At 43.1% G+C, this 1,153,433-nt stretch overlaps 1 protein-coding gene across 13 annotated transcripts; it reads left to right on the top strand.

Annotated features, from left to right (window-relative positions):
• Window positions 1-348,388: 348,388 nt before the first annotated feature.
• Window positions 348,389-1,147,796, top strand: LRRTM4 (leucine rich repeat transmembrane neuronal 4). 13 transcript variants are annotated; one of them, XM_045008269.1, is made up of 10 exons: window positions 348,389-348,495; window positions 375,973-376,086; window positions 425,854-425,906; window positions 428,783-428,922; window positions 429,636-429,750; window positions 468,278-468,337; window positions 475,485-475,551; window positions 715,703-715,906; window positions 718,002-719,548; window positions 1,146,495-1,147,796. In XM_045008269.1, the coding sequence occupies exons 8-10, from the start codon at window positions 715,903-715,905 to the stop codon at window positions 1,146,717-1,146,719; spliced, it is 1,776 nt and encodes a 591-aa protein (XP_044864204.1). In that variant the 5' UTR covers window positions 348,389-348,495; window positions 375,973-376,086; window positions 425,854-425,906; window positions 428,783-428,922; window positions 429,636-429,750; window positions 468,278-468,337; window positions 475,485-475,551; window positions 715,703-715,902; the 3' UTR covers window positions 1,146,720-1,147,796. The 13 variants fall into 13 exon arrangements, 9 of the variants coding, with proteins under 9 accessions (XP_044864204.1, XP_044864205.1, XP_044864212.1 ...); XM_045008270.1 differs by having other exon boundaries at window positions 429,636-429,754; XM_045008277.1 differs by having other exon boundaries at window positions 718,002-719,597; window positions 1,146,495-1,146,612.
• The last annotated feature ends 5,637 nt before the right edge of the window (window positions 1,147,797-1,153,433 follow it).

Below are 1,153,433 nucleotides of genomic sequence, written 5' to 3'. Positions count from 1 at the left end.
GAGGTTAGCAAATTGGTCCCCTCCCACAATCCCTGGTGACCAGGCTGCTCCAGGATTGTTTCAGTAGCAATAAGTGATGTGGCAGGCAGGTAGAGATGAAGGGAAGAGCTCTTTACTGAGTATGCACAGAGGCCAGTGTTTGATAGCAGTCTGGCCCAGCCCCTGGTTGGGACCAAACTAGGTCCCTCCTGCAACTCACCCTATTTCTTCGGTTTCACTCATCATACGACAGGGAGGCTTCCAAATGCACCTGTTGGGGGAAAGGGAGCGGCACTGCCCCTTAGAACAGATAGTGTCAGTCCAGCACAGTTTGGTTCCTAGTGGTAAGTTCCACAACCTTATTTGCATCAAGCAACGCTTATACAAGTAGTCCCTAATCTCAGCTTCTGGGTCTAGCCACGTGTGGCTATATCCTCATTACAAAAAAATTAAGTGTGTTCTTAACGTGGGTTAAAATAGCAGTGAAAACACATCAACAAGGCTTTTAACTCAGGCTAATCCACACCTAGAATGGCGCCTGGAGTTGAATTTGTGCTGCTAACCCAAGCCAAAAGCCAAACTACCATGTTTTCATTGCTATTTTAATGAGTTGGGTCACTAACCCTAGTTAAGAATGCACTTTCTTTCCCCCTGCAGTGAAGACATACCCTAAGGCCTGGTCTACACTAGGACTTTAATTCGAATTTAGCAGCGTTAATTCGAACTAACCGCTCAACCGTCCACACCAGGAAGCCATTTAATTCGAACTAGAGGGCTCTTTAGTTCGAATTTGGTACTCCACCCCGGCAGGTGGAGTAACGCTAAATTCGACATGGCTAGCTCAAATTAGGCTAGGTGTGGATGCAAATCGAACTTAGTAGCTCTGGGAGCTATCCTACAGTGCACCACTCTGTTGACGCTCTGGACAGCAGTCCGAGCTTGGATTCTCTGACCAGCCACACAGGAAATGACCCGGGAAAATTTGAATTTATTTTCCTGTCTGGGCACTTTGAATCTGACGTCCTGGCTGGACATCGGGGCGAACTCCGCAGCACCTGCAACGATGCAGAGCTCTCCAGCAGAGGAGTCCGGCCAATCCAAGAATAGAAAGAGGTCCCCAGCATGGACAGACCGGGAAGTCCTGGATCTGATCGGTGTGTGGGGCGAGGAGTCTGTGCTGTCGGAGCTGCGCTCCAGCAAGCGGAATGCAAAGACCTTCGAGAAGGTCTCCAAAGCAATGATAGAGAAAGGATACAGCCGGGATGCAATGCAGTGCCGCGTGAAAATCAAGGACCTGAGACAAGGCTACCAAAAAGTCAGAGCGGCAAACGGACGCTCCGGAGCCCAGCCCCAGACATGCCGCTTCTACGAGGCACTGCATGCCATTCTAGGTGGGTCTGCCACCAATGCCCCACCAGTGACCGTGGACTCAGTGGATGGCATAGTGAACCTGGACAGTTCCTCCTCGATGTTCGCCGATGGGGAAGATGAGGAAGGGTCTGTGGAGGACGGCACAGGCGACAGCGAACACAAAACCGCTTTCCCTGACAGCCAGGATCTCTTCATCACCCTCACAGAGATCCCCTACCAACCCTCCCCGGCCGTTAACCCGGACTCTGAATCAGGGGAAGGATCAGGCGGTAAGTGCTAGAAACATGTAAACATTTATTTTTTATAAAACAGGTATAAAAAATAGAAATACTATATATAAAATTTTCAATGAAAAACTATATGAAAAGTAGGTCCACACATATAGGGATTGAACAATAATCCTCCAGGGACAATTCAAGAAAGGTCTCATTTAGGTCCTCGAAAAGCCTCCGCAGGAGGTTCCTGGGGAGAGGTGCCTTGTTGGGTGCTCCGTGGAAGCACACTCTTCCGCGCCAGGACATCCTTATGTAGATGGGAATCATCGCCTCTACAAGCATGGCCGCATATGGTCCTGGTCTCTGCAGGGCTTCCCTTAGCATCCGCTCTTTGTGACTCCGAGGGACCCGCATCAGGGTGATCTCGTTCATGAAATGCTGCATCTAATTAGGGCAATTAGTGTATTGTTACTGTTGTGAATGGTTGACTTTTACTTTGCATAACAATGACCCTCGCTTAACAGCCACGTGTTGTAGGCCACATAGGAAAAGCATACATTGATCTTTCCCGTGCACTGGCGGGAGTGGCTGGAAAAGGGTCAGAGTATATGATTTCCAGATTGCCTTTAGCGGGAGGGCACAGCTATCCATTAACTGATAAGCAGAATGTACTGTAAGGCTTACCAGGACTGTCTGCTAGACGGATTCAGCTGTCTCTCCCCACTTGTCCGCTCTCCTGTGCAATGCCGCAGCCAATGAGAGCGTATTCCGAAATCTCGAACTTGTCCCGAGATCTCGTGAGACTTGTTGCCCTGTATGGTCTTGTTCAGAGAAACTGACTAGACTGTGTTCACTGTTCGCAAACATGTATCTGTTCAAGGAAATCAGTTACTTTTCCCATCACACAGCTTCGGCTCTTTCCCGGACTGCCCCGGCATCCCCCTCGCAGAGGCTGGCGCAGATTAGGCGGCGAAAGAAAAAGACTAGGGACGAGATGTTCGCGGAACTGATGGCTTCCTCCAGAGCCGAGGCGGCAGAGCAGACACAGTGGAGGGAGACCCTATGTCAACAGCATCGCACACACATCGAACGGGAGGATAGGTGGCGGCAGGAAGACCAGCAGGCGACTCAAACGCTGCTTGGGCTAATGAGGGAGCAAACGGACACGCTCCGGCGCCTTGTTGATGTTCTGCAGGACCGCAGGCAGGAGGACAGAGCCCCCCTGCAGTGTATCTGCAACCGCCCTCCCCTGCCAAGAAGTCCTGCCCCCCCCCCACCCAAAAGTACAAGACGGAGGGGTGGTAGGGGCCGTGAGAACTGTCACTGCACCACTGCATAGCGCTAATGTACCACACACCTCTCACGCTATACATTTGTAGAAGTGCTTCCCTTACAGGCTCACCCAGTCCCAAATCCAAGTTTCATCCCCCCACTGTGTATTAGATTATTAAAAGCTGTTTGCTGTTATTCACTGCTTCGGTCACGTCTTTCGTGTCAGAGGATTTCTTTGTGTATGGGGGGGGGAGGGGATTTATAATTGCACGATATAGCCTACATTACCAGGGTACAGACTTGGGGGCATGATCAACTGCAGGGCACACACACACTGCAGTCAGTAGGCACCAGGGTCACTCTGTGTGGTGTATGCTGCCCCGGGTCATTCTGTGATGTGTATGCTTGTCCAGGGTCCTAGCACCTGCCACCCCCTTAATGTTAAGGCATGCTGCCCTTACCATGCACTTCCACCGTAGCAACGAGCCTCTCCGCTGCCCTGAGCCCCAGCAAGAGCCCTCATCCACGGACAGATACTCACCCTTCCCCCACACCCCTCACCCCTTCCTACGCCCAAACCCGCAGCCCACTGCCGTCATCCAAACCCTTATCCAAAGAAGGCACCACTCGCCCCTTCCTGCAAACCCACCCCTTCCTGCAATCCCTCCCCTTGATGCACAACCACTTGCAACCGTCCCCCACCCCAGAGACCTATGTAGGAGCAGGAGGATGTCATTCCTCTATGGAACAAGCGGTCTGTACATCAGTGCACACCGTGCCCAGCACAGTATGCGTCCATGTTTCAACAACTGAACAGAAATGCAAAGTAAAACGAAGATTTATTAATAATGAGTGTAACAATTAATTGTATTTAAAACGTGCTTTGGAAGTGGGGGAAACTTGGAGAACGGGGTATGTAACCGCAGATCGAAATCGACACATACAGACACAGGCCCAGGGTCAGTTTCTATTGAAAGCAAGTGGAGAGTCAAAGGTTACCCTGCTCTCTGAGGAAACTAGCTTTCAAAGCCTCCCGGATACACAGCGCTTCCCGCTGGGATATTCTCTCGGCACGGGTGTCTGGCTGAGCGTAAACTGCAGCCAGGCGATTTGCCTCAACCTCCCATCCGGACAAAAAGGTCTCGCCATTGCTCTCACAGAGATTGTGGAGCACACAGCAAGCAGCAATAACTACGGGGATATTCTTTTCGCTGATGTCCGAGCGAGTCAGTAAGCTCCGCCATCTCCCCTTGAGACGTCCGAAAGCACACTCCACCACCATTCTGCACTTGCTCAGCCGGTAGTTGAAGAGTTCCTTCTCTCTGTCCAAGGCGCCTGTATAGGGCTTCATGAGCCAGGGCATTAGCGGGTAGGCTGGGTCCCCGAGGATCACTGTAGGCATCTGCACATCCCCAACCGTTACTTTGTGGTCTGGGAAGAAAGTTCCTGCCTGGAGGCGTCTAAACAGACCAGAGTTCCTGAACACACGCGCGTCATGAACCTTGCCCGCCCACCCGACGAAGATGTTGGTAAAACGTCCCCTATGGTCCACCAGTGCTTGCAGCACCATAGAAAAGTAGCCCTTTCGGTTAATGTACTCGCTGGCCTGGTGGGCCAGTGCCAGGATAGGGATGTGAGTCCCATCTATAGCCCCACCGCAGTTTGGGAATCCCATCGCGGCGAAGCCATCTATGATGTCCTGGACGTTTCCGAGAGTCACTACCTTTGAGAGCAGTTGCTCAACAATTGCGTGGGCTACTTCAATCACAGCAACCCCCACGGTAGATTTGCCCACGCCAAAGTGGTTCGCTACTGACCGGTAGCTGTCTGGCGTTGCAAGTTTCCAGAGGGCTATGGCCACTCGCTTCTGCACACTCAGGGCTGCTTGCATCCGGGTGTCCTGGCACTTCAGGGCAGGGGACAGCAAGTCACAGAGTTCAAGGAAAGTGCCCTTACGCATCCTGAAGTTTTGCAGCCACTGTGATTCATCCCAGACCTGCAGCACTATGCGGTCCCACCAGTCCGTGCTTGTTTCCCGGGCCCAGAATCGCCGTTCCACACCATGAACTTGACCCATTGCCACCATGATCTCCACGGCGCGGCGTACCCTGCTTTGTGAGAGGTCTGCGCCACTCTGTGACTTCCTGTCCTCACCGCGCTGCCGGAGCCTCCTCGCCCGATTTCTCAGCAGCTGACTGTGGAAGAGGTGGACGATAAGGTGCGAGGAGTTGACAACGGCCATAAGTGCAGCGATGATCGCAGCGGGCTCCATGCTCGCAGTGCTGTGGCGTCCGAGCTGTAACCGACCAGAGAAGGGCGCGAACAGATTTCCCGCCGGAGCTTTCAGGGAGGGAGGGCGTGATTGACGGTTCTATGATGACAGTTACCCAAAATCACCCTCGACACATTTTTCCCCCCAGCAGGCATTGGGGGCTCTACCCAGCATTCCAATGGGCAGCGGGGACTGCGGGAACTGTGGGATAGCTTCCCACAGTGCACCGCTTCCAAAGTCGACGCCAGCCCCGTTACTGTGGACTCAGAAATTCGAATTAGTGTATTTACTGTGGATCCACAAATTCGACTTCATAAGGTCGAATCCACAAATTCGACTTAAGTAGATTCGAAATAGTCTTGTAGTGTAGACAAGGCCTAAGTGAGTACTACTTAACCTAAGTGTCACAGAATTCAGCCATTAGGAAGAAGCCCTGACTTTGACTATGCAGTAATTTTAACCTCAAGTTAAATGATTGCCAATTAACTCAAGTATTTTAACACCTTGGTAAGTCTGGTTAGACACCGCCTCCACGTCTGTTACAGGCCACAAACTTTTCTTGTATTACCTAGGCTGATCCCCGATTTGATCAACGATGTGTTACATGTGGGTGCACTTCACTAAGGAAAAAAGCTATGTTCTTAACTCATGTTAACTAGCACGAGACACAGTCTTAGTGAGGGCAAGGCAGTATACACTTTTAACACAGTAAGTAGGTAGTAGAGGAAAAGATTATGGGGAGGCCTAGAGTTTACGCTGACCTGATAACGCATGTTAAAGCTATAACCTGCCTTGTCTTCACTAAGATTTTAGCTAACACAAGTTAAGAACTCACCTTTTTTCTTAGTGAAGACAAGGGTATGTGGCTTCGTGGAGCCTGGTCCTATTACTCTCCCATAAAACCTGGGAGAAGTGTAACAAAGGAAACAAACATGGAACAACCTATAATAGAATGTGGACCATGATAACAGCAAGAGATTTTGTTGACATGTCAAATCTGGGCTTGGATTTACATAAAATCAAGGCATTCATTCTTGCACAGAGCCAGATCTGACAGTTCTGTGTCCTTGTGTTCTGTAAACATGGAGATAACACTGAAAATGGAATTTTAACATTTAACTAGTTCTGCACGTTTCCATAAGGCTCTAATATAAATTCCCAAGATAGTTTATTAAGAATTCACTCAATGCCGATTTACATAATGGAGCAAGCATTTCCAATAAAGAAACTCATTTAGTCTGATATCAGTGAAGAATTCTCATGACATTAATACCATAGTTTCATGGATTTTAAGGCTCATTAGATCATCTAATCTGACCTCTTGCATAACAGGTCATAGAATTTCAGACATCCAAAAATCTGTATTTGACTAAAGCATATCTCCCAGAAAGGCATCTAACCCTGAGATGGAGGCTCCAGCACCTCCCTTGGTAGTTTGTTCCACGGGTTAATCACCCTCACTGTTAAAAATATGTTGTTGTTTTTTCTAATTTGGATTTGTCTGTCTTGAACTTCTAGCCATTGGTTCTTGTTATGCCTTTCTCCGCTAGATTAAAGAATAGTACCTGGTATTTTCTCCCTGTGAAAATATTTATACCCCCACATGTGGTTGTTAGATGCTGAAGTTAGAGGGGGAGTTCTGACTGGCAATCTCTATGTGGTGGCAGGCTCTGTCTCTCAAAGCTGGTCTCTGGTAGATCCACAACAGTTTTTAGTAGCTTTGCACTCTCTGAGATACTCAGCTAAAAGGCACAATATATGATTCCAAATACTGTAGTGAATTGGTTATGCCACACACGTGTTGTATGTACATACAGTTTCTCTCTAGTTTCTGAAACAAGAACTGCTTAGCTGTGTGTCATGGGACCTATACTGATAAGAACTAATGGAGATTCTCCTTTCACTCAAGGGGCAGGTCCTGTACTACTGGGGCAGGAGCATTTGCTATTGTCACAAAGTTCAGAGTAGCCATAGGGACCTAATGACTCATATGAACTACATTTGACAGAGCACTGCACTGGGAAGCAGAAGACCTGGATTCTATTTCTGGCTCTTCTACTAACCTGCTATATGCCTTTGGGCAAGTCACATCCCTTTTATGTGCCTCAGTTTTCCCTCTGCAAAATGAAAATAATAAAGATTAACCACCTTTGTAAAGCAATTTGCAATCTACTGATGGAAAGCACTGGTGTAAGATAAAAGTAGCATTACTTTAACACCAACATATATTGGTGGCACTCAAAGATTTCTCATGATAATTTCTGATCCATAAAACAAAGAAAATGCATGTGAGCATTGTACAGACAGACACAGAAACATGGAGGTAGTGGATGTGACTGTGGTTGAAGTAGTAACTGGAGGCTATTTTGGTGGATGCTACCTACCATCGTACAAAAACAACACAAGTTCACTGTGTTATGCTGTGTCTGGGGAAGTTGCCTCAGACAACAGCCTGTAATGTATATAAGAAGAGCTTGACATTTATACGAGCAATTCAGTGAAGCACACCTGACTGCAGTTTTATACAAAACACAGCAAGGAAGGGGGCAGCAGGACATACTGTTCAAACCCTAATTCAGGCAATGATGGGCATATTAGAGCATCTCCAGGCTGTCACATTGCTTGCCTATCTCTTCTCTTGGTACAGAGACATTTCACATCATGCAGAGTTAGTTTTCAACACATGCAGACAATAGAACAGTGTCTCTGTTCAAACTGTAGGTTCTTTTAAGATGCAGCTGACAAGTAATTGGGGAAGAAAGCCCTGTGCTGGAAAACATTATATTCCATGTAGAATTCTTTAACGGATCATTAAGTTCACTAAAGAATCCTTCTACCTGATTATTAAAAAATTATAGGGGAGAGGAGATTATGTCAAATAAGGAAAATTAACATTGGAAAACATTTGAACTCTATGATTAATACTACTTAGCCTAGTGTGAAAAGGAAAATAAGTGCTTTTTATGTTTTGCTCTATCATATTTCTTAAATGTGGAAGTAAAAAATACAGATCCCAGTACTAAATAAAGCAGTAGCAGAGTGGATCTTAAAGAGACACTGTCAAGTTAAAAAAAAATGAGGTAAAATGTTCACATGAGTGTGTTGAAAATTACACTCCTAAATCTATATTTAGACTCTTAAATACAAGTGAACTGACTTCCAAGAGTGTTGCTAAGCCTCAGCACATCTGCAAATTAGGCCACTTTTATTTCAGACACCAGCTTTAGGCATCCCCTGTGTTGGACAGTGCTGCCACATAGTCAGCATTGCCAGTTCTAAACATTCAAATATTATGAGTCAGGCCTCCAAAAATCATGAGATTGTCTTAAAAATCATGAGATTACAAAAAGATATTTTTGGTCCTTTAATTTGCTGTCTGTGTTTCTGAATCTGTATAGTTTGTGTTTTCCAGTTTTTCCCTGCAACCATGGTGGTTAGAAACCCTTTTTTTCAAATGAAAACCCAGATTATCCCATAACAACTTTACAGCAGGAGCTGAGGCTTTAAGAAAAATACCAAATATTGTGAGGCACAATAAAACTGCGAGGCGTGGCAACACTACATAGTGAAAAGAAGTTTTCTTAGTAAGATTTTGTATGATTAAATGAAAAAGATTTTAACAAGCCAGTTTTCTTTTCACCATTTATTGGGTGATCATTACATTTGATTAGTGGAACTAAATGGGTCCATTTCACTTTCTCTTTGTATTCAGTTTCGCTTTCCAGTTCTCATTCATGAGTATAATGTGGGTTCATATAATTAAACTTGCTTTCTTCCTCATGGAGTATTTTATGGTTAAAGCACAGGTCGTGGGATTAAGGAAACTGAGTCCTATCCCTGTGTCTGTTAAAATATTATTGTTCCTATTAGTTTTGCAAAACAGCTTATAGGCCCAGATTCAGCAAAACTGCATTGCTGAGTAAAGAGTATATGCTTAAATTGTTTGCTGAATTAGGGTTTTCGATCCTGAACTAAGTGACGGTCTCCCATTAATTTAAAATATGGCTTCAGCCTGGTTGATCTAGGATGCTCAGAGGATGAGCTATTGATGTAAAATTTCATGATGTGTGTGTGAAACACTCTCTTGTGTCATAAGGTGAGGATGTATTTATTTATTTTTGGTGATGAAACTGAAAAGACACAACTTGCTTTGAGACTCAGTCCTTCGTTTTCTTTAACGGAGAGTCTTGTTGAAGCGTTGGTAAAATGGAGGCAAGCTCATAGAAACAACAAGTATGATCAAGTCACTGAGATGTGGGTTTTATATATATATATACCCACCCACACAGAGCTGTTTAGCTGAAACCCTATTGTCCAAACCTCGGCATTATTAGAATCCCGTCCATGTCCCCTAGCACGATCTAGATGCCCTCTGAAGCATGTTGGGGGACTGCTGTTGTGGGCCCACACAATCATTCCAATGATAACAGTGCAGCAGAGGGTTTCCTGTGCTGTTGCAGGACTGGTGGCGCCCAGTTTCTGAAGCCGCAAGATTCAGGGAAGGGTTTATGTCCTGGTGTGGCAGAGCAGAGCCCTCTGGCTAAGACAGCAAAGAGTAGTAGGACGACGAGACCCTGGCTGCGGGAGAGAGGCCAGCCCTCTGTGGAATGGCTCCTACCCTCTTGATTATCCAAATTCCCGATTGTTTGCGTAAAATCTGTGCCCCCTCCCCATGCTATTTGGGTAATTGGGAGTATATTCTCTGTGTGTGTGTGTGTGTGTTTGTGTGTGTGTGTGTACATACACAAACCTACATACTTCATAAGCAATTGCTTTGGTCAGCTCTAGGTAGTCTTGTACCAGGACTACACTTATAAGGTAATGACTTTTGCTTTTATTTCTTGTATCCTGCTTTGTTCTGCACATTTGTGCCTTGTATTGACAAGCAACTGAAGAGACACAATGTTCCAGTAACACCAGTGACCTATGTTCTTCATATTTGGGAACTTTTCAGTTTCTTAAAATTGTCTCCTGTCACTTCAGACTTAGCACAAGGAGATTATAACCTGTTTGTGACCCCCCCCTGTTATATCCTTGGGGGGAGCCGGTTTAGGAAGAAATCAGTTGAGGCCAGACAGCAGACAGCTAACAAAACCACCATTTTATTTACAGAGACAGAGAGCTCACTCAGCCGGCTGAAGCTGGCTGAGCTAACCCATAATAATCTAACTCAGTTGCCATAGCAACAAAAACCATGACAACCAAATACACAACACCCCCATTGTCTTTACTCTGATCATGAGGGAGTGTAGAAGGAAAGACTCCATGCTTACTCTGTGTTGTGCCCTGCAACCAGTTACCAGATGGGGTGTGTGTTTGCAGGTGCTGTTTCTCTTTGTTTTGAAATGGAAGAACTACAGCAGGAAATATGATGTGTCCCACAAAATAATTTATAAGAAAAAAAACATACTAGAAATAGTCCATTCAGAGCCTATGTAATAATATGCAGGAGTGAGCAAGATGCTTGCCTTTCCCTTGACTTGTGCTTCACCTACATAGACCTGCATTCCTACAGCATACACATGAATCTGTTGCAGCTGAGCTGTCAGGAAGCCGGTGTCCATGCAGATACACAGCACCCCTATCACCAGCCCCTTGTGCCTGTGACAGATTGCCCCAAGGGGCGCCTTGTTTGGAGGCTGAATCCTGCAGGAATGTGGGATTCTTTAGGGGTTAATAGAGCTAAGCCCCATCCGTAATATCACAGCCGTTCAGTCTAGGGGATTTGTATTGCAGTGGGTGGTACCACCTGCTGCAGTTGGTGGGGAATCCTGGTGGGGCTAGAACTGCTCCAGAGGCTGCAATACACCTGGCTGCCAATAGGGATCGGCCCTGCAATGTGTAGACTGCAGGTAGCAGAAGGAGGAGGCACAGAGCAGGGAACACTAGCTTTGGTGGTGCTAGTCCTACTGGTGCAAAATATAGAGCCATCAGCACAGAATATAGGGCTGCCAGCGTCCTCCACTCCCTGTAGTCCCTGCAGCAAGCAGCAGAGGGGGCAACCTCAGCTTGTTGGCGCTGTCAGGGAGCTGTGGAGGGACGAGGGCCATGGTGAACTCACCCAGATGTCCCTCCAAATGTGATAGGTCCTGGGTTCTTCCCTGAAGAGATTTCCCTCCCCTCCCAGGCCCTGCTGTGGATTTTTGTACAAGAAAGGGCCTTGGCTTTGTTTTGTTTCTCACTCTCTGCTGCCTTTTGTAAGAGGTTTTTTGTTGTTGTTGTTGTTCCCCCTCCTCCCCCCAATTGGCTGAATGAAAGGAATGGGAAGGACACAGCTGACATGTAGGCCAGACCCCATTATGCTCCAAACAATTGACAGGCTCAGCCATTGCTATGGCCTCAAGTTATTTCCTGCTGTTTTGCTAGAGGAATACATGTTTTTCATTTCACCGTATCGCCGGCTAGGTCAGAGTTCACGGTGTTTGAGTGAAATCACGGCAAGGAGTAAACATAACAACAGCATGATTGAAACCCCAAAGCCTTTCAGCTGAAAAGTGATGTTGATAGCAGCATATCTAGACATCAAATTAATCATCTGAAGTTTAATTACCTCTAATTGAAGTGACCTATAATTCTATTCTGTTTGAGCAGAGCATCCGTAATAGATTCTCCCCTCCTTTTTTTCTCATAAATGACGCTAACACTAGAACCATAGCTATGGAAATGGGAGAAAACAAACCATTTACTCCACTTCAATTTATATGTAGAATGAAGCAGTGTAGCAAACAAGGGGCCTTTTATTTTTGGTCGCCATGTCGGGCCAGGTTGTACTCCACTTGCTCCATGAATAGTGCCATCGAAATCGATGGGGCCGTTTGTGCAATAAGGTGGAGCTCAGTGAACAAGAGTATCAAACCCTAGCCCAAAGTGAGGAGCGACCAATCGATGGGATTATTCATGAAGCTGGCTACTGCACACCAGCAAGGGTGGCAGAATGTGACAGCTGGGTGGATATCCCTTATGACCCTTGCTACTCTCCAGCACTTGGAAGTCAGGAGCCCTTGTGGTTTCTTGCATGCACACCCATAGTTTGTGTAGCAGCGCAGGGTGGGAGAGAACCTTGCCTCTGCCCCTTCAACAGCACAGCTGAGTTGGCATGGAGGAGGAAGTAAGGTGTGCCAGGAAAGGGCTGGCATAACTTGGTCCGTACTTGCTCTAGGGATGAAGTATCGCTGGTACTTATACGCCCCCTATTATTGTAGTTCTGAGCACCTTGCAGTCATTAACATATTTATCCTCACAACACCCCTGTGAAGTAGGGCAGTGCTCTTATTCCCACTGTACAATGGGGAAGTGGAGGCTAACTCACCTGCCCAAGGTCACATAGGAAGTCTGTGGCAGAGCAGGAGTCTGGACTTGGCTGTCCCAAGTCCCCAGGCTAATGCCCTAGCCTCTGGCCCATGCTTCCAAACTAGGAGGCTCATGATAAAACCAGTCGTGGCTACTGGTAGTAACCATCATTTCATTCGTATTAATTACAGTAGTACATAGGGCCCCAACTCCAGTTAGGGACTCATTATGCTAGGTGGTGTATATGGACGTAATAAGTGACTGTCTGTGCCTTTAAGAATGTACAGTTTGCAGAGATAAGAGAGAAAGGAAGCCTCAACACCCCCATTTTACAGATGGGGAACCGAGGCTGAGAGATTATGGGTAAAATTTTTGAAAGGCACTTAAGTGATTTAGGAATCTAAGTTGCATTTTAAAAGGAGACTTAGGTTCCTAGGTGACTAAGTTCCATTGACTTTCTGTGAGACTTAGGCTCCCTGAATGCCTAAGCCCCAGCTCCCCAAAAATATTTAGGCACCTTACTCCTGAGAGGATCTGGGCCTCTGGGAGTTAAGCACCTAAATACTTTTGAGGATCTGGGCATTACGTTGTTTCTGGAAATGGAATTTAGCCTCCTAGCTCTTTTGAAAAGTGCAACTTGCCCCAGTGTGGCAGATTTCTGTTACCAATCTGCCTGAGGTGTCAGGTGATCAGGCTGAGACTGCAGGATTGTTAGGGGAGGAGATGAAAGAGCACATCAAGGGTTTAAATTTTAAAGCTTTATTAATAAAATAACAGCGGTGAGTATTGGGGACTCCCCCCATCACCAGAGGAAGGAAAAGAGTGTTAGTGTCCATGCCCTAACCCACTTTCATACTCTCACATGCACAACCCATGGCTGGCCAAGCCTGGGTGTAATGTAAGATGAAGAGGGGGAAGGGTGGACGAGTGTTTTGTGCACAGGCTGTCCAGGGTTCGCTGTTGATCTTCGACTTACTTTTCCTCTCGGGAGGGCTTTAAGCTCTGGGTTTTTCTGGGGGTGTTTTGTCCAGGGACCTTTGTCCCCTGTGCTCTTTGTACTAGTCCAAATCGGCTTTTTGTGGCTTTTTAAAAAAACACTGGCTTCAGGGACGCAACACGAAACTGTTGTTTTCCCCCTCGCTGGCCTTCATCATCTTGCCAGTTTTGCAATCCCCTGCAGTCCTGGTTCAGTTTACTTCTCTTTCCTCAAAGTTGGCTGGGGTTGGGTAAGATCCAGGTACAGCTGCTGGCTTCTTGGCTGTATAGAGTCTGTTTAAGTGCAGTGACCTTGGATTGGAGCCGGCGTCTTATCTTCGGGCTGAGCTGAGGTGTTGCATTAACCCGTTTTCTTCTCCCTTCCTCCCCCTTCGGCTTCTCACAACCTGCAAAGGAATCTTCCACTCCACACTTACACCTTTAACCCTTCCAAAAATGCCTTGCGATGCTTGCAACAGTGTTAGCAACATACAATGCTGATCTGCCTCCCCAAGGGACCCCCTGAGGGAGGGGGCCACTGGGTTTTGACACCAGATCACCCAGGAAGTCTGTGGTAAAGTTGGGAAACGAACACCTCTCTCAGTTCATTGCTTCAGCTACAATGCAACCAAGCTCTCCATCTGACCAATCCTACCTTTTCTAGAGCACCTATCACCATAGCATCTTATCTTCCAGCAACATTTCCAGGAAGGGTGTGATTCCTGTCCCTTGAAGTGTGTGAGCAATATCATCCATCTTGTATGGTAAATGTGTGCATTATAGCAGGCATTAAAGCAAATCCTATGATCCACAGCTTCCATTTGGTGCTTCACCCTATACTTGAATTTCACCTCCAAAATATATCAGACTTCATTAGCTTTCCTTATGTTGCCATAACAGATGGATGGCATCCTTGAAAGGATCGACATTATATCTGACACGGTGAAAGAAGTGATTCCCATTAAACACTTTGCTAGCAATTGCATTGGCATGCCATTAATTGTCATTGTAAATGTTGTGCCTGTTCCTGGCAAGAAAGATTTTGGGCTTTTGGGCAGCCTTTTAAATGTTGAGTTGATACCATAAAATATGTTTGATTGGTTTTGGCCATGTACTTTCTTTAGAAGAATTAAGCCAGTATTAAGAATGATCATCCAGCAAGAGTAAGTCTTTTCACATTTTCTCCTAAAAAATCAATGCTGTTTGCATCTCATTTAGGGAATCAAAGTGTCTGGGTTAGAATCCAAAATTTTGGGCTCTTTTCTGAACAGTTGCAGAATTGGAAATAAGGCTTAATGGTATGTACGCCTTGCATTGGGCTTCCGCTCAAGGTAAATGTTACACAGTTTTTGTACTGGTATAACTATGTTGGTTAGGGGTAAGATTATTTTTTTTAAAGCAAAATAGATACAACTAATAGGGACAAATACCTAGTGTGGATGCAGTTATACCAGTATAAACATGCCTCATACCTGTATAATATATTTTCCTTTCCCATATGGGAATAAGCTATACCAATATAAGCATATTTGTAGTGGTATGATTAAGTCTACACTAAGGGGATTGTACTCTTTAGTATGGTTAAAGTGGTACAACTTTTGTGTGCAGACAAGCCCTTAGGAAGTAGTTACTCTGACCAAGATGAAATCAGTCCATTGCTACCTACGGGGATTTAGGAAATGTTCAAATAGAAGACAGTGATTCATTTTTCTTCTATGCTTCTTCCCATAATTCTTTTCTGCTTGTTAGTGATAAAGTACACAGTGGCCATTCTGAGCATCTGAATCTCACATTGTGCATTTAATTTGCTGTGAGGATATAATCGTTAAAGGCACACTAGTCGCCTCCGCTGAGATCCAGGCAACAATTGGATTGTGATATATTTGTTAGTAGATTTACACTAACTATGTTCCATATGATCTAGCTAATTGCAAAAGTCGCCATGTGCCCTGGGAAGCACAGCAGGTAAAAATGTAATACATTTTAAAAAATAGAAAAAAGGAAATAATTATTTAATGGCTTATAAACTAAGGTGACATGTACAAAACATTTTTAGAAAGTGGTCATTTGCAGCTGTACCACAGCAAGCTGTGTGCTTGTCAAAGCTCATAAACTAGCCAGGCTTTGGTTGGATAAGCCCTGGGATGGGAAATCTCCAGGGCAAACGCAGGTGCTCTAAAATGTAGTGTTTGGTGACTCAGCAGTTGGTGCTTGTTTGTCTGAATTGGTATTGAATCAATGTCACCAGCGTGGTGTGAAAGAGTGAGGTGCTGTATTCTAGATCCGAATTAAAACTTAGGTCATGATCACTCATAAACACATTGTTTTCAAGAGTAACTCAAGTGCCTTTGCCACATCCCATCTGGGAGGCAACATCTATTCAGCCTTCTTAAATCCCCCCGTTAGTTGAATTGGATGTTTCATTTTCCTGTCTCATAACCTTGTTTGGTATTGTTATGCCCTCTTAAACAGGCACTGTGCTGCATGCCAGAGGTGTTTGTACTACTTTGGAGAGCAAATTGATTCCTATATGTAGGAGGAAGTCTGTGCATATGGTTTGAAAATCTCTTTGGGAAGAAAGGAGATCCCATGGTGCCAGAAAAGTTTCCATTGTACTAGAGTCCAAACTTTTTGGGATGGGGACTATCTTTTTTTTTTTTTTTAATTTAAATTTAGGTATGTGCGCACAATTATCTAGCACAATGGGCCCGCAAGCCCGGTCAGGGTCTCTAAGTGCTACTGTAACACACATACACAATAACAACAAGCAATGGGAGCACTTGGGATCTGATCCAGCTCCACTGTAGTCAACATGAGTCTTTCCATTGACTTCATCTCATTAAAAGGAAATATCCCTCAGAACAACAGAAGCATTTTCAGTCAGATTCTAATTTACCCTAAGACCACTTCACTCTGCTCTGGCAATGTAAAGGGGCTTTAAACAGGAAATAAACTATAACCGTCTTAAGGCTCTTTTATGCTGCCATAGTGATGTAAAGTGTCTTTAAAGTAAATTGGAATTAGCTCCTGTACATGTGACCACTGTATTCTAATGGAAACGTTCTCCTCCTCCATTCATGGCAGCTACAAAGAATGAATCCTTTCTATATGCTCCTAGGCTTATTCTAGGGTTACATTTGCCCTTTTGATGGCAGTTTTTGCTCTTTTCAGATGCATCTTCATGCTGTTTCTTTGTTCTCTCTTTCATAAGCTATCAGGACACTGCAGAGCTTTAGAAATGATTCCCTGCCTATGTTGTGTATTAGTTCTTCACTTGCAGATGCTTTGTGATCGCTGGTGTCTACCTGCGATCATAACCACACTAAATTGTGCTCTTCCCCAACTTCCATTCCACATTGTCATGTCACTTCATACCCTGCCTGTTATTTTTAATATGCCTTTCCAGGTGCGTGCTGACCTGTGCTGGGATCATGTCAGATCTCATAAGTCAAATTGAGTCAGTTTTGGACTGGAGACCTGCAAGCGACCCCCAAGATGCTGTAGGAAGTGTTGCTGGTGACTGAGTTGCTATGACTTTTCCTTCTGAGTCATTAGTGAAACAGTGACCCAGCACAGGGCTAACATGTCCCCTGCTGCTAGAGGAGTTGTTTTTGGATGAGACATTAGCCAAGGTTCTGACCATGTGTGGCCAGCAGTTTTTGCAAGAGAAGGGTTGTTAACTCAAGTGTCCTAACAAAATTACATTGGGAACTCTGCTTTCTCACAGGTGCTCTCTGGACTGAGAAAGTGCTTTGCTTTCATTCCACTTTTTCCCTTCCCATGAGGCTTTGCTCCTAGTTTACAGTTCTACCAGTGCCTGTACTGAAAGCGCAGAATTCTCTTGATCAGTGGCAGGGACTGGGAACAAGAATGTGTTCCCCCCTAAAAGAGCCCTGTGATCGTGTAAAAGTCCTTTTCTTCCATTGCTTGTCTAAAGGAATCCTAATCCTGCATGCTCTTTGCTATTATATCTAATACACTAATTCCAACAGAGGATAAGAGCCATAGAGTAAACTAAAATCCAATTCCAAAAGTCATACTCTATTGAGAGAGCTTTCAAAGGAGAACATCAGCACTGGCATCTCATCTGAATTGATTGCAGTAGGTGGCAAGAATACAAATTTTAAACCAGCACAGGATTCTCATAATGCACCTACACAGAGGGAGTTACATGAGTACAGAGAGAAAACAAAACCCTTGTATTTCAATTCAGAAAGTGGAAAGTACATGGAACAAAAATAGTTTGAGGAGCAAGAAGAATTTTCATTAAAATCAATCTTCTTTCTTCCTAAACTCTATTGTTCACGCCGTGTATTCTATATTTCCTGTACATTACATTCTACAGTAATGTTGTGCATCTGAGTTTAAAAGAGTGCGCTTCACAGGCCTCCGTTGGGCTATCTGGTTTTATGTAGACAGGACGCTAAGGAGCACTGGATTGCCTATTACTCTAGAGTTGACATAGAGTTACAATGAGATGGATGGCACTCATGTATCCTGCTATAGAATGTTAGCAGCATAAATCACCGCCACTTAATTGTAAGGAATATCTAAAATTCAGCTAAAGCTTAGCTGCCTCTCTCCTTTCATCCCTCTTTAATATGTATGACAGGAAACAAAGCTTACATTTAAGACATTCCTGGGATAGGGAAAGAGTAAACTAATGAGAAATCCACCGAAATTTATAGAATTTCACTGTACTGAGCCCTGTTGGAACTTGAACAGCTTGGCAGTTGTAACACCGCAGAATGTTGTATTATGGAGCATTTCCCACAAGGTGAATTAAAATAAGGATTAAAAAGACCCTATAAATCAAATTTTTATAGCTGCCTAAACCACCTGCAAACTGTTGGTACTTGTTTTCAAAATCCACCATCATTCTGCTGTCAAATTGATCTCAGTTTTATTAGCTGAGCTGGCGTTGTCTGTGCTGGCATAATCTACTGGCTGCATAAATTGCTGGGAGTTTAATTGTAAGCAATGTCTTAATTTTGTCAACAGCATTGCAGAGTGCCAATGATACCCTTTATGTTCTATTTTTAAGTGTCTCTGCTGAATGTTTTTTCAGCAAATTTTACCTCATTGGGAAATAACAGAGAGATTATATGAGCCCTTACTGTAGGCAAAGGGATACTGTGCATGAAGCCTAAAAGGATAGATCACCTAGGGATTCCAGTACTGGCAAAATGCTCCCTACTCAAACGGTAACTTGATAAGACGTGAGAACAACAGAAGTGACATGTTTGTGTAACTGAGCTGGCAAGTACTGTTGAATAAAAGTTGATAACAGGAGTTTGTCTGGGGGAAAAAAAACCCTGTGTGCTACCATCTTATTGCCAGCAAGTTTTTAAAACCATAAAAACTTAAGAATGGCCATACTGGTCCATCTAGCCCAGTGTCCTGTCTTCTGACAGAGGCCAATACTAGATGCTTCAGAGGGAATGAATAGACTGGAAATTATCGAGTGATCCATCCCGTCATCCAGTCCCAACATCTGGCACTCAGAGGTTTAGAGACACCCAGTGCATGTAGTGGCATCCTTGACCACCTTGACTAATGGCCATTGATGGACCTATCCATCAATAGGATCCATCAGTTGTAGAAAAGGTCAGAGTAACTGAAAACACTTTAAACCCTGGACTAAGAGCCTGATTTTCCACCACATTGCAACTAGCTTAGTAATTTGCACTAATGCAAAGTGGCCATAAAACTACTGCCATTTGGATCTGTGACTTTTTTTTTTTACACTCAGTAAATGAGCACAGAAAGTTCAAGGTGGTGGACAATCACTGAAGCCCCAAGTAGCCAACACTGCAGCTTATATGACCCATTTAAATAGCCAACACTATTATACTTGACCCTTAATTAATGGTTCACCTATCTTAGTGGCTGTGCAAGTCAACATTTGCTATACAGGGAAAAAAGATTATAGGACAAATTATCTAAATATTATGCATGCTCCAATGGCTGTGGAAATAGGTGTCAAGGAGAATTTCCTGAGATGATTTATCGACAAGAGGTCTGGTGCTCCTACTCCCACTGAAGTTTTATTATTTATTTCAGTAGGAGGAGGATCAAGCCATTGTCACTTTTTTTTTTTGAGTGCCACTTTTAACATCTTGTGGAAAACTTCTTTAATGCAGAGATTCAAGGATATTTCTAAAGTCTGCAGTATTTCACTGTAGGATGTTGGAGTAAAATCTCTGTCTCATCCACAAAATGTGGACAGGACTAAACCTTTCTGATCCTTCACGAGATTGTTTCTATTGCAACCAGAGCTAAAGGGGTTCCTGTGACTACCCAGAGGTTTTCTAAGTGAGTTTCTGGTAGCATACTCACTTGATATGAGGCTGCTAATGTACCTCTAAGGTAATTGTTTATTCTATGAGATTGTACTCCATGTCTGTGACCCTGCTAATGGATGCATCTACTGTGGAAATATGCACATGGGTTTTAGTTCCCCCTTTCTCTGGGCACTACACCTTGGTTGATGCTTCCCATGCAGATGCTGCCTTTGGCTCTGCAGTCCTTCCGACAGCCTTTGACCGAGTTCCATAGCCTCTGTGCTCCTTCAGTGGTACTGCTAGGGAGTCACTTAAGTGGAGCACCCACAAGGACACTACTTGAAGTAGCAGAAGAGGCTACTTACCTTGCACAGTAACTAGAGGTCTTCAAGATTTGTGTCCCTTTGTGTGCTCCACTGCCTACCCTCCTTCCCTTTGCTTTGGAGTCTCATTCTGTTGGGGCTTTGCAGTGGAGAAGGAACTGAGGGCAGGGCATCCATGCATCCCCGTGTATTCTCAGTACGGGCATGAGGGTGCATATAGCTTATGCATGAGCTGAACAGGCACTGCTGCTGAAAATGGAGCAATGTGGCGGGGTGATGACTCACTGGCACAGTGCCTCCTGCTGATTGTCCAGGGAATTAGCTCTTTTCCAGCTCCAGAGCACCCTTTGCTGGCTGATGCCTCACCTCCTGTTGGCCCCCATGTCCCTCCTGGACCCCGGTGCCCTTTACATCAGGGTTTCTGCCCACCGCAGTGCCTCTTCACTCTGGGTCTCCCCTCCCAGGGGAACCCTCAACCCCCTGTCCCCACCTTGCCTCAGTGGCTACTGCCAGTCTCCATCTAGCCCCCGCACACTGGGGCAGACAGCAGTCTGTTATCCACTCATTGGCAAAGGGGGTTGGACCAGCTGCCTCTGCCTATTCCTGGGCTGCCCCTCTGCAGCCCTAGTACCCTTTTTGTGGGCCCTTAACTCAGCCTGCAGCTTGAGGCTTAGCTAGGCTGGAGCTCCCCAGCTCCCTCTGCCCTTCCCCAGCACTGCTCCACCCTAGGTGCCCTCCTCAGCTTCCCCCGCAGCCAGGTCCTTCCCTTTCTAGGGAGCTAGAGAGAGTGTCTGAGTCCTTCTGGCCCACCACCCTCTTATAAGGACCAGCTGGGCCCTGATTGCACTGGCTGCAGCTGTGGCTGCTTCCCCAATCAGCCCAGCTTTTCCCCTGCCGCAGCCCTCTCCCAGGGCTGTGCTAAGCCCTCCAGGGCAGGGGCAGAGTAACCACCCCACTACAAGCAACTATAGGGGGATCACAACTCAAAGAACTCCAGTTACTGTACAAGGTAAATAACCTCCCCTTCCTGGGTTCTGAAGGACCAATAAAACTTCTTGTTGCGTGCTGCAAATGGTTTCCCTTGGGCAGCTCTGTGTATGGAGCTCTTAATGCTGAAGCTGATCGATACCTTCAACAACCGGCTCCACAGCAAGTGCCTAATATACGGTAGGATTCTCACTGTGGATTGAAGGGAAGGACTTTGTCCTGATTATATAAAAAATAAACACCATTCTGTATCATTGCATGGAACAAGAAATAGTCCATCACCAGCTGATGGATTGATTTGTCCTGTGATTGCCCCTCCTCCCCCAGAGCTCTTTAGCAATATACCTTATATTTAATGGAATAGCAAACATAAAAAACTCTTGATCTGTAGAACATAAAAGTCTGATGCTCCTCTGTTTCAATATAAAATCCTTCACGGATTTTGCTAACACATACTCTACAAAGAATCCATCCATCTCCTTCATCATAACTTGAAGTGATAAAACCAGGGCCATTGGGTTCTTAGGAATTTTATTTATCTCCATGTACTTTGCAGTTCTATAGCATCTCTCAGAAAGGAATTCAGAGGAATTTACAAACACAAACTAATTAAGCATCACAGCATCTGTGCAAGGGAGGTATCTTTATCCCCATTTTATAGATGGAGGAAACTGAGGCATGTAGAGGTCAAATGACTTATTCAAGGCCACAGAGTTACAGTGGCAGGGCTTGTTTTAATGAAATTCTCAGCTCCAGGGCCTCATTCCACAAGGTGTTGCACACCACCTGAAAATCACTGCACACCTTTACCTCCCTGTGAAGGAGTATACTACTCTTCAAGGGCCAGCCAGGTGTTGCAATCAGTACCGCCTGTGTACAATCCAGGAGGCTCCCTACTCCACCTAGAGGACTACTCTATTTAAAACATGAAGAGGTGGGAGGAGTGGCTGCAGCTCCACACTTGGCAAAAGTGGGTGATCCTTGGACCATCTCCCTGAAGACTGGTCTGACTAGACACACAGATTTTTATTTGGGGACTTTTAAATTCTGAGACTCCAAACATGGGCTCTAAGGGAAGAGCCTTTAAACTACCATTCCAGTGGTCCTTTCAGAAGGTTTCATTAAAGAGAGGCACACTGGTGTTAATTATTGCTTCTCCTTGCCTGGGTTGTTAAAGTCAACTCACTGTTACCCCCACTGAAAGGGAAACTGAGGCAGGCCTCAGCCGAGCCACACACTGCCACTGGGGAGTGCATAGGTGTTACCCGGGGTTCTTTCAACCCAAAGCTCTGGGTAACTTTTACTCTGTGTGAGGTGGTGTCAGGAAATAAAGCAGGGGAGACACGGCCGTCCGACCGATAGAGGGCTGGCACAAACAGGACAACACAAGTGCTTTCACTTAAAGCTAAACCTTGACTTAGTCTCAAGCACTTACACACGTCCACAACAGGTTAGTAAAACAACCCCAACTCTCGATAATTACCGAAGCTGAGCGTGGCTCTCAGTGGCACAGTGGCAGCCGGTGGGGAACACAAGATGCATCCAGAGGGAGAGTCCAGTCCCAAAGAGTCCCCTTACCCCAAACTTTCCCCTCTTATTTTATACAGTAGTCAAGCAACAGGTTTTCTTCTGATTATTGATTAACCAGGTATGGGTTTTTCCAGAGTTTGCAGCCTTGCGGCTCTTCTAAAATGCATGTATCAGCAACTTCAACACAATTCTTATCAGGAAGGATGCGGGGTCAAGCTGCCCTTTCTGTGGCACCCAAAACCCTCTCCACTCCTTCCTTGGTTAAGCTAAGCCTGCTGACTTGGCTGCTTTTAGCAATAAGCAATAGTGGGTTCAGACACTTTACTGGTTTTCTGACATCTCTACGTACATAGGGGTAGCCAATACCTTTTACACTCTCTTACCAGGTGATGGTGGTTGAGAGAGCTGACTATGTCAGTGGAGATAGTCAGCATCTCTCAGGATTGGATCCCAATTTTGTAGGCTCAGGCATCAATTTAACAATGCACTTAAGTATGTGCTCTAGTCCTACTGGTACTATGGTTATTAAGTTACCCAAATAAGTCCTGATCCAAAGCCCAAGACCCCCATTGACTTAACTGGGTTTTGGACAAGGTCCTTCGTTCAGGTGAGCTTTGCACATGCCTCCAACTTTCTGGGATATTTAACCTGCCAGACCGAACCATTGAACTTTCTGAGATTTTACCCCATATTCACGCCCAAACCACATGTTCTGCAGGTGGTCCTTCAGTAACTAAAAAATGATTGTAACTACAACTCCACTCCAATATAATGTGGTCCTCTGGAGCCAAAAAACCTTACCCTGCTATAGGTGAGACTGCGTTATAACGAACTTGCTTTGGCCCCCCTGCTTCTTGTCCCCTGACTGCCCCCTCCAGAGACCCCCCCATCCCTAATCACCCCAGGAACTCCACCCAACCCCCCTGCTCCCTGTCCCCTGACTGCCCCGACCCCTATCCACAACCCTCGCCCCCGACAGGCACTCACTGGCATTGGCGGGAAGCGGAGCAGCCTGGCCCCAGCTTGCTCCACACTGCCAGCTCCCAGCCACAGCGCTCCGCTTCCTGCCACCGGGGAGTGCGGGGAGGTTAGGGAAAGGACACCCACCCCCCACTCACCGGCGGCGGGAAGTGGAGCGCCATAGCCCCAGCTCGCGCCGCTTTCCTTGCCCCAGCCCTAGCCATGTCACTCGGGGAGGGGGAGGTGAGGAGGGGGGGAGTTGGGGAAAGGTCCCGCACTCACTGGCAGCAGAGCAGCCCAGCTCCAGCCTGCTCCACTCCGCCAGCTCCCAGCCGTGGTTCTCCGCTTCCCGACGCAGGTGAGTATGGCATCCTTTCCCCAACCTCCCCACACTCAGTGGCGGCGGGAAGTGGAACGCTGCAGCTGGGAGCTGACACGCTGATCCACTGGAGCGCTGCTTTACTGCATTGTATGTGAACCTGTGTTATATCGGGTCACGTTATATCAGGGTAGAGGTGTATCTGGCAGGCAGGAGTGTGTTGGTTTGGATTTCCTAGCTACTCAGTCAGTAGAGAGAATTTTTGTCGTTGCTGGGAGTTTATCCAAAATTAGTTCAGAGTGAGAGAAAGAGTTGACCACCCACCGTGAATGCATTTTTCTTGACTCTGCTGCTGCTCTGTTCAGACTCATCTTCTGAGTTGAAAATTAGAGGGGCAAGTATACAGTGCATCGTGGGAAGGCATCCAAGATTCCTGTCTTGAAGAGGGAGGTGCTTATCAGTGGCAGAACTCAGCAGAGCACTTCTGTCCTTAATGATGCTTCCAGGCACACTGAGAATATGTTCTCGGTGCGTGTCTGGCCATTGGGTAGCTCAAGCAGCGCTCGATTCTGCCACTATTGAAGCGGATGGGCAGAATTCAATGGGTGCAGGATCAGGCTAGCAGAGATTATCCATTTGTTGGCAGTGCTGGTTCCAACAGCTTTCCCTGATGTCTTTGGTCACAGAAATATTCTTCCATGGACTAGGAGACAGATGGAGTTTGGCCAGATTGTCTTGCACCACTTTGAAGCGCTGACAAAACAGACAAGTCCTATGTCAGGATAGCTCCCCTAAAGTCGACGGCACATCAATGTACAGAAAACCACCTTAGAGGCCAGATTCTTGACTGGTATAAATGGCTATAACTCCATTGTCTTCACTGGAGTTATGCCAAATTACACCTGCCGAGAATCTGGACCCTTTCTTTTTTGCCTTATTGAGTTTTTATGGATATGAAATTAACCCCCACCATTAATGTGAAAGTTGTGAGTCAGCATTGAAATGTCATATAAAGCTCAGATCCACGAGACATCTTGTTTTCCTTTGACTTTAGTAAGCTTTGGATCTGACCTGTAAAGAAGAGCCAGACAGGGTGCTGTGAATCTGCTCGTACTTCAATGGATATTATTTGAGTAAAAAATGGGGTTGGAGCAGTGAATAACTTCAGGGAAATTTGCACTCTAAATTGTGTCCTAGCTTAAATATTCACTAGGAGTAGATTGTGGAACCCTTATGTTGGTGAATGGTTACTAACATGAGTAATCCTGTTAAATTCAGTGGGATGATTCTTGTGAGTAAATGTTCACCAATGTTAACAGTTCAGCAATCTTAGCCAGAAGTGATTTTGGGGTTTGTTAAGATCAGGAGGAGATTAATCTGAAAAGTTCTAAAAATTGTGTCCTATGGGAAAGTGCCCTAGATGGGAAGGGAAAGCCTTAAGGGGAAAAAAAAATAGAATAGAAAGATGAGCACATTGCAGGATCAGCTGCTTCCTTTATAATCTAACAGAAATGAATAACATATGTGATTCATTGTACTGTAGCTCATCTGTGGATTGGTGCTTTAATGCCTGTGGTATTTGCAGCAAATTACTGTAGTAGGTTTATAATTTCCAAATGGAGGGGAACAAATATTAATTATGCACCAGTTTCACAGTCAGTCGGAGTCTTTGGAATAAGCCCCATGTGAATATGTTTACCCACAGGCATAAAACTTTTATAATGCAATGTTTGTACTTATCTAAGCAATAAGTTAATGCAAAAATATTGTTTTTAAATATATGTTGTCACTCAAATGAAACACAGTTAAACATAGCTCATAATTTAACAGGTAAAGAAAAAGTTTGCAAGGTGATTGTGCAAGACTCCATCTGTTCAGACAAGCTAAAGCAACTAGAGGACATCTTTAAAGGATGAATGCAAGAGGTTTTGTTATTGCTCTTGATGAGTTTAATTACAGAGAATAGGGACCATTAAATATGTCTACAGGACATATTGATTGCTGCATAAATGTACACATCCTTTTAAAGGCAAAGTCAAAGAAGATTCACCTTTAATTATATGAGCCATCAAGTCAGACATTGTTGAAAGAGGAAATATTTGGCAAAGTGGAAGTATCTCTATTATATTTCATCTGTAAAGAACCTTAGGGTAGTTAGCAAGGGGGAAATTCACCAGTGTGCAGAGGGGGCAGCACAAAACAAAATGCATCATTGTGGGAATGTCTCTCCTGCAAATGGGGGGAGGTGTGATTGCGGAACGTGTAGATATACCAGTATAGCTAGCTCAAAGATAGCTCACATAATAATAGCAGTGAAGCGTCAGCAGAATGGGTGGTGGTGGGAGCAAGCATCTCAAATATGTTCCCAATGTCCCAGATGGGCAAACTGAGGCCATGCCACCACCACTTGTTCCACTGCATCTTCATTATTATTATTATTCAAGCTAGTTTGTGCTGCACTCGCTTCTCCCAGTCGCAGTGTATGCTAACCCCAAGACCCCAGAACAAGGCTGATGTGATGCATACACCTTGTGCTGCCCTCCTGTATGTGAATTTCTCTCCAAAGGGAATAGTTTGCTTCTGTGGTTAGAGAAAGGGACTGGGATTCGAAGAGTCCCAACTCTGCAACTGACTGGGTCTGTTACCTTGGGCAAGTTACTCGTAATGGGCATGAGGCCACTTATCTCATTGGACTGATCTTTGTACAGTGCTGTATGGCCCTTGGATAAAAGCTGTGCTATATGATTTTAAAGTATTACTGTAATAACATTTACCTCCATAGGATGGATTGCTTTCATAGTTCCAGAGGAAGGCTCTGTTTTGCTTAGAAATTTTGGGGCAGATCCTTAGCTAGTATAGATCAGCATCGCTCCATTGGAGCTACCCCAGCTTACATCAGCTGAGGATCGCGCCTTTTGTTAAGAATGAGGTAGAGGCAATGTTTCCTAGTGGATAGAGCACCAGACTGAAACTTTGGAAATCTGGGTTAATTCCTGGCTCTGTCACTGGCCTGCTGGGTGACCTTGGGCAACTCATTTCACCTTTCTGTGCCTCCGTTTCCCCATCTGTAAAATGGGGTTAAAGTGTTTTGAGATCTACTGATGAAAGACACTATGTAAAAGCTAGGTATTTTTACTATTATCATTATGTCACCACAAGAGGCTTTAGTTTTTTTAGCTTACATTTTCCTTTGATTCATACAATAATATCAAATAGCTGCTTCCCTTATGAGAGACTTTTCCATACTCTAATAAATATAACTAGGATGAAGCTTTTCAATATATAGTCAACCTGCATTTGTCTTTAATTATGGTCATTCTGTAATTACGGTTCCTCTGGGCCAATTCCCTTACGGGGAGAAATCCTAGAGCTGACCTGAAGAACACTATGTAGCTCAAACTGTCTCTCTCAATGACAGAAGTTGGTCCAATGTAAGATATCACCTGCCACACCTTGTCTCTCTAAATTTTCAATAGGCATTTTGGACGATCCTCTTATATTTAACAGAGAATTCTATTCCCATATAAAAATACTATAGGATGGCTCAAAAATCCATAGAAATGATTAAATTATTTATTAAATTTAGATTTTAGAGTAATTTTTATATAATTCCATACAATAACTATAGATCCTTATTCCTTTAATCCTTACTAGATGTATTTCAGATGGGTCCCCAACTTCAGATTGTTGTAGGTTGCTTGAATGGTGAGTTCTGTTTGAGAATCAGTGCCATGATATGGCTTGTACAGAAAAATATCATTCCCTTCTGAGAAACGCCTGATTCTGATCTCAGTTACACCAGTAACTCCATTGAACTCAGTGGATTTACACCAGTGTGAAATTAGAATCAGGCCCAGCAAGGTGTGAAGATGGTGGTATTGTTTTATTTTATACACCCCTATTAGCTGATTCTGCAGGTGAATTCTTCCCTTAGTATATGTATTGCAATCATTTCAGTTACCCACTGGAAAACAGATAGTTTAAGACATAGTATTTTACCACTTAAACTCACTTTTTGACCAATTTACGCAACTGCAGTGGGTATTTGTGTGTGCAAAGGGTGGTATGTTTTGTTTTGTTACTTGAATGCATTCAACCTTTTGGCAATAGCTGCTCCTAAAAATGAATGTTGTCATGGGAATTAAGGTGAGGACAGAATTTACTGGTCATGGGCACAGCTTCTAAAAAAGAACTGGATCATATCTCTAAGATCTAACTGCCTATACAGTCTGCTAAACAAAATGTGGGAGACTAGGGGCAAAATTTCGAGAAGTGAATGACTTAGGAGCCTAAGTCCCATTTTCAAAAGTGATTTAGGCACCTTTGAAAATTTTACCTTAAATGTCATAGAAAGTCAATGAGACTTAGGTTTCTAGGATCCAGATCCTCAAAGGTATTTAGGTGCCTAAGTCACTTTTGAAAATAGAACATAGGTTCTTAAGTAATTTAGACACTAATTGAAATTCTACTTGAGACTCCTTGTTATAACCACTGAATCTAGCAAAATTACCAATTTTTCTCCCTGATAGGACAATTTTGATTGTCCCAGCTTTCCTTCTATCACTACATGTATTCCACAAATAAGAGTAACTAGGCTAAATGTAATTTGAAACAAATTTAACTTCTCTTTAGTTGAAATTTAAGGTTGAGAACATTTTTACCATTTTCCTGCATGAACATCTGACGTTTTCCCTAAAACCAAATGCCCTAAAGACATACGGGATTGCTTATTCAGTTATGGCTGCCTTCCTAACTCATAGTTTTTAGAGAATTCATTTTTAATGACTTTATGCCTCTAGAAAATGCCAGCAATATTGCTCATAAATCATTGTCCTTTCCTTGAGCTCTCCTGGATTAATATAAATTCACTTTAATTACATTTCTGGTTGGAGAAATTGCACTTAATCCCACCTGTTTTTCTAAGTAGGTATTAAGTAGACTGCTGCAGGCCATTAAATAGCAGTGGTATAGGTTAATATTGTGATTAGATATAGATGAGCTGTATTGAGGGAGAATTTATATGCCACTAGGTGTATATATAAGGCATTTTAAAAGGGAGGAGTTATGCTGTACAATTTTTCTTGACTGATTAATGTTTTCCATTTAGATCTAGGTCTCTTTGTATAAATGTGCCTGTTGTTGTCTAGAATTATTAAACATTTGTTTGGTATAAAAGGATGCATATTAATGGTGGAATGATGAATAACATACCCCCCCAATCCTGAAAGTTGATCCACATAGATGTGATAGTGGGTAGATTAAATTTAAAGAATGCTAAAGAACAATTATGAGTTGTCAGTGAAGCCAGCTGCAACATCTGCTCATTTACATATGTAATCTGGTGAGTCAGCATTGTTCTGTGTCTAAATGGTAGACCTCTCAGCCAGACATGAGCCAAGATGATGTGAGATATCTAACTATATTTTGGCCCAATCCTGTAAATTATTCCAGTCACATGGATCCCCATGCCATTTTGGAGTTTAACTGGAGTCTGAACAGTATCATTTCACCACTTTGCACTAGTATAAATTACTGTACAAGGTACAGCTGCGAATATGGTGAGTTGGCTTCAGTAAAGCTACTTCTGTGTCTGTGTACATGAGATCAGAATTGTGCCCAGTGGGAGTTTGGGCGTGGGAGATCTCCCAAAGTACTCAGCTTTTTACGGTTGTTGCCCCTGTTTTTGGCTGAATACCAAGCTGAGAAAAAATGTCCTATAAATATTTTATTTTTCTTTGGTGGCATATTTTGACATGATTAAACTCAAAGTGCTGAAAAAAAATATTGCCAAGCAAACCCCGCAGCCCAAGGAATAAGAAATAAAGCTGTGCTCCAGAAATGCTAGCAAAATCTTACCAGCTTTTCTAAAGCATAATTAGTAGCATAGCTCCTTCCAGTCACCATTCTCCTTAGCTCTGTCCCCGGGCCATAGTTTGCCCACTTCTGGTGTAGACCTACCTTCAGTGCTTTCTCCCCCATTGCTAAAATGAGGATAATGGGGATTCTCCCACTCTCTATCTGTCTTGTCTATTTAGAGTTTAAACTCTTCAGGAGAGTGATTGTCTCCTACTATATATGCTTAACACTTAGTACAATGGGGTCCCAATCTCATTTGGGGCCCATAGGGCTGCTGTAATACAAATAATACATTATAATAATTGGGATTCGTTCCCATTAAATTCTATAGAATTTAACATAAAGGGAGTCAACACAAGATTTTTCTGCTTATTTCCAGACCAAAAGGTCCAGACTCCGAATTGTCAGCCCTTTTGATCTTTCACTTAGCAACACAAGTCTGTGCTTATACAGGCAAAGCCAAGAAGATTTGTAGAATTTTGCCAGCCTGGGTAATGGAGCTTGTTAGAACAGAGTCTGCTTTTGCTTTTAATTTATTTAAACTTTGCAAGAAGGGAGCCTCTAAAGGCAAATGACAAAGTTTCAAAGTCCATTACGATTGTGTAAGTTGCGTGATATGATCATGTCCCCCTGTAGGGGGTGGGAAGTGAGGAGAGGGAATGGCCCAGAGTAGAAAAGGAAGATGTGCCCCAGTTCTGAGCTAAAGAGAAGGAAATGAGATATTGCTCTGCAAACTCACAAGCAGATATCTTCTTTGATTAGAAGGAATAACTTGAGCCCTTGATTTTTATAGACTGTGGTCTACAAAACGCATTGTGTAAAATCAAATCTGATTATGAAGTAGAGAGGCCCTGAATGTAGGGATAGGAGGAAAAAGGCAAAGCCTAATGTCACTGTGGGGGCAGTAAGGGTTAGTGAGTAGGGCACTTAACTAGCACACAGGAGGCAAGGATTCTGTTCCTGCTAGGAGAACAAGGAGTACTTGTGGCACCTTAGAGAATAACAAATTTACTTGGGCATAAGCTTTCATGGGCTAAAATCCTGCTAGGGTAGGTGACTTTATCTCTTTTCCCACTCCCCAACCTCTGATTTGGTTTACACAACATGCTTCCCAACAGGAAGGTCACTTTTGTGTGTAAGGCATTGGATTGGAACTCAGAGATCTGCCAGAGATTCCCTGTGTGACTGTAGGCAAGACATTTAACTTCAGTCCCCTCCTTGAAAAATGAGGGTAATAATACTTCCTTTGTTTAGACTGTAAACTCTTCCAGGCAGGTACTGTCTCTCACTAGGTGTTTGTAAAGCCTCTAGCACTATGAGGCTCTCCTCTTGGCTGGAGCTTTCAGGCACGACTGAAATACAAAGAATAAACTAAGAAGTTAGGTAACTAAGGCCTGCTCTGCACTTAAAACTGAGATCAACCTAGATATATGACTCAGAGCGGTGAAAAGTCTAGTTAGATCAACCTACGCCCCACTGGAGATGCAGCAACGGAGGAATTCTTCTGTTGACCTATCTATTGCCTCTTGGAGAGCTGGATTATCTACACTGACAGAATCACTCTGTCAATGTAGGAAGGATCAACACTACAGTGGCATAGCTGCAGCGGTAGCTCTTGTAGTATAGAGAGAGCCTAATTCAGGCCAGCCACGGGAGGTTTAAGTGTGAGGCTTGGTGACTGAAGGCTGGTCTACACTGGGGGGGGGTGGAATTGATCTAAGATACGCAACTTCAGCTACGCTATTCGCGTAGCTGAAGTTGAAGTATCTTAGTTTGACTTACCTGCCCATCCTCACGACAGCGAGTTGACTGCCGCGGCTACCCCGTCGATGCTGCTTACTCCTCCTGCCGAGGTGGAGTACGGGCGTCGATTAACGGATCGCAACTCAACGGAGATGAGATGCGATAAATCGATCCCCGATGCATCGAACACTACCCACCGATCCAGCGGGTAGTATAGACGTACCCTGAGTGGGAAGTGCTCCCAAGTGTAAAGCAGCTTAGCTGGAAATTGCTATTTTATTCTAACTATTGCTTTCATTCTTTGAAACTGCCAGGACAAGAACTGTGACCACATTTCCTTCTACCAGTTGTGGCAAATCCAAAGAGTTCTATAGTATTTATGTAATAGCAGCTGGGGACCCCTCACCAAGATCTGACCCAATTTCACTAGGTGCTGTACATACATACAATGATAGATGATTCTGGCCTTGTAGAGCTTTCAGTCTAAATAATGGGGTGGAGGGAAGGAAGTATTACTATTCCCATCTTACAGACGGGGAACTGAGACACAGAGAGCATAAGGGCTGGATTTTCAAAGGTATTTAGGTTCCTAAGGATGCAGATAGACACCTAGTGAGGTGTCCAAAAGTACCTAAGCAGATTAGACACCTAACTCTGATTTAAATGGATGGGCGTTAGGTGCGTAGTTGGGTTTTAAAGTCACTTATCTTCATCTGTAACTCCACCAGAGCGGTCCTTTGGGGCCATCTGCCTGTCCCAAGTCAGGGTAAAGGAGGAGGGCTGGGCGTGGGGCTAGCAACTCCACCCCGTAAAAATTTAATTTGCTACAGAAATGCCAACAATAGAGTGGTTGGCGGCCCATACCCCAACTGGGGTGACGGGCATGAATGAATGAATAATCTTCATCTGTAAACACCTAAATGCCTTTGAAAGCCTTGCCCTAAGGCCTGGTCCCCGGCCCCTGGCTTCGGGGTTTTGAAGGAAGGTGTCTTAGGCGAATTCTTAACATACACTGGCCGCAGCGTGTCACCAATGTTGAAGTGAGCCGATTAACGGGCATTAACAACATAGTGGATGAAGCCAAACAACGAAGATGGAGATGGTTGGGGCATGTGTTGAGAATGGGTGCTGACAGACATCCTCATATTGCCCTACGATGGACACCACAAGGAAGAAGGAGGAGAGGTAGACCATTGGGGATGTGGCGAAGGACCATTGAAGAGGAAATGAAAGGCATGGGAATGAAGTGGGATGAAATTTGCTGCCTCGCTCAAGAACGAAAGGAATGGAGGAGAATGGTTGACGCCTTATGCTCCACTGGGAGTGAATAAGAGGAAGAAGAAGGCCTCATCTACACTGGGGGGGGTCGATCTAAGGTACGCAACTTCAGCTACGTGAATAGCGTAGCTGAAGTCGAAGTACCTTAGCTTGAATTACTTACCTGTCCTCACGGCGCGGGATCGACGTCCACGGCTCCCCCGTCGAATCCGCTACCGCCACTCGCTCTGGTGGAGTTCCGGAGTCGACGGGAGCGCGTTCGGGGTTCGATATATCACGTCTAGATGAGACGCGATATATCGAACTCCGAGAAATCGATTGCTATCCGGCGGGTAGTGAAGACGTACCCTAAGAGACTTTCTGCAGTTCACAAAGGAAAATTGTGGTAGCATTAGGAACTGATTGGAGATTTACTGGGTCCCAGTTCAGGGCCTTAACCCTTAGGCAACCCTTCCTCTTGATTCATTGGCCCACCGTTTCCCCTCTCCTGTCAGCACAGGAGATATCTTTACAGCTCATACCTTTATAGCTATGAAGCATCTGTTACAAAGTGTCATAATGCCTGGGTACCGCTGCCCTTTCTGACACCCATTTCTAGTCCGCCGAATGCACCCCTTTCAAATGCCAGCTCCGTGCCTTCACTTCTTTTCTGGGTGGGATCCCACAATCCAACCACTCTCTGGCTGGATCTCCGAGTTACACCCTGCTGTCTTGTCAACTTAGCAGGCCCAAAGTGCTGGGCAGCTGCAAAAGTTTCCTTCTGGGAGCCTGTGGACAGTAATGGTATGCAGTGACACAGCTTCTTCAGAACAAAGCATTATTTAATTGCCAAAATGGTGCAAGTGGATTTAAAACCTAAAGAGACCAACACATTACACACGATCCTACCTATATTAGGCATTCCACCTCAAGCGCCAAGGACTTAGCCTTGGTCCCCTCCCCCATTCTCTTGTGTACCCACATACAGCCTGCTTGCTGTAGACTCTGACTCTCAGGGTATGTCTGTGCAGCAGGGGTAGATATATGCTCACTGCCTCTGACCTAAAATAGCAGTGTAACTCTAGCGGCATGGGCAGCGGCTTGGGATAGCCACCCGATCTCAGACAGGATTGTACTAGGGCAGTTAGCCCATGCCGCAGCCCATGCAGCCATGGCTACACTGCTGTTTTTAGAGTGCCAGCATGTTCGGCGCTAACATGTGCACCTCTACCTGAGTTAGGAATTTCTCCTCCCAGCTGCACTGTAGATGTGCCCTCGGTCAGTCTGTCCCAGCCTGCAGCTGCTGGCAACTTCCCCCACTGCCTTTCTGCAGGGTACATCTTTCAGCTGCCAGATTCCCATCATAAATGGAGGTATGTCCAATATTAATAAGAAATAATACTTTCTAGTTTTCTACACTGAGGCGTGGTCAACACTTAAAAGTTTGATTGAACTGTCAACTTTGATCAAGGGTGTGGAAAAAAAACCACACCCTTGCCTGACCTAGCTATGCTGCTCTAAAACCCAGTGTAGACACAGCTGTATTGATGGAAGGACGGAAGGAACACCACATACTTTTGTTCAAGAAGGTGGTGTTCCTACACTGATGGAAAAGCCCCTTTGGTCAGTATAGGCTGTGTCTATGCTACAAGGTTTTGTTGGCATAGTGATGTAGCTATCTCAGTATAGCCTCCGTAGTGTAGACATACCCTTCATTTTTGGCAATCCCCAGAGAGCTATGTATTTATTTATAGGTGTGCTTGTCACTAGCATCTGAGGTGACAGGTAATCTGTTGGCACACATGCTTGTGACACAATAAACTCCTTTCACAGCCAAGCCTTATGACAAATTCCTGTTGACAGCCCATAGCCCTCCTCCTGCATTGCTGGGGCCAGAAGAAGTTTGCAGAAATATGTATGTGAAATCATGTAAATCTTGAAGACACAAGAGTTGACAATAGAAGTCTGTGGGTGGGGGGGAACCATGCAAATGAGGTACCATAATTATGTATAGAAGTATGTGAATAGAAATGTGCTAGTAGTCGGTACAGCATAGCTACTTTTTTTCATAGTGAGAAGTCAGTCATATATCAATTAACCTTAAGCCAGATAAGTAGCTGAGGATTAATTTCCATGATAATATTGGAAACTTGGAGGATGCAGAGGATTTGTTGGAAACTATTTGAAATATTGTTAGTGTCCCTTTTAAATGCACAGAGAGATAACAGAATTAGAGTGTAACACCCCCCCCCCCCGCAATTTTCCTCCTCCCAAATAAAAAAAACATAGGACCATTCTCAGATTCTCAGCTGCTGTGACTCAGTGTAGCTCCATTCAAATCCAGTTTATACCAGTGGGGGAATCCTGCCATTGCTAATGTAGGAACAGAATGGTGATTCTGAACTGTTGTGCACACAGGCAGGATGCTGATAGAATCTCAGAATGTTAACCAAAGCCCTTCTGCAAATCAGTATTGCTCTACACTTGGATCCGGAGCAGGATGCCCCCTCAGATTGGGCCCATCCCTGCCATGGACAGAGCACCTTCTGCAAGGTCCCAAGTTTCCACATCTGCTGGCTTTGGCAGAAGCCAAGGGTGCTCTGTCCCTGGCAGGATTGGGCCCCAAAAGTAACTTCCCAGCACTACTGACTATTTACCCTTTTGGGCAAAGCACATCTTTAAAAAATGTAAATATTCCGAGAGCTAATTTATACCCTTGGCATTCGGGGAGACTTTTTGTTAAATGATTGACGGGCAGCATGATTAGCTGTTTGTAATCTCCTAATTAGCAGAAATGTCACTTGCATTGAACTGCCTTCTTGCAGTTTTTTTCCCCTGAATCTTCTTTTAGCAGTTTCCCCCTCACCCACTTGGCCAAAAAGTGTTACTGGGTGTACAATCAGGGGAGCCCACACAGGGAAACCGTCACAGCAACTGTGGGCTCTCAGGCAGTGTTTCCCAACTTTTTGAGGTTGGCCAACCCCGTTACGTTTACTGTAAAAATGAGAATAAAAACCTGTATCAATTATAACCACGATAAGACCATATAATTGTGTGTGTTTTGGGAATTTGACAGAATACTTGAGCTTGAAAGGTAAACAAGTGGGAGGAGTGGGAGAGCAAGATTTTCTCTGCTTTAGATGGGGGGAGGGAAATCCAGCTCCTCCTGAACCCCCAGATGGCCCTTGGGTTAAATTATTGGTTTTGCCACAGTTTTGCTGGATGATCTTGGGCAAGTCACTTCCTTATCCGTGCCTCAGTTTCCCCCATTTTAAAATTGAGATTAAATGGTACTGACCTTTTTTAAAGCTCTCTGAGATCTATGGATGACAAGTGCTGTATCAAACGACAGAGTCCTGTGGCACCTTATAGACTAACAGATGTATTGGAGCATAAGCTTTCGTGGGTGAATACCCACTTCGTCAGACATATCGTTACTTGTTTAGCATTTAGGAAAACCTGGACTGTGCCAGGAGCTTGTGCTACACAAATAGAAGGACCCTAGCCCTAAGGTACTAGATCAGTGGTTCTTTTTTTTTTTCCACACCAAGATCCCTGTTCCTATCCACCTCTCCCATCTGGCTGAGATCTAGGCAGCATCATATCTTCAACCTCTTCCCATTTAGCAGTATGAGAAGGGAAGTCTAGTCCTACCCTCTGATGCAGAACACATATAATAACTGTTACAACTCCATAAGCTGTGCATGAATCTGGCCCAAAATGATGACTGTACATTACCTCTTCAAGTCAGGGAAGGATCTTGAATCAAATATATTGGATATTTGCTTTCAAAGTAAGACACGTTTTGTTCCCTTGGCTCCTTTCCTTCCAGACAGCTCCTAAAGTGTTTTTGTTAAAGGATGGAGAGAGAGGGAGATTCTTTCACTGAACATGGTCATTTTGGGTCATAGCTTAAGTGGAAAGGGATAAGTACATCTGTCTTGCAGTACTCTCTCAGGCACTGTGACCCATGAAAAAGTGGCTTCCATTAGCCTGTGGCATGACATGAAATATATGCTGTGCAATAATGATACCTCAGTCCTTCTTCAGATTCCACTTTAAGGCCAGAAGGGACCATTATGATAATCTAATCTGATTTCCTCCACAACACAGGCCAAAGAATCTCACCCAGTAATTTCTGCATCATGCCCACAACTTTTGGTTGGGCTCTTGTGTGTCTCTTAGAAAGATATCCAGTCTTGATTTAAAATCATCAAATGATTCACCACACCCGGAGTTAAATTGCTGGAGCGTTTTTCATCTGAAGATACCAAAGCACTTTACAAACATCCATTATGCCTCACCATCCCTGGGAAGTGAGGTGCTATTACTCTGGTTTTACAGTGCAAGGTTATGTTAAGCCTCAGAAGACTGGATCCTCAGCAGATGTAAATAGCCACCACTCCCTCGAGTTCTCTCCTTTCTGGATCTTGCCCTATAAGGTGGCTCCACTTCAACAGAGCACTTAAGCATATGCTTACATTCATCCCTGTTCCAGCAAAGCTCTGGTGTGCTTAAATCTCCTTGACTTTAAGTTGAGCATGTGCTTAAGTGTTTTGCTTATTAGACTGAAGCACATGCTTAAACACATAGCTTTGCTGCATCAGGGTCTGAAAAGCTGGTTCAAGGTCACACTGTGAGAAAGTGGAAGAGCGAGAAATGGCACCGGACCTTCCAAATTCTAGCTTCTTCGTTTAACCCCTAGTGCATGCTTCCAAAAAGACATGCACATCTTTACAAGAAAACAACCATGCTGTCCATGTGTGTGGCACAGAAGGTAGAAGGAAGCAATATGTAGAAATCTATTGTGATGTCTGACTTTCTTTTGTGTTTATGCTATTCCACTTGGCTGCTACTGCAGTTGCAGAAACTAGGCTTCTGTTGTATAGAAACTAAACTCTGTGCATCCCAGGGTAATGGGTGCTGTGCCAGAAATGAAGCATTATCCCACTCTTGCTAACATGTCTGTAGGAGAATCCATCAAAACCCATAGCTGTCCATTTATCACTGCAGGTGAATGGCTCAGTTTAACTGGAGAAGCCAAATTATATAAGAGATGGTCTTTTGTCATTGCTGTTATATAAAGAGGAAAAAAGAGGGAGATGGTATTTTTACCCCTCAGTGGGATGCAGAAGCGCTTCTTCCTTCCAATTTTTATATAAATGGATTTCACATTACTCAAGTACAATGCACTGTAATGATTGGAAATGTCAGAGTGATTAGAGTAAGCTGGCATTTCTAAAGCATCCCACTACATGATCTGGCAAGAAGTTTCAAATTATCCTAAGCTGCTAAAATGCCGAGTTTTTATCCCATAAATGTGACATAGGAATTTCTCTTTATGTGCAGGAAAGGCCTCTGTTGAGCTTCCTCTGATTATGTTATGTATGAAGGGCAGAGTTTGAGAGAAATGAAGGCATGTCAGGCATTCTGGGGATGAAATGTCTCTCTTACGATAAAGAACAGTTTATTAGCTATACTTCCTGGACATCCTAGATTCAGTTGATATGCTGTGATCATAGCAGTAAAGTTTCTATAAAAATTGAAGATAAAGCCATCAAAGGGAATTTGTATAAACAATATTGTTGCCCCTTTTAACCTGAGCGGTTATCCAATATTCACAACCTTGCCGGGTTGTCTCCCTTAGGATGAGAAATTGATGATAGCAGTCAGGTATTTCTTTGGTGCAATACTCCTCATTTACAAAGAATGTAAACAAAGGCCTGTTTCCTTGAACACATTAGAAACAAGTGACAGGAGACAGTTTTCATGTTCAGAAATCCAAACTTGCCTTCAGAGTGAGAACTTTGCCCAAACGAAGCACTTTCTTGGCTTCCTCTTAGATTCACACTGATTTCTCCTTTCTGTTCATTTCATCCATGCTTTTTGGTTCGGTTCACATATATAGCTGCAACCAAATAAAAGCTTCACCCCTTGTGTTGACAATCAATCTCCAGGGAAACCTCAGGCCAGATGGCTCAGCTGGTACTCAACTGAGTTGGTCACATTAGTCTGTGCCTTGGGTGGTGGCTTTTATTGTTTCAGCTATCACTAAATAAAGGGGTGTTTAATTGCTCCCCCATTGAGTTTGAACGAAGGATGCTGAGTAAACCCATCAACTTCTACCAGGTCTGTGACTGATCACTGCATAGCAATATCATAGTGTCTTAAGGGTGGGATTTTCAAGAGCACCTGTATTGATTTGCAATGGGCATCTAACTGCTTAGCACTTTTGAAAATTCCTGGTGTAGTGAGGCTTAAGTAATTATTTCATTAGGGTGGAAGATATTACTGTGCATATTTTACACATGTGTAGACCTACAGCACAGAAACCTTAGGTCACTTTCCCAAGGCCACACAAATCAATCAATACCAGAGTCCTAATTTTCAGAAAAGCCCAGCTCCCATTTAGGCCCCTAAATGAATTGGACGTATTTTCAAAAGTACACAGCACCCAGCTGGTCCCACTCTTTACATCTAGGAATAAGGACTCTTTAGAGTGTGTCTGCCTGGAATGTAAGCCCAGAGTTAGTGGGACTCAAGTCAGCTGACCTGTATTATGGAAGCCTTGGCTTCAGTGTCTACATTGTATTTGAACCCTAGGTTAAGAATTTGCTGACCCTCGCTGGAACCTAGAGCTCTGGCCTCCACACTGCAGTGCACAGACCTTAGTCAAAGTAACCATATCCCACAATTCCTACTGCCCTCCCCACACCTTGAAGTGTGGCTTCCCTAGCCCTAGGAACATGGTGCATTGTTAGAAAACTTTTATGCCTGTTATATCCTTGGGGCAGCCGGTGTAGGAAGCAATCACTTGAGGCCAGAGAGCAGGCAGCTAACCAAAACCTCCATTTTATTTACATATATACAGAGAGCTCCTCAGCCGGTTGAAACCGGTTGAGCTAACCCATAATAATCTAACTCAGTTGCCATAGCAACAAAACCATGACAACCAAATACACAACATATTCCTCCCCCCCTAATAAGAACATCCCCTAAATAAAACACACACTAGACTAGAGAAGGAGGGTAGACTGCCTCCATTCCCGGCTAAACCCTGGGGATTATTTTGCCCCATAACCGTGGGTTCGCCCTAGCTAAAGATCCAGCCGATGAGGAGGCCTTCTGTCTCTAGGTGGATTACGGCGAACTACTGGTGTTATTGCACCCGGAAGCACTAGGGGCTCAGGGTCCGCAGCACGAACAGGTGAGGAGGGGGTATCAGCTCGTGCTGGACAAAGGGGTATCTCAGCCGCCGGCAGTAATGGAGGAGAACAGTCAGAAACAGGTGACTCGTGATTCGATCCCTCACCAGAAGAGGTGAAGTCAGACCCCTCAACTGCAGATGGGTCCTGAGGACTGGCATCACCTGGCAACAGCTGATCTACATGTCGCCGCCAGGTAAGATTCTCTGCAGTCCGGACTGTGTAGGAAACAGGTCCTGTTTGAGTGATGACTGTGGCCGGAACCCATTTAGCTCTGGAAGTATAATTCCGAGCCAAAACTGGCTGTCCCGGGCTAAAGGTTCGGTCTATTGCTCTGGGTGCCCGTCTGATGACTTGATATTGCTGCTGATGTTGCACAATTTGTCGGGGTTCAGAAGGTTTCAGCAGATCAAAGCAAGTGCGCAGCTGTCGGCCCATCATTAGAAAGGCCGGAGATGCGTGGGTCGTAGCATGAGGTGTGTTTCTGTAGGAAAGTAAAAAGGTATCCAGACGCTTTTGAATGGAGTGTTGTCCCCTTGCTGATTTCAAAACGTTTTTCATTGTCTGCACAAATCTTTCAGCTAATCCGTTGGTGGACGGATGATATGGTGCTGACGTGATGTGGTGTATCCCATTTGCTTTCATAAAATTTTGAAACTCCTGAGAAACGAATTGCGGTCCGTTGTCGCTCACAAGTTGTTCTGGCAGACCAAAACGACTAAAGAGTCCTCGTAGTTTTTGGATAGTACTCTCTGCAGAAGTGGACTGCATTATAGAGACTTCTGGCCATTTAGAATGGGCATCTATTGCCACCAAGAACATGCTTCCTTCAAGGGGGCCAGCAAAGTCAACGTGAATACGTTGCCACGGGTTTTCAGGCCAGTCCCATGGGTGTAGGGGTGCCCACTGGGGTGCATTCCTCACACCCTGACATGACATACAAGCTTTTGCCTTCTCTTCAATAGCGCTGTCCAGTCCAGGCCACCAAAAATAGCTTCGTGCAATTTCCTTCATGCGCACTATTCCACAGTGACCGGAATGTAGCTGTTCTAACATCTGTGATCTCAGTGGTGGTGGAATAATGACACGTCTCCCCCACAACAAACAACCAGATTGGACCGATAACTCCGTCCGCTTGGATATGTAGGGAACAAGGTCGGATGAGACCGGAGAGGTTTGTCGAGATGTTCCATGCATCACCAGGTCCATAACGTGGGACAATACTGGGTCAATGCGAGTTGCCTTCTTTATCTGAGTAGCAGTGATGGGTGTATTCTCTACCTGTTCAAAGTAGAAGATTTCCTTGTGGGCACTATCTTGGTGTTTGACCGGCAAAGGCAACCTTGAGAGGCCATCTGCATTGCCGTGTAGAGTGGATTTCCGATATTTGATTTCATATGTGTGTGCTGAAAGTAACAATGCCCAACGTTGCATACGACTAGCAGCTAATGGGGGAATGCCTGTGTAAGGTCCAAAAATTGATGTCAGAGGTCGATGGTCTGTGAGAAGAGTAAATTTTCGCCCAAACAGGTACTGATGAAACTTCCGAATTCCAAAAACAATTCCTAATGCCTCACGTTCGATTTGGGCGTAGTTAGTTTCTGCTTTGCTTAGAGTGCGTGAAGCAAAAGCAATAGGTCTCTCTTCTCCTGAAGGCATAATATGTGACACGACTGCTCCCACTCCATAAGGGGAGGCATCGCAGGCCAATTGCAGTGGTAAGGATGGATCAAAGTGCGTTAGAACTTCAGAATTTAGCAATGCATCCTTAGCTTTGTTAAACGCAACATCACAGGCTTCAGTCCACTTCCAGGCCTTGTTCTGCCCAAGGAGCTCATGAAGTGGTTTTAGCAGTGTGGCTAACTGTGAGATGAACTTTCCATAATAGTTCAGGAGTCCTAGAAACGAGCGCAGCTGGCTTACATTTCGAGGTGGGGGAGCCTCCACAATAGCTTTAACTTTTGCAGGGGCCTTATGAAGACCTGCAGAATCAATTATGTGTCCCAAATATTCAACAGAGGGCTTGAAGAATTCACACTTGTCTTTGCGAACTCGTAGGCCATACTCTTCCAGTCTTTGTAGGGTAGCCTCTAAATTCTTTAAGTGATCCTCTTCATTTCTTCCAGTGACCAGGATATCATCCAGATAGCACTGAACTCCTGACAAGCCACACAAGATCTGGTCCATAGCCCTCTGGAACAGGGCGGGAGCAGATGTTATTCCGAAGGATAGACGACAGTATCGATAAAGCCCCTTATGAGTCACAATAGTCAACAGCTCTTGGGACTTTTCATCGACGTGCATCTGTAAATATGCTTGACTCAGATCAATCTTACTGAACTTTTGTCCCCCAGCCAGGCCTGCGAAGAGGTCATCGATGCGGGGAAGCGGGTATTGCTCTGCACACAACACTGGGTTGACAGTGACTTTAAAATCACCGCAAATCCGGAGAGAGCCATCTTTCTTCACGATTGGAACGATAGGAGTGGCCCATGAGCTATGGGTAACTGGTATTAGGACTCCATTGGTGACCAGGCGCTCCAGGTCTGCTTCAACTTTTGGCCTGATGGCATATGGCACAGTTCGGGCTTTCAGATATTTTGGTGGACTGCCAGGTTTAATGTTCAATGTCACAGTGATTCCCTTCATACTTCCCAAATCATCTCCAAAAACAGCAGCATGTTTCCTTAGTATAGGGGTTAGACTGGTTTCTTCTTTAGTCATCCGGTGCACTTCTGCCCAGTTCAGTTGAATCTTCCCAAGCCAAGACCTACCCATTAAGGCTGGGTAGTTACCTCTCACCACAAACAGTGGCAATTTAGCCACCTGTCCATTGAGCTCCACCTTAACATCAATAGTGCCCAGCATAGGCACAGCTTCTCCCGTATACGTCTTCAGAACAGTTTTTGTTGCCTTAAGCGGAAGATGCTGTAGCTTTTCTTTATACACAGTCTCGGAGATCAGTGAGACGGCTGCACCGGTGTCCAGTTCCATGGAGACAACAATATCAACAGCCTTCTGTACGGTAAGCTGAGCCTCTATCAGTAGGCGCTTCCGTATAGCTTCACTGTACAGGCCACACACTAACCTGTCACGCAGGGCATCATGTAACATTTCTTTAAATTCACAGTGTTCTGCTAGCTTTTTTAAAATGGCTACAAATTGTACAACTGTTTCATCTTCCTTTTGGTCTCTTTTGTGGAACCTATATCTTTCAGCAATTACCAGTGGTTTTGGGGAGAAATGAGACCCCAGGATTTCCACAATGTCACTGTAAGATTTAGTCTCAGGCTTAACAGGGTGTAGTAAGCTGCGTAGCAGAGAGTAGGTTTTAGCCCCTACAACAGTTAAGAATATTGGCACCTTCTTCGCTTCTGTAATGTCATTTGCAATACCAAAAAGCTCAAAACGCTCAGTATACACATGGCACTGCTCTGTATTCTCATCAAAAGGCTCCAGGGGCCTGGTCAGAGTAGCCATGATTTTTAGTTTCACTTTCACAGTCAGTGCAAACAAGCAGCTTTTTTGTTTGTTTGTTCTTTACCTTAACTTCTACTTCCTTCTGTTACTTGAGCAGCACCGGAGTCTCACCCTCGTCGCCAGTGTTATATCCTTGGGGCAGCCGGTGTAGGAAGCAATCACTTGAGGCCAGAGAGCAGGCAGCTAACCAAAACCTCCATTTTATTTACATATATACAGAGAGCTCCTCAGCCGGTTGAAACCAGTTGAGCTAACCCATAATAATCTAACTCAGTTGCCATAGCAACAAAACCATGACAACCAAATACACAACAATGCCCACCCTGCATGTTACCAGGAAGCTGCTCACTTTGCAAAAGGCTCAATGGGTTCGCTCTCCATTGCAAACCCAGGAGGCTCTCTGACAGCATGCTTGCAGATTGGCAATCAAAATGGAATGGGTTAACAGTGACCTGAGCTGCTGCCCTTTTCCAAGAGCGACGGTAGGGGGGAAGGGGCTTCCATTTTCAGGAGTGGATTGCAGATAGTTGGGATAGAGAGGACTAAGTAAGTTGTCCCATGGAATCATGGGATACTTCCAGATGATGCTTGGGACCTGAGTCAAGCAGGGCTGTGGCTACACTGCAAAACAATAGGGCTTGGACTCTAGGTTCCAGCTTGATTCAATCTTGAACCCTCCAGCTCTGCTGGGTCCTGAGACATTGGGTCTGAGCCCTGGGTTAGTGCAATTGCACTGTAGATGCAAGGTGGGTTAGCTTGCAGCCCAGATTCAAGCAGAGGCTCACATCGCTGTATAGACATACCCTTTGTGGCCAAACAGGAACTTCTGGTTTATGAATTCTCTTGAGAATCTGCTCACAAGAGTTGGAAATCCCAGTCTCTTGTTCAAACCACTACACACATCCCCTCCCAGGTTATCTTAGAAAAAAGGTAGCAGGGCTGTGGTCAGCACAAGCTCTCTTCTCAAAAAGTTCACTTACCCCAAGGGCAACTGAAAACCAAGACATTAGAAATAATTTAATATTTATCTTAGAGTTTTCTACTGCTGTCCATCACCATAGTATTTGAGCACTTTCCATGTAAAATTGATAGCAATAGTAAAGTTCCTTGTGACATCACACTCACTATTTCATACTTGGGATAAAATCTCTGTTTAGAGTATTGATTTTATTTTTATTCTTTATTCTTTATTTTTATTTTTTTGCGGGGGGGGTGTGTTATAGGTTGAATTGCTTCAGTTTGGTTGGTTGCTTGTTAGGGAGTTTGGAGTAAAAAGGAGTTTCAATTAAGTGAGTGGTATTATTCTGGTGGAAAGGCCTGCTACCTAGAGGAAGGTTTTGCAGTATTGTCTGAAAACAGTCACACACTGGATTTGCTTGATTTCCTCTGGAAGTCTGTAGCACAGGAGGATCGACTTGGAATGCTTTGTCCTGAGCTCCCAACATGCACTGTCTCAGCTCTGTGACCTGCATTTGTGATCTTGAAAATCAGAATGAATGTATCACACAAGGAGAAATGCAGATCCCTACACTCAGCTCCTCAAAAGTAAAAGGAGAAAAAAGACTCTTAGTTTTGCCTTTTAATTAAAGTCACTTATTGCTTTAAATTATTTCCCCTTCAGCTCCAATTCTGCTTTGAGAGTTATTCCTATCCCAGTGATGAATCATAGTTGCTTGTGGGTGAGAGCCAGCTAAGCGAGAGACCTCAGAATGGATCATTACTGCGTAAGTAAGCATAAAGCATAGTTTTTCCCTCTTCTACTACAAGAAAATTAAAACTGTTTATTTCTTCCTGTTTACTGCAGTACTTATGAAATTGCTTGTAAGAAAATTATATCTTGAGTAGTGATCTGGGATTAAAGCGCATCTCTCAATGACCCTGTAAGAAAGCAGTGATGCAACATACGCGGATACAAATCCCGTGATTCACCACACACAGCTTGTTCTGTTGCCCATGATGGTATACACACATTTCTATTCCCTGTATAAAACTAGCTTTCGTAGCTGATGGTATTTAGCATTGGTTGATCATGGCTGCTAACTCCTAGTGACCGTAGTGTGGTGTTTAGACAGGGCTGGCTCTAGGTTTTTTGCTGCCTCCCACCCCAGCCCTGGGCTCCCCCCTACCGCACTCCCCTGCTGACCCAGCCCTGGGTTCTCCCCCCAACCCACCCACACCCCCTGCCGCCCCCTCCCACGCTACCAGAGCCCTCCCCCCAGTCCCCTGCTGCCCCAGCCCCTGGGCTCTCCCCACAACCTGCACCTTCCTGCTGTCCCAGCCCTAGGTCACTGGTAACTCGCTACCAGAGCAGGTCATTCAGCAGGAATTTTGGATGTGCACAGAACACAGACAGAATTGGGTCCCATATGGTTACAGAACTGCAGTAAAGTGGAACAATTTTCAGCTTGTGTGATTGGAGGATATCTGGATGCATATTATAAGACTGTCCTACATAAATGAGGAAAAGTTGAGGTGGCTTTGTTATTCTTTTGTTCCACTCTTTCTTTCTATGGGGAATTTGACAATGTAATATCACCGTCTTCCTTTTAAACAAATAAAACTAAAACTAAAAAAAAGCAATGGCTGTTGAAAATAGCAATTCCAGTCCTAATAACCACTGGGAAGCATTTCTTGCTCAATTTTATCCTACTTTTTGTACAGCAAGTTACAGTGGATCAGTATATTTGATTTGGGAGAAATGAAGTAACAGCTGCCCAAATTGAGCTTGAGCACTCCTAATTTTGAGGGTATTCAAATCTGGAAGGCAAGTGCTAGATTCCCTTTCTGAATATTAGCTATATCTGGAAAGGAAAAGTCAATTTCTGCTTCCATGGCTCAGAAGTGGAAATCCTCCTAAGTGCCAGGTACTGTACCTAAAGCTGCCCAGGTCCAGAGCTTCCCCTCCCTTACTTTTCATTTTAAATTCTAGTGGGATCCACATACCTCCCTTGCTAGGCTTCAGATAGAGAGGGGCACTGTCCATTTAGTCCACCCAATTCCTTCTTTGGGGGCTGCAAGGTGAGGTCACACCAGTATCCCTAAGCCAGTCTGGGGAAGTCTTCTGAAGGGGATATCTGGGGCAAAGCCTTCTATTCCTTGGGCACTCTTGTTCCCCATTCACAGTGCCATCCCTTTTGACTCACAGCAAGCTGCAGCATGGCTAAGCTACCTCACTTCTTACCCCTCCCTTTCCTGTTGATAGCTGCCAAGGGATTGCTGGGAAATGTAGTTCTTTCCCTGCTCCAGGGCTGGCTCTATAGGCTCTATAGGGAGCTAGGCAAGGAACTACAGCTCTCGGGGTCCCGTGGGTTCTCAGCTCCCGGGCTGGATCCCTGCCAGCTGCTCTGTGGGACTGCTTCTGCAGGGTTGTGAGAGGGGAGGAAGTGAGTGTATATATAATATAAAAAAAGGATGACCCGAATGCCGCCCCCTGCAAATGTGCTGCCCCAAGCACCTGCTTGTTTTGCTGGTGCCTAGAGCCAGCCCTGTGTTTAGATGTTGCTTGTAATTATTAGAACTGGGAGCATTGGCTGTTGGGAGTCTGAAAGGACAGGAAGGAGGGGGGAGGAGTTGAGGAGGCAGAGTGAGAGTTACAGAGGGTGCAGCAGCAGCTTGGTAAAGAGGTTTCCACTTGAAAAATAAAGTCCTGTTGAAGTTTGTTAGTACCTTGCCTGGTTCATACAACACTTAGCTGGGTGATCAATGACTGAACGTGACGTTCACACCGGTTGCAGATCAATAATGGATTTTATGAATGCCCAAGGTACTAAATTTGCCAAGGAGGAATGAAAGATGTGAAGTGAAAAAGGTAAAGAAATGAACAAGTGAATCGCTGGAGAACATCTGCATTACCTTTTATTAATGAAGACTTTGAGCCAGGTGGAATTCTGGAATTTATCCAAGTTGTTCAGTAGAGTTATGCCAGTGATTAATTTGACCATTTATTTATTTGTATTGTATTGTAGCAGCGTATAGAAGCCCCACTCGTGGACCCGGACCCCACAGTGCTAGATGCTATACAAGCACAGAATGAAAAGATGGCCCCTGCCCCAAAAAGCTAACCTCAATCTCTGATTCTTATTCTAGTAATGTCATGTGGTGGAATTCACCCCTGTGCAGAGCTCAATTCTCCTCAAGGTCTAAGTACCATTTAGGCCTTCAAAGTGGAGTATGAGTGGGATTTACTTAATGCACAAATCTTCTGCATAGAAGCAAACTTTATCCATCCATGATGAGCTACTGGCAAGTCCTTTTCAGTTTTTCTAGCACTATAGACACCAATTTTGAAAGGCTGTGAGTACTCCACGATGGTTTTTGTGGGTTGGCCTTAGCACAAGATTGGTAACCAGTTTACTGTATATAAACAACAAAAGTCCCCAAAAGGGGGAAATTCACAGTTGGGATATGTCTGCACATATGGTGGCGTATACAGTACAGACACTGCAGACTCAGCTGGGTATAAACAGCAGCATAGAAGGTGAGGCACAACTTAGGTGAATACTGTAGAGTGCCCTACCCACCTGAACCCCCTGACTCTCTACAGCCTCTCCACATGCCCAAGAAGTGTCTCCCATGTCTATACTGCTATTTTTAGCAGTTTAGTGTCTTGCTGCTGGACTCTTTTCCCACCACAGTGAAAGGCTCCGACAGCAGGGAAAGGCTCTGACAGGGGAGAGGCAGTGGGGAAAGTCAGTTCCCGTTACTGGTGCCTTTCCCCTCTGCCTTTCACTGCGGTGTGTGGCTATGCACCACAGGGACAAGTATGGATGCAGCCTGACTTTCACTATGGAGTGCAGCTACATGTTTGGTGCTTGTACTTGACATGCCAACATAAGTGCAGACATAGCCTTTGAGGTGAACTGGGACAGAATCTTTACAAATGGATCAGTCAGTACCTCAAGATACCAGTCTCAGATGCCTCACTTAAAAGGCAATGGGGAGCAATGGTGGCAACCTTCACGTGGTCCTCCCTGTTGAGTACACTTTAATCTATGTGTACGAACTAATGCCACCACTTTGCAGACTTAACGATCATTTGTCGACTTCCCAGTCAAAATAGCAACTTTTCCAAGAAAGACTCTTTTCAAAGCCACACGCATCAGCTAATAGACCTGTTGATTCGTCTAGGCCAATTTAATGCCGAGGGCCTATCTCATTCAAAAGTTGATGGACAATAACATAAATGTCCTGGCTATGCAAAAAACACATGTTGCAGAATAAGACTCAGCATGCCTCAAGATAGCAGGATATGTCCTTCTCTCCACCCAAAACCATCCAAGACTTGGAATGGCTGCCTATATCAGGCCACAACTAAAACACATAGCCAAAGCACTGACAGAGACGGATGACGGTTTCATCACTGGTATCTGAGTCAGGGAGCTGACAATGTATAATGTGTACAAGCTGCCCAGCTATCATAGAATATCAGTGTTGGAAGAGACCTCAGGAGATCATCTAGTCCAACCCCCTGCTCAAAGCAGGACCAATCCCCAACTCAATCAACTAAAACTATCCGTGGCCCTTACTCCTACCAAAATAACACCTCCTATTATAACATCTTGGTGATTTTAGCAGCCATCATGCAGAATGGGACTATTCCATGAACAACACTGCAGGCGAACAGCTTACTGAGGGGGCATCAGTACCTGCTGTTTGATGCAAAACAAAAGGATACCTTCTGCTCAGCCTGACCGAAGAAAAAATACACACATGACTTATGTTTTGTGCCCACAGACTGCAGCGGATCACCATTGTCCTGGACCTCTTCAAGCACAGGACAGTGGTGGTACCCAGTGGCCTCAAACTCCCCATCATTACCTGTGTTACCAGTTCCCTGCTGGAACCTGAGACAGATGGATTGGCTGGGTTTCTCCATTGATGTAAAAAAGCCATCAGTAGCATGCCACCAAAGCCCAAAAACTTCAACCCCTTCACAATTTTTTAATTAAAGCTTCAAAGAAGAATATTCCCCAGCTACAGGAGCTTCTTTGCTGGAGCCCACAGAGTGAAATGCTCCTACAGGACTATGAAGCTGCTATGACCTGGACTGCTGTCCTGGAATCATTAGATTATACAAGATGACAACAATGGACGGAGATGGTGGAAGCCACAGACTTCATGGACTCCAGCCATAAGTCATGGGCCCTTCTGCAGCATCATCACACACTCAAATGCTGGAAGTCACTGCGAACAGCATTGCTAGCCTCCCAGTAAGAAATTCAAAGATGACAACAAGCCAACAAATGAAAAAAGAGGTCAAAACAGCTCTTAAGGAATCCTGCACACAAAGTGCCCCTTCAACAAGTCTCTGTCAATCCTCCACAAGAGCTGAGATTGATGGTACCCTCTCTGAAACCAAAGCAGGAAAATCAGCTGGCATTGGTGGAATTGTTTCAGATTTCCTTAACCACCTCGGGCCAAGAGGGCACTTCTGGGTGGCAGCACTATTCACAGAAGTCATCACCACTAGCAAACTCCCAACAGCTTGAAGACGACCAAAGGTTATCACCATTTAAAAACCCAGTGCAGAGGGCAGGCCTGGGTCCCCCTGCCAGCTCCTGGGAAGTGGCACGGGGCACTGGTTTGGAAGGACTTTGAGCTCTGCCAAAGGGGAGGACCCTAGTGACTTGGCCGGAGGCAAGAAGTTGCAGCTCAGAGAGTGAGAGGGGCCGCAGGGAGAAAGAGATGACGGGTAGAGACACCACCAGAGGAGGGCACTGCCTGCAAGAGCTGATCCCTGGAGCCACTAGGAGAAGGTGCCACACTTGGTGACTGGGCCCCGTGAAAGGTGGTGGTCATTTTACACTGTAAATCTGATTAGTTATGGTGCATAAAGATTTTCATTAGGGAATTTTTTGTTTCTTTTTAAATTGAAATCTAAGCAAATAGTAAATATTTAGCCAGGGGAACCTCTACTGTTCTTTGATTTACCCATTGGTAGTTGTAGTGTTAAAACCATAGGCAATCAATTATCTGTAAGAAGAGAAACTGTAGATTAAAAAAACTAACTCCTTAATACTCGGATTGTGAAAAGGGCCCCTTTATTGCTGGCTGGGAGAACACTCAGTAAAGTGGCATCTGTCTCCATCCCTTATTAGATGAGGAAAAGGAAAGTATAAACAGAGAAGAGTGCCAATCGAATCCCTTACGTTTCTTTCACCTTGCCAAATGCCACTTTACTGAGTGTTGTTGTGGGTTACTGTAGCTGCAAGTACATCTGCTATTCCCACGCTCCTTGCCATGGGGGTGGTCCCGACAGGATTTCTCTATCACCGCAATCTGTCGATGCAAATATTGACAAGCGCCATCTTCCTTTTCTGTTTTTCCTCCAACCCTTCCTCGCCCTGCTCACAAAAAAACAAAAAGGAAGTGCACGCACACAAAGGACAGACAGTAAATGTACATCTTTCCCCATAGAAATTATAGATAGCAGAGGTAGGCTGAGAGAAGGGAAGAAGGGATACCCTTCCAACCTCCACTAATGTGTGTAGATGAATGGACATAACCTATTCTCACCTGGGGGTTGGCACCAGGTTTGCATGGTGCTCAGTTGAAAAAGTTAATTTGACTTGGAAGGATTCTGTCCTGTTGAGGGAGGTTTCTTATTGATAAATCTGCTGGAAGCAGTACATGAGACTGGAAGGGATTTGCAGGTCATTAAGCAACCCCACATGCAGTTGTCTTCATAAATGTATCAGGTTCCATCTTAAAATTAGTAATAGTAGGGACAAACAATCTAACTACCAGGAAGCTGTTCCAGAGCTGCACTCCTCTGATGGTTAGAAACCTCCTTCTAATTTCCAGCCCAGCAACATCTCTCCAAAACAGCTGCAAATGTTTAAGCACAAGCAGTCTACTGGGTCTCATGATTATGATGCATAATGGGTTATTGGGCAGAGGGAAGGAAGGCCCAGTTGCATTGTTCCAAAAGCAGTATTTTAAGAAAAATGGGGTAAGAAAGCTGGCCTAGTGGTTAAGAACCTGGCCTGAGACTCAAGAGAGCTGGGTTCTGTTCCTAACTCTACCACAGGGGCAAGTCCCTTATTAGATCTGTGCCTTATTTGCCCTTTTGATATTTCCTTTGTCTGTTTTGTAGGGCATGGACTGTCCCTTTACTCTGCTTTTGTACAGTGCCTAGCACAATGGAGCCCTGCTTTCAGCTGGAGCTGTCTAGGTGCTGCAGTAATACAAATTATGAATAATAATGAGGTCAAACACAAATTTTCCCAGTGTTCCTAATAACACCCAAGTGAGCCAACGTTTACTGGTTAACACTCTTTTAGCTGCTATATAACTGAGATTGATGGCTGCAGAGAACATAGCATTGACAGGGTTAATGCCCAAGCTGTGCCCACCCCTCAAACCCATTCGTATCGTAATAGCAAAAAGCTCAGACTGATATTAATGAAAATGTCACACTTATCACCTTCCCTTCAGTAATACATTCCAATTAATGTGATGATCTTGTCAGTATTTTACATATACCTGAATGAAATTTTAAATTATTTCTTTAAAGAATCCACATGTTTAACATAAGATTGGTTCCAATTCTTCCATGAAGCCCATGGTGTTACACCAGAGCTGAATTTGGTCCCTTTCTCCATCAAAGGTCTGTTTTGTCAGGATTTCTGGCTTAGTCTTCCCTTGACGTGTAATAATTATGCTGATTAGTGTTGTGAGATTTTTCCCACCTTTCCGTATCGGTGGGGTGTGTTAGGTACATCTCTGAAGGTTTGTAAGAAGCACCATGTGTTCCCTCTGGCTTGACACACAGGACTACAAGCTGAGGTACCTAAGGCCTGATCCAGCTCTATTGGAGTAAATGGAAAAATGCCCCTTGACATTACTGGGAGCTGGACTGGGTGGCTAGATTCACTTTCTGGATCTTCCACTTTCTCTCCATATTCCCTTGGGCTTAATTATCAGGGAGGTGTGGTTGTTCAGCAATTATGAGCACCAGGCCCTTAATCTTTGTGGCTGTTTGCCCTGCTGTATGGGAGTATAATATGGTGTTTGCCTTAGTCAGAAGGCTGGAGACAAGGATGGTTTAGTGGAAAGGGTGCTGACCAGGGTCTGAGACATCCAGGTTAAACTCTCTAGACTTTCAAGACAAATCCCTTAGTCTGTGCCTCAGTTTCCCATCTGTAAAATGGGGATAAAAGTCTTTCCCTACTCCGCAGGGGTGTTGTGAGAATAAATATGTTAAAGATGACAAGGTTCTCAGCTACTAGGTAAAGAGGGGCAGCTAAATACTTTAAATAGATAGCTTAATATTTGTAAAGTAGTTTGAGATAATCGAATGAAAAGTGCTGTGTATGGTCACCATTCAATCCCTGGTACTGGCAATAAGGTTTGTTTGTTGGCCATATAGCCCCAGAGGTAGGGTTCACGTCACTGGCAAACTAGGAAGTTTGAATGCTTCTCTAAATTTCAAAGATCTGCAAAACTGGATCGGAGATTTCCAAAGTGCAGATTTCTTCAGTGTGGCTGGATTGCGGTTTGGACTAAACACCTGTTCTGGGGAGGCAGAATCCCCCTTAAACCTTTGCACAGGCTACCCGGATCTCGGAACTGAAGGGTTACTAGGTGCTGCAGGCCTGGTGAGTGGGAATAGGCAGGCAAGGAAAGTTGGGAGCAAAGGAGGAGGGTGTCAAGTCTGAGCCATGGAGGGCTAATCCTGGGTTGGTGCAATTTATGCACTGCTCCTTGCCCAAGGCTGTGCCAAAAGTCACAATCCCAGACCTATATTTTTGGCCCTTCTCTTTCCAAACTTGACCAGAAACTGTACTGCCATTTTTTTAAGTGAACTATGGTCATTCGCCCCCCCCGCCCCATCTCAAAAGAACTTTGTTTTGGGCTCAGTTTGTGTTTGGAACATCAACCATTGTTTTTAACCTAACCACTTTGTTCACCCCTACCTACTTGTATAATCCACATCATGTGGTACTCACTTTCCCTTTAGTGGTGGCTGGGCCGCATATAAAAGTTGATAAGCTGCTGCAGCAGCAGCTTGGTTACCAGAATTATGCCTTTCAGCTCAGGTAGTAGAAACTCATGCTTATTAAACCAGAGGTCCTAGATTGAATCCCAGTTGTGATGACCAACCCAAGAGCATGTTGTTATTCCTGATGGCATTTAAGGCCCAAACCATAGAATTGTGTGTTAGAAATCTCTAGTGGGAACAGTTTAAAAAGATCCCTCTCCCTTTGAAAAATCAGTGCTAACTTTGCCATTGACTTTCAAGGGGAACAGATTCAAGCCATTAGTGTGATAGCAATAGCTGCTTTTTCTCATCTTTGATTAACACTTCTTCATATTTATTTTGAGAGAATCACTAGGCATTTGCATCTCATGAAATATAACCTGAATAGTTTGAGTTATAAAGAAAGTTTGGGTCCAGATTTAACAAAATAAATAACTGAGACGTGAATCAATGAAATACCACAGGGAGTGGTGGAGTGATCATGCCATCTCTGCTATTTACTTCAGATTCAGAAATTGCAAGCAAACATCCAATTTAAATAAGAAGGAATAAGATGACCTATTAATGTTTTCCTTAATTTTGGAGTCTGTGAAATATGTTGATGACCCCAGGCTTCAATCCAGGACAGTGCTTAAGTCCCCTTGAAGTGAATTGCTCTTAAACGTACTGTTAATGTTAAGCATACGCAATTTGAAGACTTCAGTAACTCAGACATAGGTTAGGAGTTTGTTATAGAAGTGGATGGGTAAGATTCTATGGCCTGCTTTGTGCAGGAGGTTAGACTAGATGATCATAATGGTCCCTTCTGACCTTAAAGTGTATGAGTCTATGTTATCCTAAATGGGGATGGGCTTATGTATGTGCTTAACTGCTTTCCTGACTTAGTTCCTAGTGGATAGTTGCCTATGACTCAAAAAAATCACCATCTCAGTTTATGCTAAATTTTGCACCCTTTTCAGCATACCTTACAGAGAATCTGAAGACTGAATGGACCCTAGGTATTTAGGTGCCTAAAGATGCAGATTAGGTACCTAACTTCCATTGATATCAGTGGGAGTTAGGCATCTAACTCACTTATCCACTTTGGAAAATCCCACTAGGTGCCTATCTGCATCATTAGGTACCTAAATACCTTTTAAAAATAAAGACCAAACTACCCTTTACCACAGTGAGAATTGTAATCTAAAAACATCAGGCCATATCCTCAGCTTGGGTAAATGAGCACAGCTTCATTGGTATGAACAACTGAATAAGTCACTGCAAGAATTGGTCACTTCAGATCTCAACTGAGACACATGGCTAAACAGAGCACTTAACTTTGACAGACAGACAATTATAATTCCAACCCATTCCATCAGTCTGAAATGCTGTTTTAAAAGGCCTCCTTACAAATTACACATTTTTTTAAAGTAAAGTAAACTAAACAGACTGATAGAGCATGAATTTCAAATCTCCATAGACACCATTTTGTGTCTGTATTTTTGCAACTGAAATAAATTTCAGGCACCAAAGCTACCAAGGCTGTTTGAGTGCCTGAAAATCAGGTGCTTAAATTTCTGCATGGTAGTAGTATCGGCCCACAATTCACTGGGGTCACAAAAATATAGATTGAGTTGACGGCAAGTACTAGACTGTGCCTGCAGAAGAAATTGGTTAGGCAGATCCTGAGAATCTGACTGTGCTAAGTATGTACATTCATTCACAAAACCTATGGGGCGGCTCTAGGATTTTGGCCGCCCCAAGCAGGGTGGCACGCCGTGGGGGGCGCTCTGGCGATCGCTGGTCCCGCGGCTCCGGTGGATCTCCTGCAGACGTGCCTGCGGGAGGTCCGCTGGGGCCGCCTGCCACCATCCTGCGGGACGCCGCCCCAAGCGCGCGCTTGGTGCGCTGGGGTCTGGAGCCGGCCCTGCAAAACCTACATTATTAATTTGGATGCATTCTTAGGGAAATGACACATTTGTAAATGTGTATGAATACACAACATCCAAGGAAAGAAATAAGATGTTTGGCTTTTGGTAGAGGTCATTTTGTTCATAAAACTGCATGGGTTTTTCTTACAAACCACTTGCAGTCTGCAATTTTCTGCAAATGTACATTGTTGCTAAAAGATGCTGTTGGATAAACTAAATTTGCTGCATTAAGAATAATTCCAAGAGAAATTAAAGAATCAGATGAATTCTGAAAGAAGTATTTAGTACTTTGTGTTAGCTTGTGTATGTGGCATATTAAATCTGACCAGTATTTTGAGTATGAATTGGGAAATTACTATCTTCTGTGATAGAGCAAATTTATCATTTCATGTTTTTAGCTGACACTGTCTGAGTTTTCTTTCCATATGATTCTGCTGTGAGATGTTTTGACAAATATGACAATAACCTGCAATATCCTGGACAAACCTTATTGTATTAAGTTTAATATTGTAGGAGTTCATTGTATCAAATATTCAAATGTTGATGTATTATTAAGGGTTTGTATATATTTCCTTGAGGGTGGGGGACCACTGCCCTCCAGGAACTAAGAACAGTGTGACTGGGTGTGCTCCCCACACAGGCCCTAGGAGAGCTGAATTAGGCCAGGTGGTTCCAATCAGCCAATTAAGTTGCAAAGAGGGGGAGGGGGTTGTAGACTGAATGGAGGCTGCTAATTAGAAGGAAGCTCACCTGTGAGGGAACAGGTGGGGTTTCTGTGAGGGAAGTAAGCCTGCAGTCTTGCTCCCTGAGGTAAGGGAGAAGGAAGGGGAGATAGCAACACATGAGAAAAGGGAGAGGCAGGTTTTATCTGTAGACCGAAGAGAGAGGGGTCTGACTAGGAAGGCTGGAGAATGAAAACCTTGGAGAAGCATGATAGGAAGTAGTCCAGGGGCAAGAGCAGCGAGATGGTTGTGGCCTCAGACCTGAACTGCTTTCTGTAAGGCCCAGGAGTGGAACCCAGAGCAAAGGGTGGGCCTGGTTTCCTACCAACCACTATAGAGTGGTGTTGCTAGGGCAGTGAACAGGAAGACTGCTGGAGTGACATAGTTAGGGAAGTGGGTGTGAGGACTGCTTAATGCTGCTGGCACAGAAGGACTCTGAAACACTCCCCTCCCCCCGACGGGGGAATCACAGTGTGACCTGACTGGAGGTCCAAGTTGTGAAGCAGCTGTACTGTGACTCCATGAATGGGAGGAGAGCTCCAAGTTGCAAGACCAGACAGTGGGCACTGAACTTGGCAGAGCTAATCACCAGAATCACCAGAAGGTGGTGCCACCCTAATGGTCAGTAGTGCACCCTGTGGCAGGCAATTAGGCAAACTCACTCAGGCCTGGTCTACACTAGGACTTTAATTCGAATTTAGCAGCGTTAATTCGAATTAACCGTGCACCCATCCACACCAGGAAGCCATTTAATTCGACCTAGAGGGCTCTTTAGTTCGAATTCGGTACTCCACCCCGACGAGGGGAGTACCGCTAAATTCGACATGGCTATGTCGAATTAGGCTAGGTGTGGATTCAAATCGAACTTACTAGCTCCGGGAGCTATCCCACACTGCACCACTCTGTTGACGCTCTGGACAGCAGTCCGAGCTTGGATGCTCTGACCAGCCACACAGTAAAAGTCCCGGGAAAATTTGAATTCCTTTTCCTGTCTGGACAGTTAGAATCTCATTTCGTGGTTGGACATCGGGGCGAGCTCAGCAGCACCGGCAGCGATGCAGAGCTCTCCAGCAGAGGAGTTCAGTGTCGACGGCCAGTTCCTCGGCGATGTTCGCGGACGGGGAAGATGAGGAAGGGTTTGTGGAGGACGAGGCAGGCGAGAGCGCTTACAACGCTGGTTTCCCCGACAGCCAGGATCTCTTCATCACCGTCACAGAGATCCCCTACCAACCGTCCCCGGCCATTAACCCGGATCCTGAATCAGGGGAAGGAGCAGTCGGTAAGTGCTTTAACCATGTAAACTTTTATTCTTAATATAACCGGAATCTGAAGTATGTGAAAAGGTCGTCTCTCTATATATGGGGATAGAACAGAAATCCTCCTGGGAGATCTCCACGAAGCTCTCCTGGAGGTAATCGAAAAGCCTCCGCAGGAGGTTCCTGGGGAGAGCTGCCTTATTGGGTGCTCCGTGGTAGCACACTTTTCCGCGCGAGGCTTTCATGAGGTACTCAGGGAGCATTGCCTCCCCGAGCACGGCTGCATAGGGCCCTGGTTTGTGCTGGCTTTCACGCAGCATGCGCTCTCTATCTCCTTCAGTGACCGTCCTCAGGGTGATCTTGCTCGGAGACTCCTGCATCTAATTAGGGGAATTGTAATGTAATGTTATGCCTGGTCCAAAGTATTTTTAAAAAATCTCCGGACAGACGGCATAGCAGAGACTCAGCACGCTGCTGCGTGACGAGCGTAACGGAAAGCCAAAGAATCAAATGGACGCTCATGGAGGGAGGGGGGACTGAGGACGCAAGGTATCCCACAGTTCCTGCTGTCTCCGAAAAGGATTTGCATTCTTGGCTGAGCTCCAAATGCTTCTAGGGTCAAAAACAGTGTCCGCGGTGGGTCAGGGCATAGCTCGGCAATTTACACAGCCCCCCACCCATCCCCAGAAGTGAAAGGGAAAACAATCCTCTCTTGACTCTTTTACATGTCACCCTATCTTTACTGAATGCTGCAGATAGACGCGATGGTGCAGCACTCAACACCAACATCCTTGCTCCCCCCACGCTATGGATGGCTGATGGTACAAAACGACTGGTACCCGTCCTCATCATCAGCCTATTGGCACATGGGGCAGTGCAAAAGGACTGGTAACCATGCTGACTAGCATCTGTTAGGTCGATCAAGGGCGCCTGGCCCTAATTTTTCCTGGTAGATGGTACAGTATGGCTGATAACCATCGTCATCATAGCAACAGGGGGCTGAGCTTCATCAGCCCCCACCCTTCATGTGTAAAGAAAAGATTCAATTGCCCCTGGACTAGCAGCAGGATGCTGGGCTCCTCTCCTCCACACTCCTTAATGTCCTATCTGGACTATCATAGCAACTGGAGGCTGCCTTCCACTCATTTCTCAATAACAAGTCACTGTGTCTTATTCCTGCATTCTTTATTACTTCATCACACAAGTGGGGGGACAATGCTATGGTAGCCCAGGAAGGCTGGGGAAGAATGGAATGAACAGGTGGGGTTGTTGCAGGAGCACCCCCTGTGAACAGCATACAGCTCATAATCTATGCAGGATCTGACACAGAGCAGCTGTGCTCTCTGGTTCTCTGATACAGTGGTTCTCTAGTACACTTGCCCATATTCTAGGCAGGACTGATTCTATTTTTAGATACCAAAAAGGAGGGATTGACTCAGGGAGTCATTCCCAATTTTGGCTTTTGCGCCCCTGGCTAAGAGCAGCCAGGGGCACTTATGACAGCAGCAAATGGTGCAGTGCAAAAGGACTGGTAACCATGCCCATCTTATTACCAATTTATGGTATGGTAGATGGTACAGTATGGCTGGTAACCATCTCTGCTGTCATGCAAAAGCAAAAGCATGCTGCTGTGTAGCGCTGCTGGACCGCCTCTGTCAGCGGCATCTAGTACACATACGGTGACAGGCACAAAAGGCAAAACAGGCTCCATGGTTTCCACGCTGTGGCGTCTGCCAGGGCAATCCAGGGAAAACGGGCTTGAAATGATTGTCTGCTGTAGCTTTCCCGGAGGAAGGGATGACTGAGGACATTTACCCAGAACCACCCGCGAAAATGGTTTTTGCCCCATCAGGCACTGGGATCTCAACCCAGAATTCACAGAGACAGACTAGACTGTGTTCATTGTTCGCAAAAATTTATCTTTGCAAGGAATTCACTCCCTTTTTCCCATCACACAGCTTCGACTGTCTCCAGACCCGCCACAGCATCCCCCTCACAGAGGCTGGCAAAGATTAGGCGGCGAAAGAAAAAGACACAGGACGAGATGTTCGCTGAACTTATGGGGTGCTCCCGAGACGAGGCGGACCAGCAGAGCCAGTGGAAGGAGACCCTCTCTCTGTACCAGCGCTCACACAGCGAACGGGAGGAGAGGTGGCATGAGGAAGACAAGCAGGCGACTCAAACGCTGCTTGGACTAATGAGGGAGCAAACGGACATGCTCCTGCGCCTTGTGCATGTTCTGCAGGACCTCAGGCAGGAGGACAGAGCCCCCCCTGCAGTGTATCTGCAACCGCCCTCCCCCGCCACAAAGTCCCATACCCCCCTCACCCAAAATAACCAGAAGGAGGGGCGCCAGAGGCCGTGTAAACTGTCACTGCACCCCAGCAGAGTGCTCAAGTACCCAAAAGCTCTCATACCCTAAATTTTGAGAAGTCCTTTCCTTCCCGCCTCACCCAAGCCCCCATCCCAGTTTCATCCCCTAACTGTCTAGTTGATAATAAAACATACTTTTCTGTTAATTACTGTTTCCGTCATGTTCTTTTAGAGGAGACTGTGTTTGAAGGGGGGGAAGGGGGTTGGTAATTTGACAGGACAATCACCTTTACCAGGGTACAGACATGGGGGCAGGATCAGCAGCAGGTCACACACACACTGCAGTCAGTACGCACCCTGGTCGGTATGGGAGGTGGTTTGCAGGTTCTGTGTGGGTGGGAGGGTACGTGACTTTGTAGCGGGGGAGGGAGGTTACAGATCTCATGCAATGGTCCCTGTCCTGGACCACAGAGCCACGCAGCAGAGGAATCTGTATCCGTCTTCCCCCGCCAAAAGGCCACATAGCCCCCGCACACAGAGTCCCAAAAAGGAGGGATGGCAGGCTCCGTTGAAACATCCAGTCCGGCACTGCAGACCGCTCTGGGAGCAGGAGCCTGTCATTCCTCGAGTTTACAGGTGGTCTTTACATCACTGCACACCCTACCCAGCACAGTCCGTGTCCCAGTTTCAACCCTGTAACGCAAAGTCATCAATAAAGAAACCTTTGTAAAGTTACAGTGGAACATGTATTTTATTTTTAAACGTGTGTTGGAAGCGGGGTGGGCGGGGTATGTAACTGCAGATGATAGTCAACAGTCACTTGGTAAAGAAACAGGGGCAGGTTCAGCTTCTCTGTAAAGAAACTGAACAGTCACAGGTCACGCTGCTCACTGCTCGCTGGTACTTGAAGAGTTCCTTGTCGCTGTGCAAGGCGCCTGCACAGAGCTTCACGAGCCAGGGCATTAGCGGGTAGGCTGGGTCCCCGACGATCACTATAGGCATCTGCACATCCCCAAGACTTATTTTGTGGTCCGGGAAGAAACTACCTTCCTGCAGGCGTCTAAACAGACCACAGTTCCTGAAAACACGCACGTCATGAACTTTGCCTGGCCACCCGATGTTGATGTTGGTAAAACGTCCCCCATGGTCCACCAGTGCTCGCAGCACCATTGAAAAGTAGCCCTATTTCTCAGCAGCTGACTGTGGAAGAGGTGGACGATAAGGTGCGAGGAGTTGACAACGGCCATAACTGCAGAGGGATCCGTGCTCAAAGTGCTGTGGCGCCCGCGCTGTCACTGAGCAGAAAAGTGCACGAACAGATTGCCCGCAGGCGCTTTCAGGGAGGGAGGGAGGGAGGGCATGATTGACGGTTCAATGATGACAGTTACCCAAAACCACCCTCGACACATTTTTCCCCCCAGCATGCATTGGGGGGAAATCCCAGAATTCCAATGGGCAGCGGCGAGTGTGGGAACTGTGGGATAGCTTCCCACAGTGCACCGCTTCCAAAGTCGACGCTGGCCCCGTTACTGTGGACTCACACAGTTGAACTAGTGTATTTAGTGTGGATACACAACTTCGACTTCATAAGGTCGATTCCACAAATTCGAATTAAGTTGATTCGAAATAGTCTTGTAGTGTAGACATACCCTCAGTTTGCAACACCTCCAGAGAGCTGCTACCACCTGAGGAGGAGAGGCTCCTAGATACTGGTTCAAACTGGATTCTCCAGGGACTAACGGACAAAGAAAGGTCCTTTGGATAAATAGCCTGACTGTAAAGTGACTCGGGGCCTTCTTTCCAATCCCACAAACTGACAGAACTTCTGGTCCAAGGAGGACCCCCAATCCTTAGGGAAGTGTTGGAAGGTCTTTGACCCTCTGAGGCCCCATAAGACTTGGGTGTTTGTTCTGAGCTGAAACAGTGATGAGCTTGTGACCACAGGAAAACCCCTGTGTGGGGTTTGAAGGCCAACCAGAACCCTTGTACGAGCAAGGGGGTGATTTCTCATAAGCTTATTAGCAATCATATAGCTTCTTTTATTGCCTTAATATATTTTCTGTGTAAAGTGTTTGCCGTAAGAATAAATGAGCTTGTTCAGAAACAACTGTGTGGTAACTTAACTGAGGCAGTTAGATGGTGTACCATCTCTGAGAGAAACAAAGCAGGCCTGCTTAAGTAGTCTGTCTTTTGCTGCAATACAGTGAAAGCAGGGAATTGTTCAACCTGGAAATATTTGGGTCAGAAGGGAGAGAGATGCATATCTCCACCCAAGAGAGCTAATAGCGGGGAGCCAGAAGCCTAAGAGTGGGGAAGACCATGAAGGGGAAATAGGGGTGCAGGTGCCCTGAACCCTAACAGATGTATCCTTCCTACAGGGACTGTATATGAGTGTGAAATTCATCCCTGTACAGAGAAGCCATTATAAGGTCTATGCATCACTTATGTTCTCAAAATTAGTAATGCATAGGCCTTGTGCTTGACTTCTGGACATGAGTGTATTTCCCATTTAATACATATTTACTAGAATTGGATAGATCTCTAGTGGCCTGATTCTCAGTTACAATAAGGAACCTTTCCATAGATTCTAAAACCACAAGAGACCACTGTGTCGTCTAGTTTGGCCTCCTGCGTAACACAGGGCATAGAACATCCCCAAAATCATTTCTAGAGCAGATATTTTAGAAAAAAACATCCATCTTGATTTAAACATTGTCAGCAATGGATAATTCACCACAACCTTTGGTTAATTGCTCCAATAGTTAATTACACTCACTGTTAAAAATGTATGCCTTATTTTCAGTCTGAATTTGTTGAGCTTTAACTTCCCAGCCACTAGATCATGTTGTACCTTTCTCTACTAGATTGAAGAGCCCATTATTGAATATTTGTTCCCCACATAGGTACCGATAGACCATAATCAAGTCATTCCTTAACCTTCTCTTTGTTGTGTTAAATAGATTAAGCTGCTTGAGTCTATCACTATAAGGCATATTTTCTAATCCTTTAATCATTCTCATGGTTCTTCTCTTTCCAATTTATCAACATCTTTGTTGAACTCTGGCCGCCAGAAATGGACACAGTATTGCAGCCATAGTTGCAATGCTAGAGTGGGGTAAAATGTCTTTAGAGTAAACGAGGATCATGCCCATTTTCTTTGACTTTGTGTTGGTTTTCCACCCTGTGGATTTGGGGGTTAAGAATGCTCAAACCAAAAACTCAGTTGAAACAGTAGAGTTTACTCTCTTTTTACATAACACATGATATCCTGGTTTGGTGACAAAAACATAAATCAATCAAGGTTTGTTCCAAAGGCTTATGAATCTTCGTGAACTTCTGGAGCCACATGGTCTTGGTTTTGCATGTGTAACAAAATTCAGAGGCAGGTGCAATTCGCGTAGTTTGAGGTTGTCTTGCCAACCTTCTGCACAGCTCTGCCTGTCTCGACTGTCTATTTTATCTAATCTATTTCTATATTGCCCCTGTCCCCATGGTATATGAGCAGCTCCCTGTTTCTTCTTTTGTAGTAGCACTGGATAATATAAGGACAATCTTCGTAGATTGGTCTTTAGTTCTGTTGCTGTCTGCTAAGAACACTTTTCATCCTGATAGTATATATCGTGGTATACAGTCAGGGTATGTTTACCTTGACAACACCCATGTAAAAACATGGACATTATATAAAAAACTTGCGGTGCTGTTGGGAGCTTTGCACATGGGTAGAATTGGACCTTAACTGTGTAATGCAAAGTAGATGCATTAAACTCTTAAGACTAAATCCTGAAGCCCTTACTTAGGGCTTGTCTACACTGGGAAGCTATTGAGAAATAAGCATGTGTACACTGCAGTCAGGTATGATGGCAGCATGGGTAGATATACATGAGCTCGCTTTAATCTAGCTACTGTGAGTACCAATAGCAGTGAAGCCACCGCAACACAGGTTTCTGTATGGACTAGCTGCCTGAGTAAAGACCCAGAGTTTGGGGCAGGCTTTTACAGCTCACCGTAGGCTGAAGAGACATCCTAAGAGAGCCTTTTTGTTGTATAACTTCATTCCGCTCATGTGGAATAAGAATGCCCATGTGAGAAACTAGTGCAGAGTAGCTATTCTGAGATAGTTCGACATTTAGACAAGTCCTCAGACATAGCTCCCACTGAAGTCACTTGGAGTGTTGTCAGGGTGAGGACCTCCGGATTTGGATCCATGGGTGAAATTCACCCTGTGCTGAGAGTTTGCACCAGGCCTAGGCAGGGGCGGCTCTAGCTTTTTTGCCGCCCCAAGCACGGCAGGCAGGCTGCCTTCGGCGTCATGCCTGTGGGAGGTCCCTGCTCAGGACCCGCGGCTTCGGCGTACCCGCCGCCGAATTGCCGCCGAATCCGCAGGACCGGCGGACCTCCCGCAGGCATGCTGCCGAAGGCAGCCTGACTGCCGCCCTCGCAGGGACCGGCAGGGCGGCCCCTGCGGCTTGCCGCCCCAGGCACACACTTGGTGCGCTGGTGCCTGGAGCTGCCGCTGGGCCTGGGTGACTAGTGCTAGCCCTATGCTTGGAGATGAATTTCACCATGAGGGCATCATCAGGGACATGAAAATTGGGACCTGCCATTCCATTCTAATAATGCTGCTCAAATGCTAACTTGTTCTTAAAAAACCCTGTTTTTTATTGTTGATTACTAAATGCCCCTAGCTCACTTGCAAAAGGTGACAGATTGATAATACCCTGTAACACCTTGAATGAACTTTACTGAATTAACTTAAACCTTATTGAATTAGGGTTAGTACCTTGGTGGGTCAATTGTATTAAAAATGAAATTGTGTAGGTATAACTGTGGAATCATATGTGCCTTCTCTAGTAGGGTGTGTGGGGGGGGAATGTTAATATATCTATTTTATTAGCAACTCTTTAAGAACTCCTGCCCCTCCCACCCCCCGTGAGAGGTGTGCATATACTAGTTCAAACTGGATTCTCCAGAGACCAGAAAAGCCAAAGAAAGATAAATAGTCTGGTTTTAAACTGACTCTGGGCCTTCTTTCTGATCCAGCAAACGGACAAAGCCTTGGTCCATGAAGGACCCCAATCCTTAGGGAAGGTTTGGATGCTTGTTCTGAGCTGAAACTGTGATGAACTTGTAACCACAAGGAATCCCCTTGGGTGGGAATTTGAAGGACTGCTCCTGCCAAAATCCATGTTGCGGTTGGAGTGAACCCTGGTATGCTTTATTAGACTTTTCAAAGTGCCGGGGGGTGCTTGGTCCCTAGCTCTGTCCCAGGCTCTGCCCCCACTCCATCCCTTCCCCCACCTCTGCCTCACCTCTTCTCGCCCCTGCTCCACCCCCACCCCGCCTCTTCCTGCCCAGTTCTGCCCCCTCCCCTGAACGTGCCACATCCTCACTCCTCCCCCTCTCTACCTCCCAGACTCCTGCACGCTGCAAAACAGGTGTTTCACAGTGGGTGGGAGGTGCTGATCCGGGAGGCCTGCTAGTGGGGGGAAGCTGATAGGGAGGTTGCCAGTGGGTGCTCAGCACCCACCATTTTTCCCCATTTTTTCCAGCCCCAGAGCACCCAGGGAGTCGGCGGCTATGTGTGTAGGTTTTTAATATTTTTCTCTTAAGGGATTTTTACCTAAAGAATAGAATAGGCTTGCATAGGAAGAGCTGTGTGGTAACTTGAAAGTGTTGACAATCACACTGTTCTCAGTCTCTGAAGAGAAAACAAGCAGGTGTGCTTGGGTGGCCTGCCTCTGCTGGGAATAACACAATGAAGGCAGGGAATTGTGCAGCCTGGGAATACTCCAGTCCGAAGGGAGTGAGATGTAGGTCTCCATCCAAAATGGCAACCTCTGGGGAGCTGGCAGCCTGAGAGTGGGTGCCCATGCTGTGTCACTGAGGAGAAATCCAAGCACCATTGCCCTGACCACTGTGGGTCTGGTTCTAATTTACACCAAGGCCCTTTGCACCACTCTGGCACAGGGATTTAAGGTGAGCCTAAATTACATTTGCTCTCATTTTAAAGCCCCTTTACACTGCCACAACAGTGTAATGGGGATTTATTGTAAATGAGAATCATGCCTTTTCAGATACTGTACTTGGTGATATATTTCACCTTCTATGGGGCGTTTTTAGGCATATCAAATTCTATTTTAATTGGTCATTTTCATGACCTTTCTAAGTACCAACTTAGTCACTTTCAACACAGATTGGTGGTGTGAGAGCACTAAAGCATTTTACACTGGCCTTCAGGAACCATGGCTCTGACTCAAAGCCCACTGATGTCAACAGGAATCTTTCCACTGACTTCAGGGGCTTTGAATCAGGCCTTATATCAGCTGGGCTTCCATACCTGCTGATGTGACATTTCTGGCACCCTGCCTGGTCCTGCTGTTGCTTACATGTAAAAGAAGATTTGCAACATCCAGTTATCCAGGAACAAACCCCTAGTGTAGCTAGCTGGGTTGTTAGATGTTTACAGAGTCCTGTGCAATACAGAATAGTTACTACTGCCCATCCCCATAGTAAGCGCATTGAAATATGGCATTTTGGGTAGAAACCAGCTAATTCAGACTGCTGTCTATCTGTGTATTTATATGGCACCCATAAAAATAGGGCTTAGATAGGACCTAACTGATGGTTAGACTTCATGCTAGCCTCCTACTCAAGGGTGAATTTCATGGTAACAAAGTATAGTCTGGTTAAAATGGTCAGTATTGTATTAAGAAGAAAGGCTTAGTAACAATAGTCATGGAGTGTCACCTATGTTTTGCCATTCTGACATGCTTTGGGGGATCAGCTGACCTTTGATTCTTATAGTGCATCTGCTCTTGAATGATCACAATGAGATTCATGTTCTTAGGGCATGGGGGCTGGAATGGGAAAAAGCGATTCTCATTTTTCTTAACTTTAAAATTAGAAAGTTTTCATCTTCCAAAAAGCAGCTTTTCCAGGAGTTCTCTGAAGGGGAAAAAAAATAACCTTGGTGTGTTACTGTAATTGTCACTTGCTGCTGTTTCCCTCCGCGCTGTTAGGACAAGTGTAGCTTGTACCCTCGAGGCAGACAGCAGTGCTAAATTCTACCCAACTGTGACTGTTGCTTTATTACCATGAGGATATAGAACTGAGCAGACATGGCAAAGGAAGATATTTCAAATTCCTCTTATACCCTCAGTTTAGGAAATTACATTTTGCCATGTAGTTTTTAATCTGAGGTATAGACCATACAAAATGACAAGCGGGAATGATTTAATTTTACGATAGTGCTGCACTGGATGGCCATTTTATGTTGCAGTAAAAGAGGGATTTGAAGTATTGGTGTACTTTGCTCTTCCTTCCACTTTTGAGGTCCTTATTTCTTTGAAGTTTGACAATAAAACTCTAAGCATGTTTTCATAGCCTTACTATCAGCTCCGGGAGCCTGAATCCTTACTGCAAAATAGATATAAACAACCAGCTCAGACTGGTAGTTTCTTGCAGTCACTTTCCACAGGTGTAACTGCGCAAGGTAGTGGGGAACCTATTTCTGCCTTTGCGTTGCTATATGAATCATGTCACAGGACAGGTCTTCTCCTGCCCTGTGAGTACCACTGCCTAGCCTGTTCTTGTGGTCCCCTCACCAAACCCTCACAGGTTGTTTCCATTTCAGCAGGTGTGCATTTATTCTTCAGTTCCAAACCAACACAGAAAGTATCATACATGTATGGCAGGAGGACACTTGAGCACAGCTTTCTCTCTGTGACAAATCATAGCTAGATGCTCCCTATCTTGAATGAATGAGCCCTAATTATTTGTTGCCCGGCACTTTGTGTTGTCATTTACACCCCTGCAAATCTGCCAGTACTCTGATGTGGTAGCATTTTACATCCACTTTGCACTGGTGTGAGTGGCTATAGACTCAGACCCAGAATGTGGTTCATTTACATTTGAAGAAAACAATGTTTAACTTGTTTCCATTACTGGTCCTTGGTTAGAAACCAGGTGACAGATTTTCTACGCACGTTGGTGTAAATCAGGTGTCAGTTGAAGTGAATGGAATTACACTGAGATAAGTGAGATCAGAATCAGGAGTCAGAGGCTGAAAAGACCTCAGAACATTTCACAATTCTAAAAAAGGGTGAATATTTCAGGGTTCTGATTTCATTCATTCATATACATATATTTTAGTACATCCCAAATTTGAACTAGTACATCAGACAACCAGATGGTATAAATCAACCTAGTTTCACTGAAAGTCAATAGAGCTTACATCTCAGTTTATACCAGTTGAGAATCTGGTTCTGTTTTCAGAGACAAAAGTTAGTGTGTTTCTCCTGCTGCTTTGTCATGCCTTCATGGGAGGCTGATTTTTATAATGTATGTTGAACCTCAAAGGTAGAAACAAAACATTCTTACCACTGTAGTGATACCCCACCCAGTGATTTCTTCTAAACTGAGAATTTGCATTTGGACACACTGTATTTCTTTGGAGTACCCAGAAAGGTGATTATAGCCATGCAGGGTTTTCTATTATGTAGCAGCTTTGCATAATCATCATGTAATCTACTGTATTGCACTAAAGAAATCAAGTCAAATCTAAGGTAAGCTTCCGTTTCAGAGTTTCCTTGAGGATTTCTTGAAAGTCTGCCAAGCTTAATTCAGCTTTGTGTGCCTCAAAGTTCATGCAGCGAAAACACATACTCCTGCCAAAATTTATTAAACTGGCAATTATTGGAGCTCAGAGGACAATTGCTTAGAGTTCACTTGTTTCTTCATTCACCTTCTTAATTATTGAAATGACTGAAGTTAACAAGTCTAATCAGATTTGTGGGAGTAATTAAGGTCAGCATTTGTAGGTTAGAGGGAAGAGGAAGCTGGGTATTAAATACAAATGAAATTATCTTTTCTTTTAAGGTTGCTCTCTGCTTATCCTTCTCCCGCCCCACCTCCCCCCAAAAAAAACAAAACAAAAAAAGCCCTGAGCAAATTTTCCTCTAAACATTTGTAAGGCTTGAATGATTTTTTTAAAAAAGTTTATAATATAACATTTCACAGGAGAATGGGCAAAAGGGAAAAAAATTATAGCACGAAGTAGCCTATTACACCAGAATTATTTCACACCCGACATAATTAAAGGAATCTTAATAAATGAACTGCAAAGCACTACAAAGTACAAAGCAGAAACAAATGTATTTCACAGTGTGATCTTTGCAGCCTGCTTCTATTTTAGGACAGGCGTTTATGTGGTTTGAAAAAACCTGGTTAGCAAAGTGAAAGGTTGCTAAGGATAATGTGGGTTTTATGCACCAGGTTGGCCTCTTTGAGGGCAGCATCAGGGCAAGTGTCAAGGGTTTCCTTGAGGCAGACACCCCACGGAGCAGGCTCACATCAGGTTTCACAGAGAAGAAATTATCACTGAAGTCAAAATAACCACTTACGCACTGAACTCCATAACATAAAAAATAGTCCTTCACAGAGGTCCAAGGCAAATTCTGTAAAGCTTTGGCCCCTGACCAAACCAAGTTACTTGAGTTATAGGGAGAGCTTTTCTGTCCTGATTTTACCTAGAATTAGCCCTTTGTTGAGGGGCAGCCCCCCTTTTTATCTGGTCTGCTGAGCCCTGATTGGCCTCTACCTGCTCTCGCCCCTTCTAGGTGCTGGAGGAGCAACTCTTACCAGGGGCGGCTCCAGGCACCAGCACACCAAGCGCGTGCCTGGGGCGGCAAGCCACGGGGGGCGCTCTGCCGGTCGCCGCGAGGGCGGCAGGCAGGTTGCCTTCAGCGGCATGCCTGTGGTGGGTCTGCTGGTCCCGCAGCTTTGGCGGATCTCCCGCAAGGGTGCCGCCGAATCCGCTGGACCGGGGACCTCCCGCAGGCAAACCGCCGAAGGCAGCCTGCCTGCCGTGCTTGGGGCGGCAAAATACCTAGAGCCGCCCTTGACTCTTACTGATTCTTGCCTGCAGCTGATTGAGGGATGCCTCTCTAGGCAGCCCCTGGAGGTCTAATCTCACTGCTCTTCCCATCCATCAGGGCAATTTCTTAGAGAAGGATGCACCACAGCAACAGGACTTTCAGTGATGGTCAGCATATGCTAGGGACACCCTTTCACAGCAAGTGTGATGTACTGACGTTAATATGGCTTTCTGATCTGGTCCAAATAGTCCTAGGGTGAAATTTTGCCCCTGTTAAGAGGATCAGCATAAATGAGACTTAGATGATGCACAGGGCTGAATTTCACTCCTAAAGATCAGTCCCTTACTTGCAGATTTAGGCAGTTTCCCGCATGCCATAGACCCCATACATTTCCACCTGCTCATAGTTTTGTTTTGTTGTTCTCTCCATGGATCATCCCTTTTCTCCAAAACACGTGCTCAAATCCTGCAGCCATTACTCAGGCAAACTCATACTGATGTCAATAGCAGTGCCACATGAGTGGCTCGTGTCTAGCAGTTTGTCCAGCCCTATGGCAATGGAAAGGGTGGGAGTCAGTGACTGTAAATGGACAGTAAACCCGTCCCTAGAACGTATCGGTATAACATAGGTCTCTTCTGTTGATTCAGAGCCAGCTATGCTAGTTCTGCTCTTTTAGTCTCCTCTTCTCCCCCCCCCCCCTTCCTCCCCCCGTTTGCCCCAAAAGCCAGGGCATTGTGGAGCAGGAGAAGATCTAGCTGGGGAGTTCCTATGTTCCGCAAGGCTCATAGGCCCAACCCGTCCCTGGCAGCATAGGGTGCAGAGAGGCACAAGCCACCTCCCTTCTGTTTGTCCTGGCACACGGATGCATGGAGACACAGGACTGTAATGCCACTGATGTCAATAAAGTAACATTCAGGATAAATTGGGCTCAGGTGTGAAAGAATTTGGTACATGTGATTAAAACTGGTTGAGAAATGTTTATTTTAGTGTTTTGTCAAACTTTTGTGAGATGTTTTTGGTTTTCCTTGGCCATTTTCTGTGTGTGTGTATATACAGACAGACGTGCACAAATATTTTTTAAATCGAGTGTTTGTTGAAAAACCAAACAATTTTTGTTTTGCAGTTGCCAAAGCCCAAAAAGCTTTCACATGAAAACACGTTTCCTATTAAAAACAAATATCCAGGCTTTGGGTTTAGTTTTTCAGTGACTATCCGCCTATTTTAATTGAAAATAATCTGTTGTGAAAACATTCATTTTTGATTAAACTCCATCTTTTGACAAAGTTTTTTTGTACAAAACCATTTTTGCTCTTTTCATTTTTAAAAATCGAAATCAAAATTTCAAAATATTTGAGCATCTTTATTAGCTGTTTGTTTAATTAGGTGTTCAGGGTCTTGTCTGTAGAGAGACTGTGTATGTATATATTGCACTGGAGTTACACTTCTACAATATAGGGAATTGCAGACTACATGTTTCAAACTACCAGTTTCTATTGTAGTGTAGAAATCAGCCCCTCTGTACTTGTTTTAAATATTTAACTAGAAAATGTCCGCAGAAGTGAAACATCTTATTGCAGAACAGGAGCTGGGTCTGACAAGAGAAGGCAGCAGTGTGTACTTACACCATTATCACAATCCCACAGCAAATAAAGATTCAAAATCAACTTTGCATCACTTTCAGTTCTCTAGTCAGTCGGAATTTAATTCTTATGACTTGCAATACTTGTATAGTCAATAGAAGGGAATTCCAAATGGATGTTTCTCTGAAACTGAGCAACAGAGGACCAAGCCAGAGATTGCACTTGGGATTCTTAGAGCAATTGCATATAGTTGATATAAGACAAGGAGAACACTTCAATTAATGGATTAAGCAACATCATGCCTCATTCTGTTTCCTATGATAGAGTAAATCAGGAGTATCGGCATTAAGTTCAACTACATTGTACCAGTGTAAAACTGGTGTGAGATCAGAGATGGAGTATCAAGGATGGGGAGGGGACTCTCCAATAACCTTTTATGGTAAAAATTCCCATGGCTGGAATCCCCCAATTCAGCTCTGCTGATGGTGGCAGTGATGAGAACGCTGTATAGGTCAGTTGTGGGCATTTTTACCACCCCATAGAGCCATGACAGAAGTTGTTTCTGTGGGGGAGTAGCATTAAGAAATGATTTAATATGATTTGGAAGATGGAAATATGGAAGAGGATCAAGAGACTATGGAAGTTGTGTTTGTACAGTGCCAATCGTACGGTAAATAATAGAGCTTATTTGGAGAGAGGAGATTTCATTTTGAGAAGGATTTTGAGATTTTAAAATTTGGTGCTATTCCAATTCAGAACAAAACCAGAAATTATGGAAATTCTCAAGTGTGGGGGGGAAATCTTAAAAAAATTAATTTCTGATCTATCAGTCAAAACGTTGGACAAAATTGAAACACTTCTTTCCAGTTTTGACCTTTTTATGTTCATATATAAGATTATACATTTTCTTTTAAAAATTGAAATGAGGAATTGGAATGAAAACAGCCTGTTCTCGGGAAAGTGTTCCTAGATTATTCCCTATGCAGCATTAAGAACAGAGTAGCACATACTGCAGTCTGAGAAACCATTGTTGGAATTTTTTTTTCTTTTTCTCTGAAACAAAATGTCAGCAAAATCAACAACGCATTTTGCAAAGCATTTTGACTTTGACAGAACTGCATTTTCTGACCAAAACTGGCTCTGTCAAAGTTTTCCAACTAGCTCTACTATTAATACTGAATTTCTGACCCTGTTTTCAGTTCACAGGTACATAATAGTTTTAGAGGGATGCACCTTCACAAGAGAGGTAATTGCTAACTGATTTCTCTCCATTATTGTTCTAAGTTAAACTTACAGGCTCTTTGTACCAGAGATGTGTTTATGTTTTTTTAAGAGCAGTCTGCACTGCACAGTTATCGAGAGGACTCCCCACCCCCCCTCGTCCCCACAATCCACCCATATAAAACACATTTAATTACTCTGCAACTGTGCATATGAATTATTTTATTTTATTCCTTTTTAGATAACATTGTTCTCATTTATCAAGAGAAGAAGCCCGTGGTTTTAAATATGCTAGGAGAGAAGGCACAATTATCCCCTATGAATTATCCATTATTTCTTGCCATTATAAATTAGTGATTAGACGTCTCCAACCAAGATGCTGTCTTCCAAACTGAACAATATCAGGATGACCTATTTCTAACTCAACAGTACTATTCCTGTAGAGGGAAATTATCTGTGGACCTTTTTCAGCCCTAGCTTCATTATTATGCTCAGTCTGAATAGTAACCAAAGTCACCTGTCACATTCCTTGCTGGTTCCTGTCTTGAACAATTCATGCTTGTCTTTGCTATGTGAATTTAAGCATACCAGTACAGATGCTGGGGAAGGAAATATTGTCTAGCAGGCATATGAACATGAGGGACTGCAAATCAGGACATTTGGGTTCTGTCTCCACTTTTGCTACTGATGGGCCTCAGGTTAACACATTATTGTGCTCCAATTGAAATCCAAGTTAAGAGGATTTTGCCTTTAACCCCTTTGGTTTTGCTTATACAAGAGGATTTTAGCTTGCTAAGCACCATTTGGTACCAGTAGGACATCTGTCACACCTTGAGTTCACACACAAAAGTGCTCCTAACAGCATGCTGCCATTACAGTCTTGTTTTGGATTAAGACTTTCTTAAAGCAAAGACTAACTGCTGTGTGTTATCCCCCTGCACCAGTCTCAACCAGCCAAGTGTCAGCATGGATGGGAATTACTGGTATACTAGCCCCAGCTTTGAAAATAGCCCTCTCACTATTGTCCCAAAATACACTGCTTAAATAGCCTGTCTGGTGTACTTTCTACAGGACTCAAGCTGTCCTGAATTTGCTTATCTGTGCTATACACACCATAGGGCTCAGCTGAGTTATTTTCAAGTAGCCGGACTCAAACTGTCAGAGAAGCATGAAAAGAACAATTCCTGAAGTTACACAGTAATCGCACTGTAAAGAGTTGGAAAATGTCAGATGTTGCTGCAAGAAATAGCCATCTGGGAGCTAGGGGCAAAGCGTCTTCATGAGATTTTTTTTTTCCGGTCTGCCCATGCGCCAGATCACTGCACTTAAATAGCATGCTGGAGTTACATACCTGCGATCACGTTTCATTCTTGTTGTGGTTAGAAGTTGTGCTCAAATCATCTAACATGGGGTGTGTGTGTGTGTGTGTGTGTGTGTGTGTGTGTGTGTGTAAAAAATCATGTGCAAACCATTTTAGACAGTTATTAATTACTTGTGTTGCAGTAGTGCCTAGAGGCTGCCAATCAGAAGAAGGATGGTCCAGTGGTAAGGGTGGTAGCCTGGTATTCAGGGACACCCAGGTTCCATTACCTGCCCTACCACAGGTTTCTTGTGTGACCTTGGGCAAGTTACTTGGCCCCTCTGTACCTCAGTTCCTCATCTTTAAAATGGGGATAATACCACTCCCCAACCTCACAAGGGTGAGGATAAATACATTAAGTAAGTCCAGTCACTGGAAGTTTTTTATAACAGGTTTGACAAACATCTGTCGGGGTTGTCTAGGCATATTTAACCCTGCTTCAGCACAGAGGTCTGGACTAGATGATTTCTTGAGGTCCCTTCCAGCTAAAGGTGATGCAAGGAGAGTGGGGCTTCAAGGTCATGTCCGCCCCTCCCTCCCCTTGATTTGCTGCTTGGCTTATACTCCTGAACATGCTCACATGGACTAGTATGTTCAATAACACTGCTGAAGCCGACTCCCCCCACACACTGTCCCCCTACTATTGGCAGGCCTGGATTGTGTCTGCTTCCAGCCCTATGATTCTATAATTAAAGATTGTGAGGGGCTCAGTTACTAAAGTAATGGGGACCATATAAGCATCTAATAGTGTCTTAACCTGTGCATCCAACCACCAGTGGTAAAACCTAGTTCTCCAACAAGACTGTGGTATGTTTCCCTATTCAAATAAGCAAGAAGCCCCTGTTATATTATGTTTAGTCCCAACCATGTTTAAACAAGGTTATTTTTGTTTAGAGGAGGCAGGAAGGTTAAATGGGCTTGAAGGGTTTTTATGTTTCAATAGATGTCTTTTTAAAGGCGTGGAGGGGAAAATCAATTTTTTTTCTTTTACTCATGGGCCATTGCTTAAAGCATCATTTATCCATAGGGAGAAAGGCAGCCTTTTTCCCCCAAAAAACAAACTTGTTTCATGATGATTTGCTTACTTTGTCTTTTGAAAATATATCTTCATGCAGGCAAAGAACTGGTCCCACTCTGGGAGTAGCAGTCTCCAGGTAGTGCCATCTGGTCATTTGAAAAATTGTATTCAGAAAGGATTTTTCCTCATTGATGCTTACAGATCTTTGTAGAAGTAAGTGGCACAGAATCCCGCTGCAAGGAGGGTTTTTGAGTGTGGGGGGAAGCCCAGTGTAAATGTTACAGGATTTTTCTAAACATTCAAAGTTACCAAATGAATGCCTGGATCCTGCAAACACTTACGCATGTGTATTGAACTTTATGCAGAAGTTTAAATAGTCTACTCAAGAACATTAAGTTAAGCTGGCACACAAATACTTGCAAGATCAAGGCATTAGTTGCAGTGTTGATTAGTCCTTCAATTTGATTGTGAGTCTCATGACATTAAGAAGTAGGGGTCCCCCCGCACCATGGTACTACATGATTACATGAGTCTCCATTTAAACTTTGTGTTTAATGAAAGTTTCTAGAACTCATGATTGGAGTGAAAAGTTTGAAGTGATTTGCGTGTAATCTAAAGTCTTAAAAATTAAAAGCAAAGAAAAAGAATCCCTGCGTTTTAAAAAATATCTTTTAAAGACAATTTCATGATTTTTTTGGGAGGGGAGGGACTGATAACTGATAATTTTTGAATGCTTGGGAGTGGCAGTGATGCATCTTGGCTGAAAATGTGTTTCCTTAGGTTCTTCGTCCTATAGGTAATTTCAGAGCCATGCCACAGTCATTCTCCAAATTCAAGCCAGATCTTTTTATGAGGCTCAAAATTTTTTTTTTATTATTCCTGGATTCCTGTGCAATTTTGGGTTCCAGCAGAGATTGGAAGCAAAACGAGTGACAATAATAATTAGCAATTAAGAATTGAAAGCACAGACAGACCTTAATTAATTGATCCTCTCAGCACTCCTCTGAACTAGGGAATTACCATCTCCACTTCAGAGAGGCACAGAGGTTACATGGCCTGTCCTGTGCCTCAGAGAGTAAGTCTCAAAGCCTACAGGTCTCTGACAAAGGAGGATCTTCAGCAGGACTTGCATAAGGAGAGGGCAAGGGACTTCCAGTGGAACTCCAAGCATTGTGGGCAATTGGAAGAAGACTCAGATGTTTGTGTGAGCAACTGACAAGTGGATGGAAAAGGCTAGAGTCACTGGTGAAGCAGGGGGAGCAGAGGACAGGGAAGATATGGGCAGGGCTTTTGAAGGTGATATCAAAAGTTTGAACTTTATGTGGTGCTGGGGGGAAACTAGTGGGAGGAGGAGATGTTCAAAACAACTGGCAAAGAAAATGGTTGCTTGGGAAGAGGATTTTATATAGACATGAAGGGGGGGTAGATGTCAGTGAGACCAGATGCTTGGGAGGTGGTCCCTGTAAACATCTGCCACACTTCCTCATTTTCCACCTTGATGTCTGTCTTCAAACTTTCCTTTACAGATATGTGTGCAAACATCTTGACAACCAACAATGAGGCTGCTGGTGTGCTCAGAGCATTGCCGATCATGCTGACCAATATCGTCTCATTGTTTCCTTGCACTCTGTGATCTGTCTCTTCACTTATACTTAGAGTGGAAACCGTTGAGAGTTGGAACCATATTTTTGTTCTGTGTTTGTACATCACCTAGCACTGTCTGACTGGGGCTCCTAGTTGCTGTGGTAATTCACATAATAGAGTCAATTTGAGCTATAACAGAGGCCTAGCTGAGAGCTGTGATTGGGATAGCGGGAAAAGAACAGGTCTGGCAGTGGTTGCTTCACTGGAGGACTGACTAACATAATTTCTCAATGCTGAACTAAAGGTCAGATGCCCACAAGAAGTAAGCACTTCAAGGAGTGTAAAGAGATAAATACTTTACCTCTAGCACATGTAAACTTTTATTGACTGAACTGCTTTAGCCAAGGGACCTAGTTAAAAGAAGAGACAGAAATTGTAAAGTCAAGCACCTTTATACAACCTCACCAGCCTGGCTTGCTGACTGGATCACTTGGAACTCCAGCTTTCAGCTATTGTAAATCAGGCGCAGAAGGCTAGGTTCATTACCAGAGGGGATATGCTAGAAGGAAAGCTGCAGATAAATTGATCAGCACTGTGGTCTGCATGTTGTCATGTGGAGAGAGCTTGTGATTAAAAACTGAAGCCTTAATTGTAATTGTCACTTCCATATTTAGTCACCTCAAGGCATGAAATATTCTGCTTAAATATTAAACAGTGAAGTTCTTGGGCCCATTATATCAGCACTAAATCAAGATTCAAGATGCATTCCAAGTGTCAACACTGGGCTTCCATATTGCTGATGTAGCAATGTCCCTTTTCAGCTGACCACAGCTGTTAATCTCATTAATATGTATTACAGAGTAATGATAGTCTTGTGGATAAGAAATTGGACTGGGAGTCTGGGAAGTGTGGTTCAGTCCCTGTGTGACCTTGGACAATACACTTAATTTCTCTATGCCCTGGCTCTCCTTCTGTAAAAGGACACACAGATACTATGGTGATATTAGCACCTCATTAGGCTCTGCCGCATGTACATCAGTGATATTTGGGAAACAGAAAGACATGGGGAGGTATTTGTGCACCATAAAGGCTTGGGGGAAAAAGACTGCAAAAGTAATAAAATGGGGTGGATCATGTTAAAGATACTATCAGACAAGGTTATGTACAACAAAGTATATAGTTCTACTTAATACAATAAAGATGTTGTTCTCCATCTTAATACAAGATTAATCATAGAGCCATAGAGTTAGAAGAGACGACAAGGGTCATCTAGCCTAGCCCTCTGCCAGGATGCCGGATTTGTTGTGTCTTAACTATCCAAGACAGATGGCTATCCAGCCTCTTTTTGAAAATCTACAGTGAGGAAGCTTCCACAACTTCCGTAGGTAGCCTGTTCCATTGTTCTACTGATCTTACAGTTAGTAAATTTTCCTTGAGATTTAATCTAAATCTGCTATGCTGTAGTTTGAACCCTTTGCCTCTTGTCCTACCCTCTGTGGCAAGAGAGAACAACTTGTCTTCATCTTTTTTATGGCAACATTTTAAGTATTTGAAGACTGCCATCATATTCTCTCCCCCCCCTTAATTGCTCATATGGCTTGCATTCCAGCCCTTTGATCATCTTTGTCACTTGCCTCTGGATCCTTTCCAATTTCTCTAGATCTTTTCTATACACTGGTGACCAAAATTGGACACGGTACTCCAGCTGAGGCCTAACCAGCACCCAGTAGCTGGTACTATCACTTCCTGTGACTTGCATGCTATGCCTCTGTTTAATGCAACCCAAAATTACATTTGCTTTTTTTGCAATTGCATTGCTGACTCATGTTGAGGATGGGATCCACCACAACTCCCAGATCCTTCTTGGCAACAGTGTTGCCGAGACAGTTATCCGCCATTCTGTGTTTGTGCATTTGGTTTTTCTTTCCTACATGTAGCACCTTACATTTGTCTTTGCTGAATTTCATTTTTTGTCTATAGACCAGTTCTCCACTTTATCAAGATCTCTCTGAATTTTAACTCTATCCTCCATAGTGCTTGCAACCCCCTAGCTTTGTGTCATCTGCAAATTTGGTCAGTATGATCTCTCTGGATCATTAATAAAAATGTTAAACAATACTGGACCCAGAACAGATCTTTGTGGAACCCCGCTTGAGACTTCCCTCCAATCTGACATCGTTCCATTAATAATTACTCATTGTTTGCTGTTGTTTAACTAATTATGTATCCACTTAATGATAGTTCTGCCGAGCCCACATTTCTCTAGCTTATTTATGAGAAAGTCATGTGGGACTGTGTAACATAAGCAATGACTTGGGGGTCAGTGATTATGTGGTGTGTGATTTGCACCCAAGCCAAAGAAATTACTTACAACTGTACAAAGAAACAATCCATAAAATTTTGCTCCGTGAATGTCTGTTGCAGAACTCAGCAAATGTTCATTAACCTGGGTAAACTGCATTAGTTTTGTAAGCATCTCCATTGGATATAGCAAGCAGCTAACATCTGATTTAAATTAAGTCTTCAGTATCTTTGTATTGGGGACACCTGATCTGGGACACTATATAGTAAACTGTAGCCAGACTCTGCTACAGAATAGCATCTCAAGAGTGGATCCATCCCTGTGATTCACCATTCTAGCCACTGAGGGCCAGCTGTGGGAGTTTCAAGTAGGCTCTACGGAAGACTTCATGGTAAAAACAGACGAGAATCCAGAAAACCTAGTTGCTTGTGAGAAAGAGAAGATGCAGAAAGAGAAGATGCATGTTAAAGTAAATACTCACATTTGTTTACCCCTTCAGAGAGAGAGAATCTTTGTCAGGCAATAGTGTTAAAATGCTGTAAATGTCTGTGGTGGCATATAAATGGTTTGCCTACAAGAAGTGCATAGACAGGAAGCTTGTGTGGTTGCATGTTTCATGTGTTGGGGGAACTGGGAATTTGAGGCAAGATTTAAAAACGCATCCAGCTGGAAATGTGAGAAGGAGCATGAAGCTTGTCATGCATTTATCTGACTGGAAAGGCTTTTCTGAGTTGAATTAACCACACGATTTAGTGCAAAGTAATGAGCATTTTGTTATGAGGGGGCTGCTCTTAACACATTTCATCTTGCAGCAAAATGATCAGAAATCAGAGTATTGTGGTTTGGCTGTGTAACAGGTCCTCCGCCCACCCCTCTTCCTGGGTCCCACTGGTGGCCCCAATAAAACTCAGAGAGGCCTCTAGTTCTTCAGCACCCGTGGCTTTTTATTTACAGCAGGTTCTCCCACCATCAGTGATATACTGTACAGAACTTGCAGGCCTTACAATCTCCTCTTCTGCACAGTGTCTGCCCTCAGCCTGGAGACTGACCTTCCCCTGGCCATTCCCCCTTCTTCTGGCTGCCAGCCAGCCTTTATAGCCCTGGAACCCTCAGGCCTGCAGGTGCAGCCAGTTCTAAAGGCCAGGCACCAGATGTCTCCCCAGCCCCAATCTATTTCCCCTGATTGGGGCTGGCTGAGCAGGGGCTAATTCGGTGCCTTTGCACCAGCACCCTGCTACAGGCTGAAACATAAAATTTCAGTGCCTCATATTCCACTGTCTTTGCACCTTCTGTCATCATTGACACCAGTGCAAAGTGGTTATGAAATACTACTAAATCAGGGGGGAACATGTTTTACACCTGCCTTGCACTGGTAGAAATGACTGCCCAAGGTGTTAAGCAGTGGAGAATCAGACTGTAACATTTTCATGCTTAATAGGGTTATTCACAGGCCTTAGACTGAAGAAGGAAGGGAAGTTACTGCAAAACATTATATTGTGAAGCATTTGCTCAGTAACTGCTTAAAGTTGCAACTGAGGGTGTTTTTTCTAAACAGCCTGGGACTTTTTTTTAAAACATGTGGTTCTAACGCAAGGGGTAGGGGCTTATTTTAAGGTTACTGGGGCATGTGGATATGGACTCCCTGGGGAAATGGTTTACAATGTCTATAGTGGGCTCAGGTATCTCTCCTAGCATAAGTTAAGCACAATGGGCCTCATTCTGCAGTCAAACAGCTGTAAATCAGGAGAAACTCCACAGAAGCCAGTAAAGTTACATCAGTGCAAAAAAACTGGTGTGTGTGAGAGTGTGCAAAATCAGGCCCAGCATGAGTCAAGAACCCGATCCCCAGCTGTGGCTGAGATTGGCATAATGTTGCTCAGGAGATAGAGAATAGAAATGCAGCCTTTATACTTTCCGATCCTGGACTGGCTCAGAGCTAAAGCCTGTTAGAGCAGCCTCAAGGTCACCCTAGCTTGTTTTAGTGGCCAACCAAGGGACTTCTACAGCACCACAAAGCACCTCTTTCCCTTCACCTCTGCTGGGATGAAGGGAAGCTATGCCCTAGTTATATCCTTGCACTGGCTGCAAGGGGGTGGGGGTGGCATCATAGCCGTTTATACTGGTCGTGGGAGATGTCCACATGAAGGTGTGAGCCGCTAACACCATCTTTAGGACTGCTTTGTGATGCCATGGCATCCAGCTGTTGCAGTGCAGCTGAAGACTTAAGGAGGGACGGTTCAGTGGTGAGGGCCCTAGCCTAGGCTAGGACTTGGTCCAGTTCCCTGCGCTGTCACACTTCCTGCATGAGCTTGGGTTAGTCACTTAGGATCTCTGTGCCTCCGTTCTCCATCTGACAGTAGCAAATTCCTACCTCACGGGTGTTCTGAGGATGAATGCATTAAAGTTGGTTAGGTATTTTGGTAATGGGGAGCATATAAGTACCTTTAATAGATTTAGTGATAAATCGTTGGGATCTCTCAAGATCCCCAGCGAGGAAAAAAAGGTGATAGATTCTGCTTTCTCTCCTGCTGAAATCAGAATCCTATCCAAGGTGCATAGTGAATTGGTGGTTGGGACAGTTACATTAATGATGCATGGACTGAGTAACGAGGATAGTGATCAGACACAAGGTTTTCCTGGCTTACATACTAAGGATGATTAAACATATTGTAAAATGAACACTGCAGCGAAGGGAGTTGTACTGGTTTCTAGGCAGGAACTGTGTGATGGTATGGTAGGCAGGAGATTTTTATGCCATTAAGAATTCTGAAAAATCTTGGCAGGCAGTTAGGTCCTAGTCCTGCAATCAAATCCATGTGGACAGACCCATTGAAGTTTAATGGGGTGCTATTTGGATTCAGTGGTCTGCTCTCATGGATGCAGTTGCATGATCAAGGTCTTTGTCATTAATGGATTGAAGGATACTGTCTGGTTCATCATGGTTGACTCTGCATGAGATGTTACTTACCAGTTTGAAGTAAAGTCGCATTAAGTGATGATTACACAGAAACCTGAACCCAAAACTAGATCTGAATGCCCCAAAGGCTTTGGGGAAGTTGGTATGTAGCTCAAGATCCCAACTTGACACCTTACCTGCCCCCTTTCTATAATGGACTGAACCAGTAAATCTCATATGTAGGGGAAATTCAGAAATTCAACCTCATTTCAGATGAGAAAGCTGATTGCAATAATAGAATACGTTATCCTTTGCAGACTTGACTGTTTTAGGCTGTCTTATAAGAATGGGAGTTTGAGATAGTGGGATCTTCAGTATTTGACACTCCAGGTAAGGATTATTATTTTAAAGAGGTTTGTTGCTGATTTTTTTTTTATTAAATTTTTTGGCCTGATCCTCATTATTCTTTTTTTTCTGGTTGGAGCAATGATTGAATTCTGCATACTGTATGGAAAACAAGCTCTCTATCAATCCCTCAAAATAAGAGTTTAGAAATAGAAAAGAATCACACACTGAAAAACTCTTCTTAACTATATTACAATTAACCACTTAGGGCTGATTCAGAAGTTCATATGGCCACTTCCGTTGTGGGCAGCAGGGATCACTGGACTGGGAGTCAGGAGAAATGCGTTCTCTTCCTGCCTCTGCCACAGACTTTCTGGGTGATTTTAGGCAAGTCATTTCACCTCTCTGCGTACCTCTATTTCACTAACTGTAAAATGCTTACCTACCTTTGAGTCCTGTGGATGAAATGTGCAATGAAAGAGTTAAGGATTACTATTATTCATGGTGGTAAGCCAGGATGGTTAAAGGGCTACACTGTAATAATGTGTGAATGCTATCTGTGACCTGGTTGTTGGGATGATTACTGTATGAATGTGTTGGTTTAGTTGAATAGGAAGTTGTAAGTGAAACAGTGTCTCAAGATAAGCCAACCCCCAGAAATCGTTTGAGTTGTTAAGAGAAAGTGACCGAACAACTAGCTGTGAAGATTCTACCTCTCAGCTCCAGTCAAGTTATAAAACTTGTTCTTGCCACACAGGGCCCAAGTGGGAGGCATCAGATTAAAAGGAACTCTGGCTGGACAAAATAAATGACTCTTCCTTTCTGTAAGGGAGTAGTTGTTGAGGCTGTAGTTAGTGACCTGTGTAGACTGAGGCGCAGGACCCGCTGGGTTGTCTAAAGAAACGAGGCCTAGGTTTGTAGAGATGTACAAATAATTGATTTTTCTGTTTGATGGCAGTTCTGAAAAATTGGGTGGTGGGGGGGAGTTGACGGTCAACCTGAAGCAAATATTATGGTATTTTTTCAGCTAATCAAAACGTCAGAAAAAATGTTAACTTCGGGTTGAATGAAACAATTAAAAAAAAAGTAGAAGTCTAGAGTCACAAGAGGACTTGGGTGTCTTTGGGATTCATAAAATGCAGGCTGAGGTGGTGGGGACCCCCCTCCCTTGCCCTAAAGCTCAGAACACTCATCTGGCATGTGGGAGAACCAAGTTTGAAATCTTTCTCTGGAGCAGAGACTTTAACTTATATTTGCCCCCACCAGATGACCCAAATTATTATTCTTCTATCATTTCATAGCAAGTTTTGTGGCTTTTCATCCTGATTTGGGATGAAATTTTTCTTCATAATCTCACAATTGTTATGGGCTGGAAAATTCTTTTCCATTCACAACACTGCTGGAAGATGTTTAAATCCCGAAATATCTTTATTTTAAATTTAAATAGTAATTTAATAAACTCACAAGAACATTTCTCCTTATACAGACTTTTTTTGAATGCTTTTTTTATTTAAAACCACAAAAGGACATTTTTTTTTATCATGAGCTAAATTGCCATGTCTCTAAAACTGGGTACCTGTTATAAACTAAAATCAAGACTGCCTAGGTATGTCTGGATGTGGTGGTTTTGGTTGTTTTTTCCCCCTCCCCCTAAGCTGCAAATGTAACTTTTTATTTATTTATTTTTGTACTAGCATAAATGAAATGTATTCACTGTGCTTTGATGTTACCTTTCAAGATGTACTGCTGTATTTTGGTATCTAGTGAATGATTTTCTTTTTGCTTGTCTTTTTCAAAACATACGTTCCATTGGAAATACACATCTGTGATTAACCTCACTTCTTCACACCTGTCACTCATAGATTCTGCAGTTGGCATCAGTTTTATCTTGGGTTTAAAAACCTTGACACTCAGGAAATTGACTTGTAAAAACATTCTGAGGTAGAACATGACTAGTGTGTAATTTTTTTTACTCATTTATTTATGCTGTGTACGTTTTGCATTTTTGTTTTTTGACTCATTTGATTGCTAGCATATCACGACTAAGGAAAAGCTTGTGCAACTAGATGAAATACAGAGGGTTGTGTCCCTCATTTGCCCCCCCCCCCCCCTCCTTCAGCAATAGATTAACTGTTAGAGCTCTCTGGAGCATTGCTGGTAGGTCTGAGCAGATTCACGTTGCACTCAGAGTATGAAGCTGTTGAAGTCAATGGAAAGACTCCCATTGACTTAAAAGTAAGTTAGAACTAAGCCTTTAGCACTGTGACCAGCCACATTCATTCAAAAAAACATGCCAGCCTCCCCCAAAATCATGAGATTTAAAAAACAAAATTGAGTTCACTTAATTTATCATCAGGTTTCTGAGTCTTTAGGGAGCACTAGGGTCAAACATGAAGGCTAGAAACTGTTTTTTAATGGAAGATTTCATTCTCACAATTGCATGATTTCAGGAGATGAGATCTTAATATAAACTCCAAATATTATCAGACTGATGGCAAAATAGTGAGATATGGCAACAATAGCTTTGCCACTAGAGGCTGGGAAGCTCTTACCAGAGCCCATCTCATCCATGGATCATACCATCATAAACCAGGAATGGGCTTCCATCCCTCCTAATATTCAGTTATGGTTCGTGTTCAAGTCTATTGTTGCCATCCATAATGAAGAGAGGTCATGTCTCTCCCTGCTGGATTTATACTTGGAATATAAAATAACAGTGAAGAAGGAAGGCTTTTATGGTTGATGTGTGACAGCCACCATCTTGGCCAATGCCAAAGATTGAACTTGGGATCTCCAGAGGCAAATTAGGCACAGAGGGGGACAGAAGACACACACCATGACTATTTCCCTCTCCTCTCCTCCCCCCTGTGGACTACCAAGGCACTAGACAGGACTCAAGAAGTCTGTAGTCAATTCCTGGTTTTGCTACAGGCTTTCTGTGTGACCCTGGGCAAGTCATTTTTGTTCAGTGCCTTGGTTTCCCCAGTGGTAAATGGAAACAGTTTCTCACATCCTTTGCCTATTTTGATGGCAAACCCTTGTTGGCAGAATCTGTCTCTTACTATGTGTGTATGCAGTGTTTAGCCCAATGGGTCCCTGATCAGGGTAGAGGCCCCAAGGAGCTACTAAAATATAAATAATAATAGCAACTGCTTGGGAGCTGCTGGCTAATGTTGACTTCATAATGGGGGTGGGTGAGGGTGTGAGAGAAAAGATTAAAGGAATTGAAGGAATAAGCATCTCATGAAATGACAAGGCTGTTCCTCTCAATTCAATCACTTGTGAATTAAGAACTGCAAGACCTTTAAACACGTGGCAAATGTCAGGTCAATTTACTTCTGCAGGATTTTGTTTAGAAATAAAGCTGCTAGAAAACAACTTGATCTGGTATTACCTTGAGTCAGGTGAGGCCATTTAAAAGCAGGATTAATTGTTAAATCAATTATACTTAAACTTTTTCTGTGTAATAAGTGAATGAGTCTTGACTCCAAGGGTGAGAAGTCATGGCAGTGCAAATCAGATTTTTCTTTCCCTAAATGACACTTTTTAAAAAATATATGTGTGTGTGTGTGTGTGGGGGGGGAGAGAATACCCCAGTTTCAATTTTCTAAAACCTCCTGGGTTTCTCTGCAAGTTACACTTTGAGATTAGATAGAGATCCAATACTGCATTAGGTTTCTCTTACACTTTCATTAAGATGGAATTGACACTGTGAAGGAGTTGATTGAATTGCAGCCAAATGACAAAATGGCAAACTGAGGTTTTCAGAGCTGGTTCCAGCTCTTCCCCCCGCCTCCCCCCAACATGATCACTCTTTATCTTAAAAACCAAAACCAAAAAAAAAAACAAAAAACCTCAAACCCCCCTGAAAAACATAACAAAGGAAATTCAATTAGCTCACAACACTGCAATAGGAACAACTATCTAGCTGAGTCCAGGCACAAAATTGACTTGCTCATCCTAACACTGATTTTGTGCAAGTCTAATGCTGTAAGTGAATAGAATTTTCCAGGGCTAAGCTAACTTATGCAACACATAGAAATCAAGATGTTCAAAATAAAGGCTGAAAAGCTCTCCAATGTGCCTAGGTATTTGAGCATATCACTGAAAACGATGTGTCACTTGAATTAAAATATGTGTTGTAATACCTCGGTACCACAGGATGGAGGTACAGCTTTAACTTTGGATTTTCTCGACTTAGTCAAACTACTAATGTTGTTTTAATGCATTGTGTACTTTGACTGCTGCATAAAATTACATTGGGTGAGATTCTTCCTTGTGCAGAGGGCCAGAACAGGGCTTATGTATTACTTATGTCCCATACTTAAACCATATTTTGAGGATTTAAAGTGCTACATGGGCCTTGTGTGGGTGCACAGAACAGCACTGAATTTCACCTATTGTGATTAAGGATGGAGGAACTAGTACAGGCAAAGTAACAATTGTCCAATTCATGCAACACTCATAAAGTTTAGTTCAGCTGAATTAAGGAATTTCTTCTCTAGACTGCCCCTCATCAGAAGCCTCTTTAGCTTCTACATACACACACAAAGCATTGCATTGCATTTTGTGTGTCACTATATTCCTTAAAGGAACTGGCTCAACAGCCCTTGAGACTGAAGTCTTCTCTTTTGTGCAGATTTACTCCATGGGCAATGACATGCAAGCTTACCCCCCACCAATGGGAATCAGCCCTGATCTGCTGGGACCACCTATGTACATGAGATGAGAATTCAGCCTCTATGGCCAATTAAGTCCTTGGCCTCTCTGGACTGGTAGCTATCAAGAAGGGCTATTTGTGCCAGTTGTATAAGTGACTTCTGGGTTGTGGACACTTGTCTATGGGGAACTGAAAGGGGACCCAAAGAATTGTTTAACATAGGACACCAGAAAGTCTGCAGATAATAACAGCTATCAAGCGTTACTGACCTGAGTCAGATATATAGATGAGCAGCCTAGCTTCGAAAAGCTCCGAGCCATTTTAAATCCCACTCCCCATTTCCTCCTCTCTCACAGTAACCTTATATAATCGCAGAGCCCATCTTAAACAATCCTCTGCTTTGCTGCTCTGCATGCTCCAGTGGCTGATGGAGCCAAATGTCTCACATACTGTTTTTAGATACAGAGTAAGATGGATCTTGAAATATTTCTTTGCATAGGGAGGTGGGATTTAAGAATATGGACAGGATTGAGGTCTAAGGTGGCTGGAGAAAAGTCTTTCCTAAAGACTTCTGCTAGAGTGGGAAGGAAGGTTGGAAGAAGCTTTATTCAGTCAAAGAACAGGGCTGAGGGACTAGTCTTGCCCCAGAACTTCCTTCTTTGGGTCAGAGACTATCTTTTGTATCAGAAAGACATATAGCATAATGAGGTCTTAGACTGTGAGTGCGGCGCCTAGGTGCTTCTGCAATAAAAATAATACCTGTTGCTGACATGCTTGCAGAAGCATCCCTGGAGGTAAAGGGCAGGACCTCACAAGATCTTGATGCAATCTTTCAGTCATTTAAGTGGGTTGTGGCTACAAGGCACAGGACGGGAATTGGAAGTCCTGGCTTCTCTTCCTGGCTGTGCCACAGATATTATGTGACCTTGGGCAAAATCAATCTGTTTCCCCCTCTGTGAAAGAGGGACTTATGGGATGACTTCACTCACATTTGCAAAGCACTTTGAAATCTTTATATGGAAAAGATGCCATAAAAGTTCACAATATTATTACTTCTAATCTGAACTCAACCTTTTGTGGTTTGTTCATTCAGTGGAGATACAGTAACTTTTCTTTGGGAATTTTGGAACAGTTCATGAGTAGAGCAGATTAAGAAATTGTTGGTGGGAGAATTGTGAAAACATTTTAAGTTGTATCAATTTTGCATGGTTTGAAACAGACCCTTTAAAAACATTATTGGCATTTTTTGTTGATCCAAAAGCTGTTTTTTCAAGAAATAAAAAAAATGACAATTGTTTTTTTCACAAAATGTTTCACTTTTTGGAAAAGGATATTTTTTTCAGTGAAAAAGCTCTCTGTTCAAAAAATATTTTCACCAGTTCTCTTCATAAGACTATGCATGACTCTCCCTTTTAGGGTCAGAAGAAACAAGTTACCATTTTTTAAATTTATTATTTGGCATTCAAGCTGACATTTCCTTTCCCACCCTTTTCTTGTGAAAAGTTAAAAACATATTCCCATTTTTTTTTACTCCAGGATTTTTCACTGAATATCAGATGCAAAGACAGTGACTGTGACTCAGTTTATAAAAATATCCTAGAAATCACAATCCTTTGTAGTGTTTTCTTTCTAATATAGTAAAAAAATATAGTGTTCAAAGAAGTCTTTATTATCAGTAGCTGAACTTCCTTGGATTCTGGTCTTGTCACATCTCTTAAAGCTAAGCAGAGTCAGACAGGATGGAAAACCTCAAAATGAATTGGTATTAGTGAATCACTAGCTAGTACCTTTTCTCTGTGTCACTGCTCTCCAGCATAGTGGTATTGGAATGGTATCCTTTGGATGATGCATAAAACAAAGGTTTTTAGGAAACTATCCATTTATTAAAGTAATGAAAAGAAAGAAATATTGAACGCCATGCAGATACTATTTAAATACTGTGCAGTGTGCTTTTCTTTTGTCTAATTGATTCATTCCTAGATGCTAATGCAAGAAGGGACCACTGTAAACCGGAGCCATAGAACTTCCCCCCAAAAATTCCTAGAGCAGATCCAATTTTGATTTAAAAATTTCCAGCAATGGAGAATCGACCACAACCCTTGGTAAATTTGTTCCAATGGTTAATTAACCTTAAAATTAAAAATTTACACCTTAGTTCCAGTCTTAATTTGTCTCTCTTCAACTTCCAGCCATTGGATCTTGTTATAGCTTTCTCTGCTAGGCTGAAGGGCCCATTATGAAATATTTGTTCCCCATGTAGGTACTTACAGACTGCAATCAAGTCGTTCCTTAACTTTCTCTCTGCTAAACTGAATAGATTGAGCTCCTTGGGTCTTAAAACATAAAATCCATGTTCTTGTTAAATGATTCACTGTTTCTATCAACTCTTAGAGGAGAAGTCTCTCTCAAAATGTCAGGCACCAGCAATTTAACAGCAATAATGCAAAATCTGAAGTAATTTTCTTCTACTGCTTTTATTCCTCACATCATATTGTATTAACCACCCATCTTTTTAATATAGATTCAGCTTGTGTGTGAATTGAGGTCCTGATTCAGCAGTCTAACCAAATTCAGTAGCATGCTGAAGTACTTTGTTGAATGGGGATCAACTTAAACATACATGCTGAAATGTGTTGCTGACTTCAGGCTATAGCTGGTTAAAGTTGCCCTGATTTTCAGCTGGTATAAATCCAGATGACTTCTCAGAGCCATGCCCATTTAAACCAGCTGAGATCTGGCCCTCAAGTCTTCTGTTTATCAATGATCAGACACCACATGGACAGTGATGCTGCATGCTTCCACTCCACCGGTGTGCCTTAAACCTCACCTGGAAGAACCATCTTGTAGGGTGGCTCAGTCTCCATCCCTATTTCTACAGAGCTAATATACTCTACGGTCTTTTTCCATAAATTTGTTCACGGACTGTACTTCTGCTGGGTTCCTTTTTCCATCCCTCTTTCATCCTTTGGTGCCTCTGTCAGGACTGCTAACAGTGTTAAGTAGTGCCAATGCGTATCATGCTTTCTTGCTTGTGACCATGTCTCCAAAGGTAGCTTGGCTGAGACCATCAAACTCATTTCACATTAGCCTCTCAACCACAATTGGATGGCAACTACTTTTAGTTACTATCAGCCTAGGCTGGATTTGAACCTACCACAGAGAGGAAAGGTGCTTAAATCTGCCAGCAATCCTCAGATCTATCCAATCTGTACATTTAATAAATAGTAGAGTAGACAGGAGTGAATGGGTACTGTAGCCTTTTGGATGTCTCTGAATGTACTGATGTCCTGAATCTTGTCTATAGACCTGCCTACCCATCCAGCCTACACAACTGGCTGCTGCAGTGATCCTAATTTTGGCTTCAGGCCTTGCTGAACACAGGGATAACCATGCAGCATGACTTCCTAGTGTAGTTCGGGGAATAGTTTTGCTGACAGCTACAGAATGGGGAAGGGCAGGGTAAGAAAGAACTTCTTTCACGGAGAGTCTGTCTACACTGCTAGCTTGGGTACCAGAACAGTGAAGCTGTGGCAGAACAGGCTAGCTGCCTGAGTAATTATCCAGGGTTCCAGGAAGGGCTTTAAAGCCACCACTGAAGCGTGTGTTGCTGTGTCTTGGCTGTTCCAAGCTTGGGTGTTTCTCCACGAGTTCCAATCCCACCCTGTGACTGCAGTGTTGACACACCTTGAGAGAGGATCAGATTGCTTGGGAGATGTTTGATACAGCACAGCAATACAATACACTCAGCAGATGGATAGGCTACTGCAGAATCCAAAGAATAAGAAATGATTATCAATGAAAATAAAGCAGGGTTTATGAATAGCCACATTCCTGGCACATCGATCTATCTGGCATCATTACTTGATTCTATTAATGTACATTCCTGCGGCTCTTCTCTTATTTCCCACCTTAGATTATATTAATCTCATGTGTGCCCATTTCCAGGCACAGACATTTCTTACAGGAGGGGAAAAAAACATACAAACTTCCAGCAGTAGTAATAATCAATATTCCTGACAAGCTACCACGTTTCTTTAGTTTACATTAATTATATGAAAGTGGCCTCTACAAGCTTCAATTGAGCTTAAAGGTCTATTGTGCTAGGTACTGTGTAAACACAGAGACACTCCCTTCCCCAAAGTGCTTACCCTGTAAACAGGCAAAGGGTTCAGAGGGAAACTGGCATAGAAGGATGAAGTGACTTCTCAAGGTCACATGGCAGATCAAAGGATAGAACAAACACCTGAGTTCCAGGCCAGCGTCCCATCCTCTGGTGCCTACAACATCCATTTCTTATCCTTCCTGGTAAATTCTGAGCTTCTCCCAGAGTAAACTGATCATGCTACTTAGTCCCCAAGTAATGCATTTGTTTTCACAATGTTGATAATCTGTCAGTTACAGCTTTGTGCGACTGTCCACCATCCTGTTGGAAATGCTATCAGAATGCTATTTACAGTACAGCTGGCACTCTGGATTTCAAAGCTGCTGCATGGAACAATCTGATTTTCACAGATTTATATTGGTGTACTCTGTGGGCCTAAATCTGAGGTAAAGATAAAACTCTGGGAGCCAATGGAATTGCCTGGTGTAAAGTCAGTGTAAGTGAGAGCAAAAACCTTCTGTGTACTGAATTAAATTACATAATTACATTGGGATTGGTGTTGTGGAATTTAGTGATTGCAGGCCCTACATGCCCACAGGTACTCAGAACACCTAAATAATAATGAAAACTGCATGATGTTCAGAGAAAATCAATGGCAACCGTAGGTTGCCTCAGGTATCTTAAATGGAGCATGCTGTTATTGTGTTGTTGTGAAATCTCTTGGTACCCAAATTATAAATCTCTCTATCTATATAGATACCAAACAGACAGAATGGGGAAGACTATGTAACACTAGAATGTACATTATTAGGGCATTTTACAGTTGAGGTTTCAAAACCAGCTAAGTGATTGGGATACTCCCTTTATATAATATATAATACGTAATGTGGAGACACACTTCCTACTGAGGCACATATTCACATATAATGGATTCTATATCACAAACTCAGAGAAACAGAATATAAAGATTCATTAGCCTAACATATATGAACCTAAAAGGACCATTGTGGTCATCTTGTGTGACCTCATGCAAAACACAGGCCAAAAAAACTTCAGGCAATAATGTTTGCATTAAGCCCATAACTTCTGTTTGAGTTATAGCATGTTGTCTTTCAGCAAGATATAAGCACTGTAAGTAATGGAGAATCCACCATATCCCTAGATACATTGTTACAGGGTTTAATTACCTTCACTCTTAAAAATGTGTGCCTTATTGCTACTCTGAATTTGTGAAGTTTCATCTTCCAACCATTGGACCTCATTATGCCTGTTTTCTGCTATATTAAAGAGTCACCTATTGTCAGTGTCACGGAGTCCCTGGGCGATGCTCTGGGACTGCTCCCTACAAAGCCAGTCAGGACTCTGGCGAAGTCTTCTCTCTGTGAGCAGACTGTCTCCAGGGCAAGAAGCTCACACAGCTTCCACCTTCCTGGGTCTGACCTTGGAGCATTCAGCATCCTCTGCCCCTCCATGTGCTTCCCAAAGTGAGTCCGCCCAGGCAGGGTCCTGGGGAAGCCAGAGGGTCTCGCATCCCCACTTCGCAGTCAGCTGTGACTCTTAGCCAGCCAGCAAAACAGGTTTATTAGATGACTGGAACAAGGTCTAAAACAGAGCTTGTAGGTACGGAGAACAGGACCCCTCAGCCGGGTCTATCCTGGGAGGGCAGCGAGCCAGACACTCACATCTGCATTCACCCCTCATCCCTAGCTAGTTCCAAATTGACTCCCTCTCCAGCCCTTCCTCCTCTGGGCTTTGTTCCTTTCCCAAGCCAGGAGGTCACCTGATCTCTTTGTTCTCCAGCACCGTTAGCTATCTCCTTGCTGGGGGGGAAGGGCCCCAGCCATTAGTTGCCAGGAGACAGTGTCGGCCATTTATGCACATTGGCCCTTTGCTCTGTAACAATCTCACCCCCTGGAGACTTAAGAAATGCATAGGGGAAACTGAGGCACCCACACAATATTCAGAGGAAACAATAAGAACAGTCCCACTTCGTCACAGTCAGAAATCTTTCTCATGTAGATCACATATCATTAGGATGCAGTCATTTTAGGAGTATGTCCTCCTTCTCACTCTTCTATCAGACTGCTAGATTGTCTGTTTAGACTCTACGCTCTTAAGGGCAGAAGCCTAGCTTAACAGATGACTATAAAGCTTGCAGTACTAATTTTGGCTATACGTAAATAACAATTCTATTAGAAAATGTTGCCTAAGTGTTGCATATGACATGAGTGGCATGGGAGTATAAATGAGTATTGTCTACATGTTTCATTGATACATGGGACTCTGAAGTATTTTTAAATTATTTGCATCTGCCCTGGGAAGATTGTTCCTACCAGGATGGAATGGCTCTTGTTCCATGTCAGGGCAGAACTTATGGAAACTAGGACACAAGTTCTCATGTGAGCATCTCATCTCTAGTATGAATAGAGAAGGTAAAGAATTTCAGGTGATGGAATGAAGATAGGGTGACCAGACAGCAAGTGTGAAAAATCGGGACGGGGTTGATGGGTAATAGGAGCTTATATAAGAAAAAGACCCAAAAATCGGGACTGTCCCTATAAAATGGGGACATCTGATCACCCTAAATGAGGATGTATTTTGCATATGTAGGGAGAAAACACTGATGTGCTTGTGATAGGTATATAAGAGGCATAATGTGGCATCTGAGATCTATATGTAAAGTTTATGGCCCCAATCCTGCAGTGACTTCCCTGCTTGTGGACCCATGTGCCTGCATGAAGCCCCTTTAATTTACTGACAAGGGTAAGAGTATAACCTTACAGGGTATCCTTTCAGGATCAGGGCTTATGTTTATCGTTCCATAGAGTATCCATTTGTATAGGGTGAGATCTTAGTCCTACTGAAGCTAATTGGAGTGAGGCCAGGACTTCACTCCAGATCTTCTAAATAAGCTGTGGTTAAATCTGGTTGCATGTTTTTTAAATGGGAAATCCAATTTTAATTGGAAAAAAATAAAATATGTTCACAATTTTGCAGGGAGGGGAGGGTTTTGTTTTTTCCCCCCACCAGTGATGAAGTAGGTTGAGATTTTTTTTTAATATTTGAAAAAATTGTCATCCAAGTCTTGCGCTTTTTCCCCTTCGACCACCTCTATTGATATTTTTAATGGGCAAACTAATCAAAACTGAATGTATTTATTATATGCAATGTTTTAATAAGGCCTGAAAAAAGTGTATAGATCATAATCCTTTTGTGTTTTCATCTGAAAAAGCATTGAGATTCAATTCCATGACTGTAGAGTTAGGGGAGTTAGTGTGGCCATGTGGATAAAGCACTAGACTGGGGACTAAGAAGATGGAGGAAGGAGGGTTATTACTGGATCTGCCACTAGCCTGCTGGGTGATCTTGGGCAAGTCACTTCACTGCTCCGTGCCTCAGTTTACCTATCTGTGAAATGGACATAATGATACTGACATCCTTTGTAAAGCTCTTGGAGATCCACAGATTAAAAATATTCTGTAATAGCCAGATGCTATTATTCAAAATGTTCCAAGAAAAATTTCAACCAGCTCTTACCACAGTTTATTTAAAGCACATCCATTTATTCATCAAAAAGTTGTGGCTTTTAGTGCCTCAAAATGCCTACTAATTTTACCAGACATCAGATAGAAAGGCCAGTTTTATACAAATTTCCAATTGCCATACCATTTTGAAATATCAGAACAATTCTATATCTCTAATCTATTAGACACAATTGATCATTTACCCTATATCAGTGGTTCTCAAACTTTTGTACTGGTGACCCCTTTCACACAGCAAGTCTCTGAGTGTGACCCCCCCAATAAATTAAAAGCACTTTTTAATATATTTAACACCATTATAAATGCTGGAGGCAAAGTGGAGTGTGGGGTGGAGGCTGACAGTTCGTGACCCCCCAGGTAATAACCTTGCAACCCCCGAGGGGTCCTGATACCCAGTTTGAGAACCCCTGCCTTATAGTTTCTGGATGGTAATGCTGGGTTAAAGGCATATGCATCTGAATTTATACATTGGCCATAGGACCAGCCCCTAGTTCTTTTGTATTCCCCTTCACATAGACTTTGGGGAATGCTGGTATAGATTTTCTTAATGTGAGCCATCCTTTCATAGGTGAGCAACAAAATAGCTAATGTTGACATTTTAAGAAAAGTATCATTATTGGCATCTGAGTTAGCCACTACTGAAATGGATGAGTCCGTTCACGCCACAGAGCGACTGTGCAGGTTCTCTGGAAGCCTGGGCAGAGTCATGGCACTCACTTTGCAAAAGTGGCTTCTTCATCTTATGTCGTCTTCAGGTCATGTAGGTTTATTATGAGGCCCGGAGTCTTCTGATGAAATCTTACTACTCAAGCTGAAATCATTCATCTTTAGACGCTGCACATTCCCTTCCACCCCCATAGGAGTTCAATTAATGGATACGCTTTTTGATTATTTATATGTTCAAATCCTTTAATAAAGATTCAGTTGCTGTCATCACGGAATGTGAAAAAGGTTGGCTTGCAGCAGATGCTTCTAAAGATGATTTATTACTATGACTTTTTTTCACTGAGGAGCTCTGATGATTGGAGAGGAGTCTGCCATATGCTTGTGGATTTGGGTTTGTGGAGGGGGCTTTGGAAAAGCCACTAGCTAGAGATGGTGGAAAAGCCACTAGCTAGAGATGGAGGAACAAAAATCACTGACGTTATTGAAGCCTTGAAAATGAATGACATTTTTGAATATTTTAAAATGATCACTTACATCACAGCACTGCATCAACATCCCAGTCAGAATCAGAGCCCTGTAGTGCTAGGTGTTGTGTGAACACACAGACAATCCTGACCGTGAAGCGTTTGTCTGTCTTGTCTATTTAGATTGCAAAGGGTAGAAGAGGAAAAAGAGTCCGAGAGAGGTGAAGTGACTTGCCCAAGGCTACATAGCAGGTCAGTGATGGAGTCGGAAATAGAAACCAGAAGCTTAGAGCCTCCATTTTTTGTAAAATGTCAAAGCTCAGTTGAAGTCGATGGAGCCAGGGTTTGTTCTAGGGGCAGGCAAACAGAGTGATTATTCCAGGTGACTATTTTCCAAATTTGCTTTGCTGATTGGCTGTGGTTTTTTTGCGCTTGGTCTGTTGTCACTGAAACTCTTTTCTGCCTTTGCTGGCAAAACAACTAGGGCTGCTCCCGAATGGAGCTAGCTATGACAATTTATACCAGCTGAGGATCTGGCCCCAGATCTTCTGATTCCTACTTCAGTGCCCTTCTCATTTTAACACACAGTCTGTCCACACGAGGCCCAGATTCAACAGAAAAGTAGGGCGCAGTCTCTCCAGTTTGACAGCAAATTCAGTAAGTATAGTCGATGGGCTTAACTCACAATGCTCTAGACTAATTCTGTGCCAGTGTTTCTGCGTTGAAATTAATGGAGTAAAACTGGAATAATTCAGTGTGAAAAATATTTAAGTCTCGTATGCATTTGAGTTATACAATATGAATAGAGCCTCTGTACAAAGACTGGATCCACAAGCAAGCATTGCAAGCCTTTCCTAATGTCACCCCCACACCTCATGGTTGTGGTGTTCTGTCCCATCTAGTGGCACCGAGCCCACTTAAAAAGAGAGATAAAATGAGTCTGCTCTACAGCCTTAGCTAATAGCCAGCTGGCTTTTAACTCATGCAGTAGAGGCTCATGCACTAAGCACCAGAGGTCCCAGATTTGATCCTGCCCACCGCTGACCAGGGGATCTGTCGGTGTTACACTAAGGCCTACATGACTGCTCCCCACCCCAAACACTTGACTGTCCAGTTTTGGAGAAACCAAAGGGAACACTAAAGCCAGGTAGAGTAGTTGCATGAATAAATGCTCTCTTCCATGAATAACAGCTCTACAGCCTGGCCCAGGATTTCAGTGGGACTAATTTTATGAGGGATTACTCACGAACACGGGTAAGAGTTGCAAAATCTAGCCCTTATTAAGCAATGTGAAATTACATGCAAGATTATCAAGGGGTAGTGAAGAGCAATGAATAGATGCCCTGATGTGGAGAGCACATGCTTAAATTGACTTCAGTGGAATTTAAGCACGTGCGTCAGTGTTATCCTGAATGGGGGCAGGGGCAGAGTCCTTTCAAAGCAAAGACTCTAGATAAGGAGGAAAAAAATAACAGCAGATAAACTAAACAAATGTAGTAACAGCAGAAATCTTTCGGGAAACCTTATATACTGTCTATACTTGTTGTAGAATGAACATTTAAAGAAATGTACAGCTGTGGCATGACATATACTAATGCAGTAATATTTCACCTAAGTTAGAGCAGGAGAAATCACACAAGCTGGATACAAAGAAATAGGAGGATTTGATGCTAAAGGCTGCTTAGCGGTCCTCTTTCCCCCTGGCCCCTTTGGCTGAGCTGCAATGTAGCACTGTTTCTATATTACTGGTTACATTTGAGTAATCAGAAGAGCATGATAAAAAACCCATCTTTTTAAAAATTATTTAAAATCAGACTGGACAAAATGCTAACTACCACTGTATGTGGAACAATACTGCATTGTCAGGGGATGGCCAACAGATTCTAATGCATGTCTAATTTCTGTGGAAGTGACTGATGTGGGAAAGGATATTGCCTTTCTGGGTCGATTATACAATTCTTCTGGACACATAGTAAATGAAAGCATTTCCACCATGGCTTATGAAGCATTGTGTGGGACATCACCTACTTAAAATTGCATGACAAGACTGGTTTTGCACTCTTGGGGGTTACTCGTGACTCAGATATTAATCATGCCTACGCTTCTATGAATGTGCTTTGACAGTCACTTACACCTTTTATTTATTTTTTTTAATGGCTAGTGTAGTCTGATCACCATGTAAATGCAGAATCCTATAAAAGTATGTGACAGAAAGATACGTGCATGTGTATACAGCAAATGTTAAAAAAAAAATTGAGTTTCTCACATTTCCCAGCACGAATTCCGTATAACTATTGGTGCAGAAGCATTAAGGCAGTGGAATAGGTAATGTGATTTCTACAGAAGCATCTGAGTCTTGTCTTAGACAGGTATTTGGTTCATGCTCAGCTGAGTCTGACTGTAGGTGCGTTGGATTATCTAACAGAAGTTCAATGAAAATCTATTTTGGGTCAGCTTCTCAGCTGGAGTAACTTGGCATAGTTCTACCAGAAGTCTGTGGGACTGGCAAATTACATCAGCTAAGGATCTGACCCATTATCCTTTTTAATAGGGGAGGGAGAAGTCAGAAATGCGTCCATTTCCATTATGCACTGTTTTCTGTCACAATCCAGATTAATTCTGGAGAACTGTGGAAAAATGATAAAGCTGTGTTGCTTTTTGCATCATATTTATTATCCCCTAGCAATTTTTGTATCATTTCAATTATGCTCCCAGGTAATGAGTTCAATATACTTTTGTTATGTTACTGTAAAACTACCTATGGGCTGACAAGACTATACGATATGGTATTACAGTTACTCCATAACACTCCAGAGCGTTGGCTCTCAAACTTTTGTACTGGTGACCCCTTTCACATAGCAAGCCTCTGTGTGCGACCTCCCCTCCCCTCCCCCCCGCCTTATCAATTAAAAACACTTTTTTATATATTTAACACCATTATAAATGCTGGAGGCAAAGTGGGGGTTGGAGTGAAGGTTGACAGCTCGCAACCCCCAATGAAATAACCTCACGACCCCCTGAGGGGTCGCAACCCCCAGTTTCAGAACCCCTGCTCCAGAGTAATTAGAACATAAAGTTGAACTGGAACTTTAAAACACATTTCAATTCTATTCCATATATATTGCTCTTCCCTAGGCAAGGACAGTAAATTAATCTTATAGTAAAAAGTCAATATTATCATATAAATGCTAATGACATTTAAATACAGTATGGTGACTGTACCTGAAAACACAATTAATAAATGGATATAAAAAGTGTGGAATAATAGAGTTTAGGAACCAGTTGGTTAGGCCTCAGTTTAAAAAAAAGCAGAGTTGATTGCAGAAGTGTTCTCTGTCTCATGGATACACTTGTTTAAGTAGGAATAAGGAAATGCATGCATATAATATGGCTTATGGTCTTTTTACTGTGTGCTGTACCCTATCCTTCTAAGATGTGTATGTGAGTTAGACTTGATTTTTTTCTTTTCCCTTTTTTAAAGAGATTCATTAAAAATGTGAGAGCTTAAAAATAAGGACTTGTCTCATAAATGGAGAGGAATACATTCTTCTGAATGCTATAGGAAAGCATGAAAGCTTTTGGGCCAGATCATACCACCCCTGTTTATGTTGAGTAGTACGCTATTCCATGGGTAACTCAATTGGAGTCAGTAGTACTACATGCCAAGTGATTGGTTACTCTGCATGAATAAGGGTGGCTGAATGCTCACTGGAAAAATGAAGTCCCAGCTACAGCTGTCTTCACATCCCTTTCCTCAAGGCTTGCTTTATTTCCAAAAGCCTGGACAAATCAACTCAAGCTAGTTGGTAGTAACCACCCAAGGCTTCTCCAGTGTCAGCCAACTGGGAGAGGGAAAGGACACATCCTTTTCATAGAGAAAACTCTTATATGCTAGCTTCCCCTTTCCATTTATATCTTTGCCCAGATCAGCTGTATGTTAGAGAGGAGCCTGGGACATGCTGTAGTGCCTTTACACCTTGTCACGCTGGCCTTTTAGAAACACTACTGTAAGCTGTTGAACATGTGGTGTTTTACTGAAAACTGATCCCCCACACACACTTTTTTAAATAAAGGCAGCAGAATTGAGAAGTGAAATTAATGAAAAAAACAAGTGAAATTGACCCCAAATCATGTTTTACATTATGGCATATGCAAAAAATGTATGCGCATGCACAAGATCTGCAAGGCAGGCACAAAAGACATGCTTGCTTCACTATTCTTTCCCCAAGGTTGGTTTGTGTGTTTGCTCTGCCTGTTGTAGCCTGAGGCCCTGATCTTGCAAACACATCTGTGCTTGACTTTACAGCAGTACATAGCTTCATGTATTTTTCATGTGTCTACTCGCAAGTAGTGAAGTTAAGCATGCACATAAGTGTTCGCACCATCATGGTCTAGACCCAGATGATGTAACTGTCCATTTCAGTGGATACATGTGTTTCCATGGAATCCTAATGAGAGCTCCAGCTTGGATCTTAAGGTCCACCCATGTGTGTGCAATTAAAGTATCAGGGCTCTGGACTGCTTTGTGTTTTGTATAGGGCTGTTGCAAGTAGAGTGTGTCCCAGCCCACCTTTGGCTAATTAGACACCTAATGAGGGATAGTTGCCTCTTATAATGGTCAGCGGGGAATCTCAGTAGAGAAGAAGTGATGGAAAGCTGAAAGGGCTCCGGCAGGACCAGAGGGTGGGCTGGGGAGAAGGAACTGCAAGGGTTCTTCAGAAGAGGAGTGAGAACAAGGGTGAAAGACTGACTGAGTGTCCTGGATAATACCACCCAGGTGAGTGAAATACTTCATTATGAGGACACAGTATAGAAGACTTCACAAAGCCCCGGTGAGGTCGAGATAATTTTGCTTTTAATAACTCTGATGTGTAGACAATAAACGGTAAAGTTGGGAAGAGAGAGGCTTGGATGATAACTTGGTTCAGAAGAAATGGACTGGAGGCCATGAGGAGACACTTGGGAGATAGTCACTCGCTGACAAATGCCTAGAAAAAATATATCTTAGGGCTTTATATTCATAGAAATGTAGGGTTGGAAGGGACTTCGAGGTCATCTCGTTGAGTTCCCCATGCTGAGGCAGGCCCAAATATACCTAGACTATCCCTGACAAGTGTTTGACCAACTTGTTCTTAAAAACCTCCAGTGATCCCTCCCTTGGCACCTATTCCAGTGGTTAACTGCCCTTATAGTTAGACCATTTTCCTAATATCTACCCTAAAATTCCTCTCTCTTGCTACAGAGGAAGCCCATTACTACTTGTTCTGTCTTTAGAGAACAATTGAGCATCGTCCTCTTTATAACAGCCCTTAACATATTATCAAGTCCCTCCTCAGTTGTCTTTTCTCAAGACTTTTAACCTTTCTGCATAGGTCAGGTTTTCTAAAACATTTATAACTTTTGTTACGCTCCCTTGGACTCATTCCAGTTTGTCTACAGATGTCGATACTAAATTGCTCAAGATAGTTAAGACCAAAGCAGACTGTGAAGAACTTCAAAAAGATCTCACAAAACTAAATGACTGAGCAACAAAATGGCAAATGAATTTTCAAGTGGATAAATGTAAGGTAATGCACATTGGAAAAAATAACTCCAACTATACATATAATGTGATGGTGGCTAATTTAGCTACAACTAATCAGAAAAGAGATCTTGCAGTCATCGTGGATAGTTCTCTGAAGATGTCCACACAGTGTGCAGCGGCAGTCAAAAAAGCAAACAAGATGTTAGGAATCATTAAAAAAGGGATAAAGAATAAGACGGAGAATATCTTATTGTATAAGTCTTATGGTCCGCCCACAACTTGAATACTGCGTACAGATGTGGTCTTCTCATCTCAAAAAAAGATATACTGGCATTAGAAAAGGTTCAGAGAAGGGCAACTAAAATGATTAGGGGTTTGGAGAGGGTCCGATATGAGGAAAGATTAAAGAGGCTAGGACTTTTCAGCTTGGAAAAGAGAAGACTAAGGGGGGATATGATAGAGGTATATAAAATCATGAGTAATGTGGAGAGAGTGAATAAGGAAAAGTAATTTACTTGTTCCCATAATATAAGAACTAGGGGCCAGCTAATGAAATTAATGGGCAGCAGGTTTAAAACAAATAAAAGGAAGTTCTTCTTCATGCAGCGCACAGTCATCCTGTGGAACTCCTTACCTGAGGAGGTTGTGAAGGCTAGGACTATAACAGCGTCTAAAAGAGAACTGGATAAATTCATGGAGGTTAAGTCCATTAATGGCTATTAGCCAAGATGAGCAAGGAATGGTGTCCCTAGCCTCTATTTGTCAGAGGGTGGAGATGGATGGCAGGAGAGCACCTGGCATTGGCCACTGTCGGTAGACAGGATACTGGGCTAGATGGACCTTTTGTCTGACCCGGTATGGCCATTCTTATGTTCATCTTAGTGTGGCACCCAGAAGTGGATACAGTACTCCAGCTGAGGCTTCTCCAGTGCTGAATAGAGTGGGACAGTTACTGCCCTCATCTTATATATGACACTCCTGTTAATACACCCCAGAATATTAGCCTTCTCTGCAACTGCATCACAATGTTGACTCTCATTCAGTTTGTGATCCGCTATAACCCCAGATGCTTTTCAGCAGTACTGCAACCTAGCCAGTTATTCTCCATTTTGTAGATGTGCATTTGATTTTTCCTTTCTATTCCTTTGCACTTCTCATTATTGAATTTCATTTTTATTTTCAGACCAATTCTCCAATTTGTTAAAGTTGTTTTGAATTCTAATCCTGTCCTCCAAAGTGCTAGCAACCCTGCCCAGTTTGGTGTCCTCTGCAAATGTTGTACGCAAACATCCTCTTTATTATCCAAATAATTAATGACAATATTGAATAGCAGGACTGATCCCTACAGGACCCTCCCCCCGGATATGCCCCTGCAGTCTGACAGCAAACCATTGATAACTACTCGGAGTTCGGCCATTCAACAGTTGTTCACCACCTTATAGTAATTTCTCCTAGATCACATTTCCATAGTTTTCTTATGAGACTGTGTCAAAAACCTTATTGAATCTGATGTATCACATTTACCACTTCCTCCCTAGCCATTAGGCCAGTAATCCTGTCAAAGAAGGAAATTACATTGGGTTGGCATGATTGGTTCTTGCCAAATTCATGCTGGCTAATCCTTATAACCCTATTATCCTCTGATTGTTTAATAATTTGTCTCTGTATCTTTTTAATTATAGGTACTATGTTTGAACTTTTCAAGTCATTTGGGACCTCACTCATCCTCCACAAGTTCTCAAAAATAATCACTGAGGGTATGTCTATGCTGGATGGATCGGCGTGCAGCGATTGAGCCAACGGAGATCGATTTATCACGTCTAGTAGATGCAATAAATCGACCCCAGAGCGCTCTCCCATCGACTCCTGTACTCCACTGCCATGAGAGGCACAGGCAGAGTCGACAGGGGAGCGGCAGCAGTCGACTCACCACAGTGGTCACAGTAAGTTGATCTAAGTACATCGACTTCAGCTACATTATTCATGTAGATGAAGTTGTGTAACTTAGATCAATCCCCCCGTCTAGTGTAGACCAGGCCTAACAGTTCTGAGATTGCTTCAGCTAGTTTCTTAAGTACTTCCAGGTGAATTGGATCAGGTCTTCCTGACTTGAATACATCTAACTTATCTAAATATTCTTTAACTTGGTCTTTCCGTATTTTGGCTTGTGTTCTTTCCCACTTGTTGTTCATATAAATTGTGTTGAGTATCTGGTCACACTTTACCTTTTTAGTGAAGAGTGAAGAAAAAGATGCACTAAACAACACAGCCTTCTTGATGTCATCCATTATTAGCTCTCATTCCACCAGCTAGACTGAGGGCCTACACTCATAGGCACTGGAACTAAGGGTGCCAGGGGTGCTGCTGCACCCCCTGGCTTGAAGTGGTTTCCATCATATACAGGGTTTACAGTTTGGTTCAGTGGCTCTCAGCACCCTTACTATGCAAATTGTTCTAGCACCCCTGCCTCCACCTTCCTCCTCCACCCTATTAAATTTATAGAATCTCTTCTTGTCTTTTACATCCCTTGCTAGATGTAACTCATGTTGTGCCTTTGCATTTCTGATTTTTGTCTCTACATGCTTGTGCTATTCTTTTATACTCCTCTTCAGCAACTTGTCCATAATGCTACTTTCTGTAGGATTCCTTTTTTATTTGCAGATCATTGAAGAGCTCCCATATTGCCATCTATCACTGTAGTATCTGAACTACTTTGATGTAAAATCAATAGTGAAATCTGGGGCCCTAATCCTCATTGATGCTACTGTAGCGCACACATTGATAGCATAGTGTTCAGGAAAAAATATTGAGTAACTTCTTTAAGATGCTTGATGAAATGTTTTTTGTGTAAAAGATGGATTCAAAAATCTTTGTGCACCTCCCCCTTTCAGCTACAGAGACTGCATTTTAGTTTCCAAAATCATCCATTTGTGAGATCTGAGAATCTTTTTTTCTTCCCCTGAAGTGATAAAAATAAGAATTGCAAGATTGTTGGCTTTCTCTCTCTAAATTTCTCCATCTGCTTCCACAGATGCAGAGTAGCTTAGCAGCGCGTGAAATGGTTCTCATAAGCTATGCAGCGGCTGTCTGGGTATACTTTCCCAGCCAATGGCTTCCCATGTTTTTCAGCATGGTTTAATTTTCTACATCACAGAACTCAAAGCTGGCAGATTAATTTCTCCATCCTTTTTGTATTTGTCATCCTTCCTCCCAACCCTCCCCCCCCCAAAAAAAAACCCCAAAAAACCCAATCTGCTGGGGCTCTTAGAATTGAGAGTTACTGTTTTTACCCCTCTGAGCCTCAGCAAGTGAGAGTTTTGCTACTGCTAAACTGTGTGACAACTCCCTGAAACACAAGCTTGTCTGTCTTGCCAGTAAACTCTTTAGGACTCTGCCTGTCCAAATCTTGCCTTGTAACAAACAATGAACCCCAACCCTTGAGCTCCCCATAATGTCTCCCTGCATTGTCCACCCCTCACAGATGTTATTAAGTTTTGTTGCTCCTTTAAAGAGACAATACACTGCACCCTGTTAGTTTAACTGGGGTTAACACACCCTTCCCTTCAATCAGTGCACTGAATTGGCTGGTAGTGCAAGTAAAACAAGTTTATTAAACAGAAAGTCATAGGCTTCAGTGATACCAAGTATAAGAAATAACGACAGAAAAGGTTACAAGCAAACAAAAGTAAAACTATGCTTCTAAGACTCAAATTTAATTTTGGCAAGTTACAATCTTTGCCTAAGCACGTTTCTCACCTAAAATCCATTCCCAAAGACTTCAGCCTCCTTGGTTGAAGGATCCAAAGTTCTGTGATTTCAAGAACTCTGGCCCCTTCAGTCCCTCAGATGGTGGATTCTAAAATGGCTTTCTGTGCTAGCTTCTATCATCCACAGTTCAATGATCTTGCTCCAGGAGACAGGAAGCTTGCTGTGTAGACCAGGGAAGTGACACCATGTTAAATTTTGCAGTCTCCCTCCCCCTGTCATGGTGTTTAAGAGGCTGTCTTTTCCCCTCACTAGTTTGATGGTTTTGTTTACCTTTTACATAAATTATCTTCATTATCTCTGCCTGATGATCAGGCTGGTAAGACAAGCAAATACACATTCCTCTATGTCAGATTGTGCTTATGCATTGCTTTCCAAACAAATTTTAAGAACATATTCTAGCACATATTTATAACACTTTGTACATGCTCCGTACATACACCCCACAAGAAGATTAACTATCAGTGAGTTACTAGTTTTCCAATTATATATCACATGCCGCCTTATGGGTATAAATTGTGACAATGGTGTGTTAGGTGTAGTGAATATGTCAGGCCTGATAAGAGTTGCTGACAGAGCAGTGAACCATCAATGGGCCTCCGTGTCACAGGAGGGAACAGAGAGGGTCAGATTTTTACGGTCATAAAATATATCAATTCCTAAATCTTTCAAGAACCCATTGTAACAGTTTCCCCAAAGCAATCTTTCTCTCTCTGGCTGCTTCATGCATTCTGTTCCAAGAAAACCAAGGTGTCAGGGATTGCTTGCACTTTTCAATATACCTGTTCATGCAGTTAGCCCCTGAGTAATAGGGCCCTCAGTGCTTTATCAATCTTAGAAACAGGACACCTGTGTTACTAGTGTTGCTGCTATAAACTAAACTGCTCTTTTGATGCAATGTTTTATATCGGAAAAAGACCACGAGAAACCTGATTGGGAGTTAGGTTCCACACCAAAATATGTAACAAACAACTTAACTTTTTTACCTTTGTACTTGGGGAAAGAGACACTGAAGAGAAATAGCTGAAACGGTTGAAATTTTTTTTTTCACTTCCATCAATCATTGCTCTTCAGGTGTCTTTCAAAAATAATGGGGTTTATGTGCATCCCAGTACAAATGTTGCTGGTTCCTTTTTTTTGTCTTTTCTTCTTCCTCCCCCAATTCTTGTCCATGTTTCATTTCAGGAACTCCATGCTGATGCAAATGGAAAACTTGAGGCCTGTGCTAGATGCTGTCTAAATATACAATAAGAGAGAGTCTCTGTTCTGAAAAGCTTACAGTCTAAAAAGACTATAAGGCAGGCACAGGATGAGAGGGGAAATAGAGGCAGGAGAGGTGAAGTGACTTGCTCAATGTCATACAGTAGATCAGTAGAGGGGCTGGGAACAGAACCTGAGTCATCTCCCAAATTCCAGTCCAATGACCAATCCGCTAGATGAGGGGTGGGCAAACTTTTTGGCCTGAGGGCCACATCTGGGTATGGAAATTGTATGGCGGGCCATGAATGGTCATGAAATTAACAATTTGTGTTCAAACGGGGACAACACAAGTTTGTTTCAAAATCTACACTATTAAAATAATTCTGTTGAATTATTATATTTTTATTATTATTACACTGTTAGAAAAGTACATTACTGAGCTGTTTGTTGATCTTTACCACACATTTTAGCTCCTGTCTGAACACAAATTATATGTTAGCTAAAACTTTTCAGTGTATTGCACTATGCAAAAATTTGATAGTTTTCACATTTATTGCTGACTTCTTTATGATCTGTAATTAGGAAGCCTCCAACCCCACTCCCTGTCAGGAGCACTGGATTGGGGAAAACCCCTGACCTCGCTCCCCAGCTGATGCGTTGGAGGACCAGAGAGCCAGATTTGGGCCAGACGCGCCTCTAGTTTTCCCACCCCTGTGCTACATCTTGCTTTGTATAAGGATCCCACTGGAAGGAGCATCCCTGATTTTTGTGGTTTTTGTGCAGGTAAAACTTCAGATTAGCAGGGACCTTGGGGTGAGTTGCCGCCTTCTGCATCATAGGGCCTAGATTGTACATTAGGATCATTTGGGCATATTTAACCTAATCAATACCTTGACATTGCTGGGGTCTCAGGCATTGGTGGCACCCAGGTCCCTCTTGTTCTCTGCCTGTGGCACATAATGCGACTCTCCTGAGGACTGAAATGTTTTAGTTTAATGCAAGTTACTGGGCTCAATACAGGGATAATGGAATGAAATGTGATATATAGGAGGTCAGATTACATGATCTAGTGGTCCCTTCTGACTTTAAACTCTTTGAAGCTGTGATCTGATTGCAGGTTCAGGGTCCAAGTGTGCACTGAATGTTTGGGTGGATTGTGTCTATTGAACACACTCTGCTGCTGGGTCAGATCACACTGCTCAGTGGGAGCTCAGATCTGACGTTCGTTTGGAAGTATAACTTCTCAGATATGTGACTGCAATCTCCATTTGTGTGTGCAAATTAGCATTGTACAAATGGCACCAGCGTGCCAAAAAAAAAAAAAAAAAAGGCTGGACCTCAGCCCAGCAAAATTAGACTGCGGAATGAGGATGCAGATTTATTCATGTGTCAATGTGATGACTTGCTGTTGGCCTATCCCAGAACAAAGGGGCAGCGGGGGAGGAATTATGTCTGAGTGGTACCACTGAGGCACAATCTTCCAGGGCTGCTCATTCTGCAGGCCTGTGCCTGGAGGCACCCTATAGCCCCAAGATTTGAATGGGAGTTCTCAATTTGGGGGATTTATTGCATTTCTCGGTCTTGGATTTTTATACAATAATGAAAGAAGTGAGTCAAAAACTCTTTTACCAGCACAGACCTTTTAATCTCCATCTCCATTGTGCAGCTACCCAACAGGTTGAACACCCGTCAGTGTCTATTTAGAACATGCAGTGGAAGGGCATCTCTGCAGGCAAGGAATAGTGGGATGAAGAAGGCAGGTCATTTTGATTGGTTAGTCTTTCTGTATCTGATTGAACAGGGACAAACATCCCTCTAGTCTGTTGTGGTGACAGGAATAGAAGACGTTGAGTTGTCTGTGAAACACTGTTGGAAGAGGAGGCGAGGGGGTTAAAAAGAACGCTAAAAACATACAAAGAAAATACAAATGGAAATGACTTCTGTGTTGCTTTCCTTGTGGATGTTTGCAAACTACAATTTACAACAGATTACTCTTGCTGAAAACGTTTTGACTGCCTTTAGTCAAAGCTCTTCCATGCTGTTAGTGCTCTTCCTCCTCATAATGGGTTTTCCTGATAGATGTCTCCACCTGCGCGTTCTTAACTAAAGTGATTTCAAGCTTTATTTCTTCAGAGTGTGTGTGTGTGTGTGTGTGTTGATGATGATGATGATGATGCTTTTACTGCATTTGAGTATGTTGCACAGTGTCCTGAGGGCTGAGACACTTATTATTAATAAAGGTGACCTGTTGGATAGGTCACCTTTCATTCAAAAATTGCAAAGTACTTGATTAATTCTGCAAAGGAGGACTGTTTCACCCAGTAGTGAAATGAATTTGTTTTGGGGGTGGAATAGTTAAGGTGAGGAAATGCAAAATAGTTTATTCCATTTCAAGATACGGAAAAGCATGGAACGACCCAACTGCAGACTGAAAGCATGAAACGACCCAATTGCAATTTAGCTAAGACTGACAGCAATACCTGTCTTTTTCCACAAAAGGGACGTGTGATCTTTAATCACCACCACTGGCCAGAATGTTGCTTGTATATGACCTCCAAGAGGAGCCCCTTAGGGCATTGTTTCAGCAGTGCCATCTTCTACAGCATTCTGGCCTGCTTCCCCCCCTCCTTTTTTTTGGCACGGGGAGGTTTCCCGTCTATGTAAAACTCAGGCTCAACTGTTCTAAGGTTATGAGTAGAGCTAGGCAAAATGTAATGGCCAAAATGTTTTGTGGCAAAAAAAATTAGATTGGAAACACAATTTTTTTTTTTTTTGCAAATTTGTGTCTGTTATGCAGGCTTGTTTTGACAGAAAGATGGGGGGAAATCCAGAAAAAATATTAAAATGGTCAAAATTAAAACTTTTGTTTTGGTCCAGGACACTCATTTAATTTGACTTGAAATGAATTTTGATTTTTCAATTCAACAGAAATTTAAATAACAACCCTGTGTTCAGTTTGACCCCAACCTATATTTTTTGGTGACTTTTTGAAATTGCCAATGAAACTGAAAATCCATTATTCACTTAGGTATGTGACCTAACAGAGCCATTTCCTGTGCTATTTATCACCTTTTGGGTTAGCTTGTGGAGGGTATCCTATTTTCAGGGTTGTTCTTTTGTGCATACACATCAATTAACTGTGCAATGAATTGTGTGCCACCTTAACAGAATTCTTCAAAGTATCGGTAATATGCTGGCTAATAAAGATGGTAGGTTGTCAGCTTTCTGTCCACTTTATTTCTAATGTGTTGTGGTGTCTTGGCTGTGCATCTTGGCTAACCATCTCTAGTTATTTACAAAGGTGTAAAATTCAATCAGTCTGATCAGAAAGCACTTTAGACTGGTATAAATGACTGCGCATGATTCAAGGCAGTGGAGTATCAGGCCCTAACGTTTTGTGAGGATAGGAAGTGTTGAGAAGAAATATATACCTGAACTATATAAGAAACCTATAAACTGAGGAGAATGATCCTTCTTTGCAGAACTGTTCTTTGTATGAGGAGTTCAATCCGATTAACATCAAAACATTGTGTATGTCCTTTCAGCTCAAAGTCTTCTTTGGTTGAATAACTTCTCAGTGGTTGAGTAAAGGAAAGCTAAAAGTAGCAATTATTTTGACCTTATTAAGCATGAAGAGCAAACTCCTCGTTGTTGACTCTTGGAAATCAAAAAGTATTTTGTCGTCTTCTTTTCAGCTCTTCACAGTTAAGCACTAGTGATGCCTTGGGTGAAGAGGGCCACCCACAGAACCCTCCCATCCAGGTAGTGATCTAGCCTGACCCACTTAGCTTTAAGACTCTGGCAACATCTGAGTTAAGGTGGGACAGCTGAGCTAAGCATCTGAGTGATCCCAGAAATCAAGATGGATAACAGCAAGTGGCCAAAGCCTGCTAATATTTTTGTGTTTGTTTTTTTTGCAATAGGATTTTCCCAAACTTCTGCATAGTGCGGACAAACTTTTCAGCAGAGTGTCTCTCACTGACCAACCTCCTTTCTGTGTATGACTGCATATTTCACTTTTCCCATTTGTAGTTGCCCAGTGGCAACTACAGCAATTGCACACATGGAAAAATAAGAAAGTAATGCTGTTTTTATTTAATCTGCTTTTCATGTGATTAAACAGCTGGAAATGAGAGGGAGAAGCCAGTATTGTGTGACCAGGGAGCTCTCTGCACACCACCCAATGGACCATAGTTTGGGAATTACTGTCCTAAAATATTGAGCATTAGATTGTCACAACTCTTACTTGGAAGCTTTCTCTGCATTTCCCTATTCAGCCCTGCACAGACTGTGTCTCCGGGCATGGAAAGGAGAGCAGGGCTACTGATATATGCTACAATCCAAGTGGGAGGAACTCTGAGGATGTCCCTTCTCCCTCTCACTCACTAGAGAGTTGAGTGATTTGTTCTGAGCTCTTGGGAAGGTGCCACTACATGCCACCCTGTAAGCGTGTGGGACTCACCCCAGCAGCACCTCCTGCTATTACCTTCTGGGAATTAGCTCTCCAGCCGTTGGAGCGCCCTCTGCAGGCTGGTGTCCCATTTTTCCTGGCCCCTGTGTCCCTCCCGGACCCAGTGCTCTTTGCACGCTGGGGTGCTGCCTCCTGGCAGTACACCCCTCAGTCTCTGGGTTTCCCCTCCCCGGGGAACCCCCACCCACTATCCCCACCTCTCCTCAGTCTTTAGCTACTGCCCAGTCTTCATCTAGCCCCCATTCCCTGGGGCAGACTGCAGTATAAGCCATTCATCACAGGCAAGGTTGGGTTTGGACCTGCTGCCTCTGCCTACCCCTTTGAGCTGCCCCCTGCAACCCTAGTACCTATTTGGCCTTCCACCAGGCCACAGCCTGGGGGTTTCCAGGCCGGAGCTCTCTAGCTCTCTGGGCTTTCCTCCAGCCCTGCTCCAGCTCAGGTACCTTGATACGCTCCCAGCAGCCAGGTCCCTCCCTCTCAACAGGCTAGAGAGAGAGTCTGTGCTTTAGGCCCATTGCCCTCTTATAAGGGCCAGCTGACCCACTTAGCTTTAATCAGCTCAGCTTTTTCCCCTGCCCCAGCCCTCTCCAGGACTGTTTTAAGCCCTTCCAGGCAGGAGCAGGTGACCACCCTGCTACACACCCGTTACATCAAAGCAGGTTTTAAAGGCTATAAACTAGTTTTAGGGTGCACATTTCTGGTGGATCTGGGATCTTGTCCTCATACATGCCTGTAAAGTGTGTTGCATAAGGCTGGCACTGTAGACCTAAAATATAATTATAACGCTTTCTGTGTCTTGGCAAAGACATTTTGCAAACCAAATCAGAAAACTTTGCTAACTCTGCATAGTGGTTCTGAAGATAATGAAAGTCCAATGACATATGGAATAACTGGTTGGAAATGCCCCCAAGAAATCCCTCACAATAAGAGGGTAGCATTAGTTAGGTCTTGGATACAAAACATGGATGCCTCATCCTAAAAAACTGTCGTCAAGGAATCCCGTGGCCATCTCAATGGTAGGTTTGCTGTAGTTGAAGCTAACACAGCCTGAGACTGCTTAGTAAATGTCAGAAGAGATGTGGATTGTTGTTAGGCTCCAGATTTCTCAGAGGTGTTTGCTCCTTTAAACGTACAGCTATCCTCATGTTATGGTGACTACATGAGTCTAAACTGGCAGCTTTTTAGAAAGTCCCACCTGTTTTTTTTCCTTTACCAGCATCTCATCTTTTCTCTTTATGCATGTCTCTTCACTGTGAGGATTTCAAAATGAGTTATGCACTAGGTTAGGTAGCATGAACAGAAAGTGAGCCATCATGGCTACAAGGCCTTGTATGACAGACAAATTAAAATATTATTGTGATAAGATTAGACAGAGAATTGAGTCATTGTGGAAGGGGGAATCTAGGGAAGAATTTGGAGGGGAAAAAAAGGTAGAATTGTGTGATATATATGTAAGCCAAATTCAGAGAGTGATAACAGTGGCGAACATTACATATCAGTGCCTTTGTGTCGATTTGTGTGACTTAGGTGCCCATCAGATAAAGTGTAGTCTTGTAGCTAGAAAAGCATCAAACAAGATAGCAAAAGATGAAGAACTGACTTTCCTGCTTATTCCTATTGCTGCCAGGAAGTTGCAATTAACCATGCCATGCAGCATAATGACAGTTAGCTGTGATATAAGAAAATGGGAAATATTTCACCATCTTTTTTGTAACTCTAGAAACTTCAACCAACTCCTATATAATTGCATGAAAGAGGGAGTTTGGGGAAATTGCAATATAAATTTTCTCCTCTTTAATTTGGATGAAGCTGGTCAAAATAAGATATTGTGAAAAAATGTTAAAAGATGTTTGTTTTTATGGGTTTAAATTGACCTTTTGCAGGTTTAATATATATATATATATTACTGAAATTATCTGAACCTTATTGAAATTTTTGCTCACTGGAAACCAGGTGTCAGAAAAATGAAAATATTCATAACTATTTTGATACATTTTGATGACATTTTGGATAAAGTTTCAATTTTTATAAAAATGTCCAAAAAAAGATACTGAATGTCTTGAGTATTTCATTTTTTTTACTTTTTGAAAGAAAAAGTTATGTTTGATGGAAAAATCTTCTGATTTTAAAAACTTCACAGTTCTATATTCAAACTGTAAAATTTGACATCTTAGAAAAATCAGAGGGTTCTTATTACAGTTATTAAAATCCTAGATTGTGATGGCTTTTTGTTTACAACTGATCAACAGTTTCCTCACAGATCATTATTCCACTGGAAAATGCCAGTATGTGGACACTGAAACTTCTTACAGAAACATGTTGCTTTTGGCAATTTCATTTTGAAAGGAAAAAAATGGATAACATTTAAATGCAGTTGAAATATATTATTTTGACATTTTTGGAGTTGAATGTTCTGTTAAGCATAAGGGGCTTACGTGTGTTGTAAGTGACCATTTAAAATGAAACATTTTAAGTGACCCAATAAGAAATTTTTCAGAAACTTTGTTTTGAGAGAAATTTCAAAATTCTTTATTTTAGTTTTGATTTGGAATGAAAAGATTTTGAAATCCCAGAATTTCCCATTAAATAGGAATTCTGGTTCCTGCGCAGCTCAAGTGTTGTTATAATGTGCATGGACTTCAAAGGAGTATTGACCATGCAATTACATACACCAGGCTGATTTTAGATGATTGACTGAGCATCGGGCTCACACGCACAAAATACATCCAGTAGCTCTGTAAATATTGAGATATTTATGACCGAGTGGTTTTCCTGCCACATCACAGGCTGCAGAGTATTAACCCTAAGTCACCCAGTTTAACCCCAGGGCTGCTCTCTTGGTATAATTAATATTTGGGGAACTGCTGCCTCTGCAGATACAGTGCAGTTGAGACTGATATTTCAGCATGATGGATTGGCAAGTGAAAGGGTCCTCGTATTCATGAAGACGACTTAGATAGCTCTAGCTGCAGCACAATCCAAGATCCCTTATTCATGAAAATAGTTCTAATGGGAGTTACATGCATAGGGGCTACTGACCTAAATAAGGCTTCCAGAATTTGGATATCTGTTCAGCAGCCAAATACGACAGCTCAGGGATTGGATATTCCTAACGTTTTATCTACCTACTGTATATCTATAAAATAGATAAATACTACAGTTATACTAGCCATCCTACTACAAAACACCTAGGCTCTGAAAGCATTATCGTTTAGCATTTGCTTATTGCATCATAGTTGTGCCTGGTAACTTACAAAGAGTTTTGAGGTGATACTACTGTTTGCAGTTCCACTGGTGTAAATCCAAAGTAACTCAGTTTGCATTGATGTAACCAGGAGTAGAAAATGACAGATTTTGACCCAAGAGCTAAACCTATCAACCCCTCTATATGACTGGTAAACTTAATCTCTGTTGTAAACAGAGGCAGAGATATTAACTGATTTGCACATAGGTCAGAGGTTGAGTCAGTGTTGGAGCTGAGAATATAATATGTGGTTTTTGACTTCCTTGGCTTCAAGTTTATGCTGTGTTTGGGATTCTTGGGCCCCAGATCCTCAAAGGTGTCCAGGCACCTAACTTCCAGCGATTTCAGTGGAAGTTAGGAGCCTACATACCTCTTAAGAATCTGGGCCTTGGTCCCTGTGCCAGTGCATGATCTGTTCCTGCCTTCATGACTCACAGAAACCTGCTCAGACTCCACTGGTTGGGTATCCACATGGTGCTTGTTTAGTTCAGATCTGTCCGCCAACACCTTTAAAGTTTTGTGCAACAATATCTCTTGTATCCTCAGTCCCTCTCCCAGGGCCCAAGACAAAAAGAGGTCTTCCTTCCTGGAGATCTCTGACTCTGGACTCAGCTAGCCCCATTCCTCCCCTAGCACTTCCTTCTGTGCCTTTTTATCGCTCCCCAACTGATGGGCTAATTAATTCTTTAGCTCACCCAGACTGCTATCCTGACTGGGGAATGAAGTGTAGTTAGCTAATCAGATTCTCTGGGAGAGCCAATTAGTGCCAGAGTAATCATAGTGCAGGCTCATGTATTAACTCCCTGCCCTCTGTCTCAGCACTTATTACAAAGTATTATGGGATATGTCTCTGCAATGAGACTCTGATAAAAATGAAGTGAACAAGGAAATACCAGTTGTTATATGCAATACATGTACAATATTCCCTAAATGTTGCATTGTTAACCTGTGGAACTGATTGCCACACTGTAAAAGCAAACCCCTCAGTAAATGTAAGATTGAGAGGAGGATTTGAGATTGATTATAAATGAGTACCTTTAGTTATGCTGGCTAGAACACAAGTATATGGCCTCTCAGTCCTCCCACTTCAAGGCACCCATGTGTAAAATTTTCAAAAGCACAAGAAGTCCCATTTTCAAATGGATACTTGGAAGCCCTTTAAGTCTCTGAGATTCATGGGCTATAATTTTCAAAACTGACTAAGTCCAGATTTACAAAGGTATTTAGGCACTTAATGATGCAGAAAGGTACCTAGTGGGATTTTCAAAGTGCCTAGGCAGGTTAGCCACCTAACTCCCATTGAAAGCCAATACATAATCTCCTGAAATTAGGATGAAAAAATTCCTTCCATAGTGTAGTGCTAGCAAATTAGCTGCACTCTAGTAGTTTTAAATATGCCTCTGAAGCATTCTGTATTGTCCCCTGTCAGAGATGTAATACCAAACTACAGAGATCCTTGGTTTAGTCTAGTATGTCAATTCCTAAGTCATTACATTTGTCTTACTAGCACAGCCTGTCTCAGAATAAAGTAAATTTAAAGGGGAAGAAATGTTCACCTTGTTTGTCGCATGTCGTTGCCTTTTATTGCCCTACTTTTTTTTTGTTGCACATTGCTCTGGCTAATTGAATAATAAAATGTGCTTAATTTAAGGATAACTGATTTGAATTTCTTTAAGTGATCTTCAACTAGGTACTAATTTGGATTCACTAAATTGGATTTGACAATTGCATCTGTTTACCTTATTATGTCTATTAATTTGCATTGCAATACATTTCCCTTCTTGGAATAAACATCACTGCTTTACCACTTGGCACTACATTTCCTTTTTAAACAGGGTTTTCACTATTTTTATTTTTTAATTAGCACTTCATTTCTCATTTGACTTAATCCCATGGCATGATGATATTGTTAGTAAGACCAGCAGAATTAATTTTTTCAGATCCTCAAGTCTGAAAAAGACCAAACTTGGTCACCCACAGTTTTATGAGTTCTGCAATTAGTTTTAATTAAGTTACAACCAACCTTTTTTTCCCCTCTAAAACAAAAAGCACGGAAATTAAGGCTGTTCCTCCAAACTGTTACAAATGTTACTCATTAATTAATTGTTACTCATGTGAATAGTCCCACTGAGTTGGCCACCGGCTGCAAGATGAAATACAGTCTCAGGTTTATGAATAGTCACAGCATTAGGCGGGTATAGCCCTTGGCAGCTCCACCAGTGTCTGCCAAAAGCTCCTCTCCCTCCCCAGCTTCCAGGATCCCCCAACTTACCATTTCCTTTTAGATTCCTCGCTGGATAGACGCCTCCCAACTGTTGTGACCTACAAGGGGGTTATGCAATCAGTGGTGGATACAGATGACAGGAAGCCAGGGAAATTTCCTCTCTTCTAGATTAACTGTTTTCTGGCGCTTCTAAAGTTCAGTATTTTCCCAGCCAGGTGATGCACCAAAGAAACTGTCATGTCTTATCGATTTCTAGCTCTCTAGTTCTATTTCTCTGTGTGTGTTTTTTTCCGGTGGCGGGCATATTCAGTTTGTACCATAGCTTATGAAATCTTTGCATAATTGCTGTCCTCAAGACTTGAACAAATGGATCACTTTATAAAATTACCAGGCCAACTCCAGAGATATTTGATGTGCAAAATAGTCTGTTGCAGCTCCCTGTTTCTGGGACCATTTCTTTGCCAGCCCAGGATGATTTTAGAGCAGCCAACTGAGAACAGCTAGTAGGCAGTGGTGGTCAAGCCACATCCCTTCATGCTCCTTGTAAAAAGACTATACTGGCTTTATATCAGCTGAGGGATATCCTATTGTCATGGAGTCTTGGCTATTTTCTGGTTGATTTGCACAGTGAGATCAATGCCAAGTGGCAGGATCTCAAAGGAGAATATGGGATGTTGTGTTCAGTTCTCATCAGAACTAGCTATGAAAAATAGTCTTATCCTGAATGGTTCTTGTCTTAAGGAGAATGCACTTAATTAAGTACCCATGGATCTAATTTTCATTTCATATGGATTATGTGGTTTCACTCATTTCTAGAATTCCTGCTTTTGGTGAGCAGGGTGGTTTTTGACTGCACCTATAGATCTTCCAACATGAAATGTGCATGATGAATTTGATTGTTTCCCGTTATAGATTTTTGTCCATCACACAGCTTGTAAGGTCATTCCTCATCTACTGGATGTGCTTTTATGACAGGCTGTTTTTCAGTGTTTAATGTGATTTTAATCTCTGTTGTTGGCATCTGAATAAAACTGCAGATGGATGTGTCTGCAGCATACAATAAATTAAGATTTGCCATGTGATTACAAATAGGGGAGTTTTGTCTCCCAAACCATTATCTATGACAGGATGTAGGTAGGATTAAAAACCAAGTTATGGCATTGTACTTCTGATTGGGGAGGGGGAGTGTGTGTGTGTGTGTGTGTGTGTATGTGTGTGTGTTTTAACTTGCAGGCTAACCACAGTTTTAAAATGACATTAATACCTGTGAAATTAATTAATCCATCTATGAAAGCTGGATCCCAGGGCTTTGAGGCCCTCAAAATAGTTAACATGTGGGCAGCAACTTCCTTTATGCTCCACCTCCATCAGCCATGACCTGGTAGCAGCTCCTCCTTGTGGTGTATTGTGGACTGCATGGGAACTGCAAGCTGTCTCTTTAAGAGTGGGGTTTCCTGGACCTGCCAGCAGGCTAGGGGCTCTGTAGGGAACTGTGTGATCAGAGTCAGTCTGGTGAGAGCCAACTTAAAGCAAGGTGAGTTGTGCCTGTCTCCCTTAGAGAGCAGCACCTCTCTCTCTCTCTTTCCCCCTCCCTCCCCACCCCCCCGCCGGGTTCCTACGTGCTATCATTCAGAATTCTGAGATGTAAAGTAGTGTTACATTGCAGCCTTCTAGCAAGAGTATTAGTGTGTTTACATATAAACTTCTGTGTGTATGCTGTGAACATAACACTCTTGGACTGAAAGGACCTATAGGGCTCAGGTGTCTATTAGGCCTTCCCCTCTCTATGCTGTTCCAGCAGCGTAAAAGGAAACATTTACTGCAGTAGCTGCCCCCTGAGGAATATCCTCAGAGACGTGGTTATCTGCCTGTCTGACACAGAACTGTCCTAAGAGTTCAACACTAGTCTCTCGTGTAGGGGGAATAGAGGAGAAGTGGCGAAAGCCCCTGGAGGGTCTGTTCTCATCTATTATCATCTGCTCTCAGCCCCTGGAGGGTCATTGGCTACCCTAGGGTAAGCTGGAGCAGCCTTCAGGCTTCCCTAATGGAAGCCAGGAGCTTCTACCCCAAGAATACAGGGAGCACAAATGTGGCCTGAAGCCACCTTTGCGTCCAACTCAGAAGCACCTGAATGGACTGCCAGCGCATCAGGGCTGTATTTCATGCCTATTGAGTTGACACGTGACACTTTCCCATGCTCACTGAGTAGCAATATTTTGATGACAGTCATCAAAATTTCAAATTTGGGGGTGGGAGGAACATGACATTTTGATGTTTGTTTTATTTTGTTCAGCCAGCTCTGTTGAATAATCCACACACCACTTTACCCCTTTGGGTCCCTTCCCAGGCTCTTTCTGAACGTAAATTCTATGATGCAGACCCCTGTCCACAAAGAACTGGACTGAGACCACTTCGTATCACGTAGACTGCGAAACAGCCTTCTAGAAGGCAGAATGAGTCATATCTGAACTTGTGACCTAGGCCTGGAACACTTTGTTCTACAGCCAGTCCCCAACGTCCAATCAGAGAGGGGCATGACATTGAGTTACTAGAGCTTTCCTGTATTTGGCTGTTCTGGAGCCTGAGTTGCTCTTCCCGCAAAAACCAGAAGCAGCTCATCCTTGTCCATGAGGCTTCTAAGCCTGATTATTTCCCTTTTGCCTTCTTCCCACATTCTCGGCCTCCTTCAGCACAAGGCGGGAATTCAATCCATTCCAATCTTATCCTTTAAAGCCACTTGGCTTTGGGGAAATTCTGTGGCCTTGTGTTATACAACAGGTCAGACTAGGTGATCACAACAATCCATTCTGGCCTGGGAGTCTATGAATCCTTCTCTGTTTTAGGATTCTTAAACAAGCTGTGTTCTTTTTTCTACCAAACAGCTCAGATGTACGCAGTGCATTATCAGTTCAGAATCCGTCGTTTTGGCTGTGATGGAGCCGAGCAACAATGTATTATGTTCATGAATGGGCAGGCACTCAGTATTTGTTATAGCTCAAAAGATCAGCATGTCTGTACTCCCAGGTAGTGGACACCGTCTAACTTGAAAATACATTTTAAAATCTACTGCAGACAAATGGTCTAAACTTAGAACTAGTGAAAGAAATTTTTGAAAATTAGAAAATACCAATTGTTTTCGACCAATTTTTCTTAAAATATCTAAAGGCTCCGATCCTATTAATACTTACACATGTGCCTAACTTTACTCATGTGACTAGTCCTGCTGAAGTCAATTTAGAGTAAACTCCATGTTAGCTCAGTTTTGTTGCTCCTACATTATGGGGGATAAGAGGGGGAAATGGACCCATTAATAATATTAGTTGATTGAAAAATGGAATTCCTGTCGTGTAGGAAATTCTGATTTTCAACTTTTTTGTTTCCTGTCCCAAATGGGCTGAAAAATCAAAATACTGAAACATTTTAATAGAATTAAGTTTTGAAAACTTCCAATTCAGAAATGTCAAAACCATTCATAACAATATTTTTGACCAGAACAAATGTTTTTACTACAATAATAATAAAAGCACCTAGCTTTTACATAGCACTTTTCATCTATTGATCTCAAAGCACTTTGTAAAGGAGGTCAGTGTGATTATCCCCATTTTACAAGTTGGGAAACCGAGGCATGGATAGTGACTTGCCCAAGGTCACCTAGCAGAAAAGCCTGAATTGAAATTAAACATGAAGTGTTTTCAGTTTTGCTGGTAGAAAATTCCACTGAAATCTGCCAAAATTAACCATTTCCCATGGAGAATTTCAGTTTAGATAAAATCCCATTTTCAGATGGGAACATTTTTCATTTCATTTATTTTTGATCAGCCCTAAATAATAATATAATGCCACAGATAAAACTCAGCAGTCTTGGCTCCTAGTTCTCTGCTCTAATCACTAGACACAATGCCCTATAAGAAAACCGTAATGAATACAGAATTGTATAGTTATTGTAGATTCTTTGCAATGTTAGGTTCATTTTATTGGCTGTCGCATTCTCATCCATTTATCATTTTAGTTCCTTTCAGCAGTTACTCTTGCAAAACTGTGTACATGCCAAGACTCAAAGGGAAGCCGTAGTCACAACTAAGAGCTCTGTGACACTGTTTATTCACCTCACCTTTTCAATTAGCAGATGTGCTATTGTAGAAAAATCAAGGGGCCTCAACTGAAGGTTGTGTTTCCTCTCTATTGGCTTGATCGGAAAACTGGAAAATGACTCTCTCTGCCAGCAGGCGTGTCAGTTTAAGGCAGAGAATCAACCAACCTCATACCTGGGTGCTCAGAGAGCAGCCCGGTAAATCTTTTGGGGTCTGGCCAGCTATCGCATCTGTACTTAAAACAGCTCCTGACTTATGGAGACACGTTATTAGTGTATTTCCCCTCCATAAACTCATTGTAACATCTGTCTTTAACAGTAGGGTTAGGAAAAAAATTTCCACATAGACAGGTTATCCCATAATAGTCTACTGCAGGGTTTCCTGCATCTTCCTATGAAGCAGCTGGTGCTGGAAGCAGAGTGCTCAGGGCCGGTGAAACCATTTAGGCGACCTAGGCAGTAGCCTATGGCCAGGGGCGGCTCTAGGAATCTGGCCGCCCCAAGCAAGGCGGCACGCTGCAGGGGGCGTGCTGCCGGTCGCCGGTCCCACGGCTCCGGGGGACCTCTTGCAGACGTGCCTGCGGAGGGTGCGCTGGTCCCGCGGCTCCGGTGGAGCATCCGCAGGCATGACTGCGGGAGGTCCACCTGAGCCGCGGGACCAGCGGACCCTCCGCAGTCATGCCTGCGGGAGGTCCACCGGAGCCACCTGCCGCCCTGCCGGCAAAATGCCACCCCAAGCACGCGCTTGGCGCGCTGGGGTCTGGAGCCGGCCCTGCCCAGGGCGCTGGGATTTGGGGGGGGCGCCATTTTCTTCGGCAGCGACCGTGGCGGCAGGATCTTCGGCCGCCCCAGTCGCCGCTGGCATTTAGGCGGAGGGAGCTGGGGCAGGGGGTGTGTGGAGGGCCGCCTGCAGCAAGTAAGGAGGGGGGCGGCCACAGCGTGCTCGGGGAGGAGGCGGAGCAGGGGTGAGCTGCTTCACTTCTCCTGCCTCCCAGGCTTGCGGCGCCAATTGGCTTAGGCGCTGCAAGCCTGGGAGGCGGGAGAAGTGAAGTGCCCATGGTGTGCTCGGGGAGGAGGCGGAGCGGGGTGAGCTGGGGCGCAGGGGCGGGTGCCTCAGGCTGGAGGGTGGGGGAGTGGGGAGCTGCCACAAGGGAGCTGCCTGCACTCACAGGAGACAATGCAAATAAGTCTGCCTGCAGTTTCACATGCATGATCATATGCCAGCATATCTGAGGAACAGTGGTTAAAGTATTCGGGGGAGAGAGGTGGGTTCCTGATTTGTGCTAGATGCTGTGCAGATAGCAAGAAGATGATCCCTGACTCCAAGAGCTTAGTCTAAGCAGAATCTAAGCACAGATCCAGGTTTGCCTTCTGGACCCGTTCTCTGCTTTTGTGTATATTACAGTTGTGCCCAGAGGCTAACCAAGGTCAGTGTGCTAGGCACTGTACAAACACATACAGAGAGAGAGTCCCTGTCCTGAAGAGCTTACAATCTAAATAGACAACCAAAGGAGAGATGGACAAAGAGAGGGTCACGGAGAGGAAGTGGTTTGCCCAGGTTCGGACAGTGAGTCCGTAGCAGAGCCAGGAATATAATCAAAATCTCCTGACTCCCAACCCAGTGGCCTATCCACCAATGCGCCTCAACACAGTTTATTCTGAGCTCCCTGGAAAGCAGATTTATGATGAAGAATCAGAGAGAGAGAACATAGGAATAAGTTTAAAAAAAAATAAAAAAGATTTGCAACTTACTAAAAAAGCAGTGTTTTTTTTTTCATTATTACTAATACTTTAATAGAACACCTTAGGTTCTCTTAGTGTCCTCCACTGAATCAAGAGACGTTTGTAAAGATGATTATATGTGCTACACTCTTAAAATATTATGTTTTGATTCAGTTTCACTTTATTTTGTTGTATTGTAAACTGAATTATTATTTATAAGCTTCTAGTCTTTAGCTCTTGAGTAGTTTTGCTGTGTACTGTTTAACCACTGCCATGTTCCACACTTGCAGTAACTGCATTATGGTGGCTGGTGGAGTGGTGGATATGCAATATATAGTTGAAACTAGTAAAGCTTGGGGATAAAAGGCACCATAGAAATGTTAGGTTTTATTACTCCTCATAACAGAATATCAATATCACTCTGAAATGCACAAGTTGTCTTGTTGCTTAAATAGAGTTGAATTTATACTTATGGGTTAAGAAATGAAGGCTCAGTTCTTCAACCCTCACTAAGGTAAGTTGCCCGTACTCAATAAAATGTCTGTGTGTGGGGGTGAGGTGAGGGGAGAAATGTTCATGATACTTTTCCAAGCTCCACCCACAAACTAAACTCCACCCATGTGATATACCAGAATAAGGTACCACTCACAGGAGACAATGCACATGTTCAAAGCATGATCATGCTAAAGACTCCCTGGTTTTGTCGAAATCCCATCTCAAGACTTATCCATTTCCATGAGTTGTGACTTGTAATTGTGTCTAATAAACCTATTTAGCCATATAGTCTAAGTACTCTAGACTATATCTGCTACTTATTGATCTATTTCTTCAAAGTGCCGATGGTCTCCTGCAAGCTTTTGAGCCTTCTCAACCCTAGGTGGAATTCAATGAGAGCTCACAGCACCTCATCACCCTACTAGATCGACCCATTAAAGATAATGAGGTAACTAAAAAATAGCTAGAAGCGTGTAGGACCAAAGCAAACCTTCACCCAAAGCTGGAACCAAACTAGTTTTTGAAGCTTAGAAAAGTTGGCTCAGATGCTCGTGATCTCCCCTCCTCCCCACCAGACACGAGGAAATGAGAGACCCGGAGTTTCTAAGGGAAAGCCTGGAGGGAAGGTTTTCTCACCAGAGTGTGAATCTGTGGCAAATGATTCATCCTTGCCACTTATTTGGCATCTACCCTTCATAAATGTCAAGTGTAATAACAAAAGGTTTTAATAAACCTGTCAGAATTGTTACATTTCAGATTTAGTGAAAAGGTTATACATTTAAAAAAACCCAAACACCACAACACATCGCACTGCTGAATTTCATGAGAAGTCCCGGACTGTCTGAGTTGAAAGCTCACTGCCAGGTTGATGAGTTAGTTAAAAAAGTAAATTCCAGCTCTAACAGGTATTAAAACCTGCAGCACTACCACATCCAGGCACACAGCAGCTAATGGGAAAAGAAGTGTTTTAAGGCAGGCACTTCCTCACTGACAACTTAACTTTGGGAACTGACAACGAGCCCTTGTCATGATATGCCAGATAAAGAGAAATGCCCTGACACCATCCTGCTCCCTGATTTTTTTGGTGGCAGCAAGAATGACAATTGTTTTGGGACCCAGGTCAGGAAATCAAGTGGTTGCCTCACTGCCCGACTTTTGCTGAATACATGCAATTGGTTCATATTTATTAAAAGAACACAGTGCATCTTTTCACCAAGTAAGCTGCTGTCCTCCCACGCCGCCTCCAATGCATTTAATTCTCTTCTCTCCATCCGCTGCATAATCGTTCCATTACGATTGCAAGGGAAAGAGGTAATTGGTTTCAAATGTTCCTGGCTTGACCAATTTATATTTTAATACTCTGCTGGGGACCTGATGTTTACAATGGAGCACTTTAATGTTGCGCACATTACTGAAAATTTCCCTTCTTCCCCGATCAACTATTTTTGTTTGACCTTGCATGGGCATATTAATATGAGGGTGTCTGTTAAGTTGTCCTTAACTGAATAACTGTAATAATGTGTACAGTAGGAACAGCTCAAAGCAGCCATTAGCCAATATGTGTGTCCATTTTAATACTATTGCTGATTTGAATTTAGAACTGTGTTGTACTACAATATACCCTCGCCGGCTTTCACAACTCAGGCTCCTTGGGGCAGGGAGTTGGTCCTTAGTTGGACAGTTGATCCATTGCATGGTACAATGCCCACTTACAATGGTGGGTGGGTGTGTAGAAATACTAAAATATGCACTCGAGCTGTAAGTCAATAACTAAATCTGTGGCCGCACTGATCTCATGCACTGAATTTTCCTTTCTTATGCAATGTTGCATCTGTTTGATTGCTGAACCTATTACAGAGAACAGGAACATTGCACTTTATCTTGAATTAGGGGGAGAATGTTTATCCAAATCCACCTCTCCCCCTGCAGCAATTTTGTTTTGATCAATTAATCTTCAATTATGCATTTCCACATGTTTCTCCCCCAGCCACTGAAAACTGAAGGCTAACAGTCTAACTAGTAGAGACTGATCCATTGTTAATTAGTTTTCTTTCTCTTTTCTTTACAACTGTTTAACATCCGCTCTTCATGTTTGATCAAAGACTCTTGTACAACTCAGATTATTCTATTTAGCAGTCTACCGATCAGCAGGTGCCTTCAGGGGCAACCTAAGTCTACACTCATTTAGCACTCAGTCTCTCAAACATGTTCTGCATATTAGTAACCCGTTGACTTCTCAGTGACGGGATTCGTGAAATATTTAAGGAGCAAAATGTTTGATTTGGTAGATACTGACAATAACTAGTTACTGCAATCCAGTTTGGAATAACATTTATGACATGTATCAAAGGCATAGAAAGGAGGGTGATAAATATAACTCCAAATACTATCTGACTATGCATGTAACTTTAGAGACTGTTAAACGTGCCCGGTATTATCATTATTTGTATGGTGAGAACACTTAGGGGTCCCAACTGAGATCAGGGAACCCATGTGGTAGGCACTGCACAAACACAACAGAGTCCTGCCTGAAAGACCTTGTACTCTGGGGCAAAAGAGACAAAGGGTGGGATGGAATACAGAAGCACAGGGAGGTTATTACTTGCAGACGAGCGTGCCCATTTATGCCATCCATGCATTTGGCACAGTGTGTCAAAGGATGAAGCCACTTGATCCTGCTCCTATTTTAGTCCATTTTACGCTGACTCTAACGAGAGTTGGGTCAAGCTCCTGATCTGGGGGTTGAGGAAGAGGAGATGTGGGTTAAGTTCTCAGCTCTGCCACTGACTAGGTTTTCTCATGCGGCTGAGGGAAGGGAAGCTGAGTTTGGGGTCCAGCCCCAATCCAAGGTACATCATCTGCCTGGTAGCTCTGTACTCTGCCATTGACTTTGGACTGCATGTGAAAGCTTGTTCTTGCAGAGCTCCCCTCTGAACTCACCCCAGCACTGAGGATGATGTGTAAGTCCCAACAGGGGGGAGAGGAAGGATAGTCCAGTGATTAAGGTGCTAACCTAGGACCTGTGTTTGAGTCACTGCTCTGCCATAGGCTTCTTGTGTAACCTTGGTCAAGCCTCATAGCCTCAGTTTCCCATCTGCAAAATGGGAATAGTAGCACTTCCCTACCTCGGAGGGGTATTATGCTAAGTGCATTAGTGATGCACTTACAATGATGATGGGGAGGCCTGTCACAGGGTGGCTCGCCTGTTAAAGGAAGATGCGCCCCAGTTCACCTGTCACAAGTTGACCTTTGTCGCCCCACGTGAGCGAATGATTTGCCATTTGATAAACTCAGACCAGGCCTAAGGATTCAAAGGAGAGGCCTGAAGGGAAGAGGGGATCGACTGTGGGAAAGAAGTCAGCCAACACACAGGCCCAGGAAGGAGGGCAGTGCAACCACTACACTTGAGGGTTGATTTATTGGCTGGGGAGGCAAAGAACTAAAGCTACAGTCCTAGGAAGGACTGAGACCCTAAACCTGAGGGGTGAGCAGAAATGGGCCTTTATGGAAGGTGAAAATAAATTAGACCCCAAGAGAAATGGAATATTGTTCCACTGACCTTGGCTGTGACTGGATTATTTTGGGGGAGCTCAGAGGGAAACTGAAACAGGATGCTTTCAGGGCCATAGTGGGATACCCCAAGGAACAGTGCCTGTTTCCTGGGCCATATAAGTACCTTAATTAGAAGGGGGTTTTTGCCTGCTTGAGTGATGACACTAGATTCACCTGATGTAACAGCTAAAACACCCACCAACATCTAGCTGTAACAGAGCATTTTTCCTTTCTGCCTTTTTCTTTGTGTTTATCTGCTTGTGTTTGGCTGGGGGAAACTGACTTAACAAAATCACAGTGGAGTGAGTGAGCTGAAACCATTTTGGCTGCCACCCATTTAACTGCATCATAATAATCATGTAAATACTGTCATCCTAGCTTGAAAAGCATAAGAGACAAAGGTGGTGTGAAACTTCCCTTGTAGCATGTAGTTAACACAGGGCTGGTCTACACTACGGGGGAAAATTGATCTAAGATATGCAACTTCAGCTATGTGAATAACGTAGCTGAAGTCCAAGTATCTTATATAGAATTACCTACCGTCCTCACGGAGCGGGATCGATGTCTGTGGCTCCCCATGTCGACTCCGCTACCGCCGTTCGGGTTGGTGGAGTTCCGGAGTCGACAGGAGCGCGTTCAGGGATCGATATATCACGTCTAGATGAGACACGATATATTGATCCCCGAGAAATCGATTGCTACCCGCCGATACGGCGGGTAGTGAAGACGTACACACAGTAGAAGGTTAACATCCTGTGTGCTCATTAAGAAACTAAAACCTGGAGCATGGGGTGAATCCCTCCCCGTCCTCCCCAAAACAATTAGCACTAAGCATGGGGTTCATTAACATAACCTCTCGAACAATCCTATAACTAGGATACCTGCCTTTGCCTCTGTTTAGGGTTGTTGAACAACCAATAGTTTCCTTCCAAAAACATTTTGTTGGTTAATCAGCTTAAGTTCTCCAAACAATTCCATTACTTTGTAAGTTATTTCCATACTTATTTCACTGGCCATGCCTTTCCTTTACCTCTTAAATTGGATTCAGTCTGTGAGACATTGAAGGCAATGGGACTTGATATTAAGCACTACACAAGAGCAGGCCCTGTATCATTCATTGTTCAGTGACTCAAAAATCACATTGATCAATCTGGAAATTTTAGAATTAAAAAAAATCCACTGATATTCCCAGTCTCTTGTGCAACATTGCTTCAAGCTTCAGATCTGATTTACTTGTCCCAAAGTTTGTTCTGCTTCATGTTGCCTCATTCCTCTTGCTTTTGTTGCAAATAAACTAATCCTTTCGATTCCAACTCGTATCATTATTTAAGCCTCATGTTCAGTTGTTGTATAACATCTGCTACATGGCCAGATTTCAGCCTATCACTTTGTTTTTTTGGCTCGTAATTTAACCAGCCAACTGATATGACAGTGTCAGTCTTTATTTGCCTGCTGTTCACACAGGGTGAAAATCACCCCTGTGCTGCAGGCTAAAGGAGCAAGGACTATAAACAGCTTAAACCCCATTTAAGCAGTGTCTTGAGGGGTTAAGTGAGAGTTAACACCGGGAAAGGGGTTGTGCTGGGTTACTTTGCACAGGGTGACCTTCTCCCTCCCAGAATAGTGTAACATCTTTTTTTCTGTTGATGAGACAGACAAGCTTCCAAGCTTACTCAGAAGTTGGTTCGATAAAAGAGATTGCCTCCCCCACCTTGTTTCTCTAATGTTCTGGGACCAACACAACTACAACAGCGCTGCGTGCCTAAACTTTTACCTTTGTAAAAGTTTCATTGTATAATTTCATGCCATTTTAGAATACAGACTGTCCCATTTTCATGAAGCATCAAAGAAGTAGGCCAGTTTAATGCAGGGAACATACACTGTTACAAATCCTATCTACTTTTATGCTGGCTGAATTCTCTCCAACATAAATTTGAAACTAAATCCTTTCTACTGTGTATGAACCAGGTAAACATTATATCAGCTTTACGGAGGGGCATAAAGAGACTAATGGATTTGATGAAGGACGCACAATGTGCCAGATTTGATACTTGAGATTTGCCACTATCTATGTCAGGCAGCTGTGATTGTCATCAGGAATGTAGGTCACAAATGCCTGCCCCCTCAAAATTATGGACTCAGATCAAGGTTTTCAAAGGTGACCAATGATTTGGGAGTATCACTTCTTGGGTGCCCAACCTGAAACATTTTTAAAGGGGGCTGATTTGGTTTTCAAAGGATAGCGCTCCCTTTCAGACCAGCAGGCCCTTTTAGGGTGTCAGAGATTCAGCATCCAATATCACTGGTGACTTGTGAAAATCTTGGCCTTATTTTTTTTTAATTGCTTTGTAAATGACCTACTTTTTGGACTCTGTCCCTGTAAGTGTGAAAAAATGTATTTCCTGTCCTCCAGCCATGTCCTAGTTGACATTCTGTCTGCACCGTCTTGGATCGTATACCTGGTGTAAGTAGGGAAGCTGGATTCCAACTGCAAGTTGGTATTTATACTGCTGCTATTCATCACAATCCAAGTATTCATTTAGGTTGCAAAGCCACAGTAAAAAAGCATGCAACCAGGCACTGGATGAGCCTCGCCCCTTTTCAGATACTGAACTTCCTTCATATGAGTAGATAAATAGTTATCATGTTCCCTGATGTTTTATGTGCACACATTTTAATCTGGGAACTCTTGTGATTTGCTTCAGGAGGCATTATCAAAACTCGCTGTATTATGTAATTCACTTTGAGAAAGCTTGATTCATTTCAGGGGGTGGTGCTGGTGGTTAAGTTGCAATAGATATATCCTGATGTAGAATGTTCTTAATGTAATGGAGGGTAATTCCTAGAGATGGGCTGTCCTGGGGTCCCACTCACCACTAGGTCACCTCCTCCTGATTGCTCTGGGGATTAGCTCCTTCCAGGTCAAACACCTCAACCACCTTCTCTCACTCTGTGAAACCCCAGATACTCTCCCTTCATGGCTTGGCCCTCCAGCCAGGTCACTATGTGTTTACCCCTTTCTTGGGTGTCAAAAGTCTGCCAGAGACCATTTGTATAGAAAGTCTTCCCATTCACTGCCAAGATGGTACCACTTCCCCGTGGCTGGTAGGGGAACCCAGACACACTGTCTACACCATGTTCCAGCTTGGGGACACTCTAATCAGCATCCAAGGTCTGCACCATTGTAAACCCTGCTGCTCTTTCCCTGAACCTTTTCCTACACCCTCTCCCCAAGGTTTCCTTCCTTCCTTCTCTAATGTCCAGATAAGAGTTACATGTTCCCTCACTGCAGCCCCTTCCTGGTCTTATATTAGCCTTGCCTGTTCGTTCTCAGCTAGGCTCCATCATCAGCTGTGGTCTATCAGGTCTTCAGAGAGACTTGAGATTAAAAGACCCTCTGCTTGTCCTTGGCATAGGAGTGAAATTCACCCATTGTCATTATAAACACCGGCTAATTTATTGTGATTATAACCATCTGCTAATGGGGAGAGGTAGATATGTTGGAGGGTAGGGACAGGGTTCAGAGTGACCTAGACAAATTGGAGGATTGGGCAAAAAGAAATCTGATGAGGTTCAACAAGGACAGAGTCCTGCACTTAAGACGGAAGAATCCCATGCACTGCTACAGGCTGGGGACTGACTGGCTAAGCAGCAGGTCTGCAGAAAAGGACCTGGGGATTACAGTGGATGAGAAGCTGGATGAGAGTCAACAGTGTGCCCTTGTTGCCAAGAAGGCTAACGGCATATTGGGCTGCATTAGTAGGAGCATTGCCAGCAGATTGAGGGAAGTAATTATTCCCCTCTATTCACCACTGGTGAGGCCACATCTGGAGTACTGTGTCCAGTTTTGGTCCCCCCACTACAGAAAGGATGTGGACAAATTGGAGAGAGTCCAGCAGAGGGCAACAAAAATGATCAGGGGGCTGGGGCACGTGACTTACGAGGAGAGGCTGAGGGAACTGGGCTTGTTTAGTCTGCAGAAGAGAAGAGTGAGGCGGGATTTGATAGCAACCTTCAACTACCTGAAGAGGGGTTCCAAAGAGGATGGAGCCAGGCTGTTCTCAGTGGTGGCAGATGACAGAACAAGAAGCAATGGTCTCAAGTTGCAGTGGGGGAGATCTAGGTTGGATATTAGGAAACACTATTTCACTAGGAGGGTGGTGAAGCACTGGAATGGGATACCTAGGCAAGTGGTAGAATCTCCATCCTTAGAGGTTTTTAAGGCCTGGCTTGCCAAAGCCCTGGCTGGGATGATTTAGTTGGGGTTAGTCCTGCTTTTAGCAGGGGTTTAGACTAGATCACCTCCTGAGGTCTCTTCGCACCCTAATCTTCTACGATTCTAATATGTGCAATTATTTTCACTATTTTTCCAGATTTTGTTTTTAATTATTCCCCTTGTTCTAGTAAGCTGAGTGAATTTTTGGGGGGTTGAAAAATGCAGTTTTGGGTTGGTTGATATGGTGAATAGTTCTGGTGGGTGGTGGTGGTAGGGGGGAGCTAGAGAGAATCATTCTTGGAAAAAGTCACTTTTTCCAGCACTTAAAACAAAAAAAATCTAGCTACATTTCAAAAGTCAAAATGTTTCCTTTCAAAACAGGGTTAAAAACACCTGAAAATAAAATGGAAAAATATTTTAAAAATAATTTTGCCATAAAACATTTTTGTTTATTGTGGTGTAAAAAAGGTGAGAACATAAATTGGATGGATTTTTGGCCACAAAACTGAAAAAAAATCAATTTCCTCAGCTCTAGTAAAGAGTCAACAAGATCAAACAGAAAGATGAAATCTTTTCTTTTTGGGTACCAAGTGCAACTCCTCTACTACACATTAAGAAGGTCAAGATTTGTCTCTCCAGTTTATACATCACTTACAGGATATGCAGGAATGTTCCCCCTCCTTCCTAGGTTTTTTTCCCCCTGTTTTGTGAATTTATTGATTCATTTGTGGGGGGGGGGCAGGGGAGAGGGATGCAGCATGACAGCCCTGTAGCATGAATTCCTCCTCCTTTTTTTTATAATCCAAAAATTCATCCTGGGCAGCATGAATTGGTGCAAACTTCTTCATCTTTCTAACTCAACTCTTTTGTGGATGGATTCCCTGTCATGGGGAGAAGATAGTTAAGTCTTCGTGGCACAGTCCTTTCCTTCTCTACTGAGACTTAAAACAAGGAGACTAAGGTGGTCGCGCTTTCTTATGTGCCACTAGTCTGAGACAAGCAACTCATTTCACATAAGCCACTAAACAGCCAATGGCTAGTAATACCCTTCAGACATGAACCACCTGCACTATGATCAAACCAGTGACTTTGTCCCTGATTCTGCAAAGACTTCTGCTCATACTGAACTTTGTTAACTCAGTGGATCTACACATGTTGAGCATGTACCTTAGTCTTTGCAGCATTGAGACCTGAGAATATAAAAGTACCATAGATCCCCTACAAATTCCATGAGCTCCTATCTTAGACAGGAAAGTAAATAAAATAATTGGCCAGATTTTCCAAATCCAAGTGAAAAAACGTACTTGGCATGTTTAAGAATAGTGGGTTCTGCTAAGTTCTCAAACCTTTGGAAAATAGGGCATTTCATCAGGTCCCGAAATGGAAGGTATTGGGACAGCGAGGTCCTTTGAAAATCTGGGCTTGATATAATTACCACGTGCGCCAAATACAGCATGGTTGAAATAAACAGAAAAGAAAGATTACATTTCAACTCGTACATCTCGAATTCTACCATCTTTTGATCTCCCAGAAAAACTGATGTAGGAATTTGATAGCAAAAAAATTAAGTGGGTAAATTAGGATGTCCTTTTATTTTCCTAGTTGGCTAATACTGAAAATGTTCAGACTGGATAGCTCTGTGGTTCAGATCAATATAAATTTTCAATTAGTGCTGAATTACCCTCCTGAGTGGAAAAGAAGCAATCAAGTCAGCCATGAGGAAAGAGTAAGTACCCATGTGTGTTAATTGAGACTGGACTTATATGACCCATTCTTACATTGTTGCATTGAAATTGTAATGTGGTGCATGCAAATATCAAATGTCATCCTAATGGGTTGTCATAGTAATGTTGACTCGGGCTGATTTCCAATCAGTGAATCCAATTCATTTTCACAAGTCTGTTGTGGCCCCACTTGGTCCCATTACCTGCAATTTCCAAAGGGCTTGTTTCACTATACCTGATCAACCTTTTTTTTCAAGAATTAAAATCTTGGACAAAACGATTTAACAAAATAATTTAAAAAGTGTTATCATTTTTTGACCAGCCCTGGGTACTAATTGTCACCTAATTGCAGCAGACAGGTTAAGGGATGTTGCAGATACAACTACCGAGTCCCACCAGTCTATTTGAATAACTTATATGGTGCCCCATTACTGTAGTAGCTGAGCACCTGACAATCTTCAATGTCTTTATCCTCGCGACACCTTGGTGAGAGATGGGAGTGCTAGTTGCTTCATCTTTCATATAGGGAACTCAGGCACAGAGAAGCTAAGTGACTTGCCCAAGGCCACACAGGAAGTCTGTGGTGGAACTAGGAAAGGAATATGCATTTCCCAAGTCCTGGGCTATTACTTAAACATCTTGTCTCTCCAGAAGAGACACATTCATACTTTAGGGCTTACGCTGATGGCCATAGGGATTAGGACAAGGACTTCATGAAGGACAGTTCTGCCTATTGTGGAGTTTTTGGCTCATTCTCTGAGGCATATGGTGCTGGCCACTGTTGGAGATGGAACACTAGAGAAAATGGGCCATTGGTCTGATCTAAGGTGGTCATTCCTATGTTCTATACCAAGACTTTTTTCTTCTTCAGTACAAGTAGTGCCCCCAGCTCACTGTGTGGGGGAGTGAGCCCTGATATGTCTATGCTCTGTTTTCTGTGCTCATTGGAGGATTTCAGGGTTGGGGATTGTCAACCAATCCCCTTTCTCCATCACTAAATTCACATGGTTTAAAAAAACTGATTTGAAAAAGAAAAACAAATTAACAAATTGGAAATGTGACAGGGCAAGATGTGCTTTAGATCCCTTTTTTTGTCCCTCTGGAGTGCACCTCTGAGGTGACAGACCTGGCTTGCTTCAACTCTCTCAAGGGTGGACCCCTATGATTCAACCATGTTGGAACTGGATCTCTGGATGGAAGAGCCCCGGTTTCTAAGTCATGTTAATACAACAGGCCCAACTGTGTTTGGCACCAGCAATCTCTTTTCCTCTGGGGTCCAGTGAGTAGTGGCTGGTTAAAGTGATTCTGAAATAGTTTCTTCAAAACAAAACATTATTTATTCACCCAGACTAGGTGATCCTGATGGTCCCTTCTGGCCTTGAAGTCTGAGTCTAAATCAGAGATGGGGGTTAAAACAATGCAGGCCTTTAGGCATATTTCCCCGTACCTAAACCTTAACCTGTCCTTGCAAGCTTTGGTAAATTCCATTCAGCCCAGTTACCTCCATCTCTGGGCTAAGAGAAGCAGATAACCCTAAGCAGCTGCTCAGAACTCACTCTTCCTTTCTTGTTTCCAGGAGGCTCTTTCTAACTGTTTATGCTCTTTTGATAGGCTTTCAGCCTTGGCAAACCAGCTGTGTGATTCTGCCTGGCATCTGGAAAATAGCATCTTCCTATTTGCTGTTCTAGCCATTGTTATCTGAATTCCCTTGAAGTTGTTCACCCTAGGTGGATTATCTCTATCATTGTTTCGTTTCCTGTTTGTTTTACCTCCTAACAGCATCCTGGGAGTTCCATTCAGTCAGACAGGGTAATAGCACACATGTAAGCCCATGTACGTATGATAGTTATATACATATTACAGATATCTCCCTCATTCTGCACAGGCAGAAAATACGGTCAGTTAAATGTTTATTTCAGAAATATGAAGGGGGAGCGCTATTTGCAAGATGATTGTTGAAAAAAATTGCCTAATGTACTTGTGAGGGTTTTTTTAATGCACTGTGTGTTCATCGTACTAGCTAATGTCACTGGAGTGGTTAGATAAGACTTTTAAAAGAGAACTGGATAAATTCATGGTGGTTAAGTCCATTAATGGCTATTAGCCAGGATGGGTAAGGAATGGTGTCCCTAGCCTCTGTTTGTCAGAGGGTGGAGATGGATGGCAAGAGAGAGATCACTTGATCATTGCCTGTTAGGTCCACTCCCTCTGGGGCACCTGGCATTGGCCACTGTCAGTAGACAGGATACTGGGCTAGATGGACCTTTGGTCTGACCCGGTACAGCCATTATGTTCTTGTGTGTAAGTTCAAAATGGCTATTAGCATTGTACAGCCAGATCTTGAGCTGGTGTCATTGAGCAGAGTTCCAGGTAATCCCATCCTCCTGTCATTGGTAAAACTACTGTTGACTATATTGGTTCAATTTTGGGCCTTCAGGCCTCAAAGATGACATGCAAAGCCCAGTGGAGACAATGGGAAGACTCAGTGGGCTTTGCATCAGACTTAGAGTGGATAGTCTATGTGCATTTTTAGACAGGAACAAAAAATAAATCTTGCTATTAGCAGAATAGGTGTCCCAAATTAAGAAATTCCTGTAATTATAACTTGAATGAAAGGTACTGCTTTTCCAGCTTGTGTAATAGGGTTTCTAGCACTCTGGAGCTTCAGGAATTAACCTTCCACCTAGACTTGCTTTCAGGTGAGATAAATAGAAAACAGCACTAGCAACAGGCTTTGGTTCAGCACTTTTTTATATTTAGCTGCGTACAGAGCTATCAAACAAGAAAACAACCTCAGGAATTTGTGAATTGGGAGGGACCAGAGAGAGTCGTTAGGGTCTCTGCGATTTCATATACTGCCTGCTGGGTAATAACATGAGAGGACTCAGTGTTTCTAAAACTAAACTGGCACTTTATTTAGAGAACTTTTTACAGAGATTCTACAGCTAGCCGTTAAGCCATATGCACACAGACACAGACAACATCCTCCAAAGTTGTTCTTCCTGTAGCCTCGCCTCCTCCCTCCAAGTTCCACGCTGGTTGCTCCACTCACTTTCTCCAAGGATGATAGTAAATCTTCCCCAAACACAGAATGATAACATAGTTCAAGATACGATAGATGAGTTAGAGCCCAACCCCTTGCACTGAGCTTTGTTTAGAAGTCAGAGGGGATCTAGAAAAGGTCTTTGATTATGTAGAACTCATTGCAGGATAAGGACCATGTTTGAAGTTTGGTTTTGTTTCATTTCTGTCTCTTCCTTTAAAAAAGAAGGGGCAACTTTTTTCCTCTGACTCATTTGAAATCAAGGAGGATGCAAGGTAGAAACGGCCTGGGATTTTGTTGTTTAAAGCATGTAAGGGATCATATCCATGCTCTAGAAAAGAGTTCCAAGAGGGAATATCAGCTTATTATTTTGTGACATCAGGGATTTACCTATGTAACCAGAAGTGAGCCAGGACCACCAAAAGTAAGTTTATAATTAAAAATGCAAAAAATAAAAACCAAACTACAAAGTCCACAGTCCTGCAAACACCTATGCAACTGTTAAACTTTTCCCATATGAATAGTCCCATTGGAAGTCATTTTGCTGTATTACCTGAGCAAAGCTAAGTACCTGTGTAAGCATCTGTAGGATCAGTATCTAAATTACGCTTGTGACAGATTATGCGGTCACATGGAATATTAAAAAACTATTGCATCAACTTTATAAATGTTATATCTATCTCTATGGGCTTGCTAGTGTTGTGGAAAAATTGACCACACCTTTGAATTTCGGATCAGGCAGCCGGAGGCACTTTTATTATAGTACAAGCATGCATGCAGGGAGAGGGTTAAGCTCCCCTCTGCCTGTTACAAATTTTACCAAGCTTATAAAGGTTAAAACCGCAAATTAGCATTTACTTAAAAATTCCTTATTTGGGAGTATCAATTGTACCATTAGCAAGCTACTTCAGTTTTCTCCCATATATGGTGTTTCCTTTTATTGTTTCTGGGCAGTTTTCGTTGGTGGTCTGCCAGTCTTAAGACCCTTTCTTTGTGGTTACATTATACAGACTAAAATTTATAAAGCAATCTAAAAACAAGCTGAACACTCCTTTCTTATTTCCTTCTTTTGGTTCCTCATTTTCCCTGAATGCCCTCTGTACAGATAAACATATTAAAAGCAGAAATGCAAACCTTGGCTTTATATATAACAGTTGTCTAGACTATAGGCCTTTGGGCCTAATACAATAAATGCTGCAAGCAAATAATAACCTAGGCTGGACAGGTGGGGCAAATTTTCCCTATCATTCCCTCCTTTTTGATGCCAATATTTCCTTTGGCATCAACATATTAAAGTTGGATTTGCATCAATTCCTGAATTTCGGAATCAACGACTTCGGTTTCCCGGGGTTTTTCTAAGGAGTTACATTATTAATGGGAGGCATGTTTAGGTAATCATAGAAATGGGAGTCAGGAGAACAGGGGTCTACATCTAATTCTCTTAATGGGACAAGGACTATTTGATGAGGGGGTTCTAAGGGCCATAAAATTCATTAATAATCATAAGCTTCACTCGCTCTTATACATTAAAGCTAACAGGTTTAGGACTAGGCAAGCAATAATAAATGCATCCATTACAAAAGCAACAATAATATAACCCCATACCAAACAATAATAATAAAACAATAACATTCCTATGGCAATTAAAATGAGACACAAAACATCATATTTCGTATATAAAATAAAACCCTATAGGCTATATAAAAAGCATTATTTTAATTTGATATATATTCTGAAATATATAAATTTGCCATTAAAGTCCAGAAATTTAGTACTTTTGGTAAGACTACAAACAAATTCTGGAACCAGTCAGTCACTAGGGTAATCCAGCTAAAGGGCATCTAAGGATCTAAGGGTATCTAAAGGATTAGTTACAAAATTACTCTTTTTAGGCCAAATACAATATATGACTGCCTGCAGCAGTGGTGAGATTAAATGTATGTCTTGTAAATGGAGGTCTCTACAAGCACTCAACTATTATTAGGTTAGAGAAGCAGGTGTCCTGTCAGGATAGTTTCTTGTTCTATACCCTTCCAACAAAAGCCATCATTAACTGTGACAACTTCTCCTGGCTTCAGTTCACATACACACTGAAGCTGTGGGGGTTCTAATGGTGAGAGCGTCCATTGGTTTCCTATCCTAATCCAAATATTGTTATTTTACGAGCACTGACTATGAATTGGCTAGGCATATCAGGTGGCTTGATTTCCCAAATGTCTTGGTGAATCACCCAATTTTACATGCATCCTTCCCACGGGCCTGGCAGGATTCGGTATGTGGAAGCCCACACTTCCTTTAACCGGTCCATATGCTTGGAAGGAGCACTGTGAATGCACACACTTTTACCCAGAAAATTTCCAATTATGGCTCTATGACCACAGGTCAGATGGTACTCCTGAGATGTCTGTAAGGGCCGTGGGCCAAGCCTGGTGCTCAAGATCACTCTGAATGGCCATGAGCTGGTCACTCAGGAAATCCCGAACTTCTGAACATGCCTGATCCCACTGCAATGCCTTCCCAGCATCAGAGACACGCTGGATCATACGGCTAAACACGCTTTGGGTGATGACACTAAGGGCGGAGATTAAATGCAGTTCTCCAACCCCAGCCCCGACCCCAGTGATCTGTGCCTCGGAAATAAATCCTGCCGCTTGTTTCAATTGTCCCAATCTGCTTTCATATTGATGGGTCTTATAAACACTCCAAGCGGAGGCAACACTAATTGCCCCTTCCCACAATGTGTTAGTAAGATCCCTCCTTTTTCTAGACTTACGAACCCAAACACGTTGTAACAATAGTGGGACGGCCTCCCCCCCGGGAACAATTAGGATAAATGGCGGCAATTTGAAAATGAGTTAAAGGCAATATAAACCTAATAGTCCCTAATGTGGTATTAAGTATAGTCCATTTAAATCCCTCGGGGTCAGTAGTTTTTAAGGTTTCATACCACAACTGCTGGGGGTGGACTTGGACACCCTGCTTGGATATGGTCTCGTTAATAGTATGTGTGGGGGTCAACTGGATAAAAGTACATTTAATATTTTCAATAAGGGGGAAAGTTTCCTGGCACGAAAACCTGGTCTGTGTGGAACATTGTCTATGGGTGGTTACAGCGTCCACCGTCACCTGGGTGATTAGGAAACCAAAGGCACCCTGGGCATCAAAGGTTTGACACAGGCCAGGAAATAACATTGCATCTGTATCCTTTTTCCACTGTTGCATAAAAGAAACGGTTTTTGTGGGTTTGGTAATATAATAAACAAAAATGTTAATAAAATGGATATGTACAGTTCCCAAAGGTTCCCACTCCACTATCGGTTGGTAGAGGCGGCCTTAAGCGAAAAAAAATAATTTGGTTAAACAATAAGAGAATAAATTGCTAATAAGACAGGGCCTAGGTCATGTAAAACTGTCAAAGGTCATTTCCTTTTCCCGGTGGGGATGGGGATGGAATGTAGGAACAATTTTCCTAGTTGGGGCTGCTGGAAGAGAAGGTTTAGGTTCTGACAACAATTCGGGGATAGTTTGATATGGGTATGGTACTTGGCCCCTTTTACAATTCGCAGCCTGTGGAATAAACCCTGCCAGCCATTCGGTACCACATTCCCAAGAATATGTCCCACATGTTCCCCCCCTGCCAGTGGACTATATTGCGTCTTTTATACCAGGGCCAATTTTTTATATCATTAATGGTCAAAGGCTTAGTTCCCTTCTTTACCTCAGCCGACCGCGCTATCCTTTTCTTTACTGGGGCTGGGCATGGCTTCGTGGGGGGGTTGGTTTTGTTTTATACAAGGTTGGTTTGGTCTTCTGTAGTGGGGGACCGAAAGATGTTATAGGGATCGGGGTGACGGGAGCACTAGCTTTCCCTGGTATCCAAAAAAACCATAAGGGTATCATGAAAATTTAAAAGCAACAAAAAAACATGGTTACACAGATAAACCAAAGGGACGACATAAGCTACTTTCGCACCATGGCTGATTCTTTGATTTTTGCTCTGGGATCAGCCATTGCAATAAGTCTTTTAAAAGATCGGAAATAAGTCTTTTTCTAGTTTTTCTTTAGAGTTTTTTTTTTCTGAGGTTATATCTTGGCTTCTTTTTCTGAGGCTCAGGTGTTAAAGGGTTTTTTACTAGATTATAGTCCCTTTTAGTGAATTGGTGTTGAACCTCAGGAACGAAGGGTGCCGTAGTGGGATCCAAAGGTGGGGCAACCTTTTTGCAGTGAGAGGCGTGGACCCAACGTGGGAATCCCTGGCACTTGACCACCGTGTGAGTAACCAACAGCACCTGGTGAGGGCCCTTCCACCGAGGTTCCAGGGAGGATTGCCGCTGGTGCACTTTAAGGTAGACCCAATCTCCTGGCTGCAACGGGTGGCATGAAGTATCCGCAGGTTCAGGCAGGGTGTCTTTAACAAGTTTCATTTTTAGGTAGTTTTGGCTAGCTTCCGCAAGCTATTCTTCGAGATTTCATAGTCTTAATTCACTTAGCTGTCCGGCAGTGAGGCAGCAAGGGAGAGGTTACTAGCACAATCACCTTGCTTGCTTGGAGGCTTTATTATGTCCTCAGGTGGAGAGGTTGTTTTTTCAGCAAGATTTAAAGGCTCAGTGGGTCTGTCAGCCGACAAAGGAAAGGTTGCCACATCTTTACCTTGTCCTTCACTCCTGCTGTCTAGAAGGAGCAACAACGCCAGAAGGAAGGATAGACCGATCATCAGTCGGAGAGCCATTACAGTGAGAAACATGGGCAGGTAGTCAGTTTTCGACACTTCACAGCGGTGTTGGCAATTAACAGGATTTGATAAGGGTCTTTCAGAATGAGGCCAGAGTAGTTTCTCACTGGTGGATCGCCATGTAGATTCAGCCTTCTGGTTTCAGCAAGCAGCAGAGCTACTGTATATAAAAAGACCTAACACATTTCATTAATCTCTTGCAATAATTAAGTATCGTGTTATTTATTAAATGAATGTCCATCTGAGCCAAAGCCAGCAGGGCACTGTCAATAGTTGCATTAGGTGTCCTGGTACAAATTTTAGAAAAGCTTAATCTGGCCTTTCAATTGGGAGTGGCCTTCAAAAGGCATTTAACCATACTAGATCTATGAAGTTGCACAACTTGTTATAATTTTTTTTCAGTACATTAAGTTCATAATCACTGTTGCTACTCACAGGTTTACAGCAGTTTTGGCATTTGTCTTTTTACAAAAAAATACTTTACTAAAACTAACACATACTTACAATTACAACATTCAAACATAAAATTAATCTAAATAATTTTCCTTTATAAATACCCGTACTGATTGCAGGCAAAACTGAGGAATTACTCAAATTACTCCCCATATTTCCTGTATTTGTTTTATAGACAGGTCAGGTTTTAATGGTTTCTACCTTTTAACTTCTGTTCTTAAATACATGTTGATTTTTAAATGGAAAACACAAATCCATTTTGGCTTTCCCTTGACAACGTAACCGTTGATTGCATAGAGCCACCTTAAGGCTTAGTGTGGGGTACTTACTACAGCTTCTATTTGCTATTTGTTACCAAAACAGATTGAAAATATTTTACCAAAATTTTATAACACATTACATTACCTTAAAGATTAAATACTAAATTTAAAAATTAACAGTAGTTTCTGTTTTTTGTTTTTACAACCCCAAAACAACACCAATTTATTATAAAACACAGTACCTAACATACGTGGTTTTAACAAAATTGACTATCTTTTACAGTCAAATGATTTTACTTAAATAACCTCTTGCCTGGATTATTTACAGACACTCCCAAAGGAATGACTGCAAACAAATCAAGATTTTTCTTTTTATAACACCTCCTTTTAATAATTGTATATAGTTTTATTGCTTAATTTCCCTCAATAACTACAGAGTTAAGTTTCAACTTTCCTTCTTTTAGCTTCCTCAAACTGCGGTTGCCTGCTTGTATGGGCCCGATCCTTTTTTTTTTCTTGCTACGTTAGTTCTTTTCATAGGCACAGGCATTGTTTCACTACCAAATTAGCAAGGAGGGTGGGCCTTTTGACTGAACCCCCATTTATCTATTTATATACAGCTATTTACATACCCACATTACATCTTGATACATTTTATTTAATAACAACATTTTTCTATGTCCGGACTTGATACAATCCTTTTTTGAGGCAATAACAACACCTTAGCACCGGTACATTATAAGAAAGAATAATAGCAGGGCTACAGACAATGGGAAAGGTAGAGAAAACAACAGCATCAACAGCATAGTAAAATTCCCTTCTCGGTCTACTTTGAGAGAGGGTTCTACTACACTTTGGGAAGTGGTCTTGCTGGGTTTAGGCAACATTTCAGCCAGTTGGGCAGCCCCAATGTGCCCAACCTGGTTGGCATGATCAGCTTACAATGCCCACAGGGAGGGAGAGACCTTAATCAGCTGTTCCTGTTGCAACGAGGAAGGGCCGGGGTCGGTCTGCTCCTGTAGAGCATCCTTCTGAAAACCTGCCAGGACCTTATTGTGAGCGGGATTAGACACATCCAGATACACACCATTTGGTGATTACAGAATTTAATTCACAAAACAAATCTTTTTGATATTTCTTACCCTCGGGGCCTGTGGGGGCTGGGCAGCAGCTTCCTATCTACTTCCTAGGACCATAATTTGGGTATATATACGTGGCAGGAGTGCCCTTCTCTGGCATGGGAATCTGCTTAGATTCCCCCTTGCCCCCTGTATGGATACCGTACAGACAAGTACAACCCAGCTGACAGGCATCCCCAAAGGGCTAAATATAAAACACCTAACAGATAGGCTAGCACAGTAGACAAAACATACAATAAAACACACCACATTTACCATGTGCCCTTCCGCCCCTGTTACCATCAGTCAGGGTGTAACTCTTAATTATTTCAGCATTCACTGACACACCTATGGGCTTTTAGCTCCAATTACTGGCAGCTAGTTTTACGGCCCCTCCACTGTCTGCCTATTACTGACGAGAGCCTTGGCCAACCTTATCTCTAGGGCCACTCTGGGGTTACTCACTTCCCAGGGTCCATAGTGGCTTCTACCTCGGAGGGGGTTCTAACCCCAAACCTATAACCAACACAAAACAACCCTCACAACACAGGCATGGCGTTGACAAGGAGTGCACCCCTGAGGTGTACAATCTTGTCAAGGTCAAAACTTCCCTCCAGGGGAAACTGCAGGGTTGGATCATCTCTGGTATACCAATTCCATTTCTTTAAGTATTTAACAGTCGACTGATCATAATTTAAATACCTATATGCAGCAGGCATGCCTTTGGGTGGGAGCGGAAGGTCTTTTGACCCTCGGTTCCCCATACTCACTCCAGCTCGGTTTCACGCAAGCCAATCACACAAGGAATGCTTATTAGGACTGCCCCGGTTCTGTCACCAGTGGCCCACTGACCTGCCCATGGCAGGAACACAAGGGAGCAGGTTCCGAGGCTCGGGATAACGCCTCTGCCAAACCTACAGGGCGAGCGGGTAAGGGGGGCGGGCTAACAGAAAAGCCCGTGGTCTCCGCACGTCTCTCTTCAGCCCTGAGCACCAGCCTTCAAGCCAACGGTGCTGCAGCAGCTTCCGAGCCAACGGTGCGGTTTCCCTGGGGCTTCCCTCCTCTCCGAGAAGGGAAGGGAGCTTATAGCTCCGGGGGGGAAACAAAGGGACCCTGCGGCCTTTCAGTGAAGGCAGTGCTCAAAGAGCGGTCACAGGATCATGGGGATGTGGAGAGGGAAAAGGGTAACGGGACGGGGGACGTACATGCACCTCGACTGGTTAGCCACTCACCAAGGCCTGCCAGTCGGGGAAGCTTCCACAGTCTCTCTTTAAGCAGGGTTGTGGGGCTTGCGTTCGAGACACTCCCGGTCACTAGCTTTTGCTTCGCGGAAGGTTCGGGGCGTCTTCCCACAACCGACAATCACACTGGCCGCTTGGCCTTTACACACATACAGGCACGTTCCTGGCACAGTCGCCAGGGCGAATACTGCTCTGGTCCCTCCCGACCTGGCGGCTCCGGGACCCCCGAACCCCTAAAAAGGCGATCAGTTCCCTCGGACGAAAAGGAGCGTGGGTCCGAGGCTTGAGCTTGCCGGCACTTCCAAACAACCAAACAACCAAACAACTCCGGGCCCGTTACCACACCGGGAATTACACGGGTCAAACCAACCTCAAGAAAAGGCGTCCGGCCTGTCTGACTTTGTCCCAAGGTAGGATCCAGCTTGTGACTTACCCCAGCCGGAGCCTACGGATCAGTCCTCCTCCAGACCCCTCCAGAGATTTCAAAAGGTCTCTTACCTTTCAGATGGGCCCGGGGTTTGGAAGGGAACCGCCCGCGGTCCTCCGATCCAGGGATGCCATCTGTGGATCCCGGACAAGCCCCCAAATTGTTGTGGAAAAATTGACCACACCTTTGAATTTCGGATCAGGCAGCCGGAGGCACTTTTATTATAGTACAAGCATGCATGCAGGGAGAGGGTTAAGCTCCCCTCTGCCTGTTACAAATTTTACCAAGCTTATAAAGGTTAAAACCGCAAATTAGCATTTACTTAAAAATTCCTTATTTGGGAGTATCAATTGTACCATTAGCAAGCTACTTCAGTTTTCTCCCATATATGGTGTTTCCTTTTATTGTTTCTGGGCAGTTTTCGTTGGTGGTCTGCCAGTCTTAAGACCCTTTCTTTGTGGTTACATTATACAGACTACAATTTATAAAGCAATCTAAAAACAAGCTGAACACTCCTTTCTTATTTCCTTCTTTTGGTTCCTCATTTTCCCTGAATGCCCTCTGTACAGATAAACATATTAAAAGCAGAAATGCAAACCTTGGCTTTATATATAACAGTTGTCTAGACTATAGGCCTTTGGGCCTAATACAATAAATGCTGCAAGCAAATAATAACCTAGGCTGGACAGGTGGGGCAAATTTTCCCTATCACTAGAGACTGTATTCCTAGCTTCATGGAGAGCTATAGAGTTTCCTGCAGGAACTAATATCATTAGAAATTAATTAATGCAAATCCCTAATGCAGGTAACAACTCAGTGGAAGTTTCACCCCATAGGGGTACTAGCTTAAACTAGTTTTGTCTGGTTAAAGAGGCCTGACAAACAAGAGATCTCTTAACTGTATAAAGTAACCACCCTGACACAGTGAGAGAGGTCACACACTTGATCCAAGAACTGACATGAAACTTTGATTAAGAGTCCCTTCAGAAAGGGCTTGAAGTACCATGGACTCTACTAGGGTCTCCATGTGGAAGATGGACGACACCCGGTATGCTGTATGCATGCATATAAGCTGTTGGTTGTTTTTAAGATACATTTTCCCGAGAATGCTTGTCTTCTGAATAATAGTATTTTGTTTTATCGAAGGTTGGTGGTCACTGATTAATCTTGTCATTTCCCTTGGGAGACTGGGACTGCAGGTATTGAACTAAAGTCAACCCTGCTGAGATAATCACAATGCACTGAAAGCTCCTACAGCCCAAGTCCCAGTCTGGAGGGAGAGGATCATGGGGTACTGCCCTAAGAAATATGATGGCTAGAGGCCTGAGCCCAGGCACGTGCCCTCAAGGACACAGTGAAAGGGTTGGAGGTGCAATCATCTCAGGAATGGTAAGAACTCCCATCACTGGATTTAATAGATTTCTATCTTTAAATGTATAAAGGACCCTACAGTCTGACCACCTACATAACACAGGCCACAGGACTCACTCAGTAAAAACTTCCTGAGGTGTCTTGTCTTTTCTTCCTTTATGCTTTAAACCTTGAGCCTGCAATGGGAACCATGTAGCCTGCAATGGGATCTTTGCAACTGTGGAGAGTTCCATTGCAGGCCCTCATTGCAGGATTTATGCCTTAGATAGTTTCAATTTTAAAGCCTCACTGTATTTTTTTGATATAATGTATATCCAGCTGAGCATACTGCCAGAACTAATAATAATAATAATAATCAAAATAACAACCTGTGCTAACACAGTATAGCTCTTTGTCTCCTTCTAGTGGCAGGATTCAGTATAGATGTTTGAACCTGCTAATTAACCTGTTTCTTTAGCTAAAGCAGAAGAGGCTCATACTTTAGGATCCAGAGGTCCTGGTCTAAATCCCTTCACATGAACCATTCAGGGATGCTGTTAAATATGTATATAATGACCTGATTAGTATGGCTAAATACTTTTGATTGAATCATACAGGCAATAAGAGGAGGCAATAGAGTTTTGCTGTGTGTCACCCTGCTATACCTTATATCCCAATCCCCTTTAAAAGCAGCGGATAAAATATAAGAACGTAAGAACGTCCATACTGGGTCAGAGCAATGGTCCATCTAGCCTATTATTGTGTCTTCCAGTAGTGGCCAATGCCAGGTACTCCAGAGGGAATGAACAGAACAGGTAATCATCAAGTGATCCATCCCCTGTGGCCCATTCCCACCTTATGGCGAACAGATATGAAACATTATTAGAAATAATACATAAACATGTCAGCTTTTAAAAAAAATAACAACAAAAAACAAGCTACTGTCTTCAAAATTTCTGTCCTTGAGCAGATTTTAGTACGACTTGAATCAAATGTCATTTTAACTTGAATCCTAGTCAACAAATCTCCAGTGAAATTGTATTAATTTTCAATTAAACTTCAAGTAAACCAATTAGCATTTTCATTTTTCAAGAGCAACAAAGGCAGAATCTGTAATGAATCTATCCAGTCATTTGCAGAGGAATAAATGGTCTGGACAGATTTCTACAGTTAATCTTTCTGTGTAACTTCATCAAGTATATTACTCTTATCTTCTCCTCCCTTGTTTCAGGCACTATGTTGGCTTTCTTGTGGTGTCTGCAATATCTTCTCCTTCCTCCCTCTTAGTAGGCTCATGATCCTCCCTCTTCTTTTCAACCCAGTCTCCTCTTGTCATTATGTACTTCATGTCTCCATCATGCTAAGGAGCATACACATAGTGAGAGACAATCCCTGCCCCAAAGATCTCTATACCCTAAATAGACCTGGCAGATGAAAGGAGATATTATTCCCATTTTACAGATGGAACAATTAAATGACTTGTGTAAGATTGCCAAGGGAGAGTTGGTATTTGAACCCAGCTATCCTGAGTCTTAGTGCAGTGGTTTAACCACAAGGCTATCCTTTCTTACTACACTACTCTCTATGTATGAAGATCAGATTGATTGAAACACTTTAAGGCAGCAATCTAAGCACCTGTATGGCCCCCATTAGCATAGTAGCTTCATGCTTCACAAGCTTTAATGTATTTATCTTCCCACCACCTCTGTGAAGGAGAGCAGTGCTATTATCCCCATTTTACTGATAGGGAACTGAGGTACAGAGAAAATAAGTGACTTGCCTAATGTCTCAGAGCAAGTCTATGATGGCACAGGGGATTTGAACCTAAATATCCCAAGTCTAGGCTAGTACTCCAAGCACACAGTTGCCACTGAAAAAATGTATATATCTACATATACATGCACAGTATAAAAATATTGTGTGTGTGTGTGGATATATATATTTGGAGGTGTTACTCTTCATAATCCTACATCACCATGGAGGAATGAACACAGCAAAGGTCAGCATCAAAGCTAAGCACTAATATGGAACTGCTTATTTAGAGATTACGTGTCCATTCAGAAAGCATCTGATTCTATTAGGTTTCTGGCAGACCTGTGGTGAAGCAAGCAGGTGAAGTGTTTGTTATATTTCTGAACTGGCAAGGCTCCTGAATCATACTCTCGCTTCTGTAGCATGGAACAGTCAACTAAACACAATTCTATCAATATATGTGTGAAAAAGTAGTGCTATCCAGGGTCTACGTAGCATAAACCTAAGTATGTGTTCTTATTGACAACCTGCAGAATTTACAGCAGCAGCTTATTGTTCTCCTACTTTGTAGTAACCAGATTTTAAGTTACTCGTGGTTGCTTCTGTGGTCATTTTAACAGTGCTTTTGCAAAATGCTGGGTTGAATTCAGTTGTAGAGATGGACCTGAGTTGCCAAGTTCAGAACTGGATCCCTATCCCAATTTCCCAAACCAAGATCCCAGGATTCTCTTTAGTTAGAAAACCTTTTATATAAAACATGGTATTCCTTGGGAAGAGGGGGGGAACCATTGGTTTCAGTTGCATGGAGAAAAGTGTTTGTGAACTCAAACTAGTTGTAAGCATTGCAAAACTAATCTGCAAAACTTTGAGTTCCTTGCAGTTCTTGCGCATTAATGCAGTGGTTTAGCTTTCATGACAAGGTGAGACACATCTGTATTTCAGTGTGAAGTCCCTTTAAATTTTAGGGTTCAGCCAAACCTGCAAATTGAAACAAAACACAAGGAATTAAAATTTAAAAACATGACTCATGATTTGGGGAACTTGGGACACCTTAATGGGGGTCTGATATTCAAAAAGTGATGAGCAATTGCTTCAGAAAATTGGGTCTCAAGTAGGACCCCAAAATTGTGAATCACGTCAGAAAATGTTGAGCAGAGAGTACTGCCATCAGAAAACAGTTCACACAACCCCCCGTGCACTAACATGGTCTTGCAGCACGTTAGGGTACGTAGAGGTCTTCCAGGGGGTACATCAACTCATCTAGATATTTTGCCTAGTTTTACAACAAGCTACATAAAAAGCACTAAAAGGCTGTACAAACTAAAATTTCATACAGACAATAACTTGTTTATACTGCTCTATATTGTGAAATGTAAGTACAATATTTATATTCCAATTGATATATTATATGGTAAAAATGAGACAGTAAGCAATGTTTTGTTAATAATATGGTGTGACACTTGAATTTTTATATCTGATCTTGTAAGCAAGTAGTTTTTAAGTGAGGTGAAACTTGGGGGTACGTAAAACAAATCAGACTTCTGAAAGGGGTAAAGTCATCTGGAAAGGTTGAGAACCACTGCAGTAGATAACCTAATCTGCCTTTCAACTGGGAGAAATGTGAATATACAAGACAGGCTATTAATAACAGGCTATTAACCAACAGGTGCTGAGACAGAATGTTTGTTCATTGGCAGGATTGCTTCAAAGCAGCAACTGATATTTAGGAACAACCTAGACCAGGGGTCTCAAACTCAAATGACCCCGAGGGCCGCATGAGGACTAGTGCATTGACCCGAGGGCCGCATCACTGACACGCTCCCTTGCTGCCCCTGGCCCCACCCCCAATCCACCCCTTCCATGAGGCCCCGCCCCTGCCCTGTCTCTTCTCCACCTCCTCCCCTAAGCGCGCGGCTCCCCGCTCCTCCCCCCTCCCTCCTGGAAAGTGCTAAGCGCCACCAACAGCTGTTTGGTGGCTTGGCGGCAGGGCACTTAGGTGGCGGGTCCCGGAACGGAAGGGGCCCCCCGCCGCCGAAGACCGGGCTGCGCTTCAGCGGCGGCGGGTCCCTCTTTTCCCCACCCCGGCCGGTCCCGCTTCCCACCCCAGCCCCGGCGGGTCTCGCTTCCCTCCCCCACCCCCCGGCCCGGCCCGGCCCCGGCGGGTCTCGCTTCCCTTCCCCCCACCCCCCGGCCCGGCCCCGGCGGGTCCCGCTTCCCTTCCCCCCCCCCGGCCCGGCCCCGGCGGGTCCCGCTTCCCTCCCCCACCCCCCGGCCCGGCCCGGCGGGTCTCGCTTCCCTTCCCCCCCCCCACGGCCCGGCCCCGGCCCCGGCGGGTCCCGCTTCCCACCCAGGCCCTGGCCCGGCCCCGGCGGCTCCCGCTTCCCCCCCCCCTTACCCGAGCTCATCTCCAGCGAGGGCTGAGCTTCGTCCCGCTCAGAGCCGCGTGGTGAGGGGGCGGGGCTGGGAGCTCCACGCCGAGCGCAGCGCTCAGCCCAGAGCTCCCAGCCCCGCCCCCTCCCCACGCGGCTCAGATCGGGGCGGGGCTCAGGCGCTCGGACGGAGACGCGCTCGGGTAAGGGGGGCAAGGGGGGGGGAAAAGGCTCCAGGAGAGGGGCGGAGGCGGGAGCCTCCGCTTTTCTCTTGGGGGCCCCCGCGGAGCCCGGGGCCCGGGGCAAATTGCCCCCTTTGCCCCCACCTCTGGGCGGCCCTGGGGAGCTCCGCGGGCCGCAGGGAAGAGCTCCGCGGGCCGCATGTTTGAGACTCCTGACCTAGACAATGGGTGAATTAGGGATCCTGACTGTTTTCCAAAGTGTTTCTGATTTTGAAAGCAGAATGGTGGGGGAAGGAGGAGGAAACCTCATTGTGTGTGTATTTTGCTCAGAACCTGTGGTTCTTCACTGCATTCTCTGTCTGCATCTTTTGTTGGGAGGTTGCTGTGGGTGGGAGGTTTTTTTGGGGGGGGGGGGCTGTTTTTGTTTAACTCCATGGGGAATAGGTTGTGCTCATTATTTCCCACATGAGCTGCCGGAGGTGACACTTAGCCACACATGTATGGATTTCATTCCCATGATGGGAGGTAGACATACAAAGGGTAAGGAAGAGATTAAGGTGGAGACTAGGAAGCCAGGCATGCTGCAAGGTGAAACTGATTACAGCTCCTACAAAAGCAGTCTTCTCAGAAGACAGCAGGGGGCTGTAGAGAGAAGTACTTCCTGAGATTGAGGAAGCAGGGACTCTGCTAACCAACTGGAGCACTAAAGCTGTTGGGGAATCCTTTCTCTTGCCTAAGAAGAGGTCCACCTGGTTAGTGTTTCGACAGGCTAGAGAGACTGGTTAAAACAACCTGATCTGTGGACTTTAAGTTGGGTTGGTGTGACCTTGTTTGTAATAAGTTTTATTTGCCTAGACTGATGCAAAGGCAGCATACCTTTCCGCCCTGTAAGAATAATAGCTGGAGTATGGAACTTCCAGCTCCTGTCTCTTGCTTCCTTTTTTCGGGCCTTTCAGGGACAGTTGGTTGCAGCATTTGAACAGAGGAGAAAAACAAACATTACCTCCTGGGAAACCCGGGTTAGCAAACTGTTTGTATTGCTGTCTAAAAGTATAATACGTAAATAAAAAGGAGTAGAAATGATGGGTGAGTCTGAGACCCTGGCGTTAAAAGTGGGGAGTTTGGATTCGGTGTGCAAAGCAAAACAAAACAAAACATGGATTCATCCCAGGAGCTTTTCTCAGCTGTGTGAAATTTTGATGCCCATTTACTTACAATGAGATTTAGGATCATAAATCACGCAAGCACCCTTGAAAATTGTACTCTCAATCTACACTAGCAAGAGAACTAAATTATAAACAAGTTTGCCAAGTATGTGGAGACTATGGAAAAATCTTACATTTATTTTAAGCTCAGTGGGCCAGATTCTCAGCTGATGTAAATCAGTGTAGCTGAAATTAATGGAACTACAGTAACTTAAATTACCTGAGGATCAGGTCTATTTCCATTACAATCGATACATGCAGACCTAGCAACTTGAAGTGACATCTGTCTTGCAGGAGAAAAAAAATGTAGAGCGTACCTTGACAGGGCAGAGGTATATGTGTGTGTTGTTTTATTTTTTATATTTTTTATACACCGCTTCAATACCGTATAAAAAGAGAAGTGTGGGATATATAAAGAGAAAAACTATCCTGTAGCTGCCCCATCTTTATTAATATAGTGTGGGGGTAAAGGCACCATCTGCACTAAATCCAAGAGATTATCTGCATCCCTGCCCAGCAGTCATGATGGTTGAAAAGCATAACAAAGAGTAACAAAAATCCTTTGAGTTGAACCCTCATGATCCTCATGTCAAAGGGATATGATGAGATGTAACACAGCATGTGGCAGTAACACATGCACTCTTCTGTTCCAGGGAAGAGACTGATCGCTAATGAGCTGACAATTGCTATGTTATTTCAGATGCTAGTAGTAAAAGCCTGTTTACCTGGCACCTATGCCCTGGAGCACTCATCAGAGCAACATATTGAGTAAACAACCTGCTAACTAGGGAGATGCTGTAGGCAGATAACGTATATCTAAAATAATAAAATATAATATATAAAATAGAGGATAGTGTCAGTCTCTTTCTGATGACTCCATGCCCACGTAATAATTCAATCTTTAACAACCCGCTCTGGAATCACTTCAGGTTTGGTCTGATATGATCAGAACTCTGCAATTAAATTATGGTTTCCTAGACATTGTTTCTTCTCTCCTATTGTCTGATGAGACCCCAGTTAGACCATCCTCAGCCTGAAGTTCTGGTTTTATGGAACCCTAAGCCTGATTTCCTCTCCTTTACTGCAGCAGAACTCCACTGTGCTTGCTGTGGAGTTACTCCTGATTTATACTGCTGTAAGCAAGAGGAGTATTAGGCCTCCATCTTTTATGTATTTATAGTAAAAACAAGAGCTGTCAGATTTCCTAATGCTGCAAGGTATAGAGGGGGCTTTGATTTGGCAGCAATCCTGTGCCACTTCTTAGTTGTGTCTTGTTTTGGGGGGTGGCACTTTTTTGTATACTATATGGTAAGCTTTAAAAAAGTTGATGAGTTGTGGGGGGGGGGGTTAAGACTTGCATCTCTTAAGAATCTAACTAGTTAATTTCTTTCTGAGATGATTTAAGGTGTCATTTTATTCCCATAAGTTTGCTGTAGGGATCTGTCTGTTGTAGTTCCCTGACCTTAGTACTGTAGTATCTGTGCATCTCAAAATCTTTTAATTAGAGCTGGTCAAAAACTTTCTGATGGAACACTTTTCCATCTCAAAACATGGTTTCATCCAAACTGAAACTTTCCGTGGGAACGTGTCTATTTTGACCAAATTTTGTTATGGGCGTGGGGGAGAGGAACCTTTTGAGACTTTCGGAATGGAACATATCCATTTTGAGTTGACTTTTTGATTTGAAATGTATTTTATACAACATTATGTTGTAAGCAAAACAATTTTGAAATGAAAACAAAATGTTTCGGTTGACACCTCCTCCAGCCCCAATGAACTTTAAAGTTTCATAAAAACAATGTAGAAATTGTAAATTTTCCCCAAAATTGGAAGTTGTTACTTGCACGACTCCACTTTCAATGTATATATCATCATGATATCTCTGAGATATTATTTAATGACTTCCCTACACTGCCAGTTTGGGGCTCGATTATGTGCCTGTGCAGAGACACAAGAGTGGGTAAGAAACTATCCCACACCCCATTCAGACCCTAGTAATGCCCCTGTAGTCCTACCAGATCTTGACTCTGGGCACAGGGGGCCCACTTCACCTTTCTCCTCTCTAAGCAGGTGGGCAACGAGTGGATAGAGAGTGTATAGAACCTAGACTCTGTCCTTCTCCACACACCAGCCAGTCAAGTGGATTAGGCATAAGGATGAAAAATTATTTGCTGGTGGTGTGGGTCAGTAATTGTGCCCCATAATTCTGTCCCTGTATTGTTCCTGGGATGGTACAGCTGTGCACTGCCCCTTATTTATTTTATTTTTTCAAAGGCTAGCAGCAAACCACAATGCAGCCCTCACTCAAGGTATTATATTTTGGTTGCCAACCAAGGGGGTTTGCATAGAGCTGTTTTTTGGAATTTCTGTCCCATGAGAAATTTAAAGGTTTTAACATTTTGTCCTGAGTCAGGACGAATTTTTCTTCCAAAACCTCAGTTTTCAGTTGGACAGAAATTCTGTTTTTCAGCCAACTCTAGTTTTGCAAAACCTAATCTGATTAGAAAAGTTTTCATGAATTTTAAGAATGTGCATACTTTACACCAGTGGTCCCCAACCTTTTTCATCTGGCGCGTGCCAGATGACGAGCCACGGAGGACCGTGGCGGCGGACCACCATCCGCCGAAATTTCGCCAACAAACGGCAATGTCAACAGACGTCGCCGCCGAAATGCCACCAACAGGCAGCATCATCCAGGGGCATCGCCACCGAAATACTGCCAAAAATCGGCAGCATTTTGGTGGTGACTCTCTGGATGACGCAGCTTGTCGGCGGCATTTCGGCAGATGCTCGTCCACTGGCCTGTATGTGGATGCACTTAGACGCCCCGGTGGGCACCATGGCACCCACGGGCACCGCGTTGGGGACCCCTGCTTTACACTAGTGATACACAGATGGAACATTGATCGATTGCTAATATCTGGGGTCCTGATTCTTGACTGGACCTTATCTAGAAATTTTCACCAGTGCAAAGTGAATGCAGAACACTACCATTCTGATCTGGTAATATTTTACACCCATTTTACACAGCTATAATAATTACACAAGGTACATGGCAATGGAAAATCATGCCTTGAGGCATTTGCGGCTTATGCTTTTAAGTAGCTACCTATGTTGTAAATGCTATACAACATAGCATTTACAACACAGAGTGATGTGTGTCCATTCTAAAGTGATGGCCTTGTGCAGACTAGTAACACTGCCAGGAACTCTGGTGTTTGGAACTATTATTAATAATAACTTGAGTCAGTTTGTGATCCTCTGATGAAAGCTGCTATATAATTATAAATCTGAATTAATTATTTTACACTTGAGTTAATTGAGGTACAGAGAAGTTAAGTGAATTGCCCGAGGTGTCACACCGAGTCATTGGCAGAGCTGAAAATAAAACACAGGAGTCTTGACCCCCGCTGTCCTTTTCTAACCACTTTCAAAGCAAGAATAATCCCTCTTTTTAAATAAGCGTTGCCTGCTCTAAAATTCAGCCTATCCAAAATGCCCAGGCAACAAGGGAAGAACATCTGGTCTCAGGAATACCAGCACTCTGTTCTGATCAGTGCTTTCTCTTTTTATCACCCAGGATGAAAAATAAAAACCACCAGTGGGGGTGTGCAATGCAGTGAAATGATCAAGCAGGCTAAGGAGAGCTCCAGTTGCCATTTGTGTATACAAGGTAATCCACACACACACACACTCTTATAAATCAATCTAATTTATATAATTGAGACTACAAATTAGTGAGAACAACCAAATGACAAACGATTGTAATTACACAAAATCAACTGGAAAACTAATTGAAGTGACAATCTATCAAGAAAATTTATATGTTTAAACACCGTGCTACATATAGTAATGAGTGGGTTATGGTGGTGAAAACTGTCTTTAGCTTATGGTGAGAAACAAGTGGGACTGCACTCGCAGAGGTGCATTTTTCAAACCTGACTTCGAAAGCACCAAAAAGGAATCTTTCTTTTGGTACTCAGTTGAAGTGAGTGGGCATCATTCCATTGACTCCAATGGGCACTGGTTCAGTTCACAGAAGCAGTGAATAAGATGAATTTGTTTTCTTGCTGTCCACTAAGGAGAAACTTATGCCATGAGGTTTGCAGATTCTATGAACAATGAATTTGGGGACCAGAGTGACTTAGATGAAGTGTCATCCAAAAGAGTCACTTTCAATCATATTCATCTGTTTATTACTTACTTTAAAAAGGTTGAGCTGACCCAGTGGGCATTGAAACATATGGTTCCTGGGACTTTAGATATTATAGACCTGATACGTGAGCTAATAGATTCTTCCCTCCTCCTTGTTGTTGAATTTAGAGCTGGTCAATGTTTTTCAATTTATAAAATGTTGATAAAAGTGCCATATAGTCAAATTTTAACCAGAAAAGAGGGAAATCTGTTTTGAGCAGCCTTTTTTGTGAATGTTGGTGGGCGGGAGGGGTTGGATCGTTTCTGTTAACAAGAATTAGTAATATATTTGGACACATGGAGTCTGTAAACTTTTGGTTTGCCTTCATATTGAATTAAGTTTGATGGTTCAAATGACGACTTAATTATTTAGGCCTTGGCTACACTGGCGCTTTACAGCGCTGCAACTTTCTCACTCAGGGGTGTGAAAAAACACCCCCCTGAGCGCAGCAAGTTACAGCGCTGTAAAGCACCAGTGTAAACAGTGCCCCAGCGCTGGGAGCGCGGCTCCCAGCGCTGTAAGCTAATCCCCACGGGGAGGTGGAGAACCTGCAGCGCTGGGAGAGCTCTCTCCCAGCGCTGGCGCTGCGACCACACTTGCACTTCAAAGCGCTGCCGTGGGAGCGCTCCTGCGGCAGCGCTGTACAGCTGCAAGTGTAGCCATACCCTTACTTAGCTTTACAGAAATGCTAGGGAAATGAAAATGGTACCTCTCCACACTCCATACGAATTTGTCAGTACCATTAATATATAACCTACTGCCAGTAAGCCAGGCAACATAAAAACTCCAAATACTCCTCCAGCAGTTTCACACCCTTACAATTCTTATTACCAGTTTCCCTGGGTCATACAAACTTAAGGCTCCTTCCTTCCACCCTAGCATTCAGCAGTTCAGTACTCTTCAGGTAGTCCCATTAAAATGAGCAAGAATACTCGCTAAGCAAAGCACTACTGAATGTGACTAACAGTGGAAGAATCTAGCCCTTATTTAGCAAGAAACCTGTTACTTTGCTGTGGAAAGTCCTGTGGAAATGCTGGAAGAAATATCTCTTCCTGCAAGGTTAATACAAGCTGTAATACTAATGATGCTCCATGTTAACACTCTGTGCCATCAGTTGTTGGTAAAACAAGAGCTGAAAAGAAAAATGCGTCTGGGGACTTGTTCAGACTCCCAATAGCCACAATTCTTGTTATCTTTATAATACACACCAAGACAGTATCAAAGACAATGCCAAGGCACAATTCACCCTGGTAAGGCATTAACACACACATTTTTGAAAAAACAAAACAAAACAAAATCCAAATACACAAGAAAGAGAAGCGATTACAAACTTCAAAGAATTGCCTTTAAGCAAGTAATATGTATGCTGTTGGAAAGCGAAATGCTTCCACTACTAACGCATGAACAATATTCACTTAAGCTAACAGCCGCTAAATGCAACTGTAGTGAAGAGCAATCCTCATAAGAACAGCCATATTTGGTCAGACCAGTGGTCCATCTAGTCCAGTATCTTGTCTTCCAACAGTGGCCAATGCCAGATGCTTCCGAGGGAGGGAACAGAACAGTGCAGTTATTGAGTGATCCATCCCCTGTCTTCCCATCCCAGCATCTGGCAGTAATAGTTTTAGGGACACCCAGGGGTTTCCATTCCAGACCATCTTCGCTACTAGCCATTGAGTGGTAACAGCTAATTTATACTCCCTTTATTTTGTATATGTAGTTGGGGTTATGTTTTCCACTGTGCATCACTCTTGATGTATACATTCCACTGTGCATTAAAGGCCATGCCTGTGAATTTGATTGCTGGGAATTGACTTGGGAGCTTTCTCTAATAGGAGACCTGGCGCAAAGTGCTCCTTTGGTACCCCTCCTCTTCTGCATAATCCTGCAATGTTAGTAGTCAGATTGGCACTGTTTGGGGGGTCATAAAGGCCACAGTGGATGCTGTTGTCATGGTGTGTTGAACAGGCCAAGTGGAGAATGCAGCAAAGGTAATTTTATCGATATGGCATCATGCAGCCAAAATTAATACTTTAAACACCTATGGGTAGTGGTACAATGAATGGAACTGGAGAAAGAGGGACCTAATTTGATGCAAGTGCTCAGGAATGCAAGCTGCAAGCAGGCTGCTATCGACAAACACAGGCCTCTAAGCATGCATCCCTGGCCTCTGTGCATGATCAGTAAAGGTCAGAACTCTACCATCTGTGTCACTTATTGCTAAATGCCAGTTTGGTTCTATAGCGTATCAATGCTGTATAACTGTCCATTTCTGATCTGGAGGTAGACAGTCAAATTGGATGCATTTTATATCTCTGTAGAGATCCAGCACAAGCCCTATTTTGACTACTTAAGTGGGCTTGAAGTAATACATGGACCTTGAGCTGGCTTTCTGTACAGGGGTGAATTTCACCCATTGAGGGACTTTTCCTTCATCTCTAAAGTCTCTCCATTTTTATCCCTGACTTTTTATTGCCCGTGTCTGATGGGATGGGCTATCTCACTAGAACTTTCTGGTTTTGGGGAGGACAGATTAACTGTGCACATGTTTGGGGGAAGGATCTGCAAAAATCATCTTCTAGGAGTTAAAAATCTGGGACGCACATACGTGGGATTTCCAGAAGCACTAGGGCTGACTGCCTTAGTGGGAGCAGTATTAGACCTATGCCAAACACTTGTGAAAATAATTTTACTAGTTTGTTTTCCTACCTCTGGGTCAAATTCTGCCAACCTTTCTCAGTCTCTTATTCTGGAAAGAGTTCCATTTAACATCAACATCTGACGTTTTTTATGCAGTGTTTCATTCTGAAACATTTGCATCATAATTCTATTGTTTTTTCATTTGTCCTTGTATTCAGTACATGTACAGTTGCCATGGAAATGTATTACACATCCTTTGAAAGATGTCACTCTCTTTTACTTTCTCGCTCCTTCATAATAAGAGTGATGGCTGGAAACTTTTGGTGGCATGTTTGTTCATTTTAAATCCTTTTTTAAAGTATATATCTGCAGAGAGAAATACACACCATGTAGCCATTCAGTAATGTCTAAATCTTACTTCAGTAAGAATTATACAAACACATTTAACTTGTTTACTGAACAAACATATCTTCACAAAGCTTTGAGTTATACTGTTGACTTCTGGTAGTATATAGAGTGGAAATGAGCTAGCGGATAAAAAATGGCGGCTACAAAAGAGGAGGAATAATAAAAATGTCATTTTTTTCTGAAGAACAAAGCTGTCTTACATTCAGCCACACTGCCCTTCCTCCCTGGTAATATATTTTTAGAATGACTTAAGAATCCCTTAGAGTTTCAGATGTTTTGAGGGACTTCTGCAGTTGTGCTCATTCTGACATGACTAAATAAAATATCTTGGTAATGTCCTCCATTACCGTAGTATCTCAGCCTCACAGCCCTTCATGTATTTATCCTCACAGCACCCCCGTGAGATAGCACTGCCGTACCATCCCCATTTTACAGACAGGGAACTGAGAGGCTGCATGACTTCCCCTAGATCACAGAGAGAGTCTGTGGTGGACCAGGGAATTGTATCTGGGTTTCCCAAGTCCCAGATAGGTGTCCTAACCTCCAGGCTGTCCTTCCCTTTGCTGTTTTAAATCTAACCAAAGCCTATTACTTGAGCTTGGTAAATAAATTACAGCTAGTAATTGATTCAGAGTGAAATTCACCCTCGTTTAGAGGGCCAGCATAATGCCTCTGCTCTGTTTGAAGTCCTGCTGATTCCGGGAAGGTCAATAGATGAGGGCTGTTTTGAACATCGATAGGGAGAGGGTGAACTACAAAGTCTAAGAGTCCTCACAGAATGTGCCCTGCCGGCACCCTCCCACTATGGTTCCAAGGAGACCCTGGCACAAAAAATTCCACTGATGGGAGGAGTGGAGTATCCAGGGACAAGGAGGGAAAAAATACTGCAAGAGTGACACACAGAATATCAGGGTTGGAAGGGACCTCAGAAGGTATCTAGTCCAACCCCTGCTCAAACCAGGACCCGTCCCCAGACTGTTTTTTGCCCCAGAACTCTAAATGGCCCCTCAAGGATTGAACTCACAACCTTTGGTTTAGCAGGCTGATGTTTGAACCTCTGAGCTATTGCTCCCCTGTGGAACAATGAAACAAGAATTCAAGATCCCATCCACACAAAGGACTTGTACAGAGTGATGTAATGACTTGGTTAGGTGTGCAATTTTTAGGCATACATACAATGATTGTCTCATTCACGTTAGTACAAAGAAGGTATGCAGTATTGCATGCAATTACCTGAAAATATTTTTCTAGCTCACAACTAATTTTGAAGCTATTGTCTGATCTCTGTGAACAAGCAGAGCATCCTTCTCAGCAAACCAAGCAGGGCTTTTACGTTCAAATTAGAGAAAACAAGGAGAAATTTGCTTACCAAATGCATGTTCTCCTAAGACGAAAGGAAACTGAAATTTTTCAAAACAGAAAGTCTACATTTCCATTAGTTTGGTTTTTCTAAGAGTGTGTCTACACTGCAGCAGGAAGTAAAATTTCCAGCTTGGGTAGGTAGATGTACATGTGCTAGCTCTGATCGAGCTCAGTAGCAACACAACCTTGCTGCCTGAGTACAGTTTTATCCAAGATGTACTCAGGTGGCTAGCCTCCGCTGTTGCCCAGGCAGCTGTAGCCACACAGCTGTTTTTAGCACATTAGCTTGACCAAGCTAGTGCATGTATGTATATCCCAACTGGAAATTACACCTCCCAGCTGCAGTGTACACATACCCTAAATGTTCTTCCTAAGATTAATCAACTCAGTGAAAGGATACTGGATTCAAAAGGAAAGTGTTAAATACAAAGAAAATTATTCATATTCTAGGTCTCCCTTTTGGAAAAAATTGTTCATGCTCTTTTAGTGTGACTGTGCTTCTGAAGGAACAGGTCCTCACAGTGGTCTCTCTCTCTCTCTCTCTCTCTCTCTTAATATAGAGTTTTGTTTGCTTGTCAATTAATTTTAAGAAGAAATATCATATTCCTACATTTTGTGGGATTGAAAAATATCTGAATTAAGAGGCTGTGTTATAAGATCCTTTGGGGAAAATGGCATTTAGTTACTGATGGTGAAATATATCCCTGTGCAAAGTGCCAGCGCAAGTCCCAGGGACCACTTAAACCCTTGTTTTGAAGGTTTAACTGGGACTGAAATCTTTTTGCTAGCCCTTTGCACTAGGGTGAACTTCATTGTTTCCATGACATTGACTGTCTTCTAGCTTAGCAACTAAGTAAGATATGATCAAATTTGATAGAGACAATAAAAAGTTTAAAGTAAAGCCCTGCACAACTTGGTGATTTCATTTGACCTGAGCTTTGTGAGATTTTTTTTTTCCTCCCTGAGCTTAACCTGGCTTTGTATAGAAAACAGGTTTCTCTCATGGCTTCCAGGCATACCCATAATCCAGCCCAACATTGATTTAAAACTGACCAAAGTTCACTTGGAATTTAGCCTAAGTGAACTATTGAGCAAAAATGATTCAAACCTCCATTTTGCAGGATATTCCAAATGTCTTCTTCAAAGCCTACTGCATGCAAGGGATTTGATTCTCTCCTCCCACCCCCCCGCCACCACAAAAGCTGAAGTGTCAGTCCTGCAAAACACATATGGCGTGGTAACTTTTCCTTCCCATTCTTAGGCCTGGTCTACACTGGGTGGGGGGGTGTCGAACTAAGGTACGCAAGTTCAGCTACGCGAATAGCGTAGCTGAACTCGAACTACCTTAGTTCGAACTACTCACCCGTCCAGACGCCGCGGGATCGAAGTTCGCGGCTCCCCCGTCGACTCCGCCACCGCCGTTTGCGGTGGTGGAGTTCCGGAGTCGACGGGAGTGCGTTCGGAGTTCGAACTATCGCGTCTAGATTAGACACGATAGTTCGAACTCCGAGAAGTCGAACTCTACGCGTCGACCCGGCAGGTAAGTATAGACCTACCCTTAGTCTACCTCTTGTTTTTAGAGTGTAAGCTCCATGGGGCAGGGATAGGTCCTATCACAGTATCTAGCACAATGGGACTCGGATCTCTGCTGGGACCTCTCAAAGCTAATAATAAGCAGTAATAATAAATGTTATGCAATTGATTGGATGGCAATTGTTATATATGCTGATAAAATCATGGATAGCTCATGGTTAGTTGTCATTATAGTCTGAATTTGTGATGTATTGACCCCAAAACAAGAAAGCTACAGCAACTTCTGAAGTCTTTGAAGTAATATACTGCACTGAGACCCAGGAACAACTTTTTCCCCAGTTCAGCAAATGCTTGTAGGTTTTGATAGATATTCTAAGTTATTTTTCAAAAAATGAATTGAGTTCTGAAAGGAATATAGTATGCCTCTTTAGAGACTCCACTGAGTATTCCCATAGCAGGAAGGTTACAAGAGCCAAACCCCCTCTCCCCTCCCCCCGACCCTTTATTGCTTATACCAGCAATACTGTAAGGCACTAAGAGAAATAAGCATGCTATTGTTTTATGTATGGTGAGTGTGTATGTGCATATTAGTAGGAGAGTTGGTTCAAAGTCTTCATCAAAGCTTTTTTTATGGAAAACTAATTTTTTCAATTAAATGGAAACTGTCTCAAAAAATGCTCACTTGCATCAAAATGTTTTGGGTTTTCACTGCAAACTCCCCCCCACCACACCCAAAACAAAGAAAATACTTTTGTTTCATATGAGACGTAACGGGGGAAAAAGTCTCCAAAATATGTTAACATGTGTACATATGTTAGGCAGTGTGGACTGGTGGATAGAGCAGTGGCCTCAGATATGGGAAAAGTGGGTTCTGTTCCTAGATCTGCCACTGGCCTTCTTGATGGCCTGGAGCAAGTCAATTCCCCTCTCTGTGCCTCAGTTTCTCCATCTGTAAAATAGGGATAATAAGATATTGACCTCTTGTAAAGCACTTTGAGGTCCCCTGACGAAAAGTGCCAAATAAAAGCTAGCTTATATTATTACATATATTAATATTAGATTCATACAATCAATATTTATATTCATATCAATTTTAAATTACACACACCGAACAATAAAATGCTGTATGAATGTTTATAGTTGACAGATGGGATTTTCCAAAGCATTCCAAGAGAGATAAATGCCTAACTCCCATTTTAATTTCAATGGGATTTCAGTGGCTCGCTCATTAGCCTCAGGGTCACTGTTCTGAGCATTGCCTGCATCAGTTGCATGATATCCCACAATGTGTTTCAGTGGCAGATCAGGGAAGATTGCTCCCTGTTTGACAGTGTTGGTTGCATGCAGTCTCATGCGTAGAAGGTAATGATGTTGTTTTCCTGTCACTCGCTCTTGATGATTTAGACTGTTAGAAATCATTCCATGTGCTCTGGGGCTTTTTTTTTAACTCTTGAATCAATCTGACATGCAGAAAAAGAAACTTCAGTGAGAAGATGGAACAAAAGAACGGGCTGGTAGTGTCACTTAGTTCTCTAGCAGCAGAGATAAAAGGATGATTGCTGTCATCTTGTATTTTACTTACTGACCCAGATAGCGCTTACCCCAGCTCCAAAACAATCCATAGATTTTGTTAGCCATACTTCATTTTTTAATGTGCACGAACCTCAGCAGCAAAACATTAGGTCAGTGTGGAAGAGGAGGAGACATGAACCTACAAGGATGCAGAGGGATGATAACACTGCACTGGTGTATATAGTGAAGGGTATGCTTCTGTTCATTTTGGATAAAATGTGGTTTGCAGGATGCTTATGCATAGGGAAGCATGCTGTGCCTCACCAGCCTAGCAACATTCTAGAGAAGGCCAAGGGGAAGGGGTTGAGCTCAGCATGTGGACTGGAGAACTATGAGCATGTGATAAACCCATATATGGAAAGGTTAACTCTGATTGGTTAGAGGTTCATGTTATGTAACTTGTTATGTAAGTGCCATGTGCTATAAAATAGCAAGGGGAGGGGCTCCTTGCTGGAGGGACTCTGCCTGATATTTTGTACCAGGGGCTTTCCTTGTGCATATTGAATAAAGCCTTGTTGAATTGAATCCCATTGAATTGCAGTCCCTTGATTCTACCCAGCATCAGACTCACTGGGAACCACAAAATCCCAACAATAGCACCTTAGGTTCTCAAAGCTCTTCACATGCGATCTAAGGTACTTATAGGCTGCCCACTCTTACTGCTGTATTTGAGCACCTTACATTCTTCAGTGTATCTATCCTCACAACACCTCTTTGAGGTAGGGCACTGTCCTACTGAGCACTCCATAAAAATCAGGCCCCGTTTTTATGTTGGACACCTTTTAAAAAAAAAATGGAGGCTTCCAAAATCTACTTCTGAAAATCTTGGCCCATGACTGATATCCCAAGACAGGCCTACTTAATTGAAAACCTATGCTGCCAATTTCATTGCAAACTAATGCAGGTCTTTGGTACTGGTGTTCGTGTAGTGGGGAGTGCGTGTGTGTTTTGCATTTCCAGACTCAGAGTTCATTGCTGGCACAAGCTGCACTGTGGTCATGCCTGCCAAGGGTTTAATAAAACTAGACCATTAAAGAAATCAGACATAATTAATGATCTTATTGGATTTGACATCTGGGCACAGTTTAGAGAGAGAATGCAATCACAGAATGCAATGATATTAGATAAAATGAGAATTCAATTCACATTTCTTTTTGCAACCTTTAAAGCCAGGACTTTAAAGTACACAAATCTTGGATGTGTTCTGGTCAGCCCAATGAATTAACAGATGAGAACTCTTGCTATCATCTGTTCTCTTGCTACCCCCTTTCCCTCTCAAAGTTAATGTTTTAATAACAGTGGGATAATCTGCTTTAGTTCAGAAATAATCTGATTGAACCAAGTATTAGCACAGGGAGAGTGGCATTCTGTGTTTGTTTGAGTCACCTTTGCATGCTCTGCATGTTTCTCTTCTTAGCTACTTTAGCACATTTTTCATTTGTTCCAAGTAATTCTTTATTATATTGTGTATTCCCATCAACCTGCTTATATATAGTTAGAGAGAGAGAGAGAGAAATGTTACCAGTTTGAGGTTCTGAATGCCAAGCTTAGCTGGGCTGTCTCTTGCCCTGCAGAAGGTCATCAGCGGGTGAAATTCTGTCTTGTACTAGGTCAGGCTAGGTTATCATAACTTTTCCTTCTAGAGCTCAGCAGTTTCTCTTTGAAGTCTGGTCCTGAAGTTTTTTTGCTGCAGGATGGCCACCTAATCCATGGAACCAATTCATGCAACAAACCTCGATGCCAACTCTGCCCACATATCTACACCAGCGACTGCCCAGATATCTACACCAGCGACACCATCACAGGACCTAACCAGATCAGCCACACCATCACCGGTTCATTCACCTGCACGTCCACCAATGTAATATATGCCATCATATGCCAGCAATGCCCCTCTGCTATGTACATCGGCCAAACTGGACAGTCTCTAAGGAAAAGGATAAATGGACACAAATCAGATATTAGGAATGGCAATATACAAAAACCTGTAGGAGAACACTTCAACCTCCCTGGCCACACAATAGCAGATCTTAAGGTGGCCATCCTGCAGCAAAAAAACTTCAGGACCAGACTTCAAAGAGAAACTGCTGAGCTCCAGTTCATCTGCAAATTTGACACCATCAGCTCAGGATTAAACAAAGACTGTGAATGGCTTGCCAACTACAGAACCAGTTTCTCCTCTCTTGGTTTTCACTCAACTGCTAGAACAGGGCCTCATCCTCCCTGATTGAACTAACCTCGTTATCTCTAGCTTGCTTCTTGCCTGCATATATAAACCTGCCCCTGGAAATTTCCACCACTTGCATCCGAAGAAGTGGGTATTCACCCACGAAAGCTCATGCTGCAAAACGTCTGTTAGTCTATAAGGTGCCACAGGATTCTTTGCTGCGAATACAGTTCTAACACTTTTAGATGCTCCCCTCCCCCCCAGGGGGATTTATTATACATTCTTGCCACTTACTAAATTGCTCGTCAGCCTAGATCATTTCGGCACTCTGCACAGCTCCACAGTAGAGGTGTACTTTTCTGGAAATTAGAAAGCACAGTGTGTGACAGTAAGCAGCAATTAAAACCTGGGATGGCAGAAGGATAAAGGTAAAAGCTGCCTCCGTGTATCAAGGGAAATGAATGAAGCAAGTATATGTGTTGTGTAGGGTTATACATTGCATTAAGTTCTGAGCACCTATTGGGTCAGACCATAGCATGTGGCATAATGGCTATGCAAGTGTTCCATTTGGTTTTTAAATAAACTTTTTTTTTTTTTAAAAAGGTCCTTCTCAGTTCAGGAAACAATTACCTTCCAAGGAGAAAATAAAAGGAATAGATGAAAGGTAGCTGAGGACAGACTGCATACATAATTCAATCCCAGTAAATCCAATACATACAACATTTGACAAGAGTAATTAAACATCCTTTGAGATGTTTAACTGCTGCAGAATATAATATACTGAAACTGTGATAACCTAAAAATGGCCTGACTTCTAAATAGCATTATATCTTATTTGGCTCACACGATGGGTAATTTGCCATATGTTCCAAATATAAAAGCAAAACAATTTCACTGTATCATTTTGAAAAAGCTTTGGCACCTAATTTTCAGAGGCGCTAAGTAGGACTAGTTGCAAATTTTCAATCAAAACAGTTTTTCAATGGGAAAATGGGGGAGGGGGGGTTTGACTAAATAGACAGGTTTTTTTGAAGAAAAAAATCTGGAAAAATTCACTTTTTTTGGGTGGTCAAACTAAATATCCCAAAATTAAGACATTTTTGATTCTCAGATGAAAACCAAAATATTGCAGCTGAAAGCTGAAGTCTTTCTTTTTGGATCTGCCACTGCCGTTTCCTCAGCATTCTATTCTCGGAGTGGCTACCACAGCTAGCCTACATCTCCCATGATGCATCTCCCATGATGCATCTCCCATGATGCATCATGGTCAGGGACTCTCATGACGCAACACCTCCCCACACCAAAACAGAAGCATGGGAGCAGAGTCACAACTCTACAACTCCAACTACAACTACAACTCCCATTGGCACTGTGCTGTTTCCAAAAAGTATAATTATTTTTGCAAGAACTCACCCTCTTCTTTTGTCTAGCTCTAGTGCTGAAGTCCTTTGGCATCCAGTGGAGTTGTTGGTGTTCATTGTTAAGACCTAGACTTAGGAAGCCACTTGCAGGGTGTAGCCAAAACAACTTTATTGAAACTACTAACTTGTGAGCATGACTATGTATTCTGAGCTGCCAGCAGATAGTGCTCTTTAGCAGATACCCATCTGTACATCTTCTGGTTTTGTATAGTGCTCAGATACCGGAGTGGTGGGGAACAATTGTGTGAAGACTTCTGTATAGGTCCAAAAGGATGTTGCAGGCAGCAATAATATTAAAACATAGTTTTTATATAGCGCTTTTCATTGGTGGATTGCAGTGCTTTACAAAGGAGGTCAGCATCATTATTGCTCTTTTATGTAGGGGAAACTAAAGCACAAAGAAGGGAAGTGAGTTGACCAAGATCACACAGCAGCCAGATCAGTGGAAGAGCCAGGAATAGAAACCAGGTCTCCTGAGTGCCCATGTGTCCTGCTCTGTCCACTAGGCAACACTTCCTCCCAAAAACCATCTGCATTAAGGAAGAGGTGGTTAACTGTGTACACTATAAGAAATCATTGTCCATGCTGTGTCCAGACCCCCTCCAGACTGACATCAGTTAGGAGCATTCAGAACTCTAGACAGTTTCCCCAGCACTGGAGTCCTTTATGGGCTGAATACAATGCTCACTGAAGTCAGTGGGGAAAAAATAAATCCTCCCTGAGGCAAATAAACCTCTGATATGGGGGAGGGGCCAGAACTTTGAATATGAAGCAGGGGCACAAGGACTAGCAATAAGTCAGGTTCTGAACTCAATACCTGAGACTAGAGTATATTTATCTCTAACCACTGGGGAGTAACAGTCCTACTTGCCCTGCTGTGATGCACAGAGTAGTGAAACCGAATAGAATTAATGAATTGTTTTACCCAGATGTCTGGAGGCAGCACCTTAACTGAAGCTGCACTGATGATAAGCTTGGGGGCACCTTTTGGGAAGTGGTGCTGGGGAGAACACACACAGCTTCTAAGTTTTGGGTACTTGATATGCTCCTCCTTGCCTCTCTCTATTCTGGAAGTGGCCATTTACAACTGTCTTTTTTTAGCCACAGGAAATCCCTTCCCTTGAACCAGAAAGGGAGATGAAATGCTCTCCCTCTAAAGGCAACATCTGTGTTTCTCTGTGAATCAGCCAGAAGGGGTGCTGTATATGCTAATCAGCTTGACTACAGTATTGTTAAGGAATGATGATTATTTTCAGGTGGGAACAGGCATGGTTTGACACCTATGGAGGCAAGACAGATGGCATAATTTATTACATATATTCACAAAGCTGGGCAGCTACAAGTTTATATATTTATATTTATCTACATATTATTTCTCTTTGTTTTTGTTTAGCCACTTGCCTCTGGGTTTTTTTTAGATTAAAAGTGAAAAATCAAGCAGCTCAGTACAAACTTAAATTCATAAGCATGTTTTTACGGTGCAAGAGCTTGGAAGTCATTACTCTGCTTTTAATAATTAGAAAAAAGATATTGTGTATTGAATTAATTGCATTAAACAGCCCAACTGGAAAAAAAATTCACATTTCTATCCTCTACATCTTACACAGTGAGCCCCATTCTTATTCCTGTCTATTAACCATTTTGTTGTTAATTTATGACGTGCGGTGTGCTAATGCCTACACGGCCCAGTCAAGATCAGGGACTCACGATGCAGGTCACTCTATAGACACTGCAAAACACAACTCCTTTCTAGAAAAGCTTTCAATCTAGTAACCAGCCAACACAGACACAGGAAATACTGTTTTTAGGTCCATGAAGCAGAGAGAAAGCAAGGGCCTCATTTTTCACAAGTGCTGAGCATCTTCACTTCCAACTGAAGTTAACAGTAGCTGTGACACCTCTGAAGTGAAAGTGGACCCTCGTATGAATCTTATCCAAGCCCACACATGCCGTCATTGGCAGAGCCATGAACTGAACCCGAGTCCTGTGTCAGTGCCTCAGTCATAAGGCCCCCCCCTTCCTCTTCCGTTCATCCCCCTGATGTTAGTGTGTTCTACCCATTTATCTTCAGCTCAGGCCTGCTACTTTTCAAGGTGCTTTGAAATATTCACCCCATGTCAATATATTGCCAGTTCTGCTCCTATGTATCCTCTTCAACACGTGTCTGAAAAGTGAGTAAGAAATGTTTTGAGGCTGCACTGAATATTTGTGACAGGTTCAGCGGGTGAGGGGTTGGCATTTTGGGGATCACCCAGGCCAGTAAAGGGTTCTGTCCCTGCATGCCCTGTAACTCTGGGGGGCCTTTGGACTGTGCAGCTATGACTCAGAAGAATATAAGTACATAATGGCCATACTGAATTAGACCAAAGGTCCATCTAGCCCAGTATCCTGTCTTCCGACAGTGGCAGTGCCAGGTGCCCCAGAGGGAATGAACAGAACAGGTCATCATCAAGTGATCCATCCCCTGTCGCTCATTCTCAGCTTCTGGCAAACAGAGGCTAAGGACACCATCCCTCCTCTCCTGACAAATAGCCATTGATGGACCTATCCTCCATGAGCTTCTCTTGTTCTTTTTTGAATCCTGTTATAGTCTTGGACTTCACAACATCCTCTGGCAAAGAGTTCCAGAGTTTGACTGCGTGCTGTGTTGTCAGCTCTGCTGACAACAGCCAGCCCACTACCGTAAGTCTCACCTTGGTTCTCACCAGCCCGGTTACGGCTTGGAGGGCAACACCAACAGCCCTTCTATTCCTGTGTCTCCCCAAATACATCCTTTCCAAATTCTTAACCGCCAGACACTTGTACTTCTCTCCTCTGTTTAATCATCCCTGAAGATCAAGTATCAGAGGGGTAGCTGTATTAGTCTGGATGTGGGATGTTTGTGTAGAGAGCCTCCACATCCATGGTGGCTAGGATGGTGTTTTCTGGAAGATCACCAATGCATTGTAGTTTTCTTAGGAAATTAGTAGTGTCACGGAGATAGCTGGGAGTGCTGGTGGCATAGGGTCTGAATAGAGAGTACACATATCCGGACAGTCCTTCAGTGAGAGTGCCAATTCCAGAGATGATGGGGCATCCAGGGTTTCCAGGTTTGTGGCTCTTGGGTAGTAGATAGAATAACCCCGGTCGGGGCTCTAAGGGTATGTTGATTTGTTCCTGTGTTAGTGTAGGAAGTGTCCTGAGTAGATGGTACAGTTTCTTAGTATATTCCTCAGTGGGGTCTGAGGAAAGTGGCCTGTAGAATTTGGTATTGGAGTTGTCCTGCAGCCTCCTTTTGGTAGTTATTCACCTGCATGCCCACCAAACTGGACAATCCCTACGTAAAAGGATAAATGGACACAAGTCAGATATTAGGAATGGCAATATACACAAACCTGTAGGAGAACACTTCAACCTCCCTGGACACACAATAGCAGATTTAAAGGTAGCCATCCTGCAGCAAAAAACTTTCAGGACCAGACTCCAAAGAGAAACTGCTGAACTTCAGTTCATTTGCAAATTTGACACCATCAGCTCAGGATTAAACAAAGACTGTGAATGGCTAGCTAACTACAAAAGCAGTTTCTCCTTCCTTGTTGTTCACACCTCAACTGCTAGAAGGGCCTCATCCTCCCTGATTGAACTAACCTCGTTATCTCTAGACTGATTCTTTCCTGCATATGTATACCTGCCTCTGGAAATTTCCACCACATATGTCTGACGAAGTGGATATTCACCCACGAAACCTTATGCTCCAATACTTCTGTTAGTCTATAAGGTGCCACACAGGACTCTTTGTTGTTTCATCCCTGAAGGTGTGAAACCAGCCCCCTAGACACCAGCTGACTTTAGCATGCATACTCCACGCCTGTTTGAGCACCAGAGACCTGCTTTGTTTGGAAATAAATAAATATATTTAATAGAAACACCACAGATTTGAAGTTGAAATAGTAAGAGAGACTGAACCATATACAAGTTAAGCAAAAATAAAGGACAATACACAACCTCAGGCTTCGCTATTCCATAACAGATAATATCTGTTTTCTCATATGCGTGCCATAAAAGAGTTTCTCAGTGTATCCCCTAGCTATAGAAGGGATCCATGTTCATGGACAGCCTCCTGCCTTGAGACTGTCCCTCAAGTTCTGGATAAATTCACTCCCAAGCCTGCTTTTCCTTTTCTCTCAATCCATGCTGATGCATGCTTGTTGAGAGAGGGGAAATTCCCTGGGATGTCTTAATGTCTTTCCATTAGCCCTAATGGTCCATCATTGTCTTTTTCTGAGCTGCCCAAAGGAAAAGGAACTTGAAGCCAGTTTTGTGTAAATACCTGGTTTGGGAGGGACTTCTTCCTGCTTGACTACTTGCCATCCTGCGGTGAGGTGTAGTTGAAGTTGTAGTATACATTAAGAATACAGTTTTCTGTATACACAAATATAGAGATTATGGCTACACTTGCAGCTGTACAGCGCTGCCACGGGAGCGCTCCCGCGGCAGCGATTTGAAGTACGAGTGTGGTCGCGGCGCCAGCGCTGGGAGAGAGCTCTCCCAGCGCTGCAGGTACTTCACCTCCCCGAGGGGATTAGCTTACAGTGCTGGGAGCACTTTACAGCGCTGTAACTTGCTGCGCTCAGGGGGGTGTTTCTTCACACCCCTGAGCGAGAAAGTGTAGCCAAGTGTAGCCAAGGCCATAGACTTATCATCACAGTCTCTATACAGCTCTCATAACGACCACCAAGTTCAGAAATTTAGAAGCTTGCATAAAAGATCTTACTCGATATACTTTTAGAGTACAATAATGCAATGTATATCAATGATGAGGTTAACTGTAAAGAAATAAGTGATGGAATGGATAAGACAGAGTTTGTCTGGGCAAAAATCACACTGGGAAAGAAAGCTACTAGAGCCTCCCCTGAGATAGTGCTTGGGGTGTGCTACAGACCACCGGGATCTGATTTGGGTATGGATAGAGACCTCTTTAATGTTTTTAATGAAGTAAACACTAATGGGAATTGTGTGATCATGGGAGACTTTAACTTCCCAGATATAGACTGGAGGACAAGTGCTAGTAACAATAATAGGGCTCAGATTTTTCTGGATGTGATAGCTGATGAATTTCTTCACCAAATAGTTGAAGAACCAACAAGAGGGGATGCCATTTTAGATTTGGTTTTGGTGAGTAGTGAGGACCTCATAGAAGAAATGGTTGTAGGGGACAACCTTGGTTCGCGTGATCATGAGCTAATTCAGTTCAAACTAGATGGAAGGATAAACAAAAATAGATCTGGGACTAGGGTTTTTGACTTCAAAAGGGCTAACTTTAAAGAATTAAGGAAATTAGTTAGGGAAGTGGATTGGACTGAAGAACTTGTGGATCTAAAGGCAGAGGAGGCCTGGAATTACTTTAAGTCGAAGCTACAGAAACTATCAGAAGCCTGCATCCCAAGAAAGGGGGAAAAAAAACCATAGGCAGGAGTTGTAGACCAAGCTGGATGAGCAAGCATCTCAGAGAGGTGATTAAGGAAAAGCAGAAAGCCTACAAGGAGTGGAAGATGGGTGGGATTAGCAAGGAAAGCTACCTTATTGAGGTCAGAACATGTAGGGATGAAGTGAGAAAGGCTAAAATCCATGTAGAGTTGGACCTTGCAAAGGGAATTAAAACCAATAGTAAAAGGTTCTATAGCCATATAAATAAGAAGAAAACAAAGAAAGAAGAAGTGGGACCGCTAAACACTGAGGATGGAATGGAGGTTAAGGATAACCTAGGCATGGCCCAATATCTAAATAAATACTTTGCCTCAGTCTTTAATAAGGCTAATGAGGAGCTTAGGGATAATGGACGGATGACAAATGGGAGTGAGGATATGGAGGTAGATATTACCACATCTGAGGTAGAAACCAAACTCGAACAGCTTAATGGGACAAAATCGGAGGGCCCAGATAATCTTCATCCAAGAATATTAAAGGAACTGGCACATGAAATTGCAAGCCCATTAGCAAGAATTTTTAATGAATCGGTAAACTCAGGGGTTGTACCATACGACTGGAGAATTGCTAACATAGTTCCTATTTTTAAGAAAGGGGAAAAAAAATGATCTGAGTAACTATAGGCCTGTTAGTTTGACATCTGTAGTATGTAAGGTCTTGGAAAAAATTTTGAAGGAGAAAGTAGTTAAGGACATTGAGGTCAATGGTAATTGGGACAAATTACAACATGGTTTTACAAAAGGTAGATCATGCCAAACCAACCTGATCTCCTTCTTTGAGAAGGTAACAGATTATTTAGACAAAGGAAATGCAGTAGATCTAATTTACTTCAATTTCAGTAAGGCATTTGACACGGTTCCACATGAGGAATTATTAGTTAAATTGGAAAAGATGGGGATCAATATGAAAATTGAAAGATGGATACGGAACTGGTTAAAGGGGAGACTACAACGGGTCATACTGAAGGGTGAACTGTCAGGCTGGAAGGAGGTTACTAGTGGAGTTCCTCAGGGATCAGTTTTGGGATCAATCTTATTTAACCTTTTTATTACTGACCTTGGCACAAAAAGCGGGAATGTGCTAATAAAGTTTGCGGATGACACAAAGCTGGGAGGTATTGCTAACACAGAGAAGGACCGGGATATCATACAGGAAGATCTGGATGAGCTTGTAAACTGGAGTAATAGTAATAGGGTGAAATTCAATAGTGAAAACCGCAAGGTCATGCATTTAGGGATTAATAATAAGAATTTTATTTATAAATTGGGGACACATCAGTTGGAAGTAAGAGGAGGAGAAGGGCCTCGGAGTATTGGTTGATCACAGAATGACTATGAGACGCCAATGTGATATGACCGTTAAAAAAGCTAATGCAGTTTTAGGATGCATCAGGCGAGGTATTTCCAGCAAAGATAAGGATATATATTTCCGTTATATAAGGCACTGGTGAGACCTCATCTGGAATACTGTGTGCAGTTCTGGTCTCCCATGTTTAAGAAGGATGAATTCAAACTGCAACAGGTTCAGAGACAGGCTACTAGGATGATCCGAGGAATGGAAAACCTGTCTTATGAAAGGAGACTCAAAGAGCTTGGCTTGTTTAGCCTAACCAAAAGAAGGTTGAGGGGGCATATGCTTGCTCTTTATAAATATATCAGAGGGATTAATATTAGGGAGGGAGAGGAATTATTTAAGCTTAGTACCAATGTGGACACAAGAACAAATGGGTATAAACTGGACACTAGGAAGTTTAGACTTGAAATTAGATGAAGGTTTCTAACCATTAGAGGAGTGAAGTTCTGGAACAGCCTTCCAAGGGGAGTAGTGGGGGCAAAAGACATATCTGGCTTTAAGACTAAGCTTGATAAGTTTATGGAAGGGATGGTATGATGGGATAGCCTAATTTTGGCAATTAATTTTGGTCTGTGATGGGATGTTAGATGGGATGGGACCTGAGTTACTGCAGAGAATTCTTTCCTGGGTGCTGGCGGGTGAGTCTTGCCCACATGCTCAGGGTTTAACTGATCGCCATATTTGGGGTCGGGAAGGAATTTTCCTCCAGGGCAGATTGGCAGAGGCCCTAGAGGTTTTTCGCCTTCCTCTGCAGCATGGGGCATGGGTCACTTGCTGGAGGATTCTCTGCAGCTTGAGGTCTTCAAACCACAATTTGAAGACTTCAATAACTCAGACATAGGTTAGGGGTTTGTTATAGAAGTGGATGGGTAAAATTCTGTGGCCTGCTTTGTGCAGGAGGTCAGACTAGATGATCATAATGGTCCCTTCTGACCTTAAAGTCTATGAGTCTGAGTCTATAATATGCAGTCAGGGGCGGCTCCAGGCCCCAGCACGCCAAGCGCGTGCTTGGGGCGGCATGCCACGGGGGGGCGCTCTGCCAGTCGCCGGGAGTGCAGCAGGGAGGGTGCCTTTGGTGGCATGACTGCGGAGAGTCTGCTGGTCCTGCGGCTCCACCGAAGCCGCGGGACCAGCGGACCCTCTGCAGGCATGCCTGCGGGAGGTCGACCAGAGCCACGGGACCGGCGACCAGCAGAGCGCCCCCCGTGGCATGCCGCCGTGCTTGGGGCGGCAAAATGTCTAGAGCCGCCCCTGTATGCAGTCAGTTGGTTTAATCTTCTGTTCTCCCCTTGGAGTGCCTGATTGTCATGGTGGGGGGAGGGGAAGGGAATCCTTTTGCTTCTATCCCCTGTGGTGTTAGGTGGTGGTTCACTATAATTACTGTACATTTATAAATACTCTGCTTCCCTAAATAGTTCCCTGACATTTAAGGAGTAGATATGTTGGAACAACATCATGTCCATTATGTATGTATTTTCAGGGCCAAATATTGTTTGTCTTACTGTTGGATGAAATTCACCCCTGTTTCGAGGGCCTACATATAACCTATGCACCATTTAACACTCACATAAGCCCTCATAAGATGGCTTAAGCGGTGCATAAATCTCCGCTCCTCTTCTGCACAAGAGTGAATTTCTCTAGAGGAGAAGAGAAGAAAGATGTTCCAGTGCTTGAGGTGTTCATCTGGGATTCCAGGCACCCACATTCAGTTCCTTGCAGCACCACAGACCTTTTGTAGGACTTTGGGCAAGTCACTTAGTCTCCATGTTTCTTATCTGTAAAATAAGGATAATATCACTTCCCTACCTGAAAGGGTTGTTGTGAGGATAAATGAATTAAAGATGGTCAGTTGCTCAGATATTAAAGAGCTTATTTAATCTTGTGAACAAAGGCAGAACTAGAACCAGTGGCTGGATGCTGAAGCCAAATATTCAAATCACAAATAAGGCACACATTTTTAACAGTGAAGGTGATTACCTACTGTGGGAAGTGGTGGATTCTCCATCTCTTGATGTCTTCATGTCAATATTGGGTGCTTTTCTGGAAGAGATGTGTAGTCAAAGAGAAGTTATTGGGCTCAGTACAGGGTTAATCGGGTGAAATTTAAGGGCCTGTGATATACAGGAGGTCAGACTAAATGATCTAGTGGTCCCTTCTGGTTTTGAACTCTGACTCTATGGTAATAGGGGCCATATAAATAATCAAAGGTAAAATCTTATACTGCAGATACAGTAATCCCATTATTTTAGGTTACACAGTAAGGGGTGAAGGGTTAATCCTCATCTGGTTAAACTCCATTGAACTCAACAGATGCCAATTTACACCAGATGGGGATCTGGCCCTGATTCAATGGTGAGATTCAGACAAAAGAAATATTGTATTTTTCACTATGTTGGATCAAAAACTGTGTGGTGGTGAAATATTAGCTGGGACCATGAAATATTGAGTTTAATAATCTTATATGATCTAGATCATAATAAAACAGCCCTGCCGTGTTATGTAAAATAGATATTCGGTAACTGTCATAAATTAGTTGATGGGGTTTTTCATTGAATTTCGACATGCAGAAAAAAATTAATTGGTTCCTTGAGTCTTAAAATCTGATCAATAATTTAACTAGCTTGTCTCTTCAATTTTAAAATGGCATTGCCAGCATTTTTAAATTAAATGTTATTGATTTACACAGTAAATACAATTAGAGAATCTAATCATTCAAACCCCATTAAGGTCTATTGGAGCTCTGTTTTGAATGTGTGCTATGTTGTGTTACAGAGAATGAAAGAAAAATGGATTATTGATGTAGTTGTCTATTATGCATTCATATGTACTACCAAAAATAAACTAGTAATAAAAATGGTCTTGTGCTTTGAGACTGAATAGTACTGTGGGACAAAATAGCTACTATGAGGTTGTAAGGGTAAAGTTGCATTGCACTTTATCAAGGACTTATTAGCAAAATTAAACTTGTTCTTTTTGTTAGAGATGGACAACGGCTCAGAGTTAGGGCATGTTGAACGTTGGGAATGGATGATACGTGGGAAGGCAATGTTGCCTAGCGCAGTGGTTCTCCACCAGGGGTATGTGTACCTCTGGTGGTACACAGGGGACTTCCAGGGGGTACATCAGCTCATCTAGATATTTGCCTAGTTTTACAACAGGCTACATAAAAAGCACAAGTGAAGTTAGTACTAACTACAATTTCATACAGAAAATGACTTGTTTATATTGCTCTATGTACTGTATACTGAAATGGAAGTACAATATTTATATTCCAATTGATTTATTTTATAATTATGCGGTAAAAATGAGAAAATCAGCCATTTTTCAGTAATAAGGTGCTGTGACACTTTTGTAGTTTTTGTAAGCAAGTAGTTTTTAAGTGAGGTGTAACTTGGGGGTACACAAGACGGATCAGACTCCCAAAAGAGGTACAGTAGTCTGGAAAGTTGAGAGCCACGGGCCCTAGTGCATACAACACTGGGGCTCAGGAGATATGGGTACTATTCCCATCACTACCACTCCCCTGCTAGGGAAAGTCACTTCGCCTCCCTGTGCATTAGTTTCTCCATCTGTAAAATGGGGATAATGATACTCTCCTAATTTATAAAGTGCTTTGAGATCTACTGAGGAAAGGCACCGTGTACCATCTAGGTGGTATTACTTGTTGACCGAGCCAAGTGAGGCCCTACATTCAATTTGATAGCATTTCTGTTTGTAACAAGGTAACTTTTGTACACAGCAGCAGATCAGTTCTCAGATTTCCTCTTTAGAGATGGGTTAAGTTAAAGGGAACTAAAGCCTGGTTTCTTCTGAAGGGAGGCATCTATGTGGAAAGGTTAACATGCTTTAACTTATGATTTGTCTACATTTAAAATGCTACAGCTGTGCTGCTACAGCACTTCAGTGTAGATATTACCTATGCCAGTGGGAAGGGTTTTTCCATTGGTGTAGGTTAGGGTGACCAGATGTCCTGTTTTGAAAGGGACAGTCCGGTTTTTTTAGACTTTTTCTTATATAGGTGCCTATTACCTCCCCTCTCCCCCCGCACACACACACCCTGTCTCATTTTTTCACAGTTGCTATCTGGTCACCCTAGTGTAGGTGATCCATGTCCCTGAGAGGCAGTTGCTAGATAGACGGTCTTCAACCGTGTCTGCATGGATTTTTCACATCCCTGACTGACATAGTTGAAACAACCTATTTTTCTAGTGTAGACCAGGCCTTATTTCCATTCAGTTCACACCTTTAGTTGATTCACCTTAACTTTCCTGAGTGTGTGTATGTAATCAAGCCCTGAGTGGAGAAGCTAGTTCATTTCCTGTCTTATAGTGTTGAACAGTTGCTAGGTTTCAGCACACCTCAGAGGCAGCTTTGTTTCAGTGCTGGGTGAGTGATTCTGGAATATAATTTATGTAACAGCTAAATATTTTAAAACATGTTGGGATCCATAAGAACATAAGAATTGTCATACTGGGTGTAGTGAGGCGGCCTGGCTCCCGGCCGCACCTGAGAGGGCCGAGCCAGAACAGCCGCAGTGGGCAGAGCCACTGCCACCTGTCCACACCCTCCGGAAGTCAAGAGGCGGGACAGGAAGTATAAAGGCCTGGCCCCAGCGCTCAGTTGCTGCCCGGCGGCCGGAGAGGACAGACGCTACTGACCGAGCTCCCGCTGGACCGAGCCTTCCCCGAGCCCGGTACCCTGAGGTGGACTGGCCGAGCCTTCCCCGAGCCCGGTACCCTGAGGTGGACTGGCCAAGCCTTCCCCGAGCCCCTGAACTATTGTTGTTGCTCAGCTCCTGCCTGAGGGCCTGAGCCCCTGGATGACTGTTTGTGTTGCTCAGCTCCTGCCTGAGGGCCTGAGCCCCTGGACGACTGTTTGTGTTGCTCAGCTCCTGCCTGAGGGCCTGAGCCCAGAACTGCTGTCTGTTGCCCCGCCCTGACTAAGGGCTTGGGCTTAAATTATTGTTTGTGTTGCTCAACCCCTGCCTGAGTGCCTGAGGGTCTGAGCCCTTAGACTATTGTTCGCTGCCCCGCCCTGACCTAGGGCTTGGACCTTTGGAGACTGAACTGCTGGTTTAGGCCGTATTGTGAGGCGGCCTGGCTCCCGGACGCACCTGAGAGGGCCGAGCCCCAACACCGGACGTCTACACTGGGTCAGACCAAAGGTCCATCTAGCCCAGTATCCTGTCTTCTGACCAGTGGCCAATGCTAGGTTCCCAGAAGGAATGAACAGAACTGGTAATCATCAAGTGATCCATCCCCTGTTGTGTCACATTTCGAGGTTCTGGCAAACAGAGGCTAGGGACACCATGCCTACCCATCCTGGCTAATAGTTACTGATGGACCTATCCTCCATGAATTTATCTAGTTCTTTTTTGAGCCCATCCAGTAGGATAAATGGTGCTGAATAGATGGAAGATGCTGTTTTGGGGCCTAATACTGTGCCATTGAAGCCAGTTTTGCTATTGATTTCAGTGGGAACCAACACATTTATAATTTAAAACAGTGACCCTAGACTGCAAATCAGGAAAGTAACCTCATTCATGAAGGGCACTTGAGCCCATAGATAAAGCTTTGCTGAGTTGAGGCCCTAGGCATGCAAGTGTCAATTGCCCATTAAACCCCCACTCAAAGCCACCCAGTCTCTCTCTGTTTAACCATTTCTGGAATGTTAATGAAGCAGGTTTTGTGTTGCAGAATTACTTGTGGGATTTTAGACTTGGCAGCTGGGTTTATGTCCTTTAACTCAACACAGAACTCCTTATTAAATCTCCCTTTAAAATCTAACTTGAGATAGAGAAAGGGAGACCACCAATAGTCTACCCAAACACAAAGAAAAAGTGCAAATGGTTTGGCATATGTGGCATGATAATATGACCTTTATTTTTCTCTAACTAATGAAAATTAAGTTTTAAGGCGTAAACAATTTCATTAAATTTTGAAAACAACAATAAAGTAGTGGTGGTGGTGGTGTTTTATAGTAGCACCTGGAAGAACCATCTGAGAGTGGGGCCACTTTGTGCTAGGCATTAAACACATAATGGAAGGCAGTCCCTGCTCCAAAGAGCTTACAGTTCTAAATAGACAATGGGGAAAAGGGAAACAGAGACAGAAAGATCAAACAATATTAGTATCACCATAGATCATCAACTGGGAATAGAACCCAGCTCTCCAGAATCACACCCCAATGGTCTATCCAGTAAATATCACTGTGTTTCTGCTTTGAGATCATTAAAAAACAATTTAAGCTTGAGTTCTCACTGCTCATATTTGCTTTTTAGGCGCATCTATGCTTCAAGGCTTGCTGCTCATTTCAACACATTAACATTTAACTAGTCCAACCAGACTGACTTTCTTAAATCCCACCCTGCAGATATTCTCTGTGACGCTAGAGATATGGAACCATTGCATTTAGCTTTTGAATTTGGCTTGTTTCAAGCTCTGCAGGAGGGGAAAAGACAAGCAAATGTTTCCTTGTGTTAAGTTTCACTACTGAGAAAAACGATTAGTATGGTAGGAATTTTATACTTCAGAGGACTGAAAATAGCTGCGATTTAGGCCAGGTTGGTGTAGTGGCTAGTTTCTGAAATGAGCCATTAGCCTCTAGTGAAATGAGTGGATAGTCTCAGTTCACTTCCTAGTAGGACAGACAGTCTCATCACAAAAGTTACTGCCACGATTGTGCCTTAGCTAGCACATTTTTTGGAAGCCTCAGCAGAATGGCCAAGGACTTGATGGACATGGGGCTGCTTTCTGTAGTCTTGACTCAAGGGAGATGGGTAATCTCACTTTTTCCCTTGCACCACACCATTCATAGATGAATCCTAGAATATCAGGGTTGGAAGAGACCTCAGGAGATTTAGTCCAAGCCCCAGGACCAATCCCCAAATGGCCCCCTCAAGGATTGAACTCACAATCCTGGGTTTAACAGGCCAATGCTCAAACCACTGAGCTATCTCTCTCATGTCAAGTTCTGTTGGGTTCTATCTTGTCATCCCTCTTGTTCAATATATGGATTTGTTAGGGTTGTAGTTGAGAAGGGACAAGTTTATGGTCCCTTGGTTATGTAAATGACACCCAGCCCTTTGTCTCCTCCTCATCCCTCCTAAATTATGATCACTTAATCTAGTTTTGATTGGAGCCTAGTTTAGAGCTATTGTACCTGGTTGAATTTCAGTCCACACAAGACCAAAATGCTTATTACGTATAATAAACATTGTTATTTGGAGGGATTTTAAAGTCCCATTATTTAGATGCTTTTGAAAATCCCAACCAGTAGCTTTTTTTTTATAAGTAATAAGCACCTTAGCCTTATGTGGACTGAGATTTCAGCGTTACTAGACTTAAAGATTTAGAAGCCTAAATCCCATTGGCTTTCATTGGGGCTCGTGCTCCTAAATCACTTGGACACTTTTGAAAATCCCATCTGCTGCCCAGAATGTGGAAGGTTAGTTGGTAATTATATCTTTCAGATAATTTATTTTTAGCCCAGTTATAATAATTGCATAATAATTTTCACAGGTAATTCACAACAGTGCTAATTAAAATACGCCGCTGAAATCCTTTAATTTTTGTATCAGTCCTAATCTGCATAAGCTGTCTATCCTGTGTTCATTATTATGGTATCGAAGCCCTTAGGATCTGATTGTTTGTTTATTTGTTCTGTATTGCCCGAAGTCCCCAGCTGAAATCAGTAAGCCATTATATTATGCCCTGTACAACTCTGTGAGTATATAGTGACAGTCTATCAACTGAAGACCATGTGATCCAACAGACAATGCAGGCAAAGGAAGGGTTATTTCCACTCTATAGATGGGGAATTGAACTAGGGAGAGATTAAGTGATTTACCTACAGTCATATAGAGTGTCTGTGAATTTAATCCAGATCTCTTCTGGCCCCACTGAGTACCTTAACCATAAGATCATATCCCACTCCTTTGATATGTGATTCATATCCTGGGGTGAAATTATGGTCTCACTGAAGTCAATGACAGAACTCCAAAGACTTTAAAAAAGCCAAGTATTCACCCATTATGCTGACCACCCCACTGGACTCATTTTAGGGTGCTCAGTGTCTCTTAGGATCAGGGGCTTAGCACTATCAAAATACCATTCCCAGTGTTTAGAATCTCTGCATAACCGATATTCTGGCTCTCCCCCCGGTATCAGGTTATATAGGAGCAGCTAACCTTATTTTGATCTATTTCACATCTGTAATAAAAATAAATGTTGATATTGCAGATGGTCAGTGCAGCAAGCTTTGCCCTGCTTTCTAAAAGCCATCCATGCCTTTTCTTTGTGGGAGAGCACTAATCATGTGAGCCTGTTTATTTTAGTAAAATCACTTGCTTAATAGCTGTAATTAAATATTTCATTATTAACCTTCACACCTGAAAAGCACCCCAGTGACACACCAGTCAGTCTTGTGTCCTGCTTGGATGCACTCAGTGAAAGAACACAGGTTTCATTTGAAAGTGCAGATACATATTTTTTTTTTCCTGTGTAGCAGAAAGATACACAAAATCCCTACTTTTTAATATCTGGGAGCCCCACAGTTTTCAATTACTGTCAGATCTGCTCCACTATCATATCAGGACACATTTCCTAATTTAGCCTTCACAGAGTCTCACCTGGGAGCCTGCTTTTTGTAACCTGGCAGTGCATTCAGCCATGGGATCATAGCTTCCCCATGAGTCGAAGGGAAAATTCAGGCATAAACTGAACAGCAGGATAGCCAGTATTGCAGGCTTTTTTCTTGGTTTCTGATTTCAACACCTAATCACATGAAAAACAATAACAGATCCAATAGTTATGCCAAGAATAACAGTGGAACATATATCAGGGTTTTCCTTTGTTTCAAATGCCAGTATACATTTAGATTTTGTGATATAACCTTTGCTTTTATTTCTACCATGCAGGTGTAAATGTGGAATGACTCTATTCAACTTGTGCTGCATTTACAGCAGGGCAGATGTGGTCAGAATCTGGCCCATAGCTTCCTAATATGGGGGAACAAAGCTCTCTGTATTTTGAATACATACCAGAAGTGAGAATAGTCAAGTTTTCTAAGTTTTACGCATTCAAGTTTTTAAAGAGAATACACACACATTATGTTCTAACTGGATACATTACCCTTCTTTCATTCCTGTGCTAAATTGTGGTGCAACATTGAACACAGTCAGGTTTCAGTCCAGAACTGATGGCCATTTAGTTGAACTATGATAGCGGGTCAGATCATGGTCCATCTTTTCCAGTACCCTGTCTCTGACAGTGGAACATACCAGAGATTCAGGGAAAGTATACAGAACAGGGTAATTCTGGAGCAATTCATGTCTTCCCCTCCTGGATGTCTGAGGTTTAGGGTTGTCCCTAGGGAGGTGTGGGACAACCCTCTCCTCTCTCCCGCACCCCAGGCCCCCCCTTGCCTTTTCCCACCCCTTTTTGTATAGGGCAAACGATCATTACTTTGTACTTACTAAGGTTAAATTTCATCTGTCATTTTGTTGCCCAGTCACCTAGTTTTGTGAGAGCCCCCTGTAATTCCTTGCGGTCAGCTTTGGAGTTCACTTTGCCACCTCACTGTTCACCCCCTTTTCCAGATGATTAATGAATATGTTAAACAGCACAGGTCCCAGTTCAGATCCTTGGGGATCCGCTGCTCACCTCTCTCCATTGTGAAAATAGAACATTTATTCCTACCCTTTGTTTTCTATCTTTTAACCCGTTACTGATCCATGAGAGGACCCTTCTCTCTTATCCCATGGTTACTTAGTTTACCTAAGAGCTTGTGGTGAGGGACTTTGTCAAAGACTTTCTGAAAATCCATAGACTGGATCATATTTGTCCACATACTTGCTCACTTCCTCAAATAAAGAGCCATGGTTTCTCTTTACAAAACCTATATTGATCCTTCCCTCACACTTCATTATCAGACACTTAGATAAATGGGCTGTTTCTACCAATTTGCCTGGTACTGAAGTTAGGTTTACCACCCTGTAATTGCCAGTATCGCCTCTGGAGCCCTTTTTAAAAATCCATGTTATATTAGCTACCTTCCAGTCATCTGATGCAGCGGCTGATTATCAGTGATAAGCTACATGTTACTACAGTTAGTAGTTCTGCAATCTTATATATGAATTCCTTCAGAACTTGTGAGTGAACACCATCTGGTCCTGGTGACTTATTACTGTTTAGTTTAACAATTGGTTGTAAAACCTCTTCTCCTGATGCATCAATTTAGGAAAATGCTTCAGATCTGTCACCCAGAAAGAATAGCTGTGATGTGACTATTTCCCCCACATCCTCTGCAATGAAAACCAAACCAAAGAATTTATTTAACGTATCTGCAATGGCTTAGTCTTCCTTGAGTGCTCCTTTAACCCCTTTGTTTGGTGACCCCCCATGCCTGTTTGGCAGGCTTCCTGCTTCTGATGTACTTCAAAATATTTTACTGTTCATTTTTGCATCTTTAATTTTGCTTCTCAAATTCTTGCTTGGCCTGCCCTATTATACTTTCACATTTTACTTGCCAGAATTTAACTTCTCCAAATGTGCCATCATCAGATTCAGGCATAATAATATACTTAAGAATTTTCCATCAGCACTTTTGTTCAACTGAAAATTTCAGTTTTTGATATTTTTTCCCCCCCAGAAAGCATGTATTTTCCTTGAAAAATTTCAATATTGCATTGGAAAACTAAAAACCAAAAATTTGACACTTTCCAGGGCTTTTCAGTTTTTTGACAAAACCTGTTTTCCAATGAGCTCTAATTCTTAGATTAATTTCATTACAATTTCCTGTAGCAGAAATTACTAAATGTGAGTACAGAATCTATATGTGTGGAGTACTATACTACTCAACATGTGCGAAGGTGGCAGTATTTGGTTCTTATGTTGTAAATCACTGATTAGAAATTATAAGCTCTTTTGGGCAGGGACTTGTTCTTTATTTAGATCCAGTTTCCCCTGTACTGCTTTGTCACTGTAAAGTGACTTAAGTGTCCCATGTGTTAACGTAAACAGGTGACAGTACTTAGCACAGCCTGATCTAAACCATGCTGAAGTCCATGGGAAACTTTCCATTGATTTCAGGTATGTCTGATAAAAATTTGGACTGTGAACAATTAATTTAAACGAATTTGGTATGTAAAAGCCATACACACGATCGACTAGAGACAATCACTTTTTTGCATGCTGTACGTAGTTCTGAGGTCAAGTGGGTGGAAACATGAATGTTTTATAAAACAGGTCTGCTTGTACCACAGTCCCCTTCTGACCACTGGCAGATGCTGAGATAGGCAGCTCTGTTGGCAGCTGGAGACCTGTGCTTCATTTCCAGGAACAGCACAGAGTCTTCCTGAATTAAGTGAAACTACAACTGAGGCATAAAGGTAACAAGGCTGAGTGGCAGAGATGTGCTCACTACAGTCTGAGGGTGAAATCCTGGCATGGCTGTGAGTATAATATGCTGGCCAATGTGTCATGTTGTTCTCTAGTGACTGCGTTACACAGAGGTTAAGAGCCGGTTACTGCGACAACTTAACAGACATGATGCTGAAGGTAGGGAAGGTGCTATCCCAGTTGATAACCCGTGCTGATGGGGGTGCTCTTAGCACATGTGGCTGGAAGGGACATGAAAGCCTCCTACTGGTGAATAACCCTGCTGTAAACTAGACTGGGAGATCATTATGATGGTAGACCCAATGCAAAAGATGTGCAGAGGGCTTCTGCAGTTATTCAGCAAAGAATCCTGTGGCACCTTATAGACTAACAGACGTTTTGCAGCATGAGCTTTCGTGGGTGAATACCCACTTCTTCTTGCATCCGAAGAAGTGGGTATTCACCCACGAAAGCTCATGCTGCAAAACGTCTGTTAGTCTATAAGATGCCACAGGATTCTTTGCTGCTTTTACAGATCCAGACTAACACGGCTATCCCTCTGATACTTGCAGTTATTCAGTAATCAGTAGCCACAGAAAGAACAGGGAGTACTAGTGGCACCTTAGAGACTAACAAATTTATTTGGGCATAAGCTTTTGTGGGCTAAAACCCACTTCATCGGATGCATGCAGTGGAAAATACAGTAGAAAGCTATATATACACAGAGAACATGAAAAAATGGGTGTTGCCATACCAACTATAACGAGACTAATCAATTAAGGTGGGCTATTATCAGCAGGAGAAAAGTAGCCACAGAGCTACTGCTCAGGCAGGGCAGGGCTTTTGGAAAAATAACCATCTGCCATCAGCAGCCAAACACGGCTGCTGACCCCTTCTACAACAGGTCTGACTGCATCCTCTTCTACACTGGGTCTGGGAAGGTGATTGAAGCATTAGGTCTCTAATTACTGTCCCAGTGCTTGGGTGTAGCAGAAAGGGGTTAGAAGTGCTCTAGCAATGCCCCAGTAGCATATGGCTCCTTGGAGACTTATCAATTGTGGTAGGTTAGACCTGCTCTGATCTATGCTTGGACTGGTGCAGGTTGGGCCAGAGAACCAAGCTCCCTGATGGCTCCTCCTCAGTCTTCTACACTGAATAGATCACAATGCAAAAGAGAATTTGTTTCATGATCTCTTTTACCATCCCCAAAACCTGTCTGACATCACAGAATTATCCCAAGGAGAAGAACACCTTTTGAAATGTTTTTCTATGGTTCCTGGTCTTTTAAAATATCCTCCCTTTATAATATCATATTATTATAATTACTTTAAAGAATAATAATACAAATCTATGACTCCAGGAACAAAATCAAGCATTTTTGTATCCTCTTATGCCTCCACTAAGCCCTCCAGTCCCCATATCCGTCCATCCTGCACTTATCTCAGAGTCATCTAAGCACCTAACAAAATTACATAAATCCATGTGAATGGTTGTAAACCCATAAGTTCTAATTCTACAAGTAGAGGGGAATTAGGAAAATATCTGTCAGCCAGTTCTGTAGCTCCAGGCTTGAACATCAGCTTTATTTTTTTCAATGAAATGGAACTTTTAATAACTGATCTATTGCTCTCTCTCCACACGTTACAATATCAGGAGTAAATGCAATTGTATTTGCAAGATAGAAAGACTTAAAGTCACTTAAAAATGACAAGCAGTTTATTGGAAATGGACATCGCTGCTTTAATATGAAAAATGTTCATAGGCTATAAAGAAGTAATTCCAGTTCAGATACAATCTTTGAAGGGCCTATTAGTTTTTTGATTGCTAGGCCTATAGTAAGATTACACTGCAAAGCAAAGAGATTGTATTTGTCAAAAATGACAGAGTTTTTCCAAGAAATCTATACTCCAGGAGCTATAGTTTACTTGACCTAGTTTTTATTTATTGAGAGAAATTGGTTTATTAAACATTTAGAGAAATTCTCAGAATACAAGAAAAGGTTCGGAAGGACGGGCAAATAGGCCAAACTCAAATGTAACGGAAATGACATCTTACTTACAAAAAGCCGTATTAAAACATACTGTTTGTTTGTGCTCCGCTTATCAAGAGACGCCAACTGCTGTGAATCACTTACCTGTCCTCTTCATTATTTACCCACTCCCCCAGTTTTTGTCATCTGCAGACTTTATCAGTGATGATTTTGTTTTCTTTCAGGTCACTGATAAAAATGTTAAATAGCAGAGAGCTATGAACTGATTGATCCCAGCTGGGCCCCATTAGAGAAACACTCATTCGATTCCTCTTTTACAATTACATTTGACAGTTATCAGTCAGCCAACTTTTAATCCATTTAATGTGTGCCCTGTTAATTTTATATCATTCAAGCTTTTAATCAAAATGTTGTGTGATACTAAGCCAAACACCTCAAAGAAGTCTTAGTATATTACACCAAGCAAGCCTGTAATCTCACCAAAAATTATGTCAAGTTAGTGTGACCCAGTGTGTCTAGGGCAGCCCTCATTAGAAATGCCAAGGTCAGGGCAGGCTGCAAAAGGGAAAGCAGATACTCCCAAGACTGGTAGGTAACACTGAAGTTAAACTCTCCAGCCAGTCACAAACTGTGCTTCTGATCCCCCACACTGTTTATCAAGAAGCAAAAAGGAAATCATGCAGCCCCCTTTATTGCATTCCAGTTCTCTGGCTCCTGGTCAGCACACAGGTCCAGTACAGTGAGAAGTTATTTAAAAATCTCTGCTCACATATGCAAAATGTTATTCTGACCCCAAATGGTCAGCCATATTACCAGGGCAGTATAGGTTTAGATCTTACCCAAAATACCATGCTGCCAGCCAATCCTTTAGTGTTTAAAACTAAAGGTTTATTATAAAGAAAAAAAGAACAAGAAGAGAGATGTTAAATGGTAAAACAGTCACATACATGCAAAGATTCAAGTTTCTAGCAGTATGGTTGAGTTTGCTGGGTTCAAAGTCCCTCTGGAACACATCCACAACTTGGATGGGTCATTCAGTCCTTTGTTCAGAGCTCCGTATGTGGGAAAGTTACTCCAGAGGTAAGAAGCAGGACTGAAGACAAAATAGAGAAGATGTAGCTGCCTTTTATAGTATTTTGCCATGTGGCTTGTGCTGCATTTGTCCTAAACACAAGCTGGCCAGCACATGGCTTGAAAGCCTTAGAATTCTGTCCATAGGCATGCCCCTGCATGCTTTGCTGAATCATAGCGTGTATCCCTTGCCTTCTCTCAATGGGTCAAGTGTATAGCTGATGGTCCATAATGGGCCGTCAAACAGGCTAGGCAGTGCTGATGCCAAACTCTCTGGAGGTATCACCCAGAAGCACAGCACACATTTTGTAATACAGATATACATAGATATCTATAACCCAAAATACAAAGGTGATACAAACACATAAATGACATAATCCTATCTGGCAAATTATAACATTTTTGCAGATATCTTACATGGCATATCTGACAAAACTTATTGCAATTTTACAGTAGTAATATTCATAATATCCTCCAGTGTCCCCCAGATTCCATACAGCATCACAGTTAGTTTGACAGGATCTTTTTTCTTTAAACCCATGTTGACTGGCATATTACCTTCCTTGCATTCTTTATTAATTAAGTCCTGTATCAGCCACTCCTGTATCAGCTGCTCCAGTATCTTGGTTAGGATCAATGTCAGGCTCACAGGCCCATAGTTACCCAAATCATCCCATTTACCCTTTTAAAAAAAATATTGGCACAACATTAGCTTTCTTCCAGTCTTCTGCAACTTCCCAAGTGTTCCAAGACACATTGAAAATCAACTTTAATGCTCCAGTGAGCTCCTTGCCCCACTCTTCTAAAACTTTTGGATGCAAGTTATCTGGGCCTGCTGATTTAAAAAGTCTAACTGTTAGTAGCTGCTGCTTAACATCCTCCTGAGACACATGACTAGTGGAATGGAGAGTGTTATCAAATATAATTGTATTATCTCTCTCCCCTCAATATAGAATGGAAATATTTATTGAACACTTTTCTGCATTATTATTAATTCCATCATTTCTGTCTACTAATGGACCAATACAGTTGTTAGGATTCTTTTTGTTCCCAGTATACTTTAAAAACTCCTTATTATCCTTAACTCTGCTTCTCATAGATTTCTCTTTGTGTCCCTTCATTTCCCTTATCAGTTTTGTACAGTTCCTAGCCTCTGATTTATATTGGTTACTATCAACTTCCACTTTTTTACATTTGCAATATATTATGTTTTTATATTGCATAGCTGCCTTAACTTCCCCTCTAAACCAGGTCTTTTTTTTAAAACCAATATGGCGTTCTTCCTCAATTGTAGCTTTTTGGACATCCAGTAAAGTGTTCTTAAACAATTATCAGTCAATTTTTTCCGATTAATTACTCCTGTCAGCTGATCTGGCTCATAATTGTTTTCAGCCTTGTAAAACTGGCCCTTTTAAAGTACCAAATATATATGCTGGGACTTTATTCTGTCTGCACATTATAAGCATGATCACGTCATCAGGGCTGGATTTACACCATATGTGCCCCTGGGCACAGCATCTTCAGCTATCCCTGTCTCCCCTCACCTACAGCTGTTGCACACAGTTTTACAGAGGTAAAGCAGGCACCCTATGCACATGCCTACTGTGTCTAATTGGAAATCCGGCCCCACAAGTCATAATAATTTGTACCTAAGCACCCCTTAACTTATAGTTCTGTGATCTGTCACAGCCAAAGGTCTAATGTAGAATTCCCCTGTGTTTAGGGTGACCAGACAGCATTTGTGAAAAATCGGGATTGGGGTAATAGGTGCCTATGTAAGACAAAGCCCCAAATATTGGGACTGTCCCTATAAAATCAGGATATCTGGTCCCTGACATTTTGGGGATCACCCATACCAGTAAGGGGTTCTGGCACCACCGGCCTTGTAACATTGGGTGCCGTAATTATGTGTTGCTATGGTTCAAAGCCCTGTCACCAGTAAACAGCCCATAAGCAGAAAGTTCTCACCCTGATTTCCACCAGCCTGGTTATTCCTTGCAGGGTGACTCACAACAGCCCTCCTGGTCCCAAGTCCCCTCACTCCAAATCCATCTACTGTTCTTCACTAACAGACCCTCAGACTTTTCCTCTCTGGTTTATCACCCTCGAAGGTATGAAAACAGCCCCCAGTTATCTGTTTGCTTTGGGACATAAACTCCACACACTTTGCACACCAGAGACCTGCTTGGGGTAAAAATAAACAAAAAGTTTAATAGAAAAAATCAGATTCAAAGATGAAATAATAAGGGAAAGCAAACACAAGTTACACAGAAAATAAACACAAAGCTGCAGCTTCAGGCTTTACTCTTCTACATCAGATAAATTCCCTTTTCCAATGTGTTACCTCTTGCCTTTGAATAGTTTCCCAGAATACCCTCTGTCATAGAGGTTATCCAGTGTTTCACAGACAGCTTCCCACTTAGAGGTTGCCCTCAGTTTTTTGGATACCTTTCACTTCAAACCCCTACCCTTTTATCAGTTGTTCGTTCTTTCTTTCTTTCTCAGAATACGGTAATTCATGATTATTCAGAGCAGAGGGGAAATCCCTTCTCTATTTAATAGCCGGGGTGTCTCAGTATCTTCCCATTAACTGTAATAGTCCATCATTTGTCTTTTTCCTGGGCTATACTATAGATTACTTGTGTCTGGTTTTGTGTTCACACCAGGCTTGGGAGGAGCTCTTTCTTGCTGTGTTATATTTGAAATTGTAGTTCAGGTCATGAATGCAGTATTCTATATGCATAGATTCATTGCCACCATCTGTATACATATTTCATAATGTTGATCAGGTTCAGAATATTAGAAGCTGTCATAAAGGACCTTACTTGATGTAGTTTATACACTAACATTGTATACAACGGGTTGATTCAATTGCTTACTCTGCATGGGGTTCAGACTCTGTTCTCTTCACCCCCCCACCGGTGTCTAGACACTCATTGTCCCAGGCTGCAACACTTTTTGAGTTGGGAAATTGTCATCTATAATATTTAGAATCATTTTTCAACCATCACTGAAATGCGGTTATGTCTGGGGTGGAATGTAGCCCATCTTTTAGGGGCCCTATCTTGATAGGCACTGAACACTCTCCTTTTCTATTGACGTCAGGCGACTCTCAGAACTTTTCAGTAGGATCAGGGGCTCTAGAAAGAGTGTGCAGCCATTCAGAAAAGAAAATGAAAAATAATGCATCCAATTGAAACTGCAGGGGAGTTTGGGTAAGAAGAGTGCAGTGAAGGCAAATATGAATAAACACTATAAAAATGAAACCCACGGTAGTTCAAAAGTGTTTGTTGCATGAATGAAAAGTCAAAGCAAATAGGAAATTTTTGGATATCTGTGCATTACAATACACTAGGAGTTTGTGTTTTGCTCATGGTGGGTCAGATTCACCCCTATGGAGAGGGCCAGCCCAAGATCTATAAAGTCCCACTTAAACCTTTAAGACCCTATTCTGGCTCTTTTCACAGGGGTGAGTCTCACCCTAAAATAAGCAGCAAATGATAGCTGTTTACAGTGTTATCTCATCTTGGGAGGAGTGGGCGGGGGGGGGGGGGGGAATTGTGCTGAATTAGCTTCAAAGGGAAATAAATGCAAATAACTGTGGGATGAAAGCTCCCAACAGCTGCAGTTTCACCTAGATGCCCTTGTCTGTTACAATATGTACGAACACACTCTCCTCTCAGCAGGGATTGTTGCAAAGGAAGGAACGGGAACATTTGTTTTTAAAGGAAGTTGTATATGTATATGTGCTTGTTCCTTTGAGAACAATGATGATCAATTATATAATGAGACATGTTTACCCAAAGGCATAATAAATCTTGATTACAAATGTCATAAACAATAATTATGTAGAAGTCTCTGAAGAAAAGCATTTGAGAAGCACCCCAGATTCCAAATGTTGGCAATGGTAATACAAAAATTTCTTAAAATGGAGGAGAGAAAATACAGGGCACCCTGAGGCCCCAATCCTGCAAACAGAGTAGTTCCATGGAGTGCAATGGGTGACCTAAAACCCATGCAGAGGTCCAGCAAAAAGCCTACGTACCATTTAATTCAGACTTAAGCTGGTGGTGTGGAAGCACCGTGCTGACATTCTGCACAGAGGGAACTGCACCCGGTGGGCCAGCATCTGTCTCTTAGTATTGGTGTGGTCACTGACAAGGTTTGTATCTGGACTGAAATCTAGCTTCCAAAATATCAGAGATTCTTCTCCAGTGCTCCTGGCTGATTCATCTAACTGGAAAAGGTCTGAAACCAAGTATCCAAACTTGGCCAAGATTTGGAAGAGTTGGATTAGCTGTTCTGGTTTGGAATCGTAGGAAGGATGCTCTGATGTTTATAGCTCTGGATGGGGACTGCATCAATTCCTGACTCCTTCCAGACGGTGTTGTGAGACCTGAAGCTCCCTTTGACTTCAGTTGCAGTTTTGGGGTCTCATCACTTCTGGAATTTGCACCCAGAGCTTTGCTCTGCCTCATTTGATGCTGAACAAAATCCCTGTCTGCAGCTCTATAGCCAGGGTTATGAAGCAGGTCAGTCTAGATGATTATAATGGTGCCTTCTGGCCTTAAAAATCCATGAATCTATAAACTTCCTGGGGCATTCTGAGGCTTAATCAATTATCAATGCTGTTGCTGTTTGTTTGTATTATTGTGGTACTTAGGAACAGAAGTTATGAACCACGACCTCAACAGAAAAGGCATTGTACAAACACAAAACAAAAAGATGGTCGCTCTTCCAAAGAGTTCACAACGTAAGGGTATAGCTGCACTTCACTTGGAGCATGATTGCAGCATAGTAGACATTCATGGGCCAGCTTTACTTGCACTAACAGAGCTAAAAATAGCCCTGTAGATATGGTGACGGGGGCTGCACAAGCATACTAGGGGCCCTGTGTACCATTTGTACTGCCAGCCCAAAGTGAGCTTGTGCGGCCACATCTACATGGCTGTTTTTAGCTATTCAAGCATGGATATGTCTACCTGAGTTGCAATCACACCTCAGACTGCAGTGCCAGTCTACCCTCACTATAAGATAATAGGCAACAGGTACATACAGACTGGGGAGTACAAAGAGAAAATATTGATCAGCCTGACAAGCAGCAGTGCAAAGCACTTTGACATTCTTGCAATAAACTGACTCTGTAACTGCAAAGTGTTGTTAGGACTGGTAACATTTTGTTTTTGATTTTACGGACTTTCCCTTTCCTAGATTAATAGATTTTTAAGGCCAGAGGGGACGGTTATGGTGACCTGGTCCTACTCTGACCTCCTGCAAAACACAAGCTGTAGATTTCACCCTGTGATTTCCACATCCAGGATCTAGAACAAGCCTTCCAATCTTGATTTAGAGACTTCAAGTGATGAAGAATCCATCACATCCCATGGCAAGTTGTTTCATTGTCTAATTACCCTCACAACTAAAGATGTGCTCTGCATTTCCAGTTAGCATTTGTCAAGCTTCTAAGTTGCTAATATGAATCATTGGACATTGTTATGCCTGTGCTAAATTCAAGAGACCTTTATTGTATATAGTCTTTGTGTATATGTCCTCATAGGCTGCAGTCAAGTTACACGTTCATCTTCTCTTTCACATACAAAGCACATTAATCTCCTTAAGTCTGCCATTTAAATGGAGCCCTTCCAGTCCTCCACTCATTCTGATCACTCTTCTGTGAATCCTATCCAGTTTCATTCTCTCTGTGTATATATTAGAGCTAGGAAGGGACTGGATTGTCTATTTGATAGGAAGTTCTGTGATTTGGGGGGGGGGTAATTCTGCTCTGAAATGTCACAATTACCCATTAAACAATTTAAAAAAAATAGTTTCAGGTTGATCAAAACATTTCATTCCATTAAAATTAAACAGAGACAATATTTCCATGAAATATTTGGCTTTCAATGAATCAGCAGTTCTTCGCTAAACCCAGGGTTATGAGTTCAATCCTTGAGGGGACAATTTGGGGATTTAGTTGGGGATTGGTCCTGCTTTGAGCCAGGGGGTTGGACTAGATGACCTACTGAGGTCCCTTCCAACCCTGATATTCTATGATTCTGTATATATAATGATATAGGACATAGTAAAAGCTGATATAGTCTAAGCGAGACAAGATGGGTGAGGTAGTATCTTTTATGGGACCTAGTTTTGTTGGTGAAAGACAACAGATCTACATAGAGCTCTTCATGTGTGGAAAGGTCTGAAGAAAGGCTCCATATCTCAAAGCTTGTCTATTTCACCAACGGAACTGGGTCCAGTAAAAGATATTACCTTACCCATCTTGTCTCTCTAATATTCAGGGACCAACCCACTTACAACACTGCAAACATATAATCTAAGCATCAGATACAGAATTATGAATTGTATTGACATTATCCCTGAATAATTACACTGTCCTTCATTCTCCATTCGCCAGATAGTTGTTTGTTTATCTCATATGGGTTGTTTTATTTTTTACAAAAAAACAAACTTTTCTTATTTCTTGATGAATGAAACAAAAAATTGCATTAATATCAGTGACAGATAACTCAAGGCCTGGAGAACTAGATGAAGGCTGTGTCCCGTTTATCAGAGTTTTGCCTCTGTAGACGACAAGGTCATTAAACTACATTGAATTACTTCTCCTTTTAGCTCAATATAGAGTGGAAGATGTTATGAACACCCCCCCCCCCCGCTCCAACAGACAGCAAAAATATAATCAGACCTGCTTATCCCTGGGGGAAAATGTGTTTATTAAGCATAGATTAAAGATATGGGACTGGTCAATTTTTATCTTTTTTTCATTGACAAGATCCAATTTAGCTGATAGAGAATACAGCCTCCATAGAGTTCTGAAAGTTATTCATTCCCCCCACCACCTATGTAGCTAAAATTAAACTTGCAAAGCATATCTCTGGATATGTTTCTTTTGAAATCATGTATTTAATGTCACTTATGTAAACTACAGGCACATTTGAATGTCAGTTTAATTTTTCTCCAGTTCCTGAATTTTTCGAAGAGCTAGGTACCCAACTACCAGAGAATTTCAGTGAGATCTGGGCTCCTTTGAAAATGCAGGTCTGGGAGTTTAGGTCTCCAATTTTCCTAGAGTTGGCTGATCACTTGAGCTGGTACCAGAAGGAACATGTGGTAGGATGTATCGGCCCCACACTAGTAAGGAGGGGGTTAATAAAGGCTTGTGATTAGGACACTGCCTAGGCTCAAGTCCCTACTCCAAATATGGCAGAGCAGGGATTTGAACTTGGGTGTCCTACCTCCCAGGTAAGTGCCCTAACTGCTGAGCTGTTGAGGGTAGATCTGCTTCTCATTTTGGTTAGAAATTCCATCCTGACCTGAGAAATGCTTCCCAGTGAATTTTTTTGCATTGGAATTCATACATTCCTGCGAAACGTGTTAGTTTCAGTGAATAACTGTTTGGTAAAAAAAATTCCCAATGAGCGCTAGACCTCATTAGAGCTAGTGGAGATCAAGAGTCAATTTTGCTTGTTGCATAGAGTTAGTGGAGTCCTATTTTATTTCCTTCCACTCTTTTACTGGAATTGGAAATTTTCCTATAAAAAAGGTGTGACCTGAGGGCAGCCCTCACTGGAAATGCCAAGGTCAGATCAGGCTGTAAAAAGGAGAAGATTGATGTCCATTGTACAGCTGATGTCCTTTGATTGAGCATCAAGCAGGCCTAGTGCTGATGGCAGTCTGTCTGGGGATGACACCCAGAAACACAGCATAAGTTTGGAAATACAGATATACCATACATATCTATAACTCAGAATGCAAAGGTGATACAACCACATAAACAAGATAATCATATCTGGCAAATCATAACATTTCTACAGATATCTTACATGTCAGATCTGGTCAGATTCCTTGCAATTTTATAATATTGGTATCAACAATATCATAGTATCATAGTATCATAGTGTCTCCCAGAATCCATATAGCAGCACAGGAGGTATCCAAGATATAGTTCAAAAAACAAAACATGTTAACGTGCCAGTTACCAATGAAACAAAGTGAGATCAATTTCAGATGGAAGCTTCGTCTATTTGAAAAGAAAAAGCTAAATACCTCCAAGAGGATATGTGCTCGATAAAAATGCTTGTTTAATTTGTTGTTCACCTCATACGAATAACGACTTGCCTCCCCTTTCTCCACCCACCCATTTCTATTATCCAAAGCACTGTCATCCACTGCAGTCAGATGTGCTCAAGGGTAGGGGAGAGGAGCCAATTTTAATTATCCGTAGATTATTCAGATGACTGCATCTGTTGTTTATACTATTTGATACCCAGTCTGCTACAAATCAACAATAATTTGGGTTAGATGTTTGCTAGTTCAAATGACAGCACATGCCTTGACATGAGAAAAATTGGAGCATGCATGCTGAATTTTGTTTGGTGTGGTTTTGCTGCGTCTGTATCTTCAAATGTAATTCTGAGCTACATGACATGCTATGCTGTTCTGACAGTGATTTTCATGATACTACAGTGTAAATGTGAAATAATAGTGCATTCCTTGAAGGTGCTGTGTGCCCCATCTCCTAATGACTTCAAAAGAAGCATCCTGCAGTACTGATCCTAGAATGATAGTATCTGAGTTTCAGTTACTTTGTTATTGCACTAGGGATAGGAATGGTAGGTGGGGTGGAAGTCAGTGGGACTCAAAGTTAAGTACATGTGTGTCTCTTTGCAGGGTTGAAGTCTTAGACTAAACTCTTTGGGGCAAGGACTGTCTCTTTCTATGAGCCTAAGCACAGGGGAGCCCCAGATCTTGGCTGGCGCCTGCATGTGCAACTATAATAGAAATACCCACCACCATGCTAAGGATTTGCTGGATATATCAATGCAATGACACGTGTTCTTTTATTACATATAATGTAAGGAAAACAAGAGTGTTGTGAACTTTGAGAATTAGGGCCCTTTGAACAATTTGATTGATTGGTCCTTTTCTAAACAGCTGCATCATTATATTCTGCATATGGCATGCAAAACATTCCATGCGTTTTCCCCAACTGTGTGGCTATTGTCAGTATCTCACAAGAGCCTCCTGCTCCCTGGACTCGTCTTTGCCACATCTTCCTCGCCGTTTGTCAGTATCTTTGCGGCACTCTACAATTTCCTGAGCTTCCCCCTTTCATTGCAGCCTCTTGCACTCTGTACAGGGCAATCACTGGGATCTCTCCAAGGTGTGACTGATTCTGTAATCAGGACTGGCTAGCTCCAGCCCCTAAAGATATATCTACATGGAGGGGGGAGGGGTGGGAGAGGAGAGAAACCCACACCTGACTCTGAACAGCTGATTTGGGCTGTGGGGCTGAAAAATTGCTGTGTAGATGTTCAGGCTCAGGCTGGAGGCCGAGGTCTGGGACCCTGTGAAGGTGGAGGCACAAGAGCTAGTGCTCCACCATGAATCTGAGTATCTGCACACCAATTTTTAGCCCTGCAACCTGAGATCCATGAGCCCTAGTCACCTGACCCAGGCCATCCACGGCCATGCTGCAAGGCTTTTATCCCCGTGTACATGTACCCTAAGGGGTGAGCCACACTGTTTCAATAAATCCAAACAGTTCATGAGACTACTTAGCAAGATATGCAGAACCATTTTCACAGCTCATTCACATAATGTCATTCTTACAGTAGTTGCAGGTGATTAGTAAGTTTGCTGAGCCAGAAAAAAAATCTCTCTCTGAAAGGAGGGGAAAATCCAGCAATGTTTGCCATACATCTAAACATCTTAAAATCAACAGTCATGTTTTAGGACATGCCTGAAGGTATCACTGTGATCAGCAAGGGTTGTTTGCCAAGATTAATCTTCCACTAGAGTCATAAATGGCAGAGATGTGTATGGGATGTCCATGGAAAAGTTAAATGCTTGACACTCCTTTTATTACTTTGAAAGGATTTAGTACTGGACTGACAAATTTTCAGGCTGAAGAGCCCTGTTTATCTGCAAAGTAAAATATAGCCTAGGTAACATAAATGCACCACTCCGCTTCGGAAATATATATTTCAACCCTGAATTTGGATGCATAGCCTCTAGAGCTGACAAGATCACTCACTGTCCATGGTCTTTGACCACTTTGTTGAAATTGGCAATTAGTGCCAATTACTACTCATCCCGTGTTCACTTTTGCTATACACAGAAATCAAGTTTCTGTATTTTGATTATTATTACTTCTTAAATATCATCTTGTGCACACATGGTCCTCCACTAATAAAGTAAGGCAAGTTCCCTCCTCTGAAGAGCTTTCAGTCCAGTAGGCAATGGAGTATATCAGAAAAAGTGGGTGTATTTGTTGACGATCTTGGGTTTGGATATCACGCTGATAGTCCAGTTTTATGTTAGTGTAATGCCATAAAAATTAACAGAATGACACCAGCATATATCTGGAGTAATGCAGTAATGAATCAGGCCCCATAACCTGTATATGTGGGTATGCATATTCTAATGCTGGAAAATATATGATGGATTTTTGGATCCAGAATAGGGTGGGTACCTCTGAGGGGATGAACTGAAGAGGAAGAACAAACCAGATGGCTAGATTGTATTTTACTGGGTTGGTTTGGAGAAGGATGTTGACTGCATACGTCAGGGAGACGACTGGCAAAACTGGTTCTGTCAAGTATGGAAGAGGAAAGATACTGTGTCAAGTAATGGCTTAAAAAAAAACACAAAAGAAGGAAAACCGAGCAAGAAAATAAATGTTTTAACTTAGATAAGCTTTTTAGCTTGTAGTCCATTAATCATTATACATCTCTGTCACAAAGTTTGGAACTCAAGATTCAGAAGTGCTGAGCACCCAAACCTCCTGCTGAAGTCAATGGGAAACGTATGTGCTCAGCAACCTTGGAAAATCAGGTCTTTTATAAAGGTAGTAGTGTCATCTAGTGGTTAATGAGAGAGACCAGGAGTCAGGACTGCTGGGTTCCATTCCTGTGTCTGCCACTGACTCACTGTGTGACATAAACACTGAGACTCTAAATATCCCAATGCTCTAGGGAGGAGATTAGGCAGCTTTGGCCCAATTGACTGCTCAGTAAAAATGCAAAATGCTAAATCTGGAAAATGTGTGCAGGCAGCAGAACTCCTTTGTACAAGAGCCTTTGAAGCAACCTAAATCCATTTATCAAGACAAAGGGAGGACGTACTTGTGCATTTGTATTTAAATGGAACCCAAACAGTTCCGAACTTGGCAGTTTTGTATCCCATGAAGTTCCAGTTCCAGACCCAGAGTAAGAAATGTGTTTTTGTTAGATCTGGTTGGATATTGTATGTGCGCATACGTGCATGTAGATGGACAAATATATTAACCAGTAAGTGGCTCAAATTCAATTTGTTGCTATTTGGAGATGGTATAATTCATCCTAGTGGCCACTTGCAGTGCCGGCAGTCTGCGGGTGACACCTAACTCTGCATCTGCTTTACATCAACTATAGTCAGCATCATATCCCGGCTTTCTCAATACCTAGCTGAGATCAGCTCCTGGATGAAATGCGGCTTGATGAAGCTCAACGCAGGCAAGACTAGGGTGATGCAGGTGAGAAGAGGGGAAACCATGTGAAGAGCTCATTCCTTTTTTTCAGATTAAGTGAGCCTGCAGCACTGGGGTCCCCATGGTCTTCTCATTCCTGTTGGATGCCAGGGTAGCATAAAAACATCCACTTCTATCTATGTCAAGCTAGTTTTATGCCCTGTCCTGTTGCACACAGATGAGGCCACAACGATCCTTTCCTTTGTAACTGGCTAAAAAGGAGAAGGTGGCAGGAGAAAATGTTGGGAGCATTTACCTTTTCTAAAGCGTTCATGAATACAGCTCTGCTAAAAATTTAATTTTGAAAAAATTCAACCAGCTCAATTTGTGTCATAGAATCACAGAATATCAGGCTTGGAAGGGACCTCAGGAGGTTATCTAGTCCAACCCCCCGCTCAAAGCAGGACCAATCCCCAACTAAATCATTTTTCTTTCCTGGGTGCTGGCTTGTGAGTCTTGCCCACATGCTCAGGGTATAGCTGATTGCCATATTTGGGGTCGGGAAGGAATTTTCCTCCAGGGCAGATTGGCAGAGGCACTGGTTTTTTTTTTGCCTTCCTCTGCAGCATGGGGCATGGGTCACTTGCTGGAGGATTCTCTGCACCTTGAAGTCTTTAAACCATAATTTGAGGACTTCAATAGCTCAGACCTAGGTTAGGGGTTTGATACAGGAGTAGGTGGGTGAGATTCTGTGGCTTGCATCAGATTTCTTTTAGGCCAATCCTCTAATTTGTCTAGGCTTGTCCTCCAGGCTCGATTCACTGCAAGTCATTTGCATCTGAAGGCAAAGCTCCAGGCCCTAAAAAAAGCTTCAGCTAGTACAAAATGGAGCGGCCCATCTACTAAGCAGTCCAGATTGCCCGGGGCACATCACCCTTGTGCTCTTCTTTCTGCCCTAGATTCTTCTTGACTTTTCCTACATAGACTAGTTATATGGCCCCTGTTACCATAGTATTTGAGTGCCTCAAACTCTTCAATGCATTTATCCTCACTTCTTCACCCTTTTTCAGGTGGGGAACTGAGGCACAGAGACCCTAAGGGTATGTCTATACTATCCGCAAGATCGGCAGACAGCGATTGATCAGCTGGGGTCGATTTATCGTGTCTAGATAAATCGACCCCTGAGTGCTCTCCCGTCGACTCCTGTACTCCACTGCTGTGAGAGGCACAGTCAGAGTTGGCGGGGGAGTGGCAGCAGTTGACTCACCGCAGTGAAGACACCGCAGTGAGTCAATCTAAGTACGTCGACTTCAGCTACGTTATTCACATAGCTGAAGTTGCGTAACTTAGATTGATTCCCGCTCCCTCCCCACACTAGTGTCGACCAGGCCTAAGTGACTTGCCCACACTCAGAAGGAATAACACAATGGAGAAAGCAATTGAACACAGGTCTCCCAAGTCCTCGGCTAATCTAGGATCCTCCTCCTTTTCCAAAAAGTCCAGCTGGTAGGTTTGGACTATCTATGGGAGGAATCGTGTGTCCTTTATAGACTATGACTTCCAATCACAGCTATGTTCGACTGGAACGATGACCCTACTGATGAAGAGAGGAAAGATGGTGAGTGCTCATGACAGAGCTTCCACAGAAGTTGCATGTAGATTATAGATGTGATGAGGTCTCTGTCTCCAAGCACTAGGGCTGTGGGAACCCTAAAGTTTTTCTTGCAAAAAATTCCCTTCATTGCTAATTCTCATGTGGCTCCATTTCATGCGACTCCATTTCATCTTGTGCACTTGCATAATGCTTGAGGCCACACAGTGTGGCAAAGCCAGGGTGAGAACACAGGACTTCTGTAACCCTGTTCTGTCTTCACACCTCATCTCTCTCCTCCCACTGGGTGGAACAATCTCTTAAATCAGACACAGATTCTGCCTTCAGAAAGAGACCTAGCATTTGTAGTTTTGTGTTATCTGTGAGAAAATGCAGAGCTGAAAAAGCCCTCCGGGCCAGGTTTTCTTACCAAATTGGCTTGAAGGCTGTTTGTCACAGGGGGCACAGTCTGGGTGTTCTGGGACTGCTCTGATTGAAGCCAGTCAGGACTCAGATGTAGAGTAATTCCCCTCTCTGGACACTCTTACACTATGGCAAGAAGCTTCTTCAGCTTCGGTGCTTCCTGGGTCTGACCTCGGAGTATTCAGCCCCCTGTTCACCCCATCAGCACCTTGCAGCAAGTCCACCTGGATGGGACACCTGGGGCAGCCTCACACGCCCCCAAAGGGTCATGCAACCCAACTTCACAGTCAGCAGTGACTCTCAGCCAGAGTTGTAAAACAGAAGGGTTTATTAGTCGACAGGAACACAGTGTAGTACAGAGATTGCTAGCACAGAAATCAGGAACTTTCAGCAAAGTTCAGCTTGGAGGATCCGGGGCCTGGTGCCCTGGACTCCCACCATCAAGTCCCAAACCAGGAGAGTGACCAGTTTCTACCAGCCCAGCATCTGACTTCCTGTAGCTCCTTTTCTGTCCTTTTGCCAGGCAAAAGATCACCTGATCTCTTTGCTCCAATGGATTGCAGAGGAGGGGGGTACTGGCCGGCAATAGGTTGCTAGGTCACAGAGCGTTGTCCAGTCTCTATGCCGACGTACTCACACCTGCCCTCTAGGGGGTCTCTGAAATGATCACATACTCTTATCGCACCACCCAGATACTTAAGCAATACATAGGGGAAACTGAGGCACGCGCACACAGGTTCAGAGACAACATTAAGAACATTCCCACTTCGACACACCATTCTCCGATTTGCAAAGAAGTCTGTGGAACAAGGCAGTGTTTGGACCCACAGTGCAGGCAGAACAATGGAAGCAACATAGAATGGCAGTCGATTACCAAGCACTTAACATTCTGCTCGTCACGTGGCTTGTGCTCTGTGTTAGATCTACCGTTATAATTCTGTGTTAATTACACAGTGTTGATTATATAACTGCTTAGCAGTTCCTCCTTTTTTAATGAGCACAGCTGTTTTCTGTCCAGCTTCAACAGGGAAAATTTCCTATCTCTAATTTAAAAGTAATACACTCAAAGGAAACTCCAGAGGGTTCTTGGACTCCTGCTGCTTGATATGCTTTAATGTTTGTGGTGCTTACAGACCTCTTTCAGTTATAACAGAACTTAAGCACCCCCGCCCTCCCGTTAGATGGATCTTTATGACTAATGAGGTTTTAATGGAGTTACAAACCTAATAAAAGCCTCACCTCAGTGTATATAAAACAGTGTTATTTAGATAGGTTGTTTTAAACTGTCTCATGTAATTGTGCTAGTTTGGATTTGTGCACTGTACTCACTACTTATTGGCCAAGGTGCTTTCTATTAAGAAATCCAACAGGCAGCTTTCCCGCCCGATGGGCATGGTACAAATGGCTATTTATTTACATTACAGTAACAGCTAGAAGTCCTGACATAAAGATCCCACTGTACAAATACCTAGCAAGTAGAACTGATTGAAATTTTTTCGATGGAACAGTTTTTCCTGGGAAAATGCAGTTTTGTTGAAATCGACATGTTGCTGGGAAACATCTTGATTTTGATAAAATTTTCAATGGAAAAGTATGAAAATGAATTGATTCTTGACTTTTTCACTTTGATTAATGTCAACATTTCTGTTTTCAAAAGGCAAAATATTGCTCTAACTTCATAATTTTATTTCATTTTGTTTCTACTTTTTAATTTGTGTTAATATTACAAATGTTATAGTTAATATTTTATATTGTGTAAGGGTTTGACATGATCAGAAACATCATTTTATCTCACTGAAATGAATCATCTTGATGTTTTTGAATAAATATTTTTTGGAATTTCCGTTCCACTAGAAATTTTGACTTTTCATTCTGATTGGGAAGAAAAACAAATTTTGAAATGTCAGACTTTCCTGCGAGATAGAAATTCCATTTTCCAATCATCTCTGATAGCAAATGACAATCCCTGTCCCAGAGAACTTGCAGTGTAAATACACAATATGTACAAAAGGTGAGAGAAGTGCTGTTATCTCCATCTTATAGATAGGAAACTGAGGTACAGAGAGTGTCATTTGCACAAGGTTACACACAGGTAGTTCAGTGCCTTAACTACAAGATCATCCAGATCTGTCCTAGAAATAAAGGATCCCAAGCCCCCAGAAAGATCAGGGCTATTAGGATCCACTGATTTAATTTCCAAGTATGATATGAAGCAAATATTTACAAATAGCTTATAAAGGGATAATAAATTGTTAATAATGTTTGAATACATGGTTAATCAACTGTCAGTGTCCCAGATGTCAATAGGTTTCTTATAATCATATGTAATGACTTATACTGATGTGCTGTTAACCTTCTATAACAACACTACTCCCATCTGTCACATCTTTAATAATTTTTAATCCTCTATAAATATATCCTTAGTTTAAATATGACTGATTCACCCATTATTAGAGGCAAATGCCTCATCCATACAGCTATACTGAGGCCAGGTCTAGAGAGAGTTAGTTCGACATAAGCTGCCTTACATTGATCTAACTCTGTAAGTGTCTATGCTACAGCATTAATCCCACCAAAGTAAGTCCCAATGTTCTCTCTAACTTTTTCCATCCATGTGTGGAATGAATTTTGTTATGTGCACCAATGTCAAGGTAATGTGAGGATGTGCGCCACCAATAGAAACAAAAAACTTAGATATAATATATATATTTTAAAATAATGTACCATAGGGATAATTACTCCAGCTCAGGACAGGTTAGGCATTTTAGAACTCACTACTCAAAGAATTAAATTTAAGCATAAGAGAGAAATAAAATTATGAAATGCATACGCCAGCCAAAAAACTAAAATACCAGCACTTTGAAAGAAAAAAATTACAGAGAATATATATGCGTTGCAGGAAGTACCAAGAAGTACATAACACAAGTGTGTGTTTGGAGGGGAGTGTGAAAGAGACTGTGTGTGTGTGTGTGTGTGTGTGTGTGTGTGTGTGTGTGTGTGTGACAGGCACAGAGACACTGTGTGTGTGTGTGTGTGTGTGTGCTGGCTGCTGGGGAAGTGTATGAGAGACCGTGCACTGTCTCTTTAAGCACAGCAGCATTCACCAGTCTAACTCCCGAGCCCTGTCTCCCTTCCCTTCCCCTGCTTTGTGGAGATGGGGTACATAGGTGAGGGGATAGGCGGGGAGGAGGTGCTGACAACCTCAGCACCACCACTCCTCCCGGCTCTGTACAGCTAGCAGGAGGGTCCCGGGAGCAGGTGGTCACGGGCTCTAAGGCAGAGGGCAGGAGCAATGCGGTTGCAGAGCAGTGGGGAGAGGGGCACGTGAACACAAGTCACTGGATGTGTGCGGCACTTGATTGACTCATGCAGGGCCTTGCAGCTTAGAGGGAACACTGCCCACTACACCAACCTAATAACTCCAACTGCACCTCCATGAGAGGCGTAGCGCTTACGTCGATGTAGTTAGGATGACACATCTTTAATAAGTGGAGTAGATCCCCACTTCCAGGCACTGTCGGTGTGGTGGGTTGTCAGCACCTGGCAGCAGGGCTCCCAGCTCAGCGCCCCACACTGCCCACCTTAAGTTGGTGCAAGCGTTCCTGGTAAGGACATGCACCACCAGCAGAAGGATGGTAGTGTGGACATGAAAAACTGCAGTAATTACTGCGGTGGCTGGGCCTAAAATTGTCAACTTTGTCGTGTACACAAGGCCTGAGGCTGACATAGCTAGAAGTCACTCTACAGTTTACATAGCCTAAATGGCACACTGGTAGATTTGATTCTCTAAATAAAAACTGTCCTTTTGTTTTTCTCAATATGTTTCCTTGTAAACAGACATCAATGTGTTTCCCTCCAGGTGCTCTTCACAGATGCACCTTGGGTTTATATTATGATTATGTTCTGTTCCTTCTTTGTATTAATAATTGTACTCAGTAAAATGTCTCCTGATCAGTAGAGCAATTTATTTCCTTGATTTTTTTCCTGTAGTGCTAGTAAGAATCAAAGTAAATCCTTCTGTTGCTGTATGCTTCATGCTGACACAGCATGCCTTCCAACTCCTTTTCCCTTCCTCCATTATTCCAGCCTCATAGTGCTACAGCATAGCAAATATATTTGATTTATTAAAATAAAAACTCAGGGTCAGCTAAACCCTGGAGTTCAGAGCTCTGCCTACAGCATTTAGAGCTGAGGACAACCAGAGCTTTGGCAGTTACTTCCCTGCTATGCTAGAGAACTTCCCTAACGTATCCAGACGGGGCAGTGGTAATCATGTATTTTATACTGTACTTTGGGCTTCCAGTATCAGTTGAGCCAGGTGAAGTGAGACTAAAGTAAAGCAGGTTGGTGGGCAAAAATAACATAAAATGAAATGAAAAAGGGATAGATAAATAAATAAATAAATAATAATAATACTGGGAATCCAGTGTTGTGACATCTGCTGAGAAACAACAATACTGTGAAATGTGATAGAAATTCAATGCCCTCAGCAGAGAAGATGCTGATAGGGCTTGGGAAAGGCTAAAGTAAATGTATTTCTGTGTTTGACTTTGCAAAAAAGTATTGATAGTGTCTTGCTGAGTAAAGCCTGGTCTTTGTGACAGCACCAAGAGATCTCTTCCATTTTTCTATCTTGTGAAGCTTTGGAATATCATTTGCTATCTGGGCCAGCTCTTCAGATGGCTTGAATCAGCATAGCTCCATTGACTTGAATGGAATTACACCAGTTATACCAGCTGAGGTTCTGAGCATGTGGAGGGGTATATTGAAAACAGTATATTAGAGAGATGGTGTGATATATGACTGATCTTACTCCTGGTGGATATTTTTTTTTAATAGCATAAAATCTTTGGTGTAAATTCTGCTGATTTCACCGGAGTTACAAATGGTTTGGATTTTGGATGGATTTTTTTATTGTTTGTGTAAAAAGTAAAAACATGAACCAGACACATCTAGATTCCAGCTACTTAGATCTTCGAAACCATGTGAGTATGACTGAACTAAGCCAGACAAGAAAGGCTCAAGAATACACCATAGTGATACCTGAGAACTCTATTTTCCCCGGAGGAAAACCAATCTAGTATAATTGGGAAAGAGTCTTTAGTTGTAAAGTGGCAGATAGCAGGTTCCTGCCTTCTTCTATGGGTGCATAAGTGTTCGGTCTGGATTCTGAGTCACTGAAGACTTGCAGGGACCGAAGCTGTTGCATGTCTGGTTTGTGTAATGTGCTTTAATGCCCTGAATGGTCTTGGATTCAGCTATATGAGATACTGATGAGATCCATTTGCCCTCTGCCCCCTTGCAGCCTTTGCAAGAGTTGAGGAACTTCTACTCTTGGGGCATGTCTACACTACAAATTTATCTAAAGTAATTAAATCACTTTTGCATGTCCATACTACACTCCTTGTGTCAGCAGTGCATGTCCTTACCAGGAGGGCTTGTACTGACTTACTGTCAATGCAGAGCATCGTGGGATGGCTTCTGAAAGCCAGTAACAGTTGATGTAAACACCACAGTGTCTACCCTGATACTGTGTCAACCTCACTACATCCACTTTGACTCTACACCTTTCGTGGAGGGTGGAGTTATTAAGTCGGCATAGAGGGGCAGTTATGTCGGTGGGACCGAAATTTTAGTGTGGACACTTACATAGTTAGGTCGACACAGGGCCACCCAGAGTGGGGGGCAAGTGGGGAAATTTGCCCCAGGCCCCGGGCCCTGCAGGGGCCCCCATGAGAGTTTTTTGGGGCCCCTGGAGCGGGGTCCTTCACTCACTCTGGGGCCTCCGGAGCTTCTTCTGCTCTGGGTCTTCGGTGGCAATTCGGCGGCGGGGGGTCCTTCTGCTCCAGGACCCGCTGCCGAAGTGCCCTGAAGACCCGCCGCGGGGGGTCCTTCCACCCCGGGACCTGCCACCGAAGTGCCGGGTCTTCGGCGGCAGGGGGCCCCCGCCCCCGAATTGCTGCCAAAGACCCCAGACCCCCTGAATCCTCTGGGTGGCCCTGGGTCAACATACTCGGCCTTGCATAAACCTAACTCTGTAGTGTAGACCCGGCATTAGGGTTCTCTGAGACCAGTCACTGAGCTTGAGAGAGGGCCTTTGTTTTGCCTTTGAAATTCTCTTCCCCTGCCAGAGCTGAAATTTAGTGGCCATTAGGGTGTCAGATTCTGCCCTCATTTATACCCTGGGCTATCCCATTGTTCTTAGTAGTAATATCCCAATGTGTTTGAACATAACTGGGTCAATCAGGTGTTTGTGTGACAGTGATAATGGAAAATGGACAAATCTAGTGTGTCAGCTTTACTATGCAGCTAAGTATTTATACTATGCTCATTCTAGTATCTAGTTAGCTCTGCACTCCCCTCCACCTCACTGTATTGTTCATTGAATTATTGCTGTAAAACATCTGTTTTTAAAACAGTGAGGAACCCGTAAGCCATGGCAGATAGCTCTATAAAAGAATCAAGAACAGCTACAGAAGAAGGGTTAGAAGTTGCCTTTTATCACAGCCCCCAGTATAGGACAGGCACTGCCATATCCCCAGAATATCAAACATTTGGGTACTTCTGGGAACAGCATGGGCCTGCCCTGGCTGGTGTGACCTCAAACACATGGTGGATGTAAGGTCATGCTGCAAAGAGGAAGCCATTTTTCCAAGTGCATTCCTCTGCCCCCAGTGATGTCACCTTGCACTGGCAGGGGCAGGGTGTGGCGGTGTGTTCTGAAAAATGTCATCCTCTGTATGTCCACTGACTCCATGGGAAAATACCAGACAAAAACCACATCCAGTTCCAAATCACTACCAGACTTTTTTTTTTTAAAAGAAAACCAGGACTATCCGGCTTAAAACCAGACAAATGGCCTCCCTACCTAAGCAATGACCAGGAATCACCCTGGGAAGCATTGTGCTTCCAAGATCACCCCTCTGAATCACACCCCTTTGGGGTTTGGATGTTCTTCTAAAAAATATGCTCTGGTTAAAACAGGAATTATTTTAGGGAAGATCTATGGCCTGTATTATGCAGGCGATCAGGCTAGATCACAGTGATCAATTTTGGCCTCGTAATGGTTGACTCTTTGAACGGTACCTCCTTTGCTTAATCCTTGATCCGGGGTCGGGGTAGTAATTTGCTGCTGGCCTGTGTCAGGAAGTGTGAAGCTGAGACTCTGCTGCGTTCCTTGCCTCTCCCCAGCTACCACCTGTGGGCAGATAGTAAGTGGCTGAAAATTCCTGCTTACTCCTAGGTGCCCAGACTTAAGGTCTGGGTCGCCCATGCAGAAATCCTTATTCCTTGAGGTGAGGGCACAATCCAAATCACAACCTTGCTCTAAATATATAAAAGCAAGTAAGGTTGGCCATAAGCTGAAACCAAGTGTTACCCCTTTTCCTAACACATTAACGTGTCTAACCTATTAGAAGTCAACATGGGTAATTATCCTGTTGCTCTAATTATCTCTATTAGGTGCACGACATGTAAAGCAGAACTCTAATTTCTTTGACGAGGAAGCACATACCTCGATGCTTGTTAGCCCATTGCAATCCAAATATTATCAGAGGAAAATAGTGCCTTACAACACAGGCTGACTCCTGGCATAGAACAAAGAGGCTGCTTTTAAAATTAATTATTTACACAATTAATGAAAAGGAAACACTGGACTTCTTTGAGAGGAGTAATGGTTCATTAGCCTAAGTCTAATTACCTGCTAATACTATGAAAAAGGATGGAGGGGTGATGAATTATACTTGTTTAGCTAACAACAGGGAGGGTAGGATTGTATTTATCCATGGAGCATGTACTGGGTAGGACAGCAGGGCTGTTGTTGTAAGAGTGGTGTGGAAGGAAAGAGAGACACAAGGCCTAGTCTGCTCTCACTCTAGGGCTTGTCTACACTTGAAATGCTATGGTCGTGCAGCTGCAGCAGCGCTTCAGTGTGGACACTGTTGGCATAGATAATCTACCTACTACCTTCCCGAGAGGCAGCAGCTAGGTTGATGGAAGAATTCTTCAGTTGACCTAGTGCTGTCTACATTAAGGGTGAGGTCCGCTTAACTGCGTTGCTCAGGGGTGTGCCAGCATAACCCTGCAGTGTAGATGCAGTGTGTGTGGATGGAAGGGGCTTTTTTTCATCAATGTAGGAACACCATCTCCTGGAACAATGGTAGCATTCTTCCATCACTGTAACTGCATCTACACTGAGGGTATGTCTACACTACGGGATTATTCCGATTTTACAGAAACCGATTTTTTGAAACAGATTGTATAAAGTCGAGTGCACACGGCCACACTAAGCACATTAATTCGGCGGTGTGCGTCCATGTACCGAGCCTAGCGTCAATTTCCGGAGCGTTGCACTGTGGGTAGCTATCCCATAGTTCCTGCAGTCTCCCCCGCCCATTGGAATTCTGGGTTGAAATCCCAATGCATGATGGGGCAAAAACAGTGTCGCGGGTGAGTCTGGGTAAATGTTGTCAGTCAATCCTCCCTCCGTGAAAGCAACAGTAGACAATCATTTTGCATCCTTTTCCCTGGATTGCCCGGGCAGACGCCATAGCACAGCAACCATGGAGCCCGTTCAGCCTTTTTCCACTGTCACCGTATGTGTACTGGATGCTGCTGACAGACACGGTACTGCAGCGCTACACAGCAGCATCCCCTTGCCTTTTGCAAGTTAGCAAAGACGGTTACCAGCTCTACTGTACCGTCGGCTGCTTTGCAAGTTGACAATGACGGTTACCAGTCATACTGTACCGTCTGCTACTGTCATGGGTGCTCCTGGCTGGCCTTGGTAAGGTCAGTCGGGGACACATGGACAAAAGTGGGAATGACTCCCCAGGTCATTCTCTTCTTTAAGTTTTATCTAAGGGAGAGTCAGTCCTGCCTAGACTATCAGGCAAGCCTACTAAAGAACCAGAGGGGCAAACGGCCGCTCCGGGTCAGAGCCCCAGACATCCCGCAGAAATGATGAGCTGCATGCCATTCTAGGGGGTGCCCCTGCAACAACCCCACCCGTTGCTTCCCTCCTCCCCCACTCCTCCCGGGCTACCATGGCAGTTATCCCCCCATTTGTGTGATGAAGTAATAAAGAAAGCATGAATAAGAAACAACACTGATTTTATTGCCTCTGCAAGCAGAGATCAAAGGGGGGAGGGGATGATACTGCTATGATATTCCTCCAACTGCTATGATACTGCTATGATATTCCTCCAACTGCTATGATATTCCAGGCAGGAGTGAATCTCCATTAGACAAAGCTTAAAGAAGAGAATGATCTGGAGTCATTCCCATTTTTGCCCAGACGCCCGCGGCCGACCTCACCGAGGCCAGCCAGGAGCACTCACGGGACGACGATGATGGATACCAGTTCTACTGTACCATCTGCCGTCCACAAAGCAAGGGAAGGGAAGGGGATGCTTCTGTGTAGCACTGCAGCACCGCGTCTGCCAGCATCATCCAGTAGACATACGGTGACATTGAAAAAAGGCGAGAAATGATTTTTTCCCTTTGCTTTCACAGAGGGAGGGTGTGGGGGCTGACGACATATACCCTGAACCACCGGCGACAATGTTTTTGACCCTTCAGGCTTTGGGAGCTCAGCCAAGAATTCAAATGGTTTTCGGAGAGTGCGGGAACTGTGGGATAGCTACAGTTGTCAGTCGCCCCTCCCTCCGGGAGCGTCCATTTCATTCTTTGGCTTTCTGGTACGCTTGTCTCAGCTCCTTAAGTTTCAGCACTGTGTTGAGTCCTTATTGTGGCCTCTGTCCATCATACCCTTGGAGATTTTTTCAAATGTTTTGGCATTTCGTCTATTGGAACGGATATGATTCATCTCCCCATATGGAGATCAGATTCATCTCCCCATACAGAGATCAGATTCAGTATCTCCTGTACGGTCCATGCTGGAGCTCTTTTTTGATTCTGGGACTGCATGGTCACCTGTGCTGATCAGCGCTCCACGCTGGGCAAACAAGAAATGAAAGTTAAAAGTTCACGGGGCTTTTCCTGTCTACCTGACCAGTGCATCCGAGTTCAGATTGCTATCCAGAGCGGTCACAATGGTGCACTGTGGGATAGCTCCTGGAGGCCAATACCATCAAATTGTGGCCACACTAACCCTAATTCGAAATGGCAATACCAATTTCAGCGCTACTCCCCTCGTCAGGGTGGAGTACAGATATCAATATTAAGAGCCCTTTATATCGAAATAAAGGGCTTCGTTGTGTGGATGGGTGCAGGGTTAATTCGAGATAAACTTGTGGTGTAGACCAGGCCTGAACCTACACAGCATCAGCATGTTGATCAGGGGTATGGTGTTTCACACCCTTGACTGATGTAGCTATGTCAACTTAACTTTTGTGTGTGTAGACCAGCTAAGGATTCTCTACATGGGGACATTCACAAAAATTAATCTGAATTGATTTTTGAAGTGGATTTAAACTGCATTAAATCTTTGTGTGGACACTCTCATTCAGCATTAAAATGGCCTTAATTCAGTTTATCTTAATTCACTTTGGAATTAACCCACTTTAATTCCTAGTAAGTGTCCACATGGGGGTGTAATGGGGTTTAACTAATCCACTTTAAATTCACATTTAAGTAATTTGGATTGATTTTTCTGAAGGTTCCCGTGTAGGTGAGCCCTTAGAGCTTGAAAACAAGGGGGTGGGGGGAAGTCACAAAAATTTAGTTAGTTTTTCCTTTTTTTTATTGAAAATTTGCAGTACAATTTTGACCAGCTCTGTTTACAGTGATGTGAGTGTGACTTCAGTGGCATTACTTCTGATTTATGCTGATGTGAGTGAGATAGAAATCAAACTGTAGTGAAGGCGCTGGATTTAAGAGACCCATGTGCAATAGTAGCACTCCTCGCAGATTTCCTGTGGGATGCTTGAGAAGTTGTTTAATCTCTCTGTGCACCAGCATGTTCTTTATTCTGTGTATTGTGTGTTTAGAGGAAGGATGGGTCCAGAGCTAGGGCATTAGCCTAGGATCTGGGAGATCTAGGTTCAATTCTTAGTTCCACCAGATTTCCTCGGTGACTTTGGACAAGTCACTTAGTCTCTCGGTGCCTCGGTTCTCCAGCTTTAAAATGAACATAACAGCACTGCCCTACCTTACAACGATGTGGTAAGGATACAATCAAAAGATTGTGAGACACTCCTATAGCCCCATTATCATAGTATCTAAGTACCTTAGATGGACAGATAGCTGTTTAAGGCAGTGATTGTCTGTTCAGTGCCAATTATGATGGACACAGTAGATATTACCTTAATAGAAATAATGATAAATAAGGTCTCAGGACCAAGCCCCATATTGAATGAATAAGGGTAAGATTGGAAGGTGATGATGCTCACTTCACAAACACTCAAAAGTTTGGGGCTGTTTGGATTGGATTTTGATCTGAGGCCCCATTTCTACTTAGTAAGTAGAAGAAAATACCAAGACTTGCCCAGAGACATTACTCAGAAGAAAACAACAACAAAGCAGTCATAGCCAAACAGATCAGTTTACGCTGCTTGAGGCACTATATGCTGTTAGAGGAGGTGGTTTCCTTTTACACTGCAGAGTTTGTGTGTGTGAGTAGGATAGGGAATTAATGTAATATTTATAACCACCCCACCAAAACAATGCAAACATAAGAATTCTCTCTCCAATATGTGTTCTAACAAAGAAGCCAACAAACAAAAAGAAATCTAACACTTCTTCAGAAATTGCCTGTATAGATAGAAAAACAAAAGCATTCCATATGCTGCTTTCCTTATTATTTCTATTTTATTATATCTATTTAATGAACTGGCAAATAAATTACAAAAAGCTTTTTATAAGCCAGTTTGTTATTAATTTTGTATTTCCTGCAACAGCTTGTTAAATTAATGAATCAAAGAAATGAAAATGTCTGCTAATTTAATTACATGATTACCACTGCTCTAGCATTTGTTTTCAGGATGTGTAATAGCTCACGGTTGGTTTATTCATTTTTTTTTAAGTAAATGCAAACTATTTTTCATTGTAGCATTTGAGTTATTTTTCCTTTTATTTTGAAGTTTACTGGAGAATATTAAAAACAAAGAAATAAACCTATTCCAGGCCACCATCTCTTTATCTTCCGATTACGTATTTGTGGTAGTGTCTATGTGCTTTCTAGACACTGAAGAGCAACGGTCCCTGTTCTGAGGATCTCATAGTCTGACTGAGGTTAGTGGGAGGGTATAAGAATCAATAGGACTAGACAGTGGGTCTGAGAGACTCCAGCTGACTGAAGCGTCCATGTTGTCAGCCATGGCAGAGCTGCGATTCGTACACTGTAAACCCAATAGGACTAAGCACACAGGAAATGCTGCTCAGGGAAGACCTGATTGGCAGTGCCCCCCATGTCCTTTGATTAGTCCAGGCACACTATTTAAGCATGGAGGGAGTTCCAGGCAGCTGCCGTGCACTCATTCCCTTTTTCAGATTCCGGCTCTGTTCTCCAGCTCCGATTCCTGGCTTGACCCCTGACTCTGGCTCTGACTTCAGGTCCCGCTCCTGGTTTCTGACTCTGGCTTGGCTCCCAGCTCTGACTCCTGTTCCAGCCTTCAGGGCCATGCCCTACTTCTGCTCCGACCACCAGGCCTGACTCCAGGTCCTGCCCACTAGGCCAGACCATCCACATCTTGGTCATGACAAGTGAAACAACATTAGGCATCTTCTATAGACGGAATATACAAATTAACAAGATGCATTATAGATAGTGTAATGCCCTAAGGTGGGTTATTGGCAGTGGGGATTGAACCTGGAACCTCTGATTATAAAATCACCAGCTTTGTTTCATGTACTGCTTGCTGGATAATAAGGTGAAAGGACTCCGTGTTTCCAAAACTAAACTGGAGCTTTATTAAGAAAGTGATTTACAGAGATGCTGCAACTGCAGCTGGCATTCAAGCCATGAGCGCACAGGCTGACTTTCTGGGGCTCTTCCAAACTCTTCACTCTTGCAACCTCTGCTCTTCTCTCCGAGTTCCATGCAGGTTGCAACCAGCATTTACTGGCTGAACTAAATGTTCAGCGGGCTCATTCACCTTTATCTTTGGCCAAGCCATGACTAGAGGGGGACTGAGCACCACATTGATTGGGTTACACACTTAAGCCTATGCACTGAGTGGATGTGGGGTTATAGTAGCAAGGCAGAAGTAGGTCTTTAAGAGGGTCTTAAGTATAGGGTTTTAATGGGATGATTGCAGCAGTTCACCCAGCTGCAAAAAGCTGCCGGTTCAGGGCACACATTTGCATATATCCAGGGCCAAATCTGGCTCCCACTAAAGCCATTAAAAGTCATCCTGTTTACTTCAGTGAGAGCAGGAGCCGGCAATCAGGTTCTGCAATCATATCCAAAAGACTGGATTCCTTAGCCCCAGTGAAGACAATTGGGCTCTACATGACAATTGGTCACCATGAGGCCTGCTCACAAGTTAAATACCTCTTAAGGACTTCTTTGAAGGCTTAAGTGGAACTTAAGTAATACACGGGCCATGCTATGGTCCTCTGCTTGGAGGTGAATTTTATCCCAAATGAGGAGGGCTGGCACAAAGCCGTCAGTGCTGTGGTGGGTGGTGCTTTGGATGAGGAAGACACACGGGCAGAGATGACTATGCCATGGAAGCTCTGTATCCCCTGTTTGCTGAGAAGGAAAGCTAGTGTTGCCAGCAAAACTGAATACGCTTGCCTGCCCCTGCCCTGCCCTGCCCCTTATCTTAGGCCCCCCCTGCTCACTCCATCCCCATCCCTCTGTCACTCACTCTCCCCACCCTCACTTGCTTGATCATTTTCACTGGGCTGGCTCAGAGGATTGGGGTGAGGGCTCCAGCTGGGGGTGCAGGCTCCAGGATGGGGCTAGAAATGAGGGGTTCAGGGTGCAGGAGGGGGCTCTGGGCTGAGGCAGTGGGTTGGGATGCAGGAGGGGGTGAAGGCTGTAGCTGGGAATGCGGGCTGTGGGGTGGGGCCAGAAATGTGGGGTTCAGGTACAGGAGGGGTCTCTGGGCTAGGGCAGGGGGGATGAGGGCTCTGGTGTGGGGCTGCGGATGAGGGATTTGGGGTGAAGGAGGGTGTTTTGGGCTGGGATCGAGGGGTTCATAGGGCAGGAGGGGGATCAGGGCTGGGGCAGGGAGTTGGAGTGTGGGAGGGGGTGAGGGGGGCATGCTCTGGGCAGTGCTTACTTCAAGTAGCTCCTGGAAGCAGCGGCATGTCCTTTTTCCAGCTCTTATGTGGAGGCATGGCCAGGAGGCTGTGCGTGCTGCCTGTCCGCACGCGCTGCCCCTGCAGCTCCCATCGGCTGAAGTTCCTGGCCAATGGGAGCTGCAGAGACGGCACTTGGGGCAGGGGCAGCGGGCGGAGCCCCCTGGCTTCCCCTACATGTAGGAGCCGGAGTAGGGACATGCCGATGTTTCTGGGAGCTGCACGAAGCCACAACAGGCAGGGAGCCTGCCTTAGCCCCGCTGGCGCCAACTGGACTTTTAATGATCCAGTCAGTGGTGCTGACCAGAGCCGCCAGGATCCCTTTTCAACAGGGTGTCCCAGACAAAAACTGGACACTTGGCAAACCTAAGGAAAGCAGGTCCATTTTGGCTCTGAATATGTCTTGTTGTTGAGTGTTGAGATTTGGGACTGGAGAATAGGCCTGGCCTACTATATGTGGGAGTGGTGTCTTCCTTCAGCTCCCTCTAGTGTGCTCAAGTATGCATTGCACTTAAGTCACTGCTACTTGGTTTGATAAAGTCAGGAAAGAAAATCAATGTTTGCCAAAGGGAGAAGAATGCGTAGTTAGAAAAGAGCAGGGGGAAATTCTATATCTATGAACATTTTACACAGCACTTGTTTCAGATTGGTTTGGGGCTTTGCCAATGAAAGTAAGCTTTGATCAATTGCTTTCATGCTGAAGGAACTATACACCAAAAGAGAAACTGCCTGTACTTAATCTTGGGGAGTATAGGATATATTAGTATGGCTATTAATTCCATTAATTAGGAGGTAAAACATAACAAATTACTCATAATAGGCCTTTCAGACAGGATTTTGTTTTAATGGACAGGCTCATTTATGTCTATTAATGTTTATTTTTCCCAAATCAAATTAACATTCTCCATATGCTCTGAAATGACCTTTATTTACTCACTGGCAGATACAGCACGTTTCAAAATCCAAATGATTTTTTTTTTCAGTGCCCAACAGGAGAAGGGGAAAACTATTTTATTTTTCAGTACATTGTAGGAATTTTGCTCCCTTCATACATTGCTCCTCTATTCCTTTCAAAACAGAGGCATCAAAGGTAAGAAAAGAAGAATCCTTTCTAACATGGTCATAATTTAAAAGCCAAGGGAATGAGTGAGCTTTTCCTACAAAATCATGCAAAGTTCTACATGTGAAGGAAAAATGTAGTCAGAGTAGTAATTATTTGTTGGATGTCAGATACCTAATAGACCACATGTAGCAAAGCAAAAGGACATGAAAGGAATCCAGCCTTTGATATGCAGGAAATTTTTGAGAGAGAGAGAGAGAGATAACGAAATAGGGCCTAATGCTGTTGAAACTGATACCAAAGGGCCTGATTTTGGGGGAGGAACTGAATTGATGGTAGCAACAGTGGGAAAGCTTTCAGCATTTCAACTCCCAAGAGTTTCAAATCATCTAGACTGGTTCAGAGCAGGCTGGAGAGATGAAGCAACTTGTTTAAGGTCACTCAATGAGTCAATTTCAGAGTAGTAATTTAGACAGGACTCTTTAAAAACTCAGTCTTTACTTTCTCATAAAGTCCTTCACAATGCCAGAGACATGGAGAGTCATTACACTCACAAAACCTTGAATTGTTGCATGGTAAACTGGCCTTGAAAATTTGATCATTTACCATAGGATTTTCAAAAACACTCATAATTGGCATAATTCTTGTCCCATTGAAGTCCATGGAAGTTTTACCATTGGTGTCAATGAGAGGAGAGTTTGGCCGTGGCAAGTACAATCTCAAGTTGAAATTCAGTTCATTTGAGAAGGCCCGTGTGAAATTCCATAATTCAGGAGAAAGTGCTTCTACTTCAAAATTAATAGAAGGGAGAAAGAAACCTGACCCATTTTTCATCTGTCTTTGTTTTCCCCCCACCAACCTCCATCAGATGAATTTAAAGCTCTTGAAAGTTACCTGACTGACAACACAGGAAACAGTAATGGTCTCCTCCATAGATCAGGCATAGTGTGTCATAGCCCCAGCTCTTTCACTTAATCCTGTAAGTGTGCTTCCACCTTGACCTATAGTGGCCTTTGTGCTGATTAAATCCTTGGCCTGATCTCTGCGGCTACCAACACTGCTGCCAGTTATTGCCAGTGGGCCAAGATTTTCAGTAGGGTTTAGTGATTTTGGGTGCCCACCTTGTGACTTTTTAAAGAGGCCTCATCATCACTTTCTGAAAATCTGGCCCCTTTGAGATGTCTCAGGTTGGTCACCCAGTAGAGTCACCTGGCCATAGTACTTGTATTAGGCACCTGTCCAGTAGAAATTGGACAATAGACCATTGTCCACCACTCATGAGACAGTAATATTTATTTGCTCCTTTTAATATCTGCACCACTTCAAGCCAATGACCCACAGGTTTAAATCTCCATATCTCGTTATTCAATCCCTTGAGCTATTTGTATGTATGTATTCTTGTTCTAGAAATATTTTTGGATGATAGGAAATAATTTAGAAACATAACAATGGCTGAAGCAGTCAAATTAGAAATCGTTTTCAGCACACACTGAGCAAAATATATGGCTGCTTCATATTCCTGGGAACTCCAGCTATTACTGACCATGTAATCAGCCTCCTTAAGAGGATTTTCATGTGTAAATCTCTACTTATCAAAACTATGCCAGAATTTATTTTTTCTTCTTTTTTTTTTTAAGAGATATTTTAGTTAAAAAAAATCTTTAAACAAGAAAAAATGAAAACAGCAGGTGCTGAAACTAGTCATGGGCAACGCATCTCCTCAGTTTGGAGTCTTTGTTTGGAAACCATCCTGAAGTCCATGCTTAAATTTTCAAAAGTGATTAGTGATCATAGTGGTGCAAGTGAATACACCTGAAAATGGCCTGATTTTCAGAGAGGTGGATGATCAGAGTAAAATTTGCAGAAATATCAGAGAGATTGAGTAGAGAGTGGGAATTTATTGAAAGTTTATTTTGCAGATGGAAAATGCTGATTAATTGAAACAGAAACTTTTAGTGGAAACATATTGGTGTCAACAAAAAATTCATCATGACTGTTTCTCAAGTCCAGGAGCCCCCTCCCAACATGGTGGGTTTGGCACTGATGTGGGCAGCCGAGGTTCCAGTCGCTGCTCTGAATCAAGCAGAGTAGGGATTTGAAACTGGGTCTCCCAGATGTGAGTGCCTTAATCTCTGGGTCATTGGCTGTTCTGGCCTCATGCTCTCTCATTTATTTTATGAAAAGTTGTTTATGTTCTGATGTGGATCATTAACAAATGTCAAAACCTCAATTTTGTTCATGTAAAAGAATTCTACTTTTCCAGCCAGCTCTAACAGGCTTAGAAAGCCTGACCTAGGAGGAAAGGTTTAAAAAAAAAAAAAAAGCATGTTTAGTTTTGAGACCAGAAGATTGAGGGGACACTTGATAACAATCTTCAAATATGTTTAGGTCTGTTTTAAAGAGGATGATGATCAATTGTTCTCCAAGTCCACTGATGGTAGGACAAGAAGGAATGGGCTTAATCTGCAGCAAGGGAGATTTAGGTTAGGTATTGGGAAAAACTTCCTAAATATAAGGGAAGTTAAGCTCTGCAATAGGCTTCTACAGGAGTCTGTGGAAGTTTTTAAGAACAGGTTGGACAAACACCTGTCAGGGATGATCTACGTTGACTCAGTCCTGCCTCATTGTAGGGAACTGAACTTAATGACCTCTTGAGGTCCCTTCCAGCCCTATGTTTCTATGATTCTACTACTGAGATTTAAATAAGACTTCAGCTCTGAAGTGCCTAAGTCGCTTTTGAAGATGGTACGTACTCCGTAAGCTCCTAGGTCACTCAGTGGGTTTTCAATATTTTACCCTCCGATCTTTGACGTCTCTAAGGTTGGGCACCCAAAATCATTAGTCAATTTTGCAAATATTTTGGGCTGGAAATCTTATGTGAAAGTCAAGCCCACTAAATTAATAGCAGGGCTGGGAGTCAAACCCAGATCTTATGGCCAAGTCCTGTGGCTTAACCGCAGATCATGCTTCATCATCCTATCTCATAAATAGGTGATTGCTTGTGTCACTGCATAGCTTGTGCATAATTATCCATTTGCATGCTCAGAATCTCCTGTTCTTTGGCACAACATATGTTGCTGAGTGTAGTGCTGAGTGATGCTGGTTTGATTTGCTATTTCTGCTCCTGTGTTATTTTCTTCTACCAAATAAGTTCGTAGAGCTTTTCCATTTTGGTAGCTTTTCTCTGTGGTTACCTGATCAAGAATTTGGAAACCCTGAGATCAAGACCTGACTAAGTTTTACTGGCATCTTCCTGAGAGCAGAGGGAGAGAGAGAGAAAGGGAAGGTTTCTTTCTGGCAGTACTAGAAAGGTCATTCACCATGTGACACATACTGTATGCAAAACAGGCTTATCTTAAATCTCCAAACTGTGAACTATTCAGTCTGGTTCCCATAGCATGATGATAGTGTCAGCTCACAGTTTCTATATCCAGCCTTCTGTTATATGTAGCCATGATTTAACCTTGTCTACTGTTGTTTTTGTTTATTTTTTCTCTTTTGTTTTCTTTCTTTCATTCATTCAAGCAAGGCTCCTTTAAGTCAAAATCTTTGTTTAGGAATCTTCAGGAGTGTGTGATCAGTGGACCTTCATGTTCAGACTTAGGCCCTGTAAGGATCCCAAACTTGTTTTTATTTGATATAATTTATAATTAGTTACTGTACTATTTTTCTGAAGCAAAAATGTAACCATAAAAATGTGCAGAACTATAGTGAACAGAGATGGAAACGGAGGGAAAACATTGACATGATATTAGCCATACACATAACATTCATAATTCAAAGATGTTCAGGCCAGAAGTAACCATTAGACCATCTACTTTGACCTCTTGTATGACACGAGCCATAGAATTTCACCAAGTTACCCCTGTATAGAGCCCAATAACTTGTTTGACTAAAACATATCTCCCAGAAAGGCACCCAATCTGGATTTGAAGACTTCAGGGGATGGAGACTCTCCACTTCCCTTGGAAATTTGTTTCAATGGCTGATCGTTCATACTATTAAAAAATATCTTATTTAAGTTTGTCTGGTTTTTGCTTCCAGCCACTGATTCTTATTCTACCTTTCTCAGATTAAAAAGGCCTTTGGTACTCTGTATTTTCTCCGCATGGAGGTAGTTAGACATTGTAATCAAGTCACTTCTTGATTGTCCCTTTGATAAGCTAAATAGATTGAGTTCCTTGAGTCTGTCGCTAGAAGTTTTTTGTTCCCCCCCCCCCCATCTCACATCATGGTGTGGCTCTTTTTTGTACCCTCTCTAGTTTTTAAAAATGTGGACACCAGAACTGGACACAGTATTCCAGTGCTGGTCTTATCAATGCCATATACAAAAGTAAAATCACCTGCCTACTCCTGCACTCTACTCCTCTGCTTATACATCCCTACCTCCTTTCCCCCCTCCAATATCTTATTTTGTTTTAGCATGGTCTTTTAAAAAACCTTTAAGGGATACTGCATGAATAGTTTGAATATCTAATCTCCTTAGGCTCCTTTAAACATTCCCACCCTAAATTTCCTTTTACTCATGATGGATTTAAATATGATTTCACAAACATATAAAACAAGAATTACTTGGATGTCAAATGAGTTATACTCCAGTGTAAATCAGTTTGGAATTAGACCCACAGCACCCTTGGCACTACTGAAGTAGTGGCAATAGACAGATCCGTGCAAACCATTAGGTTTCTTTGCAGCCTGGTTGATGTGACCGAACTCTACTGCTTCTGCTATCAACCACAATCTTGTAAACTGCAGGCACCTGGGAAATTCTTTTTTTCTTGAAGAGAGGAAAAAAAAAAGGCAAGTAATTAAACAAATAAGATGAACATCAGCTTTGCAACTAATATGTTTTTCAAACCTCTTCAAACATAAAGACACATGCACATACAAATAAATCCTAACTCGGAAGGCAATAAGTTAATAAAGAGGGTTTATGGAACTACTGAGTGCATTGGGGCACAAATAGTAGAGCAAAATATTATATCTGTGGAAACTTAATTAACATTGTATTATAAAAGAAGACTCTTATTGACCTGAGTGGGAATTTTGAGGGAGTATATTTATTTATTTGTCTTGCAGTAGTGCCCAGAAACTCCAATCAAAGGGCAGGACCCCATTGTGCTAGGTTCTGTACAAGCATGGGACAAAACTATTGTAAAGGATTTCTTACAGATTAAAGCCAAATCAGGATCATTATGATATCTAGTCTGATCTCCTGCATAACACAAGCTATAGATTTTTCACCCAGTGATTCCTGAATTGACCCAATGTGGTGGTGTTTTTTTGGTTTTAATACATTTGTGGCTTTGGCTTCTCTTTGTGAGTCATTTGGTCTAGAGCAGGCATTGATAGATTAATTCTTCAGTATTATGTTGCTTCTCTCTTTTAAGGAGGTGAGAAACACTGTAGATTTCCTTCTGATCTGTAAGAGAGTCTGAGCCTTCTCAGTAGTATGCCTAAGGCTCTGAAACTCTGTTGCAAAAGGATCAGAAAGAGTCCTGGGTTTAGTCTCCTATCCCAGACTACCTCTTAGTTCAATGTCAGTAGCAGTGGTAGAATTAGTAGTATTTGTATTTCACTAGTGCCTATAGGTCCCAACCAAAATCAGACTCCCATTGTGCCAGGTGCTGTACAGAAGTATAGTAAAAGAGTAGTCTCTTCTTGCTCTGAAGACCGTCAGTCTAAATAGACAAGATGGACTACTCAACCCCTACCCCCAGCCCATAGCTGGGGAACTGAAGCACAGTGAGGTTAAGTGACTTGTCCAAGGTCACACAGGAAGCTGGTGGCAGAGTCAGGAACTGAACCCCCATCTCCTGATCCTACTCATAGACTTAAGGTCAGAAGGGACCATTATGATCATCTAGTCTGACCACCTGCACAATGAAGGTCACAGAATCTCACCCACCCACTCCTGTAAGAACTCCCCTAACCTATGTCTGAGTTACTGAAGTCCTCAAATCATGGTGGCTTAACTGCAAGACCATATTTTTCCTATTTGTCAACATGTGGCCAAACCTTTCCTCAAAGAGTCAGAGTAGGATTAAGCCTGATTGGGTGCTCAAATATATAATCAAATAAATAAACTGAAGCGTAAGAAAAAAAATTGACTGACTTCTCAGGACAGCATTCAGTATTTTCCATAATCTGTGCTCATTATGGTTCCCACAGACTATGGTGATAGGCACTTCAGAAATGCTGATGAGTAACAGTGGGTAGTTGGATGGATAGAGGTTTTCCTCTATCTTGTGTGAAATACAAATAAATTAACTTGCAGAATGCAGTATCTGAAGAATGAGAAGCCTGCAAAGAGTTAATCTGTTATTAGGTATGACAAAAAGCCATCTGTTTAAATCAAAACTGATAAGAACTACTGCTTTTAAATTAATAAATACTGTGTTATAAGAGTAATTGAAAGTTGCATAAAATATGGATTTGAGACTTTGGATATAAATAATAGAACATATAATTTTGATGAGGGCTTTAAAAGATTTCTATAAAAAGTACCACTCCTGTGATTACTGCAATATTAAAATATGTAACATTTGTCATATAATCCCATCGGACGATTGGGATTAGTTGGAATAGCATTATTTTCTAAACTGGCATGTCAAAGTTTCACCATTATTAAAAACTGGATTAGAGAGTTGTCCTTTAGAAATGGAGTTTAAATCCCTATGAAGTGCAAGTTACCTTACATTTGTTTTAGTGTTGTTCACAAGTTTAGAAAGGATTGCCCTAATTTCATCAACAAAATGGATACTGATAGAAAATGAGCAAGTGGTATAGAGATAAACATAGGTTAAAGGAAGGCCACGGACAAACAATTTCTGATGATAGCTGGCGGCAGGGCTCTGACAATTGTACTGTGCAGTTTCCATTCTGACCAGTAGGGACCCAGTTATGAGAGGTGCTGAATAGGGCTGGCCAGAAAATATTTCTGTTTCCCTAAGAGTTGAAATTTGGTTTTGTTCTGAGACCTCTCTCTCTTCTCTCCACCTCCCCTCTGCCCCCAATAGCCAGGTGCTTAAGGTATTTGCCTGGGATTTGGGAGACCCTGGTTCAAATTCCTGCTCTGAATCAGAACACAGACTTGAACCTGGGTTTCGTATATTCCATGAGTGTCCTAACCACTGAGTGATCAGTTATTCTAGAGTCGCTTTCTCTGGTTCTGACCAGAAATTTCTTCCTGGATCTGAGAAAGCATTAGATGGAATAGCATTTTTCGACAGATTTTTTTTTTTTAAAAACAGCTCTACAGCTGGTTGCCCTCTGTTCACACTGGGACTGATCCTAGAAGGAGTTGAGAACTTCCTGCAAAGTCTGGGATGCCCTCAGCACCCAATGAACTCAGAAGGAGCTGGGAGTGATCTGCACCTTGCTGGATCAGTCCCATTGATTATAGAAAGAGTTGAGGGCACCTGACAGGATTGGGCCCTATAGAAGTACCTTGCCAGTTTCTACAAGGGCAGGGGTCTTAACTCTGGAGTTTCATGCTCTTCTCAGCAGTAATACCCCTTTTTCATTTCAGCTGGATCTTCCTTTCATGCCCTAAACTTAGTGTCTTGTGGCTCTGCACAGTTAAACAGCTGCCCCACAAGTGGCTAATTTTGGCAGTTGGAAGTTGTGATCAGACGTAAAGAGCAGGAGGGTTGCCTTTTGCAAATGAAGTGATGGCTAGGGCTGGCAAGAAATGACTTCCTCATCCTGTCAGGATTTTTGAGATTTAAAAAAAAAGTCTCAAATTAAGACAACAGATTGAAATCTTAAATTTTTGCAAATTAACAAACTGCAGAAAAAACAGTTCAGGTCAATTGTGGTGTTAAAGAACCACAGCTATCCCCAGGAAGCAACAGGAATCTGTCTGTAATCCCTCTATGGAATTTCATTGCTTGTTAACAGATTAGGGCAGTGGGTGTGTGCTACCACTCTGTTTACAACCCTGCCCTGACTAAATTTTTGTGTAAATATTTTCAGTGGTAGAAGAGGGAAGCCTGGAAATACCAGCCAAGTAAATTAACTTTGGTATAAATGTTTTCTTTTCTCATCTTTGATATGGCACAGCAGTCTACCTTTAACGTAATGTGCCAGCACTACATTAAATCAAGCCACTACTCTGTATTAAGCATTTCTGCTGTGTATTACATCTTGTGACATTGCATTAATAATTGGTGCTATGATTTAAGCATAGTTGCTTTTTCAATAAAACCTGTTGTAAAAACAAAAGGGATGGGGGAAAAGAAGAAATGTCAGTTTGCAAATCTCATTAAAATAATCTTAAACTGGCTGTATTAACCTCTCAGATCTTGGAAACTCTGAGATCATGTTGCCATGGCCTCTTTTTTACTTTGCTAGTTCTGTTTTGTCAAATCTCCTCAGTAATTTGGATACACGGGATTCTACATATTTCATGGCAGAGCAAGCCAGGTGCTTTTAATCTAGACTCTCCTGTGAAACCATTTGATTAGGATCCGCTGTTATTAGTGGAGCCAGACATTAGACTCTGTGGTGGCTAGAGGTAGCCCAGCTTGGGTAGGTAGAGGTGGCTGACCAAACTGGGGTTGTGATGACTAATACAGAATGACCCAGTTTAATTCAAAAGACTGCAGATTTGCTTGTATGTCCTCTGAGAGGAGAGGAAGGGCTGGGGAGATTTGTAGACAAATTCCCTCCCTCGCCTTTTTCTCTTCTGTACTTTTTACCCAGGGTGACCTGTAAGCTGCAGGTTTAGCAGCGTGCAGTACAAGTTTATAAAATTACTGTTACCTGGTGGGTGCATTGTAATTTTAGCTTTAGAAACAATCTGATACTCTTACACAGTGAGCTGTCTTTATTACCCGATTTTACAGTCCCTAATATAATGAGGTCCTGATCTCTGATTGCCGTCCTTAGACACAACTATAACAGAAATAAGAATCGATTTCCTTTTCTAATAACTTTCTCCTCACATAGTAGATAGGAACCCTGCAAAATTTACATCCTAGTCTCAAGCACTGGGGTTGGTGATTTGCACAGCATGTTCCACACACGGTGACTGCCAGAAGCTGGGTGTTGACAACAGGGGATGGATCATTCAGTGATTGCCTAACTTCTGTTCATTCCCTCTGGGGCACCTGGCACTGGCGATTGTCTGAAGACAGGATACTGGGCTAGATGGACCATTGGTCTGACCCAATATGGCCGTTCTTAGTGTCAGTTTGCCTCTTCCCAGGCTAGAAAAGCTGCCAGCAGTATACAGTATTTTCTTTGTTCATGGTAATAAGCCTTAAAACAACTGGGGCCTGGACCTACAAACATTTACATTTACTCTGAGTGATGGGATTACCCACATGCATAGAATTATATGCGCCTATGCGATTGAAGGGCTGGTTTTACATAGTGTAGAATCTGGTGCTGGCTTGAAAATTTTAAGTTAAAATGATAGGGCCCATTTGTATTTGTTGGCAAACTATTCAGTTTCAAACATGTACTGAGGAAACTTTATTTTTACACTGCAAACTGAAAAATGTAGGGGTTTTTTTTGGGTGAAACCTTAATTTTGTAAAAAAGTGGGGGGCTTTGAAACCATAAAATGGTCCAGAGTTGACTTGAAAAATTTTTTTCCTGTAAAATTTCATTGCACAAATGTAGCCTAAAGTAGGACAATGAGAAATCTAAACTGAGGCAGGAAGACAACCAGCTGCAAACTATCGACAAAGTCCATGTAGATGTAATTTTCCTGTTCGGTGCACAGGCCCTAAAAGCATTTAAACATGTATTTAACTTAAGGATGGGATTGCTCACATGCTTATTCAGCAAGGCATCTGAGGAAATGGCAAAGGCTATTCTAATCTGTGCTAGCTATCAGAGAAGCCTAAAGAGATTTCCAGCATTCAGGACCTCATGTTTATGCCTCTTACGCCAGCGATGTGAGAGAGCATGAGAGTCCATGATACAGGTTTACATAATCTAAGGATCTCCTTCTTCAGGGGAGATCCTGATCTCCAGAAGCTAAATTTGCTGATTTTCGGGTAGCCTTCCACTACTGCAGTGATTCAAAATATCCAGAACATACCCTGTAGCAGGGCATTATTTTTCTCCTTCCAGCATTCCTGATAGTTTTTTTGGTGGATGGGGGAAGATTAGTATTGAAGTCCATCCTGGGCCACTATACCCTTGTGTATTTTTGTGTGTGATGCCATCCAATTTACTAAAGTTAGACTTTGCTTCTCTCCCTGCCGCTGAGTGCAATTTAAGTATAAAAGTTTATTCAGCTAGCCATGGGAGCTGCATTGCTATGATATCTATAGGAACTGCAAATAAAGTTAACAGCTTCGCCAGAGATTGACAGCATGCTGTGTCGGGGACAGGGAGGACTCAGTTTAAAGATGCAGCTCAATTAGAGAATAAGTCAGCCTGCAGTGTTTTTAAAACCTAGTTCAAAGTTTGTGCAAGTTCTTCATAGAATATGATCACAGGCTTTCAGTTCAGTTGTAACTTGTTGCAGTATTTATGGGCAGGAGCACAGCGAACAGGAATCATGTTGTTAGCGCCTTTCTAGGCATTAGGCTTAACACAAAAACACAACCACCCTGTGCTAATTGATATTGAAATTTAATCTAACTCAATTTGTTTGGAATTTAAGATTAAATTAATTTAAATAACTTTTGACAGTACACTCTTTTGAAAGGCTTCCCCTTCTAAAATTCCCAGCGAAGTAAATCACTCCCATTGAATTATTTACGAGACAATTTCATAGGGAGAGCTTCAAAAACCCTCCAGGCAATAATAAAATGTTCTTCACTGTTATAGTCACAATTTGTTCTGGATAATTGTCTGCCTTCTCCCGTTGGGGAACAGAGTAGTTTAAATGCCAGGTAGGTGCTACTCCTTGGCAGCAGGACAACAGTGCCATTCTCAATGGCTAGCATCGTGCCAGGATTTCTATTCAAACCCCCCATTTTTAGGGTGTTTACATCCTGCCATCAGGACTTGGCAGAGCGGCCCAGGAGCAAACATTGTTGCCATTTAAAATCAAACAAAAAAGAGCCTTTTTTAATCCACAAATGAGCAACTAACTGACCAATGAAAGACCAGATTTTCAAGAGTACAGCACCCAACCCCTCTCAGGGTAACTTGCTTAGGTGTCTAAATGAGAGATGTCTGCTTTTAAATCAAAATTGTTTATACAGCTATCAGAAAACAGAATTTTTGCCCCATGTAAAATTGCTACTTTTTTTTTTGGCGCTGGTGGGAGGGGGGTGAATTCTGTAATGTCTCATGGGAGTTGTAATTTGGCTGCATTGTACTCACATTCTCTTCCATAGGCTGTGCTCCTGGATTGGACTACAGCTCCCATAATGCACCATGGTCCCCTTTTTTGGTGATGGGATGTGGTGCATCATGGCCATTGCACAAATGTGGTGTATTGTGGGACAGGAAGTCTGATTGGGGAGCCTGACTCATAAAGGACAATGGGAACATGAGGACCCAAACTACAACTTCCATTAGGCACTGTGATGGCATTTCAGAATCTTTTTTTGCTTTTCATGCATTCAGTTTTTTGAAGAAAAAATAGGTTTTTTTTTCCATGGGAAAGAGACCTTTTTTTGTGTGTGTGGGCAGGGGAAGTCAATACCTCCATTTTCCATCAAAAATATTTTCAACTGAAAATTGTGACCAGCCTTAGTCATTTAGGGACAGATTTTCAAATGAGATCAGTTCCCATTTGGCAAGTAGAAGAAATGAGTGGATTTACTCCGTGCTGATTAGACCTCAACTGGAGTATTGTGTCCAGTTCTGGGCGCCACATTTCAGGAAGAATGTGGACAAATTGGAGAAAGTCCAGAGAAGAACAACAAAAATTATTAAAGGTCTAGAAAATATGACCCATGAGAGAAGATTGAAAAAATTGGGTTTGTTTAGTGTGGAGAAGAGAAGACTGAGAGGGGATATAACAGGTTTCAAGTACATAAAAGGTGGTTACAAGGAGGAGGGAGAAGAACTGTTCTTCTTAACCTCTGAGGATAGGACAAGAAGCAATGGCCTTAAATTACAGCAAGGGAGGTTTCGGTTGAACATTAAGAAAAACTTTCTAACTGTCAGGGTAGTTAGGCACTGGAATAAATTGCCTAGGGAGGTTGTGGAACCTCCATCATTGAAGATTTTTAAGAGCATGTTAGACAAATACCTGTCAGGAATGGTCTAGATAATACTTAGTCCTGCCATGAGTACAGGGGACTGGAATACATGAGCTCTTGAGGTCCCTTCCAGTTCTATGATTCTGTGATTCTCAAGGAGATCAACATGAATTGGGAACTGCTTTCTGGGTGCTGAGATCTGGTTCTAAGGACCTGCTGCAGCTCCCGCTGAAGTCAGTGGAAAGACTCATATTGAGTTCATGGGGATCTGATCCAGACCCACAGTTAATAACCAAAATTTTGAACCATTTTACATTCTGACCTACCAACATTCTCTAGTTAATGATTAGGGCTGAGGGCACGCACTTGTGTGTCCTTTTTGTAGAGAACTTCAAAAATTGAACAGGTTCCAATATTTGATGAGGAGGAAACCGGGGGGAGGGGGGGACTCAAGAGGGTAAGAAGAGAAGGGAGTGGGGAAGAGTGAATGGTGTGAGTGAGGGAGAATACTAGGGAAGGAGAGGGAAGAGAGACAGAAGACAACAAGTAAGTTGTTATAAATGTATCCACAAAAGGCGAAGGGAAAATGTGTTGTGCACAAGAATTGGGTATATCCCTTTAAGTAGTTTGGCAACCTTGCAGTATGTCTTCTTTTCCTTTATGACAGAAGCCACCAGAACCCCAGCAGAGCAACAACTGTGTGTGTCCCTATGTGTGTATGAATGGAAGCCCAGCGTCCAAAGCACTATGGGGGGGGGGGCGTGCTATTGACAGCTGTTGATGATTAGGGAGAAGAGCAGCCCAGCATGGCTTGAGAGCTCCAAACAGACAGGGGCTCCATTGGAGAGGAAGCTCTCTGTCAGAGTTGGTGACCAAGGGGAAATGACTGGATGGGCCTGGCTTGCTTCACATGTCAGTTATGTGACAGTTGGGGTCATTTTGGTTAACGTACAGTTAAGTTTTGAGTTTGGTGGCAATAAAAGTTCCCAGTAAGGAAAAGGAAGAACAAGATAACTGCACCAACATGCTTGGTGTGAGGGGTCACCCTGACCAAGACCATAGTCAGGCACGGTGGCCTAAGGCAGCCTGAACCAAGCTAAAGGGGCTCATACCTTCTGTGAGGAGTGTCTGTGTGATGTTCGGAACTCTGTCCTGTGTACCACTGATACCTTGCCAAAGATTCAGCACCGGGACAGCTCTGAGGCAGTGGATGTTTCAAGGTGGCAAACTGAGTGGAGGTGGTGGACAGAGCGGCACTGAGATGACTTGGGCTGAAGACACAGTGAGCAACAGCCTACCTGTGGGACTTAGGTCGCTTCAGCTGGGTCAGGTGGTGGAGCATCCCAAGGAGCACTTCCCTTAGGGGCTGGGGGTAGACTGACCTGCCACTATTCTTGGACCACTCTCACCCTGGGCACTGAACTGTGAGTGGGGAAGCTTGGGAACAGACTAGAATGCATTAGCCATGCAATTGCAAGAGGAGGACTAAGCCTTAATACAACCTTGGGTGTGCGGGTCTTACCTAATAGATATTGTTAATTGCTGGCTCTCCCAAATTAAATGATTTCCCCTACCCCCTTATGTAATAGAATTCTCTGCATTCAGTAAAGCCCTGGATTCAGTACTAGTGAGTTGGCAAGTATTGCCCAGCAATAGTGGCCAGGATGAGATGTAAAGTTTTCCAAGTTGTTGGGGTGGTGCTTGAGCTGGTGTTTGTTTCCAGAAGGAATGCCTAGGAGCCTGAACACCTGGGGGACATGACTTACGAGGAGAGGCTGAGGGAACTGGGCTTCTTTAGTCTGTGGAAAAGAAGAGTGAGGGGGGATTTGATAGTCTTCAACTAGCTGAAGGAGGGTTCCAAAGAGGATGGAGCTCGGCTGTTCTCAGTGGTGGCAGATGAAAGAACAAGGAGCAATGGTCTCAAGTTGCAGTGTGGGAGGTCTAGGTTGGATATTAGGAAACACTGTTTCACTAGGAGGGTGATGAAGTACTGGAGCGGGTTACCTAGGGAAGTGGTGGACTCTCCCTCCTTAAAGGTTTTTAAGGCCCGGCTTGACAAAGCCCTGACTGGGATGATTTAGTTGGTGTTGGTCCTGCTTTGCACAGGGGGTTGGACTAGATGACCTTCTGAGGTCTCTTCCAACACTAATCTATGCAATTGAAGCCAGCTCTTTTTGCTGCCAACACCATCTGGCAGAAGGATTATACATCGATAAGCCTTGTTTGTTTATATATAGTTTGTAAACATGGTTATTTGGATCCCAACTGTGTCCATGTGGCTCCCTCATATTTGTAATGTTGTGTCTTTGCTCTCTACACAACAATCCACATTCAGTGGAGTTGCATCCATGTATGCTGGGTCTGAATCTGGCCCCAAAGTTTCCCTTTCCTTGGCTGAATTAAAAAATATCCCAAGGTCTCAATAGGTTTTCTACCTAAGCACAAAATGTAAAATGAGGTGCTACCCCCTCCTGATTCCATATATCATGACCAAGAGGAGCACTCTTCGCATTATGAGAAATTCTCTGCTTGGCTGGCTTGTGGAATTTGAGGGGACACAGGGTGAGATGCATTAAGAAAAAAAGAATTTTTTTGCAGTAGTGGAACTGTGTCAAGCATTATATTTAGCTGTCAGCAAACTGTTAAAGCTTGCTTGGATTCCAGGAAATATTCACTACAGCTTTTGCACTGATGCCTGCAGTTTGCTCTTCAGATAATCACAGCTTCCTTTGTGTATTCTTTTGCATTTATGCAATTTACCAGAGAAATGGAAAGATTGCCTTTCACTCCAGTAACTGTAATTTAGTGCAGCCAACACTGAGAATGAAAAATGGAAGGGTAAACCTTAGGCATTGTTTTCTCTGCCAGAATCTGAATGAAGTCTTTGAAGTTTGTAAAGAAATATGCCTATGGCAACCCAGTTCTGTCTATAAAATGTTCAAGGAGAAGAACTGAGAGATGCAAAAATTAAGAATGGGGAAAATGAGAGTGTAGATGTGTGGACTCACCCCTGCGGCGCCTCCTGCTGGTGACGTCCGGGAATTAGCTCATTCCAGCTCTGGAGCGCCCTCTGCAGGCCTGTGATCCACCTGTCCTCTGGCCCCCATGTCCCTCCCTGGACCTCGGTGGCCTTGTAGCTTGGGTGCTGCACCCTAGCAGTGATACCCTTTCCCTCAGGGTCCCCCTCTCTGGGAAAACCCCCACCCACTATCCCCACCTCGCCTCAGATCAGGCGACTGCCAGTCATCATCTAGCCCCATGCCCTACGGCAGAATGCAATATCAGCCTACTCATCACTGGCAAGGTTGGGTTTGGACCTGCTGCCTTGGCCTACCCCTGGGCTGAACTCTGCAACCCCTAATACCCCTTGGCCTTCTGCTAGGCTGTAGCCTGGGGCTTTCCAGATTGGAGCTCCCCAGCTCCTCAGCCTTTCCTCAGCCCTGCTCCACTCAGGTACTCTGTCTCTAGCTCCCTGCAGCCAGTCCCTTCTCTCTCTACAGGCAGAGAGAGACTCTTGAGCTCTTGGCTCCCAGCCTCTTTATACAGACCAGCTATGGCCTGATTGGGGCATGGCCCAGCTGCAGCCACTTCCCAATCAGCCCAGCTTAGCAGCTCCCAGCCACAACCTTCCCCCACTACAGAAAGTGAAAAGTTGGGCCTGAATCTTGCAATAGTATAATATGGGTGGACCCATGCATCCATTTGGGATCCCAATGAAGTCAGAGGCTCCCTATATATGCAAGCAGATGATGTTGGATCAGGCATGGGTCTGACAACAAGATCAATGCTTTAGTGGTGAGACATCCGTTTAGATGGTAAGCGAGAAGTCAGGGAGGCACGGTGTGAATATAGAACTGGGCATAAGCAGCATTGGTCACAATTTTCAATTTAATTTTTTTCATCAAAGTATTGTCAAAAAGATTTTTTTTTTTTTACAAAATATTCACCAATATTTAATGTAATTTTTTTATGATTTTTGTGAAAATTTGAGCGGAAAATCACTTTTTTGTGTGTATTTCTGTTTGTTTTGTTTTAAACCAGCTCTAGGCACAAAATTCCTGGATTTTAATGCCCCTTCTGTTTCCAGTTCCCTCTGTGGCTATGGCCAAGGCATTTAATCTCTATAAATCTGGGCAGAAAATGATATTGAATTCACAGGTGTCTTGAGCAAATTTTGGGTTATTTATTTTTCTAATATTAGTTTAGTGGTTTGAAGATAAATATACTATGCAGAAGATTGTGAATAGTCAGGTGAAACTTTGAAAATAAGAATGGCTATTATTATTTTGATAGTATCCCATGAAAAACTAGGTGTTTCATAAACATACATTTTTAAATAGTGGACGTCTGCAACAAGGAGCTTGAACAATGGTTTGAAGCAGAGACTTGTATTCATCCACAGTCTATTGATCATTAAAGCTTCAGGAGAAGTGTGTATATTTGAAAGAGACAAAAAACATGTAAGTTGTGCATGTCCAAAACTGAGATTTTGTGTGACCGTGGGCAACTTTCTCTACAGTCAGGGCTTGTCTACGCTAGAAGCTTACGTCAGTATAGCTACATCTCTGAGGGGTGTGAAAAATCCACAACCTGAGAAACGTAGCTATACCAACCTAAACCCCAGTGTGGACTGTGCTAGGTTGATAGAAGAATTCTTCTGTAAACCTAACTACTGCCTCTCGGGAAGGTGGATTACCTACAACAATAGGAGAAGCCCTCCTGTTGGCATAGGTAGGCCTGCTCTACTCTAGGAAATTTGGTTGGTATAAGTACATTGTTCAGGGATGTGAAAAGTCAACATCCCTGAGCGATGCAGTTAAACCAGCCTAACCCCAGGTGTAGACAGCATTAGGGCGATAATAGAGTTCTAGCTACTGCCTTTCGGGCATGTGGAATACCTAGGCTAACTGGAGAGGTTCTTCCGTCAGTGTAGATAGTGTCTTCACTGAAGATCTGCTGCATCAAATTTTTTCATTATTTTTTTTAATAAAAAAATGACTCGTTGACTAAAATGAATTTTTATTTCATGGACAATTTTCATTTTGGTTAAAATTTCCCTTTCTTTTAATGAAAAAAGAAAACCAAGGAGCCTTTTTATTAAAAAAAAATCTATTAATTTTTCAATACAAAGCTTTTCTTTGACATAAATGTTTTTTGAAAACTGTACCCCGCCCAGTTTTTATGTTTATTTGATTAAAGAATGTTATGGGAAATTTCAGAGAGAATTTTTTTTTTTAATTTCATACCAAAAAAAGGCATTTTTCAACCAGCTCTATCGATTTTGACTTTCCCCAAACACATTTTTGTTGATTGGTAAAGAAAGAAAAATCTCCTTGTCCCTTCTAAATACACAGTCTTGTTACCCCGCTCTGTGCACAACCCATTACAGTTTTCTGTTACTATAACAGTAAAGGTGGTTCTTCATTTGCATGAGGTTTCAGGGTTAATTTTTGCAGTGAGGCTCGTGACCTCCTTTGAAAGATTACATTGTCTTCAGTGGGCTTTAGATCCAATCTTCTATGTGGTATTTTAATGATTTTTGCTGTGATTATCTTGTAAAGGCACTGAAGAGCTATCAAAATAAACACAGTTGCACACCCTGCCTTTCGGAACTTTATCCAAAGCCCATGGGAGTCAATGGAATTTATCAGTAGATCAGTCCCATGCCTACTTCAGCATGTCACTAGTTAAAATTTAAGGGCAGGGCTTTACTAACCCGTGTGAATGCGGATCCAAGGAAAGGAGCTAATAACCAGATAATCCAAACTGTGCAATGTTATCGTTTCTCCATAAAATTTGTCACTGTCAGGAATAAATCTTAGGTTATAGAATGTCCGCGTCTAGCCGTGATATCGAACTGGACAAATCCCTGCTGTGGAGATCAGCAACAGAATCATCACATCGGTTTGATAGAGTATGATGAATTAAGATATGTACTAAAAGCATGATTTACAGCTAGTGGGCAGTTGGTAGCTCTCTCAAGTATCATTCGGAGGTTTCATTTCAGGGCTGTCACCATTGTCGGGTGCCTCTGAATTACTATTGCAGATGACTGCCAGATAGCAATAGCTGGTGGAGGAACCGTTTCCAAGTTCCATTTTAGAGGAATGTAATTTTTTTTTCCCATCATGAGATGTTATTTCTGGTTCATTACAGATTTATCAGAAACAAAAATGAAAAACATAACCTACCCTTCTTTAATAAAGTTATGATGAATTATATTATTTTTCTTGTTTAAAGAAGGGTGTATTTTTTATTCTTCATATGTATTTTTAAACACATGAAAAGGAATTTTGAGATAGTAGCTTGTGACACCAGTTTAATTCAGCAGTAATTTCGCTGAAGTCAGTAGAGCTACAATCTTGATAGCAGTGTATTAGCAAGATCAGAATTAGATCTACTATATATTATTTCAAGATTGCACTAATTTAGAGGAAGAGCGATACATTATTAAAAATAGGACAGGTTAAAACCTTTTGTACTGTTAGAAGTAGAAATACCAGTTACATTTCTACAACTAGGACTGTTTGAAGATTTTCTATCAAAGAGGGAAGAGATTGTAGTGCATTATGGGAGATGTCTGGCCTGTCAGCCCAACCCATAGAGGAGAGATGGGACATGGGAACCCAAACTATAACTCTCATGAAGCACCGTGGGAGAATGCCCACATTTTAAAAAAAAAGCCATGTTTTCAGTTTTCTATGAAAAGTCTAAATTTATTGTGGGGAAAAATAATTTTCTGTGTAGCTCTACTATAATTCTTCTCAAAGGATCACATGACACTTTACAAATGGTACACAAGGGGATGTTTCTTCATCCACCTGCTAAAATACAGTTACCTCTGGGTTGAAACACTGCAACTGTTTAGCAGCTCACAGCAAAATGATGCCCTCAGGGTATTTTTCCAGGTGGAAATACAGGGGAAATGTAGGGAGTGAGAGTAAAATTACTCAAATAAAAATATGCCTAGGACACCAAGATTCATGCCCCTGATCAAAAGACCCTTAAAATCTATGGGAGTCCTTCCAGTGATCTCAGTAGACTTTGGACCAGGCCACAAATCTCTGACTAAAGCTAGCTGGAGGAGGACAATTGCATTTCATCACTACTTTTGAGGTGTTGAAATTTCTTTTTTCATTCCTCGTTGGTTTTTGGTATATTCGATATTTGCGCCTTTCTTGGTGGTTCCCCTTCAGAAGAGCCTTCCTTTGAAACCAGTGAAAATTCAGATGAAGTGGCAGGCTCCACCCGCATAGGGGCATGGCCCCATTTACAGCCAGGAGATACAGATGCTGCCAGAGGCAGCATGCGCTAGCTAGAGACACGGCTTCTCCCTTTCAAAGGAAGAGCAGCAGCAGTGGGCACTCCACCCCATGCAGTATGACTCCCTAACCTGGTCATCTGCCCTGTGCTGACAGAATGGCTCTTGGAAGTAATGATGTGTGGTGGTTCCTACCTTTCCTATGTATCCTGCATTAGGAGAGTTTGGGTCTTTGTCCCCCCCCTTCTGGCTGGTCCCTGTAAAAGGATGATGAGTCTGCTACAACTGTCAGCCAGGAGATTTAGGTGAAATTTTCAAAAGCACCTAAGGGAGTTAGATGCCCAGTTGCCATTGAAAGTCAATGCCAGTGCAGCATTATTCACAATATATTCTCAAATGCTTTGTCCAGTCTCTGGTCCTGATCCTACAATTGGATCCACGTGGAGCCCCAGTGGCTTCACTGGTGCTCTCCTGGGGTGCAGAGATCTGGCTGTATGGACCTGATTGGAGGCCTCATTTTAAATGCCTCCCAGCAGAAGATTTGCATCGCTTCTCATGAAAGACTGTGCCATGGTGTCTCTTTTTGGGTACATCTACGCTCGAGCGGGAAGTGTAATTTCCGGCTTAGATAGATGTTCTGGTGTAACCTATGTCTGCATTACACATGCTAACTTTGATGGAGCTAGCGTGTTAAAAAAGGAAATATATCCTCGGCGGTGGGTACCAGCCTGGAAATTAAACCTCCAACTTGAGCATAGACTAACCCTTTCTGATAGTCAGCCTTATTTTGACTTCTGTTAATTCCCCAGCCCTGGCTCTCGTTCCTCCTTCTCAATATTAAAGTTTTTTTCTCTCTGTTTAAACAACTTACCATCTCCTCCCCCTTAAAATTAAAGCCTAAGTAATAAGTGTGATGTTACAGTGTTGAAGGGGAGAGAGTGGCGAGTGGATTACTGTGGTTTGGTGTAGTGAGTGTACTGATGTGTTCTGTGGATTTACCTACATAAATAGTAGCTACGCTTTTCAATTGCCCAGCATTCAACTTATGCATAGCAATTCTGGACATTTCGGATGATGGACTGAGGTCCCCTCTTGAGATCTTCAAGACTGGGCTGCAGCCCTATCTTAAGGAGTAAATAAGAACAGATGGCCACCATGTGTGGTGCAGGTTTTGTATTTAAAATTACCATTATGAATGCACTGTCACAAACAACCCTTACGGCACAAAGTTACTTTGGTCCAACTTATGAATTATTCTTTTAAAAAAAATCCCCACTATAATTTTCTGCATCAAACATTGAAACTAGCATTTTACTCCGATTCCTTAAGAATATCTTTTATTATGAAAAGGGCTTTTTTTTTGCCAGCCGAGTGTAAATAGTTCACAGATAAATTTCACATCATTCCAGAGGTATGCAAATCCTTTATTTCTATCAGTGTCCCTTCTCCCTCCATTGCCATTCTCTTTAGAATCATTGATGTCTAACTGATGTTAAAGTCTCTTTATATTGGCATGGGTTATGAAACTGATAAATGAGATGCCAGATTATTGAAGGTGAATCATTGTTTTTAATTGATTCTCTGCTGAGGAGGGTTTAATTTTTCATTAAATGCTGGCATTTTCCCCAGTGGTTTTAATATTGCCAAGCTGGTTTTATGTGAATGAAGAAAGTTCCTTTATGAAGACTACTTAGAAATTATTTTTAGTGTTTACATGGCTGTCAATCCTCTTCCCTCTAGATATAGATCCACACTGTGAACATGGCAATAATGGTTGGCATTAGCTATCCTCTTTGATAATCATGTCAGATGAAACCAAGGACTAGAACTGGCTGAAAAAATGGGCTAACATTTAAATTATAGTGTTTATAGTAAGTTATTGTGTTTATAGCTCTGGAATGATTGGAGACATAGACACACACCATGCAGCCTTTCAGTGCTTGGTAGGACAGGTTGAAAATTAATATTAATATGAATATATATTAATTTTCAACCTGTCCTACCAAGCACTGAAAGGTTGCATGGTGTGTGTCTATGTCTCCAATCATTCCAGAGCTATAAACACTATAACTTACTGCTTTATGGTAGAATCTGCAGGCCAGGGTCCCATTATGCTAGATGCTGTACAAACATACAGTCCCGCATGCGAAAAAGGATGATCCAGTGGTTAGCTTGCTAGCCTAGATCTTGGGAGAACTGCATTCAAGTTTCTGCCCTGCCACAGACGTAATGTGTGTCCTTGGACAAGTCTGTCTGTCTATGGTAGACAGGATATTTTATACAGTCAATTGTATGTCCCTACTAAGCCCATTAAGTCAGCGGAGTGCGTCCTCACTACCGTGGCTAGCATAGACTCACGGAGCGGTGCATTGTGGGTAGCTATCCCACAGTTCCCGCAGTCTCTGCTGCCTATTGGAATTCTGGGTTAAGCTCCCAATGCCTGATGGGGCAAAAATATTGTTGCAGGTGGTTTTGGGTACATGTCATCAGTCTCGCCTCCCTCCCTCCGTGAAAGCAACTGCAGACAATAATTTCATGCCTTTTTTCCTGGGTTACCTGTGCATACGCCATAGCACGGCAAGCATGGAGCCCACTCAGCTCAGTGCTGCTGTTGCAAGCATTGTGAACACCTCGCGCATTATACTGCAGTATGTGCAGAACCTGGCTAAGAGACGGTAGCACGAGGACGGTTGTGAGGAGAACATGGACACAGATGTTCCTGAAAGCACAGGATGTGGCAATTGGGACATCATGGTGGCAGTGGGGCTGGCTGATACAGTGGAACGCCGATTCTGGGCCCGGCAAACAAGCACAGACTGGTGGGACCGCATAGTGTTGCAGGTACGGGATGATTCACAGTGGTTGTTAAACTTTTGCATGCGTAGGGCCACTTTCCTGGAACTCTGTGAGTTGCTTTCCCCCACCCTGAAGCACAGCAATATCAAGATGAGAGCTGCCCTGACAGTTGAGAAGCAAGTGGCAATAGCCCTGTGGAAGCTTGCAACGCCTGGATGCTACCAGTAAGTCGGGAATCAATTTGGAGTGAGCAAATCTACTGTGGAGAATGCTGTGATTCAAATAGTCAATGCAATCACTGACATTCTAATATCAAGAGCAGTGACTCTGAGAAATGTGCAGGTCATAGTGGATGGCTTTGCTGCAATGGGTTTCCCTAACTGTAGTTGGGCAATAGACAGAACGTATATCTCTATCTTGGCACTGGACCACCTTGCCAACCAGTACATAAATCACAAGGGGGTACTTCTCAATGGTGCTGCAAGCAGTGCTGGATCACAAGGGATGTTTCACTGACATCAACTTGGGATGGCTGGGAAAGGTACATGACGCTCAGATCTTTAGGAACTCCGGGCTGTTTGAGCAGCTGCAAGAAGGAACTTACTTCCCAGACCAGAAAGTTACTGTTGGGGATATTGAAATGCCAATAGTCATCCTTGGAGACCCAGCCTACCCCTTGCTTCCTTGGCTCATGAAGCCATACGCAGGCAGCCTGGACAGTAGTAAGGAGCAGTTCAACTATAGGCTGAGCAAGTGCAGAATGGTGGTAGAATGTGCCTTTGGACGTTTAAAAGCTCGCTGGTGCTGTTTTCTGACTAGGTTAGACCTCAGCGCAACCAATATTCCTATTGTTATTACTGCTTGCTGTGTGCTCCATAATATCTGTGAGAGTAAGGGGGAGACGTTTATGGCAGGGTGGGAGGTTGAGGCGAATAGCCTCGCTGCTGGTTTTGAAAAACCAGACACTAGGGCAGGCCTGCACAACATGCGGCCCGCGGGCCGCATGCAGCCCGCAGAGCCTCACTGTGCGGCCCGCGAGGGGATTCTAAATCCCCCGCACACGGCGCTCTGGGGCAGCTCAGAGCCAATTGAATCCCGGCCGCGGCCAGGAAGCAAAGAGCTCTCGGCTGCCGGCAACCGTGGGGAGTCCAGAGCCCTTTGAATCTCAGCCGCGGCCGGGAGTCAGAGGGCTCTGGGCTGTCCGCCGCTGCGGATAGCCCAGAGCCCTTTAAATCCCAGCCGCGGCTGCGAATCAAAAGGCTCTGGGCTGCCCGCAGCGGCGGGAGCTCAGAGCCCTTTGAATCTCAGCTGCGGCTGGGAGTCAGAGGGCTCTGGGCGGTCCGCAGCGGTGGGGAGCCCAGAGCCCTTTAAATCTCAGCTGCGGCTGGGAGTCAGAGGGCTCTGTGCTGTCCGCAGCGGCGGCGAGCCTAGAGCCCTTTAAATCCCAGCTGCGGCCAGGAATCAAAAGGCTCTGGGCTGCCCGCAGCAGCGGGGAGCCCCAGAGCCCTTTAAATCCCAGCTGCGGCTGGGAATCAAAGGGCTCTGGGCTGCCTGCAGAGATTCTCAGCCACGGCTGGGATTTTAAGGGCTCAGGGCTCCCCGCGGCTGCGGGCAGCCCAGAGCCATTTGAATCCCGGCATGCGGCCGCTGTTTGCCCCCTTCCCAGACCTCTGCCCCACCTGCCCTCCAGGACCCCCACCCCCCTATCTAACACCGCTGGTCCTTGTCCCCTGATACCGCTCTCCTGGGACTCCTGCCCCTAACTGCCACCCAGAACCTCACCCCCATCTAAATGCTGCTGCTCCTTGTCCCCTGATTGCTCCCTCCCAAGACCCCTGCTCCAACTACCCCTTGGGACCCCACCTCCTATCTAAGCCTCCCTTCTCCTTGTCCCCAACTGCCCCCTCCTGAGACCCCCCCAATTTTCCCCCAGGTCCCCACCCCCTACCTGTCCCCTGATAAACCCCTGGGACTCCCAAGCCTATCCAATTGCTGCCTGTCCCCTGACTGCCCCCCGGAATCCCCTACCCCTTCTCCAACCCCCCTTACCGTGCCACTCAGGCCAGCGTGTCTGGCTCCATGCAGCTCCAGATACATTGCTGCCATGCTCCCCCGTGGTGCCCCCCCCCCCCCCCCCCCCCCCCCCCCCGCAGCACCTGCCTTCCAGATTTGAACACCTCAAAATTCAGGAGTGCTCAAGCTCAGTTTGGGCAGCTGTTACTTCATTTCTCCCAAACCAAATATACTGTTCCACTCTAACTTGCTTTAGAAAAAGCAGGATAAAATTGAGCAAGAAATGCTTATTAGCACTGGAATTGCTATTTTCAACAGCCATTGCCTTTTTGTTTGTTTCAGGAAGACAGTGATATTGCATTGGCAAATTCCCCATAGAAAGAAAGAGTGGAACAAAAGAATAATAAAGGCACCTCAACTTTTCCTCATTTATGGAGGACAGTCTTATAATATGCATCCAGATATCTTCCAATCACACAAGCTGAAAATTGTTCCACTTTACTGCAGCTCTGTAACCATAGGGGAACCAATCCTGTCTGTGTTTTGTGCACATCCAAAATTCCTGCTGAATGACCCGCCCTGGGAGCGTTACCAGTGACCCAGGGCTGGGGAGGCAGGAGGTGTGTGCGGGGGGAGGCACTGGTGGAGGGGAGCCCAGGGCTGGGGCAGCAGCAGGGTGGGGGGAGGGCACTGGTGGGGAGGAAAGGGGGAAGCCCAGCGCTGGGGCAGCAGGGGGTGTGGGTCAGTGGGGGGAGAGCCCAGGACTGGGGCAGCAGGGGGGTACAGAGGGGAGCCCAGGGCTGGGACAGGGGGCAGACAAGTTTTTTTTTGCTTGGGGCAGCAAAACACCTAGAACCGGCCCTGCCGGGTTCCCCCAGCCGCCGGAGCCCTGAGCCCTTTAATTTGACCCTGAGGGCTCCCAGCCACCTCTTCAGCTGGGAGCCCCCGGTTGATTTAAAATAAAGTATCACCTCCCCACCCCCAACCTTCCTTTTTGGCCCACAGCTGTTTTGGTGGGGCGGCACTGGGGAAGGAGGGTTTGTTTCTGCAGGGCTGGACGGCCCTGGGGCGGGGTGTTTCTGCGGGGCTGGGAGGTTTCGGCCCTCGGCTGTTTTCTTTGGAGGAATGTGGCCCTCGCCGCTTTACGCGTTGTGGGGGCCTGCACTAGGGCTTTTAGAAGAACACAGGCTGGCGTGATGCACATCAGAGAGGCTTTGAAAACCAGTTTCATGACTGGCCAGGCTATGGTGTGACAGTTGTGTGTGTTTCTCCTTGATGCAAACCCGCCCCCTTTGTTGATTTTAATTCCCTGTAATTCCCTCCCCCCTTTGATCACAGCTGGCAAAGGAAATAATCACTATTGTTTTGACATCGTGCATTCTTTCTTTATTAATTAAAAAAAAAAGAGAGAACTGATAAGGTAGCCCAGAAGGGGTAGGGTGGGGTGGGGTGGGAGAGGAGGGAAGGACAAGGCCACATTGCTTATTGTAGCCACACTACAAATCAAAACTGTTTGAATGACAGCCTTCTGTTCCTTGGGCCATCCTCTGGAGTGGAGTTTCTGGGTGCCCGGAGCCTCCCCCCGTGTTCTTGGGCGACTGGGTGAGGAGGATATGGAACTTAGGGAAGAGGACAGGCAGTTGTTCAGTGGATGCAGCGGCGGTCTGTGCTCTTGCTGGCTTTCCTGCAGCTCCACCAGCAGGGGCGGCTCCAGGCCCCAGCACGCCAAGTGCGTGCTTGGGGCGGCATGCCGCGGGGGGCACTCCCCCGGAAGGGCGGCAGGCAGCTCCGGTGGACCTCCTGCAGGCGTGCCTGCGGAGGGTCCGCTGGTCCCGCGGCTTCGGTGGAGCATCTGCAGGCACGCCTGCGGGAGGTCCACCGGAGCCGCGGGACCGGCAGAGCGCCCCCCATGGCGTGACACCGTGCTTGGGGCAGCAAAATGGCTAGAGCTGCCCCTGTCCACCAGACACCCGAGCCATGTCCGTTTGCTCCCCCATTAGCCTCAGCATTGCATCCTGCCTCTTCTCAGCGTGCTCACTTAATGCTTTCCTGGACTCTGCAACTGAATGCCTCCATGCATTCAGCTGTGCCCTATCAGTGTGCGATGACTGCATGAGCTTGGAAAACATGTCATCGTAAGTGCATTTTTTTTTTGCCTTCCAATCTGTGATAACCTCAGGGATGGAGATGATAGGGGGAGCATAGAAACAGTTGCACCTGCGGGGGGATAAAAAGGGAGAGTCAAATTTAAGATGATACATTTCTGAGAACAAAAGGGAGACTCTTTCACAGTGAATCAAGCAATTCACAGCAGACAGCACATGTGCTTTAGGTACGAGGTCGCATTTTGTCTTTTATATTGAGCACCTGCCAGTATGGTGACGCATCACACATGGCTGGGCAACAGAATTCGGTTTCCAGGCAGCCCCGGTAAGCCAAAAGGTACGTGGGTTTGGCTTCTAACGCCTTCATAAAATGTGGGAATGTTTTCAAACTTCAGCACCCTCCTTTCCCATAGCAAGCAATGCTGGCTGGGTTTGCCAGCACACACCTTCTCCCACCATCCCCCCTTTGCGTGGCTATTTGGGATGATCCCTTCACCCCTCCCCCCGCTGCGTGGCTATTCTGAGGGATGATCCCTTTTAGCCAAGCGCAAACAGCCCAGCATGAATGGGGTCCTTTTACTGTTCCCTTACAAAAAATCCCCTATTTCAATCAGGTGACCATATATTATATCACTCTCCTGAGGCTAACACTGAAAGATATAGACCGAATGTTGCGTGAATCTGACCAACACCCAGGATCATTCGCTGCCATGCTTTGTGCTGCAATGATTCCAGATTACTTGCTACTGGCATGGCGTGGTAAAGTGTCCTACCATGGAGGACGAAATAAGGCAGCCCTCCCCAGAACCCTTCTGCAAAGGCTTTCAGAGTACCCCCAGGAGAGCTTCATGGAGATCTCCCTGGAGGATTCCCATTCCATTCCCAGACACATTAATGGACTTTTCCAGTAGCTGTACTGGCCGCGAATGCATCCCAAGTCTTCAGGGCAAATCAAACATTAAACACAATTGCTTTTAAACCCTGTAGTGTAGTTACAAATATGCACTCACCAGAGGTGCCTTCTCTGCCTTCAGGGTCGGGGATCCTGCCTTGGGAGGGTATTGGCTCCAGAGTGATGAAAAGGTCCTGGCTGCTTGGGAGAACAGATTCACTGCTTGACTACTGCGCATTCTCCTCCTCCTCCACAAAATCCTCCTCCATGTTGCGTGAGACTCTCCACTTGCAGATGTCCACGGAGAATGGTGGGATAGCGGTAGGGTCCCCCCCAAGAATGCCATGCAGCTGATCATAGAAGTACATACAGAAATCAGATCCAGTGTCTCCCATTCACTCCATGCTGGAGCTCGTTTGTGATTCTGAGGGGACTGCATGGTCACCTGTGCTGCTGAGCTTGCCATGCTGACCAAACAGGAAATGAAATTCAAAATTTCCCGGGGTTTTTCCTATTTACCTGGCTAGTGCATCGGAGTTGAAAGCGCTGTCCAGAGCGGTCAGATTGGAGCACTTTGGGATAGCTCCTGGAGGCCAATAATGTCGATTTGCGTCCACACTATCCTAAATTTGACCCAACAAGGTCGATTTTAGTGCTACTCCTCTTGCCGGAGAGGAGTACAGAAGTTGATTTTAAGACCCCTTTAGGTCGACGGAATGGGGTTGCTTGTGTAGACGCATTCATTATAAAATCAACCTAACGCGGCTAAATTCAACCTAACCCTGTAGTGTAGACCAGGGCTAAGACAGATAGCTAGTTAGTTCCTGCCTAGAAGAGCTTACCCCAGAGACCTGCTCCAAATCCCAGTGAATAGAGCTGGTTGAAAAGTGCCAACTGCTTTTCACAAGAAACTTCCAAAAATATTTATCTTTTCCCCAAAAATTCTCCTAATTTCCCCCCTCCCTTTGGCCTTCCCTCCACCCCCAGTGGCCAAATAGAAAACGGAAAAGTGTGAGGGTTTAAAGAAGAAGAGAAAAGGAGGAACAAAGAGTCCTGTGGCACCTTGTAGACTAACAGACGTATCGGAGCATAAGCTTTTGTGAGTGAATACCCACTTCATCAGACGCATGTGGTGGAAATTTCCAGAGGCAGGAATAAATATGCAAGACCTGCATATTTATACCTGCCTCTTGAAATTTCCACCACATGCGTCTGATGAAGTGGGTATTCACCCATGAAAACTTATGCTCCGATACATCTGTTAGTCTATAAGGTGCCACAGGACTCTTTGTTGCTTTTTACAGATCCAGATTAACACGGCTACCCCTCTGATACTTGAGAAAAGGAGGGTAAGGAGTAGAACCAACTGAAAAAATCTACGTTTTAAATGAAAAACTGTTTTTTGTTTAATATAGGAAATGGCCTTCCCCCAGTGAAAATTTTGGTGGAAAAGTTTCATTCCTTTAATAAAAAAATTAGTATATTCACAGAGATCTTGACTCTCCAGTATTGCCAGTCTGACATTTCCAGAAGCATTAAAATCCACTCTGAAAAAAGTTTTTGCACAGTATGCAGCTCCCCTGGTATTGTAGCATTTAGATACAATTCACTAGATAGCCTGACTTTTTTTTTTAATTTGCTCCACTTGATTAGATTTGAGAAGAACCATAGGATGCCTGGTAGTTTCTGACATATATACATACCATTCATTGGTTTCATCTGTGAGTGAGAGAGATTTTGTGATGACCACCACCCCCAAAAAAGGAACAGGTTTTAGCATTTAAATTTATTTTCCTTACAGATCTCTCCACTGATTTGCACTAACCTCTTCCAAGACTTATGAGCAAAGTGGGTATTTTTTCTATAAAGCTAGAGGTCAGGTAGGTTTTTCCCAGCCCCTCCACTTCCATTTACCAGAAGGAAATCCCTTAACTGTGATCAGCCTTTATTTTTTGTATATGGAAACACAGGAGGAGATCTCAGTTTTAAAATCTTTGAAACTTCTTGCTTCAGAGAAGAAGACAAGTATCAGTCAAACACAATTCGCTGCTTTAAAAAGCCAGCTTTCCACAACAGTGGTTATTACAGATCCCACTGCTTCAGTTATGAAGACATTATTATTTCTTATCGGTAGTGTGCAGAGGCCTCACCTGAGATCAGGACCCCGCTGTGTTTTGCAAACACGCAGTAAGAGACAGTCCGTGTTCCAGGGAGCTTGCAATCAAAATAGAAAAAGAATGTGAGAAGGCAGTATTATTAATCCCCAACCTAACTTTAGGAGTCTGGCTTTGGGCTTCCATTTTTGAAATGTTGGCCAACAGTTTTTGGGTTCTTAGACTATCTGAACTGAATAAACTTTTTGCTGTTAAAGATACATAGCCCCAATATGCTTGCTCGCTGCACAGATATCCAAGAGGGAAAGAGGGCAGACAAGAAGCTCTCCCATAATGCCCCGGTGCAGGAGCCCCGCCCCCATCCACACCACCCAATAGAAGAGAATGGAACACAGCGTTTTCTTTAAGGATGTCTCACCGACTAGATGTGTGCAAGAATGAGAATTTCCTTTTTGCAGGGGAAAAAAATCAGAATTTTTGTTCCAAATCAGAATGGGGGGGGGAATAATTTTTCTGCAAAATGGAATTTTATTTAAAAAAAACCATTTTGGATTGATCAGCATGATTCATTTCAATAACATCGAAATGTTTTTATTCTGATTGTGAAATAAATAAAATAAAATACATTTTGAAACGAGATACCAGAACATTCTTGACATAGAGTGATTTGGCATCACCAAAATGTTTCTTTTGAACTTTTTTCTTAAATGGAATGTTTTCAAAATTAACACCTTCTCATGGAAAGTTTCCCTTTCAATAAAATGGCATTTTCCAATGGAAAAAAACATTGTCTTCCAATTTCCAATTTTTGATTCTCGGTGATGTTTATATACTTCAGGCACAAGAGACTGAATTTTCAGAAGTGCTTGGCATCTACAAGTCCTCTTGAAGTCATTGCACCTCTGAAAATCAGGACAGATGCCTTTCAGAGACTATGCACCTCCATGCCATTTCCACTGTATGCACAGGCCTTAAAAATACACTGTAGTCCATGGTGTATTTCAGTGATCTTCCTTATCTGGGCAGATCTCTTGATTACACATGACTCTAGGCTAATTATATAATTTCACTAATGTAGTTTACATTGGGCTTAGAAAGGATTATTCTCTTTTTTCAGCAGTGAAAAAGTGAACCAAGTCTTTATAAACATGGTCATCTGAGATAAAATTGTTTGGGGCCCACACATTCCACGTAAGGGCAGAAATTCTCCTGACCAAAGTTCATAGATTGCATGATTACCATACTGTAGCTACTGTAAGCAAACCGTTCAGGATAATGTCACCTAGTTGTCTCACATCAACTTCCTATTTTTAAATCTGTAGCTGCTACCGGACTCTTTATTAGCGTAAAGTGATTCAATTCTTTCAAAAAGGAAATTTCCATCCTCCAGCCTTTTTGGCTTTATTTTATAACGATCTATCTACTTTGCTGTGTGGAAGTGCCAGCTGAGGAAGAGACAGTCCCTTGCTCAGTGAGCTTACAATTTTAATACACAAAGAGTGGGAGAAGGGAAGTATTATCCGTGTTTTACAGAAGATAGGAAGCTGAGGCACAGAGAGATTAAGTGATTTGCTCTAGGTCATACATGGAATCTGTGGCAAAGCCAGGAATTGAATCAGTCTCCTGAGTCTCAATCTAGTGCTTTAACCACTATACCATCTTCCTTCTCAGTATGACTTAAGACACCAACATCAATAAAGCACTGCATGGGAGGAGGCAGGAAGAGAACAACAGAAATCTGAAAACCAGAAAAGTTTCAGTTCTTTAGCACAGGAACCACCCAGCTCCCCCGTGTTTTTCTTTCATCAGAAAACTAATCTAATTCTGTGATAAATTTCAAATGAAAGAAACACTCTTAGTTTATTCAAAATCTTCCATCAAAAATAGGCATTACAAATATTGTTGTTTACTGTTTGTATTACCGTAGTGCTTACAAGCCCTGGTCAGGGACTATGACCTCATTGTGGTACAAACTTGTACAGAACAAAAAGACAATCCCTGTCTCAAAGAGTTTACAATTTAAGTAGCATTTTTCGACCTGTTCCACCCAACATATACCACTGCAAACAACTCCCTCCCGCTCCCTCTGGATTGTCACTTGAACCTGATACTTCCCAAATGACTTTTGGCTCAGCACTGGTTTGCAATTCTCCTTTTGAGAAAGCAAATCATTTCCAACCACATAGGAAGTGGGGTTGGCAGTGGGGACAGTGAAAGGGCAAAACTCATATTCATCTAGCTAAATCAGTGTCAAGCTCAATGCTTGTGAGATCAGCAGAACTCTCTCTCTCCTCTCCGAAGAAAGGCTTTTAAACAACTTGTTCTTTTTTATTTTGTTTGTTACTGATGCACACTAGAGAGTGGGAGAATCCTAATTATTTTGCTTCTCTTGTAGTTGTTGTTTGGTAACCCATGTATTCATTTCCAAAGTGCAGTAATATTAACTTACCCTCTCCTTTCTGACAGTTACATTGCTTTAGATAAGATCATGACTGAGAAAAATGGAAAAGACTCATATGATAGCTCAGGATGAAGTCCTCCAATACATGATTTATTTAGGATGGGATTTTCGAAAGGGCCTTGGAGTTGGTGTCTGACTCCCTTAGATTCCTCAGAAAATCCCTGTTTTATTTAATAATTGTTAAACAGAGAGAGTGGCTCAGAACTATAGAAAGCAAAGAAGACATGTCCATATTATATGCCTGTATGCATGTGTATATTTGACAACACTGTAAGTTGATTTGATAAACTCTTTAATGACACTGTTTATAACTGATATAGTATTTCATTCAGACGCCCCACTGTAATTTATCATTACTTAATGAAAGCTTAGAATAAAGTGTTCAAACTAATGTCATATCCCCTCCAATGCTCTGAATATTTCATCAGCAGTGGAACTGATTTGCATAGCAATTAGAGCACACTCCTTTGGATACAGATCAAAACCTTCTGCCTATTTTTGTCCATATTCACCAGCTGCCTTCTGGCTCTCGCGGATGTTTGGTAAAATTAAGCAAGGGATTATTGTGATTTGTTCTATTAAATGTCCAGGAGGAGAACATAAAATATTTGTACATATGAATAGCCTCATCAATAGTCTAGTCTATGATTATTCAGACTTCTTTAAGCAACACTGCCCAGTCTTCAACTGGATTATCTTATTTTTTCTTTAAGTGTTTTCTGAATTTTGAACTGAGAGCACCTGTATCATTTTCCTCCCTGCTTTGGACTGTTGTGAGCTTAACTGGAACCTGCCTGTCTATGCAAATGGCAACAATTATCTTGTTTGTATGGTGTGCATTGTGTACAATCTCCTTTAAAAAAGGAAGTCATTTGTGATTGAAATGATAAAAATGCCATTTTGGGGTATATAGTATGGAAGGTACTAATCTGTGGCATGTATATAAAATATAATCACATGCTATAAGCCAGCGTGTCTCCCATTAGTGTTTGGTCCCAATCAATTTTTGTATACTCAGCACTGAAAGAGAAGCTTTTTTAGCTCACTTGGTAAAGGCCTATATCTTGGTTTGTAGAGTTATAGTTTCAGTCTGTGGCGATAATTGTGGTGTGCGTGTGTTCTTGTGAAACAGCTGCCCTCTTGCACAACACACTGGAGATTCATCTGGACCTCTAGAGCTAAAAGCAGAAACTGCTCCAGCTTGAGCTAAAGAGCCATGCCTCTGCAGTGGCCAGTTAAATTCTCTGTGTATCAGCATACAGTGGGACCTGTAACACACACTCATCAGAGGGTTACCCTTGTGTAGAGTCATAACTCTGGAATGTAGTCCAAAATAGTCCAGATTTGGTGATCTTCTGGACGTGCTTCAAATTACACGTGTTTGACAGAGTTTTTGTATAAGTAAAGTTTTGTTTCCTACATGATGAAGGGACAGAAAGGAGTTTTTGTCAGAGGTTGGCTGGTTGAATTACTCCTGAACTGATCATTTTAATGCTGCTGAGACTTGACTTGTATTGTTAATAGTATGTCAGGATGCCTAGAGCCATAGGAATCTCTTTAGTTATTTTTAAATCTCAATAAAGAAATAACACATCTCTTCTAATAAATCAATTAGATATATATCTATTGTTTCTGTACACTATTCATCATGGAACCAATTTTCAATGGACCTCTGAAAATATTCTGTATTTGTGTGTGCAGTTTCTCTAACCGCGCACCCAACTGTCCAATTTACACAATCAAATTTGGAGTCCTGTTGAAAAGTTGTCTACATATGTCAATGTATATGAAAAACAAACAAACAAAAAATCTTTTTCTTTGAAAAATTGGGTGGTTTTGAAAAATCTCATTTTCATCAAAAAACAAAGTTTCCAATAATAATTTTCAACCTTCTCTAGAGTTATATCCTTGTATGTGAGAGAAGAATCGGTCCAATTGTTTCCAGGGAGAAGTACTCAGCTTTGCCTTAAACCAACTCCTTTGGCTCTGTCACTGTGCTCATGGGACGACATTCCAATACAGAGAAGAGAAGGCTCCACATCAGACAGGCTATAAATATTTCATATTAGAAGTTGCAGTCTGAATGCCTGAGTTATATTGCAGTTTACAAAGATCCTTGCTGTTACAAAGACAGGAGGGGAAAAAAAAGTTCCTGCGAGATTTTTTGCCAATGTCAGCTGGTAAAACTGTGTCACTGGCAAGAGTTAAACCTGTAATATATATTCACAGACAGAACTGTGACTGAAAATTCATATTCTTTGATGCTTTACTATCAGCCAGCTAACAAAAAAATGCATTTGAAAGGAAAGTGTGTGTGTGTGTGTGTGTGTGAAACCGCAGGTAAATAATGGGGCATATGAAGGTTAAATCTAGTTGCTGGTGGGAAACTTGTTTCTATCCATTAGAGAGTCGCCTTCAGGAAACACATATGTAAATCAGCAAATTTTTTGGTTAAGTGTGACCTTTTTACAAAATGAAGAAGAAGAAGAAAAGAGAGAAAATCTGTAGGTTTTTTAACGTGGATTTTAACATCTGTTAGAGCAGGTAGGAGGGTTTGTTATTGGCATTTAGCTCCCTTCATATTCTGCAGGTACAAAAGGCCACATTCAAATGAAGCTAACGTGAAGAAGAGTCTAATTTGCAGACCCGACTCATTGTGTGATCATGAAAGGGCAAATAGCAAAACACCTTCTTTTTTTAAGTACAAAGCTATTAGCCCTTCCGATTTTTACTACTTATGAACAAGTGCTTAGTTGCTGACAAATTTGGCCATCTTTTGTCATGTAGACTCAGATTGCTTTTATGTGAGTAAAAAACAACAGTCCTGATCAGATATCTCTTGGAACATCTTTCTTATAAGTGCAATAGAAAGGAAGGGAAATCTTGTGATTAAGGCACTAGGTTGGGATAAAGGAAAACTGTATTCAATTTCTGGTTCTCTCTCTCACACTCTGTGTGACTTTTTCAAGGTATTGATCCCATGTAGTTCCTATTACCATCATTTAGAAGTGAGGCAATTGTTACCTCTGAATGTTAGGGCCTTAGTCTGTCTGCCTCAGTTCCTCATCTGTTAAAACGGGGTTATATTCCGTCTTTTCTCCTACATTTTATATTAGCTCTAGGTTTGAAGCTCTGTGGGGCAAGGCCCATTCTTTACTATGGGCTTGTACGTACAGTGCCGAGCACAATAGACACCTGTTAGCAGTCTGATAGAAAACCCATTGAAGTCAGGGGAAAGACTCCAGTTGACCTCAAGCAGCTTTGGATCAGGTCTTGGAGGCCTTTACACTCTACTAGAATGTGAATAATAAATGTTCTAAGAGCATATGATCCTGTATCATGAGCCAAATATTGGACTGATGTTCCTTAAAAATAAGCTTTGTTCCCTAGTTGTCATACAGTTGTCCATTGACTGTAGATGGTCATCCAACTTGTCAGCTGTTTCTTTCGCTATTTATTCAGATCTTTTCCTAAGCTTACCTGCCCATGTCATGGTAGTTAATGTCTACAGTTCTGTATTCATAATGCATTCATCCAGTGATGAGCTGCCAAATTTTTAACAACGGGTTCCCTCCTCCCTCCAAAATTTTAACAACGGGTTCCCTCCTTCCCCCCCCTCCGTGGGGGGGGGGGGTCGTGCCCCATCCAACCCCTCATGTTCCTTAACACACACACTCCGAGACCCCTGACCCATCCCCCCCTTCCCTGTCCCCTGACTGCCCCTTGCCGCCCCACCCAACCCGTCCTCTCATTCTCAATGGCCCCCCAGAACCCCTACCCCATACAACTACCCCTTCTCTCTGTCCCTGAGTGCCCCCACCACCTCATCCAACCCTGCTCTTTCCTGACTGCTCCCCGGGACCCTTGCCCCCATTCAATCCCCCTGTTCCCTGCCCTCTGACTGCCCTGACCCCTATCCACCCCCCCCCACAACCCACCCCCTCCCTGCCCCCTTACCACACTGCCTGGGGACCGGGTCCACTCTGCCAGGACCACGACCGGCACCGGGGCCCGGCCGCTCGGCGGCAGCCGCGGGGCCCGACTCCCCGGGCCGGCGCTGGGCTGGAGGGAGCCGCGGTCTGGGACCGGGAGCTGCTGAGCCAGCCGCACCTCCCCTCCCCCTCCGCGCCCCAGCTTACCTGCTGGCTGCCTCCATGCTGCTTGTTCAGGCTTCCCGCGAACATCTGATTCGCGGGAAGCAGGGGAGGGGGAGGAGAAGGGGGCGGAGCAGGAGAGGAGTGGGCGGGAACTTTTGTTAAATTTAGCAGCCCTTAACAAGCGGTTCTAAAATGGCTGCTAAATTTAACAACGGGTTCCCGCGAACCCGTGCGAACCCGCTGCAGCTCACCCCTGCATTCATCCCATTCTCAGTTTATGGTGGTAAGACCCCTGGAAGGGCCATCTGTTGGGATGGAACCTGAGACATGTGGATTTAAAAGCACAAGCTGCTATTGCCCAAGTTAAAGGATCAAATCTAAACATTTAAAAGCAGTATCAGACTTAAACCTCTAGAAGGGGACAAAATGTTGTAGTGTGTTACCGTAGGTTCCTTTATATTCCTGCAAAGGCTTTACTCATAGAAGTAGTTCCTTACTCTCGTGAATAGTCCTTTTTCCAGAACTCAGTGAACTATTCTCCTGAGTAAGGGTCTGCAGGATTTCCCACCTTTCACTCCTCCCACACTTTTAAAATTCCTCTTTTCCTCCAGTGGATTTTCTGCCCTGTGTGATGAATTCCACTGAATAACACTGGGTTCCTGTACATTAAAAAATCATCCCTGCTGGACAGGAGAAAATGTCCCAGGAGCCAGAACTGTTTGTATTTAACTTTTTTTTTTTTTTTTTTAAGAATTTGCCTTTTGTCCATTCAAACTTTGCAGTCTGGTGGCTAATGAAACAAAGTGGGACTTGAATTTTATTTCCAGCTCTGCCATTAATATTCTATGTGATTTGGAGCAAGTTGCTTTGCCTCTCTGTACCTGAGGTACCTCCACCCTTTCTCTGTCTTGTTTATTTAGATGATAAGCTGTTGGGGGTCAGGGAATGTCTCTTACAGTAGAATGCCCAGAACAGTGGGACACATAACTCGGTTGTGGGGGAAGAGGGGTGGTCTTTAGGTTGCCATCCTAATACAAATAATGAAAACATTATTCAAGAAGCCAATATTCATCATACTGTATCTCTGCAGCACTTGAAGCCCCTAAAATCTTCAGGAGTGAGATGCTGAGCCTGAGAAAGAAATGAAGCAACTATTAACTTTGCATTGGATAACAACTCTGGCCAAACATTTTATAACTTAATCCAATTTACATGTAACAAATCTAGTCTGACATAAACTATATATGCACAACTTTAGTCCTTTTCTGTACATTAAACACAACATTTAGTCACTGACTTGACACCTACAAGTTCTATAATCAGACACAAATTAATTAGCCTCAGCATGTCTGGTATTAATTAGAATAATTGACTAACATCTTTCTAGAGGAACACTGCTTTTTGGTAAATTTTATACACTTAGGGAAATGGGAAATGCAACCATAGAGATGCAGAAAGCCCCCTGAGATCATTTGCATCCTTCTGCCAATGTATGTTTGTTATACCCTGAAGTGCCTTCGCTGGTCTAGTTTAAAGCATGAGGGCAATATGGCTTCCACCACTTCTCTTAGGAGAGAGTGATTCCATGATCTTATCCGCCTCTATGGCTAGAGATTGTCACCTGGTGTTTGGATATGAAGTGAAAGGCCATTTCTTTACAGTCTATTGCACGTTTTACATTTCTGAGAACTTCACCTGAGTGTAGAGTTGGCAGCCCCTTTTATCTCAAAGTTGCTGCCGCTTGCACAGAAGACAGACTCATACACAGACAAATTCCAGGGGGAGTAAGCCATTACTTCTGCAAGGTCTGGTGTATAATTAACTCCTAGCTAAGTTCACTCTAAACTCTTGCTTAGAGTTAAATCTGCCTCCAGCCCAAGGTTGCTGTGTAACTGGAACTTGAGACAAAGGTCAGTACTGTCCCTTCCAGAGAGCACTAAAAGAAAGACCTGCACACCCCATCAGAGTGGCATGGTGATTACTGTGCAGTGGTGTGGTAGAACTTGTTCAACCCATGTCCAAGACTATGCCTTCACTGCACAGTGAAGCTGGGGTCTGAGACTCAGGTTAGCCTAGCTTGGATGTGAGTATTCCCACCACAGAGCCCTACCTGTGTTACAGTGTCCTCACTCTTTCTTCACTCACTTGGTGGTGCTTGGGCTCAGAGTCCATGGTTCTTTGTGCTGACGATCTCTAGGATTCTTCGTCAGTCATGTCAGTTACAGGAGAACTTTGTGTGTTGGGGGAAATTGTGGAAAGGACATTGGAGGACTGTAGGCACTCTGGTGGTTTAGCCAGTGTCCTTATTCTAGAGTGGGCAGTTTCCAACTCAGGTGAAAGTGGACTATGAATATTGACTCTCAGCCCCAGCCAAGTCAACTAGCTCACAGTTAATGCACTCTAAACTGATGTCAGAGTGTCTTGTGTGGATGGTAAGAGGTTAAGGCTAAAACCCTGGTAAGATCCTAGGTTAACGCTGCAGTGTAGACATGCCTTTAAACTCTGTAGGAGCCAATTTACAGCAATCCACATTGTCTCCACAGCAATCCACTCTCTGAATCAAAATCTACAGGCCAGATCCACAAGCCTTTAAAGTCAATGGGAATTTTTGGAACAGAGCCCTTTAATTGTGAAGTGTCTCAAAGTGAAACCAATAGCGTCATGTCACAGGGCTGTATTTCAATACACGAAAATCATCTAACAAAATTCTTTTATCAATAAAAATTCATTAAAACACAAGATCACATTACATTAATTAGCTTTTTGTAACCTTAAATTGAGTTGCATTGACTCAGCCTAATGAGTGCAATTTAGGTATGCCAAAGCTTTTTAATTTTTTTATTACACTGGATCGCAGATCATTTTACAGAAGAGCAATAATTCCTTAGGATGCTTAGATAGGAATCCAATCCTATGATTTATTCATAGAGGGAAGATGTGGGACAAAATCCTGCTTTACTACAGAAGTCAGACCTGAAGGGAAGTGATTTCAGAGCCACAATGCAAAGAAAGCAAAAGAATAACAATGCCAAGAAGGCTGTAAGACTTCCATTCCACACTCCTATATTAACACACACAAACTATGTTAAAAGAACATTATGAAGGTTGCAAAGTTGGGCATTCAAAAGTTAGGAAATACCAGAATGAAGGTTTCCTATGCAAACTAAATTCCGACCCCTTTGTATATATGCATAAAGATAGGATAGTCTGCGAAACAGACTTGTCAGATGTCACACAGCATGTCTCCTGAGTCCTATTCTGGTTCTCCCTCTGTTAGATCAGACTGCCTCTCAGTTGCCTCCCATAGTTGTATGCAGTTCTGATTCTATGCTATAGAAAGCAGAGGTACACATGAGCACTTGCTGATTCATTAGCGTGTATTACAAAGCTGTACTCAGACCCCTCTACCCGACCTGGCTGATCTTGAATGGTTACACATCATTATCCACATCAACTTTCTAGATCTGGCAGTTTCCTTCTGTAGCCACAAGGGGGAAAATATGTCAGGTTTTCGGTTTGCTGGCAGCTGCCTGTTCTCATCTTTGTTTGCAAAGAAAACAGGTGGCTTGACTGTGGCCAGTACAAGAATTGGTTGTGTTTACCAGTTTGCTAACCACTGTGGTCACCAGCAGTCCCAATAGGGAACAGCTCAGCTTGGAACATGGAGGAATTGCAACAGACATGCTGCAGCGACAAACCATGAGCTGCATGGCCTGTGAATAGTTTTTATTATTATTATTATTCCTTTTTAGTACTTTAGGGGACTTCTGAAACAAATTCTGTGTGTGTATGTTTCCCTTTGGCTAGCAGCATGCTGTCAACTTTGGTTTTGCTCCATAGAAGCAAGATTAATATTTGTTCCCTGGATTTAAATCTCCCCCCCCACCACCTCCCCAAAGCCAAAAAAGGCTTTGGTCTAATTTGTAGAAAGTCTAGCGTTGCAGCTGATTTTATTTTACCCTTCATGAGGTGAAATGGTAGTCTTTGGTATTCATAGTAGTTTAATGCTACTATATTTTTTATAAGGTAGATAAAACACATGTATAAGGTAGATAAAACACACTTGATGGTGAAATCAATCTTAATACCTCCCCACCCCCCAAAAGGAAACCTAAGATTTGCCATACTGGGTCAAACCAGTGGTTCATCTAGTCGTCCCCAGCTCTTTTTGTCAATAGATCTCAAAGCAGGTTTGCATCATTATATACATTTTTTTTTACAAATAGGGATACTGAGGCACAGGGATGGGGAACGACTTACCTAATATCACCCAGTAAATTGGTGTAGAGCCAGAACTAGAACCCTGAACACCTGACCCCAGTACTCTATTCACTAGGGAACACTGCCCACATTTCATCCAGTATTTTATCTCCAACAGTGGAGCGATAGGCAAGTGTGATATAATTGGTCCTCAGGGGAAGTTTCTCTCTACCTTCCATTTATTAGATGTTTGCTTATGTCCTGAAGCAAGACACGTCTCTTCCAAACATCTTGATGATAACAGGTTATGAGTGTTTGCCTGAAACAACACACACCAATTAGCAAATTGTGGGAGTGGTTCTCTAGGATGTGGGCTGAGATGTGTTGAGGGAGGAATGACTCAGAGAGCCAAGCCTAGGAACAAGATTTGAGCTGAACTTAGTTTTCTGACTGTCAATTTCTTTATTGTTTGGGGGCTTTGCTTTCAGGCGGTGAGCTTGGGCTTCTCATAGCTGTGTAGACTGTATTTATAGAACAGTTTGGGAAAGGCATGGGCTCACACCCATATTAAGTGTCTCTCTCTTGGACTCAATTCTGTTCTCTAAATACTAGAGAGATTTCATGCAAGGCAAAGTAGTCCTGTTTATGAGGTAGTGAGTATGGTGAAATAGTAGTAAATACTCACAGTTTATGACTGTAATTTCAATTCAAATTCCAGGTATGTTACTCATGCCAAAAATGTACATAAAATCACTATTACAATCAAAATTTGAATCAAGGCTCATAAAGCCAACTTGAATCTTTAATGAAGACTTCTTCAAGGGTTTGATGTCAGTGTAACAAATCAGCATAGGCTGCTTTTCTGCATTCTAGTGAACAGCCTGCAGTTATAAAGAATGCTTGCCAGTCTCTGTTCTCGAAAGGGTTCACTGTAACACAGATATTGTTTCTGCTGTGTTGCTTACTGAAGGTTTTGGATAGTGATGGACAGTTCAGAGTAAAAATCTGGTCTAGGCGCTTATGTAATGACCAGAGCTCCCACACAGGCCACTGCTTGTAAAGATGCCCCTGACTGAGTTATGTGGGGAAACTGAACTCAGGACCTCAGGTTCTATGCACGTGAGCCTCTACGGCTTGAGCTAAAAAAATTAGCCTTAAAGGTAATAGCAAACTTGATGTGGGTCAGTCACTAGAGGGAGACAAAGAAAGACACTTTTAGTATTGGGTTCCATTATCCAGGCTATTCAGTCCTATCGATTATGTAAAATGTCAGTGGAGTTCTTAGGATAATAGATTTTTTAATAAGCTTTCTGGTATTTCCTGTATTTAGAAAAGTTGGAAGCTAGCACCAGAACTCAGTGCTTTCTGTGAGTGGTATTCTGGCAGGACCAGCCCCTGCAAGAATTCAAAGATGCCGAAGGGCAAGTGAAAATGACAATAAATGAAACCCATGTTGTTAACTTCAGGACAGTTCAGTCACATTCTGGAAACAAACATAGGAACATGGGTTCTCCAGACCAAAGTCCAGATTTTATTGAATGAAGTGAGTCCTGGGTCCCTGATTTTTGCATCCACTGTGTCTGAGTGAATTAATGAGAACACTGTTAGGGTCTTGGGTAGAGCTAGCAAAGCAAAAAAAAACAACTGTGGCCCACACTGGTAAAAGGGCCTACCAGGAGGTCTTCCAGAGTGCTGCGAAAGAAGAATCATGACCTTACCCCCAATACATACACCAGATTTCACAGGAGGAAAATAGAGGAAAAGACTTGGAGGTTGGAAAAGGAAGAAAAAGAAATACCAATTATTTGTGGGGAAAGAAGGGGAGAGATTAGAGGACTGGTGGGTAGAAGAGAGTTGGTAAAATATAATAATAATCATTAAGCTTTTGCACTGTTCTGGGTGCTGTTAAAGAGTCAGAAGAAGACAGGACCAGACTCCTCAGTTGTAAGTCAGAGTACTTCCACTGAGTTCAGTGAAACTATGCCTATTTACAGCTGCTGAAGACCATTCCCAGTGTCCCTGCTCCAAGGAACTGATTATCTCAGTAATCTTTTGCAAAACTTCCATACAAACTCTTTGAAAAATATCCTGCCGCTTGAAAAGCACCCTTACAAGTTCTACTCTAGAGCTCTACAGTCAAATAGGCAAACCATGTTCCATTGAAATGCCTGTTTAATATCTTTGAACGGAACAGAAATTCCAGTAAAAGCAGCAAAGAATCCTGTGGCACCTTATAGACTAACAGACGTTTAGCAGCATGAGCTTTCGTGGGTGAATACCCACTTCGTCGGATGCAAGTAGTGGAAATTTCCAGGGGCAGGTATATATATGCAAGCAAGAAGCAAGCTAGAGATAACGAGGTTAGTTCAATTAGGGAGGATGAGGCCCTGTTCTAGCAGTTGAGGTGTGAAAACCAAGGGAGGAGAAACTGGTTCTATAGTTGGCAAGCCATTCACAATCTTTGTTTAATCCTGAGCTGATAGTGTCAAATTTGCAGATGAACTGAAGCTCAGCAGTTTCTCTTTGAAGTCTGGTCCTGAAGTTTTTTTGCTGCAGGATGGCCACCTTAAGATCTGCTATTGTGTGGCCAGGGAGGTTGAAGTGTTCTCCTACAGGTTTTTGTATATTGCCATTCCTAATATCTGATTTGTGTCCATTTATCCTTTTCCTTAGAGACTGTCCAGTTTGGCCGATGTACATAGCAGAGGGGCATTGCTGGCATATGATGGCGTATATTACATTGGTGGACGTGCAGGTGAATGAACCAGTGATGGTGTGGCTGATCTGGTTAGGTCCTGTGATGGTGTCGCTGGTATATCTCACTTCTAATAGGAAGCCAAGGCAGGAAAAATAGTTAAATTTCTTCATTGAAAGTAAATACTTTCCTTTAAATACCTTGCAGGGCAATAGCATGAGTCATCTAAGGCTGAAAATATTATTCTTGGTGAAAAAGTTCTGCGGACATTCAATCCAACACTAATATCCCCTGTTCAGGCCCAGTGATGTTGTCACTGTTGTTGGCAAACAGAACAGTCGTTGTTTTCTGTGAAGATCATGTAAAAATCTATTAAATGGCTTGACAGCTGGAACAGAAAATTGCCTGATTTGCATTTTAAGGGAGCAGAAGATGTGCCGATCTGCATGTGCTTCCTCTGCTATATTCTTGATAGATGAATAAACGCTAGATGTGACTGGGAGCATCCAGACTTTATTTGTGCACAGTTAGCTCTTCTGAAGAAAATTCAGATACATCTCAGAGTTTAGCAATCCTTTCTCATCTCCTGCACTTGTCTTCCCTGCTCCTGTCTGACAGATTTCTTTAGGTGCTTATTTCCAACCCCTCTCACCCCCAATTTGGTTATGGCCTAAGCTCCAAGACTTTCAAAATGGAAATCGAGCTAACAATTGTTCTTGAATAATGCTTTTTTCACAGACTAAGGCAGTTTCCTTGTTGTTTTTAGGAATAATAGATGTTTGAAACAGGAGGACAATTAATCTGGGATGGAGAGGATGAAAAGAGGACTCTTTAGGTCAGCAGTGAATATGGGTTTTTACTGAGTTAAATGGTGGATCCTGCATCTGTTTGGTCATTCAGGGTTTATGACTGAAGCATTTTATTCTTTTTAATATTCACTGAATAAAGGTGTGTGGGCGGGGAGGGGAACACTCTGTTATAACTTTAGAAATGCTCTTTTCTGGGAATAAAAAAAAATCAAATGAGACCAGGATGAGACAATAAATTGTCTTCCCTTAGATATTACTTACTTGCAGTTATTTTCATTAAATGTTCACAGGCACAATTTCAGTTATTTAAATCAACATCATGACCTAGTTTAAAAAAATCAGTTTGGTGGTAATGTAGTTTATCTTTAGTGATTGCTTTATAAACCTTACAAAATACATACATGTAATCTAACATTAATGTAAGGCTGCCGTGTCAGCAAAACAAACAGAATGTCGTCTTCTTTTATTTAAACCAAACACACCTAACTTTTTCTGAATGGAGAGAGAGAATTCTGTGTGTGATTAATGTTACTTTATACACTGAAGGCCCTTTAGAAATGGGAACATGACAGACTTTTAGCCTTCTATAAATTTTCTACAGTTTTTTTTCCAAATAATGTATATAACTCATATGATGGTAGACATTAACAACTTCCAGCAGGAGACTACATATATAATATTGTTATGCTGGAAACTGTTAATGGTTAAATGGGTCTGTGATCCAAAGAGAGTCACAAGTCTGAGAAAGGTGAGGGGTGTGCAAGCACTTTTCTTTCAGGTTAAATGAAGGAGCAATTAAGCACCTTTTATGTAATAAAACAGAAGGGAACAACAGAAGCCACTGACCAAGACAGTCAGCCACATGGTAAGTCCTGAGCAAATACAAAACCAGGTGATTTAACAGGGTTTTCCCTTAGATTTATTGAAAACACGGGGGCTACAATTTTGGTTTTGTGTGTGTTAGAGATAAAAAGCCAGCAGAAGGTAACAGATGCAGGTATGAGCATGACCATGAGGAGAAGGAGAGAGAGAATGCTTCTTGGGCAGAGGACTTGGTGGAAAGACAGGCTGGGAGTTTGAAAGCCAAGGAACTTGCCTCCTGTCGTTGTTTTTTCTATTGTGTTCAGGGAAACAGGACTATGGGTATGTTCTCTGTAAATAAGCATTATTTTGTGTGTGTCACACACACAGAAATGACTTCACCTTGGAAGATCAACAGTTAGCTGGTATTTTTCTACTGTATTTTCATGGTGGACAAAACTAGCTGACTACTTGAATTTTTTTTTTTAAAGTTTACAAAACAGAAGTACTATTTTATTGCATGAATCTGAACATTTCAAGGATGATTGACAAAGAAAGCTTGACATGAAAGAATGATTGCTGCACTGAGTTATGGAGTCTACTGCAGTTTTACCAGAAAGCCAATGCCTAATACCCTAGAAAGTGAAGTAAACAGTTATTAAATAAGAAGATATACATATGAAATTTCCAAAGCCTTTTGGTAAATAATCAGGGCTGTTTCAATAACTCTGGGCATGTCAATGATAACTACTATTTTACTACTTTGTAACAAGAAGACTACTCTAGTTGTAGCTTGGGACAGACTTAACTGGTTCTGAGTATGAATGTTTATGACTTTCAAAGTTCTCAGGTAAAGCCTGTTGCTTGATTGCATACGTTACTAATTTTATTTGGTTCATTAATTGTCTGCCAATGTATTGCACATTTCTCATAGAGATTCATGATTAGATGATATTGGCCAGACTTTTTCTATTAATAATTCTTGGGTGAGCAATTTGTTGCATGTATTTTAAATTTGAGATGCTTTAACAGGACATGTTTTCTGTTTCTTAACTGATTCAGTAATCCATCTTAAGGACTTGCTCTTCAAAGATTTACATGCATGCTTAACTTCGCACACTGTAAGAAGTTACACTGAGGTCCATGGGACTACTCATGGGATATGTCTATGCTGTCAGAAAATAGCTTTATAGACATTCCTGCTTGGGCTAGAGTTTGAACTCCGAGACCCACCCCGCTCTAACCACCCTCCCCGCTCATCAGGTTTGAGTCTGAGTCCAAGCAAGGTTGTCTATAGTCCTATATTGAGCACTGCAGCGCAAGCCTGTGTCTGTAGACCCGACTCTTGGACTTCCTGCTGCAGGTGGTTTTTTGCCCCATAGACATACCCACAGTGCTTAAGTGAAATCCTTGCCCCCTCCCCCGGCCTATTCTGGCCCTGTTGTGCTTGGCAAGAGGGGTGGAATGATGTAAAGGGACCCTAAAAGGCTTGGTTTTGGCTGGGGGGAATATTTGTGGGGCAGGAACTAAGGAGGACAACCGTAAAGCTGCCTTAAGAGTATCCGCTCACCAGCCAGGATGGAATTCAAGAATGCAGTTCTTGTAACCCTGGGAGGCTGCTGTATCTTAGACAGGTCCCCAGGGCAGTTACACTGGGGCAGCTCAGGTTTGGGAGGGCACTAAGATGACTTCAGGCAACCTCTCTGCCCTCTTCCTGGGCTGCGGGTTCTATAGTGCACATCTTAGAGGCTCAGCACAGTATCTCACCTAATGTATATAAGTCTTTGAGAGATTGAAACCTTTTTCAGTAAGACACTTGAGCACATACTAAATCCCATTGACTTTAAGACTTAGGCACATGTTTAAGTGTTTTGCTAAATATGGATGGATTTAAATCCATGCTTGAATACTTGGCTGAGTTTGAACATGGATGAACTTAACTTTTAAATGAGATTTTTAGTGTGAATACTCACAAAAAGGACTTTGAAACTTGCTTTCCATCAATATTTTAATTTAAAATTTCTAGTACTGGCAAATAGACATTGCATCTAATACAATTATCTGCTAGCATATTCATGGAAAATGAACACAGGAAGGACACAAAACACAGCAAACACAAATTTATTTAAAATGTCAAACAGATTCTTGGCTAACCTTTTGTATTGTTATCCTGGCTTGTTTTGTGTATGTGTGTGAGAGATTATATATTCCATTGAAGTTTGACTTTAGAAGGGAAAATATTGTAGCCAATTGTGTCCACCTGTAGCTGTTGTTCACAAGATATTGTTTTTCTGAGCTGTAACCTGGCTGCAAGTAATTGCTGCCGAGTTGGAACTAACGAAGTTGTAGTTTTGGTCTGGAAGTAAAGTTTTCTATATACAGATGGGAAAAATATGTGGAGCCATTTTTTAAGTCAAGAAAACCCAAACAAAACAAACACACATTTTAAAAAAATAAATAAAAAACCACTTAAATAATAGAGGTTTTACAAATCATGGATGGAATTTTCAAAAGTGCTCAGCTCTAGTTTAGATCCACTACCATGAAAATCATTGAGAGTTTTACCATTGACTCCAGTGGGTGCATAGTTTGGTCAACAATGAGCACTAATGACATTTGTAAGGATTCAGGTGTGACGGTGAGATGGGGTTGCATAAGAATAATGTATGGTTTCTCAGGGTTCAAAGTGAAACCAGATGAAATTCTAACCTTGAGGGGGGTGTAAATCCTTTCCCCCCAATAGACTGACACTAATGAAATGCCCTTATGGATTTCTGCAAAGAGAACCTTGAAAAAGCTGCACAACCGTGGTGACTAAAATGTCCAGCAAGAAAAGAGAGGTGGAAACTCCCCTGATAATGTCTATGGTCTTCACACTGAACCATACAAGAGGTTTTCTGTTGAAGGAGAGTGCAGTCATTGGTGGACTTCTTTTTTTTAATGTTTTCACTGTCACTGTATTGCTCCCAAAATATCCAATCTTGCTGAACGCAATAAATGAAAATACTATACCTGAGCCTCAGTTGGCATAGCTCCATTGCTGTCAGTCAAGTTATGCTGATTTACATGGAGAATCTGTGTCTCAGAATGTTGATTTATGTCTCTAGAGTTAAGGATCTCTCATCAAGCAGCAGTTAACCCAGCCCACACCAGATTCATTTCCAGCAGGTTATAGCCGACTGCTCATTGGTTAGTCCATTAGAATGTGTACATAGAAGGGCCATGAAGTGACAGCACTCAGAAGAGGGCGATGCTGTTGCAAAATGCTATTGATAAGGTGGAGTTACTGAGGGATGTCCTACATCAGGATCCAGATTAATGTATTTTTCAAGACCCTGAATGTCAAACTGTAGCCCCAGATGTTCATGAAACGCTCCTATTGCCTTCAACTGAGTCATGTCCGTGCTTCTCTGGAGACCATCCTAACCTACACTCCACACGAACTATGGGGAGAACGGAATGAGATGACCTTCTCACCTTTTTCAAATAAGATTGTGCTCCTACACAGATTTACACACATCCTTAACTTTATCCATTAGAGTAGTCCTATGGAGGCCAAGAGCCACTCGTGTGTTTAACATTAAACACATGCTTAACTCTTTGGCAGGATTAGGGCTTGAGGCTCCAGGGCCCCCTTGTAATAGAGCACATACACACATGCTTAACTTTATGGTCATGGCCAGTCCTGTTTACTTCTACTTCTAGCTGCACTCTGGGTTTCATTATACAGGCAGATCCAACAGACATGAATTATTATTAGCATTGTGGAAGCAGGGAAAGCTTCAATAAGGATTTGAAGCGGATTTTAATGTGTGCCAGTCAGTTAGCAAGAGTCAGGCCATACTGTAACCCTAATGACGTGAGACTTGTAGGAGCAAAGATAGTGCGAGGCGACAGGACAAGAACTGTGTACAAAGTTATTACGACCTTGCAATCACTAACCAAAATGCAGGCTTGCTTTTCTTAAGAGAGAGACAAATAAGATAAGCCTTTCTGCTATGTATAAACAAAATGTATTTGTTGCTTTTTACTGTCTCCATGATTGCAACAAAGGTATAAAGGCTTGATGTAATTGTTTACCAGTTGAGAGACCTGTCCAGGACTGGGGCGACCCTGTGTCCTATGGCACTCTCTCCCTCCATTGTAATTACTGGAGAAATAATAAAGTATTTGATTTTGCTGCACCCAAACAAAAAGCGAGAACTGAGTTTTTCTTCGACAGCATTTATTATTTGTATTGTGGTAGTACCCCAAAGCCCCAGCCATAGACCAGGACCCAATTGTGCTAGATACTCAGCAAACACAGAACAAAATGACAATCCCTTCCGCAAAGAGCTTACAATCTAAGTATAAGACAAGAGACAACAAATAGATGCATATATACAGAAATGACGAGATAGAGTTAGACAGTATGGCTGAATAGACATTCAACGGTTTAAAAAGAAAGAGTTCTGCCATGTGGAGGAAATAATGACTGCAGAGTATCCATTTACCACAAACACTTATTTTTAAATAGATATTAGTAACTCAATTTCTCCCCACAATTGAAGTAATCAAAGCAGTCTATAAGATTTCTAATGAGACAACAAGCAGTGGCGAGTCACAGGTCATGTTTCTTAATAACAAAATTGAAAACACACAATTAGATCTCTTCTTTAAAAGCATTTGGAAAGCAATGCTACCTAGGAATTAAGACTCTAGATAATTTATTTAAATTAAATTGTATTTCATTAATGCATGCAAAAGAGAAAGATGATAACAGATGGATGGCTATCTTGCTGTCACTGGATGGGCAGATTAAGTTGGTAAAGATTAATATCTTGCCAAGGCTATTGTATCTGTGTCCTACGAATCTTTTTTTTAAATGTATTTGGCTTTCATTTTAAAACATATTTGCCCCCAAATTATATGTAATTTTTTTTAAAAAGGAATGCCCTTATCATTGTGATACAGAATTCACAGTGTGTTAGGCACTGAACAGAAATAAGTGAAGACATGGGTGAAATCCTGATTCCATTGAAGTTGATGGCAAAACTCTTATTAATTTCAATGAGGTCAGGATTTCAAACATGTTCCTTGCTCTTGAAGAATGTGTATTACAAAACTCCTGATCCTGCAGGGTCTTCCAAGGTTATCAGGATGATATACACATGGAACTTGCCCTTGAAAGTTGCTGAACGCTCTAACCCCAACCTGGCACAACATTTAAGTTTATACTTAACTTTAATCGGGAGTAGTCTAATTGACTGAAGTTCTTTACTAGATCAGGGCCTGAGAAGTCCCCATGCGTTCTTCTTAGCACTTCTTGAACTCCTTCCTTGATGATGGAAGATAGGAAAGTGTCTGCCTATCATGTCTAAAAAGTCATGCTATCTACTTCAGTGAAGATGGAGAAAAACTCAATATTTTGGGGGTGAGGTGTTAAGAGAGAAGTGTGAACAATATAAGCCAATGTTTGTCACAGTTTCATGTATCTGGATTAATGTTCAGGGGTCCAGATAGAAACCAAATTCACCCTTATTGTGGGGGGGTTCTGGCTTCCAGCTGAGATGATCTTCCTAACTAATATCACCCAAACGTTTCAAACAATCCTGTTTTACTTTGCACCAACCTTTCTCCTTCCCCCTCCTCTTTCCATTGACCCGGTAACAAAACATCATATTAACAGTTTGTGACGGTTCTGCTTTCAGCACTCAGTGACTCACATCCCAGCAATAAGGCATTCAATGAACCATCCTTCCATTTCTAATGTAGTGTGAGGATGGGGTATTTATTTCCTGTGTATCATAGAATCTGGCAGAAGCAACCATGGGATTGTTGCATGCAAGTGTTCTTTGCTTAGGTTTGCTTAGATTCTTGGCAAACACTAAGTCTTGGTTTCCTAATGCCCAATCATACCCTGCTGTAATAAATGTTAAAACAAATGAAAAATAAAGATTAAAGTATACTATAGTTGAATTCCTCAGATGTATTGCAACAGCATTTTAGCTTACACTTCAATTTCCACAAATAGCTTTCTGTCTTAGGTGCCATGCATTGGGGGGGAAATAATAAAATAAAATAAATAGTTCCACTTAGATTGAAGATTCAAGAGTAGCAATATGCAGCTAAATTACTTACTGTCATCTATTTTTTATATTGCAAGCTCTGTTGTTGGTAATCCATGTCAGTTACAAATGAAGTTGCATGGAGGTATAGTCCTCGATAGAAATCAATTTTCAGCACAAAATGCCTTATTTGCAGTTTTATGGCTGAAAACTACTGAAAAGAAATGATTTACTGTTTGCATGGTGAAAAAAGGTATTAAGGGGGTTACTGTTTGAGTTTGACTGTTTTAGTCTTTATTGGCAGTCTTTGCCTCCAAATTCTTAATGTACAGTAATAGGCTGTTTAATTTAAAATCACTCTCTGTCAATAAAGTGTGCATATTGCATAGAGGAATCTGTGTAATATGCAGGATTTTGTCCATTGAAGGGCATGATCTTACCCAAATTATAACAGCAATATTTCAGACTGCCAAAGCTAGGAGAGGTAAAGAGCAGAAGTAATTGGGGTAACTCAGGCCTGGTCTACACTAGGACTTTAATTCGAATTTAGCAGCGTTAATTCGAACTAACCGCTCAACCGTCCACACCAGGAAGCCATTTAATTCGAACTAGAGGGCTCTTTAGTTCGAATTTGGTACTCCACCCCGGCAGGTGGAGTAACGCTAAATTCGACATGGCTAGTTCGAATTAGGCTAGGTGTGGATGGAAATCGAACTTAGTAGCTCCGGGAGCTATCCCACACTGCACCACTCTGTTGACGCTCTGGACAGCAGCCCGAGCTTGGATTCTCTGCCCAGCCACACAGGAAATGACCCGCGAAAATTTGAATTCATTTTCCTGTCTGGGCGGTTTGAATCTGACGTTCTGGTTGCACATCGGGGCGAGCTCCGCAGCACCGGCAGCAATGCAGAGCTCTCCAGCAGAGGAGTTCATGTAATCTCTGAATAGAAAGAGGGACCCGGCATAGACTGACCGGGAACTCTTCGATCTGATCGGTGTGTGGGGCGAGGAGTCTGTGCTTTCGGAGCTGCGCTCCAACGAACGGAATGCAAAGACCTACGAGAAGGTCTCCAAAGCCATGATACAGACAGAGGATATAGCCGTCATGCAACGCAGCGCCGCGTGAAAATCAAGGACCCCAGACAAGGCTACCAAAAAATCAAAGCGGCCAACGGACGCTACGGAGCCTGCCACCACTGCCCCACCAGTGACCATGGACTCTGATGATGGGACAGTGTCGACGGACAGTTCCTCGACGATGTTCACGGACGGGGAAGATGAGGAAGGGTTTGTGGAGGACGAGGCAGGCGATAGCGCTTACAACGCTGGTTTCCCCGACAGCCAGGATCTCTTCATCACCGTCACGGAGATCCCCCAACAACCCTCCCCGGCCAGGAACCCGGATCCTGAATCAGGGGTAGGAGCAGTCGGTAAGTGCTTTAACCATGTTAACTTTTATTCTTAATATAACAGGAATCTGAAGTGTGTGAAAAGGAGATCTCTGTATATATGGTGATAGAACAGAAATCCTCCTGGGAGAACGCCACGAAGCTCTCCTGCCATTAATCGATAAGCATCAGCAGGAGGTTCCTGGGGAGAGCTGCCTTATTGGGTGCTCCATGATAGCACACTTTTCCGCGCGAGGCTTTCATGCGGTATTCAGGGAGCACTGCCTCCCAGAGCACGGCTGCATAGGTCCGTGGTTCGTGCTAGATTTCACGCAGCATGCGCTCTCTATCTCCTTCAGTGCCCGTCCTCACGGTGATCTCGCTCGGAGACTCCTGCATCTAAGTAGGGGAAGAAATGTTACGTTACGCCTGGTCCAAAGTATTTTTAATAAATAAACGGACAGACGGCATAGCACAGACTCAGCACGCAGCTGCGTGACGAGCGTAACGGAAAGCCAAAGAATCAAATGGACGCTCATGGAGGGGGGGGGAACGAGGACGCAAGGTATCCCACAGTTCCTGCTGTCTCCGAAAAGCATTTGCATTCTTGGCTGATCTCCAAATGCTTCTAGGGTCAAACACAGTGTCCGCGGTGGGTCGGGGCATAGCTCGGCAATTTACGCACCCCCCCGACCCCCAGAAGTTAAAGGGAAAACAATCCTCTGTTGACTCTTTTACATGTCACCGTATCTGTACTAAATGCTGCAGATAGACGCGATGGTGCAGCACTCAACACCAACATCCTTGCTCCCCCCACGCTATGGATGGCTAATGGTACAAAACGATGGAAATCCATCCTCATCATCAGCCTATTGGCACATGGGGCAGTGCAAAAGGGCTGGTAACCATGACAACCGTACCAACTTGCTTGGGACCGGTCGGTCAAGGCCGCCTGTTGCTAATTTTTCATGGTAGATGGTGCAGTATGGCTGGTAACCGTCCTCATCATTGCAACAGGGGGCTGAGATCCATCAGCCCCCACCCTTCATTGTAAAGAAAAGATTCAATTGCCCCTGGACTAGCAGAGGGATGAGTGGCTCCCTCCTCCACACCCCTTAATGTCATCTCTGGACTATCATTGCAGCTGGAGGCTTCCTTCCACTCATTTCTCACAAACGACTACCTGTGTCTTATTCATGCATTCTATATTACTTCATCACACAAGTGGGGGGACAATGGTATTGGAACCCAGGAAGGCTGGGGGAAGAACGGAATGAACAGCTGGGGTTGTTTCAGGAGCACACCCTGTGAATAGCGTTCTGCTCAAAATTTATGCAGGATTGGACAGAGAGCAGCTGTGGTCTCTGGTTGTATGATACAGTGGTTCTCTAGTACACTTGCACATAATCTAGGCAGGACTGATTCTATTTTTAGATACCCAAAAAGGAGGGATTGACTCGGGGAGTCATTCCCAAATTTTGCTTTTGCGCCCCTGGCTGATCGACCAGGGGCACTTATGACAGCACCAAATGGCGCAGTGCAAAAGGACAGGTAACCATGACCATCTTATTACCGTCTTCTTACCAGTTCATGGTACGGTAGACGGTGCAGTATGCCTGGTAACCATCGCTGCTGTCATGCAAAAGCATAAGCATGCTGCTGTGTAGCGCTGCTGGTCCGCCTCTGTCAGCGGCATACAGTACACATACGGTGACATACACAAAAGGCAAAATAGGGTCCATTGTTGCCACGCTATGGCGTGTGCCAGGGCATTTCATGGAAAACGTGATCGAAATGATTGTCTGCCCTTGCTTTCCCGGAGGAAGGAATGACTGGCGACATTTACCCAGAATCCACCGCGCAAATGATTTGTGCAACAGCAGGCACAGGGGTCTCAACAAAAAATTCACAGAGACAGCCTAGACTCAGTTAATTGTTCGCAAAAAAGTATCATTGCAAGGAATTAACTAACTGTTTCCCATCTCACAGCTTCCACTGTCTCCAGACCTTCCACAGCATCCCCCTCGCAGAGGCTGGCGAAGATTAGGCGGCGAAAGAAAAAGACAAGGGACACGATTTTCGATGAATGTGTGGGCTGCTACCTAGCCGAGGCGGACCAGCAGAGGCAGTGGAGGGAGAAAGTCTCTCTGTACCAGCGCTCACACAGCGAATGGGAGGAGAGGTGGCGTGAGGAACACAAGCAGGCGAGTCAAGCAATGCTTGTACTACTGAGGGAGCAAACGGACACGCTCCGGCGACTTGTGTATGTTCTGCAGGACCGCTGCAGGACAGAGCCCCCAGCAGTATCTCTGCAACCGCCCTCCCCCGCCACAAAGTCACATACCCCCCTCACCCTAAATAACCAGGAGGATGCCCGCCCTGGGCCGTGAATACTGTCACTGCACCCCAGCAGAGTGCTCAAGTAACCAAAAGCTCTCATACCCTACGTTTGCATAAGTCCTTCCCTTCCGGACTCAAACAAGTCCCAATCCCAGTCCCATCCCATAACTGTGTACTTAAGTAATAAAAATACTTTGCTGTTAAGTACTGTTTCCGTCATGTTTCCTCACTGAAGACTGTGTTTGAATGGGGTGCGTGGGGAAGTGCGTTGCTAATTGCATAGGACAGGCACCTTTCGCAGGGTACAGACACGGGGGCTGGATCAGCAGCGGGTAACACACACAGTGCAGTCAGCAGGCACCGTGGTCGGTATGGGAGGTGGTTTCCAGGTTCTGTGTGGGCGGTGGGGATGTGACTTTTTAGCGGGGGAGGGCGGGTACAGATCTTATACAGCGGTCCTTGTTGTGGACCGCTGAGTCACGCAGCAGAGGAATCTGTATCCGTCCTCCTCCGCCACAAGGCCACATAGCCCCCCGCACACAGAATCCCAAAAAGGAGGGATGGCAGGCTCCGTTGAAACAAGCAGTCCGGCAATGCGGACCGCTGTAGGAGCAGGAGCCTGTCATTCCTTGAGTTTAGAGGCGGTCTTTACATCAGCACACACCCTACCCACCGCAGTCTGCGTTCCAGTTTCGACCCTTTAACGAAAAGTCATGAATAAAGAAACCTCTCCTCAGTAACAGTGTGACATGTATTTTATTTTTACATGTGTCTTGGAAGTGGAGGAAACGGGGAGAACGGGGTATTTAACCGAAGAGGAGAGTCAACAGTAACTGGGTAAAGAAACAGGGGCAGGTTCAGCTTCTCTGTAAAGAAACTGAACAGTCACAGGTCTCGCTGCTCGCTGGTATTTGAAGAGTTCCTTGTCGCTGTCCCAGGCACCTGTATAGGGCTTCATGAGCAAGTGCATTAGCGGGCAGGCTGGGTCACCAAGGATCACTATAGGCAAATGCACATCCACAACAGTTATTTCGTGGTACGGGAAGAAACTACCTTCCAGCAGGCGTCTGAGCAGCCCACAGTTCCTGAGAACACACGCATCAGGAACCTTGCCCAGCCATACGACGTTCATGTTGGTAAAAAGGCCCCTATGGTCCCCCAGTGCTTGCAGCACCATTGAAAAGTAGCCCAATTTCTCAGCAGCTGAATGTGGAAGAGGTGGACGATAAAGTGCGAGGAGGAGAAAACGGCGAGGATCGCAGCGGGCTCCATGCTTGCAGTGCTGTGGCGTCCACACTGTCACTGACCAGAAAAGTGCACGAACAGATTGCCCGCAGGCGCTTTCAGGGAGGGAGGGAGTGAGGGCGTGATTGACGGTTCAATGACGACAGTTACCCAAAACCACCCTCGACACATTTTTCCCCCAGCATGCATTGGGGGGAAATCCCAGAATTCAAATGGGCAGCGGGGACTGCGGGAACTGTGGGATAGCTTCCCACAGTGCACCGCTTCGAAAGTCGACGCCGGCCCCGTGAATGTGGACTCAGAAGTTCGAAGTAGTGTATTTAGTATGGATACACAAATTCGACTTCATAAGGTCGAATCTACAAATTCGAATTAAGTAGATTCGAAATAGTCCTGTAGTGTAGACAAGGCCTCAGTGCGAAACTTCATAATTGTATTTATTTTAACATGGTGATGGATATTTCTGTCTGCTAGACTCTCATAAAATGGTTTCAGGAGAGCGACGTCATTTGGCTTCAGTGGACTTCACTGGAGCTGTGTCAATTTATAGCACCCAAGGATCTGTCCCATAAAGTGTGTCTACAGTCAGAAGTTGAATTTGATAAAGATAATATCCCAGATATATTGTATTTTAACATGATGGTTTTTTGTTGTTAATCCAAATTTCATTTTGCAGAGTAAGAGCTAGGTAGCTCTTTGGTGTTGTTTAATATAGAAAGACCCATGAACAGTTATAAATTCAGTTCTTTTATAGCACTAATTTCTCCACAAATTCATAAATGTAATCATGTATACTAAACAATTCCAGGGCTGGTTTTCCACTCATTCCCCTCAGTATAAATCTGGAGTAAAGTCTTTGAAATTACATATACTAGTGTGAAAAAAGGACAATGCACAGTATCACAGATCTGTATTTGTATCTAATAGGAATGATAGGAACTGGGGGACGGATTAGAGCTAGGACATTGATGTACTTTTGTGTTGTTTTTGTAGCATTATACATGCACTCATTTGGCAAGTGGTTATGCCATTTTGCCTGCGTTGGCCAGAATTTGATCCTCTCACTGACAATACCACTGTTCTGCTGCGGGGTTTTGGCTTAAAGGAGGCTTTTGCATTTAATGCTTGGCTTCTCAGCAATTTTCTAATCTGTTATTTCCTATCTTAGAGTTTGTACAACAATGTCTAGTTGCATTACACCTTGTCAGAATATGAGATGTGGCAAAAGCAATGTGTAGCAGAATATAATGGGGAACAATGTACTGGATGAAATATTTGTTAGTCTACCATGATTGCTTATTCTCATACAATGTAGCACACTGAGGGAAAAGTAACAGCTGCCCATAGCCTTGCAGGTCTCACAGTTTCACAACGCTGTATTTGGAGTGTTCAGAACTTCCTTCTGTTCCACAATCTAATACTATATAACATGTCCAGCTTTTTTTAAAAAAGACTCTTCTGTTCTCATCATAACTAATACACAATACACCACCGATGCAAAAGAAAAAACTTTCTACCTTTAACATTTCTACTTTTAACAGTCTAATTCAATGGCTATTCCTCTGTGTCTTCTAACACTGGGTCCTATCCTTCCATCTATCTATCCCCCACCTATCAGAGTGATATTCTTGAAAGATAGAGATGGGTTTGACTTGCTTCATCCACCCCTGCGCATTTTCTCTCAGATCCACTGAATCGCACTGCATCACACTGAGGTCCTATAGTAGAGATCTTTTGTGCAGGACAGAAGAAACGTTAATGCTTTATGGGCCAGATCTTCAGCTGGTGCAAGTTGTCATAGGTTCAATTCAAGCCAATGGGAACTGTGCTGTTTTACACCAGATCAGGGGCTGCCCCCATATCTGTAGTTATGTATGACCCAACTGTAGTTCCCGGTTTCACACAATGCACATTACATGGTGACTGAACTTTTAGAAATTCTTAAAAAAAAAAAAAAAAAAAAAAAAAAAAAGGTTACCCAACAAGATGCTATAGTGTCAGCCTCATGGGAGGTCTGTCTGGGAAGGGAACAAAGTGGGAAGGAGAGATTTAAGAGCATTCTAGGACAAGTGCAATCAGATGCTTCCTCTGTCACTTTACAGGGTGTCTCTCTCTCTCTCCTATACTTTATGGTGGAGCATGGGAATGACTGTATTGAAGAGTGAGTGCTGAGCCCCCATGGCGCCATACAAAACTGGCAGGCACTCAACTTTTTTTTTTTTCTACTTTGGTTACATTTGTCAGCCTCTGAGATTTGCTTTCTGTTGTTTACAGGATCTGTCTTTTCCTCGTACTTTACTTACATTTTATTGTCTGCAAAGATAGCGTGTTTCAAAGCCAAACACAAAAGGAAGCTGGTGACAGACAAGCTGGTTTTTATCATCCTTGGGGAATAACTGTCCTTTGCTAAATATGTTGCCCTCTTTCTTGTGTTCTCTTTGCATCTTTGAGATGAACTCGGACTGCAACTGGGGAACTGAAATAGTTGCCCCACAAAAAGGAAGCTGCTGCAGTGGCCCCAACTCTGATTGTCCAACTTCTCCCCACTCAAAACAATTACTGTTCCTGCCTTTATGGATCATGCATTATGTGGCGAGTGCATTTGATGTAGCAGCAGATCTTCAATTAGTATATTTGTTCTGGACTTCAGTGGAGTTATGCCGATTTACACCACCTGAGGCTCTATCGCTTAGTTTGTCTTTTCCACACCCTTATCCCTGGAGTATTAGAAGGAAGGAAGCACGAGCCCCAGCTTACAAAACATCTGCAGGCAAAAATCTCACAGCACTCCAATGGGAGGTCTCACTACAGAGGACTTGCAAAATGGGTGCTTAGAATCGTAATATTCGCTCTATATAAAAGGTGAATCAGTTTGTTCCTGTTCATAGGTGAGCACGAACAATAATCCTTATAACAGCTTGAATCAATGGATTACAAACAAAAAACAAGAAAAAAAAAGCCAGACAAATGGAACATGCAATGTACCAAACAGTATGACCCTCTCAATATATATACTAAGACTAGTCAACAGGTAACAAAAGGCCTGGGGCAGATGTACAAGGTACCTAAATTATTGTTATGAATTATTTTGTATTGCTGTAGTGCCTAAGAGTGCCATGGACTAGGACCCCATTGTGTGAGGTGCTGTACAAAAAGATGATCTTTATGCCGAAGAATTTACAGTCTATTAAACAGGAGACAGCAGAGGAACACTGTCCTGGGATCTCACCCCCACTTTGAGCTTGTGGGTTCAAAGATGGGGACCCGCAGGTATTCTCCCCCCACCCTAACCCTTAGGGTAGGGTTCCTTCTCGCTGCCACCACTCGATTATTCGGTGAATCGAGACACCCCTCTGTTTCCCCCCTGTCTCCCTTCAAAGACACTCCCTGGGAACACAGATCCACTCACAGAGGAGGAACCTTCCCCCTCCCTTCTCTTCCCTCTCTCCAGCCTGCTCCGGAGAGAGAGATACCTTGATTCAAACTCCTTGAATCTCTACACACAGGGAAGCGGCCCATTTCCCCCCTCCCTCTCCTCCTTCCAGAGACTTTCCCGGGGAAGCACAGATCAAATCACAGAGGGAGGAAGATTCCTTTCCTTCCCTCTCCCTTCCCTGCTTTCTCTGCTTGGAGACAACCCTTGTCTCCACAGAGTGGCGCCTAGCTTCCTTCCCCTGAATCCACAGGTAAGGAACTTAACCAAGTCCTGAACTTAAAAGAGTTTATTAAAAGAATAAAAAAAAGACGAGAAAAAATACACAATCTCTATGAATCCAAGATGGACATTCATAGGGTCTAATCTTATTAATCCCTGGAGAAATTTCTCCCTTTTCCTCAGTACAAACAATACAGGCAAAATTACGAATAATCAATACAAACACACAGAATTGCAGACACAGGATTCTTATATGAAATTACCCAGTACTTCTAATACTCACTAGCTTGAATAGCAGAAATTAGTTCAGAGAGATGAGCAGACTTGATTAAGCGTCTGGGCTGGTGTAGTACCAGACGGCTAAGAACACAGAACAAAGAACACAGAGACCCAAGTTCCCGCTCTCTGGGATTTTCAAATTCTCTTCCCTGATTGGTCCTTTGGTCAGGTGTTTCACCAGGTCTGGGTTAACCCTTTACAGGTAGAACTTAACCCTTAACTAACTACTTATGACAAACACAGAGAGAGAGATGGAGTACATGGAATCAGTAAGATCACATTGGTCAGCATGGTAGACAATGGTCTCAGTACATGAGCAGCCTAGCCATTGTCAAGTGTTTTGTAGGCACTGTGGGAAAGAGTTTTGAGGAGGGTTTAGAAGGTTCACAATTAGGTGGCTTTGCCAATGTTTACTGGGGACTCCTCCCAAGTATGAAGATGCTTCTTTGGAAATGGAACAAGTGGGCAATATAGGCTGGCAATGACCTCTCAGTAGAGAATGAGAGATTATAGGTAGCATGGGGACAGGCTGTGAAGGTCCTTGAAAGTTAAAATAAAGTAGGCTCCAACATGGATTTACAGAAGCACCCAAACAAGTTAGTCACCTAACTCCCATGAAAAGTCAATGGGCGTTTGGCATCAAGCATGCTTAGCAGCTTTTCTAAATCTCACTAGGTGCATATCTGCATCTTTAGGAGTCACAATCCCTTTGTAAATTTGGCCTTTGATTCTGAAAACCCTTCCTCTGTCACACTGAAGTTGATAGGAGAAGTCGTGTGATTAAGGGTTTCCAGAATCAAAACCCATTTCTATCTAATATTCCCAAATTAGGGCTCTACAAAACCTTTACACATTCTGATCATAATCAGGGGTAGAATGGCTAGGCAGGACCTGAACATGGCATATAAAATAGACCAAAGTACTAAACTGGTAGAGTAGAAGGGACAATGGAGAAGTTGGTGGGGGAAAGAGGAAGACTTAAAGGAGAACTAACGGAGACACATTCATTCTCACTGTGTTTCCACTATGTCTTGCTGTGTGCCCATTGGCAAGTTGCCTAACCTCACTTTGTCCATCTGTAAAATGGGAATAGTGGTACTTGCCACCTCCCTTACTTAACCCCTTTAGACTCTCTTGAAAATCCAAGTCTTAAGGTTTAATGTCAGAAATATGCATGGATTGTGCTTATCTATGCCACTCCTATATAATCTGTGGATAATCCTTATACTTTTGCTAGAATGATTCAAAGGGGACCTGAAAGATTAATTTTTTTGGATGAAAAGCCCCATAATGGGTAATATGAATAGTTGTAATAATAAAGAAATAGAGTGCATATGTCAGAGTGAGAAGAAAGGGCAGTTGCAGCCACTGTTACATTGCCAAACTATAATCAGTTGCTACAAATTGATGCTGTACGAGCCCCAGAAACAATGCCAGGCAGTAACAGAGAACTATTCAGTGTCACTCTCCACAAGCATTGCCTGATGCCACCAACCATGTCCCAGTGAGACTCCACAGTCACTGTGAAGAAAGTTTTGACATTAACTACAATGGCACCTGCTCTTTGACTTGGACTTTCTGTCACTGGAGTTTTAGCTGACAGAAGGAACTGAGAGGTTTTCTTTTTAAACTGCTTAAACAAAAAGCCCTGATCATCCCATGTAGCATTTATCCAGAGTGGAAGAAAAGGCAACCAAGGTAAAGATAGTAGGTGGTCCCCAGGAGATGCCAGGAGGAATTTAGTGTGACTCATTTAGGTTGCCAACAGCTGCAGCCAATCCAGCTCTCCTCAGGGCATCCAGGTCCATAATTCCTCCCCCACTTTTTGCTTTTAGTTCAATATATCACATGCTCAGTCAGGTCTGTTGCCTGTTAAACTGGATCCTGTTTTGCTACATTCTCAAAAACTTCCCTGCTCTGCAAACCTGATGGCAGAGCATGAGCTGAATTCAAACTCAACATGCTGTAAGGAGATTTCTGCATTAGGAGATGGAATGCAGTTGCTGCTATGCAATCTACCCATGGATTTTGCTGTTCACACTTGCCTTCAGTTTAAATCACAATGACTTAGTTATGCCAGGTCCTGAGCGTTCCTGAGAACCCTCAACTCCTGTTGAAACTCATGCTCAGCTATATTCTCAGCTATGTGCAGGACTCAGCCCCAAGTCGCTTGTGCTAGAAGCAATGCTAATCAGGTCAGTAACCAATTGATAATGTTTCTGACATTGAACATGCATCTCCACATGGAAAAATATAATCACAGTTTCTATTAATGCCACAACAGTGCCTACATGGCCTGGAAATGAGATGAGTGTGGATTTCACTAGGTGCTGAGCACACACTTAGTGAGAGACAGCTCCTCCCCGATCAAAAGATGAGACAAACAATGGAATTATTATTATTATTATCCCCATTTTACAGGTGAGGCATTAGCACATGGCGATCCAGTGGCTTTTCCAAAGTTACACAGGAAGTCTGTGGCAAAGCAAGGAATGGAATCTAGTTCTCTTGAATCCGAGTTCCATGCCATAGACACAAGACCATGTTTCCTTTCTATTATATCAGTTCCTCTTAATAACCCTAACGCCTTCAGTATTACACTGGATGAACATCTCAAGCTGGCCCTGTCAAAAGGAGGATATGTTTTTGCCCCTTCCATCTCATTGTATACTCAGACATACTTATGTGGGTTAAGTTTGTTGTTGTCTGTTCTGATAAATGACTCTGTCCCTTGAATTGGCAGACTGCAAAGCCCATTGAAAAGTGAATGGAACACAAGGGTATCCAATTATATTTTCCTCCAAACTTGCCCTTTAAAATCTATTTACATTTGATATTTTTGTGGCTCACTTTTGGGAATTTAGGAGGTCGTCAGTGACAGAAGGTGTAAGGAAAAACTTAAATCATCTTGTGCTCCGACGGGAATTCCTCTGGACTTTGAAGCTCAGGAACTTTGGACCCTGTGACTTTAACAAACGAGTGAATTTAAGATGCTTTATCCATAAGCTTGCCCCCTTACTAACTCAATGCACTTCTTGATGTATGGTACGAAAGACAACACCAGTTGTACTCTGGCTTTGAAATGTGTTTCCACTTTACCTCTTTAAGAATTTTCAGACCTAGTATTTATTAGCAGCTGTTACTGTCTTCTAACATCACAGACTGTTTTAGGTTTTTGACGTTTTACTTCTATTTAGTGGTCTTGAAGTTGAGTTTAATGCTGGCTAAGAGCCATGTCTCTTGTGGAAGTTCCCTGTATTTCCACCTCCTCTGCTTATTAACTTGGATACACATCAGAAAATGCAGTTTGTTCTTCTGACAGTCCAAAGGAAGAAGAAAAGATATATTGACCATTTCACTTTTGGAGATGCAATCTGCTTTTGCACGGCTCATGCTAACATTCTTCTCCTGCAGACCTCTAACCAATAGGACTGCTATTTTTTTTTCTTTTTTTAAACCCACAACCTCCTTTGGTAAAGTAGCAAAGGGATTAGATTCTTTTGGCCTGATTGTCTTTTACATGGTTGTCCCTTTACATCACTCTAGAAGTATAAAGGGACACTTACAGTGGATATACATTACGTTTACATTGACTTAATTCCCCTTTACACTGCCAGAGTGGTGTTAGTCTTAGTGTAAATGAGAATCGGGCCTTCTGTGGAACAGGAGTGGTCTTACTATGGTTTCTGTGGTAAAGCTAATTCATGCAACCTGTCCTAGCAATAGGTCACTAATATGGATAAGTTCATGGAGGATAGATCCATCAATGGCTATTAGCCAGGATGGTCAGCGATGGTATCCCTAGCCTCTGTTTGCCAGAAGCTGTGAATGGGCAACAGGGGATGGATCACTTGATGATGATCTGTTCTGTTCATTCCCTCTGGGGCACCTGGCACTGCCACTGTCAGAAGACAGGACATTGGGCTAGATGGACCTTTGGTCTGACCCAGTGTGGCCATTCTTATGTTCTTATATTACTTGCCCAATTTACGTACTACCTGAAACAATGGTTTTTCACACTAAATGCAGCATTCTGATACAAGAAAGGGCAACCCCAAAGGTGTTCAGGTGAGATACAATCTATACAAATCTGTGTACTTGACATACATAAAAACCTTATTCAAGGCTTAATCCAAATTCCCATAGACTTAGATGGGGCAGATTCAGGCCCTCTCACGTTAACAATATATCCTTGAAGTACTTGAGTAAGCTACTACCTATTTCCCCTGGGGAAATCCACTCCTGTGCAGAAAGCCCACATAGTATCCGTTCAACACTTACATCCCATTTCATCCTGATGAAGTGGTGCCTAGACTTTTCACTAGGTTGACCGTATTTCCCAAACGGAAAACGGGACACCCCACGCCACTCGGCCAAGCCCTCCACCCTCATGTGGTTGTTGCCAGGTGGTGGAACCCTGCTGACCCTCTGTATGCTGGAATGATGCCTCCCCTCTCCCACCCCCCCCCCCCGCAGCCATGCCTCCCCCCGCATGGGTCTGGCATCTGCCCCATGTTCCTACACACCGGACCCCACTTTTTAAAAAAAAAGTAAGCAGGGAGTGGTGGTGGGATATCTGGGACAGGGCTTAAAAAAGGGACTCTTCCAACCAAAATGGGACGTATGGGCACCCTATTTTGCATGTACTCTTTGTAAGGGAGAGAAATCCCCCCCTAATAATTTACCTAAGAGTGCTGGTTTGTCTCTGTTGTCTGTCTCAAAGCTTTGGCTGTACTGATCCATTAACAGAACCACTAACCCTGTGGAGTAGGGTCAAGAGTGAAAGCTTACGAATAAGTGGAGTGGTGATTTTTATGATAAGGATGCCTGCCCACAGGGAACTGGGGTGAGACCATCAACCCTCTTTGCCTAAGCCACTGAACACAACTAGTTAAAGCCTGAAGTCTTTAATTGGCCAAAGTCCTCACTGGAAAAAATATGCCTCACTTTATCTGAGGACAAGCTGAATAAAACTTTAGGATTTGTCCAAACTATCTCCTGCAAAGTGAACAGGAGTCAGTTGGAGGCTAGTGCTGTGGTGTAATACTATGCCTACGTCTACTCTTGGACCTGTGATTCCCAGCTTGCATAAGCATACTCATACTAGCAATCACTGAGCTAGTGTGCTAAAAATAGCAGTGTAGCAATGGTAGCTCAGACAGTAGCAAGTGTCGGCATGGGCTAGCCACCCCGACTATGTAACCATGGGCTAATGGCGGGTTTGTATTCGGGGTTGGTAGTTGTGTATATTTTTTAGTCATTTTTGAAAATCCCACTAGGTGCCTATAAACATTTTTAGATGCCTAAAAAAATCTTTGAAAATCTGGGCCTAAGTATCATGTTATATATTTGGAGACAAAATAGATACATTAGTAATGTCATCCTATCTTAGAGAACCTAAATTACTCCACTATATGGACACATAGAATTGCCATCAAACTACATCTGAATGTAAGTACACAAAGGACAAGATAGAAGAAAGGAAACAGAAAAGAAAAGAGGTGTTGTTGCTGATCATGTGGTTTGCACATTGGATCCTTTTATACATATTAATTCTTAAAAAGTAAGGGATCATTAACTACCTTTTTCTCCCCACACCTTGTACTGTTTGTAATGCTATTAATAATATGCACAGTCCTATTAAGCAAACTATCCAATTAATAATCCATTAGCAATTATAATACACAAAATTCATTTGTGATGTCTCGTCGATAGGCACATACTTGACAGACTGTTTTTTATTGTCTAATTATGATTTAAAAGGTCATCTTCCCAAACTTAATGAGGAATTAATGAATTGTATTATCCCATAGTTTGCTAGGAGAACCTGCTCACAAATGAACTGTAATTCCTGTTCTCTGCTTTGAAAACTCATCATAGCCTGTTTAAGTTTACTAGGTGTTGCTGCCCTTTTTTTGAGAGGAGCTGGAAGGTTATGTAATAAATGGCAGCAATTATGTTATTACCATAAAGAGAACAATTAGCACAGCGAAACCCAAGTTGTAGTTGAGATGCACTCAGATGTCATTTGAGAAGGTCTTTGTAGCATCTTGCATTTACCTTCTGATTGTTTTAATATTCTCCTTTCTGCTAGTGGAGGTGTGTACTATCTGACAACATTCAGCCATGAAAGTCTCTGAAGTGACTGTGTGGAAAAATAGCTTTGTGGTTAAGGCACCTGAGTAGCACTCAGGAATAGGGCTAGGAATAGTCAAACATTTTCCATTGAAACTTGGTTCAGATGGAAAATTGGGGTTGGATTAAACAAAAATCTTCATAGAAAGTATATGCTCTCTTCAAAAACTTTTGATTATTTAATTGGAAAAATCCAAAAACCTGAAAAAGTTTGGCTTAAAAAGAAAATGTTAAAAACTTCTGAAAATTCATTTTTAGTTTACAGTTTTTTGATGAAAAGTTGAAAATTACAGTGTTGAGGGCATGGGGAAAAATACATTTTCTGTCTAGCTTCATTGAGATTCTGGGTTCAGTCCCCAATTCTACCACTTACTTTCTGTGTGACCTTGGACAAGACAGAAAATTTTGTTGTCTCCCAGTTTCCAGTCTGAAAACAGGGATCATAATACTTCCTTCCTCAACAGGGTGTTGTGAGGATAAATTACTTGTCAGGTGCTCAGGTAGTCTGGTGATGGGGGTCATATAAGGTTTGAATCCAACAGAGGATTGACGTGAAGTGCTTTGCTAGGTAGATGAGGCAATGGAGAATGCTTTCAAAGAAAACCTCTCTTTTTTGATGCTCCATCCCCTTTCTTTCCTGGAAAGAAGTCCTCGTAAATGCTTATTACATTTTCCTTTTCCCCACGTTCCGTGTAGTTATCATTCCCTTCATGAATGCTTAATCGCAGGCCAAGATACAGGGAGAACCTTTGTGTGTGGTGACACTAAGCAACGGGCTTTTTTATGGCTACATGGAATGGTGTGGGGGGAAGGGGCAGTGTCCAAAACTTTGTCTTATTGCAACACAGGGTCACACTATGGGAAAGATTGAGAACCTATGGTGCAATGGCCCAGAAGTATTAATTCTTATGGGGGACTGTGTTGTCCAGTGGCCTTAGAAATAAGAAGACCCAGGCTCTATTCTTGGGTCTGCTGTTTGACCTTGGGCAAGTCTATTTTTCTTATGGGTTCTGTTTCTGCCCCAGACTCATTCTGTGGAACTTGGGTTTGTTATACTTCACAAGGGTGGTGTGAGGCTTCAGCCATGTTTAAGGTGCTTTGAAATCCTTGAATGAAAGTGTAGAGCAGGGGTAGGCAGCCTATGGCATGCGTGCTGAAGGCGGCACACCAGCTGATTTTCAGTGGCAGTTATACCATCCGGGGGGCTCTGCATTTTAATTTAATTTTAAATGAAGTTTCTTAAACATTTTAAAAATCTTATTTACTTTACATACAACAATAGTTTAGTTATAAATTATAGAGTTATAGAAAGAGATTTTCTAAAAAGGTTAAAATGTATTACTGGCACGCGGAACCTTAAATTAGAGTGAATAAATGAAGACTCAGCACCCCACTTCTGAAAGGTTGCCGACCCCTGGTGTAGAGTGTATTCATTATTTGGATTTTTCACTATCAGAGCTTAAGCACTTAAGGCGATGCCGGCAATGTTTTACTTGAAATAACTTACACCCAGACTGAGTGGCATGCATTTCATATACAGCTTCAGATGGTGATTAACCATTCGGACTTTGAGGATTTTATGTTTTACTGTTTCACTGTCTGAGTTGCTAAGATTAATAGATTGTTCTCCACTTTAAATGACATTCTATAACTCACTTAGGATATTAAAGGCACTGTGTTATGTCTTCTGCTTTACCGTCTGAAGTGTTTTGTTAAGGAGACCTAATGGTTTGCTAGGAATTTCATTTTCTAGTCTTATTAGTCACAGGTAAATGGAATGAATACCCATGTCATTTTTAACAATGTATTCTCATCACTACTATCCCGCAGACACTCCAGTTTGTAGTGCTGCCCATTTACAGTGTTATATTTGGTCCCAGCAGAGAAGGAGATGGACACTGAAGTAGCTCATAGAAACCCAGCTGTTTGTTGCTGCGTCTTTATAGAAACAGGATACAAAACCAAAGCCAGGTTTTCACTAAGGAGGGGGTCTACAGAGCAACCAAACATTTAAAGGGACGGGACATCACAAAGAGTTGTTCCTTTTCAAATAAGTGCTGCTTGTGCAATTAAAATCTTCCAAGTACAAATGGTCACACTCAGAGAAACCAAGAATTAATATTTCATCTGATAGCAGTCACTAAACTTATTGGCAGCTTCTTATTGGAAAAGAGTTTTGTTTTGTTTTTTTAAATTCCCCCCAACTGGAGGAATGGTTCATAAGATATGGGGAGATAATTGTTATGGGAAAATTAACACATCCAGTTCATGGCAAAGGAAATAGAGGAGAATTAAATACCTAGATATCTCTACTATGTGTCAATACTCATTGTATACACTCACTTGAAAAGAAACCATCACGTGAAAATGTTTGAATATTAATCACTATGGTAGGGTTGTTAAGTGAGTAAAGACAGAATTGTTTTTCACTTAAAGAAAATCCCCAGGTCAGAACACCATGGCTGGTGTAAGGAAGTTCCTCCTCTGACATGGCAATACCCTGCCCAATTCTTCTTAGTGTAAACACAACGTGCTTCAGGTGGCATGTGACCAGGATTCATCACTGAATTTGGTCCGCTGGTTGGATCATTAGCTTCCCCAGCTTGGTCCAGGTACTGATGGGAAGTGCGACGTGAACACTGATCCGTGCCCTCCACTCGGTCCAATAGATAAACATGACTGTATCACTGCATAATAGAGAGACAAAGTAATATTTTTAATTGGACCAGGAGACCTGAAGAAGAGCTCTGTGTGACTTGAAAGCTTGTCTCTCACCAACAGAGGTTGGTCCAGTAACAGATATTACCTCATCCACTTTGTATCTCTAATATCCTGGGACTGACATGGCTACAACTATACTCCATCACTGCATAATGTCACTCTTAAAAAACAATCAGTCGATTATTATATTTGTTACTATTACATTGTTGGTAGAGGTATGGATGATGATTTGTAGCACTGCATATTCTTTCCTAAACACTCAATAAAATTAACCTTCAACCCCTCTGTAGATGTAGAAAACAATTCATTTGAGGTTGGATCATGCCCTAAAGCCAGGCTGGGCACTATTGGAGGAGGAAGGGAAGTAGGAAGGGGGACATTTGCCCCAAAATGATCTTCAAGGTCCCCACATTATTGTCAGGCGAAAATATGTACAAAGTTGTCAAGTTAAGCAGTGTAATAGCAACAAATCAGAGAGTCCTCATCACTTATATAAAATATCAATCAGCAAAATATTGACACAGTAGCCAATTTTTACTCTTTTAAACTCTAAATATCCAAGATTTTCCAGGGGTCTAATTAACCTTGGAAGGTTATTTGTTTTAAAATAGCAACACTAGGGCTCTAAAAATAACTACTTGCCCTCCCCATAATGGGACTCTAGAGCCAGCCCTGCTCAATGCATTAAGGTTTCCTAGCCTTTCCAAAACTTGGCACTTTTGAAAATCCTGCTAGGGGTCAATCTGCATCTTTAGGAAGCTAAATACATTTAAAAATTCGGACCTTTGCAATTTCCTGTGACAATGAGTTCCACAGGCTAATTATAAGATGTGTGTGGGGAGGAGAGTATTTTCTGGAAAAAAAAATTGAATTTGACACTTTTTGGTCTTGAAGAATTCCAGTTGTGTCTGGGATGCCATGAAGTGGGCTTTATTGTGAACTGGTAGGTTTAATTGATCATTCACTGCATTTTGCACCTACGTCATTATGTAAACAAATGGTCACGCTAATGCAAATATGAATGCTGGCATATTTGTCTCCTAGAATTTTAAAGATCTAATCTTGTGTACCAGAGTTAGAAACTGATGCCAGTTGCCAGAAATATGATTCATCAGCTGCCATCTCCAAACATTTAATTAGAAGTCGAGGCATACCAGTAATAATTTATCAGCATTATAAGGTAATTTGTCATATATTTACAAGCACCTGGGGGCAGGAATGGGAGGGGTCATAGAACTTCACCTTGCTGAACAAAAAAAGGTTTGGTTTAGTGATCACTGATTCAACGTTATTTAAATGTTCAGCTGGAAAAAATAATGGAATGTAACGGTACATAAATTCTCCAAGGAGAAAATAAAGTGTGTGTATATATATGTCTATATTTTATGTCCTGAATGTTCTGCACTTTGACAAGGACATGGATGAAGTTATCTTATGCCAATGGCAGTGGAACATTGATTAAGAGACTAGTAGCAATTGTGAATTGGCTGTTGCCAGCAAACTGTTATAGTTTACCCGTGTCATGTGGATGTGTTATCTACATCTGAAAATAACCAATTTGCGGCAGAAAATGATTTCCCTCCCTTCAGTCCAGCATTGTAGCTCTTTTTTTTACTTGCTTTTTGAGGGTGTGTTTTCCTTTTTTATATCACAGAATTTTATATTCAATATATTTTCTTAAGTTTCCTGGTGTTTTGATCATCTCCTAGATAAAGAAGCAATTACTCATAACTAGAGAAAGAGCTCCTGGGTTCCAGTCCTGGTTCTGCCAAGAATTTACTGTGGACCTTGGGCAAGTCACTTATGCTACCTCACCTCAGTTTAACCATTGCCAGCTCTGCTATTTTGTCATGAGTCAAATAATATTTGATGTAATCAGGTGACTCCTGGACAAAAAGCCAAAATCTCAGCATTTTCTCAAAATGAAATATTCTGAAAATCATTCTAACCTTACTATAAGGTTATATTTTATAGTCAAATGCTAAAGTTGAAATGAAACATTCTGATAATTGCCTGCAAAAGTTTCAATTAATAGAATCATAGAGACATAGGGTTAGAAGGGACCGCAGGGGTCATCTAGTCTAGCCCCCTGCCAAGAATCAGGATTTGCTGTGTCTAAAAATCAATATGTTAAATCAATAGGTACCAAAAAATGTTTCAATTTTGTAAAATCTGGATCCAGTTCTGTTCAATATCTTCATCAATGATTTAGATAATGGCATAGAGAGTACACTTATAAAGTTTGAGGACAATACCAAGCTGGGAGGGGTTACAAGTGCTTTGGAAGATAGAATTAAAATTCAAAATGATCTGGACAAACTGGAGAAATGATCTGAAGTAAATAGGATGAAATTCAATAACAACAAATGCAAAGTACTCCACTTAGGAAGGAACAATCAGTTGCACACATAGAAAATGGGAAATGACTGCCTAGGAAGGAGTACTGTGGAAAGGAATCTGGGTGTCATAGTGAATCACAAGCTAAATATGAGTCAACAGTGTAATGCTGTTGCAAAAAAAGCAAACATCATTCTGGGATGTATTAGCAGGAGTATTATAAGCAAGAGAGAAGCAGGAGAAGAAATTGAAGAAGTGGAACAGTATGTATATTTGGGCCAAGAAGTTAATATTCGCCCAGACATGAACAGTGAACTCTCACGAAGGATTCGGGCAGGATGGTGTGCGTTTAATTCCATCAAGGACGTCCTCAAAGGAAAAATCGACAAGACCACACGTACAAATATCTTCAATTCAACAGTGCTGCCAGCCATGCTGTATGGCAGTGAAACCTGGGCAGTGACGAAGAGAGAACAGTGGCTGTTGGTAGCTGAAAGGGCAATGGAACAAGCTATGTTGGGAATTTCCCTTCTGGATCGTATCCCAAATGAAATTATTAGAGAACGCAGTGGTGTGAAAGATATTGTCATGGAAAGCAGATATAATAAGATACAATGGGTGGGCCACATAGCACAGTTCACGGACAATAGGTGGTACCTGCGAGAACAGAAAAGACAACCTGGGTGGCCTCCAAGAAGATGGGAAGATGACATTGTTAAACGTTTCGGACAAACATGGAGAAGAAAGGCAAGAATGGCAGATGTGTTGTGACTGGCGCAGTCTTAACGACAGCTGAAGACCAATCGATCCAGGTGATTATAAGCAAGACACAAGAAGTAATTCTTCCACTCTACACGCTAATTAGGCCTCAACTGGAGCATTGTGTCCAGTTCTGGGTGCTACATTTCAGGAAAGATGTGGACAAATTGGAGAAAGCCCAGAGAAGAGCAACAAAAATGATTAAAGGTCTAGAAAACGTAACCTATGAGGGAAGATAGAAAAAATTGGGCTTGTTTAGTCTGGAGAAGAGAAGACTGAGAGGGGACATAATAGTTTTCAAGTATGTAAAAGGTTGTTACAAGAGGAGGGAGAAAAATAGTTCTTCTTAACCTCTGAGGATAAGACAAGCAGCAATGGGCTTATATTGCAGCAAGGGCGGTTTAGGCTGGACATTAGGAAAAGCTTTCTAACTGTCAGAGTGGTTAAGCACTGGAATAAATTGCCTACGGAGGTGGTGGAATCTCCATCATTGGGGATTTTTAAGAGCAGGTTGGACAAACACCTGTCAGGGATGGTCTAGATAATACTTAATCCTGCCTTGAGTACAGGGGACTGGACTAGATGACCTCTCGAGGTCCCTTCCAGTTCTATGATTCTATGAAATCAGCATTTTTCTACAGCACACTGTTCTGTCAGAAAGTTTTTGCCCAGCTCTAATGATAATGCTTGTCTACCTCGCAGATACAGCGTGAGTTAGGTGACCAGCATGCACATCAAGCAGAGAGTGCTCAAAGTAATACAGGCAGCAGATCGGTTGTGAGCAATCCATAGGTTGAGGTATGTTCATATCAAATACGTTGTAACAGGGTGGGCTGCCCCTTTGGGGGCAAGAGGCTCAGGGTCAGCTAGCCCTATCAGTGATCAGATATAACTGAGGAGGGGGGCTTTTGTCAGTAAGGAAGGGGGAACAGGAGCAGCAGGGAACTGCCTGAGAGGGGCTACCAGAATTGCCATTGAAGGGCAGGCAGCGGGAACCTGCTGGGGAAAACAGGATCTCCCAGTAGAAAGCCAAAAAGTTTTCCAAAAGAGCAAAGAAAAATTCTGCAGAGCCAGGGCATAGCAGCAAAGCGCTCACATAAGGGGTACTCAGAAAAGGGGCAAATGTATGTTTTCTTATGTTTAGTAAGGACACGTTGGGACCATTGCTGAAGGTCATAACTGAAGAGGATCCTTGATGGGGCGGACAATCCTCTGTTTATGATTTTTAGTCCATTGGAAATTGTCAGATTTGGACTCTGAGGACTTCATCAGAGATTCTAAGGCCAGAAGGGACCATTGTGATAATCTTCTCTGACCTACTGTATATCACAGGCCATAGAACTTCCCCAAAATAAATCCCAGCGCATTTTGTTTAGAAAAACATCCAATGTTGATTTTTAAATGGTCGCTGGTGGAGAGTCCACCATGACCCTTGGAAAATTGTTCCAATGGTTGGTTACTCTCACCGTTAAAAAATATTCCTTATTTCCAGTCTGAATTTGTCTAGCTTCATCTTTCAGCCATAGGATCTCTACTAGGTTGAATTGTCCATTATTAAATATTTATTCCTCATGTAGGTACTTATAGACTATAATCCAGTCACCTCTTAACCTTCTCTTTCACCTCAAATAAAGTAAGTCTATCCATATAAGGCATGTTTTCTAATCCTTTAATCATTCCCATAGCTCTTCTTGGAACCCTCTCCAGTTTACCAATATCCTTCTTGAATTATGGGCACCAGAACTAGACACAGTATTCCAGCAGTGGTCACACCAGCGACAAATACAGAGACAAAATAACTTGAGATTCCCCTTTTTATGCATCCCACAATCACATTAATTCTTTTGCTCACAGCATCACTGGGAGATCATGTTCAGCTGATTATCCACCGCAACCCCCAAATCTTTTTCAGAGTTACTGCTTCCCACGATAGTACCCCATTCTGTAAGTATGGCCGACATTCTTTGTTTCCAGATGTACACATTTACATTTAGCCATATTAAAATGCATATTATTTTCTGTGCCCAGTTTACTAATTTGCTTGGAATCAGTAACCGGACATCTCCATTATTATTACTCCTGCAATTTTTGTGTCCTCTGCAAACTTCATCAGTGATTATTTTGTCTTCTTCTAGGTCATTGATAAAAAGTTTTAATAGCATAGGATCAAGAGCTGATCCCTTTCAGGACCCCACCGGAAACAGACTCTTATCAAAATGAGGAGTTTGTGAGGTCCCTGTTCAAGAGTCTAAAGGGGGAAACTGAGGTAGAGCACCGCAATGTTGGGTCTTGCTACCAGGTGGTGCCATGGGATGAGGCATTGTATGACATGTCTAATTGTTTGGAATCAAGAAAAAATTCTTCAAAAAAATAAACCTGTAAGCAAATAACTTGTTAAAAGAGAAAGAACTCAATTTGTAAAAGAAGGCTCAGATTTACAAAGGAGCCTAAGTTAGGCACTCAAACCCGGCTGAAATTCAGTGTGAGTTGAGCATTTCACTCCCTTAGGGTTTACTGAAAATCTCATTCTAGATGATTTCCTGTTCATGGTCTCTCTCTACTCTCAAACAATCCATGGGCTGAAATATGTTTTTCAAAAAAAGAAAAAGGATTAAATACATCTGCACAAAACATAAATCAAGTGTTTCACCAGATTCATGGAAATAGTGGTCAGTTTTCAAATGAATTTGCCCAGTGAATTGTTCACTATGGTCACCCAGCTCTGCTCACAGGGGAATTGTAAAGCTTAATGATGTATGTATCTTAAAGCACATTGAGATCTGCAGGAGAAAGATCCTTGAATGTAAGAGCAAACCACTATTTTTAATTTCAGGGATATCTCTGTTACTTAAGTATTAAGTCTGCCTGCAGGCACCCCATGCCAATTAGAAGCGTTCTTTCCTTTAGTTACTGCATTTAGTTGAGTTCACGCCATCTGTTCCCATGGTCAATAGTCTTCTATTGATCCTTCTTCAGTATGAGAAATTCACAGGCTGAGCCATAAAACAACTCTCAGACTGCTCTTAGAATCTTTCCTCACTGTAACTCAGCTCACAACACTTGGCACTTGTAAAGCGCTGCAGAAAACTTTTCGTTGGTGGGAGTTTTGCCATTCATTCCAATGGGAGCAGGATTTGGGCCTGGGGCTGCTTGAGTTCTTGAAGTTAAGCGTGTGCTTAAATGCTTTGTTGGACCAGTGCCTGAATCTATTGGAGCTGTCAGTGTAGTTTGCAAGAAAACTTCCTTCCTACACCTTCAGTGGGCATATCTATAATGCAGTCTAGCTATCTCACGTCCCAGAGCAGTGAAACTGTGGCAGAGAGCACTTCGGCTTGGGCTGGCTGCAGGATTCCAGGCAGGCTTGTCCATCCTGAGCTGAAGACCATGTGGCTGCAGTTTAACTCCTCCAGAACCCAAGCAAACTAGGTTAAATCTAGCTTGGGTATGTCTACTTGAGCTATAATTACATTACAGACCTACCCTGGGTCACCACAGCATTACGTTTTCATGGACTAGCCTCCTAACTTTGAGTTGGTGCATCATCGTTGCCTTTCTAAATGTTCTGTGTCTTGAAGCTTATCTCAGGTCAAAGGCATGTCTGGTGTGAAGAGGAATCAAACATCTTGGGAAAGTTGTCTGTGATTGTTAATAACTCATAAGAACGGCCATAATGGGACAGACCAATGGTCCATCTAGCCCAGTATCCTGTCTTCCAACAGAGACAATGGTAGGTCCTTCAGAGGGAACAAACAGAACAGGTAATCATCAAGTGTTCCATCCCCTGTCACCCATTCCCAGCTTCTGGCAAACAGTGGCTAGGGAATGGGTAACTCAGGTAGCAAAGAAAAAAGGAAGATAGGGCGTCTTTCTTATAACATCCATCCTTCTCCCCCATATCATCTCTTGCATGAATCAGAGCATGGCCTTTTATCAGGAAGCTACAGAGAACACAGCCAGATGGTAATTAAGCTAAGTTCCGTCAGCTTGATTTCTCAAAGGGTTGCGGTGTTTTGTTTTTTAATTTAACTTCATTTCACACTGGTTATAAATAGGAAAGACATTCAGAGAAACCTCTTGCAAGAGGACAGCATCGGTGATGAATCACTCCAAACTGCCTGGTGGGGTCTTTGGTCTGACAGCAACAATGATAAGGACACACTGCTATTGGTGTGAATCTAGTCCAGGATGTGGGATTCCCTAAATTACTCACTAGGGTAGTCATGTAACTAACTATGATTGAGTTCTCTTGCCAATACAGTAAACTCAGTCCATCTCCTCAAGCCCCAGGCATGCTGTCAGAACTTCCTACACAGATGAATCTTTCATAGATAGTCTGAGATTTTGTTGCTGCTCCACTTTAAGGAGACACAAAATTCAGGGCACAATTCACTGTTGCGCCACACTTTGTGCAGACGTGACACTAGTAGGTTACACACTTCCGCTGCTCAAAGGAAGCTCATCTCAACCATTGGAGACTCTCAGTGGTTCAAACGCTGGATGAGCTGCTCTTTTGACCAACACAGCAGGGATTGAACCAGGGATCTCCAGAGCTAAAAGCATGAGTTGCTATAGCTTGAGCTGCAATAACAAGGCTTTGTAGCTGGGGACTGTAATAGCTCAAATCCTCTGTGGATCAATGCAGTGAGGGACTTGTAACATGTGAGTGAGTTACATGGTCACTTACAACAGTGCAAAAAGGGTATAAAAGTCTGTAATTCTTACTTTGCACTAGTGCAAATCACTGCACGTGTATATCTGCTCTAATGTACGTCAGGGCTGTGCAGGCCTCTGCCCAACCCTAGAACATAGGGGCCCCTGAAAGTCAATGGCAAAACTCCCCCTGAGTGCAATAGGCCCAGGGTTGCACCCAGGGAGTGCAATAGTGGTTTAAATTTCAGGGCAGGAGCAGAGTAACTGAGAGTCTGGTGCACAGTTCCAATTAAGTGGAGAAGAGTTAATCTTTGACTCATAAATATAAATAAATCAGTCATGTCTACATTTTCCCTCTGGCCTTTTAACTTCTGTGTCTCTCAACACTGCACTAGAGAGAGACTTTACTAACCCACAGTACACAGACACTGGACTAAGTAAATGAACACGGAAATGATGTCTTGTTGGCAGATAAATAATACATCAACCAAAAATTGTTAGTATTTTATGACGAGGGCTTACTGAATTTATGAACAGTTGCAAGGCTATTAGAGAATGTTGTATTATAGATTAAACAGATGTTAGGCACCACTCTGTTCCGTTTTCTCTGTATTCGGAAATCAGTCTTTTAGAGGGGAAAATGTACCTCTTCTCAGCAAAAACTTAATTATTAGAAGCATTCGCATTACTAAATAAAAGTGTAATCAATTATCCCGACAGAGTGGTATTTTCAGGTAGCACAACAGCTAGAAGAGAGGAAAGAAGTTCTATTCTATTCTATTCTATTCAAGTTTTATACCAAGCTCATAACTGTAGTATCTGAGCGCCTTCCAGTAATGCATTAAGCAATTTGACTGTCACTGTCACATGTGGATTGTTCTTTCATCCTTTCCCCAAGGGCATTGTGCATGTAGTGGAGGGCTTTGTTTTGGTAGGGGTTATTTTGTTGTTTTTATCTACATGTGTTTATGTTACAGAAGGGGTTCAGAGAAGTGAGCCTTGCACTTGAAGCAGAAGGGATGAACTCTGTGATGGTCCTTAGTTCCCCTGGGAGTTCGTTCCACAGGCACAAACTGGCCCCAGGGAAAGCTCTGTCTCCCGCACAGATGAGCCGTAAACCATAGTTGAGAGACAGGTGCAGAAAGAGAGATCTTGAGCTTAAAACAAGATACGTCCCAGCTTGAATGCAAACGGTGAATGTCTGATGGATATTCATGTCTTCTCCCCTCCCCTGCACAGAGATTTCTTGCACTAAATGACACCAATCACAGCTATGAAGGGAGGAAGGAGACAAAAATAATCTGCTGTTCATAAACATGTAACTTCTGAATATAGCAATTTAATAGCAGAGTGATTAAAACTTTCTGTTTCATACAGTTGTACTGCAGTGTGGGGCTTAATTTCAGGACTCACTGTGCTTTTTGAATATCAAGCATATTTCACATTGGTACCTGCCAAGAAAGGATTGGAAAATGATATCTATGCAAACAAAAGCAAGTCTCCTAAAAGTAAAATTGGGGAATGAAATGGAGTAGGCTTTAGGTTTCCTGGAATGAAAAGAAAATGCTGCTGGATGAAGCAATTTTAGCTTTGGTTTAGAGATTAAGGAACCTATATGAGTAACCCATTACCTTCTACTGCCACTGCTGTGTCAGCCAATCTTCTGCTTACTGTGCTTGAGTATAGGTTTCTCATTCAAACAAATAAAACTTGGAAGTGGAAATATACTCCCAACCTTGACGGGCTGTTTCTTGAAATTAATAATCAACTTAGTAAAGCTATGGTGAGGGGCACAGTTTGTGCAGGCCAGTTTAAGATAGACCATTATTGGGTCTTTTTTAATGGAAACAACACAGGTCTCCGTTTAAAAAGGGCCTCATCCTGACCTGATTTTGTGGGGTCAATTTCATGCTTGAAGTCTTGAACCCACAATTAATTGTGGACTTGTTGTGTGGCATGTTGGACTGAACCCACTGATCAGGTAGAAAATCATGTAAATGGAGCAAGTATGTCACTAGGAGTCATAGATTCATAGACTTAAGGTCAGATGGGACCATTATGATCATCTAGTCTGACCTCCTACACAACAGAGGCCACAGAATCTCACCCACCCACTCCTGTAACAAACCCCTAACCTATGTCTGAGTTATTGAAGCCCTCAAATCATGGTTTAAAGACCTCAAGGTGCAGAGAATCCTCCAGCAAGTGACCCATGCCCCATGCTGCGGAGGAAGGCGAAAAACATCCAGGGCCTCTGCCAATCTGCCCTGGAGGAAAATTCCTTCCCGACCCCAAATATGGCGATCAGTTAAACCCTGAGCTTGTGGGCAAGACTTACCAGGCAGCACCCAGGAAAGAATTCTCTGTAGTAACTCAGATCCCACCCCATCTAACATCCCATCACAGACCATTGGGCATATTTCCCTGCTAATAATCAAAGATCAAGTAATTGCCAAAATTAGGCTATCCCATCATACCATCCCCTCCATAAACTTATCAAGCTTAGTCTTGAAGCCAGATATGTCTTTTGTCCCCACTACTCCCCTTGGAAGGGTGTTCCAGAACTTCACTCCTCTAATGGTTAGAAACCTTCGTCTAAAACTTCCTAGTGTCCAGTTTATATCCATTTGTTCTTGTGTCCACATTGGTAATAAGCTTAAATAATTCCTCTCCCTCCCTGATATTTATCCCTCTAATATATTTATAAAAAGCAATCATATCTCCCCTTTGCCTTATTTTGGTTAGGCTAAACAAGCCAAGCTTTCATAAGACAGGTTTTCCATTCCTTGAATCATCCTAATAGTCCTTCTCTGTACCTGTTCCAGTTTGAATTCATCCTTCTGAAAGATGGGAGACCAGAACCTCATTACAGATGAGGTCTCACCAGTGCCTTGTATAACAGTACTAACACCTCCTTATCTTTACTGGAAATATCTCGCCTGATGCATCCTAAAACCACATTAGCTTTTTTAACGGCCATATCACATTGGCGGCTCATAGTCATCTGTGATCAATACTCCGAGGTCCTTCTCCTCCTCTGTTACGTCTAACTGATGTGTCCCCAATTTATAACCTAAATTCTTGTTATTAATCCCTAAATGCATGACCTTGCACTTTTCATTATTAAATTTCATCCTATTACTATTACTCCAGTTTACAAGGTCATCCAGATCTTCCTGTATGATATCCCGGTCCTTCTCTGTCTTAGCAATACCTCCCAGCTTTGTGTCATCTGCAAACTTTATTAGCACATTCCTGCTTTTTGTGCCAAGGTCAGTAATAAAAAGATTAAATAAGATTGGTCCCAAAACCAATCCCTGAGGAACTCCACTAGTAACCTTCTTCCAGCCTGACAGTTCAATTCAGTATGACTGTAGTGAGTCGGTGTGGCTCCCCTCCTGCCCAGCAGAGGGAGCTCCCTCCCAGACACCCAAGTGGGCGGAGCTACCGCCACCTGTCCCCGCCCCCCGGAAGTCAAGGGGCAGTACAGGAAGTAGAAAAGCCGGCAGCCAGAGCTCAGTCAGAGCCCAGCCACCGCCGAGAGCAGACGTGCTGGCGGGAGCTCCTGACTGGGAACCCTCCAGGGCCTGAGGCAGCTGCCCTGACTGGCCGGAGCTTCCTCGCGCCCAGTACGACGAGGAACCCCCGGAGCTTCCCCGTGACCGGTACCCAGAGGGGCCGCTGGAACTCCCCCGTGCCCGGTACGAAGAGGAGCCGCCGGAGCTTCCCCGTCCCTGCTGCTATCCGGAGGAGCCGCCTGACCGCGCCGGGTCGGACTTCCCAGAGGAGCTGCCGGACCTGCCACCAAGCCCTGGTCCTGAGGAGCCTATGCAGGTAGACTGGCCTGCATCTGGTGCGACCAACGAGGTAGGCCCTGAGGGGGATATGGACAGTAGCCCGGGGGTAGCCGACCAAGCACTCACTTTGGTGCAAATGACTCCATGTTGTACAAGGCAAGGGTGAATCAGAACCTTGTTGGCCAGTACGTTTCTCCTGTGTCTTGCTGAAAACCAAGGTGGCAGTAGCAGCTAAACACTCGTTCTCTAGCTGATAAAGTTTGGGATTTTTTTTTTCCCCTGCAGAACTTCCAACCAACCATAAAACATTCAGGGGTGTCAGTAAAAAGATCAATGTCCTAATGAAGAGGGATATCTCCTCCGCTCCGAGCTCTATTGGTTGCCAAGTAACTACTTTTGCAAGTGTGGAAATCTCCAACCACTCCTAAAATAATTGACTGGATGGACACTGGGTGACCTAGTTGCTCTCCAAATGATTTCCTGGAACAGACGCACAGGCACCAGGGTAATGCATGCAATGTAACTGCCTAGAGAGAGAGAGAGACTGCCAGCAAAATGGATGCCTTTAACTAAACGGATTCAAATCCAGTTTGTGCTGGGAAAGTGACATAGTTTAGTGGATAGCATGCTGGACTGGAGACCTACCTGCTTACACTGGCTCTGCCATCTTGGGCAAGCCTACTTCACCGTTCATTCCCCTCTCACCCTGTGACACTCTCTCTAAGCTGTACATTCTTCAAGGGATTGTCTCTGACTAGGCGTACATCTGCACCAGTGGTTCTCAAACATATTCGTGGCCCCCTTCTTTGTGTCTGAAGTAGTTTTAGCCCCCCCCCCAAGTACATATACCAATTTAAAAAAAATGAACATTTGACTCTCACTAAATATTAAAAACAGCAAGGCATTGATTCAAATAGAGCCAACAATCCATTGTAATAAGAGCAAAAGCAAAACTGCAGTTGGGGTCAATGCTGACAATTAAATATGCACACCATACTGTAGCAAACAGATTCATGTACAGATGGTGACGACTTTGTATAACGCTATGCAAGCTTAGCAGAAATCCATCAAAATGCACAGCGCCGTTTGAGGACCTGATATATCTGGAGGAATCAGCTTTGCTAGTTAGTCATTGCTGAGGGGTAAAATGTATTCAGTTGACCCCTAACGCTTCTCACCCCCCACCCCGAATATATTCCATGCCTCCCAGGAGGACCCCCCTCCCAGTTTGAGAACCTCTGGTCTACACTACATCTACAGTGCTGCAGCTATTTCACGGTTGTGCTGCATGGCAGGAATTAGGGCCTGCAGTATTGCTGGTTCTGGGCAACATGACAATCACAGCTGGCCTGTAGCAGGCTGCCTGAGTAGCTACCATCCCTGTTCAGTTGGAAGAGTCAGCAGACTGGCCCTTAAGCCTATGGCTGTGATAGGACCTGATTGTATCCCGCCCTGCTCCTGTCTTGGCCCCAACCTCACTCCTGCCTCACTCCAGGTAATTCAGTTCTGACCCTCAGCTCTGGCACTGGGGCCTGACTCCAGCTCTGACCCTGGGCTCCAATTCCTGGCTACCAACTCCTGGTCCTAACCACTAGGCCTGACTTCTGCTAGGATCATTGAGCCTGAGTCCTGCTCCAGGCCCCAGTCATGTGACACAGTAGCATAGAAACTTTCTTCATCGACGGAAGGGGTTTTCCTTTCATATAGTTGATCCACCTCTCCAAGAGGTAGAAGTGTAAGATTTGTTGTTGGACCAGATAATCCATTTCACCAGCTAACAGCTAATTTACACGGGTCTACACAGCTCATACAAAGGTTTTGTTTACTTCTAAACCACTCTTGGCCAGTGGTTCTATACGGTTCTTTCCATTGATTCTCATAAAACTAAATTTGTGAACTGTGTCTCTTAAAAGCTCTCCTGGTTTCTCATACATAGCTTACTTTTTTCTTCTGTATTTACAGAACACAGTTGCCAAATTTCAAGCAGTAAATAAGCACCCTGACTTCCACAATAAGACAAAAATCAAGCTAATCCCATTTCAAAACAAGTCCAAAACAAGCCAGTCCCTAAGAACCCCTACACTTTATGTGACTAGAGCTCCTTGTTGTGCAGTCTGGGACTGTGGTGGACCCGCTGTGCTCCCCTGACTCTCTCCCCCCATTGCCCCTGCTTGTCCCTTGCCCCCACTTGCCGGAAGCCGAAGGAAAAAAAAAAAAAGCTACAACAAGCTACTAGCCAAACAAGCTACAAGCCAAAAACTAGCCAACAAGCAACTCACAAGCCAATTAAGCCAAAAACAAGCCCAATGTCTGCATTTTTTTTGTGGCTTTGGCATGTCTATTACAGAAGATTAAAATACAATGGAATGGCTATTTAACAAAACAGAAAAGCAGATAAAGGCATATTTTTGCAGTCCTTTCTTTTCAAGCCTCTGATATTCAGGAATCAGGAGTTTGGAGGGTTAACAGATTTCATGGTCTCCATAGTCTAGTGAAGTCATCTTGCAAGCACTGCTGCTGCCGTGTTGATCCCCTGCCCTCAACTCTGTGGTGTACGAGGCCCCATTTTTTTAGAAAGCAAAAGCAATTTTACTGTAGTCTTTGTGATTTAAAGCTTTGTTCCCCGGTAAAACACAAAAAAACCCTCTGAAGATTTAAAAGCTGTACCACCAGGTTTTACAACACCCTGAGCTCTGGCTTGTAGTTGTACTACACTTTTGTTGTTGTTGTTGGCCAAAGTTATGTAAGAGGTATTCTTAGTTGAGGAAAGGTTCTTGGCTGAGCACGGGTAAGAGGAGTTCTACCCAGACCTGACAGCAGTGGAACTATTCACAGGGCGTAAAGTTAAGCACATGCATAAGTTTTTGCAGGATGGGGGTCAAAATAGGCAAGAGACTAAGGAGGAGGAGGCTTATTCAAGGTCACGTAGCTGGTTAGTTAAAGAGCTGGGAATAAATACAGGTCACTTGGATCCAAGTCTGCGATACTAGCCATTGGACCAGACTGCTTTTTGTATCAAATCTGTGACCGTGATGTAACTCAGTGTCACGATACTAATTATTCAAGACTGTAGCATTTCAAATCTCAACACAAATAACCTGACTCGACTGTTCTAAGTTTTTTGTGATAATAAAAATTAGCTTAATGAGTATCATAAAGTAGCTGTTGTGAATAAAAACTGTCGTTACTGCTCTGCTTCGGCCCAGTTTCTGCAGGAATGAGTTATCGGCATTAGTTATCACTCTCTTTTATAGTTATTGCCTGTAATTTCAGACTTTAAATACTCTAAAGCATAAACAATGCTAATTTAATTATGATGCTAGAGTTGCTGGAATTTGCATGCAGAGGAAGAAATAATTAATAAAGTTTATACACAGAGAAACTTATAATAACAATTAACATTTTCTGCATTCCTAATATAGTGGAGTTAATGGTCTCTTCTTAGCCAAGGCCAGGACTTAAAAAGATGCCAGGCAGATCAAGCTGTGTTAATCGTTCTGAGCTACAGAAGCCAGAGAGAACCACAGAATCTGTCCGCACCAGCCGTTAAAGAATCTCCTTTTTGTATTCATTACAGCCAAGTCCTGTCTCCTCTTTACCTTGAGGGACTTTACACATGAAAGTGTAGAGATGGATTTGAACATCTCCAAGCTTTGGAGAAGTCTAGCTCTTGAGCCTATCCCTGTGGCACATATAAGACTGCCCTCAACAACACATAAAACCTGTCCCCAACATATACCCTCCCAGCTAAATCTTCACATCTCCCTCTTTGTTCTTCATACCATTGTTTTACTAAAGGCTTATTTCCTTCCTTGAACTGTGGCCTTTTCTATGGAGGAGTAAATAAATTTTGGCAAAAACAGGCTGAGGAATTGTTTGGTTTTGTTCATTTTTGCTTGGAATTTGCCCAAACCAGAAACTTCCCAGTACAAGCGACTTGGTAACATAGATTTAAGCATATGCTTCCATCCCTGTTCAGCAAAGCAATTAGGTACGTGCTTTGTTCTAAACATGTACTTAAGATCCCTATTCAGCAAGAGCACTTCAGCACATGCTTAATTTTAAGCATGTGTTTAAGTCCCATTGAAGTCAAAATCAGAAACACCCAGTGCTGGCTACTTGACCTCTTAACACTGAGGCCCCAATTCAGCAAAAACACTTAAACATGTATTAACTTTAAGCACATGCTTAAGTCTTGTTGGAATCTTTGGACAGGGACTCTTATTATGTGTCTGTTCTGTACTGATCTTGGTTGGCAGGGGGCCTCTATGCACTGTTGTAATAAAACTAATAGTAACAATAAGAGTAAATGTCTTGGAAGTGATTGAGGATGTTGAATTGTGATAAGAGGCACATTAATATACCCCATGCCTCACTTCTCCATCTGTAAAATGGAGATAATGCTTCCCTACCTCACCAGGTGTTGTACTACAGCTTGTAAGGCGATGGGATTCTTTGGTGATTAGTGCCATGTAAACAGATGGATAGATAAATAGATTGCTGGCCAATATTGTCTTTGGGCTCCTCACATCTGTCTGAATCTGCCAGTTGTATACACTTAGATTGTATATGGAGAGGGACCATCTTTTGGTTTTGTGTTTTGTGCAGTGTATTGCACAGCAAAGTTCTGGTCCTTGACTAGGGCTCCTAAGCACTATGATAATACACATTTTATTATATTGTTATTTGCAGCACCTCCCTCTCCTTCAAGATATTCAGTATGTATCTAAGTAGCACAGAAAGATCTCCTCACTAAGAGAACAGATGAAACTAAACTCCTTCCCTAACTCAGCTGGTTTCTCTAATGCACCAACCTTTTGGGAATACAGAAGGACATTGATGATTTGCTGCTAAATGCTCTCTCCAATTCACTTATTTATTTTTTATTTATTTTGGCTTATCCCAGGCAGATCTTAAGATGGATTAAAGCATCCCCATAAACCATTCACGCTCTCCCAGAATGAAACGAAGGAGTTCACTTCAATGTTATGATAATTCAATTTGCCAGGGATTAGCTGTTTCTTTAATACATAAATCTCTTTATAAATACAGTTGTTTCTGACACAATAAAATGCTTTTATGAATCTGAGAGAAGGCAGAGCGCTAGCTGCAGCCATACAGCCAGCTGAATAAACCTAGCACAGGCAAGACCGCTCCCAGCTTCCCTCCATGCAGTGCTGGGAAAGTGCCGTATAGACCTAGCTATAGCACTTCTTTGCTGTAGATCTCAAAGCACTTTATAAAGGAGGTCAGAAACCTGATCCCCATTTTACAGATGGAGAAAGTGAGGCACAGAGAGTTGAAGTGACTTGCCTAAGGTCACCCAGCAGGCCAGTGGCAATGCCAGGAATAGAATCCAGGGTTCCTGAGTCCAAGGCCAGCGCTCCGTCTGCTAGGCCATATTACTTTCCCATGAGTATTTCCAATCACAAACATTCAAAAATCCCCAAATCATGAGCTTGGCTTTAAAATGATGAGATTATTTTTTCAATAACGCGTCAATTTTTATTTGCCCTTCTGGCGTTTGAGACTTTAGGGTTCAATTTCAAGCTTTTCTCTTCAAGCATGAAAGCTAGAAACTTTTTTTTAATGAAAGTGTAAATACTTACCTAATCAGAGGACTCCAGGAGCTGGGGCTTTAAGAAAAACACTGAATATCACAAGAACGTTCAATCCTTCATCACACAGCAAGGCCAAATGGAAATCTCCCCATCTGGGAGTGACCAGAAGATGAGTGTCCAACCCAGGTGCTCCATTTGTCTTCCTTGCTTGACCTACCTTTTCCCGCCCCCCTTGTCACTAACCAAACGCATTAAAAATAATACAATATGCTGCATCCAGCTATGCTACTACTCAAAGATGAGATGGGTTTGAGATCACTGGTCTAATCTTCCCTTCAGCCCTTTTGTGCCAGCTAGGCTGGTACAAAGAATCCTTCGGGTAGGTGCCAGGAAAGAGCATCAGCAAAGTGGGGCACAGAGTGGGCTCTGCCACTTTTGCAAGTGCTGCCACTATCTCCCAGCATGAGGGTAATTTGTGGATGGGTTGGAGACAGGGCAAGACAGAAGGACAGTCAGTCAGTGGCTCAGCTAGGATGAATCTTCACCCTGGTGATTCTGCACCACTCCAGCAGCTCATAGGAATTAACTGGAAAAGGCTACATCTCAGGGCAGGGAGTAGGAATGATGCAAGCCACTTTCTCTGTCTCTGCACGGGTGGATCTGGCCCTGAGATTACAATGTGGTGAGGGTAAGTGCTGAGGCCCTGATCCAGCAGAGCACTGGGGACTGCTCTGTCACAGGTTTAAGCATTTTGCTGCGCTGGGGCCTGAATAATTATATTGCCGGTGGGATAGCCCAGGCCCGAATGTCTACACAGCTATTTTCAGTGCTGTAGTGTGAGCCCTGCAGGCCCGAGTCTGTAGACCCAGGCTCTGAGACTTGCTGCCATGGGCTGCCGTTTGTCATATAGCTGTACCCTAAAAGTCTCAGCACTGGGTTATCAGGAAGAGGCAGGCAAACATGTAGGTAGGGTGACCAGACAGCAAGTGTGAAAAATCAGGACAGGGGGTGGGGAGTAATAGGAGCCTATATAAGAAAAAGCCCCAAATATCAGGACTGTCCCTATAAAATTGGGACATCTGGTCACCCTACATGTAGGAGACAGTGTTCCTACCCATTTTTAAATATGTGTAGTTTTTTGTTTTTTTTTAAAGAAACCCAACAAATTATAATCTGAGGTTTCTCTAACAAGTTTGGATCCTGGAAATTATCAGTGACTCAGCCCTGTCTTCAGCACTTCTTGGCTTCTCCAGAGTGGAGAATTTCTGTCATGCCAATTTTTTGCAGTGGTTTTAGTAGGATGGAAAGATAAATTATGAAATATGTATCAGGATTGCCCCATACTGTAAACAGGTCCCTCTCTAAGCAGATCACAGCATAAATTTTGGATTAGACGTCGTGTCAGTTTTAGCTATGCTTCAATTGGGAAGAAGTAGATGCTGCTCTTGAATGTTTTCAGACAGACTTTCACCTCTAATATGTTTCGCTTTTGCAGCTATTTCATGTAAGCATGAGACGACATCTTCCACTCAATTTCAAAACCCATTGGTATTGCCAGAAGAGACAGGCACATTAATGCCTGCTTGATACTGTTTAATGATGATCTAGTAAATAAATAATAATGCTTAGCACTTAGAATAATCCTTAGCATCCCCAGAGCATTTTCCATCTTCCAAAGATTAGCTAATCATATTACTTTATAGAGAACCCTTTATCTAGAAGATTATAACTAGTATTTGTATTATAGGAGAGCCCTACAGGCCCGCACAAAGATTGGGACCCCATTGTGTTAGGTGTGGTACAAACAGTCCCTCCCCTGAAGAGTTTACAGTCTAAACAAACAAGGCAGACAAAGATTCTGGGGGTGGGGAGAGAAGCACAGGGTGACTTGCTCAAGGTCAGCTGTTGAGCAGTAGAGCTGGGAATAGAATCTAGATCTTTGAGGTACCAGTGCAGTGCTATAACCATTGGACAGCCTGCTTATTGCCAAAGGGTTTGTGAAAGGCTGCTCTTGAATGTGACAGGCAATTTTTTTTCACTTGAAAATGAGAGAAACATGACCAAGGTCATACAGCGAGTCTGTCAGAGAGCCAGGAAGAGAATCCAAGAATACCCCATCTCTTGATCATTGTATTTGTATGGGAGTAATAACTAGGAGCGCCAATGATTGACCAGCACTCCATTGTGCTTGGCACTGTACAAACACAGAACAAAAAGCCTGTCATCTATTGTCTGTGGGAATACTTAAAATTTGATCTTGTATTGCAGGAACTTTCCCATCCTTGTCCTTCCCCTTCCCCCTCCAAATTTCAAGAATATTAGTATATAACACTTTTCATTATTATGGTTTAATATGAACATGAGCATAGTTCCCAGAGGCCACCCACCCACCCAGTGTGCTGGGTGCTGCACATCCACATATTAAGAAACTGTCAGAATTTGGAGGCCGGGACTCTTTGGGAGACAGTGTTATCTTTTCCCCTCATTTACAAATAGAGAACTAAGGCACAGAGAGATTAAATGACCTTTGTAAGGTCCCACAAAGTCTGTGGCAGAGCTGCAGTTTGGTTTCAGATCTCCCAACTCAGCACATTAACCACAAACCCATCCTTTTTCTTTTCTCTGCACCCATTCATTTCTTGGGAGCGGGGATCTATCTCAACTGTATGATAAAAACCAAAGTGCTTCTGACCTATTATATTTTCCAAAGTTTTTTGACGTGATGGATAGTTTGAGAACATCTTGAGTGGATTAAAGGGGAAAGTTTTTATCCCTGAGTGATCAGGGGAGATGCTATTATTGATGGCAGTTGAACAGCCTGTGACTTGGGTATATGTTTCTTGTGGAAGACATGTGCACGTTCCTAAAGTGGGCAACAGGCACATTTTATATCTCCAGTAATATAAACCAATCTTGAGATGGCCACACTAGAAATGCAGAAGCATCACCAGATTGAATTTCTGTCAGCCTCTCCGGTGCCTCATCCTGTGAGCTGCAGAGTGCTCCCTATTCCGGTTACCTTCAGTGAGTTAGGAGGAGTAGACCTGGACCCCTGGTGAATTTTGGATGTGCAGTATAAGAACATCTCAATGCTGATGCGGATTTTGAGGTGATGTTAGTTGTTACCTTTTCTTTGTTTTTTCTCTTAGTAGCTTCTCTGTGAGTTCAAACCAAACCAAACCAAAAGCAGAATTTCATGCTGGGCACAGGAATCAGCTTTACAGAACTCCACTCTCACAGCTGACATCTTGCCACAGAAAAGATGCAGGTAGTGTAAGAAGTGGCAGAACCCCAGCAGTGTGTGATGATACCGCTAGGGCTACTAGTTTCTTCATGTCTAATTTGGGCCTGATGCAGCTTCCAGCAAAGTCAATGAGAATCTTTTTATTGACTCCAGTAGAGGAATTGGATTGGCTTCTTATTACTGGGCCCCTCAGTCGGCATGATTGGTGTTTGCATTACAGTAGTAGCTGGAGATGACAGCCAAGATTAGGGCCCAATAGAACTAGGCACTGGTACAAACAGGTAGTAAGAGACAGTCCCTGCCCCCAAGAGCTTACAATGTAAATACAGAAAATGCACAAAGGATGGTAGTGGAAACAGAAGAATGGACAGGGAAACTGAATTGCTCAAGGTCACACATAGACGGTCAATGGAATACATCTCACGTCCCCTGAGTTCCAGTCCATTACCTTAACCAGGGGCCCATGCTACATCTTGGATTATATGCTAATGTATAATTTAGAGTCAATTCTGTTTATCTTCAGTATTTCCAAGGTGCCTCTCACCTTAGTATCTAATTTTGATGTGGAAACCTGTCCACACTCAGGATGCGTAACCACTGTAAGATAGTAATGACTTTCAGCTATTGACATGTGCTGGCTTTGAAATGGCAGCCCACAGATGAAAGGCCTCCTTTGCTGTCTGGGCCCTGAATGCATATCCCTTGGCTCTGAATACAGAGATAGGAAGAAATGTACTTTTGAGGGGGGAATCCAGTGGGACTCTTTCTTGTTTATCCTTATTTATTCCTCCTGTCTCCAAAGTCCCTGCAATGGACTGAGCTGTCTTGTACATCAAAGGATGGCTGGTGTGAATCCATTCAGCAGTGCTGACAGGCCACAGGCCATTAGGTCCTCACTTTAATTTTCAGCTGCAGCAATGCAGTACATATGATAGGACAGATATTTCCATGGAGGGGCAAGCTTAACCCCTTTGGGACCATGAGTACCTAAGGGCAGAATTTGAATCAGTGGTCCAAAGTTTGTATTGGAGCTTCCACTAACTGGACACTGGATGGTGCTCCAGAGTTCAGTGAGGTTTGTGAGGCTGATTTTCATCCCTGTGCATTGTGCAAGGCCTATGAATCCCCTGGCTTATTTTGAGAAATCGGGCAGTGCTTGGACTTGGCCTGACTGTCTGCACTGGGGTGAACTTCAGCCAGGGACAGTAGGCTGCAGCATTATAACCATCTCCTACTGGAGAACACTGGAGTGGGAGGAAAATGCATATCCGCGTACGGTCCCCCATTTGTTTGTTGAGCATTTCCATACTGGGACAGCCTTAACTTGGGCCTGTGTATGCCACCTTGAGAATGGCAATTAAAGGCTTGATGCTGCCCAGTGCTGAGAACTCCAGCCTGATCCAGCAAAGCACATTCCCAGCTTTAAAGAACGTTGAGTTATCTATGTTCTAAAGCTTAAACACTTGCAAGAGTGCTGAGCACATGGCAGGATGGAGTCCAGGGATCATGTTTCCACTGAAGCCAATGGCAAAACTACATGAAGTGTCCCCAGCATCTGTTTGCCAGAAGCTGGGAATGGGCAACAGGGGATGGATTACTCAATAATTACCTGTTCTGTTCATTCTCTCTGAAACACCTGGCATTGGCCACTGTTGGAAGACAGGATCCTGGGCTAGATGGACCTTTGGTCTGACCCAGTATGGCTGTTCTTATGTTCCCATTGACTTCAATGGTGCAGGATCAGACTCTATAGGTGAAATTCACCCCATACAAAGGGTCAATATAAAGCCCATCCACTACAGTGGCCTCGTGGATAGAGTACTATACTGGTACACAAAAGACTTGGCTTCTAGTCCTGGCTCTACCCATGGCCTGGTGGGTGACAAGTCACTTCACTGCTCAATACCTCTATTTTCCCATCTGTAAAATGGGTATAATGATGCTGACCTCCTTTGTAAAGCACTTTTTGCTCTACAGATGAAAAGTGCTGTATAGAAAAGCCAAGTGTTATGATTCAGTCCTAATTTGACAGAGAACTGGCACATAAGCCTATGAACCAGGCCTTTTGCACAGGGTGGGAATTTGATGCTGTGTCAATGGATTAATTCCTAAAAATATATATATCAAGCATCTGTTTATAAATATGCCGCAAGGCTGAATTTGAAAACAAAAGGGCATCTGGGTGCTTGTAAGCTTTTGGCAGACACACTTAACTGGCTATGAGAATGCCAGGACTACGAGACAGGGAATGCAGCTGCGAAGCTTGCTGTTCCCTGAGCTTATTGAGACAGGCAATCAGGTCTGGTTATGAAGCACAAGCTCAAATTCTTCTTTTTTTACACAGAGCTTTCTGTCTTGTTCCTCTGTGAAAAATGCACAGCTCCTTAATTCCACTTGGCTGAAAGGGGACCTGTAGGTGGCTTCCTTTATAAAGCAAGGGTAATATTGATCTCCACTAATCACATGTTGATACATCATCTTTCTGTTAGCTACAGCAGAGAAACAGGAGAAACAGGAATTGCTGACACACGTTTCTTGCTGAGCAGCAGGGTTGACAAATGAAGGAAGGTGGCTGGTGTCACGCCAGCTGACAAGATCAAGCATTGTTCTGTTGCTGAGGTGTTTTTTTGAGGGAGGCAGAATGATCACAGCAAGAGATCCAGGAGCTGCTGGTTATTATTGATATTCAGCTGCAATGAAAATTGAGCCACAGGGTTCAAGCAGGGACAAGAATTGCCACCACAAATGAACTCAGGAATTGCCAGACTGGATCAGACCAAGGCTCTGTCTAGTCCACAGTCCTATTTCCATTACTGGTCAGAATCAGATGCTTCAGAGAAAGCCACAAGAAACACGGACATGGGGAATTATGGAATAACTTGCCCCCAAGGAAAACATAGACAGGGATCCGCAACCTTTGGCACGTGGCTCGCCAGGGTAAGCCCCCTGGCAGGCCGGGCCGGTTTGTTTACCTGCCGCGTCCACAGGTTCGGCCGATGGCAGCTCCCACTGGCTGTGTTTCACAGTTCCAGGCCAATGGGGGCAGCGAGAAGCGGCACTGGCCAAAGGATGTGCTGGCCGCCGCTTCCCGCTACCCCCATTGGCCTGGAACGTTGAACCGCGGCCAGTGGGAGCTGCCATCGGCCTAACCTGTGGACGCGCCGGATAAACAAACCAGTCCGCCAGGGGGCTTACCCTGGCGAGCCGCATGCCAAAGGTTGCCGATCCCTGACGTAGACCCTCATTTTATTATTAATTTGTATACTGATGATATAAGGCGCACCAGTCATGGACGAGGATCCCATTGTGCTAGGTGCTGTACTCATAGACTCATAGACTTTAAGGTCAGAAGGAACCATTATGATCATCTAGTCTGACCTCCTACACAATGCAGGCCACAGAATCTCACCCATCCACTTCTATAAAACCGCTAACCTATGTCTGAGTTACTGAAGTCCTCAAATCGTGGTTTGAAGACCTCAAGCTGCAGAGAATCCTCCAGCAAGTGACCCGTGCCCCATGCTGCAGAGGAAGGCGAAAAACCTCCAGGGCCTCTGCCCTGGAGGAAAATTCCTTCCCGACCCCAAATATGGTGATCAGTTAAACCCTGAGCATGTGGGCAAGAATCACCAGCCAGCACCCAGGAAAGAATTCTCTGTAGTAACTCAGATCCCACCCCATCTAACATCCCATCACAGACCACTGGGCATACTTACCTGCTGTTAATCAAAAATCAATTGCCAAAATTAGGCTATCCCATCATACCATCCCCTCCATAAACTTATCAAGCTTAGTCTTGAAGCCAGATATGTCTTTTGTCCCCACTACTCCCCTTGGAAGGCTGTTCCAGAACTTCACTCTTCTAATGGTTAGAAACCTTTGTCTAATTTCAAGTCTAAACTTCCTAGTGTCCAGTTTATATCCATTTGTTCTTGTGTCCACATTGTTACTAAGCTTAAATAATTCCTCTCCCTCCCTAATATTAATCCCTCTGATATATTTATAAAGAACAATCATATCCCCCCTCAACCTTCTTTTGGTTAGGTTAAACAAGCCAAGCTCTTTGAGGGTATGTCTACACTACGGTATTATTCCGATTTTACAGAAACCAGTTTTTTTAAAACAGATTGTATAAAGTCGAATGCACGCGGCCACACTAAGCGCATTAATTCGGCGGTGTGCGTCCATGTACCGAGGCTAGCGTCGATTTCCGGAGTGTTGCACTGTGGGTAGCTATCCCGTAGCTATCCCATAGTTCCCACAGTCTCTCCTGCCCATTGGAATTCTGGGTTGAGATCCCCATGCAAAAACAGTGTTGCGGGTGATTCTGGGTAAATGTCATCACTCAATCCTTCTTCCGTGAAAGCAACGGCAGACAAGCATTTCGCGCCCTTTTTCACCTGGATTGCCCTGGCAGACGCCATAGCATGGCAACCATGGAGCCTGTTTTGCCTTTTGTCACTGTCACCGTATGTGTACTGGATGCTGCTGACAGAGGCGGTACTGCAGTGCTACACAGCAGCATTCATTTGCCTTTGCAAGGTAGCAGAGACGATTACCATCCCTATTGCACCGTCTGCCATTGTAAATTGGCGATGAGATCATGGTTATCAGTCATTTTGCACCGTTTGCATTTGGAAATTGGTGATTATGGTTATCAATCCTTTTGTACCATCTGCTGCTGTCATGGGTGCTCCTGGCTTGCCTCGCTGAGGTTGGACAAAAATGGGAATGGACAAAAATGGGAATGACTCTCTTCTTTCTGTTTTGTCTAAAAATAGAGTCAGTCCTGCCTAGAATATGGGGCAAGTGTACTAGAGAACCAGAGAGCACAGCCGCTCCATGTCAGAGCCCCAGAGATCCCGCAGAAATGATGAGCTGCATGCCATTCTAGGGGATGCCCCTGCAACAACCCCACCTGTTGCTTCCCTCCTCCCCCAACCCTCCTGGGCTACCGTGGCAGTGTCCCCCCATTTGTGTGATGAAGTAATAAAGAATGCAGGAATAAGAAACACTGACTTTTAGTGAGATAAAATGAGGGGGAGGCAGCCTCCAGCTGCTATGATAGTCCAGGCAGGACATTAAAGGTGGGGGGGCTGATGGAGCTCAGCACCCAATTGCTATGATGAGGATGGTTACCAAGCCTTCTGTACCATCTGCCGGGAATGACCGGGAGTCATTCCTATTTTTACTCAGGCGCCCCCAGCCGACCTCACCAAGGCCAGGCAGGAGCACTCACGGGCTGATGATGACGACGGATAGCAGTCATATTGTACCGTCTGCCACCGGGAGGGGGATGCTGGTGTTCAGCGCTGCAGCACCTTGTCTACCAGCAGCATGCAGTAGACATAGGGTGACATTGAAAAAAGTTGAGAGATGATTTTTTTCCCTTTTCTTCCGGGTTGGGGGGGAAGGGTGTAAATTGATGACATACACCCTGAAACACCCAGGAAAATGTTTTTGACCCTTCAGGCATCTGGAGCTCAGCCAAGAATGCAAATGCTTTTCGGAGACTGCGGGGACTGTGGGATAGCTGGAGTCCTCAGTACCCCCTCCCTCCCTCCATTAGTGTCCATTTGATTCTTTGGCTTTCCGTTATGCTTCTCATGCAGCACTGTGCTGAGTCCCTGCTGTGGCCTCTGTCAATCATAGCCTGGAGATTTTTTCAAATGCTTTGTCATTTCGTCTTCTGTAACGGAGCTCTGATACAACAGATTTGTCTCCCCATACAGCGATCAGATCCACTATCTCTCGTACGGTCCATGCTGGAGCTCTTTTTGGATTTGAGACTGCATCGCCACCCGTGCTGATCAGAGCTCCACGCTGGACAAACAGGAAATGAAATTCAAAAGTTCGCGGGGCTTTTCCTGTCTACCTGGCCAGTGCATCCGAGTTCAGATTGCTTTCCAGAGCGGTCACAATGGTGCACTGTGGGATACCACCCGGAGGCCAAGACCGTCGATTTGAGGCCACACTAACCCTAATCCGACATGGCAATACCAATTTCAGCGCTACTCCTCTCGTCGAGGAGGAGTACAGAAATTGGTTTAAAGAGCCCTTTATATTGATATAAAGGGTCTCATTGTGTGGACGGGTGCAGGGTTAAATCGGTTTAACTCTGCTAAATTCGGTTTAAACGCGTAGTGTAGACCAGGCCTGAGTCTCCTTTCATAAGACAGGTTTTCCATTCCTCAGATCATCCTAGTAGCCCACATGTACACACACAGTCCGTCCCTGTCCCAAAGAGCTCACACTGTATTAATATTACAGGAGCACCTACAGGCCCCATTGTGCTGTACAAACAGTCCCTGCCTCAAAGAGTTGACAATCTAAATAGACAGAGGGACCGCTAGACCTGTAAATAAGCTGCCTCTCTGGTAGAATTGAATTAGAGGAAGTGATTCTCGCTTTCCCTACACCAGTGTCAAATGTGGAAGTAGATTACTACCCACTTTGTACTGGAGTAAACAACTATGCAGGATGCAGGGCAATGCTGAATGGGTCTTTGGGCCCTCATATAGCCAAGAAGTCTATGGGGGCTAGAGTTGAGTGGAAATTTTCCAGTGGAACATTTTTCCATCAGAAAATGCTGATACCAGAAGCTAAATGTTGCATGAGAACAGACTCCTTTTGACAAAATGTTGTTTAGGGAAAATATATGGAATGGAGCATTCCAATATGGTTGAAGCATTCCATTTTGATCTTTTTGGAAAGGAACACAGCACTTTTCCATTTTAAACTGATTTTTCATTTCAATTTTTAACATTTTACATTATACACTATAATATATACATTTTTTAAAAAGTCAAAATCAGAAAAAAACCTATTAATTTTGTTTAAACGAACTCTTCTAATCAACCTGAAATATTGTTTTCCCCTTCCTCAAAGTTTTATTTTGCAGAAAGTGTTAATGTTTTTTGTTTGTTAGGTTTCAGAATGGGGGAAATCATCATACTTGTGGAAATTCCCTTGAAACTGAAATTCTGGTACCACCCAGCTCTAATGGACTTTGAATAGACTTCTCCATTTGAACACTTATGGCCCTATTTTGGTCAGTGCTGTAGAGCAGTGGTTTATTTTTCATTTGTGGACCCCTAAAATATTTTGAATGGAGGTGCTGGATCCCTTTGGGAATCTTAGCATAGCCTGTGAACCCCCAGGGGTCTGTGGACTTCAGGTTGAAAACCACTGCTAGATTCTGTAGCCTGCCACAGATTGATGGCTATTAATAATACATTTGATTATTTTTCTTGTTCAGTGCAGTTATGGAATACGTTTTAGGAATAAATCCATACACATTCTTTCACCATCTACGTGTGTCTTGAACTCTTTTGGATTCAGAGTAGGTACTTTGTTTTTATCTGACATCCTTTTATTGCAAGGGAAAATACTACCTTCTTTGTGACCCAATGGCCTCCAATGCTGTTGTGAGTTTTTCTCTACCGTGTACTCAGATCAGATCAAGAGTAGTTGAGGCTATTAACGCCCTGTCAGATATTGCTGATATGGCATAAATGAGATTTATTTAGTCTATTATTTTTAGAAGTAGCTGGGTCAAATAATATTAGGTCTCGCATGAGAAAATAGTGTACAATCCATTAATACTTCACCGTGTGTGTGTGTATATGTGTGTGTGTGTGTGTATATAAGCCTCAGATAGCATTATCAATAGTCATTTACATGCTCAGGGGAAGCGCCATACGATTAAATTGCTCAAGAGTGCAGACGGATTCTCTGGGATGCGAATTCCTGAATTGGCATTGCTTTCTTGAATATCCTTTGTGCTTTTATTTCCCAGAAGATTTCCGCTATTAAGGCCCAATCCTGAAAGTTGCTGAGCAACCTCAGCTCTCATTAGTCCGTAGGAGAAGACTGCAGATAGAACCTCCTAGGATGCATTTAGGAACACCGAAATTGCCAGGAATGAAAATTGCCAGGTGTCCTGATAGAGTTTAATGCCTTATTCACTAGACCTTTTTGAGAAAAGGCATCTACTGATATGCTACCATAGCACATCCGAGACTTAATCATGGACCCAGACCCCATTGTAGTAGACACTGTCCCATACTCAACTGCTATTTTCACCCTGATCCTGCAAGCACTTATGTGCATGCATCACTTTTAGCACAGGTGTAAGTGTTTGCAGGATTAGGGCCTAGGTTATTAGCAACCCAGGGCAGACTCTGATTAGATTTGCTGGATCTGCGACCAAGCACAGCTATCCTCTGTAATAGGTAACCAGCCAAGAAAGAGCAAAATCAGATCCTGAGGCCTGGTCTACACTAGGACTTTAATTCGAATTTAGCAGCGTTAATTCGAACTAACCGCTCAACCGTCCACACCAGGAAGCCATTTAATTCGAACTAGAGGGCTCTTTAGTTCGAATTTGGTACTCCACCTCGACAGGTGGAGTAGCGCTAAATTCGACATGGCTAGCTCGAATTAGGCTAGGTGTGGATGCTAATCGAACTTAGTAGCTCCGGGAGCTATCCCACAGTGCACCACTCTGTTGACGCTCTGGACAGCAGTCCAAGCTTGGATTCTCTGACCAGCCACACAGGAAATGACCCGGGAAAATTTGAATTCCTTTTCCTGTCTGGGCACTTTGAATCTGACGTCCTGGCTGGACATCGGGGCGAGCTCCGCAGCACCTGCAACGATGCAGAGCTCTCCAGCAGAGGAGTTCATGTTATCTGTGAATAGAAAGAGGGACCCAGCATAGACTGACCGGGAACTCTTGGATCTGATCGGAGTGAGGGGCGAGGAGTCTCTGCTTTCGGAGCTGCGCTCCAAAACACGGAATACAAAGAGCTACGAGAAGGTCTCCAAAGCCATGAGAGACAGAGGATACAGGCGGGATGCAACGCAGCGCCGCGTGAAAATCAAGGACCCCAGACAAGGCTACCAAAAAATCAAAGCGGCAAACGGACGCTAAGGAGCCTGCCACCACTGCCCCACCAGTGACCGTGGACTCTGACGATGGGACAGTGTCGACGGCCAGTTCCTCGGTGATGTTCGCAGACGGGGAAGATGAGGAAGGGTTTGTGGAGGACGAGGCAGGCGACAGCGCTTACAACGCTGGTTTCCCCGACAGCCAGGATCTATTCATCACCGTCACGGAGATCCCCCAACAACCCTCCCCGGCCATTAACCCGGACCCTGAATCAGGGGAAGGAGCAGTCGGTAAGTGCTGTAACCATGTTAACTTTTATTCTTAATATAACAGGAATCTTAACTCTGTGAAAAGGAGGGCTCTCTAGATATGGGGATAGAACAGAAATCATCCTTGGAGATCTCCACGAAGCTCTCCTTGCGTTAATCGAAAAGCATCAGCAGGAGGTTCCTGGGGAGAGCTGCCTTATTGGGTGCTCCGTGGTAGCACAGTTTTCCGCGCGAGGCTTTCATGAGGAACTCAGGGAGCACTGCCTCCCCGAGCACGGCTGCATCGGGCCCTGGTTCGTGCTAGCTTTCACGCAGCATGCGCTCTCTATCTCCTTCAGTGACCCTCCTCAGGGTGATCTCGCTCGGAGACTCCTGCATCTAATTAGGGTAATTACTGTAATTTTACGCCTGGTCCAAAGTATTTTTAAGAAATCTACGGACAGACGGCATAGCACAGACTCAGCACGCAGCTGCGTGACGAGCGTAACGGAAAGCCAAAGAATATAATGGACGCTCATGGAGGGAGGGGGGAATGAGGACGCAAGGTATCCCACAGTTCCTGCTGTCTCCGAAAAGTATTTGCATTCTTGGATGAGCTCCAAATGCTTCTAGGGCCAAACACAGTGTCTGCAGTGGGTCAGGGCATAGTTCGGCAATTTGCGCACACACCCCACCCACCACCAGAAGTGAAAACAATCCTCTGTTGACTCTTTTACATGTCACCCTATCTTTACTGAATGCTGCAGATAGACGCGATGGTGCAGCACTCAACACCAACATCCTTGCTCCCCCCACGCTATGGATGGCTGATGGTACAATAAGATGGAAATCCATCCTCATCATCAGCCTATTGGCACATGGGGCAGTGCAAAAGGGCTGGTAACCATGCCGACTAGTATCAGTAAGGTCAATCAAGGGCGCCTGTCCCTAATTTTTGATGGCTGATGGTACAATATGGCTGGTAACCGTCCTCATCATTGCAACAGGGGGCTGAGCTCCATCAGCCCCCACCCTTCATTGTAAATAAAAGATTAAATTGCCCCTGGACTAGCAGAGGGATGATGGGCTCCTTCATCCACACTCCTTAATGTCCTGCCTGGACTATCATTGCAGCTGGAGGCTTCCTTCCAGTCATTTCTCACAAACAAGTCACTGTGTCTTATTCCTGCATTCTTTATTACTTCATCACACAAGTGGGGGGACAATGGTATGGTAGCCCAGGAAGGCTGGGGTAAGAACGGAATGAACAGGTGGTGTTGTTGCAGGAGCATCCCCTGTGAATAGCATACAGCTCATAATTTATGCAGGATCAGACACAGAGCACCTGTGCTCTCTGGTTCTATGATACAGTGGTTCTCTAGTACACTTGCCCATAATCTAGGCAGGACTGATTCTATTTTTAGATACCAAAAAGGAGGGATTGACTCAGGGAGTCATTCCCAATTTTTGCTTTTGCGCCCCTGGCTGCTTGGCCAGGGGCACTTATGACAGCCCCAAATGGGGCAGTGCAAAAGGACAGGTAACCATGCCCATCTTATTACCATCTTATTACCAATTTATGGTATGGTAGATGGTACAATATGGCTGGTAACCATCTCTGCTGTCATGCAAAAGCAAAAGCATGCTGCTGTGTAGCGCTGCTGGCCCGCCTCTGTCAGCGGCATCTAGTACACATACGGTGACATACACAAAAGGCAAAACAGTGTCCATGGTTGCCACGCTATGGCGTATGCCAGGGCAATTCTGGGAAAACGGGCTTGAAATGATTGTCTGCCGTTGCTTTCCCGGAGGAAGGAATGACTGGCGACATTTACCCAGAATCCACCGCGAAAATGATTTCTGCCCCAGCAGGCACAGGGGTCTCAATGCAGAATTCACAGAGACAGCCGAGACTCAGTTAATTGTTCGCAAAAATGTATCTTTCCAAGGAATTCACTCCCTGTTTCCCATCTCACAGCTTCCACTGTCTCCAGACCTGCCACAGAATCCCCCTCGCAGAGGCTGGCGAAGATTAGGCGGCGAAAGAAAAAGACAAGGGACAAGATGTTCGAGGAACGTATGGGCTGCTACCTAGCAGAGGCGGACCAGCAGAGCCAGTGGAGGGAGACCGTCTCTCTGTGCCAGCGCTCACACAGCGAACGGGAGGAGAGGTGGCGTGAGGAAGACAACCAGGCGACTGAAACAATGCTTGGACTAGTGGGGGAGCAAACGGACACGCTCAGGCGCCTTGTGGATGTTCTGCAGGACCGCAGGAGGACAGAGCCCCCCTGCAGTGTATCTGCAACCGCCCTCCCCCGGCACAAAGTCCCATACCCCCCTCACTGAAAATAATCAGGAGGAGGGGCGGCCGGGGACGTGAATACTGTCACTGCACCACAGCACAGTGCTCAAGTACCCAAAAGCTCTCATACCCTACAGTTGCCGAAGTCCTTCACTTCCAGACTCACAGTAGTCCCAATCCCAGTCCCATCCCCTAACTGTCTACTTAATTAATAAAAATGATTTGCTGTTAATTACTGTTTCCGTTATGTTTTTTCAAAGAAGACTGTGTTCGAATGGGGGGCGTGGGGAAGGGGGTGGTTAGTTGCATAGGACAGTCACCTTTCCCAGGGTACAGACTCGGGGGCAGGATCAGCAGCAGGTCACACACACGGTGCAGTCAGTAGGCAACCTGGTCGGTTTTTGGAGGTGGTTTCCAGGATCTGTGTGGGCGGGGGAGATGTGACTTTGCAGCGGGGGAGGGCGGTTACAGATCTTATACAGCGGTCCTTGTCCTGGACCGCTGAGTCACGCAGCTGAGGAATCTGTATCCATCCTCCTCCACCACAAGGTCACATATCCGCCCGCACACAGAATTCCATAAAGAGGGATGGCAGGCTCCGTTGAAAGAAGCCTTCCGGCACTGCGGACCGCTCTAGGAGCAGGAGCCTGTCATTCCTTGAGTTTAGAGGCGGTCTTTACATCACCGCACACCCTAGCCAGCACAGCCTGCGTCCCAGTTTCAACCCTTTCACGAAAAGTCATGAATAAAGAAACCTTTGTTAAGTAATAATGGGACATGTATTTTATTTTTACACGTGTGCTGGAAGTGGGGGTAACGGGGTGAACGGGGTATGTAACCGAAGAGGAGAGTCAACAGTAACTGGGTAAAGAAACAGGGGCAGGTTCAGCTTCTCTGTAAAGAAACTGAACAGTCACAGGTCACGCTGCTCGCTGCTCGCTGGTATTTGAAGAGTTCCTTGTCGCTGTCCCAGGCGCCTGTATAGGGCTTCATGAGCAAGTGCATTAGCGGGCAGGCTGGGTCCCCGAGGATGACTATAGGCATCTGCACATCCACAACAGTTATTTCGTGGTCCGGGAAGAAACTACCTTCCTGCAGGCGTCTGAGCAGCCCACAGTTCCTGAAAACACACACATCATGAACCTTGCCCGGCCACCCGACGTTGATGTTTGTAAAACGTCCCCTATGGTCCCCCAGTGCTTGCAGCACCATTGAAAAGTAGCCCAATTTCTCAGCAGCTGACTGTGGAAGACGTGGACGATAAAGTGCGAGGAGGAGAAAACGGCGATGATCGTAGCGGGCTCCGTGCTTGCAGTGCTGTGGCGTCCGCGCTGTCACTGACCAGAAAAGTGCACGAACAGATTGCCCGCAGGCACTTTCACGGAGGGAGGGAGGGAGGGAGGTTGTGATTGACGGTTCAATGACGACACTTACCCAAAACCACCCTCGACACATTTCTCCCCCCAGCAGGCATTGGGGGCTCTACCCAGCATTCCAATGGGCAGCGGGGTTGCGGGAACTGTGGGATAGCTTCCCACAGTGCACCGCTTCCAAAGTCGACGCTGGCCCCGTGAATGTGGACTCAGAAATTCGAATTAGTGTATTTAGTATGGATACACAAATTCGACTTCATAAGGTCGAATCCACAAATTCGAACTAAGTTGATTCGAAATAGTCTTGTAGTGTAGACAAGGCCTGAGAGTAGATAGGGCAACCTCCAAAGAGGGAAGGCAAACAAGTATTTTCCAGAGGGAGGTGAGATTTTCTTTTCAGTTCTAGGTTCTATACCTCTCCTTTCCCCTCCCCAGTAGCATCAGATCAAAATATTCTCTAGCGGAGATTTTCAAAGCCACCTAAGGAATCTGGATGATTTGGTGGCGAATTCCATAGGCAGCTTGCCTCTTCGCTTCCAGAAAGACTTTCCATGTCAATAGTTACATGGGAAACATTTAGAAAACATTGTTTTTAATGTTTTGGGGTTTTTTGGCGGGGGGTGGAGAAGGAGGGCTGTCAGACACCAAACTAAGCAACCCCTCCCAGCTCTGGTTTTGATGGGATTAAAGGAATTCCATTTTACGATCAGAGGATAGTGCTGTAATCTGTCTCTCTTCCCATGCCTAGCCTCCCTTTAAAAATATTGTCTGTTCTATTAATGTTCTTAGTGGAGCAAAAGTATCTTGATAAACAAACAAGTTTGACTCCCAATTGCTAGATTGTGCCTATCTGATGGGGTGGTATGTATATACACTGCACTTTAGGGAGGGATTCATCTTGAGTGGGAAATAAGTGGTGCAGAGGTCTCACACTGCCCCTCCACAGTTGTTAATTTCAGCCACACAGAGCAAAATTATCTTCTCCAGTCATCACAGCAGCAGCTCCCTGTTGCTCTATCTTCAGTGAAATGAGGATAGGATTTGGCCTCTAGAGTAATTACACTGACACTATCAATGTGATTCACTTATAAATTATTCATGTGCCTTTCTCACACATGTGATTAAAACTGTGGAACACGTGACCATGGGAAGTTGAGCCCAAGAACTTAACAAGATTTTAAAAGGGATTGCATAGTTAGATGTATATCAAGAACATCCAGAGCTGTTATTAAAAATAACAACAAATAATGACAACAAACTGGAATGGATGTTAAATCTCAGGCTTCTGGGCCTTTCAGGTTTTAATCTGGTCTCTAACTCTTAGGACGCCACTTCACTACAGTGTTGGCTTGAGCTAAAACTCGAGTTTTCACCCTTACTTGACTCCTGTCCACACACAAAAATCTCTCTTTTAGGTTAACAAGTGCTTTAAGCTCAAGCTAGCTGGTTTGAAGCTCGAGTGCTGCTGATGCTGGAGATGGTAATGCAGTGGGTATGCTGCTGCTGAGTTACCAAAAAATCAACGGCTAATGCAACCACTTTGTGGTGCTAATGAAATCACTTTGCATAGCTTCAGTGTTGTTTCCCAGTTTGATCACTCTTACTGGAGCCAGGCTAGAACAAATGGAGTAACTTCTGTACTTATCTGATCTAACAGTTGCAGTGAAGACAAACTCCCAGAGATCAGGATGATACCCACGTTGTTGTCGAATTATCCCACATCTGCCTACTGTGGGGTTCTGACACCTTCTTCTGAAGCACCTGCTACTGGCCACTGTCAGACACAGGATTCTGGACTAGATGGACTAGGGGTCTGATCCAATCAGGCAATTCCTATCTTCCTGTGTGAAGCTATACTTAACTGTACCCTACTTTGCTGATCTCTGGACAATGGGTGATGTTACGGTTTATTCAGATGGCATAATCTAGATGCAATGAAGTGCTTTAAATATAGTTCTTTGATTCTTTTAAATCTGTTCAGGCCAATCAGCTATTTATAAAGAAAAACACTAGACACAATTAATGCACAAACATGGTGAAATCAGTGGGATTTTATGTATTGTTTGTGCAGGATATTTGCATTACAGCAACCTCTAGAGCTGTAATTGGGGTCCCATTGAGCTAGGTACTCTCCAGGTACTTCTTAAGAGACAAGTTCCTGCCGTGAAGAGTTTATAGTATAAGAGCTTGCTCCAAAGCTGTAGTCAGTGGGAGTTTTTTTCATTGTTTGGATCATCCCCCTAAAACAGATACAACAGGTGGAAGAATGGAAGGATGATTATTCCTATTTTACAGATGGGGAACTGAGTCACAGAGACTGAGTAATTTGGCCAGTCTGTAGCAGAGGTAAGAATGAAATCTTTGTCTCAGTTTCACATCTCCATCCAGTGCCTTAACCGTAAGACCCCATCATTTCTCTCCAAGTATAGTGCATACAATCAACCAAATTCTGTTCTTTGTTATTCTAGGATAAATACCAACTAAGCCAATGCCACTGCTGTTCTTTCAGAGTGACACTGGTGTACCGGAAAGCAAGGTTTTGGGCTGGTACAGACAGAACCATGGGAATAGCTCACTATCATAATACTTCTCTTATCATTTTATGGGGTCCTTCACACCCAATACAATGTCAATAGAACCATTACACTGCAAATGTAACTATGCAAGCTCCCAAGATCCCCATGATAAAATTCATTAGACTTGTCCAGCTTCAATATGGATGATCTTGCTTGAACTTCAGCTAATCCTATACATTTATGTAACTTGTTCCACTGTAAAACCATTGCAAAAATTCATGCATGTCCTCCAAATTTGACCTCTTTTCATTTCATATATCTGCTTACAGAGCCTATGTGGTATTTTATTCTTTCTCTGTGAAGAGAGTGCTTCCGTGTGGTTTTTATTCTTTAAAAATAAATAAATAAATGAAGAAAAAAATCAATGCCAGATGCCACAGTACACATGAATAAACTGCTGGTAATGAAGAAGAGAATCTGCACCATGGAGGGGGGGAAAAGTCAATAAGGGAATTGATTTTGCTTTCAAAGGGTTGTAATATTTTTTGTTTACAATATTATGAACAATATGTTTACTGTCTTTTTTAATTATTTTTTCCTTCTTTGCAAAATACAATTTAAAAAAAGAAGAAATAATATGCATGCCAAAATATCAGAGAATTCCTCCTAAGAGCTGGTTGGATTCCCCTCTTCCCCGTCTCACCCAGAAAATTTTGACTTTTTGTCAAAAATCTCTGAATGTTGGTGAAATTCCTGTTAAATGTTCCATTTAATCAAAATCCCAGTTATCTCTTGAGAAAAATTTAGATGGAAACATTTCTACTGGCCCCGTTCCCAAGACAAAACTCCAAGATCTTCTCATTGGTTGAGTCCACAAACCAAGGGGATAAGAATGGAGATGGACAACCATTCATCTAGACCTGATCCAGCATAGTCAACTTTGAACACGTGAAGAGTCCTACTAAAGTTTGTTTGGCAATGAGTCACTATCAGATGGTCATTCAATGCAAAATGTTAATATTAAATATTCTGATATAGAGTACCCCTCTTAATATTGCCTCTAACCTGTAAGTCCGTCCTTGCATTGAAATATTAAATCCATTGAGTTTTTACTTAATTAAAAGAGTAACAACAAAACAAGACCATTCTTTGCTGAAGGAAAGATTGGATTGGAGGATTGATATATGAACTGAATGATGATCTCTGAAAATCTTCCAACTTTAGTTTAAACTTTATAATTAGCATTGCAACAGCAGAATTGCCAAACTCGCATGATGTATTGTGAGTCTTGTGATATTTGATTTTTTTTTGTATTTTTAAAGTCACAAAACCCAGAAGGCCAATTAAAAGAGCAATTATTTCTTTAGCTTAAAAATCATGAGTTTTTTTTTTTTATGTCATAGGTTGTAGGGGGCAGACTTGTGATTTTTGAATGTTTGGGCATTCCAAGATGGTGGTCCCATTATTCCAGACACTATTCAGTCACATAGTGAGAGACACTCCATAACCTAAAGAACCTATAATTAAATAGACAAGACAGACAAACAGGGCGGTCAGCTGATGTGCCCAAAGTTACCCAGCAGGGCAATGGTAGAGCTGGAATAGAACCCAAGGGCCCTGACTCCCAGTCATGTGGTCTATACACCTTTTGGGGGGATGAAGTTTCAAAATGAAAGAGTGATTACTTATTTTATCTAAACAGGTTTGATCAGGCTTGCTTATCAAGAACCAATTTCAATTTTTTTCCATAGAAATATCCATCCCAATTCATTGCTCGTGTAGGTCTGTGAAAGTCAACACAGTTATATCAGCAAAGAACCTAGCCCACCTAATATAAGATTTTTAAGGAACTTTGTGGAAATCTAGTCACCCCTTTCCTCTAAGAGATGGAAGTGTTTTGTTCTACTTTGCTGTGCACCTGAGTGTTTTCTTACAACATAAGGACTTGCCAGTGATATTCCCCAATTGTGTTTGTTGTTTTTCCATTTCTGCTTTTCACACCATGAAGTTGTTAACCTTGCAGCTCTCAGAATCTCTCTGCATTTGTGGGGTCATGAAGAAAGAAAAGTGGAGAGTTAATGACTGATGCAGTTGATGCTGGAGGGTGTTATAGTTTTTAGCCTGAATATTCACAAAGGAAAATGAAGGTTGCATGGGAACATTTTCATGAGTGGATGGGCAGGGGGTACTATTAAAAAGAAAAAGAGCTTTCTGATTATGATTTGTGGCAGATTGTAGGCAGTTAGGAATCAGGTCAAAGCAAAACATCAGACCCTCAGAAATGATATCTGATAAATTTTCATGAAAAGCAGCAAAAACAAGTTGATTTATTTATTTAATTTGTGTTGGTAGTTGGGAAAGAAATGGAGGCTAGATATTCTCGTTCTGATCTTGGTGCACAACCCAGAGAATATCAAATAGCCTTACAGAATAACAGGCTAACTTTATTCAGGGCTGGATCAAGGTAATGACGCCACCCATGCACAGGACCCCAAGCCAGGGGCTCAGTTGTAGTGTGCGTCTCCCTACCACGGAGCAGCACCTGGGACCTCTTTTCTGCCGGTGATGGTTATGAGGCCAGGTGGCTGCTTCTTCCCTGGTTATAGCAACAGCTGCGCCTCCCTTTGCTCAGGTAGAAGTCACTGCCTTGTTAACATTCTATAATTTCAAGCTCTTCCAGAAACACACCCATGTATATAAAATGTGAAAGTTGATATTCTGACTCCATCATGTACTTCTGGGAGCAGGGGCTCATTGTGCCCAGTCACTACTCCAGTCCTCTCTTTATGCGTTATTATTATAAGATGATAAATTAGGGCTAGAATGAGCCTTAGAGGAAGTTATTTTTCCTTCCTTGGTATCCTGCTGTTAGTTTATTTATCTCATTAGACTGACCTAACACTTGGTAAAACACCCCCATCCTTTCATGTATTTATACCTATTCCTGTATTTTTTACTTCATACATCCAATGAAGTGGGTTCTAGCCCACGAAAGCTTATGCCCAAATAAATTTGTTAGTCTCTAAGGTGCCACAAGGACTCTTTTTTTTTTCCCCTGGGAAGAACTGTGTCTCAGGGTATGTCTAGACTACAAGAGTAGTTCGAATCAACTTAAGTCGAATTTGTAGAATCGACCTTACAAAGTCGAATTTGTCTGTCCACAGTAAGGACACTAATTCGACTTTGTGAGTCCACACTAACGGGGCAAGTGTCGAAATTGGAAGCGGTGCACTGTGGGAAGCTATCCCACAGTTCCCGCACTCCCCGCTGCCCATTGGAATTCTGGGATTTCCCCCCAATGCATGCTGGGGGAAAAACTGTGTCGAGAGTGGTCTTGGGTAACTGTCAGCATTCAACCGTCACTCCCGCCAGCGGGAAATCAGTTCGCGCACTTTTCCTGTTAGTGACAGCGCGGACGCCACAGCACTCCACTGCGATCATGGAGCCTGCTGCGATCATCGCTGCACATATGGCCGTTGTCAACTCCTCGCACCTTATCATCCACCTCTTCAACAGTCAGATGCTGAGAAATCGGGCGAGGAGGCTCCGGCAGCGCGGTGAGGACATGAAGTCTCAGAGTGGCACAGACCTCTCAGAAAGCACGGTACGCCGCGCCGTGGAGATCATGGTGGCAATGGGTCATGTTCATGCTATGGGACGGCGATTCTGGGCCCGGGAAACAAGCACGGACTGGTGGGACCGCATAGTGCTGCAGGTCTGGGATGAATCACAGTGGCTACGAAACTTCAGGATGCGTAAGGGCACTTTCCTTGAACTCTGTGACTTGCTGTCCCCTGCCCTGAAGCGCAAGGACACCCAGATGCGAGCAGCCCTGACTGTGCAGAAGCGAGTGGCCATAGCCCTCTGGAAATTTGCAACGCCAGACAGCTACCGGTCAGTAGCGAACCACTTTGGCGTGGGCAAATCTACCGTGGGGGTTGCTGTGATGCAAGTAGCCAACGCAATCGTTGAGCTACTGCTCTCAAAGGTAGTGACCCTGGGAAACATCCAGGTCATCATAGATGGCTTCGCCGCGATGGGATTCCCAAACTGCGGTGGGGCTATAGATGGGACTCAGATCCCTATCCTGGGACCGGACCACCAGGCCAGCCAGTATATTAACCGAAAGGGCTACTTTTCAATGGTGCTGCAAGCACTGGTGGACCGTAGGGGACGTTTTACTAACATCAACGTCGGGTGGGCGGGCAAGGTTCATGACGCGCGTGTTTTCAGGAACTCTGGTCTGTTTAGATGCCTGCAGGAAGGTAGTTTCTTCCCGGACCACAAAATAACTGTTGGGGATGTGGAGATGCCTATAGTGATCCTCGGGGACCCAGCCTACCCGCTAATGCCCTGGCTCATGAAGCCCTATACAGGCGCCTTGGACAGTGACAAGGAGCTCTTCAACTACCGGCTGAGCAAGTGCAGAATGGTGGTGGAGTGTGCTTTCGGACGTCTCAAGGGGAGATGGCGAAGCTTACTGACTCGCTCGGATCTCAGCGAAAGCAATATCCCCATTGTTATTGCAGCTTGCTGTGTGCTCCACAATCTCTGTGAGAGCAAGGGGGAGACCTTTATGGCGGGATGGGAGGTTGAGGCAAATCGCCTGGCTGCTGATTACGCTCAGCCAGACACCCGTGCAATTAGAAGAGCCCAGCGGGAAGCGCTGTGCATCCGGGAAGCTTTGAAAGCTAGGTTCCTCAGGTTGCAGGGTAACCTGTGACTGTTCAGGTTCTTTACAGAGAAGCTGAACCTGCCCCTGCTTCAGTTACTGTTGACTTTCTTCTGCGGTTACATACCCCGTTCACCACATTTCCCCCCTTCCAACACACGTTTAAAAATAAACTTATTGGAATATTGTTAATTAGCAACGTTTTCTTTACTAATGAATTTGCGTTAAAGGGTTGAAACAGGGACGCAGACTGTGGTGGGTAGGGTGTGCAGTGATGTACAGACTGCTTCTACACTTGAGGAATGACAGGCTCCTGCCCCTAGAGCGGTCTGCACTGCCGGACTGGTTGTTTCAACGGAGACTGCCATCCCTCCTTTTCGGGACTCTGTGTGCGGGGGCTATGTTTACAGGTGGGTGTGAAGGAAGGGGTGAGGGTGAGGGGTGCAGGCTCTGGGCTGGGGGTGGGGGAGTAGGAAGGGGAGTAGGAAGGGGTGAAGGGTGTGTGGGAAGGGGGAGGAGGTGTAGGGGGATGAGGGCTCTGGCTGGGGCTGAGGGCTTGGGGCATTGGAGAGGCTCAGGGCTATGGTGGAAGGGCAGGGTAAGGGCAGCCTGCCTTGCCATTTGTGGATGGCAGGCACTAGGACCCTGGGGCACCAGATAGCATTTCTGCGGGGAGCCGCTCTACTGTCAGGCAGGTACAGAGTGCGGCGGGGCGGGGGGAGACCCGTGGGGACCAGGGCCCGATCCAGGCAGGAGCTGGGGAGAGACCCAGCTCCAAATATAGCTGGAGCAGGGCACCTGCCGCCTATGCACAGAACATGAAAAACACCTCCCAGACTGACCAGGGTGCCTAGTGACTGCACTGTGTGTGTGACCTGCTGTAGATCCTGCCCCCATGTATCCAGGTAATGGTGACCGTCCTATGCAATTACCAAACCCCTCCCCCCCCTTCACACAAAGTCTTCTGTAAAGAAACATGGCGGAAACAGTAATGAACAGCAAACTATTTTTAATAATCAACTACACAGTGAGGGAACGAAACTGGGATTTGGGCTTGGGTGATCCAGGAAGGGAAGGACTTCTCAAAATTTAGCGAATAAGAGCTTTTTGGTACTTGAGCACTCTGCTGGGGTGGAGTGACAGTTTTCACGGCCTCTGGCGCACCTCCTTCTTGTTATTTTGGGTGAGGGGGGGTATGGGACTTTGTGGCGGGGGAGGGCGGTTGCAGATACACTGCAGGGGGGCTCTGTCCTCCTGCCTGCGGTCCTGCAGAACATCCACAAGGCGCCTGAGTGTGTCCGTTTGCTCCCTCATTAGTCCAAGCAGCATTTGAGTCGCCTGCTGGTCCTCCAGACACCATCTGTCCTCCCGTTCGCTGTGTGAGCGCTGCTGCAGAGAGAGGTTCTCCCTCCACTGGCTCTGCTGGGCCGCATCAGCTCGGGAGCAGCCCATAAGTTCTGCGAACATCTCGTCCCGTGTCTTTTTCTTGCGCCGCCTAATCTGCGCCAGCCTCTCTGAGGGGCATGCTGGAGCAGGTCGGGATACAGGTGCAGCTGTGTGATGGGAAAATGGGATTGACTTCCTTATAAAGATACATTTCCGCAAAGAGGAAACATAGTCTAGTCAGTCTCTATGAACAAGACCATGCACAGCACTCACTCAGGGAAAGTTCGAATTTTCGGAATTCGCTTTCATTGCCTGGGGGATTGCACTGCAGACCAGACAAGCGGGGCGGGACAGCAGAATCCGTGGAGCAGCCAGGCATGGTAAAGCCAAAAACTTTTGGCTGCTTAAAAGTCAATGTATACCACTGTCCTCTTGCTACAGGCAATCCTGAAAGCATAAACTCTGCCCCTGTTGCACCCCCTCGCGTCTGTTCCCTGGGAAAGATCCCTGTATGATGCCACTCTGCAGCCTCCACCACGTGGCTGTAAAGTGACGCTCATTGTTATGCAAAGGAACAGTGAAGCACTCCCAATACTAATAGTACACAAATTACTGTAATTAAATGCAGGAGTCTCCGAGCGAGATCACCCTGAGGAGGGTCACTGAAGCAGATAGAGAGCGCATGTTGCGTGAAAACCAGCACAAACCAGGGGCCTATGCGGCCATGCTCGTGGAGGCAATGCTCCCGGAGTACCTGATGATAGCCTGGCGCGGAAAAGTGTGCTACTATGGAGCACCCAATAAGGCAGCTCTCCCCAGGAACCTCATGCGTAGGCTTTTCGATTACCTGCAGGAGAGCTTCTCGGAAAACTCCCAAGAGGATTTCTGTTCCATCCCCATATATATTGACTTTCTTTTCGCATAGTTAATATTCCTGTTCTGTTAGAAAAAAATGTTTACATGTTTAAAGCACTTACCGACTGATCCTTCCCCTGATTCAGGGTCCGGGGTAATGGCTGGGGAGGGTTGGTAGGGGATCTCAGTGAGGGTGATGAAGAGATCCTGGCTGTCGGGGAAATCAGCGTTGTAAGCGCTGTCGAGTGCCTCGTCCTCCTCATCTTCCCCGTCCGCGAACATTTCCGAGGAACAGTCCGTCGACACTATCCCATCCTCAGAGTCCACGCATACTGGTGGGGCAGTGGTGGCAGACCCACCGAGAATGGCATGCAGTGCCTCGTAGAACTGGCATGTCTGGGGCTGGGCTCCGGAGCGTCCGTTTGCCGCTCTGATTTTTTGGTAGCCTTGTCTCAGCTCCTTGACTTTCACGCGGCACTGCGTTGTATCCCGGCTGTATACTCTGAGTGCCATGGCTTTGGAGACCTTCTCGTAGGTCTTTGCATTCCGTTTGTTGGAGCGCAGCTCCGAAAGCACAGACTCCTCGCCCCACACAGCGATCAGATCCAAGACTTCCTGGTCAGTCCATGCTGGGGCCCTCTTTCTAGTCTGAGATTGCATGGACACCTCTGCTGGAGAGCTCTGCATCGCTGCCAGTGCTGCTGGGCTCGCCACGACGTCCACACAGGAAATGAGATTCAAACTGGCCAGACAGGAAAAGGAATTCAAATTTCCACGGGGCTTTTCCTGTGTGGCTGGTCAGAGCATCCAAGCTTGGACTGCTGTCCAGAGCGTCAACAGAGTGGTGCACTGTGGGATAGCTCCCGGAGCTACTAAGGTCGATTTGCATCCACATCTAGCCTAATTCGACATAGCCATGTCAAATTTAGCGCCACTCCCCTCGTCGGGGAGGAGTACAGAAGTCGAACTAAAGAGCCCTCTATATCGACTTAAATAGCTTCGTGGTGTGGATGGGTGCACGGTTAATTTGAATTAACGCTGCTAAATTCGAATTAAAGTCCTAGTGTGGACCAGGCCTCAGAGACTCACAATTTCTCCCCTGCTCTCCTCTTGCTATTGTGCCCAGGGACGGGGAGGGGAGGGGTGAGGAGTCAAATTGTGGCTGCACTGGCAGCTTACCTTTGAACATCCTGATGGAAGAGAGGCTGCTTTCCATTAGCGGGTTCCTTCTGCCAGGTTTTGCCCTAACTTCCTTTGGTACCTGGAGTGAGTCAGGCTTGTAAATTTCATTGCTGTTATAATTCTTTATCTTGTTAAGCATAAGAGAAGTAAAACAAGGGCAGAATAAGAGGCGCAGACTCCTAGGGAGAAATTAGCATGTAGTTTGTTCCCCATGAAAATAAAAAAAACCTAACTCATTTGCTTGCTTCACCTAGAGGAACAATTAGCTGCTAGGCACACAAAACAACTGACAAATAGTTTTTGTTAGTAGCAGCTGCTTGTTTCTAAAGGAAACAATCAAAATTTGTTAGGTGCGGGAGACCGTTGTTTTCTAGCATTGCCATTTCAAGGTGTGCAAGGCCATTTAAAGAAAAGAGCAGGGTGGCTTCAGAAGGGCAGGATGGTCCAGTGGTGAGGGCATCAGTCTAAGCTGTGGGAGACCTCAGTTCAATTCTTTGCTCTGCCATGCACTTCCTGTGTGACTTTGGGCAAGTCACTTCTCCTTTCTTTGTGCCTCAGTTACCCCTCTGTAAAATGGGGATAATAATACTGCCCTGTCTCACAGAAGTGTTTGTAGAGATACTATGGTGCAGACTGGTGTAGCTCCATGAGTCCAGGGGCACTATTCCTGATTTCCATCGGTTTCACTTAGAGAAGAGCCTCTGCCACATGACAAGCTGCTTTACTCAGTCTGTCGTCCTCTTAACAGCAATAGGGCTATCACACATGTGTAAATCCTGAAGCACTCCTTCCGAGTCTGTCTATATTTGCAGAGGTTTTGCGCTGTAAGTTTCACCAGTGATAGGGAACTGGTGAGAGTAAAGCGCTGGTTTGTGTACTCACTTAATTCCTCAGGCATCAGAGAGTGTTTACACTAGCAGTACATCCATCGGGGATGACAGCAGCACTCTAGGGCAGCTATCCCACAGTGCAGTGCTCTCCATTTTGACGATGGGTCTTGTAGGAAGAGGGCAGTGCTGTTCGTGGGGCATCCTGGGTCCCTGCACAGCCTCCTCTCTCCCAAACACTGATAAACTTCAGTAGCTCAGCATTGCTCCAAGCAGGGGATCCTTTGCTCCATGGAGCAGGCATTGTCACCTGGCCAGATGATACATGAGCACTTGCCAAGAAAACAAGAAGGACTGCTGGGCAGAGTGGTCACCTAGGCACTGTGGGATTCCTCTGGAGGCTAAAAGCTGTGTAAGCAGGAAGAAAGTGTCTTCACTTGCACATCACTGCAAAAGCATCACCGGTAAGAGCTGTATGCCTTTCGTGGAGGTGGTTTTCCTTTTGCAGTGAAATGTCCGCGTTTCGCTGCAAAAAGTCATTGGCAAGGGTAGACGGTCCTGTGGGTTTTGCACAAAAAAGGGACTTTTTCCGCTTTAAATGGCAAGTGAAGACATGGCCAAAGTCAATTCAGCTATATCTGTGTTAAACTGCTATCACTGCAAGGAGTATCAGCCCTAGGAGGAGTTAAGTAAGACTGATTTCAGCCTAGAGAAAGTGTCTGGGGTGAGATGGGACGTAAGGAGTGGGGAGACAGTTGGTTTTGTGTGGTGTTGTTGGTAACTAGGGCCTCAGTTCAGCAAAGTGCCTAAGCACATGCTTTATTTAAAGCACATGAGTAATCTCATCCATGTTTACCAAACCATTTAAGGCCAGAATGTTAAAGGATTTAAACTGTCTAAAACCATAGAAGTTAGGCATCTAAATACCTTAAAAATATGGTCCTTAACACATACATTTTCCTCAGGGAAAAGTGCTCTTTAATAAAGAACAAAATCCTTTGTGTATGATTTTCAAATCTATAGAACTAAACGAAGAATCATCTCCCTGCCATAGGATTCAATAGGATGGCTCCAAACACCTCTAGAAAGTCTCTCTTTTTTGCTACAAGACTTTAGAGCCATTACTTTAGAGTCCTATTAAAGTTGTATAGAACCCTGTTGGCTTCATCCCTATTAAATTCTGCAGGACGCTTCCTTCTGGGATGGAACAATAACAGGTCAAAAGAAGAACTGAATTTGTGATGCCTGCGTGTAGAGCAAACCAAAAGTGACGTGGTGAGAGAGGAGCTCTGCTCCTAATATTAATCCCCCGATCAATAAAGACAATAAAAGCAAGAAAGAGAGGGAGTTAATATCCTCCATTTCCTTTTTATTTTTTTTTCCAATTGCAACAAGCCTGGGCACTTGAAATGTAAGTACCCGGCTCTTTGTTTTTAGGAGACAGTTTAAGCCTGGGTAGCAAATCATTTTACCTGACTGAAAACTATAACAGCAACATGAAGTCCCTGTGGGTGCCACAGTTTAGAGAGCCTGCTTTAACACTGAGAAATTTTGAAGTGAAGCATTGGAGAACAGCTTGGTTTTTACAATATTTCTTCCCCTGGCAGCAGAATTTTGTTTCCAGGCTTTCAGAAGGAATAATCTTTTTTTTCTATGCCGTGTGTTTCTGAATAGCAGAAAGCCCTTTCCTTAAAGTCATTTATTATTTATAGGACCCCCTTACACTAGGTGCTGTGCAAGCACATTAAAATACACAGTCCCTGCCCCATAGAGTGTACAGTCCAACATGATTGATATTAGGGTTATTTTGCAGCACCCCTAGTTCCAGCACCTATGCCTTTGAGATTCTCGGCCTTAATCTCTCCGTGCCTCAGATCCCCATCTGGAAAGTGGGAAATGGGGAACCCTCTAACGGAATGACGCACTCTGCTTCCCCTTCTAAGCCATGGTTGGTGTGGAGGTTATGGCTTTGCTTCTTGCTTACTCCATTTGGAGTAGTTTGCTCCCACAAGGTTGCATGCAGAGAGTAGTTCTTGAGCAAAAGGAGTATGATTGTCCTCAACCCGCGCAAGGAGGGACATTGAGCAGGGGCAACCCAGGGTTCTTGAAATGTAAGTACCTGGCTGCATGGGCAGTGGGTATAAGAGGCCACGGAAGGCTCTAGGCTGGACGGCTTGGCTGGGGTTGCTTGGGTTGGTCGGCCAGCTGGGGCTGGCGTGGGGCTTCTTTGGTGGTGCGGGGGGCTCAGGGTTCCAGCTTGCCCACGGCTTCTCCAGCCACGGGGGGAGCGAGGGGGGGAGAGGCTCATGTCTCTAGCCATGTGGGGGGAGGAGTGGCTTCTGCAGAAGGGGTGGGGCTGCAGGGCTAGCCTCCCTGAAGGGGGGTCTACCCACCGCCCATGCCTGGCTGACCAGAATGCAAAGCTGCTTGAGTCTTCCCCCACCACCACACACACGCACACACATCTGTGCACTGGAACAAGGGCCAGGCTCATTCTGGCTGTGTACAATGACCAGTTAAAAATGGGGAATTTAATGAAGGAATAAGATGCAAGTTTTCTACCCTGTGTTCACTTATAAGACAAGCCACAAGTCAAACAAACCATTTCTCTACATCATGGGGCTGATTTTGGCCCCGCTCGATCCTGCAATTGCAGACTCTTGTGGCTGCAGCGATTGGAAAGCAGGATCAATTTGTTTGTTCTTTGTTTGGAACTCCCTCCCTCCCCCCGCAACACTATAACTAACCTCGCCTGTACGTAACCTATTTTACTCAACACAGCACTGGGCTATAATGGAAAAGATGCTTCTGCAGTACATAGCTTTCAAGTTGTAACAGGGCTTTAGAAGCTACAATCATCTTTTATCAGAGGAATCTATAAAATAGAAGCCAGCTGAACATACCAAATATTAGTTTAACTGCCTGTTTACAGTTTCACCATAAAAAGAAAAAAATAGTCTATAAAAAGATCTCCTGAAGCAACACTTAGAATAATGGAGGAAGGGACCTATTGTTTAACCAGACACCATAAAGTTAATACAGTTACGTTATTGCCACCCAGGATTTTATTGATTATATTTTTTTCAAGTTACTTATCTAGAAATTTATTGTCTCAGTTCCCAATTTTAGTTTTTTAAACTGTGATTTCCAGGAAGAAACTATTAATGAGCTATTATCTGAGAAGTGAAGGGGGGAAAGGAAAGTGATTTAAATAAACGGGAGCTTCAGCTGAACACATATCAGGATGAGTTATTGTTTTTGAATGCCCTAATGAAGAAAAATCTATTGAGAACCAGCAACAGTGGCATGACTGCACCATTTCCACATATTTCCAGATTACTTCTGCTAGAAGCTAAGTCCCTTTCAGTTCACCCACCTTCTGTTAATGAATCCCTGGCTAGGAAGAAAAATTCAACATTTATAAGAAGTCTGAGTTCTGACTGGACTACCCTAGAACAGTTAAATTGAATAAAGACCCTAGAACAGTTGTAGAGCACTGTGGGCTACATTGTTAATTAAAGCTCAGCCCTCTGCAAGGCGTAGCATGTAAACTGTCCTGTCCCCAAGAGTACTCCTGGGAGGCATTCTCATTCAGACATCCCTCAACCAATTCCTTTCCTGCATCCACTTTGCTCATGGAGGCTGGTGATTTACTGCTGGCCTGTGGTGACACAGACATGCTCAGAAGTGTCTAGGCAGGTATATTACATCTATGTCCAATCATCTCCTTGATATTTTACCAAAGGAGGTTGTGTGTGGTCTAAATACTAAATACCATCTGGTTATCATGGTTATTGCAGGATGTTTGAATGGGAAACATTTTTAGAGTTAATGTAACATGTAGAACATTTATTTCCAAAACTGGTGGAAGTCAGACTTGTCCCCTGAGGCAGGTGGTTCTCAGAGCTGACTCAATCAACATTGGGAACATCCACCAATCCAATGGAGCCCTGTGTTTACAGATTGGGGAAGATGTTAGGACAGACCACCTCTCAGATGGTTTAATAGCCAGTTAAAGCTTAAGCAGCTGAGTCTAAAATGGTTACATTGGTTCTCTCAATTCAGTCCCACAGCCACTCGTAGAGGCTGATTCTGCAAACCCTTTGCTGCTGAGCGCGGAGCTTATCTGAATCGTCCTCTTGAAGTCCTGGGCAGAGTTAGGCAAAAAAAATTGGACAAAACTTTTTTTCAGTGGAAAAAAATGCAGATTTCGCGACACTGAAATGTTTCATGAATTTGTGTCAATTTCACCAAATGGTTTTGAAAAAAAAACAAAAACAAAATTTCTAAAACAACTCAAAACATTTTGTTTAAAAAAAATTTTGGGGGAAAAAGTTGAGAGTTTTTGTTTATTTGGAATGTTTTTTCATGTCAAAACTTTCTTAAAATGTATTTTTAAACATTTCAAAAATGGTCAAAATCAAAAAAAAAATTCAACTTTGTCAAAATGAAACATTTCACTTGCCCCAGAAATATTAATATTATCATTATTATTTTATTTTACTGGAAATTTCCAAAAATGTCACTTGGAAATTTGGGTTTGACTTTTCGAAATTGCCAATGAGCCAAAACCAACAACAACGTTATTTGCCCAAGTCAAGTCATGAATCATATTCAAACCCAAGGGAATTCTCACACACACCATTGATCCATAGTGTGTGGATCAATCCCTTAATGGTGAGAATTAAGTGTTCCAAACATTGCAACAGTATTGTCTGCTCTTCAGAGGGCGGTGGAAATGTTAATTTTCTTTAGTTGCCCGCTCAATAAATCACTGATTGTGTGTTCCACTCCCGTGACCACGATAAAGCAGTGAGAGAGGAAATTGCCCAGAAACTCCTGTGGATATTTCTGTTCTTGGCAGTCAGTGAGAACACAGGGCATCTTGACAGAGATCCAGGAAGGAGAAGGAAAAAACAAACAAAGACAACACCTTAATCCAGATGTGAGAATATAAGGGCAGCCCTGCTGGATCGGGTCAATGATCCATTTATCTACTCCAGTATCCTGAACTAGGTGCTTCAGAGGAAGGTGCAAGAAAACCCTGTAATGGACAATTAGGAAATAACCTTTGACCTCTCTGTTGTGACAGCCAACAAGGATGCGATCAGTGCATCTTGACTGGAATTTGTAAAGGGGACATTAGTCTGCACTGACAGATACCACCCTACTTCTTTGATTAAGCCACTTAACATGAGCCAGATTCTCAGCTGGTGTAAATGAGAGTAGCTCCATGGAAGTCAATGTTGCTGCACCCATTTACATCAGCTAAGGATCTCTTGGTCCAATAATTTTAGGTCACTTTGGCTGACCTGATCCATATTAGAATTAGAATGAGTAGTCTAGGGATAAATTACTGACCCCATGGCCCTCCGGTACTCACTACTGTCAATCTTTTCTGGATAATGGAGTAGAAGAATAGGCTCTTCAGAGAGCTTTTACTGTTTTCAATGCAAATGAATAGGTTGGTGATATTGTAGTCATTGGATTTGGATGCTGAGAATTCAGCATCAATTCAGAAACAGAAAAGTAGGTATGTTTTGCCAGCCTAAGAAATAGGGCACAAGAGAGCCATAAACCATATGCCTCTAGTTCCTATTTCATAGTCACTTTAGTAATGATTTTCTCAGAGCTATGTCAACACATCCAAATATCATTAGCATCTGTGTTGCCTAGTAATTGTCCTATCCGGTGTCCTGTATGATGACAAGATTATCCATCATTAGGTTTGGGTTTTTTTGTTTTGTTTTAAATATAGTCAGTGGGGTCTGTGCCTCTCAAGATAAGCATCTTTTCAGTTGCTCAAACATTAAACAAGTGTCTTGTTAGGCTCACAAATGCTGCATTTCCCTAATCCACGTTTCCCAAGAGGAAAGAAAATTGCTATGCTCAAAAATACAAAGGGGGCTTGTAATTGTGTGTCTCTGAAATAGGAACAGAATTATCCATGATTGTGGATACACCTCTGTATGTTCCACCATATACATGTCCAGTAGCTCAACATTATCAAAAATTAATGATATAAATAAGGATCAGGAATCATAGGACACAGAACCTTTCATTGCTAGATTCAATCACTGCCAACCTGGGTTGGATTTGAACTGGTGGCAAATTTCTTCCAGTGTGAGGGCTATTTTGTGTTCTGTGGGAAGTGAGTCAGTGTTTTCAGTACAGTTCCCAATGGTCAGGTATCTATATCTTTACAGCTGTTGGAAACTAAGGTCCTGAGCCAGCTCCTAGAGGAGTCGCTTTGCATACACTTTCATGGAAGTTGGATCAGGTCCTATATTGGGGTGGAGACGTGACTCTTCTCTCTCACCCCTAAAAGTTGTATTTTCAGGCCAAGTTGGAGGAATAATGGGAACACTTGCCCTGCAGCTGGCTGTGTCGACACTTGCACCACTATAGCACTTCAGCATAGACACTACGTGTGCCGATGGTAATCCAACTCCTCAAGAGTCAGTAACTAGGACAGTCGACCTAGCTATCTCCTCTCAAGGCATTACCCATTAGTATAGGTAGCGCGATAGGCATAGAGAGATTGCAGTTTGCCCAAGGTTATGTAGGTTGTCTGCACCAGAGACAAGAGCTGACCTCATATCCCATGAGCCCCAGCCTACTGCCTAAACCACAAGACCATATATCCTCTCAATCCAAGCACCCCTTCTAAACCAACCAATGTGGTTCACATATTAAATATTTACAATGAACCACTCTCACATTTGTGATCTACAAAGAATTATTCACGAAGTAGTCAGTGAATCATTTTTAATAGCGAGTAATTTCTAGAAAATTGTAAATGGCTCATAGAAAATGCAACTAAATCTGCTGAGTAATTTTTTCCCTTTGAATTATTCACCCATTTCCACCATCAACATTCATTAACAGAAAACTGACTTACAGTAGAAGTCTTTCCAATGTGGAGAGCTCTCACAAGATTCTATGCATTTCTTAAACCTTCAGTTTAGGCTGGGATTTTCAAAGGAGCCTAACAGAGTTAGACACTCAACTCCCATTGTATTTGAGTACCTAACTCCTTGGACACATTTGAAAATTCCAGCCTTAATGGTTTTTTTAAATTAAATATTCTAAATTGGAGCAAGACCTTGACATTTACACTAATGTATGATCATTTGCTTTAAGTTACTCATAGTCCAAATGAGATGTCAGGTACAGTGCCTATTGCTTTTCCAAGCCAGATTGGTATAACGTTTTCGTTATCTAGTATATTTCAGCACTGGGTGAGTTAATATGAGAGCTTGCAGGCTGCTGGCTTTATCTGAGGTGTGCTCCTGCTCTGTTTCCTAGTTCAATTTTGCTGATGTAATATCTCCCATAAATCGAGAGATAAGAGCTTGGGTACGGTGTGTCCTTTTGATAAATTTATTGTGATTCCTTGGAGAACAAGCTAGTATTGTACTTCAGCATAGTTACAACATTTGTGGCCTGCTCTCTAAATAAGAGGGACAAAGTGCCTCAGTTGTATGGTTAGGTACGTGACTAGATGTTTATTTTCTATAGTAGGTGATGCTTATCTTGGAACTCAGCAAATATCAAATAGGTGAACTAAATATTTAGGGTCAGAGTCTCAGCTTGCATAAATCCACATGGCTCCACTGAGATCAATGCAGCTGTGGCAATTTACACCTGCTGAGGATCTGGTCTGCAACGCTGGAATCTTCGCTATCTTAACATCAGGATTTAGCCCATGGGCACATCTTAGGAAGTACATATTGGGTTCCCAATAAGAATTTACCTAAGGGTGTTTTTAATCTTTTCCATCATGGTGCTTTAAAGTTTGTCTTTAAAACAGCTCTGTAAAATTGTCAGCAGGGTGAGAGGGGTGTACGTGTGTACATTATAGGTATCTCCTGTTATTGAAGATATTCATTATTGCTTGAGTTCTTCAGTTTCAAATCTGGTCTCCATTGTGCTAGGTCCTGTACAAACATATAGTGGGCCTGTGGATCCTCAGCAATTTAGGTCCCTCCTGAAACCTGACTGTTTTTCTTCAGTTCCACTCACCAGACTCTACTGGCAATGATTTGTACAGCTTAACAGACAAGTTGACGGTGGTGTTGGATTGACTCTGCCAGATGGCTACTTATGACTTCAGTGGAGTTACTGCTGATTTATACTGGTGTCACTGAGAACAGAATCTGATCCTAAATAAATAATGGGATTCTCTCTTTCAAATAATTGTGTGAGGTGGGAACCCAAGGGAGCTTAGTCCCATTTTGTGAAGGTTTTTTTAAAAATATATACTTCAAATGAATTCCATCTCTTCCAAAATGTGTGTCATATTTTGTGTCTTAGCAGGAATGGTTATTCCTATGGTAACATATCCTCCTCTCTAGTGTGATTTTATTTTGAACCCATAAGTGAGCAAATATTGTAGCATTTACTATGGTATTGATTAGTTTCTTTGAAGCAAGTAAATGGAATTGGAAAGTTATCTCACTGACAACATAAATATTCACACGAACAGAAGACAGATATTAAGCGGAGTGTACACATTCCCTAGACGTACATCACAATATGAGCTTCTGTTCTGCTATTATTATACAGGGGCACATTTGGGGGGATAAGCAGACCTTCAAAGTTCAGAAGCCTGCCTTGCATGAGGATGGAACAGTCGAATGGCCTGATTCATCATCGTGTCACTCCAGTGAATGACAGGATGTGATTCCAATAGAGTTGGAACTCTACACCATTATAAAATACAAGTGCAATGCAGTGGCGAATCAGGCAGAGATGTTTCACCCCTCCTTGGTGATCTGCATGTCCATTTACCATCAATTTCCTGTTGACAGTTTTAAAAAGTTCAGCCTGTATATTTAGCTGAAGTTAATTCAAATTATCCAAGATTCCATGTAAAGTTAGGCCAAGAATTTCAGAAGTGACTAATGATTTTTTTTGGAGGGGGAGCTTTAGGTTTTTCTGTTTGTTTTTTTGGGGGGTCACTTGAAACCTCAAAGGGGCTTGATTTTCAGTGGGTGGGTGCTCAGTTCTGTCTGAAAATCAGGCTCCTCTAATGCGACAAGTTGGGTCACCCCCACCCCCAAAAATGGCATCCCACTCTTTTCCCTCCCCTCAATCGCTCTGGTGACTGTTAAAAAACTTGGCTTTAGGTTAGAAATCTGATAAGAACAGACCCAAACCCAGTGCTGAACATAACAGCTTCAAACTTTGGGCAAGTCTGAATACCTAATAAACTTAAATTGCAGCTAAGGATGCCTCTGCTTTCCTATGCATTAGAGAAACAGACATATTCCTACACCGGAATTGGACGAAAATCAATGTCGTGTTTCTATAGTTTGCATAAGGTTTTTCAGATCCTCACTCTCAAACATACAGTTGCTATGCTTTATTTATTTCCCATGCTTGGCATTAAACAGTCCCTGGATGTTCATTACACCACTATGAAAAATGAATTTAATTGATTAATGAAGTCCTGGTTTGCCACTACTACCTATCCATCTATCAGCTCTCAGTCTGTACATAGCCAAAGGACGAATTTTTCCATTATTCACGAGTTCCCTTGGAGCCTGATAACTGTCCCTTGCCATGTAGTTAAGACTCAGAGTTTATATCATTGCTGACCTTATAAATAATGGGTAAGGTTGTAAAGCAAAGTCTGTGTCTACTGTATTTTTCAGTTATACCCCTATAATATCAGGACAGCTAAAACATGGTGTAACCCCACACCTCCTGGGTGTGGTGTTATGTCCCCCTCTAGTGGCACCAAGACCACTTAGATATTAATGAGTCTGCTACAGCCTTAGCTAAGAGGCATCTCGTTTTTAGCTCATGCAATAAAGGCTCATGCATTTAGCTCCACAGGTCCCAGGTTTGATCCAGCTCTAGTTACTAATCTAATCAAGCATGAGAGCTCAATTGACCTTGCAGTCCAAGTTCTGGATGTCTGTCCTTGGGTGTAGAATGCAACATATACTCAAGTCGCTTGCCAGATGTGGTCACAGATGTTTTTTTACAGACAAAGCAAGTTCTGCCAGAGGATACACATCAAAACATAAGAACAGCCACACTGGGTCAAACCAGTGATCCATCTAGTCCCGTATCCTGTCTTCTGACAGTGGCCAATGCCAGGTGTTTCGGAGAGAATGAACATGTCCTTCAGTAAAAATATATGTGCTAAATTCCTGCTGAAAGCCAGTCGCTGCCCCTCTGTCCCCAACAAACTCCTCTAGTTCCAGTCTGGGAAATGAACATTTTTGTTTTAAAAAGGGTGACTTCCCTTACGCACAGGCAGACGCAGGTGGAGAGACCAAATCTCATTAATCTAAAATCCGCTGGAAACATGTCCCTGTTTCATATTACAGAGGCATAGTGATAAGCGAGGTTCATATAAGCAATCTTCGACTGAATCTTCCTAAATGAAGGGATGATGGTCCAGCAGTTAGAGACTAGGACTCATAAGACCTGGGTTCAGTTCCCTGCTGTACCACAGACTTCCTTTGTGACTTTGGTCAAGTGACTTACCAGGTTTGCCTAGTGTGCTTTATAAAAAGACCAAAGCAGGATAGGTGCTTACGTCCAATTCAAGAGGCACATCAGAGAAATGGAAAGCTTTTGTTGTTGACTCATACCAGGTAGGCATTGCCGAAGAAATGAGTCTTTAGGAAGATTTTAAAGAGGAGAAAGTGGTTTGGCATATAGCCCATTGGATAGAGTCCTAGATTGGGTGTCCTGACTTTGCCACAGACCTGCTGTGTTGCCCTGGGCAACTCACTTAACCTCTCTGTGCCTCATTTTCCGCATCTGTAAACCAGGGGCAATGATAATGACCTTCCTTGATAATGCACTGTAGATCTCTGTAAGAGCCAAGCACCCACAATCATTCCATGGTTAGGAATTATCTTCCAGCAGGCCACCAGAGCACACGAACCTGTAGCTGAACCAGAAGTAATTGGATATTTATCTAATAGCATTGTGAGTGCAGTTTGGTCATCTAACCCACACCCACTCAGTGTGGTGCTCTTTCCTCTAGTGGTGTCTGGGCCACATTCCGAGGTTGATGAGCTGGCTGCATGCTTGGCTAAGAGAGCTCAGTCTTTCAGCTCATCTGTGTTTTGATCCAGAGGTCCCAGGATCAGTCTCCATTGCCGATGACACACCCAAGGATGTGACGCTACATTGGCATGATTCAATATATAGTGGATCCCTTCCAAAGGAAAGTCGCATTTTTCACAGAATGACTGCTCCATGAAGACGGACACTACAGCTGGCACATTGTGATGGCTTCAAACAATCCGAGGCTACATCTCCACTGCAACCAGGAGTGTAATTTGCAGCTTGTTTAAACATACTAGGCTGTCTCTAAACTATTCTAGTTCACTAGAAATAGCAATTTTTAGCAGGGCCTGGCAGCGTGGGCCAGGGCCGCCCGGGGCGGGGGGGGGGGAGGGAAGTGGGGCAATTTGCCCCAGGCCCTGTAGGGGCTCCCGTGAGAATACAGTATTCTATAGTATTGCAACTTTTTTATGGAAGGGGCCCCCAAAATTGCTTTGCCCCAGGCCCCCTGAATCCTCTGGGCGGCCCTGGCATGGGCTAGCAATGCCCGGGAGGACCGGGTGGGCTTGTACAGCCAGTGCCACCCTATCTTCCCCGCTACGTTTACTGAGCTAGCTAGATCAAAGCTAGTGCAGGTACATCTACGTGAGCTACAAATTATGCCACCACTTGCACTGTATGCATACCCTGAGATTTTCATTCTGCTTCAGTATAAGGGGAGTGCTACTGTGTTTTTTGTTTTTACTACATTTCAGCTGCTTTGTGGGTGTACCCAGCTATTGTGGAATCCCACAGCCTTCGTCCATTTTGTTACACGAGTGTAACTCCATTGATATTATTCTGGATTTACACCCATGTAAGTGAAAGCAGACAGAGGCCTTTAATCTTTCCACGAAAGCTGCTTACATAGGGTTTTGTGTTGCAGCAGATGATTGAAATCTCCATTGCAAGAATCTGGCTTTGCTGTCTGAACTGCAGCCCATTTAAGCAGCTTTAATGGTACCTGCTTTTGAAGTAAGGGTCAAGTCAAGGTCTTGGGAAAACTCTCATTTAAACAGCAAACTTCAGACTGGATTATTCCAGTGCACTGTACCCTTGCAGAACACACAAAGCCTTGTTCCAGCTTGCTCAGCAGAATCAGTCGGAGGTCTGTTAAGGCCCGATCCAAAGCCCATTTCAGTCAATGCAAAGGCTGCTATTGACTGAGGAGGCAGCATAGTCTGGATATTGGCTTGGAAATCAGGAGAGCTGGGTTCTGTTCCAAGATCTGCCACTGACCCGTTGTGAGACCTTGGGCAAGTCACTTCACCTTTTTGTGCTTCTGTTTCCTCCTCCCACCCTTTGTCTGTTTTGTCTATTTAAATTGTAAGGCCTTCAGAGCAAGGGCTCTCTCTACTTGTGTTTGTACAGAGCCAACACCATTCTAGTTGGGGCCTTTTACTCGCTATAGTAATATAAATAATAGACTGGGCTTTGGCTCATGCTCATATACATCATTGCCCCAAAGAGTGCAAATCAAGGTGTTCATATTGCTCTTAACAGCCCCCTCCAGCTCCCATTCCAGTGGTGCAGGATCAAGCCCTTATGCCCTGTGTGGTTTAAATTCTGATTGTGAAGCTCTTTCTCATGCTCTGTGCATGCTGTCCCAACAGTTGTGATGAGCTCGTATGCTTTCACTTACAGCCCCTAATTCTGAAGATCTGGGATCTGAGGCAGGATGCACTCAATGAAGGACATTCAGTGGTGAAATTTGCTTTGTGGCTCTTCTTGTCCCAAAAGGGCCTGATCAAAAGCCCATATGATGTCAATGGAAGTCCTTTTGTTAACGTCAATGGCCTTAAATCATGCCCCAGGTTCTGCAGGCCATTCGTACCATACCTCATGCCTTTTGGTCACAGAAGGCCTTTATTTCTTTGCACATTTAACTCATGGTGGATACGGACAACTCATCCTCTTAGAACAGTGGTTCCCAAACTGGGGTTCACAAAATGTTACAGGGGGTTCTCAAGAAAAAGTTCCCTAATGGTGGACAGAGATGTCCCTAGGGATCCCAGGCAGCACGGGGCCAGCAGCTTGGAGCCCCTTGACTTCCAAGAGCTAAGCAGATCAAAGCAAGCATATCTATCACACTGATGAGATTTAAACTTCGACTCCTTATAAGAAATGGAAAGGGAGACTGACATTTTTTGCTGTTTTAAAAATTAAATAGGCAGCTAGTATTGTTTTTAAGCTTTGTTGTAATGTGTGTTGTTTTCCTGCGTTGTAGGAGGAACTCTTTGAGTTGGCTTCTTAAATACCTTCATGCTGTTTCACATCTGATACTCCTTGATGAAACTTAAGCCTGGTCTATACTGGGGGGGGGGGATCGATCTAAGTTACGCAACTTCAGCTACATGAATAACATAGCTGAAGTCGACGTACTTAGATCAACTTACCATGATGTCTTCACTGTGGTGAGTCAACTGCTGCCACTCCCCCATCGACTCTGCTTGCGCCTCTCACAGCGGTGGAGTACAGGAGTTGACGGGAGAGTGCTCGGGGGCAATTTATTGCATCTAGACTAGACGTGATAAATCAACCCCCGCTGGATCAATTGCTGCCCGCTGATCTGGTGGGTAGTGTAGACATACCCATAGGAGCCTTGTCTTATAACAGGTTTATTTAAAGTGATACAATCTACGAAAGTGAGATCTTGGAAGAGTATTGCCATTTTCATAATGTAATAAAAATATTGTAATGATAAATAGTGTGTAATAAGCATGTCATAAAAACAAATTTTACATTTCCAAGATCACTGCTTTTATAATTTATACTCAGGTAAAGGAGAAAATCCCTGGAAATATTCATTTTTAGAAGGAAGTTCACAAGACTTGACATTTTAGTGAAAGGGGTTCACAGGTTAAAGTTTGAGAACCACTGTCCTAGAAGATCTTAAAACGTGTAGATCAGACTGTACCTTTTTCTTCTTTCTTTACAGTCTTTGACACTTGAATGGATTAATGTTCCATCCTTTGCTCTTTTTATTCTCTCTCTCTTCTCAGAAGTGTAAGATATCAAAATTTTAATACATAATATATTCTAGGAACTCAGGTACTGTGCTGTATTATGTTGACCTTTTTAGTATTCTGTATTTTGATTATCTGGTCATCCTTCCCCTCCTTGCAGGTTAGTGAGCTTGCGAGCAGGAGAGGGATGCAATGAACAGGCAGAATAAAAACAACATCATAAATGGGTCAGAGTAATACAACAAAACTACTGTTGTAATTTACAAAATATATGATACATCCCAATGTTTGATATATCACTTCTGTTACCAATGAGAGTGTTGGCAATGTGACTAGAATAGATGGCAATGCCAGAAGGACCACGTTGCTAGAGGGAACTGGGGGAAGGGTAGTGAAGATGATTCAGGGGATGGAGAGCTTGATTTACAAGAGCTGAGATTAGAAGAACTCAATATGTATAGCTTGGTTAAATGATGACTAAACTGGGGGATATCATAACTGTCATTGTGTACTTGAAAAGTGGAAGCATCACGGAGGGAAAAGGATTATTTAGTGTGCTCCAAGGGAAGGTAACTAGGAGTAATGAAATGAAACAGAGCAAAGGAAAAATCAAGAGCAATATCCATGCAGAGCGCTGTGGTTTAGATTGTGATGTGATCTATGCAATTGAGTAACAAAGGAGTAAGAACTCCCCTACACCTCTGTATGGGATTCTGCACCTTGGAGTCCTGATGTGCAGGAGAAAATGCAGGGCCGGCTCTACAGTTTTTGCCGCCCCAAGCAGCGCACTGAATTGCCGCCGTGGCCGGCGGGGGCAGTCCGTGTGCCCTTAGGGCGGCAGGCGCGTTTCCGCGGCGGCGGCAATTCGGCAGCAGCTTCTATGTTTAGCTGAAGCCGCCCCGGACAGCTAAATATAGAAGCTGCCGCCAAATTGCCCTCTATGCGGAAACGCGCCTGCCGCCCTAACGGTGCACGGACTGCCCCCACTGTCCGCGGTGGCAATTCGGCACGCTGCTTGGGGGCAAAACAACAGAGACTGCCGCCCCCTGCAGAATGCTGCCCCAAGCACCAGCTTGGAATGCTGGTGCCTGGAGCCGGCCCTGAGAAAATGGAAGTGAGTGGGGACTGGGAGAAAACTTTTCTCAGTCCGCACTTATTTGATGGCCAGCACAGTATAGCATGGTAAAGGCTAGCCATAAATTACTACCCCTCTCTAGAGCAAGAAATAATTTTATCTCTGGAGGGAGGAAAAGTAGCATAGGAAATATTATTGGTCTGTGCCACTGAAGATTGTCTCTGTGCTGGGCTGATCCAGACCAGCTAAGCCAACATCTTCACCTCTGGCTGTGGCTTAGGCCAATAATATAGTCTTGTTCTTCCTAGATGTTTTGATGCCTTCCTCAAAGTAAGCTTCTGCTCTGACAACTGCCCTCAATTTCCCTTCCATTAATGTAATATTACATTTTTCCCATTTGGCCTACCACATTTCTTCCTGGCTAACAGTTGTTTTCATTCACAGATAGGGTTTTAGACTAATGTTTCTGCCTGATGGAACTTGAATCTTATCTGTCAGGTGTTTTGGAATCTTCTTGAAAGATCAATTTTTCTGCATTAACCAGAGTCCAGAACAACTGCTAAATAACAAGTTGGGTAAGGATTATCTTGAGTGTTACAAAGTGCAATTCAGCAATTGCCTTTATAAACTATGTATCTGGGGGACGTTTTTGTGATAAACACACACACAACTGTTGTAAAATACCACCGTGTGATCTGTAAATAAAATGTTATTGTCCAGAGAGTAAACGGCATTTGATTTGTTGTTGGTGTATGATATTTCATTGAAATATTGGTGGAAGGAAATACAATGAACTCTCTCAATGAATGCTCCTCTCCACCTCTGTGCATTTCAATTTACTGGGCCTTATTTTGAACTGGAACTAATTTTACCCTACTATAACTCCACTGACTCATTACCACCTGATTTACATTGGTGTAAGGGAGAGCAGAATCTAGCCAACAGAGTCAAAAGCTAATTCAACTGGTGTTCACCTTTGGCTCTGAAGATACTGTCCCATGGGGTGAAATTGTGGCTCCCATTGATTTTACTGGGGCTAGGATTTTACCTATACAACTGATGATGGCCTCCCGCTGATTATTCAAGCCACTGCATCCAGGTCTGTCTCCTGACGTTCCCAGATCATGTGTCAAAACTTCTTCAACTTCAGTCTTTGAAACTAATGCTAAATAGTTTATATGAGCTTGAAGATACTCTGGGCCAGATCCCCAGGTGGCATAAACTGGCATAGCTCCATTGACTCAGTAGAGTTTTGCCAATTTATACCCACTGAGGATATGGTCTTCTTTCTTGGTGGATAGTGGATCGATATATGATCATGGCTATAGCCAGGTCCTTCCTCACCCATTGATAGTTTTGAAAAACAACTCCCAGACCTTGAACTGGCAAGAGATGGGGACCTGGCAGCCAGTGGATGTTAAATAGAAGAACACAATTTCATTACAGTACACCTGCCACGCAAAGAAACAAAACCACTTTTTAAACCTTACTATGGACTAGATTGAGACTGTAGGCACTAGCCTGAGCAGAGGGTCATGTAAGATATTTCACTTCAGGAGTAGCCCCTAGAGGCACTGTATCTCAGAAACATCCCTGCTTCCTTGTTCTGAGGTGGAGGAGGAGAGTCATTTTTTTGGGGCCTATATTGGCTCCACTGTGCCGGCTTACGAGTCAATGGTATTGAGCCAAGATACCACCGACTTCCTACCCACTTCCCATCCATCTGGTCTGGGGAAGTAGTAAGCAAATGGGTAGCTTCACTTGCTTTTGCCTGTCTGGTACTAAGATCCAGGTAGTCTAAGTACAGTTATAAAGCTGGCTTTTGTTTCCTTGCACACATGTATAGTCAAAGTCACACTCTAATCCTGCATCCAGTGACATTCTTCCCTACCCATCAGAACATTATTTTTAAAGACATGCACAGAATTGCATGTCTGTTTTGCTTTTGTCTGTAGTTGGAGTACACTCTGTTCAGTACACGCTTTGTGGTGCAAAATGTTATTGGAACCACTGGAGTGACTCATGACTTACACAGGTGTGCATGAGAGGGAGATTCAAGCCCTAAGGGTATGTCTACACTACCCGCCAGTTCGGCGGTCAGCGATCGATCTAGTGGGGATTGATTTATTGTGTCTAGCATAGATGCAATAAATCGACCCCCGAGCGCTCTCCTGTCGACTCCTGTACTCCACTGCCGTGAGAGGCTCAGGCACAGTCGATGGGGTAGTGGCAGCTGTCAGCTCACCGTGGTGAAGACCCCACGGTAAGTTGATCTAAGTATGTCGACTTCAGCTATGTTATTCACGTAGCTGAAGTTGCATAACTTAGATCGATTCTCCCCCCCCCCCCATGTAGACCAGGGCTCAGAGTGCATCAGCACAGTCTGCTTAGCTGGCAACTCTGCAAATGCCTCCACTTGAAGGAAATGTTTAAAAAGGAGACATGAGCCAGGCTTTCCAGTTTTCATCCAGTTTGGTGTCTGCTAATTAGCTGCTCTTCTTATAGAGAAAGAGGACTGGAAAGCAACAATACAAAACAGCCTACTGTATAATGTGAGATATTGAAGTGAATGATTTAGGCTATGATAGAACACACACAGGATGAGCCAGAAGCTCAGTGGATGTAAATCAGAAGAGCTCCAAGGTAGTCAATGGAGAACTGCCAATTTGCACCCGAAGAGGATCTGACCCCATTTTTCTTTAATAGGTTTTCTTACACTGTACTGGTAAAAAATAATCTGATGCCACAAAAAAGCTCAAAGGCACTTTCCGCACATTCCTCCTTTAAAGATCATCTTTATCTTTCCCTTTGCCTCTAGTTAATTCTTGGCTGTCTTTCACAAAAGGAAGGATGTTTACCGGCAGCATAATATTTGCAAACACCAAAACATCAACAGCTCTTTTAGTTGTAATTATTTTGTTTGTTTGCTTGCATTATACATGATTTGTTTTTGCTTTTTTCTGGCAGCAAGTAAAAAAAAAAAAACCACCACTAATTCAGGCCAGTATATTTGTGCCAAAATATTCTTTTGACCTGGTAAAAACTTAATAAGTGAGCAACTTGGCGTGGAGCTGCGTGGATGGTGCTATAGTTATCCATGGAAGAACAGCACAGGGCTTGCAAGGAAAATGATCTGCTTTGTAAAATATACTTCATCTGATAACTATCTAAGGGCTTTTGCTTGCTTAGAGCTTTCACTCTGTATGTCCCTGTGGGACTACAGGGTCGAATGAGGGGAGGGGAGCTATGCATGACTGAGGCCAAAATAAGACTCTGTGGCTCAAAATTAACATGGTGAGAATTTAGCTTGTATGGGTACCACCGAGACAATTATCTTCCTAGGTTTTACCAAAAAAAAGTTGGACCTGGTCATTACTCTCCTGGAAGACATCTAAGAAAAAGTCAGCGTGCTATAGGAAGTGGTGTTTTTCAGGATCCCAGCTGTGGGGTATGGGTCAAGGCCAGAAGCCACAGTCAGTACTGGCATCGTACCAAAGGGTCAGGCTGGAGCCCATGAGCTGTGCCAAGTCAGAAAGCCCCATAGATCTGCCAAGGTGTGGGTAGTGGAGCAGAGACAGGGTAAGGGCCCCAGAGCTAGACAGGGGAACCCACTGCAAGGCCAGATATCAAGAAACATGGTAGGGTCTGCCTGCAGTAATAAGCCAGCTACCATCTATTTAGTTGCACTGACAGCCTCAAGTTGTTTCCTCCAGCTGTTAAATAGCTTCCCTGAGCCAATGAGGGGTCTCAGTATCACTGCCAATCAGGGCCTCTGTGGGTGGGGCAGCCTATGAAGCCTGAGTCTGCAGGGTTCTAGGCTGCTGTTCACTGCTCTATCCCAGTTCCCTAATGGAGGTGTGGACCCAACAGCCTCCCATGAGTCAGTAGATGTGGGTTTTAGACTCATGGCTTGCAAGTGTTGGTAATTCATTTTTTAGAATGAGTGCTAAACCCGTATGCTGGTAGGGTGCTGTAGATGGCCTCTTCCTTTGGATGATACATGAAATTCTTGTCCTGACCACATATGGATAGTCAATCAAGTTTCACATTTTGCAAGAGTTCACAGTAGGGGTGTTAGCACTAGGGCTCTGGGCACATTCCATCTATGCCAAAGTAATTTCCCGCTCACCTGCACCAGATTAATTTCTCTTCCTTTTCTAATCTGTTTAACTCCTTGAACAATGTATAGTACCATGCAAATGAACATCCTCCAGTGTTGCATTAAACTATGTGATTAGCATCCATCCTGAGATACTATGACGTGAATGGTTAAATACCTGACTAGCTTAACCCTGAAAAGAGCTGGTAAAAGTGATTTCAAGGGCTTTGGTATCCCTTGTGTACCTTTTGGCTAAGATCTGCAGTAGAATTAGTATGATATCTGTCTTCTGTTCGGGGAATGCAAATTGTGCTTGCCGAGGATGAAATGGATGATCTAACATTTCTCCCTGTCTCTCTATTTCCTTATCATAGTATAGCTCCCAGATTTGCACACACTTTCTCTCAGGTGTAGTGATTACTACCATGAAATAATTTAGACTACTTTTACTAGTAAGTGCTATGCCTGTTAAGAGCTTGCAATATTGGTCCTATAACTTATCCCAAAATGGTCAATTTGTTCCATAAACTTGTCTGTTGGGAATAAATATTAACAATCATGTTCCCTGAATACGGAGTCTCTTGTTCCTTTCTCTGTTACTGCTGTGGCCTAAAGGAACTTGGGCTCAAGAAATTAAGCTCAAACACAAGGAAGTTTCTGTTTAAATACATGACATGCCCACCACAAATGTTTTTTGCTATTTGTCTTCACCAGGAAAATATGCTGTTGTGTTTGCATTAGATACATACTGGTGTATTAATTTGGAGTGATGCATGTCTTGAAACAAATAATGAATCACAGCCGATTGAGAGCATTACCCATTCAGTTTCCAAAGGAACAGGTTTATCAGCATTTTTGCAAGAACACTGCATTTCCATTAAAGGGTACTTTCACTGTAATTTATCAGCTTACTCAACAGCATAGTGTATATAAAACGATAAAAAGAAGAGTATGTGCTCTCTCTTCCCCAGCAAGAGAGATTTGCTGCAGAATAAAGACAATCTGAGTTTTCTTTCATTGCCTTCATTTATGACAACTTCTCCTGTTCCTTTAAAGTGTAACCTAGTGGCAGTTATGTACAATAAGGTATATTATATAGTTACCGTGTGCAATTTGAACTAAAAATTAACTTTGCAAAGCCTCTGAATTGAGCTGCCATTTGCCTCTTTCAGTAATGTCTTTGATATTTGCAATTTATTTCTCTATCTCCCTTTCCACTTTAATTTTCACTCTGCAAAGAAATGATTGTCCCCCTCTTAGGTGCACTGAACTGATTGTTTAGAAGAGCTGCTGGCACCAAGTCCCAGGTGCTGTGATTATGCAAAATGAAATGGGGAATAAGAGAATTGAAGCAACTGGTACTTTTACCTATTAAGCTCTTGGTCTGTTCACCAGGTACAGTCTTTACCCCCTAATGAATGGCTGACAATAGCCACCTTCATGCCACTTTTATTCCTTTTTCTTTTGGTTCTTTTTCCCCCTTTGGGATCTCAGAAACTGGCAGGGAAGGGGTTAAACCTCCTCCTTGGGTGACAGTAATGGCCACAGCTGTGCTCCCTGTAGCTAGGTTGAGCCAGCTGTGGAGAATTAATTAATTAAGAGGGAGGCTGTGTTTGGAGTTGGGGTTTGAAGCTGACATTTGGTGGTCACTGAAGAAAGATATATGGGAATAAACCCAGAGCAAAGAGAACTAATCAGGCTTTGTTTTCTTCTGAGACTGTTTTGCCAAGGTGAGGCACAATTTATATCTTTGTTTTTGGGAGTCTGGCTGAAGAAAGCCTGGTTATATTTATGTTTGGACCTTAAAAGGCAGCCCCCTTTTTTGCTGTGGGAAGGTAAATCACACCACCCCAACATCCAAACTCTGGTGTACACATTCACTGCTGACCTGAGTGACTTGTCACACACTTATTCTGGGCCTTAACCTTAGTATTTCATCTGCTCATCTCACATTCTTCACTCTGACTCTCTCATCTGTTCATCCATTTTGTTCTCCAGTGCACTGAATGTCAGCTTGCAGTAACTGGGGTCTTGTCTCTGTGTTCAAAGCTTATCCACTTTTCTGGGTGGTTGAGGTGTGCCTGTAATTCTCATGGTGTTAGAACAAAAAAGAAACCAACAAAAAATGAAGGGGAGAATGAAGGATCATCTGAAATACAATGAAGCAGTGAATGGGATGAAGTGTCCTTGAACCCTATCTTATAAGACATTTATCTCTGGCTATAATCTTCTCTACCATTTTTGTACTTAACCTTGATGTTTAAAGAAAAAGTGCTACCTTTTTACAGTGGTTGCTTTTGTTTATGTTCCTCAAATGCTGGGGTTTTCTTGTTATGTATTGATTTTGAGATTTCATTTTTTTTTAAGCTCCTGTCCATATGGTCTTAGCTAGATTGTCTAGCTGAAAGCTGCAAAGTTTCACACTGTTAGGGCCTGATTTTCATTATTGATATATTATTATTTTATTTTATCATCAATTCAGTGCACCTAAGGGGGGACAATCACATTTATTTGCAGTGTACAAGGTGATTTCTGGACATAAAAGAAGGTACAGAGAAAGGTCAAGAAAGGGGCATGCACAAAGGGATTGATTTATACAAATCATCAGGATTCACTGTAGCAGTATGAGTGATTTTCAGAGGTGCTGAACTTCAGAGTGCTAATTGGTATGTGTGTGGTCTGATGTAACCTGGGTAACATCCTACAAAAAATGTTCAGAAACACCCCCTGAACATATCAGGGTTTGTTTCTTGAGTAAGTATACTTTTAAAGATTTTTTTTTTTAAAGCATGTTCATTTCAAACTAAAGTAGTTGAAATATGCTATATTAAGAGAAACTAGTCAATAGTGAGATGTCTTCTTTTAGCTCTACACCTGCAAGAGCAGGCCATGCATGAAATCTGAACATGGTAATAGTCTATCAGCTCACTGAGAGCTAAATGCTTTGCCCTTGGTTCTGTTTGTACTGCATTTCAAAATGAAGGGAGGGGTGGAAATTGAAGACAGGTATGTATTAAAGGTTTTAATGCTGCAATTAATATCTACCTGATTCAAATTGTCTTGTGTGTGCTGTATGCAAAACTTAGGAACTGTACCCTTCACTAGCATTACTGAGCAGTTAGACAAATTTAGGGTGTTATGAGTTTTTCTAGTTACAAGGAGAAATTGACAGTAGAGCCAGGAATTTTCTTTGTGTATAATCTTTTGTAAACTACATCAAAGTCCTGTTTCCCTGTACATAGTAGGAATCAAACAGCAGGAGGGAATTTTTTTGCTTGCTGTTCCAAACCTGCCTTTCCAGCCAGCACCCTGTGCCCTAAAGCACCCTGCTAGTTTTCTCTCAGGGCTATCTGCTTGGCTTTTTGTTTTTGTCTCTCTGTCCAAGCCTCTGTTCACATAGTTCATATTCCTGAGTGGCCTGCAATATGCCTGTCTTTGACTAGAGACATAAGCCTGTGTTTCAGGTGGAGGCCACTTAATTGTTTCAAGCTGTCTGAGCACAATGGCTTTATTATGTTGATCCTGAATGTCAGGTTATGCCTGACCTGTTATAGCAAGATTTAACATGATCTGTAACAATATCCTCATCCCCATAGTGTCTACTGTTGGGGTTTTCTAAAGAGGCCTGTGGGGATTGGATGCCCAACTCCCATTGACATGTGACGAGTACAGTCAGATCCTTCCACGAAGTGCAAATTTTTAGTAAACATAATGAGCAGAACTTTAAGAGGTGCTTAAGTCAGTTTGACTTTTAGTGGAACTTAGACTCCCCTATCACGTAGGCACTTCTGAAAATGTTAGCCAATATCCAAGCTGTAAATAGCAATGCAATTTAATAAGAGATGGCGTCGTCTATTCATGTAAACATTGAGATTTTCCCTGCTTGGGTTCAGCTAACTGCCATTCTCTGTTTCATTTCTTATGTGCACCGTTTCTCTGAGGCTTCGTATAACTTTTTTTTCTTTCTAATAGCTAGACTGAAACTGTTGATTATATTTATTTGATTTCCGTATTGCAGTAGTGCTCAAAATATGCTGGGTGCAGTACAAACATTTAGGAAGACATGGTCCATAGTAGATTCAAATCTGGAATGGTTATAAATAGAGCTGGTTGAAAAGTTTTCAAATGAACAGCTCCAAATCTCTCCTTTCAGTGCAATAAAAATGTTTTAGCTTTGACTTCATTTCAATTCATTTTGGGGTTTCATATTATATTAAGATATTTTTATTATAGCATATTCAATAGAATATATATTTACATATTTAAAGTGTGTGTGTGTGTGTATTAAACTTAACATTTTGTATTATATTTTAACAATTCAACATTATCAAAACAAAATATTTTGATGGTCCAGAATCAAAATCTTTCAGAATTTTTGTTCCTTGGGAAATTTTTAATTTTTTTTATTCTGATCGCAACAAAAGTAAATTTTGAAATGTCAGAATTTTCCCACTGAATAGTTGCTATGGCAACACCCATTTTTTCATGTTCTGTGTGTGTGCGCGCATATGTGTGTGTGTATGTATGTATGTATATATGCATCCGATGAAGTGGGTTTTAGCCCACAAAAGCTTATGCCCAAATAAATTTGTTAGTCTCTAAGGTGCCACAAGTACTCCTGTGCTTTTTGCTAATACAGACTAACACGGCTACCACTCTGAAACAGTGTCTGCATTTTCTGAGCACTTCTAACCGTAAACTATGTGAGGAAACTTAAGAGTAATGTTTTTGTTTTATAGTGAGTCTTTTTTAGTGTTCAGATATTCTTTTTGCTACTGTGGATCTGCTATCAAAACTATCCAGGGTGTGATTCCCCTCCCTCTTCCATCGCTACACTCTTCTTCCCCCCCCCCCCCCAATATAAGCTTCCAATTTGGGGCTTATATATTTCATAAGCCTGCCAGTGCCAGCTTAAATTAATGTCTCCGAAACCTTATCCGAACTTGGAGAAAGTCTAGGTTTCTCTCTCAATCTATATATGTAACTGCAGAGGCTAGCTCCCTGTGTCTAGATTATATATAGATCCAATATAAACTCCTGGATCCTGCATGTATCTAGGCCCAAACTTTGCAGCTGTCTTTATCTTAAAGGCACTAAACAAAAACTCAGGATCTGACTAAGGGGAAAGTTTGGATCCAGATCTGATTTTTTTGCAACTTTAACTGCTCTCTGTAGTTCTCTATGGTATGGCTTTGATTACATTGCACATGCTCTTACGTAGGAGTGATCCTAGAAATCTCAAGATAGTCACCAAAAGGCCTCTTGTACCTTGTTCTCCTTACAGACTATTGAAACCACTTATTTTAATATTCATCAAGGGCTTATTACCAAGAAAATGATACTTATGGGAACATCTTTATCCAAGGATCTCAAAGTGCTTTACAAATTTTCAGCTTCCCAGAATGAGTGCTCCAAATGAATAACAGAGAGGTTAGGTGATTTGTCCAGCTGTGTTAGTGGCACAGTCCTGGAGTCCTGGATTTCAGTCTCTTGTTCTCATTGGCTGACCGTATGGGTATATCTACACCACTACAGATGCCACAGAAGCACAGCTGTAGTGCTGCAGCTGTGACACTACAGTGTAAATGTGCTACAGCGATGGAAGGCGTTTTTCTGTTGATGTAGTTAATCCACTCCCTCAACAGGTGGTAGAATTTGTCCATCGACTTAACGGTGTCTATACCGGGGCTTAGGCTGGCTTAACAATGTCTCTCAGGGGTTTGAATTTTTCATACTCTTGAGCAATGTAGCTATGTTGACCTGTATTTTAGGTGACAGGCCTGGTCACAAACTAAACAAACATGCTTTCCAGTGACTAAAACTTTGTGCAAGTTACAATATTTGCCTAACCAGTTTTTCCTCTCATCAAAGTACCAGCATCTTGAGGCCAGATGACCCAACGTTCCCAGAATCAAAGGATGCTATTCCCTAAGTGATGGGTAACTAAAATGCCTTTTTGCTCCCCTTCTATTACCCTAAGTCTATTCTCTCTGTCTCAAGAGCCAGGAAGGATTCCTGAAGTGCAGACTCTGTCCCCTGGTGTGCTCTCTAAGATGCTGCTTGATAGATAGCTTTGTGTGCCATATACATAAATGTACTTTTTGTCCTTCGCTACTAATCAAGCTGGTCGGACAGGTAAATACAAATTCCTTTGTCTAGTGCAGGCTGGGTTCATGCACAGCCCCAAACACATGTTAAGAATATGTTTCCAGCACGTGTGACTCTTTGTACACAATCCATATATACATAACACAATGATTTTTAGGATCAATGTGTCACCGGTTTACATAGAATACTCTACATGACACCTTTTAGTTACCTGTTAGGCAATAGTGTGTTCAGGGTAATGAGTGTGTTGGCTCTGATATCAGTTACAGTATGGTGGGCCCTCTTTCAGTTTGCACTGAGGGGTTTCCAGCTTCACACCATCCACCACTAAGAAGTGTTAAACAAGATTTGGTATACAGAGCCCTCAGCCTGCCTAGTAGCATGAAAAACACCATTAAAAGTCATTTTAACATTCTATTAAAGATACAGGAAAACAAGGGAAAAACAGTTAGTGTTAAGTAAGGCTTTAATTTTAAAGACATCCCTTTCTCCAGCTAAAAGGAAAGGGAACGAGTCTTGTGAGAGGGCAAATACGTTTGAAGAGACTGTCAACAAGGGTATTAATGATGATAGCAACTGTCTTTCGGGGGAAAAGAGAAGAAGTTACTTGAGATGGGCTGGGGCTATTGTTAAAATCTGATCCCATTTCCTAAGACGACAAAAGGAGACAAGCACACACAGAGAGATATCTCCCTGTGGTCCCTGGTTATGGTTCATTAGCAACAAGTACTGTGCCAGGCAGAACTGTAGGAAAGATCTTTATTGAGTGGTGGGTGTTAGATGGTGAGCCTCTAGTTGTATATCTGCCTCCCCAAACTATGCCTCTTTGCAATGCTTTTCCTTTCTATTTAAAGGCTTCCATCTTATTATTTTGTGAGTTTCCCATTTTGACGTATGTCAAGTGGCCTTGTATTTGCACTCATCATTAAAGTACATTTAACCCCTATCGTGCTGTAGCCCTGGCTTGTATAGACAGACACGCTCAGGACTGCCCTTTGAGGAATGGTAATTAGTAATATTATCCTCATTTTACAAATGAGAATTGTGGTAGAGAAGCAAAATGACTTGCCCCAGGCAGGGCCGGTGCAAGGATGTTTCGTGCCTTAGGCGAAACTTCCACCTTGCGCCCTCCCCTCTGCCCTGAGGTGCCCCCCTCTGCCCTGAGGCGCCCCCCCACAGCAGCTCCCCACCCTCCACCCTGAGGCACCCCCCCCACCCCAGCTCACCCCTGCTCCGAGCACGAGCACCCCGAGCATGCCGTCGCTGCTTCACTTCTCCCGCCTCCCAGGCTTGCGGCGCCTAAGCTGATTGGCGCCGCAAGCCTGGGAGGCAGGAGAAGTGAAGTGGCCACGGTGTGCTCGGGGAGGAGGCGGGGCAGGGGTGAGCTGGGGCAGGGAGTTCGCCTGTGTGCCGCCCCCTTCCCCTTATTTGCTGCAGGCGGCCCTCCGCGCGCTCCCCTGCCCCAGCTCTTTCCGCCTAAATGCTGGCGGCGACCAGGGTGGCCAAAGAAAATGGCGCCCCCCCAAATGCCAGCACCCTAGGCAACCGCCTGAGTTGCCTAAATGGTTGCACTGGCCCTGGCCCCAGGTCACAAAATGAATCCATGCTCTAAGCAGAGATCAGAACAGACTTTCTGGCCTGTGCTACTACCTCTACTCCAGGCTGCCCCACACAATCCAGGTGACTCAGAAATGTAGGTATCTCTAAGCAGGAGATAGAAACATCTTGAGTGCCACCACAACAGTTATATGTAGTGTCAATCTTGAGCCATGATTTTCTTCTGGTAAGAAAGAATTACTATTTATAATTGATAGAGAGAAATCTCACAGTACCATTGTGCTGTTCATTCTAATCATTAGTCTATCAATATTTCATATACATAGCACAGGCACAGGATTCAGTTCTGAAAAGTAGCATCTGACTTTGCATGCTCAGCACTAAATGTCCACATTGCTTAGGGCAAGATGTCCATAGATTCTATGTGACCACAAGGGAATAAAAGGGGCATAAGATGTTCCCTACATGCTTTCATAGGCTGCACACATTGCTGGACTGAGTGTGGAGGGGAGAAAAAGCAAGAGAAAGTAGTAATCTGCTGATGGTGTGGACCAGTAGCAGTTTACTCCCCAGCTGAGCCAGGGGAACCAGAGAAGGGTATATGATCCTCAAAGGCACTCGGATACCATGGTGATGGGCTGTATTATTAAATTGTTGATAGATGGAGTCACAGCTGCTTCGTTAGTCTGGCCTAGGGCAGCATAGCTACTTGTCATCTCTTAATCTTACTTATGGGTTGGGCACAGAAGATATCTAATTCTGTGTCAATTTGGCTGGATTCAGGCAATGTTAGAAATCAAGTCCCTTTTATGTATATATCTCACAATAAATCTGTGACTGTTGATTTGTAGATTCCTACATCTGGAAAAAGCTATAGGGCCAGTTTCTCAGCTGGTACCAAGTGGCAAAGGTGCACTGCACTGGTTTGCACTAACAGAGGGTCTGACTGATAGATGCTATGTCTTAGAAATAAGCCAGTGTGTTCCAAAGGGAATAGGAAAACTTCCTCTTTCCTTGTGGTCTCTTGTTCTGAAACAATCTTATCTAAGTGTATATATTTTTAAACATGTCTTTAAGAATATAATACGATTTTCAGAATGAATTTAGAGGAGTTGCCCCTGAGGGGACAAAGCCTTTCTAATCCTGTCAGGATATCCCTGCCCTCCACTTTTGCCTCTTGTAGGTTCTGTGTTCTATTTTACGTGCATGACTGCTCAACCGTGCCCCCAGCATGTGTCTCCAATAATTCATTATTGTCTAAATATAAAACTGAGCAGGGGAAAGGGAGGCGGAGAGGGAGGTCTCGTGGTGTTCAAGGCATACAGTGTTCCTAGCAATATGCCTGTTTTAGAAGCAGTGGCTTGCTGAAGAGATTTCTACTGTGTAATGGCTGTCGGGTAGCCTATGTGAAATGGGGCTGTGACCTCAGGGCAGTTCCTTGGTGGACAGTTGTGTCTACATAACATTTGTCAGCAGTCATAGCTGAGTGGCCAAATGAATGGGGATTGAGAATGAAGGATGTTGCTGTGCCATAGGATGAGAAAACACTACCTGTTGCATTTATTTAACAATTATTTTTTTAGAGAATTACAGGTCTCCAGGTCTATCCCTGCAGCTCTTACAGTGAAATCAACAGTGTTTCACCAGGGATGGATTTGGCTAATGACATCTGCAAATGTTTGTTTACTTACGATCAGCTGAGGAGTTTACCACATTTGTGCTCCAATTCTCCAACTGGGATCTACTTTTTGTTTCTTGTACTTAGCAACAGTTTATATTCAGGATAATTTGTGGAATGAATCATTACAATCCAGCAGTGTATTTCTTTGTGGCTTTAATGTGGCTCTCTTCCATTATGCTTTTGAACAAACAAAGCAATAAGTTATTACAGTTCTCACACAACTACACTTAAATGGCAGCTCGATGAGTAATATTTGCAAGGATCATGGGTAATGGTATGCCAAGCCCCATAAAGGCAAATGGCAATGCAAGCAGCCAGACAAGGCAACAAGTGCCAGTTAAGGTCCTCCTCAGCTGATTTGTCAAGTCTGAATCAGCAGACCCCGACACACATCTAGCCCCTCTACGGGCTCATTGGAGTTCTGCAGCTGTTTCCTCCATCAAAGAAAGTGTCTCTTGGAATTACTTAAGCTGGCAACTGTTGGCACCGCTTCAGTGTAGGATGGAAGCCTGTTTTATTGCCTGCTTTGTTAATTGCACTTTGCATAATATTACTGAGAGGTTCTAGAGATTTCACTTATAGCTCCCGATTTTCAGAAGTGGCTTCCGGTTTGTCCTTCCGCCTGCAAACAACAGCCTATGTGGTTCTGTGCTCATGTTTCTTGACAGCCTACTTTTCTTTAGTGCCTCTAATGTGTAACCTGTAGAGTCAGATATGCAAAAGAGCTCATGTCTCCCTTCCAAATACTATACCAGTCTGACTCTTCTTAACTTACGTGACTGGATTGCATTCCAGAGCTGTAATGTTCACATCACTTGAAATGGGTAGGTTCAATGCCCATTTAAGTCAATTGGAGAAGCTTGTCTGCTGACTTCTGCAGCCTTTAGATCTTTGCATTTAGCATTTGTTGAGGTTCAAGGAATGTGTAATGGGATCACTAACTGTTTGCTTTGGTCTCATCTTTTACAAATGGTGGGCAAAATCTTAAAGCCAAGAGGAAGGAGAGTGCTATTCTTTCTACCTTGGATCATCCAGTGCCCCGGGGGAAATCACATGCAGTGTGGCTAATAAGAATGCATTCAAAAGGCTATTACTTGCAAAGGACTGGCTGTAACATGGACTATTATTTTCAGTGTTGTTGCTTCAAAGATGCACACCAGACCTCAAGGTAAGAAGCAAAGCACATAAAGTGTATGTCACGTATCCATCTATGGATGTTTTAAAAGATTGTGAGAATATGACTCAAGCAAAAATTATTTCAGCAAGAGGAAAGGTTTCCTCTGAGCTTAGAAAAATGCATTAATGAAATGTACACAATTGTTTTGGATACCCAACATACTGGGATTTTGCAAGTAGTATCACAAACTGAAACCCAGATCATCTTGAGCTTGTGAGTATGTTGCTCAAAGATTTATAGATGCATATAAGAATAACATTTACAATTCTATTCAAAGCATTCATTTCAAGAGTGTTTCACTGATATAACTGCTATCATTAGTGTCACCACTTGAAATAATAAGACCACCCATTGAAAACTCTAGCTCATGATGTCCATTAATTCAAAACATTCAGTTCAATTTTTTTTTCAGCACAAGAGAAATATGAAATATCTTACTATTTTCTGCTTTTCTGTAAGGATTTTTTTGACCACAACCTGATATCCTGAAATTATGTCAATTCATAGCTTGCAGCAAAGAGGTTTCATTTCTAAATATGTGCAAGACCTGCAAGTTTGTCATAAGTACAGTATATCAGCAGTATCAACTGCCCTCTCTGTTACATTCTATTCTTCAGTTCTGGATTTATTTACTTTAAACCCTGATTTCTCAAACTCTATGAAGTAATTATCTTTCCCTCTATCCTAAATCATGTGATTAATTGCATTGTATAAGAATAACTCTTCATGTTATATTAGTGTTTCCTCTTTTTTGACCTGAGCAGCTAGTGAAAGTTCAGGGCCCGGGAGATTTTCTTGTTGGGAGTAGAAATGGATGAAGTTTGGTATCTTCTTTGACGCAATCTTGTGTGTTTACAGGAAATGTACAACGTCCTGTGTGTCTCAGCGTAGAAGGAATCAAGAATAAAAGAAGCAGGAAACAATGTGTGTGGTGGTTATTAAGTAGAAAAGTAGATTTTACTTTATCATCAATCTTCAGTGACCATCAAAATTTGGTTTTCTGTGTTAGATTGCACTAATTTATTGATTATTCCAACTGCATGTGTCTTAAGTGTCTGTGAATTTCTGATTCGGCCCTGAAAGAAACATATTAAGAACATAAGAATAGCTATACTGGATCAGATCAATGGTCCAATTAGTCCAGCATCTTGGCTGCTGATGGTGGCTGGTGTCAGAGGAAATGAACAGAACAGGGTAATTGTCAAGTGATCCATCCCCTGTTGTCCAGTCCCAGCTTCTGGCAGACCGGGGTCTTTGGGTATAGTTTCCCTTTTTGAAGTTAAATGCTGCTGTGATGGGTTTCTTTGGTATTCCCCCTCCCCAAAGAGGTTAAATTTAATTATATTATGGTTGCTATTACTGAGTAGTTCAGTTATCCTCTTGGACTAGATGCTGTGGACTGCTTAGAACTAGATCAATAATTGCCTTGCCCCTTGTGTGTTCCAGGACTAGCCATTCTAAGAAGCAGTTATCAATAGTGTCTAGAAATTTTACCTCTGCATCCCGTCCTGAGGTGACATGTACCTAGTCAATATTGGGATCATTGAAGTTGTCCATTATTATTGAGTTTTTTTGGTTTTGTAGCCTCTCTAATCTCCCTGAGCATTTCACAGTCTCCATCACTATCCTGTTCAGGAGGTCAATAAAATATTCCTACTGCTATATTCTTCTTATGCAAGGATGCAGTTTCTATCCATAGAGATTCTATGACACGGGTTGACTCATTTAAGATTTTTCATTTCTGTTTCTCTTCAGTTCCTATCTGTACTTTATCGACTTCTATCCTCTCCCCTTTACTAGGATATAGAGTATCCTCCCCTAAGGGATGTCTCTGTCCAAACCGTGTGCTCCTCCACACTTCTTGGCTTTCCCCCAGCCTTATTTTAAAAACTCCTCTATGACCTTTTTAATTTTACATGCCAGCACTTTGGTTCCCTTTTGGTTTAGATGGACCCCATCCTTCCTAAATAGGCTCCTCCTTTCCCCAAAGGCTCTCTAGTTCCTAATAAACCTAAATTCCTCCCCCAAACACCATCAATCTCATCTGCGCATTGAGAGCCTGCTTGCAGCGAATGCACACACATGTCGCCTGCTTACAATGCAGGTAATCATACATGCTGCATTCAGAACAATAAACTGGATAGCTCCCATTCCGCTCATGGAATCAACCCACATTTTTATTTATTTATATTCTTGCTGGGATGGTTTTGTTCTTTGTTTTTTGGGTAGGGGGTCTATTGACCTAAATTTAGAGATGGTTTGTTAGGTGTATCTGGCTCTCTCACTCCTGCTCTAAACTCCTTTCCAAAACTCCCCTGCTAGCTATTCTGATGGTCTCTTAGGAGCTGGTTTTTAAACTCCTGTTCTCCCTGAGTTAGCACTGTTCCATTATCAAGGGATCCTAAAGGGAATAGAGATCAGAGGATGGCAGGCTCGAGTCTCTCCTTAGGAAGTTCTCAGCCTTCCCAAGCAAGTTACTAGGCTCAGCACACAGGCCCCTCCTTCCCTAACAGACCACACTATCAACTTCAGTCAAGCAGGCAAATGGCAAGCACACAACGCGAGACAAACCAACAGACAATAAACTCGCCCTAAGGGTCATGTAGTTGCTCCTCCTTCACCTGGAAAACTCGCTTGCAAAAGTCCCGTTTGTTGTTACGATCCAGTAAAACATGATCATTTTTGTATGCATGGACGGTGGGTAATGAAGGCTGGAGGAGGCTAACCTCCCCAAACCTATGCTAATGCTCCCTGTCGCAGCCCTGGGGCCAGGCTGTGGTGGGACTCACAACTCCTTTGGGTGGCCCAGGTTCAGGGCTCAACCCTGGGGCTCGGGACTGCTGCAGGCGCTGGCAGGCTGGCCCAGGCTCGTGCCGGCCGGGGTTCAAGGCTGCACCGGTGGTCCAGCTGGTGAGAGTAGTAGGGGTGTGGCCTTGGGTGGAAGGGGCGGAGTGTGGTGGGGTCTTGGGTGGATGGGGCAGGGCAGGGGGCTAACCTCCCCGAATGGGGGGGGGCGGGTGCATGTTCTGCCCATATTTGTATGGGTTTTAGAGCCATCCTATGCAATTTAATGAACAATGCTGTCTCTGCTACAGAATCTTATAGGATACTTCAACTGAACTTTTAGAAAAGATCTCATTCTCTGTTCGGTTCTATGGGTGAAATTCTGTACTGAGTGTCTTAGCTAGTGCAGTATGTAGGAAGGCCAAATCTGGCTTCACTTTAGTCTCACAAGTAGCACTATCAACTTATGTAGGATTTCCTTCATGAGTAAGATGGACTAGAATCTTTCATTCAAACTTTAGAAAATGTTTCATTGAAGAAATGGTTAACCACACTAGTGTTTTTTTTTTATTTTCACTTCGAATAATACACCCCGTATGTGTATCTTCTTAAAATTTCAAAACCGGTATTATTTTATAGGTTAATAGCATGTCTTGCTCTGTGTATATATTTTAAAAGTTGGATGATAAAACAGGTTCCATCATCTGAAAGTGACAATAGATCTTGTTGGAGACAAATTTATAGCTATTACATTTTTGTGCTTGTGTCAGCTAACCTTGGCAGGAAAAAATCCTATTTGCTATTGGGATGAAACTTGTTAATCTTTTTTTTTTTCCTTCCTTTCATTCCTCCTTTCTCTGCGCTCCCCTCCCATTCTGCTGTTGAAACCTTGTCTTAGACCTTGTCTCTGCATTTATTCATAGCAGCAAGAGTATCCTATGGGTTGAAATTTCCTCAAGGACCAAGGTGTAATATTTCACCCATTCTTTTTGTCTTTTTAGGTTTCAGAAAGTAAAGCCTTTATACACAGAGAAGCTTATTAAGACAGCTGTGTGTTACACTTTCCCTTGGTGAAACAGCACACTTTCTAACACACAAGTAAAGTCAAGTGTGCTGCATATAAATATGAACTCTTCCACTTAGGGAACTTTTCAGACGTTCTATAAAATAATTTGTCCCTTCTTCATTTTCGTTCAAGAATATCCAAGTCTTGAAAGCCTTAGAATCTTAAAATATCTTAAATGTATTAAGTAAGTTTTCCATCATCACATATGAAGCAGGGTAATTAGTAGAGTTGGTCAATAATGTACTGATGGACACTTCGCCATTGGAAAATGTTGTTTTGTTAAACTCAAAACTTTTGCATGGGGATGTTAATTTTGATGAAATTTCATTAAAAACATCAAAATGAAGCATTTTCAAGATGTTTAGACATTGTTTTCAGATCTTCAGAACCAATCATTGATTTTTCATTTTGAAATTTTATATTGTTATGATGTCAAATTCATTTTGTTTCTGATCATTTAAAACATTTTGGTTTTTATCAAAACCAAACTTCAATTGACGTGAAACAATTTTTTCTTGAAAATTTCATTCCGCATGAAATTTCTGAATTCTTTAGAATGAAAACTAATTTTGAAATCATGGTATTTCCCACCAAATGGGAACTGATTCTTCTTTGAGTGCTTGCATATTCCCATTATGCTGTTGGTGTGTGGGTATCTCTTGCCAATTCTGGACAATATCTTGCACCTTCAGGAATCAGGTGTAACCATCAGTTGCATTAAGGGATATGTGGTGGCCATTTCACTGTTCCACCCTGGCATAGATGGTAAGACTGTTTTAGCTCATTTTATTGTGACCACGTATGTGAAGGGTCTGGATAGATTGTTCATGACTGTCAGTGACCAGCTCCTTCTTGGGATTTGAATTTAGCGTTGTCTGCTATGATCAACCCTCCTTTCAAGCCTTTAGCACCATGCTTGCTTCTATGTTTGTTGGCAATGTAGCTTTCTTTGTGGCCCTCACCTCTGCTAGGAGGGTGGGAGAACTGCACTGGTCACTGATGTGCCACACACAGTTTTATACAAGGATAAAGTTCAGCTTAGACTACACCCTAAGTTCCTCTCAAAAGTGCTCTCTGATTTCCATCTGAATCTGTCTCTGTATGTGCCAGTTTCCTTCCAAAAGCCACATACTCACAGGGATGAGGGAAGGCTCCATACCCAGGACGTTTTTCAAGCTCCTGCTTTTTACCCTAATAGGACAAAACATTTTCAAGTTTCTTCCCAGCTCTGTTTCTCTTGTGCTGAGCATATGTGCGGTCAACCAGTTACAACTCAGACTCTCAAAACGGATTGCCATCTGCATCACAATGTGTTATGCTGTCAAATAGGGAACGCCTCCTGACAAGCTGACAGGGCACACAACCACACTGCATTCCCCCTCAGCAGCATGTGTGTAGCACACATCCCGATTATGGACATCTGCAAGGTGGTGATGTAGTCTTTCATTCATGCTTGCACTAGACATTATGTACTGTCTCCTACGTTCCTCTTCAGATGAGACTCCAAGTCCCACTGACTGGGATAACCACTTGGGAGTCACCTATGGTTTGTTGAAATTCATTCCTGCTCCCTTGAAGCCCACTTCTTCAGCAATGAACTCATCATTTTGAATTTGTAACACAGTCTCAGAACCTCACAGGTCTGTAGAATTAGGAGATTTAGCTCTCTTGGCCGGTCCTGGCCAAGACCTTCATTTTGGGTAGCACCATACTAAAATGTGGTAACCTCAGGTACTCAGTGTCACCTTTCATTCAAAGAGACCATCTCCCACAGTGCAATTTTCCACAAATGCTGGGTTGGGAGTGATTCAGAGGAAGAGCCTTGTCTATTGAACCTCCTCCTGCCCCATTTCCAAGAACTCATCAGACATGACTTTGCTTAGCTTATGAGAAGAGACAGTATCACAGCCTGAGGTATGTGGCCACAGGCCCCATTCATTTCTGATAACTCCTTCTAGTTAAAAGCAGACAGCCTCCAACAGATCGATCCTCGCCCCCACCCCCGCCCCATCACTAATATCCCTGAACAAAACCATTGGATAATTCTGGTTTCCTGCATCCAGTCTTGGCAAATCCTCTTTCTGCACAGGCAGACCAGCCCTTCATGTCAGGACCCCCAATCTATTTTCAAGTCAGAGAAGTCCTTTGTATTTATTGGAATACATAATAAATTCAGAATCCGTGACCCCAGGAATCATCTCTTAATGAATGTCAAGATAACTGAGGCCTTTCAGGCACACAGAGGAGTTTAACAAGTCTATGGGATCTCTGAAGAACAATTCCCTTCATTTTTCCTGGGTATAAATGCATTTTAAAGACTGAGGTGTTTGCTTCAAAGGCATTTCGCTTCAGGTGAGATAGTGTCAGGCAAACATCCTATTCTATATGAATCATTTGGGGTTACTACTAATCATTTTTGCAGTCGAACAGCGTATCCATGTCTCCGTCAGTCTGCTCACATTTAGGTACCTGTTCATCCAAAACTGCCCTGCACTGTTGAGTCATTAATTCCACCATTTTTACACACAAGCCGGGCTGCTTGCACTACAACTCATGAGATTCATAAAGCCAAATGGCAGATTTACACAAGCAGGCAACTGTCTATGTGCAGAATTGTAAGCCATGGAAGAAATATGCAGATGTCAAATACAACCATGCAGTTTTCTCTTTGCAAGTCTACCCTAAGAATTTACATATAATAATGATCAGTGGGGGGAACTGAAGCAAAATACTGTTCAGAGAAGGCACAGATTCCATACAGCCCTTCATATTTCTTCCTGTCTGGCAAGAAGGGTGTTTCTTATAAGATAATTAGTGTTTGTTCAATGCAATTCCATAGAATCATGGAATACAGAGTTGGAAGGAACCTCAAGAGGTCATCTAGTCCAACCCCCTGCTCAAAGCAGGACCAATCACCAGCTAAATCATCCCAGCCAGGGCTTTGTCAAGCCTGACCTTAAAAACCTCTAAGGAAGGAGATTCCTCCACCTCCCTAGGTAACCACCATCCTTCACCCTACAGGATAAGAGGAGTTTTAAAGGAACAGGACTATTAATCTTTCCCCAAAATTTTTGGGGATGAGAATGTAGAAACCAGTTCCTTCCTTCAGTCCTTTGAGAAGCAAGTTCTTGATGAACTATGCTAGATACCCAAGTGAAAGAATATTTGAAAAGCATGCAGGTATGTCTACATGTATACATAGTAGATAGATCTTCATTTTTATAACAAAGATCTCAGATCAGACAGTTAAATACCAAGGATTGAACTTTCAAAACTCTGCAAGTGAGCTGAATGCACGACATGCACAACCACTTTTACAAACTAGGTCAGTGAGCATATAGCTCGGAATAGTTGACATTTTCAATGATTAACATGTAGGTGTGCAGACTCAACAGGCCTTGTGTTACTGGATTCAGAGTCCCTTGACTGACTACGGGGATGAATTTGTCCCGAATTAGAGAGTATAAATAAGTGGGAAGGGCTGGGGGTTTACTAAGTGTTTTAAGTGCACCAGTGCTTTCTTTACCCTCAACACAATCAAGCAGATTTTAAACCTAAATGTACTGTAATTATATTTCTACACTTTAAAGAATGTGTCTACTGGGGCATGCACACATCTGTGTGTGCAAAATCTTAGATGTGTTTAGATTTTGTTCTAGGCACTTGCTCTCTTTTAAGTGTTGGGGTGTACAGTTCTGCACAAGAAGATTGCAAACTGCTTGTTTACTGCACACCCTTCACCACTGATGTTTCCACTGTCACCTTAGGTCAGTATAGATCATAACCTTAATTTCTCAAGAATCTGATGGTTTGTACTGCAGTTCATTTCCTTCTGTTGGAGCGCTGTCTTACTGAGACTTTGTGTCTGTGCTGTCTCTTGATTGCCCCAGCTTTTGTGTCTGGTTGGTTTTACCATTGTAGGGTTGTTGTTTTTTGTTTTTTTTTTTGTTTGTTTTTTTTAATTGCTCCAGTGGTTGGAGATACGTTTTGGTTTCCTCTCTTGGGATAATGCTGTTCCAAAGATCTCAGCATGCCTGTTTAATACAGATGTTTGGGTACAGCTCTTACTGTCCCTCAAGTGAAGTGAGAAAAAGGAAAAACATATTTGTTTTCCACCTACTGAAAATGCAAAGGAGAAGCACTGCACCCTTGTGTTCTCATATGCTGAAAGACGCACACAGTGAATTCCATGTATTCAGTGTATTCTGAGACCAGCATTCTGTGCCTTCCAGATAATTTCTGCGTCTGGCAACAGCAAATGGTGATTTCCTGTCTTGCTTTTTTCTTGACATTGTGTTCCTGAAATCATAATTACTACAATCTTCAGCAAATTTGTGCATTAAATGAAATGTTCAGTGCCTTTATAAACTCATAAGGAAAATGTTTCCAAGTTCATAAATAGTGCTGTCTACATCTCTAGGCACTTTGCATTCTAAGTAGAATAGGATGTGGCTTATGGAAATAGGCTCTGTGTTTTGCATCAACATTAGCACAATTTGAGTATCTTTCACCATTTCTAAAAAATTATACCAGGACATGGATGCTTGGATACAGGTGAGAAGGCATGTTTGAATGTGCATGTTAGATGATCTGTCATATTGGCATGGTCATTTATGTACTGTTAGCAGGTGGCATTTTGACCCTGCTCCTAATATTACATACACAGTGAATATGCTCCAAATTTACCTCCCTCCAGGAATTTTCTTTATGGTTCGTTTGGATTACAAAAAACACAAAGCTCAGCCTGATCTTCCTCCTAAACAACTACCTCAGCCTCTACCCTTAATTCCATCTGCCTTAGAGCTTTTGCCTCTCAGCTTTTTGCTAGTAAGGACACCTGATCTGGCTACCAGTGTGAGTCAGAAGAATGTCTCTACCTCGTAGTGTAGAGTATGGAACCTGACATGTCAAATCAACAACAAATAAGAAATGTGTAGAGGGTGGGTATATCATCTTTTTATTGAACCAACAAACCTCTTGAGACTCAAGGAGGTTCCTCCTTTTAGTGTTGCTGAAAAAGAGAGAAACAATAAAAGATGATGACATACATTAGTTAGTGATGGGAAAAACCTCAAAATATCATGGTCTCTGAGGTAGGGAAATGCTATTATTTGCATTTGACAGATGGGGAACTGAAGCACAGAGAGGCTAAGTGACTTGCCCAAGGTCACACAGGAAGTCTGTAGCAGAGCGGGAAATTAAATAAGGGTCTCCTGACTCCTAGGCTGGCACTTTAGCCCATGGGATGCTCATTCTTTGTTGGCATTAAATTCACACTAAGAAAGAATTTAGAAGGAAACAATAGGCAGCTTGCTGCACTGATTCACAAGGGGGCTGTTTGTTTGCAATACGTCCTGAAAATAGGTCCATTGCTGTCCTGGCATAACGAATAAAAAGCCAGTTGATGAATTGCACTGATGGAAAAACATATTAAAAGTTCTCTGTTACACCACTGTTGCTGGAGATACACTAGCTCCTCTGGGAATTGAATACTATGCAGCTAGGTTATCAAATTATTTCCATATATTATCCTGGAACCTCCAGAGGCTTTGTATGAGAGGCAAGCAGGCAAATGACAATTGCAGAATGGGGGTAAAAAAAACCAACCAGACATTAATGCTTCCACTAGATTTTTAAGATTGCCACTCTATTTATTAAATGCTTTAAAATAATGTTGCAGGAACCAGGTATTGAATTAAACTGACAGCAGCAACAAAATTTCCAAATCTGTCTGTTAACTCCCCAGTTGTATTTCATCCATTTGTGCCTAGATAATAAATTTCCTCTAACCGCAAAGTGTAGACACCCCTGTGACCTCTTACCCACTACATATATTTTAATTCTATTAGCAAGTGACACATAATCTTCTGCTTTATCATTGAGATGTAGTAGTTATTTGGATGAGGAATAATAATAATGCCATCTCCAGAGAATCAGGGCACTGAGAGTGGAGTAGATAGTTTTGTATTTGCTTGTACATATTTGAGAGCTAGCCTTTTTTTTTTTTTTTTTTTTTTTTTTTAATTAAATCGGTGATGGACTCCTAACTAGATTAAATGCAATACTGTGGATATTCTGCATGGATGCATTGTATAGTCTGGTAGATGGTTAGCAGGCTGAAACATAAGGTAATAAACTCCTGTACAACACAGTTTGGCTTGTTAGTGTCAGACTCCATTCCAGCCACGGCAATGAGAAGATAACAAATAAACGCTGACAGGTGTGTAATAAAAGTACTGCAGTATGGTTTTGATTCTTCACTCACTCCTGGGGAAGTTTTGCAAGACTGACGATCTCCAGATATTTTGAACAAGGGCAAACAGTGTTAAAGTTAAAAGTGGATTGAAGAAGATTAGGTGAAAGGTGGTATAGGTGTGATGCTAGATTTCATATTTTGGATTTCCTCTCCCCTGGCATGAAAGAGGATACAATCCTGTACTCCTGTATCCCTCCTGTGTTTTCGGAGGGGTCCGAGGGACTACCTGATTTTTTTTAAAGTAATATTATTTGAATTATAGTAGTTCTTAGAGGCTCCAACAAACATCTGGGTCCCCGTGTGCTAGGCACTGTACATGCGCTTGAGATTTGTCTACACTGTAATTGGGGTGTGTGATTGCAGCAGCTCATGTAGACATACCCAACCTAGCTTTGGTCTAGCTAGGGTGTGTACTGAAACAGTGAAGCTGCAGCAGGATGGGCTTCATCATCGGCTACTCTCCTGAGTAATTACCCTAGCTTTAATCTGGGTATGTCTACAGATGCTGCAATCACGCCTAAAATTGCAGAGTAGACATACCCTACGTAGGAGAGCATTCCTGAAAGGAATAACTCATAACTGAAGAGACAAAAAGGTGGGAGAAAGGGAAGTGTCATTTAGTGGACTGAGCACTGCACTGGAGCTCAGGAGATGTGGTTACTATTCCTGATTCTCCCACTGACATTGGATTAGGCCTTGTCTACACTACAAGACTATTTCAAATCAACTTAGTTCGAATTTGTGGATTCGACCTTATGAAGTCGAATTTGTGTATCCATACTAAATACACTAATTCGAATTTCTGAGTCCACATTCACGGGGCCAGCGTCGACTTTGGAAGCGGTGCACTGTGGGAAGCTATCCCACAGTTCCTGCATTCCCCGCTGCCCATTGGAATGCTGGGTAGAGCCCCCCAATGCCTGCTGGGGGAAAAATGTGTCGAGGGTGGTTTTGGGTAACTGTCATTATTGAATCGTCACTCCCGCCCTCTCTCCCTGAAAGCGCCGGCGGGAAATCTGTTCGCGCCCTTCTCTTGTCAGTTACAGCGCGTACGCCACAGCACTGCGAGCATGGAGCCCGCTGTGATCATCGCTGCACTTATGGCCGTTGTCAACTCCTCGCACCTTATCGTCCACCTCTTCCACAGTCAGCTGCTGAGAAATCGGGCGAGGAGGCTCCAGCAGCGCGGTGAGGACAGGAATTCACAGAGTGGCGCAGACCTCTCACAAAGCAGGGTACGCCGCGCCGTGGAGATCATGGTGGCAATGGGTCAAGTTCATGGTGTGGAACGGCGATTCTGGACCCGGGAAACCAGCACGGACTGGTGGGACCGCATAGTGCTGCAGGTCTGGGATGAATCACAGTGGCTGCGAAACTTCAGGATGCGTAAGGGCACTTTCCTTGAACTCTGTGACTTGCTGGCCCCTGCCCTGAAGCGCCAGGACACACGGATGCGAGCAGCCCTGAGTGTGCAGAAGCGAGTGGCCATAGCCCTCTGGAAACTTGCAACGCCAGACAGCTACCGGTCAGTAGCGAACCACTTTGGCGTGGGCAAATCTACCGTGGGGGTTGCTGTGATGCAAGTAGCCCACGCAATCGTTGAGCAACTGCTCTCAAAGGTAGTGACTCTCGGAAACGTCCAGGACATCATAGATGGCTTCGCCGCGATGGGATTCCCAAACTGCGGTGGGGCTATAGATGGGACTCACATCCCTATCCTGCCACCGGCCCACCAGGCCAGCGAGTACATTAACCGAAAGGGCTACTTTTCAATGGTGCTGCAAGCACTGGTGGACCATAAGGGACGTTTTACCAACATCTTGGTTGGGTGGGCGGGCAAGGTTCATGACGCGCGTGTGTTCAGGAACTCTGGTCTGTTTAGACGACTCCAGGCAGGAACTTTCTTCCCGGACCACAAAATAACGTTTGGGGATGTGCAGATGCCTACAGTGATCCTCAGGGACCCAGCCTACCCGCTAATGCCCTGGCTCATGAAGCCCTATACAGGTGCCTTGGACAGTGAGAAGGAACTCTTCAACTACCGTCTGAGCAAGTGCAGAATGGTGGTGGAGTGTGCTTTCGGACGTCTTAAGGGGAGGTGGCGGAGCTTACTGACTCGCTCGGACATCAGCGAAAAGAATATCCCCGTAGTTATTGCTGCTTGCTGTGTGCTCCACAATGTCTGTGAGAGCAAGGGCGAGACCTTTTTGGCCGGATGGGAGGTTGAGGCAAATCGCCTGGCTGCTGTTTACGCTCAGCCAGACACCCGTGCCGAAAAACTATCCCAGCGGGAAGCGCTGTGTATCCGGGAGGCTTTGAAAGCAAGTTTCCTCGGAGAGCAGGGTAACCTATGACTCTACACTTGATTTTAAGAGAAGCTGATCCTGGGCCTGTGTCTCTATGTGTTGAGTGAGATCTGCGGTTACATACCCCGTTCTCCAAGTTTCCCCCACTTCCAAAACACGTTTTTAAACAAATTAAATGGAACAGTTATTTTTAATAAATCTTTCCTTTACTTTGCATTTCTGTTCAGGGTTTGAAACATGGACGCATACTGTGCTGGGTACGGTGTGCACTGATGTACAGACCGCTTGTGCAATACAGTACGGACAGCCTCCTGCTCCTACATAGGTCTCTGGGGTGGGGGACAGTTTCAAGTGGTTGTGCATGTAGGGGTGGGTTTGCAGGAAGGGGCGAGTGGTGCCGTCTTTGCATAGGGATTTGGATGCAGGCTCTGGGCTGTGGGTTTGGGCGTAGGAAGGGGTGAGGGGTGTGGGGGAAGGGTGAGTATCTGTCCGTGGGTGAGGGCTCTTGTTGGGGCTCAGGGCAGTGGAGAGGATCGCGCCTACGGTGGAAGTGCATGGTAAGGGCAGCATGCCTTAACATTAGGGGGTGGCAGGCGCTAGGACCGTGGACAAGCGTACACATCACAGAATGACACGGGGCAGCATACACCACACAGAGGGACCCTGGTGACTACTGAATGCAGTCTGTGTGTGCCCTGCAGTTGATCCTGCCCCCGATAGTCTGTACCCTGCTAATGTAGGCTATCCCGTGCAATTATAAATCCCCTGCCCCCCCCCCCTACATACACAGTCTTCTGACACGAAAGACGTGACGGAAAGAGTGAACAACAGCAAACAGCTTTTATTAATCTACTACATAGTGGGGTGATGAAACTTGGATTTGGGACTGGGTGATCCTGTAAGGGAAGTGCTTCTAAACAGTTATAGCGTCAGAGGTGTGTGGAACATTAGCGCTCAGCTGTGGTGCAGTGACAGTTCTCACGGCCCCTACCGCCCCTCCGTCTTGTAATTTTCGGTGAGGGGGGGACAGGACTTCTTGGCGTTGGAGGGTGGTTGCAGATACAGTGCAGGGGGGCTCTCACCTCCTGCCTGCGGTCCTGCAGAACATCAACAAGGCGCCGGAGCGTGTCCGTTTGCTCCCTCATTAGCCCAAGCAGCGTTTGAGTCGCCTGATGGTCTTCCTGCCGCCACCTATCCTCCCGTTCGATGTGTGTGCGATGCTGTTGACATAGGCTCTCCCTCCACTGTCTCTGCTCTGCCGCCTCGGCTCTGGAACAGGCCATCAGTTCCGCGAACATCTCTTCCCGAGTCTTTTTCTTTCGCCGCCTAATCTGAGCCAGCCTCTGCGAGGGGGATGCCGGGGCAGTCCGGGAAAGAGCAGAAGCTGTGTGATGGGAAACAGTAAATGATTTCCTTGAACAGATACATGTTTGCGAACAGTGAACACAGTCTAGTCAGTTTCTCTGAACAAGACCATACAGGGCACCAAGTCTCACGAGATCTCAGGAAAAGTTTGAGATTTCGGAATACGCTCTTATTGGCGGCGCCATTGCACAGGAGAGCGGACAAGCGGGGAGAGACAGCATAATCCGTCTTGCAGACAGTCCTGGTAAGCCTTAAAGTAGATCATGCTTATCAGTTAGTGGATAGCTGTGCTCTCCTGCTAAAGGCAATCTGGAAAGCAGAAAGGCTGAGCCTTTTCCAGCCCCTCCCGCCAGTGCACGGGAAAGATCAATGTCTGCTTGTTCTCTGTGGCCTCCAGCACGTGGCTGTTAAGCGAGGGTCGTTGTTATGCAACCTAATTGTAAACCGTTAACAATAGTAACAATACACTAATTGCCCGACTTAGATGCAGCCTGTCCAGACCGACATCACCCTGAGGCGGGTCACTCGCAGTCAGAGAGAGCGGATGCTACTGGAAGCCCTGCACAGACCAGGACCATATGCAGCAATGCTGGTGGAGGCGATGATTCCTCTCTACATTAGGATCTCCTGGCGCGGAAGAGTGTGCTTCCATGGAGCACAGAATAAGGCACCTCTCCCCAGGAACCTCCTGCGGAGGCTTTTCGAGCTGCTCTCTGAGAGCTTTCTTGAACTGTCCCAAGAGGAGGATTATTCAATCCCTATATGTGTGGACCTACTATTTATATAGTTTGACATGTAAAATTTTGTATATAGTATTTCTATTTTTTCTATACCCGTTTTTTAAAAAATAAAAGTTTCCATGTTTATAGCACTTACCGCCTGATCCTTCCCCTGATTCTGAGTCCGGGTTAACGGGCAGGGAGGGTTGGTAGGGGATCTCTGTGAGGGTGATGAAGAGATCCTGGCTGTCAGGGCAAGCGGTCTTGTGTTCGCTGTCGCCTGCGCCGTCCTCCACAAACCCTTCCTCATCTTCCCCATTGGCGAACATCGCCGAGGAACTGTCCAGGTACACTATGCCATCCTCAGAGTCCACGGTCACTGGTGGGGCAGTGGTGGCAGACCCACCGAGAATGGCATGCAGTGCCTCGTAGAAGCGGGATGTCTGGGGCTGTGCTTCGGAGCGTCCGTTTGCCGCTCTGACTTTTTGGTAACCTTGTCTCAGGTCCTTGACTTTCACGCGGCACTGCATCGCATCCCGGCTGTATCCTTTCTCTATCATTGCTTTAGAGACCTTCTCGAAGGTCTTTGCATTCCGCTTGTTGGAGCGCAGCTCCGAGAGCACAGACTCCTCGCCCCACACACCGATCAGATCCAGGACTTCCCGGTCTGTCCATGCTGGGGACCTCTTTCTATTCTTGGATTGGCCGGACTCCTCTGCTGGAGAGCTCTGCATCGTTGCAGGTGCTGCGGAGCTCGCCCCGATGTCCAGCCAGGATGTCAGATTCAAAGTGCCCAGACAGGAAAAGGAATTCAAATTTTCCCGGGTCATTTCCTGTGTGGCTGGTCAGAGAATCCAAGCTCGGACTGCTGTCCAGAGCGTCAACAGACTGGTGCACTGTGGGATAGCTCCCGGAGCTACTAAGTTCGATTAGCATCCACACCTAGCCTAATTCGAGCTAGCCATGTCGAATTTAGCGCTACTCCACCTGTCGAGGTGGAGTACCAAATTCGAACTAAAGAGCCCTCTAGTTCGAATTAAATGGCTTCCTGGTGTGGACGGTTGAGCGGTTAGTTCGAATTAACGCTGCTAAATTCGAATTAAATTCCTAGTGTAGACCAGGCCTTATAGTCTTGCTGCACTTCTGTTTCTTCTCCCAGCCATTGCTTCTCTTTGCTATTTAGACTGTGTGCTCTTCGGAGCAGGGACACTCATGTGTGTGCACGTGCATTGACTAGCACAGTGGGACTGTAATCTTGGCTGGGGAATAGAATTACTACTGCAATAGGACTAATAAACGTGTTATAATTGTATAATACTGTTAAAAGCACACAGTAGGAACAGTCTCTGCTCCACAGAGATTAAATGTAAATAGACTAGACAAACGGTGGGAGAAAGAAAACATTATTTTTCAGTACTTATCTCTTCCTTGTTTGTTTTATTTTAAAATAATTGTTTGGTACCCTGAGTCGATGGGCAGGGTCACCTAATGGAATTATTCTTCTGTCAGTCTCCTCATTCTGGGGCAACATATGCTAGCAAGACACAGCCCAACACTTGCCTCGTTATGCAAAACAGAACTCCAGGCATCATTATTTCACTACAGAGAATTAATGTTACTCTGTTTTACAACCTGGATTTTAATGCAGTCTGGCATATTGTGCTTGTATTTCTCTGCTAAATGCACATCCCGTTATGGCTGTCCTACTGCTGATGTAATGATAGTCTAGGAAAGACTGTTCCTTAGGATGCTGATGTGAGAGATTGGCTACATCATTTAAAGTGGATATACATGGATCATAATGGTGTATCCTACTTAGCTGCTCTTTCCCTAATTATGTCCCCCAGTCAGAGGTTTACCATTTTTCTATCACTGCTACTGAGAGCGAAAAATTCAAAATTACTCTCTGTCCAGAGGTTTTGAAGATGTTTTTTTCTCTTTATTCAAAAGGATTTGGTTTCCCCTCACTTGCCCTTTTTTAAACATTTTTGTCCCTGGAAAACAGATGAGGGTGCAATAAGCAAAAGAAGAGAAAACACAAACAGAAAACATGAAAAATGAAACCTGTGAATTTTTTGTACATTTTTTTTACTATTTTTTTCCCTTCAATCTAGTGTATTTCCTCTTTCTTTTGATCTTTACCAGCTGTAAGTAGAGCTGGCCTGAGGACAGCAATTTAATTTTGCAACAACTTTGGGGGTCTTAAAATTTTGTTGAAATGTCCATTTTTGGATTGAAAAAGTCAAGTTTTCAATCCAAATCTCTCTCTCTCCCTCTCTCTCTCTGGTCATAAGTGACTATCCTCGAAACCCCTGGCTCTACTTCCTGACCAAGTCTCTGGCTCACCCACTGGCTCTGGAATTCGACTTCTGATCACTGGCTCTGACCCTCAGCTCTGTTCCCAACTACACTCCCGGGTGTCCCTTGGCCTTGATCCTAGACTCTAGCTCGGCTCTCCTCTAACCTCCAGGTCTGCCTACCCGAAGAGCTCTGACCATTAAGTCTGACTGCTCATGTTCCGGTCATGTCCCTGAGAGAAATAGAGTTCCAAGGGAGGTTGTAGAATCTCCATCATTGGAGGTTTTTGAGAATAGATTGGGCAGACAGCTGCCAGGGATGATGCAGGTTTACTTGATCCTGCCACAGTGCTGGGAGCTGGACTTGATGACTTCTTGAGGTCCCTTCCAGCCCTACATTTTTATGATTTTTTATGAAAATCTTGAGGCATTTCAGAGCCTATGGTTGGGGCTTTCAAAGGAGCCTAAGAAAATTAGGGCTTGCCTACACTACAGAGCCTTTGCTGTCATAGCTATCCCGGCAAAGCCCCCTGGTAGAGGCGCAATGTATGCCGGCAAGAGGAGTTCTGTTGAGATAACTATACCACCTCCCTATACAACATTAGCTATGCTGGCAAAAGCACTTTGCACAGGATAGTTGTCCACACTGAGTGTTTTGATGGCATAACTATGTTGGCTAATGGGTGTGAGGTTTTCAGATTATTTTTTGTCACGCTCCTAGCCAACACAATGATGCCAGTAAAACTGTGAAATGTAGACCAAGCCTGGCATACTTAGAGTCCTTTGCAAATCCCAGCAGACGTCTCGCTGAAAGTCAATGGGACTTAAGCACTTCTGGAAAATTTCTTGCCTTTTGTGTGGGCTTTCAAAGACTCAAAGTGAGGTGTCAGGCACCAGATGCCCTTTAACTTTCATTGGGAATCGGGTACCAAAATTGCCCTTTGTGCCTTCAGTAACTTCCCCCTTTATGTTGAGCAGCCTGGCTGTGCTTACTAAATCTAATGATAATTTTTTCGTGAGTATTTGTGAATTATTCCAACCCTCTATTAGTGTAAGAAAGGTCTCTCAACTTTTCAGCCTCGTAAGAGGCTGGCTGAGTCCTACTTTGTACCTGGTACAAGGAGGTTGTGAGGTTTCTGCCAAAACCCTGTTTTAGGCCACTGGGAACCACCTCTTTGCTGCTGGGAGAGACTGCACAGGAGAGTCATCACCAGAGGCTCTGTGGCTCAGCAATCAAGTAGTTTAATCCCGATTGACAACCAAAAATTGGTTCCTGTGAAGGTGCTGAATATATAAACCAGCAGTAGGGAGAGGGCAGGATGAGCGAGATGGAGGAGCTCTCATTTTCATTGTCTGCACTTTGGCTAAGAGAAGCCTTTTTTCATTATGAACGCTCGTTAAGGTTAGGATAGAAACTCTCTTTTGCTGCCTGAGCCTATCCCTTGTTTTTATGTGGCTCCATAGCAGAAAACAGGCTTCATATTTTCTTCCCTTTGTTAAAACACGTCATTTAAAAAAAAGTTATAAGGAGAACTTGTATAAGAAAAAACTTTGATGTCCTAGTGTTTGGAGAGTAGTTGGAGATGGGATTATTTTTTATTTCCAGCATGACTGAGATGAAAGAGCACCAAGTCTCAGCAGGTCAAGTGGAAAAAAGGAATACCAGCAACAAACTCTACCAAGATCTTAATTTGTTTGCTTAAAGATTAAACCAAGGCATTGGGTTTGTGGATGTGAATGTATTTGGGTATGTACATATATATTATATATGAAAATCTTTTATTTTTTTTATTGGACTTTATTCTCCTCTCTCCTTGCTGGAGTAAAACACAAATAATCAATGGATTTACACCAGTGTAAAATTTGAATCAGACCTTCTGTTTTCTTTCAGGCGAAGGAAAATGGATCTTCTTTCTCTTTTGATGCTTCAGCCAACCTACAGAAGAAGGGGCAGCTGCAGTGAAGAAAATGATACAAAGAGAAAGTAGAGGTTGAAGGTTTCAAGGTACTAACTGTTTCTTTGTTAGTCTAGCACACAGCACATATCACAGCATAATAAATTATAGGGCACTGTCTGTATTCTCTCTGTGCAACGGGCAAGGATTTTTCATTTCATGCTTCATTCACAACCTGCTAAGTGATTTCACAGAGCCAGCACCTATGCTTAGCACAAAGGGAAGAACAACAATATATATATTGCTGTTAAGCAGATTTGTCACAAATTCTATTTCCACTACAACATCAAGACACCGAGAACAGTCTCTTTTCCTTGAAAGAAAAGGGAGATGGGGAGAAATGCCATGTGTTGAAAGGGTCTACCTAGGCACATTTGTGTCTTATTTATGGCACTGCATTTCCCATTGTAGACTCTCACTTAACCAGTGCTAATGGTTTCTGCTGTTTGTGCTTCAATATGGACTGGAATAGCAATGTTTGGAGGCAGATTCAAAGCTTGCTTTTAAGTAACAGGATTTTGGAGGTAGAGGGAAGAGCCAATTTGTAAGTTCAGAACTTCCTCTGCATACACCAGAAGAAGAATTACATGTGGTTGAGTCACCAGACTGGAACTCAGGTGACCTGGGCTCAGTTCCTGACTCGGTGTGGTGCTCAGATACTAGTTATGGGGGCCACATAAGAACCGAAGTAGAAAGAGTTGGGGATTGGGCTCATTTCTAGTTCTGCTTGTAACACTAGTGGGAACCACCAATGGTGCTGTTCCAGATGTTCTTGCTAGTTATGTTTATCTCAATGCATATAAATTAGATCTTGGGGAAAACATTATCATCAACTGTGATGACCTTAGATTCTAAACATATTAGCCAGTAAAGCCTGTTCTTCTTCAGTATCTCTCCAGGAAATGTACCCTGAAGTTCTGTGTGCCACTCTCTGCCTTAATTCTCCAGTCCATGCCTATGGTCTGTTGATACTCAATATATTAATAAGATTAGCTAGTATGTATCTGCCTTGTTTGCCTGCCACATGCTGTAGGATGCAAATTCCCCTGGAGACTGAGAAAACTAATAGTGAATAGAATGTCTGATTTTTATGACTGATAGTACCATAAGGAATATACCTTTGACTTCTTATGTAATCTTTGGTTGCAATGTGGAATTGCATTCCTGGGGCTGAACACAATTGTTTTTAGATATGAAATGATAAATCAACAATTAAAAACAATCAACCATCAGGTAGAAAAATGGTATTGTACACGCTGCTTCTCCAACAGATAAACTGGTGAGTCAGAGTGCATATCTACACTACAGTAATTGCTGCAACGGGTAAAAATGCTCTAAGCTGACGGGAGAGAGCTCTCCCATCAGCTTAATAATTCCACCTCACACGAGAGGTGATAACTATGTCAGTGGGAGACCGGCGCTTAGGTCACTGGATTATTCACACCTTGAGCGATGTAAGTCATACCGAAGTAAATTGTAATGTAGACATAGCCAGAGAAGTTAAGCCCCTGACCTTGCCAAGATTTAAGCACATGTTCCACTTTACCCACTCTTTATTAATGGGCCTACTCAGATTGTCTAAAGTTAAGCACATGCCTAAGTCTTTGTAGAGATGAAGATCTAAGTGGGCAAAGAGCCAGTTAGTGGTAGAGCAGAGGGTAAGACCCCCAGGAGTCCTGGCTCATTGCTAGACATTATCTCTAATTCTGATATGCACACATGCAAACCAACTGTTAGCTTGCAATGATTTATGATGCTCTTGAACTAGAAGAGATAGTTCAGGAGATTTGATATTAACTGCCTTTGTTACCACAGAGATGCAAGCAGCTGTAAATAGAGAGTTCAGAATACCTGAGAATGTGCACACTTCATGGATTTGATTTTCATTTACACTGAAGGCCCTTTACACCAGTCTGGCACTGCAAAGGGGCCATAAAGTAGCTGTGGAGAACACACAAAGGGGACAGATTTGAAAGGATTTATCATACCAAACAAACAAACTTGGAGAATCTCAAATAGATCAATAAAACATTAGGATTTAAGAGGCATCTTTGTAATCTCTTGCTACGGACCCTGTCCCTTTGTATTACTCCTGATGCTTTGTTTCGTGATAATGGGATCTTTGCAAATAGGCAAAGACATTGTTTCACTAAAAGCAAAGAAGGAAACAAAACTGGTTGTGTGTCATTTTGTTTGACTAGAATGGCTAATATACTTTCCTGACAGAGTGAAGTTTTCCAGTTGCATTAGGCTGCCTATGATGGGCACTGTGTCCAAGAGGGAGGACTTATTGGTCCTTAACTTCCTCCACTTTGGAGTTTGTCCTGTTAAAGGGACTCTTTCCCAGTAGCTTGGTGCCCCTTTAATCTGACAGAACCAAGCAGCTATCACCGAATCCATTTTGCAACTGGCTGCTGTGTCTTTCTCTTCTTGCTGCCAACTGAAAATACAAAATGTCAGGATGAACAAGAAAATACAGTACATATGCTACAGCCATTTCTGATAACCACACTTCGGAGTACAATGATTCCCAGTGACACGTACGCTCTTGCTTAAAAACAGTGATTAGGAAAGCAGCAGTGCCACTTGGATATGCACTTTTGTTATGGCTAGAGACATACAGATTATATGGTGCTGATGCCATTATTGTGCACCAGCAGGTATTACAAGCAAGTTTATCCACTTACCCGACATAGTATTTTTCACACTTAAGGGATTTGATTTTCATTACACTAAAGCCTCTTTACACCACTCTGGCAGTGCAAAGGGGCCTTGAAGTAGGTATCAGTTACTTTCACGTTCACGGTTTCAAGGCTAACTTTACTTTTACTTCCCCTCCGTGGTTCACTCCCAGAGTGGTCAGTCAGGTCTCAGGAGCTCTGCTATCACTCGTCTCTGGGTAGAGGCCCTTGTCCCACTGCTTTCTGACTCTGCACGGCCCCCTACCATACTCTGTGATATCTCTGACAAGCCTGTTTACTGGCCAGTGCCTGAGACTTTCTTTCTCTACGAGGCTATGGATCATGTAATGCCAACAGCTAGAAGTGACCACACAGCTCTCTTAGCAGTATATTTATTCTTAAGATAAAAGCATTACAAGAAAAACAGATTAAAAAACAACAGATTTCCATGCACACTAAACATGCCAGGAAACACACATCAGTCTTAGGAGCTCCAGTAGGCCCAAGTCTTTCCAACCCTTGGGCAGGATAGGGCCCCCCTTGGACAAAAGTTCATGTCCATTTGCTGGATCAGAATGAAGGCCGTAAACACCTTTATATACCAAAAGCCCTTTATTTGTTTATCTGGTCTCTGGAAGTTGCAGTTTGAATCAGTATACTGCGGCCACCCCAGGAGATTGTACCTCTCTGGAGTTTACTGTTTCAGACACCAGCATTAATCACTCCTCCACTGTTTCTAGTTCCAGGAGGAGCTGTGGTACACCTTCCCCAAGGAGTATAATTCATAAATTTAATACAGTGGTCCCCAAAGATATTGCATGGGATTGCGATATCTGTCCCACTCCCATTAAAATCCATTTACGCAGCCAGAGTGGTATAATGGTGTTGCAATTTTTTTGCTGTCTGCATAACATCAAGAATGAAATGGGGACAGTTGGGTTACAACTAACTCTGTTTATTAACTTATTTATACAAGACCTCGCTACATATATATGCTGTTGCTCTGTTAGGATTAAGTGGCTTCTGAAATAGAAGACAGGGAGGTCCACAAGAGAGAAGGGTCCCAAATAATTTAAAGGGACACGACTTAATTCCTGTGAACTACAATGGGGTCTTTGTGTAATGGAGGATTCAAACCATGATCTTTCATCTGATGATATCTCAGATATTTACAAACATCACCTAAACCCCATGATACATCTGTAAGATAGGTAAGACCCATGCTATGGAGGGATGGCCTGAAATATAGCGTGTACGTCTCTCTCCATCTCTCCCGATGAGGCTGTTGCACTTTTGTATCTGAATAGTCATATATTCTATGTCACAAAGGGAGAATGGCTCTACAACCTGGAGACAGGGAGGAGAGGAAGGTTCAAATCTCCTCTCCAAAGAGGGGATTTGACCCTTGGTCTCCCTCAGCCCAGGTGAGGGCTCCAACCACTGAACTAAAGGTTTTATAAGCATGGAGACATAGCCGTACACATTTTATTCATCTTGCCCTTTAAACATGGCCAGAAACAAAACATTTCTGGATGAATGACCTGTTTCCTTCAAGCCAAAATGGTCTTGTCTGGTTCACTAATTTTTTTTCTGAATTGTTGGGCTGGGTTGGATTGGCTCCAAACCATGGTGGTTTTATTTTTTGTTTTGTTTTTCCCCCGATTTCCCAGAGCTGTCAATGAACTGAAAAATCAGGTATTTATCCAGCTCTAGTTGGCAATACTGGAATCTAGCTCTGAGACTTCTGCTTCTCAGTCCTTTGTTCGCATTCCCTCCGCAGTTGTATCCATTGTCCCATTCCCTACTTTAGCTCAAAAGAGTGAATTTAAGATGGTCTTAAAGACTACAATGCCCTTGTGAAGTTCAATTTCTACCTTTTTTATTTTTTTATTTTTCTCCTGGCAGATATTTTCTATTCATACACCTCCACTGCCCTGTTCCTCTTTCTTTCTTATAACCTGCAAGTATTCAGAATCTAACCTCTATTTGGGAAGAACAACTGGGTTACTTTGGTGTACAACATCAATGCTATTTTTTTAAAAAAATGCTCTCTGAATGTGTCACTCAGAACCCGTTTCAAAGACCGAACTTTGATGTCTTTCTTATCTGCTCAATCCACCCCCCACTTAGCTCAAGGAGCCAAAAGTTCAAATCCATTCTTGAAATGACTTTTTCTCCCCCTACTGCTAGAGCTATTTTTTTATTTTTTATTTTGAGGGGTGTGTGTGGCGGGGGGGAGGGAGAAGGACAGTGGGGGCGGGGAGGGAGAGAGTTGTTTTTTTTTCCCTCCTGGATTCTGAAAGGTTTTTCTCTGGCATGTAAACAATTATCTAGAGAAATGTGGCAGTGTGTTCTCATAGGAAAGGCAAAGAATTGAGTATCTTCAGCCCTAGTATAAATAAATGAGTTGCATATGAAGATTTGAGCAATCAGATTTGCATAATGAACATTTTATGCCACATTATAGGCACCTGGTTTACAAATTCACTGAGCATTTCACCACTGTTATCAGCCATTATAGGAGAAAGTTAAACATTCAGAAGAGAATATTTTGTGAAGCAATATAAATGGGATTTATTTATTGTATTTTTAACAGATTTTCATGAAGCATCTCTTCCTTCACTGAGGGTTCTCTCTATGGACCAATCTCCAGTTTTCTTAGGATTTGTATCCGAGCCTTTTCTAAGGTTACTGTACCTCAGGCAGTATGAGAGGCAGTTTGGCTTTATGGATAGGATATCTGATTGGATATCAGGATATGCAACATCTGTGCCTGGCTCTGTCACTTGCCTCTGTTTCCCCTCCCACTCATTGTCTATTTACATTGTAAGTTTTTCAGTACTGAGATGGGTTCTTATGTGTAGTATGGCATGTAGCAAAAAAGGGTTTTGATCTCGGTGCCACATATGTGGGAGATTTTCAAAGGCAGAAATGGGAGGTGCCTTTACTCTCATGGACTTCAAGTGAGGGCTGGGCACCTTACTGTCCGCTAACAGTCTCTCCAATAATATACTATTTAGTCACCCAATCAAAATATCAGGTTCTTCTTCGAGTGATTGCTCCTATGCATTCCATTTAGGTGTGCGCGCCGCGCGTGCACGGCTTCTCCGGAACATTTTTACCCTAGCAACTCCGGCGGGCCGGCTGGGCGCCCCCTGGAGTGGCGCCAGTATGGCGCTGGATATATACCCCAGCCGGCCCGTCCGCTCCTCAGTTCCTTCTTCCCGCCCGTGACGGCCAGTAGGAACAGTGGAGTGCTCCCTTACCTCCACAGCCCTAGCGTTCTCCATAGTTATAGTATACATAGTTGTTAGTAGTTAGTTAAGTTAATTGTTCTAGTTGTGTATATAGTTGTATAGTGTAGTTTCGTAGGGAATTAGAGGGGTTAGCCCTCTTCTTCCGCTCCCGGTGCGGGCTTATGCCCGGGGCACCGGGATTCAAGCCCTGCGCGGCTTGCCAGCGGCCCATGCCAGTGAGTGACCCGCACGACTCCTGCCTCCGCTGCCTCGGGGAGTCGCACAGGACTGACAAGTGTCCGATCTGCGTGGCCTTCAAACCCCGAACGAGGAAGGAGCGGGACTCTCGCCTGAAGCAGCTGCTGATGGAGGCTTCGCTCCAGCCTCCGGCGCCAACTCCACCGGCGCCGAAGCCTTCCTCGGCGAGCAGCGCACCGGCAGCACCGAGCCGCTCCGGTGCTGCGGAGGGTCCTTGGCACCCGGCACCGAAGTCCCGGCACCGCTCCCTCTCCCCAGGAAGGAAGCATAAGGCGCCGAAGACGGCCTCGGCAAAGCAGCCACAGAAGCCGTTAGCCCAGCCGCCGCCGCTGAAAACGGTTCAGGCTGAGGCAGTGCACAAGCAGTGCACCGTGCCGTCGACTCCGGCGCCGCAAGGGCCGTCGAGTCCGGCACCCCCCAGTTCCCCGGTACCCACCGAGGAGGAGCTGCGGATCCCGTCCACGCCTGAGGTGTTTGCGACGGCGAGGGAGCTGATTGAGCTCACGGAAGCTCAGAGCCTCCGGCCCCCGGCACCACCGGTGCGGGCGCCTAAGTCAGTAGGCAAACCGCTGATGATGCGGCCTCCTTCCCTGGCTGAGCGAGACGGTCGGCGCTCTAGGATTCGGTCTCGATCCCGATCCCACTCTCGGAGGCGGTCGCCGCCGCACCGGTCCCGGTCCGGAAGGCAGTCTACATCGCGACGCCGCTCCCCGTCTCGGCACCGGTCGCAGTCCCGGCTCCGCTCTCAATCGCGGGGCCGGTCCCAGTCACCGAGTCACCGGCACCGCAGCAGGTCCGGTTCCAGGTATCGCTCTCGGCACTGAGACTCCCGGAGCCGCTCACGACGACGCCGTTCACGCTCAAGATCAAGCTCCAGGCATCGCAGGTCGAGCTCCCGACGCCGTCGGTCGACTTCTCGGCACCGTCGGTCGAGCTCCCGGCGCCGCCGCTCGAGCTCCCGGTACCGCGCCTCACGCAGGTCCCGCTCTCCGCTGACATCTCATGACCGGCACCGACCTTCGGCACCGGCGAGACACGTGACGCCTGCGTCGGCCGTCCGCTCGGGGACCGCCACGGCTCCTCCCTGGCCTTCGCGGGAACCCTCCATTGCTTCCGCTGAGGGCAGTGTGGTGGACTTCAGGGCAGAGTCTCTCCCACGGGACCATGGACCCCAGCAGTGGGGATTTTGGGTACCCTGGGCCCAACATGAGCAAGGGCCCCCCCTTCCACCGAGACAGGCGAGTGCGGCGCGTTCCGTGCCGGAGGCCACTATCAGCAGGCCCCGTCTCCAACGGGACAGACCACCTCCCCTCGAGGCCCGCCATTGGGGCAAGAGACACTGGTGGCTGATCGCCCAGGGGCAGAGCAAATGCCGGAGGAGGTGCAGCCAGGCCAATCCTCGTCCTCATCACCTGACGAGGCGGTGGCGGGGGCATCACCATCCGAACCCCCGCCTATTGACCTGAAAGCGCATCAGGGCCTTCTACGACGGGTAGCTAAGGCCATTAACCTGCCCATTGAGGAGGTCCAAGAGGTCGATGACCCAGTTACCGACGTTGTGGGAGCCGAGGCCCCCGTGAGAGTAGCACTGCCATTCATCCGCACAATCCAGCGGAATAATGCTACCATCTGGCAGTCGCCTTCCTCCGTTCCCCCCACGGCGCGAGGGGAGGAGAGAAAATATTCCGTTCCACCCAAGGGGTACGAATACTTGTATGTGCACCCAGCCCCGGACTCTCTGGTTGTCCAGTCCGTGAACGACCGGGAAAGGCACGGACAGCCGGCCGCTGCGCCAAAGTCCAAGGAGTCGCGGCGCATGGACCTCTTGGGGCGAAAAATCTATTCAGCGGGAGGCCTTCAGCTCCACATTGCAAACCAAATGGCCCTCCTTTCCCGGTACACTTTCAACATCTTGGGGTGCCTGGGTAAATTTGCAGAGCTGACCCCGCAAGACTCTCGCCGGGAATTCTCGGCGCTCCTGGACGAGGGCAAGACAGCCTCCCAAACCTTGATTCAAGCGGCTGTGGACTCCGTGGACTCGGGAGCCAGGACCATGGCGTCCGGGATAACAATGCGGCGTATTGCGTGGCTGCAATCCTCCACCTTGCCGCCGGAGGTACAATACACCCTCCAGGACCTCCCCTTTGAGACTCAGGGTCTCTTCTCTGAAAAGACGGACACGAGAATCCAGACCCTGAAGGATGGGAGGGTTGCTATTCGGACTTTGGGAATGCACACCCCGGCTACCCAAAGGCGATCGTTCCGGCAACAGCCCTACCGGCCCTTCACCCAGGCCAGATCCCGGCCATTTAATAATCGCTGAGCGGCCCCTTTCCGCCGCAGACCATCGGGGGGTCGGTGTAACCAGGCCCAGAGCTCCTCCAAGGCTCCTCAAGGCCCAAAACCGGCCTTTTGATGGGACGCCCGAGGACGGCCCACCACTGTCCCCCCTGGATCCATCCCTATTGTTTTCAAGTCGCCTTTCCCGATTCCTCCAGGCGTGGCGTTCTATAACGTCGGACAGCTGGGTCCTCAACACCGTCCAGCACGGCTACCGCCTGCAGTTTATTTCGCCCCCTCCCTCCCACCCATCTTCCCCGTCCCTCTTCAGGGACCCCTCTCACGAGCAAGTCCTCTTACGGGAGGTCGAGACTCTGTTGAGCGTGGGTGCTATCGAGGAGGTGCCTCGCAGCAGGCGGGGCAGGGGATTCTACTCCAGGTACTTTCTAATCCCCAAGGCGAAAGGAGGCCTTCGTCCCATCTTGGACCTCCGAGAGCTCAACAGACACCTATGCAAGCTCAAGTTTCGTATGGTGACCTTGGGGACCATTATTCCTTCCCTGGATCCGGGAGACTGGTTTGCCGCCCTCGACATGAAGGATGCATACTTTCATGTGGCAATTTACCCCCCCCACAGACGATGCCTGCGCTTCGTAGTCAACAAAGCTCACTACCAGTTTGCGGTACTACCCTTCGGCCTCTCCACCGCACTGAGGGTGTTCACCAAGTGTATGGCGGTCGTGGCCGCAGCCCTCCGCCGTCATCGAATTCACGTGTACCCGTATCTCGACGACTGGCTGATTCGCGGTCGCTCCCAACAGCTGGTAGCGGCTCAGGTGACCGAGATACTGCACCTGTTCCGGTCTCTAGGCCTGCTTATCAACGCGGAAAAGTCCAGCTTAGTTCCAGCACAAAGGGTGGAGTTCATAGGAGCGGTCCTCGACTCCACTTTAGCCAGAGCCTGCCTACCTCGTCCTCGGCACGAGACGTTGGTCTCCTTCATACGAACACTGCAGGCCTTCCCTACAACGGTGCGATCCTGCCTGCGCCTGCTGGGTCACATGGCAGCGTGCACATTTGTGACCGCACACGCGAGGCTGCGACTTTGTCCGTTCCAAATGTGGCTGGCATTGGTGTACCGCCCCCATCGCGACCCCATAGACATGGTGGTGACGGTGGCGAAGGCCACTCTCCAGACGCTCGCTTGGTGGCTGGATCCGGAAGTTGTCTGCGCGGGGGTCCCGTTCCGCCCTCCTCGCCTGTCGGTCACCCTGACCACAGACGCCTCGGCGCTTGGATGGGGGGCTCACATAGGAGACCTGAACACCCAGGGTCTCTGGTCAGCCCAGGAGCTCTTCCTCCACATCAACGTCCGGGAGCTGAGAGCGATCCGTTTGGCGTGTCTCGCCTTTCGGACCCACCTCCAGGACCGCTGTGTAGTGGTGTACACGGACAACACCACAGCAATGTTCTATGTCAACAAGCAGGGCGGAGCCCGATCCTCCCCGCTTTGCAAGGAGGCACTGCTCCTCTGGGATCTTTGCGTGACCCACTCGATTCGCCTCGAAGCGTTTTTTCTGCCAGGGGTGCAGAACACGTTGGCCGACCATCTGAGCAGGTCCTTCGCCTCCCACGAGTGGTCCCTTCGCCCAGATGTGGCTTACACAATCTTCCAGAGGTGGGGGTTTCCCCAGATAGACCTGTTTGCCTCCCGGGCCAACAGGAAATGCCACAGGTTCTGCTCCTACCAAGGTCAGGCTCCGGGCTCCCTCTCGGATGCGTTCCTCCTGCCATGGACAGATCCCCTCCTCTACGCTTTCCCTCCGTTTCCGCTCATCCACCGAGTGTTACTCAAGCTTCGGAGGGACAGGGCCCGCGTAATACTCGTCGCTCCGGCCTGGCCGAGACAGCACTGGTCCACCCTGCTGCTCGAGCTGTCAGTTCAGGATCCGATTCCCCTTCCGTTATGGCCGGACCTCATCACTCAGGACCTCGGCAGGCTTTGTCACCCGAACCTGCAGTCGCTGCATCTTACAGCTTGGTTCCTGAGTGGTTGACCGACTCAGAAAGAGGTTGTTCGCTGCCGGTACAACAAGTGCTGCTCGAAAGCAGGAAGCCTTCGACGCGCTCTACCTACCTCGCGAAGTGGAAGCGCTTCGCACTCTGGTGCGACCAACGAGGTCTTAACCCATTCTTGGCCCCCATCCAGACCATCCTCGACTACCTCTGGTACCTGAAAGGTCAAGGTCTCGCGATCTCTTCCCTGAAGGTGCACTTGGCGGCTCTGTCAGCCTTTCGGCCCGCCATAGCAGGTCGGTCTGTCTTCTCTAACCCAATGGTTGCACGCTTCCTTAAAGGGCTAGACCATCTATACCCGCCGGTACGTCCTCCTGCCCCGACCTGGGACCTGAACCTGGTTCTCGCTCAGTTGATGAGGCCACCCTTCGAGCCCCTGGCCATGTGCGCTCTGCTTCATCTCGCCTGGAAGACGGCCTTCCTCGTGGCCATTACATCCGCCAGACGAGTCTCGGAACTCTGCGCCCTGACGGCAGGTCCCCCATATACTGTCTTCCATGGGGACAAGGTGCAACTTCGACCGCACCCGGCCTTCCTCCCCAAGGTGGTGTCGGCCTTCCATCTCAACCAAGAGATCTTCCTCCCGGTCTTCTTTCCGAAGCCGCATGCCTCGCCTCGCGAGCAACAGCTCCACACCCTGGACGTCCGCAGGGCCCTCGCCTTTTACATCGACCGGACGAAGCCCTTCCGGCGTTCGACCCAGCTCTTTGTGGCGATCGCCGACCGCATGAAAGGTGAGCCGGTCTCCTCGCAGCGGATTTCATCCTGGGTGACGTCATGCATACAAACATGCTACGAGCTTGCTCGCGTCCCCCCCGTGCCGACTCACCGCACACTCGACGAGGGCGCACGCCTCGTCGGCCGCCTTCCTGGCCCATGTCCCCATCCAGGACATCTGTCGAGCGGCCACCTGGTCTTCGATACACACCTTCGCTTCCCACTACGCGTTGGTGCAGCAGTCTCGAGATGATGCAGCCTTCGGCTCAGCAGTCCTACACTCGGCCACGTCTCACTCCGACCCCACCGCCTAGGTAAGGCTTGGGAATCACCTAAATGGAATGCATAGGAGCAATCACTCGAAGAAGAAAACACGGTTACTCACCGTAGTAACTGTTGTTCTTCGAGATGTGTTGCTCCTATCCATTCCAGACCCGCCCTCCTTCCCCACTGTCGGAGTAGCCGGCAAGAAGGAACTGAGGAGCGGACGGGCCGGCTGGGGTATATATCCAGCGCCATACCGGCGCCACTCCAGGGGGCGCCCAGCCGGCCCGCCGGAGTTGCTAGGGTAAAAATGTTCCGGAGAAGCCGTGCACGCGCGGCGCGTGCACACCTAAATGGAATGGATAGGAGCAACACATCTCGAAGAACAACAGTTACTACGGTGAGTAACCGTCTTTTTTATTAAATACAAGGTAGTTGTCCATTCCCAGAGGGGCCAATTAACTTGTATCTGACCTGAGTCCCAGTACCTTAACTACATAAACATCCTCCTTCCCAAAGTCTCTTCACTTAACATGTAGCAAATTTCACTGTTGTCTCTCTCCTCCTTATGCTTCACTCAGTAAATCAATAGCTGCTGCAGAGATGAATTCCATTATCTCTGCAGTTCCATTCTATGGCTTTTGATATATGGTGTTTGCTACTGTGATTCATGTTGTCATAATGTCTGTTCATGAAGCTTTTAAATTTGAGGCCTTTGCAGAATAGGCATTTACAAATTACAATGCAGGATGATGCGTAGTGGATACTTGGATTTTCAAATAAATGTGGTCATTTTACTAGAGAGATCTTTGAAGAATAGTAGTCTCCTGCCCATGAATGCACTCATTTCAAAACAATTAAAGGCCAAGGTTTTCAGAAATGTGTAGTTGCATTGGATGTCTCTTGTCTGTCTGTCTGTCTAGACACCTTTAAAGAGGCCTAGTTGTCAGAAAGCGCTGAGCCTGCCCTCTGAAAATCCGGTCCGTTTAAGGTGTTTCAAGCTCAGCATCCAAAATCACTAGTCATCTTTGGAAAACCTTGGCTGTAGCCGCAACACCTGTTTAATTGTTGGAATTGATCTGCACTGCATTGTTTGCATTCACCAGATCTGATCTCATGGTTTTGTATTCAGTCTCATTCCTTATATTCAGAAGCACGGTGCAATACATTTTAGAGCACCAGATCTGTATGCTGACCCATGATACTCCATCTCCTGGGAATAGTAGCATTTTAATTATACATTAGGACCATTCTAGGACATTCCTCTTCCTCCTCTACAGGCAACCTCCTTTTCATCTCCTGGAAAACTGTACATCACACACACAACTCATTGTGAGAAAGCTGCTACAAAGAGCTATGCCAGTAGCAGCAGAGGGTGTGACAAGCCTTCCTGATGGGTATCAATATAGAGCAACCCACTGTGGTGCTGTGTGCCAGCATTCACGATTCTGATGTTTCATGCTTTTCTTACTAAGGACCATATAAAATGGATTGTTTTAATCTTTTGTAAAGTAGTCTTCATGATATAGAAGAGATTGAACTTTTCATGTAGTGAATACAAAGGGACTTCTTAAATTAAGTTTGCTGGACGACGACACACCTTGTGCCTCTCTAGCTCCTAGACTTTAAACACACAAATGTTTGTTGTCTCCTAAAATCCTGACCTATATTACACAGTCATGGAAGAGGTTACTGACTTAGTATTATCAGGCAGTATGGTCTAATGGTTAAATGGGCCCCGGTTTTGCAATAGGATGCAGGTGAGCTTTTACATCAGCAAAGGATTCCACTGAAGTTGGTGGGTCTCTGTGATAGTTTAAGGGCCTGCACATATAGGTCCTGTTATAGGACTGGAGCCAAGACTGGAACCTGGGAGCTGCCTTCTGGCAGCGGGTAGTTGTGTGGATTTAGACAAATCCCTTAATCTTGTGGTGACTAACTTCATTTGTCTATAAACTGGGTATGACAATTTTATCTACTGTAATGTTCTGTTGAGGGAGTATACGTACCCTTGGTTTCTACCCTATGATAGGTCAGCCATAGTTAAGTGTGTGAGATATCAGCTCTAATGAATGGCCCACAGAAGCCAATAAATCATAGTGTTACAACAGCCAAATGAGATCTGGCACCCACCTGACCTTTATTTGACATAGCATCTGCCTGCCTCTTTGGAAGAGGAGGTTCCAATTTTATTCCTTGTGATGACATGAAATCTTTTCCCATGGAATCACTACACTATCCAGTACGGGTGATGAAAGGCTCAGTTAATTAATGTTTCTCAACCAATTGGGCTCCTCGGTCAAGAGAGCTGAGCTATTCAAAACCACTAGTTCCCATTATCTTGAATTCCTTTTTAGCTTTGAAAATGTAGTTGCTCTAAACCACAAAGTCACATAGGTTATTTTAAAACTTGACCCATTCTGCTACTATTTTTAGCAAAGTGATGCAACTTCCCCCAGTCGGCACATGTGTGATTCTCAGCACTTTTTAGATGACCTAGATTGAATGTTTCATTATCAAGAAAATGAGTAATCATGTGGAAGTTAGAAACTAAAAGGCTACTTAAGTTAATAATTCAAAACCTTGCTGTGAATTTGTACAGCGAATAACTACTTGAACAGTTGAAATGCTATAGGCCGGATCCTCAGCTGATGTCAGTCAGCTTAGCACTGTTGAGTAAAGCTGGTTGGAAAAATTTCATCAAAACAGTTTTCCGTTGGAAAATGCTATTTTGGTGAAACCAAATTGGTTTGCCAAATTGTTACAATTTCAATGAAATGTTAGTCCTAAAAAAGACTGGAATTTGTTAATGTCAAAACATCCCATTTTGACATTTTCAGAAAGAATAATTTTGATTTTATTCAAAACAACTTCACTTCAACGTTTATATAAAAGAAGTTGGAGTCAAAATCAAAATGAAATTTTTGGATTGACCTCAAACTAATCTTTTGGGGGTTTTTTGTGTTTAATTTATGACAAAAGAATCAGAAGTTTGGCTTTTCATCCCAATTCAGGGTGAATGTTAGAAAATGTCCATTTTTCATCAGTTGGAAAATCTGTTCTCTGATCAGCTCTACAACTGAGTTCAACAAAGCTATGCTGGTTCAGGGCCGCCCAGAGGATTCCGGGGGCCCGGGGTCTTCGGCGGCGGGGGGCCCTTCCGTTCCGGGACCCGCCGCCGAAGTGCCCCGAAGACCCGCGGTGGGAGCCCCCCGCCACCGAATTACCGCCGAAGCGGGACCCGCCGCCGAAGTGCGGCGGGGGGGGGTCCCCGCCGCGGGTCTTCGGGGCACTTCGGCGGCGGGTCCCGGAACAGAAGGGGCCCCCCGCCGCCAAAGACCGGGCTGCGCTTCGGCGGCAGGTCCCGCTTCCCCCCGGCTCCAGCCCCAGCCTCTTACCCCCGGCTCCCTCCTCGCCCGGAGTCTCAGCGCCTCGCCGGAACAGCGGCAGCGTGTGGCCGGCGGGGCCTGAGCTCCGTCCCGCTCAGAGCCGCGTGGTGAGGGGGCGGGGCTGGGAGCTCCCCGCCGAGTGGAGAGAGCGGAGCTCAGCCTGGAGCTCCCAGCCCCGCCCCCTCCCCACGCGGCTCTGAGCAGGGCGGGGCTCGGGCCCCGGTGGAGACATCAAGCGCTGAGGCTCCAGGAGAGGGGCGGAGGCGGGAGCCTCCGCTGTTCTCTTGGGGGCCCCTGCGGAGCCCGGGGCCCGGGGCAAATTGCCCCGTTTGCCCCCCCCTCTGGGCGGCCCTGTGCTGGTTGATGCCATCTAAGGATCTTTTCTTATGTTCTTTCATTGCCATCAAATGGTGGAACAGAAATTTGACATTCCTTACAGCATTTTGATGTTGTGAACAAGCAACATTTCAATCAGTCTGGCAATGTTCTAGGTTTTGGGGATTAAGTTACAATGAAGGTTGCCTGGTGGGGAGAGTGTGTGACTTCAAGAAGCACGTGTTTGCTGTGGGCATAGTAAGATGATGATGGGTGTGGCATGAGTACCTGGAAAGAGATGACTTTGGCTGAAGCCTCTAGAAGAGATGGTGACCTTTGTATGGTACAATGAAACTTTTTATTGTTGTGTTCCCTGTAACTTGAATGTGATACTGTCGTATAGGGCTGGTGCTCAGCACCTTTGCACTGGAATATTGCAGCTGTCACTATACTAAGTCTAGTTCCCTCTAAATCTGATAGATTTCTGAATGGGAAAATACATTTATGAATTAGTTTCCCTAATGCTTTCTGAATCTTGAGAAGGGGTCGGGTGAAAGTGACAAGCCAAAGGCAACATGCTCTATGGAATGTGCATCTGTGCTTACTTTATTTCAATAAGTGTATCTCAACAAAGGGATGTGGGACAAGCAGAACAAATTGGAGTATCTAGACCTTTTTGTGAATCTGGCAAACGGTTGAAGCACTTCAATTAAACCAGTGCAACTTTGTGCATGGACACTCACATGAGTTTAAACTTGGTTTATATCACTTTAGCTTTCATTGGTAAATTTACAGTAAGAAGCTTAACTATAATATATTAGTTTAAAACTAGTGTAGGGAGTCTACATACAAATTGTTCCACTTTATCTAAACTGATTTAAATTAAGCCAAGGCAACTTCTGTGGGTAGACAAGCTCTTAGAGACTATAAACTCTGCTTAATTATTCAATCAGGTGAATTTAAACATATTGTATGCACCTCTCATATAGATAGAATCTGAAAGTTTTTAACACCAGAGATTGACAGCCGAGGTTTAAGAACACGTGTGTGTCAGGAAATCTTGAAAAAACACTGACTATACGCAAACCATCACAATTAATGACTGTCTGGAGTATTAATTGTTTAAATTTGATCTTTATTTGAGATCAGACAAGTTTCTTTGTCTCACTACCAGTCCCAACATAACATGGCATCCTTTTATCCCCCAGCCCCCAAACAGTTATCTCAGAAGAATTTGTTAACCAGCATTACCAAAAAAGAGTAAGTTTTGTCTTGATTTTAGTTTAAAAAATTAATTGGATAAAAAGGCATACAGTAGATTTTTTGAGCCTGAGCCTTAAAGCTTTTTCTAGATGGTTGCTTCCATTTATAGTCTCTTGAAGAAGTTGCTTACCTACATTTTAATGCTCCTCTAGCCTGGTTGTAGCAAGGAACGTGATTGCAAACTTCTTCCTATATCCTATCAGCAACTTCAAACATTGCAGGCAAAGGCTAAACGTCTTAAGAGGGACAAAGTGGGCAGTCTCTAATCACCACACATGTGGGATTGGATGGCCATAACCTTCTCTTATAATTCAAACCAAAATTGGCTTTTTAGTTTAAGAAAAAATCAGTGATTTTTAGTGGTGCAGGGCACCCTTTATCTTTGAAATTAATGGAACAGCAGATGCCAAGTACCTGAGAGTCAGTCCTTCAGCTTTCATATGCCTTTCACTGCGCTGACTAGAAGCAGAAATGCAAGTACAGAAGCCAGTCGTGCCAATATTTCTGAGTTATTTATCTAACCTCGGGCAATTATGCAGCCCTCACACACAAAACCTGTTCTCACAAGATTCCCGGTATAATTCTCAGACTAAATGACTTAAGTATTCAAACTTCCTGGTATCTAATCACATAGTCTGTAGTTTGGAAGTACACTGATATGAGTTTTGAGTCAGATTTAAGATCAATCTTAGGCCTGGTCTACACTAGGACTTTAAATCGAATTTAGCAGCGTTAATTCGAATTAACCGCTCAACCGTCCACACCAGGAAGCCGTTTTAATTTGACCTAGAGGGCTCTTTAGTTCGAATTCGGTACTCCACCCCGACGAGGGGAGTAGCGCTAAATTCGACATGGCTATCTCGAATTAGGCTATGTGTGGATGCAAATCGAACTTAGTAGCTCCGGGAGCTATCCCACAGTGCACCACTCTGTTGACGCTCTGGACAGCAGTCCAAGCTTGGATTCTCTGACCAGCCACACAGGAAACGACCCGGGAAAATTTGAATTCCTTTTCCTGTCTGGGCACTTTGAATCTGATGTCCTGGTTGGACATCGGGGCGAGCTCAGCAGCACCTGCAACGATGCAGAGCTCTCCAGCAGAGGAGTCCATGCAATCCCAGAATAGAAAGAGGTCCCCAGCATGGACAGACCGGGAAGTCCTGGATCTGATCGCTGTGTGGGGCGAGGAGTCTGTGCTTTCGGAGCTGCGCTCCAACAAACTGAATGCAAAGACCTACGAGAAGGTCTCCAAAGCCATGGCACTCAAAGGATACAGCCGGGATACGACGCAGTGCCGCGTGAAAATCAAGGACCTGAGACAAGGCTACCAAAAAGTCAGAGCGGCAAACGGACGCTCTGGAGCCCAGCCCCAGACATGCCGCTTCTACGAGGCACTGCATGCCATTCTAGGTGGGTCTGCCACCACTGCTCCACCAGTGACCGTGGACTCTGAGGATGGGATAGTGTCGACGGACTGTTCCTCGGAGATGTTGGCCGATGGGGAAGATGAGGAAGGGTTTGTGGAGGACGACGCAGGTGACAGCGCTTACAATACCGCTTTCCCCGACAGCCAGGATCTCTTCATCACCCTCACAGAGATCCCCTACCAACCCTCCCCGGCCGTTAACCCGGACTCAGAATCAGGGGAAGGATCAGTCGGTAAGTGCTATAAACATGGAAACATTTATTTTTTAAAAAACAGGAATAAAAACTATATAAAACTATATAAAAAGAAGGTCCACACATATAGGGATGGAACAGAAATCCTCTTGGGACACTTCCACGAAGCTCTCGTAGAGGAGCTCGAAAAGCCTCCGCAGGAGGTTCCTGGGGAGAGGTGCCTTATTTGGTGCTCCGTGGAAGCACACTCTTCCGTGCCAGGCCATCCTAACGTACAGCGGAATCATTGCCTTGACCAGCATGGCAGCATACGGTCCTGGTCTTTGCAGGGATTCTCGCAGCATCCTCTCTCTCTCTCTCCGAGTGACCCGCCTCAGGGTAATCTCGTTCGGCAACTGCTGCATCTAATTAGGGCAATTAGTGTACTGTTACTATTGTGAATGCTTGACTTTTACTTTGCATAGCAATGACCTTCGTTTAACAGCCATGTGTTGGAGGCCGCAGAGGAAAAGCATACAGTGATCTTTCCCGGGCACAGCCACGAGGGGCTGGAACAGGGTCAGACTTTATGCTTTCCAGATTGCCTTCAGCGGGAGGGCACAGCTATCCATTAACTGTTAAGCAGCCTATAGTGTAGTGCTTACCAGGCCTGGCTGCTACACGGATTCAGCTGTACCGCCCCGCTTGTCCGATCTCCTGTGCAAGACCGCAGCCAATGAAAGCGTATTCCGAAATCTCGAACTTGTCTTGAGAGCTCGTGAGACTAGGTGCCCTGTATGGTCTTGTTCACAGAAACTGACTAGACTGTGTTCAGTGTTCGCAAACATGTATCTTTTCAAGGAAATCACTTTCTTTTTCCCATCACACAGCTGCGGCTCTTTCACGAACTGCCCCGGCATCCCCCTCACAGAGGCTGGCGCAGATTAGGCGGCGAAAGAAAAAGACTAGGGACGACATGTTCTCGGAACTGATGGCCTGCTCCAGAGCCGAGGCGGCCCAGCAGAGACAGTGGAGGGAGACCCTATGTCAGCACCAGCGCTCACACAGCGAACGGGAGGACAGGTGGCGGCAGGAAGACCAGCAGGCGACTCAAACGCTGCTTGGGCTAATGAGGGAGCAAACGGACATGCTCCGGCGCCTTGTAGATGTTCTGCAGGACCGCAGGCAGGAGCAGAGAGCCCCCCTGAACTGTATCTGCAACCGCCACAAAGTCCTGTCCCCCCCCCTCACCCAAAATCACAAGAAGGAGGGGCGCTAGGGGCCGTGAAAACTGTCACTCCACCCCAGCAGAGCGCTCATGTACCAAACCACTCTCATTCCCTAAAGTGTGAGAAGTGCTTCCCTTCCTGGATCACCCAGTCCCAAATCCAAGTTTCTTCCCCCCACTGTGTAGTTGAGTATTAAAAGTAGTTTGTTGTTATTCACTGTTTCCATCACGTTTTCCTTGTCAGAAGACTTTGTGTGAAGGGGGGGGAGGGGGTTTTTAATTGCATAAGACAGCCTCCATTACCAGGGTACAGACTTGGGGGCAGGATCAACAGCAGGACACACACAGACTGCAGTCACTAGGCACCAGGGTCAGTCTGGGAGGTGTATGCTGCCCCGGGTCAGTCTGGGAGGTGTATGCTGCCCCAGGGTCCTAGCGCCTGACATCCACAAATGGCAAGGCAGGCTGCCCTTATCATGCCCTTCCACCCTAGCCACGAGCCTCTCCGATGCCCTGAGCCCCAGCAAGAGCCCTCATCCACGGACACATACTCACCCTTCCCACACACCCCTCACCCCTTCCTACGCCCCAACCCCCAGCCCAGAGCCTGCATCCAAACTCCGTCCCAAAGACGGCACCCCTCACCCCTTCCTGCAAACCCACCCCTTCCTGCACACCCACCTGCAACCGTCCTCCCCCCAGAGACCGCTGTAGGAGCAGGAGCCTGTCATTCCTCTAGTGTAGAAGTGGTCTGTAATCAGTGCACACCGTACCCACCACAGTCTGCGTCCATGTTTCAACCCTTGAACAGGAATTCATAATTAAAGAAAACTTTCTTAATAATCAGTGTTCCATTAAATTTATTTTAAAACGTGTGTTGGAAGGGGGGAAACCTGGAGAACGGGGTATGTAACCGCAGATCGAAGTCAAGTCACTGAAACAGGCTCAGGTTCAGCTTCTCTGTAAATCAAGTGGACAGTCATAGGTTACCCTGCTCTCCGAGGAACCTAGCTTTCAAAGCCTCCCGGATGCACAGCGCTTCCCGCTGGGATCTTCTATTGGCACGGCTGTCTGGCTGAGCGTAATCAGCAGCCAGGCGATTGGCCTCAACCTCCCATCCAGCCATAAAGGTCTCCCCCTTGCTCTCACAGAGATTGTGGAGCACACAGCAAGCAGCAATAACAACGGGGATATTTTTTTCGCTGAGGTCCGAACGAGTCAGTAAGCTCCGCCATCTCCCCTTGAGACGTCCGAAAGCACACTCCACCACCATTCTGCACTTGCTCAGCCGGTAGTTGAAGAGTTCCTTCTCACTGTCCAAGGCGCCTGTATAGGGCTTCATGAGCCAGGGCATTAGCGGGTAGGCTGGGTCCCCGAGGATCACTGTAGGCATCTGCACATCCCCAACCGTTATTTTGTGGTCTGGGAAGAAACTACCTGCCTGGAGGCGTTTAAACAGACCAGAGTTCCTGAACACACGCGCGTCATGAACCTTGCCCGGCCACCCGACGTAGATGTTGGTAAAACGTCCCCTATGGTCCACCAGTGCTTGCAGCACCATAGAAAAGTAGCCCTTTCGGTTAATGTACTCGCTGGCCTGGTGGGCTGGTCCCAGGATAGGGATGTGAGTCCCATCTATAGCCCCACCGCAGTTTGGGAATCCCATCGCGCCGAAGCCATCTATGACGACCTGGACGTTTCCTAGTGTCACTACCTTTGAGAGCAGTTGCTCAACGATTGCGTGGGCTACTTGAATCACAGCAAGCCCTACGGTAGATTTGCCCACGCCAAAGTGGTTCGCTACTGACCGGTAGCTGTCTGGCGTTGCAAGTTTCCAGAGGGCTATGGCCACTCGCTTCTGCACAGTCAGGGCTGCTCGCATCCGGGTGTCCTGGCGCTTCAGGGCAGGGGCCAGCAAGTCACAGAGTTCAAGGAAAGTGCCCTTACGCATCCTGAAGTTTCGCAGCCACTGTGATTCATCCTAGACCTGCAGCACTATGGGGTCCCACCAGTCCGTGCTTGTTTCCCGGGCCCAGAATCGCCGTTCCACACCATGAACTTGACCCATTGCCACCATGATCTCCACTGCGCGGCGTACCCTGCTTTGTGAGAGGTCTGCGCCACTCTGTGACTTCCTGTCCTCACCGCGCTGCCGGAGCCTCCTCGCCCGATTTCTCAGCAGCTGACTGTGGAAGAGGTGGACGATAAGGTGCGAGGAGTTGACAACGGCCATAAGTGCAGCGATGATCGCAGCGGGCTCCATGCTCGCAGTGCTGTGGCGTCCGCGCTGTAACCGACCAGAGAAGGGCGCGAACAGATTTCCCGCCGGCGCTTTCAGGGAGGGAGGGCGTGATTGACGGTTCAATGATGACAGTTACCCAAAACCACCCTCGACACATTTTTTCCCCCAGCAGGCATTGGGGGCTCTACCCAGCATTCCAATGGGCAGCGGGGACTGCGGGAACTGTGGGATAGCTTCCCACAGTGCACCGCTTCCAAAGTCGACGCTGGCCCCGTTACTGTGGACTCAGACAGTCGAATTAGTGTACTTAGTGTGGATACACAAATTCGACTTCATAAGGTCGATTCCACAAATTCGAGTTAAGTAGATTCGAAATAGTCTTGTAGTGTAGACGTACCCTTAGAAAAAGGAGCGAGAATGACATCTTCTTTTTCTGCAGTTAGACAATGGTAGACTGTATACAGTATAATTTTCTTCACACATTACAATGGACACAAGATGATTTGTCATATGGTGAATTTTTTACTGATTTATTCTATTCTATTTTTTTTACCTTATTCATTTTTTGCTATGGAATTAATTCTCATTAAAACAAATTTTTTCATGTATATTTGTTTTTAAGAACCACAAAATTCATTGACAAATAAGAATAATTTCCCTTCCTATATGGTGCTTGGATTGGTGTACTTTAGCCTTTTGGTTGACAATAGCTTTCTACTATAAGCTTCAATTCCTCTTTCTCTTGTATGCACAAATAAGAATTATTGAAAAGACAAGCTATACATACATTGCCAAAGTATAAGAAGGAGTCTGGTCCCTCAGAGATTTCCCAGAAACAAGTATGATATGCCTAGGAGTATTATTACTGTGTATTCCTTATCCAGAGGAAGAATGCTATATAGTGCAATACTGATCCTGGATGATGATAATACCTAACTCTTGTATTAAACTTTTCATCAATGGATTCCCAAGTGCTTTACAAAAACGGTCAGTATCATTTCAACATTTTACACATGAGAAAACTGAGGCACAGAAAGAAACTTTCAAGGTCTCCCAGTAGGCCTGTGGCAGAGCTGGGAATAGAACTAAGATCTTCAGAGTCTCAGTTCTGTCAGGCTATGCTTCCCCTCTATTTTAGCCCACATTATTGTAAAACATCCCCAAATGTATGGAGCAGTGTTCTTTCACCTCTGGTAGAATACAATCTCCTGCATGCAAATTAATTTTATAGCTCCCTTATGTGATTGCTGCAGAAAAAGGGTTAGTGTGTGTGTTTGTATCTGTCTGTCTATCTAAAGAGGTCTAAAAAGGTAGTAAGTGCATACAAGTGTGGGAGGAAAATATTCTTTCTGAATTCACTCCTCATCCACCCCAATCTACCCAATTACATATGCAATCAATAATGCCATACAGAAAATAGGCTCAAGTGGCTGAATTATAGTTTAATGTTCTGTTACCTGTCTGACAGCAAAGGGAAGGCTAAATCAATGAAGTAGTCAATCCAGCAGCAGTATTTATATTTCACTAGCCCAAAGAAACAACATTTACTAACTAGTCATGCAGCCTCTATTGTGAGAACCCCCGCAGCCACTTCAGCAATCAAGTGATGTATTGCTGTTAGATAGTGAGGCTCCGATTCTGCTCTGAGCTACAAAAGAGTAAATCTGCAGGATGCTATCTCCACTGAAACTATTCTGCATGTGGATGGGTGCCAGCACAAAAAGAACCAGTCTCTGCCGTGAGGGGCTTTTAGTATAAATAGACAAGACAGACAAAGTGGAAAAGGGGAAGGAGAGACTAAGATTTACTCTTCCGTTCGAATCCCCTATCTTAAGTTTTTGGGGCAAGAGGCCATGTCGATCTCTGTGTTTTTGTACAATGACCCTGATTCATGTCTCCAAGTGCCTCCACATTATAGCTATTGAATAACATGCCAACCACACATGTACCCTCCTTCACCTAACTGGTGATGGTTCTAAGAATTTTCTCAAGGTTCCTGAGATAATGAAATAGCCTCTTCTACCTACTTAGTGAGTCCTATGCTGTTCTGTCCTATCCCTTTGCCTCTTCCTGAGCCTTCCTAGACATCCCTAGAGAATCTCTTTGTAGTTTTATTTTTGTAAATGTCAGAGGCATACACACCCTTGAATCAACTCCTGCACTTCCTGTTGAAGCCAGTGGGGAACTCAACCTGTGCGTTGGAGGTCACAGCCAGAGCTGAGGTTAGCAGTCCTTACTTTAAAGTTTTTGAGGATAAAACTCAAGGAAGCTAGCGTAGACCTGACTTAAAGCCAAAAAGCTTCAAAGTGAAGGAGGAGGATGTTTTCAACCTTTCAAATCCCAAATGGTCGGCTGCAGTTCTAATTACAGTCTCCCATCAAAATAACCTCCCATAGAGAATATGTTGAATTGTGTGTGGGGGTATTTCACTGTACAAAGATAAGACAATTGATTGTGGTCTATAAAGCCACCATTTATAGATGATTTGCTGTTGTGTTTTTTGCGTATTGGGCCAATGAAACATTCTGCCCCCTTCCCTCCCCACTCTCAAATGCTAACCGTAGGGACCATATAAATCAGTGCCTCTCCGTTGCTGGGTCTTGATCCCTGCCAGAGGTCATGAAAGGCAATGAGTGGGGTTGTGAAAATGTTGTTACACTGTAAAGCAAAGAAAATCTCATTCCCTCCATTCCTTGTGCAGCTTAATCTTTTGTGGTCAAGTATTCTGTCAGCCCCTTGAAACACACACGTGCACATACATACATGCTCTGTAGGGTTATCATGGCTATATTATTTACTCTTCTAACCAGAGGCCATGAACATATTTCCTTATGGATAAGGGGTCACCAATCTGAAAATGGTGAAAAACATTAATAGAAATCCTTAATGCATCATTCTCGGGGTCCCTGTATATCTTTATTGTTTTGTCCTCTCAATTTTTTAACGTTAGCTGGGGAAAGGACCTATTGAAATTAATAGTTCTACCCACCCTAAAAAAATGATTTATTCCCCACTATGTTGCCTTCACTTCCTCACAAGTATTGCAATTTAAAAAGTCAATTATGCCTCCCCTGTGTTTCATCTGCCCATTAGATGCAGGACTAGAGTGGATGACCTTCTATATCAGCTGGTACAAGTAACAAGGCAACAGTGGGAGAAAACAAACTAGCATATTTTAACCTGCCTACAAATTGTCAGGATGCTGGGGTGTTTCACTAAGAAATCAGACTCTCTTGTAATGAAGTCTCCAAGGGTCAGAGTGCAGATTGATAACTTGGCCCCTCCTGCTGTGTGGATTGACAGGTGTTCTCACATTATGAGATTACAGGGTGTTTTGTTGTTCAAGTCAACATTACACTTCCCCACCCTAACCCCCTCTAACATTTTATTCTTTCCACTGGAGTTTTCGGCTCTCTTTTTCCTTTAGGATTCATATCACATGCTGTTTAAAACTACAGAGGCTAATTTAATCAGGTAGTTTCTGGAATAATAGGAGAGTTATGCTAATTTTTAGATACTAAAGTGTATCTGAGTGATTTTTTTTCCTTTTTTTTTTTTTTTTGCTGGTGAAATAATGTGCTTTTATTTTATGAGTAACTTGCTCTTTTTAATGGAGTTAAAATGGCTTCATTAATACATTACAAGCTCATCAAAAAAGGATCAGACAGAATCAATCCTGTGAGCAAAGGTAATTGCAGCCAACTTTCATGCATTTCAGGAAAAGCCATGTACGAGAACCTATTTATGTAGAGGGGTCGGGGCAACTGGACAGGGAACAGAATGAAACATTACTGAGGACACTTAAAAGAAATGTACAATATGATGATTTTCTATATTGATGGTTGCTGCTGAGGTTGACTCTTCTTTGCTGAAGCCACACATGTGTACAGGGGCTCACCCTTACATGGCTGACAGCCATGTAACCTTATTCCTGCTTTATTACTCTGAGCCATTGCAAATCTGCCCCAATGTGTTGCAGTATTTTTTTTAATTTACAAAAAACGGCTGTAAATTACATGTTAGGTATCCATTCTTTGTTGCTGAGCTATAGAAGGTACTCTTTACCTGGCTGCAGTAGCAGACAGCTAAGGGTAAAAATTTCAAAAGCACCTAAGAGACTTAGTGTATGTTTACAATGTAAAAATATATATTTAAAAAAAAAACCCAAACACAGCAAAGAGTCTGAGCCTGGAATTATGGACTTGGGCTCACGGGGCTTTCTCTATTGGCACTAAAAATAGCAGTGTAGACATTCCCTCTCGGGCTCTGAGACCCACCCCACTGGCTGGGAACACCTACACTGCTATTTTTTAGCAGGAAGGAACACCTACACTGCTATTTTTAGCGCTGTAGCATGAGTCTGAGTCTGTACACTCAGGCTCTGAGGCTTGCTGTTGCGGGGTTTTTGTGTGTATTTGTATTATAGATGCCCCCCACCCCCAAGGATCCTAAATCCCACTGCAAGTCAAATGCAGAATGCTGCCATGCCAGATCAGCAATACTGCATGCTTATTTGACACTGGTTGAAATGACTGCACAAAGGGCAGGACTATTATTTTTTTATTTGTATTGTCCTAGAACCTAGGACTTCTAGTGGCGCTAGGTGCTGTACAAACACAGAACAAAAAGAGAGTCCCTGCCTCAAAGAGCTCCCAGTTTAAGTATAATGCCCATCAGCAGAATCAAAATAGACATCCCACTCTTGAGCCTTTAAGCTATTGTGTTTAAGTCCTCCTTTCTATGTGACATTAAAACCGCATCATTAATTTCGAACCATGTACACCATGGTTTCCTATCAACAAAGGTAAGTCTCACCAGTCTCTCTTGGCCTCCCAAGTATTTATTCCTTAAGTACATAGACGGAGCTTGTCACTGTGATGCTTGTAGGACACCGGTAACACTTGTATCTTTTAATAAACAAACATTCATGTGTGTGTTCAAAAAAATCGAGTTAGATTCCAATGATAAACAGTACTGAGCGGCTCTTAATAATACTTGCCTTCAGCAGAGTTGGTTGTAAAGCCAAATGATTTACCTTGCCTGAGGTGAAACAGAGAGAAAATTATGGAAACAAGGATAGGAATATTCATGGGCTTCCGTTGAGCATCGTGCTGTGCAATGTTTCGTACTAGAATTAGATCTTTTAGAAAGATTGAAATTAAATGCCAGTCCAGCATAGAACTTCAGATCAACTGAATATGCCTGGGCTTGGAAGGGAATGTTTAGGAGTCTGACTCTGTACTGAAGTGATCCAAAGCTGCATCTGCTGGATAGGGCACTGGATTGGGACTCAGGAGACCTGAGTTCTAGTCCTAGTTCTGCCACTGAACTGCTGTGTAACTTTGGACATATTACCTCACCTCTCTCTGCTTGTGTTTCTCCTTATGTCTTTTTTTATTTACCCTGTCTGTCTATTCTGGAAATTCATTGGAGCCTAATGGAAAGAGTGCTAGCCTAGGACTCAGGAGACCTGGCCCTGCCACTGGCCTGCTAGGTCATCTTGGGCAAGTCACTTCTCTGTGTCTCAGTTTCCCCAGCTGTCAAATGCGGATAAAGATACTGACCTGCTTTGTAAAGTACTTTGAAATCTACCGATGAAAAAGAGCTAGGTGATATTGGTCAGAGCCTGTGGCTGTGGTCTGCACAGTGCCTAATACAATCAGGTCCTGATAATCTCAGATTAGCATAATTCAAATAATAATAATAATCACTTCTAGACTCGAGCCAACCCTGCCAGGTGAGGTGGGAAATCAGATGTGGATATAAACCTAGATCCAGACCTTACATCTCATCTCTAATGAAAACTAAAATCTGTATATTTCTGTGAAGAATTATTTGGGCTCTATGGTGGAAAATCAGCTCCTCACAAAACGTCACCTCTGCTAATCATCCTCTGGCTCTGCTTTCTGTCAGCAGGCGATAGTGGCTTCAAGCAGTCCTTCCCACATCTGTTGTGTTGTCTGTCCAGGGTCACATTAGTTGTAGCCATTCTCTCATCACCACCCCCCTTCTGGAATTGAACTAGTTCAGCATGGCTCAAGGAAACAAGGACTACACACCAGAACGAGTATGCTGAGATGGTCATATTACTGCTGCTGTTTAGCCAGCTCTCCTTTTTACACAAGTGAGCGGGTATAATCTTCTATACCACACCAATCCAATTTAATATTCAACAACACAGAAGGCTCTAACTGCGATCTGGAGCTTTTCACCTGTAGGTCACTGTGTGGCTTCCTTGGGTACCCAGAGTTATGAGACACCTTGCGAACACCTGCCCTTAGTGTGAGGAAATCTTGTCTGTGTATGCTGTAGGCCAAACTCCACTGGCCATGGGCAATGAAAGCACTCCTCTCTAGGCATTGCTCTTACTCTACAAGTTAGCTATAGGCACATCTGAGCCTTCCAAGCATCTCCCTGGAGTGTCCAGTCCCTGGTCCAGTGGACACTCAGTATTCACAGATTCGCTGCTTCTAAAGAAACAGTACAGCCCAGTTTACCAAGTCCATCTCAGATCACTGCTTCACTTTACACACAGCAGTTTATATATGTTTATTGTGAAATAATGTATACAGTTATTTAACAAAGCATAGAGATTCAAGAAATATCAAGTCAAATATGGAAAACAGTTACCTAGCAAATAAAATTGTACCACAGTTCTAGAACGTAGACTTAATTAACAAGATACTCTCATGTCTTGCAGAGTATTGCTCACCCAAAATCCTTTTAGTGTTTAACAGACATGAGAATAGCAGACTGCCAGTTGCCTCCTATGTAAAGGATTCCATGTGTTTCCTTTCACCCCAAGATATACCATAACAATAGTTGCTTTGTTCATGAACAGGACATCCCCATGTTGTGTGTTTCATCATGTAGATTTCCTTTCTTGTAGATCTTGAAGTCTCTTATTTAGCCCCTGCTTCAGCATGCAAATAGCCATACATTGTGAAGCATGCAGTACACCATACGCACATGGCCAGATAAATATCTGTTACCTCCCGGCTGAAAGGAACATCTGAGGGGTGTTGTCATCTGGTGACCTGCCTTAACTCCAAGACCTTAAGAACATAATTTTTAGTATAGATACTTTTAAATTATCTGTACATACATTTCACAATGATTGATGACCACTGACTCTCAATAGAGATATAAGAACATAAGAATGTCCATACTAGTCCATCTAGCCTGGTATTCTGTCTTTCAACAGTGGCCAGTGCCAGATGCTTCAAAGGGAATGAACAGAACACAGCAGTTATCAAGTGATGCATCCCCTGTTGTCCAGTCCCAGTTTCTTGCAGTCAGAGATTAAGGGACAACCAGAGCATGAAGTTGTGTCCCAGACAATCTTGGCTAATAGCCATTGATGCACCTGTCATCTATGAACTTACCTAATTCCTTTTTTGAACCCAGTTATACTTTTGGCCTTTACGGCATCCCCTGGCAATGAGTTCCACAGGTTCACTGTGTGTTGTGTGAAGAAGTACCTCCTTATGTTTGTTTTAAACCTGCTACCTATTAATTTCATTGGGTTGACCCCTGGTTCTTGTGTTATGTGAAGGGGTAAATAACACATCCCTATTCACTTGCTCCACACGATTCATAGATGTCTGCCATATCCCCTCCTTAGTCATCTCTCTTTCTGTCCTATTATCTGTGCCTTTCCTAATGATTATTAACAGTGTTAACTTTTTATGTCTTCTACTGCACATTGAGTGGCTGTTTTCAGAGAACTGTCCACAACGACTCCAAGACTTCTTTCTTGAGTGGTAAGAGCTAATTTAGGCTCCCATCAGTTTTTGTGCTTAGTTGGGAAAATGTTTTCCAATGTGCATTACTTTGCACTTATCAGCATTGAATTATATTTGCCATTTTGTTACCCAGTCCTCCAGTTTTGTGAGATCTCTTTGTAACTGTTTGCAGTCTGCTTTGGACTTATTTATCTTGAGTAATTATGTATCATCTGCAAACTTTGCCACCTCACTGTTCACCACTTTTTCCTGATCATTTATTAATGTGTTGAACAGCACCATCCCAGTACAAACCCTTGGGGACCCCACTATTCATGTCTCTCCAGTGTGAAAACTCACTGTTTATTCCTACCCTTTGTTTTCTATCTTTTAACCAGTTTCTGATCCATGAGAAGATCTTCCTCCTTATCCCATGACTGCTTACTTTGGTGAAGTACTGTTACTGTTTGCCAGAAGCTGGGAATGGGTGGCAGGGGATGGATCACTTGATGATTACCTGTTCTCTTCATTTCCTCTGGCGCACATGGCATTGCCACTGTCAGAAGACAAGATACTGGGCTAGATGGACCTTTTGGTCTGACCCAGTATCTTCTTTCTTGTGTTCTAATGAAGGACCTTGTCAAAGGTTTTCTGAAAGTCCAGGTACATTATATCAACTGGATCATCCTTTTTCACCTGTTTCTTGACACCCTCAAAGTATTCTAATAGATTGCTGAGGCATGATTTCCCTGGACAAAAACCATATTGAGTCTGCTCCAACATATCATGTTCATCAATGTCTGTTAATTCTCAGATGGGTAGCCATGTTACCCTGGATCTATAAAAGGTGACAGAGTCCTGTGGCATCTTATAGACTAATAGACATATTGGCGCATAAGCTTTCATGGGTGAATACCCACTTCGTCAGACGCATGTGGTGGAAATTTCCAGAGGCAGGTATAAATATGCAGGCAAGAATCAGTCTAGAGATAACGAGGTTAGTTCCATTAGGGTGAGGCCCTCTTCTAGCAGTTGAGGTGTGAACACCAAGAGAGGAGAAACTGCTTTTGTAGTTGGCAAGCCATTCACAGTCTTTGTTTAATCCTGAGCTGATGGTGTCAAATTTGCATATGAACTGAAATTCAGCAGTTTCTCTTTGAAGTCTGGTCCTGAAGTTTTTTTGCTGCAGGATGACTACTTTTAAATCTGCTATTGTGTGTCCAGGGAGGTTGAAGTGTTCTCCTACAGGTTTTTGTATATTGCCATCCCTAATGTCTGACTTGTGTCCATTTATCCTTTTACATAGGGATTGTCCAGTTTGGCCAATGTACATAGCAGAGGGGCATTGCTGGCACATGATGGCATATATAACATTGGTGGACATGCAGGTGAATGAACTGGTGAAGTTGTGGCTGATCTGGTTAGGTCATGTGATGGTGTTGCTGGTGTAAATATGTGGGCTGAGTTGGCATTGAGGTTTGTTGCATGGATTGGTTCCTGAGTTGGAGTTACTATGGTGCGGTGTGAGATTGCTGGTGAGAATATGCTTAAGGTTAATTCTGTTTCTTACTATAGTTTCAAGCAACTTGCCTAGTACTGAAGTTTTTGTGTGTCCTTGCATGCAACCCTTTGGTGAACTATTATGAATATATATGACCTGGGGGTGTCCCTGTAAAACTCTGTACACCTCCTCAGTCATCTGCCAGTTGGCAATGAGGTGTCTGTGACTCTGTCACCAGTTCAAATCGATCCCATATTGGTAGCGATCAAAAGTTGTTACCGGTTAATTGCTCCTTGTTGCCTATGTGAAATGAATTGATTGGATTTAGACCAGTCCTAGTCCTGTCCTGTGGATAAACATGGGATCTCAATCTCAGGGGGCCTGCTCCTCTCCTCCTAACACCATTGGGAGTAGGATGGGATTTAAGGTTTTTCAGTTCTGTACCTTTCACGAATGCTGAACTAACATTAGGAGCTGAGCAAATGCAGGGCCTATTTAAGTCATGGATTGGGATGCTCAATGCCTTTGAAAATCCAGGCCAATATATATTTATGGCAATATGCCCTTAAAACATAGTTGGGACAGTTCTTATTTTCCAAAGAGATCTTAAAGGAATTGTAAAAGAATTTTAAAATGCGTGTAAATTCATGCTCACTTTAAGTGCTCTTTTTACATGCATAGTGATGTAGTGGACCTTAGTGTAAATGAGAACTTGGCCTGTTTGTTTTTGTTTGTTTGTTTGTTTATATATATATATATATATATATATATATAAATTTTTTTAAAGTGTTTTCTAACTTTTGTATAAGTTTGTCTGACCTGATCAAGTAATTCTAGAACATAAAATGCCCATCTAGATTACTCACTTTGAAACTATTTATAAACGTTGTGGTTTGCTTTTTGTCCTTAATTAGTATAGTTGACCTGCTCCAGGCAAAACATCTTTAAACCTTGAGAAATGGGTTAAGAAAGTTTGACATAGCAAGTTGCAGCAGATTTGCCTCTGCACGTGTATAATTGTATAATAAAGCTATGGAAACAAATGAGCCATCTTTACCAAAGGTTCTCTAATACAATACATGCCCTCGAGTATTTGTCATCGCTGAAGATGGCTCAAGAAATAATCACAGTATTGTCAGGTCTCCCTTCCCGTGTTTTACCTTCCAAATTTAGCACAACTAGAATCCTTCTAACTGTGTGTTTTAGGATGAGGATTTGTTGGTATATACTTATAAATCTACTTTTCAGTTACAAATGAATGTTAAACTGTTTGATAACATTTTATTTTTAAAGAAAAATTGGGGGAATTCTGCCTTATTTAAATAAGTAAAATGAGTCATTTCAAATCCTTTGAAATGAAACCATTTTTTTTTAAATAGAGGATTTGGGTTGTTGACCAGCAATATTTTCCATCCATTTGAAGGCTCCCCCACACTGGTAGGGCTGTCTAAAAGGGCATAGAGTAAATGATGATCAGGCCCCTGCTGTTGGGAATTCAAATGAATGGTGAAATCCAGAGTCTACTGAAGTTGATGGATGTTCCCATTGATTTCTATAGGGGAGAGATTTTACTCACAGTCTGTATCTGGGCGAAATCAAAATCCTGATTCCAAGCATTCTCAGTGTTAGGAGCCAAGCTAGAATTGCTAAATAAATAAATACATTAAAAATGCTGCTGGTGGGGCATTTCTGCTGACAATTTTATGAAAAAAATTGTTTAAATCTATAATCTGTGGAAAACTGAGTTTCAATAAAAAAAAAACTGGATATCAAAAAAATTTAGTTTTCAACTGACAAATTTTGAGATTTGGGTGCTTGATATATTTTTTTTTAAATAAAAAAACCCAGTTTTTTCCAGGGAAAGCAATCAGTCGTCCTTCTCCTCTCTTCCTCCCCCCCCCCCCCCAAAAAAAAAAAATTGCTCGGTCAAACTCACTTGTCTGTTGTAAAATAGTTTTGACAGAAAAATGTTTGGCCCGGCTCTAATCCCAATTTTGCACCTCAGACCCATATTGAACTCTCAAAAGATGCACCTAGAGGCTAGATGACACAATTAAGTAATGCTAAACTCCGACTTTGGCATACACTATATATTATGCCTTTATCTTTTTATCCACTTGATTCCTTGCTGTGGAAGGTCTGTCTCTATTTTTTCCATCAAGTTGCACATGAATAAATAATACAACATGTACTGTCTCCTCAACAGCTGCTTTTCTTCCCCTCACTCTGCCAGTAATGAAGAAAGTCACCATACATTTACATATGAAACACCAATTCCAAAACACATTTGTTCATCCTGAACCAATACACAGGAGAATAATGAAACGCCAAGCAGTGTTTTTAGATCTATCTGGGCAATGTAACTTATTTAAATGGGGTGCAGGTGGTGGCCTATGAAAATAGTTTCTTTTATTCAGACCTAGTTTAATTTTAAGCAGCCGGCACATCCTGCCCTTTGGAACTATCCACAGAGCATCACAAGCATTTTTTTTGTAAGTACTTTCCTTTGCTAATGGAAAGGGTTTGGATCTAAACCACAGCGAGTTCCTCATGCTTTAAACTGAGAGGCTTGTGAATTGGAGCCATTTTACAGAGTAAAGAGAGTAAAGCAATATATTGGTATATTGTAATTGCTGGTTTGTATTATGGAAGAGTGGAAATATCTGAAACTGAAGTTTAGCATAAACAATGTGCATTGGGCGCTTTTTGAAAAAACGGGATCAGATTTTCCCAGCTGCTCAGCACATTGGGTGCACTTTGAGTGCTGAATGCTCTTGAAAATCTGGCCATAAGGGTGACAGTGGGAACTGCTGGGTGCTAAGGGCTTTGGAAAATCTGGCCCTGATCTCTTTGGAAAGTATTCCTGAATTAGAAGAATTTATAATGCATGATAATCAAACTGAGTTTAGCAAAAGGGACGATATTAAAAAGAAATGTCCCAGTAAGACTTTTCATTCTAGGATAGACCATCTTACAAGCCTGGATCTTTCAGTTTACATTATGTCAGCTAACTCGTGCACCCATGGTCTATCAGAACATGAAGGTGGTACATCCATTTAAATTCATCTGGCAGATGCTGTTAAAAAGAAACACACTAACATTTTTGCCTCTGTAATATTCAATGGCAACAAATGTCAGTGTCACTATTGTTTGTATTATCTTTATTTTGTTTTAATTTTCTTGTATGAAATGGTAAATAGCAAGATCCAAAAATAACTTGCACAGCTTTAAGAGGCACTTTCATGGCAACTTTCAAATGTGCATGTTTATGCTGTGCAGTGTATGTAGAGTAGAGGTTTAAAAAGTAAAGATTAGAAGTCTTAGAATTCCCTTTGTACTGCAGGAAAGGAGTGACATGTTCGGTTTCTTTCGATATTACTTGTTGTCCTCTTATCCCTTATCACAGGGACTTAATTTTGTTCAAGGGAAATACAGCCTTGATTTTTAACAAAGCTGATCTAGGTTATGTGTCTAGTTCCCAAACTGTCAGGCTCATGTGGCTATAGGTTTGGTTGTGAGAAGTTCTATCAGGAAATCTCAAAATGCTCTGCAAACAGCAATGAAGTAAGCCTTACAGTGCTGTGAGGCAGATAATTATCCCCTTTCTATCAATGGGGAAACTGAGGCATATTAACTGCAAAAAGGCAAGTCATGTACATTACATCTGGGCAGTGGGGATAGCACACGGCTTCTACTCTTGCATTTTAAATGGACCATTCTTTCCTTCTGATCAGCTAAAGTGTGGTAAAGTTAAGAGTTAGGCCATTGCAAATGCCTATCTTCAATAAATTTCTTCCCATGTCTATATAATACAAAAAGCATTTTATCTGGTCACTTTATATCCAGCAAATGGCCAATTGAAAACCAACATGTTTCTGCTTAAATAATGCCTATTTCATCCATTGCTATGTGTAGGAAGCACAGACCAAATACCAAACTTGTTGATATTCCCTAAACACAGTACTTTACTCATCTTATTGAACATGATGAAACTTCTATTGCAATAAAATGTTTTCCCCAGTATTTATGCAGAGGGCTCGTATACAAATACCATGTTTACTGTAAGTGCATCCAAATGATTCTAACCCAGACTGTAAAGCACATCCAGTTGCCTTTATCTCAGCCAACAAACATGGTACTTTAATTAAAAGTCTACATGGAAGATTTATAGCAGAGGAGGAGAATGTTTTCCCAACAGCATGTCTGCCAAAGACAATGAGCACAACGTTGAAGCCTTCAAAGTGAATCAAAAACTTGTACTTAATGCTCATCTGCTTCTTCCAAACTCAAAGGCCCTGAATGGCTGTCTTGGTAAATATGTTTGCTGTAGTTGAACCACAAGTTGTTGGGTTGAATGCAGGAATTACTAGATGAGATTCTGTGACTGTTATGCAGGAGGTCAGACTCAATGATCATAACGGTCTTTTCTGGCCTTAAAATCTATGTTCCGTATCTAGCGTAAATCGGTGTAGCTCCATTCAGTGCAGCTATGGCAATTGACTCCACTTGAAGATCTGACCCAAAATCTGTCTCTAATTGTTGGGGTCTCTTGCATTAAAGTAATTTGCCAGCAGTCTTAGTAATCCAAAATAGAACAACACCTTGCTTTCATCTGCAGATCTCAAAGCACATTACAAAGGAGGTCGGCATCATTATCTCCATTTTGCAGATGGGGAAACTAGCACAGAGAGATGAAGTGGTCTCAGGACTGGGGCATGGGCGGTCATGCCTATTGGCTGGAACCAGGAACCCAAGTCAAGGGTCAGAACCAGAGTCAGAGAACCAGCGTCAAGCTGAGCCAGGAACGAGCAGGAAAGCAGGGCTAGAGCACACAGGGATAAGGCTGAAGTAAGGAAGGCACAGGAGTGATTACTGCTCCAGACATAAGCATTGGGTAGCCAGTTACCTGTTGCTGCTGCTGAGCTTAAAAAGCGGTCCTGCTCCTCCCTTCAGTCAAATAGGAGGTCCTCCCACAACCCATCTGACCCCATTAATTTGTCTGGAGGATGAAGTGGCTAATCTTCAGGCTCAGCTGAAGGAGCTTGCTCCTGATAACAGGGAATAGAGTGGAAGTTTTCTGAATGGTAGTCCGCTACTCTATCCACTAGGCCACAATTTGTCTATACTATATCCAGAGTGTCTGATGCATCATGCATTGCGGGCATCTATGGATATGCTCGATAATGCCCTGTTCACGTGAGTTTCTGTGTGCTCTCATCACCCATTGACCCCACTGGCAGTTGAGGGTGGTAAGCAGCTTGTAAGAAGAGGCAATAAGAACCTCCTCCAAGGGAAGCCAAGCCTGAAGCTTGGACCGTGTGTTGGCCCTGTGCTCTGGGAAAACTAGCATGGTGCACATCTTGTGAGTGAACTCTGCGGGGTCTTTCATATATTTTTCACTGGAGAGAAATTCAGAGCAGAGGGGGAAATTCGGCTATTAGGTTCACACCACTATGTGAGTGAATATCGCCTACGAAATCATCTGTGCACTTGGCCTTTCTCTAATTCCATTGTTTGAAGCAGCACCTCCAGAAACTGCTATTTATAGCATGGAATATGGGGTCGTTCAATTCTCTATGGGCAGCATTCACTTCAGAGTTCAAGTGCTACTTCAGGGTGGTTGGGTGAGGTGTATCAAAGGCTTTTACAAGGTTCTCCAGCCAATGGGAACCTTTCTATAGGATTTTTAAACCAACATAGAGAATTCCAGCTAGAATTCACAAAGGGGGGCCTAAGAGATTTAGACATCTCACTTAGGTTCCTTTGTAAATCCTAGCCTAAATCCCTGATATAGTATTCTGTAGCAAGGATCCTATATAATTCTAAGCCTATAGAATTCTGTAGCAAGGATTTCATTAGTTATGAAACTCTGTAGGAAAGGCTTTTATGTTTTGAATAATAAAATCCACAAGATTTAGGGTATAGAATGCTATTAAGCTTCTCCAGAATCCTTAAAAGGCTTCATCTCCATTAAATTCTATAGGAACTGTCTGTGAGAACTAATTCGAGTGGATTTAAAAATATTTGTGTGACTTTTGCTTTAAACGAAAGTTAGAGCCAGTTGTCAGAGGCAAACCATAAAAGTTCCCACTTCATGAAACAAAATGTACCAGAATTAATATTTTAAAAAAACTAAGCTGCTCAGCAACACCTGCAGCAGTATACTGCATTGCACAATTCTCTTGCAATGAGTATATCCTCCTTCCCATATTTTTAGCAGCTCTGATAATACATCGACTCTGCTGCCTTCCAGTATAATTACAGCAGTTAGCATCTTGGTTCCAAGAGAAGTGAAATAACCAAGTTAACTTTCCTTATTTGTAAGGAGTTCTTGAGTTGTCTCTTTGGGAGTTTGTTTTGGCTTGTTTGAGGGGTGTGGGGGGGAGGGGAGAACTACATAGTGACTATGGAAAGCATTAAGGGGGCTGATCCAAAGCTAAATGAAGTTAATGGGAGTCTTCCTGTTTTCTCCAGTGGGCTTGGAATTAGGCCCTATTTGCTCAGTCAAACTCCCACTTAAATCAAGAGACTGCCACTGATTTCAGTGGGGATGAAATGAGGTCTTAACCAAAGCGCTTGCTTTTAAGGATCCTGGCAGCACTCCTCAGCTTTTTACAAGCCTGGCAGTTTGAGGTTTTGGCTAGACCCCTACTTCTGCGTCTGCTGGTAGGACAGTGGAGATAGCACCCTCTGCTTCTCTTGTGAACAGCAATAAGGAGTTCAGCTGACCGTGCTGCCTCCAAATGCCCCCCCAGCTGAGTCAATCTCCCTGCATCTGCCTTGTTATCAGGAACTGTCTGCAACCCAACAGTGCAGGATATGGAGGAAAAGGAACCCTTTGTATGAATATTTGTGTTTACACAGGTTGAAAGAACAGCAACATTAGTATGGACGGGGAAGGGGTTTCACTCTGTCTTCATGATTCCAGAATTTTCTTGGCATCTGCAATATGCACCTTTTAATGTGTAGCCCCCCAATAAATTCAGAATTGTTTATTTTGTGTGAAATACCAGAACCTTCCTTCCTCTGTCTTCATGGTCTCTGAGATCTGAATTTCCTCTCGCATCTACTTAATGCCATCCTCTCTTATGTGGTTACACTTGCAATGGCAATCCCTGAGGACTGAAATGAAAACACATAGGGGTGCATGGGGGTGCATATCTGATGTGTAGTCAGACTAATCCAGATTGTGGTGCACAGTCAGCACCCAGTACTTAAGGTGCTTGCAAGAGATCAGTTTTATTCTGTGGTCCAAAGGGTCTGTCTCACCATGTTCCAGCCAAACTGTCTGAGAATCTCAACTCTTAAATGCACAATTGCCAAGACCACACAGATATTCCCTGTGTGCTGCACAGCTGGATCACTTCTCTTCCCAGTGCTAAACACAGCCTTTTTCCTGAGCCCGAGTTCTCTATCTCCTGCCTGAAACCGACAGCAGAGAAATGCAGAAAAGCATTTCCTCTTAACACAGGCTTTTTTTGGGAAAAGAGGAGACACCATTTGCTCTTGGATTCAAAGACTCAGTGCCCATTAGTCAGGATGGGCAGGGATGGCATCCCTATGTGCTTCAGTTACTCTTTCTTTAAAAAAAAAAGTTTCAATGATCTTTTTACTCCTAACTATATGCCATTGCTAGCTGCCCCTGCATTCAAAGTCATGATATGATAAAGGGCCATTGTTCACAGCACTCACAGGCATCTACACAACAGTAAAGCCTCTGTTTGCCAGAAGTCGGGAATGGATGGGGATGGATCACTTGATGATGACCTGTTCTGTTCATTCCCTCTGGAGCATCTGGTATTGGCTATTGTCGGAAGACAGGATACTGGGCTAGATGGGCCTTTGGTCTGACCCAGTATGGCCGTTCTTGTGACTGTTTTTGGTGCCAAAAAGGTTAGTTGCACTTAAAACGCCCTCCATTCTTCTCCCATGAGAAATCTAGGAACTGAAGCACCTTAAGTAGATGTTAAGTCTTTAAACTGCTATCTGGATACATGCTGTGAAATACACTGAAATGAAAGGAAATATACAAATGGGAAAACTCCTCCGCAGCTAATGCCATTTTACCATAGAACTAAATCTACACTTCCTTGTATTCCCCACACTGAGGCTAGCTCATTATCTGCCCCAGTGGATCAATTAAACTTTTCTCCACCATCTGCCTGGATGGCTTTTACTTCCCTCAACGCCGCACCTCTGTGATGGCCTTAGACAATAAAGGGGCATTAGAAAGCTGGAGAGGCAGCAGGTGAGAGGATGCTAAGTGTCAGTGGTGTCCTGGCGTGCATCTACTGTGCCTGGTGTCAACAGGCTGTAAAACCTGAGAGAAAACTTCTTCTCAGATGACAACCTTGTTGGTAGTGAACAGAATACCCGGTCACAGAATCATATGCTCTTGTAACAGAAGAACAGTATCATTTTGGAGGGTTATGTGCTTCACTTATTCGTCCTTTTAAAAAAAAAAAAAAAAAAAAAAAAAGTTTCAATGATCTTTTTACTTCTAACTATACGCCATTGCTAGCTGCCCTGGCATTCAAAATCATGATATGATAACAGGCCATCGTTCACAGCACTCACGGGTATCTACACAATAGTAAAGCAGTGCTAGCGCCAAAAAGAGAAGAAAAACTTTAGTAACAAAACTGATTTACACTTTACAGTGATAATCCCCTCAAAGTTTAAAGAAAGGGGAAAGGAAGAATTAAATCATGAAAAAGATGTCAGTATTCTTTTAAACATAGATTCACAGCTATAACACTTTATGCCATGCTAAATAATTGAACTTCTACCTTGATTCATTCTTCAAATATTTGTCAATGTCCATTGTCATTTCCTGAAAAGAAAACCTTAATTAGAAGAAGCATACAGGTTGCAAATTTAAGCACTCAAAAGTTATGCAATGCCAGCATTAAGGCTGCATGCACAACTTTAATCTGACCCCCTTGTGCATCGGTGTTATGATAGTCTTTAAATACATGATCCAAGCAATTTTTATTCCACTGGGCTCCTGCCTCAGTCTGTGCGGAGGGTGGACCTGCTCTGGGGATGAATCAGGGGTTTGCAGTGAAGAAGGCAGTTATGTGTAGAATTCCCGCCTCGTTTCTTGCAAAAGTCTGGAAGGTTTGTAATATTTACAGGGACCTGCAGGAAGAGAACGGATGGTCATGGTTAAGGCAACTAATGCCACTCTGGAGTACTGGATTCTGTTCCTGCCTCTGCCACTAAGTTCCTGTGTGATGCTAGGCAATTTATCTAAAGCAAAACTTGCACAGATGACCACTACATGTTCCTCATTTTCTGGGTATCCAACTTGAGATCCAGAAATTCATCAGTTACAGGAGGTTATGTAGTCCTGTATGTTGCAGGCCATAGAACTTCCCGGAAATAATTCTTGTTTGAACTTGTGTATGTTTTAGAAAAAAGTCCAATCTTGATTTTAAAATACCTGGGGTTTGATTTTTCTGACCACTTGCAACTGAACTCACTGGGAGTCTGCTCTGAACATATGAAATATGATACAATGCAGAAGTATGATACTTCTGAAAAATCAGGCCCTAATCTTCTTGAATTGGACACCCAAAATTAGCTGGCATTTTTGGGCCTTAATCTTTCTGTGCCTCAGTTCCCCATGTGTAAAATGGGGATTATATCACCTCATCTCACAGGGATGTTGCGTAGATAAATTCATAAACACATGTAAAGCACTTGGAAACTATGATGACACCACCATAGAAAAGCCCATTTAATGATGAAGATAACAAGAAATATTGAAGAGCCACCCATTCAGTGAGCATTACCCATCCTGTGTACTTAATGAGGCAGGGCTCCTATGCAAAAATGATAAGATCATGCAGTTAGTATTTCAGTGTATGTATTATTTACTGCACAACGTTCAGACCTTGCACTGAATTCAGAAAGCTTTTTCATAAAATATAGAGCTAGATCTGTCTTGCTATTTAGATATTTTAAAAAACAGCCTTTTCTGAGCAGACTTCAATGATGTATTATGCCAATTTTTTTGTCCCGCAATCTAAGAATTCTGGTGAATTTTTTTAAGAAGGAAAATCTGAGTATATGCACAGTAAATGACTAAAAGAAAGAACTTGGGTTCTCTATTTTTTCCCCACAATAACAAAGTTGACATTCTACATTAAGTACTAAATCACCTATACAATTGTAGTTGAGATAAAATAAACCTATTTTTATCAAGGAAACACAAATCTGAGCTATAGCTTTAAAAACATTTCTTCTTAGTCTGCTATTGAGACTTCAAAATTGAATATTGTCCCCCTCAAATACCATTCTTTGTTTTGTTTTTAAGAAAACTTATGGACTCTGAGAAGAAACATAATATGACAGGTTTCATTGGGATGTTTCCATCTTGAAAAATGTTGTTTCTCAGATGCTTGCTTTAAAAATTTTTTCAACTGAGAATCAAAAGAAATTATAAACAGAAAAAGACCTCTAAGTACCTGGCCTTTTATTTCTATCCTCATGCTGATAGAAGATGGCTCACTATGATTTTTTTTTTCTTTTTTTCAAATGCTCATGCATACCAAAGGTTAGTCTTTGGAGATGCTGAATAGCATTCAGAACCCATCGATTTTTAGATGGAGCTGAGTGCCAAGTTTCTCAAAGCAAGAGATCAGTGTTTTGCAGCAATGGGGTCTGTCTTGGTTTTCTTTTATTATTTGTATGATAACTAGGTCTGGGCCTTATTGTGCTGGGTGCTGTACATGCACTTAGTAAGAGACCTCTAAATAAACAAGACAGACAAAGGCTGAGACAACTGAAATATTAATATCCCCATTTTATGGATGGGAGACTGAGGCACGGAGAAACGGACTTGCTTAAGATCGCACAAGAAGTCTGTTACATAGCTGGAAATCAAAGCCAGATCTGCTGATTTACATGTTAGTTCTTTCTGCCTCCTTAAACAACCAAGCATACAAAATAAGGCCTGCCCTTGGCAAGTGTTGGGCACCTGGGCCTGTTCCTCTTTGACTTCAGTGGCAGTGGATGTTCTTCATTTCACAAAGGCACAAGCCCGTAACGAAGATGAAAATTCCCATTTATCCCCATAAGCATGTTTAATTTCAGAGAGACCACTTTTAATTAGTTACCTATCCATTAGCTGCAGGTGCTCCATGTAGATCAGACACTTCTCTGTGATACTGTGGCAACCCAACCTGCAATAATACACAAACTAAGACTAAGTTTATTTTAATAAATGAAGATTCTTCTGTGAATTTAGCATAGGTAACAGGCACTTGCTTTGATAGTCTGGGAGTCTGAAATCCTTCGTTCTTCTCACATGGTGCTGTGTGGAGCTGTGATGCTCTTCACAATGGGAATAAGAACGAGGAGCCCTTGTGGCACCTTAGAGACTAACACATTTATTTGGGCATAAGCTTTCGTGGGCTAAAACCTACTTCATCAGATGCATGGAGTGGAAGACAGACACACACACACACACGAAATACAATACAAATCAATTAAAGTGGGCTATTATCAGCAGGAGGAAAAATTACTTTTGTAGTGGTAATCAGGATGGACCATTTCAAACAGTTGACAAGAAGGTGTGAGTAACAGTAGGGGGAAATTAGCATGATAATAGCCCATTTTAACTGATTTGTCTCGTTAGAGTTGGTAAGGTAACCCCCATCTTTTCGTGTTCTCTGTATGTGCGTATCTTCCTACTGTATTTTCCACTCCATGCATCAGATGAAGTGGGTTGTAGCCCATGAAAGCTTATGCCCAATAAATTAGTTAGTCTCTAAGGTGCCACAAGGATTCCTCGTTCTTTCTGCTGATACAGACTAACACGGCTACCACTCTGAAACCTGTCACAATGGGAATAGTTACATTCTCAGCAGTATTCTTTGGTCCCGGTAACCGCAAGCAAATATCATCCCTGATTCTGAAATAAGCTCTATGCAGTAAATACCTCCACAGAGCCCCACTGACTTCAGTGAGGATCCATACAGACAGACAGATCTGCAGAATTTGAGCTCGTTGTTGGATTGGGGCCTTATGTAGTATAGATATCCAGTAATGCACATCTACTATGTATTGCCCCTTCTTGAAAATCCTGTATATTTGAAAATTATTTAGTGTACCATCAATCATATTCATCTGCTTTGTATGTTATCATTTGTTTTTCTATATTTACATAGGAAAATAATACCAGAAAGCTTTTCATTTATTCTGAATCTCTTTAAAAGCTCCTTTTGATCCAAGCCCCACAGAGTCTAAATCTTCCCAGCCCCCTTAGCCCATATGAGGAATAATGCCGGTTCATGACTGAGCAAAGGTCACTGCACAAGTGCTGTGATCTCTGGGTACGTTTTCATGTGCTGAGAGATAAGTGAAGTGTTTATCTGTGAAGAAAGCCCAAGAGTTCAGTTTACTAATATCCAAAGCCTCATAATATGCCTTTCATAATGCCATTAATAACACAAAATAAAAAAAAAAAAAGCCCAGAACAAAGCTCCTCTTCTTGGAACAAGAGCCTGATAAACAAATACAATAGCAGAAGGGCACACTGATTTATTCCCTCCACCCCCAATGTTACATAACTATATTTCTCAACAGGCACTACAGACAGTAAAGCAAAGCTAATGCTTCTGGGTGTCTGCTTTTCTTTTTCAGGAATGAATTGATATTAATCACATTATGCTTTTAAGTAGTAATGATGCTTTACTGAGTTGCTGTTTCCCTTTAAAACGGAGATAACTCACCACCACAAAGATCTACTTGGAACCTCTTTGACAGGCCATTTTGCACAATGCACCTGGATACTTCAGTAAATCCTAGATTATATCAGATTTTAGCCAGTCTGCAAATATTACAGCCATGCATTTGTGTCACTGCAGTTAATGTCCTGTCAATGCTTCCCTTAGCAATTCCTATTTTCTGGGGACTATAAATTAGCCATAAAAACTCATTGTTGGCTGAAATTTGGCATACTTGGGCCATAGTCAGAAATAAAACTGTCTTTAAAGCTATGTAAGCTGTGTGACAGACTCCTAAGGGAAAAAGCAGGAGCCCTATTGCTTGAAATGTTTAAAACTAGTTTGGAAGGAATGCTGTATAATGCCCTATAGGGAACAATCCTCCACTGGCAGGAGACTGCAGTGTATTTTATTTTTATAGTAACAGGAGTGTGCAGCAAGAAAACAATAAATGGCACAAAGTCACAAGTAAGCTACTATTACACAGCATGCATGTAAAGCAAATGTTTGTTTTAAGAAGAGAGATTAAATTATTAACAAGGACGGAACTCGGTGATCTATTAAGAGTTTGCCATTACAAACTTCTACAATATGATGCCAGAAGCTAGCCTCTTAGTGCAGATGAATAAAATATAATCGGGGAGCAAATATTCCAGCATTTGGTTTGTTTGTTTTTTTTGTCAAGGAAGCGTCACAGAAGATGCTTGGGTATAAATACTAACCCACTTATGATTCCAGGCAAGGATCACTTCATGTTTCAAATATGGCTTCCATGCTCACTCCTTCCTGTTTCAAAAATGGATGTAGTCTCATGGACTAACAGTAAAAAGAGCCCAAACTGTATCATTAGTCTCTTGCTGTAGTGCTTGGAGGCTAGAATCAGGGAATAGGGTCCCATAGTGATAGGATGTTTCTGTACTGTCTTTCTCTCTTTCTCTGTCTCTCTGATGGTGCTACAGCATCCAGGTTTAAATTCATTGCATGAGGATTTTGAGTAAGCATTTTTAAAACCAAAAACACCTTGGAGCTCTCTATTTTCAGAACAGCTGTATAAGCACCGTCTAATTATCCCCACGCCCCTGAGAGGTGGCTGTTACCGTGCAACTGGTATAATTCAGCACCTGCTTATCGTAGTATAAAGCGGGTTGGCTCCACGTTTATTTGTATTTAAATTATTTTCATATTCACCCATCCTCAGCCTTTCTCTAAAATATTTTCTATATGAAAATATTTCTATTTTTCTGCAGAAAACTCCTCCCATTCCCACCTGCCAAGGATAGGACAACAAAACCATTAGGAAATTAAATACATGTGCTGCTGCTTAGAAACTATTGCATTGTGAGCTCTTTGAGGCAAGGATTGTCACTTACTATATGTCCGTTCAGCACCTTCCACAAAGGGTCTTAAGCCAGTTGGCAGCAAAATAAAGTGATGATCCTGCAAATACTTAAGTACATGCTTAACTGTATGCACATGAATAACATCTTTGCAGCCAATGAGAGACACTGAAGGCTGGTGGATAGAAACTGGACTGAGACATAGGAGACCTGAATTCTCTTCCTGGCTCTGCCACTATGCCCTGTTCCTCTGTTTTCCTAGCTGTAAAATGGTGGTAATTATACTGATTTCTTTTCTAAAGCACTTTGAGATCTACTGATGAAAAGTACTAGGTAAGAGCTTGGTGGTATTGTTGTTATGGATAAATGATTAGACAAACCATGAAAGCCATTTAGTACGTTTAACTTATGTTGTTGAAATTAGTAGTAAGAGAGGGCTCTCGGTATTTCTCAGGATTGGACCTTGGTTTGTCAGCTTCTCTTATTTGACTACAACACAAGAATAGAATTGAAGGGTCCCAACAGAAAAATAGGTTTTTGCTTCTGTTTTAAAAGTAATTAACATTGAAAAGAGATTTGTGATTCTAATTCCCTCAGTTTGATCGGGGGAATGAATAGATTATTAAAACTCAATATGCTTATATCATCTCCTGCCATCAGTGAAGGGGTGCGAAGTGAAGTATACAAATCACTAAATTGCTTCAAAGCTATTTGACAGCTGCAAATTACAAAATTGATCATCAGACTAATTTATATTTCTCAAAGAAGAGAAGAAGGAAAAAACATTTGGGATTATCATAAGAAATAAATCCTTTCGCAAGCTACATTTTAAAAGCCTCTAGGCTCCATCAGAAAACCTGTGGAATCAAAGCCATTCCAATATAAGAAGCCACTTCTCTTCGTTTAGCTTTGTCCTCTTCATCTCATATCAACCCTGCCACATGAGTTAGGGTAAAGTATGAATGTAATCTGAGTTCTGCTGGCTTCATCTGTATCCAATCAGATTGTCTGGGGCTCTGATTTATAAGAGATTGTTTCCCATGGGAAGTAAAGGGGTATATCTTTTCCCCAGCTGCAGCAACCTACATGGAGCTTGAAGGGAGGAGCATGGGTTGCAGGAGGGAAGAGTTTGGAGGAAGCATCAGGAAGCCAGTCTGTATACACATGGCTAGAATGCTAGCTCCAGTTGTCACTTCCCTGAAAATAGTTTTTAATAAAAAGCCAGTTTAATTTTTGGAACATGGAGCCCTCTTATGTTGTTACCCATCATGTGATACAGTACATGCAAAACCAGCTTGTGACCTAAGTCAAGACCTGATCCAACACCTACTGAAGTGAAGGGAAAGACTCCCATTGACTACAATGGGCTTTGGCTCAGACAGTGTATGAGCTGGGGAGGTCTGAAGGGATTGTAGAGGAAGGTCCCTCCTGGAAGCCACTACCATAGTGAGACTTATTACAGCCTCACATGTGCTCCTGTATCCCTTACAGAGTGAGAATGTCTGGTGGATCTGCAACTAAACCTCTCTCTACCAAATATTCTTATATGCTAACAGAGTTCTGCCTGGTGATGGATAGCTCTGGGGTGTGCTCTCCACTCCCTTTTCAGTATTGAGGCTTCTTGATCTTTCCATACACAAAACAACTAAACTGCTTTCAGGGAAGTCGGCGACCCTGTGCCTCTCTGTCTGTATGTGTGTTTTGAAGCTGAGATTATCTGAGTTGTTATGGAACTGGATTGTGGACCAGAGTGCACTTGCTTGAGTAATAATTTACTCTGCAACATAGCCCTGTGTACTTGAGGGCAGGGGAGGCTCCAGGCCCCAGCATGCCAAGCGCTGTTTGGGGCGGCAAGCCGCGGGGGGTGCTCTGCTGGCGCCGCGAGGACTACAGGTAGGCTGCCTTGGGCAGCTTGCCTGCAGAGGGTCCGCTGGTCCCGCGGCTTCGGCGGACCTTCCACAAGGACGCCTGTGGGAGGTCCGCCGAAGCCGCGGAACCAGCGGACCCTCCGTAGGCAAGCCGCCCAAGGCAGCCTGCTTGCTGTGCTTGGGGCGGCAAAATGTCTAGAGCCGCCCCTGCTTGAGGGGAATTGCAGGGTGGTGAGCAAAGGCATTGCAATCTAGCCCGATGGGCCTTCACTATGCAGTGCAAAATCAACAGAGATTATTCCATCTTTTGCCCTGATTCAATAGGTTAACTGTGTGTGCACATTAGTATTTTTATAAACGTGGATTTTATGCCCACTGAAGTCAATCGCCAAGCTCCCTCTGATTATCATGGGTCAGATCCTGCCCCATTAAGGTTCTGATGATATTGTCTTTTACTCACTTGAAATTGTATTCTCCTATTGAAGACAATGGGAGCTGGATTTAGCCCTGATGCCCTTACCAAAAGCTTCACTTTAAGGAGGGTTGGTATTTACACAGCTAGCATACAATGAGTGTCGCATTTGAACTAGTAGATAAGCATGCCCTCTAGTCAGATATCTAAATACCAAATTCTTCTAGGTGGCAGCATTTTATTGAACGCTTTTAAGCTCATTTGTACTTCTTGGCATATTCTGAATAGTAACTTGGCTTATTTCTCCCCATTAATTAATTTTTAATGGGGAGCATTTGTAGTATGAGTCTAATGTAGGGATCAATAAAATAATCCTCTAATTCTTGTGTCCAAAACTCTCTCTTTTCTCTGTAACCCAAAATGTCAAGTGAGTTTCAGTGTGTTAACCAATGCCATATTATCACCATTAGAGGAACTGCACTTACAGTTCTTGTAATTCCCAGAGATGGCCCCATCTCTACAGTTATCACATGCTTTTCTTTCCCTCTCTCTTTGACTCGGTGACAATAATCCACGACTCAAGTTTCCAAAGAGGCACACCTTTCCCTAGCCAGGCACAGTCCACAACGTGCATACACAAGTAAAGCATAATTCATATACACCTATGCCTTTGTACACTGAATGTTTTATCCACATGCAGATCCATGATTGTGTTTGTGCAACTCTGCCCTGCCTGCAGACATTGGATCTCCGTGTGCACATTAAGATTAGGTTTAAGCTAATGCAGCTCTGCCTTGCAGGCATATAACAAGGGTTGTGTTCTTATGACTGGGCATACGTAAAAGCAAGCATGTGTTCCTCACTTTTTGTCTGTTTTTTCCATTGTTCTCTTTAGCATTTTTCACTTTGTGAAGAGGGTGCCTTCTACACTGAATCATCCTTAGTGCTTGGTACATTAACTATGTTTTAAGATTTATACTTAATACAAAATGTTAGCCTTTTAAATTCTGGAAGCTTTTTTAATGATGATAAAACTTAAACTGCGTGAGCGGCAGTGGCTGAGTGATTAAGGCGCTTGATTACAGTCCTGAAGGTTGTGTGTATCACTTGATCCCATACTAAAAAGCCACCTCCAGTTCACCCAACTGCAAAATGGGTTTGGGCAGTCAAAGATAGCTGAACATGACGCTGACTACATCACTCTCTTGCATACCATTGGCTATGAAACTGATGTGCCTTAACCTTGTCAGCCCAATGAACCATTGGCACAGTGGGTCTCTGACTTACATAGTGCTTTACATCGTTAATGTGCTATAGAAATAAGAACTGATGCTTTATTAAGGCCCAGTCTCCTTACTGGTAGGGGATGGGAAACCAAGAGGAGCTGAGGTTGCTTTGCATCTCCTTGGGTCAGGCATCAAGACTTTGGCTAGGACGTCTGGTTTGTATTTTTTAAAAGTTGAAAATTCAATGGAAAATTTTTCTGAAAATTTAATTAAAAAATCAAATTTCAGAAAGTTTTGATTGCTTCTAGCTACCATTATATATGGTCGCTGTAGGTTTTTTCCCATATTGCTCTCTGTGTGAAGTACATATCTAGTGGTCAGAGCTTCAGAAGGGCTACTTGAAAACTTTAAGTTGAAACTTTTTTGGAAGTAAATTGGATGTTTGATTAATGTGTGTGTTTGCTTTCCAAGGGAAATTTAATTTAAAAAAAAATGAGAAAAGTCTCTCAAAATATTTTAATTGAGTGTAGTATGGTGCCTCATGGGAGTTGTAATTTATTTTCCTTATGTCCCCATTTTCTTCCATGGGTCTGGTTCCCCAGCAGGATTACATCTCCTGTGATGCACCATGCTCATCAACTCCTACACTGCAACCAACTCCCCTTACCAGGAAGGGAGATGTAGTCCAGCCAGGAAGCCCTTAGAAAGGACAATGGGAGCAATAAGGCATTTGAATTAGAACTCCCATGAGACATGGCAGCATTTCTGAATGGAAAAATTTCAGTTTTTGGTTGTTCACAGAAATGGTGACATTTTCCGTGGTGCAGTATTCTTGGATTCTATTGCCAATTCTGTCACTCACTTGCTTTATTTCATTTAAGTTGGTGTTCTCAGTCTAGTTCCTGGCTATTCTTTTCATTGTCTGCCTCTAGAACACCTCAGTTTTCTCAGCAGCCATCTCTCTGTCTGCAGTCATTTTGCCGTCCTCACCAGTTACATTTTTCTTTCAGACTTAAAAATTTGTTACTGTGTACGCTTCTTTCATGTTAGTATTGGCTCTAATATGTCTCCTTTTGGAAGCTTCGAGTTATGATGCTTCAGTGCCTTTCAATTCCCATCTAAGTGTCTTCTCACTGGGTATCCAAATCAAGGTAATGGTCTATTGCCAGACTCCCATGAGTGCATCTGCACCGGGCCCTTGCAAAAAAACAAGAAAACACATAGACACGTGTACTAGTTGATGACTCAGCTTTCATAGAGCAATTCCTTTTTAGCTCTTATAAGTATAGGCTTATGATTTCATAAAAAGAAGTTGTCTTTGTTTATGAAGAAATAAAGAGTTCCTGTGTTAGGATGAACATAGGTATCTTGTAGGGTATTGGAGAATTCCTCATGTAGGAAGCTCAATGGCAGCATGTGTGGAAATACTTTACAAAAATACTTTTCTTTTCTTTTTTTTAACTGTAGTGGCGAATGTTGATTGATGACTACACTGACTAGGCTGGTGTCCCATGCTGAAGGTAATATTATTTCTTAAGTGGTTTATTTCACTTTCCTATATCACTTAGTGCCAGTGCTTTATGCTATTTGGGTATTTATTATTTTTAGATGTATGGTAACATGCCACTATTCTAAAATCTTATTATTTCAATTGATCATGAGGATAAATTAGTTCAAATAGCAGACCTTGAGATCGATTTGGTATATTAATCTTAAAATAACCATCAAACAAAACAGATTATTTGAGCTTATCCATATATTTGGATGTATGGATGTTACATATATGAAAAATAAAATGTGTGTGTAAGTACACAGCATACACCCATTTATCTGAAACCCTACTATCTGAACCTGTTCATGATCCAATTCCCTTCCATGTCTCCCAGCATGAGATACATGTCCTCTGCAGCATATATCTCATACTGGGAGACAAGGAGGGGAGTTGGATAATGTGGAGGTTTGGATAATAGAGCAGACACTCCCGGCCAAGACTGAGGAGGAGCTCCTCCTGGGTGCTAGGGAGGCGGCCATCCTACTGCTGAATGACCGCTGTGGCAGTGCAGGGAGCTCTCTGTGGCCCTACTGTCGGGAGAGTGAGGGAGCAGAGATGCAAAAGGCTCCCTGTGCTGCTGCAGGACTGTTGACACCAGATCCCTGCAGGTGTGGGGTCCCTGCAGTCCTCGCGGGGCAGGGCAGAGTCCTGTCAGGGAATCTCTGCTTTACCCTGCACCTTATGCCTGCAGAGATTGGATGTCATTGGCCCTGCAGCAGTGCAGGAAGCCTTATGGAGTCCCTTTGCAGCCCAACAGAGACCCCTGGCTGGGGCAGAGGAGGATGATGCACACCCATCTGCCAGGAAGCCCACTTCACTGCTGAATGGCTTCTATTCCTATCAATTATTCAAACTCCTGTTGTATCCAAATAAAATCTGTCTTCCATGCTATTCAGATAATTGGGAGTATGCCACATATTTCTCTGTGTGTGTGTGTGTACATACATTATAAAAATGTGTGTTGCAGCCAATATTTATCTTATGTAGCATCCAAAGACCCCAGTCAGGATTAGCCCCCTTGCCCTAGGTGCTGTACAAACACAGAGATGAAACAATCTCTGTGTTTATCAGTGTGTGTTTAAAATAAGAGCTAGTATGATACATACATACATCAGGCTACATTGCTTTTGGAATGAAGGGTAAGAGGGTGCTGAATTAATTCAGGAAGGGAGGAAAGATGAAGAAAAGGAGCCAAAAGTGAAATGACACAGGACAGAGCTAGGAAAAAATATCCAAGTTGAACTGACTGGAGTTATGTGGAAGTTTTTTTGGGTGTAAAATAGGAATGAAGCACTGGTCAATCCAGGCCATTATGATTATTATTTTTTTATTATCATCATAACATGTAGGAGGCCTAGTCATGGACCAGACCCCACTAGGCTAGACACTATACATAGAAGATGCTTTTTCTATTTTTTAAGTAATATTATTTAGCCATGGGTGTAGTTTGGAGTGGTCTGGGAGGGGCGCCCCCCCCCAAACTGCAAGGCTCAGGCAGGCATGGGATTTGGCATCCACGTGGCCCCGTTGGCCTGACTGAAGCTGCTCCCCCCCCCGCCCACCGAGCAAATATACAAGTCAAACTACACCTACACATTTGACTAATTCTATGTGCTGTTTTGTAGATCTGGTTGGAAACTTTCTGAGGGAACATTTTTGCCATTTGAATATACTGATTCAATTCTATCAAAATGTTTTGACCACAGATGTTTTGGGGAGATGGGAGAGATTTCCTTTCATGGGAAACTTTGAAATGTCAATGTTTTGTTCCGGGTAGGAATGAATTTTTTTTAATTTATTTTTTTCTCTGTTCTTCAGGAAATTCTACGTTTCAGTCAGCTCTACTATTTTTGTTTTGAAAACAATCAATTTTTAAAGGAGGCTGAAAAATATGATTGTAAACTATAATTCATGCATCAAAACTGCATTTAAGATAGAGACTTGGAATGTGATGCTGTCTATATTTACAAATGCAGCTTTTCAGACAAGCAGTGACACAACCAAGAGGTCCCTCCCCGTCCTCCCCCTGATTTCTCCCTCTTCATTTTTCTTTTCCCACAAGGTCTGTCTAGGAACAAATAATTTTTATTTTCTGCATCCCTCCCCCACATCAGCCAGTTACCTTTGCAATCACAGCCTCAGGCTGACATAACTCCCCGTTATGTGATTTTGTTTGTGCAGGTTACTTCTTCATTAGGAAGTGTTAGCTATTGAGAGGGACTCCAGTGTCATTACATAGGGCTACTGAAGTCTGCAAAATTAAATTGAACCACACTTCGCTGTGCTAGAGATGTTCTAAATACTGGGCCATATTATTGTCTTGTGTCCATGGGGAGGTGCGTGTAGGGAGCCCTTATCCTTCCCACCCCACCCCAGGAGGCAGAGAATGCTTCCCCTGCTTCTTCCCTGAGCCTAGGTTTGAAGGTGAGTAACATTTATATCCAAAATCCCTGTGTTCCCTTCCCGCCTGCCGCTACCTAAGGCAGGTATAGAGGAAGAACATTTTTTTTATTAGAGATGGTTGGAAAATTGATTTTCTGTCCTGTGAAAAAGTTGGAGATTTAAATTTCTTGAATTGGGATGGAAAGTGAAAATTTTAAAATTATTTCCAAGGTGATAGCAAGCAGAATCACCTGGGTGCTGTTTTCCCCCAGCAGTTGCCTGCCTTCAGAAGTCAGTTAAGCCTGCTGTATCTGCAGACCAATTTTTTTGACTCAGCAGGCAAGCACTTTATATGGGCATTTCGGGATTATGCAAAATAAACCATTTTTTTGCAAGCACTTAGCTCGTCATTGTTGATTTTTTTTCACCATTCTTCTTTGTTGACTAAATTTTTTTTTCCAGTTGTGAATAAGGAATAATGGAACAAACAAAGCATTGTACAATCAGTAAATATTGTACTACATGGAAGAGAGAGCAAATAGAAAAGAAAATGGAATTACATAGCTTTACAAAATGCAGATATGCCAGCAGTGGTGTCAGGCGTAAGTGGCAATATTTTCTGTCATTTGTGTTTGGTTTCTAGGGTGGACTGATGTCTTTTGCTTTAATTCCCTAATAACTTGTTATTGAACTTGCCGTCAGTCATGGAATCCATTGCTGTACATCTTTGCTAAGAGCCTCTGAGTCATTACAAGAAGTTCTTAATGCAAACACTGTATTTACGCACACAGTACAAGAGATGGCAAGATACAGCCCTCTTGGATCAGAAACACAGTAAAGGTGCACAACTTGTGCATCTCAAAGGTAACTTTAACCCAGGGCTAAATTCCAGCTCATTTTGCAGGATATTTGAGGTGCGGCAGAGAAAGTAGAGTCTCTCTGCATCTGTCATCTAGGTATTTAAATAGCCTCTCTGCCTTTGTCTGGAAGGAGGGGTTTAATGTGGGCCTGTGGACACAATTGACTCTGTCCCACTACACCTGAAGCAGATACCGCGTGTGGAGAGGGGTGTTAAAAGGAGAGGGCCCAGCTCAATTTGGAGCTGATCAGGAGGTAGACCAGAACTCAGCTTCTTCCTTGCTGAAGGAATCCTGGTTTCAACCAAGAGTTTTAGAAAGCTTGTTGCCCGGATGAGAGTCCTGGCGGATGGGACGACGGGGCACAAAGAGGCGGACTGAAGGCATGTTTGCTTGAAGACAGGCAATGAGTACCAGATAGCTCTGTTTTTGAGTTCTTATTGTTCCTTTATTTTTAGAATTTAATACCCCAGAAGGGGTGGGTCTCAAGCATGCCTTAGCCAGAGAACTAGCGCATCACTGCATTGCACCCCATTTGAGGCAGCAGCCAACCACCAGAGATGCTGCCACGCAGTGAGTAGTACCCTGTCGGTCCACAAGGGGGCACCGTGGATGTGGGCCCAGTAACAGCCTTCATTACCATAGTAACTAAGCCCTTCTTATCAATTTTGCCCTTATAATAGTAGTAGTGTCCCCATTTTGTAGAGCTAGGTAACCGAGACACGCTGAGATGCAGTGACTTGCCCAAGGAAGTTTATTTCAGAGCCGGAAATTGAATCCAGACTCTTTAGGTCCCAGCCTCCGCCGGCCTTAACCTTAAGACTCTGCTTGCTATTCTTTCCCTCCTGTCCTGTGACATCGCTCCCATTTCTGCACCTGCGCCAGGTTCCGACTGCTAGTGTAACATGCTTTGTACAGCGTGAGTCGCGTCCTCCTCTAGTGGTCCTGCTCCTGCTGCCAGCTAGTTGAGTTATTCCTTCTGTTGAAGCGGCAGAAGTCTGTACTACGTGGTGCTGAAGATCCCAGGTTTGCCCCCTGCAGGTGACCAGTGGCAGGATTCATTTGACTAGTGTTTCTAGAGCTCTGAAAGTTAATATGCCCACCAAGTGAGTCTGGCAATCCCTAGCCCTCCAGCACAATCTAGCTGGCATTTGGCAGTAGCAGCAGGGGAGTGAATAACATTCAGCCACTTGGGAATGACTGAATGTACTGTATCAACTGGCCTCTCTTCTCATTATGTCTGTGCAACATGCTGGCTAACTGGGTGGTTGGTTCACTGTCCACACTGGAAAAAAGAAAATAAAGCTTCCCCTCTCCCTCCTCTTATTTTAACATGGATTAGCTCACCTGTGATACGATATGACATGGCAACTCTGCTTTTAACCTGGGTTAGCAACTCCAGTGTAGGGAGACCTGGGGTTGAACAGGAGCTGCTAACACAAGTTAAAACCAGAGTTGCCGTATTGTCATTATTTTAACATGAGTTAACTGGCTGAATGCACCTTTTTTTCCCCCTTCAGTGTAGGTACATAAAATCATGAGTGATGTGGAGAAAGTGGATAAGGAAAAGTTATTTACTTATTCCCATAATACAAGAACTAGGGGTCACCAAATGAAATTAATAGGCAGCAGGTTTAAAACAAATAAAAGGAAGTTCTTCTTCACACAGCGCACAGTCAACTTGTGGAACTCCTTACCTGAGGAGGTTGTGAAGGCTAGGACTATAACAGCGTTTAAAAGAGAACTGGATAAATTCATGGTGGTTAAGTCCATAAATGGCTATTAGCCAGGATGGGTAAGGAATGGTGTCCCTAGCCTCTCTTTGTCAGAGGATGGAGATGGATGGCAGGAGAGAGATCACTTGATCATTGCCTGTTAGGTTCACTCCCTCTGGGGCACCTGGCATGGCCACTGTTGGTAGACAGATACTGGGCTAGATGGACCTTTGGTCTGACCTGGTACTGCCATTCTTATGACATACCCTTAGGAGACAGGGTCCTTTGCAACTACAACCCAGTTAACAGAGTTACTCCTATAGCTCAGTGGCTGTGCTGAAGGTCCCGGGTCTTCTATCTACTCATAATGGAGATAGTTACATATGTCCTGAGCAGATATGACTTAGAAAAGCTACTATAAGCTTGGTCCCACTCATCCCTCCCAGCACTGCTCTGGTGGGGAGAAGGGCTAGAAATTGGCCCATATTGAGTGTATTTTATTTAATAGTTTGGTGGTGGTGTTTATATTCTCTCAATAGTAGCTCAGAACAGATGCATTGCCACAGAAGTGGAATCTGCTTTGGACTTGTACGTTGATTCTGGAATACAGGGATTCTGTCAGGTAAACGTTTGTGAATTCGCACAGCTCTCAAGATTGCTGCTATCATCTTGATGAAATAAATACAGGACTTTGATTGGTGCCTCCTGGGAGCCAGGAGGCTGGGGAAATGACTTGAAAATTCTCTCTCCATTTTCCATGAGTGCCTTTAAGGTGAGAAGACAAAGAAGCAGCTGTCCCACAAACACTGAGCAGCAAATTTCCCTGACAAATTTCCCATCCCTCCCATCCATGATCCAATGACCAGAAAATTGGAAGGCTGTACTAGCTGAAGAGGGAGGAAAGGAAAAAAATGACTGGGTTGAACCATAGCCTGTACAGTCTTGGACTTTTAAAATTCCACCTATTGCAGGAAAGGAGTGAAAAATATGTGGCAGCATCATCCAGTGGATAGGGCACTGGACTGGGATTCGGTTGGTCTTTAATTTCCAGCTTTGTTACTGACCCCTTGGGTGACCATGTGCTCCTAACCCCCTTAGGCACGTTCCGAAAATTGTCCTTATATGGACTGCATTTCCAGATGTTTAGTGACTTTGAGTGCTTCCATGTTTGGGAGCCCAGCTTGAGACACTTACAAGGAGTCTGATTTTTCAGAAGGTGAGAGCTCGGTATTTATTAAAAATTAGGCCACTTCAAGGTGTCTCCTGTTGAGCACTGAAAATCACTAATTGTTCAAGACCTCTGCTTTTTCTCCTATGCTGTGTATCTATATTCCTGGGACTAGGAAGCTGATGGTGGGTCCAGCCCACAGATAAGAGTGAGTGTGTGTGCTATGTGTATATAGATATGGGTGTATATAATACACACAAACACACACATACATGCACAAATTTTGCATTTTTTCCTGATATAAAAATCTGTGATAAGTTCTTGTGTTATTTTTTACATATATTTGATAACTTGAAAGTATCTGTAGAGGATTTGCAATCTGGATGTTTTTAAAATCTGTGGAGGTTAAGGATTTTTGTTTGGTGTTTTAATATGGCTCAGTCATAATAAGCAAATGAAAATCTAACTAATTCTCTCTTTGCTATCAATGTTTGTCACTAGTTGGCAGTGAGATTTCACTTACGTTGTCCGCTTAGTGAGTGGCCGTAGGAAGCGCTAAGACCTGGCAAATATCACATTGGCAAAATAATGCCTGACTCCTTTTTAATGCAAATTAATGATGCACAACAGCAGTGAGAAACTTGTAAATCTGGAAACAAGGAATGCAGCACATGAGCAATTAACGGATATGCTTCTTTTATTCTCAAACAGACTTGTGTTATTCCATGTAGCACATTAGTCAGAGAGAGGGAGGTTCGTAAGCAGTTGAAGTATCCCACTTGGAGAGTGTGGGATGAGTTAATGCCCTAAGGTCATTCAAATTCAGAGAACCATTATCCTTTCTACTGCCTCTTAGCTACTTTAAAAGCAAAAGAACAAGTTGTCTTTTGTTTATATATAGCATTGAATTAAGGAGTGTCAAAAAATACCAATAAGTGAGCCCAGAGTGATGAAATACAACCTGTATTCCATACACCTTTAGAGGAGGAATTCTGATGAGAGATCGTCAGTTGTACCTTACATTTTTCTTGCATAGTTGTTTGCAGAATTGCTACAGTATAGATGAGCAGGTGTATTTTAGCCTCTGTACTGCTGTTGTCCATAGGAAATACAGAACTGGACAAAATCTGTCTATTTGTTGTTGTTTCTGTGCTCTAGACTTCTAATGTCAGACCCTGTTGTGCCTCTGTAAACTGCCATAGTCCCAGTGACCCAGAGTCCCAGTCCATGAGAAATGCCAATTTTTGAAGATTTGTTTCTGTTTTTTTCTTGAGACAGGAGGACAAAACAAAGAACCACACAATTAACAAAGTTTATTTGGTTTAGTTGCTGCAAACTGGAAAAAAGAACTTTTCAATTTTTTTATTAAAACTAAAAAAAAAAAAGAGTAGAAAATTTTCAATAAAAGAATATTCATTTTGTTTACATTTTTCATGGAGGGGGGGAAATCATGACAAGTGGTAGTTGCAATTGTTTCTCTTGATAACTAGCACTTGTTAAGTACACTCTAGCAGTTAACTGGTTGGCCAGATATTACCTTTCTCCAACTCATTTGGACTTCTACCCTTTGACTTTCCTCTGTGTAGTGTCTTCCTGTCTCTTTTTTCATTCCTTATTAAAGACCTGAATTAAAGTCAATTGAAATCAATGGGAACCTTCTGGCTGTAAGGGATCATTCCTGTGAATCTTTCATGTGTGAAACTTCCATTGACCTCAGTGGGCATATTGCTGCCAGGGAGTTTGCAGGATGGGACCCCACAAGCATGTCACATGTTCATCTTATAAAAATCTCAACTGCTGGCGTGCCTCAGTTTACCCAAATGCATAGGAGGGGACAATGATTCTTATGTTCCTCATGTTGGTGTGTGACAGATATACCAATTTCCTGCAGTATCCTTGGGAGACTTTACTGAATTAAGTTTGAGTATTTTGGGGATCCATTGTATTAAATGAATATGTAACCTTTCAAGGTGGGAAATATGATAGATCTGGGGGTTCAAAGGACTATACTGAACAATATGCCAGACAAGAATGGACTTTTGGGACTGTGGATAAGTGATTTTCCTGGGGATACTTAGGAGAGGGTAATGCAAATTCCTCACCTCTGGTTATGCAAAAAACAGCCTTTTGAGGCTTTGCCCTGAGGGGAGAGAGATTGCTGATTACCTATTCCTGAATGTTGGAGAACATAGGCCCGAGCTGTCTAAATAAACAGGTTGTTTTGCCCGGTCTGTGTTCTAGCTCTGAATCTGAGACGGCCATGAACTTGTAACAACAAGGAAAACCCAGTTGTGGGTTTTGAAGGACTAACACCTACCGGAGTCTGAGGTTGAAGTTGAGGGTTGATGTTCATTAAGCTTTGTAGTTTTTTTCTTTGTTTTTAAGATGTTTTCTCCGTAATTCTTTTGCCGTAAGAATAAACATGCTTGCTCCTAAGGATCTGTGTGGTAACTTGTTACTCCTGGCAATTGCTCTGTTCATAGCCTTTAGAGAAACAGCAAAGTGCAGGTGATGGACTGTTCAGGAAGTCTGGCATGCTGGGGATGTCACAGTGTAGGCAGGGAACTTGTGCTGCCTGTTAAAAACCCTGGTCAGAAGGGAGTGAGACATGGTCTCTGCCCAAGAGAGGTGACCGATGAGGAGCCGGGAGCCTAAAGTGGGTGCCTGGGGTGGATACATGTGCAGTTGCCATGAAACTGTGACAAGGTGATGTGAGACTTCGTTATTCTTGGTAAAGTGCTTTGGGAACTTTAACTACGTGATGCTATAGGAGTGGAAAATATGCAATTCAAACATGGGACACCCCCCCCCACACCCCGATTAGGACGGAAGGGAGTTGGGAACATCTGTGTGTGTAATACTGGACAGTCGCCACCCACTTTGTTCATTCGGTAAGAGGTGTTCTGCAAGCTCTTTTAGTCCCTCGAGAGCCCCTACTATTGCAGCAACAACCACCTGGCCCTTGGACTGTGCAGAAAACCTTTCGGTAACTCCTGCTGTATTAAAAATAACAGAGGTCACCAAGTCAAGGGTTTCACTAGGTTAAACACTAGGTTTAAACACTAACTACCCTTCCTGCAAGGAATGAAGCTCTGCTTTCCAAAACCAGTCCCTGCTGAATCCGTTAAAATACCTTCACTCGGGTTTTTCTCCAGCTAATGTCAGACTGAGAGCTCTGCAGTTCACCACTGTAACACAACAGACTTTCTCTCTTCATTAATTGGCCTAGGCAACTCCCTAGTTTCCTGAAATACGGAAAGATACAAAAATTCCTTGTATTCATAAAGTTCCTCTTCTCCTAATGGACCCCACGTCAGTTTACAACCATCTATCTATCTAGATTTTTATTTGCTTACCCATCCCCTTGGTATGTGAGCTCCTTCCATCAAAAGTAAACACAAACATCTCTCCCCTTTCAGCTCTGAGAGCACAAACAGGCCTATGTTGTTGTTGTGTGACTGTTTTTAATATTTAAAGGCTGAGGATGCTGACGTGTTTGGGATGCTTATTGCTTATAATCTAAGTAAGAAAGATGGGCTTTAGGTTCTGGTTCTAGTTGGTGGGTTTCATAGATTCAGGCAGGAAGAGACCATTAGACCACCCAGTTTGATCTACTGTGTAACACAGAGCACCAAATTTCACTCAGCTGCCTTTGTATTAAGACCAAAAACTTGTATTTGACAAGTTCTATAGTCATGGTTCAGATCCTGTCAAAATTCTTTTGTCCTGCAGATATGAGGGTTTTCCCCCCCTGTTTGTTGATGGCTTTTCTTCTTCCAGTGAAGCAAAGCTGTTACGGGAGGGCCTCATCAAGGGAGAGGTGATCGCTAAGGTAACTGGAACCAGTATTAGGCAGCAATTTGAAAATATCAGTGCTGTGACCTGGGCTATGAAAGACATCAGTTGTCTTCAGTGGGCTTTGGGTCAGGTCAGGTCCTTTATGCTTGCATAACCAGTGAAGTGCAGAGCGCTCAGAGAGAGCTTCAGGATGCCATTCTGACGATGTGATGAGCTCCTATCCATCCTTTTTATTTATGGACCCTCTAATAGAGCAGATAACAGTTGTCCCATCAAGAAAGGGTTAAATAACTCCCGTGGTCACAATCAGCCCTAACCTGCAGCACCTGTGTGACTTGTCAGGCCGTGGGGTGGGCCCTTAAAAAGGAGACACTCAGGTCAGATAGTATGGTGCTCTGAGACATGCTGAGCTAGAGCCAGGGTGCTGGCTTATCTGCTGAAGAACAGCTTGGGAGTACCGCCAGCCTGAACCCCCTGAGGAAAGAGGATTTGTGTCTTTTTTTTGTTGAAATCCCCAGGGCTAACTTTTGGGCTTTTCCCAAGCAGAAGGGAGGGGAAAGAAGAGACTGAGAGACTCCTTCCCCCTCCTTTGCATGAGGGAGGGAGACTGTCCACTCGCAGGCTGTGACACTTTTGTCCTCTTTGTTTTGACTGGCTTATATATCCACACGTACCCAGAAAGGGGTAGACTTGGTAGGAGGTACAGCTAGAGGGCTACACCTCATGACTGGACCAGGGTCGACTCTAAGGAATGACATACGAGGTAAGTGAGCTGCCTGCCTTCACCCTCAGGGGGCAGCCTTGAGACATAAGCCTTGACAGGCCCAATGACCATAGTCGCTGAGCACTTCACGGTAATGCATGTGTTTATCCTCACAAAACTCTTTTGTGTGGTAGGGCAGTGCTGTCATCCCCATTTTACAGCTGAGGAACTGACGCAGAGAGAGAGAGAGAGAGAGAGACTGAGACTCATCTACCTTGTGATAAAAGAGCAGTGGCACTGCTGCAACTGGCCCATATCAGCTGACTTGGGATCAAGGGGCTAAAAATTGCAGTGTAGACCTTTAGGCTTGAGCTGGAGACTGGGTTCAGAAACCCCTTGAGAGGGCTGGGTCTCAGAGCCCAGGCTCCAGCCTGAGCCCGAAACTGAACATCTCCACGGCAACATCTACATCAACCCTGCAGCCCACACCCCAGTCAGTTGACCCAGACTCTGAGATTCAGTGCCGCAGGTTTTTTTATTGCAGTGTAGACGTACTCATGGAGTGTTTGTGGTGGAGCTGGGAACTGGACTCAGGTCTTCTGTTGCCTGGCCCAGTGACGTATCCACAAGACCTTCCTTCTTTTCAAACCAAACCTTGACTGACCTTTATAGAAGCTCTCAAAAGTTCTTACCCTGAGGGTGTTGCAAAACTTAAAGTTTGTAAAGCGTCTTGAGTTCCTTGGGCAGAAGTGCAAGGATGATTATTATTATTACTAATAACAGATGAGCCCCTGAAACAATCTAGTACAGTAGAATGAATTAGCATGAAGGAAGCAATCAACAACAACAAACCAAACCAGCAAAGCCGTTGTTGCCTTGGGCAACATATACAGCTGGTGGTCTGACAGATGTGACAGATGAATCCACTGATATTCCTCTCAGTCATTTCCATTGCAAATTAAACTGTCTCCCATGTTCTCATAACAGCCATCTCTCTGCCAGAAATCACCTGCAGCATTAACTTGCCTGTCCCGGTTGAACTGTCTTTTCCCACTTCTACAGGCCAAGTCCACGCTTGATGTAAACAGATGCAATTCCCACTGAAGATTTGGATTCTCTTCAAGGATTTATCTGTGGAGTAGCAGATTAAGCACCCGTCCCATTATTGCAGTATCACACACAAGTAGAGCTGAGTGAAACTTTTTGACCAAAATGTTTTTCACAGAAAAAAGTAGATTAAGTGACATTGAAACTTTTCAGGATTTTTTTTTCAAAATTGCCAAATTGTTGTTGTAGTAATAATAATAATAATTAATAAATAATTTTAAAAAAACCCCAAAAGTAAATGTTTTGTTTCAATGTTTTAAAAAAATAAATGTTTCATTTTTTTCAATTTGAAATAACTGTTAATTTTATTTTTTTTAATTTAAAATGTTAAAAAATGCTGAAAATCAAAATGATATATGTTGGGATTTTTTGACCCCAAATGAATTTTTTCAACATTTGCATTCACTGAAGCTTTAGAAAAATCTCATTGTGGTTTGACCCCAAATATTTTTTTTTCAAGTCATTAGTTATTTCCAGGGAACTGAAAAATCTGTTCACCCAGCGCTACATGAAATCCCAAGTGAGATCATGGCCCCATTGTACTAGGTGATGTAAATAAACATGATGAGACAGTCCTTGCTCCATGGAGTTTACAGTCTAAGTTAGCAAGACAAATGATGCGAGTAAAACAAAGGCACAAAAAGATTAAGTGAATGTCAATGTCACTGAACAGCTCAGTGCAAGAACTGGGAATTGAACTTCTGACTTCTAGTTCAGTGCCCTATATACTGAAACACGTTACCTCTCAGTAGCTAATTGCCTCCCGTTGACCTGAGTTCTGTCAGGAGGAGCTTGCTGCCAACAGAATTTCATATACACAGTAATCTGGGGAGTGAGGCACCTCTGGAGAAGTGTTGTAACAAGTCACAGGAATTGGGAGATCAGATAGGGCCAAGGTTGATCCCCACCTAGCCTCTAAGGTTGCTTGTATTTTTAATTTACATTCAGTGGGGTTTCACATGCTTTCCACCAGGTCTGAAATTGGTTTGTAGCCTGTAAATGGTTTGTGGGATGGTGCTAATCTGATGCAGAGTTTGAACTAATTTTCTCTTGCTTAGCAATGCTTGACCACTGAGTTACTGTTGCAGATGTTTAATAACACTGTGACCAAACTGAATCTAGAACCTTTCCATTTGAGGATGCAGGGATGCACTAGAGACATTAATTCAGCCTGGTGATAACCTGTTTGCAGGAAAGGGTTAAGACATCCTTTTCAGAGAAGGGATAATCATGTCACAGAGACTTGAAATGATTTGCTCATGATCACACAGCAAGCCAATGCTGCTGTTAGAAATAGAACCCAGAGGTCCTGACTCCAAGTGGCCTGTTCCAACCACTATTCCCCATGTTCTTACAGAGACCCCAGTTCCTCAGTTACTCCATCCCTGTGCACGAGGAAGGAACAGAGAAGTAGGGGAGCAAGGTGCCTTTCCACTATCATAGTGCTCACCCGTATGCTGAGGCAGCCTTAGGGCTGTTGCAAGTTAAGCTCTGCTTCCCAAGTCTCCTTCTGGGTTCTAAAAGGCAGAGAACAGCTGTAGTATAGTGCGTTCTGCTCATGCCCTTTACTCCCTCACTTATGTCCCTCACTCCAAGGGCTGAGGTGGAAACCTGCTGCAGACTGGATGGAGCATTCTAGGGCGCATTCCCCCATCATTATTTTTGGCCCTTTTTCCTGCAGGGTGGCATAAAAGGACTTTAGTAACTGATAATTGGATCCAAAGTGTCCAATGTATATGAGTGGATGCTGCTTTGCAGCAGCAAATAGCTGTTTGAGACATCCACATTATTTTGTTTAAATCTTTCTCTTGCTTAATTATCACTCCTGCTAATAGACAAGTTATTTAATCCAAATGCAATAAAGATGGAAGACTAGATAGGTTCCTCTAGATAAGTAGATTCTAGCTTGAAAATCTACAAGCTGTGGTGCTCTGAGTGGGCCATAACAACACACCTATTACAGAGGAAGCTAGTGATGAACAAACCTCAGAGAGGTTTTCTTCAAGTGACCTTCACCATTGTGACAGAGTTGTGAAACTTCCACTCTCCTTTGGTTAGAAGTCCATCTGGCAATGTTTCTGACATAGCTGGGTCTCTTTCTTCCTCTTCCTGGTTTGCCTACTAATATGAGTACTGGAACCTCGTCGCTCTGAGATCATCAACATCTTTCTTGATGCTGCATACTGCATGCGTTTGACGAAATGGATATTCACCCACGAAAGCTAATGCTCCAATACGTCTGTTAGTCTATAACGTGCCACAGGACTCTTTGTTGCTTTTTACAGATCCAGACTAACACGGCTACCCCTCTGATACTTCATACTCAGTTCGAGTGTTTGTTCAAATTGCTGCTTTCTACCCCTCCCCTTCCAATACAGGCTTTTTGTTTATTGTAGGTCTTGGAAGTCAATACTAGTTTCTTCAAGAATATGCATCATCTTGTCACTTTGGGTTTAGTAAGGTTTAGTTCAGATAAACACATAACATGATTGGATCCAAGATCTAGGTACCTGTGTACAATTGGCCAGGAGACTTAATGACAATAGGCAGATTTCGGGCACTTGATAAGCTACAAAGGAATGGAATCTGAGCATTTTCTTGGATATGGCTTAGTTCTAAAGTTGTTGAACATTCAGGAGAAGGGGTTTGTTAATCTTGCGTGTCATCTCATTGGAGACCAGGTCTGTCTTTATAATACATTTTATGTACAGTGTCTAGCATTTTGGGGTCTTGGTCCTTGAGGGGCTCTGAGTGCTACCATAATATATATAATATCAAATTCCTTGTTATCCCAGTGAGTTTCTAGCCTTCAGAAAGACCCCTTCTGTTGAGTGTTAATATGTAAGACTCAGGCTGAGGTTTAAAAAAGGAACCTTGGGAACTTAGATGCCCCACCTTTAACTCATCAAGGATGTGATCCCATACTTTGCTGAACAGCTTCAGTGCTTTACATGACTATCAGGAATATCCAGAGTTATAAATGACAACATACGTTTGAGAAGCAATATTAAACCTACTGCTTCAGGGCTTAAGCCAATCTCTGACTATCAGAGACCAGATGAGACGTAATCTGGGCCCAGATTCTCTCATATCCCCTGCTGTGGGCCTCTTGCACCTTCTTCTGAAGCATCTGGTGCTGGGCGCTGCTGGAGAGAGGAGACTAGATAGACTGTGGCTGTGACCCATTGCAACAATTCCTGTGTTCCAGTGCTGAGCACCTTGCAGGATCTGAACCCGTGTTATGGGATTTATTTAAGATAACATGCATGTAGGTGAAGTGACTGGATGCAAATCAAATATTGGATGGAAAAACTTGTTTTAACCTTCTTGCCTCTTGCCTTCTCAACCGTATGCTCCCCAGATACCATGAATATTCATTCTTCAGCATGGCATGAACACTGCCTTTGTCTTTTTAAATGCTGACTGGTTGTCCTGGTTTTATGCATTTTCAGTTATTCATGAAAAGCAAATACTAGATACCTTCCCCCACCTGCATATCATTTAAGATCATCTCAACGCACACCCTTTCCTCATATTCTGGGGGTGGAATATCAATATTTGGCTAATTTTATTAAATATATTGAAAGCTTAGTGCGAAAGCTGGGCCTAGCAGGTAATATGTAGAGGAGGCTGGAGTGAATGGAATGTGCTCCTTGAGTTTAATTGACTCTGATTCTGGAGATTGAAGGCCAGGTTATGGGCTGCATATCTCCACAGATGCAGCTGAGAGGGCACAGCCTTGAGCTGGATGGCAAGGAAGGAGTTAAAAGTGACTTCATGCCATTTTTGCATCTCCTTAGTTCTAGCTCCCCAGGGATTGCTCTAATTTATGGCTTACTGTGGGCTGCCCCTCACCCCACAATAGTTGGATTGCAAAGCACACCGGCCACTCCCTCTCCCACCCAACTTGAGCTGTCCCCTCCTGGCTCTCCACCCACACCAACAACTACTCTGCAGGATAGAGTAACGTTGTCTACCCTGCCCCGTGTGCTTTGAAAAATCCTTATTCCAGCCCCTCTGCACTGCTCTCGAGGCCAATATCCAGACCTCAAAATTTTAATCCTTCCTCCCAGTGTTTTCTGGTGTGAATTAATCTCCTTATGGACATGTGTGGTTGCTTATTTAGTGAGACGGGGTAAGCCCTCTGTTGGTACATTTCACAAACCGTCTGAGTGGAAATAATAAAGTCACTAAAGAAGAGTGGCAAGCCAATAAACCAGCCATTATGATAATGCTGAGTTTCTATAGACACCAGTACTGGCAAGCGTTTGAACTTCTCTGTTCAATATGATTTCCAATTCCTTCTGAACTCCAGCTCTATCATAATGCACCGTTGTGGGTTATTTCCATAGACTGCTTTGATCTCATCTTTAGGTGCACAGTGCATTTTTTTCCTTCTTAATTAAAGCAGTGCACTGCAAGCATCCTAGCTATTTTTTTTTATTTGCTCTAATTTCCACTGATTACATCATAAACTCTCAAGATTTCTTTTATTGTTGCAAACAAAGCTGACAAGGGTGAAAGAACTTTTCTTCCCAAAGCTTTTCTGTTACTACCAGTGCTGTCCTTCCAGCACCTAGCTGTCCAGAAAGAGGAGCCTTAATAAGGAAATTAAGAATCGGTGCTGATTAGCTGTGATAGTTTTAATTCAATCAGAAAGGTTCACTCATGCTACTTCCTTGACTTTGGCGCACACAAAGAAATATGCTTCTGAATTTTAATTTAATCAAACACATAGCTGGTACTTAAATTGTAATTATGTGACAACTCTTCTTGGGCACTGCAATATCACACTTCTTGCTTTAGCATCTCAAAAGTGGTTTGATGCCCAAAAGTATTGCTACCCTGTTCTACAAATGCAGAAAGTGATCCACAGAGAGGCCATTTGGGTTGCCAAAGGTCACATGGTGTGTATATAGTGGATTGAGATGAACTCCAGAGTCCAAAATTTGAGAGACTAGATTCAGCCTAGGTGTAACTCAACTAAAGTATGTGGAGTTATACTGGGGATGAATATGGCCCTAGAAGTTTATCAACCTGCAATAGTTCAGATACATCTGATCTTCATCCCCTGACATATTCCATCTCTCCTTCCTATCCATAAAGTCTGCTCCCTGGAGTCATCTAATCCTATTTCTCGTTAGACCTTTCCTACTAGTGCTCAACGTTTCTCATAATCACACACATCTGTTACCCCACGTCACAGTCCCCCTTATCTGGATAGTCTAGTCCAAAAGTGTCATAAGGTTTCCAAATCTCTCAGCTGGCTTGACCCAGCATTGAACAACCATAGAAGATTAGGTTTGGAAGAGACCTCAGGAGGTCATCTAGTCTAGCTCCCTGCTCAAAGCAGGACCAATGCCAACTAAAGCATCCTAGCCAGGGCTTTGTCAAGCCGGGCCTTGAAAACCTTTAAGGATGGAGACTCCACCACCTTCCTAAGGTACCCATTCCAGTGCTTCACCACCCTCCTAGTGAAATAGTTTTTCCTAATATCCAACCTAGACCACCTCCACTGCAGCTTGAGTCCATGTTCTGTTTTACACTACAACTGTTTTCTACCATTTTTTCTTGCTTTCTTTTAGTTGATGCATAGCAACCATTAGCTTTTGTCTTTTCATTTTATTCCTGTAAGAGTCACCAAATTGTAGTGACTTAGGTTCCCTGTAGAACTTTATATCTATATTGTGTGGTGGTGGTTTTTTCATCTGCTTTATGCAAATTAGTTCTATTTCCTTTGAGGTCTTGCCTTATTCAAGGGGAGAAAAAATAATTCAATGTGTTTTGTTTCTTGTCTTGCAAAGTTACCAGTCATCATCAAATTTGAGTTCAACTAGATGTACAGCACTTTGCAAATTCAGTTCAGATCTTCAAAGACTTGATAAAATCTCTCGAGTCTATTAATTTTTTTCTTTGAAACAATCCTTTTTATATTATGTTTTGGCTAAAATTATAAATAAAGTGAACAGAATGATAGAGCAAAGTTTTAAAAAGTCACTTGCATTGACGAGAGAACTGCTTTTTTAAACTTAGGAGCCAAGATTTTTTTTAAGTGACTTTGGGTGATTGAGGATTTGAGCTTCCACCCTGAGACAATTTATAAGAAGGCTCACTTTTCCAGAGTGTGGAAGATCAGCAATTTTTTTTTTTTAATGCTGAGCTCCCACACTCAGAAAAACTCAGTCTTATAAATTGTCTGAAGTGGCACACACAATTTAAGGCACCCAAAATCAGTATTGCATTTGACACTCTAAAAATTAACGTTTAAAACAAAACTCTGCAAGCTGTAGATTTGGTCCTGTGCTTTAATTATGCTCCAGACATAGGAAATTATTAGATCAGTGACCAAAACTTTGTACTGGAACTTTTAAATAACCTCACTTTCAGCAAAGGAGCTTCACTCATATTCTAGGTAAAATGTTTGTTTCTTCGTCTGTTAATATTTGGAATGCGGCAGCAAAATAAAGTAGGCTTGGAAGTGTCTGATGTCAGAAACGTATCCCAGACCTTCAATTTTGTGGCAAATAATTGGCCCCTGAAGGAATTGGCTATGAAAGTTGTTCTCCTACTTGTGGTATGTGTATGTTGGCACTATTTCTCTTAGTTGCCTCACAGCAATACATTTTGACAGAAGCCCCAAGGACTCCCACCTCAAAGGGGTAGTGGGGGTACGGCTATAAGTTAAAGGGATCAAGTTAAAATGATCCAAAGCTTCATTCAGTTAAGATATCCACAAGGGGATAAACTCTAAACAGCTTAGAAAATTCCCTTGCACTTTTAAGAAGGCAAATTCACTGGTAAGCTTTTATCATTCATCCTGTACATTGTCTGAGACATCTCACTTTTAGTAGGCTTTAAACCATACAGAGAGGTTGTCATTTAACTACACCTATCCAGGTACGTGGTGTTATAATGTATATTTGGTTAAGCAGTATGTATTTTGTCTGGAGCAGTATTTGGTCTGTTGCAGCATATGCCATATACCGCTTCCTTTGTATTTCTGAAGTCTGTGATCCTTTAATGCCACTGAATAATGTAGTGTTCCTGGTAAAATGCATTTCCTGCAGGACAAATAGAATTGAAAGATATAACAGAATTATGGGTAAAATTTACAGGGGTACCCAAGTGATTTAGGAGCCTAAATCCCATTTTCAAATGTGACTTAGGGATCTAAGAATCTTGGAGAGGAAGGATGGTCCAGTGGTTAGGGCACTAGCCTTGGACTTGTGAGACTTGGATTCAAATTCCTCCTGCACCACAGACTTCCTGAGTGACTTTGGGCAAGTCACATAGCCTCTGTGTGCCTCAGTTCTCTATCTGTAATATGGAGAGAATAGCACTGTCCTACCTCACAGGGGCATTGTGTGAGTAAATATATGCAGCGATTGGAAACATGCAATAATCGAAGATCACTAGGTTACTCCTGCTTACTTTCAGTGGGACCTAGTTTTCCAAGTACCTAAGTCACATTTGGAAATTGGACTTGGACTCCTAAGTCACCTCGGCATTTTAAAAATTTTGGACTCTATATGTCTATAGTATAGCTCAGATCTGCGTAGGCAAATCCTTGAGCCGATGCATTGCCCCCTTGACTTTAACGTGACTTACAGTAGCCTAAGGGTTCAACTGCATGGATTCGAATTCAGGATTGAAGTGTGTGTTTAGAGCTATTCCGAATGATGGTGCCCATCATTGTACAAACTAATTTTCAATGCACAAATTGGGCAAATATCCCCAAACCGCCACACCCGCTACCCAACCCACCCAGCCCAAGGCTCTGATTCAGGAAATCATCCCTGTTTGGACAAGCATGTGCTGATGTCACATTGAAGTCAATGCACTTGATGCAATTGAAGTTCTATTGACTGTAATATACTTAAGGTGAAGCACATCCTTAAGTTCTGACATGGAAAGATGGAATACGCATATGTTAATATGTTTTGCTGAATAAAGGCTTCCCTGCCTTCCCTCCCCTTCACCTTTCTAGAAACATCCTGGTGAATGAGGTGAAGTTTGGGACCTCTGCTTCAGGCTCTAAGGAAACAGAAAACTTACAAGTCATGATGAATCAGTGGGATCCAATTAAGTGCGAGTCTGGGACACGATAAAACTTTAAATGAGCATGTCAGCATAATAAATGGCAAAATATATCATTCCCTTTCCCAAATAGATACATACAAATGTTGTATGGAATAAACCTATCCTTCCAGGAGGGCATTCTGTGGCACTTAACTAATGGCTTTACTACAGTAATTCTGAGTGCTCACAAAATGCACACATGGCCTGCACATAAAAAGACTAGGACACAAAGAGATTGCTACATCAATTACAAATGTTATAGATCAAAACCTTTACCAGGTGCCCAAATAGAAATTTACACAAAATAACATTAGCATGAATTGGATTAGCAACTTAATGGACTAAGGCTTTCATGTTGAACAGCTTGCTGGGTTCAGAAATCTTACTGTCAATTGCGGACGACTTCAATCAGGTAGCAACTGGCTCTTGCTACAGAGCAAAAGAAATAAAATACTGTCAAATTTTCCATTCTGTTCACTTAGCTAAAGAAGCATGCAATCCCTGTAAATTTGTGGATTGTCATACTTATGGCCTGGGGAACAAGGCCATGGTCTTCTAGGGCTCAGTCCTGCCATGTGTTGAGCGCCCCATCTCCAGTCCAGCAAAGTCCTTACGGACAGATTTACAAAGATATTTAGGGGTCTAAACATGCAGATAGATAATTTTGAAAATCCCATTAGTCACCTAAGTCCCATTGACTTTCACCTTATGTGTTGTTGTAAATCCTACTATGCACCTATCTGCATCTTTTGGTGCCTAAATGACTTTGTAATTCTGGCCCTTAAGCACATACTTAAGTTTCATTTTCAATCAATGAGACTTAAGCACATACTTAAGTGTTTTACTGAATGCAGGCTATGCAAAAGAAGGCAGAAGAACCATATAAAGGGTCTGATCTTCTAAGGTATCGAGTGCCTGCAGTAGCCATGGATTTTAGTGGAACATGCAGGTCCTCTTCACTTGACAGGATCACAACCAAAATGAGTAACTATTGTATCATATGAAACTCTTATTGTGGATGTTACTGAGGTAATCAAAGAAAGGGTTTCAGGATCAAGCCCCAAAGGTGTGAAGTGCTAAACACTTCCTGTGAGATGCTAATCTAATATTGACTGTGTCCAATTCATATAAATTGAAATGTGCATCAGAAAATGTGGTTGCATCAAAATCAAAAGATTTTGTGGGAACATATTCATTTCAGTTAATTTTTGATAGTCAAAATTGTTTTGATGTTTTCCGTTTTCATTTCAATAATGTCAAGGGTGGGTTTTTTTAAATTTAGTGTCTATTTTGTATGAGTCAAATATTCTAATGTTATGTAAATTGTATTTAACATTTCATATTATTTTTAACTTATTAAAGCTAAACATGTTGATGGTTCTGAATCTAAATTCGGGATAATTTTAGTTCCATGGGAAACTTTGGCTTTTCTTTCTGAGGTGGAATGAAAACAAATTTCAAAACATTGGAATTTCCCAGGGAAGAGAGATTCCATTTTTTTGACCAGCTCTAATCAGCTGCCAGTGATGTCTATAGGGAGCTGAGGCTATTGCTAAAGACACAAAGCAGCTCATATAAATGGGACCTTACTTTTCTGTCTCTGTGCTGGGACAGCCAACAAGGGGACTGGTTAGGATGATTAATAGCACCTCCTAATATTTACTGGGACCCCCAGCTCATTTAATTTAGAGCACTGATCCCCATGAGATTGGATGCATCTTTTGGTCACTGATTTTATGGACTGAATTTGAAACAGTGACTTTTATATATAAAAGCCTCAGTTGCCAGTTGTCTGGGCCTATCCAGTCCCTCTACTTACTTTATAGATTTCAACATCTTGTATATTAAACCTTTCAAATACTTTGGTTTTACACTCCCTGTTCCCAGAGCTTCTTGGAATTTCAGTGTGTTGCCTTAGTGTCCATTTGCAGTAGCACTTACTGTGTACCCTGCTACTCAATTGTCAGAATGGGCTAAATATTTCTTTCTCTAGGAAGATCATAAAGAAGTATGAGCTATGTGGCTCTGATCAGGGCTTCTAGAAAGGGGAAAGATTTATCCTTAAGAAAGTAATACATTGTGAAGTCTTACGAAAAGCAAAACGAGGGGTGGGAGATAAAATGAGGTCCTGTCAAAGGTTGGTGCTGTCATTGCCCTGTGAAAAATCCATCTGCTAACTACAGGGCCACACTGGCCTCTAAAAATGAGTTCAGGTGTTTACAGGTTCAGCAGCCGCTTGAGCAGGAGGTTTGTGAATCCCTGTGGCACCTGATTCTGGCATATACGCACCTAAAGCAGCAGTTAGTCATCAGGTTGCCAGTTTTGGTTAGCTGTATTCCTGGAGGTTTCATCAAATGACAGAATCTTTAATTAAAGATTAATCTTTGATTCCTGGAGGCTCCAGGACAATCCTGGAGGGTTGGCAAGCCTGGTTAGTCACCTAAATCCTTTTGCAAATCTATCCCCTGATGTCTAAGTCACTTCTGAAAATGGGCATTTAATCTAAATCATTTAGGCCTCGCAATGCTGAACAGAGTAATGTCTAAATACCTTTAAAAAAAAATCTGAGTCAAGGTGAGTGAGGTAATACTTCTGTAAGGGAGAGAGACAAGCTTTTGAGCTTACACAGAGGTTTTCTTCAGGTGGAGCTCCATGTAATCTTGAAAGCTTGTCTCTCTCACTGACAGAAATTGGTCCAATGAAAGATATTATCACCCCCACCTTGTCTCGCTATCGCCCTGGAATCAACATGACTATAAGAACACGTCATTTAAAAAATCTGGACCTTACTTACCACAGTGCTGAGGCATGGCTACTCATAATAAATATGAAATACCTATTATTACTTTTAGTGCCTGACATTCAGCCCTGAGTCCTAAAACTTTATGGTATGCTTTTAAAATCTTGAAATCTCTATAACCATACAATATTCAATAATAATTTCAAAATGATTTATTATAATGATTTAAATACACGGCGCCTCAGCGGTTAAAGATGAAGAGCGCATTAACAGAGCATTCCATCTCGCCCCATCATTATTATATTTAAAGCACACAATCTAGAATGCTGTTGATGAAAAGTTCCTTGCTTAAAAGGTTATTTTCCTAAAAATAAAAAGGACTCGGGTGTTGCTCTTTTGTGACAAGGCTCATTTCTCCTGCCTACAAGGGACAATAAGCATGAAATTTGAAAGGTCGTTGGTCCTTTTGTATGTTAATAAACAATTAATGTGGCCGAAGGGAAGATGTGGCATCCAGTTCTCCAGTATAAATTTTGGAGAAAATTAATCATTCATGACAAGGGAAGAATACTTAAACCAACATGTCCTGGCTCATTTCTCAGCCATCATTTGTCTCTTTTATATTTATTTATTTATTTACTTTACAATTTGATATATTGTTTAATCAACTCCAGGTAATAATTATTTTTCATTAACAAGCACCCTCTGGGTCTTCTGTTCACCCCTGAGATTATTTCTTGTATTGCAGCATTTCATAAGTGATAAGGCAAAGGGGACTAGAAAAAGAGTGACTGAGTGAAAATTCCTTCCAGGCAGTTATATTTCATATGCATACACTGTCCTATGTGCATGGAATCTAAATATGCTGCTACTTCAGTCATTTTATAGCAGTTGTAGCAGCAGAATTTCACACACTCTCGTAATTACAATCTTTCCCCCCCCCCCATCTTATTGCTACTGCGCAGCAACTGACCATCTGGTCAACATTTTAAAAGTAAAGTTGCCAGCCTAGCAAATGCAAGCACCTTGTCTGCTTAATGGTAAATTTTGCAGTCTACATGCTACACACAAAAAGGTTTGCTCTTAGTGTTTCACAATAGCCCACCAGCATCTGCAGGCGAGCAATCACTTTTCTAATAATTAGGAAACACATTTTATATTTATAGAATGATTTCTACCTTGTCTATCACTTTATTTGGCTGTCACAATATTTCCCATTGCCTCTAATGAAATCTGAAGTATTATTTATTTGGGATGGCAAGGGGCACTGTTTATTAACCTTCCACCGCAAAGAGGCTTTTGGGCCAGATTTTGAAAGGTAGGTGCTTTTGAAAATCCCACTAGGTGCCTATCTGCATCTTTAGAAGCCTAAATAGCTTTAAAAACCTGCCTCTTTCAGATTAAGGACTGGACTGACCGTATCAAAATACACTAAGATTTTAAAACATAGGAGCAGTAAAGTTAAGATCCTAAATAGGGATGTATAGTAGGATCTTCAAAAGTACCTAAGTTGTTATTTATTTAATTATTCATCAGTACCCAGGCACCCCAGCCATGGACCATTGTGTTAGGCGTTGTAGAGACCCACAACAAAAAGACACTCCTTGCCTCCAAGACCTTACAACCTAAATAAGTGCTTTAGGAATACAGTTCCTGTTGAAAGTCTCATTGAATTTCAATGGGCCTTGTACTCCTAAAACACACAGATGCTTTTGAATTTCCCACCCTCAACTCTTGCCTGATATTTTTCCAGCATGCTGAGCACCCACCAGCCTCTGTTGAACTTTGATGATATGTTGGTCATTGGGTGCTGCTTGGTGCTCAGCACTTCTGAAAATCAGGCAAATGTTCCAATATGGCCTTAGGAATCTAGTGTTTAAATGTGGACTTGGGATCCTAACTTTAGGCTCCTGTCCTTGAAAATCTTGGGCAACCGGGTGGTTGGTGACAGACAGCATGCAGAGTACTGAAGGGTGCTGGGGGAGCAATAAATTTGTTCCAGAAGGTTTAAAATAGAGGTTTGTAATTGTATCTATTATACAGGCTCCTTGTAAACTCGGAATGCACTCTCTATCACAGCATCCTCGTGTTGTTGTTTGATGATCATCCTAAGCAGGTGGTATTCTGTGCTGTAGACATATTGTGGTGCTCCCAGATACTATAGCAGTTCACCTATAGAAAAGAAGGTAGTCCAGTGGACAGCATGCTGGATTGGAAATTGGGAAAACTGAGTTCTGTTCCCAGCTCAGCCATTGTCCTGCAGGCAACTTTGGTCAGGTCACTTGTTCTCTATGTGCCTCATTTTCCCTACCCACCCTGCGTCTCTCTAGACTAAATTATTTGGGATGGAGACGCTCTTACTATGTGTTTGTAAACATGTATCAAAACTGGACCCTGATCTTTGTTGGGAGCCTCTAATACTATAAACAAATGCTGTATGATGAACTAGGAGCAGATTGTACCAAGTGACTACCACATAGGCTTAGGCAATAGAACTCAGGGGCCAGATCCTCAGCTGGGGTAAATAGTCATAGATTCATTGACTTCAGTGGAGCTACAGCAATTTACACTATCTGTGGATCTGTCCCTTCGGTCGCTGTCTAGTGCCTTGTCCCTTGGACCATGCTTCTTCAGCAATGTGGGATAGAATGGCTGTTGTCATCGGTGATGTTTCACGTGTGGTCTCTTTGTGGTGCTAGTTTGTTGAGGAAATGAGAAATTTCAGTGGGTGCTTGGATTAGTATTAAGTTGAATGTCATATCTTTTATTTAAGTTTTTGTCTTGTGGGAACTCTGTGTCTGACATCTGGACAGCCTTTGAAGTGCCTGTAGCCACTTTCATTGTGTTGGACCTTTTTGGTTTATAATTACATGTTGGTAGCATTTTAGTTTTGTTCCATTTTTAATTAACGTTTTAATGTTTTTTGACATACAAAGATAATCAAACTGCAGCAGTTACAGACCATTAGTGAGGGGGGATACAACCTTCTGTAAGCAGTAAACAACGGATCACCGCTTAGACAAGGCTTCCATCACTTGAACTATGATACGTGAGAACATTACGCTGCACTTAGGACGTGATTGATGGCAAATAAGGTACACAAAAAAGATCAGCTAATGGCAGGGAGAAAAATGAGTCTCTTTCAATAAACAGCATAGCATAAATCAGCTGAGCTTGTAAAATGTGATGAGCATGAAAAGCAAAGGATTTGTTTAAAACTTCATAACATGCTTTTTTTTTAACTATATGGTTTGCTTTAATACTGAAGTTCCATTTATAAATAGTTGATAAAGGATGAATACACAATTACTAGATACCTTAATAAATTCTTAATTATATATTTGTAGACTGTAAGGCCAGAAGGGACCTCTGTGGATCATCTAGTCTGATGTCTTGTGTAACACAGGCCAGAGAATTTCACCCTGCTACCCCTATACTGAACCCATTGCTATATTATTATAGAGTCCAGCAGGCCAACAGGTTTCTTATAAGCATGTTATAATACCCATAACACCTTTTATCAATGCACTTATATTCATCACTAACACATAATACTTATGTCTGTAACATGCTTTCAACATTTACTGATCATTAGCCTTTTATAAACCATTTATAAACCTTTTTTTTTTAAAGTGAATTTAGTGCTGCTAAAAGGTGTTGGATTGAACCTCAGACACCAAGATTATGTCTACACTGCAATAGGGATTGCAGCCCTGCTTGCCCAGGATCCTGGGTACATACTCAAGCAGCCACTGTGGTATGATTGCAGCACATGTAGACACCCAAACTAGCTTTGATCTAGTTAGAACAAAGTTAGCTCAAGTAGCAGTGAAGTTATCACCACAGAGTAGCCCCGCCTACCCAGGAATCTGGGTATATATCTGAGTAAAACAAAATAATCAGAAATGTTTTATTTCTACCTTATAAGAATTGTTTTGTAATACAAAAGTTAAAATGTTTCAATTTTGACCTTTATAAAAATAAAATGTTTAGATAATTTCCAGTTGAACATTTTGACAAAATCAGTATGTTTCTGTGAAACTTGAATCAGCACTTCCCATCAAAAAACATCAAAAAAATTTGACCAGCTCTAACTAGAAGTCAAAAATGCCTCTGAATTGCTTTCTGGAGGACCAATAATCACCAGGCCAGCTTCTTTACGCTGTCCTGGCCAACTCATCTCTACCTTGCTATTGGGAGGAACACTTGCAAGGTTGAGAGGTTAGTTCAGCCTCTATGCTCACTTCAATTCTTGGCCTATCTGATGAGAGTGCTAACCAGGGGTGCCTGGACTGGCCAGCTGGAGTAGTGGCTGTATGGATGTTAACACTGGGATGTATGTCCACTCAGAACTTGACAGAGACCAATGAACTTATTTAATATAGGACACTTACAAGCCATCAGATGATGGTGTCTTCTGCTCATCTTCCTACCTGAGCTCAATTTGATCTGGCCAGTTAGTGTTTAAAAGCTGTGTAGTCATCACCAACCTCTAAATCATCCATGAAAAACAATCTAAAAGCAACTATTTGGGTCACTCCCCTATGGCCTTTTTCTTTCCTTAATGAGATATTTTGTGTTGTGCTGATCACATGGGCTATCAGATTCAGCTGGAGCTCAAATGCCATGGAAAAACTTATATTATACCCTTTGGTTTCATTGAGCAGGGAGCAGTTTTCAATTCCAGTGCATGCTGCAAAACTTAAACATGGCAAAGAAATTATTATTTTAATGATAATAATTTATACTTGCATAGCAGCTTTCATCCAAGAAAATTCCATATTAGAATTTTCCATTTATAGTCTCTTCAAGATGGGTAATTTCACCTTGGTAAGTATTTATATTATATTCTCCTTTTCTGCGTGGGAAGGAAAAAAATGTTATGGTTTGTACCTTTGCATATTTATTATAACAATATTTTGCATTTATATAGCCTTTTTCCCCCGAGGATCTGAATGTGCTTTAGAAATATTAGCTTAAACCTCACAATACCCACATATGATGTATTATTATTCTACCACTTCGCACATGGGTAAACTGAGGCACAGAAATGTTAATAGGCTTGTTTTTCAGAAGGGTTGTGGACCTACAACTCCAGTTGAAGAAAATGGGATCTGTAAGTGCTTGGCACCACTGAAAATCAGGCCCTCAGTGTCTAGGACAAGTTCACACCCCGGTGGTCTAGTTCAGCAGTCCATTTTAAAGCCCCAAACTGTAAACCCCATTCACTTCAATGGCTTCAAGTTAATCATGTGCTTAAACGCCATGCTGAACTGGGGCACAAGTTTGTCACAGAGCTGGGGATGGGACCTTAGAGTCCTTATTTTTGGCATCTGATCCAAAGCCGCTTGAAGTCAATGTGAGCTTTTCCACTGAGTTCAATGGGATTTGGAGCTGACTTTTAGTACCACCTCCTGCAAGCAACACTGCATAACTTTTCACTCTTATGTACCTGGCAAATAAAGCCAATTTTACCTTTTTAGATGTGCAATGAATTCCCCACATAGCAACTCTGTTCTCTGTCAGGTATTGTATTTTTGGGGGAGAGGCTAAACGTTAATATAGAAAAGCCTATTTATAATCCTAATTTTTCCTATAATTTTCTATGTGCTATTTACTTGTTTAAGAAATGAAAATTCATTCTCCCCCCCCCCACACACACTCCCTGAAAAGCTGTAGGGACCCCTTCATTTAAATAAGTGCAAGTAGCATAAGGCAGACTGATAACACAAAGTCAAAGTCATTTAATAGAAAGTGTTTCATAAATGCTAATTGAGCTAAACGAGGTTAGCAAGCATTTTATAGAAAAAGTATCCAAAATACAGGATGAATAGCAAGATTCATTCCTTTAATAACATATTACTGCAGTGTTCTGCTGCTAGATTTATAGATCAGTTTTAACTACTACTCTTGATTATGTCATAAAGAGCTCAGATTATTTTGGGGGGAGGAGGTAGTTCTGATGGTAATCTACTTTATTAATATTAACTGGCGGCTGACAGTGACAAATTTTGATTAAGCTTAAACTTTTAATGTATTTCAATTAGCAGATGGCTGTGACATTATGATGTCCATGTCAATCATTGTCCCAAGTGTTTCGCTGCTTTTTTTTTTTTTTAAACCATTTTGGCTCTGCAGAGCATAGAAAACACTGTGCAGCTTTCATTAAAGACAAAACTGTAAAGATGATTGATTATTTCAGTCACATTCCATTTTGCTGCATTCTTTGAAATACATTTTTAATATTTATTATTTCAGAGGCACTTAGTGAATAGATGCATAAAAATGCATGCCAAAATGTTCCTTTGTGTATGTGCAAGGATTCTTTTATGGCACTCATCCCCATACTATGTTAACGAGAGCTGGGCAATTGTTTTCATACAAATAGTTTTTGACAAAAAATGAACTTTCAGTTGACTTGAAACTATTCCCAATTTTGACATGAATTCACCAGATAGTTTTGGGTTGGATTCCCCAAATGGCCAGTGGTGCTGATTCCCTGATAACCTTTAGCCCAGTGGTTAAGGCACTAAACTGGGAGGTGGGAGACCTGGCTTTGATTCCTTCCTCTGCCTGATGTGGAGTAGGAACTGGAATGCAGGGGTCGCCTCCTCCCAGAAACTGAATGTTTTGTTTTTGGGTTAGCTTTTTCCCTTTGATTAACCACTAGGCAATAGAGTCATTCTCTCTCAGCCAATGACTATGCAAGATTATATATGAAGTGGAACAGCTGTAATGGGAAATAAAATAAGGTTTTGTTTGACCCAAGACAAAAATCTGTCTGCTTTTAGATTCACCAATATTTTTTGTTGGAATTTTCACTTTGTTCGGATCAAAATAATTTTTCCCCCCTCAGTACTGATGATGAACTGAAAAACTAGTGATTTGTGCAGCTCTCATGTTAATATCTCAAACTAAGGAATGTGCTTTTGCAATGATCCAGTGAGGCAGGGAAGAATTATCTCCATTTTACAGGTCACCTCAATGAGCACCTCAAAGGTTTGGATGTTCATCTATACTTCTTGAGCCTGATGCGCTGCACTAGAACTCATGCGAGAACCAACTTTCTCCCTCATTTAGTCTGGTCCTTGTCCCAGGGCTAAAGCAGCAGGAATGAATGGATTTGTGGGGGCTTCTACAGTGCAGGGGGAAGAGGGACAAGCGCCAAAGAGACCACGGGGCAACATCATGTTACAGGGCATTTTTTCCAGAAGATCTTTCCAGTGGTTATGGGAAACTGAAACAGCAGGGGGAGCTTGCAACACCGCTGAGCGGGGCGGGGTGGAGCACTGCTTACCCAGACCAGGCACAAGAAGGAGAACCATTTTTCTGATCCCTTTTACTTTAAGTCTCTCCTTCCCTGCTTCTCTCCATGGCAGAGATGAGGGCATGATGGGAGCTGGTCTGGAGCAGGGAAGAAGAAGAATGGCTGGTAGGTTTACTACAAAGGGAACCTACTGGTTTATCCATCCTGTGCTGGAGATGTGTAAAGGTCTCCTTTGTAGCTGCTGTGTTTGGGGTGTGATAGGATTCCAAGGAGGGGAGTGAGTTCAGGAGTTCAGAGGGGGAAGGATGTTTACTCTGTGCTGTTTATCCCTTCTGCTATCCCTGCTCCAGACCTGCTCCCATCATGCTCTCATCTCTGCCATGGAGAGAAGCATATCTGTTGGGTTCCAGCGAATCACCTCAGTGATTTCATCCCAGGGACGAAGGGTCAACAGGGGCTTGTAACAGAGCCACGGACATAACCTTAACTACAGCTTTATGGTTCCCACAACAGTTCTGTAATGAAGCTTGCTTCCTCAATCCGTCTCTTTCTTTACACCAGTGCCCTTATTAATGAACTGTGAAAGCTGACATTTCCAATAAGGAACAATTAAATCTGAAACCAAATTTTAATGAACTCATTCATTTACAAAATAATAGCTAACTAGCATAAGGATGGCGAAAAATGATTGCAAGCATGGGTAAAAAGAGTAGATTAAGTCTGACTCTATTAATGTTCTTTAAATACTTTCATTGCTTTGAAAATTAAAACAGGAAACATCTTATTAACTATTGTACATATAGAGTAGTAAGGTATATATTCTAAATAGCAAACACTGAGGGCCAGAAACTCTTCAGAGGTCCCAAAATGGACAAGGTATTAATCAAGTATCTAATTTTAAAATTGGAAGTAGTCCCTTTAATTGCAATGGGACTATTCTTGTGCTTGCATTTAGACAAGTGCTTTAGGTGCTTTTCTAAATCAAATGTCTGAGTTATGACCCCTTTTATACTTCTCCTGTGGTATAAGGAGGCCACAAAGTCAGTGGACCTGCTACTGTGGGAATAGGAGGAATACCTGGATGGCACAGAGTAAACATAGGCCAAGATCCACAAAGGTCATTAGGCTCCTAATGTCCATTGAGTTTAATTTCAGTTGACCTCAAACTGCATTTTATGGTGAAGAAACCATTTGCTATTCCCCCCCCGACCACCCAGCTCTAGTTATAAGTACACTCCCTGAGGTGTGCTAGATGGTTATAAGCAACCTAACAATTGATTAATCATATATTAACCCTTTATATGCTATGTGTAAAGGTACCCTTAATATAAAGTGTTGTTCTCATCAGAAACTGAAATAACATTGCTGTTCTGTGAAGATAATGGCTATAAAGTCCTATTTTAAATTATCTTGAGATAATTCTGTGGGGGGAAAAAAGAGGATGCTTAATCAAAAGCGGCCCCACTGTGAAGCCCTTAATCACAGTCATCAGGACATACTCATATGAGTAGCCCCATTGTGCAGTCTAATGAGAGTAATGGCTTCCCCATCTGTTCCGTAGCTGTTACTTGGACATGGAGGGGAAGGAAGGTTTAGTGGATAGGTCTGGGACTTGGGAGACCAGGGTTTGGTTCTCTGCTATGCAAATTCTCTGCTATAGGACCCTGGGCAACTCAATTCCCCATTGGTAATAGGCAGATAATAGCATTTCCCTACCTCAGACAGTGTTGGGAGGATAAATATATTAAAGATATAAAGAGACTCAAATACAGTGGCAATGGGGACCATATAAATGACATAGATGTAGGATTGTGTGCCACAGGATCATGATCCCTTGATACTGTTAAATATCTTGTATACTTATATCCTGTATTGACAGGTCTGTTGTGTTGTCATATGTCCCTCCTTGCCTTGCTCTGGAGGTTTCTGCCTTGCAATTGTGAGAGCAATTATTCCTGCCGATTGGGCTCCATGGTACCATCAGCTTCTGTGGGCAAACAGTGACAGAACCCAGTACCTCAGATCTGTGAGTTCACGTAAGCACTTGCTATGCATGTTCTCCACTTCCTTCTTCAGACAACAATTCAGATTTTTCAGGAGCTTTCCTTGGAGTTTAGCCTCCATGGTGCTGAAAGTGAGGATAGTCCAGAGTTGTGGGAGGTGGATAGGAATTCTCGTGGGATAACTCCTCTGCTAAATGCTGCAGCGAATAGAACATCCTACGGTCATTGGATATTTTCAGGTAATGTCTGCAATATCTCTCCATAGGGGTGGAATTCATCCCATGCCAAGTACCATGCATAGTTTATGTACCTTGGAAGTCCCTTTTAAGCCTCATTTTCTGGGTTTAATTGGGATTTTAGTGGTTGCAAAGACTTGTACTTTTCTTCTACGCAGGTGTAAATTTCACCCCATGGCGAAATATCCAAAAGAGCTCAGTTTTCACTTAAGCAGTAGATTTACAAAAGTGTTTAGGACCCAGCAGATCCCATTGTGACCCTGTGCCAGATTTTCAAAAGAGCTCAGCATCTAAAATGCACTGAACATGCTGAGCTCTTTAAATCTGCAATGAAAATAAATGTGCAATCAAGCACTCCTGGAATGTCATGAAATATAATGCATGTTGCTTGCTGTTCAGGGAATTCTTGTTGATTTGCTATGGCTGATGTCAGCTTTAGGTTTGCCGTGGCACTTCATAAAGTTCCCTTTTATTTAAAATTTTTTTTTAAATGTATCTGAGTCTCAACAGGCCAAAGTTAATTTTACAATCAATTGTTCTTCAGAATTGTGGAATTCACAGCATCACCATAAGGATTTGAGTTGTGTCTGAATTAATCTAGAAGCTACCTACTCGTATGTACTCACACAACCTCCATGTCTTTCCCTCATGCTCCCACCCTCCAAGGACTAAGGAATATTTGAAAAGGGGAATTAGAAAGAGATTTGGACCCAGGTCGAAAGAAGCCTTGATTTCCTCATTTACACTTAGGACATTTTCTTTTTGTAAAACAAATAACCTGAATAAACATGCCAAGAGAGATTAAAACCTCATTCAAAAGTGTAAACAGAATTAAAATAAAAGAAAAATCCCCCCACACTTGCCTGAATTGAATAATAAATACTAATAATAAATTCACTAAACAACACTAGTGGTAGTTAAAAGTCCTGTTAAAGTGAATGTTCCATTCAGAGGGGAAGCAGAGCTGCTGTTATCTAAGTCTCAGGATGGAGATTTCTTTTCAATAACTCGATAATGTTTTAATGAATAAATTAATAACATTATCTGGGAAATTAAGTCCATACATAATGTTGACTCCTTGCGAGTTTCCAAATATAATCAGAAAAGTTTGGCTCTCGGATGGTCAGCAATGACATATGTGCTCAGCAAAATTTTTCCTTGCCCACCTCCAAGTAGATTTGAGTGCTGAAGCTATCCTCATGGCACTGCATGAATAATAGGGTTATTTCACCAAATAATGCAAACAGCGGTTTAAAGTCATTAACAGCTGGGGGTACTCATTTTGTTGATCTTAGTGGGATTGTTACATCTACTTCTTTAAAGACAAAGAACCAAAACAAGTCTCTGACATCATGAATAAAACCTTTTTTTTTTTTAAGACTGGTAAAGATGGGGAATATTACTTATATTACAGGACCCAGCTGAGAGCAGGTTCCATTCTGCTATGTGCTGTGCAAACCCATGGAGACAATCCCTGCCCCAAAAAAGCTTGCCATGTAAATACAGTTGTTACTGGACATTTTCTTCCCGGGGCTCATTGGCTGTTTGTTCCAACCCTCCTCGTCTCTCACAGTCCCTCACCTCACCTTCATTTCACTCCTGTCCCCTCTTATGATCTTCTGCGCTGCCATATCCTCCTCAAACCTCCTTTTCAATGTCCCCTCCCTCTTCTTGTCTTTCCATTTAGCTTATTTCCTTGGAACTAAACCCTCTTAAAAATAATTTTAAAAAATGTGGAACTAGTATGCCATTTGCTGCCTGATCTGTATCCTTCACCCTGTATCCTGTGCTTGCAGTGAGACACACTTGTTTGATCTAATAGGACTTTCCAGGCCAAATTCAAGGAGGACAGTGTGGTATGCAATGGTATCAATTACTTATTAGTACAGCAAGGGCTTTTCTAGATGAAGGAGATCTGCAGCGGGGTAACTACATCGATACAGCTGCAAAGAAACAAAACAAAGCAAAACACTCAATATAAATAGGGCCTAAGTAAGTGCAAGATAAAGCATCCCTACTTCACACTTTAAATTTTTCTGTTCTTGGTTGCTTTCCCTGCTGCAACACTTCCAAGCCCTTGGCACATAATAGTGGTAGTCATTCTTAGGCCTGGACTGCACTACAGAGTTAGGTCAACATAAGGCAACGGCTGCACTAAAATATAGCTCCAACTGATGTCACTCACTGACTGCTCAGAATTAATAACTCCACCTCCGCAAGAGACGTAGTGCTTAGGTCGATGTAGTTAGGTCAATGCAGGGTCAGTGTAGACACTGCGTTGCTTCCGTCTACTGTTGCTGTCTTTCAGAGGCCATCCCACAATGCTCCACACTGACAGTTAAATCCATGCAAGTGCTCCAGGTGAGGACATGTACCGCCAATACAAGGAACGTAGTGCAGACGTGCAAAAGTTATTTAATTACTGCAGTGGCTGTATGTGGACATAACTTAGATTGACTTAATTTTGTAGTATAGACTTGCCCTTAGCATTGTAATGGTAATTGCTACCACCTCTAAGGTTGACATTTCTTTAGTGGTTTTAGGCCCAGATTCGGCAAGGCAATTTGAATAACTTTCAGCATGTGAGTAATTGCACTGAAGTTAATGCGATTCCTTGTGTGCTGCTTGTCAGAGAGATGCTTAAATATATAGTGTGGTCCCTTTTCAATTGTAGCAGCTTCTCCAAGTTTGGGGCCCTGTGGCCCTTCATTGGAAGCAGAAATTGGGGATAGGTATTTTTGATGTAGTTTTGTTTGATTACAAAGAATATACAAAGTCCCAGTTATCTGAACGCAGAGGGAATCAAAAAGCAGGAAAGAGCTTCTTTTGCTCACAGCATCAAAAGCAGTATTATCAACCTGTACCCCAGAACCAATATACTTCTCCGCAGGTTCAGGGTCACCCACACACTTGCAGCTGCTCCATAATTCTGTCTCCTACTCAGTCTGTTCTCAGTTTCTGTGGCTTCACTCCCCACCCAACTTGGTTACAATGCCCGGTTGAACCCGCCTCCCACATGGGCAGATTCTATTAGGCTTTGTGTTAGGTGTGGCCCATTAACTGTCTCTCCTTCAGTTGATTTAAAGCAGACTTGAAGAAGAGCTCTTTAAAGCTTGAAATTTTGTCCCTTCCACTAATGGAATTTGGTCTCATAAAAGATATCACCTCCCCTGCCTTACAATCGTAGGACTGGAAGAGAGCTCGAGAGCTCATCTAGTTCAGACCCCTTGACTCATGGCAGGAATAAGTATAATTTAGAACATGCTTGACAGGTGTCCAACCTGATCTTAAAAATCTCCGATGATGGAGATTGCTCAGTCTCTCTAGGCCATTTATTACAGTGCTTAACCACCCTGACATTGTTTTCCCTAATGTCCACCTTAAACTGCCCTTCCTGCAATTTAAGCCCATTGCTTCTCATCCTATCCTCAGAGGATTATTTTCTCCCTCAATTTTTCTCCCTCCTCCTTGTAACAATCTTTTATGTACTTGAAAATTGTTAGCATGTGTCATAAACATAGAGCTAAGGGTAGCATAAAATCCCTCCTTTACCTGTAAGGGGTTAAGAAGCTCAAGTAACCTAGCTGGCACCTGACCAAAAGGACCAATAAGGGAAGAAGATCCTTTCAAATCTGGGGGGGGGGTTGTTGGGCTCTCTTTATGTTCTCTCTCAGACAGAGAGGGACCAGGACAGGAAAAAAACATCTCCTAAAACCCTACCTGAAATAAACATCTAAGATTACAAAAATTGTAAGTAATAGCAAAGAAATGCGTTACATTATCTTTTGTTTTAGCTTGTGAATTTTTCCTATGCTAAAAGGTAATTTTTATTCCTGTTTTGTAACTGGGAAGCAGAATCAGAGGGGAATCTTCTGGGTTTTAATTCTTTTTATTTACCTTGTAAAGTTATCTTCCATCCTGATTTTGCAGGTGTGATTCTTTTACTTTTTTTTTAATAACATTCTTTTAAGAACCTGATTGATTTTCAGTGCCCTCAAAAATAGGGATTTGGTCTGTGCTCACTTTGTTAACCTAACAGTTGGTAGGAAAGGGAGTGAAGGGGCTCGGGGGATATTTTTGGGAGGGATAGGGCTCCAAGTGGCCCCTCCCTGAATGTTTGTTTAAATCACTTGGTGGTGGCAGCAATACCATCTAAGTACAAAGAAAGGAATTTGTGCCTTGGGCAAGTTTTAACCTAAGCTGATGGAATACAAGTTTGGGGGTCTTTCATGAGGGTCCCTACATCTGTATCCCAGAGTTCAGAGTGGGGAGGGAACCCTGAAATCATGTCCCCTCTGTCTTCTGTTCTCTTCAGTCTACACAAACCCAATTTTTCAATCTTCCCTCATAGGTCATGTTTTCTAGACCTTTAATCATTTTGTTGCTCTTCTCTGGACGTTCTCCAATTTGTCCACATCTTTCCTGAAATGTGGTACCTATAAATGGACAAAAATACTCTCTGGGAATGGTTTTTCAACTAGTTATGCACCTGCCTTATAGTATCTCCATCTAGATTGTATTTCCCAGTTTGTTTATGAAAAGGTCATGTCAGACGGTATCAAAAGTCTACTAAAGTCACGATATACCACATCTACCACTTCCCCCCCATCCACAAGGCTTCTTACCCTGTCAAAGAAAGCTATTAGGTTGGTTTGACACAATTTATTCTTGACAAATCCATGCTGACTGTTACTTATCTTATTATCTTCTAGATGTTTGCAAATTGATTGCTTGCTTAATTACTCCATTATCTTTCTGGGTACTGAAGTTAAGCTAACTGGTCTGTAATTCCCCAGGTTGTCCTTATTTCTCTTTTTATAGATTAGCACTATGGTTGCCCTTTTTCAATCCTCCAGAATCTCGCCTGTGTTCCATGATTTTTCACAGATAATTGCTAATGGCTCAGATATCTCCTCAGTCAGCTCCTTGAGTATTCTTTGATATATTTGGTGACTCTAAGACATCTAACTTGTCTAAGTAATTTTTAACTTGTTCTTTCCCTATTTTAGTCTCTGATCCTACCTCATTTTCACCGGCGTTCACTATGTTAGATGTCCAATCATTGCTAATCTTTCTAGTGAAAACTGAAACAAAAAAATCATTTAGCACTTTTGCCATTTCCACATTTTCTGTTGTTGTTTTTTGCCCCTCATTGAGTAACAGATCTACCTTATCCTTGGTCTTCTCTTGCTTCTAGTGTATTTGTAGAATGTTTTCTTGTTACCCTTTATGTCTCTAGCTAGTTCAATCTGATTTTGTGCCTCGGTCTTTCTAATTTCATCCCTAGATACTTGTATCATTTGTTTATATTTATCCGTTGTCATTTGACTAGTTTCCACTTTTTGTAGTACTCTCTTCTGAGTTTCAGATTATTGAAGATCTCCTGGTTAAAACAGGGTGGTCTCTTGCCATACTTTGTTATTTTCCCAACAGATATCTGAGTAGTTGAAGTCTCCATCACCACCAAGTCCTGTGCTTTGGATGATTTTGTTAGTTGTTTAAAAAAAGCCTCATCCACCTCTTCTTCCTAGCTAGGTGATCTGTAGTAGATCCCTACCATGACATCACCCTTGTTTTTAACCCTTTTATCTTTACCCAGAGACTTTCAGCAAGTCTGTCTCCTATTTTATCTCAACCTCAGTCCAAGTGTATACATTTTTAATATATAAGGCAACACCTCCTCCCTTTTTCCCCTGCCAATCCTTCCTGAGCAAACTGTACCCTTCTATACCAATATTCCAGTCGTGTATTATCCCACCAAGTCTCTATGATGCCAACTGTGTCATAGTGGTGTTTATTAACTAGCATTTGAAGTTCTTCTTGCTTGTTCCCCATACTTCTCGCATTAGTATACAGACATCTGAGATACTGATTTGATTTCCATCCTATGCTCTCTCTTGTCTCTCCCTTATCCTTTCTATAAGGCCCATGGTTTCCTGAGATTCTGACCCTTCTCCCAGGTCTCCATGCTTTTGACTTACCTGTGGGCTTTGGTCACTTACACCTGTTGAACCTAGTTTAAAGCCCTCCTCACTAGGTTAGCCAGTCTGAATCCAAATATGTTCTTCCCCTTCCTTGATAGGTGGACCCCATCTCTGCTTAGCAGTCCTTCTTCCTGGAACAGCATCCCATGGTCAAGGAAGGTGAAGCTGTCCTGGTGACACCATCTTTTCAACCAGGCATTTATCTCCAGGATGTATCTGTCTCTGCTGGGGCCCCTATTCTTGACCAGAAGGATCAAAGAGAACACCACCTGCACCCCCAAATCCTTCACCCTTATTCCCAAAGCCCTGTAATCACTTCTGATCTGCTCAGGGTCATACCTTGAAGTATCATTAATGCCCACATGGATGAGTAGCATGGGGTAGTAATCAGAGGGCCGGATGATCCTCGACAATCCCTCCATAATATCTCGGATACGGGTCCCTGGCAGGCAGCATACCTCCCAGGATTCCATGTCAGGTTGACAGATGGGTGTCTCCGTCCCCATCAAAAGAGAGTCACCAACCACAACTACCCTACATTTCCTTGTCTTTCTTAAGTAGGGCATTTATTCACACCAGTTCAAAGAGCTTTTAACTCAACCCATAACAAGGTTTCACCCACCTCATAACAATGCCGTGCTGAACTGGAGCTTCAATCAATAGTTCTGAAAGCACTTCACACAGGCAGGTAAATGTAGGAGAACTACTGAGGCACAGGCTGACTAAGGGATTTCCCCCAAGTCTCTCAGATAATCAGTGCTAGACCTGGAAATCAAACCCAATCTAATGATTCTTCGTCCAGTGCCTTATTCTCTTGATCACACTTCCCAGCTCCCTTAAATTATGCCAGCCTGCACTCATGCTGATGCACATCTCCATTTCTAACTGCCATCTCCTATATGACATGACATATAATTCTCCATAAGAATAATCATATTTCCAGTCCAGAGCATTCAAGCTTGCATTTTACTCCTTTAAATGAACTCAGTGTGGAAGGACATTCAGAATATTTCTCTTCCCAGGCATAGAGAAGTGCACTTGCCTAATCATATTATCAAAGCATAGTCTAATTCCCCACCTGAGGGTGTCTATTTATAAATAAAAGACATTTTCTAGCCTCCAGTGGTGTAAATTAATGTAAATGCTATTGTTATGCTTATGCCTTATAGTGATGACTATAGTATATTCAGAATGTTCTCTTTGTGTGTGTGAGAGAGATGGTTCTAATCATGCCAATGACAGAATTAGATTCCTAGCCTTGCAGAATCTGCCTTGGAAAAGTGTCTCTAGAGATTCTTGAGAGCACTGTTGTTTCCTGCTGAAAGACCACTGTCCTTAACACATGGTTCAGAAGTTTTGTATGGATCTAAAGCTGCCAAATCAGAGCTGATTTGCAAGTATTTTGAGGGGGTCTGATCTCACCAGGACTAGGGAGCTGCCAGTATCTAACTTGCAGGACATGATTTTGTCATGTCCATTAAAAAATGAAATAAAAATAATAGCCCCATGATAAAACTGTTAGGGCAAAACTCCAAAGTCCAGTCTGTATGTCAGGTGACTCAGAAGGGAGGTGCAAAAGCAGCTGAATGCTCAACTTCACATTCCTTTTTCCTGAAATGCCTGGTTGCCAGACTTGTCCCTGACAGTTGAGCTAATGTAGGCAGCTGCCAGTAGCCCCAGGTGGCTGTTACTACTGCCAGGGATTGTTGGGTTACAGGATTATGTTAACTCAAAGACTTTCTCTCCTTTTCTATGCCAGAAGCCAAAGTAACTCAACAGTGAGTGTGTCTTAAAAGTCCAGCGCTGTTCTGGTCTGCAGAGGACGTGTGTTGTTACAACCCCCAAGTCTGGCTTTCTAATGCAAGCTGTAGCAGCTCATACTTTTAGTTCCCTGTTCAATCTCTGGTCCGTTGGCCAAGACATCTGCCATTACACCTGAATTTTGGAGTGGAGGTTCTTAGGTGCATTAGTTCTCTCTGGGGATTTTGTGCATGTGTGTGCCTGCAGCCTCGTAGTGATTGGCCTTCAAAAGACTACTGCAGTGGAGTTTCTCTAGATTGAGTGGATCTGAGAGAAAAATGTGGCCTGGTATTAGAAGCAGCTGGGCAATATAGCCTCTATTCCAGCTTCTTCCTCTGACTATACGGTGACTGTTCTGTGTATGAAGTGGTATCTGTCGACGCCTTAGGAACAAAATAAAATTAAAATAAATAATAAATAAAATAAAACATTCTTTTATCAGCTTTTTGGTATTGTAGAATAGAGCAGCAAAAGGGGTGGGGAAGAAGGGTCTCCCAACGTGAGCTGATCCTTTAAAAGGTTTACTGCAGTTGTAGCTTGCCTTCCCAGGTGAAAAGAATGTATAGTGCAGGGGTGGGTCCCATGATGGGACCATGTGACTCAGAACTTGGCTGCCTGGGAGATAAAAAGGCATGGAGAAAATTTATTTGCAGTTCTTAAACAAGGGAGTGTAGTTTACAGGAGCTAGTGAGAAAGGGTGGAGTTCAGGGAGGAAGACTACTAAAAGAGGGCAGGTGATATTCTCCAGAACTACTGGATGAAAGCTCTAGGAGAGGAGGGCCTTGCAGGAAACAGGAGCATGCTAGGTGAGAAATCCCAGGTGGGAGTACCACAAAGGACTGTGATCCTGGAAAGAGAGTTAGCAGGAAGGGGAAGCTGGGCTGGAAAGACTTTTGAGTCAAGAGATATATGAATGATTACAGTACTAAGCAAGCCAGAGAAAGAGGCCTGGCAGGCTTTGAGTGTTAGTTTCTGCTAATAAACCACATGCAGAAGGGCAGTATGGTGAAAACACAAGTTGGTGGTGGTTGGTTTGATGTGAGATAGAGGCAGCAGATAAGCCCTGGTGCTGAAGTCCAGTTCATTGCTGGTGTAACTCTACTGAAGGCAAAGGAGCTAAACCAGGGATGAGTTGTGCCACATATTATGGAAGCAGAGTCAACCTGCATGTAATCTGTAGTCTTTGAAAAGCCAGTAGAGATTGAAATGGTGAGACACATCAAGATAATGGCTTCCATACTCCAAAGTCCTCAAGTGCAGATCAATAACTTAATAAAACTGATCTGTTGCACTGGCATCTATTGCTTATCCAGAAATTCTTTTGGATCTGACCTAAATATACATCTGATGGTAATTCACAACATTCTTCTGACGCTGTCAGCTTGGATGCTTTGGAATTGTGTTAGCAATGGCCTTGGTAGGATCTCTCTTTAAAACAACCTTTACTTCCTTGTTGGTGGGGATGCTCTAGATTTGTGATACCTAACAACCTCAGCCACCATTTATTAGGTTGTGTTAGGCAACATGTCTGATCCTCGGAAATGCAGAGTAGTAGTTTTGTGTTTAGCAGCAGAAGTAACACTGCTGGAGTCACAAGCCAACTTGCCCTCTCTAATAAGAATTGCCCCCCTCCATTCTAATTAAACATCAAACTTTTCCTGTGGGGGTGAGGGAGTGGTGGGGTGGGGGACTCCAACTATCTCCAATTCTACAGCAAGCAGTAAAACAGGCTAAAGTTCGGATCCTAAAAATGAGTTCCATGCTGATGCTGAGGCAGTTTTGCAAATTCTGATGATTTTATCACAAGTCTTATGAGAGAGTTTTTCTTTCTTGTTCTTAATATCTGAGCTCCTGTTGTCATGTGAATGAGAAACCAAGTTTTCAGGTTTAAATAACATGTTTCTAGCATTTGTAGTTGACAGGAGAAGCTTGAAAATGTGTCCCAGGTGCACCCCTCAATGCTTAAAAATCAGAAGACAAAAATAAAAGACCCGATATATTGAATATTTTATCATTTTTATGCAAATCTCATGATTTTCGAATGCTTCAAATTGGCAGTACTGCAGAGGTCTGTTTGAATGGAATTGAGTTCAGCCTAACATCGATAAGGGGACATGAGACAGTGTAGCACCAACCATTTTGGGGAAGCAATTCTATGTCCTAGTACCATGGTCTTAATCAGCAACTAAAGAAATGTAATTCATGCCTGGAAGCATCAGATCCTGGAGTCAGAAACCTGACTATGGGATATTTGGAGAAAGGCAAATCTATCAGCTGTAATATATGGTTACGTGAAAAAGCAGGTGACAAGTAAATAGAGGAACTATGCTAGGAAAAGATGATAGCAACAAACTGGGAGAGCCAGACTACCATACATAATGTAGCGCAGAACCATGGGACGCTCCACTTTGCGTTGGAGCTCTGCAACCTTGTTGGAGTTGGGAATGGAAAATCTGCAAGGGTTGGCAAAACGTCACTGACTTTAAGCTTTGTTTTGCAGCTCCTCCTTGCAGAGAACTTGTGATACAGAGAGGAAGTGGAAATTATACTCCTAGATCAGGTAGGACGGCTCTGACACAGAAGGAGGGGGCGGAAATTGTGGGACACTTATTCCATTATAAACTCCCAGAGTTGAAATACTTGGAAGCGAGTGAAACTTGATGTTCCTGATCTAAAATAAGTGTGATTTGCAACAGGGAGGAAAAATCCTTTGCTTTAGGTTGATGATGAATACTCATATTTTAGATAGAAATGAGGTGTGGGGCTTTGTAGATATGTGGTTTGTTTGTGCATGATGATTCCTATATGTTTGTGCTTCACTGGGCTTTTGTGAACATGGTCTTCATTGGAGGAAGGCTGAGTGGTGTCTCGGGGCCAGATTGAGCTCTATTTCATCACTATAAACCTGGAGTAACTCAACTTGAGAGCAGTTCATTGGGGTTTCTCTAGATTTACAAAGAAGCAGGAAGGATTTGGCCTTGAATGTTGATAGTTTGTGTTGATAAGAATACCAAACCATCAGTGACACCTTTTACTTTTTTTTTTTTTATCCCTGTGTTTCACCTTAACAAAGATTTATTTTGCCATCTTCAAGATTAGTGATTAAACTTGAGCTGGTGTAGTACTTATCAGTGTATCAATGCATCTAGTTGTGCTAAAAGAAAGAATACAGGTTGATAAGCAAAACCAAAAGAGCCAAGTGTTTTTTGTTTGTGTGGCTGTCTAAAATACATGCATTTTATTAATGTTGAGGGTTAAGTAAGTGGGACAGCTTTTGACTTGGAGGAGATACAAAGTATCGGCCAAAAAAGCCACTTCTTAAGTGGAAAGTAGGGAGCTTTCAGGAAACTTCCCCAAAGGTACCTAAAGAAGAGAGCAGCATTGAAAGAACCTTTATATAAATCCAGTTCATAAAATACATAAATTGAGTTCAGGCTTGGATATTAGTATTGTATGTGAACTACTACATTTGATCTAACATTGGCATGGAATTGCTCTTGAAACTGTGTGTATCAGAGATTCAAATTGATAATCTTCATATTGGTTCTTAGAAATTTGGTTGTACTGAGAGATTAGTTGGGGAAGCCTAATTACTTGCTGGATGAGCAAGTTGGGAGTGGTTCTCTGAAAATATGCCGCATGCAAAATAATTAACATATTTATCTCACAATTTGAGCCATGCATTTCAGATGTTTCCTATTCAGCAGTCCCAGATTTTTGCTCGTTTGTACTTCTCTGGAAAATTTGTATGTGAGGATTTCACGTATTATCAGAAATGTTAATTAAGCCTTACAACACTCCTGTGAGTTAGGTGCTGGACATGGTGTTATACCTATTTTATCTTCTGAAGTAACTCCCACTGAAGTTTTTCTATTGACTTCAGTGGGAGTTAGATTGGGCCCACATAGGATTAGAAATTTGAGGCACAGAAAAGTTGTCTTGCCCAAGGACTCGCAATGAATCAGTGGCAGAATTGAGAACTGACTTGAACCCAGAAGCCCTGATCCAGAGATGATATGTGGCTTATTTAATGTTAGTAGAAAGTTCTTAGATGAAAGGTGCTTTAAAAATGCAAAAGCAGCTGCTATTGGTTATATCAGTCTCACTGCTGTAAATTCTTGGTGCTTTTTTCCCTTAGTAGAAGATAGGGGAGATAAAGTAATGCATTAAAAAACAACAACAAAAAAAACCCTTCATTTCAGTCATGATTAGAGGTTTGCCTTAAACCAAACATTGCAAACTTCTAGGAAGTTTGAATCCATATCCAAATGGTGTGGCTTAACCCCTATCTCTAGCCTTTTATCGACCAGATTTTTAAGTGTCCAGCATCCACAATTGGAAACAGATTTTTCACCTAAATGAGGCCCAGATTTCCAAAAGCAATAAGCACTTAAGTTCCACTGTTACATTTATAGCCAGATTTTCAGCACCCTACATGTTGAGATCTCTCTTGAAAATCTAGCCATATGAGATTTGATCTCATTCCTGCTGATGTCAAGAAGGAAACTCTAACTTCACTGGCTTCAATGAAGCAGGATCAAGCCTTTGTTGAGGCTTCTCTACAGGAGTTTGAAAAATCTGGTTGGACATGCATATACATTTCTGTACATTAAGATGAGGCTCCAGTGTGAGCACAAATATTTCTTGCATAAAATATTCACCATTCTCTGTATTAAATATTTCAGAACAATCATACATTTCTATCAGTCATTTTAATTGACACAAGCTCCTTCAGGTCTTTTTTTCTTTTTAATAATTAAATCTTTCCATCTTCCTAAAGGGCAAGGGGCGGGGGGGGGGAGGAGACAAAATGTGATTCTGTTAGCAACGTTCAGTCCCTCGGCAATTGCTTCTCCTTGGAGTTTCTCTTTGCTTTATGGCCCAGAGTGAAAATTCCAATGACTACTTTCCAGAAGTTGACAGTTCTCGCATAACTTTTATCCTCCAGCAGTCTCTTTCCAATGGTAATTCATACTTTGAACCAATAAGACAAGAACACACTTACTTTAGCATTAAACTTAGATCTTCGCACAGTACACAATGTTCTGTGACAACAATAATTAGCAGTAACCTTTAGAGCCACATGAATCCTGCACAACATGCAAGGAATTGGTAAAGAATCAGATCCACATGATTTATATAGTGCTGGAGGGTCTATAAAGCCTTAATAAGGCTGTCATTCTGCAATTGGATCTATGAACATAGGTCCCTGGGCCTCTGAGGAGGCCCATAAACTTCATTGGGGTCTCTGCTAGTGGATCTAATTGCAGGATCAGAGGCTTGGTGTGTAATTTATTAGTTGAGATGAGGACAAGTAAATTTCTGATACAGACTACAAATCTATTGCTTATTTGCCTGCTTTTCGTGGCAAGGTCTGTATTTGTGTTGTGTGTTTGTACAGCACTGAGCACCACAAGACCTTCCGCAATACAAATAATAAAGAATATATGTGAAGGCCTGGAAGCTACCTGGTCCCAGTGAACAGGAGTTTCCACTCAGTTCAGTTTTTCCCCTCCACCTGGAGTGATACTCAGGGGAAAGACTACATAGTGATGGCTTTAGTACTTGTGGGATATTAAGGTTTTATACACGGGCGATGGGTCTGGGTTGAGATTCAAGCAGGGGAGTTATTTTTCTGCTCATGTTAACCTATTTTGCTTTCTCATTCTCATATTCCCTGGAGGAAAATACTTTCTCGCCTTTAATTGTATTTATCTTTTCATCACCTGATATAGTGTAAACTAAAGCCCAAGGTTTGCGGAAGTCTTATTTTTGGCTCCAGATCAGACCCTTGGTTATAGGGGTTACCCATTGTAGGTAACCAGGAATCCTGTTCTCAATAAACCTGAATTAATGAACCTAAAGTTTGGGTTCAGAATCAGACCAGAACTTTATAGATAGAGCCCATCTCTTTGAAGATCTGTGAGATGTTAAAAGAAGATTCTGCTTTGTGAGGAGCAATAATTTTTGGTCCCCATACGTATCAGGAGTGCCGTGCTGTAAATAGTTACTGGGTAGTAGATACTTTACTAAAAAAGAAATATGGAGAGAATTCAAAGAAAGTATTTTAAAAAATGATATAATTGGAAGGCAGACTAAAAATAATGGGGGGGGGGGGGAAAGCCCAGCAAGAACAACCACTAGCACTAGGTAATAAATACACTGTGCTATGAACACATGCCCTATCACAATGTCAGAGGTGCTGGGGTGCAGCAGCATCCTCTGGCTTGAAGTAGTTTCCCTCATATACAGAATTTACAGTTTTGTTCAATGGCTTTCAGCACCTCCACTATAAAGATTGTTCCAGTGCCCCTGCATGCGCCCTGTTTATGTACTTATAGGTTGTAGCCCTTCATCTACTGTCTAATCTTGTTTATACTCGGGAATCACCCACATTCAACAGTTGATGGCCACCAATCAGAGTAACTGCATTGAAGTGAAGACAAGGCTCAAACGGGGTGTGCAGAGATTGAGCTAATCGGGATTTACCTCAGTTTGGAGCATGGTAAAACTCAATTAGCTCAATAGGAGCAAAATATCTCAGTTGTCTGCATTTGGGGGTCAGTGACATTAGTTACTCACTGGGGAGCTATTTGCAAATCTAGACAAGGCCTGAGTTTGAGGCCTAAAAAATTAGTAAAAGCAGCAAAGAATCCTGTGGCACCTTATAGACTAACAGATGTATTGGAGCATGAGCTTTCGTGGGTGAATACCCACTTCGTTGGATGCAAGTAGTGGAAATTTCCAGGGGCAGGTATGTATGCTTCTTGTTTGCATATTATATATATATATAATATGCAAGCAAGAAGCAAGCTAGAGATAACGAGGTTAGTTCAATCAGGGAGGATGAGGCCCTGTTCTAGCAGTTGAGGTGTGAACACCAAGGGAGGAGAAACTGGTTTTGTAGTTGGCTAGCCATTCACAGTCTTTGTTTAATCCTGAGCTGATGGTGTCAAATTTGTAGATGAACTCAAAGGATTAAACAAAGACTGTGAATGGCTTGCCAACTACAAAACCAGTTTCTCCTCCCTTGGTTTTCACACCTCTACTGCTAGAACAGGGCCTCATCCTCCCTGATTGATCTAACCTCGTTATCTCTAGCTTGCTTCTTGCTTGCTTATATATATATATACCTGCCCCTGGAAATTTCCACTACTTGCATCCGACGAAGTGGGTATTCACCCACGAAAGCTCATGCTCCAAAACGTCTGTTAGTCTATAAGGTGCCACAGGACTCTTTGCTGCTTTTACAGATCCAGACTAACACGGCTACCCCTCTGATACTAAAAAAATAGATTGACTTAGCTATGTTGCTCAGGGCTGTGAAAAATTTCACACACTGTGCAATGTGAATAGGTCGACCTAACCCCCTCTGTAGATGCAGCTAGGTCAAGAGTTCTTCCCTTGCCTAGTTACTGCCTCTTGGAGAGGTGGATTAACTACATCAATGGAGAAATCTCTTCTGCCGGTGTAGGAAGCATTTATGCTAGGGTGCTACAGCGGCACAGCTGCAGTGCCATAACTCCAGGAGGCGGAGCAGACAGCGGCAGGCTGCAATTTACAGCAAGCTCCAGTTTCTGTGATTTGTAATACTTGGATGAAAACAATACAGTTAAATAATAATTCACAGCTCTCCTATGGCTCTCTTCATCAGCTGAGCTCAAAGTGCTTTATAAAGGGGCATCATCATCATCCCCATTTTACAGATGGGGACACTGAGGCACAGAGAGGTGGCATGACTTGCCCAAAGTCACACAGCAGGCCAGTGGCAGACTGAAATAGAAGCCTGAACTCTCATGTCCCAGCCAAGTGGTCTATCCTTTAGGCCATGCTACTTCTATAGAGTAGAAGCTCTCATTGGTGCCATGCATACAACATCACACCTTGCATGTTGTGGATGCAACTGGAAATAAGGAATATCACACTTACTTCAGTGAATCCGGTGTTCTGCAAAGAAGTCTTCAGACTTACTCCTCTTCCCTAAAGCCATGAGATGTGCTGGCTGCTGAAATGTCCATTTGCACCCTGCTCTCCACAGGTTATGGGACAAAACCAGCCCTTCATAAATAATTAGCAAGTCACTCATATTAATGAGTAGGTGACGACTTTGCACTCTTTGGCTCCATTTATCCTAGAGTATACTACAGTACTCTGCTAAATATTTTGGCATGCATAATGTAAGCACAAATAGTCCTTGAGTGCAATATTAAACATTCCCTGTATTCAGTATTTCAGACTTGCCTTAAATTACATCAGAGATTTCAGTCATGGGGAGGCCCTTTTGGTTCTTTTTGTTTGGAATCATAAAAATGTTTTCCATCTGTTACAGTCTGAGAGTTCTTTGTTGGTCATTGTTTTACTTTGGTCATGTGATGCTGCCCTACCTATCCATCCTTACATACAACTACACTGTCATGCATTTCCCAAGTCCGGCACATCCCGTTGTGATTTTTTTTTCTATTGGTGCTGTCTCTCCAGCCTAGTGAAACAATGGGTCATCTTTATTTTTTCAATGTTCAGCTCCAGTTAGACCTGGGGGGTACAGGAGGCAGGGAACATATTCTCAAAGAAAGCAATGTGTTTAACAAACATACAGTTCATCCAACTTCTTCAGCCAACATTATATGACCACCTCTGACTCAGACGCTGTGGAGATAGGGTGCCTTAGAAATACCTGGATTGATGAATGTATAGTAAATAACAAGGCTCTGGGGACTCTAGCTCTTGAAAATTTTCCAGCAGAACGCTTTTCCATCAGAAAGTGTTTCCTCAGAATCAAAACTTTCTGTGGGAATGTTGATTTTAACAAAAATTGATTTACGGGGGACGGGGGAGAAACAGTTGAAACCAAGTGTTTCCATGAGGACCTTATCCAAATGGAACATTTTGATTTTTGCATTCAAAATGACTTTTCCACCCAACTTTATTTTATTTTTTATCATAAAGTATAATATAAAATAAATTCTAAATCAAAATGGAACATGAACTGGAATCTTTTAATTGGAAACTAATATTTTCAACAATTTCATTTCCTGGGCAGTTTTGAACTTTCGATTGGGAACAAAAACAAATTTTAAAATGTCAGAATTTTGCATGAAGCAGAAACTCCACGTTTCAAACAGCTCTCTTTAGAACCTGACATTTATTACTCAAACAACTTTTCAATTTCTGGCTTATTTTTCAGAACCATTCGGTACCTCATCATTTAAACTCCAAATCAAGTTAATTTAAATCAACACAATTCAGTCTAAGCCTCATGTAAAGGGCCCAGTCTTGAACTCCTTATTCAGGCAAAAACCTCAGTAGAGTCAATGGGAGTCTTGCCTGAGCAAAAACTTCAATACTTTACTCTTGTACTGCTCCCATTGCAGTGGTATCTGAATGCACATGGGATGAATTCCTGGCCTGGTTGTAGCCAATAGTTTTGCCATTCACTTTAATAATCATCATGGATGAAATCCTGGTCTCACTAAAGTACCAGACTAGTTCATGTTGAGAAATGCACTTACTATCCCTGTTCATTCCTGTGTTACCAATATTCCACTCCCCAACCCCCCACCCCTCAAAAAAAACAAAACCCCCACCACCACCAAACAAACAAAAAAACTATCATCCACAAAAATAAACAAACACACACATCGGCTTTGGGAAGCTGGGAAACAAACATATTCTCTGCTGGATCCAAAGTGCTTCTCTTTCCTTATCAGGCCTGTAATGACAGTGCAGTGATATCAGCTTAATGATAGCAGCCCAGATGACACCATTCAGAACCAAGTAGGTGAAGATTACACATTTATTTTGGAAAATAATCATGCAGTTAATTATAGCACTTGACTTTTGTCCTTCCTTTGCCTGGATTCTTGGGGAGGTTGGTTCGCTCAGCTCATAAAATACTGCGCCAGTTAGTCTAAAGGTCAAAAGACTCTTGTATTATGATTTGTAATTGCTGGTAATATTGAGTACAATAATTGCAGCATCATTTTCGGTTACTTTAACTCATTGCTTTAGCTTTCCTATTAGCATTGTAAATTCTATTCTATTGTGGGCCTACAAGTGCCTCCTTCCTATTCTATTGGTAGGGAGAGACATGAACCAAGAGCCAAGACTCAAAAACCTTCTCAAGCTATTCAGATTTTGATCCAAACTTTCTCAGAAATTTGAGGCTCAGGTTCATCATTATGAAGTAGTCTCTGCCTGTGTTGTATGGATTGGGATATGTTCCCTCACTCCTAGCCCAGTACGGGATCAAGTGCAATACCCTTCTAAACTGCCCCCATTTTGGTGTCTTGGCAGAATTTCAATCCAGGACTTCGAATGCTAAAATCCAAATCAAACCTTTGAACCTACCGAGGTTCTCTTTCACGGCTGCCAATTAGAAAACTACAAAATTTAGAGCTGGGTCTCGAAATGCCCAAAAGTTCAGGGGTGTTTGAATCTGACATTTTTGTTCATGCCCATCTCTGTTTCTCTGATGGCCTTTTTCTATCCATCTATGTACCTTATGGTTTTGTACTTCCAAATATCACTGTGGTACCTGAGCACCTGTGATATAAAATCGATTGGCAATAGTGCGGTCCCTAATGAACTTTAACAGTCTTTGGTTACAGAAAGCTCTGCTTGGGGAAGTATTTTGTAATATTGTTAAGGTGCGCCCCTGTACGAGTTGCACACTGACCCTTATGCTATCTTGCCTGCTACCACATATACACTGGCAGCCTTTTTTCAGACAGGAGGTGTTTATTAAAGGAAAGAGTTACAACTGCAGACACGCTTCTACCCACCTTGAGTTCTAGCATTCTTTCTGTTTACCAGGCATCACCTCCTATTTGGAGCTATCTCTAAAAGCACACAGAGATATCTAGTGGCTAAATAGTATACGCCAATTAAGTATACATTATACTGCTCTGTACAAGCAGGATAGTTGAGGAGTTCTTCACATGAGCTCTAACTTTCTCCTCTCCTCAGTCAAGTCCATCATGCAGTTGTAAAGGGAGAATTTTTCCCTTTGTCTGCATATGTATTCACATTTTTTTTCTCCTGTGAATGACTATCTATACAAAATGCTTCAAAAGGATTCTTTCAATTCCAGTGTTCTCAGTTCTTATTTTGTACTCATCTACAGTAATCCAACCTACAGAGAATGAAACTTAAACTGAATGTATGCGATATCTTGAAAAAATGTGCAATAAGAAATTACTTTTCATGCAAACAAGTCTCTTTGCTACAAAGATGAGCTAATCACAAAGCAAAATTGTTGTTCTAGTCTGTGAATGCAACATGACCATCATAAAATGAATGACGTGTTTCTTAAAAAAATAATCCCTAGGGTTTCTAATGAGATGCATTTAAGATTGCTCTATTGTCATGTTATATACAATTACATAGTTTTGTCTCATACATATTACCTGTAATTTTTTTAATTGAACATTATTTGTTACAAGTGGCAGGAGAGGGAAGAATGACAAGGCCAAAACAACTGAGGATTTAAATGGCTCACAAGAAGAAAACTAAAAGGAATCAAATCGCCAAGTAACAAAGAAAGATGAAAAAAATGGAATTTTTGTTCTACAGGAGATTTTTAAGTTATTTGCTTTCCAAATAGGAACAAAAAACTAAAATTTTGTAACTTCCTGCAGAATGAAAAATTCTTGAGGGGGAGGGACTCTTCAATTTGAGGCAATTAAATCATTTAATTTCAGTAACTTTGAATCATTTGGTTTTGACTTTTTGTTTACATTATATAAATATAGTATACTAAATTCAGTATTTTATATGTCTACATGAAATATTTCAACATTACCAAAATGAAACATTTTAACTTTTCCTGTTGAAAATGTTGTCAAAATCTACCTGTGAAATGTTTCAGGTTTGACAAAACTGCACTATTCAATGGAAAATGGTTCCATCAATTTTTTTTCAATCAGATCTAGAAATAAACACCCCTCAGACATGGCTGTTCTTGACCAGTCCTTTCTGGGCTCCATGCAGTTGCACCCTTCCTAAGGACATGGACTACAATGATCAGATTAATCTGTATTGTTGCATTATGCCCATTCAGCTCCCTGCAGCAAGTAAATCCCACTTGCCTAACATAGCAAGCTAGCCTCCATTGTGAAATGCCTCATACTATATTGTCCTTTGTGCCTCGCGAGTGAGATGTTTAATTCCCCCTCTGGCCACTGGTTTGTCTTGGGCTTAACATTTAGGGATAGAAATCTGTCCAGACACTTGCAGTGCACGCATGCTTTGTGTCTCCATTCCTACCAATTAACTAGTCCAGGGGTAGGCAACCTATGGCATGGGTGCCGAAGGCAGCACGCGAGCTGATTTTCAGTGGCATTCACACTGCCTGGGTCCTGGTCACCATTCCAGGGGGCTCTGCATTTTAATTTAATTTTAAATGAAGCTTCTTAAACATTTTTAAAGCCTTATTTACTTTACATACAACAATAGTTTAGTTATATATTATAGACTTATAGAAAGAGACCTTCTGAAAACATTAAAATGTATTACTGGCACACACAACCTTAAATTTGAGTGAATAAATGAAGACTCGGCACACCACTTCTGAAAGGTTGCCGACCCCTGAACTAGTCAGACACACGGTAAAAAATCTAGTTTTTAATTTGTCTTCTCATTTGTCTTTCATTCTTCCCTCTTTTTGCATTGCTGACTATGGAGATGGTGGCGTAAGAATTGAGTGTTGCAACAGGAGGGTGGTTGTGAGCACATAGAAAAATAGTTACCAACTGAGAAAAGGGCTGTTATGTATCTCAGTGCCTCTAGTGCTTCCGTGATCCTAAATTCTCATGACACAACCCTCAGGGAGCTGTATATGTTAAAGCACTCAGAAGGCAGGTTGGTTGGAGAAAAAGCATATTTATTAGGTGCATGAGCATTCAGCTCAAACCAGAACTGCTCAGGTCTTTGGAAACGTCTGTGTGGACTTGAATTGTTGTGTAAGCATATGGGATATGACTACACAGGCCAAGAAGGATACGTTCTCTATTGGTAGGCGGAGCTCTGGAGTGCAGGGCAGGACGGGGCTGCAACTAACAGGTTCCAATTTCTGTAATGTTAGGGTTAAAAATAACATTTTAAAAATAGTTTAAATACAAGCTCTCCTTCATACATTAAGAACACAATAGGCATACTCAAAGGCCTAACACTATTAGCTCCTTTAAGGATAAATAATTAATTAGCATGGGAGAAATCATGCTATCATGGTACAATCACCACTGTTGCAATTTAACCCTCATGTAAGCAGCTTCAGCTCTCCTGGTTTCAGTAAATCTGCACGTTTACTCAGGAGCTGGATATTAAAGGTATCATATTCTCTTTAAATTGTTTTACATTGTAAGTGACTTGAGGCAGGGGCCTTTGTATTTCTTTGCTCCATGCAGTGGTCAAAGCACGGTCAAAGCCATCAGAGATTAACTAATATTAGGAAATGATCATTCTGGCATTATATTAAATACACCTGGGAAACCAGTGAAAACTTGGCTACTACATACTTGAGATCTGTTTCCTTTGGAAGAGAATTAGCCAATGCAAGAGGCTGTTATGGCTGAGTTACCACTTCTGCAAAATGTCTTTTGTGTCTCAGCAGCTGAGTCCTTTGAGTAGGAGTTTAGTTTATATATAAACAGAGGAGCATAGAACAGATACAACTTTAGATAATGCTTTCCCAGCTACTACATCAGAGAAGAGATCCATCTAGTCTAGGGTGACCAAATAGCAAGTGTGAAAAATCTGGATAGGAGAGGGAGGGTAATAGGCACCTATACAGTATAAGAAAAATCCCTGAATATCAGGACTGTCGCTCTGAAATCAGGACATCTGGTGACCCTAATCTAGTTGAATATTTTCTGACAGTGGCCAGTACTTCAAGCAAAGGGTGCAAGAATCCACATTAAACAATGAACGAATAATCTGCATTGGGGGGGAAATTTTGTCCTAAGCCTCATTGGTTACTGGTTGATTTAATGCCTTGAAGTATCATGGTTTATATCTCCGATGCATCTTTATCGTGTCTATGGATGTTCACTTTAACCATATACATGTCTATTGCTTTATTTTTAATTCTATTAAGATTTTTGTCCTCAATAATAGCTTATAGTTCATTACAAAATATTATTTGCATATCAAATTATATTACCCACTTTATTCTGTTGTGTGTACACCTGTGTAATTTTTCAATGCAAGTATTGTACCTCATTAAAAAAATATATATATTCACCTACTATGGAAGGCTTTGAGTATCAAAATACTTCAGATACTATATTTCCCTGCACTAATTAAAGCAAGGGTCCACTGCAGTAATAAACATCTCATACCAAATGTGGTGGGACAATTTATAAATGCCTTGATTCTATTAAGTGTTTGTCTTCATAAATGTGATCCATAGTAACAATAATGTTTTAAGACTTCACTATAGCTAATATTTTTCTGCCACTTTAGAAGTTAGCTTGTTGATAGCTGATGCACTGCTGTTACTATTTATTAGTGTTATGAAATATTTACATTAAGATAATTGTATGGCCTAGAGGCCCCAGTTGAGATCGGGGACCATTTCCTTAGCATTATAAAAACACAAAAGGAGACATAGTTTTACTTACACTCTCTCTCTCTCTCCCCCTCCCCTCCCCCCCGGTCAGGAAAGCAGTTAAGCACAAGCTTAAAATTGTCCCTATTCAGGAAAGTGCTTAAACATGTATTTAACTTCCGCTGAAGTCACTAGGACTTAAACACATTGTTAGAGTAGTAGAGCATGCACTTAAATGCTCTCCTGAATTGTGTATTTTTTGAATCTTGCAAATATTCATGCGTATGAGTCATCCCTTTGAGTTCACATGTGGCGCAAGATGTTAAAATGTATGTTCCTACCTAATGTTTCAGTGAGGAAACCTTTATTGGACTGCAAAGTCTTGCTTTATTGTAGTAATATGCTCAATGTGGCTTTGGATACTGGTAGTGTAGATTGCTAATGTAATCGTAAATGTACCAAGATCAATGCTGAAAAATTTGTGATACCTATATCAAGACTGAAAATTACATCCTCCTTATTATGTAGTACTGAAAGGTCCCTGTCAGGAAGATCAGGGACCAATTTGCTAGGCATAGTAAAACATGTAGAGAGACTTTCCCTGTCCTAAGTATCTTTTATAATGTAAATAAGCAAGACAGACAATGGAAGGTGGGACACAGAGAATGGCAAAGAGACTTGCCTAAGGTCACATAGAAAGTCAGTAGCAGAGCTGGGAACAGAATAAAGGTCTCCTTACTCTCAGTCCAATGCCCTATTCACTGATTCATGTTGGGTCGTTTAAGCTTTTTCTGTTTGTCTAGGTAGCTTTTGAAACATCCAGCCTTGGCGGCTTTTGGGGACAGGATTTTAGAGGAGGTGGGCCATTGCCCTTTTCTTTTATGGGAATAGGTTTTGTCCTTATCACTTCTTCCTGCCTACTACTGGTGTTCAATTTCAAGGTACTGGACTGGCTGTTTTGAAGGTTACCGTTCTAAAAGAGCTTTTATTTAATTGGCCACCGCATTTTTGTAATTTCAGTCAAATTTCTCCCAGCTAGGAAGATCAGTACATGGTCTGAACTGCGTGCATGTAATGAAGCTCAGTAAATGCTAGAACTTTCAAAGGAATCAATGGAACTTCAAACCCTTTTTTAAAGATGGCTTCCTAATTTGCACACTTTTAATATTGTTCATTTGCACACTTTTAATATAAGTAGCTCTCTTAAAAAGGCCTATCTCATAATATCATCTCACGGATACCTCGTGCTTCTATCTATTCAATCAGCATGTTTCCTCTCATTTTGTACTTGGGTTATAAGATCAGTGTCTACCACAATAGGGCCCTGATCCCAGTAGATCTCAAAGCATGTTACAAGGTAGGTCAGTATCATTATCCCCATTTTACTGATCGGGACATGGACGCACAGAGAGCGGGGAAGCATTTTGCTAAAGGTCAGTAGCAGAACTGGAAATACAACACAGATCTCCTGAGTCCCAGTCTAGTGTGCTCTCCACTAGGTCACACTGATATTTTGGATTTGCTAGAATAGTCCTTTGTGAGTCAATGTTCAGAGGCACAATATTTAACATAGCAAATAAAATAGAGATGACGCTTCAAAATCTGTAGCAGCACTTACAGACATCTAGTGAGAGACGGTGCCTGCCCTGAAGATATTATTAACTAGATAGACAAGACACGGGGTAAGAGGGGGAAACAGACAGAGCAGTTCAGTGAATTGTACAAGATCACAAAAGGTCAATGGCAGCGTTAGGAATAGAACTGTCTCCTGATCCTGCCTCCACTGGACCTTATTTTCTCCAAAATGTTTGGCTCTAGCTTTGGCAAAGCGTCTTATAGAGAGTGTTTGAATAAGAATATCTTGATCAGAGTTTAGACCAGGGGTAGGCAACCTATGGCACGCGTACTGAAAGCAGCACGCAAGCTGATTTTCAGTGGCACACTCACTACGTGGGTCCTGGCCACCGGACCTGGGGGCTCTGCATTTTAATTTAATTTTAAAATGAAGCATCTTAAACATTTTAAAAACCTTATTTACTTTACATACAACAATAGTTGAGTTATATATTATAGACTTACAGAAAGAGACGGTCTAAAACTGTTAAAATGTATTACTGGCACGCGAAACCTTAAATCAAAGTGAATAAATGAAGACTCGGCACAGCACTTCTGAAAGGTTGCCGACACCTGGTTTAGACTGTCCAAATCTGCAGTGGGGGGCAGTGTTCAGAGGGCTTGGTTTGGGACTCCCCATGCTTTATGCTATGTGAACTAAGTGTGGGCCAGATGGAGTTGGCCTAGGCTGTATATCTCTGAGCCAGTATGGGCCATATTGTGATTGGCCCTTGCATGGTCCTCAGAGCAAATCCCTTGGAAAATGGCATAGGAACCAGCACACAGTGATCTAGTGGATGATAGTGTGTTCAACCCTCCCTTTCCCGCCACCTAGCTACACAAAGCCAGCCCTAAGAGAGACTGCTTCCTGAGGAATAGTGTGGCCTTGCACCATCCCTGTACAGAGCCTTGTGCAGACTGATCCGATACACAGTTGCCCTGAGTGACTGCCAACAACAGGGACTGAACTGGGGATCTCCGGTGATAAAAGCATGAGTCTCTAGTGTTTAAGACAAATTGGCAGCCTCTTCAATGGAGAGCTGTATAGATCCATATCATCTGTGAATTGGGCATAGAAGGAGGCATATAACTATTTATAACCATTGGTTACACCTGCACCTTGTGTTGTCAAATTCACATGGGTGTAAATGACATCTATCAAATCAGAATGGTATCATTTAACATCCATTTGCACTGGTTTAAATACCTACACAAGGTGCACAACAGAAGTCAATCTATCCGTATGTTAAGTTCCCAGATACCTCGATGATGTCTGTAATATGCAAACTTAGATCTAAGTTGCCCATGAAATACATGGGTGCATTTTGTGCTGGAAAACTCCCATTTAAAATCTCCAAGTGATGCAATGAAACAATACCGGCACTCTTGATATTTAGTACAACCCAGCATGGGGAACAATGCAATTTCCTGGTAAAGTTCAGTTTTTTAAAGTCATCTTATCTTCCCGCACTGACGTCAGTTGTGAACAATAATAAGCATTCCCTTCCTAGCACTACGTAGTGATATGAAATGTCCGATTTTATTATGTACATCTGTTTGAGTGGTTTTAAAATGACAGCTTTAAAAATGAAAAAGGGGATCTGGCCACAGCTTTCAGTAGCACTAGGCAGCAGTTAGTCTTGACTGAATATGTACTTTTTATAATGTGCTAAACTGGGAGTGTTAATGGCTCTTGATTTGGTTTTATTTTAAAGAGTAATTGAAGGTTAAAATTCAGTGCAGCAGTAGATAAGTGATTCCAGTGCTAAACCTGAGCAGTACCTATATTCAGAGGAAGTGGTGGACACTTAGTGTCTTTTAGCATCACTTTCATCAGGAGTTGTGGCCAAGTAGCTATTACTATGAGAGTAGAGGAAATATGGTCTGGTGGATAAGGTGCTGGATTATGACTCTGGGTTCAATTCCCTCCTTTCTGATACCTTGTCTGACCTTGAGTTAAAAGCTTTTATCTTCCTGTTCCTGAGAACCGCACCTGTAAAACAGGGATGATAAATCTTCCCTTTGTCTGTCTTGTCGATTTAGATTGAAAGGGCAGGAGTACACTGTGTGTTTTGTATAGTGCTGATCTTGGCCTCTACTACAAGTAATAAATAGTGAGGGAGGGCACTAGTGACAAAGAAGAGAGTATTGTATATTGTGCCCTAGGTGTTCTTTGTATTAAGTATGGGATAACATTCAAACAGTTATAACATTCAAAAATATTAAAACATTGAAAAATCAGTCGGAGAACACGTCAGCCTCCCTGGTCACTCAATTAAAGACCTCAAAGTCACAATACTCCAAAAAAACCCTTCAAAAACAGATTTCAATGAGTAACTGCAGAATTAGGATTAATTTGAAAACTGGACACCATTAAATTAGGCTTGAATAAAGACTGGGAGTGGATGGGTCATTACACAAAGTAAAACCTATTTCCCCATGCTATTTTTCCCCTACAGTTACTCACACCTTCTTCTCAACTGTTGGAAATGGGCCATCCTGATTATCACTAGAAAAGTTTTTTCTCTCCTGCTGATAATTGCCCACCTTAACTGATTACTCATATTATAGTTAGTATGGCAACACCCATTTTTTCATGTCCTCTGTGTATATATATCTTCCTACTGTATTTTTCCACTGCATGCATCTGATGAAGTGGGTTCTAGCCCACAAAAGCTTATGCTCAAATAAATTTGTTAATCTCTAAGGTGCCACAAGTACTTCTCGTTCTCTTTGTTCTATGTCTTGTTCGGATGCTCACGTTCAGTGACTACTAATGAGGGTGAGGTGAGGTAAGGATACCAAGGGAAATTAGAATTAATTAAGTTGATGCTCTTTGGGGCTCTTTCTGTCCTATTTGTACAGTGCCTAGCGCAATGGGGTCCTGTGCATGAGTGGAACAATATTCCCACATCTGCTTGCTGTTGAGTTTCTTTCCCCTTCCTCTGAAGTAGCTGCTGCTGGCTGCTGTTGGAGTTGAGATACTGGACTAGATGGATCATAGGTCTGATGCAGTCTGGCAAATATTATCTTGATTAAAGGTTCTACAAAAGGGGGAAAAATCACAGCACCCCTTCCCCCCAAATTCAAACAAGTATAGAGCCGATTGAATTTTTCAATTTTTGAAATTAAAAGAGAGAGAGAATCCTAGGTATATTTCTCTTTTTATAATCAGCTTTGATAGCTGTACCATATTAGTCTCCCATAGCTTCATAGAGTTTGAAGCCAGAGGGGATCATTACAATCACATAATATGACGTCTAGCATAACACATGCCATAGATTTGACGCAGTTATTCAAGTTTCCAGCAGCTACCGTTAAATCATTTTCTTCCTCCTCCTAGTGCTTAGGAAAATTGATCTCAGCTGTGCCTATTACAAAGACTTCCTCCAAAAGAAACCTTCATACAAGGAGGTGTGTTAATTTAGATGGAATAAATGGGCCAAAGGTGTTAACATAACCCAATCACTGGCCAACATTAAACAGTGTCAGACAAGGTTTGGGGTTCGGTATACAGAGACATCATCCTGTTTTCTGCTGTGACAAAGCACCAGTAAAAAATAATGTTAACCTTCTTTTAAAGAGAAATAAGAGAAGGAAAAACAGTTAAAGCATTTGAAATGTAAAGCCTTAATAAGGCTTTCATTTTAACAACATGTCTTATCCTCTTTCCCTTTAGCTGTAGAGAGATTTGAGAACTAAAAAAACTCCTCGATGGACAGTTTCTTTGATGGTATCAAAGACGATGATAACTCTCCTTTTGCAGAAGAGAGAAGAAGTTAATTGAGATGATCTGGAGCTGTTGCAGCTGCCATTAAAATCCAAACCTGTTTTATCTCAGGTGGTGGTTGGGAGTCAGCTGGAGTTGATAGGGGTGGCTGTGTCATCTGGATCCCTCTTTGGCCTGGTCTGGTCAGAATGAAGAAGGTCTGGGGTCCCAGGAGATGGTGGCCAAAGAAGATATCAAGGAAGATAATGTCACCGAGTTAGAGGAGGGTGGTGGGTGTACATTTAGTACTTCATAGATTCCAGGGCCAGATGGGACCATTGTGATCATCTAGTCTGATCTCCTCTATAACAGGTCATAGAATTCCCCCTAAATAATTCGTACAGCATAGTAAATTGCCCACCACGTGTCAGAGGTGCTAATGAGGGAACTGCCTTCCAATTTCAGATGAAGTTCCTTGAAATCAGTTGTGCAATGTACATGGAGTGAACTTATTAAATAACACTTAGGAGGGCTATGTTAAATGTAATTGGAATCCTATCTAGGTTTTTGTGTTGGGCCCCGATTCCCATGGTATCTGAGTGCAGGATTCGCCATTGTTTTGCAACTCATACTGTCATTTACTGCAGTGTAAAGTGGATGTAAAATGCTATCAAATGAGAGGATGTTAGTCACTTTGCACCAGTGTGAATGTCTCCGTAAGTTGTAGGGCAATTGAAATATTAAAATATACTGTAAAGACCAGTACTGCATTTGCAGGGAGAAGATTTGGTTGATCTAATAAGTCTTTTCAGTCCAGTGGGAATCTTACTCAAGTAGTCTTCAGATTTGCTCCCCGGCATATAAGCTATACTGTAGGGTAACTATTGGAAAATAGAAGTTGTAACACTGCCTGCAATGATTCAAGATCGTGAGTACCAGCCTCATGGCAGTTGGTTAGGAGCCAGGGCGCACACCCCAATAGTCTTATCATTCTAACACCTATTTTAACAATACTAACACACAGGTGAGCCAGACTGGTTCCAGCTGTGTATTTGGCAGTTTTCAATTGAGACAGGGGGACCTTGGCATGAGCTGGCATCTGGTCTGCCAGTGTCACAGAAGTATTATTAGATGTAGCTATTGAAGTCCTCCTGGCATGTAGAGGCAATAGCAGTGTTGATAAGTACCCTCTGTGGCTTTAGTCTAATGCATCCGAAGGATAGAATAATGATGGAGTTAAAAGGGTATAGAAAAGTGACACTGAATCTCTGCAATTGTCCAGGGAGGTCACTCATGCCACAAGTGAAAATGAGACACAAACCAAATGCACAGATTAAAGTAAGAACTGTTTAGACCGACTTAATGCTGAGAATGGAGGAAGAAAGGGGATGGGAATAGACTGAAATGCCTGGTCACTGCAGGACTTTTTGACCACTAAGGATAGTTGAGAGATGGGTAAGAAAATAAGGACACAGTCCTGCATTTCCCTAAATTTCCAGATAGCAAATGTGAAAAATCGGGACAGGAGGTAGGGGGTAACAGGAGCCTATATAAGAAAAAGACCCAACAATCAGGACTGTCTCTATAAAATTGGAATATCTGGTCACCCTACTTGCATTGAGCCCTGTTGACTTTGATGAGATTTTATGTACACACAGGGTTTCAACAGCATGGGGGTCACTGAAGGATTGGGACCTAAGAAATGATACTGACAGAAAAGCTGGGAGAGCTCCACATATAGTACTTGAATATCTCACAATACCCCTGTGAGGCAGGGCAGTGCTATTATCTCATTTTTACAGATGGGGAACTGAGGCACAGAGACATTAAGTGACTTGCCCAAGATCACACAGGAAGTCTGTGGTCGAGCACAGAATTAAACCTAGGTCTCCAAAGACCCAGGTTAGTACGGTAACACGTGGTCAATCCTTCCTCTCCAAATAGGCCTATTAGCACTTATCTCACAGGAATGCTGTGACTGCGGAACTCAACTCTTCAAAGTTGGCTGAACTGCTTGGAGATCTCTGAATGGAAGGCATTAGAGAAGTGGAAAACACTATTAATTAAGAGGAACATTGCTGTAGCTGTGTATTAGAATTCTCAGGCGTGCAGTTCTACGGTATGAAGTTAAGAAAGATCTGTCTTATTTACAGTATAAATAATCTTCTAATTGCTAATTGCTCCAGCTCTAGAATACTGTACGTTCCCTCACTCTGTAGGTCAGGCTTTGAGACAGATTCATTTCAATTTGCATAATCTTTTCAGCCCACTATATCTCACTTAGACACCAAAGATTTAGCTTGGCTCTAGTTGTGTGTCATTTATCATTCACTTGTCTTCTCTTGGAGTTTGATTTAATCCCCTTGGTTTACTTCAAAAGGGTAATTTCTCATCCGCACAGTAGTCTCTTTGAGAAATTTGTTCCACTGTAATTTTTTGGCATTTGTATTTCCTGGGTCTTTTTTAATTGTGATATTTATGTTATGCCTAGAGCTGTACCACCTTCATCTATGATCTGGTAAATCTCCTCAATTTAAAAAAAAGTACCATCCAGGCCGGAACCTAGATGGGGCATCTTCATGTACTGCAGGCATCTGTGCTGGTGCTCCTGTCTCTATCCTACTTCATTGTCACAGGATAGCTGGGCCCTGTGCATACACCAGATATGCGCCCAGTTGAGCTAATTAAAAGGGGGTAGGGCTACAACTGGAGATATAAATGCCTCTCAGAGGACATGAAGAAGAGGAATTATTGGCACGGGCTGTGCCTGGGGAGAGAAACTACATAGGAGTAGAGCCAACTCCCATGGTGGGTCCCTGGGGCAAGGGCCGAGGTGTTCAGGAAGATTGCCCTGCAGCTGCTGTTTCAGAAGAGGAGCTGGCTGAAAATAAGGACTGGCTTAGAAGGGAGATGGCTGGGGCTGGGAAGCTGAACAAAACAAGATTACCAGAGACCCCCTAGGAGGGGAGGCAGTGAAACCCTGGGACAAATAATGAGCTGTTTGTTTTATTAGCTTATGTTTGGACAAATAAACTTACTTAAATGAGACTGGGTGAGGCAGTGTGCAGTTGTGTAGCAACATTTTCAAGTTAACAGACAGGTCTGAAATCCATTTGAGGGCTTCAGGAGCTGTAGCATGTATCTGTGCTGGATCTCCTGGAAATAAAAAGATGGGGCACTTGTTCGCAATATGCTTGCTGGCAAATCCTTGGTTCTTCATTCATGCATCAGAGGTGCTTATCTTCCATGTAACATCCTAATACAGTTATTGGTCATCCCCTGTCTTTGGCGGAGCAGGACACCGGGCAGTTCAATGGCGGGATCATCTGTGAGGTGCTTGGTTAGGTCAGAGCTTGCCCATTGCATCTGCCACATGTCATCTGGGTTGAAGTTGGAGAACAGAAGAGCTTGTCCAACTCCCAGGATAATCAGCAGGACTTAAGGCGGGTGCAGGGCAGGTGAACAAGATTGTCAGGGAGCGAGAGCTTTTGGTCAGTGAGGGTTTTCTTGTACTCATGCAATGTAGCCATCTCTTGCTGGATGGTTGGAGGAAGGATGTTTGGAAGGACTGGAAGCCAAGGCAGCAGAATGGACTTAAGGGTGATAACCCGTGATCCCTTCTGTCTAATGTCAGTCAAGTTGGAAACCTATAACCGTGGGTTCTTTTTGCCAACATATTCCATCTCACTTTAAAATCCAGTAAAATCTGGTTCCTTATAGTCAAGAATGAATGTGAGCTAAGTACTGAATAACTGATCTGTTTGTCTATACTGTCCCGGCATGACCAGTATCTTCATTACAGTGAAAGCAGCAAAGAATCCTGTGGCACCTTATAGACTAACAGACGTTTTGGAGCATGAGCTTTCGTGGGTGAATACCCACTTCTTCGGATGCAAGTAGTGGAAATTTCCAGGGGCAGGTATATATATGCAAGCAAGAAGCAAGCTAGAGATAACGAGGTTAGATCAATCAGGGAGGATGAGGCCCTGTTCTAGCAGTAGAGGTGTGAAAACCAAGGGAGGAGAAACTGGTTCTGTAGTTGGCAAGCCATTCACAGTCTTTGTTTAATCCTGAGCTGATGGTGTCAAATTTGCAGATGAACTGAAGCTCAGCAGTTTCTCTTTGAAGTCTGGTCCTGAAGTGTTTTTGCTGTAGGATGGCCACCTTAAGATCTGCTATTGTGTGGCCAGGGAGGTTGAAGTGTTCTCCTACAGGTTTTTGTATATTGCCATTCCTAATATCTGATTTGTGTCCATTTATCCTTTTCCTTAGAGACTGTCCAGTTTGGCCGATGTACATAGCAGAGAGGCATTGCTGGCATATGATGGCGTATATTACATTGGTGGATGTGCAGGTGAATGAACCGGTGATGGTGTGGCTGATCTGGTTAGGTCCTGTGATGGTGTTGCTGGTGTAGATATGTGGGCAGAGTTGGCATTGAGGTTTGTTGCATGGATTGGTTCCTGAGCTAGAGTTACTATGGTGCGGTGTGCAGTTATTGGTGAGAATATGCTTCAGGTTGGCAGGTTGTCTGTGGGCAAGGACTGGCCTGCCACCCAAGGCCTGTGAAAGTGTGGGATCATTGTCCAGAATGGGTTGTAGATCCCTGATGATGCGTTGGAGGGGTTTTAGCTGGGGACTGTATGTGATGGCCAGTGGAGTCCTGTTGGTTTCTTTCTTGGGTTTGTCTTGCAGTAGGAGGCTTCTGGGTACACGTCTGGCTCTGTTGATCTGTTTCCTTATTTCCTCGTGCGGGTACTGTAGTTTTGAGAATGCTTGATGGAGATTTTCTAGGTGTTGGTCTCTGTCTGAGGGGTTAGAGCAGATGCAGTTGTACCTCGGTGCCTGGCTGTAGACAATGGATCTTGTGGTGTGCCCAGGATGGAAGCTGGAGGCATGAAGGTAGGCATAGCAGTCGGTAGGTTTTCGTTATAAGGTGGTGTTAATGTGACCATCACTTATTTGCACTGTGGTGTCTAGAAAGTGGACCTCCCATGTAGATTGGTCCAGGCTGAGGTTGATGGTGGGGTGGAAGCTGTTGAAATCTTGGTGGAATTTTTCCAGTGTCTCCTTCGCATGGGTCCAGATGATGAAGATGTCATCAATGTAGTGTAGGTAGAGAAGGGGTGTGAGTGGACGGGAGCTGAGGAAGCGTTGTTCCAGGTTGGCCATAAAAATATTTGCATATTGTGGGGCCATGCGGGTGCCCATAGCGGTGACACTGATCTGGAGATATATATTGTCATCAAATTTGAAATAGTTGTGTGTGAGGATAAAGGCACAGAGCTCAGCAACCAGTTGTGCTGTGGCATCATCAGGGATACTGTTCCTGACAGCTTGTATTCCATTTGTGTGTGGGATGTTTGTGTAGAGAGCCTCTACATCCATGGTGGCTAGGATGGTGTTTTCTGGAAGGTCACCAATGCATTGTAGTTTCCTCAGGAAATCAGTGGTGTCATGGAGATAGCTGGGAGTGCTGGTGGCATAGGGTCTGAGTAGAGTAAAAAGTGCTTTGTGGCATCTGCAGTATTGAAGGCTCCATCTGATACCGTGTGTGTGTGTGTGTGTGTGTGTGTGTGTGTAAATTAAAAAAAAAAAAGGTGCTGCAACTTTGAAAAGCTTTTGGTTGATGCTCACAAATTGAAATATTTCTCAATAGCCCTAAGATAGCAAACTGTATTTGTTCTGGCAAAGCCATAAACATATTGATGTATAACCCCTATTCTTAACAGAAAAATGAAGGATTACTCCAAGATGACTTGCAGTCTACTTTATAGACAGGGGGAAAGCCTCTAGATGACTGCCTTATGGAAAACCACACAGAGCCCCAATTCATAAATGTTTTATGATGCACTTTTTAAAAAAAAAGATTCCTTTGTATTCTAAAGAGAGAAAGGAGCCTTCATTGCTTTTGTAAGTTAACTATATGGCTTTGGTGTTCAGTGAGGTCTATTAATGCCTTTTCCCGTGCAAACTCCACAGTGACAGGTATCACTCAAAAATATAGGAACATTGGAAACTCAGGCCAGAGCAGAGGTCCACTTTGTCCAGTGTCCTGCCTGGCTAGTAACAGGTCTTTCAGAGCAGAGTGCAGAAAACCCTGTAATGAACAATGATGCGCCTTGCTCTTAAACATCTGGTACTGGCCAGACAAGTCACTGGACTAAGTGGACCCTTACTCTGATCTGTGTGCCTGTGTTTTGTCCTATCTCCATCAACTGGAGGTTGGCTTATGCCCTGAAATATTAAGGTTTATATTCTTTCTAAATAAATATGTATATGTATATTTCCTATCTGATGTAACTGGATAGTCTCATTGGGTGAAACTGACATTCTTGCAGAGGGCCAACATAAGGGCTATGCACCACTTAATCAATCTAAAGCTTAAGCGGTGCATGAGCCTTGCGCTGGTCCTCTGCCTGTGGGGTGAATATCACCCTTGATCTACTGAACAAGAATAGCAGGGACAGTGCGGTTCCCCACACTGCTTGTTTGCTTATGGATATGCTCCATTCCTGCGGTGAGAGAGAAACTCTATCTCCATGCTTGGACTTTGATGATCGCAGCAACTGGCTAATTGTAGCAATGTTTTCTTCTTAAAGATCAGGAAGTGATTTGTCTGGCCCTCATCTGAAATATCCATTATAAAGGTTGATAAGGTCTTAACTGGTTTTATGGGCCAAATGGACCATGGGTGTAAATTGGAATATCTTTACTGATGTCTATGGGGCTATGCCACCTTACATCAGCTGGGAAATCTATCCTTGTATGCCTAATACTGTATCAAATTCATAGCCACCTAGACCTTCCCAATTATCAGTATTCGGTAGCCACTCAGAATTTATATCCTCCTGCTTGAAAACACAGCAACCTGCTTTTAGCAGCACAGGGCCTATGATACACAGTTGGACAATTCTCTTCTCCTCCAGTAAATGGCAGTAGTGCACAAGCACAATAGCCAATTTATTACAGCATGTGACAGCTGGCCTTAAATATTTGATAATGTTAAAATATATGCATCCCAAAGAGTTGACTTTGAGTATTTACACAAGATATTGACCAAGTAAATTTTTTGGATCTGACTAGCTACCGAGGAAGTCACTAATCAATAAAAATAAATAAAATGGAATACTTGTCGTATATAATTCTCTTTGTAATTGGAAAATACGCTTATAATATCAAATTGTCAAATGTAGATGTTAATCATCTGGACATTCCACCCCACCACTCCAGTTTGGGTGAGCCAATATCTATTAATTGTACTAATTTTCTAACTCTAGTGAATCCATGGTAATATAAGCAACATTAAGAAACAGTTGCCCTATTTTAATTCACATCTCAGATGGCCATTAATGTTGATCAATACATAATGTTTAGGACTAAAAAAATTGTGAATACAATTCTGCTATGTCTTTCTGAAGCTCATGATCAGCTAAGGTGGCTGTGAGGACTGCATTATGGTAAGGCTCACATAAAAATGACACTAATAAAGAGGAATTATATTATATTCCTCCTACATTATATTTCTCTCTGTTAATGGTACTGTGAACAATGACTAGTGCTTTCTGTGCAGGCAGCTGAGAGTGATTAAGGACAGGCTATGTATGCCTTTGAGAATTTTGCCTTCCTGGGCCAGATGTAAATCACCAAAGCTCCCACTGAGTTCCATGGAGCTATGCCAGTTTTACCAGTTGAGGACCTGATCCAGTATGGTCGTGTGTGGCTGTTGATTATAAATGTGATAGTATAAATGTACATATAAAGGTTTGTACGCAAGTCAAGCTCTGAGAGTAATGGGGTGTGTGTGTGTGTGTGATTAAAAAGGGAACACTTTTTAAAAGGGTACATGTGAAAAGAAAAAAAATAGGAAAAAAATATAACCTGAAACCAAGTCTACTTAACTTGGATTTAAAGGGCACACATTGAGGTCAAGTCAAACTTATATTGATCGCTCAATTTCAGAAACACAGCATCATATTCACTAATGGCATAAGCTGAAACAACTCAGTTGCAGTCCATGGGTCACATACTTGGCTAGTGTAAATCATTTCACACCAGCTGAAGATTTGCACTGGTTTTAGACCAACGGTGAACCTGGTTTGTGCAGTGAAGATGACATCACTATGCATCAAAAATATAAAATGGCATGATAAAATTGTAATTCTCCCCCCCACACACACACACACTCAGTGAGGTGCTGTGTTCCCTTTTAACTACACCGCATGCTTCTTAGGGTGGCATGCAAAGTACATACACTACATGCTCACCTAGCATGGGTCTAAATAGCCGTGTAGTTGCTGAGGCCCTGCTTAGGTGAGTAAAGATACTCCTGTGGCCTGTACCCTACATGGCTCTCTACATACATAAGGTTGATAAAGAGCCTGCTACAGTCTTGGCTAAAGGAATGGCGTCTCTTGGATGAGTCAGTACAGGCGTATGCATTTAGATCCAAAGGTCACTTATTCGGTCCCACCTGGGGCCAAAGTTAAGAAACTGAAGGGGCTGGTATTGCTGTATATGGAAACAACTCGCTCTGCTTGTTGTATACCGTATACTTCTAAATAGTGTTCAGGATATTTCTTGAATCTTGAGAACACTGATTAATTTCCTAAGTCTCCAAAAATTGCTTCGCCTTGGTCCCCATTCCAAACTGTCTGTGAATCAAGCGTGTTTGTGTAATAGTGAATAAGACATCTCTGCTTCAACTCACGTTTTGCCAAGAAACATGGTTCTTATGCAATTATTAGAGCTGATCAGATTGTTTGTGCAAATGTCATTTCCAATTATTTTAGCCCCTTTTCCCCCCCACCCTGTTTGCACCCAATGTGGAATGGACTCTGGTCTCTTTGAATGTATTCAGTATTTAGAATCACATCTTCTGTTTATGGGTGAAAGTTAGCTCTGAGCTGAGGGGCCAGTATCACTTCAGTGCATCACTTAAGCATTGTTTTGTAGCTGACGTGGGACTTGAGTAGTGTCACTCTGTCTCCATAAATGTCAGACTATTGGTTGGTATCAGATTGTTCCCTGCCAGGGCTTCAGGCATTCGTGTACCTTGGTCCCACCAGTTCTCTTCTTGTGGTAAACACTGAGTCGCTGTAATACTTTGGTCTCATTCTGGTGGTTGGGCTGTTCTACATGAGGTTGAGCTGGTGGTTTCTCTGGCTTTAAACTCAATGACTTTGTTTTGCTTTGACTAGCAATAACAATGTGGCATGTAAGTCACATGGCATTGCTTTTACTCCCTAACTGAATGATTTTCTCAATAGTACAATGAAGATGTAGTTCCCCACAAATACTCTTACCTGCATGCACTATGGCCTTTCCCCACAGGGTATTATGCATCCCTGTGCAAAGAGTTACACAAGAATTATTCTGAGGACTTAAGTGGTACCTCAGCCCACGCTGGCTTCTTGTACAGCGATGAATTTTGAACACAAAAGGACTTGCATTCCCTAAGCAGGCAAACAAAAACTCCCATGTATGACTGTTGGAAAACAGCAAATAAAAGGGCATGAACATAATTGGAGTGAATGGTTTTCATAATTCAAATGAATGCCCACCGGCACTTTCCAGGACCAACTCGTTAATTATATTTTTTTTTTGTTCTTTAGCGGTAAATGTTAGTGGGGTCATGAAAACTTAAATCATAATGGCTTAGACCATCTCTTCATTTCCATTGTTCATTGAGCATCTAGTCAAACTTTGTAGTGTTTTTCCTCAGTACAAAAGCCCTCCCCACCCCCCACACGTTGCTCTTTGACTAATTTATGGTGGCACCTGTGAAGTAGAGAGTGTTTCTATCTTTCTTATTGTCACTCAAATATGATATAGTGGGTTTGCATTTCTTTTCTTTTGTTTTGGATCTGGTATATAGCCAACGTCATGTATTCAAAAATCAGTCCAGTCCCCCAAAATCATGAGATTATCTTTAAAATGTTGAGACGTCAAAATAATAATTTTGGGGGTTTTGTATTTGCCTTCTGGTTTCTGGACCTTTCAGGTTCACGTTCTTTGGCTTTTCTTTGCTACCAGGAGGGAGACTTACCATAAACAAAAACAAAAATAAAGCTGAGATACTCACCTATTCACATGACTCCAGGAGTCAGGGCTTCATTAAAAAAAACCAAAATTGTGAGTCTACTGATAAAACCATAAGAGTTGTTAACAGCGGATTAGTATGTAACAGTGAAAAGGGACACCTTTCCAATGCTTTAAATGCTTCTGCTGTGAATGAAAAAAAAGGACAATAAACTCAAACAAGCAGCATACACAGCTCCTCTCCCCGCCATGGATCAGATTCTGCAGCAGCTCACACAGAGGGGGGTGAATCAGTGACCCCTGAAAGTACAAAATCCATGGGTCGTTTGTTTCAGAGCTGAAGTCACTCTTGGGGAATTCTTTTCTGCTATCCCCCTCTCTTTTAAATTGAGGGGAAATCTTGCTTGAGCCTATCACAACTATACATTCTCTCTCTCTCTGACTTCTAGTGTAAACTGGGTTGTGTCCTTGTTGTATCAGCCAGGCAAGTTACTAACAACTTCAACAGGACTTTATTTTTACAGTGGAAATCTCTGTACCAAGCTGCTGCTGCACCCTCTGTAACTCTCACTCTGCCTCCTCAACTCCTCCCCTCTCCTTCCTGTTTCCTGTCCTTTCAGACTCCCAACAGCCAGTGCTCCCAGTTCTAATAATTACAAGCAATATCTAAACACCACAGTCCTAGAAAGAAAAAGAAATGTGTGTTCTCTTTGAGATCAGTGCCCAAGAAAATATGCCCATAGCATCCTGTCTATAATAATTCAATCTCTCCTAGTCTAGATCATTCTTCCTTTTTAACACTGAGGTGTATACGAGGCCTGGATGCTTTTCATTCTGAACTGACAAAGCAATGTGTTGTGCAGAATGGCTTATGCCAGTGAGCATTTATAAATGGGAACATTTCAAAAGCAGACTCCTGCTTTGTCATTGTCAGAGTATACAAGTTCCCTGTAATAAGCTGACAGTGTGGTTACAATTTCTTTGGGATAATTGGTATGGTGTGCTTAGTCTGTCGAATACCAGCCTCCTTTATCTTTGACAGTGTTTTTCTGTTTCTGTTGTTAACAAATCAGTCACATGTCTTGATAGGGATGGATTGGACAATTTTGCAGGTATAGGATGCTCTTGTATCCTGTGCTGGAAGATAGGTATAAGCTTTGCTGCTTTGTTTCCAAGCTGACTCAACTCATTCTGTGTGATATAGATGGGAGGTTGTTGGTCACAAATCAATTTATAGTGCTAGTATGTAAACAAATAATGGCACTGTGCTTGTACATTGTTAAATGGAACTAAATAGGGGACATTCGTTCTTGGAACGGGGCTTTATTTAGTCATTGAACCACAGGACTTTTATCCTTGGTACTTACATTTCAGAGGGGATGAAATTCTTCTCTACGTGGAGGGCCAATACAAGGCCTGGTATAGCACTGAACTCCCACTTAAACATGAATTTTGATCCCAGAGTTGAAGCTTAATTGCATTTCATTTTTAGTGTGGAATGAAACAGAGGTCGGATAAAAACTTTGTTCCTGTATTGTACAAACATGATTTCTCATGATTACCTATTTCCTGGCCATGTTCTTCTAACATATGGTTTGGTTGGGTTTGTATAGATTTGAAATAGGATGCCAGACTTCTGCACCTCTTGCAGTGCCTTATAAGCAGGGCCGGCTCCAGACCCCAGCGCACCAAGCGCGCGCTTGGGGCGGCATTTTGCCGGGAGGACAGCAGGCGGCTCCGGTGGACCTCCCGCAGGCATGACTGCGGAGGGTTCGCTGGTCCCACGGCTCTGGTGGACCTCCCGCAGGCATGCCTGCGGAGGGTTCGCTGGTCCCGCGGCTCGGGTGGACCTCCCGCAGGCATGCCTGCAGATGCTCCACCGGAGCCGCGGGAACAGCGCACCCTCCGCAGGCACGTCTGCAAGAGGTCCCCCGGAGCCGCGGAACCGGCGACCGGCAGCGCGCCCCCTGCGGCATGCCGCCCTGCTTGGGGCGGCCAAATTCCTAGAGCCGCCCCTGCTTATAAGAGGTTTTCAACACATCAGTATTTATCATCCTCCTGTTAGAGATGGTAAACTGAGGTATAGTGGGTGAAATCCAAAGATTTCCAATTTGGATGGCTTAAGTTGATCAGCTAAATAATAGGGGCTCGAATTTGAGGTGCCCAACTTCAATTACCCAAATTTGACTTAGAGTTACAGAGCGTGAAATTCACCCTGGGCAGAGGGCCAACACAATACCTGTGCACAACTTAAGTCCTGAGTAAGCTCTTTTGAAGGCTGATACCAAAAATAACCTTCTCTAACTGCCCTGTGACTCAATCCTCAGGCAAATAATTGCCAGAAGAAGCCATTTGTAACATGCAATGGTAAGTTTTATTGGTCCAACAAAACCCAGGAATTAGGCTATGTATTGTTGAGTGCCATCTACTGGCACCTGATTCATTAATGATCTCTCTCTCTCTCTCTCTCTCTCTCTCTCTCTCTCTAATATAGCTCTGCAGCACATTTGTAATAGCACTGAGCTCATGCTTCATGTAGCTGAATGGAAGGGAGGCAAAGGTTGTCACATTACTCTTACCTTTTCAACCCCAAGGATCAGAGAAAGAGTAAATGACTGGCTTCTTTTACTTGCCTCAGCTAGAACAGTCCCTTAGGCAGCATTCTGCTAGCAAAACATCTCTACAGTCCTGCTGTCTCCCTGCCAAAGCTTCCCCTGAGTTCCAGGATCTGCCCCCCAATACATACATTTTTATTTATATTACAGTGGTACTTATAATCTCCAGCTGAGGCCAAGCCCTCATGGTGCAAGGCACTGTCCAAACTCACAGTAAGAGACAGTCCCTGCCCCACAGAGCTCACAATTTAAATAGATTAAGAGTCAAGAGGGAAAATGACTTGGACAGATCATATAGCAGGTTAATGAGAAAACCGGCAATAGAACCTATGTCTTATTCTTCATCCTACCTGCTGCCTCAGGCATAGCAAATAATGTTTTTTCCTTTACTATACCATCATTTCTGAGCCCAAAACATTCCCGTACATCACGATTCAAGAAAACAAAGAGCATAAATGGGGGAAAAAAAACCCACGATAGGTCATTTCTGAACGCCTACAGATAAAATAAAGGAAACAAAGAAAGTTACTATGTTGCCTAAATGCATCATGTTTGGTGGATGAAAACTACTGTTAACAATTTCATCCAAGCTCTTTGGCAAGACAAAGTTTGTCTGAATCAAACCTTTTTGATTACAAGCATCTGGTGGATGTGTATGCTAGCTTTCCAGCCAGGTTCCCTTAAATATGCACCAGAATTATTGTATTTGATATATATCAACTTTTAAATCTGTTTCAACACAACCTTGAATGCCTTTCTGGCAGTATATCACTTCATCAGTCTAGCTTAACTAGAGCTGCTTTTTCATTTTTTATTGCTCTCATAAAATCTGGGAATGGAACACTTCGATTTTTCTAGCAGTAATTTTTATTACTTTTAGCCTTTTTTTAAGTACTTGTCAGTGAGATACAGTACTTTGTATAGAGTATATTTTTCAGCCCTGTATTATATTTTTATTTCAATTTATTTTAGACAGAATGTGTAAAATACAGCTAAATAATACCTATGCTTTATCAAATGAGTTCATTATGAATATAATTAGAATGGATATAAACCCACTTCGTCCACCAGGATATGTATATTTCAGTTGCCCACATCTAGTCATATAGCACTTTGAAAGTAAGGAGATAAATGATAACTCACGTTGTGACTTTAATGTTACACATAAAATCATATTGCAACACAGGTAGGGAAAAATGAGTTTATTGTAATTTTTATGTTATTTTATTTTATTTTTTAGGGCCATCTAGATCTTTCCCTAGAGTGTGTTCTCACAGAACGTGTACATCTTATACAGTCAAATTATTTTAAATGTGTGCTCTTTTTATTCCCCCTACTAAAAACATAGGAATTGCCATTCTCCATCATACCAGTGGTCTTTCTAGTCTGATATCCTGTCTGTAACAGAGACCAGTCCTAGACACTTAGGAATGCAGCAGTAGGCAGTTATGGAAAAATCGGCTCATTGACAACATTTTCTCCTAATACCCATTAGTTAGGGTACGTCTACACTACAAGACTATTTCGATTCATCTTAATTCGAATTTCTGGAATCGACCTAATGAAGTCGAAGTTGTGTATCCACAATAAATACACTAATTCGACTGTGTGAGTCCACAGTAACGGGCGAAGCGTCGACTTTGGAGGCGGTGCACTGTGGGAAGCTATCCCACAGTTCCCGCACTCCCCGCCGCCCATTGGAATGCTGGGATTTCCCACCAATGCATGCTGGGGGGGGGGGAAATTGTGTGGAGGGTGATTTTGGGTAACTGTCATCATTGAACCGTCAATCACGCCCAGCATCCCTCCCTGAAAGCGCCAGCTGGCAATCTGTTCGTGCACTTTTCTTCTCAGTGACAGCGCGGGCGCCACAGCACTGCGAGCACGGATCCCGCTGCAGTTGTGGCCGCTGTCAGCTCCTCGCAACTTATCGTCCACCTCTTCCGCAGTCAGCTGCTGAGAAATTTGGTTAATTTTCGATGGTGCTGCGAGCAGTGGTGGACCATGGGGGACGTTTTACCAACATCAACGTCGGGTGGCCAGGCCAAGTTCATGACGCGCGTGTTTTCAGGAACTCTGGTCTGCTTAGACGCCTGCAGGAAGGTAGTTTCTTCCCGGACCACAAAATAAAGCTTGGGGTGTGCAGATGCCCATACTGATCTGAGGGGACCCAGCCTACCCGCTAATGCCCTGGCTCGTCACGCCCTATGCAGGCACCTTGCACAGCGACAAGGAACTCTTCAAGTACCAGCGAGCAGCGTGAACTGTGACTGTTCAGTTTCTTCACAGAGAAGCTGAACCTGCCCCTGTTTCTTTACCAAGTTACTGTTGACTAGCCTCTGCAGTTACATACCCCGTCCACCCCGCTTCCCCAACTTCTAACACACATTTAAAAATTAAAGTACGTGCTCCACTGTAGCTTTACAACGGTGTCTTTATTGATGACTTTGCGTTAAAGGGTTGAAACTGGGACGCACACTGTGCTGGGTAGGGTGTGTGGTCATGTAAAGACCGCCTCTAAAGTCGAGGTTTGACATGCTCCCGCTCCCAGACCGGTCAGCAGTGCCGGACTGGTTGTTTCAACGGATCCTGCCATCCCTCCTTTTTTGGACTCTGTGTGCGGGGGCTATGTGGCCTTGTTGCGGGGGAGGACGGATACAGATTCCTCTGCTGCGTGGCTCTGCGGTCCATTATAGGGACCGTTGCATGACATCTGTAACCCCCCTCCCCCACTACAAATGCACGTACCACCCCCAACGACAGAAAACCTGCAAACCACCTCCCATACCAGCTAACCGCCTACTGACTGCACTGTGTGTGTGACATGCTGCTGATCCAGCCCCCGTCTCTGTACCCTGCTAAAGGTGACTGTCCCATGCATTACACTACCCCCTCAACCACCCAATGACCCACCCAAGACATCTAACACAGCGTTGTGTAAAAAACCATGACGGAAAAAGTAAGTAACAGAAAACTACTTTTAATAATCAACAACACAGTAAGGGAAGGACTTTTCAAAATGTAGTGACTGATAGCTTTTGGGTAATTTAACACTGTCCTGTGGTGCAGTGACAGTTTTCACGGCCCCTGGTGACCCTCCTTCTTGTTATTTTTGGTGAGGGGGGGATTGGAGTTTGAGGCGGGGGTGGCGGGTTGCAGATACAGTGCAGGGGGGCTCTGTCTTCCTGCCTGCGGTCCTGCAGAACATCGACAAGGCGCCTGAGCGTGTCCGTTTGCTCCCTCATTAGTCCAAGCAGCGTTTGAGTCGCCTGCTGGTCCTCGTGACGCCACCTGTCCTCCCGTTCGCAGAGTGAGCAGTGCTGCTGACTGAGGTTCTCCCTCCACTGGCTCTGCTGGTCCGCCTCGGCTCTGGAGCAGCCCATAAGTTCAGCAAACATCTCGTCCCTTGTCTTTTTCTTACGCCTTCTAGTTTGCGCCATCATCTGTGAGGGGCATGGTGCATCAGGTCGTGATACAGTTGCACCTGTGTGATGTCAAAAAGGTAGTGAATTTCTTACAATGATACATTTTTTAAACAAAGAAACATAGTCTACTCGTTGTCTGTGAACAAGAGTATGCACAGCACCTGTCTCATGCGCACTCACTAATGGAAAGTTCGATTTCTCTGAATGCGCTTTCATTGCCTGGGGTATTGGGCTGCAGATCAGAGAACCTTTGCAGGAAAGAAGAATTCGTGTAGCAGCAAGGCATGGTAAGCCAAACACTTTTGGATTCATAGAAGTGAATGTACAGCTCTGTCCTCTTGATGCAGGCAATCCTGAAAGCATAAACTCGGCCCCTGTTGCACCCCCTCGCGGCTGTTCACTGGGAAAGATCCCTGTGTGCTGCCACTCTGTAGACTGCGGCACGTGGCTGTTAAGTGAGGCTTCTTGTTATGCAAAGGAACAGTTAAGCGCTCCCATTACTAATAGTACCCCAATTACTCTAATTTCATGCAGGAGTGTGCGAGAGAGATCACCCTGAGGAGAGTCTCACGGGCAGAGAGAGCGCGCATGCTGGAAGAAAGCCACCACAACCCAGGGGCCTACTCTGCCATGCTCGTGAGGGCAATGGTCCCGGAGTTCCAGCTTATAGCATGGCAAGGCAAAGTGTGCTACCTCGGGGCACACGATAAGCTAGCTCTGCCAAGGAACCTCCTGCATAGACTTTCAGATTACCTCCAGGAGAGTTTCCTGGAGATATCTTATGAAGATAAAAGTTCCATCCCCCTGTATGTAGACCTTCTGTTCTCCTAATGTCTCTCCCTGTTTAATTACTAAAAAAATGTTAACTCGTTTGTCTTAGCTGCTTATAATAAATAAATGTTAACTTGTTTAAAGCACTTACGGACTGATCCTTCTCCCGATTCAGGGTCCGTGGTAACGGCTGGGGAGGGTTGGTAGGGGATCTCAGTGAGGGTGAGGAAGAGATCCTGGCTGTCGGGGAAAGCGCCGTCGACTGCCTTGTCCTCCTCATCTTCCCCGTCCGCGAACATCTCCGAGGAACAGTCCGTCGACACTATCCCATCCTCAGAGTCCACGCACACTGGTGGGGCAGTGGTGGCAGACCCACCGAGAATGGCATGCAGTGCCTCGTAGAAGCGGCATGTCTGGGGCTGGGCTCCGGAGCATCCGTTTGCCGCTCTGAGTTTCTGGTAGCCTTGTCTCAGCTCCTTGACTTTCACGCGGCACTGCATTGCATCCTGGCTGTATCCTCTGTCTGTCATGGCTTTGGAGACCTTCTCGAAGGTCTTTGCATTCCGTTTGCTGGAGTGCAGCTCCGAAAGCACAGACACATCGCCCCACACAGCGATCAGATCTGAGACTTCCCGGTCAGTCCATGCTGGGGACCTCTTTCTAGTCTGAGATTGCCTGGACTCCTCTGCTGCAGAGCTCTGCATCGTTGCCGGTGCTGCTGAGCTCGCCCCGATGAGCAACCAGGAAATGGGATTCAAACTGTCCAGACAGGAAAAGGAATTCAAATTTTCCCGGGGCATTTCCTGTGTGGCTGGTCAGAGCATCCAAGCTCCGACTGGTGTCCAGAGCATCAACAGAGTGTTGCACTGTGGGATAGCTCCCGGAGCTACTAAGATCGATTAGCATCCACACCTAGCCTAATTTGACATGGCCATGTCGAATTTAGCGCTACTCCCCTTGTCGAGATGGAGTACCGAAGTCGAACTAAGGAGCCCTCTATGTCGAATTAAACGGCTTCCTGGTGTGGACGGGTGCACGCTTAATTCGATTTAACGCTGCTAAATTCGATTTAAAGAGCTAGTGTGGACCAGCCCTTAGAGATGGGTCTATGTCTTGAAGCATGAGACTTCATATCCCTTCCAAAAAAAAATGTGGATGTCTGCCTATTTCTCCTCTTCACACCCCTGCCTTTCTCTCCCCCCCCCATCCCCCACTCACTATGGCCCAGTGGATTAGACTCTGGAAATCTGGGTTCTGGCCCTGCCACTGTCCTGCTGAGGAACCTGGGGCAAGTCACTTCATCTTTCTGTGCCTCAGTTTCTTTATATGTAAAATGCAGTTAAGGAGCCTGACCTCCTTTTGTAAAATGTTTTGAGACCTATACATGAAAAATACTATATAAGGTCAAGGAGGTGATGGAAGATTTTTTTTTAATTAATCCTTACTGTTGTAAAGCTAGATATTCTCACTATCTATATACATGTCCAGTTTTGGGGGGAAATCTTGCTAAGTTCTTTCTGATGCCATGTGGAAATGAGTTCCACAGGCTAATTGTGCATACTGTGAAAAAACAATGTCCTTGTTAGTGGAAGTTATCTGGTACTTCTCAAAAAGCTTAGGGAAGAAGGAAAAAGGTTTTGCTTTTCAATTTTGGGATGACGTATATTTAGCAGCTACCCTTCAAATTAGAACACCCAATTAGCTCTTTAGCTTTTCCCATTAATCATGATAAATATGAACCTGTATACATAAGCTTAATGTTTCTATAAGTAGAAAAGAAACTGTGACCAGAAATGTATAAACAGGACTCTTTAACTATATCATAAATACTCCCTAGTTATTCTGCTTCCACTAAATGAATATTAATAATACATTTTAATAATATCTATAATAATACAGAGTGAGTGGAGAACAGGAACACCTCTCTACCTAATTAGAGCTGTTGAATGACATTGGGGAAATGGTTTGAGGTTAAATCATTTTTCCTCACACTGTGTTGAATTAGCATAGATTTAATGTCAGTGATAATTTTATGCAATTGTGAGAACAGTAGTTTAATGCATCTGGCAGAGACAGGGATTTTCTTTCTCTGACAGCACTGAATAAACCCCTATAATCCTTTTCCTTTAGCACTTGCATCCATCTAGGCTTCAGTTTAATAATAGGCCAAAGAAATCAGGATTCTTCTGAGATTCCATGGCTCAAGCAAAAGAAGAATGAGATGTTACCTCAGGGTGGTTGTGGTCAGAATCATTAAAAAGACTAATGGTTGGATTGGAGGGCTAAGTTTACATTTCCACTTGCTTGTCTATTTCTGAAGACTCCATTTTTTTAGTCGAAAAGTGTACATAGTGACTTCAATCTAGCAACTGGTTGCAAAAATTAAAAAGAAACTAGAGAGAACCTGGGATCATCATGACTTTGGGGGTTTAATTGTCTGGCATTTGAGTATGTTTGTATCATGCTATAGCTGGAGCAATCCCATAAACTGCAATCCAAATCCCTTTCAGTTTTAGGGTGTTAAAGGATTGGGGTATGCTGGGTGAAGAGTTGTCTGAGGAAGCTGTAGTGGACTCCAGTACAGCAAGTTTCAGGGAGATTTGTTAAATGAACAAAGTTAAGCAGGTGCATATATGTTTGCAGGATTGTGTTAGCCTATCTTGTGAAGCAAAATTCTGAATAGCTGCATGTTGGTTTGCTTAATTTCAGTGAGATCTGTGCACAAGAATTAGAGCCTTAATATAATTTTTTGTTAGGGCTCTAATGTATTTGTGTTGGGTGTGCAAACTTAATGCAACTATCTTGATCTTTTAACAGTCAATTAATTGGGTTGCCCTGCATTGCTCATAAATTGTAACCTAATGATAATGCTGACCCAAAACAGAAGAGAGCAAGTCGTAAATGTGTTGGGTTAATTGAAATTCATTTTAGAACTATTGTTTTATGGTCTCGGCTGGCTGAAATTTGAATTCAGAGTGATTTTTTTAAAAGTTAAATAGGATGATGGCAATGAAGATCTGCATGTAAATTGAGGTGTATTATTTATCTTCTATTCATCCCATAGTACATGTGCTGTGGTGCATATCAGGAATAAATTGCTGCTCCTGAAAGTTTTCATAAGCCGAAACTGACACATAGCGGGCAGTAAGAAATGTGCTGAGGGGAGGGGGGGAAACATAGCAAGGTGTAAGTAAAGATTCAGGTAAAAAAATTTAAATGAGTTTTTAAGGAAATGAGTCCTAGGTACCTAAAGATGCACATAGGTGCTTAGTGGGTTTTACAAAAGTGCCTAAGGAGGTTAGGTGTCTGCCTGTCAATTGGGCTGTTGGTGCCTAAATCCCTTTGGAAGTAAGTCAGGGTTGGGGTCTAACTTCCTTTGGCTCCTTTGAAAAATCTCAGTCTTTGTGCTATAGATACTGAATAACAAGTTCAGAGGAGATGTGCAGAAGAATGAAAGTTAGACATTAGTGATTCTAAGGGCATGTAAACTGGTGGTATGTGCACCTAGAGTAGGGTTGAATGAGGTTTTAAATCAAACCAGTTTAGACTTCCTTAGACTTAGAGCAGGTTGAAAAATGAAAACACTTTTTGTGAAAAATATGTCCCCCCTCTCTCTCTCTCTCATTGAAATTGTTTTTTACCAGCTCTATTTAGAGCTGGCTACCTGGTGTGGCAATGCATAGCAGAGGAGCGTGAATTGCAGAGCACTTTCAGGTGTTATATCCTGCTGACACAATCTAAAAAGTTCCTTGTGCGTGTTAACGCAGTCCTGTTTCAAAAGGAACTACGTCAATATGCACTACATACCCTTTAGAGCATGTTAGCAGGGTCTACCTAGGGGAAGTTGGAGCACTCTACAATTTAAACCCTTCTGGGGTGCATTCCATACTGTGAATGTGTCCCTGTGTATCAAAAGCTAGAAGGGCCCGTTTGTTCAGGGTTGATCTCTGACTGTAAGAGTTTTAAAATGTAGCGGTGAGGGATGTGGCTTCAGCTCAGGTGCTGCTGGTGTGGCAGAGGGTCATGAGCAGAGAGGAAGCCCCCTAACAGTGTGTAGTTGTAGCATGTCAAAATCATTCCATTGCTCTCTCTCTTCATTTTTGCTAAGTTAGTTGACCAAACAAGAATTCTCCCCCTTGCCCACAGCTCCTTTCCAATAGCCATTGCAATCATCAAACAGCAATATTTCTTTCTGGATAATTTTCTCCTCTTTCCCTCGTACAGTATGTAGTCAACCAACATGAGGATGAAATTAACATTAATCATTAGCGCCTTTGATCTAAACTGTGAAATGTCTTAAGGCAGAAGCTGTTGGGCTCCTTTCCACCTCTGTGAGCTTGAATGTCTAGCAACAACCGGGCACAAAAATGGACAAAAGTTAGTGAAGGCTCCTCTAGAGAAGGGCTCTGCAGATAACTGATTTTTTAGTTCGCTGACTAATCAAAAAGTTGTTTTAGGTTGACTCAACCCACAAATTTTTGGTGAAACAATAAGCCTTTTTTGTTTTCCTTTTGAGCTATTAAAACATTATTTGATTGAAATAAAATTGAAGTACATTTTGAAACTAGAAGTAATTTCAAACAGAAAGTTTCATTTTTAAAAGGTCAAATGAAATGTTTTGATATTTGTGAATTTTTTTTCCCCCAACCAGAGCAATTTGGTGAACTCAACACGAATTCATTAAGTGTTTCAGTCAATCCAAATCTGCACTTTTAGTGGAAAATTGTGCCCAGCTTTACTCATGAGCTGAGTCGTTAGCCAGAGGTTTGAAGTTGATAACTCAAAGACCCTTGGAGCTCTTGAGAAATGTAAATGGCATCTCTCAGGTTAAGCTATTAGATTCTGGATAGAGCACAAGCTGCATTTTTAGCCATTTTGACTGAGATTTTCACAGCTGTCTCGATTTAGAGACACTGAAATGAATGGTAGATTTGACTAAATGTTCTTCATGGATCTGCAAATCTCTACCAGTATCTGAGAGATCACACCTTTCAACTTGCTCCACTGAGGGAATGAAATGCAAAGCCTGTCCGATTTTGTTAAAGTACTGGATTGGGGTTCAGGAGAGAGGTTCATTTCTTGACTGTGGCATAAACTCCCTGTTGTAGCCCTGAGGATTAATCTGTTGGTCTGTATAAAATGTTTTTTGATAAATTTAAGTATGTAATAGGCTTATAGATTTGCAATAGCTGAAATGCAAGATACCTACAGATCAACATCCCGTATGATGCTAAAGGCAACCTTTGGGACCCTTACTCAGAAAAGTAATAATAAGACAAAATACCTACGCAGATATTTGGAGACCTTTAACTGAACCAATAACAGTAAAGGGTGGAAAAAAGGGATTTTTGCCCACAAATCTAACAAGTACACCACAAATGCGTACATAACTGTCATTCATACGTACACACATGTTAGCCTATGAGGCAGGTGTACCCTAACATTTCTGTGGGGAAAAGATGAAATTTGGGCATAGGAGGAAGGATTTCCGAATAATGCTCTATAAAAGGTGAAACAAGTCACCATTAGGGAGGTGATACACCCATCTATCTGTTCCTGTCTACACTCCATCGCCTCCACCCCATCTACGTATCGATGCTACCCATCTACGAAGGCTATTAACTATTAATAGGCCGTAGTATTAGTTCTTTTCAAAACTGTAAGTAAAAAGGAATCTAATTTCCCTTCTGCTTTACCTTCTAAAGCACCTAGTTTATGTAGGGTTAAAACCAAAACGCAATCTTAAAATAGCTTCCTCTATCAGAGGTGTGAAAAACACCCAAAGTGCTGCTGCACTACAGAGCTTATAACAGTGTATTATCATAAATATATCTCTTAAAGAACTGTGATATTTTGTAACTTTGTAATCTTGAACTGTTTTAACATTTACTTATTGTTTCATTGATTTTAATAAAAGGTCTTTATGACTATATCTGTCTCAGTGTAAGTTGCTGTCACATATCCCGAAGTTCCTTTTATAAACTCTGTGAAGCCTGATTCAGGACAGACTTTATCTTCTGATCATACACATTGGCGAGCCAAACCCATACTATTAACATCCAATAATTATTATTAATATTACTAATTAATCAGAAAATTAATCAAATAAAATTAAATTAAGTGGATAAATTCCACCAACCCTACTAACCCACCCCAAATCAGGCTACACTGTGCAGCGTTGACCAAGTCACTTCAACTCAGTGCTCTAGTTCTCCATCAGTAAAATGGGGATGTATTACTTATTTAGACTGTAAGCACTTCAAAACAGGGATTATCTCCTGTTATCTGGAGGGATAGCTCAGTGGTTTGAGCATTGGCCTGTTAAACCCAGGGTTGAGAGTTCAATCCTTGAGGGGGCCATTTAGGGAACGGGGGCAAAAAAATCTGTCTGGGGATTGGTCCTGCTTTGAGCAGGGGGTTGGACTAGATGACCTCCTGAGGTCCCTTCCAACCCTGACATTCTATGATTCTACAGCGTATGGGTCAAAAAGCCATTAGACAGAAGATGATGTGGTAGCAATGAGGCAGCATGCCTTTTTCCCCTCCATCCCTCACTCTACCATCTCTAAGCAAATGGGGGTCTATGGTTGTGGAAACGAGGCTGGATGGGATGGAGGTTGATGGGAAAGAGCTACTCTATGGGATATATTTGTGGGGAAGTGCCTGTGGGAATGAATTCAGATGCTGTTCCAGTTTAGTCCCTTGAATCCTTTCCCTCTGGAGGAGGAGTGAGGGTTGTGATCCAGGCATAAGCAAGTAGCATGCGGGACAGTAGCTCCTGAGAGGCATCCCTGAGATCTAGCCCTCCACAAAATTAGCACTTACAATGTCTCTGAAATTTGACCACCCCTGGGTTCATCATCCCTGCATAGCATATATCCTATTCAATCCAAATGAGTTGATTTCAGTGATACCTAGTCCTTTTTTTTTTATCAATAGATCTCAAAATACTTTACAAATGAAGGTAAGTATTGTTATCCCCATTTTACACATGCGGAGAGAGGTGAAGTGACCTGCCAAGGTCAAATGGCAGGTCGGGGGAAGAGAAAGCTTTGCTGAATCCTTGTCCAGTGTCTTATCCATTAGACCATGCTGCCTCACAATTTTAAAACAATAGAGAACGTGTCTAAGGGTTTGTCTAGATCAGTGGTCCCCAACCTTTTCGTCTGGCTGGCGCCAGACAAAGGACCATGGTGGCGGTGGAGCATCGGACGAATTTCTGCGGTGTTTCGGCAGCAACGCCTCTCGATGTCACTTGATGCCGACAAGTGACATCATCGAGAGGTGTCACCGCTGAATTTCTACGGCGTTTCGGCGGCGACGCCTCTCGATGACGTCACTTGCCGCCAACAAGTGACATCATTGAGAGGTGTCACCGCCGAAACGCCGCAGAAATTTGGCGGCATTTCGGCGGATGCTCCACCGCCGGCCAGGACGCGGGCGCATTTAGATGCCCCTGCGGGCGCCATGGCAACCCCTGGTCTAGATGATGAGTTAGTATATGTAAATGCTGAGGTGTAAATCTATCTCACCCTGCCATGCCACACACTAACAGACCATGTGAACCCTACTGCCACACATTAAAATTCCTCCAGCATGCTTTGATCTACTCCCAGTTAGCATGTAGTACACTAGCATGCTATACATTTACACCCCAGCTTGCTGTGTATTAACTCACCAAAGAATCTCAGGGTTGGAAGAGACCTCAGGAGGTCATCTAGTCCCACCCCCTGCTCAAAGCAGGACCAATCACCTAGAAAAGCACTGTGGCTTAAGACAGGGTTGTAGGATACTTCGTGGTGAAGAAGGGGTAATGAAGACTTGAGACCTTAAACAGAATAAAGCTTGAAATCTCCTCCTTGTTCCTCAGTGTTCAAATAATATCATGTATTTTATTAAAGGACTCAAGAATAAAGACAATTTTGCAGACACAATTGAAGCTATTGTTAGCTGCCAGTACAGAAGCAGCGTTTTGATGATTATATTAGACTTCAGATGTTTCACGTTGCTTGTTTAGCCTCATTCTTAAGGATAAAAGAAGCTTGCTCATGCTGAGGTTTATTTATTTACAAGGATTATACTTGTTAACTTGCAGTTGAATAGGAATTAAAATGTAGTTAAATTGGACTCCAACATTGATACTTTAGCATTATGTAGATTATTAAATACTGACCTTGGATTAAATTAATAGAATATCAGGATTGGAAGGGACCTCAGGAGATCATCTAGTCCAATACCCCTGCTCAAAGCAGGACCAATCCCCAGACAGATTTTTGCTCTAGATCCCTAAATAGCCCCCTCAAGGATTGAACTCAGAACCCTGGGTTTAGCAGGCCAATGCTCAAACCACTGAGCTATCCCTCAGAAAGCAGTTCCTTCTATCCATCAATCTAGGGCAGGGGTCCCCAACCTTTTCAGGACCAGGGACCGGTCATGCCTGCGGACGGTTCGCTGGTCGCGCGGCTCAGCTGGACCGCCCGCAGGCATGCCTGCGGCAGCTCAACCGGAGCCGGTGGACCTCCCGCAGGCGTGCCTGCGGGCGGTCCAGCTGAGCCGCGTGACCAGCGAACCGTCCGCAGTCATGCCGGCGGGAGGTCCACCGGAGCCCCGGGAGCAGCGGACCTCCCGCAGGCATGACTGCGGAGGGAGCGCTCGTCCCGCGGCTCGGGTAGACCTCCCGCAGGCATGCCTGCGGGAGGTCCACTGGGTCGGTTCGCGGCCCGGTTTGTAAGAGGCCGCGGACCGGTACCGGGCCGCGGACCGGGGGTTGGGGACCCCTGATCTAGGGGACATTGGGAAGTTTAAACACCCTAGTATAAGTGAGCCAGAGACTGCTCAGAGCTCCCATTGAAATAAATACACCAGTGAGGCCATACAAATTGTTTGGGGGCTGATCCTGCACTATTGGGACAATGGGACTTTCGCCATTGATGTTAATGCAAGCAGGACCAAGGCCTTTGTGAACAAAGAACACAGGATTGATTGCTTCCAGTATTTTGCATTCTGCTTCCATCAACAGTCGAGATATTCTGCCATTAACTTAGATGGAATTAGGATGGTCTCTAGTGTTATATACAACCATGCTCCTAGGATGCAAGATTTGGCATGTAAGACAATGGGTGGGTCTCAGGAGTTCACCAAGGGATTTAAATATTGGTTATTTTAAAGCAGGGGTGGGCAAACTTTTTGGCCCGAGGGCCACACCTGGAATAGAAATTGTATGGCGGGCCATGAATGCTCATGAGAGGGGTGAGGGCTCTGGCTGGGGCTGTGGGCTCCGGGGTGGCACCAGAAATGAGGCGTTCAGGGTGCAGGAGGGGGCTCTGGGCTGGGGCAGGGGATTGGGATAGAGGGTGAGGGCTCCAGCTGAGGGTGCAGGCCCTGGGGTGGGGTTGGGGATGAGGGGTTTAGGGCATGGGAGGGTGCTCTGGGCTGGGATTAAGGGGTTCAGAGTGCCGGAGAGGGATCAGGGCTGGGGCAGGGGGTTGGGGCATGGGGAAAGGCTCGGGGGTGCAGGCTCCTGGCAGCAATTACCTCAAGCAGCTTCCAAAAGCAGCAGCATATCCCTTCTCCGGCTCCTACATGGAGGCGTAGCCAGGTGGCTCTGCACGCTGCCCTGTCTGCAGGCACCAGCCCTGCAGCTCCCACTGGCTGCGGTTCCCAGCCAATGGGAGCTGCAGGGATGGTGCTTTGGGCGGGGGCAGCATGCGGAGCCAAGCCCCCTGACTGCCCCTACGCATAGGAGCCAGAGAGGGGCCCATGCTGCTGCTTCTGGCAGCAGCATGGCACAGTCCCCAACCCTGCTCTCTGGCTGGAGTGCCAGAGCAGGGCAAGCCTCAGACCCTACTCCTCAGCGGGAGCTCCAGGGCCGGATTCAAATGGCTGGTGGATTGGATCTGGCCCACAGGCCATAGTTTGCCCATCCCTGTTTTAAAAGCAGTCTCATTATTCTTGTGGGACTTGACTTTATTTCAATGCTTGGGGTTGGCTGAGTATTTCTGATCAAAATATAAATATACAGTGTGGCCTAGTGCATAGAGGGCTGGGACTTAGGTGATCTGGGTTCTGTTTTCTGGATTTTGCCACTGGACTTCTGGGCAAGTTGAGCTGTGCCTCATCTTTGCCATCTGTAAAATTGGGATTGTGATACTTAGCTCCTTGGCACAGCTCTCTGAGATGTACTTATCAAGAGGTATTATTAGTTTTAGCATGGCATTAAGCAGAAAGATTCAAGCAAATCTAAATCTAAAGGTGGAGGTGACAAACTATGCCAGATGAGAGCCAAGTACTACAAGTTTGTCATAAAAAGTAAGAATAAGTCACTCCTGCGGTTTTCACTGCAGCATAACAACTGCCAGCTGGGATTAGTGAGCAAAAATGGCTTTGGAATGGTTCCAAGATAGGCTGTGATATTGAATCCTGCATTTAAAGAACTATTACGATGTTAGACAGATGATAATGGAGTCTCTTGCCACTGGTATGCCTTGAAGTCTGTCTCCTGTCTGTCATTCTTGTGCATAGTGTCTATCAGAAATAGTTGTAAGAGATTAGCCAGCTTGGGCCGTTTTATTCAAGCAGGGCTTTTCTTGGCATATAGTGAAAGAAAGCTACCTAATGCTCTTAATCCTTTGAAAATACATTCCTGAAGGGAGAAAAAATATATATAATTTCCGTGCTTGTCTAGAGACCTTTAAGGGAAAAGTTTCTATAAAGTAACAAGCAATTCAGATAATGCAGCACGATCTAATTATTTTTAAGTTGACAAGACTGACCTTTCTCACTTTAAAAATGTCACTTTCTTGAGACCTAATATAAGCCACAAATGAAAAATGCAATCTGCCTTATTCAGGGCGGGGGGAAGAAATGCACCTTTTTAATCCTTACACTTTTCTAAATCCTTGACACCAGATAAAGCACAGAATTAGGGGAAGGAAGGGAGGGGGAACCATTCCAGGAGACTGTGACCATTCCAGGAGGGGAACCATTCCACAAGACTTATTGCATATAAATATAGTTTAGTTTTCAGCTGGTCAAATATAATTCTGTTTATAAATTATATGATGAATTTACCTGAAAGAAATATTTGACAAGTATATTTTTTTTATGAATTACTCACCCAGCGTGGAAAGAAGTTCTGCACAGACGGAGCAGGACAAGACACAGAGAGGAAGGGTTGTGTAGAGTGGTTAGGGCACTAGCATAGGTTTGGGGAGGCAGGGTTTTGTTTCCTTCCTTGGGCAAGATATATACAGAAGGGAAACAGAGGTATAGAGAGACTAAAATTAGGATAATAGCATTCACCTATCTCACAGGGGTGTTGTAAGGACAAACTGATTCAAGACTGTGTCTTACGATAGGGATGAATTTCATGGAGGAGGTACATCACATATCACAGAAGAGCAACCCTGCCCCCCCCCCACACGTTCCCAATATGCTTAAACTAGAGGAGGGACGCACCTTTAAGAATCAGAGAAGGAATCATTCTCTTTGAACTGAACCAAAATTCAGGGTTGGAATCGGCTCATTGTTTCCCATCTACATTCTTTGTTCAAGTGAATTTAATGTTGATGAAGGGTGATAACTTCGCCACACATGGTGCTTAGTCTAACACCTGTGCAGAGGGATAGCACAAGGGCAATATACCACTTAAGCCCTCATTTGAGCACTTTAGTGGGACTTAATAGTGCCCGGTGCTTTGTGTTGGTCCTCTGAGGAAGAATGGTCCAGTGCTAGTCTAGGACTCAGGAAATCGACATTGAATTCCCTGCTCTGCCACAGACTTCCTGTGTGACCCTGGGCAAATCACTTAGCCCTTATGTGCCTCAGTTTCTCTTCTATAAAATGGGGGTGGTAACACTTTCCTACATCACTGGAGTTGAGAAAAAGACTGTGAGGGATTCGGACACTAAGGTGGGGGCTGCAGATAAATAGCATAGGCCTGGTCTACACTACGCGTTTAAACCGGTTTTAGGAGCGTTAAACCGATTTAACGCCACACCCGTCCACACTAAGAGGCCCTTTATATCGCTATAAAGGGCTCTTTAAACCGGTTTCTGTACTCCTCCCCAACGAGAGGAGTAGTGCTAATATCGGTATTACCATATCTGATTAGGGTTAGTGTGGTCGCAAATCGACGGTATTGGCCTCCGGGCAGTATCCCACAGTGCACCACTGACCGCTCTGGACAGCAATCTGAACTCGGATGCAGTGGCCAGGTAGACAGGAAAAGCCCCGCGAACTTTTGAATATCATTTCCTGTTTGCCCAGCGTGGAGCTCCGATCAGCACGGGTGGCGATGCAGTCCGAAATCAAAATCCAAAAAGAGCTCCAGCATGGACCGTACGGAGGTGATCGCTGTATGGGCAGGCAAATCTGTTCTATCAGAGCTCCATTACAGAAGACGAAATTCCAAAGCATTTTAAAAAAATCTACAGACAGAGGCCACAGCAGGGACTCAGCACGCTGCTGCGTGACAAACGTAACGGAAAGCCAAAGAATCAAATGGATGCTCATGTAGGGAGGGAGGGGGGACTGAGGACTCAAGCTATCCCACAGTTCCTGCAGTCTCTGAAAAGCATTTACATTCTTGGCTGAGCTCCCAATGCCTGTAGTGTCAAACACATTGTCCACGGTGGTTCAGGGCATAGCTCGTCAATTTACCCCCCTCACGCACCCCCAGAAGTAAAAGGGAAAAAAATCCTCTCTTGACTCTTTTAAATGTCACCCTATGTTTACTGAATGCTGCTGATAGACGCGATGCTGCAGCAGTCGTCAGCAGCATCCTTGCCCCCCCTCATGGGTGGCTGATGGTACAATATGGCTGATATCCATCATCATCATCAGCCTTGTGGCAGATGGTGCAGTGCAAAAGGACTGGTATCCGTTCTCATCATCAGCCCGTGAGTGCTCCTGGCTGGCCTCCGGTGAGGTCGGCTGGGAGCGCCTGGGTAAAAAACTCCTGATCATTCCCAGTAGATGGTACAGAAAGGCTGGTAACCATCTTCATCATAGCAACAGGGGGCTGAGCTCCATCAGCCCCCGCCCTTCATGTGTAAAGAAAAGATTCTGTTCTGCCTGGACTATCATAGCAGCGGGATGCTGGGCTCCTCTCCCCCACACTGCTTAATGTCCTGTCTGGACTATCATAGCAGCTGGAGGCTGCCTTTCCCTCATTTTATCTCACTAACAAGTCACTGTTTCTTATTCCTGCACCGGTAGCCCAGGAAGGCTGGGGGAGGAGGGAATCAACAGGTTGGGTTGTTGCAGGGGCACCCCCTGTGAATGGCATACAGCTCATTATTTCTGCAGGATCTGAGACAGAGCGGCTGTGCTCTCTGGTTCTCTGATACACTGGTTCTCTAGTACACTTGCCCCATATTCTAGGCAGGACTGATTCTATTTTTAGATACCATAAAGGAGGGATTGACTTGGGGAGTCATTCCCATTTTTGACTTTTGCGCCCCCGGCCGATCTCAGCCAGGGGCACCTATGACAGCAGCAGATGGTGCAGCACAAAAGGACTGGTAACCGTCATCTCATTGCCAATTTACAATGGCATGGTAGATGGTACAGAACGGCTGATAACCATCTCTGCTATCATGCAAAAGCACGTGAATGCTGCTGTGTAGCGCTGCTGAATCGCCTCTGTCAGCAGCATCTACTACACATACGGTGACAGTGACAAGAGGCAAAACAGGCTCCATGGTTGCCATGGTATGGCGTCTGCCAGGGCAATCCAGGGAAAAAGGGCGCAAAATGATTGTCTGCCGTTGCTTTCCCGGAGGAAGGAATGACTGACGACATTTACCCAGAACCACCTGTGACAATGATTTTTGCCCCATCAGGCACTGGGATCTCAACCCAGAATTCCAAGGGGCGGGGGAGACTGCGGGAACTATGGGATAGCTACGGAATAGCTACCCACAGTGCAACGCTCCAGAAATCGATGCTAGCCTCGGACCGTGGACGCACACCACCGATTTAATGTGCTTAGTGTGGCCGCGTGCACTCGATTTTATACAATCTGTTTTACTAAACCGGTTTATGTAAAATCGGAATAATCCCATAGTGTACACGTACCCACAGATAGCATTTAAACCCTGAAAGTAGAATTTAAGGTGTTGAGGAATAAGTGCTAGTGCATTACTCCAGTCCAGAGATTGTCGTGCAAGGTGTTGAGAGGGATCAGACTTGAGGCCCAAATGACATCGATGTTGCCCTTTTGCCAACATACATGCATGGTATGTTGCTCAAAGCATTCTCCTACCTCTGTCAAGTGCAGGGACGTTTACAAACAGAGTTTAACTTTTCTACATTGATCACCTTGGAAGTATTTGCAATTGCCCGATCTTCAACGTTGGCTACTAGTTGACTTATATGGAATTTTGTCCAGAGGATCAAACAAATTAAAGTAATCACCCAAATACCAGGTCTCTTCATACATAGAGAGATGGACATAAAAATAAATCATCTGTAGTTACTGATGACAGCAAATAGATAAAAGGAAACCAAAAGCAAAACCAGGAGAGCAAGGTACCAGTTAATTGGATCTGAGTCTGAACCAAAGAGATGCATCTGGACTCTCTCTCTTCTTATACCCCTATTTGTAAGCAAACTTCTGGGGCGAGCGGAGGGTGTGGGGGTGTGTGTGTGGGGGGAGATCAGACCTGATTCTCCCTTAGGAAAGAAGAAGCTGCACATTTCAGAAAATGGCGTTTCCTTACAGTGTTGCCAACTCTTGTGTTTATACCATGAGAGTTTTCTGAAAGCTCCAGTTCTTGGAATCATATGATTATGCAAAAATCTCAGCTTTCATTAGAAAAGAAAAAGTAACTTTCTGCCCCTCACAGATGTGGAGATAGCTTGAAAACTGCACCAGTAAAGGCTCAAATACCAGGAAACAAATAAAGAACACTTATTAAAATACATCATTTTAAAGCCAATCTTTTTGTTGGGTGGGAGGGGCTGGACTGATAAATGATTTTTGGACATTTGGAGATGGCAATACTATGTGTTTAATTTTTTAAAATTAACTTCTTCCATCAAGGCATCATGGTGTCTATGCCCAAAATGTCCTGTCTACTATTTGACAGTTCAGAACAATGTTCTAGATTCAGGGGTTCTCAAACTGTGGTATGTGAGCTTGATGTTTCATCAATTCACTGCACAACCATTTTTGAAGAAGGTGATGCTTGAAACACTAACCTTTTGGAACTGCTGTAATCTAGATTAATCTTTAACCTCAAATATTATGACAGATAAATCAGATGGTTTGGATAATACTGTAACCATCTTCAGTCAAAACATGAACTGATCTTTCAAGTCACAGCTCAAAATGGACTCAGAAATGTCAAAACGTGGTAAAGTCGGCTGTTCTCAAGGTATTTTGACTGGATGAAAAGTAACTAAAATCTTGAGAACCAAGTTATGCAAACATAACCTACTCCCAGCTATGGTAGGTAGGCCTTTAGCTCAAGCTGTAGAGGCTCATGCTTTCTGCTTTGGAGATCTCTGATTCAATCCCATGTCGTCACCAACAGGTCCGGCTCTACCATTTTTGCCGCCCCCAAGCAAAAGAAAAAAAAAAGCCGCACGGACTGTGCCACTCCAAGAATGGATGGAATGCCGCCCCTTAGCATGTGCCACCCCGGACCCGTGCTTCCTCCGCTGGTGCCTGGAGCCGGCCCTGGTCACCAAGGAGGTAGTTGCCGTACAAACACTGTAGATTCAGATTATTCTTATAAGCACCTGAGTTTTGAGGTGCTTCTTTGAACCAAGCAAACAATCAAACTATTGGAAGTTCACTATGTCCTGAATGTGCACCGATGCTTATTGAGAAGTGGTTTGGCATCTAGTCATTTGTTTCATCTACATTTTAAAGTTCTTTTGACTACATAGCCTTGGTGCTGAAACCGCTATAAATAAATCCCAACAGAGACTGTTCCATTGGAACTCTGCTGCTCACATTTGGTAAATGGAAGATGGTAGCTTCAGCAAATCCTCATCCTGGATGGTTTAGGTTTTTTAGACAAGTGTCATTTGATTGAAACATTTCCCAATCTCCCTAATTTACTTTGAAATCCTATAATTTATCTTGACTATCCCTTCTCTACTAACGCTGCATTGCCAAAGTAGCAAAAAAACTTATGAACTTCTGTTCATAAGCAGTTTCATTTATTTGCAAGGGGGAAAGTTAGTTGCAAAGGGACATGTCCTACTACTTTGAGGTAATTGTTAATTTCATGGTGATATTTTTAGTCATTTTTTATCGATTCCAAGACTAGAAGGGACCACTGTTATCATCCAGTCTGACTTCCTGTATAACACAGTCCATACAACATCCTCAAAACAATTCCTATAATATATCTTTTATAAAAACATCCAGTCTTGATTTAAAAATGGTCAGTGATGAAGAATCCACCATCATCCTTGATAAAGTGTTCCAATGATTAATTACTCTCACCATTAAAAATTTACACCTTGGTATTCAGTCTGAATTTGGTTAGCTTCAATTTCTAGCTATTGGATGGTGTTATACCTTTCTCTTAGATTGAAGAGCCTGTTATTAAATATTTGTTCCCCATGTAAATACTTATACACTATAATCAAGGCTCTATTGTGTTTGTGTAATTGGTGGTGATGCTTCATTTCAGCACCATGAAAATACTCATCTAGGGAGCTCAAAAGCTACATAGTGTCTCTGTCATTGGAATTCAAGATTGTTAAAATTTAGACCATTGGTCAGATCTTGCACAGCATTTAGGGTTTTTATAAGTAGCGGACAATACCTTTGTTAACCCAGCAAAATATCTGCAATTGTCTTCATAAGCAGCACTGATTGCTTCAAAAGGAGCTCTATATTCAAAAGGCTTGTAATAAAAATAACTATCTTTTATAAGAAAGACAAGGCGAGTGAGGTACGGTAATATCTTTTATTGGACCAAATTCTGTTGGCTAGAGAGACAAGCTTTCAAGCTTACCCAGAGCTCTTCTTCAGGTCCGGGAAACATATTCCGTATACATTTGAAAGCTTGTCTCTCTCACCAACTGAGTCTGCTCCAATGAAAGATATTACTCTGCCATCTTGTCTCTCTAATATCCTGGGACCAACATGGTTACAATAACACTGCATGTATCTTATATACTGATTGTTTCGCTCATTTATGGACAGTCTTTTTGTTCTGTATTTGTACAGTGCCTTGCACAATAATACAAAAGATAACAGATCTCAAAACACTTTTCAAAAGGAAGGCAAGTCTCATTAGGCCTTTTTTGCACATGGGAAAAACAAGACTGAGGAATGAAAACCTATTTTAATTAAAAAAAAATATTTCCAAGTTTTTATTTTTAAGTGTTTGAAACATCTATTTCGGCGGGAGACTTTTAAGATACATCTATACTGCAATAAAAGACTTGTGGCACTGCCATGGCTGGCCTGAGTCAGCTGACTTGGACTTAAGCTGCGGGGCTATAAAATTGCAATATAGATGTGGGGCTTCGGCTGGTGCCTGGGCTCTGAGTCCTGATGATGGGGGAAGGTAACAGAACCAGCCCAAGTCTGAATGCCTCCACTGCAGTTTTTATCCCCTGGGCCCGAGTCAGTTGACCTGGTCTCTGAGACTTTGTGCCACCAGCTTTTTTATCTCAGTGTACACATCCCCTGAATGATTTTTTGCTGCTTTTTTCAAACTTTATCAAAAACACTATTTCAGATTTTAGAGAAAATGGCTACTGGAATATTTTTTGATCAATAAAAAGCCCAGTTTAGTAACATTTCAACATTTTTATATTGAAAGGGGCATTTAGAAAATGCAAGAATTTGAGTGTGGTGGTAATTCGGTGAAATGTTTGTTTTTGAAAAAAAACACTGCTTTTCAATTAAAGAAAAAAAGTGTGTTGAAAAGTTTCAGCCTGCACTTGGAGGAAAGGAGGTCTGAGTTCAATTGTCACAGCAAGGCTCTTTGACCCTGGCACTAAATACCCAAAAAATTTAGGCCTGCAAAATATTTTAAAACACAAAGCTAGTTTTAAAGGATGAAAACATAAGCAAACCCAAGTCTGCCATTATTTTGAAATGCCAGTGGATATAAATGTATATATCATAATAATAATAATAAATTTCAAATTGATAGAAATGTATATGTCAACCTAATAGCTTTCTAATGGAGACCTTGTATCCTGTTTTGGAGTATGACATGGATGTGTATCACTGGACTGTTGAAGCCATTCAGAATAAGGGTTTGTAAAGGAAAAGTTGGCAGTTTATATCATCAGATTTACATAAATGGGGCATTGATCTATAACTACAGGTTTTGAGTTATTGATGCACCAATATGGCAAATATTTAATCTGAATATGGGTGGTGAAACCCGTAATAAAAACTGCTGCTGCTGGAATGGTACATTTAAAAATACTTGGTCATGTCTAATGCTTTTGACATATGTGTATACTAAGAATGTCTCTCATTAAAATATTAATATTAAGTAGCATGTTATTGAGAATGTGACAAATGTGATATTGAAATTAATGGGAGTACTCTCTCAGTGAGGAAAGCTGCATTGATAACTTAGGGCTTGATATAAAGACCATCAATGGGGGAGTCTTTTAATTGATTTCAGCATACTTTGGATCAGGTCCATAGTCGCATTAACCAAGTAGACCTCACCAGGTACCTTACAAGATGCTCTAAATTGTCAGAATGTTAGTGCACAGTTGGAAATGGTTAACCTGAATACGGCAGCGTCTCATGGGTAATCAGTAGGAGATAGGGGGAATTAGTCTTTGAGCCAGACGGTAAACTGTCCGGCTGATCTATCATGACTGGGCCAGTTGTCCTGAATCAGAAATTTGTAAGAGCATCCTGTAATAAATAGCAGGAAGCAGATTTTTCCCCAGGCAGCAATTCCTGGAGCACATACGATGTGTGCATTGGCTTTAAAAATAACATGACATGTTGTGCAAATTAATCTAAAAATAACACTAAGGTCACAGAGTCAGCGTACTTCGTGTGTATTAGAACTTGGCCAGGATCTTTGAAGCTGCAACCTCTGAAGAAACCATACCTTTTCCCACTGTTTATAATATTGTCTAGCTCTTCTATAGCAATTTTTATCCATAGACCTCAAAGTGCTTTGGAAATGAGAACAGTATCTTCATCACCATTCTACAGAAAGAGACACTAAGGCACTGGGAGGTGAAATGATTTGCCCAAGGTCACCCAGAAAGCCAGTGCCAGAGACAGGACTAGAACCCATTACTTCAGTACCAAACCAGTGCCCTACCCATTGGACAACACTGGGTAGTGATGAGAGATTTTGAATATTTAAGGGTTAACTTGGATGTGATCAGATTAACATGTTAATATGAAGCTATTTTGTAGACTGGGGGATGGAGAAGAGAATGTGGTGGGAAAAAGATCAGTGAAAAAGCAGGATGGATAAGAGAGCATGGAGCACATGGAAATAAATAAAGGGAAAAGTTTGGAAAAATAAAGAAGCAATAGTCAATGTACAGAAAGTTATAAAAGGTTTGCAAATCTCAAAAATTAGTAGGAAAAGTTTGCCCATTATGATTAGGAAATGCTATTTCACTAAAAGAGTGGTGAAGCACTGGAATGGGTTACCTAGGAGGTGGTGGAATCTCTGTCCTTAGAGGTTTTTAAGGCCCGGCTTGACAAAGCTCTGGCTGAGATGATTTAGTTGGTGTTGGTCCTATTCTGAGCAGGGGATTGGACTAGATGATCTCCTGAGGTCTCTTCCAACCCTGGTATTCTATGATTCCCAATCCACTACTCTGTTGCGGTTTCATCCTGAGCTATCCACCCATCGAGACAGTATGGGCAGGGGAGGAAAAGAGAAGACATCCTCTCGGATTATTAATAGTGAAGAACACATTCGTAATGGCTTTTCACCGCACTCTGGGAGGGATCTCCCAGTGCAAGAAATGTATGTTTTACAGCCTATGGACATCTTACTAACTAAATCACACACCCCAATGGGGATGTGGGATGAGATAACACTGGTCTTTCTGCCACTTGAGGTAAGGAGAACTCCTTTAGTATTAGTGGGTCCTTTATCATCGCCATGGACCAGACACTACATGGCAACATCATTTGTTAACTCGTATACACATAACCAGTGAATAAAATTTGGGCTGACCATATGTCCCATTTTGGTTGGGACAGTTCCTTTTTTAAGCCCTGTCCCAGCCGTCCCACCTTTTTTGACAAAAGTGGGCATTTGTCCTGTATGCTCTTGTCGACTCGATTGGTTGGCAAGAGCAAAGTGGACAAATGCCCACTTTTGTCAAAAAAAAAAAAAAAGGGGTGTGGTGAAGAGGAACATGTGGGGTGTGGGGGGAGTGGCAATGCCAGTCCTGCGTGAAGGGGATGCAGGGTTTGCACGGGGGGCAGGCGGGGTGCGGGTGGCAGGTGGGGCTTGGGCGAGCAGCTAATTAAACTATCCCGGCAAGAATTTGGCGACTGTGACAATGCTAATCAAGAGAGTAAGTTAGGATGAAAAGGGTTAAACCTTATAGTTTATATAAGTATCTAGAAACTATATAGTATGTATATACTGTATAGATACTATATAGTATCAAGAAAAATGGCTATTTTCCTTTACACACTAAATGCTTAGTTTTTATTTATCATATCTCTAAATACTTTCCTGGTGGGCAGAGGTGGAGAAATGATCTGTGAGATTCTGTTACTTTTAAAGTATAAACTGCAATCTTAGCCACAGTGATCTTATCAACCTGATGAAATCTAGTGTTGTATCTTCTTTCAGTGGTCTCCATTTAAATGCAAATTTTAGGCCGTTTCCGACATAAAATGAACTTCTCAAGGAAAACATGATTTTTTTTAATGCAAATATGGTTGTTTATTCCCAAACACATTTTTTGCATTACTTTCATAGCACTGGGGGTTTTATCTTTCAAAAGGGATAAAAGGAACAGATGTTTCTCTGGAAAGTCCATATAACTTTCCATAAGGGGACATTTAACTAAGAGAGAACATAAATAATAATAATAATAATAAAAACTTTTATTAGAGGAATGTTGCAAACTTTAGCTCCCAAGGACCACATTTCCTCTTCCATTGCTAAATTTAAATAGGTAGTAGTGACTGTATTAACAATCCCAAATGCTGTTCATACCGGATTTGAGTCCCAGACCTTGAGCCTTAAAGCACACACCTCAGTCACATAAGGAATAACCCCATTGGCTGGCAGCAATACTCAGTTGTTATCCTTGTGTGGTTTAACCTCTCAAGAGGGACACAGCAGATACTTTACAAGAATACCACAACTGCATTGTGCTTTGGCGTGAGTGGAAATATTCACCAAGCCAAAGGGAGTTAGGTGCACAAATTCCCATCAGAATTCCTTAGGATTTCAGCATCTAACCCCCTAAGGCTCATTTGACAATACGAGCCTACACATTTTTTTCATACATTTTAGAGACAGAGTCCCCAGTTCATGAGCTTGGATCAAGTACCAGTGTAAGTATCTAAATGACTCGGGGGGGGGGGGGGATACGTATCTTTGAAAACAGAGATCATACTTTAGATGAATTTTTCTTTAAAGTCAATATTTCAGTACCTTCAGCCTTGTATTTTGTGAACGCTCCTTCTATATCAAACTAGTGTGTGCTAGTGTTTTTAAAAATGCAAATGTGGCGGTACCTCTTCAGTAAAGCAGGTAAAAAACAAATGTGGACTTGTTGAGGAAAGCTTTGATCGAAAATGCAGTTTTTAACAAAACTGCCATCCAAAAATACCGACAGATTTATGTTAGGAGTTTTCAGAGTTTTTTGGTTTTGGTTTTTTTGACCAACTATAGAACTAGTTGAAATTTTGCAACTGAAAAAAATAGATACTTTTCTGAATTTCAAAATTTTGGAAAATGAGTGACTTCCTGTCAATTTTTTAAACATTTTTATATTTTTTTAATCCAGCTCTGTTTTTCAGTCCCTGTCCTGAAAAGATTCATACACATGCTCAACTTTGAGTGTGTCAGTAGTTTCACTCAGCCCGGTCTACACTGGGGGGTGGGGAGGATTGATCTAAGTTGCGCAACTTCAGCTACGTGAATAACGTAGCTGAAGTCGATATACTTAGATTGACTTACCATGATGTCTTCATCACGGGGAGTCGACTGCTGCCGCTCCCAGGTTGACTCTGCTTGTGCCTCTCGCAGCGCTGGAGTACAGGAGTCGATGGGAGAGGGCTCGGGGATCGATTTATAATGTCTAGACTAGATGCGATAAATCGATCCCCACTGGATCGATCGCAGCCCGCCGATCCGGCTAGTAGTGTAGATATACCCTTAGTTTAGGGTGGGCAGCACTGATAAATATACTATTGAGTTTAATAAGACTATGCACATACTTAAAGTTAATCATGTGTGAGAGTCTCTTCAGCACTCAGGTCCTAGAATATATGTATTTCAGGGCAGGTGGACTTTCTTTTTCTTTGTATTTTGTAAAACACCAGGAATATTGATGGCACTAAACTGCAATAGTGCACCACAGGTGTTCAGCTAGTATGTTGATGGGGCCATATCCTTACATGGATGGAAGAAATAATATTATTTTGCTCCTCGTAGAGAAGACTGAGGACATAACAGTCTGCAAGTACGTAAAATATTGTTTATGAAGAGCAGGGTGATGAATTTTTCTCCTTATCCACTGAGGACAGGACAAGAAGTAATGGGATTAAGTTGCAGCAAGGGAGATTTGGGTTAGACACTGGGAAAACCTTTTTATCTGTCAGGATAGCTAACCACTAGAACAAATCACCAGGGGAGGTTGTGGACTCTTTGTCACTGGAGGTTTTTAACAACTGGCTAGAGAAACACCTCTCAGGGCTGGTCTACATAATACTCAGTCCTGTCTCAGTGTAGGGGACTGGACTAGATGACCCCTTCCAGTCCTACATATCTATGAGTCCATGATAAAAGAAAACTTCTCTTATTTCCTTTAATAATTTTAGTTAATGCCTAGAAGCCCCATTGTACTAGGTGCTGTACATAAGCATAGAAAGAGTTAATAGCTTGTCTACTTGGTGGGTAATGAGCTTGGCGAGAGGGATTTCTAAAGTGCACTAATGTGTTGCACATTAATTGGTCCATGCAAATCCTGCTGGTGTGTTGTAACATAGTGTTCTTTGAAACAGTGCACCAGAAGTGTCCACATGGATCAGTTAATGTGCAAGATGTTAGTGATGGTTAGAAATCACATCTCTGTACAGTGCATTAAGGGCTTGTCTACATGGTGGGGGTAGTCTCTGTTCCAAACATCTGACAGTCTATATACAGAACAGAGACAAAGGAATTGTTGTTCATCTTTTACAGACAGGACCTTCAGGTTCTGCAAGCCCTCCTAGAAATCTGTGGTGGAACTGGGAATTGAACTTAGGTCTACCAAGGTCCCAATCTAGCTCTCTAACCATTCGGAAATCCTTCCCCCATTCCTTTGTTGTTGTTGTTGTTGTTGCCCCATCCAATGGGTGAAACACAAGATCTTGTAAATCAATATTATTTCAGTTGTTGTTGAACTCTGTTTTGTAACTTCAGTGCCAGCACAAATGTGATAATCACTTGGACAGTTCTTCCCTTTGGTGCCCACATGGATTTTTTGTTTTTGGATTATCAAGAGATCCCGAGGATGTAGCAGCAGTGTGAGAAGGATGTGAAGTGGCAGAATCAAGGCTATGCACTCTTTTCTGCTATGCCACAAATCCAACTTGTGTCTGGTTTTCATGCACAGTGGAACGTGCAGAGACAGTTCCTGAGTTGGTCAGTACTGCATGTGTTGTCCATTGGCATAAATCAGTCACACTTTATATTAAGGTTCCATTTATAAGGTGTTATTGAAACCTCTATAAATGGTTAATCTGATGTTGTAGATTGTTAAAGATGAAAGGTCAATAAGTTGATTATAGCCATAGCTTATAACCATCTATAGCACCTTCTACTGCTGTGTTTATAACCATCTATAACACATGCAACTTATGGCTGTAACATCTATTGATCTCTTATTAACAAATCTTAAAGCATTTATAAAGTGAACCCAGTGCAGTAAATCTGGAATAGCACCACTGACGTCAGAGTTGCTTCTATTTCACTAAGGTACTTACAAAAATATATTATGACAGTATCTGAGTACCTCACAATCTTGAGAGAGTTCAAAAGCCAGAAGGTAACTAATAAAATAGGTTTTGGATTCTTTTTTGGTTTAATTTTACGAGTTTTAACCCAATCTCATGGATTTTTTTTTTTTAGGCTTGACTCATAAGTTTTGAATGCTTGTAGTTGTCTATATTGAAAATCTGGCCTCAATCTGAAAATATTGTCCAGATAGTATGTTTTCAAATGAGAATTGTGGCGGGGATAAGACACCGAGATACAAATGTATGGCTTTGCACTGTGGTAAAAAAATATTGGGTTTGTGTCCCTTTTAAGAGTAAGAATTGTTCTGTATCTTTCATACCGGTTGTCCTTCATGTCCTTGAAGTGTTGATAAGTCTAGCTGAACATCTCAATCTAGCATCAGTTAGGAGCTTTGCCTGAGAAAGGCACGAAGGATTTGGCCTATGTGCCCTCTTGAAATCAAAGCTAAACTTTCTGCTGTTGCGTCATTGTAGGCTCTAGTAGAACCAAACCCTGGGCATCAGAAAGGAATATGCTACCAAGTTAATTCCTGTTGAAGGTGGGGAGGTGAATTCTGTTCATGAACAGATCTGAGGACACCAAACCCTTGAAAATGCAGAGCTGCTTTGATTGTTGTATTGATAAAAATTCCCTTAGAAGAAGAGTATATTACTGGACCACTTGTAAAGCAGAATTTAATTTTGAAAGATAAGACATACTGGCAATAGGCTCACTTCAGAGTTGGCTTAAGGGGGTGAAACTGCACATACTTTAACCAGTTATGAATTTGGCCCTGTAACTGTAAATGTTGGACCTGATTCAATGTCCGCTGATATCAATAGTAGTCTTTTCATTGAATTCAGTAGGCTTTATCCCAGGCTTCATGTGAACAGCTTGGATGCTATCATGAATGCCGCCACAATGGCCTCTAGTTTTGCAACTGCAATGTGGTGGATGCTGTAAGTTGTGGGTAGAAAGTTATGGGTGTGAGCATTAGTGTTTAGACGCGGATGTGATTTGTTCAAACAAAGACCATGTCAGCTCATGCAAATCAGATGTCTTTGTTCTACTTGTGCCAACTATTCAGATGTGTTAGAGGTCTTTGTTCTACATGGCACAACATTTAGAGACCCTACTGGTCTTTAGAGATGTTGGCCTGATGTGCAAAATTTAAGTAGAGGTTATCATATAGCTTAATGGGCTCTATTGTGGGACACAAGGAGACCTGCAAGGGCTCCATTGATTGACATAAGAGTTTCCTTGCGTCATATAGGAAGGCATGTGTGAGATCAAATTTAACCCTGATGCAACTCCAGTTGAAACCAGTTTGAATTGTATTTCCTTTACACCAAGGTTCAGTTTGAATGTGAGCGTTCTGTTTCTCAGCTGAGCAATCAGTGTTCTATCCAGTCTGTCCTGTGTAGCTTTAAAGCCTTATGGTTGATTGTCAATGAGTAATGTCCAGTGAGCATGAGGTATACATGAGACGTAGAATTATAACTGGAATCATCATTTAACTAAACTAGCTGAATGCTGGAATCCATTTCATCCCTGTATATTAATATAATAGTCCTCTGTGCTGCACAGAGAAAAGGTCAAGCAGTCTCCACTAAGCATAAAGATGAATATGAAAATAAGAGAATGAACAAAACACCCTAAATTATCATGTATGTCAAGTTAATGCAAGTTAGGTTGGTACAATGGCTAAGTAAGAGTCTCTAACAACTCTATCAAGGAAAATAATCTTCTCAGAGTCTTTTTTCCTGATTCCTAAATTGACAAGTGTCATTAAAATAAAAGCAAGACCAGAGCTTTTTCTTAAGCACTGAAATAACATAATCAATATGTTCCTTTAAATTGTAATAAAGGGTCTAAGAAAACCTCAATCTGTAACACTTGTTCCATTTTGCAATGTTCTTTTATCCGCTGTCTATAACTGTTAGACAGCAAATGCAATTTTTGTCAGAGAATTGCATTTACTCAATGGGGTGTTAATAGTGAGCTGCCTTTTCCCTCCCTCCCTCCCTCCCCATCCCCACCCCTGGCAAACCAGATATACACACAACTCTCTTTCTGAGAACTGTGCATTTGATGTGCAATTGTCTAAACTGATCCATTGTGGAGGAAGATCTTAATGTTTTACTGTGGTGGGGAAGGCAGGGACTATATATGATCAAACAGACTCTGTAAGAGGGGAGAAAATAAGCTAAATACTCTTGTAACTGCATAACGTAATGGCATACTTACTTTGCTGAAATGCCATAAATGGAGGAAGTGATGCTGTCAATCATTTTAAGATTGAAAACGAGAAAAGTGGGAAATAAAAAGCCCCATGCATTAATGTCCCTTGAGTTTCCCTATTGCAGAGGTGTTCAGGCATAATTAAGAGTACCTTTCTTTATGAGTAGTTCCATAAATATTGATGGTGTAATTTACTCCTTGGTTTCCCAGATTCTCATTTACACTTAGGTGACTTTACTGAGCTCTGGCAATTACATTTACACCTGATTCAATGCCCCTTGACACCACTGAAGTGGTTTAAAAACAATAAATGAAGAAACGGGTTGATGTTTTGTGTATTAAAGGTTGGATCCTAAGTATAATGAAACTAATGGCATAATATGGTGAGCTGAGGCTTCTGGTTTCCTGCTAATGCTTGTTCAGTTTCTTATCTCATCTTTCCCTACCCCTCTTTGTCTATTGCATCCACCTATTACGTCCTGTCTGCAACCAGATCTGTAAGCTCTCTAGGTCATCTTTATGTCTGTACAGTGCCTAGCACAATGGGATCTTAATGTTTGTCTGAGGTTTCTAGGTACTACCATGGTACAAGTAAGTAATAAAACTCCTATTGATTTTAACAGGAGGAGGATTGGCCCCTAATTTTCAGTTTAGGGTGGCATTGAAATGGCTTTGGCTGACCTACTAAATCCTGAAAATTGACATTGATAATGGGCGGGGGGAGAATCTAACTTGACCTTAATTATAATTCTGCTACAATGTGCCACAAACCCATTCCTGATATGCTATAGCGGCTCAGGCTGGAAGCATTAGAGATGCACTTCTGTGGAGCCTAGTCATTTTCACCCAGTGTTTGAACTGACAGAGATCTTTTTTTCCACATACTGTACAAAGAATTTACCAGTTTTGCTGTGCTGCCTCTGTATTTCAAAAAGAATGCAAGCAATGTGATTTCCAGGAAGTGTAATTACATTTATAACTGAAGGTAGGCTTTCTTATAACATTTGACCTTTCTAATAGGCTAGGCAGGACATGTAATGCATGCTTATGTTTTAATCGTCTTAGAGGAATGAGCAAAAGCTGACCTTTAAATAGGGATCCTACTTAGTGACTGCACCAAGAATGTATTTGGCGTAGGAGAATTTTATAATAGGGATCCAGCATTTCCCTCCCCCCTCATTAAAGATGTGTAATAGGAGCACTAAAATACCCAACGAGAGACACGTTGGCTGTTTGCCATCTGGCAGCCTGGGGAAACCCAGGCATAGGGGAATAAGTACCCAGCACTTGAAATGAATCCAGTTGTATCAAGCCCCCAGAGTACAAACTTTGTGACATCCTCATGGCTTGCCTGTATGGAAGTTCTGGCCCTGAGCCCAAAGACCCCATTTCAGACAAGGAATTCCAGTGCAAAATCTGGGCCAGAGTCAAAGTTCTTGTCCAGTCTGGGATATTCCAAGCCAGGAATTTTAGTTACGGTGAAACATTTTGCAAAGACGTGCAGTTGGAAGCAATATATATGTTCATGCATAATGAAATGTTGCTTCGGATTTGTTCATCATGAGTGTACAAAGCACTGTAAGGACAGTGAACAGTGCTAAATGGACAGCAAGTCCTTGCCCAGACAAACTTACAGTCTAAACAAGGCCAAATTCTGTGCTGATATACACACTATTAATCTCAGTAGAGTTGTGGATTCAGCACTGAGTTTTGCCCACAGCCTACACAAAGCAGATACAGTTCTATTTAGTTTATGTAGGATCATTATAGTTGCAATCTTGGCTTCTGAGTTTCTTGAGCTGTTGGGTGGACTTTCCTATTTTGGGAAGGTTTGTCCACAGGCACAGTCTAAGTAGGCTTATAGTAGGCAGAGATGGTAAAGATGCATTAGAAGAATGAATCCATCCTTTAGAACTGTAGGTTATATGTCCCACATAAAAGATGGATCAATTACTAAACTATCTTAGCCTACATATAGCTTTTACCATCCTTGCTGTGGGACAGAAGGGATGGTCAAAGTGGCTAGTGGTTAAAGCACTAGCATTAGAAAGCTGGAGATGTGGGTTTGAGTCCCAGTTTTGCCACAGACTTTGTGAGCATGTTCAATTCATTTAATCATTCTCTGTGCTTCAGTCTCCCATCTGTGAGACAGGGTTAATAAGTTGCTCACTCCTTTTGTCTGTCCTTCTCTTTGTAGAGACTTACCATTAGACCATTGCCCTAGGATATTGGAGATCTGGGTTCAAATCCCTGTTCTGCCATAGACTTCCTATGTGACTCAGGGCAAGTCACCTAGCCTCACTCTCTGCCTCATTACCCCCATTTTTATAGGTGGGAAACTAGCACTGCCTAGGGTGACCAGATGTCCCAATTTTATATGGACAGTACCGATTTTGGGGTCTTTTTCTTACATAGGCTCCGATTACCCCCCACCCCTGTCCTGATTTTTCACACTTGCTGTCTGGTCACTCTAGCACTGCCCTACCTCACAAAGATGATGTAATTATGAATATGTGAAAAAGTGTGAGGTACTCAGATGCTGTGGTAACAGGTGCCATAGTTAGTATGTACAGCACCTAACACATTAAGTACTCTGAGAACTACTCTAATATCAATAATAACTCTTAAAAATGGAATGAATCGGTGTTCGTTTTCATTGCCAGTACTGCCAAAGCAACAACTGCTAATAAATAAATAACAGAATAAAGATACAACTCCTTCTCTGAAATATTAAGTCAGTGACATTCCAAGGCTTCAGTTTTACTAATATCAGCAAGCCTCACGCATATGGAAGGTACAAGCGCTCAGAGACCTGTCGTATGCCACACGACAGGGAGATTACTTGACACACATTTTATTTTAAAAAATGTCACCAGCTGAAAATTAATCAGACCCATAATGTGTATTTGAATTCATTTATATCGCTGTTGGAAGCAATATCTCAAGAGCCTCAGACAGATGTGTGAAATTTGTTAGCAGGCAGAGCACTCTCAATGGATTAGAAAACGCATTCCTCCTCTCCTCCTCCTTCCACTCCCCCACAGCCAACTCCTTCCGGCTTTTGCCTCCCTGGTCTTTCTGCACATGCTGAACATTTCAATATGCAAAAATTTACACAGTCAGCCACCTCTGGACCTTAGCTAGATTATCCATATTTGGGTCCATATTTGCTTCCGGCCTACATGCACTGATGCAGCTTGTGTGATCTCTGGTTACTGTTGCTCCCTCCTCAGTAGAGCTGGAGTGTAATTGAGTTTTCTGCCTGGTGAAATCCGGAGATGGCCCCATATGTTGATAGAACATAATACTAGGAATTGCCATTTGTAGAAGCACCGGAGTTCACCCTTGTTAGAAACGTGAGCACAGTAGATGGTTATGATAGTGTGCAATGCTAGATTGCAGAAAATCAATTATTTGGATGCATTCCAGCGTTGCAATCTTGTCAAGGTCAGTCCACATGCAATTTCCTTGGTGTTTCCCTTCGGGGGGGGGGGGGGGGGGGGGGCGGAAAAGGTACTCTCCTTTTTGTTCGTTTTTTGTTTAAATCATCAGCAAGTCATACATGTGTGCTTTAATTTGTAGCCTTGCTTAAATTATCCAGAGTCCTTCAAAAGAGAGAGAATCAATTTGACTTTGGCAGCTTTCTCTACAACACCTGCCAATCACCATAGTATCTTGGCTATTTTTAAGTCTCCTGAAATCAGTCTGCATTAAGGCAATAGCTGTGCTTGGATTTAAGCCCAGGACTCTATCAATATAAAATGATTTGTTGCAAGTTTAAAGTTGCTTCATCCCTATTCTCTCTTTTCATTTACATTTTAAGCCTTCATCAAAATGTGGATCAGCAGTACTAGCTAATAAAGCTTTTTGTTTTTTCCTCTGTTCTTTTTATAAGGAATGCATAACACTTCACATGCTCAAATTCGTTCTCGTTGTAGTATGAGTGCCTTCATTCAGGGATCTTGAATGAAAATATCCTCCCCAGCCTTGTCTGTCTTACACAATTGAAATACATGGTTGCCTGTGTATGGGGAATACTCTGTGTTGGCCATATTCTAAATGGCATTACTCTTCCATAGCTGAATTACAGCTCACCAACACAGGGCTGCATCCTGAGGGCCTTACTCTGTTGTTGATCAGTCCTTACTCCAATAAAATGCCATTGAAGCCAATGGAAATGAGCAAGAGTAAGAAAACCAGGATTCGATCCCTACAAACAGCTGTCGTATATGTGCATCAATTGTCTAGCTCAAGTTTTATCTAGCTGCATCAGTTAGACTCAAAGTGTGAATTCAACCCCATTAGTAAAATTGGTGAAAACCACTGTCTGGATGCTCTGATTTCAGTGTACGAGTGACTTATTTTGGCTTCATTTAAATCAGCTGCAAATCAGGCCTGGGCTACATTTAAAATTTAGGTCAGCATAGCTACTCCACGCAGGGTTGTGAAATATCTATACCCCTGAGCATCGTAGATTTGCTGACCTGCCTCCCGGTGTAGACACAGCTGGGTCGATAGAAGAATACTTGCGTCGCCCTAGCTACTGTTGCTTGGGAGATGGTGTTCCTACAGTTATGGAAAAATTCTTTCCATCAGCATGGGCTATGTCTACGTTATGGGGTTATACTGGCATAATTATTGCTCTGTAGTTTTGCTGCTGTAGTCCCCATGGTGTAGACATGACCTCAGTTAAGCTAAGCTGAAATAATTTCCTCTTGAAATGAAGGAAGAGTATCTATCTGTATGAGTTTACACCACTTTAATCAAATCTGTTTAAAATCTGGTTGAAGTTGAACAGCTGCAAATTTTTCATGCAAACGAGGCCTGAGTTACATTACAGAACAATTCTGCATGCAGTGTTGTAACTGTATCAGTCCCAGATGATTAGAGAGACAAGGTGGCTGCGGTCATATCTTTTAGAAGTTGGTCCAATAAAAGATATCACCTCACCCACCTTGTCTCTTGAACACTTCTGGTTTATCTTTCTTATCTTGCCTTCAGTGAAGCTGCACCAGTTTTACACCAGCTGATGATCTGCTTGTTGATACTGTTGGAAAATGAGGGTGCTTGGCAGCTCACGGAATCGGGTTCCCTAAATGGTTGTTGAGTGTTGCTGTTAAACAGAAGCTACACATCACGATACCTGTGTCTCTATGTCAAGAATCAGAGGGGTAGCCGTGTTAGTCTGGTTCTGTAAAAGCAGCAAAGAATCCTGTGGCACCTTATAGACTAACAGACGTTTTGCAGCATGAGCTTTCGTGGGTGAATACCCACTTCTTTGGATGCAAGAAGTGGGTATTCACCCACGAAAGCTCATGCTGCAAAACGTCTGTTAGTCTATAAGGTGCCACAGGATTCTTTGCTGCTTTTATGTCAAGAATGGCTTAAGAGGGGAAATGTCTTGCTCACAGTCACCCCCTAGGCCGTGGTGTTGGAACAATTTGTGTAGTGGGGGTGCTGAGAGCCATTGAACCAAACTGTAAACCCTGCATATGATGGAAACCACTTCAAGCCAGGGGGGCTGCCACACCCCTAATTCTAGCACCTATGTCCCTAGGCCATTGGCAGTGGGAACAGACACCAAGTCTCCTGAGTCAGTTCACAGTTCTATCCACTAGGTTACCCTGCCTCCCCATATATGTGTTTAGATACCATTCAGCCTTTTAGAGTCACAGTGTGTGACAGACATGCTGGTGATTTTATTTCACTGTAAGTGTCTTTCTCTTTGCAATGTATGCTCAGAGCTTTTCTGTCAATCACACTGCATGCTTACAGTGAATTTTCAATGCAAATAGTCATGCAAAAAAAGTGTGTGTGTGAGAGAGAGAGAGATGGGAAGCAGATAAGATTCTCTAGTGGCGTATAACATAGCCTACCCCATGAATTTTATGTAGTATACTTGGCATATGATATGATTTGGTACATTCCAAAGGCCAACTTTTATTTGCATGTTTTGCAGAGGTGAAAGTAAGTGGGTACAGGCCGGTATGAAGGACCGGTAAGAAAAAGTGCAGTAGCTACCAGCAAGAAAATGGAGCATTCTCTCCCTCACTGACTCCACCTCTGGGCTCCAGCAAAATTGAGGGTCTGGGAGCCCGGCTCCACGAACGTTCGGGGCTGGGTCTCCCCCCTGCTGCCCCCTCACGCCTTCCCTGAGTGTGCCACAGCCCCCCTTTGCTGCCCCCATGCACCTCCCTGGGTCCCCCGTCCCCTGCAGCTACATGCTGGCTGCCTGCCTGCACTAACTGCCACCACAGGGTCCTAGTGCCCCCCTCTCTCCTGCCAGGGCAGGCTGCCCTTCCCTCTCGGACCCTTTCGTTTTCCAGTGGGACCCTCCACCGGTACAGCTGCTCCCCTGCCCGCAGTCACTGCTCTTGCCCCATGCTGGGCAAGGGGCAGCCCCAGTGAGGCTACAGTGAGGGGCAGCAGCAGGGGAGGAGGCGCACATGTGATGGCAGACCCCACCCCGCCTCCAGCATGGCACCCACCACAGGGGAGGCGAGGGGGATTTCTGGACCTGAGAGGGGCCCTAGGAGCACGTGCAGTGACAGTGGGGGAGTGAGTGTGCTGCCGGGGGGGGGGGGGGCAGAAGGGGGTCCCTACCCCAGAGCTCACTGCTGCCAGCAGGGAGAGGGCTGGGGGGAGTCCTTCTCTCTGGTTCCAGTCCCAGGGGAGCCTGCCTGCACCCCAAACTCATTCCCAGCCCTGCCCCACCCCAGAGCCCTCATGCCCCCGTACCCCAACCCTCTGTCCTAGCCCTGAGCCTCTCCAACACCCCAAACCCCTCATCTCCAGCCCCAGCCAGAGCCCTCATCCCCCTGCACCCTAACCCTCTGCCTCAGCCCTGAGTCCCTTCCCACACCCCAAACCCCTCATCCCCAGCCACACCCCAAATCCACCCCAGCCTCACCCCACATCCCTCACCCCTGCACCCCCTCCCTCCCAGAACTTGCTCCCCCTCCCTGCACACTCCCTCCCATCCCCAAACTCCCTCCCAGAGCCTGCACCCTGCACCCCTGCCCCAGCCCAGGGTCTGCACCCCAGACCTCCTCTCCCACCCAAACTCCCTCCCAGAGTCTTGGGCAGGTGGGGGTGGAGTTTAGGGGGGCAGAGTTTAGGCAGGGGCAGGTTCTGGGCACCACCAAAATTTCTACAAACCTGCCACCCCTGCTGGCAAGAGCTGGTGTGCCATACCGGGGTGGACCGGCTTCCTGAGGCAGCAATTTAAAGGGCTGGAGCCCAGGGCCCTTTAAATTGCTGCCAGAGCCCTGGGGTAGAGGCTGTGGGGCTTGGGTGGCAATTTAAAGGTGCCCAGGGCTCCTGCCGCGGCTACCGCCCCGGGTCCTTTAAATCACCGCTGGAGCCCCACTGCCGCAAGCCCAGGGCTCCGGGGACAATTTAAAGGGCCAGAGCCCTTTAAATAGCCCCCGGAGCCTGCCGGAGCCCTGGGGTAGCGGTGGCAGGGCTCTGGCGGCTATTTAAAGGGTTCGGGGCTCCCGCTGCCTCTACCACCCTGGGCCCTTTCAATAGCCACCGGAGGCCTGCCGCCACTACCCCAGGGCTCTGGCAGCAGGGTTCCGGAGACGATTTAAAGGGAACTGGAGGGTAGCGGCAGCCGGAGCTCCTGGCCCTGCTGCTGGAGCCCGGGGGCTCCATCGGCAATTAAAAGGGCCTGGGGCTTTGCTGCAGTAGCAGCAGCTAAAGCCCTGGGCCCTTTAAATCCCCCCATTTAAATTGCTCCTGAACCCCAGGGCTCCCAGCCACCTCTGCAGCTGGGAGCTCGGGGTGATTTAAAGGGCTTGAGGCTCCCAGCTGCTGCTACCACAGCCCTAGCCCCGGGCCCTTTAAATCCTGATTTAAAGGGTCTGGGGATTTAAAGGCTCCGCCTCTTCCGGTGGAGGCTGCGCCCCTTCTCAGGATTCCAGAGTACCGGCAAGTCCTTTAAGTTACTTTCACCGCTGATGTTTTGTGGCAAATGTTCTGCTACTCTGAAGCATCAGAGGTCAATAGTAGTTTGGAGAACAATGCAGGTCCAAGTCCTTGATCTCCAGAAGTGTTTCTGAGCTAGAGATAACGGACTCTTGGTGTGATGGTTTAACAGAAACCAAAGAGAGATAACAGAGCTGCACAAAAGGCAAGACAATAAGAGCTGGTCATTAGTATTATTTTTTTCACTGAAACATTTTTTTAATGTGAAAATAGCTTTCTTTTAAAAAGCTTGACAGTTTTTGGTTTATCTTTTTTTTTTTTTTAAAAGAAGACCTGAAGCTGATAACATTTTAGTAAATGTTTTGAGGGTTTGGTTAATATTTCAATTTGTTGATGAAAACGTTTAGAAATTGGAAAGGTTTACCAAAAATGATTTTAAAAAATAATCAAACAAACCAGTTTCTGTTTTCAGTCCAGAACTTGGGGTTTGTTTTGTTTTAAATTCCTACAAAAGCAAATGTTTTTTTTTCCTAAACTTTCTGCAAAAAACATTTTCATTTTTCAGCCATCTCTCTAGAAAATATCCTTCTTCATCTCTTTTCAGTTCATGCACTAGGTATCGGGATGCTGTACTCCTCTGGACTGATTTTCAGAGGTGCTGAGCACCTGGGAATTCACTATGAGCTGCAACTGCCCAGTGCTTCTGAAAATGTATGATGTATCATTCCTATGTATGATGTGCAATCCCTGTCTGCAGCATTTGATTCAAAGATCCCTGTTGTCAGTATCTGAAGTCTAGGCTCTGTCTTCATGTTACCTTTAGTTCCCCAGTTTACCAGCACTATAAACAAAATCTTCCTGGAGACTTTCCATCAAGTCCATTTGTTGATGAAGAAGGGAACGGCTTGTCCAACACTTTAAAACATGTCATGATGTTTGCTGTGAGCAGATAGTGCTCCTGCTAATCAAAGTGTCATTATTTTAGCATAGCCAGAACCTTAGTGGAGTGGAGGGAAGATGTGATGGAAACACTGTGAATGGACAACTCACACAAGGTTGAAGGATTATCATACAAGGAATGTCACTTCTACAGGGTGATCCATGCACTGATCACTACAGCTATGCAATGGAGAGACTCATTTAGCTGGCATACTTACTCTTGAATTGAAGCTACTATAGCTCAGGGTTGCATTTCTCTTCCTCCTTCTCCAAAAAAAAAGGCCAATTGATAGTCTTAGTAGCAGTCTGATGCTGCCACACAGGGACAGGAGTATGAATTTGTGTTTTTCTGCTTGGGCTAAAGAGGAGGAAAGTGCGTCAGCTGCCATCTCTGCCCCACTTTTGTTCCACAGAGCCATATCACCCCCATCTAGTACAGAATTTTCATGCCCAAATGGCCTGAATCTTGATCCCAAACCAGCACATTTTATTGGAAGTCAGTCTCCTCCGTGGAGAACAGTGCAACACACTCTACTCAAGAGGCACCACTAAGTAGGTAGGACAACACATTCTCTTCTGGGTGGAGTATGAATGATAGCTTCACATAGGACCAGATTAACATAGCTCCACTGAAGCCCATACAACTATGCTGATTTACATCAGCTGAGGATCTGGTCCAGATAATGAATTGCAATGATACAACTGGGAAGTGAATGAGACTGGGATAGCCGTGGCAAGGTATTTTGTAGCGTAGAAAAAAAGTTCTGCTACTGTGAAGTTTCCTGGGAAATGGCTCTGATCTGAAAACACCATTATTCTGCACCATTCTGCCTTGACCTTTTAAAAACAGCCTTGAATTAATGAGACGCAAAGGAAAAGGGAAGGAAAAAATAATAATTTGATGCACCCTAGAGGCAGGTGCCCACCAATTGTCGCCATAAAAATAACCATAAGAATCTGTTTGATCATAAAAGGTTCAATTATGATGTTGTGTTGCAGAACTAATAAAAAGGTATAAACAGAATATAACCTTGAGATGAAATAAATACCACCCAATCATCAGAACACAGCATTGAGAAGGATAGTCACTTGGGATTGGCACCAGGCAATTAAATGTCAGGTTCTAATTGATAGGGATATATATATATATACTGAACCAAGTATCCAATTCCAGCTGTTCTTCTAACCTCACAATGTTCCTGCTGACAGTTGGCAGGTGTCTTTTCATTTATCATTATAATTATTTACTAACAATAAAATATCTTACATATATAGGCTCCTTTTCATGCCAAAGGATCTCCAAGTGCCTTCTGGAAAAACTTTATGCTATCACTGAAATGCACTTGGCTCTGGTGTGGAACGTGGCAGCTGTTTAACAGTGCACAGCAATGCCACATAAATTGTCAATGAATTGAATTGACCAAACTTGGATTTGGTCAGGGCAGTGGAATTAACAGCTCTAGTGTTGTGAAAAGCACCTTTTAATAACCATATTTTTGAGGAAATGTTAGCTTTTTCTTGTTTTTTTCTAACAGTATAAAGGTCCAAACATCAGTGAGTGCATATCTGAGTCAAACATAAGTCCCAAAACTTTTTCAGCAGAGAGGAGCTGCAATCTCAATTTTTACCTCTTCCACCACCACCACGTCTAAAGTTCATAGGGTTCAGATTGGAATCTCTGAATCTTTTCTCACCACTATCAACGTGGTTGCAGGTTGAATCAGAAACCGCAGAAGTCCTATGTTGATAAATCTGATGTGTACATGCCATAATGTGGCAGAGTTCTCATGAACACAGCCATTTGTATAAGACTTTGCTTCAAACACTGTAAGCATATGAAATGGTAGTAACGGGCTCATCGGTTTAGCAGATAAAGGTATAATAAGGTTAATAGATGCAAATTGAAGCTTGAGAAATTCAGACTGGAAAAAAGATACAAATTTTTAACAGTCAGGGTAATTAAATGCTGGAACAACTTACCAAGGGCTGTGATGAATTCTCCATCGTTAGAAATGTTTAAATCACGATTGGATTTTTTTTTTAAAGATCTGCTCTAGTTTAAACAGGAATTACTTCTGGGAGGTTCTATGTCCATCCTATACAGAAGGTCAGACTAGAAGATTACAGGGGTTCCTTCTGGCTTTACAGTCTTTGAATACGTGGGATTTAAATGGCATGAAATACAAACATTTGTGCGGCCCTTTACAGAATTTTTTTAAAGACATTTACAATTTAAATGGGACCAACGTAGGAAAGGATTATGCTGAATGGATGGAAAGGGAAAGGAAGAATGAGGATTAAGACAAAGCCAATGGCTGAGATTTGAAAACCCCAGCTGATGTGAATTGTATTATGTTGAATATGGAGTATGCAAGTTGTTGGTTTTATTAATAAACTGAGACTGAGGTAGAACTGTGAGTGGGGGTGGGGGTATATGCAATATAGTTGGCAAAAAAGTGCATTTAGGGAGTAAAAGTGAGGGTGTGTGAATGGATGGCAGTCAGATTCTACATGGAAATCAATGGGAGACTTTCTAGTAACTTTAATGGGAGTCAGATCAGTCCCTGGAAGAGAGAGGGTCTTCCAAGTGTTGTGCAGTGGTGTGAAAAAAGACATAAGTGGAGGGAAGAGACAGAAAGAGCTAGAAGATGAGAATGGTCAGAACATAGGATAGAAGATGGGGGATCATGTGAGAACAGTTTGTTTTTTCAGAGCCATTGAATCCTAAATATTAGCCTTGCTTTGGCTTTGAAACCTGTATTCCATGCCTGAGCTAAAACCTAAATACAGCGTCAAGAATGGAACCACCTTGACCCATTTCTGCTTATGACGTTCAACTATCACTAGAACACAATTGAGAAGCCTAGGAGGGAGATGCGCTGAATTGACCAGGACAATGAAATTAATTACATTAAATGCTTGCAGGATGACAATGCAGTTTTCACTCTATGCTGCTCTATGAGATGCCATTAAAGACCTAAGCCATGCCGATTGCTGGGCGCATACTTAACTCATGTAGTAAATTGTTCTGGTTGCACTAATGCAGACATAGTTGAGCCCCTACATATTTTGCTGACCACACTGCTGACTTTTAATGTCTCAATGCTTTTACATTTAGTTAAGCTGCACAATTTTCAGATGCAATTGCATCTGACTTTATACATTAGGCTTTTACTGATCAAGCTGCATTACAGTATTCCACTAACCAACAATTACAGTACATATTATTGAATGACATACACAATTTACTCTGAGATGTTACATGTGCCAAAAGACTTATGTTTATTTTGACTCAATCTCCTATTCTAATGGTCTGCCAGGATTACTATAATAGATTAATTTTGAGGCATTGTCAATTAAACCATCCATGCCTCTGTTATGGATGCAAAAACATATTTGTGCTGTGACAAAGTTCAGGATCTATCAAATGTGTGTGCTACCTGTATTGCTATATGGGTCAGAAACTTGGACCTTTCTACAGGCAGAGATGGAGCAGCTGGAGGCGTGCTATATGCCTGTCAAAGCCACTTCCTGAGCATAATGTAGTTTGACTTTGTGCAAAATATCATAATTTCAGAGAGAACTGGTCTTCCTTCAATCGCTCATTATATTCAAAAGTGGCATTGCATGCTTTTCAACCATGTCACCAGCATGGACAAAAACACCCCAGCACACAATGCTCTGAAACTCTTCATTGATGCAGAAAGCCGTGCATGCCCTGAGCTTAACCCGTGCCACCTGGGGGACTTGTAGATTCACAAGATTGAGCCAGAGCTGGGAACTTGGCGACACAGTGCCTGGTGCAATGCTAGCAACCATGGTCAGTCCAGCTGGCACAACAGTCCTCGGTAGATTGTGTTTGTTGTCAGTTAAACATCAAACTTGACTGACTGGGCTAAATAGTTGACAAATGCAACTGCAGAACAGAGGCTAAAAGGTTATACAGAACTGTTGTAACTATGATCCTCGGAACACAGAAGGGAACACAGCATGCACAGACCTGGGTTCTCTTCCTGGCTTGGCCACTGACTTAGTGTAGTTTGGGTTGTTGCTTGTTGTACTTAAACAACCTTCATTGTTAGACACAGGAGAGTGATTTTTAGTTTGTTCATTTGCTGTGCCAAATTAGCATTACTATTTCTTAGATTGCAAGCTCTTCTGGGCAGGAGCTGTCTTTGTTTGCAATTTCACAGTGCCTAGTATTGTGGGGCTCTGCTTCTGACTGGGGCCTTTGGGCTCACCTGTAACATAAATATTTAATAACAGCATTAAATGAACTGTGCAGGGGTGAGTGAATGTATATGTGCTTTGGAAAGCTGAAGAGGAAAGTCAGTGTGAAGATGAGGTGACAAAGCTCTTAATTTTAAATAATCATAATTAGAAAAATAAGTCTAATCTCTACTGCCCACTATGCTCTCTTTAGCCAAAACACATCAACTTTCCAAATCCAAACGCATGCTGCACTTAGGATCCAGTTACACATGGCAGCTCAGGTTTTATCAGCTTTTGCTAGCTTGGATGCTCAGCTCAGCGTACAAAATAAACATGATGAGGATTAGAAATTCTACTGCCTTCTCTGTATCTAGAATGGCAATAGCAGGAGGACTGGTCCTCCCTTGGAAATCAGAGAGAGGTTATGGAGCCGGATCCCTCTAAGTTATCAGATTTGGTGACTGAAAGTCATCTGACACCTGGTCATTGAGGCTGAGATTTTCAAATGAATCTAAATGAGTTAGACACCCAATTCCCATTGACTTATGAGTCACTGAGGCACAAAGGGCTGGGGTTTTCAAAATTGCCTTAGCTCCCTTTAGGGGCCTTTGAAAATGCTAGCCTGCAAGTTTTTCACATTTTAAAATTAATTGACTTTGGTCCTTTTATGTACACTTTTAGTTTGCTTGCTGTGCACATTGAGTGATGCGGTTCACAGGCACAAGTGTCCTCAGAAAGCCAGTCTAGAAAAGTGTTCAGAAGTGCTTGTGCTACCATCCAATTAGGGAACCGAGCCAGTGACATATGACTCATTAAGACTGAGCAACACAGCTTGGTTGCAGAATATTCCTGATAAACCCACAATATAGAGTAAAACAAATACATAAACATATATTTGACTGAGTCACTGTGAGGAAATGGTAACATTTAATTTGATGGTCAGTCAAACTGACTAAAAAATGTTTCAAAACAATTTTGATGACTTGATACGCTGCCTGAAAAAACAAAAACAAATCACGACTTTTCTTTCAAACTTGTATGATGATTCAAATTTTTTTTGCCAGTAATAATGGTAAGCTCCTTGGGTCCATGAGTGTGTTTGTGTTTTTTGCCTTGCCTAATGCAACGAAGCCCCATTTTCGTAAGGGTCCAAGTACTGCCATAATACAAACAACAATGATAATGATATGTTTATAATCAGAAAAAGAGGCTTAATGAACACACTGCCAGCTGTTAATTATTTTCTTCACCATACTAAGTACTATCACCCCCGTTTTACAGATTGGAATCTGATCTCTAGAGAGGCTAACTGACTTGCTGAAGGAAAACACTTAAGTTCTCTCTCTGTTCTGACATAAAGCAGTGACCACTGCAGGGAAGCAGTGTGACCAAGCACTGGACTGGCACTCAGGAGTTGTGGGTTCAATTGCCAGCTCTGCCATTTGGCTGCTGGATGACCTTGGACAAGTCACTGCATTTCCTTGTGTTTCAATTTCTCCATCAGTATACTTTGTAAATCTGTTGTAAAGAGCTTTGTGATCTAATAATGAAAAGCACTACGTAAGACCTATGTATTATTTCCCTAACCATAATTCACTGTTACATAGACACGGTTGAAACGGGTCTTTATTTTTTCTTCCCATGAGAAAAAACAAACAATTTCCATTCAAATATATTTGGGTGTTTTTGGAGAAAATTTCAAAATGCGGGGTGAAAAAACACCTTCTCTCATGTCTTAAATATTTTGAAAACTGGCAAAAAAAAAAGTCTGTTATTTCATGTCTCCCATATATAAAAAGAGAGTTGAAAAGTGAGTTTCCCCCTTTCCGCTTTCTCTTTACAAAATGTGCTGAAGGGGACGTATTAAAAAATGAGAGGGTGAGCAGTTTCCCACAGTTTAGAAACACAAATATAATGTCAAAATGCATGGAAAAAATTGTTCTTCTGACATTTATTATTTTTTTTCAAAACATGAAAGATTTAGTTAAACATATTTTGCAAAAATTTCTATTTTTGACCAAAAAATATTTTTCATTGGAAAAAAATCGACCATTCTGCTGTTACCTTGTGTTCCGTTCTCCCTTTTTGTTATATGCACGTTTCATCTTACACTTACGTTGTAAGTGCTTTGGGGCGTGGACTTCGTTTTCATTGTGTGTGTGTATGGTGTCTAGATCAATGGGTCTCCAATACCTGATTGGGGCCTCTATGCACCACCACAATACAAATAAGTAATAATAATGCAAGAGAAGTCTGTTCTAATATTGATTCTAAACCTGGCAGGGTACAATTGTATAACAACTGGTGAGTCAGGGGCAGTAAAAGAAAACATAAAAATATTCATCCCAGACATAATTTTGCAAATATTCACAGCTCTAATGAATGCTCAACAACTGGAATATTTTGCTTGATTAGTAAAGAATGTAAAATCCCTTCTACAGTGCAGATGATGAAACTGAATCAGCAGGTGATGGCTCTGGGTCTGGGAAAGAAGGGAGGGAAATAAATAAATAAAAAACAATGAAACTAGATCAGCCAAGAGTGCATCTTAATTAAAGCTATATGCTAAGACAAGGTGAGTAAATCATGCCTCTGTGTAACTCTGCAATGATATCCGCCGATTATGCCACTAGACTTACTTGAGGAGTGTGTCATTAAATCAATGAAATTTGCAACTCAATCAGCAAATAATGCAACTTGATCATTATGTTATGCAACTTGATCACCGGATTCAGTAGATGAAAAATTACCAACTCAGTTTGGTAGATTGAGGGGAGGGTGTAGGTATGTGTTTAAGTATATATTTCCCCCTCAAAGTAGTGGGGGATTGGGAGTGGATGTACACCTGCAAATTAGATTTGTCTTGATTTTAATATTGCAACAGATTGGCAGTGTGCATCTGACACCAATCTCTTGCTAATAGGTTTTGATCCTGACGAGAACGGGATAGCTGGGTTCTTCTGACTCACACACACACCAGAGTTGTAAGCAGAGAGTTATCCTGGGACCTTTAAGACCAAAACCATAAGCCTCTCCCACTTAAGCTAAAGGACATCTGATCTGCTACGATATAGTAACACTGTTTTATCATCTATGCTGGCCAGAGTTTGAGGAGACATGAAAATAGATACTCAGCCAGTGTATTACATATGAAGAATACTTCCCATTAATATTGATGAGGAGAGCACGAATATTTCTCTGTCTATTGAGAATCCTTGGAAGCAAGAAAATTAAAAATGGACTCCACCTACAAAATTGAGATTTGATTTCAAATACCCCAAAGGTCTAATCTGATTTCAGCCCATTTTATAAAGATATGTGCCGTTTGCAAATTATGGATCTGGATTTATATCGCAAACCCTTCAGAGCTTGAAGATGTTTGGATCTGAGGGGAGAGGTGGGTCTCGATTTGTGCTTATCTTTAAATAAAATTGATAGCTCATTAGTAAGGAGTCCATTCTTAACTGCCTCCTAGGGTAACTAAGAGAAGGATCACAGTTCAGCAAGGATACTTCTATATGTTGTAGTCTTGCTCTCATTCTGCCACTCTATAACAATCAGTCTCATTAGTATTTAAATCAGTTCATAAGTATTTTGGCTTAAATAAGCTTTATTTCTGATCAATGTAATGCCATGGTTTTATGTCTCTTTTAAGTCTTTTTAGCATAAAGCAGATAGGCTTATGCTAAATACTGTAGATGTGGTCAGAAGTTGATTAAATTAGTTGTAGAAAAGTACGGTAGGCAAATATGGCGGGGGGGGGGGAATGAAGGAGCAAAATGAAGAACAGAGTCTGAAAAATCCCAAGTCACCCTATTAATGAATTCAATCTGCTGCCAAAAAGAGATGGAAGTCTTAAAATACTTTTTTTTAAGAAACTCTGGATTAGCAGAGAAAAGAGATTTTTTTTCTTCCTCACCCCCAAAGTCTGAGAGCCACAAATATGCTGTGAGTGATTTCTCGCTTATCTGCTGATGTGATTTTATTTTTGGAGTTGGAATAGCAAAACAAAGCAGGAGAATTCAACAGCAACAAAAAAGCCTTTTAAAACTATTTTATTTCTTATTAAGAACATACTTAGAAAATATGTGTTCAGAATATTTTAGCACAGGGTGAGATGAAAGTTATGATTTAAGGATGCACAAAGGGATTTGAATGAAAAACATAAATTTTCATTTGAAATCTGAAAGCAAACCATATGGGTTTTTTTGTTGTTGTTTTCTTTTTGTTTTAAATTCAAAATAAATGTGTGTTCTTTCCACTATCCCATCTCCATGCTTCAGGGTTCTGAGTATTGAAGTACAATCAAGTACATAGTGATGGTTATATCCAGTTCCCACCCAGATGTAGGAAGCTTTTTCTTGCACAATGTCCAATCTACGGCTAAATTCTGGCTGCCCCTAAGTTGGTACGATAAAGCAAATGAGTGTGCAGGTGAAACTGATTCCATATGGTCTAACGGTGAGATTTGAACTCAGGGCCAAAACAGTAGCTGAGCTAAAGAATTGACAGGAAGTAACAACAAGCTGGTATCATCTTATGTTGCTTTGTCACCAGATGGGGCAAAGACCCACATTGTCTCCTACTATAGGTTGTGCAGAAAATTTCTTCTTGACCCCCTGCAACCACCAAACCAAATACAAGTTCAGATGTGCAACGTCCTTCCACAACATGTGCAGAGTTGTTCCAATCCAAGGGTTTGGTGCAGGCCTATCTTTCGTATCAAAACTGGAAGCTGGGAGTGTTTTAATCTAGTTTCACTTTAAGTCCTACATTTTCGTATAGAAGTTAATAGGCAGGGATATGATTTTATGGTCTGGCACATACAAAGCTAATGACCCGGGAGATGGGTTGTGGGGTCTCAGAAGAGTTACTGCTGAGAAGTACAAATTAGTGGTCAAGCAATGTGGGGATAAGTAAGACCCTAGCCAACTAGGCAACAAGATGGTTGTGAGGTGTAGCAAAAGCAAAATGGTGGCATAAGAAAGCCTGGTTGTTGAAATAGAGTAGAGACCTTAAGTGTTTGGGCCAAATTCTGCTCTTGCACCAGTTTAAATCGAGAGTAACTCCATTAACTTGATGAATTAAATATGTTCAGCCAGTTATACACGAGAGCAGAATTTGACCCCCTCTAGTCTCATTTTGTCTCTGTTGTGATATTTTCCTGGAAAGGCCTTTTGCCCAAGGACAATTTCTCTCCCTTCTGACTGCTTCCAGAGCAACCCAGTGACTATCAAGGGCAAAAGCCAATGCACCCGCGTGAACATGCGCACCCTAATATAGTTGCCCTCAGGTTGTTGTTGTTTTTTTTCCTTGTTGTGTCTCTCTCTTGCTTGTTACATTTCTCTTGCAGCCCGGTGGATACACCTCAGCCCTATACTGGCATCCTAGTCCTGGGCCACTCTTGAGCAGAGATCGACAGTTGTAAAAATGCTTTAGTAGATTTTGTGCTGTGAATAAATTGCCATCAGAGTCTAAACACTAGGAGACCCTGGAAATAAGCCTTGGTCATCAGATAAGCCAGTCTTAAACATGAACCTCCAGCAGAAAGCCCGCTGAGTCAATTAGGCCCTTGGTATATCTCCATTCATCTTTGATGTATCTTACCTGAGTTACATCTGGTGTTCATTTGGTCCCTGATGTTAACACTCTGATATTGCCTAAGCACTGAACATTGAAGTTTACTTTTACAAATTGAATTCCATTGGGCCAGATTTTTAGCTGGCATAAATTGGTTTAAACTTCAGTGGACCTAGGCAAATTTATAATACCTGAGGATCAGGGCCTATGGATCTATCAGATGTTTGATGAGTTTACACCAGCTGAGGATTTCAATCAATTGAAGATCCAAGCTGTTATTTTGTAATGGTGGCAATCACCTTTTTTGACACTGAAATAACATCACAACCCAAGCAGTTCCAGGATTCTACACACTTACAAATCTGTTCTTCCTCCATCTTGACTGTAGATCACAAAGGGCCAGATTCGCTTACCATTTCTCACTTTGAACAATACCACACTCCACAATAAATCCCACTAAAATTATAGAGCTACTTGAGGATTATTGTGTGACAGGATGATAGAATCTGACCCCAAATCTGAATGGAACAATATGATTGTGTTGACGTATGGAAGTGTTGGTAGGGGTCATTATTAATTTCCCCTCGTTGTTACAAAAGTACTCTAGATCCGTCTGTATGTAAACAGTTAATAGATAAGGTGCAAGTAGAGCGCACTCAAAAATATTCAGCATAGTTTCTGGATTTTTTAGGACCAATATAATTAGTTGCTGTTAGGAATTGTGAATGATTTCTTCTGTGCAGCTCTTTACATCAGCTCTTAACTAGAGCTGGTCAGGAATCATTTGAGGAAATGTTTTTTTTTAATCAGAAAAAGCAAATAAATCAAACTGAAGCTTTCTGTGGGAAAGGGTCAGTTTCAACGCATTACCCGTTCTGTAAGATTTTAAAAAATAAAAAGCTTTGAAATTGTCAAAACATCCCATTTAGACAGTTTCAAAACCAGAAGTTCTATTTTTGTTCCAAAATCACTTTCTGCTTTGAAATTTAACCTTTTTATGGGGGAAAAAATAAATACAATTAAAAGATCAATCTAAACAAAACATTTTAAAATTAGCAAAATGTTGAAATTTACCTTATCCAACTTTCCTTTCTCACCAAAAAAATCAAGATTCCAACTCTTCGTCCTGATTTGGGATGCAAAAAATGTCCAAAATCTCAAAAAAACTTACATTTCTCTCCCAGCTCTGTTCTTAATATCTCCCCTCCCATGCTGCCATTTATAGATAACTCAGTATCTTTCACAATACAGCAAACATGAAGCACTTGGACTGATCAGGTTTCAGAGTAGCAGTCGTGTTAGTCTGTATCCGCAAAAAGAACAGAAGTACTTGTGGCTGAAGTGAAAAAACAGATTGACAGAGCCAGAAGAGTACCCAGAAGTCACCTACTACAGGACTGACCCAACAAAGAAAGTAACAGAACGCTACTAGCCGCCACCTTCAGCCCCAAATATTGCGACTTTTAGGTCTGTCATCGAGTGACCAGGGAGATTGAAGTGTTCTCCAACTGGTTTTTGAATGTTATAATTCTTGATGTCTGATTTGTGTCCATTTATTCTTTTACGTAGAAACTGTCCGGTTTGGCCAATGTACATGGCAGGGGGACATTGCTGGCACCTGATGGCATATATCACAGTGGTAGATGTGCAGGTGAACGAGCCTCTGATAGTGTGGCTGATGTGATTAGGGCCTGTGTTGGTGTCCCCTGAATAGATATGTGGACAGAGTTGGCAACGGGCTTTGTTGCAAGGATAGGTTCCTAGGTTAGTGGTTTGATGTGTGGTCTGTGGTTGCTGGTGAGTATTTGCTTCAGGTTGGAGGGCTTTCTGTAAGCAAGGACTGGGCTGTCTCCCAAGATCTGTGAGAGTGAGGGATCGTCCTTCAGGATAGGTTGTAGATCCTTGATGATGCGCTGGAGAGGTTTTAGTTGGGGGCTGAAGGTCATAACTAGTGGTGTTCTGTTACTTTCTTTGTTGGGTCTGTCCTGTAGTAGGTGACTTCTGGGTACTCTTCTGGCTCTGTCAATCTGTTTCTTCACTTCAGCAGGTGGGTATTGTAGTTGTAAGAACGCTTGATAGACCTAAAAGTCACAATATTACAACAAAAAAACTTCAAAAACAGACTCCAACGAGAGACTGCTGAATTGGATTTAATTTACAGAATGGACACCATTAAATTAGGTTTGAATAAAGACTGGGAGTGGATGGGTCATTACACAAAGTAAAACTATTTCCCAGTGTTTATTTCCCCCCCCCACACACACACACTGTTCCTCACACCTTCTTGTCAACTGCTGCAAATGGACCATTTTGATTACCACTACAAAAAGTTTTTTTCTCTCCTGCTGATAACTCTCCTTAGAGTGTGTATGGTAACACCCATTGTTTCATGTTCTCGGGTGTGTGTGTGTGTGTGTGTGTGTGTGTATATATATATATATATATATATATATATATATATAATCTTCCTACTGTATTTCCCACTGCATGCATCTGAGGAAGTGGGCTGTAGCCCATGAAAGCTTATGCTCAAATAAATTTTTTAGTCTCTAAGGTGCTACAAGTACTGCTCGTTCTTTTGGACTGATCAGAAGCCCAAAAGCCTAGTCACAAGGCCTTCACAGACCAAACATCCCAAACACTTAATTTCCCATATTTCTTATCTCCAGGTGTATCCACAGCTGCTACACAGATGCTTTTTCTATTTTTTCCTCCGCATCTAGGCAGCTGTAACATTTCATTTATGAATGAGTCCTCCAGAAATTATTTCCTTCTCCCTTTTGACTACCCCCCCCCACACACAAAAAAAAGTGAACTAAAGGCTAGATTCTACCACCCTGACTTTTGCTGAGAAACACTTTTCAAGTCATGAGATGTCATGATTTGATTTCAGTGGGATGTCTCAGGGTAACCTACTTCTCAACATAAATCAATGTGTCCAATTCTGGCCCTAAATTATATTTGCCTACAATTTCCTTTATTTTTAATGAAACTAAATCACTTTTATTTTGTGTAGATGGGCATAAAATACTTCCTGTGTCAAACTCCACATTAAACCATCTTGTAAAGCAAGAATAACATATGAGCTATTACACAAACTATAGGTAATATGTGTGGCTGAAATGGATACAGTAATAGGAGTGAATCAATCAGTGGGTAGGTCAAAATCTGCCAGGGCTTGCTCTAGGTCTTCATCATTTTCTGGATGTATGCTAAGCAAAACGGCCCCAGAAAGGCAACTGTAAGTCAAGTTCTTGCTTAGCTAAATCTTTTCCTTTGTCAGGAGTAGTAGGTCATAGATAAATTCATTCCAGTGGGGTTCTATTTATCACAATATTTTTCTGATGAATGTGTACTATGCTCATATATTACATTACATACACACACACACACACACATTTATCTTTGTGGTTCGGGATCCCAATGCTGCATTAAAATCTATGAGAGGGTATTCTGAGGACTCAAACCAATGGGGATCAGAACAGGATACTGATACCAATAATGATTATTGGGTATATTTCCAAAGGTATAAATGGCAGTTAGGTGCCTAATTCTCAAAGATTAACAATAAGAGTGATGTGCCCTTATGCTTCTGAAAATCTCCCCCAATGCCCATACATCTCCATTAGTGCCACTTATCCAGAAGGATGCCAATGTGCTTTTTAAAAAAAAATTATCAACAGATTTTCAAGGGCTGAGATGTTTCAAAAGCGACTAAAGATTTTGGGTTGTGCCCATATTTGGGTGTCCAAGCTGAGCACCCAAAAAAAGGTGAGGCATTGAATATCACTTAGTTACCTTTGAATATCGTAGTTCTGGGGTAGAATACAACAGACTTTGTTTAATGGAGCAAAGTGATACACATTAGTTTGAGACTGGAAGCAGAGAAGAATCATATATAAGAATTGTGTATCCAGTTGAAACTACAAGAAGAATTTTAAGTAAGCAGGATATATCTACCAATATTTGGCCAAGGGATCCAAAAAGTCCAATGGATTTTTAATGGACACAAGTGGTCATATCTCCACAGCACATCTTCTCCATAAGCTGGGTTTATTTTTTGTTCACATTTTTATTCTGCCTGCTACTTTACCATGAGACTGTCAGAAGGCACGATTGCGGCTAATAGACTGGTAACATTATTAAGTACAAAAAAGAAACTTCATCATAATGAGAGTGTTGCTCTAGTTAGCTGGGGAAGGTTTTTATAAGCATAGCTCATCTGATGCATAAGTGCTTTCTGCTCACACCTATAACTCAAAGTAAAACTCAGAGGTGTGTAAACCCCCACAAAGCAGAGCCCCGCTAAGTTTTTCAGCGATCTAGTAATGAGGAGACATGTTCTGTGCCCTTCCTCATTGTTTATCTCATTATCTACTGACTTTCCCTTAAGTTCTATAATTATTCAATCTTGAAAGAAAATGGTAATGAAAAAATAAATTCCTCTTTCAGTTCTTCTGTGGTTGGAAGGTAATAATGTTCCTTTCAAGGTCTCTCTTCTTTTTTAAAATTTTTCCAGTACATGCTCTGGGGAAAGAAATGACACATCTAAGCTCTCAGTACCTGAAAGAGGAAAAAAACAAAACCTTTTTTTCAAAATTTAGAGATGTGCTTGAGTAGATTGATGGATCCAACCCACCCTGATTTCTGAGCAAGTTCTGCTTCTGATCTGAACTTCCTGGATTTGGCCTCTCTCTCTCAAGAATATTATATTGCAGACTACCACAGAAGCAACATGATCAAAAGAAAGTCCATGTGATCCAATAGATAAAGCACTGATTTGGGAATTGGAAGACACAGGTTATATTCCCAGCTCTGCCACTGATCTGCTGTGTGATGTTGGGCAAGCCACTTGTATATTTTTTAGAATTTAAATTTCTTAATGCTCAGGGTACAGGTTCAATGTTTTGTTTTTGACCTTAGCAGATCAGTGGGTAAATCTTTGCAAATATTGTAAGACTGACTTTTCCATTGCCCTGTACATTGCCATCACTTAAACCAGTCCAAAGTGAGTGTAAAATGGCACCCTTCTGCTTTTGGTAGCACCTTACAACAACTTTGGATGGATGTAGATGGCTTCACAAGGTACAGAGGAGACTCAGGATTATTCAGATAATTATGTCCCTGGTGCAACTTCATGGATTGAGCAGTTACACAATGGTTAGATTTGTCTTATGTTTCCACCCACTGTGTTTTATAGTGCAGTTGAGTAAAACACATCTCTATCTTCACACACACTCCTCCCAATTCACAATGAACGGTGGTCTTAATGGACTTCATCATTATAAGGGTTTTCCTTTGCTTATTATAATATCTTACCTTTTGGCTATTTGGCAAGATTTTCAAAAGTAATTATTAACTTTGTGTACCATTATTTTGGTGAGTCCTACTTCAGATACTGAAAATTAGGCCCCTTTAAAGGTAAGTGCTTGTGACAATCATGCAGCTGCTATATATTAATCAGTAGGTGGGAGGGATAGCTCAGTGGTTTGAGCATTGGCCTGCTAAGCCCAGGGTTGTGAGTTCTATCCTTAAGGGGGTCACTTAAGGATCTGTGGCAAAAATCAGTACTTGCTCCTGCTAGTGAAGGCAGGGGGCTGGACTTAATGACCTTTCAAGGTCCCTTCCAGTTCTAGGCAATAGGTATATCTCCAATTATTTATTTATTTTTTATTTTTTTTAGTATGTAATAATTGAATTAATATTGTAAGTGACTTGGTCAGTAAGGTAAAATTGCTGTATAATTATGAAGGCTTATTAGAATGTCCTGTATGGATATGTTCATCTAACTTAAAAGGAGGCTGTGGGAAGAGCAAACAGGATAGCCACAGAATAAGGACACTAAAGAATTTAAAAGCCTTTCTGCAGGAGAGAAGGGAGTCACTTCTCAGCAGCTGCTGAGAGAGACAGACACACAGGGAGTCTAAGCAATAGCTCCTTCCCAGATCCAGGAAATGATAATCTTCAGGGGAAAAGTAAGTGTTGTGACCAGTGTATTCTATTGTTTATAAAATCTGTTTTCTTTTTGAGTTCTTTGGCTCTAAATAAATAATACTTTGCTTTAAGGAGTCTCTTTGGTCACTGGTTTCCACTGTCATTGTCCAGGAAGGAACAGAATTTTCAGGGGCTTGAGGTAAAACACAGTTCACGCACCAAGGACTGCAACCCAAAGCCTCGTCTGAGAGCAGGAGTCTCACATGATTCCACTCTGAGAAACAAGTAACTGCTTGAGGTCTGGGACCTAGAGAGCATGCACTTATTCAGACCCAGAGGATCAGAGGTGCAGGGCTCATCTGGTTGCTGTGATGACGCCGAACTCTCCCTCTGAAAATCACTCCCCTTTTAAGGTATGCCAAAGTGCACACTCAAAACTTGAGGCACCTAGAGTCAGTAGTCACTTGGCTGCAATGAAGTACTGTGCACATGAATGATTTAAACTGCATCTACCAGTGCTGCATTATATTTAGTAACTTAAAGTGTCATTCTACTCTAAAAAATGACTGTAAAAATGGCACCTTCTTACTCAACAGATCTGCTCAGTAGGTCAGATCCTCAGCTGCTATAAGACAGCCTAGGTCAATTGATTCAGTGTAGCTAGTCTCATATGTTCCTCATCAATTGAGATGAGCTATCGTTAGCAGGAGGAAAAAAAACTTTTTGAAGTGATAATTAAGATGGCCCACAGAAGGTGTGAGGAGAACTTAACACAGGGAAATAGATTCAATTGGTGTAATGACCCAACCATTCCCAGTCTTTGTTTAGGCCACAGTTAATAGTATCTAGTTTGCAGATACTATTAACTGTGGCCTAAACAAAGACTGGGAATGGTTGGGTCATTACACCAATTGAATCTATTTCCCTGTGTTAAGTTCTCCTCACACCTTCTGTGGGCCATCTTAATTATCACTTCAAAAAGTTTTTTTTCCTCCTGCTAACGATAGCTCATCTCAATTGATTAGACTCTGCCTGTTGGTATGCATACTTCCACCTTTTCATGTTCTCTGTATGTATAAATATCCCCTGTCTGTGTGTTCCATTCTATGCATCCGAAGAAGTGAGCTGCAGCTCACAAAAGCTCATGCTAAAATAAATTTGTTAGTCTTTAAGGTGCCACAAGTACTCCTGTTTTTTTTTTTGCGGATACAGACTAACACGGCTGCTACTCTGAAACCTATCTGTCTTAACTATTTCTATGGGCTCCATTACAGTAGCATCTGAGTTCCTTGCAATCTAGAATGTATTTATCCCCACAACAGCCCTGTGAGGTTCGGAAGTGCTATTATCCCTATTTTAAAAACAAGGAAGGTAAGTCACAGAGATGTTATATAACTTGCCCAAATTCACTCAGGAAGTCTGTGACAGAGCAGTTCCAAGTCCTAGGCCAGGGGTCGGCAACCTTTCAGAAGTGCTGTGCTGAGTCTTCATTTATTCCCTCGAATTTAAGGTTTTGCGTGCCAGTAATACATTTGAATGTTTTTAGAAGGTCTCTTTCTATAAGTCTATAATATATAACTAAACTATTGTTGTATGTAAAGTAAATAAGCTTTTTAAAATGTTTAAGAAGCTTCATTTAAAATTAAATTACAATGCAGAGCCCCCTGGACTGGTGTCCAGGACCTGGGCAGTGTGAGTGCCGCTGAAAATCAGCTCGTGTGCCACCTTTGGCACATGTGCCATAGGTTGCCTACCCCTGTCCTAGGCCAATGCCCTAACAACTGGGCTATCCTTCTCTTTTTAACTCACTTATACATATGCAATCCCAGTGAAGACAATGGGATTTCAGAGATGTAGTTGAGAGCATAATTTTGCTTTTGTAACCGTTTGTTACTGGTGGTAATGTGTGTGAAAGAAAGAACCCATGGTTGGGCTATTATAGCCCCGGTTGAGTTTATAGGGTTGACATGCTGGAAAGATCTCTTTACCTATGTAAAATTGTATACATTCAGGAGAGAAATTGTAGAAACATGCTATGTAAGGAGCTCTGTAATATTATTTTACATATGCTACACTATATGGAAGCCTACTCTGTGTGTGTGTGTGTGTGTGTGTATAGTTAGTATATTAACAGAATATATAAAGTATATAATATATCTGTAAACACACACACACACACACATTGTAGGATATATATATATACTACAATATGTATTTATAGATATAATATACACACACACACCATTTCTGGGGAGTCATTCTACAGCGTAGTACTGTCTTTTTAGAAATGAAATGCATTAGGGTTTGGTGTTTAAAGAGGACTGGCTGTCACTTTAATTGCTGAGAGCCCACAACCTGCAGATAAACCGTATTCAGGTTAAACAATTGTTACCGCTTTAGAAGAACTGTGGTATCTTTATGCCGGCACCTCCTTCAGCTTACAATGAAATGTTCCCGAAGGTTAGGTCCACTGATGACTTCTGCAACTGACTAAGTTAAAGGCATCCCATACCCAACAGGAAATGTATAAAGGACTCAATCATATTCACTGTCATAACGCCACATGAGGGATTTGGAAATCTTATTTACAGCATCTATTCAGCAAAGCCGAAGTACTAAAGCACAGCCCGAAAATAGCACAGCATCTCTGCTGCATGTTGCATTTTATTGTAATGTAAATTTCAGGTGTGATAGAATATTAGGGCTCGGCAATAGGATGTGAAAACCAATCAGAATAATTTTGACCAGTGTCGTACAGAGAGAAGATAGTAAAGGACATGGATGTAAAGCAACAATACAGCTGAAAAATATTTTCCACATTAATGTTCACTGTCCCGTAATTGAGTGAACTTCTTAAGGAAAAAAAATAACCTCTCTCACGCCGCCTCCTGTTTTCACCGGTTCTGCACTCTACAGATAAAATTGTTTTTGTTCATACTCAGTACTGGAAGCAGAAATGCCAAAAAGACTGCAAGGTAGGCTTTCCCAGTGCCACTCCTGAGATATTCAGTCCAATTATAGAGATTCAAGAGGTTCAAATTAGGTATGGAACAGCATCTGAAACAAACCTGTACTCAAAACCTTTTGAGATTCATACATTAGTGTTTAGCCACCTGAATGTCAGGAGTTACTCTGGGTATGTGCGCTTAATACGTTACAGTCAAAATCCAAATGGACTGGGTTCATAAGGTCTGACCCCTCACCATTCTCCCGCTACCAGTGACTCTACATTCGAAGCGCATACTCTGGCCAGGAATAGTGGACCAAGACTGACTTAGGAAGTTCCTAAAGTCATAAACCTGAATGTATCATCATTCATACATGAGCAGAGAAGTTTTTCTGTTGTGTCATTTGGAGCTGGATTAAACAAAGTAATGTATGCTACCCAGACCATCCTATATGGATGAGGAATGTTTGATGTTCTAATAGGTCTTGCTCATTTCTTATCTCTTCTGTGATTCATTGATCCTACGGCGATGAACATTTGCAAGATGAGAGAATCTTGCTTGTTGGGATGGCTAGGGTTGCTTCTGCTATCACCCATAGCCTCAGTACAGGTCTGATTCTGCAGCCTTAATGCAGGTAAAACTCCCTATTTACAGTGATTAAAAATTAAAAAAAAAGGGCACCTGTCCACATAATCTAGGTGCCCTTGGCAAATCTTAAAATGTATCACAAAGAATGCCAAAGTCCAGCAGCACAATTTAATATTACTCATCACTCATGAGTAAGCCAGGCATTGAACCCAGTTCTTCAGTCTCAGTCTGATTCTGCAGCCTTATCTGCTAGATCAGCCTTCCTCACTTTGGATCAAGTTAGGATGCCATGGGGCCCTTCCAGGGAATGCCCAGCCAGCAGCCCTGGGAGGTTTGCATAAACAAGGACTGCAGGATGAGGTACTACAGAGTGTACCATTTTACCTCTGGCTAAGCAATCTTAATGGTCTGTCTACAGACATTGGTTCTATTCCCATAGGATGGGAAGGGAACTAAATTATTCGAAGTGCTGAGTTCACTTCATCAGCTAATGGAAGTAAATGAGAATTGAAGGAAATCAACTCTTTTGCAGGATCAGGATGATAACTTTGAGATGCTGGGTTATTTAGTGGAGTGAAGGCTGTAAATTTTTCCATAGCAAGGAAACAAATTTAATTTTAAGCAGGGGACTAGAGCTCAGAAGTGTTTATGCCAATAACATTCAAGAATTGTTACAAATTTCCTAGAGAGGACCTTTTCCCCCTCTATTGAACATTGATTAGACTCTTTCATGTTACTGCCTTTGAAGACTATAAACAATTTAAGTTATAAGGGTGGGGAGGTCATAAAAGATTATGCTTCTTTTATATTTGCATTTATGGAGGTCAAACAACTGGAATAACTTACATTTTAGATGTTCAGCAAATAATGGTTTAAAACTTTCATTTCAATGTCTCTGGATGTTCGCAGTTTAGAATAAAATTGCAATAGGAGAAATAGCTTCTTAAATACAGATTGTTGTGGGGTATTTGTGAGAAACAGATTTAAGTGACTAGAAGGAGTGCAAGGAATACATATGTTGTGGATAAGGCCACCCTTTACCAAAAAGCTTGAACTCAGCTATATTATATGAAGCTTCATATAACTAAACAATTAAATAGTGATAACAGTAGCAAAGCTATTGATTGTACAAAACATTCTAGCTAGTCTAGTGGATACTCTACAGGATATGTCATTAGTCCTGGTTGGTACTTATTAATGAATGGATAAATCTCAAAAGATGCCCATAATTCTCAGTATGCTATTATTATTATTATTGTTCTATTTATTTGTGCTAGGTGCAGTACAAACAGGACAATCTAAGTATAAGACATTAAAAAACTGGTGGACACAGACCGTAGGGAGACCACAAGAAAAAATTGCGTGAAGAGATTGGACGGAGTTCTGTATATAATTCCTTTATGTAGTCATGCCACCAGCGGTGGTGGAGAATGGATATGGAGAATCTGGCCCTGGGAATGTATATGAGCAGGGGCATGTGCAAGGGGGGACAGCATCCCCAGTCAGTGGGGGCACAGAACTTCTCCGGGGTGGGGCAGGAGATGACAGCTCCTCCGGCCCTGGGGCTGCCAGGAGAGCTCTGCCTCCTCCGGCTGCTGGAGAAGAGTGAGAGGTCGGGGGAGAGCCAGCTCCACAGGCCTCAAGGGAGAACCAAGTCCTCCGGCCACAGTGGGCGGAGGGAGCCAGCTCCTCCCATCACGGGGGGCACAGAAATTGCCCCTCCCGAAGGAGCTAAGTTTTTATTCCTGTGTATGCCCCTGTATGAGAAATGGAAGACAAGTCCCTAAAAGGGATTCTTCAGCTAAATGCGAGAGGATAGAATTGGAAAATAGTGTCTGAATTTAAATGTGTGGTGTGTATGTCAGGCCGGTTACAGTGTCAGTGTTGAAACTCAATGCTGTCAGCCTGCATTAGTTCCTTGGGTATGTGATGATAATGGGGGGAACTAAACCCAGTGCTACTAAGCAAAACAAGAGATTGGGAATTAAACTCTTCTAAACTCCTTTTTTTTTAGAGAGAGAGAGAGAGAGAGAGAAAAGGTTATTTAAAGAACTCCATGCACAGCAACTTGTGTCCTCTGAGTGTCCTGTTGGAATGTTAGAACCAAATGAAGGATCTGATTCAGAGCTGTGCTCATCTGAAGTCAGTGGAGCTAGTCTGCTGTAAAATCAGGGGAAGTGACATTAGACTCCATCCCAAGCTAGTAAAATTCTTCCACATTGTATAAGTAGAAGTTTCAATGTGGATAGGATTTTCTCCCCATGGGATTTTTGCCATTTACCTCAGTGAGACCAAGACTTCATCCTTGCTATCTTGAATAGCTTGATTTGACTTTCAATATGACAGTAATTTGCAAAGATAGTATGTGTCGTCAGATGTTCGGCTCTGTGTGTGTGTGTGTGTTCTCCCTGTGTGTGTCCCAGCTCTGTGCAGACAGCTGGCACAGCAGATCTCAGGCGAACCACCTGATCCGGTGAACCACAAAATCCATTAAGGTGCGAAGGTGCTTGGTTAGGTTTATTGTTAGCAAAGCACAGTCCTAGCTCCCCTGATCAATGTCTACAATTACACTAGCAGCTCAGTCTGTGGCAAGACTTTCCACTGCCCCCTCTGCTGGACAAAGACACTGTCTCTGACATACCTCTATATGCACCAATAAAAACAGGTTACGTATCACCCTTGACATATTAGGGCGTCACCCTCTGATGTGTTAGGGCACCACCCATTGCCTTGTACCTGTAGGTTTGATCAAAACATCTCTATTCATCATACTGTCATCCTGACCCTATCCTTAAGTTGGGTCAGCATGTTCCTGTTATCTTTGGGGAATGTGTTTATTGGGGTGTTCTGGTACCACCCTTCTGGAATGTGCTTGTGTGAGTGTTTTGTGCCTAGCACCTCTTAAGGGTATGTGTTTTTTTGCAATATCAGCCCTATGCTTGCCAAATTCTGTGAGCAGGGCCTGCCTCTTGCTCACAGCTTAACTTTGCTTTATATAAGCAAGGTTTTAACTTTAGCTCAGGCATCACACCAGGCCTCTGATACATGGGCTTATGTTTCAGGCCCTCTTTCCACCCTACCATGTGCATCTTTCAGGAGTTTCCAACCCAAAATCTGTGGAATTTCTATGATGTTCGGATGGAAGATGTATAAATGAATAATTAGAATTTTTGGATGAACAGGGGATTGAGGCAAGGGGAAAATCATGACAAAATTATGATTTCCCACATGCTTTATTTGGATAAAATTCAAAATCCATAGTCAGTTTTTGGTTTTGGGAAAGTTTGGTTGCCAAAATCTATTTTCTTTTCCTCATGTTTTTGATGAAAACATGAAAAATGTAGATGGAAATTTAAAATTGTTTTTGTCAAAAATTTTCACAGAAGGAAGAAAATAATGTTACAACCAGTTTTGTTTTTGCGGATTGTTCATTCATTGTTCTATTATCCTTCTGGATCGAACTCTAGATTAGTGACAGGAAGCGTCATTAAAATCCATGTTGCTGTTCATGAAAAGTGAAATTCATCCATGATGTGGAAGGGCAGCACAAGAATAACTTCCTGTTCACACATCCCTTAGAGTAATGCACACTCTCCAACTCACAGGTGAAAATAGTTTAAACAGTAATTCATCTGAGAATATAATGTGTTAAGAAAGCTACACAGAGTTAATTAAGCCTTGGAAGCTTTCAGGACAGATCCTTAACAGGTATAAATTGACATAGCTCCATTGACTTCAAAGGAGCTGTGCTGGTTTACACCAGATGAAGATCAAACCTTTCCTTTCTAAGTTGGAGGTTTTAGACTTGTAATGCCTTAAAGTAACATGTACAAATTCTTTATTTAAAAAGATTATTAATTATTCAGTATGTTGTTATGAGACATGTTCCAGCATGTAAAGAGGTGTCTTAATAAGTCTGAAGACCTAATAGATGGTACAGCAACCAGTTACAAAGCATTTGTAAACTTAAATATGTAGACCTCTCCATTCTTCATTGTATCTGGAGCAAAATCCTCCAACCAAGCCACATGAATAGGTCGGACGGGTATTATAATGTTCCCCTGGGTACATCAGTGGCAGTGGGGATTGACTTGGCACTTCTGAATCTTAACCTGTCAATGACCCACCCGGGGGCATAGTATTGCTGGTGTGTCTCTGATGTGCAGAGACTAGGTAGAACTTGGTGTAAATGAACATTGTGGGTTATCTATTAAGGCCTTTACATACAGACAGGTTCCTGTTGTTTTCTCTAGCTCTCACTCTAGCTCTTACTTAACACATCCTGTTCTGCAGCATGTCACTGCAGAGCATCTTCTTGAGTCATGACCTGAAAAAACAATCATGAAAGGCATCAGCTGCAACATTCAGATTTGCACCTGGGGCTTGTTTCAGGCCCATTTCTGGTGTATATATTGAGGAGGGTGTAAACTGTATTTGTCTTGTCTCTCTCTGGGATGTAGCCCTTTTAAAAACAAAAAAAACCCCAACAGGATATACTAAGAGATTGTGGTTATTGATTCCTTTGAAATAGGCCTAGACAGTACCAGCTTTATCCCTCGCCTTCATTTTTATGGGTAATGAAAAACAGTTTAATACTATTATGTTGATCAGATAATGTTTAAAAACTCACTAGGGTCTGAAAGAAAGGCCTGAATAAATTGTGAGACTTAGCTGTGTGGATGGCTCTGTCCCAGGAGGCTTTGTAATTCCATACTTTAAATCACAAATGGTGCTTTAGAAGGTTTAATGTTATACATAATTCTGAGCCAGAGCCTCTCCTGTGCCAAGATCTGTTTCATCAGAAGAATATGGGGGCACATTAGAGAGCCAGCTGCAGAACCCCAATTTTCACCTCTGTGCCGCTGCAACCCCAGCCTCAGCATTTAGGTTAGACCATCCTATTGAGGAATTCAACAGTGATTTGGCCATGCCTCCTTCCCACCACTCTTGCTCCCTACACTGGGCCTGGAAAGTAGAGTTAGCTATGCCAGCCTTATAGAAGATTAATTTACTTCCCTATTGTGTGTAGGGAGATGGGACGATTTTTTCGTTGGCCAGCTGTGGCGAGATTCCAGTTGCTTTGTGAAGAAACCACACTGAGGGAGAACATCTCTCTCTCTGAAAATCCCTGTTACCCACCTATAGATGTACAAAATACCAAATCTACCTAGCACATGGGCACTTCTAATTGTGTTATGAGTGGTACCTGTTGCTGATGTGACTCAGTGGTGGTATTTATTTTAATAGGTTATATAAACTAGTCCTAATTACTCCTCAGATTTTTCCTTACTAGTCAGCTCATTTCCTTTAGGCAACATGGCAGAAGTGGGTCTTCAGGAGGGGATTGGATGCAAAGTAACCTGTTTGTCTAGGTTCTTAGATGGCAGGTTCTAGGGACCAAATATCAAAGGTATTAAGGCACTTAAAGATGCAGAAGGTGCCTAATAGATTTTTGGAATACCTAACAAGTTAGATGCTTAAATCCCAGGAATCTCTGGTACCTAACCTATTTAAGTGCCTTTGGAAATCCCATTGAGTGAGTATCTTAAATATCTGCATAATTAGCTCGGAGTGCCTATGTTAACTGAGGCTATTGGGTATTAATGGTGTGCCTAAGTCTTTGACACTGTTGAAGCCAGTGGAAGTTGCATGTGTTCATGCCAGGGCTGAATTTGGCACAGGACATTTTAGAAATATCCCCACAGCTGTAATTAAAACTCATTCATTACAAATATCATTTGCAGTTTCAGAATTGGTAGGTTTGCTGTTTTCCCTTTGAAATCCTTAAATAAAGTAGGAAAGGGAGACTTACCCTTCCTATTACAGTGCCTTGTGATTTAGAATTTCATGCTATAATATGAATAATTTATTTTTATGACAGCTTTAGCTAAAAATGCAAGTGCAAATGCCAACATTTTAATAAACCTTTATGACACAACACCTAGGAAATGGAAAACAGTATCACAGAGACTTCTGAAAACTTTATTACATAATTAAAGAATACGAATCAAACGGCAATGGAATTAAAATGTACCATTTTATAGCAACACCATTACAAGTGTATGTTACTATAATTAAAGAAAACCTAGCGTGCTCCTTCATAGTTCATATTTTTAATAGGACTTAGGGAAAGACGCCAGATTGCCACTGAGGACTGAAGTACTTTACTCACACAAGTCCTCTATATACAGCATGGGAAGTGGCGATGCAACTTTTCCTGCCAAAGTGTGTTCTCCCTTACTTTAAGGGACCACTTCCAGGGTAAGAGGATAGATCATTCTCGGATCATAATGAGGTCATGATCTTCCATAAGGAGGTTATGCAGACCAAATGATGATGATGGCCCCTTCTGGCCATAAAAGCTCTTCATATATGAAGGGTGCCTTTTTGTGATGGTGGCTTTTTGAGAAATGGAAAACTGTCTGCTGGAGACTGGAAAGACCACCACCTCCTTTTTTTATATGGGTTGCTGAAAAACCATTAGATAGACAAGAACTTGTGGTTAATATGGGCTGGGTTTGACCTGCAGATGAATGACAATGAAATTCTCAGCCGTGGAGTCCCCCGTTAGCGATGGCTAATATTTTTTAAAATGCTTAGGAAAAATGGATTTTTGCATTTATTCAGTAAAGAGGGAGTCTATGAGAAATATGTAGCTGCACAGTTTTCACTAAATCTGGAAGGCTATCACAGGTTAAATCTACAGCATATGCTCTCCAGGGGTAAATCCTATCCTTAGGTACACCTGTGCCACCACATGGAAGTCATCGTAAGCAACCACTTTGAAATCATTGAGCCTACTTGGCCCTTGGTTACACAGATGTCACTCCCACTGAAAACAGGGGTTGCATCCATCTGTCAGGACACTTGACCTTCATACAAGTAGTCCTTTCTCTCATGAGGCCAGATTCCTATCCCATCTCTCATGCCAGTTAGCAGCTGACTCTGTAATTAGTTGTACTGATTTCATTGGGACTGTGTGCGGAGTTAGGTGCTAGTCAATGTGAGTAAAGAGATCAGAATCTAGTTGAAGCCACTGATTTCAGTGGGACTACTCATATAAGTAAAGGTGTATTTGGCCAAGTAAGAGTTCCAGAACTAGGTCTCTTAATTTATTTGTATTTGTAAAGACACAATTTTTGCCTTACATGCAAAAGCTAAGTCCCCTGAATCGCTAGTTGACAACAAGTTTTGCAAACTTAAGTGAAACATATTCCAGGATGTGATTTAGGGCAGATTTTAGTGATAGATTTCAAAACAGAAGTTTCTGTTAGAAAAACTCTCTTTCAGTCTCTTTATAAATCTTTCATGAGTTAGCTCCCGTCTAATTTATTTGGCATGTATTAGCATACAATTAACCCAAGTAACTTCAAGTATGGCACAAAAATAATAATAAAACATAGAATGAATACTGATTCAAACAACATTATCATCATGGATAGTTGCAATAGTTACCACATTTCTTTCATTACAGTATGTCCAAAAATACAAATTAATGGTGCTTGTCTTGAGCGGTATACAGAACTCTGTACTGTTTGCACTTAGTCAGTAGCACACCATTGCATTGTAACACATATGAGGCTCCTTAATTTGACCTTAAGAGCCACTCAGTGCCAACTGGCAAGAGGATCACAAAAATATCCTGATCCTCAGTATGTACTTTCTGGTTCAATAGAGAATATCATATGAAGTCTTAAATAAAAGTAGGTTCACACTAGTAATTAATATCATTGTAAAATGTATGTACAGATACGATGTTAGGAGTTAAGTATGTATACTGCAAATATGTTCCTAAAGTCTCTATCAAGGCAGAGCTGACAAAAAAAAGTTTTCTGTCAGACAAAAGATCTTGAATCACCTGTCTTTCTGGCATGTAAATTAGACCCTGTACATTAGCACACAGGAGAGTCATTTACATACAAAGCCAATGGGGGGAAGTGGAATCAACAGGGAGGCAGTACACGGGAGAATAAGCCATAGGTCATCCTGACCCTGAGGTACAGACAATGAACTTGGAGGAATATCAGTAGAAGGCAAGAAAGACCCTCCTTTATCTAGGAAGTAATTGGGCAGTGCATTATATTCATGAAAACATGATTACAACCAACCTTGGCTGAGAAGCTGCAAGGGACATTTGGGTGAGATAGACTTCTTTAAGCCGAAGGTTAGCCTATTAAGTTTAATCTCTAAAAATCATGTTAAGATTTTGTTTTATATGTAACCTTTTTGTTTCCATTATCCTTTCTCACTGTTTCTTAAATCTTGAACCTTTGGTAATAAGCTTATCGTTGTTTTCGCTATAAATATATCTCTGTTCTGCGGGATTATACTAGGAGCTGACCCTGAGTTGAATCATTCAAACTAGTGTGTCTACTATTCTCTTGGGGACAGCAGACCTGGTATTAGTGTGAGTGTTCAGTGGATAAGGGACTGGACTCTACAGGAAATGCTTCAAGGGGGCCTGGGGAGGGAGAGCGCACCTATTTTTAACCTGCAGGGCAAAGGAAGGGCTGACATAGCCCAGAGGAGAGGGTTTGGTTGGCTAACAGGCTGGAGTTATCTCTCACTGGAGTCAGGAGGAGAACAAGGTGATTCTCAGTCTTGGGTACCCCAAGAACTCTCACATTTTGATCTTCAAAGTTGTGTCACTGCTGCACTATCTAGGCTACTTGGAATCTTGAAAGGGGGCTAAAACTTGTATCCTTTTGTCCAAAACCCACCTATTCAGCTAAAGGAGACTATCCATTAGTGGGCAGCAAAATGAGGCTTAAGACACAACTGAACAGGACTGATTATATCGTGTAGAGAGCAATGCTACATACTCTGGTTAGTTCACTAGTTTCCATGTAAAAGATGACTGTGAAGAGTTTGTGTTATTTTTTTCAAGTTTGTCAAAAATGTTGTGTGGAGGGTTATAAAGTAGAGTAATAGTTTGATCTTGTGAATATATGATTTGGATAAAATTCCTGGTGTTGGTGAGGATTAGTTATTTAGGTAGTCGAGACTAGAGATGATGAGGTTTGGATCCAGGTCTTGTTTTGGTTAGGCTGAGCTTTGGAGTCTGGATTTGAAAAGGAACCAGTGTCAAGGTTTGGTTTTGATGGCACCTGAATCTCGTGAGATTTCAATTCCAAGTGGCACATATATCACAGGATGAGCTATATATACAGAAGTCCACTCTTTTGAAGTAAACAAGATCCAGTGGCACTTTTTTTGAAAAAGAAGGGAGGTTAGCCTGCTGTTACAGCCAAATTCCTACTTAAGAAACTTCATTCTGCCTAACATAATTACCCACTCCAGTTTCCACTAAGTGTAGTTGCCACTAAAAAGTCAACATTTGCCTACAAGATATGAGATCTATGTTTTCTTTTTCTAGGGCGTGGAACACAAATACCACAGTGAGCAAATGTTAAGTTTCCAGTGGTGGCTGTAGTTCAGTTTAGCACAAAAATGGAAGAAAACCAGACTTCAATGCAGGGCAGAAAAGTCAAATAAAATGGGGCCATTTAAGATCCAGGTACTTACTTTGGAAAAGAAAATAAATGAGTCTTGCAGGTTATTTCGTCAGCTTTATGTAAACTGGTATGTTTTGAAAAAGGAGAAGTTGCCATGACTAGATCAATCATTCTCAGGCAGGCAGTCACCATTTGATGAATATTTAAGAATGACAGTCACAATGGAAATGCTTGTGAATTTACAGTGTGATGGATATGGAATTTTAAAACACACATGTCAAAATGTTAAAAAATCAATACCAGGGCTTTTATTGATCTAAATGAAACAGCCCATAGGTGACGAGCTTAAAATGCAACTCAACTGTAAAAATGGGTAGGAATTCACCATTGTTTCTCTACTCCCCTCCTTTGAGCAAAACATGAAACTTGAGGACATAAGCACATGTGGTGAGAGGACTTTTAACAATGGCCACGCATGACTTCCCATGCCAGTTTTCGAAGCGAAGGTGCATTAGCTCAGACATTCTGCAACAAATGTTGATGTGTACAAATAGTTTCTGGCAACCTAAAATTCTCCCTGTGCTGTCAATTCCATGATGGAGGTAGCTGCATTTAAATTACCGTAATAGTTGAAACAATTCTGATTCCTATAAAAGCTTACATGATTGATCGATATCTATATATATACTGAAATTCAGTGTTTCTGAATGAAAGGTGACCGATAAGCCAAATGTTGTTGTTGCTGGTTTGGTGTTTTTTTTCTGTTGATTCAGATGCCATGGAAAGGGATTAGGGAAACAGGGTGGACCCAACTTCTTGAGGGACCCACATGGCTACAACATAACTGCAAAGAATATGTAAAGTGATTTGTTACCAAAACCATTAAACCCCTGATTCAGCCTTGTTACTTAAGCACATGCCTAACTTTAAGCGTTTGAATGGTCCTATTCAAATTTATTTAGTGAGTAAGGCCTTGACTTCAGTGGGGCTACTTGCATTCTTTAAATTAGCCATGTACATAAGTACCTTGATGAATTGGAGCCTACCATATGAACCACCTGCTAGAAGATATTCGTGAACTCAGACTTCTCTAAAGTATACACTACAATGGATGTGCATAAGTGCATTTAAGGGAAAGCAGAGCCTATGGTTTACCCCAGAATAATTCATAAGTGTAATATGTACAGTATGTATATCCTATTTCTGGTCTGACTGTGCATGACCACTTCCCAGTTTGTCAGAGCGGTAGATGCATACTGGAGTCTCAAAGTGCAGAGTCATTGTTACAGCCATTGTGTAATTTATCCAACAATTTAATTTTTTTTTGTTATTGAAGTAACTAGACAAATCAGTGAGAATTGTTAACAGCAAATTTCACAGTGAAATATACAGTCTGAATTTCATTCTCAATGCCATGTTCAAACATCTGAGCTAAAAGTTTGATTTATGGGGTGAAATTCACCCCAATACAGTGAACCAACAGAAAGCGTATGCACCATTTATGTCCTTAAAGCAGGGTTTAAATGAGAGTTAAGTGGTGCATGTGTACTCCTCTTGTTTTGTGTGTTGTTTGTATTGCTGACTGAGGTGCTCCAGAAAGGACAAAAATCATGCCTTCTAGCTAATGGAGTTACTCCTTTAGCTTAAATGGTAGAGTGATTCTTCACTGTCCTAGCAGTGTAAAAGGGCCCAGAGTGGGTGTAAATATAATTTTCTCCTGATTTAACTGCCAAGGTCATGTAGCATGGCCATACTGTAAATGAGAAGCAGCATTGGAGATTTCCAGGTTCAACTGCTGCTGAAGACACATGGGAGGCTGCTGTTATATATCGTTAAGACAGCTTAAATGAATTTGCCTTGCTGTGGTGGCTTCAGCACACCCAATGCGTTGCAATAGAGATTGCAGTGCTCTATGTCTCAGTGATGGCATCAAAGCAACTCTTATGCTGCCTTCGTGGTAGGCCTTATTTCACCCTCTGTGAGTATTCATGCTAATCGAACTTTAGTGCTTGAATGTTGATAGATAACACAAGTGAAAGGGTTGAAAACACAGTCAAATAAGAATTCTCTGTTGAATGCAAAGCAAAATTCACAGTGCTTTTTACACTGTTTTCTCAGCTCTGCTTCCTTTAAAGGGATATTGCCCCTGTGGTACTGGACTATGTCCCATTTAAGAAACAGGGTACGCTGAACAAACACAGATTTACTCTTTGCTTCTACTGGCGGATTCCTTTTTAATCAGAGGTTTTATAAACCTTTGATTGCACAGCTGTATAAGTATTTCTGACATGATGTCCTCCTGAGGTCTCTGTTACCGGGGCTCATATTTAGAACTTCAGAACATAAGTACACAGTAAAACAGATTACCATCTAATCTCGCCTCCGAATGCTATTAGAATAAAGTATCATTCTAGATATATGTAAGAAATACAGACATGCACTTATGTTAAAAGGAGAATTTCTTTTGTACAGTCTTTGAGACACATGCATTCCCAATGTAACTCTGTTGATGACAACAATCATTCTAGGAATGTATTTGGCACAATAATTTTTACTGTTGAGAATTTGGAGTGAAATGTAAAAACACTCTTAGGCCTGGTCTACACTAGGACTTTAATTCGAATTTAGCAGCGTTAATTCGAATTAACCGTGCACCCGTCCACACCAGGAAGCCATTTAGTTTGACCTAGAGGGCTCTTTAGTTCGAATTCGGTACTCCACCCCGACGAGGGGAGTAGCGCTAAATTCGACATGGCTATGTCGAATTAGGCTAGGTGTGGATGCAAATCGAACTTACTAGCTCCGGGAGCTATCCCACAGTGCACCACTCTGTTGACGCTCTGGACAGCAGTCCAAGCTTGGATTCTCTGACCAGCCACACAGGAAACGACCTGGGAAAATTTGAATTCCTTTTCCTGTCTGGGCACTTTGAATCTCATGTCCTGGTTGGACATCGGGGCGAGCTCAGCAGCACCTGCAACGATGCAGAGCTCTCCAGCAGAGGAGTCCATGCAATCCCAGAATAGAAAGAGGTCCCCAGCATGGACAGACCGTGAAGTCCTGGATCTGATCGCTGTGTGGGGCGATGAGTCTGTGCTTTCGGAGCTGCGCTCCAACAAACGGAATGCAAAGACCTACGAGAAGGTCTCCAAAGCCATGGCACTCAGAGGATACAGCCGGGATACAACGCAGTGCCGCGTGAAAATCAAGGACCTGAGACAAGGCTACCAAAAAGTCAGAGCGGCAAACGGACGCTCCGGAGCACAGCCCCAGACCTGCCGCTTCTACGAGGCACTGCATGCCATTCTAGGTGGGTCTGCCACCACTGCCCCACCAGTGACCGTGGACTCAGTGGATGGGATAGTGTCGAGGGGCAGTTCCTCGGCGATGTTCGCCGATGGGGAAGATGAGGAAGGGTTTGTGGAGGACGACGCAGGCGACAGCGCTTACAATACCGCTTTCCCCGACAGCCAGGATCTCTTCATCACCCTCACAGAGATCCCCTACCAACCCTCCCCGGCCGTTAACCCGGACTCAGAATCAGGGGAAGGATCAGTCGGTAAATGCTATAAACATGGAAACATTTATTTTTTAAAAAACAGGAATAAAAAATATGTAAAAACTATATAAAACCTTTTGCTTAAAAAACTATATAAAGAGAAGGTCCACACAGATAGGGATGGAACAGAAATCCTCCTGGGACAGTTCCATGAAGCTCTCGGAGAGCAGCTCGAAAAGTCTCCGCAGGAGGTTCCTGGGGAGAGGTGCCTTATTTGGTGCTCCGTGGAAGCACACTCTTCCGCGCCAGGCCATCCTAATGTACAGCGGAATCATTGCCTCCACCAGCATTGCAGCGTACGGTCCTGGTCTGTGCAGGGATTCGAGCAGCATCCGCTCTCTCTCTCTCCGAGTGACCCGCCTCAGGCTAATCTCGTTCGGCGACTGCTGCATCTAATTAGGGCAATTAGTGTACTGTTACTATTGTGAATGCTTGACTTTTACTTTGCATAGCAATGACCTTCGTTTAACAGCCACGTGTTGGAGGCCACAGAGGAAAAGCATACAGTGATCTTTCCCGTGCACAGCCGCGAGGGGCTGGAACAGGGTCAGACTTTATGCTTTACAGATTGCCTTCAGCGGGAGGGCACAGCTATCCATTAACTGTTAAGCAGCCTATAGTGTAGTGCTTACCAGGCCTGGCTGCTACACGGATTCAGCTGTACCGCCCCGCTTGTCCGATCTCCTGTGCAAGACCGCAGCCAATGAAAGCGTATTCCGAAATCTCGAACTTGTCCTGAGAGCTCGTGAGACTAGGTGCCCTGTATGGTCTTGTTCACAGAAACTGACTAGACTGTGTTCAGTGTTCGCAAACATGTATCTTTTCAAGGAAATCGCTTCCTTTTTCCCATCACACAGCTGCGGCTCTTTCACGAACTGCCCCGGCATCCCCCTCACAGAGGCGGGCGCAGATTAGGCGGCGAAAGAAAAAGACTAGGGACGACATGTTCTCGGAACTGATGGCTTGCTCCAGAGCCGAGGCGGCCGAGCAGAGACAGTGGAGGGAGACCCTATGTCAGCAGCAGCGCTCACACAGCGAATGGGAGGACAGGTGGCGGCAGGAAGACCAGCAGGCGACTCAAACGCTGCTTGGGCTAATGAGGGAACAAACGGACACGCTCCGGCGCCTTGTAGATGTTCTGCAGGACCGCAGGCAGGAGCAGAGAGCCCCCCTGAACTGTATCTGCAACCGCCTTCCCCCGCCACAAAGTCCTGTCCCCCCTCACCCAAAATCACAAGAAGGAGGGGCGCTAGGGGCTGTGAAAACTGTCACTCCACCCCAGCAGAGCGCTCATTAACCAAACAGCTCTCATTCCCTAAAGTGTGAGAAGTGCTTCCCTTCCTGGATCACCCAGTCCCAAATCCAAGTTTCATCCCCCCACTGTGTAGTTGAGTATTAAAAGTAGTTTGTTGTTATTCACTGTTTCCGTCACGTTTTCCTTGTCAGAAGACTTTGTGTGAAGGGGAGGGGAGGGGTTTTTTAATTGCATAGGACAGCCTCCATTACCAGGGTACAGACTTGGGGGCAGGATCAACAGCAGGACACACAGACTGCAGTCACTAGGCACTAGGGTCATTCTGGGAGGTGAATGCTGCCCCGGGTCAGTCTGTGAGGTGTATGCTGCCCCAGGGTCCTAGCGCCTGACATCAACAAATGGCAAGGCAGGCTGCCCTTACCATGCCCTTCCCCCCTAGCCACGAGCCTCTCCGATGCCCTGAGCCCCAGCAAGAGCCCTCATCCACAGACACATACTCACCCTTCCCACACACCCCTCACCCCTTCCTACGCCCCAACCCCCAGTCCAGAGCCTGCATCCAAACTCCGTCCCAAAGACGGCACCCCTCACCCCTTCCTGCAAACCCACCCCTTCCTGCACACCCACCTGCAACCGTCCTCCCCCCAGAGACCGCTGTAGGAGCAGGAGCCTGTCATTCCTCTAGTGTAGAAGCGGTCTGGACATCAGTGCACACCGTACCCACCACAGTCCGCATCCATGTTTCAACCCTTAAACAGGAATTCATAATTAAAGAAAACTTTATTAATAATCAGTGTTCCAGTAAAGTTATTTTAAAACGTGTGTTGGAAGGGGGAAACCCGGAGAACGGGGTATGTAACCGCAGATCGAAGTCAACAGTCACTGAAACAGGCTCAGGTTCAGCTTCTCTGTAAATCAACTGGAGAGTCATAGGTTACCCTGCTCTCCGAGGAACCTATCTTTCAAAGCCTCCCGGATGCACAGCGCTTCCTGCTGGGATCTTCTATCGGCACGGCTGTCTGGCTGAGCGTAATCAGCAGCCAGGCGATTGGCCTCAACCTCCCATCCAGCCATAAAGGTCTCGCCCTTGCTCTCACAGAGATTGTGGAGCACACAGCAAGCAGCAATAACAACGGGGGTATTTTTTTCGCTGAGGTCCGAGCGAGTCAGTAAGCTCCGCCATCTCCCCTTGAGACGTCCGAAAGCACACTCCACCACCATTCTGCACTTGCTCAGCCGGTAGTTGAAGAGTTCCTTCTCACTGTCCAAGGCGCCTGTATAGGGCTTCATGAGCCAGGGCATTAGCGGGTAGGCTGGGTCCCTGAGGATCACTGTAGGCATCTGCACATCCCCAACCGTTATTTTGTGGTCCGGGAAGAAAGTACCTGCCTGGAGGCGTTTAAACAGACCAGAGTTCCTGAACACACGCGCGTCATGAACCTTGCCCGGCCACCCCACGTAGATGTTGGTAAAACGTCCCCTATGGTCCACCAGTGCTTGCAGCACCATTGAAAAGTAGCCCTTTCGGTTAATGTACTGGCTGGCCTGGTGGGCCGGTCCCAGGATAGGGATGTGAGTCCCATCTATAGCCCCACCGCAGTTTGGGAATCCCATCGCGCCGAAGCCATCTATGACGACCTGGACGTTTCCCAGGGTCACTACCTTTGAGAACAGTTGCTCAACGATTGCGTGGGCTACTTGAATCACAGCAAGCCCTACGGTAGATTTGCCCACGCCAAAGTGGTTCGCTACTGACCGGTAGCTGTCTGGCGTTGCAAGTTTCCAGAGGGCTATGGCCACTCGCTTCTGCACAGTCAGGGCTGCTCGCATCCGGGTGTCCTGGCGCTTCAGGGCAGGGGACAGCAAGTCACAGAGTTCAAGGAAAGTGCCCTTACACATTCTGAAGTTTCGCAGCCACTGTGATTCATCCCAGACCTGCAGCACTATGCGGTCCCACCAGTCCGTGCTTGTTTCCCGGGCCCAGAATCGCCGTTCCACACCATGAACTTGACCCATTGCCACCATGATCTCCACTGCGCGGCGTACCCTGCTTTGTGAGAGGTCTGCGCCACTCTGTGACTTCCTGTCCTCACCGCGCTGACGGAGCCTCCTCGTCCGATTTCTCAGCAGCTGACTGTGGAAGAGGTGGACGATAAGGTGCGAGGAGTTGACAACGGCCATAAGTGCAGCGATGATCGCAGCGGGCTCCATGCTCGCAGTGCTGTGGCGTCCGAGCTGTAACCGACGAGAGAAGGGCGCGAACAGATTTCCCGCTGGCGCTTTCACGGAGAGAGGGCGGGAGTGACGGTTCAATGATGACAGTTACCCAAAACCACCCTCGACACATTTTTTCCCCCAGCATGCATTGGGGGGAAATCCCAGGATTCCAATGGGCAGCGGGGAGTGCGGGAATTGTGGGATAGCTTCCCACAGTGCACCGCTTCCAAAGTCGACACTGGCCCTGTTACTGTGGACTCGCACAGTCGAACTAGTGTATTTAGTGTGGATACACAACTTCGACTTCATAAGGTCGATTCCACAAATTCGAATTAAGTTGATTCGAAATAGTCTTGTAGTGTAGACGTACCCTTAGTCAGAAGCTAGTGAAGCCTTAGGCTCTGGTATAGAAAAGCAGACTTGTTTGAGACAGTGTGGACTAGTGGATATGACACGTGACAGGATCTTAGAAGAATTTAGATTCTATTTCCGGATTTGATATATATTTGCTGCGTGACATTGGGTAAGTCACGTTCCCTCCCTGTGCCTCAGTTTCTCCATTTTTAAAATAGGGATAATGATACTGACATCCTTTGTAAAGTGTTTGAAATCTATGGATGAAAAGTTCTGTATAAGAACTAGATGTTATTATTTCTTATTATTTGGAAAATGGAATTTTTATCCCATAGGAAATTTCAACATTGCAATATCCAAATTGGAATGAAAAGTCAAAATATTAAAACATTTGGCAGAATAAAAAAAGCCAAGAAGTGTTGCATCAAAAAATGCTAACATGAAAATTGTCAACATTTTCAATTGAAATGAAAATTGTCATTGTGAATTGACTGACTGACATTAAATGTTCAAGCTATGTCAGATAGGGTTGCCTACCCTCCCGGTTTCATTGGGAGTTTCCCAAAATCGGGTTCTATCTCCCAGAGGCTACTGAAGACGAACTGGAAGATTTTTAGGCCACTAAAAGTCCCTTGGTGCAGTGAGGCTAAGCCTGCCCTGGCTCCGCGCCACTCCCAGAAACAGCTGTTATGGCCCTGCGGGCCAGGGGGGTTGGGGGCAGGGGTCTTCGCACGCTGCCCATGCCCCAAGTGCTGACTCCACAGCTCCTGTTGTCTGGGAACTGCAGCCAATGGGAGCTGCAGGGGTGGTGCCTGCAGGCAGGAGCGTGGAGTCCCCTACCCCCCACAGGGACTTGCTGGCCTCTTCTGGGAGCAGCTCGTGGAGCCCCTTGGCCACTCTTACCTCGGGTGGCTCCCGATCAGTGGTGCTGTGGGGCTAAGGCAGATTCCGCCTCCGGAGCTCCCATTGGCCACAGTTCCCGGCCAATGGGAGCTGTGGAGTTAGCGCTCGGGGTGCGGGGAGCGCACAGAGACCTTTGCCCCTCCCAGGGGCCTCAGAGACATGCTGGCTGCTTCTGGGAGTGGCACAGGGTCAGGGTAGGCAGGGAGGTAAGCACCGCCTGGCCGGAGCCCGCACCTGTCACCCCCTCCTGCACCCCAACCCTGAGCACCCTCCTGCACCTCAAACTCCATCCCAGACCCCGTACCCCAACCCCCTACCCAGTGGAAGTGAGTGAGGGTGGGGGAGAACGAGCGATGGAGGGAGGGGGAATGGAGTGAGTGGAGCAGGGCCTGGGAGAAGGGGTGGGGCAGGGCAAATATGTTTGGGTTTGTGTGTTAGACAGTTGGTAACCCTGCTATCAGACCAAGAGGAGAAGTTTATCCAATTAACTCTTCTGAAACCAAGTATAGGACAATTTCTGTCTTAGATCCATTTTTCAAATGTGATGAGTTGGTTGTGCAGTATTAGATCAGTAAAGGTCTGGTGTTGTTTATGCAATCAGTGATTCTGCCGCTCTTTTTTTCCTTTCTGCCAGGGACTGGTTGCCAGCAGGGGAAGACTCCATAAAAAGTTAGGAGCACTATTGAGGGGAGTAGCTCACAGGGGCCTGAGTTCCTGAGAGGAGCATGTTGTGGAGGTAACTTGAAGTAGTGTGTAATGATGCACACCATGCATTAGAGCCTTAACTGAAATTCTTACAGCACTTGCCTCAGCAGTGATGCATCAAGCAGGCTACCAGGCAAAGTTTAAAGACAAAGGCAGGTTTGTCTTTAGGGTCTCAGCTGAGGATGGATATTATTAAAGAAATCTACAGCTATGGGAAAATAGTGTATCCCTACCCTGTCCCCCCCCCCACTACTCTCTCCTCCCTGGACATATTTATAACCCAAAAATAAGAAGCCAAATTTTCTCTACCTTCTGATCAGCACAAACTTCCTTTCATATTTTCAGTAAACATGTGACCAAGTACAGAAGACAGGTTAAAAAAGAGTCCTAAAGTTGTGTTCACAAGAAACACTTGGTGGCTATTATATGTTTAAATACTACCCCCCTTCCCCCCGCTGAAACCAGTGATGGTCATCTGTTGCGAACCATTAACCTTTTCATCCATATTTCAAATGGAACAATTACCAGCAGTAATTCAATGAAAACTATTCTAAATTTATGGGTTGATCTTGCAGGCTGACTGTTGGATGCCTTACAACATTTTGCCCATTAGCAGAACAAATGACACTAGAAACTCCATGGACAAGACATTCAGAAAGTATGGGCTAAACGTCTTTAAAATGTTGGCTAGAGAAGTGTAACATTACCTGAGAAATTATCACACAGTGACATATATTTTTTTGACCTTCAGATTGGGAGATTGATTCACACTCCAGTTAGCTCTCTTATTATTTTTGATAGCTCCCAGCCAAGGTCTGGGACACGTTGTTGCTATCTGTACAATACAAACACCAAGTAAGAGAGAGTCTCTGTCTTGAGGAGCTTACAATCTATGGTAGACAAAGTTTGTGTGTGTGTGAGAGAGAGAGAGAGAGAGAGAGAGAGAGAGAGAACTATTATCCCTATTTTCCACATGCGAAATGAGCTTAAGTGATTTGTCTAAGATCACTCCACAGCCAGGAACTGAATTAAGCTCTCCTGAGCCTTATTCCTGTTTCTTAATCACAAGAATATCCTTCCTGTCAAAGAATGATATTCATGGTTCTGACTCAGAAGTCCATCGTAATTCAGCAAAGCACGTAAACAAGCGGTTATAGTGAAATATGTGCTCCAAGAGCAATGTGGGGGAGAGGACTTAACTTGTGCGTACATACTTTGCTGACTGGGGGCCCATATAAACTGAGCCTGAAACTGACATCCGTAGGTTTTGTGCTAGAAAAGCACTGGTGGAAAGCTGGTATAAAGTGAGGTGCCTTTCCTTTTGAAGTTAAGGTTTTAGATGGGCATAGATCTTTTATAAAGCATTGCATTGCTGACAAAAATTCTCTGAAGAATAATTAAAAAAAAATACCCGGAGCTGCTGCTATTGTCATGGATCATGGCAGCACTAATTAAAACAAAGAGAGGTTGAATACCACAGATAAATCTGAGAAGCACAGGCTTCTTTATGATAAAGTGAGAAGCAATATTTCTCTTCTCTGACAATGCTATGTAGGTTAAGATAGGTCAGCCTCTGTAGAGCAGTACGAGAGGAATGAAGATAGAGAATGACCATAGAAACAAATTTTGTAACAGCAAAAGGAATTAGAAATTAAATCAATTCTCAATACTTCAGATGAATGAGAGATACAATTGCTTTGTCTGAGAGTGAGGGAGCTGCTGCATTAATAGTGAAAGAACATTGTATATTAGTGCCAACAGCCAAGAGTTATTGACCGTGTTGTAAAGAAAATAGTTGAAGCAGGACAAATTACATGGAACCAAAGTGCCACTGCTTTCAGTGGATGTATCACAAAATGACAAGCATGTGATGGGTGAATGTTAAAGGATAGAGATACAGGCAAAAATAAGTTCAAGTGACATAATTTAGATCCAGATCTGGATTTTGAACATCCCAAAATTCAGGTTGTTTCAAATCTACTGTTTTGATTCAACCCCATCTTTAGCTATAGCAGCTGGTTCATTTCAGCTCTAAAAGTTCAGATGCATAGTTGAACCTCTTCCAACCACTGAAGCCTTTTGAGCATACAAAATTGGGCCCTAAATCTTGAGTTCTCCATCTCTCCCAGTTCTTGGTTAGAAATACACCAAAACCAAGATGTGAATGCAAAAAGAAGGGAGGGAGGAATATATCTCATCAGCTTCAAATGTCAAAAAGAAAGGTTTGGTTTTGTATTAGGGTCTGTCTACACCACAGTCACAGGGATTGCTAGCATCCCGATTAATGTCCCCGGGTTCCGGGCAGACTTGGACAGCATGTGCTGGAGCCTGTGCTGCTGCAGCTCTGCTACTCCAGCACCTGAGCGAGCGAGATTAAAGCTAGTGCTGGCATGTCTACGCGAGCTGCTCTCACGCCCTGTGGGTGTAGTGGAGACATAGCCCAAGTTGGGCACAGGATCATGGAGGATACAGTTTTTTTATTTAAACCATTTCACCCATTCCTAGTTGTTACCAACCAATTTTTATCCATCAACCCAGTAACTCATAACCTTGTAAGCTGTTGTTTTACTGAATGTGTAACCTTAATATTTATTTCACATTATTATTATTACCATATTGAGTCACACATAACTGTTTTTCCAGATGGTCACAACTAAATCGAACAATAATTTCACGATAACATGAGGAGCATTAAAGCAGTTCTTGTGCTGCTTTAGAAAGATTGGGGAGGGGTGGGAGGAAGCCTGTGTGTTTATCTAGATGAAATTTTGCTGATCAAGCCCCTATTTTTCATGTTTTCTTCTATTGTTGTTAAACTATGAAAAGGATATTTAAAGAAAACTGTCTATATTTCTTCAGAGGTAATCTGCACCTGAGGCTTCTTTCTGTTAGAATGCAAGCTGTTTGGGTCAGCAACAGTGATGTACACATCTCAGCACTTAACACTGAGATGTGGACAAAATGCTGAACTCAAACTCAGAACACTAGAATTCCATTCCTGACTCTTGTCACTGACCTGCTATGTGACTTCGGAGAAGTAACTTCACTTCTCTGTGCTTCTGTTTCACCTCCTGCCACTTGTCTATTTAGACTGTAAGCTCTCTAGGGCAGGGATTGTCTCTTACTATATACTTGTACAGTGCTTAGCACAATAGGGCCCTGATCTCAGTTGGAATTGGCTTCTATGTGCTACCATAATAAAATTTAAAACACCAGTGTGGCCTAATGCTGGCTTATAATTTCTCCCCTGGTATTGCAGCTCTGCATTATAAATTCTCCCCAAGCTGTTGCAAGGAGATTTATAATGTTACGAAATTTCTGATGAGACCATTTTTTTCTCTTAGTTGCATTGCTGTAAACTGGGAAGACTTTAAAAGAAGCCAATGGGCCTGCATATAGGTGTGGGTTAGTGATAGCAAAATTTGGGACCCTAAAGCCCAATTGCAGTTGATCTTTTTTTCTCCAGGGTAATGAAAAAATAAGTCAGACCTTTTTACTTGTCCCCTCTCCATTATTCTTACCATCAAATATAAGGGCAGCAAGAATATTCTAAACAGCCTGTTTATCACACACTGGATTGTGTTCCACTGCACAATGGAAACTGGCTTTAATCTATTGAGTATGCAAACATTAAGGATGAGATTTTATGCTGACAGTGAGGTACCTGCCACTTCTGTTTATGGATAGGAACAGCAGCTGTTGTCCCACACTTCTCTTTATTTTTTTTATTTATTTGATCACAAGCAGAAACTGGAAATATTTTTCCCCCTAATTTTGGTTCAAGTTCAGTTCTAGAAATTGTGAAGTTTTACTGTGTGAGTTAGAGAATTAGCTAGAGAACTTGTCGTTTTTTTTCTGAACAAGACTGAACTGGAGTAGTGCATATTTATATCATAAAAACTTTAAAAATAGTCATATTGGGCCAGACCAAAGATCCATCTAGCCCAGTATCCTGTTTTCTGACAGTGACCAATGCCAGGTGCTTCAGAGGGAGTGATCAGAACAGGGGAATTATTGAGTGATCCATCCCCTGTGATCCAGTCTCAGCATCTGGCAGTCAGAATCTTAGGGACAACCCTGAGCATGGTCCCTGACCATCTTGGCTAATAGCCATGGATGGACCTATCCTCCAGGAACTTGTATATCTCAAAGACAGTTGATCACCTCAAATGCAGTCCATTGGGTTCCGTGTGTATTTGAACAATGATCTTGCTGGATGACTCTTTGTATTCCTATGTGCAATATCCAGAAAGGCAGGGAATTTCTGCTTCTGTATTATCACCCTTTCAGCAATCAGTGCTGCTCTCAGGAGGAGCATTTTTATATGTGTGCATCTGTATGCACTTGATAGTCCTTGTGAATGTTAAACCAGTCTTAATATGAAAATCAATGGGTCCCAGGGTAGATATGTCTTTAGTACTAGATCTGTTCCATCTGTAACCTCCAGGCAAAATGCCTTAACATATGAGCAATCTCGAGGCATACAGAGCAGCATTTACTCAGTAATATTGTGTTTGCAGCAGCAGAACTGTTCTTTCATTTTATTCCATCTCTCTCTGCATTCAAATTGTTAATTAATTTTATTTAAAAGTATTGAAAATTACAATAATAGCCTGACAGTAAAATACAAACAATGGGTTGCCCCAGAGAATCGCTCCTGTGGGGATATTCCTGTTGAATAGAGGCAAATTCTGCTCTCTCATTAATACCTACACAAGGGATATGAGAGGTTAGAAAATAGTCTGAATCCTCCTGGCATCACAGGGCAGGATGTGGGACCCTGAAGCTGGTCCCTTATGGAAGAGACTTAAAAAAAAATAGAAAATGAGAAACTTTTCTTTGAAATTATCCTATAGAATGTAATATAATTTCATTCCTATACAATCCTACACAACAGTTGAAAAAACCTATAGAAAAGATGTCATTCCCTATTCAGTTCTGTAGGTGATGGGTAATTGCTATAGTATCTTATTTTGACAGGGATTTTCAAAGGAGCTTAAGGGAATTAAGCACTCGGCTCCCACTGAATTTCAATAGAATTTGGGTGCTTAATTCCCATAGGCAATTTTGAAAAACCCACCCCTAATGTCTATAGAATGCTACTGGCTCCACTACTATTAAACTCAGTGGCTATTTACCACATGAAGTTTTAGGAAGGGAGTGTGCAGTGCTGAAGTCGGGGGGGGGGTGTCTATACACTTTGGCTCAGGCCCTAAATAGATAGTAACTCCTTTGGATTTATACTGGTGTAACTGATAGCAGAACTTGGCTCCTTTGCTTGAATACAACTGGGAAGCCCCTTTAGGATTGTCTTTAGTGGCTACTAGGCTAAATCTGAGCATACTCTATATAATAGGACTGCACTTAAATGGAACATTGCCCAAGGATTGTAAATGAAAGTAGAAACTGGCCCAGTAAATATGTTGAGTAATTTTGAAAAGGGTCCAGATGACTTAGGAGCACAAGTGCCGTTGACTTTCAATGGCACTTGGACTCCTAAGACCTGATCTACCCACAGTTTGTTGCCAATATAACACTGGTTATTTATGTCATTTTTTACTGATTCGAGTTACACCAGTAACTTCTAGAGTGGGTGGAGTTATACCTATATAAAAGGTGTTATATACCAATATAGCTTATTTTCCTTTCCAGGAAATAGCTATACTAGTATAATTGCATCCATACTAAGGTCTGTACCATTTTAACTATACCAATTGTGAGTACAACTCTCTAGTGTAGAAATGGTCTAAGAAACTTAAATGCTGTGAAAATTCCACTAGCATTCTTTGTCCTCAGTCTTAAAGGCTGCATGATTCTACGAATTGTTTCTCCAAATTAAATAAAAACTTAATAATCATCTAATAATGCTCAGAAAATGCATCTTTGACATTAGTTTTATGTATGGCTTTTCCCATGTTGTCATCTTACTTGTCATCCTAGACAGTTCAGTACTTTCCTTTATTCTTAAACCTTTTTTATGTTTGTTTAATATTAGCCCTCAGATAATTACACAAAATATGGCGGGGGGAGGGGAGGGGAGAGCGAGAGAGATTCATACCTTGAGTCACCACTATTTATGGAAGAATACAGGCCCCAGAGCAATAATTGTGTATTTGTGTCCACATAATGGCTCATAAAATAGGAGAGGTTTATAAATGTGAGGCATATTGATAAACTTCATCATGCTGTGTGAGATTGGGGATTTTTTTTTTTATCAGAAGTTCTAATGAAACTACTCTGGCTGGGAACTAGGTTTTTTTTTAACTTTACTAAAGATATTACAGGCCTTGTGGCCTTAGTAGAACTGCTCTATAGACCTTCTGTAGAAGGCCAATCTAAATTCAGGAAGACGTCTTCACAAACAGTCCCTCACATAGCATCATGAAAAGTCTTCTAATGTTATGGCTCTCTAAACTATATATCTGTAACAGCCTCATTTTCCACGGAGTTATAACTCAGATATAAAATTTCACTCTGGTATGGAAAGTTGCATCTAAGTTCACAACCTGGAGGTAGGTGACGCTAAAAACAAACCCGAAGTTTTCTAATTCCCAGGATTTCTTTATTAAATGACACTTATTTTGAAGACTGGCCTATGCATAGAATTGATTTTCAACCACTATTCTCTATAATAAGCCCTACAAAATCCCTTATCCAGTTACCTCCAAAAATTGCCGCTTCTGAATTTTCTGACACAACTTCTTTTGTTGGAAAAATACCTATTTGGTAAAATGTAAACCCTTTTGTGGGAAAGTTTCAGTGAATGTCCTTATTGGAAAAATGTTTGGGGATAGGGGGAATGAAATTGTCTAAACAGCTGGCTTTGACTTTTTTAAATGAAAAGTTTTGTTTTTTGGTTCAAAATTAATTTTCTTTTTGAAAGTTTGGTTAATTTATACTTAAAAAGAGGTTTAGAAGGTCAAAATTGAAATAAAACATGTTGACTGACTGGTTCAGAGGGTTCTTTTTTCCTGGATTAGCAGTTCACAAAATGTTTTTATATTTTCACTTTTCATCCCAATGTGGGACAGGACAACCATTTCCTGCCAAATTTTATTCCCAATCTTTGATGAAGCAAGGATTTAGTGGGTTACGGTCACAGCATAGTTTGTATCACATTTTGTGTATAAATGTATGTATTTTGTATCCGCCGTTCTTAACTGCCCCCCCCCTTGTTTTTCACAGTAATAAAACATACAACTGTATTCAATAAATAATGGCTACTTAGAATCATAGAAGATTAGGGTCGGAAGAAACCTCAGGAGGTCATCTAGTCCCAACCCCCTGCTCAAAGCAGGATCAACGCCAACTAAATCATCCTGGCCAGGGCTTTGTCAAGCCGGGCCTTAAAAACCTCTAAGGAAGGAGATTCCACCACCTCCCTAGGTAACCCATTCCAGTGCTTCATCGCCCTCCTAGTGAAATAGTATTTCCTAATATCCAACCTAGACTTCCCCCACTGCAACTTGAGATCATTGTTCCTTGTTCTGTCATCTGCCACCACTGAGAATAGCTGAGCTCCATCCTCTTGGAACCCCCATCAAGTAGTTGAAGGCTGCTATCAAATCCTCCCTCACTCTTCTCTTCTGCAGACTAAATAAACCCAGTTTTTGGCTAGGGGACTTACTTACCCTTCTGTTCAGATTTTTATACTCTGACCATCACTATGGTAACTGGGTGCCTTCTCCTCCTCAAGGTAAATCAGTTGGAGGAAAGATCCGAAATAATGTTCACACTTAGTTTGGGAGTGTGGGCGTTGACACATTATTATTATTATTTTATTAAGTGTATTTGTATTGTATTAGCACTACAGAACCCAACCTAGATAAAATACTAGTTCATAAACATAGTAAGAGTCAGTCCCTGCCCTGAAAAGCTCACAGTCTCAATACACAATGCAGAGTGGAAGGAATACAGATGGAAAACTTTGACACAGAGAGACTGACTTGCGCTAGGTCACATAGGAGGACAGGGACAGAACCAGGAAATGAACGTGATCTCCTTACTTGTAGTCTAGTGCTTTCATCATGACACCATCTTTCCAGTCAACTGGAATATGCTATTGTTTTCAGTGCTATTAGCTAATCCATTTAATGTCATAAGCCTTGTCTTAAGGAACATTGCATTATGATTTTCTTGTTTTGTTTTGATATATCTAAAATAGGATATTATATTTATATATAATATATTTAATATTCTGTTTTGACATTATTGAAATGAAACAATTAGATGTTTCCAAGGCAAAATTGTTCAGAATTTAAAAAAATAAAAGTTTAGATTTTGAACTTCCATTCCAATTCAGAACAAAAACAAACTTTGAAATATCAGAATTTCCCACAGAACAAAAATTCCATTTTTCAACCAGTTCTTCTAGCCTGTGGACTGTATCATACCTTCTCAGGCATTGGTGTATTTCTTGTTAGAAATGTTGGGGACATTGGCTGGTTGTAACTGGAAATGTAAATAGGAATTAGAGTACAAGATATTCATTTGTATATGAGTGATGCTATTCTTCAGGCCATACCCTGTGAATAAGTACACATCAGTAAATACTACTTTTTAAAAAAAATGATGCTTTTCCCTTTGTCAGCAGCTTTCATCTGAGGATTGCAAAGCATTTCACACAGATAATTGAGCCCTATAGTACCCCAGTTAAATAGGCAACAATTATTACACTCCTGTTATGGCTGAATGCCACAGGATTGCTGGCTCCTTTGGGTTTGTCTACACAGCCTATGGCAGTGGTGAACACACTAGGGCTAGCAGAGCTCAAGCTAGCACTTTAGAAGTAGCTGTATAGACAACACTTTGGAGTTGCAGCTTGGGCTGAAGCCTGGCGGATGGGGACCGCCGTGTTTAAGCTCAGACCTGAGCAGCAGTTTCAAAGCACTGTCCCTACACAGCTGTTTGCTGCCACTGGCTGAGTAGATATGTCCGTTAGAGGAGGCTTGGGCCCAGACTACCTGTGACCAGCAAATTTACAGCACCCATCTAGGCAGTTGATTGGATAATGAGTGCTTGGGCCTGATAAAAGACGAACAGGGCTCAGTCATGGGGAGGTGTTTATAGAGAGACACAGGCTTTCCTAAAGGACAGGCGCTCCCAGGATTGAGAACCGCAGGTCTGAGGCGGAGAGCTGCATAGCCAGTGAGCCAAAGAGGAGAGACTCTAGTTCAAGTTGGATTTAATAAAGTAGAACCCCAGCAGGGGAATTTTTCCTTATTCATGGTTGGACCGAGTAGAGTTCCTACAGGGCCCCGAGAGAAGGGAAACTGAGGCAGTGAGTGTCTGCAGTGTCAGACTAGTTCTGCAGAGGGTGCTACAAGGCAGGCACAACCTACGACAATGGGTAAATGAAAGCATACAGAGGTCAAGTGCCTTGCTCAAGGTCACGCAGGGCTGGTGCAAAGATGTTTCGCACCCTAGGCGAAACTACCACCTTGCGCCCTCCCACCCCGCGCCCCTGCCCTGAGGCGCCCCCCTTGCGGCAGCTCCCCCCCGCAACCCTGAGGCACCCCCCCGCCCCAGCTCACCCCTGCTCTGAGCACGAGCACCCCGAGCACGCCGTGGCTGCTTCATTTCTCCCGCCTCCCAGGCTTGCGGCGTCAGTCAGCTTAGGCGTCACAAGCCTGGGAGGCGGGAGAAGTGAAGCAGCCACGGCGTGCTCAGGGTGGAGGAGGAGCAGGGATGAGCTGGGGCGGGGAGTTCCCCTGCGTGCTGCCCCCCGCCCCCTTACTTGCTGCAGGCGGCCCTCCCTGCACTCCCCTGCCCCAGCTCCCTCCGCCTAAATGCCGGCGGCGACTGGTGCGGCCAAAGATCTGTCCGCCGCGGTCACTGCCGAAGAAAATGGCGCTCCCCAAATCCTAGTGTCCTAGGTCGCCTAAATGGTTGCACCGGCCCTGAGGTCATGCCAAGTCAGTGGAACAGTTAAGCATTCATATACCCCAGTGTTGGGTATGGTGTAAGAACCTGCATGGAATAGCTAGCTAGGAATTGAACCGAGTAATCCTAACTTCGGGTACGTCTACACTACAGGATTATTCCGATTTTACATAAACCGGTTTAGTAAAACAGATTGTATAAAATCGAGTGCACGCGGCCACACTAAGCACATTAATTCGGTGGTGTGCGTCCACAGTCCGAGGCTAGCATCGATTTCTGGAGCGTTGCACTGTGGGTAGCTATTCCGTAGCTATCCCATAGTGCCCGCAGTCTCCCCCACCCCTTGGAATTCTGGGTTGAGATCCCAGTGCCTGATGGGGCAAAAATCATTGTCGCGGGTGGTTCTGGGTAAATGTCGTCAGTCACTCCTTCCTCTGGGAAAGCAACGGCAGAGAATCATTTCGCGCTCTTTTTCCCTGGATTGCCCTGGCAGATGCCATTAGCATGGCAACCACGGAGCCTGTTTTGCCTTTTGTCACTGTCACCGTATGTGTACTAGATGCTGCTGACAGAGGCGATTCAGCAGCGCTACACAGCAGCATTCATTTGCTTTTGCATGATAGCAGAGATGGTTATCAGCCGTTCTGTACCATCTACCATGCCATTGTAAATTGGCAATGAGATGACGGTTACCAGTCCTTTTGTGCTGTACCATCTGCTGCTGTCATAGGTGCCCCTGGCTGAGATCGGCCGGGGGCGCAAAAGACAAAAATGGGAATGACTCCCTGAGTCAATCCCTCCTTTATGGTATCTAAAAATAGAATCAGTCCTGCCTAGAATATGGGGCAAGTGTACTAGAGAACCACTGTATCATAGAACCAGAGAGCACAGCTGCTCTGTGTCAGATCCTGCAGAAATTATGAGTTGTATGCTATTCACAGGGGGTCCCCTGCAACAACCCCACCTGTTGATTCCCTCCTCCCCCAGCCTTCCTGGGCTACTGTTGCAGTGTCCCCCCGTTTGTGTGATGAAGAAATAAAGAATGCAGGAATAAGAAACAGTGACTTGTTAGTGAGATAAAATGAGGGGAAGGCAGCCTCCAGCTGCTATGATAGTCCAGACAGGACATTAAGCAGTGTGGGGGAGAGGAGCCCAGCATCCTGCTGCTACGATAGTCCAGGCAGTAAAGAATCTTTTCTTTACGCATGAAGGGCGGGGGCTGATGGAGCTCAGCCCCCTGTTGCTATGTTGAAGACGGTTACCAGCCATTCTGTACCATCTACTGGAAAGTAGTAGCACTCATGGGCTGATGATGAGGACGGATACCAGTCCTTCTGTACTATACCATCTGCCACAAGGCTGATGATGACGATGGATATCAGTCATATTGTACCATCAGCCACCAGGGAGGGGGGGCGAGGATGCTACAGTTCAGTGCCGCAACATCCCGTCTACCAGCAGCATTCAGTACACATAGGGTGACATTTAAAAGAGTCAAGAGATGATTTTTTTCCCTTTTCCTTCTGGGGGTGGGTGGGAGGAGTAAATTGACGAGCTTTGCCCTGAACCACCGCGGACAATGTGTTTGACCCTACAGGCATTGGGAGCTCAGCCAAGAATGCAAATGCTTTTCGGAGACTGCAGGAACTGTGGGATAGCTTGAGTCCTCAGCCCTCCTCCCTCCCTCCATGAGCGTCCATTTGATTCTTTGGCTTTCCGTTACGCTTATCACGCAGCAGTGTGCTGAGTCCCTGCTGTGCCCTCTGTCTGGAGATTTTTTTAAAATGCTTTGGAATTTCGTCATCTGTAATGGAGCTCTGATAGAACAGATTTGTCTGCCCATACAGTGATCACCTCCGTACGGTCCATGCTGGAGCTCTTTTTGGATTTGGGACTGCATCGCCACCTGTGCAGATCAGAGCTCCACGCTGGGCAAGCAGGAAATGATATTCAAAAGTTCGCGGGGCTTTTCCTGTCTACCTGGCCACTGCATCCGAGTTCTGATTGCTGTCCAGAGTGGTCAGTGGTGCACTGTGGGATACCGCCCGGAGGCCAATACCGTCGATTTGCGGCCACACTAACCCTACTCCGATATGGCAATACCGATATTAGCGCTACTCCTCTCATTGGGGAGGAGTACAGAAACCGGTTTAAAGAGCCCTTTATATCGATATAAAAGGCCTCTTAGTGTGGATGGGTGTGGCGTTAAATCGGTTTAACGCTCCTATAACCGGTTTAAACGCATAGTGTAGACCAGGCCTCAGTCTCTTGCTCTAGCTATCAGACCACATTCTCTCCCAGAGCCAGGAGTAAAATCCAAGTATTCTGAGTCCCAGATCCCTGCTACGACCTTTAGAAAATGTTCCCTCAAATAGGTGTGGGAAAATTAACCAAGAATCCAGAATCTTAGGCATGCCTACACTGTCCTGTAGTTTGGACTAAAGGGTGATTATGACATGCCCTTAGTTTTATAGTCTAACCACTCGATTGCACTGGTTCCCTGCTATCAGCCCATTAAATGAAAGTGGGGTTTCATTAGTGGCAGCTAGTTCTTGCACTACAAAAAATAAATGGTGTTTCTAGCAAGGGCAAGACTCACTGGTAATGTCAGGTACATTATTAGTTTCTGTTGAAATATTTTAAATAATTGAATAAGATTTTTTTTAAATGTACCTTCAGTAGCTTCTTAAAACCAAAAATACTTTATCCATGTTTTAGTATCTCTAATTGAACTGCATGTAAAATAGTAAGAAGGCTATAACTTTGTTCTAATTGTTTGTGGGTTTTTTTTCCAAATCTGCCCATTATGGAATTGATATTTGCTCTCTTTGTCTTTATATTAGAAGTATGGGCCTGTGCTTCTCCATAATCAGCATTTATTCTAATCCTTTACCCTCTAATGCCTGGAAATCCAGATGAGATCTGAAAGTGTGCAAAAATAAATCTGACTGGGAAGATGGAAAAGGTCACATGTGAAATGAGTTTGAACAGTGTGAGCCAATTTTAACTTTCTGAACACAGTTTCAATGTGATAAATTAGATGTGTTCAGGTTAGTGACATTACCCTGTGAGGATTCATTCTTTGTATTTTCCATCTCGGTTTGATTTTGAATACGCTTTTATTTTTCTCTCATTAATTCAATGTGAAATATCGTGTTCAAGAGGCCACCTTTACTAGGCAACATGCTGTTTTAAGTGACCACCCTGACGTATAAGTAGAAGCAATGAGTAAATTTTTTTAATTATTAGGGTTTTATTACAAGAATACTTCCATTAAGAACCAAAAACAGTTGCTTCAAGTGGTTGCTTAAGAAAGCTCCCGAGAAAAGTTATCAATCCTAATTGAGCCTAATCTATTTCACACATTTGGCCTTCCCTTTGTTTTGATCAAATGTATCCTTGCTGAAATCCATGATTGATGTTAGTCATTAATGTTGTGTTTTAATAAATGTATTAAGAACATAAGTGTAGATTTTGATTCCAGGCACAGCCCTGAGCAAGGCATGGTGCGTAAAACTGGTTGAAAATTTTCTGATGGGACACTGAAATCCTTGGTTGAAATCACAGTGTTCCACGAGAACATATCAGTTTCAACAAAACTTCAATTTGAAAAAAAAAAAAAAAGCATCTTGCAAAGGTCAAAATGTTCTGTTTTGACCTATTGGAAGGATTTTTAGAGCATTTTTTTTGTTTCTGAACTGTTTCAAAAATATTTATTTTAGTACATTTTTCTTTTGGGTTTTGTATTTACATTATATCACAATGCTAAAGTTATTAATCAGTTTTAAAATACAATAAATATTAACTATAAGTATAACTAACTAAATATATATATATATAGAGAGAGAGAGAGAGAGAGAGTTATATATATATATAACTCTCTCTCTCTCTCTCTCTCTCTATATATATATATATAGAAACTCTATATAAAACTAAATCAAAACACAGGTTTTATCAAAACAGAATATTTTATTTGACCTGATTTTTTTCAGAAACTTAGTTTTTGTCAGAAATTTTCAAAATTTTGATTATTGAAAGGAAGAAATGAAAAAAAGTCAGAATTTCCTGCAGAACAGAAATTTTGAGTTTTGACCAGTTTCACCAAGATGCAGCATCCCAGGAATAGCCCTGGGAGGTAGTGTGCCTCAGAGACACCCTTCTTGAGGCCTTGTCTACACTAGGGGGATTGTACTGGTATAGTTTACCATTTTAGCTATAACCATAAAATCCTCTATTGTGGACACAGTTATGTAGGTATGAAAGTGCTTATACTGGTACAATTTATGCTGGTTCCCCCGACTGGCATAAGCTGTAACTGCATAAATTCAGTTATACCGGTATATCTGCGTCTATGCTAGGGATTTTATTGGTAAAGCTATGTCGGAGAAAAATCATATTCCTAGCTGATGCAGCTTTGCCCGTTAAATTCTTAAGTGTAGACCAGTCTTCGTCATAATGCCTTCCCTTGAGCAGCGTAAGGGGGGTAATTTGCTGCTGACCTGTACTATCAGCAAATTATAATACTCCACAAATGCTTAGTCAGTTCCACCAGCCAGCAAATGAGTAGGAGAGGAAAGTCACGGTTCTCTCTCTTTTATACACTCTGGCGGCATCAAGGGTCCCTAAGTGGTTAGCTTCATTTATGCTCACTTTAAGTCCCTATGCACTACCAGGACTTTGATGCAGTCTTCATATAAATCAGGCTCCATAATGTTAAATTGAAGTGAACTACTTCATTGTCATATGAGTGTGGTCTCCCTTGGGCTTTATTTCTTGATAAATTTCTTAATTAAATGTCAGCTTCAAAAGACACCAATTGAATTATCTAATAATCTTAGTGGTGACGCTGATAAAATCAAATTAAATTAAGGTTTACAGCCTCATGTCCAAATGTAAATGTAGATGGTGGTGTGTATAGGAATGGGGTAGTATCCCTTTAAATAGGTTGGGTGTCCTCCCTGTCAACTACTGATGAAGCCATGAGAACCATGCCAAAGCAGCAGTTAGAGAGCAAAGACATGACAGCTTTAAGCAATGCTTCATTTCCCCCCACAACCACCACTTTCCTCCAAAGCATAAGATATTGGCCCATAGAACCTGACTCAATCAGTCAGTGGTCAGATCAATATCCTGCATTATTGGCATAAGTAAAAGTCATAACCAGACACCTCTGTTTCATCTTGCCGTGCCCGACATCCCCATACTTTTAAATGATTGTTTTGCAGATTTGATGATACAAATGAGTTTCCAGCTAAAATTTTGCATCTCGAGATTTTGAGCCCAGATTGAATTTTCATGACCACATAATAATAAACCTATTGTCGTGGTTAGAATGCAAACACTGACAGGATTTAGTAGTAAAAACCAGGCCCTGCATGATTTTTTCAGCAGGTTTTTTTTAAAGCTGCTCTGACAAATGGCTTTTGAGTGGAACAAATTTCTTAATCAAATAAGATCTTAATTTTGCAATTAAGAAATTGACTAATTAACCAGATTTTTCTTTGTCAAAAAGAAAATAGATTGTTAAAAATCTACCCCACATGCTGTCATTTAAAAAAGAGATTAACAGAAAAGTTAAGGGACAAGGGAAGACTGTATAGTCAATCAATGGTAACCCTTGTCAATGCAGGAAATGTAACCTAGTATCAACCCATAGTTGATTATCTTAACCTCAGAAAGACTAGATTATAAGGCCAGAAGGAACCACTGTGATGATCGAGTCTGACCTGTGTAACATAAGGCCATAGGACTTCCCTGAATTAATTCCGGTTTGAACTAGAGCATACATTTTAGAAAAACATCCAATCTTGATTTAGAAATTTCCAGTCATGGATAATCCATTAGAACCCATAGTGATATTCTGTCCCCTTCCAATTGTCCCCCAAATGGCATATGGTTCTTGGACAGATTAATTTTGCATATAAAGTACAGTATTTGTAGTGCTGACTTTGATGCTATGTATGTCTCATAGACTTTAAGATCAGAAGGGACCATTATGATCATCTAGTCTGACCTCCTGCACAATGCAGGCCATAGAATCTCACCAATCCACTTATATAACAAATCCCTAACCTATGTCTGAGTTATTGAAGTCCTCAAATTGTGGTTTGAAGACCTCAAGCTGCAGAGAATCCTCCAGCAAGTGACCCATGCCCCATGCTGCAGAGGAAGGCGAAAAACCTCCAGGGCCTCTGCCAATCTGCCCCGGAGGAAAATTCCTTCCAGACCCCAAATATGGCGATCAGTTAAACCCTGAGCATGTGGGCAAGACTCACCAGCCAGCACCCAGGAAAGAATTCTCTGTAGTAACTCAGATCCAAACCCATCTAACATCCCATCACAGACCACTGGGCATACTTACCTGCTGATAATCAAAGATCAATTGCTAAATTAATTGCCAAAATTAGACTCTCTCATCATATCTCCCATCCCCTCTATAAACTTATCAAGCTTAGTCTTAAAGCCAGATATGTCTTTTGCCCTCACTACTCCCTTTGGAAGGCTGTTCCAGAACTTCACTCCTCTAATGGTTAGAAACCTTCGTCTAATTTCAAGTCTAAACTTCCTAGTGTCCAGTTTATATCCATTTGTTCTTGTGTCCACATTGGTACTAAGCTTAAATAATTCCTCTCCCTCCCTGATATTTATCCCTCTGATATATTTATAAAGAGCAATCATATCCCCCCCTCAACCTTCTTTTGGTTAGGCTAAACAAGCCAAGCTCTTTGAGTCTCCTTTCATAAAAACTTTTCCATTCCTCGGATCATCCTAGTAGCCCGTCTCTGAACTGTTCCAGTTTGAATTCATCCTTCTTAAACATGGGAGACCAGAACTACACACAGTATTCCAGATGAGGTCTCACCAGTGCCTTATATAACGGTACTAACACCTCCTTCTCTTTGCTGGAAATACCTCTCCTGATGCATCCTAAAACTGCATTAGCTTTTTTAATGGCCATATCACATTGGCGGCTCATAGTCATCCTGTGATCAACCAATACTCCGAGGTCCTTCTCCTCCTCTGTTACTTCCAACTGATGTGTCCCCAATTTATAACTAAAATTCTTGTTATTAATTCCTAAATGCATGACCTTGCATTTTTCACTATTAAATTTCATCCTATTACTATTACTCCAGTTTACAAGCTCATCCAGATCTTCCTGTATGATATCCCGGTACTTCTCTGTGTTAGCAATACCTCCCAGCTTTGTGTCATCCGCAAACTTTATTAGCACATTCCTGCTTTTTGTGCCAAGGTCAGTAATAAAAAGGTTAAATAAGATTGGTCCCAAAACTGATCCCTGAGGAACTCCACTAGTAACCTCCTTCCAGCCTGACAGTACGCCTTTCAGTACGACCCGTTGTAGTCTCCCCTTTAACCAGTTCCTTATCCACCTTTCAATTTTCATTTTGATCCCCATCTTTTCCAATTTAACTAATAATTCCCCCTGTGGAATCGTGTCAAATGCCTTACTGAAATCGAGGTAAATTAGATCCACTGCGTTTCCTTTGTCTAAAAAATCTGTTACCGTCTCAAAGAAGGAGATCAGGTTGGTTTGGCATGATCTGCCTTTTGTAAAACCATGTTGTATTCTGTCCCAATTACCATTGACCTCAATGTCCTTAACTACTTCCTCCTTCAAAATTTTTTCCAAGACCTTACATACTCCAGATGTCAAACTAACAGGCCTATAGTTACTCGGATCACCTTTTTTCCCCCTTTCTTAAAAATAGGAACTACATTAGCAATTCTCCAGACGTATGGTACAACCCCTGAGTTTACTGATTCATTAAAAATTCTTGCTAATGGGCTTGCAATTTCATGTGCCAGTTCCTTTAATATTCTTGGATGAAGATTATCTGGGCCCTCTGATTTTGTCCCATTAAGCTGTTCGAGTTTGGCTTCTACCTCGGATGTGGTAATATCTACCTCCATGTCCTCATTCCCATTTGTCATCCTTCCATTATCCTTAAGCTCCTCAATAGCCTTATTAAAGACTGAGGCAAAGTATTTGTTTAGATATTGGGCCATGCCTAGATTATCCTTAACCTCCACTCCATCGTCAGTGTTTAGCGGTCCCACTTCTTTCTTTGTTTTCTTCTTATTTATATGGCTATAGAACCTTTTACTATTGGTTTTAATTCCCTTTGCAAGGTCCAACTCTACCTGGCTTTTGGCCTTTCTCACTTTATCTCTACATGTTCTGACCTCAATAAGGTAGCTTTCCTTGCTAATCCCTCCCATCTTCCACTCCTTGTAGGCTTTCTGCTTTTTCTTAAACACCTTTCTGAGACGCTTGCTCATCCAGCTTGGTCTACAACTCCTGCCTATGATTTTTTCCCCTTTTCTTGGGATGCAGGCTTCTGATAGTTTCTGCAGCTTTGACTTGAAGTAATTCCAGGCCTCCTCCGCCTTTAGATCCACAAGTTCTTCAGTCCAATCCACTTCCCTAACTAGTTTCGTTAATTCTTTAAAGTTAGCCCTTTTGAAATCAGAAACCCTAGTCCCAGATCTATTTTTGTTTATCCTTCCATCTAGTTTGAACTGAATTAGCTCATGATCACTCGAACCAAGGTTGTCCCCTACAACCATTTCTTCTATGATGTCCTCACTACTCACCAAAACCAAATCTAAAATGGCATCCCCTCTTGTTGGTTCTTCAACTACTTGGTGAAGAAATCCATCAGCTATCACATCCAGAAAAATCTGAGCCCTATTATTATTACTAGCACTTGTCCTCCAGTCTATATCTGGGAAGTTTAAGTCTCCTATGATCACACAATTCCCATTAGTGTTTACTTGATTAAAAACATTAAAGAGGTCTCTATCCATATCCAAATCAGATCCTGGTGGTCTGTAGCACACCCCAAGCACTATCTCAGGGGATGCTCTAGTAGCTTTCTTTCCCAGTGTGATTTTTGCCCAGAAAGACTGTTTTATCCATTCCATCACTTCTTATTTCTTGACAGTTAACCTCATCATTGATATACAATGCTACTCCACCACCTTTGCCTTTATTTCTGTCTTTCCTAAACAGCACATAGCCTTCAATACCTGTACTCCAGTCATGACTACTATTCCACCATGTTTCTGTTATCCCTATAATATCCGGTTTCACTTCCTGCACCAGTAGCTCTAGTTCCTCCATTTTGTTACCTAGGCTCCTCGCATTAGTGTACCAATGTCTTAATTTTTGCCATTTGGTTTCACTGACATTCTTTACCTGGTTAGGCACAGACATGCTACCACCAGTATCACCAATTAGACTGGTATCTATACTACCATTCCTGCTTATGTCCATTCTCCTGCCCACGGCTGCATCCTCTCTTACTTTGTTTTCTTCCTTCTCAATGTTAAATTCCGTCATGGCGTTTACCTGGACATCTCCCAACCATCTCCCCCAAATTCCTAGTTTAAAGCTCTCTTAATCAGTTGTGCCAGCCTCCATCCTAGAAGTCTATTTCCCTCCTTACTCAGGCGAAGTCCATCCTGAGAGAACAGTCCTCTGTCCATGAATGCTTCCCAGTGGCCATACATCCCAAAGCCCTCCTTATAGCACCACTGCCTGAGCCATCTGTTGATCGCCATAATCTTGTCACACCTTTGTTGCCCTTCTCTAGGAACAGGCAGAATCCCACTGAAGATCAACTGAACCTCGATTTCCTTAAGCGTCTTCCCCAGTCTAGCATAGTCTCCCTTGATACGTTCCAGCGAGAATCTAGCCGTTATCATTTGTTCCCACATGAAGGACAATCAGCGGATTCTTTCCCGCTCCCGTTAGGATCCTTTTCAGCCTCAAGTCCACATCCCATATCTTAGCACCCAGCAGACAGCACATCCTTCTGTTCTCCGGATCAGCTCTAGTTACAGGCCTGTCTATTCTTCTCACTAAGGAGTCCCCAATCACAGAGACCTGCCTTTTCCTGGTGACAGTGTCATTCTCTGGTCTATCCCCTGCTCCCACTGGCTGCAAGTCCTCTGGGTTCCTATTCACCCTTGCAATCCTCCACAACCCATCCTGTATCCTCCTGGGGCTCATATTTGGTGTTGTCTCCATTGACTCTTCCCCTCTTCCTGTAGGACTAGCTGCTCTTCTCTTTTTCCTTGCCCTCTCACCTTCAGCGACCACCTGCTGTGCCCCTTCTTCATTTTCCAACTCTGCAAACCTGTTCCTGAGCTCTATTTCTCCTTCACTGGCCCGTCTTTTCTTCTGCCTGGTTCTCTTAGTCACATGCTTCCACCGTGCACTTTCCTCACCCAGCAGTCTCCTCTCAGAATTCTTTGGTCCTGTTTCCATCTGCAAGTCTGAGCTTATCCCTTCGGCCTCCTCATGTCTTTGCTCCACCATCTGCTCGAACCCCCTTCTAAACTCAGAGTTTCCACCTGCATCTCCAGTCCTCTGATCTTTTCTTCCATCAGCTCTATCAGACGGCACTTCATGCAGACAAAACTCTTTTCAGGTACCCCCTCCAGGATCATGTGCATGCCGCAGCTTCCACATCCAGTCATCCTCATTGTGTCTTTCACTGCTGCCTCTGTATCGGTCATAGCCTTCCCACCTAAAACCTATGTTGGGGATGTCGCTGAAGTACAGAATGGATGTGGAAGTAGTGCTGTTTTATTATAGTCTAGCTCCAAGTATTAGGCCTAGAGATTAGGGCAGGGAACTAGCAGCTCGGGTTATTGGTACTGTTCCTTGTTCATTGACATAGTGTGTGACCTTAAGAAAGTCTCATTACCAATATGTGTCTCCATCAATAAAATAGGTATAAACAAAATCACGTCTGTAATACCTCCCAGGGTTGTTTTGAACCTTAATTAAGAGCCCTTGGGCAAAAGACATTACACTCTTCTCTCTGGCAACAGAAGTCAGGGATGCTCTGTGCTTCCACATTATGGACTTGCATGGACTGTCACATTAAGCTACGAAATGGGGAACTGTCACTGGATGCACTGAATTGGGGTGTTGATTATTATGCATTTTTATTGTGGATGAGATGACTGTTTAGGAAAGAGGAGCTGTCCATTTACATTATGTATTGTTATACATATATGTATTGAGTGTGCTTCTCAGCCCCGGTTTTCCAATAGTCAGTCTGGAGCCACTTAATCTTCTCCCTGCTCTGGTTGCTGGTCTGGTTATTCCCAGTGCTGCCAGCTTCTTTGCTATTTCCTGGTACCTGTGGTCATTCCTGGAACTCTTGCTAAAATAGAACTTTTTCCTTGCCTTACCCCAGAGATTCACCAAAATCTGGCTGTGCTCCTGTGACCACCAGACAGCACATTTGGCGTCAGATTTTTTTCTAATCAGTGCCATTGCAAACACAGGAGATGTTTCAATGTGTTTGCAGCTAACCAGTCAAAACCAAATGGAAGGGTTAGACACTGAACAGCTGTGCTTGAAAAAGGAGGGTTGTTTCCAGTGGTGAGCTCCAGCTGGTTCACGCGAACCGGTTGTTAAATTTAGAAGCCTTTTTAGAACCGGTTGTTCCAGGACAACCAGGTTCTAAAAAGTTTTTAAATTTAACAAAGCTCGGGCAGCTGTCTGCCCGGACCCCAGCCCCAGCTCACCTCCCCCTCTCCCCTGAATGCTCCTCCCCTGCTTCCCGCGAATCAGATGTTCGCGGGAAGCCTGAAAGGAGGAGCAGGCAGGTAAGCCGGGCGGGGCGGACGGCGCGCGTGGCCCAGTCCAGCTCCACTTGAGCGGCTCCCGCTGGCCCCGGCCAAGCTTCCCAGCCCGGTCCCGGCCAAGCACCCCCGGCTCGGTCCGGTCCCAGCTGAGCGGCTCCGACCCGGCCCAGCTTGGGACCCACGGCACCGGCTCCGGTGCTGGCCCGGGGAGTCGGGCCCCGCGGCTCCGGCCGAGCGGCTCGGCCCCAGTGCCGGCCCGGGGAGTCGGGCCCCGCGGCGCCGGTCGTGGTCCTGGCAGAGTGGACCCGGTCCCGGCCCCAGGCAGTGTGGTAAGGGGGCAGGGAGGGAGTGGGTTGTGGGGGGGTGGATAGGGGTCAGGGCGGTCAGAGGGCAGGGAACAGGGTGAATGAATGGGGGCAAGGGTCCCGGGGAGCAGTCAGGAAAGAGCAGGGTTGGATGAGGTGGTGGGGGCACTCAGGGACAGAGAGAAGGGGTGGTTGGATGGGGTAGGGGTCCTGGGGGGCCGTCGAGAATGAGAGGAGGGGTTGGGTGGGGCGACAAGGGGCAGTCAGGGGACAGGGAAGGGGGGGGGTCAGGGGTCCCGGGGGGGGTGTCAAGGAACATGAGGGGTTGGATGGGGCACGACCCCCGGGGGGGGCACGACCCCCCCGGCGGGGGAGGAGGGAACCAGTTGTTAATATTTTGGCAGCTCATCACTGGTTGTTTCCATTTCTTGGGAGTCAATTGAGGACTCCTCGGATAGGGAAGGCAAAGAACACTGTCCTGTGGGATTGTGGGATAGCATTGGCAGACTCTCAGGGCCCAAGTTTTGGGGGCCCACTCCTGAACTTCCTCCAGACTGCAAAATGATGGAATTTGTGTCCAAGCCCCTATGGGACCCCAGCTCAACTTCTTCATCCCTGCAGCCCAGGCCTGAGTCGGACAGATTAGTATGTAGATGGAAGTGGGGTTTGGGCTTGAGCCTGAGCTTACATTGCCGTGAAAACATACTCAATGCCTACACAAGATGCAAGGCAAGGGGGAATCAGGCCACATTCATTCCTTTACTTTTAAGGACCGGCCCTGTTAGTTGCATTTCAAGAGATCTAAAAATCCCAATGTTCCCATTAGCTTCAGCTTGTTTGATTGCACTCCGCATTGAACTTCCAACTGCTGTCAATTTTAAATGATTTACTGGGCGGAGATTTCAGAAGCAAATAATGAACACCTGAGACCATTAAAAGTTACTTTCCGTACCATTCAAAAATATACTGCCTTCTAGACAGAGCTGTCTCTTTATTTAGCAGCAAAGACAAAAACGCAGATAATTTCCCTACTCTTTTGCTAGCAAACTACAAGATGAGAGGTTTCAGAGTAGCAGCCGTGTTAGTCTGTATCCGCAAAAAGAACAGGAGTACTTGTGGCACCTTAGAGACTAACACATTTATTGTAGCATGAGCTTTCGTGAGCTACAGCTCACTTCTTCGGATGCATAGAATGGAACACACAGACAGGAGATATTTATACATACAGAGAACATGAAAAGGTGGAAGTATGTTATGCATACTTCCACCTTTTCATGTTCTCTGTATATATAAATATCTCCTGTCTGTGTGTTCACAGAGAACATGAAAAGGTGGAAGTATGTTATGCATACTTCCACCTTTTCATGTTCTCTGTATGTATAAATATCCCCTGTCTGTGTGTTCCATTCTATGCATCCGAAGAAGTGAGCTGTAGCTCACGAAAGCTCATGCTACAATAAATTGGTTAGTCTTTAAGGTGCCACAAGTACTCCTGTTCTTTTTACAAGATGAGATGCTTTTAAGAGCTCTGCCAAGGAGGCTACTTATGTTTCATGTGGTTTTTAAAAGTTGGATGCAAAATGCAAACTTGACCTGAGCTGTTGCTGAGAATTCAAGTGGAGGAAAGAGGACCATACCTGGTCACAAAACAGAACACACGTATTATAGGTTAAATCTTCATGCCAGGGAATGCCTGGAGCAAATAAACGGCTATGGGCATGAATAGGTTGGGTGGGCTTACGGAGAGCATCAGGGTTACAGTAATTGTTGGGGCTTCTGCATCCCGCGGGGCTGGTTGATGAATCTGGATATTCAGAGCTGCCATCTTTCAATCAACCATCCCTTGTTCCTTATCTCCCCTTGTGCATTTGTGCAGTGATATTGTGTCAATTTTCCAAATCTGGGTGAGCCCTAAAACCAAGAGAAATGGGTACGGTAGTTGATTTGCAAATTCACTATTTACTGCGGCCCTTGATTACACCTTCCTTAGTCTGATTAACTTCAGGCACAACATGTGCATGCACAAGGTGAACCAGATCCAACCTTGCTTTTATCCTTGGCAGTTCAGGCTGATGAGCCTTAAGCTTCACAGGGTAGCAGCCCAGCAGGGATCTTCTCTGTTTAGCAGCAGGATTTCCAACTGTTTCACAACACTTCTTGATTTCTTCCCATAAAGAGGAGTGTAAGAGAAATGTAGAATTGCCTTTTAAAACTCTCTCAGCCATTTGGCAGAAGCAGGTAAAGATCTTATTCATTCAGGGCAGGATGTGTGCTCCCTCCCTCCCCTCAACGATATTTCCCTTGCCCTATTTTTTTTTTTCATTTTCTTCTAATTAACAGACATGCACATTCACTGTTGAAATAACCCTTATACCTGCCCTTGGTCAAATTAAATAAGTGCTACAGGCCTGAGTGCATCACCTTTGCTATATATCAAGCCTGAATTTCACACTGCTCTTAAATGTTTATGGAGATCTTTGTCATCAGATATACTGGCAGCTGAGTGTGGTCTGTGGTGGTCATTCAGTGACTGATCTTTGCTTTTCTATCGGATTGCAGTTTCTTTTTGGAAGAAAGAAATAAGTGAGCAGTGTGAGAAATATTTTAACCCTTGCAATACTAACAGGGCCCTTTGGGCTTACATACAATCCTTTTTTCCTTCCAGTCTCCTGAATATCTAGACTAGTTTTAATTTGGAAGGGGTGAAATTTAGTGTGAACCGAATTCACAACAGAAGGTTGTGTCTCATAAGGCACCTGGAATCAGTAGCTCCCTTTGCAGGTGTGTAGGGTTTCCTAAGTATTTTGTGTGGAGGTCTACATTGAAATATTTCCCCCCTCAATATATGAAGATAAAAATTAGTGACTGAACCAAGCAAAGAAGGTGAGGAGTGGGAGCTTCATCTTATAGTTCAGGACAAGCTGCTGGGAGTCAGGCCTCCTAGATCCTATTCTTGGTGCTACCCCTGACTTACTGTGTGACCTTTGGGGAAGTCACATAGCGTAAAATTTGTAAAGGGTGCCAGATTGTTAAATGTATTTAGGCGTCTGAAAATGCAGATAGGCACCTAATGGGATTTTCAGAAGTGCCTAAGTACCTAACTCCCAGTTCTGAAAATTCCTGTAGGGTGCCTATCTGCACCTTTGGGTCATTGGGAGCCTAAACACCTTTAATAATCTGGCTTAAGTACCATTTTCAAAAGGCACTGAGGCACTCGTTGACTTTTGCTGGGACTTAGGTGCCTAAATCACCTCTGAAAATGGGACTTTGGCTCCTTAGGCACTTTTGAAAATGTTACCTTTCATCTCTTTGTTACTCAATTTCCCCCTCTTTAAAATGGCTGTAATAGGTCCTGCCTCATATAGGTTTTGTGAGACTTAATGGATGTGTGTGTGTTAATCCCTTTTGGGTATGTCTACACTGTGATAAAATACCCCCAGTAGTGAATCTCAGAGTTCAGATGAGTTGATTTGGGCTTGCAGGGCTTGGGCTGTGGGATTAAAATAGCAATGGACATAATTGGGCCTGGGATCTGAGACCCTTCTCCTACCTTGCAGGGTCTCAGAGACCAGGATCCAGCCTAAGCCCAAATGTCTACACTGCAATTTTATAACCCGCAAGCCTGAGTCAGCTGACCCAGGCCAGCTTTGGTCATGCCCTGGGTCTTTTGTTGCAATTTAGATGTACCCGTTGAGTCTCAGATGGTAGGCAAGATATGTGGAGCATATTATTTATTATCAAAAGGAGACGGTAGTTCCAAAATGTGAATAAACAGGGCTATTTAGATAGTAGATACGCTGACACTTAGCAAGTTGGATAATGGGGTGCCTCTAATCAACAGTAGTTCCTTGTGTGTTCATACCCAACAGTGTAGCTTGTTTCTCTCATCTAGTTGTGGACTCTTGCGAAGGCTTGTGATCTAAGGAGACAGCGTAATATCTTGGGCTCCCGAAGCATGTAGATATCAGATACTTGTTTGAGTAATTGAAAGGGGATATTATCAAGGTTAACTTGCCTAAACTTTGGAGAGATGCTGGCACAAATCTAGTGGGCACCAGACACTCCCCAGTACAGAAATGTTCCGGTTCAGTACTTGGAACTCTCTGGTCTTTCATGCGAGCCTATCTACAAACTACTCGGGCACACATTCTGAGCATTTTTCACAGGATTTTTATTGCCAAGGAAACCAGATTCCTTTGTCTCTTGTTTTTAGAGCCACAGTGATAGCAGGAACCTGATTCTCTCAAATGGTACTGCCAACCTTACTATGACTTCAGAGATTGAAAAAAAAGAAACAGCGATGAAATATTGCTTCTGAGCCACTCGGGAATGGCAACCCAAGGGGTAGACTCCATATTCTTTGCTCATGAGGGGAAAGTTTGGGAGCCAAAAGGAGGTGTGGGGGGCAGCCTGAAAAGCCTTCTGGGAAATCCAGGCCCATTCCTTCTGGGATTTCAGGGCATATGTGCAGACAGCTGCCACATATGGTGCCCTTTCTTCATGACAGGACGCTGTGCTATCAGCATCCTTCACTTCCCAGCTCCTTGCTGCCCATCCCCACAGCCAGACTAGACTCTGGGGAGGCATTCCTTTCAGAAATCCCCCGGCTTTCCAGGGGAGGGTGCTGCATACAGTATGAGGGATTTTGGATTTTATTCCGAATATCAGACATCTATGGGATGACTTCCCTCAGGTCTTTTGGGTGGGGGAGTGGGGTGAGGTGGTTGCTCTCCAATTGTTGTTGCTTCGAGGAGCATTTCAAGGCTCTGACCCCTCCCCAAATCCATAAGCATTGTCCACTGGCTTTGGAGAGAATGTGGACACCCTGCACCTTCCAGACAACAGGAGAGGGCAAATGCACTCTGCTGCTGCTGGATTGACCACATGAGCATGGGTATAAATGGGTTTCAAGCAACCATGTATGAACTGGGACACCTAGTGTGTGCAGTTGATAGGTGTTTGCTAGCTATTGCAGGCTGAGGTTTATGTCAGTGCCCCTGGAGTCATCAGCTAATGCGTCTGTCTCCCCTTCAGCTCAATCTGTGGGGAGAAAGGATGGCCTTTCAGTTAAGGTACTGGACTAGTATTGAGAATATCTGGGACAGTTCTTGGTTCTACTGTGTACTTCAATGACCAATTTGGGCAAGTCATTTAATCTCTTCATCCCTTAGTGCCCCATCTGTTTTAAACAAACACACACACACACACGCTTTACTGTCCAGCAGTGTTATGAGATAATGTGGTGATGGGAGCCGTACAAAAACACGCTGTCACTCACAAAGCCAAGCCCCTCAGAGTTCCTTCACTGCTAGTTGGCTACCTTCCGATACCTATAGATGATTATCATGTTCCTCCTCTTAATCATCTGTTAAATTTAAACAACAAAAAAATTTTACTCTGGGAAAGTCCAATGAAATACCAGTTTGTTTTTTAATTTTTTGTTTTTAGTAATTCTGTTAAGAAGTCCCCAGTGAAATGCAAGACACCTTATCACAAATCTGTGGTCACCTTGGACTAGACAGATGTCCCTCTTTGCTGCAGGTCACAACCACACAGAACTCCTGCTCCAAGAGAGCAGATCCCTGTCCCTGAGCTACAAGAGAATCTCCAATAGTTTTTGGCAATATAGGCCAATTCTGATTCCACCCAATAGAGGACAGTGGTGCACAGATGCAATAACCAACTGATTATACACTAGGGCAGCGGTTCTCAAACTGGGGGCTGGGACCCCAAAGTGGGTTGCGACCCCGTTTTAATGGGGTTGCCAGGGCTGACATTAGACATGCTGGGGCGGAAGATGAAGCCTGAGCCCCAAGGCCGAAGCCAAAGCCCAATGGCTTTAGCCCTGTGTGATGTGGTTCAGATTACAGAGCACCCTTCCCCACCTTGGGCTGAAGCCCTTGGGCTTTGGCTTTGTACCCCGCTGCCCGAGGTGGTGGGGCTTTGGCTTTGACAGGGCTCTGGCGGGCTCCTGCTTTGGTCCCCCCTCCTGGGGTCGTGTACTAATTTTTGTTGTCAGAAGGGGGTCGTGGAGCAATGAAGTTTGAGAACCCCGGCACTAGGGGTATAATGGTTGGTCACTTCTCTTCCTTGGGGCAAGAACCAAAGGGGATACTATAGGCTTACTCTTTCCTGCATCAAAATCTTCCAAAAGCTTAAGGCTCCCTCTTCATATAAGACAAATACGGTCTGCTTTTGACAGGGGCTTTGGGATCACAGCTCCTCTGAAGGCCAGGCCAATCCCAGGTATAGTATTTAAATAATAAGTTTATGAAAGAATGAACAAAATATTTCAATGAGTGCAAATTGGTTTGAATTTCCAACCTGGCAAATAAAATATATATATTCAAAATCAAACTAAGTATCTCTTTATACCTGTCTTTTCCCTATCTGTTTAATTTTTCTCTTCAGCCAGTATGGCAAGTAACTATGGCAACCATGTCTCCGTTTCTGTCTTCTTCCCCCCCATCCACCCCCAATCCTTCTACTTCCTGAACTGGCTTAGTGGAATGATGGGGAAGCAGCAGACCTATTATATCTTGATTTTAGTAAGTGTTTTGACATTGTCCCACATGGCCATTCTCATAAGCAAACTAAGGAAATGCAGTCTAGATGAAATTACTAGCAGGTGGGTGCACAACTGGTTGGAAGACCAGGGAGTAGTTATCAATGGTTCACTGTCAGACTGGGAGGGTGTATCTAGAGGGGTCCTGCAGGCATCAGTTCTGGGACCAGCACTATTCAATATTTTTATTAGTGAATCAACTCATTCACCTTGAATTAATCATTAATCTTGTGGCTAAGACAGTACCTTATGATTGCACGAGGCAATGGAAGTACAGAGGAAAAATTCCCTTCTGAGACTGCTGCAGCCAATATACATCCCCGATCCAAAGTTCTGGTTGAATATGTGCTTAACTTGTGCTTTGTGCGTTGATTTCAATCATGTTGCATCAGCACAATTGTTGCAGTCATATACAGTTGCTATATGTATGTTTGGTAAGTGGTTTAAGCTTGTTTATCGCTGATTTCAAGAGTGACGTCTGAGACATTTAAAAAAAAAATTGGAGGCAAAATAGATTATAAGCTAAGACCACTTCAGCCATCTTGTAGCAGCTGAAGGAAATAACAGCCAAGCCCAGGAAGTGAAACAAAGCACCACAGTATTAACCTAAGAAAGAAGTTCCAAATATCCTACTCCCTGGCCACCCACGACCAGGGGCAGCTCCAGGCACCAGTGCAGCAAGCGTGTGCCTGGGGCAGCAAGCTGCGGGGGACGGCCTGTTGGTTGCTGGGAGGGCGGCAGTCAGACAGCCTTCGGCAGCACACCTGAAGGAGGTCCGCTGGTCCTGCGGCTGCGGTGGCAATTCAGCAGCGGGTACGCCGAAGTTTGGGGCCGGCAGATCACCCACAGAAACGCCGCTGAATCCGTGTGACCAGCAGACTGGTCACAGGCGTGCCGCTGAAGGCTGCCTGACTGCCGTGCTTGGGGCAACAAAAACATAGAGCTGCCCCTGCCCATGACAGACTCCATTAAGGCAGTTGAAAAGCAAGGCATGCATTTGTGTGCCTATACTTTATAAAGGAATTAAGTGAGCAGCTCTGTACTTGCAGCCATGCTGATGGAGAGCATGTAACAGACTCGTTATCTAAGAGGCCTGTATCTCTGATGGTAACTCTCACAGAGGATGTCAGTTAAAGCCAGAGCAGTATGTTTACTCAAGCCAGATAGTGAAATGGCGTGTGCAGTTCTTATTAGGCTGATCTTGCCGGAATTTCAGCAAATGTTGCTAGCTGGAGGGATGAAAGAGCTTGCTAACTCACCGCTATACATTTAGGGCCTGGTTCTCTGTTACCTTGCATATTCTTGGGCTCTTTACATCAGTGCAAAGTGAATTCAAAATGATACCAGATCAAAATGGCAACTATTTACATGCACTTTGCACTGATGTAAATGACTTCACAAGACACAGAGCAATGGAGAATCAGGACGTTACTATTGATTTGGGATGGGAGATGCCATTTATTCTGGCTCAGGCAATTCTCCAAACTAAACTCCTGGAGGAGTGCGGATGTTTTGGTCTCCCTGCCCTTGACGAGATGGAGATGCTTTTGACTTGAGTGAAATTAAAGGCCAAATTCTCTGGCTTAAAGTTCATAGTTATGCTACTTTTGGCTGTGATCTCTTCAACTCCAGAAAGCTAAGCAGGGTTAGATCAGAACAGGGGTTAAATGGGCGACACTCCAATGATGATTCTGTAACTAGCATTCTTTCCTCTTAGCCAGCAGTGAACCAGTTCCCCTAGGCCCCAGGGGTCACCATCTTGTTAGATGTGCTGCTTTTCTGATCATCTGGATTGTATGATGTTTGTTTTAAAAGTTAATGATACACTCAGACAGAATATTTGACTTGATGTTAAGAATCCTTGTTGGAATATAGCAATCTTTGATTAAGAATGTAAGAAACTATGGAGATGATTACATTTCCCAGGTTGCACTTTATTGTAAGCTCTTTCCTGCAGGGAACATCTTTTTGTTCTGTGTTTGTACAGCACCTAGCACAATGGGACTCTGATCTATGACTAGGGTTCCTAGGTTACTGCATTATAAATAAGAATTCATTCAGGGTTTTCAAAGCACTCAATGTTTTCATACCTCTGCTCTTATGGAAAGTCAGTCATAAAACTCCCATTTGACTTCCATGGCTACAGAGTTAGACCAACACCGAGTGTCCTTGAAAATCCCATTTACATTATTAAAATATTGTATTCATTTTCTCTTAAACTCTCTCTAGTGCACTTAATGTTCAGAATTGTTGCATGCCACTTGTTAAGTTTGTATCACTGTAAAATATTGTACTTGTCATTTGCCAGTCTTTTCTACTAGTTAGACATTATTGCTATACCAGAATATGAAGAAATAAAGGGATTCTTTATCCTTTTACTAAGGATGACTCAGGATCATTCTGAAAGATGACTAACTGTAATAGATTGGGTTTCATATTAGTTATGTCTAAATGATTTCCTGATCAAATTTGCTCAACTTATATGTCGAAAGATTGATTTTTTTTTCTAACCGAGCCCTGCAGACTCTCACGTAGGGCTCTGAGAGTCAAGCTGGGTTGTTTCTCATTCATGCCTCAGCACTGGTAATAAATCCTGCAGTTCCAATTCTGCCCTCGTGTACATGCCTGTGATGTATCTGTCTTCTACTTCTTTCTTGCATTACATTTGTGCAACACAGGGAAGTCAATGGGGTTGCACAGGTGTAAGTGGAGGGAAATTGTGGGTTCTGCAGTTGAAACTTTGCTGCCAAATCTTTAGCAGAAGCTCAAGAGTTCATCTTTCTGCAGCTGTTTTGATTCTGTGCAGCACACAGTGCACTAAGATTAAAGGCGCACAAGGATCCAGTGTTAAAAGTAAGACACCATTTTTACATAGTAATTTTTCTAAGTAGATCCACTTTATGCAACATGCAATACAATGGCTAAGTATGCTATGTCCCCCTCTAATGGCTGGTCCAGATGAAAGATAGATAAGAAGCTACTACCACTACCAGTTGCTCCTTTAACTCAGGAGGTAGCTCAGCTTTGAAGCTGAAAATCCAGAGTTGTCTCTGCTAAAAACTGTGATGGAGGGTAAGCTGGCTGCATTTTTGTTAGTCGTTGCATTTTTATTATTTTAACAACCAAAAAAAAGGAAAATTTCATGAAATGTATCTGATTTTTTTTCACCATTTTGGGAACTTTATGGTAAGCATTTTTCATTTTTTTTTCAATTTTTATTATTTGAATTTTTGGACTTTCGTGAGGAAAAAACATGAAAAAATTCTACCGTTTCCTCACCCTGTTTTGATCAATTCCAGGCATTACACAGACTTGATCCTCTTAAAAGATGGTGTCGATACAGTAGTCTAGAGGCTTTATACTGTACTGACAAAAAAGTTAACATAGATCATGCTTCTAACAGGTACAGACATTGACTGCAAAACAGAGTGGATTTGGAACAACAAATAAAACATCATCTCCTCTTTCCTGAACAGGTTAGTTAGGGTAACAAGCATGTTCTTGAATTTGTAATTCATCATTTTCTTTTTAACCTCTTCCTAATCTGGGTATATTTACTGAAACCCATGAGACTTAAAACCAATCAATCAGACCAAATGTGAAACATGAAAGGATTGTCAACTGGAGATTTAAAATTCAATGCAGTCTGCATTACCTCTTCATTTTGCATTCACCTTCAACTGCCACATAAATTGTACAGCCTGCTCCAGAGTTAGAGCAACATAATGACAGGAGAAAGTAGAGGCAACTTGAGAACTTGAGGCCTGATCCTGCAGAGGCTTAAACATGTTTTCACATGTACCTTTGCAGGACCAGGAAATTAGGAATTGCATGCAAGAAGAGATGGGAAAATCCAAGAGCATTGGGCATGATAGCAGAAGCTGCAGAGGTTAAGGCTCTTGAGCCAATAGTATGTGTTAATGGGAGTGTTCAGGGAGCAATGATTGACAGAGGGTGGGGAGAAGGTGTGGGAGTGTGGGGGTGAATTCAGGGGATGACCAGATATTTTATACCTCAACTTGTTTGAATATTTTTTTTGCACCAGGAGTCTCAAAATAGTTAGAAATGTTGAAATGGGCAATGTCTGAATAGTTCTGTCTCTTTCTTTTAAAACAAACCAATTATCTACCATAACGAGAATAGAAACAGAAGGTGGTAATTTTTTTACACTGCTTAATTGCCTCCCAAAGAGGGTAAAGCGGTTACTTAAAAAGACTATCTTCATCTGCAATGTTGAAATAAAGCCTTTTGAGGATAACTTAAAAGGACAAGTGAAGATCCTTGGTTTATTAAGGAAAGCTGAGTCTAAATTAGCTACTAGCTTCAACAAAACTTGCCCATCATTATGCATTCCTTCTGTGACAAAAATATTGGGGAGCTGGCCTTTCAAAAGCAGTAGGGAACTTTTCCAGGGGCAAAAGGATGTTTCAGTGATTAAGGCACTAGCCTAAAACTCTGGAGACCTGAGTTGTCTTCTCTGCTCCTCCATAGAATTTCTGTGTGACCTTAGCCTCTCTGGGTCTCAGTTTCCCATCGGTAAAATGAGGATGATAGAACAGTGTTTCTCAAACTGGGGCCGCCACTTGTGTAGGGGAATCCCCTGGTGGGTCAGATCGGTTTGTTTACCTGTCCCGTCTGCAGGTCCGGCCGATCGTAGCTCCCACTGGCCGCGATTCGCCGCTCCAGGCCAATGGGGGCTGCTGGAAGTGGCAGCCAGTACATCCCTTGGCCTGCGCCGCTTCCAGCAGCTCCCATTGGTCCGGAGCAGCGAACTGCGACCAGTGGGAGCAACGATCAGCCAGACCTGCAGACGAGGCAGGTAAACAAACCGGCCCAGCCCGCCAGGGGCTTTCCCAACACAAGCGGCAGCCCCAGTTTGAGAAACACTGTGATAGAACTTCCCTATCACATAGTTGTGTTATGTACATTAAAGATTTTGAGGCACTAAGGTATTTGGGTATAGAAGTACCTACGGTCTTCTAACTGTAGCTCGCTTGCGCGCTCGCTCTCTCAAGCACTGGTTTCAGAATAGAGTTCTATGTTCAGCAACACAGGGCATTTCAAAGCTCAGACTCCCTTCTTTGCTGTGAGTGAGATGGAGGGACTAATTCTCTGGAAAAAGTCAAAAGAACTGTTTCTGTTTACATCAGCAGATAATTTTGGGCTGGAATGTTAGAATTAAAACATCAGTTCCCATTTATATGAATAGGAGGTGAAGGTTACCCAGGAATCTCCTGGTGCCTAGTATTTGCAATTTGAAATCCCTTTGTTTCCTTCTTTTGAATGAGCGTTTTAGGACTCTAAGCCTATTTGTAGACAGTGAGGCAAGCGCAAAATGATATGCAATTGGGCTGATTTGGAGTAACTTAAAGTGGGGCATCTGAACACAATTCATTTTGATTTAAAAAGCTATATCAATGGTCATGGAGAGTGATATATTGAGAACTCTATAGGCAGGACAATGTATATACAGGAAAGATACAGCATTGGCACCAAAACTGCTTGATCCCTCTGCACAACTGTATGTATGTGACTCAGTCCTGACCAAGATCCTGGTCCAGTAATTGCTGGATGTAATTTTGGGGAAATTTCCATTGACTGGAAGGGTCTTGGGATCAGAACTAGGGCTGGTCAAAAACAGTAAGTAAAAATAAACAAACAAATGCAACCAGCTCTAATTAAATCTTAAAATGATTCCCTCTAGGAACTTTCTCTATTCCCTAATTCAACTCTGGTCTGCTTCACTAAAGTGTATTCTACCCTAGAAAAAGTTTGCCAGCACAGCTATACCAGCAAACCATTCTAATGTAGATACAGCTTTTATCTGCAAAAGAGTTCAGGGACCTAGTATAAGACCACGTCTACACTGGGAACACTTTGCCAGTGTAGGAATAGTATACGGGCAAAGCGTTCCCAGTGTGATGCATCTTATATTGGCATAGCTGAGCTTATATAACTGCATTTAAAGAAGGGGCGTTTAGCAGCTGCAGCTTTGTTGGTCAGGAATCACAGTTTAGCCATGGCCTAAGCTATACTGGGAAAAGCAATCTGTTGCCACTATAGTTTATACTGATTCCTAGAACAAAATAATCTGCACCAGCAAAAGGACTTTTTTTTTTTGCTAGTATAACTACATCTATACGGGGGCTATTGCTGGTATAAAAATGTTATGAGAAAATCACACCCCTAATTGACATTCCTGTACCACCGTTGCTAGATCTGTCCTAAGGCTGCCAATGCTGCTGGTGGGTCTTTGTATGAAGTAGACATCTGCTCACTAGGAATTGAGCTGGTACCACTTCACATAAGCTGCCCAATAATACATACACACCCACACCCACCCATTCATATTGCCTTTTCCCAGCATAGCGTGCCCCCTCCCACTCAACCCATCCCATTTCTTGAGCTGCTGGGCTTATTGTACTTATCAGCTGGTGTGATGGACTCAATTTTCCATCCTTTGTTGAACAAGTTATGCCCTGTCAATTTATGAATCAGGACCAACAAAGACCAAACTACGGCAAAATGCTGACTGGCCAACAGGGCTGGGCTGGGGAGAGGGGGGACAATTAATTGTAGTAAACAGAGTGGTTCCTAATGCACTTTTCAGTTTTATATTCCTTACTGCCAAGGCGCTCTGAGTAGGACCTTTATGCTTTCGTTCTCTGTCTCCTGATACAGCTGATTGACATGTGAACTGTGAGGCAGCAGAGTTTGGAGGATATGTGAACATAAAAAAAATTAAAGGAATAGTTTCCACCTTATACGTTCAAATACAAATATTGCCACTTAATCATTTTTTTTCAAATTCTAGTTATGTGTAACATTTAATCAGAGTAGGATGTAGAGAAGGTATTTATTTTTGGGGCTAAGTTAGGTTATCCTTTGTTTTATATATTCTAACTCTGTTGCATAAAATAATGTTCAATATTTCTAGGTAGTGCAGGGAATCATGCATGATTATTGTCAGAATAAAACAATTTTGTCATTTCTAGCAAGGCACGATAATGAGTATATTTTGTGATCTAACTTTTCCTAAGTGGCTAGTGATTTAGGATTTTCAGTGTGAGTCTATCTCCCTTAGACCTATTTGGAAATTGCAACCTAAATGGGCTCTAGTTTTGGGGTGCCCAACTTAAGGCACCTCAAAAAAGGGTCTGATTTTCATAACTGTGGAGTGCACAATGAAAATGAAGCCCTTTAAGTGTGACAAGTAGGATACCTTCAAATCACCTATTCTATTCTGTATGGGTTCTTATATTGCCTTCATCATTAGAAGCTGAGCGTCTTCTAGTAGTGAGATGAGTGATGTGACTAACATGGTTTAAGCATCGGTCCTCTCTGGGGGGAAGGTTATGTGTTCAGTGTAGTGTTTTGTTTTGGTTATAGCAAAGACTGCAAGAAGTGCACCTTGTACATGGAGTGGAAGGTGGTGATGTTTGGGATGGTGTTTAGTCTCTGTAAGAGTTGATCTCACAGTCTGGGGTTGACCCCCAAGAGAGTTCTGTCTCCTGCACCGACAAGCTTTACCCTTGTGGTAGAAAGTTACATTGTGCCTGAGAACAGGAGTTTGTGATTAGGGTCTTCATTCAGGAGCTTTAGGTGAGATTGTAGATATCCTGGGCCGAAACTATCAAGTACCTTGAGGGTAAGGACAGAGAGCTTGAACTTGATTAGCCACTTTTGAAAAATTAGGCCAATGAGTATGGTGGGTCTCAGTACAGATTTTAGGTACAAGAATCCACAGCAGTAGTTATGCTAAGAGTGAAGAATTGTTCATACATAAGATCCAAGGCGAATGCACATAATAGGTCCTTACCTAGAAATCATATTTGTATATTCTTTGCATTAAACCTTGAGTTATACTTGTATTTTCTTGCTGGCATGGGAGACTCTATAAACATACATTTTGGGTTGTCTTTTAGCTTATTGAATTGCCACCTGATTAATCCTCCTCACGAAATATAAAGTGAATTTGATAGATATTTTATATTTACCTCATCTATTCTTTGAAGGGACTACAAGCCACCACCTAAGTCGCACATTCGTTAACGCACATAAGCAGGTGCATTGTTTTCAATGGGGCTACCAACATGCTGAAAACTAAGCAAGTGCCAGTGCATTCAACATTCTGTAGTGTCAAATTCACTAAGAGTACAGGGAATTTAGGACTTGGGTTTTTCATTGGGTTTTGTCATTGAATTGCTATATGACTTTGGGAAAGCTACTCAATGTCTCTTCCTCAGTTTAGCCATCTGTAAAATAGGGATGGTAATATGTATTAGACCTGGTTGGGACTCAGAATTTCCATTCCATAGGAAATTCTGACCATTTGAAATTTCCTTTCTTCCCAAATCAGTGTGTATAGTTTTCCCACAGACTTAACCTTCAAAAAATTTCATTTGAGAAATATCAAAACATTTCATTTTGATAAGTTTGAAGTGTTGTGTTCTCACTTTTATATAATGTAACAAGTCAAAACATTAGTCAAAATGAAGTGGAATGGCATCAAAATAAAGAGCTTGAATAATTTTTTGGCAAATTTCAACAACATTGATACATTCCCATCAAACATTTTGATTTCTTCAAACCATCGTTTTCCAACAGAATCGTGTTTCATTGGACATTTTTTGACCTGCTCTAATATTAATCTACCTTGTAAGGATGTTATGAGATGTAGTTAATGAAGGTATTTGAAGTGCTTTGAGATCCTTGGGATGAGTGATGCAATACAAGTGCAATGTGCTTTTCTTTATCATTAGATTTTATATTCTGCATCTCTATTGCAAATACCCAGGATATGTTTTCCAGTCTTAGATTTGTATGATAATTATATGCCATGTCAAGATGGGGTGACTATTATTTTAGATAGTGTATGTCTATTGAGTGCCTCCTATATAGTAAGTGCTTTCTGAGGGAGTGAATATCTCTGGTTTCCAATACCTGGGACAACTTTGTTTTTTCTATGATATCAACATTGCCAACTGGGAACTGGACTGTGTCATTTATTTAACATCAGCCACAAAACAACCAGATAACTTACAACCAGAATAGTTAGAAACAGAAGGGGGCACTCTCACTGCACCATTTGAGAAGGGGAGCTGGGGGACCATTGATTTATCCAAGTCGGGTAGCGAATGAAGAACTCCACTTTGCTTTTTAGCATAGGAGGGGAGCTGTATTTCCATTCCTCCTTTCCCGCTTAAAGCTACTAATGACCTGGATTTGAACTGGAATCCTAGAGGGCGAAAGGCTCTATATCTCATTACCAATCTCCTGAAGCAAGCAGTTGCTTCCAAGATTTAAAACAAATCCTGACCCGGAGTCATCAGCCTTAGATTTAAGTTACTCTGCTGATAGATGCAATTTAAAGATTTTGCCCCACTCCACCCCGTCTCATTCTTCCTTCAGTTATATAAATTCCAGCTAAATCTTCTGAAAGAAGATTACGAAATGGTAGATTCTAAATGATGTGGATTCAAAAGAAAAGAAAAGGTAGATATTCCTATCCAAAGCTCTCCCACTCCCCACCCTCCCCGTGCCTATGTCACAAAAGACAGTAACATCCAAAGATTAATCTGCTTCTTCAAAGGAAGCTTCAAAACACAGTCCATCTTGCACTGGATAATATTTCCTTCTCCTTGGTACTAGTTATATCAGATTTCTAAAGCTGCTGTTGTATCAGGTGTTTATTGCTATATTCCACCCTGAATTGCTTTCAAAATGATCATTGACTTAAGTGGGCTTTGAATCGAGTAAGATATGAACTGCAATTTTTTTTACCTTGAATGATCAGTGACACTGGATTTACCCCCACTTTGCACTCCCCAAGTAAAGAAGACTCAATAATCTAAGAATCAGGATTTCCCCCTCCATGCAGAATTCTTGTTCCCATCTTTTGACTTTGGACCAGGCTGTATGGCATTTATTGTTAGTTTCTCCTGCACAGTTTCTGCTCAAAACTCCCAGTGACCTCAGTGGGAGTAGTGCATGATGAATGAGAGCAGAATATAGCCACCTTGCCTACAGATCACTGCCATCTGGCACTGGATAGGCTGATGACTGCCTAGGGCTGCCGATATCACTGAGACTAATAACTTACTCAAATACACCTGTCTCTATGGAACCTTGTCTTCCCAACCCCACTTCACTGGGTTTTGGTTTATACACTCTTTGCATATTGTCTAAATCCTACATTGTGAACTCTCTGGAGTAGGGGGATTGTCTTCTGCCATGTCTACTTTACAGGTGCTATGGTGCTGTAGCTATGCTGGTATAGCCCCTTAGTGTAGACAGAGACTACAGTGACAAAAGGAGTTTTTCGGTTGCTGTAGGAACTCCACCTCCCTGAATCCAAGCATTCTTCTATCAACTTAACTGTGTCTACAACGAGGGTTCGGCTGGCATAGCTATGGTGCTCAGAGTGTGGATTTTTCATACCCCTAAGCGCCATAATTATGTCAACTTATGTTTTAAGTGTACACCAGGCCTCTGTGTTGTTTACTTGGACAGTATCTAGAACAGGGGTCGGCAGCCTTTCAGCAGTGATGTGCCGAGTCTTCATTTATTCACTCTAATTTAAGGTTTTGCGTGCCAGTAATACATTTTAATGTTTTTAGAAGGTCTCTTTCTATAAGTCTGTAATATATAACTAAACTATTGTTGTATGTAAAGTAAACAAGGTTTTTTTAAATGTTTAAGAAGCTTCATTTAAAATTAAATTAAAATGCAGATCTTATCAGTTTAGTGCAGTGGCCGGTGCAAGGATATTTTGCACCTTAGGCAAAACTTCCATCTTGTTCCTCTCTCCCTCCCGCCCCCTGCACATCGGTTCATTGAGGGGCAAATCCCAACGAGCCTTTATATGCCCCAGAGGCCAGCCTGCCCAGGGGCTAGCTGTGTCCAGGGGCTACTCCCCAGACCAGGTTCCCCCCTCCCCGCCCCCTGAGCCTCCCTCCCCACCCCCACCCCAGTGGACCCCACTCCTCCAGGAGGGCTCCTGCAGCGGATGCATGCGGGCGGCGGTCCCCATGCACCTCCCAGCTCCTCCCTCACCGCGCTCGGGCTCTGAGGCTCCCAGGAGTGTGAGCTGCTGCTGCTGCCCCTCCCACAGCAGGCTCAGGGCCCCGCGCCCCGGCGGCTCTCACTCTCGGGAGCCGCAGAACTCGAGTGTGGTGAGCGGGGGGCGCACCTGCTGCCAGTCTGGGGTCCCGGCCGCCGGCCCCACTCAGCCTCCTGCCGGCTGAGTGATCGGAACCCCTGGCCAGTAGGAGGCTGAGCGGAGCCGGCGGCTGGGACCCCGGCCGGCAACCGCGTGCCAGGCAAAATCTGCTCGCGTGCCAAAGGTGGCACGCGTGCCAAAGGTTGCCGACCCCTGATCTAGAACAATGGGGCCCCAATTCCTGTTTTGTCTCTCTAGAAATGACACCAACCTTTATGGGCCAAATTAGAGGATTCCCTGGGATTTTTTCCAGTCTCCAAACCAGGAGAGAGGCCACTGAATGTGCAAGGGTTACCTTTCCAAACAACATTGAGTTATAGCCAAATTGTGTGGAATGTTCAGTGAAGTTCTATCAGACTTATAGACCAATATTTTCAGAAGGCAGTAGTGATTTGATGTGACTTAGTTTTTGGATGGCCTAGCTTGAGACACCTTAAAGGAGCTTGATTTTCAGAGGATGGGTGCTCAGTGGACTCCTTCAAGATGTCTCAAGTTGTTCATAAAAAAAATAGAAAACAATAAAAAAGTAGGCTCCCCAAATCACTGGTAATTTTTGAAAATCTATGTAGTGTGTCTTCATTCATAGATTTTAAAGCCAGGAGGGACCATTATAGATCTTCTCATCTGACAACGTGTATAATACAGGCCACAGACTTTCACCCAGGTATCCCTGTACTTAGCCCTATAACTTGTGTTTGATTTAAATCATCTCTTCCAGAAAGGCCATCCAGTCTGGATTTGAAGACTTCAAGAGACGCAAAATCCACTTTCCTGAGTAGTTTGTTCCAAAGGCTAATATTGTCAGTATTAAAAATGTGTGCCTTATTTTTAATGTGAATTTATCTGGCTTTAACTCCCATCCATTGGTTCTTTGTATGCCTTTTTCTGCTAGACTCAAAACCCCTTCAGGACTCAGTATGTTCTCCCCCTGGAGGTACTTATTCACCATAATCAAGTAAGCTCTTGATATTATTTTGGATAAGCTAAACAAATGGATGTTCTATCCTTGGGGCAGCCGGTGTAGGAAGCAATCACTTGAGGCCAGAGAGCAGGCAGCTAACCAAAACCTCCATTTTATTTACATATATACAGAGAGCTCCTCGGCCGGTTGAAACCGGTTGAGCTAACCCATAATAATCTAACTCAGTTGCCATAGCAACAAAACCATGACAACCAAATACACAACATATTCCTCCCCCCCTAATAAGAACATCCCCTAAATAAAACACACACTAGACTAGAGAAGGAGGGTAGACTGCCTCCATTCCCGGCTAAACCCTGGGGATTATTTTGCCCCATAACCGTGGGTTCGCCCTAGCTAAAGATCCAGCCGATGAGGAGGCCTTCTGTCTCTAGGTGGATTACGGCGAACTACTGGTGTTATTGCACCCGAAAGCACTAGGGGCTCAGGGTCCGCAGCACGAACAGGTGAGGAGGTGGTATCAGCTCGTGCTGGGCAAAGGGGTATCTCAGCCGCCGGCAGTAATGGAGGAGAACAGTCAGAAACAGGTGACTCGTGATTCGATCCCTCACCAGAAGAGGTGAAGTCAGACCCCTCAACTGCAGATGGGTCCTGAGGACTGGCATGACCTGGCAACAGCTGATCTACATGTCGCCGCCAGGTAAGATTCTCTGCAGTCCGGACTGTGTAGGAAACAGGTCCTGTTTGAGTGATGACTGTGGCCGGAACCCATTTAGCTCTGGAAGTATAATTCCGAGCCAAAACTGGCTGTCCCGAGCTAAAGGTTCGGTCTTTTGCTCTGGGTGCCCGTCTGATGACTTGATATTGCTGCTGATGTTGCACAATTTGTCGGGGTTCAGAAGGTTTCAGCAGATCAAAGCAAGTGCGCAGCTGTCGTCCCATCATTAGAAAGGCCGGAGATGCGTGGGTCGTAGCATGAGGTGTGTTTCTGTAGGAAAGTAAAAAGGTATCCAGACGCTTTTGAATGGAGTGTTGTCCCCTTGCTGATTTCAAAGCGTTTTTCATTGTCTGCACAAATCTTTCAGCTAATCCGTTGGTGGACGGATGATATGGTGCTGACGTGATGTGGTGTATCCCATTTGCTTTCATAAAATTTTGAAACTCCTGAGAAACGAACTGCGGTCCGTTGTCGCTCACAAGTTGTTCTGGCAGACCAAAACGACTAAAGAGTCCTCGTAGTTTTTGGATAGTACTCTCTGCAGAAGTGGACTGCATTATAGAGACTTCTGGCCATTTAGAATGGGCATCTATTGCCACCAAGAACATGCTTCCTTCAAGGGGGCCAGCAAAGTCAACGTGAATACGTTGCCACGGGTTTTCAGGCCAGTCCCATGGGTGTAGGGGTGCCCACTGGGGTGCATTCCTCACACCCTGACATGACATACAAGCTTTTGCCTTCTCTTCAATAGCGCTGTCCAGTCCAGGCCACCAAAAATAGCTTCGTGCAATTTCCTTCATGCGCACTATTCCACAGTGACCGGAATGTAGCTGTTCTAACATCTGTGATCTCAGTGGTGGTGGAATAATGACACGTCTCCCCCACAACAAACAACCAGATTGGACCGATAACTCCGTCCGCTTGGACATGTAGGGAACAAGGTCGGATGAGACCGGAGAGGTTTGTCGAGATGTTCCATGCATCACCAGGTCCATAACGTGGGACAATACTGGGTCAATGCGAGTTGCCTTCTTTATCTGAGTAGCAGTGATGGGTGTATTCTCTACCTGTTCAAAGTAGAAGATTTCCTTGTGGGCACTATCTTGGTGTTTGACCGGCAAAGGCAACCTTGAGAGGCCATCTGCATTGCCGTGTAGAGTGGATTTCCGATATTTGATTTCATATGTGTGTGCTGAAAGTAACAATGCCCAACGTTGCATACGACTAGCAGCTAATGGGGGAATGCCTGTGTAAGGTCCAAAAATTGATGTCAGAGGTCGATGGTCTGTGAGAAGAGTAAATTTTCGCCCAAACAGGTACTGATGAAACTTTCGAATTCCAAAAACAATTCCTAATGCCTCACGTTCGATTTGGGCGTAGTTAGTTTCTGCTTTGCTTAGAGTGCGTGAAGCAAAAGCAATAGGTCTCTCTTCTCCTGAAGGCATAATATGTGACACGACTGCTCCCACTCCATAAGGGGAGGCATCGCAGGCCAATTGCAGTGGTAAGGATGGATCAAAGTGCGTTAGAACTTCAGAATTTAGCAATGCATCCTTAGCTTTGTTAAACGCAACATCACAGGCTTCAGTCCACTTCCAGGCCTTGTTCTGCCCAAGGAGCTCATGAAGTGGTTTTAGCAGTGTGGCTAACTGTGAGATGAACTTTCCATAATAGTTCAGGAGTCCTAGAAACGAGCGCAGCTGGCTTACATTTCGAGGTGGGGGAGCCTCCACAATAGCTTTAACTTTTGCAGGGGCCTTATGAAGACCTGCAGAATCAATGATATGTCCCAAATATTCAACAGAGGGCTTGAAGAATTCACACTTGTCTTTGCGAACTCGTAGGCCATACTCTTCCAGTCTTTGTAGGGTAGCCTCTAAATTCTTTAAGTGATCCTCTTCATTTCTTCCAGTGACCAGGATATCATCCAGATAGCACTGAACTCCTGACAAGCCACACAAGATCTGGTCCATAGCCCTCTGGAACAGGGCGGGAGCAGATGTTATTCCGAAGGGTAGACGACAGTATCGATAAAGCCCCTTATGAGTCACAATAGTCAACAGCTCTTGGGACTTTTCATCGACGTGCATCTGTAAATATGCTTGACTCAGATCAATCTTACTGAACTTTTGTCCCCCAGCCAGGCCTGCGAAGAGGTCATCGATGCGGGGAAGCGGGTATTGCTCTGCACACAACACTGGGTTGACAGTGACTTTAAAATCACCGCAAATCCGGAGAGAGCCATCTTTCTTCACGATTGGAATGATAGGAGCGGCCCATGAGCTATGGGTAACTGGTATTAGGACTCCATTGGTGACCAGGCGCTCCAGGTCTGCTTCAACTTTTGGCCTGATGGCATATGGCACAGTTCGGGCTTTCAGATATTTTGGTGGACTGCCAGGTTTAATGTTCAATGTCACAGTGATTCCCTTCATACTTCCCAAATCATCTCCAAAAACAGCAGCATGTTTCCTTAGAATAGGGGTTAGACTGGTTTCTTCTTTAGTCATCCGGTGCACTTCTGCCCAGTTCAGTTGAATCTTCCCAAGCCAAGACCTACCCATTAAGGCTGGGTAGTTACCTCTCACCACAAACAGTGGCAATTTAGCCACCTGTCCATTGAGCTCCACCTTAACATCAATAGTGCCCAGCATAGGCACAGCTTCTCCCGTATACGTCTTCAGAACAGTTTTTGTTGCCTTAAGCGGAAGATGCTGTAGCTTTTCTTTATACACAGTCTCGGAGATCAGTGAGACGGCTGCACCGGTGTCCAGTTCCATGCGTATACGTTTCCCATCCAATAACGGGGTTACCCAGTATTCATGTGAGCCCATTGCCAAAGACAAAACATGCAGTGGCACTTCCTCTTGCGATGAGGTGTCACCTTGATCATCCTGGGTCTGCTCTAGGGTATGCAGGGTTCCTCTTTTTGTCGGCCAGACCACAGGCCTCTTTTTCTTTTGTTTACAGGCACACTCAATGTGTCCCTTTTTGCCACAGTGTCGACACACCAGGTCCTTACACCACCATTCTGATGCCTGGTGACCCGGCTTACCACAGCGGTAACATTCTTGACTCTGCACAGTTTTGTGGGTCGGTTCTTGTGACACTTTTTGCACCCTAGGGGATGCACCGATGTATTGTGCCTCCCTTGTAGCCAGTTCCATGGAGACAGCAATATCAACAGCCTTCTGTAAGGTAAGCTGAGCCTCTGTCAGTAGGTGCTTCCGTATAGCTTCACTGTACAGGCCACACACTAACCTGTCACGCAGGGCATCATGTAACATTTCTTTAAATTCACAGTGTTCTGCTAGCTTTTTTAAAATGGCTACAAATTGTACAACTGTTTCATCTTCCTTTTGGTCTCTTTTGTGGAACCTATATCTTTCAGCAATTACCAGTGGTTTTGGGGAGAAATGAGACCCCAGGATTTCCACAATGTCACTGTAAGATTTAGTCTCAGGCTTAACAGGGTGTAGTAAGCTGCGTAGCAGAGAGTAGGTTTTAGCCCCTACAACAGTTAAGAATATTGGCACCTTCTTCGCTTCTGTAATGTCATTTGCAATACCAAAAAGCTCAAAACGCTGAGTATACACATGCCACTGCTCTGTATTCTCATCAAAAGGCTCCAGGGGCCTGGTCAGAGTAGCCATGATTTTTAGTTTCACTTTCACAGTCAGTGCAACAAGCAGCTTTTTTTGTTTGTTTGTTCTTTACCTTAACTTCTACTTCCTTCTGCTACTGGAGCAGCACCGGAATCCCATCCTCGTCGCCAGTGTTCTATCCTTGGGGCAGCCGGTGTAGGAAGCAATCACTTGAGGCCAGAGAGCAGGCAGCTAACCAAAACCTCCATTTTATTTACATATATACAGAGAGCTCCTCGGCCGGTTGAAACCGGTTGAGCTAACCCATAATAATCTAACTCAGTTGCCATAGCAACAAAACCATGACAACCAAATACACAACAATGGAGTTCCTTAATTTTCTCACTGTAAGGCGTATTTTCCAAGCCTCCAATCATTTTTGCGGCTCTTCTCTGCACTCTCTCAGGCCTTGTCTACACTACAAGACTATTTCGAATCAACTTCGTTCGAATTTGTGGATTCGACCTTATGAAGTCGAATTTGTGTATCCATACTAAATACACTAATTCGAATTTCTGAGTCCACATTCACGGGGCCAGCGTCGACTTTGGAAGCGGTGCACTGTGGGAAGCTATCCCACAGTTCCCGCAGTCCCCGCTGCCCATTGGAATGCTGGGTAGAGCCCCCAATGCCTGCTGGGGGGAGAAATGTGTCGAGGGTGGTTTTGGGTAAGTGTTGTCATTGAACCGTCAATCACAACCTCCCTCCCTCCCTCCTTGAAAGCGCCTGCGGGCAATCTGTTGTGCACTTTTTTGGTCAGTGACAGCGCGGACGCCACAGCACTGCAAGCACGGAGCCCGCTGCGATCATCGCCGTTTTCTCCTCCTCGCACTTTATCGTCCACCTCTTCCACAGTCAGCTGATGAGAAATTGGGCTACTTTTCAATGGTGCTGCAAGCACTGGGGGACCATAGGGGACGTTTTACAAACATCAACGTCGGGTGGCCGGGCAAGGTTCATGATGCGTGTGTTTTCAGGAACTGTGGGCTGCTCAGACGCCTGCAGGAAGGTAGTTTCTTCCCGGACCACGAAATAACTGTTGTGGATGTGCAGATGCCTATAGTCATCCTCAGGGACCCAGCCTGCCCGCTAATGCACTTGCTCATGAAGCCCTATACAGGCGCCTGGGACAGCGACAAGGAACTCTTCAAATACCAGCGAGCAGCGTGACCTGTGACTGTTCAGTTTCTTTACAGAGAAGCTGAACCTGCCCCTGTTTCTTTACCCAGTTACTGTTGACTCTCCTCTTCGGTTACATACCCCGTTCACCCCGTTACCCCCACTTCCAGCACACGTGTACAAATAAAATACATGTCCCATTATTACTTAACAAAGGTTTCTTTATTCATGACTTTTCGTGAAAGGGTTGAAACTGGGACGCAGGCTGTGCTGGGTAGGGTGTGTGGTGATGTAAAGACCGCCTCTAAACTCAAGGAATGACAGGCTCCTGCTCCTAGAGCGGTCCGCAGTGCCGGAATGCTTCTTTCAACGGAGCCTGCCATCCCTCTTTATGGAATTCTGTGTGCGGGCGGATATGTGACCTTGTGGTGGAGGAGGACGGATACAGAATCCTCAGCTGCGTGACTCAGCGGTCCAGGACAAGGACCGCTGTATAAGATCTGTAACCGCCCTCCCCCGCTGCAAAGTCACATCTCCCCCGCCCACACAGATCCTGGAAACCACCTCCAAAAACCGACCAGGGTGCCTACTGACTGCACCGTGTGTGTGACCCGCTGCTGATCCTGCCCCCGTGACTGTACCCTGGGAAAGGTGACTGTCCTATGCAATTAACCACCCCCTTCCCCACCGCCCCCATTCAAACACAGTCTTCTTTGAAAAAACATAACGGAAACAGTAATTAACAGCAAAGCATTTTTATTAATTAAGTAGACAGTTAGGGGATGGGACTGGGATTGGGACTACTGTGAGTCTGGAAGTGAAGGACTTCGGCAAATGTAGGGTATGAGAGCTTTTGGGTACTTGAGCACTGTGCTGTGGTGCAGTGACAGTATTCACGTCCCCGGCCGCCCCTCCTCCTGATTATTTTCGGTGAGGGGGGTATGGGACTTTGTGGCGGGGGAGTGCGGTTGCAGATACACTGCAGGGTGTCTCTGTCCTCCTGCGGTCCTGCAGAACATCCACAAGGCGCCTGAGCGTGTCCGTTTGCTCCCTCACTAGTCCAAGCATTGTTTCAGTCGCCTGGTTGTCTTCCTCACGCCACCTCTCCTCCCGTTCGCTGTGTGAGCGCTGGCACAGAGAGACGGTCTCCCTCCACTGGCTCTGCTGGTCCGCCTCTGCTAGGTAGCAGCCCATACGTTCCTCGAACATCTTGTCCCTTGTCTTTTTCTTTCGCCGCCTAATCTTTGCCAGCCTCTGCGAGGGGGATGCTGTGGCAGGTCTGGAGACAGTGGAAGCTGTGAGATGGGAAACAGGGAGTGAATTCCTTGCAAAGATACATTTTTGCGAACAATTAACTGAGTCTAGGCTGTCTCTGTGAATTCTGGGTTGAGACCCCTGTGCTTGCTGGGGCAGAAATCATTTTCGCGGTGGATTCTGGGTAAATGTCGCCAGTCATTCCTTCCTCCGGGAAAGCAACGGCAGACAATCATTTCAAGCCCGTTTTCCCAGAATTGCCCTGCCATACGCCATAGCGTGGCAACCATGGACACTGTTTTGCCTTTTGTGTATGTCACCGTATGTGTACTAGATGCCGCTGACAGAGGCGGGCCAGCAGCGCTACACAGCAGCATGCTTTTGCTTTTGCATGACAGCAGAGATGGTTACCAGCCATATTGTACCATCTACCATACCATAAATTGGTAATAAGATGGTAATAAGATGGGCATGGTTACCTGTCCTTTTGCACTGCACCATTTGCTGCTGTCATAAGTGCCCCTGGCCGAGCAGCCAGGGGCGCAAAAGCAAAAATTGGGAATGACTCCCTGAGTCAATCCCTCCTTTTTGGTATCTAAAAATAGAATCAGTCCTGCCTAGAATATAGGCAAGTGTACTAGATAACCACTGTATCATAGAACCAGAGAGCACAGCTGCTCTGTGTCAGATCCTGCATAAATTATGATCTGTATGCTATTCACAGGGGGTGCTCCTGCAACAACACCACCTGTTCATTCCATTCTTACCCCAGCCTTCCTGGGCTACCATACCATTGTCCCCCCACTTGTGTGATGAAGTAATAAAGAATGCAGGAATAAGACACAGTGACTTGTTTGTGAGAAATGAGGGGAAGGAAGCTTCCAGCTGCAATGATAGTCCAGGCAGGACATTAAGGAGTGTGGATGAAGGAGCCCATCATCCCTCTGCTAGTCCAGGGGCAATTGAATCTTTTATTTACAATGAAGGGTGGGGGCTGATGGAGCTCAGCCCCCTGTTGCAATGATGAGGACGGTTACCAGCCATATTGCACCATCTGCCATCAAAAATTAGGGACAGGCGCCCTTGATCGACCTTACTGATGCTAGTCGGCATGGTTACCAGCCCTTTTGCACTGCCCCATGTGCCAATAGGCTGATGATGAGGACGGATTTCCATCTTTTTGTACCATCAGCCATCCATAGCGTGGGGGGAGCAAGGATATTGGTGTTGAGTGCTGCACCATCGCGTCTATCTGCAGCATTCAGTAAAGATAGGGTGACATGTAAAAGAGTCAACAGAGGATTGTTTTCACTTCTGGTGGTGGGTGGGGTGTGTGCGCAAATTGCCGAACTATGCCCTGACCCACCGCAGACACTGTGTTTGACCCTAGAAGCATTTGGAGCTCATCCAAGAATGCAAATACTTTTCGGAGACAGCAGGAACTGTGGGATACCTTGCGTCCTCATTCCCCCCTCCCTCCATGAGCGTCCATTATATTCTTTGGCTTTCCGTTACGCTCGTCACGCAGCTGCGTGCTGAGTCTGTGCTATGCCATCTGTCCGTAGATTTTTTAAAAATACTTTGGACCAGGCGTAAAATTACAGTAATTACCCTAATTAGATGCAGGAGTCTCTGAGCGAGATCACCCTGACGAGGGTCACTGAAGGAGATAGAGAGCGCATGCTGCGTGAAAGCTAGCACGTACCAGGGCCCGATGCAGCCGTGCTCGGGGAGGCAGTGCTCCCTGAGTTCCTCATGAAAGCCTTGCGCGGAAAACTGTGCTACCACGGAGCACCCAATAAGGCAGCTCTCCCCAGGAACCTCCTGCTGATGCTTTTCGATTAACGCAAGGAGAGCTTCGTGGAGATCTCCAAGGATGATTTCTGTTCTATCCCCATATCTAAAGAGACCTCCTTTTCACACAGTTAAGATTCCTGTTATATTAAGAATAAAAGTTAACATGGTTAAAGCACTTACCGACTGCTCCTTCCCCTGATTCAGGGTCCGGGTTAATGGCCGGGGAGGGTTGTTGGGGGATCTCCGTGACGGTGATGAATAGATCCTGGCTGTCGGGGAAACCAGAGTTGTAAGCGCTCTCGCCTGCCTCGTCCTCCACAAACCCTTCCTCATCTTCCCCGTCCGCGAACATCACCGAGGAACTGGCCGTCGACACTGTCCCATCGTCAGAGTCCACGGTCACTGGTGGGGCAGTGGTGGCAGGCGCCGTAGCGTCCGTTTGCCGCTTTGATTTTTTGGTAGCCTTGTCTGGGGTCCTTGATTTTCACGCGGCGCTGCATTGCATCCCGCCTGTATCCTCTGTCTCTCATGGCTTTGGAGACCTTCTCGTAGGTCTTCGCATTCCCTGTTTTGGAGCGCAGCTCCGAAAGCACAGACTCCTCGCCCCACACACCGATCAGATCGAAGAGTTCCCAGTCAGTCTATGCTGGGTCCCTCTTTCTATTCACAGATAACATGAACTCCTCTGCTGGAGAGCTCTGCATCGTTGCAGGTGCTGCGGAGCTCGCCCCGATGTCCAGCCAGGACGTCAGATTCAAAGTGCCCAGACAGGAAAATGAATTCAAATTTTCCCAGGTCATTTCCTGTGTGGCTGGTCAGAGAATCCAAGCTCGGGCTGCTGTCCAGAGCGTCAACAGAGTGGTGCACTGTGGGATAGCTCCCGGAGCTACTAAGTTCGATTTGCATCCACACCTAGCCTAATTCGAGCTAGCCATGTCGAATTTAGCGTTACTCCACCTGTCGGGGTGGAGTACCAAATTGGAACTAAAGAGTCCTCTAGTTCGAATTAAATGGCTTCCTGGTGTGGACGGTTGAGCGGTTAGTTCGAATTAACGCTGCTAAATTCGAATTAAAGTCCTAGTGTAGACCAGGCCTCAAATTGAATCATGTCCTCAGCAAAACATCACTTTTCTGTTGGCAAAAAAAAAAAAAAAAAATTGGAGATATACCAATCTCCTAGAACTGGAAGGGACCATGAAAGGTCATCGAGTCCAGCCCCCTGCCTTCACTAGCAGGACCAAATTTTGCCCCGGTTTTCTAAGTGACCCCCTTAAGGATTGAACTCACAACCCTGGGTTTAGCAGGCCAATGCTCAAACCACTGAGCTATCCCTCCCTCTGAAGAAAGGAAAACATGAGTAACATCACTAAGGTTACCCAGTGAATATCAGCACAACATGGCAGAGAGGATTTTTTGTAAAAACATGGCTATGACCCCAATTCTAATAGGAAAGCCATGTGGGTGGACCTTGGTGCCTTCATTGACTCCCCTAAAGCTCCACGCCAGCCCATCCAGGTATTTCTCCTTGCCAGGAGCTAGGGTGACCAGATGTCCCGATTTTTATAGGGACATCCCAGTTTTCGGGTCTTTGTCTTATATAGTTGCCTATTACCCCTCCACCCTTGTCCCGATTTTTCACACTTGCTATCTGGTCACCCTACCTGGTGTAAAGTCTGAATTGTCTAAATTCTCACAAGTCTTGTGATGGAAGTGCATCTTGAGGAGCTATTTGGAATGCTTAATCCAACTCCTGTTGAAATCCAGGGGTGTCTTTCCAATGACTTGAGCTGAATTGGGGATCGAGGCCCCGATTCAGCAAAGTACATAAGCACGTTTTAAGCACATGCTTTAATTTGAATGCGACTCAAGCACATTTGCTTAAGTATTTTGCTGAATAGGGGTGTACATAGTCACATACTTAAATTCATGCATGGGGCCTGAATGAGGAGAGGTTAGTGGCCTTAAGTATTTATTTTTAATATGTTAGAAATAATATCAAACTACAGAGCAATGAAAGTGCACCTCTGTCTTTTGTGAATGGCTAATTTGTTTCTGTTACTAAACTAAATTTTCTCAAAATAAACCCTGTTTGGAAGATAGAAGCACTATCAAGAACATAAGAACATAAGAGAGGCCGTACCGGGTCAGACCAAAGGTCCATCTAGCCCAGTATCTGTCTACCGACAGTGGCCAACGCCAGGTGCCCCAGAGGGAGTGAATCTAACAGGCAATGATCAAGTGATCTCTCTCCTGCCATCCATCTCCATCATCTGACGAACAGAGGCTAGGGACACCATTCTTACCCATTCTGGCTAATAGCCATTTATGGACTTAGCCACCATTAATTTATCCAGTCCCCTTTTAAACATTGTTATAGTCCTAGCCTTCACAACCTCCTCAGGTAAGGAGTTCCACAAGTTGACTGTGCGCTGCGTGAAGAAGAACTTCCTTTTATTTGTTTTAAACCTGCTGCCTATTAATTTCATTTGGTGGCCCCTAGTTCTTGTATTATGGGAATAAGTAAATAACTTTTCCTTATCCACTTTCTCAACATCACTCATGATTTTATATACCTCTATCATGTACCCCCTTAGTCTTCTCTTTTCCAAGCTGAAGAGTCCTAGCCTCTTTAATCTTTCCTCGTATGGGACCCTCTCTAAACCCCTAATCATTTTAGTTGCCCTTTTCTGAACCTTTTCTAGTGCTAGAATATCTTTTTTGAGGTGAGGAGACCACATCTGTACACAGTATTCGAGATGTGGGCGTACCATGGATTTATATAAGGGCAATAATATATTCTCAGTCTTATTCTCTATCCCCTTTTCAATGATTCCTAACATCCTATTTGCTTTTTTGACCGCCTCTGCACACTGCGTGGACATCTTCAGAGAACTATCCACGATGACGCCAAGATCTTTTTCCTGACTCGTTGTAGAAACATCACCTGTGTCAAAAAATACTAAATAATCCAAACCAGGAAGACAAAACTCCAAATAAGTTTGTTTTTTAAATTCTTGCTTAGGCAATGCTGGATTGAAAACTCTTGTGACTCTGGGTATGGTTTCTCTCTCATTTGCACCAATTTTACATCAATATAATGCCTTTGTCTTCAACAAAGTTATTCTCAATTTACAGTAGTGTAAATCAGAGGAGAATCAGGTCTGTAATATAGTACTTGATTTATACACAACCTAAGCACTGGGCATTGCCAACTGCATTCTCCCCTAGCCCCCTGAGAATCCTTGGCCTATAGGGATTACTTTAAGAGGTACATTAGCCTCCGTTCAGTCCTCGGCCCATCTGTAGAGGCTAGCAACAAGGGGCCTAATTAGTGCTTGTGGCATTTTTGGTATGGATGCTGCTCCAACAGAAGTTGGACTGAGACCATCAGACTCATTTCACTTAGGCCCCAGAACCATGTGTGTTAATATTGTTTTGTATTTAAATAAATAAATAAATAAAAAGCCCAGCAAACTGCAAAGGCCAACTGAGTGCAAAATGAAATCCTCTATAGGATAATTAGCGTAAATCATTAATTTCTAGGTACCCCAGTTGGACATATTTATTTTAAACAGATGCCACTGGTATGAGTGAGAATAGCCATAACATCTGCCATTGGGGTAGTGGGAGGCACAGGGTGATGGAAGGAGGATAGAATGCTGTTTGCTACCCAGGGCTGTTTATATGTTCTGGCTCATGCGACGTGAGATCCCATTAAAATCAGCATAACTAATTCTCTTTTATGGCAATAACAGTTATCTTTATTTGTTTGATAACTCCACTGCAGTAAGGTTACATGAATTGCTTGAAATGTCACTGGCATATTGTACCAGAATGTTCTGTGGGGATCACTAGAAGTTTTGATGGGGAAAATGTCCCCTAGTAATATCGTAGCTTGTTCATAGCCTCCTCAGTGACTGAAGGACCTCTTGTATTTTTTTTCCACAAATGTTTTCCACCGCCACCCGGCTTCTTATATTTATCACAGTTGTTGTAGGCCTCAGCTGAGCCTGGGGGACACATTGTGCTAGGCACATATTAAAAGGCAGGTGTTAGGTCTTGCACCAAAGAGTTTTCAGCCAAAATAGATAAGGTGGAAGGAGTAACAGAGAAGTGACGTGACTTGCCCAAAGTCACACAGCAGGTCAGAGTGGGACTAGAACCTTGGTGTTTTGATTCCTAGAGTAGTTCCCTATGCAGTAGACCACACTGACTCTCCTACTTGCACTTTTCTCCATCTTCTGGATTGCTGTTCCCCCACCCCTGGTCAATATTGTCTTTTATCTGTTTTTGTACAGCACTCAGTGCAATGGGGCACTGGGCCTGATTGGGGCCTTTGGTGGTTGTTATAAACAAATTATTATTATTGACAGCACCCCTCACCATGGTTGGTGTATTGATCCCAAACTAATGCTACTTCCATCAATAGGTGGGGATCATGCTCATGATCATGCTCTGTGAATCCAAGTTTTGTAATAACTGTGGGGGAGGGGAAGCGGCATAGCCAGGCACAAGTGGTGGGAAGTGGCTATGAAATTCTACAGATTTGGTATAGACTGCAATCCTTTCTAGAGATCTTTTAATCATCCTACAGAATTCTAAAGTAGGGGTATTATTCTAAATTAAATTCTATAGGACTATTGACCAAGCAAAGTATATAAGTTAGCTCTCCAGTATTTACTATTATTCGTATTCCTGTAGAACTGAGAGGCCCCAATCAAGATCAGAGCCCTATTCTTCTCTGTGTTGCACAGGGTAAGAGACAACCCCTGCCCTGAGTAGCTTACAGTCTAAACAAGACAAAGTGTAAATGAAAAAAGGCATATTCTCCAGATTTTAAAGAGGGAGGACTTAGACACAGAGAAATTAAATTTCTTGTCCAAAGTCATGCAAGGACTCAGTAATTGAACCCAGATCGTTTGAGTCCCAACTGAATGCCTTACTCATCCTTGCATAAACCTCTGGCCAATGTGTTATGAACCACTCAGGGTTGCTTCCATCCTAACTGGTATTGTTCCCTTAGCATTCATTTGTTGAACTGAAGGAAAAATGCAGGACTCTCTTGTTCCTTTTCTAGAACTAGCTCTGGCCTGTGAATAATTTAGGGAGGAGGCATCAATAGGTCCCATTGGTCCAAAGTGTTTAAGCAAGGTGTACAAAGTTAAACTGTGCGGAAGATGAAATAGAATGCTTGGAAGGCTACAAAAATATATGGATGCTGGGAAGTTATTTATTGTATTATTTATGTTGAATACACTTCATTCTTTGTAGCAAACAAAAGTGATATTTCTTAAGGCTATCATGCTGTCTTAAACTCTTAAAAGACAAATAATCTTTGTTCTTTTACTTAGAATAATAAAGAAATGTTTTATTTAAAAGATTTAATACTTTGGCTTTTCATCCAGCCAGAGAAAATCATTCTCTCGAAGATTAAAAATACGTAAATTACTTCCTTTCCCCATTCCTTGACTGCTTATTATGGATTGGCTGCCTCTTTCCCTTTCCTAATAGAAGTTACAGTCCTGAAGCCAGAAACTTTTTGGCAAGACAAAGGCAGAGCTATCACAGCAAGGAGAGAGGCAAATGTGAATGTCTTTAATTGGATGAGATCTTTTTTTTCCCCATGGGGAAATAGACGATTTGCAATGTATCCTTCCCCCCTGGATTTCATAGAAGAAGACTACAATAGCAGATAGTTTTTAAAGTAATGTCTGGAAGTGTTTCTATCTATGGCCTGATCTACACTAGGAGTTTATGTTGAATTTAGCAGCGTTAATTCGAATTAACCCTGCACCCATCCACACAACGAAGCTATTTAGTTTGACATAGAGGTCTCTTTAGTTCGATTTCTGTACTCCTCCCCGACGAGGGGAGTAGCGCTAAATTCGACATGGCCATGTCGAATTAGGCTAGGTGTGGATGGAATTCGACGCTAATAGCGCCGGGAGCTATCCCACAGTGCACCACTCCATTGACGCTCTGGACAGTAGTCCGAGCTCGGATGCTCTGACCAGCCACACAGGAAAAGCCCCGGGAAAATTTGAATTCCTTTTCCTGTCTGGCCAGTTTGAATCTCATTTCCTGTTTGGACATCGTAGCGAGCTCAGCAGCACTGGCAGCGATGCAGAGCTCTCCAGCAGAGGAGTCCATGCAATCTCAGAGTAGAAAGAGGGCCCCAGCATGGACTGACCGGAAGTCTTGGATCTGATTGCTGTGTGGGGCGATGAGTCTGTGCTTTCGGAGCTGTGCTCCAAAAAATGGAATGCAAAGACCTACGAGAAGGTCTCGAAAGCCATGGCAGACAGAGGATACAGCCGGGATACAACGCAGTGCCGCGTGAAAATCAAGGACCTGAGACAAGGCTACCAAAAAATCAAAGCGGCAAACGGACGCTCCGGATCCCAGCCCCAGACATGCCGCTTCTACGAGGCACTGCATGCCATTCTAGGTGCGGCCGCCACCACTACCCCACCAGTGACTGTGGACTCTGACGATGGGATAGTGTCGACGGCCGGTTCCTCGGTGACGTTCGCGGACGGGAAGATGAGGAAGGAGATGAGGACGAGGCAGTCGACAGTGCTTACAACGCTGATTTCCCCGACAGCCAGGATCTCTTCATCACCCTCATGGAGATCCCCTACCAACCCTCCCCGGCCGTTAACCCGGACCCTGAATCAGAGGAAGGATCAGTCGGTAAGTGCTTTAAACATGTAAACATTTATTTTTAATGGAACAGGAATCTGAACTATGTGAAAAGAAGGTCAATATATATGAGAATAGAACAGAAATCCTCTTGGGAGATCTCCACGAAGCTCTCCTGGAGGTAATCGAAAAGCCTACGCATGAGGTTCCTGGGGAGAGCTGCCTTATCGGGTGCTCCGTGGTAGGACACTTTTCTGCGCCAGGCTATCATCAGGTACTCTGGGAGCATTGCCTCCACGAGCATGGCAGCATAGGCCCCTGGTTTTTGCTGGCTTTCACACAGCATGCGCTCTCTATCGCTGTCAGTGATCCTCCTCAGTGTGATCTCGCTCGGCGACTCCTGCATTGAATTAGGGTAATTAGGGTAATGTTAGTATTGGGAATGCTTCACTCTTCCTTTGCATAACAATAAGCGTCGGTTTACAGCCATGTGGTGGAGGCTGCAGAGGGGCAGCATACAGGGATCTTTCCCGGGGACAGCCGCGAGGGGGTGGAACAGGGTCAGAGTTCATGCTTTCCGGATTGCCTGCAGCAGGATGGCCCTGCTATACATTAAGTTTTAAGCAGCCAAAAGTCTATGGCTTACCATGCCTACCTGCTCCACGGATTCTGCTGTCCTGCCCCGCTTGTCTGATCTCCAGGCAATGAAAGCGAAGGCCGAAAATTCGAACTTGTCCTGAGTGCGCATGAGATAGGTGCTGTGCATGGTCTTGTTCACAGAGACAGACTAGACTATGTTCATTGTTCGCAAAAATGTATCTTTGTAAGGAATTCTTTTTCCCATCACACAGCTGCGACTGTCTCCCGACCTGCCCCAGCATCCCCCTCACAGAGGCTGGTGCAGATTAGGCGGCGAAAGAAAAGGACACGGGACGAGGTGTTCGCTGAACTTATGGGCTGCTCCCGAGCCGAGGCGGCCCAGCAGAGCCAGTGGAGGGAGAACCTCTCTCAGTACCAGCGCTCACACAGCGAACGGGAGGACAGGTGGCGTCAAGAGGACCAGCAGGCGACTCAAACGCTGCTTGGACTAATGAGGAAGCAAACGAACACGCTCCGGTGCCTTGTGGATGTTCTGCAGGACCGCAAGCAGGAGGACAGAGCCCCCCTTCAGTGTATCTGCAACCGCCCTCCCCCGCCACAAAGTCCCATACTCCCCTCACCCAAAGTAACAAGAAGGAGGGGCGCCAGGGGCCGTGAAAACTGTCACTCCACCCCTGCAGAGTGCTCAATTACCCAAAAGCTCTCATTCCCTAAATTTTGAGAAGTCCTTCCCTTCCTGACTCACCCAAGCCCCAATCCCAGTTTCATCCCCTAACTGTCTAGTTGATTATTAAAAATACTTTGCTGTTAATTACTGTTTCCGTCATGTTCTTGTACAGAAGACTGTGTTTGAAAGGGGGAAAGGGGGTTGGTAATTGCATAGGACAGTCACCTTTACCAGGGTACAGACACGGGGGCAGGATCAGCAGCAGGTCACACACACAGTGCAGTCAGTAGGCACCCTGGTCGGTCTGGGAGGTGGTTTTCATGTTCTGTGTGGGTGGGGGGGTACGTGACTTTGTGGCGGGGGAGGGTGGTTACAGATCTTATGCAGCGGTCCTTGTCCTGGACCACAGAGCCACGTAGCAGGGGAATCTGTAACCGTCCTCCCCCGCCACAAGGTCACATAGCCCCCGCACACCGAGTCCCGAAAATGAGAGATGGCAGGCTCCGTTGAAACAACCAGTCCGGCACTGCGGACCGCTCTAGGAGCAGGAGCCTGTCATTCCTCGAGTTTAGAAGCAGTCTTTACATCACTACACACCCTACCCAGCACAGTCTGCGTCCCAGTTTCAACCCTTTAACGCGAAGTCATTAATAGAGAAAATGTTGTTAATTAACAATGTTCCATGTATTTTATTTTTACACGTGTGTTGGAAGGGGGGAAACGGGGTGAACGGGGTATGTAACCGCTGAAAAAAGTCAATAGTAACTGCAGAGGATAGTCAACAGTAACTGGGTAAAGAAACAGGGGCAGGTTCAGCTTCTCTGTAAAGAAACAGAACAGTCACAGGTCACACTGCTCTCTGAGGAACCTAGCTTTCAAAGCCTCCCGGATGCACAGCGCTTCCCGCTGGGCTCTTCTAATCGCACGGGTGTCTGGCTGAGCGTAATCAGCAGCCAGGCGATTTGCCTCAACCTCCCATCCCGCCATAAAGGTCTCCCCCTTGCTCTCACAGAGATTGTGGAGCACACAGCAAGCTGCAATAACAATGGGGATATTGGTTTCGCTGAGATCCGAGCGAGTCAGTAAGCTCCTCCATCTCCCCTTGAGATGTCCGAAAGCACACTCCACCACCATTCTGCACTTGCTCAGCCGGTAGTTGAAGAGCTCCTTTTCACTGTCCAGGGCGCCTGTATAGGGCTTCATGAGCCAGGGCATTAGCGGGTAGGCTGGGTCCCCGAGGATCACTGTAGTCATCTCCACATCCCCAACAGTTATTTTGTGGTCCGGGAAGAAACTACCTTCCTGCAGGCGTCTAAACAGACCAGAGTTCCTGAACACACGCGCGTCATGAACCTTGCCCGGCCACCCGACGTAGATGTTGGTAAAACATCCCCTATGGTCCACCAGTGCTTGCAGCACCATTGAAAAGTAGCCCTTTCCGTTAATATACTGGCTGGCCTGGTGGGCCGGTCCCAGGTTAGGGATGTGAGTCCCATCTATAGCCCCACCGCAGTTTGGGAATCCCATCGCGGCGAAGCCATCTATGACGACCTGGACATTTCCCAGGGTCACTACCTTTGAGAGCAGTAGGTCAACGATTGTGTGGGCTACTTGCATCACAGCAACACCCACGGTAGATTTGCCCACACCAAAGTGGTTCGCTATTGACCGGTAGCTGTCTGGCGTTGCAAGTTTCCAGAGGGCTATGGCCACTCGCTTCTGCACACTCAGGGCTGCTCGCATCCGGGTGTCCTGGCACTTCAGGGCAGGGGACAGCAAGTCACACAGTTCAAGGAAAGTGCCCTTACGCATCCTGAAGTTTCGCAGCCACTGTGATTCATCCCAGACCTGCAGCACTATGCGGTCCCACCAGTCCGTGCTTGTTTCCCGGGCCCAGAATCGCCGTTCCAGAGCATGAACATGACCCATTGCCATCATGATGTCCACGGCGCGGGGTCCCGTGCTTTGTGAGAGGTCTGTGCCACTCTCACACTTCATGTCCTCACCGCGCTGCCGGAGCCTCCTTGCCCGATTTCTCAGCATCTGACTGTGAAAAAGGTGGACGATAAGATGCGAGGAGTTGACAACGGCCATAACTGCAGCGATGATCGCAGCGGGCTCCATGCTTGCAGTGCTGTAGAGTCCGCGCTGCCACTCACCAGAAAAGTGCGCAAACTGATTGCCCGCCGGTGCTTTCAGGGAGGGAGGGCAGGATTGATGGTTGAATGAGGACAGTTACCCAAAACCACCCTCAACACATTTTTTCCCCCAGCAGGCATTGGGGGCTCGACCCAGAATTCCAATGGGCAGCGGGGACTGCGGGAACTGTGGGATAGCTGCCCTCACTGCACCGCTTCCAATGTCGACGCTTGCCCCGTTAGTGTGGACTCACAAAGTCGAATTACTGTCCTTAGTGTGGATACACACATTTGACTTTGTAAGGTCGATTCCACAAATTCGAGTTAAGTTAAATCGAACTACTCTGGTAGTGTAGACATACCCTATGACAGAGTTTCATACAAAAGACAAAACTTTTTTTATTTACTTTCATTTTTTTCTTGTATGAGAGATGGAAGGATGGTCTGGTGGTTAAAGCACTTTTGGATTCAGTCCCTGGCTTTGCCATAGACTCCTTGTGATGCATTATCCCTGTTCCATAGATTGGGGCAAGGAGCATCTTTTTGTTTTGTTTTGTTCTGTGCATGTAGTAAAGTGGGGTCTTGGTTCATTACTAAGGCTCCTAGGAGCTGTTATTACAAATGATGATAGAGCTGGCATTTCTGTGGGAAATGTATGTTTTTGGTTAATTTTGTCAAGGTTTTGTTTAAAAAAGGAAAATTTGAAAACTAAAAATGTCTGTTTTGGGCTGGATTTTTTTTTCAGTTTTTGAAAACTGGAGGTTGGGGGGAACAGTTACTGACACCCCCCCCCCCCCAAAACTCAAAAAATTGATGAAAATTTAAAATGTTTTGTTTTCATCATTTTTTTTCTGAGCAGTTCTACCTTACTCAAGTTGTCATCCTTCTGTGCCTCACTTTTCCAACTGTATAATGAGGAGATATTTTCTTTCCCATATATTGAATCTACTTTGTCTATTTAGATTGATAGTTCTTTGGGGCAAAGGCCATCTCTTATTATACGTCTGCAGAGTGCCTAGCACAATGGGACTGCAGGTGCTACTGTAATACAGATAATTAACAACAGTGGAGACAGAGAGAAACCAAATGGCTTAAGTAGCGGTAAGAATAACTATAGTTTTTAGAGCTAATTTACCAGGTTTTATTTTCTGTTTGGTGCTGCTTCTAAAATCTTTGATTGTTATACAAGAGAAGAGGAATTGTAAATTTAATATGATCACATTCAGGAAAGAATGTCTAAGTACTCTGTGTTGACCTGGAGATAAAATGTGTCAAACGGGACCTTTCAGCATCAGGATGTGATAAAAAAGAGACCACACGATGTAAATGAAATCTGTCTGCTCTAGATGAATAGTTAATGTGACCTTCTTTATTCACCGCTTATTAAAAGAGATGTGAAATGTAGTCACAATTAAGTCTTCGTACTGTTGTATTTGTACTAATCCCAGTGCTTTCAATGTACCTAAATGAGGGGGTTACGGTAAATGATCTGTTGAAGAAGGTTAGCGGCGCTTCCCAGCAGGAGCACGTGTAACTGATGTTTTGTGATCTGTATTGGCTACCTATTCGTTTCTAGGTGGAGTGTAAGATTATCTTTAATACCTGGAGCCTAAAGAGACAGATTTTCCAAATAGCTTCTGTCATGCTTACCACTGACTACAACTCACATAGGTGTTTGGGCCTTGACTTTCTCCTGAGATGGAATTCTGCTATTTGCCTAGCTGGGTTACAGTCCCCTATGAACCAACTTTGATTAGCTCAGTGGATCCAACTGACCTTGCAAAGGTTACTCTTTGGGAGCCTTTGACAGCAGTTGATTAAAGTGACTCAAACAAAGCATTATTCATCCATCAATACACAAAGCCTTTGGCGAAAAGGGCACCCACAGTAAAAGGCCTATACTGATGTGTATTGTACCATCAGTAAAAGGCATGGATATTCCTTACACCTTTGTAAGTTCTCTTCAACCCACCTAACTCCATCTCTATCAGTGTGTAGCAGCTGCTCCTGCTCACAGCATCTGTGTGTATCAGTCAGACTGTTCTTTTTTTTTTTTCTTTCTTGTTCTGGCTAGCTAGTCTGATCACTTCTCCCTCCCTTTCTGCCAGGGGCACCTTTTTAATGAGTCAAGGTCTTTTGATTTCTAGCTTAATTTAGCTCTGGGAAGAGTAAAATATCCCAGCTTGAATGGTGCCAGTGAGATGAAATTCTCTCACCAACTGACCATCCAGCCATTGTTGTCTTAACTCCTTGTTTTATCTTCCCTGCTTGGTTTTATCACAAGGCCATTACAGCCTCCTTTGATTTAACTCTGTGTGTTCAGTCAGGCAACAATATTGTACTAGGAAAGTGAGGAACACAAAATATTCATAATAGATAATAGATGTTTCCCCATTCATCACAGCTCAGCTCCTATTTTAGGCATTTAAATGAAGTGACCCGATTTTCAAAAGAGCTCAGCTTCCAATGGGGATTGGCCCTAAATGACTTGAGTTCAGCCTTACTCTCCTGGTGCCAAACTTCACAACCTTGAAGAGCGAAGATTCAAAAGAGGTGCAGCTGAATCAGAGCATTATCCTTATGCTTTCGAACCAGCTTCCCCAACTTTGTCTGTGCAATGATATATGTTAACTTGCAGTATATTGAACTGTCAGGTATCTCTGTGTGAGCAATAGATTTCCACACAAGATGTGGTCCCTGGTAAACAATATGAGACAAAGCTGTGTCTCAAGATGTGGGGATACCGATTTGCTTTTATACTCTTCTTTAAGAAGGATTGTAATTCCATGTATCTTGACAGTCCGCAACATTCTAGATTTCTCGACCTGCCTGGTATGTTGCCAAGTGTATATATTTACTGTGGTTTTTGAAGAGAATGAGGGTTGAAACTTGTCTGAGGATGGGAAATTTTGTGGCTGTGTCAAAGGTGCATAGAGTCTCAAGAAAAATGCCTTTTTGTTTAATATTTTATAAACTGATATAAATAAATATACAATCTGTCTCACTTCTGAAGTTATGAAATGCTTTTACATAATCAGCCCTATGACCACAGTGACAACAGTTGCATTCTCAATTCAGATAAATTGCTGACATCAATGGAGTTATGCTGATTTAGGCCAGCCCTCAATGTGAAATGGATAGCTGTTCTGTGACTGTCAGAAATTAATCCGCTCCTAGTGGATAGCTGTTTACATAGAAAACTCCTATCAATGGCAAAGAGTTCAAGGACTAAAAAGACTGAATAATATGATATCAGATTGTTGACTCCTTCCTTGGTTACAAGAGAGTCCTTTTGTATTCAAGTAACAACACAGATCCCTCATTCCTCCTCTCCATAAGCTTATGCACCATGAGACATTAATCAGAACCTAAGGAGGCAAAGTACTTGTGGGAGGACCTTGTTAAAATGCTGGTAGATCGCTGCATCTTTGGTGAATAACTTGGTAACTCTCTGACATTTGTCTGACGAAGTGGGTATTCACCCACGAAAGCCTATGCTCCAATACTTCTATTAGTCTATAAGGTGCCACAGGTCTTTGTCGCCTTTTACGGATCCAGACTAACACAGCTACCCCTCTGATACTCTCTAGAATTGTTAACTTGGTACCTTTCTTGAGCACTAAGAATGTGGCCCAGCAAAGCACTTAACTCTGAGCATGTGTGTAGTCCCATTGCCTTTATGCGCTTAGAGTTGAGAATATGTATGAACGCTTTGTCGGACAGGAGTCTATATGCACTTTAGGGGACTGATCCAAAGCCCATTAAAGTCCATGGAAAAACTCCCACTGGCTTTGGAACAGGCCCTAAAAGAATGTTTAGAGGCGTTGACTTCGCTATCATTTGTTCCTGCAGTCACAGTCCAGACAGCTTCATGTCAAAGCATTCCATTAGCCAAACCATGTACCTACAAGGATTCAAAACAAAAAAAAAATCGTTCCTTCACACAAGAGCCCTTTCCTGCTCCGGATCAAGATCCTTCTAGCATTGGCAAAGCAATCAGTGTAATTCTTCTGCAGCATAGATTATGACATAAAAGCAAGAAAACAAGCAGCATTGATTGCTTTTGTAATAAGATGACAAGTTTGCTTTGATCACCGCTTTCAGAGGTGATGAAAATGCCCTTTCCACTTTTTTTTTCATTTGATGGTACATCAATATATGTCTCTAATTCTTTTGAACACACTGCAGGTTTTTCTCTATTTTGACCTCTAGGAAGGCAAGTAGGTGGGTGGAGAAAATATGTCTGCCATCCAAAACCAGTGCTACTCCTACTTGTGCCCCAAACCCTCCCCTATTCAGTTGCATGTATTTTAATTGTGTATACATTCTGTTAAAGTGCAGCTGGACCAGGGGAACTGGTACAAGGATGTCAGTTCCTGGTGCTGTAGTCATCTGTATGTATGATTATTTCTCCATAGTCAGACAATGGTTCTATCTACTTTGGGTAATGTACTATCTGATCACTTGGCCATCTTTTATGTATTTATCCTCGTAACACCCTTAGGAGGTAGGGGAATTGTATTATTTACAGCTAAGGAACTGAGCAACGGCAAGACTAAGCGACTTGCCCAAGGTCGCACTGGAAATCTGTGGCAGAGCAGGTACGTTAACTCAGGTCTTCCATGTCCTAGGCTAATTGCACTAGTTACTACTTTGCAGAAAAAATGGCAACTCAGTAGGCATTGCTCCAACAGTGATTTCCACCTGAAGCCAAGATGTGAACAACTCCTTCCAGCTGTAGTTCGCATGCTGAAACTTCACCGAAGGTGTAATGAGGGGAAGATCAGAGGTTCCTTGAACCACTGAAGTTGCCCACCCACAGATAAACCTTTATAACTGTTCACTTTGAAAAGCCTGCATTTCGGAGGCAAGTCTGAGTGGGAACATACCTCTTAGTAGGCTCAAAGTGAATCCTAGCCTGAAGTAAAGGTTAAAATATTTCAAAGCTGCAAGGTTTCTGACCATTGGTTCCAGCAGAGCTGCTGAAAGAAAATGTCATGTTCAAGAAGACCAGGGTGCCGTAAGCACATACTGAATGTTGTATATTTGTGTATGTGTATATGAAGTCAGGACAAGGTGATCCAGAGGCCAGACTAGTGACATCAGTAGAAAGATAACTAAGAGGAGAAGGAAGGAGCAGGCAATTTTAACTCAGCTCAGGAAAATTTCCCTTCCGCCTTCCTTTAGAAGACAAAGGGATAGAGCAGAATGGGTGCTAATTTCTTTCAGCACTTTCAGTTTGTTCCTAATGTGTCGGGGGATGATTATTAGATGTAGTGACAAAATAACTCCCCCTAATATGTGAGGATATATAAGAAAAGAACGGATGGGAAAGGCAAAATAGGTATGTCTAGTGATTTTCCCTTTTCTCAGTTGACTTTCACAGACACTTAATTTTTGCAGCACTGTTGGCTATTGCAATGGGCTCGTACATTGGCTCCGTGGCAGTTGGGATTGCATGCCATGCAAATAGAAAGGAAGTCTGTGGTCTCTAGCTTTGGGTTAATCTGCATTGGTCTTAATCATTTGTAATCACTGCTGTATCCCAAACTCTTGTTTGTGCAGATCATAAAACCACCATACAGTTTGTGAAACTGATACTTAAGGGATTTGCCAACCTGTTTGGATGAAGAAGGAACTGGCTTGAACTCTCACTGAAAATTCTTACTTATATCCAGAGTGGTCTTTTTGTTAATGTTAAAAATAATAGGATAACTTCCCCCCCCCATTATGTTTCATTTTCATGCAACAGGATTGTTGCTTCCTATTATCTTCCTGTGACCAAATACAGAAGCCCCAAAATACCATGCAAAAGACTTCACATGAAGCCCAGCTCTTCAGACTCGAGTTCAAATAAGCGTCCAGATCTTTGGATGTGTATCCACACTGAAGCTCCATCCAGACCTTCTGTAGTTAACCCATCAAGTGGGAAGATGGTTGAACTTCTCTCCCGTTGAAATCAGTGAGAGATCTACCATTAACTTCAGTGGGAACAGTGTTAAGATAATATGGACTGCTTTTGAAAATCTAGCGCTTCCAGTTTTCATGATTTTATTGCTTGTCTTGCATATTGTGTGTATGTCTGGCCCCGGCCGCCGCTTCTCCGCCCCGCCTGGCCCCGGCCGCCGCTTCTCCCCCCCCCCCCCCGCCTAGCCCCGGCCGCCTCTTGAGGCGGTAAAAACCCCTCAGCACCGGTGCATTCTAATGCATTACCTATGCATTACCTTATGCATTTACCTTGGCCAACTCAGCAGTTCCCAGTACTGCTATAAACTAACCTTATTGGGGCCTCTCCCCAATACCACTTTGCATCTGATCCTGCTGCACAGTCAATAAGTTCAGATGGCGTGAGCCCAACAGAGAGACAGACGTCCTCAGGGACAGTCCTCCTCCGATACCCCAATAGAGATTTCAAAAGGTCTCATACCTCTCATGTGGCGCCATGGGGTTCGAAGGGGAATGATCCGTAGTAGCCGTCTGTGGGTCCGTGGGCATTGCCATCCCGGACGAGCCCCCAAATTGTCGAAGAAAAACTTAGTTCTCGCTTTTTGTTTGGGTGCAGCAAAATTAAATACTTTATTATTTCTCCAGTAATTACCATGGAGGGAGAGAGTGCCATAGGACACAGGGTCCTGGACAGGTCTCTCCCTGGTAAACAATTACATCAAGCCTTTATATCTTTGTTACAGACAAGCTTAGACAATCATGGAGACAGTAAAAAGCAACAAATATATTTTGTTTATACATAAGCTTTTCTGCTATCTTACTAGAAAAAGCAAGACTGCACATTGCAAGGTCGTAATACTTTCACACAGTTCACTCTGTCTTACATTATCTTGCTTCTACAAATCTCACGTCATAAGGGTCACAGTATGGCCTGACTCTTGCTAACTAACATTCATTAAGATCTCTTCAAAACCTTGTTAATTATTTACTGGCTTCCACACTATGTATTGGTTTTTGTAAAACCCCAGCTCCTGGAGTCATGTGATTATACGAGAATCTCAACTTTCATTTTTTAAGCAAATTTCTAGTCCATATAGTTGCAGAGAGAAAAGCCTAAAAATGTGATACCTAAAGGCTCACAGAACACAAGGCAAATTAAAAAAATCCCCAAGTTTATTATCCTTTAAAATATAAATTGGGGGAGGGGGGTTGATTCATGATTTTTGCACACTTGGGGTTGGCAAGATTGAAAATTCCACCCATAAATATAACACATTGGCCAGGGAAGCTGAGTTGCATTAACAGGCCTGTGTGAAGGAAGTCTGGCTAACACTAGTGCGGAAAGCTCACTTTCGTGAACAGTGCGCTCACTCTGATGGATGTATCTTTTGAAGAAACGAAACAACAAGGAACCTGAATTTGTTGGAGAACATATTCATTTTTAACAGAATGAAAGCAGCAGCCTCTTCCACGAGGCAATTTTTTCCCCAAGCTTTATTGACAAGAATTTCAAAAAGTAACTTGTGAAACTTTAAAAACCGAGCAAAGATGCAGCTTATTGTATATCCGTTGCTCTACAAAACTTTGTCTGCTGCAGGGATGTTGAGATGAGAAAGGTTAGCAACTGATGTAGCTGAACAGTGTTACAAGAAAAATAACCCAGTTATGTCTAGAGTATTCAGATCATTAACAAGTTCTAAATTGGTAAGAGATAGCAGTGTGGTCTAGTGGATAATGTAAGGGACTGGCTTATATTGTGTTCATAGAATCATTCCTGACTCCATTACTGTGACTTTTAACATGTCCCTTAATCTCTTGAGTTTCCCCCTCTACAAAATGAGGTTAATATTTGGGCCCTCTATAGACTAGGAAAATGAGGTGTGATCAGGGCCGCCCAGAGGATTCCGGGGGCCCGGGGTCTTCGGCGGCGGGGGGCCCTTCCGTTCCGGGACCCGCCGCCAAAGTGCCCCGAAGACCCGCGGCGGGAGGCCCCCGCCGCCGAATTACCGCCGAAGCGGGACCCGCCGCCCGGTCTTCGGCGGGGGGGGGGTCCCCGCCGCGGGCCTTGGGGGCACTTTGGCGGCGGGTCCCGGAACGGAAGGGCCCCCCGCCGCCGAAGACCGGGCTGCGCTTTGACGGCGGCGGGTCCCGCTTCTCCCCCCCCGCCCGGCCCCGGGTCCCGCTTCTCCCCTCCCCCCCCGCCCGGCCGCCGCTTCTCCCCCGCCCCGCCTGGCCCCGGCCGCCGCTTCTCCCCCCCCCCCGCCTGGCCCTGGCCCCGGCCCCCGCTTCTTCCCCCTCCCCCCGGCCCCGGCCCCCGCTTCTTCCCCCCCCAGCCCCGGCCTCTCCCCGGCCCCGGCCTCTTACCGAGCGTGTTGCCGGCAGGGCCTGAGCTCCGTCCCGCTCAGAGCCGTGTGGTGAGGGGGCGGGGCTGGGAGCTCCACGCCGAGCGGAGGCAGCTGCCCCGCCCCCTCCCCACGCCGCTCTGAGCGGGGCGGGGCTCAGGCCCCGTTGGAGCTCCCAGCCCCGCCCCCTCACCACGCGGATCGGGGCGGGGCTCAAGGGCTCGGCCGGAGACTTGGCGCTTGATGCGCCGAGGCTCCAGGAGAGGGGCGGAGGTGGGAGCCTCCGCTCTTCTCTTGGGGGCCCCTGCGGAGCCCGGGTCCCGGGGCAAATTGCCCCCTTTGTCCCCCCCTCTGGGCGGCCCTGGGTGTGATGGGTAAAGTGTGTAAGGGTCCGGTGTGGGGGCTCGGCCCTCTCAGGTGCGGCCGGGAGCCAGGCCGCGTCACTACACGGCCTAAATCAGCAGTTCAGTCTCCGAAGGTCCAAGGGCTCAGACCCTCAGGCAGGGGCTGAGCAAAAACAAACAGTCAATGAGGCCCAACCCCTCAGTCAGGGCGGGGCAACAAACAGTCGTTCGAGGGGCTCAGACCCTCAGGCAGGGGCTGAGCAAAAGAGTCAATAATTTAAGCCCAAGCCCTCAGTCAGGGAGGGGCAACAGACAGCAGTTCTAGGCTCAGACCCTCAGGCAGGGGCTGAGCACACAGAGTCAGTAAAGCCTTAGCCCTAGTCAGGGCGGGGCAACAAGCAGTAGTTCAAGGGCTCAGGTCCTCAGGCAGGAGCTGAGCCACCACACAGTAGTTCAGGGCTCAGGTCCTCCGGCCGGAGCTGAGCAAAACCAACAGTTAGTGAAGCCCAGCCCTAGGTCAGGGCGGGGCAACAAACAGTAGTTCAAGGGGCTCAGACCCTCAGGCAGGGGCTGAGCAAAATAAACAGTTCAGGGGCTCAGACCCTCAGGCAGGAGCTGAGCAACACAATAGTTCAGGGGCTCAGGTCCTTAGGCAGGAGCTGAGCTACAACAATAGTTCAGGGGCTCAGGTCCTTAAGCAGGAGCTGAGCAAACAGCAGGTAAGTCCAGACTTCTATGTCTCAGCGCTGGTGTGAGGGGGAGACTGCCACCCGTGAGTGGGGTGGCAGGGGGGACACAGGCCCACCCACTCCACTGTGTCCCAGCCCGGGGCCCTACCAGTGGCAGTTAGTCTGCTGCTGTGTCAGTGGGGTCCTGACCGCAACACACCGACATTGGCTTAAAGTCTGCTGTAGCCCCCGGGCTACTTTCCATCTCCCCCTCCATGGGTACCTGCTCATCTCTGGTGTCCAGCGCTGGGTCCCACACCATGGGCTCCTCGACATGCTGAGGGCCGGCTAGCTCGGGCTGCTCCTGAGGACTCGGGTCGGGGGGACGCTTGAACTGCTCCTCGGGGTACCGGGCTCGGGGAAGGCTCGGCCAGTCCTCCTCAGGGTACCGGGCTCGGGGAAGGCTCGGTCCAGCAGGAGCTCGGTCAGGAGCGTCTGTCCTCTCCAGCCTCCGGGCAGCAACTGAGTGCTGGGGCCGGGCCTTTATACTTCCTGTCCCGCCCCTGGACTTCCGGGGGGCGGGGACAGGCAGCAGTGGCTCTGCCCACTGCGGCGGCGGCTGTTCTGGCTCGGCCGTCTCAGGTGCGGCCGGGAGCCAGGCCGCCTCACTACAAGTGCCAATTAACAAGTTTTAAAATTCAGTTTAGCACCTAGTGTAGACAAAAGTGGTGGAGTTGAAAATGTGTAAGATGGCCATAGTTAATGCTTGGTGTTTAATTATGCATTAATGAAGATGTATTGTTCAACATTTGCTGAATAAATATCCTTCATTCTCCTAGTCTAGACAGTGCCTTGCAGTGTGTGTTGGATGGAATTAATTAAAGGCCAAATTCTGCTACCATTACTGTCATTGAATAGTATTTTGCCCTGGAATTCAAATCCTGTTGGAGCTAATTGGCCTTCATCTTAACCATACTTTGCCAAGAAAATGATGAATTCAAGTGTCTCAGGTGAGACAGCTTCCCCATCTCAGGGCTGCTTGATCTGAAAATTCTAACCATCTCTAGCTACGTTTTCATGGTCGTTCAGTGCTGACGCAGAAATTGAGGGTGCCATTTGTTGAACACATTCATTGTGCCACCACTACTTGAATCGCTGAGAGATTTACCAAGCTAAGCCTGAGCCAGCCTAGTGCCACTTAGCTTGTGAAATCTGACAGGAAGGCAGCAGGTAACAAAATTGCTATGCTCTAACAGAGCAGCTTTCACAATAGATCTCCATGAGTTTTACAAACACTGATTGACCTAGTGGTTTTAACTAAAAATGCTTGCAGACCACAAACATTCTGAAAGTTTGTTAGCTTGAAATTGTGCTTACAGGGTCAGAGCCTCAGCTAGTGTAAATCAGCATAGTTCCACTGAAGTCCAAGTAGCTCTGAGGCTCTCTCTCAAAAAGATGTGAAGGAGCTTGATGCCATGCCAAAGAGTGGCAGGTCTTTGAAAGATGCTACATGCTCTTTCCAAATTTATTTGACTCTAGGGCATAATAGATCTGAGATCATTGGTGGAATTGCTGTTTCTGGGATTGCTTTGAAATCTAAATTTTGGCTTGGATTTTGCAAGATTTCCAAGATTTATGATGGGGATTCCACAACGTCCCTTGGTAACTTTCAGCACAGGACTAGATGGCCTACTGAGGTCCCTTCCAGCCCTACCTTTCTATGAGTCTGTGGTGCTGAGGTGGGAGGAGAGTAGGTAATCATAGTGCTGGCACAGTCCCCAGACACTACTCGGAAACACTCACTTTTACAGGGTGTGGCACTGTGTGGTCTCCATATATTCCTGTTGGGTTGTTGAGGTGGACCACAGCAATTGCCTGTTTGGAAGATTATGGTCTTCCACTCGTATGAGGACAAGGACTGGGACTGTGCTTGTCCCCTGTACAAAGGACCAAGGGGGCGAAAAGAGACTGCTTATGTTCTCCCTCCCCAGTCGTCATGTGCTGGGAAGTCAAGAACTAGGAGTCTGCAGCAGGGCAAAAAGTGAGGGAGAAAAGGCTCCTTCTGGCCAGCATCACCCACTACATACACCTGTGCACAGCAAGGCACATTCTACCCATTAGAATGATACTAAGTGCAGGGATTCCTCTCTGTTAGGTCTGAGCTGAGAGAAAGGACGGTCTCAAGTTCAGCAGATCTGCAACAATTCAGGTCAAACTTTGTGACGCTTCGGGCAAGACACGTAATCTCTCTGTGCCTCAGTTTCCCATCTGTTAATAAAAGGGGGGAATATAACTTATTTTCCTTTGTGTTGTGTACTTAGACTGTGAACTTCTCATGGCAGGGACTCGCTCTTACTATGTGCCTATTACTATGAGGCCCTGATCTCAGTTGTAGTCTGTAGGTGCTACTGCAAAACAAATAATAATAATAGGTAATTACTTATAAAGAACTGATTTCCCATCCCTGTTCTTTTTCACATGCCCTGTATGCAAGCCTTAGATATTTAGTAGTGCCACCGTGCTTGTTCATATTTCTTTGGGTCCTGTTTCTGAACTCTCACCAACTTTTCCCCAATGTAACTCTTTACTTCAGTGAATTTTCTCCAGTTTTACACTGGTGCAAGTGGAATCAGAATCAGGCACCCAGCCACCAGCTTTTGTAATTACCACAACTGATCTGTTGGTCTCTTTTACTTTAAACACAGAGGAGCAAACTCTTTTTTTAAATTTATTTTAAATCTTTAATGAAGATTTCAGAAAGAAATAAAAAAGTGGTGGCTTCACAAGTGAGCCAGATCTCAAATTCTTCCCGAAGGGTTGAGCTTTTCTTTTGAAACCATGCAAAATTCCTCTCTTACGCTCACACCTCCTGCCGACACTGCACTACACTAGGTACTTTAGGGTGGCCGTTTGTTGTGCCTGACCATTGACTAGATGATTTATAGCACTTCCTTTGACAGCCATTTTTTATTTAATTGACCGTTAACTATTTTTCATGTTGTACAAGGTTACTGCCAGAGGAGAGGAAAAAGGGACCGGCACTGAGGATCCTTTAGCAGTTAAGAGTGAAGGGAGAAGAGACAGTGCTGTGAATTTGATTCTGAGGTGGTGGTGGTGGTGGTGGGGAATTCTAGTTGAAATTCAGGCATTTGTTTTGTGTTCATGTCACACGTTGTTTCTGCCACAGTTGCTCTCCTTCCCCCCACTGAGCAGCAAACTAAATAAAAGGAGCTTGTGTAAGATTCGGCTCCGTTGGCCAAGTTCTGTTCCAGTGCCAAATGTCTTAAAGGTGCAGCAGCTTTTTCGTGAAATCCTATAAGCACTAGCTGTACCACTCCCAGTGCTCAGATGTACCATCTCTTTCTATCCCTGGCATTTTTATCTGTCAACAAGCATTTGACTGAGACTGAAATGCACAATGACTGCTTAGAGATTGCTGTAATTTCACTGAATGCGCAAACAAGGATTAGCCAGTGTTGAAGCGATCGGACTGGAGAGGCACAATGGTTGGGCGAGGTAAGACCACGGTAGAATAGAAACTCTTTATCAGCATTCAGCCTGAACTCCGAGAGCCTATGCTGCTGAAGAGCCAAGTGCAGAATGCTTCGCGTGAAATGATGTAAGAATGAGCCACTTGCAATCCTCCTCCAGTCCCTCTCCCGGGGGTGCACTCTGATAAATCCTGAACGTTCTTTCAGCAGGGGCTGAATTTTATGCTGTCTCTTTTGCAGCAGTGAGTACATTGTTGGACATCACCACAACATGATAACAAAATGAAATGTTTTCAGATGTGCCCAAGTTCCATTTTCAAAAGTGACTGACATGTCTACCACTGAAAGACATTGGGCTTCAGTCCCTAAGTCACTTAGGCTCTTCTGAAAAGTTTACTTGGTATCTTTGATCCCCGTCCATTGCTCCAGTTATATTGTCTAATGGTTAGAGCCATGGAATTAGTCACATTCCCTGAGTTCTGTTCCTGATGGTACCAGTGAGTTAGACAGCCTTGGGCAAGTGATTTAACTTCTCTGTGCCTCATCCGTACGTGGAGGACAAGGATCACCTCCATCAAAATCAACAGCTCTCACCACTGGCACAAATTACTTGTTATTCTTCAAAGGACAAAGTTACATTTGTAAATAAAGGGACCCACATTTTAAAGGTTCTCAAGTTCAACTCAGTGCTATTCCTGTCTTCAGTAGAACACCCTCTGACCAACTGTTTCAGTTGCATTGCTGTCTGGTCAGAGAACTTATCAATACGAGGTATTTTTCTGTAATAAGGTTATCATTTCTCCTGCAATCTTTTTCTTACATAAAAAGTCTTCTCTTTCTCTTTTGTTGAATAAAGAAAATTGGCTTAATGAGAAGGATGGCTTTGTGGTTAAGGCACTGGAGTGGGACAGAGGAAATCTCACTGTAAAGCTTGGTGCGCTCTTCAGGAAGTCAGTTAGGAGCAGGTTTTTCCTATTGTTAGGGGGATCAGATTTTGGCACCAAATATTGGCCAGATTTTCGTAACTGCTCAGTACACAGCAGACAGAATATATTTTGGAGACCACTTCTGAAAGATCACCATATGCAGCAAACAGCACAGAGCTTTTTCAACTAGGGATGATGAGAGCTAAGTTCACCCTACCGGGACCTGAAGCTGTGGATCTAGAGAATCGAAGCATTTCAGAACCAATGCTTTATACCTGCTTTGGCCTTATGATGTTGCTTTACAGCTAACTTATGCTTAGTGTCAGTAATGACTATGGTGTTTTCACCTTGGGATGGGGATGAAATATTTTTATTGAGTATGGATCTCATTTGCTCATGAGTTTTCTCAAATTTTCAATTGGTGTTAAAAAGTTAAAACACACTCACCAAAGTGTATTTTTGTGGCAGCATTTGCTAAGTGTAATCACTCTCTCCCATGTCCCTGATGTCTAGTACTATCAAAAACCATGTGTACAGCAATGTCTGATTCTATCAGCTCACCTCACTATTTGCCTGCTGCAATGACAATGGAGCAGAATTGCACTTAAATACAATAATGCCAAGTGGGGGGAAAAACACTATATTTTGATTGAATAAAAGAACAAGATTAAAAGGAGAGCAGCTATTGCTAATAGGGAAAAAATAAACATGGCATTTGGAGGTAAGACATAATATTTCATATATTTTTATAGAATATAATGAAGTGTTTAGTAATAGCAGCACTGACAAAATTCTTACTCCCTGGCAGGGTTTTGAGGGGATGCCACTTCAAATTCATCCTCCTTGTATACCAACCGCATTAGTATTCTTTACCCACATCAACCCAGCCATCATCAGCTTGGCATGCTAATTAGTATTGTCCCTCTCCTTCTTTTTCTTCGTTTTTCTTTCTTCCCATTTGCTTTCTAACACTGCCATCCACTACTGTATGGTTTATATCTTCTTAGCCATTACGCTGACAAGCCAGGGCAGCACCTGCCACTTTTGATAAACTGTCAGATTATTTTTGGAAAGTCCACATATGCTTTTCTGGAGCTACAATTTAGCACTATGATAATCTACTAAATTGTTTTCTGTGCTATGCCAGCTCTTTAGTTGGGCTGCTCTTTTTAAGGCATTAAATCCCCAGATTAAAATTGTGTCCAGCAAATCTTAGGCAACACTCCACTCCACAATGAGACGGGGATTTATTTTAGAGCTGACTGTTTATGAACTGTAGGATGAAACAGTGCCTCAGATTACATCTATCTATGGTGCGTGCGGGCATGCATATGGCGTATAAAATATAACCTGTTTTACATCCACGGGCACATTTTTATATTTAAACAATAGTAAAAATAAAACACCTGTATAATAAGCTCTAGGCAATTAATTAATCTTACAACAACATAATTATTAACTGACAATCTTACAACATAGTAATGACTACCAAGCATAGTTTTTACGAGGATACCTCATAAACTCACATATCTACAATATTAAATTTAAAAAATGTGGATACACAATGGATATCTATAGATAGAAATGCAGTTCTATTTTGTACTGTGTAAAGAGATGTGTACTCCCAGCAGGCATGTTATTAGGTTTGGCAGAATTCAATTTTTGTTTTCATAATTTTGGTGGATAATACTGAGGGTTTGGTAGTATTTTTTAAGGTTTTTATGTATTTAAATTTTACAGTTGTGGGAAAGCTTGGGGGGATCAGACAGTAGCAATGTTAGACAATAATTAATGACAATAGACACTGAGATACAAAATTTAAAGCTGAATAATGATTAACACATTGTGAACGTCACATCCTATCTATCTATCTATCTATCTATCCCCTAAATCAAACTCTAATTCTAAAACAACAATTTTTAAAAACTAACACTCTGTAAATTTTGAATATTATCAGTGGAAATGTTTTTTTCATTGGTTTGTGTGTTTATGGTGAAACTGACAGTTACCAACATTTACTGATACAAAATCTAGTCCTTCCAAGTCTACATATTATACACTATATTTTATAGGTGAGTTGGCCCTAAATTTCCCCAGGTTTTATGCTATAGGACTTAAAAAACCAAATGCACACACACCTTTGGAATATTCAGAGTTTGGGAGACATGAGGAACTGGGCAGCAGATTTTAAAGAATCTTCATTCTGGTTAGTCTAAGGCCTGGTCTACTCTAGGGGCGGGGGTCGAACTAAGGTACGCAAGTTCAGCTACGCGAATAGCGTAGCTGAACTCGAACTACCTTAGTTCGAACTACTTACCTGTCCAGACGCCACGGGATCAAAGTCCGCGGCTCCCCCGTCGACTCCGCCACCGCCGTTCGCGGTGGTGGAGTTCCGGAGTCGACGGGAGTGCGTTCGGAGTTCGATATATTGCGTCTAGACGAGACGCGATATATCAAACTCCGAGAAGTCGATCGCTACCCGCCGACCCGGGCGGGTAGTATGGACGTACCCTAAGAGTGTAATAAAGTAATGCCAGCTGGCTTCAAAATGTTTGTGCACCAAGTGCTCGATCCTACAAGCATTCTGGCCCTGATCCTGCAAAATGCTTCAGCACTTGAATGTTTCCATGTCCTTAAAGTTCAGTATGTGGTAAAATGCTTTGCAGGATTGGGGCCAGAGTGCTCAGCTTTTCAAGACTGAGCCCCAGATTTCACACGAAGGGGCCAACTCTGCTCCCTTCTAAATCATTGGTGGCAAGATCCAGCCCTGTTTCTGCCGAACAGGCAGTTTTAAAGGAATTCCACAAACTGAAGTTGAACTGAATTTTAGTTGATAACTTTTGCTTAACTGAAATTTTGGTGGTTTTGTGTGTACAATTGTGTAAAAAGCCAATGGTGTTTGACCAAACTCCCCACCTCTTAGTAGGTGCTGGCTCCAATGGGAAAGGGTTCTGCTGCTCATTACCCCATGTGGCTATAAGAGAACAGGCAGTGACTCTTCAGAAAGAGAGGATCTAGTGTGTGGGCTGAGCAGAGCTGAGAGGGGAAACTCTGGAGAAGCCAAACTTAAGATTCTTATATTTGTCAACAAAGAGCTGAGTCTAGATTTTGCACAGTGTGTGGATTGTGTTAGTAGAGCAGATTCATCAAGATAGTACAATAGAGATCAGAACTCTGACCCCCATGTAAAATCACAGAGGTTGGGATCTGAAGTTTTTGGATGGCTCCGACTTTATCAAATTGTGTAACAATTTTTCATCTATTGTACATTTCTGTCTACTCATTTAGTGCTACAGAACATGCAAATATCTTGAAAGACTTGGGTTTTTTTTTAATAGTATTAGGCACAAGCTTTCATTTGGTTCATTTCATGGAGGGAAGGGAAATGGCTGACCTAAATAGAAAGACTAACTTTGATCTTTCAAAGATTGAGCTGTTAGCAAAAATTAATAAAAAAAATTTACACGTGCAGCATCCTTCCAGAGATTAAAACATATCTTTTAATCAAAGAATCTCAGTGCAGAAGAAAATAGAAAGCTAATTTCCTATAAGATAGTGCTTTTATGAAAAGAGAGAGACCATTTTAAAATTAAGTAGGTAGGAGTTTAATGAGGTCATTAGAGTCTTTAGAACAGAAGCTGTTCTACCCTGTATGGTCATGGAGTCTAATTTCACAAGCTAAGTAGCATTGGAGTGGTCACTACTTGGCTGGTGACTCTCCCAAGGAGAAGTTATATGAGACAGAAAGAATTGTGGGAGATTGAGTAGATGACGTTCTTCCTTTCCAGTCAGTATTCAAGATGATGGATGGTCTTGTAGTTAAGGCATTTACTGTAACTCAGGAGATCTGAATTCAGTTCCAAGCTTTGTGATAGACTACTTGCATCACCTTGGGCAAGTCACTCGTGAGATTTTGAAAAAAAACAGGGTCCTAAATGTAGGACCCAAAATTCATATTTAGGTTCCTAAATCCATGGCCAAATTTTCAAAAGTGCTGAGTACGCAGCAGCTCCCATTGAAATGAGTGAATGCTCAGCACTTTTGAAAATCAGGCCACTTATGAGCCTAAATATTAATTTAGGAGCCTGCTATTTCCCCCTGAAAAAAAAGTTGGCTTTATTCTCTCTTTGCCTCAGTTCTCCATCTGTAAATTAGGTAGTATCATTTCCTTTCTCCCATCCTTTATCATATCTATTTAAATTGTAAGGTCTTTGGGGCAGGGACTGTCAATTACTACTTATATGCAGCACCTAGCACCATTGGCCTCAGCTTCAACTGGGGCCTTTAGAAGGTCTTGTAATACAAGTAATAATAATTAACCTGAAAGTTAATAGTTATAAAATGGTTGTAATACCCTGGTAGCAGAAGGCTTAAATAGTTGAAGTTAGTTTAGTGCACTGAGGTCCTTGGATGAAGGGCATGATAGAAATACAAAGTATTACTTATTATTCTTGTTATTACTTATTTAGCCAACAGATAGATGATAATTTCAGATTGTGGCTCCAATTTACATGATTCATACATAAAATGGAATTCCCTAAGAAATAATTTGACCTCAATTTCCATTTATTGACAGCGTGGCTGGCTGACTTACTCTGTTTTGGCATTCTGGTGTGAAATGGGAGATTAAATTAAAGAAGCAATCAATTTGATTCCTTCTGCACACTGTACCTGGTTTACTATGAAACAGCAAAGATATTTTACAGTGTATTAAGACGTGACTCATCAACAGGCAATTCCTCATATACTCTAGCACTGTGCTACTTCCTTTTGTTTTTTTATTTCACAAGGATACACACAGGGCATTAAAATGAACTCTGTTTAATTTCCCTAACGTTTGGATTAAAAACATTAATATAAAACTCAAGGAAACTAAACTAGGCAGTGACATTAGGTCCTGGTCCTGCAAACAATTGTTAGATTTGTACAAACTAAAATAAAAGAACCATCCAGTGATCTGGGTGCCCTTGTCAATCTTTTAAGAAATGCACACCAAAATTAAATGACCTAGCAACTCATTCCGACAAAATGAGCATAAGAGAAATTAATCGACCCCCCCTTTATACACACACACAATCCCACACTACTGCCACCAGCCCTACCCAACATCCATCTATCCACAGGCGAGGGAGAAAAGGTACAGCACATCCTAAATGCTAATAAAGAGCCTGAGTTTATGGACCTGGGTTGGAAATGAGCGCCAAGGATCCAGCATGTGGATAACATATGTTTTGACAGGAGCTATTTTAGGTACAAAAAGTTAAATGTGTATATTTGTTGCCAACTCCCTTGATATCTAGGATGGAATCTTGGTGGATGTTTTGCCATTGACTTCTGTGGAGGCAGGATTTCGCCTTGAATGTTTGTTTTTTTTAGAGACCCACTGCTGGGATTCAGGGTGGTTATATGAGAACATCAGTTTTATTTAAGTAAGGTTTTAGTCTGGAAAGTTTCACAGAAAAGCTTGAAAACATGAATTCTAAAGCTCAAATGGAAAATAAAGTGTGTGTGTGTGTGTGTGTGTGTGTGTGTGTGTATTTGGAAAATTTCATCAATTTTCTAGTCAGTCTCCTGTCTTAAGGGGCTTGGGTCATGATTTTTAAACACTTGGTTGTTGGCAATACTGGGTCTGGTCCAGGGTGTGTTTTTTATTTTTTATTTCTTTATTTCTTTCTTTCTTTATTTATTTTTGCAAGTGTGTAGGATCAAGGAAAATTTTGGGTTAGTCTAAACTCTGTAAACTGCATTTGTGAGGCTTGATTTTCTCCACCAATTTAAATCTAGAAATATATTTGAGACTTAATAAAGCTACACAAGTCTGAGGTCAGCCAAGAGTAGAATTAAGTCCTTAGAGGGGAGGAGAAATGAAGATTTGGTTTAGTGGTAAATAGATATGCTGCTTGATACCATTGAGGAGAACAGGCTCTAGAAAGTCCATGCATTGCTAATTGTGCCTGAGTCCCACCAGAATCTTATTAAGAACTTCTGTCAGGTGTCCATTTCCAGCAAAGCGAAGCAAAGCTCCCCATGGCTTTCAGATCAAAGTTTGAATCTAGTTCCTGTTTTAGCACTGTCATGTTTCATAACTGAATAAATGATTTCGTTTTGCTGCAGTTGAGCAGCACAGCTATCCTCACAGTGTGAAAATAATTGAACTGCAATTTAAATCAATAGAATGCTCATATGAGTAATTTAATTTGTGTTCTCAATCTATTCTTAAAAAAAAAGAAAAAAAGATGAAATTTGAACAATTTAAGGTATTATTTACACATTAGGCTAAAACGGCCTATACAATTTCAGTCTTTATGGTTTCAATGACTTGGGGAATAAGTTAATAGTTGTCTATTTTTTAAACAATTTCTCAAAAACTGTGATCTTTAATTCTTCTCGACCTATAGGACGAATTAGAACCGATTGACACCTATAGAAATTACTCTAAACAGCTGTAGAATTTAATAGAGAGTGGTCTCCTTTCCAGATTTTTTTAAATGATCCTGAAGAAAATCAATAGCAGGGGTGTTATTAAATTCTGTGGGATGGTCCAAAATATTATAAGAAAATGACTCATTTTCTATCAGTTCCCATGGGAAAAGAAAAGGCATAAGAATATAATTTTAGGCTGCTTCTACCTGCCATAGTAGTCTGAGAATGACTACATCTAGCTGGTTCCCATGCTATCATTATGTGGCATGTAAATGTATCCAGAATAGCATGTCCATTCAGAAGATAAACACATGCCCGCATTGTGTTTGAGAACTACAGGCATTAACTTGTCTTTAGCATTGTGGGTATAACTGTACAGCATAGATTTGTTTGGAAAAAATGTAGTATGAATTACTCTGCATCTGCTCATGATGCTAATCCTATTAAAAGCTCCAGAATTAGCTTATAAACAAAAGGGCCATCACAGTCCATTCTACAGATTATTACTAAAATCCAATGGGGTTTAAATACAGTCATTTCCCCCTCTTTTATACTTATCACCATTCCCTACATAACAGGTGCTGATACTGATAGCTGTTCATCTGAGAATCTACTACCGCTAAGCTAGAATCATGCTGTTATGAGATGCTGATTCTAAATATAGAGTTATAGATTTTGTAGACAGAAGGGACCACCAAATCATCTAAACTGACCTCCTGTGTATCACAGGCCACCAACACCACTCAGCATGTGCACACTAAACCCAACATTAGATCAAAGTACCACAGCCCACAGGAGACTGGACTGTTACCTGCCACGTGCTGCAGAGAAAGGCAAAAAAAAATCTGACTTGGGGGAAATTTTTTTCCAATCCCACGTGTGGCAATCAGTTAGACCCTGACTATGTGAGAGAGAACTAAATATATATATATATATATATATATATATATATATATATATAGGCTTAGTGTTGGCTCTTCAAGTGATTGCACATGTCCTTTTCACTGTCAATGTGTACACACTTGTCAGTGATTTATCTCTCAGCGGTAAAGCTATTGGGGCAGTGCAAGGGCCCTCTGGTGCCTTGTGCCACTGTATGCTGGGATAAAGGGCAGCACTGCCCCTATCCTCACTCAGTTGCTTCCTAGGACCAGCGACGGTTATTGGAGCTGAGATTCTTGTATTTGCAAGTCTTCCCCCTTTTAGTGTATACAGTGCCTACAGCATTACTTTTTAGTTTAGTGTAGTGTTTTGTACATAGGTAGATATAAGAGTAAGTTTTAAAGTAGGTATTTTTCTGGAGTTGGGTCACCAGTTCCCTTGTGGGTACAAGACTCGATACCGAACTAATGCCTTGTTCTCCTGGCTTCAAAGCCTATTGCTCATGTAGCAAGTCTATGCTACTGAGCGACCCACACCTAGAGTGACCAGATGTCCCGATTTTTACATGGACAGTCCCAATTTTTGGGTCTTTTTCGTATATAGGCTCCTATTACCCTCCCACCCCCTGTCCCAGTTTTTCACACTTGCTGTCTGGTCACCTTACCCACACCCCTGCTGCCTCAAGTCTCTGGGAGAGGTGCATGTGAGTGACAAATGTCACATTTGTAGAGGGTTCAAATCCTGATCAAAAAAGGACAGGGCTCCGGACTCAAGTACCTCCTTATGAAGTCTGCATTTCGCCCACCCTGGAGCCTTTCTGCTTGGAATGGATACCGAGTACATGCAAATCGGTTAGGAGTGCTACCCCTGATCTGACTGAGTCAAGAGGCTGACTCTTGTTGCCGGTACCTAAGAAATAACATAAATCGCCCGAAGACTCAGTACCGTGGTCTTTGAAATCTCTAGCAAAGGCACCAAGAAGAGGCATGCTCAAAGAGATGCACCCCCAAACACAGTCTGTAAGCCAGGAAGGATTCCTGACTCCAGAGACCAGGAAGGGTCCATTAAGACTAAACACTGAAGTGCCGGTGCAACTTTTGGTACTGCAGGATCGTGAATCCTGTCCAGGTCCGTCTACACCTGAGGAGGCTTTTGAGGCATCCCAAGAGTTGCTTATCCTGTCACTGTCAGCTTCACCTGCTGTGCAGGACTCCCTCCTGGTACCGGGATTGGAAGTGATCATATAGTCCTGACTCCAGCCCCGACCGTCGTACAGTACTGGTGACTGTTACTGCTGCTGCACCTCTCTGTATGGTTCTGTCCAGGGAGAAGCCAGCGACGATTTTGCCAGTATCCCTTTCTCTGGATTCAGAGCTGGTCTCCTCAGTACCAACGGGGTGAGCTCCCCCATTGTCTGAGGAAGCAGACTCCTTTATCAGACTCTGAGGTCAGGTCATATGTGTATTGACCCAAGCGTGCCCAGCAGCCCCAGTGGGGTGCCTGCTCACTGTGGTATTGGCCACAACATCAGCAGTCCAAGGATCAATAGCCTGCATATAGCTGAGTCCTGCCTCCATATCAATGGCCCACATTCTGGAATCTCTCTGCTCCCTTCCCACCTTTCCACATCAGCTAGGCTCTGGGAGCATCTGCAGCAGGGTCACCCTCTTCCCTCCCCCAGCCTGGGATGGGGTCCTTATGGTTATCTTCCACAGTGCCTGGAAGGGGCTTATGGGGCCCCTTTATGCTACTTTGACCCCTTTATCTATCATAAAGGGGTCCAAGCAGGGTGAAGACCTTTATCCAGATCTGTACATTATCAATTTCAGTGAGAATTGGAATCTTCATAAATTCTGTAGTCATAGAATATCAGGGTTGGAAGGGACCTCAGGAGGTCATCTAGTCCAACCCCCTGCTCAAAGCAGGACCAATTCCTAACTAAATCATCCCAGCCAGGGCTTTGTCAGGCCTGACCTTAAAAACCTCTAAGGAAGGATATTCCACCACCTCCCTTGGTAACCCATTCCAGTGCTTCACCACCCTCCTGATGAAGGCATCGGAAAATTAAACCTCAGACTAGATCAAATTCAATCCTGCCCAATGCTAGCACAGCTCCCTTTGAAGTCAATAGGCGATGTGCCAACTCATCACAGCTGATTTTGGCTCTAAGTGTATTGATACGTGACTTTGTGTCAATTGGGTCATTTTCCTGAAAAATATCTTTGTTTAAAATGGATAGAGATCAGCATGTTTTGACTAGCATACTTTGTTAGGTTTTGAGGGTCATACATGTTATGGATCTAAAGTGCTATCGTTAATTCCAAAATATAGTACATAAATCAGGTTTCATGAGTAATTAAACATCATATCTAAATTGTAGCCAAGACTGCCGAATTTAAAGTAACGTTTGCTGGTATGCACTTATGTAACATGCATTTTCAGCACTCTATCTTACCTGTGTAAACAGCAGCCCTCCCACACTGTGAACATTGCCAAAGCACATTCTGGCTGAAGGATTCTGACAAATAATGCAGGCATCCCATTGGTTTTGAGAAATTCTATGCAATGACAAATCACTGCAAGGCTTGAACAATTGTTCAGAAGGCTGAGGTGTAGCATTACTCTCTTATTCTCTGGGAAGAGGTGAAAATATCCTTCTACCAGTGACGACACAAGCTTAATGTGAGAGAAAGCAGCCTCAGTGGATGTTGGACCAAGGAATATTAGCAGATGGCCTAAACTATGTTGCTATTTCAATCCAAAGGGTATGCCCCCTTTGGTAGCAGCCAGTAGGGCATTTTACAGGTGTCTGTTGTTGCTCTCTTCCCAGTCTGAGTTTTGCATGTATTTAAATTGGCATAAGAATCAATTGAGTTCCGGGAATAATGTTGGAGATGCACTAAATCTTCCAGTGTTCTAATAAGAGAGTTCTATTTCAATCTCTGCTACTGACTTGCTGTGTGAAGTTAGGATTAACTTCTTTGTGCCTTCATTTAGCCAATTTATAAATGGGGATAATGATATTGAGCCACCTTTGGAGTGACCTCAAACTCAGTGCTAAATATTACCGTTAACATTAGTTTGGGGTTAGGTGCAAGGGGGGAAAAAAGTACGAAAACTAAATTTCCTTTGGTTTGTTCACTTTGATTAATAGTATTTGTTCTTATTTTTCCTGAATGGAAATGCGGGGGAAGAGGAGGGAGGTAGTGGATTACAGAGGCTGGGTCCATAAGTAAAAGGAAACCAAAACATTAAAGCTATTTAAGTTCAGGTGTAAGTGGGTGGTGTGGAAACCTTTAATAGACTCATCTGGATCATACATGATCCGTGTCGGTATCCAAAGGAACTATTTGATACAAACTGAAGTTTAAAAATATGCTGACCTTTGGAAAGACGAAACACTTGCTCGAGGAATTCTAATGCAGAAGTCACTTGACCTTCTTCTCAGCTTTTGGATTCTCAGTGGATCTGACTTGACCAGACAGGTCTGGGAAAAAACTGAATTTAGGAGCAGATGGGATTATGAAACAAGCTCAGTAGCAGATGGTGGTTACAGACATTTATTGGCATGTCACGCATTGTAAAAGGGTTTGGGTTTTTTTAGGGGTACATGGACATTCTTTTTTACAATTATCAACTCTGAAAGACCTAAGCTAAAAACTGAAGTTGATCCAGTTATTTTTGAGTTCAGCTTGATTTAGTACCTGATCCAATGCCCACTCAAGTCAGAGTTTCTCCATTTACTGCAGTGGGCTTTTGATCAATTCCCTAAGTTCCCAAATCACGAGATTTTTCCAAATGAAAATTCACTTCCATATGTGGGATTGATGTGCTTAGATAGCCACTCTGGTTTGCGCTGTCAAAGTAAGCTCAAAGGCCCACAGCATCTGCTGAAGAAGGTGCAGGCATAGCTGCGTGGAAAATTTTCAGGAAAACAAACCTTAACAAGTAATTAAAATACATTTTGTGCTTTCTGATGCATGTCAGTATATGAAGGTGTACCGGGACAGTGCTTGAATAGGCCCCAATCCAGCAACGCACAGAAGCATTTATTGAACCTTAAGCACATAAGGAGTTTCAGACAAGAGAATTGGGGCTATTCACTTACAGATAAGCACCTGCTTAATTCCTTTGCTGGATCTGGTCACACAGTAACTGTCAACCAAAAAATGAATAGCATTTGCTATTAAGAACCTGCAATGTAGTTAGCAAACTAATATGGAAATTACAGTCCAGTTTCTCCAGATTGTGCTGGAACCATTCTGAGCTTCCATCGCATTGTGGCCTTCGGCTGACTCCCCACGACTGAAAGCCCCATTCTTTCCCTACTTGCTTAGCTGGGGTTTGGTTCAGGAGACTGGGACTCAACCAGTTCATCCATTCCAATATCCCTACTGGGAAAATCTTCTCCCTGTGTAGAACAGACACAGCCCAGGATGTATGCTAGAACCTGCTGGTGTGTGCCTTGCCATAGGCCCTTGGCATGAAGTCCACCAGGAAGGTTGTGGCAGCAACCTCTCCACCACTGGGGAGCCATAGTAGCTCAAATAGTGCACAGAACTGACCAGTGAAGGGGATGTGGCCATAGTGGCTGGACCTGCACTTTTTCAATACATCTGCCTCAGCAATTTCTATCATCAAGACCTTCTATGAAACATTGACTGCAACTTAAAGCAGCTCTTCCCCAGTAGAAAAGCCTGAAAGAAAGTAGTGGAGGAAAAACCACAATGAGTTCCCATTGAGATATGTGGCACAGTGAGATGTGTTGTGTACTTCCCTGACTCAGCCTAGATGGATCTGTCCCAGCAATATAATCAATGCTTGCTTAAATCCTTATTTTGATTCATCATTCTTTATTAAGTTTCTTCCAACCTCTCTCTTCCACGTCTTGTGATTTTTCATCCGCAGTAAGGAAGGAAGTTCTCCTGGAATAGTAGGAGGAAGATAAATTAAAAATGAAGAGCCAGTGAAGTAGGTTATAATACGGCAAGTTAGTGCTTAGGATTTTTTCTCTTTAGAAATACAAATGGTTTTAAAATATAAACAAGGATATGTCTGCTTGAGACAGGACTGAATAAAAACCACCAATCTAAAGACCTCCAGACGCAGGTGAAGTGCAAGTTGGTCCCTGTTTCAAGAGGTCAATGCCTCTGGGGTGAAATCTTGATCACATTGAAATCAATGGCAAAACTCCCATTGGCTTTGATGGGACAGATTTTCACTCTTGGATCCTAACATTTCTGAACTTTGGGGAAGGTTCTAAACAATGCACAGACACTCCCCAGGTTACACAAACCCGATTTATGGAAATCTGGACTTAGGGAAAAAGTTCCGTAAGCTTTCTCCCCCCCCCCCCCGTAATTGTCGGAGATACATTCCCGACTTATGCAAGGCATTCCGGAATGGAAGGTGTTCTGGAAGGAAGAGGGAGAAAAATTGTTCTCATTCACCTCTGAGAATAGGACAAGAAGCAACAGGCTTAAATTGCAGCAAGGGTGGTTTAGGTTGGACATTAGGAAAAACTTCCCAACTGTCAGGGTGGTTAAGTACTGGAATAAATTGCCTAGGGAAGTTGCAGAATCTCTGTCATTGGGGATTTTTAAGAGCAGGCTAGACAAACACCTGTCATGGATAGTCTAGATAATACTTAGTCCTGTGCTGAGTGCAGGGGACTGGACTAGAAGACTTTTCAAGATCCCTTCCAGTCCTACACTTCTATGATGCTACTTCTTTAAATTCCCCCTGTAGTTTTAGCCTAGTGAGAAGTACTTGCACTTTCCGTCCTGTACTGTTGCTGTATGCTGCTAAATTAAATAGCCACCATGCTCCCCCACAAAGATGGCTGCATTGCAGAACTTTGTGACTCATAACTTTCTCTCATTGACTGTGTGACTAAATGTTGTGACTCAGCCATTTTCACTAATATAAGGCCGTTGGCCTGATCATGCGGTTGATGGGAGTTTTTCATTAGAACAGTTAGATCAGGTCCCAGTTTTTCATAAGCCTCTGGATGGAATGAAAAAAACAAACAAAAAACCTCCACACATTTGTAGGAAGAATCTGAAGCATTTTTAGAAAACCGGTGTAGCATTTTCTCTGTAGTATCATGGCACTGTCTTCCTTAAGTCCCAGTGATGAGAACTTTAACTCCATCAGTGTCTAATAAAACTGGAATGAAATGGTGAATTACAAGATTTTGATCCTAGAGGGTTATCATTCTAGGAATAAATAACCTTATAGGATTTAGACTCCTGAACAGTTCATTCTTTTATTGAAGTAATCTCCCCAGATTGCAAAGTCCAAACAGATTTAGAGGATGGAAGCTTTTCAGCTTGAAGGTATATATTATTGGACAAGTTTTCAGAGAACCTGGTGGGAGTTTGACATGTGTGAATGAAAGAGGTGGTTTTTTTTCTTCTTTTTATTTTAAGGGGGAGGTGTGAGTTTACTTTGTGACTAAAATTGCATCGAAACAAAAAAAGGAACAAGCAGTATATTTAGAGTGTTGTTATGTGTAACACAGATTTTAAAGTAAGGTCATTCAATGCTGTTGAAAGCCAAATGGAATTAAAGTCAGTTGGCCTGATTATGATCTCACTTACATCACTTGTAAATCTGGAGGCACTCAGTGGAAGTCAATGAAGTTACATCATGCAAAAGTGGTGTGAGACCAGAATCAGGCAGTGTTACCTAGTGATTAAAGCATTGAGTTGGGACTCAGGAGACTTGGGTTCTATTCTTGGCTCTGCCACTGGGCTGCTGGCTGATGTTTAGTCCTCTGTGTCTCAGTTTCCCCAGTGTAATATGGGGACAATGATACCTTCTATCTTTGAGATCTACCTACGGAAATTGCTATATAAAAGCTTGGTTTATATATTGTTTTCCTTCCACTGTTTCATGTGACATTCTGCCACAGAGCTAATATCATTTTGCAAATAATTTATTTGACACTTTTCCCCCATCCATCCTCAAATACTTGATACTTTTTAAAGTTATTCAGTCAGCTCTAGATTCTACAATGTTGTTACTTTTAAGCATATCATTGGGCTTGCTCCAAATCCATTAAGGTCAATTGAAAAGACTTCCACTCACTCCTACTGGCCTTAGATTAGGCCCTAATCATTATTCCAAACAGTCCCTAAGTAAGATAGCAGCGTGACTAGTGAAAGGCTGGGGTGGGGGGAACCTGGATTGGGTTGTTTCTGGCTGTTTTGCCCCTTTGAGTGGATGATCTGCATAGACTATAAGAGTCAGCTATTGCTTACTTGCTACCAACTAACAAGTATGGTAAAGGCCTGAGTTTTGGGGATAGGGGAAGCTGATTATTGATTTTTCTGGGGACAGTAGAAGCTTTACCAATGGGAGTAGGTTTCGGGTTTTAATGCTAAAGATCACAGGTTCAGTCCCCACTGATGGAGTGTTTAGCCTCTTTCATGAGTTCATTGAAAATTTTGTGGTATTTGGTGACTTTCTTAAAGTTCCATCTACCAGATACATAGGAGAATCCTATCTTTCATTTTTATTTTCATTAAGTTACTAGCCTTTATGGCAGCGGAGAAAAATCTTGAAAGTGTGACCCAAATGAACCTAAAGGATCAAAAACCAGAATACAGATAAAAATCAGTACCCAACATTGATTATTTAAAAGAAAAGAAGGAACTCATCTTTTAAAAACTCTTGGAGTTAGCAATACTGCTGATAAGCCATCATATGTGGGGAGGTAGGATTGTGACATGGATGTGTAGGGTTGTGATATGGATGTTTCAGAGCTGGGTACAATTTTATCCAATCCCTCTTAAATTTAAAGCAGGTAATTTTAGTTAAATGATCTTAATTCTGCTCTCTTTTTTAATTAATTATGATTACAGTGGTATCAACTGAGTCATCCAAGGTATTTTCTTATGTATTTCATCAGTCACTACTAGCTTTTTGGCTATTGTTTCAGGTTAACTTTTTCCTCTTCACTATTCCAACTTGACCTCTTACACTGTCAGTGTCATACCTAGTGAAAGTAGCAGCTTGCTTTTCCCTGTTCCTCCTGCATTATTGCATCAGTACACACTGCAAAGACAGTGCCTTCTGCATTCTAAGCTAATAAAACGAGCAACATTAATTCCACTACAGCTGCTGCAGATATGAACCTTTCATCTGTCTTGTGAAATAGCTCTGAGCCTTGCATGTAACTAGAGGCTAAGATGCATAAACAGGCAGGGAGGTCCTTTAGGTGAGGGTCAGAGAAGAAGGCGTGCTAGACAAGTGGATAAAAATGGCTGGAATTTGGATGATTAAAATGTGCTGAATTAATATTTTACTGCTAGAATCAACCCTGTTAGGACACCCACTGCATTTGTAACAAGGACATTTCCCCATGTTTGTCTCTAATATAGAACTAGTTGGGACAGAGTAACCATTATCCTATTATAGTGTGTTAGAAAGAACAATTAACCTACATATGGAATACATATTCAAAAGCCTGTGTTTTCCTAACCGTGTTCGCTTTATACTCTGTTGGAAGACATGCCTTAGAAAATCGAATTAAGGGTTTCCTATGTATTATGGAGTGATCAAGTATAGTCTAGTAGCGAGAGCAGGAAACTGCAGAACTGGCTTCTCATCCAGAAAAAAATGTCAAGAGTTGAATTTTTTTTTTCTGTCCTGAATCAGGATGCAAAGTTGAAATAATGGAAATGTTTGAAAACCAAGAACCTGGAAAAAAAATCAGTTTGGGTCAATCAAAATCTCTCATTTTGATTTTGACTCTTTCTTTTTTCACCTTTTTGGTCTCATTAGCTTAAATTTCTAAATAAAAAGTCCTTTCAATCTAGAAAAGACCATTTTTTGTTTTAAAAAAATCTAAATTAAATTAAAACTTGTTTTCTTCACATTTTTGCTTTAGTTGGGAGGTTTGTTGAAACAGACCATGTTTTACAAGCAGTTTCAATTAATGGGAATTCTTTTTTTATTTGAAAAAAGGTGGTTTTGAAAAATTTCGGATCAGGAGTGTGTGTGTGTGTGTGTGTCTGTCTGTCTGTCTGTCTAAGGAGAGCCAGATCCAATCCATACATATCTAATGAGATCTCAACATTTAAAGTATGCTTAAGTCCATCACTTTTCAGCAAAGCATTCAAACATGCATGCTTCAATCCCAGCGGTTTCCTTGGGATTTAAAGTTAAGCCTGTTCTTAATGTTTCAATGAGTCAGGCCTAAATGAAAGTGTTGACAAATCTCTGATCTTCCTGGGCACAACTGCTCCATTTTTAGAAATGAGAAACAGGAAACAGAGGAAGGGGTAAGTGTGATAGTGCAGTGTGAGATTTCCCAGACCTGTACATGCAGGATGTCACTTCCAACAAATGACATTTGGTGCTAGTGGGAGCAGCAAGAAGCTGAACTTTGGTTTCTCCTTATCAATAGTTTTTTTAAAGGAAAAACACATCATTATACATGTGTATTTGTAAACAGCTGAGCTGGATATGAACCAGATCTTGAATTTTTTTCAAACGCTTCCAGTCTCTGGCAGTTAGAATCCACATCTCAACCAACCATGTCCATCTCTAGGATATGTAAGGATGATAAAACTTTTGGATGAGGGTTTACCAGTTGCATTAATGTAATAAGATTAGTTTATAGTAGAAAAGCAGAAGGCATGAAAGTAGTAGCCTTGGAGATTATGAGGATCAGTCTAAAATCGTTTTCAGTCCAAATCTTAACAAAACCAAATATAGAAATCCTCTGCACAATGGAATTACACAGTAGAACCAGGCAGAAAAAATACACAATTATATTGTATATTATGCACTTTATAATTACATACTATTTTTATATAGTATATGAATTAGCACTTAGATCGTACAATGATAGATATATTTTAAATACCATTGATAAATGATTAAAATAATACAGGAGTGTGATTAGGTATATAAACATCACAGAGGTTAACCATGGGTTATCAGGAGCTGGAACCCGATTAGGCAGTGAGTGGCACCTAGAGGGGTGTCAAGTATAATTGGTGACCAAGTGCAGCTGGGAAGGAGCTTGGTCTTCATAAAAGATGGAGTCCAGGGTAATGGGAGGCCTGCTTGAAAGAGCGAGGGAGGTGACCCAGGTGAGAGGTAACTAGGTACTTCCTCTCTTGAGCTAAAGTCTGAGAGGCTGGAAGGCAGAGGATCTGGAGCTGAGAGAGAGCCTGGGAGATGAAGGGCAGTGAAACCTAGGGCCAGAGGCAAGTTGTCCTGAGCCAGGGGAATATTGCAGGAAGTAAAGTCTAAGCAGCAGTGACGTAAAGACTAAGGTGCATTTGAACTGGAGTTGCAGGGAGAGAGAAGAGTTCTGCAGTCACTCTCTGAGCAGTAGAAAGTAATGATGCGTGGAGAAAACAGGATTGGAGCAAGCTCCTGTGGCTGTCCCTAATGCAACGAAAGGAAGCAGATCTCTGGGGAGAAGTCTTGAGAATTGCTCATTACAAATCACTCAGAGGGGAAAGGCTAATTGTGGGAAGGAGTCCAGGGGAGGCAGTAGCAAGATGACCGATGGAACAGACCTTGGCTGCTTGTTCTAGGGTCCCACAACCAGAGCTCAGTGTAAGGAGTGGGCCTGGATTCTCCTACCAGCCACTGGGAAGGTGCCATGAAACCCCCCAGTGTAAAGGGAAAAGGATACACAGCCCGGGGAGAGAGGTATAAGAACCACTAGGCCCAGGGTCAAGTCTGGGAATTATTTGTTAGACTTGTTTTTTGTTGAATTTTGTTACCCCAGAAGGGGTGGGACTAAATGTGACCTGGCCAGAGTCACAAGAAAAGGCAGGAGGATTGTAATATCTGTTGGCAAGTGCAAGTGCTGTTGGAGAGGAGAGAGCCTGCTACACCATGCACAGCAATGAGGAGGTGCCCCAAGAGAGAGTCCACCTGTTTACACGGGAATATGTTATTCTATAGAATAGTATTTGTGAGAGTTGACTGAATATCTGGGAAGGTGTTAACTAGTTGGTTTTCTTTCCCAGGATTTATGTGCATCATTTATGGGCCCATGTATGGGGATGGGTTTTGTTTTGTTTTGTTTTTGGTGTACAGGGCATGTAAAATGTCTGTCCAAAATATAACCAGAAATTATATTTAGAAATAGCAAGCGTGTGTGTGTCTGCGTTTTAAGTTTCCTGGTCCAGTTCATTAGCAGAGTATATGTGTGTCACACCCGTTCCTACCTACTGAATTGAAACTGCTACCTTGGAATGATACACAATTACAGATAAAAATGTCTGGGGATGCCCTGTCTCTGGCCGTGGATAGGGAACAGTAAGAGAGCTTGCCCTTCAGGTGTTACTCGGGGCTCACTGCTCTTTACTCAGGCAAAACTGCAAGGATGGAGTCAATGTGAGTTTTGCTGGAATAAGGACAGAATCAGGCACAAGTGCCATGTGATAGATGGGTTAACTATTCTTAGCTCTTCCAATCCCTTCCACTGCTGATGATCGCTAGCTGCCATATAGCACTTTGATTTATAGCTTCCCAAACACTTTGTGCAGGAGGAAGGTGTCATGGTCCTTATTTTTTCATATGGGGAAACTTACACACAGCAATACCAAGTGACTGTCATGGGAAGTTTAACAGTAGAGCTAGTAGGACCTAATGGGAGCCAATGGGAATAGAACCTATGACTCCCCTCTAAACCATACATAATATTTGTGGCAGGGGAGAGTTATTGGATATTACACCATATAATAAATGCCATATCCCTGATATATTTAGTCATGCTTCTGAGCATCCTCAGCTCAGCTGGTGGTCAGCGTTTGCCGTATTGGATATAAATAGTTTCTTTCACACTATAGCAAGTGGGGGAAAAGTGGGTCCCTAGAGTGGCTAATACTGTAATACATACTCTCTGCACAAGACAGACCGAAGCCGTTCTGGGAAGCCATTTGAGTTTGCTTGTTAAATTATGATTATAAAGGCGAGATTTAGTTATTTGTTCTTAACAAATATGTATATATAATACACATCACAACCTTTTGGGGCTTTTCCAGTCTCCTAGGTAAATAAAATATGTTCACAGAGGGTGTTTTCTTATGCGTTACGATTTTGTGTTTGTAATGTGTGTTTAGCTAATAGACCAAAACAGCCTTTTTGGAGTTATTCCACTCTGGTGGGTAAATACGTATTTATAAATGCTTGTAAAAAATGTATTGCTTACCCAATAGACTGTCCTTGCTCCGAAAGAGCCTTTATGGTTTCTCATATGATTCTGTGTTCAGCTCCCTAATAAACATCTTCTCTTACGGTTACTGAGCATGCATTGTACCACAGAGATGTGCAAAACAGTTCTAATAAAATAAAAGCAGACAAAACCTTTGCCACAAATTCAAAGTGGTTATTGTTGTTATGCGAGCACCGAAAGAAGGCTGCATTGTGCCAGGCCCTGCACAAACACTTTGGCTCCTGTCCCAAAAAGCTTACTTCTTTTTTTGTTGTTCTGTATGCAGGGTCCTGGTCTATGATTTGGGTTATTAGGTGCTGCTGTAACAGTCAACCTTTTGGCTAACAGCACCTAGGATTGAACTGAGACCTCCAGAGCTAAAAGCATGAGCTGCTGAAGCTTGAGCTAAAGAGCAAGCTGGCAGTTGTGACAACTCATAGCCTCTGCAGATCAACACAGAGATGGGTCACACTATCATAATACAAATAAATAATAACCATAATAGTAAGAGACAGTCCCTCTCCCAATTAGATGAGAGAGAAAAAGGGTAAGTGCCCCAGAGCTAGGGGAAGTAACGTGCCCAAGCTCACATAGCAGGTCACCGAGAGAGCTAGGAATAGAATCCAGGTCTCCTGGTTCCTCCCATTCTTAGACGCTGTCCACTCTACCATATTGTTGCTATAATGTTTTTTCCTGCCTTTGATTCCAATTCCCCTGCATTTTATACGTGCTTTTTTTGATTCCTGTTTTCCACCTACCCTAGGGTAGGTATTTCTGGGGCACTCATTGATTATAGTAAGCAAGGATTAGATAAGCTCCATCTTTGTGTAGCTGCGGTAGAATAGGTAGGCTCAAGTGGTGGCATGGGCTAGCCACCTTGGGTACAAATCCTCTTGGACCTCGTGGGTATGTAATTGGGGTGCCTAGCCTGTGTCACTGCTTGCCACTACCATTGCTACACTACTATTTTTAGTTGCTATTATTTATATGATGATTTTACAAGTTACATATCTGATTACTCATCACTAAAATCCAACCCATCAGTTTGTCCTGGTTCCCTAATTTGTTCTGTTCTTTCCTGATCTTTGTTTTGGATGCTAACATTCCAGGTTCTGGTCCATGAAGGAACTTATTTAGCTTGTACTAAGACACAGAATGAATGTTTCTTGATTTTGGCAAGTTTCCCATATGCTTATGTCTTCAGCAAATGCGAAGAGTGATGGGATACTTAGCATGATTGAACAGGATTATGGTATAGGCTAGTTTAGTCTATCCCACTATTACAATATTCGTGCTTAATGGTATTGCTGCTTATGGCATGCTTATATGTATGTATGGTGTGATAAAAGACTATTAATAGAATATTATGTTAGTCAACATATATCATTTACCATCGATGAGAGTTAGAACATGTATATCTATGTGAGCAGGGAATCACACCCCTAACTCCAAGTCTGGACATACCCATTGAGTTGCCCAAAGTAGGATCAGCTTTTTTTTACCTCAAGCACTACTTCCTGAGCATAGTCTTCAATCATTGTAATCATATTATGGAACAAATTTATCCCAAATGATAGCACTGTTGCTTGACTAAAATCTGAACGTGTATGTACTGAATCCAGAGTACAAGTAAACTGGGATTTTCAAGGAGCCCAAAGAGAATTAGGCACCCAACTGTTATAATGGGAGTTGAGTACCTAAATCCCTTAGGGCTCTTTGGAAAATCCCAGAGTGAATTCTGAGTCTTTTGAGTGAGTGCACCAAAATGAGCAGTGGTGGTCACCTGCCAGGAGTAAGGACCTGCAGCTAGCCTGCTTACCGGCTAGCTTAATGCCAGCCAATCTAAGAAGTGCAGCCGGGTCCCAACTGAGATGCCTGATGGGTCAAACTGCCTGATTGGCTGAAGAGGCTAAGCAGACCCAGTCTTAAGGCCAGCAGCTGCCACAGCGCTTGTACCTGCTTGTTCCCCATGTCCAGGTCACTGATATCATCAGAGAACATAGGCAACATTCCTCTCTGCATGGCCGCCTTCTGCTAGGGGAATGGTCTTAAATTTTGTCACTTCATAATTCAAATGCAGGCTTTGTCATGAGAGGATGCCTAGAAAACCAGCACTGCGGGGAATAGGTGAAACAAGCTCAGCATCACTGTGTCACATTCAAAGGACAAAGAGCAGCTGCAGCAGTTCAGCATGAAGCCTGTCAATTCCAGCATGCTTGTTAAAGGGAAAGAATATCAAAGGCAGAAGAAGGGAAGATCAGATGCTGCAAGTTTTCTGTGGAAGCACTTCATGTGGACAGCACCCTGTCAACCAGCTTCCTGATTAATACCGCACAGTGTCAAATAACAGGACACCCCAGTGAGGTCTCTTCTCTGGTTTTTCGAAAGGCTTTAACCCAAGCATATCTCTTTCCTTTGCTGAATCTCTCCTCATCGGCCAGGATCCAAGCCTAAGATGCAGTTGGCATACAGCAAATCAGATCGATAGTTGCACTTCCCCACACCTCTTCTGAGAACGGTACTCCGGGGGAGGTTCCCCAGAGAGGGCAAAGTAAAAAAATGCTGGCAAGCAAAACAAGCATGTTGCTTTCCTCAACACAAGGCCACTGCCAGAGTCCAATTCCTCTACCACAGGCATCACACGGAGACTCATCAAGAGTAGACCACAGCCAACAAATCAAAAAACAGAGTGGACCCTTTAGACTGAAAGAACCGTTTTTTAAAAGTTCTGTTCCTGTATACTTCAGTGATAAATATGTCCAGCTAAATGGGGTACTCTAGCAGTTAGAGTTGCTTACTTCCATAAACTAATTAGAAAAAGGATACAAAAATATTTAGTGTGCAGTAGCAGGGTCCACATGCACAATTTAGTGTTCATATGCCGGTGAGCTATAGATTTTTACACCCCAGCCTGCAGTGCATTAACTGTTCATCTAGACAGCCTTTAGGTAAGTCACTTAGTGTCCCTGAGCCTCGGGAAAACAGACATGGGTAGATCTGGTCAAAAAATTGTTGACGAAAGAGTTTTCTGTCTGAAAATGCAGTTTTGTCAAAATGAAATGTTGCATGGGAAGTGTCAATTTCAACCATTTTCAACAGGAAAATATTTGAAACGATTGATTTCAACCTTCTAATTTTGATGTCAACATATTTATTTTCTTTTAAACTTTTATATTATGTAAATATAACAAAAACATATGATCATATTTAATATTTGAGATGTGCGTGTGCATAATTTTTTGAGATCAAAACAAAATGTTTTGTTGTTTCCTACCTGAAGATTTGGGGAATTTTCAGTTCCCTGGAAAATGTAAACCTTTCAGCCCAATTCAGGATCCTCCCTCCCCCACACTCCAAATGTCAAGTTATCAGAATTTCCCATGGCATGGAAATTACATTTTCTGACCGGCTCTAGACAATAGCATCTCCTACCTTGCAGAGGTATGGTGAGGATGAATACATTGAAAATGGACGGATACTATGGCAGTGCGGGCCTGGTAACTACCAAAAATAGACAGATATACTGGGCTATAAAAATGGTTGTTTTCAGACATTGCGCGCATAAGATATTTTTAAACAATCTGACATAGGCCTTGTCTACACTACAAGACTATTTCGAATCTACTTAAGTCGAATTTGTGGATTCGACCTTATGAAGTCGAATTAATGTATCCACAGTAAATACACTAATTCGAATTTCTGAGTCCACAGTAACGGGGCTGGCGTTGACTTTGGAAGCGGTGCACTGTGGGAAGCTATCCCACAGTTCCCGCAGTCCCCGCTGCCCATTGGAATGCTGGGTAGAGCTCCCAATGCCTCCTGGGGGAAAAATGTGTCGAGGGTGGTTTTGGGTAACTGTCATCATAGAACCGTCAATCACGCCCTCCCTCCCTGAAAGCTCCGGCGGGAAATCTGTTCGCGCCCTTCTCTTGTCAGTTACAGCGCGTACGCCACAGCACTGCGAGCATGGAGCCCGCTGCGATCATCGCTGCACTTATGGCCGTTGTCAACTCCTCGCACCTTATCGTCCACCTCTTCCACAGTCAGCTGCTGAGAAATCGGGCGAGGAGGCTCCGGCAGCGCGGTGAGGACAGGAATTCACAGAGTGGCGCAGACCTCTCACAAAGCAGGGTACGCCGCGCAGTGGAGATCATGGTGGCAATGGGTCAAGTTCATGGTGTGGAACGGCGATTCTGGGCCCGGGAAACCAGCACGGACTGGTGGGACCGCATAGTGCTGCAGGTCTGGGATGAATCCCAGTGGCTGCGAAACTTCAGGATGCGTAAGGGCACTTTCCTTGAACTCTGTGACTTGCTGTCCCCTGCCCTGAAGTGCCAGGACACCCGGATGCGAGCAGCCCTGAGTGTGCAGAAGCGAGTGGCCATAGCCCTCTGGAAACTTGCAACGCCAGACAGCTACCGGTCAGTAGCGAACCACTTTGGTGTGGGCAAATCTACCGTGGGGGTTGCTGTGATTGAAGTAGCCCACGCAATCGTTGAGCAACTTCTCTCAAAGGTAGTGACTCTCGGAAACGTCCAGGACATCATAGATGGCTTCGCCGCGATGGGATTCCCAAACTGCGGTGGGGCTATAGATGGGACTCACATCCCTATCCTGGCACCAGCCCACCAGGCCAGCGAGTACATTAACCGAAAGGGCTACTTTTCAATGGTGCTGCAAGCACTGGTAGACCATAGGGGACGTTTTACCAACATCTTCGTTGGGTGGGTGGGCAAGGTTCATGACGCGCGTGTGTTCAGGAACTCTGGTCTGTTTAAACGCCTCCAGGCAGGTACTTTCTTCCCGGACCACAAAATAACGGTTGGGGATGTGCAGATGCCTACAGTGATCCTTGGGGACCCAGCCTACCCGCTAATGCCCTGGCTCATGAAGCCCTATACAGGCACCTTGGACAGAGAGAAGGAACTCTTCAACTACCGGCTGAGCAAGTGCAGAATGGTGGTGGAGTGTGCTTTCGGACGTCTCAAGGGGAGATGGCGGAGCTTACTGACTCGCTCGGACATCAGCGAAAATAATATCCCCGTAGTTATTGCTGCTTGCTGTGTGCTACACAATCTCTGTGAGAGCAAGGGCGAGACCTTTTTGTCCGGATGGGAGGTTGAGTCAAATCGCCTGGCTGCAGTTTACGCTCAGCCAGACACCCATGCCGAGAGAATATCCCAGCGGGAAGCACTGTGTATCCGGGAGGCTTTGAAAGCAAGTTTCCTCGGAGAGCAGGGTAACCTATGACTCTCCACTTGCTTTCAAGAGAAACTGACCCTGGGCCCGTGTCTGTATGTGTCGATTTCGATCTGCGGTTACATACCCCGTTCTCCAAGTTTCCCCCACTTCCAAAGCACGTTTTAAAGCAAATTAATTGTAACACTCATTATTAATAAATCTTTGTTTTACTTTGCTTTTCTGTTCAGGTATTGAAACATGGACGCATACTGTGCTGGGCACGGTGTGCACTGATGTACAGACCGCTTGTTCCGTAGAGGAATGACATCCTCCTGCTCCTACTTAGGTCTCTGGGGTGGGGGACGGTTGCAAGTGGTTGTGCATGAAGGGGAGGGTTTGCAGGAAGGGGTGGGTTTGCAGGAAGGGGTGAGTGGTGCCTTCTTTGGATAGGGTTTTGGATGATGGCAGTGGGCTGCGGGTTTGGGCGTAGGAAGGGGTGAGGGGTGTGGGGGAAGGGTGAGTATCTGTCCGTGGATGAGGGCTCTTGTTGGGGCTCAGGGCAGCGGAGAGGCTCGTTGCTACGGTGGAAGTGCATGGTAAGGGCAGCGTGCCTTAACATTAAGGGGGTGGCAGGCGCTAGGACCCTGGACAAGCATACACATCACAGAATGACCCGGGGCAGCATACACCACACAGAGTGACCCTGGTGCCTACTGACTGCAGTGTGTGTGTGCCCTGCAGTTGATCATGCCCCCAAGTCTGTACCCTGGTAATGTAGGCTATACCGTGCAATTATAAATCCCCTTCCCCCCCCCATACACAAAAAAATCCTCTGACACGAAAGACGTGACCGAAACAGTGAATAACAGCAAACAGCTTTTAATAATCTAATACACAGTGGGGGGATGAAACTTGGATTTGGGACTGGGTGAGCCTGTAAGGGAAGCACTTCTACAAATTTATAGCGTGAGAGGTGTATGGTACATTAGCGCTATGCAGTGGTGCAGTGACAGTTCTCACGGCCCCTACCGCCCCTCCGTCTTGTACTTTTGGGTGAGGGGGGGGCAGGACTTCTTGGCGGGGGAGGGCGGTTGCAGATACACTGCAGGGGGGCTCTGTCCTCCTGCCTGCGGTCCTGCAGAACATCAACAAGGCGCCGGAGCGTGTCCGTTTGCTCCCTCATTAGCCCAAGCAGCGTTTGAGTCGCCTGCTGGTCTTCCTGCCGCCACCTATTCTCCCGTTCGATGTGTGTGCGATGCTGTTGACATAGGGTCTCCCTCCACTGTCTCTGCTCTGCCGCCTCGGCTCTGGAGCAGGCCATCAGTTCCGCGAACATCTCATCCCTAGTCTTTTTCTTTCGCCGCCTAATCTGCGCCAGCCTCTGCGAGGGGGATGCCGGGGCAGTCCAGGAAAGAGCCGAAGCTGTGTGATGGGAAAAGTAAGTGATTTCCTTGAACAGATACATGTTTGCGAACAGTGAACACAGTCTAGTCAGTTTCTCTGAACAAGACCATACAGGGCAACAAGTCTCACGAGATCTCAGGACAAGTTCGAGATTTCGGAATACGCTCTCATTGGCTGCGGCATTGCACAGGAGAGTGGACAAGTGGGGAGAGACAGCTGAATCCATCTAGCAGACAGTCCTGGTAAGCCTTACAGTACATTCTGCTTATCAGTTAATGGATAGCTGTGCCCTCCCGCTAAAGGCAATATGGAAATCATATACTCTGACCCTTTTCCAGCCACTCCCGCCAGTGCACGGGAAAGATCAATGTATGCTTTTCCTATGTGGCCTACAACACGTGGCTGTTAAGCGAGGGTCATTGTTATGCAAAGTAAAAGTCAACCATTCACAACAGTAACAATACACTAATTGCCCTAATTAGATGCAGCATTTCATGAACGAGATCACCCTGATGCGGGTCCCTCGGAGTCACAAAGAGCGGATGCTAAGGGAAGCCCTGCAGAGACCAGGACCATATGCGGCCATGCTTGTGGAGGCGATGATTCCCATCTACATAAGGATGTCCTGGCGCGGAAGAGTGTGCTTCCACGGAGCACCCAACAAGGCACCTCTCCCCAGGAACCTCCTGCGGAGGCTTTTCGAGGACCTCTATGAGACCTTTGTTGAATTGTCCCTGAGGATTATTGTTCAATCCCTATATGTGTGGACCTACTTTTCATATAGTTTTTCATTGAAAATTTTATATATAGTATTTCTATTTTTTTATACCTGTTTTATAAAAAAATAAATGTTTACATGTTTATAGCACTTACCGCCTGATCCTTCCCCTGATTCAGAGTCCGGGTTAACGGCCGGGGAGGGTTGGTAGGGGATCTCTGTGAGGGTGATGAAGAGATCCTGGCTGTCAGGGAAAGCGGTATTGTGTTCGCTGTCGCCTGCGCCATCTTCCACAGACCCTTCCTCATCTTACCCATCGGCGAACATCGAGGAGGAACTGTCCAGGTTCACTATGCCATCCACTGAGTCCACGGTCACTGGTGGGGCAGTGGTGGCAGACCCACCTAGAATGGCATGCAGTGCCTCGTAGAAGCGGCATGTCTGGGGCTGGGCTCCGGAGCGTCCGTTTGCCGCTCTGACTTTTTGGTAGCCTTGTCTCAGGTCCTTGATTTTCACGCGGCACTGCATTGCATCCCGGCTGTATCCTTTCTCTATCATTGCTTTGGAGACCTTCTTGAAGGTCTTTGCATTCCGCTTGTTGGAGCGCAGCTCCGACAGCACAGACTCCTCGCCCCACACACCGATCAGATCCAGGACTTTCCGGTCTGTCCATGCTGGGGACCTCTTTCTATTCTTGGATTGGCCGGACTCCTCTGCTGGAGAGCTCTGCATTGTTGCAGGTGCTGCGGAGCTCGCCCCGATGTCCAGCCAGGACGTCAGATTCAAAGTGCCCAGACAGGAAAAGGAATTCAAATTTTCCCGGGTCATTTCCTGTGTGGCTGGTCAGAGAATCCAAGCTCGGACTGCTGTCCAGAGCATCAACAGAGTGGTGCACTGTGGGATAGCTCCCGGAGCTACTAAGTTCGATTTGCATCCACACCTAGCCTAATTCGAGCTAGCCATGTCAAATTTAGCGTTACTCCACCTGTCGGGGTGGAGTACCGAATTCGAACTAAAGAGCCCTCTAGTTCGAATTAAATGGCTTCCTGGTGTGGACGGTTGAGCGGTTAGTTCGAATTAACGCTGCTAAATTCGATTTAAATTCCTAGTGTAGACCAGGCCATAGTGTCCCCATATGTCAAACCTCGATCCACTTTCCTCTAAAGCTATCTGCAGAGTAGAGATATAAGCTAGTGGTTTATTTTATGATAACATCCCCCAGTCCAGTAAAACAGAATCCAGGATAAAAATTACTAAAGAAACAATAATTGGCCCCTTGAGTGTAAAGATTCTGTCTGGTTTTTTTTAGAGAACACTTATGTGTGTTACAAGCAACCTATTTCCTCAGCTTAAAAAAAAATATTCTCTATGCCACCGAAAATGGAATAATTGCCAAAGTTATCTGTATCACAATAAGTTATTACTCTAGAAAGATGAAGCCACTACCTAGAGGTCATGCATGACCCTGTAATGAGAGCATCAAACATTACTATAAATAATTAAACCAGATACATTACTAGGCTCCTGATCATTCTTTTCTCATGGAGACAGTCCCTTCATTATGTACAATTTGTATTACTGGTGAGTGCCAATCACAAAAACTGAAGAGTGCCATGGGCTATGATTTATAAAGGGATTGAAATTAATGAAGGATAAATTAGTAGGGGTGAAATGGGGGGGAAAACTAACCAACTAACCCTCTGCCCATTTTTAGAAGCAAGCTTCAAACTAAACCTTTCAAGCTTCTTGTTAGGCCTGATTTTGTTTCTTTCTGGTTTTAGGCCAGGATCAAAGATTGGAATTAAGTGCCTCTTCCCCAAGAGTTTGGACTAAAATCTTCTGTGTTGCTGTGGTGTGAATGCTTCTGATTTCCTATTAACAAAGAGCAGCCCTACCCTTTCAGTTGTAGTAATGGGATGGGGGTGGGGAGGAATCTACACAGAACATCAGTGAATTCTCCAATAGAGCGAGTCTAGGGGGTGAGTCTCCACTGTACCAGCTCTGAGAACAAAATGCCCATTATCTCTGCCCACAGGAAGATCCTTTTATGTTCTGTCTGTGTCTACCTTTAAATGTCTGAAGTGCATCATCATAGCTGCCCATGTAACCCACTGGTGAGTAGATTCTACAGGTCCTCTTCCATGATCTACAGAAGATGAGAATCTATTACAGTTCCATTCAGGAAGACTGGGTTCTTTAGCTTAACCTGTAGCAACTCATGCTTTTAGCTCTGAAGGTCCCCAGTTCAGTCTCCAGTGTGCCAACCAAACATGGCAGCCATCGCACAGAGATTAAAGGAATAATTGCTCTGAAGTTAAATTACTTGTGCTTTACCCTGTTGTAATTGAGACTAAATTGGTCCTGTTGCCTGAACCTGTTACATGTTCTTCCAGCATTCCTATCCTTTTCACCAGGAATACATTTTATATGATATATACATATAGGTGGTGAGAATTTTTTTATCCCATCCACAACTGATACAGATGATTCTTTTCATTTATAATGTATGCATTGGGAAATTACAAACTCCAGCAAAGGACATTAGTCAGTCAAGCCCTTATCAGAGCTGGGGAAAAAAACTGTTTTGTAAAAGTCCAACAAATATACTTTCACCACCATTTAATGCCATTTGTCCCTTAACAACAGTGATTGATTTTGTTTGGTCTTGCAAACACAAATTATCCCATAATCATCTTTGCCTGCCAGGCATTCTTACATTGACTTGTTTGTATTTTAATGGGGGAAATGCAGTGATTGCCATGAAAAATGGAAGAGGTTAGAGACAAGCACATTTTTTCTTTTTTCCTTGGCTAAGGGAATGCACCCATTTTCATTAATTTTCACCCTGGTGGTGGTTTTAGTTCAATGGAAAAAGTGACATAAATTCAACAATTAAATAAATTACAAATTTTTGTTTGATTGTTCCTGATTTCTGCTAAATAGTTGCTTCAGGATTCATTAGTGACAATATCCTAGATTGTCTGATTGTTCTCACACCAAACAAGAATACTCAGCAGGACACTAAAAAACCAATATTTTCTAACTACGTATAGTTCTGCACAACTGATCGTTTGGTTATTTAGTATCAGCCTCAGTCCTGCAGGGTGGAATTGCACGGGCAATTTCACACTGTTTTTTAATAACGGAGTATTTCCTCTAGCAACCTCATTTCGTTTTCCTAATATGTCTTAGTAGAGATATTTTTAATGGCTCCATCCCCTTTCTTTTCCTCCATAACCTTGTCTGGAGCCTTAATTTCCTCTGTGTGTCATGAGTATAAAGAGCAGCCTTTCCTTAAAGTACTGTACTGATTGAAAATATATGTCTGTGACCCAAGATCCTCTTGATGCCAAGTTGCAGTGGTCTCAGAAATGCATAAAAATTACAGGGATCCCCCAGGCCTCTATATACATTCTAGTTCACTACAAAATGTGTCATGTCAGGTGTCTATTAAAAGCCTGTCTCTCACAGGTTAGTGTAATCTTTGTGAAATGTATATGTGGATAATATTTAAGAATTGTATTCTTAAGGCCTTGCAGTTAATGACAGGTCACCCAGAGGTAGAGATTCCACTGCGACAGCAGGTGGGAAATACTTGTATTCCTAGCTGACTATTGTGTGTCTTACAATAGACGTCTATTTGCGCATTGAGTCTAACACTAATGAAGAGATTGTGTGGACTTCAGAAGGAAAACTACAGTAATAGGAAGAGGTTAAACAGCAGGAGGGAGGGAGCTTGTTTTAGTGCTCGGTGTCAAGCGGAGCTGTGATTTAAGATGAAACTAGCAAGCTGTGGTGTACTGTTCTGGTGGAAACTGAGGATCTGGTCATTCTGAGTGTGTGTCCAGTGGGTAAGGGGCTGGACATGCCACGGGGATGCTCAGAGTTCTCGGGGGTTGGCGTGTGCCTGTATCTAGCCTACATGCAGGACGTGCTTGCTGTGCCTGTGGCTGGGAGAGTTGTGGAGTTGACTCCTTGAAGGGACTTAAGTCTTCCACATGCTAAGGACAGAGGTTAGCAAGGTGCCTCCCAACCCTGAGCACTCCCAGGAAGTGTCACAATATACTCAGCATAAGAGTGTAATGATGATGACGCTCCCGGATGGGACATCTGAAATGTCTGAGACGACAGCATCTAAAAGCATGAGACTGTACTGCTTACAGCTCCTGTAGCTTTGTGGGCTGTAGAAGACGCAAACCTGTTACGTGGATTAGTGGGGGACAAAGAGCCCCATTACATTAGTATGTGTTTCAGGATGATGGTTGGGTAGACGGCGATATAGTTCCATAAACCCCAGGGGGGTTAATCCAAAAGTGCCCTGTTACGAGGGAACAGGAGGACTTAAGTGGTCCATAGACTTTTCCCCAACTCTCTGCACAGGGGGTGAATTTCATCCAAGGTGCATTCGCCTAATGCCTTTCTCTGTATTTAGGTAGCTATGAGTATGATATTAAATTTATAACAGTTTTCTTTCGTTCCAAAGGGTTGTAAAACAAAACACGAGCTGATGTAAAAAAGGGGAAAAAAGTAAAATATAGACACTGATCCTTCCATCTATCAATGAAACGCAGCTCCCTCTGGAGTGAAACCCAGCAGCTGTACAGCAAAGCCATGAAACAATTTCTGGCATGAAGCATAGAATAAGAAACCATTAAAACTGCAGAAGGAATGTACATAGAGCACTTGACTAGGAGTTAGGGGAAAGGATTTCTATTCCTGGTTCTGCAACTGACCTACACTGTGACCTTGGGCAAGTCACTTCACCCATTTGTCTTTGTTTCCCCTCCTACCCTTTCTCTATTTAAATGGTAAGGTATTTGGGGCAGGGACTGTCCCTTACTATATGTATATACAGTGCCTAGCACAATGGGCTAGCCCTCCACTTGCTATTTTAATGCACAAAATAAACAATTAGTTAGCTAGGCAAAATTACCTCATTTGGATATTTACAGTAACTGTTACTACAGTCTCATAATGTGTAATCAGGATAATTAATGATCACATGCAATAAAGTCTTTGCGCTGGGATGGCTGCCCTCTTGGCCGACACAGCAGGGATTGAATTGGGGCCTCCTGGGCTAAAAGCATGAGCTGCCAACCCAAGTCTCTGTAGCTCGGGGCTATAACAATTCGTATCCTCTGTGGATCTGCGTAGATTGGGGCCTGTAACACACACTCACCAGTGGGTTATTACATCTCATACAAGAGGCAATGTACCTCTGGTGTAACTCTGTTGCTAGTAGTAGAGTTCCACCAACAATGAACCTGCCCCAGCAACACAGTGCCTTATAACATGATGCTGGGGCATTGGGTCATTACTGACTATGAGCAGCCTCTTATAATGGGGAGGAGTTATTCACTTGAGTAGTCTCATTGGCTTCAGTGAGGATCCTCGGATATGTATCCTCCTCACAAGTGTGAGTAAAGGGGTTACAATCTAGCCCTCAGAAGAGTGCCAGCAACCATCTGTTTGAGAAGTCTCTCATTCAAATAACTGACCTATTCCAACCCTGTTTAGCTTATGACAGGTGATAAGATCAAATCAACAGGTGGTTTTGCTGTATTCATTTGGGGCTTACATGTAATATATAAAGCATTATGTGTTTCATACAATTACAGATATTTAAGAAGGCTTCATTCTGAAACGTCCATACAAGAGAAATGAGGAAATACAAGCCTGGAGGAAGGGCTAATCCCCTGTCTGTAACATAACTGGCTGCTGCTGCAGCAATAATTATGATGTCACAGCCAGAGAATTATGACTCCAGGAGGGGAATGAGCAGATATACTCTAAAGAGCTTGTTTCCATGCAGTGTCATTAGTAATGAGACTGCGAAATGGAGAAAAAAATCATGCTTAAGTGAGAGGAGTTGTTCCTAAACAGGTGGTTTTCTTGTTTCACAGCTCTTTAAAAATGCAGGGCCAAATTTATTACATGCCTTTACACTGGCAAAAGTCTGGAGTCACTGCAGTGGAGTCCCTTTGGATTTACCCCAGTGTAACTCTCAGATGATCATTTGGTCTGCATTGCCTGGCAGTGGCAATTCCATTTGCAAAGATAGTAAGTGGTGATGCACATCAAGCAATACGCCATTATATGGGTTTAATTTTCATTTCTGCTCTGAGAACATAAAGGGGCTTTAAAGTGAGTGTAATGTAAGGCCCCTTTGAACTGATTTAACCGTGTAAATCAGAGATGGTGTAAATGAGAATTGGAATCTATGAATTTTAAAACATTTCTATAAAGAATCTTCCCCATGTAATGTGTTAGCTTGTTTAAGTACAACTTGTCCTGACATAAGAGGCCTCATTAGTGCTCAGTTACTAGAAGTGCTGGAAGGAAGTGCTCAGTTACTGAGGTGCTGAGTGCCCTTAACTGTCATTAATTACAATCAGAGTTGAAAGTGCGCAGCACCTTGTGGGAGAGCTGAAGATCCGGTAGCATATAGCCCCGACCTCTCTCTTGATCGGCAGAATAGCTCAAGCAATGGGAAGAAGCAGTGCAACCTTCCCTTATTATTGCATTCTTGATTTATTTTGCATTTGACAGCCATTGCCACAGGGTTTCTCACTTTACAGGTTGTGATGACTTAGGGATTCAAGCAAAGCGTTGGAGAGGAATTTACGAAATTAGCCCCAACTCTTGGGTCCTGGCTATTGGCGAATCAGACTCTCCACCAGGAAGTGCCATGGCAGTTAAGGCCTACAAGGTAACTGAGCCTAGATTTAGCCAGCTGGTTACAGGGCATTCTCAGTGGAAGGTTCTTGACTGGAATTCACTGACTCCACTGAACAAAAAAAGCTATCCAATAGGAATTATCATAATGGATCAGATCAATGGTCCAGCTACTTTAGTATCTTCTCTCCATCAGTGGCTACTAGCAGCTGTCTTACAGGAAGAAATCCTGCAATGGACAGATAAGGGATAATCTCCCTACTAGGAAGCTTTCTACCTAACTCCCATTAATTAGAGGCTTGCTTATATCCTGAAGCAGAAGAATTTCAATCCCTTCCAGAACTCTTGGTTATTTTTTATTCCTTACTAATTTTGGATATTGTCCACATAAATGTCTAGCTATTTTTTAATCCTCCTGCTAAGCTCTTGGGCACTACGATATCCTGAGGTAATGAGTTCCACAGGTTAATTGTGCATTTTGTGTGTTGAGGAGGAAAGTATTTCCTTAAAATTATCCTTTGGGGCATGGTCAGAACATATCTCTTATCCCAGGCCAACACCTTAAGTGAGGGAGAATGAGCTAATGTCAGTTTATTTGAAGGAGCAATTCTTTCCTTTCTAGTGCTGATAGCATATGTGTTTTTTTTTAAAGAACACACACCCAGCCCATGATGTATAACTTGGTACATTTTCAGATTAAAGAATGAGAACCCTGCCTTTCAAGCTGACCAATATTGTTTCGTTGTTTCTTTGCAGACCCCACTCCATCTCTCTGTCTCCTCCTGTTATCTCTTGTTTTATACTTTGATTGCAAGCTTTTTGAAGCAGGGACTGTCTTCTCGTTCCATGTTTGTACAGTACCTAGCACAATGGGCCCTTGATCTTAGAGTCTCTTGGCACTACGATAGTACAAATATTAAACAAATAGCAGCATTCTGCCAGTGCCAAGAAAATTTCCAATGGGACATTCCTAATTGCTCTGCCTGAGAGGAAATGAGTGAGAGTAGGGGTTAACTTTAATCTGCATGTGCACTACAGAGGTCAGAAACAGGAAGCTTTCACAGTGCAGAATCCTTCAGTATTGTTCCACTATTGTATAACCAGGGAAGGGAAGTTAATGATGCAGGTAAAAGACCAGCTGCTGCTGCTGCTTGATCCTGCTACTAAGCCAGTGGCTTCTGCTAATGTCTTCAGCTGGGGAATAGCTTCTGCTTCCTCTCTATCAATCCCCCTCTCCCCGGGCCAAAAACAAGAGATGGGGGTGGGGTTAGGAAATAGCTTGCACTTGGACTTGAAATGCTGAAGGTAGAAGAATTTATATAAAGGTAGATTTCACTTTATTGTCCCCTTTGGGGGCTGATCCTGGGAGAACTCCAGGTGTGGAGATCCCACCGAAGTCAATCATTGCAATGGAAATTCAGTGTATGGAGGGCTTACAGAATTGGACCTGTCTTCTGCAAATTTTTCTAAGCCCGCTGTACATTTCTCTCTCTCCTTCTACCACCACAGAGCTCCAAAAGTTTGGATGTTGATCTGAGACTCGTCTACACCCACAGCATGTGACTTACTCTGGGGCCAAGCACACTCCACTCCCATTGACCTCAATGAGAAATCAAACTGACACTGACATCAGCAGAGATTGTGGTTGCTCAGCACCCCAGTAGGAGGCATTTATCTCCCTGATCTGTCTATTTCTGGATCTGCAAAACTGGGTTGGCCACATCACAGGAGCAGCCTTTGATGTAGTATTTTGGCTTCCAGTCAAGTTGGAACCAGGAAGGTCTGAGAAGCATGAGAAGTAAGAAGGGGAAGGGAAACTTAGAAAGACTTTGAAGTCCAAAGAATACATTTATTTCAGGAATGGTTGGGATTTTTTTTGTGACACTCCTGGCCAGGTTAGTTGCCTGAGATACAATAAATCTTGTGAGATAACCTGTTATCATGAGACTTGAGATTCTGATAAAGTATGGATCTAAGCAATGATCAATCTCCCACTGAAGTCAATGGGAACCTTTCAATAGGCTTTGGATCAGGATCTTGGACTTTTAGGTAGATGTTAAACCAGACTGAACCCTGAACCTAATGCATGTTGCCCTGTCTCCTGGATTAATTTGTCATTTCTAATCAGTTAAACAGACACTTCTAAGTGACATCACCATCATTTGGGATGTCGCTAGGTCTACGCTATAATTTTTCAGAAGGGCTTCTGACACGCAGTAGGGGACAGATTTTTCAAAAGAGCTCAGTTCCTGTTTTAGGTACCTAAATAATTGGTCAGATTTTCAAAAGAGCTCAAGATAGAGACCTAACCCCACTGGAAGTCAGTGGGACTTAGGTGCCTGACTTACTTAGGTACTTTTGAAAATCCCACTAGGTACTTCTCTGCATCTTTAGGTAGCCAAATACCTTTGTAGCTCTGACTTTTAAGCTACAACATTCAGTCTGACCCAGAGTTTGGGTGAGCGGAGTTTTGGTTCAGTCCAGTATAAAGAAAGGGGCACTTTGCCAAATCTGGGTCCTGATCTGAATTTGGATTTCAAATATTCCCCACGTTTTGGAATGTTGGTGTAAGGGAAGAAGGCTGGTTGTAGTTAAGCCACTGAATTGGGTCTCAGGAGATCTAGGATCAAGTCCAAGTTATACACCAGATTTCCTGTGTGACCTCAGGCAATCATTTATTTTTCCTTTGCCTCAATTTACCCATTGGAAAAATGGAGATAATACTCCCTTTCTCCCCACCTTCGTCTGTTTAGATTGTAAGCTCTTGTCCCTTGCTATCTGTTTATTTAGAGACTAACACAATGGAGTCTCGATCTTTCATAGTCTGTATAAGATGCTTTAATATGTATAGTAAATAACAATGGCCTGAATCAAAATCCCAGCCTTACGTACTCAGACAGACACACACATACACACACATTCAGGAACCCCCAAAAGATTCTGCAGCAAACTATTCCCACCATTAGTAATGCAATAGGTCGAAGGCAGGTGGCCAAGAAGTGATGAGGATTTAAATAATTTGGGTCTGTGGAGTTTAGATTTGTGCTAGATCTATAGATTCCCATCAACTATAGAAAGTACATTAAAACCTCAATGTCAAAAGCTCCTCCTCCTCCGCACAGGCTGACAATATATTAATGAAATGACTCCAGCCATTTCACTCCAATTGCTAATTTATTCATAGTTTACTAGCAAAGCAAAAATAAATAAATTAAAACCCAAGGTCTGTGTTAAATAGTCCTTTCAACTCCCCTATGCAATTCTGATGCCTACCGGTTTTATTTGCAACCTTTTGGATATATATCATGGTGTCTCTCTCAGCTTTGGTGAGAGTCCAAATTGACTCAAGAGGAACACTGTACTAAATCATTCCAGCAGAGCTACTTCTTAACATAAGTCCTGTGTCCAACATGACATGGTAAATCCCGATTTCTCCCCAATCCTCCAAAAGGTTCCTAGCGTTTAATCCAGTATATATGTCCCTCGCCTCCACAGAAGTGAAGTACCTGCCATGAGTTAAAAGATAACATTATTATTATTCACATTTATTGTGGTAGTTTTTAAGGATCAACGAAGAACAGGCCCTATTATTCTAGGCACAGCACAAACACAGAATAGCAGACAGTTCCTTCCCCTTCTTTCTATGCCACTGAGGCCTGGTCTGCACTAGAAAAGTTTGTCCAGTATAAATGTGTAGGTTAGGGGTGTGATTTTTTTTAATATAATTATACTAGTACAACCCCTAATGTGGACATAGATATATCATGATAAAGGTGCATTATACCATTATTCCACTTTCCAAAGTGGAATGAGCTATACTGCAATAAATACATGTATACTGGCATACATGGGTCCATGCTAGGATGGGAGTTCCTGCTTTAACTGTATCACTACCTTTTCAAGAGAATCAATGACGACGACGACGAAACAGATACGGGAGTGAAGAGGAAGAAATGACAGGAAAGAATGGGATGCGCAAAAAAAGTCTAGGAGGTTCCGAGGGTGGAACAGTATGAATTTGTGTATGCAGTAGATGCTGGTTTTCCAGGATGCCCTGGTGGATAACTATTTATTCCACTTTAAGTAGCAGTTCTAGTTAACAGAAGAGCCCCGTTTCCACAGCAATGCTGATGCTCAGGGAAATATGATGAGTCTCTCAGATGCCCATGAAGCTGAGTGAGGGCAATGTAGGACTAATTCACTGCTGGTGTGAATGGGCACAATTCCTTAGAGGGCACAAGCTAGTGGTGGATTAACCACCCATTAACCATGGAATAGGATTTGAACTTGACCAGTGCTGGTAGCAGGGTCAGCTGCAAGCAGTTTACTGGACTGCTCCTTCCATGCAGGGCTAGTCAGCAGCAGGTGCTAAGGGAGCAGTTCATATACATGTCAAGCAGTTAAAGAGGGACTGAAACCTGCTGATGGATGTATGAATCGAAGGAACTCTGAACTTCATGGTGCAGCACAGTACTGTGTAGATTTGGTCCAAGGTATAGGTAGGAAGGGGTGATGTAGAAGTAAAGGAAGAAACATGAGCATCAATATTAGCATCCTCAAGTGCTAATCAAGACACACTAGAGCATGGTTAGAGAGCATCAAGGATGGCAAGCCCTGTTGTGATGCTGCACTGGAGAATTAGTTAGTCAATTCCTCCAAGATTGTTGTAGAGCACTGGACCAGGACTCGGGAGTTTTGGGTCCTGTTCCCAGCTCTGCTGCTCAGTGAGCTTGGGCAAGTCACTTCACCTCTCTGCTCCAGCTTCCCCACCTGTCAAATGAGGATAATTTCACTCCTTTGTGAAGTGCTGTGAGATCTATTGATGAAAATACCCTAAGGCCTGGTCTACACTAGGAGGTTATGTCGAATTTAGCAGTGTTAAATCGAATTAACCCTGCACCCGTCCACACAACGAAGCTATTTAGTTCGACATACAGGTCTCTTTAGTTCGATTTCTGTACTCCTCCCCGACGAGGGGAGTAGCGCTAAATTCGACATGGCCATGTCGAATTAGGCTAGGTGTGGATGGAATTTGACGCTAATAGCTCCGGGAGCTATCCCACAGTGCACCACTCTGTTGACGCTCTGGACAGCAGTCCGAGCTTGGATGCTTTGACCAGCCACACAGGAAAAGCCCCGGGAAAATTTGAATTCCTTTTCTTGTCTGGCCACTTTGAATCTCATTTCCTGTTTGGACATTGTGGCGAGCTCAGCAGCACTGGCAACGATGCAGAGCTCTCCAGCAGAGGTGTCCATGCAATCTCAGAATAGAGATTTGGGAATCCTATCGCGGCGAAGTCATCTATGATGACCTGAACGTTTCCCAGGGTCATTACCTTTGAGAGCAGTAGCTCAACGATTGCGTGGGCTACTTGCATCACAGCAACCCCCACGGTAGATTTGCCCACGCCAAAGTGGTTTGCTACTGACCGGTAGCTGTCTGGCATTGCAAGTTTCCAGAGGGCTATGGCCACTCGCTTCTGCACAGTCAGGGCTGCTCGCATCCGGGTGTCCTTGCGCTTCAGGGCAGGGGACAGCAAGTCACAAAGTTCAAGGAAAGTTCCTTTACGCATCCTGAAGTTTCGCAGCCACTGTGATTCATAGAATCATAGAATCACAGGGTTGGAAGGGACCTCAGGAGGTCATCTAGTCCAACCCCCTGCTCAAAGCAGGACCAAACCCAACTAAATCAATCATCCCAGACCTGCAGCACTATGCGGTCCCACCAGTCCGTGCTTGTTTCCTGGGCCCAGAATCGCCGTTCCACAGCATGAACATGACCCATTGCCACCATGATGTCCACGGCGCGGGGTCCCGTGCTTTGTGAGAGGTCTGTGCCACTCTCAGACTTCATGTCCTCACCGCGCTGCCGTAGCCTCCTCACCCGATTTCTCAGCATCTGACTGTGAAAAAGGTGGACGATAAGGTGCGAGGAGTTGACAACGGCCATAAGTGCAGCGATGATCACAGCGGGCTCCATGCTCGCAGTGCTGTAGCGTCCGCGCTGTCACTCACCAGAAAAGTGCGCGAACTGATTGCCCGCCGGCGCTTTCAGGGAGGGAGGGCAGGAGTGATGGTTGAATGAGGACAGTTACCCAAAACCACCCTCGACACATTTTTCCCCCAGCAGGCATTGGGGGCTCGACCCAGAATTCCAATGGGCAGCGGGGACTGCGGGAACTGTGGGATAGCTGCCCACAGTGCACCGCTTCCAATGTCGACGCTTGCCCCGTTAGTGTGGACTCACAAAGTCGAATTACTGTCCTTAGTGTGGATACACACATTCGACTTTGTAATATCGGTTCCACAAATTCGATTTCAGTAGAATCAAACTACTCTGGTAGTGTAGACATACCCTAAGAGAGTGAGGTGGTATTATTATTATTGCTGGTTCAGGTCAGTCCCTCTGTCATTTTTAAGGTAGGAGGTTGGGTTTTTATGTTGAGGTATTTGTTTTTGTTTTTATAATTAGTAAATCTTGCCACCAGTTCCCGGACTATAATGCAGCCTCCTTTGACGTTTCAAAGCTTTCCTTTTGAATCAAGAGTGACGCTGGATAGCTTAGGAAGCCATTCCAGGTGCCACCCAGTTCAGGATTCAATAGCAAAACTTTGCTTAAAAACTACAGAGCATTTCTAAAGCCTCTATCATGTCTTGAGATTGGGTAGAAATCCGAATATTGAAAGTAGAAGAGCAATTGGCTGTTCACCTCAAGCTACAATCCATTCTGCGTGTTGGCTCCACTTGTTTCAATAGAGACAAATTCTGGATGTGACAGACACTTATGATAAATTATAGTCCATTGTACTGCTTTTTAAATCTAAAGGTGTTACTTATTAAAAATAAGGACAGAGATTATGGAGTGAGACTTCAATCCAGCAAAGAACATTCAAGCATATGTTTAACTTTCACCCAATATTCCAGTCTCATGATTTACATCTACTCTCTGTGTACCACAATAGATTTATGTGCTGCAGGCAACAAATACCATTACTAAATAAAAAACACACACCTGGAGGACTAGGATGGGAACCCTGCCCCCCCCCCCCCGCCTTTCTAAAACCAGTCATTAAGCACTTGAATGAAAGGAGATCTTACTTATTTGATATTAGTCCCTTAATTTCCGTGGGAACCAGCCACTAGAAAGTGGTATTGGATAGGCCAGCACATAAAGCCAATGTATTAGTGTGCACGTATGCATATAGAGTGAAACAGGAGTTAAATGAGCTGGCCCTCTGCAGAAGGGTGAATTTCACCTGTTAAAGCTTCCTGATCCTGGAGGCCACTCTATGCTGGCCCTGGCATGAGTTAGAGGAGCCTAGAGTTTGCTCTTACTTGCCCCACTGGCCTTGGGTCCCCATCACTGCAGCGTAACTCTGCCATGTCTTGTTTCCACCTTTGACACTTCTCATCAGTGAGTATTGGAGGGGTGGCAGTTGGTATTGGAAACAGTCCTTCCAACATCTCACCAGTCCCGCTGCCACCACGGGAATTTTCTGGCTATTTGAAGCGAAAATCTGGCCCCTTTGTGCTGATTGAGTGGGGGAAGGAGGTGGATCCTAAGTGAGAATGTGGCTGTGAGTTTAGCATAAACCTGTATAAAATGCATCTCTGAACTATATGGCCATGATCTATACTAAAATAACCCCATTACAAAAGATGCAATTAAAATAGCTTAGCCACGCAGAAACCATCCATTCAGACTAAAGCCAGAAGCTTTGTGTTCATGCTTGTGTGTGTATGCGCGTGGATTTGGCCTGCGAAACGCTAGCAAGTGTTTCATTGCACACCTGATAAATGCAATCCCAAGAATATTGCTTTTGATTTCTGTAATTACGAAAGCTAAAATGAATTTAAAAGGTTTAACCTTCATTATTTTCTTTGTTTTCGAATGACAATATTGATAGTAATTGAGATTAGGGAGCTATTTTTAGGTTTGTAAAAAAAAATCATTACTTATTGGCACTGAATTCAATTGCCTCTTTGAAAAGCTTTTATTTTTTACTTACAACCCATTATACATTCATATACTTCTTGCCCCTAATAAACAATTAGGCTGTTCTATGCTAGGATTTCTCCCACACCATTTGGTGCAGGCTATACTTACTCATAAATGTATGAAGATATAATAGATGAGATGATAAAACCCAGTGATTAAAATAAAAACAAAAAATAAAAAAAAAATCCAAGCAAGCGGAAGTCAGCTGTGGAATACTCACAATGTCAGTGTTAGAGAATCTGAAAGACAGTAAAGATAGAATAATGAATATCCTGGCAAACAGTAAGCCCACAAAGCACTTCAGACTCTGTTTAAAAAAAAATCATCAGCATACTTTGGTCTTTGGGTGAAATTCACCCCCATGCAGAGGCACAAAGCAAGGACTATGCAGCACTTGTGTTCTATTTGGTGGGTGCACAGGGGTGAATTTCACTTGCATACCATATTCCATCCAAGGATCTTGAAGCACTTGGCAAGTGTTAATTAATTAAGCCTTGCAATGTGCCTGTGAATCGTTATCCCAAATTGCCCCTTCTGCTCAACTAGCAATTCCAGCCTCTGGGCCCCATTCAAAGCCTTCTCCCAACGTGCCTCCCCCCTTCCTCTGCCATGTTCAAAACTCCCCCCCCTGCTCTTTTTCTTTCTAATCTGTTTTATACTGCTGCCCATCACTGTATGAACATGTCCCACATAAAATCAATAGCAATAGTGATAACTCTGGTCCCTTTCCTTTCTGGGGTCAAATCTCTGCATGGGTAGGGCTTTGGAGTGTCTTCTGGGTTAGCTGTTAAGGGTTTGGGGAGCGGGTGTTGGTATTGTGAATTTCACTTGTGGTGAGAAGGCTGTCTGAAAGAGGATGGTCAGACTCTGGATTGGCCTGATCTCCTCTGGAAGATGGTTCCATAGCTGGATCCCCTCACTCAGGAATGCTTTGTCCTCCGCTCTCACCCTCTTCATCCTGAGCTATATCTGGGCTTGTTTCCATAAAATCATCACTAATGAAGTCTGCTGATAGTACTATGATTGGGGCAGTAGTAAGTAATTTAAAGGACAGGTCATTGATAGCAATTGGATCCCTTGGTGAGCTGGGCACAAAAAAAAAAAGATGTGCTTTAATATAGATGAATGTATACAAAGAAGATAGTCGTCCTCTCAGTAGGGCCTATCCTGGGAAGCAGTGACTCTGAAAAACATTTGGGGGCCATGGTGGATAACCAGCCACTTCCCCACTCACCACTGGGGGGACCCGGGCTCACCCACTACTCTGAGTTGCAGCCCAGGCACCCTGTAGATAGGCAGCTCCTGCTGCTTCTCCTTTACTTGTCCGCCTATGCTGCTTCAATTCCCTGGGCCACTTCCCTGTGGCCCCAGCACCTTCTTCACCCTCTTCTCGGGGCTTCCAGATAGCATGTCCCAGCAGCCAGCCAGGAAGCTCCTCTTGCTCCCCAGTCCCTGCTAGCAACTGCCCTGTCCAAGGTGCTACCTTCAGACAATCTGCTAGGTACTCCTTGGGCTCCTTGCAGCAACTGACTCTGCTCTGCCCTGCAGCTCTTCTTATATGGCCCTGTTGGGCCCGGATTGGCTGCTCCTCATAGCACCTCTCCTGCTGGCTGCTTCCCATGCAGGCTCCCTAGGGCTCTATTAACCACTTCCATGCCAATGTAGGGCAGATGCCCTATCACACTCCTATCATCAAAAAGCTGACAGAGTATCAGTTGAGATAGCTGGGTCATGTGAGACAACAAGATGTGGGATATGGTGGCCAGAGGGTACGACAACTAGTAGTTATGGGACAAAGACCACAAGGAAGACCTAGAAAAATGTGGTTTGAGATTTGAAGAAGGTTGATGTTAGCTTGAAAGAGGCACTTGACAAGAACACTTGGGGATGAAGAACAAGAGTTGCCAACCCCAATTTATGGGACAAGACAAAGACAAAGTAGTAGTAGCCAGTTCCACCAGTTAGAAATCCTACCAGCCTTGATTCTAGCTTTTATCATGTAAACCAGAAGTGATTCCAATGTGGTCAATAGTTACCCTGGTTGTAAAACCGGCATGGAAATAGAATCAGATTGCAAGAGTCAGGGCTTGTCTGCATAAGAAAGGTAATTCAGGTTAACTAAGGGTGAGATTTTAAACCTGTTTTTAGTCAAACCGGTGCAAAAGGCTGTTTGAACATTCTTACTGAACCTTAATGCAGACTCATGTTGGTTTAGTTTAAATGGATTAGGAACAGATTTAAGTTAACCCAAGTATGTCACTCTTAAACCATGTCCACACAGAGAACTTGCACCAGTTTAACTAGATTGTTTGTTTGTTTTTCAAGTCTATGTGTAGACAAGGTGTTAGGGGCAGTTTTAAGCTAAAACAAAATAAGGCCTGGCCTACACTTAAAACTTAGTCAATGAAGCTGTGACATTCAGGGGTGTGAAAAATCATATCCGAGCGCTGTAGCTATGCCAGCCTAGCCTCTGATGTACACGTGGCTAGGAAGAAAGCTTCCCTTGAGCTAGCTGCCGTCACTCGGGGAGGTAGTGTTCCTACTGCAACAGAAAAACCCGTCTACGCTATGGCTGCATCTATAACATGGGGTTATGCTGGTATAGCTTTTGTCCCCAGAGTGTAGACATGGACAATTCCACTCTTAAATTGAAATAGGAGTGTCTAGATTAAGGTTTTTACTTACTGAAATAAACTCATTTGACTAAATCCGTGCAAATCAGTGTCATAGACAAGCCTTTAGTGACATTTGTGAATCTGTTCCATCACCAGTGGAAATCACATCATACAGATGGTAAATCTAGACTATAAGCTCTTTGGGGTTGGGATTGTCTATGTTTTCAGTATTTGTACAGAGCTTAGCACAATGGGGTCCTGGTCTGTGACTCAGACCCTTAGGCACTACCGCAATATAAATGATAAATTATAATAATAAATATATCCTCGCATGATGTAACTTATTTAAAATGTCTCAGGCAATGTTATCTCACCGGTTAGAGCGTTTGCAAAAAATGTTCTTGGTTTTGGTTTGTCTCCACAAAATGGTCGAACCCATCTCTCTTATGGAGATTGCTTTTTGAACAATTATAATCTCGTATGTATGAAAACTTGCACTCATGTTACATTTGTCAAAATCTAGTTCCTTGGGGCCTGGCCCATCTTTTTGTTCTGTGTTTGCAAAACATCTAGCGCAATGGGGTCCTACTCTATGAGTGGGGCTGCTAGGTGCTACCATAATACACCTAATGAATAATGTTCAGACATAAAACCTTGGGGGTTCTGGTCTGGGACTATGGCTCCTAGGCACATAGCCACAGTACAAATAATAAAGTATAACAGTAAAATAAGATCACTTTCCAAAATGTAGAGTGAAATTCACTCCTATATAGAGGGTCCCAGACCTATAGACCACAGAAGTTCTGAAAATAGAACTCAAGTGGTAAATCACCATTTCATTGACCCTCTGCATAGGAGTGAATTTCATCCTACCTCTTAAAAATGAAGCCGTTTTAATATAGAAATATGTGTTTCATTTTGGTAATTCAGCTGTAAATAGGAAAATTTCCATCTCTTTTTTCAGTTTAATTAGCCGGTTATTTCTCTTGATCTTTGTTACATAGTTTGAAAAATTAGTGATGCAATAAATAGGTTTTAATCTTTGATTTGGTACTGATGATTTCATTCTATGCAAAAATCTGTGCTAATGCAGCATTAAGGCTGAGAGTTCAGTTAATTGCACAACAGTCTTGAAATGCAGAATTAATGTAACGCCAGTCATCCTAACTTTGACCCCAGTTTAGTAAAGCATTATGCACTATCCCTGTTCAGTAAAGTATTTAAGCATATGTTTAACATTAAGCACATGCTTAAGTGTTTTGCTGAATAGATATGGACTGCTGAGTCAGAGACTTGGGCAGATGAGAGTCTTTCATTATGTGGTACCACAACACTAGTCAATGTGACTTCATGTTGAAGTTCCAAAAAATGAAGAAAGTTGCTGCTATTTTTGAGCTATTTACGGCTATCTCTGTCCTCATCAGCATACCCTGTCACCAAAGGGATCGTGTGTCATGCATAGGATAGTGACAGGCCTGTATTGCAGCAAAACCGTGAAGGTCTATGGAGCTTTTGTGGGTCAGCAGCTATGTAAACAAATTTTGACTGGATCGGGCCCTTGCTGTCATTCAAGCACAAGGAGAGTTGTTTATGTTTGAACAGAAATATGTGAACTCTTTTGCCTCTTTGTGTGTTTGTTTTGCTCTGTCTATTGCTCAGTTTGCTGGGAAACTCTCATACATTAATTTAGACAGACGGGGACTGATTTCCAGCCTGTTCTTAGCCAGGTCTCCTTTGCAGGTGCAATCAGCTACTTAGTGTAGACAGAAAACTGACCTCTAAATTGTGCCCCCAGTTATGATTTGTGCCAGTATGTTCCAGGTGCATTGAGGGAGGATTTGCAGAGACTACTGCAACTTGGCTAATTTCAATGGGGGCATACATCAGGGCAGAACTTTGTTTATAATCTGGTTTTGTGTGTGTGTTTATGATCTATGTATACATCAATAGAGTTAACCCATATTTGTAAAATAAATAGGGGTCTAATAGTATTTCTCACTGTTTAGTGTCATGAACGATTCAAGGTCAAATTCTCCCTGTCACGCCAATGTAAAACCAGAGCGATTCCATTGGCTTCTGCTCCAAACTAACACCAGTACAACTGAGGGTAGAATCAGGGCCAGATTTAGGAGCAGACAACCCAGGCAACCGCCGGGGGTGCTGAATTCGGAGTGCTGTAAGGTATTCAAAAGTTTAACAAATGGGGGGGGGTCAAATGGGCAGCTGAAGATGCTCCTCTCCTGAGGCGCCATTTGATCTAGGGCTGGCCCTGGTTAGAATGTGGCTTCCTACATCGTAATGCAATAGATGTACACGCGGGCAAGATTCTAGAGAGCGGTAGAATGCCTGCATAAGTAGGCTTTATGCAGGTGTAACACTGACAGACCCTGGTCGTCGGTGGGTGGGATCGAACCAGGAACTTCTAGAACTTGGGGCTTGAGCCTCTACTGCATGAGCTAAAAGTCAACTGCCTGTTAGCTAATGCTGTAGAGCAGACTCATTAATCTCTTTCTCTCTCTCTCTCTCTCTCTGTAAGTGGTCTCGGTGTCACTAGAGGGGGCAGAACACCACACCCTGGAGGTGTGTGGGTTATACAGGTGTGCTCCATACTGGAGGAAGGGAGGCAAAATCCACCCCACAGGCCAACCTTGAGGGGTGCTGCAACTCTGAACGGGGTTAATGACCGCTGTCTGTCTGTTCTTCTCCCTGTGGCTCTCTGGAGGATCCGGTGATCCTACCTCAGCTCCATGTTCTTGTCCATACTTGCCTACACAGAGCACAATGGAACTCAGTTGCCCAGCTTAACAAGCCTGAGGGGGCTCATATGGGAAGTCAGCCTGCCATACAGGGCTACGATGATCCATCCAGTGCTGCAAGGCTTCATGCAGGACTGCTGCAAAGAGTCAAAGGTCACGCGAGGTGACTTGTGATTGTAATACTATCTCTTAATGAACTGCAGTTGTATGGCACTGAATTGGATAACTGTCCAGTTGGAATTATCCCTGGATCCTTGTTATTTTGATTAAATATCTATCTGCCTAGATAACAACAAGGAAATGCATCAACACAGCCTGTCTCCCCCAGGTCATTGGTTTGAATCCAGCCTGCTGTGAACCCAGCCAAGGCTGGCTAGTGGCTCTTTTATGCTCTGTGTAACAATTAGTTGGTGGTCCCAGTCCAGATCCTAGGAAACTGATGCACACACCACAAAACCACCACCATGACTGGCACCACTAAGCCACCTCATTGACCAGCTTAGCAGAGGTGCCAAGAGTTTGAGATGCACTATGGACACTGAATTGTCTTCCCACTTGTACCCACTCCACACCAGGAATAAAGCACATGGGCGGAACAGCATGGAAGAAGCTTGCATTATTTCTGGCCATGCTGTACCTAGTATCTGGATAAATAGACAGGACCATTCTCCAAGTTGATCAATCTGGCACCTTTAGTTAACACTAAGTATTGGAGACAAAAAAAATGCATGCACACAGTATTGTACTGTGAATGCTGCTGATGCATTAGGAAATCAGGAGGCAGATTTTCAAGAGTGCTCAGCTCCCATTGAAGCATCAACATCTGAGGTGAGATATTCAGAATTGCTTAGGATGTTGCATACATATAGGGGGCTGAGCCCTTTTGCAATTCTGTCACTACTTGTGGGTGATGAATACAGCCGGATGAAAATTTTCCATCTAAGCTTTTGCTGCCTCCCCCTCATTGAAAAATTATTTTTTTCCTAAATGAAAATGTTCAGAATTTTTTTCATTTCAAATGTTTCATTTTTTTAAATAAAAAATCTTTTGTATATTCATTTATTTTACCAAAAACATTTGTTTTTCAATGTAAAACTGAAAGTTTTTCGTAGGAAATTTTGAAGGAAAAATAGATTATTTTTTTCTGAATCTCCCAGGAAAAGCCATTGGCATTTTTTTGACCAACTGTAGTACTGAACACTTGAAAATGGACCCTTATAAAAGCTGACCCTTTAAAAATAGATATTTTGAGAGTCAAGTCCCACTTCTTCTTTTTAGCCTGCTCTCTCTCTGATCTGGCCTTGTACTCAAGCTGTGGCCCAGGAATTGAGCTGCTGCAAAGGTCGGTGATGCAAATTTCACCCCCCTGCTTTTCATAGGCTTTGATGGACTTGAACATTGGTGAATATTGTGTGTGGAGGTAGAAGATTGTAATGCAAATAACAGAGCTAACCTATTGCGTGAAGTTGGTTTGCATTTCATATTAAAGGTATGATACTGTAGTTATAGTTGATACTGGGTTAATAAGTGATTAATACATATGACAAGCATGAGTTGTATATGTTATATGGGGTAATAATCATGTCAGATGCAGGTGTTCTAAATGGTTGCAAACTCATTACAACCAATCTGTTGAACTCTGTAGCAATTGAATAACTGTGCATTGAATAACAATAATACTTGGCTTTTATACAGCATTTTCGTCAGCAGATCTCAAAGTACTTCATAATCTTTAATGTATTTAGCCCACCTGGAAGAGGGAAGTGCCATTTTACAGATGCAGAATCGAGGCACAGAGAGGTTAAGTGACTTACCCAAGGTCACACAGGAAGTGTGTGGTGCAGGAAGAAATTGAATCCAAGTCTCACAAGTCCAAGGCTAGTGCCCTAACCACTGGGCCATCATTCCTGTTAATCAGTTATTAACCTTTTATAAACAATTTCCAAATGTGCCCTTCATAAAAAGGGAAACCAGTTAGTTAGCCTGAGCTTAGGTGAAACTGTACGAGAATAGAGACATGTTCTTGGAGCTGCAGTGAGAGTACCAGTAAAACGCAGGAAAAAGGAGTGGCTGTTACACTCAGTCAATCAAACACAGGTAAGGAGTATTAAGTTGTCATGATCAAAACCTCATTGGCTTCTCAAAGGATGAAGGCAGGACCCTGTCACCTTGCTACTGCTGGATGAAATTGTCTCCTGTGCAGAGGTCCAGAGCAAGGCTTTTTTATACCACATAAGCCCAGTTTTGAGGGGTTAAGTGCTTCAGTGGCCTTGTACTGGCCCCCTGCACAGGGGGTGGATTCTCATCCACTCTTACAAATTAAGCCTTTCACATTAACCCGTGGTGATGTATTTACCAAGCCTCTGGCCAGCAAGTTGCTGCGGTGGTAATTCTTATGCCACCATTCCCCATTACCTAAAATAAAATAAAAATGGTTCCTGTCCTCGGAGAAATCGGCCAAAAAAGGAGTGTGAAACTGCTCCCTCTGTGGCTTGTAAAATGGGCTGTGTTACAACATTATAAACATGTTTAGTAAATCTTGTCTTGATTTAAAAATTGACATGGCTGGCATTCCCAAATGCCAGCACTCACATTTTCTACTTGGGAACATAAATGACCATACATTAATGCGCTAACCTAATATTGCCGGCTTAGACATTTCCTTCTTTAATAACATTAGGAATAAAGACAAGTGACTTTTTAGCCTGTTGAATTGTTCCAAGGATGAAACGAATTATAGGGCTTTAAATTTATTAACAATTGCCAGGTTTGAATTATTTTTATAGAGCTTGTGGCCCAATTAACTAACTCAAGGATGATCTTCAATATAAATGCTAACCTCCAACACAATTACTGTGCCAGGGAGGAATGGAAAGTGGGCAAATGGCATATTATGTCTCAGCATCATTTTGAACTTAAAGGGTGAGATTTAATTTAAAAGAGGGAGGAGGAATGTTTCATTAGCAGAAATTGTTTTTTCTTAATACTTTTTCAAATTGAATGCTGGTCGTCTCACCTCCCCCTTTAAAAATACACTGTGATAAACAACAGGTGGCTTCCACAATAGTTTGTAACCAAACTGAGTTTTAACATATTTTGATGATTTTGAGGGCCAGATCCACAGCTGGTGTAAATTGGAAAGCTCCTCTGAAGCTCAATCTTTTAAGTTTGCTTAGAAGCCTGGACCTCAGAAGATGAGGTTTCAATTCCCTGCTCTGCCACAGACTTCCTGTGTGACCTTGGTCAAGTCACTAAGGGCTTGTCTATATGAACATTTAGTTGTGGTGTGAAGCTAGTCCTCTGCATGATAACTGTCTATGTGGCCCTTGCTGATGTGCATTAATAGTTCCTTAGAGATCTTTGAAACTGGATTAGATCAAATCACATTAACAAGTTGTTAATGTGAATCAGCAGGGTCCACAAAGACCGGTGGAGTGTGGCAGGGTAGTGCAGAGCAGGCACACACCTCAGCTCAAGTGAGCTAACTCTTTGTGCTTCAGTCCCCTGTGTGAACAATGGCTCTTTCCTGCCTAAAAGGGGTCACTGCATACATCCAAGATTGTGAGGGTCTCATGTCATGGGGGTAAATAAGTGCCTAAGATTACACTGCTCTACAGCCAAAATGCTTCTGAAATAAATGTAGTCAATCTTTACTAATTCTGGGTCACTGAGAACGAAAATGATGCTTAAAATTGTTGATTGGCTCTAGTTTTCAAGTTATGCTATTGGGTCAGTATATACGACCCTTGACTTGGGAATGGCGGAGGATAAGTGAGTTACAAAGGGAAGGGATCTCAATTTAAACTAGAAATGACTAAAATACATCTTTGACTGGATCTATGAATAAATCTATGACTGGATTTGGACAGTACTTGCTTTTTAGGCAAAACAATGAATGATGCAATCTGAAGCTGGTATTGCGTCATACATGATATGAATTGCATCATGTTATTCCTAGAAGTCATGGATGATGCAATCCTAACGAAGCTTACATCACTCTGCTGAACAAATTGCCCTATATCAGCTCTAGAAATACAGTGTCGTGCTCTCTTATTTGTCAGTGTTTGATTTTGCAAAGGGACACATTTCTGTTTAGCCAAAGTGAGCAGAGATGCCTCGTACTTGTGTGAACAGTGCAGATAACTTCTGCTATGTTTGTGGTGAAGTGACTTTTGCATCACAAAAGCACAGTATAACCACTATGGTTAAGAAAGCCTATCACCTTTATTTTGGCTGCAAAATTGGAGATCAGGACAAGAGGTGGGCCCCACACATATGCTGCAACACTTGTGCAACAAATCTTCACCAGTGGTTGAACAGGAAAAGGAAATCTCTGCCTTTTGCAGTGCCAATGATTTGGAGAGAGCCAACAGATCATACCAGCAATTGTTACTTCTGCATGGTGCCTCCAGTTGGGAAAGGTGTGTCAAAGAAGAAAAAGTGGACTGTGCATTATCCAAACATTCCATCAGCTATACGCCCAGTACCCCACAGAGAAGGACTGCCGGTTCCTGATGCACCAGAATCATTCTCACTTGAGTCGGAAGAGGAAGAGGATGAAACTTCTGGTCCTGAACCATCAATGTCACAGGACCCACATTTTCTCCCATCCTCCTCCTCTGAACCACACCTCATAACACGAGGTGAACTGAATGACCTTGTCAGGGATTTGGAACTGCCCAAGAGTAAGGCAGAGCTGTTGGGCTCCAGACTACAGCAGTGGAATCTCCTGGCAGGTGATGTTAGGGTTTCCATGTTCCGTGACCGTCAAAAGGATCTTGTCCCATTCTTCTTCATGGAAGGTGATCTTGTAGCCTGCAACAACATCGATGGTGTGATGGCAGCCCTCAACATCGTTCACGATCCAGATGAGTGGAGACTGTTCATTGATTCATCGAAGACGAGTCTTAAAGCTGTTTTACTGCATAATGGCAATGTTTTTCCATCAATTCCAGTTGGTCATGCAGTCCATATGAAGGAAACCTATGACAACATGAAACAACTTTTGAGGTGCATAAACGATGACCAACATCAGTGGCAGCTTTGTGGCGATTTGAAGGTTGTTGCTCTCTTGCTTGGTCTGCAGACTGGATACACAAAGTACTGCTGTTTTCTCTGCGAATGGGATAGTCGTGCAAGAGATTCCCACTACATCAAGAAAGATTGGCCACTCCGACAGTCATTGGAGCCTGGGAGGAAAAGTGTTCAGCATCCACCACTTGTTGAATCAAGGAAGATTTTGTTACTACCCTTACACATCAAGCTGGGTCTGATGAAGAACTTTGTCAAGGCCATTGACAAAACACAAGCAGCTTTCAAGTACTTCCTTGGAAAATTTCCAAGGTTAAGTGAAGCTAAGATAAAGGAAGGTGTCTTTGTTGGTCCTCAGATTCGTGAATTTCTTCGAGATGATGCATTTGACCATGCATTGCGTGGCAAGGAAAAGACGGTATGGAAAGCCTTCCAGATAGTGGCAATAAATTTTCTCAGAAACAACAAGGCAGACAACTACAGGTTGTTGGTGAAAAACCTCCTCAAGGCATACAAAAGCCTTGGTTGCAACATGTCACTAAAGATACATTTTTTGCACTCTCATCTAGATTTTTTTCCACCGAACTGCGGAGCAGTGAGCGACGAGCACAGCGAGCGATTTCACCAGGACATTGCAACAATGGAGAAACGCTATCAGGGCAAATGGAGCCCATCAATGCTTGCAGACTATAGCTGGACAGTGACAAGAGATGCTCCATTTAATGAATACAAGAGACAAGCCAAGAAGCGCCGAGTAGACACTGAATAGGACTAAACTATGTACATAATAGTTTTTTGCCTTTTGTTTCATAATAAATTTTATTTATATAACCCTTTTGCTGATTTTTAAAGTGTTACATAAACAGGACAGGTGAAATATTATCATGTAAAGCAACCATAAACACATGAAAAGACCTAGGTTTACAATTTATGATTAAAACTCTATCTACACAATATACATAAACATAAAATGTAAAAACTTAAATAACTTAGAAACAGTAGCCAATCAGTTGTTTTAATTGTCATATTTGAATTCAGCACATCAAAATACATAATAAATAGTACATTTTATCTCTGAAGCAGATGACTTCTCAAAAATTGTAGACCAGTGTTATCTATTTGTTAGATGAAGCCTCAGGATTTAGCCAAAGAAAAATATACCCTGGTACATAACATGTGCCCAAATGACCCTGTGGGGGAATTCATTCATTTAAATCCAGGCTGTTTTAATTTTTTTGCAGCTACCGTGAAACCTGTCTTATATACCCACTCAAGTGATAGCCAAAAAACAGCTGCCTGACAGAGGTGGTCTAACATAGATACTTCAGAATTTGATACTTTGGAACTGTTTTAGGAGACTGGAGCTAATTTCACAAGAGTGGTTTCTTGTGCAGGTTTCAGCGTAATTCCGTGGGCTTCTGAATATTTGAGCTGCCTGTTTCCAGGCATAGTTTGGGTTTACCTGATTGGCTGAAGTTTTTAGAGAGGCATCAGAAGCATCTGTACTTATGTGGGTTGCAGTTTTCCAAACCCATCCATCTCACATTTCTGCTGACTTCATCAAGTCAATCTCAAGCCAGCGACACTCTCCGGGTTGACACTTCTGAGTGGATGACATTCCTCAGATATTTTACAGGGGAAAGGAGTGGGAAGGAGTAGGGAATAGAGCCCAGATCACCTCATAAACAAGATGAGTATCAGTCTAAAAATAAGTCTGATGCCTAAATATCAGTTGATGGGCACATTCTAAATCCTGGCCAAGTTTTCTTTTCTTTTCTTTTTTCAAATCGGAGCCTGAAGCTAGGCTCCTCCGTCCACAGGTCAAAGAGAGCCATTTTAAAATCAAGCAAGTGCCTACTTAAAATTTTGGCTGCAGTATCTAAATGGAGGAAAGAAGCAGAGATAGTTATTTCAAGGGACATCCATTCTTTTAGCCCCTTCTGTATTCTTAATAGCATTGTAATGCTTTAAGAAGGAATATATATAATGGGTAACAATGGTTCAGTTTCACAGTGACTTCTGTTCAAGTCAGATCTTTATATCATAGAATATCAGGGTTGGAAGGGACCTCAGGGGGTCATCTAGTCCAACCCCCTGCTCAAAGCAGGACTAATCCCCAGACAGATTTTTACCCCAGTTCCCTAAATGGCTCCCTCAAGGATTGAACTCACAACCCTGGGTTTAACAGACCTGCCTTGCACTGTGATGTCTGATACCCACAAAGGCAAGAATGCAACAGGAGCTCCGTAGAACAGGTTGGCAAATGTTGGCAAAGGTTTTTGTTTAATAATTTTTACAGGAAAAGCAACAAACAAAACCAGATTTTTCATTTTTGTCAAACATTTTCTGTGAAAATGTTGGGGTTTTGTTGAAAAAATGAAACCTCCAAATTGAAATTTGTTTTTTGGCTAACAAAAAGTTTTCCTTTGAAAACTGGAAATAAATCAGGGTTTGTTTTTGTGTGTGTATAGGGTGTTTTACAAACACCTGAATATTTTTGTCCAAAGCTTTTTTTTTTGGTGAAAAAAATTTGTTCTAAAAAAAATCTGTCAATGAAAAACTTGTGTTAGGCAAAAAAATGACCATCTCTGGTGCTGATTCATAGTTAACTAAAGGCTGATGGGTGCCTTTAGACCTTCTTTTCTAAATGATGAATGTGCATTTTTGCAGCACCACCACAGCAGATATAAAAGCCTGGTCTACACTAGGCGTTTAAATCGGTTTTAGGAGCGTAAAACCGATTTAACGCCACAACCGTCCACACTAGAAGGCACCTTATATCGAATTTAATGGCTCTTTAACCGGTTTCTGTACTCCTCCCTAACGAGAGGAGTAGCGCTAGTATCGGTATTACCATATCGGATTAGGGTTAGTGTGGCCGCTGATCAACGGTATTGGCCTCCGGTCGGTATCCCACAGTGCACCACTGACCGCTCTGGACAGCAATCTGAACTCGGATGCAGTGGCCAGGTAGACAGGAAAAGCCCCGCGAAGTTTTGAATATTTCCTGTTTGCCCAGCATGGAGCTCCGATCAGCACGTGTGGCGATGCAGTTAAAAATCAAAATAAAGAAAGAGCTCCCGCATGGACCATGCGGACGTGATCGCTGTAAGGGCAGGCAAATCTGTTCTATCAGCGCTCCGTTACAGAAGACGAAATTCAAAATCATTTTTTTAAAATCTCCAGACAGACGCCATAGCAGGGGCTCAGCGCACTGCTGCGTGACAAGCGTAACGGAAAGCCAAAGAATCAAATGGACGCTCATGGACTGGAGGACTCAAGCTATCCCACAGTTCCTGCAGTCTCCGAAAAGCATTTGCATTCTTGGCTGAGCTCCAAATGCTTCTAGGGTCAAACACCGTGTCCGCGGTGGGTCAGGGCATAGCTCGGCAATTTACGCACCCCCCCACCCACCCCCAGAAGTGAAAGGGAAAACAATCCTCTCTTGACTCTTTTACATGTCACCCTATCTTTACTGAATGCTGCAGATAGACGCGATGCTGCAGCCGTCAACACTAACATCCTCACACCCCCCCCAAGGGGTGGCTGATGGTGCAATACAACTGATACCCGTCCTCGTCATCAGTCTATTGGCACATGGGGCAGTGCAAAAGGGCTGGTAACCATGCCGACTAGCATCAGTGAGGTCAATCAAGGGCGCCTGGCCCTAATTTTTCCTTGTAGATGGTGCAGTATGGCTGGTAACCATCCTCATAATAGCAACAGGGGGCTGAGCTCCATCAGCCCCCACCCTTCATGTGTAAAGAAAAGATTCAATTGCCCCTGGACTAGCAGAGGGATGCTGGGCTCCTCTTCTCCACACTCCTTACTGTCCTGTCTGGACTATCATAGCAGCTGGAAGCTGCCTTCCACTCATTTCTCACTAACAAGTCACTGTGTCTTATTCCTGCATTCTTTATTAATTCATCACACAAGTGGGGGTGCAATGCTATGGTAGCCCAGGAAGGCTGGGGGAAGAACGGAATCAACAGGTGGGGTTGTTGCAGGAGCACCCCCTGTGAATAGCATACAGCTCATAATTTCTGTGGGATCTGACACAGAGCAGCTGTGCTCTCTGGTTCTATGATACAGTGGTTCTCTAGTACACTTGCCCATATTCTAGGCAGGACTGATTCTATTTTTAGATACCAAAAAGGAGGGATTGACTCAGGGAGTCATTCCCAATTTTGGCTTTTGCGCCCCTGGCTGATCGGCCAGGGGCACTTATGACAGCAGCAAATGGCACAGTGCAAAAGGACTGGTAACCATGACCATCTTATTACCAATTTATGGTATGGTAGATGGTGCAGTATGGCTAGTAACCATCTCTGCTATCATGCAAAAGCAAAAGCATACTTCTGTGTAGCGCTGCTGAATCGCCTCTGTGAGCGGCATCTATTACACATACGGTGACAGTCACAAAAGGCAAAACAGGCTCAATGATTGCCATGCTATGGCATCTGCCAGGGCAATCCAGGGAAAAAAGCCGCGAAATGCTTGTCTGCCGTTGCTTTCCCAGAGGAAGGAGTGACTGACAACATTTACCCAGAACCACCCGCGACAATGATTTTTGCCCCATCAGGCACTGGGATCTCAACCCGGAAGTTCCAAGGGGCGGGGGAGGCTGCGGGAACTATGGGATAGCTACGGAATAGCTATCCACAGTGCAACGCTCCAGAAATCGACACTAGCCTCGAACCGTGGATGCACACCACCCATTTAATGTGTTTAGTGTGGCTGTGCGCACTCGATTTTATAAAATCTGTTTTACAAAACCGGTTTATGCAAATTCGGAATAGTCCCGTAGTGTAGACGTACCCAAAGTCTCTAGCCCAAAGGGCTGATAAACTGATTCAGATTATCTGAACTGGGTTCACATGATTGTCTCTTAGATTTGACTCAGATGAGTTCTAGTGGCACAAACTAAATGCATGAAGGTTATGCATGTGATGCAGAGTCTGAAGAACTTGGATTTCCATGTGTTAGAAAGAGAAATAGTGAGAAATTGAGGTGCTTATAATGAGATTCCAGAGAGTTCTGGCAAATGCAACTGAAAAAGATGCTTTGTATCTTGGGTATATTTTGGGGATATTCTTTCAAGCAATACAGTATTTTTAGAAGCTGTGGGTGTATTCCAAGAAGGCGGCATTGACTCATAATCAAATTGATATTGTTGGGGGGGGGTGAGTTGGTTAATTTCCCCTCTCTTGATTCACTAAAGAAAAAGTGCCTCTTCATCCCCCATTATATCATTTTCAATCAGAAAGATAGAGGAGACATTGAGGGTCATATTTTCAACTGGTCAAGTTTTTTTTTTTTAATTGAATGTTTTGTGTGTCTAAAAATACTGGTTCATCTAAACCGAAACAGGTTCAGATTTGATAGATTTCCTGACACAAAAAGGTGTGTGTGTGGGGGGTCAAAATTGTGAAAACATTTAATTTTGACTTTTTAAAATGAATAATTCATTTTTTTCTGATTTAAAGTAACTTTTTTATTCAAAATTTTAAGCTAGTTAGACTGGGAGGTTGAAATCAAAAGAATTTGACCCAAACCAAAAAATCTTTTTTTGGTTTGTGGATATTTTTGAGATTTTGACTTTTCTTCCTAATTGGCGATGGGGGAAAATGGACTTTTGAAAATATTCAAGGGTTGAGAAAACCATTTCCCACCTTACTCTTCCCAGCTGTGTCCACCATAAGGACTGGAATTTCAGAAGAGTTCAGTTTCCATTGAGGCATCTAAGTAACGTCCAGATTGTGAAACATGCTCAGAACCCAAATGGTCGGAAAATGTTGCCACTCACTTGATGTCTAAATGGTTGATTAGCCCTTTTGAAAATACACCCCCAAGTGGGGGGCATCTGAATGTTTGAAAACAAGACCCTGAGGCCTGAGCACTTTTGAAAATCTGGTTCCAAGGGTTCAGTTAAGCTCTCTCTCGCGTGCTCTCTCTCACTTTCATACTGCCCCAGCCCACAGTATCCTGTTGCATTTTGGATACAGTCAGACCTTCAGAAGCATGACCATATATTTTTGTTTGTACCTAGGCAGTATTTTTCACTGCCCTTGAGGTGGAGAGGAATATACAGAAATATTAATAAAAGAAAAAGACCTTGTCTAGCTTCTGGGGCACAGATGCCATCAAACAAACTTATTCAATATCCAGAGAAGGAGGGTGAGGCGGTCTGAAAAACCTTTTTATAAAAGAGAAAATCATAGTTCCAAAATGAGTCTTTAGTTCGGTGTTCTCAGACGGTAGATACTAAACTACAGAGAAATCCAAGAACTGCTCATTGCAGCTTTTTTTACACTGGAAAAATGTGGCATACTAGCAAATGTGCTGGCTGAAATGTTTTAACTAACACAATTTTAAAATACAATTATGCCCTTAGTGTGGACAAGTGTAATGTTAGCTGGTCATGGTTAACCCAAGGAAAAGCTGTTTATGTTTTCAGCGTGACCACCTGTTGCTGTCTACACTAGGTGCTAATATTTTTAACATTTGTTTTATTTGTAATGTGTCAGTTAATATATTTTTATTATGACTTGTTTTCCCATTGAAGATATGGCCAATAAGGATGGCACCCAACAAAAGATCAACAGGGTGTCAGAGCAATTGTATCACCCAGTGGTTCATAATGTCTGAATCTGCTGACCCTTATGGCATGTTTCTAAGACGAGCTATAGTCACATGCTTTTACAGCCTGATCTGAAGTCAGTGGGAGTATTTCCATGGATATCACTGACTTCTGGATCAGACCGTTTGTGCTCAGGGGTTGATGTGAGGATGGAAAAGAGTGTGTGTGTGGGGGGGGATGAAATTTGGTTAAGGGGTGAGGATAGGCTGCTAGAGTTGTGTCATGATGGACTATATTTTTGTAGCTACACTTGGGCTTCTTCAGTTTTGTGTTAAAAGCAGGCAGAGCTGAGGTTTGGCATTTATAATTAATCAAATGAATTTATAAATAAAAAGCAACTGCCTAAATAGATAAGCAAAGTTTAAATTAAAAGCTGCAAATAAAAATTGAAATAATAATACAAATGAATATGGGTGAATGTGACATAACAGTGAAAGTTTTGGTTTGAAATAGGCTCAGAAGCAACTAGAAACAATGCCCTTCCTTAGTGGTTTGACCAAGGGTGGAGCATTCAGGCACTACAGGCTTAAGTGTTGCATTCCTCTCCTAATCCAAACTTCTATTTTAAGACAGCTTCCTCCATGCCACACCCAGCTGGTACTAGTATGATGACCGCCATCTTATCCAGCACATGTGGGACTGAACTAGAGACCTCCAGAGATATAAGTGTAACACCAACAGACCAGCTTGTTGGTGGGCAGGAGTGAACCTGGGACCTCTCTGGAGCTTAGTGCATGAGCTTCTACTGTATGAGCTAAAAGCCAGCTGCCTGTTAGCTAAGGTTGTAGAGCAGACTCATTAATCTCTCTCTAAGTGGTCTCAGTACCACTAGATGGGACACAACACCACACCCAGGAGGTGTGTAGGTTACACAAGCACAAGCTGCTACATGAGCTAAAGAGCCAAGACTCAGTAGCTGGAGGCTGTATCAGATTCAAATCCTCTGAATGGGCATATTGTGGGGGGAGCTGTAACTCACCCTCACCGGTGGGTTACACTAACTCCAGACAATAAAGCAGTCATGTGAAACGTGTGTGTGTGACTCTGATCCTGTGCCCCTTGAAGACAATGGCATAGCTCCTATTGACTTGAATTGAGCAGGATTAGGTGCTTAGGTCATACCTGTGCGTGTGGTCATTTCTGAGTTATTCAGATTATACCACACCATGAAAATATCTACTCATGGGCTTGAGCCACAAAGTTCTAATCTAAAACAAACTTTTCCAAAGTCTGAAGCGTGGTAATATTTGGTGTTCGAGGGCATTCTATTATAGAAATAGGGTGCATGGTGCACATGACGGTCGTAAATAACTGCTCATTAAGAAGTGTAGTGAATGGATGGGGTAATGGTGGCTCATGATGGAGACAAGTGAATTACACCCATGTACTTGGAAAATAGATGAAATAGTATTTGTTTGAATATGTGGGCTGAAAGAATAAACACTAGCTTCCGAAGTCCTCTTAGCCAGAGCTCTGACTCAAGCTTTTAAACACTGAAGGAAATGAACCATTGGAACAATTTACCTAAGGATGTGGTGGATTCGCCATCGTTTGCCATCTTTAAATCAAGACTGGGTGTCTTTCTTAAAGACACCCAATAACTCAAATGGAAGTTATGGGCTCAATGCAGAGATTTCTGGGTGAGGTGCTTTGGCATCTGTAATGCATGAGGTCAGAGAAGAGGATCGTCATGACCCTTTACGGGCTTAAAATCTATTAAATGAATCAGACAAGGATCTGGCCAAGGCCTTCACAATTAGGCTATATATGTTCTGTTTCTGCACATTAAATTACTTATGTGAATGTAAAGACTGGTATACAGCCAGGTTATCTGGATATTTATTTGAGCTGGTTGAATTTTTTTGAATTTTGAGTTTTTGATGAGAGATGAAAATGAACAGGGAAGAATTCCACAAAGTTTTCTGTGATAGTTTTTTTCCCCCTCCACTGGTCAACCAATACATGGTTGGGATTTTCAAAAGCATGGAAGAGAGTGAGCTTTCCAACTCCTACGTCTCTGGAAATTGGATGCCCAACTGTGCTTAAGTCCTTTAGAAAAACCTCACCTGATGGAGGTATTTGAAATGTTTTGAGTTTCCAAAAATCAGAACAAAAAAATCCAAACCATTTTGATGCAGACAATTTTCCAACCAACTGTTTCTCCCTTGTCCAGGTATTTTTAAAATCTGAATTCCATGCATTTTGCCAGATATAAACAATGTTGCCAGAACTCAAGATTTAATTTGGAGTCTGAAGATATTTGGGGTGAAATCCTGGCCTCACTGAAGTCAATGAGAATTTTTCCATTAAATGATCATGATTTCGCCCTTTGTATTTTCCTTAGAGCCTCAGCTGGTGGTGTCTATGTGGCAATCTCAGCTTTATTATTATTTAAAAAAAATAAATTCGTAGCTTTGTGGTTGTGGAAAAAAGCTTGGAGAGTTGACTCAAGTGAACCTCAAAGGCTCAGAACCAGAAGGCAAATACAAAGAACCGAAAATGTATTATTTTTCTTTTCAGTCTGGTGATTCTGAAACCAGTCTCATGATTTTATTATTATTATTTATTTATTTATTTTGTGGCCTGACTTGTGAATTTTGAACACTGGGTGCAATCCTGTGTAAATGTTCTGTCTTTTGTAAAGGAGGCCACGAAGAGATAGAAGGCCCAGATACTCCGCAGGCTGATTTATCTTTTCCTATTTATAATGTTGTTGTAGCTGTGTTGGTCCCAAGATATGAGAGTCACAAGATGGACCGTCTTCAAAAATGCTCTGTGTAGCTCAAAAGCTTGCCTATTTCACTGGTCCAATAAGAAATATTACCTTACCCACTTTGTCACTCTCATGTCTCTTGCTATCTCAGTGGGAGTCCCTTCCCTCTTTGAGAATTTCAAGGCCCCTATTATTTTCATCAGGCTGCATAAAAGCCCAGCAGGAAAGGACAGAATGGTGAAGGGGTTGAAGCTGACTGAGTAAAAGAAAAAGACAGTTGAGGAATATGGAGGTATGTGGAGATGACATGATCAGAAAGATGAGCAGAGATCATGTGTTCATCAGCTGTGTTCTGAATGGACAGGGCAGGGATGGTAAGAGTGCCAGAGAAGAAGAGCTCACAATAGTCAGATCAGAAAGTTCTGACTAAGGCTATGTCTATACTACAGCTGGGATCGACGCTCTGAGATCGATCTACAGGGAGTTGATTTAGCGGGTCTAGTGATGACCCACCAAATTGACAGCAGATCTCTCTCCAGTCGACCCCTGTACTCTTCCCGCAACGAGAAGAGTAAGGTAAGTAAATGGGAAAGTTTCTCCCGTCGATCCCCTGTGGTGTAGAGCCCGTGGTAACTTGACCTAAGGTATGTTGACTCCAGCTACATTATTCACGTAGCTGGAGTTGCGTAGCATAGGTCGACTTAGCGCAGTAGTGTAGACATAGCCTTAGTCCTGGTCTGCACTAAAAAATAAGGTTGACCCAACTATGTTGCTCAGAGATGTGAAAAATCCACTTCAGGGCGTGTCTACACTGAAGCACTGTGGTGCTTCTGTAGTGGTTTAAGTGTAGACATAATCAAAGAGTGTGAGTTGACACTTTTGGGGCAGTGTGATTGGAGGTGTACCTAGAAAAAGTCAGGAATTTTTTTCCCAAACTGGTTTTTGGAGTTTTTTTTGACTGACTCGAAAAAGTGTTGGCGCAAGGGGGAAAGGCTTTGAAATTGTCAGATTGTGCTGTTTCAACATTTTCTAAAGGAAAAGTTCTCTTTCTGGTCCAGAATGACTTTTTGTTTTGAAATATAACTTAATTTATGCAAAAAAGAAATTAAAAACAAACCAAAAGGTCAAAAGCTAAATGAAATGTTTCAATCAACCCAAATGGAATTGTTTTTCAGTTCGTTAGTTTGCAAAAAATTTTTAGATTTTAGCTTTTTGTTTCAATTAATGATGGCAAATGTATTCAGAAATCTCAAAAATTCTTGTGGGACAGGAAAATGGTTTTCCTGTCCAGTCCTAGTTTTATCCTTGATGTCACTGTGAAGTTTCAAGTTGCTGAAAGTTGCAGCATAGTGATAGGTGTGGTGGTGTTGGTGGCCATAGATTTGTGATGAAATTTCCCTCCCCTCATAGGCATGTTGTAAGGGTTATTAGTGTCTGTACATCACTTTGAAGATGTAATGTGCCATGTAAGTGCAACATATTGTTTATTCTCTATTTATTATTATCATTTCTTTATGAAATGAGATACAAACCATTAAGTTTAAAGGCTCAAGGCCAAACCTCCATGCGCCCTGACAGAATGACAAAAAACCCTAATCACAGCTATTATATTGATCAAAAGCTTAACTAAACAAATACAGAGTCATCAGTCTGGATGATAAAGAGTAGATCTCAGTGTAAACAGGCTCATTGCTTATTAGTATTGATAATTTCTGCAGATTTCTGATAGCAGCAGGCAAGAAATCTTGCCATTTGGATTGGGATCAGCTGAGTACCAACTTTGTGTAAACTCTCTATTTCTTGGGTAGAGAATGGGAATAAATAGAATGGGACTAAAAACAGGCATTTTCATCTTTTTCATACAACTTGCTTCCTTTTGGGCTAGCTTTATGTCTGGTCAAAAATTGGGGTTTTGACACAATTAAAATTGTTATGGGAAGTGTCAGCTTTCCTTGACATTTTTGGATTTGATTTTGGGGTGGGGGCAGAGAACTGAAACATTTTAGTGCAGGCCAAAAACATTTTGTTTGTCAACTGAAAACTGTTTTGGTTTTGGCTGAATTCCCAAAGTTTTCAAGTTGGGGGTTTTTCAAAGGAAATCTAAAACGGAAACAAAATTATTTTCATTTTTGTGGAAGTTTTCAGCGGAAAACAAAAAAACATTTTCCAACGACCTCTACTGCGGTATAGAATGTGGGACAGCTTCTGGCAGTTGGGCTTCTGGTCTCATATAAAAATAAGAAATACAGACATCAAGGAAAAAGAAAACTATGGGGAAAGTTTTGTAGGTATTTTAGATTTCCCCCTCTATTCCCCTCTCCTCCTCCCCCCCCCCCAAAAAATAGATTGAGTTTTTGGCAAAGTGTTAGATAGGTTTTTCTTAGAGAATTGTCTCTACCCAACCCCAGGGCCCGAGACTTTGGCCTTGTCTATATTAGAAATTTTTATCATGCTTAAAAATTACCTTTAACAATCAAGTTAGCTAACACGATGCGGACCATGACCTTGTTGTGTGTGTAGACATGGACAAATTGTCTTTAGCATCATGTCACCTCTTACAGCTAAACCATGAATCCAGTAGGGTGGGTACCAGCATCAGATTAGCTTACTTGATTGTTAGAAATCAAACATGGTAACATTTGCTAATGCAGATTCAGCTAAGGTCAGAGTCTGAAAGGAGATTTGTAAATCGCCTCATATCCTTTATTCCAGGCCAGAACTAAAACCTGGATCAAAACTCCCCTGAACTTTGAGAAGTTGGACCTGGATCAGAAACTTATTTGAGCCCATCTCTAGTCCTTACTGGAGCTGTTTCCCCATCCCTAGTTACTGAGGGCCAAATCTTGATATCTTTAATCAGGCCTAGATCATGCACTTGACTCTGTGTGAAGTGGGGAGAGAGGGTAGTAGGAGGGGGGCAGCCCCTTGACTTCATCTGGAGTTGATTGCAGGATCGGAGCCTCAGTTTTTACTCAGGCAAAATTGCCATTGGAGCCTGTAGTCAAACTGGAATAAAGAGCTAGGGGTTTGAATGATACCTGAATTTTATTATTGTTAATAGTAGAGGAATTGCTAATAGCAGCATCCAGAGTCTCCAGGGAAGATCAGGGCTCCATTGTGCTAGGTGCTGTACAGACACATAGGCCAGTATTTTGAGAAGACTTCAGCTTCTACAACTGAGGACAGATTTCTTTCAAAGAGCTTGCTTCCCATTCAAGTTTATATATAAGTGGCCAGATTTTTCAGAAAGGTCTGCAGGTTAGGTAATGAGCTCTTTTGAAAATCTGTCTGAAAGTGGTCACAACGGGGGATACCGAGCGCTGGGCACTTGTGAAAATCTGGGTTTTACAGGGGTTTCTAAATGGGAGCTGAGCGCCTTTGAAAATCTGGCCCATAGCACGAGATTGTCTGTCTGTTACAGGGTGACGTTGGTCCTTAAGAGGGTAGAGGCCAGCACATCTGCGATTGTTCAGTTGACCTCCAGTTAGGCTTAAGTGAAGGCACTTGGGGGACCTGAGAAGGAGGAGAGCCTGATGACAGAGTGGGTCAGTCCAGGAGATTGGCAGATGAGAGATGCAGGAGATTGGAGGAGGTCTCTGGGGAAAGCTGCAGAGAGCAGGAAGAAAGAGGAATTATGAGGAAGCCGGTGGAGGGCTAGGCTGCTGACCTGCCTCAGCTCGAGAGCCAGTGCCAGGAGGTTGGGAAGATCTGGGGGCTAGGAGGCCAGAGGATGGCCAGCCTGCTGACCTTCCTGAGCCAAAGAACCCAAAACAAGAGGGTTGGTGCTGGAGGGTGGATCCCAAGAGCAAGGCTAGGACTCCCAGGCAGGGAGTAACACTGTGGGAACAGGGCTGGTGCAAGGATGTTTTGCGGCCTAGGTGAAACTTCCACCTTGTGCCCTCTTCCCCCGCCCCCCGCGGCCCCGCCCTGAGGCGCCCCCCCCCCACGCAGCTCCCCCCCTCCACCCTGAGGCACCCCCCTTGCGGCAGCTTCCCACCCCCCCGCCCCAGCTCACCCCTGCTCCATGCATGAGCACCCCGAGCACGCGTCGCTGCTTCACTTCTCCCACCTCCCAGGCTTGCGGCGCCTATGCTGATTGGCCCCGCAAGCCTGGGACGCGGGAGAAGTGAAGCAGCCACGGCATGCTCGGGGACAAGGCGGGTCAGGGGTGAGCTGGGGCAGGGAGTTCCACTGCGTGCCACCCCTCCTCCCCCTTACTTGCTGCAGGCGGCCCTGCCCCGGCTCCCTCTGCCTAAGTACTGGTGGTGACCGGGGCGGCCGAAGATCCGGCCACCGCGGTCGCTGCCAAAGAAAATGGTGCCCCCCAAATCCTAGCACCCTAGGCGACTGCCTACAGCAGTCCGGGGGTGTGGGGGGGGCGGAGAAACCGGAGCCCAGAACAAGGAGTTGGTCCTGGAGGGGGTTCCCTGAGTAGTGGTAGGACTCACAGGCAGCGAGGTCTGGGGCAGTGGAACACTACGAGGTGTTTTGTCATGGGAGACCTGACTTGGGGCTGTTGAGGAAGAGTCATGACAAAGAAGCAAACCTGGGAGTTAGCCTGGAAAGTGGAGCCCTAGAACAAGGGCAGAGTCTGGGAACAGACTGGAGATGGACTCTCAGGAGTATGACCTGGAAATAAAGATCCAGGTGGAGGCATGGAAAACTGCTGTGAACCTGTCATATTTTGGGAGGGATGGTTTTATCGGGAGAGTTCTGTGGACGATTGAACATGTACAGCAATATGTTATGTCCAGAGATGGGCTTTGTATCAGACACTGAGAAACAGTGATCCTTTCATGGGCAAAAAGAACGGGAAACTGAGGCAGTCACCCTTATGCTGTGGTGTAGGAGGGCACCTCAGGTGGGGACCACCCTATGACTCTGTCCCACCCTTTACATGGAAGGTATATGAAGCCCTAAATAGACATGGTACACAAAAGGTGGGAGGGGAAACATAGTCACAGAAGTGATGTGCCCAAGGTCACACAGCAGGTCAGTGGCAGAGTTGAGAGTAGGAACCAGATCTCCTGAGTCCCAGTCGAGTGCCCTATCTGCTGCACCACACTGCTTTTGAATCTGAAAAAGATATGGGGCTGGGGGATAAAGTATCAATAACTATGCATCTCCATCCCTGCACTGGATAGTGAACTTTATATTTTTCTGACAAAAAGCAATTAACCTAGTTAAGGAAAGAAAAAAATTCAATATATTTACATTGTAATGTGGCACTTTTAATTAAATTCCATTTATGTGGATGATTGATTTGTATATTTCACAGCCCCTGCCTGGCCCCTTTAAAATCACTTTCATTTTAAATTTGCAAGTATCCCCTCCTCTTCCCCCCCTCCACCTCTTCCCTTGCTGAATAAAGAAAATAAAACAATTTATAATTCGCACAAGAAAAATATTCAGGTTAGAAGGAATTTTTTTTTTTAGAGCATGCAGCTTGCTAAATATGCAGGAAACAGGTGTTTTATTTAGTCTTTTACAGTCACTGCAAGAAAACCATGGCATCAACATTTAATAATCTAGGCAGGGAGATGAGGTGGGGGGTGAGAGGGGGGAGACGCAATCTGTGTCTTTAATTTTCTTTTCTGAAAGGGGAAAGTCTGCATAGCAATGACAGGATCACTTGTTCATGCCTTTAATGTGCGATCTGTTTTCTCCAGTGGAGGGCACTCAGTGTATCGCAAACTAGAACATTATCACCAACAAGCTCCAGAGCATCATCACTCGCTGGAAAGCCTTCTGAATTAGACAAGAGCTGCCTCTCAGCCCAGCTACAAAACACTTTAAACCTGACCAGCTAAATGGATAAACCTATCCTGCATAGCTTTTAAACTGGGCTCGGCTTATACAGCGCAGGAGGCCTGTCTGCTTCAAGAACTGGAGAGCTGGAAGATGGATTGCTGTGTCTGGGAATGGCAAAAGGCAGCAGAATAAGGGATGCTAGGTACCGGGGAAGATTTTCTTATTCCTCCCAGAGAAGTTGGCTTACCTTCATGGTGTGCTATCGCTTTTACATGCAGATTGCCAGTTAATGCTGTCGGTTCTCTAAAGACTTATACAATGGCTCTGAGAGCTTAGGGTCCCCCCCATCTCCTCTGTACCCCCATCCCTGGTCCTGTCTTCCCCACCCCCATCCCCTTCCTTCCCTCGTCCCCAAAATTCTTGCTTGTCCTCTCTAGGGAACTTTGTGTGGGTTACTGGCATGCACGCCGGATGGTGGTGATGTGACTGGCAGCTGTGCTGTGACATGAAGCTTGCAATGGTTTAAAGAAATGAGACCAATTTAAAAAACAAAACAAAACACAAAAGCAAGAGTGAGACAGAGAGGAGAAAACAGCTGGAGGAAGAAAAAGGGGATACATTTGTGGATGACAAAAGGATGGGTAAGTGAACTTTTGTTGAATCCTTCTTAGCACAGTTGTAACTGTACAGTATATTTTTCAGTCAGATTATTAGCTGTTACAAGAGGGAGAACAATCTAAACAGCAGCAGTGCATTTCTTTGCCAGGTGACTCACTGTACTTGCTATTATATTTTTAGATCATGTTTCCCTCTTCTTTCCTCCTGCAGTGTTTTTATATGTAATTAATTAAATGCATGCACTGAGTTAAGGACTGTGCAAAGTACATTCACAATCTATACAACCCACCCACACACCTCTACATACATAGATATGTACATATATATATATCCATGAGAGAGTCACATAGGATTTCTTCTGGGTTTATATTCATATTAAATAAGCCTGTAGATCTCTTACGCAGGCTGTCAGGAAGGATGTTTAACACTTTGCAGCTTGTGAGGAGCGTGTGTGGGGGGGAGGGGTAATGGATTTTGTTGTTTAGGTGGTTTTGAAACGGCTCACTGGATATCTGAAAAGATATCCCTAACGTAGCTGCTAGATTTCCAGCAGTCATTTGCCAGTCTTATTTTTTCAAGTGAGACAGGTTTATCACCCCACCCTCACTCCAGTCTATAATAGCTCAAACATATTTCTGTGCTGCTGTTGGCACATAAGCAATAGTGAAAGATCAGGATTTAAATTAAAAACCTAGCCATTAAAGTGAAAGGCAGAGACACATAGTCAGGGGCTTTTTGGATTAAAAATTCTTGCTCTGATTGCCTCTTGGTTTAAAATTGGACCATACAAGCAAATAAGTGCAGCACAGTATTTGTGTGTGTGTGTGTGTGTGAGAGAGAGAGAGAGAGAGAGAGAGAGAGAGACGTGCACACAAATAATAAAGCCACTATTTAAAGAGGAGATAAATTCTCCTGATGGAAGAAAGCAGCCTAATTGTGAGTAAGATTACAACTCTGGAGAGAGCTGGTGGTCCCAAAATTATTACAGCCTTTGAGAAAGTGTGCGCGCCTACGTGTGTGTGTTGGATTTTCTGAGACCTCTTCTCATGATTATTCAGACAATGTAGAAAATGTGACTGTGCTCACATAACAGCATTAATACCAAATAACCAATCTGACATCTGAAGTGCAAAGGATTAAAATCAGCAGCAGTGAGGAGGGGGATTCAGATTCAAGTTTCACTCTTTAAACTTCATAGTTTTTGCTGCTCTTAAGGCAACATTCCAACATAAGTGTATATATATTTACATACAGTGTATACAATCTACACATATATAGTGTTATCTATTTATATGTAGATGTTAGCTATGCGTGGATAAATATGGGCATATATTTTAATCATGATCATTTTATCATGACGTATGAATGTTAATGAAACTATCAGCATGATATCTTGGTCCAGTACAGACATTATATGATATAGATACACATACATGTTTGTGTTATATGTGCATGTATGGAAATGAGAAGTCACTGAAATGCAGTCTCAGAAGTATTATTCAGAATGCTGTTCGGTAATGCTTACATCTAATGTTCCATTATGCAATAAAGACACATTTTAAAGGCAGGGGACAAACTTTATTATATATTGGCCTGCTTGCTATAGCTCTTATTGTATATTAATTGTTTGGGATTGGACTACGAAAGATTTACATGCAGTTGGGTTTATTAAGGAACATTTTACTTGTTGAACTACCAGAAGCTCTCTCTCATTTCCTTTTCCAATAGTACAGTGAATTCAGTACAGTGACTTGACAAATATGTGTTTTGCTAAAGCCTCAGCTTCTAATGATAAGGCTATACCAGCTACGAAGAGTGCTGATGTATAGGAGAACAAGTGACTAGCAAATGGGTTCCCAGTCATCCGAAGGGGTCATAAATCACACAAATGTAATTGAATAACAAGAGTGGTGGGGGTGTGAGGAAAGGTAGAATAGGAACTCAACCCCCCCCCCGACATTTATACAAGGAACATTGCAAGAAAGGAGCAAAACAGGTTGTCTTCAAATCAACTATACCACTAATGCCTTAGCAGAAACCCCATTGACGTTAGTAATCTGATGATGATTTATTTTAATAGCTTTACAATGGACATTTGTCTTCTTTTTAATATTGTAGGTTTCCATTTAATTAAGCAGCTGAGAGGCATGAGTGTGGTGTTAGTGCTACTGCCTACGGTGCTGTTTCTTATGCTCGCAGGGGCTCAGCGAGCTTGCCCCAAGAACTGCAGATGTGATGGCAAAATTGTGTACTGTGAATCGCATGCATTCAGAGATATCCCTCAGAATATTTCTGGAGGTTCTCAAGGCTTATCGCTACGGTACAACAGCATCCAGAAGCTTAAATCAAATCAGTTTGCAGGCCTGAATCAGCTCGTATGGCTTTATCTTGACCATAATTACATCAGCTCCGTAGACGAGGATGCATTTCAGGGGATCCGTCGGCTGAAGGAATTAATTCTGAGCTCCAACAAAATTACCCATCTGCACAACAAAACATTTCACCCGGTCCCCAATCTCCGCAATCTGGACCTTTCTTACAACAAGTTACAGGTGTTGCAATCTGAGCAATTTAAGGGCCTTCGCAAACTCTTGATCTTGCACTTGCGGTCGAACTCATTGAAAACTGTGCCAATCAGAGTTTTTCAAGATTGCCGAAATCTCGATTTTCTGGATTTGGGCTACAACCGTCTGCGGAGTTTATCCCGTAATGCTTTCGCTGGCCTCTTGAAGCTAACAGAGCTCCACTTGGAGCACAATCAGTTTTCGAAGATCAACTTTGCCCACTTTCCACGCCTCTTCAACCTCCGCTCCATTTATTTGCAATGGAATAGGATCCGGTCTATTAACCAGGGGCTAACATGGACTTGGAGTTCCTTGCACAACTTGGATTTATCGGGGAATGACATCACTGGGATAGAACCTGGGACCTTCAAATGCCTGCCCAACCTGCAAAAGCTGAACTTGGATTCCAACAAACTCACCAACATCTCTCAGGAGACTGTCAATGCGTGGATCTCGCTAATATCCATCACTCTGTCCGGAAATATGTGGGAATGTACTCGAAGCATTTGCCCTCTTGTTACTTGGCTTAAGAATTTCAAGGGAAATAAAGAAAGCACTATGATATGCGCGGGCCCTAAGCAAATCCAGGGCGAAAAGGTGAGCGATGCTGTGGAAACATATAATATCTGTGCCGAAATCCAGGTTGTGGTCACTGAAAGATCATACCAGCCACCTAAAACTCCCCAGAGACCTCTCTTTATCCCCAAACCTACCATTTCCAAACTGGAAAACAATCAAATGACCTCTGTGATGCCCACTCCTTCTCCAGACTTACCAACACCTGGAGCAGAACCAGAGTATGAGCATGTTTCCTTTCATAAAATCATTGCTGGGAGTGTCGCTCTCTTTCTTTCAGTGGCTATGATTTTGTTGGTTATCTACGTGTCTTGGAAGCGGTACCCAGCCAGCATGAAACAACTGCAGCAACACTCTCTCATGAAGAGGCGCAGGAAAAAGGCCAGAGAGTCCGAAAGGCAAATGAACTCCCCTTTACAGGAGTATTACGTGGACTACAAGCCGACAAACTCTGAGACCATGGATGTATCAGTTAATGGATCTGGGCCCTGCACATATACCATCTCTGGCTCCAGGGAATGTGAGGTATGAACCATGATCCTCCTAAAACCATTTCAGCTGCTGAGAAGGAGAGGTAAATGTTTGAAGCTCTTGAGGTGTTTCTAATCACTAGAAAGATTAATGAGCCTTTTTGCTTTTGGGTTTGCTCAGTGTGAAAGGTTATTTAATTAAATTACAACAATCAGGGAAGTGACAGTGGCTATTTTCAATAGCTGAAACTTGAAAGAAGTTCATTCAAGGGTGAGATTAAGTTGGAATAAACAGCCATGTTAAAGGCATCTGAGGCCCGATTTGCCTCTTGCACGTACCCCTTTTACACTGGTGTAACTCTATTGGCTTTACGGGAGTCACTCCCTAATTTGGAGGAGATTAGGGCCCCTTCTATTTAAGAGAGGGCAGATAGACTAGCACTATTAAAAAAGTGTTTATATCCGAGTTTATGCCAGATCACATCACAAATATGGACTCATAAAGATGATGCTGTTTAAACTTGTTACTAACATTTACACATTTGGTCCCTAATGCTGCAAACCACATAAGCACAATGGCACCATTATAGTTAAGCACTGCTTAACTGCTTTGCTGAATAGTGATGGATTTAAGCACTTGCTTATGTGCTTTGCTGAATTGGGGTCATGAAAAAGACCCAAGTCAAAAGATACATTTGCAAGAGCCTGCTATTTTTGCTGTAAACTTTCAGTGGATACACCTCAATTGTGGTCAAGAGAGTTCTACCCTCTTACGCCAGGTGTCACTTTGGTTCTGAGTGTTTGGTAGATACAGGCAGAATAGCCATCATTGTCTGTGTCCCATGTTCTTAAACTTTGTCAGCTTAAAGTTGAGCTGTCATAGACATTTTCTGTAATTATTTGAACGTGGATAAATAAAAATTTGATCACCACTGCTCATTTATACTTGGTAAAAAGGATTTAGGCAATTACAGTGTGTCCTATTAGCAACTAATACTTGGTAACTTAATGTTGTGTGAACTCTACTGGTATTAAAACAATGGCAGACCACTGTTGTTGTGTAGACCTGAACAGGAAATGTTAAGTGTGTATTGTGCCTGATTCACATCCCTCATATTTCCACTGATGTCAGTGGGTCAGGTTGAAATCAGAATAGAGTTTGGCCAGTCTCTTTGGCAACCAGACATGTTTAAAGATTAAGGCCAAGTATTTTTAAAAGTCGATAGTGATTTTGGTGACCAACTGGAGACACTTTCCAGGGCCTGATTTTTAGAGGCTAGTTATTCTGCACTTTCTGAAAATAGCACCCCTTTATGATGTCAAGTTGGGCATCCAAAATCACCACTTGCTTTTGGAACATGTTGGCCTAAAAGAGGCTAATGAGAAAAAGTGAAAGGCTGTGATTCATGGTGGTTTTTCTTAGCGCAACATCCCAGTTGAAAATGAACGACCTGTTATATCCATCATTGCCATCAAAATTAATTGAGAAAGCAAGTGCAAATTCTGCTGTCAGCAACACCAGTGGAAAACGACTGAAGTCAGTGGAATTACTCTGGGTTTGCACTGGGGTCACTGGGAGTGCAATTTGACTCACAAGGCCTAGTTCTGTTCTCACACAGGTTTTATAGCAGTGTAGTTCCATTAACTTCAGTGACGTTCATTTTTATTTACACCAGAGTAACTCAGAGGAGAATTAGGTATGATTCAAAGCCTATTGAAATCAAAGGAATTACTATAACGGCATTAGTGCATAGCAGATGCTATAAGTCTGAAGTCATTTTAGGTTTGAAAATAAATTATACTGGTGTGAAATCATGGCATACAAATTGAAAGGTGTGGGTCTTCTCTGGCAATTAACACAGGGCTTATATGGCATAATTTCTTCATGCTGAAGTTGATCTTAATGCAAAATTAAAGGCTGAGAGAATGCCAGGCCATGGTGTGGCTGCTATAAACCAAAGAGAGGTCACCTGCTTGCAATACCTTGTTTTAGTATCTGGTTGATACAACTGATTGCTTTGCTAAGAAAAATAATTTAAGCAAGATTTTAAAACCATTTGCCTTTCCAGTGTTTGTTATAAAAGATGGCAAATGCAACATATTGACATTTTGACAACACATTTTCAAAACTTATCCTGCATTTAGAAGGCTTTGATAACTGATAATCAAACTATAGACATTCAGATGCATATAAGCAGTGATGACATTTAATACAAATGCATTTAACTGCAACATTTGCACTCTCTTTAAATGCAGTCTCACATAGTGAGCTAGATTTTCAGCTCCTGTAAGTCAAGGCAGCTCTACTGCCTACAGTAGAACTACATGCATTTTCATCAGCTGAGGATCTGGCGCTGTAATTCCTGGAAACCACTTTTGTGTTTTAGGTACTAGAGAATGTTCTGAGTCCTAAATGTGTGCACTGGAAAAGTGTAGATTTATTGGATCAGTTTCTGGATCTGACCTATAGTTTTCCCTTTGGATATAAGATAGGGTAGGACCTTTATGACTATTATGCTCTTCGGGCTGAATTCTGTTCTGTTACACCATTGCAAATCTGGAATAACCAGTTAGTTCTGATTTGAACATATGTAAGTGGGAGCAGAATTTAGCCCTATATATTGAGGACCATTTAAATGAAAGTCAGGGCTTACGAGGCCAAGAGGGAAAATGTTAGCCAGCGTTTCCTGCTTAGTTGCATGAGTGATATTTTTTTTACCACTAAATAACAATCCAGTCTTGAAGAATATTAAAGAGGACAATGTCAGAGGAGAATCCACGGTCAATTTGGTAGAGGAACTATCAACAGGCCAGACTCTAGCTGATGTAAATTGGTGTGGTTCCATTAACTTCAGTGAAGCTAGGCTGAAAATCTTGCCCTACATTCATGATGAGACTTATTATTTCAGCCATCCAAAGGGTTGACCGCAGTTAATCACATGGGTCATGCTCTTCCAAAGACATTAATAACCTTTGTTCATGTGAACAGTTCTAATCTCAATCTCTCCTTAAACCTCACTTGTGTTGTGATGCCAATAACACACCAGACAATGGCTGGGCAACCGGTGTGTAGCAGCCGCTGCTAATCGCTAATGTCTTGCTGTTTTCATGGGCTCTAGCTCTCTGTTTCTTACATCTCTTCTTGTAGCTATCATCTCTCATCTTATACTTGGATTGTAAATTGTTTGGGGGTAGGGACTGCCTTTTTGTTATTGCCTATGTAGCACCTAGTGCCAGGGAGCGCTACTCTCTGACTTCAGGTGAATTTGCTTCGGTGCTTCAGCTCATGTGAGTAAAGCATGTGAATGTTTGCAAGATAGACTGTGTAGTCTATGGGCCTGATAATCAGCTGGTGTTAATCAGTGAAGCTACATTGAAATCCACAGAGCTACTTCAGTTTACCGTTGCTGGGAATCTGGCCCTGTATTTGCACAACAACTTACTGAACATTAGTTGTTTTAGTACAGAAGACTCAGGGAGACATTAAAGCACCTGATCATTGAAGACACATGTAGCATCCATAAGTCCCTGCTGAAATACTGTCCTCAGCTTGGATTGAACATTCTTTGTCTCCATAGCTACCAGGTTCCACTTGTAAAAGGGTGGATATGCACCATGCAGTACTTATAAATTGGAAATAAAAATCATAGCATCTTAAGCAATAAAATGTTTCATAATTGGGGGGAAATGGGAATGGAATATATTATTAATAATTAAATACTCAGGCAGATATACTTCTGAAGGGACTCATATTTTGTAAGGGGGAGAGAGTCATAATTCAGGGCTATCATTTCCCACAGGTCTGACTGGCTCATTCCTTGTGCTCAAGCTCAGCTTTCACAAAGAAGAAAGATTTAGAGGAAAAAGAAGGTCAAGTTCTCATAATAAAGTGCTAGTATTTTTAAGAACACATTGAAGTTGCTCAACTTTTTATATTGATTTTACTATTTTTTTTCTTTAAATCTTTGTCTGCCTCCAAAAACCCTCAGAAGCAAAAGCAACCATCTCCGCACTTGAAAAAATGTGTGCGTTGCGGGAAGGAAATGCTGAATTAACTACCTCATTGCATTATAACTTGAGGAATGTGCTGGCATGTTCTAACACTGGGTGGGAGTCAGTAGGTGATTTCCAAGCCTGGGCTAGGGCTGTATAAGCTCTGCAGGGTCACCTGTTGCTTTTGCTGTATGGAGCCCATAATTAGACATATCCAGCCAAACTATGGATACAGATTCCATATTTGCTCATACATAGCTGGCACTGATACATGGCACCTGGGTACTCATTTAGGCCCTAATGTAGCAGAGCAATTAAGCAGATCAGGAGATGCATTGACTTCAGCAGGACTATTCATATGCTTAAAGCTGTTAGGGTGACCAAATGTCCCGATTTTATAGAGCCAGTCCCGATTTTTGGGTCGTCGTCTTATATAGGCTCCTATTACCTCCCACCCCCTGTCCTGAATTTTCACAGTTGCTTTCTGGTCACCCTAAAAGCGGTGCATGTTCTTAAGTGCTCTACGGAATCAGAAACATATCTTGCAAATAGGGGAGTAAATTGCACAGCCACATTTTCAAAATGGTCTTTGTTTGTTTGTTTAAGTGAAACAAGGAGAATTAACTCTAGTTTTACAAATATAGAGTCAAATTCAAACCTGTTGTAAATGGGTGCAACTCCACTGGGATCAATGGCGTATAATTGGTTACACCTGGCCCAAAGTGTTCCATTTAGCTGTCTGCCAAGGCTTATAATTTTGGCTCATACCACTCTGTTAGCAGGCTGCAGCTAGCTTCCTTTGGCATTTGCAGTGCGCACCTGTGTGTGCACATACTTCATCTCTCTCATTTGTACGCTACTGTTCACACCTCTACAGTGAAAAGGCAATTTGATCAGCCACACTGTATTATGATGCACGTAACATGTCCCATGCAAATATATTTTGAGATGGAACCCTGCTACAAAAAACAAAACTAAACAAAAAACCCACTTCTAGCAGAAGTTTCTTCACCTACTGCGCCTCACGCCCTGTGCAGGTACTTAATACAAGGCCTGTGTACCAGTTAAGTTGCATTTTAGCCCTGGAAATAGGCCATCTATTGGGACATAACATAAGTGATGTATGCAGGCCTAGTGCAGGATTTCTATGCAGGAATAAGTTCATGGAGGGATAGGTTCATCATCTGCTGTTAGCAGGGATGGTGCCCCAGCCTTTATTTGCCAGAAGCTGTGAATGAGCTACAAGGGATGGATCACTTGATGATTACCTGTTCTGTTCATTCCCTTTGGGGCACCTGGCACTGACCACTGTCGGAAGACAGGATACTGGGCTAGATGGACCTTTGGTCTGACCCAGTATGGCTGTTCCTATGTTCTTATGAATGAATTTAACCTTTAATAACCAACTTAGTTCTGGCTAGCAAAACCTCTATAAAGAGTAAAGAACCTTATTTTTAAAGATAAGTTTAAGTTCTTATGTAAAAATAGCCGCCTCAGGTCTGCCTCCCCATGTGAGAGACCTATCTGCTTTCTTTGGTGACAAAACCAAGACTTTACTGCTTTTTACTCCTGTTAGCCATGCAATGGTAATGCAGCTATCACTGAGTGAACTTGAGTCTATTCATTCTTGTGCATCTTCAAGAAAGATGTTCCTGGAGTTCCAGTGAGGTAGATGATCTTATCCCATTCTTCTTCTTAGCATGTGCACAATGTGCCTCAGGTGGCACGTGACCAGGATTCATCACCAAACTTGGTCCATTGGTTGGAGCATTAGCTTGACCGGGCTGGGTGGTGATAGAGGGAGTGCAATGCGAACTCTGATCCATGTCCCTCCTTAGACCATTGAATGCACACAGGACTGCTTAAGTGTCACAAGGGGAATACTTTAAAGATCCTGGGGTCACATGGTAGTAAATAAAGGCTTCATTTGGCCTGCACAACATATGGTGATGTCTGAGAAGGGAAGAACCCAACTTGACTTATGAATCTCAGGGCAAGTTTGTGAGGTGGCAGTTTTATATATATTTTCATTTTAAACTGAGCACAGCTGATATGGAAAACGTTGAGACATAATTGACTTAGAACCCCACAGTGCCACTTTTACACATTCTCTTTGGAGTCTAACCACATTTCATCAGTTGACAAACAAGCCCACCTGTTCAGATAGAAGATCATCATCTGCATTATGCTCCTGTGCCTTTCACTGTGGTGAAAGCCCAAGGCATTTGTCATTTTCAATTATACATACTAAACTATTCACATTAAATAATACCCATCCAGAATTTCACCTCCTCTTCCTCTCTTGCCATTGGAAAAGGATAGATTCACTAAAAGAATCCTAATGTATGCGCACAAGTTGAGACACTATGGGCCTGTGCCTTTTAAGCCTAATTCAGAAGGAAACTTTGACATGCTAGTGACATTTATTACCTATTTATTTAAGCACCAACAGTGTTTTATATAAAACACAAATATTAAGGTCCTATTACAGTCTGAGGTCGTAATTCTGCAGAGATTTTAATGTGTGCTTAACTTGGCATCAGTGAGATTCCTCACATATATCATGGGAAAGATGTGCCTTTGTAGGATCATGGCATAAAACAGAAAATGGAACACGATGGAAAACCCCAAGAAGGGAATAACTTGTAGAGCTTTAAACAATTGTTGCTCTTAATTCTTGTTTGTTTGCTTCTTGTGGAGGGAAACTTTAGCAAGGGCTTGACTGCAGAGAGAATAGTGGCTTGGGGAAATGGGTCAAGAAGGGTATTGCATACCTAGAGAACGGCATAGAAATGAGAGGGACAAGAGATGACTGGGGCAAGGAGGCTGTGTTGTATACCGGAACCCATTTGAGGCATCATTCCAGACATGACCAAAGATAATGATTCCCTTTATGATTAATATTTGTTGGCGTATCTGAGGATGGGCATAATTAATTTACGTTCCTTGCACCCCCATTCAACTGTTGTGCCTCCTGGTCTTTTTCTGCTAATCATGATTAGCCTGCCATCTTCCCCACTGCATGTGTCATGTTCACCAGTGCAAATGGTGAAACTTCACTTCCAGCCGAATGCAGATGCTCTTGAGAAGGCTCTGTGTTTGCATAAGGAAATCAAATGAGGAGAAAAATAATGTGGTTTTCTTTAATGAAATATTTCCTGTGGAAAATGTTTCAATGTATAAGTGCTGGATTATATGAAAGAGGTGAGAATTCTTAATTTCGTATGGTACAGCAGCAGGCAGATGACCTCAAGCTCAAACCAGTTGGAAGTTCATCTGGGTGAGGCTAGGGTAAGCCTTGGGAAACTCCTCAGGATTTGGCCTAGTTTTAGGAATTAGTGCTTTGAGATTGGAAGTTTATGCATTAGAATGTCAACAACACACTAGGAAGGGATCTGTAGTTATACATGCTCTGGGCCAGATAGTCAAGTGCTCTGTGTTTACAAATGAGGCCATGTTTTTAAATGAGCTCAGCTCCTGCTTAAGCATCATAGTAAGTGGCCAGATTTTCAAAAGTGCTCAGCATGCTACTGACCATCTGGCCATATGTCCCACATTGGCAGCTCCTGGGTGTAGAACTCTTTTGAGAATCTTATTAGGCCCTTGTTGAGGAATTTAAGTGGGAGCTGAACTCTTCTAAAAATCTGGCCCAAACTGTGTGCACTGCTGAGCCCCTGGAAATCCCACCCTGTCGTTTTTCCTTTTGTATAAAGCTGAATGAAAAAATGCGAGTCTGAAATAATGGGGCCTTCAATTGCAAAGAAGAGTTTCTTGGGTTTTTTTAAAGCATAAATGCATGAGGAGAAGTTGCTCAAGATGGTGTCCTATGGCAGACACCTCTCTGCCTCTTCCCACAGGAAAAGGCCTGACACTACAGATATCATCCAGTAGAGAGACCATCTCTTAGTGCTCTGGAGAGAAGACCACGGCACTTTGCATGGGCCCCATTAGCGAGGTATATGAGCACCTCATGATATTTAATCTCACAACACCCCTTTGAGGGAGGCTAGTGCTATTCTCCTCATTTTACAGATGGGGAATTGAGGCACACAGTGACTTGCCCAAGATACTCCAAGAAGTCTGTGGTGGAGCAAGGAATTTGAACCCAGGTGTCCCAAGTCCATGGTGGTACCCTGATCACTGGGCAACCCTTCCTGTCTAACAATGTTGCATCTGATAAGCTCTTGCCAATATTTATCAGTCAGAGGTTGACAATTAAATAACATGCAGCTCTCAAACTGTGCCAAATCCTACCCTACTTATCAAATATTCCTGCAGTGGTCAGAGGAAAATCACTGGTGCGGTTTCTCTTCCTATAATCATCTACCCTCTTAGTACTAGAAATGCCACATGTGTTTTATACATGGTAAGGACTGATGAAACAGATAGGACACTGTATTGGAAAAGCTTTGTCTGAGAACAAAAATACTTGCACTCCTATTATAATCACTGCATAGGACCCATGAAAAATCCTTGTGTTGGTGGAATTGTGCAGCTTGCCCTCTTCATTTCTCACATCCTTTTCTCTCTTGCCCCTTCTTCCTCTCCCTCCGCTGTGGCCTGTGATGTGCTGCCAGTATTTTAAGTCATTTTTTTTCCATTTTAAGCCCATGATGCAGCTCAGGCTAGAGGGAAAATGTTCAGAGAAGAAGGGTGAAATTTGTGGAATCTATTTGTTTGTTTGTTTTTCCCTTTAAAAATAAAAGTGCTTTCTGTAAAGAATGCACACAAGCTCATTAGCACGTGTCCTGTGGCTGGAAGTACTGTTCAGATGTAGTTCTTGAATAACATACAGGGCCTGATGCTTGCTGACACTATGTCCCATTTGCTCCGCATCGCTCCTGCCAGTGTGAGGTGAATTTAAATGTAATTTACACCCATTGTATGGCTTCTGTATGTTGCTAGTGAGGTGTAAAGGGGGCTCGGTGTCAATGAGAATAAGGCCTATTGAAAAAAGCGACAAAGAGTCCTGTGACACCTTATAGACTAACAGAAGTATTGGAGCATAAGCTTGCATCTGACAAAGTGGGTATTCACCCACGAAAGCTTATGCTCCAATACTTCTGTTAGTCTGTAAGGTGTCACAGGACTCTTTGTCGCTTTTTACAGATCCCGACTAACACAGCTACCCCTCTGATACCTGAAGGCCTATTGAGTATAGCTCAGAGTTTGACTTCTGGAGTGAGGAGATGTGGTTTACGGACCTTGTAGGAGAATCAGGAGAGTTGTCCTTCCCAGGAATGTTTTTGAGAACTCTCTACAGCCTGTACCATGCCAAAGGCTAACATTTGCTTCTCATAGCGTGGCAAGGATGATTGTGTGTAACAGACTAGAGATCCTTCCTTTTTTTGGTTGGTCCACTGGAAGAGAAGTCTACACGGTTTCTGATTGAGAGAGTTAGTTCTGTAGCTCAAGTGGTAGAGATCTGTGCTACGTTGCTGAAGGTTCAGGTTTCAGACCTTTCTCATGATCCATGTAGGGTGGGTCATTAGTATCCAAACTGAGGCTGCGCTCCACCAGCGATAAAGAAAGTGCCCAACCTTGCCTTCAAACTAGTGGTGAAATTTTAACAGGGGCACATTTCTGCTGATGCCCTTAACATCAAGGACTGGAACATGGACAGTAATGTCCTGCTGTTGGTGTTACTGTGGCCTTGCCTTTCTCAGGAAAATGAGAAAAACAAACCCAGCTGAAGTTTGCTTCATGTTATTCCCATGTACCATTCCCACCTGATGATTGCAGAGTAGTTCTTCCAAATGAGGGATGCAGCAATGGTGTCCCAGATACATGCACATTCCAGCAGAGGTCTCCAGAACAGCAGACCACTTGGAAACGAGCTGTTAACAGGTTAGTATTTCTGACTGAGACAATTTTGAGATCCCCATCTAAAACTCTGATTCTGAGCTACTGTTGTGCAATGTGCTGTCTTTCTGTACATGAATGAGTGATGTTGTCCTAGTAGATGGGTCCCTTATCCTCTTTGTGGATCAACAGCTGTGCCCAGCTAAAAAACCTTTCTTCTAACTCAAGTAGTAGTCATGTGACTTTTGAAGCTGAGACTCCAGGGTTCAAAACTCAGCTCTGCACATGTGATAATTATCTATTGATAGATATCTGTAGATCATAACCTGTATGACTTACAGGCAAGAGTTACGTAATATAAATATGTGATCAGTTCTCCGTATTATAGATAAACATTTTGACATGAAAAATTCCTGTATCCTTTGTTTATAGCACCATTGACTTCCTGGTACGTGGTCATTTCAAGCCAGGTATTTTAGGACTGAACACAGATGGGTTGCAGTGGTAAACATTTTAGACACTAATCAGCTTTTATCACATCTGTCTGTGCTGCAGCCAAATAAGCTAGATTGCTTGTAGCCCTCTCGGTGTATACAAAAAAGCAAAATGGATCAATTCCCAGTGAATTCCTAGGAGCTCCTGCCACTTTACCTAGCAGCAAGTTTACAGCTATCATTGGGAAAGGAAGACCTGAAGTGGGGGGCTGGGGAGTACTAGCCTATGTGGGAGGACTCTGTAATGAATTAGTTTTGCCTTGTTACCACGAAGCTGCATGGGGAGAATGCAGGGAAGTGAAAAGCTCTAACTGGTGAAGCTCTCAGCAATATTCTTGCCAGGCTGTCTTTGAAAAGAAGGCACTGTGTATGAATATCCAAGATGGGGGGGAGGATGGAAAGGCCAGGGGATGATGATCTATAATCAGCTACCATGCCTGTGGTGTAGGGCCCTGGGCAATTGCCCTGCTTCCTAATGCCAGCCCTGGCTTCTGATCTTCTGAATGTGCAGAAAAACAGTTGTTGTGGCACAGGTGGGCCATGGCATTTTTATAGCATGTTGGGATTGGGGGAGGGGAGAGGTCAGAAATAAAAAGGTTGAAAACCTCTGATGTAGCCCATCTGGTAAGCTGAACTGTCATTGGGTAGGGCACTGGAAGTTCATAGTGATTAAAAATGCACTAAATCCTCTCTAAAAGCTTTGTGATTTAAGTCAGTATCTCTGATGTCAAGATTACTTCACCTAAACAACAGTTCCTAATAGCATCATCTGAACTTGTTGGAAAGTCCCCTATAGTTTAAGGGGGAAAAAAACACTTAAAACTGGATTAGAGAGATGGTTTCTAAGCATTGTGTTAAAGTGGTTTCATTAGAACAAGGTACATTAAAAGAAAAAATACCTCAGTCTTAAAAGTATGACAGCTACAAATATTCAAGTCCCTGGGAATAATGAGGACTAAATATATATTTGCCATGTAGACCAGTGGTTCTCAAACAGGGATCTGGGGGCCCCTGGGGTGCTGCAAGCTGGTTTCAGGGGGTCTGCCAAGCATGGCTGGTGTTAGACTCGCTAGGGCCCAGAGCAGAAAGCTGAAGCCCCACCATGCAGGACTGCAGCCCAGGGCCCTGAGCACCAGCACCTGAGGCTAAAGCTGAAACCTGAGCAACTTAGTTTCACAGTGCCCTTTGTGGTGTGGGCTCCCAGACAATTGCCCTGCTTGCTACCCCCAAATGCCAGCCATATCTTTTATACGGAGAAAAACAATTGTTGTGGTATAGGTGGGCCATGGAGTTTTTATAGCAAGTTGGTGGGGCGGGGTGGCTCAGAAAGAAGAAGGTTGATAGCTCCTGATATAGACAGTCTCAGCACAGAGATCAAGGACCCTGTGGCCATGAAGTCTGAACTGCCTGTGGCAGGTGACCCTTTTGAGTCAGGCAAAGCACATGGTTGGCAAGACTTTTGTGTGGATTCTTGAACTAGTTGTTGCCCATTTAGTATCTGTTCTATAGCTATAAAATACCTACTTTTTATACAATACTTCCTATTTGTAGCTTTCAAAGCACTTTACTTTACGTAAGTAGCATTATCCCCATTTTATAGAAAGGAAAACTGGGGTGCAGAAGTGATATCGCTTGCCTACTGTTACCGAGCAGGCTACTGGCAGAACTGGAAATAGAGCTCAGTGCTCTTCAGTCATAGACCAGAGCCCTATCTACCACCCCATACCACCTCCTTAGTCTCAATGCCTGTCTACTTGGCTCCTTTCACTAATTCTATATTCAATTAAAAATAAAGAAACAAAGAAAGGTATTTCTAAATTATTTCTTTTATCAGTGACGTACAAAACAAATTCCTTTTCAGTTCAATAACACTGGCATATATTACATCTTCCTAATAGAGGTGGTTCTAGGCCAAATCCCTACATTCAAGTGTTCCCAAACTATGGGCAGTCTATCAGGAAGAATCAAGAGTTCAGGTCATGGGCGTTTTACACTTGGATCTGCCATTGACCTGCACCATCAGCCACGTCTTGTCCATGCTTCTGTTTCTCCTCCCACCCTTTGTCTTATCTATGAAGACTGTACGCTTTTTGCAGCGGGGACTCTCTCATTATGTGTTTCTACAGCACCTACAACAATGGGGCTCCAATCTTGGTTGGAGCCTCTAGGCACTACTGTAATATAGATAATAATAATCATCCAGACCTGACCATATCAGACTACTGACTCCTTGTTCTTCATCCAAGGGCGTGCCTGCATTACGGTTAGACATCTGCGGCTGGCCTGTGAAAGCTGACTCGGGCTTGTGAGGCTCAGGCTGCGAAGCTGTTGAGTTGAGATGTTCGGGCTCAGATTGCAGCCTGAACTCTGGGACCTTCCCATCTCGCAGGGTCCTGCAGCCCAAGCCTGAATGTCTATGCTGAGATTAAACAGTCCCTTAGTCTGAGCCCGAGCCAGCCACAGGTTTTTAATTGCAGTGTAGACACATCCTAAAATTCTTGTCTTCACCTACAAAGCCCTGTGCAGCTCTGCTATTCCTGTATCTTTGATCCTGCCTTAAATAGCGTCAGCCTCCACCCCTACACGCTTTCAGTTATGACACAGTCAATGCTGCATTCATCTGCTTCTGCCACAATTGTCTGTCTTTGAATCAGCTTATCACCTCCCTCACCCTTCAGTAGGGTGACCAGATGTCCTGATTTTATAGGTACAGTCCTGATTTTTGTGTCTTTTTCTTATATAGGCTCCTATTACCCTCCAACCCCTGTCCTGATTTTTCACACTCGCTGTCTGGCCACCCTACCATTCAACTGCCCTAGCTGTGTCTGCTCCTGAACCAGTGCCACATGAATGTTAACCTGCACTGATCCCCTGTGAGCTGTAGAGGAGGGATTAGGGCCCTTTGCTTCACTATAACCTCCATTCATTTCCAACACCTGGGTCTGCATTTGTGGACAGCTGCACAGAACCTGGGCTGAATTTTGATCTCGGTACAGTAAGCTATTAGTCAAACAAATACCCAAGCAGCTGAAATTAAGCAAGAAAGCTTTGAAAAGCCGACCTGTCTCATATTTATCTCATTGCTTCTCCTTCGATCAAAGCATATGGGTAGGAACAACCTGCTCATTTTGATTCAACAGCCTGCTTTTACTTTACACTACCATCTGCTGTAAAGAGATAATGACTAGTTTTAAGTCAAGCTTGAAGGCAAAAGGCCCCGGGGGGGGGGGGGAGTTAACTGTTACATTCCATCCTCTAGTCCCCTCTGCTGAAAAAAGGCAAGGAATTGGCAAGATGTTTCCTGATGTTCATTCATTCAGTGTGGTGTAGCTGCACCATCTCCAGGTACAGCATCTCTGAATGCTGATCTCCAGTGGAACCCTACTAGTCCAACTACTCTCCAACTGCTAACTTTGCTTACTTAAATCATGGCTAACTGATATGAGATTTTTTCCCCTATCCACTCTAAACCCCTTATTTATCTGAGTGCTTTTGACATGAAGTATAGGGTTGAACTTTGAGAATATGTGTATTGACTGTGGTCATCCTTAAAATAAACAAAACAAATCTTTACAGTTGCTCGATAGATGGATCGAGCCTTCATTACAAAGGTTTGCTGGGTAATATTCTATGGCCTGTGTTATGCAAGAAATTAAATTAGATGATCCTAGTACCCTTAAAAATCTTTCTTTTTCTTTCTTTAACTAGGTGAAATGTAAGTGCACAGAGCATAGCCATGTAATCCTTTTTTTTCTTTCTTTCTCTTATTTAAATGTCTCCCCTCTCTATAGTATCTGAGTGTTTCCTAAGGATTTAAAAGTGGAAATTAAAATAACTATCTTCCTTCTTTGTCAGCCTGTGGGAGAAAGAGCTTCATTTGTCTGTAGGGAATTTTATTGTTTGTCATGTGTGTGTGCATGTAAATAAGGGTTCTCTGTGTGAGAAGAATTAAATGAGGGAAAGGTAAACTGAACAACTGAGTTTTGATTTTGATTCCGGAATTGTTGAGTTCTGTTGTCATTACAGTAATAGTTAAAATTTTCTCTATCCAAGTTTAAACAACACTACAGAATGTTATTGTTGCTGGCACAGAGGCCCGAGGTGACAGCAACAGTGGTTTGTTGCCCGGTGTGCTTTGCTTTTAATAAACACACCAAGGTGGAGAAGCAAAAAAAGGTTTATTTGAGCCCAAATAAGGTGCAAGGGAGACATAGCAATCTCAAATCCTGCACACAGATACAAGCGGTTTTTCTCTCTTTATACATAACTTCAGCTAAGCATTTCCATCACCCCCACACTCCTCCTCTTCCCCCACCTTTTATTCCCATGCAGCAAATACACTTTGCAATAGCAATTACCTTAAGCAGTTAAGTCATACTTGGCAAAAACCACTTTAGCTCGTTAGTAACTTTTCTGTGAACAGTTATCTTGTTTTACTTTTCTGGATCCGTTATTTTGCCCCCACCCTTAGCCAGGTGTAAGCAGGCTTCATCATTATTTTCTGGCAGTACCACAGTTGAGCTAGCTGTTGTACATTTCATTCTTGGTTACTGGCCTGCTAGGTTGATTAAAGTTTAAACATAAACATGGAAGCGCTTTGGTCAGACATGGAGTGACTTTAGTTCATTCAGGCCTACTACAGAAGGCTTTATTGACACTTATGGCTTTCCACCCTCCTGAGTTACCTAGGGTTATGCCTAGTGACACCAACATTATAGATTCGTAGACTTTAAGGTCAGAAGGGACCATCTAGTTTGACCACATGCACATTGCAGGCTAGAGAACCTCACCCACTTCTAACCTCTGGCTGAGTTACTGAAGTCCTCAAATCATGGCTTAAAGATTTCAAGTTATAGAGAATTCACCATTTAAACTAGTTTAAACCTGCAAGTAACCCATGCTATAGAGGAAGGCAGAAAAAAACCCAGGGTCTCAGCCAATCTGACCTGTGGGGGAAATTCCTTCCCATCCCCAAATATCAATTAAACTCTGAGCATGTGGGCAAGACCCACCAGCCAGACACTTGGGAAAGAATTCTCTGTAGTAACTCAGAGCCCTCCCAATCTAGTGTCCCATCTCTAGCAGTTGGGGATTTTTGCTACTGGCAGTTGTCAGTGGGCTACATGCCATTGTAGGCAATCTCATCATACCATCCCCTCTACAAACTTATCAAGCTCAGTCCTGAAGCCAGTTAGGTTTTTTTTTGTCTCCACTGCTCCCCTTGGAAGGGTGTTCCAGAGCTTCACTGCTCGGATGGTTAGAAACCTTCGCCTGATTTGCAAGTTTTTAAGTGTCTATGCTGAATATTACATTTATTGTGGGTGTGTTGTGTGTCCTTGACTTCACTGCAACAGGCAAAACACAGAAATTATCCAGCGTGCAAAAATGTTCAAGTACGATCAATAGATTTAACACAGTGGTTTTCAACCTTTTTTTTCATGTATGGACCCCTAAAACATTTTGAACGGAGGTGTGGACAACTTTTGGAAATCTTAGACATAGTCTGCAGACCCCCATGTTGAAAATCACTGATTTAAGATATTGTCAGAAAAGCACATTGTATGATCTTATTAAAAGAAAGGCCTTCATCCTGAGTTTATGCAAAAGATAATGAGACAAAAATAATGAAATTTCTGCCCTAAACCTGGTTATATCTGACATAAACTCTAGCCATTTCAGTAAACAAGCTACTGATGGATTGAGATTCTTTAGTTCAGAAGACAGAGACACTTCAGATGCTATTTAACAAGCCTGCAATAGAAAGTTAATAAAAGAAGTTAGTAATGAGTTTAAGCACTGGACGAAAACTCAGCTTAATTATACTATTATTATTATTTATTTATTATTAAGGTACTGACTAAAAGCTCCAACTGAAATCATTAAACTAGGCACTGTACAAACATATAATAATAGACCATCCCTGCAATGGAGCACTTACAATCTACATACACAAGAATGACACAGGATGGGAAGGGAAACAGACACACGAGGTAACATGATTTGCCCAATGTGACACAACAGCTCAGTGGCAGAACCAAGAATAGAACACAACTTTTTAGAGACCCTTTGCAGTGTCCTAGCCCAGGGACCACGCTGCTCTTCCCACTTGTATGTCCATTTAACATGTTTAGCTGAAGATCCATCCCACAATTGCAGAGAGCCAGCACAAGGGCTATTATCACTGGAGTGGTGCCTGTGAAGCTCTCTTCACAAAGTGGAATTTCACTCACAACACCTTGCTCCCCACTTTACCTTAATCCTGATTTTTCCAAATAGTACAGCTACGTACAGCACCTTTGCTGGATTTGAGTGGTGGTTTCCCTATTTTTCAAACTTGGTTCTCATTTTTTAAAAATAGCTCTCCCTTATACTCAATGACCTTCAAAATCCCAAATGCTTGTTCATAGCTCTGATTCGTTACTACCCATCCATCTAATTATCATTGTGCCTTGATGGATGATTTAAAAGAAATCAGGGCCAGCAAATTCCTGCTCTGGTTCTACTAGCATTTGTTAATGTTTTAAATTATCATGAAACTGAAATGTGCTACTTTTAAAATGTAGAGTGATGTGATTGCCTGAAGCCTCTCCATGTGTTAATTAAATCATCATAATTGTAGTTTCTAGAGACTGACAGGTTATAAATAGTATATACCCCCCTCCCCAAAGCAATTTGGTATGAATGACAAGCAAAACTACTATTGTTTAAACTGTACATCTAACATGAGTCCTTCCTATTTCAGACTCTATATCTTGACTGTTATTTCATTGTCCTGAAATAATCAACAGTGCCTTTCTTAAAAGCTGGGCAATTACATTGTTCTTTATGGACACTATACAAAATGAGGCAACTTATGTTCAGGGTCAGCATCATCCATTTAATTTGACAGGTTGCATGATGAGAAGAACTGAGGATCAGGATTTCACAGGTAGGTTCCTCTACCCAAGGAGGGACCTAATCCACCCTGTTGTAAATGGCAAAGAAGGAACCAGCATTCTAACCATATTAGTAGAGAGAAAGGAAACAAGTAGGAGCTGCTAGCATCCTCATCCTCTTTTCCAGCGAAGACAGAATGGTAGAGTTACATGAAACCCAAGCAGCTTTGGTTGGCCTGGGATCTGTGCAAAGTTTTTTCCTTCACTTTTGATCAATATTGGTTTTCACCATATCATTCTATCTAGACTAGAGAAGAAAGCATTGGAAAGTATACTTGCTTGGAACTTGAGCTTTCAGCACATGTTCTATGCCTTGCCATCCACAGACATTTTACAAATGCCAGTTAGAAACTCTTGGTATTAACACCTCCTCATCAATTTTTGGGAGTGTACCACATCCACCCTGACTAATGTGGCCTTCAACACTGGTTCTCCACTTGTAAGGTAACTCCCTTCTTTTCATGTGCCAATATATATTTATGCCTGTATCTGTAATTTTCACTCCATGCATCTGAAGAAGTGAGGTTTTTTACCCACAAAAGCTTATGCCCTAATAAATCTGTTAGTCTTTAAGCTGCCACCAAACTCCTCATTGTTTTAGTTAGAATCAGAGAATCATAAGACTGGAAGGGACCTTAAGCGGTCATCATTTGCGCCATTTGGTTGTAATGTGTGAGCTGAGTCTTTAACTGAGCATGGTGTAGGCTGCAATGGTTTTCTTCCGCTGGCATGGGAAGCCAGAGTTTTGCAGCTGCACCAGTTCGGCTGTCCACCTAAATCCAGCCCACTGTGGGGTATTTTTCAAAATGTGTGAAACAGTAAAGCCCCTGCTTCCAGCCACAGTGCTAAGCGCTATGGATTAGGTGGGTGATGGCAAAACTGTTTTGCTGACATGACTGCTGAACAGTATTGTACAGACACTCATACCCCATAGGGCTAGCTTGCCTTCATTATAATCTGCCTTTATTATATTCAGCAATCATGGAAGGAACCTACAGGCCTGTATCCTGTAAGACATTGGCCTCAGCACTTGGCATAAGGCTTGAGGCCTATGGGTTTTGGCATAGATAAATAACTCAACGGTAACCCCTAAGTTTTGGAAAACTGGAAATAGAGTGTAAGGGAAATTTTGTGCATAATGACATCATCCAACTACAGAAATGTGAGTGAACACCGGCTTTTGGAAAGTTTGGGAAAGAACATCCAACCGCAAGCATGCCGTGGCAATGAATTGATATATATGATAAGAAGTTCAGATAATTAATATACTAGCCTATCATATACAAGTTGCATCCCAGCCTGTGGGCGGGGAAATGTAGCCTGTTGGAGGTGCTAGAATGACGGCCGATGGTGGTGAGGGGGAAGGTGATGGGGATGAGGAAGACGATGGCTGACATTTCAGTTTGTGCTGCAAAGGATGCTGTGAGGATATGGAGGTGCAGATGTACATTCTGTATCTTTACCTACCTTCCTGAGTCGGAGTGTTTGTGACTATGCTAAATGATTAAATAATTAATCAACTATTTGTAAATATAGAAGAGTACCTATAGTGTGAGTGTTGCAAGTGTGCACATTGGGGTTCCCAACTATATAATAATTTGAATAATACTGGGCCTGATCTTGAGATGTGAATCTGTCAAGAATCAAAGTGATAACTGGGGATTCTTAAGTAATCAATACAATTAATACATAATCTGTAGATCAGGCTACAGTGGACAGATAAAAAATTGCAAAGAAAAACAAGGCAACTTGCCATGTGCCTCTGAAATGCATTCTGAGCTCTAGGTTTGAATTCATGGCAGAACTTAGGGCCAGATTTTAGCGCCCTGATATGGCCCTTTTTGCCATTCCAATGATGCAAAGTAACCATAAAACTGGCTTAATTTGCCATTTCAGAGTTTACCCATTCAAGGGCATGACCAGACCATCTTGCCTGTATAAAGGACCATCCAGGGACATTACCAGCCAGCATAACTTAGAACAGCAAGGGAGGAGGAGGAGGATGGAGGGATGAAAATAGCACATGCATCTCCAGCTCTCTAAGGGTTAAAGCCCTCCATTCAGTTACCTGTGCATCTCTCATAATGTTCAGAGTATTATAAGTTTCCACAGCTTTACCTCCAAACCAGGGTTAGCTGTAGGGAGGGAGCAGCGATTACCAACAAAGGAGAAGTGATATGATGGAAGGCACATGCAGTGAGGCTTTTGGTCTGCTGACTATTGTGATATTGAAACTACTGGGAGCAGATGCGAAAATAAACCGTAGTGTAGCTCCCCTTCATTTTATCAAGATAAAAATTAGTGAAGGTCTGTTGGAGATCTCTAAGCTGTCATGTTCTATGCACTCTCATTCTGGAAGAGAGGCCATTGAAGGGATCTTCTGACTGACTGAGCCTTGCTTATTACAGCTCTGACTAGTGGGATGGTGTATGTTCACCATAGCCCCACACCCGTCCCACTAACTCCTCCCCCAGAGCTGCCCAGTCTCTACCCCCTCCCTCAGCATGGATTGTAGATCCTGTGGTGTGGGATCACTGATGGTGCCACTGAGGCAGCATGACTTTTCTGTCCATGTCCAGAGGATACCCTCTGTTTGTGGATCTGGAAGGCAGCATGGTCTAGTGACTAGAACATTGGCTGAGACCTGAGGTTTATTCCAACTTCTGCCATTAGCCTGCAGTGTGAGTTTGGCCAACTCACGTCAGGGTAAACTATCAAAGGCACAAATGGGAGTTAGGTGCCCAACTCCCATGGTCTTTCAATGGGACTTGGGCACCTAAACTGCCCTTTGTGCTTTGAATATCTCTCCCTTCCCCTCTGAGATTTTTTTCCTCTCCCACCCTTTCTGGGTCTTGTCTATTTAGCCTGCAAGTTCTTTGAGGTAGAGATTATCTTGCTTTGTGCACAAACAGCACCTCACACAATGGGACCCTGATTTTGATTAGGGATCTGTCTCTAGGGTTTAATATAATATAATCTGGACCTTGGATAGATGCTACCAAATTGTTTTTTTGTTCTTGTGGTCAAAGTCTGCCTGATGTGGGCTGCTTTGTCTATGTCTGTTATTATGGTGCCTATTCAGTTCTTTTTAAAATGTCTACATTGCATTCAGATGTAACCGAGACTGGCTTGCAGCAATTCAATTGTCTTCTCCAGTGACTTTCTGCAGTGCAGTAAAATTGCATGATTTTAATGACTTTCTAATCCATTCCTTTCCCCAACATTATCATTTTCTTTCCCAGAACCTCTAAATCATATGTTAGGCTTTTGATTTAAAAAAGCCTTGTCAATGTCACATGCAAAGTGAAATGGGGAAATAAAGGTAGCTCTTGTGTTTCCCCATTTGGAACATGAACTGTACAAATCAGACCAGGGGTCAAGTTACTGGCATTTCACATCAGCACAAGTTTGCCTCTGTAAACAAACTCTACAGTGCTGTGTTTTTTCCTTCATATTTTGTCTTTATTTGCTCAATATACTGAGTCCCAAAGTGCAAAAAACATTTTGCACCCTGCCAGATTCATCTTGTGCTGTTTATTATTGATCCCCACGCATTTATTATATTCATTAGCCTTCAAGAGGTAAGTCCGCTCTTTCTTTTATTTTTTTACTATTATAGATCAGCGATTAGACTTCTCATTGTTGATCCAGATAAGAACTTTTTATATAGACAATAGGAACCAAGAGACATGAATAAGAGAATGTCTGCCATTATCTATTCTATTACAGCTAATGAAGACCAAAAGAGGGGACAATTCACTCTGATAAAGATAAGAGATTCATAGAGGGATAGCTGAGTGGTTTGAGCATTGGCCTGCTAAACCCAGGCTTATGAATTCAATCCTTGAGGGGCCATTTAGGGAAGTGGAGTAAAAATCTGTCTGGGGATTGGTCCTGCTTTGAGCAGGGGGTTGGACTAGATGACCTCCTGAGGTCCCTTCCAGCCCTCATATTCTATGATTTTAAGGCCAAAAGGGACAATTAGATCTGGTCTGACCACCTGTGCGCACAGGCCCTTAGAACTTCACCTAGTTACCCCTATATTGAACCCAATGGCTTATATGTGACTAGAGCATATCTTCCCAGAAAGGCATCCAGTTTTGATTTGAAGGAGAATTCGCCACTCCCCTTGGTCGTTTGTTCAAATGGTTAATCACTCTCACTGTTAAAAATGGTTTAAACTGGCCATCCTCTTGCTTTTTGTTATGTTGCCACACACCCCCTCCCCCTCAAGGCTGCTTGGGTAGGGGTCCTGTCTTCCTGTTTATACTGGTCTGTAAAGTGCCTAGAGTGCTGTTTGCCCTGTAGCAAAAAGTCCCTCTTTCTAACCTGGATCCCCACGTTGTACCCCAACACACAGAGGCAGATTAAAATCTAAACTGATCTGATGTCAGAAATAGGATTTAAATAGTATTTGGTAGCCCAACAATATACAGGAAGCAGGTCATAGGGATACCAGTGTAGAACATTGCTCTTGTAATGCCAGAACTGTAAAGCATTAAATTTCCATGGGCGGGAAGTTGAAGAAAGTCAGAGTTTATGAAGACGATAATTGGAAACGGACTTAGTATACAACTTGCTTTCAAGGTTTGGAATGTTTTTAAGAAATAATTGCAGATCTTATAGCATGCATCTACAGGAGAGACTACAAATGTATTTAATATTTTTTCTTTGTTTAAAAAAATGTAGCCTGTCAGGATCTGTGAATGTTCATGGATTTGGGATTATTATTATACATAATATATTAGTTTCATAAGAGCACTCAGGACCCAATTAGGATCCAGGCACCCTTGTTATTTGTATTGCAAGAATATCTAGAGGCCGTAACCAAAATCAGGGCCCTATTGTGCTAGGTGTTGTGTACACACACACACAATAAGAGACAGTCCCTGCTTCAAAGAGTTTACATCTAAATAACCGACAATACAAAGGGTGAGAGAGGGCACAGAAGTGAAATTACTCCTCCAAGGGCACATAGCAGGTGAGTAGCTGAGCCAGATTAGAACACAGACTTCTTGACTCTCAAGAAAATGCCTTATCCACTTGGATGCACTGCCACATTGAACATGACACTGTCCAAACAGAACACAGTCCGTGCTACAAAGAGTTTATAATCAAAATGGGAAATTCTTGGCTGGGGGAGGGGAAGAAACAGCCTGTTCCCAGCCTCATTTCATGAGGATTCTGGATTCTAAATGTCTCCTGCATATAGACCTGCTCTAATGACAGTTATTTTTATGTATACTTCTTGATGAAGCCTGCTACATCAAGAAACTAGGATTCAGGAAGTTAAGTCACTTCATTACTTCTGAAAAATTTCCCATATATAACATTTACATGATGATGGTGCAGAAACCTTGTTACCTTTATAACTTCAGATACCAAGACACAAGTACAATTTTGGGGCCGGATCCTGTCAGCTGTGGAGCTCCACTGATTCTCAGAGGGAATCAAAGAGGTTCAAGTCATTACAGGATTGGGCCTTTTTCCCATTCATACTTTTATAAGATGTTTTTTGCTCTCTGTTGTATTTTTTCTTCTTTTTTTTTTTTTTGCAGATCCACAAACACAGAAAGCAAATGATGCATCAGATATTTGCATATACTTTTCTGGGATTATATCCAACCAAATGTATATATTACATTGTTTTATGGCTTTATTTTTATGGCTTTATTTTTTTTTTACGCCCACCATGTTTCCTACATAGCTGAGCATAATCATAGTATCACCTGCAACAAGGCGGGCAGGCATTTTTCATCCTCCGAAAACCTATACCACGGATGATGGAGTTTTCAGTTGTCTCTGTCAATCAGTTGAGTGCTTGTGTGTGTATTCCAGGAAAGCTGAGTTTGGTACCTCTTCTCTGTCACACGTGTACATACCATCACTTGCTTATTTAAGGACAATGGGTAGGTATGTGGGAATGCATTCTGTCTTCTAGCATATCCTCGTCCAAATGGAATTCACTGGGATGCATGCAATTAAATGGATCCCCAGAGTGAAATCATACTGATAGGTAAACTGTACTCAGCAATGTGTGTCCTCAAACCAATAGGTCCTCCTGGAAGCAGAACTCAACGGGATGGATTTGAGGGGCCTGTAAAAGGGGTTTGTAACAAGTGAGTAGCTCTGAAGTGACTGGGGGTGGGACAGGGGTCAACTGGAACATCTGCTTGTGCATAAAATTTCCCATCTTCTCTCTCCCACCTCCTTGCTGTGGAAAGAGTTTTGAGAGCTTTGGAACTTGAGGCTCTTCCGTGGCCTCAAGCAGGGGCAGCAGCATCTTCTAATGGATAAAACTCTAGACTTGGAACTGGCAGACTTAGGTTCTATTCCCATCTCTGCCACTGACCAGCTGTGTGACCTCGGGCAAGTCACTTCCCCTCTCTCTGTCTGTTTCCCCATCTGTAAAATGGGAATAATGAGAAATGAGACTTACTCATGGTTCTAAAGCACTTTCAGATCTGCATAAAAATTATTATATGTATTATAATTATAATTTTATTATAATTTATGGTTGCTTTCCCTTCAGAGCTCTCTTGAGTATATGTGGAGGCTGTGTGCTGGATAGCAGAGCTGGTCAGAAAATATTTGTTGTTCCCATAAAATTTTCAACAAAAATGAAAAGGTTTTCAACAATTTATTTTCTTCAAACGTGGTAGATTTTTCTTCAAAGAAAAGGAAACCCCAAAATAAAATATGATTTGGTTTTTAGGAATTGAAAACTGAAAACCCATTTTTTTTTCAGTTTCTGTTCTCTAAACAATAATCCATTTTTGTTGTAAAGAAATGAACCTTTTTCTTGGAAATTTCCATTCTGTAGAAAAATCAGTCTTCATTTAAAAATATATTAATTAAACAACAAATCCTATCAGTTCAGTAGTATTAGTTGGAATTTAAGCCTTGAAAAGGTAACTACCTTTATTTATTTTCATTATTATTTGTAGTGTGGTTGTGCCTCAAAGCCCCAGTCGTAGATTAAGGCTCAATTGTGCAAGGCTTTGTACAAACAAGAACAAACTGATGGTCCCAGCCCCAGAGAGCTTCCAATCTTAAGTTTTACATTTCTGCTTTAAGAAGCAGCATATTAGTTCATAGCTAAAGAGTAATAGTTAATTTATTCCCCTAAAATGTGTGTCACAGAGACAATACACATGACACAAAGGGACATATAAGAACAGCTGTGATCCTTTCTGATACACAAACCATTAGCACAACCGCTTTATATCTCATCCCCTCTGCTATCTTAAATAATTATTAAATATCTATAAAAACTAGTAGGACAATTGAATTCGGCTCAAGGGAAATAAGGAAGCCCCTTGCTGCTGCATCTTTCTTTTTGATAATAGCAATATTTTGATTTATAACCCAGCACGGTACTATTTCCCATCTATGCAATGATAGTACCTTTACAGTGAGCCGCAAGCTTATTATTTCAGGTATAAAAGTTTTTGGTTATTTAATTCCACCTTAGATGTGGTGTAGGATGTTTCTTCCCCTTCTTTCCCATCTACACCCACGATCCTGTCTAAAGCAAGCTTTTATTTTTACCATTGTGTAACTGCAGCTTTCGTCTCCTAGCCCTATGAAAGAAAGCATCTGTGAGGCTTGCAGTTTTGTCCACCGTCCATGCCTTTATGTGGAAGTTTTCCCTCTGCTGAACCATGCCCTCTGCAGTCTCTTCACAGAATGCTGCTACAATTGCAGCAGTACATTTCCTCCAGCACTAATGCCTCAGCAGCAACTTTGACTCCAGGCCAACATTTAAAATATGAAAAGGAAAGAAAGAAAGAAGGATGTTAAAAGCAGCCTGAGTCAAATAATGTTCCATGCTGTGTTAGAGCACCTTTCTCAAGCACAGAGGGCTCTTATGATGGCCTATTAATCAAGGAACAAATACAAGCTTCTGAATGAGCCCCTGATAAACACATCTGAATGCTGTGGGTAAAAGAGTGAGTCCAAAACACTGGGAGTTATTTCACAATGAGTGTGTGTGTGTATTTTTTTTTACCAAAAAGCAGCAGAATAGAAATGGGAGGTGAATTTGTGATTTACACCTGCCACTTACATTCAAAAAGTCTAATTTGAAATCAGAAATGTGTTGACATAAGTGAAAACAATTATTTAAGGCAAACAATGTGTCACCCTGACACATTTGGCACCTGGATTTAATATGTTGCATATAAGGCACAGCATTTGCAAGGAGGAGGGTTGGATATTTTTTTTTATGACCTTACAAATATTGCTATGGCCATAGAGGCAATCAGATGATACAATAATATAAAGAAGCTACACAGATAGTCATAAGTGCTGGAACTAAGGGGCGGGGAGCTGCCGCACCCCCGGTTTCAAGTGGTTTCCATTATACATAGGGTTTATGGTTTGATTCAATGGCTCACAGCACCCCCACTATACAAATTGTTCCAGCGCCCCTGCAGACAGTCAGGTGCATGGATGGAGAATTTAAATTACTGGTGTAGAATAAAACAAAATTGAGATTCAATATAATTTATAGAGGGCTAATCCCAAACCCATCAAAATCCAAGGAGAGAGATCCAGTGACTTCATTAGGTTTTGTATTAGGGCCTGAAACCACTGAGTGTTATGTTTACTCTTAGTAAGAGGGTGACCAGATGTCCTGATTTTATAGGGACAGTCCTGATATTTGGGGCTTTTTCTTATATAGGCATCTATTACCCCCCACATCCGTCCCGATTTTTCACATTTGCTATTGGTCACCCTAACTCTTACATGGTTCGAAGCAACAGTATTGCACTGTAACTAGGCATTCCTGCAGGGCAGGTGTGACACTCCACTGGTTGCCGAGAACAAGGCTCTTGCACCAAGAGTGGCAATACTGTACAAAAGGAAAGGGAGGAGGCCAGATGTGGATTTGCTGAAGGATCAGGCAAAGGAGTCAAGAGGGACAATGTCCATGAGACTGGCTAGAGGAGGCCCACAGTGGGTTTTAAAAATGAGGGCAAGTTTGATTTGGATGTGGAAATGAACCGAGAACCAATGGAGTGCTGAGAGACTGGTGGTGCCGTCATATGGACAGAGATTCCTGTCAAAGCTGTTAGCCTTTAACAGCATAGTTGTTCATTTAGACATTACCACAGAGAGATTTCTTGGGGCAGGGGGCGAGACAGGGATTGACCTTTGTTCTACCTATAAAAATTGCAATGGCAAGGCTTCCCAGAGCCCTCTTGAATCTTGATGGTTTCTCCTTGACTGTAGGCAGAGTAATACAAGCAGTAGTGTCTGCACTTTACTAGTACCATGTCATGGAAATAATTCATGGATTAGGTACGGTATGCATTTGCTATTTCCTGCTCAAATGAGCACACCACATATTTTTGCTTCTGGATTTCTTGGCCCAAATTTTCCAAACTTGTCAATTAGCTTGTAGGCAGGTCACACCTTTAGGTCTGCATTTGTGTAAAGCATGTCATTGCCTACATATTTGCATGTGCACGTACCAGGCTTGCAGATGCTGCGAATTTTGCAGGCCAGAATGGATTACTTTTTTCAAAATGAGTTCCATCATGTTTCCAGGCCTGTATTTGCATATCTAATACTCATGTGGAAAACTGTGATCCAAATGAATTATAGGTAGGGTTGTAAAAGCAGCTGGCACTGGTCTAACTCTGCTCCCATTGACATTAATAATAAAGCTTCCATAGACTTCAATGGGAGCAGAGTTAAGCCAACCATGAGCCCTCTGTGGGATAGGTTCTTTCATTCCTTTAACAATGTATAATATGTTCAGATAATAAAAATTAAGTGTTCTTGAACAGACGATACTAGAGAAATTGAAAGAATTGTACAAACAAGAATTAATTTAGTTTTTTGGCCAATTTTTTTTTCTGAAAATGGAATTTGGATTGAAAGAAAAAAATTTTAAAAATGGTTTAAAATTTTTCATGTTTTCAGCATTTGTTTAATTGTTTTTCTTTTTTCCTTTCTTTTGTTTCTCAGTAGAAAAATAGAGAGAAATGACGGTCAGGAACTAAATCCTTTCTTTAAAAAAAAAACAAAAAACCCAGAACAAAACTTTCCATTTTGTTTAATTTTTTTCCATTAAAAATGATTTTGAGGCGAAATTATTTTTTAATTTCACCCAGCCCTAGCACAATCATGAATTAAATAGTTCTTGGAACGCCCCTATGATGATGATGGGTAATTTTATCCCCATTATCAGAGGAATCTGAAGTACAGAGAGGCTAATTAGACCAGGTCCTCAAAAGTATGTAGGTGCCTAACTCCTGTTGTGTAAAATGGAAGTAAGGAGCCTGAATATCTTTGAGGATCTGGTCCTCAGTGATTTGCTGAAGGCTGCCAGGGAATATGTAGCAAATCCAGGAACAGAAAACAGCTTACAAGATTCCCAGTCCAGTGTTTTAATTGCTGGAGCATGATTGCTCCTTAGTATAACGGTGTTAACTTTTAAGTTTTAAGTGTGCTTATTATGAGGGAATTGAATTAATAAATGAATGTTCTTTTAGTGGCATCCTAAATTACATTGCTAAATTTCTGCTCAGTTATATCTAGGGTTCCTTGCCAACAGAGACTCTAAACCTTACCTATAAGATGATACAGCCTGGAATGTACACAGTTTGCTGCCAAATATCTTCTAAGATACTTGGAAGCTTAATGGTAACAAAGGAGAATTTGATTCCGACTCCCCTGAACTAATTAATTTAAGTTTTTTTAAATTAGAGTTCTGCAGAAGCCGGGTTATTTTCACTTGCATCCAATTAAATTCTCAAGCTTTTGCTTTATCCATATGCTACTGTCTGATAAGCTTTGTTCAGGACTGCAACTCTGTTGAGAGTGATCCTGGGTTTAATTCTTTTGTTTATGCGTAATGTATCCCTTAGTTAAAGTCTTGTTGTCTTCCCACAATGAAGGTCTTTCTGTCATATGAAAAGTGCTTCATAGCAGGTTAGGGCCATAGTTAAAGTTTTTACTCTCTGTTTATGAAATTCGTTGTGCTTACAAAAACAAAGAATTCGTATGTCAAAAAATGAAATATACATTGACTGAGAAAATCGCTTTATTATTCTTATGATCTACTATGTACAATATTTTGCAAGTTCACCACTACCTGATAGGCACAGAAGCCAGCGTATCATTAACCAAAAGGATGCTTTCCTCATACTATATAGCAATTATCCCCAATATACATTAAGCATTAATAAATGATTTATAGATTTCCTAATATACATGAATAGTATATATTGAAGATAGTAATAAGTACATCAAGAGGAAGATGCTATAGCTGGCTATAATCCATATAGAATTGGATTCTATTAGAATCTGTAACAATTGATTATCTAGTTATTAAAATATCTATTAATCATTAACCCGGTATAAGGTATTTATAAATGCACCCTCAGTTTATAAAGTATGCCAAAATAATCTATAGTCATAAACAATTGAATGAGCTCACAGAAGTAATGTCTGCTACTGGTTTAGCCAAACTAGGCTGCACTAGCTACAAATTATGCTATATTTTTTAGAGATGTAGGTTTGGATTGTCATTGAAATAAACACAATATAAGCCAAAAGGTTGAAACTTGGGACATAGATTTTCAAGAGAGACTTGCATTTTGGACCCTTCAGTTTTTAGGTTACTAACTTGTAACAACTTAAAGGGAAGCCTGAATTTCAAAGGTAACAATACTATTATTACTCATAAAAATAATAAAAAATATTGAGTATACCGGAAATCAACCCCATTTCATCTTGAGCACCCTACATCATTTAGAATGGAAACTGGGAAGGAATCAGTTTTCCCATCCCAAATTGGGAATTTGAGATTTTGAAATAATTTCCCATCCCAAATTGGGGTGAAAAGTCAAAATCTCAAAAAATTTACACAAAATATTAATCTGGAAAAATGTGTATTGGGACAATTTGAAATGTTTCATTTTGATAATTTTGAAATATTTTCTTTCAATTTTGACCCTTTCTAATTTTGTATTACTTTTAAAATAAAATAACTAAAATTTCAAAACAAAAAGTCATTTTGAACCAAAACTTTTTGTTGAAAAATGTTGAAACAGCATAGTGCCTTAACCACAAGACCATTCATTCTCCCTAATATTAAAAAGAGAGAGAGAGAGAGAGAGAGAAACAGCACTTTACATGGTATATGTCCTATGATATCAAAGATTCAAGTGAAGTAGTAATAGCCATGAATAAGACCAAAGTGAGAATTACTGTGTTTAGTCAAAGCAGCAAAGAGTCCTGTGGCACCTTAAAGACTAACAGACATATTGAAGCATGAGCTTTCATGGGTGAATACCCACTTTGTCGGATGCATGTGTGTTGAGTCGGTATGTAGAGATATAAAGCCCACAGAAATAAATCTGTAACCTTTGTAATTTAGATTCAATAGAGCAGTTTAAATTTGGGGGATGGGAAGAGATTTTTTTTTTTTGGTTTCTTATGTTTACTGAGTCAATATTTATACACCCCGTCTCATTGGACACGGATGGCTTAGAGTTTTCCCTGTACATCAGGCTATAGCTTTGTTTCAGTAAGTGGCTATAGTATTCATTTCTGTTCAGGTAAGCACTTAGATTTTTTTTCCTTCTCTCCTTCTGTTGATTGCTAATTAGGTGGATGCCAGGTCTGCTTTGTTTCCTTTTTAAAGCATTTACTTGGGACTATTTCATCACCGTCTCTGAATCAAGCAACAGCGTGAATATCAAAGAGAGAGCTGTTAGAAGCTTTGCTTGCCACCTGTCTTCTTTCCAGTGAGTCAGTTTGGATTTTTCATTTCTACTGCTGCATCCTTTTGATGTTTTAGCATCTGAAACATGTCTCTCCCCCTCCTCCCCTGCTCTTTTTGGCCTCTCTGGTTGGTTACGTATGAGACTCAGCTGATTACTTCAGGGAAGGTCCTTGAACCTGCCAGGTTTCTTTATGGGAAGGATCCTTAGAAAAGGCAGTTGCTTTGGTGCTGTGTATTTTAAGAGTGCTTGATATGATACCACCCCCATCTTTTACAAGGCTATATTAAATGTTGCAGCAAAAGATTTCCTACACTTCAAAAGCTTCATCATGTTTTATATCCAGCTCTTGCTTTGAATAATCATAATGATCATTTTTATTTGCATTACAGTACCACCATGAGGGCCCAACTGAAACTGGGGCCCCCCTTGCACTAGATGATGTACATACAAATAGTGAGAGACAATCCCTGTCCCCAAAGATCTTACAACCTGAAGAGACAAGACATACAAAAGGTGCAACTGGCGCCTCCTGCTAGCTGTCTTGGGAATTAGCGCTGCATGGAAGTGCGCCCTCTTCAGGTAGTGCCTCGCCACCATCACTCCTGCTTTGAGAGAGACATCTCTCCAAGGACTGCAGCATTCTCTTCAGCGACACAGCCCTCTGGCCGTGTCACAGCCTGTGCTCCCCCCTTCTGGGGGACCTGCAGTCGGCTGTTCAGCCACTTAGAATCATAGAATATCAGGATTGGAAAGGACCTCAGGAGGTCATCTAGTCCAACCCCCACTCAAAGCAGGACCTAATCCCCAACTAAATCATCCCAGCCACTGCTTTGTCAAGCCTGATCTTAAAAACTTCTAAGGAAGGAGATTCCACCACCTCCATAGGTAACTCATTTCAGTGCTTCACCACTCTCCTAGTGAAATGTTTTTTCCTAATATCCAACCTAAACCTCTCGCACTGCAACTTGAGACCATTACTCCTTGTTCTGTCAAAAGGTACCACGGAGAACAGTCTAGATCCATCCTCTTTGGAACCCTCTTTCAGGTAATTGAAAGCAGCTGTCAAATCCCCCCTCATTCTTCTCTTCTGCAGACTAAACAATCCCAGTCCCCTCAGCCTCTCCTCATAAGTCATGTGCTCCAGTCCTCTAATCATTTTTGTTGCCCTCCAATGAACTCTCTCCAATTTTTCCACATCCTTCTTGTAGTGTGGGGCCCAAAACTGGACACGGTACTCCAGATGAGGCCTCACCAATATTGAATAGAGGGGAATGGTCACGTCCCTCGATCTGCTGGCAATGCCCCTACTTATACAGTCCAAAATGCTGTTAGCCTTCTTGGCAATAAGGGCACACTGTTGACTCATATCCAGCTTCTCATCCACTGTAACCCCTAAGTCCTTTTCTGCAGAACTGCTGCCTAGCCACTCGGTCCCTAGTCTGTAGCAGTGCATGGGATTCTTCTGTCCTTGTTGAACCTCATCAGATTTCTTTTGGCCAAATCCTCTAATTTGTCTAGGTCCCTCTGTATCCTATCCCTACCCTCCAGCATATTTACTACTCCTCCCAGTTTAGCGTCATCTGCAAACTTGCTGAGGGTGCAGTCCACACCATCATCTAGATCATTAATGAAGATATTGAACAAAACCGGCCCCAGGACTGACCCTTGGGGCACTTCGCATGATACTGGCTGCCAACTAGACATGATCCATTGATCACTACCCGTTGATCCCGATGATCTAGCCAGCTTTCTATCCACCTTATAGTCCATTCTTCCAGCCCATGCTTCTTTAACTTGCCAGCAAGAATACTGTGGGACACCATATCAAAAGCTTTGCTAAAGTTAAGGAATAAAACGTCCACTGCTTTCCCCTCCTCCACAGAGCCAGTTCTCATCATAGAAGGCAATTAGGTTAGTCAGGCATGACTTGCCCTTGGTGAATCCATGCTGACTGTTCCTGATCACTTTCCTCTCCTCTAAGTGCTTCAGAATTAATTCCTTGAGGACCTGCTCTATGATTTTTTCCAGGGGCTGAGGTGAGGCTGACTGGCCTGTAGTTCCCCGGATCCTCCTCCTTCCCTTTTTTAAAGATGGGCACTACATTAGCCTTTTTCCAGTCATCCGGGACCTCCCAGGGGATCCTGCCCATCAGTTCCCTGAGGGAGTCACAGTCTGCTTTTCTGAAGTCTAGGGTCAATATTCTGCTGCTCTCCTTTCTTCCTTGTGTCAGGATCCTGAACTCGACTATCTCATGGTCACTGCCTCCCAGGTTCCCATCCACTTTTCTTCCCCTACTAATTCTTCCCGGTTTGTGAGCAGCAGGTCTAGAAGAGCTCTGCCCCTAGTTGGTTCCTCCAGCACTTGCACCAGGAAATTGTCCCCTACACTTTCCAGGAACTTCTTGGATTGTCTGTGCACTGCTGTATTTCTCTCACAGCAGATATCAGGGTGATTGAAGTCTCCCATGAGAACCAGGGCCTGTGATCTAGTAATTTCTGTTAGTTGCCGGAAGAAAGCCTCATCCCCCTGGTCTGGTGGTCTATAGCAGACTCCTAGCATGATGTCACCTGTGTTGCTCACACTTCTAAACTTTATTCAGAGACTCTCAGGTTTTTCTGTGGAGCTCTGAGCAGTCATACTGCTCTATTACATACAATGCAACTCCCCCACCTTTTCTGCCCTGCTTGTCCTTCCTGTACAGTTTATATCCATCCATCCATGACAGTACTCCAGTCATGTGAGTTATCCCGCCAAGTCTCTGTTATTCCAATCACATCATAATTCCTTGACTGTGCCAGGACTTCTCAGTTCTCCCTGCTTGTTTCCCAGGCTTCTTGCATTTGTGTATAGGCACTTAGGATAACTCACTGATCATCCTGCTTTCTCAGTATCAGGCAGCAGTCCTCCCCTCTTGTGCTCTCCTGCTCATGCTTCCTCCCAGTATCCCACTTACCACAGGGCTTTGGTCTCCTTCCCCTGGTGAACCTAGTTTAAAGCCCTCCTCACAAGGTTAGCCAGCCTGCTTGTGAAGATGCTCTTCCCTCTCTTTGTTAGGTGGAGCCTGTCTCTGCCTAGCACTTCTCCTTCTTGGAACACCATCCCATGGTCAAATAATCCAAAGCCTTCTCTCCGACACCACCTGTGTAGCCATTGGTTGACTTCCACGATTCGACGGTCTCTACTTGGGCCTTTTCCTTCCACAGGGAAGATGGACGAGGACACCACTTGCGCCTCAAACTCCTTTATCCTTCTTCCCAGAGCACGTAGTCTGCAATGATCCGCTCAAGATCATTCTTGACAGTATCATTGGTGCCCATGTGGAGAAGCAGGAAGGGGTAGCGATCCAAGGGCTTGATGAGTCTCGGCAGTCTCTCTGTCACATCGTGAATCCTAGCTGCTGACAAGCAGCACATTTTTCGATTTTCCCAGTTGGGACAGCAGATAGATGACTCAATCCCCCTGAGGAGGGAGTTCCCGACCACCACCCCCCGCCTCCTTCTCTTGGGAGTGGTGGTTGTGGAAGCCCCATCCCTAGGACAGTGCATCTCATGCCTTCCAGTCGATGGAGTCTCCTTTTGCTCCTTTCCCTCAGATGTATCATCTAGTCCACTCTCCGCATTAGTACCTGTGGAGAAAACATGAAAGTGGTTGCTCACCTGTATCTGCATTGCTGGTACATGGATGCTCCTCTTTCTTCTTCTGGAGGTCACATGCTGCCAATTTTCTTCACCGTCCTTCTGTCTCCGCTATGCAGCCGGGGGACAGACCCTTAGTGGCTACTGCAGCGATTGTCTGGCCACTTTCTTGTGGCCCCAACATCCTCTTTGTGCTTGCCTCTTGCCCTCAGCCTCAAACCCCAGCAGCAAGCGAGGAGTTCTCTCTCACTCCCCAAGTCCCTGCTAGCATCTCTTCTCTGTCCAGGGTGCTGGCAGTTCTCTCAGCTCTCCAGAGAGACTGTCCTTTCTCCCTGGGCTCTTAGCAAAGAACTGCCCTCCTCTGCACTGCAGCTCCCTTTTTATATGGGCCTGCTTGTCCCTGATTGGCTGCTCCCTTCAGCCCTTCTCTGATTGGCTGCCTCTAGCGCAGCCTCTCTAGGGCTGCCTTTAACCCCTTTTCTTCCCGTGAGGGGCAGCTGCCCCATCACAGCAAGAAAAGAAGGGTTATTGTCCTCATTTTACAGATGGGGAACCAAGGCATAGAGAGATTAAATGATTCACTTTAGGTTACACAAGTAGTCTGTGGCATAGCCAGACATTGAATCTTCATCTCCTGAATTCCTGTGCAGGGCCTTGTTGCAGTCTAATACTTAACCACAACCACGACCACTTAACCTCACCCATGTTCTTCCCTGTTTTATTACTACAGAATAAAGGCCCTGATCCTACAACTCTGACAGACGTGCACAGCCCTTCTGAAAAGGACTCCAAACTAGAGCCGGGGTCTACCTATTTAGCTAAGACTGCAGGATTGGGCCTAGTAACTGGAATTTAGGTGGGCTCTTTACTCAACCTAATTCACTAATGTCCAAATTTCCCATACTGCCCTTTATGGCCCCATCCTTAACCTCCTCCCATACGCAAAAGTCGCATAGAATTTAATAGAAAGTAGTTTTGTTTTTGGTTTTTTATATATATACAAACACACACACACAACTTTGTTTTATATATATATAAAAAAAATAAAGTTCCGTGTGTGTGTGTGTATATATATATATAGAGAGAGAGAGAGACACACACACACACAATTTGGATTACCGTATTGAATATAATCTCTTCCCCCATGTTTATAGGACAAGCTCCCTCCTGTCTGACATATTGGAATTAAATTGGGCTGATCAGTTGATCAATGTACAGGATCTGAAAAGCATCCTGTACATCGCTTGGGATAAAGTTCTCTAGCTGGGTGCAGTAGCAACTCATATTCTCTGTGGACCAGCACAGAGAGGAAAACACGGGAAGGGATTCTGCCCTAGAGGCACTGGGGACTATGTCCCACTTCAGAAAGAATGTGGGAAATTCAATGCAATTTATGTTCCGTTCAGTTCAGTGTGCTATTCGTGCTTATTATTTTAGCTGCACTATGTTTCCATCTCTGCTGTGAGGGATGCGCTGCCATGAGGAAGCAGCTGATTTAGTGCCTTGGAGTCTTTCCAACACATATTCCAGTAGGCGGCTCTGCAGCAGCCACAGGACTTCAGTCTTGGTGTCCATTCTTCTTTTAATATCCCATTAGCCCAGTATCCTAAGGACAACTTAGGGCTTAGACCTCTCCCTGTCTCCCTTTAATTAATAAGCACAAGCGTATCTTTAACTGGATCTCCACTGGTCACTGCCAGCCTTTGGCATAAAGCCAGGTCTCTCCCTGCTCTGGCTGCACAGCCATTTCTTCAAATACCCAGACAGCAGGCGGTTTGGTAGAATCCTCTTAATTAGCACACCCTGGTGGGAAGTGAAACATGCCAATTAAGAGATTTTCCTGATCCTCTGATGCTCATAGGGATGTGTTGTGCCAGAGAGAGAGGCTTCCTTTTTTTGACTTATTTTTGTTTTTGTTTTTTAAAAGAAAGAAATAGGGACAAGGCAAAGTATTATTTTTAAAACCTATATATATGGTAAGATTGACTCATTTAGCAGCTATTACAGAACAGAAAAATAGCCTAGGGAGAACAAAGGTCCAGGCACAGTGGGAGGTTTATGTGCCCAATTCTGGAAGTTATTGACAACCTCCTGCAATGCACTGAGTCCCCCATCAACTCCTATTAAAGTCAAGAGGTGTTGGGAGAACTCAGAGGCTGGCAGGGGGCACTCAGCACCTTTTGAAATGGGGCCAGATGTCAGCAAAACACAATTTGTGCTTACGAATTGGCTTGTAGACACAACCACATATTGCACTGAAGCGTAGCAAGGTAGAAGGAAGGATTTTGATCTTACTTTCACCAGTGTAACAGTGGCTGTGGGTCTGGAGAGCTCACGTGAAAAGTAATCCGATCCTGATCACTGTACATCTAGTCTGTCAATGTGAATCCAGCCCTAGTGGCTAGTGACTGATAATTCCAGCACTATGTGCTGATAGAGTTTGCTGTTCTCGGTTTGCTTCTCTATGGACCATCTCTACCTTGTTCTGTGTTTGTACAGTGCCTAGCACAATTGGGTCTTGGTCCGTGACTGGGGCTCCGAGGCACTACTCCAGTACAGGTAAAGAATAGTTTCAGAAACCACTCAGGAAAACAGGTTGGTGCTTCAGCAGAGACACCAGGAATTATAGATAGAGTTTTCCCCTCCCTCTCAGGATTGAACTGCTCTGTGGAGAGGCTGGCACAGCTTTTGCACCTGGTTGGTGGCTGCAAAGGGGACACCAAGTCCACAGGGCTGTCAGTCTGATAAACTTTCACTAAATCTTCCCCCCACACACACACACACAAACCAGCTGCTGTAGTCATTGCACATTCTGACTTTCTATGCAGTTTATTTAGCTCTGAACTCAATAAAAGAAATAGAGTACCCTTGATAACGTACGGTAGAATGCACACACTCCAGCTGTTTGCTCTCAGATACCCTGATAGCAACAAAATAGTTAAAACTTGCCCCCTCAGAATTCTTCAGCCCAGACCCTCTCATATCTCTCCCACCCTGGAAATGAAGGACAAGGATGGGTGTCTTACAGCATCAAAGGGCTTGTCTACATATAGAGTTAATCTGAAATAACTATTTCACTTTAAGTTCACACCCTGCCTTATTCTGGAAAAACTTTCAGATGTAGACAAACCCTTACTAACTTGTGTTGCCAGCTCTTCAGATTTTAAAATCAGTCTTATGATATGTGGTGTGTTTTGTAAAGTCCCAGTTCTTTGAATCAGGTGAATATTTGAGTATCTAACCTTTTTTTTTAAAGCAAGTTTCTAGTCCTCATGGTTGTGAAGAAAAGCTGATAAAAGTGAAAAGGTTTAAAAATGAGAATCCAAAAAACCAGGCCCACAAATGTATATTTTTGAAACTATCTCATCAGGGCCGGTGCAACCACTTAGGCAAACTAGGCGGCCGCCTAGGGTGCCTAGTGGTTGAGGGCGCCTAAAAGCCCGCTCAGGTGAGGAGGTGGAGTGGAGGTGAGCTGGGCGCGGGGGGGGGGGCACCTGCAGTAACGGGAGTGGGGAGCGCACAGGGGAACCGCTCCCCGCCCCAGCTCACCTCCACTCTGCCTCCTCCGCTAAGCACACAGCCCCCGCTCTAAGTCTCCTCCAATTGGCGCCGCAAGCCTGGGAGGGGAGGAGAATTAGAGCGACGCTGGTGTGCTCAGCGGAGGAGGCGGAGCCAAGGTGAGCTGGGGCGGGCTCCCCGGGCGGGGTTAGCTGCCACGAGGGGGCTCCCCAGGTGGGGTTAGCTGCCGTGGAGGGGGGGCTCCCCGGGTGGGGTTAGCTGCAGAGGGGGGTAGCTGCTGTGGGGAGATGGGGGGCGGCGGGCTCCCTGGGTGGGGGGCTGGGTTAGCTGCCATGTGGGGGGGCTTCCTCTGGTGGGGAGGGGCAGGTGGGCATGGTTAACTGCCACGAGGCGGAGGGGAGGTTAGCTGGGGGGGGGGTTGCAAGGTGGAAGTTTCATCTAGGACACAAAACTTCCTTGCACCAGCCCTGTATCTCATTATTTTTTGAGACAATCTTATGATTCCTTGAGGGTGTGACTCATGATTTTTTAATGTTTGAAGTTGGCAATGGGGTAGAACCTAATTTAAGGGACCACTATTTTTCTCATTCGTTGGTTTTCCTCTGATTGAATATGTCACACTTAAAGAATACTAAGAACTAGTGGTATTTTCAAAATAGCTCACTCTTTGGATTTCAATAGGAACAGCGTATCCGAGTGGTAGCCATGTTAGTCTGGATCTGTAAAAGCAGAAAAGAGTCCTGTGGTATCTTATAGACTAACAGACGTATAGGAGCATGAGCTTTCATGGGTTAATACCCACTTCGTCGGATGCATGGGACGAAGTGGGTATTCACCCACGAAAGCTGATGCTCCAATACGTCTGTTAGTCTATAAGGTGCCACAGGACTCTTTTCTGCTTTTAACAGGAACGGAGTTAGGCCAACCCTGAGCACCTTAGAAAACCCCACCCATAGTATCTAAGAGTACATCTACGCTATTGGGGATCGATTTTATCGCGTCTACGGGGATCGATTTATTGCGTCTAGTGTAGATGCGATAAAATCGATCCCTGATCACTCTGCTATCAACTCTGGAACTCCACCGCGGCCAGAGGCGGAAGCGGAGTCAACGGGGCAGATACACTATTCACGTAGCTGAAGTTTTGTATCTTAGGTTGACACCACCCCCGCCCCCCCCAAGTGTAGACCAGGCCTAAGGCTTTGTCTACACAGGCAAGTGAAAGACACAACTTCTGTCATTCAGAGGTGCTTTAAAAAAAAACGCGAAACACAAAAGTTTTGCCCATGACAGGCACCAGTGTGAACAGCACTGTGTCAGCAGGAGCACTCTCCTGCTGGCATAGCTAACACCACTCATTGAGGATGGAAGTTTTTTGTCAGCAGGAGAGCTCTCTTGACATGGCTGTATTGCTAAAAGCTGCGTAGTGTAGACATAGCCTAAGCTAGGGTTTCTCAAACTGGGGTCACCGCTTGTGTAGGGAAAGCCCCTGGTGGGCTGGGCCAGTTTGTTTACCTGCCCCGTACAAGGTCCGGCCAATCGCGGCTCCCACTGGCAGCAGTTTGCTGCTCCAGGCCAATGGGGGCTGCTGGAAGCATCAGCCAGCACATCCCTCAGCCCGCGCTGCTTCCAGCAGCTCCCATTGGCCCGGAGCAGTGATCTGCGGCCAGTGAGAGCCGCGATTGGCCGGACCTGCAGATGGGGCAGGTAAACAAACCGGCCTGGCCCCGCAGGGGCTTTCCCTACATAAGCAGCGACCCCTGTTTGAGAAACGCTGGCCTAAGCATTGTTATAGAATAAAATAAGAGAAGCCTAGATCCCACAGACAGTGACCTCTGCTCTTCCTCTCCTAGTGTTTTCTATAGTATGTCCTATAGGTAGACTCAGGCTACAACACTTGAATCTGGATCAGGAACGTACCCTCGTTCTCTGTTTGTTTGGTTTTTTTGTTTTTGTTTTTTCCCCCCTCTACAACAATATGAGCCACTGGCAGAATTTTGATTTAGCTTTGAGTTCTGTACAACCCCAAAGTGTGTGTGTGTGTGGGGGGGGGTGACATGTTTGGATTTCAGGTTTTGGTTTGTCCCCAGGTCTCATGATTGCTTACGTAACTTGTCATCTGAATAATTAGGTGTCGTTATTTTGATAGAGAGGAAAGATTGTTCAATGGTTAGGGTGCTGGAGAAAGGAAGGATTGTCCAATGCTTATGGTGCTGGCTTAAGTCTTAGGAGACCCTGATTCAATAGCCAGCTCCACCACAGACTTATTGTGTCACCTTGGGCAAGTCACTTAGCCTGTCTGTGCCGCAGTTCCCCATCTCCAAAATGGCATAATAGCACCGTCCTGCTTTACAGGGATGTTGAGGATAAATACGTTAATGATTGGAGACACTCTGGTATTATGGTGATGTGGGTTACATAAATACCTAAGAAAGAAAGGTAACTTCCAGATATTACAGTATAAAGCATACAGGGTTGTTTTTTTAAAAGATATTTCTAAGTAGGCATGTCCTGTATTGGTGACTCATGTTTTTAAACACAAAAGGTTATTAATTTCCATATAAACCCAGAAGGCAGTATGGTTCCTTGACAGGGCACTGGGTTGGGAATCAGGAGATCTGGGTTCTATTCTCAGCTCTGATATTACCTGTTGTGTCACCCTTGACAAGTCACTTCCTTTCTCTTTGCCTCAGTTTCCATTCCCACCCTCTGTCTATTTGGATTTTAAGTTTTTTTGAGCAGGTTTCAGAGTAGCAGCCGTGTTAGTCTGTATCCGCAAAAAGAACAGGAGTCCTTGTGGCACCTTAGGTCTGGTCCACACTAAGAAGCGGGGTCGAACTAGGGTACGCAAATTCAGCTACGTGAATAGCGTAGCTGAATTCGAAGTACCCTAGTTCGAACTACTCACCCGTCCAGACGCCGCGGAATCGAAGTCCGCGGCTCCAAGGTCGACTCCGCCACCGCCTTTTGCAGTGGTGGAGTACCGGAGTTCGAACTATCGCTTCCGGAGTTCGAACTATCGCGTCCAGATTAGACGCGATAGTTCGAACTCCGAGAAGTCGAACTCACCGCGTCGACCCGGCTCGTAAGTGTAGACTAGCCCTTAGAGACTGCTGAAATAAATTTGTTAGTCTCTAAGGTGCCACAAGTACTCCTGTTCTTTTTTGAGAAGTGATTGTGTTAGTTGGAGCTTGTCTGGTGTTTAGCACAATGAGCCTCAATCTCCATTGGGTCCGTTAGATGCTACTGAAATACAACTAATAATAAATCTTCCCCTTTCAAATCTAGCATCTCTCTCTCTCTCTCTCTCCCCCCCCCCCCTCTCCCCCTGCTGCTACAACTGAGAAGAGAAAAGAATACAAAAGCATGTGAAAAAGGTAGCTCCAAACATCTGCCTTTTCAGTGTTCAATGTGGTCTGATGGGTCGTTGTCCAGAAGCCTATTACGAAGTAATGAGAACCATTTAGCTCTTTCATATAGTCTGATTGCCTGAATCTGCGTAGAGTTAGAGATGGGAGCACAGACCAAATAAACTATACTGATCATTCTCTCAGATAGGGAGGCCATCTAAGTTGTTTTAATTCAAAGAGAAGTAATCGTACAGGGAAAAAAAGATTGTTCTTTAAAAAGATATTCTCCTCTTACTCTGACCATCCACAGCTTTTATGGACCTGAGCAGGCTGGTTTTAAAAATTATTATTAATTTATATTTAATTTACTTTATTAGGACTTTGGCCTTTCTTGTAAGTAGTGGCCAATATATTTTAAACAGCCAGTTCTCATTTTCCATACTGCTTAATAAAATGATTCAAAAGCTATCTAAACATAAAATCAGGGGAGTATGTCACTGTTACAGGAATATTTTTGTCAATTATTTATTTGAGTGTTTTAGAACTTATAGTGCATACCTAGCGGGGCAACCATCATAGGAGTTTAGCTGAGCATGCTTTGGGAAATAATGGACTTTCCAGGACATTCACTGAACCCTGAGTGTTTGTAAGAAAGTACTTTGAGATCCTTGGATGACCAGTGCTCTATCATTAAGCCCCAGTTACCAAGTTATTTTGGATGAACCAGATTAGTTTCCATGTGAATTGGGGACAGAGGGACCTATATGGTGTTTGGATAACATGAAGTTTAGATAGTTGGGATTTGGTTAATCTGAGTTTGCCTGTGCTAGGGCCTACTCTTGTAAACCCTGTACTGTAGCCAGTAGGAGTGAGTTCTGCCCTTGGGGTGAAATTTACCACTTTGCAGAGGGCCAGCACAAAGCTTTGCAATAGTGTTTACTTGCAGTATACCCTTTAGCCACTAAATGTGTCTGTGTGCTTTATAGACTTCCCAACAGGTTGTGACCCCTGATAAAAAGCAGAGACAAAGCTGGAACTTAAGCTCTGTGGAAGCATGTCTGTAGTTGCAGTTTTCTTTAGTAAACACTCTTGTTTAGGGCATGTCATTAACACCGCCTATCAAAACCTATACCATTTAAGGCCTGGATCCTATCATCTCTCTGTGACATAATGGTGTCTGAGCTAAAACCCCTTCCATTTAACAAAGAAAGGATAGCTGGTAGAGCATTCTCGGTCAGGGCTATGGGCACCCCCTCTCCAGATCTATAACAACGCAAGTTTGTCAGTCTTCAAGGCGCTGTGTGAGGCTAATTCCCCTCCTTCCCCACCCCCGGCACATGAAGAAATAAGTGTTGGATAGGTTTGGCTGTGGGAGCCTGGGGATGATGATTATTATTTATTGTTTATATTGCAGTTGTGCAATGGAGCCCCTATGCATGGTCAGGACCACATTATGCTAGTTGTTCTACAAACACAGAACAAAAAGACAGTCCCTGGCCCAAAATTGCTTACAGTCAATGAATAAGAGGAGACTACAGGTGGAGACTGACAGGGGAGCACAAGGAAACAATGAGACAATATTGGTCACCATGATCAGCAGGAGTGTCAGTGTAACAGCTACCTAACTGTTGTCAAGTTCTTGTAGGCGTCACCAGTTGTATGTGGGGGAGGGCTGATTAATTTCAAAGCCTTTTTTTTTTTTAATTTGCAGCTTTTCACAGCAGCTGCACTGGGAGGATTGATGGTTCGGCGTATTTCATTGTACTTTTAAAAAAAATAGGGTTAAGGGTGCCCAGAGGACTAGATGGGTGCTGTTTTATTACATATATTATAAATGTAAATAAATCTCTCTCTCTCTCCTCATTACAAATAGCCAGCAGAGGTGCCTGAGCTGAAATCCCTTTGACATAAGAGAGGGAGAGATCCTAAGTCCCACTTAAAACACATTGAGCTGGTAAAGTTGTGGCACAAGCAGTATTTAGACCTTGCACTATTCCTGGGAGGAATTTCACCCTCTGTGAGGTTGGTGTAGTAACTGCCCAGTTCTGGATTGTAGGCCCAGTATGACAAACAGCTAATGAAAAGTCTCCATTCACTTAGGTGGTAGGGTCGTTTGCTTTTAGAACAAGTGTTCCATCGCCACTGGCTCTGCCTGATCACAATGTGCAACATGGTAGCATCTGTGTATTTTCTACTTGGCCACAGAGTTGTTGCAGCATTATTTACTATTTCTTTTATTATTGTGGTATTAGGTGGCATGAGAGGGTATGATTAGTTATATTACATGCATTTTGTTTATTCTCATTATTATTATTTCATAAAATACTTAAACTCAATTACAGATAGAATAAGCCATCTGGTCCATGTCACAGCTACGGTATATCATATACATACAGGGAGATTGCTTATTGATTTAGCCAACTGTGAACAAGTGTTACTAGGAAACCACGAAAATATTCATAATACTAGTACATACTATCACAGATCACATGGTCCTCTCAATTCTTGGCTGGGGAGCATTAACTTTTAACCAAGGATCCTATCTTTAAAGAAAAATTGAGTTACTTTTTTATAGCAGACTATATCATTAGAGCTTCCTGAAGACAGGAGTATAATACATTTAGAGACAATGTGGTGTGTTTGTTTTACAAATCTAACAGTACTTGATATTCCAGATTTAGGTCCAGATTCTTGAAAAGACTTGAGGACGTGCATGTGAGTAATTGTACTGTAAGCAATGTGACTGCATAAAGCTTTATATAAGTCTTTGGAGGATTTGCACTTTACCTGATCAGGTTTGAGCATGGAAGAATTGGGGAAAACTACAAGCAATATACAAGGATCAGAAACATCACAAATGCCTTGAATGATCAAAACAGCCCAGCTTTTGAACATTCACCCAAGTTGCTCTCATGAAGTTGACAGACCAAGAATCAGTCACGATATTTATTTGGGAAATAAATTGGAATAAGAAATAAATTCCAGAAAGTCATGATCTGCTCTTAAAACAAGTTTTAAAGTCAGAAACCAAGACAAAGAGCATGTCTACACTGCCCCACCCTGCAAACTCAAGACCTTATGTTCACTCTTGGAGCCTTCACATGAGGGAGGTATTGTGCAGTACTTTGCACACTGCTATTCACACCCTTTAATCCAAACTGTGGGGCAGCATAGACATGCTCAAAGGCTCAGATCCTGCAAACACAACCATATGTCCATACAGAGCCCCACAGAAGTGCGCTCTTCATGGACATAATTTGCTGAAGAAATCATTAATTAAGAATTAATGGACTCTGATCCACTCAGAGTCAAGACTGGAACTGGGGACTTCAGCTTCCAATCCCTGTGCTCAGCGTATCCCCCTTTCACAGGTGTTTCCGTGTACTGGATCCTTCCAGTCTCGGCATTCTAAACACCATCACCCCATCTTGAATTGAGGTCCAGATGTGTTGACATTAAAGCTGGGAGGGAAGTAGGGCCTGATCCTGAATAATGATGGATGTTTGATGGAACATTATTGGTAGAATTAGTGTTAATCCATTTCTATGTTTAAATACTTTAATAAAAAACTTGACAATAAAAATGCACAAAAAATTCAGAAAACACCAATTTTCTAGGATTCCAAGATGTGAATTCAGAGGTTCCAAGGCCAGAAGGGATTTCTGATTGTCTAATTTGTCTTTCCGTATAACACAGACCATAGAACTTCTGTGAAATAATTCCTGTTTGAACTAGAGCATATCTTTTGGGGGGAGGAGAGGTGAACCCTAATTTTGATTTAAAAATTGCCAGAGATGGATCTTTTCTTTCGGTTCAGAGAGGAGGAATTGTTTAAATTGAAAGCAGTGATAGCAATACTTAATCATGCCAATTATATACCTCCCTCTTCCTTTTAGAAAACACATATATACTTAGCTGTGACCTGTCCTTTTTCTCGTACTTCATCAGCTTTCTTTGCAATGTCCTATGGTTGCATTAGAATTTCCTCCAAGCTTGCATTAATAGCATCTAATCAGATGCTGTTTTCCTCTGAGTCATGTTTGATGTTGGGTATTTGTGAGTAAGATATTACAAGCCTCATCTAATGGAAAATAGGTAAACTACTCTGGATCTTATTTTTAATTTAGGAACCAGAGAACAGTGGCTCTTACTCTGAGTGTTTTCTAATCCATGCCCTCGAAAGAATATGACCTGTGTTCCTGCAGGATTTCAGAGGGATTTTACTCCTAATAAATACAAATGTTTAAATAAATGATTCTCTTGGCAGTGGCTAATGAATGTGAATATTGGCCATAAGGTGTGGCTCTTTAAGGAGTGGTGTTAGAGTGGGAGCACAGCTAGAGAGAGGAAGGATGGGCCAGAGATTAGGGTAGTCATTTAATACTTGGGAGACCTGGGTTCCACTCTCTGCTTCGCCACAGGCCTGCTGTGTGACCTTGAGCAAACCCCTTAGCCTCTCTGTGCCTCAGTTCCTCATCCGTAAATGTAGATAATAGCACTTCCCTACCTGCCAGGGTGTTGTGAGGATAAATAAATGAAAGATTGTGAGGCACTCTGGTAATGAGGGCCACGTAAGTACCTAAGATCCAAATGTAGGAGTTTATTAAGAAAGCAACTAATCCATGCAGGGGTTGAACTGGGGAAGCGAGGAGGGAAGGTAGTGTTATACTTCTAAGCTCTGGCTACTTAAGATAATGTAATTAGTCCTACCCACTTGACATGCCAGAAAAGGTACTACTCATAATATATTGTGCACTTCAAATTAAGATCACATACACCTCTGGTTTCCATACAGTGGGGGACTGCTGCACACGTGGGTTCTGCTGTGCTCCTTGGGCTTGGTTCGTTCTTGACTGGGCGTGGGTGGAAGTGATGGAACTCTCCTAAGTGCCACCCACTCGTGGAGCCAAAATAAGGCATCACTCTCAGTAGAGGAACAATTTTGACATTTAAATTACCATCTTTGGCCATCTAACTTAATATTGGGAATGAACAGGGGTGCTTCTCGGCTCACAGAACTATTGATCCAGCCTCTTGGTTAATGTACAGATCTCAGTGCATCAGCTGTGCTTGATTCATATTTTGAATGGTTTCTTCCCAACCATAAGGGCTTGAGGTTTTTTATTTTAAGTGAAAGCTTCAATTCTGGAACTCTGAAAGACTGGTGGTGTGCCGTAGTGTTTTGTACCCCCTACCCCAAATTTGGTTCTTGGTTTGGGGAGCGTTCTATTGGCAGAGTGGCAGTCCTGAGGAAACAACTCTCAAGAAGCAACTTGTGAGACAGCTCAGACCCAAAACCAATGAGGCTGTGCCAGGACCAGGAGCATATACACCCTTGCTGCTACAACAGGGAGCTAATGAACAGGGGTCATCCTACCTGCAATGCATCATGCAGTAAAGAGGAAACAAGTGTAGCCAGGGGAAACCACCAAGTTGGTCTGTGTGTAGCAGCCTCAGTATATAATTTTCCCTTTCTTCCCTGCAGCTGAGGCACAAGAAACATGCCATTACCCTCCCCTTCCTTTCTGGGAACTGAAGGGGAGTAGCAGTGGCAAGCCCCTCTGACAAAGCCTCCTCACAACTGGAGTCACCTGGGGCCCCTACCTGCTGGTGAATTAGAAGGAGCCATCTAAGCACAGCAAATATCACATAGGAGGGATGGGGATGAGGATGGTTGCAAGCCAAGAAACTAAGATCAATAATGGGGGCCTATTGAGATGGAGGATATTGCTTTATGATGATATCCTGGTGAGAATGTGATGGAGGTTGAATTTGTAAAATGCTGCATTATGCTCATCAATATAATTAACTCAATCAAGGTGCTATGCCACTGTATTAAAGGGCTGTGATGTTATTAAATAGAAGCTACATCAATGGCTATAACATATTAATGAGAAATCTGGAGGAAAAATGAATGCAGAGCTGCAGACAGACTCAAGCACAATTCTCTTTTTTTTTTAATTTGTCCTTGACAATGCTCTATCTCAGCTGGTTCTTCTAGTGAGCTCTCCATAGCCGTTACTCATTGTCTATATAGTTTAAACTCCATGTTAGCCATGTGCTGGACCAAACTTATGTGTCTTTGGTAACTATATTTGAACACACAGAGTGACATGAAAATGGAATTACTTCTACTAATATTGCTTCCCTCTGCATAATTGAAGAAAGAAAGCCCTGGACTATCTAGCATCATTAGCTGGAGTATATCAATCTGTGATATTTTCCAGTAAGTAACTTTTGTCTTAAATGCAGTGGGCATTTTATTAAATAAATGCCTTTTCCTATGATAATGCTGCACTTTCTAATGTCATTTGGAATCCCAGAAGCAGATATTACAGCTTTTTATATTAAATAGCTGCTGCTGCTTTTTATTTTGTGATGGTTGAGCACTAAATTTAGCAGGGGGTAGAATGCTTGTTCCTTCTCAAGGATGCTAGAAGATTAATAAAGCATGAGAGGAGGCAGAAGCAAACTGAAACTTAGATATACCTGGGGTTGTGGCTTTGCATTTCCTAATAAAAGTAATATCTTACCTATCTCAGGTACTTATCTGCCCCTACTTACCATAGTATTGTGATGTATTTATCCTTGCAAAACATCTCTAATAGGACTAAGGCACAGAGAGGCTAAGTGACTTGCCTAAGGCCTGGGCTACACTAGCTGGGGGGTTCGAACTAAGATACGCAACTTCAGCTATGTTATTCGCGTACCTGAAGTCAAAGAATCTTCGTTCGACTTACCTGGCCATCCTCACGGCAGCAAGTCGACTGGCGCGGCTCCCCCGTCGATGCCGCTTACTCCTCCTGCTGAGGTGGAGTACGGGCGTCGATTAGCGGATCGATTTATCGCGTCCAGACGAGATGCGATAAATCAATTCCCGATACATCGAATGCCACCCACCGATCTGGCGGGTAGTATAGACGTACCCCTAAGAGAAAGTCACAGGAAGTCTGTGGTGGAATATGACTTGAAACAGGTCTCAGAAATTCTAGTTTAGCGTCCTAAGCACTGGATCGTCCTCCTCCTCTAATATGTCCTGATTTTCTTCAATAGTGTTCTGGTAAGAAGTGTGCACTGATTATAATCTGCTAGATAATCAAAAGTTGATATCCATCCCTTTAGTATTCAACAGTACGGACCCATCTACAGTAGGGGAAAGATGTGTTTTTAACATCCTAATATAGACAAAGCATGTTGAAGTTTTATCACATAGTTGGCCAAGATAAGCCACACCTTGTCTACTCAAGGGGTGAAATCCTATTTGCTCTGTTGAAGCCTATGGCAAAACTCCCATTGACTTCAGTGGACCCAGGATTTCACCCTAGGATTTTAATACATTGTTGGATGACGCTGGAACTCAGTGGGTTCAAGTCTTTGTGTCCTGGAACAAACTCCTGAGGAGTTTCTACGTTAATGTGAGCAGTCATGTTAATTATCTCAAGTTCATTCTTGAGTTATTACAGGACCAAAATAGACTGGCAAGGCAATAAAGTGGGAAATTGAGGAATTGAAGGAGACTGAGACAGGATCAATCAATCAGCACAATGTGAAAACCCCAGAGGCAGCTTTAGTTTCTCATTCATACTGTCAGTTGTTATTTGTACTGTGGTAGTGTCTACAAGCTCCAGTGATAGACCAGGCTCTATTGTGCTAGGTGCTGGCCAACGCCAGAAGAAAGAGACGGACCCTGTCCCACAGATCTTACAACCTAAGTAGAAGACAAGAGACAGCAGGTGGATCCAGATAAACTGACAGGGGAGCACAATGAGACAAAACTGGTCAGCATGATAGGCGTTTTGAGTGTCTTGAAAACCTTTAATACTCCCTTTTGTGTTGTGACAGGCAGGGGCGGCTCTATGTATTTTGCCGCCCCAAGCACTGCAGGCAGGCTGCCTTCGGCGGCTTGCCTGCGGGAGGTCCCTGGGCCCTGCGGATTCGGCGGCTTGCCTGCGGGAGGTCCGCCGAAGCCGCGGGACCAGCAGACCCTCCGCAGGCATACCGCCAAAGGCAACCTGCCTGCCGCCCTCGCGGCGACTGGCAGAGAGCCCCCCGCGGCTTACTGCCCCAGGCACGCTCTTGGCGTGCTGGTGCCTGGAGCCGCCCCTAGTGACAGGGAGGTTTTGTGTCCTCCTTGTGTTTTTTTGCTCTGCTCCCATTTGCAGGTTTAATCTGTTGGTAGTAATATCACTGCAACTGTAATGCAGGAATCCAATTTGCTCTCAATGCAGTTGCTATTTTGCACAAACACTTCAAAATGATAGCAGTCAGATGAGAATAATTGTAGGGTGCCAGTTGCTTTTTTTGGGTGGTAGAAGAATCCCTGTGTCTTGAATCTGAGGCATAAGGGGTTGAGCCACAAAGATTCAGAGGAGGGTGATTGTGGGAAGTACAGAGCATCTGCAAATCCAGTCTGAAGTCAAAGGAAACTGCTGATGCTCAGCACTTGGTGAAATCAGCCCCCATCTGATCCCCGCCTGATTAGCTTGAGCTGGTAAAATCTGGTGGGTATCAGATAAAGGCTACAGCTCTGTATCAAAGAGGGATTTCCTTTAGAGTGACAATAAATCATCTCATTCCTGATCTGCTCAAAAGCAAGGGAGCTGTTAATGCTATTTCCTAGTACCTAATTTACGGTGCATGTCTTATTTCATGACATAGGATCAGCTGATCATGCCTCTTAGAGAAAGTGTAGGTGATATTGCTCTGAGTTATGTTTAAAAAAATGTAAAACTGAATGCACTCTTCAGTTAATAATAATACTTAAGCACGTTACATTTTACATGCTGTACAAACATTAACTAATTAGTACCCACAACGCTCTGTATGGTATGTAATTATGTATTATTATTACAGCTGGTGGAATTATTCGTTGCGAATAAATTATCCGGCAAATTTAGCTCTTTTTTCCCCCATAGTTAATGAATTTGTTCACAAACTGATCCTGATTTCTATGGAGTTATTTGATGTTTTTGCCCAATAGTTAATAACAGTAACTTATATGTTCTTTGTAAACTGTTCACTTCAACATTTTGTACTGTGCTCTTACTGTTGCTTGTATTACAGAAGCCCCAGTTGAGACCAAAATCTCATTGTGTTGTATGCTGAACTCTTAAGCCTGACCTACACACGGGTCTTGTCTGCACGAACTATTATATCGGGTGTGAATCTATCCTGAACTAGTCTGCTGCGGAGTAACGTTCCATGTGCACCTTGCTGATGCATGTTAAGACTTGCTTAATGCACAAACTCTAATGCACAAAGTTGTTTCAAAGAGGACTAGATCAGAGCACAATAACTAACTGTTAACACTAGTCAGCAGGGTCCACATGGACAGTTAGCCCGTGGAAGGGTAGTGCAGGGTAGCTTCATGCCCAAACTTGATTGTTCATATAGACAACCCAAAGATTTTGTACTGTTTAAACTCTCAGTCAGGGGCCTAATTTTGTTTTCTGATCATACCTAGCTCTTATACAATGCTTTTCATCAGTAGATTTCCAAAGGTGGACAGTATTGTTATCCCCATTTTATAGATGGGGAAACTGAGGCACACAGAGCTGAAGTGTCTTGCCCCAGGTCACCTAGTAGGCTATTGGCTTAACCAGGAATAGATTCCTAGTTTCTTGAGTCCCAGCCCATTGATCAATCCACTAGGTAATGCTGCCTCCCTACTATACTGGATACTAGCTTTATATCCTCAAAGTTACACTGGTGTAAAGGTACCTTATACTGGTGTAGCTTATTTCCCTTCCTGCATGGGTCTAAGATCTACTGATATAAGCACATGTATACCATATAACGACATCCACAGTAAGGGACTTGTACTTATTTAACCATATCGGTGTAGCAATGCAACGTTTGTGTGTAGGGAAGGTCATAGAGAGAGATAGTCTCTTCCTAGAGATTTCAATATAAATAGACTAGACAGGTAAATGGCGGAAGGGGAAATAGAGGCTCGGAGAAGAGAAGAAAGTGTGACAGAGTTAGGAATAGAATTTAAGTCTCTGGACTCCCAGTCCACTAGAGCATGCTCCTTCCCATAATTGTGTCATGAGTAATTTGTCACCTGTGTAAGAGTAGTCACTGGAGTCCTGAAAACCTCAGTTTCAGGGTTGATAATTCTTCCCATCCTGACACAGGTGTTGCAAGGCTCAAATTCACTACCATTTGCAAAGCACTGAGGTGGAAGGCAGTATGCATACTGAACAGAGGAGCTGTGGGTGATATGCCTCTGAGCCCACCAGTCCCTGAGCTGCTATTTTGGGTTGAGATATTGAGATTGTTTGCCACTGGCTTTACAAACTATTTGTAGATAGCCTATGCTGCTGTCTGAATGGGCATTCCAAAGTGGCGCTGCTCATAGACTTTTGAAGCACTTGCTGCAGAAGGCCTGACATTTTGAATTATGAGATGATATCAATTTCTCATATCAGCACTGGACTATTAGCACAGCAAAATCCCTCTGTTCTTCTGTTGCAAATGCCTATTAATTTCATATCAGCTGCTTATTTTTCTGTTGCTTTACCGGCATTCAGCAGCACTGGATCCCTGCTCCCTAATGCTTTGTCTGTGTGTGTCATTCCCCTGCTCATATACACATGCTTGCACTAGCTCTCCTCAAGCTACCAGGAGTACAAATAGCAGGGTAGCTGCAGTAGCATGGGTAGCAGAAGTGGAGGCACATTTGAGATGTACCGAGTGCATATCTACCTGAAACCAGTGGGTATGTACTCTTGGCTGTGCCTTCACTGCCACTACCAGTGTTGCTATGGCTACACTGCTATTTATACTTGGGCTAGCTCAGTGACAGCTGGCATGAATATGTGTACACAAGCAAGGGAATCACACCCCTGCCTTGGTGTAGACGTAGCATAAGGGTAGGTCTACCCAACAAAATCTGGGCATGATCCGGCCTACCTGTGCCAGCTTGAATCCAGCCAGTGTGGGTGTATCAAAGCAGTGAAGACAGTGCAGTGTGCACTATTGAGCTGGGGACAGATCTAGGGTCTGTGCTGGGCTTTTACAACCCATGCTCAAGTCAGCACTATGTGGTCTTCACTTCTGTGTTACCCATGCTAGCTAAATTCAGGCTAGCCCGTGGACAGCTTTTGCTGTGTAGACATACCTTTGGAGGGAGAGAGTAAAAAAACTGGGATTGTTTATTTTGGAAAGGAGATTAAGTACAGGAAATGTAAGTAAAAATAATGAATGGTCTGGAGAAGGTAGGATTGGGGTCTTCTGTTCTCCCAATGTCATAGTATGTGAAGAGCAGAACATTAGATGAACCTGAATGATGGCAAATTCAAAACTGATAGAAGAAAACATTTTTTTTCATACAGCCCATGATTAGGCTGTGGAACTCATTGCCACAGTATCTCAATTAGACCAAAATTACCATTAGATTCAAAGAACAGCTGGAAATTTGCATGGATAACAAAAGTTATAATAGATTAATGAAAAAAAATTGGAAAGGGATATAAATCCTCATGCTTCATGCTTAACCCTATCTTTAGTCATAGGGGTTAGGATGAGACATTCACGGGGCAGATTATTGCACATCTGCCAGATGCAGGATTTCTTCCTCCTTTCTCTGAAACAGCTAGTGCTGGTCACTGTTGGAAACAAGATGCAGAAGTAGATGGACCATCAGTCTGAGACAGTATGGCAATTCATATGTACCAACTAAGCAAATTTATCCCTTTGAGCTTTATTTATGGTTTCCCTATCTCAGCCTTCCCTATAGGACTCACTCCCTTCCCTACCACACATTCCCACTTTGCCCTGAACTGGAGGTGTTCAAAGCTGTGTGTTAAAAATCACTATTTTAATTTGTCTGTTGAATGAGGAGGGAACGGAACAACAGTGATAATTACTATATCTGCAAGAAAGTTGTTTCTTTTATTCTCTCCCCTTCATTTAAAAGAAAGGAAGCAAAACAGAAATGTGGCCCAAATGCAGCATTTGTGTGGCTGTGAAAGTTCCAGAGATCATTACAGTGAGCACAGGATCATTAGGGTAACCACAGCAACTGGAATCTCTTTTTTTTTTTTTTTTTGCACACTTTGCCGTGAATATTTCAGAATCTGTCGTTTTCTTGTCAAATGTGATGAATTTGTAAATATCCGCCTGGAACATACTTTTCAGAATTGTTCCTAGTAGTTTGATGATGATTGATTTTAATGGTGTTCCATTTTAAAATATACACACACACAATTTTATGGAGAAAAAGGGAGGGGGGGAAGAGATGACTGTGATGGTGGAATCCATTCTCTCACTGGATAAGTGTATTTAGAAGTCAGATTTTCTAGGAACTTTTCTTAACATTAATTAATCCTGGCTAATGCACTGGGAAGTATTATTCCTCGTCACTGGGTTCATTGGCCCTTTAAGAGGGATGGGGCTGAACCTCACCTGTGCCAGGGTTAGACTCCCTCCTCACATGAAGGGAAATGACAGCAAGGGTCATGAATGGGAGCATGTAAGTGGAAATTAAGCCTATTTGGAAAAAACAGGTTGGTTATTGGGTTGGTGGAGCTGTGTTGGTCCAAGGATACGAGACCGTCAATGTGGGTGAGATAGTCAAATCAAAGATACTAACTTCTGTGTGTGAAAGAGAAGAATTTTTGAGCTCTATATTCAGGTCTGCAAAAGGTGATCAGAGAAGGAATATAAGGGCTGCCTGATGTTGAGAAAGAGAGAGTTTGAGAGAGATCTGCAAGGAGCTGGAGGCTAGTGTGGGATGCGCATCAGTTGAGAGCTTGGAGAAGAGGTGCAATAAATGGGGACCCCTTTGGCCCTTGACCGGAGTCAGGTAGCATAATGGTGGAGGCCCCTTCTTGCTGGCATGATGGGGCTGGTAGACCAAATCTGAGTGGTGCTGCGACCCCATGCACCGGCTTGCTTCCCTCCGTTTTTGTAACATTTCTGGTGTCCAGGGGCACCAGGCACGACCAACCCCTGAAGAGAAGTGGAGCATGGTGCACCAGTAACTCAGCATCCCCAAGGGGTGGGAGGGCTGGATCCAGGCTTTTGGCACTACCTGGAGAAGCTGAGATGCAGGAGGAGGAGGAGGCCTGGGGCTCCCAAAACTGCCTGCCCCAGGCAGGGATGGTGCTCTTCATCCTGACCACCTCTCTGGGTAAGACTATGGAGTAGGATGAGTTCTGGGCTGTATGTGGGGCAGCCGGAGGGGACTGTGTGTGGATTGGGTGCAGGGGGAGAGTGAAGATCTGAGTGCAGAGCTGGCATGAGACTGCACGGGACTGGGCATGGGGGAGCAACAGGGAGAGAGACCTTAGGTCTGGGTATATGGCAGTGGAGGAAGAGCTCTGGGTCCCCTCCTTAAGAAAAATTTGGTTGTGCCCTGGCCTGGAGGAAGTGCTTAATGCAAGGCGAAGCCCTGGTAAAGGCTCTTGAACTTCTAAGGCAGAGCCTATAGCCAGTCACTGTTACATCCCCAATTTACAGCCAAGGCAGAAAGGTCAAGGGCTTGATTTTCTGTGATGCTGACCCCTACAGCATTCCTTGGCTTCCTAGAATAATTTGTGCTCTAGATCTCTGAAAATCAGACTCTGTGGCCAGAATTTTTCCGAAGAGCTCAGCGACTAGCTGGGGCGAGACTTCCAAAAGCGCTTATGTGTCGTGTTGGGTGCTGAGTTCATTTGCAAGTTGAGCCGTTGAGGGTCACAATGAGAGCTGCTGGGTGCTGAGCTCCGGTCCCATTTGTAGGTCCTCGGCAATTAAAAATCTGAGCTCTTCTGAAAGTGACTGTTCTAAGAACCCCTAAGGAAACGGGCAACAGATCTGCAATTAGAATCTAGGAGGAGTTCCTGCCTTCCCATCCAACAATACAGACCACTTTACCACACACCCATCTCTCACCACTTTGAGTACTCCTCCAGGTGCTGAATGCCCTCCATTTCTGAGCATTACTGGTAACAATGGGGAATTGTGGAGATCCAGGATTTTGTGGGTACCCCATAGGACTCTGAGCCCTGGATGTGTGAAGAAGGTTCATTGGTGTATGGTAGGATGGCCAATTAATGGATCAAATATCATGTATTTTTGCATCATGTTAAGGTGTGATGCTAAGGCCAATGGAATCGACAGGAAGGCTCCTTTTGACTACAATGGGTAAGAGAGATGACAGGGATTTTCAAAGCAGCCTAAAGGAGATGGGCACATCAATTCCATTGCAATTCAATAGGAGTAGGTCACCCACATCCTTTTAGGCACCTTTGTAAATCCCAGCCTATGTCATTTTCTGTGTAACATACAGCACTGAGTCCATTGTTCATGCTTAACTAATAATAGTGTAACCAGTGTGTGTGTGTGTGTGTGTTTTGCAGGTCCCCCTCCACTGAGGATGTGAGTCACAGCCATTGTTGGAGAGCTGTGGTTTAGCAGCTCATGCGCTTAGCTCTGGAAGTCCCAGGTTTAATCCCTCGTATGTGTCAGCCAAAATACCAGCCATCTCATCAGTACTGAACAGGGTATCTCAACTCTTAATGGCTAACATGAAGACAATCGCTTCATCACCAGGGTCTTGTGCTGCTTTGCATTCCCAGCTAGCAGCGAAAAGCAATAAAGCCAGCAGCGAAACAAACTAAATTAGATTTTGTCATAGTTCATCTAAATAAGATATTCTTCTTAACTGCAATATTTGCCTATTTTCTGGACCATTAAATAATATCCAGTCATATTAAAATATGAACTTAGAGTGGTCAATTGATAAGTGTTTCCTTTCCGAGATGCAATTTGCACCACACATGTCTGAATGGTCCAATGGACAAGGCACTGATTAGAAGATCTGAAGTCTATTCCCACCTTTTAAATAGACTCACTATGACCTTGTTCAAGTCACTTAACTGAGTTATCTAAATTCTGTACTTTTTATGTCCCTTATCATCAGTGAGTGCCTTTCAATGTAATAGCAAGAACAATCAGCCAACAAAACTCCCTCTCTTTTCCACCTGCAGGAGTACTTAAAAGGTGGAATGTGCAGATTGCATGAAAGGTTTATTCTGGAAAAGTTAAGTCACAGAAATGGATGTGCCTGAGTTTCCCTAGCTATAGGACTGGGCTTCACTGTGCATAACTTCTTTTGTACCTATGGAAGAGAAGCCTCAGTATGGTTATTATTTATCACTATCACTTAATAGCTGCTAAATAGAGCTAATCAAAATATTTCAATTTTTTACTTTTGATGAAAATTGTAGGGGTTTTTTTTGTATTTTTTTCTCTTCTCACTGACTATACCGCTAAATAAAAATAACGAAATCTCTAAAATAAATAGACCAAAATCCTAGATCTCCACACTTTCTGAATTAGGAGGTACTTTAGAGTTGGTTCTTCTGTATGGCAAAGATCTATGGCACTCAATAAGGATGAAATACACAGGACAGTACTGACCTCTCTGTCTTTATTTCTCTTTTCACTGCTCCTCTGTCTTGTTTATTTAGATTGCAAGTTCTTTGGAGCACGGGATGTCTCTTACTATGTAGCAGGTGCTGTATGTTTACATTGGGGCCCTGATGGGGGCTCTTAAATACGTGGCTCCTATTACCATAAATATATGAGCACCTCAGTCTTTCAATGTATTTATTCTCATGGCAGCCATGTGAGGTAGGGCAGTGCATTTGTCTCCATTTTACAGATGAGGAACTGAGACAGAGAGGCTAAATAATTAGCCCAAGGTCAGGGCCAGCTCCAGCTTTTTTGCCACCCCAAGCGGCAAAGAAGCGGGGTGGGGAAAGGAAAACCCTATTGAGTGGCCGCTGAAGTGCCGCCAAAGAGGAAGAGGGAGTGAAGGATCCGCCGCTGAAGTGCCGCTGCAGACCCGGACGTGCCGCCCCAAGAACGGACAGACTGCTGCCCCTTTCTATTGGTCGCCCCAGCCACCTGCTTCCTTCGCTGGTGCCTGGAGCCGGCCCTGCCCAAGGTCATACAGCAAGTCTGTGGAAGTGCAGAGATTCAACCCCGGATCTGAAAATGCATAAGCTAATGCCCTAACTACTGAACCATTCTTTTTCATCATGCTACCATTTTACCAAATAAAAATAATCATAAAAATGAAATGGGGAAAAAATAAGGGAAAGAGAACTAAGAAGAGAGGAAAGAGACAAATATGTAATCCTACATTATTTTTAATGGATATACCAATTTTACTAACAAATCCTTCACTCACACATCCACCCAGGCACAAGGATTATACCCTTTTCCCTAGAAGCACAGAGTTATGTATATTTTTGTTCCATTTTGAATATTGGGTCAAACAGCTTTAACACTCCAGCTTAAAATGCATCATAGTGGAGAGAAGACAATTATCTTGTTTTCTTGCATGAGTCAACAAATAGATTTTATTAAGGGGGCTGGAGCAATTCATAATGTCATGCTACTGCAAAAGGCAAAGCATAAATTCTCCAGTCTCTGTGCTTCAAAGGGCATATTTAATAAAGTCACCTGTTTCAGTGTTTAAATTTCTATTTGATGTTTTTTGATTTCTTTAACTCTCCTAAAGACCTTCGTTGATCAAAAATTCATAAAAGCGACCAGTGTTGGCCAAGTGGAAATGTAACTGAACAGCACCATTGAAAGGTCACATTAATTAAGAGAAGCAACTCAGCAAAGTTATTTTACACCCTATTCATGCTAATAGAGTCAATGTCATAACAGATAAAGTCATGGCTTTGTTTTTGGTCCGAAGATGTCATATATAGAGGGTTTGGTGTTAGCATGGATTTTTTTCTGCTGTGGAGGGATGGGAAAGTTTCTTAAGGCCAGACCTTAGCACGTCAGGTGCTGAGCATTTTTTAAAAATCTGATCCCAGCTGTGGGTGCTGAGCACTTGAAAATCCGGCCCAGAGAGTGCAACCTTGTGATTAGAGCAGAGCTTTTTCAGCCAACCCTTTTTTTTCCCCCAGCAAAAAAGGCAGATTTGGTCATTCTGAAACATTTTGTGAATTTGTATTGATTGTGCCAAATTGTTTGGGTAAAGAAACAAACCCTAAAAACATTCAAAGATTTAATTTCAACCCCAAACATTGTTTAAGCCAAAAATTTCAAAACATTCAAACCTAAATTATTCTTGCTCTCATTCCCCAGTTTTCCAGAATAGCCAGTGAACCAGCAAAATCACTTATTTACCCAGCACTACTTGTGATCTGCTGTTGGGGTAGTTTAATTTGTGAATCTATTTTTTCCTCTAGTGGCACCTTAGAGACTAACAAATTTATTTGAGCATAAGCTTTCGTGGGCTACAGCCCACTTCACTATGCATCCTATGAAGTGGGCTGTAGCCCACGAAAGCTTATGCTCAAATAAATTTGTTAGTCTCTAAGGTGCCACAAGTACTCCTGTTCTTTTTGCTGATACAGACTAACACGGCTGCTACTCTGAAACCTATTTTTTCCTCTGAAATTTAATACACTTTCTTAAAAGCAAAGACGTTTAGAATTGTTTAAGTACAAGAAGAAGCTGGTGCTATGGACTGGGGCTGGAATAACATCCCCTAGCTAAGCTAAAGCTTACCCTATTCATAGTATGTAGATTGTGGCTTTGATTCTCCCTTGAGTTAGGGCTGGTTTTTACCATGCTGGTAGTGCAAAGCAGCCATAAAGGTGATATAACCAGCAATGAAAGGATAAACTCACCACACAGGGAGGCTCTGCTGATGCAGTACCAGCTCCTTCAATCACTAGACCATGTTTCATTTCACCAAAGGTGTAGTTGCCCACTTCCATTAAAGCAGGAGGTGAGCAAACCAAAGACCTAATGTTTCAAATAAAGTCCCGGACTTGCCTTTTTCTATGAGTGGTTCCTAAAATCATCAGCTGCAGGATTTCCTAGCTAGTCAATCCAAATGTGAAGTCTATCAATGAAGGTACAAGTACAGGCACATATCAAGGTGGTGTGCATTCTGTTTTGTCTTTTAAATTATGTAAATATGCAAATTATATGAATCCTTCTGGTTCACGAGGAGTTTACAAGGTAGCTCAAAGTGTGGAAGACCTTACACACCAATGTTCTAAGGCTATTGGACTGAGATTTTCAAAACAGCTCATGTGATTTAGAAGCACAAATCCATCAGAATCTCATTTTGTACCTCTTCAGATCTTGTATGCTTGAATTTGGCGTATAAGGCGCTTAGGGCTGGTCTACACTAAGGGGAAAAATCGATATAAGATACGCAACTTCAGCTACGTGAATAACGTAGCTGAAGTCGAAGTATCTTATATCGATAACTTACCCGTCCTCACGGCGCGGGATCGATCTCCGGGGCTCTCCATATCGACGCCGCCACCGCCGTTCGCGGTGGTGGAGTTCCGGAATCGATATAAGCGCGTTCGGGGATCGATATATCGCGTCTAGATGAGACGCGATATATCGATCCCTGAAAAATCGATCGCTACCCGCCGATACGGCGGGTAGTGTAGACGTAGCCTTAGTCTCTGGTTCAGCAAAGTGCTTAAGTGCAGGCTTAACATTAAGCATGGAGTAGCCCTATTGACCTTAAATTTAAGCATGTGCTGAAGTACTTTAATGAATTGAGACTTTAGTCCTGCAGCACGTGAGCCTTTGAAGGTGAAAGATCAGTTGTGTCTTTTTTCCTTCAGTTTCTGCCTGTTTTCTCTGCTTCTCATCAACAGTATCTTTGATAGTTGTTTTGCTCCCCTTTCCCTGTTTGAATGGGCCGGATAATAAAATGCAAAGGCACAAACATGTACACAGTGACAAGTAGGCCTCAGCTGGAATATTGCATCCAGTTCTGGGCACCACATTTCAGGAAGGATGTGGACAAATTGGAGAAAGTCCAGAGAAGAGCAACAAAAATGATTAAAGGTCTAGAAAACATGACCTATGAGGGAAGATGGAAAAAACTGGATATGTTTAATCTGGAAAAGAGAAGACTGAGAGGGGACATGATAACAGTTTTCAAGTACGTAAAAGATTGTTACAAGGAGGAGAGAGAAAAAATTGTTCTCGTTAATCTCTGAAGACAGGACAAGAAGCAATGGGCTTAAATTGGAGCAAGAGAGGTTTAGGTTGGACATTAGGAAAAACTTCCTAACTGTCAGGGTGGTTAAGCACTGGAATAAATTGCCTAGGGAGGCTGTGGAATCTCCATCGTTGGAGATTTTTAAGAGCAGGTTAGACAAACACCTGTCAGGGATGGTCTAGATAATACTTAGTCCTGCCATGAGTGCAGGGGACTGGAATAGATGACCTCTTGAGGTCCTTTCCAGTTCTGTGATTCTAAGTAAGAGAGAAAGCAGTCTTGGAAGAGCGTCATATACAGCAGCTCTGTAGGGGAGTGCTAATCCACGCTACCACACAGAAATGAGAAATTTTGAGGGTTATTAAACACTGAATCCTCACAGTGCCTGAGCACCAAGTTATTTAGCCCAGGTCTTTGTGTAATTGGGATACATTTGAAATAAGCCTGGTGTTCAATGACCCTCAAGCTCTGGCTTCTATCTGTTCTGAGGTCTTTTTGTAGCACAATTAGTTGGCAGTATTAAACAGATTGGCAGGGGGGATATAGGATGTCTAAAGACTGAAAAATGAGTCCATCTGTGCTCTTCTTTGTATTGTATTATATATAAAAATAAGGAACCGTTTCTAAAATGAGTCATAATAAGGGCTGGTCAAAAAATGAGAAGGGGTAGAGAGCAAGTTCTTTGTGAGGGGCACACATTTGAACTCTGCTGCACCTCGGTTTGAAATAGCTCCAATTTGTTGAGCAGCGGAACATGCTAAAAGGCCCATGTATTTTACTTTGAGGTACCTATGGACAGGATCAGTGTTGGTATTCTTGGTAAGGATGTATTTCTGGGGTCTTGATTTGAGCATTGATTAATTATTTTCTGGATTTAGGATGAAGAGCAGGGTTTTTTTCCTTGTGTCTTGCTGACACAGTACAGCTATAGCCTTAGATTGGAACTCTTTTATGTGGGAGGGTGCTACTGAAGAAAAAATGTTATTGTTACCATCTTAAAGCATTTTCACATGCTAGGATATATTCTTCCACTAATTTCCCTTTTCTCTTGTAACAGCTAAAGCTAGCCAGTTTCACTCAGCTGATAGTGTCAGTACTGTACTGTAGTAATACTAGCCTTCTTACACAAAGGATAGGCCCTCATGTGGACAAAACCTACCATGAGGTAGCTATCAGCTTGTGAGCACCTAAACATCTTGTCTACCCTTATGGTCTCTTCTTTTGTTGTGCCTCATTTTGTGAACCACCTGGTGCTATTCTTCTTTGCTTGTCTACCTCCCAGTTTGTGTTTCCCACCTGGTCTTATGCCAGAAGGCCTAACAGAGTCTGTTTTCCCTTTGAGGGGATTATTGTTGTGGGTTTCCAATGTATGGTGAACTCAAGACTACACATAGAAATCCTATTCACACAGAAGTAAACTGGAGTTTTATTCTTGATTTAATTGGGGCCAGGATTTCAACCTAAGTGAGTAGATAGGCAATACTAGTCTAGAAATAAGCTTCCTGCAGAGTCTTATTGTTACAACAAATTGGAAATTACATCTAAAAGGACACAATTATCTGCATGGATACTCTGGAGGATGCTGACTATGACATAACTAATCAGTGAGGCTGTATTATTACATGTTCTACATGGACGATGTGAAATCAATAGTTTGCTGTGGAAAAAAACCATGAAAACTCAGTGAAAAAGAAACTGTATGCCATTTTGGGTTTGTGAAAGACAATGCTGCATGTATGACCACATAGTAGGATCCTGATTCTCATTTATACTAAGGCCCCCTTCCAACAAACATTCCGGCAGTGTAAAATGGCCCTTCCCTGGGTGTCAATATAATTTGCACCTTTGCACTTAATAATCAAGCCCAAGGAAAAAACATATGGGGTCAGATTCTCAAGTGGTCAGTGTTCACGGATGGAGCCAGATGCTCAAAATAGCTCAGCTTCCATTTAAGCACCTAAATGAGGGCCAGATCTTCCAAAGCACTCAATACCCAGCAGCTCCCCTTCGGATACCTGTAGCCAGGTTTTCAGTTTTTAAACTCTGCCCCCTGCTGATTACTACAGTTTGTGACTTATGTAACCCACCTGCTGAATTTGGGACATATTGCTGGATACTAATAAAGAAGAGCTGCCCACAATCCTTTATTCAGGTTTCAAGGCATAGCCTCAGTATCTAATGCCAATAATGCCAAAGCGAAATATTTAATTTCTTGCTGTTCTCACCCATCCAGAACGCTTAGATAACACTGCATCTCCTCTGTCATGAAGCTTTCTCCAAGTGACAGTGTTGTTTGTGACATTAAGAAGGTAGCACAGCCTGCAATAGTATTTCTGCAAATGCTTAAAGTATGAAGTGGATCAAATGAGAGCTCACCTTATATTTGACAAGATACTGGATTTGGCTATGAGTAACAGGAGAAGCTTCTCAGCACAGAGCGACAAAAAAACATCATGATAGGTTGCACCCTAGAGCTGTGTGCAGTCACCGTTATCAGCCAGCTACAGAGTTCTTAGAAGCAGAGTCTGCTAGGAATTGGCCTGGGTCTGTGCCGTAAGAGTAGGGAGCAAACTGGTGTATGGTCTTCTAAGACAGATGACCACACCCTAGTAGGCTATATCATGTGTTCATGTGGGGATTGGTCAGAGAGTCCTTGAGTCTCCTGATTACCAGTCATAAGTAGAGGTGGTCAATGGCCCAGATATTGTCTGCATCTGCCCTTTGATGCATGAGCTACTCTTTCTCCCTTCCATCCCGCTATTAAGGAATAAAATTGTGGCATATGTGCCCTTGTGTTCATTTATGCTTTGTCTTTGAGGTGTCATTAGCACAGAAATTGCTGCCCTGTGAAACTTGCTATTTTTGTTCCATGAAATGGCATCCCCCCCCCCCCCATGGAAAGAATAGTTTTACTACTCATTCAGGGTCTGAGTTAGCCCCTTGCTCACATACAATGAGCAGTCCCTTACGCATTGCAATCATTAGGCCTGTTTTCAGAATAAGGTCCTACTTGGCAAGAGTGGCATGGAACTGGTCCCTAAACTCCAATGAACACAGAGATGCTACTGAAAGAGTTGTTGGTCATTCGATAGATGGTAGAGATCTCTGTCTACTTGATAGACTAGACCACCTCCATCCCAGTGTGTTTTCATAGAGCTTTGTGATATTGGAAAGAATTAGCTTAAAGTGAGACATAAAACCCATGGTGCTGATAATCTATAATCATTAAAGCCTTGATTCAGTTTGACTTCAGTGTGAATGAAGTACAAACTCAGAGTCAGAAACTTCAGTTTTAACTATGCAAGCATACAGCACTTCTAAGATTTGTCTATGCGGGTTTCAGTGGTAGCCATGTTAGTCTGTATTTATACCTGCTTCAGTATCTTTTACTTCATACATCTGATGAAGTGGGTTCTAGCCCACGAAAGCTTATGCCCACATAAATTTGTTAGTCTCTAAGGTGCCACAAGGACTCCTCGTTTGTTTGTTTGTTTGTTTGTTTTTGTCTGTGCAGGGACACTAAGGAAAATTAATCTGAAGTAACTAAAGGTGCAAATTTAAAGTGGATTAGTCACACTGAATTAAACACCTGTGTGGACACACTTATTCAGAATTAAAGTGGACTTCATTTGATTTAGATTAATTTACTTTGGAAGTGGATTAAGATAAACTGAACTAAGGCCACTTTAATTCTGAATAAGAGTGGCCCAGGCAGGCCTTTAATACAGTGTGACTAATCCACTTTAAAAAAGTTCATTGGAATTAATTTTCCAGAGGGCTGGTTTACAGTAGAAAATTAGATTGACCCAGCTACATCGCTCAGGGGTATGAAAAATTCATACTCCTGAGCTATGTAGTTAATCCAACCTAAGTCTCTGTGTAGACAGCACTAGGTCAAAGGAAGAATTCTTGCCCACTTAGACAAAAAAAAATGACCATTTTAGACACTTCCCTAACAGGGAAGGATTCATTTTTGCCAAATATAAATCATGATTTGCAGTGTCCCAGGCACATGCATGTGAAAACTTTTACGCTGTTAAAATGATAAACAAGTTACATTTCACAAGCTATGGGAACCAGCTAACATATCTTTCAGCTAAAAACACATTACAACATCATCTTTCATTGCTGACTGTGAATATTGGTTAGTCTATCATTCTCCACCCAAATGTGTGTCTCATATCTCATCCTCTATTAATTTCATTGTGCATTCTTTTTGTTTTGTCATTTTCTTATCGGAAAAAATACCAATAAAAGGGTGAACATTAGAAGACCACAAAATAGAGCAGGATGAAATCTCCTTAGCTTCAGTAGGAAAATAAATATCCCAATAAGAAAGAATTAGATTTGTCTTTTCCAAAACCTGGATTGATTCTGGTTGATTGGTAGCGTGAATGTACAGATACTGCTTGTTTTATGTTAGAGCCGAGAGGTTCCATCTGAAATCCAGACAGCTTTGTGGCTGTTACCACAGTCCTTGCCCCAAAGAGCTCACGATATAAATAGACAAGGAATGGGAAAGGGAGAGCATTATTGTTTCCATTTTACAAATATGAAACTGAGTCACAGAGAGAAGATGTGACTTGCCCAAGTTTACACAGGAAGCCTGTGGATGATCCAGAAACTGAACCCAGATCTCAGTCCCAATCCAGTGCTTTATCCATGAGACCATCCTTCCTCTACAGATATCTGGAGCCAAACATAACAGGGCTAGACTCCCTTTAGCATTGCTTTTTGTGCACTTGCATAGGCTAGTGTAAAATGTGACTAAATCAAAATGGTAATGATTTACATACAACTTGCACTGACATAAAAGAGAGCCCAACGTGAAAGGCAGTGGAGAATCTGACCCTACAAAAAATATGAATAAATAAAAACCATCTGTGGTTGTTCTGTGTCGCAAGTGACAACAGACAAAATACTTTGCATTACCATTGGGCTTGACAGAATTCAGGCTTTTTTAAAAATATCGTTGATGGATAATATTGGTGCCTATTTTTAAGCTTTTTTAGATCTTTATCAATTTAAATGATCACAGTTGCACAAAATTATTGGGGGGAGTGTCAGGTAGTAATTATTTAATGACAGTAGACATTGAAATTCAAATAGGTAAACCTTTATGACTGTTAAAACATCAGTTGTCACCATCCCATGTCAAAATATACAAAGGAAATATCCTTAAAACAAACTTGATGTGCTCAAGCAGCATTTTTCTTGCTTTACCTATCTGTAAATTTCACCAATTATTGATGGAAATCGTTTTTGACTTTGTGTGTATTTATGGTGAAATCAACATTTACCGACACTTACTGATTTATAAATCGAATCCTTCCGAGCCTAATTATCTTCCAATTAAATACAGAGGATCCTTGCTGCCTTCTCTGTCGTCCAGAGATAAAATTGAGTCCCTGTATTTTGTTTTATGCTAAGTCTGTAATCAGGCCTGATTATTTTAATCCTGACAGACAGATAGTTTGGGTTTTCGGTAAGAAATGGGCTGTGTTGTGTTATGATACAGATTCGCTGATGCTTAAATATCTATAGCTACAGTTGGAATAGGAAATTGTAAACATGGAGCTGGTGCATAATTGCAGCTTTGAATGATTATGGTTCTGTTAGGTTTTTTACAGTCTCATTTCTTTTTCTTGGTGGAATATCGTATATGTTTACAGGTGTTGGAAATAATTTGGTTATTTATAGGCTTGGAGATAGTTTGGTTCAAAGTTAAATATGCAGGTACCAGTCCTTTTTTAAAAGGAGATAATTTGTATAACAGCCCAGGAAAAGAAACAGATCTAGTTGGACAAAGGCATTCACAGTGATTCTTGAGTTATTTGTTTCTTCATTTAATCTGTTTATTACAATAATTTTGTTTATAAACTGCAATCCAGTAGTCAAAATACAGTACTCACTTAAGAAGTAGCAGAGGCAGCTGGCGGCGAAAGAAAATTGTAAAGTGGTACAAAGAACAAACATTGAAACAAAGTCTTTCTTTTGTAGACTTACATTTTGATTCTTTTAAAAAGCGGGCAGAGAAAATAAAGCAAGAATAAGGTAATCAATGTAACAGGCAATAATACACCCTTAAAACTCATGGTACTTTGTAGGACTAATTTCTCCAGTTGTTGAGCTGTAAGTGCTTATGAAGTCTGAAAACCTAGGTGGGGGTGTTGGGGAGGGAGGCTGAGAGAGAGAGAGAATGACACAAATGCGCACACAATCTCCGTTGCTTTGATCCTGCACACATTTTCTCATGTGCTTAACTTTACTCACATGAGCAGTCCCACTGTCATTGAGTTAAGCATGAACATAGGCCTCAATCTTTCAAATACTTAACGTTCTGATCCAGAGCCCACTGATATCAGTGGGAGTATTTCCATTGATTTTTTGATGGGCTTTGGCTCAGTCCCTTAGTTCGTTCAGGACTGTACAAAACTATAAAACAGAAGCCTACAGAGTGAGTGTGTGTGTGTGTGTGTGTGTATAATAGTAATTTCCAGTGTTCTAGCAAAATACAAAGAGAAGGGCATATTTTTAAAGCCGTGGCATGTCTTAAGCAGTCAATATTCCATTTCTCTGTTTATTTCAAAGCCTCTTGTAGTAGCTCTGCATCAAATCAAGGTGTCAGTGGAAGGCTGTTGAACTTTAAATGTAGCATCTCTGGTAGCAGGGGGATTTGCTAGGCGTTGCAGTTGACATCACATTCAGGGAACACGCATTTCTTGGAAGTGTCAGAACTCAGAAAGATGCAGATTTTTGTTTTGATTTTGCCAAGCTTATTTTAAAAAAAAAGAAATCTTTTAGAACTTGGCTCTGGTGAGCAGAATATAAACTGCTGGTGGTGGTTGGTGTTTGTATGTAAGGTCTAACCCATGAAGACAGTGGTGCCTCCTATAAGTGGCTCAGGGCTTTGGGTGGTCTGCCTATGAAGCAGGTGCAGTTCAGAAAGGCTTTGGGGTGCTACATGGCATGATGTATTATAATATACTAGCATATAATTAATGCAGGGGTGCCCAAACAATGGCTTGTGAGCTGCATGCATGCTTGCAGAGTCCCCCACACTACCCCTCCTATTCTCCACCTACCAGACTGGGGTGGGGGGAGCTCAGTGGTTCTACCCTGCAGCCGGGTGGTGGGGCTAGTGGCTTCAGCCATGCAGAAGGTGCCTGATGAGGCTTGGGGCTTCAGCAGGAGCGGAGCTGAAGCTGCAAGCCCTGGCAGGTGTGCCTGGCTCTCAAACTTCAGACGATTATTGCATGCGGCTCAGAGGGTCAGTCAGTTTGGCCACCCCAATATGATATATGATATAATATTTTATATTTTATATTTTATTATATAATATAATACAAGAAGGATATCATTTACAAGCTGGACTCTGTAACAAGGACATGACTCAGGAGATGGAAGGACAGACTGGGTCCTTTGGGCTGCTCACATGGTACAAAGGGCTTGGATATTGGCCAGCTAAGAGTTCCCTGGTTGGAGAGAGCTCTCAGCTGACCTCAAGTTGGCTGAGCCAGCTCCTACATGATTCCTCACCCCAGACTTGGTGTAAGGGATGTGTTGAGGTTGGAAGTGAGCCAAGGAAGGGAGAGGTCATGGCAGATGCTGCTGCATTTTGGCAGTTCTTAACTGGCATATGTGCCCTTGGAGGCAGTTGCCAGTTCCTGTAGGTTCTTGGAGGAGAGGAAGGTGATCAGGAACAGTCAACATGGATTCACCAAGGGCAAGTCATGCCTGTCCAACCTGATTGCCTTCTATGATGAGGTAACTGTCTCTGTGGATATGGGGAAAGCATGGACATGATTATCTTGACTTTAGCAAAGCTCTTGATACAGACTCCCTCAGTATTCTTGCCAGCAAGTTAAAGTAGTATGGATTGAATGAGTGGATAGAAAGCTGGCTAGATTGTCGGTCTCAACAGGTAGTGATCAACGGCTCGATGTCTAGTTGGCAGCCGGTATCAAGTGGAGTGCCTCAGGAGTTGGTCCTGGGGCCAGTTTTGTTCAACATCTTTATTAATGATCTGCATGAAGGGATGGGTTGCACCCTCAGCAAGTTCACAGATGGCACTAAGCTGGGGGGAGAGGTAGATACACTGGAGGGTAGGGATAGGGTCCAGAGTGACCTAGACAAATTGGAGGATTGGGCCAAAATAAATCTGATGAGGTTCAACAAGGACAAGTGCAGAGTCCTGCACTTAGGATGGAAGAATCCCATGCACTGCTACAGGCTGGGGACTGACTGGCTAAGCAGCAGTTCTGCAGAATAGGACCTGGGGATTACAGTGGACGAGAAGCTGGATATGAGTCAGCAGTGTGCCCTTGTTGCCAAGAAGGCTAACGACATATTGGACTGCATTAGTAAGAGTATTGTCAGCAGATCAAGGGAAGAGATTACGGTATTCACCTCTGTTCGGTACTGGTGAGGCCACATCTGGAGTATTGCGTCCAGTTTTGGCCCCTCCCCCACTACAGAAAGGATGTGGACAAATTGGAGAGAGTCCAGCGGAGGGCAACGGAAATGATCGGGGACTGGGGCACATGACTTATGAGGAGAGGCTGAGGGAACTGCGATTGTTTAGGCTATGGCTACATTAGCGCTTCAAAGCGCTGCCGCGGCAGCGCTTTGAAGCGCTAAGTGTAGTCAAAGCCCCAGCGCTGGGAGAAAGCTCTCCCAGCGCTGTCCGTACTCCAGCTCCCTGTGGGGAATAACGGACAGCGCTGGGAGCCGCGCTCCCAGCGCTGGGGCTTTGACTACACTGGCGCTTTGTAGCGCCGCAATTTGCAGCGCTGCAGAGGGTGTTTTTTCACACCCTGCTGCAGCGCTGCAAATTTGCAAGTGTAGCCATACCCTTAGTCTGTAGAAGAGAAGAATGAGGGGGGATTTGATAGCTTCTTTCAACACCTGAAAGGGGGTGCCAAAGAGGATGAATCTAGACTGTTCTTAGTGGTACCAGATGACAGAACAAAGAGTAATGGTCTCAAGTTGCAGTGGGGGAGGTTTAGGTTGGATGTTAGGAAAAAAAATTTCAGTAGGGTGGTGAAGTACTGGAATGGGTTACCTAGAGAGGTGGTGGAATCTCCTTCCTTAGAGATTTTTAAGGCACGGCTTGCCAAAGCCCTGGCTGGGATGATTTAGTTGGGGTTGGTCCTGCTTTGAGCAGGGGGTTGGACTAGATGACCTCCTGAGGTCTCTTCCAACCCTAATCTTCTATGATTCTGATTGTTGTAACCTATTTCAACATTGGTGCTGGAGATACATAGGGCACAGAATCAGGAAGCTGTAGCCACTTCCCAGAGAACCCAAACCATTGCTTGTTTCAAGGAAATCTTGGCTTGAAAGAATCCAGTCAGGAAACTTAATTTCCTGGCCCCAGTCATATTTTGTGAGGCTTAATATCCCTGACACATGACAGGGATGGTTTCTATTGACTTCAGTGGCTGCCACTGCAGATTCAACCTAGTTATTAAACATGTGTGCCCTAAATTACTCAGGTAGACCAGAAAAAGGAAAGAGAGAAAAAATGGACATTGCACAACTTAATATCTGGACAGAATTTTCAAAGTCAAAGCTGCTTTTGAAAATTCAAGAGGGTCAGAGAGAAAGGATGGGCCCATGGTTAGGGTAATAGCCTGGGATTTAGAACCTGCCTCCTCTCCCCAGATTCCTTCTGTAAAATAGGAAGAATAGTACTGCCCTACTTCAGATTGAAATTGTGAAGGTAAAATCCATGAAAGATTGTGAGGTGCTCAGGTATCATGGTGATGGAGAGCTATGCAAGTATCTAAGATAGTCTGTAGAGCGTAGTCAGGCGTGTTGGAGTGAATCTAAAATAGGAAAGAGAGCTTGAAAATCCTCCTGGATTTAATTAATTTTTCAGGGATGGGACGATATTATTCATGCAAATTTAAATTAATTATTTAAAAATTAAAATCCTGGTGTTTTTCAGAAAAGAGGGGATAAGTTCTGTATAAATCTAGTTTCAAGGGGCAAAATCTACTCCAGGACATGCAGATGTAATATCTCGTGCCTCAGGATGCTACTGGAAACACTGTATATCATTACCGCTGTTTTATGTAATATTACCTACTTTTTCTACCATTATAATAGAGGGGGTAAATATGACAATCCTTAGACAGACTTTTTGCAGAAATCTACTAAATACCAGCCTCTAGTTAGCTGGGATGGACTTTCCATATGTTCTGTCTGAGGCAGGCTTTTGGAAATGGGAGGAGATAGTTAGCAAGGGTTTATCATAGAGACTGTGGTGTGTTAACTATGAATACCAAAAGGTATTTGAATACAGCGGTGTCAGACACAACAGTTTCATTTCACAGGGGTTCCTGTGAACACTTCCTTTGGCTGTAATTTGTGTGGTAAGTGAAAGCAACTGCCCCCTAGGGCTTGAGTCACAGAAGATAAAACTCAAAGCCATCATTTTCGTACTTAGATGCCTAAAGTTAGTCACCTAAATGAATGTCTGATTTTTCAAATGTGTTGAGTATCTGCCACTTCCTCTAATGCAGTGGATGTTCAGCACCTCTGAAAACCAGAGTACTTGTTTAGGTGCTTAAATAGGGAATCAGGACATCTTTTTAGCAGGGCCGCCCAGAGGATTCAGGGGGCCTGGGGCAAAGCAATTTCGGGGGCCCCTTCCATAAAAAAAATTGCAATACTATACAATACTACATTCTCGTGGGGGCCCCTGTGGGGCCTGGCACAAGTTGTCCCACTTGCTCTGCGCAGGGCCGGCTCTAGGTTTTTTGCCGCCCCAAGCAAAAAAATTTTTGGCTGCCCCCCCCCGACATGAGCACCCCCCTGCCCACCAGTGCCCCCCCACTCACGCCCCCTGCTGCCCCCGCACTGGGCTCCCCCCCAAATGTGGGATCTGCTACCAGCACACTGCAGCCGAGCCCTGGCCCAGCTGAGACTCCGTCCCCATGCGGGTGGAGCTGCTGGGCGGCGCGGAGCGGGGGTACTTCCAGGTGGTGGCGCGGCTACGGGGTGGCGCAAAGAACACGGCCCCCTCCCTGGGCTTCGCAGCACTGCTGGTGGCCAAGGTGGATCAGTTCGTGCTCACCGCCCTCACCCCCGACATGCTGGCGGCCAAAGACCTGGAGAGCCCCCTGGACCTGCTGCTCTTCAGCCTCACGGTGCCCTGGCCCAGCCCCGGCAGGAGGGAAGGCGAGGATCTCTCGCTGGGGGGCTACCTGCTCAGCACCGACAAACCCAGCTGGCCGCTCACCTCCTCACACACTCCAGGAGCCCCTCGCCGCCATTGCAGACCGGGCTCGGCTCCAGGGGACACCGTTTCCCTCCCTCCCCGGCTCCTCACACGCACTGGGTAGGGCCGCCCAGAGGATTCAGGGGGCCTGGGGCAAAGCAATTTTGGGGGCCCCTTCCATAAAAAAAAGTTGCAATACTATAGTAACATGTATTTGGAAATGTAAAAAATAACTAGTGAAAATTAATTTGTAATAATTTGAAAATACACCAAATACATTATTTAAAAACATTAAATGCTTTACTGGTCTGTATACATTTGCAATTACATAATGGGCTGTCGCTGGGTGATGGTTGGTGCCAATGGGCTGTCACTGCCTGGAGGTGGTGCTGCTGTTGCCCAGGGCTGGGTGGGGAGCTGGGCTTTGGGGGGTGCCCGGCTCACAGGGGCTGGGCTCAGGACTGTGAGGAGATGGGGTCGGAGGTTGTCTGGCTCAGAGGGGCTCGCCTCAGAGCTGGGGGTCTGGGGTGGGGGGGATGGGGTCGGAGGGTGCCCACCTCAGAGCAGCTGGGCTCAGAGCTGGGGGTCAGGGCTGTGGGGGGAATGAGGTCAGGGGGGTGTCCGGATCAGAGGGGCTGGGCTCAGAGCTGGGGGTCAGGGCTGTGGGGGGAATGGGGTCAGAGGGGTGTCCGGATCAGAGGGGCTGGGCTCAGAGCTGGGGGTCAGGGCTGTGGGGGGAATGGGGTCAGGGGGGTGTCCGGATCAGAGGGGCTGGGCTCAGAGCTGGGGATCAGGGCTGTGGGGGGAATGGGGTGAGGGGGGTGTCCGGATCAGAGGGGCTGGGCTCGGAGCTGGGGGTCAGGGCTGTGGGGGGAATGGGGTCAGGGGGGTGTCTAGATCAGAGGGGCTGGGCTCGGAGCTGGGGGTCAGGGCTGTGAGGGGAATGGGGCCGGGGGGTGCCCAGGTCTGAGGGGCTGGGCTTGGAGCTGGGGGTCAGGGCTGTGGGGGTAATGGGGTCAGGGGGTGTCCGGATCAGAGAGGCTGGGCTCAGAGCTGGGGATCAGGGCTGTGGGGGGAATGGGGTCAGGGGGGTGTCCAGATCAGAGGGGCTGGGCTCGGAGCTGGGGGTCAGGGCTGTGGGGGGGATGGGTTTGGGGGGTGCCCACCTCAGAGGGGCTGGACTTGGAGCTGGGGGTCAGGGCTGGGCCTGGGGGGTAATGGGGTTGGGGGGTGCCTGACAACCACCTGAGACCCCCCCAATCCAGCCCCCCCGTCCCTGGCCCCTGACCGCCCCCCCCCCCAGAATCTGTGCCCCCTCCCTGCCCCCTGAGTGTGCCCGGGACTCCCTGCCCCTTAGCCAACCCCCTGGCCCCGGCTGCTTACCCCGGCTCACCGTGCGCCCGGGTCCTAAACAGCGCTGCAGCCACATGGCTCCGCAGGGGGCTGAGCTCTTCCCCGCTCAGAGCCGCGTGGGGAGGGGAGGAGCCGCTCGGCCCGGGGCTCGCAGCCCCGCCCCCTCAACACGCGTCTCTGAGCAGGGCGGAGCTCAGCCCCCCCCCCAGCCAAGCGGCTGCAGCGCTGTTTAAAGGACCGGCGCGTAAACAAGCGGAGGAGGAGCGGCCCGTCCCCTGCAGCCAGGCGGGGCCGCGCTACCAGTAAGGGGCCAGTCCTCTCCCCCAAGCGGAGCCGGTAGCGCGGCCCTGCCCCGGCTGCAGGGGACGGGCCGCTCCTCGGCTCGCAGCAGCAGGATGAGCTGGGACCCCAGCCTTTTGCCGCCCCCTATATTTTTCTGCCCTAGGCACCAGCTTGTTTTGCTGGTGCCTAGAGCCGCCCCTGGCTCCGCGGCCCTGGGAAAAATAAACCTCTGCATCTCGGCACAAACCCAGTTTTGAAAAAACTTCTTTACAAGGTATCACTGGTTCTCAGCATCAGCTAGTGCTAAAAGGCACTAAAGCTCATTAAATGGGTTGGACAAATATTTTCCGTCAAAACTTTTTTTGGATCAAAAACTAGGGGTTTTTAAAAAGCAGAAAAAAATCACGGACAGTGTCTACTTTCCTTCAAAATTTGTTGTTTTTTTTTTTTAATTGAAAAGCTGAAATTAGTCTGCCAAAACCTGAATATGGTTTGGGGTTTCAGAAGTGTGTGGCCAAGTATTTTCTGCTTGCTGTGTTTGATTGTTTAAAGAAACAATAAAAAACTTCTGCTTAAAAAAAATCCAAAACTTTTGAACCACCTCAGCTTGTGACCAAACACCTGAGCCCATCCAGTCAGAGATTTTTCCAGGTTTCTGATACTCTGCTGGCTTCCTTGACTCATATCTGTCTCCATAACTTTGGGTTCCTTTAGGTTAGAACATAAGAACGGCCATACTGGGTCAAACCAATGGTCCATCCAGCCCAGTATCCTGTCTACCTACAGTGGCCAATGCCAAGTGCCCCAGAGGGAGTAAACCTAACAGGTAATGATCAAATGATCTCTCTCCTGCCATCCATCTCCACCCTTCAACAAACAGAGGCTAGGGACACCACTCCTTACCCATCCTGGCTAATAGCCATTAACGTACTTAATCTCCATGCATTTATCTGTTTCCTAGAGACTGGCTCCATGGGGTCCCTCACAAACTGGAGATTCTTAGTGTGGGTTTGTCTTTAGTATAGCTTATGTACATACTCCACGAACTGAGCATTTGAGCTTGTTCCAGAATCTGGGATGAGCCTATGTTGTGAAAACTGAAATGTTCAAAATAGCACATGCATGTGAATGGGTACAGGGTGCTAAAATTAAATTAACCAGGGGTTCTCAAACTGGGGGTCAGCACCCCTCACGAGGTTATTACTCAGGGGGTCACGAGGTCATTACTGGGGGTCGCAAGCTGTCAGCCTCCCCCTCAAATCCTGCTTTGCCTCCAGCATTTATAATAGTGTTAAATATATAAAAAAGTGTTTTTAATTTATAAAGGGGGGTTGTACTCAGAGGTTTGCTATGTGAAAGGGGTCACCAGTATAAATGTTTGAGAACCACTGAATTAACCACTCTGAAGCCTCAGGGAATGCAGGGGAGGGGGCGTCTCCCTTGGTAGGGTTGGGAAGGAGGTAGGTGGTGTAAGATATTGCTCTTCTCATGTGATCCCTCCCCCAGTGGCTAATTTTAAATGAAGCTATCCTCCCCTGACGTGAATCTCCCTATGGCACTGAAATTAAATATAGACTATAATTTGACATTTGAGAAGTGAAAGGGATGGTAGCCCTAATGGAAAAGCTAACAGCTTGGCTCTTCTGCAAGCCTCAAACTGCCAAATGAGCTTTAGGGTAGGGAAGGCTGTGCCTCCCAAACAGCCTGGCCCTGCCCCTTATCCAACCCCCACCCACTTCCTGCCCCTCGACTGCCCGCCCCCTTCAGAATCCCTGACCCATCCTGCTCCTTGTCCCCTCTGGGCGGCCCTGATTTTTAGAAGTATTTATATGCCTAAAGATGCAAGTAGGACCCTGTTGGGATTTTGCCATGGATGTTAGGTGCCTAGCTGCTTTTGAAAATCCCACTAGCTAGGCAACTGTCTGCATCTTTGGGCACCTAAATATCTTTAAAATTCTTGCCCTAAGGAGTCAAATTACTTTGAAAAACTTAATTGCAACTTCTTATCTTCTAACGTAGATTCTCACCAATAACCTAGTGAGGTAGGTATGTATAATAGCGCCGGTTGAACAGATGAACTACAGGTTTGCTCAGCCCTGTGCTGATTGGCTGCAACAACTTCCTGACTCCTGTCTGTCTTGTCTACCTAGACTATAAAAAGGGGGAAAGGGGCAACAGAGACACAGCAGCGAGCATCCCAGCCTGCGTTGACAGACTTGGGCTAGTAGGTCTCGTGCTAGTGCTCTGAAGACAACACTTTGAAGTTGCAGCTCAGCCTGGGCTTCAGAGCCTGACCTGCAAATTCAAAGTGCTTTCTACACAGCTATTTTTAGAGTGCTAGCATCAATACTCCTAACCCAAGTCTGTCAACCGAGGTTGGGAGGCACGTTGTTGCAGGTTAGGAGGCATAAACAGACAGATTGAATGACTTGTTTTGGATTCGGCGGTGGAGTCAAAATTAGGACCTAAAATTCCTGATTCCCATATGTATTCTCTGAACCCCAAAGCAAGGCTGCTATACTTAAAATCTATGTGAAATCAGTGTCCGCTTCTCTTACTTGCTGCATGTTAAGTTAGATATAACCCAGACTGATTGCTCAGATAGCATTGTATTTCCCCATTCCAAAGTTGGGAAGGAAGAGCTCAGTGGTTTGAGCATTGGCTTACAAAACCCAGGGTTGTGAGTTGACTCCTTGAGGGGACCACTTAGGGTTCTGGGGCAAAATCAGTACTTGGTCTTGCTAGTGAAGGCAGGGGGCTGGACTCAATGACCTTTCAGGGTCCCTTCTAGTTCTCTGAGATAGATATATCTCCATATATTATTAAGCCTGAAGCCACAAAACATTGTCTGTTTCTATCTTCAAAACACTGTGAGAATTTAGGGTATTGCTACAGCAGCTCCTTTGGGTTTAATATATTTTTTTAGCCAGCTGCTTCCGCCATGTCACCAAATGCTCTGAAGAGACGAGGGTAATTGATATAACGATATTTGAGTTAGGAGATTTTGAAGAAGTTCTGTGTTTCACTGGATCCTTAGGTCTTACTGAAATATTAAGATATTTTGCTCAAACATTTTAGAAAGGTTTTGAACACATTTTTTCCCTTTGCCCCCAGGGGAAATTAATTTGAATGCCAGAAGAACAGGTTTATCTTCTATATATGGGTTTTTTCCCCCCCATGACAGAATACAATCTGATTTTTCAGGCTAGCTCTTGAGAGAGGTCTGCCAAGACTTTCTGTTTTCTTTCAATGGTGCATTGAAAGTGAAAATGAGCCAGGAACATGTCCTCTAGGGAGGCCATAATCATACTATACAGATCAAGATTTTAAGCACTTCTAAATTCAAGGATTAATTGGTACACAGAGTCATAGACCTACTTAAATTGACAACATTTATTGAAGAAAACTATCAGACTTCCACAGATCTTGAGTTCCAGGTCTGCCTTTTGTTTACCAGGGATCACACTTTTTTCTGGAATAGTTGCAGAGTGGGATTTTTTTTTTTTAGTGAAATCTTGATGTACCTTCTAATCAAAAATTTGAAATTAAAATTTTTCAACAAGCTCAATGAGTGGTCAAAAAACAGGATATATTTTAATGAAAACTCATCACTTTATTTTATCAAAATTCAACAAAAAGTTTGTTGAAAAATCGAAATTCAGAAAATTTTAACCAGTGGTAGCCTGGAACTCTTTACAGTGCGCAGAGACATCTAGTGGATGCAGAATAAAATGCGAGTATACTCCTGCCTCAGAGAGGATATCTGTTAATAAACTATGTAAAAGTCAGACTTCTAGCATGTATAGTGAATGGTTACACCTACTGCACAACTGTGACAGAGCTGCTTGGTTTTTGATGTGTTTAAAAGCTTAACAGATGTCTAGTGAAACTTTTGCTTAAGCTTTGCAAACATTTCGAGGAAACTTGTGCCCAATTAAACCATCCTGCCTTAAGATGTTTGGGTATTAGTTGGACATTCTAAGATGCCAAGAGTTGTTTTTGAGAAGTAATGGGTTATTTTTTTTTCAAAACGGAGTGGGGGGATTTTTTGTTTAGGGCCTGGAACTAGAAGCCATGTAGGGAGGGCAGGGTTCTGCTTTCTCAGCCAATCAAGACAAATTCTAGGAAGGAGGGCAGGGCAGCATATAATCTCTCTTCCCTCATTGTAATGGGGAGAGACACTAACAGGAGGAGGATACCCGCTAACTTCTCTTAGGTCAGGGAGAATGAGGCTGGGATATTTTGACTCTGCCTTCGAACTGTGGAGGAACATCTGGAAACCCAAACCCACCAGAGATGCCTGGGGAGAAAAAGGACATTGGGCGGTTGTGATTGGGGATTTTTGCCCAATTTTTGTTTGTTTGAGAGGCATCACAGCCAGCTAGTCAGGATGGAGCTGCATGGATCTAATTTAAAGAGCCACAGCCTGCTACTATGGGTAATGTAACAAACCAGCAGAGCAACAATTGCAAATATTGTGAGCGGTACAAACAAATAAGCAATCTGTATTTCACTTTGGACAGAATATCCTGAAGTTAAGATTCACTTTTTTTCATGAGTATTTGTGCTATTAAAGCACGAATGTGCAAATATAGGTGGCAAATGATTGTGAACCATGACTGAATCAAAATTTGCTTTTGAATTTGTATGGGAAAAAATGGTGCCCACCCTTCATCTCTCCTTATGGCTGCATCTCAATGGAGAATGTTGTACAAAAGGATAGAGGATATTTATTATCTCATTGCCTGCATTAATCAGTATTTTTTAAATATATGACAATATATTGGTTCATATATTCACAATTATTTGAGCTTTGGGCACTTGGTGTGACAGATGTATTGACAAGTGACCACATAATGCAGCAGTTAATAAAGGTCTACATATTCAATGACATCAGACTTGCTAATTTGGGAGTCCCTCATGGAAATGAATATTTATTAGGCACTGGCTGTTGATCATTCATTTTGCAGACATGATTTGCAGACAAGCTCACCAGATTTAGAGGGCAAGATGAAGGCAATATTATTCTGCACAAATAAACAAGTGGGGTGGGAAGGTTTGGTATCACTGAGTGAGGAATGGATATAAATTCTAACACCACAGTATAGGATATGAAGGAAGCCCCTTTCCTCGGGGCGGGAAGTGGGAGAGAGAAAAAGTGCTGAGAATAAAAGTATTAAATAAAGAGACAGCAAACTCAGCCATATACATTCAAACTTAACCATAGGGATTGCAGATTATTTCCTCCTGTTCAGGCTACTTTGTGCCACCCACCGAAACGGGCCATGATTATCCAGCTAAGAATTCTGCCAACACGGAGGAGCTACCTGCTGGAGCAGAGAGTCATTGCTGGCTCCTATAACAGCTGCCCTCTCCTCACACACTGGTGTAGGTGGGAGGAGTATATCTGTGATACAGCAATTCACAACTGGCATGTAGTCTCACAGAGAATATAGCCTGTTCAGTTAGAGCAGTCTCTAAAGTGCTCTGAATTTCCCCGGTGGTCAGATATAAATTCAGCCTGGGAATCAGAGAGGCCTCATTTGCCTCTCCTGGATTCTTGTATTAAGCTTCTCATCTTATCTGGCCCAGTGATGTCTCTAAATGGAGGGGAAAGAGGGAGAAATCAGTGCAAGCACCCCTAAATTTTGAGGGGTTCAGAATACAGAATCAGATTATCTAGCTCTACAATGAGTCAAACTAAAACAATAGATTGGAACATGCCTGAATTTCACTGGAGAGTTTCAGTATCTCGGTCCCCACCCAATCTAGGTATTTATACTATGCTCATCACCTTGATATCTGAAATGCCTTAGGCCCCTCTTTAATTAAGACTGTATACTGAAAGTGAACTTCCCCTGTGTTCAACCATATCAATGTTAATTTAGCTTGAGACTGGGAATGCGATTAGCGCTATGTCCATGATGAACCTCAAAAGAGACTGGATTTTTGAATATTGTTGCCATGGTTTTTTGCATAGTTGCATAGTTCTTTGGCAACAAATCTCAAAAATCCAGTCTCTTTTGAGGTTCATCATCGACCTAAATTCTATCAGGGTTATAGAGGGTGGACAATTTATTAATTTACCCTGTATATGCTTTATAGAGAGTGAAATAGATTTATTTGGGGTTTGGATCCCATTGAGAACTGGGTGTCTGGGTCCTGGAGATAGGTAAGCTGCTGAGTGGTTTTCAGTTAAAGCCTCAGCTTTGGGGATGTGGTTCAGACCCTGGGTCTGTGTTGCTGCAGGCTAGCATGTCTGGCTCAACAAGGCAGGGTTCTGGAGTCCCAAACTAGCAGGGAAAATGGGCTCAGAGGTAATTTCAGCACCTCAGCTGACAGTCCCAAGGGAGTCTCTGTGACCAAACCCATCGCAGTAGCCTCTTCTGAAAATCAGGCCCACGGTGTGTCAGATTGGGGATCTGAAAATTAACAAACCCAAAATCAGCTTTTGAAAACCTGTACCTAGTTTTGTAACCATTTCTTTTTATTTTCCCAACCAGTCATCGTGTACATCAGCTTTCTGACCCTCTCCTCTAGTTATCTCTGACAGTGCTTAAGGAAGAGTCAGCCCTGAGTAATAAGGGTCTTCATGGAGAAATAGGGCTAACTTTTTTGAAGAAAAGGAGCCCTGTTTCCATATGAACCTGTGTGCAATCGCTCACCTACATTTGTGCACGTGGTTACTACAAAGTGCATTCATTTGGGTGTTTGCATGTAGAAAGGGACATATAGATGCCCACCTCAGTTACTTGCATATGCAAATACCAGGTTTAGGTGTGAAATCATATTAAGGCCCAAAATCCTGCACTTAGATTTTTATGTTTGCATTGAGCCTTTTGAAATCAATGAGGCTCTGTGAGGATGTGAATAAAGATACAATGGCAAGATCTGGGCCTAACTATGCACACAAATGACATACAGAATGGTAAATAGCCTTAGGCTTCTGGACTCTTTGAAAATCTGGCCCTTAATGTAGTATTCAGGGTCTTCACTCAAAAAGAATGTTGGGACCATTTAAAAATAAAAGAAGAAAGATCGCTTCTAAGGTGAATCTGCCACTTACTGTAGCCATGTTACTGCAATATACAGAATGCTGTATGAAAGAAAAGTGCTCACAAATGTTCCATTTAATATGTTCTATTTCATAACTGCTTTCACATTCCTGATTTAAAAAAAAAAACCAACAGCCCTTTGCTGGCTGCAAAGAGAAGCATGGAGTAGGAGAGAGAATGAAAGCAAAGTGGCTTGGTAGAGATAGAATTAGCATAATCAGGCAAAGCACAATAAAACACTTTGCAGTGACAGCTCTTCTGCATAATACTGTCTCACTGAGGTGTTACTTAATACATATTGCAATGGGGGCGGGGGGCCGGGAGGCAGGGGCCCCATTAAAATGGGGGAGTTTGTGCTGCTGTAATTAAGATTCTGTTGGCATTCCATTATCAACCCTATTTTAGGAGTATAACATGTTGGGAAACTTTAATGGTGAGAAGAAATTTAAAGTGAAATGCCTTGATATTGTAACAAAGGTTTTTTTGTTTTGTTTTGTGTATTTTGGTGTGTGAAAATCTGCTTTTGAAGACAACAGCCTAAAAAGAAATAAATACAATTAGCTCTTCCACATACTTCATAAGTGGAAATGCATGTCATTATTCAATAATATGGACTGTGCTTTCAGGAATTTTTTGTTTTAATAGTTAGATATAAAGCATTTGAGGCCTCAATCCAGCAAGGTATTTAAACACTTCAGTGGGCCTTAAATTTAAGGACTGGTTTAAGGACTCAGTTCAGCAAGTTGCTTAAGCATGTGCCTACTCTAAGGCAGTCTTTGGTGAAGTCAGTGGGGCTACTCGTATGCTTAAAGTTAGGCATGTGTTTAAGTGCCTTCTATTCAGTATAGGTTCTTATACCACGCTCATCACTGTAGTATCTGAGCGTCTTCCAGTCATGCATTAAGCAACATAGACTCATAGACTTTAAGGTCAGAAGGGACCATTATGATCATCTAGTCTGACCTCCTGCACAAAGCAGGCCACAGAATCTTACCCATCCACTTCTATAACAAACCCCTAACCTATGTCTGAGTTATTGAAGTCTTCAAATTGTGGTTTGAAGACCTCAAGCTGCAGAGAATCCTCCAGCAAGTGACCCATGCCCCATGCTGCAGAGGAAGGCGAAAAACCTCCAGGGCCTCTGCCAATCTGCCCCGGAGGAAAATTCCTTCCCGACCCCAAATATGGCGATCAGTTAAACCCTGAGCATGTGGGCAAGACTCACCCGCCAGCACCCAGGAAAGAATTCTCTGCAGGAACTCAGATCCCATCCCAGCTAACATCCCATCACAGACCACTGGGCATACTTACCTGCTGATAATCAAAGATCAATTGCCAACATTAGGCTACCCCATCATACCATCCCTTCCATAAACTTTTCAAGCTTAGTCTTAAAGCCAGATATGTCTTTTGCCCCCACTACTCCCCTTGGAAGGCTGTTCCAGAACTTCACTCCTCTAATGGTTAGAAACCTTCGTCTAATTTCAAGTCTAAACTTCCTAGTGTCCAGTTTATACCCATTTGTTCTTGTGTCCACATTGGTACTAAGCTTAAATAATTCCTCTCCCTCCCTAATATTAATCCTTCTGATATATTTATAAAGAGCAAGCATATCCCCCCTCAACCTTCTTTTGGTTAGGCTAAACGAGCCAAGCTCTTTGAGTTTCCTTTCAGAAGAGAACTTTTCCATTCCTCGGATCATCCTAGTAGCCCTTCTCTGTACCTGTTCCAGTTTGAATTCATCCTTCTTAAACATGGGAGACCAGAACTGCACACAGTATTCCAGATGAGGTCTCACCAGGGCCTTATATAACGGTACTAACACCTCCTTCTCTTTGCTGGAAATACCTTGCCTGATGCATCCTAAAACTGCATTAGCTTTTTTAACGGCCATATCACATTGGCGGCTCATAGTCATCCTGTGATCAACCAATACTCCGAGGTCCTTCTCCTCCTCTGTTACTTCCAACTGATGTGTCCCCAATTTATAACTAAAATTCTTGTTATTAATCCCTAAATGCATGACCTTGCACATTTCACTATTGAATTTCATCCTATTACTATTACTCCAGTTTACAAGGTCATCCAGATCTTCCTGTATGATATCCCGGTTCTTCTCTGTGTTAGCAATATCTCCCAGCTTTGTGTCATCCGCAAACTTTATTAGCACATTCCCGCTTTTTGTGCCAAGATCAGTAATAAAAAAGGTTAAATAAGATTGGTCCCAAAACTGATCCCTGAGGAACTCCACTAGTAACCTCCTTCCAGCCTGACAGTACGCCTTTCAGTATGACCCGTTGTAGTCTCCCCTTTAACCAGTTCCTTATCCACCTTTCAATTTTCATATTGATCCCCATCTTTTCCAATTTAACTAATAATTCCCCATGCGGAACCATGTCAAATGCCTTACTGAAATCGAGGTAAATTAGATCTACTGCATTTCCTTTGTCTAAATAATCTGTTACCTTCTCAAAGAAGGAGATCAGGTTGGTTTGGCACGGTCTACCTTTTGTAAAACCATGTTGTAATTTGTCCCAATTACCATTGACCTCAATGTCCTTAACTACTTTCTCCTTCAAAAATTTTTCCAAGACCTTACATACTACAGATGTCAATAGGCCTATAGTTACTCAGATCACTTTTTTTCCCTTTCTTAAAAATAGGAACTATGTTAGCAATTCTCCAGTCGTACGGTACAACCCCTGAGTTTACCGATTCATTAAAAATTCTTGCTAATGGGCTTGCAATTTCATGTGCCAGTTCCTTTAATATTCTTGGATGAAGATTATCTGGGCCCTCCGATTTTGTCCCATTAAGCTGTTCGAGTTTGGCTTCTACCTCAGATGTGGTAATATCTACCTCCATATCCTCATTCCCATTTGTCATCCGTCCATTATCCCTAAGCTCCCCATTAGCCTTATTAAAGACTGAGGCAAAGTATTTATTTAGATATTGGGCCATGCCTATGTTATCCTTAACCTCCATTCCATCCTCAGTGTTTAGCGGTCCCACTTCTTCTTTCTTTGTTTTCTTCTTATTTATATGGCTATAGAACCTTTTACTATTGGTTTTAATTCCCTTTGCAAGGTCCAACTCTACATAGCTATTAGCCTTTGTCACTTCATCCCTACATGTTCTGACCTCAATAAGGTAGCTTTCCTTGCTAATCCCACCCATCTTCCACTCCTTGTAGGCTTTCTGCTTTTTCTTAATCACCTCTCTGAGATGCTTGCTCATCCAACTTGGTCTACAACTCCTGCCTATGATTTTTTTCCCCTTTCTTGGGATGCTGGCTTCTGATAGTTTCTGCAGCTTCGACTTAAAGTAATTCCAGGCCTCCTCTGCCTTTAGATCCACAAGTTTTTCAGTCCAATCCACTTCCCTAACTAATTTCCTTAATTCTTTAAAGTTAGCCCTTTTGAAGTCAAAAACCCTAGTCCCAGATCTATTTTTGTTTATCCTTCCATCTAGTTTGAACTGAATTAGCTCATGATCACTCGAACCAAGGTTGTCCCCTACAACCATTTCTTCTATGAGGTCCTCACTACTCACCAAAACCAAATCTAAAATGGCATCCCCTCTTGTTGGTTCTTCAACTACTTGGTGAAGAAATCCATCAGCTATCACATCCAGAAAAATCTGAGCCCTATTATTGTTACTAGCACTTGTCCTCCAGTTTATATCTGGGAAGTTAGTCTCCCATGATCACACAATTCCCATTAGTGTTTACTTCATTAAAAACATTAAAGAGGTCTCTATCCATACCCAAATCAGATCCCGGTGGTCTGTAGCACACCCTAAGCACTATCTCAGGGGAGGCTCTAGTAGCTTTCTTTCCCAGTGTGATTTTTGCCCAGACAGATTCTGTCTTATCCATTCCATCACTTCTTCTTATTTCTTGACAGTTAACCTCATTATTGATATACAATGCTACTCCACCACCTTTTGCCTTTATTTCTGTCTTTCCTAAACAGCACATAGCCTTCAGTACCTGTACTCCAGTCATGACTATTATTCCACCATGTTTCTGTTATCCCTATAATATCCGGTTTCACTTCCTGCCCCAGTAGCTCTAGTTCCTCCATTTTGTTACCTAGGCTCCTCGCATTAGCGTACCAATGTCTTAATTTTTGCCATTTGGCTTCACTGACATTCTTTACTGGGTTAGGCACAGACATTCTACCACCAGCATCACCTATTAGACTGGTATCTACACTACCCTTCCTCCTTATGTCAATTCTTCTGCCCACGGCTGTATCCTCTCTTACTTTGTTTTCTTCCCTCTCAAGGTTAAATTCCGGCGTGGCTTTTACCTGGACATCTCCCAACCATCTCCCCCAAATTCCTAGTTTAAAGCTCTCTTAATCAGTTGGGCGAGCCTCCATCCTAGAAGTCTATTTCCCTCCTTACTCAGGTGAAGTCCATCCCGAGAGAACAGTCTTCTGTCCATAAGTGCTTCCCAGTGGCCGTACATCCTAAAGCCCTGCTTATAGCACCACTGCCTGAGCCATCTGTTGATCGCCATAATCTTGTCACACCTTTGTTGCCCTTCTCTATGAACCAGCAGAATCCCACTGAAGATCACCTGAGCCTCGATTTCCTTAAGCATCTTCCCCAGTCTGGCATAGCCTCCCTTGATACGTTCCAGCGAGAATCTAGCCGTATCATTCATTCCCACATGAAGGACAATCAACGGATTCTTTCCCGCTCCCGTTAAGATCCTTTTCAGTCTCGGGTCCACATCCCGTATCTTAGCACCCGGCAGACAGCACACCCTTCTGTTCTCTGGATCAGCTCTAGTTACACGCCTGTGTATTCTTCTCAGTAAGGAGTCCCCAATCATGTAGACCTGCCTTTTCCTAGTGACAGTGTGATTCTCCGGTCTATCCCCTGCACCCACTGGCTGCAAGTCCTCTCGATTCCTATTCACCCTTGCAATCCTCCACAACCCTTCCCGTATCCTCCTGGGGCTCATATTTGGTGTTGTCTCCATTGACTCTTTCCCTCTTCCTGTAGGACTAGCAGCTCTTCTCTTTTTCCTTGCCCTCTCACCTTCAGCGACCACCTGCTGTGCCCCTTCTTCATTTTCCAACTCTGCAAACCTGTTCCTGAGTTCTATTTCTCCTTCACTGGCCCATCTTTTCCTCTGCCTGGTTCTCTTAGTCACATGCTTCCACCGTCCACTTTCCTCACCCAGCAGTCTCTCCTCAGAATTCTTTGGTCCTGCTGTCATCTGCAAGTCTGAGCTTATCCCTTCAGACTCCTCATGTCTTTGCTCCATCATCTGCTCGAACCCCCTTCTAAACTCGACCAGAGTTTCCACCTGCATCTCCAGTCCTCTGATCTTTTCTTGCATCATCTCTATCAGGCGGCACTTCATGCAGACAAAACTCTTTTCAGGTACCCCCTCCAGGATCATGTACATGTCACAGCTTCCACATCCAGTCATCATCATTGTGTCTTTCACTGCTGCCTCTGTATCGTCATAGCCTTCCCACCTAAAACCTGTTAGTCCAAGAAACACAAAACAAAACAAGTCCCCGAACATGATTATCTTCTATCCCACATTTGTTCTCTCATCCTTTCCCCAGGGGAGAAATATGGACAGTGGAGTCCTCTTTTTTAAAAATAAAATTATAGACACACACACACATGTTGTTATATGCTTATGTTAGAGAAGGCAAGGTCAAAGCAATGTCCCTGCCATTTGTAGCAGAAGGTGGTGAGGTTCATGATGGTCCTTAGTTCCTGGGGGAGTTTGTTCCATAGTCTCAAGCCAGTCCCCTGCTGAATCAGGACCTAAATGTTTTGCTAGATCAGAGAACAAAGTAACCAAGCTACTAAACTCTTTAAAGACAGGTTAGCTTTCTCTCTTGGTCTATCCCAGCTGCTTACAGAGGAAAATTATGCCATCTCTTGCATGACTACTTCTCTTGGAAAGGTCACAGTGGGTACTGGACAGCATTCTTGATGCAAGTCCCCCGTGTGCAACTGTGCAGAGATGTCTTGAGGACAGGATGGAGAGAAAAGGGTACACAGGCTGTTTCACCTCTATAAATTGGCAAAGTGATGCAGGGACGTGTTCCATCCTTGAGGCTAGAGAAGCAGCTGCAGAGGGCTGATGCAAAGCCCATTGATATCAGTGAAGACCCCGTTGACACCATTAGTCTTTGAACCAGGTCTATAGTGAGCAACTGCACCGCAGTTCTATGGTCTCTCTGGGAGAATTTGTTTTCCTCAACAGTTTCAGAAGAACTGCTCAGAGCACAAAATGGTTTCTAAGGTTGTGCAATTGTTGGTGGCTGCTCATATTACATTGTGTGGTGGATTTGGAGTGTGGGCTGTGCTCCACTAGGGACATAGGTTGAGCCGACTAAACTCATTGTCATTTGGGACTTAAACTAGGACTTGAACCCAAGTTGTCAGAAGGGAATTGTCACTGCTCTCACCATAGAGTTGGGGCTTGAGCGCTTCATGTCCTTGTGGTGCATACAAATTTCTTCCGCCTCTTCTGATTATTTTTCTGTATATGTAGTTTTGCACCATTTGAGTTGCCCTGTGTATCTTGAGTAGCTGCATCCACCATTATCCCTAGAGCCTGTCCCAGGTAAACACATAAACCACCATTGAGTTGTGCATAGTTTCCTGATGAAGCCATAACTCACTTCGGAATTGGACTCTGACTTGCCAGAAAATCTAGGAAACTACAGTGAACTTCACCTAAGTTTGGAGGTTTTTGTAAAACTTAAAACTAGTTGCTGGACATATATAACCAAAAGTAAACGATGAGTTTACATGACTCAAAATGGGATTTTTTTAACACTTTAAAATTGAACAATTTTTCTTTTCAAATGAAATTTTAAAAAAATCCAATTTTTAAACAGTTCTACATAAAACCAGGAACTTTAGTGTGAGTTAAGGAGTTATAACCAAGTCTTTTTTGTAATTGGCAACCCCTGAAAAGCAGGTCTTTACCCATGCCCTGTTATGTATGATCACAGGGTGTAAAGATTGTTACAAAGAAGACACATCAGTTATCCTATTGGAATAAGAACACCATTCAACGTTAAATAAGAAGGAATCCATTCCCACTTCTTAAACTGGCAGAGTCCAAGCTTGTTGCAGGAGTGATGCACCAGGCCAGTTCCTTCAAAGTCAATGGGAAAACTCCCAGTGGAACTCAATAAATTCTTGGCCCTTAGTTTCTAGGAACCAGATCCACAAAAGTGTTTAGGCTACTAACTTGCAGTGAAATGAATGGAAGTTAGGAACTTAAATACTTTTTGGATTTGTATCTTGGTGCACTATACCCAGTGAAATCACTGTGGGTTGAGAGTGCTCAGCGCTTACTAGGATCAAGCCCTAGGTTAGAAGAAACAGCAGAGCTCCTGTCCAAGTGAATATTGCTATACTCTTAGAGGATGCTGATCACCCTCTTATGAATGTAACTGCCATGAACAGAAAAGCAAAGGAAGGGGTTAAAGGGATTACATAAACAGCAGTTGAATTTTTACATCTTCTGTAGTATGTTCAAATGTTCTGATTAAAGATCCATTTGCAAGTGGTGATTTATGGTTCGTCCACAGAGATTTCATTTCCCTCGGGCAGCCCACGGACAGAACATGTTCATCTGCTTATCCACGGTAGTGTATACGATTACAGGGCCTCGGTGTGAGATGCTTGAATCAAATTTGTTCCATGCATATTACCATAATAGGCCAGATGGGATGCATGGTCAGAACACAGCTGTTTTACGAATTAATCATGGCGAGAAAGACCTTTTCATGGGGAAAAGAATGTGCGTTGTATTTTTAATAGCTTTTTAAAAGAATCCTGGGATCATCTCAAGTGTGCCTTTGTAGGATATAGTCCAACTGATAAGACTCACAACTGGTACAGTCAGCCATCTTTGGATGGAATGAGACTGCCATTTTGACCAAGCCCAGGTCATGACAGGTTCAAATTCTTGGTGAATTTCTGGGCAAAGTCAGCTTCAGGGAAGATGGGCTCTGGTGCATTGTGACAGCATATATCAGGTTTGTACACAGTCTTCCAGTTGGTAATCACTGAGGGAAAATGTGTTAGCAGCTTATAAGCCTCTGAGGTGTGGAAATGCCATGAAAGGAAAAGAATTGTTGAGGCTATTTCACTGGGAAGACAGCTAAGAGTAATAGGATGAGATTAATCCAAAATAAATTTAGTCTGAATCGCCTGAAAACATTTCTGAAAATTCTACCCTGCACCACTGAGAAGTGACTTAACGGACTTAAGAGCCTAAGTCCCAGACAAAGTCAATGGGATAATTCTTATACTCTATTTTCAAAAGTGATGTAGGCACTTTTGAAAAGTTTACTTGAGATTTATTAGACACTGAATTCATTCACAAAATGAAGTGGTAGAAGCCACTTTGCTTAAGTCAATTAAAGCTGTTCTGGAGACTGGCTGGTTTCCATAAAGCTTATTTTCTCTCAGTGTATTTTATCATCTTTTTTCTCTTAAATATATCAAATAAAAAGGACTATTAATATAGTAGAAACACTAGAATTAATCTAATTTAAATCCCAATTTATAGGTTTCAATTGTGTAGCAGATTCATATTACAATAGAAATTAGCACTGGATTCCCTCTGTCTGTTCAGAAGAGGATTATTCCCCACAATATTATTATATAACAAACTTTTATTTTTGAAACATTCTCTTTCTCTCTCTCTCTCAAGAAGGAGTGTTTGTGGAATTATATGGGGCATAATTCTGAACTCCCTGACTTTAATGGAGTTGTTGTTTATATTGTGTGCATGGCAACCAGGAGCGGCTCTAGGCATTTTGCCACCCCAAGCACGGCAGGCAGGCCGCCGAAGGCAGCCTGCCTGCCGCCCTCGCGGCGACCGGCAGAGCGCCCCCAGTGGCTTGCCGTGCTGGTGCCTGGAGCCGCCCCTGATGGCAACCTGGGTTGTAATACCACAGCGCTCAGGCAGGCTGTGCACTAACTGTCCATGTGCACCAAGTAATTGCTCACTAAAAGTTCCCTATTGATTTCAGTGGGTGCAAAGTTAGGCCAGTTCTAGATGCTTTCTACACCCTTGGTGGTCTAACAATAATTAGATTTTCAAAAGGCAGTTTGGGGTGTGGATTTGGGCATCTCAGTCTCTTAGGTTAAATCTACATAATGAGCAAGGGGTGTGATTTTCCCCACTTGTTTAGGCATACTCACTAGCTCAGTGAGAACTAGTGCAATGTAAATAGCCCATTTCATGACTTCAATGCACAATTTGCATGATTTATTCCTGTCATATAAGATGATAAATTTGCACACTAAGATCTGTAAATCTGTATTTATTCATGCCATATGGAAGCAAATAAAAAATCATTCCCTCTAAGCTTATTCTTAAAATTAAAAAGTTTCTATAGCTGAAATGTACTAAGAACAAGAAATTGAACTGTGCACCAACGTTGGGTGGACCAGTATTAAATAGTGCGACAGTAGGTGACTGCCTTAGGGCAGGTCTACACTATGGAGCTAAGTTGACCTAAGTTACGCAACTCCAGCTACGTGAATAATGTCGCTGGAGTTGACATACCTTAGGTCGACTTATTGCGGTATCTACACCACACTGGATTGATGGAAGAAACTCTCCCATAAACTGCACGTCAATCCCCCGGTAAGTGGAGACAAGCCCTTAGAATATTAACCCTAGTCCTTTAGTTCGAAAGGTTCCTTTTCTTGCCTTTGCCCTCGCGAACTGAAGCACAATGTCACAGATCCAGAGATTGGCCAATGGCATTTTCAAGTGATAAAATAGCCACCAATGTCAGTCTTTCATCGACCATTGTTGATCGAAGACATGTTTTAATGAGCCTGAGCTTCAGAAGTCTTAGAAAGTCATCAAACATTACATGTTAAGCATGGCAAAAGAAGTATTACCTTTGTAGTCTTGCATAGATAGGGGTTTGATAGATATCTCTGGCATCTCATTAAATATGTTCATTATTTGTTGCTGTTTACTCTCTTCAGGTCTTAAAACACAAGTACATTTTCACAATTACACCATGAAACAAGGTTCACAATATCGCAGCTGGGCTCTCTCTTAAATCTCACTGACTGACTAGTGACGCCCTGCCCCTTATATACCGCGGGGGCATGGCCAGGCCCACCCAGAGGATTCAGGGGGCAAAGCAATTTCGAGGGCCCCTTCCATAAAAAAAATTGCAATATTATACAATACTATATTCTCGTGGGGGGCCCTGCGGGCCCTGGGGCAAATTGCCCCACTTGCTCTCCCCCTGCCCCACATGGGCAGCCCTGGGAAAAATAAACCTTTGCATCTCAGCACAAACCCAGTTTTGAGAAAACTTCTTTACAAGGTATCACTGGTTCTCAGCATCAGCTAGTACTAAAAGGCACTAAAGCTCATTAAATGGGTTGGACAAATATTTTCCTTCAAAACTTTTTCTGGATCGAATACTAGGGGGTTTTAAAAAGCAGAAAAAAATCACAGACAGTGTCTGCTTTCCTTCAAAATTTGTTGTGTTTTTTTTAATTGAAAAGCTGAAATTAGTCTGCCAAAACCTGAACATGGTTTGGGGTTTCAGAAGTGTGTGGGCAAGTATTTGCTGCTTGCTGTGTTTGATTGTTTAAAGAAACAATAAAAAACTTCTGCTTAAAAAAAATCCAAAACTTTTGAATCACCTCAGCTTGTGACCAAACACCTGAGCCCATCCAGTCAGAGATTTTTCCAGGTTTCCGATACTCTGCTGGCTTCCTTGACTCATATCTGTCTCCATAACTTTGGGTTCATTTAGGTTAAAACATAAGTACAGCCATACTGGGTCAAACCAATGGTCCATCCAGCCCAGTATCCTGTCTACTGACAATGGCCAACGCCAAGTGCCCCAGAGAGAGTGAACCTAACAGGTAATGATCAAGTGATCTCTCTCTTGCCATCCATCTCCACCCTCTGACAAACAGAGGCTAGCAACACCATTCCTTACCCATCCTGGCTAATAGCCATTAATGGACTTAACCTCCAAGCATTTAGCTGTTTACTAGAGACTGGCTCCAGGGGGTCCCTCACAAACTGGAGACAGTTACTGTGGGTTTGTCTATAGTATAGCTTATGTACATACTCCACGAACTGAGCATTCGAGCTTGTTCCAGAATCTGGGATGAGCCTATGTTGTGAAAACTGAAATGCTCAAAATAGCACATGCATGTGAATGGACACAGGGTGCTAAAATTAAATTAACCCAGGGATTCTCAAACTGGGGGTCAGGACCCCTCAGGGGGTCATGAGGTTATTACTGGGGGGTCACGAGCTGTCAGCCTCCTCCTCAAACCCGGCTTTGCCTCCAGCATTTATAATAGTGTTAAATATATAAAAAGTGGTTTTAATTTATAAGGGAGGGGGGGTTGCACTCAGAGGTTTGCTATGTGAAAGGAGTCACCAGTAAAAAAGTTTGAGAACCTCTGAATTAACCCCTCTGAAGCCTCAGGGAATGCAGGGGATGGGGGGTCTCCCTTGATAGGGTTGGGAAGGAGGTAAGTGGAGTAGGATATTGCTCTTCTCATGTGATCCCTCCCCCAGTGGCTAATTTTAAATGAAGCTATTACCCTCCCTTGACATGAATCTCCCTATGGCACTGAAATTAAATATAGACTATAATTTGGTATTTGAGAAGTGAAAGGGATGGTAGCCCTAATGGAAAAGCTAACAGCTTGGCTCTTCTGCAAGCCTCAATCTGCTGAATGAGCCTTAGGGTAGGGAAGGCTGTGCCTCCCAAACAGCCTGGCCCTGCCCCTTATCCGACTCCCACCCACTGACTGCCCACCCCCCTCAGAATCCCCGACCCATCCTGCTCCTTGTCCCCTCACCGTCCCCCAGAGACCCCCACCCCCAACCACCACCCTGGGACCCCACCCCTGTCCCCTGACTGCCCCGACCCCTATCCACCCCCCCCCGATGAGTCCTGACAGACCCCCGGAACTCTGTCCCCTGACCGCCCCCCAACCTCTGTCCCCTCCCTGTCCCCTGACTGTCCCCGGGACTCCCTGCCCCTTATCCAACTTCCTCAGTGTGCTGCATCCAGCAGCGTCCCTGAACAGCACTGCAGCATGGCTCCGGCGGGGCCTGAGCTCCTCCCCGCTCAGAGCCGTGTGGTAAGGGGGCGGGGCTGCGAGCTCCAGCAGAGCCTGAGCTCCATCCGCTCGGCCTGGAGCTTGCAGCCCCACCCCCTTACCACGCAGCTCTGAGAGGGGAGAAGCTCAGGCCCCACCAGAGCCACGCTGCAGCGCTGTTCAGGGACACTCCTGGATGCGCAGAGGCTCCGGGAGAGGGGTGGAGTTGGGGTTGGGCCGGGGAGGGAGCCTCAGCTGTTCTTGTGGGGGCCCCTGCAGAGCCTGGGGCCAGGGCCAGTGCAAGGATGTTTGCACCGACCCTAGCCGCAAACTTCCACCTTGCGCCCTCCCCCCCACCCTGCGCCCCCGCCCTGAGGCGCCCCCCCATGGCAGCTCCCCCCCTCTGCCCTGAGGTGCCCCCCTTGCAGCAGCTCCTTACCCTCCACCCTGAGGCACCCCCCCCACCCCAGCTCACCCCTGCTCCGCGCATGAGCACCCTGTCGCTGCTTCACTTCTCCTTCCTTCCCAGGCTTGCGGTGCCTAAGCTGATTGGCGCCGCAAGCAGGGCCGGCTCCAGACCCCAGCGCGCCAAGCGCGTGCGTGGGGCGGCATTTTAACGGGAGGGCAGCAGGCGGGTCCGGCAGACCTTCCGCAGTCATGCCTGCGGGAGGTCCAACGGAGCCGCGGGACTAGCGGACCTCCCGCAGGCATGACTGCGGCGGGTGTGCTGGTCCCGCGGCTCGTGTGGACCTCCTGCAGGCATGACTGTGGAAGGTCCGCCGGAGCCGCGGGAGGTCCCGCGAAGGTGCGGGACCAGTGCCCGGCAGCGCGAGCGGCGTGGTGCGCCGCCCTGCTTGGGGCGGCGGAATTCGTAGAGCCGCCCCTGGCCGCAAGCCTGGGAGGTGGGAGAAGTGAAGCAGCTCACCCCTGTCACGTCTCCTCCCTGAGCACACCATGGCTTCTTCACTTCTCCTGCCTTCCAGGCTTGCAGTGCCAATGGGCTTAGGCGCCGCAAGCTTGGGAGACAGGAGAAGTGAAACAGCCACGGCGTGCTTGGGGAGGAGGCGGGGCAGGGGTGAGCTGGGGCAGGGAGGAGGTGGTGCAGGGGTGAGCTGGGGCGGGGAGTTCCCCTGCATGCCGCCCCCCCTCCTTTACATGCTGCAGGCGGCCCTCCCCGCGCTCCCCTGCCCCAGCTCCCTCTGCCTAAATGCTGGCGGCGGCCAAAGATCCGGCCGCCGCGGTCACTGCCGAAGAAAATGGCGCCCTCCCAAATCCTAGCACCCTAGGCGACCGCCTAGGTTGCCTAAATGGTTGCACCAGCCCTGCCTGGGGCAAATTGCCCCTCTTGCCCCACCCCACCCCTGGGCGGCCCTGGGCATGGCTAGGAGGTTCAAGGAAAATGTGGTTATCAGAAAGTGTGGAAGATTCCACGAGATTCTACAAAGGTCCAGAACATTCTAGGTTAGTGAAAAATATATCCACATATGGAATACCTGAAATATTTTACTTCAAACATTCTATTTCCCCTGTTGTCGCTAACAACAAAAACAGCACCACAAGCCCAGCACCTTAGGTGGTCTCCTGGTTTGTCTGCCCCTAAATTCAGCCCTGACTGTTTCTCTTCCTGTAATACCATCACTGTGCATTACTCCAGCTCTGCATTTCCAACCTGAATGGAAATAAGCTGTGCATGCCAAATTCCATGACTGTGAGCAGCTCCTCAGTGTTGAAATGTCAGATGGCGTATACAAATAAGACGGGCAGTCAGGGCTAATGGAGCAGGTGACTTCAAGGTTGAAAATGAATGCCAATAACTTCTTATGTCTGTCTCATTCTGTTGTGTTTAAAAAAAATAGTCAACAATTTTATATATATATATATATAAATGGCAGCTTACAAACTGCTTATGGAATTAGTAAACTTGCTCACATGTCAAACAATGTAGTAGCTGCCATTTGTCAGTGGTATAAGATCTAGGGCAATTCTTGGTACTTGTATCTGTTAGCCTTGCAGAATAAGGAAGGAGAACTACCAAGATAGCATGCAGCCTACCCAACAGTGAAGGTATGGTGCTTTACTGAAGGTTAAATACCAAGGGGCCTGTTTCTCCTTTCCAGTAAGTCCTATTTATATCACACTGACAGTGTAAAAGGGCCTGAAAGTGTGTACTGTAACACCGATTTTAAGGCCCATTGACACCTCCTGAATGGTACAAAGGAGAGTCATGCCATTTTATTCACCAGAAATAAAAGATGTCTTCTTACTACACATTAGCTAACATGTGGTAACTAACACAAAGAAAAGCAGCAAAGAGTCCTGTGGCACCTTATAGACTAACAGATGTATTGGAGCATGAGCTTTCGTGGGTGAATACCCACTTCGTTGGATGCATTTCCAGAGGCAGGTATATATATGCAAGCAAGAATCAGGCTGGAGATAACAAGGTTAGTTCAATCAGGGAGGATGAGGCTCCTTCTAGCAGTTGAGGTGTGAACACCAAGGGAGGAGAAATTTCTTTTGTAGTTGGCTAGCCATTCACAGTCTTTGTTTAATCCTGAGCTGATGGTGTCAAATTTGGAGATGAACAGAAGCTCAGCAGTTTCTCTTTGAAGTCTGGTCCTGAAGTTTTTTTTGCTGCAGGATGGCTACCTTTAAATCTGCTATTGTGTGTCCAGGGATATTGAAGTGTTCTCTTACAGGTTTTTGTATATTGCCATTCCTAATATCTGATTTGCGTCCATTTATCCTTTTACATAGGGACTATCCAGTTTGGCTGATGTACATAGCAGAGGAGCATTGCTGGCATATGATGATGTATAATATTACATTGGTGGATGTGCAGGTGAATGAACCGGTGATGGTGTGGCTGATCTGGTTAGGTCCTGTCATGGTGTCACTGGTGTAGATATGTGGCAGAGTTGGCATCGAGGTTTGTTGCATGGATTGGTTCCTGAGCGGATTAGTCCAGTCCCATCCGTGCGAGCCTCGCCCGAAGTATGCATGCCATTGACACCAGAGGCAGCTCGCGATATCTTGGTGCTTCCAGTGCCGGGTGTGCCGCCTCAGTCGGGCCCCTAGTCCCATGGAAAGCCGCCCTTGGGCGCCCATCAGCCCTTCCCGGAGGTGTCAGAGGTCGAGGCACCTTCCCGGGTCAAGGTGCCGAGTAGAGCCCCGCGACGCATGTCCACTCTGCGTCCCAGCTCTTCAGTGAGCAGATCTCACTCCTCCGGTCTCGGACACCGTCGAGGAGGTGACGAGACGACGCCGTTCCTCCTCCGGCCAGTCCGAGAGGAACAGGTCTCGATGCCGTCGGCACCGACGGTCGTACTCAAGCGCCAGCCATTACAGAGGCCATGCTCAGAGTGCGTCCCGAGAGTCCCCAGCACTGAGGCGCCATGGTCGCAGGCGCCGCAGGGAGTCCAGAGATACTTCTTTGGAAATCTACCTTTCGACTTCCTCCAGGTCGAAGTCTCGTGGCAGGAGCCGTCATGACAGAGGCTGCTCCAGTCGTTCCTACGACACTGTGCGTTCCTCCAGGACTTCGGCGTCGGCATGCAGCCGTCTCTCCCCGAGCCGCACCATACCGCATGACCAACCAGCCCTGCCGGCACCGAGGCGACTCATTTCCAAGCCGTTCCCTGGCAAGGACAATGATGCCACTGGGCACCATGGCCTCAGGTTCCTGCACAGCCGAGACCTCGCTCCGTGGCGGGAGCCTCTCAAGGCTGCCCTGCGTCACCTCCCCGGCACCGGGATCAGACCATGGGCGCCGAACCCCCGGCACCAACTCCAGCACCGGACCAGGACGTCGAGCCCATGATGCTGTTGGTGGCTGAAGGCACCGCACCATCCACCTCTTCGGCACTGGGGGATTCAGTTGCGGTACCACCTTCCTCTTCCCAAGAGGATTTCAAGGCACATCAGGCACTGCTTAGGAGGGTGGCAGCAAATCTCGAGCTCCGGGCCGAGGAGATGGAGGAGCCCTCCAATAACCTCTTCAATGTCCTCACCTCCTCGGTTCCGGGGTGTGTGGCACTCCCATTCCATCAGGGAGTAGCTAACATCACCACTGGCCTCTGGCACACCCCAGCCTCCCTTGCGTCAATTTCCAAAAAGGCCGAGAGGAAGTACTTCGTCCCCACAAAGGGTCACGAGTACCTATACACCCACCCAGCTCCTAACTCCTTGGTGGTAGAGTTGGTCCACCACCCGTGAGCGGAATGGCCAGCCCGCGCCCACACCAAAAGACAAGGATGCTCGTAGACTGGACACCTTTGGAAAAAAGGTTTATTCATCCGCGAGTTTCCAGCTCAGAGTGGACAGCCACCAGGCACTGCTGAGCCGGTATAAGTTTAATCTCTGGGGTTCCCTCTCTAAGTTTGAGCCCTTCTCCGGACAGGGACGGAAAGGAGTTTCGGGCTTTGATCGACGAGGGTGCGGCCACGGCCAAAGCAGCTCTCCAGGCAGCTTCAGATGCAGCGGACACAGCTGCTCGTACGATGGCTTCCGCAGTCTCCATGCGACAGGCGTCATGGCTCTCGCTCTCGGGGTTGTCAGTCGAATCCCAATCTATAATGCAGGACCTGCCGTTTGATGGCAAGGCCTTGTTTGCAGAACAGACAGATACCCGTCTGTACGGGATGAAGGACTCCCGTACCACCCTTCAGATGCTAGGCCTGTACGTCCCTCCCTCTAAGGACAAGCCCAGGCCTCAAACCTCTGCTCCTCTCGTTCGGGGCAGATACGAGCCCCCACCTAAGCGACAGAGGGAACAAAGGCATTGGTCCCAAAGCCAATCCCGTTTGGCCCCATGGCCTGCGACCTCTAAGGCCAGGCGGCCGGGGAAGTGGCGTTTTTGACTCGTTGAGGGGGGTCACCAAGCCTGTTGCCAGTGTTACCCCCACCCAGTTAATAAAGTTGCCTTTTATTAACCGTTTATCGGCCTTCCGACTGCAATGGGCCCGTATAACATTGGACCAATGGGTCCTCAGCACCATTTTCCAAGGGTACAGGCTGCAGTTTGTTTCCACCCCTCACAACTGTCCCCCGTCCGGGCAGCCGGCCGGGGTCCCGGAGCATGCCCTCCTCCTCCGCCAGGAGGTGGAGCGCCTCCTCTCCTGGAGCGGTGGAAAGGGTACCTCAGGAATACCAGGGCAGGGGTTTTTACTCCAGGTATTTCCTCATCCCGAAAGCAAAGGGCGGGCTCTGGCCCATCCTCAACCTGCGGAATCTCAACCAGTTCCTCGTTCTTTGCAAATTCCGCATGGTGTCCCTGGCCTCTATTATTCCATTCCTAGACCAGGGTGATTGGTTTACGGCGCTGGACCTCCAGGATGCGTACTTTCACATCCACATATTCGAGGGCCACAGGCGTTTCCTCCGTTTCATGGTGGGTCAGGACCATTTTCAGTTTATAGTCCTCCCCTTTGGCCTCTCTACTGCCCCCAGAGTATTTACAAAGTGTATGGTGGTGGTGGCTGCCCACCTCAGGAAAAAAAGGCTGCAAATCTTTCCCTATCACGACTGGCTGCTCGAGGGCCGGTCTCGGTCTCTGGTGCAGCAGCACATGAGCATCCTGCTAAGCACCTGTGCAGCTCTGGGCCTACTGGTAAACGAGGAGAAATCCACGTTAACCCTGGTTCAGTGCATAAGCTTTATAGGGGCGCTGCTGGATTCCCGGGTGGCCGTAGCCTCCCTTCCAGAGGACAGATTCGAGACGCTCAAAGCTCTCATCGCCTCGGTCACGGCCTTTCCGGTGACCACGGCACGGGTGTGCCCGCAAATCCTTGGCCACATGGCAGCATGCACCTATGTGGTGCAACATGCCAGGCTTTGGATGAGGCCCCTTCAGCTCTGGTTGGCCTCCCGGTACTCCCAGGTCAGAGACAGCCTGGACAAGGTGGTCACGCTGCCACCCACGGTGGTGGCAGATCTCCGATGGTGGTCCCTCCCGAGCAACATGCTCTGAGGTATCCCCTTCCGAGAGCCCCCTCCATCACTAGACCTAGTGTCGGATGCCTCGGACCTGGGCTGGGGAGCCCACATGGGCGATATCAGGACCCAGGGCATGTGGTCATCGGAGGAACTGACCCTGCACATAAATGTCAGGGAGCTCAGGGCCGTACGCCTGGCGTGCATGGCCTTTTGCCAGCACATACAAGGGAAGGTGGTCAGAGTCCTTACGGACAACACGACTGCCATGTATTACATCAACAAACAGGGGGGCATGCGTTCCCGGGCCTTATGCCAGGAAGTCCAACTCCTGTGGGAGTTTTGTATAGCCCACAATGTACTTCTTCGGGCTTTGTACTTGCCGGGCAAGAGCAACATGCTCACAGACCGCCTGAGCAGGGTGTTCTCCCAGCAGCACAAGTGGTCCCTGCACAGGGAGGTAGCCAGGTGGATCTTCCTACAGTGGAGTGCTCCCCAGGTAGACCTGTTTGCCACCACCCAGAATTGGCAGTGTCCTCGATTCTGCTCCAGAGCGGGACGGGGCAAGGGGACGATATCGGACGCATTCCTGCTCCCCTGGTCGGGGCCCCTGTTGTATGTCTTTCCGCCCTTCCCCTTAATAGGCAGGGTCCTACAGAAGGTGAAGTCAGACAGGGCGAGGGTCATTCTCATAGCCCTGGATTGAGCTCGTCAGCATTGGTACGGGTCCCTACTGCAACTCTTAGCGGCCTCTCCGTGCAGGCTGCCGCTCCGCCCAGACCTCCTCTCCCAGGAGGAAGGTCATCTCCTCCATCCCAACCTAGCCGCACTCCACCTGACAGCGTGGCTGCTCCATGGTTAAATGAGGAGGAAGGGAGGCGTTCTGAGGATGTGAGGAAGGTCCTCCTGGAAAGTAGGAAACCCTCCACATGTCGAACCTGCCTGGCTAAATGGTATAGGTTCTCTAGGTGGGCGAGGGATAGAGGTTCCTCTCCCTCCTCCGCGTCTATCCAGCTTGTCCTCGACTACCTCCTCTCCCATTAGGACCCAAGGGCTGGCGCCCTCTTAAGTCAGGGTGCACCTGGTGGCCATTTCGGCCTTCCATCCCCCGGTGCAGGGCCTGTCTGTGTTCTCGCATCACATGACGGTCCGGTTTCTGAAAGGGTTAGATCGGACATTCCCATATGCCAGTCCCCCAGTTCCGCTCTGGGACCTGAATCTGGTGCTCTCCCGCCTCACAAGGTCTCCCTTTGAGATGTTAGCCACGTGCTCGTGGTCCCACCTGTCATGGAAGGTGGCATTCCTAGTTGCCATCACCTCAGCCCGCTACGTCTCAGAGCTCAGGGCCCTGACTTCTGAACCGCCGTATACGGTATTCCATAAGGACAAGATTCAGCTTCGCCCTCACCCCGCGTTTTTGCCGAAGGTAGTCTCAGCTTTTCACATGGATCAGGATATTTTTCTCCTGTCCATGGATCAGGATATTTTATTGTCCTAAACCCCATTCCTTCATTGAGGAACACCGCATGCACACGTTGGACGTGCGCAGAGCGCTGGCCTTCTACCTGGACAGAACCAGGTTATTTAGGAGGTCCCCCCAGCTTTTTATTGCTTCGGCCCAGCATATGAGGGGATGGCCAGTGTCCATCCAGCGCATCTCCCGCTGGATCACCTCGTGCATTTGCACCTGTTACGACCTGGCAGGGGTTCCCCCGCCTCCTATTGTAAAGGCGCATTCCACCAGAGCCCAAGCCTCGTCAGCGGCCTATGTGGCTCATGTCCCTATCCAGGACATCTGTAGGGCTGCTACATGGTCCTCTGTCCACACCTTTTCATCGCACTATGCGATCATCTCCCAAACGAGGGAAGACGCTGGGTTTGGTAGGGCAGTGCTCCGCCCCGGTAACCCTTAAAACTTTACATTTAAACTCCTACCCGCCTCCATCAGGTATAGCTTGGAGTCACCTATAGTGGAATACACATGAGCAATCACTTGAAGAAGAAAGGACAGTTACCTGTTTCCGTAACTGGCATTCTTCGAGATGTGTTGCTCAGGTGTATTCCATGTCCCACCCTCCTTCCCCTCTGTTGGAGTTGTCTGGCAAGAAGGAACTGAGGGTGGAAGGAGCGCGCAGCCCCCTTTATGGTGCGATATGACCCGGGTAACTACAGGCATGTTAGTTTAACATCTGTAGTATGCAAAGTCATGGAAAAAATATTAAAGGAGAGAGTAGTTACGGACCTTGAGGTCAATGGCAATTGGGACAAATTACAACATGGTTTTACGAAAGGTAGATCGTGCCAAACCAACCTGATCTCCTTCTTTGAGAAAGTAACAGATTTTTTAGACAAGGGAAATGCGGTGGATCTAATATATCTTGATTTCAGTAAGGTGTTTGATACGGTACCGCATGAAGAATTACTGGTTAAATTGGAAAAGATGGGGATTGAAATGAAAATCCAGAGGTGGATAAGGAACTGGTTAAAGGGGAGACTGCAGCGGGTCGTATTGAAAGGTGATCTGTCGGGTTGGAGGGAGGTTACCAGTGGAGTTCCCCAAGGTTCGGTTTTGGGTCCGATCTTATTCAATCTATTTATCACTGACCTCGGAACCAAAAGTAGGAGTGGGCTGATAAAGTTTGCGGATGACACGAAGTTGGGAGGTATTGCCAATTCGGAGAAGGATCGGGATATCCTCCAGGGAGATTTGGATGACCTTCTAAACTGGAGTATTAGTAATAGGATGAAATTCAATAGTGAGAAGTGTAAGGTTATGCATTTAGGGATGACTAACAGGAATTTTAGTTATAAGCTAGGGACGCACCAGTTGGAAGTAACGGAAGAGGAGAAGGACCTCGGAGCCCTGGTTGATCGCAGGATGACTATGAGTCGGCAATGTGATGTGGCCGTTAAAAAAGCTAATGCGGTCTTGGGATGCATTAGGCGAGGTATTTCTAGTAGAGATAAGGAGGTGCTAGTCCCGTTATACAAGGCGTTGGTGAGACCTCATTTGGAGTACTGTGTGCAGTTTTGGTCTCCCATGTTTAAGAAGGATGAATTCAAACTGGAACGGGCACAAAGAAGGGCTACTAGAATGATCCGAGGAATGGAAAGCCTGTCGTATGAAAGGAGACTTGAGGAGCTCGGTTTGTTTTCCTTAACCAAAAGAAGGTTGAGAGGAGATATGATTGCTCTCTTTAAATATATCAGAGGGATAAATACCAGGGAGGGAGAGGAATTATTTCAGCTCAGTACTAATGTGGACACGAGAACAAATGGATATAAATTGGCAGTCGGGAAGTTTAGGCTTGAAATTAGACGAAGGTTTCTAACCATCAGGGGAGTGAAATTCTGGAACAGCCTACCGAGGGAAACAGTGGGGGCGAAGGACCTCTCTGGCTTTAAGATTAAGCTTGATAAGTTTATGGAGGGAATGGTTTGATAGGATAACACTATTTAGTCAATAGGTCAATAACGTGCTGCCACTGGTAATTAGTACCGAGAGTCAATGTTGGGATATTGAAAGTCTTTTTCCTGAGTGTCTGGCTGGAGAATCTTGCCCGCATGCTCGGGGTTCAGCTGATCGCCATATTTGGGGTCGGGAAGGAATTTTCCTCCAGTGTAGATTGGCAGTGGCCCTGGAGGTTTTTCGCCTTCCTCTGCAGCATGGGGCAGGGGTCGCTTGCTGGAGGATTACCTGCTACTTGAAGTCTTTAAACCATGATTTGGGGACTTCAACAGCTGAGTCAAGGGAGGGAATTATTTCAAGAGTGGGTAGGTCAGCTTTTGTGGCCTGCATTTTGCGGGAGGTCAGACTAGATGATCATAATGGTCCCTTCTGATCTTAAGTTCTATGATTCTATGATTCTATGTCGGCGCCACTCCAGGGGTCGCAGCTGTGCTCCCCCACTACGGATACTGCTCAGGAAAAACTTCCGGCACCGGTGCGCATGGCGAGCACGCACACCTATAGTGGAATACACCTGAGCAACACATCTCGAAGAACGCCAGTTACGGAAACAGGTAACTGTCCTTTTCCTTCCAAACTCCATTAACCTCCTGAATAGGCCTTTTTGTAAAAAAATGTCAGGGGAAAATGGATTAATTGCTGTTGTGTTGACAGATTATCTTATACTACTACTACTAAATCACTGACAATAGTTAATTCAGTATATCCCACAGGACATCCATTCATGAAGGGGCCTGGTCTGGGGAAGGTCCTCAGCTGATGTATTGGTTTCAGTGGAACTATGACAGTTTATACAGCCAAGGTTCTGTCCCATTGATGCTACCCCCTTTACAATCATTCATAAAATCTTGTTAAATAAAAAGCCAGGTTGTGAATCCTTTATTACCAGTGGTGAACAATTATTCACCCGAGTAGTCCTATTGAAGTCAATGAGACTTCTCATGTGAGGAACTACTCCCTAAAGAGAGTAAATGATTCATAATCTGACCTACATTTAACAGGTTTTTTTTTAATAGCACGAGTTTGTTGCCAAACATTTCCAACCTTTTGAAATTGCAGATTTCCAGGCTGAGCAAAAATGGCTGCAATTTTCTTTTAAGGTGATAATGTCATCACAGCTTTTGAATTAAACTGATTAAGCAAAACTGGAATAAGCCTCACTCAAATAGCAGGTGTAAACTCCTATTTGAATTATTCTCATAATGAATTTTAAAAGCTCCATTACAAACACTCTGGTTCCACACATGGTAGCGTTGAAAGCTTCTACTTATCCACCTTAGTTTAATTACAAGCAAATTAATACAATTTACTTCATTATATGGGATGAGGGGAATGCTAATTTGAAAGAAGGCAGCATCAGTGGCAATTACACCCCAGGCTTGATCAATCAGGAGTGGCCAGTGGTATAATGCTATTGCTAGAAATATGATGGAAGCCATTAAAAAGGCTATATTTGCCAGCCGATATCTCTCTCACACACACCACATTAAAGGTCTAATCTTGCAATCTCTCTGTTGACTTCCATGAGAGTTGGATCAAGCCTTAAATTCGGATTTTAGGTACAAGGAAAAAGTTTGGTGTTCCCAGTGCCACTGGTTGGTAAATACTGATTTTGTACTGGCGGCCACTCTTGTACATTTTTTTTTTTAAGATGAGACCAACAACTCCTCTCTTTCAGACAGTGCAATAATACTTGCTTGTTGCCAACTCCCACATTGAAGTCAATAGCCCTTGATTCTCAGGGAGGAGGAAAATGTTCTGATGTACCTATTTTGAGACCTCGCTCTCCATGCCTCATCTAGGTCTTTAAGCAACAAAGAAATAAAAGTAAGTTTATGACCAGGAAGACCCCTCTGTTCTAGCTATGAAAGGTGAAACTGAAATTAATGGGAATTTCACCATTGACTTCAACAGAGCTAGGATTTCAGCCTGTAGGTATAGATAGAGCAGTAGGAGGCAGATATGACCGGCAGTAGAGAATCCTGGAGTATGGCATACTGTAAAAGGAACCTCATTTGAAACATGCCATTTAAAGTGCTTTTAAGATGGCTTTGCATAATTTAGGTTCATAGAAATAATTTAAACTCGTAAAGATATTCATATACATATTGGAAAACCAGTTTCCAACCCTTGTCTAATCCAATGTGATATAAATAATCTTGTATAAAACAATATGGTGAAAAAGATTGTTCCCCCTGATTTGTCTAGGCTAAGATCATTTTGTAATGTCAGCTATTGGTTTCTAAGGCTAAATAGGTTGTCATTACATGAAGAGCAAGTAATCATTTTTTTTAAAAAGAGTGATCAATCTGTTTTCACATGTTCTGCACCAGATTGTGAGGCATGGGGCCCGATACTGCCATCAGGTAGCCCCCAACAACTCATCATTTTGCAAGATTAATACTACAATATTGTAACTTAAAAAAACAAAAAATCACTGTATTTCTTGGCATGTGACTAAGTATGGACTAAAGCAGATCTGATTGCATAGTAAACTGTAAGGATGGCACTTGGTGGTCTGTTTCCATCACCTCCATGCTAAGTATTGACAGCTGAAACTCAAAAGGCTTCGAGCTTAAGGTCAGTTCACATTCTTATCTGAAGCTTAGTCAAACCTCCTCTTGAGTCAACACGCTAGGCTGGAAAGTTTCCGAGAACAGGGTTTCTTGTGGGATTTCTGCTTCCTCCTACTTCTGATTCCAAGAAGAGCCTTCCTTGTGGCACTTCGTCTTTAGCTTCTAGTCCCAGCTAGAAGAGAGCTGATCTCTGGGAACTGAAAAACATCCTATCTAAACCTCAGGAGAAGGCTTGGTTCGAGTTGGGATCTGAAAGTGAAAAGGAGGTTCATGATGTTTATTTTACTTGAACAGCTACACCAATCTTTAATAATGGATTCTACAGTCCTTACTTAGGCAAAATACCTACTGAAGTTAACAGGAATTTTGCCTTTCTGGAACAGTGCACTGGGATCAATATAAAATGAAAGGACTTTTTATTATGTCCTGTTTTGCATTTAACAGTGATTGCAATAATAACTCAGTAATGAACTGGCACATATGTGTGTACAGCAGTGCCTCTCTTTAATGGATGGAATCAAGAGTGTGTTATAGTCTCTATACTCACAACAACTAATAGAGATTCTCCTTGCATTTAAGGGCTGAGGTGAGGGTGGGAATGAGGAGGAGTGGCACTGTACACATAGAACTCAGATCTGCTGTTTATGAAGTTTTCATTGGCTATGGTGTTCACCGTAATGATGATGGTGAAATCCCTAGGTAGCTATGGATTTGTTTCAATATCTTAAAAGTTGAAGTCTTCAAAGGACCCAACTCCCCTTGGAAATCAATGGGATTTGAGTTCCTAACTCTCTCAGGCTCTTTTGAAAATCCCCACCCAGGTTATACTATATTTTTTTATATACCTTCAAGTACAACTATTAACTGCCTTTTCAGGTAGCACAATTCTTGGACATGTTACCATTGAAGGTTTGTTTGTTTGTTTGTTTTTAAAAGGAAGACTCCTCTGTATACCTGAGGCTAAATAATCTGATTATAAAACTCCACTTTTTCTACTCCATTGATCCAATTTATTTTCATTTTTATCTATGCTGAGTGGACTGAACCCATTAGTAATTTCAGGGAAGGGTGCAAATGATCTTTTATCATATCTGCAAAGCTGCTGGGATGCATATTGTGCCCAAAACTCAGAAAGCGAGGAATAGAAAATATCTGTAGGTAAAATAGCAGCCATTGCTTCTTAGAAAATGGAAACTACTCTGAGACTTGAGTTCAGAGGTGTATTTGAAATCATCTAATTTGATCATTCACAGTTCAGCACACAAATTTACTCCTATTCAGGGATAAATAAAATATGAGCTTCCGTTATGCCTAAATCTGTCACTTCTGCTTACTACGTCTGGAAGGATTTTACTTTACTCCCATGCATGTGATTTAGCAAGTCCTGTATGTTAATTACAACATGTGGTTTATGGAATAAAGTTGAAAGAATGTGAAATAATGATGGACTATTTAAGTTTTCTCATGACCTAGTTTGCCCAAAGGGCATTAACATATTGAGCCAGATGTACAATGGGTGAAAAATGTACATCATCTGAGGATGTGGTCCATCATTTTCAGTGTTCTCAATTACGGATAACTCTCTGGATCAGGAGGACAGTACACTAGTAATTCACCACTTAGGCCTCACTTAAGCCCCAAGAACAAGGGAACAGTCAATGAAATAAAAAAGCTGCAGATTTAAAAAATGAGAAACAGGAAAGCTTTATTTTTATTTAGCTTTTGGAACTCATTGAGACAGGAGAGTTTAGTGGGTGCAAATAAAAATGACTGGGTATTTATATGGGTAATGAGAACATCCCAGAGTTAAAATAATAAGGATTGAACAGCATGTTAAGTTTCTTGGGAGGGAAATAAATCCTCATGCTTCAGGGCCAAAATCAATGTCTAACTAATAATAGGGATTTGGGAACACACTTTCCCTGTGGATAGGATATTCTGTACCAGCCTAATGCAGAACACCTTTCTGTGAAGCAGCTGCTATTGGCCACTGTCAATGACAGAGCTGACTTAAATTGAAAAGTGATTGGACCCAGTAGACAGACCCTGTGTTATGTGTAGAGGTGAATTTCACCCTGAGCTAAAAACACTGGGCTAGATTCTGATCTGAGTCCCTCTGTTGTAAATCTAGACCTACCTTTTATCATTATTACTTATTCTTTGTAAAGGGAGAGCCTAGAGGTCCTGTTCAGGGATCAGAGCACTATATATGTATGTGTTTATGCTAGACACTGCATAAACACATACATAACTAAAAGAGGGTCCCTGCCCCAAAGGTCTTGCCATCTCAATAAACCTGTGTGGATGAGATTAAATCAGTTCCCGCCCCTCATCTGGCTCCATTTTATGCAATTTAGCAATGAATCGGTTCAGCAGTCACATGTCTAGTGCAGAGGGAATTTGATTATCTGCTCATGTTCCTCTTTTTAACATTTTTAATATACAATTTTTTTCCCCTAAAAAAAAAACAAGGAGTCCGGTGGCACCTTAAAGACTAACAGATTTATTTGGGCATAAGCTTTTGTGGGTAAAAAATACGCTCACTTCTTCAGATGCATGAGTGAAAATTACAGATGCAGCCATTATATGACGACACATGAAGAGAAGGGAGTTACTTCACAAGTGGAGAACCGGTGTTGACAGGGCCAATTCGATCAGGGTGGATGTGGTCGACTCTCAATAATAGATGAGGAGGTGTCAGTTCCAGGAGAGGCAGAGCTGCTTTTGTAATGAGCCAGCCACTCCCACTCCCTATTTAAGCCCAAATTAGTGGTGTTAAATTTGCCAGTGAATTTTAGTTCTGCTGTTTCTCTTTGAAGTCTGTTTCTGAAGTTTTTTTGTTCAAGAACAGTTACTTTTAAATCTGTTACAGAATGTCCAGGGAGGCATTTTTTTCTACCTTTCTGAAGGAAGTCCTTGAATGGTGATGACTTCATTAAGCCCTGTGAATCTGCCTCAGGAGCACAGGTAGTAATTTGTGCACATACACATCAGTCTGTGTGTTAGTAGCCCCCTAGACAGCATCTGTCTCTTATTCCAAAATGAGACCTGCTCTGCTATTCCGTGAGACAGATTCTGATTTCCTTGATAACTGGAGTAAAAGGGAAGCCCTCCATATTCACAACTGTTATAGCTGAGATCTGAATCTGGCCCGGTGTGATTGACTGATACAGCAGAGGATGAGGCATCAAGGCAGAGACAGCTAGCAGCATATTTTTATAGGAAATGATATATCAGATCCCCAACCGCTTTTCTTCCCCCTCTCCCAAATAAAAGAGAAAGAAAGGGAAGGAAAGAAGAGGGGGGAACCATTCTCTGTTAGAAATGTTCCCCTGGGAAACAACTGTGTGTCATGAAATACATGGAATGGTTCTGAGTGTACTGCTTATACTGGGAGGAGGGGGCAGGGATGAATTTATGGTTAAGGAATTGAACTGGAATTGAGGAGGTTTAGGTTCAATTCCCCAGCTATGCCACAGACTCCCTGTGCCAACTTGGGTAAATCACTTAATTTCTGTGTGCTTCTGATAATATGCTTCTTTTCTCCCACCTTTTGTCTGTGTTTATATATATATGAGAGAGAAAGAGAGAGAGAGAGAGTGAATTATTCAGGGTAGAGATGGGCTCTTTGTGTATATACAATGCCTGGCATGATGACACCCTGATTTTAGGGTCTCCAGATACCCACGATCTCTCAGAGTTTCAGGCTAACTGTACCTGTACGCTCCCTTTGTGGTCCACTCCAGGGGTGTCCAGTCACTTGTGAGTCTTTCACCTGTCTCTGGACAGGGACCTGTTTCCCTTTCCCTTTTTGACCTGTGGTTTTAAGACTACACAGCCCCCTACTATGCACTATGATATCCCCAATAAGCCAGTCTGCCTAAAGGCCAGCACCTGCGCTTTGCTTCCTCTCCAAAGACCAAGATATGCCAGCAATTATAAATTACCATACAGCTCTTTAAAAGCAAGCAAGTTTATTTTATAGACAAAAGCACACAGAGAAAACGTATAAAACAAAAAGGGGACTTAAAACACACTAAATGTACCCCCATAAATCGCCCATCAGACCTATGGGGCCATGGTAAGTCAAATGCTTTCCAACCCTTCAGCAAAGGTTGGCATCCCCAAAGGATCAAAAGTCCTGTCCATTTGCTGAATCGAAAGGAAGGCCACAGATCAGTTCAAGCTCAGCTTTTTATACCAAAAGCCTTTTCTTTGTTTGGTTCAAACTGAATTTTCCAAAGGCTTAATCTCTATAACCCCAGGGCATGGTACCTCTCCGGAGTTTTCTGTAGTCTGAGACCCGCCTTAATCACCCCCTGTTGTTTTTAGTCCCTGGAGGAGCCGTGGTAACCTTCCCCCATGGTTGCAATATCAGTCATAGCTTCCATCACTGATTGGTCCTTGTTTAGAACCTTTCATCGGAGGATCTCACAGACCTTTATATTTAAGGGACCATATTTAACGTTAAGGGACCGGATTGTGCCAGTTTGCAAAGGGTGACATGAGGCCACGTTGCCCAAGGGGGAGCCCCAGGAGGCACTGTGTGCTGGGCTGCTGCTTATTTCCCTCCCATGCAGCCTGCTGGTTCCTGACACTCAGCCATGACCTACCACCTGCCTGCCCGTCGCACCAGGGCACCAGAAAAATACCAACCCCAGCAATTCTGCATGCCCCCCTCAGGTGGGCTCCTTGTATGTACAAAGGCCCTGGTAGATCCCTGTGAGAAAGGTAAAGATTATTCTCATTTTAAACACAGACATAGAGAGTTGAAGTGACCTGTCCAAGGCCCTCATGTTAGCATATGTTCTCTGCAAGCTGACTGTATCTCTAATTCTAAACTGCTTCCAGATGAAAACCAAAAGCTAGGGCTACGTCTAAATTGCAATCCAGAGGTGTGATATGTAGAAATCTCTGATCTAGCTTTAACCTGTCTAACACAGGTACCAACAGAAACGAAGCCACAGCAACTCGGGTGTCAGCTCAGACTGTACAAGCCGACTGGGACCTAGGGTACTTTCTTGGGCAGGTAGCCAGCACTGAAGTCTGTGCCACCACAGACTCACTGCTATTGATACTCTGTTTTCACCTCTCACCTTTTGTCTTGTCTCTTTAGACTGGTAGCTCTTCAGGAAAGGGAATGTCTCTGACTGTGTATTTGGCAAACTCACCAGTGCCTGTATTTTATTTACCAAGGTAAATAGCCTCCTTGCTTTCCCATCTAAGAGATCATGAAAAAATAAAGATTTAATGGAGCTATGAAATACTGAATGTTCCTGGTGTTCCAAAAACCAAATGAATGTAGAGTGAAAGAATAGGAGGAGGTCCCCTGCTGCATCCTGATCTCATTTATTGCTGAATTCTGCATGGATAAGAGGAGTATTTCCAGTCTTTTAAAGACATTTTCTGTTGTTTCTCCATTAACTCAGAGATGTCAGGCCCTGTGGCAGAGAGAACCTAAAATGAGGGATTTGTTTGTGAGCATAATAAGATTATTTATTTTTCTACTTTTCAAAATATGTCTCTGAGGCAAACACTTAAAGCAAATAAGTACCTCACAGATCCACTGATAGAAGGAAACTGTTGTTTAATTCTTGCATGTTTAAGAGAGAACTGTCAAAAATTGTGTTGGTTGATATTTGCAGAGCAAATTACTAAAATCACTGGAGAAGCAAGAGGCATGAATCCTGTCCGGTGCAGATGATACAAATAATAATAGGAACACTGTTTTTCATCTGCCTTCAGGGGATCAAACATTACTTGATTCTGGTGCCATTCCTATGAAGTAGGTGTAATTATTCATGGTTTTCCAGATTGAGGAAGAGGGTGGGTGTGTAGCAGAGGGATTAAGTGATTTGCCATTGGTTATATAGTGAGTTCAGTAGCAGAGCTAGAAATAGTATTAGCAGCAAATATGCCCAATGGCCTGTGATGGGATGTTAGATGGGATGGGATCTGAGTCACTACAGAGAATTCTTTCCTAGGTATCTGGCTGGTGAGTCTTGCCCACATGCTCAGGGTTTAGCTGATCGCCATATTTGGGGTCGGGAAGGAATTTTCCTCTAGGGCAGACTGGCAGAGGCCCTGGAGGTTTTTCACCTTCCTCTGCAGCGTGGGGCACGGGTCACTTGCTGGAGGATTGTCTGCACCTTGAGGTCTTTAAACCACGATTTGAGGACTTCAGTAACTCGGACATAGGTTAGGGGTTTGTTACAGGAGTGGGTGGGTGAAATTCTGTGGCCTGCATTGTGCAGCAGGTCAGACTAGATGATCATAATGGTCCCTTCTGACCTTAAAGTCTATGAGAACACATGAGTACTGTCTTCTGATCCAACCTGCTCTAATCACTACACATGTTTCCCAAAGCCAGGAACAGACCTCGGGAGTCCTGTCCTGTGCTCTGAACACAAGACCATGGTTCTTCCCAAACAGCTGCGAGTAGCCTAATGGGAATAGAACTTAATCCTTGTTCTCTAACCACAAAACGCACTCTTACTGAATCCAGGGGCTTGTCTCCCAGTCACTCCAGCTCTAATCATTAGATCACATTAATCTCCAGAGCACCAGTAAAAGCACCCAGGATTCCTGTTTCTGAGTCACTCCTGCTCTGACTACAAGACAAGCCTTCCACTCAGAGCCTAAAAATAGACCTGAGTTCTATTTCCCTGTGCTACCCACTAGTTCCCACTTCCGATACCATGTTTGGAATCCAGTCCCTTCCTACCTGATCTTACCTGTCTGTATTTCCCCATGTAAAAGGCTTGCCTTAAAATAATGAGCTAGATTAAAATAAAAATAAACATATCTCTGTCCTTGCAGGTACTTATGCTGTTTAATAGGTGCTTGTAGCTAGCTAGCAGGCAGGTAATCTGTCAAACATTTCAGCTGTCTGCACTGCTGCTGTTCTGTTCATTGCCAACCAGCATACTGCACGTTGTTAAACCGGGCCAAAAAGCCTCACAGTGAAGCTGATGAATTAGGGAAATGGCAAGGAGCCAGTTTGACTGTCCTTCATCCAAACTATTTCCCATACCCCTTTTTTCGAAGCAGCTGGCGCTGAGTGCAGACAGAGACAGAATACTGGATTGGATGGGCCGTGGGTCTGGTTCAGAACAGCAATTCTGATGGTCTCATTTTTCAGGCCCAATGTAATGTGAAAGCAAGGTCCTGACCAGACAATGGCCAAGGATGGAAGTTTTGATTGAGACCGGACAGCAGGCTACTCGATAGCTATTCAAAGACAAAACCAGGATTTTAACTTGGATCTGTATTTCAGCCCATTTTCAACATGTCTTTCTTCTTGACATGGGGTGCTGAGAGCTTGGATGCAGAGAAAATTAACAGGCAAGGGCTAAGCATTGATCTAATTTGCTTTAGTTTAATATTCCAGTGATAATGCTGTTGCTTTGCTTTCAGGACTCAGGTAAGGCAGTGGATTTACAGCCCTGTGGATGTGCCTCATTTTGCCCTGTCTGGCTAGCTTCAGCAATGAATTGAGTTTCCTCCTTCTTTTTCCATTGGTCTTGCTACTGAGGTGGCCAACAAGGATTCAAATTAGTGCTATTTGTCCTTTAGGATCAGGAGAAAGACCCCCCACCTCTGATTTTGCAGTGGACTGTTTAGATGACAGCACTTTTCAGTCATTACTAGACATTATCTGTGGTTTCAAATTTAATCCGGTAATTTACAGCTGAATGACTTTGTATCCATTTGCTAATTCGCTGAACCAGCCAGCCTCCCATTGTTTTCCACTGGCTTTTGAAGGCATTTCACATCTCTTGCAACACACTAATGAGCACCTGTGCATTAACTTGGCTTCCCTGTGCTCTGTAATTCATTTTCATTGTCAGTGTCTTGACGCGTTATATAATGTCCAATTTGGGGTGGTATATGTAGCATGTTGCTACTCACTTAGATCTTTATATTTCTGTGTCATTTCAATGCCTTGTTTAATTTCTCCAAGGTATGTGAGATACTCTAAAGTGCAGTATTTTTTCTCTGAACTAGTGAAAATGCAAACATTGCAGAATTCCAGAGGCTGTCAGAACTGCAAGTGCAAATATCCCATAGGGCTGGATTTTGAAACACTATGTTAATGTTGAGCATGTTGGTTTCCATTGGAACTGCCTAAGGAGTATGGGCTTGATCCTTCAAGGTGTAAGTACTCTGGGTCTGATTCTGCAAAGCTGTGTTGTATTATGTAGATAAAGCCATCTGTTCAGGAGGCCACTTTCTCAGGGGCTGGTCCATGATTGTGCAACAGACTCCCACAGGAGCTAATGACCAGTAGAAACTTCACCACCGTCTGCTCCAGGCGCGTTTCTTTGGTCTGCCTGCTTTAACATTATTATTATTAGTTTATTAGTTTATTCATATTGTGGTAGTGTCTAGGAGCCCCAGTCAGGACCAGGACCCCTGGATTGAGCTAGGTGCTGTACAAATGGAAGAAAAATCTGGCACCTGCCCCCCAAAATGGACTATCTAAGTATAAATACAACACAAACACAGAACAATGTGTGCATTTAAAAAAAACTTCCAAAACAAAATACTACACTATCCAATTCTCCCCCTGGGGAGAGGAAGAAAGAGAGAAAGAACCACAATGACAGATGCTAGTCATGTTGCTTAATGCACTGCCAGAAGGTTCTCAGATACTGTGGTGATGAGGGTGGTACAAAAACCCATACAGCGTAAAATAGAAGCACTGAAGTACATGCTTATCAGTAAGCACATTAGTAGTGCCATTGACTTCAGAGCATGATTATCAGTATTGTTACACTACAAAACACAGTTGTGGTGAGAGCACTAGTTAGAAATAGCCCATAAAATCAATCAGTGGGGCTACCACTACTTATGCCATACTAATTTTGCCCCATTATATATTTGTGTGTGTGTGTACACTGCAGTGGGATTTGGATCAGACCCTGCCTGGGGAAATGTGAGTCAGATGAGGTTAGCTAATTGGAAATCATAGAATCATAGAATATCAGGGTTGGAAGGGACCTCAGGAGGTCATCTAGTCCAACCCCCTGCTCAAAGCAGGAACAATCCCCAACTAAATCATCCCAGCCAGGGCTTTGTCAAGCCTGACCTTAAAAACCTCTAAGGAAGGAGAGTCCACCACCTCCCTAGGTAAACCATTCCAGTGCTTCACCACCCTCCCAATGAAATTTTTTTTCCTAATATCCAACCTAAACCTCCCCCACTGCAACTTGAGACCATTACTCCTTGTTCTGTCATCTGGTATCACTGAGAACAGCAGAGCTCCATCCTCTTTGGAACCCCCTTTCAGGTAGTTGAAAGCAGCTATCAAATCCCCCCTCATTCTTCTCTTCTGCAGACTAAACAATACCAGTTCCCTCAGCCTCTCCTCATAGGTCATGTGCTCCAGCCCCGTAATCATTTCTGTTGCCCTCCACTGGACTCTTTCCAATTTTTCCACATCCTTCTTGTAGTGTGGGGCCCAAAACTGGACACAGTACTCCAGATGAGGCCTCACCAATGTCAAATAGAGGGGAATGATCACGTCCCTCGATCTTCTGGCAATGCCCCTACTTATACAGCCCAAATTGCTTCTAGGCAACAAGGGCACACTGTCAACTCGTATCTAGCTTCTCGTTGGTTGTACAAGTAGATACAAGTGATAGATACAAGTGTTGTTAGCACACATCCCCAATCACAAATATCTGCCTATTGCAGTTCATAACCAGCACTACCCTAGCACTGCTGAATCCCCACATCTTCTGTATTCACCACGCTTGCTTTTAGGACCTGAATTCAATGGAAAACCTTTCATAAGAACGTAACAGCAGCCATAGTGGGTCAGACCACTGGTCCAGCTAGCCCAGTATCCTGTCTTCCTACAGTGGCTAATACCAGGTGCATCAGAGGGAATGAACAAAACAGGGTAATTTATCAAGTGATCCATTCCCTGTTGTCCACTCCCAGCTTCTGGCAAACAAAGCTAGGAACACTCAGAGCATGGTGTTGCATCCCTGCCAGTCCTGGCTAATAGCCATTGATGGATCTATCCTCCATGAATTTATCTTGTTCTTTTTTGGAACCTTGTTATAGTTTTGACCTTCACCATATCCCCTGGCAAAGAGTTCCACAGGTTGACTGTGTGTTGTGTGAAGAAATATTTCTCTTTGTTTTAAACTTGCTGCTTATTAATTTCATTGGGTGACCCCTAGTTTTTGTCTTATGTAAAGGAGTAAATACCATTTCCCTATTCAGTTGCTCCACACTAGTGAAGATTTTATAGATGTCTTCCATATTCCCCCTTAGTTGTCTCTTTTCCAACGTGAAAAGTCCCAGTCTTTTTAATCTCTTTTCATGTGGAAGCTGTACCATACCCTAATCATTTTTGTTGTCATTCCATGTACCTCTTCCAATTCCAATATATCTTTTTTGCGATGGGGCAACCAGATCTGTATGCCATATTCAAATTGTGGGCATACCATGGATTTATATAGAGGAATTATGAAATTTTCTGCCTTATCTATCCCTTTCCTAATGGTTCCTAACATTCCATTAGCTTTTTCAACTGCTGCTGCACACTGAGCGGATATGTTCAGAGAACTATCCACAATAACTCCAAGATCTCTTTCTTGAGTGGTAACAGCTCATTTAGACCCCATCGTTTCATATGTATAGTTGGGATTATGTTTTCCAGTGTGCATTACTTTCATGGTTTAATTGGATTTAGATTGGGCTCTGTGAGCCAGCTCCAAACCCCACTGAAGACATCTTTACATTGACTTCTATGGCTTTAGATCAGGTCCCCTTTAATAGGGATGTGAGAGAATAATTTGTACTGTCAATGATTCTGTTTGCCGGTGATTTAAAAAAAACCCAGCAACTGAAAGGCATAAAGCAAAACAGACCCTTGAGAGGCGACAGATTACTGAGCATCGTCCTGTCAAATCTAAAGCAACGTTAGTTACATAAACCCACTAACAATTTAGCAGTCATCTAGATGAAGAAACCAGGCAATAAGCTGCTTGCTTAAATTTAGAACCATTAGTCATCTCATCACACTTCCAACTTTTCTTTTTTGTTCTTTTAATCTCTTCTGCAAATATTTATTTTTAGAGGAACTTGCTGCACTTAGGTTCATGCACAGCAACATGGCCTAAAATACCATCTCTCAGAATTAATTCTAGGGTGTTTGTTTATTTATTTATTCATTCCTTTTTAGAGCAAAACAACTAAAATTATACTGCTTGCTGTGTTCCAAGCATCCTCTCCCCTTTTCTGCCCCTATTTATATTTGAAAAATATATGCAGCCAATGTGCAGTGGCTTGACTGGGCTAATTCTAGTTAATGGTGTTGAAAAGCACTTTGTGGCTTTCATTTACCCTGCACTTCCAAGTTTTAAAATAATTCTCTGGATTAACTATAGCAGACGGGAGGTTGATCTGAAGTGGTTTCAGTTCTCTGAAAAAATGGAGACTTCAGTTCTAATACCAGCAGTGATCACTTCTAATTGCTCAACTGCATGGCATGTGGACTGTTTAGGGGACTTTGTGCAGACCTTTGCATACAAACATCTCTGTAAGTCAGAAGAGCTAAGAGGATTTTGTGCCTGTGAATCTGTTTAGAAAATCTCTTTTGCTCTTTAGAGCTATTAATGTTGAAATATTTTCTTACATATGCCGCTTACTATTAACCCATGATACTTTAAGATCTTAAACAATTATGATCTTAAACAAGGTTAGCATATCATTTACTGTACTTTTATTATTAGAGCTGATATTGTTGTTATTAACAATAATTTATATGGTGGTAGCATCCAAAGGCCCCATCCAGGCTTAGGGCCCCTGTGTACAAATGTATACAAGACAGTCTAATTCCTTTATTGAAATTTTTGGTGAAAATGTTCTCTCTCTCACTCATATCCATACACATTAGTAACAGTGAAACAAGGTAGTTATCCCAAAATGCATCTTAAAAAATTTTTTTAGAAGAGATATTATTTGTCTTGAGACTTTTTTTACGTAGATATATCATCTTAGTGTTATACTTAAATATGCAACCATGGAAAATAACCCCATTGTTAGATGTTGCCTCTAACACTGGATGTAAAATAAGCATGTAGTCAAATATGCCACATAGTCACATCTGGTTATTTACAGCATTCTCAGTTCTCAAAAAGCGCCTAAAGATTGGCCAGGCTTGGAATCCTGGCTATCGACTATTTTTCAGTCCACCTAAATTCTCCTAGCCTGTCACCTGTGTTTCCTGATAACTCAAAAGTAGGCCACATTCCTGTAGAGCTCCTGGCTTACTTTTAGAAATGGTCCCAGTGCACTTAGGGCCTGATCTTGGGAAAAGCTGAGTGCTTCATTCGACACTTCTACACATTAATGAGTATATAGCATCACCCCTGACATGTCATATGTCCACTTAGTTAATTTTTTCTTATTATCTGAAGTGCAGGTACCAATTTTCACCTGTAGATTAGTTTGAATGGGCACTTTGGTAATAGTGTAGAGAACTCTTCCTTTATTTAAGAGGATTTTGGACAGACTGAAATAATAGGAAGGTACCTGACAAAAATAAATGTCTTTTAATTTGACAGCAAAGTCTATGGGTTAGAACAGGAATCAGGTTTCAAGTTTTTGGTTTCACAGTTCTGCAAATCCCATCTTTTTTCCTTGAGATTTGGAGAGGAGATGAACTGGTGGGATATCTACACAGTAAAGTGAATGGGGAGTTGCTATTATGGAACTGTTCTATTATTCCTGAAGTAATGCCATTAATGTATCGGTTTCTGACTAGTTGTATGACACTGGGCAAATCATTGAACACTCCCTGTGCCTCAGTTTATACATCTCAAAACAAGTGGGGTTAACTCAGTTAATGCTTAGAAAACTTTGAGATACCAAAATGAATGGTGCTGTGGAAGTGTAAGGTTTCTTTCTCTCTTTCTCTCTCTCTCTCTCTCTCTCCAATCCTGCAAGGTTCTCCATGTGGGTGGACCTCTGAACAGGAAGGAAATCAACTGGAATATTTCCATATGTTTCTACAGTCACTGGCTTGAGCCTTTAGTTGTCATATCCAAATAAGCACATGCCTTGGATAAAATAAAGTGATGGGACTGATTTCTAGAAGAGCCAGACTCTTCTTGCAGTCAGTGAGAGCTGCATGTGCTCAGCATCTCTGTAAATCAGGACCCATTAACTGAATCTCACATACACCTCTCTTAGTGAATTACCTATCTCCTACTTCGTAGAGCATGACCATGCATTTCTCACTGATCAGCTGAAGACGCACCTCTGCAGAAATCCCTGCTACTAAAAATGGCTGAGAAGTATCCATTAATCAAAGTTGCACTAACAGTTTCTTTATGCTCTCTGCTGAACAGAGTCAGAAGCTCTACGTTCCATTACACATTTTACTTGTCAACATGAAATGCATGCAGCACATCAGAACTCTGTCTGCTAGTCTGTAGGGAGAGACAGCTTTTCTAAACCTCATTAATTTTTTCCTGGAGAGTTGTCTCAAGAGTTTGTTCATGGATGGACTACTCCTTTCTTCCATGTCTAGAATAAAACTTCTTGCTATCGCAGTTCAGGGCAACTGCAGCTCTCTTCCCCCTCCATGGCCCAAGAAGGACACCCACTCTCAGGCTTCTGGCTCCCCAGCCATCACTTTTCTTGAGTGGAGATGTCTCTCTCTCCCTCTTGATCGGGATTTTTCTAGGGTGCACAAGTTCCCTCCTTACATTGTGATATCCCCAGAAAGACAGAGCACCTAAACAGGCCAGTGTCTCTGTTTTGCCTTCTGTTTGAAGGCTAGGAACAGGGTAACTGCCCACAATTAAGTTACTGCAATGTTCTTTCTAAGCAAGCACATTTATTCTTAAGGTAAAAGCATTACAGAGAAAACATGTTACAATCAATAAAGGAACATAAATGCCTGCAAATATGCTTACCAAAGATCTTACCAGCTCCAACAATGGGATTGCTCAGTGTCAGTCCTTCCAACCCTTCCCTAAAGATGGGGCCCCTCTTGGATAGAAGGTCCTATCCATTTGCTGGATCAGAAAGAAGGCCCCAAATCAGTTTAAACTCAGGCTATTTACCCAAAAGACGTTTCTTTGTCTGTTGGTCTTTGGAGAATCCAGTGTGAACGTATATGTGACTCTCCACATGCGGTGGTACCCCTCTGGGGGTGTTAGAACCTGGCTGATTTGCCTTAATCAATACCCATTGTTCTTAGTTCCTGGGGAACTATGGTAGCCCTCCCACATAGAGTAGAATTCAATCCTATATTCATTTAAAACAATGGAACAAATATATTGTATGGGGTTGCAATATTTATCTCAAGTCCTCCATAGAGAAGTTAGTTGCAATCCTGGCCCACAGTAATACACACATTTGATATCATACAGTCTTTCAAGAGTATTGTGGGAAATTGCCTTATCTGTCACTCTTGCATGATTATTGTTCCAGCGGGGTAATTCATCTGAGCTGGTCTTCAATACAATCAGCAACATGAGTCTGCAGAATCTGATTCTATAATGTTTATGTGGTCATGGTCTGTGTTGTTTTACCTGGAAGAGGTGTAGTATGATGATTAGAACTGAATATTATGAGTCAGGACTTATGGATCCCAGCACTGGCCCTGTCGCTAACTTGTCTTCATTACAAGATGAGTCAGGCTATGTGCCCATGTGAGGGAATAGGCCTTCTTTTAAACTCCTACATGGGATACCTGGTTCTTGGGTCCGTGTGTGGCAGGGAGGAGTAGCTGGGGATCTTTACCTGCTTACTCCCTTTCTGGGGCAACTGAGGCAGGGATTGGGCTGATCCTTTGCCCCCACTCCTTATTTGCCAGAGTAGCAGAGCCAGTGCTTGTGGGGAGCAATTTACTGCAGGCATACATGGGCAGAGAGGTATCCGAGGCAGTTGTGATTCACAGGAGTGTCTCTGGGTCCCACAATGGAAGTCCTTGCACTGACTTCAACAGACTTTGGGTCGGGCTTTAGGAGTGTAGGGTTTAGCAGATTGTGCTCTTATGTCTTGACTGTTAATGCCATGGGTACTGAATACAGTTCTGATGACAAGGGAGTGTGATGGGGGGGCGAGGATTATGGTGCTTCAGTCTGTGTGGCATTCTGATACCTGCCCCCTATATGCATTTGCCATTTTAACTCATGCTGAGCAATCCGACACAATACAAAGCGGGTATATTGAAGACTCTAAAGTAAAAGGAGTTTTGCAGAATCAGGCCCTTTGTAAGGTCATGCGTGCTATTCAACTCAGCGTCACCATAGGTAATCACAGAACGTCAGTCAAATCCTCCATTTGTCGTATAGCATTCACATAGGCCATCAGGGCCAAATTCTGCTCTCTCGCCCAGTAATGTAAATCAGGATGGAATATCACTAGCTTTAGGGAGACCTAGTGGATAGAGCTCTGGACTAGAATTTAGGAGACCTGGGTTCTATTCCTGTTTCTGTCACTGGCCTACCAGGTGACTTTAGGCAAGTTACTTCACAGCTCTGTACCTCAGTTTTCCCATCTGTGAAATACATTTGTGCCCATCCGATTGAGGGCAGAGTCATGCTCACTCTGCTGCAGCAGCCAAAGCTCAACCATAGCAGCACCTGACCTTTGAAAGGGAAGACATGTCATGGCCACATAGGTCAGGTGCAAGTGATCAATTAGCACCCAGGGATCAGGAAATCAGATAGTTGTGGGGACATGGGAAGATATAATTGTGGTGCAAAGGGAAAAGAGCAGGCACTTAAAAGTGTAGCACTGGATTCTCAAATTAAAGCACAGCGTGAGGCATGAGATCCTGTTCATGTTCCAAAAGCAGATCACGTGCCAGGGGGCTACAGCATTGGATTTTTTTTCTTCCCTTAATCTCTGCTGCTTGGTAACTGCAGTATTTTTGGGACTGATTCTTTTGCTAATTGCTACCCAGAAATAGTGCCTAAGTTTGGCAGGGCTTTCAGGAGAAGAATGAAGGATTTTTTTTGGAAAAAATAGATACGTATAAAAGTTGTATAAACCCCCCCCACCCTGCTTTATTCCTCTCTCTTTGAAAATTCATCATTCAGGCACATTCAGGACGAGCTGGATTGTGACAAGGACTAGGAGAAGGGGAGTCCAAAAGAGAATGGGCTGCTTTAAAGGGGCCAATCCTAGCTATTGTCAGTGTAGGCCCTGAGAGCCCCCAGGGGAAAATAGGCACAGGAGCACTTATCTTTCCTACTGGGCCTGATCAGGTAGGTGTGCTCTGAGCATGCCTAACTCCGCACAAAACTGCTGGGTGTGGGGAGAGGCGTTCCTTATAACATAGAGCCCGGTTGTTAGGTTAATCACCTGGGACACAGGAGGCTCTGGTTCAATTATCCTCTCTGATGAGAAGAGAGAATTTGAACAGGGATCTGCCACCTCTCAGGTGAGCATCCTAACCAGTGGATGATAGAGGCATACTTACTCTACCTCTGGCCCAATTAATATTTAAATAAAGTGGAATTCAACAGGTGAGATGGAGAGAGACGCACATCGGAATATACCATAATCCAGTAATTAGGGTATTCATCTGAGAGGTGGCAAATCCCTGCTCAAACAATGAGGCACCCAAGATTGTAGGCTACTTTGAAAAGCACTGTCCTTTGTCTCTGTCCCTCAGTTTACCCAGGGCCCAATTGTTAGACACTTTAATGACAGTGGTGAACATTTGTTCTCACGAGGACCCAAATGGACTTCAGTGGTTAGCAAGAGTTGCACAGTTGAGCCTTAAAGATCGTATACTACTCTGATGATATTTCATGCAAATTAAGAGTAACCTTCCAGAATGGGAGTGAAAATGTGGCATGCTGGGCCCACAACCCACCCAACCCAAGCATCTGTTGCTCCAAAGCTATTAGAAATATGTATTAAATACATAGGCTGAAAGGATTTTATCTGAACCTGTCAGTCAGTAGGTAATGCTGTAATTATTTTGTACCAAAAGGTGATATAATACTTATCCATTTTTATTTATCTGAGTCACGTTTTTCTGATGGGATTCTGCAGAAAGAGAAACCAGAGGGAGATGAAAATGCAGGCAACTGTAAGCCACATCTGAAGCTGTATATTTTAAGTGGAAAGCAAGGTGGGGGAGAAAAATCAATGGAGTGGTTTCTGTGTAACATTATAATTGAGAAAAAAAATCAAAAGGCTAGAGAACTTTCTGGTGCAAGGGCCTCTTAATCAATGCAAGATCAGGTGGCACCATTGATTTCTGCAGACATTGCTCATATTGGACATTTTTTAGAATTTGTTGTCGCTCCTGGGTATATTGTTGTAAGAAAACTACCACTACGCTGAGTATGCTGCTAATTTTTACATACTTAGTGACAGCCATTACAGTGGAGCTAATCCACCTCAACAGATGCACTGTTTCTCAAGGCTGTTTTGCTGCTAAAGGCTCTCTTGTACTTCTTATTATTGCCAGAGCATTTTGAGACCCCAGTCTGGATTGGGATCTCTTTGTGCTAGGGGCTATAGTACACTGGATATACCCAGCCCCAAAGAGCTTGCAGTTAGAGCTGCTCAGGAAATGGTTTTTGTTCCTGCAAAAAATGCTGATGAAAACAAAGAAGTTGTAGCTGGAATACCATGGAGATATTCCAGAAGGGACAGTAGTATAAGGACTGTAGCTGGAGATTTGGTAGTATAGATGCATCCTTTTTGCCTGTTATATCTTTGTTATCTTGAGCATAGTTTGGTTGGCAGACTAATATGGTGATAGAAAGTTTAGCAGTAGATTAAATTGACAGACATCTCTCTGTTTACACTGGTCAGGCAAACTATGCTAGAACCCTGTTAACAATAACATTTAAACAGAGTTGTAGCTAGCATGGTCCTGATCCCAGTGCACATATGATCTTATAACACCCAGCGTTTACCAGTCACACCAGCAGAGATAGCTGAAGCTGTGGAATTTGTAACATTTTAATTAATCTCACAACTCATGTTGATGATGATATTTATTTGTCTTGCTGTAGCAAGTAGGAAGTTGTCATGGACCGGGACTCAATTGTGTAGGTGGTATACACAATGAAAAGACAGTCCCTGCCTCAAAGAACTAACAACTCAATCACAAGTCCACGCAATCACTGTTCTCTCCGATAATCTCCCATGGACCCTGGAATACGGGCATGTGCACATGTGCACAGACAAAACACGGGCCCTTCAAACGTAAGGATGGATGTGGGGAAATGTGATGCACAAAGATATTAATTTTCCAATACATTAATCTTTAACCTATGCCATTAGAAAGAGGTGAGCTGTAATGGTGTGAGAACAGAGCTGGGAGCCAGGAACTCCTGGTTTTTAATTCTGACTGACACTTGCTCTGTGTGAAACTTCATCTTTTTACCTCAGTTTCCCAATCTATAAAATGCAGACATCTTAATGTTTATGTACTTCATAGCTGTGGGGCACAGAGACAATTATTTTTTGCACTGTATGGCACCATTAGTGAACATAGAGCTGCTTTCTAGCAAAATAATAAGTCAGATGTACTTTCATTAAAGTACTTTCAAGAGAAAGTGTTTTCATCATTACATAGCTAGGTAATTTAAAAACCAAAACAATAACTGAGCTAGCATCTGTACCTTAAAAGGAGGCAAATTAACAAGGGGCTATTAGGAACATAACGAGGAGATCATTACTAAAGTGATGAACAGTATAGGGTGTACTTAAAGAGCTGACACATTCTGAAAATGTTCTGTCGCACTTTTGTTTTTTTCTTTTAGTGCAAGTTGCTTGCTTTACACTATCAAAGCATTGTGTGAATAGGCAAAATTTACCCCAAAACACTGAGTTATTTGTTTGTTTGGTTATTGAATTTCATGAAGCAAAGGGAAAGGCTTGCTGGCATGAATTTCTCCTTCTGTGATATAAACTAACTGAGAGAAATGAACATTTTTTGGAGACCGGGACCAAAGAGCCACATAATTAGGGTGACCAGACATCCCGATTTTATCGGGACTGTCCCGATATTTGCTTGTTTGTCCCGCGTCCCGACCAATGTTAGGTCGGGACACTGGACAAACAAGCAAAGGCTCCGGAGCCTGGAAGGGCTCGCGCCCTTCCCCGCCCCGACTCCGCCCCCTCCTTCTCCAATTGGATCCCTCCCCAAATCCCCGCCTCTTGCCAAGCAAACCATGCCCAGGAGATGCAGGGGAACGCGGGGCCGGGGTGAGTGTGAGTCCAGCCTGGCCCCGAGCAGGCAGGACTCGGGCGCGGTACCTGGAGGGAGATTAGGGGGTGGCCTGCGGGGCCAGGCGGTGGCTGTTCTCCCCACCTGGGCAGCGGGACGTGGGAGCAACTGCTGCTGCAGCTCCCACTGCCGCGGGGGGAGGAAGCGCCCAAGCATGTGGCGCCCGGGCCCGAACCCCCCGAGACCGGGCCTGCTGCGGGGACCCAGCAGCACACACGCTGCGCCCAGCCGCTGGCCAGTCGCGTCTGGGCTGGCTGCCCAGCTGGTGCAATCCCGCGGCGGAGGCATCGGCAGCCCAGCCCCGTTCGTTCCCCTGTGGGACCCGAGCAGGATGGGGGGGCTGGGGCCTGCTGCCCCCACTCCAGGGCCGCCCGCGGGATTGCACCAGCTGGGCAGCCAGCCCAGACGCGACTGGCCAGGGGCTGTGTGCGCGCTGGGTCCCCGCAGCAGGCCCGGGCTCGGGGGGTTCGTGGGCACAAGAGCCGCAGCTGCCAAGCTTGGCCAGCAGCCGCTTGCTCCCCCCGCGGATGTGGGAGCTGCAGCAGCGGCTGCTCTCAAGTCCCGCTGCCCAGGTGGGGAGAACAGCCGCCGCCGCCGCCTGGCCCCGCAGGCCACTCCCTACTCTCCCTACAGGTACCGCGCCCGAGTCCTGCCTGCTCGGGGCCAGGCCGGACTCACACTCACCGTGGCCCCGTGCTCCCCTGAGTCTCCCGGGCCTCCCTCCAGCGCTTGAGGAATCAGGGGTGGGGGATTTATTTATTTTTTGCTCTGCCGCCATTTTTTCCCCCTCTGCCCCCGCGTCCCGATATTTGACCTGGGTGATCTGGTCACCCTACACATAATCATTTAGGCTGTGATCCTGAAAGCTGCTCCGCGTGGACTGACCCCTGCAGCAATACTTCAATAGAGCCTCATATAGGGTTCTGTCCACTTTGTACAGCTTGTGGGACTAGGGCTTTAGAAAGTCCATGGCTAACGATGGTGTCCTCAGCTGGTCAACCAATGTGTCAGGAGATGTTATGACACTGGAGTAAAACACCTGCAACTGGCCCATGTCAGCTGACTCGGACTTGTGGCACTCGGGCTGTGGTGCTATAAAATTGCAATGTAGACATTTGGGCTCAAGCTGGAGCCTGAGCTCTGACACCCTCCTCCATTCATAGTTGTACATATCCTTAATGACCTGCTCACATCTGAAGGTACAGGACAAGTGCTCTTCCTCTCTTTCCTGCCATATGGATAAAAACCAGTCTGTCAGCTCCTTCTCCACCATCCACCAACCCATATCCCATTCTCACTACTGCCACCCCTCCATACCACCTATAGGCTTGCTAATATCTGTAAAGGGGCTGCCATTTTTACCATCCTTCTTCAAAAATGATAGTGAGAGATAAAAAAATATATACAATTATATAATGGGGTTATCAATTGTATGATGGCATTAGACTTAGTATGGAAGAATTCCATGCACCACTACAGGCTGGGGACCGAGTGGCTAAGCAGTTCTGCAGAAAAGGACCTGGGGATTACAGTGGATGAGAAGTTGGATATGAGTCAACAGTGTGCCCTCATTACCAAGAAGGCTAACGGCATATTGGGTTGCATTAGTAGGAGCTTTGCCAGCAGATCGAGGGAAGTGATTATTCCCGCATGTAGAGTATTGCGTCCAGTTTTGTGCCCCCCACTATAGAAATGATGTGAACAAATTGGAGAGAGTCTAGCACCGGGCAGTGCAAATGATCAGGGGGTGGGGCACATGACTTATGAGGAGACGCTGAGGGAACTGGGCTTGTTTAGTCTGCAGAAGAGAAGAATGAGGGGGGATTTGATAGCAGCCTTCAACTACCTGAAGGGGGGTTCCAAAGAGGATGGATCTCGGCTGTTCTCAGTGGTGGCAGATGACAGAACAAGGAGCAATGGTCTCAAGTTGCAGAGGGGGAGATCAAGGTTGGATATTAGGAAACACTATTTCACTAGGAGGGTGGTGAAGCACTGGAATGGGTTACCTAGGGAGGTGGTGGAATCTTCTTCCTTAGAGGTTTTTAAGGCCCGGCTTGACAAAGCCCTGGCTGGGATGATTTAGTTGGTGCTGGTCCTGCTTTGAGCAGGGGGTTGGACTAGATGACCTCCTGAGGTCTCTTCCAACCCTAATCTTCTATGATTCTATGATTGCCTGTGATAGCACTGGACATGATCAGGAGATCCTACATTCCCTTATGGCATTGGGGAACTGCCTGGATCTTTTATCTGTTCATTTCTAGATTTTTGCATCCAGGTTTTATTTTTTTATTGTTTTTTGGAGTGTTAATTGGACTTCACTTAAACATACTTTCAGCCTTTGCTCCTTTCTAATAAAGTTTTGCATTTACTTACTACAATTAATCTGACCTGGAAAAATTTGTAAATTCATGGTTGGCCTGGCACTACTCATATTCTTTGTATCTGAGCAGTGCCTAAAGGTCTCAGCTGAGATCAACACCTCACAATGCTAGGTACAGTGTACGCATATAGTGAGACAGGGCAGGGACTGTGAGCAGCTAGCATTGTGGATTCCTTTCACCTCTTGAAGCACTACTATGATTTATTTATAGTGCCGAGGTGCCTCAAGGTTCCAATGAAATAGCAGAGCCGCATTGTGCAAGGCACTGTACGCATACAGAAACATGCATTAGGTCCTATCGCGTCTTTTACTCACCCTGTGTATGTACGGGGCTGTTGTTACAACATATCCCAATGCACTCTAACACTGAGGCATAATGGGATGAGTTAATGTCAACCCAGCAATTCCAGCTTAACTCTGAACTGTGACAAGAATAGCAAATGACTAATGAAGCTCTTCTCCAAAACACTGTCTCATTAACAACCTGTCCTCATTACAGTGAGCAGTTCCATCCTTTATGCATGCACCTCCGCAGCAACGAGCATGGCATACAAGGTTTACCTCCTGCTATCTCTCAGGATATTAGGACTGACTGCTTTTCAATATTAACTAAACTTACCATGAGGCCATCTGACCTCCCAAATTCAACCAAAGCCTCAAAGAAGGAATTTCAAACATCTGTGGCTTTAGCACACTTCTCTTTATCTTTCCTTTGATTTGAATGCCACACACTTCACATGTGCCTTGCCTGATGCAAATCAATCCCTTCCAGACCAAAAACGTAATCTGCAAATGTTCCCAAACACGGTGGTGTAAAATTTAGAACACATCCAGCATTTGGGGTGGTGGTGGATTTTGCGTTCAGATTGGCCCAGTAGGGATCTAGAGTTTAGGTCCATTCCCGTCTCTATCGGAAATACAGACTATGGGTACAATTTTCAAAAGCATTTAAGGACCAGATTTGTAAAAATATTTTGGAACCTAAAGATGACGAGGTGGCTTTTCAAAAGCCCCTAAGTGCTTAACTCCCATGAAAGTTAGGTGTGCAGTTGCTTTTGAAAATCCCACTAGGCACTTATCTGCATTGTTAGGGAATTAAATGCCTTTAAAAATCTCTGTCTTAAGACTCCTAAGATCCTAAGTCTTTTTTTAATGGGACTTAGGAGCTTTTGAAAATTTTACCCCCTGCCTGAATGCACTAGATTATGTATGAAAAGGTCCTGCACTTTTTAAGGATGCAGCAATTTCACATCAAGGTTAATAGAATAAGTCAATCTTTCAAATCAAGTGCCTATATACAAATAACACTATCTTGAGAATTGTTCCATGTTGGAACAATTTAACTTATTTTACATAAATATAACTATAACATTGCAGGCTTTCAATTATATCTAACCCTCAAAGAAAACTCTGATTCATCATTTCAGTTTAATCATATCATTGGTTGAAAAACCAATACAAGAGTGTATCCTGGTTCCAGCTCACAAGCCTGATATTCACTTGGGCTTGTCTACATGGGGAAATTAACCAGAATAGCAGTGTAGTAGGAAGAGAGCCTGAGACATGAGCCCTTGGATCTGAGGCCTAGGCTAAAGTAGTAGTCAGACCTTCACTGATATAAAACAAGGACAAGCTGTGGGCAAGAGGCAGGACCTGCTCACAGAATCTGGCAAGAACAGGGCTGATATTGCAGAAATACACGTTCCTAAGTGCTAGGCACAGAGTACTCATGCAAACACATCCAGATATCAAGTGGTACCAGAACAAGGATGGTACAAAAACCTTTCCCAAGGATAATAGGAACACACTGACCCCTCCTAAAAGGTAAGGTCAGGATGATAGTACATAATAGAGCTGTTTTGATTGAACCAACATGGACAAGGTGATGGGTGATAGTTACTGTCCCCGATGTGGCTAGTTATGTCAGAGGGGCAGTACGTAACTTGTTTATATCAGGGTATAAAGATGCATCTCAGAGGGAGTGTCTTTGTCTAGCCTAGGGAGGAACAGAAAGTCCTGCCATTCAGTAAGGTGGTCCATTGTTACAGGCATACGTGTATTATTTCACTAGGAGGGTGGTGAAGCACTGGAATGGGTTACCTAGGGAGGTGGTGGAATCTCCATCTTTAGAAATTTTTAAGGCCTGGCTTGACAAAGCCCTGGCTGGGATGATTTAGTTGGTGTTGGTCCTGCTTTGAGCAGGGGGTTGGACTAGATGACCTCCTGAGGTCTCTTCCAACCCTGATATTCTATGATTCTGTGATTAGTGGTCCGGTAGAGTCTGCGGGATATTAGTACCATGCTTCATCAACAATAAACCTGACTGGGTGTCTAGGTATCTTAACGGATCTGGTGGTCATTGAGCAGTTCGCTTGAGGTCTACCGTGCCAACTGTCTGAGCAGAGCTGGGACAGCACACAGGGAGAACACACACCCACAGCCGAACATCTGTCAACAAGCTATTCTAGAAAATCTCACTGTGCAGATGCTTTTATTTCAGAATAGCTATTTTGGTTAATTTCCCTGCATAGACAAGCCATTACAGTAAGATCCTGACCACTTCAAGGCCCCTTTACACTGCCAGAGTAGTGTAAAAAGGCTTTGGTATAAAAGAGAATCATGCCTAATGGAATTCTCCCAAAGTGTTATATACAATTTGCAAATAACTAATTTACTGGACAATGATGTTATAATCAGAACATTACAAACGCTTGATGGGACAAGCTTTGCCATGCCCTAGATCTGCTGAAAAGCCAGGGAAGACTTGATGGCTAATCTAGAGTGTAATGTTTTAAATCAAACTAATAACATCCAGCCAGCTTTGCAGAGGGCTGTGCCTGCATTTAGAAGAAAATGTTGTAATTATCATCAGTAAAGATGATGTGGATGTGGATGATGTAAAGATGATTATCCCATGTAGTTATTCAACTCAGTTACTAGTTTTCTGGGGAATGAACTAGATGACCTATCACCTGTTTCCCATTTCTAACTTCTCTGATTTAACAGCATTTCAGCAAGCTGGGAAGGGCTCCCTTGCTTGCGTGTATTTCCAAAGAAGCAATACGGAACAAAACCAGTTCGCACTTCTACAGAGGCCTCTACCCAAAGGATTCAAAAGCAGCTTGGACAGTCTTGTGGTTAAGGTCCCGGGTACATAGGAAATCTGTTTTCAGTTTCTGGTTTTGCCACAGACTCCCTCTGTGACCATGGGCAAGTTACTTAGCCCATGTCTACACTACAGGCACTAAAGAGGCACAGCCACGGCACCATGACTATGCCATCGTAGTGCTGTAGTATAGATACTTCCTACAGTAATGGAGCGGGGTTGCTGTTACTATGGGAATTCCTCCTCCCTGAGCAGCGATAGCTAGGTCAACAAAAGCATTCTTCCATTGACCTAGCCAAGTCTACACCAGGGATTAAAGGAGCATAACTACCAGGTTCCTGGTTGTGCATTTTCACATCTCCTGAGCACTGTAGCTATGTCAACTTAACTTTTAAGTGTAAACCGGTATTTAATCTCTATGTGCCTCAGTTCTCCATCTGTAAAACAGAGAGAATAACACTTCCTTTCTCCCACTGTGTCTGTCTATTTAGATTGTAAGTTCTTTGGGAACGGTTCTGTTTCTCACTATGTACAAATCCTAACACAATGGGGCCCTAATTTCATTTGACAGTGCTACTAGACTAAGAACAATAACAACATTGCTCACAGAAGATAATTATTAGTGCTTCCTGCGTGACAAAGACACTCATGGTGTCCTATTCAGTGCACCTTATGTCTTTCATAAAATAAGCTGGACTTGTAGGAAACAAATTGTGTATTATTAAACCAAGAGATACAGGGCTTAATTTTCAAAAAAACAGCACCTGTTCTTTCTCTCTCATACACTTGTGAGCATCTGGAGCAACTGTCCTGAAGTCACCAGAGATACTCCAGCTTAATGTTGGTCTAAGTGAAATCAGAAGCAGGTCCCTAGAGCCAGTTATCGCTTTCTCTGTTGCAGTGTTGCCAACTCTCAGGATTTTATTACCCTACCTCCTGGAGCCCTGATTACAAGAGACTGTAAGCTTTCATTTAGGGGGAAAAAAATGTTCCTAGCCCTGGTGGTTGCAGAAAAAAGCTTGACAATGTGAACCCTAAAGTCTCAAAAACCTGAAGACAAGAGAAACTCCAATGTATTATTTTTCAAAATATCATGATTTTAAAGCCAATCTCATGACTTTTTTGCATATGACATGATTTTTTTGTTAACAGTTCATGTTGGCAATGCTAGAATGCAAGGCTGGAGAAAGGGGGAAGTTAAGGAGGTTTTCATCCATCTTTATGCTCATTGTATTCTGGGGTAGCCAGGGTCCCATTGAGCCTCAACCTCAACCTTATAGTCTGCTTCCCCTGGGCCCAAGAACTCAGACAATAACAGGAACGCAGTGTGCTCTGACTGCCCCTCCTCTCCTCCTCCATCCCAATATTCTAGGTGCAGAGCTGGTGCAGTGCCCTTACCCCAGGTCTGTGCTGGCTGGGATAGGCCCTCTGCATGGGTATCTTCTCAAAGGACCATTCACGCCCACTTTAAAGTCCGGAGTGGCATAAAGGGGTCAGGGTGTAACTGAGAATATAAAGTTTCAACTGAGCAATATGCTTTTCCCTTCTAAACTGCTTTCCTGTGTGCTATTAAACAGCTGTCTCATTCTGGCAGTCTGTCATGCCCTTGGGAGTCTTTGTGAGGAAAGGTGTTGCTATTTATATACATACGTATATGTTCACACACATACGTACGTGCATGCATGGGTGCACTCAGAGTACACTGACCTGCATTTTCTCTGTCAAATAATGGATGTAGCTTCAACCTCCACTCCCTTCCACCCACCCACAGACCACCTCTCCATCCCCCACCCCCCCTTTGCAGGAAAAATGTCAATTTATATAAACCTTAAAAGCCTTTAATTAAAAATCATAAATCACCCAACCATTTCAATCTAACTGGCTGAATGGGCTGCTCCCTCTTCCTGCCTCTTACACTCCTATTCACCTGGAAGGCAAGGGAAACAAAGGTCAGAAGGACATTCAAACCTCTTAATTGGTTCCATTAACCATCCTTTTCTTCACTGTACAGAACAGGCAAAGCATAGTGCTGCAGTCTTGGCTAGAGCTCCACTTGCTTCGTCATAAGCCAAGTGCTTAAAGCATGTTATACTAAATGAATGAGTGCACTTGTCCTTTTGGGCTGATGATACATGGCCTACCTCTGCCTGGCTTGGACCAAAATGGTTGCTTTGTGTGTCTCCTTCCTTGCATTCTCTGTGCAGCTCTCTCTCTTTCTCCAGCTCTGATTCCCCTTGATATGTAGGGCCAGATTGTTTCTGGAAGACACACAGGTGGGTGCACAAGCAAAGAAAGCCTCCACTTGGCCTTTGAACTCCTGCACATTCAGTTCGCAGTGCCTGCATTCCCTTGAGCTTCTGCATCTTCCTTGGGATCTCACGGACACACAGCAGAGAGAGGGGGTGAGGGCATAGAGGCAGAACTATGAACTTCCCATTCACGCCATTCAGCAGAGCTATCCAATCACAGCGAGGGAAGCACACTGAAGCACCTAAGGATTGTGCTCTCGGGTACAGAAACAAGCCCCCACCCAGAATGATTAACCCTTTGGGACAGTCTACACTAGAAAATTAGTTGCTCAAAGGTGTGAAAAATCCCGACTGAGTGACGTAGTTAAGCCAACCTAAGTCACTGTATAGACAGTGCTAGGTTGACATAAGCATTCTTACATTAACCTAACTGCTACCTCTTGCGGAGATGGATTTACTACAGCAATGGGAGAGTTCCCCCCCCCGCACCCCACCGCCCCCGTCAGCCCTGCACACAAGTAGACTTTCATGGGACAACACTCATGTTTAAAGTTAAGCAAGAGTGTAAGTGCAGGAAGGAACGTGAGCTTGTATAGTAAGTGGATCTGGTTGAAAAATTTCCTTCAAAATGCTTCCCCCTTCCTTTCCCCCACCCCCATCATTTTTTTCCCCCATCAAACTGGAAATTTCTGTAGGGAATGCCCATTTCCAATATTTTTGGGGATTTCATAGCAAATCAAAAATGTTGGTTTTCAGCCCAAATCTATCTTTTTATTTATTTATTTATTCATTTCCAGTGACAGCTTTTGAAAAAGGAAAGAAAAAACTTGGAATACCATGGGCATAGACACAAAGAAAGAAAAGGAGTTTTTGTTGTTGTTGTTGGAAGTTTTGATTTTTGATGAAGTGAAAATTTTCACACACGGTGTCTGCTTTCTTGGATAAAAATGATTTTTCAAGCAGAAAATCGAAAACCCCAAAATGTTCTGCTTTTTGGTAATTCTGGCCATATTTGGGTTTTTTTTTTAAATCAGTTTTTGTCCAAACAAAAATTGATTTTCAGGGGTAGGGTTTTGCCAGGGTTTTCTATGAAAAGTCACAATTTTTCATGGGGAGGAAAAAAACAACAACACTCTGACCAGGTTTAAAGCTGGTCGACCTAGCTATATTGCTCAGGGGTGTGAAAAAGCCAACCTAAGCCCTGGTATGGACACCACTAGGTTGACAGAAGAATTCTTCTGTCAGCCTAGCTACCACCTCTTGAGGAGATGGGTTTACTACAAGGGACGGGGAAAATCCCTTCCATCACTGGAGCCTGTGTCCACACTACAATGCCACAGTGGTGTATCTGTGCCATTGTAGTGTTTGTAGTGTATGCTGGGTAAATAATTATAGTTCCATCAGAGTCCCTAGTTCCTGTTGTCGTCCTCCGTATTGTCCTCACACCATTGGTAGAGCTTATCCTGGAAGAGAACAATTAAGTGTTTAATGATGCCAGTTAAGAATGGAGAATATAATTCAGGCCTCTTTATCTTGCCCGAAGGTCAGTAAAAAGTTGGGCTTAAAACTGCTAATGCAGCCGCCCCAGAATAAACTAGATGAAGTATTACTGAGAAATGTGTCGTCTTAATAAATGAATGGCTTTAAAATGTTTAATTCAAAGGTCATATGTTGTTTTTATTGCTGTAGGATGTTTTGCAGTTGTGTCGATTGGGTAACGCAGAGCCCACATTATGTGCACTGAAATTAGAGCACTGACGTGCCTGATGAAATGCAGAAGACATTAAATAGAAACAGGCGTCAACTGAAATACAGACTGTGTCCCACTTATTTGTAATACAGTAGCTTCTAGAGGCTCCTGTCCAGATCAAGGCCCAGGTGCTGTGCACTATACAAATACATAGTGAGAAACATCCCCTTCCCTAAGGAGCTTACACATCTGAATAGCCAAGGCAGTCTTTAAGGGATGAAGGAGAAACACAGAGGTGTAGCATGCATGATCAGTACTACAGCTAGGCACCCGGAGTTCCAGTCCATTGACCTATACACTAGGTCACACTGCCTCTTAAATACAAGGTGGTTTGCAAAACACATGAAAGACAAGATTGTTGCCACCCAAGTGTTTCCAGTCTTTCAGATAAAGACAACCAATGAGGGAATAAATCTGGCACAAGCAAGCACTAAGGTATCATTGTGAGTGTATCTGACTATGTGAATGGGTGAAATAAAAAAACTTAATGGATGGATGGATGTGGCCTGGTATACACTAGATTTCCAGGGTCATTACCATGGTGGACCAGCAGCCATGGTATTGGGACAAGTGAGAGGTTTCCCAAAAATGTCTAGTGGAACAGGTTTGTGTGTCTATATGTGAATAGGATGTGCATATAGCTATGCATATATGTATGTGCACACCTGCCTAGAGAATACATGTGTGAATCGATGTAACGGTTTCATTGCCATGAATTTGGGATCACCTGCCTAACTCAGGTGTGGTCATGACAGGAGTGGCCTATGCAGGTCAAGGACAGTGTCTCAACATTTAACTTTCCCATTTAGCTCCTCAGTTCGGACTTCAGCTGACATCCTTTTTTGACTGCTGTGTATTTCTCCCTAATACCCAGACATGGGCATTTAATAAGGGATGAGTGCACAGGGTTATCCCATCCTTTTGAATCCATTTAGATATAGCATGCCCAAAGTGGGCTGCAGCTCACCTTTTCCTGATTATGAGATGGGGCTTGCGATGGTATCCACAGAAAGTGCTGCAGTTTAGAACAGTTGTTTGTCTCCATGCAAGAAAAAGGGGATTTGCTCTTGACCTAACTGCTCCATGCCACTCGGGTAGACTTTTTTGAAGCCATGACCCATGGCATAAACCTGCCATAAACTTACTTGTATATGAATACCTGGCACTTTAATCACCCTCAACATCACTGCTCTGTGCCAAATAATTTAATGAAATAACACACATTCTAAATAAGATGGGTCATGCACAAAAAGTAATTGCAGTGCCAGTAGCTTTACAAAGTGTTGTAGGAAGCAATGGAGATCATGCAGTAATTGCCACAGTAATCTCTGTCCTCTGATAGGTCATTGAGGGAAGTCTTCAGTTTACTCTTCATTGCAGTCAAACGGAATCTAGAAGACATCCTAGCCATCTGGTGTACTGTAAATACGCCAATAACATGGCTCCCCTCACAAAACTTTAATTATTATTCAAACATCCACGAGGAGAGCGAAACAAATAGCTCCACACAAGTACCTGTCCCAAAGGAAGGTCAGTTACAGTATCAAGAGGATACTGGGAGCAATCTTCTGAAAGATAAACAGAACAAAGATATGTTACCCTGCAGTGATTTAATCTCCCCTGATGGCTGATTGACATTTGAAGGATGTCACTACAAATATGGCATGTTCATGGCATCTCTGATCTCTCATCAGTCATTTTAATTTATGCTCTCGTATATTTCAAATATGTTCTCAAGGTGACCGGAAAGTGGAAAGCTGTTCAGATTGGGATTTTTTTTTTGTTTTTTTAAAAATCACAGTAGGGAAATGTTACTGAATGTAAAGGTTTAAATTTGAATTAGTTTTTCTTTTTCTCTCTCATCGAGGGGAAAGAAAAAGCTTTTATGTCAGTGAAATCTTTACAAGGGAGTAGTGTATTATAGTCATCTTCCCTTTCAAAAAGAGAGGCCCATAGCACCTTTCATCCCAGGAGTTCAAAGTGCTTTCCAAACATCCCAGTTTTGCAAAGACTAATTAAATAGGGACTGAACCAATGCCTATTGAGATCCTTGGATCAGTCCCTTTGGCCACAATTCAAGTAAGCCTCCCCATTCAAGAGAGAACTTAACCACATGCTTAATATTGAGCACATACTTAAGCACATTTTTATCGTCAAGCATGTGTGCTTTCCTGAATTGGGGACTTAATGAAATAAAAAGAAATGTATCTATTTTACAGATGGGCAAATGGAGGCACAGAGAGGTTAAGGGTAGGTCTACAGAGCAATCTGAAGTGTGATTGCAGTGTGGGTAGACATCCTGTACTAGCCTTTTGTGTGCTAAAAATAGCAGTATAAATGTGGCAGTATGGGCTTCAGACCATGCTGTACAAACACGCTGGGAATGCTGGGTTCCTACTTTCATTGCTGAAGTCTTCACTGCTGCATCTACGCTGTTATTTTTAGCCATAGTAGTATGGGTGTGTCCACCGGAGCTGCAAACAAACCTCCAGTTGCAGTGTAGACATATTCTAAGTGAATTCTCCGAAAGCACCAAAGAAACCAGTGACTAAGGGAGAATATCTAATTGGTCTGTCTGTCTTTGTCTTCTTATATCCTGTCTATTCAACATGTAAACTAGAACACAATATGTTTGAATACCAGCCCAGTGCTCTGACCATTATTTCTAGTAGCAAAATTGGGTCTGTTTCTGAATAACAAGCAGCACCATTTTTTTTGAGTCAAGATGCACAAATTTAAACAAGTGACCATATGTTTCCTGTGCTAAAATAGACATTTTGTCAACATTGCAAATCAAGCCAAGTCTATGGATTGCTAAATGATGCAAAGCAGAAGAAATTAAAAAAATTATAGGAAATTTGCTTAAGCCAACGTTCTGTGATTCAACCACTCAGGAGGAAGGAACTGTTGCAGGAGTGCTCTATTTTTGTATATTCTTAAATAATTAATAGTTAAGGTATCAGTAGACGGTGCTGAAAATCATGTGGGTTTTGTAGAACCAGTAAAACTTAAGTATCAGAGGGGTAGCCATGTTAGTCTGTATCCACAAAAACAACAAGGAGTCTGGTGGCATTTTAAAGACTAACAGATTTATTTGGGCATAAGCTTTCATGGGTTAAAAAAAAAACCTCACTTCTTCAGATGCATGGAGTAAAAGTTACAGATGCAGGCATTATATAGTGACACATGAAGAGAAGGATCTGTAATTTTCACTCCGTGCATCTGAAGAAGTGAGGTTTCTTACCCACGAAAGCTTATGCCCAAATAAATCTGTTAGTCTTTAAAGTCAAACTTAAGTATTGCAAATTGTTTCCTCTAGTTGTTCTCTACATCAGCTCTTCACTGGAATGTCTGGGCATGGGGAGGGTGGAAAGGATAGCTTGCAAAGTCACTTCCATTACTCCATGAATGATATTTCAGTGCCAGATATTATAGATATCCAGTTCCAGGATGATATGGTGGTTGGAAGCCCCCCGCCCAGTGCTATTGATATCCAGTTCAGATATTTATATTGAACCCAGTACCTCATAAACATTACTTTATCTTCACAACGCTGCAGCAGCGTAAGAAAGTGTTATCTCCATTTTAAAGAGAGATTAGGTGATTTGATCTCACAGGAAGTCTGTGGCAGCACAGGAATTGAATCTATATCTCCGATAGGTTTCAGAGTGGTAGCCATGTTAGTCTGTATCAGCAAAAAGAACGAGGAGTCCTTGTAGCACCTTAGAGACTAACAAATTTATTTGAGCATAAACTTTCATAGCTATATCTCCTGAGTCGCAATCCAGTGCCATGATTACAGGGCTACCATCTTTTGCCAGGTAATTTTCCAGAGAGCTATCTCCATTCCTAGTGAGCGAGTGATTTGTAATGTAGATACCAAAAGGGCCTTACTTTCCCAATTTTACTTCAGGGTGATCTAAAAAACTGAGATGTCATTGTGAAGGCTTGTCACTGAAATGTGCTCCTTTCATCACCTTCTTTAGATGTACTGAAGCTTCATTAGGCAATAAGAGGATCATTTATTGTGCCAAGAACAAGACCATTGAAGTGTAGCGGTGTGGAGGGCAGCTCATAAAATATCTGGCTCACTCAATGCTTTCAGTCGCTTCCTTGGGATCACCAAGCTCTGTCTGTCTTTCTCTCTCAACCTTGGCTCTTTTTAAAGCTGTGAATTTCTGAGCTCTGGCTGGTGTGGGCCAGCCTCTCAGCTGATGTAAATTAGTGAAAGTCCTGTTGAAATCCCCCGATGTGCACTGGTTCATACCTGCAGAGAATCTGGCCCAATATGGATTTGTGCTTTGAGAGCAGACATGTTGTTATTTGAAGTACTAAAATACAATACAGTTTATTTTTCCCTCTCTGGCCCTTTGACGATGACAACAAACAATCATGCCGAGGCTAGGGTGACCAGATAGCAATTGTGAAAAAATGGGACGGGGGTGGAGAGTAATAGGCACCTATATAAGAAAAAGTCCCAAAAAACGGGACTGTCCCTTTAAAAAACGGACATCTGGTCACCCTAGCCAAGGCTGTCTGGGGTGGACATAGGAGATGCTTACACAATAGGCATATACATTTGCAAGTATAGGTGCGGGGGTGTCCAGGATTAAACTGAAGTGTGATTAATTTTCTCCTTATACACTGCACAAGCCCTACCTTGATCAGCAACATGGAAGTCTTTTGTGTATATGTGCCAGATCAAAGGATGATTAAAGAGGAAAAAGGAACTCCAGGATCAGATTCAATGAAAGCTCTGCCAGCCTGTCACACTTCAAACCTGCCCCCGGCCCTCCCTGAAAATCAATTTGGAGGATTTGTGTGGATTTGAGTGGTTTTCCACGTACAAAAGTTAGACACAGAGGGGCTGATTCTGCTGTCACTTAATACCAGTTTAACTACACTGACTTCAGTGGAATTACTTGTGATTTCACTATGTATGTGAAGGGAGATACAGGCCTACCTGTTTCATCTGGCCCTATATAATGCAAGTGCTGTTTTTCCTTAGAGATGCCCTGGAGCCCCGGATTAGCAAATAAGAGCATTTCCAGACTAAATATCATCCTGTATCAGAGGTGGCATTTCTGCTCTGTAGGAATGAGAACTGAGGAAGATAAGGAAATCTGCACTGGATAATTAAAATCAAAGTGTAGTATTCTCCATGCAATCTTCACCCAAGCCTCAAACCAAAGCAGACTTGGCGTTTTTAAAAGTTTTCTCAAAGGTTTGTTAATTCTTCCCCCCCGCCCCACTCCATCCTTTTCTCTCTCTCGCTCTCTCTCTCTCACCCAGTCAGCAATTTCTGCTTCTACCCAAGACATAAAGTGCCAAAATACAGTAAGCCTGGCTGTTTCTCCTGGTATTTCAGCCAATCTACTATCAGGAAATGTCACAATAAAACCTGCTCACAGGAGTTTTCTAGCCCACAGGCCAAACTGGATAGTGCAGAATAAATAGCAAAAATAGCAAAGGGAATGCATTTCACCCTCAATTCCCCTGTCCCAGCCACTCCCCAATGCAATCTCTTCTTATTAGGGATGGGCCCAAGCCAGACCAACAGATCCAAACACCTACAATCTATCTACCTAAGGTACTTCTATGCCCCCCGTCACAATATTATCTGAGAACCTCATAATCTTTCATGTATTTATCCTCACAAAACTCTGTAAGGTAGGAAAGTGCTGTTATCCTTACTGTACAGACGGGGAACTGAGGCACAACAAAACTAAGTGACTTTCCCAAGGTCACACAAGAAGTCTGGGGCAAGATCAGGAGACTGAACCCTTTTCTCTCAAGTCCTAAACTAGTACCCTAACCACAAATTGTGGGTAACTTCATTCCCAAGCTGAACATCACTTCTCAGGCTTGTCTGTGATGAGTGAGACTGGAATGAGAAATCAGAGCACTCATGAACCATAGGTTAGTTAGGATGCTGGATCCTGGTCTGAATTTAGCAGCTTGTGACCATCTGCCATTCCTACTAAGACCCTACTTAGTGAGATAAATGGCAAATGAGGACACTTGACTATCTGCAGGATCGAACCATGGATGTGAAATTATCAAAAAAACATCCTTGCAATCTTTGGACCCATTTCAGGAAAACACTTAAGCATGTGCTTATCTGTAAGCATCATTTCAATGGGTGTTTGTCTGAATTGCAGCCCATACAACTAGCAAACAAATCTGGGGCTATAATCCTGGTCTTGTTAAAGTCAGTGGATGTTTTGAACCAGAATTTTATTCCAGGTGACAAGAAATTTCACAAGATTTCAAGCCAGGTAAGGCTTAGAAATTCCATACTGAACTATTGAAGAATGCTCAGGTTGTACAAATAATAATTCTGAATCACCAATATTGCAGTTCTGTCACATTTTGATCTCCTATACACCCAAATCAACAAGAAACTCCAGCTTCAAAATGCATACTATTTCGACTCCAAGTAAGGGTCTGTCAGAGATCAAGAGAGTCAGAGAGATACTTCTCTAACCCACTTCATTTCCTAGGCGGAAGAGAAAGTGGATAGTGTCAGTGTCAACTCTTGCCCTCTCTACCCATGGAACTGTTTCTTAAAAATAAATAATAATAATAATAATAGGAGATATACCTATCTCCTAGAACTGGAAGGGACCTCAAAATGTCATTGAGTCCAGCCCCCTGCCTTCACTAGCAGGACCAAGTACTGACTTTTGCTTAGATCCCTCAAGGATTGAATTCACAACCCTGGATTTAGCAGGCCAATGCTCAAACCACTGAGCTATCCCTCCCCCTTAACAGTGTCTCAAGCCTGTTCTCATTGCCTAAAGGAAAATCATAGACTCAGAGAACTGGAAGGGACCTCGAGAGGTCATCTAGTCTTGTGCCCTGCACTCGTGGCAGGACTAAGTATTTTCTAAATAATGTGATGTTAGGTGGCAGAGAGAGAGAGAGAGAAAGCAAGGAAGAGAAGGGGTGAAGGGTTGGAAGAAGACATTTGAGAGAGAATTGTAATAAAATAAAATAGAAAAAAACAACCGACAAAATAATTGACAGCATCAGGACTCCAATTTTGTACCCCTTATCAGATTCTATTGCAAATCCACTCCTCTGTGTTTCGCCATTCTAATTGATATTGACTACTGTCAGGCCAAAAATCATTCCCACGTTCACACCAAAAGTTCTAGCTTTTTATTTATTTTTTGAAATAGACCTATTGCTGTGGACTGAGAATTTCAGTGAAAAATAGGCTCAGATAGGGCCCCATCCTGAAGAGATAGATTAATGTAGGGCCCCATTGCACCTGCCTGTGCACCAAGAGGAGATTATGCCAACACCTAGTCTGCATTGGATGACTTCACCGTAGTATCAACACAACAAGACATTGTATTGGAACCGGGGCTTGAGAGACGGCCTGTCAGACCCAGACAACCACCGGTCTGGACTAAAGACTATGTCATGTAGTATCTACAGTGTTTCCAGTGTAATATTTCTGCCAGTAGTATAGTGTCTTGTTTCCTATTTGTTCTTGTGGTTAGAACAACAATGTTTATTTTAATTGGGAGAGTTTCTTAAGAGAGGAGGGAATGTGGTGTTTAGATGTTGCTTGTGATTATTAGAACTGGGAGCACTGGTTGTTGGGAGTCTGAAAGGGCAGGAAACAGGAGGGAGGGGGGAGGAGTTGAGGAGGCAGAGTGAGAGTTACAGAGGGTGCAGCAGCAGCTTGGTACAGAAGTTTCCAGTGTAAAAATAAAGTCTTGTTGAAGTTGTTAGTAACTTGCCTGGGTGATACAACACTGTGCCATACTGATGTCTTCATGACAAACAAAGTTTACATGTGGATTGTATATTAAAACTCATTTAAGCTACAGGACAAATTCTTCTCCAGCTTAAATCACAACAAAATTTTTTAGTAATTTCAGTGTGAGAGAGATTTTTGTTACTGGATCCTGCTCCTGTTAAATTCAATGCATTGACTTAAATAGGACCAGGATTTGGGCTTTGTGATGTGGTCATACTTCAATGAAGTCACTAGGACCAACATTGGACCTTAGAGCAACTTGAAATTTTCAGAAAAAGGCTATTAGGAAGTTAGTAAATATTGGTTCCTTTTAATCAATCCAGGCCTGTTTCAAAGCCCACATATATTTTTGTAGTGTGGGTATTCAGGGGTACGAAATTACATCAGCTATCAGGGTCGGCTCCAGGGTTTTTGCCGCCCCAAGCAGCCCAAAAAAAAAAAAAAAAAGCTGCAATCACGATCAGCTCTACCGCTGCCGCTCCAGTCTTCGGCAACAATTTGGCGGCTGGTCCTTCCCTCCAACAGGGAGTGAGGGACCCGCTGCTGAAGAGCCGGATGTGCTGCCCCTCTCCGTTGGCCACCCGAAGCACCTGGTTGCTGGGCTGGTGCCTGGGGCTGGCCCTGTCAGCTATATAAAGCATTAAGGCAAGAGGGAAGTTGATAGAGAGACAGAAGGAGGAGGAAGATGAGGCTTCAAAAAGCAGAGGAGGATGGCTATTAGACACTCTAGCCCAGGTCTTCCAAAGAGCTCAGTGGGACTTGCACTCCTGAATCCTGTAGGTGCTTTTGATAATTGCAACCCAGATTTTTTAAAACAGTTCAGCCTGCTGGATGCTGTATTTCTGGTACTGTGTTTCTGAATGAGCTGCAAGGGGAATCAGGGAGGCCAGAAAGGAGCAGATTGTAATAGTCAAGGAGATAACCAAGAAACTGGCAAGCATACAAGCTGGCAGACAGAAGAAGGGTTGGATTTTTGAGATGCAAAGAGAAGCAGTTATTACAAACCTAGTTCACAGTATAATTTTTTTGTGGGAAGCCAGATGTAACATGGCACATTTTGTTCAGCTGTAAAGCACCTTAGAAGCTGTGCAGCAACACAAAGTGGTGCAATGAAATTTTTAGATTTGCACTTACCTTTTAGGTAGATACCCGCTAAATATTTAACACCTGAAATTTCCAGTGCCTAGATTGAGCATTTTATGTGCTATACTATCCCTGCATTTTTAATAATCCAAAAGTTAGGCTTTGAGAGATCATTAAATTATAATTTGGTCTCTGTACCACCCTGGAGCCATTGTGCCAGCAGCCAGCAGGGAGTGCCAGACAATTCTGGAGTTACTTCAGGGCCTAATCCTTCAGAGCCAGTGAGATTTAGGGACAGATCCCCACGCCCAAACACACACACCCCGAGACCGAGGGTTGTGGAAGACCATTCCTTTACTCTCTTAACAAGACAATTCAGAGAAATCTACAAGACGAGAAGCTAGTGGTTTTCCTTTATCCTTCTCTCATTTTCCTATAGAAAGAGGTGATGGGGACTTTAGTGGAGAATTGCGACATATATTGTGACTTCTAAACTCTTTCCTTTCAGACAATTAGATTCCCCCCAATATAGTGTTGCCTTCTAACAGGCACTGTCCCCCTGCATGGCTCTTGGGCATCGGACATTTAAATTTGGTGGAGCCAAATAGCTACAATCCTAAAGTGGCCACTCTGTAACTGGCTGCTGCTTGCTGTATGCCTCTCCTCAGCAGCTGGTTAGTACTAATTCCTTTTGTTTTCCTTTCTTTCTTATTGTAGAGGAGAAAGGCCCGTTCTCTCAAGTATCATACTGTTTTTATGGATCGAACTCTGTATTACCTGCCTTTCACCTTCCAGCTGTTATATTCCTTTTGACTCAGATCCTTTGTCTCATGTTCATTTGCCAATGCTGTGCAGTAACTTAGGTTCTCAGAATAATGACTTCACCATCATCAAATGCATCAGGCTGTTACCTGTCCTGCTGGTCTCCTTCCCTTCCCTGATTCGTTTAGAATGGCTACCGCTGATTTGGAAACCTGCCATTTCTTACCTCTTTTGTTCGCCTGGAATGGCTTTCCCAGAACATCTGACTTGGATTAATGACAAATTCCAAGTGCCAGCAAAGAGAGTTCCTAGCAAGAGCTTACCTGTGATCAAATGAAGGCAGCCGTCTTGCGAGCGTCTGAGCATATAATTATTGCCAAAACATAAAACAAATATATGGGCATGAAATCCAAAGCGTTAATACCTGCATGGAATTTCCCGCTCCATATAAACTGCTGTGAGGGCAGCCAAATCAATGGATGTGTGGCTTGCAGGTTAGTATACCAGCTGTGTGTTGGCAGGCAGACAGAGCCAATTCTTATCAATTCCGCCCCCCCCCCCCCCCGGTAACATTTTCAGAGTGTTATTTAAATGCTCCTGAGGAAGTGAAATCTTAATTATGTACTGTTTTTAATCAGCAAATTCTACAGGATGCTGAAGTTCTCTGTTTAGCCACCACAGAAAAATGACCACAAGGGGCAGTGCAAGTATAACAATCTTCAGTAGGAATTGACCCCAAAACCTTCAACACCAGTGCCCAGACTTTTACCATTAGAGCTGAAGGAGTAAGTCCATTTACTAGCAGCAGTACTAGACTCTTCTCCTCTATGTGGATGAACCGGGAGCGGGAATGTGCACACAGTTTACGAGCATGTTACATAAGCTATGCTTGTATTTGTCTACTTATTTAATTTATTTCCATGATGGCCTAGAAAGACTAGCATGAGTGGGGAATTCAGTCTTTATCGGTCCTTCTATCCTTGGTGTTTCTACACTTATAGTAATAGTGGTCTGTGAGGTGGGCTCATGGGCCAGCTGGGAAGGGCACCACGTCATTTTGTATAAGCCCCCCAATAGGTAGTGACTGCTTCTGCTCACTATGAGTAAAATTTTCAAAAATGCCCAAGTCCCATTTTCAAAATGAATTAGACACCAAGGAGCCTAAGTCGTACTGAAAATCAGTGAAACTTGAATCCCGAAGTGAGGTAGGAGCTTTTGAAAAGGTTCCCTTATGTATCTGTAAAAGTCTCTATGAAGGTGAAATATCTCTTTAGCCCATTAAGCAGTCGCTGAGCCATTCAGTCATCTTGTACAAGCTAGTATGGTCCTTTGGTCATTGCTCTTGGTTTTTTTATGTTTTGCTATTGCCATTAGGCAAGCTAGTAGAAATAAAACTTGTCCTCTTTGCCCTCTGTTTAGCATCCTGCCTTGAGCACAAGAGTCATTGAGCTTAATATTCATCCAGTAAATACAAGTGAAAAGGATACTATTCATTTGCAGTTCTATTAGTGGAAGCTACGGTTAACAATTCAAATCTAGGAGAGAGATAATTGCTGGAGCTGATTGCCAGCCATCCTCCTACATTGACTCACAGGGCAAGAGAGAGAGAGTGAGAAAGGGAGGCTAAAATTATAGCACAACTCTCCAAGGAATATTAATGTAATAGTTTTAACACAATTCTTCTCACTTTTTATCAAGTAAAGTTAATAAAAAGGATGGCTCTGGTAATTTTTGCAATATTACATTTTCCTTGCAATAATTGCGACTCGCTGTTCACTTTGTGAACTAATGAAACTTTTCCTTTTTTTTTTTTTTTTTTTTTAATTTAGGAGCACATTATCCCTTTGGGCTGGGAAAGCTCATTCCGGAATTTTAATCTTGTTTGCTAAAAAATGTATATGCAATCTTCTGGGGATATTGCTGCAACGGAGGACCTCTTGTCGTGACGGCATACTGGTGTGAATGCTCTGGGAGCTTGGTTGTGAATGTAATACCACACATGGTCATTAGGCAGCTCTGTAGAGTAGATTTGGTTGGATTAGGAAAAGATTAATCATGTATATCATCAGTGTTATTTATTTGTATTATGGTAGCCCCTAGGAGTCACAGGTTAGGGCCCCACTATGCTTGGCACTGCACAGGTGTGTAACAAAGACAACAGTCGCTGACCTAGAGGGCTCATAATCTGCACATCAGTCAGGATGCAACAGACAAGTGAAACACACAGATGGCTTTGGGTGGATGAGGCAACAATAAAAACAGTAAAACCAATGGACAGTGTGTTCCCCAGGAATTGAAATTAGGGGGGCATTCAAATTTACGGGGTGTGTGTGTCAGGGCCAATGAAGGGTGAGACTGTGAGGGTAAAGGTGGGCTGTATGGCACCATACTAAAAACTGAAAAATGTTTCATGACCATTTTATTAGATTTAATTCATGTTTTAAAATCATCACTCAAGCATTCTATGAAGCACGACATCTACATCCTTCTTGGTTTCTTGTTATAATTTTGCACAACTCTGTTAATGAACTTCTTGACTGCAATGCATTCATCGTTGGTGGCTTCTTATGTGTCCAGTACTTCCATTCCTTCAATTGATATGCTCATTAGTTCATTCACATGATCAGGCAGAAGGTGACTTTTCAGAACACAAAATTATATTCAGTGATGAAAAACAATGCTCAACTGTAGCTGTTGTTATTGGGAATAGCAAGAGATGAATTCTTACTTCTTTCATTTCAGGAAACATAGCATAAAGATTGGTTCAAGCCATTAGTGATGATAAAAAAGAAGTTGAAGTCAAATCTTCATTCATTTGTCGTATGATATTCCACTCTGTGTTCAAATTGTCTATTCTGTCCTGAGCGTGTGGCAGCCCCATTGCTGGTAGTGCCTCACTTCACTCAACTATTGGTGTTTTATAGGACAGGGATCTGTAAAAGCTACTTATAGGTTGAGCAGAATTTAGAAGTCGCTGTTGTAGATTTTTAAGGATCAAGTCTGTGTACTTTTTCAGTTTTCATAGATTCATAGACTCTAGGACTGGAAGGGATCTCAAGAGGTCATCGAGTCCAGTCCCCTGCCCTCATGGCAGGACCAAATACTGTCTAGACCATCCCTGATAGACATTTATCTAACCTACTCTTAAATATCTCCAGAGATGGAGATTCCACAACCTCCCTAGGCAATTTATTGTCTTAACAAACACTTCTTGTCCTCTTCACTTAAGGATTCAATATAAATGCCTATATTAGTCAACTTCTTGACTGAAGTCTTAGCTTCTTCCAGAACTTTTTCAATGGATAGCGCTCTGATTGATCCAAATGTAGCTTTTATTGCTGGACAAAGATCTACTACTGTTGTAGCAGATGCCTGGATGGCATTGTGTAATGACCCAAGTGGTTTCAACAGTAGACTTACAAGAGAGAGAATGGCAATAGTCTTCTCTGAACATAGTAGCAAAAGTAATCCACCAGCCTCACTACTTAGATCCATCCCATCTTGATAGATACTTACCAAAGCCAGAAATAACGGCTGGAGTAATTTTAAAACAGCCAAGGATCACTCATGAGAAAGCCAGAGGGTTTTCCCAGGTTGGACTAATTTGAACTTCAGTCCCAGTGTATCTTCTGTATTTTCCAATATATTCAGTCTTTTTGGACTTTTGCTGAAAAAAAAATATAATGGAAACATTAAATTTATAGCTTTTTTAATGTCTTTTGAAGAGTCTGCAGCTCGTACTAGTGCTAGTTGGAGTAGATGACCTCTGCAGTGTGTATAGGAGAAATTAGGGTTACACTTTTCTCTGAGCAAAGCTTGTACTCCACTGTGTCTTCCAGAGTTTACAGCTCCATCAGATGCACAAGCAGCCATCTGTTTGGGGTCCAATTGATAAGCATATCACTCTTCTAAGATGTGGGTTGTCACAGATGCGGCCAATGTGTCTTCTATAACTTGAATATTTAGAAATGCATGTACTGGCCTATAACTGACATCAGGATAATGTATACAATGACTTAATACTTGATACCCATTTGCATCAGTGCATTTATCAGTCATGTATGCACTTTTTTTTGGAATGTTGTGAGAGAATTCTTCACTTTTTCAACTTTTGAGTCTTTCACAGTTGCACCACATGCTTCTAGCCAGTCAGTTGAGTTTCTTGCAAAAAGAGAGCATTTGCTGGTCTTGTTTGGAACCAGTGTTCAACTTCAGGATGAACAAGTGACAATGCACTTAACATTGGCCTCCAGTTTGTAGTGTGTGGTATCTCTGGCTTAAATAGAAAGTATGATGCCACAGCCATGTTTGTCCACATGAACTGTATTGTGTCTCCAGCATTCTTAGCAGCCTCATTAACATTCACCGGTGTTGTCTTTGGTCAGTGGAGACTCAGAGTTCAGAGGCGCTTTCACATGAGTACACCTCCCAGGTTGGGGGCAAGAAAGCACCTTGCTCATTCCTCCAGCTGCTCACTGTTCGCTCTGCCTGCCGTTGTTCGTTGTGCCACCATTCACTCCATCACTCTGTTGCCAATGGCCCTGCGCCGTCACCTTCTGCTGCCACCTGCCACTGTGACCTCTGTGAGTTCCACCCAGCTCTCAGTGATTTCAGCTGAGCTCTCAGTGGGGGAGCTGTGCTGCTAGTGCAGTCTGGACCACAGATACTGTCCCACAGCAGGTCTAAGCCCTTAGACCTGATTATCAGTGATTTCAGCTGCAGTGGTCACTTAACAAAACAAAAGACTATCTATGGAGCCTAATCAGCTCAGTCTTTAAACAGTGGAGAGGGGCAGGTCAAATAGTACTTGTGACTGAGGCCTGGTCCACACTAGGACTTTAATTCGAATTTAGCAGCGTTAATTCGAATTAACCGTGCACCTGTCCACACCACGAAGCTATTTAATTCGACATAGAGGGCTCTTTAGTTCGACTTCTGTACTCCTCCCCGACGAGGGGAGTAGCGCTAAATTCGACATGGCTATGTCGAATTAGGTTAGGTGTGGATGCAAATTGACCTTAGTAGCTCCGGGAGCTATCCCACAGTGCACCACTCTGTTGACGCTCTGGACAGCAGTCCGAGCTTGGATGCTCTGACCAGCCACACAGGAAAAGCCCTGGGGAAATTTGAATTCCTTTTCCTGTCTGGCCAGTTTGAATCTCATTTCCTGTGTGGACGTCGTGGCGAGCTCAGCAGCACTGGCAACGATGCAGAGCTCTCCAGCAGAGGAGTCCAGGGAATCTCAGACTAGAAAGAGGACTGACCAGGAAGTCTTGGATCTCATTGCTGTGTGGGGCGATGAGTCTGTGCTTTCGGAGCTGCGCTCCAACAAACAGAATGCAAAGACCTACGAGAAGGTCTCCAAAGCCATGGCACTCAGAGGATACAGCCGGGATACAACGCAGTGCCGCGTGAAAATCAAGGAGCTGAGACAAGGCTACCAAAACATTAGAGCAGCAAACAGACGCTCCAGAGCCCAGCCCCAGACATGCTGGTTCTATGAGGCACTGCATGCCATTCTCGGTGGGTCTGCCACCACTGCCCCACCAGTGTGCGTGGACTCCGACGATGGGATAGTGTCGACGGCCAGTTCCTCGGCGATGTTCGCGGACGGGGAAGATGAGGAAGGAGATGAGGACGAGGCAGTCGACAGCGCTTACAACGCTGATTTTCCAGACAGCCAGGATCTCTTCTTCACCCTCACTGAGATCCCCTACCAACCCTCCCCAGCCGTCACCCCGGACCCTGAATCAGGGGAAGGATCAGTCTGTAAGTGCTTTAAACATGTTAACATTTATTTTTAAGGGAGCAGGAATAGTTACTAGTTGAAAAGAAGGTCAATATATATGGGGATGGAACAGAAATCCTCTTGGGAGATTTCCGAGAAGCTCTCCTGCAGGTAATCAAAAAGCCTCCGCGTGGGTGCTCCGTGGTAGCACACTTTTCCGCGCCAGGCTATCATCAGGTACTCCGGGAGCATTGCCTCCACGAACATGGCAGCATAGGCCCCTGGTTTGTGCTGGCTTTCACGCAACATGCACTCTCTATCTGCCTCAGTGACCCTCCTCAGGGTGATCTCGCTCGGAGACTCCTGCATTTAATTACAGTAATTTGTGTACTATTAGTATTGGGAGTGCTTCACTGTTCCTTTGCATAACAATGAGCGTCACTTTACAGCCACGTGGTGGAGGTTGCAGAGTGGCAGCATACAGGGATCTTTCCCAGGGAACAGATGCGAGGGGGTGCAACAGGGGCAGAGTTTATGCTTTCAGGATTGCCTGAAGCAAGAGGACAGTGGTATACATTCACTTTTAAGCAGCCAAAAGTTTTTGGCTTACCATGCCTGGCTGCTCCACGGATTCTGCTGTCCTGCCCCGCTTGTCTGATCTGCAGTGCAATCCCCCAAGCAATGAAAGCGAATTCCGAAAATTCGAACTTTCCCTGAATGAGTGCTGTGCATGGTCTTGTTCACAGAGACTGACTAGACTGTTTCTTCTTTGCAAAAATGTATCTTTATAAGGAAGTCAATCCCTTTTTCCCATCACACAGCTGCAACTGTATCCCGACCTGCTCCAGCATGCCCCTCACAGAGGCTGGCGCAGATTAGGTGGCGCAAGAAAAAGACACGGGACGAGATGTTCGCAGAACTTATGGGCTGCTCCCGAGCCGAGGCGGCCCAGCAGAGCCAGTGGAGGGAGAACCTCTCTCAGCAGCAGCGCTCACACAGCGAACGGGAGGACAGATGGCAACTGGAGGACCAGCAGGCGATTCAAATGCTGCTTGGACTAATGAGGGAGCAAACGGACACGCTCAGGCGCCTTGTGGATGTTCTGCAGGACCGCAGGCAGGAGGACAGAGCCCCCCTGCACTGTATCTGCAATCGCCCTCCCCCGCCACAAAGTCCAATACCCCCCTCACCCAAAATAACAAGAAGGAGGTGCGCCAGGGGCCGTGAAAACTGTCACCCCAGCAGAGTGCTCAAGTACCAAAAAGCTCTCATTCGCTAAATTTTGAGAAGTCTTTCCCTTCCTGGATCACCCAAGCCCAAATCCCAGTTTCGTCCCCTCACTGTGTAGTTGATTATTAAAAATAGTTTGCTGTTCATTACTGTTTCCGTCATGTGTCTTTACAGAAGACTTTGTGTGAAGGGGGGGGAGGGGTTTGGTAATTGCATAGGACGGTCACCATTACCTGGGTACAGACACCGGGGCAGGATCTACAGCAGGTCACACACACAGTGCAGTCACTAGGCACCCTGGTCAGTCTGGGAGGTGTTTTTCATGTTCTATGCATAGGCGGCAGGTGCCCTGCTCCAGCTATATTTGGAGCTGGGTCTCTCCCCCGGTCCTGCCTGGATCGGGCCCTGGCCCCCACGGGTCTCCCCCCCGCCCCGCCTACCTGCCTGACAGTAGAGCGGCTCCCTGTAGAAATGCTGTCTGGTGCCCCAGGGTCCTAGCGCCTGCCATACACAAATGGCAAGGCAGGCTGCCCTTACCCTGCCCTTCCACCACAGCCCTGAGCCTCTACAATGCCCCAAACCCTCAGCCCCAGCCAGAGCCCTCATCCCCCTACACCTCCTCCCCCTTCCCACACACCCCTCACCCCTTCCTACGCCCCCACCCCCAGCCCAGAGCCTGCACCCCTCACCCCTTCCTTCACACCCACCTGTAAACGTCCTGCCCCCAGTCCTCCCCCGCCACAAGGCCACATAGCCCCCGCACACAGAGTCCCGAAAAGGAGGGATGGCAGGCTTCACTGAAACAACCAGTCCGGCAGTGCAGACCGCTCTAGGGGCAGGAGCCTGTCATTCCTCGAGTGTAGAAGAGGTCTGTACATCACTGCACACCCTACCCACCACAGCCTGCGTCCCTGTTTCAACCCTTTAACGCGAATTCATTAGTAAAGAAAGCTTTGTTAATTAACAATATTCCATTAACTTTATTTTTAAACGTGTGTTGGAAGGGGGGATACATGGTGAATGGGGTATGTAACCACAAAAGAAAGTCAACAGTAACTGAAAGAGGGGCAGGTTCAGCTTCTCTGTAAAGAAACTGAACAGTCACAGGTTACCCTGCAACCTGAGGAATCTATCTTTCAAAGCCTCCCGGATGCACAGCGCTTCCCGCTGGGCTCTTCTAATTGCACGGGTGTCTGGCTGAGCGTAATCAGCAGCCAGGCGATTTGCCTCAACCTCCCATCCCGCCATAAAGGTCTCCCCCTTGCTCTCACAGAGATTGTGGAGCACACAGCAAGCAGCAATAACAATGGGGATATTGGTTTCGCTGAGATCTGAGCGAGTCAGTAAGCTTTGCCATCTCCCTTTGAGACATCCGAAAGCACACTCCACCACCATTCTGCACTTGCTCAGCCGGTAGTTGAAAAGTTCCTTGTCGCTGTTCAAGGCGCCTGTATAGGGCTTCATGAGCCAGGGCATTAGCGGGTAGGCTGGGTCCCCGAGGATCACTATAGGCTCTCCACATCCCCAACAGTTATTTTGTGGTCCGGGAAGAAACTACCTTCCTGCAGGCGTCTAAACAGACCAGAGTTCCTGAAAACACGCGCGTCATGAACCTTGCCCGGCCACCCGACGTTGATGTTGGTAAAGCGTCCCCTATGGTCCACCAGTGCTTGCAGCACCATTGAAAAGTAGCCCTTTCGGTTAATATACTGGCTGGCCTGGTGGGCTGGTCCCAGGATAGGGATGTGAGTCCCATCTATAGCCCCACCGCAGTTTGGGAATCCCATCGCGGCGAAGCCATCTATGACGACCTGGACGTTTCCCAGGGTCACTACCTTCGAGAGCAGGAGCTCAACGATTGCGTTGGCTACTTGCATCACAGCAACACCCACGGTAGATTTGCCCACGCCAAAGTGGTTCGCTACTGACCGGTAGCTGTCTGGCGTGGCAAGTTTCCAGAGGGCTATGGCTACTCGCTTCTGCACAGTCAGGGCTGCTCGCATCCGGGTGTCCTGGCACTTCAGGGCAGGGGACAGCAAGTCACACAGTTCAAGGAAAGTGCCCTTACGCATCCTGAAGTTTCGCAGCCACTGTGATTCATCCCAGAGCTGCAGCACTATGCGGTCCCACCAGTCCGTGCTTGTTTCCCGGGCCCAGAATCGCCGTCCCATAGCATGAATATGACCCATTGCCACCATGATCTCCACGGCGCGGCGTACCGTGCTTTCTGAGAGGTCTGTGCCATTCTGAGACTTCATGTCCACACCGCGCTGCCGGAGCCTCCTCGCCCGATTTCTCAGCAGCTGACTGTTGAAGAGGTGTACGATAAGGTGCGAGGAGTTGACAACGGCCATAAGTGCAGCGATGATCGCAGCGGGCTCCATGATCGCAGTGGAGTGCTGTGGTGTCCGCGCTGTCACTAACAGGAAAAGTGCGCGAACTGATTTCCCGCCGGCGGGAGTGACGGTTGAATGCTGACAGTTACCCAAGACCACCCTTGACACAGTTTTCCCCCCAGCATGCATTGGGGGGAAATCCCAGAATTCCAATGGGCAGCGGGGAGTGCGGGAACTGTGGGATAGCTTCCCACAGTGCACCGCTTCCAATTTCGACGCTTGCCCCGTTAGTGTGGACTCACAAAGTCGAATTAGTGTCCTTACTGTGGACAGACAAATTCGACTTTGTAAGGTCGATTCTACAAATTCGACTTAAGTTGATTCGAACTACTCTTGTAGTGTAGACATACCCTCAGGCAGAGCATCAAGCAAAACACCTGTCCCCACCCTCTCTCTTGATGCCCTCAATCAGCACAGGCTAAGTACAGTTCTACTGCTCTTTACTCATACAATAAGAACAACAACATTTTTACCCACCTCACCACCCCCTCTCCCACCCCCACACCCCTGCATTCAAGTGATTTGTAACTCAACCCCAGCCAAAATCTACCACTTGGGCAACACAGCTCTGTTTGCTGGATACCTAGGTAGATTAGGTGTGAATGTAAATACAATCTGGTCCTGAAGCCTTTCCCCCCAGCCCCCAGCTCATCACTAGCTGCCAGGGAGAGCTCATTTGGACTTTGCTTACAAATCATCATTTGAAATTATTAGGTTGGCCAACATCACCGAAATGACTGCCCTGACATTGTCATAAAAAACAACAGTTGTATAAGGAAGCTAGTCTATGTTCATACTTTTCAAATCTATTTTACTTTTTCAGATACATGTATTTTATCATACACTGTATATGCTTTTAAAGTGTGTGTTAATGTTTCCATTTCAATTCAAATTTCCAAACAATCACTAAATTGGCAACACTGCATGTAACTAGTTAACAAAACTGGGGAGGGTGTGTGTGAGAAAATTCGGGGGGGGGAGGGGGAGTAGGGAAATCCCTGCCAATAGACCTTATCTGAAAAGCAGAAATCTCAGTTTGCCCCTTAGCTAAGCAATGCCAGAGTGATTTGTAGGCATTGTGATGCAGGTAACCTTCTGTTAAAGGCTTTGTGCTTAAGGCAGTTATCCGGGATACAAGTTGTATACGGTTATTGTATTTCACTTGCGCCAAGACAGAATCTGTGTGTCCTGTGAAGGGTCAAAATTTTACTTGTGGTTGAACAGAGAGAATAGAGACAGACCCATGTGTTTCAGCAGAGAACCCCCACCGATCAAGAACTCTGGGACAACCCTTTCCTGGCAAGAAAACAAGCAAACAACAAAAGACAACAGAAAGTCCAGTACAAGCATTCTTGCCAGACTTGATTTTTCCCAGCATGGTTCTGCTCAACCCATGCTCTAGGTCATTGCTGACTCAGGGCCAATAAACTTGTGTCATGTCAGGTCATCTTCTTACCCTTTTTATTACCTAACCTGGAGGGCTTTCCTTATCAGACAAACCTCACCTCTATCACTTGAGCTAAAGGAGTAACTCCGCATAGCTGCCAGAAGTAATAGGCTCTTATCCGCTCTGTTGATTAACCACTGTACAGAGATTTCAGCCCTTGCTTCTAGGATAGCCATTAACCCCTTCCTGCCCTGGTGCAAAGTGGGGTTTTGTCCATCCCATTACAATTATATCAACCAAAATATTTTTCCCAATTTCCAATACATTTTTGGGTCCATTCATATTTTAAATGCACTGCATTGCCCACCCTTTATCTTTAAAGCCAACATTTTTCGGGGTACCATTTGCTAGTGGTTCCCCACCACCACCAAGCATTATTTAATTTCAGTTTGGTGTTGTGTATTCTGGGTACACACAAAACCAAACTCAACATTTCCTATTCAACTTACTTTTTCCTTCTGTACCAGGCTGCTTAATGAGCCCACTCTAGGATAAAAATATCAGCACCTGCTGTATGCAGCAGCACAGACAGCTAATGCAATGTATTCAGGTTGGTCTTATGTTTTCTGACAAAAGAAAGTACCTCCTGGGTGTTCATTCCTGCAAATGAGATATAAAATAGTTTCACATTTCCCTGGGGTATCAGCACTGCTCACTCCATCAGACTGCAGTGGACTGAGATCTATTAAAAGTTTTAAAACTAATCATCTGCTCGGTTACAATATCCTTACCCCGCTTGGGAAGGCATTGTCAGGCTTCCATCACTCTGTCAACACTCCCGGTTGGAGATGGTTAAAAGTGTTGCTATTTTTGCAGCTATGAACAATCTAATTCCTCTAGACTTGGTTCCTACCTGCCACTTTCTGAATGTGTGTTACATATGAATTTGTAAAATGTACAGTCCCCAGATTTTATAATAAATGTGTACTATACATATATAAAATAAACACATCCTTCTTATCTGGCATAGCAGAAAATGTGCTTCTTGGAAAGCTGGCATGGCAATACATACTCTTTTGTAATTACCACACAGATGACTGGACAATCCAAAAGCCATTCCAGAGAGGTTCTTAGCTCCTTTTGCATGCCCTCAACTCCGACTGAAGTCACTGCGAGTGGCATTTCACAGGAGCACCCAGGGGACCGAGTCATGGACCAGGATCCATAGTTTTAGGTGCTGTACAAACACAGGACAAATTTTCAACCACAAGCATTCAAAAATAACAAGAGGCTTCAAAAACTCATGAAATTGGCTTAAAAATTTACATTTTAAAAACAGTAAATCTTAGGGTCTTTTGATTCTCCTTCTGTTTTAGTCTTTAGAGTTCAGTTTTTCTCCACATCCGTGAGGGCTAGACACTTACTGTTTTTTTCTTAATGAAAGCTAAGAGTCTCATGTGATAACAGGACTCCAGGAGTTGGGACTTCAAGAAAAGAAATATTGCAAGATTTGTGATAAAATTGTTTGGTAACACTGAGACCGGGTCCATATTTGGAATGGCTATGTGGTTTGTGTTGACTTGACAGATTCCTTTGAAAGCTGAAGGATACTTATAAAGAGATAATATTATAAGCCAAATTCTGCTGTCTTTAGTTATACAAAACTTCTACTGACGTTGGTCAGTGGATTTGGCCCCACCAGAAGTGTGAATGGCACTTGACATCCTTTTTTGTACCTTCCAGGCCTTTATTCAGGCTACCGCTTCCTCTTCTCATGAGATTGTGTCCTAGTTCTAAAAATCTAGTCACTTTGAACTCAGGGCTGTACATAACACAAGGGATGACAGAGTCCCTGTCCCTGGGGGGTTCACAACACCCACTGAGCCTTATTTCTTCGTGGTTGCTTAAAATAGCCTCTCATTAAAGCAAATAAAATTGGTATGAGACTCCAGCTAGACATAAATTTCAAATGCTGCTCCCTACGTTAGCAATCTTAGAAGTAAATGTACTGTGATTCCACTGAGGACAGCAAAACGTCTTGAAAAGAGGAGTGCAACAATTATGGGACCTGGTATTTATAGCCTTTAGGGAAATGATAATTTTGTGGGTGGTGGGAGGAGGTGGAGATTCATTCAGAAGAGGGAAAGTAATCTGTATTGTTGTGGTTCGCTATTATTAATCCAAGCAATCTTGAATCATTCTCAGAGTGGACGGGGGAACAAGCCCTGGGCTGGGTGTGTGAGAGGCAGCACATGTCCGCATCCTGGAAAATATGTTTTAAAATAACAGGCAGTGGGTGCATTGCAAAGGCACGATGTTTTGAGATCTACTGATGAAAAGAGCTATGTAAGAGCTAGCCATTATTATCATGTAGAAATATCATAAACCAGAAATATATATATATATATATATATATATATATATACATACACACACCTCTATCTTGATATAACGCTGTCCTCGCGAGCCAAAAAATCTTACCGCGTTATAGGTGAAACCACGTTATATCGAACCTGCTTTGATCCACCCGAGTGCGCAGCCCCGCCCCTCCGGAGCGCTGCTTTACCACGTTGTATCCGAATTTGTGTTATATCAGGTCGTGTTATATTGGGGAAGCAGTATATATTTTTATGATCCAACTTGTAATGGCATCAAGCTTTTTAGATGTGATATATATTCAGGAATTTGGTGAGCTGAAATAAATGGAAAGTGGTGATTAAAATGAACAGGGAAAGAGGAGAGGAAAAGCAGATTGAGCTCTTTAAGGCTCTCATTGTCAGGCATTTTCTCTAACCCTCCAGTTATTTTCATGGCTCTTCTTGGCACCCTCTCCAATTTTTAAAAAAAATTGGATGCACTATTTCACTATTGGTCTCTCCTGTGCTGTATATGGAAGTAAAACCACCTCACCTCTCAATTCGCGTTCATTGCTCTCCTGATCAAACATCCAAGGATCCTACCATGACCAGCTATGGAGGGCTGTGTGTTCAAACACAAGATAGAGTAATGAGCTGGATGGAGTGTGCAGATGAATATGGTTGTGCCTTATTATTTATGCCTAGCCAGAAAGGCCAGAATTTTCAAAATACCTGGGCATCCACAATTGGGGTCATATTTCCAAAGGTGCTCCACATTTTGGGTGCTGAATTCTTTTGAAAATCCAGCCATAAGTATCAGACCAGGAGCTGCTGGCTGCAGAGTACTTTTAAAAATCTGGGCTTTATTTAGGAGCCCAAATAGAAGATAAATTACTTTTATAAGCTGGGTGAAATCATGAGTGCTGACTTTGCATTTGAAAATCTTGTCCAAGGCTCATTTGAAAATGTGGCCTTATGTTACTCCTGCCTAATAGCAGTCATGAAACCAAAGAGAGAAACATTTAGTTAAGCGCTTAATTAGCACAATGGTGATCTCGCTTCAGATCAAATTGGTTCTGTTTACACACTCACCCTTTCTTGTCCTGCTCTCTTTTAAATAATGAAGCTGGCATCAGAGGTATTGGCTTGAGAGTTGCTGCTGCTCAGTACAGTGAACTAGCGCTAATGTTAACCGTATTTGCTTATGTATAACATGCACTGATATTTGCAAAGGAGTGCTTCCTGCTCTGGATCACCCAAGGACTAACTGATCTGTATTCCCCATGGACCCAATCCAGCTCCCATTGGAGTCAGTAGCATTTTTGTCTTTGACTTCAGTTGACGCCCAGTATGAGTCCACCAGTGAGCCAGACTATGCAGGAAAGAGAGAGCTTAGATTCCAGCTATGTTCTTGACACCCAAGAATGTTCTAAAAATAAACATGAGCCAAGTCAACTCATCTGATGTGTGGTAGTAACAAAAACCACCACCACTGGGTTGGGCAAGTGTCTGTGTCTGGATAATTAACTTTTCTGGTTGAGCAAATAATTGTCTTCATCCAGCCCTGACCCATTCATTCTCAGCAGTGAATGGTAAAAGGGCCATCGCTAAATGAAGCTGACGATATCGGTTCCAAAACCTAGCAGTTCTGAGTTTGCATCACACAAGTCCATTTCTGGGCATCAGTCCAAGCCTTTCCCAGACAGGATTTTAGGCCTTGAAATTAGCATGAAGACTTAATGAAACCACTTAACCTTCTGTTTTCCTGACCTCTGCCAACACTGGAATTCCATCCTCCAGCTGAAGCCCTACACACCCAATTTGCTTAGAAATGGAGAATTGCATTATGGTTAGAATGATTGTCACTGATTGAGCTAGGTATTTAAACCCATACTTTACACTGAGCACATGAATAATCGTATGTGCTTAAATATCTTGCTGAATCAGGAGCATAGTTCTGGAGTCTGCAGGAAGGGGGGAGCCCATTTTATATAGGAATTCAGTGTGGCTGAATGGAATACACCATCCAGAGTAGGAAATTGCTTTGCAGGACCAGTGTGTTTATTAAGGCTCTATGATTCTAACAAACATATTGGAGAACGAAGGATTCCCATGAGTGTTCACCCAAATGTCAATGTGCCTTTTTAAATATTTATTTTCATGGTTCAAAAGGTTTTGTAAACTTTTATTATTATGTTTTTAAAGGCCGTTTCATTTTCCATTCTGTCCTTTTGTGCTGCTTGTTTCTACCTGGAAAAGGAAGCAAAAGAGGAGGAAAAATATCTCATGAGAGGAGATTTTTTGGAGACTTCCAGCCTAAGCATTTGATATCATGAGTGGAACTGGAAAGAAGATCAGGTTTCAGTAGGGACATACTTTGTTGATAGGCTAGAGACCGAGGAATGTGATGCCTGGTCTCCGCCTAAAATCTTGGTTGGACGAGCTACATCACTCATGGATTTGAGAAATTCACACTGCTGAGGGGATGTAGTTACGTTGACCTAAACCCCAGTGTAGACATTGCTAGGTTGACGGAGGACTTCTTCCATTGACCTAGCTACCGCCTCTCAGGAAGTGGATTTACTAAAGTGACGGAAAAGCCCGTCTCTGTAGTGCCTACACTGAAGTACTGCAGTTCTACCACTGTAGAACCTGTAATACAGACATATCCCGAGTCTGGAGGTTGCTTCTGGATGTGACGTAGTGACAAACAGCAGAATCCTGAACATGTAATATTGGCTCTCAGTATCAGGGGCGGCTCCAGGCATCAGCATGCCAAGCACGTGGCTGGGGCGGCAAGCCATGGGGGACAATCTGCCGGTCACCGCGAGGGCGGCAGGCAGGTTGCCTTTGGTGGCATGCCTGTGGAGGTTCCGCTGGTCCCGCGGCTTCGGCGAACCTCCCACAGGTGTGCCGCCGAATCTGCAGGACCGGGGACCTCCCGCAGGCAAGCTGCCAAAGGCAGCCTGCCTGCCATGCTTGGGGCAGCAAAATACCTACAGCCGCCCCTCCTTAGTATATAAAACACTGCTTCTTACCACTCAGCCTACTTTGCTGTATAACCCCAATATTAAAAAAAAAAAAAAAAAAAAAAAAAACCTACAACCATCAGGATTTCCTTCATGTATGAACCCCTCACTGCAGGAACAATACCCTCTTTTATGTTCGTACAGTGCCTAGCTCAGTGGAACTAAACAAGCCAAGGTTTTCACAAGTAATTTTGGGTCCCTGATTTCAGGTACCTTGGTACTAACTTCTGGGTGTGAGGAGCACATGTACCTCTTATTGACCTCAGTTGAAGTTGAGTGCTCTGCTTTTTGGAAGATTAAGCCCAAGGGGTCTCGAGTTGGACACCCAAAATCACTGGTGACTGTTCAGAGGGTTTCAATCATTAGGAAAACGACTTGAGAAGAAATGTGATAAACTGCCTCAAAGTCAGAGGTTCATTTCACACAGTAAAACATTACCTTGTTTTGATCCACTTTCAGTTTTGAAGGCTATGTAGTTATTTAAAATAAAACAACCCTAACAAAGAATAACATCTATCTCGGATTGTAAAGACTGAGAACAAAAGAAAAAAAAGGGAGGGAGAAGATATGTCTTCAGAAAACATTTTAGACAAACAAATTCAGCTATAAGGGGATTATAAAGGGTCGGGGAGGATAAAAGCACCCACAAGAGTGAGCTATTTTATGTATTGAAAGGAGAGAGAAACTCTCTTTGCTCAAGAGCATAGACTAAGAAGAGCTTAATCAAAGTCAAAGGACAATTATAATGTCAGAACAAATTATGATAAAATATTAGATCTAGAAACTGGCACAAGAGAAGACAGAGGAGCCTAATGTCTGGCATAATTGATTTCAGGGCTTGGATGGGGAATGCTGCACATTGTAGAAACATCAGTTGTTCTGTTTTCTTAATCATTTAGCCTGGCTGTTCAGTTGGTAATGATGTTCTGGGCAGCTGTGAAAATAACACTCTGGGTAAACACTGGGGCAAGGCAAATGTAAATACTTGATATCAGTTACAGTTAAAAAAGATTGTACTTTCTGTACAGCCTTGTAAGGGGTAAATAAAAGAATATGCAAGTGCTTGGAGTCCATTGTTTGGTAATTCTTATATAACCAGGTTCTCAGTTGTTATGTGATTCTGTCTTAGTCTATTAGCTGAACTGAAGATTTCAGGTGAGATCTGTAAAGCAGCCGTAATAATGCAGAACCCTTTTCATCATAGATTTCATGATGTTTACAAAGGAGGTCAGTGTTGTCATAGCCATTTTACAGCTGGGGAAACTGAGGCACAGAGCAGTGAGGTGACTTGCCCGAGGACACTCAGTAGGTCAGAGACAGAAACCAGGTTTCCTGAGCCATGGTCCATTGCCCCATCCCCTGGACCATACCGTTTTAAAGGACTGCACCTGTGTCATTTTTATTCAAAAATATTTTATGCAATTGTGTCATGCTTGTAAAGTGCTTTGTGTACTCTCCTCCTGTGGCTGATCCCCAGCGCTTAGTCATCTGCTGCTGCTCCCAGGTATGATTTTTAAGGTATTTAAGTGCCTAACCCATTGATTTCAGTGTTAGGTGCTGTGACGAGAGCTCCGCATACAACCTAGAACTTCGGGTCTGCTGTGCCCCCTTAACTCTCCAGCCTGGGCTGTCTCTCATGCTGTTTTCCTAGTGACAAGCAACAAACCTCTCCTGGTGCTGTGGTCACTCAGTCAACAGCGTGCATGGACACACCCAGCTAAATTGCATAAATGCTCTCTAAACCACCCATGAACCATACACAAAAAAACACCAGCAAATCCCCTCAGCCTTGCACCCTTGAAATGTACTGCCTTACACTGCTCCAGATCATCTCTTGAACAATGCAAACTCATTCATTAGGTCGCCACTTCGTCAAAGGATAGTGGACATGCACCAGCCTTTGTAATCTGAGCAGATTCCCCAAGCGCTTTAGAAAAACTCGCTGGTAAGGGTAAAACATTAAAATAAGTTTATTAACTACAGAAAGATTTTAAGTGATTATAAGTGGTAGGCATAAAAGTCAGAGATAGTTACCTAAGAAAATAAAAAGTAAACACGCATTCTAAATGCTAAATTTTCAGATTAGGCAAGATTTTAATCAAACAGCTTTTCTCACATCCCACTGGATGTTCCAGGAAGATTATAGTTCTTAATATACAGGCTGAATTTCCTTCTCAGCGTGGGACCAATCTCCTCAGTTCAAAGTCTTTGTCTTCTCAGTATTCTTGTTGCCTTCAGCGTAGGTTGGAGGAGGAGAGAGGTGGTCTCCTGATGCCACTGTCCCTTACTTTGTACTCTCAGTTCATGTCCCAGGGAAGATACTGGCCCAGGCATATCCTGGTGGGCCTTGCTGAGTCACAGAGTTGAACAATCTCCCACTGTGTGGTGCTTGTGCAACGGAGTCATAGCATTGAGCAGTCCTCCTTGTGTGGTGCTTGCCCAACTGTCTGTCACAGAACTGTAAATCTCTTGTTTACAATTCCCCTGCTGGTCAATGGCTCGTGATAGTCGCTTAATGCCCGTTTGGGTGTGGGTCACCACCTTTGTTGTCACTGGAGAGCTAGCAGTGGGTGTCTCCCAAACTTGCAACATATTTCAATAACAACCATATAACAAAATCTAATCACTTCATACACACTAATGATACAATGAGTTTCAACAGATTGTGACCTTTCATGTGGTACCTTACAAGGCATGCCTTGTATGACCCATCACAACCATATACAAATGACGACTATAGGGGTTAAAGGGTGCTATGTTAAGGTACAGTGTGTCACAGGTGCCGAAAGATTGTGCTTTGGTGCAGAAGGTCCCCGATTCAGACCCTGCTGGTGTGCCAAAATGGAGGTCATTACACAAAGATGGCTCGTTCCATGCTCATAGTGTTTTTCATGTCTTGTAAGGTTCCTTCTATGTAGACAATGTTCAATAGCTGGTGCATTTTGGAGGCATTTTGAATGAAAGGTGCTATTTGCTATTACTCAGCTCTGGGCCACAGTTTAACCATTGTTCTTCTCAGTAAGGCAGGGAGAACTTGTGTGGTCTTGGGAAGAAGGTGAGGGAGTAGTGTTGCAGAGACAGCACTCAGTTTCCTTTGGGGCATGATCCAACCCTAAGTTAAGTGGAGCTGGTGAACAGAAAAGTAGTAGTGGAGAGAGGGAGGACCTATGGAAGAGACAGAAAGAGAGAAGGTACACACATGGAGAAAGAATAGAGAGAGGAGTGAACGTCTAGGAAGAGAGGTGATGCATCTAAGTCTTGTTAGGTGGTATTTACAGGCTACATGTTACTTTGAAGAAACTCCCAGGAGAAAAAGAATTTGTCCAGGATATTGTTTCTTGATCAGCTGATCTTCTCTGTGAAAGATATCCATTGGTTTAAAAGAAGGTCTTGGATCTTTGGAAAGAACTTCACGTACCAGAAGCCTCTAAAGTTTGCTTTTTGGATTGTGTGATATGTAGAGATGTGCTTGAACTGCAGATTGAGATCCAGAGTTGCTGACTGTTTGGAGTTGTTTGAGTATGGTGTTTAGGTTTGGATCCATCAGTTTTTATGGGCCAGATTTTACTCATACTCATGAACGTGTGAAGTCAGTGGAAGTACATGTCAGATAAGGTTCTGCCCAAGAAAAGAAAGGGTGTTAGATTCTGGCTCTATGTGATTTGTTGTCCATGAGACATGGGAATGTCACCACAAATTAATGGCTGCTAATAATAATTCAGGGAGGTTACTTTATTTCCTCTCTCAAATGTTCTGATAAGAATTATTCTTTTCTTTTCTCCTATAAAGTGATCATTTTGAATGACACTACCCTAAACATGTGCAAGCAGATGACACCAACAGCACAATTAATGAAACATATTGGTGCCAGAAGTTCAACATTTCAAGTATTTAGTGTAAAAAACAAAAAAAAACAAAAAAAAAAACAACCCAGACATATGTTGAGCTATATTTATTAGTGACGCAGACATACAGCCTGAGTCTTTTCCCCACCTGTGATGGTGTAAATCAGGTTTAACTGCATCAAAGTCATGGCATTGCACAGGGGTTGAAGTGGAGTAAGTGAAAGCAAAATGGGGTCCCTGGATATCTGAAAGGAAATCAACTTTCTGTGATGGAGTTTATTCAATGTTCAAATTCAGAATCAAATACACCTAAAGTTTAGGGGTGTTGATGACTTAATTAGGCTCATTTGTATTAATGGGGTTTGGGTGTGAAGTTTAAATATGACTTCTGTCCTGGAGTGGATCCTCACCAAAGTTTGGAGAGGTTTGGATTAGGGTTTCTTTTCAGGCTCTTCTCCATTATTAACTAAAAACAAAACAACCCAACAACAAAAACCCTAGGTTCCCATTAGGTAACATTCCAGTGTATGAAACCCACCCTTACTGAATAAATGTGTAGAAAGCATCCTAATTGTCCCAGATTTTTTCAATAAACTGGCTCAGAAGGTAGAGAAATAAAAACCCGTTGGTATATTACACCATGCAACTCTGCTCAATATTGGGTTGCCTGTTGCCATAGCTGCAGCTAGGAAAATGCATTTTTCTCAAAGATTTATAAATGTTAGTAATGTTTTTAGCTCTTTGTGGCGAGACATAATATCCAGTGCCCCCAAGTAGAATATAAATTCAAACACTTGGGAATCATTCAGATCACATTTGAGCCTTGTTATGTGTAGGACAAGAATAGTATCTCACTAGTGTCCATTATTTTATCCTGCCCGCTCAGAAGATAACTTTCATGTACATAAATACTGGAGACGTAGAAAACAGTTTCCTGAAGCTTCCTCTCTGATCCTTCCGATTCAAACCACTTTGCCCAGTGGTAGTCATGCTGGTGCAGAGAACTGGGCGTCTGGTCTTTGCTGTCTTTGTTGTTAAGAATCCCATGTACATTAGTAATGATCACTACTTTGTAAGATTGGATTCATTAATGAGTCTAAAGTGCTTTGAGATTCAGGGAGGGAAAAAACCCGAAGGTCCAGGTATTATTTTAATTATTTATTTGTTGCTTTCTTGTTGTTTACTTTTGCCTGAACTGCTACAATGCCTTGTGGGCTTAGGGTGCATGTGAAGGCACATTTGCATGCTGTTGAAAAATCGTCTTCTAATGAACCATGTCTGCTCACATTCAGGACCCACGGGGACCTTCTATCTCTACCACCCGAGTTAAAGAAATAATTCCATTAAGTAGCTAATGCTGTGGTTGCTGGGGCTGGACAGGGAGACATGGTCACATTAAATGAGCAAATTATATTATGGACGAGATTTTCAAAAGTGCTCAGGGACAGATTTACAAGTGCTCCGCAACCAGCAGCTACCACCATGACTCTTATGGTTAGATTTTCAGAAGCTCAGGGTGCACTCAATGTGAAGCTGAACATGCTGAGCTCTTTTGGAAATCTGTCTACTTGGACTGGGATTTTCAGAAGCGTTCAGCATTGAATTATCTTTGCTTCAGTTGAAGCCAATGGTAAAATTAAAAAAACAAAAAAAACAAAACAAAAAACAGTAGAAGCAGATTTACTCTATTGATGAGCACTTTTGAAAATCTGTACCAGGTGATCTTTCTGGAGCAGAAGACAGGAGAACATAGCCTTGAATTTTCAAAGGAGTCTTAAGGGAGTTAAGCACCTTGATCCCATTGAAAGTTGTGTCCTAAATTCCATTTGTGCCTTTGCAAACTTCCCTCCCTTTTAAAAAAAAAACCGCTTTATTCCAATATCCTTTGCCAACACAAAGTTCATATACATATATAAAATTAGATTATTTCATTTAAAGCAAAATAAAAAGCCTCATTGTACCTATTCTCAAATCCTTCCGTGAAACAATAAACTTGGACCAAGGGGGAAGAGAAGGTATCCAACAGGAGAATCCGCTGTCTGCTATAAGATAGCGTACCTCAAGCCCCACGGGCGTTTGTTAGTGTTTTCCTTGGTTCCCTCTCCCTTTTAAAAAAAGTTAATGAACCATAAGGAAAGGCTGAATTATAATGAGATGTTTATTGTCAGGATCATGACTTAGGGGTACAGTGTGCTGGTAACTTGGGGGAGAGAAACATTTTTGTTCCAGAATATCGTAACATCTTTTTTCAAACACCATCTTTTGTATCACTGGAGATGGATTTATTAATGGGCTGTACCTTTAGACCTTCTATATATCTTATTAACAATAGTTTGACTTATGTGTGCTCTGAACGTGTACATTTTAACAATGTGACTTTTTGCTTTATTTCTGGGAAACCTTAAAAAAATGTATTTCTCCTAGGAATTAAAACGTTGCTTGTCTAACTCTTAACTTAGTTCTGAATAGCTTCACCTACTCAGAATTATTTTACTTTTAATAAAAACTGGATGATCAGGCAAGAGTATCATATTGGTCCCAACTGACAATAAAACCTAAGTATCTAAGGGGAAAAATGTAACACCAATATACATGTGACAAATTAAGACCCCGTGGAAGTGAGTGAAACTCCATTAACTTCAATATAGTAGCACTTGCTTAAATTCTGGTCTGAATTTGATATTACTTTTACTTTTATTGCGTTTACTTTTAGAGCTGATATGGAAGGTGATATAACTAACATAACAGTAATTGGGCTTCAGTGTAAGATAGTGAAACCTACCTACCAATGGCTAAATTCTGCTTTTAGTTAGTCTGGTGTAAATCTGGAGAAACTGCCAGAGTTTTAAAGGTTCTTAGGTGCTTACCTCCCATTGATTTCAATGGTAGTTAGGTGCCTAAAAACCTTTAAAATATGGCCCTTAATCCACTAAATGAAAAGAACTGATTTGAGTTGACACAGATGTCACTGATATTAAAATTATCACTTAGAGAAATGTAAGAATGGGAAACTCAGTGTGTGGGCTGGCCAAAATCCCTGATTCCTTAAACCACACTTCTCATTCACTCTCACATAATTAGTTCCCTTCTTTCTAAGGTACTTATATGGCACCATTACTGTAGCATCTGAGCCCACAACAGTTGTGAATGTATTTATCCTTACGGCAACCCAGAACTTTTGTGCCCATTTTACAGATAGATAATAGAGGCACAATGAGACTCAGTGACTTGTTTCAGGTCACACAGGAAGCTTGTGGTAGAGTAGGGAATTGAATATGGGTCTCTTGAGCCCCAGGCTGATGCCTTAGCCTCTGGACTATCCCCTAACCTTTTATTTGTGTCTCACTCGTGTTAATATACCCATTCTCTTCACTCAGGCTACTTGCGTAAGTACCATTCAGTGGGCCTGATTCTTCTGTATCTTGGTGTCATAGAGTTTAAGGCCAGAAGAGACCACCAGATCTTATAGACTGACCTGCTGGCTAACATCGGCCACCAACACCACCCCACAACCTGCACGCTAAATACAACAACCAGAATTAGACCCAAGTATCACAGCCCACAGGAGACTAGACTATTATGTGCCACAGACAGAGAATAGGAGGGACTGAGGTGCACCAAAGCCTGAGGCTCCTGCAATGGCAGGAAAACGATTAAGTGATGTCTTAGATTTGATCCAAAGTCACTTGTAGTCTGTGGGAGTCTTTCCATTGACTTCAGGGGGCTTTGAATCAGGCCTTTACATAGTGTAAACCAGGAGAAATCAATAGCTGCATATAAGTGGCATGAGAACTGGGACCAGTGCAAATGAGGGACAAACAACAATAATAATTAACTTACACTGACTTATAACTTCTTTCTAGTTACTTTTCTTGCTACTTCTCCATCCTCCAGCACCTTGGTGCATGAGTGACACACACTTACTAATTTGTAAGTTACAACACCTCTGCATGCCACCTTTGAATGTAGGCCAAGGAGTTTAAAAGTTAAAGTCCTCCTGCTTGCACAAACATGAAAAGTTTGGGAGATTTAAATAATAGACTATTTCAAGGCAAGGGAGGGCAGCATAACAGATGTTTGCATGAGGCTCTCAGGCAGCCATAATTGCAGAACTTAAAAACAATTTTCCCAGAGGGCATTGGGACAAAATAATAATATGCAAGCTATGATGTATATTAATATACAGCTAGTCCTTGTCATTTCTCCTCCTTTGCCTTTTATGTGAGGGCTGGCTGCTTGTATTATCTGGTGGATGCTTGTAATGGCTGTAGAAATGAAGGTGTAATGCAGCAGTCTGTAATATAAATTTCAGTGCCTAGATGCAAGGATAAAGCCTCATTTGGTAGAAATTAGACACACTATCCACTGCCTGTTGTGCTTTTATGGACAAAATATTGGTGATTCATTGAAGTGAAGTTAAGTTCCTCTTTTGGACTCTTACATGTGACTGAGGAGACAGAGAGGGTCTGATTCTGAGCTAATGAAATGTAGGCCAGCTTTGAGATGAGCTTATGCCACCTTTACACTTCCAAGAAATCCATGGCTGTTTCGGCCAATTCAGCCCATGGCATAAATTAGAGCAGCCCTGGGGGCTCCTCTAATTTGGCTAGCATCAGTCACAGAGCACCCAAAGTATAGAGCACTCTAGCTGTAGACTCTCTCACCTTTCCATCACTCCACACTATTCTTTTCCTGGTTTCCTCTTATTCCAGAGAGGAAGTAATTTACTGCTGGGTCACACTGGAAGCAGATTGCCTTCTCTTCCATGTCTGAATGGCTGAGCGCCATCAGGCCCAATGCTCCCAAATCTGCCATGTGCCTTTCACAAAGCTGCTTTTACTGTCACTGTACAAATCCACTACAGCTTTATTTGCCATTCTTTGAGCACCAGTGACAGAGCAGAGGTGGAAGATACCAAGTGGGACAGATGATAACAAATAATCTCATCAGGAGTTTTGCATGTCATTATTATCCCCTTTCCGTGAGAGCCATGTCAGCGCAGGAAGCACTAATGATTCGTCCAAACTGTCTGGGCAGCCCAGCTCTAAGGAAGTTGCAATGTTTAGTCTGTTCTTTAGGAATGGGGAACAGGCCTCATTTGATCAAGGATGATAGTAGCATGACTATTCCATGTGTGGGGGGTCTCTCTCACTCACACGTGCACCCCTACACACTCTTCCATCCTTCTCTATCCATCCTAGAAATAGGAAGTTGTCCTTCTTCAAATTCTGTGTGAAATGGGAACTTGACTGTTATGATTATATGAAACATATATAGCAAGTACAGGACTGAGTTCATAAGGAATCCCTTGTAAATGGAACTACTATTATAGGCATGGTTCTGAGCCATCTAGGGCACAGTCAAAGGTCGCTGTTTAAAATCTATGATGTGGATACATGTAAACGTATATGATTATTCATGTCTAATCATTTTTGTATAATAAAACTGGAAAACTGATGTCTATTGAATATTGCGCCTTTGAGTTTTCCCTGCCCAGTGCTTGCTAAGTACCAGTGATGTTTCTTTATTATTATTTAGTTATCTGTTTTTATAATATCTCGAGGTGCAGTGGTCCAGTGGGAATCTACTCTTGACTCTGCCACTTAACTGCTGTGTGACCTTGGGCAAGTCACTTTAATGGCTCTGTGCCTCAGTTTCCCCTTAACACCCTTTCTCTCGTGTCTACTTGGATAGTAATCTCCTCTGGTCATGGCCAATTTCTTGATATTTGCTTGTACAGTATCTAATACAATGTTTTGACCTCAGCCAGATGCTACAGTAATAGAAGTTTTTGCCAAAGAGCTAGACTGAAGCATTCAGTAACCTGAATTTGTTGCATCTTTATACTCGTGGTGGAATTCTGCAAGAAAAATGAAACTCTTTTGGGAGTGATCAGGTGTTTCCCATATGGTATTTGCATTCAAGTGATTTACATAGAATTGCAGCAAAGGGATACAAATGGGTTGCAGTGCAGAGAATAATTATGTATCATACTAAACGTGTGCATTAGTCTGCTTGGGTTTGGAAGAAGAAGCCAAAATATTTGCTTAACTGCCAAGTGGAGTTAAGGAATTCAGGAAAGAAACTGGTTTACAATAATTTTGGTTCACAGATTTTTTTTGATGTGAAGTTATTCATCATTCCAGCTGTCCTAGGTTAATTAAGCTAGGGGGGAAATGGCTGAGTTTGCACTATGGGGAGTATCCAATGTCTTGTAAGTTGAGGATTTACCGTATGGGAACTTATGATTAATGAAATGATATTTCTGAGGGGGTTTTGTACTTTTTTTATAATTATTATTAAAGGTAGCTCTTTCCTCCTGCTACGTATAATTGGCCAGGGCTGACTTTTGGGAACCACAAAATTGAAATAGCCATGGAAGGAAGTGCCAGTTTGCAGGACATCACCAAATTGAATATGGGACTCTAAGATAGAGAAATAGACACTTTTGAGAGACGGGGGTTCCAATTCTCCATTGTTCTGTTCAGCACAGAAATCAGCATATCACAAAAGGTGGTTCTGCATCCCCCAATTTCTGAACTATCTTGTATTCTCAAGGCAACATCCCCCGTGGGCCATTCATCATTCTAAAATAGGTGGACAACCCCATCTTCTGGTCCAGAATCCTTACACCAGGAGGTGCAGTGCAGAATCATTGTGGCAGTTCTAGACAATCAGGGATATACCCCAGGTGCCATTTTTACCCACTTTATGCCTCTGGAGTAATAAGACTGAGGTAGAATGGAGAATCACCTCCCAGATACTTATATAATAATGTGCATGAATCACCATGCATATATATATATATATAGAGAGAGAGAGAGAGAGAAAATACAAGCACAAACCCAGAGAGAGAGAGAGAGAGAGAGAGAGGTGTTGCTGTCTCATGCAGGCCTATCACTATCGTATAGACAGGCAATGAAATTTCCCCCCCCTTTTTATTTCCATTACTGCAGCCAAATATATTTTTTTAAATGCCATTTCTTTAGCAAAGTTAGCCTTTGTAAAAAGGAGACAAAAAATAAGTAATTGGTGAGGTAAGCCACTGTATCCTTAGAACTTACTGTGTGGGATTTTGAAAAGCACTCAGCAATGGTCTAACTCTGCTTCCCTTAAAAGTCCAAGCTAAAACTCCCAGTGGAAGGAGAGTTAGGTCAATTTTCAGCTCTCTTGAAAATTCCATCCATTATTATTAACTACATCTTTACTTTTTCCTGCTTTTTGTTGAGTGGAGAGCTCCTCCTCCATGATTGGTCATGTCTAAATGACACAGACTCAAACCAAAATTCCAAGTCTCAGTGCATCCAAGCTCAGATCCTAAACCAGAAACAGAGTTGGACCTATCTTCACTGTCTACAAGAATAAAGAAAATAAGCCTAGGTTAACTATTAGTGCTAACATCATGCCCTACCTGCTAGTATAGACAGAGTCAACACCTGCTACAGACAGCGTATGAGATATTCAGAGAAGACTAGAGAACTTAGAGAGATTAGGGGGCAGGTTCTTTCTTGCTATGATCCTGCGCTTGGCACAGAAACAGTGGTGCAGGCAAAGGGAACTCATAACTGCCTTGTGGCTGATAAACATGATTGTCTGGGTGTAAGAGCTCCTTTTTCTGATCTCTCCTAGAGAAGGAGACTGAGCTATCCAAAGCATTGTAGGGAATTTAGATATGTTTTCACTAATTTTGATTAAATATTTATATACAAGTCCCGTAACCTGCTTTGAGAATCTCCCTCACAGTCTTAGATCTCCTTTTCTCACCAGGTATCTGCCATGCTGTCTCTAGCTTTAAAACAGTAAAACAGTTTGGCTCTGCTACACCAGCAGCAAAACCATCCTCACTCACATGCACAGAGATTCAGGGGTGGCTGACACCTGTTGTAGATCACAGGTGGGTAAAACCCATTTCTGCAGGAGACAGAGCTTTCTCAGTGCCTGGTCTGAGGCTGTGGAACTAACTCCCACAGGAGCTAAGGACTATAACAAACCTCCCCACCTTCCCTTGCAAGTGCAAGGGAAACTTCTTCAACCTGCCTTCCCTAATGTAAACACGTGCGTATTTAGAAAACCGAAACAAATCCCTACCAAAACAAACCCCTGCTCTTCACGTATAATTCTCCTGCAGGGGAGAAGGTGAGAAAGAGGGCACACTTAATGTAACAGATATTAGTCATGTCACTTAATGTGCAACTGGAAGACACTCAGATACAATGGTGATGAGGGTGGTATATGAACCTATATAGACTATAATAGGTCATTTGCCTACTGTAGACAGGGCTTAAAAGGACTAACTCACTGGTGAAGTTGCCTTAGGCAGTAATGCTTCTACATCTCAGCTCCTTCTTGAAACAGCACTATACAAGGAAAGTATTACAAATTTAATAGCAATGAGGAAAAAGCCACATATCACCCCTCAGAAAAACCAGATTCCATCACCTTGTACAGAGTTTACGGACATCAGGTTTACACCTTAAAAATCCATTGTGAGATGTATCTTATCTGCTAATAACCCTTTAAGATCTCTACTTGCTTCTGAATGGAGAAATCATTAAACTACATGTAGCCTGTCTGGCTCCAATAGATTTAATGATCACGGGGGTGGTGACCTTTCCAACTTATGGAATTTTTGCCATTTGCCTCTGAAGAAGAAGAAACAGATGGCTATGAAAAGGCATTATTCGCATGTGCTTTGGAAGGTCTGTACGCTTCAAGCAACAGCCTGTGTTTCACAAAATAGCATTATTATTTAAGATGCAGGAGGCTACAGACTCAAACCATAATGGTTGGGCAAGGAAAGGACAAAGTTGCCTTCCCTGAATGTAGTGTAGCTGAGGATGAGTCATCTGTGTAGAATTAATTCTTCCCAACAGAGACTGGCCCCAATCCAATAGCCATTTAAACATTCCCATTGACTTCAGGAGAACTTGGGCTGGACTCTGAAAGGAGAATGCCCCCCATACAGTCAAGTCATCCGTGTAGGTATTTACACAGTCTTCATCACCATAGTGTCTGATTTTCCTCAAATTATTAATGGACTTGATCCTCAAAGCACCACTATAATATAAGGAAGTGTTATCCTGAGACACATAGTAGACTGAGTGACTTGCCCAAGGTGATGTAGAAAGTCAGCAATAGAGCCAGGTATTAAACCTAGGTCTCCTAAGTCTGAATCCACTGCCCTAGCCTCTAGTCCATCCTCCCCCTCTTACCACAGTTACATCTTTTGCTCTGTTTTCCTCATATTGATGGAGTGAGTTCTTTAGTTGTCAGGTACCATAGACCTTGAGAGTTTTTGCTGTTGTGATCATTCTGAATTAAAATATTCTTTGTTAGAGATAGCGTCATAGACGTTGAAAAAGAATTAGCAAAGATCTTAATATTAGTAGGATAGACAAACTGAACGAAAATTGGAAGTGTATTATTTAAATTACCATTTGCAGACTGGTTGATAATAATTAGCACTTCTTTAGTGACTATTTCAGTGCATTTTGGATATGTTAATAAGTTAATTACACTCAAGCACCACACAAGCATCTTGTAAGGCTTTCATATTATCATAGTTATATTGTAAGCTCTTTGAGGGCAGGGACCATCTTTTTGTTCGGTGTTTGTATAGTCCCGTGGTCCATGACTGGGGCTCCTAGGTGCTATGCCAATACTAATAAAGAAAAGAAGAATAATCTGTATTAGGAAAACTGAGGCACTGGGAGGTTAAGAGACTTGCACTAAATCACACATCAATGAGTCATTGGCAGAAAAGGAAACGGAACCCCGAAGTTCTGAAGAGCAAGTGTTCTCTCACCACTAGACCACATGTGACACTCCCCAACATAATTTCAGAGCAAGAAGTATGAATGAGAAAGCATCAGCATAAAAAAGTCTATAATCTCTTTAATTCATACCTAGAAACCTTTATTTGACTTTAAATAGCCAAAGCAGTATAATATGTTTTAATATCAGGATTTCTTCCTCATTATTGCTTAATCCTGTCCTCTTGCCATCCTTTCTAATATCTTTTAAAGTGCTATTTTGTACTGTTATTGTAACAAAGACAAATCCTATAACACAAGTAAACACCTGTGCCCATATGTAGTATTAATCTCCTCTGGCATCAACATTAATTCACTCTTTTCTTAACCCTCTTGTGCCCTCAGATACATAGGACATCTGCCAGTTTTCACCTTTTATTTCAACCTTGTTCTGGTCTGTTCAGGCTTCTGAGTGTCATGTTGATGGACTTGGCTTCTCTGTTGTTCTCCTTAATGTTTCTCTAGGTTGCCCTCTTTTCCTCTTTCTAGGTGGTGTCCTTATTATTTTTGCTGTGGAAATTGTATTCATGGCATCCTTAAAGCTTATCCTCAATATGTCTATCATGGTCATCTTACCATATTTGATGCTTTAGATTCGTTTGCTCTACTTAGAATGCCTGATGTTGAAATGGACTCTTTCCAATAGACTCTGAATATCATCTGTAGGAATTTCCTTTGGCATGAGTTGATCATCTTATCAATTTCTGTGGTAGATTTCCATGACTCTGTTTCCTAAAGGAAGACAGATATGATGATAGAGTTAAAAATTCATACGTTTGTGTCCTTGTCAATCATGCTACATTTCCAGATCTTTTCAACTTTCAACATTCATTAGGGGACAGTAAAGCAAAGCTGTTTGTACAGATGCTGTAGAAGAAGAGTCACTGAAGTTATTTCCCCCCATATTCATGGTTTTTTTTTTAAATCTGCAAAAAAAATTATACATATTATTTTGAACAGCCATGCTCCTCTGATGAACTCAACAGGGATGAAACCAGTAGGCTTCTATAGAAATAGTCCTTGAATGTTCAGATTTTAATAGAGAGACCAGGTGGCTGAGGGGAATATATTTTATTAGACCAACTTCTGTTGGTGAGAGAGACAAGCTTTCGAGTTTACACAGAGTTCTTCAGATTTCAGTAGTGAACGATCTCATTTCTATAGCTGTATTGAACCATGCTGTAGAATTCTGTACCAGGGATACAATTCTTTATTAAATTATACAGCATAGGAGGGTTTGAACAACGTATAGAAAATGTTATCATCTGTTATTAAATCTTGCAGGACTTTTGAGGAGAGATTAATAAGACTGGGATTTTTCAGCTTGGAAAAGAGATGACTAAGGGGAGATATGATAGTGATCTATAAAATCATGACTGCTGTGGATAAGTAAAGTAAATAAGGAAGTGTTATTTACTCCTTCTCATAACACAGGAATTAAGGGTCACCAAATTAAATTAATAGGCAGCAGGTTTAAAACAAACAAAAGGAAGTATTTCCTTACACAACACACAGTCAACCTGTGGAAGTCTTTGCCAGAGGATGTTGTGAAGGCCACAGGGTTCAAGACAGAACTAGATAAATTCATGGAGGATAGGCCCATTTTAATGGCTATTAGCCAGGATGGGCAGGGATGGTGTTCCCAGTCTCTGTTGGCCAGAAGCTGGGAATGGACAACAGGGGATAGATCACTTGATGATGACCTGTTCTGTTCATTCCCTCTGGGGCATCTGGTATTGGCTATTGTTGGTAGACAGGATACTGGGCTAGATGGACCTTCGGTCTGACCCAGTATGGCCGTTCTTATGTGTTTCCCACTATTAACTTGCCTCAAGCCTGAAAATATTTCAAGTGAATTTTCAGCGAGACTGTTTCACACTCAAGTAAAGAGATCTATAGCAATGACCATAGAGTAAACTTGTTGATATGGTCTCTTAGTAGCTACACTGATGACCCTTTAAAACTTGCCAGTTGCCTTAGATAGTAAATAAGATATTATTCCGTAGATTGGAAAATTTCAGACATAGAGGTAGCTTTATCTATTTCTCTTAAGTAAAACTATGGCCAATGCTGAAGTAGTTGTCAAATCTTCTTTGTGCAAATGGAGGGGGGAAACCCACTATGGAAAAATCCTATAGAATTAAATAGGATTTTGTAAACATGTCTTAGTGTCCAATATAAGTCACTTTAAACATCTATACAGAAAGAGATCTTTTCCACAGGTTTCTTGAACCTTTCTATAGAATTGTATAGCAGGAATGTAACTGTCCATTACATAGGATGGTTCCCAAGACTTACGACTGGGATTTTCAAAGGTGTTTAAGAGATAGGGACCCAATCTCTCATTAACTTTCAGTGGGATTTGGGCACCTAGCTCCATTAAGATCCTCTGGAAATCCCAGCCTATAGAGAGATGAACTTATTATATTTTTCCATAAGGATATCTACAGTAGAGGGATTCCTTTAAAAATGCTCTTGGTGGATTTTCCATTCTAATCTGGATCATCTCTCTGCAGGTGCATACACACCTTCTCTTTGCAAGTGTAAGTCATTGACCTTCACTGTTTCTTTCTTTCTTTCTTTCTTTCTTTCTTTCTTTATTTACCAAGCAAGCACTATGAAGAGTTCATAATGGCTGTATCTTGGATATCGACTTAATCCCAGATACAAGACAAGGTCTGACACATACTCTATCCATTATTAATTATTCTCTTATATGTAGGATCAATTCCATATCTGCTGTCTCTCATGATAGCCCTTTTTTATTCTTTATCCTCAGCTTCTTGGATTTACAGGGACACCCGTGGTATTCTTTCCCCCTTCTTGCATTATGCTGCTAAAAGGTTTCATTTTAGCTAGTCTAAAATTAATGTCCCATTGAAAGGAAATTGTCGTCCTCTCTGGCTGATTAAGGTGACAGCTCTCATTGTATAATTGCCACTGCAATTCAGCTATTTAAAGCTGGAATAATGATCATTGACCAGTCATAGAGGTGAGAATTATAATTGTTAGATGAGGCTTGCCATAGCAGTATTACATGGGCTTTAACTGCTGGGGGTGGGGATACCATAAACAAGGAGGGGAGGTCATGTTTGATGCAATATGTCCTGTGGGCTAGGGTTTGCAAGAGAATTTGGCATGTCTAATGCACCCATCACTGTGGTATCCATGAGCTGCCCTACTAAAGGTTATGGGAAGGTTTTGCCAACTCAAAGATAAGTCAAGATGAGGGCATTCTGACTGGCATGTGTTAGGGCTTCTCTAGGCTAGGGAAATGTCACTACATTGATGTGGTTATGCCAGTGCAGACCTCTAGTGTAATTGCATTGCACCAGTGCAAAGTGGGCCTTGCACTGATCCAACACGCCTTTTCTTTCACCAGCACGTTGTCTCTCCAACAGGGGATTGCACTGATGTAGCTACACCGATGTGGAAAAGCCCCAGTAGACAGGTCCTTAAAGTTTGGCAGTTTAGAGAAATTGTCACTGAGCTGTAGGAGGAGCTGGCTCATTTGCTAGAGTGGCTCTCTTTTCTCTCCGTCATCAGTCTTTCGAAGCAGTACCCCAGCAAGGTTTTCAGGGGCACAGATAAAAATTTAATGGCCCTGACCACTTGTCCTTCTTACGATCTTATAGTAATTTTCACCACAATAGGGTGCTAAATGCAAAATCACAGTCAGATTCCAACATGAGCCATTTATATTCTTCCTGACTGAAGTCCCCCTTGTATTTTAAGTTGGATGCAGTGCTTTTCACTTCCTGTCTTAAACCATTGGACTGTGTTGCTGTGCTCTGTTGAACTATTGCCACCTTCCATCCCAGAAGTAATGTTCACTGGAGCCCATTCTACATCTACTTTGCTGAGTGCTGTGTGATCTTTGGATGAAAAGTGCTTGACATGTCAATCACTGCTGTTTAAGATTTCAGTGTTTCTTCTTGCTATGCACTCCCTTTTAAGTCAACTAGCAGTTTAAAGGGTATTCACGGCAATATCCAAGGTGATTTGAATCCTAATGTCACTGTAGCGTAATGGTATACCAAAGAATAGTCTTATAAAATTATGTATTTTATATAATGGAGATAATAGTTTCCTGTCAAAACCCATTGACACATGCTAATTTTGACTTGTTAGAGTCACTCTTGATTGACTATTTTGTTTTCAGTCATTGAACCTCCTGGAAAAGAAGCCACAAAGTCAGAACAGATGTTCTAACACCTAATGAGAAACATTTTGCTCATTGGGAAATGCTTCCATGTAATTATTGACATTATATAGATGCCCAGAAGACGGGAGTGGTTAAGAGCTGTTTCTTTATCCTTAGGTCTATTTTGGTTAGGCTATTGTTACTAGAATTTAGTGGGAAAATTCATAGCCAATTATATATTTAGCTTCCCTTTTTCTGTTTACATATTGTCTGTGACTTTCTCAAATGTATACAGTCCCCCCCATTAGCTCCAGTCTGTAGTTTGTTCACAAACAGTTTATGTGTAACCAAAATTGCCATGAAGGTCACTTAGCCCTGGTCTACACTGGAGTGGGGGGCGGGATTGATCTAAGTTACGCAACTTCAGCAGTGAGTCAACTGCTCCCGCTCCCCTGTCGACTCTGCCTGGCCTCTCATGGCGCTGGAGTACAGGAGTCGATGGGAGAGTGCTCAGGGGTCAATTTATCACGTCTAGATTAGACACAATAAATTGATCCCCGCTGGATTGATCGCTGCCCAGTGATCTGGCGGGTAGTGAAGACATACCCTTAGTATTGATTCTGTTCACTATTTGAACAAATATGGCTCTTTGGGTACATCTACACTGCAGTTGTGGCGTGTGACTGGAGCTCATGTAGACATACCGAAGCTAGTTTTCATCTAGCTAGCTTGGGGACTAATAGCAGGAAAGCCACAATAGCACTGGCTTCAGTGCAGGCTGCATGGAACCCCGAGTAATGACTCAGGTGGCTAGCCTGCACTGAAGCAGGTGGTGTTGCCATGCCCGAGCTAGCAAGATTAAAGCTAGGTCAGGCATGTCTATATTAGCTGTAGACACACCCCATGAGTTCAGTGTAGACATACTCTTGAGCTACATCTACTCAAGGAGCTAACGGTGTGATTCCCAGCTTGCATACACATACTTGCACTAGCTTTCACTGAGCTAGGGCGAGTATAAATTAGCAGTGTAGCTGTGATAGTCTGGGCACCACCACCATGGCTTAGCCTTGCCAAGCAGTTATCCTCAGGGTTTCGGTCGGTTTGTACTCGCCATGGCTAAGCTATGCCACAACTGCCCCCACCTATCTTCCCACAGCTGCGCTACCATTTATAGTTGTGCTGTGTCACATCAAGCTAGAATGAGTACGTGTACACAAGCTGGGAATCAAACCCCTAGCTCATCGTGTAGACTGAGCCTTAGAATCAGGTTTCCACTGCTAATGCTTGCATTTGTGAGTTCAGCATTTTTCTTTCTGTATATATTATCTTTAAAAATTGTTGAGTCAATGAAAATTGCAGCTGGTGAAATCTATTGCTATGATTTTTGCAGGTGGTGAAACAAAAAGGTCATGTGTACACACGCACACAGAGACCAAATGTTTTTGGATTACACCAGTGTCCAGTGGGCCCAGCTGAGACAGGGGCCCCGTTGTGCAAGGAGTACAAACTGTGATGAAGTTCCTCCTCTACCTTGGTGGGTCCTGTGCTTATTGGTGGATTTTGCTAGCCTCAGAGACTTTCCTGTGTTGGATCAGGAGTTGGGAAGTTTTGGGGGGAACTCAGGCCCACCCTCTACCCCAGGTTCCAGCCCAGGGCCCTGTGGACTGCAGCTGTCTAGAGTGTCTTCTGGAACAGCTACATGACAGCTACAATTCCCTGGGCTACTTCCCCATGGCCTCCTCCAAACACCTTCTTTATCCTCACCACAGGACCTTCCTCCTGATGGCTGTTAATGCTTGTACTCCTCAGTCCTCCAGCAGCATATCCTCTCACTCCCAGCTCCTTATGCACACCTCACTAACTGGAGTGAGAGCCTTTTTATACCAGGTGTCCTGATTAGCCTTAATTCAGTCTAGTAACTTCCCAATTGGCTACAGGTGTCCTAATTAGCCTGCCTGCCTTAATTAGTTCTAGAAAGTTCCTGAGTGTTCTGGAATAGTCTCTGTTATCTTACCCAGGGAAAAGGCACCTACTTAACCTGGAGCTAATGTATCTACCTTCCACCACTCTCGTAGCCATCTGGCCTGACCCTGTCACAAAACACACAGTCCCTTTCCTAAAGGGCTTTCAGTCAAAGGGCCTGACGAGGCCAGGATAAAAAGGTTCACCTGCTAATACATTTTAAAAATACAAATTTTCATCCTAATACAAACAGGGTTTTGGGGTGATTTTCAAAGGCATCACTGGCATTTAGGTGCCCAACTCTCAGCACAAGGCAAGATTTAGCACTTGGTATTACTTAAGACCTGACTTTGGAGCAGAAAACAGAAGAGATTGTGAATTAATTGGGTGACTAGATAGCAACTGTGAAAAAACGGGACAGGGGATGGGAGGTAATAGGCGCCTATATAAGAAAAAGTCCCCCAAAACAGGATTGTCCCTATAAAAATGGGACATTTGGTCACCCTATGAATTAAGCTCATGGTGCTGTATGGAAAAATCTAATTGCCAAGAACCACTTGAACGAAAGATACCCCTCATATATGTTAACCAACTGCTGAGGATTAGTTTTATTGGTATTATAATATAATTTTCCCCTTCACCTCTTCCATGTGAGTGAAAATAACTGATTTGTGATAGTGATTGATTGGTTTCTGTCCAAAGCCAAAATACCATAATTCTGTAATGCAAATGCACACAGGCAGGAATTAACTTCCATGTAGCCATCTCCCTCTACCAGTGAACCAAGTCAGCAATTCAACACTAAGATAAAGTAACAGCACCTTCTCATGGTGGAGGTTCTCTCTGCACTTGTCTTTACAAATCACTTGCATCTTGCCTGGAGCATGGAGGAAAACGTGGACCAGATTGCTTCTTATTGAGTCACAATCTGTTTCCCATTTTGCTCCTGGAGCAGCACAGTTACATGCTGCCATTTGCTCAGAGATTATGGCAAAGCTATAAATTAGCCCTTGAAGAACAGGCATGGTAATAGAATGAGTTGTGTCAGTGTAAAATCAGAATCAGGACCATTGTTTTTAATAGCACCATTTAAGGCCCTGATTCAGGAAAACATGTAATCTCATACTGAAGTCCATCCTTATCCAGGACAGCACTTCATTAAGTATATGACTTCAGTGGAATTTAAAAGCTTTGCTTAAGGTTAAGCATATGTTTAAATGATTTCCTAGGTATGGGTACTTTCCTGAAACAGAGTCTAAATTTGTAACTGAGAGCATAGGGGGAAGGATGCAGACATACTCAGGAGATTAGTAATACTTATCTAAGCTGTTTAACTCTATGTTGCCATTTGAAACTGGCCAGAAGTTGTTACTGTTTGTTGAGTCTCAGATTAAAGTCTCCTGATTGTCTGTGAAATTTGAACTGTAGATATTCCCTGGTTTTGTAGCTCAGTAGTTGTATAGACTGAATGTAGTACTGTAATAAATTAAACCTTTAGTTCTGCATGGTGCTACATAAAACATAAGAGATGTGCTTTCTAATCTGAGTATGTTCCTTTGTTAATTGCAATATCTATTTAGGACATGCATTAATGTCAATATCCTTAATTTAATGGAATAGTTCCTACCCATGTTCTGATCCCCCCCATGTAAATTAGCACTGTGCATACATAATGGATATGTTAACCAGATAATGTTTTTAATGTGAAAACTGCGCAACATAAACTCAAGATTTCTAAGAATCTTGTTTATTTCTATTGATTTGTTTCTCAGAGGAAATTAACAAACTAAATTTCTAATGTGTGTTGCCTTTCTTACCAGTTCACACTATTAAGCCTCCATCAACTCATGATGTGCTGTGAGGAATGAAAAGTTCAGAAAAGTGATAATGAATTATGAATCCTTTAACCTGTAGGCTACACATTTGAATCTAGGGGTCCAATTGCAAACACTTGCCACTGGATGTAGCACCTACCACCATGAGTAGTTCTACTGGTGCCATTCAGTAGTTTTTGCAAAAATGGGCTCTATTGGTAGTTACTAAAATTGATTAGGTAACCTCGGTGGCATTAGCTGGCCATCTTAGTTCAGTTCCACATTGAAACTAAGTGGTGCTTTCAGAGTAGCCAAAGAATGAATGTGTATGGAGAATGACCTCACAGTCTGTCAAGGAAATCTGGTACTTTCTGCAAAATTAGACTAACAACCCCTCTGTGTTGTAACAAGTCTCTGGCCACCTAGAAGCCCATAGCTGTCCCCACATTGCATGCTACTTCATGGTGACAGCAGAGATGGACCCCAAAGCCTCCAGCTCCAGCAATGTAAAATCCTATCCCTCAAGTAAAGGCAAATCGTTTACACTATGGGCAATCTATTTTACGTGGGAAGTCCTCAGATACTATGGTAATGGGTGTCCGTAGAAAACCCTAAGTTAGTTAGTAAGAATAGCCAAAACACTTAGGAACATATAGCATAGAACAAACTTGCATTGACTGGAAAATAGACCAAATGATCTACTGAATCTTTTACATCTTTGATTTCTCAGAGTCTCTGGAAGCTAATAATCCTGCAGAAAGGGATAGATTACTGAAAGTACTAAAGGACAAACAGGGGTTTGGTGAAAGCATGTGCTTCTTTCTAGCCTGTTCTTGCTGTCTCTCATCTGTGCCTGGAGGCATAAAGGAATGATGCATACTCTGCAATAAAAGTAGCATATGTGCTTCGTACTTACTTATTCTGGGCCAAATTTTGCCTGCATGCCGCACAGTCCTATTAATTTCACTGGGATTGTATGGAACATAAGCATGAGTGGCACTTGATCCGTTGTCTCCAGTGCACTAAATTTTAAGTGTAGCCAAGATCTGGAATGAAAGTGGTTGGCATTACATGCCTTGGTTAGCAGTAAATGTGCATTCGAAAGACTATCTCTGTGAGCAGAGCATAAGAGATTTGTTTAAAATTCCGAGTCTTAAAATTAACAGTCACATAATTAAGACAAATGTCCTGATGTCTATCTCCAAGTTTTATGTTTGGAATCAGGATTTAACCGTGGAGTTTAGTGCACCTTTCACACATACAGCAACTTTTCTTTTTTATGACTATAGCACCTTGAGACCCCAACAGGATTGGTGTTTAGTACAATGGGAACCGATAGAAAGAGATGGTGCTTGGTCCCAAAGAGTTTATAATCTAGATAGACAAGAGAGATGAATAATGGAAGGAAGGGGAAGTAGTATTGTGCTAATTTTATGAATGGAGGACTGAGAAGGAGAGTGATGACTTGCCCAAGGTCACATGGGAAGTCTATGGCAAAGCTTGAAATTGAGTCGAGTTCTCCAGTCACGTCTTTGATCTCAAGATCATCCTTCTTCTTCATTGTAGTCAAAGATGCTGACCACTCATTGCTCACATTGACTTCACTTTGAGTTGTGGGTGCTCAGCACTTTTGAAAAACAGACCATTTAACTTTTGTTAGTAAATAACAATTGAATTTTAGAAAGTACACTGTAGGGGGAACAGTCTTATGTGGGAAGAGAGGCTGCGTTACTCTGCTTTTCCAACAGTGTAATTCTATTGAAATCAATGTGATTACATCAACATAAAATTTAAGTTATGCAGTGGTGGGTCAGATTCATGGATTAGATATGTGCCCTAATAGGTCTCTTCCTATTTCTCTGTTTATTTTAGGGTACATAGCTATATTTCTTATATGGCCCTCATGTAGTATCTGAGTGCCTCACAATCTTTGAATGTCTTTTCTCTCACAACACTGCTGTGAGGTATGGACTGTAACTTCTAGTATTAAGTGAAATGAATGTACTCTATGTAACAAACACATTTTTAGCTCCATAGTAAAACCGGCAACTGAATTTTATATATTTGTGTGCTTGTTTTTTCCATGATATTGCACTCTGTGTTCAACAAAACCACCCATTGGTCTCTTCTAGCAACCTTTTCCCATTTTACCACAGAGCTAACCCTGCCCTTCCTCAGAATGGACTCTGTGAACCCACATCTGCATCTTCACAAAATATAAGTTATGTTTTCTTTCCCTCTATCTGTACAGTAGTATCTAAGGCTTTCTCTTCACTGGCCTCAAAAAGTCGTGGTGTTTTTTTACTATAGGATATCTAACATATGCCAGCTATCCTGCTGTAAAATCCTAGTGAAGACAAGGCTCTGTAGGGTTTACCATGAGGTAGCTAGGCAAGGTCAACATTGTACCACTCCCCTTGTTTGACCTCACCTATTTTCCTCACAGTACAAACTAGTGCCTTGTCTTCCCCTAGGATATTACAGTGGGATAGCTAAGGTATGTTACTTATCCCTCAGTAACACACTTCCTGTGCAAAAGTGCACACACATTTTTTGCAGTGAAGACAACGTAAGCATTGACAGATATTTAAAATATCTTTCTCTCACCTCCTTCCTCACCTGTGGCTTGCTCAGTTCACAAACTGTGTGTGTACATATGGGAGTGACTGAGTGTGGTGTATGTTGTGGTCTCACTGAAAGAAAACTGAGTATTTTAGAAAACAAGCTCTCTGTTTCAAATTTTAGTAGCCATCTATCATAAAAAAAAAAAATCTCAGTGAGTAACTGATTATATTTCCCATAAGTCTGGTGGTTCAAGACCTGTTTGTGCAAATAAAAATGACATTCCTAAACATCCCAATAAAACAAATTAGATTTATTCAGAAGCGTTCAATGAACAGCATTTGAATGGGATCTATAATAGGCTTTTTAATTAAATGAATATAGTCATTTCATAGAGACAGTTCTCATTAGTACAGCAATACTGAGGTGACAATTTCTCTCTAATTGCATTGTATATTTATGTAAGGGGCTCTATTTTAGGGTTGGTTTGAACAGATTTATGTGTGATCATGTCTTGACACCTAATGTGCATTCAAAAGGTAAAATATCCCTGCTTTGCAATTGAGGATGTTAAATATTCAGCAATATAAATTATTGTTTACCATTGCTTGCCTTGAGTGTTATATGTACACACTGCAGTATAAATTACTGTGGCTATTTAAAGGGATTATTTTTGTCCAACAGATTGAATTCTATTGAATTACATTGATTTCCTGTCTTTTAGGAGACAAGACACTTTTATTATCTGCTGCATATTTTAAATTTTAAAGGACAAGAATATAAATTCCAGTAAGGCTGAGAAAACACCATCTTTGTATCTCTCCACTTCTCTTCCGCTGTGTTTGATGCACAACACAAAACAGTCCTTATATGATTTTATTGATATTTTAACAGCAGTCTTTTCTTCAGTTAAAGGCCCTGTGTTGTATTCTCCATCACTTCTTGTGTGTTTAAAAGAAAACAATAAATGATTAGAAGGAAACATATGAGCCCAAGAGATCTCTGGCTCTGTAAAGGCCTTGATTTAAGTGGATTAATACACTACTCGCTCCTCTTGGCCTCTGGAACTGATTGGGAATGTCCTGCAGAAGAAGCCAAAGTAGTGGATGCTGAGAATCCATGAGAAACTCCAATCACTATCCTACAAATCCCCAGGTCATTTCAGCTGTGGCTCTCTCACCACAGCAGCCAAGCTGGCCCAGTTGCCACTGAAATCAATGGGAACTCTGAATGCTCAGCATCTTTGAAATTCAGGTCACTTAGATGTCTGAATATGGATTTAGGTGCCTAACTTTAGATGCCCACATATGAAAATTGTGGGCTTTGGACCAGATCCACTGCTGCTATAAATTGGCATTGACTTCAATAGAGTGGCTTCAATTTACTCCACTGGAGGATTTGGCCACGTAACAGAGTGCTAGATACATAGAGCTGACCCAGCACTCTGGTCACGAAGGTACTATTTCCTCTGGAGTGGATTTAATTGGGAGATGGGTGCTCAATGGCTAATTAAGCAGAGGGCTGATGAGATGAGCTGGAAACAGATAAAAGACAGGAGGGACATGCTAAGGGAAGACTAGCAGGGGCCAGGGATACAGGATCTCAGAATGAGACAATCTTTCCCTCTCCCTCTCCAGAGAGTTGGCTAAGGGGGAAGTTTATGTCCAGGTTGCTACACAAGGCTGCCTTAATGAACTGATGGAGGGGACCTAATAAATAACACACTGGTGCTTATAAACCTGGAAAGCATCCAGCCTGTTTGTGGTGGTCTGAAGGGCGGAGAAGAGAATCCTATCACAGGCCATTGTACAGAGATTTCAAATTATAGGGTGGGATTTTCAAAAGCTTTTACCATTGACATAATGCTGCTCAGTGAAGTCAACTGGAGTTTTACCATTGACTTCAGTGGGAACAGAGCTAAGCCAATGCTGAGCACTTCTGAAAATCCCAACTCTGGTGTTTAATGAAGGCTGTTTTAATTACAGTATTTACACATGCTACTAAACTGATAACTTGTGAATTATTTGCATGTGTCTAGCAGGAAGAGACTGAGCTTACAATATTTCAGTGTTAAAAATGAATTGTTCTTAGCCTTTCATGACATGGAAAATAATACCATAGTGATTGCACTTAAAAAGTTCATTCCAGTCCTAATCACTGACTGGATCCTGCAATGTTTCCCATTTTATGTCTAGGGCAGGGGTAGGCAACCTATGGCATGGGTGCCAAAGGTGGCACGTGAGGTGATTTTCAGTGGCACTCACACTGCCCAGGTCCTGGCCACTGGTCCGGGGGACTTTGCATTTTAATTTAATTTTAAATGAAGCTTCTTAAACATTTTTTAAAACCTTATTTACTTTACATACAACAATAGTTTAGTTATATATAATAGACTTATAGAAAGAGACCTTCTAAAAATGTTAAAATGTATTACTGGCACGCGAAACCTTAAATTTGAGTGAATAAATGAAGACTCGGCACACCACTTCTGAAAGGTTGCCGACCCCTGGTCTAGGGAATATCAGTGGACCTAAAATAGCTGTAAAGCTAGACTGAACTTTTCAAGTGCACCCATTGTACCTTTGCAACAGCTTCATAGGTACAGGATTATGGAAATTAAAAGGCTGCAATGAAATGAAATCGTTTGCAAACACACCAACTTTCTGTAGTCATTACATTCCTTTCAAGTATCAGGATGTCTTCCCTCCCTCCCCACCCCCCCCACACAACAGAAGTTGGTCTTTTGATTAGAGCAAATACTTGGAATCAGGATTTCTAGCTTCTATACTGAGAAGAGCTGGTTGGAAAATATGATTTTGTTTCCAGGGGAAATTTTGACAAAAGAAAACTTTTTTCCATTGGCATTTTCTGCAGAAAATTCTGACTTGTAATTTAAATACACCACTACCCCGATATAACGTGACCCAATATAACATGAATTTGGATATAACGTGGTAAAGCAGCGCTCTGGGGGGAAAGGGCTGCGCACTCCGGCAGATCAAAGCAAGTTCAATATAATGCGGTTTCACCTATAACACGGTAAGGTTTTTTTGGCTCCCGAGGACAGTGTTATATCGGGGTAGAGGTGTATTGAAAACTGAAATATTTTGCCCAAGCCCTCCAAAAGCTGTTTTTCTGGATGTTTTAAGAAATCAGGTGTTTAAGAAGTATTGAAATTTTCCACAGAAAGTGGTCACTTTTCACACAAAGGACAAACAAAAAAAATCCATCAAATAATCAGTTAAGACAGAATTTTTTTGAACAACTTTAATACTGAGCTCTGCCACTGATTTGTGTTACCTTGGGCAAAACCTTTCATGTCCTCAGTTGGACCATAAGAGAAACGGATGTACTAAAATGCACCTAATTCTGCATCTATTGAATTCAATTGTCCTTTATTTGAACCTGGATTGGGTCCTAACAAGGATGTTTTGAGAAGTAATGAGGGCTAGATGTTAAAGTTGTGGGGCTCCACAATCTCTGGGAAGAGGCACCATTTCCAAATTCATATTTCTTGGATTAGATTCAGGTTGCTCCCTCTGATTCATGGGCTCAGTGCCCCCATATTGTACAATATACTCAATAGGGCACGGGGGAGTTAAACAACTGCTGATCCCAGGGACTTCTCGTATGATCATATCTTGCACAGCTGTGCAAGGAGAGGGAACATTTGCCCATTTAAGGAAAAAAACGCACAGCAGAGTGTTTTGACTCAGTTTTATATGGTTAACTTCTGCAGCATCTTCCTCAAAGCCTTTTGCTAACAGTAGTTAGTTAAATAAGAACATAAGAATGCCATACTGGGTCAGATCAAAGGTCTATCTAGCCCAGTATCCAACAGTGGTCAATGCCAGGTGCCCCAGAGGGAATGAACAGTGAATCATCGAGTGATCCATCCCCTGTTGTCCCATTTCCAGCTACTGGCAAACAGAGGCTAGGGCCACAATCCCTGCCCATCCTGGCAAATAGCCATGGATGGACCTACCCTCCATGAACTTATCTTGTTCATTTTTTAACCCTGTTATAATTTTGACCTTCACAATTTCATTTGGTGACCCCTAGTTCTTGTGTTATGAGAAGGAGAAAATAACTCTTCCTTATTTACTTTCTCCACACCAGTCATGATTTTATAGACCTCTATCATATCCCTCCTTAGTCATCTCTTTTCCAAGCTGAAAAGTCCCAGTCTTATTAATTTGTCCTCAGATGGAAGCCGTTCCATACCCCTAATCATTTTTGTTGCTCTTTTCTGAACCTTTTACAGTTCCGATATATCTTATATATAGGCTTCCCATCTGAACCCAGGGCTATGCTTTAGGTATTAGTATATGAATTTTAGAATGGGAAATGGAGGCACAGAGGTCCCGGCTCATGAAAGCATCCCTGTTCAAGGAGAACACCTAAGCAGTGCTTAAAGTTGAGTGTGCTTTTCTGAATCAGGAGCAGAGCAGTGAAGTTACTTGTCAAAAGTTACATAAACTGTAATTATCTTAGGCACTGAGCACCCATAGCTCCCTTGCAGATTAATTGGAGGTGGACAGCATCTTTGAAAAACAGAACTATAATGAGTCAGTGACAGAATCAGGACTAAAACCCAGGAATCCTGGTTACCAGTCCTCTTTGCTAAACGTTAGCCTCACATTTCTTCTTTCTGGCCAAATTGTCTCAGTGGAACATTTGCCTGAGTTAAGACCTGCAGGATTTGACTCTCGGTGAAATGGCAAAAATCCCATTGCTACCTAATCGACACCCTGCCTCGTAATCCACAACTATTATGCTGCCTGAGGGTTGCGTTTTGTAGCTCTGACCTAATAGATGGGAAGTGTACAGAGTTTTTATTACGTGCAAGAAGAAACACGAAATTATTTTTATAACCTCTTTGTAGTTCCAATGGCATTGCAAACTATTTAATCTTCAATTCATAATGTCGTCTGAAACCCTTGCTGTGTATGTATATGTAACCTTTATAGCTTTCACCCTCTAGATCATAAATGTGAACAAGTGTAAGTGTATACACACACACCCCCGTGCACCCATCCTGGATCCAGACATCAGTTCTAGCTGGAAACTCTAGGGCTTGGACCCATCTGTAATAAATATTTGAGAGATAGTCCAACTGGTATTATATTCTCAGTGGACATAGAGAATGCCTGTGGTATAATAATAAAAAAAAGACACATTGTTTCTCGATTATTGTTTAAGATATTGATTCATTAGTGCATTTATACAATATTCATAGTTATTAATAGTAAAATAGGACAAATAAACCTCTGCTAATGGGAATCATTAGTGTTATCATTATACAAATAATTTTAATGCCACTTAATGCCTTTGTTAACAACTGTGAAGGTCAGGAGCATGTTTTCTTTCTTTGTTTCTGCATTCCAAGAGCAATACCCAAGGAAACAAAATGCCAATCTTGTTAGCTGGAGCTGGCTTAAAACAAGTGATTGGGCTACATCTGATAGTATTAGACCCTTTGTTGCCATCTGGAAAGCATTTGAGGGAAACAATCTAATTAGAAACAATTGTCCTCTTTCATCATGTGGTTTCTGTATTACCGTCATCACTCTCTTTTTAATTTTAGTTTTAATAAAACTCTGTATTATTATTGAGGCCAGTTGCATTAATAATAATGATGATTGTTAACATCATTCTTTTCTTCCATAGATCTCAGGGCACTTTACAAAGGAAAGTCAGTATCATTCTCTGTGTTTTACAGGTAGGGAAACTGAGGCATAAGGCCATAGAGTGACTTTACCCAAGATTAGCCAGCAGATCAGTGGCAGAGCCAGAAATAAACCCCACATCTCCTGATGACCTTTCCCTTGATAACACTGCCTCCCTGAGATATTGGTTTGTAAAAAATTAATCTGCTTCTTATTTCAGCATAATCTCCCTTGAAATCATAATTATTGGTGACATTCCACACTTTCCAATGTATCTTTGTTCCAAATACTCTATGGATTTTTAGCACAAAAAGTGATGCACATGCCCTAATAACACCTTGGACAGCAAACTAGAGAGTGAGTGAGTTAGTTTTCAGGCTTTCTCCCAGAATTCCAGACTTTTATGATCTATAACTGTGTCCCATTTTAGATATAGGACAAATTGCAAATTTGAGTTCCCAGTTCAGGAGTGTGTGAATGTAGAGATTTTGTTTTGGACACATCTTTCGCTTTGATGCCATTCCCAAAGAGACTATTGTGTGAAGTCAGGGGATGAATAAGAACCAGGAGGAGATATATAAACTCTGAGGGCTGAATTGTAACCTAAAAGATAATTGGAGCACTTCACACTCATCTGAAATTAAAGTTTGTCATTTGGAGACAAAAAAGGTTCTCATGGTGAAAAAATGAAGGAAATACAAATCAGTCCAGCCCTGCACCACCCCCAAAATAATAAAAGGCATTTCATTCAAAATGTTTGTATTCAAGTCCCCTTAAAATTCTAATATTGAGAATAATACAAGTCAGAGTTGTAAAAGCATTTGGATCATCCAACACATTCCCATAGGGGTAAAGGAATGTTCCCAAAAAGTATATCTTCAAGCGTCTTATCTCAGATTGTAGCCATAATCAGAATATCCATGAGGACATGAGATGAGAAAGTATCTCATGACTGGGAGGGGACAAACTCTTTTAAAATTTTCTCATTTATAAATCTCTCCAGCCCCCATCAGTTATTGCCCTTTGCTGAGCTCCATCTGATTTACCCGTGTTTCTCCTGGCATTAAGAATGCAGCATCAAAGAGTACGTCTACACTGCAATCTGGGCGTCTGACTGCAGATCTTGTAGACATATCCAAACTAGTTTTAATCTAGCTAACTTGGGTACCGGTGGCAATGAAGCCATGGCAGCATGGGTTATCCAATCCTGCCCAGAACCCTGGGAAATTACTTTGCGGGGGGAGGGGAACGCTAACCTTTGCTTCACTGTGCTAGCATAAACTAGCTAGATTACAGTTAGCTCAGGTAGGTCTATCGAGCTGCAGCCGCATCCCAATGATTGCAATGTAGACTTACCCACGGACTGTCAGATCCTCGTTCTATCACCTGATGACTGTGCCTGACCTTACTGTCCTGTGTACAAATCACTTGAATCCCAAAATCAAATCTGATGTGTGAGAGTATGTGTTTTAGGCCACTGGCATTGATAATGAGCATTCTGCGGTGCTGAGAATTCTTTAGGTACTTTGAATATATTTCACTTAAGTCATTATATCCCCTCAGTGTGCTCAGAGCTGGGGCTGAATGAGCTTATTGACATATACAGTAGCTTACTCACACATCCACTCAGTTTTACTCACAGCAATAGTACTTTCTAATGTCCCCCCCCCCCTTTCATTATTTCCATTACTTTGAGCTAATGTACATTATTTCTCTCAGCTGTCAAGCCCTTGCAAAGGGTTTCATCCCACTGAGTGTAATAACATTGGGTTTTTTTTAAACTAAGTTGCAGCTTGATATTGGGCTTGCTTTGTTCTTACCGAAGGAAGGGAAAGTACTAGCTAGACTTGCAGTGTGCGCATATGTCTCTTAACTGCACTTTGCATGCATGCTTTCAAGCTGTCAAAAGGATTCTCAGAAGCAATTTTGGGGAACAATGTAGTGTGTAAAAATGCATGGTCTCTAGCAAGCCCTGTGCCTTGTTTAATTGTCTAATCATAAAAATCGTTGAAATGGTGCCAAAGAGAGAGAATTAGGCTTTTTACACCATTATTTCGATCATTTTAATAACAATCTTGACTGTTTTGATATGACTTGGGCCATTTTCAAATACACATCAGACCTCAGTTCATTTATATATTTTTAAAAAACTGTCTGCAGCACAGCATTTAGCTATTAATTTCAAGACCTTTACTTCAGTGCTTGGTAGGGTAATTACCTTTATTCTTTATGCTCTAGCAGTCCTGCCTTTTACATAAAAGTGTCTCCTTCTCCAAAGGGTTATACCCTTCGCTCTAAAAATAAATTTGTGTAGGAGGGAGAACAGGGGAGGAAATCAGATGAGAATTGTGGTGTACATTAATTTCTTACAGTTTCTGTCGAGCACCTAAGGCCACCAGTTCAGAAAAGCATGAGGGGCTTTCAGTCATATTGAGGGGCAAGAGGAGTGGATAGTGGGTGGTGGGGTGTGTGTGTGTGTGTGTGTGTGTGTGTCTGTGTGTGTGTGTGTGTAAAATGTATGTATATTACGGACACACACACTGGCACCATGGTCATTCCTATGCCATCTCTGTGGTCCTAAAATGTGGCATAGGACCCACTCTTTCTGTAACCTCAATAGCTGTTCCACAGTACACCTATCTGTCCTAGATTTTTTAGTATGGCAGCCATCACTGAATTCTGTAAGATGTTCAGTTACTATAGTGTCAAGTATCAGGGGGTAGCCATGTTAGTCTGTATCCACAAAAACAACAAGGAGTCCGGTGGCACCTTAAAGACTAACAGATTTATTTGGGCATAAGCTTTCGTGGGTAAAAACCATCACTTCTTCAGACGCATGGATTGAAAGTTACAGATGCAGGCATTATATAGTGACACATGAAGAGAACCTCTCAAGTGGAGAGCCAGTGCTGACGGGGCCAATTCGATCAGGGTGGATGTAGTCCACTATATAATAATATTGGGAGTGGACTACATCCACCCTGATCGAATTGGCCCTGCCAACACTGGTTCTCCACTTGTGAGGTAGCTCCCTTCTCTTCATGTGTCAGTATATAATGCCTGCATCTGTAACTTTCACTCCATGCATCTGAAGAAGTGTGTTACTATAGTGTGAGGGCCATATAGATATTTTGGAAGATAGGCCCTCGTTCTGCAGCCCTCTGAGCATGTGCATAGGTTTGCTCACCTGATCAGAGTTACATGCATGCTTAACTGTTTTGCAGGACTGGGCCAGAGGTAATATCAACTGCAGGTTTTCATTGCTGATGGACTCAAGTTGTTTTTATCCTTCTCTCCAGAGAGATACAAACGTGAGCAAATGTGATAGTTTTGGGGCATTTACTGCAGATTAAAAACTTCTGGGGATAAATCCTGCCCTGCAAGTAGAAGTGATTCCACTTCCACAAGATCTGAGGAGTCTTTATCTCTTATACAGCACATAGCCCAGATGTGCAGAAGCTGCCGTCACTTCCAAGGTTGGTGGAGTTTAGATAGGGTGATAGGACAGCAAATGTGAAAAATCGGGACAGGGGTTGGGGGAAATAAGAGCCTATATAAGAAAAAGACCGCAGAATTGGGACTGTCCCTATAAAATCAGGACATCTGGTCACCCTAAGTTTAGAGCTGGGCTTTGGAGAAAGACATAGGGTGGATCAGAGGACAGAGGATCCACCTCTGTCTGGATCTACTGACCATGGAACAGAAATGCATCAGACTCATGGGATGCTGCAATAGCAGCTTTATAGCAGCCCTGCAGCTACTCACTGGTATGGAGGGCAGATTTCCTATTAGAGCTGGACAGGAATGTTTTTCCTATCCTGGCATTTTGAGATTTCTGAAATGCCTATCTGAAATCAGGATAAAAAGTCAAAATATTTGAAATCTGATAATCTGGGACGGGGGTGGGAGTTTAGTTCAATCAAAATGTTAGATTTCAACATTTTTTGAAAATTTGTATTTGAATTTTAACCGTGTTAATTATTTTTTTAAACAAAAAGTCATTTATTTTGAATTGGAAAAACAGACATTTTTTATTCAAAAATATCAACATGGGATGCCTCAACAGTTGTGAAACTTTTTTCCAAGTTGTTTGCATCAAAACAGATGTTTTCCCACAGTTTTGGTTTTGGCAAATTGGTATTTTCATTCCAAAACGGGAAAAAAAAAACCTGGTATAGAAACATTCCCATTCCCAATTCCTATCCTTAGTCCTCCAGAAAAATTCCCCATCACAAAGCCTCCTTTTCAGACTGAGGTGGGAGGATTCACCCTTTTGAAAACATAAGCAAGTAATCCAATGGGGCCCCTGATTGCAGCGTTCCAGTGCCCTGATATAGTAAACTGGGGTTACAACATATCAAGAAGTTATTTTGTATGGTGAGTTGAAATTATTCCCTGAAAATATATTCCTGATGAAAAATGGGGTTTCATTGAAAATTATTATTTTATTTGTTTTGTGGGGAAAGGTTGTTTTCAATTAATGCCATTGTTTTAGAATGGGAAATTTTGAATTTGAAATGTTTTTCTCCTCTGGTTTTGAAAAACAGGGTTTGGGTTTGTTTGTTTTTTCATTTTTTTTTTTATTTTTCCACTCTCCCTTTCCCCCCACTTTTTAAAAACTTTCTTTATCTACTCTGTAACTTTTCAAAACTGTCTCAGCTCTTGCAAAATTTCAAAGTGGCACACTCTTAATTTTTCAGTAATGAAGGGAGAAGATTTTTGGTTTCATACAACTTTTAAGTGACTTAAATCATAAGTGGTGCCTTGAAGCATTTCATTCTATAATTTATTTATGACAATACAACTATCCCAATTTCATACCATAGTGAATCTAGAGGATTGGCAATCAAAAGATTGTTTTAATGTGATGATTTTCAGTCCTTTCCAAAGGATTCATTCCATTGTCATTGCCTTTTGAGTCAATTAACTAGATGGCTTTTTTCCTCTATAGGGAGTTAGTGTTTTCTAGTGATTGGGACTCAGGACACCTGGGATCTACCCTCAACTGTGCCATCAGCCATCGACTTACTTTGTAACCTGGGGCCCAAATTTTCTAAAGTGACCCCTAAATTTGAATGCTGCCATCTTTGGGAACCCAGCTTCAGGTACTCAAGTGTGTAAAGTTGAGCACCCAAAAACAGAACTACCCAAAATTGGTGGATATCTTAGAAAGCTTACTTTCAACCACTGTGTGCCTCAGTTTACCCAACTGATATACAGGTATAACACCACCTATGTCACAAGAGATAGTAAAAGCAGCAAAGAGTCCTGTGGCACCTTATAGACAAACAGACATATTGGAGCATGAGCTTTCGTGGGTGAATACCCACTTCGTCGGATGCTCATGCTCCTATACGTCTGTTAGTAAAAGCAGCAAAGAGTCCTGTGGCACCTTATAGACTAACAGACATATTGGAGCATGAGCTTTCGTGGGTGAATACCCACTTCGTCGGATGCTCATGCTCCTATACGTCTGTTAGTCTATAAGGTGCCACAGGACTCTTTGCTGCTTTTACTAACAGACGTATAGGAGCATGAGCATCCGACGAAGTGGGTATTCACCCACGAAAGCTCATGCTCCAATATGTCTGTTTGTCTATAAGGTGCCACAGGACTCTTTGCTGCTTTTACAGATCCAGACTAACACGGCTACCCCTCTGATACTTGACAAGAGATAGTGTCCACATCAATTGGTGTGTCCAATCCTCCAGTTGCACTGCATGTTTCACACCCAGAGATACTGTAGGATCGGGTCCAAGGTAGATACACTCAGAGAGTCTCAGAGGAAAGGTACTATGTAAGTAGAAACATACTATTATGAATGTTAGGTTTCAGAGTAGCAGCCGTGTTTGTCTGTATCCGCAAAAAGAACAGGAGTACTTGTGGCACCTTAAAGACTAACAAATTTATTGTAGCATGAGCTTTCGTGAGCTACAGCTCACTTCTTCGGATGCATAGAATGGAACACACAGACAGGAGATATTTATACATACAGAGAACATGAAAAGGTGGAAGTATGCATAACAACAGGAAAAGTCTAATCAATTGAGATGAGCTCTTAGCAGCAGGAGGAAAAAAAAAGTTCCACCTTTTCATGTTCTCTGTATGTATAAATATCTCCTGTCTGCGTGTTCCATTCTATGCATCCGAAGAAGTGAGCTGTAGCTCACGAAAGCTCATGCTACAATAAATTTGTTAGTCTTTAAGGTGCCACAAGTACTCCTGTTCTTTTTACTATTATGAATGACATTGTGGAGTATGGGCATGAGTGACATTATCTCCTGTAAGTCTTTTTTTCCATCATCCCCTTATAAATAGTAGGCTTGTTTCTTTACCAACTTGCACCTCATTTAGTCACATATGCCAGTACAAAGGGAAGGTAAAACGTTCCCAGAATGGGGATACCTTGCCCTCACTTTGCACGTTGTACAAGGTGCAAGGCAGTGGGGAATCAGACTCTTGCTTTAGAGTGATATACAGATGTCACTAGCTATCCTGTGCAGAGTTCCCAAGCCACGTATCTCTTTCAGCATCATCCACACATCTCTTTTAGACCCTCTTCACATCTCTTACCATAGGAGATTATCATAATGCTGCCCGTGTCCTAGAAACCACATCCAGATTGCTGCCAGAGGTTTTTCAAGATTATCCAGTTACCTGGCTGTCTGAGCTAAGGAGAAGGGTATAGTCTTTGTTCTAAAAAGTTAAAATCTCTCACCCCTGGCTACCTCCTAGCTCCCAGATGTGGGCTCTCGACTGCTTGTTTCCTTGTATGAGCTACACCTATTACAGAAAAGGGTGAGTGAGGAAAAGGAAAGAGGAGGTGTTATTAATCATTGGTGTCTGTTACGGCTGTGGCAATATAACAATCTGCCTTACAACACAATGCAACGTACTTGACCGACGTCATAAAACTCAGGTCATAGCTGCCTGCCATTAAAAAGATTTCTCCTCCAAAGGTACTTGCTACTTTCACAGTTGTGTTGAAAACTGTTAACCTTCTGTTCATGTTTATTCACTTTGGTTAACAACATCACCCACTTCTTCCTTTCCTCTATGCTTGCTGAGAAAACAATAGCATGTATGCTAAACTGGCATTCAGGGAGGAAAAACTGCTGCAAATATTATTCACAAAAATGGGATATCGTTGACAGGCTTAGATTGTAAAATCTTCTGGGCAGGAACCATCTTTTGGTTATGAGCTTTTATAATTATGCATTAAAATTATACTGTAAAATGCATATTAACGTAGATATTCCACGATGGGCCTAGCACAGTGGGGCCGCAAGCACTATTGGGGCACTATGGCAGTACAGATATTATCACAGTGAAGACAAGGATGAATGTAACAGGGTGGCTTGCTTTATAGGCTGGAGAATCTGGGACCAACCCTGATTACAGGATGAGCCCCACCTGTGAGTAATCAGGTGATTCTAGTACACAAGGAACAGGAAGCTGCATTGAAAGGGGGAAACCCAGGAAACTGTAGCCATGTTTGTAGAGACTGCAGAGAGGTAGTAAGTGGGCTCCTGTGGGGTAGGAGCTAACAGGGGAAAAGCTCAAAAAGCAGGAGAGAGTGAGGAAAACTCCCCAGGCAGGGAAGCCTGGGAAAGACTCTGTCCAAACAAGGGGCAGACTGCAAAGGACCATCTGGCAAGTGTGGTGGAATGGGACAAACTCTAGGCAGGTGGTTCTGGGAAACAGAAATACAGCCCCCAGGGAGGTGGGGCTCTGTCCCTCTGAAGGTGGGATGAAGACTGTGAGTTTGTGTTCTGTTTTTGAAAGACATTATGTTGTTTTGGACTTCTGTGAGAGAGCCTGAATTAGGGTTTGGGGCCTGGAGGGCCAGTATTCACCTGAGGACTGAATAAATGGGACCTCTTGTGGGAATTGTTTATTATCTTTGAACTGTGAGTTCTTCAAGGGCCCTGAGGAAAGAGAGAGAGAGGTGGGTGGGGAGGGTGCTGCCTGTGAGAGAGGGAGTTTATGGGTAGAGAACAGGACTGGGTGCCATACTTGTCTGTGCTACAGACTGCCTGTGTGACCTTGGGCAAATTACTTCATCTCTCTTGCATTTCAGTTTTCCCATCTGTAAAATCAGGAAGATGATACCTACCTCAAAGGGACACTGTGAGGCTTAATTCATTAGCATTTGTAAAAAGTGTGGAAGCAGAGCCGCTCAAAAAATGGTAAAGGTGAGAAATGTTTGCAACATTTTAGTAAAGTCTGACTTTGTTTAACTGTAGCAAAAGATTTCCAACATGGAAAAAATCTGACCAGCTCAAAAGTGCCCCTGCCAATAAAAAAAATTGCAAAATTTCCTCAATTATATTTTTGAAATTAGACATTTTGACCCAAAAATTGTCAAAAAATTGATATTTGGAAAAAATTAACTAGCTCTATGAGGAAGGTTACTTTAATGTTTGTAAAGGTCCTTGGAAGATGATATTGAGAAGTGGGTAGTATTGAAAAGGGACAAACTTTTGATAATGGGCTTACATTTAGGGCTGACCAAAGCAGGAAAAATTCTGAAATATCAGAGAAACTTAAGATTGGTTTTAAAAAAAATCCTATTCTTGTATGTTCTCCTCTTTTTTTCACATTTATATAAATGTGCCTGTCAATCTAAGAGTACTTAAAATAAACAATACATTGGTCAGCACTGAACAGTTGCTATTCTTGTGTTAGCAACCATAACAATTACTCCATCCATCCATACTCTTGAACACTGCTTCTGAGTAAACAGACAAGATTTGCAACATGCTGAGAAGGTGAACAAGTCAGGGGGGACTGTCAGATCAAGGAGGGGAGGAGAAAATAAATTCTGGAGCTCAGAAGCTTAAGTTAATAAAACTTTTCCTCAATCTAATTCCTTTCACAACTGGGGAGTAATTAAGCCTCTCAACACAAGATGTAGAAAAGCATGACTATAAACATATTGGTTGTGGCATTTTCAAAGCCATTCACCCATTGGCTGCAGCGAGGATAGGTACAACCCAGAGCTGCTGAATGCATTTGAAAATCTCACCTTAAGTGACATCCCAAAGTCACAAGATGAGTAGGTGGCAGAGTTGGGAATGGAATCCAGGCATGCTGGCTCTGTTGGTTGTACTCTAACCACTGAACACACATTCCTTTCTCTATTGCTGCAGATGACCTGCAGTGGAACTCAGCAGTTAAGGGGGAAAAAAAACAAGCTACAGATCCACTGAGAGCAATTTGGAGTTTTCCCCTGAAATGTAGCATTAAGAAAATATAAATATATTACTGAAAAATTCCTCAGTCGGAAGCCAGGGTTTTCATGGAAATGTGTTTGAGAGATTTTCAGTGTTTGAGTGGAACATGGCAGCTTCAGTTTAGGGAACTGTTCCCTTGGAGAGACCAGAGCTTGCAAAGGAGTCCTATTCAAGCAATTCTTGTCTGCAAAGTGTGTGCAGCCGCTGAGATAATCCTGCCAGCAGGCTTCGCTTTAAATGAGTGGACTTCTGGCAATTTTTTAAAACGTTCTCGTGTGTGGATATTTCCAAATTTTGCTTCTGAGTTGAAATCATCTTGTAAGCTTTGATTTACCTTGATCCCCCCCCAGGTGTCTGTCTAATGCTGGAACAGTTATGGATTATGGATGTTGAGTTTGGTTAGTGGGAAAGTCTTTTTACTGTAGCTCAAAAGTACATATGGCAAGGTTTCCAAGGATGATAAAGGTATGGGGGAAAATACAAAATTACACCTTAATTATGCTAAGCTTTTAAAACACCATCTTCTCTATTTATACTGCATTCACCAGTGTGTGTGTGTATATCTGTGTTTTATACATATATATGCATAACATTTTAAAATACCTAGAGCAATTATATGTTCTCTATAAATAGAATGGAAAGGGAAGATAAAGATACAATATAAGTTGAAAGACAAACTGTGGTATGAAAAATATGAAATTCTAAGGTCAAGACTTGCACGCAGAAATATTTCTACTTTGATTAAGAATGGGCAGGTGGCAAATTATGTGGGAATTGCTATCACATAATTATAGACTTGATTTGATATCTAACAGGATTGTGCATTTTTTTTCTCCTCTCCCCATTCATTCCTTTGCAATAAAATAAGTGTGTTTTCATTTTTCAACTATGGTAGAAAGGTTTAGTTACTTGTAACAGGCTGGCAGAGTTTGCCTGACACACCAATCCCTCTTAGCAGATGCTGATCCTGCTAAAAAAAGGGATAAGTGTTTTTGCTGAGTCATTGACAGGTGGCTTAACAACAGTTATGGATATAAAAGAGGTGGGAATGACTGTCTGGGGAGGGAGGATTCAGTGTGTGAGTGGAGCAATACTGAGGGAGGAACCCTAAGGTGGTTGAAATAGTCTGTGTGCCTCAGTTTTCTCATCTGTAAAATGGGGGTTTTCTGTTCTTTATACAATAAGAGAAGTGACACAACCACATGGGCACAGTTGGGTAATACCTTTTACTACCTACACATAAACATGCCAGACCTCCCTACATACATACTGCTATTCTGCTTTTGTTTCTGGAGGTTTTTACAACATAGAACATGAGGACTACTAGAAGGCTCACAAACTATTTAAAAAATATTATTCCTCTAGTATATAGCATGTGTTGTTGATATCACTTGCCTCTCTGAAAGAGATGTTGAGTGGCTTAATTGATTAATTATTTGTTGAAGTTGTTATGGGAGGTGCTTTAGAAGGGCAAAGCAGATCTTTAGGGTAGGGACTTTCTTTTTGTTATGTTTGTACAGTGCCTAGCATGGTGGCTCCTAGATTCTACTTCAGCGTGAATAATGAAATGTTGTTTTTCCCCTTGGCCAGTGTTTTTTTTTTTATATTTGTGTAAGTTTTGTACTGAAGGAATCTTAAAAATTAGATCACTGAACAGTGTTTAACACCTTGTAGGATATTAAATCTTCACCTTAGTTTGAATTAGTCCTTTAGGGTGAAATTCAGTCCTGTGGGACCAGTACGAGGCCCATGCACAACTTAAGTCCCATTTAAGCCCTCAAAATAGGGTTTAAGTGACACATTGTGACTTTGTGCTGGCTTTCTATACAAAGGTGAGTTTCACCCTGGAAAATTGCAAAAAATCTCTAGGGAAGGCTCATTATAGAATGACCATATTTTATTTTAACTATGTATCTAGTCTCATACATTACAATTTTCTATGTGTCCATTCAGCAATAACCTTCCATGTGGATGTGCATGCAAACAGCAAAAAAAAACCTGGCTGGGGAAATGGAATTTGTAGGCTCAAGCATTGGGGTCGGTGCAGCAGTGCTGTTCCTTGACTCTAATCCAAGGCTAATATTTGTCCAAAGCCATTGGAGAAAAGAAGTTGGAACAAGACTAGTGCATGTTGGCTGGATGTAAATTCAACCTTTGCCGCTTTTTTTTTTTTATAAAAGGGAGGCAATCTGTTTACTCATGTTTCCATTCAACTCAATGATTTCAGAAATCCCTCCATTCCCTTCACTTTGATGTAGGTTTGACTGTCTACCTGAATGGCTTATTAAATTATACTTGTAAACATTCAAAGCACTCACATTAGTGCTAAGTCTGTTTTGCCCCCAAAGAACCCAGTGGCAATATTTTTTTTTAAGGAAATGGAGTAGCTCTTTGAGTATGAGCTTAAGCAATTCTGTGCTTAAATAGGCAGTTTTACACCTGATTTTCTCTAAGGATGGAAGTTAAATTCCCTCTTCTAGGGCACAGCCTATTTTAACCACTTCTAAATATCCAAACACATAGTAAGAGTTAATTTGGTTTGTGGGAAGGAGATGGGGGTTTAGTCCATCACAAACCAGGCAGTCAGGTGCCAGGCAGTCAAAATGGATAGGAAGGACTGCTTCCTCCATGCCAGCTATAAATCTATGTCCAACAAAGAGAGCTGCTTATTTAAACTTCCCTATGTTCTGCTGATTCTGAGCATGGGATGGTGCAGTGAAAATTAGCTGAGAGAGAAGGCTGCACTGTATGTGGTGGTTACAGCTCCTGAGATGTGAAAGGTTCCCACTGACTTCAATGTGCTTTGGTTCAGACCCATAGCTGATGTGAGCTTTTAACAGCTGGACTCTTGAAACTCACTGCTCACCAGAGAGCAGATCCTCAGCTGGTGTAAATGGTCAAAGCTTAGCTGAAGTTAATGAAGCTGTGAAAATTGGCATCTGCCTCCAGATGTCTCAGGAGGTGTGGGGCGGCCTCTGACCAAGGTGCTGATTGTGCACGTGTAGGATATACTGAAACTTACCATCTCACATAAAGGGTATGAATAAATGTTTGTATATATTCATTCAGACATTATACATGTCATAAATATATATATAAGGTATACACACATATGCTTATGTATAATTTGATTAAATTTGGAGATAAATCCACAGTTGGTATAAATCAGCATAGCTCTACCTAAAGACCTTGCTGTAAACTAGTGGTGTTAGAGTTTCACACTGATGCGTATGTACGAGGATTCAGCAAACACTATAGTGAACACATATGTGCAAGGTCAGACCAATGTGAGAACCATAAGCAAGGTTACATGTGGGACAGCAAGTATTCTCCATGATCATTGCAGGCTGTTGTATCCTTGCTTTGTGCTGTTTGCATTTTTCACATAGGGTGTTAACATGTCTGTCTTCAAATTGGTTGAAGGTGAGAAATCTGCTGCCAACTTGCTCTATTGTGGGCTGTTGCTTCCCAGTTGCTGGGGTCAACCTGACATGTTTTCAAGTTTGTCTTCCATTTTGTCTTTAATTACTTGTACCAGATACCATGAGAATGAGTGCTTTGCTTTAACTAACCATCAAATATGGCATTGGATTTGAATGAAATACCCAGACCAATGTAGCTGAGCTTTTGTTAGCATGATTTGAATGTCAGACATCCAGCAATGATTAAGGATTTTGATATTGGGAATCCTGTCCCATGATTTGACCTTGCAAACAGACTGACAGCAGCACATATGGAAATGACCAAGTTTCCTGATGTGGCAGCAATATGTTGTCTGCCTCACACCTGTACAGAAGTATTGTAAGTACAACAGCCCGATAGACATTTAACTTAGTGCTTATTTTGAGGTCCCTATCATTCCGAAGGGAGTGTGACAGCATTCCAAATGCAGAGTTGACCTTTGCTTTGCGATGAATAATCTCATCAATTGTGGCATTTTGTGATCGCGTATTCCCTAGGTAGCAAAACTTCTCCATGGGTTTGAAAGGAGCATTGTTGATCTTAATAACTGTATAGACATGCACGTCCCCCATTACAGGTTAGACCAGCACTTCAGTTTTCTTTAAGGTAGTTTCGAAACCAAAACTATAGACTACATAAGGGAAGTGATCAGTTGTAAATTGAATGTCATCAGTCAAGTGAGCAACTAGTGCTCAGTCATCAGCAAACAAAAACTTAATAAGTAAATCTGCCACTTTTCTGTCATGAGTATGGGAACACTGCAGATTAAATCACTTTCCATCATTGCGGAACTAGATAAATACTCCTCTGTTAATGTCATGATGTGCCATCCATAAGCATAGCCCCCCAAAAAAGGATGTGAAAGAGTGTGAACCAGCATGCAACATTGCTGGTTTGATGTCATCAGTCACTCAGAGGGGGTCAACTCTCTTTTGGTTTTCACCACTCTGGCCATCATCCCATCATGAAAGGACTGATTGGCAGAAATTTTGCAGGGCATCCAAAGATGAATGAAAGTTTCCAGAGTCATGGAGTCAAATGCTTCATCTAAGTTAACTAACATCATATAAACACCACAGCTTTGCTCTTGGTACTTTTCCTGAAGCTGATGTACTGTGAAGATGTCTGTAGTGCCCCATCCAGACCAAAATCCACACTGAGACTCAGGGGACGATGGTTTCCACAAGAGCGGTATGTTAAGTCTATTTAGTATGATCCATGCAAAAATTTCCATGGCAACAGAGAGATGGAAAATGACACATTAACTGTCACAGCTTGTCCCATCAACCTTATGGTCTATAGAATGTTGAAATCCTGTGGCACTGACTCTTGCTCCCAGATAATGCAGAAGAGCCATGTGAGGTGCCTTGTAACATGATTGCCACCGTGCTTATAGATCACTGCTGGAATGCCATCCAGTCCAGGAGCTTTTGCTTATGACATCGGCTTGTTTGATGTTTATATACAGTGCTTTAAATCTTCAGCGCACTTTCAGGCAATAAGGGCCTGATTCACCTATCACATTGATTATCAACCAGTGTAATTTAATAGGCATCAGTGAAATTACTCCTTATTGACATGCAGCATGGGAGAAAGGAGAATCAGCCCTAATTATTTAGTCATGGCAATGCTGCCATGAAATAGACGTTAATATTTACCTTTCTTCCTTGATTTAACAAATTCCAGTTTTGTTAAATGTCTAGTCATGCTACAAATCTCACCTATTTTACTGGGCATTTGGGAAAAGACATGCTGAATTGGTGGGGTACAAAGTATGGATTCGGAGATGATGTTGCTATAGTGTGATGGGTGGTTACACTGTTGAGAAATAAACATTTGGAGTTAAATGTTAGATGCTGAAACTTAACTGGAGTCTGAGAAACTGAGACCAATCCTGTGTCTACTCTGCAACGGAAGGTGTGATGGCATGTCAGCTACTCATACCTGTGCCAGCTTTAATTTAGTTAGTATACTAAAATATAAGATGCAGTGGTTTAGGCTTCAGTGTGAATTATACAAGCATGACAGGAACCTGGGTGTGTATTCACATTGCTAGTCAGTGCTGAAGCCCGTGTTATATTTTCACTGTTTTGTCTTGCTTGTTGGCTAGATGAAAGCTAGGGCAGGTATGCCTACCTGAGCTGCAAATTGTACCTTTGATTGTAGTGTAGAAATACCTAAAGAATCTAAAATTGCTTGCTGGAGTCCACCCACATAACCAGTGTCAGCCAAGATTAAAACTCCTGGCATCGAGTCCTGTGGTCAGATCAGTAGACTACAGAATAGACTTTCAGAGATGCTGAGTATCTGTACTTTGGTGGGAGCTGTGGGTGCTGCTTGGCACCACTGAGAGTCAGGCCCCAAAGCAATCTCTAGAAACATTTGGAATCACTGGAGTTATTCTGTTGTTATATTCCTGCGCAATCAGTGACACAAAATCATTGGAATGTAGGGCTGGAAGGAACCATGAAGTCATCAAGTCCAGTCTCCTGCACTGTGGCAGGGCCAAGTAAACTTATTCTATTCCTGACAGGTGTTTGTCCAATCTGGTCTTAAAAATCTCCAGTTATATATTCCACAACCTCCCATGGAAGCCTGTTTCAGAGCTTAACTACCCTTAGGGTATGTCTACACTACGGGATTATTCCGATTTTACATAAGCTGGTTTTGTAAAACAGATTGTATAAAGTCGAGTGCACGCGGCCACACTAAGCACATTAATTCGGCGGTGTGCGTCCATGTACCGAGGCTAGCGTCGATTTCCGGAGCGTTGCACTGTGGGTAGCTATCCCGTAGCTATCCCATAGTTCCCGCAGTCTCCCCTGCCCATTGGAATTCTGGGTTGAGATCCCAGTGCAAAAACAGTGTCGCGGGTGATTCTGGGTAAATGTTGTCACTCAATCCTTCCTCTGGGAAAGCAACGGCACACAATCATTTCACGCCCTTTTTCCCTGGATTGCCCTGGCAGATGCCATTGTATGGCAATCATGGAGCCCGTTTTGCCTTTTGTCACTGTCACCGTATGTATACTGAATGCTGCTGACAGACGCGGTACTGCACTGCTACACAGCAGCATTCATTTGCCTTTGCAAGATAGCAGAGATGGTTACCATCCCTATTGCACCGTCTGCCATTGTAAATTGGCGATGAGATGACGGTTATCAGTCATACTGTACCATCTGCTGCTATCATGGGTGCTCCTGGCTGGCCTCGCTGAGATTGGCTGGGGGTGCATAAGCAAAAATGGGAATGACTCCCCGGGTCATTCCCTTTCTATGTTTTGTCTAAAAATAGTCAGTCCAGCCTAGAATATGGGGCAAGTGTACTAGAGAACCAGAGAGCACAGCCGCTCCGTGTCAGAGCCCCAGAGATCCCGCAGAAATGATGAGCTGCATGCCATTCTAGGGGGTGCCACTGCAACAACCCCACCCATTGCTTCCCTCCTCCCCCAACCCTCCTGGGCTACTGTGGCAGTGTCCCCCCATTTGTGTGATGAAGTAATAAAGAATGCAGGAATAAGAAACACAGACTTTTTAGTGAGATAAAATGAGGGGGAGGAAGCCTCCAGCTGCTATGATAGTCCAGGCAGTACAGAATCTTTTCTTTAGACATGACGGGGCGGGGGGGGGCTGATGGAGCTCAGCCCCCAGTTGCTATGATGAGGACAGTTACCAGCCATTCTGCACCATCTGCTGGGAATGACCAGGAGTCATTCCTATTTTTACCCAGGTGCCCCCGGCCGACCTCACTGAGGCCGGCCAGGAGCACTCACAGGATGATGACAAGGACGGATACCAGTCCTTTTGTACCGTACCATCTGCCACCGGGGAGGGAAGGGGAGAGGATGCTGCTGTTTAGCACTGCAGCACCCCGTCTACCAGCAACATGGAGTAGACATAGGGTGACATTGAAAAAAGGCGAGAAACGATTTTTTTCCCTTTTCTTTCGGGGTGGGGGGGAGGGTGTAAATTGACGACATACACCCTGAAATACCCAGGAAAATGTTTTTGACCCTTCAGGCATTTGGAGCCCAGCCAAGAATGCAAATGCTTTTCGGAGACTGCGGGGACTGTGGGATAGCTGGAGTCCTCAGTACCCCCTCCCTCCCTCCATGAGCGTCCATTTGATTCTTTGGCTTTCCATTACGCTTGTTACGCAGCACTGTGCTGAGTCCCTGCTGAGGCCTCTGTCTATCATAGCCTGGAGATTTTTTCAAATGCTTTGGCATTTCGTCTTCTGTAACGGAGCTCTGATACAACAGATTTGTCTCCCCATACAGCGATCAGATCCAGTATCTCCCGTACGGTCCATGCTGGAGCTCTTTTTGGATTTGGGACTGCATTGCCACCTGTGCTGATCAGAGCTCCATGCTGGGCAAACAAGAAATGAAATTCAAAAGTTTGCGGGGCTTTTCCTGTCTACCTGGCCAGTGCATCCGAGTTCAGATTGCTTTCCAGAGCGGTCACAATGGTGCACTGTGGGATATCGCCCGGAGGCCAATACCGTCGATTTGCGGCCACACTAACCCTAATCCAACATGGCAATACCGATTTCAGCGCTACTCCTCTCATCGGGGAGGAGTACCGAAACCGGTTAAAGAGCCCTTTATATCGATATAAAGGGCCTCATTGTGTGGACAGGTGCAGAGTTAAATCGGTTTAACGCTGCTAAATTCAGTTTAAACGCGTAGTGTAGTCCAGGCCTTAGAGTTAGAAAGATTTTCCTACTATCTAACCTAAATCTCTCTTGCTGCTGATTTAAGTTCATTACTTCTTGTCCTACTTTCAGTGGATATGGAGAACAATTTGTCACCATCTTCTTTATAATAGCTGTCAACATATTTGAAGATTGCTTTCTAATCTCCCCTCAGTTGTCTTTTCTCAAGAGGAAACATGCCCTGTTGTTGTTGTTGTTTTTTTTAACCTTTACACATAGGTCAGGTTTTCTAAACCTTTTATTATTTTTGTTGCTCTCCTCTGGACTCTCTCCAATTAGTTCGAAAATGTAGTGCCCAGAACTGGACACATTACTCCAGCTGAAGCATCACCAATGATAAGTAGAGTGGGACAATTACCTCCCTTATCTTATATATGGCACTCCTGTTAATACACCCCAGAATAATGATAGCCATTTTCATAGCTGCATTTCATTGTTGAATCGTGTTCATTCATGATCCACTGTAACCCCAGATCTTTCTCAGCAGTCCTACCAACTAACCAGTTAGTTCTCATTTTATAGTTGTGCATTTGATTTTTTTTTTCCTGCAGTAAGTGAAGTACTTTGCACTTGTCTTTATTGAATTTCATCTTGCTGAACTCAGACCAGTTCTCCAATTTGTCAAGGTCATTTTGAATTCTAATCTTGTCCTCCAAAGTGCTAACAACCCCTCCCAACTTGGTGTCATCTTCAGATTTTATAAGCATACTCTCTACTTCATTATTGAACTCGTTAACGAAAATATTGACTAGTTGCCAGACCCTGGACTGACCCCCTACTGGACTCACTAGATATGCCTTTCCAGTTTGACAGAGAATCATTGATGATTACTCTTTCAATACAGTCTTTCAACCAGTTTTGCACCCACCTTATAGTAATTTTCACTTAGAACACATTTCCCTTTTCTTTTATGAAAATGTCATGTGGAACTATGTCAAAAGCTTTATTAAAATCAAGATATATCATCTCTTCTGCTTTCTCCCCATCCACTAGGCTGGTAACCCTGTCAAAGAAAGAAATTAGGCTGGTTTGGCATGATTTGGTCTTAACAAATCCATGCTGGCTCTTCTTTATAATCCTATCATCCAGATGTTTAGAAATTTATTATTTAAAATTTGTTCCATTTTCTTTCCAGCTATTGAAGTTAGACTGACTGCTCTATTATTCCCTCAGTCCTCTTTGTTAGCCTTTTTAAAGATAAGTGGTATGTTTTCCCCTCTCCTGTCTTCTGGGACCTCACCCATCCTCCAGGAGTTCTCAAAGATATCGCTAATGGTTCTGAGATAGTTCCAGTTAGTTCCTTAAGTACCCTAGAATGAATTTAATCAGGCCCTGCTGACTTGAATACATCTAAATATTCTATATAATGAGACTGACGACAGACATACACACATACAAAATCACATTTAGATGAAGTTATTTGCTATGAAACGCTGCAGTTATGATGGGTGAAATGCTAAATGTTTTGTCACGGTGCTTAAGAGCAATAAAAGAAACCAAACCAAAATAAAATTGAGAGGCTAAAGCATCAAATATGTACTGGAGGAGAAAATGGATTCTAACACTGTATGCAGGACTATTGCACAAGGCCATATTTGGAATGCTATGTGAAAGCCAGACTACCTTATTATCAAGAGGATATTACAGAAGTAGAAATGGCAGTGCAGATAGAGGGCAATTCAAATGATACAGGGAACTTGCTTATCTGATTTAGTCACAAATGATTAGAGCAGCCAGCTCTGTATTTGGGAAAGATTAAAAGAGGATCTAATGGAGGTATAAGCAGTTCTGAGTAGAACATAGAGGTGAGATGCTTTCTGCTGAAGCTAGTGTCAAATACAGGAGCTGGGGACATTATAGTAGAAGCAAGTGCTGTGTGCTAACTGTGCAGTTCCTCCTCCATCTGGCAAGATGCAAGGTTCTTTTGTGCCAATGAATCCTTGCAATAACCCTGCATGCGGTTGTTAGTGGAACGGCTGGGAGTACGATATATGCTCCATGGAGATGTGTTTACATTGGCTCTGAATACAGTGGCCCGGTGTAGAGTATTGGAGACAGGAGCAAGGGAAAAGGAAAGCAGCCTCTAGGAATCAGTTGTATAATCCACGATGAGCCAACAAACATGGGTCACGGATGGAGCTCACACACTCTGTGGCTCTTGCGCAGGAGAAGATTTCAGGAGATTTTCTAAGATCAGGAAATCTTTTATCAATTTATTATTTTTCTTGTCTTAGGTGGCTGGTTGAAATTGCAGAGTTTTCCTCCCTCAGGATTCTGTCTGTTCTTAGCAACTGCATTATTCTCAAATAATTTAGGGCAATAAAGCCAACTTGCCAGTGATCTCATGAGCATAGCTTTATTTAGAACATGTTAATGTTAGCATTCTCCAACTCCATCTGCAATTTAAAAGGATCTGCTGGTGTTACAGTACATGCACTCCCAGAGTACTGACAACATTATAGAAGAAATGTTGCTCTATTCTTCTTTAACATAGAACTTTCTAAACTGTGGCTTGTGGATCACTGGTAGTCTATGGAGGGCTGGCTGCTCATTTCATACCAACTCCTCTTCCTTATTTTCAGCAGCTAAACTTCATTACAAGGGAGCTAACCATATGTTAGGTACTTTCCTTATGTTACTCTTCTACATAAGCAATTGTTTTAGTTACCATGGGGATGTTGCTTGATCACCAATGAAAGCAGTCTGAAAGATTGTGAAGGGGAGAGGACAGAACAGGGGGATGAGGAATGACATGAGCAAGGCGTTCTGGAGCTCAAGCTCTCTAAAATGTGGTCCAGGCTATGGAAAAGACCAAAAGCCCAGGCTCAAAATAAGGACAAAGCTTTTAAGCTACCATAAAATGGGAATGGACCCACCAGCCAAGTAAAAATGAGACTCCACTGAACAAAATTTAAATGGAACTTTTTATCAAGTTCTGAGTTATTCAGAACCCCCTCTCCAGACAGCCCCCAACTTTCCTTTCTCCCTATTTCCTATCCCTTCTGTAGAACTAGAAGTGAAAGCACCATGGCAAATGTCTGTTCTGGCGTAGACTAGAGGCAAAGAACTGGAAAATTCCTGTGGAGATCTTTTTTTCTTGCAAGATTTCTATCCTAGTTTTGGAAACCAAAAGCTACCAATAGTGTCAGTCATGGACCTTAGGCTAGCCAGCTCTGCTCTGACCTGTTCCAGCTTCCTGCTACATTTGGGGAAAGTATATCCTTTGGGGGTTAAATTTTTGAAAAATCCACTATTTGGCAGCAGATCTGTGGACTGTTATTTTTATTATTCTTCTGTTAATCTGTAATACCAGACATGTCAATACTCCAGCCACAATTTGGGCCCCATTGTGCTCAGCATTGTACAAACATAGTTATTATTTAACATTTATATTGTGGTAGCACCTAGAGGCCAACAGGTCAGGGCCCCAGAGTTCTAGAAAATAATAATCTCTGCTTTATAATCTAAATAAAGTAGCCCTGCTGGAGATGAATTTGAAAGGTATTGGGTATAGTGCAGGTAAGAATACAAGGCAATCATGTACATGGCTCTGCAGTCTATTTCTTGGATTCAGAAATAAAATAATGGGTTTCATAAATATGGCATATTGGTTGCCAGAAGTAGCAAAGATCTGAAATTGGAGGATTTATTTGTTCTATTTAAGCTTGGAAGGATTACATTTTTATTGGTAAATGTCAGTTTCCCTGCACACACACACACACTCCCCTAAAAAAATATTTCCATTGAAGATCAGTAAAATAAGTAAAATGCTGATTGATTATTTATTAGGCTTTGATTTAAGGGTGTTTGCACATTTTGCCATCTGCTGGTGGCCATTTGGGTGCTAACAGTTTTAAGCTTTAACTTTTTGAATCTCGACATCTACTGTCATTAAAGAGTTAACTACCACCACACCTCTACCCCACAATTGTCCAGTCCTCCATATTTTTTTTTCCTATTTCTCAAACCAATGCCCTGGGTGGGGTGTCAGCTAGACAAAGATGGTACTTTACAGAAAAATGAGAAGGAAGCATGATTGACTTGGCTATAAATGATGCCATTGATGAATGTACATTTTTGCCATTTTATTTATAAGCAGATGGTCTTAAAAGGGAATCCAGGAACCTTGTAAAATCTGAGCATCATCAGTGATTGTGCAGCTATTTAAAGTTAATAGCACAATTAGGCAGCAAGAGGAATTGATTTCAGTGTTTGGTATGAACAGGAAGCAAATGTGTGGGCACTGTTGAGCTTAAGGCAGTGCTGGGCAATACTTCATGGACAGGCTAATAATCAGAGTAAATTATGGCCCCACTCAGTCCTAGCTAAAGGGAGAAAGAGAACTTAAAATCCAAGCGTGTTCTAGAAGTTTCTCCTCATGAGTTTAGCATCATTTTTGGAAGATTTATGAGATTCTTAGACTCAGCAGCGGAATGTACTGCAGGCGTCTTAAGGGGATGGCTAACAGCTTGTAACAAATCTCCCTGCAGAGTGAGTGCTGGTTTGACCCAGGCACTAGAGAATGGCTATGAACAAATTTAGAATGTTCATTAAACTGCCATAGACTCAGAGATGCATTTCTATTGCATTAGAAGCCACATGGTCCTTGGGGCCATCTAGACACAAAGCTCAGGCATTTTCTCCCCCACTTCCCATTATGGTGTGGCAGCATAAGAGAGATTCTTAACCTGTTGTCCCTTGCCACCACAAAAGCCTGTAAATGCTAGACCTACCCCAGTCCCAGGAACTCATGAGCTTCCTTACCCTGATTAACCTCATGTGCTTTCCATGCCATTAGGAGATGAGTATATCCTGGGTTTACTAGTGTATGCTGTATATTAAACTTGCACACTTGTAAAGGCTGAAAGTCCTCCAAATAGAATGGCTCTGAATTGTCAAGGCACAGTTTGATCAGGGCCGGCTCCAGCTTTTTTGCCATCCCAAGCGGCAAAGCGGGGCGGGGAGATAAAGCTGATCAGCGGCACTTCGCCGGCAGCTCAATCATGCCGCTTCATTCTTCTGCGGCAATTTGGCAGTGGGTCCTTCACTCCTCTCTTCCTCTTCAGCGGAACTTCAGCGGCATCTCAAAGAGGAAGAGAGGGACTGAGGGACGTGCTGCCAAAGACCCATTGGCCGCCCAAGCACCTGCTTCCTTCGCTGGTGCCTGGAGCCAGCCCTGAGTTTGATAGTGGTGCATGGAATTAGAACATAAGGGAGAAGAGATGCTATCAACTTGCATGTAATTCCAGCCAGCAAAACTTGACTTTTTACTTTAGTGAGTAAAAGGATGATGACTTTTACTCAGGGCAATTATATCTTTTTATAGTTACTTTAGTGTCTGTCATAGCTAATGTATAACTTAGTCACCATCATTTCTAGAGGTGAATACCTGACCATGTGTGCTTTGTCCTATAGCCTATCATCCTATCTGTGATTTTTGAGTAGTTCCAGCTATTCTGATGTGATTTTTGGGAGGTAGTCTTGCTTGTGTAATGATCATGCAGTTGGTAACAGAATAGATTTACTGACTTAACTGTGAGTTTGTTGTATACACTACTACAATATTTTTGTTCATGGTGTTTTGTAATTGCTAGTAATTCGGTGGAAAATGCCTCTGTACACACAATTATCAACAAATCCAGTTTAATTTAAACAGCTTTAGTGATACAAGTGTCTTAATGAGATGTCCAGTTTGGCATTTAGGCATATACATTTGGCATATGCTAGATCAGTGCAAATCCTTCCAAGCTAGGGCTGAAAAAGGTTTGCAGTTTTTATTTATTTTTCATCAGAATGGCAAATGGCAGCAAAATGTAGTGCTGGAATTGGAGCAGCCCAAAGTTCAGGATGTTCTGACTCACTGGTTAAGTTTGGCCAGTTGCAGGGATAGGAGACAGCAGTAAAATTCAGCCTGGGATCCAGCTTTGAATTCCAAACTGCCCTAGAGTTCAGAAGTGCTGGGATCCAGACCTATCTCTAGTCAAAACCATTTCTCAGTAGTCTGTGGACGTTGACTGCAGTGTCCCTTGTGGTACAGAATAGACAGCACCTGATGTAATGGGTTTAAAGAAGATTCTTCAGGACACAGACTGACCCTATGTAGCTTGTTTTGACTCTCTAGCTCCCACGACTAAACATGAACTCTGCAGCCTAGGGTCATCATTACACTGTACCTCCCAATGTCTGAGCAGTCATGCTATGGGTTGATGACTACATTACACTGAAATTCAGCTTTGAATGGAACCCAGTTTTTCACAGTGTGGTATCTCATTATGAAGCAGTAAGTGTGGTGTGTTCATGTTTGCTTAGATTAGCTGGAGCCAGAAGCAGACTAGTGATATGTTATATTTCCCCAGTATATCTTGAACCTTATATATGCCAGGGTTGACATACTCTGGCAAGCTGCCACCTTAGACTGTTTCCATGTCTCCAGGTGGAACAAAAAGAACCACTGCAGATTGACACATTTCAAAAAGAAATTCATAAGACACTAAGGCCTGGTCTACACGGGGCGGGGGGGAGATCGATCTAAGTAACACAACTTCAGCTATGTGAATAATGTAGCTGAAGTCGACGTACTTAGATTGACTTACCGTGGTGTCTTCACTGCGGTGAGTCAACTGCTGCTGCTCCCCCGTTGACTCCGCCTGTGCCTCTCGTGGCGGTGGAGTACAGGAGTCAACGGGAGAACGCTCAGGGATCGATTTATCGTGTCTAGACTAGACGCGATAAATCGATCCCCGCTGGATCGATCGCTGCCCTCTGATCTGGCGGGTAGTGTGGACATACCCCAATTCTCTGTTGCCCTGCTACATGTATATATACTTTACCTGTGTAAAGTGAGCACAACGTGGATGTCAAATGCTGTCAGATGAGAATATTAGGAATTTGTACATATGTAAATGACTACACAAATAGCCGGGCAAGACAGAATATGGTCTTAGAGTAGCTACTGCTTTTCCATTCTCTTTCATTTTAATAATAATAATAGGTAGCACTTATAGTGACACTTCCAATAATAGATCTCAAAGCACTTTGCAAAGATGGATAAAGTATTATTACCCCAGTTTTGCAGAACAGGTAACTGACACACAGACATTTAGGTGACTCACTCAGTGTTACACAGGTGAGTCCAAGGCACAGTAGGGACCAAGGGACTGATTAAGGAAGATATTTAGATGCCTAAAGACGCAGATAAGCACCTACTAGAATTTACAAAAGCACATAAGTAGGTTAGGCTCCTAACTGCCATTTGAAGTTAATAGGAGTTGGGCATTTATGCATTTGCATGTGAGCTCCCAGTGGCATGCTGTGATCAAAAGGGTTAATATGATCCTTGGACGCATAAACAGGGATATTGAGTAGGAGCAGAGAGCTTATATTTCCTTTGCATTTGTTACTGGTGTGACTACTGCAGGAATAGTCTATCCAGTTCTGGTGTCCACATTTCAGGAAGGATGTTGAGAAAAATTGGAGCTCAGTCTGTTTAGTTTAACAAAGAGAAGTTTAAAGAGTGACTTGACCACAATTTATCAGTACCTACATGGGGAACAGAAGTTTGATAATAGATGGCTCTTCAGTGTAGGGTGACCAGACAGCAAGTGTGAAAAAATCGGGATGGGGGTGGGAGGTAGTAGGAGCCTATATAGAAAAAGACCCAAAAATCGGGGCTGTCCCTATAAAGTCGGGACATCTGGTCACCCTACTTCGATGTAGCAGTCAAAGGAATTATGAGAACCAATGGCTAGAAGTTGAAGCTAGACCCATTCTGATTAGGAACCATTCAGATTAGGAATGAAGTGCAAATGTTTAACAGTGAGGGTAATTAAATCATGGGAACAATTGACACAGGGTTGTGGTGGATTCTCCATCACTGGAAATCTTGAAATTAAGATTAGATGTTTTTTCTAAAGGATATGGTCTAGGGAGTATTTGGGGAAAGTCCTATGGCCTATGTTATCCAGGAGGTCAGATGAAACAATCAGTATTTCTTTCTGACCATAATATCTATGAATCTTGGTAAATCTGGCCATAAATCTCTGGTATAGAATCTTCCCTTCCAGTGTTAGTCTGATTAAATTCTGCAATACCCTTTCCGGATAAAGATAAAATAATTACCCACGTTTTTGGAGTATAACTGGGAAAATTCGTTCAGCTGAGTATTCACAAGGAGGCTTAGCAAATTCACTACATCTTCTTTCCACAGTACCTGGAACCTTTTTCCCCCCCTCTCTCTTGCTAAGGCCTTTTTTTACAGTTACTGTCAACATTCCCAGTTGAACTGAATAATTTACCCTTTTAAACTGACAGCAGCTGTCATTATAAAAATTGCAGGGCCAAGTTTGACAGTATTCACACAATAGGGGGAACTTAAACTTTTAACAGGCTTTGAGAAAGCCCAGACTTTTCAGCACATCTTGTCAGTCTGTACATGAGCTCATCTCTGCCTTGTGAAAACTTGGCAGATTAGAAGATTATATCTGACAGATCCGAAACAGCATTGATGACATTCTCCAACAATAATATCTCTGTGAAAGGATGGCGAGGGAGGCAGAATGAAAAATCATCTTTTGGAAATTTGGTAAGCACTTTACAAATTGAAGGATGCTCCATGGTCATGAGAACAGCCATATTAGGTCAGACCAAAGATCCATCCAGGGCAGTATCCTGTCTTCCGACAGTGGTCAATGCCAAAAACCCCAGGGGGAATGAACAGAACAGGTCATCATCAAGTGATCCATCCCCTGTCGCCCATTCCTGACTTCTTAAATAGAGGCTAGGGGCACCATCCCGGCTAATAGCCATTGATGGACCTATTCTCCATGAACTTATCTAGTTCTTTTTTGAACCCTGTCTTGGCTTTGGTTATAGCTAACTATTTATTTATAATTCATTCTGCTCAGGGAGGGTGTATATCCAAGGTTGTTAATCAGGCAGAGACTTCTTATTTCCTCACTGGAAACCAAACATTTCTCAGGTTTTAAGACTTCCTGCATAACAGGAACCTGTGTGGCCTTCATACTCATTAGTAGCTATGATTTGAAAGTAAGGATTAGCAGTGGTACACGTCTATGGCAAGTGTAATATGGTATTAAGGTATATCTGACAGTCTGACACAGTAAGTAGTCAAATAGAAACTGCAGTGTGTGTGTGACTGCCGTGCCTAGCCATCATTGTGGATTTGTTTTTACTTTTGTCAAGGTTAGTGTCATAACTACTGTTGTCTGCTACACTGTATTGATTTGTTTTTCAGAATGTTATGGAGCTGTCCATCTATCTGAGCTGGCTGAATAATGGCGACAAAAACAAATATACTTTCAAATAAACAGCTTTAATTTTGATTCACATCTTGTTCAAGGCGGGGAGGGCGAATACTTATTTGTGGATAACAATATGGGTTGTACACATGAATATAAAGTTACTGGGAGTAGCTGATTAATGCAAAGGGCAGCAGTTGGCCTGGTGAAATCAATGCATCCATTGGAACTGCTGGAAAAAAAATCTCAGTATTTTAAAAATGTATTACCTTTTTTTTTTTTTTTAATTTCACAGGGTTTTTTTTGTTTTGTTTTCAAAAATTGAAACATTTTGACCGGATGGTCAAAAACAGTGTATCTGTAGTGTGGTCAAGGTGACTGGCCAATCCTATGAAATGTACTCAAGCTCAGTTTGAGATTCTCCAATCCAAGTACGGTGCTTATTAAACCCATTGGGCTATATTGTTCCCTGAGACATAGCCCTGATCAGGGCATCAGCTGCACCTCCTCAAGAGTAACCTCCAACGGCATGGTGATGCAGGGTATGTCTACATTGCAATTGAAGATAGAATTGCAGGTTATGTGGATATACCTGTCCTAGCTTGAATCTAGCTAGCATGGCTAAAAATGGCAGCAGAGTTGTAACAGCCTGGATCCTGGTGCAGGCTAGCAAGGCAAGTAATACTCAGGGTTCTGGATGGGCTTGCACAGCTTGTATTGCCAGGGCCGCCCACAGGATTCAGGGGGCCTGGGGTCTTCGGCGGCGGGTCCCGGGGCGGAAGGACCCCCCGCCACCGAATTGCTGCTGAAGACCCAGAGTGGAAGAAGCTCCAGGGGCTCGGGCCCAGCGAAAGTTTTCCGGGGCCCCTGGAGCGAGTGAAGGACCCCGCTCCCTGGGCCCCGAAAAACTCTCGGGGCAAATTGCCCCACTTGCCCCCACCTCTGGGCGGCCCTGTGTGCTGCTTCAGTTTCTCTGCTATTGTTAGCTGTGCTGGCTAGATTAAAGTTTGCCTGGGTATGCTTATTTGAGCTGCAGTCACACCTCTGATTACAAAGCAGGCATACCCTCAGAGGCACACCTGATTCCGAATTCCTCCCCTGCTTCCATATACCAGGAGCAAACTAGTTGCTCTCCATGTCATTTGAACTATGACTGGAAGTTAGCTAATGTAACGCCAATATTTAAAAAGGGCTCTAGGGGTGATCCCGGCAATTACAGACCGGTAAGTCTAACGTCGGTACCGGGCAAATTAGTTGAAACAATAGTAAAGAATAAAATTGTCAGACACATAGAAAAACATAAACTCTTGAGCAATAGTCAACATGGTTTCTGTAAAGGGAAATCGTGTCTTACTAATCTATTAGAGTTCTTTGAAGGGGTCAACAAACATGTGGACAAGGGGGATCCGGTGGACATAGTGTACTTAGATTTCCAGAAAGCCTTTGACAAGGTCCCTCACCAAAGGCTCTTACGTAAATTAAGCTGTCATGGGATAAAAGGAAAGGTCCTTTCATGGATTGAGAACTGGTTAATGGACAGGGAACAAAGGGTAGGAATTAATGGTAAATTCTCAGAATGGAGAGGGGTAACTAGTGGTGTTCCCCAAGGGTCAGTCCTAGGACCAATCCTATTCAATTTATTCATAAATGATCTGGAGAAAGGGGTAAACAGTGAGGTGGCAAAGTTTGCAGATGATACTAAACTACTCAAGATAGTTAAGACCAAAGCAGATTGTGAAGAACTTCAAAAAGATCTCACAAAACTAAGTGATTGGGCAACAAAATGGCAAATGAAATTTAATGTGGATAAATGTAAAGTAATGCACATTGGAAAAAATAACCCCAACTATACATACAACATGATGGGGGCTAATTTAGCTACAACGAGTCAGGAAAAAGATCTTGGAGTTATCGTGGATAGTTCTCTGAAGATGTCCACGCAGTGTGCAGAGGCGGTCAAAAAAGCAAACAGGATGTTAGGAATCATTAAAAAGGGGATAGAGAATAAGACTGAGAATATATTATTGCCCTTATATAAATCCATGGTACGCCCACATCTCGAATACTGTGTACAGATGTGTTCTCCTCACCTCAAAAAAGATATTCTAGCACTAGAAAAGGTTCAGAAAAGAGCAACTAAAATGATTAGGGGTTTAGAGAGGGTCCCATATGAGGAAAGATTAAAGAGGCTAGGACTCTTCAGTTTGGAAAAGAGAAGACTAAGGGGGGACATGATAGAGGTATATAAAATCATGAGTGATGTTGAGAAAGTGGATAAGGAAAAGTTATTTACTTATTCCCATAATACAAGAACTAGGGGTCACCAAATGAAATTAATAGGCAGCAGGTTTAAAACAAATAAAAGGAAGTTCTTCTTCACGCAGCGCACAGTCAACTTGTGGAACTCCTTACCTGAGGAGGTTGTGAAGGCTAGGACTATAACAATGTTTAAAAGGGGACTGGATAAATTCATGGTGGCTAAGTCCATAAATGGCTATTAGCCAGGATGGGTAAGAATGGTGTCCCTAGCCTCTGTTCGTCAGAGGATGGAGATGGATGGCAGGAGAGAGATCACTTGATCGTTGCCTTTTAGGTTCACTCCCTCAGGGGCACCTGGCATTGGCCACTGTCGGTAGACAGATACTGGGCTAGATGGACCTTTGGTCTGACCCGGTACGGCCTTTCTTATGTTCTTATGTTCTTACTACACTAGCCTGCAAGTGTCAGGTTGGAGACAAGGCTCTGCCCAGTGCCTGCCTCCTTCTCCAAGGAGGGAATAAGTAGGCACTAAGCCCTTCTTAATCCTGCTTGTGTGATCCACTGGTGAGTGTGCTGCAGATCCTCGTCTGGCCTTGCCACATCAGGGATTGAACGGAGCACTTCCAAAGCTAAAAGCATGAGTTGCTACAGTTTGAGCTAAAACTCCCTAGTTAGGATTGTTACAGACTCCGTTCCTCTGCAGATTATTCACAGGGAAAGACCTGTAACACACACTCACCAAAAAAACTGGTCCGAAAACAGAATTTGCTTCTAAAGGAAATCCTAAAATTTTAGGGGGGAATCCAAATCAGAACCAGAAACCAAAACTTTGCACTCTACCATGTAATGAAAATTCTGATTCAGAATAATTTTGTTTATAATTTTATATTACATACTATCAATATTGTATACAATATATTAACGTTACTTTTAATATTACTATATGAAAGTGCAAATGAACTGAAACATCATTTTCTTATCAAAATGAAAATTCTCAGCATTACTTAAATGAGATGATTGATATGTTTTCAATCTTTTCCAGTCCAAAATTTTCTCAATTTACACATTCCCATGAAATTTCTTTTGTGTTTGTTGACTAAACAGTGTTTTCCAATGGAAAAAAATGTTCCATCTAAAGTTCTTTCAACTGGCTTTACTTACCAATGAGTTGCACTGCCCTGACCCAAGCTTAGAGGAGTAAGAGGGGAGGAATTCTTACTCCTTCCTCATCTCTTATGTGGGCTCATAGTCTAAATCACTATCGCATTGAGAACAGAAGTTCTCAACTCCAGCTCTTCCTAAGTATTAAAGAGGACATTGCTTTATCTGGAAGGAAAAGTTTTTTGTGTAATTGCCTATAAGCCCCTGAACTGTATGCCCTGTAGCAGACAGTAATGAAGCTAGTTATTGCCAAGGATCCTGACTGCTGTTTCCATCGTATCTCTCTTCTGTGCTGCAGATCAAAGCTCCCCCACCCAGAACCAGAGCAGCCTTCATTCAGGCTGATGAATGCAAACGAAATGGCTCTCATTCCTCCAAATGTTGTTCACATACAAGGTGTTTGCTTTTGTTTTTAAAGACCCTGCATTTGATGCAAAATGATCGTTTGTAGTGCAAAATCCATCAATTATTCAGGCCAGGATGCTGGCTGATGGATCCGTTTGCAGTAATTATAAAATCCGAGATATTTAGTTCTCCTTTCAACTTTTCCTAAAGAAAATAGAAGTATGAAGGGCACAGCATCCTACCAAGCATGCTGTAGTTTAAGCTGACTGACTTTGCCTACAGATGGTAAAATGGAGTGGCTCATTCATTGTAGCTCACATTTTAAGAGAACTGAAAGCAGTGGAAGTTGGAGGTGCTCACTGCCTCTGAAGTCCATAGGGCATTGGACTGGGTTTTATCCTCAGGTCAGCTACAAGTTCCTTTGGGCAACTCACTTAATCTACCCTTTGCCATAAGTGTCATGCGTAAAACGCCCTTTACTCACAAGTGTGTTATGGGGATAATATCCACTGAAGATGAGGCACTTGGATACTACCTTGATGAGCGTCATATTGGTCCCTAGTTAGGTATGGACATGATTCTCCTCTCACTCATATCAGTTGCACGCTTGTGTAGCTCTATTTGTCCCAAGTTCTCAACCCCTGCTCATGTCCCTGTGATTTGGTGTCTACACTGCACACATCCAAGCAAGGGTTTAGGTTGGAGACTAAGAAGCCAGAAATTGTGTAGCTGAAACAGGTTAGAGCTCTTATACAAGCAAGTTGGGGAAAACAAAGTTCTCCTGGAGATCCAAGAGGAAGTCTTTCTAATAAGGCCAGCCAGCTGAGGTACTACACCTGTTTGGGAATCTTTTCTCTTGCCTGGGGAGGAGGCGTTTAGGTTAGTATGGGAACAGACTGGCCCAGGAACTGATGGGACCTTTAAGTTGAATTGGAGGAAGCCTGTTCGTTATACATTTTCTTGGCCTGGACAAAATCAAAAATAGCTAACTCTTAAAGGGGTCAGAAGCCAGCTTGTGGGAACCTGGAGATACAATTCCCGCTGACTTCCCCAGGAGTTGAGGGTTCTCAGTATGTTGCAAGAGGAACTCAATATCCTATACAATCAGACTCTAAGTAAAGTACCACATGACTTGGCCTATGTACTCTAGACATGTATCAAGTGACCTGCAAAATTCCCTTTCCAGTGTTGAGACTGGAGAGGGTCCTAATAACAACCCTAATTACCTCCATCACTTAAAGGTAAGAGAGAGAGAGCTCTGCCTGCCAGCTCTGCTTAGGTCCTAGCCTGAAATCCATATGCCTGGAGTTAAGGAATTAAACTTCTGCCCTGTATTGAGTTAAGATCTGAACTAGAATCTTGAGTCATCACACTAATAAAGTGCTTCAATTTATTTGGACTTTCAGTCTTTTTTAGTGGGCCTGTCACCCTTTCTCACCCCACCCTCCCGGCATAAAATAAAGAAACTGTCAGCAGCTTTAGCTGAACTAATGCTGTAGATCATAACTGATCTCCATAGGATGAAGCACATTGTCAGTGCTAAACCAATAATATAATAGAGATACTAGCTTTCTGGTGTATTTCTTTTTCTTCTCCCTTCTCTTCCAGTTTAGCCTGCAAGAATCCTAACCAAACCCACCATCCCATTCCCAAAATTTAGGGGGTGGAGGGTGCTTATTCTTCTTGCGTCTAAGCTGTGGGCTACAATTGTGAGCCTCTACAAAATCTCTGTGTGATTCAGTATCTGAGGCTTTTCCTGTCACTTTAGGTAAGGATGTATCCAAAGTTTATGGTCATGCCAGTGATTTTTCTGAGGAATTCGGGCCCTTTCTGACTTGAAGTAAAAGAGAACTCGTTTCTAGTGTTCAGATCTTAATGGGAGGGATTTTAGTGTTGACCAAACTCTGCTCCTGTTGAAACCATCCCAACCAGTGAGTATTCAGTTAATTCTTCTGATTCACACCCAGGTGTCAGAATAGAGAGGCTGTTAATGACTGAATGTAGCTTCCATGTCTTAACTTTCCAATGGACTGTGAGCTAGTAGTGGGTCTCAGTCTGTTTCTTATAGAGCTCACCAGGAATATCATTGCAGTTCACACTAGCTGAACTACAATCGTTAGTTGCTATGATACTAACTTTTCTACACATTTTATCTGGGCTGGATTGGTACCACTTATCCGGACTGGAAGGGCTTATGTCCCCTGACTGTCTCCTGAGCTATCCAGTGCTGTTTGTTTTCCCCGAAATCTTTTTTTGAAGCATTCCACGTTTTATTTATTTAAATAAGTCATTGGTTCTCCAATAAAACTTTGTATTATTGCCACAATAATGTACCCGTGAGTTTGCCACCAATTAATGTGGTAGTCCAATGAAAGCAATGAAAACTGAACATAGGTATGGCAGCGTGGGCCCCTCGAATTGTAAAAACAAGTCAAAGGCCATTAAACATCTAAAGTCTGGTCTGCAGGCAGATTTTTGTATCAGCATTAACTATGCCAGGCATAGACCAGGATGTCATCATACCAGTATAAAGCAGCTAATACCAATGTGACTTTCTCCTGTATGAGAAGGAGAATACGCTCCCCTCGTGAAAAGCCCCTTTATAATGGTACTGTGCACGTATACAGTAGTATCACTTTACCTACACCATTACAGCAATACAACTTTTATATGTAGATGAGGCTTAATCCATTCATAGCTCTTCATTCCCTCATATAATGAAAGCTCAAAACTCAGATAGCAGTATAGTTAAAGCAGTGCAATTCTACTGTATAGACAAGGCTTAATTCACTCATGATGATGAACAGTAGCTCTGTTAAGTTCCCCCAAAAAAACACTTTCAGACATTTGATTCCTCCAGAGCTTTGGGTTAAAAATATTTAGCAAAATAAGTATGTGTGGAGCGGGGGAGAGGTGAGGTGAGACCTGGACTACTTTAATAAATCTCCTTAAAACTTTGCCAAAAAGAGTGGCAGTTAGGCTATTACACACAAGGCAGGATGGTAAGAAGACATGTAAGTGCTATTTATTTATGTAATTATATTTTTGGACTGCCAAAGGGCTTATGCATTCAGCAATGATTAATCCTACAAGTGGGGGAGGAGGAATTTTTTAACATTGAGGAAGGGAGTGAATCAGTGAAGCAACAACCACCTTAGTTCAAAGGGGTGATTCTCTTCCTTTTAAAAGCAACTTGCTGCTTAAAATTTGGGCCCTGATCCAGCAAACCACTTTGGCATGTGCTCCAAATTGAGCAGACACTGTTCCACTGAAGTAAATGTAACTACTTATGTGCTTAAAGTTAAGCGTATGTTGAAATCCTTTGCTGGATCCAGGGCCTTGAAGCCTTCACCTTACTTTTCCTCATCTTGCAATAATGCATCTCCTTGATAACCCTCCGGATGCCCTTGGAAACTCATTAACATCACTGAGCATTTTTTGTTTGGCAGCAAAGTAAGGATTTTTTCCTACACTGGATTAAACATGTCGCTTTCATTCCTGGAGTGCAGCTCTCCTTTATGTTGTTTTAAGTGAAACTCAACTCTGTCCGGAGAGCCAGCTTAAAGCCTCTGAACAACCTACGCCCTATTTCAAGCCCTGTATTTCTGTCTACCCAATCTAGTACTCTTCACTCCCTTATGGAAAAGTCCTATGATGATGATAATGTTCGTCCATCGTGTTCAAAGAAGACCTTGACATCTAACAGGTTGTGAGCTGTCCACGGTGCGTCCGCAAATGGCTGGTAAGGCCAATACGGGCACGGAATGTTCTGCCACATGTCGGGCAGACGTGTGGGCACCACTGTTACAGCATTTGCAGCTCTGGCTTTACGGAGTGCACGCTTCTCTTGTGCTATGGTTATCCTTCTGGCTTCAGATGTCTGGCAGCCTTGGTGGATCAGTGTACGCCATGTCGATCGGTCTTGTGCCAGGGTTTCCCAGGAGGTGATGTCGATATCCAGGGACTTGAGAGAGGCTTTCAGCGTGTCTTTGTATCGCTTCTTTTGTCCCCCGTGCGATCGCTTTCCTTGAGACAGCTCACCATAGAAGAGCTGTTTGGGGATGCGGTGGTCTGGCATCCTCACAACGCGGCCTGCCCAGTGTGTCTGGGCTTTCATAAGTAGAGTATGAACCGACGGCAGGCCTGCTCTGGAGAGGACTTCTGTGTCTGGCACCTTATCCTGCCACCGGATCCTCAGAAGTCTGCGGAGGCAAGTCGTGTGGAAGTGATTCAGTTGCCTAGCGTGCCTCCTGTATACAGTCCAAGTCTCACTGGCATACATCAGGGTAGTTAGCACTACTGCTCTGTAGACTTTAAGCTTTGTAGCAAGGCTTATTCCACGGCGGTCCCACACGTTAGTCAGCAGTCCGCCGAATGCAGAACTTGCCTTGGCGATTCTGCAGTTGACCTCAATGTCAATTGTCACTGCGCGGGAGATGGTGCTGCCAAGGTATGTAAATTGGTCCACTGCTTGCAGCTTTTGTCCCTTCACTGTGATGGTGGGCTCTTGGTGTTGGGCTTTCGGAGCTGGCTGGTGCATCACTTTGGTTTTCTTTATGTTGATGAGGAGGCCGAAGTTGTCGCATGCTGCTGCGAATTTGTCCATGCTGGCTTGCATTTCCTGCTCTGATCCAGCATTCAGGGCACAGTCGTCAGCAAAAAGGAGGTCTTGTAACACAGTCTCCTTTATCTTGGTGACAGCCTGGAGTCTTCGCAGGTTGAACAGTTTCCCATCAGTCCTGTATCTCAGGCTGACTCCCAAGGAACTGTTCTGAAAGGCGTCTGACAGCATAGCTGAAAACATTATGCTGAACAGGGTTGGTGCCAACACACACCCTTGCTTGACGCCGTTTGTGACGGGAAAGGCCTCTGAAGCTTCTCTGTCGTCCAGAACACGAGCCGTCATGCCGTCTTGGAACTGACGTACCATCAGGATGACTCTGTCAGGGCACCCAAACTTCGACATGATGCGCCACAGACCTTCACGACTGACATTGTCAAAAGCCTTGGTAAGATCCACGAAGATGGTGTACAGTTCACGATTCTGCTCTTGACACTTCTCTTGGAGCTGTCGGACTGCAAAGATCATGTCCACAGTGCCACGCTCTTTGCAGAAGCCGCACTGTGTCTCGGGTAGTAGACCCTGTTCCAGGTGGTCAATCAGGCGATTCAGCAACACTCGTGCAAGGATCTTACCTGTGCTAGAAAGCAGTGATATTCCTCTATGATTATCACAGACTTTTCGATTTCCTTTCCTCTTGTAGAGGTGTACAATGGACGCGTCTTTCAATTCCTGAGGAATGGACCCTTGATTCCAGAAGGACTGGAACAGCTGAGTGAGTTTGTCGACAAGCACTGCACCACCATCCTTATAGACTTCTGCTGGGATCGCGTCAGATCCTGGAGCTTTGCCACTGGACAGCTGACTGGTGGCCTGTAAGGTTTCAGTCTCTGATGGTGGAACGTCCAGGCTGTAGTTGATATCCGCCTGGGGCATTCTGTCAATCGCCTCGTTATTGAGGAAGATGGGCGGTTCAGCACGGATTGAAAATGCTCAGCCCAACGCTGTAGAATCAGAGTCTTCTCAGTAATGAGAGTTGCACCATCTGAGTCCAGTAGAGGGGAGCTCCCTGAGGGCCGAGGGCCGTACAAGGATCTGAGGGCTTCGTAGAACCGTTTAGCATCGTTTCTATCAGCAAACTTCTGGATTTCATCTGCTTTGGCACTCAACCAGGAGTCCTGCATCTTACGAAGCTTGCTCTGTACGGTCCTGCGAGTGTTGTTAAAGGCATTTTTCTTAGCTGTTGACGATGGGTCGTTCTGATGAGCACGGTGAAGGCTGTGCTTTTCAGCAAGTAAGGCCCTGATCTCTTCATCGTTTTCATCAAACCAGTCCTGCTGTTTCCTGTGTGAAGGTCCAAGAACCTTTAGTGCAGAAAAGTGCACAATATTCCGGAAGCATTCCCAGTCCTTCTCAACATTTTCCTCTAATTGCAGCTCTGAGAGTTGGTTGTCAAGATCTTCTGCTAGTGAAGCTGCTGTATTGGGGTTCCTCAGTTTACTGACGTTGATCTTTTTCATCACAGCTTTGTTTCCCTGCGGACATCTCTTTGGCTTGATGTAAAGGCTTAATTTGGAGATGATGAGTCTATGATCAGTCCAACAGTCAGCACTCGGCATGGCCTTGGTCACCCTTACATCCTGTCTGTCTTTCCTCCGCACAATGACATAATCAATGAGATGCCAATGTTTGGAGCGTGGGTGCATCCAGGACGTCTTTTTGCGAGTGGGCAGGCGGAAGATGGTATTGGTGATGATCAGATCATGAGCCGCACATGTCTTCAGTAGTAGTAGGCCATTGCTGTTGCATTTGCCGATTCCATTTTTTCCAATGACGCCATCCCAGGCAGAGTGATCAGATCCTACTCTCGCGTTAAAATCGCCAAGTAGAATCAGCCTGTCGGTGCGCTTCACGGATGAAAGTAGGGCATCGAGATCCTCATAAAACTTGTCCTTTACTTCATCCGGATTCGTCATTGTGGGTGCATAAGCGCTAATTAGTATAGCTTGCTTTCCTCTCGGTAGTGGAAGATGCAGTGTCATGAATCGATCGTTCACGCCCTTGGGTAGACTGGCAAGTTTGCGGACAAGATGATTCTTAACCGCAAAGCCAACTCCAGATTCACGACGTTCGTCACTGCTGCGTCCACACCAGAAGAATGTGTAACCACCTCCTATTTCTGTGAGCTGACCTTCGTTGGCTAGATGAGTTTCACACAGGGCCGCAATATCGATGTTAAATCTTGCGAGCTCTCTGGCAACCAGGGCTGTTCTTCTTTCTGGTCGATCTGCTGAGGGGTTGTCTTGAAGCATGCGTACGTTCCATGTACCAATAGTGAGTGGTGTCATCTTACGTTTTATTATTTGAAGTTTTGTTGTTCGACCGCATAAGATGGGATCCCCTCCAGCCGCGGTAAGCTGGCCAGGGTTCTGTGAAGCAAACAATGTTTAGGGCACCTTTTGTAGCCCCTTCCTCTTACTACGGAGGTGAGCAGTGCGGTCCTAAAAAGGGCTGCTCAGTCACTCAGGTAGATGCCGAATCCAGCTGTTGCTTCGGTCAGCAAGAAGACGACCATTAGACCTGAGCCGCCTGTGTGCAGGTCTGCGGCTACAGCTCCCAGTGTATCCATACCTGCTGCTTCATCGCTCGCCCATCGCCACAGGACTTTGAAGTTTACGGGAGTTGGGGGGATGTCAAGACTTGCGCGTGAATTGGATTAAAGTGAGGGAGAGGTGCGCATAGTCAGCCTCACTCTCTCTTCCCAGATTCCATCTTGCTCCAATGGCAGGACAAGAGTCGAGACGGTTGGAGATGGGCTGGGCGCAGTGGTTGACCAGGGCGTCTTTCGCGTCTTGCCGTGCTCTTAGCGTACCACGTCGCTTGCAGAAACCGCCTTCATGACCGTTGGTCCTATTCTGAAAGGTCTCATCTGCTCAATCCGCCGGAGTCTGTCTTCACATGCTCGGGATAGACAAGGCCCTATCTCACCGGAGGTCTATGCCCGACGGCTGCCCTCAACCTGGTTTGGCCAGCCTGTCGAAGCTGTTGCCCGGGGTGTGGCCGCTGCGCATGCTACAGCTGCTGGGAGCCACAGGTGAGAGCTGAGTGACAGGTGGGGACCAAAGGTGGACGAGCTGCCCTAGAAGGGACACGACATGCCCCTACACCAGAGGTGCTACCCCTCCCTGAACACCCCATACACCCCAAAAGTCCTATAAAATTGAATAGAAAACCTTTTAATTGGGTGTTTTGAACCATCCAGTAGAACTTGATAGAGAATTATATCTCTGCAATATAATGTAATATAGGATGATCAATTATGGAGACAACAGTAGCAACTCCATAATTTAATTTGCATTGACAGATATGTATGTATGCATGTGTGTAGCTATAGCGTCTGTTTCCCCTTTCTCCTCCGCTTCAAACACACATTACTTGTCTTTGATTGGAAAGTCCTTTGTGGCCTGTCCATACCCGACTCATCTTTCATAGGCTGTTGAGATGTCTGCTCCTGACTCTACTCCACCAAGGATACCATCTTTCATCACCCACTTTCAAACAAGCACCTTTGTGCCTTCTCCTATCCTGTCCCTCTGGCTTTGGAGCAGATTCCTGTAGACTTCTTCAAAGCCACCTCATTGGCCACCTTCAAATCCCTCCCAAAATCATCTCTGCCCTGGTGTCTACAGAGGAGATGACAATAGTTAGGCAGCTGGTGAGCTGAGCCCACTGCTTTCCGTGGTGATCAATTTGGTCTAATTGTTTCTTGTGCTTCCACCATCTTGTTGTCACTGTTGTGTCCTGTCTTCTAGTTAGATTGTTCCCGCCCACAAAGATCTTAGTCTTTTTGTGTTTGTACATTATGTATTGGGATGGGGCCATGTGTGTATTTGTAGAAATAAACATGAAAAGATCATTCTCTATTGAATTCTGTTCGCAGAATTCACAGAACCTCCTATTAACTCTAGCCAGTGTCCCATGTTCTCCCTTGCCCATCCTGAGTTCAAAAGGAAAATGTTACCTTCAGAATGCTACTGGAGTATGACACTGTATGTCAGTCCCTCTGGCCCTCTAAGGGTACTTATACACAGCCCATAGCAGTGAGCATCCGAGCCTAGGCTGTCAGACTCCGGCTCGTACTACTGCACTAAAAGTAGTTGTATAGAAGTTGCGGTTGGGCTGAAGCTCAAACACTAAAGCTCATCTCCCACCCTAAGCCACAGAACCTGAGCTCCAGCCCAAGCCATAGTGACTACACAGCTATTTTTAGTATGGTACATGAGCCTGCATCTGTTGACCCAGGCTCAGAGGCTCACTGCCACGGGTGGTCTCTTGTTGTGTTGATGTACCCTAGTGGTAGTTCTTAGCTAGTATTTGGCTTCATTTCAGTGGACACACATGATTGAATCTATTCTGTGCTGCCAAATCCCACCTGCATGCAGGGTTGCTCTGAATTCCATTTTCTGCGAGATGGTAGTTGCCTTCCTTCCATTTGTTTATTTGTTGTAGCATTAGACGGGGGACATGTGTGTTGGGGTGGCAAGGTTGTGTGAGTGTGTGTTGTTGAACTGACAGTGTGGGCACACGTTTGCAAAAGAGGATAGGGTCAGAGTTACAAGTGCTCAACACCTGTAATTTGAGGCCAGATTTGCAAAAAGAGGTTCATACCCAATATTACAACATGCTGAGCTCATGGAAAAGCTGTCCCCTTTTTCTGGATCTCTTAAAACTGACTCCAATTTTGGGTGCTGAGTAGAGCTGGCTGGGGATTTTGCAATGAACTATTTGTTAATCAAAAATATATTTTTGTGAATCCCCAAGCTGTTAGTGAAACAGGGCTGGTTTTGACAAATCTCCCAACTCATTTTTTTGGGGGGGGGAGAAGGGTAGATTTGATATAATCAAAATGTCCGATTTTGACAGTTTCTAAATGAAATGCTTTTGGGGGTGAGTCAAAATGTTAGTAAATTTGGACTAAATTGGCGGGGTGGGGGAGGGAGTCAAAATCAAAATAAAGCATTTTGACGTTATTGAAAAGTTTCATCTGACCCAATTCTTTTTTAAACATGAAAATTGTTGATTTCTACTTTTTGTCCCAATTTTGAGTTGGAGAAAAATTCTCTCAGGATGGGAAATCCGGTTCCTGGCCAGACCTGGAGGTGAGCTCTTCTTAGAAATTTGGCTCTTTGTGTTGTGTAGAAGGCCTTTCAGTATATTAAGGTTTGGGAGTGTCATCCTATTCTCAGGTAACATTGTTATGACGCTTTCTCCACCAAGTGCAGGAATATGTTGTTTTGTGAATACATATGAGGGGAAGGAAATACCAGTAACTTTCCCCTCTCTTTGCCCTGACTCCTCTAGATCTTTGAGGGGGTGCTGTTAAGACTATTTGTCTCCATTTGTGATCACCAGGCGAGTAGCCAGTCAGAGCCAATGCTCTCAAATCTCAAAAGGTCATTGTGGAGAGGCAGGAGTAGCTTGAGAAATCCTCATGCTTCAGGACAACTGCTAAACAATGGTAAGGAAGAATCTTTCCCCACGTGCAAGTTATCCCATCACTGCCTATTGAGGGTTTCCTGAACCCTCCTGTGAAGTAGCTGATCCTGGCCACTGCCAGAGATAGGACAGTGGATTAGATGAAACAGTGCTCTCAGGGGTGGCTCCAGGCACCAGCACGCCAAGTGCATGCCTTGGGCGGCAAGCCACAGGGGGCGCTCTGCCGGTCACTGCGAGGGTGGCAGGCAGGTTGCCTTCGGCGGGATGCCTGTGGAGGGTCCGCTGGTCCCGTGGCTTCGGCGGACCTCCCGCAGGCTGCCGCCAAATCCACGGGACCGGGGACCTCCCGCAGGCAAGCCACCGAAGGCAACCTGCCTGCCGTGCTTGAGGCGGCAAAAATACCTAGAGCCACCCCTGAGTGCTCTGACCTGATATGGCAGTCCTATGTTCCTAAAGCCTTACATACCATTATTTCAAAGGAACCAGTTTTTCTTTCCTCTGAGCTTCTGGGTCAAGCCAAGAAAGAAGCGGTTTCCATGTCTAAGGCTTGCCCACTGACAAGAAATCCGTCTTGTCTAGGTAATAAAATTAGCTCGATCATATACTCATTGTTTTGCACAACCCAAGCCCATATCATCTACATTAGGCCAGTTTTATGGCCTGATTTTTTTAATAGAGTGTAAACCAGCATAAATCACAAGGGGAAAAAATCGAACATAAAACCCCTAAAACTCAAATGACTTCCTCGAAACCTAACCACACGGGCATTGTGAAATGCTGATGAATGACAAGTAATTACTTACTAGATGTAATACTTGTCAGTCAGCTCAAAGAACAATTACTAAACCTCACCTTGCATTATTCAGCAAAAGAACCACAAAGGGAGAACAAAGTTAAATACCTGAAAGTCTGTTGGCTCAATTCACCACTAAGTACATTTGTTCTGCTATATTCATTGACTTCCCTTGGGCACGTTGCCAAATTATATCTCCTAGAAGAATATGATGGGAGAAAATTATTTTTATTTTTAACAAAATGTTCTTTGCTGGCCTGGTATAATAGAGTTGTTGCTGCACAGGTGTCACTTTATTCTCATCAGAGGGTCTGATGCTGAGCTGGCTGCACCATTGGGAGTTGTACCTGGGCGGATGAGGGCAGACTGATGGCCCATCAGTTAGGGTATTAGCCTGGAACTCCAGAGGCACCTCCTCTGCCACAGATTTGCTGCATGAATTTGAGTAGGTCACTTAGTGTCTCTGTGCCTCAGGGTACGTCTACACTACATGATTATTCCGATTTTACATAAACCGGTTTTGTAAAACAGATTGTATAAAGTCGAGTGCACGCGGCCACACTAAGCACATTAATTCGGCGGTGTGCGTCCATGTACCGAGGCTAGCGTCGATTTCTGGAGCGTTGCACTGTGGGTAGCTATCCCATAGTTCCCGCAGTCTCCCCTGCCCATTGGAATTCTGGGTTGAGATCCCAGTGCCTGATGGGGCAAAAAACATTGTCGCAGGTGCTTCTGGGTACAGCCTCACCCCTCTCTCCGTGAAAGCAGCAGCAGCCAACCGTTTTGCACCTTTTTTCCTGGGTGAACTGTGCAGACACCATAGCACAGCACGCATGGACCCTGCTCAGCTCAAGACAGCAATCATGGACGTTTTAAAAACCTCACGCATTCTCGTGCACTCAATGCTGAACCGGGACCTGCAAAGCCAGGCGAGGAGGCGGCGGCTACGGCAGCGTGGCGACGAGAGTGATGAGGACATGGACACAGAATTGTGTCAAACTGCGGGCCCTTGCGCTTTGGAGATCCTGCTGGTAATGGTGCAGGTTCTAGCCATTAAACGCCGATTTGGGGCCCGGGAAACAAGCACAGACTGGTGGGACCGCATAGTTTTGCAGGTGTGGGATGATTCGCAGTGGCTGCTAAACTTTCGCATGCGGAAGGGCACTTTCATGGAACTTTGTGACTTGCTTTCCCCTGCCCTGAAGCGACAGAATACCAAGATGAGAGCAGCCCTCACAGTTGAGAAGCGAGTGGCAATAGCCCTCTGGAAGCTTGCAACGCCAGACAGCTACCGGTCAGTTGGGAATCAATTTGGAGTGGGCAAATCTACTGTGGGGGCTGCTGTGATGCAAGTAGCCAAAGCAATCACTAAGCTGCTGCTACAAAAGGTTGTGACTCTGGGAAATGTACAGGTCATAGTGGATGGCTTTGCTGCAATGGGATTCCCTAACTGTGGGGAGGCGGTAGATGGAACCCATATCCCTATCTTGGCACTGGAGCACCAGGGCACCCACTACATAAACAGCAAGGGGTACTTTTCAATGGTGCTGCAAGCACTGGTGGATCACAAGGGATGTTTCACCAACATCCACGTGGGATGGCCGGGAAGGGTTCATGACGCTCGCATCTTCAGGAACACTACTCTGTTTAAACGGCTGCAGCAAGGGAATTACTTCCCAGACCAGAAAATAACAGTTGGGGATGTTGAAATGCCTGTCGTTATCCTGGGGGACCCAGCCTACCCCTTGATGCCATGTGAGAGTAAGGGGGAGACCTTTATGGCGGGGTGGGAGGCTGAGGCAAATCACATGGCCACTGATTACGCACAGCCAGACACCAGGGAGATTAGAAGAGCACACCAGGAAGCGGTGCGCATTAGAGAAGCTTTGAAAACCAGTTTCATTACTGGCCAGGGTACCGTCTGACTGTTATGTTTCTTTCTCCTTGATGAAACCCTCCCCCCCTTGATTGACTCATTCACTGTAAGCCACCCACCCCCCCTTTGATCATCACTGTAAGCCACCCACCCCCCCTTTGATCACAGCTTGCTTTCTAAGGAAATAAAGTCACTCTCGTTTAAAAATCATGTATTCTTTATTACTTAATTATAAAAAGAGGGAGAAAACTGACAAGGTAGCCTGGGTCGGGTTTCAGAGGAGAATAGTAGGGAAGTAAAAGGCCACTATAAAAATTTCATAATTTCATAATAATGAGAGCCTTTTGGTTGGGCTGTCCACTGGGGTGGAGTGGGCGGGTGCACGGAGCCTACCCCCACAAGTTCTTACTCGTCTGGCGGGTGAGGAGGCTAAGGAACATGGTGAGGGGGGAGGGTGGTTATACAGGGGCTGCAGCGGCACTCTGTGATCCTGCTGCCGTTCCTGAAGCTCCACCATATGCCAGAGCATGTCAGTTTGATCACGCAGCAGCCCCAGAGTTGCATCCCGCCACCGCTGATCTTCCTGCTGCCACCTCTCATCTCGAGCATCTCTCCTCTCATCTCGAGCGTCTCTCCTGTCCTCACGTTGGTCCCTCCTATCCTCACGGTCACTGGCATCTTTCCTGTACTTTGCTACCACGTCCTTCCACTCATTCAGATGCGCTCTTTCATTGCGGGTCACTTCCATGATTTCGGAAAACATTTCTTCTCGCGTCTTTTTTTTCCACCGCCTTATCTGAGATAGCCTTCGGGACGGAGTAGGGATGCTTGAACAATTTGCAGCTGCATGAGGGAGGGAAAAAAGGGAGAGAAGTATTTAAAAAGATACATTTTAGAGAACAATGGTCATACTCTTTCACGGTGAACAACACTATTCACCTTACATAGCACATGTGTTTTCACTACAAGGTCGCATTTTGCTTCTTAATATTGAGTGCCTGCGGCTTTGGTGTTACAGATCACAGACGCAGGTCTGGGCATCAGAATTGTGCTTGCATGCGGCCATAGTAAGCCATTGTCTTTTATCTTCTGCAGCCTTCATCTATCTAGCGCCCTCATTTCCCAAATAGCAAGCAAAGCCCATTGAGTGCTGCTTCTTTCCTGTTAACGTGTGCAGCAGCAGAAACCACCCCGTGGCTGGTATCATGGAAGATCACTGCTAAACACCCCCCTTTCCACTCCCCCCCCCAACTGCGTGGCTGGTAGCAGGAAAGATCTCTGCTAGCCAAACGTGGAAAAGTGCAGCGCCAATCGCGCGCTCCCCCCAATCCCCCCCACTTGGCTACCTGCAGGGAAGGATTTCTTTTAAGCAACAGGCAAACAGCCCAGTAGGAATGGCCATCTCTGTCCCCTTACTTAAATTCCTGAATTTCAACCAGGTTACCATGAATGATATCACTCTCCTGAGGATAACACAGCGAGATAAAGAACGGATGTTGCTTGAATGCCAGCAATCACCGGGACCATACGCAGCTAGTCTTTGTCATGCAATGATACCAGATTACTTGCTACATGCATGGCGTGGTCAAGTGTCCTACCATGGAGGACAGAATAAAGCGGCGCTGCCCAGAAACCTTCTGCAAAGGCTTTTGGAGTACCTCCAGGAGAGCTTCATGGAGATGTCCCTGGAGGATTTCCGCTCCATCCCCAGACATTTAACAGACTTTTCCAGTAACTGTACTAGCCGCGAATGCATCCCAAGTCCTTAGGCCAAATTAATCATTAAAAAATGCTTGCTTTTAAACCATGTCTTATATTTACAAGGTACACTCACCAGAGGTCCCTTCCATGGCTTCATTGTCTGGGATAGTTGCTTGGGAGGGCTGGGAGGGTAATTCCGTCAGGGTGAGAAAAAGCTCCTGTTTGTTGGGGAAACGGAGTGCTTTGTGCTCTCTACAAGCTCGTCCTCCTCTTCCTCCTCCTTATCTTCCCCATCCGCAGAATCCTCAGCCATGGCTGCGATTACCACCCCCACCTTGGAATCCACGGACAGGGGTGGGGTAGTGGTGGTGGACCCCCCTAGAATTGCATGCAGCTCAGCGTAGAAGTGACGTTTTCGGCCCTGCCCCGGACCTTCCGTTTGCTGCTTTGGTTTTCTGGTAGGCTCATCTGAGCTCTTTAACTTTCACACGGCACTGTACTGAGTCCCTGGTGTGGCCTCTCTGCATCATGGCCTTGGAAATTTTTTCAAATGTTTTTTCATTTCGTCTTTTGGAACAGAGTTCCGTTAGCACGGAATCCTCTCCCCATACAGCGATCAGATCCAGTCCCTCCTGTGCAGTCCATGCTGGAGCTCTTTTTCGATTCTCAGGAGACTGCATTGTTACCTGTGCTGATGAGCTCTGCGTGGTCACTTGTGCTGATGAGCTCTCCACGCTGGCCAAACAGGAAATGAAATTCAAAAGTTCGCGGGGCTTTTCTTGTCTACATGGCCAGTGCATCTGAGTTCAGATGGCTTTCCAGAGCGGTCACAATGGTGCACTATGGGATAGCTCCCGGAGGCCAATACCGTCGATTTGCGGCCACACTAACCCTAATCCGACATGGCAATACCGATTTGAGCGCTACTCTCCTCGTCAGGGAGGAGTACAGATATCGGTATTAAGAGCCCTTTATATCGATATAAAGGGCTTCGTTGTGTGGACGGGTGCAGCGTAAAATTGGTTTAACGCTGCTAAATTTGGTATAAACGTGTAGTGTAGACCAGGCCTCAGTTCTAACTCTGTAAAACTCCGGCAATAGCATTTCTTACCTCACAGGGGAGGGAGGGGAAGGATAAAAACATTAAAGATTGTGAGATGCTCATATACTACAATAATAGGTACCTGAGAGAGATGTGCAGCTTAAAGAGAGTTTAGATAGTGAGAGAGGTTACTAAAAACGGAAAGAGAGAAGAAGAAAATAGGAATCAAGCGTTTTACGTGACTTTCGTTCAGTACGATGCATTAAAGAGTTTGTGCTTACCTGGCTCTCAGTATCCATTGAGGATCTTGGGCTAGCTTTTTCAAAAGTGCTCAGCAACCAAAATTAGCCCCGTATATATATTTTATATATATATATTTTTTAAAAGATGATGACAAGCTTGGCCTAAAGTTGCCAGCTTTTCTAAAGTATCTCTATAGGGTGAGGCTCTCACAGAGGTCAATGAGAGCAGAGTTAGGCCAATGTAGAGCATTTTTTGAAAATCCCAAGCATCAGGGGAAACTGAGAACAAGGGCAGCTGTTGAATTCTGAACTCTTTTGAAAATCTGGCTCCTTTGCTCTTGAGAAAGTCAATGGCAAAAGTTCCCTTCACTTCAGAGGGAGCAGAGTCAAAGCCCTGAATATTCAGTCTGGAGAGCAGCATTGCTGGATGAGATGTAATGGAAATACATGTTCCACTATGATTACAGACTGAGAAAAATAATTAGTTAATGGGCCTATCCTGCTCCCATTGAAGGCCCTGGCAATGCTCCATTGATGGAATGTGAGTACGATTGGGTCCAGTGTTTCTACTACTGTGATTTATTGGCTAAGGCAGGCACCTTGAAGTCCCAGCTCTGCCACTGACTCATCTTGTGACCTTGAGTAAGTCACTTCATCCATATTAAATGAGGATAATAATTCTGGACCTACCTCCAAAAGAGTATCATGAAGCTTGATTCAGCCATGGTTATGAAGTGCTCTGCGCTCCTCTGGTGAACTGTGCTGTGTAATTGCAAAGAAAAGGAAAGATAATCCCCTCTGTCTCTTCTGACTGCCACTGTGCATTGTGGGATTTTAAAGTGAGAAATAGTCTTCTGTGGGGGCTCTTTTATGTGCTCTTGCTCTGTCCTCTCCTCCTATCACACTCACAACATGCATGCATTTGAAACCTGTTTTCTTTACTCATTTTTTCCTCCTTCCAGCATGTATGGCTCAAGACTTGCCTTGGTTCTCTCTCTCACCAAAAAAAAAAAATCATACTCCCACCTTGATTATGGATCAATTGATCTCATTACAAAAACCAATTTAATTCCAGGAGCTCTGCTGGGTCGCAATGCCCATTTTCACAGTCTCCTGTTAGACCATATTATTTTTCAAGCTCCTTTTTCATGGAGAGCTTAATGGGCCCAAGTGAATAGCCTGACACCCAGGGAGCCTTGATTTGCCTCTTTGTCAGAGTTCACCAGTGGGGCAGACAATTAATTTCTGAGTCCGGGGAAGTGTGTGCGCAGGCACGTGTCACTTGGTTGATAGACTTTTCCAGTAATCATTACAAAAGCTAAATACAGACCAAGGAGAAGGTATACCTTTAGCTAAAAGTTGAGTGCCTGTAAAATTTTGAAGTCCATTCTGAATACGCTATGTTATACCCTACCCTATGTTATGAATTGAATTAGATGGTGGGTGTCGACCACTAGAAGCTTTTAATAGTTAAATGCTGCAGTAGTCGCTGGGGACAAAAATGCACTCTTTAAATCAAGTGGGTAATTAATTTTCATGACAAGCTTTCAAAGTGCTCGATTGAGATTTTAGGCCTTAGATATATGATTTGACAGTTTTGAGTTTGCCTCCCCCTTCTGTAGGTGAAAACTGAAAGCCTTCCTGAGTCTCATCGCTAATGCGTACAGAGCTTCATAAACCCAAGAAATGGGCTTATAGCTTAAAACGAAGTATCCACTTTGCAGGGGCAGCTCTAGCCATTTCGCCGCCCCAAGCACGGCGGCATGCTGCGGGGGGTGCTCTGCCGGTCGCCGGTCCCGCGGCTCCGGTGGACCTCCTGCAGACGTGCCTGCAGAGGATCCGCTGGTCCCACAGCTCCGGTGGACCTCCCGCAGGCGTGCCTGCGGATGCTCCACCGAAGCTGCGGGACCAGCAGACCCTCCGCAGGGACACCTGCAAGAGGTCCACCAGAGCCGCCTGCTGCCCTCCCAGCGACCGGCAGAGCGCCCCTCGCGGCATGCTGCCCCAAGCACGCGCATAGCCCCAAGCACGCGTGCTGGGGCCTGGAGCCGCCCTTGCCACTTTGGCATCTGCTCCTCAACGTGTGTTTTTCAGCCCATTGTGAATGCATCTGTATTTATCTGTTTCATTCTTTAAAACCTGCTGGAAAAGGCCTTTTATTCAAAAAGAGCTGCTGGTAAAGTCTGAAGCAGAGGAAAGCAAATGGGCTTGCTGATGGGAGAAAGAAGGATATTATAGGACCAATGACTGCAGGGTCCTTGGTTTAGGATGCCTTAGTAATTCTCCCAGCCCTTGACTGCCCTAGGCTGAGGGGGGGACTGTGCTTATCTCAAGAGCTTGGGTCTAGAACTTGATCCCATGTGCGGCTGAATGTTTTCGGGCCAAATTACCTGCTGGTGTAAACTGGCACAGCACCAGTGGAGCTGCACATGCTTATATGAGCTGAAAATTTAGCCCTTGATGCTTTTTGATGGATTTTGTTTTTAAAACTGATTTTAAAAACAAAGGGTCAGATTTGTTCCTTGATTTCACATGTGATACCACAAATGAACTTGGATCAGTTATTTCTGTTGAGAAATGCACATGACTCCTGAGGTCTCTTCCTGTTTCTGCCACTGAGTTACTGAGCTAACCATGAGAAAGTCACTTATCTTCTCTGGGTGAAATCCATCCCTTTGCAAAGGGCCAATAAAAGGCTTTTGGCTCATCCTCTAGGCCTGTGTTTACTCACTTACGTGGTTGCAGATTTGGGTTTTTAGGCTTGTAGTAATCTCAGATCCAGTATTGCCAGTCAAACATCAGCCATCAACTCCTATCCTGGCTAATTACAGAGCTACCCTTAGGATCCTAAAGTTTTTTAAGTGGTGTAGTGTCCAGTGGATGTCATAAAGGTGGCACTGTTTTCATAACCGAGTTCAGTATCATTGGGAGCCAAAGTAATTGGCTATATTGTAAAATGGCTTAATAAAAAGTGACATATTTTAATGATGGTAGACCGTAATTAGTTGTGTAATTTGAGAGGTAGGGAGGGGAAAATCTCGGTAAAATAAATTGCTGTTTTTATGTTCATTAAACAGATTACAACAATTTTTCATGTTAAAAAATGACAAATATGTGCTCTGCTGAAGTAAAGGACATAAATGCTTAGGAAAATAAAGCAAAAATGTGCCTTCTGCAAAGTAACAGCTTTTTGAATCAAAAAAATTCTGTGCTGTTTCCTATTAAAAGAAATTGGTTCTTACGGGAATCTGACCCTGGCTATCTCCATTCCTCATGGTATATCCAGCTACAATTTAAGACTGAAGTATTTTTGAGTTTTGAATACAACTGGGTGAGTGTTTTAATTACAGATATGAAATGTGGCTGATATCAATTGTAGATAGCATGTGCCTTCCCATGACACATAATACATCTTTCGGGCTGCCTCAGCAAGAGAGGCTTACAAAGCAGGTATGGTGGGAAAGGGAGATTGAGTAAGTGAGACTAGATCTGCAATTAAAGAGAAACGCATTGCAGAAGTAGTTGTTAGATGGAAGCACCCAGATCCAGGTATTTAGGCTCCTAATTTCCATGGGAGTTAGGTGCTTAAATGCCTTTGAGGATCTGGGCCTAGATGACAATGGAGACACAGTGTATTGCATTATACAGGTGCTCTTGGGGTGAAATGCCTTTGATTCTTTTTTTTTCTTTTGTATTAGAGAAATGACCAAGAGGTTGGCAGATGCTGTAGCTATTGGTTCATAAATGCCCTTTAGAGTGTATTTGTTGTAAAATGGAACCCTTGCTATACGTAAATCATAGTATATCACGGTTGGAAGGGATCTCTGGAAGTCATCTAGTCCAACCCCCTGCTCAAAGCTAGACCAATCCCCAGACAGATTTTTGCCCCAGATCCCTAAATGGTCCCCTCAAGGATTGAACTCTCAACCCTGGGTTTAGCAGGCCAATGCTCAAATCACTGAGCTATCCCTCCCCCTTTAAAGCAATTCTGAAATAACTCCCTGTGTAGACAAGCCATTAAACCACAAGGTTTTTCAAAAGAGCCTGACGGAAGCTTTATTTATTTGCCAGAGATGAAATCACTCAGCAGAGCTCGTCATTTATCAATCGGTAGGTCTGTGAATTAGATTCTTTGACGGTTTGTGACGGATCACTTGTAGCAAAGGTACATCTGTTTTGAACCCACAGGATTTGAAAGTGCAGCAAATAGCAAAATTATAGCAGAACTGTATATTGTCTCTGTGTTATCTTCATAACCACTGAAAGACGTTTCCTTTTGGGAAAGGATTTGCATGGATTTGCTTGTGGTGAATGAGATAAGAATTTATTATAGCCAGGCATTATTATTATTATTATTTTACTTTACACCAGTGTGCTCGCCACTGAAGGGCAGCTAAGGATCACGCTTGGACTGACCTTGCATAATTTACCTGGAGGGTTTTAATAGCCTTTCTATTAATAAATGTCACTAATATAGATCAAGACCATGATTATCGTAACATAAATATGGAAGGGAAATGTACAACTTCTCCCATTCACTTCCACTAGTTACCCAAGAGAATTATCTATGCCTTTATTGTCAATTTCTAGAACCATTTTCATGAGTTTGTTCCAGATGCTGATAAGAAATAACATAATCATAGCCAAACGATTCAGAATGATTCCATATGAATATTGCTTCTTTACTGCAGGGGAACTTATCCACATGTAAATTATATCCCTGTGCTTATTCATTATTCCCTCTCCTCAACCCTGCATGTAGACCCCTCTTGATGAGGCAGAATGAAATTGCACCACTGAACACAGGCTAACTCTGTTAGCCACAAAATAAATCCCCAGGTCAAATAGAAGGGAAAGCACTGGACTGGGAATCTGGAGATCTGGGTTCTTTTCTAGTCTCATTCTCTTATCTGATTGGTTACCCCAGGCAAGTCACTTTCCTTCTGCACACTTCTGTTTCCTTTCCCACCTTTTGTCTGCCTTGTCCATTTAGACTGTAAGCTCTTCAGAGAAAGGGACTGTGTCTTATTATGTACTATGCCTACTATGATGGGGGCATAGCCTTGGTTCTATTGTAGTAGTAGTGATAATAACAAAAGGAATGTATTAAGAAAAAGAAGGAAAGTCAATACACATATTGAAACAGGAGCATTTCAGGCACCTTAGTGGCACTTTTTTAGAGGCACTTTTTTAGGAGAAGTCATATTTCATTGCCTTAGACTGAAGAGTGTGCTGGATTTAGGCAACCCAAGGTTGAATTATGTCTTTGGTTATTCGTGTGCAGCTCCCACTGCCAAGTCAATAGGGATTGTGCGGGTTTAATCAAAGAGAAAATGTGGACCCATTGGATTCTCTATGTGTAATGCTCTAGAATATATGATTTTTATTCAGCCATGCAATCTGGACCCCTGCTTGACAGTAGAGAACTTTAAGAGCAGCATGTGTTTTTATCAGGATCTATTTATGCAGCCTACAAATGGATGTGGCTGAGTCACTTACATTTCAGTACTATAATTTTTTTGTATGATGAGTTAACGTCAAGGCTTCATATGCATCAAAGATAAAATCTAGTTCATTCTTTATTTAATATGAGAGAGTCTTAATACACAAATATATCTCAAATGTACTATTGTCCCAAACTCCAGGAAACACTATTTGCAAAGAGACTAAAATACACATGGGGTAAAGATGAAATTCTACTTCTCAGTATGTGCACTGTAACTAATAGGTAGGGGTTGACCTTGATCCATAGAAATGCTTAAGAGGTAGCCATCCATATGCCTTAGGAACCTTTGACATAACTTAAAATACATAATTAATTATACTCTAAGTGCAGCAGTACAATTCAGTATAATCCACCACCAATAAGCCTAGTAACTTAAAAGTCAACTATCCCCTGCTTCCTCCAACAATTCTTCACCCTATCATCCACCTTTATTTTCAAGTGTCTGGATAAAAATCCTTGCCACGTGCCCGAGTGGCATCAGCTCGGGACTGTTACGGAACAGGGTGGGGGAGAGAATTCCAAACAATTGTCCCTCCACAGAAGGCATGGTCCACAGCCCGCTGAAATAAATCCAAGTCCTTCTATGGGCTTTGATGAGGTTCAGATCAAGCCAATGGAGTGCCCAGCCAGCAGCCCTGATCTCCGTATAGAGCACCCCTGCTGTGGCAGCGTGGCATCACTTATTTACTTACCGACTGTGAATTTGGGTGTCTAACTTTTGTTACCTGACTTAGAAAATCATTGCTGTGTGCTAGTAACACTTTTTCTTAAAATGTTCTCTTTCAACTTTCTCAAATATGCCAGTGAAAGTTATTTTTATTTTTAATTCTCCTGCGACAGATATCAATGTTTCAGATGATCATAGATTTTCAATTCCATCTTTGTGATCTTGTTGACATTTGCTATCTGTCATCTCCAAGCTTTGCATCAGCGTCAGACGTGAGAATTAAATGAGACTCCTTCCCCCATACATCAACCCATAAGCTTGGGAGCAGATGACCCCCAAGAGACATTACCTTGTTAACTTTAATAAAAATGAGTAGAGGGATAACATTTTATTATGTGTGAAATGTTTTATTATCAACTTACAAAATCCACTGATGCCTTTTTTCTTTCCATACAGATATTAGCATTTTAAGACTTTTTTTGTTGTTGTTACTGCATAAAAAAGTTTTCCTCTGCATTTGAACTCCTAAGACACACTGGGTTTTTTCTTCAGTAATTCATCAGTTTTTGGTGCTCAAAATGACTTGACACAGAAGGCAGATGACATTTAAATAATTCCTCTCTAGGCAGTCTCGAAAGTAGCATTTCTATGTCCACTATATCGAAATTCTTGGCCACGCTTGATATTAAGTGTACATTTATAAAGGAATAATAAATGGTTGTTATGATCATGTTAGATATGAATACTGTTATAGATGACTATAAGTGTCACCAACTGGTTAATTTATGTCCCTCTCTGTGCCTGAGCCACATAGGAATTACAGCTCAAGCTGTAGACACTCATGCTATTAGCTATTGAGGTCCTTGGTTTAAGCTCCAGTGTCAGCCAAGATGGTAGCCATCATGTAAGTACATCAGTAAAAAGTGTTATCAATGATTTTAAGAGACTGTCGACCTTTATAACCATTGACTCATTTAGTAACCTTGTACAAACTATTTAGAAATGCACCTTAAATTTAAAGTGTGACCAAACATTTCATGAGGAATATGCAAAAATCCACTATTCCTGAGCTAAGTTCCACTCAAGCCCTAACTTGTAGTTGCAAATGAAAAGGTGGTGCTCAAAGCCCCATCAAAGGTGAGTAAGCAGCATTATTCCTATTTTACAGATGGGGAAAATAAGGCAGAGATAAGTGAAATGATTTTTAGAAGCTTCTATACTGAGTTAGTGGAATAGCTGTGAATAGAACTCGGGTCATGTGACTCCTATTCCTGCAGGCCTGCCTCTGTGGAACAGTGTGGACCCTTGTGGCTGTGGTACGGACCAGACCCTGTGGATCCAGGACAGTTGTATAGCAAGCCAAACGGCAAACAGGACTAGTCACTAGATAACCAGTAAGCTTATGGATGTCAACCACTTTATTTCTGAATTTGAAGCAGTCTGTAATCATTTTCAGACAGTGCTGATATATCATGTTTGATATAAATCTCAAGCAGCAGGGTATTTTATGTGTTTTATCATCTGTATGAGTTTGACAATTGTTTTTCTGTGCCTGTAAAAGTTAGTGGCTGAGTCCAAACTCAGGTCTGGCAGCTGCTGGACAAGCTTTTCTGCACACCTCTCCTGGGGCAACATATCTGTCTATGCTGATTCGTATCCTGCAATCATCACCAGGGTGTCTATGCATCTTTTAATAAAACACCCTGCAAAATCCTTATTCAAGTGAATAGTCCCACTGGATCCCAGGGCCGGCTTTAAGCCAATTCCCCCAATTCTCTGGAATCGGGCCCCGCGCCTAAGAGGGCCCGCACCTTAGGCGTCTTTTTAATTTTTTAATTTTTTTTTACTCACCCGGCCGTTGGGAGGGGAGGTCCGCTCCGGGTCTTTGGTGGCATTTCGGCGGTGGGGTGTACTTCGGTGTCGTGGAAGACCCAGAGCGGAGCCCCCCGCCACCGAAGTGCTGCCGCCAGGTATTCAAATCGGGCCCCGCTGTTCATAAAGCCGGCCCTGCTGGATCCAATGAAACTATATCCCCTGTGAAAGGCCGGCACATGGATTCATTAAAACCCCTAATTTCCATGCACAGAGTATTCTGAAGTTCATGTTCCTGCATCAGTATCTTCTGCAACTGGACATGCTGCAGTCTTCCTATTTTTCATGCCAGTTAGCCATATTATTGTTACAGGCTGAAGCTCTGCGATAATACTATGATTTTGATTCTTTGTTCAGACATAGTGGAGAGTGACATCTGCAGGGAGCTGATTGCAGCTCCTGGGTCATTGGCTGTCCAGCACTGGTAAAGGTTCGAACACCAGGAGACCTGCTCTTATTTTCACAATTGGTGCAAGGTCCTTAAGAATCTAGTGTAGTGGAGCTCTGCTTTACCGTGCCTCTTTCTCCTTACAGTCAGAGTGAGAGGTAGCTGACTCAAGGTGGAGCCTCCTCTGCCAGCTTTTCTTCAGCAATTATCTCCAGCTGTTTAGTGGTGGGTTCCAGTGTTGCATCTGGAATTATGGTCCATTTTCAACAGGAGGTATTTATTAAGGAAAACAGCTACTGTCTAACAGGTTTCCACACAGCTTGAGTTCCAACTTTGTTTCCCTTGTTTACCAGGGACCACATCGTGTCTGAAACTCAGTGGACAGTTAATATAATTGAACAGGTAGAGACCAGCAATTCCTAGCAGACTTCCCCATTCCATTTCCCTTGAGATTAATCTACTAGGTTTTCATCTCGGCCTGCAGAAGTGGAGAGTATACCTGGACCTTAATTTGCAAACCTCACTTCTGGAGTCAAGTAGCTGTGTGCTTAATAAATCAACATATGGCCTTGCCCTGACTGCTCTCCTGTTTGTGATTCCTCTGCCACTTCTAATGTTTCTCCACCCACAACTCTTTATCATCCTCTCCTATCATGTCTTCATTTCTTTTCAATAAACATCCACAAAATATTTAATCTTCAGCTGATTGTTGTTATTCCCCAATGGCAAACTCCTTCTGCACAACTTCATAATGTAAAAAAGTGGGTGCTTAATATTTCAGTGGGGAAGTGGATTCACTATTGAAATAATAAATGGCATTATCTGTTGGGGTTATTTTTTGTCACTTTTATAGAAGAACAACACTTTTTGGGGTGTGTGGGAAAGGAAGGTTGCATTTATGCTGCACTCAAACAAGTGAGCGCTTGTTTCTTTTCAATGAGATGCTCAGATAATTTCGACAACAGTTGTTAACTTGTCAAATGAAAAAAACAGATGGTTAATAAAAAGATTATTTTTTCAGTCTCACTATTTAAAATTCAAGTTTTCTCATTGAACAAATTTGAATTTGAAGTGTGATTAGAGCCAGAAGAATGTCTTTTAAAAAAGACATTGTGAAGTTCCTTAGTTTCTTCCTCTCTGACTTCTAGAATAAATTTGTTCATTTTAGACTCAAATGATTCCACTAACTTTCTCCCGTCCTGTTTCTCCAGTGTTGCAAATTTAACCTGAGCTCTGAAAAGGAAACTGTTCATTCTTCAGTCATCTGCCAGTAGGGTGACCAGATGTCCCAATATTGCAGGGACAGTCCTGATTTTAGGGGCTTTTTCTTATTTAGATACATATTACCCCCTGACCCACTGTCCTGGTTTTTTATGCTTGCTATCTGGTCACCATATCTGCCAGAAAGAGAGTCTCCATTTAGAACATAACTGGCAATTTTGTTCATTGTATTCTATTCATTCTTATGCTTCTCCAATCACTGTGGTATCTGAATACCTGTTGCATGCGCCAGAATAGAGTCTATCTCTTCCATTGCTGTACTAGCTCTGCAGAACTGTATTAGTTAAGTGAGCATCTGTGAGTCAGACACACACAGCAGATATGTTCTGAGTAAGAAGGGGCTACTTGTGAATAGACTACCCCGCTGCTTTCCCTCCCCGGGACCCAATTCACCATTGGCCTGCATGTTGTGTCGTCATTTACACCAGGGCAACATGCATGTGAAACACTATCATTATGATTTGGAAATGTTTCATACACCTTTATGTTAGAGTAGATGACACCACCATGTGCAGGGTTATGGTGAGTCAGGAACCGGGGTGCTATTTCTGACTCTGCCATGGACTCCCTCTGTGATTTGGAGAAATTCATGTCTATTTCCCCATCTGTACAACTGCACTGTGGGGGCTTACAAGGGGGCTAAACTCATTACTGTGTATGAAGTGGTTAGAGATTTTTGGGCCTAGTCTAAGTGCAAATTATTAACGTGTATTGGTTACTTTTACTTAAATGGATTGAGGGTCAGGGTAGGGTGACCAGACAGCAAATGTGAAAAATCGGGACGGGGTGGGGGTGGGGGGTAATAGGAGCCTATATAAGAAGATGACCCAAAAATCAGGACTGTCCCTATAAAATCGGGACATCTGGTCACCTAGGTCAGGGTTACTGCCTGTACTCCATCTCAGCTGAGGAAAAAAATTCAGATGTGAAGAGCAAATCTGGATAAATTTCTAACTAGTAAATCTTGTGTACATAAAGTCTTAAGGGTCTGACCTTTCATTCACATGTATGCCAGCTCCTAAACATTAGTGGGGTATGTGCACAGGAAACAGACTGGTAAGATAGTTGTTGCTTTCAGTTGCTCTGAACCCCTTCAGCGTAACCCAAGTTTTCAGATGTTGAGCTCCCACTTGGCGATAAGGAAACCAATCATGAGCCCTGCGATTCTGCCATTGGGTGTTAAAAACGAAAGCTTTTAGTGTTTACACCTTTAATATTCTCACCACCCCTGGCTACCTCTCCATCTCTTCCCACTTTGAGGAAACAACTGGGGTGTTTATGGTAATATGTAATCTGATCCTTCCTCTCCTTTCTTCCATGCTTTGGTAAGCTATGAAATATTCTATGTACCAATATTGGTAATTATCATCAGTGGTATCTGAGTTAGCATCCATTGACATGAATGAGCCAGTTCAGAGCTACTGTCTTTGCCTGTCTTCTAAATGTTCTATTCAAGAGCTACTCCTTGAATCTCCATCTGTTTGAAGTTTTATGCTCACATGGTAGCTGGTGCGTAGGGGTTCTGCCATTGTGTCCGACGTTGGTAGATGGTCAAACTCTTGCTGTGATACACCCAAGGGTGTGAAACTCTCTCTGTCTCTCCTGAAATCTGGCTCATTTAATCTCTTCCCCATTAAATCTAAACTTCTTTTTTCTCAGGTGGTTTTTCAATTGCTATTGCTGTTGCTGGTTGTTTTGTACTTGCTGTTTTTGTTTACCTACCTTGACTATAATTTTGTTGAGATTGGGATGTTTGAGAAATTATTTTTAGGATTGTTGTTCAGTGTCCTGAGTGCCTTTGCAGGGTAATGCTTGAGAAAATCATTATTAAATAATTATTACTATTATCTGCATCGGTTACATATAATCTCATTTTGCAGGTTTTCACGGTAAACATAACAGTTAAAGCTGCCTCTTTTTCTGAATGAAAGCTGAAATTCTGGAAAATAACTGAGAGGTCTCTCTGCACCCCCAGAATATTGCACACACTGCAAAATATTGCTATAATGTATCAGTTCATGGAGTAAAACGCATCTCTGGTGCTGTAACAAATTCCTGGTGCTTTACTGATGTGCTGATTTTTACAACGGAAAGCACACATTTAGAGAAAATGGGTTAACAGTTGGAAACCCAGCAATGAGGTTGTTGTGTTCACCAGAAAGTTTTTATTACAACAAAAAAGGGACAGTCGAAGCTTCTTATCCTGGGTTGAGATAAAGCAAAACTCAGTTGTTAATGAAGTTTAAAATGACTACTGTAGCATTCCTTTGTATGTGAGTATGTCTCAACTCTCCATTTTGGATCCTTCTCTGTAGGATCTGAGCACCTCACACTCTTTACTGTATTTACCCTCAAAACTCCTGTGTAAGGAAGGGAAATACTAAGTGACTTGGCCAAGGAAACACAGGAAGTCTGCAGGGGAGCAGAGAATTGAACCGACGTGTCTCAAGTTAGCGCTGTCATCGTTGGGTCATCCTTTCTGTCAAACAAAGGGATCTGAGTCATCAGTTTGACAGATGCACAAGAAACTAGGCTAGCTGACAATGGCCCAGCAAGCTCTTTCTTGGAATCTCCATTACTCCCTGTGGATGGTGTCAGTTGTGTCCTCCTCCTTTTTTTTTTTAATGGATCTTTTTTGCTGCACATATATCCTGTTGTCTTATGTGTGCTATCATTTTATCTAGATGATGATGTGCTACTAACATCACTGGGAGACCGTGTAAATATTAGGTCTTCCTATGCATCCATGTTATGTGTAGACTAATCACTGGGCTAGACCAGTAGATTGCTTAAAAACTGACCACCCTTGGGAATTATCCCAAGATTGGCTGAAGTCTGAGTGTGGAACCTCCATTCAAGCAGTATTGCTGCTGCTCTCTGCATTATGAAGTTCCTCTGCAGGAGGAACTATGGGTATCTGGCACATAGTGATCTCAGGAATAGGAAAGCATGCTTTGTAGCAGATCAGTTGTATTCCTTCCTGCTGCATGGGCCTCATCTGTTCCCTCTTAAATGAGAAGAAAAAAAACACTCTTACGGCTGAGGGATGGGGATGGGGCTATAACATTAGATGATAGGAAGCAGAGTGAGATGCGGCTGGAAAGCTCATCAAGGTCTTGATCCCGCAAGGCTAATCATCTCTCTGTGCAGGCATCTGCCCTTATGGAACAACTTACAGATGTCAATTATCAGAGGGGTAGCCGTGTTAGTCTGGATCTGTAAAAAGCGACAGAGTCCTGTTGCACCTTATAGACTAACAGAAGTATTGGAGCATAAGCTTTCGTGGGTGAATATCCACTTCGTCAGATGCATCAACTTACAGATGGAGACTCAAATGTAGTGATCCAAGAGTCTATATGACACAAATTTGCATTGACACCACTGGTATTCCCATCACCATGGCTGCAACAAGTACACTTAAAAAAACTCCGAAGCTGTCAAATCAACTCTCCAAATGTTGTAGTTTTGGCCATAATCAGGAGATGTTGTCTCCGGCAAAACCTTTTTTGTTGCTTGTGTACACAACTCACATAATCATCCCCCGTGTGCTAAACCAGTCCCGAGTTGTGAGCCTGATTCTCATGCCAGGGAGAATTGGGAGTAACTCCAATCATGTTGCTTGGGTTAGATTGGAATTATCTTGATCAGGATACGTTTATGCAGCAACAAAAGACCCATGGCATGACTACTGCTGGCCCAAATGCTGGGGAGATGCTGGGCTAAAAATTACAGTGTAGATATTTGAGTTCAGGCTCGAGCCTGGACTCTGAAACATCATGAGGGGTCTACACTGAAATATTTAGCCCCGCAGCCCAAGACCCATGAACTGAGTCCATCGCAATGTAGATGTACCCTACAGATCAGATTTTCAAAGGAGCTCAGCTGTCAATTAAGCAGGAAAATAATGGGACATATTTTTAGAAGCAATTTTTTAAATCTGGCCACCAGTGAGAAGCTGCTTCTTGCTGAGCAGAACTGGTTGGGAATATTTTTTTTAATGTTTGTTCATCAGAAAATGCTCATTTGTGTTAACCAAAAACTGGGTGTAGGAAAGAGTCAGTTTTGATTAATTTCCCATTTTTTTTCAGGGGCAGTGGCAAGGGGGGTAGCTTAATTGTTTCAACTATTTTGAAATTATTTAAAAAAAAACTTTTCATGTTGAAATGTAAGCTAATTAAAGGTTTTAAAATCAAAATTAAATGTTTAAACTGACCCAATCTGAAAAAAAATTCAGATTCTGAAAAAATTTGCAAAAATTTTCAAGATTTCAAATATCTAGCCTTATTTGGGATGGGGGGAAATATTTGAAATCTCAAAGTTTCACAGAATGGGAACACTATTTCCCTCCCAGTTCTAGTGTTGTCTACTTATGATTAAGGAAGATGACCCTAAGCCAATGTCACTTGATCCTTTTATTTATTTATTTATTTTTGTATTTATCATCATCATCATCTGCAATTGGGGAAGGATGGTTCAGATGATCTAATTCTTTAACCTTTCCAGGCATGTATTGGATCTAAAACACTTCAGCATGACTGTCTCCCTCATGGTAGAGGAAAGACAGGACTCAATTGTTGTCATGAAGAGGATTCTTGTAATCAAACTGCTGGACACTGAAGGTTCTGTAGCTCTCCGGATGGTTAAACACAACATGTGCTGCCTAGTGTCCTTATCAAGAATATCCCTAAGTTTTAGTCTGCAGGAGATGCCTGACTATACCGCAGCTCCTTATGTTATGGCTGCCATTTTGGTCAACACACCAGGGACTGAATCATAGAATATCAGGGTTGGAAGGGACCTCAGGAGATCATCTAGTCCAACCCCCTGCTCAAAGCAGGACCAATCCCCAGCTAAATCATCCCACCCAGGGCTTTGTCAAGCCTGACCTTAAAAACCTCTAAGGAAGGAGATTCCACCACCTCCCTAGATAACCCATTCCAGTCTTTCACCACCCTGTTAGTGAAAAAGTTTTTCCTAATGTCCAACCTAAACCTCCCCCCAGGGCAACTTGAGACGGTTACTCCATGTTCTGTCATCTGGTACCACTGAGAACCGTCTAGATCCATCCTCTTTGGAACCCCCTTTCAGGTAGTTGAAAGCAGCTATCAAATCCCCCCTCATTCTTCTCTTCTGCAGACTAAACAAGCCCAGTTCCCTCAGCCTCTCCTCGTAAGTCATGTGCTCCAGCCCCCTAATCATTTTTGTTGCCCTCCGCTGGACTCTTTCCAATTTTTCCACATCCTTCTTGTAGTGTGGGGCCCAAAACTGGACACAGTACTCCAGATGAGGCCTCACCAATGCCGAATAGAGGGGAATGACCACTTCCCTCAATCTGCTGGCAATGTCCCTACTTATACAGCCCAAAATGCTGTTAGCCTATTGGCAACAAGGGCACACTGTCGACTCATATCCAGCTTCTCATCTACTGTAACCCATAGGTCCTTTTCTACAGAACTGCTACCTAGCCACTCAGTCCCCAGTCTGTAACAGTGCATGGGATTCTTCCATCCTAAGTGCAGGACTCTGCACTTGTCCTTGTTGAACTTCATCAGGTTTCTTTTGGGCCCAATCCTCTAATTTGTCTAGGTCCCTCTGTATCCTATCCCTACCCTCCAACATATCTACCACTCCTCCCAGTTTAGTGTCATCTACAAACTTGCTGAGGGTGCAGTCCACACCATCCTCCAGATCATTAATCTGATTGAACCAGAATACAGCTTGAGCTAAAGAGCGACACTCTCTAGCTGGGGGTAGTTACAGCCTGAGATCCTCTGTGGATCAGGCACAGAGGAGGAACATATAACACATACTGTTACTCTTGTCCATGCCTTCTCCTTTCCAGGTGCTTCTGTGTGCTGCTTCCCACTGGGGGGCAGCTCTCTTCTTGCATCTGCATTTGGGGAAAGGGCTCAGGGCAGGGGACAGCATGCAGAAGGTAGCGCTGTGGCTATTACTCCATTATAGTGTGGTCACTAAAACCTGTCCCCAACCCTCTGAAGAAGTCAATGAACAGCAGTGATGCTGCTGACAACTAGATCAGTTACACTCGCCTGTGGAATAATTCACACTGGCGGTAACTTAGTATTTATGAATCAGGTCTTTATGAAGCACGAAGAATAAGTGTCCTTTGCTTTGTTCCTTTCCCCTCTACTATCCCCTAGCTCTTGAACCTCTCATTCCTTTCCAGCTGCCACAGGTTCATGTTGTGCCACACACTCAGCTGAGTCATGTTGTCGAATGCTGATATCAGGTAATTTGCTCAGGGAAGGCCTGCTTATAGGTCTCACGAGTAAGTGCCATAAAAATAAGATCCCTCTGTAAATCTCAGATGAGTCAAGTCATTCTTGAACACAGCTTTTAAAGTGAAATAGCCTGTGTTCTGCAAACTGCTGCATATTCATTATTCACCTCCACTGTATAAAAAGGAGAGAACCTTAACATCAGTTTTACAGCTAGGATATGTTTGATTTGAATTGCATTTTAAAATATGCTTTTATGTTTCTCTGTATATCAGACTGACTTTTTGGTTTTTTTTTTAAATGAAAATATTCATGGTTTTGTCAAAAAACTGAAAGTTGATTTTTATTTTTTCACGTTCAGCAACTGAAAGCTTTTCAGTTAAAGCCAAAGTGTTTTAGCTGCTGAAAACTGACATTTTTAGTTTTCTGGGTTTTCAAGGAAAACACGATTTCCCCTCTTCCCCCAACAGGAAGAAATTATTTCCCATCTAGCTTTAGTGCATATCCATTTTAAATGGTAAAATGATTTAAAGACAGGCCCAAAAGTTTAATCAGCAACCCCTTGTGAGGGGTTGGATCACAGAAACCCCCCTGGGAGCTGCCAACCGATGTGCCAAGACTACTTCTGCCCCCTGCTTTCCCTGCCAGCTCAGGACTCCAGCACCCTGTCTTGCTGAGCCAGACACTCCCGTCTGCTCCAACAAAGACCCAGGGTCTGAATTACTTGCCCCAAAGCTGCAGGTTTACCTGAAAACAGCTCACAAAAGTGTGCTTGCCTTTAGCACCCAGATGCCCAACTCCCAATGGGGTCTAAACCCAAATAAATCTGTTTTGTCTTGTATAAAGCTTATACAGAGTAAACTCATAAATTGTTCACCCTCTATAACACTGATAGAGAGAGAGGCACAGTTGTTTGCTCCCCCAGATATTAATACATACTCTGAGTTAATTAATAAGTAAAAAGTGATTTTATTAAATACAGAAAGTAGGATTTAAGTGGTTCCAAGTAGTAACAGACAGAACAAAGTAAGTTACCAAGCAAAATAAAATAAAATGCACAAATCTATGTCTAATCAAACTGAATACAGATAATCTCACCCTTAGAGATGCTTTAGTAAGTTTTTTCCTTGGACTGGACACCTTCCAGGCCTGGGCACAATTCTTTCCCCTGGTACAGCTCTTGTTCCAGCTCAGGTGGTAGCTAGGGGATTATTCATGATGGATCTCTCTTTGTTCTGTTCCACCCCTTTATATATCTTTTGCATAAGGCAGGAATCCTTTGTGTCTCTCTGGATTTCTACCCCCCCACCCTCACTGGAAAAGCACCAGGTTAAAGATGGATTCCAGTTCATGTGACATGATCACATATCACTGTAAGACCCCAAGCCTTCATTCCTTCCAGCCTGGTTCACAGGAAGGCCTGCAAGCAAACAGAGCCCCAGTCAATTGTCCTGGTTGATGGAAGCCATTAAGATTGCAAACCACTATTAATGGTCCACACTTTGCATAATTACAATAGGCCCTCAGAGTTATATTTCATATTTCTAGTCCCAGATACAAGAGTGGTACATTTATACAAATACGATGATCACACTCAGTAGATTTTAAGCTTTGTAATGATATCTTACAAGAGACCTTTTTCATGAAGCATATTCCAGTTATATTATATTCACTCATTACGATATTTTTATAAAACCATATAGACTGCACAACGTCACACCCCTGTCCACCACTGCTAATTTCCAGGGTCAAATATTAGGGGACAATATTCAGTAGCACTAGCCAGCACAGGTTGCCCAGGAAGTGAAGGGAGATTTTGTTACAACACTAGATACCTGATCTATATAGCTTGGATCCAGATCTAGAGTTTTCCAAACTTGAGGGTTGTGTGGCTATGGAATTTTGGTTTGGTTCATTATAAAGAGAAGATAGGTAACCTTGCAAAGGCAGGGTCTGAATTTCCCTAAAGTCTGGAGGCAGTTGGATCTATGGTTTTGTTTGAGACTATCTCTAATTGTGGTAAGGAACAATACTGTGTCATCTCAATAGAAGTGATTTAGGAGCTCTGGTGGAATATAGAGGCCTTTATTTTTGTTTTCCCCTGGCTATTAGAGATAAAATGAGACACTTAGTAGCTGTGGGAATTGTCATTGACTAACGCAAGCAAGAACAGGCTCTGTTATGGAAGAAAGACCAAAATATAATAATAATTGAGGTGCATTAATAAGTGTAGACCTAAATTTTCACAAATTGCTAATTTGTGGTGCCTCAACTCTTGGGTATTGAACTTTAAATATCTGAGAGGGGACTGATAATCAGAATTTGCTGAGCTCCCCCTCCTCTGAAATTTGAGCCCCAATTGGGTACCCTAAAAATGGAGGCACGCAAAAGCACAAGTTACTTGTGAAAATTAGTGCCACTGTGTAACAACTGTCATCTTGATAGTGGCTAGGGATTGAACCCAGGACATCCAGTAACTCTTATGCTTGGGGAGGGCGTGGGGTAACAACTAAGTCCTATGAAAGCACTGAGATCCTTTACAGTGTTGTTCATCACTGACGTAAGAGTGACAAAAGAGAAATACAAAAATGTTTTGTGTTAAGGAAATGTGGGTCCAGCCATGCAACCTTTAGCCAGGTGAGCAGTCCCGTTGAAACCAATGAAGCTACTCACCCAAGTAGGGTTTGAGGATCTCTTTTTTTTTTTCTGGAGAGAGATTAGTTGTTTTTCAGAAGAAACTTGTTCAAAAGCCATTATCATGTGACAGTTGTTCAGTGAAATGAGTAGGTGGATTCAGCCTGGTAGACGCGTCCACCCCACAGATGCCACCCCTGGCATCAGAGGGCATCAGAACTGACACCCTCATAACATGGATGTAAATAGGCAAGGAGACAAAACCATTATCTCATCCATGGAGGCAAGTCCCCTTTGGGACAGATTTAAAGTACGTTGTCAGGGCAGGATGGTAATGCTTATGCTTCATCTGATTTAATTGTTTGCTTCTGCCTTTACAATGGATTATTCATTTCGAAATGCACTAGCAGTAGCACAAACAAGAATCTGTCCCTACTGGATCTGCATTATCCTAATCAGCTTCATAGGGAGAGTAATATTCACAATAGCAGGAAATCTTTCAGTGATTTAGGAACTCGGCACGTTCTGGAACTAGTTCTGTCATGTATATGACACATTAGCTAATCAGTTTGGTACGGGGAAGTAATATTTAAACTAGCAGAAAATCATTAGATAACTTACAAAATGCTGAAGACACACAATGAGAATATGAGGCTTCTTTTGCAATGGAAAATGATTTAATTATTCTCTGCTGTTCAAAACATTCGTCTTGGTAAAAATTAAAGCAATTTGTGTTAGGCAGAAAATTGTGTTCTGCATTAATATTTGCTGAAAATGAATAAATGGCAGATTGTCAATTGGCTTCTTTTCCAAACTAAAAAGAGGAGGACAAAGTATTCTTTTTCATATACAATAGTTTTTCAATGCTAATAAGGAAATTCTATAAATCTGCTCATGCTTTATAGCAGTGGTTCTCAAACTTTTTTTTTCACGGACTACTTGAAAATTGCGGAGGGTCTCGGCAGACCACTTAATGATCTTTCCAAATGTTGTTTGTACCATTAGCTAATTATCATAAAGCACTTTGGATAAAAGCGCTATATTAAAAAAAAACCAACACCTTGATAATTAACGTTTTTTGTTCTACAAATAAAAACACACAACTCCTATTTTAATATCAGTAGTCTTACCTTTCTAATGCGATAGATGTGCCCTCTCTCCCCCACCACGGCAGCACCTGAGCTGGGGCTGGGAAGGAGTGGGAGTCTCTCCTCCACCACAGAGCTGAGGCTGGGAAGGAGGGCCATTTCTCCCTGGCAGCTGCAGTCCTGGAGCTGGGGAAAGTTGCCTTTTTCTGGCCATCGCAGCCCTTCATGTCCTGAATTCCCCCCACCCCCTTCTCCCCCCACTGCCCCCTCTCACCTACTCCCTATTCCCCAAAGGCCACCACCTCCCTTACATGTGCATCTTCGCCAGGGTCCAGGCACCTAATTAGTGGAGCCACGCCTGTTTGGCTCCACTAATTAGGAGGGTGGCCCTTTATTCTCTCTTGTGCAACCGCCCAGGTGCACACCTTAGAGGGAACTATCCGCAGACCACCTGAATGGAGCTCGGTCCTTGGACCACAGTTTGAGAATCTCTGTTTTATAGTTTAATTTAAGAAAGTCTATATCTCTGTCTAGTAGGATTATTCTCAGACAAACCTCCAGAAACTTACAAGCCACCTCTTTCTCTCAGTGCTAAGATGGTCTGATAGCTAGAAACTTCTTGCTTCTAACCCATTCCCAAATATTGAGGATATTTATCACCGTTAAACAATAGCTCTTAATGCTATATAGTTTATCTGTTTTCTGTAGAGAGAAGGGATTATCTAGCTTCTGCTCTTAGACATTGTCCCTCCTTTACCATGTGTGGCCGTTTACCTTAACGCAACGAGCGTGTGAAGTGCAGTCGCCCACTTTGCACGGTCATAAATGACGACACAAAATAATGGAGAGTAGGGTCCCTGGAGTCTTAAAATTCCACCTATCCTGTGTAGATAAGGAGTGTCTTTGTTTTACAGGAGCTCAGTGATAGTCCCTGGAATTTACTGTGCAGGACAGACGTGATTAGAAACCTCCAGGACTATACTTCATACATAGCACACCACTGACACATTATTGAAAGGCACTGGGCTCAGTTCTGCTCCCAGATAAATGGGCATAACATCCAAATCAATGAGCTATAGGCCCATATGCAGCATGTCTAAAACCAGATTTTGCCTCACGGTGGTAAAAATCTTATTTACTCTGATTCCAGATCTTTATTTTTAAGCTGCCTTGTGAATTTTCTTGGCCTGGTATTTATATGCAGGGTGTTGGACCAGATCTTCTTCTTGTGTTTCTTGATTATAAAGGTATAGAAGGGACTATTAGATGATCTAGTCTGATGTCCTATATATAATACAGGCCCTGGAACTTCACCCTGTTACCCCCGTATTGAGCCCAGAAACTTGTGTTATGTTAATGCTGATTTACACCAGATGAGGATTTGGCCCATTATCACCTGGCTCAGAACTATGTAATGCAGCAAGCAAAAGTTACAAATGCAGAAAATTATGACCCTTCTCCCTCCCCGCCTCTTCTCCCTCCCCACCCACGCATTGCTTGCTTATGTGTGTGATTTTTGAGCTATTTGAAATGTCAGTAATGCTCTAATCTTCCCATTTGGAATAAACCATGAAAATGCTACGTGAATGAAGGAAACCGGGGTTGCATTCTGTTTATTTGTTGACCTAAGGTCGCAATCATTTTAGAACAGCAAGAGATGAAGTCCTATTGTGTGGGTGCATGCAATCAGAGGGGAAGAAGGACATGATGAAGGCCTACAAGGCAACCTGGATTAGTGGTTGTTCTGTCCCTCATGGCCTTCAAACCTCTGTTCAGATCTTCTTAAGGTGATCAGATCCTCCTCTGACATAAAAAAGATGAAGATTAAAATGATTTCTCGTGGGTTTGACCTTGTTCCTTAAAACAATAATCTGTTAAACCCTGGCTTCCAGGCTCAGACCGCTGATGATAAAGACCTTTCCTGAGGGACTGAGAGAGAAACTTTAACCCCTTCAGTGCTTCAAAATACATAATGCTGTCTCTCTTGCTGCTCCTTATGTTTGGGAGGAGCTCCCGGTAAACCTGGGCATAGCTACCTCATTGTCCACTTTCAAATCCCTCCTTAAAACTCTACTATGCCACGATGCCTACAAAAAAACTTGACCGTGGTTAGGGCAGCTGGTGCCCTGAGATTGCTGCCTATCATGCAGACCAATATTGCCTCATTATTTCCTTGCGCTCCCCCATCAGTCTGTCTCTGTCCATTTGTTGTATTCTGTCTTATACCAGCTGCACAAGCCTGACTGACCTCCCCTCTCCCCCTGTCCCTTGGGTACATACTTGCTTCCAGAGCCTGTGCTGTAGCTTGAGCTGACATATCCTCACTGTTGTTTTAGCAAGCTAGCTTGGTTAAAGCTAGAGCAGGGATATCTACGTAAGCTGTAAATAACATACCCAGCTGCAATGTAGATATACCCTTACATTGCAGGCGCTTTGGTCCATATCTTTGTTCAGTGTTTGTACAGCGCCTAGCACAATGGGACTTGACTGGGGCTCCTAGTCACTACAGTAATATAAATAATAATAATAAACAGAAATAGCCAGTGGCCTGACCCTATAATCTGACCACTGCAGGTGAATCCCTTACACATGTATGGAGTCCCCCCATGCAGATTGCAGAGGTGGAATGCACATCTAAGCTATAAAATGGGGAATAATTAACTCAAACCTTGAACTCCCACTCTCCCCTCACCACTAGATATACCTATTATGCTTACCAGGGTATGTGTGTTTGTTTGTAAAAAGAATGTCTGCAGTTTGAGTGGAACATTCTATACTTCACTAAGATGCCAGTGTGACAACTTTAAATGAGGGTAGTATGTCTGTTTCATCAAACAAAATTACATTTTAGAGACAACGTTTTAAGAGATTTCAGCACCGCTTGATATAGAGTTTACGGTCGATCACATTGAACTGTTTCCTTTATTTTAAGCATTATTCAACTTTCTTTGAAAATAATAATAAAAAAATAGCTTAGTGGGGAGTCAGCTGCTGAAATGATCAACTACCAGCAGAAAGTTAAAGCGAAGCTGTAATAGCAGAGGTTTTCATTTCAGGCACATCGCAGCATATCTCAGAAAATCAGCATATGGGGATGGATATTTCGGAGAGATGCAGCTATAAATGCCATACATCTGAGCTGACAATCAGATGCTTAAGTGGAGAGACAGAAAAGAATCTGAATTAAATCCTAATTCTGGTGGGGTCATAGCGCTCCTCCTCCAAAATGTATTTAAACTTGTGCTTTTGGTTGGCTTTGTGGCTGTCAATTTAAGCAAGAACCCCAAGGAATATAATAAAAGAATTTTTTGTGTGTGTTTTGGGCCTGATTCTCCTTTACACTGGTAAACCTACCAGAGTTGTATAAGCATAAAGCTGGTATTAAGTGAAAAGAATCAGGCCCAGTTTGCCTATATATGGGCCCAATCCTGCGAATCCTTTGTCTGCATGGGCCTGACCCAAAATCCTTAGACATTGATAGATTGTGGAGCAGTTTAATCTTCCATTAAAGTCAATGGGACTACTCAGGAAAGTAAGATTTTGTAGGGTTGGCTTTACCCTTTGTAGAAAGATCTTGAGGAAGGATGAGCATTGCCAAACCCCTCCTCCCCTCCGCCCCCCGAATCAACAGGGATGGTAAAGTCAATATCCTTCTCTCAAGTGTGTGTATGTGTGTGTGTGTAAGAGAGAGAGAGACCCAAAGAATAATGGTTTGCAGGATTGGGTGCATAGAAGTATTTTATATATATAGTGCGTGTGCGCGTAACAGACGCATACACCTATGTAAAAATAGATACACATTTTAATTAATTTTTTTCTAGATAAACAGAAAGATGCTTAATTATATCATAGTCAAGCTTCATAAACCAGCGAGGCTATCACTGTTTTCAAGCATTAAGCCTTTAGCCTGTACACAGAAAAAGAGATACTCGATAATGGTGTAATCTGAATCCATTACTGTTAAACAGAGACAATATCCTCCTGGCAGATTTTTTTAACTGATAATACATTAAGAGCTTTTATATAATGAGAGGGAGTTTATCACAAAGCTTTTACGTATATTCTCTACAAAGTGTTTTACTTGTCATATGAGTTCTATAAACGGTGCTGTATTTGCAATGGATGATCAAGTTTTACCAAAGTCTCTTCTGATAAGTAGAGCCATAAAATTAAAGCTATTGTTCTCCTGTGAATCATGGGAGCTCATCCGTATCAAAGACTTTGAGTTGCGAAATTAATAAAATATTGATTAGGGAAAACATTTTACAATATATGAATACATGTACAATATAGGCAAAAGTTAGTTCTCCCGACCTTCTTATTGGTAGTTCTCTGTTAAATTCATAACCATGGGAAGGTACATGTCATGTTTCCCGCTCAGAAAGATCTCTAACCCTTAACCCATTCTGGGCAGTGGAACAGAAACTGAGATAGGGACATAAATGAACTATTCTGATTCTGTTACACCAATCCCAGCTGTATTAGTTTGCAGCAGATAGAGACATAAGAGGATGAAACTACTGGAGTGGATTCCTTGTACCCACAGGAAAAAAAAAACATATCAGACATGTCTTTATGACTTTTAAAGAAGACCTGTGAAGATACAATAAGCCCACTTCAGGGACCATATTCTGTATTAGCATAACTCTCTTATGGAGTGCACCAAAGGATTGAAGGCAAAAATGTCTTCAGATCAAGATTTGATGCCTTTCTGGAAGATATGCTTTAGCCAAATAAATGTTGATGAGGTCGGTGCAGGGGTAACTAGGTGAAATGTAATGGACTATGCTTGACAGATCAGACAACGTGATCTAATGGTCCCCTCTTCCCTTAAGATCTATCAGCCTATGACATCTGACTTGTCTGTGTCCTACAAATAGAGCTGTGCAAATAATTCATTTTTTTTCCGGTTTAGTTGCCAAATCAAAAATTCATTTTTAAAAAATTGTTCTGGGTTGTCCCAAAGTGATTTTGTTTGGCCAGGAAAAAAAAAAGTTTTAGGATTGAATAAAAGGTTTCATGTTTGAGGGTTTCTTTTACCTCTTTTAAAAGAAAATGGAAGTAAAATTAGCAACAAAAAGTAATTTTGAATTGAAAAATGAAAATGGTCCATTTACCAAAATGTCAAAACAAAATATTTCGACTTGTGGCAGCTTTTTCTTTCAGCCAAATTAACTTGGTGAATTTGATATGAATTCAGGAAGTGTTTCAGTTATCCCAAATATGCATTTTTCAGAGCAAAATAAGATTTTCATCGAAAATTTTTTGACCTGTTCTACCTATATATTTCAATAGAATAATGGCACCAGCAAAACTCAGACCTTGAGTTGAGATCTTCAGTTTCAGGAACCAGTACATTATTTAAAACAATAAATAAAAAGGCCTGACCTCATGAATTTCAGTAATAGCTAGAACCTTCCACCAGGATTGAGGCCCCATAGTTCTAGGTGCTGTACAAATGTAAAATGAAAGACAGTCTCTGCCCTAAAAGGTACACAGTCTAAACAGAAAAGATACCCAAAGGGTAAAAGGCAGAGAGAGGGGAATTGGGAGACAGAAGGAGGAGAAGAGTCATCCAGTGGGACAGTAATGGGACCAGGGTTAGAACCCAGATTTCCTGAAACAGTCTAGTGCCTACCCACTAGGTTATACAGCCTCTCTTGAATTTTGTTAGCTTTTTTTGGGTAGGGACTCTTTCCTACTATGTGTCTGCGTAGCACAATGGCACCCCTATCCCCTTTCAGGCCTGTAGGTATGACTCTGATTTAATAAAATTGTTTCAGTTTTGAGGATTATAAACATATTTTTTTCCACATTTTGAAAGATTTTGTCTTTTCCGGACTGAGGCATTTGTTTTTGAAGTTAAGTATGTGCATTGCTGAGCTGAATAACATAATATATCTAGAAATTAATATTGATCACCATGGTATCAAAGCAGAACTTTTTAAGGTTCATCCATCACCAATTTATCACCAAACACTTATATTGAAACTGGAGAGAGATTTCAGTCACTTGAATAACAATGTCCCAGTTTTAATGGGGAAAAAATTCCTTCCAGTTTTCTGATATAACTATGGTAACCTGCATACTGTATTAGTTTTCCAAGAGGTATGCCAAAACCACTCATTTACTAGAGGAGAGCCAGTAATTTACAAATATGCAAAGCTGTATAATTAGTACTTATTACTGTGTTCTTTTACAATGAGGTTAACAAAGGTCATTAATTTTCCATCCAATTTTTGTTTATGGGGGCTGGAAATTGTTCTTAATGTTTGGATTTTTAATTATGATAACTTAAGAGGATTACTAGGTTCATTTTTTTTACTTCTCGGCATAGATCATTAAGGTATTTCCTTTTGTTATCTGTGCTTACATATCTTTAACTCCTGTGGTAAAGTATATAATCAGAGCTGCAAAGTTTGGATCTGAATGGGTGCTGTTCAGGGCAATTCCCACTGCATTCAGTCCAGTGTGTTTTTGTAAACAACAGGGTTTCTAATAGAGGTGCCAATTCAACATTAACTACAGCAGCACATCCTGGTCTAATGAACTAAGATTGTGTAGGATGCAACTGGTGTGATTAAAGTTAATTTCACAAATGCAGTTCAGAGAATTTCTATATAAGCCATTTTAAGAAAGAAACTTGTATTTTGTTGCTGTAAGTCTAACTCCCATGGGTCAGTGCATATTGTGTTTTAAAGGGAGAGTTAATAAGAGTGAGATAATACTGATAGTGAATTTTGGGTTGGGTTCTTTGGCTCTTGGTATGTCATGTCCACATCTGGGTATCGGTTGTTTGGTGGTTGTTTTTTTGGGGGGGGGGGTTGTTTTGTATTGTGTTTTGTTTTAGTTTTTTTATATACTGATTAATTCAGGGCTTGAACTGTCTCATTTGTGGGTTCATCCTACAATTGGATCCATTCAAATGGAGTCTTATGCCTGTACACAACCCCATCAAAGTCAAGCAGGTCAAGATCTCTGATTACGTTAATGGGGAAAATGTGTTAGCAAAGTCCTAGCCTTTGCATTTGAAATGGCTGTTGTGCAGATCTATGCTTTTTGTTTGTTTCAGTTTTCTACTAACAATAATTCCTCATTTCCTAGACTGGGGTGTAGAATTGCCTCAGCAATCTCATGCCTCTGTGAATGTGAAAGCCTGTGGAGACATTACATTATCAAGATGAGCTGGTTTGAAAAAGAGATAATAGAAGTCTATGGAGAGCTTGCTGTGCTGTCAAAACAAGTCTCAGCGATGGCAGGTTCTATCACCACTGGAGGAACGAAGCAAACTAAATCTGCACAATAATTAATGTACTTGGATGGGGCGGGGGATGTCAGCTGGACACTTTCGCTGAGAGAGCCTCAACTCTGGAACTTGCTTCCTCTTTGGTCTCAACAAAGCCCCCATGTATTGACGTACAAGACCTATCTGTAATCCTAGGCTCTAGCAGCGGTTATGATGAGTTAATTGAGTGAAGGACTAAAGGAAGGTGTATCCTACACACTGCTCCTGTCCAACGGGGAGTCTGGGGAGGAATTGTGCCTCCGAATTCTCCCTAAAATTGTGAGGTTCTGCAGTGCTCCCTATTCAGGGTAGTAAGTAAATGCCACAGTCTAGCTCTATATATTGCATATCCATCCATCCCTCCATCCAATCTAATCTAATAATCCCAGGCAGAAAATACAGTAAAATGGGGGTAGAGAGTGTGTCCCAGGAATTGAGAATAAAGATATATTACAGGGATGTATCCCCAAACCACAGGATAATTATAAACACAGGAAATTCAGAGTTAAGGTTAAATGTAAAAGAGATCTAATCGCATTCAGGTATGGAAAACGGCACCTTTTAGGGGACATTTTCCCCCCTCATTGCCTATTGAATCTCTTGTGCTGTAAAGGCCAAGGCAGCAGTGCCACAGACAGCCTTTCAAGCATTGATACCCATGCTAGCATACAGCTACGGGACCTTTAAGGCAATTGCAGTTGGACCAAATAAACTACTAATGAGAACTCAGTTGCATGCCAAGTAGTTGTATACGAAAACTGGTGCTGGGTTGTTACCGTTGGTGTGGCAAACCCGTTTAAGAGTTACCCGAGCTGTTGATCTGAACCTCTCTGTAGCCTATGCAACTATAAGGATCAGACACAAAAATCATTAATAACTAAGCTTAATTCCAATCTAATTTCTTCAAATATTGCCTGTGCACAAGATTGCAATTATTCCTAACTATATGGAAAGTGGGAAGATCTTTCAGGATGAAAAAAGGCTGATGCTATATTTCTTAAGTGATCCAATTAATAATTAAGTTGAACTCCAACTAATAAACAGATTTATTTGTAAATTTTCAGAAAAATTCATTCTATACTCAGTAAGTACTGCTTGGGGAGGGGAAAAACTGTTTTTTTTCCCTACATAGCCAAGAGGTTGAATCCCTGCTTTCAATGCAAAACTGAGCTCAACCTTAACAGTGGAGTTGTGACTGGTGCTTCCGTAACAGCCCTATCTGAAGTACACGGCACCTGATCCAAAGCCAGCTGAAGTCTGTGGAAGACTCCCAGTGACTTTGATATGCTTTGGATCAAGTCTACAACCCTTGACTGTAAGGAAACAAGAATAACATTGTTATTCCTAATATAGGACTTAATTCAAAAACCCACTGAAGTCAATAGGATTCTTTCCATTGTCTTCAATGGGCTTTGGATCCAGGTCCCTATTTATTAATGTAAAACATATGTAACACCGAGAGACCCCGGTCACCAGTGGGCAGGATCAAACCTGAGACCTCGGGAGCTTAGTGCACAAGCCTCTACAGTATGAGCTAAAAGCCAATTGGCTGTTAGCAGACTAATTTTATCTCTCTAAGTGGTCTCGGTGCCACTAGATGGGCCAGAACACCAGACCCAGAAGGTGTGTGGGTTACACATGCCCAGGCAATTCCCTTTTAAAATAACTTATTAGCTACTTATTTTATCTGATAACTATTGCTTCTCTCTTATGCCTTTGCCAGTGACCCTGCTTTCTCATTCATTCTTATCCTTATGTCTAAGTTAAGCTGTCAATTCAAACACATGACAACTCAGAGGGTTTTATTATTTGTTATTATTACTATTTATTTCAAGGGGGAACAGTGTACTCAATCTATATCCACTCTGGGTGTATCTGTGCTAGAGAAGAAAAAACAATCTGTGTTGAGAGAAACTCTTGTGAAACATAATTATACCATGTTTTGACATCTGCTTTTATTTTGTTGTGACCAGAAAGAAAAATGGTGTAAAAAATTGAGCTTTTTGTCAACAGGCAAATGCTCTATTTTCTCTGTCATTCTCTCCAGGCTGTGTAGAGCAATCGAACTCAATCAAGAACGTACAGAGTTTTGGTGTAGAATATGTAGAGTTTTCTGTGGAAATGTCTCAGCAGCAGGATGACAAATGATCCTCAGGGATCCGTGTTATCTAGTTGTTAGTGCAGGGGATAGGAGTTGGGAGACTGGCATTCTGTTCCAGATTACTACTCACTTCTTGTGTGACCTTGGGCAAATCAGTGTGCAAAATTATAGTAATACTCATTTTTTAGATCCTTTGATTAAGGGTGCTGCTGTGATGACACCCCCCCCCCCATGAGTGAGCCAACAGCAGGACCTTCAGAAAAGGACACAAATACTGGAGATGGAGTAGCTCCTCCTTAGCTGATAACATTAGTAGGTTGTTATCCTCTGGTGGCAGATAGAGTGGAGTGTAATCTACTTTTCCAGTGTATGCATGCAAAATTTTATTAATTCAACTATTTATTAATAGATACTTTAAGAAGCTGATTTAAAAACCCACTTGCAGTTTGTGCTAAACTCAAAAGTTCAGCTATAGCTAAGATAATCCTCTGAATTTTTGGATTCTTATCCAAAGCCCATCTCCACTTTATGAACCTCTTGAGTCTCCAGAATGACTAAAAATGTCATTGTAATGGGGTCTCTTGTGAAGTGCCTGGCATATCCATTTCAGTTCCCAACTATAGACATATCTACCCTGAGAGCAGTCTTCCCATAACAGTTATAGTCTTCAGCCTCTTCTCTTTGCTGGACATGGAGGCTAGAAGGGAGGCAGTCTCTTAATATTTCAGAACCTTAAGTAAGGTGTCTGTCTCAAAGGAAGTTCTATGTCCAAACCAATTTGCCCATCTGATTTTAGCCCATGTTTTCAAAATTCCCACTGGGAAAATTCTCATATTACTAAACTATGGCCTAGCTTCCTAGAATACTTACCTCTTTACTGACTAATAATTGAAATTAGCCCAGTCACCCTGGTCTAAATATTAGGGGTTTAGAATCCCAACCTAAATTTGAATACTGTTGAACGGTCTGAGACAAATTTCCCCATCCCAAGCACCCAAGAGCTTTGGAAAGTTGAAAATCCAGATCTGGGTCTGAACTTGGCTTGAGATCATCTCTAGTTCATGATAATATTGTTTCATATAGCAGGAGATAGCTGGGTTTCCAAAACTGCATTTGTTGCTGATTTTACCTTCACATCGCTCATTGCATATGGTATGAGCTCTTGCACTAGGTTAAATCTGTTTGTACTGAGCATGTAGATGACCTTTTCAAAGTTGCTGGGTTTTTGTTTTTCCCCTTGTCAGAATGATCACAGATAGTGTATCCATTTGAGTTATAACCATAAGGGTCAGAACTGATAACAGACCATTTTAAGGCACTCTTGCCAGCACCTTGTGGATATGGAAGTTTAGATGAAAGATATCAATAGAGGTTTTTGGAACTGCAGTTTGAATTACTAAATAATGTGCCAGTGCAACATGGCAAATAAAAATCCATTGCAAAAAGGTATTCCATGTTGTTTAGCAGTGATTTTGAACACGTCTAACAAACGATTTCTGGATAAACACAATATCTTCCTTTGTTTGTGCAGTGAAATGGATAGTCCCCCACAAACCGAATTGTCACTGATTTAATCATAGATTCCAAAGCATAAAGGAATCACTGTGATCTTCTGGTCCTTAATTAAAAGGGCCCAGTGCTATAGCCCTTACTCAGCTGGTTAGTCTCATTGGTTTCAATGAGAATTAGACCCTAAATAGGTTCAGACCGTAAAACCAGATACTTGATTTTAACAGGGTATGTAAATAGATGTATCAGAGGGGTAGCCGTGTTAGTCTGGATCTGATAAAATCAACAGAGCTAAAGGAGCACTAATCAGCTCCAGGCATGGGCAAATGAATATTCATCGTGCCAATATTTTTGGACTGGTGTTGGGAAATAGACATCTGGCAGAACAATGCTGATTTCAACACTGTAGCATTTGGCAAACATGTCATTTGTTTTGCCCATTCCTAGTAATAAGCCAGGGTGGTATTTAGCCCACTACATTACTTCGTTTATATCTTTTTTTTTTTAAGCCTTGGCGTGTTCAAAATCAATGCAGCAAAAATCATATATCATAGTGGGCGGAGAATAGGTGTGTGTATGTGTGTGCGTGTGTATATATATATATATATATATATATACACACACACACGTATATACACACACGTATATATACACACACACACAGAGCCAACCAGTTAGGGTGTGGGGAGAAGCTTTGTGTGACAGATCAGCAGCTTGATACCAGTTGGAGCAGTTTCAGGGCTGCTCTAATGTGTGCTGGCAGATAGCTGGCTCCCAAGGAGCTGAGGACCACCAGCCAAGATTGCCAGTGCACATCATGTTTCAGCTCAGAACATGCAGTAGGTTTGTGAGGTTGAGATGGATGATGGAAGACTGGCTAGGACTGCATTTAGGTCTGTGCCAAGGGGCCCAGATCCTTGAGTTGGGATTATTGTCCTAGAGTCTGTGTTCATTTTTAAGAAAAAGTAAGTTTCTAGCCCCCATGGTTGTGGAGAAAAGATTGAAAATGAGACATGAGAGTAACTGAATATGACATCTGCCTGAGTCTGCAGTGTGAAGCTATGGCTCTGAGAGGCAGGGACCTCTCCACGCATCTGTTAGCTATCAGATCCACCTGAAAAACCTGGGTATGGCAGAAGAAGAGTGCAGCGGCCTTCGGCCAGCCTCTTAACCCAAGCAAATTCTGGATGTAAACTCTTGTGAGGAGGCCCTACTTTCACCCTGCCTCTCCAAGAATAGAAGATACCCCTATTGCTGAAGGAAGGTTGAGAAGGCCGTCCTTTACCATTACCTCTCTGGGTGGGAAGAGGACGACTCCTGCCCCCTATTCTCCAAGGGTGGGGTGGTGGGGAGAGTTTGGCATGGGGTGGAGCCAAAAGGGACCTTGCTGTGTTGTGCTTAGAGTCCTAGATTGCCTCTTTTGGGGCCCTGGGCTAGGAAAGGGCAATCCTCAGCTACTGTTTTAGGCAGTTTTAACCCCTCCTTTGTGCAGATGGAGGAGTACAACGGGGGGCTTATCTGAGGCCAAGGGTATGACCCTGTGCTTCTGATAAAGCATGCATGTCATCCACGCTGGGGCTGATGGTATAGAGACAGCATATCAAAGCTGGCAATCAAAGGGCTTTTATTAGGCATGCTCACCCCTATTATGCTGATCAATTTTTCATAGGAAATCATTAGTATCTTTTAAACGGGGAGGGTAGATTGTGCATCAGAGGTGGCAGGCATGTCGGCATGCAGCTATTTCACTTGCGGTATTTTTAACTGTAACAACAGGATGGTGGGAATGTTTGTCATAAATTCTCTGGAGATGATGGATTTGAAGGGAGAGAGATTAATTACTGTACAATTAGCATAGCATTACCTGCAGCGTGGAGAGGTTACAGTGAGGAGGGGACACAGAGGCAGATTTGTTGAAATGCAAAGGTAGAGGCCAATGCTCCATCTTAGTCATTGTTCATTCTTATTGTAGCACTTACAGTAGGAGAGACAACATAATTCACTGATCTGAAGCTTTATGCATTGTTTCAGACCAGTGGGATGAATTAAAGATGGACTGGCTGCCTTTTACTTTGAGTTTTCTTGCTTGGGGAAGGTTCTGCCACTCCTTTCTTTAGCGTGATGACTTGAAATCTATTTTTGAACTTCAGCATTAGTCTGTTCTTTGTTTGTACAGCACCTAGCACAGTAGGGTCCTGGTCCGTGTCTGGGGTTCCTGGTGCTACTGCAGTGCAAATAATAAATAATAGCGATGAGATTTTTTTTATGTTCATTTCTGCTTAAAGCAAAATTAAATTAAATTAAACTAAATCAACCCACAGAGTTTTGAGAAGAAAAAAGAGAGCAACCGTGTCAATGGGAGGGAACTTAATGGGTTACTTGGCAGCTGTAACAAGGTGGCTTGCCCCGTAAGGGCCGGGGAGGCTGGGGCTAGCCAACCCTGATTACTAAAGTCACACACCTGGGTTGGATCAGTGGCTGCAGTGAAGGAGCAAGCTCAGGATACTGAAGGGTCTGAAAGCCAGAGCCAGAAACTTGAGGCTCCAGATGGGTAGGATCTGGGAGTGGCCTGGCAAAGCAGAGGAAGGTCTGGGAGTAGGGTAAATTGAAGACTGCTGGGAGTGAGCAGGCTCCAGCAGAAAGACCTGGGATGTGGAGTTTCCCTGCTGAAACTGAGTGTAACCCTACAAGAGGGTAAACCACAGGGACTGTGTTTTGACTTAGTTTCATCTTGGAGCTTTATTTATGCAAATAAACTCAGAGCCCTGAGAAAGGGTGGGGAAGGCCAAGAAAAGCCTGTGTTGAGTTTCAGAAGCCCTTTGGGGGAGAAGTAGTTAGCAGGGCAGTGCAGAGGCATCCCTTGCCCTGGGGGGTTCACTGGATGCAGCTGACCCCACACTGTATTATTATTTTATAAAGGATGTAAATTTGGGGTTGTATTCAGGGCTCTTCAGAAAAAAATGATTAAATCAGTGATGTTTTTTTAATCCACCATCTGTGGGGAATGAAGATATTTAAGCAGTTTGCAAAAGGCATAATCCTAATGGGTGAAATTCACTTCTGTGTGGAGGACCAGTGTGTTGCCTAAGCATCACTTTAACTGTCAAAACTTGGAAGAACTTCCAGACTTAGAGAGCACTTTCCACCTTTTGGTTTTGGGTGGTGGCAGCTGGTGGTATTTTGATTTATTTCATATTTGGTCACTGAAAAGAGTGCAAGGTGATTTACAGAACCCTGTGGACATACAGGGTAAAATTTTCAAAAATGAGTTTGGGCGAGACTTACAAAGGTATTCAGGTGTCTAAAGTTGCAGCTGCCATTTTTAATTGACTAGATTTCAAGTTCACTGTGGGCCAGATTTTTCAAGACAGATCAAGGCCAGATTCTCTGAAGTGCTCAGCTGCCAGCCATTCCAGTTGTGATGCTAATGGCGGCATTCTCAGCACTCTTGAAAGTCTGCCCGTCTCTCTAATATGCCAACTAAAGATGCTGCATTACTGATTCAAGTGTGAGTGAATACTGTAGAAGCCTGAAAGTTGTTGCTTCCTTCAGATAATCTCATATCTGGAACATTAACGTTAACATAGCTGGAATGTTCCTCAGTATTTATATTCCTTTCTATTCCTGATAGACATTACATAATCTAACGAAACCTCTTTATTTTGTATATATGAGTAAAACAAGTGACGCCATCACCGAAAGCATAGCTTAAAATAAATTATGGATAGACAAAGTTGAAAAATAGAATACCCTGAACAGCATGTATGCACAATGTTTCTCTGTGCTTGCAGCTGTATTTTCAACAATGGGCTCTCATTTTTGGGTGTCCAATTTGAGACATCAAAGGCCTGATTTTTTTCAGAGGCACTCAGTGTGAGAAGCTTTCATTGGTTTCAGATAGAGAACAGGGTGCTCAGAATCTCTAAAAATCTGGCCCCGATTTTCCAATGACTTAAACACAGAGAATAGGGACCGGACATTTATATGGTGTGATGGGGTGAAGCCATTGTAGGAATGGGAGTAGGGGACAGAGCTGATTAGCTAGCCATAATGTCAATCATCCAGAAAGACAGGGGAAGGCTTTCCCTTCTTGCAAAGGGTTTTGAATAGGGAAGCCGTGTATAAAACTGCCAACTCCCTCCCTGCAGCTTGGAATCTGTAGCTGGGTTGGTGAGGAAGGGTCACCTGGAGGAACCTGGGTCTGTTAGATTATATGGAGCACTTTGGGTGGGTCAAAAGACTGATGTCATGTTATAGAAAGATATCCGTTGGTGTTTGCGGTTTTTTGTTTGTTTTTGCTAAACCCCTCTGAATTGGGTCCTGCTGATTTGTTTGGACCACCCTACTGTCTCATTCCATTACGTATGGATACTGAGAACATGCAGTGTTACATTAGGACAGATTTATTTTAAAAGACAGGATGAGATATAAACTTCCATGGTATATTCCAACTTTAAATGGAGAAGGTTAGGAAGGAATGGAAAAAATTAGGGATAAACTTTTCAGATGGACAGACTAGACTTGAGGGCTTCTCAGACATTCCTTGGAAGCAGCTTGTAGAGGCCGCTGTCACCCATAGTATATGAAACTAGGTGACCCACCGCTCTGATGCAGTAATGCAGTTTCTATGTTCAAACCTCAGAATCCCTCTGAATGCTGGTGGCCTGGCTTTCACAGATGCTGAGCATCCGCAGCTCCCCTTGAATCCATGGAAGTCAGGCTGTGGGTTCTGTAGTGAAGATAGAACCATCCAGAATGGTACTTATCTTCATAAATAAGCGGGTCAAAATACTAACGTAGCTTTTTTCTTCCTGATTTTGAAACATTAATGAGAGGAAAGAAGTGAATCCATAAATAAGTGGGCAATGTATCCATAGCAAAGGGATGAGTATACACCGGCACCCCATCACAGGAGTCTGGCACATTCTGAATCAGTCCATGGTAGCATTGATGCCAAATTGGTTGGCTTCCATGGGGTCTCCTGCATTAAAGAAACAGATGAGCACTGGGTAATGCAAAGAATCCAGCAGCCTGGTCAGACACAGTCCACTGCTCATCGGGTGCTTGGATCCTGCTTCAGGTTTTGAGCTGCATGAGGAAAAGTTGCTATTTTGGTGTTGGAAATTAGTAGCTTGATTTGCCCACTGAGTGTTCAGTCTTGCAAGGTGCTGAGCACACTCTGATCTTAATTTTTGCAAAGCACCTGAGCACATGCTTAACTTTAAGCCTGTGAGGTTTTTTCCCCCATTGGAGTCACTTAAGTTAAGCATGCACTTCAGTGCTTTGCAGGATCAGGACTAGTGTGCTGAGCACCTTCAAGGATCCGTCCCTGACTGAGAATGAGTCTGTGGTGTTGTAGCAAATTCTACTCTGCTGCACGGGTCTTTAATGCTACTTAAATTAGCAGAGCCTTCCTTATTACACTAGTTGCAACTGAGAGCAGCACTGAGAATAGAGAGTTTTGGCTATCTGACGGAATTAGAGCATATATCTGTCAACCTAAAATGGACCAAAGTATACTAGGAGCACAGACGGAACATAGTGTGTTTACCATCTGAGGTAACATAGATTTCACTAACTTTGCACTCACTGGCCTCAGTGCACTGTTTGTGAACAACTGCCTGACTGTAAATGATAAAAGCCTACAACTACTAGGTTCTCAGTGGAGGTGGAACCTCATGCTCTTGAAACTGAAGGTCATGGATACTTCCCTAATGCTGCTTGTGTGTGATTCAGCTAGTGATGACACAGTCTTCCGTGCACACAGTCATGGATTTTTATTACAACAGGCCTGATGTAATGAACCTCGGCGTAATGGAGAAAAGTGCTTTTGACATGACGGGGTTTTGTATTCCTGAAGGAAGTATTTGTTGTAAAATGTAAAGAGCTCTTTTTTGGGGGGTAGCAGTCTTATACCGTGAACGCCAACCTACCTGGTTACAATGAATTAAATCAGTGTGCGTACGCCACTCAAATGCTTTACAGTAAAGTAATTGTCATTGGCAACACAATGCTCGTTTTCAGTTATGTAGGCACAATCCCATAAATCATGCAAGACTGGTATGCTGCATTAGGTATACTGCCCTCAAATTAACTTGGGGTAATATATTTCTCTTATTACAAAACAGCCAGTCTGTGGATGCCGTAAACAAATGTGTCTTGCCAATTTTCTTTTTATTTAAAAGAGGAGGATTTGCAAAATCTGAACTCAGATCTGAGTTAGAACAAACACCTGCCATTTAATTATTAGGATTTACCCAGGACATACCAGCTAGAGGGTAGAAATTCACTAAAGGGAATAGGGAAAGAGGCTGGATTTCTCCATGCTATTAATGGATATGCACTGAGTGAGCTGCAGGAACAAATTAATTAGCTCAGGCCTGATCTTGTGATAGTTTGCATACTATATTGTCATCTACGCCTGGTTTTCGCATAGGCTTAAACAGGTTCAGGAGAGCCTACTAAAATCAATAATGATTTATTGTCAGCCGTGTGCTGTTTCATTATATTCATCTCTTTGTGTCTGTGTATTTTCTATTTTACTATCATAAATATTCAAAATAGAGGTTCTGGTGTTGGGGCTTCACCCAAAGCCATTGAAGTCAAAACAAACTTGAGTGTGTTTCGAATCGGTCCCTTGTATATGGAGTATTGCTTGGGTTTATTATTAATCAGAATAACTAATAGCAGAATTAAAACTCTAAGCCATACCTACAAAGTTGTCATGGTTTCTGTGAACTGGGGAAGAAATTCTGATGGCTCTACCTGTGTGTATGTGTAGACACGTGCTCCCTGAGACTTGCCAAAATGCATAAAAGTTTCAGAATTGACTTTGGGGAGTTCTTTTGCATTGCTTCATCAAGTTCAACAAAGTGCCATTGGAATGGATGGAATCAGTGCCATTACCATTTCAGGCACAACCTTCCACCTTTACTTTTCTCCAAAGAGAGTATTGTGCCAGCCTAGATGCTTCCTGCAGCCCAAGCACTCCCAATTATCTTTATTGGACGTAAATCATTTAGAGATCCATTTACAATGAGGCACTTTTTCCTATAAGGAAGATTGGCTGCAAGAGCTTTAGATTGGAGCACAGTCCAAAAGAGTGAGATCGTTTACAAGCCTCACATGGCCCTCTTTCATTAACTACACTCATTTATAGTCAGGCGTTTTATGTGTTTCTTCTCAGTGATAATACTGGAAATGATGGAGTAAAATAGAGTCCTGTGTTTAATCAAGAGAGCAACTCATTCCAACTCTCACTAAAAGATTTAAGGCTAAGAAAGATGGCTGGGGAAAGATTTAGCCTTTTCCCAGTAAAAAACAATGAAAACTGCAGGTTGTGAATACTGAATAGGTATGGCTCAGAAGAGCATGCATTAACCAGTGTTTTGCTGCTATGGTGGTGCTCTGGGAGGGGAGGAGAGAGGGAGATGCCAAGTTTGACGTCCATCCATTGCAAAAGCATTAACCTGATTTTATGTATACATTTTCTAATGGGGTCCCTTTCATTCTCATGCCCCATCGTTGACATGGACAAGCTCGTGTTGATGGCTGTTGTTGCTGACTGCGCTGGAGGAACACCAGAGTTGATTGTCTTCTGCACTGAAAGCCAGGTTCTGATCCTTGGTTCTGTTCTCCTTGCCCTGCTGTAGGTGGACAAAGGCAACATAAAAAGGTTCCGTAACTGGACACTTCCATGATATCCCCTGGCACATAAAGCAGACAGTCCTGGCTCTTTGTCCTCCCTCTTTGGGCATCCGGCAATGTTCCTGAACAGAAGGGGGTGCAGCCAGACCTTGCTGTACTCCGGCAATTCCTAGACAGTGGAATAACTCCATGGCAATTATTGGGTTAGGCATAAGATATGCACTTTACGCATGTAAATGTCTGCCCAATATGCAACGCTGCACAGAATTAGGCCTTCCCTAACTAATTCCTCCTCTCATTCCCCCTAGGAGATAAGTGTGGTATAGTTAGCTCCATGTTACAGACTGTGAGATGAAAGCAGAGAAGTTAAGTGACTTGTCCAGGGTCACATATTGGGATTCATTATCAGAGCCAGGGTTAGAACTTGGAAGTTCCTGGCTCCCAGTCCTCTTACAGTCTATTCCTCCCTCAAAAAAGACTGTTTAAATCCCAAATTGAAAAATCCTTCTATGGGATCAATTCTCAACATCAGCCATGACATTTTACTACCTTTCTGCATAATAACAAATACTGTTGGTCAAAACAATCTGTAACTCCCACTGTCTTCAACAGGAATTCAGGCGCTGATGACTTGCAAGATGAGACTCAATATTATTGATTTAGCTGCAGAAAATTTTAGCTCTGCTAAATTTGCTTGAGTATAGCTATTTTTTAAAAGAGTAAACAATCTTGGTGCTTGCTTGTACCTTATGGTGCCTATGAATATGCGCCAACCTGCAAGATGTTGGACCATAAGCATCTATGATGTAATTTCCAGAATGGAAGAATTTTATCTAAATTGACTGGTTTTGTGCCATTTTGAGTTGGCTGCTGTGCAGTTCCCACTTCCTCATGTCATTGCGAAGGTGATGATGTTTCCTGACAGACAGAACACAACATTCTTTCTATATGCGTTGCTCATCTCAGATATGTAAATGAAACAATGTGTCTGACATAGAGCAGAATATGGCCCTATGCACTATAGCTTTTCATGGTAAATGAATGTTGCTTAACTCATTAGTATTTTAATATATAGAATTTTCTTTTCATTGTGCTCAGCTTTCTTAGAAAGCTGTTCATTTGGACTTTATTGAAGGAGTTATATACAAAGTTTGGAGGGTTTTTTTAACAGTATAAAGCAATTAAGGTCTAATTTTAAGAGATGTTGACACCCTCTGCTCCAGTAATAATACTTAGATGTTATATAGCACTTTTCATCCATATATCTCCAAGCACACTCCATTATCCCTATGTTGCATATGGCGAACCTGAGGTAGAGAGAGGGGAAGTGCCTTGCCCATGATCACCCAGCGCATCAGTAGCAGAGCTAGGAATAGCACCTATGTCTACGCAGTACCAGTCCAGTATCTTATGCATTAGGTCAGACTGCCTCTTTGCAGTACACGTGGGTGTCCAGCACCTCTGAAAATCAAGACCTTAATTTTTAGGTATGTAATGAAATGCTGTCTTCAGCTTCTTATACCATGCCCATCACTGGTGGCGTCTTACCGCCTACGGTGGAAAAGTTCCCCAAATAAATGCTCCTGTGTTTTAGGGCCTATAAAAGCACTGGTATCTAGGATGGATCAAAACGCCTGCCTCTCCTAAGCCTGGCAAGATTAAATTTAAAACCACAGCATAACAGTTGGCCTGCCTGATGTCCAGTCCACTGCAGAAAAATAGTTGGTTATAGCAGTGAATACCTTGGAAGATCTGTTTGCTCCCTCATATGCAGGTATATTATTTCCCCAGATGATATTGTTGTGCTTTGTAACATTTGACTGGGTTTATGTTTCAAAACAAATGCCAAAGTTTGTGTTTGACATGAACTGTGATGGAAAGACCTTGTCCAACTGTCTGCCCCTAGCTAGCTTACACTCAGTGTGGTCTAGCAGTGAAATGTTGTCACTGGAAATGCTGCTTTGGAAGTGAATGAGTATTCCTGTATAACACAATAAAGAACATACAGATTTGTTATATTGGATGAGACTAATTAGGCCAATGTCCTACCTCTGAAAGTGACATGCACCAGATGTTTCAGAGGAAGATAGCCTGATTTGGATAATTATGGCATAACCCTACTGTAGAAGATACTTCTTCATAACCCTCATCAGTCAGCTGTTGGCCTATACCTGGAAGCATGAGAATTTAATGTACTCAAACTTGGTAGCCTCTAGGTGTCTGAGCCATAGCCCAATTTTGCTAAGAGTTGTGCTCCTACGTAGGCACCAATAATGACATAACTACCGAGCAAGATGAACAAAGAACCAATTGACTCAACAGTGAAAGGCTGATGTGGACATCCAGGAGTACCTGAGGATCCACCATAACCCCTAGGATTATGCATCTTGCTCACGAAACTTGGCAAATCTCCTCTAGAAAGAGGGCAGCTGTCAGCTTGATCATTTCCTCTGCATTGCCCTCTAACCAATGTTACATCCATCATGCCTGGATTGAGCGCCAGACAGCTTGCCCTCATTCAGGCACCAAAGCTTAGCTAGACATTGAGAAACGTGAGACCATAGCGAAAAGGTGACCCAGGCCTGAGCGTCTTCAGCATCTTGATATCCCTACAGTCCAATGTGTATTGTCTCTTCCACTGGCTTCGTGCTGAACAGGAGGGGTGACAGAATAGAACTTGATGAAGAGATGATATATAGCCCATTAATGAGTGGGTTACACTTCCCCTCCATGTCCGATCCGCAGAGGTCATGGGCCTGTTGCAGCCCCTCCTATACAGCCTTCGCTCTTTAACTCAAGCTATTAACTCTGGATGTCCCTGGTGTACTAGCTAAAATGGTGGTTGCCCCAGTTGCATCTCCAGTACAGGCTAGAGGCATTGGACTGGGAATCAACAGACCTGGGTTCTATCCCTTGACTTGCCAGTCACATACAATGTGACTTTGGGCAACTCACTTCCTTTTGGGGAAAATTATACTTATCTACCTTTTGTAAAACGCATTCAGATCTGCTGGTGAAAAGTGCTATACTAGAGCTAAAGTATTATAATTGTCTCTCTCTTTGTCCTTCTTTCAAACCTTTGAAATGATTGATTTTTAATAGTTACAGTGCAAGCTCTAAACTCGATATCAAGTAAAAGGCTTCATTTATTGCATTTCACTTACATCTCACTACCTTGACTATAGATACAGGATTTAAACATCCCCCAAATCACTATTTTTTCAGAACTTTCTATTGAAAGGTAAATGTACTGTAAATTGGTGTAAAGCTTTCAGTTTTGTCTTATTTCAAGTCAAGACAGTATTTAAACTGTAGCCTTTCATTCCTGCTAGATTTAGGAGAGAAGGCCATTCATTCTATCACTTGGGCCATGGAAAAAAGGAAATCTTGGAGTCACTAGTAGTTAAAGATCAATGTTAATTCAATAATGATGATTGTTGAAATCACCAGCATGTTATGACTTTAAATCACCAGCTCGCAGCTGTAAACAAAATTGAAATGAGATTTTGGATTGCTTGTTTACAAAGAAAGGGAAGCCAGAGTTGAGAATAATATCACTATTGAGAATTATACTTCAATTAGCACTACGTTGTTTACTCATATTACCCCACTCAAATGTTTTTTATTGGTTATTACCAGAACTGCTGGGGGGGGGGGGATTTCCAGCAGAAAATTTTGACAGAAATAAATAAAAAACAAAATTCTGGTGAAAACTTGAAATCTAAAATATTTTGACTGGAAACCATCTCCCATGATGCACCCTGATGTTCCCTCTTGGGGTGGGAAGGTGATGCATCATGGCAGTCACATGGCTGCAGTGCATCATGGGAAATGAAGCCTGACTGGGGAGTCCAGCCGATGGTACCATGAGCCACTGTGGTAGCATTTCAGAATTGATTTGTTGTTTTGGGGCCTTCATGTTTTACAAGTTAAGATCAATCTTTTTCTGGGAAAAATAAATTCTTTATTGCAAAACAACTTTGTCAAACTAACATTGATGGACATTTTTTGACCAGCTATAGTTATTACCACTAAGTTTTAAGCACTAGTTCTCTTCTTTTAGGTGCTTAACTAGGATGCTGAATATAAGTGTAATGCCCATGTTTCATCTCACACATGTATGGTCACACTGAAGTCAGTTAAACTATTAACATTGGTACAGCTAAGGGTGCATGGATTTGTTTGCAGTTTGGGGGCCTGAATCTGGGGGTGGGGGAGATGGATGGGAGGGAAAATTGATGATAAGTTTTGCAATTATTTCTTCTTTTTTTTTTTCAGCAAATATTTTCACTAGCTGTAAAGGTGGTTGAAAATTGGGAGAGTGGGGAATTTTTTTGTGTTTGAAATTTTGAAATGTTAGAATTTTTCCAACCCATTCTGTTAATAACCATGACAGATCCTAAACAAAAGTCCCAAATCTGAACGTCCCTAGCATTTAGAGAATGTTCGGAACCTGAATGGTGAGCCAGATGAATGAGAACTTTGGAAAACCTCTTGTATAGTAGCACAATTCTGCAATGTTAAGGTTACAAATCTGACAAGGAAATTATTATTTACTGCATGGCACTGGAACTCAGGAGACCTGAGCTCTGTTCCTGGCTCTGCCACTGGCCTGCAGGATGACCTTGGACAAGTCACATCACCTCTCTGTACCTCAGTTTCCCCATTTGTAAAATGGGAATAATAATACTGCCCTCCTCTGTAAAGAAATTTAAGATTTACTGATGAGAAGCACTATATAAGAGCGAGGTGATATCACTATTAGTGCCAATAATCTAATGCCTCTCTATTGCTTGCAGTGGAGGGGTGAGAGAGTGAAACTACAGAATGCCTTTCTTAAATATGGAAGGACTTAAGCCTGTGCTTAAAGTTAAGAGGATACAGGGAAATTGCAAGGAGGAGTCCCATTCATGTCCTCAGCATAGAATATAAGTGAAACTTCAGTGATTCATAGCCCTTCTGTACAGGAACGAATTTCACCCTTTGTCAATGTTTCCTGGTGTGTGAAATGGGTATAAAGTTTACCTACATAAAAGAGGTGTCATGAAGCTTAATTTATGTGCCACTGAGATTTAGACTTGCATTTTTTGCCACTGAGATCTAGCCCTGCTTGGAGATCTTTATGTGAAAGTTGCCATATATTCAGCATTGTATTAGTTGTTAAGTATTCATAGTGGCCACTAGGGGATGTAGAGTGTGAGTATGTAAGCATCTGGACTGGTGACTGCAGCACCTGTACATGTACTCAAGTTAGTTTTGATCTACACAACAGTGAAGCACAGGTTAGCCTGACCTACCCGGGTGAGGAGTGCATACACGAATCGCCAGCACCCATGCTGCCACATCTTCACTGCTATTGTTACTCAAGCTAGCTATGATCTACAGGTGCAGTCACACTCCTAATTGCAGTGTAGACATACCCAGTGAAATAGGAAATAAAGACCGTCAAGAAGTATTCAGATGACAAGTTCATGGAAGCTTTGGGGGGAAGGGGCAGGCAGGGGAGTAGATTGTAAATTGCTCTTTTGGAAAGTTTAGAAATGAGCTTTTAAAGAGGAAGAGAGAGAGAAAGTAGAATAAGAATTTCCCTCTGTGATTTTTCCATCTGTCTGGGAAAAGATTGAAAGTAGTCTCAAGGCATGACGTTGCATCTATTAATTCTGGGAGCAACACTCCCACACATGGCTAATGATCCACTGTATAGATTAATTTCCTTTGGTTTCAACAGCTTAGTTTTGGGCATTAGGATAATGGATTTTTCCTGATCCTGAAGGGTTCACTTTGAAAGTCAAATCTCTTGCCCCTGTGTGGAAGAATGCTTAACCCCTTCAGCACCCTGGATGAGCTTACTGTTCCTCAGCAGGGGAACTGAAGATGAATTTCTTTCAGTTTGTCAGCCCTCCTTCTCCCAGCCCCTTTCCATAGCACTATTAACCCTAGCCCACCTCTGCAGTCTTCCCTCTCCTTTCCCCTAACACTTTCTGGACATTTCCCTAAACCTTGATTCTTCTCAAAGATCCCCAAGCAAACCTACTGAGGGACAATTCCTTTGTTGCCTCACCTCTGCCACTTGCTGTCCCTTCGCACTAATCCCCACCTCATCTCCATCCCCAGTCTCCCCAAATGTGCACTCCTGAATCAGGGCCCTAGGCGAAACTTCCACCTTGCGCCAACCCCCCACCCAGCTAACCCCGCCCCTCCCGCGGCAGCTAACCACGCCAACCCAGCCCCCCACCTGGGGAGCCCCCCTGTGGCAGCTAACCCAGCCCCCCACCTGGGGAGCCCGCTGCCATCCCCTCACAGCAGCTACACCCCCCTGTGGCAGTTAACTCTGCCCGGGGAGACACCCCCCCCCACGGAAGCTGAGCCCCCCTCTGCAGCAGCTAACCCCGCCCGGGGAGCCCGCCCCAGCTCACCTTGGCTCCGCCTCCTCCGCTGAGCATGCCGGCGTCGCTCTAATTCTCCTCCCCTCCCAGGCTTGCGGCGCCAATTGGAGGAGACTTAGAGCGGGGGCTGTGTGCTCAGTGGAGGAGGCAGAGTGGAGGTGATCTGGGGCGGGGAGCGGTTCCCCTGTGCGCCCCCTCCACCCCGTTACTGCGGGCGCTCCACCCCCGTGCCCCCTCCACCCCAGCTCACCTCCACTCCACCTCCTCGCCTGAGCGGGCTTTTAGGCGCCCTCAACCACTAGGTGCCCTAGGCGGCCGCCTAGCGGTGGCACTGGCCCTGCTCCTGATGGGCCCACTTTCTCCTTGGTGGTTCCCTGGTTGAGAATGGGTTGTAAAGAGGCAGGTCCCATTGGCTGGCTGGGCAGAGGATGCAGGACACCTACAAGGCAAAAGTCCTCTTCTATCCCATTTCCCACACTAATTGATCTCCCCTGTGCAAACTAGAAGATCCAAGAAAACAGCCAGTTCCTACAAGGAGGTGTTATCCACATGAGAGCTTGATAGGAAGTAGGAAGGATGAAGTGGTGAAGGTACTAGCCTGAGACTCAGGAGATCTGGTCTTTATTCCTAGCAGGATGTGTTTACACTGCAATTAGATACCTGCCGCTGGCCCATGCCAGCTGTCTCAGACTCTCAAGGCTTGGGTGAACGGGGCTGTTTAATTGCGGTGTAGACATTTGGGCTCGGGCTGCAGCCTGAGCACTGGAACCATTCCACCTCACAAAGTCCTAGACCTTGAATATTTACACCACAGTTAAACAGCCCCTTAGCGTGAGTCACCTGGCATGGACCAGCCACGGGTTTTTAATTGCAGTATAGACATACCCAGACTTTCCTGTATTTCTGTGGGCACGTCACATCTTTGCCTCTGTTTCCCCATAAGTAAACTGAGGTATTCCAAGTTCTCTATCTCACATACATGTTGGGGAGGATTCCTTAAGGTTTGTGCGGTACTCCGATACTAATTCAAAGAAGACTAAACAGGTCCTTAAGAGTAACTAAACAAAAGGAATAAAAAATCAATTGTTTGGTTTAAGTCACAAACAGTAGAGCTGGATTGAAAATGGATTGGGGGAGGAGGGGAAAAATTTCATTGGATCTTGTTTATTTTCTACCTGTCATCTCTGCTTGGCAGTAAAAAAAAATGGAATATACCAATAGGAAAGTAATAAAGTAACACTCATACAATTATATTCTTCACTACAGAATAACTTTGTTCAAGGCCAGGTACCAATCTTTAAGTATTGCACGAAACCAGCATTATCTGTGTGAACTTCCTGGGTTTGGATTGTTTAGAGTAAATATATTCAATTGGGTTTTTTCCCCTCTACTTAGTCTTTTTCAGTGATGCATATACACAGAGATGACACTTGTATTAATTAAATATGAAGTATCTGCTACATTTTCTCATAACAAATTATGGGATTGCTGAGAGCCCTGGACCAGTTTATAGATTTAAGATGATTGTTCTCATTACCTATTCTTGTATACCTTCCGAAGGGAAAGCACTTCTAATGATTTACCAGTCTAAAGAAAAGCACAGACAACTTAATAGGAAAGGACTGAGCTACACCTTTGAAATATTATCATTCTGTGGGAAGTGTGGACTAGTGGTTAGGACTAAGACTTGAGAGGCAGAAATCCTAGATTGTGTTCTAGGCTCTGCCATCAACTTTTGTGAGTGACCTTGGGCAAATAACTTAGGCCTGGTCTGCATGCAGTTTTTGTATTGGTATAACTGTCAATTAGAGATGAAGGGTTTTTTACCAAAGTAGTTACACTGGTACAGCCCCTAATGTGGACACAATTATACTGGTATCTTACACCCATATGGCTTATTCCCCTTCCTGTAAGGGGTTACGCTATACTGCTATGAGCACATGTATGGTGGTGTAACTGCATCTACATTAGGGTATGGTACTACTTTAATTAGACTAATATAGTTTAAGGGGTATAATTTCTGGGTGTAGACAAGGCATTAATCTCTCTGTATCTATTTACCTTTCTTTAAAATGATTAACAAAATTTTAGAATTTTTTTTTATATTATAAGGGCCAGATGCTAAGCTGGTATAAATCCAGCATAGCAGCCTTATTTCAGTTGAGCTAAACTGATTTAACCAGCTGAAGATCTGGCTCTGCATTAGAAACTACCTTTGCAATCCTATTGTCCATGTAACTATGTCTAATGTAGCATATTAACTTTGAGGAAGATAATTATAATTGAAAGGTTTGGGAGCCAGGACTCCCTTTATTGACTAATTTTGTGAGCTTGGGCAAGTCACAACCTGTGTGTGTCTCGTTTATCCATCTGTAATATGAGGATAATAATATCTACCTCCAAAAGGAAGCTGTACGATTTAATAAAAATGTTTGTAAACTGTTTGGGGACCTTCAAGTGCTAGAGAGAAAATGAGCCCTCTTACTCACAGACTTCTTTCCCAGTAGCCTAGAGCTTATGTAGGCCCTAATCCTGGAAACGCTTATGCACGTGCTTAACTTTTGCACATATGTGAAGTCCTGTTAAAGTCAATAGGCCAGATCCTTAGCTGGGGGAAGTTGGTAGAGCTCTGTTGACTTGTATGGAGATTTGCTGGGCCTACAGCAGCAGCTGAGGATGTTGCCATTTAGAACTAGTTATATGTGAAAAGTGAAGTACATGCATAAGTGTTTGTAGGATTGAAGCCTTAGGTATTTAGGAAACTTAGCTGTGTACAGACTGACTTCCTATCAGAGGGATCTTCCTCTGCCATCTCCTAGCAATGGCCTATAGCTTTGCATAGATGAGAGGTTCCATCAAAATGACCCTGCCATGACTTAGTGCTGCACCCACTCTCAGTCTAGAGGACACTGCTAGTGTGTGTGTTGTTGTTTTGCAGAGTGAGTGGAGCAGCGGCCATCACGCTGGGAAGAAAATTGATAACTCCACACTGTCACCAACAGGGTGCTTGTATCAGTCTCATTGATTTTCTTCCCTACTAGGCAATGGCTGCTCCGTTCTCTCTGTAGAATGCGTCCTTTATGGACTTTGTGATCATGGCAGTCATGCGGAAGACTCTTCTAGTAGAACAGAATGATGTTATTAGCGAGAAGGTTGTTTGATGGAGCCACTTGGTATCCAAACCATGAAGCCCATTTCTGCTTTTCCTTGAAATGATAGCACTTGACTGAGACCAGAAGCAATTTCACTGAAGTGAAAGTTTCCCCATTTTCAAAATCCGGTGTGTTGCTCTAGCACAACTCCTTTTTAGTGAGGACAGTGACTGGGAATGGGGTGGGTGTGGGGGGATATTTCCTCATGTCTTTTTGTAATAAGATCTGGAAACTTGCCATAGCTCTGACTGTAGGAACTGAGCCACAGAACTTGGGCTCAGGAAGAGATGGATTTCAAAAGCCAGTTTTTGCTTTGCAAATAAGGGAGCAGATCTTGAGATGCTGAGCCCCTTACTGATGCAAATGCAATCTTGCCAATTCCGAGCATTCAGAAATCACGTTGGCGCCCAGAAAGGTAAAAGCTGAGATTCTCATCTAATTACAGGCTTTAAGAAAAATACTAAAAATTATGAGACTTAAGAGAAAACCACAAGAATTGGCAACTCTGAAGGCCACCGCTATATTGTGGACCCTGACCCTGCCAACACTTGTGCATAAAATTTCTTAGATGCCTATGAGTAGTCCCATTGAACTCAGGAGATCTGGGGTACAGGACTCTTATGTTCTCTTTACTGATTTAATGTGGGATATTGGCAAGTTGCTTATCCTCTCTGCTGCTCCATTTACCCAGCTATTAAATGATGTCTACTTTATTGGGAAACTGATTTTCTCAATAGGATTAGTCCTTTTCATAAAATTATTCATGATGTGCCTACCAACTGGTGCACTGGCATCTTCCACCGTACATCTTGGAGTATAGAAAGGGTTAATTGGGATTGTTGCAAAAACAAGCCATTGCAAAAACTTTTCTCCCATTAAAAGAGCAGAAAGAAGCAGTAGAAAGAAATATTTCTAGGAGAATTGAGAGCAGGAGCTAGTCTCCTTGGACACAGTTCACCCCTAGAGCCATTGTACCACTTAAGCCTTCAAAACATGGCATAAGTGGTGCATTAGACCATCTTCTGGCTCTGTGCACAGGAGCACATTTTGTCCCTTAGCAGCAGCCTGTACAAAGTTTAACACCGATGATGTGCTTCAGCTGAACGCAGCAGAGATGTGTTCAGTCCTTGCAGTTACAAAGCTTAGCTCATTCTGTAGTAAAACTCCTAGAGTACCTTCCTCATTATTCTAGCTTGTTGTAGGAGGGATTGTCACTTTCTACTGAAAGTTTCTGTTTATTCTGTTGAAGCAGTAATAATACTTTGTGCATCAGTTGTGCCTTTTCCTCCAAGAATCTTAACTTACTTCACAAACTTTACGGGCTGCGTTTTCCAGTGAAGTCCAGACAGGCCTCCCTGTGTGTGTGCATTACGAGATTTGCATAGATAAACCTCATCGCCTGAAGACACAGTTGACACATGTCCAGATTTACAAAGCTGTGTAGGCATCGTGGTGGGGCAGGTAACCCCACCACCAGTTGAGAAAGGGTTAAAGAAACCCCTGTGGTCACACTCAGCCCCAGCCTGCCGCACCTGTGTGGCTTGCTAGGCCTAGGGCGAGGGCCCTTGGAAGGACGAACTCAGCAGAGATGGGATGGTGCTCTGAGGTGAGCTGAGCTACAGAGCCCAGACCCAGGGCACTGGTTTAGCTACTGAGGAGCCTCTTGAGAGCACCGCCAGCCTGAGCCCTGTGAGAAAAGGTGTCTGTCTGGCTTGTTTCTTTCACTGAAATCCCCAAGATTAATTCTTGGCCTTTGGCCATGCAGGAGGGCAGGAGCTGAGATTTCCTGTGGAGCTGGAAAGACTGCTTCCGCTTCTAGGCGTGAGGAGGGGTAGCCTCTTGTGGGCCTTTTTGTTTGCATTGTTTTATCTTCTCCTTTTCTAGAAGGGGTGGACTCTGAGATACAGCCAGAGGCGCTTACCCTGGGACTGCCCAGGGAATGATGTGTGAGGTAAGCGAGGTTTTCACCTTCACCCAAGGGGGCAACCTTTGACAGGCATTTCCAGATGCAAATAGGTGCCTTGTGGTATGCACTAAATTTGCCTAAGTGAGTTTGATACCTAGCTCCCATTGACCGTCACTGGGATGTAGCGGTCTAACCTGTTTAGTCACTTCATAAATCCCACTAGGTGTATATCTGCATCTGTAAGCATCTAAATACTTTTGTAATGTGAGCCATAATTTATTACCTATGCTGCTGCTAAAAAATGGGGCATATATAACATGATGGCTAAGGATGAATAAGCCTCAAGCAGCTGGCTCACATAGAGCCTAGCTTTGCTATTTCTGCCAGTGAATGGAGTTACTCCTATAAGCTCAAGTGCCCCAAGTGTCTGCTCTGGTGTTGACAATCCTAGGTTTATTCTCCCTTCCTGTTAGAGCTGGTCAAAATTTGGAATTCCCATTCGCTAGGAAATTTTGAAATCTTGATGTTTCAGGATGAAACCAAATTTTCTAGATCTTTGAATGTTTTTGCAAAATGAAATATTCCAAAAAGGTTGTGTTTTGACCTTATCCAAAATTTTGTTTTGACCTGTGAAAAATTTGATTAAATCAGTATGTTCCTGTGAAATGTTTCAATGCCACTAAATCAGCATTTTCCAAGGGAAAACTGTTCTGCTACACAATTTTTGACCCGCTCTACTGCTGACCTGACCCTTGGTTGGGATTATTATATGGGCAAATGTTTGCATGAGGCTCTCTCTTTTTGAAAAATTGTCCCTACATAACTAACCTCACAGCACCACTGAAGGACAGGTAAAATCTACGTACAACTATTAGCTGTGTTCCTTAAAAAAAAAATGCATAGGGAGGGGAAGACTGAAAGGGGCTAGATTTTGCGAGTTACACTTAAGGACTTTTGTTTCACAGGAAAGGTTCCCCTCCCCCCAGAGTGTTAATGGGAATTAGATGCCTAACCCCAATTTATGCCTTAGAAAATCTCCCACTGTGTTCTTATAAGAACATAAGAACATAAGAAAGGCCGTACCGGGTCAGACCAAAGGTCCATCTAGCCCAGTATCTGTCTACCGACAGTGGCCAATGCCAGGTGCCCCTGAGGGAGTGAACCTAACAGGCAATGATCAAGTGATCTCTCTCCTGCCATCCATCTCCATCCTCTGACGAACAGAGGCTAGGGACACCATTCTTACCCATCCTGGCTAATAGCCATTTATGGACTTAGCCACCATGAATGTATCCAGTCCCCTTTTAAACATTGTTATAGTCCTAGCCTTCACAACCTCCTCAGGTAAGGAGTTCCACAAGTTGACTGTGCGCTGCGTGAAGAAGAACTTCCTTTTATTTGTTTTACACCTGCTGCCTATTAATTTCATTTGGTGACCCCTAGTTCTTGTATTATGGGAATAAGTAAATAACTTTTCCTTATCCACTTTCTCAACATCACTCATGATTTTATATACCTCTATCATGTCCCCCCTTAGTCTCCTCTTTTCCAAACTGAAGAGTCCTAGCCTCTTTAATCTTTCCTCATATGGGACCCTCTCTAAACCCCTAATCATTTTAGTTGCTCTTTTCTGAACCTTTTCTAGTGCTAGAATATCTTTTTTGAGGTGAGGAGACCACATCTGTACACAGTATTCGAGATGTGGGCGTACCATGGATTTATATAAGGGCAATAATATATTCTCAGTCTTATTCTCTATCCCCTTTTTAATGATTCCTAACATCCTGTTTGCTTTTTTGACCGCCTCTGCACACTGCGTGGACATCTTCAGAGAACTATCCACGATAACTCCAAGATCTTTTTCCTGACTCGTTGTAGCTAAATTAGCCCCCATCATGTTGTATGTATAGTTGGGGTTATTTTTTCCAATGTGCATTACTTTACATTTATCCACATTAAATTTCATTTGCCATTTTGTTGCCCAATCACTTAGTTTTGTGAGATCTTTTTGAAGTTCTTCACAATCTGCTTTGGTCTTAACTATCTTGAGTAGTTTAGTGTCATCTGCAAACTTTGCCACCTCACTGTTTACCCCTTTCTCCAGATCATTTATGAATAAATTGAATAGGATTGGTCCTAGGACTGACCCTTGGGGAACACCACTAGTTACCCCTCTCCATTCTGAGAATTTACCATTAATTCCTACCCTTTGTTCCCTGTCCTTTAACCAGTTCTCAATCCATGAAAGGACCTTTCCTTTTATCCCATGACAGCTTAATTTACGTAAGAGCCTTTGGTGAGGGACCTTGTCAAAGGCTTTCTGGAAATCTAAGTACACTATGTCCACCGGATCCCCCTTGTCCACATGTTTGTTGACCCCTTCAAAGAACTCTAATAGATTAGTAAGACACGATTTCCCTTTACAGAAACCATGTTGACTATTGCTCAAGAGTTTATGTTTTTCTATGTGTCTGACAATTTTATTCTTTACTATTGTTTCAACTAATTTGCCCGGTACCGACGTTAGACTTACCGGTCTGTAATTGCCAGGATCACCCCTAGAGCCCTTTTTAAATATTGGCGTTATATTAGCTAACTTCCAGTCATTGGGTACCGAAGCCGATTTAAAGGACAGGTTACAAACCTTGGTTAATAGTTCCGCAACTTCACATTTGAGTTCTTTCAGAACTCTTGGGTGAATGCCATCTGGTCCCGGTGACTTGTTAATGTTGAGTTTATCAATTAATTCCAAAACCTCCTCTAGTGACACTTCAATCTGTGACAGTTCCTCAGATTTGTCACCTACAAAAGCCAGCTCAGGTCTGGGAATCTCCCTAATTTCTTAAGAAATTAATTGTCTGAAGACCAGAAGGAGTCATCAAATGCATTGTTTTATGGAAAATGTCAACATTAATTAACAAATAGTATTTGCCTAGAAATTGTAATTCCAGTTGAAGGTTGTTGGGTGGTTTTTTTGTTTTTTTTTAAATACTCTCTGTGAATCAGTTAAATTAAAAACCATCCAAAATAACACTCTTATTAACTTTTAGGTATTGGCAACTGAGAATGTGGCTGGTGGTTTTTATTTTTTATGTTCCTTGAGAATACGATAGGCATGGCTGCTTGTCTAGACACCTTCATTTTTTATTCTGTACCAAACTTGTCTTCAGTGCAGTTCTTAGAATCCACTTTACAGTGGGAGAAGTGGCATGAAATGAAATAAAAAAGGAATGGAAAGATATCTGTAAAAATTTCCTCACAGGAGAATGTGCTTAGATTGTCAAATGCAGTTGTGGAGGATTTTTTAAAATGTAATGTAGTGTTATATGTATGTTTATGATTAAAAAGCTACAGTGTGCCTAACACTGGGGTGATTATGAGCACTGCAAAGCAAACCAGTTGTATCCCAGGCTGAGAATCCTTAGATTCTTAAGTAATTACTTAAAGCCAAGCTTAGAGAATCTCTCTGTTCTTATATGGTAACTTCATCACTATAACGTTCATGGATTTTATCCTCACAACACTCTGTATGGTAGGTGCACCTAAATCTAACTGTAATCTTTTCTCCACAGAAATGCAGATTTGGGTCAACTGAAGCATTTTGTGAATTTGTGTTAAATGTACTGAACTGTTCTGATTGAAACCATTCTCCCTCCCCCAAATTCAAAATAATTGCAACATGTTGTTTAAACTTTTTTTTTTTTAACACAAAACACTTCATTTTTTTCCCCAAAATGACTTTGTTTAAGACTTATTTAAATTTAATTGAGGGAAACATTAAAAGGTTAAAGTTTGAAAGCAAACCCTTTTTGTTTTGTGGCATGTTAATGACTGACAGATTTATTTGTGCATAAGCTTTCAAGGGTAAAAAAGCTCACTTCTTCAGATGCTTATGCCCAAATAAATCTATTAGTCTTTAAGGTGCCACCGGACTCCTTGTTGTTTTTGTGGATACAGACTAACACGGTTACCCCCTGATACTATTTGTTTTGGGTTATTTCACTTCATCCTAAATTATTTTCAGGTTTTTTTTAATTGAAAAATCCCATGTTTGTACAGCTTTAGTGCCCAGTATTACCCCCATTTTTCAGATGAGGAAGTGAGGGATAAGGCAGGTCAATTGAGTGGCCTGTGATCACATAGCAAGTTTGTGGCAGCCGGGATTTTAACCCATGTTTCCAAAGTTACAGGGCAATGCTCTAACTACTAGACATGCTTCCTAAACCATATTAACAGCGATTTGCAATATATTTGAGGACTTCTTCAGCACTTCAGGGAGGTCCAATGGATGGCGCATCTCAGACCCAGCTGGATTTTTGCAGGTGCCCACCCTATTCCGAGGCAAAAAAAAAAAAGGCCAACTTTCAGTTCCTGTAAAAATAAAATAAATTTTAAAAAATCCACGCTCTACACAAACTCAAGAGCTGATCAGAATTTAACTGTCTCTTTAATCAAATAAACATGCAAACAAGTAGACCCCAGTTTCAGGTAGATTTAACATACTTATGCACAAGTGCATTTTTAATAGCTAATCTAAGCCTTACAGCATATGGGAAATATCAGTCTATACGGCAAGCTTCCAGTGTTGAAGTGTTAATACACTTTTAAAGAGTAAAATGTAATTTTCCTCCACTGCTTAAAAGAGATCATGGAGGCTGTAAAGAACAACGTAAAGTCATAACAACAATATAGAATTAATAATTGTGATCAACCACATTTCTTTATACTTGGAAGGGTTGTGTAGATTTATATGGGAATATTGTGTAGCACAGAAAAGAAACTGATTTGAAGAGAGATGAGTCTGCTATTCAAAAGGTGACTAGTAAGGTTTATAGGCTAAGGGCCAGGCCATCAGCTGGTGTAAATCAATATAATTCTATTTATTCAGCTGAGGATTTGGTTCTAAAACTCATATAATTAGTCATGTAGGGTAAAATCCTGAGCCCACTGAAGTCAAAAAGAGTACTACCACTGACCTCAATGGAGCCAGGATTTCATCCTGGAAATGTGGGCCTTGAAGCCTTAAGGTTTCTGTAGGAGAGGTGCATGTGCATGTGAGAGAGAGAGAGAGAGAGGGGCAGGGGGGTTCAGTGATGTTAACCATGTTGCCAACTCTCATCAATAATATGAGACTTGCAAAATTTAGGCTCCCTCTCCCTCCCCCACCCCCCTTAAAAAGAAAGCCCTGGGTTTTGAATGCAAGTTCTGGCCCTCATGATTGCAAAGACTAAAGTGCTTCCTAAAGACTAAATGGGTAGCCTGTGATTCAAGAGACCGGCTTTCAGTTCCCTGCTTTGCCCTAAACTTCCTGTGTCCCATCTATAAAATGGGGATAACAGCACTGTTCTACCTTACAAGGGTGTTGTGAGGGATGTGTATTGATTGGAAAGTGCTCAGATATTGATCATATATATGATCATATATATGAGAACGGTAGGTAGATTGTTAGTGGTGTTAACCACTAATATTAAAAAATCCTGAGTTAGGACCCTTAGAATCATGAGGGTTGTTTGTTTTTTAAGAATATATTTTGGTTTCACTTTCTTTGCCTTCCAGTTTCTAAACTTTTAGGGTGCACCCACTTCACATTTTCAAGCTTTTTATCGGCAACCATCATGGGTAGAAATGTACTTTTAAAAAAATTCCAATGAAAGCTGAGGTTCTCTTGCAATTTCATGCTAGCAGCACCTATGGATTTAAGAAAACACCAAGTATTGTGGGCTTCATAATAAAATCCCAAGAGCTAGCAACAGTGGATCACAACCCAGGCTTTGCACTGAGCAGTTCTGCAGCCTGGATAGTGGAGAATTCGTCCCCTTGGCACCTCTCGATGGCTAATCTGGACTGGGCAATTGTGTATTAATTTTCTTACTCCAACAGGAATATAAAGTAGCATTCAGTGTGTATTAAGCCTTGATAATATACTCGCCTACATTATTTAGCTTCATGGCAAACAAATAATAGAATGGTCTATACAATATTAATCTATTAAGAGTAAGAATCTAATTACACCTTTATTGCTTACATAATTTTGAACTAATTACCCTGCAAGGAGCTCAGTATCTGACACAGCTCTTACATCTTCTATAAATATGGGTGTTTTTTCTATTTTTTTTAATCTACATTTGGCATTTAATGCACAATAAGTGCTTTAGCGCTATAAATCTAAATTAAATGTTTATTGGAGATAGCTCATTTAAAATGTTAAATTACATATAATCATGTTTTAATAAAAGAGGACCGTGCAGATGTTTTTTTCAGGCAGCATTTTAAAACAAATGTGATGCAGAGGACTCTTGATACCACAGTGCGGTATTAAATGCCTGGATAGATTAGATAAGATTACAATGTGAACTCATTCCCTGGAGTGGTAAGCCTTCAATGTTTGGTTTCCAGTAATTCCAGGATATAGTGAACTATTTCAGAAAGAGTAAATATTTTAGAAACATGCTTGGTTAATGACCAAGAGAAATCAACCACACACAAAATCTCAGCCTTGTTTCAAGAAAGCAAATGGGACTGTAAGCTTGTGCTTAAAGCCCAGAGGCTCCCTGGCTTGGGCCCTTGGATGCTTCAATTCCACCTGGACCCTGCCATTGAGTTCCCCTTTATGATATGTTCTTGGACTCTTATGCTTGTAGGAATGTATTTGGAACCTCTGCTTCTGTGGTCTCAAAGGTTTAGCTGGCTAGGCAAAATTTCTCTTACCTAAAGTCAGGTATGTTCGTTTGCTGGTAGGGTAGAGTTGTGCCTTTCTGTAGGTTAGCTGGGAGGTTTGTGGTGGAAGCATAGTCTTGTGGATACAACACAGGACTGGCAGGAAGAAGCTCTCTTTTCTTCTGATTCAGTCTCTGTCTTGCTGCATGATGCTGTTTAATAAATCTTTTAGCCTATCTGCTCCTTTCAGAATGTAAAGTGGGACGGTAATTCACCTCTAGGGCTGTGGGGAGGCTTAATTTATTAATGTGCCTAAAGCATGTTGTGACTCCCAGATACGAGTGGTTGTATTACCGCAAATAATATTATGCCCCTCTGGATTTTTTTTGAGTTATTGTCCAAAAAATGCATATGGTTTCCATGCCCACAGTGTGCAGTTACATATACAAAAATGGCAGCTGTGCATGCTATTCCATGTTCAATATGGGCCTGATCCAATTCCTGTGGAAGTCAGAGAGAGTCCTTCACGGAGTTTTGGAATGGGCACTAGTTGAGGCTGCTCCCTAACTGCTCGCTGCATGTGGACTTGGAATTGCACAGAAATCTAATCACAACCTTTGGGCATTGAGCTGCTGAAAGTTTGATGCTTTGCTAGGTGGGCTTGTGTGAAGGCAGCTGCACTTCTCTATGTGGTCCTGGGATAAAATGAGTTGTACCACAGAGTAAAACCCTCAAGCCACTAGGAGATTGCTTGGTGGCACTAGCAGCTGAGTTAGCTAGTCAGTCTCTGCCATCCATTAAAATGTAAGGATATGATTTTCAAAAGCGCCCAAGTGATTTTGGAGCACAAGTCTGAAAGTCATTGAGATTGAGGCTCCTAAGTCACTCAGGCATCTTTGAATAGGGGATTGATACTTCTGACACTCTCACCCTAGAGGTAGCTATAATCCATAGTGCACACAGTACACTCTATAGTACTAATTTAAGATACTGTAATAGCTCTTTTGTTGTTGATCAGTTGAATGACCCTAGAAGAGCACTCCATTTTTTTTTTTAAAAAGCTTGATCTCAGACATGACTACACATTGCTAGGGCATTTTTTCATAGTGCTATTGCATGTGGTCTTTTAACCCCCACTGGCTGGAATATCTGGAGTAATTAATGATTAAATTTAATTGTGAAAAACAGTCTAGGATTTATGGTGTTGTGCGTTATATAGAACTGACTTCTTATCAATCAACTGGAGACTCCAGCAATCAGAGGTGTGGATTGAGAATGAGCCAACTTGAGTTGTTTGCCTGGATCTCTCAGTGACTTGTTGCAGGCACTTTGGCAATTCAACCTTCATGTTCCTCATGTTAAAATGGAAGTAACAATAAATGTCAGAGACGTTAATCAAGTGCTTTAGTCATAATTATGTGCTTGTGTAACATACTAGTGATGCATGTACTTTGTTCCTCCTCCAGTGGCTAGTCTACTAGAGGATAATAGCCTACTACTGCTGCTAACTAATGGAGCTGCTCTCGTGGTAGAGGTATGTGCTGCTTTGTTGAAGATCCTGCATTCAAACTTCCTCAATATACTTGTGGATAGTCTTTTAAGTTAATAAGAATCTCAAACTACTTAATGAACTAAGCGGTGCCTAGAAAAAAAATATTCATTGATTCTATTGGCTTCCTCATTAATAACAAAATAATTAGATAAGTATTCAGGGCAGTGTATTCTAAAGCATAAACTGTCTCCTTCCTCCATCTGCTTCATTTCAATATATGTAATGAAACACAGGATTCCAGCCTGAATTGTCAAACATTTTAACCGACAGACGTTGTTATATGACCCACTTTCCACTCCAGCTCTTCAGCGAAGCCTTTATCTCTCCGTGCCTTTGAGTCACACTTCTACCTGATCAACTGGAATAATCTGATCTGATCCAGCTAGAGTTCACTGGGAGAACTGACGATATTTTTTAATCAATGACATAATTTTATCAAATGAATCAAGGGGAGTCTAGCCCTCATTTAGGACCCGAGCCAAAAACCCATTGATGTTAGTGGGAGGCTTTTTGTTGATTTTCTCCGGGCACTGGACTAGCCCTCAAGTTTGATCCATTCAGGATGTGTTGTTTCCCGCACCCCCCTACCCCAAACATGCACACACAGAGCTCCCCCCTCCTTGAAATGTTACTTTGTAATTACTACAAGTGAAAAAAATTCTGCTTACACTTCTAGGGAAGGTACACTCTTGAAGAGTTAGACCCAGGATCTAGGGCAGGGGTTCTCAGACTGGGGGCCGGGACCTCGAAGGGGGTCACGAGATTATTCCATAGTGGGTCACGAGCTCTTGACCCCCACCCCAAAGCCCGCTTTGCCTCCAGCATTTATAATGGTGTTAAATATATTAAAAAGTGTTTTTAATTTATTGGGGGGGGGGTCACACTCAGAGGCTTGCTATGTGAAAAGGGTCACCAGTAAAAAAAATTTGAGAACCCCTGATCTAGGGAGTCAGACTCCAGGATCTGTTCTGGATCTGCCATTGACTCACCCTATAACCTTAGATAAAATCCAAAGAGCTTAACAGTCCAGTGATTAAAATTGGACTAAGAGGGAGAAACAAAGAAGAGGAGGCAGAAAAAAGGGAAAGGGACGAGGGTTACAAAATTAAGATGACATCTTTAGTTAGGTTAAGAGAGACCTGTAACAGGGTGGCTTCCCTGGGGGCTGAAGAGCCCGAGGCTAAGCCAGCCCTACCAACAAGATGAGCCCCACCTGAAACGGAGCAGGTAATTTCTCCCTATAAAGAGCAGCTGGAAGATGCAGGGTGGGGGGTGGGAAATTAGAAACTTGTAGGAGACAGCATGCTCCAGCAGAGACTTGTAGGACTGAGACTCCAGCCAGCGAGGCCATGGGGAGTGTCCTGCTAAAACTGAAAAGGCCCCAGGCAGGAAGATCTGGGAGTAGGATGATCAAAGACTGGAAGGAGTGAGGAGGCTACAGCAGGGGTTCCTGGGATGTAGAGACTGAGATTATAGGCAGGAAAATCCTGGGAGTGACCTGACAAGAGGGTAAACAAATGGATTTGGTTTTCGGACATTGAGTTTATTTTATCTGAATAAACCCAGACCCCCAAGAAGGGATATTGTGAATGGCCAAAAAAGGGGTATGGAGTTTAAGAAGCCCCTAGTGGGCAAAACTGAAGGAGGCTGCCTGTAGCATGACCCCAGGTTAGAAAGGGGGTACTCAGGAGACAGCCAACCTGGTAACTGTATCAATTCTCCCACACACGGTGTTAGATTATTTTGAACCATATCCTGTACAGTGAAAGAACACCTCTCCAAAGCTTTGGATACCTTTGGTCTGATACCTAGGCTGTAAGCTGTCTGGGGCGCAGACTGCCTCTTACTGTGCGTTTCTGTAATGTTGATCACACTGGGCCGCCAATCTCAGCTGGGGCCTTGCAGTGTTACTGTAATACAAACAAATATTAATAATCTACTCACAGATCCAAATACACTGAGAGTTAGTGTGTGTGTGGTGGAGGGAGAGTTGGAACCATCTAGTACATGTGATGATGGCAATACTATTTAGTTTTTGTCAAGCTCTTTATTTACTCTAACTCTTACCTTCATTATTTTTTCCCATTTCTTCTCATCTACTTTACCTGTCTTTGCCTAGTAAATATTGTTTTGTACAGCACCTAGCACAATGGGGTCTAGGCCCATGACTGGGGCTCCTAGGTGCTGCCACAGTACAAATTTATGTTCATTGTTATTAAAAGGGTCTCAGGAATAGATCAAAACCCCATTGTTCTAAATCCCATACAGACGTTATTGAACAAAACAGTCCTTTCCCCAATAAGTTTACACTCTAGGGGCTTGTCTTCACTACTGCACTAAATAGAGGCCACTGCGATCGATGCAGTCACATCGATTTAGTGGGTGCAGACTCTCCCGTTGACGTCATTACTTCACCTCAAGGACAGGCAGAAGCTATGTTAGCAGGAAAGCATCTCCCGCCAGCATAGCACGGTGTAGACACTGCGGTAAGTCAATGTAAGCTATGTCACTCGGGGAGTGGCTTTTTCACACCCTTGAGCGATGTAACTTATATTGACTTAAGTAGTAGTGTAGACAAGGCCTAGGTTATGAGCTAATAGCTATTTATTTATTCAGTCTAATTGGTGGAGGGGTTTCTAAGGCACAAATTAACACCCAACTCCCATTGCCTTTTTTTGATGGGACTTTGGTAACTTATTGCCATCTGTGCATTTGCAAGTCTCCCTCTTTTTTAATGGATATATAATATTTCTTTCCTTTCAGTGCAGTCTTATGCTATTTTCATCATTGGCAGCAGGGGAACATGGTGACAAGCTAGATATGGGCAACTTAAGAGGGTTTTCCAAAGTAGCTGTAATATATTGGATCACTTCAAAGCTGTTCATAAGCGGGGTTAGGGGGCCTGGTTTTCTGACTTCCAGACAGCCTAACTACTCCCCCTCATGACCCCAGTGGCAATGGAATTGAAGGTTTTGGCTGGTGTCTCTTTGTGCATGATGATGCAGGTGTTTCAATTGTCTATAGGTTTATCTTTCAAGTGGCTTTTCATGTGGAAATGGCTGTGTACATGGGCAACAGAAGATGGGTCCCCTACTGTGAGTGATTGTTGCTTGCCTGATTTCATACACACACAGGAAATTTTGCTCGGTGGTGGCATCATTCATATAGTTCAGTGCCCTTCAGAAAAGAATGTTCCTTACTGGCTGACTGAATTGTCACAGAACACTGTTCATTTTCCTAAAGTGACTACTGTAATAAAAAAATACTTCACTAGTGATGGGAAGGAAGAAGGGAAGCCAGCACTGATCAGAGGAAGAGCACAAAGGACCAGATACCACAAGCCAAACTACATGGGGGTCAATGGGAGTTCTCTGTTACTCTAAGAAGGTTGCACTGGTGCCTCAGGCCCTGAGCTGGAATTCTGCAGATATAGGGTCTGTTCCAGGCTCTGCTGAAGACATTCTGTGCCACCTTCGGCAAGTCACTCTTATGATGCAATACATTTGTTAATATAAATCCATTGTTGTTCACCGAAGCCCACGTTTAAGTTCCAAATCAGTGGGACATAAGCGTTCTGTTGAATAGCAATGAACTGCTGACTAGGGGCCAGGAACTCTCTCTTCCAATCTGCAAAATGGACTTAATACTTCCTGTTTCTTACCATATAAGTGTCTTATCTATTTCTGCTGTAAATTCTTCTCTGCAGAGATTTTAATCCCTATTTTCCTTTCCTGTGGCTGTGGGGTCTCAATCTAAGCTGCTCTGTGTTTGTACAGCATGTAGAACAGTGGGGTGTTGGCCTATGACTGTGGCTCCTGGACAGTACCACAATACAAGTACTAAAGAATAATAAGCTGCTAGGAGCTCCTGGAATACTACTGATAATAAATCAGTTGCAGTTCCCAAATGTCTTATACATACTTCATTATTTCTATGAAGCCTGACAGAGTCTTTGCAGGTTTCTATTAGTAATTATATTACTCTGAATCCTTCCTGCTCAGATGTTGCTTAGGGCACAGACACGGCTCTGCTGTCCCTGTCAGCGCGCCAGAATGGCTCTCTCATTGTGTCTCTAGATAGTTTGTTGGCCTTTCTCCTAACCCTCAACTTGGAGGACCGGTGATCTGCCTTTTGTCTCATCTTTGACCTGACTGCTAGCGTAGCTCTCGTGGTCATTGGAGATCACAAGCTTTCTCACTGCATCAAGGTGCAGTCCCCCGGGAAGGAACCTACATGACCCAGCCAAGAGCCCATTGTGCTCTACACTGCAAAGGCACACATAGTAAGAGACAATTGCTGTCTTGAAGAGCTTACTGGCGAAGTACACAGGACAAAGGGTGGGAGAGAAAACAGGCAGAGAGAAGGGGAAGCGACTTGCCCAAGGACATATAGCAGATCAGTGGAAGAGCTGGGGATAGAGCCCACGTTGCCCAGCTCTAATCCAGTGCCCTACCCACTGGAAATAAAATTCTTTCCTAATCAGGGGATCCTCACTGCTCCCATTGACTGCGAAAGAATTAGTGGTTTTGCACAGACTGGTGTAAATGGGTTTCTGCGTTGACAGGACAGCAATTAATGTTTCAGGTGCCAATGCCTTATGGCCCTGATCTTTTTAATATCAACAGCCTACGCCATGTTTCACATGTGGGGAAGAGATGAAGTCGGTTCTCCTAATTTCTCACATGCTAGAGGAACCTGCTGGGAGCCTGATTGTATTCAGAGGAGTCAGAGCTTGTGTTCCAAGCAGGTCAAAATAATGATGTGCAAATTGGAGGGGAAGGGGAAGAAGAAATGACTCAATATTGTCGAGAGCAATATTGTTGAGTCAAAGCAATAATTCAATAAGTTATTATATATATCCAATTAAAATATACTCATACTCTCATAGACTTTAAGGCCCAGAGGGACTATTATGATGATCTACTCTGACCTCTTCCATGCCACAGGCCACAGAACCATACCCAGCCACCCCTACAATAGGCCCAAACTCTGACTGAGTCACTGAAGTCCTCAAATCAAGTTACAGAGAATCTTCCATTTACCCTCATTCAAACCAGCAAGTGACCTGTGCCCCATGCTGCAGAGGAAATTGAAAAGCCCCAGAGTCTCTGCCAATCTGACCTAGGGGAAAATTCATTCCCAATCCCGGTGATCAGCTAGACACTGAACATCTGGGCATGGCCCACCAGCCAGATCTCTGGGAAAGAATTTTCTTGTGTGACCTTCAGCATGTGCCTATAAATCCACCAAGGGTCTGATCCTGCATGGTGCTTAGCCCAGATCCTTAGCTGGCGTGGGTTGGTATCGCTCCATTGAAATGAGTGCTGCGATGCTGATACGTACCAGCTGTTGGATCCGGCATGATGTGCATTGACGGTAACAATTTTTGGTAGCAAATAAGTGTCTTCAATGAGATTTCTTTTAACTCTTCCTGTCTGTCCTATATGTATGGTACTTAGCAATTTATTAAAGGGAGCACACTATAATCTCAGTTTCTCTGTCTCTTGATCCGTCCAGTCAGCAGGAATTCTTCATTTACTTTGTCTGTATTGCCTTTCTGTTTTTTGTGTTGTAGTGATGGTAGTGCAGGAAGGCCCAGCTGAAAGGAGAGGTGTTGCATTAATCTCTAAAGATACTAGGGGTTGGAGGTCTTTCTGACCTCTTCCTGAGGTGAATCCTGCAAATGAAGGCCAGTTTCTAGGAAAATTCTGCCTCCCGCACACAGGAGTTGCACTTCTCAGGCTGTTCCATTGTCCCAGTGGAACCATAATGTTGTGGCCGAAGAGTGTGATGTGGTTCCTCAGAAAACCTGGACAAGCTTCACTGAAGACTTTGGAGGTGGGGTCTAGACCAACACATCTGACTTGGTATTCCTTCCTTCCTTGAATCATCAGGTTAATTCTACAGCTGGCATAAATTGCTATAGCTGCATTGAAACCAACAAAACTAGGTCAGCTTACATGTGGCTCCAAAGTTTGTCCCTCTCACCAACAGATATGGTCCAATAAAAGGTATTACCTTACCCACTTTGTTCCGTTAATAGCCTGGGATGGAACAGCTACAATTACACTACATACAACTTACACCATCTTCAGATCTTTTTTCAGTCAAACTTTGATCAGAGGTTTAATACTGGCTTCCTTGCACAGGTGAAAATCCTAAAATAGGCAGGCCAGATCCTCAGCTGGTGTATGTTGCATAAGCTCCATTGATTTTTTTTTTCACCAGCTGGCTGTGTAGCCTGACATATTTAGCAAATGATGCAAACTACAGAAAATATGTTGGGGTGGGGGGAATTCAGAACTAGGTAATACATGGGTATATGGAAGAATATTTCTTTCCTATGAATTATTTTGCATCACTTATCAGAAAGATAACCTTAAATTCCTGGTCCTGTGAAGTGCTGAGTCAAGCGTAAGTAAGATGAGGAGCTTCAGAACACCTTGCAGGACTGGACCTATTTATTTTTTTCTGTCAGTCTGTCACTTCTCTCGTGCCCTGGAAGTAAACTTGGCTCTGGCCTGCACTGTATAAAGACTCCATTAGCATACTCAAAGGCCAGGAAGTAGAGCAAGTCTTTACCTGCAGCCTCAAAGGCTTCCATTGCCTATCAGTGTCTTAAAATAAATGGATACAAAGCAAGAGCCCTCAAGTCAGAATATTTCTCCAGCTTCCCTCCACGCTGCCACCAAGTTCCAGCATGCTATTAATTATGCAGCCAAAGAGCCTCTTCCAGGGTCAGCAGAAGCTGCAAATTGACCAACAGCTTCATATTCAAACAGGGAGCGTGACTTAATCTGTATGGAGGGGGCTCGTTGTAAGAGTTGCAGATAGGGGGAGGCTGAGGTGCTCAGACGTGCGCCTGGTCTCTGATGAGAATGAGATAAGTTCTGTTGAGGCCGTGCCAGGTAGGCGGGGAAGCTTTGCAGGACATAATAAATGCTGCGCCCCTCATTGAGTTCTCTTGCTTGTCTTCTGCCGTGGACACACAAGTGCATCCAGAAATGTCTGCTTATCTCGGCAGCTTCTTTGGCCCTCATCACCATAGTAGCTGAGCATCTCACACTTTTCAATGTGTTTATCCTCATGTGTCTGTGAGGTACAGAAGGCCTATTACTTACGCTTGTACAGATGGGGAACTGAGGCCCATGGAGCCTAATAGGGCCAGATTTTCAAATATGTTTAGGCACCTAAAGATAGAGATAGGTGCTGTAGCAGTGTGCAGCAGGGCCCCCTGGACTCCTGCCTCTGTTGCAGTTTATTCACAGGCTTGTTCCCACCACCGTTTCACCATGTACAATTGGCCCTTCACTATCTGCAGGCTGGAGGGAGAGAAGAGCTACCTCTCTGCTTCCACTCCCTGTCTTTTCCCTTTCCTTCTGCACTCCCTGGCTTCCTTCCTCTGAGGCTTTTATACAGCCCCAGGCTAATTAGCCGCAGCTGTCTCTGCTTCCCCAATTGGCGTCAGGTTACCTCCAGCCAGCATTGGCATGACAGAGGGCTAGATCAGCAACCCTTTGCCCAGCACCCTGTCACAGGTGCTTAGTGGCATTTTCCAAAGAGTCTAACTCCAATTGGTGTGTAACCTGTTTAGGCTTTTTAATTTTTTTATCTTACGAGGTGCCCATATACCCGTTTAATTGCTTAAATGCCTTAATTGCTTAAATGCCTTAAATGGCCCTCAGCAACTTGTGCAAGATCACAAGGGAAGTCTGTGGCCATGCAGGGAATAGAACCCACGTCTCCAAGTGCTATGTTAGAATCTGAATCACTGGACCATTCTTCTTCCAAGTTTGACCTTGAAAACAATAAACTAGGCTACTTTTATTTATGGGAGTTGATTCCACACTCTGGAGAAGAGACCGCATTTTTGAACATACCTTATTATATGATACCTCTTAGAGATGGGCCTGCAACAAAACCACCAAATCAGAGTCTTCGATAAACTATCCAAAGCTCTTGAGCTGAAAAATGAAAACTTTATTTTTGAAAAAATGTCCAAGTTGTTTTCATATGGAAGTACCTTTGTTTCATTCCATTCCCATCACCTGAAAAAATAACTAATATTTATTTTGCTATTTTATTTAGCAAGTCAGAAAAAATACCCCGCCCCCCAAATCAGTGTTCTTAATTAAAAATATTAAAACATTAAAAATTTTGTAGGTCAAAAAGACAAAAGAAATGTTTGAAAATACTGAATGTTGTTTAATCCCCCCCCCCTCCAAAAAAGGATTAGTTGGCTGGGGCTGGGGCTGGGGCTGGGGAGGGAATTTCTAGCCCTGCTCTTACATCTACAAAACTGGCCAGGAATCTTGTGAGATCAAGTTTGGTGTTTCCTGTTCCAGTCCCAACTGAGGAAGTTCAGATTAGCATACAAAAATCTCACAAACAGCCTCTGTAGAGTACTCAGCCATAGTCCCTTCTGTGACTGTTTGGCTGAAGACAGGATATAGGGAAACCCTGTGTGAAGAAAACAACAGGCACCAGTTGTGTTTAGCTAGCCTGGGAACTAGAGTCAGAACTCGGGAGATTGTCTGGAATAATGACAACTTTAAGTATTCAAAAGTCATGAGTCAGGAGCCTTAAAAAATCATAAGATTTGTTTAAAATCAAGAGATTTTAAAATCTAACACATTTTGGGAGCTTTTCTATTTGCTTTCTGGTGTTTGAACCGTTAAAGTATAATGGGGTAACACTTCTAAACTTTTCTCTTAAACAACATGGGGTAGAAACGTACCTTTATAACAAAAGCTGAGATTCTCAGATATTCATGTGACTCCAGGAGCCGGGGCTTTAAGGTAATATGCCACATATTGCAAGACGCAAGATAAAATTGCTAGAGTTGGCAACAATGTCTCTGCCCCTTTGTATTGTATCCTGCTTTCTTAAAATAAAAGAGAGTGAATATAGGTCCTGTGCAGAAAATGTAGTAAATACTTGTACAATGCAAAATATTGACCTCCATGCTGTATAGTACACTCCAGGGTTATTATTTATCATTTAGATTGGTACCTCCTTGTGCCACGGATCATGCTATGTTGGCATTTCTAGGAAACAAAGCTGCCTCCCCCAAGAGTGACTGTTTACAGATCTGGAAGTTAGTACAACAGAAGGCAGGCAGCCCAGATGGCACAGTTATGAATGGAGTTGGAGATCTTTCATATCTTAAGAAAGACCATGTTTGCATGCTCCATCCTGACATTTAGAAACTAAGGCCATTGTCAGCACTTGTTCCAAGTTGAAATTTGATGGATCTATGTGATTCTGCAGTCCTGACTCCTGTTTAAGGTGCTGATTGGAGTGGATTGTACTTATAAGAATACACACCAGGAGCTGAGTTGAGTGAAGCCTACTGGGGTGCAGGCAAAGTGATTTCTGAGGGACTGTCATAAAAGTCTGTATCTCTGTGCAAGCTGCCTCTGTGTCTGATACCAAATCAAGGACCATTACGCTGATCCTGCAATGAGATTCATATGGGTACAGGGCTATGCTCTAAATTACGGGATAGGGGTCTGCATGAATAGGAGATTTGGGTTGCTTGAGTACTCCAGAATTGGGGCCAATACACAACTATTTTCAGTATGCATTTTCCAGCACAATTGTCCATCACTTCAATATTACCATCTTTTGGTCTCTAGCACTTCAAATATGAACCGATTTTTAGCTGGCTGCATGGAAAACTAGGAGAAAAAGCATGTGAGAAGATGGTGTACAAAACAATCGTACTTGCCTGTATTTTCTTCCCTCTTGCTGTCATCTTCAAGACTGTTCAAAGAAGCATGTGTATGCATGTGAGTTTTACATATAAAGAGTAGAATTAGTGTCTGTACTAAGATTGAAGAGTGTATAAAGATGATTTTGTGACACTGCTTGAGCAACTCGTAACAAAAATTGTAACATTTTCCAAAAACCTGAGTAATTTAGGAGACTAAGAAACTTTGGCTCTGAGGACTAGACTTTCAATGAGGCTTAAGTCTATTTTGAAAATAGGACTGTTCTTAAATCTCTTAGGTGTTTTGTTTTGTTTTTTGAAAATTTTACCATCTGCCTGGAATGTGTAGCTGATTCATTTTACTTGGAGTTTTTATAAAGCCCTGTGTTTTAGAAGAAAAATAGAAAATTCATCATCCGTTTTTAATCTCATCATTTCTATCTCAATCATGCCCACTCAATCCTATCCTTCTCCAGCAATAATTCTACGTGTCTCCTGATTTCATTTATGCCATCTGCTTTTTAATAACCTTTGCTGCTATTCCATATGTTTGTTACACTTTGCATCATATGGCTGTGTCTGTTGTGGAAAAGCAAGTGGATGCACTGAAATCAGTTGTCTTTGGTATGAATAATATATTTCTTCCTAGAAGTAGCTGGGTTAGCAAATCAAGTTGCTCCTTCAGCATTTTGGAGAGTCAAAAAAAGAAGCATCCATTCACAGTACTGCCAGTCTCAAGTGTTTGAAAATCATGAGTCAAGCCTCAAATCATGAGATTCTCTCTTTTCTTTTCTTTTCTTTTCTTTTCTTTTCTTTTCTTTTCTTTTTTAAAATTCTGTGCTTTTTATTTTGCCTTCTCATTTTTGAGCCTTCAGAGTGCATTTGAGTCATGTTTTCAAGCTTTTCTCTACAACCATGGGGGCTAGAAATTTTGTTGTTGTTTTAAATGAAAGTTGAGATTCCCATCCACATGCCTTGAGTAGCTGGAGCTTTTAGAGAGACACCAAATTTCACAAAGAGTTACAGTCAGATTGCTGGAGTTGCCAACATTGTATTCAACTAACTGAATCCAGAACATAGAACCAAAAGCTCTGTCCATATATATACATTCTTAGAGCCTTTAATAAACACCCCCTGACTTCAGCAGAGGTAATCTTTTTAACAAATAAATTATAATTTTCTATTTTATTATTATTATTATTATTATTATTTATTTTATTATAGTTTAAATATATTCTTACGGGGACTTGGTGGTAGTCAATGGGAAGCAGATGCAGCCAGTGGAGTTTTCAGGCTTCCGACATGTATTATGTGTCTATAATAACTAGAGCTGCCTGAAAATTTTCCAGTGGAACCATTTTCTGCTAGAAAATGCTGACTTGACAAGCATATTAATTTTGTCAACGTTGTGTTAAAAAAATATTGACATGTTTAATTTTGATAAATTCAAAGCACTTTGTTTAGACTTTTACATTTTCCAATGCTAGTCCACTTGCCTTATACATTGGACCATGCAAATCTGTCTGTCCCTCTCCTTTCTGATACCATGCCCATCACCTTGATATCTGAGTTTGGGCTTGGTATGCGAACCCTGTTCTTTTTTTGATGAAAAGTCATATTTTTCCTGATGAGTTGAGGCTAATAAATATCATGCTGCTGATTACACACATCCTGCTGCAGAGATGATCCATAGCAAACATGACAACAATCTTCAGAATGACAGTTACTGGCATTTATCTTTAAAGAGCCCAGAGATCTAATGGTTTTGCTGAACCAAGTAAAACATGAATTCTATAGAGTCAATTTTTTTATTCTGTTTCCAAAGGCTTCAGACGAGAAACCCTGTATGGATCCTGAAATAATTGTTTTTGATTTATGCCTAATCACTCAGTGGTTCAAATAAGCAGCAGTCAGAGCAAGGCACTTTTTGTCTGTAAATAGCACGTTTAAAATGGGAAGAATAGCATGAAAGGTTATCTTTTGCTAGCTTAATATAATTGATGAGATCAAAGAATTACAAAAATGATTTATGAATCTACAGCAAATTAAAAAGGCTTTCACATTTGATATTGACATCTCTAGCTCGGAGGCTCTCATAAAACTGTTACGTTGTTCACAGTGTATTTTGACACCCTTTTGCTTTTCAAAGGCATTAAAGGTCTGCAGGAACCCATTGTTTGGAATCCCTTTACTTTTCCATGCTCACTACTATATTAACTTGTTTATGCTGCCATAGAACTTGACATTTTTGTGGCATTTTACCCATGGCGTCATTAGGATTTAGCAGGATGAAGGAGCATGCATCTCTGCACTCAATGAAATTTTTACACTGAAATGGGGGTGGGGGAGGATGCATGAAAAGATTGTGACACCGATCCTCAGCTGGTGTAAATGGACATAACTCCACTGGCTTTAACAGAGCTACACTGGTTTACACCAGCTGAGTATCTGGACTGATGGTCTTGTATTTTCGTACACAGTCTCATAAGGAAGTCGCATAAGCGAAGGCAAATAGAAATGTCAAATCCTTTAAAGTATACATATGTGTGAATAACTAAGATCAGAGCATTGCAGGTGGATTAGTTGTCTAAATCATCCCATTTAAGCCAAGTGGTCTATTAGTGTAACTGTATAGGGGTAAAAGAGTAGAAGTTTGTAAAGCTCATGAGATATCTGCCTTTAGTGTACGGTCCTGGTGGGTATATACTCTAAGATCTGGTCTACCTTTAAAACTTCTTGGCAGTTAGGGATCTGATTTTTTTTAAAACTGATATAGCTATATTAGTAAAAGACTTAGCATACATACTTATAACAGAATAAGCACTTTTATACCAATATAACTGTGCACACACTAGAGGGTTTTGCCAGAACAGGTATATTGTAAAGGAGCCATTCTTTAGCTCAAGTTGTAGTAGAAGCCTGTGCTTCAGTCCTCACTCAACCCTGACATCTGTCTGTTACATAAGAAAGGGTTGCAAGAAGCTATTATTTTCTGTTGCTTGTTGCATTTGGTTTTAATATTTGCCTCCATTCACCCTCATAGCAATATACACCCACTCATCATCACAATGATCTTAAGGAGCGGTGCGCTCGCTCGTAGATGCCTCATTCCAGTTTTATTTACCAATTTTAGGGAGGCTTTGGTTCAATTGAGGTAACAGGTTTGAATGAGAAAGTGATTTCGATAGAACTGTTGAAAGAAAAGGAAGCTGAGAGCTGTGCTGATTGCTGGAAGAATATAATTTGCACGTGAAGAGCTAGATAACCTACTCACCTTTTCCCACAGAGTTGTAATCCACGGGTTTGACCACATGGAAGCTGGCATTCACACAGAGTGAATGTAAATAAAGCTTTTAAATGGCTTTGATATCAAAGCAATTTAGGCTTCTCTCTCAGCAAGTGTTTCCATGCTTTCCCAGACACAGTGAGCATAAATGAGCATTCTCCTGTTTAGATTGCATTTGGACTAGGGGCGGGGGAGGTTAAAACCCCAAATCCTGATTACTTTTTTTATTGCTTTTTTGGATTTTGGAAGAAAAAGTGCATGGCCAGATTTTTCCAAAACATCTTGCAGTCACATTTTCAAAAAGATTTCTGGAAGCTCCTTTTGAACATCTGGCTACTCCATACAGGTGCCTAAAGTGCTCAGCAGACCGCCTCTTCGGATAACTAAAGAGGAGAGCCGATGGATGCTGAGCTCTTCTTAAAACCTGGCTTGTAATGAGTATGTCACTTACTCTGTTGCTTCATTTCTGTTAATCGGAAAAGTAGATGTTCCTAATGATGGTCCTTCAGTATCAGTGTGTCTTGTTATTCTTTCTAGCACTCTCTAGAGTGGAAAGTAGCAGTTGAGCCAAGGGGGAGGGCACCATTATGAGCACTAACTTTTATTTTTGCCAATAGTAATCTAATGGACAGCAGAAAGGGGCTATAATTGGGTTTTGCTTAAGACGGTGAATAGGAAGAATGCTGCACAAAATGTACACAAACTGCCCACCTGAGTTATACACATTCTTCTGTATTAAGAATGAGAGGGAAGGAATAAAACAGAGCTGTGGTTATCATGGAATTTTAGCAATTAAGGGCAAAAGTGAGGCAGACATGGCCTCACTCTATTATCAAGGGCAAGGAGATGAATGAGGTTTCCTCATTTTAAAAAAAACCAAAAACCTATTGAGCAAATCAATTAACCCAGATTCCATGTGTGTGCTCTTTAATTGGCACTATGATCATTGTTTTTGATTAAGATAAGGATAATGAAGGTATGTTTACTGGAGAGGAACTGCTGACTCTCTATAATGTTAATTTGACCCTTGTTTCAAGAGGACATTTCATAGGCATTGCTCTAATTTATTTTTTTCCCCATGGGAAATGGCACTTAACTAACTTCTTTTTGTGCCTTTGTAAACCTCCCTTTTAATATAGTATTAGAGCTGTGTGAATAACAGATGTATTAGTTTGGCAGCAATTGCGAAAAATCGGGGGGGAGGGAATAATGTTAATACAAAAAATGACATTTTGAGAAATTTTGGAAGAATCAAAAAGTGTGAACTAAATGTTTGTTAGATTTTGTCTCTATTTGCACATTCTTTGATCTTTTAAAAATAAAATTCAAATCAAAACGTTTCATTTCAAACATGTCCAAATGAACCTGATACAAATTGAAACATTTCAGTGTTGCCAAATCTGCTTTTCACCAAAATGTTTCAGCTGAAAAACTCTGCCTAGTTGTATATATCATACTGTAGTTTTAGAGCATCCACTGCCTTACACTGCATATCCTTGAAGAGAGAGCACAGCATGCAAATATCCAATCTGGCCGGTCTTGTGGTTAAGACACTGAGTCATTGACCACCGCAAGAGACATGACAGAATTCCAAAGCTCTTGAACTTTGGGCCCATCTGTAATCTCTTCCCCAGGGCCCAGTAAAGTTTAGCATGTACCTCTTCAAACTACAGTGGATTCTTTGAAGGTTGTAAGAAATAAATCAATCAAAGAATCTGACTAATCATGGCTCAGGGTCATACAGAAAAATGTCAATATGTGTCTGATAATTTTGCAAGATAAAGTATTGCTACTTTTATAGCAGTGCCTCAATACGCTTTGGAGAGCTAGCTCCTTAAATAGACTCCTTTGAGTCATTTCTGTATGCTACATAAATAGCGTATCATGGTAGGGACACAGGACTAGCAAATTCATAAAGTGGGTTTGTGATTATGTTGGGGGGATTTTTTTAAAGCGAAAGTAGGGGGAATCTTCCCTAATGTAACTCAGATTAAGCTAATTCACACTCCTATTTTATGCTAATTTAGCATTATTGTGCTTGATTAATCTCTCACGCTAGTGTAAATCAGGAGAACTCCACTGAAATCAGTAGCATTTTGCCATGTAAGAGAAAGTAGAATCAGGAACAAAGGAATTAAACCAGGATCTAGGCCTTAAAAATCTAATAAGAGCATCTTTCCTTTCTAGTATCCATCCCAATGGAATTAAACCGGTTTATCACTGGTGTGACAGCAGGTTTAGCCATATTGACTTCTATAGAGTTATGCCAGGATTGAACTTGGCTCACTGCCTTTATCATGCAAACTTTGGAAGAATAAAAATAGATATTGAGTCATTTTTTTTAAAACAGCCTCAGTAAAGACAAAATAAGAAATGTAAGAGAAGGTTTTTGAGGTAGCTAAAGCCAGTGCACTGCCTTAAGACATCTTATTCAGTAATGTTCTGGGCTGTGGACACCATGTAGAGATATTTATGGCCAAAAGGAGATAAATAGGGGTGATGGGGAAGAAGTATCACTGGTGCCATTCCACTGTTTCTATAACGTGATAGGAGGCTGCACCGATATCATTCCAGTCCACTCAGAGTCATACAGAATTCAATTAACTTCAAAAGGCAAAGTGCATGGCTAACCCTGCTTCAATGTGACCTTGAGTAGGGGGGGTGGGGGGCCTTTACATATTGTATCTCTGACATACAGAAGAAGAGAAATGAAAAATTCATGGAACAGTTTTTTAGTAATATTTGACTTCAGAATAATCCTTCTCCCCCAACTAGACTCCCAATCAAATTTTCTCTTTCATTTGCCTTAAATTAAAGCAGGGTTTCTATGGAAGTGATGGATATTGTCTGACTGTTAATACTTAATGAGATGCCCCGTAGCACAACAGCATCAATGACTGTAGTTATTTGTCACAACACTAAATCATTTTTTTATATACTAAATCTTGAAAGGGACATATCCTTATTTATAACTTTTTTAGGTGGAAAATTATGAGTAGGATTCCTTTGTGGTTCAAATTAATGGATTGTAATAAAATATAATTGTCAAAAGTGTTGATGGAGTAAAGATTTGGATCTGTGACTTGCTTTCAACTGAATATGTTCAGATTCAGTAATTACTCTTGAGTATTCTGCATTAAGTTGGAATGGGCTAGTCCAACTTTAAAAGATCCCAGGGAGACAAGAAGGTTAGCAGTTCAAGAATAATAAAGTAGTGCTGATGAAAATATTGCTATGCTCATCTGAAACAACAATGATTTTAACTACTTGTTTTAATATAGGGCCTGCTTCCATTGAACACAAGAGGACAAAATTCTGGCCCCATTGCTGCAAACCTCACATTGAGTTCAGCTGGGTCTAGATTTTACCCACAGCATCAATTATCTGAGGCTATATCGACACTGCCCCACAGTTCGGTGTGCACAGTTATTCATACCCCCCATACTCTGAAGTGTTGTAATATAATTCCCCTATGTACATGGAGCTCTTTTTGGATTTGGGACTGCATGGCCACCCGTGCTGATCAGCGCTCCATGCTGGGCAAACAGGAAATGAAATTCAAAAGTTTGCGGGGCTTTTCCTGTCTACCTGGCCAGTGCATCTGAGTTCAGTTTGCTTTCCAGAGCGGTCACAATGGTGCATTGTGGGATACTGCCCGGAGGCCAATACTGTCTAATTGCGGCCACACTAACCCTAATCCGACATGGCAATACCGATTTTAGCGCTACTCCCCTCGTTGGGGAGGAGTACAGAAATCAGTTTTAAGAGCTTTATATCGATATAAAGGGCTTCATTGTGTGAACGGGTGCAGCGTTAAATCGGTTTAACGCTGCTAAATTTGGTATAAACGTGTAGTGTAGACCAGGCCTAAGAAGTTCCTAGTGTGCAGTAACATAATCCTCTTCAAACAGGATTACATTTGTTCGAAATAGGAACTTTTTAGTTCATGCTCAGAGCGTCCACACAGGGCAGTTACACTGAAGCACTTTCATGCACACTGCTTTTTACACCCCTATAGCCCTAACTGGGTGGGGGAGGGGGTAGTGTAGACAAGCTGACAAATATCCTTTGTTTTTCAATTTGTTAATTAAAGCCCATTATTGCTACTTTGTAAATTAAGCATTACATCTACTTTATGCATCATACAAAGAAGCAATATTGTCTAATCTCCTAGTGTATGCGAGGTTTAGTTAGACCTTGAAATATTATGTACTTTACACCTTTACCTGAAGCAACTAATACCCGTCTCTATTGGAACAGGCTACCAGCCTAGGTGTATTATTGTTGTGATTTAATATGACTGTCACTTGGTACACAGCACGATTGTCGGGGTTAAATATACCATTTCAAGTTACCACCCTTCTAATTTTATCATATTGATGCTCTTCCTAAAATATTGCATGGTGCTTAGGAGGCATTGTCCGCAGTTCGGATAATGCATCTGCCTACTTCAAACCCTCCCCTGTAATTTCAGTTGGATATGGTACTCGTCACTTTTTCTCCTGTAGTGTAGCTATGTGCTGTTAAGCAGCTGCCAGCTTCCATCCCAGAGGCACCACACTGCCTCCCTATGTGATATTAGGAACTAAACACTTATGTATGCATGTTTGTCTCAGGCTTTCTCTGGGTACAATTACAGGTAAATGCCCTGTCACTACTGTGGCTTTTATTCCTCCTACGTAGATGCACATTACTTTTACATGCATACTTATCTCTTATTAGAATTTGACCCAAAAATATCATCCTTATCATTTCATTCATATTCTTTTATATCCAATTTGCTTTCAAGGATAGGATATTCGTGATTAGGTAAAATGTAAGGCACACAAACCTTTTTATTTATGGAAGGCATATTCACCTGCTGCACTGGGGATTTCCAATTACATTAACCAAAGATTTATTTCTAGCTGGTGCCTTGAAAACTTGAATAATTGTGAATGGCAATAAATTGTGTGATACACTAAGGGGCAAAAAAAAAATCCACAGTTGTACCTCTTCACCTGCCTGCATAAATAAGACAGAAGGGAATTGATGGGATAGGTTACCAAAGTGGCCAGTGTTTGAAGGTCTCTTCTTAAGACCTAAATAGCAGTGAAGGTCAGAAGAACCTTTGCCTGCGTGTCTAGTATCTATAGTGAGTAAAATTCAAGTCCTGCATGAGCATCACCATAATTTCTGATGAGATATATAATTCACAGAGCTGTGTGTGTAGAACAGTGGATTCTATTTCTGTCTCTGCCACTCAAGCCTGTTGAGTGACTTTGGACATGTCATGTCAAAAGATTGTGCCTCCGTTTCCCCAATCTGTAAAATGGGGGAATCATTTTGCCCAGCTCTCTTTGCAAAGTTCTTTGAGAGCTATAGTTTAAAAAGTGCTAATAAGAGCCAAGTAGTATTGCTGATACTGCTTACTCATCTCACCCATCTTTCCCATTGCCTTGTCCGCCGTCTCACCCCATTGGTTGGTTCATCCATCACTTGATTATGTCATAATCCTTGTCTGAGTTCTGTCTTTGGTCTGCCTCTTTGCACGGTGCCTGGTGCAATAGAACTCTGATCCCCGAGTGGGGTTACTAGGCTTACTATGATAAAAATAATAATATTATGCTTGACTATAATGAGCGCCAACTCTCTCTCACTTTCATAGGGACATATCCTTTGAAGTGCACACATATCACCTGTTGAGTTCAATCCAAACTCTCACAGCATTAACTTCATCTGAACAAAATGTTAACACGGGTAAATATTGTTTGCAGAGGTGCTGTAGCAGTGTTGGTCCCAGAATATTAGGGAGTTGTGATGGGTGAGATAATATCTTGTATTGGACCAACTTCTGTTTCGAGCTTACTCAGAGTCCTTCTCCAGGTCTGGGAAAGGTACTCAAAGTGTCACAGCTCAATATAAGGTGGAACAGATAAGGAGTTAGCACATCAGTCCAGCTGACATCACAAAAAGCCACCACCACAGCTGGCACTGATTGGTAGTCCAAGTAGAGTGGTCAAGGAAATTTGAATTCCCCTTTCATTCTGGAGTGGTACCAAGTTGAGTCACGTAGGCTTTGATCTGACCAGGAAGAAGTGCCCAGGGGCAGCTCCAGGCACCAGCACGCCAAGCGCGTGCTTGGGGCGGAAAGCCACTGGGGGCACTCTGTCAGTTGCCGCGAGAGCGGTAGGCGGGCTGCCTTCGGCGGCTTGCCTGCAGAGGGTCCGCTGGTCCCGCAACTTCGGCAGAGGTCCAGCGGCTTCGGCGGACCTCCTGCACGCCTGCGGGAGGTCCGCTGAAGCCGCGGGACCAGCAGACCCTCCGCAGGCAACCCGCCGAAGGCAGCCTGCCTGCCGTGCTTGGGGTGGCAAAATGCCTAGAGCCACCCCTGGAAGTGCCAGAGATTCCATGAAATCCTCCAGGGCCTTCACTGTTGTGATTCAGTTTATGTGGGAGGAGCTCAGAGACTGCACTTTTGAGCAGCGGTATAAAAATCCAAGAGAGAGTGATCCTACGCCTATTGAAGCCAATAGTAAAAGTCCCAGTGACTGCAGTGGCACAGAATCAGGCCTATGGGGAAAGGAAAAAAATCTTTGCTCGTGCCACAAAGGTTCTAAACAGAGGCTTGTTGTATCCACAGCTGCTAGACCTGCAGCTTTCATCAGCATTATGACTGGGATTTTCAAAGGGAGTCATCTATCCCTGTCAGGTTATTGCCATAATATCTGAGCAGCTCACAATCTTTTTAATGTATTTTAGCCTCTCAACACGCCAATAGTGTGAAGTATTGTTGTCTCCATTTTACTCATGGGGAACCAAGGCAGAGAGAGACTAAGTGACTTGCCCAAGATTAAAAAAATAAAAAAAGGCTTAGAGAATAGGAAACTGAATCCAGGTCTTCAGAGTCCCAGTCTGGTGTCCTACCTACTGGACCATCATTCTTATTAAAGTTCCATCGAAATTAGACACCTAACTCCCTTATATTGGGCACCTAGCTCCCTTGGCCAATCCCAGACTATATAGATTTAAAACCCTGAAGGTGTAGGGGTGTGTGTGTTCATGTGCAGTGCACAAGTTCGCAGGGTGTATGTGAGGGGAAGTAGGTTAACATTTGAAACTGGAAAAGCTATTTAGTAACCTTACTCTGGGCTTTTCTACACTTAAAATGCTGCAATGGCACTTCACTGAATACACTGCCTCTATTGAAAGGGGGTTATGTCAATATAATTGCATTCGAGGGTGTGGATTTTTCACACCTCTGAGCCACATAGTTATATTGACTTTATTTCCTAGTGTAGAGCAGGCCTCGGTAATGCTAAACATAGTGGTAAGCACTGCCTGAATTCAAGCAAGGGCTTGTAAATAGAATAAGTGGGTATGGAAAATAAATCCAAGATTTCCATAGGGACAATGTTCAGATTAGCCTTAATCTTTCAAAGGGGAAAGGGAAAAAAAAAAAGAATTCTTTCTGTACCTTAAAATAAATGTATCCAAAGGAGCATGCTGCACTGAACTGTTCCCTACAGCATGAATGCATAACTCTGCTCTTTCAGATAATGGATCTGTGCTGCAAAGTTAAAACCCCTCCTGGAGTAAGAGACTGAAAAATCGTCGCAAGGAAATGTGCACTCTGAGAACGGCTGATTTGTGTGCGCCACAGCATGCCATTGCATAGGTGCTTCTGAGGATTCACAGGATAACGAGCACTTTTATTTTTAAACACTTCAGTGCAACAGAGCTCTTCCAAATTGTATGCATATTGATTAATGATGTTGCATAATTTATGCTTCCACTTATTTCATCACTCTGGAGTTTCGGTTTTCCCAGGCAGTTGCTAGATTGCTTTTTAAATTTAGTCTGAGTTGAGAGAAATTTATTTTTGTGTGTTCCTCCTTCATATTTTTTTCTTAAAAATTGTTTTGTAAATTATTGTGTTATCGACTCATCTGCATACTGAGCCTCCCTGTCTAGTTCCTATGCCAGACTCCTTTAAATCATGTATGACATCCTTATTATATCTTATTTCATACTATCTCCCCGATGATCCATTTACTTTCTTTGTATTCCTTTCTTTTAAATCAAATGAATGGATACAAACTTGAAAGCAGTGGAATTGAATAGATTAGATTGTGTCTCTTTGCTTATAGATACATAGACGTTTGAGAGGGAAAAGACCGGTTAGATCATCGTATGAGTGATTTTTCCCCTCGGCCCTAGAAGAGTTATAGATGCTGCTTCAGGGAAGAGGGGTTCTGCACTTCACAGCTACCTTCTTTTTAGAGGAAAGAACAAGTGCTTAGGCACTACCATGGGACTTAGGAAACCCGGATTCAAATCTTTGCTATGCCCCGGACTTGTTATGTGACCATGGGCAAGTCACTTAGGCTCTGTCTATGTTTATGGTGGTGTGTAGAGCAAAGATACTGCATGACCCCTTAACCATGGGTATAAATAGTCCTATAACCACCGTGGCACTGCTTAGGCAAGTAAAGTAAAGACACACTAGAGTCTTCTGGTATGTACCACACACCTCTCTACACATCCATGCAGCACCTCCCGTGCCAACACTGCTATTTTTAGCAGTGTCCCTCTGCCAGAGACTTTCCCCATCACAGTGAAAGACTTTGACAGCAAGGAAAGGTTCTGGCTGGGAGAGGACGCAGGGAAAGACTCCAGCAGGCCTCCTCGCTGCCAGAGCCTTTCTCTGCTGCATGCAGCTACACACTGTCATGTGGACACAGCCTGCTTTTCACTGTGACATGTATGCAAGGCCTTAACTTTAGCTCCCCATCTGTAAAATGGGAATAGCACACTCCTACCTCATGAGGGTGTTGTGAGAATAAATATATTAGAGAGTGTATGGGGGCCATGTAAGTACCTAAGAGAGAATAACCAGGGACCTTGGCTAAAACCTAATTGTATCCCCTAGTCTCTGAAAGCCAACAGCTCCCTGCAGCCATGAGCTACACCTCATGATGTAGATTTTTGTCTGAAAAGCTCCTATTGACCCTGGTGGTATTTTTTTTAATAAAGTCTATACTATATATATTTTAAATACAAATTAGAAAATGTAATAACAGTAGGAACTTAGCAGAATTGGAAAAGAAAAGATTTGACATGTATGAGGAAGACAAGAATATCCTGAGTGGTTATAGCATGTATTAACAACAACAAAAAAACCATTAGGAGTGTGAGAAGAGTTTATTGCTTGAGGGTATAAACCAGCTTCTAATTAATGGAAGTTAGGAAGTAACTTCCCTAGAGGCATGTTATTCAATTACTGCCTACTGCAGGTTTTTGTCTTCTTTACACCTGGCTGTAACTAGCTGGTGTTCAAGACAGGATACTGGGCAGGATAGGCCCCTGGCAATTCCTGTGTTCCTAACCTATTTGATTTATACAATAGTTTTCTTTCTGAGACTGCTGCCTCTCATGCTGACCAGCATTGTCTGATTGTTTCCTTATGCTCCCCTCTCCCCCACGTCTGTATCCACTTTTCTCTTGTCTTAGATTGCCAGTAGTTTGAAACAATTGCTGTATTTTTGCTGCTTAACTGTACAGTAACTTGCACAGTGGAGGCCTGGTCCTGATCAGGGCTCTTAAGTGTTACTGCAATACATGTAATAATAATCTTTCATCCAAAACCAAATACTGAATCCAATTAAACGTCACTCCCTTACATGCATTAGTGTCGCCTGTTTTGCAGATAAGAAAATAGAGGCAATGTAAAAGTAAGAACATAAGAATGGCCATACCGGGTCAGACCAAAGGTCCATCTAGCCCAGTATCTGTCTACCGACAGTGGCCAATGCCAGGTGCCCCAGAGGGAGTGAACCTAACAGGCAATGATCAAGTGATCTCTCTCCTGCCATCCATCTCCGATGAACAGAGGCTAGGGACACCATTCTTACCCATCCTAGCTAATAGCCATTTATGGACTTAGCCACCATGAATTTATCCAGTCCCCTTTTAAACATTGTTATAGTCCTAGCCTTCACAACCTCCTCAGGTAAGGAGTTCCACAAGTTGACTGTGCGCTGCGTGAAGAAGAACTTCCTTTTATTTGTTTTAAACCTGCTGCCTATTAATTTCATTTGGTGACCCCTAGTTCTTGTATTATGGGAATAAGTAAATAACTTTTCCTTATCCACTTTCTCAACATCATTCATGATTTTATATACCTCTATCATATCCCCCCTTAGTCTTCTCTTTTCCAAGATGAAGAGTCCTAGTCTCTTTAATCTTGCCTCGTATGGGACCCTCTCTAAACCCCTAATCATTTTAGTTGCCCTTTTCTGAACCTTTTCTAGTGCTAGAATATCTTTTTTGAGGTGAGGAGACCACATCTGTACACAGTATTCGAGATGTGGGCATACCATGGATTTATATAAGGGCAATAATATATTCTCAGTCTTATTTTCTATCCTCTTTTTAATGATTCCTAACATCCTGTTTGCTTTTTTGACCGCCTCTGCACACTGCGTGGACATCTTCAGAGAACTATCCACGATGACTCCAAGATCTTTTTCCTGACTCGTTGTAGCTAAATTAGCCCCCATCATGTTGTATGTATAGTAGGGGTTATTTTTTCCAATGTGCATTTCTTTACATTTATCCACATTAAATTTCATTTGCCATTTTGTTGCCCAATCACTTAGTTTTGTGAGATCTTTTTGAAGTTCTTCACAATCTGCTTTGGTCTTAACTGTCTTGAATAGTTTAGTATCATCTGCAAACTTTGCAACCTCACTGTTTACCGCTTTCTCCAGATCATTTATGAATAAATTGAATAGGATTGGTCCTAGGACTGACCCTTGGGGAACACCACTAGTTACCCCTCTTCAGTCTGAGAATTGACCATTAATTCCTACCCTTTCTTCCCTGTCCTTTAACCAGTTCTCAGTCCATGAAAGGACCTTCCCTTTTATCCCATGACAGCTTAATTTACGTAAGAGCCTTTGGTGAGGGACCTTGTCAAAGGCTTTCTGGAAATCTAAATACACTATGTCCACCGGATCCCCCTTGTCCTTGATTCTGTGACGCGTATGGCTTGATTCTGTGACGCATATGCTTAACTTTAAGCATTAGTCTAACTCCCAATGAAGTCAATGGGATTTAGGCATGGTATGAAGTGCTTTGCTAAATCTGGGGCTAAGAATCCTGCCTAAATTTAATACAGCAAATAAGATGTAAGTTGTCCCTATCTGACCAAACTGCTTATCCTGTTGATTCCATATATTTTTCTACAACAAAGGTTGTGCATATGCAAGGCAGACAAATGCAAGGGAGTACTTAGGTACTGACAACTGTCTTTATTCTGTTTCATCCACATGAATATAAAAGTGATTAATCAATGGGATTAAAAAGAGTACCAAAATAATGAAATATTTCCCACTTATTGTAGAGTGTTGTCAAACTTCCTTTCAAGGCACCTTATTCTTATGTTATTCTTGAAACTATCCAGCAGCACTTCATAATGTGTAGCAAATCATTACTTCCTTTATTCTCCAATTGTAAAGCCATTAATCATGATTAATACAATGATACTCAGTGTATATGCAATATATTATTCTATGTGAATTCTAATATAATTTAGCTCTTGTGTCTTAGTGTCCATTATCTATTACCTATAGAAATGCATGTGACAGAAATGAATGCCAAATGAAATTGTTACGATCAGGTGTATTACAAATGAAAATCAGATAAATTCATAATGATGTTTCAATATTTCAAATACTATAAAATTGAGCAATTTCCTTTTCAAATAGATCAGTGATAGAGAAGGCTTTTGTGAGCTTTTACTTTATTGTGTTCTGTTTAGCTCAGCTAACTAGAGAACAGGGCCGCCCTGGGGGGTGGGGGGGCGGCAAGTGGGGCAATTTGCCCCAGGCTCCCTCCCCGGCCCCGGCCCGCCCCTGCCTCCGCCCCTCTCCCGGAGCCTCAGCGCATCCAGGAGCATCCCTGGACAGTGCTGCAGCATGGCTCGGGCAGGGCCTGAGCTCCTCCCCTCTCAGAGCTGCGTGGTAAGGTGGTGGGGCTGCAAACTCCAGGCCGAGCGGAGGGAGCTCAGGCCCTGCTGGAGCTCGCAGCCCTGCCCCCTTACCACACGGCTCTGAGCGGGGAGGAGCTCAAGCCCCACCGCAGCCATGCTGCAGCACTGTTCAGGGACACTCCTGGATGCAGCGCGCTAAGGCTCCGGGTGAGGGGGACGCCGGGGGTAAGGGTCCGGGGGAATTGGATAAGGGGCAGGGAGTCCTGGGGACAGTCAGGAGGCAGAGGTTGGGGGGGCAGTCAGGGGACAGGGAGGAGGCAGAGGTTGGGGGGGCAGTCAGGGGACAGGGAATGTGGGGGGTTGGATTGTGGGCATTCTGGGGGTCTGTCAGGACTCATTGGGGCAGGGGTGGATAGGGGTCGGGGCAGTCAGGGGACAGGGAGCAGGAGTGGGGTCCCGGGGTGGTGGTTGGGGGGGGTGTCTCTAGGGGACGGTGAGGGGACAAGGAGCAGGATGGGTCGGGGATTCTGAGGGGGGCGGGCAGTCGGGGGCAGGAAGTGGGTGGGGGTTGGATAGGGGCCAGGGCCAGGCTGTTTGGGAGGCAGAGCCTTCCCTACCCTAAAGCTCATTCAGCAGATTGAGGCTTGCAGAACAGCCAAGCTGTTAGCTTTTCCATTAGGGCTACCATCCCTTTCACTTCTCAAATGCCAAATTATAGTCTATATTTAATTTCAGTGCCATAGGGAGATTCATGTCAGGGGAGGGTAGCTTCATTTAAAATTAGCCACTGGGGGAGGGATCACATGAGAAGAGCAATATCCTACACCACCTACCTCCTTCCCAACCCTACCACGGGAGACCCCCTCTCCCCTGCATTCCCTGAGGCTTCAGAGGGGTTAATTCAGTGGTTCTCAAACTTTTGTACTGGTGACCACTTTCACGTAGCAAACCTCTGAATGCGACCCCCCCCTTATAAATTAAAAACACTTTTTATATAGTAACACTATTATAAATGCTGGAGGCAAAGTGGGGTTTGAGGTGGAGGCTGATAGCTTGCGACCCCCAGTAATAACCTTGTGACCCCCTGAGTGGTCCCGACCCCCCGTTTGAGAACCCCTGGGTTAATTTAATTTTAGCACCCTGTGTTCATTCACATACATGTGCTATTTTGAGCATTTCAGTTTTCACAGCATAGGCTCATCCCAGGTTCAGGAACAAGCTCAAATGCTCAGTTCGTGGAGTATGTACATAAGCTATATTAAAGACAAACCCACGGTAACCGTCTCCAGTTTGTGAGGGACCCCATGGAGCCAGTCTCTAGGAAACAGATAAATGCATGGAGGTTAAGTCCATTAATGGCTATTAGCCAGGATGGGTAAGGAACGGTGTCCCTAGCCTCTGTTTGTCAGAGGGTGGAGATGGATGGCAGGAGAGAGATCACTTGATCATCACCTGTTAGGTTCACTCCCTCTGGGGCACTTGGCATTGGCCACTGTTGGTAGACAGGATACTGGGCTGGATGGACCTTTGGTTTGACCCAGTATGGCTGCTGTTATGTTCTAACCTAAATGAAACCAAAGTTATGGAGACAGATATGAGTCAAGGAAGCCAGCAGAGGATCAGAAACTTGGAAAAATCTCTGACTGGATGGGCTCAGGTGTTTGGTCACAAGTTGAGGTGGTTCAAAAGTTTTGGATTTTTTTTAAGCAGAATTTTTTTATTGTTTCTTTAAACAATCAAACACAGCAAGCAGCAAATATTTGGCCACACACTTCTGGAACCCCAGACCATGTTCAGGTTTGGCAGACTAATTTCAGCTTTTCAATTAAAAAAAACACAACAAATTTTGAAGCAAAGCAGACATTGTCTATGATTTTTTTCTGCTTTTTAAAAACCCCTACTTTTCGACCCAAAAAAAGTTTTGACAGAAAATATTTGTCCAACCCTTTTAATGAGCTTTAGTGCCTTTTAGCACTAGCTGATACTGAGAACCAGTGATACCTTGTAAAGAAGTTTTCTCAAAACTGGGTTTGTGCCGAGATGTGGAAGGTTTATTTTTCCCAGGGTTGCCCATGACGGGGGAGCAAGTGGGGCAATTTGCCCCAGGCCCCGCAGGGGCCCCCATGAGAATATAGTATTGCCATTTTTTTATGAAAGGAGCCCCCAAAATTGCTTTGCCCCAGGCCCCCTGAATCCTCTGGGTGACCCTGCTAGAGAAGGCAAATTTTGGCAGAATTTGGGCCAAGTTTTGCTATGTTATATTTGTATAACTCTATTTACTTGGATTTAGTCTCTACCATTGATTTAATTGGGTGATGTTTCTGATCATCTTTGCTCATAAGCATCTGTGAGCAGGTATATTACACATGCATATTAGAGCTGGTCAAATAATTTCTGTCACTATCTTGTTTTTTGCTTAAAATGTTTTTTTTTTTTACAAAAAAATAAAAATTCTCTAGAAATTTAGTTTAATGAAAACCAAACTGTGACAAGTTTCCCCTGGAGTGCCACTTGGAACTGGGATACCACTGAGCCTGCCTGTCTACCAGCCTGGGTTTCCCTTGCTCTGTGTTGCCATGACAGGCTCTCAAGTCCCCTTCCAGCATACACACAGGTGGAAACACACCCAGCTGCAGCTATATTCACACAGATGCTGAGATCAGCTCTGCATGAGAGAGCTCAGCTAAGGTATTGCCCAACATGCAAATGCACACCCCCTCTGGAGTGTAAACCCAAAATTGTATTGTCTTGCACTGCACAGAGAACTATGCAGCGTAAGCTCATAAAATTCACCCTCTCCCTCAATGTGGAGAAAGAGATGCAAAAGCTTTCTGCCCCAAATATGAGTTCCACACTGGTTTTAAAGACCAAAAAAAAAATTTATTGATGATAAAAGATAGATTTTGAGTGATTATAAGTGATAGCAAACAGATCAAAGCAGATTACCTTAATAAACAAACAGAAAACACAGATTGAGTTTAACACACTAGATAGGTCGGATATAAATTAGCAAATTCTCACCCTGAGTGATAAACAGGATGGCAGATTCTTAAGGCACAAGTTGCCTTGGCTTTCCCAGGTTTTCATACACAAGATAAAACTCCTTCTAGCCTGGGACCATCACTTCCCACACTTCAGTTTTGTTCCTAAGGTGTTTCCAGGTGTGTTGTAGGGAGAGTGAGGTCCCCCCCCCATGATGTCATTTCCCCCCTTTTATATCTTCTCCCCACTTGCTGGAAAGCTCTTTTGCTGTGACTTGGGTCAAACAGTTCCCATTGTGTAGTGCTATCTCTGAGAGGTAACATTGTTTGGCTTTTTACTGCCATACCTGAAAGGCTACTTGTGGGTGTTTTCAACCTCATGACATGTTTCAGTAACACATACATAGCTAAACTTCATATCTTCACATATGACAGTAGCACATACAATCCAATGAGATATAACTGTCTAGCAGATCAAGACGTTTAGAATGACATCTCACAAGGCATACTTTGTATAAGGCATATCCTAATTACAAGATAGTGGTGAATATTGGGGTGTCACACAAACATTTTTAGTTTCCAGATTGTTTTTAAGGACACCCGCCGCCGAAAAAGAGTTTATTAAAAATGGAAAGAAAAAAGAAGCTTTTCCTTAGAAGCTTGTGTGCCAACACAAATTCCTGACCAGCTGTAATACATATACACATTTATGTGAGCAAGGTTTATCACTGATATAGCTCATATATTGTATAGTGTATGTGTGAGCATCCATGCCCATATTTTTGTGACATTAAGGCTGATTAAAAAATGTCCTTAAAAACATTTTTGCTAGAAAATTTGGTTTGAGATTAAATGATTTAGCCAAAAAAAAGGTGTCTATTTTCAGTGGAAAATTTGAAATTTCATTTTCAGTTTTTCTATGAAAAGTCAACATTTTTCATGGCAAAAACTGTTTTCTCACCAGTGGGTGTGTGTCATTTTCTGTACAGGGAGAGCTGCCTGTTGGAAACTTGATTTTTAAATGGAAAATTACATTTATAACAGTTTAATATGGATTTTGACGGTTTCCCTTTATTTCAGGAGCAAATCAAACACAGAGGCCACATTTAAGCTTTTTTAAATTTTTCGGTTTCGGCATAACCATAGTATGCTAACCATGCTAAACTGATGGGCTTGTGATATGCAACAATACTCATTTGAAATCTTTTGCTAAGAGATTCTACTTGTCAGCAAAAAAAAATATGTATTGAATGTCAGGATATTACTTTACATATAAATAATAAAGGAAAATGTATTTACCTTCTTTATCTTCTTCATTTCTATTTCAGCCTCCTACACACTAATTTGAGAAAACTCTAATGTATTGAACATTGAAGTCCCACAGGAGACTGTGTTCCATCTGATTATAATACACAGTAAAATATATGCTGTTAAAAAGAGCCAGATCCTCAGGTGGTGTAAACTGATATAGTTTCATTTACCTCTGGGGGGTGGGGGTATAGATTGAGATCTTTACCTCTGCTTCAGCCTCTTTACACTAGGTAAAGAAGCAGAGTGATGTAAAGGAGCTCTAAAAGCCTTGGATCCAGCCAGGGGATCATGCCTCTCATGCAAAAACTGCACAGGACAGCCATAAAGACCCTCTCATAAGCCCTGGATAGTATATACTGGAGGTGAGATTGGGGCAGGAGTAGCATGTTGGGGACAGGGTTGCTGCACTCAGCACTATAGGTATTCTGAGAAGCACCATGTGTGGTCCATTGAGATGCTCAGGGAGGCTGCCATAACCTAGACAGACCTAGGGAGCTATATAATTACTCTGGGAGCCACTCCAGCCCCAAATTCAGAGGGCAGAGAGGTGGCTTAAAGGCACCTAACCCCCTTTGCCTGGGCTGCAGATTCTCTTAGGGGCTCAGCACAGAATCCCACCAAAGTGACTTACTCAAGCTGAGGATTTCTCCCGCCCCCGCCATCTTTTTTAACCATCCATTCATCATTTTGTTTTTATTAAGTAACCCATTTCCTCTGCATCCTCTTTCTGCATGCTGTACACCCCCATCCATAGCCCATGATTTGTCCACTCTTTCTTCCTTCACATCCACTTCAGCCAAAATTCCTATATGCTTTCCTACTTCCCTCTAATAAATATTAACAAAATGCTTTGTCTATTGAGAATTTAGTCTCTTTGTTGTGGACAATGGGGCAGATGCTCCTTTCGTTATCTCTGTTTTAAATTTGGATTGACTCCTTTGTCTTCATAGAGATACTCTGGATATAGACTAGCATGAATAAGAGCTTAGAATTTGGCACTATAGAAATAAATAATATAATGATCCCATGGGCTTATTCCTTGTTTGTTGGTAGTGGAGATAGCCTGAGCCATAACGCTTGTATTTACATCTGAAGATAACTTCTCCATAGTTTGGGGAGTGATATTGGGATCTGCTTTTCCAGTACAGTCATATATCATGCAGTCCATTCATTGCTAGGGCTGAATTCTGCTTTCCTTTACACCCATGTAAACCTGGAGTTGTTCCATTGACCTCAGTGGAAATATTTCAGTTTTACACTTGTCTGATAGTAGAATTTGGCCTTTACATAGTAATCTTTGTATAGCCAATGACACGTGTTAGATATTAAGGATGGGTTCAAGCTACAAAATTCATATCTAGATCAAGATTTCAAACATTGCATAATATATCTGGAATTTTTGGTCCAGCCCATTATAGATAGATACTCACCAACATCTGGCTGGATGTCATCGGTCAGGGAAGGCTGGATCTAGGATTTTGGTTTGGGACACTGTGGTATGTAAGGAGAAAGGGACATATCCTGCACTGTTGAAGTCAATGGGAGATTTGCCACTGATTTCAAGAGAATCAAGATTTAACCCATATTTGACAAACTCCCAGAACTTTAGGATCTAGTTTCAGCATAGGTAGCCAGAAGAAGAACATAAGAACGGCCGTACTGGGTCAGAACAAAGGTCCATCTAGCCCAGTATCCTATCTTCCGACAGTGGCCAATCTGAGGTGCCCCAGAGGGAATGAACTGAACACGTCATCATCAAATGATCCATCCCTTGTCACCCATTCCCAGCTTCTGGCAAACAGAAGCTACGGACACTATCGCTGCCCATCCTGGCTAATTGATGGACCTATTCTCCATGAATCTTTCTATTTATTTCCCAAAATCTGGAGCCAGCTTTTTCCTCAGTGTAATTTCATTGTCATTAAGTGAAGCCAACAGAGTTGGACCATGCTGTAACTAGTTATCTGAGGTATCTATCTATAAGGAGCCTATCCCTGATGTGTTCTGGAACTACTCTGAAATACTTTCTGTTCAGTGAAACTGTCAGTATAAACTCTCAGTGAAACTCTCAGTGTAATCCTTATTTATTTCAAATACATTTGTACTTAGCTTTCCAAGTATCTTTCCTTCCCACCTAGAAGTAGGTTGCTTAGAAGTTCTTATAATACATTCAGGCAAAGTATTGATTTATGGTCATAGATTTTATTTTTTTGGAGGGGGGAAGTCATCTTCAGATAGTTATTGAGAAAACTACTTTCCTTGTAGAATTGGTTACAAGACTTTACAGAAAGTAGTTTTTGTTTGATCTTTTTGTTTCATCAGGCAGAGAGACTGCAACTGAATCAAATATTGACTTATTAGGCATGAAAAAGTTTCTTGTCCAAATGCAGAAAAATAGGTACATGCCTTTATTTCACAATATGGAAAAATTGTTGTACTTAGTGCTGCTCTGAGCTTGTCTGTGTCTTCTGCTGGTTAGCTTGAGGGACTGAAAGTCAGGACATCTAGATTCTGTTCCTGGGTTTGAGAGGATGTGTGGTGTGACACTGGGAATCAGGATTTCTGTGTTATATCACCTGCTCTGGGAGGAGAACTTAGTCTATTGATCCAAGCAGGGGAGCCACTTAGGAGTCCTGAGTTCTGTGTCCCGCTGTACCATTGAGTGAATGTATAAACTTAGATTAACACACAAACATTTGTTTTATCTATCTGGGAAATAGGTGTAATAACACTTATCTCTCATACCTTCAGAAGATAATTTAACTAAATAACATGTAATGACAATATTTTTTTAAGAATTCTGAGATCTTGGGATACAAGGTGCTAAAGCACTATAAGGAATTATTACTGGGTTAAATCCTAGAGACTTTGGCTAACATTTTCTAAAGTGGCTAATATTTTTGGGCACCCAACTTGAGAGCGCCTTAAAGTGGCCTGATTCTCAGAGGTGAAAAGGCACTTTATGAAAATCCAAACCCCTTTAAGGCATCTCAAATTGGACACCCAAAATTATTAGTCTTTTGAAAACCTTGGCCTTTAACCTTTACTAAGAGCAAACAATGACTTCTGTTCACAAGCTACAGTGGAAGCTTTGCGTGAATGAAGGGATGTGTAAGGACTTATTGTTAGTTTATTATTCTTCACATAAAGGGCTCTAAGAATGAAGTGATCTCTGTGCAGTGTGTTTGAGGAAAGTGATCCAACTGCTATCAGCTAGACCCCAATCTGGAATTTATTGAGTGCAGCTTTCTCAGTGCACTTTCCACAAAGCAGAGCTAAGTAGCTAGCTATTGGGGGCCTGATCCATAGCCTGTTGAAGAAAATGGGTGTCTTTCCATTGACTTGGATTGGGGTGTGATTGCACAAACAAATCTAAAAGCAAAGTTGTTTGCCACTCTGTCTTCTCTGCTGGAATTGCAAAGCTGTTGTATTCTGGCAGCGTAGTGAGTGTTTAACCGCTTTCTCCCTATGGTACCTGCTCTTGATCAAAAATTTGAAACCCAACCTTTCTGCATACGTATCTGACAATTTGCCTTCCAAATTACAGCAGTGGTGTCATGGAAAATTTCATTTCTGAATTGCACTAATACAGATAGGAACAAAAAGTGTCAGATAGCATTACACGCCTATAATGCACCTTTCTGCAGTCAACGTGCTGTCTGCAGTGAACATGCTTTAGCTCACAAAATGCTAAGAGTGACAGTTACACTATGATACTGTAATACTGCATTATAAATCACTGTCAGCTGTACCCCATCACAGCACGCACTCGTTTCAGCAGATTTCCTCCTCTTCCCCTGCCACCCTCCTCTTCCCCACCAAAAACCTCTCTCTCTCTGATATTGCCTGTGTCTTATAGGACCATTTCTAATTTACTGAGGCTAAGCCTGATAAATATTCAGTGGGGTAATATCATCACAACAAATACTCCCTGTACAAAACACAAGCTGGGTCTCCCAATACTAATAAATATACTTTAGGGTGGATTTGCCTATCTACCTGAGGTAGGCTGGAAAATTGGAAGATGTCATGTAGGTAAAAAACTGTCTAATACTGAAAATTTCTATATGATAAGGGGCTCTGCATTTAGAACCTGATCTGGTGGGGGTGCTGAGACCCCCTCAACTCCCACTGATGGCATTCCACTGAGCTCAAAGGGAGGTCGCTCAGCACTTTGCAAGATTGGACCCTGCGAGAGGCTGTAGCCTGGTAGCAAAGGGAGGAGAGCAAAGGATGTGTTTGCAGTGCTCTGTGCTGAGCTACCAGCAGCTTTACAATGAAATATGACCCAGTGTGGAAGCCTTGGTTTACAGCTGCAGGGTGGAATTCTCCTGTGTGTGGCAGAGTTTGCCTGCATAGCTACCCAGGTGACAAGAGCTACACTTGGAGGCATGACTGCTTGGGAAGCATGCTAATCTAGTGTCCACTGCACTGGGCGAGGACTCGGAGAGTGAGGTTCTGTTGCCACTGACTTGTTATGTGACCTTGTGCAAGTCATTTTGCTGCTTCTCTCTTTTGCCACCTGGGATAGTGATACCTACTGTGTAAAGCATTGTGAGAGCTAACAACGACCTACACTATGTGCAAGAACAAGGTGGTATTATTTGTATTACAATAGCTTCTAGAGCCCCAATTGAGATTGGTACCCCATTCTTTTAGATGCTATCCAAACCCATAGTAGGAGATGGTCCCTGAGCGTAAGAGCTTACTGCCTAAATAGACAGGACCAGAAAAGGGTGGGAGAAAGTATACTATCTCCATTTAAAAAATGAGGAACTGGGGTACAGAGAGATTAAATGTCCTACATTGGAGTTACAAAGGAACTTTATTGTTGAACTGGGAATTTAGCCCAGACAGTCTGGGTCCCAATCCAGTGCCTTACCCATAAAATCATCCTTCCTCTCCAACTCAGTTAATTTAGTCCTACATGTCCTTGTTTTCATTGGTTGAAAACCAGACTTATAATATTTCTTTGACAGGGTCTTTGTTAATTAATTTCCCTTTAAAAAATAACTTCGGACATGCATTGTAAGAGGCCTCTGTATAGCTATGCTTTTAGTTATGGTCTACTCCATCAAAATGTAACATGAGGGACTCTTAATCCATGGATTACTGAGTGGATAGATGATTTCTCTAAAGGAGCTGTTAGCATCTATTAAGTCAATGCAGACTTAGGTAGCTTTGATCTATGCATTAAGTACTAACCCTACAAATTTGTATGATGTAGATATAGTGCTTGTATTACAGCTGTTTTAAAAAAAACTGACTATGACCAGTTTTTCTGAACCACACAGAACAAGTCCATGCTATAAGTGCAAAGCATGCCAAATCAAAGCCATTTCTATCTTTTTTGGTCCACGTTATCACAGTATCTGAATCACCTCACCATTTCTATTGTATTTATACTCTCACCACCCTTGTGAGGAAGGACATGCTATTATACCCATTTTGAAGATGAGAGCAGTGAGGCGCATACAGGCTAAATGACTTGACCAAGGTCACACAGGAAGTATGTGGTAGAGTAGTAACTTGAACCCAGGTCTCCCAAAGTCTCTAGGTTAATGCCCACTGAAACATCCTTCCTTTCCAAGGTGTCAGAATGCCCCTTCAGAGAAAAGCATCTGGTTTTATTTTTCATTCTTGCTATCGTTTTTAAAAGGCTGTAGTTAAAATTGTTACATTTATTTTAATGGGGTAGATATTGTAATTATATTAAACAATGATAATTCAAAATGGTTACTGAAATTCAACAACTCAAGTCTATAACAAATAAGTATATACTTACATGGCTGTTAATCCCAAATAAATATATCATTACCGATCAGTTGTTGCGGCACTTGCATTTACTATAACAGCTGTTCTAAATTGAATTAGAGCAGGGGAGTGAGTGTCAGGTCTAACGAATTCTGATCGCAGTTCTGCCACTGCCATTTTAGTGACAAGACAATGAGGCCCCAGTTCAGCAAGGTGGTTAAGAGTATGCCTTATGTTAAGCATATGAGTTCTACCACTGAAATCAATAGCACTATTCATGTGGTTAAAGTTAGGTATGTATTTAGGGTAGGGTGACTAGACAGCAAGTGTGAAAAATCGGGACAGGGGGTGGAGGTAATAGGCTTCTGTATAAGAAAAAGCCTCAAATATTGGGATTGTCCCTATAAATTCTAGTCACCTTAATTTAGGGACCTGACTAAGTGCCAAGTGCCAGATTTAAAAAAACACAAATATCCTCAGTAGATTGGGTTTTGAGCACTTTTAAAAATCTCAGATGAATATGTAAAGATTTGGTCTAACTTTTTAGAAACCTTCCTGTAATTCCTAGTGGATGGAAACTGAGTTGTCACTCTCCTTTCTCTTTCCTGCATGTCTGCCTTTCTTTATTTTTCCCTCCCTTCCCATTTCTTTATTTTTTTTTCATTTTTTTTTCTGATTGAGGGTGGGAGATTTATATTATAAAATATAAATCTGAAAATCTGGTCACTTATGTAAGCCCCTTAAAAACCAAGGGGCAGATCCTCAGCTAATGTAATAGCTGTAGCTCTGTTAAAGTCAGTAGATTTACACTGACTTATGCTAGTTGAGGATCTGGCCCCCAACATCTGTCAGCAGATTTTTTTGGCTGAGTAGTTAACCTCTGGAAAGAGAAGTTTTATCATAGAACTGCTGACAGATCTCTAGCCGTAGTGGCTCCGCAGGCCAGGGTTCTAATAATGGTTCAGGGGTGTTAAAGGTACTACGGAGCAAGCCAGTGTAGGTCAGTAAATACTAAGGCCTGGTCTACACTAGGATCTTAAATCGAATTTAGCAGCGTTAATTCGAACTAATCGCTCAACCGTCCACACCAGGAAGCCATTTAATTCGAACTAGGGGGCTCCTTAGTTCGAATTTGGTACTCCACCCCGACAGGTGGAGTAACGCTAAATTCGCACTTGCTAGCTCGAATTAGGCTAGGTGTGGATGCAAATCGAACTTAGTAGCTCCAGGAGCTATCCCACAGTGCACCACTCTGTTGACGCTCTGGACAGCAGTCCGAGCTTGGATGTTCTGAGCAGCCACACAGGAAATGACCCGGGAAAATTTGAAATCCTTTTCCTGTCTGGACAGTTAGAATCTCATTTCTTGCTTTGACATCGGGGCGAGCTCCGCGGCACCTGCAACGATGCAGAGCTCTCCAGCAGAGGAGTCAGCCCAATGCAAGAATAGAAAGAGATCCCCAGCATGGACAGACCGGGAAGTCCAGGATCTGATCGCTGTGTGGGGCGAGGAGTCTGTGCTGTCGGAGCTGCGCTCCAACAAGCGTAATGCAAAGACCTTCGAGAAGGTCTCCCAAGCCATGACACAGAAAGGATACAGCCGGGATGCGATGCAGTGCCGCGTGAAAGTCAAGGACCTGAGGCAAGGCTATCAAAAAGTCAGAGCGGCAAACGGACGCTCCGGAGCACAGCCCCAGACATGCCGCTTCTACGAGGCACTGCATGCCATTCTCGGTGGGTCTGCCACCACTGTCCCACCAGTGACCGTGGACTCAGTGGATGGCATAGTGAGCCAGGACAGTTCCTACTCGATGTTCGCCGATGGGCAAGACGACGAAGGGTCCGTGGAGGAAGGCGCAGGCGACAGCGAACACAATGCCCCTTTCCCTGACAGCCAGGATCTCTTCATCACCCTCACAGAGATCCCCTACCAACCCTCACCGGCCGTGAACCCGGACTCAGAGTCAGGGGAAGGATCAGGCGGTAAGTCGTATAAACAAGAAAATATTTATTTGCTCGAAAACATGTATACCAAAAATATAAATTCTATCTATAAATACTATATCTAAAAGTTTTTAAAGGGAAACTAAACGAACAGTAGGTCTACACAGATTGGGATGGAACAATAGTCCTCCATGGACAATTCCACAAATGCTTCAAACAGTTCCTCAAATACCCTCCGCAGGAGGTTTCGAGGAAGAGGTGCCTTATTTGGTCCTCCGGTGAAGCTCACTCTTCCACGCCACGACATCCTCAGATACAGGGGAACCATCGCCTCTACCAGCATGGCCGCGTAGGGTCCCGGTCGGTGAAGTGCTTCCCTTAACATCCTTTCTTTCTGCACTCGAGAGACACGCCTCAGGGTAATCTCGTTACTGAAGTGCTGCATCTAATTAGGGCAATTAGCGAATAGTTACTGTTCTTAATGGTTTACTTATACTTTGCATAACAAAGCCCCGCGCTTAGCAGCCACGTGCTGTAGGCCACACAGGAAAAGCATACATTGATCTTTCCCCTGCAGTGTCGGGAGTGGCTGCAAAAGGGTCATAGTATCTGATTTCCAGATTGCCTTTAGCACGACGGCACAGCTATCCGTTAACTGATAAGCATAATGTACTGTAAGGCTTACCAGGACTCTCTGCTAGAGGGATTCTGCTATCTCTCCCGACTTCTCCGCTCTCCTGTGCAATGGCGCAGCCAATCAGAGCGTAGGCCAAAATGTTGTGCTTCTCTGGAGACCACGTGACACTTGTTGTCCGGTACGGTCTTCTTCATAGAAATTGACTAGACGGTGTTCACTGTTCGCCAAAATGTATCTGTACAAGGAAATCACTAACTTTCCCCATCACACAGCTTCGGCTCCTTCCCGGACTGCCCCGGCATCCCCCTCGCAGAGACTGGCAATGATTAGACGGCGAAAGAAGAAGACTAGGGACGACATGTTCGCTGAACTGATGGCCTGCTCCCGAGCAGAGGCTGCAGAGCAGAAACACTGGAGGGAGACCCTATGTGAGCAGCATCGCACACTCATGGAACATGAGGATAGGTGGCGGCAGGAAGACCAGCAGACCACCCAAACGCTGCTTGGTCTCATGAAGGAACAAACGGACACGCTTCGTCGCCTTGTTGATGTCCTGCAGGACCGCAGGCTGGAGGACAGGGCCCCCCTGCAGTGTCTCTGCAATCGCCCTCCCCAGCCAAGAAGTCCTGGCCCCCCCTCACCCAAAAGTACAAGACGGAGGGGTGGTAGAGGCCGTGAGAACTGTCACTGAACCAGAGCAGAGCGGCCGTGTACCCCGCACTTCTCACGTTAGAAATTTGTAGAAGTGCTTCCCTTATAGGCTCAGCCAGTCCCAAATCCAAGGTTCATCCCCCCACTGTTTATTAGATTAATAAAAGATGTTTGCTGTTAATCACTGTTTCCGTCATGTCTTTCCTGTCAGAGGATTTTTCGGTGTATGGGGTGGACAGGGGTTTCATACTTGCACGGTATAGCCTACAGTACCAGGGTACAGACTTGGGGAAAGGATCAACTGCGGGGCACACACACACTGCAGTCAGTAGGCACCAGGGTCATTCTGTGTTGTGTATGCTGCCCCTGATCATTTCGTAATGTGTATGCTTGTCCAGGGTCCTAGCGCCTGCCACGCCATTACTGTGAAGGCAGGCTGCCCTTACGATGCACTTGCAACGGATCCACGAGCCTATCCGCTGCCCTGAGCCCCAACAAGAGCCCTCATCCACGGACAGATAGTCACCCTTCTCCCACACCCATCACCCCTTCCCACGCAGAAACCCGCAGCCCACTGCCGTCATCCAAACCCCTATGCAAAGAAGGCACCACTCGCCCCTTCCTGCAAACCCTCCCCTTCATGCAGAACCACTGTCATCCGTCCCCCACCCCAGAGACCTATGTAGGAGCAGGAGGATGTCAGTCCTCTATGGAGGAAGCGGTCTGTACGTCAGTGCACACCGTGCCCAGCACAGTATGCGTCCATGTCTCAACACCAGAACAGAAATGCAAAGTAAAAGAAAGATTTATTAATAATGAGTGTAACAATTAATTTGCTTAAAAACGTGCTTTGGAAGTGGGGGAAACTTGGAGAACGCGGCATGTAGCCGCAGATCCAAATCGACACAAACTGACACAGGCCCAGGGTCAGTTTCTCTTGAAAGCAAGTGGAGAGTCATAGGTTACCCTGCTCTCCGAGGAAACTTGCTTTCAAAGCCTCCCGGATACAGAGCGCTTCCCGCTGGGATATTCTCTCGGCACGGGTGTCTGGCTGAGCGTAAACTGCAGCCAGGCGATTTGCCTCAACCTCCCATCCGGACAAAAAGGCCTCGCCCTTGCTCTCACACAGATTGTGCAGCACACAGCATGCAGCAATAACTACGGGGATATTCTTTTCGCTGATGTCCGAGCGAGTGAGTAAGCTCCGCCATCTCCCCTTGAGACGTCCGAAAGCACACTCCACCACCATTCTGCACTTGCTCAGCCGGTAGTTGAAGAGTTCCTTCTCTCTGTCCAGGGCGCCTGTATAGGGCTTCATGAGCCAGGGCATTAGCGGGTAGGCTGGGTCCCCGAGGATCACTGTAGGCATCTGCACATCCCCAACCGTTATTTTGTGGTCCGGGAAGAAAGTACCTGCCTGGAGGAGTCTAAAGAGACCAGAGCTCCTGAACACACGCGCGTCATGAACCTTGCCCGCCCACCCGACGTTGATGTTGGTAAAACGTCCCCTATGGTCCACCAGTCCTTGCAGCACCATAGAAAAGTAGCCCTTTCGGTTAATGTAATCGCTGGCCTGGTGGGCCGGTGCCAGGATAGGGATGTGAGTCCCATCTATAGCCCCACCGCAGTTTGGGAATCCCATCGCGGCGAAGCCATCTATGATGTCCTGGATGTTTCCCAGGGTCACCACCTTTGAGAGCAGTTGCTCAACGATTGCGTGGGCTACTTGCATCACAGCAACCCCCACGGTAGATTTGCCCACGCCAAAGTGGTTCGCTACTGACCGGTAGCTGTCTGGCGTGGCAAGTTTCCAGAGGGCTATGGCCACTCGCTTCTGCACACTCAGGGCTGCTCGCATCCGGGTGTCCTGGCGCTTCAGGGCAGGGGACAGCAAGTCACACAGTTCAAGGAAAGTGCCCTTACGCATCCTGAAGTTTCGCAGCCACTGTGATTCATCCCAGACCTGCAGCACTATGCGGTCCCACCAGTCCGTGCTTGTTTCCCGGGCCCAGAATCTCCGTTCCACAGCATGAACTTGACCCATTGCCACCATGATCTCCACTGCCCGGCGTACCCTGCTTTCTGAGAGGTCTGCGCCACTCTCCTCACCGCGCTGCCGGAGCCTCCTCGCCCGATTTCTCAGCAGCTGACTGTTGCAGAGGTGGACGATAAGGTGCGAGGAGTTGACAACGGCCATAAGTGCAGCGATGATCGCAGCGGGCTCCATGCTCGCAGTGCTGTGGCGTCCGCGCTGTCACTGACCAGAAAAGTGCGCAAACAGATTTCCCGCCGGCGCTTTCAGGGAGGGAGGGCGTTTGTGAGTGACGGTTGAATGATGACAGTTACCCAAAACCACCCTCGACACATTTTTCCCCCAGCAGGCATTGCGAGCTCTACCCAGCATTCCAATGGGCAGCGGGGACTGCGGGAACTGTGGGATAGCTTCCCACAGTGCACCGCTTCCAAAGTCGACGCTGGCCCCGTGAATGTGGACTCAGAAATTCGAATTAGTGTATTTAGTATGGATACACAAATTCGACTTCATAAGGTCGAATCCACAAATTCGAACTAAGTTGATTCGAAATAGTCTTGTAGTGTAGACAAGGCCTAATGCTTCTATTTCTCCTCATCCCAGATGGGGGCTCAGTTGTCAAGGGCCCGGTGGGGGTGGGGGCAGATTTTTAAGAGCTTAGTTCACATTCAGGCACCTAAATAATTTTCCAATAGTGCTCAAGACCTAGCCACTCCCATTTTGATACGGAAATCCCATTGCAATCAATGTGGTCACTTATTTAAATGCTTAAACAGGAGGTGAACTCTCAGTCCTAGGTTACAGCTGCAGAGCTCTTCTGAACCTAGAGCTTGGCTATCTAAGTAAACTTGCACTGGAAAGTTAGTGCATTAACCTCCATCAGTTTAAGTGTGGTTGAAACTGGTGCCTCTATATTAGAGTTTAGCATTAAATTAAATCAATTTAGATGAACCTCTGAGTTTTGTAATAAGGTCTTAGGATTCCATGAGAAAACAGAAGGATTCCTTGCATTTGTGATCATTAAAGAGGCAAAGCAATGCAGTTTGCCATTTCTTTTGTATTTGTTCTTTAAGGACCTTTTTAGCATCTTCATGGACAAGTGGTCAAATCCTGCTCCCCCTGGAAGCCGTTGGGACTACTTGCATGGGTAAAGTGATCAGGATTTATCCTTATGTCATACTTTGAGATGACAGGACCAGGGGTGACTCCTGGTTTTGAGTGAGGGAGAATGCTTATTAGTGAGTCTTCTGAGTTTCCCTTGTTTTTGGTACTCCCAAATGAATGGGTAACATGGCTGGGGTCGGAGGGGAGGGGAGCATCCTGCTAAAATCTTTTTCATCTCCTCTTGGGTCCAGGTTTCTCTGCAGATTCATTTCCCCTGTGTACCCTTCTTGCAGCTGCAGGAGCAAGGGAGCCTGAATAAATAAATGAGAGCTTGACCTTGGGTGCAATATTATTGCAACCATGAATAAAGAATGCATTAATATTAGGTGGATACTGTTAGCACTTCAGGGAGCTAGTGTCCTAGTGCACAGGGCACTTGACTGGGAGGCATGAAACATGGATTCTATCCCTTGCCTCTGGCAAAGATGTGATATAGGGCAACTCACTCCCTCAATTTGTGCTGGTTTTCTCAGTCATGTATTTAGGTTGCAAGCAGGGGCAGCTCTAGACATTTCGCCGCCCCAAGCAGGCGGCACGCCACGGGGGGCGCTCTGCCGGTCGCAGGTCCCACGGTTCCGGGGGACCTCCTGCAGGCGTGCCTGCAGAGGGTCCGCTGGTCCCGCGGCTCCACCGGACCCTCCGCAGGCACTCCTGCGGCAGGTCTACTGGAGCCGCCTGCCGCCCTCCCGGCAACCGGCAGAGCGCCCCCCGCGACATGCCGCCCCAAGCACGCGCTTGGCATGCTGGGGTCTGGAGCCGCCCCTGGTTGCAAGTTCTTTGGGCATGGATTGTCTCTCACGATATGTGTTAACTGCCCAGCAGCACGAGGCCCCAGTCTCAGTTGGCATTTCCGATGCGTAATAGAGCTACTACTACTAACTTCTGTTAGTTTCCCTATAATCAGTATGGCCTCAAATAACTGGAAAGTTGTGGTAAAGTGGGACTAGTAATTCCCCATGCAAATATCCATCTGCAACGTTTGGTTGTTTCAACCTCCCCAGGATGAAAGGATAGTGTCTGAATTTCATAGAAGGGATGGTTAGATCATCTAGTCTGATCTCCTGCCAAACACAGACCAGAGCATTTCACCCAGTTACCCTGCACTGAGTCCTATAACTCACTTTTAGCAACCTATTCACTACCTTAATTTGCTTCTAAACAGCACTGAGACATTTAGCAACAAAGTTCAGTGCTCACTTTTGAAAAGTTTTATTGCTATTGCCAAAGTGAGGTATATTCCAAGCAGCCATGAGTTTCCTCACATTATCCTCACTCCCCAGGAGGGTAGACATTAATATTGCATTGGTGTACATTCTCAACAACCTTATGGTGTCTTCCATGTATGGCACAGGGCACCCGTAGGCTTTGATCTCTGTGAAAATGCAGCACAGCTGCTAATTGAAAATGTGAGCTTGAAATAACACAAGTTAACCACCAACTGAGACCAATACCATTGGTTTTACAGTACATATCATGTAGGGTGAAGCTGGAGAAGCCATTTTCTCAGATCTCTCTATCTATATTTTTTTCCAGATACTATTTTATTTGTCTACTTGCAAAATATTCTTTAATGGCAAATGACTTCCTGTGCAATGTTATGTGCATGTCCATTACTAACAAGGAAACTTTTTTATTTCTTTAAATAACAAGACCTTGACTGTTTAGTTTAAATGACAACACGACAACAGAGCTGAGAGAAGCTAATTGTTGGACATTTAAAATATCAGGAGAAGGGAGGTGCTGGAAAGGTTTACAGGCACAAATTAGTGAAGCATAATGAATTAATTAGGCTAAAGTTGTAAATTAAATGAAAATAGCAAGGGAGGCAATGATAATGGGTCCAATTCTCAGATGGTGTAAATCAGTGTCATTTCACTGATTTTAAGCTTGAGGATCTAGTGCAATCGGTTGCTTACCTTGTGAGATGCTGTAGGCATGGGGTGTCCTGCAAATGAGCTTTCTGATGCTTCATCAGAACATGAGGGTGTGAGCTGAAGATTAAAGAGTTAACTCCTCTTAGCCGCTGAATGGGGTTTTTTTTTAGAATTGAGTCTTCTTGATATGCAGAGCAGTGTTCCAAGTTACAATGGGATGGAGAGGCAGTGATATCATGTGGGTTTCAAAGGCTACCTATGTGGCAGGATGCCTTTCTCTAACTCTGCCCACATTTTTTGCCCCCTAGTGAAACAGACATCACTGGAACAGGGCAGCATTTGGGGGAGTGAGACAACAGTTGCTATATGTGGGGAGATTAAGATGACAATATGCAGACTGCCAAGTAGTTTGGGCTTGAGATGCTGTTAAGGGCGAGGAAATAATTATATTGTCCATAAAATCTACCATCGATGCCTGTACTACAGATTGTGCAGTCACTGCCTTTTGCCTTCTGTGATCAAAATGTTTTTTTATACTTCTGTTGTTGAGATGACTCAAACATTTTTTTAAAAAGCAATTTCCATCATCTCAGCCTTTTGGCTTAGTTCAGATCTGGTATCAGTTAAACATCTGATATGTTCCTTATCAGAAGGTTATACCTGCCCTTGGAAGGAGGTGATTTCAAGAGTGTAATGTCTCTTCCATCTCTGACAAATGGAATACTATCAATCAGTCTTTGACAAATCCCTCTTAGAGCCAGTGGGAGTGCAAAGACTGCCATTGACTTCTTCAGTCAGATTTGGATCAGGCCCTCAATGAAGAGAACACTTTTGAAGGTGAGGAGAGCAAAATTAACTGAACAGAAGGAGAGTACTATGTGGAAAGAGGGAGAAATAGGAAGAAAAGTAACATGAGTGAAAGCAAAAAGGAGAAAAGCTTGTTAGGAGAAAAGAATTTGATGTGAAAAAAAAAAGAGAGAGAGAAATTACTGATGGGGAATTAAAAAAACAACCCAACTAAGAAAGTTAGAATGACAAAATGAAGGTCATGTCTGAGAGGGCTGAAATATTATTTAAGAAAAATAGCAACAAGAGAGAAGAAAGGACACACATGGGGATGTACAGTAGAGGGAAAGAAAATGGAAGTGAAGGAAGGGGAAATAAGAGGGAAGTAAACCAAAGGAGTCATGGCAGCGTCCAGACACTATTGAAGTCAAAGGGTGTATTTCCATAAATTTAAGTGGGCTTTGGATCAGATTGGTGGGGGGCCTGAATTGATTCTCACATATGATTTATTTGACATTTTGATTTTTATATAATATTTGAAGCCAGAATGCTGAAGTAAACCCCAGTTTTTTCTGCTACGTGTCTGTATTTTACACATATAAGCACTGATTTTACTCATGTTGGAATCGCTCAGATGAAATCAAAGGAGTCATACAAGTGTGAATGAGAGGTGAATCAAGCCTTAGTATATAGCTTTATGGGTCACACTTTATATTAAGGGTGTGTTTATAGATAGTGTATAATGAATTAAGAAATGACTCATGTTTGCAATTGCTATAAATTGTTATAAAATCCAACAGATCAATAATCATGATGGTCTGATTTTTATATTAATGTTCTGCCTGTAAATGAGTTATACATGTTTAACCCTTTAGTAAGATATCTACTAATAATTTGTAAATCAGTTATAGATTGTGAGAGTCCAACCGGACCATCGATGGTTTAATCCATAGATGAGCTTATAAATGTTCAATACATTATTAACAGGTGTTTTAATAAATGATTGATTGTTAATTGGCTACTAGACTCTAACATTAGGAAAGGGATAGATAATAAGACAGCAAATATTACAATGCCACTGTATGAATCCATGGTACACCCATACTTTGAATATTGTGTGCAGTTCTGGTCTCATCTCAAAAAAGATACCTTGGAACTGGAAAAAGTACAAAGAAAAACAACAGAAATCATTAGGGTTTGGAACAGCTTCCAGATGAGTAGAGATTAAAAAGACTGGGAATGTTCAGCTTTGACAAAGAGATGACTAAGGTGGGATATGATAGAGGGCTATAGAATCATGAATGGTGTGGAGAAAGTGAATAAGGAAGTGGTGTTGTTTTACCCCTTCACATAACATAAGAGCTCTTGTTCACCTGGCAAAATTAACAGGTAGCAGGTTTAAAACAAATGTAAGTAAATACTACCTCATTCAATATGCTGTCAACCTGTGGAACTCTTTGCTGGGGGATGTTGTGAAGAATAACTGGGTTCAAAAAAGAACTAGATAAGCTCATGGAGGATAGGTCCATCAATGGCTATTAGCCAAGATGGTCAGGGATGCAATCCCATGTTCTGGGTGTCCCTAAACCTACAACTGCTAGAAGCTGGGACTGGATGACTGGTTGAACCACTATAAATTGTCCTGTTCTGTTAATTAGCTCTGAAGCATTTGGCATTGGCCACTGTCAGCAGACAGGATACTGACCTAGACGGATCATTGGTTTGACCCAGTATGGATGTTCTTATCTAAATCATGCATAGAATCACTTATTAACCCTTTTTAAATATACCCCTTGTTATTATTATTATTTGTATTATACATGTCAGTTCACCCTTTCACAATCCCCACTGAGCACCCCTTGCAGAGACGCTTTGGGGATATCTTTTAGCCCTTGCATCATGTAGCTGTCTTACCTCTCTTGTATTCTCTGCTAACCTGGCCTCAGAATTTGGGCCATTGTTCTCAGAACAGCTGCTGTTCATATCTGTTCATGGGGGGAGGGATAGCTCAGTGGTTTGAGCATTGGTCTGCTAAACCCAGGATTGTGAGTTTAATCCTTGAGGGGGCCATTTAGGGATCTGGGGCAAAAATTGGTCCTGCTAGTGAAGGCAAGGGGCTGGACTCAATGACCTTTCAAGATCCCTTCCAGTTCTAGGAGATTGGTATATCTCCAATTATTATTATTATTATTATTATTATCTTTGGAAAACAGCCATGTTTGTTCAGATTGAGCAACACCCTATACCCAGCAAGGGATTTAGCTGGATCCAAAGCACATATGGTGCCTGATTCTCCATGCATTGTGATAAATTCAGTTCACGGAGTATGACATTATGTGTGCTGTTGTATAATAAGAGGAGTCTGTGTGTTTGTTAAGTATCACTTCTAAAATGCAATCATCCCAAAGTGCTTTACTAAGTCAAATTACTTATTGATGGACTTTTGTAAAATAATTTCCATGTACAGTACTATCCATGTAACTTTCATCAGTGTAACTGCTTTAGCATATCTGTTAAATCCTTACAAGTGTGGTATCTCCTTTGCTGCTTTCAGCTTGCTTGGCGTTTTGGGGCAGTAAGTTCACTAGGATTTAATTTCTTTGAGTTGTTGCTGAACAAGTTTCCCCTGGGCACTTATTTCCGACCTGTTCTCCAGGCCATGGTCTATCTTGAGTAGACATTTCTAATTGTACCACATTGAATCATGATTTAGTAATGATTTGGCTAAGAATATAAAGCATTGGCAAAGGTGAGAATTTTGTCACGAGAGGCTTTGTTCCAACAGATTTTCCTTACTTCTGCTCTTCAGGTGTCCCCATTAACATTAGTTCTCTTCGAATCAGGTTCTTTAAGCCACTCTACAAATTCCTTCTTTAGATGGAACAAGGTAGATCAACTTATGTATTGAGGCAACATAAATTCCATCAGTTGGTTATCTTACCTCTCTAGTCGATCATATTTCTGCTGCACAAATCTCCGCAGTGACTAGCTGAGTTAATGTGTTAGCCGCTTCAGTTCACTATATGTTATCCTGGGTATTTTCATGGCAGAAAATCATGGCTGGAATTTTCAGGGAGTTAGATGCCTACCTCCCACTGAAAATCAAATGCCCCTTAATTTCTCTTTCTGTGATTACCTCACAGACCTTGATTTCCCATATTGATGAGAATGAGGCTTTGTCTACACTGGGGATTTGTCTCAGTTCATGCAATCTATAGCCAGCTATTGATATAGCGGCACCAATTCAGTGGAGCTAATGTCTGACTGATGTTGGGATAAGCACCGCCAGTGCAAATCATGCCTTTCCACTCCTGCATTTCAAGTCAGATCTTTAGCTGCTGTAAATCAGCATAGCTCCATTGGCTTCAGTGGCGCTGCAGGGATATACATCTTGAGGATCTGGCGATTGGGGGTTTATACTTACAGCTCACCAACAACTGGGGGAATTGGGACAAATTCCCAAAGGGGGGGATAAGGCATAAGGCAACTATAGAGTAATTGCGTTCTATGACATACTGCAGGAGTTGATCTTTGGCACTGAAAGTCAAGTTTACCCTGTCAGCATGGACTGTATTGAATGACCTGGTGGATTGTTTTTTTTTTCTTTTCTTTTCTGAGTGATGTTACAGGTATCTCATTAAAACTAGTAAAACTTGTGTTGCAGTGTTTTTCATCTTCAAAGCTGATGTTACTACATTTTCATTATTCAACCCATCAGGCAGTAACATTTTCATAAAGGAATAAGATTCCTGCCAGGGTGGTAAGCATTGCTGAGTAAACTGGATTTTCATCCAACCATGACTGTTTGGATTATAACATTTAGAATCTGTTGCTTCAATAACTTTTCTTAAACAAAGATCATAGCACAACTTGAGCCTTTAAAACCACAGGAAGCATTTTTAAAGGGCTTCAAGTTTCATGTACAGATTAAGGGAAATCCATGTGGGAGAGGTTAATAGAGTAATGCTTTTATTAGTGATGATGGTGGCATAGGAAAACAATCCTTTGTGTGTCTTAGCGCCGTCCTGTTAACCCAAAGCTCTAATACGTGATTGCTTCTCAGTGCCACTAACAGGTGAACCTTAAGGGATTCAGATTTCTGATCAGATAAGTGTCCAGACTTTTGAGCTCAAACCACAATCTCAAAGCTGAACAATTTCACCCTGGGATTATTAAAAATCTGCTTCTTCACAGCAACTACCTTTTCTACTGGGTTGTCTTGCCTAAAATCACTCTAGGTGATATTAGCGAGTCCTTGTCTCTCTCTGTTCCTCCCTTCCCAACCTGTAAAATGGGCCCTTCATCGTTGAAAGTGGGGGTATTGGTGCTTGTTCTCCCACCCTTTGTCTTGTTTATTTGTATCATGGGATCTTCAGGGCAGGGATTGTCTCTTATTGTGTGCACAGTGTCTGGCATGACATTGCTGCGGCCTCTAAGCTGTTCCATGATCTAAATAATTACACCTCTACCCTGATATAACACGACCCAGTATAACACAAATTCAGATATAACGCGGTAAAGCAGCGCTCCGGGGGGGAGAGAGGCTGTGCACTCCGGCGGATCAAAGCAAGTTCGATATAACGCGGTTTCACCTATAATACGGTAAGATTTTTTGGCTCCCGAGGACAGTGTTATATCAGGGTAGAGGTGTATGTAGAAATTTCAATGCCATTGGAGAATGGTTCCCATCCTTGCTTGGTACTTATTCAGCCATAAATTCTTTATCCCAGTAGGTGTAGTTGCAGTTCTGGCCTGTCTTATTGCTCTGTTGTGCTGAATTAAGGAGTTAAAGGGTCACACAATGAGGTAGACAAGAATGCAAAGGCATTATGCCAGCTGCCTCTAACCTTGAACCACAGGTGAATCCCATAAATTTTAAATATTGGATTTAAGGTTTCCAAGACTCTTGATAGAAATACTACCAAATGAGAAATACCAGTAGGATTTACACCATACTTTGATTTAATTATTTCTTGGGAAGCACTATGTCCTGTCAAGGCATTTGTCCTTTGCTGTCAAATCAGCAAGCACCAATTTCCTTTTTCCAAACAGTCCCTGTAATGCAATGATAATAAATAAGAATGAAAAATTGTGCATATGATTGTTGTAATTTTCGGTGTCATGATAAAATAATAATCATTTTACCCATGCTGCCTAGCTGTATGTTCATCTACAGTCTCCCACACTTGGACTTTCTTATGCAGTTTCTTATAGCTCTAGAGTATTTGATTTGCCCTTAATGTATTCACAAGCACAAAAAAGAGAAGTCTTCATAAAGATCTCCATGTTGTTTGTTAGGCTGACTGAAAAAAGAGCGAAATGTTAAGAAGTTCTTCACTTGTCCACTGGCCAGGGAAAATTTATTTTGATATCCCGAAATAGGAGTGGGTTTAGGCATGTGCTTTAAATGATAATTTATTATTTGTATTGCTGTAGCAGCTAAGAGCTGCAGTCAGCAATTGGGACCCCATAATGCTACGCACCATACAGACATTTACTAAATGGATGGTGCCTCCCCCAAAGTGCTTGTTCTTGAAGGTTAAATCAGATGAAGTGTGAAAGCTGAACTCCTGACACCTTGTGGCCTTAAAATGTTACATGGCCTTTTTTGTGCAAGAGTAGAGCTATTAACTCTGGTGCCCTGGCTAATTCAAACCTAGGTAACTACCTCTCCCCCACTAATTTTTCATGCACTTTTAATTGGCTATGGCATTGTTTTAGATTCATAGAGTTTAAAGCTAGAAAGGACCGTTGGACCATTTAGTCAGACCGCTTTTATAACAGGGGCCAGAGAATTTCACCCAATTAGCTGTGGCAGTTTTTCACATTCAGTCCTAAATGTTTATGTAGTGGTCCTGTGCACTGTCATCAGCTGCTACGTTTCATTACAGAGGTAGCCATATTTTAGTGGAGGAGGAATGTATTCAATATACAATTTGTTATGCTTGTAAAGTGCATTAGGCTCCTTCAGGTTGAAGGGTGCCATATACATTTGGGCTGTGATTTTTCAAAGTTGCCTGGGGAATTAGAATGCTCAATTCCAATGAATTTTAAGTAGCTTTGAAAAAAATCTTTAAATGATTACTCCAGGGAGAATTCTGTGCCAAAAAATTTAAAATTCTGCACATAATATCTTCAAATTCTGCATATTTTATTTGTAAAAATAACACAATATAATCACACCAGTTTCAATTATTTTTGGTCATTTTATTTCAAAATACCTGTCAGCAAATATGTCTGTAATAATACAGACAACAACAAAAATTCAGAAAATGTTTCTTGACAAATAGATTCCTCACTAGGCATATTAATACAGAACTCTGACTGATAATTCATTTAAACAACAATACAGAACCATATTTCCTGCACCCCCCAGAAGCAGTGCAAAGGTTGGGGTGAGTCGGGGTAACGGAGGAGATGAGGGCAAGGGAAATAATTGCTGGGAAGGATCCTAGGTGTGAACTTGGGGGGTTGTTGCATATGGGTGGGAAAAGTATAGAATACATTTTATTTGGGGGCGGGGGAGAGGAGGGAGAGATTATTAGGGAGCTTCCCCCATGCAGACCCTGGCTGACCCCTAGCCTCTCCCATTCAGTCAAGCACACGTGTCTCTCCACCTCCACTCAAACACCCATTCCCCCATTGCAATGTAGCCTTCCACACCTCTCCTCATGTGTCTCTATGCCCCCACTCAGCCACTCCCCCGTCCCTCTGTGTGGCCCTGCACCCCCTCCCGCATCACCATGTGGTCCTGTGCCTCCACTCCTATTCAGCCCCTGCCCCAGCCTGTCCTCCCCCATTAGCCTTTATGAGCCCCTGTCTGACCCCCCAAGCACCCACGCTGTCCGTCTTCCATAGCCCCTATCGCCTGACCTGGCCCTATAGGTGCTGTGAAGAAGGCTCTTCAGGCTCTTTCTCTTCCCTACCTGACTAGGAACAGCAGATGTGTTCTATTGCCAGACTGCCCTCTGGTGGGAAAAAGGTGGAACTGCATCAACTTTTCAGCAGAAGTTTTTTTCTGCACAAAAAAATAAAAATATGTGTGGCTCAGTAATTATGCGCATGGTGCAGAATTCCCCCAGGAATAAATTATAGGGACCTAAGAACAGGAATTCAGAATTAGATAAATGATTCATGTAGTTCAGAATCTCCAATATCAGATGCTTCAGAAGAAGGGGCCAAAAAAAAGGCCCTATGATGGATAATTACGTAATAATCTGCCCCTGGGGAAAGTTTCTTTCACACCTACCATACTTAATTGTTGACCTGAGGCATGAGAGTTTATAGTCCTGATAACATTTTTAGCCTTTCTGATGTAACTGTGAATGTTTCTCAATAGCCTAAAAACATCTACTGATATTTTGGATCCTACTGCTTTATCCTTATTGTTTATTACAAAATACAAAAGTCAAAAATGTTTCATTACACCACAACATGTAAACAGCAGCTTCAGTTAGCACCAACTTTTATTGATTAATGAAAGTCTTTAAAACAAAGTAATAAATTTCCTGCAAGCTATAGCCACTGTAAGTACGGTAGATGTCTTGTTAATTATTATTATTCTCTTTGTAAGGGTTAATACAGCATGAGGACTTCAGGGGACTTCATTGACTGACATAGTGCCTAATGCACAGATTTCTCTTTGGAAGCCCAAAGCCTTTTTTTAGCAGCGATAATGATTCCTGTTCTAATTAATCAATTGTACAGTATGAATGTGTTGCCAGCCTTTAAAAATGTAGGTAGTGGCTTCCAGAGGCCTCGGCGTGGCCTCTAAGCATTGCAACATATTAATGCAATACATTTAATCAAAGAAAGAAGACGACTAACAAGAAGATATTTGGTACAGAATAATTTTGGGTTTTTTTTAGACCACTTCCCATTCTTCATATACTACCTACTCAACAGGGATGTTCAGAGGGTATATTTCATTAATTTCTGTTAGATGTTCGGGTACCAGAATGGAGGAGGGACTGTGTAAGTATTATACAGATATTTATTTATTTTTACCAGTATAACTGTTTCACTTTTTTTTTTTTACTGACATAGTTATACCAGTACAAAATCTGCATGTAGACTAATCATAAAGCTCCTTTACGCTGCTCTGGTGGGGGATGGAAATCTTTAAAGTGGGGACTGAATTCCATTTGGGGCCTTAGTGTAAATGAGAAACAGGAGCATTGGTTTTAATAAGGAAGGATTGCCTTTTATACAGAATTTTTCAACAATCCAATCAATGTCTATAGGAAGGATATAGGTGGAGATTTTCAAAGGAGCAAATGTGAGTTAATTGCCCAACTCCTATTGATTTTTCTGTGGGAGTTGGGTGCCTAATTGCCCTTCGTGTCTTTTGAAACTCTCCCCCCTAATTATCTATTTAATGCCATAGGGCTTTTCTATAAGAATTAGATTAGCAGCATTGTTTCAAGTGATGGAGCTTCCTCCTTCACTTCCAGTCTGTTAGTTCTCATTGGCAAAGATATTCTTTTCCTGCTATTCAACCTCAATTTTTTTTCTTAGTTTCTTCCCATTGGTCTTACTCATACCCACCATAAATAATTATTCTCCAACCTCTGCGTTTCCCCCTTCAGGTATTTACGGCAGATATGGCTCACCATAGTGCTCCCTTAGCCAAGGAGGTGCTAACATGAAGACATCTGCTGGTAGAAATATTCTAGTAGGTATCTGAGTACAACCTGCCTGCCTAATTATTACATGTCAAGTTTAATTGTACAACTGAAAATATCAAATCAGACTACCTTTTATGACATGTTGTGACTGAAACAGCCCACAGTCATTCACAATGGGACATGTTGCCCAGAAATTGAAATATTTGTTCTTATTTGACACAAATTGTAATTATTTCCCTGAAGAACCTGAACCAATCACACTTTTCTTTCTAATTATTATCGTGGTTTCCGCTGAAAATGGTTGGTATGGTGTTCATTATTCTGATCGGTTTTATAGCAATTGTCAGGTATTTCAGGCAACCAAGCAGAAGAAAATCCCATTGTGCAAATTGTAGCTTGTAACCTTAGAAATTTTCCAAACGTGGTCCAAATTCTCTGTTGATGTAAATGGGAGAAACTTGATTTAAGTTTATGGAGATGCCCTCGCTTACATCGAGAGAGAATTTAGCCCTCGCATATTTTAAATTGAGGCTGCACATTTCATTTATTAAATTTAAAGCTGCATATAAAGCCAGACTTCAGCTGGAGTAAAGCTGCGCGACTCCATTAACTTCCATGGAGAGAGCTGGATTTACATTAACTGACTATCTGGATGGATCGGTTATTGTAACCTTTTGATTTTTTTTTTAAAGGTCCAGTATTGCCAACCCCAGGTGTTCAAAAGCCATGAGTCAGGCCCCCCAAAATCATGAGATTTTTTAAAAATAATAAGCTTTGGGTTCTTTTTATTTGGTTTCTAGTTTTTGAACCCTTTAGGGTCAGGCTTTTCTCTGAAGGCAGGAGGGCTAGAAACTTACTCTTTTTTTTTTTTAATGAAAGCTGAGATTTTTCATGTAATTACATGGTTCCAGGAGCTGGAACATGAAAAACAGCACCAAATATGACATTTGGTGATAGAATGGTGAGAATTGGCAACACAGAACTTCATAAATTTTTTGGATGTAGCCACTCCCATGTGCGGTTGAATCCAGATGCTTTTACTCAGTTTTACCTGACTCTGACAAATTTCTCAAGGTGAAATTGGCCCTTTTCCAGACAGCTGGCACAAGGCCTGTGCATCTGAAGGCTTAAGAGAATCTTATGTGATGGATAGGTATTGTGCTGGACTTTTGCACGACAAATTTTGCCCTAAATCAAGTCTGGGATTTTGCTCAAATAAGGACTAAGTGTCTCAGGATTTGCCCCTTTGGTTTTAACAAGGATTTTCAGAAGTAAGAGCTTCCAGATTTGAGGCCTGATATTTAGTTGTGCTAAACACCTGCAGCTGCCAACAGGAACCATGGGTGATGGACACCTCTGAGAATCAGAAGAAAGGGCAGTTTGGGATTAAGTCACTGTCTTGGGACTCAGGAGACCATGGTTTAATTCCCAGCTCAGTCACACAGTTTTCCTGTGTGACCTTGGACAAGTCACATGGGCTTTCCATGACTTATGGTAGTTCCTATGTGTAATGCTACTTTCCAGAGGTGTAGCAAGGACTAATGCATCTGGTTTTCCCGGTGCACCCAGATATTATGGTAGTGCCTACGTATCTGGTACATAGCTACATAGATTGACCAATAGTGCATATATATGTGCAGATCACTAGATATGCACATAGCTATATAAACGCACAAAAGCAAACATACCGTTTTCTTTTATTCACACTACAGTCCTGACAGATGTGTTCTCAGGAAGGTTCTGCCATATTCCACAGCTGAACAGAGACTGTATGTTATTGAAACAAAAGAAGATTAATTAGGCTGTCATTGTGTGAAATTGGGTTTGTGGGTGGCAGGCACGCTCAGAAGCCTGCATGGAGGTTGGCCATTTTTTTAATTATAGGAAAAAGAAGAGGGGTGGAGTGGGGGGAAGAGAGAGAGAGAAACATTGGCACACAACTGCCAGCATACATGTGACAGGATGTTTACCCCAGTGGCAGTGCGCTATTCATTCAGGAGGAGTGATGCAGAAGTAGATTTTGCCTTGAGATAGCTGCCAGGATTCATGAAGAGGTTGTGTGTAGGGGAGTATAGGGGGGGTAGTAAATGTGGTTATTCAAATGACACACTCATCTCTGGGTTTGTTTATTTGTTTAAAAACTAGTATGTCCCGGATGCTGAACCATCCCAACATCATGTGTTCTGGTGTTTTTGTGGATACAGAAAGCTTGATCCATCCCACCGCAAGGAGAAGCCTGTGTTTGCATCTGCAAGTGGTACCGGTTGGCTTTGCAGCAAGGGGAACTGAGTTCCAAAAAATAGACACGCCTAGGGAAGGAGAGGTGGTATTTGCACTACTGCTCTCCTTTGGGGCAGAGAGCTTTAAGTTTCAGCCGAGGCTAGATTGGCACACACCATCAGCATCTGTCTGGGGGGAATGAGCTGAATTAGCATCTCTCTAAGGTGCCCTGGGCACGTGCTGACACCCTGGCCACCAATGCCTGCTTTTGGTTGGTTCCATGCCCCCAGTGGAGCATGGGTTGTGAGAGACACAGGTTTTGTCTACGACTAACACTTTTGTTGGTAAAACTTTTGTTGGTGAGGGGTGTGAAAAAACACCCCCTGACAGCCATAAGTTTCACCAAAAAAAAAAGTGCTGCTGTGGGCAGTGTTAGGTTGGCAGGAGAGGCTCTCCTGCTAACATTGCTCTTTGGGGGTGGTTTAATTATGCCAGCCAGAGAGCTCTCTCCTGTCGGCAAAGAGTGGCTACACAGGGAATCTTACAGCAGCCCAGCTGGTCCATGGTGTAGACATATCCTTATGGTGCCATATCCACTTTCTGTTGCTGAGAGCTCTCAGCCCTGAGCTGTGTTTAGAATTACAGCAGGGCTGAGTCTGGCTTAGAGAACGAGGAATTTTCAGTATCAAGTCATTAAAATTCAACAGCATTTATGAAGCAGATCAGAATGCAACTGATCTGTTAGAAACAATCTGCAATTGGAAAATATTTGTCTGTCCATGCTTTGAAAGATCTGGTTTGGATATATCTTTTCAAAGAAATGGGAATTGAACACTGGGTTCAAATTCTTTTAATGTAGTTTTGTCGAACCATGTGCAACTCAAAAAAAAAAAAAAAAAGCACCTGTTATATCCTTTTCTTCTACTGTTAGCTATATTCAAACTTTGCTACAATATTCTGCTTCCCTGCATTCTGCCTGTGGTTTCAACTGGATATGATAATCTTAATGCGAATAGCTGCTACATTTTACACCAGAGGTGGCTGCATTCTGATTGTGGGTGATCTGCATATAGGGGATATAGGGGACTATATTGCCCCCTTCTGTGTGGGGGGAGGGGAGGGAGAAAATACTACAAAAAACCCCACAGTGAACACAGCACATGCTATGCTTGTCGTGGGGAAGGATTAGTGGAAGCAGGCTACCTTGCAACTGCAAAGAGCTTGAGGTTCTTGGAACCAGCCCTGCAAATATTGTGGAGTGCTGCTCCTCCTTGTGCTGTCCTGGGTTACCCCTCTTATTAACAGCAGAGCCAACCATTGCCCTCCATTATGGTAGCTGTGCATTGTCCTTACCAAAGAGGTGTAAAAGCAACAGACCAGTAGTCAGTGCTTCAAGGAGAAGCCTTAGCTTCAGCAGGGTATTCCATCCCCGGGCCGAAGCGAGTGCACAGCTCCTTGATCTGTTGCCGCTGTAGACATTCCAGGGTTGTGGAGAGGGTCACCTCTTCCACACCACCATTACTTTTTCCTTCGTAGTAGACACCTTCAGGCCATTCAGCGTCATCTCCTTCCTGGGCTGTAAACTGACAAACTTGTAATTCTCTGGAATAAAAGGGCTTTAGAGAGTTAACATGGTACACTTTAGGCTTTAAGGAGGAATTTGGAAATGCTATGAGGTAGTTAACAGCTCCCAGGCGCTCCTGGACCGTGAATGGTCCTTCCCATGACGCTTCCATCTTATGGGCTTGTTGTGCTTTCAAGACCATAACCTGGTCTCCTACTTTGAAGGAACGCTCTCTGGTATGTCTATCATACCAGACCTTTTGCTCTGCTTGAGCATCCTTTAGGTTTTCTTTAGCAAGGGCCAAAGAGTGTTGGAGGGTGCTTTGTAGGTTGCTTACAAAGTCCAGAATGTTAGTTCCTGGAGAAGGCGTAAACCCCTCCCATTGCTGCTTCACCAACTGTAATGGCCCCTTAACCTCGTGGCCATACACCAGCTCGAATGGTGAGAACCCTAAACTGGGATGTGGTACAGCCCTGTAGGCAAACAGCAACTGCTGCAACACTAGATCCCAATTATTGGAGTGTTCATTTACGAATTTACGTATCATGGCCCCCAAAGTTCCATTAAACCTCTCCACCAGGCCATTGGTTTGGTGATGGTACGGGGTGGCAACCAAGTGATTCACCCCATGAGCTTCCCACAGGTCTTTCATGGCCCCTGACAGGAAATTTGTTCCCGAATCTGTAAGAATGTCGGAGGGCCAACCTACCCTGGCAAAAATGTCAGTTAAGGCCTGGCACACAGTTTTAGCCCTGGTGTTGCCTAGAGCTACTGCTTCCGGCCATCTGGTAGCAAAGTCCACGAAAGTCAGTATGTACTGTTTTCCTCTGGGGGTCTTCTTTGGGAAAGGACCCATAATATCCACAGCTACTCGCTGAAATGGGACCTCAATTATGGGGAGTGGCTGGAGAGGGGTCTTGACCTGGTCTTGGGGCTTTCCTACCTTTTGGCATACTTTACAAGACCGGACATAATTGGCAACGGCCTTGCCCATCCCCTCCCAGTGGAAGGACTTCCCCAACCTGTCCTTGGTTCTGTTCACCCCAGAATGACCACTGGGATGATCATGGGCCAAGCTTAAGAGCTTTTCCCGGTTCTTAGTTGGAACTACCAACCGTTTTTGAGGATGCCAGCCTTCCTGGTGTCTACCAGAAAGAATCTCCTTATATAAAAGTCCTTGTTCTACAACGAACCGGGATCAGTTAGAAGAGCTGAGAGGCGGTGGGTTGCTCCGTGCCACCGCCCAAGCTTTCTTAAGGCTGTCATCGGCTTCCTGCTTAGTCTGGAACTGTTCCCTTGAGGCTGGAGACACCAGTTCCTCCTTAGACTGTGGACTTGGGCTTGGTCCCTCCGGAAGCGATGTAGGTGATGAGGTTGTTTCCGTTGACTGTGAACTGCTCTCCGCTGGTGCACTAGGAGATATTTCAGGCTCTGGCTGAGCCTCTTGGGTAGAGTTGTCTGCTGCTTCTGCCAGTTCAGGCCCGCTGGCGCCCTCTGGCGATGGGGTTGGAGACGGGGTTGCAAGCGCTGGCGTCAGTGCTGGCAATGGTTCTGCTGCTGGTTGCTCTTCCAGTTCCGGTTCTGGGACTGGATGTACTATGGCTGTTGTAGTTGTTGGCATGAGATCCGGTTCCACCACCTCTGTCTGGGTCTCTGGTAACACAGACGGGGTCCTGGTGGACGGCTCAGGAACAGGGATGGGAGTGGAAGCTTGTTTGGCCTGGCTGTGGGTGACCACTCCCCCCCTCTTGGCCAGCTCCACATGGTTGGCCAAGTCTTCCCCCAGTAGCATGGGGATGGAATAACTGTCATAGACAGCAAATGTCCACTTTCCTGACCAGCCCTTGTACTGGACAGGCAATTCAGCTGTAGGTAAGGTTACAGATTTTGACATGAATGGAGAAATTGTGATTTTGACCTCTGGGTTGATGAATTTTGGGTCCACTAAGGACTGGTGGATAACTGACACATGTGCCCCAGTGTCTCTCCATGCGGTAATCTTCTTCTCGCCCACTCTCAAGGTTTCCCTGCGCTTCGGGGGTATTTGAGAGATATCTGGGCCTGGGGATCCTTGGTGTGATGATGGTGTAATGGACTGTACTCGATTGGGGTTCTTGGGGCAGTTGGCCTTTATATGTCCCAGTTCATTACATTTAAAACATTGTCCAGCTGACGGGTCACTAGGCCGAGGTGGGTTGCTGGAGACTGGTGAGGTGGGACTGGAGGTAGTCTGAGGCTTTCCTTGGGTTGTAGCTGGGGTCTTGGGTGGCCCCCGGTGGTAGGATTTATTGTCAGTTTGCCCGTTGTTATATTCGCTCCCCTGGATGGTAGCTTTTTTCTTTTCTGCTATTTCCACCCATCTGGCTCCAATCTCCCCTGCCTCGGTAATAGTTTTGGGTTCTCTATCTAGGATGTACCATTCTATTTGCTCAGGTACACCATCTAAGAACTGTTCCATTCTCATCAGGAGTGACAGCTCTTCAAAATTTTGAACCTTAGTTCCTGATATCCATGCATTCCAGTTTTTGTCAATGTAGTAGGCATGTCTGGGGAATGACCTATCTGGTTTCCATTTTAGGGCTCTGAACCGCCGACGGGCATGTTCAGGTGTTAGCCCCATCCTGATTCTGGCCTTTGTTTGAAACAGGTTATAATTGTTCATGTTTTCCTTAGGCATTTCAGCTGCCACTTCTGCTAAGGGTCCACTGAGCCGTGGCCTCAGCTCTATCATGTACTGGTCTTCAGGGATGCTGTACCCATGGCAGGTTCTTTCAAAATTTTCCAAGAAGGCCTCAGTGTCATCACCTGCCCTGTAGGTGGAAAATATCTTGGGGTGGGGAACAGTGCCTGGAGAAGGGTTGTTGGGGTTGGCAGGAACATTCTGCTTAGCCTTCTCTAATTCCAGGTCTTTGTCTTTTATCTCTATTTTTCTCCTGTGTTCGGCCTCTTGCTTCTCCATCTCTCTTTTGTGGTCAGCCTCTTGCTTCTCCATCTCTCTCTTGTGGTCAGCCTCTGCCCTGGCCGTTTCTGCCTTAAGTAGCTCCATCTGCCTTTGATGTTCTTTCTCCTTTTCTTGTGCTTGCAGCCTGGCCAGTTGGAGTTTGTCAACTGTTTCACTGGTACTCATGTTTCTGTGCTTTCTGGTGCTGGCCACACCCCTCTGCAGTCAGGGAATTGACTATGTTGCTTGGTTCAGTTGCTTGGATTACAAGTTCCTAACCTTTCTATTCACGACTGAATAAAAAGAAACAAAACTTTTCATTTGCAAAAGGTGTTTTGCTGATTGTTTGCTGGCTCACAAGAAACTAGAAAATCTGGTTTTGTAACTTGTTTCTAGCAATCTGCTAATGCCCTCTCAGTGGGGGTCCTTCCTAACAAGCCTTGTTAGAAAAACTTTTGTCTGTTTGCCTTCAGGGTCTCTCTCCTTCACTGCTTCCCCAGCATCTCAAAGGAGGAAAAAAAATCTGGCTTTTGGTTCCTAAAAAAAAAAATCTCCCCCTCCCAGCCTGCTTTCCTGCTGTAGGAGAAACAGCTCTCAATAGCTCTCTGCTTTGGTTCTTAAAAAAAATCCCAACCACTGCCTACCATGTCATAGGTTTATTCCCCACTTTGAACTTTAGCGTTCACAAGATGGGGACCTGCATGGACTCCTCTAAACTAAAATCCTAGTTTAGATCTGGTAAAGCTGCCACCAACCAAAAATAGTGTTTTGGTACACTTTCCATTCCTCCCAAACCTTCCCTGGGAACACAGATCCAAGCTCCTTGAATCTTAACACAAAGGGAAATAATCCATTCCCCCCTCCCCTCTCCAAGTCCTTAGGAGAGATACCTGGATTCAAATTCCTTGAATCAAACAAAGAGGGATTCACTTTTCCCTCTCCCCTTCCCCTGAAAATCCAAACAAGGGAAGAAATCAATCAAGTTCTAAAAATAAAAGATTTTATTAAAAGAAAGAAAGAAAGTACATTATCTCTGTAATACCAGGATGGAAAAATTTACAGGGTCTAACTTATAAAAACTGGAGAGACTTCCCCTCCCTCCTCCTCAGAATAATCAAAGTAACAGCAACAGAAATAAAGATATTTCTCCAGCAAACACACAATTGCAAATGCAGAAATTAAATTATAAGACTAATTCACCTTTCTAATACTCACTATACTGAATAGAAGAAAATACTTCAGGAAACTTTGGAGAACTTGAAGAATATGTCTGGCCTCCCTTAAATCCAAGAGAGAACGAACTCAAAACAAAGAACACAGACAAAGGCTTCCCTCCATAGAGATTTGAAATTATCTTGTCCCTTGATTGGTCCTCTGGTCAGGTGTTCATCAGGTTACTGAGCTTGTTAACCCTTTACAGGTAAAAGAGACTTTAACCCTTAACTATCTGTTTATGACACCCCTCTTATTAACAGCAGAGCCAACCATTGCCCTCCATTATGGTAACTGTGCATTGTCCTTACCAAAGAGGTGTAAAAGCAACAGACCAGTAGTCAGTGCTTCAAGGAGAAGCCTTAGCTTCAGCAGGGTATTCCGTCCCCATGAAACACATGGAGATGTTGCTGAGGGGATGCTGCTGACTTGGGGGAAGAAGGGAATCAAGGTATGTACATTGCACTTTCCTTCTGTGTGCTAGCCACAGTTGCCAGGGGTTGATTTGATTACAGTCTTTTAGTAGCTACACAGGAAACATAAATTTGATAATAGAGAGCTCTGCAATCTGGAAGACAAAGGTCTAACAAGGTCCAATGGCTAGAAATCTAATCTAGAAAAATTCAGACTAGAAATATGGTGCAATTTTTTCTCAGTGAGAGTAATTAACCATTGGAACAACTTACCAAGGGTTGTGGTGGGTCCTCCATGACGGGAAATTTTAATATCAAGATTGGATTTTTTTTTCTTCTTAAAGATCTTCTCTAGTTCAAACAGAAAAAAAAATCAGGAAAGTCTTATGGCCTGTGTTATACTAGAGGTCAGACTAGATGATTGCAGGTTATAGAGCCAAAAGGGGCCACTGTAACATGTTTGGACTCTGTAAATTTGATCCTGTTGGTGCCATGCAGTGCAGGGGATCGTAGGGCTTAGTTCTGCTTTTCCATCGTGGCATACCCAAGTCGGTGTGATTGCACTAGCATCCCCAAGAACAGGCTGTGTCCCATGGGTGCTGACCACCTGCAGCTCCTGCTGAATCCCCCTTGTCTGCCACTCAGGATCACTCTGTGAACCCAATCCTATAAAAAGCTTGAGAACCTTTTGAGAATTGCTAAGCTCCCTCAACTATTCTTGTAGTCAGCATGAGCAGAGGGCACTGTCTCTGCAAAGGATCAGCCCTCAAGTTGTATATCAGTTTAAGGGCCTGATCCTACACAATTATAGTCAATGGAGTTGGCTTGAGCTTGCTTCCAGAGTGCTTTGGGATCATTGGAGATGTAAGGTGCTATACATGTGCTATCAGTTACTATTCACCAGGGCAACATTCCATTGTAATAAAGCAAATCATTGGCTCTGAGTTAGTGCAATTAAATGTTTAACCTCTGTCACAAGGTGTTTTGAAGATGAAAGCACAAAATATATAAATATATATTTTGTAACTTTTTATTGAACATGACAGAACAAATGAACGGTACCTGTCGAAGGTCGCTGATCTTGGCTCTGTGGTTTGCTTATCCAGCAGAAACTCTCCTGACCTGGAGTATACTCTTTTCCAAAGATATGCAACCTCCATCTGTTTATATTACAAGATCCATGATACACAGCCAACTTTTTTTTTTACTTGATCATTTTTTAGACTTCCAAACCTTTCATGTTTTCTCCCATGGGTGCATGACCCTGCTGCGTCTGTAGATTCTATCTGAGAGACTGGTGCAGACATTTGACTTTTGTGTTAAATGCTCATGCAAATCAATTGAAGAGACTAGACATAGTCCTTGAAAGAAACAAATAAGAAAGCAAAAAAAAAAAAGAAGTGTGGTTGGATATTTTACTTGTAATTCAGAACATGTTGATGAATAAGCCTATGGAACTCATTGCCAGTAGATATTATTAAGGCCAAGAACAAAGCAGGATTCAGGAAGGGGTAGGATTAGACATTGAAATGGAGAACAAGAATATCCAGATGTATGACTTAAATTGTGAAATCTCTGGGGCAAGTATCCTCTTTTTGTTCTGTGTTTGTACAGCACCTAGCACAACGGGGTCCTGATCCATGACATGGGCTTCCAGGCACTATGGCAGTGGTTCTCAACCTAATTACCATTGTGGGAGGCATATGTGGCCCACAATGTGTTATGTGGGCCGCATCCAATACTATCTCTGTGGCCCTGAGGATGTCACATGGGCCACAGCTCCATGCTGATTGGGCTGCAGGTTGAGAAACACTGCACTGTGGTAGTACAAATATGACTGACAATGATTATTATAGTAAATATACAAATAAGAGTGTTGAAAGGGATATAGACCCTCATACTTCACAGCTTAAGCCAATGTCTAACTAGTGGACGTCAGGAGGAGACATTCCCTGAAGGTTGACTATCCCGTAGGTTTCTTGCTCCATCTGCTGAAGCATTAGGTGCTGGCCACAGTTGGAGATAGGATACTGGACTAGATGGACTCGAGGTCTGATCCAGTCTGGCGATTGCTATGTTCCTATGAAGGTTTGTGACAGAGGGAGAAAATGGTTAGGCTTGTAAAGCGTATATCTCTTAGCTGTCCAGTTGTTCTGGTGGTTTTGTTTAATGTCTGTCAATGGGATTCATCAGGGACTTTAGAGGAATGAAACTGAGGCTGTGGATCTCCTAGTCTGTATGTTGACCTCTGCTAATCTGGTTGAGCCTGGATTGACATTCCCCCACACGTTCTCTGAATGCAGTGCCTTCTCTTAAACTTTCTCCTTTAACTATGATAGTGTTGGTGAGGGTGTTGATGTTCCCTTGGGGTGTGGCATGTGTAGTCATGAATGAGGCCTTATCTTCAGTGCTAAAAAGGTGCATTTTTTACCTCGAGGTAGCTAATCATGTGAGCTATCCTGTGAAAACCTAGTAAACAGAAGGCATTTTACTTTTGCCACACGGTAATCTAAGTGAGGTCAGCCCCAGGCAAAAGGATAGGGCTGACCTCACAGCAAAACTAAAGTGTCTAGTCTTCACTAAATTTGTTATCCATGTTAGTTACTCTGAGGTTAAAAATGTACCTTTTTAGCAGAAAAGACAAGGCCTGAGTTTGATGGCAGGCATCTGGGAGAAAAGAAACCATCTGAAATTTGGCTTAGAAAAGTAAGAGCTGTGATTGGTGGAGAAAGTTGTGGGAAGAGCCAGGGCAAATTGAAAAGTTGGCTTTTCTTCCAGCTCACTCATATGTGGCCAAATACTTCTCTCAGTTGCAGCAGAGTAAATAGGTAGCAATGCCAGTGAAGTCAGCAGACTCAAGGTTTACAGTGGAATATCCAAGAGCCAAATTTGTCCTAGTGTGAAAAGTCTGGCTGTGATGCTGAAACAGATTAATAGAAGAAGGTGGGGAGTGGGAGGGATGGAGTTTTTCTCCTAGTATTAGAGGGGGAAGTGTTATGGCCTGGAATGCTGGTCTAGATTCATTTGTTGTTTTGGAGGGTTGTATTTCATGACAGGTGGATGGGTGGGTTTGAGTACTGGCCTATGCTTTCTTTTTAAGATTAGCATATGCTCCCCTACTCTCTCTGCAGCCTCTACTGAAGCACTGGATCTTACAGTTTGCTCTGTCTAACCAGGAGCTGGGATTGCTTGCCTATCCTCTAACCTCCTAAAATGGTCAGAATCTGCTTTCCTCCATAGAGGCTACATGCTAGTAAATGCATCTCCTCATTACTTACTTAGAAGCAGTGTATTCTTTGTTATCCCACTGAAGATCCTCTCATGAATACTGCAGGCGACATTCATAAATAGACCCTTAATTATTTAAAACCATTTTCCCCATTAACTAACTTAAGGATGTTGCCTTTCATCTACCCACATTGAATTTATTGCAATGAATTATAAATTTCATTTCAATTAAGTTTTGTACGTACACATCTCGAGATCTTGTATCCATCTGTTTGCCATCTGTTGACTAGTTTGCTGTTTCTGCAGAGCACATCTTTCTTTTACATTTAGATGGTCAGATATGCACTGCTGGTTTATCATTCATCTCATCTTCACGACAAAACACAACTGCATCCGTCTTCATAGGCTCCTTAGTTTTCTGAGACAACTAAAATAATCATTAATGGGTTATTTTGATTGGCCTTGTTTTCCAAGTGCACTTAATTTGAGTGGAAATTTCTGTATTTCTTGACAGAGAAGCAGATTTTAGAAACGATCTAGAGACTCAACCTTAGATTGAGAGTTTAGTCCCAGTCTGTAAACTCTTTGGGGCTGGGATCATGTTTTTGTCCTGTTGTAGAGTACCTAGCACAATGGAGCCTTGGTCCATGCTTAGGACTTGTAGACATTGCCACAATACAAATAATAATAAATGTATTTATATATTTGTACTGCAGTAGCACCTATGCGCCACAATCATGTACCAGGACCCCGGTGTGCTAGGTACTGTACAAACTCAGAACAAAAAGACGGCCTTGGCTCCAAATTGGTTACAGTCTAAATACAAACAAAAAACGATAAGTAGATACAGACAGACAGGGGAGCACAAGGTTAGTTAACCCTAGTTAGTGAACTGCAAAAATAATTGGGAGTATACATAACTGTGCTGTCTCAGGAGCATATCTGGGAGAGAATTATTAATAAGTCAAAATTCTGTCCCCAGCTCCTCCCTTTTTTAGGGGGAAATAGTCTGCTACTGGCATAGACCAAGAGCAGATTACATTATCCACTACATGGGCTCAACTGTGCTGGACGGAGCATTGGGATGGGCAGAGCCAAGGCTCCTCCAATTAAATAACCCTCTCCTCCCACTTGCATGGGAGGTGAAAGCGTGAGCCCTATCAGCATTGCTCTTCTTTCTCAACTCCTGCACAGTTACTGATGTGGGTAGCCCACACGGAGGAGTTAAGGAGACAATTTACACAGAATGAGCCGTAACGTTGCCATCAGATAGAAGTAAATCCCTTGCAGGATCTTTTGCTGGTCAGTAATATTCAGTACTGCTCTAGTGGTTCAAAGGGGCTGAGAAGTTGGTGTAACCCACCAGCTGGGGATTCTCTGACACAGAGGTGTTCCTAGGTGATGTAGCAATAGCACCTTGCCACTACCAGTTTTTGACCCGTGCTTAATAGTCCTGCTCTGAGACTTTCCATTGACTTTAGTGTCAGCTGGAGCTGGCTCTGTTGGGTGCAGCCAAGGATGGAAATGGAAGCCTTGGCCATGTTGGTAGTGAACAAAAGTTGAGCCCATTCGGTGGCTGTTTGGTGGCCACATGTGAAGTGGGTTGTTGGTCTCACCTGTTCATTAGGAACTGGGCTGTGCATGCAAACCCCACTGTGTAACTAACACTACAATAAGTCATCGTAAGCAAAGTATTGAGGTTTCAGCTTCTAATGCAGTGCAGGTAATATCTGTCGAGGAGTAGGATAAAGTTGAGGATCAGTGTAATGGGCCATTGGTAGCATTGCCAACTTTCTAATTGCACAAAACCAAATACCCTAGCCACACCCCTTCCCTGCGTCCACACCCCCTTTCTCTGCCCTGCCCCCATGGACCCACCCCCGCTCACTCTTCCGCACCCTCACTCACTTTCACTGGGCTGGGGCAGTGGACTGGGGTGCAGACGGGGATGAGGGCTCTAACTGGGTGTGTGGGCTCTGGGTCAGGCCAGAAATGAGGGTTTCAGGGTGTGGAATGGGGCTCTAGGCTGGTGAAGGGCTGTGTGTGAGGGCTCTGGCTGGGGCTGCAGGCTCTGGTGTGGGGCCAGGGATGAGGGGTTTGAGATGCAGGAGAAGGCTCTGAGTTTGGAGGGGTTCAGGGTTCGGGGTTGAGGCATGGACTTACCTCACGCAGCTCTCAGTCAGCAGCGCAGTGGAGCTAAGGCAGGTTCCCTGCCTGTCCTGGCTCCGTGCTGCATTGCGCCCTGGAAGTGGCCAGCAGGTCCAGCTCCTGGGGCGGGGCAGGAGGCACCACGAGCTTCTCTTGCCCACGGTACCACCCCTGCAGCTCCCATTGTCCATGGTTCCCAGCCAATGGGAGTGCGGAGCTGGTGCTCGGGGCAGGAGCAGTGCGCTGAGCCGCCTAGCCTCCCCGTCTAGGAGCCGGACCTGCTGGCTGCTTCTGGGGCACTGCACGGAGCCAGGACAGGTAGGGACTAGCCTGCCTTAGCCCCACACCACTGTTGACTGGACTTTTAATCGCCCGGTTGGCAGTGCTGACTGGAGCTGCCAGGGTTCCTTTTCAGCCGGGCGTTCCAGTCGAAAATGAGATACTTGGCAACCCTAGTCATCGCTTACTCCAAAATTGGATACAAGCAAAAGCTATGAAAAAATTCCATCAGATTGCAAGGCTGGCTTTCCTGGAATGTCACTCTATTTTACAACCACTTACAGCAGCAGAACTGACTTGTGCAACTATCACATTTTTCAGGGTTTACCGTACATATACTTTCCAAGGTGGCTGCAAGTTCTGTATAGTTCTGGTAACAAACAAACAAACAAACTGCTATGGCACATCAAGATCCTAGTTGTGAGTGATGGAAAAGGCCTAGTGAAATGAGTCCATTCCCTTGCAAAGGGAGAGTCTAATTCCCTAACAGAGGGACTTCTCTACTATTAAAATGATTCCTCTTGATTCCCACTATAATTCTCTGAAATTGAAGCAATTTTCAAGCTTATCTCAATTCCTCTTGGAATAACCTGTTTGCAAATGTTCCTTAAAAATAATAATAATACTGACTAATATGTGAATAGTGAAGCAGGAAAGATGAAGGCCCTGATTTTCCATTAAATACGTTGGTGTAGCTCCACTAACTAGAGGAAAGTTAGTCCTGAATTACAGCAGTAGAAGGTTTCAGAGTAGCAGCCGTGTTAGTCTGTATCCGCAAAAAGAACAGGAGTACTTGTGGCACCTTAAAGACTAACAAATTTATTTTATCATGAGGAAGGGATCCTAGCAATGCAGGAACATCACCATTTCACTAAGGGCTATTCTCTAACATTTCTAGAGTCTATTCAGGGATAGAATTGAACAGAGGAACTTCTATGCCAATCTTCCGGTGTTTCTCACCTTCCAGCTACTGTAATAAATATGAGATAAAAATCTTATGGCCTTTGATGTGCATAGCAAAAGTTTTTTGGAAGAAATGGGAAATTCTATAGAACAGTTCCATACTTGACTGACCTCTTTGAGAGGTTATGTTTCATCTAAACTTAGTGAAGTTCTCAGTGACCATCTCAATACTAGAAAGATATAGATTAACTGAAGGGAGATATGATAACTGTGTGAACACAAAATAAGAAATGGAATGATTTAGGATAGTCCACGTATAATTATGGGGATAGGAGTGTGTCCTGGACTGTGATTGGGGCTGCTAGGTGCTACAGCAGTACAAATAATAATGGGATGAATTTGTTATTTGTATTATTTTTATGCCTAAGAGACCCAACTGAGCTAAATTGTTGTGTATATACACATAGGAAAAATGTACAGTCTTAAGTAGACCAGACAGACAAAGGGTGGGAAACAGACACACTGATTTCCTCAGTGTCACACACAAAGAACTGAATTCAGACTTCCTGAGTCCTACTCCAATGCTTGAAACTGCATCTCTCAGGGGCCACATGTTAATGGTGAGACCTGCTAGCCTTTGGATTAGTCTCCCCATAGTGTTGCTGAAAGCCCCGTTGCATTGTGATATATTAAAATTTGACTGGGCCATTTAAAACTTTGGCAGCTGGAGATAATCCTGTCCTGGCAGAGGAATAAATTAGATGATCTAAAATGTCTTTTCCATTTTACACACAAAATACTTAGTTTACAGTTAGGAAATGCCCATGAGCAACCTTATCAACACAATTACTAAAAATCAAGCGGGTCACTAGTGAAGGCAGCCGTGAAATCCAGTCCAACCTCATTTCACATGCTTCCCATCTAAATATCTGCTGACTCCTTGTGTCCACGCTTTTGTTTCCACCATGCAGATACCCACAATGCACCAGTGGGAGCACTAGTGTAGGCAGGATTCCAGGCATGCTGCTTTGTGTTTTGAGTGACTTTCATGACAGAGTGCTCCGAACAATGGCACTCCCCCCAGCGCTACACTAGCACGCTCCCCATTGCTGTCACCTGTCAGAGCAACGGCCTATAAGTGCTCTTGATATACAGAACAATTTGCTCATAACGCTTTCTCTTCAGCATTACAGCAAATGCATGAGAAAAGCATACTCAAATACCAGATACACCGTCAGTGTTTCAAACTCTGGATCCACATGCATGATCCAGATTTACACCGGCATAACTGAGAGAAGAATCTTGCCCAAGGCATTTAGCATGAATGTCACTGGAACAGAATTTACTTGTTGAGTTGAATATAATTTTTGCCAGGCACAACAACTTCTGATAGAGATGGGATGCTATGGGCAGGATTTAGTGCATCTTCTCTTTGTATTCACCTCACTCAATAAAGCAGAACATTTATTTAGTATTCAAAGGCGGTTAACTGTCTTTCTAGTGCATTGTTTCAGCAATCGTGAACGGCAGTACATGTATATATCTATTTGTAAGTGTATGACTTTCAAGAAGAGAAAAGATAATGAGAAACCCTATTTACTGGAATATTGACAGAGAAATGAATTTCTCTGTGAAGTTGAAGGCCTTTTCTTAGAAGTATATTTGATTATTATTTTTCTTATGGAAGATTTCCACTGTGATTATTAAGACTCCACTGCTCATCTTAGGAGAATCAATTTGCAAGAATTATACGTTCCATGTTCCCTTTTTTAGCGTTATAATGGCATGGGGCCAATCTCTATATGTCTCTTAATAGCCATGGATATAACTGCCACTTCAGGGAAAATATTGTTCTCATGTGGAAGATTTGAGGTTCTGAAGGGGAAATCTGTTTTATTGGAAAGGATGGGAGGGGGTGGGCAGTTAAAATATACCAAATGGGATAATCTTTCTTGCTAGGCAGGGGGAGTAGGGAGCTTTTCTGTTTACTAGCACAATGCGTTTTTTTTTTTGTTTTATTTTTTGCTGTACTGCTGCCTTTGCAGTCTTGCAGACCTGACTGAATGGCAGTCTTGCTCCAGTATCTGTCGTCTTATATTCTTGTAACTTTCTTTAGCATCATCAGTGATGTGAGCTGAGGTATAGTGCCCTGTTACTGTCTAGCCTTTGCCAGATGTTTTCATCCCTTAAAAGATCTGCCCCTTTGAAAATGTTTTCTTTGTTTGGCTCATCCTAATTAACTCCAGACCCAATTCAGCTCCCATAATTTTATGGTTAAGGCACAGGACGGGGGCTCAGGAGATCTGGGTTCAATTCCTGGCTCTGCCGCAGACTCCTTGTGTGACCTTAAAACTGGTCACTCAATATCTCCAAATCTATACAATTTGGACGGTAAACTTTCCTTTCTCACCCTACATTTGTCTCATATTTAGGCTGTAAACTCTCCAAGGAAGGGGCAGTCTTACTATGTGTCTGCATGGCACCTGGCACAGTGGGTTTTAATCTTAGTTGAGAATCTGTAGGCCCTACCCTAACACAAGTAATGCATAATAATATATTAAGGAGATAGGAAACACCTCAGTAGGAACTGAATCAGGCCCACTAAAATGGAAAAAAACTTAACATTGAAAACATAGTTTAGAACTCTAGTGGTGTATTAAGTACCAGTTGAGCTGCCCCGGGGGTCTGAATACTGTTTATGGTCTGCAGAAAATTAATACCATTTCTTACTGTAACCAGTCTATGATACTGATTGTTCACTTTGATTTTGGACAAATGACATAAAAGGATAAAGCCATGATACCCGCAAAATACATCTTTCCTTTTTTTCCTTTTCTTAAGATCATGTCTGTGCATTGTACAATAAGGACAGTCAGATACATTAGCCATGCAAATTTACTCCTTGCTGGATGGACCTTCATTGTCCCAAATTAATGACAGTAAGATCAAACCCTTCTGTAGTGAGGCGGCCTGGCTCCCGGCCGCACCTGAGAGGGAGGAACCAGAACAGCCACCTCAGTGGGCGGAGCCACCGCCGCCTGTCCCCACCCCCCAGAAGTCAAGGGGCGGGACAGGAAGTATAAAGGCCCGGCCCCATCGCTCAGTTGTTGCCCGGTGGCCGGAGAGGATAGACGCTCCTGACCGAGCTCCCGCTGGACCGAGCCTTCCCCGAGCCAGGTATCCGGAGGTGGATGGACTGAGCCTTCCCCGAGCCAGGTATCCGGAGGAGGACTGGCCGAGCCTGCCCCGAGCCCGGTACCCTGAGGAGGACTGGCCGAGCCTGCCCCGAGCCCGGTACCCCGAGGAGCCGTTCGAGCGCTACCCCGACCCGCGTCCTGAGGAGCAGCCCGAGCCAGCCAGCCCTCCGCACGTCGGGGAGCCCATGGTGTGGGACCCCGCACCCGACCCCAGAGACGAGCAGGTACCCATAGAGGGGGAGATGGAGTGTAGCCCGGGGGTAGCCGACCCCTGTCAGGCTGTAGGCACCGAGGTGCCCATGTCAGTGTGTTGCGGTCAGGACCCCACTGACCAGCGGCAGTGATAGCCGCTAATAGGGCCCCGGGCTGGGACACAGTGGAGTGGGTGGGCCTGTGTCCCCCCTGCCACCCCACTCACGGGTGGCAGTCTCCCCCTCACACCAGCGCGCAGGCACAGAAGCCTACACTTGCCTGATTGCTGCTCAGCTCCTGATACAAGGACCTGAGCCCCTGAACTATTGTTGTTGCTCAGCTCCTGAGACAAGGACCTGAGCCCCTGAACTTTTGTTGTTGCTCAGCTCCTGAGACAAGGACCTGAGCCCCTGAACTTTTGTTGTTTCTCAGCTCCTGAGACAAGGACCTGAGCCCCTTGAACTATTGGTTGTTGCCCCGCCCTGACCTAGGGCTTGGGCTTACTGACTATTGTTGTTGCTCAGCTCCTGCTGTAAGGACCTGAGCCTAGAACTGCTATTGTGCTGCCCCGACCTGATTGAGGGCCTGGGCTTACCTTATTGACTCTGGGTGCTCAGCTCCTGCTGTAAGGACCTGAGCCTAGAACTGCTGTTCGCTGCCCCGCCCTGACTGAGGGCCTGGGCATACCTTATTGACTCTGGGTGCTCAGCTCCTGCTGTAAGGACCTGAGCCTAGAACTGCTGTTCGCTGCCCCGCCCTGACTAAGGGCCTGGGCGTACCTTATTGACTCTGTGTGCTCAGCTCCTGTTGTAAGGTCTGAGCTCAGAACTGCTATTTGCTGCCCGCCCTGACTGCGGGCCTGGGCTTAATCTACTGACTCTGTGTGCTCAGCCCCTGCCTGAGGGCCTGAGCCTAGAACTGCTGTTTGCTGCCCGCCCTGACTGAGGGGCTGGGCTTTATTGACTGTGTGCCTTTTGTTCAGCCCCTGCCTGAGGGGCGGAACCCCTGGACCTTCAGAGACTGACTGCTGATTGCCGCCGTGTAGTGAGACGGCCTGGCTCCCGGCCGCACCTGAGAGGGCCGAGCCCCCGCACCGGACTCTTACACCTTCCCTTTATCATTGTGTATAAATCTGTCCTTTAAGTAACTGACTAGTGTTCAATGTAAACCCAATTGTTAAGACATGAATAGATACCCAGGCTAGAAAACACACACACCCCCCAAACTGCATTTGCAGCAGAACCCTGGCCACTTCTGTGCATTAGCTACAGATTCAATAAAGGCAAAGTGGCTGTTAAGCTTTTCAGCTTGAGTGACTTTTTTTTTATTGCACTTGGAAGGGAAATGTTGGTGGCACGTGCCCAAAATCATAATAAATAAATAAATAAGAGTGGCAGACAAAGGACGATGAGGTTTGGGGCTGGTTTGTAATTTGAGATTGATGTTTTTTCAGAGATGCATGGCTGAGTTGAGCAAGAGTATTCAAGATAGCCAGAGAGCATCTTAGCTGCCACTTACTATGTGGGTGCTCATTATGCATCGGAGACTACACTCAGGCCCTTGATGAAGGCTGGGCCAGTTGTTGGAGTTGGGGATGAAAACACTCTCAAATGCTCTTCAATTCTTTTTGACATGCAATTAGGATTAGAGCTTTGAGGAAGCTCACCTGTTTCACCCTGAATCTCTTTAGGTTTCTTTCTTCTGCAGTCCTATTTAGTGTCTCGTTCAAAGCCAAATCAACACAGGTTGGTCTGGTTGATTGTCTACACTGCCCCAAACCATAACTCAACCTAGGGCATCCCCCAACGGTAGAGTTGGTTGGGAACCAGAATTTCTGTTCTGTGGGAAATTCTGATATTGGGAGGGGAGGGGAAGAGAGGGTGGGGATAGGTCAGATTCAGACCAAAAAGCTGCAGTTTTGAAATTTCCTGTCAAATGAAAATTCCAGGAAATTTATGTTGAAACTTTTTGTTTTAGTGGCATTCTTTTGACTCTCATCATTTTGACTTTCTATATTATATTAAATCTAATGTGTTATATATTCAGAATAGTGTATCTCTCTCTCTCTCTCTCTCTCTCATATATATATATAAAAGTCCAGATGAAGTGAGTCAAAAAGATACTATCAAAACATTTTGACTTTTTCCCTTTGATAATTTCCATCAAACACTTTTCTGCAAAAAAAAAAAAGTTTAGATTTCACCGTAACTGCATTTTTTATTATTATTTTTTTTTGGACAGGAAACTTTCATTGAAAAAGTTTCAACCAATACTACTCAGCTCTGTTTCCAGATTTGCTTTAAACAGTCTATAGATAGTCACATCGAATAATGACATCAGTAGTGGTCTCTGTCTATTCCACTCATAGCAGTAGACCCAGATGACTACGGAGCACTTACAGGTAGTGATAGATTGGAGGATCTCAAACTCTAGAATTAAGATTTGGTTCCTAGTAACCAGGACTGGAAGCAGGAACTGAAAAACTCAATCCTTTACCAATCTGACATGAAAACAAATCCCTTAGTATAGGATGTAGTTCATTATTTCAGTGAAAATTAGCTGTCATAGACCACTCCCCGTCGCCCATTAGATTGAAGAACCATATTTGATAAAAGCATAATTAGCGATACATTTATTTTCTGAAACATCTTTACAAATCATTATCCTCAGAAGTGAGTATAGGTAATTTTGCACAGTTTGTTCCATTTGACTGTACTTTTATGTATGATTTATCTGTGTTAAACTGGGAAATTTTCCAGTTCTATTCTCTTGGCTCCAGTGCAACTTTAACCTCCTTGCCTTCCCTTCATTTGCACAAATAGATTGTATTCTATCAGGAAAGACCTTTTCACTTACAAATAAGGATGCGAGATTGCAATGTCCCGAAGGGATTGTGCAGGCGGGGGGAGCAAGAGAAAAACTGATAACGTATAATTCCACTAATGCTTTAAAAGGAAATTTCGGAACAAATTATTAAAACTACAATGCTGAAAGGAAACTCTTCCTTGCATGAAGAATAGGTTTTTGATAGCAAGGACACAACCACCTCCCCACCCCTGCAACTCCGAACTGTCCCCCACTTGGGGTGGGAAATGACATGCAAAATCCATCTCCTGGTGTTATTCCAGTGAGGTCGGTGCTGTAAATCTGGATTTGCACCAATGTGTAAATTACAGATTAGATTCAGGCCCAGTGGCATTGCACCAGGGATGAATTTGGCCCCATATCTTTAGCATCTTATTTTACACCAGGATGACTTTATATCGATGAGAGCGAGAACAAGCAAAAGCAGCCCAAGCAGAAAACTAATCTCAGTACATCACAGCCATAATTCTTACAGGATGTAGTGGTTAGTCATTGTTAGCAAGAGAATAGCTGGCTGCCAATCAGAGGAATGACAGGTGTAGCTGTGTGTAGGAGATGGCTTAGCAACCTATGCATCAGATTTGCAACACCTAGTCTCTCAGGAAACCTGGCAGAGATGACTCAGCCTGTTTATTTAAGGTTAGAGAAACTGAGTTTAGCTCTGTCCAATATACTGATTTGGGTCTTTTGGACACAAATATACCAACAAGACCCTGTCTGCACATCCCAGAGCAGTTTCTGTAGGGATAGATTTTTTCCCCAGTCTCCTTGGTGAGCTGTCCCCTTCTCTCCATTGTTATGTGCTGTTTTTCTAGCCCCCTCTTCATCCCAGAGGTGTCTGAGTGTGAGGAGTATCTGAAATGATTCTGGGTCTGTGCAGGAAGTGCTTTGGGATCTATGACTCTATGTAAGTATAAGCTGTTATTCATGGAAGCTTCATTCATCATAATTAATCAGATGGGGCTGGACTGGGCCGCATGCCATATAGGAGAGTAACTCGCACTCAGACCTGGGCTAGCCAGATCTTGCCCACTCTCTCGCTTACTCCCTGGAACAGATAGACAGAGTGTGGCACGAGGCGTGGCTCCATCACTCCTTATCTACTGAGCCACAGGATATTGAGTAGACCAGCAAGAAACAACTCTTTTGCCTGGAACACAGGGTAAACTGGAAGGTAATTGTGCCTCAGAAGCCTCCTGGGGCTATGCCTTGATTGGCCAGGGAAAGAATCCTGAATCTCATCTGGTGTAAATCCGCATAACCCCGTAGACTTCAATGGAGTGGTGCCAGTTTAAATCAGCTGAGAATCTGGCCCAATGTTCTCTTCTTTTACAATAATTCATTCTGCGTGATGAACAGTTTTAAAGGCTGCATTTCAGTCTATATTGATTCCCACATTTGAAGTCAGATGAGTTTAATTCCTGATCCCACTAACTACCCCCCTGCTGGTAGACTTAATCTTGCACCATGGTGAATGCAACTGCATAGCAGCAGTGGCTATCTAAACCATGGAAAGAATAACTAATATATTGAGCACATCACCAAAGCGAAATATAAACCCTCCAGCACTTTCTGGCAATCAGGCTTCCTGGATCTATGCAGAATTATTTCCATATCATCTATCAGTGATGGGGTAGCAGGGCCTGGAAAAACTTGCCGCTCCAAAGAAAAACTGATTCCTTCTCTGATTCTGAAGTTTGTAAGACTTTTTTTTCTTCTTTCCTTTGTTTAATAAAAATCATGTTCAAAATTAATTGGAAATGACAAGAGGAAAATGATCCAGCTGAATGCTTTGATAAGCAATCAAGACTTAATAGATTAGAAAATGTAATTAATTACTTAATTATACTGGAAGTGGTTGTTGTTGGTAGATTGTTCATTGAAAAGCCATTGTTGTCCAGAAAGATACACCCATTGCATGAATATCAGTCATTCAGAATCTATTGCTGCTGAGCTTGGAATCTTAGCGAAAGACATAGATAGTCTAGACAGATACAAGATACTGAGCGCTTAGATTATACTGTCTATCTTCCAAGTGCCTTATAAGCATTAACTAATCAATCCGTACTCCTGACAGGACTCATATGAGGCTGGTAGGTAAGTGCTATCTCCACTTTAAGGATGGGGAAACTAAGAGAAAGGGCCCAAGGTCACAGGGAGGCTTCAGAGCGGGAAGTATGATACAGATTCTCTAAAGTCACCTTGCATTTAAGAAACTCCAAATGCTTGAAACAGAAGGGGTTCCTATTATCCTATTTTACTGATCTTTCTCTCTAGAATTTTTTGTGCTGTCCTTACCACAGCGGAGGCACTTGGCAATGGCATTGAAAACGAGATCAATAAGTAGTCTCCAATTGGGGAGTTTCAGGCACAGAGAGGTGAAGTGCTTTTGTCAAGACCACACGGCAAGTCAGGTGGTAGAAGCAGGACTTACTAAGGTGTTCTGACACCCACCAACCCCAAGCTGCTTGACACTTCTGCTGCTGCTACTACTATTATTAATAATAATAATATTACTTGTATTTATTTGTATAACCATAACATTTAAGTGCCCTACTCATGGACTAGGATCTCATTGCCCTAGGTGCTGTCCAAAAAGATGGTTACTGCCCCAAGGAATTTACAATCTTAACTGTCTCGTCAATACTCACAGCAAATCTTTTGAAAAAATGGCTATGTAGTGTGATAAATGGAACTGGAGAGAGAGGGTCTGATTTCAGGAGGGATCTAATTTGGTGCAGCATCAGGGATTAATGAATGCAAACCTGGATCTGACTCCTAACAGACGGCCATTAAAGCTTTATGTAACACTGGCCTCTCAGCATGTATAATGAAGATCTCTGTCCTACAGCGCTGTGTGCCTGCCACATCACTTACTGCTAATGACAGTGGCTGTCCCATGATTACTCAGATCCCCATGCCTTTATTACTAGATCTATGCAAGGCAGTAATAGCAGCAGGTTCAAAGTATTAACAAACCTTTGTACTCTTGCAGACCTGTCACTGAATGGAACCCAGGTGGATCGTCTACTAAATGGATCTCACTATTACTAAACTGTCATCCCTGTGGGTGGAGGAGTTAGAATAACAAATCAAGAGAGAAATTCACCCCTGTGTAGACCTGGTACTGGTCGTTGCATGACTTGGAGAGGAAAGATGCCCCAGTGGTTAAGGTATTAGCCTAGACCACAAGGGACTGGGGTTTCAGTTCTCTGCCATAGTCTCCCTCTGTGATCCTGGGCAAGACATTTAGGCTCTGTCTAAACATAGCACATCTGTGGGATGATAACACTTCTTTATCTTGCAGGGGTGGTGTGAGGAGAAATCTATTAAAGATTGTGAAGCACTTAAGGCCCAATTTTTAAAGGTATGTAGGCACCTAAAGATGCAGATAGACAGACAGCTAGTGCGATTTTCAAAAGCAAGGGGATTCTAATGGGAAACCTGCGTGCTTTTGAAAATTTCACTAGGTGCCTGTCTGCATCTCTAGACACCTAAATAAAAAACTTAGTTACTATGGTAATGGGGGCCATATAAGTAGTTACTTATGCTTATACTCACCCACTTAAGAGGTATTGTGTTGGCCCTCTGCACCGGGGTAAATTTCACCCTAAAAATAGTTTCTATGTTGTTTGCAATGTTGTGGTAGCCCTTACCTTGAAAGCGTGTCTCTTTCTCCAACACAAGTTGGTCCAATGAAAGGTATTATCTCACCCACCTTCTATCCCTGAGTTATTTTTATAGCAGTTCAAAACAGAAGAGAAGGGAATAGAAATGTGAAAGCAAACTCATTTTTTCATATGTAATGATTACTTTTATTTTTTCTGGGTGAGATATTTAATCCAGCACTCTCTGAAGGAGTCCTCCATATGTAAACCAATTAACAGCCTCTGCAATATGAAAGAGGTGCAACCCTTGTAGTGAGGAATAAACAATGTGAGAACATATTCTTGTAAAACTCTGCTAGAGTAGCATTTTTAATAAGAAACACAAATTGAACAATAGTGTCTAAATGTGATTAATGCAAAAAGAAGAACCTAATTAGTTGATTTTTACCACACATTTGGGAGTGTTCGTTTAAGCGGTGTTATTAATAGTTGGTTTTTTTCCATGGTTTTTATTTATTTATTTTAAATTCTTCCTAGTGCTGTGTTTCTTAGAAGTTAACTAGGTTTTGACTGGACAAGTTCGTTTATGGGAGAACATTGCAGAAAACCCAGGTTGCAGCAAGTATGTGGTGTCTGAATTTTATTGGCAACACAGTTTTCCCTGATTCAATCCTGAATGAGTGCTGGAGTATAATGGTAATGGCTACGATGCTGCCGGAGTTGCTATCATTCAGATAGGATGTAAAACAGAGGTATCTTATCTCTGAAAATATGAAATATCCTGTGTCCCTTTTTGCAAGGGTAGAAGTAGCAATTCTGGCAAAATACATATGCCCTGACAAAACCAGGTAGTTACATTCTGCCCACTTTAAAGGGACAATTCTTGTGATAAGTAGTATTTTTCTTAAGGCCCTTGCCAGGGCCAGCTCCAGACCCCAGCGCGCTAAGCGCGAGCTTGGGGCGGCATTTTGCTGGCAGGGCGGCAGGCGGCTCCGGTGGACCTTCCACAGTCATGCCTGCGGGAGGTCCCCCGGAGCCGCGGGACCGGCGTGCTTGGGGCGGCCAAATTCCTAGAGCCACCCCTGGCCCTAGCTGATTCTTACATTGATTCCTCATTACAAAGGTTGTACCTCTTCCATACTTCAAAGACTATTAATTGGTTTACATATGGAAGAGACTTTCAGAGAGTGCTGAACTAAATCCCTAAGTCAGAAAAGAACAAAAGTAATCACATGACTATGGGAGAACCTTAGCTTTCATTTTTTAAACAAAGTTTCTAGATGTTATGGTTGCAGAGAAAATCTGAAAATATGACCCAACTGTATCCCACAGTTCAAAAACCAGAAGGCAAATTAAAAAAAAAATCCAATATGTATTCTTCTAATTATTATTTTTTTTAAATCCAATGTCATGATTTCAGAGGGCCTATTTCTTAACCTTGGGTTTTGGCAACACTAGGACATTACTGTCAACTTGAAAAATCATATTTCCATCTGCAAATATTGTACCTACTACTGTTGCAAGTGACCATATGGTCAGTTTCACTGAGGCTCTATGGGGTGGGGCGCTCCCATGCAAGCTTCTCTCTGCTTTCTAAGAAGATATTTACTAATAGCAACAAATCTGAAACTGAAGAAGCTTCATCAAGCATGTGCACAGAGAGAAAAGAGAGGAAGGGCAATGGGTCTGGGCAGATGTAGTGTTTTCTTCGAGCTAGCCCAAAATAATAATAATACTTATGTCTCCTATTGCACTGTTCATCACTAGAGCTCAAAGTGTGTTACAAAAGATTACCGTTTTTTATGATGGAGAAGCTGCGGCACAGAGAGGGAAAGTGATTTGCCCAAGGTCACCCAGCAGGCCTGTGGCAGAACTAGGAATAGAATCTAGGTCTCCTGAGTCCTAGTCCAATGCTTTGCCTACTAGACGACACTGCTTAGGAAAGTTGGACATTCAGAGCCACGCTACCTCCTTTTGGAAATCTTGGCCCTTGTGTGCAATTTTCTATTATCTCTTTTTGCTAGGTTTGTTAAAAGCATGTTGAGATGAAGAGTATTAGAGAGCAGACAAATGCAAGATTGTTCACGTAGTCATAAAGGAGCTGCAAGTTCTTCCTTTTAATTGATATTTAGTTAGATGCAGCAGTAGCACATGTTGAGGGGATGAGACAAATGGAACCATCTGTAGAGCTGAAGTCCATTGGGGAAACTCCTAGTGCTTCAGCATTCTGCAGCATTATCAACAGGAGAGTGCAGAGCTGATTGCACTGAATTGGTGTAGCAGAGAGTGGCAGCCACCTGCAACAGCAGGAGTAAACTTGTCCCCATGGTCTCCCTTTTTACATCTTTAGCTCCAATAGTGCTGGGGAGTGGAATGGATTTGTATCTCCCTGTAGTCACCCACGCATGCCTCACAGGGCATGAGGCTTGTGTTCTCAGTGTCATTTTGCCTTTCTGTGAACAGAATGACATTAGTTAGCTAACAGATTGTCCAGTGCTTCTAGCTGTACTGTACGCCATGTATCTCTTTGGCTGCCGCTGTTTCATTTAGAAATGTTTTCCATAAGTTGAGGTTGCCTGCTGTTTCCTTTAATTGTACTTGAGTTTTGTTCTCCTTGAATGGTCTCTGCCTCATCTCTGAAAATGTTATTGGGTTCCATCAGTTCTAACCCGAACCCAAAGGTGTTCCATCTTTACATTGCCAGAGCATACCAAGACCTGAATATCTTTCTCAATGAACATGCTTGAAGCACAAATCCTTCCCTTGGAGTAACCACCTGAGGAAAATTGCAGCTAAGGTGAGGTTGTAGAACAACCTCCTAAGGAAATTAGCTGGCACTTCATGGGGAGTGTAGCGGTGCTTTCTCCCAGCCCCTCCACAAACACAGTCAGAGACCAACTGAAGTGCCGCACCCGTGTCCTTTTATTGTTTGTGTCCGTTCCCACCACCACTTATTTACAGCTATTTACAGTCTGGGAGACTGCTAACTTCCCAGCCAGCTAGGATCTAGAGCCCACACTCCTCCCTTTCCTGTCTCCCCTTGCTTCCTGTCTCTTAGCCAGCTTTATAGGGCAGGCTGGCTACCCAGGCCTGCAGGTGGATCCAGTCTGATAATTAGGGCGTGGCCCCTCAGCCAGCCCAACTGCTACCCTTCTTCCTCTGGAACAGGGCTAACGGGGGCCTGGCTTGTTTCTCCTAGCCAGCACCCTGTTACAGGGAGCAAACGCTCAAACTCTCTTCTCGTCTGGTTGAGCCCTCTGGGTTACTGTGCAGCAGAATACTGTGTTCCTGTCTGGCTTCATTCATCTCACATCAAATTGGCTCACACACATCTACACTCAACCATGCACATCATAACTGGAATGATTCAACCCTCAGCAGTACTGTGGCTTCCTATGTTAAGCAATATCACGCCTTCACACATTCATCATGAGGATGCTACAGACAGAATGGTTGAGAAGATCAGGGCAAACCCAAGCCTACCACTATACACAGACCCCTTCAACCAAGAACACGCTTGTTGTTAAGGCAACCGTTGTGGATCCGCGTGTCCTGCCCAGATTTCTCTGTGATGTCGATGTGGCATGAAGAATGGTTATAAAACTGATCTGACCATGCGTGTACATGACTTCGATATGCCATGTCTTTTATGGGCCCGTTGGAATGAATTTCTAATGGGCCAGGGTCAACATGCCGCCAGTGTTCACATCTGGGGCCGACGAGAGGACCCCACACGCAACTGGGGACAAAGACAGATAATGTCATGTATCACTGACAACTGCCCTGTGACCAGAGTGGATGGTGGTCTGAGGCACTCTGCTGATGAATGCCACAAATTGCCTTGGCAAGCTCCTCCTTTGATAAGAAGAAGAACCTGAATCCAGAAACATTGTCTATAGAGAGGTGCTGAGGAAAGCAGCAAACTATTCCCAGCATATACTCATTAGTGCAACATCTAAATTCTGGCACTTTGATTAGTTGGAAGGTTGCAAAGGTTTGATAGATCCTTGGTAGGAATGCTTTGTTCCACTCTTAGCTACTGAAAAATTCCAGTGAATCAGTTTAATGCCCACTGAAGTCAATGGTACTCTTTCCAGTGAGTGTTGGATTACACCCCAGGAGGAGATCAGATAAATAAGAGAGTTCTCATTTGCAGACAGCAGTAATTGACATACATTTCATCTTTGTTTTTAATATACTCTAGAGAGCAGTACTTCACTAGCAGAAGATAGGTGCATCTCATCTCTGAATTCTGTGATTCTGTTACATGATTTGCCATCTTGTTCCATTAATCTCCTCTGGTCCTTTTATTTCATAGATTATAGATTATTAGGGTTGGAAGGGACCCCAGTAGATCATCTAGTCCAACCCCCTGCTCAAAGCAGGACTAATCAAAACTCTATGTATTGCTATCAGGACTGGTGGTGGGTGAGCCTGACAGTGCCCAGCAGTTGGGTTCATTAGACACCCATAGGTGGGATTTTGCAAAGTGCATTAGCGTACGTCTACCATGTGAAGAAAAACCCATGGCACCAAGTGTCAGAGTCCAGGTCAATTGACGTGGGCTCGCAAGGTTGAGAACAGCAGTATAGACATTCCCGCTTGGGCTGGAGCCAGGGCTCTGAAACCCATTGAGTGGGAAGGATCTTGAACTTAAGCTGGAATGTCTACACCTCTATTTTTAGCCCCTCAACCCAAGCCCTAGTCAACTGACCTGGGTGCTGAGACTTGGTGCCACAGATTTTCCTTTGCATAGTAGACACACCCACAGTGACATAGAAGCATAAGCCCTATAGATTTTCAATGGGACTTGGGTTCTTAAGTCACTTATGTGCTTTAGAAAATCAAACACACGTTTAAAATCTTGTTTGAACCTGTCGGTAATTGAGCAGGTTGAAAAATGGAATTTTCATCCCATAATGAATTCCACTTCAAAATTTTGTTTTCATCCTGAATCAATATGAAAAGTAAAATCTTGCAAATCTTCGCAGAAAGGAAATTCTGAATACCTTCAGTATGGAACCATTAAAATAACCGAGCTGAAAAGTTTGGTTTTGATAATTTCAAAACATTAAATATTAAATAAAATATATACATATTAAATATTCATTTTATTATTTTATATTATATAAAAGTCAGAACAAACTGAAACAGGAAAGTCAGAATGAAACAATGAGAAATTTTGATTCTGAAACTTTTCAATGTTTTTTCCATTGAAAATGTTGTTGAAATGGACACGTTCATGTGAATCATTTCCGTTTCAATGAAAGCACATTTTCTGATGGGAAATGGTTCTGTCTGTAACAGTGTCTTGTGTAATACAACTTCCTGCTTCATGATGATGTCTTCAAATTAAGTGGTGATGGACTCAAACAAAATGTCAGACCCAAAGGCCTCCAAGCTTTGGGGTTAGTCTCATTGCAGCTCCAGGTTTTGCAACTGACAATCCATGCCTGTATTAAACCTCAGGTTGACTGAAGTGAAAGGAACTTCAGTATGCTGCAAAATATTCTGAGCGGTAGCATTAAAACCAGTGGCAACTATAATGTCTAGCTCTGGGGGAGAGGGAAACCCCCACCCCCGCTCCAAACACACACACAGACACACATGGAGCCTTCCTGAAGTTGTGATTCAATGCCAGGACACAGCTGGTGCTAATGTTTCTGCTGATTATATTGGGACATTACTGAATGCTGAATACTACCTCACTCTGCAAATAGCTGTGATGGCATCGGTTGCTGCACAATGTGACTAACCATATCTGAGAATCTGGTCTATTGGATGTGTTTTATTTGTGAAAAGCAAAGCAATGACCACTTGCATATTAAAAATCAAGTGCAGACGTAACTCAGGAACCATCTGCCCTCTTGTTATAGCTATGAGAGAGAGAGAGAGTGGCTGAAAATATAAACTAAGCTATCCATAACCAAGTAACGGGTAGTTTTTTGCTTGAATTGCTTTACATAATTGATCTCTCAGCCAGCACTCCTTGCAGAGCAAGCTTTCTTAGTCTGACTAGGGAATCCCAGTGCTCACAGTGAAATCTGCATAGGTCTAAGTGGTTGGATAAGCCAGTCTGTCCCCCCACAAAATACCAACAGAATATTAAAGAGTTTCTTTTCTCTGAATGCAGCTCGGCCTAGGAACTGGTCATATCGGAGATCCTGTAGAAAGCTGAAAAACAAAATGACCAACATATGTTTAGATTTAGTTTGTGTTGGTCCTGCTTTGAGCAGGGGATTGGTCTAGATGACCTCCTGAGGTCTCATCCAACCCTAATCATCTATGATTCTATGTAGTTGAAGGAGGGCGAAGGGGAGGAGAATCAAAATAAGAACCCTGCAGCCAAAATACTGCATCAGCATAAATGGTTTTTAACAGAGGACCCCGGTAATCATTGAACTTTTGGACCTTTCCCTATGTGTCCTGTCTTGCGCTTTGGCTACATCTCAGTGAATAAGCAGGTTATTATGGCTGTATTCCAGTTTTACAGTCTGCTTGAGTTATTCCTCAGTGGGCTTGACAGGGACTTCTAGCTTCTACTGGGCTGTGTTTAGCCCCAAGGAATAGCATGTCTTCCTCTGCTTCTGACTGGATTTCCACTCAGTGTGTCTGTCGCACATGCTGCTTGCTTGCTCTCGCTCTGAGCTCATGGCCAGATGTCTATGACTCAAGGACACTATTACAGTTTATATCACTAGATCAAAGTTTTGTGGGGATTTTTGCTCCTTCCTTCCTTCCCCTTCACTTAATATGATCCCTCTCTGGCTTAGGTCTTCCTAATGTGCCAGTCACCATGGAATATAAGATGACCTTTTATTGACTTTGGTCTGATCAATAGCACACCAGCCTATGAGCTGAGAGACTACGTTCTATTCCTGGCTCAGCCATTGATCCAGTGTGGACCATGGGCAAGTCTGCTCTCCTTTCTTTTTGCCTATCTTGTCTATTTAGATTGTAAGCCCTATGGGGGCAGGGTCTGTCTCTGATTTGTATGCACAGCACCTCATGCAGTGTGACCCCAGTTCCGGTTGGGGCTTCCAGGTGCTACTGTAATACATAATGGTGATGATAGTGATGGGCAATTATTGTTTCTCTTCTATGACTTGGCTAAAATCTGGTTTTGTTCTGAAAATTGTTCCCTTATGGAAAAGGTGTCCATCTTTAATAAGGATGAAATCAATTGGATTCTATAGAAATTTCTTTAAAAACCTATACAATTTAATAGAAAATGAGATCCTTTCTGTAGACTTTTTTAAAGCCATCTGATAGAATTCCATAGCAGGGATAACATTCACTATTAAACTGTATAGAATTATTATTATTATTATTATTATTATTTTTAAAAGCATCAGAGTTTATTGATGATCTTTTTTTGTTTAATTTTATAGGACCCACATAGAAGGGTAAAATAAAGAACATCCTGAAGCATGTTAAGTATAACTCATAAAATCCTCTTTCCCTTCTGCCTCCTCTGTTGAAAGAATTGTGGAAAGATACAGACTTATTAGTGATCATGGTCCTGATCCAAAGCCCCTTTAAGTCAATGGAAAGATTTCAATAGATCAGTCCTTGTAAGAATTAATAAATGGAGCCTCCTATTTTATTTTTTTACCAAAAATAAGGGACACTTATTTTTTCCCCAAAATTTTCCTATTTTCCAACAAGAACTATTAAAAGGCTTCCATCTTAAATGTGGGTTGCCTGGAGGACATATTGTGAACTTGTTCAGAACAGTGGCAGAAATCTGGTTGATTTAAATAGCACTAAAGATTTAATTTTCTGGGACGATCTGTGTCCATTAAATTCAGAGTGAAACCATCCTCTGCTTTTCTGATATGGGCACTAGATGGTGACTCCATCAGAAGATGCTGACCAGGTGGGTAGTCTAGCATGTTGGGGTCAATGCTGCCCTCAGCTTCCACTGACTCCTGGGTCAAAGGCAGTTTGGCCAGCTTTCTAACTTGCCACAGAGGAAATGGCACAAAAATCCTGGCTCTTGCTGGCTAGAAGCTAGCAAATATGCAGTGGGTCACATGTATGCCAGAGGTGCACTTCTGTTTGGCACTCTTGTTCTCTCTGAAGAACCATAATGTTCTGGGTAGTAAGCTATGACTTCAGATAGGATCAGAGGAGCATTCTTGAGAGAGGAAGAAAAACCACATTGAAAAGGGAATACATGTTTTTCTTCTTCCTGTCCAATTAACAAGGTCTCCCATGGTTCACCTGGCTGTGTATTTCTGTTGGACTGTGAACTGATTTCTGCAAATACCCTTTCTTTTCCCTCTAGGCCAGTAAAGGTAGCTTCCAGCTCAAATTTGCAGTTTGATGTAGCTTGGCTCTCTAAAAGCCTCTGGGAGTGGAACACAGGTATAGATCACACAATGTTTTCAACTGTAATTCTAGCCATCTGTTGAAATATAATTTCAAATTGGCATCGTTATTCTGGACAGTATTGGATGATTTCTTGTCGCTGCCCAATAAGGGGTGTGTATGTGTGTGTGTTTACCCTTTTCAATTTGCACATCATTGTTTGGCCTGTTTGGAACATGAGAGCTCTGACTCCTGTAAATGCAATCACTCTCTCAGCAGGATTCTCAGTCTAGCCTGTGAAGAATGAGAAACAGTTTCCACTCTCCCACCAGGTGAGGGATTGCAGGCGGAGGATGGTAAAAATTCAGGGTCAGAAGGGACTAACACCTGAAATGACATTGATTGCAGTTCTACCATCTCATGAGTACCAGTGCATTAGTCTGATCACATAGCGATTGCCCTTGATTGATGATTTTCAGTAACCATGGCCCCTATTCAGTGAAGCACTTAAGCACAGGTGTAGTCCCATGGTCAAAGTCAAGCACTTGCCTTAGTGGTTTGCTGAATCAGGGACTGTGTCAGAAAACTGACTGGTGGGGTAAATCTTGTACTGATTTCGATAGAATTCTATTCTCTATCCGTTCTTATGCCACCCTCATCAGCGAGGTCTCTGAGCGCCTTCCAGTAGTGGTGTGACTAACATCTGTCATGGGTGGTTCTTTCTTTCATAGTCTCCCCAGGGGGAGCATTGGGTGTGCGGTGTATTGTTTTACTTTGTTAGAGTTTTGCTTTGTTTAAATGTACACACTGCTATGAGTTTGTTAGAGAAAGCAGGTCAAAGAAGTGTGCTTTGCACTCAGAGCAGAAGATGGCGAGGTTACTTCCGTTGGGGGTTGGTGCCACCAGCTTGGACTCAAGTATCAGAGGGGTAGCCATGTTAGTCTGGATCTGTAAAAATCAACAAAGAGTCCAGTGGCACCTTATAGACTAACAGATGTATTGGAGCATAAGCTTTTGTGGCTGATGAAGTGGGTATTCACCCACGAAAGCTTATGCTCCAATACATCTGTTAGTCTATAAGGTGCCACAGAACTCTGTTGCTTTTTACAGCTTGGACTGGCTCCCAAGCAAACTGTCTCCTGCAGATTCAAGCTTTACCCTGAATTATATCAATTATTTTTTTACCTCATTTGGGGAAGATTAATTATAACACTTGAATGAAAGAAATTAGAGTGGAGTCTGCTTATTAGCAACCTCTTGGTTCTCAGCAAAAAGTTGCTATTATCCGAAGGCTGACGAGAATCAGAAGGCAGATTTGAGGGGCCAACCAGCCAGGGGAAGAAGTGCTGGGACATACACAGTACCTCTCCCTGCAGCCCCATAAACCTGCCTCCTACTTTGAGTGGGGGGGCTGCAGGCAGGGCAGCAGCAGGGTGTTTTGCAAGGCTGCAGGGAAGGAAGCTCTGGGATGTGCTGCAGAGGAGAAAAGTACCAAGCTGGCCCCCAAGCTTCCAGCACCCCCATTCCCTTCAGAAAGTCCTAGCATGCAGGTTACAGCCCCTTCCCCCCTGCTGCCTTGGCCACAGCCTCTCTTCCCAGATGCAAGCATATCTGTGTGACTGCAGCCAGAGACGACACAAGAACAAGTTGTCAATAAGCTGCATGCCTGTTTCCAGTATTGAAATCCCATAAACATTAAAGCCAGTGGGATGAGATTGGTTCCTGGCAAAATGTTGCTATTAACCAGCAGTTGTTAATATCAGGGTTGCTATTACAAAATATCCACTATACATGTTTTGCAAGTACCTCAGAGCAACTTAAACAAATGTTGAAGCACATCCCATGTACTCAAAAGGAGGCATGAAAAGTTAAGTGACTTGCCCAAGGACACAATGTGAATCAGTGGCAGAACAGAGAATGGAGTTCTGACTCTGAATCCCATGCTATAGGAATCAAAGCCATGATACCCCTCTTGAGGACCTAGCCCTGGTTTCACTATAAAGGTACAAAGAGTGATATTTTTAACACAGGTTAGAGATGAGGCCTGTGAAACTCTGCATATCTCCAAACAAGTGAACATACTTTCAGAAAGGTAAGTGCTAACTGAGGAAAGCTGTGTATTTTGCTATTTTCAGGCCTTGTCCCCAGAGTATTTTGAAGATACCCATAAGGATCTGAGGAAACAGTCTGTAGGAGTAAGGCTCCTCTTCCATACTGTAAAGCTGGCTTGGTTAGGGCTTTCTCAAGTGATTAATTAGGGCACTAGCCTGGGACATAAAAGACCAGCATTCAATTTCCTGCTGCAATAGACTTCCTGTGTGACCTTGGGCAAGTCACTTAGCTCCTCTGTGCCTCAGTTCCCCATCTGTACAGTGCGGGTAATAGCACTGCCCTGCCTTGCAGGGGTGTTGTGAGGATAAACACAATAAGTATTGTGAGATACTTGGCTACTATGGTAAGGGGACCATAAAACTACATTAGATAGAGTCTTAGGATCACTAGTAATTATTGTGGTTGTTATATCACACAGACATACTTGGTCCCTTGCAATCCCTGCATTAATGTAATGCTTATGAAAGGTACCAGATTGACACCTTTAGTATTGATCTATCCAGGATAAAACAAGCAGCATCAATACAAAGTTATTGGACCCCACCTAACCTACACAACAATGAATAGTTCCTTAAAATGACACATGCTAAGTAAGGGCTAAGAGGAGTGGATAGAAGGCCAGGTTTTCCAAAAAGCTCAGCACCCATAACTGGGACTGGGATTTTCCAGAGACCTCCTGTCCCATTGAGGCACCTGAATGAAGTGACCGGATTTTCAAAACAGCTGAGCAACCACTGAGAACAGGTGCTGCTCGTGGCTGAAAATCTGGGCCTGAATGATGATAAATCTTCTGACTCTGGGGTCCGTTTGGTTGTAGATCTTCCTGCTTAGCCTGCCAACATAAGAAGGGAGAGGAGCTAGTAGTGATTTGGTTATACGGACATGTCTGGCAAGGAGCTGGACAGACACCACCAAACTCACTTCATATAAGCCACTGCAGAGCTATCCCATTGCAACAGCTGTTGCTAACTGCCAGCGTGGGCTGTAGCTTAACGTGACCCAGGACCAATCCTCAACTCGGTCATCAGGGGGAAAAAAAGCGACACTCACAACCACTGTATCTGTTTTGCTGTGTCCAATATATTGTTTCTTTAAAGAAAAGGTCCTTTTTTTTTTTCTTTTTTTTTTACATATGCAACCCTGCAGCAAACTTTTATTGTAAATTCGCCATTCTCCCATATGCTGTAGTACACTTGTCCAGATGGGACGATGAATTTAGCTGCTGTCAACATGTTTCATGGTTATATTTCCAAGACAAACCCTTGAACAACATGCCCGGTTTTCACTTGGGATGAACGTGATTACTGATGTGGGTTTTTCCCCTCCCCTTGGGAATTCCTCTTGTAAGATTCAGAAGGCAAATCTAGCCACAAACTGAGTGCAGTCTTTGTTGTATTTAGCAGCCTGCCTCTAAGCTGTCTTCTTCAGATACTGCATGTGGCAGATACTTTTGGCAAGCGTCTAGGAGAGCACAGGTGCAAGGAGGAAGGATTGTCTTTGTTCACGGCACTGATCTGTGACTTCATTCTGAAATTGAGATTCAATAACTGTTGCTCACTCCTTGTGTGACCTTAGAGTCTTAGACAAGTCATTCAGGGCCAGATTTTCAAAGGTTTTGGGCACTTTTGAAAAATCTCAACCAGTGTCTATCTGCATTTTTAGGTGTGTAACACCTTTGGAAATCTGGCCTTGAATGATTTGTCTAATTCAGGGGTCGGCAACCTTTCAGAAGTGGTGTGCCAAGTCTTCATTTATTCACTCAAATTTAAGGTTTTGCGTGCCAGTAATATATTTTAACATTTTTAGAAGGTCTCTTTCTATAAGTCTATAATATATAACTAAACTATTGTTGTATGTAAAGTAAACAAGGTTTTTGAAATGTTTAAGAAGCTTCATTTAAAATTAAATTAAAATGCAGAGCCCCCCAGACCGGTGGCCAGGACCCGGGCAGTGTGAGTGCCACTGAAAATCAGTTCACGTGCCGCCTTTGGCATGCGTGTCATAGGTTGCCTACCCCTGGTCTAATTCCTAATGAAATCAAATGGGAGTTGGGCACCTAACCTGCTTCGGCATATTTGAAAAATTGCACTAGGTGACCAAATACCTTTGAACATCTGGCCCTAAATCTCTGTGTCTCAGCTGATCATCTGTAAAATGGGGATAATTATACTTGCCCCATCCTCAAAGGGATATTATGTGGATAAATAATTGAGAGGTTCCTCATATATGATAGTTCACATATCAGTACCAAGCAGAGATAATCAGAAATTGGGATGAATGTTTTTGAAAGCATTTTGTGAAATTTTTTGGTCCCCAAATTACTGTTTTCTTTTTAGAGTGCTTGAGATTTTTAAAAGATTCAAAATTTCAATAAAGAATTTTCATAAAAAGATATAAAAAATCTCCAGTTTTTTCCCTACACTCCTCCCACCTACTCAGGTACTTAGAGAGTCTTATTAAAGTAGCTCCTGGATTGATTTATTTTCCCATTGTTAACGAGTGCTGACCAATAGCCCCTGCAATTATATTGGTTTGAAGGAAAGCACAAAGGAATGAGATGGAAACTTGGACCTCTGACTGTTCTCACTTTGACTTGTTTTCTAATCTCCAGGCTATGTTTACTACCATGCCAGCTTGCCATATTATTTTGGTCGGTGTGACCTCTCTCTCTGTAAGAGCTAACATCAGCTTTCTAAATCTACTTACCTATTTTATGGTTTTATACTGCCACCCATCAGTGTAATATTTGCATACCTTTTTGCATGTAAAATCAATAGCAATAGTGACTTCTCTAGTGGATTTTATGATGAGGCCTTGTCTTGAAATGCTTAGGCTCAAATTTTTAAAGGTATTTAGGCTTTGCTGCACTGAGCATCACAAGGCCAAACTCATTTAGGAGCCAGAATTTTATTTTCAGAAGGCATTCTGAAGAATTCTAAATCCCATTGACTGCTAATGAAATTTAGACTGAGTACAGCAATGCCTAAATATCATTTAAAATGTGAGCCATGCTGACCAGTAGCATAGCTGAAGTCCATAGAACTATTAACTGTGGGCAAAGATGGTAGAATCCTGTTCCTAGAATTTGGTGGTTTGATTTAATCCTTTTGTTAATATATTTTTATAGATGTTATTAGTCCAATATTAGTGTTCACGGAAAGTATGATAGACATGACTGACAGCCTTGTAGTCTGTCATCTTCTGTTCACCTACCATAAAGGTACAGCATGAGCATTAGCAGTGCAGGTTTTTCCCCTACATTGCCTCCCCCAGGGAGCCTCATCTCTGATACGCAATGAACATTTTTTAGGAGTGATACAACCACTCATTTTTCATGCCCAGCTGATCCCTGGGCGCTCTGCTGAGATTGCCAGCAAGGGTGCCGGTGTGAGGGTGTTTTTGGTGACATAAGATTTGTTCCATTTTTCTGTTCCGAGTCATTGTCTAATGACTTCTTTACTCTTAACTAATAAAAACCCATTTCCCTGGCTAAAACTATCAGTGACTTACACTTACATACAGTTGAGAAAATCAATAGTGGTTGATAGAGCAGATGCCTGAGCTGACATAGTAGTGCTATGTGTGTAAGAAAGTGACTACGCGGTTCAGAGTAAGCCAGATATGTTAGGCCAATTTTGAGAATATGGGTGTACTTGTGATACAGACTCTGGGAAGCAGGAGATCTGGGTTTAAATGATGGCTCTGCCACAAGCACCTTGTGTGACGTTGGGCAAGTCACTTAATCTCGCTGTGTACGAGTTCCACATCTGTAAAATGGAGAAGATAACCCACCACATATTTGGAGAGGCAGAGTCTTAGTGGATAGAACTCTGGGGTCAGGAGATCTAAGTTCTGTTTCCAGCTCTGACCTTCACCTGCTCTCTGACCTGGAGTAAATCACCCTCCGCTCCCACCATTTGTCTAATTAGATTGCAAGCTCTTTCGGTGTACAGTGTCTCACATTCTGTGTTTGCACAGTGCCTGGCATGCTGGATCCCTGATGCCTGTAGGTGCTACTTAATACAAATAATTGTGCTATGTGTAATGCACATGCTCTTGTAACAGGGCAGAATTAGATTGAATACCCCTTCTTCCTGTGTTAACTATTCATTGTTTCATCTAACTGAGAATGTTGCACATTCTCAGTGTCATTGGGATGACATATACTATGGAGAGATGCATATCTCTCATTCCTGCAATATACCTGTCTGTCTGGCATTACTATAGCAAGGAGAAGAGCTCTGTGTAAGCTTATTTCTCTCACCCACAGAAGCAAGTCCAATAAAAGATATTACCTCTCCCACCTTGTCTCTCTATAGCAAGGAGAGGCTTTCTGAAGATACTTGCATAGTCCCTGCCCAGCACTGTCAGAAAGACAGTTGATTCTTCCTTATTCTCAGTTATAAGTATCACCAGATGCATCATATTGAAAAGTGCAGGGCATATTAACATCAAGCTTCCAAAAGCCTTCAGAATCATTTTGTTCCACTTGCATAAAACTGCCAGTCTAACTGAATTAATATCCTGGATTCAAAAGCTGTGTCACTGAGTCCAGTTTATGACCTGGACTAAGGATAGGGCACAGGGTGGCATGCAGTGCTGTATCGAGGCTTTCCAGTTTTGGAACTTGTGGGGGTGGGGCAGGCCTCTGGGACAGGCTGGAATGGGAGGAGGGCTTGAAGTACGCTGCAGGGAACTGAAGGTATAAAGAAAGAGCACAGAAGGGGACACGGGACTGGAGGCACAGAAGTAGGGTGACCAGGTGTCCTGTTTTTGAAAGGGACCCTGGCGGCTCCGGTCAGTACTACCGACCGGGCCATTAAAAGTCTTGTCAGCGGTGCTGCGGAACCAAGGCAGGCTAGTCCCTACCTGTCCTCGGGCCCCGCAATGCACCCAGGAAGCGGCCAGCAGGTCTGGCTCCTGGGAGGGTGGGGGTTGGGGGGCAGAAGGCTCCACAGCATGCGCTGCCCCTACCCTGAGCACCCACTCCCTGTGGGCGAGAGCAGTCCGTGCCATGGAGCCTCTTGGCCTTCCCCCCGCGCCTAGGAGCCGGACCTGCTGGCCACTTCCAGGGCACAGCACAGTGCCCTAGGACAGGCCAGCAGCCTGCCTTAGCCTCCCAGTGCGCCATTGACCGGGAGCCACCAGAGGTTAGCCCGCACCCCGATCCCTAACCCCCTGTCCCATCCCTGAGCCCCCTCTTGAACCCCAGCCCTGAGCCCCCTCAAACCCAGAGCCGCCTCCTGCACCCCAGAGCCCTCACCCCCCAGCACCTCAACCCTCTGCCCCAGTACAGAGCCCCCTCCCACCCCCTGAACCCTCACCCCCTTCTGAACCGCAACCCAGTGCCTCAACCTGCAACCCCCTCCTGCACTCTGAATCCTTCGGCCTCAGCCTGGAGCCCCCTCCTACACCCCAAACTCCTCATCCCCAGCTCCACCCCAGAGCCAGCACCCCCAGCTGGAGCTCTCACCCCCTCCTGCACCCCAACTCCCTGCCCCAGCCTGGAGCTCCCTCCCACACTCTGAACTCCTCATTTCTGGCCCCACCCTGGAGCCCATACTCCCATTTTGGGCCCTCACCCTCTCCTGCACCCCAATGCTGTGCCCCAGCCCAGGGAAAGTGAGTGAGGGTGGGAGAGAGCGAGCCACCAAGGGAGGAGGAATGTAGTGAGCGGGGACGGGGCCTTGGGGGAAGGGGCGGTGCTAACGTGTTCAGTTCTGTGCTAACAGAAAGTTGGCAACCCTAACAAGTGGTCATGGAGAGGGTCAGGGTGTCCGGGATATGAGAGGAATAGGCAAAAGGAGTATGGGAAAGGAGGAGCCGGTAGAGGAGTGGGACAAGGAAAGGCAGAATCGATTATCCACGTTAAAAATTTAGATATAAAACTTTAAGTGATTATAAAGTGTTCAGTATTAGCTCAGCTTTGCTTCCTCTGAATTCAATGGGAGATCTTCAATAAAAGTGGTGTTAGCTGAGGCTGGGTGCTGTTGAAAACTACACACTAAGTGCTTAAAGTTTTTTATTATAAATAAAAGACTCTCCTCTTCTCCCCCATCTATCCCTTGCAGGTATAACTCACACAAAAGAGATCTCCTGGAAAATGTGTATACAAAAACAAAAAGAACATTGTTAAAAAGAGCTAAGGTTGAAAGTGTGACTGTTTCAGTGGAGTCCAGTTACCACCGAAAAACAATATCACAGTTTACAAAATTCTGCACCTTTAAAAAGAAATAATCCAACAAACAAAAAACAAACAAAATATCTGGCATAGAATAATTTTGGAGCCCACTGCAACATAATTTTCCATCCATACTCACTGTTATCCCATCTGATTTACATCACTCACCCAGCTTTCAATTTGCCCCCTAAAATATGCAACTGATTACTAGGAGAAAATAAAATCTCATGGCCTACAAGGGATTCATTTCCAATACTTTGTAGCCTAAAGTATCATAGCATGGCTCAGTCCATGGAATGGCATAGGTTAGATTATATACAACACAGTCAATATAGTTAAAAATACAAATTTACAAGGCATGCATTTATTTATCTAATCCTAGAACACAATATAATCAACATTTTTTCAAAACACCAAACCAATCAATCATTGCAATTCTATACATTAAATATTCTCCTACTGCTCCAACACATCACACTGAGAAGATCCATAAGACTTTGATATAATTAAATGTACTTTGGAACTATCATCCTTTCAGAATCTTTATTACACTGTTAATAAATAATAATTAAAATCAGTGGTATGTACTCAGTATCACACTTCTATTATAGAACAGAATAAGCAGGCAAAGTTAAGGAGGGGTGAATGCTGGTGAGTGACAAAGGATTATATGACATTGGGGAACTGGCTGGGCCTTTTATCTGATTATTACCATCATTGGTGGGTTTGGTTTTCGGTTTTTTAACTTTTTAAGATGTGTAGATTTTCATGAAGGAAGTGTAATATTTTAGGCAGTTGTTACCTGAACTCCACTAATACTCAGGTCATGATTTTCTTCTTAGTTACACTGGTGTAAATAGGGAGTTACTCCATTCACCTCCATAGAGTCAAGTGGTGTAAGAGGAGAATCTGGCATGCGCACACACACACACATTCTTAAATGGTCACATACCTAGTTATTTGTATTCATCACAGACATTTTAATAACATGCCTTAGATTTTTATTCAATAAGAATCTCAGGCTGCATGGCCCTCTGTGTTGTGTCCAATATAATTAAGTCTTGACAAGTTATGATATGATCCATACTAAATAGAGCAGACTTTTTTAGCAGGGGGTGGGGAGAGACACCAAAAACCAGATCTTTTGTAATACAGCTCAAAACCAGGCATTTCTGATGCTAGAATAAATGACTATACATACCAAATCTGTTAATACAAATCTGATGGAATGATAAAAAATGCTGCTGCTTCAAAGAATTTCCTGTTAAGCAAACACCTCTGGGGAAACATACATAAGTTGCAGTTAATTTCAAACTAATATTTAAGAAGGGTTTGGAGTACAGTTGCAAGTGATTGAGCTTATATATACAAAAGCAGGCCTCACCCTATTGGAGCTGGTCTTTTACAGTAGGTGGTTGCTTTCCCTCCTATAGAGCCTGCTTCCCATTAACGTTGTTTGCCAATTTTGTCTTATCAGAAACAATGCAGACTTCTTGTATAGCTAATCTACCAGAGATCACTCTTCTCCTTGCTGTGCAGTGCTTCAGTGGACTGTTTGCTACAGATTTGAAGAAGCAATGGGTGAATCTGGTTCTAATTAAAAAAAAACACACAAAAAAACCTCATGACAACCATGTCATAGAATATTAGGGTTGGAAGAGACCTCAGGAGGTCATCTAGTCCAACCCCCTGCTCAGAGATGTCCCAGCTTTCTAACCTGGCATGAAGTTGGGGCCAATCTTTCAAAGGCATTTAGCTGTCTAAAGATGCTGATAGGCGTCCAGTGTCATTTTCAAAAGTGCTGCAAGAAGGTTAGGCACCTAACTCATATTGGTTTCAGTAAGCTCCCCTGGCCTGTTTGAGACACTTTTGAAAATTGCCTAAACACCTCTGAAAATATGTCCCTATTTGTGTCTCTGAAAATATGTCCCTGAAAATATGACCCTTTGTTGTGGCTGAAGATAGCTTAATGAAATTTAAAAATCAAACCAAAATCCAATCCGTGACCCTGTTTCCTACACATGGTTAGTGAGCTGAGCAGGCCCCTCTGGAAACAGGTTGTAAGTGACTTCGGTTGTATAAAAAGGCTTTTCAATGGATCTTAACATCCAAGCTACAATCCCTTAAAATCCATCAGCACTGACTCTTGTGTACATGAGCTACAACCCAGCAAATCACTAAAACACAAGTTTAACTTTAAGCCTGTGTCTAGTCCCACTGACATCAATGGAACTCGACACAAGTGGCTCATGCTATTTTGATTTGGAATATAACCCTGAATCAGTAGATGGCAATAATATAATTTTCCTGTACATCTGACCTGCCTGAAGCCTTGATCTACTGGAAATATTGTGTGTGGGAGGGAGCCTAATTTAGAGCCTGATTACTGGACCAAAGCAGTTCCAATAAAATGGATAATCATCCCAGTGACCAGTCCTCAGAAGTTTTCTATGATTAATTGTTTTGCATTAAAAATGGGGGTGGGGAGTAGAAAAATCTTTTTTTTTTTTTAACTTCTTTGCTGAAATTTCAAAATTGTTCTAAACCTTCAAAGCTGGTAGGGAAAAATCTTGATGATTTGGGGGGTGTCAATTTTTTGTGGAAAATTTCCATGAAAAAATCCAAATTTGAATCATTTCACCCAGCTCTACTTATTTTGCACCCTATTGTGAAAGTCCTTTTATTTTTAGGAAAAGGAGGCGCAACTAAGCAAAACTTCAAGATGGCCTGAGCTTGCTTAATTTGGTTGCTCCCAACAGATTCTGATGCCCTTTAGTCACATTGGGTAGAGCCCTAGTCTTCAAAACTGAAAGTCAATGGGATTTCTTGAGGACATAATGAAGTGGATAGGTTTTCTGGTGTGCTTTCTGTTGTGTTCGGAGAAAAGCTTGAAAACGTGAGTCCTACAGGTGCGATTTAAGATCTCATGAGTTCCAAGCCAGTCTCATGATTTCTGAACACTTTAGTTTGGCAACACTGAGAATGCGTTTCAGGAGCTAGATGGCAGACTGCAAACACAATAATTTCCTATTTTATAGATTCTTGGTGTGTCAGGGGGATTTATTCCCCTCCCCCATACCTGTAGTGCTTTGAATGTAATGCTAAACAATTTGTGTGTGGCATGTCCTTTTATTTTATTTTTTTCTTTTACTGGAATGGCAAATTAATCTTCTAAGTATTAGCGCACAGACCAAATAAAGAGACCCCACCAAGTTTTGGGAATAGTGCCTCACATCATAGTACTCATCTTTGGTATTCGAAGTCTAGTGAAATTGCAAGTAGCCATAGCATAGTGATTAGCAGAATTTCTTGTTGTTCACTGCGGTGTGACACAGAGCATGCAAAAAGCCCCCAAGTGATTAAGTACGCAGCAGATGAAAAATGTCTTCAGTTTGAAGATCCCAAGCATTTGTTTCCGTCGTGTGGACTGGATTAATGAGACAGTTTGTCCATGTAGTACTGGGTGAGGGAACCTACTTTCTGTGGATTGTGAAGACCTTGTCCAAGTTAGCAATTAACTTTAATCATGGAAGTAGTCCCACTGACATCAATGAATTACACTGTCATTTTTACTTCAATGGCACGGCTGATGTGCTTGAATTTTAATTATCTTCAAAGGGACTAGGCATGCTTAAAGTTAAGCATATGCTGACATGCATTGTTGGATCAGGGCCCAAGTTAGCTGAAAATTTGAAGACTATATTTTGTGAAGATAGCCAGTGAGAATCCTGAACTTGCACCCACTGAAACAATTGGAAAATTTCCCATTGATTCCACTGGATGTAGGACTGAGCCATAAAGTTAGTTTCTTTATACTAAGGATATTTTCTAAGCGGTTTTGAAATGAGTTAGAATTGTACTGTAGTCCCCGCATAAGGTGACTCACCCCATGAGGTGGCCTTGAAGGCAGTTCAGTAAAAACAGGTCAGGCTACCTTAAATCGTGTCTACATTCTGGTTTTAACTGGTTTTAAAATTGGCTTTGCTGAATAAATTCGAAGATTGCCCCGGGGTACTCAGCATTGAGCAGGCCACTCTGAAAACAGATTGCAAGTGACTACTGTTGTATAAGAACAGAGGATTTTCAATGGATCCTGACACACCGGCAACAATCCCTTAGAAAGCTGCAGATCTCATGCAAGTGAACCAAATATGATTTGGTCCATCATGTGCACTGGTGTGACATGAAATGGGGAGAGGGATTTTTTTTCCCAGACATTATAACCTCATATTGAGGTAATGCAGTGTTGCTATCTGGAACACAGGAGACCTGGATTTTATTCCTGGCTCTGTCAGCACTGTCTAGATGACCTTGAACAAGTCACATCACCACTCTGTGCCTCAATTTCCCCCACTTGTAAAGTGGTAATGATGCTTACCTCCTTTGTAATGCGCTTTGCGATCTACTAATGAAAAGCATACATAAGAACTGAGTATTATTATTTGGAAGGTTAGTTCAGAGCATAACCAGAGAGGAAGGATGGTGTTTTGATTAAGGCGCACTGGGTTTGGGTTCAGATTCCCAGATTTGATTCCCAGCTCTTCCACAGATTTCCTTGGACAAGTCACTGTGTCTGTAAAACCAGAGTAAGCATCCCATTCTGTCTCTTTAGACTGTAAGCTTTTCAGGACAATTAGTGTCTCATAGTTTGTCTTTTCTACAATACTTAAGACAATGGGGTCCTGATCTTTGTTAGGGCCTGTAGGTTCTACTATAAGTAATAAGGATTATCTACATTTTGGTCCCCATAACCCAAATTGGCCTAACAATTGCTACAGTGTTTGTGCAGTATCCCCAAAATGGTACCTCTGTAACTATACTAGTTATGTTAGCATATTTGAGCTCTGTGACTTAAGGAGAAACACTAATAAAATGGAAGGGTTAGGAATACTCCAGGGATGAGTAACACAATTTCACAATAGAAAGTCCCGTGGTACAAGGCTTCAGTTCTTTTGTTTTTAAACAAACTTTGTAAAAAATGCATACTTGCTGCTAAAAGCAAGGAAGAGTTGTTGTTTTTTTCTTTTTCTCCCACCACTGGGGCATTTTTTCAATGCATATTCATGTTTGGGGAGGTCAAGAAAGTGGCAGCACTGCAGTCAGAAGTCCTTGTCTCATCTCTAGGTTAGCCAAAGTATAGACAGCCAGAATGGAAGAGATACTGTGGCTTGGTAATTACAGTTATCATCACTTGAAGTGTCTGACTTCTATATAGAGAAAAGGAAAAAGTAATTCAGGCTTCTGTCTTGCCTTAGACCTTTTGGACCAGATCCTGCTGCCAGGTAAATCAATTGCAAAACTCCCTTTTGTCTTTGACGTGAGCGGAATTAATTATTTTGTATTATGTTAGTCCCTAGAGGACTCAGTCAAGATCAGAGCTCCATTAGGGTAGATAACTGTAAAAACTTATAATGAGAGAAAGTCCCTGGCCTGAATACTTTATAATATAAATAGATGATAAAGGGGAAATGTGGCTTATTTTCCCCATTTTACAGATTGGAAATGGAGACAGAGAACGGTTGTTTTGTGCAAGTCCTTGCATAAAATTTGGCACAGAGTTGGGAATTGAACCAAGATTTCATGAATACTAATGAAATAATAGAAAAATAGAAATGCAGGGCTGGAAGGGACCTCAAGAGGCAGGGCCAGGTATGCCTAAACCATCCAGTTATTTGTCTAACCTGTTTTTAAAATCCTCCAAGGACTGGGATTCCACAACCTCCCTTGGAAGCCTGTTCCACTGCTTAATCCTTGTTATAATAAAAAAGTGTTTTCCTAATATCTAACCTAAATCTCCCTTGCTGTTAACTAAGTGGACTACTACTTATCCTACCTTCAGTGGAAATGGAGAACAATTGATAACAATCCTCTGTATAACAACCCTTACCATATTTGAAGACTGTTATAAAATAATCCAACCTCTTTTCTGAAGACTAAACATGTCCAGTTTTTTTAAATGTTTGCTCATAAATCAGGTTTTCTAAAACTTTTATCATTTTTGTTGTACTTTCTCCAATTTGTCCACAGCTTTCTGAAAATGTGGCACCCAAAACTGGACACACTACTCTCAGCTAAGGCCTCACTAAGGCTTTGTAGGGTGGGACAGTTATCACCCATGTCTTACATACGACATTCCTGTTAATATATCCCAGAATGATATTAGCCTTTTTTCTGACTGCATCATATTGCTGGTTCATATTCAATTTGTGATCCACCCTAACCCCCAGTTCCTTCACAAGTAATGGAGAATCTTTACTCTCTTAGCCCTTATGACTTGTTCCACAGATCACTGAAGTCAATGGAGAATTCACATTAACTTCAAGCACTTTGTCTTTTAAGAATACAAACCTGAACTAAGTGAAGCATGACACGCTACCAAATATTGTCAGGATTATAGAGCTGATTGAAATTTTTTGGGCAGAATTTTTTGTGATAGAAAAATATGCTTTTGTCAAAACTGACACTTTTCATGGGAAAATGCCAACATTTCATAGGAAATGTCTACTAATCCCATCACAAATTTTAGGCTTTGTTTTGCAATAAAATCTTTTCTTCTTCAGATTTTCAGTTTCAAAAAACCAAAAGGACATTTTAAGTCAGTTCAATCTGAAATACTGATTTGTAATTAAATGTTTTTTGTTGTTTTGGTTTTTGACCGCTCTGCATGACTGCACTGAAACCATGAAATCTTATACCACTTTGTAGTAGAGTTCCAAGTTCAGTTTGAGCTATGGCTCAGACCATGGCAAACATGTTCCAGATGGAGTTTGCAATTCACCAAAAATATGTACTGCATAGAAGAACTGGTTAATTACTGGCCCTCCTTTCCCAGCATTGGGATGCAGCCAATAAAGCACCAAGTAACATTTTCCTTCTTTCTGTCCTTCCGTAGTTTGCACAATATACATACTATAATTGAATGTCAAAGAAGTTTATGTGGTATTTAGACTGCTATAAGAAATGCTAGGTCTGAAAATTGGTCTGAATAGATGGTCACCGTTCTACGTGAGTAGGTTCTTCAATTCTCCTCTACAGTAATGCTGTGTCCACCTCTGGTGTTTATTATTCTGTTGTATTGTAAATTTTTTTCCTGGCACTTTATGAAGTTCAAGCAACTACATTTATTACAAAGGGAACATACATTATTACTATTTTATTGTGACTGAGAAAATAGGTTCACGCTGTGGTGCCGTTATTTTTAATATTGTTTTTTCAAAATGTTTTTAGGGTGATGCATATAAAGAACATCATAAAACTGCCTGCACAGACCATATGAATGTGAGTGCGCTTCTAGGAGAAACAGTTGTGTTGGTCAGAAAATTGAAGTCTTTGACCTAACACCTGCTACCCATGAAAAGAAGAGAGAAAAAAAACTGCATTTAAAAAAAAGCTTTAGGGATAACGGGATGGTTGAGGAGACTGGGTCTGAACCCTCTCATCTCTGGAGCAAAGGTTCACTTCTTGTGTAGGTTGCTACTGCTGCTCATACTTAGCTATTTTACAGACTGCTTTCCAACCCTATACTTTTGAGTGCTTTGCAAAAGATGGTCAATATCTTTAGCCCCATTTAAAATATGAAGAAACTGAGGCTCAGAGAGGTTAATAGAGCAGGTCACATAGGTCAGTGTTAGAGCCATGGACAAAACTCAGGTCTCCTGAGTCCTGTTTCCTCTGACAAAAAGTGGGCATGTGTGAACTGCTGGATGAAATTGCTAAGGTTAGACCTGATGGCAGAAAACTTTTATGTCACAGGGTGACATTGGCCCTCTAAGAGAAAGCAGGGTCAGTACACCTGTGACTGGTCAGCTGGCCCAGTTGAGCTTTAAAGGAGGGTACCTGGACTGAGAGTGAGACCCGATGAGGGGGAGTCTTGCCGAGTCAGACTGACAGCCGGTCAGAAAGGGGGCAGAGTGAGTGGCCATGGGGCTCTAACTGCCCGCTCTCGGGGAATAGTGAGCCTTGGAGAGAACTAGGACTATGGGGGGAAGCAGGAGTAGCAGGACTGCCACTCTCCCTGGGGAGGGGAGGCGGAAGGAACCTGCAAACTAACGAGGGCAGTTGTAGCCCAGGGTGAGTTGAGGAACTATGTTTTGGTTGATTTGACCTAAGTTTGGACAATAAAACTGCATAGAAGAGACTGTGGGTGTGGCAGTGAGTCCTTAGCAAGGTGGGGAGGAGCCCTGCCTTGTCACAGGACACTGTGAGTCGACCACCTATCTGGATTTACATGGCACACTAATGCTTATTAGCCACTGACTCGCAGTCTGGAATGCTATCCCCTGAGCCATAGTGAAATCCTTTACTAACTGTAAAAAGCTGTTTGGTAGCCCCTGTGAAATGAGTTAGTGGTCTTGGTCCAGCTTCTAGTGGACAGGTGTCTATATGATAGTTATGAGGACCACTACAGTTGTCACTGATCATCCCCTTCTAGGATATTTTATACAGAGGCCAAGGAATGAATGGGCAATGAAGACTGAATTATATCATCACCGCTAAAGATTGATCCCTACAGCTGAGTCCTATCAGTGAAAAATTTGGAGGTCTGAACTGTCACTGTACTTACTTTGTACATACAGAGAATATCAATTACTAAAGCTATCAATCAAGCATGTTTCTCACATGAGCACTAAAATAACATTTGTGAAAATTATTTCCGAGTTTGAGGCTATAACCCTTTTTTCAGAGGAAAAAATCTTTAGCAAGCTGCATCGTTTCAAAATTCATGCGTTAGAGATATCTCAAAACAGTGCAACATCTTAAACCAGCATGGCATGGTATTGATCATATTGTTCCAGTATTGTATGTAAGAAAACAAATGAAATATCATTTTATTTAAAAAAAGTCAACAAATAGCTTTTTAATTTAAATTTACTTGTAACAGAAATAGAAAAGGAGTCAGTGAATCCAGAACCATGACAAAGAGCCTCTTACGTTGTGGGTGATACTGTGGAATATGCTAGAATCCTGGAAAATTGATATTCCACACCAGGCTACTCAATTTTGTGTCACATTTTCTACAGTAATCCCTATTAATGAGATGACATTTACCCAAAGAGGCATCTGGGTAGACTGTAATCTCTTTGGGGCAGAGACTGTCTCTCATCTGTGTGTACACAGTGCCTGGCACAATGAGTCCCTTTCTCCTCCCCTTTGTCTGATACTTCCCTGTTTTGCGGGGGTGAGGGAGGATAAATTCATTCATGCTTGTAAGATGATCAGATACTGCAGCAATGGGAACTCTGGAAGTACCTAGATAGATTATTACTTACTTGTATTACCATAGTGTTTACAGGCCCCAAGGGATAGTAGGGCCCCATTGTGTTAGCTGCTGTATATAGGATTAGATGGTTTCTGCACTGAAGCTATTACAATCTCAATAGACTAGACAGGCAAATGCAAGGAGCAAGTCTCATTTTCCAGATGGAGGTAGAATGAAGCATGAAGTTAAGGTGGGAGTTTCAAATGAACCTAAGAGAATTAGGCACCCAAATCCCTTAAAATCCCTTTGAAATCCTGTCCTAAGTGACTTGACCAAAATCACATGAGAATTAGATGGCAGAGTCCCCTATTGAACCAAGATCTCCCAATCACAGTCTAGTGCCATACCACCTTTCCTCTTGATAGATAGTTAAATAGTGAATTCTGTCTAACTTTGCCAATTTTCAATGATTAATTCCTTTGACACATCTATTTTGTCCAGTTTCAATAAACATCTTTAAGGGCGACTGCTTTAAATGCTTATTAAGATTTGATTTCCTCCAGCAAAGGTTGGAAACCTGCACTATATTAGCAGTGCTTACTACAGGTCTCTTCATTTTTTGAAGCCGCGGGGTTTTTTTTGGTTTTTTTTTACCCTTGCAATTTTATAAGCATGTTCTGCTCCTGATCCCCCAACAGTGAAACCAGAATGTATAAATATTTCAGACACGTTACATGAGCTTTGTTGTCCCAACCAGCAGACCCTTTCTGCTAAAGAGGCACTGGGATCCATCAATGGTATGAACTTTTCTTCCAGTGTGATAGGAAGAGATTGCATTGCATTGTGTTACATTGTAGTAACATTTTCCAGCTGAATGCTCTCCACACCTGTACCGTAGAAAAGTATAAAGGTAACTATGTCAACCATTGTCTGGTTGGCAACCAGCTCTTTGAACGACAGACATGCACCTGACCTCCTGTTACCTAGCTAGTTTGTTTATAACTGGTTTCTGAAGGTTATGTCACACTTATTATAGCTAAAAGTATCATGTTTCCATTGGAGCCAATGCACAAGTTTTAAGGCTCTAGTGGTTTGTAACTTTCTGGTCTCTTTTCCTGTTTTGCTGTAAGTTTATTTACTTTATCCCAGGGTAAGTAAGAGGGAAGGGAAAAGAGGTAGTTACCAGGGAAATTAATGGACACTTAAATAATTCTCTCATGTTTCCATTTACATTAGAAGGAGCAGACAGAGGCCAAAAAATTAGTAAGTATTATTTGAATTGCAGTGCCCGGTAGGAACTCCAGTCATGGACCGGGACCCCATTGTGTTAGGTGCCGTACGAACACAGAACTAAAAGAAAGTGTCTGCCCCAAAGATGATGATATCATTAGCATTGAATTACAGTTGCTCCTTGAAGCCACCTCTGAAATCAAAGCTCTGTTTTGCTAGGCAATGTCGTACACGTTGTTAGGGACGGTCTCTGTCCAAACCATGTACAATGCCCTATAGAAAGTCCTATTGAATTCCGTTAGTTCAACAATTCAATTAATTCTTCTCTATGCATGGGATGGGGAAACAAGAGCCCTGGATTCTAGTCTTAGCTCTGCTGTAAGGTCATTAACCAATGTTTGGCAAATCGCTTCATTTTTTGTGCCTTAGCCTCACCCTGTGTAAAGTGTGGATGAAGCACTTTGTGAAGCATTTTGATGAGTTTGTAGGTGTTTATGAACTCCCCAAGTCATTTTGGGCAAATCCTTTGACCTAAGTTGATCCGTCTGCAAATTGAGGATGAAGATATTTAATTATCTTACAGGGGTGGGTTTGTGAGGCTTAACTGATGAATGATTGCAAAAACACTTAAGCTCCTTGGATAAAAGGTGTTGCACAAGGGCAAAGTATTGTCATTTAATTAGTCTTGTTGGAAATATACCATTGTTTAACTCCGTAGGCACTCTAGTACAACCTATAGAGAGAGTTCATGCTTTATAGAATTTTGCAAAATCCTAGCACAATGTTTTGAGTGGGAATTTGACTAGAGTATTCCCTACATATATCCTGGATATTAGCTACTACCACACTTGAACTTTAGGAAACTGTTTGATATTTGTTACCTTTGTGCTTTTATTTATATTTTTATACACTGGAATCCACTTGGCACAGCAAAAAGATGACAGAGCTGGGTGGGGTTGTTTTTTTTCTGATTCTCTGCTCAGCACTGCAATGCTGTGATTATTTTTTGCTGTTGTTGAAGTAGCACCTAGAGACCTCATTGTGCTTGACACTGTACAATCCAAAAAGACAAGACAAAGTATGTACAGTGAAACAGAGGAGTGAAATGAGTTTCCAAAGACCTAACAGCAGGTCAGTGGCAGAAGTAAGAACAGAATCTAGGTTTCCTAGATTCCAGTCCCATGCCCTATCCATGGGATCATACTACTCCTCACACTGCACTGGTTCTGGTATGAGTTAAAGCAAATCGGAGACTGCCCTAAATTACGTGGCTGATAATGGTCCTCTAGGGAGGAAATTGCCAAATCACACTCTAGTAATGGCTGCCCCTAATATGCCACCTCATACTGGGCCTGCAAGAGATGGTGGCATAGAAGTTATCTCCATGTCCACAGAGGATTCTGCTCTGCCAGGGAAATCCACAACGGGTTAGATGTGAGTAGCTTCTGCTTGCTTTGTAGGGCAGCGAATCTGCCCCCTAATTATGTTTTCATCTTTACCTCTCTATCCTTTCACATTTACCATAATCCAACACTGTTTTTAGGATTTACCCCATTGGCTGCAGCGGAAGGAGGGTAGCTACAATTTGCCTAATCTTCCCCTAAAAAGGACTCAGATGAGGCAAGCTGAACGCATTGTTCTCCTATATAAGAAGACCAATTTAGCCGCCTATTCTATGAGCCTGGTACATGTTCATCTTACCCGACACTTCCCCTTCCTCTGTATTACTGCACAGAAGACATATTAAGCGTAATTTGTAGCTATACAGGTAACAAAGTAATTCTGAATTGTTTCATGCATCAATTCACCCATGTGCCGAGCTTGGTTTATCATTTAGCTATTGCAATGCGCAATAATCCCGTGAACCAATTTTGCTACTAATTAGACCAGGCTATTATATACAATTCAGAAGGATGTTCAGAAACAGCCTGTGCCTCACACTCTTCACTTTGTACACAGTGTAAATCATTAAGATAAATTGGCTCCTTTGGATTCACTATTTGTCATTTGTGAACTCCTCACTTCACCCATTTACTGATCCATACCAATAAAACTCTTGTTTTCTCCTACATAGAGAAATTCCAGGCCTGGTTCTAACTTACCTCCCCCCACAAACAGGAACTGAGTATCTTTTATCAGAGGGGTAGCCGTGTTAGTCTGGTTCTGTAGAAGCAGCAAAGAATCCTGTGGCACCTTATAGACTAACAGAAGTTTTGCAGCATGAGCTTTCGTGGGTGAATACCCACTTCTTCGGAAGTGGGTATTCACCCACGAAAGCTCATGCTGCAAAACTTCTGTTAGTCTATAAGGTGCCACAGGAGTCTTTGCTGCTTCTGAGTATCTTTTAACCACCTTTGCATCTCTGTATTCTGGGGTCTTGCAGGGTTCCACCCAGTATCTGGTGTAAGTTAGAGCAGCCTCAGTGCTGCTGTGACTTTGCTTTGCTCCTCATGCAGCCCCTTGGGAAACAAAGGAAAAGCCATAGTGCAGGGCACTCTAAGCACACTCCTGATCTTCCCCCCTCTACCCTGGGCGGGGAGCAGAAATGGTGTAGCGCCCTTACACCAACTCAGCATTGACTGGAAAGACCCTCTATGCAGGGGGTATTCTCAACAGGCTATTTATGACCATTTTATGCTCCCAAAGTAGGAAATGGGGGTCTTAGTGTAACTGAGCATCAGGCCTACTGTTTTCTCATATTCCTCTAGCTGTACTACATTGCTGTTATTGTAGGGTTGTTCTCTACACCTTGCTCCATTCTCAGGTTCATCATTGGCTTTGAGTCATGTTCCAATTTTTTTGCATTCCCTCTAGCATTCAGCAGCAGGATAGGCAGTGTTAAGGGGTTCACTGCATCTTCAGAGCTACCGAAGCAGCCACTCTATGACCTGGGGAAAGGAAAGGATTCTTTACCCCAGCATTCCACAGATATCACCAGCACATAGCCGATCGTCTGGGCTGTACACCAATTCCTAGGATTCGTGCCAGAGAGCCATTCTTTGGCAGGTTTCCTCCTCTTTTTTTATCCATCAGTGGAATGTGATCATTGCCTTGCACCTGCCTTGCATGAAGCACCATCTGATTTATTAAATGGACATCCTTCCTTCATGCTCTGCTTCAAGCCTCAGAATCTTGAAGATGCAGAGAGAAAATACAAAAACAACAAGGAATCCTTGTGGCACCTTAGAGACTAACAAATTTATTTGGGCATAAGCTTCCGTGGGCTAAAACACAAAATACAGATACTTGCTTAGCATACATCGTAATACGCAGCAACTAGCAACAGGCAAACCTCTGGTTCAAAAGTTCAGAGAGTCAGCTTGAATGTTTTTTGTCAAGGGCAAAAAAATGCATCAGAACCAGGAGAAAGGATGGTCTTGTGGTTAAGGTATTGATTGGAACACAGGCAATCTGGGTTTAGTACCTGGTTCTGCCAGAGAATTCATGTGTGAACTTGGGGATGTCATTTAGAGCCAGATTTTTAACAGGGCTCAGTCCCCACTGTGCTCAGCTCTTTGGAAAATCTAGCCCTCAGTCTGTGCATCAGTTCCTAGATTTCCTGCTTGTTTGCTGTATTCCTTTCTCCCACCTGTGCTTTCTAGTTAGCTCGTCAGCATTTCTGGGCAAGGACTGTCTCCTACTAAACACGTGAACATTGCCTAGCACAACAGAGCCTCCCTTTTGTTTAGGGTCTTCAGGCCCTACAGTAAGAACAATAGATTTGGGTTGAGAGGGATTATTTATTTTCAATTTTTTTCCAGTCTGTTACACCTTCCTAGTTAGAGACCTGGTTGTGATATTGCCTTGATTTTACAGATGAACTAGACAAACTGAGCATTTGTTCTAGGTGGCTGGAACTTGTATAAACCTGTCAAAGGGAGAGACCCCTTGCAGAAGGTTATTAACAGTTATGGCCTCCTGTTCCACCACTCCAGTGATGCACCAAACTAATACAACACACACACAGAAAGTTGAATTGCTTAGCCTCCTTGCTGATCCCTTTTGAGGGTTACCTTTCCCAAACAGAACAAGTTTGAAAAATAGCCGAGTAGCTGGAGACGATTCGGTTCATGCCTGACTAGTTTAGAGGCTGGTCAAGCATACTGTCCCTTGTCGGAGTGTGCTGCAGACATTTCCAACAGCAGCTCCTGCAGGGCTTACAGGACAGGTTTTATTTCTTCTGCAGTATCCTTTCAGCCTAGTCCTTTTCACGTACTATCCATCACCGCTGCTGAGCTCAAGCACAATAATGGTCTAAGCACGCAGCAGCTGCTTTGCATATACATTTATTAATGTTGATTATGTTAAAAGAGCTGTGAGGGTTTTTTTTGGTAGGTTTAAATAAAATCTTATCATCCACATAGTGTAATGAGCCAGCATGCTATGTACCACTTCCCCCTGCTGGATAGGATCAGAACTGCTGAACTTCATGTCCAAGGTCCTATACTTTAGGGTGACCAGATGTCCCTGAAAATTTCCTGATTTTCAGAGCGGGTCTTGGGCTCCCAGGCAGTTTTATACAATATAGTCAATTTCCCATTTTTTATGAGTAAAACAGAGGGAGCATTCATTAAAATTCCTTTATTACTATGAAAAAGATCTGGGAGCCAGGAGACCATAAGTTAAAGACTCACCTCTTTGACAGACCATCGTCAAATTCTTCCTGTACTCTTTATTACTGAAGGGCACGTATCCCTGCCCTGGATGGCAAGCAATTAGTGATCTTCTCATTTTATAGTAAGGTCTTAACATGGTCACTTCTGGCAGAGTTGAGAATAGAACACAAGTCTTTGCTTTCACAGATCCAAGTCTCCCATCGTTAACCACACCACCTTTCAGAATGAACGGGTCAAATATATATTCTATACAGGTAACTTCCTACTGGGCATTATTCTTTAGCTCCGGTGGTAGGGGATCATGTGTTTTTAGTGTAAGATGTGAGTTATGTCCCTAACGTCTGCTTTAAGTTCTGAGTGGTTGTGGTGTGCAGCATAGTCCGAGAGTGCTGTGTATTTGTTACAGTAGGGAAAGAAGGTAATAAGGTTGTTATGGTTCATAGCCAGTAAGTGGATAGTCTGACTCTGATCCTCATGACGATGATACTAATTTATTTTGTGATCTTTTTCTTACTTTTCAGTAATCACAATTCAGAGAGGCTAAAGCTCACCCCTTTTGCAGAAGGCCAGTGCCACAATTAAGACCTTGAATGGTTCATGAGCTTCTGTTTGCTCTCTGCTCATGGGTGCTGTCCCCTGCCCTAAGTGTGGCCAGCAGGTCAGTAACCAAGCCAGGAATAGAACCTAGAAGTTTTTATTCAAAATCTCCCATTCAAAGCACCAGACTGCATTCCCTGTGATGTGTCTCTTTAGATATGTTGCAAGCCACCTGCATGTATATCTACAATATTGAAAGGAAAATAAGTTATCCTTCAAGGGACATTGTCAGGCTTGCACCATCCCTACCAGGAGAAGGTGAGGAGGAGCGTAAAACATATCAGAAGAAAAAGAACCTAATCATCTGGTACATCTAGTATATAATTGGCCAGATTCTCTGGTCCACTCTGCTGAGGTAGAGAAAAGGGACTGGAGATGACCCATAAACTCCCCTGGTCGGGAGGTGTCCCAGGTGGTATAGAGTCAACATAGCCAGCTCCCACACTCCATCCCAGCAATGCTGAGCATAGGTGATGGGGAAGTCTGGGGAAGAGGAGTGGCTAGAAGCCCATGTGCTCTGGCTATCCCTACCTGGCAGATGGTCACTAGGGGAGTATTTTCAAATCGCACTAGTTAGAGCAACCTCCAGGCTGCTCTAAATTGCATTAGGGCTGGGGCAGAGAATCAGGGAGCCCTAGGCAGCTCCCTTACAGCCCTCGGCCATCTCTGCTAAGCTGAATGAGCTCAAAAAATCTATATCTATATGTCTGACCTATATTGGCTGTGTAGTTTAGGCCCTGATCCTACACAGTGCAGTGACAAGGTTGACTGCTGAACTTGCCCAGAACCCTATTGGCTTCAAAGGGGGTCTGCACAGGTGCAGTAGTTGGCTCCCATGCTACACAATGCACTACCAGGGCTTTAGACTGTATCTCAGTGGAGCAGGATCTAAATCTGTTTAAAATGCCACATAAACTGCTGTTGCCCAATAATTATTTTGATTCCTTTTGCTTTCATAGAGTAACTTAATGGGTATGCGCAAGGTTTTTCTGTTTCAAAGATAACTAAGCTGAGAATATTTCCTGACTGATCTTTCTTCCAATTTTCTTGCAGATTTTAAAGGTCTTTCCTGTTGATTTCCCTACATATTGTAAAACTTGCCCCGAGGAATGAAAAAGTCATTTGTTTTCTGACGAGTATTAAAAAAACAAACAATGCTATCGTTGTGAAATATCCCTGCCTACAATGCTGGACAATCTTGCATTAATTTTCCGCTTGCTTGATCTCTGATATCCAGTGTCTATAGAACATGAGTAAGGCATGATCCAAAGTTTTTTTTTATTAATTTTCTAATATTGTTTCCTATATGATTTTTTCCCCCTTTGTTTTGCTTGACTGCCATTTTAGTAATCTGTTCAAATGCAATAAGAAGCCACTATTACAGACATCCATTTCAAGGGGGATGCTCAGTTTGGGAGAAAATCCTTGTCCCATTAAAGTCAAGGAGAGTTTTCCTAATACTTTGTATTTCTAAAGCACTTTATGAACCTTAATTAAAACTCACAGCACTCCTAGATAGTGCCTAATTACCACACTAATGGGCTCATTAAAATACATAGGTAGGTTAGTAGTGGTATCTATTCATTGCTGTATAAATAGAGACAAAGACTGATGAAGTAATTTCCAAAGTTCAGACATACTGTCTGTACAGAAGATGAGAATAGAACTTAGGCATATTGATTTCCCATTGCCTATTCTAACCTCTAGACTATACTATCTTCCAGAGCCAAGAACAGAATTCTGGAGTTCTGTTTCTGAGCTCTTTGTTGTCTCTAATGGACCATGCTCCCCTGTAAAGTGAGCAATAGACTGCAGGAGTCCTGATTTGCAGCCTCCAGCTCTAACAATTCAACAATACTCCCCCACCAGAGCGAGGAATAGAACCTAGGAGTCCTGATTCCCTGCTCTCTCCAATAGACCACACTCCCACCCACAGCCAGAAATTGTGATTCCCACTCCCTAGCTTTAGACACTAAAACCACACTCCCTCCTGGAGCCAGGAATAGAAGCCAGGAGTCCTGTCTCCCAGTGATCTATTCTAACCTCTAGACTCCACACACTCTTCTCTGTTATTTGCCTCTGCAATTTCCCATCCTTTTCAGTGAAACTGGCGATTATATAAAACCTCGCCGCCAACGTGAGTCATATAGATTGGTACTTTTTTGGAAACCGCGGGGTTGCAGTCTCCTCTCAGCGTGGGCACATAGCTCCCGTTAGTGCTAATGAGAGTGACATATGAACGTCAAGAGGAAAAGCTATCCCTTATGGTGTCGGATTAATGTGCTTTTCAATATGTTTGTGCGCCCGTGCACGCTGATTTCACTGCTAGGAGCAAGCGGAGGCAATTAAACTCTTGTAATTTCTCTTGAACAGAGTCCTGCTGAGGCATGAAGGCCTAGCAGAGGTCCCTCCTGCATGCAGGAAGGAGGAGAACATGATTTGTAATGCCTGTAGTTTCTTTATTCTCCCTCATCAGAGAGAGCCCATCCTAGAGGAAATTGGCATATAAAGCAATCTCTCCAAGAAAAAAAACAACAAACGCTTGAACTCTTGCTTAGTTTACAGTGTCATTTCCTCCTCCTTTAACTTATGAATTTCCTGACTGGCAGCTTCAGAGACTAGACCCTTATGTTGATTCACAGACCATGTGAAGCAGCATAAGGAGACAGTTGAGTTTGCATAGCTTGGTCTGTACGAAGAAGGTTAGCAGTGGTGCCACTTAGCAGTGAATGTGATGGTGGAGGATGGGCTTTGTGATGTGCATACCATTCCTGTAGGGACTGGGTGGAGAGCCATTAACCTCTTTTTCCATATAGAATTCCAAAGCTGCATCAGGTTGGGATGTCCAACTTGAGACACGTTAAAGGAGTCTGATTTATTTTTGAAGTCCTCAGCACCCACTCTCTAAAATTAGGAGTCTCAAGTTGAGCACCCAAAACTTAAACCTTGCATCCCAAGTCACAACCAAAAATCTTGGGCATTGGAGCTTCTTTTGCTCACTTCTGACCTGGGACTAGATTGCAACTGAGGTGAAAGGCTCTGTGTCTGGTTATCTGTCGTGATGCTGCTTCTTTATTTCAAAAAATGTGTTAGATTCATTAGCACGTTTAGATTAATTAATGCTAGTTGTTGGGGCAGTTTTATGGTCAACTATTTACTCAAATCATCTGAGACCCATCAACTCATTTCACAAAAGCCACAGAGCAGCCCTAACTGTTTGATCAGCCTATGCTTAGGTTAGATTGAAACCAGTAACGTGTAGAAGGAAAATCTTACATCTTTTGTTAACAACTCCTCTAAGTCACCCAGTCCTCCCTTTCCTGTAACATTTTGAATCTCTAGGCAAAAGTTGTCATGGTCTCTGAGTTATACCTATCCTGATCTTAGGGACACAATGTTGTGCATTCGGCATCATGTTTGCAACTTTAAGAATACATTTTTTTGTCTCTCCATGTGCAGATTTCTTGTCCAACTTTAAAAGAGTATTTAAAACTCTTTAAGGAAATCATCAATTTCCGGGTAGTTCTCCAGCATGCTATAAATTCTGAGCATATCTAATGGAAAGCCAATATTTAATACTAGACAAAGACTTATTTCACTCATTCTCCAATGCCTTCATTTGTCACTCTGGCAGCAACATTATCAAATGTTCATATTAAAGACCGTACATATTTATTGTGAGTAATGGATGGAACAGGTTGCCATCTTTATGATCACTGCATGGAAAAACAACTCTACCTTTTCCCTTATTGTCATAATTCTTCCTCGACAGAAGCTATGTGCTTGGTTTTTTAAATGCTATAAGGAACCTTTCACAGAGGCTCCACTTCAGCTACCAGTCTCTGCTTAATGTCATTTCCAGTATGAAAATTATAGGGCTAGCATCACTCCTATGCTGAAATCTGGGGAGAGCCAGTTAAAGCTACCTGATTCTCAAACTGTTCCAGCCGTGGCATAAATTAGAGCAGCATAGGGGCTGCTTTAATTTATGAGAATTGGCTATGGACCATACACCAGCTGTGAGCTGACAGAAAGCAGTTGCAATCCTTCCCATTCTAAACAACTCTCTCCCTGTTCTTGACACCTCTTGCTCTCCTGGCAGGCTCTCTATGTCAGGGTCTTGAGGGGTAGTTGGCATAGGAACTCTCTGCCCCCAACCCTTACCCATTGGGAAAAGCCATCCAGTGGTGGTCGGGGAAGGATTTTAATCCAGCCAGTAGTGGGCAGATCCCAGCTTTTTTTGCGCCAGAACCAGGTGTGACATTTCCCAGGGTGTAACCTGAACTGCTTGTCCCTTTAACTCTCCAATCTTGGATGCAAACCTCTTCAGGCTCTGATTTCTCACCACCACTAGCATGCAAAGTCACTCCCAGCTGAGTGCATGAATGCTATGCATAGCCATCTATGAATAGATACAGGGTGACACCCTGCTTTGCCCTCCAGAAAGGCACATCTTGTGCTGTTCAGTAGCCCGCTGGACTATACGGGCTCATAATTAGTTCGTCATTCCAACAAAGGGTAATGAATATGCATCAAACTTGTCTCAAGTGGAAGTTTCCCAAACACCTCAACTAAACACATTGGTTTAGACAAAACAATAAACAAGTTTATTATTAAGGTAATAGTTAAGTTTATTAACCAGAGAAAGATTTTAAGTGATTGGGCATATAAGTCAGAGATGGTTATGAAAGAAATAAATAGAAAAATTTACAAGCTAATTCCTAAATGTTACCAAGGCTAATAAGCAAAAAGGTTTCTCTCACCCAAAAGTTTTCTACAGTCTGTACTGGCTGGAAAACCTCCAGGCCAGGACTCCCCCCAGTTCAGTGATGTCCCTATGTCTTTCAAGCGATCTTGCTGCTGTGAGTACAGATGGGGTAGGAGAGGTGATGGGAAGGCCACTGTCTCTCTCCTTTTTCTTCTCTGACCCTTTGTACTGGAAAAGTATTTGCTGGGTCATGAGGTCAGGCAGTGCCATGGCATATGTGAGCTGTGAACTGACCTTCAGGTGTATTGTAAATTTCTTGTTTACAACTCCCCTGCTGGTGAACCTCTGATTAAGCAAGTAATGGCCTTTTAGCACCTAGCTGGCATGCCAGTGTGCCTTTGTCTTTGAGAAAATTGTCTATTATGCAGAACTACAGAACATTTCAGTAACAATCATAGTAAAATCTCATAGCTCCATATAAAATGTGGATACACACATTTTAACAGGACAATGATGTTCAGCAGATTGAGTTTTCAAATGATGCCTCACAAGGCATACTTTGTACAAAATACACCTCTACCCCGATATAACGCGACCTGATATAACACGAATTCGGATATAATGCAGTAAAGCAGCGCTCTGGGGGGGCAGGGCTGCGCACTCCAGCAGATCAAAGCAAGTTCGCTATAATGTGGTTTCACCTCTAATGCAGTAAGATTTTTTGGCTCCTGAGGACAGCGTTATATCAGGGTAGAGGTGTATATTGTAACCATATAAAAGAGGTGAACATGGGGTCCAGGGTGTCATATGGGGTCCAGGGTATCACACCAGGTCAGAGATGCTGGCCCATATTCTATTTAGCAGGCCAAAGTTCATATAAAGGATCTCCCTGTTCCCTGAGTAGCCCCAATGTAGATCATGTTCCCTCTCTCCCATATGCTGGGGCAATATGGGGGCACGTTTGACTCTGGGAGTAACCAAGAGATGGGAGGGGAAAGGTTTTGACTTTCCATATGTTTTTTGCTGAAATGGTGAGGGAGGTAGGATGCACATAGTCTGATGCAACTTGCATCCCTTACTAATAGCAGTGCTGGGATTTTCTGGTTCAACCACAACAGTACTCTTTATAGACACACCATTGTAGTCTATTCAGTCTCCCCACAGACAAGCTGGGAGGAATCTACCTCCCATTGGGACCTCTGGGCATGCTCAGTGCCACACTGAGACTCTCCACAAAAGAATGATAGCCCTATAGGGCAGTGTAGCTGGACAGAGTAAAAATCATATCTCTGCCAATGAGGGTTGGGTGGCCCATATGGTTCTCTCTCAGGGATAGTCATTACCCTTGACATTATGGGGTGCATCCCCCAGGATGTTCAGTACCTTCTGCAGCTGTAAAGCTGAGATGGACTGTGAAGACTGAATTTTGTTTTGGGCGCTGTTGGCAGTCCTTTGGGGCAAAACTCTGTAGTATTTGATGGAGAAGGTGAACCTTTCTATAGAATTTTAAATCAACCCGTGGAATTATATAGCAGGGAACGTAGTTTTCTTTTAAATTCTATGGGACTTTTTCTTCTCTTACACCAATTTTACACCAGTGGAATTCCTTTGAATTTGGTGGAGCTACTGTTGATACACAACACTGCAAGGGAGAGTCCCGGTACCCCATGTTCACCACTTTTTATATGGTGGTTATATTTTGTACAAAGTGTGCTCTGTGAGGTATCATGTGAAAACTCATAATCAGCTGAATGTTCTCATTCTCCTGAAATGTGTGTAACATCACTGCAGGTCAAATTATGAGATTTTGCTATATGACTCTTCCTGAAATATTTTGTAAGTCTGGTTAACGCCCACAAACCAATTTTTCAGATACAAAGACACACTGGCAACCCCAGACTGGTATTAACAAAGTCAAGTGGGCTATCACTTATTTAAGCAACCATTCTTCAGCAATGGGGAGGTGTAGACAAAGAATTTACATTTCCTCTCAGAAATACTTCCGACCTCACGTACACAGGAGATTTTGTCTGTACCCTGGTGGGAGGTAATCCTCAAAGAGAGGAGGAGTGTATAAAAAATAAGAGACAGTGACCTTCACCTCACCTCTCTCCTCCTCCTATCTCTCTGCTCATGACCATGACTATGACTCTCAAAGAACTGAACAAAAGCGGGGAGTGGTCCCAGGCTGGGAAAAGATGCAGCCTGTGAAATATATTGCAGCTGTTGGTGAGAAAAACTCCTTTCTCGCTTTTAAACCCATTAGCCTTGGTTAGTTTAGGAACTAGCTTGCATGTTTATCCTTTTATTTCTTTTGTAACCAGTCCTGATTTATATGCATCTATATTTGTAATCACTTAAAATCTATGTTTCTTTAGTTAATAAATTTGTTTTATTGTTTTATCTAAGCCAGTGTGTTTTGGTTCCCAAGCTAATCCCTACTGAGGTCAACAAGCCTGCTGCGTAATCATTACCCATTGTTGGAAAGACGAACTATCTATGAGCCTGTATTGTCCAATGGTCTACTGAGCAGTACAAGATGCACATTTCTGGGAAGCAAGGCTGGGGCTGAGGGATATGCAGGTGTCTCCCTGTATGTAATTCATGGATTCAGCTGGGAGTAACTTTGCATGCTGGTGTCTGTGAGTGAGCAGAGCCTGGAGGGGCTGCTGCTCCTCAGCAAAGTACTGTAAAAAGCATCTCAGGTTGGAGAGCTAAGGGGACACAGCAGTCCAACAGGTGGGGTTTTGAAAAAGTGCTTGAAGAGAAGATTTTCAAAGGTATTTAGCTACCTAAAGATGCAGATAGGTGCCTAGGGGATATTCAGAAATGCCTAAGCAAGTTAAGCACATACATACCATTGATATAAATGTGAGTTAGGAACCTGACCTGCTTAGGAGCTTTTTGAAAATCCCATTAGGTGCCTATCTATCTACATCTTTAGGAGCCTAAATACCTTTGAATATCTGGTCTTTAGACACTTAAGAGCTCAACGGACAGATTTTCAAAACACCTCAGGCTCAGTTTAGGCCCCAGAATAAGAGCCTGATGTGTACAAGTGCTCAGCATCTCACTGCTCCTATTGCAGCATCTGTGGCCAGATTTTCAAAGAGCTTAGCAACCAACAAGCTGAGCTCTTGACAGTCTATCACATATTTAGGTGTATGAATAGAAACAGAAAATGAAGTACTTTGAAAATTTGGCCCAGAAGTCCTTTGGGATTTGTGCACCAGATTTTCAAAGGGTTTTGTGAGTGTATGGGCCTAAAGATGCAGATAGCTGCTTAGTGGGATTTTCAAAAGTTCTAGGTACTTAACTCACATTAGGTGCCCAGGCCAGATCCTCAAAGGTATTTAGGAACTTAACGTAGCTTGAAATCAATGGGAGTTAGGCACTTACGAGGAAATGGGGCCTATGCAGTTTTGAAAATTGTACTAGGAGCCAATCTGCATCTTTAGATGCCTTAATATCATTGAAAATCTAGCCTTGTGGCTCTAAGTGACTTAGATGCCTTTGAAAACATCACCTTTTCATCCCTTTAACATTTTATAGGACTCTTTCACAAGGGAAATTATACTAATAGTGATAGCAGTATCAATGACTTTCAGAATAAAATAAATAATCTGGTTATTCTATCAGCTCCTCCACCATGGAACGTGGAAAAATGCCATGTCTTTCTCATCATACTTCCCAGAAAAAGGCCCTTTTCTTCTAGAAACAGTTACTCCATAAAATAAATATAAAGCAATTTAAAAGAAATACCTTACCCAAGGAACAATAACGGGGTTTAAAAGATTTTCTCTTCTCCAGTAGCTTTCTATAGGGAAACCATTTCACTTACTGATTGAAAGATAAAATCTGCCCACAGACAGAAGAGTGGGATATTCATGGCTTTCCCTCTCATAATTGGGAGTAGTGTGTTCAGTTAAATAATCCAGTAAAAGGTTTGCATTTAAAGGGGAATTATGTTATGGTCTGGTACGACAGATGCTCCCTTAGTTATCTTCAGAAATGACTCAGTGTAAGAAAGAATAAAATTCCAGTTTGCATATTGTATCCATTAAACTGACAGGCATGCTAACAAGATGACATTATCTGGGGGCTTGTAACCTGTAATATACCTTTGCAAGGAAGCATGGACAACAATAATCATAATGGTCTCATTTTTATATTATATTATAAATAGTTTATGAAAGTGTATTGCATTATTATTATTTTAATAAATGGTTCCTCAATTGTTATAGACTATTGTTCAGCAAGCCCATAAGTAGCCTTATAAACATGGCTTTTAATAATCTATTACACTAATGGGCTTATAAGCCCCTCTAATACATACCGCTCATGTCTTTACCATGCTTATAGTTTTTACCTATTACTATATCTATTAGCCATTTATTAACCCTTTATAAAATATAAATAGAACTTAACATGAAGCATGTCCATGATAATTGATATTATAGTACGTTTTATCCTGAATTACTCTCTAGGCTGTCAGTTCTCAACATTTTCCATACTAAGACACTCTCTCCAACTGGCTGGGATCCCTCTCTTCCATTTAAAAATATGGGAAGTGAAGGATTTTTGTGACCCTGACTCTCATTTGCAGCCCCTACTTTGAACACTTCTTCTCTAGTGGTTTACTGATGAGATGCAATCCAATAAATAGATACAAATATTAATTGTGATTTAAAGCACATGGGAGCTGGTCCTGTAAAATATGTAATCAATATCACAGTTGCATGTGGAAAGCACTGGTCAGGGTGCATTGTTTTTCCAATCCACAGAGAATGTGTCTGATGCAGTTACACAACCTGTCTCCTTAGCTGAGGCTGTAGATATTTCTGCATTTGGCCTGAGAGGTCCTTGTTCAGTCCTCAGTGTTGGCCGAGATGGCAGCCGTAGCACATACTGTTCACTGCCCTTGTCAGCTCATTTGCATTTGAAAGGTGAAACCTGAAAATTCACTCTGACACTTGCTTATGCGCCAACTTCCTCTCAGCAACCATATGTGGAAGGTTGCAAGACCTGTGCTCTGGGCCCGTCCAAAGAGGACTGGGGAGCTAGCATGACCCTGATTTTGCTTCTTGATCCATTAGGACAGATATTTCCATAAATGATGCTGCATCAAACAAGAAACCACATGGGCACAGGGAACCACACGTACACATCAGCTCATAGGATTTTGACTTATGTGGGGAGAAATGAAGGTGGGGAAAGTAAGTAGAGAGATGGGGACAAAGCAGTAAAGCAAAAGTAAGCAGAGTAGATCAGAAAAGGAAAAATAATTGAAAGAAATAGAAGGGGAGTAGGTTTAGAGAAAAGGGTGGACAAATTAGCCAACAGGGAAAAGATGGAAAATGAACATTGATATTAATAAATAAAAGACACATCAGGATCCAGAAGGAAAAGTGGAAAACAGGAAGAGAAAAGGGGGAAAGTCAAGGGAGATAAAGTACTTTATTTAGCAGAAAGTTGGCTTTGTACAGCATTTTAAAGCTGTAGGATATTAGTAAACAGATCAGGGAAGTCACAACCCCCTCCCCACCTCATTTTATCAGATGAACTCTGCTCAATGCTCCAGGCCTAATCCAGCCTTGTTCTAGACTCAGAGAAAGTTCTCTGTCCGATTTTTGAACCTTGGCATACCTAGGGGGACTGTCAGGATTGGTGGCAAAGATTCTGCAGAACAGCAGTTCAGATAAGACTCAAGGCTGAAGTTGAGCTGTTTACCTGAGGCTTATTCCAAATTCATGCACATCCCTTTGGTTGAGATATTTTACATGAACAGGGTTTCTCGTGAGACTTCTAGCACTTCCTCATAGAGCTAGTTAGAATTTTTCATTTGATTTTTAAAATAAAATGTAGATTTTTAAAACATCCAAATAGGTATTTCTGCAGAAAATGTCAGTGAAATTTGGGAGGGAGGGAAGGGGGTTGAAAACTATTTTTGTTGTTTTGTTTACAGTAACTGAAAATGGGATCCATGTGTGTATGTGTACATGGGTTTATATAATTTAAAATACCATATGTGTAATGTGTAGCTCTGATTTTTTGTGTACATTTGCAAAGGCACAGTTGAAATGTGCCTTACACTTGGAATGTAAGGTGGTTAGAGATCTGATAGTTCTTAGCAGGTGGCAGACTCAGCAGAAAGTCCAGGGGCTGAAGTCTGGAGACAAAGGGCCTGTTTCAGAGCCCACTGAAATCAGTGGAAATCTTTCCATTGACTTCATTGGGTCAAGTCCTAAATTACTCTTTCACCTGTGCTGGACCCCCGGGTCACAATTGGTGCACACTGGCGGTGCTGTGGAAGCTTGCACCTGTTCTGTGGGTAAAGGGCCTGACTCCGGAAAACATGAATTCTATTAAGCATGCTCTAAGGGCTTCTCTACATGAACAATCAGACCGCAGTAAACTGGGAAGTGAACCTACCCTGCACTAGCCTGCTGTGCTCTAACTGCCTATGTGCCGACTACTGATGCACATTGACAGTTTGTTGGAGTGCTTTGAGTTAGTGCTCTTTGAAATGGGACTGATTGTTCATGTCAATGCCCTAGGTATACTTCATACTGCCTCAGCGCAGGAGAATGGACTAGCTGACCTTATGGGGTCCTGCCAGCCTACATTTGTATAACTCTTATTATTCTATATAGTCCCATTTACTTTAATGGATCTTAAGTACATGCTTAAAATTAAGCACATGCCTAAGTGCGTCCCTGAATCAGTTTCAAAGCGAGTTTCCTGGGCTTTCAACTCATCATCTTTCAACAGCATGAAATTCATTAAAATTTCCTATATCAATTATATCTGGCTAATGTATCTAGTCAATTTATCTTTTAGGTGAAGCTGTGTATTTGACTAATCCTAAAACTATGACTTCATAACTTGCTTATTATTTTTTATGTTAAATCTAATTCAGAGTACATTTTATATTGTATATTATTTAACAGCAGACATATTAATTCAGTAAGAAAACCATTGTGCTGAGACACTAAATATTAGTGCAAATGAGAAAATATTACCTGCATAATTCCAACGTCTGTGCATTCAGGAAGTATGGATACACTTAACTTTAAAGGTTAACTTAATGTGGTTTGTTTAATAAGTACCATTAGATAAATACCTGTTTAGGAAATAAATTACTGTATATTCTTGTTCATAAGCCAAATAATTTTGGTAAAAAAGTGACGCATCAAATAGCGGGGGTTGGCTTATAAACGGGTCTACACCAAAATTTGATGATTTTAAACTCTATGGAATCATTGAATTGAATATCTAATATGGGGATCGGCAACCTTTGGCACGCAGCGCGCCAGGGTAAGCACCCCGGTGGGCCGGGCCGGTTTATTTACCTGCCGCGTCTGCAGGTTCGGCCAATCGCGGCTCCCACTGGCCACGGTTCGCCGCTCCAGGCCAATGGGGATGGCAGGAAGCAGCGGCCAACACATCCCTCGGCCCGCACTGCTTCCCGCCACCCCCATTGGCCTGGAGCTGCAAACCACGACCAGTGGGAGCCACAATCGGCCAAACCTGCAGACGCGGCAGGTAAACAAACAGGCCCTGTGGCCGCAGTTTGCCATTCTTAGCCTATTGGAGCTGCGGGAAGTGGCACATTGGCTGGGAACGGCGAACTGCGGCCACAGGGAGCTGAGGGGCTCCATGCCTGCAGACGCTCCAAGTAAACAAAACGTCCCGACCTGCCAGTGGCTTACCCTGACGGGCTGGGACCCAAAGTTTTCAACCCCTGTAATATAGGTTTGGCTTATGAAAGGGTCATACTGTTTTTGCTATTTTTACCTATCCATTTTGGGAAGTTGGCTTATAAATGAACAGGCTAATGAATGAGTATATACGGTAAGTGTAAATTGGGTTTATCTTAATTGCAAAGCACTATGGTGCAGGCAACCACAGCACTCACCTGACTGAGAATTTTCATGCTTTATTTTTGTTTTCTAGAGAAGAAAACTCAGCTAATTCAATGGGATGGTTATTGAACTATTCCACCTGAGTGAGAGGACCAGCTCTGTGAATATTTCTTTTAAAGTATTTATTTTCTAATTTAGGCACATGAGCCAACAGTATTGGAAATTAGTAAATTATAATGGTGCCCATATAATTAACTACAAGACCCAAATTTTCTAAAGTAACTAGTGATTTGTGGTGTCTTGATTTTTGGATGTCCAAATTGAGACACCTTAGAGAGACTGATTTTCAGAAAGGGCATAACTTCCTATCGGTTATAAGTAACCTATCTGATTCCCTGCAATGTAATATGCTTGTCTCACAATCTTCAGTATATGTATCTACACAACACCCCTGTGAGGTAGGAAAGTGCTATTATCCCTGTTTCACAGATGGGGTAACTGATGAACAGAGAGATTAGGTGGCCTGTGTAAGGAAGTCTGTGGCATGGATGGGACTTGAAAGTGAGTCTCCCAAGTCCCGGGCTAGCACCCTAACCACTTTGCAGAATCAAGTGTGGGTAATATACTAAAAGAGGAAAGGAAAGTGCCTGGATTACAATAATAAGATCATGTGGATATTCAACAAGGTCCCAATCCAAAGCCCACTAAAGCCAATTCTGAACCACTTAAAGGAGGGGAAAGTGATCAGGAACAGTCAGCATGGATTCACCAAGGGCAAATCATGCCTGACTAACCTAATTGTCTTCTATGATGAGATAACCGGCTCTGTGGATGAGGGAAAAGCAGTGGATGTGCTATTTCTGGACTTTAGCAAAGTTTTTGATACAGTCTCCCACAGTATTCTTGCCAGCAAGTTAAAGAAGTATGGGCTGGATGAATGGACAGTAAGGTGGATAGAAAACTGGCTAGATGGTCGGGCTCAACGGGTAGTGATCAATGGTTCCATGTCTAATTGGCAGCCGGTATCAAGTGGAGTGCCCCAAGGGTCGGTGCTGGGGCCGGTTTTGTTCAATATCTTCATTAATGATCTGGAGGATGGTGTGGACTGCACCCTTAGCAAGTTTGCAGATGACACTAAACTGGGAGGAGTGGTTGATACGCTGGAGGGTAGGGATAGGATACAGAGGGACCTAGACAAATTATAGGATTGGGCCAAAAGAAATATGAGGAGGTTCAACAAGGACAAGTGCAGAGTCGTGCACTTAGGACGGAAGAATCCCATGCACTGCTACAGACTAGGGACCGAATGGCTGGGCAGCAGTTCTGCAGAAAAGGACCTAGGGGTTACGGTGGACGAAAAGCTGAATATGAGTCAACAGTGTGCCCTTGTTGCCAAGAAGGCTAATGGCATTTTGGGTTGTATAAGTAGGGGCATTTCCAGCAGATCGAGGGATGTGATCATTCCCCTCTATTCAGCACTGGTGAGGCCTCATTTGGAGTACTGTGTCTAGTTTTGGGCCCCACACTACGAGAAGGATGTGGATAAATTGGAGAGAGTCCACCAGAGGGCAACAAGAATGATTAGGGGGCTGGAGCACATGACTTATGAGGAGAGGCTGAGGGAACTGGGATTGTTTAGCCTGCAGAAGAGAAGAATGAGGGGAGATTTTATAGCTGCTTTCAACTACCTGAAAGGGGGTTCCAAAGAGGATGAATCTAGACTGTTCTCAGTGGTAGAAGATGACAGAACAAGGAGTAATGGTCTCAGGTTGCAGAGGGGGAGGTTTAGGTTGGACATTAGGAAAAACTTTTTCACTAGTAGGGTGGTGAAGAACTGGAATGGGTTACCTAGGGAGGTGGTGGAATCTCCTTCCTTAGAGGTTTTTAAGGTCAGGCTTGACAAAGCCCTGGCTGGGATGATTTAGTTGGGTTTGGTCCTGCTTTGAGCAGGGGGTTGGACTAGATGACCTCCTGAGGTCCCTTCCAACCCTGAGATTCTATGATTCTATGAAAACACTCTGATTGCGTTTGGTGGGCACCAGATCAGGCGCTAAAATATGTTCAAGTGATATAGTTGATGAAGGTGAAGATATAGTTTTTTTTTATTTTTGTGGGCTATGTGAAAAAAACAACCTTTTTGCTTTTACTGCAGAACCTCCTCTAGCAGCTCTTTACATAATCTCTTAGGGTATGTCTACACTACAAGAGTAGTTCGATTTAACTTAGGTCAAATTTGTGGATTCGACCTGATGAATTCGAATTAGTATATCCACACTAAGGACACTAATTCGACTTTGTGAGGCCACACTAACGGGGCAAGCGTCGACATTGGAAGCGGTGCATTCTGGGCAGCTATCCCACAGTTCCCGCAGTCCCCGCTGCCCATTGGAATGCTGGGTAGAGCCCCCAATGCCTTCTGGGGGAAAAATGTGTCGAGGGTGGTTTTGGGTAACTGTCGTCATTCAACCGTCACTCCCGCCCTCTCTCCTTGAAAGCGCCGGCGGGAACTCTGTTTGCGCACTTTTCTGGTCAGTGACAGCGCGGACGCCACAGCACTGCGAGCATGGAGCCCGCTGCGATCATTGCTGCACTTATGGCCGTTGTCAACTCCTCGCACCTTATCGAACACCTCTTCCACAGTCAGCTGCTGAGAAATCGGGCGAGGAGGCTCCGGCAGCATGGTGAGGACATGAAGTGTGAGAGTGGCACAGACCTCTCACAAAGCACGGGATCCCGCGCCGCAGAGATCATGGTGGCAATGGGTCACGTTCATGCTATGGGACGACGATTCTGGGCCCGGGAAACAAGCACCGACTGGTGGGACCGCATAGTGCTGCAGGTCTGGGATGAATCACAGTGGCTGCGAAACTTCAGGATGTGTAAGGGCACTTTCCTTGAACTGTGTGACTTGCTGCCCCCTGCCCTGAAGCGCCAGGACACCCGGATGCGAGCAGCTCTGAGTGTGCAGAAGCGAGTGGCCATAGCCCTCTGGAAACTTGCAACGCCAGACAGCTACCAGTCAGTAGCGAACCACTTTGGCGTGGGCAAATCTACCGTGGGGGTTGCTGTGATGCAAGTAGCCCACGCAATCATTGACCTACTGCTCTCAAAGGTGGTGACCCTGGGAAACGTCCAGGTCGTCATAGATGGCTTTGCCGCGATGGGATTCCCAAACTGCGGTGGGGCTATAGATGGCACTCACATCCCTATCCTGGGACCGGCCCACCAGGCCAGCGAGTACATTAACCGAAAGGGCTACTTTTCAATGGTGCTGCAAGCACTGGTGGACCATAGGGGACGTTTTACCAACATCTACGTCGGGTGGCCGGGCAAGGTTCATGACGCGCGTGTGTTCAGGAACTCTGGTCTGTTTAGACGCCTGCAGGAAGGTAGTTTCTTCCCGGACCACAAAGTAAGTGTTGGGGATGTGCAGATGCCTACAGTGATCCTCGGGGACCCAGCCTACCCGCTAATGCCCTGGCTCATGAAGCCCTATACAGGCGCCCTGGACAGTGACAAGGAGCTCTTCAACTACCGGCTGAGCAAGTGCAGAATGGTGGTGGAGTGTGCTTTCGGACGTCTCAAGGGGAGATGGAGGAGCTTACTGACTCGCTCGGATCTCAGCGAAACCAATATCCCCATTGTTATTGCAGCTTGCTGTGTGCTCCACAATCTCTGTGAGAGCAAGGGGGAGACCTTTATGGCGGGATGGGAGGTTGAGGCAAATCGCATGGCTGCTGATTACGCTCAGCCAGACACCCGTGCGATTAGAAGAGCCCAGCGGGAAGCGCTGTGCATCCGGGAGGCTTTGAAAGCTAGGTTCCTCAGAGAGCAGGGTAACCTATGACTGTCCAGTCTCTTTACAGAGAAGCTGAACCTGCCTCTGTTTCAGTTACTATTGACTTTTTTCAGCGGTTACATACCCCGTTCACCAGGTTTCCCCCCTTCCAACACACGTTTAAAAATAAAGTTATTGGAACATTTTTAATTAACAAAGTTTTCTTTACTAACGAATTCTCATTCAAGGGTTCCAACAGGGACGCAGACTGTGGTGGGTATGGTGTGCAGTGATGTACAGACCGCTTCTACACTCGAGGACTGACAGGCTCCTGCTCCTACAGCGGTCTCTGGGGGGAGGACGGTTACCGGAGGGTGTGCAGGAAGGGGTGGGTTTGCAGGAAGGGGTGAGGGGTGTGTGGGAAGGGTGAGTAGGTGTGGGGGGATGATGGCTCTGGCTGGGGCTCAGTGCATCGGAGAGGTTCATGGCTAAGGTGGAAGGGCATGGTAAGGGCAGCCTGCCTTGCCATTTGTGGATGCCAGGCGCTCGGACCCTGGGGCAACATACACCTCCCAGACTGACCCGGGGCAGCAGACACCTCGCAGAGTGAACCGGGTGCCTAGTGACTGCACTCTGTGTGTGACCTGCTGTTGATCCTGCCCCCATGTCTGTACCCTGTTAATGGTGGCTGTCCTATGCAATTAACAAACCCCTCCCCCCCCTTCACACAAAGTCTTCTGCAAAGAAACACGACGGAAACAGTAATGAACAGCAAACTATTTTTAATACTCAACTACACAGTTGGGGGATGAAACTGGGATTTGGGATCGGGTGAGCCAGGAAGGCAAGCAATTCTCATACTTTAGGGAATGAGAGCTGTTTGGTACATGAGCGCTCTGCTGGGGTGGAGTGACAGTTTTCACGGCCCCTAGCGCCCCTCCTTCTTGTGATTTTGGGTGAGGGGGGGGACAGGACTTTGTGGCGGGGGAGGGCGGTTGCAGATACAGTTCAGGGGGGCTCTCTGCTCCTGCCTGCGGTCCTGCAGAACATCCACAAGGCGCCGGAGCGTGTCCGTTTGCTCCCTCATTAGTCCAAGCAGCGTTTGAGTCGCCTGCTGGTCTTCCTGCCGCCACCTGTCCTCCCGTTCGCTGTGTGAGCGCTGCTGCTGAGAGAGGGTCTCCCTCCACTGGCTCTGCTGGGCCGCCTCGGCTCTGGAGCAGGCCATCAGTTCAGCAAACATCTCGTCCCGAGTCTTTTTCTTTCACCGCCTAATCTGCGCCAGCCTCTGTGAGGGGGATGCCGGGGCAGTTCGGGAAAGAGCCGCAGCTGTGTGATGGGAAAAAGGAAGTGATTTCCTTCCAGAGATACATGTTTGCGAACACTGAACACAGTCTACTCAGTTTCTGTGAACAAGACCATACAGGGCACCTAATCTCATGTGCTCTCAGGACAAGTTCGAATTTTCGGCATTCGCTTTCATTGCCTGGGGTCTTGCACTGGAGATCGGACAAGCGGGGCAGGACAGCAGAATCCGTGTAGCAGCCAGGCCTGGTAAGCCGTAAACTTTAGGCTGCTTAACAGTTAATGGATAGCAGTGCCCTCCTGCTGCAGGCAATCTGGAAAGCATAAAGTCTGACCCTGTTCCAGCCCCTCGCGGCTGTCCCCGGGAAAGATCCCTGTATGCTTTTCCTCTGCAGCCTACAACACGTGGCTGTTAAACGACGGTCATTGTTATGCAAAGGAAAAGTCAAGCATTCACAATAGTAACATTAAAGTAATTCCCCTAATTAGATGCAGCAGTCGCCGAGCGAGATCACCCTGAGGCGGGTCTCCAGGAGAAACAGAGAGCGCATGCTGCGTGAATCCCTGCACAGACCAGGGCCCTATGCTGCCATGCTGGTCGAGACGATGCTCCCATTATACCTCAGGATGGCCTGGCGCGGAAGAGTGTGCTTCCACGGAGCACCCAACAAGGCACCTCTCCCCAGGAACCTCCTGCGGAGGCTTTTCGAGTACCTCTCAGAGAGCTTCGTAGAACTGTCCCAAGAGGATTTCTGTTCGATCCCTATATGCATTGACCTTCTTTTTATATAGTTTTTATTCCTGTTTTGTTAAAAAATAAATGTTTACATGTTTATAGCACTTACCGACTGATCCTTCCCCTGATTCGGAGTCCGGGTTAACGGCCGGGGAGGGTTGGTAGGGGATCTCTGTGAGGGTGATGAAGAGATCCTGGCTGTCGGGGAAAGCAGTATTGTAACCGCTGTCGCCTGCCTCGTCCTCCACAAACCCTTCCTCATCTTCCCCATCGGCGAACATCGCCGAGAAACTGCCCCTCGACACTATCCCATCCTCAGAGTCCACGGTCACTGGTGGGGCAGTGGTGGCAGACCCACCGAGAATGGCATGCAGTGCCTCGTAGAAGCGGCATGTCTGGGGCTGGGCTCCGGAGTGTCCGTTTGCCGCTTTGATTTTTTGGTAGCCTTGTCTCAGGTCCTTGATTTTCACGCGGCACTGCGTTGCATCCCGGCTGTATCCTCTGAGTGCCATGGCTTTGGAGACCTTCTCGTAGGTCTTTGCATTCCGTTTTTTGGAGCGCAGCTCCGAAAGCACAGACTCATCACCCCACACAGCGATCAGATCCAAGACTTCCCGGTCAGTCCATGCTGGGGCCCTCTTTCTACTCTGAGATTGCATGGACTCCTCTGCTGGAGAGCTCTGCATCGCTGCCAGTGCTGCTGAGCTCGCCACGACGTCCACGCAGGAAATGAGATTCAAACTGGCCAGACAGGAAAAGGAATTCAAATTTTCCCGGTGCTTTTCCTGTATGGCTGATCAGAACATCTGAGCTCGGACTGCTGTCCAGAGCGTCAACAGAGTGGTGCAGTGTGGGATAGCTCCCGGAGCTAGTAAGTTCGATTTGCATCCACACCTAGCCTAATTCGACATAGCCATGTCGAATTTAGCGCTACTCCCCTCGTCGGGGTGGAGTACCAAATTCGAACTAAAGAGCCCTCTAGGTCGAATTAAATGGCTTCCTGGTGTGGATGGGTGCACAGTTAATTCGAATTAACGCTGCTAAATTCGAATTAAAGTCCTAGTGTAGACCAGGCCTTAGCAATGGCATCTCCTTATCTAAACATCATTGGGAGTGCCTGGTTATTAATTATGTTAATTAACAGCACCCTGCTGTAAAATGAGAAAGCCCCAAGTTGAATTCTAGCCATTGAAATTATTCTTAAATAAGTCTTTTCTCATTAAACCAGTAGCACTAGCGTTATACACTTTTTATCACAGCACTTTACACTATTTCACTCTCTTGGCAGCTCTCTAAGGTAGGTAAGCAAAACTATTGGCCCGGATTTTACATTCTGTGTTAGCTGTTCTTTGCCATGGGTAACTCCAGTTCAACAGCATTATGCCACCATAAAATCTGTGCAGCTTCCGAATTCTGCAGTCCATTCCTATTCATCAAAGCTCTTGTCTACATGCTTAAGTGCTTTGCTGAATAGGGGTGAACTTAAATATGTGCTTATATGCTCTGATGAACTAGGGCCCAACTGAGAGAAGAATCAGGCTCACCACTATTGAGCATTCAAGAGAAAACTGAACAAGCATGCAGCCCTGAGAAACATGTGTTTAAATCTGCTCCAGAATTTCATTTGGTGTCAGGTACACTCAGCTTTGTTCTCCTTGTTTTAGTGCAGTTGTTATTCAGCCATGAGGATGTCGAGCCATTAACCTCTCCAATGTTAATTTCACTTTGAAAGGGAAGATTTGCATTCCTAAATTTCACCCACTGAATCTTTTATGTTAATCCCTCAGATACAGGTTTATGTAAATTTTGCTTGTAATGGAATGTTTGTTTCAAGTGGGCGGCTGTTAAGACTGCAATGTTTAGACCATTTAGTGGGAAGATCTACAGAGGTGAAGACTTCAGAAGTTAATACCAGCTAATTAATACAGCCCACTAGCTCAAAACCTTACTGAACACTAACCCTAACATAATAAGTTTTTTTGGCTGACAGAGTCAAAGAACAGATAGCACCTCATTCATTTACTTAATCAACTATTTGCAACACTTCAGAGACTGTATATGTCCTTGTATAAAAACATTTAAAATGAAGTTAGATTATCCCTCCTGAGTACAAAGATTTACTAAAAAAAAAAAAGTTGTCACCTATAAATCTCAGTGACATCGCAGTATGTTTCATTTTAAGGTATATTTATTTCCCTATATAAATTATTAAACCTAAATAAATATTATTAGACAATACAACTTTCAGAAAAGGAAATATTTCATTTAGAAATGATTGCTAACAGATATGTACTGGTGCATGGTCTTGTGGTAAATATCTTGTTATCCTTCATTCTATGTCTCAGCCTTACTCATTCTCCTGGACTGTGCTGTCCTGGAATGTAATAATGAACGAGTACACTTAGCCAAAGACTGAATGGATATTATGATTGATCATAAAAGAAAGAAGCGCTTTCTGTATCTCTTGTATGCCTTCCTAAGCAACTGTTTGTCTTCATTACAATTTACTATGTTCCAAAGCCAAATTTAGAATTTTTTGTAGCCTAAATTGCAGCTATTACTGGTGGCAGAGTGGTACAACAAATAGAACATAGGCCTAGCGGCAAGGATATAAGAATTTTGTTCTTGCCTTTGTCATGGATTTACTCTCAAGTATCAGCTCTGTGCCTCAGTTTACTCACCTGCACAGTGAGACTAACATCATATTTGTCTTCCTTTGTAAAGAGTGCTGAAATCCTCAGATGCAAAGGGTTGTAGAAATGTTAGGTACTATTTTGTTTATTACAGTATTTATAGTAACCTGTTTTTGTGCTTTGAATGTTTAAATTGTAGTTTATTATTTGTGTTGCAGAAGCAATTGAGAGGTCTGTAACCAAGGTGCTGAGTCAGAAGCTGACTCAGCACTGTCACTCAAATCCCCAGCAATATAGGTTAATTGAAGCCTAATTAGAGAATCAATTAACGAGTGGAGCTACAGCTGAAGTGCTAATTAGAGGGGGAGGCAACCCCAGGAGCTGGGAACAGATGAATGGAGAGGAAGGAAGCCCTGGAAAGGGGAAAGCAGAGGGCCATAAGACAGGCAGTAATGGCTGCTGGTACTGCTCCCTTCCTTGAGAAGCAAGTGGGGGATATGGCCGGGACTTGTAAATATGTAAACAGCACTACAGGACGCTGGCCAGCTGGAACAGTATAATAAAGCACGGTGGTAGAAGGAGACATAGAGTGTATGTGGTCTGTACTTAAGGCCCCAGTTGAGATAGGTGTTCCATTGAACTAGGCACTGTACAGACATCTCGGCCCCAAAAAGTTTACAGACTAAGAGAGGAGGTAGGAAATAGCATTTTCCCCATTTTACAGTGGGGGAACTGTTGTGTAAGGTAACTTAAGTCACTTGTGGAAGGCTATGGCAGATGCCAGGAATTGAACCTAATTCTCCTGTGTCCCAGTCCGCTGCCTTAACCATAAATCCTTCCTTACTCTTTAATGAAGCAAGATATTCATTATTCTGGAGACTGGATTTACTATGTTTATAAATTCCCTGTGTGGGAATTTATATCAAGTTCCCATATGGTGCTTCAATAGAAAATCTAATCGCTTGAGCTTGTTTTAGAATGACCAATTTCCTCAACACTGTTCAGCATTACTCACAACAGGGTCTGATCCTGCCAACTTTTCCTTGTACATGAATAGTCCTACAACTAGTCACCTCAATAGGAACTGCCCATATGACTGACAGTTTACACAATCAGGCCCATACTCTGAGAAGTACATATGGGCCTTATTCTCATTTGCACTAAGGTCTCTTCATGCCACTCGGTCAGTGTAAAGAAACCTTGGAATGGGAATAAATGTAAGCTAATGCAGCAGTGTAAAGGGATCCTAGTGTAAATGAAAATCAGCCCCTGATGTCTTCGTGGAAATACAACACAGAGATCATATCTTTCATGAAATGAAGGGCCATTCCCGTTTGTGGCAGACCATCCTCTGAAGGCTTGAAGGTTGACTTTGATTTGGAAAAGCACTCAAACGTTCAGCTGCTCCTCCAAACTCTTCGTATGGACTGCAAAACTCCCAAAAGTGAACTGTCCTGGGAGACTTTTGGCACTTCTATATTCAGTCTTGGCAGGAGATACCTTAAGAATAGCTTTTCTTGCAGTATTCTGACACGTTTGCTTCCCGGGCTAGTTCCACTGGTTGGTGTTTTGGATCCTGTCTAATAAAAGCAGATACGTTAACAGTCCTGCTACAAAGGGGTGGTTTTCAGTCAGACAGGACATGGCAAGATAGTGCCACAGGTAAGGGAAAAGATTAACCATTGCAAGAGATCATTGCTCTCTCCTTCAAGAAATAATTCTTTATGCTGGAGATATTTGAACCAATGAAGCACAGCACATCTACACTGTTGTACCACTGCAGCTAAGTCAGTGTAGCTACAAAATTGCAAAAATCCTCAGTCTAGACAAGCTCTCAGTGGGATCTCAGGAATGAGGAGAGAAAACACCTTGAATTGATCAAGGGATGGTTTGGAAAAGTACTGAGAACTGGTTGACAAGGAAAACACATTTAAATGCCTTTTAGGGATATTGTTGTGATTCTGATTTTTTAACTCCTGTTTGGAGAGGAGGGAATAAACAATGATGTACACAGGGGGACCCAGGGTGGTTAATGTACTGTATATTAATACTGTAAAGCACAGGACCTCAATCACAAAGATCTACAGAAAACAAACAGTCTTTGGCTTTTACTGTATCATAAAGACCAGCCTTAAAGTCTACGGACAAATTCAAACACTGTTGTAAAATGGTGCAAATTCCAGTTCAAATGAGAATTGTATCTGCTGACCCCAGGGCTGAACTTGGTACATAAGTGATCTTAGCTGTGACTTCAAAGACTTCTGAGTGGTTTGACTTTTGCATTGGTGCATTTAAGATGAAAAAGTTCTTAGTTGAACTGCAACAACTGGGAGTGTCTTGGAGTCCCTCCAGCATTCTGTAGAGAAAAAGGACAAAACTACTACCTATTAGATTTGAATGCAGGAGGAACTCATTGTGATGGGATCCCCAGGGTGCAACCTGGAATTGGGGTACCACTGTGCCCCCTTAACTCTCCAGCCTGGGCTGTCTCTCACAATGCTTTGCTAGTGACAAGCAGCTGTGACCACAATGCTTTGCTAGTGACCAGGCCCTGTTATCACTCAGCACAACAGCATGTGGAGCCCTACACCCAGCTAGATTGCATGTATGCCCCCAGAGCCACCCATGAATCACACAGAGAAAGGCACCAGCCAGTTCCCCCCAGCTCTGCAGCCTTGCACCCCAGAGCTGTCCCATCTTGCCCTGGTCAGAAGCCTGACCACTGTGCATTTATTACCCAGTCCTCCCCTCTCTCAGTGTGGAGAGGACATGCACCAGCCTTTTTAAACTGAGATTTCTCAAGCAATTCAAGCAAAATACACTGTTTTAGGTAAAGTATAAAACAAATGTATTAACTAGAGAAAGATAGATTCTAAGTGATTATAAGTGGTAGGCATAAAAGGTCAGAGATAGTTACCAAAGAAAATAAAAGATAAGTGCACAATATAAATCTTAAACCTTACTACACTAGGTAGTATTTAGATCAAGCAATTTTCTCCCCCACTGGATGTTACAATTCTCAATACACAGGCCTGGACCAGACTGCTGAGTTGAAGTTTTCATCTTCTCAGTGTTCTTGTTGCTTCTAGCATAGGTGGGGGGAGGAGAAAGGCCAAGACATGCTGCCACTGTTCCCCATTTTATATCCTTAGTCCATGTGCCTAGAAGACAGTTGCCCAGACATGTCCTGGTGGGCTTTGTTGAGTCACTGGGTTGAGCAGTTCCCCTGGTGTGTTGTCTTGTGCAACTGAGTCATAGAAGTGAGCAGTTCCCATTATGTAGTGCTTGGGCAGCCCTCACTGAATTGTAAATCCCTTGATTACAACTCTTCTGCTGATTAATGGTAATTGAACACCCACCTGGGTGGGAGTCCTTTGTATGTCCCTAGCAAATTTTCAGCATATTTCAGTAATAGCCATACAGAAAAATCTCATAACATCATACACCATAATGATATTCATATTTTGACAGAACATGCAGTTTCAGCAGATCATGACCTTTGATATGATATCTTACATGGCCTATTTGTATGAAATATCACAATTATATATGAATGATGAATGGTGGGTACAGGGTGCTATTTTGAGGTACAATGTGTCACATTCATTCTACAATAAAAGTTACAATTAACATTAATATCTCTGAGATGCACTGCTTTTTCATATCTGCCTGGACGAAGTATACCATGCAATGAAAACTCATGATGAACTAGATCTGTGCTCTTCATTTAAAGTTTGGAAGGGAATATAAAGAAGTATTTGTTACAAGATAGAATTACAGATAGCATATCTCCAGCTGTGATGAGTTTAGCTTTTCTACCACTACTGGAATAAACTGTAACTTGTATTTCCTGTAGATTCTCACCAACCCCCATGGAGCAGGCTCTTTTCAATTTGATCAGCTCATCTCCTGCAGATTATTGAATTACTTGCAAAGTTAGATAGGAAAGGATTTGTGTCTAATGTTTTGCTATTAATTATATTTAGTTTTTAGGATTAACATTTAAAAGTATGTGGTATTTTTAAAAATCTTTGTTTTTTATGCCAGTGTATGGTAAGATGCTTGCCAATGAATTCAAATAAAAGGGAGAGATGGGATCTAAAATAGGCCTTGGAATCTAGAGATCCAGGATAGGATAGGTCTATGCAGCACTTGAGCCCTTTGCACAGTTTTGCATTCCATCCACAAATAGTCCCATTGACTACAATGGAACTCAAATAGTCTTGTTTATTCTAGTGAGAATTAAGCATAAGTGATTCCCACTAACTGTAAGGGCTGCAGAATTAGACCTATATGAAAGGGACTCAGAGAGACTCTGAAAAGTGTTTAAACATTTTTATTTTTTAACATATTGTGATACTGCCAAGAGGTTGATCTATCCAAGGGCCCATTGTGCTTGGTGCTGTACAAACACCTAGTTAAGCATATCATTCACGTTTCTCTCTTTTTGTCTCTGTTTTTCTGATGCAGGTCCCTCACCCCATGAAGACCTTGCCCTATTACAGCTATGACCAACCAGTGATTGGATACTGCCAGGCCCACAAGCCTCTCCATGTAAATAAGGCGTACGACACCATCTCCCGGGCGGAGCAGGTTGAGACCACCAACCTGGAACTCAGTCGAGACCACAGCTTCATAGCAACAATTGCGCGCTCAGCCGCTCCAGCCATTTACATCGAGAGAATACCAAACTAATCATGGAGACCGCTTCTTCGGGAATGGGTGGGAGTAGGGAATTCTTTTGAGGAACTTTCATCTCAGAAGAGAACAGGACAAGAAAAACAAAAATCTACCATTCCAGTTGCAAATGTTCCAACACACACAAAAGGAAAAGAGATAAAGAAAAGTGTGGAAATTCTGTCTTGCAATTCAGCGCTGAGAACTTGAAGATTTTCTTTTGCTTTAAAACTTTCAAACAAACTCCTTGGTGTAAATATTAAAGAGAGATTGTCAAGTTCTTATTAAAAATAGATTCACTCTAGCTACATAAAGGGATGGATTAAGAGTTCTGTTTGTATATTTGATTTTTCTACGTTGCACGGTTCTTGAGAAGGAGAACCATACAGGTAAAAGCGAGGTGGGAGGTTCCAAGGTGGGTCAGTCAGAGCTTCTTTATTAAGTGTTTATTACTCTTAAAGCTTTGTTTAAATTGATTTTTCTTTTCTTTTTTAAATCAAACAACAAAATGATGGCTATTTTATTTTACTTTTGGGGGGAGGGGTCAAGTGCTAATATTTTGAACTCCAAACATGGGCATTACAGCTTGTGTTGAACCAAAAGGACGTTGGCAATTGATGCAGCAGAACAAAGAAAGAAAGAAAGAAACAAACAAAAACCTTGGGTGCATGTACATTTTAAGACACATGCTGTGCACTATGGAGGGTACTTTGGATTTTTTACTATCTTCATCGTGCTTCATTGTCGACACTATAATTACCATTTGGGCTCTAAAAATGGGGAAACATGATGGAATATCAGTTCACACATTTACAATCTAGAGATGGCATAGGCAAAAAATAATGGACTTTTGGGTACCCAAATGGATGCAATGTGCCCAAAATGGATTGGAAGGAAATGCATAAAGCAGGAGCATTTCAATGAAACTCAATGGCTGACACAATTTCTAAAACACAGGAGAATGTGTAGCATTGGTTTTGTTTTGTTTTTTTAATTAATTATTATGATGAGTTAGCTTTTGTGTAGATTTTATCAATAAAAGGACAAAAAAAGTGGTGGAAAAAAATAAACATATTATTTTGTGGTTGGGACACCACAGCCAAACTAATGTTTGAATGGTTTTTCTAGATGTGTTATGTGGTAACTCGACTGATTTTAAGGGAAGAATCACCAAAGCCTCCTATCACCTTTTGGAAAAGAACTACAAGAATGATTTGAGGTGTGGAAAACCTGAGGCTAAAGAAACTCAGTCTATTTAGTTTATCTAAGACAAAGGTAAAAGGTGATTTTTTTTATCACAGTATAGAAACGTCTACATGGGGAGAAGGTGTCTGATAGTCAAGGTCTCTTTAATCTGTCAGGCAAGATCCAATAGCTGCAAGGAGAAGCTAAACAAATTCATACTAGAAATGAGATGCACATTTTTACCAGTAAGGGCGATTAACCCTGGGAACAACTGACCTAAGGCTGGGGTGGATTCTCCATCACTAGAAGTCTTGATATGAAGATTGGGTGTCATTCTAAAAGGACATGTTCTAGTTCAACCTTAAATTATGGGTTTGATGCAGGAGGCACTTGCTGAAATGCCGAGGCCCATGTCAAGCCAGACTAGAGGACCCTAATGGTCCCTTCTGGCCTTCCAGCCAACTCATTGTTCTGGAGTGGAATGAGGAGTCTGTGCTATCATTATTAATTGTTGTTTATGCTTTCAATGTGCTAGGCGGCTTCCAGACATTCAAGAAAGGATGACTCCCTGCTCTGAAGAGCTTGCAATCTTGGGACAGACAGACAGAGATTAGTGGAAAGTGAACAGGGAAATGTACAAGTCAGCTCATTTCACTGTAAGAAGCACTGTAAGAAGCATGCCAGAAGTGGGTGTCTAAGAGGGACAGAAAGGAGGACAGAATAAGGGGCTTGAAGAGGTTGCAGCATGCATAGGAGACAGCATAGTAAAAGGTATATTGTTCATGCAGATAACCCGCAGGCTACAATAATCAGAGTGAAATTCAGTCCCATGTAGAGGGACAGCACTAGGGTGGTGCACCATTTAAGCCTTTAAAATCAGGTTTAAAGCCCTGGTCCAAAGTCTACTGAAGTCATTGGAAAGACTGGGAATGAATGACAGAGGATGGATCACTTGATGTTTACCTGTTCTCTTCATTCCCTCTGGGACACCTGGCACTGGCCACTACTGGAAGACACGATAATAGGCTAGATGGACCTTTGGCCTGACCCAGTATGGCCATTCTTATGTTCTTATGTTCTCCCATTGACTTCAGTGGACTTCGGATCTGGCCCTAAGAGGGATTCAAGTAGCAAATTGGCTGCATATTGGCTTTTTTGCACAGGAGTAAATTTCAGTGAGCTGCAAAACAGAAGTCCCATAGACCCATTACTGACCCATTACTGGGTCAGACCCATTACTGACAAATGGATCTTAAGAAATCCATGGCTGCTAACTATGACTTTCTGGTTGTCACTGTTCTTATTACTGTGGTACTTGGAACTTTGTGGCAACAGTTGAAATAGAGCTCTCTTCCCGCTACTCCTAAAACTAAAGGAAAATCTCTCTGGGCCTATGCCACACAGTTGTGTAATTCTGCTTCAGTCCAGTACAGAGCAATGGTGTATTTGCCAACCTGCTCCTAACAATACCACAGACAGAATAACATGTGATTTTCTTTATTCAATAAGTAATGAATCCAGTATTGCCAACTCCCAGCATATGTGATGTTTTCTTCGAGCCCCAGCTCCAGGAGTCATGTGTATACCAGAGAATCTCTGCTTACTTTTTTTTTTGTTTGTTTAATTAAAGTTTCTACCCTTCATGGTCACAAAGAAAAGCAGGTGAACACAACAGGTTGAAAAAAAGAGAAAGTAAATAAAAATAATGCCAAAGTACTATTAGCGTGGTTTGTTTTGTTTTGTTTGGTTTAAAATTAAAAGTTTTAACAATCAAATAATTTGGAGGTGAGGGAGGGGGGACTCATAATTTCTGAATGCCTGAGTTGGCAATACTGCGGCATCTTGTGAATTTTGCCATATTTCATACTCTAGCCACATGGAAAGCTGCTCACAACTGATGTGAATTCCTGCTGCTCCAGGACGAGTAGCTAACACCTGCCTATGCAGCCTGCAGTCACCATGCGAGCAGATACTGACTGAATGTTTTGTTACCTAGAGCATTTTACTTCTGCCTCTTCTACATGTGTGCTGGAGTCCTGCTGACTTGCTTTGTACTTTCTTTCTGGGCATATCCTGAAGATTAATTGGTTAATATTTGTAGAGAATCTTGTGGACATATAGTTCTATTACATTTTAAATGCTGAGTGTAACAGAGCTAAAATAAGTGTTGCCAACTCTTTTGCTCTGATCATTAATTTCATGACCTTTTATATTTTCCTTAAAGCCTCATTTCCTGGAGTCATGTGAATACAGTATAATGACAGCTTTCATCCTAAAAATATATAAGTTTCCAACATTCATGGTTGCAGGGAAGATCTTGAAAATGTGATCTAAGTACATTCTCAAGACTCAAAAACCCAATAAAAAGAACCCTCATTTTTAAATTAAACCTTCTGATTTTTTTTTTCAGCCACTTTCGTGATTTTTTTTTTTGGCATCTGACGTGAGTTTGGGGTGCTTGTGCTTGGCAATACAGCAGACTGTCTCTGGGTGAAATCCTGTTCTTACTCAGTCAAAACTGTAATGCTGCCTTCAGTGACTCAAGAGCGTGAGTACCAACCTCAGGGTAGATTGTTAACAACTAGAACACAATCTCCAAATTGGTTGAGAGTTCTATACTTAGATTTCACCAACCTATTATAAAATGTAAACTCCCTCAGGCGCTATAACAGCCTGAACACAGAGTCACAGACAGTCCCCTTGGGTACTCTCAACACCTAGGTGTTCATACCTTTGTTATAGATGGCTCCGTACACCAAGAATCACAGCAGTATTCAGGTTACTTCCAAAGGACCAGTCATTTACACTAGGTCAATTGCATCTTAGAATTTACACCAAAGACAGGACTTGTAGCCAATCCTAGAATAAACTATACAAAAGTTTCTTAAGTAGGAACAGGAAATGAGTTATTTAAAAGGTTAAAACTGGTAAACATATATGCAAAAATGAGTTACAATCTTAACTTTCAGAAAATAATAAAAGCTTCTATAATAACCAAGATCTATATCAGAGGGGTAGCCGTGTTAGTCTGGATCTGTAAAAAGTGACAGAGAGTCCTGTGGCACCCTATTGACTAACAGAGGTATTGGAGCATGAGCTTTCGTGGGTGAATACCCACTTCATCAGACGCAAAAAAAGCTTACGCACCCACGAAAGCTCATGCTCCAATACGTCTGTTAGTCAATACGGTGCCACAGGACTCTTTGCTGCTTTTACAAGATCTATATGTCCTTTAGGGCTAACCCAGGCTAAACACTGGGGATCTCTTGTGTATGCCTAGTAAACCTTGTCCCCCAGAGTCCCAGCAGTACAGAGATATGTTCCTTCTTGTTGGGGGGTTTTATCCCCCTCTTCCCTAGTGCTTTGAACTGTAATCCAGCTGATTGGAGGAATCCACTTGCATGATTTGTCTTCACAGGGGGAGGGGGTCAAAACAACCAATGTCTTTAGTCCTCTTTAACATCTCATAGTAGTGCATCTGGTGTCAATGGAACTTTTCTCTTAGGCAGGATGTGACGACACCTGTTGCAGTTCAGCATTTCACACTAGTGAATGTCTGTCTTCTATCTGGTAGTTTACACAGTGACAGAGCTCACAACACAACTGCTTAAATATTACCTTACAGTACCTTACAGATATTATAAGTGAGATTAACAAGCATTCCATTAAATCTAAAAACATTCTGATAATTGTAATTGTAATCCTATTTTAGCAGTGCTGACACACAAGTGAGCCAGACTGATTCTAGCTGTATATTTGTAAATGTTCAGTTGAGAAATGGAGACCTTGGCATGAGCTGGCACCTGGTCTGCTTGGCAATACTGACAACTATTCCTGGGCAAAATCCTGGTCTCCTTCTTACTCAATCAAAACAACCATTTGATTCAGCAGCTCAAATCTTGAAGTCCATAATTAATTCCCCCAAAGGAAAATCTTTCATTTAAGTAAATAGGAGCTTTGCCTGAATGAAGATGAAGGAAGGTCCTTGTTATATCTAAATTAGGGATTTCTCTATCACCAGAGTTTCCAAAGGCTGGATGACCTCATGATTGTTTTGTGCCTTGGAGGTGTAGAGTAAGGAGTGGTGTGGAGTTGCACAGCCCCAGAAGGGTTTGTAAATGGGCAGAATGCCTGTTCTCACACCCATTTATAGAGTTCAGCCCTATCTCCACTCCATGCCCCCCACAGCCAGCCTCCTCTGTTTGTAGGTACATTGAACAGGTGAAACCAAGGTCCCATCTCTCCCCGAACTTCCTTTGAGGCAGAAGGAAGTGGACTCCTGTGGTTCACTACTCTGTCAGCAACTCTTGTCAGGCCTGACATACTCATTGTGCCTAACACACTGTTGTCATCACCTGTATCTAAAAGGTGTCATGTAAGGTATCATCTACAAACTGGTAACACGCTTGTCCCAAAACCTTTGCATGCTATATGTATGGGGCATGTACAAAGAGTTATAAATATGTGCTAAACTCATGGTCTTACAATGTGTTAAAGCAATGCATAAGCCCAGTCTGCCTCAACCAAAGGAATTTGCTTGTCTGACCAGCCTGGTTGCCAGGCAGAGACAATAAAGATACATTTACATACAAGGTAAACAAAGCTAACAAGACAACATGGTATCTACACCCAGCAGGAGAGAGAAACTTTATCTGGGAATACACTTCAGAAGAATACATTTAAAAGATTTACTGGACTATACAGACAGGGGGTCTGAACATCAAATGATAAATCAACTGAATGTATACAATATTACTGTATTATAAAAGTGTATCAATAAGGTCTTTTATGAAAGCCTGTGATACACTGGTGATTAGTATCATTGTAAAATGTATGCATTAATACTATACAAGGAATTATGGATACTCACTGATACTATGCTTTAAACTCTGTGACCAAACACAGCAAGAAACAAGTTTTCTCAGAGAGGAGGGAAGGTAGCTATCTCCCTGTCTCTAATGAAGATTAAGCATTATGGAATCAAATCCATAGAAACCCTATTTAAATACAGATCAGCAAGGGGATAGGAAGTCAACAGGAAAGGAAGAACAGCAGGAAGGCTTCCTGCCTCTTGTAACAGAGTCAGAGAGCCTTGGGAGATGTAAACAGAATCAGGAAAGCCATTTTGGGATATCCATCACTTGGGGGATTAAAGGGGCCAGATCTTTTGAAATCACGGAATGTTGGATCATTCAACCAAGAGCCTTGAAGACTCTGAAAACCTGGGTTAAGGTGAGAAACTTGCTTAGGCAGAGATTGTAACTTGCTGAAATTAAGAATTAGTCTTAGAAGCATACTTTTACTATTGTTTGCTTGTAACTCTTTCTATCTTTATTCCTTATACTTGGCATCCCTGAACCTATGCCTTTTGTTTAATAAACTCATTTTACTTTTGCTATAAACCAATTCAGTGCAGTGAATGAAGAGAATGGTGTGTTAACCCTATTTAAGCTAACAGGCTGCAATGTGTTGTCTCTTTAACGGAGGAACAAACTTAATGTCTGTGAGTGTTCCAGGAGTGGGCTGGACACTGCAGGGACCCAGTTT

Source organism: Mauremys mutica, chromosome 2 (assembly GCF_020497125.1).
Source record: "Mauremys mutica isolate MM-2020 ecotype Southern chromosome 2, ASM2049712v1, whole genome shotgun sequence".
NCBI classification, from domain to species: Eukaryota; Metazoa; Chordata; order Testudines; family Geoemydidae; genus Mauremys; species Mauremys mutica.
This window is presented reverse-complemented; position numbering and strand designations above follow the sequence as displayed.

Coding starts and splice junctions, on each gene's coding strand:
- LRRTM4 (XM_045008275.1), top strand. Junction 719,549..1,146,494: donor CTGGCTCCAGGGAATGTGAG/GTATGAACCATG, acceptor TTTCTGATGCAG/GTCCCTCACCCCATGAAGAC.